General features: G+C 40.2%; 18 protein-coding genes and 3 non-coding genes across 43 annotated transcripts in view; 11 read left to right on the top strand and 10 right to left on the bottom strand.

Annotated features, from left to right (window-relative positions):
* The window catches only part of LOC134542063 (striatin-3), a 44,220-nt gene extending 32,187 nt beyond the window's left edge, over positions 1 to 12,033 (top strand). Inside the window, exon 13 of the mRNA XM_063385942.1 lies at positions 45 to 12,033. Within this exon, the coding sequence (XP_063242012.1) occupies positions 45 to 214 (170 nt within the window). The 3' untranslated portion in view covers positions 215 to 12,033. The remainder of the gene's footprint in view (positions 1 to 44) is intronic.
* Positions 12,034 to 17,904: 5,871 nt separating this feature from the next.
* LOC134542064 (E3 ubiquitin-protein ligase TRIM9) lies at positions 17,905 to 441,145 on the bottom strand. The gene is made up of 9 exons (XM_063385943.1): positions 440,295 to 441,145; positions 121,603 to 121,698; positions 119,363 to 119,596; positions 108,517 to 108,673; positions 89,491 to 89,630; positions 69,306 to 69,444; positions 33,664 to 33,888; positions 30,002 to 30,174; positions 17,905 to 24,280 (listed from the first exon to the last, which is right to left on the bottom strand). The coding sequence occupies exons 1-9, from the start codon at positions 441,102 to 441,104 to the stop codon at positions 24,161 to 24,163; spliced, it is 2,094 nt and encodes a 697-aa protein (XP_063242013.1). The 5' UTR covers positions 441,105 to 441,145; the 3' UTR covers positions 17,905 to 24,160.
* LOC134542267 (uncharacterized) lies at positions 192,053 to 215,199 on the top strand. The gene is made up of 5 exons (XM_063386387.1): positions 192,053 to 192,163; positions 192,809 to 193,058; positions 199,578 to 199,728; positions 210,036 to 210,268; positions 213,403 to 215,199. Exons 1-5 carry the CDS (start codon positions 192,053 to 192,055, stop codon positions 213,591 to 213,593), a joined length of 936 nt encoding a protein of 311 aa, XP_063242457.1. The 3' UTR covers positions 213,594 to 215,199.
* Positions 441,146 to 441,460: 315 nt separating the features above from the next.
* LOC134542066 (L-2-hydroxyglutarate dehydrogenase, mitochondrial) lies at positions 441,461 to 463,827 on the top strand. Of its 3 annotated transcripts, none has more exons than XM_063385952.1 (8): positions 441,461 to 441,608; positions 443,087 to 443,282; positions 444,247 to 444,459; positions 445,317 to 445,517; positions 451,216 to 451,377; positions 456,995 to 457,104; positions 459,062 to 459,241; positions 461,135 to 463,827. In XM_063385952.1, the coding sequence occupies exons 1-8, from the start codon at positions 441,493 to 441,495 to the stop codon at positions 461,331 to 461,333; spliced, it is 1,377 nt and encodes a 458-aa protein (XP_063242022.1). In that variant the 5' UTR covers positions 441,461 to 441,492; the 3' UTR covers positions 461,334 to 463,827. The 3 variants fall into 3 exon arrangements, with proteins under 3 accessions (XP_063242022.1, XP_063242023.1, XP_063242024.1); XM_063385953.1 differs by having other exon boundaries at positions 441,491 to 441,522; XM_063385954.1 differs by lacking the exons at positions 441,461 to 441,608; positions 443,087 to 443,282 and adding an exon at positions 443,300 to 443,403.
* Positions 463,828 to 465,367: 1,540 nt separating this feature from the next.
* Positions 465,368 to 493,877, bottom strand: LOC134542065 (N-acetylgalactosaminyltransferase 7). 7 transcript variants are annotated; one of them, XM_063385944.1, is made up of 12 exons: positions 493,818 to 493,877; positions 492,292 to 492,487; positions 491,034 to 491,239; positions 490,112 to 490,278; positions 487,986 to 488,193; positions 484,628 to 484,804; positions 483,260 to 483,377; positions 481,120 to 481,245; positions 478,289 to 478,510; positions 476,780 to 476,878; positions 471,425 to 471,550; positions 465,368 to 471,007 (listed from the first exon to the last, which is right to left on the bottom strand). In XM_063385944.1, the coding sequence occupies exons 2-12, from the start codon at positions 492,442 to 492,444 to the stop codon at positions 470,867 to 470,869; spliced, it is 1,743 nt and encodes a 580-aa protein (XP_063242014.1). In that variant the 5' UTR covers positions 492,445 to 492,487; positions 493,818 to 493,877; the 3' UTR covers positions 465,368 to 470,866. The 7 variants fall into 7 exon arrangements, with proteins under 7 accessions (XP_063242014.1, XP_063242016.1, XP_063242018.1 ...); XM_063385946.1 differs by having other exon boundaries at positions 493,794 to 493,853; XM_063385948.1 differs by having other exon boundaries at positions 493,552 to 493,838.
* Positions 493,878 to 494,235: 358 nt separating this feature from the next.
* On the top strand, positions 494,236 to 504,720 carry LOC134542053 (rRNA-processing protein FCF1 homolog). Its single transcript, XM_063385907.1, has 7 exons — positions 494,236 to 494,370; positions 496,561 to 496,643; positions 496,733 to 496,804; positions 497,637 to 497,785; positions 498,760 to 498,920; positions 499,698 to 499,792; positions 504,638 to 504,720. Exons 1-7 carry the CDS (start codon positions 494,368 to 494,370, stop codon positions 504,684 to 504,686), a joined length of 612 nt encoding a protein of 203 aa, XP_063241977.1. The 5' UTR covers positions 494,236 to 494,367; the 3' UTR covers positions 504,687 to 504,720.
* On the bottom strand, positions 504,718 to 533,736 carry LOC134542052 (T-complex protein 1 subunit delta). 4 transcript variants are annotated; one of them, XR_010076728.1, is made up of 15 exons: positions 533,446 to 533,736; positions 532,134 to 532,186; positions 530,309 to 530,398; positions 522,116 to 522,367; positions 519,605 to 519,700; positions 519,156 to 519,317; positions 513,971 to 514,110; positions 513,757 to 513,853; positions 512,244 to 512,351; positions 510,014 to 510,144; positions 509,179 to 509,277; positions 508,232 to 508,367; positions 506,213 to 506,326; positions 505,463 to 505,533; positions 504,718 to 504,854 (listed from the first exon to the last, which is right to left on the bottom strand). XR_010076728.1 is itself a non-coding variant. In XM_063385906.1 (14 exons), exons 1-14 carry the CDS (start codon positions 533,552 to 533,554, stop codon positions 505,516 to 505,518), a joined length of 1,605 nt encoding a protein of 534 aa, XP_063241976.1. In that variant the 5' UTR covers positions 533,555 to 533,692; the 3' UTR covers positions 504,718 to 505,515. The 4 variants fall into 4 exon arrangements, 2 of the variants coding, with proteins under 2 accessions (XP_063241976.1, XP_063241975.1); XR_010076729.1 differs by lacking the exon at positions 509,179 to 509,277 and having other exon boundaries at positions 533,446 to 533,690; XM_063385906.1 differs by having other exon boundaries at positions 504,718 to 505,533; positions 533,446 to 533,692.
* LOC134542522 (small nucleolar RNA SNORD58) lies at positions 514,368 to 514,437 on the bottom strand. The gene has a single exon (XR_010076808.1). It is a non-coding gene; the product is annotated as a small nucleolar RNA SNORD58 (small nucleolar RNA).
* Positions 515,433 to 515,502, bottom strand: LOC134542523 (small nucleolar RNA SNORD58). The gene has a single exon (XR_010076809.1). It is a non-coding gene; the product is annotated as a small nucleolar RNA SNORD58 (small nucleolar RNA).
* Positions 530,099 to 530,263, bottom strand: LOC134542520 (small nucleolar RNA SNORA53). The gene has a single exon (XR_010076806.1). It is a non-coding gene; the product is annotated as a small nucleolar RNA SNORA53 (small nucleolar RNA).
* A 10,119-nt stretch (positions 533,737 to 543,855) lies between the features above and the next one.
* On the bottom strand, positions 543,856 to 548,100 carry LOC134542054 (uncharacterized). 2 transcript variants are annotated; one of them, XR_010076730.1, is made up of 3 exons: positions 547,747 to 548,100; positions 544,176 to 546,256; positions 543,856 to 544,062 (listed from the first exon to the last, which is right to left on the bottom strand). XR_010076730.1 is itself a non-coding variant. In XM_063385909.1 (2 exons), the coding sequence occupies exons 1-2, from the start codon at positions 547,889 to 547,891 to the stop codon at positions 545,418 to 545,420; spliced, it is 984 nt and encodes a 327-aa protein (XP_063241979.1). In that variant the 5' UTR covers positions 547,892 to 548,100; the 3' UTR covers positions 545,264 to 545,417. The 2 variants fall into 2 exon arrangements, 1 of the variants encoding a protein (XP_063241979.1); XM_063385909.1 differs by lacking the exon at positions 543,856 to 544,062 and having other exon boundaries at positions 545,264 to 546,256.
* Positions 548,101 to 550,449: 2,349 nt separating this feature from the next.
* Positions 550,450 to 631,750, bottom strand: LOC134542046 (fatty acyl-CoA reductase wat-like). Of its 5 annotated transcripts, none has more exons than XM_063385895.1 (9): positions 631,578 to 631,750; positions 624,362 to 624,439; positions 566,798 to 567,046; positions 563,287 to 563,432; positions 561,634 to 561,743; positions 557,834 to 558,023; positions 556,144 to 556,386; positions 555,185 to 555,436; positions 550,450 to 550,725 (listed from the first exon to the last, which is right to left on the bottom strand). In XM_063385895.1, the coding sequence occupies exons 3-9, from the start codon at positions 567,032 to 567,034 to the stop codon at positions 550,623 to 550,625; spliced, it is 1,281 nt and encodes a 426-aa protein (XP_063241965.1). In that variant the 5' UTR covers positions 567,035 to 567,046; positions 624,362 to 624,439; positions 631,578 to 631,750; the 3' UTR covers positions 550,450 to 550,622. The 5 variants fall into 5 exon arrangements, with proteins under 5 accessions (XP_063241965.1, XP_063241967.1, XP_063241966.1 ...); XM_063385897.1 differs by lacking the exon at positions 631,578 to 631,750 and adding an exon at positions 625,546 to 625,621; XM_063385896.1 differs by lacking the exon at positions 624,362 to 624,439 and having other exon boundaries at positions 631,578 to 631,727.
* LOC134542047 (actin, clone 403-like) lies at positions 631,605 to 636,670 on the top strand. Its single transcript, XM_063385900.1, has 5 exons — positions 631,605 to 632,054; positions 632,639 to 632,878; positions 633,696 to 633,834; positions 634,385 to 634,620; positions 636,154 to 636,670. The coding sequence occupies exons 1-5, from the start codon at positions 631,929 to 631,931 to the stop codon at positions 636,541 to 636,543; spliced, it is 1,131 nt and encodes a 376-aa protein (XP_063241970.1). The 5' UTR covers positions 631,605 to 631,928; the 3' UTR covers positions 636,544 to 636,670.
* A 3,109-nt stretch (positions 636,671 to 639,779) lies between these two features.
* LOC134542418 (histone acetyltransferase KAT2A) lies at positions 639,780 to 682,952 on the bottom strand. Of its 3 annotated transcripts, none has more exons than XM_063386632.1 (15): positions 682,750 to 682,952; positions 681,966 to 682,175; positions 681,271 to 681,394; positions 676,272 to 676,417; positions 675,432 to 675,569; positions 673,378 to 673,511; positions 672,559 to 672,750; positions 669,738 to 669,971; positions 658,555 to 658,714; positions 652,730 to 652,935; positions 651,029 to 651,249; positions 650,780 to 650,940; positions 648,927 to 649,151; positions 645,398 to 645,488; positions 639,780 to 642,828 (listed from the first exon to the last, which is right to left on the bottom strand). In XM_063386632.1, the coding sequence occupies exons 2-15, from the start codon at positions 682,170 to 682,172 to the stop codon at positions 642,644 to 642,646; spliced, it is 2,424 nt and encodes an 807-aa protein (XP_063242702.1). In that variant the 5' UTR covers positions 682,173 to 682,175; positions 682,750 to 682,952; the 3' UTR covers positions 639,780 to 642,643. The 3 variants fall into 3 exon arrangements, with proteins under 3 accessions (XP_063242702.1, XP_063242703.1, XP_063242704.1); XM_063386633.1 differs by having other exon boundaries at positions 682,461 to 682,766; XM_063386634.1 differs by lacking the exons at positions 681,271 to 681,394; positions 681,966 to 682,175; positions 682,750 to 682,952 and adding an exon at positions 677,608 to 677,724.
* On the top strand, positions 682,799 to 703,421 carry LOC134542420 (anaphase-promoting complex subunit 7). Of its 3 annotated transcripts, XM_063386635.1 has the most exons (12): positions 682,799 to 683,183; positions 685,155 to 685,377; positions 686,029 to 686,210; positions 686,684 to 686,796; positions 687,673 to 687,856; positions 688,556 to 688,759; positions 689,747 to 689,989; positions 691,153 to 691,281; positions 692,632 to 692,777; positions 694,754 to 694,904; positions 698,728 to 698,826; positions 700,836 to 703,421. In XM_063386635.1, the coding sequence occupies exons 1-12, from the start codon at positions 683,115 to 683,117 to the stop codon at positions 700,902 to 700,904; spliced, it is 1,812 nt and encodes a 603-aa protein (XP_063242705.1). In that variant the 5' UTR covers positions 682,799 to 683,114; the 3' UTR covers positions 700,905 to 703,421. The 3 variants fall into 3 exon arrangements, with proteins under 3 accessions (XP_063242705.1, XP_063242706.1, XP_063242707.1); XM_063386636.1 differs by lacking the exons at positions 698,728 to 698,826; positions 700,836 to 703,421 and adding an exon at positions 696,815 to 697,966 and having other exon boundaries at positions 682,944 to 683,183; XM_063386637.1 differs by lacking the exon at positions 700,836 to 703,421 and having other exon boundaries at positions 682,947 to 683,183; positions 694,754 to 694,925; positions 698,728 to 698,805.
* A 9,348-nt stretch (positions 703,422 to 712,769) lies between these two features.
* On the top strand, positions 712,770 to 734,969 carry LOC134542475 (D-3-phosphoglycerate dehydrogenase). Of its 2 annotated transcripts, none has more exons than XM_063386782.1 (9): positions 712,770 to 713,008; positions 722,020 to 722,171; positions 724,022 to 724,087; positions 725,021 to 725,174; positions 726,199 to 726,331; positions 727,141 to 727,247; positions 728,370 to 728,724; positions 730,553 to 730,768; positions 732,468 to 734,969. In XM_063386782.1, the coding sequence occupies exons 1-9, from the start codon at positions 712,874 to 712,876 to the stop codon at positions 732,728 to 732,730; spliced, it is 1,581 nt and encodes a 526-aa protein (XP_063242852.1). In that variant the 5' UTR covers positions 712,770 to 712,873; the 3' UTR covers positions 732,731 to 734,969. The 2 variants fall into 2 exon arrangements, with proteins under 2 accessions (XP_063242852.1, XP_063242853.1); XM_063386783.1 differs by having other exon boundaries at positions 712,771 to 713,008; positions 732,436 to 732,574.
* A 6,481-nt stretch (positions 734,970 to 741,450) lies between these two features.
* On the top strand, positions 741,451 to 748,261 carry LOC134542465 (uncharacterized). 2 transcript variants are annotated; one of them, XM_063386768.1, is made up of 3 exons: positions 741,528 to 741,688; positions 745,014 to 745,332; positions 745,619 to 748,261. In XM_063386768.1, the coding sequence occupies exon 3, from the start codon at positions 745,980 to 745,982 to the stop codon at positions 747,063 to 747,065; it is 1,086 nt and encodes a 361-aa protein (XP_063242838.1). In that variant the 5' UTR covers positions 741,528 to 741,688; positions 745,014 to 745,332; positions 745,619 to 745,979; the 3' UTR covers positions 747,066 to 748,261. The 2 variants fall into 2 exon arrangements, with proteins under 2 accessions (XP_063242836.1, XP_063242838.1); XM_063386766.1 differs by having other exon boundaries at positions 741,451 to 741,688; positions 745,014 to 748,261.
* A 6,337-nt stretch (positions 748,262 to 754,598) lies between these two features.
* On the bottom strand, positions 754,599 to 762,288 carry LOC134542466 (uncharacterized). Its single transcript, XM_063386769.1, has 6 exons — positions 761,963 to 762,288; positions 759,298 to 759,397; positions 757,027 to 757,142; positions 756,570 to 756,654; positions 755,303 to 755,536; positions 754,599 to 754,810 (listed from the first exon to the last, which is right to left on the bottom strand). The coding sequence occupies exons 1-6, from the start codon at positions 762,127 to 762,129 to the stop codon at positions 754,751 to 754,753; spliced, it is 762 nt and encodes a 253-aa protein (XP_063242839.1). The 5' UTR covers positions 762,130 to 762,288; the 3' UTR covers positions 754,599 to 754,750.
* A 22,374-nt stretch (positions 762,289 to 784,662) lies between these two features.
* LOC134541969 (brain acid soluble protein 1) lies at positions 784,663 to 848,983 on the top strand. Its single transcript, XM_063385732.1, has 4 exons — positions 784,663 to 784,880; positions 841,136 to 841,382; positions 843,076 to 843,240; positions 846,624 to 848,983. The coding sequence occupies exons 1-4, from the start codon at positions 784,864 to 784,866 to the stop codon at positions 846,984 to 846,986; spliced, it is 792 nt and encodes a 263-aa protein (XP_063241802.1). The 5' UTR covers positions 784,663 to 784,863; the 3' UTR covers positions 846,987 to 848,983.
* A 21,696-nt stretch (positions 848,984 to 870,679) lies between these two features.
* Positions 870,680 to 877,028, top strand: LOC134542255 (uncharacterized). The gene is made up of 3 exons (XM_063386364.1): positions 870,680 to 871,654; positions 873,364 to 873,705; positions 876,613 to 877,028. Exons 1-3 carry the CDS (start codon positions 871,415 to 871,417, stop codon positions 876,793 to 876,795), a joined length of 765 nt encoding a protein of 254 aa, XP_063242434.1. The 5' UTR covers positions 870,680 to 871,414; the 3' UTR covers positions 876,796 to 877,028.
* Positions 877,029 to 923,630: 46,602 nt separating this feature from the next.
* Positions 923,631 to 979,852, top strand: LOC134541837 (mucin-2). The gene is made up of 10 exons (XM_063385533.1): positions 923,631 to 924,056; positions 964,545 to 964,711; positions 965,613 to 966,102; positions 966,969 to 967,625; positions 968,024 to 968,283; positions 969,259 to 969,677; positions 972,296 to 972,594; positions 975,145 to 975,399; positions 976,277 to 976,432; positions 979,600 to 979,852. The coding sequence occupies exons 1-10, from the start codon at positions 924,037 to 924,039 to the stop codon at positions 979,850 to 979,852; spliced, it is 2,976 nt and encodes a 991-aa protein (XP_063241603.1). The 5' UTR covers positions 923,631 to 924,036.
* The last annotated feature ends 1,643 nt before the right edge of the window (positions 979,853 to 981,495 follow it).

Raw genomic sequence — 981,495 nt, 5'->3', positions numbered from 1 at the left:
GGTTTGTTCAAACAAACTGCCATGTAATTCACTTGTCGCCCAAGGTCACGACTGCAGCATCCGACTGTGGAACCTGGACAACAAGACGTGCGTGCAGGAGATCACGGCGCACAGGAAGAAGTTCGACGAGAGCATCTTCGACGTGGCGTTCCACCCGTCGCGGCCGTACATCGCCAGCGCCGGCGCCGACGCCCTGGCGAAGGTGTTTGTGTGAGCGCGCCGCCGCGCAGCTGCAGCGAGGTCTGGCTGTCGAGGGTATCTCCCAGAGCCGTGCGACGCGGGCATCCGGCGAGTTGGTCCCGGACTGTGAGCGCTTTGTTCCCCCGGCCTGGAGGGTGGGGGGGGGACGGTCACCTGTGGCTTCCGCGCAGTTGGAGCACCGCACGTCACGAGTAGCGAGAAACAGTCCTGTCCATTTTCACTCCCCCGCTCTAACACAGGTGCTGTCCACACCTTTTCTGGCTAGTTGTCACATGGTCCATTTTATCTAATTTCCAAGTTTTTTTTTTCTCAATAAAAATCTGTATTTTAGTGTGTGAGAAAATGGACATGGCTGTTAAATAATCTAGTGTTTGTGTAAATATATCCCACAAAATCCGAACTGTTAAAAATTGCCCCCGATCGATGCATAGTACTGCAATTTAAATAGGTTCGCTCTGTTCTTTGAACCATTTGCAATAAATAATAGCTTCCATGTCTGTCAGATTAATTTATTACTGCCACATGAAGAATCGACTATGTGTTTTTCTGGTTTACGCCCCTGAATTGATGAACTTCTGCTGCAAGTTTTCGTGGATAAGTAAACCTCATTAGAAGTATTATGCTGTCCATTTCGCCTGCGGTGAGTTACAAGGGTTCGTTTCTCCTGCGACTGATGTTTGCATAGAAGTGTTTGTCATTTTGTCTGTTATGGATTGTATTCTTACGTTGTGAAAGCAAAATATTAAAAATGCTTTAAGAAAGTGTACATTTTAAAAGAGAGAGAGTGTGGGTGCTGATCGTATGTATGTATACGTGTGGGTGGAGAAGTTGTGTTCGTTAATCCATTCGTGGCTCGGGCAACGTTCAAGAGCCGTGTTACTGCCATCTGTTTCGACTGCAGTGAGAATATTTGCTTGCAAATGTCGGTCATCAGCACAGGGCAGTAAAACCATGAGGGCTGCCCTGCTGACCACACAGTATAGTTGGGTCGGTCGGAAGTGAATTGCAACCATTCGGGACATGTAACAGTTGTGAGTTAGATAACAGTATGATAATTTTATGAGTTTTAAGTTATTTGCTACAATATATCATATGTATTTTTCTATATATATATTAAATAATAACACAGTCTTAGAATGGTGAAATGTTACCACGTAAGGTCTAAAAAATTTTATAAGTGGTTCATTTTGTAAGTTACGATGAATTTTTGGTGGAAAGACATCTTAAGATTTTTTTTTTTAAATTGTGAATCAGTATTTAATAACCTTAATACCCACAATTGTGTGTTTTATTTTTTGTTTGACTGTTAAATACGTGTATTTGGGGACAGTAAAACTGGCTGAAACTGTGAGTTCACAAACATCTATTCTTTGGAAAGTGTAGTTGGTGGTTGCAAAAACATTCATTGTTATTATTCCACCATTATATATATATATATATATATATTTTTTTTTTTTTGGCTACAACTTGACAGATTGCTAATGAAAAGACTGCATGCCAGTTAAGTGCCTTGCACATAGAGGCAAAGATGCATTTACTGTGTTACTTAGTGTTTGCCCTTGCCACACACCCAGGCTTTTAGACATACATCATACCAGGTCAGGTTGTTTTGGTAATAGCTCATTAACACTACATGTAATGTAATTTTTATGGAGATAAGTGTAGAGTTTTAACAAACTATTAACTATAAATTTTGTTTTTTTACGTACAGCAAAAATCCTGTTAGAAACCCACTTAAGAATATTTCCTGCAAATAATTTTTAAAAAAATTTGGCACTTGTCCTATTAATACATTCAATTTTAATTTCACCCTTTTAATAAGTTTTCTGCTATTAAGTATAATTTTCTAATTACCTTGAGAAACTTATTAACAGGGATTTACCAAGCGAGATGAATGCTTTGGGCATCCTCATGCTTGCCTTTGGACTTGAAATCAACCTGAAGATTGGAGAGAGTCCTGAAAAATTGATTTAACTGTTGTGCAAAAACATCTGGCCATTTTTAGAAATTCATGTGAGTAAAATCTCAGAAAATATCTTCAGCTGTTGCCTTCAAAATTCACCTGATGCGTAAACTGAAATCCACAAAGCAATTGAAGCACAGAATTTGTCTTTTAGATTTTGGGACATTAAAAGTAGACTGGGCAAACCCCACTCCGTTGTCTGTGTCCAATGATCTCACCACCAGTGAGATATGAAATCTATTAAAACTGAGAGAACATTCTTGTGATAAATCACACGCATTTTCATTCATACCACCACTGTTTGCTATGGGTTTTGGGCTATGATTGTTTATAAAATGAGGCCAGAAAAACAGTAAATTCACTAAACATTATGAAAATGGTATTTGTATGATTGTAATTTGATCGTGTGCATACAGATTTACAGCAGACTCACTGCCTCAAACACTGAAATAAAATCTCTTGTAGATGGCAAGAAATATTTTCTGTCCATCTCATGTTAAATACTGACTGAAAGAAGTGGCATCATCAAGTCTCAGACTCATGGGAAGGTGATGGTAAATTCATTAAAAAAAAAAGATAGACATGTTTCAGTTACTGTGTTCCATTCAAAGTAAGTGCAATTTTTTTTTGCTCTTACTGTGAGTGAAAGATATCTGTGATTGCTTTAAATACATGGTGACGTTATCATAAATTAAAATCTTGTATGCTGTATGAGAGACTATTATAACAAAGTTAATTGCTTTTACTCATATTTTATTAGAAGAGTTCCTTAAAAATAATGGGGAATAGGTTGTGCATCTACACACTATATAATGTATGTAGTTTTTTTTACCCGCTAATGTTTTAGTAGGTTTATTGCTGTAGGTCATTAGTTATTACTATTTCATGTTTTTTCTACTACATATTTATACATAATATGCTATCTTATTTATATGTTAAAAATGGTTTTATCAATACAGGTATTCTTGGAACTAAACTAAATGAAATCTGGGTGTTTTCCGTGTGATGTATTAAACTCATAATTAGTGCAGTACTGTGATCGAACCTGTATCCCAATATGTTGCAAGTCCTCCCAAAATCAAAACAGGAGCCAAGAGAACAACTTAAGATACCGTATGCTGGAATAGGGAGCTGGGAGGAAAACCTGGTGCGCATTAGAACAAATAATCATTCAGGGATCACACTTTAATATTCTTTTTTATTCTCGTAGCAAACAAAGAGTATTCAATTTTATAGAGCTGTAAGAAAGGTGCTCAAGCCGACTAAGTGTTATGAAATGCTCTGTAAATGATATTCAGGCACAATAGAAATAACAAATAAGGCACAGGTATGTTATACTCTGTAAACAGTGCTAGTATAAAATAAAAGACAAGGAGATCAAAATTATGGTCCAGAGGGCAGAACATGCAAGGACTAGAATACAAGGTTAATACAAGATTTAAGTTAACACAGAAATCTACAACATTGGTTATACGACCGTCTCAGCTGCTTAGGGAAAAAGATACTGATCATATACTCAAATGTTACCAAGTGCTAAGACATACATAATCAGGATCCCTCAACAGTAATGTGCCTCAGTGGCAAAAGACATGCACAGTATCTTATCATCAAACCAGGGAAAAAAAATCTGTAACAATAATACATAATGTGCTTCTCTGGGCCTGAAAAACTTGACAAGAACCTAACTGACTAGCAATAAAACCAAACCAAATTTGGAGGGTGGCTGGCAAAACACATAATTTGGACAAAAGCGACTACTAAAATGGCATGGCCGCTGCATGCTGCCTTACATCACAAGCTAAAGATAAGTTTTTGGCATGCCTCACCTCAGAACACGAACGCCACAGCAAGGAAATATGTTAATGCCACTAAATGAGCCACAGGAATGAGACTGAGCCAAGTGACCCAGGTTATTTAAGCACTAAAGACATAACTAGCACACATGTGCAAACCACAGAAATAAACAAGGGGAAGGTGGGCAAAAGACAACGAAGTAGGAGACTGCAAGCGGGTTGGAGGGGATAGAGGAGGATTTACACGGAGAACGCAAATGCACCAAGGAAAAGTCTATGTAACTTCTATTCTTCTACGATGACCCTGTGAAAATTCATGACATGATGCCGTTGATTTGGTGAGTGTCTCTGCCAGCCAGCTCATTTACTTTTTTCGTGTTTGCAGGATTCTATTGAGTAATACAGAAAATTTAAGTTGAAGTTTTCTCAAGATTGACTAAAATTGAATTGGTAATTTAACTTATTTCTTACATGGATGTTCATATTTTTATTTAAGTATAGTGATTATTCGAAGCCATTTATGAACTAATAAAATAAAACGGCCTGGTTTCTCTATAAATATTGTGTAAATTAATGTTTTTCTGTTGCAATAGCGAAGGCAGTGGCTCGGGTAGGGTTTCTGCTTGTCTGGCAAACCGGGAAAATTAAGGAAATTTTGGGAGCGTCGGGTGTACATCACAATATTTCATTTTGTTACTGGGAAACTGGAAACTTTGAATTAGCCTTGAATTTTTTTTGGTGCTAGGAAATCTGTGAGAAACGCGTGAGTTCATCTAAGCCATCAGGAATTGTCTGTGGAAAGTTGAAAACTGCACACTGTGCCATTGCTGTAACTGCATATCTTATACCATTTTTGAGCACCGTTTACAGCTTAGTTGAAAAAACTACACATTGTGCCTTCAAACTGCGTCACTTAAACAATTTTTTTTGCTGATTTTTACGACATACCCTTTGGTATCAGACATGACATCACGTGTCTCTTCTTTATTCCTGCATTTTTATCATTCTCCAGTTTTCATGTGGGGTAATGACTGCAGACTCAACACAATTCTAAAAGTACGACATACTGTAATATGTGATTTGACACGTAAAAACCCCGAGGAAATCATTAATGTAAGACCCTTAAATAGTTATACACAGAAATACTACAATGTTTATTAATGCTGGGGTTATTTTTTCCTCTTTATATCTGCCATATATTTCTAGTCGGTCCTGACTTCTAGTGAGACTGACTTAAACAGATACACTGGTGATTGTCTCCGGCATTAGCAGTAGGCTTACAGTCTATAACCACACACCACTCGTTTCCAGATGCCTATTAAAAAATGCTCATCAAAGCAGAAGCAAGATTTGTGTTTATTTTTTCTAGTAGAGAACATTAATCCTCACCAAGATGGCTTACAAACTAATTTCAAAAAATACCTGTGTTGACTATGGCATTTGAATCAGTGACCACATGGTTGGAAGTCAGATGCACTGACTTGTATATCACAGGTACTGGCTTTAGTGTGAAAGTGACACCCGTGAACTTGAAACTATAAAAATTTTAATTCTCTGTAGAGTCAAAATGATGTAATTTCAAACCAGAAGTCAAGTGTCTTTATGTTGGATGTAAATTAATTATGTTTTTTTTTTGTTAGAAAGAATGACGTGTAAAATTTCACGAAATTTTTTTTCTGTTATTTAATTTTTCGCGATCAATGCAACATAAAAAATTGTCAGGGAAAATCTGGAAATTTTGGGGAAATTAAAATTTTTTAAAATAGTGGCAACATTTTATTAAGTAACCAATTGATGATGATGGTAAACTATTTGTATTTGTAGGTGGAAGTATTTTTTTTAGATGTGTACTGATGTTTTCTCAGTGGTGGGCCAGTTTCTTATACTACTTTTCCACTGAGCAACCACTTTTGAATGCTCGCTATGGAGTTGCCGAAGCTTGCCGTGTTATATCGGGCTATGTTCAAGTTGTGGTTGGAAATTACAGCTGTAAGTCTGTTCCAAATTGTTCTGGTCAGCTGGAATGAACAGTAGCTACAGATGTAAGGGAGTGCAGTTCCTGTTTGAAGATGGGAAACGAAGCTGAAACTACGTTTGTTATTTATCAGGCAGCATAGGGGCTTACCGTGCGGGTTTAAGTGGTCCCGCAGCATGCATAACGTGAGCATTAAATGATGGCTAGTGGTGAATACCAAAAAAATTATCTGTTTTCCAAGTCTACCACCGGTTTGGGAGTGTTGTGGGCGATAGCTGATAGGTAGTTGCCTTCTGTTTACAAATGAGTACGTATTGGGATAATGAATTGATTCAAATATTAAATATTTTATTCTTATCAGATGTATGGAAATTTGGCTTTTCTTTTGCAAAGTTTGTAATGACTTTACAGATCATGGGCTTAGACTTTTTTTGTATAGTATATATCTCGAAAATAAGTTGCTTTCTGTGAAATGAAGAAATTTTATTAAAAAATAAAAGTTTACTTTATATGGTAATTATTGGGGGAGGTAATTTTTAATTTGTATCGTGAATTAGTTAATTCATTCTCAAGAGCATGGACGAAAACTGCTGAGACTCGGTGTGCGTAACGGCAGTGGTACTAATGAAAAAGTCTATCCTAACTAAATATTGTAGTGTCATGGAACTGAAGGGTTCTCATTGACATTGATCACTACAAAATCTTGTGGCAAGAAGACACCCACAGTGCCCTAAAATGTTAAGTATGTGCCTAGTCAGAGCAGGGCAGCTGTACTAGAGTGGCAGTGTTAGTAATAATTTGTGAACAAATTTATGTGTTATATTCAGGCCAGTATTTTTCCTTGAACAGAAATTATAATAATTTTTATTTTATTTTATTCTCTATGCAACAAGTGAAATGAAGGAAGCAGGTGCTTGTGTTTTTAGTCTGGAATCATGTCAGAAAGAAAATGTTAGGGTGTATTTTCGCCATGACATTTAAAGTGGTGAATGTTTTGCAGTGTCACCATGTTTTGGGCTAGTTTTTATACCTTTTAAGTATTTGTAAGTGTTCTCGTTTTCACGGCGATTGTTGCAGTTTTGTTTCTACCGACCCAACGCAGCCAAGCATGGATGGAAATATATAAATTTTTTAAAATTATATTTTATTGTGTAAATATTTACTGCTTTAAAAATTTCAATTCATAGTTTTTTTTTTTTTTTCCTTGTAGTTGCAGAAATAACATGTATTGTGACTTGATCATACATGTTTAAAAATTCTATGTTTGTCTCTGGACACAGAAAGCTGAGTGCTGTTTAAGACATAGCATGAGCCAATTAAAATAATCTAGAAGAAATCATGGTATTCCAATGTGAAACTTAAAAAAAAAAAAATTTAAAAAGAATGTGTGTCTAACTGTAAAATATTGTATTTAAAGTAGAACTACTATGTAGCTCCGAGATGACAAACTGTGCTATTATATCTAGCCATTTGTTTATATTTAAAGATAAAATATTGTTAATACCAACTTTTTAAATATATTTGTTTTATATTTTTATTATTATTTATTTTTTCAAAATCTCATTGCAATGTACAACTGCAATATTGCATATAAATACGTATTGTTTGGTTTCTTCTGTACAATGTTGGCTGCAAAGCCTGTTTGAAAAGAGGATTCTAAATGGTATCTTTGGCATTTCCCAAAGACTATCATTTTCGTTCGTTGAAGAATGGAGTACAGGTGTGCATTCAGTAGTGTAAAGAACTTGTATAAATAAACTTTTTTTTTTTCAATTAACTATCATTGAAACCATGCCTAAAATACCCAAGTAGGTCTGGTCAACATGTACATCAATACTTGAACTATAAACGCATGTTGAACCATCGTGATCCCTGTCATAGGGCTTGCCAAAATGTGGAATATCCCAATTGCTGTAATTTTTTTTAATCCTGAGATTATGTTGTGTATATCTGTGTGACTTGTGTGTATGTACAGTATACAAATATATATATTATATATATATAAATATAAATATTTTTTTCTGCATGACTGACCAAAGGCATTGAACTAAGATTTTTTTTTTTATTAAGCTGGTTCCATTAAGCAGTGGGACATTCTTTTAAAAGTGAAGTGTCGGTGGTTATCAGACTGTGTTAGTGACAATGTCCGTAGCTCTCTATTTTGTGTGATTCGCAATGGTTATTTCATGAAATGTTCATCTGATCTCCACTAGATACTTACATCCACGTTGAAGGAATGTAAAGTTTCAAAACACGTATGTGCAGTCTGCAGATCTGGAGGGTAGCTTGTACAGGAACACCTCTCGTGGAAACATTACAAAATGTCACTGCAGCCACCTGGTATATGTGAAATTAGCAATAGAAATTGTGTGTATTAATATTTAATAAATCAATTTTTTTTATTACAACTTTGTTTTTTGCATAGTGTCTACTTTTGCATTTTAATATTTATTCTCATTATGACATTACCAAAACATTTCAGATAATGGAAGTGGGCTTCTGTAAATTGTGCAGCTATTTTGAACTCTAATTAAAATGTTATGGCATGAACCATTTACAATTAAGTTTTTTTTTCTTTGCGAACATTTACTATATTTTTTATTGAAAAGTCTGAAAGTCTTTGTAGTGTTTGGCGATAGCTCAACTTGAAAAGTATGTTTTCATGTTCAGCATGTTCAGCAGGGGTTGAAAGTAAAGTTTAAGAATGGTTCAATGTTCATTGATAAAACTTGGGCCTCCCCCCCCCCCCCCCTACCTTTTTCTCCTTGTCACCCAACTCATTATTTGGACCAGTTATTCACAAAGAGTTTTATGTTCAGCCTGTGAATAATGCACTAATTAGAAGTTTGTTCCCAATATTCCCATGCACTTACTGCACGTACTGTTTTAAAAATGTACGATTTAAAACGGAAACAAATTTTAAACCTTGAAAACTGAACTTGGAGCCAAACAATTAGTTGAATAAAAAACAAAGTCATGGTAAATGCAACATTATTAGGTATGCTAGACTGTGAAGAGAGGTTCAAGGAGTTTTGTTGTTTGCTATCTTGGAGTGTAATGCTGACATGAACCAGAGAACTGGTCACAGTGCTCAGTCAGAAGGTAGCGTGCCTAAAGCCTAGAATGTCCGAGGGAATAGGGAGGTTGTATGTTTTAGCCACATGTCATTATTGATGCATGGTGTCTTAGAGTTTGTAGTGTTAGCTGTACATTATTGTCCTATTTAATCATTATGTTTTTACTGTTTATACCTATCTAGCTATACATATATTATAGTTGGTATCAATATTGAAAACTTTGGAAGTATAAGTTTTGAATTTGTTGAGAAATTCTTATTATGAAGAGCTAAATGAAGTTACATTTATTATGAAGAGCAAACTGAAGATATGTGTGCCTGCCGAATGTTAATTTAGTTAATGTGAAATTATTTTATAATTTAGTGGTCAGATCAACTAATTGTATTCTTTTTTTTATGAGGAAACAGATTAACTAATATTGAAATGATTAAAATGTTAGCATGCCCATCCCATCAAATATAAGATGTCATTTATTTGTGCTCTGGAATGTATGGTGACCTTAATTATAACTATTAAGCTGACTTTCAACATAAGGGAGACATACAGTTAAAGAGTATCTCAAATATGACAGCATTAATTAAAATGATTTTTAAACAACTCATAATTCAAAATGACTAAAAAAAATTAACAGTGGCTAAGCTCTCACAAAAAACATTTACTGTTCATTTCATTCTCTAATAATTTCATATATTTTTTTAAATATTGGATCTTTAGAAAGTTACATCTTAAATAACAAGGAAATTTAATTTTAAATCTTAACTAAACATTTTTTTTTTGGGTAGTGAATATTGTGTATTTAAATTAAATTACACTTCATAATATGCACAACCTAAAGGTAGGATGTATTTTTGTTCTTTTATTACTTGGGACGATAGCAAAGTTTTGGCGTGTGTCTCGTAGAACGTTGTGTAAGTCAGCTGGAGCTAGTCGCTACCTGTCACTAGATAATGGAACCTCGCCAACAGCCAGTTTCAGAAGCTGCACAGCAGGTACTCTCCCTCCCCTCCCCCTGATCACCTCTGCTGATACAACCTTCCCTTCTCTCTCTTTCTGTGGCATGTGGTTTGTCCCTGTCATATATCATTGTGGTAGTGTTCTGACAAGCTTCAACTTTTCGTGACACATCAACCCTTGTGTATTGCATTCCTGGGGTTTGAATGTTAATGCAGCTTATGTCCGAGAGTAAAAGTATTGAACATAGAATATTAATTTTAAGGATATTTTAGGGTTTTAACCCATCTGTATAATATGTACGTGCATTCACTTATGTAGCTATTGCTAAAAACAACTGAGGTGTATGAGTTTCATATAGTAGCTAAGGCATATATTTTTTTAACAGGTGTAATTTGCCATACTCTCACTGCATGCAATATTATGAAAGGTTTTTTTTTTAGTAAGGAGGAACACAAATAGTAGGCTCTATTCTTTTGGGTTTTCACCGCCTAATTGGTTTTCAGTTGACAATTAGTGCCCTGAAGATTGTGTTTGTACTGTGCACCGAAATAGAGGTCTGCAGCCTTCTGACATTGGTCGTGAAAGTCTGTGATTGAGAAATGTAGATCCACGTGTACTTAAAAGGTTTTGTCATTTTTATCTCTATAGAGTCTATACTAAAGAGTTGGCATAAGCTGTTAGCTTGAGAGTCAGGGGTCCTGGGTTCTGGACTGGCTGTTGTGTTGCGCCTCCAACTATATACTGCAGAAGGTGGTGGTGAGCCATTGCTGCATCACCTTGCCTAGTCTGCTGTGGCCAGTCTACGCGACCATGGCTGGGATTCAAGCCAGCCTCCGGGTTACTCGCCCAATCATCCATCATCATCGAGGATTTATTGCCGTGCAGTGTTCTGCTTTCTTATTTTTATTTTAGGAGACAAGTGTCAGTTTCCACCTCCCGCCAGGGATCTGATACATGTTCCTTGGTTCACACAGCGGTCCAGTGTGTCAGGTCGCCTCGACTCGCTCGGCCTCGCAGCATGAGCTGTGGGTGATGAAGTTCCTCTGGCGTGTCAGCATAGCTGGTGTGATCCTTGAGCCCACTTTTCCAAAAACTGTTTCACAATCTGCAAGTCAAGTCAAAATTGAGCTATTGTTGTCTCTTATGAAAAAAGTAAATTAGCCAATTAATGAACTCAACAAGTAAAAATGAAGTGACATATAGTTTCTATGAGCAATTTCATGATTGTTTCATAAAGTTTTATGCTGTTCATATAGGCTTGTGACATGGAGTGGTTTGCGTTTTCTAAATTTAGGTACATTTTAAAGATAAGAATCTTTCCTTTCCAAAAGAGCTGGAAGTCCATATTTGTAGGAAAACCGAAGAGTTTCTGTCCTGTTTTATTAAGTCTTACCATCACCGGTTTTCTTTAAAGTTTCAACTTCTGACTTGTTCTGGCACATAATTAAATCATTTGACAAGGTGAAAAAAGGCATTTTCAGTTTGTATTATTATTCTGCAAGTTATTCTTTTAAGTGTTAAATATATTGAAAATAATCTGTATAAAGTATTTAATGCTGTAGTATTGCTGTAGTGCATCAAATTAACCTGTATTAACATGACTGAATGAATAATTAATGACCAATTTTCTTCTAGCAGAGATATGGCGAGTTTTTAGTGGCATGGTATGTTAAACAAAACTGCTGGCAATTAACAGATGTCCCATTTCTTATTATTCTGGTGACCTATGTTTTGTATTAGTTGATTTCCTAATACTGTAGCTTTAACATATTTGTCATAAAAAACACGGTTATCTGAGGACCATTTTTATGTAAGTACTTCCTTTTCAATAAAAGATACTGACATGTATGAATCCTACTGTTAGTAAATGAACACATCTCAAATATTTGTACAGTTTGTTGATTATGATAAAAAGTATGTAGAGAAATTGTATGAAAACCAAGTTGCTACTTCACACATTATCCTGTACAAATATATGATGAACAATGCTTGGGCGATTGCTTGTATAATGACCTTGATTTTAATAAAAACTTGTCATGTGAGTTGGTAATAAATGCAGATAAAACACGAGTTGTTTCCGTATTGTACATTTTCTAAAGTTGAGGCTGTGTTTGTATCTACTACTGTTTGTTTTATCTTCAGTACTATTTTAACAATTAGCGAACCATTTTTGGTAGGTTATTTATAGTAATAATTTGCAAGTTAGTGTTAACACACACCCTCTTCCCCCTTTTCAAGTCTTTAAAATTAACAAAACTATATTGTTTTGTATCGTATCAGCAGGTAAATCTTACCACTTGAAAAGTAGAGTTTGAAGTTGAAATTCCTTTTTTAATATGTTTCTGACAGTTAGCATGCCTTGTGTTGTTTATGCATCATTGCTGACATTCTATTTCTAAGATTTATAGGCATGCATTTAGAGCCATAGTTAATTTGGGAAAGCATGAATACGTATTGTGTGTGAAAGACATTTCAGACTACCTTGTACGAGGCCAGCCAGCTTAATATAAGATCTTCTCGTTTTTGCACATGCAACATACTGGGAACAGATTAATTATTCCATCTCCACTTGATAATTTCCTAGTGTTACATTTTTATTGCCCAATATTATTTAGCTCTTTCAGTAAGTTTCGTAATCGTTAGTGGCCAGCAGTTGATTTTAAATGTTATGTTAAACTATAAACTTCAAAAGGCAAGCTAGAGGTGTAAATATTGGCAGACAGGATGTGTTTTAATTTTGTGGGCAACATATAGTTTGCGCCAAACATATTGGGGGGTGAACATTTTTCAGTGTGTACACATTCTGGAAATTCAAAGAAGTTGAAGTTGGTCAGAGAGTTTACTTTAAAACCTGGAAAAATCATTGAAATTCTTCTGCGATAGTAATTTGAGGGGGAAATTCAATGCTCGGGTATGCCATCTTTCAGACTTTGAACATACGTAATTTTTTTTTCCAGGTAGTGTTTTAGTGCATATCCATATACTGTAAAGTGGTGTATGCATTTTTAATTTTTAACTAGTACAGCTGTAGGGATGATCGTTGGTTGAGACTGGATTGTCTATTTCTTATAGAAAATTGCAGCATAGATAAATTATTTAAAAAAAAAAAAATTTTCAGGGAAATTTTGTAATTTTGGTCATGGAAAGTCAGGGAAATTTTTCTGCAGAATTGTGTTGCCACCCGGTTCATGTTCAGGCCAAACATTGCAGGAAACTATGGAGGTGCTTTATCAATTAATGGTTTAGTCACACTCTGTATACAGTCTTGCTGTTAAAGTTGTCAAGTATGATGATCCGTGCAGTTCAGATTATCTACGACAAACAAAGTAGTGGGATGTCTTGTTTAATACCTTTTTCCACAAATTGGAATGGCATGTCACAGTTGCGCTACCAGGGTCGTGCTGACGGGAGCCAACGGGAACACCAATCAGCAGTACAGACAGAAATGTTCCCTCCAGAACCCCACGTGTAATAAGATAGGCCACTTGCACTTAGCCGTGGAAGTTTCACAACCTTGTCCATCCACATGCAATTGAAATACTTTGTGTGGCATTTTATTAGGAAATCACAAAGTGTAGAGAAGCAATCAAAACAAGTTGCTTTCATTCTGCTTATTGTCATCAGCCGCGATGGCTGGGAGATGGGTGGAGAATGCAAGTTTTTTTTTTTTCCTGGAATACTTGGAACTTGTTGACCAACAGTTTCAGAAACAAAATAGGGGTTGGGGGGGATGGATATCAATTTGAATTTGAACTACATACCTTGCTTTTGAATTCATCACACAAATAATACCATATAAAGTAAAGGATGTCAGATCCAGAAAACCATGGAGGTTGAGTTGTGTGGATGTAATGCCAATATAACGTATGAGTTGATTCTTAGTTATGCTTAGTATTCTTTAAAAAAATTTCCCAAATTTTCAACCTTCTCTTTAACCACAAGCATGCATATGTAAAAATTCAGAGCTATATGTTTAGTGATTATGGCAATATACTTTAACCAAATAAAGCTAAAGTTATCCCTTTTTCTTAATGCAGATGTGAAATAAAAAATATAACAAACTGACATTTATATTGAATTTAAATTTTACCTGGCCAATATTAAGTGGATTCTATAATGTTGTAGTTTTTTTTTTAAATAATATACACCCGTTATAATTTAGGTGATATTTGGGAATGCATTAAATAATAGAATATAGTTTAAGATGATATATTTTAATGCAAACCATATTAATAATATAATAATATTTCACCCCTTTAGAAGAAGAATTTCAGCAAGTATTAAAAAAGAGTTGGTAGATTTTGCATGTTTATAAATCATATCACCTAACTTACATCCCGCTTGATTAGCTTCAGAGATATGAAACAAAAAGATTGCTTATTCACCTATTTTACAGTAGAGTATTGAAAAATGGTTAAGGTAAATACATAGGCTTACTATGAAATCATGTACATATTGTACATTATTCTTGTCCAGTTTCTTACTTCCAGATAAATTTGCATAAGAATAATAAAAAAAACACCTTATGTAACTAATTATTTTATTTAATCATGCTCAATTTCATCCAGTTTTATTTGTTATGGAGAACATTTTTTTTTTTTTTTTTTTTAAATAAAAACAAAATCTTCACCTTTTTCACTCTATTTAAGGTCAAATTTTGGAAAATTGACCAAAAACATTTGTACTCAATATACTTGTTGCTCATTCTTGGTTTCTTACCCTTGAATCTAGTAGATTCCGAAGTATCAATTTTTTCGTAAACCCAACGTACCCCTTTTGCATCACCGGTGGAATCTTGCAAAGTGGTAAAATCATGTGTGGTTTATTTTTACTATTAATACCTAATAATTAACATTATACTTATTAGTTTCTTCACCCTTTAAAAGGACGCATTTTGATAATTGAAATAAAATTCCAGTAGGTGTGTAACCTCTGTACCATAGTTATAAGAGATTCAGAACTGATCATTTTTATTTTTAATTCCATACACCTCTTTTACACGCCTTAAGAGGTTGAATTTCACAAAATGATAAAATTGTAATTGGTAAATTTTGTGTTTTTATTATTGGTGCCCAATGTTTTCTTATGCATGATTAGATTTGGTGGTATAAATAACTATTTTCAAATATATTTACCCCTTCAACCTTTACAGGGGTTGAATTTTGCAAAATTTTAAATTGTGGTTGGTAGTTTTCCTATGTTTATTATTGTTGCCCAATATATTTCCTTATGCTTGATTAATTATTTGAAAACCTTGCTTACCCCTATTTTATTTTTTAGGGTTTGAATTTGGTAAAAGATTAAAATTGTAGTTGATAGTTTTTGTATGGTTTTTATCAGTAACTAATATATTTTCTTATCGTTAAACCATATTTACCCCTTTTTCACCCTCTTAGGGATGGAATTCTGTATTTTTTTTTTTTTAAGTTAACCAAAACCTTAACAATTAAATAAATTTCATCAAAACCATCAAGTAATTTTTGATTATTATTAATGCTGGAACTGGACAAAATTAAAAACTGTGTGTTTATTTCTAAATAATGTAAATAGAAATTTCCATTTTTTTTTATAAGTTCATACAATATATAGATACACAGTACACAACATACTATATTCAGTTTTATTATTAGTATAGATAAGACCTTATGTTTTCTCGGGTTTTTCAGTGAATAACTATGTTTCTCCTTATGTTTTTTTTGTATGTTATGTAATTGATTTTTTGACCTCGGTGGATATACTTATAAATACCTACTTGAAAATTGGAACTGCCTCTACAATAACATTTATCCTTTATATGGACCAGGCAGTGTAATTGTAAGGCTATATACCAAATTGTTTCAAAGAAAGTAAGAAAGATAATACACTTTTAAAAAATTCATATTACAATTTAAATTTTTTTATGCTGTTTCAAATGTAATGTGATAAATATGTAAATATTCATAACCTTTGTAGTTCCAGAGCAAAAAATTACCATCAATAATTAATCATTTCAATAAATATTTTATTTGATAAATTATGGGTACATAATGGAAAATCTTAAACCAATACAACTAGAAAAATGTGATTTTCTAAATTATTTATTAATCCAATATACAAATTTACACGGGATACAAACTTGTGCTTCAATAATGAATTCGCAAAACAGTCAACATAATGTACTGGTAATGGTGTTACTAGATGCAGAGACGATGGTATAGCTGGCAAAATTACACAGTGACAGTACATTTAATGATTTCATACAAACTATTTTTGTAAATCAGGTAATAAGACTATATGGTACAAATATTAGTATTAATGCCACCATTTTTAAAAACATATACTGTCTCAATGGCACAGCTTACAGAGTATACATCATTTCCTGTTCTGTATAAATGTCATAAATTTAACTAAATAACAACTGTACAAAATATGTGGTGTTCTTGAATACAACTAATGTAATTTACTACAATATAAATTTCTATGACTTGAGAATTTTATGCCTCTTTGTGAATCATTTTGAATACATAATTAATTTTATCTATTAAAATTTAAATTTCTTACTACCATAAATAAGTATATGAAAACATAATTTAGACATGTATTTTTAACTGTCAAATGAGATCAAAATGGAAAAAAAATTATAATACTGGCATACACAGGTTTATTTTTTCAAAAAATAATTATGTTGATCAGATTTAATTATCTCACTATAATTTTTAGCTTGGCAGTTAATATGAACACACATTACATTTATATAAATTCATAACTTCTTAATAAATTCACAAATATTTAACTGGATGCATACAAAAAATTATTAAATATGTATTGTTATCAATACATTTCAGTTGTTTAACATTCATTATATTTAGGAATACATTCAGTCTTGTTTTGTATTTGGTTTAAATAGCTTCCAAATGTTAGGAATTCACAACACTTAAAAAAAAAAAAAAAAAAAAAAAACATTAATCATGGTTTGCGTAGAGCACAAATTTAGATGCCACAAACAGAACTGTGAAGCATTCGATGACCACATCTAGTTTTTTCAACTGGCTGATTTGCGCAACAATCGTTGGGGGAATGTGTGTGGAGGTTGCGCAGTGTGAAACAGCAAGTTGTGCAGTGCTACCAGCGGAAGGCGAGTGAACACACCGGAGACCAAGACCAATAGTCCACCTGGCTGCATCGTCATGTCAGTCCAACACATGGCAGACTATCTTCCCAGTATCAGCAGTGTGTTTCTTTAAATTTATGGTCCATCCTTTTCTCTTAGCAAAACATTTTATAGCATATAAATTTATGGTAAGAATTAACCTAAAATGCTTCAAATTTTCAAATAAAAAAATATTTTCAAATGATGTATAAAATTTTATTTAATTTATTAAGTAGGCATTATTGTTGTGACACTTGCACCTTTGTTTGTAGCGTATTTTTTGTCTGGTATTGGTCTGTAACGTATCTGAAGCAAGCGCCCGAGCCGAGCTCTGCCGATTTGGACGACGTAGCAATTGGTGGTCTCTGGGTCACGAATATTGGGGAAGTAAGTGCACAAAATAAAAACTCTCTTGAAATCAAACAATTTTGAGACCTCCAGTTCTGTGGCTAGACCTGTATTTCAACTTGCTTCTTGCCTTCCGGATCCTCTACATGAAGCCTCTCAGCTTGAGGATTCATTAAACTGCACAGCCCATTAATTAGGTAAGTTGCTCAAATTTTTGTTTGGCAGTATAGTTCTCATTTTCTTTTTATTAAAAAATGCAGGAAGCTTACTCTTGTAGCTGAGGTTTGGATTGAACTACATATAAGTGTCTTGAACAAACACTGGAGACATTTACTGTTGAGTTGCATGAAAACACTGAGATAACATCATAGAGCATTTTAAATACAAGTGTTAAATACAAGGTAAGCTCTTACTTCGCTAATGTACAAGTGTACCTATGTAATTAGAAGCTGTAGTGTTTTACATTTATTTTAATTTTTTTTTTCTGTTCAATTATCTCTTGCACCTGATTTTTATCTCATGCCACCATTTGGATTTTTAAGTTTTATTTTATTCATCCAGAGTGTCTGCATGACAGGGCAAATACAATTCTCAAATTTTTTTTTTATCTGATATTTATAAATAGGCTCCAGATGCCTGTTTCATAAAACAGGGCCAAAATTGTAGAACACAGAGGAGTCCCACTAATCCGAATCCCACTAATTTACATATATGGCTAATCAAATGAGTCCAGGGTAAAAAAAAACATGTACTCAGTACTCGCCATGATGTGCAACATCTACCTCGATAATGAGCAAATTCATGTGTTTTCATGTTGCAAATACACTTATAGTACGAAATGCAGACTTGGGATCAAACATAGATTTCTTTAAAATAATGCTGAGCATAATAAATATACGCAAAATGTGTTTTCAACTACGTGTCTGGACGCAAATCACACGTACTTTCCGCACCCGCTGCTACAATTCGCTCCTGGAATCATTAAAGTGGCTACAGCGACTATTGAACCATTCAATTAGCAGACTGAAGTTATCAAACCATTATGTCACTGCTCTGATAAAAGCAAAAAAGGACCTGAAAAAATACTAAACCCATGCTTTGAACCTGATTTTTAACAAGAAATTTTCCAAAATGCTGCCCATCTTGTTAAAATTCATTAAACATTTAATACTGTAACCTTTGGTTTGTGCCATCCACTATAGGTTTACTTCCTGTTAACATATTTCTGTCGTATTCATAAAATTACTCCAACCAAATGCTGTATACTGAGATCTAAGATTTTTCACATCAAAAAATTAAGTTTTGAATAAAATAAAATATTTTTGATGTCTTGACATAATTATCTACATGTTTAGTGATTATGTGCTTGTAGAAATGTTATGGACTGTGTTACATGATGACTAAAGGCTTATACAGATATATTTTACCACATGATGGATATGGCAATTAAATCAATTGATCTGTAAACATGGTAATTCGAATTGGTTCCAATTAGTTTGGATTAGTGGGACACTACTGTATGTCGTGACAAGTTAATCATGTTTCTTGAACAATAAAAGTCCCCATACATGAATGGCAAAATATTATAATTGTGTGACTTTAAATATCCTTTTCATGACTGTGACAACTTTATGTCAGAATCTTTAAAGCTAGCGTGTGTAATAATCACTCTCAACAGAGATTTAAAAAAAAGTTTACAAGCTAGGCCTTATGCCATTTCGAGCCATAACATGTAATAGCGAAGCTGTACTGCAAGGTGCAAATAACAGCATTTATCTGCTTCTACAGACTGATAATCCTGGTGTATGTTACCTTTGGTTAATCACCCAACTTTCTTTCTCATAAACTATTATTACTAATGCTCAGAATTTTTTTTAATGCCACATGCTACAAGCCATTGCATTGCACAAATTTAGTTTAGCATGTGCAAGATTCAACATTCAATCAAAGAATGATTAGCTATTTTCAGTTTTATTAGTATTATTTCAGTTTTATAGCTATTCACCCTGTAATCTTGTCCCAACTGAAGGTGTCATTGTTACTCACTGGAAAACCATTTTCTGTGATGCATGTTTGACTGATACAAAAAAAACTTAATTCTATAGTCTCATTTTCAAAAATATTTGAAAACACTAAAAACACTAAAAACCTAACATAGCAGGGGAAGCAAAGCTTTACGTTTCTCAACCGTCGATACAATTCTCGTATTATACTTAGGAAAATACAGTATACATTAAAAAATTCGAAGAAAAATTTTAAAGCTACCAATTTTTCTAAATAATGGTTAATTTTATTCAGTCATCTTATTGGTGGACGGGAAAGAAAAGCTAATTAATTTTACATAGGAATTTTTTTAAGAAGCTTTGAGAAGAAAATGGGAAAATATCAGAACTTGTGTACCAATAGGAATTGGACATTCTCAACATGTGTCAATTCCTGAGTAGTAAGGAATTGCAGGTTTTGTAACCAGGGGCGTAGCCAGGGGGTTTTTTTTGGGGTTAAACCACCCCCCCCCCCCCCAGCACCAAATCTTTAATTAATTTCTTATTCATCACTCAAACAAATTTCATATTAAAATTAATACAATTATTACCATTACAATATTTAAATTTCAGTACCGAAAACTGCTAAAATAGCACTATTTTACACCTTAAAATCCAAATTTTCCCGGCGTGGACCCCTGGACCCCCCCCCCCCCCCCCGCTTTAATACGGGGGGGTGGGCATGCTTCTTAACACCCCCCATACACAAATCCTGGCTACGCCACTGGTTGTAACAGATCACCTTGCACCGTACAAAATAACATACTGCCTTCACTGAGATCTCGCACATATTTCATAACTTTGGTGGAAAAGTGGGGTGGGGTGTATATGCCCTTCTATCCATCTCTTGCATTCAACTACTGACTTTTATAGCACTGAACACGTACTGTTCACAAAAGATTTGTCATTCATACTGTTCAGAATTATATTTGCAGTTTTGTATTACTGTTTATTTTGTGCTTTTTTTTTTTTTAAATTTGATTATTTTAGTGCATGGAATAAGAGTGTTGAAAATATATAAGCTTAGCAAAGGTTTTTTTTACACTCAGACATAATATTTACTGCATTTTGACTAATTATATTTTATTTCAATGAAGAGTTAACGCAGTATAATTATTTTATTTTCAAACACACTGCCGTCTCGCAACTTTTTCTGCTGCACAAGCATAATACCGATTTGAGCAAACCTGACTAATTATTTGCAATCCTTTCACTACTGCAAATGTTAATGAACAAATAACAGAATAATCACACCTAGACAAAATGACTGTAAACAATCAGATAAACCTACAAATACAAACATGCACAGCAATTGCATGTCAAAAAATACAATAGCAATAATCTTCAGCAACATCATAAAAGGCCTAACTCACGGATGTGCTTGCTAGCATTCTAGGACATGGAGAGAATAAAAGCTTAATTTTGTTCCACCTCTTTCAACTCAGTCATAAAATCACTTCTTAATCCACAATAAAAAATTCTTTTTTTGCTTTTAATATACCAGACGAGTGCTGTGTGTGCAATTCAAATGATAACTCACAATTATCCATGATGACAACATGGAACAAAGCAACTAAGTTTCTAATTAACAACGACGAAGTGTCTCTTAAGAGGCAGGATTGAGATAAGTTCATATTTTTTTATGATGCTGCAGTCTCTCAAATCGTATTTAAAAAAAAAAAGATTTTAATTTTAGTTTCAAAAGTAATTTATTAATTAATTTTTTAGGAAAATATGCTTTTTTGCAATAACCTCCACGTGATTGCTGAACTTAACAACTGAATCGCATAGTTAATTGCGTGTGACCGACTTTTCAGTTTGCAGAGTGATGAAAATTGCTAACCTGTGTTGCTTTCATCTTGCGCTGATAACATACACCAAGGATTTGTTTCAGCTTGATGTATTATGTTGATCCAAATAAACTTTTAAAAGCTTTCATAAAAGCACAATTTGAGGGAAGATTCGTAACATTATGTATACAGAAAAAAAAAACCTTTGCACAATAGCAACAATTTAAAAACTTACCAAAGACCACTAATGAGGTAAAACAAACACTGTAGTCTTACACATAACCACATTTCTACCACTAAGATAAGGACCTACATGTTAACTTTAATGACAATCATATCGCAGTAACCATTGCATACAGTCATGAAACATTAAGAAAAACAACAAATAATTAATATGTACTTGAAAACATTTGATATACGAGCAGACTATGTATCCAATAACATTAAACATGTCTTTTAAATTGAGGTAAAAGAAATGGACAAAACACCCTCCTGAAACAATTTTCTCAGAATACAATGCAGAAAAACATGAACATGTGAAAGTTAAAACATTACCTATGATGGTGATAAACTCACAGTTAAGATTGAGTGCAAGTAAAAACAAACAAGAAAAGATATTTAAAGGTCAACATCTGAGTATTATAAGTTATTAAACATATTGCACTTATGTATTTCCAAACATGCATCCTGATTGGTGATTGTGTGTAAACAATGAACATAACACTGCAAATACATTCACCTACATACCATATGATTCAAATATAACAAAGTGGGTAAAAAATGACTGGGTGTTTTCTATTCAGTCGTCATATCAGTCTGTTAGAAAAAAAAAAAAAAAACCCTTCGTTTTCTACAACTAAGCTATATTTACAAAATTAGAATATTCTTCTGAACTATACTCCACTGCTGGAGAAATCAGTTATCATCATGTACAAAAACAAGAAACACACCCTACTTATTCAACAAATCATTAAGTACAATACTAACATATTTAACACACAGTTCTTTACAAAATATTTACAGTGGGCCATGAAAGTAAGACCAAACCCACTATGGATGGATCATGGAGTGACGACTGAGGTGATAATGATTAAGGAGAAGAGCAAGTATTTAAACAAAGATAGCTAGTGGCCTAAGGAGGTGTGTACACAGGTCGTAAGTAATGTGTTCAGTAACTCTCACTAACGTTAACGAAAATAACGATTGTCACCAACTGAAACAACTAGACTCAACAACTCAAAACATATTGCATAGCAGTGAATAAATAGCTGCTGTCCCCACGAGTCAAATTCCCGAGGATATTTCCAGTGCGTCTGCACACAGTGTGCTGTTGGAGCTTAGTAATAGCCAAAACCAATCATCACAAAGTAAAAGCCAAGGAGGGGCCCTAATTGGTTTTAATAAACTTAATCAGGGCATCTACAGGTCACGAAAATCACGAAAAAGTACCAAAATAAACAGTAATGGGGTGGAAAGCCTCACTGAATTTTGAAGTTAAGAGAATTCCTAGATTGTCTGTAATATGAAGTCATACCAGCAATGTAAATTTGATAAACCTGCAAAGTTGTATTACTTCTCACACACGTGAGTAAATACTGTTCTTGGTAGATGTTTTAAAGTTTCCTTTATGTACATTTCCTTAAAAATGACATAAATTAGATATAAATACTAACATTTAGGCATATGTTCATTTAAGCAGGCGATCTCAAGTTATTAAATAAACCCGAAAAATGGAATTCACCAGAAGCAACTATGTCTTGAAAGTGCTGCTTCCTTTTTACAGTGGTTAATAGCTACTATGTCTATTAATTTTGATCTTACTATTCATTACACTCTTAGTTTACTACCTGGAGCACAATTTATTTTTCTGTAGTCACTTTCTTCTCTGAAAATTACACAAACATGTGTCAAAGGCAGCATACATAAAATTAAATTTAGTAAAATTTATATTTGTTGTGATAACCTTGATAATGTTTCAGTTATTATATTCACACTACTTTCTACTTATTATCTACAATTTCCTGGTAACTGAGGTGTCCTTTGATATGGAATGTTTAAACTGTTTAGAATACTAAGTGATTTCTAAAAGTATAAGGTTTTCCTGCCACTAACAAAAATTGTACTTGGTATTTTATGATTACATTATGTACTTTCATGGAGTGTATTTAGTTTTATTTTTAAACCACCCTGAAACTGTAAAACTTTTTTTTTACACTAGTCAAATATCAAGTGCAATTTTCTTTTAATACCATATCCAGCATAGCTCCAATTATTTTTTATAATCTTCCATCATAATATTTTTATTAAATTTCAATAATTTCATAGAAATAAACAATCAGTATCTTAAAACTATCAGAACAATTTTATACTTCTTCTGGGCAGATTTCAGTAAACCGTAATTTCATTTTGCTTCAAGAAAACATTATTACTACTACTGCTGAATATATTTTTTTTTCACGAACACAAATTTCTTGTATATAAAAAAAAAGAAGTGTGTCAGTTTTTTTTTGTTTGCTATTTAATCAAAAGGAAGAGTAGGCTACCGGTAAGTTATATAAACACTAATGGCTCTACTCGCTCAAGTAACATTGGCCAATATGTGACATGCGACAAGTACGGTCAGTTCAGAAGGGACAGTATGTATGTACACAATTTACACTTATGGCAGATAACAACACCACTTGAACATGTTTTACTGAAAGGAGCACAATCAACTCTCCCACGGATGGCTCGGGCAGAATCATCGGCACAGTCCAAGGCCAGTCGCTGTTCCCACAGACTTGGAAGATGCATGCAGTGTTGTTGGAGGGGGTTGCAAGGACGAGGGGGGGAATGAGTGGAACCCGGGGCGTGTGATATGTACCGGTTCACTGATGGCGCGCCCGAACTCAGCTCTCGTCGCTGTCCGACGGAGGGTCTATGGCGGTGTGGAGCGTCACAGAGACTCCCCTGTTCACGCTGACCGCGGGGTAGAACACCCCGTACAGGTCCTGAAACGCTATTGGACCCTGCAACAACAGGTCATCACCACCATCAAATGTGCTGTTCATCCATTCCAGGGGCGTAGCCAGGGGGGGGGGGGGGGGGTTTAGGGGTTCAAACCCCCTCCCCCCCCCCCCCCCTAGCACCAAATCTTTAATTAATTTCTTATTCATCACTCAAACAAATTTCATATTAAAATTAATAAAATTTTTACCATTGCAATATTTAAATTTAAGTACCGAAAACTGCTAAAATAGCACTATTTTACACCTTAAAATCCAAATTTTCCCGGAGGAGGACCCCCGGACCCCCCACTTTATTACGGGGGGGGGGGGGGGGGGGTGCATGCTTCTTAACATCCTCCTTACACAACTCTACGCTACTGATCCATTCTACACCAAAAACCAACATCCACACTGTTCCCGGGATGATGTGCCCGGGTCAGCCAAGTAAACTGCCGCTGACTTCCAATGTTTATGACATAGGTTGTTCAACACTCGCATCTGCAAATGGACAGTGTGGAGGAAATAACAGCATGTGTTCTATAAATCAAAGTAATTTCTATCAAGATGGCAAGTAATTACTGCCACATTCAGTATCAAAGAACGTGTTCTGTTCTGTTCATAGAAACAAAATGTAAAAATGTAACTGACTTTTATTTCACATTCTGGAGCTTTAGCAGGAGTGCAGCTGGTATGTTGACCTCCCACAGCTGAAATCTTTATTCTAAATTTCCAAACATAATAAACCTTATCACTGCTTTCACGTGCCTGTGCAACTTCTAAGAGCACTCTTGTTTCTTTGTGAATTGCATTGATCAATTTTTTTCCATTGCCTTTCATTACTTGATCACTTAAATGATACTGTGCAATCCAGCCAACCTGAGACCGCTTTTGAATTCTTGCCAAGTGTCAAAGCATTAAAATGTGAAACTGCTTGTGCTAATATGTTTTCAGTTGAAACAGGTGTAAGACACTGCATTTTGTTATGTTGGATTATGTGCAGTTGTTGACATGATCGACTGAAACGCTATGTATTCAGGAAAAGTTAAACTATCATGTAGTTCCCCACCTGAGGCAGAGTGAAGGATGAGATGGAGCCAGCCAGGGCCGGATTTAGGGGAGGGCAACCGGGGCAAAAGCCCCGGGGCCTCCACAAACGGAGGGCCCCCACAATAGAGACTTCGGAAAAAAAAATCTTTCAAATTCCGACAAGTAAACACTAGTAAACATCTTTTCCTTTGATATTCTTTTTTCGCTGTTTTACCTTTACCTACATTACTTTGTACATACATGATTATATTATTGTTAAATATTAACAGAAATATTCATTAACACTAAAATTTAATTTCATATAATTCTTGTCTCCGATTATATTTATGTTTTTTAAATACTAAGAGAATCTACTTGATTTCAAAATAAATAATTTATTGGAAAACTCGACTGAAAAAAATTGTTCATTTTATTTGGAAAATAATTTGGGGCCAGGGGGCCTCCGCTCCTCTGTTGCCCCGAGGCCTCCAGACCTCTAAATCCGGCCCTGGAGCCAGTACTCGCAGATACAGGGCTGTCGTTCCCAGCTCCCGGACCGCCGAGGTGAGACCAAGTGTGGGTGAAGCAGTGACAGAATAGAGGGAGAATGGAAATAGCCCACCCGCACTGGACAACCGGCCACGTGGCTCGAGTCAGGCCGGGACCCGTTTCCAAGACTCTACCCAAGAACAGTCTCACGGTCTACTGTGGCTTTAGCTATGTTGTTTTTTAAGCTGTTCATTGTTTCGTAAGTCACAATGCCATGCACGAAGGTGCAAGGCGATGGGAATTCCAAGGTTTTAGTGGGCTCCTAATCCCTTGGGTAATGACTATGCTCCTAACCTCGAAAGATATTACAATTTAAGACATTTATTTAGTAATAAAAAAAATAGTTTGAAAAAACACTGAAAGTTAGCTCTGAAACACAAACCGGAAAATTGGGTGAATAGGGACAATTTTTTTTTGTGTTATATAATTTCTACTTCACTGAAGAATGTTGTATCATTATATCTTTATTCAATAGTTGTTTTTATTAGCTGGCTGTAGCATACTTTTTTTTTTTTGCATTTTCTGTTCATGTTTTCATAAATTAATTTTTTTGCCTGTCCCTATTCACCCTAAAGGTGGAGTTAATAGGGGCACCTGAGGTTTTCAATATTTGTCCCTTTTTAATCATAGTATGGTTAATATGTTTGGCCTTTGAAATTCATGTAAATTTTTTTTTTAGTTTAAATCACTTCCATTAGTAGTTTTATTCAAAATTTGTCTATATAATATTTATAAAAAAAAGCATTTTAAAAATTGCACTTAAAAAATTGAGTTTATACTTATAAGCTCCTTGATGCTGTTATGCATAGTCTTGGAAGATAGCCTAAATTCAGAATATAATGTTACATTAAGAAACACACACTATTTACTGGTAGGCCCTACCACAAATAATGTAGAAACACTAAGTTTTTTTGCTGGTTTACTTGGAGGTATGCCTACCCCTCCTAATTTCAGGTGGATTTAACACTTGCGAAATGTTTTTTTTTTGACGTGACGTCTAATAAATCGATGAACGATGGTTGCACGCACAAAAAAGTGTCCCATTACACTAATTGTTCCGTTACACTGTGTCCCGTTACGCACATTGTTCCGTTACGCTGTGTCCCGTTACGCTCATTGTACGCTTACACCGCATCTATCTCTCTTCCACTCGACTGTTTATAAAGTGAAGTGAAAAGTTAATGTGGTTTTATTGCTTATTACAACAAAAATTTCGGCAATAAAGGTTAATTATTGTTGCATTTTAAAAATCTTATTAGTAGTATAATTTCAAGTATTTATTCTTTTATTATTAAAATAAAAATGATTCCATTTTATTCATAAAGTATGCAATCATTTCATCAATGTTTTGTTATGACGTCACGTTAAACTATCGTCTGTAAACAGACTTTACAGACAACCAATTTTTTTTTTCTGAACTCATATTCATCTGCAGAAATGGGGAATGTGTAACTTGATGGCACCTTGTTGGATTGCCTTAGAAACGATCCAACAAACTTGTCTGCTCCCTCTTCATCTGGACACACTTGCAAAACCTTCCCAATAAAAACCTTTTCAACTCCATGGTCATATTGAAATTTTATCCTCACCCATTATTGTCATCATCAAATTCTATATCACTATCCTCTGATTCCAAGTCAGCAAGAGAAACACTCTGACCTGGTGGAATTCTGAGATGCTTTTTCTTGCTTCTGTTTGCTTCAGGTTCTTCATTACCATCACGCATCTCCTTTAAAAACTGTGAGAGATTGTCGTTCACCGTTATTTCATTCTCCTGTCCTTCATTTGGTTGATCCGCAGGAAATGCAGGAACTCTTTCAAGGACCCTTTCTCTTTTCAATGGGAACAAGCCTGCTTTTTCGAAACCTGAAGATATGTCCTTGCGAAGTTGGTCCTTTACTTTAATTTTTTCCAATGTCTGTTTAAAAAAAAAAAAAGAAAAATAATGTTTGTCAAATGACTTGCTGCTGTTCTTGGTTTTGAGCTTCCATTTTTCCAAAATCAACCTCCAGTGTATCTTCAGCGACCTGAAAACAGCAACGTCTAGTGGCTGGGTTAGATCGGTTGAGTTGGGTGGTAAAAAAAACAAATGAGATGTAATTTTTAAAACATATCATGACTACAGATGGTGACAAATGTGAGCTCAAGTTATCCCCAATTAGGACCTTTCTTCCTTCGAATCTTCTGCAATGTGGGACAACAATCTTTCGTATCCAATCGAGGAAGCAATGTCCATCTATCCAGCCAGACTTGCTCCTATAGTACTGGAGGACCCCCTTGTATCCAGAGGTCATATATGTAAATAGACATGGAAATTATATAGGAGGGAAGAATCTTTCCTGATGCAGTTGCAGCCAACAGTACTGATACTCCAGATTTGCTCTCATTTAAAACTCTCACTGGATATTTGAATCCCTTCCTGAAATTAAGCTTTCAGCGACCTGGATCGTCTGACAAACATGTTTCGTAGTAGTTTATTATTAGATGAGATGGAATGTCTTTCAGTGTAATTGTGACTTAGTCAAAATAATCATTAATAACCCCAGGGCTCACACTTGCTCGGCTTCTTTTGATATTTTGACACATTCTTTGTGAGAGTACCTCTTTGCTTCTTTTCAAAAATCTCAGAGCCCAATCACAACCTGGAAGGTTGTCTCTAAATTTGGAAATATTCTTCCCCTCACGATCCAGATGAAACTTTTCAAAGCAACGGGTATCAAAAGTACTTAGTGGATACCTAAAATCCGAACATTTTACAATTCCTTCGAAAATATCTTTTTCCATACCTGAAGGTAAGGCTGTCTGACCACCTTTTGTTAGAATTTATAGATTTGGCTTTGCACAGTACCGTTGAAGGGCAGACTTTTATAAACCATGAGCCTTAGCAGCTGCCCTTACTGACATGCCTTCTTTTACTGCCAAAACTGCACGTGTCACTCGGTCTTGGTCAATCGGTGGGTTCACTCCTGTATGTCCGACCCATTGTTGTAGGTTAAGTTTCTAACCTAGAATAACCCTTTCAAAAAGATATAAAAATTGTACAACTAAACAATTACCTGAATTTAAAAATTTGTTACTACTACCTACAAGCTTATTTAACCTTTTAAAACTAAAGACATTCCATTCCAACTTCAAAATGTTATAATTTAACACTGTCCCCATTCACCCCTCTGTAAGTACAAAAAAATTCAAGTTTTCCTAAACATTGCTATGAAAATTATTAATGTGATACAAATTTAAGGTTAAATATACTTACCAAACATCAATAAAAACTATAATGTCGGTAGTCAACAAAAAGATGTGTTAAACCACCTCAAATTAACATACAGTTGGCAAGTTATACAAATGACTACCTACTATAAACAACAGCTGATTCTCATGTTGCCAACCTAAACATAAATAATTACTTAATAGTTTTGTTTACATAGTTGTATAGACTTAGAAAATTCACAGTAATTAAAAAAAACTGTGTTATGATATCTTTAAATTAAAAATTACAGCTGTACATTAAATATTTTAAAAATTTTTTGTCCCTATTGTACCCTTAGACCCTGTTCACCCCATTTTACTGTAGTTCAGTATCAGTTTGTGATTAAAATGACCCTAATGACTATTTTTTGTAATCATGCTTGATAAGGACACCAGTTAGGTAAAAATAATACATAAAAATTAACTTTAAAGATAATTGGACATGGAAAACACAACAAAATGTATCAAAAACACTCTTTAAGTGTTGACCAGATGGTGGCCCCTTTCATGAGTAGCTACCTACAATTTTTGCTGTGTTTTTTTTTTTTTTCCATATTGTATCTTGCGTAATGCCTGTTGTATATTACACATATGTGTTTTAGTAGTTATAATGTTATGTTGGCATGCAGCAACCTCAGTCTGTCGTGATGGAAAAAAAAATGGAACCCGGGGGGGGGGGGGGGGGGAGGAAGGTTTAAATTTAGGTTTTGTTTGTTAAGTTTTCTGCATTTAATATTTATTATTATAAGGGAAAACTTATTAAAAGAGTTAAATTGTATGTATGTATCAATAGGTCACGTGCAGGGAATTGTCTCAAGTGTAACTGTGTAAATTCCTCAAGAGGGTTTTGCTGCAGTTGTGTGGTACGGAGGTTGAAGCTGCGTGGTGGAGGAGGGGCGGGAGGCGAGGGGGCCTCACCTGTGGCTCCTCGTTGACGTAGAAGCTGAGCTGGTGCCTGTCCAGGTCCAGCAACACCCCCACGGTCGAGCCCGGCTGAATGCCGCCCTCCGACCGCTGCTCGTGCACGCTGTTGTGCATGAACCACGACCTCTGCCGGTCGATGTACATGCTCCAGCCCTTGTCGTCCTTGCCTGCAACAGCCCCGGCCCCACCCGCTAGAAGCAAGGCGGCGATCTCCGGGGACACTAGCGCAGGGGCGTAGCCAGGGGGGGTTTTAGGGGTTCAAACACCCCCCCCCCCTTTTTGCACCAGTTATTTTTTCTTAACTGAAAGCAGGTTAGCTAAAAGCCTGGGTGTCTTACTGCTATCACCGGCCACTGCACTGGAGGGGAAGAGTAAGCGAGCCCTACCGATTCTCCTTCCCTTCCCCTACCCCTGTCGCGAGCAGAAGCTATAAGGTTGTGACGCCGTGACGGGTCCCAAGCTTTCAGATATCTTACACCTACTGTATTTAACCAGCGCGGTAATTATAAGCAGGTGTTGACTGGGCTTCCAAAAGTGTAAGGATCGCTGTGTGTGTATAGAATTGAGACAACGACATGGTGTCATGTAACTCTTCAAGCTAAAGCTAATTTTTTCCAGGAATAGATCATTTCTGCCGAAACCCAACCCTTTTTATTCCTATTTTTTTGTATTGTCGAGCTTCGAGCATGATTTATGATTTTCAGTGGACGTAAACAAGGCACTTGGATTAGTAAAAATATCTTTAATTAATTTCTTACTTCATCACTCAAACAATTTTTTATTAAAAAATTAATAATATTTTTACCATTACAATATTTAAAGTTAAGTACCGAAAACTGCTAAAATAGCACTATTTTACACCTTAAAATCCTAATTTTTTCCGGGGGTGACCCCCCACTTTATTAGGTGGGGGGGACCATGCTTCTTTAACCCCCCCCCCCCCTCCCCCATACATAAATCCCGGCTACGCCACTGCACTCGCATGCACACCAGATGCCTCTATGAATCTTCGTCTCTACTGTTGTAGAGTCTCTTCATCCGCAGCACACTTATTCCGGATATCTCGCTTCGTACAGTGCAACTACAAAGATTCAGTTACGCTGCGACCTTCTTAATCTCGTATAAAGGTGAGATGCAGAATAAACAGTTGTACGTGGAGACAACAAGGTATTTTGAAGTGCTCGTGAATATAGCACCTACCACTCTCGTACTTGTAGACCTCAAAATGGCAAGACACAAAAACAATTTTTTTATGTAACATAGCATAACTCTTAAACTTTTAAATCTTTTAAATTATTGCTTGCACATTTTTTATAACTGTAATTTGAGTCACATTTGTAAAATTATAGGAATCAAACCACATTGACAACTAAATCAATTACATAACTGAAACTTTTCAATTAATTCTATTTCCTCCCATGAATTTACTTTATTTAAAAGCCAAAATTAAACAAAAATTTTAGTAAGAAAGTAAACTGATAGTTGAGTTCCTACCTAGCAACAGAAACATCACAATTGCATGTTTTACATATAACAGTCTAAAGAACAGGTGTTGTTCTCTTAAGGCTTCATATTTTGTTTGTTCAAATGGAAAATGATTAAAATTCTTTTTTAGGTAAAATTATTTTCAAACTAAAAAAAAATTCTCAAAAATATGTATCATTTCCACAGTCATTTTTCAAGAAAATGACATCTGGTCGATCATATGCCTTTTTACAGTTCATTCCAACTAAAGAAAACAATTTGAAATTGGCTTCTGTCAGTCATTCCAGTCGACAATTGCACTAGATTCTTAAATAAACACAGTTTCCTTACACCCTTGCCAAACGACATGTTAGAGCAAGTAGTTTCATGACTACAACCCAAGGAGTATGAGAAACTTAGGTTTTAAATGTAAAAATATTTTGATTAAAAGCATTGGTTAGGGGTTGGTAAATAAATCTGCTCTTAGAAATTTCAAACAACATGCAGCAATATTAACTTTCTTATTTACACATCATTTGTTTTTTGTTTACATACTGACAAACTACATCTTTGAAATTAATGCTATTTTTTAAATTTATTTGTTACACATGCAATGTTTTTTTTTATTATCAAGACTATTATTTAAAGGGCATTCCTGTGAAATTATTTCGATAGCTCTCTTGCATTTTACATTTCATCCCAAATTTCATCACCAGATATTTACTAAGTGATATTTCGAGCTATAAAAAAAGAAATTCAAGTAATCATTAAAGAGCTGCCAAGTACTACATTTTTTCTGTATTTTTTACTGATGCAGAAGTCGAGTCACGGAATTACGAAACATTATTAATTTATTACGAAACGAGAGACACTTAATAACGATGTCATCTTGTACGGTAAGTTGTACACTTATAACGGGCTGGCTGTTTCTGCAACTATGGCACAATGATTTTCAAGAAATCATGTTTGATTAAATCCAGTTCATTTAGTTGGGTGTGCTATAAACACAAATTTACCCCAAAGATATCCAGGAATTTCAAATGAGAATGAAAAGGAAGAACTTATTGTAAAGTTCTTGGCATAAATATATACTCTAATTCAAATTTTAATTTTTTTGTAAAAATTAATTTGTTTTAGACCAATGCAACTTTTAAACTGTTCAATGGATGAATACGTTCATGCTGTATAAGTTTGTCAATTATTTTTTAGAGTATATCATTTGGCGTTAAAATTTGTGTATTTTATTTAATGTATAAGTAAGTGTGATAACTGATTTGCATGCCTAGACGTTGGTAGCACTACGCGCTATCAGATACCACTCGGTACATAAGGGAAGCCTTCATTTCACAGACGAGAGAGCCACACCCGAAGTTCATGCTCGGTTTTTTTTCCCGTTGTATCACATTGTATAAACCGGTGTGGCATTAAATTTTACGGTCGATTAGGATAGGTTAGCTTAATTATAAATACTTAAAAACATTGTGGTAGGTTGGTTATATTAGGTAAGGATAGCTACATTAAAAATACTGTAAAATCATTTCATGGTTGCTTGGCAAATAAGTTTTTAATATGTAGCTATCCAGGGCTAGGAAACCGTTTACATGATTTCACAGTATCTTTAATGTAGCTATCCTAACCAGATCAACCGTCCACAATGTTTTAATGTATTTATAATGTAGCTGACCTAACAGGGGCGTAGAAACCGGGGGGGACAGGGGGGACGTGTCCGCCTGAACTTTTTGGGTGGAGGGGACTGTCCCCCCCCCCCCCCCAACTTTCTAGACCGTGATATTTTCATTTTATAATATTATTCTGCCCAACTTTATTTGTAATTTCTTCACTCTCAAATTTTATCTTAAGGAAACAATAATAATTTTAACATCGATGTATCCAATGGTTAGATACAAAAACTGCTTAAAAAGCGCTATTTTGCACTTTTAAAATCAAAATTTTCCGGTGGAGGACCCCCGGACCCCCCTGTCTTAGTATGAGGGGAATGGGTTTACATGACATCAAAATCATTATTTGCCCCCCCCCCCCCCCCAACTTTATGAACACAGCTACGCCAATGTGACCTAACATTTTACAATGAAAAAAAAAAAAAGCCCCCGAAGATGCATGATGGGGGTTTGGCTCTCTCGCCTGTGAAAAGAAGGCTTGCCCGGTACGTAAGAGAGAAATGTCGGGGTTACCCAGCATCTGGTCCTTGGCAACGTCGAGGCGCGCCACCCCGAAGCTGGGGTCCGTGTCGGAGTCGAAGCGGTTGACGGAGAACTCCCAGTAGTGGACGCCGCGCGAGAAGCCCACACTGCCGAGCGCCACGCGGTGCTCGTAGCCCTCGCACGACACCGTGCAGTTGTCCTCGGAGAACTGCAGCTCGGCGGGCGCCAGGCACGGGTCGAAGGTGAACCACGCCACTGCCACACAAGCCCCCCTCCAGCTCGTACATCCAACAACACAGCCCGCTACATGTTCCCACAGCAGTGGTGCTCGTAGCCCTCGCACGGGTCGAAGGTGAACCACGCCACTGCCGCACACCAGGCCCCCTCCAGCTCGTACATCCAACAACACAGCTCGCTACATGCTACCACAGCAGCGGTGCTCGACACCGTGCAGTTGTCCTCGGAGAACTGCAGCTCGGCGGGCGCCAGGCACGGGTCGAAGGTGAACCACGCCACTGCCACACACAAGCCCCCTCCAGCTCGTACATCCAACAACACAGCCCGCTACATGTTCCCACAGCAGTGGTGCTCGTAGCCCTCGCACGGGTCGAAGGTGAACCACGCCACTGCCACACACAAGCCCCCTCCAGCTCGTACGTCCAACAACACAGCCCGCTACATGTTCCCACAGCAGTGGTGCTCGTAGCCCTCGCACGGGTCGAAGGTGAACCACGCCACTGCCGCACACCAGGCCCCCTCCAGCTCGTACGTCCAACAACACAGCCCGCTACATGTTCCCACAGCAGCGGTGCTCGTAGCCCTCGCACGGGTCGAAGGTGAACCACGCCACTGCCACACACAAGCCCCCTCCAGCTCGTACATCCAACAACACAGCCCGCTACATGCTATACCACAGCAGCGGTGCTCGACACCGTGCAGTTGTCCTCGGAGAACTGCAGCTCGGCGGGCGCCAGGCACGGGTCGAAGGTGAACCACGCCACTGCCACACACAAGCCCCCCTCCAGCTCGCACATCCAACAACACAGCCCGCTACATGTTCCCACAGCAGTGGTGCTCGTAGCCCTCGCAAGGGTCGAAGGTGAACCACGCCACTGCCACACACAAGCCCCCTCCAGCTCGTACATCCAACAACACAGCTCGCTACATGCTACCACAGCAGCGGTGCTCGACACCGTGCAGTTGTCCTCGGAGAACTGCAGCTCGGCGGGCGCCAGGCACGGGTCGAAGGTGAACCACGCCACTGCCACACACAAGCCCCCTCCAGCTCGTACATCCAACAACACAGCCCGCTACATGCTACCACAGCAGCGGTGCTCGACACCGTGCAGTTGTCCTCGGAGAACTGCAGCTCGGCGGGCGCCAGGCACGGGTCGAAGGTGAACCACGCCACTGCCACACACAAGCCCCCTCCAGCTCGTACATCCAACAACACAGCCCGCTACATGCTACCACAGCAGCGGTGCTCGACACCGTGCAGTTGTCCTCGGAGAACTGCAGCTCGGCGGGCGCCAGGCACGGGTCGAAGGTGAACCACGCCACTGCCACACACAAGCCCCCTCCAGCTCGTACATCCAACGACACAGCCCGCTACATGCTACCACAGCAGCGGTGCTCGACACCGTGCAGTTGTCCTCGGAGAACTGCAGCTCGGCGGGCGCCAGGCACGGGTGGAAGGTGAACCACGCCACTGCCACACACAAGCCCCCTCCAGCTCGCACATCCAACAACACAGCCCGCTACATGCTACCACAGCAGCGGTGCTCGACACCGTGCAGTTGTCCTCGGAGAACTGCAGCTCGGCGGGCGCCAGGCACGGGTCGAAGGTGAACCACGCCACTGCCACACACAAGCCCCCTCCAGCTCGCACATCCAACAACACAGCCCGCTACATGCTACCACAGCAGCGGTGCTCGACACCGTGCAGTTGTCCTCGGAGAACTGCAGCTCGGCGGGCGCCAGGCACGGGTCGAAGGTGAACCACGCCACTGCCGCACACCAGGCCCCCTCCAGCTCGCACATCCAACAACACAGCTGGCTACATGCTATAACACAGCAGCGGTGCTCGTAGCCCTCGCACGACACGGTGCAGTTGTCCTCGGAGAACTGCAGCTCGGCGGGCGCCAGGCACGGGTCGAAGGTGAACCACGCCACTGCCACACACAAGCCCCCCTCCAGTTCGCACATCCAACAACACAGCCCGCTACATGCTACCACAGCAGCGGTGCTCGACACCGTGCAGTTGTCCTCGGAGAACTGCAGCTCGGCGGGCGCCAGGCACGGGTCGAAGGTGAACCACGCCACTGCCACACACAAGCCCCCTCCAGCTCGCACATCCAACAACACAGCCCGCTACATGCTACCACAGCAGCGGTGCTCGACACCGTGCAGTTGTCCTCGGAGAACTGCAGCTCGGCGGGCGCCAGGCACGGGTCGAAGGTGAACCACGCCACTGCCACACACAAGCCCCCTCCAGCTCGCACATCCAACAACACAGCCCGCTACATGCTACCACCGCAGCGGTGCTCGACACCGTGCAGTTGTCCTCGGAGAACTGCAGCTCGGCGGGCGCCAGGCACGGGTCGAAGGTGAACCACGCCACTGCCACACACAAGCCCCCTCCAGCTCGCACATCCAACAACACAGCCCGCTACATGCTACCACAGCAGCGGTGCTCGACACCGTGCAGTTGTCCTCGGAGAACTGCAGCTCGGCGGGCGCCAGGCACGGGTCGAAGGTGAACCACGCCACTGCCACACACAAGCCCCCTCCAGCTCGCACATCCAACAACACAGCCCGCTACATGCTACCACAGCAGCGGTGCTCGACACCGTGCAGTTGTCCTCGGAGAACTGCAGCTCGGCGGGCGCCAGGCACGGGTCGAAGGTGAACCACGCCACTGCCGCACACCAGGCCCCCTCCAGCTCGCACATCCAACAACACAGCCCGCTACATGCTACCACAGCAGCGGTGCTCGACACCGTGCAGTTGTCCTCGGAGAACTGCAGCTCGGCGGGCGCCAGGCACGGGTCGAAGGTGAACCACGCCACTGCCGCACACCAGGCCCCCTCCAGCTCGCACATCCAACAACACAGCTGGCTACATGCTATACCACAGCAGCGGTGCTCGTAGCCCTCGCACGACACGGTGCAGTTGTCCTCGGAGAACTGCAGCTCGGCGGGCGCCAGGCACGGGTCGAAGGTGAACCACGCCACTGCCACACACAAGCCCCCTCCAGCTCGCACATCCAACAACACAGCCCGCTACATGCTACCACAGCAGCGGTGCTCGACACCGTGCAGTTGTCCTCGGAGAACTGCAGCTCGGCGGGCGCCAGGCACGGGTCGAAGGTGAACCACGCCACTGCCACACACAAGCCCCCTCCAGCTCGCACATCCAACAACACAGCCCGCTACATGCTACCACAGCAGCGGTGCTCGACACCGTGCAGTTGTCCTCGGAGAACTGCAGCTCGGCGGGCGCCAGGCACGGGTCGAAGGTGAACCACGCCACTGCCACACACAAGCCCCCTACAGCTCGCACATCCAACTACACAGCCCGCTACATGCTACCACAGCAGCGGTGCTCGACACCGTGCAGTTGTCCTCGGAGAACTGCAGCTCGGCGGGCGCCAGGCACGGGTCGAAGGTGAACCACGCCACTGCCGCACACCAGGCCCCCTCCAGCTCGCACATCCAACAACACAGCCCGCTACATGCTATACCACAGCAGCGGTGCTCGACACCGTGCAGTTGTCCTCGGAGAACTGCAGCTCGGCGGGCGCCAGGCACGGGTCGAAGGTGAACCACGCCACTGCCACACACAAGCCCCCTCCAGCTCGCACATCCAACAACACAGCCCGCTACATGCTACCACAGCAGCGGTGCTCGACACCGTGCAGTTGTCCTCGGAGAACTGCAGCTCGGCGGGCGCCAGGCACGGGTCGAAGGTGAACCACGCCACTGCCGCACACCAGGCCCCCTCCAGCTCGCACATCCAACAACACAGCTGGCTACATGCTATACCACAGCAGCGGTGCTCGTAGCCCTCGCACGACACGGTGCAGTTGTCCTCGGAAAACTGCAGCTCGGCGGGCGCCAGGCACGGGTCGAAGGTGAACCACGCCACTGCCACACACAAGCCCCCTCCAGCTCGCACATCCAACAACACAGCCCGCTACATGCTACCACAGCAGCGGTGCTCGACACCGTGCAGTTGTCCTCGGAGAACTGCAGCTCGGCGGGCGCCAGGCACGGGTCGAAGGTGAACCACGCCACTGCCGCACACCAGGCCCCCTCCAGCTCGCACATCCAACAACACAGCTGGCTACATGCTATACCACAGCAGCGGTGCTCGTAGCCCTCGCACGACACGGTGCAGTTGTCCTCGGAGAACTGCAGCTCGGCGGGCGCCAGGCACGGGTCGAAGGTGAACCACGCCACTGCCACACACAAGCCCCCCTCCAGCTCGCACATCCAACAACACAGCCCGCTACATGCTACCACAGCAGCGGTGCTCGACACCGTGCAGTTGTCCTCGGAGAACTGCAGCTCGGCGGGCGCCAGGCACGGGTCGAAGGTGAACCACGCCACTGCCACACACAAGCCCCCTCCAGCTCGCACATCCAACAACACAGCCCGCTACATGCTACCACAGCAGCGGTGCTCGACACCGTGCAGTTGTCCTCGGAGAACTGCAGCTCGGCGGGCGCCAGGCACAGGTCGAAGGTGAACCACGCCACTGCCACACACAAGCCCCCTCCAGCTCGCACATCCAACAACACAGCCCGCTACATGCTACCACAGCAGCGGTGCTCGACACCGTGCAGTTGTCCTCGGAGAACTGCAGCTCGGCGGGCGCCAGGCACGGGTCGAAGGTGAACCACGCCACTGCCGCACACCAGGCCCCCTCCAGCTCGCACATCCAACAACACAGCTGGCTACATGCTATACCACAGCAGCGGTGCTCGTAGCCCTCGCACGACACGGTGCAGTTGTCCTCGGAGAACTGCAGCTCGGCGGGCGCCAGGCACGGGTCGAAGGTGAACCACGCCACTGCCACACACAAGCCCCCCTCCAGCTCGCACATCCAACAACACAGCCCGCTACATGCTACCACAGCAGCGGTGCTCGACACCGTGCAGTTGTCCTCGGAGAACTGCAGCTCGGCGGGCGCCAGGCACGGGTCGAAGGTGAACCACGCCACTGCCACACACAAGCCCCATCCAGCTCGCACATCCAACAACACAGCCCGCTACATGCTACCACAACAGCGGTGCTCGACACCGTGCAGTTGTCCTCGGAGAACTGCAGCTCGGCGGGCGCCAGGCACGGGTCGAAGGTGAACCACGCCACTGCCAAACACAAGCCCCCTCCAGCTCGCACATCCAACAACACAGCCCGCTACATGCTACCACAGCAGCGGTGCTCGACACCGTGCAGTTGTCCTCGGAGAACTGCAGCTCGGCGGGCGCCAGGCACGGGTCGAAGGTGAACCACGCCACTGCCACACACAAGCCCCCTCCAGCTCGCACATCCAACAACACAGCCCGCTACATGCTACCACAGCAGCGGTGCTCGACACCGTGCAGTTGTCCTCGGAGAACTGCAGCTCGGCGGGCGCCAGGCACGGGTCGAAGGTGAACCACGCCACTGCCGCACACCAGGCCCCCTCCAGCTCGCACATCCAACAACACAGCCCGCTACATGCTACCACAGCAGCGGTGCTCGACACCGTGCAGTTGTCCTCGGAGAACTGCAGCTCGGCGGGCGCCAGGCACGGGTCGAAGGTGAACCACGCCACTGCCGCACACCAGGCCCCCTCCAGCTCGCACATCCAACCACACAGCTGGCTACATGCTATACCACAGCAGCGGTGCTCGTAGCCCTCGCACGACACGGTGCAGTTGTCCTCGGAGAACTGCAGCTCGGCGGGCGCCAGGCACGGGTCGAAGGTGAACCACGCCACTGCCACACACAAGCCCCCTCCAGCTCGCACATCCAACAACACAGCCCGCTACATGCTACCACAGCAGCGGTGCTCGACACCGTGCAGTTGTCCTCGGAGAACTGCAGCTCGGCGGGCGCCAGGCACGGGTCGAAGGTGAACCACGCCACTGCCACACACAAGCCCCCTCCAGCTCGCACATCCAACAACACAGCCCGCTACATGCTACCACAGCAGCGGTGCTCGACACCGTGCAGTTGTCCTCGGAGAACTGCAGCTCGGCGGGCGCCAGGCACGGGTCGAAGGTGAACCACGCCACTGCCGCACACCAGGCCCCCTCCAGCTCGCACATCCAACAACACAGCCCGCTACATGCTACCACAGCAGCGGTGCTCGACACCGTGCAGTTGTCCTCGGAGAACTGCAGCTCGGCGGGCGCCAGGCACGGGTCGAAGGTGAACCACGCCACTGCCACACACAAGCCCCCTCCAGCTCGCACATCCAACAACACAGCCCGCTACATGCTACCACAGCAGCGGTGCTCGACACCGTGCAGTTGTCCTCGGAGAACTGCAGCTCGGCGGGCGCCAGGCACGGGTCGAAGGTGAACCACGCCACTGCCACACACAAGCCCCCTCCAGCTCGCACATCCAACAACACAGCCCGCTACATGCTACCACAGCAGCGGTGCTCGACACCGTGCAGTTGTCCTCGGAGAACTGCAGCTCGGCGGGCGCCAGGCACGGGTCGAAGGTGAACCACGCCACTGCCACACACAAGCCCCCTCCAGCTCGCACATCCAACAACACAGCCCGCTACATGCTACCACAGCAGCGGTGCTTGACACCGTGCAGTTGTCCTCGGAGAACTGCAGCTCGGCGGGCGCCAGGCACGGGTCGAAGGTGAACCACGCCACTGCCACACACAAGCCCCCTCCAGCTCGCACATCCAACAACACAGCTGGCTACATGCTATACCACAGCAGCGGTGCTCGTAGCCCTCGCACGACACGGTGCAGTTGTCCTCGGAGAACTGCAGCTCGGCGGGCGCCAGGCACGGGTCGAAGGTGAACCACGCCACTGCCACACACAAGCCCCCTCCAGCTCGCACATCCAACAACACAGCCCGCTACATGCTACCACAGCAGCGGTGCTCGACACCGTGCAGTTGTCCTCGGAGAACTGCAGCTCGGCGGGCGCCAGGCACGGGTCGAAGGTGAACCACGCCACTGCCACACACCAGGCCCCCTCCAGCTCGCACATCCAACAACACAGCTGGCTACATGCTATACCACAGCAGCGGTGCTCGACACCGTGCAGTTGTCCTCGGAGAACTGCAGCTCGGCGGGCGCCAGGCACGGGTCGAAGGTGAACCACGCCACTGCCACACACAAGCCCCCTCCAGCTCGTACATCCAACACAGCTGGCTACATGCTACCACAGCAGCGGTGCTCGACACCGTGCAGTTGTCCTCGGAGAACTGCAGCTCGGCGGGCGCCAGGCACGGGTCGAAGGTGAACCACGCCACTGCCACACACAAGCCCCCTCCAGCTCGTACATCCAACACAGCTGGCTACATGCTACCACAGCAGCGGTGCTCGACACCGTGCAGTTGTCCTCGGAGAACTGCAGCTCGGCGGGCGCCAGGCACGGGTCGAAGGTGAACCACGCCACTGCCACACACCAGGCCCCCTCCAGCTCGTACATCCAACAACACAGCCCGCTACATGCTACCACAGCAGCGGTGCTCGACACCGTGCAGTTGTCCTCGGAGAACTGCAGCTCGGCGGGCGCCAGGCACGGGTCGAAGGTGAACCACGCCACTGCCACACACAAGCCCCCTCCAGCTCGCACATCCAACAACACAGCCCGCTACATGCTACCACAGCAGCGGTGCTCGACACCGTGCAGTTGTCCTCGGAGAACTGCAGCTCGGCGGGCGCCAGGCACGGGTCGAAGGTGAACCACGCCACTGCCACACACCAGGCCCCCTCCAGCTCGCACATCCAACAACACAGCCCGCTACATGCTACCACAGCAGCGGTGCTCGACACCGTGCAGTTGTCCTCGGAGAACTGCAGCTCGGCGGGCGCCAGGCACGGGTCGAAGGTGAACCACGCCACTGCCACACACAAGCCCCCTCCAGCTCGCACATCCAACAACAGTGTACTCGTTTCAAATACTAGAGATGATGATAGGAATGAGATGGGAGAGCTTAAATAGATAATTGATAGTTATTTATTGTCATTAGACACAGGGTGCAATAGACTTTGTCATTGAAAATACATAATAATAATATATAAATACGTACACATTTTTAAGTTTAAAGAAAAACATCTTAACAATAATATAACTTCACACAAACTTAAGGTCATTAAAATTTAAATTTTTCCAATCGTCTAGTGAGTATATAGGATTGGATATGAGCCATTGTTCTAAAATTTGTTTATACTTATCAAAAGATACTGTCCTTGCACACAAGGGTAATCTATTAAAAAAAACTTACACTTACATTTTCAAAACTCATATATGATTTACATAGTCGTTTATAACTGACATCAATTAAATATCTATTTCTGGTTTTATAGCTATGTACATTATTTTTTTAAAATTAAAGTTTGTAGATTACTTTTAACATACAATAAACAGTATAATATAAAAATACAAGGTAATGTGAGTATTTTCAGATTTATAAAATATTCTCTACATGATTGTCTTTCAGTAATTCCAACAATAGTTCTTATCGCTTTTTTTTGCCATATAAAAACTCTTTTGGCTCCGGGTGAATTACACTATAGTATAATACCAAGGATAGAAGACAGAAGGAGAGACTGGTCAAGATATACCAAGTGCTGAGTGGAGTGGGAGGATGGGGAGAGCTGGGGAGACAAGTCAAAATGGGAATACCTAGAAGTAGGAAGGGAAATACTAGGAAGGTTTTCAAAGAGAGGAGGAGGAGGACAGAAAGGGGAAAGAATGCGATGGTCGCGAGGACGGTAGGGGAATGGAATAGGCTGGAGGAGGAGTGTGTGACGGCTGGGAGAGTGGATCAGTTCAGAAGAAGAGTGGGGGGAAAGTAGGGAGAAAGCTTACCACCGGACACTTCTGTACCCAATTGCAGCTATGATAAAGACTAAAAGATGTTACCACAGCAGTTGTGAGTTACACGCAGTGTCGTAACGGTAGTAAAAAATAACAGTTCATTAATCATATGAACACGTGAACTAAACCAGTTGACAAATCGTAATTTTTGCACGTTTCATTAAATCATACAAAACGACGCCCTTTTCGTCCCACAAAACGGTAGCTGTCATTTTTTCGACTCGAGTACGTTTTCCGGAGATGCGCCTGTAATCAGGCTTCACGCATTGCGTATTCGAAGTCCCGTGTTGCCTATGGCCGAGGCGTCCGTTCCATTCGCAGGATGCGAGCTTCTTTGCAGAGGGGTTGAAGAAACTGGCAGAGCGTTGCGAAAAGTGCTCGGAACTGAATGGCGACTATGTGAAAATGTGAAGTAGGTCTGCAGTAAACTAAAAACTGTCAATAAAAACTTCTCGCGAGTTTATTATTTTTTTAATGACCAAACAGAGGCTTAATTTACGAATAGCCCTCGTATTAATGGTTACGATCTCGTTGCTCAGATTGAAGAATTACTTGCTCCCTCTTTTTTTTCTGTAACCATTCCGACTTCCCTGCACCATAGTCTCTAATTTCCAGACATACCGAAGTAGAACTGCAGGGTCACCAAGAGCAAAGCACAGAGGCGAGAGTTTTGTGTCCACACAAGTGGTCAAGTGTGTGATAGCACAGAAGCACATTCAAAGAGAAAGTACAGGGACAGTCACCGCCCCCCCAAGCCCTTTTTAAATTTCTATTGCATATTTAAAACCAGCATAAGCAAAGTGCATAGTTAGATAGCTGTATTTGGTTCAAATAAGAAACATCGTTGGATAATTTATAATAGTCTCAATATAAGCCTACCTTTTTTTTGCCAGTCTTTTATTTATATAGGAATCATACAAACATTAAATATAAGTAGTATTAAGCTAGATCAGTTTCGAAAAGTAGCAAAGTGGAGGGGGTGGTAGTGGTGAAGTTTTTGCATTCATATTTCAATTTTCCAGTTCCTCTGTGTCACATTTTAAAATTTCTGTAAACAAGTAGAAAATATTATAATATGTAACAGCTTATCTTACTAATTTCAGTGAATACTAATTGAAATAAAATAATTATTTTTCTCAATTATAGAAACATCCTAATTATCTAGTCTAGCTTTGAGGTGATGAAAAAAAAGGGGTTGGCCCATATTTAAGACATTTACTTATAGCACACACATGAATAACATTTCCATTGGGCCAGTAACTCGTGTATGCCAGCATACACCCAAGAAAGTAAAAAAATTAAAATAAACAGATACGAATTTATACTCATTCCCAGTCTACCAGCAGTGATTTTATTTTCGAAAGTCAGTTTCAAAAGTATTTAGATAAGTGCAACTTCACTTTTTTATGTGAAAATTTATTAAATATTGATTTTCTCATTGTTGTCTCCTATATTCTAAAAAAAGTAGGTAAAATTTCTATATATTCAGATGAAAGCGACCGAAATAGTAAAACACTAGGGAATACATAAATTCAAATACCGGTCCCTCCATTCTGATTCTAGTTCACCACGGTTTGATGGAATCACTTCCAGACAAATTCAGAAATAATTATTTTTCCAACATCCTATAAAAAAAACTTTGCAAAAGCAAATAAGATTGGTAGCAAATGTGATCGACGTTGTTGCATGTAATCATCGCCTCGTGGTGCCAAATAAGTAAATGTCGACCGACACGCGCGGACAAACCAGAGTGGGGAGCGGAGCGTGTTTCGCGCGGGTCGCGCTAAGCGGCTCGCCACGTCACGAGGGGCGGGACCCGGCGACAAAGGCCGCCCCCGGCTGGTGTCGCCGCCCCCGGCTGGTGCCGCCGCCTCCTCGCGGCCGGGGAAATGTTTTGGGGGTCGGAAGTGGCTATCGACCCCTCCTGCTTCAATTATTGCACCAGCTTGATTAGCGCAGGAACAGGGGCCGCCGGAGCGTGGTTCGTTGAGGGGGGGAGGAGGGGGGAGGGGACAAGTCATCATTGCGAACAACGCCCCCATCCCCTCGGCCGAAACATCAGCCCTCGGCTAACAAGCCCCATCTAAAAAAAAAAAAAAAAAAAAAAAGACAAAATACAGCTGCGTAATGAATTTAGTAAGCTATTCCGCCGAAACCCATTTCACCTCGAAATGTATTTTCGCCATGAAAACACCAGCGGTCCAACAACGTTTCTTCGGCAATGACTGAAACATCTGGGTTCATTACATTTATTTTTAGCGCCGTATCTGAACGTTTCCAGCGTAGAAATACCAAGCGAGCACACTGCCTCGCGTACGTATATCCGCCATGTTGGAAAGAGAAACTGCCAGCACGGTGCCGGAAACCGACGAATCAGAGGTAGCGCTCGGCGACTAGTCTTGCCGTGTGGTTGGCTGGCCCGAGTGACATGTCAACTTCATCGTCGTTACGGCATTTCCATACTATTAAATCACTAGAGACCTGCAAAATTCGCGGATTCATTCGGTGATAGGCTAGAATTAAAACACATATACCTCTTAGATAATTTTGCTATTGGCTTACTGTTCATCTGGACGAATCTCAACCAGTTATAAACCCTCAACCAAAGAAGCATCGAATCACAGACGAACCAGGTGAGACGACTTACAAGTCGGCAGCCAATGAACTTGCGTTATTTGCCCGAGTGTACAGGGGTATGTGCAGTTTATCCTGAAGGCCATCAAAACCACGAATTTTGCAGGTCTCTATAAATTACTTATCACATTCAATCAATACATTTTAATGCAATGAATTAAACATCACTTGATGCAATGTACAACAAATAGGATATTACCTATTTTTTTTGTTAACAAGTAATAGCAAATAAACTTTTTTTTTTGTGACATGGTGGTGGAAACTACCGAATATTTCAAGTCTGTGGGGACACACACTTGAATAAAGGAGACATTTTGATTTTAAAGTCTCGTCGATTGCTCAATCTCGGTGCATCAGAGAGCTACGCATCAAGCAAAACCCGGGACGCCAATCTTCAGCTTCGCATTTCGTGGGCGAGACCGTGAGGGAACGCACACCAAACGATTAGCGCGTTACAAGTTCAAGGCAGTCCCATCAATTGGCGAGGTTCTTTAACTACACTGTTATCAGCGTCTTTGGTTCGCTGGCAGCCCTGGCCAAACAACAAAAATGCAAGAAAGAGAGCTATCGGAGTTGTAGCGGCGGCGTTGTGGACAGTTTTCAGACGCGCTATGTGCCGACTGCCCGGGATGCACCCGGGCTTCAGGGGCCAGCCAGGGGGTAGTAGGGGGGGGGCGGCGTGCTGCAGTGCGCTGCACGCGTCACTCCCTCTCCCCTCGCCCAGAGGGTGGGGACAGGAGGGTGCCAAGGGGGCGAGGGAGAAGTCTTGTAATCTCAGTAATGGCCACTCGGGCCGCGTGAAGGCCTCTCCGCGTCGCGCGCCCTCCCTCCACTATACAACCACTCCCCCTCCTCTATCATCAGCCACAGGCCGTCGCTCCTGCCGGTCACGTGACTCGCCTCGACCCTGAACCTCGCCCCCCCCCCCCCCCCCACTTTTCAACCTACTGTCACTCGCGAGCCCTCGCGTGATGGCGTTGTTTACGGGGACGCACCACAACGCCGAACGTACGATAACGCCGAAAACCATAACGCCGAATGCCAAATTGACTACAACGCCGACAGCTAGAAAACTGCTGTGTACCACAACGCCGAATCACCACAAAGCCGAAATACATCAACCCCGAAAAAATGTCATTGCAAGACTGCCACAAAGGTTAGGTTAGGTAAGGTTAGCACACAAATTCATTCAGTTGTTTATCATTTTGCTCCTGTGCCGCCCCCCCCCCCCTTCCACGCAGCAACATTTTACGGCGTTACTGTATTTCGGCGTTGTGGTACACAGAAGTTTTATAGCTGTCGGCGTTGCGGTCAATTTGGCATTCGGCGTTATGGTATTCGGCGTTATTGTACGTTCGGTGTTGTGGTATTTCGGCGTTGTGGTAACGACCCGTTGTTTACAAGCACTGTTGGCAGAACAGAAGTATTCATAGACCTCTTTGGCGCTACTTTCCCGAGTTACACGAGACTCAGACTGCGCTTCACGGAGGACATCTATCGCGTACATAAATGGAATGTTACCGCAGGATTACCGACTTGCGCGCAGAAGGTCGTGGGTTCGATCCCAGCCCCAAAGATGTATTACCCCACCCCCCTTCCTCCCAACACCCCCCCCCCCCTTCCAAGGCTCCAGGAGAATGCTACAGAGAGCTACAGTTTTCGTTATACTAGACAACACAAAAAAGGTTTTTTTTTTAATTTTTAAATTTTAAGAAAAACTGAAAACTGTCAGTATTTTCATAGTGCTATATACAGAGCTGAGGGCATCAGAACGCTATGCAACGAAACGGTAATCTACCCATAAAACTGCAGGAAACACAGCTATTTTTTATATAAAACAGGGACGCTAAGGTCATCCGTTGTACTATGTTCTATGTTGTATCCTACGTCGTACACGTTAAACAGCGAACATTTTTCTTATTTTAAGAAAAAAAAAATCAAATTTATTTTTTCCTTTATTATTATTTGTAAGTCTATGTTATTTAAGAAATGATTACAGTAGAGTCCCGCTAATACGAACCCCGCTAATCCGAAATTCCGCCTAATCCGAACAGGGCTAGGATAAAAAAAAATTTATATTATTTAAGAACTAAGAAAAGTAAAGAAAAACAAGTTTTTTCAAGTAATGTTGTACGTTTATTAATATGTACATAAGAAACTTATAATTTATATATCTATGTGAGTAATTAAAAATATTATGACACTAAATAAGTACGCTAAATAATGAAGGTGTATTTTTCGTCTGACCTTCCTTACATATTTGATATATCAGACACTAAATACGCCTCAAATAGACAATATATGGCATTATATGACAAAATTCCGCCTAATCCGAATTTTCGCTAATCCGAACAGGGTTCGGTCCCAATTAGTTCGGATTAGCGGGATTCTACAGTATATGTTTTTCAACACACGAATACATCAAAACTTCAAATCTAAAGCCTATCTTTAGTTATAATTGTTAAAATAAATTTTAACCGAACATTTTTTATAATATTTTCGCATAATACTGAATTCAAACTAATATTGAATTCATGACTACAATCACATAATGTTTTGCGCAAATAGTCAATAAACTATTTTATGAAAATTAATTACTGAATTTGTTTTTCAGAAAGCTTGAGAAAAACACCAAGGTCGTGAGTGTGTTAAAAACAATATTAATATAAAGTGATGTCATATTCTTGTTGAATTTTTTTCTTCTGCAAAACTCACAAGGAGAAACCTCCCAGGCTGGCCTCCATATGGGAGCCCCAAGAAAGAAATGTGCTGCCATACTGGAACGCCAACTCAGGAGATTGTTCTTTTTTTTTCGTATCCGCCCAAACCGCTTCTTGGGTAGCCTGGCTTGTTGCAAGGGATTGTATTCCAAACAGACAAATGCCGCCATTCGTCCGAGACAATAAGTCTTGGAGGAGCCGAGCCGCGAACCAGAGTCCTTCAAGCCACAAGTCAGACAAGCTCTACCCCAGAGCCACGCGACCATTGCAGTTGAGGTTGATCTGGGAGCAATGAAGGACATACACTCTTCTAAAAAAAAAAATATATATATATATATATACAATTTAAAAACCAAATACGGGAACAGCTCTCTGCGTAGGCTTGATTTTTTTTCCGTCAACAGACGCTACTCGGATATCTTGAGCAGTTTTCAAATCACGTGTCCCCCCCCCCCCAGAAGCTCTTCGCACCGTGTGTGGGCCGACTCGTCAGGGGTGTATGTGTGTTAGTGAGGCGAGATATTAGCGTGACGCTCGCTGGTGCTTCTAGCGCGGTGTCTCCTCTGGACTGGCGCGCAGTCTTCTCGTCGTCACGTGATAAAATGTGAAATTTGAGCGGTGACCGTGGCATTATATTGCGGAGAAATCAAGATAAAGGTGTAGTGCAAGTAAGTCCCCTAAGTGCTATCAAGAATTTGTATCGGTTGTTTCACGCCTAAAAAATTACTCTGAAAACATGCGTTTTTAGCCATTTTAACTCTTCTAAAAAATACAGTTTTAAAAACTTGATCCGAAATCAAAAGTACCTACTTTTCGGCCCTCAGCGAACTCTTGGATGCTTTTTTCCGTAAGCAGACCCCACTCGGATATCTCGAGTGGTTTTGAAATCGCGTTGTTTTTCCTGGAGCTCAGCGCACCGCGTGTGTGCCCGGGTAGCCTCAGTGTAAAAGCCAAGAGACCACGACGCAGGCTCCTCTGCCACTGTGCTCGGGGCGGCTGCGAAGCAGGGTGTCCATAAGGAAAAAAAAAATTCGTACCAACTTAGGCGAGAAAAAAGTACTAGAATAGAAAAAAAAGTACTAAATAATAATTTGTTATGGTTTTTAACAATTTAGGAAGTTTTTATGACATTGCAATGCTCGAACTTAAATATCACAACACACACACACATACATTCCATAGTTTTTAAAAATAATTACGCTTAATGATAAAACATATTGGAGTTACTGTAATATTATTATATTAAAGAAACAAAGTACTAGATCTGAGCGTAAATGTACTAGACCACTAAAAAAAACTTACAAAAGTACTAGATCTAGTACGAAAGTACCAACTGTTAGAGACCGGAAAATTTCGCGAATTCATTTCGGGATAGGCTAAAATACAAATAGTTATACCTCAGTGCTGCCTCTGCCATTGGCTCACCACTCACCTGGATGACTCTGGGCCAATGAGAAACACTCAACCAAAGCTTTATCGAATCACAGGCTGCTACGTTAGGACGTCTCACAAGACAGCAGCCAATGAGTGGGTGGCATTTGACCGTGTGTACGTAGAACTATGGAGTTCATCCTACAGGTCAGTGAACCCGCGAATTTTTCCGGTCTCTACCAACTGTGAACACCCTGGCTCGGGGCGGCCCAAGCGACGCGAAGGCCGACAGCCGGAAACTGTGCTTGATGCGCGCGCACGCACGCACCTCCCCCCTCTCCCCTTACCCCCCACCCGTCCACTCACGACGAGCAGTTTAATCACGGCCGGCCATTCATTACGCCGTCGATAATTTATCATCGCGCGCGCGAGACGGGAGGAGGTCGCCGCCCGGGGGTGAGTGATGGCGCAGGAATGCGAGAATGACTTGCGCGATGCGTCTGTGATAAACCCTGCTCCAACCCCCCCGGCTCGGAGGGGGGAGGGCTACTGCATACAGCGGGGCTGATAATGCCCGCGGACCCTAGCACCCCCCCCCCCCTTGCGCCCGCACATTGTTGCAGATGACACACGCCGGCCTCCCCCCTCCACCCTCCCCCCTACCATCTGCAACAGACCGCGCCGCTATAATAGTTTCCCCTCTCGACACCGCTGAGGGGAGGCGACAATAATGCCAACCACTTCCCCCTTCCGAACGGAAACACAGCTTTTGGAAAATAAGCCCTATTGCAACCTAAAATTGCACCCAGGAAAGTCTTTAAGTGGTTACGTTGGTGACCAGACATATATTTCTTTTTTCTTTTTTTTCTTTTCCAGTGTGCTTTTAAAGAGACAGTAAGTAAACTAAGCTGCTCCAACTTAAAATTAAATTGAAGTAAATTACACACTAGCCAAAACAAATTACTAACCTAACCGAATTTAACTTTAAAAATCAAATCCCAGAACAAACATGCAAATTCATCACGAAAGCCATGCTTTATTGCGTAGAAATGTTTACTTTAATAATTAATAAAAAAAAATATTGGCTTCTACCGACTCGACTCTTAAAATATTAATTTTTAAATTAAGACTTTTAAGTTTTGTGTTTCAGAGATTTAAGGGTGGAGAGTAACATTTACGTGTCAACTCTGATTTTCGAGATTTATTTGCCACGACAAAAGCTTAGAACTGCAATACTAAGTGTTAAAAGTACTTCAGCACATCGGCGATTGCACTGCACGACGCACACAGGGGTGCAGGAGGACTTGAGCCCAAGCGAAGAAGGCTCGGCAGGTCGCGTGGCCCAACATGGCGGCGGCTAGCTGCGCCGACGAGTAGGTTATTTCATCAGCGCCAACTCCGCGCGCAACTGCCGGCGGGATAATGGCCGGGCCCCCCCCCCCCCTGCCCGCTGGGGGGCGATAAAAATGAGGGGGAGAGGGGGTTACGAGGGGCTGTCCCTTATTCCCATGCACATTTTAACGAATTCCACCCCCTCCCCCTCCTGCCCCTCACCCAGCAGCTACGAGGAGTCTCGTCATCGCTCACTCCGGATCGTCCAGACCTCTGCAGTAAAAGGGGGGACGGGGGAGTCACCCCTCTCTCCTCCTGTGGCTGGACGTCGCCTCAGGGAATAAGGCTGTGCATGTTTGGGTTCTTAATTCCCCCCCACTGGCGCACACAGCTTCAGCAACATCCCCCCCCTCCCCCGGCCCAGGTCAGCATCCCCCCTCCTAGCCGGCCGAACAACCCTTCTTGCTGCTGTCGACACAGCAACACATCATAATGTAACATTTCCCTAGCCCCAGCGGTAAAGTGTCGCACATTTCACTTCGTTTGATCCTAAGATCACAACTTCTTCAAACTGATGGGTTTTAAGATCCCGAGGTCGTTTCCTGGGCCGGTTCGCACGTGATTTCAGATGCAGCTGTTTTATGGCCGAATACACGAAGTACGTATTGTTTCATTTCTCAGTTGACTCCGTAGGTGTACAGTTTCCATATGCGTGGAGAAATGACGTGGAGTGGAGCGATTTCAGTTTCAAGTGATCAGCAAGCGGATATCCCTAGTGTCGCACGTGTTATGATGATTAAAGACACGGAAACAGCTTCACGTAGTCTACTGCCAAATGGGGACGCACCACAACGCCGAAATACCACAACGCCGAACGTACAATAACGCCGAATGCCAAATTGACTAAAACGCCGACAGCTAGAAAACTGCTGTGTACCACAACGCCGAATTACCGCAACGCCCAAATACATTAACACCGAAAAATATCATTGCAGGACTGCACACAAATTCATTCAGTTGTTTTTCATTTTGCTCCTGTGGCCCCCACTCCCCTCAGAAACATTTTTCGGCGTTGTGGTACACAGCAGTTTTCTAGCTGTCGGCGTTGCGGTGAATTTGGCATTCGGCGTTATGGTATTCGGGGTTATTGTACTTTCGGCGTTGTGGTAACGACCTCTGCCAACTTGACTAAGCGCGTGCATAAGAAAATGTCCACCTCAACAAACAACACGGCGATCACGTGACGGAGGGCTGCGGGTTCGATTCCAACCCGCGGCCAGACTCTCATCTATGGGCATCCTGCTCTAGTGTCACCGCGTGTCACCGCCTCTACTGACCTTGTTCTCGAAAAAAAAAAACCCTCTCCCCCTTCACAATTCAGGAGCGCAAATTGGCGACGTCCCAAGGTCAAGTGAGTCACCGGCCCAGATGGCCGCAAACAGAATTACGCGGACGGAACGATGAAATATGCACCCCCGGCCCGACCCCCGCCGCCCCGGCCCTGCCGTAACGACGTTACGCCCTCGCTCCCGCCGCAGGCAGCTGCGCGCTCTTCCCCCTCCTCCTTCCCCCTCCCCCCAAAGAGCGTCACGTGATCCGGGACTAATGGCGGGGACGTCGCGTCGCTGCCAACGTGGAAATTTTAATCTCGAGGCCGGTGGTGCCCGAGGGGGGAGGGGAGGGAGTAGTGGTGCTCGGCCACCGAGTAACAGGCGATTTGCCTAAAGGCGGTTTGCCTAAACATGAATTCGTTACCTGGATTTGCCTAAAGTCATTTCGCCTAAAGGCGTTTTGCCTAACGTCGAATTGCCTAACGGCTATTTGCCTAAAGGCGATTTGCCTAACGGCGTTTTGCCTAACAACGATTTGCCAAACGGCGATTTGCCTAACGTCGAATTGCCTAACGGCTATTTGCCTAAAGGCAATTTGCCTAACGGCGTTTTGCCTAAAATTTTACTATGATGACAAAACCTCGTTTTGCCTAACGGCGAATTGCCTAACGGCGAAATGTTTAACGGCGTTTTGCCTAATGGCGATTTACCTAACGGCGTTTTGCCTAACCTAACCTAACGGCGTTTTGCCTATCGGCGTTTTGCCTAACGCTGAATTGCCTAATGGCGATTAGCCTTAACGTCTTTAGGCAAAACGACACATGCCCCGGCCACCGAGTGGCGATCCGCGTTCCGGGAACGAGTCCACGAGTAAATACACGCACGGGAATTACACCGGTTCAATGTCTTGCAGGCGCCTTACCTGGGCGAAAACACGGTGTGCAGAGCTTCAGAAAAATAAAACTACCTTATTTGAAAACTGCTCGAGATATTCCAGTAGGATCTGTTTACGAAATGCATTTAATGCGTTTAAGAATACACTGTTTCCGTATTTTATTTTCAGAAGAGTGAAAAATGGCTAAAACGCGTATGTTCAGAATAATTTTTAGACATGAAACACCCGGTACAGATTCTTGAAACACTCAAGGGCCTTGAATTACATCTTTACCTTCATTTCTCCGCCATATATTGTTACAGTTGCCCTTCGCACGGAGGAGACTGCGTGTCAGTCCACAGTCATGCGCTTAGAGGCGACACCGCGCTATAAGCACCAGCGAGCGTCGCACTTATCATCCAGCCACACGAATACAATCTAGGTCTCTTAATTATTTGTTAATTGACTGCCGTCTTCGGGAGAGCGTTTATCTGACCTGCACGTGACTCGGCCGTCGAGTTGCCCTTGGATTGCTATTGGTTTAGACTACGCTAGGGCGTGCCGACACGAGAAGCCTAAGATGTACATCAAGTTCTGTCCCTGCCCGAACACGCCCGAATATTCACCTTCGGCCAACCTAGGATTGTTTTATTTTTGCGCAGGAAAAATGAATTCAAATATTAAAAGTGGTCGGTTAGGTTAGCTACATTAAAACACTTTAAAACACTATGGATGGTTAGTTAAGTTAGTATAGCTACATTAAAATAAACAGAGAAATATAAATATATATAAATAAACCCGAGATTGGCCGAAGGTGAATATTCTGGCGTGTTCGGGCAGGGACATAACTTGAAGTACATCTTAGGCTTCCCTGCCGACACAACTGTGGCCCAATTATACTCTACCGAGAAAAAAAAAATGTTGGAAGTTAAACTTGTCGCTTCATTTCCCGATGTCCACACACGAGGAAGATGGCGGAGATAAATCACGCGGTTCCCGCAGTTCAACACGTGTGGGGTGATCTGGCACAGCGGTATATGCGACGAGGCGAGGACGATGAAGACAAGGTGTGAGGCAAACTACCATGGGGAAAAAAAAAAAATCTCCAAAAATAGTAGACTCAAAATCTTCACTTATCGTTCGTAAGAAGCTTTCTCAGGGTGTGTTTGTGTGTGTGTGTACACACACAAATAATGATTGAGTTGTTATAATGAGTTGCTCGCAAGGTATAAATAACCACGAGCACACGGAGAAAACCATCAAAATATTGACATGAATAATCCGGAACACACGGAGAAAAATATCGCACGTTTTACAAAATCAAGTTAAGTTAAACAAAATATATTAAAAACATTAAAAATTAAAAATCAGTCTCTGCCATCCTTTTAACGTCTTCATTGTTCCGCAAGGATATATTCCTAGCATAATCAATAATTATTTTAATTTTTTTTTGCGTGATAGTAATAACTAGAGACCTTCAAAATTCGCGGTTTCGATGGCCTTCAGGATAGACTGCACATACCCCTGTACACTCGGGCAAATAACGCAAGTTCATGGGCTGTCGACTTGTAAGTCGTCTCAGCTGGTTTGTCTGTGATTCGATCCATCTTTGGTTGAGGGTTTATAACTGGTTGAGATTCGTCCAGATGAACAGTAAGACAATAGCAAAATTATCTAAGAGGTGTATATGTGTTTGAATTATAGCCTATCACCGAATGAATTCGCGAATTTTGCAGGTCTCTAGTAATAACACTAGAATTGATGAAATGTAATGTTCAAAAATGTTCTAAAAAAATTAAATAACGTAACTCTTAAAAAATCTATCTTGGAAATAGATATGGCTCAAACAGCCAACAAATATAAAATTCGACATCAAAAAAATCGAACACAAATAATATTTTGACACATATTTTCAACACAACAATATTTTGAAATACGGACGAACCAATGACGGAAGGAATCCAAGATGGCGGGGATGGCTTCCCAAGTTGACTCTGGCGGGCGCTAGGGGCGCTGGCTGTCCTCCTAGCGCGTCAATTAGCGGCGACAGCTCCGCCTCCCGGGCGCAAACTTCGTTAAGACCGCCGCGTCTGGCCGCGCGGGCGTTAAGGAAATTAAAACTGTAATCGAGTGAAAAGTTGGGCGGCGTGCGGCGGGGCTGTGTCGACGCGCTAGTGTTTCCCGCGCCCCCGAGTGAGGGCAGCACGGCGCACCAGCCCTTGCCCCGCTGACAGTCCCGTGCACAGGGCCAACAGGGTCGACAAGCCTAACATGTCCATCAAGTTCTGTCCCTGCCCGAACACGCCCGAATATTCACCTTCGGCCAACCTCGGGATTTGTTTTATTTTTGCGCAGGAAAAATGAATTCAAATATTAAAAGTGGTCGCTTAGGTCAGCTACATTAAAACACTTTAAAACACTAAGGACGGTTAGTTAAGTTAGTATCTATAGCTACATTAAAATAAACAGAGAAATATAAATATATATAAATAAACCCGAGGTTGGCCGAAGGTGAATATTCGGGCGTGTTCGGGCAGGGACAGAACTTGATGTACATCTTAGGCTTCGCAACAGGGTCAGTCTCGTCAGACCTACACGTCCTGTGCTCGTGTTCGCAGAGCTTCTGTGAACAGTTCCGTGGTTCACAAGCGTTAGGGGGCTCAAAGAACACAACCAAACAAATCGCCGTATACAGTGCATGCGCGGAATTCAACGTACGCGTGATGTGTTACGAAATAATAAGAAACGATGCAGGAAGAGACCGAATGACATGTCACTGATGAATTAAAGGAAAATGTTTTTTTTTTCCCCCCGGAAACTTTCAATGACACTAATCCCACATCACAACAACTGATCAAATCTGAGGCAGCCAACAGTGACGCAGTCTTCACTCGCGTCTTGTTGGAAGAAGTGCTCATCGCTATCTGTGAAGTATCTGTGATGCACGCGTTTTCTCACACATCCATCTCGCCGGAGATCCGCAGCACGGTAAGGCATTCCATGAAAGTATGTCCTATGCTGAAAAGAGCCAAATTTCGTAAATTAAATGAAATGTTAACAAAAAACGGTAGAAACCAAGATAGCGTCTTTCAATTACATCTCCTTATAAATAAATAAAAAAGAAATTATCAGATGATGCTCTTGATGAAATAACCAGGAATATGCATTTCTACAATTTTCATTACAAATTTTACTTTACGAAATACAATTGTTTTTCGATACACTTAACAAAATTTCATTACGTTACAATAATGTGTCTGAAACTTTTGCACTATATGGCGTGCATCTGGCGACAGACAGTAGAGGATCCAGAGGGGGGTGGGGGGCTAAGGGGCTCAAGCCCCTTCCAAAAGCATCTGGGTCCACTATTTTTTTAGTGTTTGCCTTGATAAAGCCTAGCCTCAGCTGGGTCAAGCCCCTCCCAAACCAAAATCATGGATTCGCCACTGGCGACAGAGTATTCAGAGCCAACTTGAAACACTGCGTACAGGTATCTGAAGTCCAGCCAGCGGCTAGAGCAGTGGTTCCCAAACTTTTTAAACTGGTGACCCACCTTTCCTTATAGGAATACCTCCACGGTCTATCGGTCCATGGTAGAGGAAAAAACCTTATTTGTATCGTATCCCTTCCTTATGTATATATAATTTAACATAAAATATTGCATATATATATATATGCTTTTTTTAAAGATACCGATTAATTATTGATAAACAATTTGTGTTCTGATTTGAAAATGGTTGACAAAATATAAGCACTTTGTAGCAAAATAGCTATTTATCTAACAATAGATATGTGTTTGCACACAGGTTTGTTTCGATTTTTCTTTTCTTTTCTGATGGTTTATTCGATGGTTTCTAATAGTTTTAGGATCGAGTCGCGACCCACCGTTTGGGAACCGCTGGGCTAGAGGATCTCGCTGGGTCACCTGGTTCGCCCGCAGGCCGCAGCGCGGCGCTGTTGCTAGCGCTGACAGACACGTCCACGCGTCAGTCCGTTGTTGTTAGCGGGAGGTCGGACTCCGCGCAACCAGGGGGCAGGAAGTTTTGTCTTTTCTTCCAAATTCTCCTCCCGTTGCTTGGGAGGGGGGGATGGAGGGGGGGGGGGAGGAGTCGACAAACCGCGCTCGGTGAAATTAATTCGCGCCTAATTGGACGAGTCTTCCGCGCGGCGGGCGGGAACAAAGACCCGCGCTTTCCGCTCGGACGGGTTCGTGCACTCGAGGGCGCCGCAGCGCTGCGAGGACGGGAAGTGTACACTCCGACCTGCACTGGAGGGCGCAAGGAGGCTTGGTTGGTGTAAGTCCGAAGCGCAGTGCGGTGGCTGTAAAAAAGTACCACCCGAACGCACGAGTGCACATGAAAGGAATTCTTTTCATTTTAAATGTTTACCTTCATTTATAAAATTCATTTCCGCAGATCATTTTACTATGGTAGAAAATATAATGCTACGAAACAAGTCAATTTTCAAAATAAAGCGAAACTAATGCATAATAAGAACCACCATTATATAAATAAGTTTCTAGGAGCGTAGGTCCCAAAAATCTCCTCATCACCCCAACCTTTTTTCTCTCCATGGATTTAAAAGAAGAAAAAACAAGCCACGAAATAATAAGAAAATTACAGCAACTAACCTACATGAAGTTACAGAGATATTGTTTTGGAAGGAAAATTGTAATCCTTAGTAGGCTACAATAGTTTATTCTATTTTTTCCCCTCCCCCTTCACCAATTTTAGCCCGACATGCATAATACCTACAAGGGCCAGGAACTGTTTCTAAGTAGTCTGTATTTAATGTCGGTTTGCACACGTGTTACTATAAGTATGCCTTTAATACGAACTTGACATGCGTGTTTGAGTAATTTAAATATATATATATATATGCATATCACACTTTCAACGAAATCATCAAACCACTATCAAATAAAAACCAAAATATTTTTTTTCTCCAAGCAAATTCATTAATTAATATCCGACGTGTAAACAATGCAAGTTCTAAAAGTATCATATTCCCGGAGATTTTAGTGTGACATATTCCTTTTAAAATTAAATTATATCTACATTACCTTACTCGTAAAAAGTGATAACATTATTGTACTGGACCCCTCCTTCACTAAATCCTGACTGCGGTCCTGATGCCCTTGTTTTCATTCTCCTTGCTGATGAATTGAACGAGGAAAGTTAAGTTCACTCGGGGTGTTGTCACAACTTAGAAACACACAACTTAGAAACACACAAGATAGAATCTTCTAAGTTATGCCTGTTCTAAGTTGTGTTTCTAATTTATGACGTTTCTAAGTAGTGTGGTTCTGCGTTGCGTGTTTCTAAGTTACGTGTTTCTAAGTTATGGCAGTTCTAAGTTGTGTGTTTCTAAGTTGTGAAGGTTCTAAGTAATGACTTTCTAAGTTATGGCGTTTCTAAGTTGTGTGGTTCTGCGTTGCGTGTTTTTAAGATATGAAAGTTCTAAGTTGTGTGTTTCTAAGTTGTGATAGTACTAAGTTATGACTTTTAAGTTATGGCGTTTCTAATTTGTGTTGTTCTGCGTTGCGTGTTTCTAAGTTATGACAGTTCTAAGTTGTGTGTTTCTAAGTTGTGCGTTTCTAAGTTGTGAAGGTTCTAAGTAATGACTTTCTAAGTTATGGCGTTTCTAAGTTGTGTGGTTCTGCGTTGCGTGTTTTTAAGATATGAAAGTTCTAAGTTGTGTGTTTCTAAGTTGTGATAGTACTAAGTTATGACTTTTAAGTTATGGCGTTTCTAATTTGTGTTGTTCTGCGTTGCGTGTTTCTAAGTTATGACAGTTCTAAGTTGTGTGTTTCTAAGTTATGATCGTTCTAACTTATGACAGTTCTAAGTTACGTGGATTTTTTTCGAGGTTTCTAAGTTATGACTGTTCTAAGTTGTGTGTTTCTAAGTTATGTGTGGTTCCCAGTTCACTCGACTCCAGGAGTTTCTCGTGAAGGTGAAGAGAGCGCTTCGCAACTCCAGCGGACGCGTAATAACGGCCGTGGACTGTGGACAGGGCGGCGGCGGAACGCAGGAATGCCAACACACGCTGCGGGGGGAAAGAGCAGGCGCACCAACTGTCACAGCGGGGGGAGGGGTATTCCACCGCCCAGGCGACACTGGAATGCTATTGGCCGTCGACACAACTGCGGTCGGCCTGTCACATCCACCCCCTTCACTCCCCCGTCCTAACCTTCGCCCTTATTTCTCCTCTCGCACCGGCCGCAGCCATTTCATTACTTAACCACAAAAAATTGTAGCTCGATTCAATGCTGAGTTTTGAAGCTCAGATCTGAGTTGATGTATAACCACAAATATATCCATGCCAATGTATAATTTCAAAAGCTTATTTTACATTTAATGATTTTTTTCCCCAGACGCATTTAATTTTAGACTATATATGATAAAATGGAGTGTGACTTTGACCTGTGTGATTTCCTCCCTCAGCTAAAATAGAACGTTGTATGATGTCTCTGACACAATGAGGTTGAGATGTTAGCAAATAACAATTACGTTAAGTAAGAATTATAAAAAGATATTTGAATCCAGATTCTTGTTCATGACGTATTCGCACTCCTCTTTTCTGAATTAGCTACAGTGATGAATCGCCTGGAGTTAATTTGAACTGAATTTCCTCTTTCCTCGGGGAATCTCCCTGGAATGTTGTGTTGCAACCACTTGAGACGTCACAAACCAGCGGGTATCCATGGTAACGGCGAGGGGTAGAGGCACTGTTCGAGTCACAACCCCGCCCCGTGGTTCGGAGCCCGTCCAAGCCTCGCAGGCGCCGTCGCCTTCAGCCCGACAATGGGGGGGGAGAACTACAGCCCCTCCCTAGCCCGAGTATTTAGTTTTGGTACTTAAGGGGTCCGCCTCGTCAGGGGTGTATGTGTGTTAGTGAGGCGGGATGATAAGTGCGACGCTCGCTGGTGCTTCTAGCGCGGTGTCTCCTCTGGACTGGCGCGCAGTCTTCTCGTCGTCACAGGATAACTGTGAAATTTGAGCGGTGACCGTAACATTATATGGCCGATAAATGAAGATAAAGGTGTAATGCAAGTCCCTTAAGTGCTTTTAATAATCTGTACTGGTTGTTTTACGCCTAAAAATTACTCTGAAAACATGCGTTTTAGCCATTTTAACTCTTCTAGAAATACAATTTAAAAACATGATCCAAAATTAAAAGTACTATTCGGGCCTCAGCGAACTCTTAAATGCTTTTCGTAAACATACCCCACTCGGATATCTTGAGTAGTTTTGAAATCGCGTTGTTTTTCCTGAAGCTCTGCGCACCGTCTGTGTGACCAGGTAAGCGGGGCCCTTAAGTAACTACATTGATGTGTTACACGTTTGTCATAAAACTGTTGAGTAAGTAAAAACATTAATGATTCGGTGTCTGAGACCACGCATTCGTAAATATTCCCCAAGGCCGAACTCTGACTCATGTTTTATTCGTGCCCCTCCAGGAAAATGTTCATGGACACACCCCTGCCCGACCGAGCATAGGGTCAGGGCCCGTGGTGGGGAGAGGGGTAGGGTTGTCGGGTCTTACCTCCGCGAACCAGGCGTCTCCTGGCGTCGTCGTCGGCCCCAAGCGTCGCGCCACACCAGCGGACCGACAATATTTGTACCGCAAACTCCCCTCCTCCCAATGTTGTTGAAGCGGCGTGGGGCGGCGGGGGGGAGGGTTTACACAGTGTTAGGCGCGCGCAAACAAGGGCGGCCCTAGTTTGTTTGGACGGCGACAAGAGTGGGTCGCTGGTGTAAAACTGTGCTCGTCGAACAAGAGGCAGGGGCGAGGGGTGGGCTTGCAATAACCGAGGCGCCAGGGCGCTTCGCAGCCCGGCTAGGGGCGGACACCCCTGCCGCTCTGAGCTGGAGGAACCTCCTGGCACCGGACTGGGCCGGGAACACCCCGTTCACACTTGCAACACATCTCCGAGGAACATTATATCATCATACACTCATAGGATATATTTTTTGGGGGGGACTTCAATTGATTTAGTTGTTGAGGAATATCCATCCCTTGGGGAAAAAAAAAAAAAAACCTGGGGTCCTCCCCCGGGAAAATTTAGGGTTTGAAGGTGAAAAAAGGTGGTTTTTAGGCATTTTTCTTTCCTAAATATTCTAATTATAGTTGGTTGCAATATTTAATTTATTTTTTATAAAAAAATATTTTCAGAGAACAAATTTGTAAAAACGCAGTGCTCACATTACCACGATTGCACTAAATGCACCATGCGCAACATATGGGTTATGTCACAGAAATCATATTTTTAATATAACTACGAAACTAAATATATTATTGGAGGGTACGAAATGGAAGACTTTTATTATTGGGGAGGACGTGTTCCCCCCGTCCCCCCCCCCCCGGTTACGACGCCCATGATACACTACAGTACCTGAGAATAAATTAGTTTGTGGAAAGGCCCTTTAAGTAAACAGCAAACAGTGACGTACTCAAGGGGAGAAGGGGGAATACATCCTTACCTCAAATCCTAAAAACACATACAAATAAAAATATATCATTGCCACAACAAAAGAAAAGAATTTGAAATTTGAAAGTAAAGAAGTAGGCAAATTGGTTCAACCACGGCCTCCCTCCCCGGTCAACAACAACAACAAAAAACACATTTATTTATAATGACATTGCTTACACAGAAGGGATAATTTATTTGAATGTTCAATAATTTCAGTTAATTGAATTAAAATAGCAAAAATGGAATACATATTTTAATAGTTACTTAAATAAAACCATCACATTCAAACACTGTATTTATGGGTTCCAGACTTGTGCGTTTACTCTTTCTGCCTGTTATCATACAAAGTTTTTTGATAGAAACTTATAGCAGTTGACACCATTGAAGTTCACGTATCGATTTCATGGCAACAGACATTAATAAAAACTACCACGCAATAGTTCGTATTTTCATTCCTTCGACGCATCTCGTTGGAATGTTACGTCAGGAATTATATTGATATGGCTTCATTCACTACAGACAACCAAGAAGCAGTGACGTATTGCAATGTTTGGACAGCTCTAGAGTCGTTCCTTAAAAATGCAAGTTATATCCCCTCATATGTAACGGCAGCTAATTACAATTATATTTCCATTAATGGAAAAATCGTCTAAATTACGCGATGGTCCTTCGGCACCGTATGCTAGTACGCACCAGTATTATCTAGGCTGTTATGTAGGCATATATCCTGCCGAATCGATTTTGTTTCCAAACAAACATGTTATGATATTCTCGTTTGCGTAGGACGTAATGTCCCCTGTGAAACCTTAATCGGCAAGGCATGTGGTTCCTAAACGTACGAGTATCTTCTATCTATGTGACGCAAATAGTAGGCTGTTCAAACCAGTTTTTTTTTGTGCGTTTCAAAACGGCGATGTAAAAACGAAATGTAAGACTTGAAATACGTTGTTTTTCCTTACTCAGATTATTTATTTCCGTGAGTTATGGTCATCGATAAAGAAGTAAGTAAGTTAGTTACTGCTGTGCGCGCGAATTGTAAATTGCCGCGACGCATCTCGTTCACAAATGTGCTCGCCGCAACTGCTCGCATATGGTTCTGCATTCAGGACCGGCTCTGGGGCGAAACAAGACTAACCTCCTTGATGCAGAGCCATCCATCTTGTGGGAATAAAGTGCTCCTGGCAAGCCTTTATGGGCCTCACATTCCGTCAGCTGCGAAACTGCCGCTGCGCGCCGGACGAAGTAGTTCCGTGTGATCCGCTAGATGGCAGCAGCAGTGCATATAAACCAAATATTTCCTCCTTTTTTTTCCCCTTCTATCCACGACTAATGGAATATTAAAAATGGTAAACGTTTATAGTTAACTAGCTGTAGTCACGACTTCGTTCGCGTGGCATAATTGCAATTTAAACTACACTTTAATAACTATGATGTATTTTTCTGTAAGTGTCTCAATAACCAAAATGCCCGGTAAGGTAAAATATTACTGATCTAAAATTACTGTTCAAGCAATATACCTAATCACTTAACCGAAATGAGCGCCAAATTAATTTAGTTGTATTTACCGAAATCTTCCAATTAAGTAATACAATATTAAAAGGAAAATATTTCAAGAAAAATAATTAAATGTTAAGCAATATACAACTAATTAATTAATTGTATCCTAAATTAATGGTTGATACTTAAATAATACGAAAATTAAAAAAAAAATAATTAAATTTTCCAAACAGTAACTAGCCTCAGTAAACAAAGCTAGCTTATTTAAAATAGCACTAAGACTAATTAAACAAAAATTGTCAGGAATTCTGAGGGAAAATACTAGGTTTATCAGGAATAGTTGTGAAATATACGAAGTTAATCAAAGTTAAATTTAAATTATGAATTATACAAACTTTAACAGAAATCAATGATGATATGAAGAAATTTGGAAGCAACAGCACATCATCACCATACATACAATTGTAGAAATATCCAGTCTACATAAAATCTTTAAAATAATAATTTCTGTAATCTTTCATAGCAATTAACTGAAGCTGATGAACTTGAAGAATAATGATTCAGTCCTGTAGTAGTACACGTTAGAATTATTTTAAAATCAGCGAATCTTCATCTAGCTAATCGTCTATTAATGTTTTTTTTACAAGTGTCAAATTCACATTCTTCAATCTTGCTCCGTAGATATCCATTTAAATTCAGTGTAGGACTTTAATTAATAAATATATTATCATATTAAAAATGACCTTCCTTTTCAGCATTCTAAATTCAATATTTGTTCCAAAACTCAATGTTCTTAAATATCACTTTCATTTATTTGCCCCTGCCCCTGTTTTAAAACTAACACATTTAATTACAAAGAGTATTTAACATACAAGTTTCCACAGAGATTTGATGCACAAGCATAGAGTAATGCTGTAATTTATAATAAACGAGTATAACTAGTGTTATAAAAAAATTACACTTATTAAATTGTCTATCGACAAAATACAGTACAATTTCATTACATTACTATTTATTATAACCAAATCTAAAAAAATTTGAAAATACTATCCATGTACATACACAATTACAACTGCATGGTTTTATTTTTTTAAATTCTGTATTTAAAATATCAAAAAATAAACGTATTTCGGATGTAGCCATAAACGTATTCTATAATGTGCGGTAGCAACTTTATTATGCAATGATAAAATCATTAGAAATACATTAGCTCTACAGCGCGATTCATGTTCTGCGAGCAGCCTTAAAAACAGAACTTACGCCTTATTTTATGGGAAGACAATCTTCACAAAGATTGTTAGTTTTCTGTTACTCCGTAGTAAACAGCCAAGTTTTTTTTTGTGGATAAATTTTGAATGTTGAGTATAATTGTCCAGAATCAAACAAAGAAAAGTTATCGCGAGTGACGTAAATAAGCTCCCTAAAAATACCTATCAAGACATAAACTTAAACCATTCAGACATTTACGACGATAATCTAAGCTAATAAGAACAAGTATTAAATTTCGTAAATATTTACCAGGCCAAACGAATATTTTTTTGGTAAAAATTAAACATAATTAAAATCTGGCACTAGATAGGTCGAAACAGTATTATAAATGACCCATAAATTTTTGCAAGACATATTTCCTTCCAACATTTTAATCATCTGTCGGGTTGCAAACGATGAACGTAGCGTTGCATGCATACGTACTGAATCAAAGCAAACTGCAAACACGGCTCATCAAACAAGGCACACGTCATCGCTAAATACTTGGACACGGCTCTGTTAACTGCGAGTGACAATCACACGTTCAGCATCGCGTCACAGACCGCAAGGGCGTATCCATCTGTCCCCTATTGTTTATTAAAGTGACTACATATGTGTTTATGTTCATTCGCGTGGGTCCATCATCTTCCTGTGAAAATTTCATTGCATGGAGCGCGCGCATCGTAAAAATTCACTCTCATTTTTTTTCTCCATAACGCGCCTAAAGAAGTATAACTTCAAAAAGGTTTTTTAACAATAGTTTTGCCAAGAATAATTACAAATTTTCTCTACCGTAAACTTAAGATAAATTAGCGAAACCATCGTCGAAACTTAAGTTTTAAGTTGGCTTAAAACGTTGTTTGAAAGACTTTTTTAAATATTTTTTTTCAAAATTTCCAGGGGAAGGCGTCCTAAAAGGAGGTCTAGGTGTGTCACTGCCGTGGGAGACGGGCTACAACCAGGCAGTGTGTCTGTCAGTGCTGGCTTCCGTCGCTGCCGCAGCCAGTCACCACGAGTGGTTGTAAGGGCGCGAAGAGGCCGGAAACAAGCCGTTCACACACTGTCACGCCGTCACGATCAAAGCAGGTGGCTTGGACAGCGCTCGGGTTCCCAGCTGTGAGGCGCGCTACGATATATCGATACATCGAAAATATCGATATTGCAGATTCTAAATATCGATATTTTTTATATTTTTTTCGATTATAACGAATTTGAATAAAAGAATATTTTCCACGTAAAAAAATTAAACAATTTTATGAAAATAATCTGTAAATAATTTTGGCAGAAAAAAATAATAAAATAGTGGGCCGAGGGCTTTGGAAAAGAACACATTATTATTAAAAGGAAGGGAGGAAAGGAAAATACTGGAGTTCACAATAGGGAAATTCAAACGTAGGTAAGTTGAAACATTGCAAAGCAGTGATAGGACAACTGCTGGGCAAAACCAAATACTACTAAGTATTTTTTTCTATTTTTTTTATTATTCATAATTTTCTTTTAGAGATGTTCGTTTGCTACGTTTTCGCTTAAAATCTTCAGAAGTCTATAACAATACACCCAAATTACTTTAACATTAGGAATAAATTGGAGAGAAAAAAACTTTCAAAACATATAGAAAAGGGTATCATTGAATTTAAAAAAATAATAAAATAATAATAATTAGTTGTATTAAATTTTGCTAGAAAGATCAAAAATTGTATTAAGCAAATCCTTTAAATTAGCTTAGATGTATCAAGAACTCAATATAACATTTTATAAAATTATTATTTAGGTATAAGTAAAGCATGGGCAAAAGTTAGTGTAATAGACTGATATACCGATATTTTGTCGGTATCGATTTAATTTATGCGATGTATCGACCGATCGATATATCGTTGATAGTTTTGTCACCGCTAGCAGCGCCGCCGGGGCAGCTGACACTCCCGCGCGCCCGCCGCGCGTTGCGGGTGGCGTCTGCCCCTGCGCTTTCCTGTAGCCCGGTTCAGGGGCGGTCTTCAATTGCACGAGTCATATTCCAGATGCATTCGAACAGACTATTGAAGTCCCTGCTTTATGCAGCAAGACGCAGTCCTTTTATTGATGTGTAACATCTCAGCTCTCGGTATAGGTCATTTAGTAGGCGTGATATCGCGATTGGAACGGAAATGTATAACAACGGCGCTGCCATCTGTGGCGGATAGCCCGTACCAAAAAAAAACAGAGCCAAAGTGATACTTTATTGTATTAACTGTTTAATGAATTTTAACAATGTGAGCTGTATTAAATAATATCCTTGTTTTATTTATTTTTTTGGTTCGTTCAGAAATATTTTTATACTGAGAATTTTTTTTTTTTTTTAACTTGATGTAACGTTTTAGAACCAGAACATTCAGGCGGTGCACCAAACGCCATTTCTTCAGCTGAAAACACGTGATAACCGTGAATAATACAGTGACATGTTATCGGTGGGCATACTGTGTAATATATGTCACCGATAAAACACACACATACATAATGTTCGCAAGCTTTCACAGCCATTGTCTCAAGTAGCTTGGCTTCGGGGTTGTAGCCACGTCCTTGGCGAATAATTCACCGACCTTTCGGTCGACATTGCAGACGCCATCATCAGGGAAAAGTTACCTACTGAGCCTCAGTAGGTAACTGCTACGCGGCTACAACCCAGAAGCCAAGCTACTTCACACATGTATATGTGTATGTTTTGGCTTCACGATTATTCGACGGCGCAGTCAGAAGGGCTGGCTCACCTTGGAACTGTAGCCTCTGGAACACGTCTAGTGTAACCACAGCTCCGCCTCGCTGGTTGCTCCAGCCGCACATGAAGATAAGCTATACAGCTTGAAACACGAAAAGCGCCCACGGTGTGAGTAAAGGTAACTCTGCTTAAGAGATATTTCTGTAAATTTAACACTACACGTTGTTTTCATTTGTTGTTCTTTTACACAAATTTTCCACAAATATTTCCTACGAGTTATATAAAGTGTGTAAAAAGGCGCGCAAATGTTTGTATTTGCTATCACTTGCGCGCCTTTTCACACCCATTATATAAAACTAATGAAATATCTGTGAAAAGTATTTGTTAAACAACAACAAATGCAAACTACGTATAGTGTTAAATTCACAGAAATAGCACATAACTAGTAGTAATAACGAAAAAAAAATAACATGGCGTTAAGGGGCCCGCCTAGTCAGGGGTGTATGTGTGTCAGTGAGGCGGGATGATAAGCGCGACGCTCGCTGGTGCTTCTAGCGCGGTATAGCCTCTAAGCGCAAGGCTATGAACTGACGCGCAGTCTTCTCGTCTTGCTTAGGGCAACTAATCGTAAGATTATACTGTGGAGATAAATGAAGAAAAATGTGTAATGCAAGTCCCTTAAGTGCTTTCAAGAAGATGTAACGGTTGTTTTATGCCTAAAAATTACTCTGAAAACACGCCTTTTTTTTTTAGCCATTTTAACTTTTCAAGAAATACAGATTAAAAACGTAATTCGGCAACCGAGCTACATATCAGCCCTCAGCGAATGCTTAAATGATTTTTTTAAATAGACCCCATTCTGGTAGCGGGAGCAGTTGTTAAATCGCGTTGTTTTTTCCTGAAGCTCTGCGCACCGCGTGGGTGCCTTCAGAGGCGAGTACATGGAACAGCGAATGAGGCCAGCTGAACTCTCCAGAATACTCCACTACCCCATACCACGAACTTTCATTTTCGCGGCACAGTTCTACAAATTTATTAGTTTCTGCATCTGACCACCTCATCTTCTTGAGTAACCTAAGCACCACGTGTTTGTGGACTAGCTGGCCAGCTTTCCTCCACTAGACTGCACTGGCTCACACAAGTTGAAGTACGCGGGCTGGTGAGCCGTGTGGTGGGAGAGGCAGTGGTGGGGGAAGGAGTGTGTGCTATCCCACTCCACTTTTACAACTACTAGCTACTGTCCCAACTGTCCACACGAGGATAGTGGCGCGACATTTCTTACTTGGCTGATTTTTTTTTTAATTTAGTACGTCGAAAGAGCCTGGCCAAAAAAAGAAAAATCACAAGACATACAAATTATTGCAAGTATTGTGGATGTTTTTTTTTCTTATGCATTTAACTTACGATCATAATTATTCATTGTTGTGTCAGAGGTTCTTGTTATGCCCAGGATCTTCCGACGTACTAAATTAAAAGAGCGAGCATCATGAACCACACAGGATCATTTCATCAGGATGGAGGCATCAACCTGGATACGTCACGCGGAAGTTTCACCGCCGGTAGGGCGCTGCGGGGATATCACTGCGCGGGAAGCCTTCATTTCACAGACGAGAGAGCCGCACCCGAAGTTCCCCGAAGTTTACAAGATTTCACAGTATCTTTAATGTAGCTAACCTAACCAAATCAACCGTCCACAATGTTTTAAAATACCTATTTATAATGTAGCTAACCTAACCTAATTTACCATTAGTATCCTTTTATCAACATCGCCATATTTATTTACAATGAACAAAAAAAAAAACCGAAGATGCACGATCGGTAGGGGCAGGAAATTTTCGCGAAAAAATCTGAACGCCTACCAGACTGCAATAAGGTATACCCACACCAGCGGTTTCTTCCTTGTGATTGGCGGCCGTCTGCAAAGGAAGTCGTCGCCTTGTTTGCACGAGCCACTAAGGACGAGTTTGCTTCCACACTGAATTAGCGTGATCGGTTGTTGTAACAATCGACATGCACCTCAAAGTACCTAACTCACCCGATCACGAAAACACAGACGATGCTACAAGTGTTTTAACTTCCAGCTAATTTTAACTACCCCACGCGAGTGGGGGAGAGCCCACTGACCAAATTTCTACAATTTCTACGGTACTACGAAAAACGTATAGGCCTTCCGCCTGGCACGTATTAAGAACCTCCCTTAAAATCACTCCCATTTGGTTAGCAGGGCTCGCAATCAATTCGGTTTGTGCGAGACTGACTTCAGCGTGGAGGGGCTGTTGTCAAAAAAAAAAAAAAAAACCTTCCAGCTACTCTCGGGATCTTTTCGCGAAATTTTCACGGCCCTAATCGATCGGGCGTTTGGCTCTCTGGCCTGTGGAAAGAAGGTATTCCCCCACTGCGCACTCGGCGCGGTAAGGGGTGGGGGAACTCACCCTCGGCGGTCTGCAGGCCGATGAGCTCGCTGTAGTCGCCCTCGCCCGTGCTGTTGAACGCCTTGACGCGCGCGTTGTACATGGAGTTGAAGTGCAGGCCGTCCACGGTGCAGATGGTCTCCTTGCCGCAGTACACCTCCTGCAACAACCGCCGCCGAGCAAAACTTGCTACAGCCACTCCACACACTCACACACCCACCTGCTTCGGGCATGCTCTTGGCAGTGGCGTAGCCAGGATTTGGGTATGGGGGGGGGGTGTTAAGAAGCGTCCCCCCCCCGTATTAAAGAGCGGTGGGGGGGGGGGGGTGACTTCCCCCGGGAAAATTTGGATTTTTAAGTGTAAAATAGTGATATTTTAGCAGTTTTCGGTACTTAAATTTAAATATTGTAATGGTATTTTTTTTTATTAATTTTTAATATGAAATATGTTTGAGTGATGAATAAGAAATTTAATTAAAGATTTGGTGCTAATGGGGGGGGGGGTTTGTGTGTTTGAACACCCCCCCCCCCCTTGGCTACGCCCCTGGCTCTTGGCGACATTTTTTTACTGGCCGTGCTGGCAATTCAGTCGGAAATATCTTAAGATACAAGCTTGTCTTGTCAAGCCATAAAAAAAGAAATGTATGCAACGTCCGTACTGCAGAATTTGAATACGAGACACCAGACCTATAACTATGCAAATTTTAGCTTCGTGGAAGGACACGAAGCTATTAGAATGCAGAAGCTTAGCAGATCAGCGTTTTTTTTTTTTACATGTGTGATGATGTTAATTATTAATTCACCTGGTCTTATAACGTTTGTGCCTGGACCAAGCAGCCGTGGTGCGTGGATTCGCAGACATCACAAACGGTGAAACAAAGGTATGTCTGCTATGTGTATGAAAAGTGTTCCGAATGTTTTGTTAAGGCACAAACCAACCAATATTTATAAAACTTTTTTTTTTTTAGTATTTCAAACAATCCTATATCTTTTTTGAAAATGTGAGTGGTCAGCGGAGGATCCAAAGGCCTCTGAAAGGGAAAGTAAAAAATAGTGCATTCGCCCCCCCCCCAATTTTTTTTTTTACAAAAAATGTAATTTTATTCCACTAAGTTGCGATCCGAAGGAATAGGATACATTGATAATTATATCCTTGGTTATATTTAACTGATTTCTTCTAACGACTAGTGAATTGTAAATCAGACGTGGAGACAACAACCGGAAATATTCAAAATAATAAAAAGTGTAGTTTCGAGTAACGGGCAGATAAGTTTTGAAAAGCGGTGAGGTCGGAGCAGGCCCTACACTCGCGTGACGGGAAGTAAGTCCTTCGTGTGGTGGGTGAAGAGGCAGCTGATGGCGGGCAGTGAGCACAAACACACACCACGCGGGGGGGAGGGGGGGACTGCTCACTCGCGGATACAAGGAGGGTTGATGCCATCTGCCCGCGCGGGTAGCCGCCGCCTGCGAGTGCGCGCGCACCTGCGCATTTGTTGCCGCCCGCGGTCACGTGTTGTCACGTGTTGTCACGTGTCGTCATGGCGAGCCGCGCGGGTAAAGGGGGGGGGGGGGAGGCTGGCTCCCGTCTCTCCATGCCACTGGCACGTTGACGCCTCGATCGAGTTAGACAAGTCTCTGGCGGTCTACAAGGCCGTGCACATCCGCTACCCCCCCCCCCCCGGTACATATTCCCAGAGGGCAAACCCGAGAAGGCGTGAAGGATGGTTCTTTCACGTGTCCAAAGTTGGAATAAATTCCAATCATGGGCCTGGGCTCCGGGAGCCGAGAAGCGGACACGCCGTCTCCAGACGCGGTGTGGTCATCGACAGCCGAACAGCTACGTCGAGAGGTTGAGGAGATCCATCCCAACATCGGTGCCACCGAACCAGCCGTCGACCCGCCGTATAACCCGCGAGCCCCCACCGAGGGACCAGTGGTACCGACACGGACCCATACTTATCACATCCCTGGGACTCCCTCGGTCACCCAGTTGCTCGTGATCCAGCCGAGGCCATCCGCATCTACTACACGAAATGATAACTATGTAAAAATTAGTGCCTGGAAAAACTCGTAGGTTAAAATGTCCTCTAGCACAGAGCCCCCATGGAGGTGTTAGCAAATACACTAGAGACTAATACCGGACAGCTCCAAGAAATTTGTGTGAAAACCTTGCGTTGTTGTCACGTCAGTCCGATAGATGGCAAACGGTATGCCCAGTATGAACTATGTATCTGTTAAATACATATGGTACCAACATTATTGCAATAAAAATAACTTTCTTTTCTCTTGGAAAAACCTTTTTTTAAATCATAGTACAGATTTATGATAGATATAAACCTCCAGTTCTTAAATTTTTAAAAATTAAATTAATGTTTGAAACCAGATAATATTATATATAATTTGACACTATACATATAAAATATGTTTCTAGTTACAACCTCTTGCCGCTAGGTTATTTTTCACGCTCTCGCCTGTGTTGTTAGTATAGAGCTGTCCGGTATTAGTCTCTAGTGTATTTTGTGTTAGTCTATGGAGTGGGGGTGTGTTCTGAAGTTAAAGTCAACCATAGTTAGCAAATTGGTTGGAAACGCAAACCGTACCTGTAGAAAGGCTAATTCTAGAAGTTTTTTTTAATAGCTTTAAAAGACTTAATAGGAATAATCGTCAACATGTCATCATGAAGTGTTAACTTCATCGTAACTTCATTTATATATTCTTATCTGAATGGCAAAGAGAGGTGAGGGCCGTTATCATTTTGACAAAAAAAATAAACACACACACACACACACACACACACACAACTCTAGCTTCTTACCTCCATGGGCTCCACAGAGCTCTACGTACTCGGGCTGATTGGCTAAGATCCTCCACGTGAACTGTGTACCAATACAACCGCAAAATCAGGTATGAAGTTAAATTATTTGAATTCGAGTCCATCACTAAACGAAAATGTGATTTTACCTGTCTAAGTCATAGAGAATCCAGCAGCATTGTTTTAAACTGAACATTTTCCGATATGTAATAAAATTATTTCTTCTGACAGAAAAATCCCAAAAATGTTAAAAAAAAAAATACTTGGTCAAATAATTATGTAAAAAAATTTAATAAATATTTTTATTCAATTAAAATTATGTCAGCTTGAATTCACACAACACAATGTTCCGCGTAAGTTTTGGATGTTTCTGCTTTCAAATCGTAAACTGTGACATTGTAATTGGAAGGCGTATTTCAGATGACATGCTTGAACGTATTTGCTTAAAGCGAATTAAAAAAAAATAACGGTATATTGTTACCCAGATTGTAGCAAAATACAAAGAAAACGAATGGTGGTTGAACCTGTAGGTATCCCGAAACGCGCCATAAACCCCTCTTCTCGAAAACTAAGCTGAAGAAGGTAATCGATAGACGTCAGCCTCGTTATTTCGGCCGAGAACAATAAACGGAGATGATGAGATACTTCCACGCCAACCAAACCCCTTCGTTACCACTTGGTCCGTGCTCCTGGCGGGGAACAGGAAGAAGAGAGAGGCTGGGGCGGGAAGCAGAGAGTGCTTCTTCAGAAGGAGTATACTTCCTCGTGTAAGGCCACTTCGTCGCACACTTCACGCACATGTGTCAGAGAACCCAGCGTGGCTGAGCCGACTCGAACGCCACGCTGGTAAAAAAAATTGGTTGTCTGTAAAGTCGGTTTACGGACGATAGTTTAAAGTGACAACGTCATAACAAAACATTGATGAAATGATTGCATAGTTTTATGAATAAAATTGAATCATTTTTATTGAATTATCACTATTTTGTATGGATACAAAGAAAGAGTGAAATGAAATCTACAATTTAATTGATAAATTTACTTTTATTTGCACTCATTAATTCAAATATGTTTATTACTTTAACGAAGAGATTATTTTAACTATAACTTTTATACATGTTTGCTATTTAACTTCTTCCAATGTGTTATTCTGTTAAGGATAGGACGATGATAGGAAAAGTAGGAAACGAATGGGAGTGTTTCAAGGATGATGTGAAGGAAAATGGCTTACCCAACACCAAGATGAAGTCAAAAATAATATATTTGCGCCACGGACTCTGCAGCAATGCTAGGAGGAACGGGTTAGCAAAGAGCAATGAAAATGTTGCATTGTAATGCATGAAAATAGAATTACGCCACGGACTCGGTCGCAATGCTAGGAGGTTCAGGTTAGAAAAGAGCAATATAAAATGTGCGTAACGGGAAACAGCTTAACGGGACAATGTGCGTAACGGGACACTTTTTCGTGCGTGCCGCCGGCGTTCATCGATTTATTAGACGTTTCACGTCAAAAAAATATATCCAGAGACCTTCGTAAATTTGACTGCTATTGAGCTTACTTGCTGTGAATATACTCACTAGCATAATATTATACATACGTTCTTTAAATGATTCATGGAATTGGGAATCTTGATTTAATACAATTTCTTTGACACACGCCATTGCACTTTTGCACTGTTTGTCATGGAAAAAATTAAAGAAAGCAAAAAATAAGATATCCTGGACAACACAAAGAAAACACAGTTTGACTGTTCGTTTGTGCTGTCGAGGTTGTGTTGTCCACAATAACTGTTTAGTTTCATCGTTGGGTCCGTGTTCGCTGTGCTGTTCGCGGTTTCTTTTTTTTGCATTCTTTAATTTTTTACGTGACGTCGAATAAATAGATGAACGCCAGCTGCACGCACGAAAAAGTGTCCCGTTACGCTGTGTCCCGTTACGCTCATTGTACGCTTGCGCCGCATCTATCTTTCTTCCACTCGATTGGAACAACCATCGATTTGACTTTTTTTCGAGGCACATTAAACTTGAAACACTCGCAATCTTTCCCTACTTTTCCTATCATCGTCCTATCATTAACAGAATAACACAGGTTGGAAGAAGTTAAATAGCAAACATGTATAAAAGTTATAGTTAAAATAATCTCTTCGTTAAAGTAATAAACATATTTGAATTAATGAGTGCAAATAAAAGTAAATTTATCAATTAAATTGTAGATTTCATTTCACTCCTTCTTTGTATCCGTACAAAATAGTGAAAAATGATTCAATTTTATTCATAAAAGTATGCAATCATTTCATCAATGTTTTGTTATGACGCTGTCACGTTAAACTATCGTCCGTAAACCGACTTTACAGACAACCAATTTTTTTTCAATGACAAACAGTGTAAAACTGCAATGCGTACGTCCAAAGAATTGTAACCAAACAAAATTACCCACTGCGTGTATCATTTAAAGATCGTACCGTATATTTAGGAAACATTTCTTTGAAAAGTCCGTACATTTACTGCAATATTAAACAGTGCACACTTCCAATTCGAAATGAAAAAAAAAAGCCACGAGTTCGAACCCTAAACAGGACATTTATGTGCTGTCGAGTTTAGATTAGCGTTTACATTTAGTTACGCGGGTGAATCTCCACTCAACCCCCGCCAAAAAAAAAAACCACCGCTCTATATGCCGTATTAAAATTTAAACTGCACCGAATTGGTAACGGTATTCCAATTTGTGCATTTTTTTTTTTTCGACCATCAACACGTGTTTTTCATAACAATGCGATTGATTTGCAGCTATTAACCTTCTGCTGTTTGAACGTAAATTTTTACGAGTCCGCTCTAGAGGATATTTTTTTATGTACAACAATTTTCAGGGATACAATAATCACGGAGCTCGTTATCTGCGCACTGCAGATGATTTTCATTCTGTAATTCGTGGCAATCATGCAGTCAGTGCGTTTGTTTGATGTTACGACGCATCCGCTTCCAACGTGCGATCCGGGGTTGTTAGTGGTTAGGCAGCATCGTCCAAACATGAGTGCGTTGATGTGATTCCACCGACCATTTTATATTTTCACAAGAAAAAAAAATATTACGTTTACGCTCGCGAAAATAATTTAACATTATTTCTTAAGTTTTATTTCAAAATGTAATAGTGCAGGAAATAAGTGGAAAAACTAAACAGTGTTGAATTTCTTGCAATTTGATGTAATGTGAGGGGGGGGGGAAGCTTGACAATACATTATATATCCGCTGTCACATGAGAGCAAGATAAAGTTTCCTCGGCATGAGAAAAACCATTCTATGAGACTGATTACGATTACACTGATATCTAACGTTCGGAAATGACGTGAACATACACATATAACCATTCACTTTGAACATTTTTTTAAAATTAACCGTTGAAAACCCCGTAAACCTAGTTAGGTAGCCAATATCTATAAGATAAAATAGTTACTGGAATTTAAACACCTCACAAGTTCTATGTTTGACATCGGAAACTTAAAAAAATTGTTAATTTTCGTTCGTGTTATTTTTAAAAATATTCGGAGCAGTAGCCCAATTTTAATATCTCCAACGTAACAATGTCATCTTACTCAACGGAAGCCGACTATGACCGAAAAAAAAACGCGTTTGACGAAGGATTATGAAATATGGGTGAGGACTACAGTAATGAGAGCCACGCCCGAAGTTCTCCAAAGATTGCCGATCGCTGTTGAAAAAAACACCATACTGCAAGGATTTATACCTTTCATTTTAGTTACGATAACCTAACCTAACCTACCTTCCCGGAAAAAATCAAGAACTGTTTTTTATTACACCTACCGAATCCTGTCTACACCAGACTTGAGGCGGTCTACCTCGCCACGACTCTATGGCGCCGAGGCGCGGACAACTCGAATGTGACGTCATGCCAGCTCCTCCCCTGTCTACACCAGACTTGAGGCGGTCTACCTCGCCACGACTCTATGGCGCCGAGGCGCGGGCAACTCGATAGTGACGTCATGCCAGCTCCTCCCCTGTCTACACCAGACTTGAGGCGGTCTACCTCGCCACGACTCTATGGCGCCGAGGCGCGGACAACCCGATAGTGACGTCATGCCAGCTCCTCCCATGTCTACACCAGACTTGAGGCGGTCTACCTCGCCACGACTCTATGGCGCCGAGGCGCGGACAACTCGATAGTGACGTCATGCCAGCTCCTCCCCTGTCTACACCAGACTTGAGGCGGTCTACCTCGCCACGACTCTATGGCGCCGAGGCGCGGACAACTCGATAGTGACGTCATGCCAGCTCCTCCCCTGTCTACACCAGACTTGAGGCGGTCTACCTCGCCACGACTCTATGGCGCCGAGGCGCGGACAACTCGAATGTGACGTCATGCCAGCTCCTCCCCTGTCTACACCAGACTTGAGGCGGTCTACCTCGCCACGACTCTATGGCGCCGAGGCGCGGACAACTCGATAGTGACGTCATGCCAGCTCCTCCCCCGTCTACACCAGACTTGAGGCGGTCTACCTCGCCGCGACTCTATGGCGCCGAGGCGCGGACAACTCGAATGTGACGTCATGCCAGCTCCTCCCCTGTCTACACCAGACTTGAGGCGGTCTACCTCGCCGCGACTCTATGGCGCCGAGGCGCGGACAACTATATAGTGAAGCGTCCCTCGCACAAAGACCCGCCGACGGCAGGCGTCGCTCCGAGATCAAAGGACACAGAAAAGACGCCCGTCTGTACTTGAGGCGTCTTGGACAACTCCTCTGTCCGCTGCATTCCTGCCGCTGGCTTTCAAGGGCCTCCGATAACACCAGCGACATTGAATAACCGGAGTACGGAGCCCTTGCGTCTCAACGAAACGACATGGTTTCACACGAACCTACCGGCTGTTATACGAAAGACACGCTGCAAGCATAAAATCATTCCTATAAACTAATTACCAAAATAATTTTCAAAACTCACGGCTACAACTGCAATAAGAAAGCTGTTTTGCCTATATAAAAAAAAAAAAGGTAAGATGTTCTGAATTCGATTATTTTAAAACTGATAGGTTGGCAAAAATATTTTATTTATTTAATAATTTGTATATATGTATATTGTTTAATATGCGTTTATAAATTATATATATACATATAAATAGTAATATTAATTTAATTCCTTTGAAATTTGTCTCGATTACATTATTTTAGAAATGCAACATAAATACCAACATAACGAAACTATTTTTTTTTGAAAACAGTAATAGGAACTATACTGTGTAGTCCTTGAAATTGAGCACTAGAACACGTCCTTGTGGTTCTTAGATTGCTTACTTCCGATTTACGAAGCCATTTTGCACTGGTGAATACCGCGTGATTATGACATAAAACAAAACAAAAAAAAATTGGTTGTCTGTAAAGTCGGTTTACGGACGATAGTTTAACGTGACAACTTCATAACAAAACATTGATGAAATGATTGCATACTTTTATGAATAAAATTGAATAATTTTTATTTAATTATCACTATTTTGTATGGATACAAAGAAAGAGTGAAATTAAATCTACAATTTAATTGATAAATTTACTTTTATTTGCACTCATTAATTCAAATATGTTTATTACTTTAACGAAGAGATTATTTTAACTATAACTTTTATACATGTTTGCTATTTAACTTCTTCCAATCTGTGTTATTCTGATAAGGATAGGACGATGATACGAAAAGTAGGAAACGAATGGAAGTGTTTCAAGTTTAATGTGCCTCGAAAAAGTCAAATCGATGGTTGTTCCAATCGAGTGGAAGAGAGATAGATGCGGCGCAAGCGTACAATGAGCGTAACGGGACAAAGCGTAACGGGACAACGAGTCATCCTTTTTCGTGCGTGCAGCCGGCGTTCATCTATTTATTAGACGTTGTCACGTCAAAATAATCCTTACTAAGAGCTCCTCCGGGCAATGAGTTTATATGGAAAGGGGACACTGATAGCTATAAATAATGTGATTGGTTTTTCAGTACTCGTCAGATTCGTAACCTCGGTAACGAGCAAATTCATGTATTCTCGTGTTTTTCATATTATAAATAATATTACAATACGAAACTCGGACACGAATTTCAAAGTAGAATTATTTAAAATAATGCCGAGCGTGATAAATATACTGATCAATAAAATATTCGTTTTCAAAGTACATACCAAAATTTCTAGACGTGAATCACTCACTAACTTTCTGCGGCCGCCGCTAGAATTCGCTGCATGGATCAGAAACGCTGCTTGCCACAATAACGTACAGATAGTAGCACAGCTCCAATAAAAGACTTGAAAAATTACTAAAACCGGCTTCCGACTTTATTTTCGACTAGGAATATAATTAAAATACTGCCCATCTTGTTAAAATTCACTAAACAGTCAATACCATAATGTTTCCACGTAAGTTAGAAGTTATGCTTCTATGGAATTAATAAAATATTAACATTCCTACAAACAAAATGTAAGATTATTGAGATATTAAACATTATTATTACATAATATCATTATATTTTAACAATGTCCCTTGAGATTAACAAACGCGTGCTGTATCGCAGTGCTGCAGAGTTTGTTGGCATATTGCAAGTAGAATATGTATTATAATCTGTGTAATGCCAGGTTTCTTAGTTATTTAAAAATTGAGATTTTTTTTTACCATGACTATTTTAATTCACCAAATATATTGCTGGACAGTTTCTCTATCACACAGTTTCATTTGGCACACCAATACGTTCGGCATGTACATATTAACGGATTTATGTTGCTACACGTGGGTCCGCCATCTTTAGGCCACATTTCCGTGGGAAGCCTTCTTTTCACAGACGAGAGAGCCAAAACCCGAAGTTCCCCGAAGTTCATGCTTTTTTTCCCCGTATCTTTAATGTAACTATCCTAACCAAATCAACTGTCCACAATGTTTTAAAGTATTTATAATGTAGCTAACCTAACCTAATTGACCATTAGAATCCTTTTATCAACACCGCCATATTTATTTACAGTGAACAAAAAAACAAACCCGAAGATGCTCGATCGGAAGTTTGGCTCTCTCGTCCGTGAAAAGAAGGCTTCCCAATTTCCGTTCATCGAATTCCGTTCCATTTCCACGAAATTACTCCTACTGAGAGCTAAGATATTTACACATCAAAAAAATTAGTCTAGAACGAAAGAGCTGAAATGTTGAATTTTGACTGCAAATTGTAGCACGTTAATAGTTGGCAGCAACCTGACATCATCCTATGAAAACCACAGGCTTGCGCGCCCTGGTGTGCGGGAATAGACTAACTAACTAACGAACGTATTTTTTCAAAGCAGCCCTCCGTCGCTGGATGTTCCCTCACAAACAATGACGGCACTTGCCGGTTTCAGGAAGGGAAGAAAGTGTTTTAACGGCGCCGCGTCGGTCCTCCCCGCACTAAACACGGGACCCCCCCTGTTGTAAACAACCGTTGTAAACAACCGCACGCGCTGGCCGCGGTGTTTACCCGGCGCGGCGCTAGCACATAAATCAAGGTCGGTGGGAAATCCGTCACGGGTTGAGGAGTGTGTGAGAAACGATGAGAGAGGGAAGGGGGAGGGGGGTTAGAGAGAGAGAGAGAGAGAGAGAGAGAGAAAGAGAATTGGGCTAGGCCCACGCTGGCACGTGAATAACTCCCCGCGATGAACAAATACGCCCTAAAAAACTCGTTTACACTCCGGATCACAACATGTTTGCATATTGTTGACGGATCCAGACTGGAACGGGGTTCCACAAAAAAAAAAAATACTGGAGCAGTATTCGGAGCGGTCAACACGTATTTTAATAATGTGTGATATGGCAACCAAACAAACAAATCTTTCCTCTTTGTAATGTTAGTATAGATTCTAATCTGAGGTACTTTAAAAACAAACTATTTTTTACCAGAACTAGTTATTCTCAGCAGTAGCTACAACCCTGGGTATTGTTTCTTAATTTGATTATTGGCATCTGAACACATCTGAACAATGTACATTAAATATCAAATATTATTACATTTATGGAATTTTCTTGATTTTTTTTAAAAAGAGTACGAATCTGCGAGGAAATTATTTTTAACTAAATTTAAATTAAATTATATAAACGCAATTACAATATCCGATGGTCTGAAATATAACTCGAAAGTTTTTTTAACTCACAAAGGCTTGCTTTGAAGCGTCGAATGAAATAACAATCCCAGCAATTTTGAGATTGACGTCGTTCCAGTGGGGCAGCACAAATCCTGGATCAGACTTCGAATTCAGCACATTCGGTCGTCCTTGCCTCCACGTGCTGGTTCAGAACTCGGGTCGGGAATTAACGTTGGCTGCGATTGATGAAGATTCGACGACAGCAACACGAGACGTCCTTCCTTCCGCGCATATCGGGAACTTCTTTCGTACCCGCCGTTTATTTAAATTGGACGATCTATTTAAATAACTTCAAATTATCGTGGACAAGTTGAGTCTTCTTAAATGATTTATCTTGAAGCATATTATAATTTCCAACGTCGTGTTCAATCCACAAAATAAACACAGTCTTAATTAATTAGACGCTTCTGATCTTCAGCTCGAATGACTTCGAACTAACTTTTTAATTAGAATGTTTCGCTGTTGACGTTACTAATGATGGTGCTTTTTTTCCTCCCTAAATAAAACATAATTGGATCTGCCTTGAAGAGAAACAAAACAGCCAATCGTGATCGACGTTAAAATTCGTACCCGCGTAAATTGATAGCATTTATCAAAATTAAATTTGGTACAAACTTTTTCATTGGTAGTAGAAACGGTTTTAAATATAATAAATATCCAGAGATAAAAAAATTAAAACATATGTGCCGGAAATTAGGAATTTCGACACGTTTTTTTTTTTCAAATTTTATATCATTTATATTATTTTTGGAAATTTTATTTTTCTTTATTATTTGGTTACTTTGGGTGATTTACTCTTTGTTAGGCTGGTGTACTCTCCTTAGTTAAACTTTGTGCCAGTAGTCTGAAGCACCTTTCCCAGAGACGTATCTGATATTTTGCAGATCTAAGACTTTGTTGGCAGCCCGTTTGAAATTTCCCTCGCTTACAGGCACGTATCAGGCCTGTAACGTTACTTCACTTCATGACTAAAACTGCACACAACAGCTCTGGACGAGTTGTTACCATTTCTCAGAGACGAGCTGACCGTAGCCTTTACCGTCACGCAAACGTCTTAGGTTCACTCCCCTGAAGTCACGTCATGGACGCGCATTCCCAGTGCCGTTGCGTTTTATGCCCCCCACTTACTCCACTCCCCCCCCCCCCCCTTCAGTTCTAAGAATTCGCCTAAGACCAATAACCGGTCATAAACTCCATCACACGACATCTAGCGGCAAAATCGCCAAACGCGCAGCCAACTAACCCTGTAGACCTTTCGGTCCGGACTCCCAGTCCCTCCCCCCACTTTTGATTGAACCTTTACTTTTAATTACGAGACGCGGTTCTTCGCGAGACACTTCGCGTCGCGACAGCAGACGGACCATTTGCGATTATCGGCGAGTCGACGAGACACTGCAAGACTTCCATCCGGCCGCAACCGACTATGTAGTCGCTTAAATAAGGGATGTTATCCCTATAATCTTTTTCAAGTAGTTTAGTCCGTCTGCTTAGTACAAAGAATAATAGTTAGATTTTCTTTTAAATCTTTTTTTGAAATGGTAGAAACGACCGCCCCAGCCGCGTATTCGCGGGATCCAGTTCCTGGCTGGCGACGCATCGGAAAATAGAAGCCAACTCCCCTGTCTGGTGAGTGACGATCTGCGACTTTCCTCAACCTCCCCTTAACTTTTCCGGGCATTTTCTGCCCCGTATACTGTCTGTGTTCTAGTTCTGATCAGTTTTGATTTGGACTGTTCGCAGACAGGGTCTGAGAGCCGGACGCCGAATTGGCATTTGCATCTCCCTTCCTCAACAGCACACAAGCGCCCTGGCATCATGTACCCGCGTGATCTCCGGGAAACGAAGCCCCGACCTCCGGTGCTACTGTGCCTTTCAACCTTTTTTTGAACTTTCCTAAATTACGCCGTCAGACGAAGTTCATAATATAAACATAATTTCTGGACTTTAATAATATATACTGGGATAGTTTAAACATATTTTGTATTTTTTTTATTGGTTTATGTATTTTTTTTTAATGAAACCTTTTTATAATTTCAATTAGGGCTAGCACCATATTTTTTCTTTCTGAATATACTTGAGATATGTTTAAGAACGTAATTTATATTGTATGTTTATATATTTTTAATATCTGTTATAAATTTTCCTTTAATAAATTTGAAGTAATTATATTCAGACAGAATAACACCTTGTTTCTGTTTATTTCTAATAACAATGTGGAACCATAAAGATCCCCAGCACAATAAATAATTACGAAAAAACTAAAAAATATTATTGAGGACAAACGTAGTTAAACTTAGATAAAATATTAACATTAGACAAAATGCATAGACTTTGCTATGAAGGATTCTTTCCTTTATAAACCATATGAGTTTATTTTGAACGCTGCATAATTACGAAAACATATTTGATTTTGAGAAAATTGTACAAAACTTTGAGGAAAATTGTTCCTGGAAAAACAAAACCTGTTATGTGTATAATATAAAATTGTATTTTAACGTCAAAGTTTTTAAATAAAGAATGCAGCTAAATAATGTGATTTAAAACTGTACAATTACCAAAATAATTTGACTTGGAAGATATCACTACATAGTATAAAACAAAGTCGCTTCCCGCTGTCTGTCCCTATGTATGCTTATATCTTTAAAACTACGCAACGGATTTTGATGCGGTTTCTTTAAAACATAGAGCGATTCAAGAGGAAGGTTTATATGTATAATACATGCATAATATAGTAGAGAAACACTGATAATTTTAGAGGTTTCTAATGTGATGTCGTAAATAAACACATTTTTTTTTGCGCTTAGGCCTACATTGCAAACGCTGGCTGAACCCTACGAGATAGATCAAAATAATGCACTACAGTATTGTACACCTTAAAAAGGTATACAAAAAAGTCCGCGATGGTATATGTCTATCTCTTAGGGATAACCCACAATAACCATTTTTTATCCTTTACTTTTTACGAGAAATAATAGCTTATTTTCGAAGCGATACAGCATTAATCCTTATCCAATTAAGTACCTTAAATAAATTGTGAATTTAATATACCTAGATCAATATGGCCGTTTACAGCATAATATATAAATACATTCTGTAGTATATTTAGTATCAGCATTGCACCCGTGCAAAGCCGGGGCGGGTCGCTAGTGCATTATAAAGCACTGCTATAAACTGGATACACAATAAGTAACATTGTCCCCGGGAGAAAACTGTTCCGTGTAGCGTATCCAATAGTAGGTAAGTATTTTAACGTAAAATATTAACATAAAGTAATTTATTGAATGTGTTTGTGACATAAAATAAGAACAGCAAAACTACGATATAAACGGGATACGCAATAAGTAGGGCCATGCGTATTTCGCGAAAAGATTCCGAGACTAGCTGAAAGTCAAAACACCGTAGCTTCGTCAGTGTTTCTTGATTGGGTGGGTTTCTGTCAGGTACATGTCGACAGTCACAGAACCAATCACAGTAATTCAGTGCGGAAGCCAAAGCGTGCTGAGTGGCTCGGTCAAAGAGAGAAACGTCTTCTCTCGCTAGACGGCCGCCAATCACAAGGAAGAAACAGCTTGTGCAGGTGTACCTTGTTGCAGTCTAATCGGCGTTCACATGTTTTCGCGAAAAATGCCTGCCCCTAGCAATAAGTAGGGACCGGAAAAATTCGCGGGTTCAATGACCTCCAGGATAGACTCCAATATCCTCTACACACTCGGGCAAATGCCAACTGTTCATTGGCTGTTGACTTTTGAGTCGTCTCGACTGATTGGCCTGTGATTCGACACTTCTATGAGTGAGGGTCTCTTAATTGGCCCTCAGTCCTCCAGATTAACAGTGAACCAATGGCAGAAGAAGCACTAAGGTATAATTATTCGAATTTTAGCATAACACCGGTCTCTAGCAATAAGGTATATTTACCCTCAGAATGGCCAGTGTGGGGGAGGGATCAGCCTCGGCGTACAGGCCCGGTCAGGAAGCAGACGGCAGGACGGCCGGGAGCGCCGCGTGTTACCACTGCGCCGCCGAGCAGCCGCGTCGTGCGCGCTGGGCTCCACGAGGGGGTGATGCATCGCCCGCCGTCACGCATCAGAGCAGCAGGAGGGGGCGGTAGGGGGGGGACGTCACGCGGGCGTGACACAGCGCGACAGTCACGCGCGGCGGACGATCAATATCGCGAAAACTGAGGCTCAGCCCCCCAACCCCCTCCACTTCTCCCCCCCCGCCGACAAGAACAACCCAGCCGGGGGGTCTCTCTGCTTCTGGTCGCTTCTGACCCCAAAGTCTCGACAGCGCTCTGCGTGCCCAGTGGAGGGACGTCTCAATGGGACGTCGCGTGTTTCCGGTTCCCGCCGACCGGCACGATGACGTGGCTTCAGTGCGTGAGCGACAAGCACTCTTGCCTGCTGTGCGCGACAGGATGAACTTTATAGTTCTACGTACACTCGGTCAAATGTCGCCCTCTCATTGGCTGCTGTCTTGTGAAGGTGTCCCAACGTAGCGGCCTGTGATTCGACACAGCTTCGGTTGAGTGTTTCTCACTGGCCCAGAGTCATCCAGGTTTCTTTTTATTCGAAGTGAAACTTCTTTGCTTCTTTGGGACTACAATTTTCGAGCCGTTCCGAAAATTTCCGGACGCACGAGGGGAGTAGCTAACTAGGTACGTGGTGGGGGAACCGGTAGAGGAGGAGATTGCGTCAGCGGCGACGCCAATCCAACGCATGCGCTAGCGGTCGAATGGGAAATAGGCCAAGGGGAAAAGGGGAGCGGGTAGGTACGTAGCGGAGCATGCTATTTGCTAGTTGTAACGGCCATAAAGGGGAGACAGCAGGGAAGGAGGCAGAAATGACGCAGCAGTGATGCTACGGAATTCTGGTAACGCTGCTTGTGTTCCGCTACTCCTCAGGTTTTTTTTTAAATTTGAACTCATGCCCGCATCCATACATTCTCAATTATTATCTATAGTTCAATTAAAAAAAATACTATTAATGTATCTCTATTTACACCAAATAAGCAAGTAGTTTCACTTCTGCCGCGAGTCGACTCATGGCACACATTTTTTTTTATAGAGAACCAATCTAATGTCTGATGTTCACCGCGCTCAGCACTGTCTAGCTATAGTCTGTCTCATTCTTGGATGGCAGTGCAGAGTAAATGGCGAACACTGTTGCCAGACTCATACTACGCGGCTGTTAAAAATGCAATATCTAATTTTGTATACCATTGTAGTTATAATAAGTTTAGACTCTGAATTTTATTATTTGTTAGTTTTTTTCTAAAACCATTAAAATAGTGCCTATTGGCAGTATTATTACCGTTGTGATCATTACGACAGGAAGAAAAATAATTCAATGCTGAATATCAATTATCTCACAGGACTAACTATTTCTAGCAGTCAGTCACTATTATTAACAAGGCATTCCATAGAAGTATGTGTTATGCTCAAAAGTACCAATGTTTTTTAAATTAAATTAAATTTAAAAAATTGACAAAACAGTTGAAACCAAGATGGCGTCTTTCAATTACGTTTATTAAGAAAAAAAAAATATAAATATTATTAGATGATGTTCTTTACGAAATACAACAGAAAAATGTTTATCCAAAATATTACTTTACGTTTAAACAATGTTACAGGTAGGCTACATTTTAAAAAGTCTTCGCTACATTACAAAGTTGTGTGTCTAAAACCAAACTGAAGACGGAGGAACAGATTGTTCCGACCTACGGCCGGCATTCTCGCGGTCCTTTCCACATGTGCGCCCTGTCAGGGTAGGGTGGGAAAAATTCCAGTTCGGTTTTTTTTTTGACGTGATAACGTCTTATGAATAGATGAACGTCGGCTGCACGCACGGAAAATTGTCACGTTCCTCCTGAGCCGAGCGTGCAAGAACCGGCCAACCACCGTGCGAGAAAATCTTCTATAATATCAAAAAGGTTAAGGCGGGCTTATTTAACTAATTTTTCGTGATTATATTGAAACAAATTATTTAAATTAAATGTTCAAAAACTGTAAATAATATTTGAAAAATTAAAAAGTATGAAATTTTTCATCAATGTTTTCTTATGACGTTATCACTAGAGACCTGCAAAATTCGCGGTTTCGATGGCCTTCAGGATAGACTGCACATATACCCATGTACACTCGGGCAAATAACGCAATTTCATTGGCTGCCGACTTGTAAGTCGCCTCAGCTGGTTTGTCTGTGATTCGATCCTTCTTCGGTTGAGGGTTTATAACTGGTTGAGATTCGTCCAGACGAACAGTAAGCCAATAGCAAAATTATCTAAGAGGTATATGTGTTTGAATTCTAGCCTATCACCGAATGAATCCGCGAATTTGGCAGGTATCTAGTTATCACGTAAAATCATCGCCCGTATGCATTCCAGAGCTGTATAAAATAAACAGAACTGTTGGGGATCACTCCCTGTTGTTTGATCGGGGAAGGTGTTAGAGCTTCGGCAATGACCAGCGGCTGGGGCCACCAACCCAGCACATTCACCGCCTCAGCTGACCAGACAGTTGGCTGTGTTCCTGACGGAGGAAAACAGCGGAGATCTGACCGAGGACCGAGTTTCTCCAGGCACCGACTGTACGCGGAGAGCCGCGCCAGCCAGATCCTCGCGAACTGCGGAGCTGCCCTCCCGACGCCGGTCGCGAAGAGTCGTCACTCCGCCAACCGCCGTCTGATAACGTCGTCAAGGACGAGCGACCCTCCCCCCCTCCCAGCGCGAACAGACGGTAGGGATGTGCCTATCAGCGCGCGAGCACGCAGCCTGCGGATAGTTCCGTCTGCCAGCCTGATCAGGCGCAGCCTAACTGACTTCAGCAATCTCGCGTCGAGAAATAAGCAAGTTATAAACTCTTTTTTTATTTCCCGCGGGATGTGTCGTCCGGCTCGGGCAGGCTTGCACAGACAGACAAGCAAGATCCAAGGAAGAGAAAAAAAAAATACTGTGTAGGATGATAAATAATGTTCTTTGAATTTAATCAAAACGCAGAAACACTTTTCTTTGGTTAAAGTCACGACCTCGCATGCGAGTCCAAAAAAATGATGTCCATCTCACCACACATTTCACGTCACATCTCGTCAAAATCCTAGCACTATCCGGAAGTTAAAAATTCAGTTAATTCGGAAAAACGCGAGCAAACACTGCAACGCTGATACGTCTTGAAATATTCCCTGTCTTTTTAGTTTGAAACATTAGGTATTTAACGATTTCGAGCCAAACTATTAAAACATTACGTTTTAATTTTATTTATAAAATGTTCAGTGATTGTTGTTAATTTATTTTGCTAAAAAAACTTTTGAAGTAGCACCCAAGCTATACAGCATAAAAATACAAATAATTTTAGTGAATTTTTATTTTATTTTATAATGCCACTACACAATGGAACCCAAACATATTTGCAAAAAAAAATTATCGGGATATTTTTTTTAAATTATAATAAACTCATTAATTCTCAGCTATTTGTACGGGAAGATGCAAACCTTTATTATTTTAAAAAAGACACCACAAAGCGTGGAAATTAAAATTAAGAAGCCCTACGCGTTGAAGACTTCCACAAACCACATCCTGCTTAATTTTTTTTTTTAACAATTAAAAAGAAAAAAAATTTAATCGAAACATACTGAACCGGCAAAAAAAAAAAAAAACTCCAGGCAACAACTAACAACCTTGCAACTAAATTTTTCCCACAGATCAAAGTTGCAACGGCTGTCGAAACCCTGAAAGACTGCCCAGCCTGTACGCGCACTTAAACACGTGGCTAAACCAGGAACATAAAAGTCGCCATCGCCTCCGGACGCCACGCGTGTGAAATCGACCCATAAGCCCGTCGAGAGAAGTTCCTAATTTCGTTACTCGGTGACGAAGCCGTAACCATGGCAACTTAATCTATCCCAGCCGTCCTTTGCGAACACACTTTGTGCAAACACGACCGCTGTGTGTACTGAGGCGAGGCAAGCGCTGTTGACAAAATAATATGAAAGTCGAGAGGGGTGTTGTTGTTCTTTAAGCAGAGTGAAATAGACATGAATTTCTGTTGAGAATAAAAGCAATTTTTTTAAATTATTGAGAAAAAGAGGCGTATGGTGATATGACAATCAAATCACAGAACAAGCGGAGTATAAGGATCAGCACACAGATTTAGCATACTCATCTTACTGCGAAGTTATAGGCCCAACACTATAGTGACCATATCATTTATCGTTCTATTTCTACAGTTAGGCCGGCTTCAACCGCTTGTACTTCGATTTTTTTTACGTGTAAGATTTGTGATTTATCGCGGCAATGTATAACTTGTTCCTGCTCTTATTTTTGGTAGAAATTATTTACGGCTCGGTCTTGCCCGCCATATTTGGTTATTTCCAAAAAGGGGAAAGGGAATTCAGTGTACTACACGTACCAATATGGCGGCCGTTTGTTTACAAATGTATCAGCTGTACCTGTATTTGAGGTTAAATTGGAGAAAAATGTGAACTCGCATCATGGCATTTGTATTATGATGATCTGTTTTGGACTTTTGATATATATATAAACATATATACATATATATAAACATATTAACTAGTAATATTTTGATCCAGATTCTTCCGAACAGCTTAACTACAGTCGTTAATAAAATCAGGCTAGAACAGTTGATACAAATATAAACGAACGTACGCCAAATTGGTACGTGAAAAATCTTTAAATAAAAAAAGAGGGGTGGGGGGGGAGACGGCTTCACGTCTGATGGCTAATGCTCCATCTGCATCCTTTCCTAATCTTTGGTGAAAACCTGGAGTTGTTGTCACGTCAGTCCGATAGATGGCAGATTGTATGCCCAGTATGAACAATGAAACTGTTCAATACACGTGGTACAAACAATATGAAAACGAAAATAACTTAATTTTCTGTTAGAAATTTTTTTTATTATTTTTTAAAACTATTAAACAGTTTTGTGTGCATCCAGTTTCTTAAAAGGAATTTTGCCAGTTTTGACACCAGACGATGTAATTTAAAAATATATATATTTATATAAACTATTTTGTAGTCACACTTTTTGCCGCTAGGATATTTTTCACATTAGGTATTAGGTTTTAACAATTTAGGAAGTTATTATGACATTGCAATGCTCTAACTGAAATAAATCACACCACATAGACATACATTCCATAGATAAATTACGCTTAAAAATAAAACATATTGTAGTTACTGTAGTATTATTATATTAAAGAAAAAAGTACTAGATCTGAGCGTAAATGTACTAGATCTAGTAGACTCACCCTGAAGTCGCCGCCGCTGCCATCGTCCAGCTCCAGCACGTAGCCCTCCACGAAGGAGGTGGGGGGAGGCTGCCACGCGATCGTCACGCTGTTGTTCTCGGCGCTGCACTCCTCCGGGATGACGGCGGGCGCGCACGGAGCTGCCAACACACGCGCGCCGCATTTACCCGCGCCGCTCCGCCTGTCCACCTCAGCCGTGCGTTCCTCTCACAGCTCATGCGTGTACTTAACTACGTGTTTCAATGCTGCGTTTTTTTTTCTAAAATTAATATTTTAATACCTACATTTAAAAGAAAACACTAATTAAGAATTCTAAAACGTACAGATAAGTTCAAGGGCGTCGCCAGGGGGGTAGGGGGAGGGGCAGTTGCCCCCCCTCCCCTAGAGCCCTAGAGATTAAAAAAAAAGTAGCCAAATGCAAAAAAAAAAAATTACATACTTTTCCCACAACTAGCCACCCCCTCCCCCCTCCCCCCAGGCCATCGGCTGGAGACGCCCTTGGATAAGTTGGAATGTACTATTAGCATGTTCCTTTCTACTAGTAACATAAAGACTTCCGTTAGTTAATTTTTTTTCTTCTCCAGCCGTTTAACACAGCGATAAATGTTGCTTAAACAATAGGGCGGATTCTTGCCAATCGAATAACTGGTTTTCAAACCCCAGCAAAAAAAAAAATTACAGTGAGTAATCAGTTTTAACACTAGTGACATGATCAATTATTTGTTTACCCGAGCCAATGTAAAACCTCCATAAAATGAAAGATCTGTTAAAGGGAATATAATTTTCAGTGTATTTGTTTGGTTTCAAACTCCGTAGAGGAACGGTTGTTGTTCACAGTTGTCGAGTCAGAAAGTCTCGCCGGGTCTCGCCGCCCCAGAAGCACCAGCGAGGGTCGTTCCTATCACCCCCCCCCCCCCTTTTACCCTCTCGCTAGGCGGGCCCATTAGGGCGGAGAGATTGTGACTCCCGGGAGAGGTAGAGTTTTGAGACGTAGCGTTAGAGGAATAATAATGAACAAGAAGTAGTTCAAGTGAACGTGTTGAGCAGATGGAGTGGCTAAAAAAAGCCCGCTGGATGGGACGTGTTGCCGTATAAATAAATTAGCCCTGCTACCCGGAAACTTTATCTGCGAATGTTAAAAAAACAAAATTAGTTTACAGCTAGTATTTTTTTTTAAAGATAATTGGCTACATGCATTTATTGCATTTGCGATTAGGCAAATTTTTAATGCGAATTTCGGCCTTTTATGGCTAAAAAGTTATTTTTTTTTAAATATAAAGAATTCATTTTCAAAATCTCAGAATACTGTGAAATTTATGTTTTAAAATATGAATTGCATCACCTTCCATGAGTATTTGGGACAAAAATGAAAAATATCAGTATGCATGATGCACCACTGAGGCCTGGTCGGAGGGGAGAGAGAGAGAGAGAGAGAGAGAGAGGAGAGAGAGAGAGAGAGAGAGAGAGAGAGAGAGAGAGAGAGAGAGAGAGAGAGAGAGAGAGAGGGCAGGGAGGCAGGTCAGGGACACCGAGGCAAGTATCCCCGGCATATGCCAAGAGTGCCTCCGGGAGAGCAAGTTGTGATGCTAGCCGCTGGGGAGGGGACCTGTCACTGCCGAGACTTGAAGAAGTTCTGGACTCCCCCGCTAGATAGCAGCTTCCATCATATATTAATAATGTTCCGCATGTTTTCACGGCCGTCGTCTGAAGTAGCTTGGATTCTGGGTTGTAGCCGTGTCCTCGGCCAACAATTCACCTGGTGTTCACAAAACTGAATTGAAACTAATAGTTTAGCTGCATGACGCCCAGCAACGCGGAGAAACGGTAAAAGACTAACGAAACTATTTACACATGGCACTGCTGAACACGACGGCCGCCACAGTGGCGCACTCACGATCGAGGGCGCCAAATTCAAATATCCAAATCACCACACATTCTAGCACTACGCCCAAACACCTGGTGAATTATTTGCCAAGGAAACGGCTGCAACCCAGAAGCAAAGCTACTCTTCACTATATGTATATCACCATCATATCCATACTGATTGTGATAAGTAATGCGTAACCTGTTATCAGGCAAACAAACCAGTAAAATTTATTTCACGTTTGATAGCCACATATTTCATGGAGTGGCACACCAGTATTTTTTCCATCTTCTACTAATGTATACAGCACATAATTTTTTTTTATTACAAAACACCTTTAAGTGCTTCTCGCACAGTTTAAATTTCTATTACCAAGCAATTAGTCGTAAAGTTAAATTAACATTATAAAACTAACACTTTAGATTTGAATCCCCCCACATGAGTTTTTTTTATAGCAGTTATGGGTCCTACCAACAGATAGCGTCACATGCCACGCAAAACACGTTTTTCAGTATCCACTGCAAGAGTCGCACTTCTATGTCTCCCTCCTTGTTTTATATGCCTCGCTCCTCGGCCAGGGATGGCAACTGATGGCAAGGAATACGACAGAGAACTTGGTTCAAAAAAAGAAAATTCTATAGTTTTCATAGACACGTAGTTGAATTCTTAAGAAACATGTCACTGTATTTAGGAAACTCAGCACGCCGCGCTGTACGGGTAACGGAAAACGGAAAACATTTACGACGCGACAGTCAGACAAGAAAGAAAAGTAAAAAAAGTGACGGGTGATGTAGTCAGACGTGACTTCTACGCAGGGGCTCCAAGCTGCAAGCTGCGGCTAAAAAGATGATTCCAAGAAGACTTCTTCGTCCAGCATCATGCGACATGACGTGGCATACATAAATGCTTGCCGAGTGGACTAGTTTTCACTGGTATACAAGAACAAACATTGGCTAGCAATAAACAGGAAAGAAGAAGAAAAAAAGAATTAATTTCGTCATGCGAGCGACTGCAACCCCAAAGAAAAAAAGAAGCTGCACTATCCATGAGCCGTAACTTCAAAAGGTGCAGTATCGACCCATAAAATGCGAAATGCAATAGCACTGCAGGCTGCAGCTATGCGATTAAAGCTCGACTTCATCTTTATATGTTGTGAACTTGGGTAACCACACTTTATAGGCATCCTGATTTGTTCACGATGTATGCACTTCCTAATAAGTTTGGCTGCAATTTGTTTTCGCCTGTTACGTGCTACACGCTACGCGCTGTTACGAAAAGGTCAGGCACAAAATACACATTCCGTTGACTAATCAAAGCCATGGTTGCTGGCCAGCTGTTCACCCACCGTCTATATTTGGACATATAAAGTCGCGTTTTACACATGTTTCTTCATGACATTTTTTGGAATCAGCTAAAAATTCAACATGGCGGTTGATGATGAGTCCAGGAGAAGGGGGGAAAAAAATTGTGAGCGTGTTTTCTCAGATACTCACCACCCTCCATAGCCTTCCACGCAACTGAACTCGTCGTGGCTGATGTTTTCAGAACAGTTGATAGCAAAGCCTTATCTGCGCGCGTCTATTCCCCCATTCGGGTTCCAGCCCTGTTTCCCCCCCGTTCAGGCATGCACAAAAGTGTGCCGCTACAAGCAGACGGGGCCTTAAATCAGCCCCGCTGTTAGCTGGGTGGCCGTAACGTGTCAGACGCACGGTGGACACCCCTGCCTTCGCCCCTGCAGGCGATAGCGTTGATGGTTTGGCGGGGGGGGGGGGGGGGCGAAGTGTCCCCACGCGTAATAATCGCGTGTGTGTCGCGTGAACCTCTCCCTCACAGCGGCGCCGCGAAAGACTTTACGTAGGGGGGCAAGGGGGGGGGGGTTACCAGGCGTCTACCCCTCAAATGAAATATTCACACACGATCAGCGCGCGCGGTCACGTGACGAGGGAACTTGCGCCGATAAACAACCAACCCCCCCCCTCCTCACGACAGAAATTCCATTCCGCCATCCGCCTCGCTCCCACTTATCTCTTCAGCCCATTCGGACGTCTGTTCGCAAGCAGCAGCTATATTCACTCGCCCTCTTATCGCCCCTCTTTCCCTTTAGAAACGTTCACATGCCGGCCTCAAAAAATTCACCCAGTCTCCGTTAAATAAAAACACCCTCTCGCCATGCAACTATCCAAACATCAAGTCTTCCCCTTTAAAATTTTGGGAATTTTTTTGAACGCCTGCTCTCGTGTCGGTAACATTTTCGCCCCCCTTACAAGGGGTCTGGCTCAGGGCAAAGAAATTTTCATGCTCGAATGAAAATACAATAAAGGAAGGATATGTTTAAATGCAGGTTACTTTTTTTAAAATCTTGGTAATATATACAAACCAACATCGCTGATAGCAAAACACGCGTTTTAAAAAAAAAAACCTTCAACATGCAAAGATTTTTAATAAATTAATTAATCGCGACATACGAAAAAAAAAAATTGGTTGTCTGTAAAGTCGGTTTACGGACGATAGTTTAACCTGATAACGTCATAACAACAAATTGATGAAATTATTGCATACTTTTATGAATAAAATTGAATAATTTTTATTGAACTATCACTATTTTTTATGGATACAAAGAAGGAGTGAAATTAAATCTACAATTTAATTGATAAATTTACTTTTATTTGCACTCATTAATTCAAATATGTTTATTACTTTAACGAAGAGATTATTTTAACTATAACTTTTATACATGTTTGCTATTTAACTTCTTCCAATCTGTGTTATTCTGTTAAGGATAGGACGATGATAGGAAAAGTAGGAAACGAATGGGAGTGTTTCAAGGATGATGTGAAGGAAAATGGCTTACCCAACACCAATATGCAGTCAAAAATAATATATTTGCGCCACGGACTCTGCAGCAATGCTAGGAGGAACGGGTTAGCAAAGAGCAATGAAAATGTTACATTGAAATGCATGAAAACAGAATTACGCCACGGACTCGGTCGCAATGCTAGGAGGTTCAGGTTAGCAAAGAGCAATATAAAATGAGCGTAACGGGACAGTGTGCGTAACTGGACACTTTTTCGTGCGTGCAGCCGGCGTTCATCGATTTATTAGACGTCATGTCAAAAATAAACACGCGCACGTTTCCAATAGCTGGGATATATATTCACGGATGAATCACGCGGACCCGCCATCTTGTCGAGATTTCTGAGACTTCCACGCAGACGCAGCACCGTGGTACGAATTGTTCCATTCACGGAATCACTCCTACCAAATGCCGTATACCGAGAGCTAAGATTTTTACACATCAAAAAACGTTGCCATTAAATGTTACATAATCGAAACGAAATCATTACCACCGGTTATGCACCTTCGCCCATCGATCAACGGAGGAGGTTTGGTCGATACGAACAAAGTTCACGAACTATTCCCAAGGTAGTGTTATCCACTCGAATGTAATCTTCGAAATTCAAATCGTTTTCCAATTAGCTATTGGTTCACTTACCCAATAAAAATTCTCACGAGCGAAGCTGGTTGGGTTACCCACGCGACATACAAACGAACTGTCCTCACAACACCTGTTCCGCCAAATTATTGTCACAATATTAACTTTTTACAATTTTTTTTTCTCTCGCAAAAAGCCAATGTCCTTAGCTATTCGAAATTTCTTTGTTAGCTGCTGTTCGACTGAAATTGAAATAAAAACAAATTAACGTGTCACGATTACTCGATGATTAACGTAATGTTTCACAACCATACATCTAACACTCTAACAGCAATCACATCTAGTGCAGGGCAGCGTGCAATAGATACCATACTTGCCACCACGTCATACAATAAATAAAAATTATAATGACGGGATTCTGATAAAGTTACAGTTACCAACATTACAACCGCGTTTCAAGGGTTGCCTATATCTCGAACGAAAGCTCCAAGGGAAAACGAAACGAGTGGGTTTTTAAAAAAACTCGTTCAGTACATTACTGCACACACACACACACACACACACACACACACACACACATATATATATATATATATATATAATGGTATTAAGTTTCATTGGAAACAAAGGTAACCTGCGCTGTACTGTAAACATATTTTTTTTTTTTTAACCCCTCGCGAATGTTTCAAAGGGACAATCCACGCCGCTTTACACTCTGACGAATCGCTGTGCTGACGGAACAACCAGACTGCGCATTTCAAAGGCCGCGCCCACAATGGATAACTGCTGGGGAGTGGTGAAGGGGTGTGAAGGGGAGAGGTGGGGAGGCAGGGAAGTCTGCAGTAACCCCGCGACTCCGAACAATGCGGTCAGTTCAATGGCGCCGCGCGGCTAAACGTCGAGCCCTGGTTCGTTCAAGCGCTCCCACCCCGAATCATCGCTACTTACTTTTATTCATTTTTGACGTGACAACGTCTAATAAATCGATGAACGCCGGCTGCACGCACGAAAAAGTGTCCCGTTACGCACATTGTTCCGTTACGCTGTGTCCCGTTACGCTCATTGTACGCTTGCGCCGCATCTATCTCTCTTCCACTCGACTGTTTATAAAGTGAAGTGAAAAGTTAATGTGGTTTTCATTGCTTATTACAACAACAATTTCGGCAATAAAGGTTAATTATTCTTGCATTTTAAAACCTGATTACTAGTATAAGTTCAAGTATTTATTCTTTTATTACAATAATAAAAATGATTCAATTTTATTCATAAAGTATGCAATCATTTCATCAATTTTTTTATGACGTTGTCACGTTAAACTATCGTCCGTAAACCGACTTTACAGACAACCAATTTTTTTTGATTATACAGTAAACTCCGTGGAGCCTTTTTTTTTTGTTTTGTGGACGGATACCGCAATACTACGGAACAAGTCAGTTCTACACTAAACCAATTGTGGTGTTCCAGGGTGTCTACACAAATCTATAGAATTTCCCTGACCTATCCAGGAATTTCCAATGAACTAAAATTGATGAATTCTTTTTATAATTTACCTATTTTGAAATATTCTGAAAGAAACAAAGACAATTCAGCCCTCATCATCCCTATAGCTGAACTAGTTTAAAAAAAACTAGCATACGCCATTTTACAGTGTATGTCTATGGACTAAAACACCAGCTGAAAATAAAAAGTTAAAAGTCTGAGTGATGAAACTTCGAAGCATAACAAATATCACTCAAATTAATATCACTCAGGAAATTCCATGACTTTTCCAGGTTTTAAAGTAGGTCTACTGATCATTTTCAACTTCCCTGACTTTTCCTGATTTGTCAGAATGCGTACATCCTGTATTTACAAATTACCATCGTGAGTGTCACCACGGCGCTATCGGGGGGAATGGAGACGCTGTATTATCAAAAGTTAAAACGTTTCTCAACATATTTTAAAAGTGGGGATTACTCTTTATTACGGATATTTCAGTTTACCAAATATATTCCACGGTGGTTTCACTGCCGTAAAATTTTCATTTGGCCACACCAATACGTTTATTCGTTTGGTATGTCTACGAAAGTGACTATATACGAATTTGTGTGTCCACACGTGGGTCCGCCATGTTAAGCCGAGGCCACACAGAAAGCTACTCTATGTTCGCTATGTTCGCGATGTTAGCTATGTTCGCTGAGCCAGGCGGCCAGACAGATCAGTCTAGATCGCGATGTCGAAGAGACGCATGCCGTAGGATTTGAGTGATGATAATATTCTGCTGGCTCTCACAGTATGTAAACGTAAAAAAGGAATGGGTTTGTGAAGTTAAAGTGGAAACAAAAGTATTTGAAAAATTTCATCATAAATGATGAAGCAGTTGCTTGTGAGGAAGAAACCAAATGTATGGATCATTTAAGAATCAATACAAATCAGTTAGATATCAATTCCTTTGAAATAAAATCCCGGGCATTGTCCTGCTTGTTTATTTATTGCCTTAATTTAAGTGGCGAAGTTAAGGCGTACCGCCTTGTCTTAAACCTAACCACATACATATTTACTAACAAGGTACATGAAAAATATTCTTCCATCGATTTATTTCCATAAACACGAATATGTTCGTAATCCTTCCATGAAACTTTGTCGTCTGCATGACTATATCAAGCGCAATACTGGGAAAAATTACACTTCATAAAAAGCAAACGCACAAGTACGGTAAGATTCCGCACAAAAAAAAAGGATGTTTTTGCTTATCTGCGCATGCGCGAAGTCAACGAGGTCTAGAAAAATGGGAAGCCTTTTTTTCACAGACGACAGAGCCAACCGCCCGATCGTGCATCATGTTTTTTTTTTTGTTAATTGTAACTCATGATAACTAATGGTTAGAGACCTGCAAAATTCGCGGATTCATTCAGTGATAGGCTAGAATTCAAACACATATACCTCTTAGATAATTTTGCTATTGGCTTACTGTTCATCTGGACGAATCTCAACCAGTTATAAACCCTCAACCAAAGAAGGATAGAATCACAGACAAACCAGCTGAGACGACTTACAAGTCGGCAGCCAATGAACTTGCATTATTTTGCCCGAGTGTACAGGGGTATGTGCAATCTATCCTGAAGGCCATCGAAACCGCGAATTTTGCAGGTCCCTACTAATGGTCAATTAGGTTAGGTTAGCTACATTATAATACTTTAAAACATTGTGGACGGTTGATTTGGTTAGGATAGCTACATTAAAGATATATACTGTGAAATCATGTGAACAAAAAAGCGAGCATGAACTTCGGGGAACTTCGGGTGTGGCTCTCTCGTCTGTGAAATGAAGGCTTCCCCTAGAAAAATAGCCGAGAAGCAAACACCCGACGACGTAGCCAGGATCGCCAACATAGCGAACACAACTATGTGTGGCCAGTGTCACCTGAGATGCAGCTGGCTGTATTATACTCGCGTAGCGAACATAGAAAACATAGTGAACATCGCGAGCATAGCGAGCATAGCGCCCTGTGTGGCCGCAACTTTAGTGTCTCATTTCCGTTCATCGACTTCCGTCCCATTTCGCGGATTCAATGACCTCTAGGATAGCCTCCATTATCCTCTGCATTTCTCAAGTAAACACGCGAGTTCATTGGGTACTAAATTGTGAGGCGTCTCCACTGGGTAGCTTGTGATTCGACGCTTCTTTGGTCGATAGTCTCTCATTGGCCCAGAGAGCTCCAGTTAAACCGCGAGCCAATAGCAGAACCAGCATAAATGTACACAAGTTTGAATTTCAGCCTATCACGAAATGAATCCGCGAAATTTTCCGGTCTCTAGTTATTGCGCGATACTTGAAAAAACAGACACACTTCTGTACCAGTTTTTTAATAGTGTAGACTTACACATACTCACCTGTGCACAGACATACAGTGTTAATAAATGTAGATAGTAAAAATGCACGAAAGCCCCATTAAAAAAAAAAAACTTGGATATACGATCGTTACTCGCTATCAATGGGTTCTCTGATAGCTATTTTTAATCATAAACTAACTTGTAAATCGTCTCCTAAAACACCTAAAAAATATATAGGGGAGGACGGGGCAAGTTGGCGATGTTAAGAGTTCACCATTTTTTATAATTTTAATTTTGGAAATACGATTTCCTTCTTTCCAGACACTATTAGAATAGTCTTTTGTCGTGGTGTAACTACATGAAAAAAAATCTATATTTCTATATTATCTCAAAAATTCTGCCCTTTTAAAAATATAATGCAAATGTGCCATCTTGCCCCGTTACCGGGGCAAGATGCCTTTGACTACGGGGTAAGATGACATTTTTGACACAAGTTTAAACATATTTATTCTTAGAATGCAAACTACTGTAAACTAACTAATTTAACATTGTTACATGCGTTTTTACATATAAGGCATGTTATTAAAGGCTTGGTTTGTTGAAAATTACAATTAATAGTTAACTTACATAACTAATTCAGAGTTGGTGTTTTATAAACAATAATCGCACACAAATTTTCCTCCTTCAAAGTTCGAGCAGTCCTCGTGCCACCATGTGTGGCATTTGCAACACTCGATCCAGTCTTCTGATGGAGGATTGACATAAATCTCATCACACACTGGACACTGCACTTCGGATATTTGAGCTGAAGTCATGCCTGTCGAAAGTTGGAGCTTCTTGGATTTTTCTCGAGAATCGAGCTTCAGTTTCTTAGTAACAGTTCCTTTTTTGGCTTCTCTAGACTCTTGTCTTTGTTGCTTCAAACGTTCTTGTTCTATCCTCTGAGCTCTCCTCTGAACCAGAATCGCTTTCATGGGTGAGCTTGTGATGACACTTGCATTTTGCTTATGAGATTATAAAGCTCAGAAAATCAAACAAAAGTTATAAAAGAGTTGTATGTGGATACCACAAAAACCGTATAAAGCACTTGGGGCAAGATGACGAGTCGTCATCTTGCCCCAGTCAACTTGCCCCGATCATCAATGTTATTAGTATTGGATTTTTTTCGCTAGGAAAAAAAATAAAAGGTTAACAATATATAGTGGTTAAGAAAAGTATATAGTCTAAGGTAATAATGTGTGGCATTGAATATCCAAATATCTTACCTGTTTGTCCATGAGATATTACTTCGAAGTTCTTGAAAATTACAATACGTCAGACCAAATGTACGAACATCATCTAACAAACAACTAAATGGTGGCAGCGGCTTCACTGTGCGATTCTTTAGTGCCCACCAGTGTGGAGCGCTAGTAGTGTCTGTTAGGTGGTGCTATCTAGTGCCATGACGTGGAAATAAGTCATTCGTCATCTTGCCCCGCTCGTCAACTTGCCCCGTCCTCCCCTACAAATAATCACATTTTTCTGTTTCCGTGGAACATACTTTATTTGATACATATCTCGATATTTTTTTCTCATTAAAACCATTCTAAGCAAAAAGAATGAAACAAACATTAAAGATAAAAAACGGCATTTCGGAAACGTGTTTCAGATGGGACGCACCAACAACTCTCGAGTGTGACTCAAAAACTCGAGACTGTTGTCTCTGCGGAGGTTTTGCGCGGTTCCTGCCGACGAGATTATATTTTTATTGTTTCCTGATTTTATAATACGGGAAACAGACTAGTTAGAAGAATATTAAAAAAAATAAAATAAAGTGGAACGTTTAATATGATTGTAACATAATTTTTTTTTAAAAAGTAGAATAGATACTAGAGCAACAACTTCTTAAAATAAGAATTTTTTAACATAATCTTTAGATAATCGATACTAAAATATATTAATGAATTTTGGGCAAAAAAAAGTACATCAAAACTCTACAACTTAATATTTCGACGAATTTGATGATTATCATGAAATTAAATCAACATAGTCTTCAAAGCAACATTAGGACAGTATGACAAAGGTGTATATTAAACATGTTCTTTTGCAACTGCATGCATATTATCATGTTCTTTTTATCAAGTCTTTATACTAATACACATCAAGGTCCATACATAAAACTCATAATAAATCATTTTAAATGTTTAGATTGACTAGTTAGGTATAAATATTTTTTGAAACCTACGTTATGAGCCCATGTACATAAAACTTTACGTACGTCGAGATTCTGAAGACATGCCAAACACAAGCTGAGCCCAAAATTATGCAACATTCAAATACATAACTACATAACAAGACAGTTGCAGTCGACACGCGGTGAAAACACAAACGGGAGGCAAGTCAGCAACTGAAGCTGCATCCGAATACTAGCACTAGCCTAATAGATCCCTCAGCTAAGGGATCCATTATAAGTGCGTCGTAGTGGACGCAGCCATCTTTTGTTGCTTCCGAATTCGCACAAGGGATGCATCAGCATCTTTACACGCGTCCACTAAATCGAGGTTTCTGGAGATGGCGACACTCGCATCCACTGATGCGTCTATATACATACATTAGCTTCGGAATCTTGTTTTACTGTGTTCGCATATAATATTTACTTTTAGATTCTTGTCATAAGATTTGTTTACAACGTTAAAAGAATAATTTATAACTCAAATAGAGACAAATAAAGACGTTAATAAAAACTACCGAAAAGCGAACTTAAACTTACAGGGGTATTTAATCCTCATTATAAGTATTTTTAATATTTTGAGATTCATAACAAAAATTTTATTTTGATCGTTGAAATTTATAACAGTCTCGCTAAGTTAATTTTTTTTTTTTAATTTTGGTCTTTGTTATTTACGTTTTGATGAATATTCGTAGACATCACGACTCAAAATGGCTACGTGCACATTAGTACGACCAACTGTCAACAGGTGGTGCTAGTAGCAAAGGTATTCGGATACCATTCATCCCTTTGAAATGCGTCCTCTACATTGTGACTGCATTTGCTAAGGGATGTAGGGATGCGTGTGTGTGCTATGGACGCATTACTATATGCATTCGGATACAGCTTGAGAGATAATGGTGCCAAGTGATTCCAGTTACCTGCAGGTTTCCTCTCCTCTCCGTCTCTGGCAGCTTGAGACAACAACACAAAGGCACAACACAGTTAATTAACAGAGCACTAAGGCACGGCAGAGCAACTATCGCACGCACGCACGCACGCTCACACATCAGCACCACACACAGTACAAGCACAGCCAACCTGCGAGACTGTTGTAAAGTTGGTAAACCTGCGCTTAAGCAACGCGCCGCGGACCCGCCCCATATACTAAAGTTATGATACAGATGCTTATCTTCACACCAAATACGTTTTTACAAAATATGAAGTGGTTTTCTTCCGGCGCGGTACCATAACATGCAAATAATTAGCTAGTTAGTACAAAATTGATCGCAGAAAGTAAATTTAAATTTATATTTGCATGAACTTCAATACAAACATTCCGCCTAGGATGCATGACATTGCTTCTCAAAGTTAGAGAATTCTAAATAAAATAAAATTACTCTAGAACTTGAGTAAATGACGTGAAGTGATTCATATGCCATCCTTTTACTTTTAACTGTGACGAATGCGAGTGTAATTTACATTATATTGGCTATCATCACAACTTTATTTAACACATGAGATTGATTATATAATTAGATATTTTGTAAAACATTATTAAATAACATAGTAATTATATAGTTGAAATAATTGATTAAACTCCAAACGTGAGTGAGGCATAACAATGCAGTAACCGTTGCCATACAGACGAATAAAGCGTCAACAATGCAATAGCTGTTGCCAGGAGACGAAGACAGAATCAACGCAACAACCGTTGCCATGGAGATGATCGGGAAAACGTGTTCAGAAACCGCTAATAAAATAAAAACAAATAAAAAATGTAACTACGACGGATTTCGAACCCCCCCCCCCCCCCCTTCTCCGCCATCTTCAGGAGAATTCACAGGCTAAATTTCACGGGCTATAGCCCGTCCCACTCTTAGATTGCAGTACACGGCTTATGGCGCGCGCTGTTACCAAATCTCTAACACATTACGAATTTCAGGAGATGCGTGTCTATGTAATTTGGATCGAACAAGAAGCATTTTAAGATATCATATCGTAATTTATAATATTTTATACTAATACACATATAAATTTGTAATAATGCCACTTTTACGTATATTTCAAATAAAAACTACCTATTGTAGACGAAAATTTCTTATAGTTTTCTTTTCTGTTCTAAAAATCCCATATATATATAATTATATATATATCACATTTTCATGGGCCCGATAAATGCCGTATTTTTGGACAAGTCATGTCCAAAATTATAAATAAAATACGGTAATGGAAATTCTCGGTCGAGTAAGTTATGGGAAAAATCCGAACAATTGGTTCGAAATGGGGAAGATTTTTTGAAATCAGAAAAATCGCAACAACTCCCATAATATGAATAATATCGAATCCGTTTTAACGTATGATAACTCGGATTACCTAATGCCGAAAAATGTTTTCTAAATACATTTTTGATACGACCAGCCATAACTGCATGGGTTCGAAAAAAAATTTCACCGGACAAAAAAACGTAACTGCCTTAGTAAACACCTTATCAAATCTGTTTAAATTGTTTGTAATAATATCATAATTATTTTCCAAAACTTTGTCTAAAACAATGTTTGATAAGATGCTTGGTGTTGAGGATAGAAAAATAATTCAAAATTTTGTACCATGATCGCTATTGAATTCCTTCGTATTTATTTCATACATTTTACATATTATGTTTAAGAATCGATTATAATATTTTTTGTTGACTAAGGAAGCCATGTATTTGAAATTGCTTGTAGCACAGAACCCCACTTATCTAAACACACGACCCTGTTTCCTCTTACGACGGCAGCGCGCGCTCTTGTACTGATAAGACACATCTTTAACAGCTATTTCCACGGAAACTGTAGAAGCAATTGAGATGGGGCTGCTTTTAAAAACTAATTCAATTCATTGTGAACATTTTTCTCGCTTTCGTCCCCCATCTATCTTTAACAGAAAAAAAGTTTTCCGCGGGTCAACTTTTTGATGTGTCAGGTTGTGAGAAAATGCATTTCAATATATTAAAAAAATTATTTAAGTGAAACCTGTACAGTTTTTGTCTTAACATTTGTTCGGTGGCGTCCTAAGGCATTAATTTACTAATAAAAAAATCTCAATGAAATACACAAATAGGTTTTCTTTTTTTGATGTGAAACATATCGGAATACTTCAAAACAGTTCGCAGCGAATAAGTTATGTTTTTTAATTTTTTCGGACACTTAAAATATTGTTAAGTATTCAAAATAAGCATTGCCTGATGCGTATTTTGATTCTATACAATATTAAAAAAAGCTTGGTCCAAAAATTAAAATTTTAAATTTCGTTTGATATTTGGCAACAACGCACGAAGAAACAAGGACAGTGCTAACGGCAATCGGCGTGTGTTAGAGAGAGAGAGAATGCGCCCATTTACTTCCACACTGCAATCTAAGAGTGGGATGCTCTATAGCTACAGACAGACTCTCTATTTTATTATACAGATAGAGTGGCAACAGGTGTGCAGAAATAAAACCAAAGTAGAAATTCGGAACAAGTTCACACGATATTTTTGTCGAGCCCGCTGGAATGCGCGCCTAAGGTTACAATCTTTCCCGAGTCAGCAGAATGAGTGATACACCGAGCATTTATAGCATCGAGAAGCTTAAATAATGCACAAAATGTTTTTGGTAGACCATTCCTTTTGTTTCTTATGATTACTGTAAAAACTAATGGTATTCGCAGCTATCCATTTGTTACTAGAACACAGAACTTTCGAAGCCATCATTTTCAAGGCAGGCGGTGCCAAGTGCCCTGCGCATGCGTAGTTCAAAGATTTTCTTGCTGTCATTCGTTTAGTGACCTTAATATTTTTTATTTATTTATATAATTTGGTGTTAAGCTTCGTTGACGAGTGTATTAAGGCTTATCTACAATGGCAATGTCCTAAATTGTGTTCAACGGACACCTGATCGATGATTGGCCCACGAGACACTCTGACGTCATTAGTGGTGTGGGTGATGATACGAACTTCCCTGGTATGAATACTTTGGTCAACTTCCACTTTTCCCCAACCTGTGTCCTTCGGAAGCATAGAGGAACGCTTGACAATTGCTGTTTCCGGTCCCTGTTTCAAAAAGGTAAACAGATAATAAAGGGCGATGTGATAGGAACAAGAAGCCAAGAAGACCAAGTACTGTCAGTTTGCGACCGGCGCTTTCCAAAGACCGAACATGCGAATTTATTTATTATATAATTATAAAGTTACGATCGATGTTATTTTGGCCTTACTCCTCCAGTTTTTTATAATTTTTCCTCACGCTTACGCTGCCTGTGTTCGCATGTACTCCGCTCTTTGCCCATCCCTGTATATTAAAAAAAAAATCTTATCGATTCAGGAAATTATTATTCAGAAAATTATTGGTTTATAATTAATTCTTTAATTTCTTATGCACATATTTTAAAATGAATAATTAACACGGCATTAAAAAGACAACCTCAAATTTTAAAACGGCATGACAATTAAAGAAATTATTTATTAATACTTTATATAAATAACTTCCAGGAATGAATTCGCATCTCACACAACACGTAATTATTTTAATACAACACTTATGAAATTATTGAATTTATATTATACATTATTATTATTTATAACGTATTTGAAAAGCCATATGGAAATGCGTCACGATGTTCGCGGAACGAACAGTAAACAGCTGTGTCTTATTTATTTCTCTCTCTCTCTCTTTTTTCAAACGCCGTGGAAAAGTTTGCGCTCACTGACAGCTGCAGCATAAGCGCACAGACAAACTGAATGGCGCGCACTTTCTCACTACTTCCTGTTACACATTTCCGTCGCATTCACGAAATAACTCCCACTTACTGCCGTACACCGACAACCAAGAAGCTACACATATAATTTTTTTTAAAAATGTGTAGTAGTTTTTGAAGGGCAAAAATAATTTCGAATACGCTGCAACGTAGTTCCAGTATTCAGTGGGCGGGTGCTTTAAAATTTTATTCTTAAGATCTTTTAATAAGATGCGGGTAGGAGCTCTAGAATCTTGTACTGTATGCGTCCGATAGTAACGTGTCCTCATAGAGACAATCAAAAAATAAATAATCGATAGTGGTTTAATTTAGTGAATCTGCAATTTGGAATTCAATGTCTCGCATAAATTATAACTGACAAAATTGATAAGGGTATTTGTGGAAATACTGCGTTGTACAGAACTTGCTCGCTTTCAAAAACTACATATTGTTAGTTCCAAATTCAAACCACGTATTGTCATGAATACTTAAACGGTCGTTATAAAATAAAATAGCCGCCCAACCGTCGACCAGGCAGAGCCTGGGACGGGCGATAAAAGCGCGGGTTCATCGTAGCTTTCCCCGATCCAGGTTGCCGCTGTAAAGTTTGAAGGCTGCGCGCTACTTTTGTCGTATCAGCGTCCTGCCGTAATAATAGCAAACATCGGGGGAATGCCTATATTTTATGGCCCGAGTTTAACGGCTTGGCCTTCGTTCGGCATTCGGCCGGGTCGTAACTCTTACAAGCACGCGAAATTACCCCCCTCCCCCGCCACCTTATCTTCCCCCACCCACCGAGTTATAAAAAGCCGTAAAACCAAAACGCATTTCCAAGAACGTAAGCCAGAACGTGCCGGCAAACTAAATTTGTTTACATTTTCGTAACTGAGTTTTGCGTATCGCGGAGGATGGTACCAGCATGTAACTTCCCAGCAGGCAGGTTCAGGTATTACGTAAAGTCAACTGGGAATAAACCCGAGCTGTATCTGCTGGCGTAGCCGTAGACTTTCCCCCGTGATGCATAATTTAATACTCCAGGTGATGTGTGGCAATTAAATCGTTCCTTTATCCGTCCACGTGGAACACGGAACACGGGCGTACGGGCATAACAACGGTGAAAGACTTCAACTGATAGTTTAAGCCTTCAACGTTAGCTGAGGCGAGGCCAACTCCGGTAGTGTAGCTTTCAGTGCGAAGGAGTGAACACTTTGATCCCTGGGTGAAGCCAGCCGCAACACTGAGTGGTCTTGGTCTGACGCCACGCTATCTACACACGCCTAAAACTCCGCCACTCTGACCACTGACAAAATTTGTATCACAGTACCCATGCTTAAAAGAAACTATCATTCTCGCATTATCCATCACAGTACGTATTGCTCCAGCGAGTAAGTACCATAGCCCATACAGATAAAACCAAACAAGACTACAAAGTCATGTTGTTAACAATGTTGTAACAAGCGAAAAAAGGTAGTGCGAATGACAAAAGACAGTGCAGTCATACTAAAACACATCACATTAACATAAATTGTGCAACATTGTGCATATAATATTTGGAGTTGAAAATACAGAACATATAGGTATACATAATAATTACAAACATTTTCATTTCATGAAAATTTCAAATGATGTTAGTAAAGGAACAGTTGAAATATATTTACATGTAAAAGAATCGAGAAAAGTTAAAATATACGACGAACATCGTTATACTAAGAATTTGTTCTCAGAGAGTGTAGCCGCGGATGACGGATTGGCATAGAAAATTATGTCATGTAAGCATTTTATTATTATCTTCTGCACCGAAAGCCCTCACTGGATCCAAAATTGTCAATTGAACTGTCGAAAAATTGGCTGTCAAACTCCAAAAGGCACGAATTTTTTCGCTGGAATTGCTATAAAAACGAACATAGAAATGCGCTGTTCGTTGTTCTCTGTAGATCTTTCGTGAAAAAAAGTCGGGATGAAATCATAACAAGTGTTATTAATATGTAGTTTAATTATCAATCTCTTTAATACAATCACGCGCATGCACCTACACTGGTACTATGACGTCACAGGCAAAAAAAAATACTGCTCGACAAATATGAACAGGCATGATCCATCCGTTGATGGGCTCAACCACTGTTGACGCGTTATTAGTCTCGTAGCAGCCATGCTCATTTCATTGTTGCCACAATATAATTCAACAATGTCAAAAATGTATTCCAGAGTTTAATATTTTGCAATCATAATAATTAATACACCACTCCGTTCATGCACCATTCCACAAAATTATAAACTAAAAATGTTTGTAAAATTACTTTTTTTATTTAAGTTATTATGTTTACGAAATTTCCTTCTCTTTATAATTAAAACTTAATCTCTTTGGTGTTGGCATTTCTCAACCGCACAACTAATTAGTGGCTATGCCCTGCCTGTACTGTCGCGCCTCTCATTGCCTCCCCCCCCCCCTCCCGGTCGCACACCCCTGATAATTCCTGGTCCCTCCCCCCCTGGTTCCCCACCAGGTCGCCCCGTTTTTTTCCCCTAACCTAAGTTAAAACTAAGTGTGTAAGGGAGGGGTCTAGGTAGGGAAGACTCTAAGTGCGTCTCAGGGCAAGCACTATACGCTCTAAACACGCGGGTTTTTAACCATGCAGAAAAGGTCACGTGCATCATGTGCTAGGAGGGGATTGGCCAGCCATGGCAGACGTTTTCGCCATGACTAACTCCCCTCTCTCTTAATTCTAGACTAAAACTAGATTAAGTTGGGCCCAGGTAAAACTTCCATAGACATAAGGAAAACCCTGGGCACATAGGTACATGCGGGATGCAAAGGTCGTGCATTATTACAAGCAGGTGGATTACAGGAATAGAAGGATGGTCCTGGAAGAAGAGTGGGGCCCTGGTTGCCTCCCTTGTCCCCCCTGGTCTCCCCCCCTGGTCCCTCCCCAGGGGAAACCCCCCCCCCCCCCAGTCCGAGGACCACCGCACTCACGCTTCATCTGGATGAAGTTGAGCTGCTCGATGGAGCGCAGCACAGACTTGTCCTCCAGCGTCAGGTCGAACTCGTGCGATATCCGCGGTGACGTCACCACGTCCTTGTGCCACGTGATGTCGATGTTGGCCACCCTGTTGATCAGCATCGACCCGATCTGCGGACACGCGCGCGCGGGGGGTCACAACTCAGTCACTCTGAAACCTGCACGCACAGAGGTGCGTTCATTCAGTCATACATTCATGTCGTGTGAGTTTGAACCACTAGTTACACTCATGTTTCTAGAAAAAAAAAACTAAATATTGCCAGGCTTGGGTAAAAATTCACGAATATTAACAAATGTATAGATCAAATTACACGTACAAGTTTTAAATTAATCAATGTACTGTGTTTTTTTATAGTTAAGAACACATAGAAGAGCCACTAAACTATAAAATATTAACGTTATACATATACACACACAGGCGCCTATCACTGACTCACTGACTGACTGTAACACCGAGACAGCTCCTGCCTGCTGAAGGGAAGCCTTCTTTTCGCAGACGAGAGAGCCAAACGTACGATCGTGCATCTTCGGTTTTTTTTTGTTCATTGTAAATAAATATGGCGGTGTTGGTAAAAGGATACTAATGGTCAATTAGGTTAGGTTAGCTACATTATAAATACTTTAAAACATTGTGGACGGTTGATTTGGTTAGGATAGCTACATTAAAGATACGGAAAAAAAAGCATGAACTTCGGGGAACTTCGGGTTTTGGCTCTCTCGTCTGTGAAAAGAAAGGCTTTCCGCCTGCTGAATGCCAGCGTGCAACGGGAAGTCGTTCACTAGGAGTCTGAGGCGGGCACTAGCCGCACTTGCTGTTCTACACACATCTACACTTTCATACTTTTTTTTTATATGTGTTAATAAGTGCCTTTGAATTTTTCACCAAAAGATGACGCTAATAGTTAAAGAAAAGCTTTTTTTAAAATTTGTGAATCTTTAATCATTATTTTACTTTTCGCACTTGATTAATTAACAACGCGTAATAAGTAATAAATTCAGTTTATCGCTGAGTTTCAATCTTTATTACGCGAGTGTGTCGTTATAATTCATTAAAGATGATTGAATTAGACAATTCACACGCAATGTAGTTTTAAAAAGAGGTTCTTCATTTAAAAACAAAATTTTTTTGTCGGATGGTTTTTTTTATCACTTCATACACAATATATTAAATTAAAGTGTTCGTTATATTCATCATCTTTCAACGGGCGATTAAGGCGCCTTGAAACTAACTAGTACATTGTAATAAACGGAAAACCCTCGGATCTTTAGTCTTAAGATACACTTAAAGTTAACGATAATCATCTGAATGCCTGCAATGCGAAAGTCCGGGGATTATGTCTACACGTACAAGCGGCGCACGTATTACCAACAATGGCGTAGTTAGCTGTGCAGTTTTTTCTTTAAGCCCTCTTATAGCCGGAAGGTTTCCCCCACCCCCGCCGACCGCGAGCGCGCCTTATTAGCCGCTGCGTGAGAGGTCCTTGTTAATTACGCCGCCGGCCAAAGAGATAATGAGCGTGACCCGGGGGAGGGAAGAAGAAAAAAATATATTATATAGGAAAAGGGCCCCATGAAAACTTTTCTTGTGTCCTCGCTGTTTTTGTTTTCCGCGCAAGCCAGCGGAGCGGCAACGGCTTCGTGCCAGAAACACCTCCCTCTCATCCTTGTAGCAACTGAAGCCAGGGAAGGTAGAGGAGGGGGGTACGGGAGGGGGAGGAATTAAAAGAGAGGAATAACTAGGGATATAAGTGAAGGACAGCAGAACCGGCAGCTCGAGTTAAGGGCAGGGCAACTCGGTGGGATCGGGAGAGGATTCAAGTGGAAAGGAGGGGTAAAAAATAAGGAGGAATTCCCCCCCCCCCCAGCCCACAAGAGCCAAACTCGCAGAAAAATTTTTTTATACAACTATAAAAACACGAATTCAATGTTGTACGAACTTAAAAGTAAAAAAAAATAATCTTTAAATGTAAGTAATTTGTTCAAAAGCGAAAGAATGAACTACAAATCTGTATAACCTACTGCAGTTACAAAAAAAAAGCCTTGCGCATTGAAGTGAAAACAAGCTTGTGTGAGGTACCCGGTGAAGACATCTCGCTATGCTATAAAGTCTAAGTCCATGAGGCATTGTTGAAAAAGGAGAAAATTATTCTGTGCATCTCATTGGACCCTAATGTCAGTTTTCGAACGACAATCTTACCAGGATATATGTTAATATGTTCTACAGATTTTTTTTAATCATTATTTTTAATTTTTTTCGACTGAAAATTAAATGTATCTTAAATGATTGAGACACTTGTAGGTTTTTCAGTATTACAAAAGTTTTATTTAATGTTTATATATATATATATATATATATCTATATATATATATATATATATATATATATATATATATATATATATTAGTAAGAAAAAAAATAACGCAGGCGTTAAGTCTATAAAGAGACTTCAGTACCTACATTGTCTCATGATCAGCTTGTTGTCAATGTCGTTCAATGGTTTATGACAGGAGTCCCCGACTTCCTTAATTGGTAATGTCTTTTTTTTGTAATTATCTGGGGGGGGGGGTGGTTGCCTCCCCCCCCCAACAAAAAAAACTCATCCCTGGATTCGCCACTGATTGTGTTGCATGGTCGACGTGGCATTTCTTTAATTAACCGCCCCGACAACGACCCTCGGGCGAAAGGCTTTTATCGAGCCTTCGTAGTTTGTTTCCGTAAAACACTCTTTCGTTTTTTTTATTTTTTTTTGTATCTCCGTGGGCCGGACTCGCAGCGGACATGTTCTCTTGTCTTGCAGCTCGCGCGCTAAGCCGCTTGGTCCGCGCTTGGCCTGGCCTGGCCTGCTCGCACGCCATGCTGCGTTCTCCGTGACGGGTCGCTACCACAACGCCGAAATACCATAACGCCGAATGTCAAAATTGACCACAACGCCGACAGCTAGAAAACTGCTGTGTACCACAACGCCGAAATAACAACTGAATGAATTTGTGTGTGTTTCTTAAATGTACCTTAACGCCGAAATACCACAATCAAACCTAACCTTACCTAACCTAACCTAGCGTAATATAACCTAACCTAACCTAGCCTATCCTAGCCTAGCCTAACCTAGCCTAACCTAGTCTAACCTAACCTAGTCTAACCTAACCTAACCTAGTATAACCTAACCTAGTCTAACCTAACCTAACCTTTGTGGCAGTCCTGCAATGACATTTTTCGGCGTTAGTGTATTTCGGCATTGTGGTAATTCGGCGTTGTCATACACAACAGTTTTCTAGCTGTCGGCGTTGTGGCCAATTTGGTATTTCGGCGTTGTGGTGCGTCCCCCTTCGTGCCTATCCGTGTGCTCGACGGGAAAGTATTTCATCCTCATTTCTGATGATACAATTGACTTTTATGCACAAACGGAAGCCTAAACACCAATTCCCATATTTCTAACTTCAAAATAGACAAATTTTTCATCCCCTATTTAGGGGATGAATTTTCATTAACCCTTTCTTAGTGATAACCTACGTTATATATGGAACTCTTATGCAAAATTTCATAGTTCCAGATTCACCGTTTAAGCTGGGCGTTGTGTGGCAGTCAGTTTTATTAAGTAGATTTATCGTCATTACTGTTCTTTAAGGGTTACTCCCGAAATATTTACACAATACGTCTCTTGCATTTGTTGTTCTGTCGCTTAATATTTTCAACATGAACACTACTTGCGCGGACCTTTTTACACCCAATATATGTATTACGCTTAGTGAATATCCGTTGAAACTATTTGCTACAGAACTACAAATGCCAGAGAGGTATCGTGTTGAAATTTCAGTAATAGCCCTAAAATAATAGCAATAACGAGAATATGAAAAAATATCAGTATGGAGTGTGAGACCCCACCTTAAGGGTTTCATATGGTTCGCGAGGTAGAGGTGTTTCAGCGTGAAACGTTCAGGATAAAGTCTGTGTTGGGCTGCGTCTCACGCGAAACTTACCAGCAGTTTTCTGTAAACGGAATAACATTTTTATGACAAGACAGTAGCAATTTTTTTAACATTGTTTGATTTGGAAAACTGTGGTCTAATAGGTAGGGAACGGAAAAATTCGCGGGTTCAATGACCTCCAGGATGAACTCCATAGTTCTACGTACACTAGGTCAAATGTCACCCACTCATTGGCTGCTGTCTTGTGAGACGCTCCAGCGTAGCAGCCTGTGATTCGATACAGCTTTGGTCGGGTGTTTCTCATTGGCTCAGAGTCATCCAGGTGAGTTGTGAGCCAATAGTAGAGGCAGCACTGCGGTGTAACTATTTGTATTTTAGCCTATCGCGAAATGAATTCGCGAATTTTTCCGGTCTCTAATAATAGTCTCTTGGAACTACTTCACTGGAATATGTTGAACTCGACTACTGGTCACGTGTATTCTGAATATGCTCCGATCGGGATTATATATCATTCAATTGAAACAGGTTTCGCATGAAGGCACTTTAGAACGACATATATCTTAACGTTTGATTGTGACTGTTTCTACGTCAACAAGCCACATTCCGACCTGTGCGGGCATGTTAGTAGTCGGCGTAGTCGGCGTAGTTGGATGATGCACCTCATCTTACGGTGCAAGAGGTTCTGGGTTCAAGCCCCGGATAAAGCATGCACGAAAATTTGAAAGAAGATATTGTGTTAAATAAAGATATTGTTACGATCGCGCTTGGCTGCAGTGCTTGGCGTCGCCGCGCTCGTTCGGCCTGTCTGCGCCCCCCTTCCACCCGCATCCTCCCCCTGGTATCTCGTGTCATACTGTCTCGCAACATCCTGACCGTCGCAGCGCGCACCTGCCTCAGATCGAGTTACTTAAAAGAGGCCGCCTTGCGGAATAAAAGGACTCAGACATGTTTATCGGCGCGTTTTGTGGGAACCCCATGCTTGTTGCGTTAATCGGCGTTCTTTGAGCAGCCGCCGCGTCCTTCGACAGGACTCACGACGCGTTTCTGGGCATTTCGACGGCGAAGGTCGCGCGATATCTCGGAGACATGCCCGATTGTTCTGGACGGGAACCCAAGGGCTATATAAGGAGGTTGGGCCGACCTTCGAGTGAGTCTGAGTGGGGAGTTCTCCCGCGGCGGAGTTTCCGGGCGATAGTGCCGCGGGTGCGGCAGAGTGGCGTATTCCTTGGACGAAGGTTCCAGGGCAGGGAGTAAGTGAGTTCAGTGGAGTCGGGAGTTTCCCCGCGGCGGAGTTTCCGGGCGATAGAGTCGCGGGCGCGGCGGAGTCAGTGAAGTTCCGAGTGAGGCGACGAGTGGGATCTCAGCGAAGGGTGTGACGGCGGCGGCGGCGGCGGCGGAGTGCGGCGACGGAGTCCCGCGGCGGAGACCCACGAGGGGTGCTGCGGCGAGAGTTGCGCCAGAGGTGCGGCCCAGCGAGATGTGCGGAACGAGTGACTGGGGAATAGACATTTCTTTAAGTGTAGTTAATTATTTGCCATCTTAGAAGATTAATTGTAAGTGACATAAGAAGTGTAAATAAATAAAAACTGTGTGTGAAATACAATCTTTAATTGAGCTATACTTTACGAACCCGCAGGGAAATCGTAACAATATTATAAAACGTTTCGAATATGGATTGAGCCCATGTCGTTAGCGTAAGGCTGTTGGCCATATAATTAAATACAATTATAGTAAAAAAAAAAGCCTGTATCGTTGAATGAACTAAAAATTAAAAAAAAAAATTACTTTTTTTTTGGTTCAGCATCCAAATAATGAACCACAACTCTGTATAACTAAAAACGTGGGATTCTTGATATAATTTGTCTTCAATTATCTATCAGTAATAACAGTATGATTTGTAATACATTTTCTAACACTATATTTAGGATAGTCATTATGACAATGAAAGAACAGGTTCAACTGGAGTTGTTCCAAGTACCTTGTGACCGTAGCCCGCGCGGGTAGCATTTAGATCAGATACGTTTCTGATCCAGCTTCATAACCGATAGTGTCCGGCTGCCTGTTTTTCATGAACCGTATTCAGAAGAAGAACTTTTACATTTGCCGTCATTAATAACGGCAAGATTTTCGCCTCGCGAATATTAGAGAGTAAAAAAAATTGAATTGATAGGGGGTTTCTTCTCGCCGGCTCGCTTAGGCATACCTGCAGCCGGCAAAAAAAATTCGCCCATAGCGCATTTGTCTCGCATGCGAACCGAGGGAGGGGGGGGGGAATTAATTAGCGCGGCGCGAATCCCAATTACGTCCACGAATGGAACTGGTCGCCTCGCCCGCTCGCCGAGATTACCGGTACAATGGTTGAACCCTTGGGTGGGAGGTGGCGTGAGCGGCTCAGGTAGCGTTCGCAAGATGAGCAGCGAGGGCGCAGGGCTGCCAACCACTCGACGCTAAAATTACCACTCCATCACTGTCGCGGGCACCGTGCACTCCAGCCGACACCTCTGTTCCCCCCGGCACCCCCCACCCACCCACCCGGGCACATGCACACATATCACTCCTCCCCCTGATAATGGGCTTTAGTTAATCTAACCCTCTCGCTCTGGCGCCGGTTGAGGAGGGGGGGAGGGGGGGAGGGGGCCCGCGCAGAAATTGCTACCAAACGGCATCAATCACCGAGTAAATTAACGCCATTGTCGGACTGATAATCTGATTCCCGAACGGAGGGGGAGAGACATACGATGCGTGGCTGCGGAGTGATAAGGAAATTTTATGGCGGCTAATGACCTGTTATCCAGCTTCACAGCTCCGCGGGTGTGGCTGGACCAACTGCCCGCACCCCCTCCCTCCCCGCCGCAAACAAACAACCCTTGGCGGGGGCAGCTCGATCCGTGATTCGGAGCGCGCGGATCGCCGCAACTCTTCCGTCCGTCCCCGCGGGAGCCCGGGGAACAGTGACGTCAGCGACCGCCGGGCGTGGCCGCTGATTGGTTCCCTCGCCCGCCGCTGACGAGAACATGACGTGTCTGCGTCGTCAACCGCCACTTCTGGATCAGTTCTCATCGTTAGCAGAGTTCCATTTGTAGACGTCATAAACACTAACAATTTACATCAACTGAAAATTATTTTGTATCGATATTCTTAACAGGATTGAAAATATTCTAAAAAAATTGGTTGTCTGTAAAGTCGGTTTACGGACGATAGTTTTAACGTGACAACGTCATAACAAAACATTTATGAAATGATTGCATAATTGATGAATAAAATGGAATCATTTTTATTTTAATAATGAAAGAATAAATACTTGAAATTATACTAGTAATCAGATATTTAAAATGCAAGAATAATTAACCTTTATTCCCGAAATTGTTGTTGTAATAAGCAATGAAAACCACATTAATTTTTCACTTCACTTTATAAACAGTCGAGTGGAAGAGAGATAGATGCGGCGCAAGCGTACAATGAGCGTAACGGGACACAGCGCAACGGAACAATGTGCGTAACATCGGAACAATGTGCGTAACGGGACACTTTTCGTGCGTGCAAACGGCGTTCATAGATTTATTAGACGTCACGTTAAAAAAAAAAAGTGCATTCGTTTTCGAGCATCTACACCGCAGCGCGTTCCGGTAGCTTACTCGCAGGCGTTTGTTACGCCCAGCTGGCGTAGTTTCCGACACGGACGACCCTAATCAAAGTGCACTTTCGCTCTAATGAACTCAATGATTTCGCAATAAATGTCATCGTTAACGAAGAAATTTAATTATGTAATGACAAGTTGAAGTAATATCATATACTCTCAGTTATAGCTGATCAACTAGATTAAAGAATAATGAGACTTACAACTTAGAGAAAATTATGACGCAAACTCCACACTTAAGTCTGGAAAAACCGTAACTGAGATAATTACGGCGGAGATTCTTCATTAGCGACTGGAAGGCGCCGAAAATTTTAATGAGGTTGGGCGAAAACGCAAGGGCCTTGACCTACGACAAGGAACCATTTCCAGAAAATTACAGAAGGAATTTGGGATTTAATGAACTGTGATTCGAGCACGAGTCCCGATTGCGTGCGAAATGTTTACCACTCAGCCAACTTCCTTAGTATCGGTCAATAAAAATACCACGACGATCTAACACAATAAAGAAAAAATTCCAACAAATAAATTTATTATGTTGGCTTTGAAGTTTCAGCCACGTCCAAGTGGTATATTGTGCCGACGTTTTGTTCTGTATTGCAGTAGGCATCTTCAGGTGTGAGAACAACTCTCACTGCAATTTACAATGCAGAGTAAAGCGTCGGTACACTCACCACTTGGACTCGAAAGTTGCAACTAGCTCGCTTACGCACAGCCCATAATGCTAAACCATACTAGTTTTTTATTCTTTTTAAGAATAAATTACCCCTTAAGACTTGGTATTTCATTTCACTAAAGCTCTTTCTTATTTGCCGTTTGGTCACAAATTGTCACCGGCTATTTATTAAACGTAATTTGCGGGCTGTATATAGCTTACTCTTAACTGCTATTACATTTAACACTTAGTAAATATATGGTGACAGAATTTAAGACGAAACATAAAATGCAAAATATATTCCGTGGTGAATTAAATGAACAGCCCTAAAGGTAATAGTAATAAAAAAATAGTCAGGGTTGTTTTGCGATTCCCGGCGAGTAGTATAGTTTGGTATGTCCGGGCACAGGGTTCAGGGTGTGGTTTGTGAACGTTTCTGCTGCTTTGGAACCTACATCTCCGATGACGTGACGGCGGCCATCTTTTGACGAATTTTGGGCAGATTTTGGCAGATTTTGCCAAATTATAAATGTCAAGGTTACGACCATCCAAGATGGCCGCCGTGACGTCATCGGAGATGTAGGTTCCAAAGCTTCAGAAACCGACACAAACCACACCCTGAACCCTGTGCCCGGACATACCAAACTATACTACTCCGGCGAGACTGCTATTTTCCTCCGAAACGCTTCTCGCCACGAACAGCGCGCGCGTAGTCACGGCGGGCAGACTCGCATCGATGCGTCCGAGGCCCTTAGCTACACGGGCGGGTTTCCCCTTAATTGGCAGTTGGCGTGCCGCCTTAACGTGTTCGGCCGGACACGACCCGCCAACCAACCACCATGCGCGCTCCGTCGACGAAACCTGCTTGTTTTCAAATTAAAAGTAATTAAATACGCGCGGTGCGTGTTGGACATGCGCGGGCAGGGGTGTCCACTGTCCAACCGCCCGCGCTCCTCGCTGATTGGTCCGCGACGAGTCGGTGCATCGACCACCATGAGATACGTCACAATAGCTCATGCCGCTGCCGCAGAGACGGAACTAGGCCTTCCAGCGCCCGGGGCGGAAATTGTGTTTATCCGCCCTCCCCCTTTTCCCCCTCCTTCAATAAACAACAATAAACGTTTTTAACACAATTTCTTGTAAATAAACGCAAACTATGAATTACAAATGAAAACATAAACCCACCAAGAACAAGCCCAAATCAGCTGATGTCAAACAGGTAAACCCAACGATGAACCTGAACAGGTCTTATGGACAACCCAACGACGACAGCCATATTCAAACATAAATATCAGACAGCACAAGACTAGACAGTGCCATGGCATTTTTTTATGGTTAATTTCTTGCACAGAATTCTCTGTGCTGCCTTATTATTTAACTTTTGACGTCGCCTTATTTTAGTTTGTTTTCATGTGTGTTTGTGTGTTCATCTTTGCCGTGCCTTCTTGTGGTTTATCTGTGACATAGGCCTACAGTGAAACCCAGCAATGACGTATGACCATAACGTTATTATAAAAGAATACCATTGAAAGGATATATCGAAAAATCGATGTATATATCAACTGGGTGAATCGGTGTTTGACCAACAAATGTCAACTGCAGGAGCATAATGAATAAGTTGAAAACATCTTGGCACATGACTCGTGGTCTAAAGTGTGCCCCAAGGCATTTTTATTGCAAATAATAGAGAAAGTATTTAATATGGACCACTGAGCGTCTAGATTAAGTGCAATCGAATGATGTTCTACACCCAACCGTGAATTTCTTCGCTGTCACAAAATTATTTCATTGAAATAACTGGGGGTAACACCTTTATTTTTCACATACTTTTGTGACCAACGCCATGGGAAGCACTAAAGACCATATGTTCAAGCCGAATATTGTCGGTCGAGTCACAACTCATACGGAATGTCAAATATATCGATATTACATAGGATATTACATAGTGTAAACTGAAGTAGGCCTATTTCTGGACTAATGTTCATTGACGTATCTGCTACTTCAACATGTCCTGCATAAGTACCCCAAAGTGTTGTAATGCATTTTAGACACAGTGTGAATAGGTTGTATACCATATTAGTGCCTTGGATGTGCTTGCTATTAATTAAAGAATAAGATGATTTATATTAATTATAACATTGGCAAACCTGAAGCTATGTACACACATAAAAGGCTTGTGTTTGAATATAAATTGTGAAAATAGTACGATATTGCTGGGTAGGAAAATGTATTATAGGTGACACTCCAAAATAAAATCTCCCCGGAGCAGAGGCGTAGCCAGGGGGGGTTCTTTTTAGGGGTTCAACCCCCCCCCCCTAGCAAATAATCTCTAATTAATTTCTTATTCATCACTCAAACAAATTTCATATTAAAATTAATCAAATTTTTACCATTACAATATTTAAATTTAAGTACCGAACACTGCTAAAATAGCACTATTTTACACCTTAAAATCTAAATTTTCCCGGACCCCCCGATTTAATACGGGGGGGGGGGGCATGCTTCTTAACACCCCCCATACACAAATCCTGGCTACGCCACTGCCCCGGAGACTCTGTTGTCCGACAGGCGACGCGACACGGACCTGCAGGAAGGCGGCCGAGTCGGTCTCCTTGAGCGCCTCGATGCAGAACTGCAGCAGGCCCGTGGTGTGCTGCAGCTTGCAGGTGCACGTGGACACCTGGTCCTTGAGGCTGCGCAGCTTGCACTCCTTCTGCTGCCGGATGAAGTCCAGCAGCTGCCGCTTGCGCTCGTGCAGCGCCTCGACCAGCGCGTCGCACTGCGCCGCCACCGCCGTCTCGAAGTCGCAGCAGTTGTCCTGCGGTGACACACCCTCCTCCTCGTCAGTACACACACCCACCCTCTTCATCAGGGAACATGTGCACCCTCCTCCTTGTCGGAAAAACATATTCTTCCTTGTCAGAAAAACATCCTCCTCCTTGTCAGAAAAACATCCTCCTCCTTGTCAGAAAAACATCCTCCTCCTTGTCAGAAAAACATCCCCCTCCTTGTCAGAAAAACATCCTCCTCCTTGTCAGAAAAACATCCTCCTCCTTGTCAGAAAAACATCCCCCTCCTTGTCAGAAAAACATCCTCCTCCTCGTCAGAAAAACATCCCCCTCCTTGTCAGAAAAGCATCCTCCTCCTTGTCAGAAAATCATCCCCCTTGTCAGAAAAACATCCACCTCCTAGTCAGAAAAACATCCTCCTCCTTGTCAGAAAAACATCCTCCTCCTTGTCAGAAAAACATCCTCCTCCTTGTCAGAAAAACATCCTCCTCCTTGTCAGAAAAAATACTCCTCCTTGTCAGATAAACATCCTCCTCCTTGTCAGAAAAACATCTTCCTCCTTGTCAGAAAAACATCCTCCTCCTTGTCAGAAAAACATCCTCCTCCTTGTCAGAAAATAATCCTCCTCCTTGTCAGAAAACATTCCCGCCCTCCTCCTCGTCAGCATATTTATCGATTTTCATTATTTATTATCTATCTCAATTATTTTACTAAACTATATAAATAATTTTATACGCGTGATTACATTAGTATTAAATACTGCGTATTTAATTAAAAATTAAACTTTAAAACTGTATTTATAATGTCACTTCATTCTTTTAAATATTTTATTTAATATTGATTTTTGCATGCAAAATTAAAGTTAGTTTTTTTTTTTTTATCACGCGAAGTAAGTATAACTTCTAACGCTCGAACATTAAGTACAAGCACCCATCTTTATTTTTGTCATAGAGCTCATTGAAATTTTTCAACGATGTGTTATTTTGTTTGCTTTATATTTATTTATCAGTGTGGCTGGCAGCTACCCAAGCTAAGCCCGATGGTCTTGGGTTGATCGCCATTGCACTAGATGATGTCTTAGCTACTCTCTATTATTAATATTTTATTATTTTTTCTATTTTTTATACATATTTACCCAATAACACTACTTTTTCCAGGTAAATTAACAATCACAAAAGCAATGCATGAGTGCTACTAGTTTCTTTATGAAATTTTTTTACAATAACTTAAGAAAACAACAAACCTTAAACTATTTTAATGCAATCTTTAAAAGAACAAATAATTAGAGTTGGATCAAATGTTTCACTGATTAATAAATAAACAAAATTTGAAATCATGATTTAAAAAAAAATACATGTACATATGCTACCAGAAAAACGAAAACCCTGCTTAAATATTAGAGTGATATCATCATCGTTAATGTCTGTGCTGTAAAATACCTTGGTATTTGTTTTACAAATTACTTATTTTCAATCGAGAAGAGAAATATTATTTTGTTGTTAATTTGTAACGTGTGTACCACTAGCTCTCTGTAGGAAAGGTTTTGATGGAGATTAAAAACTGACGAAAACTAGCTTCTACTGCGTTGCTTAGGTTCTCCCCTCTCTTCTTTACGACAGAGAATTTCCGTCACTCCCCTCTCTGTCGCAAAGAAGGAAGGGGGGGAACCTACGCTGCGCAGTAGAAGCTAGTTTTCGTCACCTTTTAATCTCCATCAAAACCTTTCCTACAGAGAGCCAGTAGTACCTGCGTACACATGCAAAGGTTAGTGCCCCTGACTTGTCAATGAATACCACCCGCGCAACAGTGAGCGCGCCGGCCGTTCAAACGCTGCGGCGGGAGGTCGGCCGTCGTCGGACGAGTTCGTGCGCCGTCGGCTGCGCGCGGATCTGGACGGAAACGCAAGTTGGGTTGGCTTCCCCCCGAGTAGACGAGACTGTTCTACTTCTTCCAGCTCGTCAGGGAAGTCGGCGCGTGTAAAAGGGCATGCGCCAAATGGAACAGGGGCAGGCCGGGGAGGACTCTCTCTACTCACGTTCACTCTGTCGGCCATGCCTTTGAGCCGCTGGATGAACTCCGTGGTGGACCGCGCCTTCTCCGACAACTGCTGCAGGTTCTGCGACAGCTCCGTCTGCAACGAGAGAGAGACCCTCGAGGTCACCGCACGCTCCACGCTCCACGCTCCACGTTCCACGCTCCACACGCTCCACAAGCTACAGCTGCACCGTGCTGGTGAACGGTGAAGGTGATGGATGATATGTAGAGATACGACTGAGGAAACTTGCCTGAAGAACATTTTCCGTTCAGAAAACGTTCTGGGGAAAAAAAAAAATGTAACCACGTATTTTTTCAGGATTTTTTTTTAAAGTGAAACTTCTAATGCGACTTCCAACAAGGTTGCGTTAAACGTTTAACGCTACCATGGAGAAAGCACTGTTGCGTTAAACGTTCAACGCTCCTGGGGAGGGGGAATAGAAAAGAGACAGAGTGAGAGTGAATGCGTGGCACTCGAACGCATGCGCGTAGTATACCTGTTACAGGCCAGCGCGAGCGTTAGCAACGAGTAGCGTCCAATATTCCAACGCAAGAGGGAGAGAGAAAGAAAGATACACAAAGGTAGAGATTAGGAGAGAGAAAGAGAGTGAGTCGGTAGATCCCAAGCACATGCGCGTGGTATTCTTGCTATGCAGCGAAGTAAACAGTGAAGTTTCACTTCTTCCGCGCGGAGGGACTCCACGCACTATTTTTTTCCCCCCGCAATACCAACATAGATTTACATAATTTTAGATACATGTATGTACTAAGTTAATAAATAGTACAATGCTGTAGTCTGTACGCGTTTACATCAGGGGCATACGCTGGAGAGAGGATGAGGGAGCATGCTCCCCCACCAAATCCTTAAAAAAAAAAATAGCACCAACAGAATAAGAAAAAATTGAATGTCAACAGCGGACAAAATGGTTCTATCAACCTGCCCCCTCCTTTTCCCACATTCCAGAAATACATTTCTGTGTACGCTTCTGGTGTATAGTGTGTTGTATTTATCCTCTATTATTAACTTATTATACCACTTATAAAATTTTACGTTGTCATCATACAACAGTACAAGTATGGAATTACAAAGCAGGTATAGTATAGAACTGTGGAGTATGCCCGTATGTATTGTAGATTTTGGCTTTCATCACCGCCTAATGTCTCTTCTTTCGTTATTTGGTTACATTTTTTTTTAGAATGGTTGATAAAATTTATTTCTCTGTTTCGGAGAGAGTAGAACTTGGAAAAATATTCCGGTAAATTAGAGGCCAATTTCCCAAAAATACTTTTTTGGGAACTGGAGTAGATTATTTACTTTACTTCTGCAGATTTTTATTATAGGATGCTGTGGGGGGAGGAAGGTTACCCCCACCCCATCTCTCCTCTAACAGGACCGTCTCTGAACCTGAAACACCGGCCAGAAGTCCTGAACAAGTAAGACTACCGGACTCCATCGCACTAGATTTACATAATCATGAATATTATTTATATCAAGTCCTCTTTTCCGAAAATACAAAAACTAATTATAGGTACTTTCGTTAATTGCATCATCCAATTTTTTTTAAAAAAAATTGTGTATGCTTTATTAATTGAAGTTGTGTTTTACTAATTGCTTAAGCATCACACAGAAGGCCGTTTATTCCCCACTTGCTAACCGAGAGGGTTGAGGCATCTTAGTGTCGAGGTTGTCTCCTCTAAACCGGTCGGTATGAGATTCAGAGACGAAAATAAATGATAAAATAACCTCAAATATTGCTCAGTACTCATTTAAAGCATAAATTTAGGAATAACAGTATCATGTTTCAACGACTTACGTATATATATATATTTTTTTAAATTTTAATATATGGAGATTTAAAATGCGTACTTATGCTGTATGTAAAAATTTATGTAAAAAACAGAAGGAAAAGTTTTAACCTTGGCCAATCCGGTAATTGAACTCAAAAATTTTCGTCCGGCACTAGACCAATCCATACGGGGAAAAAAAAAAGACATTTAAAGTGTGTTTTTCAGGGTAGTCACTATAATGTATCGGGGATATAATAGGGACGTTGCATTATAAGGAATTAGAGCATATAGACGAAGTAGAGTTTTATCGGAGCTATTAGCAAAATGAAAGTTTACCAATGATCGCCTGAGCAGAAGGGGGAAGAGGGGGGGGGGGGGGGCACTTCGGGAATTGGGTTGGAGAGGAATTCAGCGAGTCTTCCAAGCGCGCTTGGCAAGTGGCCAAGCAAAACTAGGCCACACAAATTAGGTGCTTACAATTCCTGCCCTAAGAGTGATACAGTTGAGACAAAATTGAATAATAACCAATTTAATAAAAAAAAAAAACTTTTTAAAACGGACTAAAAAAGTATAAAATTAACTTGTTTCCCTAGCCCTGTAAAGATTTATAACCCCAAACAGATTACTAACCTAATACATATTGTCCTAAAATAATTGTGATTGTTTATTTTTAACACCTATGAATTAACTTGTAGGATTTAAAACGAAAAACTTGAGGTGCATGCGATCGATATTAGTAAGGAGTGTACTTGAGTAACTGTCGTTGGGAAAAACCCACACAACAGTTCGCATCATTTGCAGTGCAATAAAATTGTTAGTGAACTATTCATAAATAAATTGTCTATTGCACTTGCCCAACTTTTTCCGTTTTAAATCTTACAAGTTAATTCATAGGTCTTAAAAATCAACAATCATACATTTTTAGGACAATATGTTTGGGGTTTGAATCTGTATGGGGTTAAATTCTTTACAATTATTTATACTTTTTAATCCGTTTTAAAAACGTTTTTTTAAATGGATTAGTTCTATTTAAATATTATTGCCTGCTTTTTATTTATTTATGTGTAAAATTTTGCAATTAATTTGATTAATTTCTAGTACAGATTAATTACTTGAGTTTATTCCTAACCACATACAGATTGTAATTTAAATTTATAATTGTGATTTTTAAACACTTATAAAAATACTTGCAAGGTTTAAAATTAAAAAGAAGGGCTCTTGCAATAGACAATAGTCAAAAGACAGTCCATAACAGACGCACTAAACGACAATGCGTGTCAAAGTCAAAGAAACGCTATTAACGAAGTTCCAAACTAAAATGTTATCACCGCCGTTAGTTCGCTAGTCGCCGTAAGCTTTGCTAAGTAGACGGGTCTCGCCAAGGAGATGGATAGGACTTACTATATGACCGTGTGCCGGACATTTCTCCTAGCCCTGCATGCGCGTGATTTCGACACCGCCTGCGAGTTTCATGCGTTATGCATCCCGCAACGCTGTACTGTTTTGCTTGTAGCCTAATGCCACGAATCCGGGTGCCTACCACAACAAAAAACCAAACAGATTTGTGACGAACAAACAAACTGTAAAGAAAGCTAATAATTACTGCAGTTTCATCCAGTTCCGAGTTTCAAATCTCTAGCCCAACGGGGAGTTAGTTTAAAATAGATACACGATACACACGATACATCGACACTACCCCAGCTGGCGAGGCTCGGACCCAGGGGTGGTTGGAGGGGAGAGAGGGGGGGGGGCTTTGACGCCGGGAGGGGACCAGTAAGTTAAGAAGACGAGCTTCGATATTTCATCTGCTGTTCTGACACTCCCAGAGGCGGCGGGCACAGTAAATGGCGTCTGTCTCGCCCTCCCTGAACGGGGCGGAGGGGCCAACCCCTTTTGTTTTAATCTGCATGTGTTCAATAACGAATGATGCAATCTGGGCGCGCGGAGCGGTAATTAGGTGCGAGCGATGGCTTGCGATGCAATTACCGCGCCAATCGCCGCCCACTGCGGGACGCGCGATGGAGGGGGGGGGGGGGGGAAGGAAAATACACTCGACACGAGGGGGGAAATAGCACTATACTCTCTCAAGCACAGTGAAGGGATGACACGAGAAGAAGGCAACGAGGAAGAGTTTGGGGTGTTCTTAGAGGGAGGAGAAATAACAACCCCTTTAGGAACAACCTACAGGCGTACGTAGCTTTTGAAGTACCTATTTATTCTCGAATTGTCCTGGAATAAATCAAATGAAAAGTGAGCTCTGCGCATGCACGGAATTTAGGTAACAAAACGGCAACGGATATGGCACCACAATCCGTTCTCTAGAAATAAGGTTCTGGCCGTGTCCTATCGTGCACTAGGAATACGGTTAGAATAAATAAAACCTTCTTTTTGTGTCTTTCAATACCAACCTTAATCTTAAATACGAGTTTTTAGTTTTGTGTCAAAAAATGCATACCTACTATACGGTCAGACAGACTTGATAGGGTTCCATTGTGCGTGCAACATGGGAGACCCAAGGAATACCATGGGTTAGGCACAAACATAACCCGAGCTCCCAACTCCAAACCATGGCATGACCCCGCCAACAGCACTGCAGGAATATTGGGTGGAGTGCGGATGGTAAATGCGCAGAAATAAATCTGTGGCCCTAAAGAGAGATGTCAGAAATGGGTGTCAAGAATCAAGTTTGAGGCAGCAAACGCACAAACACACACAGACGATACACACCACGACAGAAATTCGATATACGATATGTGATATTGTGATATATGTCGTAATAGCGACATTTTTAGGGAAACGAACAACGAATGATTATCTTGTAACTACTAACATCACCAGAAGGCTTCATTCTTTCGCATTCTATAAACGCCGCGTCGTAGGGTAAAGCCTTAGTAAAAGTTACGTAGAGAATATTTTTGAAAAAATTCATAAGAAAGCTTTAGTAAAACGTTACGAAGAGAATATTTTAGATAAAATTCATAAGAAAACTCAAGAAAATTAATATTAATTGTACAATTAGCAGTCAGTGCCTTGTATGTTAGCATCAGTATGATGAACTGAAACGACCATGCTAAAATTACTATAGCTTTCAGGGTACTGGTATCAGAAAAGGGAAGTTTTTAAAAGGGATTCAGGGTTTGACATTAATATGAGGTAAGGCAGTGGCAGTGGGTATATTTTTCTCCGCCGCTACCTTCCGCTAACAGAAAGCGACGAAAGCGTAAATGAAGAAGCATAAAAACCGCAAATGAACAGCCGAGAGGAAGAAAGAACTTTAATGTAAAGAATAAAAGACGACGTGAAAAATAATAGGCCACGTAACTGCCGAAAGCGCTCTTATAAACTGGTACTGAGTAGCGGAAAATTAATACAAAGATGGAAAACTCCCGGCCCACATTTTTAACGACGAAAGAGTATGCAAAAAAATCTGGATTTAAAACGCGAAATCCAAAAGAAAACTCACAAAAATCTTATTTTAGTTGGTGACTTTTACACAGTATGTATAGTACCTGCCGTACCTCTATCTACTTGTAGATATTTTCTTAAGTGTCAGGTTCCTGAATGAAAAGTTTATTGTAAAATCACGATAAATCAAAAGGCATGTTTAAGTTTAAAAAAAAAGAAATCTTTATTGGTATATGTATATATAATTAAGTTCATGAAAACATTTACTGTTTGCAGAAACCTGTAGCAAAAATTTGCCTTTAAAACATATATTGCTTGTAACAGCTGCAAAAAAAAAAATAGTTCCAAGAGAATTTTTTTTTTATCAAAACTACGAATGCATGAGATCTGAAATTTTGACATTTTCAAAATATTGTAATTAATTTACCTATGATTACATATTAACACTTTTTTTAATTGCATTCCTTCACCTTCAAATAATTTGACATCTTATAATTCTTAACTTGATGTAAGTTTTTGGACATACGCCATTGCTAAGAACTTTTTCTGTTGAAGAAAAACTAATAAATAAAATAAATAAATAAAAATACTCAAAAAAAGACAAAAAACACACAAAACTAAGCAAACAATTGCTGTTGTCAACAAGGATATGAACACCACAAAATATTCCGAAACAGGAATATGGTCAGCAAACAAAGAAAAACAAAGAAAAATGTACTAAGAGAACGAAAAAATCCCCACAAATGATGTGTTGTCATCATTTGTGGGGATTTTTTCGTTCTCTTAGTACATTTTTCTTTGTTTTTCTTTGTTTGCTGACCATATTCCTGTTTCGGAATATTTTGTGGTGTTCATATCCTTGTTGACAACAGCAATTGTTTGCTTAGTTTTGTGTGTTTTTTGTCTTTTTTTGAGTATTTTTATTTATTTATTTTATTTATTAGTTTTTCTTCAACAGAAAAAGTTCTTAGCAATGGCGTATGTCCAAAAACTTACATCAAGTCATGCACTCCCATTGCACAAATCTTTTAAAGATAACCTTATAATTCTTAGTCGGGTAATATTTTCGTATATGCCGATTTATTAGTATAAAAATGGCCATCATACTAAGCTAACTTCCAAAACATTATGCTAATAACTCTCTTCTTCATCAAGAAGCGCAGTCAGGCTGTCCTCTGTTGATACGGAAGAAGACGGAGAGGAAATGGGCTGTATCGCAAGCGCTCTAACGATAAGAAAACTTCAAAGAGCGTCGCGAGAGAGAAACGTGAAAGAAGCTGTAGGAGGAACGCAAACTCATTAAAGGCGCTGCTATAGTCACCCCACAAGAATACAGATTTAGTACTTCTGGCTGCTGAAGTGTATACATATATACATCTTGAACGTGCAAGGTAGCTACATTTTTTACTGACTAAACTCTACTATACTATACTCACTCTCATGTTATAAAAAGTTTGAAATGATTTTTAGGTAGACAATAGATTAGGCTACTTATTTTTCAAATAATTTTTTAATATGATTAAAGTGTGATTTTAACAGTAATTTTTCCTTGTGAAAGTAAATGAGTGGTTGGATGTAAAAATTTACCTGAGCTCAATTTATGAAGTTGCCTGAAAAGATCTGAAATACTTATTTCCAAGAAAACTGTTGGCTTTTTCTGGCTGTGTTTGCTGGTCAAGTTGACAGTTCAACACAAAAATATAACTTATGTCATTTCAACAGTTTTCTTAGAAAAAAAAGTTATTATTGATTAGTTCTATGTCAAAGTTGTTGAAATGTGTCGAGCAGAAATAATACTACCACCACTGAAATACAATAAATTTCTAGGATAACTAGGAAGATTCTAATTCCCCTACTAGTACCATACATAAATGGTTAAATACTTGTAGATAATACCTCGATATGGCAGTATATAGGACACTAATGAGAGAGATACAATTCAAATAAAGTATTTTATTCAGTAAATAATATCTCTAATTAAAAAGAGAGAGAATTAAACAATAACATATTTTCCAATGAGGTGTAGAACCTACATTTACACTCACCTGCATAACTATGAGCATAAAGCAGAAATTGAACTATTTTTTTTCCTACCACGAATAAAAAGCCGGAAGAGTATGCTTGGAATTCCTGTTACAAAACTCTAAAATACGAGGCAAAACTGATTTCCTGGATCTATAAACCACGACACTTCAGTCCATCCGCGTAATAAAGTCGAACTGATACTATACTCACCCGTGCGTTACGTGGTTAATGACACTTAACACTAACCATCGTTAACTTTACATTTGTTTTAAGTTATATCTATATAATTTAGTGTATTGTATTGGATAATGCATGACACATAGAATTTTTAGGTTGCATAAATTTAGCAGTGTTTAAATCAGTTTAATACTTTGATAAGTTGAACTAGCAGGCAAAAAAAATTTTACACATTACTGAGGATAATCTAATAGGAATATTGCAATAACACGCAGGCATTAACAGTTAACGTCCATCTAGCTAGGATGTAATCACCCTATATGTGCACGCTTAATCCAATATTGCTTATTTTAAAAGGTTTTTTGTTCGATTCATACCGCAAAAATAAAAATTGCTGTGGGTTTTAATATAGCAAAATCGTCGAAACAGCAAATAACGAAGTCATTCATCAGTCTGCGGTTACTTTAGAGATTTGCTGTGGGGGTGAAAGGAAGATGTTCTCAGCAAGTGCAGGGAAGTCGACAACCACGTCGTGCAAGCAGTCGGATTGTGCGCGACGGATCCTGAAGAGGCCACTCCAGTGTTTCAGGGGCACTACGCAACCTGCGTTAACATCATAAGATTCAATGCTATTTTCATTTTGCTTATAACTAATTAACTAATATAGATTTCGAAATGATGCTTGTTTGATATGTAAGACAACAATGCTCTTATCAAAGCCCCTTTCTTCAAAAACGTGCATAAATTATGGTTTTATACTAATATTTACTAATATGCATAAGTGTATTGTCTAGGATTTGAACCATAATTTATGCACGTTTTTTTGAAGAAAGGGGCTTTGATAAGAGCATCGTTGTCTTACATATCAAACAAGCATCATTTCGAAATCTATATTAGTTAATTAGTTATAAGCAAAATGAAAATAGCATTGAATCTTATGAGGTTGGCGGGGGTTGCGTAGTGCCCCTGAAACACTGGAGTGGCCTCTTCAGGATCCGACGCGCCTGAGACTGGAGGCGTCAGCAGCTCTCTGCGGCGACAGCTTGTGCTCTCCATAGCGCCGCCTGCTGCTTCCTCCCCGCCCGCGGAGTGCCTTCAAGGGCAATAACGGGCCTTCGCTGCCTCTCTCCCGGTCCCGGCTCGGGCAGACAACTTTTTTAATTTCATCCCGATGTATCACCTGCAGCGGGCGCGACCAGTTCTCTTCTCCGCGGGAACAAAAGAGCGGCTGGAGCTCTCCCGGGGGGCGAATCCCTTCCTTGACTGATGGCAGCGCGCGGTGTATCGCGGGAGGGAGACTTGCGGAAGACGGGGAGGAAGAAGACGAGGAAGGAAAGATTACTGCGGAAACGTGAGCCAACAACTTTATGATATTAAATGTAGTTCAACGCCTCCTCGCATTGCCCCCACCCCCCCTCCCTCCGCGAGTAAACAAGCGAGGGAACTGGGGAGTTACGCCCCCGCGCGCGCGAGAGTCGAGGAAGGGCGTAACTGCTCGCTGCAGGAGTTACTGTCGCTGCCTCGCGGAACGCGCGCCGACTGCCCGCTTCTGTTCGCTCCTTTCACTGGGAAAAAAAAATAATAATAATGTTTGTATGCCTGCTTGCTATGATGTAGCTGAATTTCAATTTTGAAACTGAAGATTTCTGTGCTGCATGGTTTTTTTTTGACGTGACAACGTCTAATAAATCGATGAACGCCGGCTGCACGCACGAAAAAGTGTCCCGTTACGCACATTGTCCCGTTACGCACATTGTCCCGTTACGCTGTTTCCCGTTACGCTCATTGTATGCTTGCGCCGCATCTATCTCTCTTCCACTTGCATTGGAACAACCATCGATTTGACTTTTTAGAGGCACATTAAACTTGAAACACTCCCATTCGTTTCCTACTTTTCCTATCATCGTCCTATCCTTAACAGAATAACACAGATTGGAAGAAGTTAAATAGCAAACATGTACAAAAGTTATAGTTAAAATAATCTGTTCGTTAAAGTAATAAACATATTTGAATTAATGAGTGCAAATAAAAGTAAATTTATCAATTAAATTGTAGATTTCATTTCACTCCTTCTTTGTATCCATACAAGATAGTGATAATTCAATAAAAATGATTCAATTTTATTCATAAATTATGCAATCATTTCATCAGTGTTTTGTTATGACGTCACGTTAAACTACCGTCCGTAAACAGACTTTACAGACAACCAATTTTTTTTGCGAACATCACGTATTAAAAGAGTACATTTAATCTAAGTACAAGACGATAAATGTTCCACAGTATTTGCATGTTAAAATAATTGTGTGTTTTTTTTTTAAACTGTGACAAAATTTTTATTTTCGAATTATGTCATTTTCAAAATAAATTTATGGAGCGTGTTTACTCTTAAAACAACATAATGCAGATTTGTTTGTTGATTTATTTCTAATCATCAGTGTAAATTATGTAACCATAAATTATTTAGAGGTGCATAATCAAATATGAAAAACAATGACATATCAAAAGTAACGGGTTAGAAGATAAAAATGTTTTGACTTGAGTATAGATTTTTTTATTCTGCTTGGATTTGAATTTAATAATTTATATTGACAGTTTTATCACAAACCACCATTAAACCCTTGTGTAATGTTATAGACTAATTTGTATTACCGACATAATACGAAGTGTATGACACCGAAACTATTTTTGACATATTCTGTGGTGGAGGTCAATAGGGCTTACATTCTAAACATGAGCCCACGAGTTTGATTAAGACAAGTCATAAATACATATTAATGCAATATACATCCATGTAAGACATGTCAGGTTTATATGAAATACATGTTTTACACATATGCAAACTGACATAAAAAATAGACTGTCCTTGGAAACACAATTAATTCCTGCCGTTTCTGTGTATGAGGGCTGAAATATGGAAGAAAGTCACTAATGTTGCCCACTAAGTGATTACAGTATTACTTTCAAACATATATCTTTATAACTTTATTTAGCTAAATTGCTGTTGTTTTCTAATTCTGTTCGCGGATGCTTTTTCCTTTTACATTCCTGAAGGGAGGGGTCCGCACCAGCCCCCCTCCTCATCCCCCCCCCCGATGCGGCCCTGGTGCACCCCTCCCCCAACCCACAATACTCTCGACATAATATCGTATTGATTTCCTCCACATTCACCCACTGACAACGTAATAAGGGCTGACAAGGATTTTAATAACAAGGCCTCAAACATGCTTTAAATTAAAATGTCTGGCGGGCACGAAACGTCTCAAAAGAAACGAACGAACGGAAATATCCCCCCCTCCCCAACCGGCTCTTCCCCGAAGCCGCCCCCCCCCCCCTCCCCTGTTCTTTCTGGCTCCCTCGACATGTATAGTTATTTTGTGAGAGGGATCATTAATAAAGTCTGTAGCTTGCACGAGATTGGAAAAAGCAAACTTCTCAAAAGCGGCGTTCTTTCACTTTAACTATCGGAAATTGATTTTTTTTTCTTTAACTGGGGTCTGGACGGCGCTGAGCGAGGCGGGAGGTCCCGCGAGTTTGATGTGACACATTTAGTCGGGAAGCCTGCAGTTCACAAGGACGAGAGCCGCGCCCGAACAGTTCCGAAGTTCTCCGAAGTTTGCCGATCGCTCGTGAAATTACACCATACTGCAAGTATTTATACACTTTTACGGTCACGGAGTATTTTAAATAACGTTAACCTAACTTAACCAAACTTTCATTTCAAATACGATAACCTAACCTACCCTCCCGAAAAAAGTAATAAAGAAGTATTTTTTATTACAAAGATCGAACCTAACCTAATCCTTTACTTCGGTAAACTTCGGAACTGTTCGGGTTGTGGTTGTGGCTTTCATCCCTGTGGCTATCATGTTCAGTCTATTGAAAATGTTTTGAAAGGAGAGAAAAAAAGAAATATTGGTACTTGCATAAAAAATTAACTATTAACTATTCTACCAGTTTTTATTTTGTCATTATTATTTGTTCACTTCCTTTTTAGATTTCTACAAATCTATGAATACTGTAACTCTGAATTAACACCGTATTCTGTGGTGATGAAGATGATGGTGATAATGAAGAATACATGATCCAATATTCCCTTCACTCTCAAATCCCCAAATTTATGGACGTACGGAAGTCAACAATGATCAATATTTGAAATAAGGAATCAATAATGCATATGTGGGTTGAGAGACCTCGATAGGTATATAAATCAAACTTTTTTAACAAGAGAAGTTTAATTGAGCATAACCACTCCGTATTGATTGCGACGTATTTGTATCGTGAGGAAGACATTAAGTGGTATCGAGTACAAACGGTTTCTCGGCCTTCATACCTTTGTCATTACCCCGTTTACAAATTCTTGTTTTATTATTATTATTTTTTTATTTATTGAGGAAGATGCCAAGCTACTCACCACAAGTTTAGATTTTCATCGCGACACTCTTTCAGTCTTCTCTGAGTGAAAGGACCTTTACAGAAAAAGAAGAAGAAAAAAGCGTGTGTAACTCAGTACACGTGATAGAAGAGACACTTCTTTGCCAATTCACACCTCGACTCGAAAGTGCTCTTTTTAACTCTCTTTGGCATCAGAAACGTTTCGAAAAAAAAAATGGTTGTCTGTAAAGTCGGTTTACGGACGATAGTTTAACGTGACAACGTCATAACAAAACATTGATGAAATGATTGCATACTTTTATGATAAAATTGAATAATTTTTATTGAATAATCACTATTTTGTATGGATACAAAGAAGGAGTGAAATGAAATCTACAATTTAATTTTATTTTCACTCATTAATTCAAATATGTTTATTACTTTAACGAAGAGATTATTTTTACTATAACTTTTATAAATGTTTGCTATTTAACTTCTTCCAATCTGTGTTATTCTGTTAAGGATAGGACGATGATAGGAAAAGTAGGAAACGAATGGGAGTGTTTAAAGTTTAATGTGTCTCGAAAAAGTCAAATCGATGGTTGTTCCAATCGAGTGGAAGAGAGATATATGCGGCGCAAGCGTACAATGAGCGTAACGGGACACAGCGTAATGGGACAATGTGCGTAGCGGGACACTTTTTCGTGCGTGCAGCCGGCGTTCATCGATTTATTCGACGTTGTCACGTCAAAAAAAAATATTCACGAAAACGTTGCATTAAAATTCGGTTTTGAAATTGTAATTGAAATTTTTATTCTCATCGCACCCTGGAGCCAGCTAAAGGCCAGTTCTCTGCACCGTCCGCAACCAAGTCTCCGTCCTTTTTACGTCAGATGTCCTGAAATTTTATTCCCATCGCGCCCAAAGAAGTTTCACTTCAAAAAAGGGTCGAACATGAAAGAAGGAAAGAGAGAGGTCAAGAATCCGTTGCCGTGGCAGGGAATCAGGCGGAAAAGAATATAATTAAGATAAGTCGTCTGGGGCAGGTGGAGAGAATGGATGAGCGCAGATATACAGAGGCGGTGATGAAGCGGCATGCAGGTTGGTAGTGGGGGGAGGGGGGAAGATTAATAACCTCGCTGACGGACGGAGCGAAAAGCAGAATGCCCGGGCGCGGGGGGCGGCCATTAGAGCCCCATTGTCAGGAAAAAAGCGACGGGCAGGCGAAAGAACTGGGCGGTAAACATTCCTAATCGTTATAAAGCTTTTCATGCACCGCCGTGCCCCGATGTTACGGAAGAACGTGCGTCCTGACAAAAATAAAAATACGCTCATAAAAGAACGACTAAATATATTCCCGCAAGTATTCAAGTACGCCTGCGGCAAGAGCGGGTCGGATTCACAAATGAGGGGTTCGTGGCTTAAATAAGTGTTCCGCTTTAACTTGCAAACTACTTTAAGTAAATTATTTTTAAAAGCAACGCCGAACGGCTTATTTGTCAATCATAGCTGACAAAAGCACATGTCTAGCTGGCACACTATCTCGTAGAACTTGGTACATCCGCCTCTCACTGCAAAGAAAGTGTTTTGTCACGTGTGCAGTTCGTGAAGCGCACGTTTAAATATGAACTACGTCTGTTTTGTCTAGAGACGTACGAGACTGTAAAATCCAGATAAAACGACACAATTAATGATGATGCACTTGCAAACAGCTCGATTGGCAGCAAGCGTGCATGATAGCACAACTTACCGCCATGATGATTGAACAACAATTGCTTCGTTGCCGGAAGCTGCAGGGCTACCCACCTCGGCAGGCAGCCAACTTGAAAAACTTGGCGCTGCTAGCAAGCAGCGCAGGAAGTTCAAAATTCAAATGTTTCAAACACTATACACTAAATTACACACAATATTTACAAGTCCAAACAACGTCAAAGGACAGCATCACATGTGGTTTCTTTAACAAGTTAGAATACCAAACTTCGACAAACGCATGTTTCGCTGTTTACAAAGTTATTTTTAACTTGTTCTCTACGAATGTGATCGATGGCAAACCAGGCAGCCGTGCGCTGGCCCAGTGGCGATATAAGGAGGTTTCATACACAACGTCGGCTAAATAAAAAAAAAAAAAGCGTCTCGAGTGTACCCAAGACTAAGTAAAATACGTAATTTTAGAATCTGTTTTGATGAAGTTCTGATATTAATACGTGTCTCCATACGTAAAGTTTTCTTGTTAGATTTTTTAAAAGTACCCCTGATCATAAAAACCCACCACACACGCAAGCTTGCGTTTGCATAACCTACTTTCCATCAAAATTGTATCATTTTCATGATCCTGTGAAAACAGCAAACGAAGTAATGAAACCAGAAAGAAACAGAGTCTATTTTAATGAACATTGAAGAGGAATGCGTGTAATTTAATTTTGTAGCCACTCGAAGAGCAGTTATGAAGTTAATTTCTTTTTTGTTTTTACAGGGGAAAGAAAGAAACCACTATAGGGCAGGAACAAAAATACTCCACACGCTACAGGAAACAACGAAGAATGCTGCGTGCCAATGCACAGTAATTTATTACATGTCGCAGAAAATACACCCGGCACTTGGTTTTCCACGACACTCAAGTAATGCTCTGCAACCAACATTAAAAACATGCAGGTGCAGATGCGTTATTAGTAGAGACCGGAAAAATTCGCGAATTCATTTCGCGACAGGCTAAAATACGAATAGTTATACCTCAGTGCTGCCTCTGCTGTTGGCTCACAATTAACCTGGATGACTCGTAAGCCAATGAGAAACACCCGACCAAAGCTTTATCGAATCACAGGCTGCTACGTTGGGACGTCTCACAAGACAGCAGTCAATGAGTGGGTGACGTTTGACCGAGTGTACGTAGAACTATGGAGTTCATCCTAGAGGTCATTGACCCGCGAATTTTTCCGGTCCCTAGATATTAGTAAGGGCATGTATTTTTCACGAAAAGATTTGGAGACTAGCTGAGAGTTAAAACACTGTATCTGTGTTTAGTGAATGATCGAGTTAATTTCAGGAGCATATAATATATAAGTATATTATACTGTCAGCATACAAATTACAATAATACAACGGGGAAGCAAACGAGTGCTGAATGGCCTGGTTCCCATCAATTACGAAGAAGAAACCACTGGCGTCTAACCATGTTGCGGCTTAGCGGACGTTCAGGTTAATTCGTGAAAAAATGCCTGCCGCTAGTTATAAGAAGAAACGGGACGAGGTTTAACTGATAGAACATTCTCTTTCTTATAATCTCTTCGTTTCACATTATCTATATTATCCAAATCGACAAACAAATCATGTATTAACTCTCTTACTTAAAATTTGTGATTCTCCTACCTCTTGGCGTTATTTCTGTCTTGTCTTGAAGCGATTTCATCATTTATTTTGCTATCTATTGTATTCAAAATTGTTTTTAAAAAACGTGAGCGAGTCCTTCAGTACTCTCCAGTGATGTGTGAACATCTATCCCTGGTAACGAGCGAATTCATGTGTTCTCATGCAGCAAATAAACTTATGATACTGAACTCGGACAGGATATTTAACGTAGAATTATTTTAAATAATACCAAGCGTGATAAATATACGCAAAATGTGTTTTCAAGTACGTTTATGGACGCGAATCACACGTACGTAGTTTCCGCGACCGCCGCTAGAATGCGCTGTCGGAGCAGCTACGTTGAGTATCGCATTATTCCATTTGCAGACCGGAATTTCAAACAGTAAAATGAAACAGCTCCGATAAAAGCGAATAAGACTTAAGTAATACTATGCAATTTTATTAAAATATTGACCATTTTGCTAAAATTCATTAAACAGTAAAAACAAAACCGTTGTTTCACATTTCCGTCGCATTACTTCCGTCGCATTCATGAAATTACTCCAACCAAATGCCATATATCGAGAGCTAAATAGTCACATAAAAAATTATGATACTATTATAAAGTGTACAACGCCAAATTTTCGCATGTAAAATACACCTTTATGATGTCATCAACCGGCTTCCTCTTACTACACCAGCCCGTAAAACATAAGCTTGACAGTTTCAATAAAGTTCAGCTTAAATGTCTTCACAATGTTACAAACCGAGTAACCTAATCCACTTATTTCTAATATTCCGAGAAAGTGTCTGTAACTATTTTTTAAATTAGTGATAAGTGAATGGTTTTTGTAGTTATTAATTAAGATTTCGGTTGAAAAAAAAATTATAATGGGGGTTTCCTTCGGACCGCTAACTAGCAATTTTAAAACCCGGATGAACATTGGATAACCTACGACTGCCGTCTTTACAAGCGAGTCTAGGTTAGTTACTCACTAGCGTAAAGCCGTACCAATTAGCCTTCCGGCGCAAAGCCGGATAATTAATAAAAGCCGCGTGAAATTAAACAAAACGCAATCTCACAGGCTAAGTAAGGGTGGTGGCAGGTTAACTCCGGACAAAAGAGGAAACGTTTTAAACTATCTTCTAAATTGCACCGGCCAAAAAAAAAATTAGTAGGCAAATTCGCTCGACTACGGCGAGGGAAGTACCTTCGCCCGCGGAGCAGAGGGGGTGGAAAGGGGAGGGGGGGAAAGCGCGGGAGTTGTTATTTACGAACCGAGTACAGCGGGGCTAAAACTGCTCCCAGGAGCTCGCTGAGCGAGGGCATAATGAATCAGGCGGCCAACAGCCCGTGCAGACGCGCTGGCTGTTCTGTTCTGGGTCATCTGGCGCCGGTCAGTTGGCCGCCCTGCGAGAGCGCAGCTGACCGGGAGGATGGTGTAGACCGGGCGCGTCCGGGTTTACACGATGCACTGCTCCTGGACCTACACAGTCGCTTACCAAACTGCACGTAACAGCGCATTCCCGTGGTTTTGATTTGATAATTTTTATTTGCGTTTTATACCAATTCAATACACCGTTGTGATAAACAATACGTAGGAAAGTTTTTAAAAGCGTTTGACTTCTTGAACTCGATAAGTTTTTTTTTTTTAATTAAGTTAAAGTTTACATTTTTGCCAATTTATTTCCATTTTTCTGACGTTATGAGATCTGAACTAATTATTATTTAGTCGTTATTTGCATTTAACACTGCCTTGCATAGAAACTAAATGAACAGATCAAATCTAAAACACGCGACAGAATAGTTATAGGGGGTTAAGCGATAAAATTTGTGTAAAATTTAAAAGAAGTATAAAAAAAAATTAGGACCCATAGGGTCTTTTCGCTCAATATGTCTTTTGTAAATGGGTCGGCCAACACGCACGTTCAGTTTGTCCAACCCTCCACAAATCATCCTGTACGATTCCTGTCTTTTGGAACAGTAATAATTAATTCCAATTGCCGTATTTTTTCTCCCCTTCACTGCATCCGCTTCAATGTTTCTTTTCTCACACCCACACTGAGCAGGGAATTTTTTCAATGCCCGGTTGGGGGCGCGGCCACGCTAAGGCCCTGGCATTTGTGACGTCACGCAACCTCGCCATCCATCCCGCGACGAGGCGGCTCTGTGACAGGGGTGTACCAACCTCTGCCCGCAGGCAACACAGCCCACCCCTACCGCCCCCCTCCCCCTTCTCCAGGCCGGGAGGCTGGGGGGAGGGGGACCCCAGACCGGCTCACTTCATTCCGGCGGCAGCTCGCCCGGATAATGACGGGTCATTTCATTTCGCCGCGCGGGCGAAGGGGCACGCAATCCCGCCTCGGCCAATCACAAACATCCACGAAATAATAACAATAATAATAAAGTCACACGTGGCCCAGTGACGCACACCGACGCGGGGATTAAGGGAAAGAGCACACAACGGTTTAAAACGTTAGCAGTAAAAAAAAAAAAAAGAACAGATGGGAAAGGATAAAAAAAATAAATAAATAACCGGTCCGGCTGACAAGCAAACTAATTGTGTAGCGACTGAAAAATGCATTTGCGAGAAGGCATCTGGTTATAAAAAAAAAAAAAACAACGCACACACAGTCTCATGAACAATACGGCTCCTGAGTGTATTGTTCGCCCACGCATCTAAATATGGAGCTCGTGTATTAATCAAATCCCCAGCGCCTGCCCCCCCCCCCCCACCTACCCAAACACAACTTCAACGCAGCTGCCCAGTTTGCGAAACGTACTTAACTTCAGAACTGCACACGCAAGCCAAAAATTGGGTTTTTCACTCGTCGACTGTTTCAAAAATCATTTGTGTAGCACGGAGCTTCAAAAACGGACTGGAGTGGAATAAAAAGTGCAAGTCTACCATTCCGTTCCGATAAAAGTGAATAAGACTAAAAAAAAAAAAAAAAATACTACGGAATTATATTAAAATACTGACTACGCACTGACTTGAATAAAAAAATCACCTTTATTACCTCTCACCCCTATATTCTTAACTCAAGAGAAAGAGAGAGAGAGAGAGAGAGAGAGAGAGAGAGAGAGAGAGAAGAGGGCGGAAGTCCCAGGTCCGCTTTTCCGTGTCTGCAGTGAATTACATGTTTTCCTTGAATCATCTTAATGCAAGAGCGGTCCAGTCTTCTCTGCTCTGAGACATCCTTCAAGTGGGTATCCGAGGTTAACAAAGCAAAGCGCATCAGAACCCCTCAATCCCCTCTTGGTTCGCTGGCGCCCGTACGTTTACAAAGCCACTCTCACATCCATGCAAATAATAAATTTCTCTCCTCGACGTCGTGTTTTTTTGCAATATTTTAGACGTTATGAATACAATCTTTCCTTTCACGTTATTGGATGCACGGACTGAGGTCGGCCAGCAGAGCCATCGTGCATAGTTCCTGAAATTTATTCCAACATGTACTGACTTGTTATCTCTCTTTGATCTGTTGTTTTTGACGTGACAACGTCTAATAAATCGATGAACGCCGACTGCACACACGAAAAAGGGTCCCGTTACGCACATTGTCCCGTTACGTTGTGTTCCGTTACGCTGTGTCCCGTTACGCTGTGTCCCATTACGCTCATTGTACGCTTCTCTCTTCCACTCGATTGGAACAAACACTCCCATTCGTTTCCTACTTTTCCTATCATCGCCCTATCCTTAACAGAATAACACAGATTGGAAGAAGTTAAATAGCAAACATGTATAAAAGTTAAAGTTAAAATAATCTCTTCGTTAAAGTAATAAACATATTTGAATTAATGAGTGCAAATAAAAGTAAAATTATCAATTAAATTGTAGATTTCATTTCACTCCTTCTTTGTATCCATACAAAATATATATAATTCAATAAAAATGATTCAATTTTATTCATAAAAGTATGCAATCATTTCATCAATGTTTTGTTATGACGTTGTCACGTTAAATTATCGTCCGTAAACCGACTTTACAGACAACCAATTTTTTTTAATTTTAAGTTTTACGTCCCAATTGATTCAACTCTCGCTCTCTCTCGAGTAAACAGACACTAGCTCACTGCACTCGCTGACTGGGAACCCCAGCGAATGACGTAAGGGTTCTAAGCTGGGGTTCTACTCGCCGTAACGACGTAGCGCCGTAACGTCTACTTGGGATTCGCCCAGCCGTCGAAGACTCGTCGCCTGTCCGTCCAGCCTCGGGAGCTGATGCTGGTGATGGGAGGGCTCACGCTCGCTTCCACCGACTCGCCCCGCGAGTAGCACTCGCTCAGCGAGTACTATCCATGTCTGATGGGAAGATCCCTGGAAGGAATTCGGTTGCCGAGGCTAGCTCTGACGTCTCAAGGTCAGACAGACAAGGGAATATGCGCTACTACGGAGAGCGAAAACATTTACTCGCCTCGTACACACGTTAAATTTTACAGTAACACGAAACACGAATGTTATAGAAGAAAACCTGAACAATTATTTACTACCAACGTTACAAACCGTCATTTTTTGCTAAAAGATTAAAAAGAGCGCTGACAAACCCATGGAGCGCTGCTATTTTCATGCTATTGAAACCAATTTCGTCAAAAAAGCGTCATATTGTCTAAAAACTTAGCGCGTTCCGAAGAAGCTGTTATTTTTATACGCTCGTTGAGTAGTTAATGAGGAAAAAATAGTAAACATTTTTCCTTATTTTTTATAACACACCAATATTTATACGTATATTTTATAATGACATGACATTATATGGCTTCACATTGATTTCTTTCCTAAATAATCTAAAAGCAGAAGTTATTGTAAATAAATGATGTTGGCAAGTTGCTGACACTCGCCTTTAGAAATATACAACGGACATTTCATTCACCACAATACATCCATACTTAAAAAATCATTTCATTGATTTAACTTACAATTAAAAATGACATACATATATGTTAACTCGCAATAAATTTATACTTGACTCCAGTTGCATAGACAAATAGGCAGAGGCAAGCTGAGTCGCTGTGTAGAAGGCTGCGAATTTGTCTTGGTGGAATTTGCTTATGTATTCGCGTTTCTTGATATTCACGCGAAATAAAAAACGACGTAACTTAAAATAGTAACTAAAAAATACATCTTCCCACTTATGTTAAATTTTTATAATCAACTTGAAAACAAGAAACGATGTTTGCGCGCAGAACTGTACACTGCTCAGGCGACAAGCGATAACTGGCGCCCACCCCCCCTTGTTTCCGGGTAGGGACCGGTTCCCCCCCAACTCCACAACACCCGTGTCAAGAGATCTTCCCATAAGTCACGTACAGTACCTGGCAGCGCCAACGGACGTAACCCTCGGGATCACCGGGGCAAATCGCCGATCATCTGCCTTTTTTTTTTCGCCAACCCGGATTCTCCTGCTCGGCGCTCGGACTCGAACCAGCGACGCCGCACGCCGTGAAGTCGTGTCCGCGAAAACACGCCCTGTGATTGGCCCGACGATGTTTACTGAGCTGCTGACGTCATCACTCCGGTGACGTGAGGTGCGATGAGAAGCTTCTCACGATGACGACATCTTCCAAGCCAACTGTTACACCCCCCCAGAAAATCTTCTGCAACCGAATACTTTTGACGCGTCCATCCAATGCCGAACGTTCAGTGTTGAATCTTGACTGATCTCCTAAGCAGCGCGCAACCTCTATTCATAAACATGCTCTTCTCTCTAGGAAGCATTCCCCTCCTTCCGAGTAACAGGCGATTTGCCTAAAGGCGGTTTGCCTAAACATGAATTCGCTACGGCGATTTGCCTAAAGTCATTTCGCCTAAAGGCTTTTTGCCTAACGGCGATTTGCCTAACGGCGATTTGCCTAACGGCGTTTTGCCTAACCTAACCTAGCTTAACCTAACTTAAGCTAACCTAACCTAAGCTAACCTAAGCTAACCTAACCTAACCGAAGCTAACCTAAGCTTACCTAACCTGACGGCGTTTTGCCTATCAGCGGTTTGCCTAACGGCGATTTGCCTAACGGCGTTTTGCCTAACGACGATTTGCCTAACGGCGTTTTGCCTAACGGAGTTTTGCCTAAACGGCGTTTTGCCTAAAATTAGGAAAAACGCCTTTAGGCAAAACGACACATGCCCCTCCTTCCTACCACGAGGCAAGCCGAAAGTCCCCTTCACATGGCGAGACTCAAGAGTTCCGTCCAATCAGCGCCAAGCGAGCGCTCTCGCGGTCCATTCACTGACTCGCAGCAGGCCGGTCGCTCGGCGAGTCAGCGCGAGGTCGGGACCTCGAAATTTTCCCCGGAACACTCTGCGACGGCAAAGCGTTACAATACATAATATACTTCATTTGTTATAATAATATTTTTGGCAACTAGATACTAGTGTGCCCTCCGAAATCCTGCACATTTTCGGCACATTTTACAATTCAGCACCGATTGACAATTTTTTTTTTTCGGGTGGTTTCGGGCGTTTTGTTGACATTGATCACGCCACTACGCTGCCCTCGTTTTTTATTTCGCACCGTGTTTCTGTGTATTACTTTCCTTCCGTAGAACACATTATTACAACTTGTTTTTTTATATAAATATAATTGCGCGGCATGTTATTTCCTTCAAGTATCCAGATGTTCGATGATCCGGAAAGACCGTTATACCTCGAATGTGCCGAATAAAAAAAACCGTTAAGTACTGTGTTGGCATTCGCACATGTGTGTGTGTGTGTGTGTGTGGTGTGTGTGTGTGTGTGTGTGTACTTTGGAAGTTCCGCAAAACGTGACTATTCCTAAAATAATTTTCAACTAAAAATATAATTCAGCTTACGTCTGGGAGGGACTCGTTACGCCGGCGATGTGCGCGCGAAGAGGGAAGTGGTGGGGGAGGGGGAAGGGGTATGAAGGGCGATGTTTGAACCAGAAGCAGGCGCGCGGCCCTGAAGAGGCGGTGGTTCGCACCGAGTTCGGCGCCGCTGGGCTGGGCGGCGAGACGGAAATGAAAAAATAAAAAAAAAAAAAAAAAAACCGAGAGTGGTGAACGGAGAGACGCTAGGTGGAAGAGGGTAAATTTGATGAGGGGAAAAAAAAACGGGAGAGAGAGAGATATAAAGGCTGGTCGGGGAAAGTGCGAGTGGCGCAGCCCCGCGGTGAATGTCGGAACTCAAAAGTAACCACGCGCAAACGAGCGAGGCAGAAGCGGTCCGCTTGAAGCACACAGACGCCCTCTGGCTACACGGAGCGGTAGGTAGCACCGTGTTTTTTTTTTTTTTTTTCGCGAATAGATTTCAAGGCCAGCTGGGCTTATTTCAGGCACATGTCTCTGCTGTCAGCTCACGAATCACAGCCATCCAGTGCGGAAGCATAAACGTCCTGAACGGCCAAATATGGAAACACTCGTTAGTGCAGGAATGCCTTATTGCAGTCTAATGAGCTTTCATATTTTTTTTTTAAGCGAAAAATAAATGCCGCTACTGAAGTCCCAGGCGGAGGTGTGCGAAGGAACTCACTCACCTGCGCGACTGACTGGTTCGCCATAAATAGTTGGTTCCGCAGTCGGTACAAGGAGAACTCTGCTGATCATTTCAGAACTCTGTGGTGTTATGGAAGAGAGGGTTAAGACAAAAACATCAAATTTTAAGAGAGGTGGAAGAAAGTCTAATATTATTATCACGATCAAATATTAGTCGTTATATTATTAATTATTGATATTTTATACAGGCAACGCAAAACTACAAACCATATAGAGTGTCAAAAGGCATATCCTTCAAATAATCCTTGACTTTCTTCCACCTCTCTTAAAATTTGATGTTTTTGACTTAACCCTCTCTTCCATAACACCACTGAACTATCCTTAAGGAAATAAACATTCTACATTACCACGTTGCAATCATAGCATTACAAGTTAAGTTTTAACACCATTGGAAACAAATACCGAGCAATTAGATTTTTTTTTTCCTTCTCATACATTACATTACTACTCGATAATTGCTTCTTTGACGCCACGGCATGGGCATGTTTGTACGTGCTGTTGGTTCGTGGACCATCGGGAACTTTCTGCATCGTCGCGACCTTTAACGTTCCACGAGAGATTGCGATACCCACCCACGTGCTCGCACTGTCAACACGCGGTGCTGTGCGCGAGACCGCTCGGAGCTGCGGCGGCCACGCGACGTCAAAGCGCGGGGCAGTAGCCCCCCCCCCCCCCAGGCCGCGTGTGTGCCGAGTCAACCCCGCGCCGTGGGGAGGGGCAGACGTGCCTAGACCGCGGCCCTTCCAGTTCTCTGCAAATATTTGTCTTCGCCGACCCACCGCGGATGTTGACGGCGAGTTCTGGCGGCGATTCCCCTTCTCCCCCCCCCCCCTTATTCACCACCAGGGAACCGGCCTCTCGTTTCACCCGCCATTAAAATAAAAGAACTGACGTTCTGCGCGTTTCCGGTTTGCATTGCGCGAGGGACGCCGACGAAGCAAAGCAAGTGTAGAGGAAGACCCCAGGGCGACGTGTGCGTGAGCGTGCCGAGAGAGTGGCTCGTCCTGACGCAACCAGAGATATACCACCGTGCCACCGCACAAGGTGAGTCCAAACTGCCCGTTGGAAATCACCAGTCAAACTGATTTTTTTTTCCTAACCTAACTAAAACTAAGTGTATTTTGGAGGGGTCCGGGTTAGGGAGGGACCTAGGTGCGTCTCAGGCCGAAGCCTATACGCCTAGTCATGCTGGGATTAGCCGTGCAGGGAGAGGGTCGCATGCATCATGTGCTAGGAGGGGATTGGCCAGCCATGGCAACGATTGGCGCCATGACTAACTCCCCTCACTCTTAAATCTAGACTATAACTAGAGATAGGTTGGGCCCAGGTAAAACCTGCATAGACACAGGGAAAAACCTGGGCACATTCATGCGGGATGCAAATTGGCATGCATTACATGTAGGAATTTACAGGAGACAGAGGATGGTCTGGATGAAAGTCAGAACTGCCTTGTGTGAGCAAGGACGGTTGACAGATGCAGGACGCGCACAACTGGCGGCGGAGTGAGTGGTCAGTGTAACCACTCACCACCAGGGGCGCTTGCGTCCCTGGTCAAATATTCCAGATACAAATAAAATTCAAAGCGGACCACGAGTCCAGACCATCCTCTGTCTCCTGTATTCTCCTACACTTAATGCATGCCAATTTGCATCCCGCATGAATGTGCCCAGGTGTTTTCCCTGTGTCTATGCAGGTTTTACCTGGGCCCAACCTATCTCTAGTTAGTCTAGATTTAAGAGTGAGGGGAGTTAGTCATGGCGCCAATCGCTGCCATGGCTGGCCAATCCCCTCCTAGCACATGATGCATGCGACCCTCTCCCTGCATGGCTAATCCCAGCATGACTAGGCGTATAGGCTTCGGCCTGAGACGCACCTAGGTCCCTCCCTAACCCGGACCCCTCCAAAATACACTTATTTTTAGTTAGGTTAGGAAAATAAAATCGGAACTGGCGGTGGCATTAAAATGAAATAATTTGCTAATTCAAAATGGTCCGAAGCACGCAGGTGTAGGTTTGGCTCCCGGGACTTCCACTGCCTGTGCTGTTAGGGCTGACTCCCTATGTCCGATGGGCATGGCCCGCCTGGCAGGCTTCACCTCTAGTGCCGGTTGTGTTTCTGAAAGACATGGGATTTTGAATTGCAAGCTTGCAACAAATACCAAAATGCGAATAGGTCTTGACTTAATTCACCTGTAACTTTATACACCGACAGTTCCTCTATATTTAACTAGTAGTATAGTAGTAGATATTAGAGATTTGTAAATTAGTATTAAGTCCTAGATACTAAGTAATAGTCATCAAAAATATATATTTCTAAAATAATAATAAAAAAATAAATAAAAAAATAATATTTATAGTTATTATTTTAGTTTTATCTTAAGCACTGCACGTCCATCCATGAGTTGGGTGTTTGCATATTTCGTAACGAAATGCCTAGTTTGTAAGTCATTTATCTGTTTTCTGTCTTAGTTTCTTAGTTTTTTAGGTGCTGACTGGCGGCGGAGTGAGTGGTCAGTGCAACCACTCACCACCAGGGGCGCTTGCGTCCCTGGTCACTAAATCCAGTACTGGACAATTAGCAAAGCGGACCACGAGTCCAAGTGCCCAACCCCCGCATGGTAGACTCTTTTCTACTCTGTCCAACACTTCATCCAGACCATCCTCTGTCTCCTGTAAATTCCTACACGTAATGCATGCAGGTTTGCACCCCGCATGACAGTGCCCAGGGTTTTCCCTGTGTCAATGCAGGTTTTACCTGGGCCCAACCTATCTCTAGTTATAGTCTAGATTTAAGAGTGAGGGGAGTTAGTCATGGCGCCAATCGTTGCCATCATGGCTGGCCAATCCCTTCCTAGCACATGATGCATGCGACCCTCTCCCTGCATGGCTAATCCCAGCATGACTAGGCGTATAGGCTTCGGCCTGAAACGCACCAATGTCCCTCCCTAACCCGGACCACTCCAAAATACACTTAGTTTTAGTTAGGTTAGAAGAAAAAAATCGCCGACCTCCGTAGCGTAGTCGGTTGAACGCCGGCTTACGGTACGAGTGGTTCTGGGTTCGAGTCCCGGGTAAGGCATGGATGTTAATCTACGTACGGCAATTTGATCCTTGATATAATGAAACAAGGCTTCGAATACGAAATGATACGACCCTATGGCCGTTTGTTGCACCGCTGTAGGCCACCAAAAATTAATGAAGTGAAGTGAAGTGATGGGCATCGCTCGCGGCGTTCCTTCAGTCACATGCAGCTGCCAAGCAGGTCGTCATATACGTGAAGTGGTTAGTGGTACATCTTGTTGAAATGAGAAGTTCTTATGATAGTGGTTCCGTGTAATGGGTTAGTTAAACGTTTGCCAAGACTCTGGGTTCATAATTTAAATTTAAAGAGAAAAAAAGAAGGGTGGATATATCATCTGTTTCCAGATTTTCTCCACGATTAGAAAACTGTTTCAATATTTTATAATGTCAAGAGACAAGTTTTTTTGAGCTAATTCGAAAAATACTATTGCGAAAAGAGGAATATACTTTAAAGGGCGATAGTTGATTTCCAACTTTTTGAGGCAAACCATTGTGATTGTTATTTTTCTAGAATCCAGACGGAAATGTTACACACTTTTATAATTCACAACAAAAATCTGAAAAGAAAAAAAAACCCGCAAAATTCACGCAGCTTTAGATCCATACAAACCACGCATCTCAAGTGACAGGCGTGAAATTTGGACGGGGAAGATATTTTTTTTACTAACGAAAATTTATCATCCTTCCCGTGCTCTCTAACTTTTATGAAATTCCCGACTTCCTTTTGTTTGGAATAAAATTACTCCCTACACAGGAGGGCTATCCGGTCGGAGAACATTACTGCCTTAATTAACCTTCTTAACCGCCCCCGCCTTGTTTTCGCCGACGTGGATGGGAGGAGGGGGGGGGGGGGTAATGAAATAGGACGACGAGAGCGTCCACAAACAAAAGACGACTCCAGCGCACTACCAGCGCTCGTCCTGCCGTCCTGCGGCGTAATTCCCAACTTCCTGCATTGAGAGGCGACCGAGTATTACGTCATCCACAACTGGGCAGGGTTTTCTTTCTTTCATATCGCTTGGCCTTTCGTTCAGGGTGTCCACAGTTCGTACTTTCGTACTAGATCTAGTACTTTTATAAGTTTTTTTTAGTGCGGTCTAGTACATTTACGCTCAGATCTAGTACTTTTTTCTTTAATATAATACTATTACAGTAACTGCAATATGTTTTATTATTACGCATAATTATTTTTAAAAACTATGGAATGTATGTGTGTGTGGTGTGATATTTAAGTTAGAGCATTGCAATTTCATAATAACTTCCTAAATTGTTAAAACCATAACAAATTATAAATTATTACTTTTTTTCAAATTTAGTTCTTTTTTTTTTTTTTTAAATCTAGTACTTTTTCTCGCCTAAGTTGGTACGAAATAATTTTTTCCTTGTGGACACCCTGCTTTCGTTCCGCTTGCGTGGTCCCGGCTTTCTTGTTAGGTACCTCGCCTCACGTTGGGCAAACGGGAAAAAAAACCGTTTACTCGAATTTAAATGAACGATGCACTTCAGCACTGCAATTAAATGCCGTAGAGAATCCTGAATACTTATAACACAGACACGCCCGACGCAGTTACGACCACTCCACCATCAAAGCCAGCACGCAGTAGCGTGGAGTCTACAGGTCGCTACAAAACAACTTCGGGGTAATGAGCAATGTGGTATAAACATAAATAATGCCGAATGTATGTACAAATGTGCATTGGTATAATGACTCTAATAATGGCCAGAACCACTTGCTGGTGGTAGGATTCCTTATCGTTTGTGGTTACTAACGAAATTTTTGGTCACCAAACAAACACAGGATCAAATATTTTGTGGTAAAAACTAAATAATTTTAGATATATTTTTTTTTAAAAACAGCACAGATTTTCGCCAATTAAAAAATTATTCTATTGGCAGCACAAAATATTTGGTGAGATGTAAATTGACAAAATAATTTGTGTTGCGACGAGTTTGGCTATTTCCGAATAAGCTGTATTCAAGGCATGCAATTGGCTACCTCACAGGCTAATACAATGAGGCCTTTTCTAATTGGCTGACGAAGAAGGGTCACTAATTGGCAATACTGCAGGTAGGATTTTTTATAATTCGTGAAAACATATTTCCTTCCCTGTTACAGTGTTTTGCAGTCCTTTCAAGTATCGGCTGCCAGAAGGCGATGGCAAACCACTGCAGAATCAGTGATCCTGGCGATCTCGTCGCCTTGTGGGAGACAGGCCTCTTCATCTTGCACTTCCCAATATTTCGATAACTCTTGCAATAAAGCTTCCGTGCTATTTTATTATTTTGTTTTTGTTTGACATGGCATGAGACTTAGAGTTATTAGGCTACTTGTTGAAGTCAACACTTGCGAACTGGTGTGATTACCAAGATAGTTGTTGTCGCCCAAGAAAAGTAATGAGTAGAGACCGGAAAAATTCGCGATTTCAAATCCCTAAAGGATAGACTCCATGATCCTCTATGCACTCGTGCAAATTACATCTGCTGATTGGTTACCGAATCGTAACACCTGTTAACTGGAATGATCGTGATTCGCTAATTCTTCTGTTAAAGATTTTTTATTGGCCCAGAGTCCTTCTGATAAACTGTGGCCCAATCGCTGAAGCAAAATAATGTCAAAAGTATTTGGACTCTATCCTATCGCGAAATGAATCCGCGAATTTTACAGGTCTCTAGTAATGAGGTATTTCCCTCGAGGCACTCACAGACTAGAGCTTGTTAGTAAACATGTGGAGGCAACAAGGTATAGAAGGTCGGGGAGATGTGATTTATGGCTTGACATGCCATAAAAAAAATTTCAGATAAATAGTTAAAAATTAGAATTACAGCGAAAAGATGGAAAAATCCAAGATGGCGGGGTCTGATCTCCCTTAAAGCCTCTTGTTACATTCCAGTTTGGCCCGGTAAAACAACCCAGAAAAATAACAAGACACTTTTAAAACTTAATGTTGTATGTAGTGACTTGAATATTGTTTTAAGTTACGTCTTTTAACCAAAGTGAGTTATTTGATAAAGATTTTATTTTGAAAAAATAAATATATAAAAGCGTTTTTAAACTTCCTTTGTTTATTGTTTTCAAAAAAATAATCACAACTTACACGCGTTACCAATCAAAGTTCCGTTCTCTGATTAAAAGTTTGTTAATTAGAAAAGTTTCTTGTTTCTAAAAAAACGTTTTTATACTTGTCTGATTACTTTCTGGTAAAACAATTTAGGGCCGCTTGCAGAGTCAGGTGAGTCAAGTCCGAGAAAAAACTTGGCAGGTTAATCAAAATACATACTTACAACCTTAAAATACATACCATCACAGTTCCAGCTGAACTTCATTGCTTCAAGTCGCTCGATGTAAAAAAGTCCCTTGGTTAAGTTAACTTCACCAGGTAGCTACGTCATCCCGCGGGATTTAACCCGGGTGTGTGTCGACGGTCACCCTGGGCCGATGCCGACGCCTGGGGTCGAATTTATAATTAATATTGTCCGAAAAATACACACAAAAAAAATTGGTTGTCTGTAAAGTCGGTTTACGGACGATAGTTTAACGTGACAAAGTCATAACAAAACATTGATGAAATGATTGCATACTTTTATGAATAAAATTGAATCATTTTTATTGAATTATCACTTTTTTGCATGGATACAAACAAGGAGTGAAATGAAATCTACAATTTAATCGATAATTTTAATTTTATTTGCGCTCATTAATTCAAATATGTTTATTACTTTAACGAAGAGATTATTTTAACTATAACTTTTATACGTGTTTGCTATTTAACTTCTTCCAATCTGTGTTATTCTGTTAAAGGATAGGACGATGATAGGAAAAGTAGGAAACGAATGGGAGTGTTTCAAGTTTAATGTGCCTCGAAAAAGTCAAATCGATGGTTGTTCCAATCGAGTGATACAATGAGCGTAACGGGACAATGTGCGTAACGGGACACTTTTTCGTGCGTGCAGCCGGCGTTCATCGATTTATTAGACGTTGTCACGTCAAAATTTATTACATTGTTTTATGTAAAACCTAAGCCAAACTAATAATATTAATTTAAGCACAATCAAAATACTTGAAATGCCTACGCATAATAAAAGAAACATGACTATAAATTAATTACGAACAAATAAATATTATGCAAATTAGTTAAAATATCATTATCGTAGGGCAGGAGTATGCTATGTCACACTCTGTGCACAACCGTGTGACCAAGAGCGTACGCATAATTTATTCTGAGGGAAGAAACACTTTTTTCCGCTGTTTAGTTTAGAATTCTTTCCTTTTGTTGGTGGGAATGATAGATTTGTTTTGGATTCTGGGCCGGGAAGGGGGGGATATACATCCCCCATTTCCCCTCCTCCCGAGTACGCCCATTGCGTGTGACGTACAATCAAGGGGTGGCCATGTCTGCTTGATTACACGATGAAGCCTTTCTTTAGCTTAATTCCACCTTAAACATTAGAGTGGTCTCCCAACAAACTGAATACCGACTCGGTGTTCATAAATTACAGTCATGCCGTAGACTGCATTCGAACGATAGATTTTTTACCCGTAAAAACATAACAGTCAACCATAGAGTTAGGAATTGTTAGATGAAATGGCTGTGACATATATTTTCTTTCTGCCTCAACATCGCCAACACTGAAACACCCGAAACATTTCTGAAACGGCGCTTGACCACGTCTGATATTGGTTAGTAAGAATGAATTGGAATTTCGGTCGTTAAAAAAAAGGTCCGTTAAAACTGTTTCCACGATGCAAAATATATAATTTACTCTATTTGATCACACTTCGCCCAATGTGTGGGGTGCCTCGCAGACATGGCCCTGAACCTCGACGCAGTGTCCATGTAGCAACACATGCGTGCCCACACCCTGCGGTGACGCCTGAATATATAGTGATATATCGGTAATTGTCTTGATGTAAGCTTTTGGACATACGCCATTGCTAAGCACATGTATGTCTGTTAGTCCATTTTTCTTTGTTTATCTTTGTTTGTTGACCATATTCCTGTTATGGAATATTATGCGGTGTTTATATCCTGTTGAGAACAGCAATTTTTTGCTTAATTTGTGTTTTTGTCTTTTGTGTTTTTTTTTTGTTTTCTTCTACAGACATACATGTGCTTAGCAATGTCCAAAAGCTTACATCAAGTCATGCACTCTCATTGCACAAATCTTTTAAAGATAATGGTAATTGTTCCTTATAGCGTTTGCAGTTTATGTCACAGTTCAATAATTTTTTTTTCAAAACATAGTATATTTTGATTATGCATAGTTTCGCAACCCAAACACATTCAACAGCTTACTTTATTTTAATCTTCTACGTTAAAATACAATTGGATACGTTACACGGAACAATAATTGCTCCCGGGAAAAATGTTTTAAGATGAAAAATATTTTAGTAATCTTACAGCTTTGCGTCATTTGTTTTTAAAAAATATTTTACGTTAAAATACAACTGGATACGCAATAAGTAGAGACCGGAAAAATTCGCGAATTCATTTCGCGATAGGCTAAAATACAAATAGTAATACCTAAGTGCTGCCTCTGCTAGTGGTTCACAACTCACCTGGATGACACTGGGCCAATGAGAAACATCCAACCAACGCTTTATCGAATCACAGGCTGCTACGTTGGGGCGTCTCACAAGACAGCAGCAAATGGGTGGGTGACATTTGACCGAGAGTACGTATAACTATGGCGTTCATCCTACAGGTCATTGAAACCCGCGAATTTTCCCGGTCCCTAGCTATAAGAAACAATTACTGAATTTGTTTTTTCAGCACCAAAAGTTCATAAACGCGCGCGCGTTGTTTTTACGTTGCTTAGTCTTGAAGGTCGTGCTATCGGCCTGCGCCGTGGTGCTTGGAGGCATGCGACGACGTGGGTGAATCTCGGCGTGGCAGCCAGGGGAGGGGCGGGGGGGGGGGGGGGTGTCGGGTCACGTGGCCGCGGCGGGCAAAGAGCTGTAATTTGACGAGCAGTCGTCGGCCTGTGAGGGATCGCGGTATGGGCCCTCCAAAGGGGGGTTCATTTAAATTACGGAAGGGTGGAAGTTCGGGGGTAGGGTGGGGGGGATGGCGTCTGACGATCGAATATCATTACCGAGGCTCCCCCCCCCCTCCCTCGCGATCCCGCCAGCCAAAGAACCTGCCGCCCCTGTGGAGTGGTCGTGACGGGGCGCTGACCGCCACTTCCAGAGAGAGAAGCGTCGCGGTGTTGCGTCTCTCAGCGACAGCCCAGTCGTCACAGGCGGTCACGCACGAGGCTGGTCAGGGGAATGGGGATGGCAGTATTTTTGACGTGACAACGTCTAATAAATCGATGAACGCCTGCTGCACGCACGAAAAAGGATGACTCGTTGTCCCGTTACGCTCGTTGTCCCGTTACGCTCATTGTAAGCTTGCGCCGCATCTATCTCTCTTCCACTCGATTGGAACAACCATCGATTAGACTTTTTTTCGAGGCACATTAAACTTGAAACACTCCCATTCGTTTCCTACTATTCCTATCATCGTCCTATCCTTAACAGAATAACACAGATTGGAAGAAGTTAAATAGCAAACATGTATAAAAGTTATAGTTAAAATAATCTCTTCGTTAAAGTAATAAACATATTTGAATTAATGAGTGCAAATAAAAGTAAATTTATCAATTAAATTGTAGATTTTATTTCACTCATTCTTTTTATCCATACAAAATAGTGATAATTCAATAAAAATTATTCAATTTTATTCATAAAAGTATGCAATCATTTCATCAATGTTTTGTTATGACGTCACGTTAAACTATCGTCCGTAAACCGACTTTACAGACAATCAATTTTTTTTGGTACAGTCGAGTTCAGCATTTACAATATGGGGGAAACTGGTAAGAAATACGCGGGGCAAGTGATGTGAGCGAGCCTGGCGGCGTGGAATGCGACTACGTATTTTTTTTTTTACGATGTGTTTTATGTGCCAGAGAGTAAATGGCATATATCGGAGTGGAGTGAAAATAGCTAGAAAGCAATCCAGTAAATTGCCTCGTGCTTCGAAAATGATAATTCGCCAGAATTTCCCATATTGTCGTGCTAAAATTATTTGTTTATACTTTCGAGTCAAGTTCCAGTAGTTGCAATTATTTTTTTTTTTTTATATTTAGATGTGGAGTATTAGAACTGGTTGCTATATAATACTAGGGTCATGCATAAAAAATACTAGTATAAATTATATTTTGGTAAATACCTGTTGAAAAAAAAACTGAGACAAACGTAATATGTAGAGACCGGAAAATTTCGCGAATTCAATTCGCGATAGGCTAAAATACAAATAGTTATACCTCAGTGCTGCCTCTGCCATTGGCTCACCACTCACCTGGATGATTCTGAGCCAATGAGAAACACCCAATCAAAGCGTTATTGAATCATAGGCTGCTACGTTGGGACGTCTCACAAGACAGCAGCCAATGAGTGGGTGGCATTTGACCGAGTGTACGTAGAACTATGGAGTTCATCCTACAGGTCAGTGAACCCGCGAATTTTTCCGGTCTCTAGTAATGTGCAAAGAGAGCTATTAAATCAAATTTAAAGGTAAAGCCCTAGCCAATAGTAATGATAAGAAACTTAAATAACCAACATGACACGTAGTTGCAGAATCATGGTCCTTTGAATACACGGGATGGGTCTGAAATCGGCCGACGAACTTCGGTTGCAGGTGCATCGTGATAAACAAAGTTGGAAACGTCTACACGACTTGCGGTCTAAAGTGCTTCCGAAGGCTGGTATACGTCTAACTTTTTCATTGTAAATAATAGGGAGCGTATTCAAGATGAAACACAGAGCGTCTGGATTATGTTTAACTGAACGAAGTTCTACATCCACCGCGAATTTTGTCAATGTAGCAAAACTATTTCACTCAAATAACTGGGGGTAGTAAGTAACATGCCACAAAAATTTGCGGAAAATAAATGTGTTATTTCCAATTATATCAATGAAATTATTTTATTATCTTTGAAATATTTGTGCAATGGGAGTGCATGACTTGATGTAAGCTTTTGGACATACGCCATTGCTAAGCACTTTTTCTGTAGAAGAAAACTAAAAAAATACCCAAAAGAAAGAAAAAAAACACATATTAAGCAATAAATTGCTGTTGTCAACAGGATATAAACACCACATAATATTCCATAACAGGAATAATATGGAATATGGAATATTACGTGGTGTTTATATCCTGTTGACAACAGCAATTTTTTTGCTTAATATGTGTTTTTTGTCTTTCGGGTATTTTTTTTTGTTTTCTTCTACAGAAAAAAGTGCTTAGCAATGGCGTATGTCCAAAGGCTTAGATCAATAAATAATTTTGCTGCAGCGACAAACTCCGCAGTGGTTGTAGAACTTCGTCCAATAAAACATAACCCAGACGCTCAGCGATCTATGTTGAACACTTAATTATTTGCAATATAAATGTTGTTCAGCTTCAACTTCAATGGCGTATATTATATTATACCAGCCTCGGTCGAATGCAGACCCAGCCTGTGTGTGTGTATGTTTGTCAGTGAGCTGGAACCAACAGGGACTGCATCGACGCGGCCTAATGTTCTCGAGCGAGGGGAGTGTGTGTGCGGGGTAGAGGGAGGGGGAGAAACTGCGCGAAGCAACAGCTAACAGCCTTGGGCGAGGGGCTGGCGAGGGAGTAATTATTTCAGACTTAAACCCCCCACACACCCCCGGCCACGCGCCGGAACAAAGGGGAATCGCTGCGGCCTGCGCGCACAATATAAGGGTATTACAGTCGCTGCGACACTCCGCGGCAGGATCATTAATTACCACGGCATTAGCGCCGAGCAGCAGCGCTCCTGGCGGCGGAGCTGGGCACCACGTCGCCCGACACTTTAACATCGGGAAGCCTACAACTCACGTAGTTTCGGTTCCCTGCAAGAATTTCCGAAGATTTCCGAAGTTTTGCGTTTTGGTATTAACGCCACTTCGGCCGCTAAATCAGAAGTTTCCAATGAAAACAAGCATGTTGTGACTGACCTAACCTAACCTAACCTAACCCTTCGATTTTTTTAATTTCAATTTTTGAGAGAAATCCGAAGTTGCACGAACGTGGTAGGGAACCGAAACTACGTGAGTTGTAGGCTTCTCTTTAACATCTGTCCGTACACCAAGAAGGCCCACCTCCGTAGCGTAGTCGGATGCACACCGGCTTACGGCGCGAGGGGTCCTGGGTTCGAGTCCCGGGTAAGGCATGGGTGTACCATATATATTCTGATATTTGATAAAGAGTTGAAATTGAGATTCACACTGAATATAATGACCCTTTGGGCCGTTGGCGAAAGCTGTAGGCCACATAATATAAAAGGAAAAGTACACCAAGAAGGAAAGGTCTTTAAAACTTTTCATAGCGCTAAATATGCCACCTTTTTCATTTCACTAGTCCATGGATGTATATTGAAGGCGAGGAAAGTGGTGCTTGAGGTAATAATATGGGTTGTTTGTAAAGTCGGTTTACGGACAATAATTTTACGTGATAACGTCATAAGAAAACATTGATGAAAAATTACATACTTTTTTAATTTTCAAATATTATTTACAGTTTTTGCAAATTTTAATTTAAATAATTTGTTTAAATATAATAACGAACAATTAATTTAAAAAAAAACGTTCGCCTTAACCTGTTTGATTTTATAGAAGATTTTCTCGCACGGTGGTTGGCCGGTTCTTGCACGCTCGGCTCAGGCGGAACGTGACAATTTTTTCGTGCGTGCAGCTGGCGTTCATCGATTGATAAGACGTTATCGCGTCAAAAAAAAAAATGTGAGCGAGTCTTTCGGTACTGGCCAGTGATGTGTAAACAACTAAACTTCGGTAACGAGAAAACTCACGTTTTCTCACGTTGTTCACGCTGCAAATAAACTCATAACTCGAAGCTCGGACACGTTTGCGTCGGGCTGATCAGAAAGGCGGCTTACATACAAGCAAAATTGGACCAAGTATCACAGTTAGAAACCCCACACGTACTTTCACTCGTTTCCTGGGATTCGAACCCTACGTTCTCTGTTCGAGATAAGGTGTCACTTCATCGACACGTTCTCAGGCTAACGTTCGGACTTTTGACAGATGAGTGGTGCACGCGGTAGTCAAAACAAACACGGAGTGTCACGTGGTGACAGTTTAGCTAATTGTTCTTTACAATTTATTTTATTCAAAGTCCGAATATTCACTGAAGCACATGTAAAAAAAATTACACCTAATACTATAGAGACCTGCAAAATTCACGGATTCATTCGGTGATAGGCTAGAATTCAAACACATATACCTCTTAGATAATTTTGCTATTGGCTTACTGTTCATCTGGACGAATCTCAACCAGTTATAAACCCTCAACCAAAGAAGGATTGAATCACAGACAAACCAGCTGAGACGACTTACAAGTCGGCAGCCAATGAACTTGCGTTATTTGCCCGAGTGTACAGGGGTATGTGCAGTCTATCCTGAAGGCCATCGAAACCGCGAATTTTGCAGGTCTCTACGGAATACAGAATAGAGTGTAGGAAACATGCCCGCTTCTGTACATATAACTGTTAATAGCAAGACCGTTATGCCACAGCACAGATCGGAGGGATTGCGTGAAAAAGGGGGGGGGGGGGGGGGGTGGTTTAGCGAAGGCTGAACCTGCGAAACAAAAGAACCCTGCACATCTCCGACTACACAGGGACAGCCCCAAAATGGAATCGGCGATGCCAATAAAGGAGAATAAATTGGAAGCGTCGGAACAAGACTGTAGAAGAAGCTTTTTTTCACTTGTGAGTGGACGAAGTGGAGAGAGAAAAAAAAATTGGATAGAGAAGGGACTTTTTTTTTCCTATCCTCTTTCTCGCTATATAAATGTCGGTGTGTATGTGTGTGTGTGTTATGTACATGTACATGTATATCCTCCTCCTTCCATCCACGGTCGTTCGCCACGCGGAAAGACTTGATTCGCAGCGTCGTCGCCCGCGTTGTCTCGTCTGGCGCATGAATATGCTTCGATCTCCAATTACAGCGCGGGGGTAGGGGCGGGCGTGGAAGGTTTGGTGGAGGAGAGTTGAAAAAAAGGTAGACGCGGGGAAATAACGAGGCTGATACCCGCGACAGGAAGGAGGAATGGGGAGAGAAACTTCACGTCGGTACACTCCGCTGCGAAACTGTGTGTCCACACCTACATCTCTTGATCACCACCTGCCTTCCTCCCCCTCGTGCGGAATCCTACCTGTAGGTACAGTAAACTGCCTATCATCCGCGCATGCTACGAAAAAATACAGCACATATGTAAATCTGTATTTTATTACAAGTGAGCAAATTTGAACTCTACTGACTAGTGTATTGTGTGCAGTATTCAGTAAAACGCCACATGCCTTCTCGGAACTCACGGAGTAGGCTGGCATGCGTTGATATTTTTCTCTCTGTCGCGCTTTGTTTCTAGTCGTATGGTTGAACACTTTTATGTTTACATTACTGAAATGTATTGTATGTTAATTATTCAGTAAAATACTAAACATTTTAGCATCACTTAAAATTTTTTTACTGATAATATTAACTTTTACTGTACATAAATGTTTAGATTTTTAAGTAAAAATTAATGTTTCCGTTTTTGTTTCCAATTTTCGGCTCTTTTGCGGATTATCCGCTATTTTCAATATCCACGGTGGCCCTGCCACTTAATTTCGCGGATAATCGGGAGTGTACTGTACTCTGTATTCCAAACCCTCACTCATCACATTCACAACAAGGTCGTCATATACCTAGGAGGTTTACTTCTTACATTCTCCTTGTTTGCACGCGATGCGAAATGAACTTGAAATGAACCATCCCGTACAAAACGAGTACACGCAAACACTTGTTGGTAACTCGCAATAAAATTATTCCCTAACAGAAAAGCAATTCAAGGCCATCGGGACTCTTTTAATTTCATAACCGCGAATATTTAAAAAAATAAAATAAAAAAGTAGTTTTCAAATACGGGCGCAACAAAATTTAAAATCCGTCTGTACTGAGTAAATAAAGTTATATTACATCTCAACAAAAAAAAATTGTTTCCGTTGAATCGCAGAGATAAAGGTTTCTTTTTGACTCCATGCTTGATAAAGATAAGCATCATCGCAGGACGAACAGGTTTTTGTGAATTTAGGGTCGGTGAACTTCGACGGCATTAGGCGAAGCGCTGAACGTTGAATAAATTTAAAAAAAAAAGGGCATGATTATTTCAATGTTTCTCTAGTACTTTTGGCAACGGGAGAAAAACAAGCGAATACTAAGTGACTTCATTCAGAAAATTTTTATTTGCTAATATTATTTCGCTTCGTTTTAATTAACAACCTAAAAAAAAATTAAGTAACGTTTCCAGAGATAAGATTATGTTAAACACGGCGCACTTTCGCACAGGTAAACTGTCACCGCTGTTGTTCATTATTAATAATTTTTTTCCCCTCCTCGGGCGAGATTTCGAATTAATTCGCAGGAAGGCAGGCGCGCGATGAAAAGTAAACATTTGCAGAACTGGAAACACTGCGCTTCGTCTCGACCATAAGAAAAAATATTTATTTATTTATTTCAAAACACGCAAATCTTTCTGTGACCTCGGCCAGCTCGTGCCATCTCACATCTGTGACGTCACGGCTGCCATCTTGGCCTTCCACAATCCCGTTTTAGCACTCGAATTTCCTCAATGTGGCACATAATTTTCTTCCAAGGAAAAAATGCCCATTTTTAAGGAAGCAATCCCCTGAAAAAAAAAAGAAGTAATATTTAAAATTTTCTCAAAAAACTAGCAATTTCTTCACGGCAACAGAATTTATTAAATTCAAGCTTTAAACTCCCGCCGCCATCTTTAATTCCGCCATATTGATTCAATAAAATAAAATTCAATTCCATCCATGATAAGCCGGCTGTGTTTGTTTCGTTCACTACGTCACGACATTCAGCTGTCAGTCTGAATGTAAGCTGAAGCGCCTGTCAAACAAGTGATGCCCTATGCGTGTGCGTGTCGCTTTACCGGGACGGTAAGAAAGAAAGAAGCCCAGGAAAATGTCATGGACTCGGCCGATGATTGACGTCGAACATCATTCCAGAAGATGTGGGCCGATGAGACGAGAACAGAGCTCCGACGGAGTGCATGGATACACTATTGTCAGAGCGCGATTAGAAGAAAAGAAAGCACATCGCAAAAACAAAAGTCTATCACAGAATTTTTTTCAACCAAAGTAGCCTGTATTGTTTAGCGTACATAACAGCTGTACAGTAGAATGTACCCCTACTACACCTATGTACATGCATTTGTTTACATGTTTGTCAATTGTATTTGTGTAGGCCTAAAGAATTTTTGCGTGTTTAAGATGTGTGAGTATTTTTGCGTGTTTTTTAATGCTTTAAAATGTCTGTAAATTTACATTCTATCTTTCCTCAATTATTGTTTACATTACATATTCATATGCACAACCCGACATACGTATACGACCATACGTATTTGTATAAACATACTCAAGACAAACACGGGAGAACTACGAGAAAACCCCCACCGACTCACGGCAATGTCCGCCGAGTTCTCTTACTCGTGAACAATCCGGGAACACAATCAGAATCACCTGACGACTCCGGAAATTTTGTAGTAAATTTAATTTACTGGTGTGATTAATGGTCATCTACAACACAAAGAAATACAAACGAAGTGCCTGTCTGTGGTTTCCGAATCTTCACGCATAAAATATTTTCCCTTTTGTAAAATTAGATAACTAAAACCAATATAATGTGAAAAAAAACATACCTATTTGTTTGCCTGGCCACGCGAAATAGTTTAACTCAAAAACTGCTGATGCTATTACTTAATATGCAATTTTTAGATAAAAACAAAAGGTTTTTATTTTATTTTTATTTATTTATCATAAACGGTTCCGATTATATATAAATTATATATCAATATCTAATATAATGTTTTATTACTTCTATTTATATTGTAAATTTAAAAAAAAAACTACCCAACTGTAAATTTATAAATAAATCACATTCATCAACAAAAATAAATAAACGACGATTTATTTGTGTCCAAAATAAATTTTGAGTTATTTTTAAAATTAGTTCGGTTTTGTTGACAACTTGGAGTAAACAGGTGAATGATCCGGTACACGTAACGTGTGGTCGAGTTGGATTCCACTAAATTGTTTGTGCTCGCTACTGAACTTAAAACAAAGAATGAAGTTTACAGGGACGATTAAATGTAACTTTAACTTTAACATAACAATAACGGTAGTGTACATATTTTATATCTAAATAAACTATCGCGGAGACAGCTTAGTAGGTTCATAAATTCCATTACATGTTCCGAGACATTCCCAAAATATTTATTTACAGTGTAGCCTTTCACGCGCTATCTCTCGGGGTAGGGGAAGAGTCATGTTGAAGGGGGGGGGGGGAGGAAGTCTGTTGGGCGGGGGGAAATATCCGGTCACGTGGGTGGAAAAGATCGATAAGGTCGAGGTTCGCGCGGGGTTCAAGTGCTCCTTTGCCTTTAAAAACATCGAGGAGCCCTTCAGGGTGGCTGCACAAAGCCCAGCCACCCCCCCCCCCCCCATCTCCTTTTTCTACTTTCCTCTTTAGCAGTAAAATTGATGTGCGACGAACTGTTCAGGCATGCATTAGCATTGGAAACAACTTGGGACGAACTATTATGGAGCACATTTCGGTTGCTGCTAAGAACGTCTCTAAATATATCTGCAGAATAGAGCCTGAACCATAAAAAAAAAGCTCATAGTAGCCAAAGCAAACGTTTTCTCTTTCATCCCAAACAAAAAAAAAATTAAGTACATCATTAGGGTTTCGTGAAGTTGAAGCAGGCTGGGAGAAAATAATGTGAATTCAACTTAGTGTGTAAAGTTTTGAAATAAAAAACATCCTAAAGATTTTTTTTTCAAGATAAATAATTTTTAGCATGATAAAAAAAACCAGACAGCGAAGAGATATCGTAGGTTCAAGTGTTAACGTTATGTTAAATGTGATCAGTTGAAATTTATAGCTACTAAATAATTTCTCCCCTCCCCCCTCCTTTTCATTCCCGAATACGTGCCTTCTTCAAAATTGAAAGATTAGAACTGGCACCTATCGTAAATATTGCTTTTTGAACTAAACTTTCTCATAAATTCACGTGACCGATGCCTTGATGCAAGTCGCCAGTATTACATCAAAGTGGATTTTGCCGTGTACCAGAAATATGTACAATAAGAGGAAAGCAGGTCACAAATGGGGCTTCTAAAAATTTTAATGCAAACGCCAAACAATCTTTATATATAAACTATTCAACGACAAAGTTAAACAATCCTCCGCAGTAGACAAGTGATGGCAAGTGGTGCTGGGGACAGTTGGAACTACTGTACCGAGGCCCACATAAACACAGTCCCTCCATCGCTCTTTCGAGGCAGTGCTTTATCAGAGTGGCGTGTATGGTCCTCCTCCCTTCAACCCCCCCCCCCCTCATACACACACCATAAACCCTGCCCTTCCTGTCCACTCCCCTTTTCCCGGGCAAGCACACGTCAATTTTCAAGTCGATTTGACGGAATAGCGGCGCTCTTATCATCCTGCGCTTCCGTGCGGCCTATCTACCTCCCCCCTGCCCCTCCCCCGCCGTAAAGCCCATAACCCTCGATAAATGATGTTTCAAAAATTGCCTGGCACAGGCCCGGCAAGGTGGAGCGGTGGAGGGGTTTGGGAGGGGGATGGCTGTTGCCGGAGAGAAGGAGGGAAGGAGGGAGGCCTCCAGCCCCACGGGGAGTCACACGGCGCATGCGCACCGAGCCTCTGTGTCCTGCAACAGCGATTCCTTGCTGCTGTCACCACCGTCAACCATCACTTGGACAGCCTGTACCTTCCATGACCCGTGAGCACTCTGGAACCCCGGCACATTCGGACATCCTGGGCATTCTTTGATCAGGGCCACTGTGGCATACCAGACATTCTGTAACCCGGCACATTTCTCCAATCCTTCGCTTTATTTTGATCCGGTGCCTGCATTCTGTGTTCCGGCACATTACGTAATCTGGCCCATACTGCAATCTGATAAATTTTTGTAATCAGGAAAACATTATTGTCATCCGGCGCATCTGAGTGATGCCCTCGCCAGGTTACCGAAACGGGCGTGCGATGCGAATACATAGCCTCTCCCGCTTACGGCAACCTTACCTTACGGTTTAAAAATGAAATCCGGAAACAGAACTACTCATCTAACCTCAGCTCATTCTTAAATTCGTTCCGTAAACAGACCCCACTTGGATATGTGGAGCAGTTTTCAAATCGCGTGTTTTTTTTTCTTCCTGAAACGCTGCACACCGTTATGTGTGTCCAGGTAAGTGGGGGTCTTAAAAACTGTCACTCCACCGCGATAATGCACCATAAAAATGGCCAATAGACGATGCGTGAGCTTGCTGAGGTCGTGAGGTCATACAGTGAACCCATATCTTGTTATTGGTCACTTTTTTTGTGAGTACCAACGCGCGATAACTTTAAAAATACCGTCGTCTTGCGAATCATCTTGCGTCAATTTTTGACGTGACAACGTCTAATAAATCGATGAACGCCGGCTGCACGCACGAAAAAGTGTCCCGTTACGCACATTGTTCCGTTACGCACAGTGTCCCGTTACGCTCATTGTACGCTTGCGCCGCATCTATCTCTCTCTCTTCCACTCGATTGGAACAACCATCGATTTGACTTTTTCAAGGAACATTAAACTTCAAACACTCCCATTCGTTTCCTACTTTTCCTATCATCGTCCTATCCTTAACAGAATAACACAGATTGGAAGAAGTTAAATAGCAAACATGTATAAAAGTTATAGTGAAAATAATCTCTTCGTTACAGTAATAAACATATTTGAATTAATGAGTGTAAATAAAAGTAAATTTATCAATTAAATTGTATATTTCATTTCACTCCTTCTTTGTATCCATACAAAATAGTGATAATTCAATGAAAATGATTCAATTTTATTCATAAAAGTATACAATCATTTCATCAATGTTTTGTCATGACGTCACTTTAAACTATCGTCCGTAAATCGACTTTACAGACAACCAATTTTTTGACGAACTTGAATGTCTGAATATCGGCTCCTTGCGTGCAAACATAATTTGACAAGTATTTCCGAGGCGAAATCAATAGTGTACTTGTGCGATATTTCACCAGTAATCTTCCACGGCTGCACTAGCCTCGCTTGGGTGCTGGGCGAGACGGCGTGAAGACGTCCGCAGTCAAGTCGCTCCACGGAAGTGTGTGTTTTTCACACTCGTCTTCCAAGAAATACATCTGGCAACACTCTGTGGCGACCTGATGCCGACAGCGGCACCGCCTCGTGTTTTCTTAAAACACATACGTCCAAAATAATAAATAACGCGTGGACGAACAGGCCACATCCGGACCCAAACACTCAGAACAACAGCAGAGTCAAACACGTACATTGTTAATCTATTTAGTCGTTTATTTTACTGGCCACTTGCACAGCGAAGGAATCAAGACGACCGTACCAATGCAGTTTCATCAAACCTTGAACTAATATCTCAATCAGAAGTTATGTACAGAAAAATAATCAGCAGATACGTTATAACTTAAAGTACAATGCTAACGACTATTATAACCACACATCTGTCACAACTAACAAAATAACTGACGTGTTAAGTGTTAGCCCATGAACTGAGTTCCTTAAAAAGATAATAAAGTACTCCGATGCATACTTGTTTACACTTAGTCGCATTTGATATGGGATTGTGCTCAGTTAAAAGTGTTTTGAAATACCAGCATCAATCAATTTTGATTATAAAATTATTAAAATAACACTGCATTGTGTTTCGTAGTTTAATGAAGTGATAAATAATTGCAGGCCAATCCACCAAAGATGACGAATTTGTGAGGCGATTTCTTATCAAACAGTCGAAAACGTAGCTAGGTTTTTACTTAAATTTACATAGATATACATACATTTAAGTAGTACTTTATTAGATTTTCAACCTAAACATACTTTTGCCGTGCGTATTTAATGTGTTTACCCAAATATGAACAGCTTGCATGAGAACCCTCCGGTAGTTCTTCTGTGATTACTAGGCAAGAGAGGTAAAGCGTCAGTTAAATAAACATTACACCACTCGACTACGGCAGAACTGCCCTCCATGAATACAAATAGCCGATTTTATTCCTCTCACGCTCGCTCGCTCACTCACACGCTCTCTCTTTCTCTCTCTTGCCCAAGTTTTTTTTATTCTCGCTTCTCCTCTTTGACTCCTGATTTCGTTCCCCATTAGATTTGAAACTTTCTTTACGTTCGACTTTTAGGTGTTTACCTTCTCTATTCGACGCTGTAATCGGTGGTTTCGTCAAATAGCTCGAGTTCAATTTAGTGCAGAAGGAAATGACTACGTTTAGTTACGAATTCCTGTAACGTTTAGCTATAAGAACCCGTGACTTCATTTCGGCCGGATATTTTAATTGCTCACGACAAACGCTTCGTTGCATTCCGTACAGTGACAGTGATCGTGTAACAGTGCTTTTAACACTCACTGCACTGTCCGCGGTTGAGTCTCAAACCACAGATAAAATTCACACGGCACTGGTCCGTAAAAGAAATAAAAATACGATGTCTTAGGCAAAACATGTTATGGAAACCGTGAGAAGCGGCTAAAGAAGTAAATCAACTGTAGGCATTGTAGCCAAAATTACAAACCAAACTTTTTAAGAACGTTTCTGGGAAACTTTTATATTACTGATTAAGTATATTTGTGTTCTATTCTTGTAAATTCCGAACAAAAAAAAGTAATAAACGGGCTTTTCTCAAAGAAATTAAGGTATTTTCTTAAATGTCTTAAGCCACAAGAGAAATGTAAAGAAACAAAGTTTGTCGTTACGGTGCACCCATCAGCCATTACACAATCCGGGCAACCACGGGCACTTTTGAGTGATTTAGACGAGCGCCTGACGTCACAAGCAAGCAAGAGTGTAAAGTTGCATCTTCCAATTAATTAATTAAGAAGTTTGTACTTACTTATTCCGGCTTAGCGACTCGTCGACAGCAAGGTACGGGAGACAGTAAACGCACAATAACACACTTCAGGAATGTTAGGAAAAGAATCGGCCAGCGGCCGGGAAGCCTTTATTTCACAGACGAGAGAGCCATACCCGAAGTTCCCCGAAGGTTGCTTAGCAAATAACTTTTTAATATGTAGCTATCCAGGGCTAGGAAACCGTTTACATGATTTCACAGTATCTTTAATGTAGCTATCCTAACCAAACCAACCGTCCACAATGTTTTAAAGTATTTATAATGTAGCTAACCTAACCTAATTGACCATTAGTTATCATGAGTTGTCCAAAAAAAAAACAAAAAAAAAACGAAGATGCACGATCGGGCGTTTGGCTCTCTCGTCTGTGAAAAGAATGCTTCACCCAGCGGCCATGGTATACATACAAACAAACAAACAAACAAACGCACACACATACACATAAGAACATGTTGAATCTAAATTCTACAAACAAACTTAGTTTACAGGTTCGTCACAAGAAAATAAGTTGAAAACATATACACGACATATGGTCTGAAGTGCTTACAAAATAAGGTAATACGTCTTTGAAATTGGTGCTGAACAAAAATTTTTTTGTTGTAAACAATGCATAAAGTATTTAAGACGGCAAACTCGGAGCACTATATTTCCCCCTTAAATTACTATAACTTGGGGGCTTTCCAAGATTTTTAACAGGATTTAGTGTAAATTCCCTGACTTCCCAGAATGTAGTGACATTTTGGTGGCGTAAGCTGGTCTTTTTGCTATCTTCAGAAGAGAATTTATTTGTAAAATATTTGAGGGTCTCCTTCTGCATAGAGCCAGCCTTTCAGGTTTCGTTTTCATACTCGAGCTGGCGGGAATCGGTCAGCCGGGTCATGAGGGGGGGGAGATCAGAGGGAGTGGAGGGGGTCGGTGGATGAACTGTGTTCCCCCCCCCTCCACACCGCTCTTCACGAGCCGGCAGTCAACTGTCGCCTAGGCAACCGCAGCGCTGCCAGCGACTGTTTAGCTGTTTGCGCGCGGCGTGTGAGGGCTCCCCTCCTGCTCGACCAACTAGAGCCCACCTGACAGGTGACGTCACCGCCACACAGGTCGATCGCCAGCGTCGCCAGGTGCGACACACGGCGAGCTCATCCCGCGTCGCTGCTTGGGAACAACATCCTTCCCTTCTCAGAGTCTTGCGGCGTGTATGACGGTACTAGTGTGCGCCACCCAAACCAATGCGGACAGCAATGTTCAAGCCCCCAACCCCCCCGTATGGTAGACTCTTTTATACTCTGTCCAACTCTTCTTCCGGAACCATCCTTCTGTTTTCCCGTAAGCCTCCTGCTTGATATTAATGCATGAAACGTTTGCATCCCGCATGTCAGAGCCCCAGGGTTTTCCCCTGTGTCTATGCAGGTTTTACCTGGGCTCAACTTATCTAGTTTTAGTCTAGTATAGTCAGTGAGGGGAGTTAGTCATTGCGCCAATCCTTGCCATGGCTGGCCAATCCCCCTCCTAGCACACGAAGCATGCTACCCCTCCTGCATGGCAAATACCCTGCATGATTAGAGCGTATGGACTTCGGCCTGAGGCGCACTTAGTGTCCCTCCCCAACACACTTAATTTTAATTTAGGTTAGGAAAAAAAATAAAAAAAATCGCTGTGTGTTGCATGCTGGCTACGTTTATGTGTGGAAGGTGCATGCACGCTCGCACACACACACACACACACACTGCAGGTAACACGTCAGTAACTAACCACAAGCAAAACACACACGATGCGGATAGCGAATGTTTAAAAAAGTAGAAAACTTATTAATTGAGAAAATAGAACAATAACCAGTAGAGAGGATGTAAGATAAAATAAAACAGTGTAGTTGAAAAAGTGAGTGTACCGAATTTAATAGGAAAATCTACGTGTGCTGTGACTCTTTGCCACATAAAAGACATCAACACATTAACGCAATATCGCACGTGGTATGACAGTACTGAGTTCCAATCACGAATAAAAAAATTTATATATAATTAAAATTGTTACTAATTCTGTGTTTATATAATTATAGTTTTGTATATCCCTTACACATACTACATTCAGGTTATGTAATGTACCAATACGTGGAGTTACGAGGGACACGGCGGGATATTCCCCAAAAGTTTAACAGTTAACAGTTCAAAATATTAGCCTGAGAAATAATTAAATGGGTAAAAATCCTTTTAAAACATTTCAGTATAATTTGAGGTTTAAAAAACATATTTGTAAAATCAATAAAATTAAATGATATATATTCGGACGTCTCTGTGCGATTAGCATACTGCTCACTAGTGATACCCAACCGCCGCTTGCAATAAGGGCGTACGCAGAAGGAAGGTGGGGATACCCTCATACCCCCCCAAAAAAACCTCAAAAATATCTTATATTCCCACCAAATAGGAAAGAATTTGAAAGCAAACAGCGGTTAAAGTAGTTAGAACCCTCCCTCCATTTTGTTTTTCTCCCCACTCAGAAATGCAATTCTGCGTACGCCATTGGCTTGCAAAGAAACATATCTATGCTTACCCTATTACATGCTCTTAGTTAATGATAGGTTAGACATAAAAATTGTTTCTTAAAAAAAACACCTGTAACATTTACAAAATCTTTTATAAACAATAAACGATATTTGTATTATTAATTTATTTAAAATAACGAGCAAAATCACGAAATTAAGGAAGCAACATAATATAGGATGCTACCCCCTTAGCCAGTATCCTCGCGGGGGGACGCACCATAACGCCGAAATGCCAAATTGATCACAACGCCGACAGCTAGAAAACTGCTGTGTACCACAACGCCGAATTACCACAACGCCGAAATACACAAACGCCGAAAAATGTCATTGCAGGACTACCACAAAGGTTAGGTTAGGTTAGACTAGGTTAGGTTAGACTAGGTTAGGCTAGGCTAGGTTAGGTTAGGCTAGGCTAGGTTAGGCTAGGCTAGGATAGGCTAGGTTAAGTTAGGTTAGGTTATATTACGCTAGGTTAGGTAAGGTTAGGTTTGATTGTGGTATTTTGGCGTTAAGGTACATTTAAGAAACACACACAAATTCATTCAGTTGTTATTTCGGCGTTGTGGTACACAGCAGTTTTCTAGCTGTCGGCGTTGTGGTCAATTTTGACATTCGGCGTTATGGTATTTCGGCGTTGTGGTAACGACCCCTCGCGGTATAAGAACATACTCCAGCGCAGAGGATGTCTGGCTCCGAACACGGACAGCTAGGGGCGGGCGCTGGCCAGCTCCAGAAGATAAGCCCCCTCGCCCCCCCCCTTACGGGGGTGTGGGGGGGGGAGGGGGGAGGCTGAACGGCTGACGGGTCACGAAGCGGAGGTCGGGTTGGGAACGAGGCGAGACTGTTTTTAATGTTGGAGGGGAGGGGAGAAGGATTATATACACCACCATCGACGGCTGTTCCCACGATATATCTGCAGGTTCGAAGCAGGGGGAGGAGAGCCGCGATCCTTTTTTTGATGCTTACTTCTAGGGTGGATAAAGTATCGCACGAATTCACAGCCCACGAAAACACGGAAGAGGAAGACCAATTAAAAAATTAATCCTCGTCGGAGTGGACTTTAATCAGCACACAAGCGAGTAGTGAAACATTGTAAATGCAATGTTGAACAACTTTTAATAACCACAGCTAACAAATTTTGTGACTTAAGATGAAAATTCTCAAATCCATACCGTGCACAAATTTTAAAGTCACTTTTAACTCCTAAACGTGCACGCCTAGTGAAAGGTGTATTGGGGGTTTATAAGTGCGACGTTCGCTGGTGCTTATAAGCACGGTATCGCCTCTAAGCGCAAGGCTCTGAACTGGTGCACAGTCTTCTCGTCGTGCATAGGATAACTATGTCTTTTAAATTGTAACCATAACATTAGAAATGGCGGGTAAATGAACATAACGGTGTAATGAAAGTCCCTCGAGTGCTTTCAAGAATCTGAACCCGGTGATTCTTGCTTTAAAATTTATCTAAAAACACACGCTTTAGTTATTTTCACTCTTCTTAAAATACGGTTTAATAACGAAACAGAACTACTCAACTTCTCTCAGGGTATTCTTAAATGCTTTTCGAAAACACGCACCACACTAATACCTTCAGCAGTTTTTAAATCACGTGGTTTTTGACGTGACAACGTCTAATAAATCGATGAACGCCGGCTGCACGCACGAAAAAGGATGACTCATTGTCCCGTTACGCTCATTGTACGCTTGCGCCGCATCTATCTCTCTTCCACTCGATTGGAACAACCATCGATTTGACTTTTTCCAGGCACATTAAACTTGAAACACTCCCATTCGTTTCCTACTTTTCCTATCATCGTCCTATCCTTAACAGAATAACACAGATTGGAAGATGTTAAATAGCAAACATGTATAAAAGTTATAGTTAAAATAATCCGTTAAAGTAATAAACATATTTGAATTAATGAGTGCAAATAAAAGTAAATGTATCAATTAAATTGTAGATTTCATTTCACTCATTCTTTGTATCCATAGAAAATAGTGATAATTCAATAAAAATGATTCCATTTTATTCATAAAAGTATTCAATCATTCATTGAGTGTTTTGTTATGACGTCACGTTAAACTATCGTCCGTAAACCGACTTTACAGACAACCAATTTCTTTTTTTCGGAAGCTGCTCTGCACATTGCTTGTGCGCCCAGGTAAACGGGGCCCTTAAACCACTAAATCTTATAAATGGAAGTGCTTTGAAAGTAAAAAAAAAAAAAAAAAAATAGAATTTAAAATATATTTTTGATTTACGTGTCAAGATAAATATTCATGATTATTTTTCGAAAGCGGATATTTTAAACTAGCAGACACGTGGTGACCAAACGTTAACTCGCACCGTTATAAGGTAAACGTTTTCTCTGAAACAGTTAAATGACACTAGGCTTTGCGGGGCTCTAATATCTTGCAAAGAAAGGGGCCTTACCGGTGGTTCTGAGGGAAGGGGGCGGGTACATGGAACCCCCTCAGAAGGGAGGGATACGGGGACCCTCCCCCGGAAACTTTAGAAACATTTACTGATTAAAACAAAACGTTCTCAAGCCAACCTGGTACTCAAATTTCAACGATCGTTTTTTTTTTGCTATAATTTATCTGAAGAAATTTTAAAATTCGAATAAATTACGTTCAAGTTGGGTATACAAAGAAAATAGGGGTCTGCTACTTAAAGGCAAATACTTAATATTAAAGGTGCGGCGGTAGTAAAAGGGTAATTAATACCTGTAGCCTCCCCTGGCTGGTACATATGTAGATGAAACAGAATGATGTCGGGTGGAACCGAGGCTTCAGCAGTCCATGACTGTATCCGCGAGCACAGTCCCCCCCCCCCTCCCCCCTCCCCGCCGAGGACTCGGCGGGACGGTGTAACAGCGTGTTCCCGTGTACTCGCCACAGAGAGGTCGCGTGTTGAACGACTGCCCTCTTGAGGGCCTCTTGTGGTGGCACACGATGTTTCAATTCCCGCCGAACATGTTGTTACATAAACGCACCAAACGCGTTGTGTGCGTGAGTATGGATGGAATTTTGGGGCCTGCCCCGTTGTTGTTGTTGGGGGGGGGGGGGTGAAAGGCAAATGGCGTGGTTAAATTTACCTTCTGTAACGGCCACCGAAAGTAAGGCGGCCATGTTTCCTGACCCGACACCACCAGTGTTTCAAACGGGAGGAAAAGGATAGGGTTTGTTACGGGAGGGGTTAGGTACTGGATTGGACTGTGAGTTCGTGATTCTCGCACTTGCCACTCAAGTAAATACCGTTCATTAGCTTAACACTGTTCTGCCCTGTGCATGGACGGGTCTCTGAGTGCTCATGCTCCAGCAGAGACTCGAACACAGGATCTCGGACGAGAGTACCCGCCGCCCGGCGCATGGCTCGTCACCTGCTGGACTCCAACTGGTCTCTCGGCGTGACTACTACTCACCGGACTAACATCGGCCCGAATGCAGCCATCCCTGGAGTTTGCTGGGCGCACACTGATCACTCTTCTGCACCCGCGGCACCACAACGGGTCGTTACCACAACGCCGAACGTACAATAACGCCGAATACCATAACGCCGAATGCCAAATTGACCGCAACGTCGACAGCTAGAAAACTGAGGTGTACCACAACGCCGGAATACAGTAACGTCGAAAAATGTTGATGCGGGGAGGGGGGACCACAGAAGCAAAATGAAAAACAACTGAATGAAATTGTGTGCTAACCTTACCTAACCTAACCTTTGTGGCAGTCCTGCAGTGATATTTTTCGGGGTTAATGTATTTCGGCGTTGTAGTCAATTTGGCATTCGGCGTTATGGTTTTCGGCGTTATTGTACGTTCGGCGTTGTGGTATTTCGGCGTTGTGGTGCCTCCCCCACCACAACTACTTGTCAGCTCGACCTCGCGCGAGGCGCATGGCGAGAGACAGTGCACTACAAGGCAGCGAAGAAAAAGAAGAGGGGGGGGGGGAAGCGACCTGGGTGCTGCTTCCGTCAACTGCACACACTCCGACGGCCTTCACAAGCCCATTGCCAAATAAATCACCTGATCTAAAGTTCTATTACAATCACCCTCCGTTTCGAAGAGTGGCGCAACCAAGGGACACTAAATAAAACAAAACAAATATCGACAACCCCAAAATATCAGAAGAAAATCCTGAGATAACTTCTATCAGAGAACCACAACAAAAGAAAGTTAAGTCGTGGATTTACCATTCTGAAATATACTGGGGACAAATTAGGGAACGTAAGTAATCGAAATAATTCCGAACTCGCGCAGTTGAACGATAGCCTAATGGGTGTCACTGGCTCACAACGGTTGTAGTATTGGTCAAGTTTTTAAGAAAATATTTTCAATTTCCTGAATTTTCCCGGTCTGCGGAAACCTGGGTGGTGAAGGCAGACGACCAGACTGGATCTAATGCACGAGAGAAAAAAAAGGTATTAAAACACACCAATGAGAAAGGAGGGGCGACTGAAATGCTGCCCCTTGGAAGGGCAGCCCTTCAGGATTTTTCTGACAGTAGTGTTTTTGAAAGGTTGTCTGAATTGTTGCCCCTTTGATGCTTGGATGGGCAGCCCTTCAGGATTTTTCTGACAGTGGTTAGATTGTAAAGTGACATAACCTAACCTAACCTAAACTAAACTAACCACTGTCAGAAAAATCCTGAAGGGCTGCCCATCCAAGGGGCAACAATTCAGACAACCTTTCAAAAACACTACTGTCAGAAAAATCCTGATGGACTGCCCTTCCAAGGGGCAACAATTCAGACAACCTTTCAAAAACACCACTGTGAAAGATATCCTGATGGGCTGCCCTTCCAAGGGGCAACAATTCAGGATTTTAAAATTACGAAAATAGACACATTTTAAGATACTGGAAGGGCTGCCCTTCCAGTCGCTTTACAAACTAACCACTGTCAGAAAAATCCTGAAGGGCTACTCATCCAAGGGGCAACAATTCAGACAACCTTTCAAAAACACTACTGTCAGAAACATCCTGATGGGCTGCCCTTCCAAGGGGCAAGTTTTCAGGATTATTTAAACACTTAAAGAAACATGTTTTCATAAATTGGATGGGCTGCCCTTCCAGTCGCTGTACAAACAAACCATTGCCAGAAAAATCCTGAAGGGCTGCCCTTTCAAGGGGCAACAATTCAGCTCCCCCAGAAAAGACAAGGATAATACTTTTTTTTTTTTTTTTTTTTTTTTTGGAATTCAACATCTTTCGTGGGGTAGGAGGACGCTTCATTGTACCTTATAATATCAAACAATAACAAAATAATATCGTTTGTTTAAAAAAAATACAAAAGTTTATGAGGATTAGTTAAAAACTATATTTTTATCTACAGCTCCTTGCTGAAGGTAAAATGTTTATAATGGATGACACATTTAAACCTGTTTACACAGAAAGTGCTCGTCAGCCATGTTTTAATGCACAGTAACTAGGGGCAGGCATTTTTCGCGAAAAAAAAAATCTGAACGCCTATTAGACTGCAACAATGTATATCCACATCAGCTGTTTTTTTTCCTTGCGATTGTCGGCTTTCTGCGAGAGAAGTCGTTGCCTTATTTGGCCGAGCCACTCAAGACGCGTTTGCTTCCGAACTGAATTACCGTGATTGGTGTTGTAACAATCGAAATGTACCTAAAAATTTTTTTTCACCCAACCGTGAAACAAAGACGATGCTACAGTGTTTTAACTTCCAGCTAGTCTCGGGATCTTTTTCGCGAAGTATGCATGCCCCTGACAATAACCAAAGGAACAGCACCTGTCACGTGGAAGCGGCCGGCCCCGGGTACGCGATGACCCCCCGCGCGCCACAACTGTCCGCCTCGCGAGCTGGCAGTCGCGGCCGCAGCCGCCGACGAGGCGGGAAGGAAAACAAACGCGAGGGGTCCGAACATACTGAGCGCCGACCATAAATCGCGGCCCGCCCCTCTCCGGCGCTGAGTTATGGAAGGCCGCGCGCACCAAAACTGCTGGGCGATGTGGGATTTCTTCTTCCCCCCTCGACCGACCAACCCCCCCCCCCCCCTCTAGGGGAACTAACAGACTACGAGCACGAGGGTCACGGGAGAACCGTGGGTGGACGTGCATGAGGTGAAGTGTGGGGGGAAGTAGGGGGGGGGGGGAGACGGCAGTCCGCGGTGCGCGCGATGTTTCCGATATCGACGAGCAGGAATTGGAACAGGGACGGAGAATTTATGTTCCGCGCCGGTGGGCCGTCGAGCCAGGGGGGGGGGGGGGCGGGGGCCGGTCACGGCTGAGGAGGAGGCACTACGACGGGTGAGGGGTGAAGGGGGAGAGCGGGAAGAGCGGAAGAGCAGAAGAAAGCGAGGCGGGGATTACACTCGTGTGTTCCGGGGCCTTGTTGCGTCGCGCCGTCCACTCGTCCCGCCCCGGGGAGACTGCTCCGGATTGTCCACGTCGCGTCGGCCTGAGCGATCACCGGCCGCTTGCTGCAGTGTGTCTGTCGCTCGAACCCCGCGCATGCGGGGTCGTTACCGCAACGCCGACAGCTAGAAAACTGCTGTGTACCACAACGCCGAAATAACAACTGAATGAATTTGTGTGTGTTTCTTAAATGTACCTTAACGCCGAAATACCACAATCAAACCTAACCTTACCTAACCTAACCTAACCTAGCGTAATATAACCTAACCTAACTTAACCTAGCCTATCCTAGCCCAGCCTAACCTAACCTAGCCTAACCTAACCTAGTCTAACCTAACCTAGTCTAACCTAACATAACCTTTGTGGCAGTCCTGCAAAGACATATTTCGGCGTTAATGTATTTCGGCGTTGTGGTAATTCGGCGTTGTGGTACACAGCAGTTTTCTTGTTGTCGGCGTTGTGGTATTTCGTTCGGCGTTGTGCTGCGTCCCCGCGCATGCGCACAGCCCACTTCTTCCTTGTTTTCGTCCAGATGACGGACCCGCGTCTGGAGCCTTCAACTCGTGTATATTCAATTTCGTGAATATCAGGGAACGTACCTAACGTATTGGTGTGCCAAATGAAACTTCATGGTAGCGAAACTATCCTGGAATACATTTTGTAAACTTTAATGGTTTTAACAATAAAAAAAAATCGCAACTTAAAAAGTACTTGAGAAAATTAGAAAAACACAGTTATTTAATTCGTGTGCGAGTGCTGCTATCTCTAGAATTTCTGCCGTAACAATGGTATCAATTGTTGCGAAACGTCCGTAGAATGCGTTGGAAACAGTTTCTGGCTTCGCGGAGTGCACGGTTTATCTCTTACTGGGACACGGTTTGGACACGTTTTGGAATACGGCCCGCGAGTTTGGTTACAATTGACTCTCAATAAATCAGTGCTTGTTCGTTACCTTACCCGAACGTCTTGCTCTCCCTTTCCATGTTCGAAAAAGGTCATTGGCACAGCTCTTGTTTTGATGTGCTCTGTTGCCAGATATACACCACTGAGCACAAAAATGTTAGATAAATTACACTTTATAATATAAAATATGTATATAATGTATCTGAAACATTGTATTTTTTTAAAGGAAATTTCGGAATTAGAATTTTGAAAATACGTTTTCTAGTATTTCATCAAGGGCATCATATAATAATATTCAATTTTTACTTTTAGGGATACCTAACTGAAAGTCGCCATCTTGGTTCCAACCATTTTCAACACATTTCGTTTAAGCTCTTTGAGCTACCGTCGTAAACAGGAGAGTTGACTGACTGAATTAGGGTTATTAAGTAAAGGGCGTTGCCACCCACAAAAAATTTATTAGCGACCACAAAAAAATTTAATTTAAAATATAAGAGTACAAAAGATTACGCAACTTTGGCTATACAGAAAAAAGTGCGTGACGCCAAGTCATTACAAGAAAAAACTCTATAAATTTGTTCACCTTAATTTTATGAAACTTCATTATAAATTAAAAATGTACACAATGACATACGTACTGAAAACACACTGAAGCTATTGGAAATGTCAATATAATTTTTTGACAGTTATAATTTATTTTAAAAATTTAATTTTTGTCATTTACAGCGTAACGCAAAATGCAGCACTATAAGCGTCACTTCACTGACGCTTGCCCTAAAGTGAGAAGTGGGTCACTCAAGATTTCCCTCCTCCTCCCCCCCCCCCCCCCCGACCTAGCCTTCGGAGATCCTTCCAATTCTGACTGTTGGACTTTTTTCGTTTGCTCTTACCGGACAGAAAGAAGTTACAATTGAAAAAAAAAAGATAGTGATAAAATGGAAAGAAAGCATTATTAAATAGTGTTGTAAAATTGCGCAAAAAACATTCAAAATAATGAAATAAACAATTACAGCATTAATTACATAAACAATTTCCAGATTCATTAATAATTTTGCTTCCTTATCTGCTACCTTAAATATCTTACGTAAGAAGGATTCAGTTTTTGAGTGGGGCCCCGAACAAGAGAAATCTTTTCAGGCGCTGAAGTCTTGTATGGCTTCACCCCCAGTGCTCATTCTACCCGATTTTAGTAAACGGTTTGCCGTTCAGGTTGATGACAGCATGCAAGAGAGGAGAGGAGGAGGTGACAGGAAAGCAAGTGCTAGCGGCGGACGTGACGGGGCGGGGCGCTGATTGGCCCGGCCATGCGGGTGCCGACATTGGGGCGTGGCAAACAGCGCCTCCAGCCCCGGGAGGTCACCCCGGGGTCAATGACGGAGGTCAACGAGGCCGGATGACACCGGCACTGATACGTCATTGAGGGCGGGCGCCTAGGAGGAGGCCACTGGAGCCGCTATGGAGAGCTCCTCTGGCGACCCGCTCTCTCCACTCCACTCACTGCTCGCTGGTTGCAGGGCGACAAGATCATCTTGCACAACGTGAGATGTACGATATCAAAATATGTTGTTCATTTCCATACGTATACGAACATTTTATATGCAGTTGTTTACTACTGTTCGCCAGTGGCGTAGCCAGGATTCGTGTATGGGGGGTGTTAAGAAGCATGCCCCCCCCCCCCCCGTATTAAAGCGGGTGGTCCCCGGGAAAATGTGGATTTTAAGGTGTAGAATAGTGCTATTTTAGCAGTTTTCGGTTCTTAAATTTAACTATTGTAATGGTAAAAATTTTATTAATTTTAATATGAAATTTGTTTGAGTGATGAATAAGAAATTAATTAAAGATTTGGTGCTAGGGGGGGGGGGATGTTGAACACCTAACCCCCCCCCCCCCCGGCTACCACCCTGATGCTAGCTAATTAATTTAAGTGAAAAAAAAACTTTCTTTACACGTATGCAATATTTCAAAGTAACAAAAGTTCTGCCTGATTGTTTTCCCTTTCTGAGATTCGGTTTGGATACATACTGAAATGCGACCCGTGAGTTAGGTTACGGTTGTATCCCAACAAGGCAGTGCTTATTCGCTACCTTACTCGAACGTCTTGGAATATCGCCCTAGTGTCAATATGGTCTGGGCGCTAAACCTTCAAGATAAACGCCTCGGTTAAGCGGGAGTCTTCGCGCGGAAACTAAACAATGCCTAGTTGTCGGTTAACTGTACAACATTCAATGCTGCGAACATTTTGTCTTGAAAACTATGGTTTAATCTTTTATGGTTTCACTTTTAAGTAGTTGTCTTTCCAGTTAAATGAAAATCATGCGCAAATCTGGGCTAATGCATTATTTTAAAAAAAAAATTATATTTAGCATAGCTGTACAATAAATAAAAACTAAACGACAGTTAAAACACTTCAAAAAAATACTATTTTTTTTTACTTTTGAGAAAATACAGTACAGTAATGTCCGAGAGGTCACAAGAATAAAAACACGCTGTGCTATGTCACTCCAGACGGGACTGGAGAACAAACACCCTTAACGGCGCGTGACCTACGCCCGCGCGCGGTCAGTGAGCATTGTATGGTAACTACGAGGCCCGCATTCCCCCCCATCAGCATTCCCCATCGACAGATGTTTCAACGGTCGAGAACAGAACACCGCGATGAGTTGGCGTCTCCAGAGCAACTCCTCCACGGAGCAGTGGCACGCCAGCGGGGACGCACCACAACGCCGAACGTACAATAACGCCGAAAACAATACCGTCGAATGCCAAATTGACTACAACGCCGACAGCTAGAAAACTGCTGTGTACCACAACGCCGAAATACATTAACGCCGAAAAATGTCATTGCAGGACTGCCACAAAGTTTAGGTTAGGTAAGGTTAGCACACAAATTCATTCAGTTTTGTTTTTCATTTTGCTCCTGTGCCCCCCCCCCCCCTCCCACCCTCACCCCAGCAACATTTTTCGGGGCGTTACTGTATTTGTGATGTTGTGGTAAACAGCAGTTTTCTAGCTGTCGGCGTTGCGGTCAATTTGGCATTCGGCGTTATGGTATTCGGCGTTATTGTACGTTCGGCGTTGTGGTATTTCGACGTTGTTGTAACGACCCCACGCCAGCAATGTTCCTCCTATACAGTCAGCACTGCCGCTCCACGCCGACTCTACACAGTGGAGTGCGGCTTGTTGTGAATATTAGAGATATAAATTGTCTTTATAAACTTTTTCAAGTGTATTCATATAAGTGAGGTTAAGTTTCCGTATGTAAAAATGTATTCGCATTATAAAACATTTATTATTTAACAAAAAATCAAAATTAACAAATCAGAATAAACATTCAGCCGATTTACTTATTTTAATTAATAATTAAACTTTAAATCGGTTATTTTACTAAATTAAATAATTAATTATTTTATTCCCGTGTTTACATTAACGGTAAATACTGATTATTAAAATTTGGTAGAATATACACTTTACCAACCGTATTTATAATATCACTCCAGTCCTTGTATAATTTTATTTCTATTAATCATTTCCATGCAAAATTAAAATTAATTATTTATTACGTCAAGTAAGTATAACTTCTAACGCGCGTACATAAGTACACGCGCCCATTTTTTTATAAATGTCATAATGCGTGCCGCATTTCTTTAAAAAAAAAAAAAATAGTATTGTGTTTTTTCTAGCTGCAAAAGTACAACATTAGAAATATTACTTTGCTGTGTTACTTGAACGATGATTTATCAAACGTTGACCGTACTTTGAGAACAGTCTGTGTCATGTAACGTGTCCAAATTTGACAGGTCTAAAAAAAAAAATTAGTACCGATGATCTGAGTATTCTTATGTCACTGATGTTCAACAAATGGTGATAATAAACAACTTCATGTGAGTGCCAGAGTCTATAAAACAACCATCAACAGTTGCTCTGAAAGGGCCATTACGGAAATGAGCAGGTAACACTGGTACTCCGTTTCAGAACTGTCAAATCTCAGACAAGTTACATAACTGAATTAGGGCGATGAACTTCAGCTGCAGGTTCATCACAACAAAATAAGTTGAAAACATCTATAAAAAATTGGTTGTCTGTAAAGTCGGTATACGGACGATAGTTTAACGTGACAACGTCATAACAAAACATTGATAAAATTATTGCATACTTTATGAATAAAATTGAATCATTTTTAATTTAATAACAAAAGAATAAATACTTGAAAAAATACTAGTAATCAGATTTTTTAAATGCAAGAATAATTAACCTTTATTGCTGAAATTGTTGTTGTAATGAGCAATGAAAACCACATTAACTTTTCACTTCACTTTATAAAAAGTCGAGTGGAAGAGAGATAGATGCGGCGCAAGCGTACAATTAGCGTAACGGGACACAGCGTAACGGAACAATGTGCGTAACGGGAAACGTTTTCGTGTGTGCAGCCGGCGTTCATCGATTTATTAGACGTTGTCACGTCAATATATATGGTCTAAAGTGCCTCCCAAGACTGGTACCTATACGTACTTGATCACGGAGCTGAACACCATAAAGTATTAAGATGAAACATTGAGTGTCTGGATTATGTTTAAATGAATGTAGATCTACAAACCCTTTCGAATTTTGTGGCTGCAGAAAAACATTTTTATTGGAATAATTGGGGGTTATAGCGCGTCACAAAAATTTGCAGAATATAAGGGTGTTAGTGCCAATTATTTCAAGAAAATCGTACCACTACATTTAACACTTTTTTTAATACTTATAATATTTAAATTACATCGTTTAAAGTTTATTCGCTTCATACCGAGAAGTAGTGTTTCTCGTGGATTACAGCTCGGTGCCAAACGATTAAATCCTATGTAGGAAATTTGAAGCAGTAAAGGTTAATTTCTCCCCATAAATCTAAATAATTTTAAAATAAAATTTTCTAAGAGATAAAAAAAAGTTTTATTCGTTGTCATAATGTTTGTACCATATGTATTAAACAGCTACATTGTTTACACTGGGCATACCGTCTGCCATCTATCGAACTGACGTCAAAACAAAGCCAGGTTTTCACGCAAATATCTTGGAGCTGTCCGGTATTAGTCTCTAATGTACATGATGTCTACAAAATAATGTCCCACTTTCAATGGTATATTATTAGAGACTGGAAAAATTCGCGAATTCATTTCTCGATAGGCTAAAATACAAATATTTATACCTCAGTGCTGCCTCTGCTATTGGCTCACAACTCACCTGGATGACTCTGGGCCAATGAGAAACGCCCGACCAATGCTTTATCGAATCACAGGCTACTACGCTGGGACGTCTCACAAGACAGCAGCCAATGAGTGGGTGGCATTTGACCGAGTGTACGAAGAACTATGGAGTTCATCCTACAGGTCATTGAACCCGCGAATTTTTCCAGTCTCTATATATTATAACAGTTATTTACAACAAACTGAAGGTAAATTAACCTAGTTATTCTTACAAATGTTCAACATGTGCACCTTTAGTTATACGGCTGCTGCATTCATCTACAAATTAGATGCCGTGATATACATGAAAGAGGATTTATCTCGACACTGCTCGCCAATTAAAACGCAACACGAAAAGAGGCCAATTAAAACGCAACACGAAAAGAGGGTTTCGAATTAAAAGGGGGTAAATGAAAGTATCCAGGGCGAATACTGTGACAACCTAGTGGACGTGTGTGTGTTTGTGTGTGTGTGTGTGAGGAGGGAGACGAAGAGGTTCACGTCGAGAGCTGTCCACGAGGGGCCGAAATTAAATCAGGTCGGTCGGGAGTTCACGCCATTCCCGAGAATTACATTACGGGATGCAGCGTCTGACGCGCTTCATCCTTCCCCCAACCCCCTCCCCCCAACCCCCCGCAGTAACGCTCCTTCTGGACCATTATCAGCCTGCTGAGATATATGGGGTGGGAAAGGGGGAGAGACCTTTCCTCCGCCGCAGACTAGGAATTCGTCGGACTTGAAAAGGGTTGAAGAAAGAAAAGGAAGATGGGGCCGGGGAGGGAAGTGGCTAGCACCTCGGCATCCACACGTCAAGCCCCTTTCTCTCGCCCTCTCACCCCTCTCCAACCTAACTCTTTTTTTCCATCCCGCGCCGTTTCCGCCTCCGTCCAATCAGATCGTCGACTGGAACCTCACCCGAAAGACAAAAAAAAAAAAGGCCGCACCATCACCAAACCAGACACACGCACACCAGTCACTCTTACGAAATTACAACATTTTTTTTTATTCTCTCTCACACCACTTCTCTTCCACGCCACGTGACAACCACCCCCTCCCCCTTTTCCAAATAAAAGGGGGGATAGGCCCGTTGTCTTCATAAAGAATTCCGCAAGCGTCCCCTCCGAGCGACCGCGGGGTCCCGGGGGCCATTTTGCATGCCGCGCGGCGAGTGGCCGGTACCCTCGCTCTGCCCCGTCGGCGTCGTTACGAGCAGGCGTCGCAGTTAGCACGACGAGCAGCGAACTGCGGCTACCGATCTCTCGTGAAGCCTTCATACCAGTGGCGTAGCCAGGATTTGTGTATGAGGGGGGTGTTGAGAAGCATGCGCCCCCCCCCCCCCCCCGTATTAAAGCGGGGGGTCCGGGGGTCCTCCCCCGGGAAAATTTGGATTATAAGGTGTAAAATAGTGCTATTTTAGCAGTTTTCGGTACTTAAATTTAAATATTGTAATGGTAAAATTTTTATTAATTTTAATATGAAATTTGTTTGAGTGATAAATAATAAATTAATTAAAGATTTGGTGCTAAGGGGGGGGGGGGGTTGAACCCCTAAACCCCTCCCCCCCTGGCTACGCCCCTGCTTCATACGAGGGCTATTCGGAGCGCACGCTCAGATATGTCATTAAAAAAAAAATATCGTGTAAAAAAGTTTTTATTGACAGTTTTAGTTTACTACATACAGACCTAATTGCTCCACATTTTCACATAATCGCCATTCCGTTCCAAACACCTTTTTTCGTAACACGCGGCGTCAGTTTCTTTAAAACCCTCTGCATAGAAGTTCGTCGCCTGGAAATCAAAACCAGTTAGTTGCCAAATGCATTTTTTTTTTTGTAATACTGGCAAGTTTCGGTGTTGTTGCGACTGCATAAGCAAACATGGAACATTCAAAGGAAAATTTCTCCCTGAGGGTTTGGTGATGTAAGCGGGGTGTGAGGGTGAGGGTTGGGAATGCTCCCATTAATGTTTTTTTCCCCGCGCTGGAATGGCGGCTGCCGTGCGGCGCCGAGCGGCGAAGCCAGGGACCGGGGAGAGAGGCTGGCTTGTAGTAACGCGCGGTAATGAACTTCTTGTGTCGCCGCCCCTGCCGTTAGCGGACTATTCATTACCCGCAGGGGAGCAGTGCAGGGAGGGGGGGAGGTGGCCCCACGTCAGGTGGCGCGCAATTACCGCGAGCTGGCCCGCGGAGGACGAAGGGCGTCGGGGATAAACAGCGGAGGAGAGAGCCCGGGTTTACACGAGCAAATTTGCTCGATTCCGCCGCGACGCGTAGCTCGCATCGTCTCAGAGGCGTGCGCAAGGGGGATAACGCCCCCCCCCCTTTTTTTTTCTCCTCAAGAATTCATAAAAAAAAAAATTGGTTGTCTTTAAAGTCGGTTTACGGACGATAGTTAAACGTGACAACGTCATAACAAAACGTTGATGAAATGATTGCATACTTTTATGAATAAAATTGAATCATTTTTATTGAATTATCACTAATTTTGTATGGATACAAAGAAGGAGTGAAATGAAATCTACAATTTCATTGATAAGTTTACTTTTATTTGCACTCATTAATTCAAATATGTTTATTACTTTAACGAAGAGATTATTTCAACTATAACTTTTATACATGTTTTCTATTTAACTTCTTCCAATCTGTGTTATTCTGTTAAGGATAAGACGATGATAGGAAAAGTAGGAAACGAATGGGAGTGTTTCAAGTTTAATGTGCCTCGAAAAAGTCAAATCGATGGTTATTCCAATCGAGTGGAAGAGAGATAGATGCGGCGCAAGCGTACAATGAGCGTAACGGGACAATGTGCGTAACGGAACAATGTGCGTAACGGGACAATGAATCATCCTTTTTCGTGCATGCAGCCGGCGTTCATCGATTTATTTAGACGTTGTCACGTCAAATTTTTTTTTGCTATATTTCAGTGAAAGTGTTATGTTATTTTTGATGATACAGAGTGAGCCACCACAACGCCTGAACCAACAAGCTATACAGGAAGTAACTTATGGTTGAGATTGATAACGTAACAGCCCAACCCTCTTGTTGTTGAAAAAGTTTTTTTTTTAAATAAACAGATTCTTTTTTTTTTAATTTTTTTTTAATTCCCCCTAAATAATTTTTTTTTGTATTTGCCACTGATGAACCTTTGCCAGTTCTTGCATCACGAGCAGGTGGATATCACACTACGAATAAGCAGAATAGATAAAGAGTAAATAATTAATTAATGCTGATTGTTAAGAGTCACTCAAATCTTACATTATACTTTTAAAATTTTTAGTCGTCAATTCTATTCACGTGTTCTGCGTGAAGTCATTTAAAGTTTTCCTGGGCCAACAACCAATAACCCCCACCATTTTGGTGGAAGCGGTATGAAACACTTTCTCATTTACCCCTCAGAAGTCAATAGGCAGTCATTAGAAGACGTACAAATCGTGTTCTATAACGGTACTGACTGTTAATTGAATTTCCAAAAAGCTTTTTTTTTTTTTTCAATGAAAACAAAGGTCATGAGTTTTCTGGCTTTGTAAAAGTATGTAGGTACTAAAAAAAAAAGTACAAACGGACAGAACCGCTTCCAAATTAAGTAAACACGCTTAATACACCATGTCGGATTCTTAAGTTTTACTTGTCATATATACATATATTTATTTGCAACAATGCAATGTTTCACGGGGGCGTATTTTAGGGAGAGGGGGGAGGAAGTGGGGAGGAGGATATATTCCCTCCCCCGGAATCATAAAAATTCTACCAATCCCATCAACAAATGGAAAGATTTGAAAGCAAACAGCGAGCAAAGTGTTTTATCCACTCCTTTTATGAAAAAAAAAAAATTAAATTATGCGTACGCTTCTTATGTTTCGCTATGTTTCATATTATGGTTTGTTGCAAATTCAGTCACAAAATGAATATATATGGTATATAGTTTTTTTTCTGCTATTTTGAAAGTCATGTTGTACTAGTCACTGACTATAAGTTAATTTGATATTTTTCTATATGAGTAATTAATAGAAATTTACTTTTACCCTTTATTTTTCAAAATATTTATTTATAAACACGGGGAAATAGTGCCTTTAGAAGTGAAATTTCACTCTCCAGAGATACACTTTAACATTAAAAATAAAGTACACAATAAAGGTACATACTTAAATAATATGGCAAGTATAATAATATAAGTATATAATATGCCGACGATATACAAATAGTTTTACAGTTGTCTGACTCTCTACTCAGCCCTAGTACACCACACCCCTGAGCGTCGCAATTTCCTTTTGAGTATACCTCGCGACTTCCCAGACTAACGCAATACTTAATAGATAAGTGCGAAGATACAAAATCCCGCCCAATACGACCCCCCCCCCCCCCCGGTTCAACATTCCCTTCCTTCCAGAGTTTACTCTGGTGATGACAGAAACAACAGTCACACCCACTCAGCAAAATGTCTGACACTAAACCAAGAATAAAAAAGCGTCGTAGATTTTTTTAATATAATACGTAATTATTTCAGAAGTTTTTAAATCCTCACCATCACCAAATTATTAGATACTGTAACTACAATTTTTTTTTGCGCAATCACGAGTAACGCTACATTCAGTAACAATCCTAAATAAAATTTAAAAAAAAAACTTATGCGGCCAAACACTTATAAAACTGTAACTTTGACTATTCTTAAGGTAAAAAAAAAATCAAATATGCTAACTTAGTAAGTAATTTGAAAATATGGCTATCTAACCAAATAACTTGATAAGTTAGCATAGTGAATGTTTTTTTATAGTATTTGTCAGTGAAATTTACCCAATTAATATTTTTTTTTACCATGTCAAGTCGTGCAAATAATTTTATAGTTACAGTATCTAAAAAAAATTGTTGCAGGGTGAGGATTTTATAACTTTTTCAAAAAAAATGCACCTAACTCAAAAAAAGCCCGATACTTTATAATTTTATTTATTTATATTTAGAACTGTTATCAATTACCCCTACCAACTGTTCTCGTCCTGACGGTGAGTTCCGGACCAGCCTGTGCGTTAAGCTGTAACTCAGGAGTTGGGCGGCAGCCGCGGTGCGGACTCCTTGGGCGATGTCGCCGGACAGCCGTTTAATGAATTGCCGTCTGCAACCCTCCGAGCCGCGAGCCATTTGTCCCGGGGCGGTCGCCCGGCGCCCTTAGCGCCCCCAGACCGCGGCGCAATTAACTAAGTGGCGGACCACCCTCTGTCCTCGAGGCTGCAGCTCCGAGTCCCCGACCAGCCACGAGCGTTGGAACACAGCTACGAGAAGGCCCGTCTAATCGATTAGTTGCAGTCTTATTTACTGACGCATATCTTCAGTATTGGTTAGATCATGACAATTTAACTGCCTGTCCACAAAGTGGTCACCCTTTGTACCTTGCCGGGGCTCGACTTGACTGCTCGGACCCAGCACGCTGTAGTCCGCGCCGCGACGCAGTCCCCGAAGCACCGACCTTCCCGCGCGAAGCCTGCTTGTCGCCCGCTTACCGCCGGCCATCATCAAAGAAATAAAATCTCAGGCCATAAAACATGTTTAAAAAAAGCCATTCCTTTGTTTAGGCTTACAGCCTCTTCGCTTCACTGTCCTCGCAGGTCAACCGCCCCGTTTAATACGTGAACCTCTCGAGCCCCGCTAAGGATAGGTCTCGTGCCCGACGCGAGAAATCTCTAAGACACGCGTCGGCAGCTGCCAGGTGGCGCGCGGGACTCCCCAGCTGTCAGGTGTCAGGTGTCTAGCTATCAGCGCCGCGCGGGGAGCGACGATCCTTGTAACCTACCAGGCGCGCGCGGCACGTCTTATGTTGCGGCGGCCACGTGACGTCAGAGGCCGTGTGGGGCCGCCAGCCAGCTCTGCACCTGCACGTGTCGCGGCCTTGCTCACGTTCGTAACATTGCCCCCTCCTTAAACCTGTTCGTCCCGAAAAGGTAAGACTGCGCTGTTGTGAGCCATGCGGCGAAGCCATCATACGCAGCGGGCAGGTGTACTGAATATGGCTCACTTCCTGACAGATGTAACATCGCGGCCATCCTCCGAAATTTCGGGTCCATAGGCCAGCCTTGCGGTGACTATGGGTCTCGCTCTTTCGCACCTGTGCTATGGCGCTTCCCTTTCCATCAGGCAACCCCGCGGAACACGTTCCCATTCTGGGCACCTCCCTTGAGAATGCCCTTGTCGGCAAGCAGAAACAGAACACCGTAGGCGACTTCCTGTTCCTATAACCAGTGAGTTACCACCCTCCTTAATCCCGCTGTCACATCGATTCCTTCCTCCTTCGGTTTCTTCACACGATTCGGGCAGTCATGTTGGACGTGCCCTCTTTCTCGACACGCATAACATCGTGGGCGACCTCTTCTCCGTCGAACCAGTAGACTCTTCTCCTGTTCGATCGTTGTTTCACAGCATTGTACTTACTTCTCCCTTGGGCTTCCTAACACGATTCGGACACTCTCGCCGGATGTGTCCTAGTTCTTTGCAGACGAAACACCGCTGTCTTCCCCTTGTTTTCCGAAACTGCGATCCATTCAACAGCTTCCTCAGTGTTCCAAGTATAATCTCTTCGTTAGTATCTGAGCGACTATTCGCTTGGTGGTAAGGTTCTATCACAGCCCGTCTCGCTCTGATACTCGTGTTTCTTGAGGCAATGCAGGCAACTTCGATTTCCAGGGCGTAAACAAGAGCATCGCGAATGATTTTGTGGCGGGCCAAACAAAGAGTTTGTTGAACCTCCGCATCTCTGAGTACGTCTATAAAAGCACTAGTGGCTAGCTGCTGGCGGAACTCTGTTGGTGCTTCTGGGTAGGCGAGTTGCTCGAGTCGCTCGATGTCGGCTTCGAACTCTTGGAGGGTTTCCGAAGATCTCTGTTGACGTGTCTTCAGGGCTGTTCTAACACCTCCCCCATGTGTCGGTCGCCATACCTCAGATCAAGGGCCTCTACAAAAACTCCATATTCTTTCTGGTCTGTAACTGGTATGGTCTGCAGCAGCTCTAGTGGAGATCCTCGCAGGGCCAAGACGAGTGCCGTAGCCTTTTCTTCTTTCCAGCCATTCACTTCATAGCAGTTGAAATAATTTTTTTACCAATTCTTTCTACGCAATTTTCTGTCTATGTTTTAAATGTTTTGATGTTCCCTATTATTGAGGTTTTCTTATGACATACATTAAAATCAGCAGTAGTGTATGTCCTAAATTATATATATAATCAATCTCCCCAATTGCAAGAAACATTAAAAAAATTAAAGTATTTATTTAGTATTTTAAACCTGTACGTTTGCAAAAAAAATGTATTTAAAATAAAATTAATTATTATTTCGTAATTATCTCAAAATATCAAGTGAAGTATGTTTGGAGAATTTAATTTCATATCGAAATTATTATATTGACTTAAGTTGTTGAACTGAAGGAAAGATTCTTGTAATAATAATTAAAAAAACACAATTATAAGAAAATTGAAATCTCTTGTAGAATATTTTTATCTGTACAAAATATTTTTTTTGACGAAAGTAAACATACACACCCTTAAATGAACTTTGGATACTGTATCAGTTAAAACATAATACATGTTTTATACTATTACACGTATAAATATTACACATCCAAAATAAAAACACCGAATTCCAGTTTTAGTTACAATTAAAATTACAAATAATTAAATAGCGATGTCACTGCGATATGCGCAAATATTAAATAAAAACTTTCTGTAGTTGTGTACTCAAAGAAGTTCATTTTTAATAATCCCGATGATTTAATTAAGTTCCTGAGGGTTTCATTGTATGATATAAATATTTATGCTCCTGCTTAACCCTGATGTAAGCTATTACCAAGAATTCTGTACTCAGGAGTACTGAAGTTCCAATAAAATATAGTTGTATTCAAATCATGTGAATATTTCTCAAGAAGTTAGCAAATCTCACAAAACTAGTGTCATCTAAATTCTTAGTCTTCAGAAACTGATCGATTTAAGGTCAGGACTATCATTACCTAAAATTCCGGCGATGTCAGTATGAAATTGTATCTTTTAATTTGACATCGCCAACACTATCATTGATTTAGTGCTTAATTTAAATTTTGAAAATGCCTGAAGCTGTGGCAGATGTAGCAGCCTCGTCCGCCCAGTGGTTCTCGTGGTACAGAAATTTTTCTTCATTCGTGGTTGTTTTAGTTCGTGGTTATTTTCGATAAATTAAAATAGATGGAGGTCTCCCTTGCCCAAGAAGCTGTATACGAAATCGCAGCACTTTCCGCAGATTGGTTGTCAATACGTAGCTTCTTTAATAACTGCGACTTGGTACTTCGACCCCTCTGTTTGAATAGCTTTCCAGTATTAGCTGCGCATATTAAGCACGGTAAAACAAAAAAAGCTAAAAGTGAAATAACAAAGTTACCTGAACTGTGGCTTTAAAACCAAATAAATAAAATATTATACATGCTTGTAAGCACACACATATTTTAACTAAACACACTCTTTTAATATCTAACATTTATTTCAAAATAACTTTACCATTTATATTTATACAGAAAATCGACTAAAAAATTGCCAGACTAGTTACACAAATTAAATTTCACTGTTATGAAATTACAGAATTCATGCTGAACGAAGAACATATATATATGTTTTTTACCAAGGTTAGATGTTACTACACGTACTGCACGTGTTAATTGCACACGAAACTACAGTAAACTCGTGGAATAACATCATGTCAGTGTTAAGAAGACTGCAAGTATCCGCTCTACCACTCTGGTTCTGGGGTAGAGCGCCTGCCTTGTGACTTGTAGGACCCGGGTTCGCGCCCCGGCTCCTCCAAGGCGGATTGCCCAGACAAAATGGTGGCATTTTCTCTGGTAGGAATACAATCCCTTGTAACAAGTCAGGCTACCAAAGAAACGGTGGGTGGAACAGAAAAAAACCTTCCAGGTGGCTTCCAAATGGGGAGCCCGTTTCTTTTCTTGGGCTCCCCATGCGGTGGCCATTCCGGGGGTTTCTCCGGGGGAACGGAGTTTTGCAAAAATATTTTTTGTAGTTTTGTAGCGTTTTAGTTTGTAGTAACTGTTATAAATAAAGCTCAAAACAAACATTTAAAACATATTTAAATTTGTTTTGGTACATAAAATATTTGAATTAAGTGTGTATCAGTCAGTGAGTTGCACTTTTAAAACCATTCGTAACTATAAAATTTATAAAAAAATTATAACTCATTTTGAATAATCTAGAAACATTCATTGGTAAAAAACTTAAGCAAAAAGTTATTTAAAACTTTCATAATCTATATATTTATTTTGTATACTCCATTTTAGTTTATGATTAAGATTATTTTTGAAAACCAAATCAACCAATTTGTTAATATGAACTTTTCAAATTCTTGTTATCTGTGTGATGTGTTGTTTCGTGTTTTGTCGTAAAGTTATTGATGTGTGTGTTTTTTGTTTGGCTTATATGGTACCTATTTTTTTTTAATATATATGTATGTTTATAAGTGTTGTAAGGCACGAAAAACTGAATTTCAATTTGATCTGACAGTTTTAAAGAAGAAGAAGAAGAATATGCTACGCATAGTAATATTTTTTATTACCTAATAAAAAAAACTTAAATTTCAGCAGAGTTTATTTTTGAAAGACTGGTAAGCCTGTGCAAAGCCCACTAACATTCCATGTACGAGCCTATGTCTCCCCTAGGGCGCCTGTGCCAACAAACTACACTACACAAAAACATTTCCCTCGTATTTCAGCATCTTAAAAACAAATTTTGTAGATTTTAAATAGTTTAATATGGACATTAAAAATCTTAATATCTGAGTTTTTTTGTGTTGTCACCTTAAAAATGAAAAACAAATACATAAGAAAACCCTTGAATATTTGCGTTGGATTTACACTCATTAATGATCTACAATTACTTCAAGTAGGCCTATTCCAGTGTGAAAAAATGTAAATTCTAATCTATTTTACGAGTAAGTCCGTTTTCCTCATTCCTCACTCATTTTGGCAGAATTCTCCATCGTCCATGGAAAACTACCATATGTATTTTTTTTTTAATCGTCGTAATAAGAATACAGTGCTGCTCACTTTGTTCCCATTTTTGGAAACATTTCTTTCTTCTCATCCGCGACCTGGACGTTATTTGTAATTGCAGCTATCGCCTATCTGTAAGCTTTAAAGTTAACCTGAGAAACAGCTAGAGGGTTGACAGCGCTACCTACCGAGTATTCTATACACTACTTCGAGGGCATTGCCACTGTATTCTTTCCATAGAGTGTTTATAAAAATATGGCAGAATTCCTGAACTATGGCAGATTTCCGTTATGGTAGTCTTCCGCGGCCCCGACTGGCTTACTGACGAAAATACACACCATTAGAAAGGCGAGACTGGGTTCGAAGTAACTGCGGATTGTTCTGTTATCTTCCAGCGACCGATGAACTTTTGGCTCTGAAGAATCTTTCCTTGGTACATTATTAAAAATGAACATAAAACCTTGTTCTCATTATTTTTCCTAATAAAACGTGGCTCTATAGTACGTACAATTTCACTTCCAAATTATGTATGTGTAATCTGTGGCACTAGCATGTATAATTATATTAAAAAAAAAACAGTATATTACGACTTCCAGTTGTTTTTATACATAGGCCTATTTATAAAAGCCGGGACGATGTCAAGACACCAGTACAGCGCCAAATGTGTCACTTGCACCGCTTCAGCACGGAGCACCTGATGAACGAGAGCTACGAGGAGGGGGAGGGGGGAGGCTCCTCCCGAGAAGCCTCGACGCCCGCGGCCGGCAGTCACGTGATTAGGGACAAATTCGCTGTTAACAGCGTGCCGCGAAGGGGGGAGCGGGGTGACCATCCACGCGCTTCGAGGACAGCTTCGCAAGGGAGGAGGGGAAGAGGGAGGGAGGTAGGAAGGCTACATTGGCTAGGCTTCGGTCATGTGCGGACATAAACACCAGTTCACCATTAACAAACTAACACATATTAGAGGGGTTATTGGGAAATCAAATATTTTGCTTATTGTATTTTGTAATATCAGAAAATACTTGTAAATATTTATATGTATTACAACTTTTCCCACTAAACAAACTACATATTATGTAGTGAGTAGGCTTATTGTCAACTGAAAATTAAAAAAAAAAAAACAAATACGTGGTAATCAAGAACGATATTTTGCACAAAATGTTTGCTGAAAAAATATACTTTGCATATAAACATTGATCCGCAATAATCAACGCAACTTTAAGGGTTACAGCAGCATCCGCCAGAATACACTTCTTATAATATTGTAGTACTGATCGGCGACATGCGACTACGATATCACTCGTGGCACGGAAGCTGACGCGCAGGACAACGCACGCCGCCAGTACGGGCGCCGGCGCTGGTCGCAGGACGGCGAGCGCCGCCAGTACGCGAGCGACGCGGCACGACCTTGTCGCAGCCGCCTCGCTCGCTTATCGACGACGCGCGCGGCGCAGGCGCGGAGGGGACGAGCGACGCGACAGGCAGGCGGCGCGACAGCGACACAGTGCGGCGAGCGGCGACGATGAAGGACGACGACAGCTCGTTCAACGTGGCGTTCGTGCGGCTGGTGCGGCAACACCGCATCCTGTACGACAACACGGCGCTGTGCAGCAGGGAGGACAAGGAGCTGGCCTGGCTCTCCATCGCCAAGCACTTCCAGGAGACGGGTGAGTCGCCGCGGTCGCGACTTGAGGCGACGTGGAACATTCTTCCAACTGATCAACCTGCCTGACTCTGCAATCAGCTTATCGGGGCGCGGTCACGGTGCGCAGAGCTTCAGAAGATACCTCCCGATCTGAAAACTGCTCCGCATTTCCGAGTGGCGTCTGTTTACGGAAAAAACATTTCAGAATGAGCAGTTCTGTTTCCATGTTTCGTTTTTAAAATGTATCGCATTAATCGCGTGTGTTTTTCAGAATACTTTTTGACGTGACAACGTCTAATAAATCGATGAACGCCCGCTGCACGCACGAAAAAGTGTCCCGTTACGCACATTGTCCCGTTACGCGGTGTCCCGTTACGCTCATTTTACGCTTGCGCCGCATCTATCTCTCTTCCACTCGATTGGAACAACCATCGATTTGACTTTTTCGAGGCACATTAAACTTGAAACACTCCCATTCGTTTCCTACTTTTCCTATCATCGTCCTATCCCTAACAGAATAACACAGATTGGAAGAAGTTAAATAGCAAACATGTATGAAAGTTATAGTTAAAATAATCTCTTCGTTAAAGTAATAAACATATTTGAATTAATGAGTGCAAATAAAAGTAAATTTATCAATTAAATTGTATATTTCATTTCACTCCTTCTTTGTATCCATACAAAATAGTAATAATTAAATAAAAATGATTCAATTTTATTCATAAAAGTATTCAATCATTTCATCAATGTTTTGTTATGACGTTGTCACGTTAAACTATCGTCCGTAAACCGACTTTACAGACAACCAATTTTTTAGGTAAGAAATGCTATGGTACAGATTCTTGAAAGGACTTAAGGGCATTGCATTCCTTATTTATCTTCATTTCTCCTCCACAAAAATGTCATGGTTACCGCTCGAATTTCATTGTTGTCTTACGCACCACGAGAAGACTGCCCTCCGGGTTTGAGCATTGCGCTTAGAGGCGACACCGCGATAGAAGCACCAGCGAGCGTCGCACTTATCATTGCCCCGCCTCACTAACAAAGATACCCCCTAGATTCCTTATCACCTTATAAAAAATTGTTTGCATTGAGTGGTGTTCGTATCCACCACATTGTAAATAGCAATTTTCCTGTAGTTGCTTGGCAAAGGGTACGTTTGTTTTGTTTCACTTTCGCTAGCACATGCTTCATCTGATGCACTCTCAATATATTTGACACGACAGAATAAAGTTACTCAATACAACTGCGTCATTGTGCCAGCGATTTGTTTCTAATGTCGTGGCCTCAGACTGGGTTACTGAGCTTCCCCACACGAGAGGCGAGCCACTTACTTACGTGGGTTATTTTCGTCGGTTATCTATCGAAAGCGCACGGACATTCCGTTATGACGAAACTTCGCGTTTCTGGAGTGATAAGACGACAGTGACTGATTAGGGCGTTAAAAAAAATGCACCGTAGTCTCTACGACGTCCGAAGTAATTGCAACAAATGATACTGCAACTGTGTTGACTGTCAATAACGAAGGCCGCAAAACTATTTTCCCTCTATCAATAAGTATACTGCATCTAAGGCCTCTACCTACATGGGTCCACACACAGTGAGCAGAGCTTCCCTGGCGGATGAGTACTAATGATTTCTAGATTTTGTTTTTGACGTGACAACGTCTAATAAATCGATGAACGCCGGCTGCACGCACGAAAAAGGATGACTCATTGTCCCGTTACGCTCATTGTACGCTTGCGCCGCATCTATCTCAGTTCCACTCGATTGGAACAACCATCGATTTGACTTTTTCGAGGCACATTAAACTTGAAATACTCCTATTCGTTTCCTACTTTTCCTATCATCGTCCTATCCTTAACAGAATAACACAGATTGGAAGAAGTTAAATAGCAAACATGTATAAAAGTTATAGTTAAAAAAAATCTCTTCGTTAAAGTAATAAACATATATGAATTAATGAGTGCAAATAAAAGTAAATTATTAAATTAAATTGTAGATTTAATTTCACTCCTTCTTTGTATCCATACAAAATAGTGATAATTCAGTAAAAATGATTCAATTTTATTCATAAAAGTATGCAATCATTTCATCAATGTTTTGTTATGACGTTGTCACGTTAAAATATCATCCGTAAACCGACTTTACAGACAACCAATTATTTTTTAAAGCTATAATTTATTTTAAAGCTATATTTTAAGGAAAGTGAAAATGGCCAAAAATGGGCTTTTTCAGGACAAATTTTAGGCATGAAAATAGCAGCAGGAAATTTTTGAAAGCACTGAAGGGACTTGCATACACCTTTATCTTCATTTTTCCGCCAGGTTTTTATTGTGGTCACCACTCTAATCTCACAGCTGCCCTCCGCAAGACGTCAAGACTGCGCGCCAGTTCACAGTATTGCACTTAGAGGCGATACCGCGCTAGAAGCACTAGCGAGCGTCACTCTTATCCCGCCTCACTAATACCAACACACCCTTGACTAGGCGAGTCCCTTAAAAACTATCATGCGCAGGAAGAATAAATAGTGTCTGTCATCAAGTTCCGTCCATTTGGGATTTCTGTATAGCCTACTAAACAACGCCTGGCATTATACAGCTTCCGTGTTTATTTGTATGGCTCGATTGGGCATATAAGCTGATTCGGGCTATTGTTGAAATAAACAATCGCGGACTGGTGACAGTTGCAGTTGTCCGTATGAAGCTTACGGCTATCCACCTGCTCAAGCCTGGTAATTATCACGAATGTAACAAGGTTTAAAAGTTTGGGAAGGTATATATTTCTTTTTCCATAAGTTATTGCCTACCATGCCAAAAATATAGCGGTACAACTCAAAATTGAAATTACATCAGGGGTAAAATTTAACCATACAAGATTACAGGCTTGGTATTACGTCATTAATTTTGTTTTATAGCAATCCCTACTGCATTGCGTATTTGCGCTGTTGATTTTGGCGCCAGATACACGGCTACAAGTCATCTGATATTTGTAAAGAAAGTGAGGTAAAATATTCATTATTAAATTATTGCGCCACAGTCACTGCTAACATGAAGTTCATTTCCTGTGTTTTCCTCAGCTGTGAGATGCACACAAATCTACTTCTGCTGTCCCATTTCCGAAATATTCCTTCGTAAATATCTTTAATTAGCAAATGATAAATAAATAAACACAAAAGCTACATGGCTGGTGAAATTTGAGCCATGAAAAATATTTGATATGCCATATAAAACCTGGTCCACGCCTATAACAAAATCTGATAGGCCGTCTAAAGCCAGGTCCACACACTATAAAAATATTTTATGCTATCATAAGCCGGGTCCACACCTATAAAAATATCTGATATGCCATCTAAAAAATGGTCCACGCCTGAAAATATCTGATAAGTCATCTAAAGCCTGGTGCACAAATATAAAAATTTTCGCCGAACGTGTTCGGCACAAATTAAAGATTATTTCCAGATAAATGTTTACGTCGTGCGGTGTAATTTAATTCTTGAGTGATATAACCAACCACAAACGTAGGCTGAAACAAAATCTAAAAAAAAGGGGGTTGTCTGTAAAGTCGGTTTACGGACGATAATTTTACGTGATAACGTCATAAGAAAACATTGATGAAAATTTGCATACTTTTTAATTTTCAAATTTTATTTAAATAATATGTTTAAATATAATCACGAACAATTAGTTAAAAAGCCCGCCTTAACCTGTTTGATATTATAGAAGATTTTCTCGCACGGTGGTTGGCCAGTTCTTGCACGGTCGGCTCAGGCGGAACGTGACAATGAGTCATGATTTTTCGTGCGTGCAGCCGGCGTTCATCGATTTATAAGATGTTTTCACGTCAAAAAAAAATAGTTTCGTCAGATTTTAGTGGGGATTAAGTTGAGCCAAGAAAAATAATAATGGAATCAAACAAAGAACCCGTTATTATTCTAATACAAAAATATAGAGAACCAAAATCATTGTGGGATCCGGGGAATAAAAAGAATAATTAATAACTCAGACATCGTTAACTCATTGGTAACTTGATACGGACTGAGGCTAGAATATAAAAAGCATTCACACGGCGTCGAGAGAACTCGATGCGGCGCGATGTTCGTCATCAAACCGACTAGTCTTGGGGCGCGTGTGCGTTGGATGTGGAATAAATTCTTGCGTCCGTTTTTCACGTCAGCACTTCACGAAAAATTCCCCCGCGCGCGCAATTTTTACGCCGCGAGTTGTTTTTCTGAGCAGATGTTTGCGTGAGCGGACCCGGCTTAAGACGAGGTGTGTGCTCAGAACGGCCATGATAATCCAGAAGCAACGGACCGGAACTAACAGCCCGGGAGGGGGGGGGGGTAGGGAGGGTGCAGAGGGGAGCGGATGTCGGGTGAAGGAAGGGGTGGGGGAGCAAGAGGCGGAAATGGACGCGCGAGCAGACGACGGCGAGCTCTGGCCGCGGCATTTCCAGCTCCGGCTGACCGCAAATGTCGCCCACCACCGCGCCCGGAGGAAATGTCAGGAAAGAAATCCTCTCGACGGGACCACCCTCCTTTTCCATCCCCCACCGAGCGGCGTGGGAGACCTTTCCTTAAGAGGGGGGGAAATAAATAACCCGGGCAATAAACGAAGGCAACGGTCCTCGTTACCTCCCTGCGTCCGACTGGACATTCCTATCAAGTGCAGGCTGTTTCAGTTGCCAGCCGTGGAGCGAACTCCCAGGCTGTGGAGTTGGAGTGGCAGGCTTGGAAACAGGCGGGTGAACAGGAAAGCGGTCTGGCCTAAGAGCGTAACCCCTATTAAAATAAAGAACACACACATTAAAGTTCATTAAAAAGAAAGCCCAGTCTGCAAATGTACCACATTGCCAAAAAAAAATCAATCTTCTCAAAAATGGTATTTAAAATGTAAAATATTAGAGGGGAAAAATATTTGAGACACAATTTAATTTTTTTTTTTAATCATAAACAGTAAAGGAAACGTTTCTTGTTACAGATAGAAAGCCAGTAAAATGATTTTAAGGCCTGAATTTTTTTTCTAAGTATATGTAATAGAATTAAGAGTGAAAAAAAAAAATTATTTCTAAAAACTATGTTACATCAAGAATATTTTATAGTTAAATAATAATCAGGCTACACAAAACTACATATTTAATGATGATTTATATTAGTTTACAGTTATTTCATAAATTCGTTAATCGCCTGAAACGTGCACCACGTATAGGTACGTACCTATACACAATTGAAATCACGTGTGTAGTTTCAGCGAGCAGAAACTTGTAACGTACAAACTGCACTCGAGGCGGTAACAGCTGTAGGATGTCGTAAATGTTGGTGGGAGGCGATAGTACATTGCTCGGGGTTGTTCTGCGTCCATTCCCAGTTGGCGGAAGAGATAAAACATTGCGTCAGTAACGAAGTGGCAGCCATTATACAGCTAGACACTTCACGATATGATACAGAGAGAAAAATGTTCCGCTAGTGTCTTACAAAATTTATGGTCAGGTGAACTAAAAGATATAGCAGGTCAAAAATGTGAGCGCATATAAGCATTTTTATTTGTAGTCAAATCATTCCATGCTTTAGATTATTAAAATACCTTACACGGTATCATTTTGAAGATTTCGTGGGGTTACCGGAAAAACGTTGATACTTAAAAGAAATAGGTACAAGTAAATTACTTTCAATAATAAGGGGAAACTGTATTCACCAAAACGTTTTCGTGTGTGAAACATCCATAAGAAATATGGTTTGCTTTTATGACTTTTTATGGAAACATAAACCGTTTTGCATATAGCATTGTTATTATTTATCATAGCTTTATTAGTTAGTTATTTTTTAAGCGCCATCTATTGTCTATCTCTTGCTTAGATTAATGTACAGAGTAAATGAGAGACACTGTTGCCAAATTCATACTACCCGGATTTTTAACATCAAAATCTTATTGTGTATACTATCGTTCATTAAAATAAGTTGGTTATTTTCAAATTTAACTTTTTTTTTAATTTTCCAATACCAGAACATTTTATATACTGACAGTATGGCATTATTTTGTAGTCATTCTGAAGAAGAAAAAAATTCGATGCTAAACACCAATTATTATTTAACGCAGAGCAGAATGTGATTATTTAAAACAATGCATTCGATTCAATTAAGTGCTTTGCTCAAACAGAGACAATTCGTTTAATATTTCTTTATCAAAACATTTATAGACAAAAACGGTTGAAACCAAAATGGCGTCTTTCAGTTAGTTCTTCTTAAAAGTAAAAATTGAATATTATCAAATGATGCTCTGACGATGCACAAAAAGAAAATGTATTTCCAAAATTCTCATTCCAAACATCCTTTATAAAATACAATATTTAATATTAAATTAATTTTTTTCTTTACATTATAAAAAGTTGATCTAAACCTTTTGAGCTCTGAAACGTTAATCTGGCAACAGCGCACACCGAACAAGGCAGCTCTGTAACGTTGATCTGGCAACAGAGACAATGGCAGATGCTCAGCACTGGGAAGAGAGCAGAAGACCGCAGACTCGCGGCGTGGCTGTTGCAGTGAGCAACTGCGTGGAGCGATGGCGCAACATCCGCACGTCCATGGGGCGCAGCATGAAGAACTGCCGGCAGCGCTCCGGCGGCGGCCGCAGGAAGCCCTACTACCTGGCCAAGCACCTCGACTTCCTGCTGCCCTTCATGTCGCACAGGGAGTGAGTAGACCGCGTCCATCCACGCGACCAGACAACCAGCGACCCCACCACAGCCACCCCCTGCCGCGGACTCCAGGATCATTTACACCCGAACACATCCAAAACGTACACATAGACTAGGGTGACCAAACGTCCCGTAAAAACGGGATTGTCCCGTTTTTTAACGATCGTACACGGGGTCCCGAAAAAGTCTCCCGGGACGCCTAAATGTCCAGTATTTACGTTGGGTTGATGATACACTTTTGTCGCGCCTCTCCTCGGGCCGTCTTCCCCTACTGAAAGAATATTTTCACTTATGAACATTCAATGGACGGATGAAAGGAACAAGATGGGAGTGGATACCCTTTCTGCAATCTGGCAGGTACTCTACAATTTAAAAATGGACTGTTCTAGTTTTTACAACTTTATATTGGAAAATAAAGAGGTTTTAAAATTGGCTGGAACGAAAGAAAAATATTCCCAATTGAAATCCTAAAGATTTTTAACATAACTTTTACTAACAATTTTAGTTATCTTGTTTACTTATGTTTTGAAGTATGTCATACTACTTATTTTAAATAAGTATTCACTGCAAAATTGTTTTTTTTATTTATTATACGCCTCACAATTTAAATTAAATTACATATTCATAGGTAAATTGAAAAAGATTTATAGGTCTCACATTAGCAAAAAAGAGCATGCTTCATTGATTACGTCTCGATGGAGGCCTCGGACCCCCTTTAGATGGAGGGTATCGCCCCCAAACCCTCCTTGGATGTATCCCGTTTTTTCAAGTTTATGATTTGGTCACCCTAACATAGACACACGCCAAGAGGTGATGGGCGGCACCCCGCGAGCCCCCTGGATCGACGCCGCAGGCAGGCACAGGCAGGCACAGACAGGCACAGACAGGCATGCTGACGGGGCAGTGACGACAGTGTCAGTTCCGCGACGCACTGGTCGCCGACTGTGCTGTCCGCACTGGCAACTGATCTGAGCCGAGGAGTGAGTACCGGAGGCGGAATAGGCAGTGTAACAGAACGGATAAGTAGAGACCTGTAAAATTCGCTATTTCAAACCCCTAAAGGATAGACTCCATGATCCTCTACGCACTCGTGCAAATTACATCTGCTGATTGGTTACCGACTCGTAACACCTGTTGACTGGAATGATCGTGATTCGCTAATTCTTCTGTTAAAGAATTTTTCATTGGCCCAGAGTCCTTCAGATAAACTGTGGCCCAATCACTGAAGCAAAATAATGTCAAAAGTATTTGGACTCTATCCTATCGCGAAATGAATCCGCGAATTTTACAGGTCTCTACGGATAAGTTATTTCTGGTAAAGGCCCTGGATGGTAGACTATGTTATACCACTCAAACGGAAACATGGAACTTCAAAAGGCCAATCATCACCCACGGCGTATTCCACGCTGGTGTGTCGCCTGGGAGATCATAAGATCAAAGTAGTGCACCTAGTGCACCCTGACGGATTCAGTTCTAGGAGGTGGAGGTCTTTGCCCGGAATAACTTGTCCTCTAGTTGGTTCAAGTCACTGTCTACCTCACCATCATAGCTTCACCGCGTCTGATGACGGTTGATAGGAATCAGTGCCGGACGACAGGGTGGGGTGGGTTGTCGGAACACATACACTTCCCCTCCCCCCACACCCGAAGTTATGAAAACATTTGTGATAGCGGTATGTTATTTTAGGTTATGCAGGGTGACTGCCACAACGCCTGGAACAGCAAGCCACACAGGAAATGACTCTTGTTGAGAGTGATAACGTAACAGTCCAAACCTCTAGCTATTAACGTTCAGTGTTATGGATACACAAATTCTAATTTTACTAATTTTTATACTTTTATCAAATCTCATTTTACAAAACTTACTCAAAGTTCAATTCGCGTAGAATTAAAGTGGTAGAAAAATTACGCGTGAACAATCCAAATATATAAAATTGTGCTACTGCCTTAAATAAGATATTTAACACAATTTTAATTTTTCATAGAGAACACATTCTTAGATTAAGATAGTCTTTACTAACAAGCATAATTATTTTGGAAATTTCGTCTTGCGTTCCGGTAAATATCCATCATTAGTCAATGACATTAACTGCCTGAAGTGAAAAATATGCCTTTCCTTCCACGTACAAATATCGCGATCGTTTGATTACAGCTCACACGTATGAAAAAACTAAACTAAAGTCGCACTGGTACACGGATATTTCTCTGCTCCTTCCTTCCCGCCTCTAGACTTCGCTCGTCTCGTCAACGAACAACCCTATCGCTCCACTGTATACCTACCTTATCTCTGGTACAGCCACCACCTCACGCCAAGTTGCACACTTCTACGTGTCGGCGGACATAGCTGGTTCGCAGCACGGAGGTACTAGCTCGTGGAGCAGGGGTCTGTTTTGAAGTTGAAGTTACTCCGGCTAGCAAATAACCAGCAAAACAAACCGTATCTGTATAAAGGATAGAATTTTTTGTTAAATAGCTCGACAACAACTCGCTAGGAAGAATCGTAAAATGGCCATCATGAAGTGAGTAGTAGCCTATTGTTAAACATAGATGTTTGATAACACAGCAAAAAGATATCATCGTTAAACTTCATTATATATAAAAAATACTATTCAGTTGGTACAGGGGAGAGAGGAGTTTGTTCTCATTTTGACCTCGATTAGTATCGTGGCCAATATTGCACGCACCAACTCCTTAAATTCTCACCTCCATGGTCCGCAGATACATTTTTTTGGAAGTTATTTACGCGCGAAGGGCAATATTCTGTGTTGGAAAATTTGCATTGATAAAATCGTTAATATATTGTTTAGGCTGCCTGCCATCAACGAAGATATAAACAAGTTCGCGGTCGAAGGTCACTGGTTTACAGTACTTTCTTCGGTTTCATAATGTCTATAGAGTGTAGGTCTACGACGAGAAAAGTTGACAGTTTCTACGTACGTTCATTTCTGCAACATGTTGTTGCTGATTGGTCAAGCAATAATTATGAAAAGTCACCGGGACATATGAGGGAGACGTTGGTTACAAAAAAACTAGCCACTGCGCACCTCTATCGGCACACTACCTTCATCTTCACACTACCTTCATATTCACACTACAGGATCAACCTTTACCACAAGAGCGTGATGTACCTTTCCCCGCGCGATCACTTATGGGCCCTTTGGGGATTCTGACCACAAATTTTCTCATGCAGACATCCAGGTATCTCAGTGTGTAGGCTCTCTGCACATATACACAGCACAGTGTACCTATGGTGTAGAGCGGCGGAGAAAAAAAAATCGAACAAGGGTAGGTCATGACTTGGGAAATTCACTTCGGGATGGAACTCGGTGTATTAGTATCTAGTATACCTTTAGGGTGTTCACCCCTTAAAATAATAAATCACACTGGCCAGCCAATTCCGAGAGAAAAGCCTTTGAAAATTTAAACACAATTTGTGTACTAGTGAAGTTTCACTAGGCCTTACATGGTAACGAACTTGCTTACCGTCCAGACAGAAGCTCGGGGTTCAATTCTAGCTGACGGTCACTTTTTTATGAATTAAAAATATGTTATTATATATTACTTGATATTTAAATCACAGTAACAATTCAAGCGTTCAAATATAACATAATAATGGATATAATAATAGTTTTAAAAACAATTGCTTATAGTAACTAAAAAGTTAGATTTTTTTTAAGAATAAATTATATTCATACATTTTGTTTTACAAGAACCTGGTTGATAATTATCATAAAAACATTGGAAACAAAAAAAATTGGCATCTTGCACAATTAATAAAATGTAATTGTTAGTAAGAAAACAAAGATGTTGAAGTAGATTTGTTGAAAAACATACTTCATTAACATTCAAAAAGATTTCTCTATCTTTTGAAAGTTTATAAGCGTACCAAGCATAACTTATCATTTTATTAAAACTTGGCGATGCCAACAATCATTGTATTTTGGTACAGTCTTCACGGGAATATTTTTCCTCGTTTTTGTTCGATTAAATATGTAGAATTCTGTAAACGCTTTATTACATTTTTTTACATGTCACACGTCGCTAGGTTGAAAAAGAGGAGTACATTTTGGGATGAATAACTTTAATTTTACACGTAGGCAATTTTTCTTCCTGGAAGAAATATCAAGTTATATATATAAATAATATTTCAGATGAGAAGAGTTATTTTTAAAAAAAAAGACCGTCAGCGAGAATCGAAATCCGAGCCCACCTAGGCCGCTGCGCCGTTGGTCAGAGTGCAACTTAACTAGCATATAAACTGGACTTTAACTTACAAAGGCTTTTTTTCTCGGAATTGGCTGGCCAGTGCGCTTTATTATTTAAGGCAAGAACACCCTAAAGGTATAGGCCTACTCAAATACACTGAGTCCCATCCCCAAGTGAGTGTACCGTGGTGGAACCCAAAATTTATCGCAAAAATGGGGAACGTAGCGCGAAAGTATTTCAACAGATATTCACTAAAGCGTACGGGTGTAAAAAAAAAAGTCGCGCAAGTGATGATAATGATTAAGCAAACTTTTCAAATTGCGATGGCGCAGGGAAGCTGAGATCCGAAAGAGAGAGAACTGCGAGAGGAGCATCATCTTGTGGAGATGAAATCTTTCGAGAAGAGTTGGCTCCGGGGGGCTTCTTCTCCCTCGCGGGGCCCCGATTCAAATACACGGATGGCATCTCGCGGACCGCGGCACTTGTGGACGTATGCCGCGGGGCGTCAACAAACGACACTGTCTCCTCGCTGGCTTGCCGCCTGAGGCCGCGCGCGGGTCCCCGTCGTGAGGTCTGTGCCCCCCCCCCCCCCCTCCACGGGCCAATAGTCGGTGACATGTCCCCCTCCCCCTCCCCTTCCCCTTCCATCACCCGGGGGGAAGTTCCAAGGAGGATGTTGGAAACAAGAGTTGTGTGTAAGAGTGTTGGAAAGGAGAAGGGTGGAGAGGAGTTTTCGCAGGGTCACAACTTTGGCGGAGTGGTTCCTAGACGCGCCGAGAGCAATCCCTGGGGTTCCCTCGGGGAATACCACACGTCCCCCCCCCCCCTGTAGAGACGTCACGTGGCCCTCGAGGGAGGACACACAGAGGGACTGTCGACGTGACGCTACGACCGTGCTCGTCCCAGAGCCAGAGATTAGGAAAGGATCCAGATGGAGCAAATGGTCCACTTCTGAAAGAAAAAAAAAAAAGGAGCGGTTTGAAGCCTAAAGGGAAAGAGGGGGGAAATAACTGTACCACACACACCAAAATGGCGGCCGTTTGCTTGAGGTTTAAAACGCTTGAGATTTATGTGAAATTGATCATTTCAACTCATATTATTAAAGGTTCAATTCAGACTTTATACATATATGAACATATTAGACGGCAATGTTTTGATCTAACTTTCTTCCTAACAGCTTAACTACAGTCGTTAATCAAAGAAGGGTAGAACAGCTGATACAAATATGTACAAACATCCACCATATTGATATGTGGAAATCCGAAAAAAAAAATGGGGAAAGAAACGGCTTCATGTGTGACGGCTAATGCTCCACCTGGAGCCAGCAACTCCGAAGAACGCCTGCGTGCGTCGAGGCCGAAGACGAAGAAGAACCGAAACACTTGGTAAATGAATCGAGTACACGTCGTTTTGCCTAAAGTCATTTAGCCTAAAATGTTCTTTAGGCAAAATGACTTTAGGCGAAACGAATTTTAGGCAAAACGAAGGTGGGGAAACACGATTAGGCAAAACGATGTTAGGCAAAACGACGCGCCCCCAATGAATCGGGGATGGTAAGGCAAACCAATGTGCGTACACTTCTCGCCAAGAACTCGGACGTTCTGAAGCAGGGAATATCAAACTAATGTATAACCGACATAAAAGTTAGCATGGAAAGTGAAATAAGAACTAGGTTAATCCTCTTAAGATATTTCGGTTTTTATATATGAAAGATTTTGGGACTCAAAAAACCTCAACAAACATTCGTGAGGCCTAGTGTAAGTGTCTTGCATCAACTGCAAGGCTCTCACATGAAGTTATCTGTGATTTTCTGCCGGCACTTAGAAAGATATTATTCAATTCTTGCAGTGTCCGCAATTAGGATGCACAATTGATGATATAAACTGTAAGAAAGAAATCACAGAAACAGAGATGGTGGGATATATTCTTCTCTTGACAATTTAAAAGTTTATATTTTAATAATAAGGTAAGATCATCTGTTGGCGTGACTACAGCTACAGAATTTTATTGAAAATTTAAATCTTAAACGGACCTCTATCCATTTTTAACCTAAAATACAATTCCAGTTACGCTTATGCTACTCGTAGGATCTGCTACTAATGATTTACGTAGCCCCTGTTTCTGCGGGGAACAGAACCCAATGAGCGGACCTGAGCAATGGGCGGTCAGAGCTCCACTTATAAAATTAAGTATTTTAACTTACTAGCCTCAGCAGTATTATGCAGACCCAAGCAGTTGATGTTCTGCCATTTGACCTAAAATTATTGACATTAAGTTAGCCTACATAAATTTCAGCCAAATGAGTTCGGGACAAATAGTTTTAGACCATGTGGCATAGGTGAAGTTATTTTAGACCATATAACTATATACTAGGCATTTTATACTTTCTTTGAATGTTTCTTGGATGATTGATTTAAAATATTTTATGGACACATAAGCCGCTGCTGGTTGCACTGGCGTAACTATATGACACACAGTTTTACAAGTAATGGCGTGTGTCCAAAAAAATATTTTAAATTGAGTTCTCTCTATGACATGCATTGTAACCAGCAATAACGTATACCTGAAAAAAAAAACTTTTAAATCAAACACATTAGCTGTGTGTCCGATGGGATTTCTCATCCTCATTTTCGATTAATTTCACAAATGCCGATACAACTGACCTTTATTTATCAACAGAAGCCTAAAGATCCAATTTCCATATTTATAACTTCAAAAATGACCAACTTCTTATCAAAATAATAAGTAGTAACACAAATCACAAAGCAAACTCAATAAATACGTTTATCCTGGCCAAGAAGTCAAATATAAATAAAACCTATCGAAAGAAGCAAAGCAATTTCGTTAAGTTTTTAATATCCAAAACACAAAGCGAAATCAGCAAATCTGTACCTACCTTCTAGCCAAATAAACTCATTGTTACTTTATATAAGTAAATTAGCTTAATTCTGTCACTGACGTAAACTTACGAAATACTTCAGTCACTGAGGTAAAAAAAAAATTAACAGCGCTGTCTATTGGTTCTTTGGTGTACTACATCGTGTAGATCGTGTCACTGAGATAAACATCCAAAAACTTCTGCGAGGGCCTTTTAGAAATCAATCAATTAATGAAGCTCCATATTTTGACTTTTCTACGAACTGTACTAAGCTGCGAAGATTCCTAAAACTTTAAATTAAGATATATTTTTTTTCAGTTAACAGATTTTGATTAAATAAAGCCTATACGTTGCCCCAAGATACACTCAAGTTACCTGTGAAAACACCATGAAAATTCGTATAGTAGTTTCAGAGATTGTTGTGTTTAAAACAGACGGCCTAAACAAAGTTTTAAAAAAATAAAATAGTCTAAAACTATTCTGTTAACACTCCGCAATCAGTTTTTGACAAAATAAGTTCAATGTGAATGACTTCAGCCCAACAAATTTAGGGGAAAGTGACGAGGTGAAATGACTTTATGCCAAATAATTTGAGGCCAAGTGACTTCAGGCCAAGTGCAGCACATCCCTGAAGATGGAGCCAGTGTCTCATGTTCCCGACGAGAGAATGGAAGCGGGGTTTCGTAGTGGGGGTTGGGAGGGGGGCAGTCGATCCATCGGTGCGACAGGAGCTTCCAGGACAGTTGCGATGCTGAAGGGGTTGTTCACAATGCCGGCGCCGCGGGACAAATTGGACGCTATTCATAACACCGTGGCGGGAGGATTATGACACAACTCAAGCAGCGCCGTCTGCTCAGGTTTACCTCGACGTCGGAGTTGGTTGGAGGGGAGGGGAGGGGGCACGTCTAAGCACTCCAAGCAACCGACGTTACGCCGTGCATTGCGGTACAAATCTTCAGTGATAAACAATGACAAAGCGAGGGAGCTCTGAATCTCCTGGGTACCCAACTCGGGGTTCCATGCATCCATGTGAACCACGCAGCAGTTGGCATCAACCAAACAAACGTTTTGCTTCCCCCAAATGAACGCGGACAGCCACACGATTAATTTTTAACATTTGAAACACGAATTTTATAATTAATTATTGATATTTTTTTTTAAAAAAAAACCTCAACTCTTTCATGTTAACTTCTGCAATAACTATTCTTGAAATGAGCAGCTCCTCCAGAACAAGATTCAAGACAAAAGCTACTGCAAACCAGTGACAGTTCACTGTGAAACTGTTAAAACTTCTACAAAGTGATGTGAAATGGAGCAGTTTTTACAAGATTTTTTCAATCAAACTCCACTGATTCGTAGTAATTTTCCCGCAGTTACATATTCAGAGCTGGAACGTAGCCAGGGGTAGACCAGGCCCAAAATTCTAGGAAGTAACGAAATCAACATTGCTTTGGGGAGTATAGTTTTTGATCCATAGCAAAATGATTCACGTTTACTTAAACTATTTTTTTCTTCAGTATAGAACAGCTTTATCTGGAAAATATCTTGTTGCAGTGTAAATGAAATTGTTAGTTTATATTTTATAGGAATACTCTGAGCTGTGTCTAAATCGCTGTCTTAATTTTGAGGCAGGGAAATATATGTATTTTGAATGATTTCGCGGCCAATCACTATGTACTTCTTGGCTTCTGGGTTGACGTCACGTACACAACGTATCACCATTGAAGATGGCTGCGACAGTACAAGCCAAAACGTATGGATACCCAAAAGCCAAGAAATATATTGAAATAAAATATAATTGTAATTTCATTTAAAATTATTGTCAGTAAATAATACAATTGAAATTTTTGCACGTATGTTGTGTACATAGTTATGACTACAGTACTTGTTAAAAGTTGCTGGGGCACCAGAGAAACACATTCCCAGCTGCGAACCTGAGTCAGGAAGTGTAAGACCGGGGGTTTGTAAACAACGCAACACGCAACCAATCAATCACGATCGTTTATAAAGCGCGTAAGTCGCAAGACATCGCCACCCTTACGAACTTTGAAATTGTAAACATCGCAGAATATGTACTTATCTCGGGACTTTTTTTTGTTAGTTCGTGTTTATCATGAAGATATATTAAATTGTCAGTAATTTAATTCAAAAGTGTTATTTTCTTTAACTGTGCGAAAGTTTAACAAGTGAAACCGTAATATATATATATGTATGCATATATATATATATATATATATATATAAACACCGCATTTATTTGTACACATTTTGTCCGCGCCTTTAATAATTTTCGGAAAACTTGTCTACCAATACGGAAGGCGGAAACGTAAGCCGAACCGCAAGAAGTTGAAAGGTGGGCGATGCATAGGGACCGGAAAAATTCGCAGATTCAATGACCTCTAGGATGAACTTCATAGTTCTACGTACACTGGGTCAAATGTCACCCTCTCGTTGGCTGCTGTCTTGTGAAGGTGTCCCAATGTAGCGAGCGGCCTGTGATTCGACACAGCTTCGGTTGAGTGTTTCTCACTGGCCCAGAGTCATCCGGGTGAGTTGTGAGCCAACAGCAGAGGCAGCGCTGAGGTATAACTATATGAATTTTAGGCGGTCGTGATATGAATCCGCGAATTTTTCCCGTCTCTAGCAGGGACGTCGGAACGTTTTCATGAGTAAGGGGGGGGGGCGAAAAGATGTATCACACTTACCTCAGTCCTAGAGCGGGGGGTCCGGGGGCCCTCCTCCGGAAAAATTTGGAATTTAGATGCAAAATTATGCTGTTTAATGAGTTTCCGAACCAAAATTATTAAATATACCATTCCAAGGATTTGATGACGTAGTAGGTATTAAATACTACTCTGACAGTAGATGTAGTACAATTTGAATAAAATACCATCTAGGAATTTGCAATCATTTTACAGTATATTGACAATAATAAATTTGATTTTCTAATCAATTTGATCACCAATGCAACGTTTGTAACTACTACTGGTTGAGAAAAATACTACTAGGACCAAACATTTATTCTGTGAAAAGGTGGGGAGGGGGGGGGGGCGAAATGCTACTCTCGACCCCCCCCCCCCCTGGCATAAGAGCACGGGGGCGACTCGCCCCTGCTGCCCCCCCCCCCTTCCTGCCCCGACGTCCCTGGGACTCTCTAGGATGCATCATGCGTGTTGCGACTGTCGCGTTGCCCCAGTTGAGAGCGAGGATGCGTGCAGCAGGCGCAGGCCGCAGGCGCCGCGGCGGCGGGGCGGGCCCGCGGACAAGGACGAGGACATGGAGGAGGAAGCGGAGGAGGAGGCGGAGGAGGAGGAAGTGGAGGAGGAGGCGGAGGAGGAGAAGCCGCCCGACAGCCCGCTCGAGACTAAGCCCTTCGCGCTGCTACAGGCGCTGAGCGGCAGCAGCCCGGCCGCCGCTGACCGGCGCCCGGCGTCGCCGCCTCCCGCGAGCGCAGGTCAGTCTGCCCCAACCCCTGCCCCCACCCCTGCCCCCACGGGAAAGCCTTCTTTTCACATACGAGAGAGCCAAACGCCCGATCGTGCATCTTCGGTTTTTTTTTTGGTTCATTGTAAATAATATTTAAAAAAAAAATGTCCGTGAATGTTTATTTCGGACAACTCATGACAACTAATGGTTGGAGACCTGCGAAATTCGCGGATTCATTCGTTGATAGGCTAGAATTCAAACACACATACCTCTTAAATAATTTTGCTATTGGCTTACTGTTCATCCGGACGAATCTCAACCCAGTTATAAACCCTCAACCAAAGAAGGGGTCGAATCACAGACAAACCAGGCTGAGACGACTACTGTCGGCAGCCAATGAACTTGCGTTATTTGCCCGAGTGTACAGGGGGTATGTGCAGTCTATCCTGAAGGCCATCGAAACCGCGAATTTTGCAGTTCTCTACTAATGGTCAATTAGGTTAGGTTAGCTACATTATAAATACTTTAAAACATTGTGGACGGTTGATTTGGTTAGGATAGCTACATCAAAGATACTTGTGAAATCATGTAAACGGTTTCCTAGCCCTGGATAGCTACATATTAAAAAGTTATTTGCTAAGCAACCATAAAATGATTTTACAGTATATTTTCAATGTAGCTATACTTACCTAATATAACCAACGAACCACAATGTTTTAAAGTATTTATAATTACTTCTTCCTAATTTTAAGAATGACATCTTATAAGTTAAACCCGCGCATTTGGAGAATAAATGCCCGCGAATTTTTTTTTTCACCCAAATAAATACACCTGTTGTGGTACGGAAAAAAAAAAGCGACCATGAACTTCGGGGAACTTCGGGTGTGGCTTTCTCGTCTGTGAAATGAAGGCTTCCCCCCCCCTCCCCTCGCGCGGTCGTGCACAAGGGCCTGCCCCCGGGGACACACGCTCTCCCGGCGCGCACAGCTCCAGGAAAAACCACGCGATGTTTATAACTGCTGAAGATATCCGACTGGTGGCTGTTTACGAAAATCAGCGTATGAGTAAGCTCTGTTTCCGGATTTCGTTTCTAAACGTTTTTTTTTCTTTTCTTAAGAGAGGGAATGTCAAAATGGGTGAGACTTAAATTACATCTTTATCTTCATTTCTCTGCCATAAGACACACAAATCTCATACTTGTCCTGTGCACGACGAGAAGACTGCGCGCCAGTCCACACAGCCTTGCCGTTAGACGCGATACCGCGCTAGGAGCACCGGCGAGCGTCCACCTCAAATACACCAACACACCCCTGACTAGGCGGGCGACTGGTCCTCCGAGACTACGGTGGGCTCCGAACCACTTGGCTTCCGCCTCCGCCCGTGGAACCCAGTGCAGTGAAGGCAGACACGTGCTCCGCGGTTGCCGTGACCGCCAAGGCATCGCGCCGACGTGGCGAGGGCCTAACTCACGCGTGAAAGTTACTCCCGGAGCGCGCCGTGGCCTCCTGTGCAGAACCGTGCGCGATAAAGCAGGTAAAACCTAAGTTTGTTGTGGCATTATGTTCCTGTTCCTTATGTATACACAGGGCCGGATTTAGGGGAGGGCAATCGGGGCGAGAGCCCCGGGGCCTCCACAAACGGAGGGCCCCCCACAAATATTTTGATATTCTTTTTTCGCTGTTTTACCTTTACCTACAGTACTTTGTACACACATGATTATTGTTAAATATTAACAGAAATATTCATTAACACTAAAATTTAACTTCATATAATTCTTGTCTCCGATTATATTTATGTATGTTTTTTAAATACTAGGAGAATCTACTTGATTTCACAATAAATTATTTATTGGAAAACTTAACTGAAAAAAAATATGTTCATTTTATTTGGAATATAATTTGGGGCCAGGGGGCCTCTGCTCCTCTGTTGCCCCGAGGCCTCCAGACCTCTAAATCCGGCCCTGTGTATACACATGTAAGTATGTATGTATAAGCATGAACAAAATCCCGGTGGAGCCAGGCCTCCTCCTCCTTACCGCCGAGTTAAAAATGCCCCTCACTGTTCGGGCCTACTTGCTCTTGTAAAATCGTAACTGTGAAAACGGGAATGAAAAAACTCAATTCCGTAACCAGCCCCGGGAAGCCCCTGCAACATTAAGATGAAAAGCATGCCACTAACATTGCAGTACTATTTCTTTTTAATGAACTCACATTAGTTGAAATTATTATTGTTGTTGAATAAACCGCCAAAAATGTGTTTTCAAAGTTTTTAAAGCTGTCACACACGACATGTTGCATGTTTCTTCGTAATTTCCCATATTAAAGGGCTATTTCTAAAACTTTAAAATCGATGCCTCCCTTTGCGTTTGTTTTCCGACACAAATAATTTCAACAAATGTCTACTTGGTGTAATATCATGGGTGCAAAAAAAAAAAGGCGCGCAAGTGATGATGATAACGAAGACTTGCGCGTTTTCTTCAAACCCATGATACCAAACCACGTGTTGAAAATATTTGTGACCGGAACAACTAGATGCATGGAGGTTAATAATATTAGAAAAGAGCCCTTGAACGAAGGAAGTGACGAAGGAACATGGCGTCTGAGCCCGAGAGCTAACAAGCAGGTGTTTGAGAGCGACTGCGTGAGGCGGAAACGAACAGTTTTAATTAAATTTTGGTATCAGACAAAAAATTCGGGCCACCAAGTTTATCAAGCTGCAATTGCCAATAACCCAGTTTTTATTTTATTTAGGTGGATACAAGCAGTGGCGTAGCCAGGATTTGTGTATGGGGGGTGTTAAGAAGCATGCCCCCCCCCCCCCCCCGTATTAAAGCGGGGGGTCCGGGGGTCCTCCCCCGGGAAAATTAGGATTTTAAGGTGTAAAATAGTGCTATTTTTAGCAGTTTTCGGTACTTAAATTTAAATATTGTAATGGTAAATTTTTTATTAATTTTAATATGAAATTTGTTTGAGTGATGAATAAGAAATTAATTAAAGATTTGTGCTAAAGGGGGGGGGGGGTGTTGAACCCCTAACCCCCCCCCCTTCAAAGCAAACTTGTAGAAAACTTAGTAGAAAAATCTCTTCAACCTTTGATATCTTATTCCAATGAATTTATTTATTTGTTAAGTAGGTGAACTGAGCATCCCGGGACTTGCCTCAGGGGCCAGGCGGGACCCGGAGGACGCGGACTGGGACTTCCTGAGGTCGCTGCTGCCCGACGTGCGCGCCATGGCGCCCGCCGACAAGCTCGCCTTCAAGATCTCCGTGCTGGGCGCCATCAGCAGCGTCCTGTACCCGCCCGCCGCCGCCCCAGTCACCCCCGTCCACCCGCGCGCGCAGGACCCGCTCTGATCTCGCGGTGGCGATGCCTTTCCGAGCACACCTCCCGGCTGACAGAGGCTTCCGTCGAGAATTAACGCCTTTGGAAACCCATTGCCAATAAATAGGGACCGGAAAAATTCGCGGATTCAATGACCTCTAGGATAGACTCCATTATCCTCTGCATTTCTCAAGTAAACACGCGTGTTCATTGGGTACTAAATTGTGAGGCGTCTCCACTGGGTAGCTTCTGATTCGAAGCTTCTTTGTTTGATAGTCTCTCATTGGCCTAGAGAGCTCCAGTTAAACTGCGAACCAATAGCAGAACCAGCAGAATTGTACACATGTTTGAATTTCAGCCTATCACGAAATGAATCCGCGAATTTTTCCGGTCTCTACCAATAAATAGCTAAGGGTAATTTTTTTTTTACTCATATGAAGTACGTTTTTTTAGAGATAACACTGAGCACTTCTTACGAAAATTGGAGCATCATTTTTTTAAAATATTAATTGATGTTTCATTCAAGCATATATATATATATTATTTTAAATCGCGGAAATAGATAATCGAATATTCAAAAATTTGACTTTATTTTTGTACTGGGAAGCTATTCAGCGAAAGGTTTACAAATAATTTTAACTACCGGAAGTACTGGGTAAGAATACCGAGGCCAGTACTACTGCGAACACTATTTTGTAGTTATACGGTTGTTTTCGTGTAATTGTACAAATGTACAAATATCTGTAAGTTCACGTGAATAATTCTGTTCCACTTACCAAAAAAAAAAAATACAGTGCACAAGAACTTTTCTTTTTTCTTGACCTTTATAAGACGATAGACTTGTGTATTCATCAAAATGTATTTAACAATATGTTTTGAATCCCGGAAATCATTCTCGATTATCTACTGTGTAGCTACATTTATTTCAATTTCAAAGCGTGGTTTCTCTCAAAGCATAAAAAGTTAACAAAACACTCGTACTCACTTGAAGTAAATGCAACTTGCAGGGTCACGCGAATAATGATCTCACGAATAGAAATCTCAACAACAAGAAAACCAATTTACGTGCCAAGAAAGCTTCAAGGAGACGAGATACGAGCCGTAAGACGCCATATTGGTTTCAACAATTATAAATTTACAATTTTTTTTCATTAAATATTGAATATTACATTAAATTATTTACTATGCTTCAACGAGGCTTAATTTTAAAGATTAAATGATATACAATTGTAATAGCCTAAAACCTGTTGCACCCAATATTGCGTCTTACCCTCTTCAAGGGAAGAAGGGAGGGAGAGAGAGAAGTAAAAGCTTCGTTCCGGCCTCGGTGGTTCAGTGGACAGAGGGAGTAATCCTCATCTTAGGCGCGGTAATTGTATTAGAATTACGTTTTTGTTTCGTGGTCGGTTCCTCGCCAATCCTTCCTGGCGGACGGCGGGACGTTAATGTTCTCTCTCTCTTTTTTTTTCTCTCTCTCTCTCTATCATAGCTCTATATATATATATATATATACACACACACACACACACACACACATACACATATAGTTCCGTGGGCCCTGTTAATAATAGCACATGTTACAAATTGCAGTTGTAAAAAATTATAACAAAATTGTTAACAAATGTAAAAGTAAATAAATGTAAGTCATAATAAAAGATAGAAGTGTTTTTTTTTTGCCCCTGATATACTACAATTGTTCCACTACAAACACTAAAACTCCACCATTGACACTTGTAATACTACTGTACGATTTTACAGTCCTAAGTTATATGTTTTGTTTTAATATAATTACTTGGAAATATAAACCAATGCAGAAGAATTAGGAGTGCAACAATGAAAACCCTGGACAACACGTTTTCAACGATGAAACTAAACAAGTGTTACGGGAAACGCAACGGCTACAGCACAAACGGACACATCCAAAGTTTAAATATCAGACAACACAAGAATTCCGTGGATGTAGTAGTCAAGAAAAAAAAATTGGTTGTCTGTAAAGTCGGTTTACGGACGATAGTTTAACGTGACAATATCATAACAAAACATTGATGAAATGATTACATACTTTTATGAATAAAATTGAATCATTTTTATTGAATTATCACTATTTTGTATGGATACAAAGAAAGAGTGAAATGAAATCTACAATTTAATTGATAAATTTACTTTTATTTGCACTCATTAATTCAAATATGTTTATTACTTTAACGAAGAGATTATTTTAACTATAACTTTTATACATGTTTGCTATTTAACTTCTTCCAATCTGATGTGTTATTCTGTTAAGGATAGGACGATGATAGGAAAAGTAGGAAACGAATGGGAGTGTTTCAAGTTTAATGTGCCTCGAAAAAGTCTAATCGATGGTTGTTTTAATCGAGTGGAAGAGAGATAGATGCGGCGCAAGCGTCCAATGAGCGTAACGGGACACCGCGTAACGGGACAATGTGCGTAACGGGACAATGTGCGTAACGGGACACTTTTTCGTGCGTGCAGCCGGCGTTCGTCGATTTATTAGACGTTGTCACGTCAAAATAACAGCACAGACGAACACTGTGGGCTGGTAAACGACGATGAGACAGTTTCAACAAAAAAAAACAGTAAATGCAGACACAGCAAACCTGAACAACACAGCAAACGTACGAACACAAAGATAAAAAGAAACAGGTGTTATGGAAAACACAACGTCGACAGCGCCGACGAACACATCAGAATTCCTATGACAAAACAGTTGCGACGCTTCGGGAATTGGCACCTGTTCCCATCATCAGGCACAAACAGACTGGTGTCATTCTGAGCCAAAATTTATGACTTGTGTGGTTGACATGTGCTACCTATTTGGGTTTGTACAATCGTAAACCTATTCTCCGTAAACCAGCGCGCACACAAACCTTGTACTCGTAGAGTTGCAGTTTTGTGTGCTTGTAGTTGGTGGAATATGTTCCAGAAGCTTAGAATGACAGGGAAGGAGCAGGCATGTTTCTCGGCTGAACCACGATCAGAAGAAAATAATATCCACCCCCATAATCCACCCCCCCCCCCATTATCAAGAGATGAAAGTGCCGTCCAATTTTCTTTTTTCACCTCCCTAGAAAAAAAATCCGCTGCTTGTGACAATGCCACCGAAGCCCTAGATCGCTCGGAGATATATTTTTTGAATATTTATTTTTCGTCTCAAAGGGTGGGTTCGAGGCTTCAGTAAGCTTCAGAGGAGGACACGAGAGATTTTCACCCCATGATGGCGTGACATAATGGTAACCTACGCACGGCGCATGGAACGCCCCTCTCGTCCTCTCGAGCACAACGCCCCAGGTCCCCATCTTTGCCACCACCACTTCGCCCAACCCTCTCTGCCATCCCCGCAAAGTCAATTAACGCTCCTCTTTAATCATCCCGCGAGAATCGAATTAAGTTTTCATCAAGATCGCTCCGGCTTAATCAGGTTACCTCGGAAAACTATGTCGGTGATTTCTATTTAGCGAGCGCCCGAGCGGACGACACCCGCCAGTGCTGCTATCTGACGGGGAGATTGTCAACTCTAACGCCCTCTGTATCGCCACCCGTCCCCGTCTGCTTCGCGAAATAACGTAAACACTTTTGAGTTGGTTAGCTATAGATTAAAATTAAGATGGCAAAAGCTTCATGCCTCAGGGTAAAAAAAAAAAAATTACAAGGTTTCATCAAATGATTGGTAATCATCTCCGCTACGCAAACAACTTTTTTTTTTATCCAAGAAGGAAATTCTTGCCCTTTGATCGCGATTACGGTCCACCGAACTTTACAGCCAAAGGCAGGCCTACTAAAGACGCTCCGAAAACTTCGACTCTGGCACAGAGAAAGATTTCACTGTTTATTTTAAAGCGTCACTTATTGAGAACTGCCATACAGTAAGGAGATTTTGTTGATTTTACCAAAAATAAAATTATGTTATTGTGGGGAAGCTATTTTCTAATTTCAAAGCACATTTTTATAATAATAATTTCATCACTACTAAATACAAAATATATAAAGACCCAACTCGAGTTTTATGACCATTCTTTACATTTGTGAATAATTGACTACTCAAGAACCTGACATTGGTAGACGCTTATGTTTAGACAGTTCTTTCTTAGATTTGACTACATTAGATCCTCCCACTAAATTCATCATGGATTAGAGTGGTGCATACAGACGCTTTAAGTAGCGCAATATGACAAACATTCCAGCAGACTTCAGTTTGGTGAAATATTGGTAGTACCAAAAGTTTTAAATGTGACTATTAATATTTTTCACGAAGAGACCCCACTATGTTATTTTCTACTGGATGGACGGTACATCTAAATACATATTCAGTGATGACAAACTTAGGACCGCTTGCAGAGTAAGGTAAGTAAAATCGAAACAAAAACTTTGAAGATTAATCAGATGGACAAATTCTTTATTTTGCTTCAAGTGTAAATAAATTTTTATGTCACAGTTACACAGCAAGGCTTTAGATTAATATCGGTTACGAACCACTCGGCTATTGACTAGGGAAAGAGATGGATGGTTAACATCGCTCCCCTGACCATCTCCAAATGAGCGTGATCATAGCCAAGTTGTTTCGGGCCGAAGCCCGGCCAAGCCTCCCCACCTCCACCTCCTAGGTCTGAACCCGTTAGGGTATACCAGGAGCACTAACTTTTCTTCTTTTCATCCAGATGGCAGCTGGTGACTTGCTGGACATCTGGATGTTGGCCTCAGATGTTCTATGTGCCATGTTGGAATGGTGTTCACCATTCTCTTGCCTCGACCAAAAACAACTTATCCATTCTGTTCACCGCCGTGCCAGCAGCCAGAATAAAGCTTTGTCAATGAGTAAATATTCCTTGTCCTCTTGCGAGGACAATCTTGAAAAGAGTATTTCATAAATAATATTTGTTGTTGTAGGAGAGGTCTTCAGTTGTGCGACCCGCCTATCCCCGCCACAAGAGCGGAGCTCGACCAAAGAGGTTCGTTCCAAAGAGAAAGAAGAAACGCGCTCGGCCATACGGGTTCGTTCCAAAGATAAAGAAAAAAACCCGTCCACAACGGCTCATTCCAAAGATAAAGAAATTCACCCGGACATAGAGGCTCCTTCCAAAGAGAAAGTAACGCACTCGGCCATAGAGTTTCGTTCAGAAGAAAAATAAACGCGCTTGGCCATATAGGTTCCTTACAAAGAGAAAAAAGACATGCAGCCGGCCATAGAGATTAATTCCAAAGAAAAAAAAGAAACGCACTCGGCCATAGAGGTTACTTCCAAAGAAAAAGAAGAAACGCGCTCGGCCGTAGAGGCTTCTTCCAAAGAGAAACAAACGCACTCGGCCAAAGAGATTCGTTCCAAAGAAAAAGAAGAAACGCTCTCGGCCAGAGGGCCGTAGAGGATCTTTCCAAAGAGAAAGAAGAGAGAAGTGCTTGAGCCGGGTCGCGGGTCGTTAGAGGCGAGGCGCGCGGCAGTTTACCGCGGAGCGGAGTAAGTCGCGGCCGCACGGCAGCCCCGGAGAGCCTTTAATAAATCGCGATCGGCTATCTCGCGCCGACATCTGTGCACACAATCGGGTGAGGTTATTTTCGTAGGCGAGCAGCGGGGGTTGGCGGGGCGCCTCGGCGGGGCCCCCGTATCTGCGCTCCGGGATCGCGACGGCGGGAGATTTACAGCGTGTCGGGGTCGGCGGGCCGGGCACGCGAGCGCGTCGTTTGGCCTGCGTCCCCTCGGCTGTCCGTCAAGATGGCCGGCGCGTCCCCCCCCCCCTCAGTCGTGGTGCTCGCTCCCGTCGACACCGACACTTTGCCGTGACTCCCTTTCAAACCCTTTTTTACCTTCGTGCTGCTTCTGCGACGGCTCCGAGCCAAGGAGCAGCCCTCGACCATGTTAGCTGAGACGTATCGCAGTTCAGAACACGTGGCTGTACGTACGCAAGGGTGGAAAGTGGTTGTTGTTATTTGGAGGGGAGGGGGAATGTATGCCATACCATCGAAATCCTAAAAAAAATATCTATCATTCCCACCAACAAAATGGAATAATTTGAAAACTGCGGGCAAAGATGTTCTATCTACCCCCCCCCCCTTCCCCCCCGGGCCGCTTAACACGGTCCCCGAAATAAAATTAAACGTACGCCCCTCGCTGTAGCCGAATTGCTCATGGAAAAAGGCTTTGGTGGTATCCTAATGGCAATGACCCTACGAATGTTACTAGTCCCTAGTTATATAAGTAGAATCTCTATGGACCTAACTTATATTAACCGAAGATCCATATTATCCGAGTCGACCTTAAGCGCCATTCCCCGCAAAAAGAAAAAAAAATATCTGTTGAAACATTTGCTTGAGGACCTAGAAATATCTAACTGTTGTCGAAAGCCTAAATATAATTAACTTCAAAGATGTAATTTACTGGTTGAGAAAATAATGGAGTGACGTGAAAGAAACTGCACCGAAGACAAGCTGTAAAAACATCACCCTACCACTCGGCCAACTGAAAATAAAGATAATTTTTTTATTGTATCCGAACTAACCGTTATTAAATTTACCCGAGGTAAAGCGGTTCACAGTACCTCGGTTGGTTGAAACTGCTCTGTAAAATTTTCTAGCCGTCTATTCAAGTAACATTTTTTAAATCTTTTAATAATAGTACCAGTACATTCCACGTACCCTAAGTTCACAAAAAAATTAGCGAAAAACGTAGGGTACGAAAGTTACTTAACAGTTTGTTATACTACCCTTCTGAAAGTGTTCTGCTGTGCAACATACAAAAATAGATAATCTTAAAATTTTGAAAACCTCTTCATGCTTCTTAAAACCACTTTAAGTCGACGATAACTTCGAATTACTGCGCTGTAAATATTTCTTGGTCATTATCATTCATAGCACCCCCGTGAGACGGCTGTAAAGGCGAAACTGCTATTGATCTTCCCGCAAACTTAGGCCTTATCTGGCCTCCTTGCTCACGTGCGCAGAAGACAAATTCCCTCGATACTGATCAAACCACGTTAATGGCCTCCCTGGTTAAGAAACCAAAACTTTTAAGTCACAAGGGCGTGACTTTTTATTATTTTTTCTCAGAAATTAAGATTTATCTCGCGGGATTTTCAAGAACAAATAATTCAAAAGCATGCAAACTGTTCCTTAACATTTTATAATTTTAAAATAAGTGTCTGTATCTAGTTAAATGAAAAGTGGTTATTTTTTATGATAAATCGCTAGCTTAGAAGAAAAATTTTCAAACAAACAAAATCGTCTGCTCTAAAGAGAGAAAAAAAATCTTAGCAAGGCAAGCGATTCCAGCCAAATAATAATAGTAAACCCGCATATGAACAAGAAATGTGTCACAGACAGCGTTTTCAACTTCCAGCCAGAAGATACACTCACTGCAAACAAGACAACTAACTCCCCGGCAACCAGAGAGCTGATCTGTAACACACTGGGAAAGGCATGGATACCTGCCTCAGCCGCCAAATGTTTTGCCAAATTTAAAATAACCAAACTTCGAATTAAAATTTGAAAAAAAAAAAAAAAAAAAAACGTTTGAGTTTATTAGCAGTGTACATTGCAAATGTTAGGGGAGAACGGGGTAATGACGATCACCTAAAAGCGAAAATCGCTTTGAAACAAATGAAAATGGTGTTAGGATGTATGTTTTTAACGGAAACCTCAAAAAGTAAAATTTTAAATGCCACTGTGTGAAAAGTATGGTAACCTTCAGTGCCAGAAATTAGTATTCTTTTTTTTTTGCAAATTTGTTGTAGGTGTCACAAAAACGTATAGTTGTGTTACAGTGGTATAAAGCTAACATTGCTAGACCCGGGTCGTTACCACAACGCCGAAATACCACAACGCCGAAATACCACAACGCCGAACGTACAATAACGCCGAATACCATAACAACGCCGAATGCCAAATTGACCGCAACGCCGACAGCTAGAAAACTGCTGTGTACCACAACGCCGAAATACAGTAACGCCGAAAAATTTTGATGCGGGGAGGGGGGGGGGGCCACAGGAGCAAAATGAAAAAAGAGCAGAATGAATTTGTGTGTGTTTCTTAAATGTATCTTAACGCCGAAATACCACCTCCTCACCTAACCTAGGCTAGCCTAACCTAGCCTAACCTAACCTTACCTAACCTAACCTTTGTTGCAGTCCTGCAATGACATTTTTCGGCGTTAATGTATTTCGGCGTTGTGGTATTTCGGCGTTGTGGTGCGTCCCCGCTAGACCCCAGGCCTTAGCCTTTTTTTTTTACCTTCGTCGCAACCTGGGAGTGAACAGCCGAAGTAGCATCCCGAGGCGCTGTCTCACCAGCGTGCTGTGTCCGGCCTAGCCCGGTGAAGAGGGGGTGGGGGTGGGGGGTGGATGTTCCCCGTGGAGCTAGGGGGGGAAGCGGTGGGAGGGGCGGGGCCACGCTTAAATTCGGCTGACGTGAGACGTGAGCGGCAATCTGCCCCCGCGGAGCCCCCATCAACTGCGTGTCCTGCTTCTTAAACATCCCCCCCCCCCTTTTTTTATTCCCCCACCACAACCTACCCATCCTAGTAGGACCGAAAGCTGACGCTGCGCGATACGTTAGAACCTTCAAGTCTCCAACATTCGGGCTCAATTTCCGCGAATCATGTTTCCTCTCAAAGTTCGTCAAAATCAAATAAATAACTGGAATCAACCTACTTTTCTCTATATTGAACTGAGATTTTTTAACTTACAATATTCGTACAAGCTCAAAACGATTCTGGGATTCGTAGCAATGCTACGGCGAATTTTCTTATTCTAAATTAGCTTCCCTGATCCGTTGACTTAAAACGCAATCAGCTGAGTAGAATGCCATTTTTTTTTTCAAGAAAGAGCAGCCAGAGTCCGCGACATTAAGTAAATAACATTTGGAAGAAAAAAAAGGGCGCGTGGAACTCATTACGAGTGATATAAGTGAAATTTCTTTGGTAATTCAAACCTCGACTCGTAAGTATGTATGTCGTAACGGTTAAAATGGCAGAGAGAGATGAATAAAATTTTTAAAGAATAATAAACCGCGGAGTTTTTTTGGCTTTCATTTATTTTGTTGTTTTAGGATCCTAATCCACTAAAAATAAAAATAAATTAATAGACACGAACAAAATGTTTACTTAAATCAAAATAACTGCTCATGATATCAATGATTATTAATAAATCAATAATTATTAATTTACAATAAATATTACTCACTATGAAAGGAAAAAACCGTGCGTGTTAATGTTTCTTCAAACAAATTCTACTATTTGGAAAACGCCAAAGCTCTGAACGAAATATGAAAATCATAACAGGTAGCGCTATCTGTGCAGGAAATGCAGGGACTGTCTCAACAGCGCTCTCTACGCTGCTGGTTGAACACGGAGGAACGCGAGCGCGCTGGTAGCAAATATAAAATGCAAGGCATTCTAAGCTGACTGTATAGGATAGGCCTACCTATAATTTTTTTTCTTTAAACAATTGCATGCGAACACTCTCTGTCTCATTCTTTCGTACATCTATCTCTCTCGCTTCTATTCTTTTTGGCGGGGGACGAATCATCGCACAAAGAGGAGGACGAAACAGATCCCAGCAACGTATAGGTACATCTCTTTATATCTCTTTGGCAAAATACCTATTCTCTGTCTTTTTCTCGTCGTTACACAACAATGTTTCAAGAAAACGTTGCATTAAAATTCGGCCTTGAACGTTTACTCTCATCGCACCCAAAGAAGCTTCACTTCAAAAAGCTGCATTGAGTAGGCTACAGGAAAGTATAGTAGTCAAACCGCAATCTATATCTTATCTGCCAGAGTACACAGGATGATGGCGTGTACAACACCGTATGTTTGGTTAGGCTTCAAGCTAACGATAAGAAACGTTTCGTCGAAGTTTCAGTTCTCTATAGCTCTCGAGTTATGTCAGCTTTAAAAATAATATAATTCTAGAGCCTAAACATCTGCACAGTTTAAAACTACAGACTTATACTGACTTATCAACTAATCATTTTAACCCTGAATGGTTTAGAAATAAATGGAACCTTAATAGTCCTGACCTTTTACTGCGTATATAGCTAACCGTAAGGATTTTTTAAAATTGATATTAAACGTTTTCAATTTAACAATATTTTTTGCCCGCGGGTGGAAAGCACGAGTTAAAATAAAACTGAGTTAGTAATCGCGCTATTAATTTGCACGGAATTTTTTTTTTGCCCACGAAAATCTTGTTTAGTGAAAAAAAATTTAAAGCTAAACGATGCTTCAAATAAAAATTTTTTTTTCAAACGATCTGAAATGTAAAGAACGTGCTTGAATGTATTTTTTCAGGAGCGTTTATAAAGCAAGCAGAGAGGCTTTAGATCGTTGTTCCGCTGCAAGAGACGGTGGCGGTCGTCGAAGCCGGGTCGTTACCACAACGCCGAAATACCATAACGCCGAACGTCAAAATTGACAAAAACAACGCCGACAGCTAGAAAACTGCTGTGTACCACAACGCCGAAATAACAACTGAATGAATTTGTGCGTGTTTCTTAGATGTACCTTAACGCCGAAATACCACAATCAAACCTAACCTTACCTAACCTAACCTAACCTAACCTAGCGTAATATAACCTAACCTAACTTAACCTAGCCTATCCTAGCCTAGCCTAACCTAACCTAGTCTAACCTAACCTAACCTTTGTGGCAGTCCTGCAATGACATTTTTCGGCGTTAGTGTATTTAGGCGTTGTGGTGATTCGGCATTGTGGTACACAGCCGTTTTCTAGCTGTCGGCGTTGTGGTCAATTTGGCATTTCGGCGTTGTGGTGCGTCCCCGTCGAAGCCTGGACCTCGCGCGCGCAACAGCCTCGCCCCGCGTGGCTGGTGGAGGGGGGAGGACGGGGGATGAGCCGCGGGCAAGAGCGGGTCAGGACGGGTGCCGCAGCGCGGCGGACTATCGATCCGGGCGGAAGGAAGCGGCGGTCAGGCGGGAGGTCGAAGCCACGCGCATGCGCGCCAGCGCTGTTGAACGGTTTTTCCGCGCGCCTCGCGCGCAGATACGACACAGCTCTGTAAGAGCACGCAGTTTTTTTTATAGAACTTATTACAAATTAAGTATATTTTATTAGTTTATTTCTAAAAATTTCATTATAGTATTCTCATACTACTGGCATAAAGTAGAAAATTATATTTAGTTTAGGATTTTTGAGCTTAGGTTGCATAAGTATTTTACTCTTTGTTCTAAAGCCTAATAAATGTAATCCTGCAAATTGTTCAGAATCATTGGGAGCAACGCTAAAAAAATAAATAAAAATAATATTAATAAATAAATAAACAAGCGGGTGCATAGCAGGCGAAGCACACAACAGTGCGAAATCGGTTCACAATTAAAAATATTACTGTTAATTTCAGCCAACGGAATTTCGCGATGCATCCGACATCCGTTGGCAGTGTTACTGAAAACTATATTACTTACCAAATGATTATCTCAACTTACCAAAAATTTATGATCACAGTTTTCCAACATATTAATTAATCTGGGTTGTGTAAAATTTATAGTTTACTCTTATAACACCGAAACATTTTTATTTACATTAATTGCTAGTGACTTTTTTTTATAAATATTAATAGCAATAATTAATTTACTGTAATTTTATGCTGAAATATTAAAAATGAAGAGTCCCTGCACATTCATATGGCACTTAAAATATGTTCTGTGTTAGAATTTTTCATGCCTAAAATGTCAAGTGATAAGACGCGTTTTAAATTTTTTTTTCACTGCCCAAAACATACATGTTAAAGACATAAACCATTAAACTAAACTTGTATGAGTAAGTGCAACGGCTCTTGCACGTCATTCGTAATCAGACACGTTCAAGACATGTTGAGCTGAGGATCCTAAATTATTTTGCTACTATAGTTTCGTGTGTTTGCTTATAATTTTTAGTTAATTCAATATATAACTATCGTTAATTATGTATAAAGTGTTTTATAACTTAATACTATTCATTTAATAGTTTTTATAAAATTAAATTATTATGTCAACCCTAGAATGAATAACAGCATGAAATCGTGTTGTATACATATTTTAATTAATTTTTTGGGTGTAATTTCTGACATAGGTATAATGCCTAATTTTTTGAATATCATTCATAAACTGATAAAATTTGGATTCCCAAACCCCTGACAAACTCAGGTTTGTAGGATTGTGCCAAAACAATTTTTTTTATTGATTTATTAATGATATACAAAAAAATTAAGTAAAACATGTTAAAGGCTAAATACAAACGATTAATTGAAAACTGTACACGACACGGTTACATGCTCTTTGTTCATGCTAGGGATGACATAAAAATTAGCCTTTAAGTTTTTGAAAAAATATATATATTAAATGAATACGTATTAAGTTTATAAATCACTTTATAAAAAAAACTAACAATAGTTACCATTAGTCTTCGACGGTTCCAATGTCAAATACGACATACGACGTTTCACGTCTGGGCACAAGGGCAGTTACACCCCAAAACGGAAAAAGAACCAGGGGGGGGGGGGGGTTAGGGTTAGCATTTTTCGTAATACATACTCTTTCTCACGGAAGGAGGATCTTATGACTTTTCACAGGTGACGCGGTGTATATTTATAATTAGTTTTTTTTTCTTCAGAGTGTTTAAATACCAAAACCCAAGCGTTAGTACATTTTCCCCCGAAATTTGTTGCTTGTAATATTTTTTTCTGTTTAATTTTTTTTTTTTTAACAACAATCTTGCCTCCCAGGATACGCCTAATCAGAACCACAGAAGATGTTTTACTGAGCAACTTAGTCCCCGGCACATGCCACAGGTGTTGGCGTCAGCAAAGCAACTGCAAAATACATGAGCGCGCAACTAAACACGTCTGTACTCCTTGCAGGTAATGAGCCCTTCCCCCCCTCCATCCCACCTCCCAACCGTAGGCACGACGACCTTTCTTTTCACGACCGCCCCCAAACCGCGGAGGCTTCCAGCCACGACATTTGAAGGCAGTCCCGGCCTCCCTCGCGCGGGAGGACCCAAGCGCCGGGGCTTAACGATCACGAGGGAACAACCCGGGTTCACGAGCAAGTCCTCGGCGGCGAGAACGAGACACGGCGATGGGGCAGAGGCAGGGGAGAGGCCGCGAGAGAAGCGAGAAACACCCGTCTCTTAAGAGGCCACTCCAGTGTTTCAGGGGCACTACGCAACCCGCGTTAACCGCTCAAGATTCAAAGCTATTTTCATTTTGCTTATAACTTATTAACTAATACAGATTTCGAAATGACGCTTGCTTGATATGTAAGACAACGATGCTCTTATCAAAGCCCCTTTCTTCAAAAACGTGCATAAATTATGGTTTTATTCTAATCTTTACTAATATGCATAAGTGTGTTGTCTAGGTCTGAACCATAATTTATGCGCGTTTTTGAAGAAAGGGGCTTTGATAAGAGCATCGTTGTCTTACATATCAAGCAAGCATCATTTCGAAATCTATATTAGTTAATAAGTTATAAGCAAAATGAAAATAGCATTGAATCTAATGAGGTTAACGCGGGTTGCGTAGTGCCCCTGAAACACTGGAGTGGCCTCTTTTAAGGCCCGTCTACAATAGCAATGTCCTAAACTTTTACCGTAGGACACTCGTCGCTGATTGGTCCACGTGACCCTCTGACGTCATGCGTCAAGTGGGCGAAGGTCCGAGCCTACCTGGTCCGAAGGCATTCGTCAATTTGAACTTTTTGTCCCAACCTGTGTACTTCGGACACAGAAAAAAGAACAGAACACTCACGATATTTGAATTTCCGGTTCCCGTTTGAAAACGTGGTGTTTGTTTTTTGTTATTGAAGGAAATGGAAGGTGATGTAAGTCAAGAAGAGCCACTTTGCCTTACTGAATAAATATATAATATTGAACTCCCACAACTTTCATAAGTACAATCTCAAACTACAAAGCATCAAAACAACAAACAAAAACATTTGGTTTGGCACATTTACTGCGCTCTGGTGACAACTTTAGAAATCAATACATTCGGACATCGGACATCGCAATTGTGGACAGGGCAGTTTTCGTTGAGACAATGTGACGTCACTCACATTCGGATAAGGACACGGACCACGCACAGGTTCGGACTATTGTAGACGGGCTCTTACAGGACATCAGCCGAGAAGGCTGCCTCTTGTCAGTGACCAGGCGTTTATCACGTAACACGTCTGCGGCATTTGTTACTGTAGCATGTAATGTTCGGAATGGCCTGCAGTATTAAGCTTCACTCTGTACAGCATGCTGAAGCATAAACGCTGACGTATATTTAAAAAAAAAACAGTTTTACGCAAACAAAATTATTAAGTTCAATAAATGGTCACATACATCAGCATAATGCTACTCACTGCGTTGATAGACGAATGAAACTCACTTCTGCATATTGCGCTGGATCTGGGGAATGCACTTTACAGGTCAGTGAAAATCGCCGAACAACCAGTGAAGTAAAAAAAAAAAAATAGTTGTCGTAATGATTGTCCGCGATTCTAGTGTTGAAACAAAAATATTAAAAAAAAAATTAAACATTTTTAATAGACAACATTTTTTAAAACGGACTGAAAAGTATAAATTAATTGATCTTAGCCCCATACAGATTCCTAACACCATTACAGATTGTCCTGAAAATCTGAGATTGTGAAATTTTAATATGTAGCTATGAAAATACTTCTAGGATTTAAAACAAAACAAAAACCGTGACCGCATGGAACAATGAGGAGTTTTAGGAGTAGCTGTCGATGAGTAAACTCACACAGCTGTTCTTATCATTTGCACTGCAATAAAATTGTTAGTGACCTAGGTGAATTATTCATATTCCATTGCAAGCGCCTAATTTTTTTGCGCTTTAAATTTTACAAGTATTTTCATAGCTATTAAAAATTTACAATCACAAATGTTCAAGACAATTTGTAGTGGGGTTATTAATCTGCGTGGGGTTATAAATCTGTATGGGGTTACGATAAATTATTTTTTTATAATTAGTCCGTTTTAAAAACGTGGTCCATTAAAATAATATATTTATTATTATCTTCTGCTTTTTAGTCCATAAATGGATTACTTTTTCACAAAGAAGTTATATAGTCTTCGTAAGTTTCTTTCTGACTGAAGAGAGCGCATCAAACCTTGTCTCGCTGGTCCAGTTTGTACAAAAAATATATATTTTACAGTTTGGGCAAATTAAAAAAAAAGGAATTTTTTCTTCTAAAGTAAATTATAAATTATTCAGAAAGAGCAGAATACATTTCACCTCTTGTTATTTTCATTTTTAATTAAAGGTAATATCAAGAAGTATTTAAAAATAATTAATTAAAAAATACATAGATTTGGTTTTACATTTTGAAAAAAAGTCTCAAAGGCAGAGAAAAAATATATAGTATATGTATTTTATTAGGCTGTAAAATTTAGGGGAAAAAGTGTCAATGAATTTGTAAAGAGAATCAAATAACATAGCTGAAGAATTTACAAAGGATTTAGGTTGAATGTTACATCACGTTTATGAAGTTATTCCGAGCATCCTATTGAAAAGTAAAGCCTAGAGCAGTCGGTGATGTAGGCACCGCCTGCGTATAGATACGTTATGCATCCCGCAACAATGTAGTGTTCAGCTCGTAGCCTAAGGAATTACTAAACAAAGCAAAAAAAATAAATAAATAAATAATGATATATTGTACCGAACAGACAAACAGCCAGGCAAGAAAGAGAGTTAATTTTGCATTGTTTTGCATTAGTTTAAAGTTTTAAGTCTCTAGTTAATAGGAAGTTAGTTTAAAATCGATTGCAAAATTCGTACCGAACATACATACAAACATACAGACAAGAAACCAAATTAATAAAAACGTGGAGAATACTTAATTGTGACGAAGAGCTTCATTTCCTCCTTTTAACTTTCTCTGACATAGGAATGCCACGAAAATATTTCGTCGCACGCTTATGGAGTGTTTTCACGGGTAGAGCAAATGTGATAGCAACTAGGACCAGTAACATGATCGATTACACGGGTAGAGCAAACTGGATAGCATTCCTTTCCCTAGCTTCTATCCCGTTTACTCTACCCATGTAAACGCTCCTTGATTGCTATCTCAGCTTCGAGTGTCAAATGAAAACTTGGAAGAAGTTAGTAAGTACGCACGGAACGTAGAACAGAGAGTACTGTAATAGGTTCACAACGCAGCAGCTACCAAACAGCATAATGGCATCAAAGAAAATAGAACTAAATCGGAACCTTGCTGCATTAAATAATAAAATGTCTACTCACTTAAGTTTGACTAGTAGCCGTCAAGCGAACTGCCTTACCTGTAAACAAAGGGAGAAAAAAAAACATTACAAAAGGTTCACAAAAATTTGGATGCAACATAAATTTGTACGGGTGGTTATATATATAAATTTTAATTTTTAAACATAATGTCTAAAAGTAAGTACATTTTATAACCTTAGAACTATTGCAGTAAAAGCAATAAATTGTTAGCTTAAAGCCAAAAGTAACACTTAGATACGTTATCTAATACATTGAGGTTTCACGATTTATCATACTTGTTGCTTGTAAATATGTCATAGATTTGATGACATTCTCGAATGGCTGATAATGAACTATGTGTTTTTGCGTTTGATTTTGGCAGCCACCCAAACCATTACGTTAATCAGTTACCACTTCGGACATTAAAGAACTCGACTGATACGGCAGGTCGACCGAACGCACGATGTTTCTCGCACGGGTAGTACTGCTCCAAAATGGACGCGGGCAAGCAAAGGAGGCCGGCCGCCCTGGAAAGAGGGGAATCTTCAGCCGCTATTAAACAAGCCGTATGCTTTCGGGCTTTCGGACACCGGAGAAATATACGGCCAGCTGCGCCGAGCCGACCGTGCACACAAAAGTTTTTAATTACTGCGGAGAATTGCAGGGCTGGCAACGTGACGAGGAAACGGTCTCGTTTTTCCTTTTTAACTCCCCCCTCCTTCTGGAGCTATCTCGAAAGAGTGAGTTATACTGCCGCGTGGCACGCGATCACGCCTGGGGAATACGGCGCGTTCGCGATATAAATTCAGAATTGTTGCACGGAGCTGAAATAGAGAGAGAGAGAAAAAAAATAACAGTTCTCTGTGCCGACCATAAATCTATAAATAAATAAAAATAAAAAGAAAGAAATTTCGTGTCCGCCGTGAGATCATTATAACCCTTCGGCCAGTGTAAGCCATTTTCACAGGGTTTATTAAGGGGCGGACGACTAGCCAGCGGTGTTATACGTGTTAGTGAGGCGGGGGTGGTAAGTGCGGCGCTTGCTGGCGCATGCAATGGGATCTCACCTCTAAGGGCAAGGCTATGGACTAGCTCGAGTCTTCCCTCCCGACGGGACGTTCGAGCAGTGAGATCCTACAGTTTTAAGGCGTAGTAATAAATAATAATATGGAGGACCATGGCCCAGAGGGGGGATGCGGGGGTACATATTTCCCCCGTTCCTCTGGGCACATGTAACTTTACAAAAATCTCGGTCCAGACCTAGGATTGGTGGTAGCGATGAGCAAGTGGCCAGTGGTCGCGTCACACGGATGCTGCTGCTCTGGCCCTGTGAGAAGATAACCAGAGGTAGGTCCGATGAAAAGCCCACCGCCTCGCGGTAACGCCCGCCACGTTTCCCACTCGCGGGGAGCTCCGGGTGTCGAACCCTGGCCACGCAGTCCCACGGGAGTCGAGCGACATCCCCGACGACCACCGCGGCGACGGCTGTCTTCTCAGTGAGTAATCACAGGTTTGTGGCTGCAGCGGATTATGTTTGCCGATGCAGGCCCTAACTGTATTTTTTCTGCTGACAGGAAATTATTTGTGCAGCCTAAATTAAACCATTTATTAGTGACACCTGAATTTTTCTGTCAATAAAAACACTTCTTGGACACAAAAATTTTTTTTATAACGTCCACGATTTTTTTTTTGCTGTACATGTGCATTTTTAAAATTGCACTTAAAGTATTTTCTCTCAAATTTCTAAATACCAACGTCACAATCGGAATTTCATAATAGGCTGAGGAGGGTAGTGACAGTAGCAGTTTTCCTATAACACAAAAGGGGGAGCTGAATTGTTGCCCCTTGGAAGGGCAGCCCTTCAGGATTTTTCTGACAGTAGTGTTTTTTAATGGTAGTTAGTTTAGGTTAGGTTAGGTCACTTTACAAAATAACCACTGTCAGAAAAACCCTGAAGGGCTGCCCATCCAAGGGGCAAAAATTCAGACAACCTTTCAAAAACACTACTGTCAGAAAAATCCAGATGGGCTTCCCTTCCAAGGGGCAAGTTTTCAGGATTATTTAAAAACTTAAAGAAACATGTTTTCAGAAATTGGATGGGCTGCCCTTCCAGTCGCTGTACAAACAAACCATTGCCAGAAAAATCTTGAAGGGCTGCCCTTCCAAGGGGCTGCATTTCAGTCGCCCCACACAAAATACAATCCTGGCACGGCACTGGAATACGTCGTGCTGATATGGTCCCTGTGGTGTTTTAAAGAATGGGTACCGCAACTTTTGCACCACAAATATTTTTTAAAACGATCTTTTTATAAATTATTTAATATACGCGATTATGGCAGCTGGAAGCCAGGACGTTTGTTTGTACGAAGTAGAGCATCAGAGGAGCTGTATCCTTCCGCCGTCCAGAAGTGGACCTTATGACTCTGGCCCATGTGGCGGTTACATGAAACGGTAATACTGCCTGAAACATCAATTACTTCACTTTCTTTAAGTCCAAGTTACGGGCAGTTCGTTTTTGAAGGGAAACTTCTTTACAGACTTCGAGGCGATGATCTCATAAGAGCGTAACGAAAGGGCGCCACTCAGAAAGCAACAAAAAAGTGTAACGATCCGGATTGTTGCATCCGATATCGGAGAGGAGGAGAGGGCTCAGGAGTGGGGAGCTCGATGGCATATTTATTAGATCGCACTTGCATATTTGAGTACTTGCATTCTTGCTCACTCACAACTCGCATACTTTTGCACCTGCGCTTGTGCACTTACATACTTGCGCACTCGCATACTGGCTCACTTCCATACTTTCATAATTGCGCACTCGCATCAACGCTTATACTTCTATCTGTGAAGTTTCGCATCCAACGGGCGTTGCGACCACGCACGCTCCTATGTAAGTTGATTTTGTCAAAATTGAATTAAAGAAAAAAATGCAGTTTAACTATGGCATATTGTGCATACAACACAGAGAAATCTTCGAGAGATCAAAACATGTTTTTTGACGTGATAACGTCTTATAAATCGATGAACGCCGGCTGCACGCACGAAAAAGCATGACTCATTGTCACGTTCCGCCTGAGCCGAGCGGTGCAAGAACCGGCCAACCACCGTGCGAGGAAATCTTCTATAATATCGAAACAGGTTAAGGCGGGCTTTTTAACTAATTGTTCGTGATTATATATCGAAACAAATTATTTAAATTAAATTTAAAAAAAAAACTGTAAATAATATTTGAAAATTAAAAAGTATGCAATTTTATTTTTCATCAATGTTTTCTTATGACGTTATCACGTAAAATTATCGTCCGTAAACTGACTTTGCAGACGACCCCCTCTCTCACGATAAGTTAGCAATGATGAGGCCACACAGCTCCGACCAACCACAGCTCGGGCGCAGCAAGGCTGCATCGCGGTTCGCACCGGCACTCCGAGGCAACGATACGCCCGTCGTAATTGTTCCACTTTCACTTCCAACAAGCCCCGGAATGATGAGCGGCGCGCGTGGTAAAGCAAAGGGCCGCCATCAGACCAAGGGCTTTTATTTTAAAGACGGTGATTTGCTATCCGATGCGGCCCTCTAATAGAGGTGCCGGGCTATTAGCGTCATGTTAGTGATAGTTCAGATGCACGAAGTCAGTCATGCTTGGGGTGGGGGGGGGGGGGGAAGGATAAATGCATGCGGTAAATTTTAAACTTTGCTGTTTACGTGCTTTGTGTTTCCACGGCATCGGTCCCCAGACCTGCATGACTTAACTATTCATGCCCACCTAGTCTGCGTTAATCTTTACAAGTTGTATAGTCAGCATTTGCTGGCATTAAATTGCCTCTACAGTAAACTCCCTATTATCCGCGGGCGGACGATTCGCACATGCTACGAAAAAATACAGCACATATGAAAATCTGTATTTTATTATAAATGAGCAAATTTGAACTCTACTGACGAGTGTATTGTGTGCAGTATACAGTAAAACACCACAGGCGAGCTCAGTGCGAAGGCGCAGATGACTCACGAAGCGGCTTTGCAACACATGGTCGGACTGCTTCACTATTTAGAGGAATAGTTGGCTGAAAAACTTATGTTGCGGAAATTCAATCAAGAATAAGAAAAGATGTTTCCAAAGCAAGAAACAAAAACAAGTGACTGATTTTTTTCAAAAAGTTGTAAATTTAAAGAGGTGTGCTTTTTTAATGTCGAATGAAGTCTCTTAGTACGTACAGTATGTACTCTATCCTTGTCAGGAAGTAAGTACCGAGCACTCTTATGTTTACATTACTGTAATGTATTGTATGTTAATTATTCAGTAAAATAATCAAATTTGAGCATCATTTAATAATTTTTACTGTTAATTCTAACTTTTATTGTACATAATTTTTTAGATTTTTAACTTGAAATTAATTTCCTTTTTTGTTTCCCATTTTCGGCTCTTTTGCGGATTATCCGCGATTTTCACTATCCGCGGTGGTCCTGCCATTTAATTTCGCGGATAATCGGGAGTGTACTGTGCATTTATTTCCCTCTACATCTCCACATCATTGCCATATGTAAGCAGCGGACCACGCTGGTTGAGTACTCAGAGCATCTCCAGCAAAGTTGGTCCGGGGTTCAAATCTCGAACATGTAGAAAGTGGTAAACGCGGCGGACGTTTCCGTCGTCCGGCCGGGGTTTTCTCGGGGTTCTCCCGTTCTCTACGCACGATGCGTTCCGCCGCTGCTCCATTCTCGTCTTCAATCTCATCAGTCCCCAATAATGACTTCTATGTCGACGAAACATTCAGTCCCGATGTGATCCCACACACTTGCTGCGAAAGAATCTGTCTTGCCGTTCAGTTCCTCGTGCGAGAATCTAGCGCGCGGCTTTCCGCGTGAATAGTGACATTGAGTTGCGTCAGGCTGGCACGGAACACTTCGGGAAGCCTAAGATGCACATAAAGTTCTGCCATTCCCGATTACACCTGAACAATTCACCTTCAGCCAACCTCGGGTTTATTTATATATATTTATATTTCTCTGTTTATTTTAATGTAGCAATACTAACCTAACTAACCGTCCATAGTGTTTTAAAGTGTTTTAATGTAGCTAACCTAACCGACCACTTTTAATATTTGAATTCATTTTTCCTGCGCAAAAATAAAACAAATCCCGAAGTTGGCCGAAGGTGAATTGATCGGGTGTAATCGGGAATGGCAGAACTTTATGTGCATCTTAGGTCTCAGTTCGGAAGAACAAAAAAAAAACTTTTAAATCTCTAGCGGAATTGCGATCCTGCCAGCAAAGCAGGTGGTGGAATAATTCCGACAGTTTGTGACGTCGTTCCGATACTTAATTCCGCTAGCGAGTGTTCAAGAATAGGCTTTAGCAATTCTCTATTGGATTTCAGTCATTCCTCTAGCGGAATTATTCCGACAGCGTCAAGAACACAGGCTCTCTGGAGACGCTGCGATCAGCGAGTTCAAGCAACACTGCTGAAGAGGGTGGGGGGTGTAGGTGGGGGGTAAGGGGTGGGGGGTGGGGAAGCACTACGCGAGAGTTCCTGTCCGGAGGAAGCACTGAACAACCCAATGAGAGTGAAGTTTCCTTAACGCGCGCGCCGCGGCCACGCAAACTCGAAAATACGGTATGAATAATTTAAGGGTGAAAACAAAAAAAAAAAAAAACAACTAAACAAAGTTTTCGCTTTTCGTGTAGTCGTTATTATACTTTCTTCTCGTTTCGCGAGAAACGCGAAGCGAAGAGAAAACTTCCGCGTAACGAACTCTTTTATGTTTTATACATGGATCACCGAGGCGCTTTATGAAAAACAAAAATACAAAATACAAACAAAGTAAAAGGAGATTCGGGGAACGGGGGAGTGAGTATCTTCTCGTCTGCTTGATGCATGCGGGTTATTACGAGGGGAGTAAAATTATGGACAGAAATCGAGGCAGAAACGACAGGCTAGAATATTACTTTACCTAAGGTCCCAGAGATTGGGTTATTCAAAGTGCTGAGATGAGTCCGTGCAGATATCAACAAAGTTAAGATTCAACTTCGAACGATAATATTGTTTTGATGTGCAAACATTTTAGTTCTCAGTATACAGCGTTCAGTAGGAGTGATTTAGTGAAAATGAAACGGAAGTCGATGTACAGAAATGTGACCCACGTGTAGCAAATTAAACCTGTATATCTATAGTCACTTTCGTAAACACTTGGGTACGTATTGATCTGCCAAATGAAACTTTATGGTAGTGAAACTATCCTGAAATATATTTAATAAACTAAAATAGTTATAGTAAAATGTAATCTCAAATTTAAAAAAAAATTAAAAACTGTGTTTACAATGATTATAACACATATTCTCTCTCTGAATTCTCAAGAGGCTTGCTATTACAGCGGTAGAGCGGGCATTTGATAACCTCACGCGGTGAGGTTAAAATATCATCACAGGGAATATTTCTTACTTTTTAAAATAACATAATAATCTTGAATCAGCTCAATAACGTTAGGGTTTGTTTTTAGGAAGTATTTACAGACAGAATTCAATCGTTTGAGCTGAAGCAAAAAATACAAACATATACTTAGTGTTATGATATGTGTTTAAAACTGTTTCAGGTTAATATTTTAGTAATTATGTTTATCTTAAAACGTGTGCCGTAACTTAAGTAGTATTAACGGTTTAGTGAATTTTTAACAATAGGTCCGAATTCGGGGTTTTATCGGAGCCGTTTCTAATAGTTTAAACTTTACTGCTGTTTCGTGCTGCTAATTGCTATCTGACGGCGAGTGATTCGCACCCAATATATTGGTATTGGAAATGCGACTATTTTATTCATCAGTTTTATTTATCACGCTCGGCATTATTTTAAATAATTCCACGTTAAATTCCGTGTGTCTGAGTTTCGTGTTACAAAGTTTATTTGCAACATGAACGACCTGAGGACACGCGATTTGTCTCGTTACCGAGGTTACAAATCTGACGAGTACCGAAAGACTAGTCTCACATTATTTTTTTGCCCGTAACCACACGCAACTATTTACACCACTCGGCTTGAACCTAATTAAGATGACGGCGAATTAAGAAATGCTGTACTTGACTGAGCGAGGTCAGAGACGGCAACACGTGAGGACACGGAATACAGGTATCACGAGGACGGGATCGGCTGTGGCTTGCGGCAGGAAACCATCGCAGCGCACGTTTGGCGTAACATCGGGGAAACAACGGAAACCGTTATCAAAATGGCTGCGCCGATATTCGAATCCAGGTCCAATGGAATGAGAGCACCACTCCTGTTACATTGACGTTTACAAGACCAGTAAAAGGGTACCGTAAAACTGGGTGAATGGAAACAGCGGGGTGAATAGAAACAGTCCGTTCAGAGAATAAAAAAACCCAATTCTTCAATAAAAATCACGCTTAATAATGTTGGGAAATAACTTGCTAAATATTAAAAGAAAATTAATAATGATTTTATTCATAAAGATTTTTTGAGCAGAATGTTTCTATTCACCCCGCTGTTTCTATCCACACTGCTTTACGGTAATCACTAAGGGCGGTATTCCAAGACGTTCGGGTAACGTACAGCGAATAAGCGCTGCCTTGTTGGGCTACAACCGTAACCTAACTCACGTGTCGTATCTGAGAACGTGTCCAAACCGAATCCCAGTAAAGGAAACAAAACGGCCACCGGTTTCATAAACGGTGCCCTGCGCGAGGCTAGAAACTGGGCGTTTCGCATCCATCGATACAACTGTTAAAAAAAATATAACCGACTCTCTAATTTTCTCAAATACTTTTAAAGTTGCGATTATTTCTTGTCATGACAATTATTAAAGTTTAGAAAATGTATTCCAGGATAGTTTCATTTGGCACACCAATACATTAGGTACGTCCCCCGGTGTTCACGAAATATAATATATACGAGTTGATGGAGCCAGACCCGGGTCCACCACCTTAATGAAATAAACGAAAAAGCGAGCTCTACGCGTGCGATTAATTCAGGCAACAGAACGGCAACGGAGAGGACACCAAAATCCGTTCCCTAAAAATAAGGGACTGGCCGTGTCCTATCGTGCACTAGGAATACCGGTCATGGTACAGATTTAGCATATTATATAACCTAAACCCTTATTTTTTTGTCTTGGAATACCGGCCTAAGATACTTAGAGACTTGTTACAGGCGAGGCTCTACGTAAAACGATAAAAAAAAGTTAATTCTAACCCCTACATTTGTTTTTGCTATTGAGAATTATAAAAAAAAAATTGGAAAGTGTGGAAGTAAATTGTAAGCCAAGAAGAATACTTAAGAAGACCAAAAGGCGATGAAATGAAGAATCAGAACATAAAAAAATAGTCACACTATTAATACGGCGATAAGAGTTAATACATTACTCAAGCAGATGGAAGTTACAGAAAATTATTACAAGATACAATTTCGCTACGTTTTACGGATCACATTACGATAAAAGATATTTTTTTTTCCATGTTACATTTACTTTTCTTTTTTTCTGTGACAGATTTAAGACAAGAACAAACGAACGCGCAGGCACTCAGTGTTGAATAGTCCTAAAACTTTATAGCAACAACAAACATTAACTTGTAAGTTTACAACCCTTTTATCCGAGGACAATAGAAAGTTATCTGTTCAATAAAAATTCTCTTTCACCCCCCCCCCCTTTTTTTTGCCATCCACCCGAGAGCTACGTCCCTCGCACTTTAGTGTCGGCTGCCGCAGCCGTTGAAGAGCGCGTGATGCGTGCCGGGCGTTAATTGCAGAAATGCCGTGTGTTCTACACGAGCGGCACACATGCTCAGACACGTGTAACAAGTCTGCGGCGCCGGTGCTTCCCCGAACAAATATCCCTCCGGAAAAAAAAAAACGAAATTACCTCCCCGAAACGAAATAAAGCCTGGAACACTACGCTGAAAGGAGCGCCCATTAGGCAAAAAGGACGCTGCATAAAAAATGAATGTTTTTTTTGCGACGCACACTAAACACGGAAAAAACAAAAGAGGGGGCGAATGTCCAGCCAATTTAGAGCCAATAAAAAAAAATGTAGGAGCGCTGTGCCATCTATCGCGCGGCACGGGAACCAGCTCATAAGCCTGTGCCGTCCGCGCTTCACGGCGGGGACAATGTGACGTCACTGGACTATCGCCAGGCTTGTGTCGACTAATCACGGGCGATTAACAACACCCAGCGCGCACACAATCACACAGTTGTCAGCCAAGATGGAGGGAGGGGAGGGGCAGAGCCGATTTCCAATCGCTGAGCACGAACACAATGCCACAGGAAGCGAACAACATGGGAAATGAGACGGCCCGACGTACAGAAAACATCGATAAACATTTGTTTCCGTTGCGATCGCATTGTCATCAGACGGTTAACAGGGCGGTTGAAATTAATGAGCGTTATTACCATTTACAATTAAAAAAATAGAGGTCCGGAAATGATGCTCGATTGAATTCCCCGCTGGTTGAATTATGGGCCAGGCAAAAACTTATCAAATTCACTGATAGAAGTGAATTTTGAAACGGCTTGCTCATATCATAGGCGTTTTGAAAGCAACGAGTTCTAGCCAAATAAAAAAGGTTTCCTCTAACAACATACGTTTTTGTTCCCTCGTAAAAGTATGAGAGAGATGGTGTTTAAACGCCTGCAGAGTTAAAAGGTCATTGCAATTTTAAGAGTCATTAAGCTCTGGTATTTTAGTGTGACCTCACCGTGAGGGGGGGGGGGGGGGGGGGAAATTGGTAAGGCAAAATCTGAACACAGTTACGAGAAGCTATTTTCCAACCTTCCGTGTAGTTATTCAATGATTCTTTGAAACGCCGGCAGAGATAAAGCGTCATCTCAAGCTCTGACTTATGAAGGAAAGTAAGTTAACTGACATCCACAAGAAAAATATTAGTGATGTTCCTGGAAAACTACCATAATGGCAGAATTCCGTCTGGCCTCTCGAAAAAGGCGAAAAAGTACCATAACGAGACGGAATTCTGCCATATTTTCTTATACACTCCATGGAATGAGTACAGCAGCATTGATTGCTCTCGAAGTAGTGTATAGATTACTCGGTAGGTAGCGCTGTCAACCCTCTAGTTGTTTCTCAGGTTAACTTTAAAGCCTACAGATAACGCTTCTGACTGTCATAGTTGCTATCACAAATCACCGCATAGATCGCGCACTAGTAGAAACAAATGTTACCAAAAATATGTTACAGGGAGCAGCACTGTAATCTTATTACGACGATTTGTAAAATAATAAATTATAAGGACTAAGGGGAATTCCGCCAAAATGTATTATACATACCTACTCAGCTAAAATTTAAGTATTTTTTATAATACGAAATAAAAAAAATTACTATGTGTAGCATATTATTCTGTTTGATTGAAACTGCCTTACAGCACCTATAAACGAATTATGACACATAAAATAACAACAAAAAACACAAGACATACATCAATAACTTTGCGACAAAACACGAAACAACACAACACACAGATAAATAAAGAGTGATAAAGTTCATATTAACTGATTGGTTACTTTGGTTTTCACAAAAATTCTTAAACAGAAAGTAAAATGGTGTATAGAAAGTAAATATGTAGATTACAAAAATTTAAAATAACTTTTTGCTTAAGTTTTTTACCAATGAAAGTTTCTAGATTATTAAAAAAGTTATAATTTTTTTTACACATTTTATAGTTACGGTACTAACGGTTTTAAAAGTGTCACTAATTCTTGGAATTCTTAACCCAAACCGATATATTATGTCTGAACCAACAAAATGGTAATAAAATGTATATCACTGACTGAACGTCTAATAAATGGAAAATGCAAATAGTTTATATAGGAATGTAGCATACTTAAACTAATTTAAATGCCTGAAATTTTCAAACTTGAAAATCAGATCTGGACAGCTGAAATATCTTTCTGAATAGTTTCACAAACATATTACCCAGTTATTTCTTTCATTAGCATATTTTCTTGCTCAATTCTGATTACAGTTGGAATGTCATTTATTAAATATTTAAGCGTAGTTGAGATAAAATACTACTTTGCGGAACACCTAATACCGTGAAATTGCATTTGCAAATTTGACTGAAAAGCGTCTATTTGTAAGATAATTAAAACATATATAGCCCTATACCACGCATTGCTTGACGAGGCTTAAAATTGATATTATTTTTAATAATAAGATTGTGTTGGAAAGTATCAAAGGCTTTGCTCATGTTGAAATACATAGAATATTTTATTTATGTCTGGATGTTATAATACGTGTGTGTGTTAAAGAAAGAAAATTATGTGTTTTTTTAGGAATAAAATACATAAGCCTATATATATATATGTTCATCGAAAACTTCTAAAATAATACCTAACAAAGGTATTAGTCAATAGTTTGTGCCAAAAATTTAACTTATTTAAATAATACTCAAATAAAATAAATACTGATAAATGGTTGAACACATAACATCGGTATACAACCACTCACTGACTGATACACAGTTAATTCAAATATTTTATGTACAAAAGCAAAATAAAATATATGTTAATTTGAGCTTTATTTATAACATGGTGGAATGATAATACTACATTTACTAAAAACTAAAACGCTACAAAACTACAAAAAACATTTTTGCAAAACTCCGTTCCCCCGGAGAAACCCCCGGAATGGCCACCGCATGGGGAGCCCAAGAAAAGAAACGGGCTCCCCATTTGGAAGCCACCTGGTAGGTTTTTTTCTGTTCCACCCACCGTTTCTTTGGTAGCCTGACTTGTTACAAGGGATTGTATTCCTACCAGAGAAAATGCCACCATTTTGTCTGGGCAATCCGCCTTGGAGGAGCCGGGGCGCGAACCCGGGTCCTACAAGTCACAAGGCAGGCGCTCTACCCCAGAACCAGAGTGGTAGAGCGGATACTTGCAGTCTTCTTAACACTGACATGATGTTATTCCACGAGTTTACTGTAGTTTCGTGTGTCAATAACACGTGCAGTACGTGTAGTAACATCGAACCTCGGTAACAAACAAATTTATGTGTTCTTATGTTGTTCGTTCAGCATGAATTATGTAATTTCATAACAGTGAAATATAATTTGTATAAATAGTCTGGCAATTTTTTAGTTGATTTTCTGCAAACAAACTTATAGTCCCGCTGCACAATAATTATATAGAAATATAGACTAGTAAAAAAATATGTAAGCTTGCACTGTCGATGGTAAATTTATTTTGAAATAAATTTTAGATTTTAAAAGGGTGTGTTTAGTTAAAATATGTGTGTGCTTACAAGTATGAAGATATTGTATCAACATTTTATTTATTTGGTTTTAAAGGCACAGAAAAGTTAACTTTTTTAGATCACTCTTAATATGTGCAGCTAATACTGGAAAGCTATTCAAACAAATGTTTACAAATAGGCGTTTTCAAAATTTTAAATTAAGTACTAAATCTATGATAGTGTTGGAGATGTCAAATTAAAAGATACATTTTCATACTGACATCGCCGGAATGTCAGGTAATTATAGTACTGACATTAAATCGATCAGTTTGTGAAGACTAAGAATTTAGATGATACTAATTTTGTGAGATTTGCTTACTTATTTAGAAATGTTCACATTATTTGAATACAACTATATTTAATTGGAACTTGCAGTACTCCTGAGGTACAGAATTGTTGTTAATAGCTTACATCAGGGTTAAGCAGGAGCATAAATGTTTTATTCCATACAATGAAACCCTCAGGAACTTAATTAAATCATCGGGATTATTAAACATGAACTTCTTTGAGTACACAACTACAGAAAGTTTTATTAAATATTTGTGCACGTCGCAGTGACATCGCTATTTAATTATTTGTATTTTTAATTGTAACAAAAGTTGGAATATTGTGTTTTAAATATTTTGGTAATAGTATAAAACATGTATAATGTTTTAACTGTTAAAGTAGCAAAAGTTCATTTATTGGTTGTATATGTTTATTTCCGTCAAAAAAAATATTTTGTACAAAGTAAAATATCCTTCAACAAGAGATTTCACTTTTCTTATAATTATGTTGTTTTAAATTATTATGTTCGAACCAATTTTTTTGGATACATTTGTTTTTATTAGTGCGCGATCTGTTGATTTGATTTATGACGAACTACAGAAAATCACCACCATAAGTGCTATCTGTAGCCTTTTAAGTTAACCTAAGAAACAGCTTGGGGGTAACAGCGCTACCTAGCGACGTATTCTATACGCTACTTCGAGAGCAAAGCAGTTGTACTCATTCCATGGAGCGTACAAATAAATATGGTAGAATTCCATCTCGTTATGGCAGTCTTCCGTCGCCCTGAAGCGTACAATAACCAGACAAACGTAAGCGTGAAGGTAGAGATTTACAAATGAACTCTGGCGCGTTGGTTCTTCGTTTCGTTTAAAGACGTATGATACAAGACACACTTCGCTGATGTTTACATTTGTACAAGCATCCAAGTTTCCCGACAAAGATTAGGCTACCTTGGCCTCTGCGAAGCAGCTGACGCGTTTAAAAACGTTTAGGTTAAGTTAGGTTAGGTTAGGTTAGGTTAGGTCACTTTACAAACTAACCACTGTCAGAAAAATCCTGAAGGGCTGCCCTTCCAACGGGTAGCATTTCAGTCGCCCCAGATTTAACAGACTTTTCCATTAGTCTGCCTACGTCCAAAATGTATATTACGAACCTAAACTGTTTCAATATTTGAAACATTAAGGGGCCCGCCTAGTCAGGGGTGTATTCGTGTTAGTGTGGCGGTGTGATGAGTGCGACGCTCGCTGGTATTTCTAGCGCAGTATGGTCTCTAAGCGCAAGGCTCTGAACTGGCGTGTGTGGTCTTCTCGATGTGCACAGGGCAACTATGATATTTGAGCGGTAACCATAACATTAGATGGCGAAGAGATGACGATAAAGGAGTAATGCAAGTCCCTTGAGTGGTTTTGAAGTATCTGTACTGCGCGTTTTATATAGGTATATAGAAATTACTGTGAAAACACTTATTTTACCCATTTTCACCCTCCTTAAAATACGATTTAAAACAATATTCGGAAACAGAGTAACTCATCTGCCATCAGCGTATTCTTAAACAGACACCACTCTGATATATTGAGCGTAGATAAGAAACCGTGGACAGTTATTCGACCAATCACAGCAGATTTGCTTTCTGATTTTTCACTAGGGTTCGTTTGTTTCAACAATGCCTCCATCAGGTTCAATTATGTACTATACATGTCAAAATATACTACATTTCAAACATATTTATGTTTAGTATTTTGTTATTTTTGAGATTATACTTCTTTAGGCGCGTTATGGAAAAATGATGAGTGAATTTTTACGATGCGTGCTCAACATGCAACAAAATTTTCACATGAAGATGGCGGACCCACGTGTGTGTGTATATATATAAACCCATATATAGTTACTTTCATAAAAATTAGGGGACAAACCAAATGTATTTGTGTGCCAAATGTAACTTTATGATAGTGAAACTACCCTGGAATATATTTGGTAAACTAAAACAGTCATAGTAAAGAGTAATTGAAAATTTAAAAAAAACCTAAGGATACTAGTATTACAACAATTATAACACATATTCTTCTTACAATAATCTGTCAAGCTTCCTAGCACAGGAGCGTGTTCTAAACTCGGTAGCGGAAATTTTTTTCTTCTTGTTATTAAATTACAGATTACTGGATTATAGAAACTGTGCTTTAAGCAACTATATATTAAGGCATTTTATTTATTTATCTATTTGCTATAATATTATTAAATACATAGCTCAGTCTATTGGATTGGTAATTTCATACTAGGTAGGCCTATATTCTCTTTTTTTACTTAAAGTTATATTAAATTAAACTCGATTGTTAAAAAACGAATTCCATGACTTCACATGGGTAGTAAAAATAAAATTTTATAACAGAACAACTATCCTTTAAAAGTTAATAATTTATAGTCATCTAACGTGTGCGTAAACTATATATGATCAAGTTTTTAATGAATTTTAACACGGCAAGTTGTATGAAATTCCTTGTCAAAAATCAGGTCCCAGCCAGGGTTTAGTTTTTTCAAGTGTTTTTTCGTTTTTATTGGAGACGTTTCATTATATAGATTAACCTTCCGTTCTGCAAACCAATTGATTCTATAGTCGACGTAGCTGCTCCGGTAGCGAATTCTAGCGACGGGTACGGAACTACGTGTGAGTCACGTTCAGAAATTTAGTGACATATTGAATACTGCTCCATATAAATAAAAACTTTTATTTATTGAGAATATTAGTAATCGAAACTGTGTTAACCAACTTTTTCCATTGTACGATTTATATAAGTGAGGATATAGGCTATACATGTCTGGTTAAATTATTTGTATTATAAATTATTACATTATTGTGTAATAAATAATTAAAATTAATTAAGTTGGATAAATATTTAGAATATTATTTATTTTTATTAATAATTACAATTTATCTCAATTATTTTACTAAAATAATTACTTTTATTCACCTGTTTATTTTAATTTTGAAAACAGATTATTTATTTAATTAATTTTGTTTCAATATTTTGAAAATAGTTAGGTGTCACAAAAAAGAAGTATAACTTCTAACGCGCGTACATAAGTACACACACACACACACACCTATTCCTGCAGTGAAGACCCACCCGTGTCCAACTCTCAACACACAGAGGATATTTTTCGTCTCCGTGGTTTACTCGCTATCCTAACCCGTTTGTCACGGTTGTTAAATGGCACCGACAAATCTCCAGTCATACCCCCACCCCCCTCCACTTGTTTACCACGTGACATACTACCGCAGCACGCATTGTATTACTTCCCCCAGACGAAGCGACGCTTGTCTTCGAATACGTGGAGAAAGTACTAAATGGCATTTGCTTTTTTTCTAAAATATACTATATTCTAGTGAGTATATTTCTCAGCATTCACTTGCAGAAGGAATATGAAATCTCCATGAAGCTGAAAAGAATGTTTAAAACATTTTGTCTCGATCTTCCAGTTTATGCGTTGGCACGGAGTTTAGTGCATTTTTTAGAAGTTTAACTTAGGTACATCCTAAACATAAAGATGTCATTGTCTTTAAACATGATGAGTGCATTTGACTTTTTTTCAGAAACTATTTTATGGAACGATGTATGGCGTGTATTGGCCGCCTTCCGGCATAAAAAGCTTGGGCACTATAGAGCACAATAAATTAATCATTTAGAATCGTTCACAAGTATTACCTGCGTTCGACTCAGAGCTGTGCAAACACGTTCCTATGGTTTTATTGTCCAGTGGCGCAACGCTGGAATCAAAAACAGCGCGACAGAAAGGACGCGACGCGAGTACAATAACTTTCTAGCCAATCACGTCCTCCACACGTCAACCATCGCGTCGGGAACATGACGGCATTGAAATGCTGGTCAGAAAATTGGTTGCCGAATGTTGTTTAAACTGTGGATTTATAATATTATAATATATACTATTCATATATTCTTAATGGTTATATTTACTTAATGTATCCGTGAAAATTTTTTAATGTGTTCACACACAGAGATTTTTTCCAAATGAACGTTAAAATTTTCATTAAAATATGTATCTGAAAAACGGTGTTGGAAAAAAAAATGCGTGGAGTCCCTCCGCGCGGAAGAAGTGAAACTTCGTAATGTAGAAATGAAAATAGGAAGGGGTAGAAATTGATTTTTAGTGAAATCATATTGTTTCTTTAAGACAAACTTTATTAACATTGCTTACAATTCATAATTGATCGCATCTTTTAATTATCATTTTCGAGTGGAGAAATATCCAAATTTATAACATTTACAATGGGATTATGATAATTAAAGTAAGATACGCTGGCCTGTAACAGGTAGGCTATACTACGCGCATGCGTTCGGGTGCCACGCATTCACTCTCGCTCTGTCTCTTTCTATTCCCCCTCCCCAGGAGTGTTGAACGTTTAACGCAACAGTCCTTTCATACCCCCTCCATGGTAGCGTTAAAAGTTGTTGGAAGTCGCATTAGAAGTTTCACTTCAAAAATGAATAAGATTAATGGCTGTTGTACGTGTGGTGCGCATGTAATGGGCAGAAAAGTTTTATGTACAATAGTTTACTTTGGTTTGTCGCTGGAGTAAAAATCACATGTTCACACAAAGGCGATGGTTTTCTGTTGACTTTTTGAAGAAACGTGTTTGGGTGCGATGAGAGTAAAATTTCAAGGCCGAAATTTATGCAACTTTTTTTCGTGAAACATTGTTGTGAAACGTTTCTGACGCGAAAAAGGACAGATACCAGATACTAGGCCAAAGAGATATAAAGAAATCAATATGCTATATACGTTCCTGGGTTCGTTTGCGTTCTCATCTTTGTACGATGATTCGTCTCCCAGACAAAATAAAATAGAGCCGAGAGAGATAGATGAATAAAAAAAAAGACATAACATGTACGCATGCGCTTTTTTTTTCTTTCAGAAAATAGATATAGGTATCTATCTTATACAGTCAACTGTGAGTGCCTTGAATTTTATATTTGCTACCAGCGAGCTCACGTTCCTCCTTGTTCAACCAGCAGCGTAGAGAGCGCTGTTGAGACAGTCCCTGCATTTCCCGCATAGATAGCGCTACCTGTCATGAATTTCATGTTTCGTTCAGAGATTTGGCATGTTCCAAAGGCAGAATTGTTTGAAGAAACAGTTAACACGCACAATTTAAAATTTACAAATAAGTTTGACTTCTATCACGTGTGCTGAGTTAACACGCGCTATTTTTTTTTCTAAGCCTAGACGATGTTGGCATGCAGGCAGGTGGACTGCTCCAATTGCGGCTGCCATGCGACACTAACCACGCGGAAAAAAACACATATCTCGCAGTCTGCGCCTCGATCACAGATTCCCGCACTCTCTCGCGACTAAATCTGGAGTCGCAATGCCACCGCGAACACGACACGACCCAACACGCTCAGCAGCCAATTGAAAGATGAGGTCGCCGTGACGTCAACACGACGACATAAAAACGCGACCCCGTCGCGACGGCCCGCAGGAAGTAGATTCTATTTGTAATTTCGACGTGTCATGCTACACGACGGAAATAAAAAAGGAAACTTAACAGAACTAAACTTCAAAAATATTAACCTACTGGGTAATATTAACGTTGAAAAAAGATACTTGCAATATATAATTTCTATTAAAGCACACGTGACAAATTTTCTAACATAAATAATCCCCTGTAATAATTAGATTAGTCAATATTCCGAAACATGGTTGAAAGTCAAAAGCATCTCTGTATTTCTTTAGCAGCGCGTTATACCTATTGCATGGCTAGTGATGAAAACATTTTTTTGTTCGTTTTGAAATTGACTTGCGTTGTGTTTATTACCGTAACACCAAACGTAATATTTATACTCATAATATCAGTCCCGCTACAAAACTTCCCGTATGGGAGTATATACAGGTTACGTCGTTATTCGAGATACTTCTCCGAATGCCTATTCAATTTGCCAACCTTGCAAATCAAAATAACCCGCGGCATACTTTTATTATTGTCCCAGTAAATTGGATTAACAATTACCGCGAAGTGACAAAGAGAGTATTGGAATATTTGGTAGCCACGAAAAAATGATTACCAATACGGGGCGAACACGCGTTTGTAAATACGACAAATAAATACCAGTAAATTTATTTGGGAAATTAGTGCAACGAATCGCATTCGGAACCAAGCGCACTGCGTGTATTTTATGCGGAGTTATTCCGACACGAGTTGCTGTTGCAAAAAAAAAAAATTAACAGAATTTTTTTTAACTCCACCTAAAAATTGTAAGTGGTAATAATTTACGAAAGAAAAAAAAATTGCAAGACATAAGACCTTACACGTCTTGAAAGTTTACCCGTAACTAACTTAACTTAACTTCTTCCAATGTGTGTTATTCTGTTAAGGATAGGACGATGATAGGAAAAAGTAGGAAACTAATGGGAGTGTTTCAAGTTTAATGTGCCTCGAAAAAGTCAAATCGATGGTTGTTCCAATCGAGTGGAAGAGATAGATGCGGCGCAAGCGTACAATGAGCGTAACGGGACACAGCGTAACGGGACAATGTGCGTAACGGGACACTTTTTTCGTGTGTGCAGCCGGCGTTCATCGATTTATTAGACGTTGTTACGTCAAAAATAATTTGTAGCAGGATCTTGAAAGCACCATGAACACTCGCATAACTGTTTTTTTTGACGTGACAACGTCTAATAAATCGATGAACGCCTGCTGCACGCACGAAAAAGTGTCCCGTAACGCACATTGTCCCACTACGGATGTCCCACTACGGGTGTGTCCTGTTATGCTCATTGTACGCATGCGTACTCGATTGGAACAACCATCGATTTGACTTTTCAATCATATTTTCGTCGTTTGAATTATTAATATTATGTAATTTAACGATCGTCCACCGATTTTCAGCACAATCGGTACGGTTATTTAAAAGTAATGTTGAATATTCAAATACGTTTTGAACCAACAATGGTGTTTTACAGTTACACATAATAATTCAAATTACACCCGGGATCTTTTGCACAATGTTTTAAAAAATATTGTAACACATTATAAATAAGTTTGGTGTATTTGGGATGCGTATTTGTTATAAAATCGTGTTATAAGAACGAAATAATATTATTCCCCTACCGTGAACAAAAATTTTATAAATATATATATATAACATCTGAAACTATTATTTCTATTATGGCCTCGTGGCCTCGTGGCCATGCGGTTAGCATCGCTGACTACCAATGCAAAGGTTGACGGATCGAATCCCCGCCGCCGCTAAACCTTCATTTTTGTACTTGTAAAAATAAATACGGCGCACGTGACACTACAAAAGCAATAAACATATTCGAATTAATGAGTGCAAATAAAAGTAAATTTATCAATTAAATAGCAGATTTCATTTCACTCATTCTTTGTATCCATACAAAATAGTGATAATTCAATAAAAATGATTCAATTTTATTCATAAAAGTATGCAGAGGTATATTTTATCACACAAAAGATAGAAAAATTAAAAAAAAATTACTTCCTCAAAAAATAACATCTTTTTAATGCCTAAATGGTTTGGTTGCAAAAACCTATTACGGCTCAGTCTCAGACCGAATTGGATATTTCATTTTCTTCTGGATCAATCATTTCATCAATGTTTTGTTATGACGTTGTCACGTTAAACCATCGTCCGTAAACCGACTTTACAGACAATCCCATTTTTTTTATTGTTATGCCATTTAACACCAAGATTAATACTAGAAAGTCCCTCACTGCACAAGGGAAAGACTGCGCGCAAGTTCATAACCACGCGCTTAGAATCGACACCCGTTAGAAGCATAGGTAAGCGTCGCACTCATCGCGCGCCAGCGCCGAATACACATCTCCCACTCGCCGACAGTCATCTGGTACCAAAATCAACATCCTTTCCATCGCGCGCTTCGAAACAATGAGGGCGCGTTTTTTTCAAACGTCTTTAACGTACCGCCAAATTGGGCGGCTGCTGGTTTATTTACGGGCCGGGGCCCCGGACCCTCTTCCCCTCCCTCCACCGTGTTCTTTGAGCCGCGGTAAAAATAAGTTTCTAAAGGGAGAACTTATTTCCGTCGCTCGCGTCCGTTAGTCATGTTGCTCGCCGCGTCGCCTTATCAACACGCGAGTAGCAGCGCGGAGGGTTGTCGACTGAATAGGTATCCGAGGAGCGGCGACCCCAGTTTGCTAACTAGCAGGCGGGGGGGTGTACCGCCTCCCCCCCCCCCCCCAGAGCCGACAGATTACAACCCCCTTGGCTCGGTTGCAAGGCAACTTGGCGAACTACCTGACAACACCGCGCCTTCACCTCTTCTGGGGATGAGATACAGAAGGTAGAGGGGGGGGGGGGTAAAGGTTGAAGGGCAAAGCCGGCTGTGTTCAGCATTCCGAGGGCGTCTGGCTCCCGCGCCGGTATCGCGTTGCTCTTCGAAACAACCCCTTCTCACCCCCACCAACCACCCTCTCCGAGGGGGAAACCCCTTTAGCTCGTCCTTCACCGGCTACCGAAGAGGGTGGAAGGTAAGGCGTATCGCTGCTCCCTTTAGAACACGCTGGCCGTAAAAAAATCTTTCCAAATCTCCCCTTATCCCAACCACATTATTTTCAAACACACATGCACAAAAACCTGTTAAAGTTCGATCAGTTAGACTGCGTGAGGATCAGAGTGGTTAAGACATACCATTATCATGGTACTGGTGCCATTATAGCACTTGGCAGGGATGTGGTACAGGTGTGTTAATAAATTTGTTTATAAATATTTCCTGTAAATATATCAATGTAACTAGCCATTTTAAGTTTGTGCATGAAAGTATAAAATGTTTTTTTTTTAAATAACCTAAACCAACCATTTTATCGTGCTTAATAATAGTAACATAATTTTTTTATAAAGAAAACAATGGAAATTAAATAAATATTTAGCTTTGGTTATGACGGTACCATTTTTATGCGCCAATATTAATCCCATTCCATAATTACATACACTGATAACCTGGATTAACTTGAAGGTTGCGGTCGCGTTGAAGTAACCTGACAGCGCGCAGTTTCAGCCCCACCCCCCTGGGGGGGGGGAGGGAGGGGGGTATGAGGGCAAGTGGGCGTGGCCTACACGTGATCTGGCCGCAGGACCGAGGCCACTCGTCCAACCGCAAACCCCTGCTCGTGCCTGAGGGCGGGAACAGATCTCAGTTCCCGAAACGTCGCAACTGTTGTCCAAGCAAAACCTGCCGTGTTCGCCTGTGCGGTCGTCGTCATGGTGTCCGGGATACCTGATGTTACACATAGCTGGACTCACCTGTGCGTCTCTTGTGCTGTCCACATTGTCCGCTCAGCATCATCGTCGGGACTGTCTCTTTGTCACTGCCTTGTGCAAGAACACTTTTCGTCTTTATTTACTGTTCTTGTTGCTACTGCCTCGCCGCTTTTAGCTCGCCGCGCCGTGTCCGTCTGTGATGTATTTTTTTTTTGACGTGAAGTCTAATAAATCGGATAACCCCTGCTGCACGCACGAAAAAGTGTCCCGTTACGCACATTGTCCCGTTAAGCGGTGTCCCGTTACGCTCATTGTACGCTTGCGCCGCATCTGTCTCTCTTCCACTCGATTGGAACAACCATCGATTTGACTTTTTCGAGGCACATTAAACTTGAAACACTCCCATTCGTTTCCTACTTTTCCTTTCATCGTCCTATCCTTAACAGAACAACACAGATTGGAAGAAGTTAAATAGCAAACATGTGTAAAAGTTATAGTTAAAATAATCTCTTTGTTATTTTAATAAACATATTTGAATTAATGAGTGCAAATAAGAGTAAATTTATCAATTAAATTGCCGATTTCATTTCACTCATTCTTTGTATTTATACAAAATAGTGATAATTCAATAAAAATTATTCAATTTTATTCATAAAAGTATGCAATCATTTCATCAATGTTTTGTTATGACGTTGTCACGTTAAACTATCGTCCGTAAACCGACTTTATGGACAACCAATTCTTTATGACTAATTCCTTCCACGGAATTTTCTGTTATAATTAATAAATATATAACTTTTAACTAGCGGTCAAGATTGCATTCTAGTATTCAATATAACTTTATTTACATATTTTTCACGTACCAACGTGGGTTTGGTTTTTTTTTTAATTACTTACAAGGGGACCATCAAGTATGATACCAACGGATTTTAATCGGGCTTATATTTATATGTTGTGGATGGAGGCCTCCAGAGTACTAAGCTAAAAGGGTTTTGTCCAATGCGCCTTAGTTTTCGCGAAAATGGCGGTTGAAGTTTTAAACGAACGTTTTACAGCGGTACATTTTCCGTCGCGCCAGGCGATACAGCCTAGCCTAGTTGGTAAGGCTCCTGCCTAGCAGCCGACCGGTCAGGGTTTGCTTCCTGCTCATAGAATTTTTTTTATTATTTCATATTTTTTTAATATGCCTAGCGTTCAAGTGCCTATTCTTTTCCACCCTGACAAATTCTTTATACAGACCATCCTCTGTGTATGGTATTGTAGGGTACCACACTTAATGGATGCAAATCGGATCCCCCGCAAGTCTGTACCCAGGGTTTTCCCTGTGCCTACGCAGGTGTCACTTGAGCCCAAGTTAACACAGTTTTATCCTATCCAGCTGGCCAATCCCCGCACAAAGCACAGTATGCACGCGACCCTCTCCCTGCACGGCTGATACCAGCATGACTAGACATATAGGCTTCGGCCTAAGACGCATCTAGGTCCCTCCCTGACCGGATCTCTCCTACTGATACACTTATTTTTCTTTGGATTATGGAAAGAAAAAAAACACGGCGTGAAATCAGATGCATTTTTTTCTCACACTAACGCCCATGAATTATTTTTTTCTTGCCATAGACCAGCTCATAGGATAGTTTTTTTTTGGCACTACTACCATTAAAACTATATTGAGATTCTGTGGACCGGCAAAATCGCTGTTCCGGCACCACCGCGTCCCCGAAAGACCTTTTAGTGTTTGTTTTGTCTTCCTCCCGCTCGCAGCCGCGGACATCGGTGACCGCGGAGAGATGGGTTGCCCGCGGTACTACTCCCCCCCCACCACCGGGGGTGTTTGACGAGCTGACCAGCGGCCGTAATGGAGCCTGCATGTCAACACGACGGACAGCTACCCCCCCCCCCCCCTACTTCTTCCTACAGTATAGGTAACCGTTTAGAGTCTTCCGTACCTAGACCCCTCCCTTAAACACTTAGTTTTAACTTAGGTTAGGAAAAAAAAAAAAACGAAACCATAGCGAGGACGCTCCTTGCGCGGTCAGGGAGAAGCCCGCCTTCGCTTCCCACCACCATCCCCCCCTCCTACCACACACGTCGTCCTTAGCCGCCCTGACCACACCCCTGGTACCAGCCCACATCCGAGGAGTACTAACTTCATCATCCAACTTGCTACGATCAGTAAATGGCATGGCATCACCACCAACTAACAAACAATTATATACGTATGTATTTCTTTATTTTCTTTTGGATTCCATCGATTGGTCAAAAACCTACAGTAAAAAAATCCCATTCGAAAATGCACCTAGTCGATTAGATATATTTAGGTATTATTTCACCGTGCAAGAAAAAAAAGTATATTAAAAAATCTTAAAATATGTGCAATTAAAAAAAATTCTGTACCTATAGGCCTATACTCATTATAAACTATTTATTTATACAAGCATACAAGGGAGATCAACTCTGCTTGTAAGTTACATAAACATCAGACTTCCCGTAAAATTAATCACCCACTGAGTATCGGCGTCTCCCCTTCCGAAGTGGAAAAATTTTTTCCTTTTGTTATTATTACGTATTAAACCATAAACAAGAGGAAATATTGACGAAAGCAGAATGCTTAATAAATAATGTTCTTTTTATTATTATTATTAAATGGCACCCATATTAAAGAGTTTGATTTTTTTGGGGGGGGGGGGGGGGTTTGGGGGAGAATGCCTTCTCCCTTCCTTATTAACGTTTTGAGCTTGATAAGTCATTGTTCTCACGCAGTATCGCTAATTTTTTTAAGGAACAGAAATTATTTTAAAAAATACTGAGGTAGACCTCGCTAACAAATAAGAACTTAAAATATTGAGTAAGAAATATTTGTTTAATATTACCCGAGACAGTTAAAAAACTAAAAAATAATAAATAACTAGTAGAACAAGGCTAACTACTCGGAAACGGTGAACATTTGACTAATGTTTGTGCAGCGACGACACGTTTACACAAAATTTGTTCTGATGGTTCAGGCTAATTATTAAAAATTAAAAAAAGAGAGAAGGCGAATCATGAGTACATTTAATTTAAATTTACGATTAAATTAGAAATACATGTACATTAATCATGGTAACTCCTCAGTTTGCGTAGCCCTTCACAAGCTGATGCCGTTAGAATGTATTTGGTTCTCTTGTTTCGTTATTTTTGTAGATGGAAACTATTTTAGACATGTATTTTGGATAATAGCCTAACTAATTTCGCATTAAAATTCGGTTTTTGAATGTTCTACCAACACAAGTAATGTATGTCCGTTCTCGAAACGAAGTCCCGTGTATAATCGTTAGAGTCCCGGAAATTTCGCGGATTCCTCTGGCCTCAGGATAGAATTCAAAGATACAGGTGTGCTCGACCCATGTTTACATTCCCATTGGTTGATTTCTTAGCGAGAACATTTTTATCCTTGTCATTTGGCGCTACCTGATTCGCTTACTTCTCTCCTAGCTGGACATCGTTGGCTCACGGTCGTAGACGGGCGTGTCCAGATAACTGCGGTCCAATCATGGACACAGTGCGACAGTGTGGAGGTTCGCATTCTAGCTTGCGACTAAATTAATCCGCGAAATTTCCGTGGCTCTAATAATCGTTTATCGAACGCTGAAGCAACTCGGCCCTTGTCGCCGCACCGCAAGGCGGGTGGAGGGGCGGGACTGCCCCCCCTCCCCCCCTCCGCGGGACTGCCACCCCTCCCCCCCCTCCGCGGGACTGCCCCCCCCTCCCCCCCTCCGCGGGACTGCCCCCCTCCCCCCCTCCGCGGGACTGCCCCCCCTCCACCCCTCCGCGGGACTGCCCCCCCTCCCCCCCTCCGCGGGACTGCCCCCCCTCCCCCCCTCCGCGGGACTGCCCCCCCTCTTCCCCTTCGCGGGACTGCCCCCCCCCTCCCCCCCGCGGGACTGCCCCCCCCCTCCCCCCCGCGGGACTGCCCCCCTCCCCCCCTCCGCGGGACTGCCCCCCTCCCCCCCTCCGCGGGACTGCCCCCCCTCCCCCCTCCGCGGGACTGCCCCCCCTCCCCCCCTCCGCGGGACTGCCCCCCCTCCCCCCCCGCGGGACTGCCCCCCTCCCCCCCTCCGCGGGACTGCCCCCCTCCGCCCCTCCGCGGGACTGCCCCCCCTCCCCCCCTCCGCGGGACTGCCCCCCCTCCCTCCCCCCCTGGCGGAAGTGACGTGGCCCCCCGCGGGCAGCCGCACGCGAATAGACCGCCCCGAACTTCCGGCGAGCTCTTGGCACGGCTTCGCAGCTGGCACGAGCGTCTTCGGGGTGAAAAAAACAAACGTCAAGGCTCTCTTCAGAAAAGTTTATTTGTAGTTGTAGAATAGCGTCCCACTCTGAAAGCGGGTCTGTAGGTGGTACCGACACTTGCTTCCCACGCGCCAATTCTGTATCACTCAGGGCTTAACCTCTCGTCCACATCCAGGCCATTAGAGAATATGAGCGGTGACGAGATGAGAATGGCGGATTGACGGAATGAAAGGGTTTAGGAAATGGAAATATATATATTAAAAAAAAACGCCACGGTTAACGTTTCCACTTGCGAATAATGTGGATTCCAACCCGCCGAGAACACGCAACCCGAATCAACATTGGCAACATCGTATGGTCCAAGTTACGACTCCAAAAAATACTCCTCAACTTTTCACGTTTCATTTATATTTTACCGGATGGGTTGAATTTCATCCAAATCAACTATCGCGTGCCACTACCTCGAACAGAACTCAGTGGTTTAGAAACACTAAGCGCCAAAATATGTATCCTTTACGCCACTCGCGCGTAACTGAACGTACGCCTGAAAGTTGTCTGCTCAACCAGTCACACACGGCTCTTTTCAACATGATCTCTATGAGATACTCGTTCCTACATCAACTTAAACTTAATTTCTCCATCAGGTTATTGAAATTCTCGCGTTTCTCTCGTTATCATCTGTAGTTATAAAGTTGTGTGTTTCTCGCATTTAAAATTAAATTTCTCCTTTTCTAAACGAATTTCTCTTGCCTGATGGCTTATAAGTTCAAAGATCGTCGTTTTCCTCACGGTCTAAGTGCACGCAGATGCGAATTCCTACACGACGCGTGCACGACGAACGTAAACAGCGCCCGTCAGAACGCACGCGTGTGTCTTGCGTGCGCGCGGTCGTGTCGCGCGCGAGGCTGGGTGTTGTCCCGGGGAAGCCTTCTTTTCACAGACGGGAGAGCCAAACGCCCGATCGTGCATCTTCGGTTATTTTTTTTTTTTTGTTCATTGTAAATAAATATGGCGGTGTTGATAAAAGGATGATACTAATGGTCAATTAGGTTAGGTTAGCTACATTATAAATACTTTAAAACAGTGTGGACGGTTGATTTGGTTAGGATAGCTACATTAAAGATACGGAAAAAAAAAATGAACTTCGGGGAACTTCGGGTTTTGGCTCTCTCGTCTGTGAAAAGAAGGATTCCCGTTGTCCCGCCTTCGGCGACGTCTTCACGGGCCTCGGGGGCGCCCCCTCCCCTCACCCCTCCCCACCCAACCATAGTCTCCCGCGCGGGGCGCCTGCCGCTGGCGTCGAGTGCGCGAGATGTTGACGTGTACACTCGGCGCAGGGACGAAGTGGAACAACCACGGTGGAATTCAACGGGCGCCGCTGGCGGCTGAGGACGGCAAAATTATCGCACTTGACTGCAAACTGCTTTAAAAGATGTCACTAATAACTAGAGAACTGCAAAATTCGCGGTTTCGATGGCCTTCAGGATGGACTGCACATACCACCTGTACACCCGGGGCAAATAACGCAAGTTCATTGGCTGCCGACTTGTAAGTCGTCTCAGCTGGTTTGTCTGTGATTCGATCCTTCTTTGGTTGAGGGTTTATAACTGGTTGAGATTCGTCCAGATGAACAGTAAGCCAATAGCAAAATTATCTAAGAGGTATATGTGTTTGAATTCAAGCCTATCACCGAATGAATCCGCGAATTTTGCAGGTCTCTACTAAAAACTCAACACACAGCGATATATTCATGCTTTATTTTGTATCTACAGGATGATTCTGATTTCGACCGAGAAACTTGAGCTCCACGTTAATCGCGACAAAATAAGATGTAAACATATATGCGACTTATGGTCTAAAGCTGTTCCCAACATTATTGCTGTCGATAATAGAGGAAGTATTTAAGATGGTACACTGAGCGTCTGGATATTGTTTTATTGTGCGTGATTCTACAACCACCGTAGATTTTGTTGCGGTCGTAATATTTGAAAAAATAAAGGTGTTATCCCCAATTATTTCAATGAAATCATTTTACGACATCGACAAGTTTTGTTGTCGTTGTAGAACTATGTTCAATTAAACATTATCCAGGCGTATATTGTTATATCTTAATTTTTTTATTATTCACAATAACAATGTTGTTCGCCTCCAACTCCGAAGACGTATACTAGACTTGGGGAAAAGCTTTTGACCGTAAGTCGTATAGATGTTTACATCTTATTTTGTCTAAATGAACCTGCAGCCGAAATTAGTCGGTCAAATTCAGACTCACAGGATAAGGATATAGAACGCTCGACACCGACACCTGACGGCCAAAGACGAAAAATACTCGCTAATGCGTGAGATCATAAAAAAGGAGAGGTCAAATGGTTCCGTCTCTCACTCTCACTCTCTAGTCATGACGGAAAGGCCCGAGAATTTCCGAAGACCCTTCGTTTGTGCTTAGTTCACACGTACGCTCGCCCGCACACTAGCCCCACTTTTACAATTACGCTTTACTACTTTCTCTCCAATATTTCTCGCTCATGTTTACAAATACGAAGATGGACCTGGGAACCTTTTTAATGTATTTTTTTATTCTCCACAACGTTTGTTTGAAACCTTTTTCGCTTAAACGCCTAGATTCTGAGAAAAACTGAGTCAAACCAAATAAACTTCACGTCCGATTTAAAAAAAATTAACACCATTCGATTCAGCGTCCTCTAATTACCCTTATATCAAGTTTTCAGGTCTGCTGGTAAAATGTGCTTACTGTGCCTCATTGACTGGCCTAAAACAGTCGAAATCAATTTTGTATTGACTCGATAATAAATGAGTTCCGCATTGGAAAGTGAAACTTAAGAACTTAGGCGTACAAGGCAACCTATAAAACAAACAAAAAAATACATCTGCTTGTTTACTTTATTTGTACCGACCTCAACTGTTTAGTCGAAGGCGAGGTCAACATACGCTAGAAAGTAGAAATGTAAAAAAAAAACCATATTGCATGAGTGATACAACATGTCCACCGTCCCAGAGTTGCATGGAGTGGTATCGGAAGACAAAGGAAAATCCGAATGAGGATAGCCGGACTATGATTCGAACCCGGGACCTCTGGATCGCCGGCCAGCAGCTCTGACCACTTTTTTTTTTTTTTTTAAATTTTAAAGTTGGTTGGCACACCGTCAAGTTGTTGACAGTCAACAATGTGCCAATCAGCTACCCTCCCTTAATGTTTTTTCACGTAACCCCGCGTAGTTGAGAAATTGTAGTTGTAGTTGTTGGTGTATGGGTAAGCGCCAAGTAAACGATAAGGACAACGCAAATTACAACCATGTCTTACCCGGGATTCGAACCCAGAGCCCCCGCACCGTATCCCGGTTGCGTTGCCGACTAAGCGACGGAGGCCGACTTCCACCGGAGCAGTTCAGCTCGTAGAAGGATGTTTCGTGGGACGTGTGCGGAATAGGGCTCGCGTGGAACCCCTGCAAGAAAGTGCGGTATTTCTTTCCCCTCCTCTGCTTTCTTCGTCCGTCCTCGGTTGACTTGGCGCTGGAGGGGGTGTCGGGAGGGTGCGAGAGGCGGTGTTAATTGCGTGGAAAAAAAAAAAAAAAAAAAAAGGGCGGGAGCGGAGAACCGTGAAATAGCGCTCGGGCGATACTCTGCGGTGTTCTCTGCGACCGGGACCTTTTCATTGTTATTTATTTCCCCTGGCCTCTTCCGCGAAGCGCGCAGCCGACAACCCGCCACGCCAGAGGCGCTCGTGTGTCCGAGGGGTGGTCGGCTAAGGCGAGGGGGAAAATAAACTATTTTAGTTGCTTCGCTTTTAATGGTCCCCTTTTAGAGGTCCGTCTTGAAAATACGCTTTCTTTATTTTGTGTACCCTTCCGCCGAGTTTTACCATGTCTTCGCGTACACAAACGCGTTTACTATTCTTGGTTTTTCATTAATGAAACTGTGCCGTTAAAATGTAGTAATATTCCTGATCTGGTTCTTCCGACGGTATTTGAAATTGTTAGTGCAGGAATTGTTCGCATGGTTTTGGCTCCGAGAATATTTACATCAGCAAGAATTACTTTAAATATATGACACTTAAATTATTTTAACGATGTTGTTCGTGAAAAAAGGTTTGTCACTGTCACTGCCGTAAGTTGAATCAAGGCGAAATACATTTTCCAGTGACCGCGGCCGTTTAACCAATAATATTCAACTATTGTTTGCTCCTGCCTTCTCCCCTCGTCTTCTTCCCTTTGGTAATATGGCGTCGAAGAGGCAACACGAAATAAAGCCTTAAAAACTTGGGAAGATAATTTTCAATCTACACTTTAACCAACAAAAACCCTATAAAAACAATTACAGACCAGTAAAATTCCGCTTGTATGAAAGAGTTTTCACAGTTTAATATTGAGAATGTAAAAAGCTAGGAAACCAACCAGGAATGAAGTGGAGGTGCTGTTACATACCGGTCTTACGTTTTCAGACATTAAAATACGTTCATAACAAGTGGCCGAGCATTCGGAGTTTAGGACCCACACTGTGTTGGTCGTACAATGCCTGTCCTAAATGTAATCTAAGTAACTGATATAGTAAAGAGTAGGTCACTCTCCCCCTTGCAGCGGCGGCGGCTGGGAGAGGTCTGACTGCCTCGCAACACGAAGGCCCGTCTCGCCCTGCGACTCCTGGGGGCAGCTAATTGTTTCTTAACCACTTCCCACCTCATTTCCTCGGCCTCCGGGCCTGTCTGCCCTCCCCCCTCCGCTACCACTCCCTCTTTTGACCCTCCTCCCACCACAGCTCTCGCCGTCCCACGATGTGCGGCCGTCCGTCTTGCATGCCTCCCCGTTGAGCCTTAATCGCCGGCCTCACCGCGCGCAACGCTTGGTGCCTCGGAGTGCGCTTCGAGGTCCTGCGGCACTTCGAGGTCCTCCGGCGCTTCGAGGTCCTGCGGCGCTTCGAGGTCCTGCGGCACTTCGAGGTCCTCCGGCGCTTCGAGGTCCTGCGGCACTTCGAGGTCCTCCGGCGCTTCGAGGTCCTGCGGCACTTCGAGGTCCTGCGGCACTTCGAGGTCCTCCGGCGCTTCGAGGTCCTGCGGCACTTCGATGTCCTGCGGCGCTTCGAGGTCCTGCGGCGCTTCGAGGTCCTGCGGCGCTTCGAGGTCTTCCGGCGCTTCGAGGTCCTGCGGCACTTCGAGGTCCTCCGGCGCTTCGAGGTCCTGCGGCGCTTCGAGGTCCTCCGGCGCTTCGAGGTCCTGCGGCACTTCAAAGTCCTGCGGCATTTCGAGGTCCTGCGGCACTTCGAGGTCCTGCGGCACTTCGAGGTCCTGCGGCACTTCGAGGTCCTGCGGCACTTCGAGGTCCTGCGGCACTTCGAGGTCCTGCGGCGCTTCGAGGTCCTGCGGCACTTCGAGGTACTCCGGCGCTTCGAGGTCCTGCGGCACTTCGAGGTCCTCCGGCGCTTCGAAGTCATGCGGCGCTTCGAGGTCCTGCGGCGCTTCGAGGTCCTGCGGCGCTTCGAGGTCCTGCGGCACTTCGAGGTCCTGCGGCACTTCGAGGTCCTGCGGCGCTTCGAGGTCCTGCGGCACTTCGAGGTCCTGCGGCACTTCGAGGTCCTGCGGCACTTCGAGGTTCTACGGCACTTCGGCCCCTTGGCCCCCTAGGGACCCGCGCCTCGCTGGGAGCTACTGACAGTCCCCACGCTCAAGCCAACGATCAGCCACAACCAAATAATCTGCGAGTCTCACAGGAATTGAACTTTATCTTTGTCATGATCCCATTAAGTCATCCAATGCCCGGTCGCGTCTACGTGCAAGGGCGTCTGGCGTGGAACCTCCCGAGAAAGTCAGATGCCACCAGGAGGAAGGCATCGAGCTGGGTCCGAGGGCGAGTATACGTTGAAGTAGTCGCCAACACTCCGCGGTGCGGTGCGACGCCGCTGCCGCTCAGATGCTTGGGGCAGATTAGAGACGAGCGCGTGGCCTCCTAGAAGGAGGAGGAGGAAGGGCAGTCGACGCCGCTGGCAACCCCTCCCCTTCCCACCGCCAGGCTTCCAGAGCCTCTACGAACTCGCCGCTAATTCCGCCGAGCCTTCGCCGCAGAGGCGGTCTGTAAATTACCCCGTGTAATCGAGCCCATGCGCCGGCTCCACTTTCCAGACGAGCTGCTCCGAGAACTGGCCTCCCTCCCTCAGGCCCAGATACACTGTACAGTGTACACGTCATGCAGACCGCACGCCGCTAACTAAAATCAGTGGCGGCTCCCGGATGACTTTCCGGGAGGGGTTGTCGTACAAACAATAACTTCAGTTGCAACACATGGCATTAAATATGTCACAGATTGGATTTAGAATATTTACAAATTCACGGTCTCGAACACTGAAATCAAATAGTTTCATACAAAATATTATGAAAAAAAATGTTTGACACGTGAATTTATGGTATTTCAGTAAACATAAGTAAACATAACTACACCTTTGAAAATAAAAATAAAAATAAAATTCGGACTTGAGAGGGTCTATATGAACTACCACCCCCCCCCCCCCACCCCCCACCCCCTCTGGAGCCATGCTTCAGTAAAATCCAAGCAAAAAAACTTTTCAGGGTAATAAAATGGAGAAATGCTCTTCTTTGTCTCAAGTCACGACTGTGCAAACAAACCTATGACTCTTAAAAAAAACTTAGTGATGTAAGGAAAGGACGTTATCATGTTGCTCGTAAGTTAAATTACAACCAAAACTAGTGAAATTTAATCTGAAGTGCATGATTGAGTACTTTTAGTAAAAAAATGCACGTGCAAATTTTGACACCAGCTGATTCTAAAAGTTCTGGTGGCAAATCGCTAGTGTGTATCTTATCATTGGTCCATGCTAAGTTCGCGCCCAATCGGCGAGATCTCCGAAAACTTGGAGGGGAAAATAGCAGGTCTCCGATACCTTGAAGGAGAAAGAAGAAAGTCGCCGATACCTTGGATTGGAAAGAAGGTCTACGATACCTTAACGTAGCAGCTCTTCTAACGCATTGTTCATCAGTACACGGTGCTATGGCCAATCAAAAATTCAATGCAGTTTCAGACTGCATAATACTTGCACTTTTTCATTAAAGTTTTTTGATTAAATTTCACGTTTCTTTAACCCGACTTGAGACTACTTAACTAACGAACAAGAGAACAGCCAAATGGGTAAACCAAAACTTCTTTATGTATCTCCATATAGGATAATCATCGCGGTTAAGACGAAAATATATGAAAAATATGTTATTCTGGTTTCAAACAGTGTTTCAAGCAATAACAATATTCTATATAGTTTCATATAGTGGAGTGCCTGTAGTTAATAGCGAGTGACTGCTGAAAGTTGTTTCCTTTTAGTATTGAATTCATGCTTGGGGATTACTACATCTGTAATGATGGTGTCAACAGAGCCTGTATATTATGGTCTTTAAAAATCTTTTTACTGTGTGTCATCTGCCAGAACGAAGGCCAATTTTCTCACCCGATACCTACTAAACATTATTTTCTAGCTTTAAAACATATTCGTAGCTACGAACACTCGCTTGTAACTTTATACCGCTACTGGTATCATTTAGTAAGTAATCTGTAGGGGCAGGCATTTTTCGCGAATAAATCTGAACGCCTAACAGACTTCAACAAGGTATACCCGCACCAGCGGTTTCTTCCTTGTGACTGGCGGCCGTCTAGCGAGAGAAGTCGTTGCCCTATTTGACCTGGGCCACTCAGGACGCATTTGCTTCCGCACTCAACCACTGTTACTGGTGTTGTAACAATCGACGTGGAACTGAAATAAACTCACCCAACCACACGAAACTCAGAAGATGCCACAGTGTTTTAACTTTCAGCTAGTCGCGGAATCTTTTCGCGTAATATGTAGGGGCCGGAAAAATTCGTGGGTTCAATGACCTGTAGGATGAACTCCACAGTTCTACGTACACTCGGTCAAATGCCACCCACTCATTGGCTGCTGTCTTGTGAGACGTTCCAGCGAAGCAGCCTGTGATTCGATAGAGCTTTGGTTGGGTGTTTCTCATTGGTCCAGAGTCATCCAGGTGAGTTGTGAGTAGAGACCGGAAAAATTCGCGGGTTCACTGACCTGTAGGATGAACTCCATAGTTCTACGTACACTCGGTAAAATGCCACCCACTCATTGGCTGCTGTCTTGTGAGACGTCCCAACGTAGCAGCCTGTGATTCGATACAGCTTTGGTTGAGTGTTTCTCATTGGCCCAGCGTCATCCAGGTGAGTTCTGAGCCAATAGCAGAGGCAGCACTGAGGTATAACTATTTGTATTTTAGCCTATCGCGAAATGAATTCGCGAATTTTTCCGGTCTCTATTAATCTGAGATGAAATGCAACAGAGCTGCGGTGACGAGACAATGAAAACAGCACACGCGGAGTGCGAGGGGAACTCGACCACCGAGGACAGGAGAGAGGAGAGGAGATGAGCTAAGCGGCGGGTAATTGTTTCCCGGGACGCGCCGAGGCTTCAGCCAAGTGGGCGATAAACTTCCCCGCGGCGGCGCAGCGGAGGGGCCGGGGGGGCGGAGCCCCTGGTTACCGCCCCGTGACAACCGACCCCCCCCCCCGAGCCGGGGGAGGATGCAAATGCGGCGCAGTGAACCAGAAGCGCCGCTCTCAACCCGGCGCGCCGGGAACAGCGGCAATTAGAGGCGCCCACGCGGGTCTCTCTCTCGGAAGTGTTTGAAAACCGCGTCGCGCCAGCCTCGAGTCGTGTACGTGCCGGGAGCAATAACCTCCAGGCACCGTCCACTGAAGTAGCACCCAATATTGCAACAGCGGACACACAATCTGGGTTTCATTTTAAGGGAACGAGTGCTTCTCTCGTGGGCAAAATTACACGTCGCATGCTCAAGAGTCAGTAAAACCATCACTAGTTTTATAATAAAAATTTGTTTAAATGTGAAAAGAAAAAATCCCCCCCCCCTTTTTTTTCCTTTCTATCCACAGCACTGCCACAGCAACGCAAAGTAGGATATTAAATTGAATTATGTGTTTCCTCGGTGAATCTATGTTCGCTAGAATACTTTTGATTTACTTTCCTATTCATTTCGATTTGAGACTGAGCCACAGCGAAGCGTGGCCGGGTTTAATTAATTAGTAATAGAAGGATTTAGTCTTTTTGTTCGTCAAGCTGTTTTGTTTCGGCCTGTCTTGAACTAATGTTTTATATGAAAAAAATTCAGGCTCCAAAAGTCAAAACAATAAATGCAAATAAGACACTTTTCATTACTTTTATACTACGATGTTTCTTTAATTCTTAATTTGCAGAAAGTCCAGCGATAGTAACGGCAGCCAAAGATTTCCGCAGTGAAGTCTAACAAGAGAGGCACGACATGGGAAATTCACTGCTGGATGGGACTCGATGTATTAGTAGTATACTTTTAGGGTGTTCACCCCTTAAAATAATAAAGCAAACTGGCCAGCCAGTTCCGGAAAAAAACATTCAATTTAATCACAGTTTAGATACTATTTAAGTTTCACTCTAACCAACGGCGCGGCGGCCTAGGTGGTGATGTATTGCTTACCGCCCTATACACAAATTGTGCTTAAACAGTCAAAGGCTTTTTGGGGGAGGGGAGATTTACTTTCCAGTGCACTTTATTATTTTAAGAGGTGAACATTGAAACATCGAAGTGATTTTCCTAAGTCATGGCCCCCCTCCCCTCTTTTTTATATCCTTGTAAGTTAAATTAAAAATTAAAATAAAAACCAGTCTTGTACAGAATTTTTTTTATTTATTAACTGTTTTTAAACAGAGAAATTACAGAAAGTCACCTAGGAATACTTTCTTAAATTCCATTCAGCACATGAGAAAAAGAAGATCTTACAGCAAACACAGTTAGTGCTAACTACTTATTAATAATCATCTTGAACGTGTGTCTGTAAGATGAAAAGTGTTTGGGAAGTTTTGAAGTAATTTAAAAAAAAAAAAAGGGTGCGTTAGAAGAGAAACTTCACACTTCAGTAATCCACCTGAACGATAAAACAACATATCCAATAATTCACTGAAAAGATACAAACTAAACAATAACGTACACGCCGGAGATCCACGAAGAGCCTCGCTGCTGCATTCGTTGTTCCCGCCATTCCCGCCGCTCTACACCATCGAGCGTGCCACTCGTGGGCGCTGCACTTTCAGTTACGCCGTGACGAGTCGTCGCGCGGCTTTGAAGAAGATCCAGACGGGTCACCGGCACAGCCCAGGCGTGGACCACCAGCAGGGCCGGATTTAGGGGAGGGCAACCTGGGCGAAAGCCCCGGCGCCTCCACAAACGGAGGGCCCCCCACAAATCCTTTGATATTCTTTTTTAGCTGTTTTACCTTTACCTACAGTGCTTTGTACATACATGATTATATTATTGTTAAATATTTACAGAAATATTCATTAACGCTAAAATTTAATTTCATATAATTCTTGTCTCCGATTATATTTATGTATGTTTTTTTTTAAATACTAAGATAATCTACTTGATTTCACAATAAATTATTTATTGGAAAACAAGACTGAAAAAAAAAATTGTTCATTTTATTTGGAAAATAATTTGGGGGCAGGGGGCCTCCGCTCCTCTGTTGCCCCGAGGCCTCCAGACCTCTAAATCCGGCCCTGACCACCGGGCAGTCACCGGCCCTGTGGCAACAGGCTGCCGGCTGACAGACAAGGAGACCGCGAGAGAAGTTAGCGGCGGTCGGAAGGAGTTCGGCGATAAAAGGCGGGAAGGGGACAAGAGAGAAGTGAGCGGCTCTGGAAATGTCAACAAGTAAATTAATCAGTCGCTTCATTTCCTCGGCGCCGGGGCAAAACTTCCTCCCAAGAGACAGAGCGGAAGAGAGAGAGAGAGAGAGAGAGAGAGAGAGAGAGAGAGAGAGATGCTTCCGCGTAAAGACGCTCTCGGCCGCCGTTCTGACGGCATACGTTCTTTCAGAGAGAGTGAGAAAAGCGTGAGTTGTGACGCAATAGAGAAATTTGTGTTAAATTAAAGCGCCACGTGTGAGTACGGGTTCACTGTTCACTTCCCCCCCCCCCCCCTCCAAATTCACATACAAAAACACGCACGTGGGAACAGCAGGAAACCGACATCAGCATGGCTCACCGGGAAAACATGTACTACACGGGCCGCGAGTACAGACATGGGAATGTTGAGGATCTTAAACTGATAACCAAGAAGCGTCGCACTTAATAATCCCCGCCTCGCCAAAACAGATACACCCCTGACTGGGCTCGGTCCCACACGCCGAGAAGTGTAACTAACATCATCTAACGGATGTTGTTCTAACAGCTCTCTTGCGTTTGTTAGTTGCGCAAGTTTTAAAGCCTGATATTCACTAGACGCTATTTTCGAGCTGTAAAACGTCACGCGCGATCTTAATTATTATTAACACTTGCTTGACTTTTAAATATCTGCTGAGAAAATTAGACGAAACGCGATAAATCAACGGGAAAAAGCCGTTAAATTATAGTAACAACACAAAATTAAAATTACTAACATCGCGTGTGAAACCGAGCCTAAAGTCGAAGAATTTCAAACCGACAAACGTGATCTTGAAACCAAACATTTTTTTTTCTCATTTCTTTGCAATCAATCGTTTGTTCTATACCACGCTAGAAACACCAGCGAACGCCACGTCTGTCATTCCGCTTCACTGACACAGATACACCCCGACTAGACGGACCCCGTAATCTATTACGACCTTACCATTATGAACGGAAGAAATAGTTAAATGCGGTGTTATAATTAACCTTGGGATCATGTTATCATTTAAAAATATACATTTATATAAAAAGAAGTATAATATTATACAACTACTACCTTAATATACACATTTAATAAACACTTTTAAAAAAACCAAGTATTTAATTGCATTTATCACTCGTATGAGGTCAAACGATTGTACATAAATACTTATTCATATTCAATGGTTAAGTTAACACGGCCCTGAAGTTGACAAAACGCCAACAGACTGTGTTGTCAAAAAGCGACCCAATAAAAAAAAGTGTCAATAGAAACACAGCATTAAACCAAGATGTTCCTTCAGTTAGTTGCCTGTTATAAAGTATCGAAACCCATCATCTATTCATGCCTTCAGGCACTCTTGAAGCGAAAAGCGACAAAGCTCTGCAGTCACATGCAACTAACAATTGAGAACTTAAATGATCACATTGCTCCCCTCTCTCTCTCTCTCTCTCTCCCTCTCTCTCTCTCTCTTTCTCTCTCTCTCTACAAGATATAACCACTCAAACACCTATTACAGTTCCGCCGGGGAAAATGGCGTGTGAAGCGAAAGAGCTACTGTCGGGAGAACTCGACGACACTGCTAGGGCCGACCCTGCAGCTATCAGCAGTACCTCACGGCCGCGCCCGAACAAAAGGGCCCCCGGGGGCGGATGAAGGGCGCAGCTGCCCTCGGGAGGGCATCGAGGCCATGACGTCACGAGGTGAAAGGAACAAGGATCCCGCTGGCTGGCAGGGAGGGTGGGTCACAATGGAGTGTCGCGCAGAGGAGCTTGTTATTAAAGCGAGGAGCCCTGCCCCCGGTCCCCACGGTAGACTCTCGGGAGCCCCCCCCCAAGCCCCCCCGGAAGGGAGGGGGTAACACCGCCACTTTGAAACACAGCGCCCGTGCGCGAGAACGACTCGTATCGCACTCTGCGTCCCTCTGGGGCGTCACGCTGCTGAGGCAGTGTGTCGCGTCTTCCAGCCCGATCCCCGGCGCCACGCGATGACACTGAAGGTGTCATTTTGGGGTCGTTACCACAACGCCGAATACCATAACGCCGAATGCCAAATTGACCGCAACGCCGACAGCTAGAAAACTGCTGTGTACCACAACGCCGAAATACAGTAACGCCGAAAAATGTTGCTGCTGGGAGGGAGGGGGGGGGGGGGGGCACAGGAGCAAAATGAAAAAAAACAACTGAATGAATTTGTGTGCTAACCTTACCTAACCTAACCTTTGTGGCAGTCCTGCAATGACATTTTTCGGCGTTAATGTATTTCGGCGTTGTGGTAATTCGTCGTTGTGGTACACAGCAGTTTTCTAGCTGTCGGCGTTGTAGTCAATTTGGTACATTCGGCGTTAATGTACGTTCGGCGTTGTGGTATTTCGGCGTTGTGGTGCGTCCCCGTTATTTTGGACGTACGACATTACTCTTCACACTCCATGTCCATAATAAATCTCTTATCAGTCCGTAACGGATCCCTCAGTTACCGGAACGTCACAACTGTTGTCTTAGGAAGACTGCCGTGTTCGCGTCTTCGCTGTAGTCGCTGCGGTGCGCATAACGTCTGTTTTGTCACATTTGTGTCTCTCTGTGTTGTCCACATCATCTGTTTAATAACATCGTTGGGTTCGTCTACATTTATTGTCCTTTTCACTACTGTCTCGTCGTTTAAGCTCACTATATCCACCTGTGAAGTAATTTTTTGGCTGATTCCTACCACGGAATTTTCTGTGCTGCTTATGTTTAAATTTTTTATTTTGCATCGACTGATATTTAGCTGTTTTCTGTGTATTTGCATGTTCATAATTTTGTTGTTGTCATTTTCATCTTTTTTTTTTTTTGTTCATTATTGAGGTTTTCTTATGACATACAGTGTAACCAGCAATGTCATTGTTGGATCAATCTTCCCCATTCATAGAACTACCGACGTCTTGAGGCCCTGTAACGTATAATCTTTGTTTTTTCTTTTCAAAATCACTTTATATATGCTTGTATGCAGTAGCGGATCCAGAGAGGGGGGGGGGGGCTAAGGGGCTCAAGCCCCCTCCAAAAGCATCTGGGTCCACTATTGTTTTAGTGTTTGCCTTGATAAAGCCTAGCCTCAGCTGGGTCAAGCCCCTCCCAAACCAAAATCCTGGATCCGCCACTGCTTGTATGGCTCGCATATCCAAAGTATATATGGCTGTCCTCAGCGATGTCATTAACATTAGGGATAAATAAAGGTAATTTACGCACGGGGATGTGGACATACAGTGAAATTTGCCGTTGAGATTTATACCACTACGAGCACTTGTAGTCTTCAATACATAACATTTGTTTGTCTTTTCTCCGTTTTTAGTTGTTACACATTACGGAACCATGCTTAAACCTTTAATAAATACTTAGCCGATGTCCATCTGAAAAAAATGTAGATTTATAAAAATGAAAGAATTTTTGAAGTCGGTCCAGGATTTTTGAGATTTCTTCTTAGAAACAAATTAAATAATTTCACGCTCTCCCGCCTTAAAATTAAAATTTACACCAAGTAGGTTGCAGACACATCAATTATCAAAATATACGTAACTGTGATTTCACTGGTTGAAATTTTAAAGCATATTGCCATAAATCACCAAACTGTAGTATCTAACTAAGCATGTTTATGATGATAGGCATCGTGTAGGAACAAACACATTAAATCTTCACATACAAAATATCCTATTTAAAAAAAAAATACAGAATTTATCTACGAGGTTTTCGGCTGTTAATGTGCACTTCGTCACGTATACGTTCGGTGCAGACAGATGAAAAAAAATGGCCGATAGGACGTCGCCATCAGGAAAGACGTTCGCTGCTGAATAAAATAACATCCACTCGTTGAAATGGCTGCGGGGGTGGGCACATCCTTTGCGGGGTGTGGGGGAGGGAGGGTGGCGAAATGGGGAGTTTCCCTGAGATTCACTGGACCACTCACGGAGCGGACAAATAGGATTCGGCCACTAACTGACCCACACACATTCGTCTTTATAGCCACGAGGCTAGGGGGAAAAAAAAAAAGTTAACATGTGTTTCTTTCACAGCCACTTGGAGCAAGTTTTTTCCTTCCATTTGCAGTTTATCACAGACTTCCACGACCTGCATACGTCACAGCGCATATTATGGCGCCAATTGTGAAAAACAAAAGTGTAAATTCAGTCAACACGGTACCTTAAAAAACAAGCACATGCATAATTGTTTTAGATTTAGTTTTTCCTTTCGCCTAAGTAAAAAAAATAAGATAAAATTTTTTGCGCTATACGAATTGTTTCACATTTTATATAAAAAAAAACCATTTGCCATTTGTTTTTACAAAGTTTTAAATAAAGTATTGTGTGATTTTTATTTTACTGCATATTAGTTTGTAACATCCAAAAATATTGCTAATTTTTCAATACAGACAAACAGAAAACATTGTGCTGCTTAAAAAATATCTTTATACGTATGTGATATACGTTGTAAAAATGATTCTGCGGTGTTAACAAAAAAATATGACAACTAGTCCTTCTATCCACAAGGCCCGGCAATAAAATAAAAAAGATAGGTGATCTTTTTCCCCCCTTAAAGATTAAATGCGTGAGTAAAGAGGCTTGCCTCAATCGCAGTACCTTCTTTCCGCTGAATGTATTAGGCCTATAGCATCTAGCAGCTCTTTAATCGATATTTACCCGAACAATTGCACTACTTGAATTTTTAACTAACGTTATTTTCACTAAACATTTTGGCTGCACACCCAAAATCAAATTACAGAACCAAAACTCATATAAAGTCATGTAGAATTATCGAGGTGTCAAAAACATAATATTTTAGAATGTTCCCAAACAACATAAATATATTTACTTACATTTTACCTTAGAGAAATTAAAATAATGACATGCAGTAGCCATACGTATCAACGTTTAACCTGAAAATAGTCAACACTACTACATTTTATTTTCATTATTTGGGTGAATATACAGAGTGTTAAAAATTGTAATTTAAAAGGTAATATTGCAATATATATATATATATATATACATATATATATTCAATGAGAAGGTGCCTTTTTTTTTGTGGCATGAAAATAAGATAACTTTAAAAGTCTACTAGCAGAGCAATGTTTATGTAAATACGAAATACTGCTCAATGTTCGTGTGCATCTGTAAGGAGCTGGCACGAGCCAGAGTTCATTCAACTCGCGAGCTGTCCCTCGCGGTTAGGAGGGGGGGGGGGAGTTGGACCCGGGAGGAGGGGGAGGGGGATGACGTCTTCTTCTCGTCGCGGCAGCAGGTGGTGCGCGGACGTTGCGAAACTTGGCGGTGGACCAGAGACCAGACTTCTCGGCTCACACACAAGAAAGAAAAAAAAGAAAAACCCGGCAAGACGGATTTTTCGATTGCAACAACGTCGCGGTCCCCTGCGGAGATTCCTTCAAAGAGGAACATATTATTATTATTATTCTTTCTCGTCCGAGGAGAAACTACCTCCCCCGGCTTCCGCCGCGGACCACGAAAACAACACGATGACGGCGAAGAAAGAAGACGCATTTCCAAAAGTCAAAACACGTTCGCGAGAAGAAGAGTTTTGTTTATGATTTCCCCCGTCCGTCGCCCGGATTCTCCCAGAGATGAGCGAGGCTGCTCGCTTTCAGGTTCCCGGGAGATTTGTTGTGACGGCGCGAGCTCGTTCGCCCGGACTGCGGTCAAAGCGACCGACCAGAGGGGCTGACACAGCTGCCTTCGATCCACAGCAGCTCCGCTCCGAGATCTCGGCCGTTCTGTCTGCCTTCGGCCGCCGCCACTCATCGACTGCTCCAAACATTTTTTTTTATTTTTTTATTTTTTTTACCGGTAGCCGTTGAGAATTTTGCAATCCACCTTTCTAATCACCTTTACAATAAACATACACGAATTCGCCCACGGAATCACTGTCAATATTGATCTGTATCTTACGTGCATTCTTAAGACACTAACAGCCATCTTTCGGTCATTTAACGCATGGAGAAACTAGTGCATAAATACATTATTTTTTTATTATTAACATAGGCTACCAGACATTATTGTCAGTACTGCCAAATTCGGTGGTGCAGTGTTAAACGCAATAACCCCATGTCTTCCAGCATTGGGGTTGTGGGTTCGAGTCCTGTACCTACGTGGCAGCTTAGCCAGGCTCTCCGACACTAGGCGGGTACGGAAACATCCTCTTAAGCAGAGATGGCCAACATATAGCAATATCGTTTGACACGGAACGCCTAAACAATATTACAATCTATATATATAAAAATTTAGCTTCCGTATGTATTTGGCCGCAAAACTCGGAAAGTATACGATGGTTTGGATTGAAATTTTTACAGAACATTGCATCTTAACAGAAGAGTGTTTATATGAAATAAAAGTTTGGGAAAATCCACCGGAAAAGTCGGAAAAAAAAGTTTCTATAACTAAATATCATGGTCACCCAACTTAGTTGTGACCACGCTCGACGATGCTGTACCATATTGTCGAAGTTCAAGCACATCAGGCTACTCGACCATTGTGCCTTGACGACTATAATTTACACAAATATGTATATATATATATATTTCAAGAAAGAATAAAAAACTTTATTTAATTTGAAAATATATTCTTTCGACTCTATTGATAAAAATACGTTTAAATTAAAAAATATTCAAATTTTTGGAGCACAGTAAAAAAAAATGCATTTAACCACGAATATGCCAGTTAAACTTCAGAACGATCCAACAGCAGTCATATTTTCAAGACAATTAATTGAAGTTGGTAACGGCACTGTACCTACAAATCCAGAAACAGGAAAAATCAGCTTATCATCCGATTTATGCAACATCGTAGATTCAAAAGAGGAATTAGTAGACAAGGTATTCCAAAACATCGAAACAAAATTCAAAATTCATGCATGGTTGAGCGAAAGAGCCATTCTAGCGGCTAAAAATGTTGACGTACACGATATGAACAATAGTATTATAAACAGAATCGAAGGTGAAACAATGACATACAAATCTATTGATTCAGTAGTGCACCAAAATGAAGCAGTGAACTTTCCAACGGAATTTCTCAATTCACTCGATGTTCCAGGATTACCACCACATATTTTGAATTTGAAAATTGGTGTGCCAATTATATTGCTTCGAAATATCTGTCAGCCTAAATTATGTAATGGTACACGATTAGTAGTTAAAAAATTAATGGATAATCTTATTGAAGCAACAATTTTGATTGGACTTCATAAAGGTGAAGACGTATTACTTCCACGAATGCCACTTATTCCGACAGATATGGCGTTCGAGTTCAAACGACTTCAATTTCCAATACGCCTTGCGTTCGCTATGACCATCAATAAAGCACAAGGACAATCTTTGCAAGTGTGCGGTTTGAATTTAGAAAATGAATGCTTCTCTCATGGACAGTTATATGTCGGGTGCTCCAGAGTCGGTAAACCATCTGATCTATATGTTTATGCAAAAAATGGGAAAACAAGGAATGTAGTCCTTCCATTAGCTTTACAATAAAAATATTTAAGCTAAACACATTTTTATTTCTTCTATTACATTCCACAGCCATGCACAGTAAAATATTAAATTAAACAATGAATTAATATTAAACTGTGCCACAGCAAAGCGTGGCCGGGTTTAGCTAGTAAATATATATTATCTGTAGAGACCCGTAAAATTCGCGGGTTCATTTCGTGTTATGCTAATATTCAAATAATTATACCTTAGTGCTGCTTCTGTCATTGGTTCACTGTTAATCTGGAGGACTGAGGGCCAATTAGAGACCCTCACTCATTGAAGTGTCGAATCACAGGCCGCCCAGTCAAGACGACTCACAAGTCAGCAGCCAATGAACAGTTGGCATTTACCCGAGTGTGTAGAGGATAGTGGAGTCTATTCTGGAGGTCATTGAACCCGCGAATTTGTCGGGTCTCTAATTATCTGGTAAGTTGTGTAAGCCGTCTTTGTTTACGTGTTTGTTAGCAGACCATTAAAGAGCCATGATGTACTCACAGAAATATTGACAAATATTTTAATATAATTAAAGATAATCAGATTAAAGTTTTTGATATGTATAATCTTAGCATTTGGTGAGAGTAATTTCGGGAATGCGACGGAAATCAAGGAACGGAAATGTGTAACAACCACGGTGCTGCCATCTATTGCGGACAGCGTGAACCAAAGCTCACAAAGACAAAGGGAAACTTTACTGCATTAACTGTTTAAAAAATTTATAAAGATGGGGACTATTTTAATAATATACCTTGTCAAAAATCAAGTCCTATGCAGGAATTTAGTAATTTTTTTCAAGTCTTTTACGCTTTAATCTGAGCCGTAGTATTACATAGTTTTAAATTTCGGTCTGGTAACCAAATGATTAGATAGTCTACGTAGCTGCTTCGGCAGCGAATTCTAGTGGCGGGTGCGGAAACTACGTGTGATTCTCGTCCATGAAAACGTAGTTGAAAACACAATTTGCGTATGTTCATCAGACTCGGCATTATTTTAAAGAATTCTACTTTGAATTTCGTGTCCGAGTTTCGTATCATAAATGTGATTGCCACGTTAGAACACATGAATTTGCTCGTTACCGAGGTTAGATGTTACACGTCACTGACTAGCACTAAAAATCTTTTTTTTTTTTTTTGCGAATACCATTTTTAAGAGAGTAAAGTTTTGCCTCTTCATCACATGCCGCACCAATGTACGTATTCATTGGTTAATCTACAGAAGCAAGAATAAATCTTGTTGTAATAAAAGAGTGCTATCTTTGACAGATTTGTGCAATGGGAGTGCATGACTTGATGTAAGCTTTTGGACATACGCCATTGCTAAGCACATGTATGTACTGTAGAAGAAAAACTACAACAAAAAAAAAACACAAATGACAAAAACACTTACACAAAAAAAAACATTGCTTATTTTGTGTTTTTGTCATTTGTGTTTTTTTTTTTTTAGTTTTCTTCTACAGACATACGTGTGCTTAGCAATGGCGTATGTCCAAAAGCATACATCAAGTCTCTAAAAGAGTGGTTAGTAAAACAAGGTTGTGGCAACGCCGGACTCTGCAGATTATCTTATAGCTTATATAAATAAATTTATTATGGGTTATATATATTACTTAAAACTACTCTGGATATAATCCTTTTCCAAGGTTTGCAAGAGTCTGCAGTTGGCGCGCTGTTGCGCGCGAGTGCTGGCCTCCACAACTCTCCCACACGTCTTGCGGGCTTTGTGCGCGCCGGCCTATACCCCGCCGCTCGGGCGCGTGGCCGGCGGGATACCCCCCACCCCCCATCCATAACTCCCTCCCCCCTCCACCACCACCACCACGGCCTCCCGACATCCCGGCCGCACGGCAAATCGATTTATTTCCGGGGCGCGGCGGGCGCGCGAGAAAGATCGAGGGGGGTGGGGGACGCAGCTGCCGACCGCGCGCCGCGTCGTTACGCCGGGGCGTGCCTCGCGCTTAGGCCCTTTCTGCCACGGCGCGGAGGCGTCTGCCCCCACACAGGCCCCTCCCGAACAAACACACCTGGTCTTAGTCACGTTGAGAAAGATCTGAAGCAGAGATGGATCTCCCGAAAAATTTCACTATCGCGTCTGCTCCCTTCCACCATGCACGGAAACATAAAAAAAAAGGCAACAAATGACATTTTATTTCAAGGTTACGAAATATTAAATTTAATTATAAAATATATTATTATACTTCGAGATCGTGGCACGGCAAAATTTGCATGTATAATGAAAAAGAACGACAAAGTAATGACAGGACACTAGATCTAAAGCAGAGATGGATCTCCCGAAAATTTCACTATCGCGTCTGCTCCTTCCACCATGCACGGAAACATAAAAAAAATGGCAACCAATGATATTTTATTTCAAGGTTACGAAATATTAAATTTAACTATAAAATCATAGCAGGGCAAAATTTACATGTATAATGAAAATAAATAATGATAGAACACTAGATGTTCTTGTACTTTAGCGTATTTAGAACATTAACAAACATGGCTACCACCGCAGTCAAGTACTCGGCTAATGTTTCTCGCACGGAGCAATTGTAAACGGAAGAGCTCAGAATCGCCGACATAAAACGTAAGGATCCGTCACCGTCTGCGTGCTGTTGCAGCAACTCTGTTCCGTGAGATCCGTCTCGGTTTGTGCGATACGTCTCCGCTCCCGTGCCACTGTTGAGCGGGCGTTGCTTTCCAAATATTGCATACGTCGCTGCAACGTAAGAGATTAAAGGTACACTTCGATAAAAACACACGGTGCGTGGCCTCCACACGTGTTGGAAGTGAAACAACCACTCGCAGCGTATTTTGACTGAATGGTCTTTCGACCACTTTATGACGTGACAACGTCTAATAAATCGATGAACGCCGGCTGCACGCTTGAAAAAGTGTCCCGTAACGCACATTGTTCCGTTACGTTGTGTCCCGTTACGCTCATTGTACGCTTGCGCCGCATCTATCTCTCTTCCACTCGATTGGAACAACCATCAATTTGACTTTTTTGAGGCACATTAAACTTGAAACACTCCCATTCGTTTCCTATTTTTCCTATCATCGTCCTATCCTTAACAGAATAACACAGATTGAAGAAGTTAAATAGCAAACATGTATAAAAGTTATAGTTAAAATAATCTCTTCGTTGAAGTAATAAACATTTTGAATTAATGAGTGCAAATAAAAGTAAATTTATCAATTAAATTGTAGATTTCATTTCACTCCTTCTTTGTATCCATACAAAATAGTGATAATTCAATAAAAATGATTCAATTTTATTCATAAAAGTATGCAATCATTTCATCAATGTTTTGTTATGACGTTGTCACGTTAAACTATCGTCCGTGAACCGACTTTACAGACAACCAATTTTTTTAAATTGATATGTTCTAGATGTCGCCAACTCGCATTCAAAAGTGCCTCCTGTGCACGCCGTGTGGAGTGAGGAGGGGGGGGGGTGAGTGGTTGGTCGCGCCGGGCACGTAGCATAACCCCCCTCCCTCCCATCCGCCGCACCGCCGCAACCCCCCCGTCCAGGAGTTGCCTCTCACCCGCTATGCGGTCCGCGTATCCCCCAAGCTCCTGCGGTAATGGACCTTTATACGTCTCCGCGAAGCACTCTGCGCAGATATGGCTATTGTCCGCCTGCTTTGCATTTACTTTCGCTCGGGGCATATCTCCGTACAAACAATCCCTTTCAAACATGCATGGAAATAGAAATAGAGACCTTTGGGGAAATCTGCATACTCCTGAGAACAAGCCACATCTGACAGTACAATTTGAATGCAGAACGAATTAAACGGCTTCAAACTGATCTTTGATGGAAAATGTTTGGAGGTTATCAGCCAAAGGTAAATCAATGGTTTCCTGTAATTTTTTTATAAATAATTTTACATTTCGATTGTGAACATTCAGTCATTCCGACCTCAGAATTTCCACAACCACGAAGTTTTTAACTAAGTAATCCCTGCTTAATTCTTGCGATAATTATAACCCCGCATGAATGAGTCTAGGGGTTTTTCCCGTGTCTATGCAGGGTTTACCTGAACCCAACTTAACTAGTTATAATCTAGATCTAAGCTAGGGAAGTTAGCCATGACATCAATTGCTGCCCGAACAAAGCACAAGGTTGAAACCCAGGTGGCTACCAACTATTGACATGATAAAGTTTACACTAAAAACAAGCATTAGCCGTTATAGAGACCAACATTTACTAGCTAAAAAACATTTCGTATGAAAATTTAATAAACAGAAACCAGAAATCATCAACGATAAAGATATTAAACTGCAATTTGTATGAAAAAAATTGGAATGACGCGCAGTAAACAATCTGAATCCACTGCGCTCTGGCGTCAGTTTCTAAAAGCAGTTGTTCGAGCGTCACAGACGTAAACATAAATGTGTGTCGGGATTGCTGATTACGCTTTCGTCTGCTGATGCTGACTCTCCCATGGTGTCGTTTATGGATTCATTTTTATTAATGATAGTTCGGTCACACTGAAAAAGATTTTGAAATTTTCCCCATAAACTATATTGATCATAATAGCAATTCAACGGCAAAGTGAAATAAAAGCGTGTAGCGTTGGTTCGGCAGGCTTGTCCTCTTATGTGTCACTGTTTCGCTGCCTGCTTCGCCAGCGTCAAAGTATCCGTGTTGCCAGACATAGTACACACAATTTGGGTACACTCACCTATACACCCGAGCACTTTTTGTACAAGAATTTTTCATTTGGGGTGTCATTCAATTACATACACAAAAAAAAGTACGAACTGCCGTTTTGTTTTAACACAAATATCATAAACACTGTTAAATAAAATTTCAAAATGTGAGAACTTAAAATTTTGTAGTTTAAATGCAATTTTCAGGTCCGTGAGTAGGATATTAAAATGCGTCCTTGGATGGTTGGAAAAGGCGGGGGTGGTGGATGGGGAGGAATAATGTAAACACTTAATGCCACAATTCCAACCAACTGTGAAAAATGGTATTTTCAGGTTAAAGGTTGGTATACAATTATTGTAAATATTGACTCTAAAGTACAAGTATGACAATGTACGTACATTTCTGTAGCCGAGACTGTTTTCAATGAGATCCTGATGTCAACGCCCTACTTTTTCATGATACTAGCTGCAACTTGATCCTGTTGTTCTCCAGAGAGCCTTCGGGATATAGCGTAGTCGAGTCTGTTTCCAAAAATACAGGGATTTTTTAATGTTAGTACGTTACGATCAGGGCAAAGACTGTTTTCCACCCTAATCGGTTTTCCATTCCAAGTGAATAAATAGTGTTCAATACTTTCTGACTATTCCCCCCCCCCCCCCCCAGATTCTGGTACATTTGCGCACCCGAGCGGATCTTCTAGGGTACAGGATACAGACACAGTAATTTTGGTTACGTGTACCCGAACTCGGGTACGTCTGGCAACACTGGCCGCCAACTGGTAAAAACAGGCGCGTTCCGTGTGCGGCACCGCTAATGATCGTTAGACACGTGTCCCTGATGGCGTGTGACGTGGTTAGCACAGAGACAGTCAGGCGTGTGTTTACCGTCTCCCGCGCGGCGCCGTAAACCCCCACCTCCCCCCCCCCCAGAGGCGCCAAGGGCTGAACCAATCCCTGGACGCCACGTGGAGGTACAGACGGGCTGCGTCTCAGGCTGGCTGGCGGTGACGTAGCGCGCTAGGGGCCCCAACATCACGGGAGCGGTTACCTAATTACCAAACAAGAACCAGCAGCTATGCAAAGAGACCGGAAAAATTCGCGGATTCATTTCGCGTTACGCTAAACTCCAAATACACATACATACCTCTAAGCTGCTTTTGTTATTGGTTCACTGTTCATCCGGACGACTCTGGACCATTGGGAAACACTCAACCAAAGAAGTATCGTATCACAGGCAGACCAGTTGAGACGACTCACAAGTCAGCAGCCAATGAACAGCCGTTATTCTCCCGAGTATACTGAGGACTGTGTAGTCTATCCTGAAGCTCATCGAAAACGCGAATTTTTCCAGTCCCTAGTTAATCATAGTCCGTATATATAGTACTAGCCCATCAACATTTATTACGTACAGAAATGTTGTAATTCGTAAGTTCTGTACAATGCGGGAGATTACTCGCCACCATCGAATATATTTCTGATGTGTAACATCTTAGCTCTCTGTATGTATATGGCCGGAACGGAAATGTGTAACCACGGTGCTGCCATCTGTGGCGGATGGTGTGAACCGAAGTTTACTAAGTCAAAAGAAACTTTATAGTATTAACTGTTTAATGAATTTTAATAAAATGGGCAGTATTTTAATAAAAATCCTTGTAGAAAATCAGATCCAAAGCCGGGGGTTTAGAAATTTTTAAGTCTTTTACTCTTTTACCGGAGCCGTTTCATTATATACCTAGTTTAAAATTTCGGTCTGCAAATGGAATGATTCGGTAGTCGACGTAGCAAATTTTAGCGGTGGTTACGGAAACTACGTGTGATATAGTTGAAAAATAAATTTACATATATACATATATTTTAAAGAATTCTAAGTTAAATTTAGTGTCCGAGTTGTGTATTATAAGTAGGTATATTTGAAACATGAGAACACATGAATTTGCTCGCTCCCGAGGTTAGATGTAACACATCTCCGGCGAGTACTGAATGACTCACTCACATGTTTTTGCCATTTTTTTTCAATATGGAGTAATTTATCCCAACTTTTGGCATGCAAGAGCATAAACATACCTCCCCATGCGTTTTTACATTGTTATAGTCTTTCTTTGTAAACTCCATGACAGAATAGTAACAGATTCCTTTACTGGGCCGACTAACAACTATCATGATAACTACTTCAGTCCAAGCATTTTGACTAACGAGAGTTTCCATTGCAAGACAAAAGTTGTGACTCGAAAGCTGCACTTAAAACTATGGAAAATTACATAAAATTCCAAGTTAACTAACTTACGTTTTTTTCAACCAATCATTTATAATTATTATAAAAACGTAAAAAAAAATTGAAATGTTTTAATTTTCCTTTAAAAAATTACTAAAAAGTAGTTTTTGAGAACAAAGGATAAATATATGATTTTTCACTAAATTCGTTTGTCTGTCAGCAATGTAGGCTACAGCTAGTATGTCCGGTTCCTGTACGTGTTCGCATACCATACAAATCGGATTATTTTTGAGTGTGTGCTAGTTTTAATTTTTAGTGCCAGAGTTGGTGTTTTTTTTTTTTTTTTTTTTTTTTTTTTTTAACTGCTGCTAGCCAGCAACGCCCAGTTATCAAGTTGGCTGCCTGCCGAGGTGGGCAGCCCTGCGGCTCCGGTGAATAAGCGTCATGGCGGTGAAGTGTGTCGTGGCGGTGAAGTGTGCAGTGGTGCACGCTTGCTGCCAATCGACGTGGTTATAGAGTGCCTCGTTAGTGATTGTTCAGTTGCAAATGGGGTTTAGAGTCTACAACGTCTCGAGACAAAACGGAGGATGACATTCTGGTAACCTCAAGATGGTCTCACTTACGGCTGCCTGTAGATTGAGGAAGTGATACCAATAAGTAGGGCCATGAAAATTTCGCTAAAACATCCCGAGAGTAGCTGGAAGTTAAAACACTGTAGCATCGTCTGTGTTTCGTGATTGGGCGAGTTCCTTTGAGGTGCATGTCGATTGTTACAACAACCAATCACACTAATTCAGTGTGGAAGCAAACTCGTCCTTAGTGGCTCGTGCCAACAAGGCAACGACTTCTCTCGCAGACGGTCGCCAATCACAAGGAAGAAATCGCTGGTGTGGGCATATCTTATGCAGTCTAGTAGGCTTTCAGATTTTTTCGCGAAAATTTCCTGCCCCTACCAATAAGCAATCGTGAGTACGTTATTCAAGATGATTTCTTTTTTTGGACATACGCCATTTTGCTGGTTATACTTATATCTGCATGTCATAAGAAATAATAAGAAACGGACGAAAAAAAGATGAATATGGAAATACACAGAAAACAAGTCAAAATCAGACAAAGTCAAAAAATTAAAAAACAATTGGTTATCTGTAAAGTCTGTTTACGGACGATAGTTTAACATCATAACAAAACATTGATGAAATTATTGCATATTTTTATGAATACAATTGAATCATTTTTTATTGAATTATCACTATTTTGTATGGATACAATAATGAGTGAAATGAAATCTACAATTTAATTGATAAATTTTCTTTTATTTGCACTCATTAATTCAAATATGTTTATTACTTTAACGAAGAGATTATTTTAAATATAACTTTTATACATGTTTGCTATTTAACTTCTTATAATCTGATGTGTTATTCTGTTAAGGATAGGACGATGATAGGAAAAGTAGGAAACGAATGGGAGTGTTTTGCCTCGCAAAAGTCAAATCTATGGTTGTTCCAATCGAGTGGAAGAGAGATAGATGCGGCGCAAGCGTACAATGAGCGTAACGGGACAATGTGCGTAACGGGACACTTTTTCGTGCGTGCAGCCGGCGTTCATCGATTTATTGGACGTTGTCACGTCAAAAAAACATAGACACCACAGAAAATTCCTTGGACGAAAAAAGAAGAACCACTCAAATAATGAATGGTATGTTCGATGTATTACAATCATGTGAACTGACACCCTCGCTGTGATCGCGCGAGGCTAATTAAGGCGGCGCGCGGTGGGAGTCGCGCTAATTAGCTGTCGGAGGAATCCGACACGCGCCGCGCAAGACATCGATAACATGCCCGCGCCCGGTAATGGGCTCAGGTACGACCCGGTGGGAAGGGGGAGAGGATGTGTTCTTATCACGGGCGGCTGAGTCCCGTGATGGATGGCGGGGCGAAGAACCGGGGGGGATAATGGCAGGTCTTGCCAGGAACCCACACAACATGCTCGGAGCTGCCTCGATGAACACGGCAAGGGATTGCCCCCCTCCCCACTCCCCCCCCCCCCCCGCCACCAAGCCAGCAGTGACTGCCTGGAGCGCGTCTTGGAACATTATTGAACCCCCGAACCGCCCGAAACCGACTCCATGTTCCACAATCCTCGACTCAGAAACAGTATTTGAAAGTAATTTGCGGGGCATGGTTAATGAACTGGTCAAAAATAATTAGGGGATCGGATCGGACAAAAAATAATTAGAGTATTAAAGCCAGATAATTTGCTGGCGTGTTTCGTGCTTTTCACGTTTCCTTCCAGATGAGAACACGACGATGATCAGGATGCACACTGAATCGCGACTCGCCGGAGAACAGACAGGATCTCCATTAGGCGTGCCCCCGTCCACTATGCCCAGTTTCTAAGGGCTGTACGGTGCTCTTCTCTTGTTACTGGGAGACACACCCGGGCATGAAGACGACATCCAGAGTCCTGTTGCTGTTTGCAAGGCACATTGCAGCGGCGGCTGCATTGATAAACTGCCCCCTATTTCATCGGACCGTCGATAGACGCTGCTTGTAGCTCGCAGTGCTGCTGGAAAAAAAAAACTTATCTGATTACCTAATTCTTTTGACCATTGTTTATGTCCCGGACTAACACAAAAGGTTAACTATTCATAGGGACTGGAAAAATTCGCGGTTTCAATGACCTTCAGGATTGACTACACAGTCCTCTGTATACTCGGGAAAATAGTGCCAGTTCATTGGCTGCTGACTTGTGAGTCGTCTCAACTGGCTTGCTTGTGATTCGACACGTCTTTGGTTGATGGTTTCTCATTGGCCCAGAGTTATCCAGATGGCCAGTGAGCCAATAGTTGAAGTTTAGTTTATCGCCGAATGAATCCGCGAATTTTTCCGGTCTCTAACTATTCACCATGACCGTAAACAAGGGCGTAAATCTGTACGCTTCGCAAGGGGGGCCCGCGCGGCCCGATACTTTTGCACGTGGGGTCTAACCGACACAAGTCATCTCTGTATACGGTGCTTGTACGTTGTATGCTGCCCTTATTTTTGGCCTACACGCATGCAATAAGCAGAAAAACTTCAAAATACACAGAAAGTTTTCCATAGGACATAGTTTCAGTCACACTTTTGCAACTGCAGGAATGTCCTCCTTATAGGCTGCCCCCTCCCCACGGTATCTACGCCCATGACTGTAAATATAGTTTCCCGAATATAAAAAAAAAATATAGCCTAAGTACCATATTGCCTATTTCAGAAATCGCGCCAAATTTTATACTCCGGACGACCAAAGCTCCACGTAAGGGTGATAGTAAACCGGGTGTCGGCGAGGGGCAGGGGCTGGGCGCGGGGTGAGAGCAGCTGGAGGTAATGTCCCGGCCAATCACGTGATGAGCGGGCGCCCGGCGGGGGGCGATGCCGCCGGCACAATGGGACCCCTCGCGGCCCCTGGAGTGTCCGCCGGGTGCCGCAAGACACCGCCAGTCCGCCAGGCTTGTCCAGCTCAGGGCCTAATCTACTATCCATCCGCCTAACTAGCGTAATGAACGAGAGTTTACCTGCAGTAAGCCAAGCGCGAAGACGGCGAGAATATTTGGTACGTGAATCCTCTCGGGAGAAGAAGATACACCTGCACCTCAAAATTATTATGTTTTTTTTTCCAAATCTCATTTAAGGTTTTTTTAATTAAATTATTTTTTTTTCGATTTTCAAATACAATTTCTTGATAATCTCCTGGAAACCGCCCTTACATTAATGCTTTACTCACTTTCGGATCTTAATCCAGTCTTTCCGTAATTAACCTTGCCATCACATTGCAAATGTATTTGGTTAAATTAATGTGAAGGTCCTTAAAAAAACTGTTGAATACAAGATGGAATCATTGGTTTAAAAATCCCACCGTTAATCTTAGTTCTAAAGACTTTTTATAAGTTGATTTTTAAATTTTTATTTAATTTTTTTTTCAAGTTATACTTCTTTAGGCGCGTTATTAAACAATTATGAGAGTGCATTTTTATGATGCGCGCACACCATGAAACGAAATTTTCACAGGATAAAAAGAAGGCTAAACATAAATAAAAATTATATACGTGCTTTTAAAACTTATACTTTAGTAGGCAATATAATTAAAAACATTTATTTTTTGTGAAAATTAGTGATACAAAATGTGTTTATAAACTTTATCAGATGTATTTATATAAATGAAAAGGATATTTGTGCTTCTTTAGGCGCGTTATGAAAAAATCACTGTAAAAAGGTTTTACGATAAAACATAAATTACACGACGGGAAAAGGCTACATACAAATAACAATTATATACGTGCTTTTAAAACTCATATTTTAGTGACTGATATTGATTACTTTTCCATATAATTAAAAACATATATTTATTGTGAACATAAGTGATAAAAATTGTGTTTATAAACTTTTCATGTGTACCTATATATACAAGTGAAGTTATGTTCCCATAGCTATAATTTATTTTCATTATAACTTATTACATTATTATTTAATAAATAATTAAATTAATAATTTAGAATATGAATTCATCGTATTTATTGATTTTCGTTATTAATTAAAGTTTATCTCAATTATTTTACTAAATAAAATAATTTTATACATGAATCTATATTAATATATAATAGTGAGAATTTATTTTAAAAAAATGATTTGATAGAATTTATACTTTAACAACAGTATTTTATTTCTGTTAATTATTTGCATTCAAATTTAATGCTCCAAGTAAGTATACCTTCTAAGCGCGTATATAAATACACGCACACTTTTTTTTACTATGCGAGGCGCGACAGGGACGGGCATGTATAATGAGCAGTGCGAGGGTGTTCTGCTAGTAGAGGATACAGACCGATTCTAGTCCTCTGCGCGCGAGGCCGTCACTGGCCAAGGACCTGCCGATGGAACTGACAGGACAAGCGGACACGGGCCAGTTTATCCTTAAAAAAATTGGTTGTCTGTAAAGTCGATTTACGGACGATAGTTTAACGTGACAACGTCATAACAAAACATTGATGAAATGATTGCATAATTTTATGAATAAAATTGAATCATTTTTATTTTAATAATAAAAAAATAAATACTTGAAATTATACTAGTAATCAGATTTTCAAAATGCAAGAATAATTAACCTTTATTGCCGAAATTGTTGTTGTAATAAGCAATGAAAACCACATTAACTTTTCACTTCACTTTATAAACTGTCGACGAAACAGTTCACGTGTAGATGACTTGTAATTAATTTTAAAAAACTGGCGTTTATATATAAAGTTTAAATATAATTATGAACAAGTTTTCATATAAATAAACTGTAATCAAATATCCATCATCAATTATATGAATCACCATAATTTTTTAGTCAACTGTAACATAACCTATTATCACTGCACTCGCTGACAGCGTAACGTAACAATGAGCGTAACGGAACAATGAGCGTAACGGGACACAGCGTAACGGAACAATGTGAGTAACGGGACACTTTTTCGTGCGTGCAGGTGGCGTTTCATCGATTTATTAGACGTTGTCACGTCAAAAATCACCGAACGATAAGGAGTGATTCTCCCGCACTGGCAGTGAACAACCAAGCACTCGCGGCACCTCGGTCGTGCGAAGTTGGATTACCCTCCCAGCATCGCCCGTGATAGCTTACCGACTTCTCCGCTGGCAAATAGACTGGCGTGTTCGTGCCGGGAGAACTCGCCACTCTGTAGCACCAGAGTTTGGGGAAGGGGGGGGGGGGGGGGGGGTAAAGTAGGTTGTCGGCCGCAAGTTCATTATCGTGGATACGGCATGTAAGTGGGAAGTTCAAAACTGGTCCGCCATCTTGGCTTTCTTCCCCTCCAAGCAGTCTGGTCCGTTCGGCGCCGGCGAGTGGTACCGCTGTTCTTTCTTCTAATCGTCGTTTATTGCAATTCCGATTGTATAAACTCACAGTTGTCATATCGTAAAAAAATTTATAAACCTTCTAGACGTTGTTTACACAGTTTACAGTTATCTGCACAACATGAATTTTATTTTGATTGAAATAGTTTACTCGTGTGTCCAGTGTCTGCTCTCAAAGTAGATGAGTCACCCGGAATAGAATGTTCCAGAAACTTGCGCATGGCTCGTGACGACTTGCATAAATATACAAAAAAACTGCTTATAATTACCCCCACATATGTGCGCAAAACGAATATACTAAGCCAGGTTTTTTATATTTTATAACGTTTCAAAAACCATCCTACTTAAGTTTTCAAACTGGCATCCCGATTTGTAAAACGCGCTGACGTTAAAAATAGACGGCGGAAGTACGGACGGAGCGATGCGACGCAGTGACAACACTGGACTCTGCCCTCTGCCGGTACGACCATCCTGTTTTTTTTTCTTCTTTTTCCAGTTCTCCGTTGTTTCCAGAAATACCTCCAGGCTTGTGCTGATTCCTTCCTCCGCTTCCTTGAGCTGTGTTGTCGAGTTCGTCCGTCTCCATAACGACCTCGATTTCGACGGGAAGTACAATAAAAAAAAATGCAGGGTTACTGCCGGGAAGCCAACAAACAGTTCACAGGGATGAGAGCCACACCCGAACAACTCCGAAGTTCTCCCAAGTTAACCAATCACTCGTGGGGAAAAAAAAATTATATTGTACGGATTTATACATTTTACGAACAATGAGTATTTTAAATAACGCTAATTTAACCTAACCAACCTTTAATTTCAGTTACCTTAACCTATTATAACCTACCCTCCAGGGAAAAAAAAATAAAGAGCTATTCTTTATTACACTGAACGAACATAATCTAACCAAATATTTACTTCGGGAAACTTCGGAACTGTTCGGGTTGTGGTTGTGGTTTCATCCCTGTGAACTGTGAGCTATCTTTTACTGTCTTACAGTATCTCCGTCCTTGCGCTATGATAGCACCAGATACAGTCTTTTTTATGGCAACCTACAACTAGAATTTCAACAATGGTTTTGACAGTTTAAATTTATAAATGTTATATATTCTATTCAGATAAATTATATTCGGGTTAGTTCTATGAATGCTAACAATAAAATTCATATCAAATCGTGTCGTTATATGAGGCAATAAAATCTTTGAAAGTTTTCCATTTCGAAATGGTGAAAATGTTTGGGTATGTCATGTGACAAGGTGTCCACATTGAATGACACGTATTTGAGATGACAGGTCCGCCGGTGAAGAAGGGTCTGCTCTGCTTCTCAGCTCGTCCGCAAGTGGCTTCCGGCAGTGCTTAAACGAATATTCGCATTCGCAGAATTTATGCGAATATTTCGCAAGCATGAATATCAGATAGATTATTATTTTTTTTAATGTGAAAATAATTTTATATACAAGAAAATGCGGATTCTCGTAGAATTTTTATTAGAAAACGTTTTTTCTTGCTCATTAAAAAAAATAACTAAGGTAACCATGAAATTATAAATGTTATCAGTATTTAGTTTAACATTAGGTAACAGGTAGTTATTATAAATAATAAACATTTCATTAGAAAATAAAAATATATATAATTTAAACTGGCAAAAATATATATATATTCTTCTGTTTAACTTTTATCAGTCTTTACTTACACACTACTCTGAAATTTAATGTTTTAAAATGTCAACTTCTTTAGAAAAATATCTAACCTCGAAATTCACTCGCTTCTGTTTTCGATCTATCGTTAAATAAACAAACTATCGGCTTTTTTTTTACAGATCAGCTCGGCACTTCACAGTTTAGATGAAAACGGTTATAAATGTGCGGTGGCTTCACCGGTAGTACCGGCGGGCGACACTAGGGCGGGCGTCAGTCGCGCGAAACAATTCGTACAAACCCAGGATTTGAAAAAAAAAAAAAAAAAAAACTTAATATTCTAATTCGCAAATCGCGAATATCGGCGAAAGAGATATCTGCATCCGCGTTCGTGAATGCCCAAAAAAAAAAAAAAAACTAACATTCGTCACGTCACCAGTTTCCGGTAGCCGCGGGAAACAAGGTGCGTGTATCTGGATCTGAGCCCGGTTCTTCTGGACTGCTGATTCCAGCGCTTCACCGCTGCGACACACTTCTCTCGTTAGTGAAGGAAGAAAGTAAAGTGTTCGACGGTGAAAGAGAATGGGACAAGATGATGATAATTATTATGATGATGATGATGATGATGATGACTACAGTGAAAGTCCTAAAGACAAGCAAAAATAATTACATACCACCCGCATAACAAGCATCGGTATTACAGCTGCGCTAGGGACGGGAGGGAAACAGCCTACATATTCTTAATTGGTGCGGGTGCGGTTATCTTACATAAACTTAGGAATGCAGCTATGACTGATGTGGCTGCCCGGTTTGAAATATAATGTAGTTGCAACACAAAACCGTGGTGTTTTCTAACGGTGACTCCAGCGCGTGCTGTTGCTCGGGGGCGGAAGGAACAAAGATGGCCGTGGGTCGTCTGGCGGCAGCCGCGCGAGTGAGAGAGGGCGGCGGGGGGAGGGAGAAGCTCCTGCTAGTTTCCCATGCCGCGGGAGGAAGTAGCAGATCCGCCGCGGAGTGGCGAGCCCCGTTCACGAGGACGCAGGGCGGCGCTCTTGCCGCGGTCCGCCTCCGCCGCCTCCGCCGCCTCCGCCGCCGCCTGCGCCGCCACCGCCGCCTCCCTGCTCGAGGCTCGGTCTCACCCGCCAGCTTCACTACATGTTCCTACTCCGTCATTACATCAGGTTCTCTGGATAATCCGGATAAGATTCGTAGACATTCTATTTGACGTTAACATTAGCAAGAACGCCAAATATTCACTTCCTAGTATGAATCAAGCACGTAGATTGTAATAAAATGTTTTTTTTTGTCGAGTTTAAGAAAGCGCACCAGCTGAAAAACATCATGGCGCAGGTAGGTATCGGGAGCATCAGCCCGAAACCGCTCCAGATGTACTATTAATGATGAATTATTGAGTAAATGTGCTTCATTAAAACGCACATACGTGTTTGAAAGAAAAAAAGATGGTCCCCCTGGCTACGTCCCAGCTGTCATGCCTGCCCTGGACTCGAACCAGGGCCTTTGTTCCACACGGTGTACTCCGCCTTTTCCTTGGGCAAGCTGGAGGCCCTAGAAGGCTGCGAGGCGGATATTAAATATTCCGGTGTTTCACATACAATCCTGGCCCTATACTAATAATAAAGTTAACATGTTGATTTTTCTTCATTAAAGATAGCTGTCGCAAGAGCCCGTAGAAATTTGCAATTATAGGAGAATCATTTTTGTATTTTGTACACTGCTCATATTTTGGCCTATATGCATAAAATAAGCAGAAAAATTTAAAATATATAGATAAATTATTTTCCCAGTTTTTCTCTTTACATTAAACCCGTTTCAGTCATGATTTTGAAAGTAGAGGGGCTTCTTAATTCTATCTACCCTCCCCCCCTCCCCCTCAACACCAGGATCTAAGCTCTATAGTAAACAGTCATTAGTAATAATATTACATAACTTTTGTCAGCAATGTGCCAGTACAACTGAGTTAAAGAAGTGTTGTTTTGAAAAATACAATGTCGAGATCAGTTGAAACTCTAGGCGGGTGTTGTTTATCCGACTGCGGTGAAGACCAGGACAAGCCCCTTCCACGAGCGGGCATCGCCGGGTGTGAGCGCGGCGCGCTAGGTAGACATGGGAAGCATTCTTTTCACAGACGAGAGAACCAAACGCCCGATCGTGCATCTTCGGTTTTTTTTTTTTTTTTTGGTTCATTGTAAATAAATACGGCGGTGTTGATAAAAGGATACTAATGGTAAATTAGGTTAGGTTAGCTACATTATAAACACTTTAAAACATTGTGGACGGTTGATTTGGTTAGGATAGCTACTTTGAAGATACGTGGGGAAAAAAAGCTAGCATGAACTTCGGGGAACTACGGGTGTGGCTCTCTCGTCTGTGAAATGAAGGCTTCCCGGTATAAATGCTGCGTCTGGCAACACCGCATATCAGTAGTTAGGTTATGCCGATCCGGGGACAGGGGTGCCGGGTGCAGGATTCAGGATTGGTGACCTTTGACCTCCTTCAACTCATCCTCCTCCTCCTACTCAGGTCGGGAATGACGTCAGAGGTCAAAGGTCACCAATCCTGAATCCTGCACCCGGCACCCCTGTCCCCGGATCGGCATAATCTAACTACTCATATCCCCGGGAACCTCGGGCCGGGGAACACACTGTCGCTGAACCCGCGAGGCGCCAGCGAGGCACCGCATCGCCGGGCGAACAACAGCAGCGAGCGATGGAGCGTCTCGGATAAATATTATTCTTTATCTCCCCCTCCACCACCTCCCCCCCCCCCCATAAACCCCTCAACCCATCCGGCGAACTGGAAGGATAACATCGCCGAGGGGCGGCGGAAAAAAAAATTGTAATAATAAGCAAGCGCTGCTACGACCCGGGGTTATGGACTCTGTCCCCCGACTACATTTGCATTTTTTTTTTTTTTAGAAGGCCGTCTGTTTCTCCAGGAAGCTGCCACATATTTATATACGTTAGTGATTTGAAACGCACAGACTCATCGAAATCTGGTGTTGTGAATCGGAATTTGGTATTGTAACATAAAGGCATTAAGAAAATTACAGCTTAATTTTTTTTATTACTTTCTACAAACGTGATCTTCATTTCAACCGGGGGTGCATGTATATTTTACAACTCTCCTTTAATTTATTTTCTCAGTATAATATGTACTTTAGAGTGATAACAGGTGTAACAGTGGTATGTGAATGCTTAGAACAATTCCAGTATATCACATGCAGATCTCAATGAAATAGCCAATCAATTATTTAGGGTTTTCAGGCTTTTGGCATTTTTTATCGTGGGGTATGTTCGAAAGGCTTACTTTCTATCTCTCTCTCTCTCTCTCTCTCTCTCTCTCTCTCTCCCTCCCTCTCTCCCCTCCACACGCCTTCATGAACTCAAAATCAAACTAACCAACTGGCATGGAAAAAATGTGAGCGAGTCATTAAGTATTCGGCAGAGATGTGTAACATCTAACATACCAAATTCAAGGTATAATTATTCAAAATTATGTCGAGCTTGATAAATATAATCAAATCGTGTTTTAAACTACATTTCTGGACGCGAATCACGCGTAGTTTCCGCACCCGCCGCTAGAATGCGCTGCCGGAGCAGCTACGTCGACTATCGAATCATTCCATTTGCAGACTGAAATATTAAACCACATTTCGAAACAGCTCCGATAAAAGCGAAAAATAATTGAAAAAAAAAAAACTAAACCCCGGCTTTGGACCTGATTTTCACCAAGGAATTTTATTAAATTTTGTTAAAATTAATTTAAAATGCAATACTATAAATAAGTTTCCCTGTGGCTTTTGTGAACTTTCGTTGGCGCCATACGCCACAGATGGCAGCACCGTGGTGACACATTTATGTTCCATTCGCGGAATTACTCTTACCAAATGCCGTGCACCGAGAGCTGAGATTCATTTGTTACATTTTAAACTTAGAATACAGTTCCGTGTGATCGGTGAAAGGACGAGGATGGACACATGAGGCGCTGTGTTTGACACGGATACGGAAGGAAGGAAGGAAGGAAGGAAGGAAGGAAGGAAGGAAGGAGCGGAAGAGCAACCGCCGAGCAAGCGCAACAGCGGTTATGACAAGTGGCCGGGTCGTGTTACAGCGGTCCTTGGAACAGTCCCAACTGGCTCCGCTCGACCGCCCCGTCCCTTCCGCGCGCGTTTCCCCGGCCCGGCGCCGCCCCCAGTAACGGCGCCGATAACTCGGAATCGATGGCATGAATTACGAATCAAGACGTGCGGGAAGATGCCGGCCGCTGAGTTATTATCCCGCCTCGCATTCCAGGCGCGTCGCCACCGCGAGTGGTTCCGAGCAGCGCTGCCAACTTGCGGGGCCTCTCGCATCGATACTCATGCCAACGCAACAACAATGAAGACAAAACAATAAACACTCTCATACAACCTTTGAATATGTAGCTAAAAATTACTACACTAGTGTAATTAAACCAATTTATATTATAAAATAAATAAAATAAGAAGATTCAGGATTTATGTTTATGTTAAGAACTTTAAAAAAAAGGCCTGCCTTCTAATTGTCGTAATATGCTGGGTTTCTTACAGGTAAATTTGTTTTATAATACATTTAATTAGCTGAAATGCAGCCAAAACCAACTTTTTGCGCGAGACTTATCGTTTGGAAAGCTAAAGACACACGGTGTGTCTTTTAAGTATTTATGTTTTTGTAATAAATAAATGGACGTCTAAATCAGTAGTACTTGGAATCACTGCTCCAGACAAACCAAAGTAACAGCCTGGTAACATCAGGCTTTACTGCCTTATTACTAGAGACCTGAAAAATTCGCGAGTTCATATCGTGTTATGCTAAAATTCAAATAATTATACCTTAGTGCTGCTTCTGCCATTGGTCCACTGTTAATCTGGAGGACTGAGGGCCAATTAGAGACCCTCGCTCATTGAAGTGTCGGATCACAGACACTCGGTCGAGACGACTCACAAGTCAGCAGCCAATGTACAGTTGGCATTTGCCCGAGTGTGTAGAGGATATTGGAGTCTATCCTGGAGGTCATTGAACCCGCGAATTTTTCCGGTCTCTACTTATTACTCAACATCTCCTTCCCCCTCCCCCTGAAAATGGTCAGTCCAGGCCATCCTGGTGTTCCGATACCGGCGGGTCAAGCAAGGATTCTTCGCTAGTGGGAAACGCGGCGGACGTTGCCGTCGCGGATGCACACTCCACAAGAATTAAACATGCCACGATGTCATGATATAGGAAGCAATATATATATTCCTCGATTGCAGTTAGGAGGAAGACTGACTAAGGACATCAATGAGGAAGGACCTGTCGTCATTATTTTTTACAAGTGCATCCACGAGAAACCTAACCAAGAACCTAAATCGATTAAGTAATTAAATATTGGAGATACTTGGCCACAATAGATTTTTTTAGATGGGAAAATTTGAACATCTTCCCTCGAAAAGGGAATATTTCCCTTTTGTCGTTTTGGGGATTTTTTGGTTGTTATTGAGGATTTTTGAGGATATTATGACACCAAGATTGCAGCCGTAAATCACAAGCAAGATGGCGGCCGGCACTAAAGCATGAAGCCTGTCCTCGTACTTACATTTCCATACCAGTGGGTTTTCTCGGGACACTTTCGTTTCCCTCGCCCATTCATTTCGAAGAAACTCCTTCCTCATCTCATCACCCTTCATTTTCCATATGACCTTGTGTTCGGACAAAAGTCAAGCCACAATCCATTCAATTCGCCTCCACACGATCGTGTAATGAAATGATGACTGCGAGCAAGATTGTGTTATGGTAAAACACTGGACTCGCATTCGTTATGACTCGCGTTTCGTACTATATCTGACCGTTTCGATTAAAATTTTTCCAGGAAGCAGCTACACTGGAAACTTCAGTGCAATGGGTTTCTGGCATGGAATGGATGAGTGTGACATTATTTTTTTTATTATTAGATTAAAATGAGCTTGTAAGCCACCCCCTGACTTAACGGAATAAGGGTGGATGTGTTAACAGGCATAGACAATAAATATTTTTAAAAAAATTCAAGAATCATTTCTGCACCAGAGCTGTGATCGCTGAGGCGATACGTGAGTCACAGATTCATGACAATTAAAGAAAGGGAATGGAAAAATCCTAAAAGCCTGGTTGAGTTTAGAAATTTTTTATCCTGAGAGTAGGGCAAAATTGAAAGTCAATAATTTACATTTACAGTTAGTTAGAGTTTGAAAAAAAAAATTATACTTCAAGCAGTGTCAGTTCCATTGGAGGGCCAATGGGGGCGATTACACCCCCCCCCCCCCCCCCCAAATAAACTGTCTGGAAAGAAAAAAACTGGAAAATTAAAATCTACTTCAGTCCACACGTAACCTTTGAAGTTGGATGAATTATTTTTTTTTTAACATTAATAATTTTAACATTTTTATTGCTACTGTACTGCGTGAAATTTCGAAACTCTAAAATTTAGAGAACAGTATTTTTGATATAACTTAGAGACGTGAGAAATGCGAACTCCGCGCCCAAAACATTTCGGTCATCCGTCCTTCCCAACATCCGAGGCTTGCTACGTCATCGACGCCAAGCAATCGCTTGCCACCCCCCCCCCCCCCCCCACGGGGTCCTTTAGTTTCTCCCGACGACCCTGGCTGTGCCTGCGCCTGTCTGTGCGCCGACCGCGAGCCCCGCAAGAGGTGCTTCTCCCTATCTGACACGACAACCGCCGCGCGAAAGACGCGGCGCGCAATAAATAAGAACTAATCAGGGCGGCGGCGGCCGTGCGAGATAACTCTCCCCCCTCCTCAACAAGTCGAGGAACGTCGCCCCCGCCTCCGGCCCGATCCACCCCTCTCGCAATCTCCCGTTGCAGGCGCGCGACTGTAAGCTCGCCATTTGTCTGCATTTTCATTTCCTCGAGCGCGCGCCATTCTTCTCTCCCGCCCCCCCTCCCGGAATAAAGTGCCTCCCCCTCCCTCCTGCCGCGGAGACACCTGGGGCGGCGAGGAAAACACGTATAAATTATCCGGCGGCGAAGAAGAGCGCCAGACGCTCGGCGACTGCAGGGGTGGGTTTTCTGGGAAGCTGACCGTGCGGCGCGGACAGATATCGGACGCTGATAGTCACAAAGATATTCGACGACAAGCGCGCGTTTCCAAACCCTAGGTTGACTCGCTCTCGTTGGCCGCGAAGGAAGAGAAGGGGGGGTCGGGTAGAAGCAATCCGGCACGGCTATAATTAGGGACCGGAAAAATTCGCAGTGTTCAATGACCTCCATCAGGATGAACTCCATAGTTCTACGTACACTCGGTCAAATTCCACCCACTCATTGGCTGCCGTCTTGTGAGACGTCCCGACGTAGCAGCCTGTGATTCGATAAAGCTTTTGGTCGGGTGTTTCTCCATTGGCCCAGAGTCATCCAGGTTAGTTGCGAGCCAATAGCAGAGGCAGCACTGTGGTATAACTAATTGCATTTCAACCTATCGCGAAATTAATTCGCGAATTTTTCCGGTCTCTAGCTATAATTATGTTTGTGTGTTTGTATACATGCCTGTACTTATTTCACGAACATGATGTTAGTCATCTCTGCAACTTCACGGGAACAGGAATGAGTGTCTGGTTAGGGTGCTGGGTTCAAACCTCGACAGTAAGTATCAAATGCTTAATATGGACGTGAAGCACATTTAGCTTTCAAATAAATTGAGTGTTTAAACGTACAATACTTTCCATTTTCAAATCATTTTACGCAGGATCTTCGACGGCCGTGACTGCTCGCTTCATGCACTTATTTCGTTACAAATGGGTTCTTTTGAGGCTTTTTGATGTTTTTTAACTTCATTTTATTTATTTAAGTACATTTGGGTACAAATATTTTTATTCGTGTGATTTTGTTTGATGTATTAATTTTCCGTTTCATTTCGGTATATTTGGATTTATTTCATTTCCATTGGTATCGTTTAAAATTATTTTGGTTATTTCACATTAATATGTTCAATAACATAACATTTCCACACATTTAAATATTGTTTAAGCCCAGCCCCCGTCACGTTAAGACTCAGTGCATAAGGGTGCAACATTGTGAACTCATCTCAGTGAGCATCAATTGCCACCGTTATTTTTGGAGCTTACAAGTAGACACTGTTAGTTACCGAATTAATAAACAATTTTAGACATTATTCGCAGATAACGTCAATCCTGCATAAAATATACATACGTCTCAATAGCTTGGTCGTAACAAGTTCATGCGTCTAACCTAAAATGCCACAAACTGTCTACTTCAAAATAAATAACTCCCATATTTAGAATGAAAGTACACAAAACAGCTGTTCGCAGTTCGTTAAATTTTTTGAAGTTATATTTATTTAGGCGTGTTATGAAAATTTTCACAGGCAGCTGGCGTACCCATTCGTATGAACATGGAACCATGGAATATATTTGGTAAATTAAAATAGTCATAGTAAAACGATATTTAAAGTTAAAAAACAATTTTTACTGGTATTACAAAATTATAATAAATATTCAGGCTTCTTAACTTAGTGGTTATAGTGTGAAGTTAATAAGATATAGGAACGTGGTCTAAAATTAGGTAGTGAAATTTTTTTTTACGGGATCATACAAATTTGTGATTTAAGCATGTATGTATGTATATATAATACGTTTAAATTGTTTATCGAAGTTATAATATTATTACTTAAAGTAATATTAAATTAAGCTCAGTCCATATGTAGTCTAACGAGTGCGGATGCTATTAAGTATTAATTTATATAGAATTTAAACCAGGTATTTCCATAAATTTTGTTATTAGAATTAGAAATCTTGTCGCCCATTTAATTAAAAATATTTTTATGGTAAATATTAGTTATAGAGTTGCAATTAGAAATTTAATTAAAATAAATGCAGAGCAAAATTCTAAACTATATCATGAAACGTATCCGATAAAAAAAACTTGGAAAAATAGTTTTATACATATGTTTATATAAATATTTAATACTGAGTATTAATTAAATCAATTTCAATTCCGTTGTAAAAACGGACAAATATTTCTGCAAAACTCCGTTCCCCCGGAGAAACCCCCGGAATGGCCACCGCATGGGGAGCCCAAGAAAAAGAAACGGGCTCCCCATTTGGAAGCCACCTGGAAGGTTTTTTTCTGTTCTACCCACCGTTTCTTTGGTAGCCTGACTTGTTACAAGGGATTGTATACCTACCAGAGAAAATGCCACCATTTTGTCTGGGCAATCCGCCTTGGAGGAGCCGGGGCGCGAACCCGGGTCCTACAAGTCACAAGGCAGGCGCTCTACCCCAGAACCAGAGTGGTAGAGCGGATACTTGCAGTCTTATTAACACTGATATTATGTCATTCATACGTGTTTATTTCTGGCAGTTAATTTGGGAAGCAAATATGTACCCACGTATGTTGGGTATTTTTAAAAAAAACGTGTTTTAGTATTCGCCAGTGATGTGCATTATTAAATAAAATTTATACACATATTAATATTGAATACTGAGTATTTATTCAAATATATTTTGATTGAATTAATAGTTTAATAACAGTCGTTTTATTATTCTATTAATAACATATAATAATATAAAAATCAGATTTTATTACGTCAACTTCTAAGGACGTATCTTTTACTTTTTAGGAATCTTATTATTTTAAGGAGATTGGTTTGATGATTTGTTTTGTTTCAAATGTCTTTAATTTATAATTTATTAATACTGCGCTCCATTTAGACGATTGTACTGACTATAATTGATGAGGCAAATAAATTAAGGTATATATAATATTACTAAATAAAATCCCATCAGACAAAGATAAAGATAACATCACGAATAGAACTTCTTTAATTTTAAAAAAAAGATACTCAGATAATATTCGAAGGAATCAAGTTAGGAAGTTATAAAAATTGCATCATGCCCGCACAGGGATGATATATAGAAGTGGAAAATAATAATTATAATACTGGCTATTAGTTGTAATAATCTGTCCGTCGAAGTGACCTCGTGAGCATGCCGGAAGAGATGACCTCATGAACACGAGGCACCCTTTCCGAACACCTGACGAGTCACGCTGCAGTCACGTTATAGTTAGAATAAATGGAGGCGAATACTTTTTTTTTGACGTGACAACGTCTAATAAATCGATGAACGCCGGCTGCACGCATGAAAAAGTGTCCCGTTACGCACATTGTCCCGTTACGCTCATTGTACGCTTGCGCCGCATCTATCTCTCTTCCACTCGATTGGAACAACCATCGATTTGACTTTTTCGAGGCACATTAAACTTGAAACACTCCCATTCGTTTCCTACTTTTCCTATCTTCGTCCTATCCTTAACAGAACAACACAGATTGGAAGAAGTTAAATAGCAAACATGTACAAACGTTATAGTTAAAATAATCTGTTCGTTAAAGTAATAAACATATTTGAATTAATGAGTGCAAATAAAAGTAAATTTATCAATTAAATTGTAGATTCAATTTCACTCCTTCTTTGTATCCATACAAAATAGTGATAATTCAATAAAAATTATTCAATTTTATTCATAAAAGTATGCAATCTTTCATCGATGTTTTTTTATGACGTCATGTAAACCGTCCGTAAACCGACTTTACAGACAACCAATTTTTTTACAGTTTTTCGGTTGAAACGAGTGTTATAGGGACTTTATTATTCTAGGGGATGTTTTACGAGTGAAAATAACTCGGGCGTGGGGGCCGCCGTTTCAACTCGACCTCTGCGCGCCGCGCGCACAAAGGCGTCGGTGGCATGCGAGGCCGCGTGCATAGTCGCCCTTACCGCTCAGGAGCACTTCTCCGCCGGACCCGAGCGGCGCTGCATGCAGTGTTTGGTTTCGTTCCACGAGTCCCACAAGGAAGCTTTGCCAACCCCATTCTAACCCCTCCCCCCCCCCCCCTTCCCGAGCTGGAGAGTTGGTCGTTTGTGCCCGGCTGCCGGCTGAGAGGAGCGGTTTGACTTGTAAAAGACCTTCTGCGCGCCGTCAGCAGGCCGTGAAACGGCGCGGGGTAAGGGAGGGGGGAGGGAGGCGGCACAGGGCTGGGGCGAGTGATTGCTCCAGGAGTAGGGGGCACTTCATTACCCCTGGCGACCCGCCATCTTTGATCCCTCCCGGCCTCCCGCCGGCTCCTCTGCCGCCGCCGTAATCGCCGCCGCCCTGCCCCCACGGCTCTCACCTCCAGAAGACACCGTCCCCTGCTTCCTCCCTGCGGACACGGTACGCAGAGCTTCAGAGCTGAAGACTGCTCCACATATCCCGAGTTTACGAAAAGCATTTAAGAATGAACTGAGGGAGGATGAGTAGTTCTGTTTCCATATTTAGTTAATTGACTGTATTTTTAGAAGCTTGAAAACGATTATAAAGCCACTTACAAGAATAATTTTTACACTCTTAAAAATTTGCAACGTTAAATCTACGTGGAACGCTGATAACAATTCATCCAGGGATCTTCACAAATGTGTCGTTATCTTCGCTTACTCTAAACAAATAAACATAATATTGAATGAGGAGAATTATTCGTTGAAAAGTCCGTAAATTTAACGGTAATTTCTAACAAGAGTATGCTTGAAACAACCGGTGAAGATTCTTGAAAGCACCCAGGGGACTTGCATCACGCTTTTATCTTCATTTTATCCTTCATATAATGTTACGGCTGCCGCTCAAATGTCACAGTTGCGCTAAGCACGAGGAGAGAACTGCGCGCTTAGAGGTGATAAGGCGCTATAAACGCCAGCGAGCGTCGCACTAACAAGCTCACACACACACACACTGCGCACCGCTCGTCGCCGGCAGGGGCTGCAATTAGCGGGGCGCGAGCGGCCGCTCCTGATTGGCCGCCGCCTGTGCCAATCAGCGCGCCGCACCGGCGACTGTCAACAGTCGCAGCGCAAACATCCCGTCGTGGCAGCGGTGTGTCAACGCTTGGCTGGCTGAGGGAGTGACGTCACCCCAACAAATCACGTTAAAACGAGGGGGAAAAAAATTGAAAGACGATAACTACTTTGAATAATTCTCACTCCGTAACAAAGGTACTTCCAGCGTACTCTTAACGGAAATAAGAAAGCAAAAAATTGGTTTGCAAATCATGGTGGTTCAAAACGAGGAAATTAGCAGTAACTCAGTTTTAGCGTTCGAATCCAGAACCTTGCAATGTTGATAGTTCTGTATACCAATTTTACTTACAGTGAAACAAAAAAGTCAACATTTAAATATTTTTTTTATTAGAATTTTTTTTTATTAGAATTGAAGCCCATTTACAGCAAGTAGGGGAGATGTTTCGTTCCCATACCTACTTGCAAGAAGTCTTGTCAGCTCTAAAAAATCGTACGTGATTGCGTCTTATACATACACGTTTCTCCTGCCATATAGCAATATTGCATGCATACACTGTCCTTGTGAGTCGATGAGTATGCACACAGCTCAGTGTTGCATTTAGGAAGTCAGTTGGCTCAGATTCCGTCCTGAGATACTTTGCAATTACGTATTTTCTGAAGGAAAAAAAATGGTAATTCGAACCAAAATTTCTAAGAAAACTAAATATTATACGGTATATCATGGTTTATAAACCTAATATTTCTTATAATTTATTATTATTACTTTTTTGATACGAATGCCTACCTTTAAGGACAACTCCTGTTGAACGGTAATTAATTGGCAAGTTCGGCGAACAAGCAAGTCGTTAAAAAAAAAAAAAAAAAAAAGTTCTGCTCAACGGTCCTACCAAAAATCAGACTTCCCATGGGACGTGCGAAGCCCATTTGCTACATGGTTTATTACGATAGAGTTGATTTTTTTCCCGTTTCTTTTAGCAAAAAAAAAAATAAGTTTACGTTAAATTCATTTGCGCGAGGTCGCATCCTCACACGACGCCCCTTCCACACAGCTCCGTGCGAACGCCGACGACACAAAGGGCGTCTGATTGACGTCCTCCAGTTTCTTCATGAGGCGAGCACACTCGCGAGGCAACTGGCGAGAAGACTCGCGCTCCCTGCTGTAATGAGATCTGCTCGCGTGTCGCAGTCAAATTACGGACTTTTCAACGAACAATTTAACTCAAATAGACGAGAAGTTCTTCATATCTTCAAATTAACTTAATATTCGTAGAAACTACGCCGTATTTTTAACCTCCCCGTTGCATATCTCATTGTAAAAAACAAAGGCAAACAAACACGCACGTGGACAAAAAGGAGTGTATTCTTGCTGTGGACTGGAGGACAACATCCGTCTGCCGCGCGAACGCAGTGTCAATAGCTAGGGATTGGAAAAAAAAAATCGCGTTTTCGATGACCTTCAGGATAGACTACATACACAGTCCTCAGTATACTCGGGAGAATAACGGCTGTTCATTGGCTGCTGACTTGCGAGTCGTCTCAACTGGTCTGCCTGTGATGCGATACTTCTTTGGTTGAGTGTTTCCCGTTGGCCCAGAGTCGTCCGGATGAACAGTGAACCAATAACAAAAGCAGCTTAGAGGTATGTGTATTTTTGGATTTTAGCGTAACGCGAACTGAATCCGCGAATTTTTCTTGTCTCTATATCAATAGCACGTCTTTCATGCCCGTAGCCGGGTTGGTGACGTTGGGAACTGATGCTCGCCCCTTTCTACTTGACGTGTGGTGACGGGAAGCCAACAACTCACGTAGTTTCGGTTCTCTGCAAGAATTTCCGAAGATTTCCGAAGTTTTGCGTTTTGGTATTAATGCCACTTCAGCCGCTAAATCAGAAGTTTCCAATGAAAACAAGCATGTTGTGACTGACCTAACCTAACCTAACCCTTCGATTTTTTAAATTTCAATTTTTGAGAGAAATCCGAAGTTGCACGAACGTGGTAGGGAACCGAAACTATGTGAGTTGTAGGCTACCGGTGTGGTGACACCCCTCCCTTCTCGCCAACCGGGTACCCTCCCTCCACGCCCTGCTGCTCTGGAGCACCACAGTTGCGGCACGTCTCGTGCTGCGATACTGCGAAATACGCGCTAGCGTCCAGAGATACCGTACGTCAGTTAGGTACGCTGACAACAAGGACCGCGGAATCCGTCGGAATCCTTGCCTTGGAAACACGCGCTTGCGTTCTCTGAACGAATCTCTCAAAGGGGCAGATTGACTTAAAACACTGCGCTGGATGATGCGTAACCGGCGTTTTCGTAGACCGACGGGTGAAATTTGTTTTTTTATAACAGCGTGGACCTGAGTGGTGGCGAGGCCATGCGCGCACACGACAAACTGCGCGCATAATGCACTGCAAATTGATTCCAGCTGGCGCTATTTGCGAGGCCGATAATTAATTCTGGATGGACGCGAATCCGCGGGGTCGCCGGTGCGATGTGTTTTAATTACAGCGTGCGTTACCTCCCCTCCCCACACCCCCCCTCACCCATCCCAGCCGAACCCCGACCTCGTGCTCCGCGCAACGCAAACACGCGAACCAGCGCCGACGGAATGTTTATATTAAGCACTTACACGCCGGTTCGCTGAGCTCGCCGCAACTTTTGAAAATCTGCCCGTTGATTAATTTCGCGGGCAAACAGTGAGCTTTCATTAAAATAACGAGTGGCCCCTCCCCCCCCCCCCTCCTACGCACACAACAAACCTGATACACTACCGACGCGTATTGTCCGAGACGAGGTGGTTTATATAGCTTTACAACCGCGGAGGAATATATATTAATCGTTTAAAACAAATCAGTGTTTGATAAAAACACCCGTTTCCCAGCGAATAATCGAACTAGTTCCAAAGTTAAATAAAACACGTTCACGCTAAATAAGTACAATTAATGAAACATAAAACGTGTTGAAACTTTTACACTCTCCAAGTTACAAGCATACCAATTTACATTAAATTTCGCTTAAAATTTTCATAAGTAAACTTCGTATGACTGTTTCAACACTTGATTCGTTGGTATTAGGTACACGGCTCATGGTACCCTGTCGGTGCAGAGTCTGTAGCATTCTTAAATATTAGAGTATACGTTTTGAAAATTATGTTGGAAACAAAAGTCACTCTGGTGTGCCAACTTGAAAGTTGGCCATGGTTCTCTTTCAACAATTGTACGTATGTATTCCATTGTACTGAGGCCTTACTTAAGGCGCTCGAGTTTGAAGTCGGAGATCGCAGAAGGGAGTACCAACTAAATGCAGTGAGAAGTACGGTCCCTAGGCAAAAAAAAAAATGAACTGAATAATAATTGAAAGCATCACTGCCTGTTTACTATTTAATTTTCCCGCTTGGCATTGGCTTGGTACATTGAATACAGAACCATTTACACACATCTGCAGATCTAAATCTCGCATTAAAAAAAATACATCTAATGTAATCACTCATTACAACCACCATATACGGGTAATTTTACAAACATTATGAAAGCATTAGTTTTCCCTAACAGGTCCGTTGATTACAATCTTGGATGACGTAATTGTCTATAAAAGTTGTTTCGGCACACTCCCAATATTTTGGTCAAACCGGTCTCTAGTTATGACGTTATTATGCGAGTCTAACATCCCGCACCACAGCAACGTGTTAAGTCTGGCTTGCAGTTTACGTAATTTCTCACGTAGCGTAAAAGAAAAAAGGAGTAGAGTTTAATTCGCCACATTACGATTCAAGATGCTAGCAAGATATGAATTTAAGTTTATGATCACTCCAGTCTCTCTGCTTATTGTTTCCTTGAAAAACCAACCCGGTCTCTGGTTGTTAATAACGGTTGCGTCGAGGCTTACTTGTAGTCGCGCAGCATGTTGGACGATAACCCGGGCTGGCCTCTGGTCGATGCGTAGGTAAATGGAACAGCCTTTCCATTTTAGCAGCGGCGCAACACGCCTGCACCCGTGAGCCGAAGTCGACTCCACCAGCCGCCAGCACCGTCTCTCCCTCGCCAGCCGCAGACCGTCCGCAGGTTAACGCCTCACCATGACGTCATAAGGCTCAGCGCGCCGCACGGTGTTGGCTCGCGGAAACACACACACGCGCAGCGCCCCGAATGTCCGTGATGCTTTTGTTTTAATCAAGCTTCAGGGCGAGAATGAACCAAGTGCCAAACAATCTATCATAATTAATACCAAATCAATTTAAAACGACGTTACTGTTACAAAAGGACGTTAAAACAAACAAATAATAAAAGTGAAGTTAATGGAGGCGTGGCAAACGCCTCAGTACCAGCCAGAACTTTCGAGAGAAACAACGAACCCGGGGGCAAATAACCTTGTGAGGCCCCCTACCCATTATTTAATGTAGCCTAAACCTTTCCAAAACCTTACATCCAAAAAATAAACAAAACTGCAAACTTTACCATGGTAATAAATAGGGGCAGACATTTTTCGCGAATAAATCTGAGCGCCTAGTACACTGCAACAAGTTATACTCACACCAGAGGTTTCTTCCTTGTGATTGGCGGACGTCTGCCAGGGAAGTCGTTGCCTTATTTGACCTGAGCCACTCAGGACGCGTTTGCTTCCGCACTGACTCACTGTGATTGGTGATGTAACAATCGATATTGACCTGAAAGAAACTCACCCAATCACGAGACACAGACGATGCTACAGTGTTTTAACTTTCAGCTAGCCTCGGAATCTTTTCGCGAAATATGCATGCCCCTAGTAATAAATGTAAACATGATCTGCGCATATGGCATAACTTGTAAGGTTTACAGTAGTTTCTGCCTGCAACTTTCGTCGTACCATCAAGGTAAACTGAGGTATAAAAAAAATCTCGGAACATGTGTCCAGGTCCTGGGGATTTTGCTCTCCTCTGAACTCCCCCCCCCCCCTCCAACGCATCATCTCGCTTGACAGTAAAGAAGGGGACGGCGATGAAGTATATAAAGTATTGTTTACAAAATAATGTATAGTGAATACATTATACACTTGTAAGAATTGTCGGTTCTACAGAAGGCAACGCTTCACACTCACATAAATAGCAAAACAATACCTCATGTATTGTTCACAACTTTTACTTTGTAATAATGTACAGAGTTACTAAAATAATTTTGTCTTCAACAACTCATTTGTTCTGAAATGCAGGGGAGGGATTCACTACGAATGGAACGAATAAACAAAGCATTATTAGCCTAACATAATGTTAAAGAACGTAGCATATAATAGGCTTAGAATATAGTTACGTATTCTACTTGGAAAAAAACAATGGTAGATGTTGAGAACAGCACTGATAGATTCTCGCTGGGAAATTTCTGCAAAAAAAGGAAGCAATTTGTATGGTTTTTTAAAATGCTAAAAAGCTCAGCTTCTTGTACGTAACGTTTTGGAAGATTATTACAGGATGCACATAATTAAACAATTAATTTTGATTAATCGAAAACAAAGCAATATAACAACACTTAGTGGGAAGCGCATTGTTTAAGGGAGAGGGAATGATAGAAGACTAAAGATGCACTATTGTTTTCGTCACAAAAAGTTTTCATAATTCATTATTGAATATTTACCTTCGTCGAGGAAAAATATCAAACACTAATATATTGTTTCAAACTGCAAATTATTGATTGATTATTGATAATAGTTTTCAGCTGAATTAATTATTCGAAATTAATTGAGTTCTGAATCCAGTCCCAAAGGGGACACTCCAGGTACTTTATTAAATTGTAGCACAAGGTCACAACTTAAATAATAACTACAATACATTGTTACGGCATGGCACAATATTACGTATTCCTGTTTCTATCCCTCTCTCAAGTACTGCCACTTGGCGAAGTGAAACTGCGGTGGTTCCCAAAGCCTTCCAAAATATGGAAAAGGGAAGGAAAAACTTACACAAGATTAAAAATCTCCCACCCAGATGAGAAATCGGACCCAGAACACAAGGGCCACCAAACTAACTTGCGTCTGGCGAGATCAGTATTTAATTGTGCTGAGTCTATGCTTCGTGAAATTGATCTGCAGTTAAGTGTTTACCGTGACAGCATGTCCTTTCATGTTAAATATTAGAAATTTTAAAAAATAAACCATGTTTTAGTTTCCAAAACTTCAAAGTACCGAGTTCGCGGTCTAATCCCAACTCTCATAAAAGACTAAATGTGTATTTTACTCACGGGCGATCACCCTACGAACACACTTCCAGCGGATGCGTGATGTGAGGCGGTCAAAATACCGGCAGCGTGTCGAAGATAGGCGCCACGGTCGCCTATGCGCCCTCCTCTCCGGCAGTCTCCAAGTGCGGTGCAGGCGAAGGCGTATCGCGAGAGATAGAGGGAGAGAGATAAAGAGATGAATAGAGCGAGAGAAGGAATGAAATGCGCAAAAAAAAAAAAACTGCGCAGGAGACTGTTCTCTTCAGAGCGCCGGTTCTTCGGACGTGTGAGGAATGACCAACGCCCCGTGCCTCCCGGCGCAACAGTGTCTTACAGGCAGACAACAGGATACGACAGCGTCGTACAAGAAAATAGCTTCCTACAGGCAGGAAACAGGAGACGCATGCGTATTACAGGAGGGAACTAGAGACGACAGCGCACTACAGGCAGGGAACCTGAGACTACATCATTCTAAAGACAGATAACGGGAGAAGATAGCGTCCTTCAGTCAGATAAAATTAGACAACAGAATTCTACAATCAGATAACAGGAGATGATAGCGTCGTACAGTCAGAGAGCAGGAAACGACAGCATTCTACAGGCAGGGAACAGGAGAGAGACCGTCTTCTTGGTTCTGCCTTACAGTAGAAGGCCAAACGGCTTTTAATATTGCTTACTTTTACACTGCACTCCTTCTTTATGGAAAAATAATTGCATGAATTTACACAATTGAATTAAATAATTATGGCTTTAAATCAACAGCAGTATTTAAAAGCGAATGATTTAAGCAAAAAAGTTTTATCCACTTTTTTTTTGTATTAAAATTGTTTTGTGGCTATTATAACAAACTTTGCTTTATAGCATTATTGGTTGATAGGTTTAAGTCACAGGGTTATGACCGAAGGGCAATGACTAAGGCAGCCCCGCGGGTACACTGGGCTCCGAACCACCTGCTTGTAAGAGTGAGTCATTTCGCGGACATTCACCGCATTCACGTGACTCATTAGAATGTCCTTACACTATTTTAATGACAATTCAAGTTTGTATAACACACTAATATTTGGTTTTGCAATACTGTAACTTTACAGTAATTTAATTATAAAAACAAATCACTTTGTCGAAACAGATCATTTTTGTGTCAAAGAAAGCAGCTTTAAATTTTTTTTTTTAATCGGAGAATGAAAATGGCCATAACATGAGCTATCACAATCATTTTCAGGCACAAAAATTCCGCCATTAAAGCCATTTAAAGAGCAAAAGCACAATCATCAACCGGACGCGCGCAAGTCAAGCGTCTAATGTACTTGCAGGGATTTGGCTGGTACCCCTCCCCCTCTTCATCCTAGAGAAGCAGTCATTTACGTTGCGGCATCTAAAGGCTTTTATACGTTATTCACTGGATTCACACCCCCAAAAATAAACGTTAAAAGGAGCTTGAATGGCAGTTGAAGGCGGCAAAAAAAAAATGGAAGTAAGAAAGTCAAAAAGTGAGAGATATTAGATGTTCAATTCACGGAATATCTCAACCTCACACCGAGAGTTCTCCTCCGTCTGCGGAGATTTTAAATCCGTCTCTTTTCAAAGGCAAAGCCAGGAAGCCCATTCTCCAGCAACTTTTACAAAAAAAAATCCCTCCTCATCAACACCACCAGCTACATTTTCATTACAATCAGCTCAAAAGAGAAGTTTTCCTCCTTTCCCAAATATCAGCATTCTTCATTTCGCCAGCTCCCCTCTCCGTCAATAATAATTGTTAATTTCTTTGGGGAAAAGGGGGGGGGGAAGTCAGTGGTGAACAAAGCTGTGGGACATGAGGAGGGGGGGAGAGTGTTAAGGGGGGAAGGAAACTTGGTAATTATGATGTCTGTATGCGCGGGGCGCAACGGCCAACCTTCCATTACGGCCGGCGCGCCAGACAAAGGAGCTGTTCGTACGCTCTCATCCGACGAAACTTGGTCTCTCGACCCGCAACGATGGCGTGCATCCGAAAGAAACTGTATTATTTCTTTGGGCTCAGAGCTTCCACACGCTCTTGAAGGCGTCTAGCACGCTTACATGCTGGAGGCAACGAGGTGACCTCAGACAGAGGCCCTCGGAAAACCAGCACACACTGAGACAGGGGTTTGTTTGAATTTAACTATATATATACTATAAGCATATATATATACTATAAGCATATATAGTTTATTCAACAAAATACTTTCATACTAAATGTTTTTAAAAAAATTTCATTAAAAAATATTTAACCCTGATTATTTTGTCTAAAAATACATAATTTGTTAGGAGTAAGTAATAACTATTACTACTCATCAAATTTGATAAAGTCAAAAAGCACAAAATTTGTATCCACCCTATACTAGCATGAACATATAAATGGTGTGGTTTCGATTCCCGGCGGGTTTTTAACGGATTTCCGAGAGTAGGAAAGTCGTCAGTCGCTTCTTCTTGGAGTTATTCCCCCCTCCCCCCCCCCCCCCTTTTCCATTAATTTATTACCTGAATTTGCTTCCGAACTCATTCGCTGATATATACCACCACGATGCCTCACTCCAATTTATTTTTTCCCCCTATTCAGTTTATAACCCCGCTACCCGCCATAAAATTTCGTCATTGCAACAACTAAACTGTACTATAACACCAGTGAATGAGAACGATAAGGCGTTTCCTCCGCGCCTAAAAATACCAGGGTTCAAATATCAGGTGATAGGCCATGGTTGTTTGATACTTTTTAAAATAAGTCTTGATTAAGTGGATTTCTGATAGGCAATTGTGTTAAAAATCCTTATTATATACATACAGTATATCAAACATTATCTCTCGTTCATTTTAATTATTACAATTTATTTTTTTTACTTGTTAATACACCTGGTTTTTTGCCAGAATGCTAGTTGGAGAATGGGTGGCATAAGTGCCTAATCTCAGAATAAAAAAGCGCGTGTACTTATGTACGCGTGTTGTAAGTTATAATTACTTGCCGTAATAAAAAAAAACTAATATTGTATGCAAATGATTAATAGAAAAAAATAATAGAAGGACTGGAGTGATATTATAAATACTGTTGGTAAATTATAAATTCAATCAAATTGAATATTTTTAAATAAATACTCAGTATTCTATATTAATATAGACAAATGTATAAAATTAATTATTTAATTTCGTAAAATAATCTAGATAAATTAAAATTAATGAAAATAAATAGATTTGCTGAAATTTTATTCTAATTTTAGTTATTAATAAATGACAATGAAATAATTTATAATGCAAATAAATTATAAATACGGTGACAACCTCATTTATATAAATACACTTGTAAAAGTTTATAGACACCGCGCTGGTATCATCCCGCCTCACTAACACAGATACGCCCCTGACCAGACGGGCCACGCAATAGCTGCGCTTGAATGAATCAAGCTGCAGCTCACAATAGGCACGTGGTTGGAAGCGATACTGGTTTCCAGGGAACCGTCTTCCGGCAGGGGCACGACGCAACCAAGCCGACAGCAGTGCTGCACGTGGTTGCCTGCTCTGACGGGCACAGGCGCTGGTGACGAGTGCGTTCCATCCGCCCTGGGTGTTGCCGCAGCAGACTGTCTTCCAAGTCAACAGGCCGTTATTGGACGACAACGAAATAATTTAAATTTAAAAAAAAATCATCAAGCTGCTTGATATCAGAAAAGCGTCTCTGATAAATCGTTAACTGAGAGGCGTAAACAAAAAAATATATTATTCTGTTTTGTTTTAATACTTCGTTGTTCGATAACTTTGAATAGGCATGACTGGAAAAAAAAACAGTACAACAATAGACTTGGTTTCCGTTTTGACTACCAAATGATCTTGGGTTGTTACATCATGTTTCAACGCATGTTATTAAAAGGAATAATTTTCAAATTTGAGCCGTACGAAAAAAAAAACAAAAAAACAACAGTAAAGCTACTACTGGGTAGTAGTTTTTAAATCGCAGTAAGTATGAAATAAGGGACACAAGGACCGGAGGGGTGTCTCAAGTTTTCTCAAAGATATGAAGTCCTGCCCCTGCTCAGAATCGATCGCTCGCGCGAGAGAGTGGGCTGAAACGTACTTCCCGAAGTTTCCCCTCTTCCAGCTGTCCGCTGACGTCTTGACTATCCTACGTGCGGGACAGAAGGCGAGGAGAAGAAGGAAAAAGAAAGAGAGAGAAAAAAAAGAAGGCGGTGTTTAAATAAAGAAAAAAAAGAAGACGGAAATCCGTAATTTAGAAGTTTAAGAAGTTAATAAATCCATTCCTCACTCGAGCGCCGCTCCACGGCCTGTGTACACGGGGCGAGGGCTGCGACTCGAAATAAATTAGAAAGAATAGATTCTCGCGCGGAACGAGGGTGAGATAAATGAGGAGGGGGGCAGGGCTGGCGTTTAGGGAAACACGTGGCCCCCGCGAGGGGTGAAGGGGAGGGGAAGGAATAAAAGAAACCCCTCCCCCCCTTATACCCTCCGGAGACTCTACGCCCGCGAGAGAAGTCATCATCATTTAGCACCGACCGGTTCCGGCTTCTCAGCTGCTCGTTAATAACACGTCGCGCGACGCGGCGACCCCCGCCCCTCCCTACCCTACACCCACAAGGCGACTGAGACTGCTGATAGAGCCTTGACTCCACCCACAGACTGCGCACTTCATCTTCCTCGTCGCAGCTCCACAGCAGGCATTCCAAACACGGCGACACCGCTACGTGAAGCGTGGAGTCTTTGGGAGATCTTCGAATGTCCATTAGGGAGGACAATAATTACTCCGGGCTGCCAGGGAAAAAACGAATGTAAGCTGTGAGTTTTGACTTGCACTCCTACTCCTACTCCCTGTAGGGAATTATGACTAGAGATTCGGAAATGTAGCGCATTCATTAAGTCACAAGTTAGGATGCAAACCTTCACAATCGCGCGCTGTGTTCTAAGAAATCAACCAATGGAAAAGCAAACACGGGTTGAGCAAACCCATGACTGTTTTAGAAGACAGTTTGCACTATCATATTTTGGACATTTGTTAACTTAAACCACTTTTTCCCAGCAGCCTAGAATTATCTCTGAGAAGGAAAAAAAAACATACTTTCTCATCTGCGTTAGGCATTTCCAGGAGACGGCATACTGTGACGTATGTGATGTCACTTTTTAACCTCGCCATCGCCATATTGTATACGCCTAAAACATTGCGGAAATGGTGATTGACCACGTCTGATGATGGTTATCAAGTATGAATCAGAATCTCCGTCGATAAAAAAACCTTCTTAAAAATTATCATTAAAACTGTTTCCACGATGCAATCACTACACTTTAGCCAATGTTTTGGGCGTTTAACCAATATGCGCAACAATTAGCTAAAGGAAGGGTGGAGGTAACAGCTCCTGGGTTCAGCCATGCAGAAAGGGTCGCATGTATCGTGTGCTTTGTTCTGGGACTGGCCAGCCATGGCAGCAACTGATGCCATGACTAACTCGCCTATCTCAGATCTAGACGGTATCTAGTTAGGTTAGGCCCAGGTAAAACCTGCACATACCAGAGATTAGGGAAATATACAGATGGAGCATAGGGTCCGATATTAGGCGAAGGGGTGAAGCCAAAATGGGAGGGATTTCAGTGTACTACACGTACCCACATGGCGGCCGTGTGTTTACAAAAGTATCAGCTGTACCTGCATTTGAGGTTAAATTGGAGAAAAATTTCAAACTCATATTACATTATAAAGATCCGTTTATGGACTTTTAATATATATAACCAGTAATATTTTAATCTAATTTTCTTCCAAACTGCTTAACTATAGTCGTTAATAAAAGCGGCTAGAACAGCTGATACAAATTTAAACAAACGTCCGCCATATTTTGATGGGTTGTGGCCGTGTCCTTGGCGAATAATTCACCGACGTTTCGGTCGACATTGCAGTCGCCATCATCAGGGAGCAGCTACCTACTGATGACGGCGACAGCAATGTGGACAGAAACGTCGGTTAATTATTCGCCAAGGAAGAGGCTACAACCCAGAAGCCAAGCTACTTCAGACAATCAATGGCCGTGAAAGCCTGCGAACATTATCCCGTGTGGAGAACACACAGCGGCCGAGGGGTCGACGACCCGTGTTCAACAGTCGAGCCAATGGCGCGCCCGCACACAGCAGGAGGCGGCGAGGACACTCCCCCTCACCCCCCCCCCCTCCTGGGCGTGGACAAAGGGCCGTGCAGGACCCCCGCAGGGCTAGAGGACACAATAAGGTTCTCCCGTCAACAAACTTCCTCCCTCCACTCGTGTACTCAACACCCCCCCCTCCCCACACACACTTCCCCTCACCCATTACACTAGGGGCAGCAACAAAGAAGAGACACGCGAGCAAAGGAACAGTCGACTACAACTGCTTTATTTCAGAGCGTCCCCCTCCCCCTCCCCTCCTACACACCCCCTACTCCCTGCTGCATGATAAATGGAGGGCAAGGAAAATGTATACGATTATTTAAGACGACTTCAGGATGTCCAGCTAAACCCACAGTTCCCCGACTCTTCCATGACTTCTCCAGGTGATTTATAATTTTTCACTGATCAAAAAAAAAAAAGGTAATATTTCCACAGGGAAAAAAAGTAGAAGGCTAAAAACCTTAACTTCGTCACAAAGTTTAATAAATTAATTAATTAATCACCGTCACAGATGCAATTCAGCCTCATGCGTCAAAAATACAACTTTGCTCAAAAATATTTGACACATCAGCATTACAACAACGACTGAAACCAAAATACAATATGCATGGCACAGTTAATGGTTAGCGATGTAGGATGCGCCACTTCATTTGAATTCCCTAACCTAACACATCACCCTGATTATTCCCTGTTTACCCAAAAATTCAAAATTCCCTGACTATTCCAGATGTTCCCTGTATCCCCCCACTTAAAAATAGCCCTTTTCCATTGTTGCTCGCAATTTTACAGTATTGAAAGGACGAAATAGCAGTCGTAAACAGTATTAGTGAAAATAGTGGCGACCAAATCACGGATGCTTGTTACAGGATAATATTAAAATTAAACTCAGATTTGTTACATCAGCAAGAATATCGAAATGACTATAAAATATATTTCGCTGGCAGAATTTTTTTTTTGTTGAACACACTTAGTTCAATTAGTAAATAATACTACTGCGTGTTCCCGTGTTAATAATAGCACGGTGATTTTTTTTTCTTTAATTATCACATCATGTATCAAAAACATTATCGCCAATCGTGAAATAGTTATTGAATGTGATAGAATAAATAAATTAGATTATGCACGTAGTGCATATTAGTATTGGTATAAGTGGGTGTTGGTGAAAATGTGAGCTCACCTTACATTGGCTGCACTTGGTTGTGAAAAAAAGAAATTAGATTAATTGTTATACCTTCGGCTCCCGTCCTCGTAGCGAGATAAAATGTATACAAATTTTTAAGTCTAACCATAAGCTTTTAAACATAAAAAGTTTCGTCAGAATCGGTCCCGTAGTTTTTACACAATTTACGAACAAACAGACAAATATTCAATAATATGGAAATTCAATAAAATATAATTCCATAAAAAATGTTTTAATTCAAACTATTTTTTAAAAATTATTTTTACCAAATTTGTATAAAATAACTGCGTAGTTTTTTGTTAAAAAAAATAGATAAATAAATTTGAATTCTTATTTTATTAATTAATATGATATTGGAGTATCCTCAATATATATTTGTTTGTAAGTATTTGAACAAGTGCTTGGTTGCCTCAAATTAATGCAATAAACTCGATAAAAATAGTGAGCAGTTGGTTCCCAGTTAAAGAAACACATTGAAATTACTGCTTAGTGTTTTAGCTGAGGCAAAAGTTCGAGCTGTATTTGTAGGGGCAGGCAATTTTTGCGAAAAGATCTGAACGGCTATTAGACTGCAACAAGGTATACGCGCGCCAGCGGTTTCTTCCTTGTGATCGGCGGCCGTCTGCGAGAGAAGTCGTTGCCTTATTTGACCGCGCCACTCAGGACGCGTTTTCTTCCGCACTGGATCACCGTGATTGGAGTTGTTAAAAATCGTCACTGTACCTGAAAGAACCTCGCCCAATCACGAAGCACTGACGATGTTACAGTGTGTTAACTTTCAGCTCGTCTCGGAATCTTTTCGCGAGATATGCATGGCCCTATGTATTCGGCTTGGTTGCTCAGGGTACCTGGAACACACTATATACGGTAGCTACTCTCCACCGCGCGAAGCACGAGACAGCATGACGAGGCCCGCTGGTGTCTAGGAGGGCGAGGGGAGGGTCGCGGTAATTACCGGAAGGGAGGGGGGAGGAAGGAGTCAGAGACTGTGCCTCGGGAGAGGTTAATGAAGTTCCCCAACTTCTGGAGCCATCGATTGCCACCCGCGCGAATGTTAACTACAGCGCAACTCGACCATCGGCGCTTCCAGTTGAGGTGAGTTTGCCGCGCTTCTGCACCGAGCATCTTAACTTCTCGTTGCGACTGTACCTGCGCAGAGTTAGAACAGTTGAACAATCCTGCAATAGCGGTTACTAACCACAATTCATCATCAATGAGAGAATCATCCGACAACTGAGGTAGTTTTGACGAGACATGATACGGAGAATTAGGCCCGGTCATCTTTGATTTTTCCATTGTTTTGCTATACCTAATTCTAATTTTGAACGATTCAAATTTTTGACATGTCAGGGCATAAAACATACCTCCCAGACCTTCTATACCCTCTTGCGACCACATATTTACTAACAGACTCTAGCCTGTAAGCTCCGCGAGAAAATAACTTAATATTTCACGCGGGCAATTAGGTACAACTTACCATGATAATCACACCAGTTCACAAGCTTTGACTTCAAAAAGTAGCCAAAGCTAAGCACGAAAGCTTTATTGCAAGCCGCATCAAAATATTTAAAATTTCAAGACGGCGAAATTTAATCCCCCATTTGGTCAGTTAAGTTGGGTAGTAGAGAGAAGGAAAATGTTATTTAACCCCGCTGTATTCCCACATAACTTCATTTCCGGACGTGAATCGCACGCATTCTCCGCACCTGCCGCTAGAATTCGCTGACGGAGCAGCTACGCCGACTATTGAATCATTTGATTGACAGACCGAAATTTTAAACTACATAATATAATGAAACGGCTCCGATAAAAGCGAGAAAGACTTGAAAAAAAAAACTAAGTCCCCGGCTCTGGACCTGATTATCGACAAGGAATTTTATTAAGATACTGACCATATTGTTAATTAAACAGTTAATACAATAAAAATTTCCCTTTGGCTTTTCCGCAGATGGCAACGCCGTGGTTACACTTTTTTCCGTTCCACGAGACTTTCCTTCCATTCATGAGATTGCTGCTACCAGATGCCGTATACCGCGTTTTTTTTCCTAACCTAATTTAAAATTAAGTGTGTAAGGGAGGGGTCTAGGTAGGGAAGACTCTTAGTGCGTCTCAGGGCAAGCCCTATACGCTCTAAACATGCGGGTATTTAACCATGCAGAGAAGATCACGTGCATCATGTGCTATGAGGGGATTGGCCAGCCATGGCAGACGTTTTCGCCATGACTAACTCCCCTCACTCTTAATTCTAGACTAAAACTAGATAAGTTGGGCCCAGGTAAAACCTCCATAGACAGAGGGAAAAGCCTGGGCACATACATGCGGGATGCAAAGGTCATGCATTATTACAAGCAGGTGGATTACAGGAATAGAAGGATGGTCCTGGAAGAAGAGTGGGGCGTGGTAGAAGTTCTACTATGCAAGGGGTGGGGCACTTGGACTTTTAGTCCGCATTGGTTTGGTCAGGTCTGGTCTTTTTGGGGGCGGCTTATGCCGTTCCCCGTCGTGCTGCCAGTTAGCAAGCTAAGATGTTACACACAAACAAATTGGTAACCGACGTATTAATAATGAATACGTTTAGTTCGCTATGAGTTAGGTTACTGTCACGCACTAGTGATAGTGAAGGTTTGTTCGTGGATGTGTGAAAGGGCCGGGACGGGAACACGAGCAATAACGGCCGGGGGGAAGTCTGTCTGCAGGGGACAGTGTGTAATTTCCGGCGGCGCGCGACGTGCCAGGGTTGTGGGAAGGGGGAAGGAGAAGGGGGAGTGAAAGGGAGGGGAGGGTCCCGCCCGGCTCCAGGTGCTGCTAGTTCCTCCACCCGCTCTCCCTCCCCTCGTCCTGGTCCGGACCTGGGTTCTCGAGGCCCGTGAGTCTTGCGTCTCTGGACATCCCTGCTTGCACGTTGTTGGCCAACGTGCGTGCCATAAGCAGAAAACTTAAAAAAAAATTGGTTGTCTGTAAAGTCGGTTTACGGACGATAGTTTAACGTGACAACGTCATAACAAAACATTGATGAAATGATTGCATACTTCTATGAATAAAATTGAATCGTTTTTATTTTAATAATAAAAGAATAAATACTTGAGAAATTATACTAGTAATCAGTTTTTTTTTAAAATGCAAGAATAATTAACATTTATTGCCGAAATTGTTGTAATAAGCAATGAAAATCACATTAACTTTTCACTTCACTTTATAAACAGTCGAGAGGAAGAGAGATAGATGCGGCGCAAGCGTACAATGAGCGTAACGGGACACAGCGTAACGGGACACAGCGTAACGGGACACAGCGTAACGGGACACATCGTAACGGAACAATGTGCGTAACGGGACACTTTTTCGTGCGTGCAGCCGGCGTTCATCGATTTATTAGACATTGTCACGTCAAAAATACACAGAAAGTTTTCTACACAGTCTTGACGTTTACACGTTGATCAACCCCGTTTCACTGCCACGATTTTGCAAGAGCAAGCGCCCCCCCCCCCCCCCCCAAATCGAGAGGCTTCGTAATTCCCACTGTCCCCCCCTTCCATAATTACACACAGATATGAGCCTATTGTCCGGACCCCACCCTTCTGAAATTTAAAAAGAAAAACAAAACAAGCGAAGACAGAATCAAAACAAAAAACATCAATTTAGATACATAACGTTACAAATAAATAATTTTGGAAATATTGTTTTACATAGTGAGCAACAACAGTGTATTTCCTCCATACACAAAAGCGACAGGAATTGGTTTCCAAGTACAGTCTATATATTTCATGCCAGTTTGCACACGTGTTACTGTAAATATGTCTTTCACACAAACTTAAAATGTGCTTTTTCGCGTTTTTATTAACATATACACGCGTGTGTGTATTCATTCCTTATCTTAAGGAAATCATCAAACAATTTTAGTAGCAGACAGAAATGTTAACCTACATAATGAAACGGCTCCGACAAAAGATAAACAAATACTTGGAAAAATATTAAACCCCGGCTTCGGACATGATTTTCGACAGTGAATTTGATATAAAATACTGCTCATCTAGTTAAAATTTACTAAACGCTTAATACTATAAAGGTTCGTTCTGGCTCTGTGAACTTTGGTTCGCGCCATTCGCCATAGACGGCAGCACCGTGGTTACACATTTCCATTCACGAAGTTACTCCTGCCAAATGCCCAGAGAACTGCAAAATTCGCGGATTCATTCGGCGATAGGCTAGAATTCAAACACATATACCTCTTAGATAATTTTGCTATTGGCTTACTGTTCATCTGGACGAATCTCAATCCAGTTATAAAACCTTCAACCGAAAGAAGGGATCGAATCACAGAAAAAAAAAACCCAGCTGAGACGACTACTTACAAGTCGGCAAGCCGACGAACCTGCGTTATTTGCCCGAGTGTACAGGGGTGTACGTGTGCAGTCTATCCCGAAGGCCGTCGAAAACGCGAATTTTGCAGGTCTCTACGGAAATGCCGTATCCCGAGAGCTAAGACGTTAACGCATAAAAAAAAAAATAGTTTTCTACTGAACGGTGTGCTCTCTCTCTCGCGAGAAACCGGGATGGTTTGCGTTCGAGCGGAACTTCTCGGGTGTGGGGTGGTCGCCGTGTGTGGGGAACATCCGCACACCGTGTCGAACACGGGTTGGCAACACTGCTCTCCGAGCGGAGTGGCTGACAGGCCGCCGTCACAGCAGAGAGCACCCCTACACGTGTCACCCCAGGGGGTGATGAGGGGAGGGGGGAGGGGAGGCGAGGCCTCCTGATTGGCCCGCGCGCCGACCGAGTTTGTTTCCATTAGCACGCGACGCTCGCGGAGTGTCGACACGAGAGCCCGCTGATGGAGGGGGAAGGGGGTGCACCCTCACACTCCCACAAAGAGGTCGCGACCCGAACACATGTCCCCCCCGGGGGAAGACAGACGGAGATGTCACTCGTCACAGGGAGGGGTGGCTGAGGAGGGGGTGGGGGTAGCTTCTCCCTGCCGCGGCGCCGCGGGGCAGGGAACCCGAACCACGTGGAGGAGGGACGGTGCGGCTGACAACTGCGCCTCGGGGCCGGAAACAACGAGCCACTCACATCCCTCCGCGCGCGCGCCGCGGAACAACCAACCAACTACCAGCTCTCCCTCATCCCAGCTCCAGTAGCTTCAGATAGCAACATGGTAAGTATTTTATTATGAAGTCATGCTTCCAAGTGCGTTATGGAAAAAAAAAAAAATTACGAGTGAATTTTTTACTATGCGCGCGCTCCGTGCAACAGAAATTTTCACATAATAATAAAAAAACACTTCATACAAATAAAAATTATGCAAGTGCTTTTAAATCTTATTCTTTAATGATTAATATCGAATACTGGTCCATATCATTTAAAATAATTATTTATTATGAATATTAGTTATATAAATTGTGTTTATAAATGTTTTAAGTTTATTTTCAAATGTATTTATATAAGTGAGGTTAAGTTTTCGTATGTAGCCTATAATTTATTTGCATTATAATTACAAAATTCTTACATAAGAATTTAATAAATTATTAAAATTAATAAATTAGAATTTTAACATTCAGCATAAATATTTATTGATTTTCATTAACAATTAGAATTTATTTCGATTATTTTACTAAATTAAACTATTAATTCTGTAAACGTGTTTATATTGCTATTAAATACTGAGTATTTTTTTGATTCTTTATTTTGATTGAATTTATACTTTACCAACCGTATTTATAATATCACTTCATTCAGTCTTTTTATAATTTTATTTCTATTACGCCAAGTAATTATAATTTATAACGCGCGTACACAAGTACACGCACCCGATTTGTTTCATTTTTGGTTGAGAAAACCACGGGTCGTAGCTCTGAACACTGGAAGCCACAACTATTACGCGGTCGCCTGCGTGAAACAATCAGTGACATTCTTCCGCCTGTTAATTAACAACAGACTAGGGAAGAACACAAAAAATTAGCTCAAAAATATATTTTTTTATTATAATTAAACCTGACAATAAATTGGACAAATCATTTTTAACACGACAGGCGGAATCCCGACTTGAAAATAATGGCGTGATCCGCTTGGCAGACCATCACGGGCAATAAACAAAGGGAAGCCTAGATGTACATCAAGCTCTGTCCCTGCCCGAACACGCCCGAATATTCACCTTCGGCCAACCTCGGGTTCATTTATATATATTTATATTTCTCTGTTTATTTCAATGTAGCTATACTAACCTAACTAACCGTCCATAGTGTTTTAAAGTGTTTTAATGTAGCTAACATAACCGACCACTTTTAATATTTGAATTCATTTTTCCTGCGCAAAAATAAAACAAATCCCGAGGTTGGCCGAAGGTAAATATTCGGGCGTGTTCGGGCAGGGACACAGAACTTGATGTACATCTTAGGCATCTCCCAACGGTGTGAGCGGCGCAGTTGACGAGCTGGCCGCTGGGAGCGCGCCGCGCCGCACCGGAAATGCCGCGGGGCTGCGGAACAACGGCGCGCTCTGTTCGTCCCGCGCGAACCAGCTTCACTCCCTCCCGTCGTCCCTAGATGCTGCGCGCCCTGGTTCACCGCGAGCAACGCAAGGAACACGTGGATGTGGGTTGGGAACAGACCAGCTTACACTTCCTGACGATGCCACCGATGGCGGATCCAAGAGAAAAAAAAGGGGAGGGGGGCATAATGGCATGCCCCCCAACCCCGAACCCAAATTTTTGACGTGACAACGTCTAATAAATCGATGAACGCCGGCTGCACGCACGAAAAAGTATGACTTATTGTCCCGTTACGCACATTGTCCCGTTACGCTCATTGTACGCTTGCGCCGCATCTATCTCTCTTCCACTCGATTGGAACAACCATCGATTTGACATTTTCGAGGCGCATTAAACTTGAAACACTCCCATTCGTTTCCTACTTTTCCTATCATCGTCCTATCCTTAAAAGAATAACACAGATTGGAAGAAGTTAAATAGCAAACATGATTAAACGTTATAGTTAAAATAATCTCTTCGTTAAAGTAACAAAAATATTTGAATTAATGAGTGCAAATAAAAGTAAATCTATCAATTAAATTGTACATTTCATTTCACTCCTTCTTTGTATCCATACAAAATAGTGATAATTCAATAAAAATTATTCCGTTTTATTCATAAAAGTATGCAATCATTTTATCAATGTTTTGTTATGACGTCGCGTTAAACTATCGTCCGTAAACCGACTTTACAGACTTTTTTTTTTCTTATAATTCACAATCATAGTTTAAGAAACTTACTTAAGTACTATTTTACTGCAGTGCTTTTGAACCACAAATAAAGTTTACTAAATATTTCAATTCCAAATGTACTAAAACTGTATTATAAAATTTAATCTGACCCTCCCTCCCGTGGCCCTCGTTCTGTATCCGCCCTTGAACGCCCCGCCGACGTCGAGGCGATGCAGAACGTCTCAAGTAACATGTGTCCGATGCCACTGGCGTGTGATAGGTGCAGGGTATCTGACAGTCTGGTGACAGCTGAGTGTATTCCTGAACTGTGATTAACGTGTATTAATTCAGGCGAGCGTGACATAGATACACGGAAAATGTGTTTTCAGCTGCATTTCTCGACGCGAATCACACGTAGTTACAGCACCCGCCGCTAGAATTCGCGACTATTGAATCATTCGATTTGCAGAGCGAAAAATTTTAAAATTATATAATAAAACAGCTCTGATAAAAGTGAAAAAAAAAAGTTAAAAAAAAAGTAACTCCGGCTTTGGGCCTGATTTTCGACAATGAATTTTTATCAAAATACTAACCATCTTGTTAAAATGAATTAAACAGTTAATACCATAAAGTTTCGCTTTGGCTTTGTGAACTTTGGTTCGCGCCATCCGCCACAGATGGCAGCCCCGTGGTTACATATTTCCGTTCCATTCGCGGAATCGCGCCTACTAACAAATGCCGTATACCGGGAGCTAAGATGTTACACGTAAAATATGTAAATTGCGGGTGAAGGCCAGCGTGCTAACAGCAGCTGCCACACAAGACCGCGCGGCGTCTGCGCTCAGCACGACAACCCCTGAGACAGCCGAGTGCATTAGCCGCGATGCAGGGGGAGAAGGGACTCGCGGTAAGCAGGGTTCCCATATGAGATTACTTCCCCCTCCCTCCCTCCCTCCCGTGGCGGGGATCACAACCCTCGGCGGGCACCCCTTCCTGAAATACCTTGCCGACGGAGGAGTGGGAGGGGTGGGGGAGGAAACTGCATGTCGTTATTAATGGATGTCGAGGATGGAGCGGCCAGATGATTAAAAGAAACATAAATCATTTCACTAACAGATGTTGCCCCGCTGGGACCGCGACTACGGCGAGGGTGGCGGCTAGGTGTGCGGCAACTCCCTTCATGAAACAACCCTCCTCCGCCGGGGAACAAAGGCCGGGAGAGACAGACCCATTGGTGAGCGCGACGCCGAGTGCCCTCCACTCTCCAGCAACAGTGTGGGCGCCGCCCCCCCTCGGGCCACTGCGGTGCCGCGCCTCGTGTACAGTCGGCGTGGGTTCCCGCTACGCTGAGTTCAGCCCCGGAGAGTTGTCTCGCTACACTCGTGTCCAGCAGGCGAGGGTTCCCTCTACACTTGAGTTCAGCCCCGGAGAGTTGTCTCGCTACACTCGTGTCCAGCAGGCGAGGGTTCCCTCTACACTTGAGTTCAGCCCCGGAGAGTTGTCTCGCTACACTCGTGTCCAGCAGGCGAGGGTTCCTCTACACTTGAGTTCAGCCCCGGAGAATTGTCTCGCTTACTCGTGTCTACGAGCCAAAGGGCTCGTTTTTAATGAGTGGAGGGCCGGAACGATGATATTGTGCGCATTATCTCAAGGTTTTTTTAATATTAATATTATTTTACAAAATAAGTATCAATTATAAGAAGTTTAATATTATTCAACATAATTAATATAGAAAATTATTTGAATATTTTAAATATGAACTGTATTGGCAATGTAAAGTAAACTCTAAATAATATCAGTATCAATCTAGCGGGAATACTTGAAACTGTACGTACCCAACGCCTGCTTCTTAGGCCTTAATTATTTTAGAGTTTACTATACCTAATTCATCTACATAACTAGTAACTTAAACACAGGGAGTTAGTAAATGTGAAGAGATGGCCTGCTGTGACATAGTTGAAATCACTTTTTAACCTCACCGTCGCCATTTTGCTCGCCCAAAACATCGCGGAAGTGGTCTTGACTACGTCAAGTATAAATTAGAATCTCCGTCTTTAAAAATTCACTTTCATAAAAAAAATAGTCAATTAAAACTGCTTCCACGATGCAAACACTACTTTACAGTCAATGTTGTTGTGGGTGTCCAACAAATACGGTGTAGCAACAACGGCTTTACACACTATGCAACCATGAAGACGTGGTCACCCCCTGCTTAAACACGTGATTGCCTGAACGACTTCATGTCATGTTCCACGGAGGCTACCGTGTCATGTTCTCCACAGTAGCTTCCGTGCCACGTTCCCCCACGGACTGCCTGTGACATCTGAATGGAGCCGAGACACGTGTGCACTGCGCCGCCGAGCCGAAGCAGATATTGACAAGTGTCGTGATTGGCGCTCTATGCCCTTCCCGCGCCAGCACGGACACTTCGGCGGCTGCAAATTTATGACCGCAGCTGTACGAAGCGATTGAAAACCAGCCAATACAGTGGCCGCCTCTCCCAGTTCCCACCATCCCCCAGTGAAAACCACTTGTGACTGTTGTCACCCCTCGGATTTATGACTGGTCGCCGCCAGCATTACCCACACCACGTGCTTTGTTCTGGGTTTCGAGCGGGTCGGGGTAGCAGGGGGGAACTCACCAGGGCGAAAAAAATAATAATAATAATTCACTGCGCTGCCTCAAAATTAGTGCGTGATCCCGTAGCGAGCTGATCACAACTGCATCGTACCAAACAATATCAATTTTGCGCAAACTACGACTTAATTTTTACATGCTTTTTACATGCTTTATATTAGCTTCACCTGTATGTTTGTCTGTCCGTCTGTAACTCTGTCTGTCCGTCTGTAACTCTTTCGACTAAGAGTGAGTGACTCATCACTGTTAAATGTCCCACCCATTTCATTACGTCCGTTAGCCGAGCGGTCTAAGGCGCGCGACTTCTGTGACGTCAGCTTTCGAATTCAGCGATCGTGGGTTCTACTCCCGGCCACGCCGAAAAAAAAAATGTTTTTTTTTTTTTTCCCGGTAAATTCTAATATTATATCCATACATCTAACTGCAAATGATTCGTAGAGACTTTACCATTTCTTTGTGACGTTGCAACTCCAAATAGTTATCTCAGATGGTAATAGGTAGTGTCGGTAACTCATTTCCCTATGATAATTATACATAAATATAGTTTAAAAAACTAAAAAAACATGCTTTCAAAGAATATCAAACTAGAAAGTTAAAAATAAATATAGTTTAAAAAACTAAAAAACATGCTTTTAAAGAATATCAAACTAAAAAGTTAAAAATAAATATAGTTTAAAAAACTAAAGAAACATGCTTTTAAAGATTATCAAACTAAAAAGTAAAAAATAATTTTAAAATTAAATTTATGACAATAGTATATAAGCAATACTAGTATAAATGAGAAAAAAGCATGGGGCGCTTAATATTCAAAAAATATGGCACAAAGCGCCTCAAGCTTTTTTCTCATTTATACTAGTATTGCTTATATACTATTGTCATAAATTTAATTTTAAAATTATTTTTTACTTTTTAGTTTGATAATCTTTAAAAGCATGTTTCTTTAGTTTTTTAAACTATATTTTTTGACGTGACATCGTCTAATAAATCGATGAACGCCGGCTGCACATACGAAAAAGTGTCCCGTTACGCACATTTTTCCGTTACGCTGTGTCCCGTTACGCTAAGTGTACGCTTGCACCGCATCTATCTCTCTTCCACTGGACTGTTTATAAAGTGAAGTGATAAGTTAATGTGGTTTTCATTGCATATTACAATAACAATTTTGGCAATAAAGGTTAATTATTCTTGCATTTTAAAAATCTGATTACTAGTATAATTTCAAGTATTTATTCTTTTATTATTAAAATAAAAATGATTCAATTTTATTCATAAAGTATGCAATCATTTCATCAATTTTTTGTTATGACGTCACGTTAAACTATCGTCCGTAAACCGACTTTACAGACAACCAATTTTTTCCTTATATTTATAACTAGCTTAAGTACCCAGCGCAGTGTTGCCATGGCTTTACGCTTCAGTGGAGAGCCTTCGTTTAAGGAAACGGAAATGGGAAGGGTAAGGGGGGATATTTGGTCTTTTTCGGAATCTCAAGTGGACAATGATTTTCCTTCAGTTCTAGGTCAACTGTGCAAAATTTTACCAAGCTCTAATAAAACTGTCAATGTGTGTGTAAATAAATACACACATTATTTTTAAATATATTTATAACTCTTTATTGTAAAACTTGAGGGCACATGATTACAAAAATTACGAAAACCAAAACCTATAGTATCATATTATTTGCTATGGTTGATGCCGATTACTAGTTTATTTACATCGACGTAGGTGGAAATGGCCGATCAAATGACAGTGCAATATTTAGAGACAGTACTCTGAATATTGCAATGGAAAGCAATACTCTTGGGATACTTTAACATGCCGTTATTATTGGAGATGATGCTTTCCCTATAAGAAAAAATCTTCTGAAACCTTACAGTAAAACTGGGCTCAGTGATGTGAAACAAAATATTTAATTATATTATTCCCTGTGCCCGAAGAGTTGTAGAGAATGGTTTTTTTTGGCATACTTGCATGGCGATTCAGAGTATTGTCAATCTCATTTGAGTTGAAACCCGAAACTACTGATAAAGTAATTTGGTCTGCTTGCAATCTTCATAACTGGCTACGAGAGACTGCTCCAGGCAAATACTTACCTCAACAAGCAGTAGATAGAGTGAATTTAATCACTGGGAATACAACACCTGGGCGCTTGAGGGAAAGTGCCAACATTCTGCAGATAATTAATAATCTGGGCAGCAATAATTACAAACGTGCTGCTGAGAAATTCAGACGAGCAAATGCTACATACTTTATACAGAAGAACACCCCCAGTCTTGGCAATGGGAGGAAGTTGGAATAATGGTTTGGTTATAAATAAATGTATACTGGTCTGTTAATTATTGATCTGTATTGATCAAAGTCATCACAATAAAAATATTTTACTGACCTAATTTGATTTGCTGTTTATTGTAGCAAAAACCTCTGCCCCCAAGCAATTTGCTTCATTAAACCATGCCAGCTTTGGTGAATAAACTTCTTCAGTTCCACAGCCATTTTTCTTGTCTTTTTTTTTAATTTTGTGTAGTTATTGTCTGTAGACATCTTTAATTTATTTGATTCTAGCCTTCAATCGCTTCACATCCATTCCCCCCAATTGATATATTTCATATAGTTCATTATAAAGACGTTGGAAAATTTAATTTTTTAATTGTGTGTTGCAATAGTCTTTTTCTTTTATATTCCTTAATAAAGGGTTCTGGTGGCAGGCATTAAGAAATTCCACAATATTATTTATGTTCCACTTAATTTTAACGTTACAACACACACAAATGTTCAGGAAATTAAATAAACAATAACAAAGTGTTCACAACACGTGGTTTCGCTAGCTAGTTGGCTACTGAGCGAGTGTCACCTTTGACTCCGTGTCAGTGAACGCGCGGCGGGCTGGCAAGATGGCTGACAAGATGGCGGCCAGGCGCACACCACTCAGACGGCTCGGTCCCTCTCGTGTTTACACTCCGGCTCTGCTGTCAGCGGGCTTGTTGTCCGGGACCCATCCACGGGCACTTATTTAACGACGTTATTATTTCAGCGGTGCGCCCGCAGACGTGTGTGAGGGGGGTTCCGGCGTCGCCGCCAGACGCCGACTTGTTGTTCCAGCGCCCCCCTCCTCGCCTTCCAGACGCCGCGCCGTGAGAGGCCCGTCTGGTCGGAGGGGGTGCGATAAGTGCGGCGCTCGCTGGTGCTTCTAGCGCGGCGTCGCCTCTAAGCGCAAGTCTGCGAACTGGCGCGCGGTCTCCTCGTCGTGCTTAGGACAACTGAGGATTCAACGAAGGAATGAAGATAAAAGGTCGTAATGAAAGTCCCACGAGTACTTTCAAGACTCTTCATCCGGGTGTCTAATGTTCAAAAATTAGTCCGAAAACACGAGTTTTAGCCCTTTTCAAGATAAAAAAAGTTTGGAAACGAAATACGAAAAAAAAAAAAACCCCCCCTCAACGTATTCTTAAATCCTTTTTCGTAAATAGACCCCCACCCGGATGTCTCGAGCAGTTTTTCTCTTCGTGGCACGGACGTGAAAGACAGGAGCGTACGCACTCTGGTTAGAAATTACAGTAATTGTACGGACTTTTCAATGAACTAACCTGAAATAACCTAAACGTTCTTCTAATCTCAGATATGCTGGATCGTCGTATAAACAACGCCTGGTTTCGACTTTTAAGTTGAGAGTTTCGTTGTAAACAAGGTAAACACAAGCGTGGAAGGCAAAAAGTAAGATTTTGCTTTATATTCAACAAGATTATGAATATTTGGTTAATATAATGAGATTATTATTGTATTCATGTTAAAAATACGTGAACTCAGTATAGTAAATTTTCGAAGATAAACACTAAATTTACGAAGATCCCTGGATAATTTATAACCAGAGTTCTTCGTGAATTTAAGATGAACATTTTTTAGGAGTGCAGATACCTATCCATTTGCGGAGAAGGAGAGGGGGCATAGAAACACTTTTCTCTCTGTTTACTTTCAATTTCTTTCCTTTTGTTGGTGAGAATTATAGATTTTTTTCTTTAGAATTTAGAGGGGGGAGGGTGAGGATATATCACTCATTTTTCCCTTTCATCTTTAAGGCGAAAGAACAACACTTTAGAATGTACCATTCATTTTTTAAAATCTAATGAACTTCAGAATAAACTTTGAGATATTTGATTGATTAAATATGTTATGTATATTATGCTCGCGTGGCTTACCGAAATTCCAATGAAACAATGACAGGGCAGTGCAAGGTACATGTTTTTCACATTAAATTATAAAAAAAAAACTAACGAAAGTTTGTATTCATAACGATCATGAATATGGATGGAAGGTCGTATCTTACGTAAACCTTTACTTCGGTGCTACTAGTTTATAAGGGATAGTTAGAATAGTAATGCGAGGAAGACTTGCACGTTTACGTGGTGCCTATTACTTCCATGGCCAACTATTTTTTGCCCGCAGTGGCTTCGCTCCACGGGAAGCCTTCTTTTCACAGACGAGAGAGCCAAACGTCCGATCGTGCATCTTCGGTTTTTTTTTTGTTCATTGTAACTCATGATAACTAATGGTCAATAAGGTTAGGTTAACTACATTATAAATAATTTAAAACATCGTGGACGGTTGATTTGGTTAGGATAGCTACATTAAAGATACTGCGAAATCATGTGAACAAAAAAAAAGCGAGCATGAACGTCGGGGAACTTCGGGTGTGGCTCTCTCGTCTGTGAAATGAAGGCTTCCCCCGCTCCACAACGCACGGAAGAACAAACGCGGTGATTCCGGGGCGGACGTGGCCGTTACTGCCCCTCCGCAGTTTGAAAACTGTTTCGGTGCCGGCAGCCCCGGGGAGGGCGGCAGAGCGCAGCACAGCCGCGACGAGATGGCGCGCGCCCCTGTGAACCGGGCTCCGCGCACAGATTGCCGCGCTGCTAGGAGATGCCCCCCCCCCCCTTCCCCACCTTCTCCAACCCCTTCACCCCCTTCTCGCCCTTTCCCAGAGGCGTACAGTCCGCTCCCGCAAGCACCAGAGATCAAAGAAAGTTACAGATGGATAGGGACCGGAAAAATTCGCGGGTTCGATGACCTGTAGGATGAACTCCATAGTTCTACGTACACTCGGTCAAATGTCACCCACTCATTGGTTGCTGCTGTCTTGTGAGACTTCCCAACGTAGCAGCCTGTGATTCAATAAAGCTTTGGTCGGGCGTTTCTAATTGGCCCAGCATCATCCAGGTGAATTGTGAGCCAATAGCAGAGGCAGCATTGAGGTATAACTATTTGTATTTTAGCCTATCGCGAAATGAATTCGCGAATTTTTCCGGTCTCTACAGATGGAGCACAAACACAGTTTGCAGGTATCTCTGCTGAAGCCAGAGGACGTAAGGGGGAAGCATGTCGCTGCCACATTGTTCCATGAAGAAAATCGCATTTTCTCTTAAGTGATGTATGTATGGTGGTGGAAAACGTGCATGAATATTAAACAAATAAAGACTGTTGACTCGAGAAAAAAAATGATTGTGTGCAAGAGTATGTAGTAAACTACATTCCTGTATACTATATAGACAAATGGCCGCCATCTTCTTACGTGAACAAACTGGCCACAGTGCTCAGAGCTTTATGCTCCGTCTGTAACTTTCTCTAATCTCTGGTTAGCACCTGCGCTTCGTGCATGACATCCCTGCCCGCGTGTTTACACACGTGCATACACGGACAATCAGTCTGTAACATGTAACAGAACGCTATTTTAACACGTTACATTTTTTTTTTAAGCGAAGCTTCTTTGGGCGCGATGAGAGTAAAATTTTAAATTTTGTTTTCGTGAAACACTGTTGTGAAACGTTTCTGGCGCGAAAAGGACACAGAATAAGTACTTGGCCAAAGATATATATATATATATATATATATATATATATATATAAAGAGAGCACTATGCTATAAACGTTGCTGGGCTCGTTTTCGTTCTCCTCTTAGTGCGATGATTCGTCCCCCGTTCAAAAAAAGAAAAAAAAAGGACCGAACAAGCTGGATGAAAGAAAGAATAAAACAAGAGAGTACGCATGCGTTTGTTTCATAAAATAGATACAGGTGTCTTATACAGTCAACTGTGAATGCCTTGAATTTTATATTTGCTACCAGAGCGCCCGCGTTCCTCCGTGTTCAACCAGCAGCGTAGAGAGCGCTGTTGAGACAGTTCCTGTATTTTCTGCATACATAGCGCTACCTGTTATTTTTGTCATAATTCGTTCAGAGAATTAGCGTTTTCAAAATGTCAGAACTGTTTGAAGAAACAGTAACACGCACGGTTTTCCTTTATGATGTATTTAAATAGTGAGTAATATTTATTGATTAATAATTATTGATATCCTGATAAATTATTTTGAAGTGAGTAATAATTTTGTTAAACCGTGTTTATGCATGTATTTTAATTTCAATCCAATTTCTAATAAATAAAAAAGGTTAGGATTCTTAAATACTTGAAAAAGAAATGAAAACCACAAAAAAAAAACGCTGTTTATTTTAAGAAAATTATATTTTCTCTCTTTGTACCTTTTTATCTCTCTCTAAGCCGTTTTATCCTTTACGATATATGTACTTACAAGTTGAGGTTTTAATTGCCAAAGAAATTTCACTTTTATAACGTGTACTGAGTTACAGGCACTCATTTTTATACACTTTATTTATATAATTATCTTAGTAGTATGTTTTGGTATGTCCGGCGCCAGGGTTCGGGGTGTGCTGCCTGTGGTGCCGATCGCCATCTAGGATTGTGACGTCACGGCGGCCATCTTGTATGGTTGTGACTTTGGCCATTGACCTTCAACATGTGCCAAAAATTGTCAAAATTTTCCAAAATTTACCCAAAATTCTACCAAATTCGCCAAAATTTCCATTTAAAAAAAAAAATTCCGCCAAAATTTTCAAAAAATTCCACAATTCAAAAATTAGGATTTCGAAAATCCTCAAAAGTCTTTTTGCCTTAGAAAGAACTCAAAATCCTAAAAACGGCTTAAGCATCCATGTCTACAGCCTCCGATAAGCCATTTTTAGGATTAAGGATATCATGACCGCCATCTTGGATTATGACGTCACTGTTGTAATTTCCGTTACGCCCGCCATCTTGAAAATCTTTATTTATTATCCGATTTTAATGAAAACAATTTTAAAATTTATAAAAACATTCAATTAATAAAATTTTAATAAAAACTATTTAAAAACATACATTTACGGCATGGAGCTCGGAGTCCTCGGTTCGAAAACGATGTGGGCAAAAAAAAAGGCGACCGATCCTTTCCTCACTGTGGCTGCTAGCAGACTGATCCCCACCACTTGTTTCATATATATATATCATCAGGTAGTATGACGTCATGTCCGCCATCTTGAAAATCCGTAAATTTTATGTAAGAAAATCGGGAAAATTTTTAAAAATCATTAAAAAAATTAATTAACCGAATTAAATACTAAAAATCATTAAAAATACAGTTTCACTTTTCACTACGGCCGCCATTTTGAAAATCTGTAATTTCAATGCTAGAAATTCGGGAAAAATTCCAAAATTCATCAAAAAATTCACTCATTAAGGAAATGATTGACTCGAAACTTGGTTAGATCTCTGAACGAAGCTAAAAATGAATTTAATTTTAATACCAGAAAAGTGTCAGGTTCGAGAAATAAAACACAGCAAGTTCTTTTACAAACATAATATTTATTACATAATTTATATTCTACTACAGGATCACTTGTGAAAGCCAGCAATCTTATAATCATTTAGTTCCGCATCGGTGTGAAATGACTAATTCTTAGCTCCAATCGGTTTATACTAGAGAGAGACCAACCAGAACCTTTACTGACATAGTCCTCCACTTCTTGACAGAGTTTCTGGATACTGTGTTTAACAGTTTGCTTCACATCGTCAGAACTGTAAATTACTGCAGCCGATGTCTTGAATGCACATTTCTTTACTTTGGCATCGAATGGATACGGCTTTCCATATAATACACAGTCCAACCACAAGTTATATTTCAAAGGTCCGTTTGTTGCTACGTCAGCAGTAAGCTGATTGATTATGTTCTGTCTAATATCGTCAAGAAAATTACAAATGTAGTAGGAAGAAAGTGAAAACGGTGGTCTGGTTTGAGGTTAGAAACGCACACAGTGTACAGAAACACAAATAAGACGGCAGCGAAGAAGAGCCTTGTGGCGCGGAGTTGCCTGCAGCTACGCGGGAGAGGGAAAACAAAATAACGCCGAGAACCACGTGGATGGAGGGGGAACAGATGAAAAGGAGGTAGAGGACGGAGGGAACGCCATCTTCTGCCGACCAACGATCGCGCGCGGGACGAGAACGACACTCACCCTCCGGTAACAAAGACAATCTTGCCCGGAAGAAAATTCGTTTATGTGAGGTCTCCCGAAAAAACAATAACGGTATCTCCCCCCTCCCCACTTTTACCGCACAACTGTTTCCAACCAAAATCCTCGGAAGTAAATGCCGCGCACCGCTATTTGGACTACGCTCACGGAAAGAAAGAAAGAAAAAAAAACTTAATCGACTGGGTGATGCTTATTCAACATCTCCCCTTCAAAAGGTTTGAGGGAAATTGTGGAGATATAAAAAAATCCCACATTCAAAATAAATGCAAGTCGGTTGTTTACACCAGCTCAATGGTTATGATAGGAAGTTTATGGGTGATTACGACGAATGCAATTTTATATTGAATGCAATGAAAACTATTTTTCGCCAAACAAGAACTTATTATTAAAATGATAAATTCAACATGATATTACGTTCCAATGCAGAATTTTCTGCCGAGACAAAACTACCTCATCAGCTTTAAGTGTGGTGATCTGGCTATAATTATTATTTTTTTGGGAAACTGCGGAAAACTGAAATCACGATCGCCAAACTGGGATTGGAATCAAAGTCTTCGGGTGTGGCAGTCCAGTTTAATATCCGCACGCCAACTTCACTCCTTGACTCACGCGTTACTTTGAAAAAAATTATGATCGCGTAATGCAATGCAAGTGTGAATTTAAATAATTAAGTATTTAGTTGAGTGTAACATCTTAACTCTCGGTATACAGCATTTTATAGTAGGAATTTCGTGAACAGAACGGAAACGTGTAACTACAGTGCTGCCATCTGTGGCGGATGCTGCGAATCAAAGTTCACAAAGCCAAAGGGAAACTTAATAGTACTAACTGTTTAATGGGCAGTGTTTCATGAAATTCCTTGTCGGAAATTAGGTCCAAAGCCAGGGTTTAGTAATTTTTAAATGTTTTTTTTTTTAATTTTATCGGGACAGTTTAATTGCTTATTTTAATATTTCGGTCTGCAAATTGAATCATTCGATAGGCGACGCAGCTGCTCCGGCAACGAATTCTAGCGGCGGGTGCGGAAACTACGTGTGATTCGCGTCCAGAAATGTAGTTGAAAACACAATTTTCGCAAATTTTAATACGAGAGGGATTATTTTAAATAATTTAAAGTTAAACTTCATGTCCAATGTCCGAAGTTTCATATTGTAAGTGTATTTGCAACATGGGAATACTTTAATTCGCGCGTTACCGAAGGTTAGATGTCTCTGGCGAGTACTGAAAGACTGACTCACATTTTTTTCTAATGTTGTGAAGAAATAAAAGTGTATGCGTGGAGTCCACGTGGACAGAAGTGAAACTTCTTGCTTATTCGATATGGAGAGAGATGGGGACGCACCACAACGCCGAAATGCCAAATTGACCACAACGCCGACAGCTAGAAAACTGCTGTGTACCACAACGCCGAATTACCACAACGCCGAAATACACTAACGCCGAAAAATGTAATTGCAGGACTGCCACAAAGGTTAGGTTAGGTTAGACTAGGTTAGGCTAGGATACGCTAGGTTAAGTCAGGTTAGTTTATATTACGCTAGGTTAGGTTAGGTAAGGTTAGGTTTGATTGTGGTATTTCGGCGTTAAGGTACATTTAAGAAACACACACAAATTAATTCAGTTGTTATTTCGGCGTTGTGATACACAAAAGTTTTCTAGCTGTCGGCGTTGTGGTCAATTTTGACATTCGGCGCTATGGTATTTCGGCGTTGTGGTAACGACCCGAGAGAGATAAATTAATAGTCAAGTTTTATTGAACAAGATATAATAATTGAGAATAGTAAGGATGCGGATATGATCACAAATGAAATAAAATAATTGTAGATACTTTAAATAAAATAAATATAATATGATACCGTCGATTGTTAACCGTTACGAAATCTGAGTAGACAAAACACAAGAAGCGTTACAAGAATTCCCGTAGCATCACTGCTTCATTTCTACCCCTCCCCTGCCGACAACCCTTCCGGCCGTTACAACTAGTATATAGCATGCTCCGCTAAGTACCTCTCCCCCTCCCCCCATGCAGTCTTCCCATTCGACCGCTAGCGCATGCGTTGGAGTGGCGTCGCCGCTGACGCACTCTCCTCTAACGGTTCTACCACCACGTACCTAATATAACTATTCCCCTCATGCAACCGGGATTTTCGAATTTTCGTAAAGCTCGAAATATGTAGCCCCAACAGCAAAGAAGTTTCACTTCAAAAAAGATTTCAGTGAAAACATTGAAATTTCTTAAACGCAATAACTTAGATTTTAAAAAAAGTAATTTTTACAAACATTCTTATTTCAGAATTTATGGAATGGTGTATTAACGGAGTGGCGTATAGAGTATGTCAAAATATTATACTTTGTAAATTTTTTTGACAATGTTGAATCATCTTGGTAGCAATTAAATAAACATGGCTGCCATGTGCACGTGTTCAGAGTGTACCCGTGTGTATTTTTTTTTCTTTACAATTGAAACTGAGATTATGGTTTTCAACACTCATACTTTGCAGTTTTCATTTTTGAAACAAAATATAAAGCATTTTAACATTGTGTTTTGGTTGTTCTGTATTTAAAAAAACAAGAAAAATCTTAAACATTAATGGTGAATATTCACAAGCAATTAACGACTTCAAAAAAAAAATCAAGGTTGCCAATATTTATTTAGAAAATTTAAACATTTTTAGGTTGTTAGGTTGCCTATAAATAGGGACCGGAAAAATTCGCGGGTCCAATGACCTGTAGGATGAACTCCATAGTTCTACGTTCACTCGGTCAAATGTCACCCACTCACTCATTGGCTGCTGTGTTTTGAGACGTCCCAACGTAGCAGCCTGTGATTCGATAAAGCTTTGGTCGGGTGTTTCTCATTGGCCCAGAGTCATCCAGGTGAGTTGTGAGCCAATAGCAGAGGCAGCACTGAGGTATAACTATTTGTATTTTAGCCTGTCGCGAAATGAATCCGCGAATTTTGCAGGTCTCTAGTGATAGCATTGAGCTGCCTTGTGCCAGCGTGACGTCAGCTGGACTGAGGACAGCGAGGGGAGGGATCTCATGCGCCGGTGCTGCCGCGCTGCGGCCAGGCGGAGATACAACAACACGGCTAGCAGCAGCTGTCCAATCACGGCTCAGTGCAGGCGGCTGCTGGCCTTGGGCTCGCCGGCGACATGCTAGAATTGGAAACGTGTCCGGAGAGAAAGGTAACGACATTCAAGAGCAACTTTTTGTCATTTCCAGCGGATGCGTAGGTTTGGAACAGGATCACCAACACCAGTGTCCTAAAAATAAACTTGAAGCCATTTACTTTTCATATGACGTTTTCTACATTACATCCCGGTTCCACGCAATATTTACATCCCATGCTAAAACAAAACCTTCTTCCTCAAACGTTCTGGAACATTGTCCTAAGAAGCCTCGACAGACCCATATTATAACTATGTTATAATTGTCCTTTAGTAGAGACCTGCAAAATTTAGCGGATTCAGTGACATCCAATATAGACTCTACTACACTCTACACACTCGGGCAAATGCCACCTGTTCATTGGCTGCTGACTTGTGAGTCGTCTCGACTGAGTGTCTGTGATTCGACACTTCTTTGAGCAAAGGGTCTCTAATTGGCCCTCATTACTCCAGATTAACAGTGGACCATTAGTCGAAATAGGCTGATTTTATGCAATATATAGTTTTTCATTATAGATAGGGATAGGAAAAATTCGCGGGTTCAATGACCTGCAGGATGAACTCCATAGTTCTACGTACACTCGGTCAAATGCCACCCACCCATTGGCTGCCGTCTTGTGAGACGTCCCAACGTAGCAGCCTGTGATTCGATAAAGCTTTGGTCGGGCGTTTCTAATTGGCCCAGAGTCATCCAGGTGAGTTGTGAGCCAATAGCAGAGGCAGCACTGAGGTGTAACTATTTGAATTTTAGCCTGTCGCGAATTGAACCCGCGAATTTTTCCTATCCCTAATTATAGATAATTAAAATTTTAATGCATATCATAAACAAAAATTAAAAACTTATATGTCAGAAGAAAAAACAACGAAATATACCCTGGAGTCCTTTTAAACACTCATCCTCTCGACAACATTCCACCTGAGAAGTCCATCGATTCATGATCCCAGGCCTTGTTATAGCGCGAGTCCTTAAACCCTTAATGGAAGACAGCTTGTACAAACACTTGACTACCCGACCTATAAAGTGTTTTAGGTAGATTTAGTGGGATTATCAACGACTCCAAAAGGCAGCAGCAGCCATGACTTTCTGGGATTCGAATAAATACCTAAACGTATCTTCAAAGGTGATCGCTAAAATTAAACTATATGATACAGGGTTGGTACGCTATAAAAAAATTATGTGTAAAGGTTATCCATAGGGGCAGGCATTTTTCGCGAATAAATATTAACGCCTATTAGACTGCAACAAGGTATACCCGCACCAGTGGTTTCTTCCTTGTGATTGGCGGTCGTCTGCGAGAGAAATCGTTGCCTTTCTTGACTGAGCCACTCAGGACGTGTTTGCTTTCGCACTGAATTACTCTGATTGGTGTTGTATCAATCGACATGTACCTGAAAGAAATTCACCCAATCATGAAACACAAACGGTACTACAGTGTTATAACTTATAACTAGTCTCGGAATCTATTCCCGAAATATGCATGGCCCTAGTTATCTACCTTCAAATTTTAGCGCTTACATTCTGAGATTCGAGGCACTAAAATACGAGGCTGTATCATGTCCCCTTTACCACTGCATCGCCCACGAGCGCACACATTGTCGCCGCAGTAGCATAACAAGGCTATGACTCGGCGAAGGAGAAAACAAGAATAAAGAGGAGGGGGGACACTCATTCTCATTAGCGATAGTTTATTTCGCGCGTTCGCCTTTCGCGGCAGCCGCTAATTGCCAGGGTGTAATGAAGACGAGTGGCGGGAGTCCCTCCGGGGATAATTACACCGTGTCGGGCAGCAAATTGCCGGCCGTTAAGTGCCGGATACATCACGTGACACTCCACCCCCCCTCCCCTCCCGACCGCTGGACCGGCGAGGCTGCGAGCGGCGGTAATGGCCGCTACCAGCCAGCGCGTTCTTGCCTCCTCGGCCTGAAGATGGCGACCGTGAGAAGTCGATGGACTCTTCGCCTTCGACGCGATGAACCTCGGACAACGGACCGGCATAAATAGTTCCAAATCCATCATTGCATCTAGTGTCCCGTCGTGATGATCATTCACATACATAATTGTTGGAGCCACGGAATTTTCGCGCATTCATTTAGTCGCAAGCTAGAATGCAAACCTCCACACTGTCGCACTGTGTTCATGATTGGATCGCAGTTGTCTGGACACGCCCCTCTACGACCGTGAGCCAACGATGTCCAGCTAGGAGAGAATTAAGCGAATCAGGTAGTGCCAAATAACAAGGATAAAAATGTTCTCGCTAAGAAATCAACCAATGGGTGGAGACCGGAAAAATTCGCAGATTCATTAGGCGATAGGCTAGAATTCAAATACATATACCTCTTAGATGATTTTGCTATTGGCTTACTGTTCATCTGGACGCATCTCAACCAATTATAAACCCTCAACCAAAGAAGGATCGAATCACAGACAAACCAGCTGAGACGACTTACAAGTCAGCAGCCAATGAACTTGCGTTATTTGCCCGAGTGTACAGGGGAATGTGCAGTCTATCCTGAAGGCCATAGAAACAGCGAATTTTTCCTGTCTCTACCAATGGGAAAGTAAACATGGGTCGAGCACACCTATAACTTTGAATTCTATCCTGAGGCCAGAGGAATCCGCGAAATTTCCGGGACTCTAATAATTGTTAGAGACCGGAAAAATTCGCGGGTTCAATTAACTTCAGGATGGACTCCAATATCCTCTACACACTCGGGCAAATGCCAACTGTACATTGGCTGCTGACTTGTGAGTCGTCTCGACTGGGTGGCCTGTGATTCGACACTTCAATGAGTGAGGGTCTCTAATTGACTCTCAGTCCTCCAGATTAACAGTGGACCAATGGCAGAAACAGCACTAAGGTACAATTATTTGAATTTTAGCATAACACGAATTGAACCCGCGAATTTTTCAGGTCTCTAAATAATTGTGCAATTTCATTGACACAGGCAATACCCTCGGCATGCCATTAAGCAAGCAGGTAGGTTACGGGAAACAAAGTGATGGTTCAGGAAGAAGAGCTGTTCGGGGTGGAAAGAAGATACCAAGCGAGGGGCGGGAACTCGGACATTGCTCTCCGCATTGGTTTGGGATGTACTGGCATTTGTTGCACTGGTAATGTTATTGACGTGAAACTTCTTTGGGCGCGATGAGAGTAACATTTCAGGGCCGAATTTTAATGCAACGTTTTACGTGAAACATTGTTACGAAACGTTTCTGACGCGAAAAGGACAGAGGATAGGTACTTGGCCGAAGAGACATAGACAGGACTCTGTTGTTGGGCTCGCTTTCGTTCTCCTCTTTGCGATATGATTCGTCCCCCGCCCAAAAAAAAAAAAATAGAACCGAGAGAGACAGATGAACGAAAATAGATATAGGTATCCTATACAGTCAGCTGTGAATTCCTTGAATTTTATATTTGCTACCAGCGCGCTCGCGTTCCTCCGTGTTCAACCAGCAGCGTAGAGAGCGCTGTTGAGACAGTCCCTGCAATACCTGCACAGATAGTGCTACCTGTTATGGATTTCATACTTCGTTCAGAGGTTTGGCGTGTTCCAAATGGCCGAATTGTTTGAATTAACAGTAACATGCACAGAACTAGTATTTTGGCTCTAATGTTTTAATTTTGATCCCTTAAATACTGTTAATACTATAAGTTTTTTTTCTTAGAAAAATGTCAAAAGAAACATAACTTTAACACAACAAAATGTATGGTATGTCCTCCGATGATCATAAAAATGAATGTATACGAGTTAATGGCGACAGATGTGCTTCAGCGATCGCGAAGAAATCAACGAAACAATGGAGCTCTGCGCATGCCCGTAATTTTGGCAAAAAAAAAAAAAAAAGCAACAGACACTGTAAGCGCGTGGAAACAGAATTCATACAGCGTTACAGAGTGAGTCAGTGAGTCAATGATGAGCGTATTTATAGGTATTATTATTATTATTTTATTTACTGAGTGAAGTAGCTCGTTACTGTATAAATGACTTAGCTATTTTCCAGAGTCTAGCATTTGGCGTAGACTTTATCGCTGTATTATTGTTCAGATGGATGCGATTACTGATGCGTGCGCCTGTGAGTTGGAGGTACTGGCACTCTGGTCGCATCAGGCGTGTGGTAAAGGGGGGGGGGGGGGGGGGTGAAGTCGCCTCGTGAACGGTAATCCTCTCATTACAGCGGCCCGTCCGTCATTACGGCGACCAGGGCCCGCGGCTCGCTACTGGTCGCGCCGCCATCAAGGGGGGGTAATGTCTCTCCAGGACTGCTTCACGACCGCGAATAAGAACTAGCGGTACTCACGCGCGCCAACAACACAAAAGATCAAATAAATCACGTTTCTTATTCTTTACATACTTGACAAACATATGATAGCCATCAACACTCAACAAGCTTTACAATGGACGTATTCTAAAATAACACGTGCGGTCAAAATTAATATTTAATTGGAATAATAATACTGTGTGTACCAATATAAGAGAGTTCACAAATAAATTTAGTACGAAAAAAAAAATTAAAAAAAAAACACGAATTATAACACGTATTTGACAGTAAACTCTCGTTTGAAAAACCAAATCCTGACGTTCATTTCAGTAACGCGACCGCCACTGATGACGCACTGACGCCGCTGAAGTGTCGCGCGTGTTGGTTGGGGAAATATTCGCGCCCAGCGCAGCTCGTTCTTCACGCTGCTGCACACCGCCCCTTCCCCCTATGAACATTTGTACGACTGTTTACACGCACTATATTTACACTTAGCGAATATCTGTGGTATGTATTTCTGAAAGGCAACAAATGCAAGAGAGGTAACGTGTTAAATTTTCAGTTTTAGCTCTGAGATAATAGCATTGAGGAGAAAATGAAATGACTTGATGTAAGCTTTTGGACATACGCCATTGCTAAAGCTCATGTATGTCTGTAGAAGAAAACTACAAAAAAACACAAACGACGAAAACACAAATTAAGCAAAAAATTGCTGTTGTCAACAGGATATAAACACCACATAATATTCCATAACAGGAATATGGTCACAAACAAAGATAATGAGGAAATGAAAAATGAAAAATTCACGAAATGCGTGGAATTTTTATTTTGAGATTAATGTGCTAGTCTACAGGTCTAGGCCAATCACGGGCCAGTCCCGTGAAGATGGGGACTGTCAGAGGTATATATGACGAGGAACTTCACCTGCCAGCATTACCCTGGAGTGGAGCCGGATTGTGGGGAGAGGGGAAGGAACTATCTTTGGGGCTGGGATCAAACCCACTATCTCCCACACACGAGAGGGACGTGATACTGCCACACGGTGTACCGTGTGAACGACAAACATCGTCCACACGACGCGACGGTAAGCTATGACAAGTGAAGCTACTCCGCAGCTTGATGTGAGAATGTTGTAGCTAAGCCGTGATAACGTCTTATAAATCGATGAACGCAGTCTGCACGCACGAAAATTTTTCACGTTCCGCCTGAGCCGAGCGTGCAAGAACCGGCCAACCACCGTGCGAGAAAATCTTCTAAGTATAATATCAAACAGGTTAAGGCGGGATTTTTAACTAATTGTTCATGATTATATTTAAACAAATAATTTAATTAAAATTTGTAAAAAAAACTGTAAAGAATATTTGAAAATTAAAAAGTATGCAATTATTCATCAATGTTTTCTTATGACGTTAACACGTAAAATTATCGTCCGTAAACCGACTTTACAGACAACCCCCCCCCCCCTTTTTTTTTTCTTTTTTTATGTCGGACGGCTCGAGTTCAAAGCTATCATCCGCGCATCCACACGACATGAAGTCATTCCTACCCGGCTCAGGCTGTGTGAAATGGCCGAGTTAATTTGCACTCTGCGAAGGGTAATAGAGGCGGCGAGCGCATTTACGACGACACGTACGCATGCGGAGCACTTTATGTCGCGACTACCAAAATTTCACCCTCTGTGTAACCCCGCTTGTGTTAAAATAAATATATCACCGGTCTTGTTTGTAGTTGTAAACAAAATGAGCCCCCTTTTTTTTTTTTTTTAATGATGCATGAAAATAAAATAAAAAACTAACGCAGAGAGCTCGAACGGCATATAAGCAGGTTATGCACGCGGAGTTAAAAATCCGCGTCGCCTCACATCGCTTTCAAAAATTGGCGGGAAACGAAAAAAAAAAAAACATAAAAAAACCAGAAGATGTTAATTGCAAGTGCGATGATGGAAAACGGTGGGAAATGAACTAGTTGGGTTGGGGAAGAGGAGGGAGTAGGAGGAGAGGGGGGAAATGACGAACAAAATGATGCATAAAAAGAGAGGAGTATTAAGGAGGAAAATGATTAAAAAAAAAAATCTCTCGCAGGAGCGCGTGGGTTTTTTTTTTCTTCTACGGGGATTGTTAGGTGGCGCACCTGGGGAGCAGGTATTGTGCACCGGGAGGCGGGATGACGGGTCTGTCACGTGTCGTCCCGCGGGGAGACACGCCTCCACGGCGGCAGGCTGGGGGATGGAAGGGCGGATCAAGTCCTCTATGTCCTCCAGGCACGGGAGGATGAAGGGCCAGCGTCCAGCAGTCTCCCGCCAATCACAAGGGAACACTCGCCAGCAAGGGCGTTGCTTTCCCGCAGTCTGACGACCGATCAGATTTTATTATTTATTTGTTTTTTTTTTCGGGAAAAAAAAAAATAATAAAATAAATGCATGCCCCTGACATAAGTTTCGGCAGGACTTGTTATCAGTGTGTCTGAGCAGCCGCGGACAAAGCTGTCCAGAGGGAGGCCCGACAGCTCTCGACCGCGGAGCTGATCTGCAAAGCGCCGCCGCCCGCCCAATTAAAAACTTCTCGTCCACGGGGCTGCATCCCGAACACTTGGATCTCCCCTTCACCTGCACCACAAGGGGGGGGGGGGGATGATTGGAAGGGGGGAAGAGACGCGAGATGGACTGGAAACTCGTTAGCATGCGCCGGCGACGCCGAGACACGGGATGATTTGGGGGGGGGGGGGGGGGGGGGATGAAAGGAGCCGCAAGTTCCTCGCAAAACTTGGGAACCGATCAACCCCCCCCCCCCCTATCCCACCCACCTCCCTTCCCCCACTGCTCAAGGGCCCAGCTTGCCCCTCCTTCAAACTTGCAGCGGTCGGGCACCGCTCTCGCTCATTAGAAGTATCGTTATCGGCCACTCAGACGTGAAATTATACCGTGAAGCGGGCAATCGGCGTGTTGGTTTATTTGCGCGATCATGCCAAACTTTTTTTTAAATTTTAAATAAACTAGTAGCGCGTGAGGGGTGGAGGGAGGGTGACGCCCTATTAGTAGAGACCTGTAAAATTCACGATTTCAAATCCCTAAAGGATAGACTCCACGATCCTCTATGCACTCGTGCAAATTACATCTGCTGATTGGTTACCGACTCGTAAGACCTGTTGACTGGAATGATCGCGATTCGCTAATTCTTCTGTTAAAGATTTTTCATTGGCCCAGAGTCCTTCAGATAAACTGTGGTCCAATCACTAGAGACCGGAAAAATAAGCGGGTTCAATGAACTTCAGGATAGACTCCAATAGCATCTAAACACTCAGGCAAATGCCAACTTTACATTGGCTGCTGACTTGTGAGTCATCTCGACTGGGTAAACTGTGATTCGACACTTCTATGAAAGAGGGTCTCTAATTGGCCCTCAGTCCTCCAGATTAACAGTGAACCAATGGCAGAAGCCGCACTAAGGTATAATTATTTGAATTTTAGCATAACACGAATTGATCCCGCGAATTTTTCAGGTCTCTACCAATCACTGAAGCAAAATAATGTCAAAAGTATTTGGACTCTATCCTATCGCGAAATGAATCCGCGAATTTTACAGGTCTCTACCTATTAGACAGGAATAAAGAATAAACCCAGCGATTGGCTGCCGGAAACGCTATGAATGGATGCTTGACGTCTCGTTGAATATCGTCGAATGGAACGTGGACGAAATGACTCCAGTGGCTGAAAAGAGAGTACAAAAAAAAACCTGGACGTGCATTAGACTTCAATCAGGTACGCCAACGCCAGCGGTTTCTTCCTTGTGATTGGCGACCGTCTGCAAGAGAAGCACTTGCCTTATTTGACCAGGACATTTCCGGACGCGTTTGCTTCCTCAATGGACGGCTGTGATACCTGATACGGGTTCAGTAAACATGTCAGTGAAATAATCTCAACCAATTCCGAAACACAGACGCTGCTACGGTGTTTTATCTCTAACCTTGTTTCAAATTCATTTCGCGAAAAATACATGCCCCTAGACATGGATAAAGTATCAGTAACATAAGGACATGTTAATACAGCTGTGGTACCCAAACCTAACGCAATATATCAATTAACAATCTATACAGTGCGTTTTATCGTGGTTAATAGGACCTACCACGACTACCTTCATATGTAGGGGCAGGAAATTTTCGCGAATAAATCTGAACGCCTACTAGACTGCAACAAGGTATACCCACACCAGCGGTTTCTTCCTTGTGATTGGCGGCCGTCTGCGAGAGGAGTCGTTGCCTTGTTTGCACGAGCCACTAAGGACGAGTTTTCTTCCACACTGAATTAGTGTGATTGGTTGTTGTAACAATCAACATGCACCTCAAAGTAACTCACCCAATCACGAAACACAGACGATGCTACAGTGTTTTAACTTCCAGCTACTCTCGGGATCTTTTCGCGAAATTTTCATGGCCCTATTCATATGTAACGAAAACGGTATAGTTACGGACCTGGAAAAATTCGGGGTTTCGATGACCTTCAGGATAGACTACACAGTAGTCTGTATACTCGGGCAAATAGCGCCTTTCATTGGCTACTGTATTGTGAGTCATCTCCATTTGTTTTCCTGTAATTAGATAGGTATTTCATTGAATGAGGGTTTCCCAGCTGTCCAGAATAACAGTAAGCCAAATGCAACAGCAACTTAACGGTATTTGTATTTGAATTTTAGCCTATGACGAAATGAATCCGCTGATTTTTTTTTCTGTCATTGGGTATAGTCTAAGACTATTCTGCTGAAATTAAAGTTAAGATAAATCAATAGTTAGAGACCGGAAAAATTCGCGAGTTCATTTCGCGATAGGCTAAAATACAAATAGGCCTAGTTATACCTCAGTGCTGCCTCTACTATTGGCTCACAACTCACCTGGATGACTCTGAGCCAATGAGAAACACCCGACCAAAGCTGTATTGAATCACAGGCTGCTACGTTGGAACGTCTCACAAGACAGCAACCAATGAGTGGGTGACATTTGACCGAATGTACGTAGAACTATGGAGTTCATCCTACAGGTCATTGAACCCGCGAATTTTTCCTGTCCCTATCAATAGTATTGATACCGTTTTGGGTTTCGGATTATTGACGCGTTAAAAAAAATTATTAGTGTATGTATTTCGGTAAACATGTTAAACGTACGGGTACCTTGCTTGTGGGACGTTTTTGTTTTCGAGTGTAAAAAAAAAAAAGTACACAAAAACTCCAGCAGAGTTAAACTGGTGTGTAGAACTCGCCCGTTGCTATTATTTCCACCCGCAGTGAAAACAGGCGTACACCCGAGGGAGCCGCAGATCAAGAGAAGCAGTCGCATACCGGAAGTGAGTCATGGGCCACATCAGTCATCGGTTCCGCTGGAAGATAGTGTTCGGTGACGAAGCCACGCCCCCTTACCCGACGCGCGATCAGATTAGGCGCGCGCTGCGCTAGTCAAAATTATAAATAGTTGCCGAGTCTTTCCCCCTCCCCGCCTCAAATCCAACCCAAACACATGGGTGAAAGGTAGACAAACAAGAACACGCTGGTATCTTTCACGAGCTCGAAGGTGAACATGGCTCGTAAAAAAAATGGGTTGTCTGTAAAGTTGGTTTACGGACGATAGTTTAACGTGACAACGACATAACAAAACATTGATGAAATGATTGCATACTTTTATGAATAAAATTGAATCATTTTTATTGAATTATCACTATTTTGTATGGATACAAAGAAGGAGTGAAATGAAATGTACAATTTAATTGATAGATTTACTTTTATTTGCACTCATTAATTCAAATATGTTTATTACTTTAACGATCAGATTATTTTAACTATAACCTTTATACATGTTTGCTATTTAACTTCTTCCAATCTGTGTTATTCCGTTAAGGATAGGACGATGATAGGAAAAGTAGGAAACGAATGGGAGTGTTTCAAGTTTAATGTGCCTCGAAAAAGTCAAATCGATGGTTGTTTCAATCGAGTGGAAGAGAGATAGATGCGGCTCAAGCATACGATGAGTGTAACGGGACAATGAGTCGTCCTTTTTCGTGCGTGCAGCCGGCGTTCATCGATTTATTAGACGTTGTCACGTCAAAAAAAGTGAACCCCCACCTAACAACACACGCGAGAAGCAATGTCGATGATTAAAGATTCATTTTTGTAATGGCTGATCTCATTAAAATGATCAGCTCGTTTGATACAACCACGGGAAGTTTAATCCCTGGCTGTTTCTTTAGAATTATCACGCTTTAGTCATTTAAAATTTTATCACGTCACCACAAACAATAAAATTGAATTCCTATTGGTTGACGACCACGTGACGCGGTTGTACAGGTGTCGATAGCCGTCTTCGATTGCCGTTAGCTGTAAATCATATTAACTTTAAGCACACTTATGTTAATTTCCTGTTGTGGGTACAACAGGATGTACCACAGCCATGGCCACTAGGAACAATAATATGTCGTGTATGACTCACCTTTTTACAGGCGGGAAAAAGTGCGACTAAAAGCGACCAACATCTTACCTGTAACAAAAGAGAGAAAAAAAAGTTAGAAAGGATTAAAAAGTACAAACGCCCACAGTACCTACAGAAAGAGCCTGAGTCAAAACATGGTAAACTTGAGTTTGTCCTTGAATTATAGGGCCTATCTATGTATACGTAGTGTTATAAACAGATTTATTTCTTACTAAAGATTGTTTAAACATATGCCCTTGATATTCAATTTTTCAATTTTAACTTTAAGTGACTGAAGCCCGTTCTGCACAGACGAACACAGTATGGAGTCTACTATGACAAAACATTTGCGACGTTTCGGGAACTTGCATCTGCTCCCGTCATTAGTAGGGCCATGAAAATTTCGCGAAAAGATCCCGAGAGTAGCTGGAAGTTAAAACACTGTAGCATCGTCTGTGTTTCGTGATTGGGTGAGTTGCTTTGAGGTGCATGTTGATTGTTACAACAACCAATCACACTAATTCAGTGTGGAAGAAAACTCGTCCTTAGTGGCTCGTGCAAACAAGGCAACGACTCCTCTCGCAGACGGCCGCCAATCACAAGGAAGAAACCGCTGGTGTGGGTATACCTTGTTGCAGTCTAGTAGGCGTTCAGATTTATTCGCGAAAATTTCCTGCCCCTAGTCATTAGTAGAGACTGGAAAAATTCGCGAATTCATTTCTCGATAGGCTAAAATACAAATATTTATACCTCAGTGCTGCCTCTGCTATTGGCTCACAACTCACCTGGATGACTCTGGGCCAATGAGAAACGCCCGACCAATGCTTTATCGAATCACAGGCTACTACGCTGGGACGTCTCACAAGACAGCAGCCAATGAGTGGGTGGCATTTGACCGAGTGTACGAAGAACTATGGAGTTCATCCTACAGGTCATTGAACCCGCGAATTTTTCCAGTCTCTAGTCATTAGGCACAGACTGTTCGTCGTTGTGCTGTCCATACTACCTGTTCAGGTTCATCGTTGGGTTTATCTGTTTCACACCAGCTGATTTAGGCTTGTTCTTCTTGGGTTTTATGTTTTCATCCTTTATTTCTTATTTTGCATTCGTGAAAAAAATTTTCCCCCCATGAAAAACAGCAGTGCAAAAAGTGCAATGGCTAGAGACCTGCAAAATTCGCGGGTTTCGATGGCCTTCAGGATAGACTGCACATACCCCTGTACACTCGGGTAAATAACGCAAGTTCATTGGCTGCCGACTTGTAAGTCCGTCTCAGTCTGGTTTGTCTGTGATTCGATCCTTCTTTGGTTGAGGGTTTATAACTGGTTGAGATTCGTCCAGATGAACAGCAAGCCAATAGCAAAAATTATCTAAGAGGTAGCCTATGTGTGTTTGAATTCTATCCCATATCACCGAATGAATCCGCGATTTTTGCAGGTCTCTGGCAATGGCGTACGTCCAGGAAATTGTATTAAATCTAAAATCCCCACTGCAGGAATTGTTTAGGTAAAGTATGAACCACCACTGACGTCACGACACCCAGTTGTTCGACGGCGCGCGGACCGAAGAGGGTGTGTGCTCGGGGGGTGGGGGGGGGGGGGGAAGAGAGGCGGCGCCGAAGACACCGCGGAGGTCGACAAGCGCGGCGTTCGAAGGCAGTCAGATCGAACACGTATCCGCGGGAGGACTGGGGGGTCGGGGAAGGATGAAGGGGGGTATGTGAGCGAGCGGTATCAAAACGAGGTTTACGGCGACGGATGGAAGATTCGAGGACGAAGGCGGAGAGCTTTTGCGCCTTCTCACAACCCTTCCATCTTCTTCTTCCTCCTCCTCCTCCTCCTCCTCCTCTTCCTCGAAGACGTCCACGTGCGCGGTTCACAGGCTCCGTTCCACTCAGCGGCAGTTCTCTCTCCGGATCACGATATTTTTTTTTTTTTTTAATTTTAAATCTGGAACTTCATAAGTTTTATTCCCCCACCACCGCCTGTCGTCGCGTCTCTTCCTAATACTCGCTCCGAACAGCCTGCGCGCTCCCAATCCGTCATCCCATCGGATCAGCCGGTCCATCCGCACATCATGATCTCCTCCTCTCGACGTCTGATCCTCTGAGTTTCCAGTTCTTCATCTCAGTCGTCCCAATAATTAACTCTTCCCAAAAAAAAATATATGAAAATGATACTTCTGAGTTTCTTTCATTCTATTTGATGATTCTGTTAAAAGTGTATTCGCGATGTTTAAACTTATTTTACTCATACTCAAACCAATTTGAAAGGTCGTTTCGGTTAAGTTAGCTATATACAAAATTAAACACTGTAAATAAGTGTGAATGGTTCCTATACTTACTCTTGTAAGTTACCACTATCACTTCTAGTAGTATGTTACTTGAATGCAAAATTTCACTGTTGAATGGATTAGAATATTATATTTACTATACCATGCGTCAAAAATCTTGTAATTTTGTAAGAGGATATTTTCATTATTACTTGAAATATGCATATCCGGTATTGCTTTACAAGTTACTGTTCAATAAATCGTTAGTTTTTGTTAAAAACGTCAGTTTATTTAAGAAAGATAAATGATTTTAGACTTTATTTCACTTATTCCCCTGTCGCCATCACCGATATTTTCGAAATAAATTACTGGTCCGAACGCCATTCATTTTGAGTCAGTGTGCTGTCGAAGTCCGTACAGGCGCTAATCGTTCCATATTAGTCTCTAGTGTCAATGAAACGACAGCAATTTCAACGACTTTATTTTAAAACTTTTCATATTTCTGTAATATAAATTCAGCTATTCATTTTTAATCCAATTCTGACCTGTGAATAAAATTTAAAATATACCATCCAATATACATTTTAAAAAAATCTACATAATAATACAGTGTCTATTCACGAAACCATGTTTTAATCAAATGACCGTACACACTGATAAGAAGATAGGCATCCAGCTGCACATACAAACGTCTAATTTCTCCCCCCCCCCCTTTTTTTTCCGATTCTCCTATGATTGTTTTTGGCAGGCCTACAATGTTTTACCTAAAACGTACAAAATTGTAGCTGGTTATGGATTTTTTTTTGCCACTGACAGAATTTAGACCTGAAAGTATTCAGCACTGAATTTTAAAATTTTCTCATTTCCTAGTGAAATATGTACGAGAAGGATTCCCGAGGCCAACTATCAGCAGCAAGATCGTCTCGTCTGCAGAGAATAAAATTAGCGGAATCATGAAGCGGGTTTGTGCGTGGGGTGAGGGAGGAGGAGAAAAGTGATCCTTCTTCTTTTCTCTCTCTCTCTCCCCCCCCCCCCCCAAACTCTTTTCCAAACCGAACAGGCCGCGTGAAATTTAATCTTGTGTTAATGAATTAATCTTCGGGGCGTGGCGGGCCGTGTGATATTAGCGGCCTCCTCCGGCAACCTCTCTGTTGGATCGAGCTGAAGACTTGCTTCTCTGGGGTGGCTGCTGTGCCCCACTTACAAGTTGTTGCTTACTAAGTTATACCTCAGTTTTGCCTCTGCTATTGTCTCACAACTCACCTGGATGACTCTGGGCCAATTAGAAACACCCGGCCAAAGCTGTATCGCATCACAGGCTGCTACGTTGGGACGTCTCAAAACACAGCAGCCAATGAGTGGGTGATGACATTTGACCGAGTGCACGTATAACTATGGAGTTCATCCTGCCGGTCAATGAACCCGCGAATTTTTCCGGTCCCTATTTATAAGTTATGGCGGTTTTACGTTGTGATAGTTTTAAGTTATGACGTTTCTAAGTGATGACTTTTCTAAGTTGTGGCGTTCCAAAGTGATACCGATTCCAAGTTGTGTGGTTCGGCGTTGTGTGTTTCTTCGTTATGACTGTTCGAAGTTGTGTGTTTCTAAGTTGTAATAGTTCTGAGTCATTATGTTCTACGTTGTGCGTTTTAACTTCTGCATTTCTAAGCTACGCGTTTATATGTTACGACAGTTCTAAGTTGAATGTTTCTATGTTGCGATAGTGCAAAGTTATGAAAATTCTGAGTTGTGAGGTTTGGCGTTGTGTGTTTCCTAAGTTTTGATAGTTCTAACTTATGACCGTTCTAAGTTAGGTGGAATTTCATGAATTTTAAGTGAAGACAGTTCTAAGTTGTGACTTTCTAAGGTACTAGTGATACGACCATGAGTGTACTCGCCACGGCCGGGCTGGGTGTATGGGGGGGGGGGAGGGGGAGGAGGAATATGTTCTGAATTAAAAAGCTTGTCACACGGGGGGAAGCGGAGGTCCGAAGGGGCTTGGGGAGGAATTAGGGGGGGGGGGCTGGTATTTGAGGGCCTAGGGATACGGATGGAGGTAGAAGGGGGAGCACGGGTTCGGGAAACGGCATCGACAACGGCCGCGGATTAGAAAAAAAAATTCAAACCGGACCGAGGTGTGTGTCGAGCGACGAGAAACCAAGCATTCGTAAACATGAAGTCTGATACTAGTGAAACAGTTGTTAAAATATTAAAATTCTCGCCAAAAGTTTTTTTTTTGTGAAAGTAGTTTTCGTATCTCTGGGTGATACTAAATAAATAAGATGAAAGGTTGGCTAGGTAAGGTTAAAACATTTAAAATTCCATAAAATATTGAAAATGTATACCTACTTGTTTAGGCGCACAGAGTTGATCGTTACTGTCGGTTTTAATTCCAGTACAGTGTTTCCTGATTTATAGCGCGTCACATTTCACACTTTAAAATTTCGTTTTCCCTGATGAAACTATATTGACGTTCGATAAACCGGCAAAATCACTAATCCAGCTAGGCCGTGGTCTAGAATCGTGACGGACTACAGACCTTCCACTGCGCCGCGTGCAACTAATAAATTATGAGCCATTGTTGGAAAGTGTGTAACTAATAAATTATGAGCCATTGTTGTAAAGTGTGTAACTAATAAATTATGAGCCATTGTTGGAAAGTGTGTAACAACATTTAAAGCAAACTCCTGGACTCCTGGGATCGATTTGGAGGTATTTCTATTTGGAAGTTGTAAGGTATTATAGCAAATATTGTAGAAGGACAATATGGGAAAGTCGTGGAAAATCCGCGAGACAAGTGATGGAAGCGATCCTGTCGGCCTGAGCTGTACTTGGCGTTGTAAACAATGTCGTTAGTACGAGAGTTTTGAGCCTTTATTTCATTTTTATTGACAATCAAATCGTAAATGGGTTATAAACAAATAATTTTCATTCTTTATGGCTTCTGCTACAGTATTTGGTGAAGTGTAGGCTTCCCGAACTCCAGCTGCAATCCATAGAGATGGCAATGGGTAGAAGCATACGTACACAAATTTTAATTTCGCACGTTTGTATAATAATAATGCGCCTCGTGCCTCGTCCATGTTAACGGGCCTGAGTTTCCTGTATTGTCTTCTAAAATATTTTATTATAGTGTGAAAATGTTTATATTGGTAATGTTTAACGGCTTTATATCATTGTTTACTACACTTGAAATGTCTTAACAAGTAGGACTGCAAGATATTCCGAAGCTTTAACCAATTGCAAATAGGCTCAGCAAGTTCTTTTTTTTTTTCCCTAAAAGAAGGATAATACGTCAAACTGAACTCAACAGCCCAAACGCGTGCGGACTCCGTAGTCGCTGGCGAGGTAAACAGAACCCGACCCCAGTATCCACCACGGCGAAAATACTTCCATTCATCCAGGAAAAGGGGGGGGGGGGGGGGACTGGCGAGAATGGGAAAACGGAGCAAAACAGGAGAAACGGTAACCCAGGGGTACGAAAGAGAGAGAGAGAGACAATAACAGAAAACCGCAGAATCCATACCGACCCCGACACACCGTTCCACTTAAAGAAATTGCTCCGGAACATTCACATTATACGTATACTTCTCGCAGGAACTGCATATAAAACTGGAGTGTTTCGTACTGTTCTTGCTGGTATCTGGAAGAGGCTGCGAGCTGTAATCCTCCGCAGTGGGATCTGAAATTTAACCTCACAGCTGACCCCACCCCCCTTCCCACCCCGGCCCATATTCACGGTATGTCCGAAATCCCACCGACAGCCGCACGGTCCATAAGGAATTTCAAGTCGGTTCGGGAATGAATTCCGACTCGATGAATAAAGGAGAGCCAGGGCTGCCAACAATCGAACCGCGAAAGTAAACTGCCCCGCGTCGCAACACAAGGGAATGGTTTATTTATTCGCAGGTTGTCGTCGTGTTCGGTGCGGCCTGTGGGGCAATCTGCCACCGACACTCATGAATAAGAAGGCAGTGTACCTTCATGGCTGGCTCCTACTCAATCAGGGCACGACCATTGATCACGGGCGGAGCGATATGACTGTGATCTGGAGCTGGGACAAGGAAACGCGAAGAGAAAACTTGTAACTAGGGACAGGGTTATGTGGTGAGTTGCGATAAAAACCTAAATAAAACTGAAAAAGCGCGTCAAAACAGCGCGTATAACCCAAGTGCTTGTTGATGCACCATATAGAGGTAGCGTAAGAATGCAAGATATATCGTAGAATTAAGTAGCATTTAACCAAAACTTAATTCAAATAATGAAAAAGTAATCTTTAAATGTTTAAAATTCAAGGAATGTCGTTATTTCCGGAAAAAATATTGCACAAAAGTGCATGTATCAGAATCATTATTATTATTTTATTATTATTATTATTATAATTTTCATTTTGCATCTCTTATTGAATCCCTTTTAAAACAAAAAATGTTCGCTAGTTAATTTTTATTGTTCTGAATGTAGTACCTTATCTGTTTGAGACCAATTTCTAACAAATTCTTTTATCATAAAAAATGCAGCATATAAATTTTGGTGGAGTAAGTATAACAATACAGCTTTTATAAAAATAATACAGTAACACCGAAATCCTCTGTTTTAAAATCGACATTGTAATAAAAATAAAACGATGAGATCTTGTCTCTACTTACAACTAAACACTAGCACGGCTAGGCGCGCGGGCTCTAGACGCTAAGGGCGACACTGATTCGTGAATCGCACGCCTCTTCGCCTCTACGCACCAGTCACAGAAGTGACGTCGGTAACGCGTCTAAGACAGCGGTGACTCTATAATTTTACTGCGGAAATTAATGGTGCTATCCTCAAACATTAATTTAAATGATATCATTTTACGACCTTGAAAAGGTTTGCGTTGGTTGTAGAACTTTATTTTAACATAATTCAGACGCTTAGTGTTCCATCTTTAATACTTTATTATTTTCAATAACAAAAATTATTCAGCTCCTATTTAGAGGCGTATAACAACGCTGGGAAACACTTTAAACCATCGGGTGTATTACATGTATGTTTTCAATGTGATGACCCTGGGACAAGGGCGTCGCCAGCCGATGGTCAGCCGATGGCCTAGGAGGAGGGGGGGAGGCAAGTTGTGGGAAAAGAATGTATTTTTTTTTTGCATTTGGCTACACTTTTTTGAATCTCTAGGGCTCTAGGGGGGAACTGCCCCCCCCCCCCCCCACCCCTCCCCCTGGCGACGCCCTTGCCGTGGGAGATGTTCGGTCGATTTTTAAAACATGCCGTAGAGGTAGCAGCTTAATAAACATCGAAAATAGAGATAATGTGTTATGAGCGGATATCGAAGAAATAACGTGAAAATATTAAATTTTAAAATTTATTACAGGTGTAAGCTGTCACCAGTAACTTTCTCCCTCTCCCACCTGTTTAGTCGGTAGTTAACGCTTGGTGGTAGACCGACCGCCGTACATCCTCGTTTGTGGAGTTGCCTGCGGAGTCTTTTTGCAAGGGGTAAGCCACCTCGACTTGTTCCCCGTCACCACACGTGGTCGGAACGGAGGGAGGGGGCTCGCCTGACTACGGGAGACTGTCTGGGCGGTTCTGGCCGGCGAAGTTCGTTGGAGCCGAGCGACTATACACACCTCCTTCGGGGGAACCACACATAACTTAGAAACACACAACTTAAAACAGACATAACTTAGAAAACTCGAAAAAATCCACGTAACTTAAAACTGTTATAAGTTAGAACGATCATAACTTAGAAACATACAACGTAGAAACACACATTTTAGAAACGTAATAGAAAGTAAATAGAAAGAAACGTAATAGAACGTAATTAGAAAGTCATAACTTAGAACCGTCACAACTTATAAACACACAGCTTATAACTGTCATAACTTAGAAACACGTAACTTAGAAACACGCAACGCAGCACCACACAACTTAGAAACGTCATAACTTAGAACTATCACAACTTAGAAACACACAACTTAGAACTGTCATAACTTAAAAAACACGTAACTTAGAAACACGCAACGCAGAACCGCACAACTTAGAAACACACAACTTAGAACAGGCATAACTTAGAAGATTATATATTGTGTGTTTCTAAGTTATGTGTTTCTAAGTTGTGTGTTTCTAAGTTGTGACAGCACCCCCTCCTTCGGGACTCCTTCGGGCAGAGCTCTCGCCATCAGAGGACGTCACGCCGCCCGAAGACCGCCCGAAGACCGGCGTCTACAGGCGCGGACATAGGCCTCGACGTGGGTAAGAGACGTTTCTGCATTTCTCGAGGGCGGACTCGGCGATTTACCCGAGGGAGCAGCTGACGGCGAACTTCGAAGACCGACCAGTAAAGAAGGCAACTCGCTCCACTCATCCAGCGAGTAAATAAACCGAAATCTCGCTCCTCGCGGCATCCGAGAGTACCCGGGGCATATCTTTCGCCTCTCGCCCGACGCCTTTAAGTGGTCACTCTTCGAGCGAGTGATGGGGAGGGGACAAAAGTTGGAGGACTGAGTGAGAGCAAGCCAGTTACAAGGAACACAGTTCGAAGCTGGAAGAAGGGGCTGGGTGGTCCAGGGCAGCGAGCGCGGTGTGTGTACGTAGACAGACCCAAAAAAAAAAAAGCTTATGAACTTAGTACATGTTGCGTTGGCTCCTCTGAGGCGAATCAGTGAGACAGAGATAGTAACTGTCGTCACGGTACAAACTGGAAGTGGTACGACACATAACTAGAGACCGGAAATATTCCCGGGTTCATTTCGTGATATGCTAAAATTCAAATAATTATACCGTTGCACTGCTTCTGCTATTGGTTCGCTGTTAATATGTAGGAGGACTCTTGGCCAATAAGAGACCATCATTTAAAGAAGTAGCCTATCCATTCACAAGTCACCCACTTGAGACGCCACGAAATTCAGCACCCAAATGAACAGGCGCCGTTTGCCCAAGTAGGCAGAGGATCGTGGAGTCCATCTTGAAGGTCATTGAACTCGAGAATTTTTCCAGTCTCTGCACATGACGAGTGTGCCGAAGGCAGACGCGAGCAGCGGACACTCGGAGACTACGAGTGCAGATCCTCGTCTCCGGGCTTCGGTGGGGGGGGAAGCTTCGCCATCAGCCGCAGCCAGAGTCCGCGAGGAGCACAAACGGGTGGGAAGGGGGGGTTCACGACCCGCTGCATCAGTGCTGTCATCATTTGTGGAGGTTTTTTTGTTTTTTTTTCGTTCTCTTCTGTTTTTGGAAAACTATTGTGATTGTTTCATCTTTTCGTTTTGCTGTGTTTTTGTCTCGTTTCAACTGTTGTGCTGAATTTTTTGGGTTCGGTATTTTTGTGCTGTCATCATTTGTGGGTTTTTTTTTTCGTTTTGTTAGTCCATTTTTCTTTGTTTTTCTTTGTTTGTTGACCATATTCCTATTGAGGAGTATTGTGTGGTGTTTATATCCTGACAACAGCAATTTTTTTTTTGCTTAATTTGTGTTTTCTGTAGTTTTCTTCTACATACATACATGAGCATAGCAATGGCGTATGTCCAAAAGCCTACATCAAGCCGCTGCAACTCATCATCGGGACCTGCGCGCACCTCGAGGCGAGTCACGAACCACTGAAGGCCTCGGTTGTCTGGGAAGCACGGGTTCGGGACGAACATTCCTCGACCAGAACATAAACAATGCGGCGAACTTTAAAGTCTCAACTTAAAGTTTTTTTAGGCCAGTAGTCACAACATCTATGGTGGTTAATCCCTTCACTTAGAATTTGCAATCTGCAATTTAATTTTGTTAGAATTAAAGGCTCAGGATGGATGACAGTTAAATATTTTGTATATGCAGAGAAACCCTCTTTAAATTGGTAAATTTTCTGTATTTTGTTAAAATGTTTATAGATTCAATTTTGAACACTGATGTCTAGGAAAAAAAAGGAGTGGTCAGATTCCTAGGCAATAAGTAATTGGTGGTCTTTAGTGAATATTGCCGACCATGTGACTATTAATGGTAAATTACCCGTATTAATCTCCTAATCTGTTTCTTCTTATCTTGTTAACAGACATAAGCTGACGCCGAGAGCCACTCCGTTATTGAAGAAATCTTCAAGTTACCAATGAGAACAAGAGAACACGTGGAATGATGACACTGTTGTTAGGTGAGCCACTTATTTTTGACATTGTTGTGAATAAAATTACATGTTTCCTTAAATCTCGTTCTAAGTTCAAAAATTACTTCTTTTTTTTTGGTCCTAGAAAAACAAGGGGGGAGGGGTTAAATTTACTTACAATAGAATTAAAATGGCGGATAATACATTGCAGGGACATTGGGGAAGTAATCGGCCATGGCGTGGACGATAAATAGAGACCTGAAAAATTCGCGGATTCATTTCGTGATAGTCTAGAATCCAAAAAACGTTTGCCTTTTTACGGCATCAGTGATTGGGCCACAGTTCATCTGAATGATACTCGGCCAATGATAAAACCTTAAAAAAAAAAAAAAAGAAGTATCGAATCACTAGCGTCCCAGTTAACAGGTGTCACGAGTCAGTAGCCAATGAGCAGATGTAATTTTCCCGAGTGCATAGAGGATCATGGAATATGTCCTACAGGGCACTGAAATCGCGAATTTTTCCGGTCTCTAACGATAAAGAAGCCAATCATTTCCTTGGAATGATCTCGATAGACCACGCAAGGAACAAAGATGGAGCCCGGGCGCTCGGGCATGCGTGACGTCACCCCTGCACTGCGCCACGCCGGCAGCTGTTCCCGGGCAGGGGGGAGGGGGCAGACGTATCGAGGAGATCACGGGAGCGCAGCGCACACAGCTCCGGCCAGCCTCTGTTTGCGGAAGTACTCGACACCGCCGGTTCATTCTGAGGATGTCGTGATGGGGGAGGGGGGGGGGGGTGTTGACCAGAGTGGACGGACCGGCTCTGAGTGCGCCGGGAATTGCGTGGGCGAGGAGGAAAGGGAAGTGTCGCTGATTAACCCCCAACCCTATTCCCGACCGCAGAAAAAAAAACATTGCTCTCATGCACAAGATGCGCTGAGGAGAATATCTTCCTTGAGGCACAAAAAAAATATATATTTGTTTCAAATTATTCGTTTCACGTCAAATTTTGTAAACCAAACACACTTGGTATCACTGAATGATTAAAAAAAAAAAAAAGTATGCATAGTGTCCAAGCGCTTCAGAAGTGAAACTTCTTGCTTATTTGGTATAGATAAGATACAAATTGGTTGAATTTTCAATCACACATTTCACATAAAACTGAAATATGTTTACAAAATTAATTGCAGTAATCAATAACTCTTTCCCACACGAATAAAATAAATTTTAGATACTTCAAAATAAAATAAATTAATGTGGTAGCGTCAATCGTCAGCCTTTACGAAAACTGAGGAGCAGGCAAACACAAGCAGCGTTACGAGAATTCCGTAGCATCAATGCTGCGTCATTTCTGCCTGTCCCCTGCCGTCTTCCTATTCGACCGCTAGCGCATGCGTTGGAGTGGCGTCGCCGCTGACGCACTCTCCTCCTCTACCGGTTCCTCCACCACCTACATAACTATTCTCCTCGTGCGATCGGAATTTCCGTAACGCTCGAAAATTTTAGCCCCCTCAGCAAAGAAGTTTCACTTCAAAAAACAAATTAAATTATGTTCGCGTGTTAAAATACTTAAGTGTGCTGATAAATGAATCTTGTAAGACTTCACCTATGCAGTCACTGTCAATTATTGTTTATTAACTAATAAATGTGCATTTAGTCTCGTTATAACTACTAAAAATCTGTTTTCAGTTAATTGCTTTTTTAGTTAATATTACTACAGAAAAAAAACACGTATTAGATCAAATTCGCACACTCTTTTTCCCCAATCACGTAAAACATACGTTTGTAAACTCTAATTACGTATTTAGATACCTATTATATTTGATATTATGTTTGTTCAGAAATAATTAACTTTTTTCCCTGTGGGACCTCTGCCAAATTGAAAATCATGTCACAGGTATTTTTAATTATTGTAAATGTCACACATAAAAAAATCACATTAAAACATTCGTTACGGATTTTGCATGATGACGTGGAGGTCTACACTTTAAAAAATACCAATGATATTATCGAGACCGACATGTCGACCTTTATTAATCGACTTGTGACGGGTGTGATCGGTCGACAAGTACCGGAAACCTCTCAGCCCTACACTGTAAAAAAATATTTTGGTAACGTTGCTGAATATGTAACGGGAGTTATAAACCCATGCATTGTATGTGGAATTTACCGTACAGATATGATATATTCCCTATGCATTTTACTATTTAAAAAAAATTGTAAGAGAAAGACAGGAAATATTTTTACCTAATGAATACGGCAACTAATTATTCTATTACAATTTCAAAAATATTATCAAGCAATATTATTTTACTGTGTACCGTCAATTAAAGTGGTAGTTAAGAGTGTTATTCAATTCAATATCGAGTATAATACACACTGTGGTATTTTTCTTGCAATCTATTGAAAATTATTTTTATATATGGTGTAGACACCTTTTTTCCGCACGAAAATAACTACTTGAAATTAAAATCACAGAAGACTAGGCCATTGTGTTGAAAACCAAAACCAAACCGCACCTGTGTTTCCGTACCATGTGCGTCTCTGCCTGAGGACTGGAGCAGATAGCAGTTCCCGAAACGTCGCTTGTTTCTGTTTTGGTAAAACTATTGTATTTGTTTGTCTTTTTGTTTTGTCGTGTTTTTGTCTCGTTTCAACTGTTGTGCTTAATTATTTTGGTTTCAATATTTTTGTGTTGTCATCTTTTTTTTTTAAGTTCTCTTAGTACATTTTTCTTTGTTTTTCTTTGTTTGTTGACCATATTCCTGTTTCGGAATATTTTGTGGTGTTCATATCCTTGTTAAAAACAGCAATTGTTTGCTTAATTTTGGGTGTTTTTTGTCTTTTTTGGGTATTATTATTTATTTATTTTATTTATTAATTTTTCTTCAACAGAAAAAGTTCTTAGCAATGGCATTATGTCCAAAAACTTACATCAAGTCATGCACTCCCATTGCACAAATCTTTAAAAGATAACCTTAAAAAAATTGTTTGCAGAAAACTAGCGGTAAGTTTCACACGATATTCAGCCCAAGCAAGGCTTGATTCTGTCCGGTTATCTTTAAGCCAGCATTGGCCATGAATATTATCCGTTGACCTTGAAGGTGCGGCGGTCGAGGGCTCGCTCTCCAGGCAGGGGAAGGAAGGGCTCGGCTCACCAAGTACGAGGAAGGGAAGGATAGAAGGAAGAGAGAGAGAGAGATAGAGAGAAAGGAGGAGGACCCGGTGATCCCCGATTGAAAACGACGGAAGCCGTGAAGGACCGCGGAAGTGGAGCGATGATCGGGCCGGTGTCCCCTGCCCCCCCCCCCCTCCCCCCCAGGGCCCCTAGCGGCGTCTCGCGGAGACAATGGGGCCGCGGGGTAACAATGGGCGCCTCGGGGTTTATCTACATCCGCGCCGGGCATGCGGGCCGCCGCGCCGTCGACAATACCCCCGCAGAGTCCGCAATACCCCCCCCCCCTCACCCCCCCAACCACACCCCCCCCGTCTACACCGCGGCGTCCACGCTAATTACCAACACGCCGAGAGTAAAACTTTTCCTTTACACCCCTCTGCCCAGGGGGCTTCACTCGACCTGACGTGTGACTTCACGTCGAGCGTTATTCACAGGGGCTTAAGGCAAAGGGACCTCCAAGTCATGCCTGGGGGTAGCCTAGATGTCGTCTCGCGACCCTCGCTTCATGAGCCGGATGCGCTAGCAAACACGTGCACCAAGGAAGCCAACTTCACAGTGGCGCACGCAAGAATTTACTGAGGGTAGGTAGGGCTGTACGTAGAGACCGGAAAAATACGCGGATTCCTTTCGAGACAGGCTGGAATCCAAACTCGTTTAGCTTAATGCTGCGTCAGTGATTGGACCGCAATTTACCTGAAGGACTCTTGAGCCAATGGCAAACATTCAACAAAAGAAGTATCGAATCATAAGAATCGCAGTAAAAAAAGGTGTCCCGAGTCGGTAGCCAATGACCAGGTGATAGTTGCCCGAGTACATAGAGAATCGTGGAGTCTATCCTAGTGGTCATTGAAACCGCAAATTTTTCCAGTCCCTAGCCATATGATATTAGTCGAGTTTATAAATAATCTACTTAACTTGTGCTATGCATTCGACGATTTTTTTTTACGTTCATATAATAATATGACTGAAAAGTAGGGATAATTTGAATCTCCAAAATTAATTAAGACAGAAAAGGAATGAGTGGGGAAGGTCCAACTACCCAATTTCCTCTCTCCCCGCTACTGCCACTGACCAATCACAAACACAAAAAAAAAATTATCAACTTCAGATGACAAGCTATTTCTGTAGTTTTACATTGGCTGTAAATTGCTAGAATATACACAAATTGAAAAAAAAAAAAAACAGTAATTCCTGCAAATATTATCGAACCACCGGGAAGAAGTGAACTGATTATTTGACGCGGGCGACCACGGCTGTCATGGCGGTTGCAAACATAAGACGCAATACGTGGAGCTGTATTGCAAGCTGTGGTTTGATTTCGTAAACACAATATGGCGGGTCGTAGAGGCGCTGCCCGACTTAACCACTGAGCAGACATCCACCTCGTGGAAAAGCCGAGAAGCCTAAGATGTACATCAAGTTCTGTCCCTGCCCGAACACGCCCGAATATTCACCTTCGGCCAACCTCGGGATTTGTTTTATTTTTGCGCAGGAAAAATGAATTCAAATATTAAAAGTGGTCGGATATGTTAGCTACATTGAAACACTTCAAAACACTATGGACGGTTAGTTAGGTTAGTATAGCTACATTAAAATAAACAGATATATATATATATATATATATATATATATATATAAACTCGAGGTTGGCCGAAGGTGAATATTCGGGCGTGTTCGGGCAGGGACAGAGCTTGATGTACATCTTAGGCTTCCCGTGGAAAGCCGCTCAGGTAGCCACGTGAACAATCTGAGAACCGGCCAGAGAAAACGAGGTTTGATATCTTCCACGGAATCCCCCTGGAAATTGAAGAAAGTGCTTCACGCACATGAACGTCAACACGCGTGCTTCTGATCTTAATCATGGTGATTTCCAGTTAGGTTTCTACCCGTAACTTTCGAGCTGAAGCCTTCTCTTCCCGGTGAGCTCAAACGGAACGCGCCCGACAGACTCCGGCTTTACGACGCCAGCATCTCCGAAGTAGCGCGCCACACGCCCTCTGCGTTTTAAATGCGCCAACACAACAGCAGACGTTCCGTCGTTGCCCGCAACACGTAAACTGGCTTCCAATAGACGAAGAGACGTCAAAGGAAAAAAAAAGAAGAGGGGGTGGCTGAGAAGAATAAACCTGAGGGTGATGCTAGAGGAGTCGCAGTGAAAGAGAAAAAAAGGGGGGGGGGGGGGAGAGAAACGACGCAGGGAATAAAAACAAGAGTGTGGATGTTTGGAGTGTTTAAAGCGAAGCGCAGTGCTTGCTTTATGGGAACCGCACAAACAGTATACACAATGGGACAGGAAAATACAGAACAGCAGGCTGAAGGTACAGTCTACACCTTCTCGACCAGACAACTCTTCACTTCTCAAACTGAACACAATTTCGTATATATCAACGTTTTACTATGTCATCAGCCTGCCCGTAAGATTTTTTTTTGCATATTCCAGATTTTTAAAAGAAATATTTAAAAAAAATGGGACAGTATAAATAAGGATGTATGCTTTATCTCGCCATGGAAAAAAAATTTCTGTCAAACCAAAATGAAATTAACTTTTTTATCTTATAACCAACTTCGATTATTCTTTTTGTTTCATTTTTCATTATTTGCGGATGTTGAGGTTTCATTTGCAAAAAAAAAAAACTGAATGTGGATTTATAAAATATGAGCCATTACCAGATCGCCGTACAAGACGAAACAGCACTCGACACAGATTAAGGCCAAAGGCCCTGAAATTACTTTTGTAAGCGCACTCGCAATAATCGTGGCGGTTCTGCGGTGTAAAAGTCTCGAGCCTCTTGAGACTATATTGGGACTATTAACCTCGAAACTTCAGCACGACTCATTCTCATTTCTTGAACGAGTTGCGTTAACTGAAGAGGAATTTTAAGGGCTCCAACAAAAAAGCAATCAAACTTTAATCATTGAGGGGCAAATCTTAGCCTGAATTTCGATTTAGTTTTGCTCTAGCGAAAGGCCTATAAGATTAAAGCACATCAAATTTTTGCCGAGGAGTTTTAACGATTCACTCCGCTGAAATTAGTTTGCCAAAGATTTTTCTTTAGGCTACAGTCTAACATACGTTACAAAGTTCAATTTACGCAACAAAACTCAATGTTTTAGTGATGGTATTAATAAAGGTTCATCCAATCAAATTAAATGTATCTACAAACTCTGAAGAGATACTCTCCTTGCATTTGCTATTCTGACACAGATATTTCCAAATGAAATCCACAAAGTGTAATGTAATGGGTGTAAAAAAGGTAAACAAGTCTTCGTAATTATGATAACCTGCTCGAACTTTTTACGCTAACTATATTACACAGGATTAATATATGTTGAAAATATTTTTAGCAGAACAACAAACGCAATGGAGGTTGCGAATTAAAATATAGAAATAGATCTTAAATAAAAGATATGACGACAAAGCTGATAATTCAACACGACGAGTGAGATCGAGCCTTAAGGGGCCCGCCTCGTCAGGGGTGTATGTGTGTTAGGGATGCGGAATTATAAGCGCGACGCTCGCTGGTATTTCTAGCGCGGTATAGCCTCTAAGCGCAAGGCTCTGGACTGGCGCGCAGTCTTCTCGTCGTCACAGGATAACTGTGAAATTCGAGCGGTGAAGGTAACATTTTATGACGGAGAAATGAAGATAAAGGTGTAATGCAAGTCCCTTAAGTGTTTTCAACAACATGTACTGGTTGTTTTACGCCTAAAAGTTACTCTGAAAACACACGTTTTAGCCATTTTAACTCTTCTAAAAATACAGTTTAAAAACTTAATCCGAAATCAAAAGTAGTTTTTGGCTCTCAACGAACTCTTAAATGCTTTTCGTAAGCAGACCCCACTCGGATATCTCGAGAAGTATTGAAATCGCGTTGTTTTTCCTGAAGCTCTGCACACCGTGTGTGTGTGTGTGTCCGGGTAGGCGGAGCCCTTAATGTGTGATTTCAGCCTGAACAAAGGCAAATCTTCAATATAAAATGTTAAAAAAAAATTTTTGTGTGGCATGAAAACTGTTGAAAACATTACTGCGGCTTCGGTACCTTTACACCCTCCACCCCCCCCCCCCCCCCCTTTTTTTGTTTCAGGTGAAGAGTTTCGAAAGGACGCCAAGTCCCGCGGTCTCTCGCAGCTCACGAGGCGACGGCGGCGGACTGTACCTCGGCAGGCGATTGCGTTACCACGGGCGCGCGCGTAAAACAGCCCGGCATCGCGGAAACGTATAAACAACCCCTCTTCAACCCCCGCCTCACACCCCCCGTGGGGGCTTACAGGGCATTTGCATACGTGATTGCATTGGCGGCCCGAATGACGGGCTTCGCAATTTCCAATGCACCTCTCTTTTTTTTATCGTTTCCCCCCCCCCCCTAAACACGGCCGACTCCACGCGGGATTCGTTTGTTTTTCGTCGACGCGCGGCGGTTCCCGCCACAATGACGGCGCGCCGAGGGAGAAGTCCCCCGCGGGTCGGCCTGCAGTCCACGGGGATGGAGGCCACAACAACCCGAAACGTCCAGAAGTTTACCGAAGGAAATTGTTACGTTAGATTAGGTCTTCTTTTTTTTTTCCAGAACGGTCGATTAGGTTACGATAGGTTATCGTAACTAAAATTAAAGGCTGGTTAGGTTAGCGTTATTTAAAAACAATATGGCCGTAAAATATTATATAGATCTTTGCAATATGGTGTTATTTCACGAGCGAGAGACCAAACCTCGGAGAACTTCGGATACGTTCGGTTGTGGCTGTCATCCCTGCGTACCTTGGGCTTCCCGAAAGTTCCCCGCATCAGTACGATGCGCGCCATGGAGGTATCAGCATGGAGAAGCTTATGATGTACATTCTGTATTGCACAGACCCGAACAAATCCGAATGTCTACCTTCGGCCAACTACGGCATAATTTTTTATTACTTTACAAAATTGTGGATGGTTGGTTATGTTAGGTTAGTATAGCTACATTAAAAATACTTTCAAATCATTTTAATGGTTGTTTAGAAATGGGCCGAAGGTAGATATTCGGGCGTGTTCGGGTCTGTGCAATACAGAATGTACATCATAGGCTTCCCATCAGCATGCGGCAGTGATGGTCAACTTTATTCTTTTCGAGGGCCAGAAATCATTTTTTGAACTAATCCGAGGGCCGGACACATATCAATAAATATTATTTTTACAACCTTTTTTTAATGTATTATTCTTTAGGATAACCGGTAAATACAAAATGTGGCACTTAATGGAAAAAAACAAAGTTACTCGTAAAAAAAAATACTTACAAAAATTATAGTTTAATTTTAAGAAGAATTGCCATGGAAAAATAAAGGACAATAAATTATATATATATATATACATATATACATACATACACACACACATACACAAACACACAGTAGGATGTTGGTTTGTATGTATGACGTTGATAAACTCGGACACCGTTTGACCGATCGCCATGGGTAAACAAAAAAATCATAGGTCATAGACATACAAACAGTGTGTCATTTCTCTACGTCCACCACACTGGCATGTAGCGCTGGCCATTTTGCTTTTAACTCGCGGACAATATATAGTTTTCTTTAGGCTACAAAAAAAATATATTTTTTTTTTGGTGAGGTCTATACTGTCCACAATGTTTTAGTGGGGTCTATATTGACAAAATATTTTGGTGAGGTGTATATGGCAAAAATATTTTGGTAGGGTCTATATTGTCCAAAAATGTTTTAGTGGGGTCTATATTGACAAAACATTTTGGTGGAGTTCAAATTGGCAAAAATATTTTGGTGAGGTCTATATTGACAAAACCTTTTAGGTGGGATCTATAATGGCAAAAAAAAATATTTTATTTTCCCCTATGTCGGAGGGAGGCAAATGTGTGCACATCCACCACGTTTCCTCCGTATTTCCAAGATGTTAAAATTGCGAGACAGTCACTGAAAAAATTTTCACTGCTATATGCGCAAATAGCAAAAATTACAAAAATTAAAAAAATATTCTCGTATCATGATGAAAGACAACTTCCAAGAGAAAACTCTCGCATAAATAGGCATTATAAGCGCAAATTATACCTTAATTATTTCGAGCTTCAAGTGAAACAAATCACCGCGACAGACCCCAGACACTTGCTTCAAGTTTGCTTTCCCCCCCCCCCCCTCCCTCCCCAAAAAAAAAAAATACCGTGCACGGGTGGAACGAGAATTTCTTTTTTCGAGTTCACCGACGAGGACTTTAGCTCGTCACTTTCTTATTAAAATACCCGCCGCACATCTCCAGAGCTTTGCGAAACTTCCGCTTCCTCTGCGATGTCACATATTCTCTCGTTCCAACGTCTCGTGAATTTACATTATGAAATTTTACCAAAAAAAAATAAAGTTTACAACAAAAACTCTTGTTTTCATGCAGGGAAAAAACTTTGCGTGGAACACAAGATAATTTTTTTTTTCTTTCAACTTTCTTCTCACATTAAATAAATTCTCCCCTAAAAACTTTATATTTTTAAACAGACAAAAAAAAAAGTAAAATACGACATTTAATAGGTAGCGCTACGAATCGAAATACGACATATTAGTTTCAACTGTTGTTATGCCATAAAAATTCTTTATCGTAATATTGAAAATTTGCCTTCGTTAAGGCGAAGGTCGCACGTTTGGAGAGTTTCGAATACTAAACCACGGTATATAATAAAAACAGTATTATTACAGCTGTAGTCATTTCCAAAAAATAAAATTAATTCAATAAAATTAATTTTAGGCATTTAATTTAATTGTATGCAATGCTTTAACAAAGCCAAATTTTGACAATGAATCGTTATAAAATCGCCATCGTGTAAAAAACGTTTGAAACAAGATGGCGTCATTAATTTATAGCACTCCCTTTTAAGAGAAACGTGCTTTGATTGCAGAAACATGATTGGTTTGTGGAGTAAAACTTACATATTTTGCACATACAATATTCGAAATGAGAATTCCATCCTAAAACTCTATTCGTATTTGGTGTTTTCGGTTGAAATGTATTTTTATTTTAATTTAATGCGCACAATTAAACTGAAATAGAGTAATTTCCTCTTTTGTAGTTGTGATTAACATAACCAGGCGACGCATAAACGCATAAACGTACTGCGAGTTCCACGGCACAACGCGACCTTGAACTGTCACACCTAATACAGCAGGCGGTCTGGCAAGCCAACTGGAATGGATGAGGCTTCATGCTCTAGTAACTGTGACCCAAGGTCATTGCGTCACCAAGGCGATTTATTGTCCACGAATTTACATTCCCATTCCAAGGTTTCTTTTCCTCAAGTTTCTATTCGAAGAGGGACATTTTAGGCAACATTTCTAACATTTATTTTTATGCAAAACGTATATATATATAATTTAGACTGGCTATCGGGCTCATATATGTGATTCATGATTGCTATTGGAGTCTGGACCCAGTACCTGAAATCCTGAATAACGGAATACTTTTGAAGTCACTGGCAGTTATTAAATTCGCAACTAAAAACTAGTCAGAGCTCCTTATATGCTTCCAATACGTTCTTAGTGTTTAGTTCAGTACACACACGCTCATTGCCAGTTCAGTGTCGGATTGAAACATCGCTTCCAAAAACGAAATGGTCGAAATGTTTTAAACAATAGTTCTTTGAAAAAAGAATTGATGACAGCGCATACGATATATTTTCGACACAATGGTAAGCCTAAAAGTAACTTCAGAGTGTGCTGCTTATATTATGAAATTAATATTAAGCAAAACCCAACTAGGCCTAGAAAAACAAATAACTTCTATCTCGAAGATATACACGGGTGTTTGTTGCTTGACTACGTAGTGTGATTAGGTGACAAAACAAGAAAGATAACGTCTCAGAGATATTACCTTCTTGGCCTCGCCAGTTCAGATTTGGACGAAATTTCGGATGGACAATGATAAGGTTAGTAATTCTGTCCATTTTCAGAATTTTATTTTAAAAACAGTTCACTATACAGACATTATAAAAATCAGTACTGGTAATATGTTTGAGTATGTTTGTATTATTTTTACGGTTCCTTATTTTGTTTACAACGTTCAAAAACACAGTAGGTGACAAACATTAAAAACTCACCAGTTTCACACCTCGTGAAACAAAACAAAACAAAAACTAAAATAAAAATACATGCATACATTACGACAGGCTGCGTAAGGCCTACACTGTCGAGTTTTCTCTTTTATTAAGAAGAAGATTTTCATCCGGAAGCATTCAAATATTTATCTTGAAGATCTCTTTTTTTTTATGAGTGAAGTAAGAATCGAATAAGTAGAATTATATTATTTACGTCTCTAACAATTCCAATGTTTCACGTAAATAACCAATTCACAAAAGTTAATGTGCACGCATTACTAAAATATAAACCTGAAATATATTAAAAAAACATATTAAAACACTAAGTGTATGTTTGTATATTTTTTTTGCCTAAACTACTTAAATCTGTCTAAATACTTCCTACGAACAAACCTTAGCCTTTTTTTGAATTTATTGGCTTCTAGGTTGTAGCCGGGTCGAAGGCGAAATTATCACCGCGTGTTTCGGCCGACTATACAGTCGCCATCATCAGACTGAAACGTCGACCGTTAAGTCGGTAATATCTTCGCCTTTGACGCGGTTACCAAGCAACTCCAGACAATGGCCGCGAAAGCCTGCGATATTTACTAACCTCATTGATCTGATTCAACATTTAAGATATGACCGTCAAAATTTCATCACGAAATTCTCTTATTTTTCATGACTTCAAATATACGCAGGCTAACCATTTGCTGTCTCTCTACAGTATGATGAACGCGGCGCTATCTATACTTACATTTAAATATTAACTAAAGATTGTCAAAATTGTAATGCCAGGATTCTAACGTATTTTTTTTATGTATATTCTCTACAATGTTCACGAAAGCAATATATACGGATGAGTCACGCGGATCCGCCATATATATATATATATATATATTTTTTTTTTTTTCGAGATTTCTGAGACTTCCACAGATGGCAACACCGTGGGTTACGCAATTCCGTTCCATTCGCGGAATGTCAGGGCGCTCGGAAATGCTCAGCCCTGGAAGGAAGCAACTACGCGAGATGTGCGTCTGGGAGACTGCCGACACGGGAGTGCCACATGGCAGCCCCCAGTCTCTTCCTCGGCACCCCACCTTAATTACAGTTCACAGCCTCCCCCCCACCTGCACCGCCCCCCTGTGACGTCACGCGCACACGCCATGTTTGCAGTTCGCCCCCTCGGGCTGTATGGGGTGACAGAGGGGAGGGGAAGTGAATAAGCCAATCCAATTACAGGATGTTTGCGCAAAGAAACATTCCTCCTCCTCCCTTTTTCCGGCCCTGCACGCGCCCCCCTCCCTTCCCGATGCTTTCCCTTTACCCTCTTCCACCACCTTCCCCCTGCCGGGAAGTACGAACGCACGGGGCATAGCTGTTTATCCCAACACCCGAGTTGCTGCCTCGCGTGGCGATGGAAAGGCGCGATTCCAGTGTCCGCGGAACCAGCGACCCGCCTCGCTGCCCGCTGAAGCAGTTGAGTGGAAGGGGTGCGTGGCTGGGCATTAGAGGCTTCCAGGCTTCCCCGGTGGAGGCAGACTGCGTTTCTCTACATCTTATTCGAGTCCCCCCCCCCTCCCTCACTTTCTGACGGCCTTGTGACGCTCGAAACGGCATTCGAAAAAAATAGAATCGCACAACGGAAACTTAAAAGGGCATCAAGTGAGGAGTGTTGGTGGTTTGCGCGAACCAATATTGATTTGAGGTTCTCCACGAAACTATTTGTTAGAGTCAGTTATTTGTGTCCCCAAATAATGTTTTAGAAAATTTCAAATATTTTGTTTATTGAACAGATCTGACACCAACCATGTAAAATTTCGAGTCTGAAACAAAATTATTTTTCATGTGGGATTTTTTTATTTTATTTTAACCCTATATTTAAATCAATTAGTACTTTAGTTAGGCTGGCATTATTTAATATAAGTGTTTTTTTTAATGATTTAAAAAAAGTCATTCATTCAGTGCGGAAACCTAAACTTTTTCACTGACAATTTTACTTTATCGTCACGTTTGAAAAAACGGTCGACCATAAAAAAAAAACACGTACATAAAACGAAAATGTTGGGTAACAGAATGATGCGTGTTGTTTTGTCTTCCTGCGACTCTTCCATCGCATAACACTCGGCGGTCACTTTCTAGCATGTGGAGGCGGAGACCACAGAACCACCGCGGTCACGAGATGGGGCGAGGCCCGGGGGGGTGTGACATGTGTACCAACTCACTTAGCCTCGCAAAAAAAAATAATCCCCGAGCGATGCACGCACCGCCGAACACATCTGCGTCCCGGAGTGCTTCATTTTTTTTTCCCCATCCACATAAAAACCACCCCAATTGAAAAACATACACGCGGATTCCGGAAAGAAATTTAAAAAAAATAAATAAAATAAAATAACTCGCCAGTGTGTTACCACGACAAATCCAGGGTCTCACTAGACAAACAGAAATTAATTATCTGTGTATGTTATCTCGGACCTTTGTGCATAGTCGCCCTGCGTCGTGCCATCCAAAGTCAATTCCCCCCTCTTCACCATGACCCCCCCTTAGGGAGCAGCATCAATTTGTTCTACGTTACATACCTTCTATCCTCCCCCCTTCAAAAATAAATAAATAAAATGAAAGTTTTATCGTATGTCCCACAGTGCGACATACCGCAATGTGGTACCAAATACTGTGGACTCTCCAACTTGCAGAATAACGTTATACTAGCAACACAGGCCAGAAGTCAGAAAATAAAAGTATAGCGTTTACATTAAAATAACGTTTCATCTTTAATAATTTAATATATTATGTTATGCATTTATTTTATTTTATTCCATCGCCGTGATTTTACTTATGATTAAAATCGTATTTTTGCAGAAAGACAAAGTTGAGATTTCACGTTCCGTTGAGTTGGCACCGTCAGTTTCGAACCAAAGACCTCGTCATGCTGATATGGGCTAGTGCTGCAGTCTATAGGCTGAGTTGACGGTCGTCCGATGGCCCAGCAGGTAAGCGTGATTGATTATTGGCCGAGCATCATCGACACGGCAATATTTTCTCACTGTCATTTGTGTATGCCCATATTTTTTTTATCGTGCCGCCTCACAATTCAAATGAGCATGCATGTGTTGGTCGGATGACAGGACGCCCGTGCGACTACCAATCACTAGGGACTGGAAAAATTCGCGGTTTCAATTACCACTACGATAGACTCCACTATTCTCTATGTACTCGGGCAACTATCACCTGGTCATTGGCTACCGACTCGGGACACCTTTTTACTACGATTATTATGATTCGATACTTCTTTTGTTGAGTGTTTGCCATTGGCTCATAGTCCTTCAGGTAAATTGCGGTCCAATAACTGACGCAGCATTAAGCTAAACGAGTTTGGATTCCAGCCTGTCTCGAAAGGAGTCCGCGAATTTTTCCGGTTTCTACCAATCACTATAGACCTGAAAAAATTCGTGGGTTCATTTCGTGCTATGCTAAAATTCAAATAATTATACCTTAGTGCTGCTTCTGCCATTGGTTCACTGTTAATCTGGAGGACTGAGGACCAATTAGAGACCCTCACTCGTAGAAGTGTCGAATCACAGGCCACCCAGTCGAGACGACTCACTAGTCAGCAGCCAATGAACAGTTGGCATTTGCCCGAGTGTGTAGAGGATATTGGAGTCTTTCCTGGAGGTAATTGAACCCGCGAATTTTCCCGGTCTCTACCAATCACGTATCCTCGTTAACCACCGTTACAAGCTTCTGCGAGATCTGCTATGCGAGCCTTCACGTCAGCCGACACCTGGGTTTCCACGGCAGAGCCAGTCACTACTCACAGCTACTCACAGCACCTGCACTGTAGGTGAAGGCCATGTAACACCGTCAAATATTTGTCTCCAACTATGTTTGGCAACAGCGTTGGAGGCGTTGTATGACTTTTCTCCATCAAATCAATTTGGAATGATAACCTCAAACATGTTTTAAACCACATCACAATATCAAGTTTATTCTTGGTCTGATTTATCTCAAAATTTTCAATTTTATCTCAATTTTAAATTAAATAATCTATCCACAGTGATGGGTGGAAATTTTGAACTTGTTACGGTCTCTTGCATTTTTTTTAAAAAAATATTTAAACCTTTCTACAATTAACTAACAATAATATTCTTACGTAATAAAAATAAATGTTGAGTGATTTTATTAAGTTATAGAAACATAATTTCCCTTTATTTCACATAAAATTATTTCGCATAAGACATTCATATTAACATTATTTTATTTATTTTACTTTTACAACCTCATGTGTTCTTCGCCATTTTAAAGATCCCTTGTGACGGCAACGGATGTCATTTCAGTTTTCTACAGACACGATTTTGATTTGCTGATTGCATACAACAACCAGCATAGTTTATAACCTGTTCTATATGCAAAATATTTGATGGGAAATAAGTCATCCAACTTTTCAGACAACCACGGCTGCGCCAGTGTAGTTTTCGGTGACGTCACAAACCTCCAACTTTGACACAACATATTGGAAGGTGTTGGAAGCGAAAGTTTGACCGTGCGACGGGGCCCTTTAATGCACGAACTGAGTCGTGTGGTATTGCTGTTATTTTTTGTATAAAACGGTTGATTAAATTTATTTTTGTGTTGCTATGAAAGTATAACTCAGAAAATTTTCCGCCTGAGAAAAAAAAATTTCCAATAAATTACTGGAATTTTTTTCTCCCCAGAAAATACTTTTCGGGAAACGTGACATCTATGTGTACTGGCAAACATTAAAACTCATCAGTTTCCAATACTCATCTGCATGCGCAGCTGTTAGCGACCGCCTCCATTCGTGCGAGAGGCATAAATAAAAGCTGGGTTGTTGGGGGGGGGGGGGGGGGTTGGGCCGCGGGCAATTGCTACCAATCCAATTAATATTTTTGTTGACACAAAACTTGCCCTCGGCAGAGTTCGCAGCCGCCCCTTAAGTATCTGTAAATAAAAATTGGCGTGCTCACGAAATATACGCACGGACGGTATCGCATAAATATATCCTCTTCCTCGATGCAGTGTGAAAAAAAAAAAAAAAGGGGGGGGGGGTAAATATATTTATATATAACCAATTTAATTCACTGCAGATCCGCGTTCGCGTATACACCTACCTACGTGAAGATGACGACTGCAATTTCCGCTGAAACGTCAATATAAAGTAGGTTTTTAACTCGGGGACGCACTACAACACCGAAATACCACAACGCCGAACGTAAAATAACTCCGAAAACCATAACGCCGAATGCCAAATTGACTACAACGCCGACAGCTAGAAAACTGCTGTGTACCACAACGCCGAATTACCACAATGCCGAAATACATTAACGCCGAAAAATGTCATTGCAGGACTGCCACAAAGGTTAGGTTAGGTAAGGTTAGCATACAAATTCATTCAGTTGTTTTTCATTTTGCTCCTGTGGCCCCCCCTCCCCACAGCAACATTTTTCGGCGGTACTGTATTTCGGCGTTGTGGTACACAGCAGTTTTCTAGCTGTCGGAGTTGCGGTCAATTTGGCATTCGGCGTTGTGGTAACGACCCCTTTGACTCGGATGAAGACTAATAACAACGAAGCGTACACGATGACAAAAGCTGATTTTATAACCGCGTAAATCGTTCACTTGGAGAAAGCACTAACTAGCCCAATATACTCACACATCATTAAGTTTAAGGTGATAAATAATGTGAGGTACATCACTGAAATCTGAAACACTTTAACTGTAGTAAGCGTTAGGTTTTTTTTTATCAATTTTATAATTATAATCCTGCTTGGGTTTGCTTTAGCATAAATATATGTTAACAGTACGATATTAATTAACAGGTTTCATGTTGCAAACATAAAAAGAGTCCATACCGACATGCTGGTGACTATACAAACGTCATAATAGTCAACTAGCACATGCATGTTATTTCAAGAAGTGTCGAACGAAATTCCACCTAAAAAAAAAAAATCTGACTGGAAGAGTAGTACGTTTTCCAACACTATAATGTTACTGTAATACTGTATCAAAACGTTTAGTACCGACGTATTTTTTTTTCCTGTAAAACATTTCAGAGGCAAATGGCTGAGCGTAAATCGCTTAAAGGACATCTTAAACTAAAAATTATTAAGACAGTAACGAAATTTTGAACGGAATAGTTTTGTGAAATTCAAAATGAAATCACTTAACACTGGAAAAAAAAAAAAAATTATTTGGCTTCGAAATGTCGCTTTTTTTTTTTGCTATTTTTTTTCTCAGTGTAACAGAAACACAAGTGGCAACTGCAATGGAGCAACAGCTTGAAAAAAAAAAAAAAAGTATCCGTCTTGACAGTCATTTTCGCGCGACACTCGTGGGGCGGGGGGGGGGGGGGTGGAGGAGGGGGAAACAGTATCAGCGTCGCCAGGAGAGTGTCGAGCCGGCACTAAAAATACCCAAACGGCAGTCTTCAACTGGAATTGAACGCGGCGGAATTAGCATGGAAATTAACGGAGAGGGTGCGCCCACTCTGCGGCTGGCGAGATAAGGTTTCCAATTAACGAGCGGCCCGGTGTGAACCTGCCTTGTTGCTCCGCAGACGCGCCGCGACGCGCGAAAAAAAAAAAAAAATACGTTAACGTCACTGACTCGCTGACCGACCCTGCAACACCGTGCAATATCACCACGAATCACCTTTTTATAATCCCTAATTATATAATATTATAAATGTGAATGTAAGTTTGTTTGTTACGCTTTCACGCGAAAACTACTTAACTGATCATCATGAAACTTCGTACACATTTTCTTGGAGGTATTAGAAGTAACATAGGATACTTTTTATTGAAAAAAAAATTATTTTTTACGAAAGATAAAAAAATGTTTGTCAAAAAGTCTCAAAATCTAGCTCCTTTAACGCCATCTAGCATTACAGTTATGAAGTTCCAACCCTGAGTACTGTAATACCGTTGCACTGTATTATCGACGGTCAAAATTAAAAATTAAAAATTATTTGTTTTTGTTACAGAGAAATATATGTTATTGATTAATTTCTATTGTAATGATCTCTGATACTTATTTAATGGCTTCAATGCGAGCGAAGCCGCGGGTAAAACCTAGTATATTATAGGTAGTTCAGGTAGCTCATGTGTGTCTTATATGCTAATTTTTATTTTATTTTCATACTCGCACTGATGTTAATTCAGTTTTTATTTAAATGTATTTGTGGCAATGTTTTGGTATGTGTAGGCTATAACATCTATCAGGTTTACTTTGCATGTACCTAGTTAGTAAAGATGTAGGGGCCTATGTGGTTAAGTGTAAGACAAGGCGGTGCGCCTTAACTTCACCCCTTAAATTAAGGCAATAAATAAATAAATAAATAATTATTCCACATACACGTACCATGTACCATATACTTTTTTTTAAGACGTGTTAAGAAGTGCATCTGAATTTTTCGCCAAAAGATGGAGCTAGAAGTTAAAAAGAATTCATACCCGTCAAATAAAAGAGCGATTTTCATTGCTAAAACACACAAATAATCAATAAAAATTACGTAAGGAAAATATCAATTTAAATTCTTAAAATCAATTTTCAGTTTACCATTTCATATATATATATATACACACATAGACACACACACACATATATACCTATATATACACACTAAAAAAAAATTCGTTTGCACAATATTAAAAGAAATTTAATTTGTGATAAATATGTCGTGTATATTAAATTAAGTGTTTGTTGTAGACGTCATTTTTGAACGGCCGCCTTAGGCGCCTCGCAACTAACTAGTACAGCAGAGGAATACGGATCGCAGACAAGGACTGCCCTTCACTTGCCAGCACGGTCCTCGTTGGAAGTCTTTCGTCTCTGCGCCGATAAAAGGATTCCAACGACTTAAACAGGCGTTTGTTTGTATTCGACGAAACACACAAATACAGAGTTAATTCAGACGAATGTTTTTTTAGTAAAGATTTTTTTTTTCTGGCGCATGAAATTTGTATCGCATGAAAGTTTTTGATACGCCAAAAAAAAACCTTCCTTGCAAAAAGTAAATATTCAATTTTTTTTTTTACTTTCGTTGCAAACAAACAAACGTCTGTTTGTATCGAAGAAACTCTCGTCTCTGTGTAAAGCCAGTGTTTGCATCAGTAGTGTAAACACGGAGGTCCGAGCGCATGATTACAAGAGAAGGCGACCGGGAGTCTGTCATAGACCTTGAACCTATCTTTACCTCGACTTAAATGTCACATTCCAAGCGTAAATTTTACTCCCCGTTTGCGTGTTATAACCAATAGTTTTTTTTTCTACTGAACCACACAAAAAAAAAAGGTTGCATGATTATCATTAGGGCCCAACGGCAGCCATTTAAAACTTTTGTATACTTGCCAAACTATCGGGAAAATTTTAATAAATTATGCTCTGAGTCAACGTCATAAAAAGGGGGCAAAAATATCTGGAATCTCCTAAATCAAATAATAGAAACACTAATATTCAGTACAAATATTTTAAAAAAAGCAAACCTTTACATAAACATAATATCAATAAATGAAAGTAACTCTAAAAAAAATATATATATTTCTTTATACACTTTCACTGTGTGGTTGAAGCCGATGGAAAAGCATTATCATTAAAACATTACATTACAGGTACGCAGCCCGCATTGCAAAGTCTTTTCACTAGTCCTTATTATAAATCAACTTATGTTCAACACTCGGCCATCCTAAGTTGTTCAGTTTATCTTGAAGCTAATTACCAGCCCAACATATTAAACCATCCAGCATGAAGACATGCGCTTTCTTAATCCCCCTCTCCCCCAACCCAACTTCATGCCAGCGAGACGAAAAAAAAACAGCCTGTGACCCTTGCGGGGGGGGGGGGGGAGGGGGGAGATGATAAACACACTAGCCGAGTCGTCCCGCTCCAACTCGCCGGCCGGCACTTGATACTCGCCGAGCCGTGATACAGCTCAGCTCCCCTCTGAGAACACACCCTGGCTACGCTCACGAGCGGGGATTACGAGCTCGGTTCCGCGCGCGCAGCACTCTCATTAAAAACGCACTAGAAAAACCGCAAGGAAGGAGGGGGTTGGCGAGGCAGTGCAGCGAGAGATAGGAAAGTTTCTGAACACTCAGGAAGAAGGGGGGAAAGGGGGGAAGAGATTATGGCGCTCAAAGGAGGTGGCGGGTGGAAGAGGGGAGCGCGTGTGGAAACGAAAATCAAAGAACGCTGAAAATTGGAAAGAACGAAAGGGGTGGTGGAAGCAAAAAAAAAAAAAAACGAGGACAGAAACGGAGATTCTGTCTCGCGCTTCGTCCTTACTTCTACGCTCCCCCGTGTAATTTCATGTACGTCTCTCTCTCTCTATCTCTCACACTCTCTTTATCCCTCCTCCGCAAGTATAGCAAACACATGGGCGCTAGAGTCAAAAGAGGTTTCCCCCCTGCCCCTTTTTTCCGATTGCGAGAGGAGACTTTACCGTAACCCCAGCGCTTATAAAGGAGACGTCTACCCCCTTTTCCCCTCGCCAAAAAAAAAAATACTGCACAAGGGCTGCTTGACTTTTCGATTCCTTTCGCGTTCCTCTCTTTCTCATTCGCACTCTCCCTCTCTGCCTCAGTCTCTGTCTCCGCGAGTGTCTGTCTCCACCGTCCAATCCCCGGAATGAGGTTTATTGAAGAGGTGTTGTTTCCGCGGAACAAGGGGATGGAGGAAACGAGAGTTGAGGCGAACGGAGGGTGGGTTTTCTTAATCGCCTTCCACAGCACGCGCGGACCATTCTTCTTGACTGGAGAAGAAATTGAGACCCGGCGTGCTCTGCGAGCGGTTTTACATCATTTCAGGTCTAAAAGGAAAGAACGAAGCGAGGGGGAGGAACAGGTAAGTGCAGACTTACCCTCCACTGCAATTATACTCAACCACGAGGGAAGGGAAGAAAAAAAAAAAGGAAAGATAAAATATCGCTCTTCTCTGGGAGACGGAAAACTCCTCCGCGAAAGATAAAAGAAAATACGAATAATGATTCAATTACTGAACGCAACCCCGCGCAATCTCGGGGCCGTGGTTAACGAACCACGTGAATATCGCAGGACCACGACGCGAGATCATTGTCGATGACATCAATGCGTGTTTCCGGAACGCCGGTGTTCAGTTCTGTTTTCGTTCTGCGTTTGTTCGAAACCCAATAATGTGGCAACCTGATTTCGTGCGTAAAAAAATAGTATTAAATTTTAAAATACTTGAAATCGTTAATGTAATTTGCTGTCCCTTGAGAGAACTTTAGGCACACCGATTTCAGGCATGGACGTAGCCGAGGGGAAGTCCTAAAGTCCGGACCCCTCCCTTCCGAAATTCATAATTTAAAAAAAACATGCGATAATAGAATTGGAAAATAATAGCAATTTAGTTACTTAAGACTACAAAAATATCATTTTGGAAATATTATTGTAATCCACGGTGGATAACATTAGTGTGTTACCTCCTACACAGAAACGGCAGGAATTGTTTCCAAGTACGGTCTATATATTTCATGCCAGTTTGCACATGTGTAAGCATGCCTTTCATACAAACTTGACATTTGTGTTTCATGTATTTATTAACATTTATATATATATAATGTTACGAAACGTAAGCAGGGCCGCGGCAAGCGCGGGTTCGGAGCTGGCTGGCGGCCCCGTACGACCACTGACGTCACGTGGCCGCCGCTGACGTGACATATGACTCGCGCGCCTGGTGGATTACAAGGGTCGCCGCATCCCCTCCCTCCACCCCCCTGCTCCCCGCGCGACGCCCTGCTTCGGCGGTGTTAACCTGATACCTGGCAGCTGTGGTCACGCGAGCTCCCGACGCCTTTCTCGATAAATCTGGCATCGGGTCGGGTCGGCACGGAATGACGCGACTGGCCCCAGCCGCGCTCGTCACTTCTAGAAGTGGCGCCTGGGCCTATATAAGCCCGGGATGCCGGCCTCAGAGAATTTTTCCCGCGGCGATAGTGCCGCGGGTGCGGCGGTGTTCCGAGGCGATAGTGCCGCGGGTGCGGCGGAGTTCCGGGGCGATAGTGCCGCGGGTGCGGCGGTGTTCCGAGGCGAGTGTCTGGGCGAGAGAGTCTGCGCGATAGTGTCGCGGTGCGGCGGAGTTCCGGGGCGATAGTGTCGCGGTGCGGCGGAGTCTGAGCGATAGTCCGCGCGATAGTGCTGCGGGTGCGGCGGAGTTTCTGGGCAAGGAGTTCCTCGGCGAGCGAGTTTCTCGGCGAGAGTGCCGAACGAAGTTCCGAGCGAAGCGTCGAGCGGAGGCTCGGCGAAGGGAAGTGCGACGGCGGCGACGGAGTCCCGCGACGGAGGACCACGAGGGGTGCTGCGGCGAGAGTTGCGCCAGAGGCGCGGCCCAGCGAGGTGTGCGGTGTGTAAAAACCAAGTGACTAGGGAATAAACATTTTTTAAGTGTAATTGATTATTAGGCATTTGTAGAAGATTATTTGTTAGTGATGTACATATTGGCAATCAATAAAACTGTGTAGTAAAATCTTTAATTGGGCTACCCATTTACGAACCCAGTAGTTTTTCCCATGACGATTGTTATTTCATTTTTAATAATTCGTAACAATATATATGAAATTATGATTTGTCTTAACGAAATCAAACAACGGACTTCAGAACTAAATATTCAAACAATTAAATAAAAGTAAACAATAAATAAAATGTTCAGTTTTCTTTTCTCAGGTAAAATCATTAATTACGAATTCTGTGTAAACTTTGGAGTACTGAAAGTCTACTATTAGGTACTAAAATTTTAGTGCGACAAACAATTTTTTTTTTCGTTTTAAAATTACACAAATTCCATTATAAAGAATACTTACTCGTAAAAAAAATGTGTCTGCACTTCATGTACGCGCGTTATAAGTTATACATCTTTTTGATTTAAGACACTGACTATTTTAAAATTTACCGCAACAAAAATTAATTAAATAAAACTCAGTATTCAATATTAACAAAAACATAAGTATAAAAAAACAATTATATAATTCAGAAAAATAATTGCTATACATTTTAATCATTTATTAAATTATAATGTAATAATTTATAATGCAAATAAATTATACATATACGGGAACATAAACTCACTTATATAAGTACACTTGAAAAAGTTTATAAACTCAGTTTAATCACTAATATTAAAAATATATTTTTTAATTGTATGGACTGGTATTCAATATCGATCATTAAAGTATATGACTTAAAAGCACATACAAATCTTTATTTGTATTTGTTTTCCAACCCGTCAATTTTTGAGGAGGAAGCACCACAACGCCGAAATACCTCAACGCCGAAATGCCAAATTGACCACAACGCCGACAGCTTGAAAACTGCTGTGTACCACAACTTCAAATTACCACAACGCCGAAATACACCAACGCCGAAAAATATTGCAGGACTGTCACAAAGGTTAGGATAGGTTAGACTAGGTTAGGTTAGACTAGATTAGGTTAGACTAGGTTAGGTTAGACTAGGTTAGGTTAGACTAGGTTAGGTTAGGCTAGGTTAGGTTCGGCTAGGCTAGGCTAGGTTAGGCTAGGCTAGGGTAGGTTAAGTTAGGTTAGGTTATATTACTCTAGGTTAGGTTAGGTTAGGTAAGGTTAGGTTTGATTGTGGTATTTCGGCGTTAAGGTACATTTAAGAAACATCACACAAATTCATTCAGTTGTTATTTCGGCGTTGTGGCACACAGCAGTTTTCTAGCTGTCGGCGCTGTGTGTCAATTTTGACATTCGGCGTTGATGGTATTTCGGCGTTGCGGTAACGACCCATTTTTGAGGCATAACTGCGCGCGCTTCGTAAAAAAAAAAAATTCGTCATCATTTTTTTTTTCTTTTCCATAACGTGTGCCTGGAGAAGTGTAACTTCCAGAATGATGTGAAGGTTGTGCCGGCCACGATCCTGGCTGCGCCCCCTGCGAGCGGAGAGGATGGACAGGACACCCGGGGGACAGCTGACGGCCTGGGGACAGCAGGTGTGTGCTGGGCTGAGGGTCGCTGGCCTGGCTAGCTGCTCCTGCCTGCTCGCCAGCCGGTTTAACTCAGGAGAGAGAGGTCCTTGCTCGCCAGCCAGCCCGCTCGAAACTCAGGAGAGGTCCTCACACGACATGCGCACAACCCCACGGGATACCTTGGCTTGTCATTTTTCAAAGTCTCCTGTTGCAGGATCAACAAGTCATGCAAACCACAGCTTCAAAAAGTACGCGACGGCACAGGCTGTTAACAAATCTTTTTTTTATTTTTAAGCATAATGATCGGAATCATTTTGTCCTATGTGTCCATTTTGACTGACGACAACCATAATTTTCTTTATTTCATTATTTTTTTCTATGCAAATTCACACAGAGGACATTATAATCACAGATTAAAAATCAACAGACCTACAAATGTGTTAATAAAAACAGTTTAAAAAAAACTCCATCACTATAAGTATAGGACTTATTTAAGGAAAACTCGATACAAGGGAAGCGCTCTTACTACCAACACCAAGTACCTACTACAATTTAAAAACGAAAAATCGTTAAGATATTAGCTGACTGTCGGTGAGGAAACCATTTGAAAACAAAATTTGTAGTTAGTACTGATTATCAGCAAGTGTAACTTTCCGAAGAATCATTAAGGTATTTAAAACTAACCGATAAAAGCTTCGGGTCGTTATTCTGCAGCGTTACTAGATATATTATAAAGGATAAACATAAACCCTTGTTAACCGTCAAACGAATTGATTCCAGACACGTATTCCTCCTAGAATACCTTCATTATCCCTAAAAAATATGTAACAATGTCTCTTGAATTATCCTGTAGAGCATTCGCGCTAAGGAGCAGTTTGCAATCAACTTTTGGAAAGAAAAAAAAATTCCTCGCTACTGCTTGTACTGATAACACTGCATAGGTAGCTACTATATGGGCTAACGGCGAGTTTTGGAATAACCGTTCCTTGCCTCGAAGCTATACTGAAAATTATTGGTGGCCTCGGTAAAGTATATATTTTTTGCATTGTGTACCTTTGAATAAGAGCTGGCGTGGATTCCAATCGTCGAGGAGTGACCACTGGGGCAAAGTGCGCTCCTCGGGGGTTGAAACCCTGGTCTATGAATCGTCTGAGCTTCATCAACTCGGGGACGAGGTTTCCCTGCCTCGACGAGGCGCCGGGCGAGAGCCAGTTTACCCGAACGGATCCTCATTTTCCTGATCGCCCGCCGAGCATTAATTAGTTTTGTATCTGCGGAGGGAGAACGCGCAATATTTGCAGGACAGGGATGAGCAGGAAGGGGGAGGGTGGGAAGGTTGAGGGGTGGCGGATGTCGGAAGTGAGGCCTGACCACCTCAACCCCTCTTTCCACCCTCTTGTCATTTTCCAGCAAAGCAAACAGCAATCGGTGTAAGTGAGCCCCTCTGCCCCCCCCCCCCCCAACTAAGCTTAACTACACCAGGGGATCCACAATCGAACCCCCCCAACCCCACACCATCATTCCTCGGGGGAGGTCATGTTAGCTGATTTTACGCGAACACGTGCTGCGAGCGTGGTCTCCTGCAGCACACAAGGGGTGGACAAACTCGAGCCCTTCGTAGTGCCCTTCCCGTGATCTGAAGATCCCTCGGATCAGCTACGAAGGTTCGCGTCTCCTGCTCTGCTCGCGCACAAAGACAGTAGCTACTGACTCTGCTGATCCGACTGATCGGAAGAACACATTAATTACTAATAAGTAGGAGCAGGCCTTTTTCGCGAATAAATCTGAACGCCTATTAGACTGCAACAAGGTACACCCGCACCAGCGGTTTCTTCCTTGTGATTGGCGGCCGTCTGCGGGAGAAGTCGTTGCCTTGTTTGACCGAGCCACTCAGGACGCGTTTGCTTCTCCACTCAATTACTGTGATTGGTCTTGTAACAATCGTCATGCGCCTGAAAGAAATTCACCCAATTACGAAACAGAGACGATGCTACAGTGTTTTAACTTATAACAAATCTCGGAATCTTTTCGCGAAATATGCATGGCCCTACTAATAAACGATTGCAAGTCGTGTTCGAGATCGTACAATCAGAGATGAAGGGTGGCCTATTTGTTTAGATCGTGTGGATTTATGCCTCGCGTAACATCGCAACCGTGCAGTGGTTTCGGAAACCTCAAGTATACCAATTCCGATGCTTCTTTATGGCCATGAAAAAAAATAAAATAATCACAAGGTAATTATGATAACCTAAAACGAAATATCACGTATGAAATTCATTATATACCTATTTTAAGCTAGTATTGTCTCGACAGTTATCATCCACAAACTCGGTTAGCGGCAACCTCTTTGGGTCATTGCAAAATCATTTTTCTATCACCAATGAGCAATACCCGCAATAGGATTTATTGTATGTTCCCAAATAATAATGAGCGGAGAAACGCCCTCCATATATTCATGAGAAAATGTTTGTTCCGTTCTAAATAGGAATCCATATACAAGTCATACAACGTTTAACTCTAAACTCTAGCATCGAGGCGAAGAAAAAGATGAGAATAATTAGAAAGTTAACGAATAGACTACATAGTTTCTATGGCTTCTGCAGATGCGTACTGTTGGTTGGCTACAGCTAGACCCAAGACGTGCTGATAACGGGAGCAGAAGGGGTTAGGGGAAGAGAAAAATTGTCAAGGCTAAAGACTTAATCAAAGAAAGAGGGAAAAAAAGATATGCTAAAGGGCACATTCACAAGGACAGGACCTCCTGTAATTAAGAAATTTTTCTCCGTAGGAAAATTTAATTTGTACGGTTCGGCTGACGATTTAGATTCAGCGGAAGAACGACATTTCTGTCACTGAAGATCTCCTGTGGATAATCCAGAAGGAAAAAATATAATTTCTGAAACGCAAAAGAAAAGTTTCAACACAATAGTACGTTCAAAAGACTGCAGCACATACAGGTCTTACGCACTGTTAGAACAATTTTCCGTCAAATTACAGATAAGTGCTGGTAAACTGTTTCCCCGACAAATCCTTGAAATAAGTATCCGTGAATTTACGGAATTTTTCGTAAATTGTTTTTTCGACAATTTTGTTTCAGATTTTTTTTTTAATTAAAAAAGTTTTAATTTTTGTGTTAATGCTAGAGAACCGTCAAAAAAAGTGTTGTATGGCGTTGAATTAAAATTTAAAAAAATGGGTGCGTGTACTTATATACGCGCGTTGGCATCATTAAAAATAGTTTTTAATTGCATGCAAATAATTAATTACAGTAAAATAATAAAAGGGCTGGAAAAAGATAGTCAACACAGTCAATAAAGTTCAGTTTAAATTTGAAAAATTAAATAAATAAAATTTAGAGAATAATAAATATATATGACATAGGTCATTTGGACTAAATATTATAAGATTCTTAATTATAAATATTTATTATTGATTATTTAATATTTTAAAAGAAAATAACAAAATTTTATAATAAATTCAAAAATTTGATTTAAGTTTAATCATTTTTTAAATATTTATTATTTTCTTAATTTAATATTCACTTTTCATTTTTATCAAAAAGTTTTCATTAAATTTGTTCATTTATTTTTATAAAAATTTATTATTTATTCAATTTAATATTAAATATTAAAAATTAATATTTTAATTTGATTTCGATTTTAATTATCACAATTTTTTTATTAAATTTATTTCTTTATTTTGTAAATATTAAATAACCAATAATAAATAATTACCTTTAATAATTTAATAATATTAAGTATTAATTACATGAAATAATATTTTAATTTATATCATTAAATAGTACATACGGAAAGTTAACCTCAATTATATTGGAGCACTTTAAAAAAAGTTTATAAGCACAATTTTTATACTAATATTTACGAATCGTAAATAATATTAATCAAAATACTCAATTTAAATCACTACTGAATATAATTTATTAGCACATATATAATTCGCACTAGTATGAAACTAAAACACGTGTTGTGAATGTAGAAACTAGAAACATGTGGATAAACAGTGATCAGAGGCGACGAGCGTGCCAACATGCGCGACTAATAGAGGTTCTATTTCTACTTTGTTGGTAGCTTTTTTTCCCCCGAGACTTAATGAGCAGTTTAGTGGGCAGCTTCAACCTGTTAATTTCGTGTTACAGTGATGCGCGCGCATCTTAAAATTTCACTCTCATCATTTTTTTTTCATAACGCGCCTAAAGAAGTATAACTTCAAAAATCAGCAGATTGTCAGTTTATTCATTCTTTTTTAAACATTCAACTTGTTGGTGACTTGTCTATCATTAAGAAGGCATCAACACATTTAATGACTTCTTTTTTACGTGACGTCTAATAAATCGATGAACGCTGGCTGCACGCATGAAGAAGTGTCCCGTAACGCACATTGTCCCACTACGATGTGTCCCGTTACGCTAATTGTACGCTTGAGCCGCATCTCTCTTCCACTCGATTGGAACAACCATCGATTTGACTTTTCAATCATGTTTTCGTCGTTTGAATTATTAATATAATGTAATTTAAAGATCGTCCACAGATTTTTTGAGAAAGTCAAATGCAATCTTCGTGTTTGAAGATTTCCTAGCAGTGTGACAAGAGATGTGAGTTATTTAGACCAATACAAATTTCCCCCCACAGCGTAGTCGGGCCGCGAACCCGGAACCCCTTGCACGAAGGCCGACGTGCAACTGCGCTACGGAGGCGGCCACGATTCACACGCTGCAGCTGACGGAACAGGCGGCGCTAGCACACGCAACATTACGAGCGAGAAGCTTGCCATCGTGTCGAGGATTTTCAAGAATTTATTGACCTTGATTCCTAGTGGCCTGTGCCCAGGTTTGTACTTACACTCATGGCAGGGGGTGCTAACATCTCGAGCACGAAAGTAAATACCAACCATTTTTCTGGCCTTCATGGGCGAAGCGCGCTTCGTGTAGCTTCGGTAATGTCCGTCCTTGACTTTTTATATACGGATATCATATCTGTTTTTTCAGAACGTTACGGCGTGCGTTTTCGTATATTTTCGGTAATTTATAACCGTGCAAAAAATAATCTGGTGATAATCTGCTAAGTACACTAAACACTGATGAGAACATCTCAAAATTTGTTGTATCTTTGATTGACCTTTTTTTTTTTGAACTTTGCAACTGTGGTTTATGATCAATTTATTTATTTATTTAATTATTGCTACGGCAGTTCGTTAACGATAATTTCTTCAGTCCATAAACCCGCCGAGCGATATCTTTAAGAAACACGCTGTCAGTTCTCTCAGTTATCGTTTCTTGGGCGCCCGGTAGTTGTTCGGCGAGGCACTAAACCCACTTATGAATCACGGGAGGAGGACCCGAGCCCTCCAGGGTATGTTTATAAAGAAATTTGAAAGAGAGAGATAGAGAGAAGGGAGATGCTCTCGCCCGCTGTTGCCAGTTACCGCCGATCTTCCCCCCCCCCCCCTCGCAGGAGTACCAACGAGCAAAATGAAAAGCACTTCCAGTGTAGGAACTCCCTGGAGGGTTGAATTCTCAAATTGTTATACCGAGTAGAAGAGCAGAAGGATGTAGCAGGGGAAGAAGGAAGGGAAAAGGGATGTTTCTTCCTCTCTCTCTTCAACCCCGCAACCCGCTCATCACCCTACAGTATCTCGTGTCTTCGTTTTATATCTCTCGGCACGGAGATGCGGCAGTTGATGATGGTGGCGGCGGCAGTGGCGCGGTGCTGCCCCCCTCTTCTTGTTATCTCTAGCCGGGGGCTGTTTGGGTTCTTGCGCGGCGGCCATTACTCGGCTGAGCTGCCTGCGCCGGGGCAATGAGTGGAAACACACACCGCGAGACTACAGACGACCCCCCCCCCTCCCCCTTCAGCCGGCGAGCTTTGTATCACGTGACACCCTCGACAAACCACAAACAAAACAAAAGGTTTTAAGGGAACGGGGTTATATCCATAGATATCCAAATAAATAACATGCTCCTGAATTTGAAAATGCGCGACCTGCTCCATATTACTGTTGTTTTTTTTATTGCAAATCTGCTAAGATTGCCCGATTAAAAAATTAAATTTAAATTATTTTTTTTCAGTGACTCGTGTTCCCTGATTTATAAGTAGTTTCCACTGATTCTTCAGTTAAATCCTCCAGTTTGAGCACAGATCCTCTATGATTTTCACTTATTTACCCGTAAGTTTATTACCAGAATATATAATTCAAATCGCATATTCACGTTTAGAGTGAACATTGCAAGACTTCTATTACATTAATTACCAACATTCTAGGTGAAAAAAAAACGCACCTTCAAGTTAAATAATTACCTAATTAGTATATTTAAAGTATCATAAAGTTACAAAATCGTAAAATGAAGTTTCTAGGGACGCATTAAAAACCACGACACAATTTCATCGCACCTTTTAGAGTTCACTACCCAAATTATCATGGAACTCTAATGTTGTCGCCAATGCTGTCAGAGACTCCCATGCTTGTAAACTAGATAAGACAGGGGATTGGAATTGTTCACCTACTTTATGTACTAACTTGATCAAAACCTCAAAAACAATTATATACATTTTTTTTGTTGATATTTCATACATGCAAATTAAAAGTTTAAGAAACATAATTATTTATATAGGCTTTTGTGTATCGTTCAGAGATTGATAAACATACCGTAAGATCAAATTTTTTTTACATACCATAATGGCGATTGTTAGTAATATGAAGTTCATGTTTAAAACTAACAACGAATACTACGAACCCATACTTCCTTGTACAGGACGCTCTGTGTGGAGGTTATTTTTGTTTAAAACCTCGGGAAATTATTTTTTTTTTGTTGGTCGTCAGCACAGGAAGTCTTAACTTCAGCTCAAGAAGTCTTATCTACAGGCGATGGTTGTTATTGTTTTCCGCCACATGAAAAAAAAAATCAACAGTATAAGCCGAGACTTACGACGCAGGGTTCTGAGCACTACGACTGAAATAAACTAAGGAACAGAGAGGGAAAAACCGCTTAGTGCTCATACCTATGAGTCGTTCCACGGTCTGACTAGGAACTTCGTCGGTCCGGCCTCCTCGTTTTCATTGACCCCAAATCAGACGTCTGAATAATCTAAGTTCGTACATTTTACAAATGTGAAAAAAAAAAGGGAGGGGGTTAACGCGATTAGGTTAGGTCTGTCGCGTAAATAAAAATCACGAAAATAATAATTTATTATTTTTTTAAGGATGGTGGATACTCGCACGTCTAAGTATCATAAATTAAATTAATGGTTAGTTACGTTTGCGCAGTAATAATACGTCAAAACGTTGTTAAAGAATTAGAATTGTCCGTTCTTTATTATTTTTCGAGAGAGTGGATTTTCGCAAGTATAAGTGATCGGGACTAAAATGAAAGGTCGGTTAGGTAAGGTCAACGACGTATAAAGTAACACTATAAAATCAAATAATTGTATTAAATATCTTTATTGTTTTTATCCCTCCCGACCACAAAGTTGCGCGAGCGAGCGGAGAACTTGGGGAAACGTTCGGGGCTGATCGGGGGTAAGTGAATCGCAGGCGCACGCACAGAGCTGCCGCTGCTACAGTACAAGCGGACCCCTAACGTGCGGGCTATAAACTACCCCCTTCCTTCCGCACGATAGCGGCGTATCGAACACCCGCAATACAACGTCCGATTGCCGTTTGGGAGCAATAAATGTTCGCTCGACCGATGGACGCATAAAACATATCGGCACCGCGAAAACAAACACAACTACATTCACGTTATCTTTATTGCACTGAGCAAATTCTGCCCGTCTACAGAAGTGGTTAGTTCAACATACTTGATATATTTAATATTTAACCAGTAAAAGTTTTATTTATTTTTAATTTTGAAAAAGCTGTCTAATGTAATAACTTACGTAGAACACACAGTTAAAGTAAAAACATCAATGGGTTTGTTCCTAAATGTTAAAAATTTACATCAGATTCACGATTGAAAAGTCATTACGTAAGAACACTATTAAATGTTATATTTAAAGGTCATTTCAACTTTTTTCCGTGTTTCGTATCACCAACCACCGGCAACTGGCGCGAATATAAATTTCTGACAAGCTTCAAACTTATTCTTTGTCATCTTTGTAGAACACGGTATATTACGAAAATGAAACACCTTGGCATTCCTATGAGTACGAGTCGGGGGAGAATGCTGCATTGAGGTACATATTTCCCGGTCGAAGAACGTAAAATCGATCCTGTCAACAGTATATGTTCAATTGCAACTACAGTACACTCCCGATTATCCGCGAAATTATGTGGCAGGGCCACCGCGGATAGTGAAAATCGCGGATAATCCGCAAAAGAGCCGAAAATGGGAAACAAAAAAGGAAACATTAATTTCAACTTAAAATTATAAAAATGTATGTACAGTAAAAGTTACAATTAACAGTAAAAAAATTTTAAATGATACTAAATTGTTAGTATTTTAGTAAATAATTAACATCATTTCAGTAATGTAAACATAAAAGTGCTCGGTACTTGTTTCGTAACAAGGATACAGAACTGTACGTACTCAGAGACTTCACTAGACACTGCGTGAGTTCCGAGAAGGCCTGTGGCGTTTTACTGTATACTGCACACAATACACTCGTCAGTAAGAGTTCAAATTTGCTCACTTGTAATAAAATACAGATTTACATGTGTGCTGTATTTTTTTCGTAGCATGCCCGCGGATAATAGGGAGTTTACTGTAGTTGGGTTTCACAATTCACGCGACGAAGTCGGTAGGGTGTAGCCGACCGCGCGCCCCACGCAGCGAAATGTGTCCGCTGTACCTCTCGACGACCGCAGGCTGTTTTTACTCGCGGCTCTCCGGCCGAACAGAGCTGTCGCTATGTCGGCCTCTGTGCGTATCTCGTTACTGCGTTCTCGTAGGGCGGCGAGGGATTTGAAGGGAAGGGGGGGGGGTGTGAGGGTTTTAGGGGGGAGGGCGGGGAGATAAACAGCCCCGCCTGTTCGCACCGCGCCACTGCGTGGCTCGCATCACGCGTCAGTTTTTACGCCGGCAAACAGCTTGCTGTAGGAAGGGAGGGGGGGGGGGGGGGGGCAGACCGAGCCCTCGCCCTGCCGCCGCAAGCCACAGTGGCGCCATCTATCCTCCGGGGCCAGAGTTCACAGAGCGGAGCTGTTTCCTTTAAATAACCGGGCTGCGCTCAACACAACAGTCGCTCTTCAGGCGGTGCTGGCGCCACACGGAGAAGGGGGTGGGGGTGAGGCGCCAGACACACCGTCCTCCATGTACCGCGGTTCCTTACCTTCGTTTAGTTCAGTGGCTGTTTATACTTTTAAGCCTGGTCTAAAATTGCAATGTCCTAACTTGTGTCCGAAGGACACTCTTCGCTGATTGGTCCACGTGACCCTCTGACGTCATGCGTCATGTGGGCAAATGTCCGAAGACATTTGTCAATTTGAACTTTTTGTCCCAACCTGTGTCCTTTGGTAGCATAGAACAGCAACAGAACACCAACGATATTACAGTTTCCGGTTCCCGTTTGCAAAACATGCACGAAACACTAAACAAAAAACAATCGAAAGACATTTACTGCGTTCTTGTGACAACTTTAGAAATCAACAGTTTCGGACATAGGACACTGCAATTGTAGACAAATCTGTTCTCCGTGTGTCAATGTGACGTCATTCACATTCGGATAAGGACGCGGACCACGCACAGGTTAGGACAATTGTAGACGGGCCTTTACTGGTATTTATTTCTTGTACAGGGCTTCGCAAACGTCTAGTTCCCAGACACACACACGACATGATAATCTACGGTGAGAGTCTGCCATAACAATGCACTGCATGGGTGCACAACGGTTATATGACGAAATTTTTTCCCTCCTTTAGAAAGTAAAAAAAAAAAAACCGAGGTTTTGGTGTTATTTAAAAGACCTAATTTCGCAATAAACTATTCCCGCAATCTAAGGTCGACAGTTACAAAATTCAAAGACTCATTTTATTGTGCAAGGTCACAACCTCCACCAAATCCTCCTCAATCTGCGCCAATTAATCATCAAAATAAAAGCAAGAATGTAAAAGCTTAAAAAAAAAAAAAGCACAGTTTTTTTTTTTAAATTATTGTAAATCATGCATCTTTTGGAATATTTTCTAAATACCGATCATAAACTTTTAAAATCTAGCAACATTGTCGATAGTTCGAATCTTGGATGGCAACCAGCAGAACTGACAAACGAGTTCTGAGGCAGACATCGTGAGATTTCCGCTTTACTGTCCATAAACATGCCAGGAAAACAGGAATTTTTTTTTCCGCCAGAACGATCTGACGCAATATTGCTGGAAGTCACGAACAGCGACTCTTCTAACAGCTGGTTCTCGGAACGACAGGAAAAACGAATGACTCACTCCGCAGCCCGGGGTGAAGGCGACACTTCCGCGCGAAGTCAGGTGACGGTTGGATCTGTCAGGTTGAAGCAGGATGCGAGACGGGCCAAGGTCCTCCACAAACACTCAACACACAGACTCTTCCAACACTTGTAAAAAGGGATGTAATGCAATATCTTCTCCTAGAAACAAACCCTGGTGAGGATACTTTTTACCAACGTTAGCTTTTTCATTGGCTTAGTTCTTAGCGAGAGAACTTTTTTTTTCTCTTACTTCTCTCCTAGCTGGGCATCGTTGGCTCGCGGTCCGTAAAGGGGCGTGTCCGAATAGCTGCGGTCCAATCATGAACACAGTGCAAGAGTTTGAAGGTTTGCAGTCCAGCTTTCGACCAATTGGATCCGCGAAATTTTCGTACCCCTAGTTAAGAAGCCATCCCCAAATTTTGCCTGCCGTGATCTAGGCGACACCGTGACAAACAAAAACTAGGATGACCGAGTTGGGATTCGAACCCAGGTCCTCTTGAGTGCTAGTTCACGGTCTCACCACTGCGCCACCTCGCACCGTAACACACCTCGGCAAGGGACAAGGGGCTAGGGGAATCGCTGTTCCATCAGAAAGGCTTCAAGACTGAAATCAAAGTAAGTTAACAAACACACGTAGCAGGCACGAGCACAACGGAAATCAAGAAAATCGATTCAAACTACACGGAGTAAGAAATAATGTAATTACAAGAAATTTCGAAGTGATTTTTTTTTAAAATTCCGATTAAGTTATTTATTTATTTATTTATTTATTTATTTATTCAATTTTTGTTCTGTAGATCCCATATGGAGGTAAGGACTCCGGGATATAGAACAAGTCAATTAATACAAATATATACATATATACAAACAAACTGTACAACCACAAAAACTAGATATTACAGAGTACTTTTACATTTCAAAAGTAAGAAAGAGAGATAAAAAAAAACATGGGTAGGTACATAAGAAATTGTATAAACTGAAATATAAAGCTCAGAGTGAAGTTAGAGTTAGTTTACAAAACTCAATATTTTTCTCCTCGTTTTGTAATGTATTTAAATAAAATTTACCAGAGTTTAGTTTTCTTATCTCTTATTAGGTCAAAGAATTCTATCAGAGAGTACGAAGGATGTTCTAACAGAACTTGTTTGATTGTTCTTTTGAATATAGATAAATCTGTTATATTTGTGACATTTTGTGGCAATAAGTTAAGTCGAGGTGATGACTTCATCAGAGTAAAACGAAAAATGTAACGCCTGCAGAGTAACGAAAAGTGCAACGCGATTTTTCTCAGCATGTTTTAGCTATCAAATTGCTTGCCGAAAACACTAATGGCAGCAGCAGTGTCTGCCACTATAGCTCACTTGCATACTTGCTCACTCGCACACTTCCGCACTAGGATACTTGCTGACACGCACTTATACAACACTCGCCTGTACGCTTGAATACTTGTACACTTGTAAACAAGGTCAAAATATTTTAGTATCCTACAACAAATGTGCTATCCCTCTATCTGTGAAGTTTCCCTTGAAACGCGCGTGGCGGCCATGCACTTTTTTTTTTTTAGTTATACTTCTTTAGACGCGTTATGAAATAAATTAGACATTTTTACGATACGTACGTACCATGCAACGAAATTTTCACAGGATGAAAAAAACGGCTACATACAAATAAAAATATATGTGCTTTTAAATCGTATACTTTAGTGATTGTAATCACATACTGGTCCATATAATAAAAAAAATATTTATTTTGAATATTAGTGATATAAATTATGTTTATAAACTTTTTCAAGTGTATTTTCAGTGTATTTTATATAAAGGAGGTTATGTTCTCGAATGCATAATTTATTTGCATTACAAAAAATCATGAATTATTACATGCTTATTTAATAAATAATTAAAAATAATAAATTATAAAAACATTCGTTAATAATTTTAATTTATCTCGATTATTTTATTAAATAAAATAATTAATTTTATACTCGTTTTTATATTCATATCGAACACTGAGTATTAATGTAATTTTTTTTTTCAATTCGTTCAAATTTAAACTTTACCAACAGTACTTATAATAACCCTACAGTCATTTTATTTTATTACTAGCTTTTACCCGCAGCTTCGCTCGCATTGAAGCCATTAATTAAGTATCAGAGATCATTACAATAGAAATGAATGAATCAAATATATTTCTCTGTAACAAAAATAAATAATTTTGAATTTTGAATTTTGACCGTCGATAATACAGTGCAACGGTATTGCAGTACTCAGGGTTGAAAATTCATAACTGGAATGCTAGATGGCGTTAAAAGTAGCTAGATTTTGAGATTTTTTGACAAACATTTTTTATCTTTCGTAAAAAAAATTTTTTTTCAATAAAAAGTAATAAAATGTGTACAAAGTTTCATTTTGATCGGTTAAGTTTTTGCGTGAAAGCGTAACAAACAAACTTACATTCATATTTATAAATATTATTAGGGTTTTTTATCAATTTTTTCGCATACATAATTAAAGTCGGTTTTTTTTTTAATTTTTTTTTTTTTACCAAGTCAACTACCATGTACTGCTAACGCACGCACACGCACCTGTTCTTGTCTTATCGACGAGTGGTTCTCCTGACACGCGATCACTCGCTTATCGCAGAGGTGGCCCTCCTGCCCGTGGCTGCCAAGCGACCAGGGCTGCAACCTACATAACCTACATAACCTACATAGGTTTATTTAAAGTTTGGGAATATTCGTGTCGCCACCCACCGCGAGGAACTCATTTCACTTCCTGCACCGTGAAACCTCTTTCTTTGCCACAACAATCCATTCGTTGTGGCAAACAAACATACTTTGCTTGAACATGGGCTAAGTTATGCTGCTGTAAACAATGTATTGACATATATGATATATTATATATATATATATTCTCTCACTAAACTCACGTTGCTTAATAAGTGTACAAGCTGAACGTTTCACGACAATAATTGTGGACATTGAGCTGACGTCTCCGGGGTAGCGAACCGGCGGTTCTCATTAAAACTTTTTTTTTCTTTGTGCAAGGCTAAGCCACGCTGTAATTACGGTGAGTTCCGGCAGAAAACCAGTGTTGCCAACACTGCGGCAGGGCTGCCTTTCGTCGTTCACCAGGCCCGCGGTCGTGACGCCACTGCGTTCGCGCTCCAGCGCGTCTAGATGACGATTTACGACGCGAAAACGTTCCATTCGCTCGTTACAGTAGCGGTCGGTCGACCTATCTTGTGAGACAAAAAATTGGTTGTCTGTAAAGTCTCGGTTTTTCGGACGATAGTTTAAAGTGACAACGTCATAACAAAAACATTGATGAAATGATTGCATAGTTTTATGATTAAAATTGAATCATTTTTATTGATTTATCACTATTTTGTATGGATACAAAGAAGGAGTGAAATGAAATCTACAATTCAATTGATACATTTACTTTTATTTCACTCATTAATTCAAATATGTTTATTACTTTAACGAAGGGATTATTTTAACTATAACTTTTATACATGTTTGCTATTTAACTTCTTCCAATCTGTGTTATTCTGTTAAGGATAGGACGATGATAGGATAAGTAGGAAACGAATGGGAGTGTTTCAATTTTAATGTGCCTCGAAAAAGTCAAATCGATGGTTGTTCCAATCGAGTGGAAGATAGATAGATGCGGCGCAAGCGTACAATGAGCGTAACGGGACACAGCGTAACGGGACAATGTGCGTAACAGGACAATGAGTAATCCTTTTTCGTGCGTGCAGCCGGCTTTCATCGATTTATTAGACGTTGTCACGTCAAAAAAAAACGTCAGATTTGAATCGCTAATAACTACGAGACTAATAACGCGTCGACAGTGGTTGACCCCACAACGGACACATCATGTCTGTACGTGTTTGTCGCGCAGAATTTTTGTTTTGTTTTGCCTGTGACGTAATCGTACCAGTGTGTTCGCATGCGCGTGATTGTTACGAACTATTCGCGATGCGATCATGCTATTCTGTAACGATTATACAACTACGCTGTGTAACCATTGTATTACATATCGGTGCGAAATACTTGTTCAGATTTCATCCCAACGTTTTCTCAAAAAAATCTACGGTGCGGACCCGAATTGCGCCTATCTCTGTTTTTTTTTTGTCTGACTTTACACTTGATCTTTGCAATGACGGCTTCAGGATGACTTTTCGGGAGGGGCTATCGCACAAAGAAAGGTCGTAATTGCAAAAAATGAAAATGGTCAGATATTGGCCTTGGAATATTATTTACAAATTACAGGTTTCAAATACAGAACCTTAGTAGCTCCATACAATTTTGAACGAGATAAAAGTTTAACATATGAAATTAAATATTCAAGTGAACATAACTATACAATAATCAATAAAATTGGTCTCGGGAGGGTCTGTCGCCCCCACCGCCCCACTTCTGGAGCCACGCTTGGGTCTTTGAAATAATGGGCAAGTTTACTGAAGTCTTTGAAAAAATTTTCAACACTTTTTTATTATTTTTACTAGGAAAATCAAAAGAAATCACGGAAGTTTCGCTGTAGGCGTCGAGAACAACGAGCGCTCCGCTCTTACCTGAACAGCTTCGAAGTCAACCCAGAAAACTAATCACAGTCAGTCACTGCGGAAAAAAAAAAACTTTACGTCTTCTGACAGCGAACTGTAGAATGTATTTCTTCGTATTAACGGCTTATTAAAAGTGCACGCTTTTGCTCTATTTGAATTTTTTTTGCACAAATTATGGAAAAAAAAACTGTATTTTTTTTGTTGGAAATATGTGTTTTTTATTACACAGTTGGACATGATCGACGCATGGATACGAGACACCTGACTGACCCTTGCCTACAAAACCGTCCCAGACGGTTGATGCAGAGGCTAAAATAGGCAGGAGATATGCCACATAACTGTTTCGGACCGGAGAGAACTGTTATAGAATATTCTGTAGATACAGCGCGCCAGATACCAGCAGTGTGTGGGAAACTACTAGTATGGAAAATATTAACCCCCCCCCCCCCCCACCCTCCCCCCACCAAAAGAAGAAACTGGGGTAAAACTGCAAGCATGGACTACAACAATGTGGGAAAAGTACAGCGGAACTCTACCGATGGAATGAGTACAATAGTTTCGCTCTCGTAGTTTTGATAAAGAAGTGCACATAGTACGACTCTAGGTAACGCTGTCAACCCCAACTTAAAAGACATCAGATATCACTTCTGTTTTCCGACTGTGGCTACTAGATGCAGTTGCTTACATAAATCAACTCAACAGATCATGCACAAAATGAATTATTAGCTGCTGATAATAATGTAAACATATGTAACTAAAGAGTCAAAGAAATATTGTTATACATACTTTCACACGGTCATTTTCCCTGTTCGCAGTTTACCCCACCTGAACTTTTCCCCCTTTTCCAAGCAGGCGAGGAGGGAATGCACATTTTCCATTTCCCCCTTCTCACTTCAAGGCTCCTCAAAAGAGTGGCGTGCAGATGTTGATTCTAAACCACAAGCAGGATTTAAATTTGAGGACAGGAAAGGGTAAGGGGGGGGGGGGGGGGGAATATAACCACTTTGCCCGCTGTTTGCATTCACAATTTTTTTCTCTTATGTTTGTAGAAATGATAGATTTGGGAGGGAGGGGTTATCATCCATCTCCCCTCCCTTGCGTATGCCCCTGACCACAAGGGATTGATTTGGAGACAAGGAGGGTGAAACCAAGCATGTCCGCAGTGCTGCCACACCACGCGAAGAATAAAACGTAACACTGTGGTGAGAAAGTAATTGATTGGCAACTCTAAAGAGGGACAGTATTCAGATGCCACACCTGCCAGCGGACCTGGCCCACACTCTCTGGACCGGAGGGGCGCCCTCCCAGGCAGCATCTGGCGCCTCTTAACCCCCCACCCACCCCATCCCCGGTACCGAAATTGACAAAGCATTACCCCTCGCGCCGCGCGGTAATCAAAACATACGGACCCGGACTCAGGTGTGCATTAAAGTCTCCCGCTTAGCGATCTAACTTTTCGCAGGAGGTCCAGGGGTGGGTGAGTGGGTGAATTGGGGGGAGAGGGGGGTTGGAGAAAAAAGTTTAACATCGCTCGTAACTCGCTGCGGCACCCCCTCCCCCCACCAATGGAAAAGGGGGGGGGGGGGGGGGCGAGGAGGCAGCAGCGCACCGGGGTCCTGCTGGAATATGCATCAGGTTCAAGACGGCTTCTGCGGACGGCCGCTAGCCACTCTCACGCCGTCGTCGAGGAAGATATAGTCCACTTACAAGTTTCCTCACTTGGGTGCGAACTCGAGGGCCTACCACCACCTCGACGATCCGGGTCAGATGTGGCCCTAAAGGGCTACGGCGGTCGCTAAGGGCGTGAGTGCCTGGCGTGTCCGACGACTCTTCGCCTCAAAGCACAAAGGCACCTGAATTGGTGCGCAGACATACACCTTCGGGAGTTCCGTAACCTGCATCTGTTATCAATACTGTTTTATTCCGAAATAATGTTACAGCTGAAAAAAAAATATATTCATCAGAAAAACTCCTCCTTTCTCCCCTGGTTGGTGGAATAATTTCAATGGAGATCAGCTATTTCCGAGCGGGCCGCAGGCGCTCACTAGTATAACAAATGGCCTAGTCATTACGCAGGAAAGCTCTTCGCTTGGGCTTTCCAAACTAGGTATTTATTGCCACTTGATGCGGGAAAAAAAAAAAAACTCGCTATCCTAGCCAATTCAGACCATCGCATCGCCGCAAAAAAAAAAAAAAAAAAGCCTTTGAACTTGATTAAACAGCCAAAATATTTTCGCGTCTTTTAATATTGCGCACCGAATTCGTTACGCCCAATAAATAGCAAACTTTTTTTTTTCAATGCACACTAATGAAATAATTCACTGGTGGCTTACTCCTTCCAGAGGAAGCATGGACTACGTGTTGGAAATTGCTTCAATATAATTATATCCGTGTGTAATGTGTAGTAAGTATTTAACTGTACACGAGTAAAGATCATTGAAATGTTTATTGCGTCAAAACACATATCTTACATTTAATAATTCCAACAGACGCGTGTGTCTGCAAACGTAAGCACTTCTCACGTCCGCAGGTTCTCGACAGTTCCTCCGTGCAACGTTGCAAGCCAGTGCTGCAGCCACGCGCAGAAGATAAAGGTACGCGCGCACTAGGGCGTCACGGCAAGGACAGACGGCCGTCACGGAAAAATACAAAAATGTATAACGTGTAGAGTAATAGAAGTGCGCGCACCACGGCGGGACGGCCGGGAAAGGACGATCGGTAGCTTCGGCCGTCCGACAGAAAGTTCACGAGAGGGAATCAAAAGTCAGTGCGGTGCGTGCCGAACCGTCCGTCCCGATGAGGCATCGGCAATTCTTAGCAGTCGCACGTGCAGGACAGGACGGCCGGTACCGCCATTTGAGTTGTTATACACATTGTGCGAAATGGATGTCTCAGAGTTAATAATGTTGGTTGAAAATTATGAAGAGCTAAATAACACGCGGCATGCACAATATTTTAACATTACTAGGCGAGATAACTGCTGGGAAGAAATAGGTTCCATCATGAATGTTTATGTTATGGATCCAGAATTCACGCTTTCTTCGCCGTTTACGTTTCTCTTCCACTTCCATTAATATTGTACTAACAACTACAAGTTCTTCGTCACTTTCCATTGCAGTGGCTCGGGCGACACTGTACCGTCCGAAACAATTTCCGTCCGTACCGTCCGTCGGACACGGGTTGGTGGCTAGTCCCGCCGACCTCCTTAATTACATTCTCTAAATACCTCCAGGCAACTTCTGGGATGGTCTCTCGCTGCTGGTTTTGTATCCTGCCGTAAAATTTCTCACGAGGGGAAGTGAGGGTAGCACAAGAGTACGCGCGTCAAAACTTTGTGCCGGCGGTGTGGGCCGCCATTTTTTATTCGCCCCTCCCTCCCTCCCTCCCGCCCCGAGAGGTCCGTTGTTGTTCTTCGGCCGCCAAAAATGCCCGAGCGTCGCCCTTTCAGAAATAGCCCGGACCCACCCTTTCCTCCCCCCGACCCACCGCCGGCGAGACACTGGCTTCGGACGGCGCGAGGACTTGTTCCGTCGTCGTCGTCGCGAACGAGGCCTCTTGCCCCGAGGTGACGACCTTCGCTGTCCTTATCGCGTCGAGGCAGCCGCGCGCACAGCGGCTCACGAGACCGATACGGCCCGAGCTCTTTATGTCCGGAACCGACCGAACCGGGTTGATTCCTGCTGATTGGCTGTTCACTTTGACAAGCCACGCCTCCTGACTGAGTCAAGGCCAAAAACAGCACCAAGGCACTATTTTTTTTTTTTAATTTTAGCCGGCCGCGAAGTTGATCCACGGGAATTTTTATATTCACTTTTCACAGAACGTTTCCGGTTGAGGTATTGCTCAAAATACTGTTTTTTTTTCTTCTTATTACTGTCACGATCGGTGGACTAATTACTTTACGTGACATTGTTATTTCAAGGCGATTAAAAGACTTACAGTAGCACAGTTAACTGCATTCTCGTTGGCCTGGTTACGGGAATGAAAATATCTTTCACAAATCATGTCCAGTAATAGAAGACGCTGTGTAGAAGATTTACTCATGTGTTCCAGTCTTATCAAGCAGTAAAATTTTCCAGACAAAAATAACTGTTTCTAATCATTAGTTTGTAGAGATGAATTATAATGCATATGACATTGTACATGTCGTAAAGAATACAACATTTAGAATCTTATCTTGTCCATAATTCTCTCTGGGAATTTTCTCGTTCTTTAAATTGCCATCCAGCCATTTCTTGTATAAAAAAAACCACTGCAACTACACTAAGTTTACTCGTCTGATAGGGTAAGCAGTACTTCAAACCTTTAAAGCATCCTTGTTGCTCTTACCTCAGGCAAGAAACCACAACCGCTGATGTTGACTTTTATAAGTTGTGCGGGTATTTGTTTTTAACCTGTGTTGCGGAAATAACGAATACATTACTGGGAAATTATCAGAAACGTAAATAAATCGTCACCAGCAGTGGTGGAGTATCCATATTGGAATAGAGAGAGGGGGTGGGGGGGGGGGGGGTGAACCCCTCCTTTCTTTCCACGAGCTCTGGAGCCATCAGTGTCCACAAGGTAAACCCCCGCGGGCCGTGTTCGTAACTTCTAGCAGACACACGCTGTTTACAGAACCTGCCAGCCTCTGTTTGGACACTTCCCGACTTGACTCACGTACCGTAAAAACCTGGAGTGTTTGCCGCTGGAGGTAAACTAAACACGTGGTCTTCCCGCAACCGGTGGAATCCACCACAGTTCCAACAAGACAAGCGTCCAAGGTTCACTCAGGTGGGCTGTCGTAGCCAGGGGCAGTTTTCTCGGGGGGGGTGGGGAGGGGGGGGGGAAATCCGAACGTTCATACAACACAATCGGAGGAAGCCTTCTGCAGCTCTAGGCATTACCTTATTTGGCCGGGACGGTCATTCAGGAAACCATTGTTCCCGCGCAGAACTGCTTTGATTCGTGTACAAATAGAAGACATTCACCCGAAAGAGACTTCACGAATCATGAGCGTCGCACTTTGTTGTGACGTTTTGATGAGTCATCGCTAGAGACCGGAAAAATTCGCGATTTTAATTACCTATATAGGATAGACTCCATGATCCTCTATACACTCGGGAAAATTACACCTGCTCATTGACTACTGACTTGTGACACCTGTTACCGGGCATTCTTGTGATTCGGTAGCTCTTTCGTTGAAGGGTTTTCATTGGCCCAGAGCCCTTCAGATAATCTGTCGCCCGATCACAGAAGCAGTCAAAAAGGCAAATGTATTTGGAAACCAGGCTATTATGAAATGAATCCGCGAATTTTTCAGGTCCCTGGTCATCGGTTCAATCTACCCCCACCAACTTTAAAGAATTTTCACTTCAAAAATTACAACATGAACCAGAATTCAGAAGCGGTTTATAAATTAGTTAGGGTTGAACAGGTGTTTGAGAACCGCAGAGCAAGTCGCTGCACAGCCCAGCTCTAGTCTCCCAAGGGAGAATCACACCTCGGTTGTGACTGCTTGTTGTCCGTGCGGTTCCCCGAGAGACCGGGACGGGTCGTCACCACAACGCCGAAATACATCAACGCCGAACGTACAATAACGCCGAATACCATAACGCCGAATGCCAAATTGACCGCAACGCCGACAGCTAGAAAACTGCTCTGTACCACAACGCCGAAATACAGTAACGCCGAAAAATGTTGCTGCGGGGAGGGGGGGGGGGGGGTTTACAGGAGCAAAATGAAAAACAACTTAATGAATTTGTGTGCTAACATTACCTGACCTAACCTTTGTGGCAGTCCTGCAATGACATTTTTCGGGGTTAATGTATTTAGGCGTTGTGGTCAATTTGGCATTTCGGCGTTATGGTTTTCGGCGTTATTGTACGTTCGGCGTTATGGTTTTCGGCGTTATTGTACGTTCGGCGTTGTGGTGCGTCCCCGACCGGGCCACTCCAGGACCAGGGGGAGCGGGGGTGACGCGCTACAGCACGCCTGGTGGTCGCCGTGGTCATGGGGGGCGGTCCCCCGGCACCTCCACTTCCACAGCTGCGGTGGGACGTGGCTAATTACCCGCCAGCAACTCGACGTGAAAAGGGGGGGGGGGGGGAGAGGAAAAAAATAACCACGTCTAGTGGCTCTGTACAAGCTTTGAATATATATACTGTATATAAGTCGCGAGTAGATAGGATTTACTCTACATTTTTCAGAAGCGTATGATGAGCAGCTTGGGAACTTCAACGCTGCAGTGCGCTGCCGTAACGCCCTGTATCGTCTTAGTTGTTATTTACACGTTAGAGCGCAGCACTGTCGCCTGCTGTAATTCCTCGCACCCCCCACCCATCATTCACTGCAGCTCAACGTCGTTCAACGGGAGGGGGAAGGGGTGTTTGAAGAGTTCGACACTTGTCCGCTAGGGACCACCACAAGTCGATGCCCTAGAGATGGTGGCGATTGCGGCGGTGAATTAACCAACTACCTCAAAACCGTATTAGAAATTTTAACCTGGGCTGGCGACTTCTATACAGTATATATATTCAAAGATACAAGGCAGGCACACTGAAAGCCAGTCGCTTATATATGTACATAATACCGTGGATTATAAATAGGGACCGGAAAAATTCGCGGATTCAATGACCTCTAGGATAGCCTCCATTATCCCCTGCATTTCTCAAGTAAACACGCGTGTTCATTGGGTACATAAATTGTGAGGCGTCTCCCACTGGGTAGCTTGTGATTCGACCGCTTCTTTGGTCGATAAGTCTCTCATTGGCCCAGAGAGCTCCAGTTTTAAACTGCGAGCCAATAGCAGAACCAGCATAATTGTACACATGTTTGAATTTCAGCCCATCACGAAATGAATCCGCGAATTTTTCGGTCTCTAAATATAAACTTTCGTTCAGTTCATTAGTAATCGCTGGCTAATCGGGGGCATTAACTACCGGACGGCGAAGTAAGAGAGGTGGAAATCCGCCCCGACACAACAGTTAGATAACTGCGCAGAGGAACCACGAGGCTGGCATCGAACCAGCGCCTCAAACCCCCCCCCCCCCCCCCCCCCCCCCCCCCGCGCTTTTGAGGCCCGGCGAGAAAGGCGACATCAGGGCGGGCTCGTAAATTCCTCGTGTGCTTTCAAACGACAAAGGTTTACTCTGCGCGCCTATAATATCACTAGCCTGCGTTCTAGAAAATGAGGTTTGAAATAAATTTTGAACATGTTTAAACTGTTTTATCATTCACAAAAATTAAACTTACGCCCACAAAAAAAAAAAAAAAAGAAACCCACGCGTATTTACTTACGCACGTGTGACACAGCAGATGACGAATGCATAAAAGTATTTTCAACATAAGCGGATTCCTTAAGTTCATTTCGTCCCCGACAGTTTCAATGGACAAACTTGCTAAATAACTCCCGTACAAGCGCGCATACGCTCGGTCACTAAGCACGACGAACAAGGGGCGTGGGAACACAAATCGGCACAGCATAAGTAGAGGCCTCGACGACTGGTACATCACAACAACACAAGAAAAACGTGTTTGAAAGCTCTCAGCGACTTGAGGAAAAAGGAAGGAGGTGGGGGGGGAAGGGATGATCAGGAAATGGAAAGCACTGCGAAGGGTGTGAAAACGGATAAACTGGCGTTCAGGAGCAACGTTTCCTTGAGGATACAGCCAATTACGCCTCACAACGCAGTCTGTTCAGCTACCGGACCACCCGCCGCCCAAAGAGCTTCATCCATGTTGCATGGCCCGCTCCGTCTACCGGGCAGCGTTAGGAGCAGCGTCGCCGTTGCTAGGCAACTCACGCCTGGAGTCAGCACACTGGTTGCTGTGGAACATTAGCCTTAAGAGGCCACTCCAGTGTTTCAGGGGCACTACGCAACCCGCGTTAACCTCATAAGATTCAATGCTATTTTCATTTTGCTTATAACTAATTAACTAATATAGATTTCTAAATTATGCTTGCTTGATATGTAAGTCAACGATGCTCTCATGAAAGCCCCTTTCTTCAAAAACGTGCATAAATTATGTTCAAACCTAGACGATACACTTATTCATATAGTAAAGTTTAGTATAAAACCATAATTTAAGCACCTTTTTGAAGAAAGAGGCTTTGAAAAGTGCATCGTTGTCTTACATGTTAAGCAAGCATCATTTCTAAATCTATATTAGTTAATTAGTTATAAGCAAAATGAAAATAGCATTGAATGTTAAGAGGTTAACGCGGGTTGCGTAGTGCCCCCTGAAACACTGGAGTGGCCTCTTAAGGCTCGGTCTCACACTTGAGAAGCCAATGATGTACATTCTGTATTGCACAGACCCGAACAAGCCCGAATATCTACCTTCGGCCAACTACGGCATAATTTTTTATTACTTTACAAAATTGTGGAATGGTTGTTATGTTAGGTTAGTATAGCTACATTAAAAAATACTGTCAAATCATTTTAATGGTTGTTTAGGAATTGGCCGAAGGTAGATATTCGGGCTTGTTCGGGTCTGTGCAATACAGAATGTACATCATAGGCTTACTGTCACACTTTATGTTGAATTTATTTTATTTTTCATTATCTCGTCATTACAATATTATTTAAGGGCTATTTCTGAAATTTCAACTTTGATACTTCCCTTCCATCTGTTATTATCCCACTAATATTTTCAACAAATATTTACGGAAGTGTAATTATTATCACTTGCTCGACGTTTTACAACCATTAATTAAATTGCACTTGCTGAATATCTGTTCAAAGTTATTAGTGTGATAACAAAAATGGTAGGATTGTATAGTTTAAATGACAGAAAGAGCCCTTAAATAGGAGGAATAACGATAAAACGAAAAATTCAATATGGCGTGTAAGACCGAGACTTAGATGTTATCTCACTCGCTCACACGGTTCCAAAAATTTGATTTCATCTTCGGGCTTCATGTGTTGTAATTACATAGATGTGATAGGCAAAACCTTATATTATCACATTGTGTAGGTATTGTTGACGTTTTTTTTATACTAGCTTGGACTTTTATTAAAGGCTAGAAAATGTTGTGGTGATTTATAGTACTTTTAAAAGCGATTTAACAACAAAATTTACACTGACTTGCGACGTGTGAATATGATTTGCGTTTCCAAACACATCCTAAAATTAGTTTATATAATAGGTACTAATAAAATTTAAGTTTTTTTAAAGTCGGAAACCCCTTGCAAAGTATATAAAGGTGGGCAGGCACTTTACTATTAGGAAAAACCACCTAACTTGGCTGCAAAGAATATTTTGTAAAAATTCGTCCCGAAATTGTAAATAATTCTTAATAACTTACTCAACTAATTGTCCGTAGTAGTGAAAACTAGTATTACTTTTGGACATTAGCAAACAGTTTTATGATGCGTCATTAAAAAGATTTTACTGTCGCCACAAAGGTTTCAGCTATAATTATCACATAAAGTCGCACGGAGGAACCCAATAATAAAACTGCCCGGAGTAGCTTACTCTTTATTTCAACACAGTGTTTCGCAAGCTACTTCATTTTAAAATTACAATTATGAGCAAACATAAAAAAAACATATTACGTCAAATAAATAGACTAAATAAAAGAAAAAGTCTGTATTAATAATACAGATGAAAAGAAAGTTTAAACCATTATAAATCTACCTCTAAGGAATCCGATTTACAAAATAAATTCAAATTAAAAAAAAGAGAAATTCTGTTGTTAAAAAGGCAGACGTGCGTGATGAACTTTGTTCCTAACTTCCTCGTTTCTGCTTCCTTGGGGAAAATGTCCGGATTAACTCTTAGCTGGCATCTTGTGATGCTCATACTCAGGCAAATATTTATCACCATTGGTCCATAGCGGGGTAAAAGTTTGTCAGTAACCAACTTTCTTTGCTACTTTAGTGCTTACGCACTAATCAACGTACTTTACAAAACAACTTGATGAAACCTCGCAATTCAGATTGAAAATTGCCCTTGTATATAGGCAATCGTTTAGACAAAAAATTGGGGAAAGTATTTGCATACAAAATCGCCTTTTTTAAAAATATAATAATAAGTATGACGATAGAATAATTTTGGTTTTATGAATTCAATTACGTTTATTAAAACGTCACATGAACACATGATCGACGTAACGTAAACCTCGGCTGTGAACAGTTTAAACATAACGGGTTCATTTCCTGGGTGGTTTGTACGCAAGGAGAAATTTTAAGAACACTTATAGATTCCCTTTCGCACTGTCAAAATCGAGAAAGTCAAGCAATGTTTTCTGGTTCAAGTCGTTACTGAGAAAACACTGTAACTTCACCCGAGCAATTTTGTCTGTCTGCGAGTGAAAGATTGATTGATTGATTCAGCTTCCCTTGTACATTTCGTGTTTGGTCCGTTTCCACAATTCATTCGTTGTTTGAAGGACTCAACAGTGATGGATGCCGGCAGTCGGGGTTGGCGAAGCCATGATGGATCAGGCATCGCTGCTTTCAACAAAAACCACAGCGAAATCTGAGATAGCTATAAACTCAGCTGGCAGAGAGACTTCTCACAAGCTTGACCAATAGCAGCAATGTGATATAATGCACGTTTATACATACTGTAAAAAAAATTAAAAAACAGTCATAAAGTATTTTCTTGCGATAAACCCTATAAAGTTGTATTGTGGCAACAAAATATTTTTAGTAACCTCTAAACTGTTTAAAGTTTTTTCGCTACTATTACATAACTTTATACCCAATCCCCTACCAAAAAATAGCACAGTTAATTTGGATACATTACGTCTTAATTAAAAATGTTATAATTCGTATGACAGATTCATTTTGGTTCTATGTATTCAATTGAGTCTATTAACAGTCACATGAACACGTGATCGATGTAACGTAACTAGGTACTAAAGGCCCTCGGCTGAACAGTTTAAAAATAACGGGTTCATTCTTGGGTGGGTTATACGTTCATACATACGGTTATATATTGCTGACAGCCAAAAAAAAAATTATTACTTGTGCGATAGTTTGGGAACCCTGGCAGCAAAAAAATTGAAATTGAAAAGTCTTTTGTGACCAAGAGACAGTATGTCATATTTTGTTTCCTGTGCTTAACAGTTACACTTGAAACACAACAACAAGACGCAAAAAAAAATAATATGCGTGCAAAGTACTCAACACTTGTGTACCTAATCGAAGTTCTACTTTTTTATGGGCGTTGAGGGTGAGATTTTAGTGTGCATCGAAATGCGCGCGCAACATATATAATGGTAATTTCACAAGATGAAGTCAAATGTTCATGCGCGTTTCGTTCAGTTGTTGTGTTCAGACAAACATACACAGCGGGCGGTATTCCAAGACGCTAGGGTAAGTTAGCGAATAAGCCCTGCCGTTGTTGGGACACAACCGTAACCTCACTAGTGGCCCGTATTCCAGAACGTGTCCAAACCGAATCCCGGTACGGGGAAGAAATCGGCAACGGTCCATTGCGCGAGGTTAGAAACTGGTCTCAACACATTCGCAATACACGATACAATTGTTACTGCAAAAAAATACTACATATAGCAGAACCATCGCACAGAAATAGAACAGCTTTTATAATTTTCTCAAGTACTTTTTAAGTTGCGATTATTTCTTGTTATGACCAGGGCTGGATTTAGGCGAAAGCCCCGGGGCCTCCACAAACGGAGGGTCCCCACAATAGAGACTTCGGAAAAAAAAACTTTCAAATTCCGACAAGTAAACACTAGTAAACATCTTTTCCTTTGATATACTTTTTTCGCTGTTTTACCTTTACCTACAGTACTTTGTACATACATGATTATAATATTGTTAAATATTAACAGAAATATTCATTAACACTAAAATTTAATTTCATATAATTCTTGTCTCAGATTATATTTATGTATGTTTTTTTTTTAAATACTAAGATAATCTACTTGATTTCACAATAAATTATTTATTGAAAAACTCGACTTGAAAAAATTGTTCATTTTATTTGGAAAATAATTTGGGGCCAGGGAGCCTCCGCTCCTCTGTTGCCCCGAGGCCTCCAGACCTCTAAATACGGCCCTGGTTATGACACAATTATACAAAATGTATTCCAGGGTAGAAACGCTATCATAATGTTTCATGTGGCACACCAATACGTTAGGTATGTCCCCCGATGATTACAAAAGTTACTATATACGAGTTAATGGCGCCAGACGCGGGTTCGCCATCTGGATGAAATCAACGAAAAAGTGAGCTCTGCGCATGCGCGGAATTCGGGCAACAGAACGGCAACGGTTAGGACACCAAAATCCGTTCCCTAAAAATAAGGGACTGGCCGTGTCCTATCGTGCACTAGGAATACCGGTCTACGTAGGACGTGGTTAATTTTAAAACGAATGACAAATAATACTTAATGTAACAAACAAATTGTAAAACATTTGTTCATATGTTTATTTTTAATATTAAACTACTAGTTATCTTTTTTAATGCTGAAACTAGAGAACACAGTTCATGTTATTTGTTTTTTCAGGTTTACTTACAATTTATTAGACGAGAAAATTGGTTAGAACATAAATTGCGTTTGTGATATTTATCACTGTGTTGGTTATCTTTAATATGACGAACGCTGAGGTATCTCAACAATTTTATGTTAACTATATATCCTTAATTTTTCATGCCATGGAAGTATAACTTATAACGCGCATACAAAGTTCAATTTCCTTCGTACATTCGCCGAACGAAATTTACTTGCTCCACAGCGCTTTGATTAAAAAAAAAAAAAAAAAAAAACCGAGAACAACGAATTTATTGCTACAACAGAAAAACGTAATTCTTAGTAGGAGGGTTTCCAAACTAGCCTTATACTAATCATGCAAGCCAAGTAATTTTCGGAATTTAACATCTTTCATGAGGGAGGAGGGTCCATAATGCCATATAATAACAAAAACTAACAATAAAAAAACGTAATTTATTTAAGAAAACTGTTATCTCCAATACTGCTTCTTAGCTATATTTAATATACAAAATAATAAAAGAAAAAAAACACAATTTTTTCACACCGGAAAAGGAGGGGGGGGGGGGGAAGCAGCGACTTCCCCTACCACCAGTACGTCCTTGAAAGATAAAGTTACGGCTGCGCGAGCAAGTAAACTCCGATCCGATCATTTGCAAACCGGATCGAGTTCGCGTGTGTATCTCAAGTATTCAGGTGACTCGTCCTTGCAGGTTGTTGTGGGAGCCGGTTTGCCCGACGGTCGTTTTATCGTCGCCTGCGATAGTACTCGCGTCCGGCGGGTGGTCTCCGTTGAGTCACGTAGGGACGTCGGAACCGGGGCAGACAGGGGGGACGTGTCCCCCTGAACTTTTTGGGTGGATGGGACTGTCTCCCCCCCCCCCCCCCAACTTTCTAGACCGTGATATTTTTATTTTATAATATTATTCTGCCCAACTTTATTTGTAATTTCTTCACTCATCAAATTTTATCTTAAGGAAACAATAATAATTTTAACATCGATGTATCCAATGGTTAGATACAAAAACTGCTTAAAAAGCGCTATTTTGGACTTTTAAAATCAAAATTTTCCGGTGGAGGACCCCCGGGCCCCCCGTCTTAGTAAGAGGGGAATGGGTTTACATGACATCAAAATCATTATTTGTCCCCCCGCCAACTTTATGAACACAGCTACGCCAATAGTCACGCTCACGGACGCAGACCGCCTCGCGATTCAACCGGTGTACACGACTTCAACATAGTACATACGTGTCAAACAAGGCTTAAGAAAATGGCACGCGTTAACACGATAACGGCGCGCGCACGCCATTATAGTGGCACACACGCAAGGCGTTGATGGTACACGTACCGTGGTACTGGCGCAGGCGCCATTAAGAGTGGCACGCGTACCGTAACAATGGCACGCGTACCAGGATAACGACGCACGCACGCCATTATAGTGGGACACGCAAGGGGTTTATGGTACACGTACCGTGGTACTGGCACATGCGCCATTAAGAGTGGCACGCGTACCGTAACAACGGCACAAGTACCGCGGGTAACGGTACCAAACTTTCCATCGGCGGGTTTCGCGGAGGGCGCCGCCGCCGATAAGCGATTCGTTCCGCGTCGACCCGTGAAACGTCGAATTAATTCGCGTGTCGGGTGGAGGAGGAGGAGGGTGGGATACGCGCTTATCTGTCGACGGACACGTTACAGCCCTGTGTCCCGGCGGGTCGACATGGGTGGAGGGAGGGTAGGGCGTGGCAAATGGACCCCGCGCGTCGTCCCCGGCCACGCTGTAAACACACGGGCTGGCGATCCCGCTCAGCCCGACAGCAGCGGGCTTTGATGACCCATGCGCACCGGCTACTTCGAGGTGTCGACTGCCATGCACGGATATAGTATCTAGCATACGTCTGATTAAAAAAAAAAAAATAAGTCGGTTTACGGACGATCGTTTAACGTGACAACGTCATAACAAAACATTGATGGAAATGATTGCATACCTTTATGAATAAAATTGAATCATTTTTTATTGAATTATCACTATTTTGTATGGATACAAAGAAGGAGTGAAATGAAATCTACAATTTAATTGATAAATTTACTTTTATCAAGTTTAATCTGCCTGAAAAAAGACAAATCGATGGTTGTTCCCATCGAGTGGAAGAGAGATAGATGCGGCGCAAGTGTACAATGAGCGTAACGGGACAAAGCGTAACGGGACAATGTGCGTAACGGGATACTATTTCGTGCGTGCAGCCGGCGTTCATCGTTTTATTAGACGTTTTTAAGTCAAAAACGAAATTAAGACCTTCAGAATTTTCGCAACTAACGCCAAGTTTGCTATTCACCATTCCTGTTTTCTCACGAAAAGGAGAAAATAATGCTACTAGGGTTATATAGGATTTTTATTATTAAACTGGTGTTCGAACTATTTCGAAGAACCCACCGCGACGTGTGTGGTTTCCGTATAAGGGCGACGCTCGCTGATGCTTCTAGCGCGGTATAACCTCTAAGCGTAAGGCGCTGAGGTGGCGCGCAGTCTTCTCGTCGTCACAGGAAAATTGTGATATTTGAGCGGTGACCGTAACATTATATGGCTGAGAAATGATGATAAAGGGGTAGTGCAAGACCCTTAAGTGATTTCAAGAATCTGTACTGTTTTTTTACGCCTAAAAATTACTCTGAAAACATGCGTTTTAGCCATTTTAACTCTTCTAAAACTAAAGTTTAAAAACTTAATCCGGGAAGACTGCGCGTCAGTTCATAGCCTTGCGCTTAGAGGCTATACCGCGCTAGAAGCACCAGCAAGCGTCGCGCTTATCATCCCGCCTCACTAACACACATACACCCTTGACGAGGCGGGCCCCTAAGATGTTGATGTCTGGGGGCCCTTTGAAATTTCTTGCTCGCTTATACCTAGTCTGTACAGTTGTTAGTTTCGTGCTTTCGTATTCTATTTATCTTGTAAATGGGTAAATTTCGCGAGAAGTATGGCAGTGATCTCGCAGCACGGATTTTGTGTCGAACGTTGCTTGATCGTGCGGTAACTGTGAGGCGTAAATACAAGCAAAGGGTATTAAGATAAAGTGGTTTCCGTAGCTACAACATTGTGGAAATTGTGTTAGAGGAAAGTCCTTCAGCAAGTTTGAGCAATCTTGTTTACTCGTTCTGCTTGTATAACTTGTCCATGTGTGGTCGTCCTCAGTAATTTGCAATATGGCCACGAGTTGAAAAAATTTCATGTTTTGTATTAAAAGTTAGTATTAAGGCTCATAAGGAAAGGAGTGCTGTAGAACTATGCTTGTTCAACTAGAGAAACGATTGATTTTGAATAATATAGGCCTATATAATGGAAATTAGACATGTTGAATTTAGTATGGTGAAAGATCTCAAATGTACACTTTGTGCTCGTAACAAACTATTGAAAGTGTTGTTCTTTCCATAAAATCCTGTGATTTCGTCAAGTTTATTGTGTAAAGCCAAGAGTATGAAATATAAGCATATGTTCTAAAAAATAGTTTTGTTGTTTACGCGAGTTTCAAAGGTCTTTGGTAATCATGTATTGTCTTCCGACGTGAAAGCGATACTTCGCAGCAGAAAGTAGACCTTCGAGGTTCGGGCGCGAAGTTTTTTGACGTTGCCTGTACCTCGCAGGTAGGTAGAATGGAAGCTGAGCTTCTTCTGACCTCCCTCCCCTCCTCTACAACCTTCCTATTTTTTCCCTCCTTTTTCCTCTTGCTGCACACCTAACGACAAGAATGAAAAGAAAAGAAAAAAAAAAGAAACGGTTGGAATTCTCACCAGGTAAGCGTCACACCGCGGCAGTGAAGACTTGATGGACCGGACGGGCACATTTTTTTTGCCATGTGACGTCACGCGTGTTTTAAAAAGAAGACGCAGGGGGAAGGGAAGGGTCGCACGCAGACAGAGAAGGGGAAGTATAAGAAAGATGGAGAGGTGGGGGAACACGCTACGACGACGGGTAGAATGAAACCCATTCACGCCGGCTGGGGAGATGCGGGACGATGAAAAATTACAGGGACATATTTCCCTGGCGGGAACTCTAGGAAGATAGGAAGCGGAGATGATTCTGGAGAGAGGGGGAAAGGGTTGGTGAAAAAGGGGGGGGGGGGGGGGGGGGGGGCGAAGACGAGGGGCTGACGCGGCAAGGCCGACCTCGCCGAGATAAACGACGAGCGATTACAGCTTCCAAGAGCGCGCGTCGCGAGCAGTTCGTTCACCCGCCGTCCCCGCGGCGCTGTCTGCGGCGGGCTAAGGCTGGGTTCACGATTAAAAAAATTAAGCGAGTGCATAGCAAGCCATGCACACGACCTGTGCACACGACTTGTGCGAACTGCGAAATCGGTTCACAATTGAATTCTTACCGTTAATTTCAGCCAATGAAATTTCACGAACTATGCGACATCTGTTAGCAGTGTTAGTAAATAAACATGTTAACTTTCAAAATAACGATAATACTATTATTATCTCGAAATTTTCTTACCACAATATGGTTAATAAATATAAACATATTTCTAGTCCCGCCAAAAAAGCACCCTGCTCTTCTCCTATTGGCTGTTGTGCCATGCGTACGCGACCGAAATAAAATATATTCATTTCACTCCTATGCGCACGACCTCTCTCCCATGCACACGACCAACTTTCTGCTATTGTGAATCGTTAGGTTAGGAAACATGGCGTTCATATCCTATGCACACGACCTACTGTTACTGTTACTGTTATTTTTTCAATTGTGAACCCATTCTAAGGCTGGCTTCACAACTACAAGTAGAGGTGTAAAAGTAACGAAAAAAAAAAGCGTACACGTATGTATTCGTTACTATAACAATTAGTACTCGTTACTATCGTTATCGTTACTCGTTACTCGTTACTTCTGATACCGCATAACATGCTATGTTATGTTGCAGCAACGAATCGAGTCGTATTGCGTACGCGTACAGTATGACGTCGCGTAATTATTAACAAATAGAATATAAACAATTAACAATGTTTTGATAATTAACAGTTTTTGTTAACCAAGAAATATTTAAATCTCATTAGAGCGGCTTTATTATATTATCTCTTTTAAGATAAGAACAAAAAAAACGTGAAAATACGCAATAATAAAATACAAAGACATACATATTTCTAATTTGTTAAAAAATTACTTTCTTACGTTGTTTCTGTTCCAATCTCAAACTTTGTCTACACACACAATACCTTTAATAAATAGTAAAAAAAACTTGGACGACGAATTTCCAAATTATATTTTACTTAATAAACAAACATCGTTCTTTGTAACGTAAATTCCTCGAATATGCGCGCGCATGCGTAAAACATACGAAAAATGCGAGTAACGAAATGCAGACGTGTGTAACGTTTCGTTACTCGTATATAGACGGCGCACCCGTTACTCAGTAACGAATACATACGGTTTGCTACAGGTCTAACTACAAGTAACCCGGGAACATAGCTACTGCAGGCCGTGCACACGACTGTGCCCGCCACATCTGCGACATCGGTTCGCAATTGAATCCAACACACGTCGGCAGCATTATCAAATAAATATTTTTTTTTACACGACTCTCCCGCGAAAGCTGACCAGCAGCCGGTAATATATAATACGTTCTTTAAACGATACTTGCAATGGAGAAAACGATTTAAAACAACTTCATTGACATACGCCATTGTTGGTTTGCAGTGAATGTCACAGAAAAATCTCAAGAATGGACAACGACGATGGAAACTTGAACACAAGCCGGCAAACATCAGCAGATGTCCAATTTTTAAATGCCTGGGTAACACAGAGAAATAATTTAGTCAGAAATAAATAAATAATGAGATACAACTCAGATGAACACAGTAGCCTGACCACGTCGCAAAGTTTCAACAAGAATAGTAAATACAAACAACAAACAACCTTGTAAAACGCATGTAACAAACAGACGAACCCCTACGATGATGTGGTGTTGTCCAGATCATCGTTAGGTTGACGCATGCCCATGAATGTGTTTTAAATCACTATTTTAAAACTCATAAATTATTTTTGTTAATGATAGACCATCCAAAAAAAAAATAGTGAGAAATACTAAGGAACTAAAAATACTAAAAAAAAAAACAACTCATTTCATGTTTTCTTGGCTGTGAAACTCGTAACAAATTTGAGAATTTTGAAATGCCAGGTAAAATTAATTAATATTTTTCTGAAATAAATTCAACCCATTTCTTGAAGTAGCCAGTGGCATTGCAGTCAAACCTAAAAAATTTCAATTCTGCAATAAATTAAATTCTTCCTTATTTGTACAACCCAAAAAAACGTTAAAAATGTAACTTTGAAAGCTAATTATGCACAAAGTATGCGCTGCATATATTTTTCATTTCGTGAAAGTTAAACAATTAAAAAAAGTATACAAGTTTATCTGTAATTGCTGTAAATATAAAATCTGGACCTGAAATGGGAGGCACCCCCTTATCTCCGCGGAACGCACTGTGTGTTGGGAGGGTTGCATAGGCGTGCCCAGACATTTCCATTAGGGGAGGCCCTGCTAAATTTTTAAATCAGAAGCTGAATTTAGAATGTTAAATAGCCTAAATACATTCACTCATTGCCGTGTTTATATTTTTGTGCAGTATCAACGAGATATGTTTACTAGTTAATATTTATATCCGTATAATTTTAACAATCTTGAAAATATTTTTTTTTTTTTTTTTCATAGACAATGTTTAAAGGGTACTTACACATTTCCCTCTCTCAAATTTTCCAATAGCTTGTCCCAGATCTACCTTGAAATGAACTTCTTTTTAGTGAATGCAAACACAGCAATTCAGACAACAGAACTTTAACAAACCTCTTAGTTTTTTTTTTTGCTTGGCCATTTTAAGGGACCTCGTGTTTTAAATAAACTAAGGCAGCTGTATTTCCAGAACGATAAAATGTTTAAAAATATTGTTAATTAGCACGCTGCAACACTGAAAAACAATTTGAATGTCACAGGGCCAGGAATATACGAATATTAACGAACGCGTTAGAGAAAATGCCGATCTGAGTGATTACATTAGGGGGGGCCATGGCCCACCTGCCCCCCCCCCCCCCTGTAGGCACGCCTATGGAGGGTTGTCGCGGTGCCCCACTGCCCTGACCAGAGGCGCGACAGTGCACAAGCCTGAGCGAGTACCTTCCACTCACACCGGCATTCAGGCTTCGAAACTGCGGGCGTTTTCCGTACAACGGATTACGTTTGTTTCAAATGTCATAAAAAAATCGGAACAAGTTCTAACTTTCCATCCCGCACTTCGATGCATTACTATAAATTTATAATAAAGATAAAACTGAAAAGTTAACATTTCGGTTAACTAATACACCGACGATTGTCTTTTACAATTTAAAAATGCATCCAAGTGTTTAAAATTCGCATCACTTGCGTGACGTTTGCCAGCTCAAAAATAACGTTAAGTAAATATCTGGTGAGAGAATTTGCGACCCAACTACAAATGCGAAAGAGCTCTCCTATGAACAAAAAAAGCTAAATACAAATCGAATGTTTGAAATATTTGCGAAGTCGAATCGAACTGCGAATATTGTTCTCGCTGTATTAAACTTATTTTATAAAATGCAGGAGAAAAAAGTAAAAAAAAAGAAGATCGTTTAACATTTGTAACGTATAACATAATTCAATAAAAATTATAAAATAACCATGCATAAAATTAATACTGAGTATTCATAAAAAGTAAACCGAGCGCCTTGTTTGAATTTTTTTTAAGTAAGTTAACTTTATTCACGCAAAACGTATGCAACACAAAATAAAAATTAAATATTTTCACGGGCGAATCTTGCAATATTTTAAAGCTTTGCAACAAATGCGAAAGCTTCACATCTGCACCATAACCGAAGCTTCGCCCAGGCCGAAGCAGTGATTAGGGGGCGGATGAGGGGGTGAAGAGCGGGGGAGTCGGTGGCAGGCGCTAAGTGGGGCGGGCCGCGGGCGTGGGAACGTCTGTCCAGAGACTAGACTGCCGGCGCCGACAACTACAAGCTCCCGTCGGCATGTCGACGGACAGACTACAGTCTTACTAATACCGCACAGTTTAACTTATGGAAGTACAGGTAGCCGTGTTTTAAAACATTCACTCTATTGAGAAGATAGTGCTTGTCAGGTTACACGGGATCACACGTGGAAAAAAAAAAAAAAACACTATATTGCAAGGATTTATTTACATATTTTACGGAAATTCTAGTTACGATAACCTAACGTAACTTACCGTCCCAGAAAAAAAAAACACTATTACTTACTACACCGACCTAACATAACCTAACCTTTTACTTCGGTAAACTTCGGAACTGTTCGGGTTGTGGTCGTGTCTTTCATCCCTGTGAACTGTGGGCTGTCCGTTACGGATTGCAGCAATCGCGAATTACCAAGATTACTTTCCAATACTTATGTAAACGTTTACATACGTTCTTATTACTTTTGCACACCTTTTTTTGCGTACTTTTGTGCACGATCGCACACTTTCGCAACTCCGAACTCTCAACTCAAGAGGTTGGATTGTGACAGTTTGTATAGACGTTTCCAATCGGATTATGTGATCACAAACCCATTATATTACCTCAAAGACAAGGACAGACACTAATAAATAAAGGTCTAATTTCAACGCATGATTACGAGCGTTTCTAATATAATTAGAGTTTCCAAAAAAAATGTCCTGTCTCTCTTATCTGTGAAGTTTCACTTATAGCGCGCGTGGCGGCCACGCACAAATGTATTTTTTTGACGTGACAACGTCTAATAAATCGATGAACGCCGGCTGCACGCACGGAAAAGTGTCCCGTAACGCACATTGTCCCGTTACGCTCATTGTACGCTTGCGCCGCATCTATCTCCCTTCCACTCGATTGGAACAACCATCGATTTGACTTTTTCGAGGCACATTAAACTTGAAACACTCCCATTCGTTTTCTACTTTTCCTATCATCGTCCTATCCTTAACAGAATAACACAGATTGGAAGAAGTTAAATAGCAAACATGTATAAAAGTTACCTATAGTTAAAATAATCTCTTCGTTCAAGTAATAAACATATTTGAATTAATGAGTGCAAATAGAAGTAAATTTGTCAATTAAATTGTAGATTTCAATTCACTCCTTCTTTGTATCCATACAAAATAGTGATAATTCAATAAAAATGATTCAATTCTATTCTAAAAGTATGCAATCATTTCATCAATGTTTTGTTATGACGTTGTCACTTCAAACTATCGTCCGTAAACCGACTTTACAGACAACCAATTTCTTTTTTTTTTATGACGGCGTATGAACGCGTGGGTTATTACGGCGGTTTCCACGGCCGCAAGATAAGCCCTGCCGGCGCCCGGCTCGATCAGACCGACCCTAGGGGCGGTGGGTGGGGATCACCCAGGGGGAGGGGGGGGTTACGAACGAGGACTTTCACCCACTGTTCGAGGGGGGCTTAACGGTCTTAGAGGAGACACTCCCCCCATTTCTCACGCCACGTCGCCGGCATTTACGCCCGGATAAAGCAGCACACCCGCGCGCTTTCCCGTCGCGAGACGTCGCTGCGTTTTTTTTTTTTTTTTTTCCTTTTCAATTCCAGCTCGGAGGGAAGTGGTCAGCTGTGAACTGTCTCAGGGAGAGCGCCATACTAGTAGCATGCCACGCGCGCTTTTCACTGGACAGCAACAGTGTGCACGAGACTCGGCCGACACATTTACGAACCTACTGATTCGGTTGGTCAATGACTAGAGACCCGGAAAATTCGCGGGTTAATTTCGTGTTATGCTAAAAATCAAATAATTATACCTTAGTGCTGCTTCTGTCATTGGTTCACTGTTAATCTGGAGGATTGAGGGCCAATTAGAGACCCTCACTCATAGAAGTGTCGAATCACAGGCCACCCAGTCGAGACGACTCACAAGTCAGCAGCCAATGAACAGTTGGCATTTTCCCGAGTGTGTAGAGGATATTGGAGTCTATCCTGGAGGTCATTGAACCCGCGAATTTTCCGGGTCTCTATCAATGACCCCACCTCCCACCTCAAACAAGTACCCGGGCCAGGATTCACATTCTTCTACTACTCTTATGAATTTATATGTTTAAAAACGAAGTAACCCTCAACCGTTTCTCTACGTCTGATGGCCATTGTGTGCGAGCATGATCTTCAACTCACAGGTGCGCATTAGGTTAATTTCCGTGTCGATATTCCATCATGTTTGCAGTGCATGTTTCCCACAAATGCTCTATTGCTGTGCCTCTCATTCACCTACCGCATACGCGGTGTTATGTCGTGTGCACGAGACTTTGCCGCCACATGTTCGAACCCACTGATCCCCAACGACACTCAGAACGGCCGTGTGCACGCACTGTTAGAAATTACAGTCAATTTACGGATTTCCCAACGATCAATTCACCTGAAATAAACGAAGAACACTTCGTAATTTCAAGTAACTGAATCTTCGTGTTATCTTTAAAAGATTTGTGCAATGGTCAAAAACTTACATCAAGTCTTGAATCTTCGTAACTACGCTGTATTGTTAGAGACCGGAATAATTCGCGAATTCATTTCGCGATAGGCTAGAATACAAATAGTTATACCTCAGTGCTACCTCTGCTATTGGCTTACAACTCACCTGGATGACTTTGGGCCAATGACAAACACCCGACCAAAGCTTTATCGAATCACAGACTGCTACGTTGGGACGTCTCACAAGACAGCAGCCAATGTGTGGGTGGCATTTGACCGAGTGTACGTATAACTATGGAGTTCATCCTACAGGTCATTGAACCCGCGAATTTTTCCGGTCTCTACGTATTGTACGTTTCGTTGTTAACAAAGGTGGACAAGAGAAGAGTGTTCTAACTTCACCAGTTATTGAATGTTTTGTTGATGTTCAAAGACTATTATTTCAGATAAATGTTCAAAGTAAGTTAACAAGTTAACACAGTGTCCACAAATGTACGGTGATAGCAGAAATTTTACGAAGATCCCTGGACAGTTTGTAACCAGCATTACTCGTAAACTGGAGACGAAATTTTTTAACTGTATGGGAGGGAAATTAATAAATTTTATTTCTGTAACAGCTATTTTCATCTAGAAATTTCATTGGCTAAAATTAACACGCATTAATTTAATTGCGAACCGATTACGCACAGGACGTGTGCATGGTCCGCTATGCACTCACTTATGTTTCCCAATTGTTACTTCCCACTTTTAGCGAACTGTGCTATCGTCTGTCTCACGTAACTTGCCTACGTGTCATTCCGTCACTGTCGTTATGTCGACGCTGTTTGTGAACAATTTCCCGTGGTTGACAGTGTTGGTAAACAAACATCATGTTACATCTGGGAAATGTGTGTCACTGGTTGAGAACTGTCCAATTTCAGACAAGTCACATGACACACCTTACTGGCCGTTACTTATAACGAAACGTAAACAACGACGAGAAACGCACTGATAAACTAGAAATTTCTGCAATGGCTTTCCTTTGTCATTTTCGGTACGAAGGTACATTTGCGGTACTTTCTTTTTCTTTAACTCCAAACCTTTAGGACCAGCCGAGAGTCTGACCCGGAGACATATTTATACACAAATAACAATTTAAATTCAAACAGCTAATTTTTTTTTGTCCTTTAAAACCATGTCATTGATTTATAAGCTACACATTCAATATTTGAAAAAAAAAAAAAAAAAAAGTAGATACATTCCACGAACCAGTGTACCTTTTTTCGTTGGTAACTTTATCAACGTTTATAGTTATAGGTCTTATCTTTAAAGAATATCTTAGGAAAATATTGTTAAATGGTGGCCAGTTCTTTGGAAAACAAGGAATAGACTAATAATAATAATTATATTTTATTAAAGCAAATCATTTGTGTGGAAACACAGCCTAATGCCTCACATAAATCAGCTAAAAAAACGTCCATAGGATGCACGGGGAAATTTTTTAACTAGTGTTCTAATATGTTTTCAGTTCATATGTTTAAGTTGAATTGCGTGCAGCAAGGAATCAGTACAACTGCCAGAAGTTGATTGGAAGTGTTCGCGTTAGCTGGCTTGTACTCACTGTATGCGAGTCAAGGTTGTCAACATTTTTGGTGAAAACTGTGGGACTGTTGTAACAAAATTATCGCACAATTACCGTGCACTTTCCCCCCACCACCAAAAATGTGCCACTAGTCAGTGACCAATCAAGAAACTTGTTTCCGTCCGAAAGTTAAACAACTTAGTCAAAATCTGAAATATGTTTCAAGTAACAATAATTAAATTAAATACAAATAAAAATATTAATGAAATCTACACTGCTAAAATATACCAACGTAAGTTTTATACGGTCCCATTTTACTTGAGCTTAAAATTAGTGATAATATATAAATAATATACATTTTGGTTACCTTTTCTTTCTATAAGATGTATTTCAGAATTATATCTGAAGATTTAAATTAAAAAATATCAGCGGAATTTTTTTAATCGTAACACAGAATATATGACTGCATGTGATTACTAAATTAAAGTTCAACTTTTTTATTTTAAGATTTTTTTTTTTTATACCAAATCATAAACGGACGATTCCAATTTTTCTACTTCCACCTTGCCATCCTGGAAATCCCATAAAAGATCTTCAATTGCACAACAAGGTCTAAATAGTAAGAAGACTCCAAAGTTTAGAACAATAACGAATAAAACTTAAGGTTAAACTTATCACAGTTTGAAATACTTTTAAGGTGTCATGCTAAACAATGTATAACTAATGTCAAAATGACCGCATGACCGCGCAAGACTTACCTTACACCGCACATAAACCTAAATTACCGCATGTCCCCACAATTGCAGCACGTGTTGGTAACCCTGATGCGAGAGCGCGGGCGGTAAAGAAAGCACGGAGGAGGAGCGTTGAAGAGGGGGAGGAGGAGGGAGGATGTGCTCGAGTGTGGGAGAGCCCGGCGAGCCGGGGTGTGGCACGAGAGAGAGAGAGAGAGAGAGAGAGAGAGAGAGAGAGAGGAGAGAGAGAGAGAGAGAGAGAGAGAGAGAGAGAGAGAGAGAGAGAGACCCCCTCCCCCTCCAGGACCGGTGAGGCGTGCATGATCCATCTCTACTCCTACTACCCCCCCTCACCCTGCTCCCAGGGCAGCTCGAGGTATGCAGGCCGCCGCTGGGAGAACCGGTCCTGTGGACCCTGCCCCCTCCCCCCCCCCCCGGGCCTAGTACCACACCTGAAGGGCCGAGCGAGCTGGCGAGACCGCAGCGCGCCACGGAGGTCGGGCTTACCAACCACTCGACAAACGCCACACGCAACCATCAACAGAAAATCACAAGTCTTTTCTAAAGCACGCAAGTCTCAATAAGTACCAACCCCATAACTTCAAAATTTAAATCAATATAAAACACGCGAATCTTCCACATGCCTCTTTTGATAATTCACATTTATCATGAAAAAAAAAGTAAATAATTTGATTTGAAAGGGTTATTTTCTTCCACTGTATAAAAATTTAACAAGTGCAAACATTATGTATATAATAAAAAGAACATTGTGGGCTTCTTCTATGTACATAATGTTTCGATAACGAGCAAATTTATATGTTCTCATTTGCAAAGAAATTTAAAATACGAAACTAGGTCACGAAATTTAACGTATAATTCTTTTAAATAACGCCGAGCGTGATCAATATACGCAAATTTATTGTTTGAACTAGGTACATTTCTGGACGCGAATCACTCGTAGTTTCCGCACCCGCCGCTAGAATTCGCTGCCAGAGCAGCTACGTCGGTTATTGAATCATTTTATTAACAGACAGAAATTTTAAACTATACAATGAAACAACTTCAATTAAAGCTTAAAAAATACTTCAAAAAATACAAAACACCGACTTTGGACCTGATTTTCGACAAAGAATTTCATTAAAATTATTGCCCATATTGTTAAATTCCATTAAGTAGTTAAAATGCCATGAAGTTTCCCTATGTCTTTGTGAACTTTGGTTAGCTTAATCCCCCCCACAGATGGCATCACCGTGGTTGTCACGCATTTCCGTTCGACTTCAGTCGCATTCCCGAGGTCACTCCCACAAAATGCCGTAAAGCGATCGAGCTAAGATAATTACAGATCAAAATTTTTGCTAATTTTGTTTACGTAACACACCCAACTTAATTCCCATTTTACTATTACAATATAAAAAGGAGGGGGGGGGGGAGATGCACGCGTGCGGATCATTCGGGCGTCTGACGGGTACGCGCCAGTAGGCCTAAAATAATTTGGCCTAAAATTAGGCTAAATAATTTTAGGCATTGTGACTATGCCAAACAATATTAGGTCAAATGACTTTAGGTCAAATATCTTTATGCCAAACGACTTTAGGCGAAATAATTTTAGGTCAAATGACTTTAAGCCAAACAAATTTATGTCAAATGACTTTAGGCCAAATACCTTTAGGCCAAACATCTTTAGGCCAAATAATTTTAGCTCAAATAAGCTTCGGAAAATTATTTTATGTAACTTTATGCCAAATGACTTTAGGCCAAACAAATTTATGTCAAATGGCTTCAGGCCAAATCTGTTCAGGCCAAACGTCTTTAGGCCAAATAATTTTAGGTCAAATAAGTTTCCGAAAATTATTTCAGGTCAAATGATTTTAGGCCAAACAATTTTTGGTCATTTGGTAGGACTAGGGGTCAATGGAAGTCAGGTCGCTGCGGGCGGAGGCACGGAGTCGTGAATGCGGGCGTCGCTGCCGCACCAGGAGTCACCAGGAGTCACCAGGAGTCACCAGGAGTCACCAGGAGTCACCAGGAGTCACCAGGAGTCACCAGGAGCCTCCCAAGACGCCTCCCAGCCTGATGGCCATCCTCGGAGGGCGAGATATCGACCTGGGAGAGACGCGGGCTCCTTTCACGGCCGGCCCGACCTCGCCGAGACTTGGGGTGGTGGGGGGGGGGGGGGGGGGGGGGGGGGGCCGCCCTACAACTGACGGCGCATAATGCGCCCGGCTCAGCGAGGGAAATTAACCGGCGAGAGGGGCGTAACCCCCCTCTCCTCTGCACCGATAAGGGAAACAAATTACCACGGGAAGGGGGGTGGGGGTCGCTTTTGCACAAGAAGATCCACCGCTTGCAGCGAGAATTAGGGGTCCCACTCTTCTCTCCTCCCCCCCCCCGGCCCAACCCTTTTAATCGGGCCTGGAACACCCTCTGGGAGATCCCTAATGTCTCGGGGCATCAAAGAGGTCTGAACGGCCTCTAAGACGAACATTCTCGGGCACTTCCCTGAACCTCTTTCGCAGCCGTGAGCGATCCTCGACAGTTAGTTGCGCGGGCTTCGAGTATTGCCCTCGCTTGGCCCGGTTACCTTCCACGTGGCGGCGACTGCAGGCTCGACTGGCGGTGGCCAATCAGGTTCCCAGGCTGTCAGCGAGCGGCGCGACAGCCTCCAATCAGCGTCTTCAGCATCGGTCTCACACGCCATGTGGAATTTTTCATTTTCTCATTACTAGGGCCATGCATATTTCGCGAAAAGATTCCGAGGTTAGTTATAAGTTAAAACACTGTAGCACCGTCTGTGCTCCGTGATTGGGTGAATTTCTTTCAGGTAAATGTTGATTAATACAACACCAATCAGAGTAATTCAGTGCGAAAGCAAACGCATCCTGAGTGGCTCAGTCAAGAAAGAAACCGCTGGTGCGGGTATACCTTGTTGCAGTCTAATAGGCGTTCAGATTTATTCGCGAAAAATACCTGACCCTACTCATTACTATTATTTAAGGGACAGTTCTCAAGTTTAAACACGATATCTTCGTCGCATTCGTTATTATGTAAACAAATCATTTTCAACAGATATTCACTAAAGGTAATATAGTAATGGTTGTAAAAAGTCGCGCAAGTTTTCCTAATTATTATCACTTGCGCGTCTTCTTACACCCATTATTATTTATTACAGTCAGTGAATATCTGTCGGAAATATTTGTTACAGAACAAATGCAACGGTGATAGCGTGTTAAAATTTTTAGTACTAGCCCTTAAGTAATGACGAGAAAAATAGCGTGCAAGGCCGAAACTTGGGTTCATTACAAATGAATTTTCGAATAAATGTAGAGACACTATGGTTGCCTGCCAGATGCTACAGACAGCGGGTTCGATTACAGGCACCGTCGGACAGGGGAAACTTGCAGGGGTTATCTCGAAGTTATCTCCCACTCATTTCACCCGTGATTTCGAACAACATGCAAATTAGTGCGTTTGCAATGTGTAGAGACCTGTAAAATTCGCGGATTCATTTCGCGATAGGATAGAGTACAAATACTTTTGACATTATTTTGCTTCAGTGATTGGGCCACAGTTTATCTGAAGGACTCTGGGCCAATGAAAAATCTTTAACAGAAGAATTAGCGAATCACGATCATTCCAGTCAACAGGCGTTACGAGTCGGTAACCAATCAGCAGATGTAATTTGCATGAGTGCATAGAGGATCATGGAGTCTATCCTTTAAGGATTTGAAATCGCGAATTTTACAGATCTCTAGCAATGTGTATCGAACCGTGCCACGGATGAGTTCGGATCTTATTCGAATGGCCCGGTAGGGCAACTCGGACACAACCAGAGCACACATACCCGCGACCACTGGGGCGTAACTGCTGCTCGGGTCGCGCGCGTCGAGACAGTGGCGTAGACTTTCCGGCAACATGGCGGAACATGCATGAGTAGGGGCAGGCATTTTCCGCAAATAAATCTTAACGCCTATTAGACTGCAACAAGGCATGCCCGCACCAGTGGTTTCTTCCTTGCGACTGGCGGCCGTCTGCGAGAGAAGTCGCTGCCTTTCTTGACCGAGCCACTCAGGACGCGTTTGCTTTCGCACTGAATTACTCTGATTGGTGTTGTATCAATCGACATGTACCTGAAAGAAATTCACCCAATCATGAAACACAAACGGTGCTACAGTGTTTTAACTTATAACTAGTCTCGGAATCTTTTCGCGAAATATGCACGGCCCTATGCATGAGTTATTCTTCTTCATGTTTGGTTTATTATTATTATTATTTTAAGGAATTGCAACCGTTGCGTGTGAAAATCAACATTGATTTGATTAAAGTGACTTGTATCCACGAGTATACGTAAGAAACTGTTCGTACACAGTTCCAACACTACTTTTCTCAGCTAGCCGCCATCCTAAATATTGGTTGAATACGTACGGTCTAATTTATTTAACTGTGATGTGTGTTTTTTTTTCTCGAAAGATTATTTCAAAAACGCGTTCAGAAAAAAATTTACAGAAAATAATGTCGTAATTATGAAATTACAAACTTTCCTAGTGAGACTGTGCCACGTGGGCCTTCGAATAAGACAGCAGATGTTTCACGCCCGTCGCTGTTGCAAACTCGCGAATACTCCCACAGACCGCTCGGAGATGGGTGGTGAAGGTGGGGTTTGCATGACGAGAGGGAAGCGAGGTTGCGCAACGCCCCATCAAGAAGCAAGGGAAGGTGAAAGTACTATACCCTGGCCTGGTAGGACGCGAAGGGAGGGGAAGGGGGAAGCCCCGGCCGCATCGGAGCGAGATGACGCGGAGGGTAGGAGGTGGTGAAGAAGTGAAGGTGTGGGAAGGGGGGGGGGGAGGGGATACCACATCCGGTCCGGCGCGCCCACGCGACAGTCTGCAGGGAGGTCACCCGGTGCCGGCCTCGGGTTCCTGCAGGTCAACACGCTCTGCATTGTGCAGCCGCGCCATCTGCGCGGGAGGGCGTGCCCACAAGGAAAAAATATTTCGTACCAACTTAAGAAAGAAAAAAGTACTAGATTTGAAAAAAAAGTACAAAATTATAATTTGTAATGGTTTTTAACAATTTAGGAAGTTATTATGACATTGCAATGTTCTAACTTAAATATCACACCACACACACATACATTCCATAGTTTTTAAAAATAATTATGCTTAATAATAAAACATATTGGAGTTACAATAATAATAATATATTAAAGAAAAATGTACTAGATCTGTACTAGACCACTAAAAAACTTATAAAAGTACTAGATCTAGTACGAAAGTACTAACTGTGGACACCCTGGCCGCGACCCTCGCACGTGCTCCCCCCCTCCCTCCCACCCTACCTCTCTCCATGCACATGCGAGTTCCTTCAGTGCTTCCCAGCAATCTGCGATCTGATCCGCTAGAGACCGGAAAAATTCGCGGATTCATTCGGCGACAGGCTGAACACCAACTACATAAATACCTTCAAGCTGCTCTAACTATTGGATCACTGGCCATCTGGATAACTCTGGGCCAATGAGAAACCATCAACCAAAGACGTTATCGAATCACAAGCAAGCCAGTTGAGACGACTCGCAAGTCAGCAGCCAATGAACTGGCGTTATTTTCCCCGAGTATATGACAGAGGACTGTGTAGTCAATCCTGAAGGCCATTGAAACCGTGAATTTTTCCGGTCCCTACTGATCCCTTAGTGAGGTATGCCCGCGCTAGCGATTGGTGGCCGTCTGCAAGAGAAGCCACTGTCGTATTTGGCCGGGCCAGTCATGATCCCCCCTTGATTCCGCACCGGATGGCTGTGATTGGTGTGCTGACAGTAGACTGTAGGTACTAGCTGAAACAAACCCAGCCAACCACGAAACACGGACAAAGCTACAATGTTTTTTTAGCACACAGTTCGTCTGGAATTATTTTCGCCGAAAAGTTCCTTGCCGCTGTTCATGCCTAAATATATTAGTCTGAAAAACACGCGTTTTGCCATTTTCACCATTCCAAAAAAATTCAGTTAAAAACCTAATACGGAAACAGATCATCCACCCTCAGAATATTCTTAAGGACTCCCCCCCCCCCCCCCCCCCCCGGACACACACACACACGGTGTGCAGAGCTTCAGAACAAACCACGCGATTTGAAAAGTCGGTTTTAAACTGTGGTTTTAGGAGAGTGAAAAGGGCTGAAACACGTGTTTTCGGAATATTATTTGAGTATGATACATCCGGTACAGATTCTCGAAAGCACTCAAGGGACTTGCATTAGAACTTTATCTTCATTTCTCCGCCATGTAGTGTTACCATTGAATATATATATATATGTATATAAGGATGTCTTCAACCGCGAAATCATTGTATGAAAACAGTGTCGGAGACGTGAGGATCGTATATCAAGCGTGTGTAAACGCCCGCTCTCAAGAGCGGGAGAAGCAAGACAAAGACAGCGAGGGGGGTGGTGGTTGTGTTGCCAATAGCTCTGACCGTGGAGGGAGGGGGAGATGTGGGGGTTATTTCCCAGGGGCCGGGGATGGATGGGGCATCCCCCGGGGTTGTCGGCGCCTCGGGGACTCTCGCCGGTCCATCAAGGAGCCGCGCTCTGGTGCTAGCAGGGGGGGGGGGGGGGGGGGGCTCGAAGGGGCAGACTGTGTCGGATTGCGGGACAGCTTACACGCGCGGATTGTCGTCTCTGAAGCGCACGTGAAAGGCGGGCAGTTCTGCAGACTGCTTCTTCTTTCACGTCTCGTCGGATAATCACGCAGGACCACATCCATCCAGCCACTTGCTGAGAAAGAAGGAACACCCCGATGTCTCCGTGACTTGTCTCAGGTTGGACAGTCCTCGGAAGTCTACGCATTCTATAACTGTCGCCCTGCCACCAGCGTTTGTGGTAGTCAAGAGTTCGTAAACAAACTTCACGGCGAAGATCCTGCAAGTTGTCGGTTGGTAAATGGGTACCACTGGCCAATTAAACGGCTTTTTAATTGTGCATATAATTAAAATAAGGTATTTAATATAAGGTGATTGAAACAGAAATTAATACAACATTAAATATCAACATTGGAAGATATTAAAATGTGTCATTGTTTCACTTTGTAACGGAAAGTATATTAAATCTGCCAGTAAAAGTATTTTTAAAACAAAAGAACAAATTTGAGACAAGTTATGTGACAAGTTATGGTACGATAATTCACCTAACGAACCTTTCTTGAATATTAAAGAATAGTGATAATTTTTCAGATACTCTGAATCAATGTAAAAAGTTTTTTTTCTTCGTAGCCATGGTCTTGTACATGTATACGAGGTAACATGATCAATGAAAAAAAAAAAAAAAAAAAAAGATACTTTGCCACTACCCGCGTTAGAAGGGAAACTTCACACTTCGGTGATCCACTTGAAAACAAGATAATTCACACTGGAGGTTCACAACTGTAACAAACATGGTGAACGAGCGCCTCATACGTGAATTAAAAAATAAAAATAAAAAGGTATTAAAGTCGTATGCAATTCACGGGTATACTCTGGAGCACAAAACTAATTATATATATATATTTTTTTAAGTTAATGAACTTTGTCGAGAAGCAAGCGAGGCGATACGAGGATATTTTCCTGGTGATGAATGCAGCGATAGGCAGAATAACCCGCCCCTTAACCTTGTCCGCAGATAACGCAGATATGAGCAGTAACGGGACTCCAGCAAAGACATAATGACGAAAGAGGCTCCCCCACCAACCCCCCCTCGCTCAAGGCCACCACCCCCTCTCCGACCCATCCACTCGCTGCAGCATGTATGGAGTGTCTCAGGGCGCTAAGCACTGTCACTAGCAATGCCCCTGGAGCTAGGAGCTAGATGTGGCCAGCTCGCACGGCACGGCTGGTTCTGGTCGGGTCGTTACCACAACGCCGAAATACCATAACGCCTAATGTCAAAATTGACAACGCCGAAATAACAACTGAATGAATTTGTGTGTGTTTCTTAAATGTACCTTAACGCCGAAATACCACAATCAAACCTAACCTAACATAACCTAACTTAACCTAGCCTATCCTAGCCTAGCCTAACCTAACCTAGTCTAACCTAACCTAGTCTAACCTAACCTAGTCTAAACTAGTGGCAGTCCTGCAAAAACATTTTTCGGCGTTAGTGTATTTCGGCGTTGTGGTAATTCGGCGTTGTGGTACACAGCAGTCGGCGTTGTGGTCAATTTGGCATTTCGGCGTTGTGGTGCGTCCCCGTTCAAGTCACTCAGCAAAGCCTCCTGCAAGCCGAAATGCTAGGCGGGTCTCTCCAAAATCTGAACCAGTGATACCAACATATCAGGGAATTCATAAAGACTAACAATTCTGCTGGTATATCAGCTTGTTTTTACTGCAATCGTGTGCCTGAAGAGGGAATTTCATTGGAAAATTAGAGGAAACCACTGCTGCATCAGTGGGATTTAATCTCCGAAATGAAATTTAAGACTTTGTCAATCAAATGGCGAAATTTTGACCAATCTACCGTCGCATCATACCCATGTAAAGCCATTTTAACTCTTTGGAATTTAAGATAACGCGGACATCCGGAGAGGAACTAGAGTAGATGAATCTGCAGTGGTTTCACCTCGCTTCCCGCAGAGTGACAAAGTGTGGACTACACAATTCCTACAGCCTTAAGAGAACAAGCCAGCCAGAAATATTAGCCAAACGACCAGACACTTCGAAAAAAAAAAAGGTTTATTTAATAATATATTGGACCATTTTAAAACCATGTAGGTAACTTTCTACACGCAAATGTTAGATGTATATATATATATATATATATATATATATACACATACACACACACACACACACACACACACACACAATTTCCCTCCCCCTGAGTTTTCCGATTTCGTATCATCATAATCGGAGAATCAAGAAGGAATTGTCAAACGAAAAATTTCATTGTCATTTTGCCAACCCATGTTTTATTTCTCTTCATTTATTACAAATGATTTCATAATAACGTCTTTTTTAAAATCAAATTTCATTGCAAATAAATTTCACTAAAAAAGAAAGCTTCAGTAATGAAAACAAATTATCACCAGAACTACAGGCAACTAATCTGTGATCAAAAGAACTTACCATTAATATTTTTCTCTCTCTATTTTAAATCTCAGTTAAATTCCACATTTTCAAGTAACTATAATACCTACAGAATTCACAACCCCACGTATACTGGTCGATTATACTCGCTTATTGGATGCTCTCTTAGAGGAATTCCATTATTTATTAATTTTTTTTACTCTTGGCATCGTAGCTAACGCTGGAGATTCATGTGAAATTATTTTACGCCAAGGTATCGGAACGCAAATTCTGCCTTGAACAACTGCGCACTACGTCGTCGCATCTTCACAAAGCTGGCAGCAGCGGCGCCCACGGCATTTCAGCTAATTTATGCGCTCAGCCAACAAGGATAAACCCTCGCTACAAAAAAAAATATCTCACGACAACCCGACAAATGTATTTTTTTTTAAAGAAGGCAAAGGGTTACGCGGCAAGCAGGACAGAAAAATAAATAAAACGGCGGGGGGCTGACGGCTATACGGACACGAAGGCACAGCGGATGAGGGGAAGGGAAAGGGGGGATGTTTTAACTAAAGCGTTCGACGATTTCCAGTATTTATTCTTTTGAGTATAATTGGCTTTAATCCCGTTTGTCAGCAGGCTGCGCCAAGAGGAAATAAAGTTACAAAACTCTGCAGTAACGAAGCGTTCGCAAGAAGGGACACTAGGAGGGGGAAGGAAGCAGGATGGAGGGCAACAGAGAGAGTGAGAGACAAAAGAAAGAGAAGAGTAACGAGTAAATAAAAAAAAAATATAAAAATCCCGCCACGCGCAGGCTGGCGTATCAAAACCCCGCGGAACAACGCAGATTACGGCGCGGCGGGATACAAAGCAAGCGTGATATTTTGAAAGCAAAGAGACGCTTTAAGTTTTTTTTTATTTTTATTTCTGAGCCCGTTATCTCTCTCTCCCGCCCTCCTTGGTCGTACTTCCCCAACCCCTTCCTTCCATCTCTTCCGTGGACTAAACACCACGATGTGCCCAACATTAAAGAAGCCGGATAATCTACTTTGGCCCAATCGCTCCTGCTACGGTATTCATTCGCGGCTCAAAAGAACTTAATGAAACGTATGCATCGTCTACTAGGAGTATTTGTTATAGAGTTATTTTAAAACCTCGAGAGAGAGAAAAAAAAGGACTCAGAGGAACAGCAAGGAGGATAGTGTCATACCGAGACATGCATCCAAACACTTTTAAAATCAACATTTCAAAAAAATCTCGGCCTTAAAGCCGTGACATCCATCCAAAAAATTGCTTAGTAAAATTGGCAGAAATTAAAAAAAAAAAAAAAGAATCCTACAACTTAAAGACATATTTAAGTGTTAACTCTGAAAAACTAGTCATGGCGAACTCTGTTATGGTATAATATCTCATAGCACTTTGCATGTTTGAATACCATTTCTTAGAACTATTAAATGATTTGATAAATTTCACAAACATTTTTTATAAGTACTATTTGTAAAAATACATAACTACGTGGCATTGCTGAGATCAGCTGAACTTGACGGTTCTGTAAGCAAATCTTGAGAAAATGTTTGTCCCATGCGCAAGAGTCTGTCTATAGGGGGAGGAGGTTGTTTGAGCCAACAAAGAATTTGTTTGTTTATGGCGAAATAAAGATAGCGTTGTAATGAAACAGCTTTTTTGCCTCGGAAGACGTAGCATAAGATTCACAAGTTACAAACGCAATAAATTATATTCTTAAATCGTGTTTTATTTTATATTTTGATTTTTTTTTTCGCAAATCTAGGAGATTATAATTAAAATTAAAAGTTGATCTGGTTATGTCAGCCATATCACACCACAGGAGTAAGAAGTAATGGGATTGGTATGTGCAATCTTTGCCGTGTTAATACTTTATGTCAACATGTGAACCTCCTCCCACCCCTTTTCCTATGTGCATAGCAAAAAAAAAAATGGTATCTACTTATAATGAAGTTTAACGCTTATTTCTTTCAGATGTTTTGGTATTATGTTTGTTTAGCAATATTCACTACATAATGGCATCTTTACAATTATCCCTATTAACAAATTTATAGCATTTTAGCCTTCGTATACAGGTACGATTTGTTTTGCTATCTAATTGCTAACCAGTTGACTTAAACTTCATGACACCCGCTCCACAGACTAGTACCTCCATGCGGAACAATCACTTTCCATGGACCACGAAAACGAATTCTTCGGCCCCGCGTCGCCAGAGATTAGAGAAAGTTACAGATGGAGCATAAGCTCTGAGCACTGTGGCCAGTTTGTTCACGTAAGAAGATGGCGGTCATTTGTTTATAAAGTATATAGAAATGTAGTTTAGTACATACTCTTGCACACAATCATTTTTCTCGAGTCAACAGTCTTTATTTGTTTAATATTCATGCACTTTTTCACCACCATACATACATCACTTATTAGTAGAGACCGGAAAAAATTCACATATTCATTCGGCGATAGGTTAAAATTCAAATACTTATACCTTTGAGATGATTTTGCTATGGGGTACTGTTCATCTGGACGAATCTCAACCAATCATAAACTCTCAACCAAAGAAGGATCGAATCACAGACAAACCAAGCTGAGACGACTTACAAGTCAACAGCCAATGAACTTGCGTTATTTTCCCGAGTGTACAGGGGTATGTGCAGTCTATCCTGAAGGCCATCGAAACCGCGAATTTTTCCGGTCCCTACTTATGAGAAAATGCGATTTTCTTCGTTGCACAATATGGCGGCGACCTGCTTCCCCCTTACGTCCCCTGGCGTCAGCAGAGATACCTACAAACTGTGTTTATGCTCCATCTGTAACTGTTGCTCCCAGCCCGGGTAGTGACCCTGCATTCACTACCGCCAGGTCACTGCCTGAAGTCGCTATTGTCCAGCCGATGGTCTACGTCACGTCTGCGGGGCTTCCAAGACATCGGCTGGAGGTCACACATTTTATGTAAGCGCCTGAATGTATGCTATGGATGAAATGCGTATGAATGAAAGCTACATTTCATTCGACGGAGCCCTTTTATTATTTCAACAAATCCATCTTAGAATCAAACATTTGTTTGGATATACTCTGTAAGCGATATTTTTTTTTACTCTTATCAAAAAAAAATATTGATACACAAAATTTTTCTTTCAAATTAAGTAGCCACAAAATCCGAGACAAACTTTTACTTTTTCATCGGTGACCTTTCGAAGAATTCCTTTTATAAAGACCAACATTGTCCCGAAATTTTCTTTTACGCGTGTTCTTTTAAACATTAAGGAAATGTGTATATTAAAAAAAAATTAATGCTATTGGAACAAAATAATGATAGTTTGAGCAATTAAAAGCACCAAAGGAAACAAACCCCATTAATTTCTCAGAGCAGTAACAAATTGGCTTATGCAGCTGACGCCTGTCATCACTTCCAGCAAAAAAAAAAAAAAAAAACTGGTAGTCAAACGACATGCACAAAATAAGCAAAATTGTTTTGTTACGAAAACTGCCTAATATTTCTAAAAAGCGGCTAGTTACTAATAGATTTTAAGAATATATAATCGCCCATGAAAGAGTTTGTTTCTAAGTTTTGTTTCTTATGTGTGTTTATAGAGGGCATGAATAGAAAAAAAATTGGTTGTCTGTAAAGTCGGTTTACGGACGATAGTTTAACGTGACAACGTCATAACAAAACATTGATGAAATGATTGCATACTTTTATGAATAAAATTGATAAATTTTTATTGAATTATCACTATTTTGTATGGATACAAAGAAGGAGTGAAATGAAATCTACAATTTAATTGATAAATTTACTTTTTTTGAACTCATTAATTCAAATATGTTTATTACTTTAACGAACAGAATATTTTAACTATAACTTTTATACATGTTTGCTATTTAACTTCTTCCAATCTGTGTTATTCTGTTAAGGATAGGGCGATGATAGGAAAAGTAGGAAACGAATGGGAGTGTTTCAAGTTTAATGTGCCTCGAAAAAGTCAAATCGATGGTTGTTTCAATCGAGTGGAAGAGAGATAGATGCGGCGCTAGCGTACAATGAACGTAACGGGACACAGCGTCACGGGACAATGTGCGTAACGGGACACAATTTTTAGTGCGTACAGGCGGCGTTCATCGATTTATTAGACTTTGTCACGTTAAAAACTATATTATTCGGTTAATGTTCTGTAAGTGCAAACCTACAGCCCACTTACATTTCGTGATGTACTGTAAGGATCGCAGAGGCGCGCTGCCGACGAAACGACTGCGCGGCAGATCTGGCGGTCGGGAGATGTCCGCAGGCGTAACCAACAAATTACCAGTGATCTCGGAGGCACCATCGTCTTTAGAAGTTTTAAGCACAACGTAAGGCTGTAATTTTGAACAATCATATTTATTTTTATGGTGTAACTATGATTTTTTGTCCGTGTCCGGCTGATCCCTGAGTTCACGTTCTATTTTTTTTTCCAGAAACATTTCCATGGATATCTCACATTGCACTTAACATTTTGCAGCAAATTTTTTGCGATCGTGAATCTTCGGAGATGAGTTCAATTTGTCATGCTAAATCCTTTAAAGCAATTCATTAGAAACACAGCAGGGAAATGCATGCAAAGAAGATCATGCTATCTGTTTCAACACACACCTTTAAGCATAAAATTTTGCTAAGAATCGGCCTCTCACCCACCATATATATATTTTTTTTTGTGTTTTCTATTAGTTATGTTTGTGTTACAATTCCTACGAATGTTTCACTATATAAGAATCGGTTGTTAATTTTGGCGCCTAATATGTTATGTAATGTTTATGAATGGCCAGGCAAATATTCATACTTAACTAAAATATTTGCCCGCCTCGTTACAACATAGTCTCTCACAAGAAACTCAATTTATGTATTTCGTTAATCAGGGTGTCCACATCAATCTTTAATAAAATTTACCTGGCTTTTCCCTGACCAAAAGTTCCAATTTTCCTAACTAGTTTTTTTTTTAAATAAATTTTCATATGTTTGCAATTTCCAGAACGAAATAAAGAAAATCCAGCCTCCATATTCCTCGTAGCTGGCTTACAGTTCTCTCTACATACTGTTTACTTAAAATATGAACCATGCATAGGCCTGCGCCATTTTATAGCGTGTACGACTATGCAACAAAACAACACCTGAAAAAATTAAAAACTTTCATTCTCTGGGTGACTTCACCCCCCCCCCCCCCAACCCCCACAATGACTAAAACTGGGAAATGACTTTTCAAGGATTCCGAGGGAATCATTCCCTGACTTTGCAGAATGTGGAGACAGTGTTAGGTAACATTTCTATACATTTTAGTTTCTTTTCTTGGTTGTATTTCGTTACAATTCAAAAACTTGTATCATTGAAAATTCGTTTGGATTAAAAATGGTTTCATTTCATTACAATAATTGGTTTCTTTTGATTCTGTTTCATGTAATTTCATTCCATTTAAATATGTTTCATTTCTAGGGACCGGAAAAATTCGCGGGTTCAATGACCTGCAGGATGAACTCCATAGTTCTAAGTACACTCGGGTCAAATGCCACCCACTCATTGGCTGCTGTCTTGTGAGACGTCCCAACGTAGCGGCCTGTGATTCGATAAAGCTTTGGTCGTGCGTTTCTCATTGGCCCAGAGTCATCCAGGTGAGTTGTGAGCCAACAGCAGAGGCAGCACTGAGGTGTATAACTATTTGTATTTTAGCCTGTCGCGAAATGAATTCGCGAATTTTTCCGGTCTCTATAATCATTTCATTTCCATTGTTATAATTCTTGGACCGGGCCAGGGTGCGGCAGTTGGAGCTGGCCGGGGCGGCGGGGGTCGCGACTCTGGTGTTTAACGGGGTCACAGGTCGACGGCCAGACAGGGCACTTGACACCGGGGAGGGGCTGAGGCCCCGGGGCCCGTCTTCGCCCGCCCCCTCTCCCCTCCGCCATCCACACTCGCGGTCCACAGGAGCACAGAGATCAGACAAAGTTACAGACGGAGCATAAAGCTCTGAGCACTGTGGCCAGTTTGTTCACGTAAGAATATGGCGGCCATTTTGTTTATATTAGAGACCTGAAAAATTCGCGGGTTCACATCGTGTTATGCTAAAATTCAAATAATTATACCTTAGTGCTGCTTCTGCCATTGGTCCACTGTTAATCTGGAGGACTGAGGGCCAATTAGAGACCCTCACTTATTGAAGTGTCGAATCACAGGCCACCCAGTCGAGACGACCTCACAAGTCAGCAGCCAATGAACAGTTGGCGTTTGCCCGAGTGTGTAGAGGATATTGGAGTCTATCCTGGAGGTCATTGAACCCACGAATTTTTCCAGTCTCTAAGTATATAGAAATGTAGTTTACTACTACTCTTGTACACAATCATTTTTTTTTCGAGTCAACAGTCTTTTATTTGTTTAATATTCATGGACTTTTCCACTCACCATACATACGTCACTTATGAGAAAATGCGATTTTCTTCATTGCACAATATGGCGGCGACCTGCTTCCCCCTTACGTCCCCTGGCTTCAGCAGAGATACCTACGAACTGTGTTTATGCTCCATCTGTAACTTTCTCTAATCTCTGCAGGAGCAGGGTCACGGCCAGGATTTTCTGGAGGAGGGGTTCAGTACAACCAACATATAGCAGTATTTCCAACATATATCCAGCACAACCAACTAGAATCTCAAAACGCCAACGTTTACACACAGAAACATACGTAATGATTTTCCGTAAGGAAAGAAAACAGAAAATTCTATAACTTTGTTGTTAAGACAATAATTATTAGATGATTTTGTTAAAAAATAAGTGATAAATACATTTACATTATTTTTATTAAATATGCTACATGAAACACACGTGACAAGTTTGTATGGAGAAGTACAGTAACACGTGTACAAACTGTTATTTAAATATAGACTACTTGCTGTTAACGGTGTTTGAGGCATTTTATGGTATACCTAATGAGAAAGGAATACATTATTGTAGCCCACTAAGGATTACAATAATCCTTCCAAAATAATCTATCTGCGACATTATGTAGCTAATTTGTTTTAATGTTCTTATTCTGGCTTTGCTTGGTTTTATTATTTTGGTTACTTGTAAACCTGAATCCTGGAAGGGAGTGTCTGGACCCACGGGTCTCTCCCCTTACTACATCCCTGCCCGAAGTCATTGCAGACAAATGCTGGGTGGTATTTGGCGTCATGTGTTACCATTAGGGACCGGAAAAATTCGCGGGTTCAATGACCTCTAGGATGAACTTTATAGTTCTACGTACACTCGCTCAAATGTCACCCTCTCATTGGCTGCTGTCTTTGTGAAGGTGTCCCAACGTAGCGGCCTGTGATTCGATACAGCTTCAGTTGAGTGTTTCTCACCGGCCCAGAGTCGTCCAGGTGAGTTGTGAGCCAATAGCAGAGGCAGCACTGAGGTATAACTATTTGAATTTCAGGCTGTCGTGAAATGAATCCGCGAATTTTTCCGGTCTCTAGTTACCATCTACTGTCGACGAGACGTTAGGCCCAAATAAAATAGTAGGCCTATGGAAAACACTGTAACTTCTTTTTAAGCTTATGGTTGGAGAGTTTTTTTTTAAGTTTAAAACAGCGTAGTTATTTCCAAGTTTTTATGCTGCAGCTGTGTTCTCGTTGGCTCAGTTAAGTGCAGAACAAGCTTCTCTGGACTATTAGAGCTAGTATGGAGATAAATACTGCACGCATGATCTCAGTGTGTTGAAGCATAGCACACTGAAATATTAGTTACCCGCGAACATAAGTGTCTCTTCCTATGGTTAGGGGCATGTTTTCTTCCGCGAACAAATCCAATCACTCATTAGATTGCAATAAGGTATGCCTGCGCTGTTTCCTTGTGACTGGCGCCCGTCTGCAAGAAAAGCCATTGATTGCCCTATTTGACCGGACCATTCAGGACGCGTTTGTACTGGATAGCTGTGGTTGGTGTGCTGAAATAAACCCATCCAACCATGAAACTCAGACAATGTTATAACGTTTTAACAAAAAGCTGGTCTCAAAATCTTTTCGCGAAAAATTCCATAGCCCTACCTATAGTGCATTCCAGCTAACTGATCACTTTTTTTAAAATTCTTGCTGTGTTATTTCAGTCAAGAAGGCTTTGAAGTGTGATACTACTAATGCTAAAGGCCCAGTCACACTGTCAAATATTGGTCTCCAGTATATTTGAAAATAAAGTTGGAGGGAAAGTATTGTACGGAAAATGGCTTCCAATTTGCTACATCAAATATATTTGGACAGATAATCTTAAATATATTTTAAATAATGTCACACTATCAAAGTTTATTTTTGGTCTGAGCTGTTCAAACCTTTCAATATTTTTCTCAAATTTTAAATCAAATAATTTATCAAAGTGATGGATTTCTTAAACTTTTTATTATATTTGTGTGCATTGTTAAATTGTTTTTGAACATGAATAAATTTAAATCACAATAAAATCCTATACATAATGTAATAATTTTTCCTAGAATTTTTAAAGTTATAAAAACATAATTTCATTTGTACGCATAAAATGTTTTCGCATACGACATTCATATTATTATTTTAATTATTTAAATTTTTTAACTTCTTTAATCGACCATCTGCTCTTCGCCGTTTGAAAGAATAGTTGAGACGAAAACCGATGTCATTTCCATTTTCGCTAGGCATGATTTTGATTGGCCGATCGCATCCAACATCCAACTTATTTTAGAACCAACCCGTCCAATATGCAACACAAATGAAAAAAAAATTCATGTCATTCAACTTGTCAAACAAACATGGCTGCGCTAGTGACGGTTTGGGTGACGTCATAACCCTCCAACCTTATTACACAACAAATTAGAAGGTGTTGAAAGCGAAAAGTTGACAGCGTGACAGGGCCTTAACACTTTGTCCGTTGGAACAGGAACAAGGCAAGGTACTTTTCCGTTGAATGTTGTGCAGGTGCTGATAGGAATGACTGTAAGTAGATTACAACACATTCAGATTCGCTGGAATGCACTATAGACTTGTACGTATCCTCGGTGAACGAGACGCGGCCAGTCAAGGTCACGTGGTTCGGAAACAGCCCCAGGCATCACTATAATCTTGGGGGGGTCCTACGATCTTAAAACTTTTCTTGCATCACCCTGCATGTGTGTCTATTTGCCTGTACTTCGACACGTAGGCTACATACGCTACATCAAGAACGACAAAGAGTAGGTTGAACCAAAATTTCATTAACATACACACGAACATTTTGCAATTAGAAAACAAAAAAAAAAAAAAAAAAACTTGATAGAAAAAAGTATTTTTTTTTCCGCAATAGGCGTTTCCTAAACGATTGGGTTAGTTTATCTAAAGGACGAAAAGACAATGCACTCTCTTTAACAAAATACTATCGAATCAAAGGCACCCCAGTTATTCAGCGCTGACAAGTCAGTAGCCAATGGACATCACATATGACCATTTGCTCGAGTACGAAGGGAGTCGGGAGTCTATCCTTGAGGTCACTAAACCTGCGACATTTTCCAGTTCGTAACCGAGAATTTATTACAGGCAAAACTCAATGCAGGTTAATGTTCTCATAATATTTTAGCTTTTAAACCTATACAGCACTAAAGTTCCAAAAAAATATCTTTAATGTTGCACGCTGTAATAAATATTCCAAGAAGTTGACCCTACAATTCTGGAATGAATAATGAAATATGTTGTGGGAAGTGCAACAATGCAGGATTTGAATTTTTTGCTCGAATTTTGGTAAAAAATAATTCTGTACTAAAAATATAGTAAAGAAAAAAAGTTGTTAACATTAATTTATTGCTGTCTTACATATTTTTATGTAGGCCTAATAAACAAAGAGGCTAAATTCAACAATTAATTTTTTGTTGATTTACTAAAAATCACTTAGGCCTATGTATTCTCAATAAAACACTGTTGTCGCATTGCGTGCTTCGAATGGACTGTCGAGCTATTGCCACATTACGGAGAAGATACATATTTTATGACATTTTGTCCGCCATTCGCAGCGACAATAGGGGAGCGATTGCTGAACACAGCTGCGGGGACTCCAATGCACGAATATAATCTAACCAAAGCACGGCGATCAATTGTTAGACCCTACAGCTCAGAGCAGCTGTTGCGTGACGGACACAACACGAACACTACGTCCTCCTAGCCCATTGTTTACGGATCTGTCGAGTCCGAACCGGAGGTTGCCGTGGCAACGAACTCGTCCAAGCGCTGTTCGTGGAAGGAAAACTTTTACTGCGCCAACAATGAAGGCAAACTTTTAATGCGCTAACAATGCAGGTCAACGAATTTGGTTGTCGAAAAAGTCATGGGTAGTTTTCCAACCCACTTATATCTTCAGATAAAGTTATCAAACCGCTCTGATAAGGTTTACACACTCGGACAATCTGAAGTACCAGACATGCCGTATGTGAATTGGAAGATAAGTTTTCTGCACTTTGACAACATTACGATCGGTACATGTTTACATCGCTTCCGCAGCTGTGCGATGAATTCAACAATCGCTAACGAGGGTTTCACAATCATCAGAAACTACGGGTAGGTTTGAAGTGATTGTGATGCGTGAAACCCAACAACACCAGCGTAGTCGCAACGCCGATAGTACTGCCTCTTCAGCTGGGTGTAGAACCGCCATGCATGAACGTGACGGCAGCAGCGGGCACTCACCTTCTGCGCCTTGCACATGGAGTTGATGGCCTGCACGTCGTGGCTGGCGTGGCGGGTGTCGTGCAGGCACAGCGAGCACACCGCCACCTTGCACACCATGCAGTACATGGAGAGGCTCTCTCCCTCGTGGTCGCCGCACTGCGAGTCCCTGCCGCGGCCCTTGGAGCGCAGCGCGGCGCGGCCCTGCGCCGGCTCCACCAGGCTGTGCTTGGCCAGCGGGCCGCGCGCCGGGTGGCAGTTGTCGCGGCACGCCTCGCAGTACAGCACCTCGCACTGCTCGCACATGACGGCCGCCTCCCTCGCCGGCTCCTCCTCGCACAGCTGGCAGCGCAGCACCACGTGCCGCTGCTCGCCGTACTTGTCCACGATGGTCTGCATGGCGCGGTACTTGGGCAGGTTGTGCGCGCCGCTCTCGTCGAAGTACACCACCTTGTGACACACGGGGCAGGCCAGCGACAGCGCGCTGCTCGCCAGCGGCGGGAACAGGATGCCCTGGATGTTGGGCGTGCCCACGTAGCTGTTGGGCCGGCTGTTGCACACCACGCCGCTGTCCGTCTCGCTCAGGATGGACAGCTTGTCGGGCTCCTGGTAGTCGGCGGACGACGAGCAAGACGGCCCCGCGATGTCGCCGCCGCCGCCGCCGCCGGGCTCCGAAGCCAGCTCCGCGGTCGCCTGGGCGGGCGGCGGGTGCTGCGAGGCCGGCTGCTGGAGGTGGACGGCGCAGTTGAGGCACAGCGCATGGTAGCACGGCAGCAGCACCGGGTTGTTGAACAACTGTTTACACACGGGACATCGCAGCTCCTCCTCCATGTTTGCGCGCGGACAACGGGAACTCGACTGAACGTGGAGTGAGGACGCGAACGCGAACCGCCCGAACGCTGAAGAGGCGTGTTCACAGAGGAAGCGAGGATGCGAACTAATGTTCACCAGCGTATTCTAGCGGGAAATGTAACAACTACGTCAACTGTTTTACACGGCTTGTGACAATACAATGTAGCCAACATTAATATAAGTAAAATGCAAGAATATTTTCCTATTACATTCAATTACATATTCATAGATCGAATAATGTTTTTTGCGTTATACATAATGACAATGTACATGCGAAATAGTTGTTACTAACTTTTGAAACTGTTTACAACCTTAAAAAACTGCATATTTTTTTGAGGTTGGTGTACTTGTAGTTTGAGATTTAAAAATGGCCTTGCTGGGACGAATGTTTGAGCTGGTTAGTTCGGATTACTCTTTAAAATTATTTCGTTTTAAATTAAATCAGAACAAACTATCACTCATATCGAAAAGTGCGAGTTCAAGGTGAGTTAGTAATAGTATATTTAAACGTGAAGCATACTCAGTTTGCAATTTTTCAGTTGATTGTCAGTGGCATTGAACACAAGATAACCCCGCGGTGCCGTTCAATGTCATATTGGACTAGGTTATGCTGCTTTTTCCTATTGCATGTTGACCTTGACTTAATAAAATAAGAACGGAGTTTCGGTTGTTCGGTTTATTATAAAGACTATGGAAATAAGCAATTCACTAAAATGCAGTGTACTATCACAACCGATTTGAATAATAGAAATGGTGATTTATGGGTGTGCAAAGACACCCATTAGTTAAGCTGAATTTTTTTTACTGGAAAATTAATTTTACACGAAATCATGTAGTCTTAATAACAGTAGTGGAATCTGAACTTTCTGTGTGTAACCTTTTTAAAATGAGTTAAAATGTGTCCCTTTTAGAAGAAATATTTATCTGTACTATCATATAGCACTGATCATGTGGTAGCTTGTTAAATGAAAAACACTACAATGGTGGATTTAGAACCTGGTAGTTAAAATTTGTTGGGGGGGGGGGGGGGGGGGGGTTTAGTGTGGTTTGTGCAGCAGCTTATGTTTGGAAACTTCAGTTTTTCTATTTCTTCCCTTCCATCTAAAAATCTTAATTTTATCCTGTTTAAGTAGCCTATTTAATATAAAAAAAAAAGTAATTATTATCATCAGATCTCCTGCCTCTCACCAAGATGATCCAGATACAATTTATAGCAGGGTGAAATCTGGATTTTTGCAACTAAGTAACATTGTGGGCATTACCATGAGCCGATGTGGGTTCTTTGGGATTCTTCTGTTTCCCTCACCCAGTCATTCCATCACCACTTATCATCCCAGTTACCTCGATGTCAGTGAAAGGTTAAGCCCTAATTAATTTATTCGTTCAACTGAAATTGAATTGAAATGGTGAAATATCACTTTTTCACAAATATTGTCTTCCATAATTTACACAATTAATTAAAAATAATTTTTTACCATCCAGTGTAAACTAAGTTAAATGGTTTTTAATAACATATAAGTACAATGATGTTGTGTATAAAACAATGCACCATGAGTTAAAATTTTAAAAAGTATTTGTAAGCTGGAAAAAAATTGCTCAAAATACTGTGTTTAATTGAAATGATGAAATTGTTAATTACATATGACATGTTGAAATAGACACCGTAAATTGAAAGTTATTTTGAGAAGTTTAAGTGATTATACTCTGAGACATAAATGTAGAAATTTTAAGGTTGCATGAATTTTTTTCAAAGACCTAGTTTTTGTGTTTTCAAGCTATGCCGTGCAACTGTTTGGCTCAGTTGGCTGGGAAGCCAATTCATTTGGTGACTATGAGACAATGTTTAAGATTGTGGATGGGGATATTTATGTGGTTTTATTTGAACAAGTTTTAGTTAAGATTCGCGCGAAAGCACCTCACACCTGGTTGCTGTTGCTGTTGCTCTGTACCATCGTCGGCAGCTCACCGAGTCAGTATGACGTGGTGGTGGTGGGAGGCGGTATCGTCGGCATGGCGGCGGCACGTGAGCTGCTGATTCGCCACCCTCGGCTCAAGTTGGCGGTGGTGGAGAAGGAGGCGGAGCTGGCCTATCACCAGACGGGCCACAACAGCGGAGTCATCCACGCAGGGGTCTACTACACCCCTGGCTCCCTCAAGGTGACTAGTTTCACTGTAGGGGCCGGTACTAGCCAGGACAGCTAGGAGAGGTTGGATGGACCTCGGCCATACACAGGCTCTCTGGGTTGTCTGAGGAGTCCCAGAGATGCGGTAGACTTGGGTAAGTGCAGTGTGATACTCGTAGGTTAACACAGGTTAGCTGAAAGTTTAAGGGGTTTGGGTGACTACGATGTAGACACGGGTAGCCTCGACCTCTCGTTGTAGCTCTTCCTCAAACACCTCCAAGTTGCGTTCAAATGGCGTATCCATTTCCCTGTGGCTCTAGGGAGTTCTTGTTGGTTGGATTCAGTTCAGCATTCTGCTGGGTCTTGGATGCGATGTCTCACTCAAGTGGTGAGACAAAAGGCAGGTGGTTTGCACCCAGCTTCCAGGGTGACTTGTTAATCAGCCTGAGGTGTAAAAAAAATGTTTGGAGATTTGGAAATAACTCATATTTACAGGCATGTCATCGTAAACTTTTATATGCATAGTGAGAAATTGAAAATTCTTGCTCTGCTTTAACATTGAATTTAATAAATCTAAGTTTGAAACTAGCCAAGAATTTTTGTTTTTAAAATTTAAAACAATTGTATAGAACAGTGTGCTTTATTTTTACTGTTTCTGTTATATTATCATCACATTTTGCTAGAGGACTAATATAAAAGCGAATTTTGGTATTTAACAATATGTTTAACTTATTTAAATTCAAAACTAACACAATTTCACACAATAAGAGGGAGGATTTAAAACAAAGAAGTGATTAAATCAATTTTTAAATCATAATCTAAACACACAAAAGACTTAATAATAATAAAATGTATGGATTTGGGTTTTCCCATAAATTTATGCAGCATTAAAATTTTTTTTAATGAACACTTTATTACCAGTTTAGATTTAAGCATGGTTCTAATATTTAGTTACTGAAACTTACCACTGTGCTAAGACAGTGTGTGGTTTGTTGCAGGCGAAACTGTGTGTGCAGGGAATGGCCCTGATCCAGAAGTACTGCGACGAGAAGTCAATCCCGTACAAGAAGTGTGGCAAGCTCATTGTGGCCACGGACGAATCCCAGCTGGGCAGGTTGCAGAACTTGTACGAGCGCGGCAGCGCCAACAAAGTCCCAGACATTCAACTTGTCGATCAGAAAAAGATCAGAGAAATAGAGCCTAATTGTAGAGTGAGTATTACTCTCATTTTACTACACTCTTTTGGAATATTCTTAGTAGTTGGTGTTCATTACATTTATGATGATAAGGATTCACTAGGTAAGAATTTAAAAAATTTATGCATGAAGATTTCAGGTTTTTTTTTTTTTTTGTTGTAATCTACGAAGTCTGATTACTTACACTTGTATTTAAAGCTTATATAGATTAGGATTTTGGGGGAAAGAAAAATATGTAGAGTGATAAAGGAAGAATGGATAATCAGTTGTATTTAAAGACTAAATTTTATTTATTGCTTGTTAGTTGTCATAGTTTATTTGTTGTACATTGTTTGTATCAGCGTTCCAAAACCAAGCGATGTGACCCAATAGTACGTTTGCAGGGACATGCAGCAGCTTGGCTCTTGGAGTCGTGGGTGACAAGGATATAACTGTTTGAATCTTTCGGGAAAGTATTCGAGAAGTGTAACCTATAAATAAAAGTAGTTGGAATTTGGATTGTAATGTGTAATATCCTGCGTGACCGAATGTAGAAACAAGTCTTCAATATTTCTGTTGGATTTAAGTCGGAATAGGTAAATTAAACTGCACAGTATTTTACATTTCGTATCACAGAGATGGTACCTAAATATTTTTTTTTAGGATGACAATCATAAAAGTTTGTGGAACCAATGCTTTGAAAAATTCATGCTTACCTAACGTTAGCTTGTATTGCTGCTGCTTATCTGTATCATCTCGATCACAGTTGGGTCTGCCCTGACTGGGCTGGCTGAGTGGCTTGTACCATCGAGTGTTTGTTGGATCGCGGAGCTGGGTGCGAGCCCGGCCGGGGAGGGGAAGGGGTTAGCAGCGAGGGGCGGGACTGCTCGCAGGGCATCAGGGCAGTGTGGTCGCCGCACACGGGCATCGTGGACTACGGGCTGATCACCCGGCGCCTCGGCGAGGACGTGACGGCTGCGGGGGGCACCGTCACCCTGGGCTTCCAGGTGACGGCCTTCAGGGACCTGCGGCAAGACGGGGGCTCCTCCCGGGATGCCACCAAACACCCCATCTGCATCGCGGGCAAGGACTCGGTGAGCCTCCGAGTTGTTGGATCGCTCGCCTCCTCCGAGGCCATCCTGGCAGGGTTTAGACCTGACAAGAGGAAAACATGGCGGTTGTTACCTTGAGCTGATGCGTTTTCTCGTTTTCCCCCACTTATTCATTTTGTTAATGCTCCATTCTCCTTTTCTCATCTCTCATGGTCTCTGAGGACCTCAATGGTAAGAGACATTAAGAGGCCACTCCAGTGTTTCAGGGGCACTACGCAACCCACGTTAACCTCATAAGATTCAATGCTATTTTAATTTTGCTTATAACTAATTAACTAATATAGATTTAGAAATGATGCTTGCTTGATATGTAAGACAACGATGCTCTTATCAAAGCCCCTTTCTTCAAAAACGTGCATAAATTATGGTTCAAACCTAGACAATACACTTATACATATTAGTAAAGATTAGAATAAAACCATAATTTATGCACGTTTTTGAAGAAAGGGGCTTTGATAAGAGCATCGTTGTCTTACATATCAAGCAAGCATCATTTCAAAATCTATATTAGTTAATTAGTTATAAGCAAAATTAAAATAACATTGAATCTTATGAGGTTAGCACGGGTTGCGTAGTGCCCCTGAAACAATGGAGTGGCCTTTATGCATATTCATTCATATCCATGTTTCAGTAAGCATTTAATCCATAACCTCTTGGTAGTGTGTTTTACAATTTCATGCACACCGTAATAAATTTTTCCTTCCTGGTGACATTAGTTATGAAGAGTTTTAAATATCAGGGGGGAAAAATTAGAGGCCAGTGTTCATGATTTTTAATTTCATTAGAGCCCGTAAATGATTCAAAATATAAAATATAGTATGGAGTTGATAAGAAAAATTATTATATAAGATGCTTCTCTCTTTTGATACTTTGTTCCTTTAAAAAAGAGGGTTTAGTGGCAAATGTAAGTTACTCTTCAGTTAAAAAAAAAATTATTTCAAAAATGTGAATGTTAATATCATTGTTGCAGTTATTGTGTAATCTATGCTGGTTAATCTTACATTTATTTAGCTGCTTCAACCTGAAGGAAAGAGAGGTTTTTCTATGACATGTCAAATGTTCTTTGTCTTTTTGAAATAATCAGGAAAAATGCTTACATGTTAGTTCATTTGTGATTATTTACTTTATCTAAATGTGATTGTTGACTACAACCACTTTTACTTCTGCCACATCCTGAACTACCATTTTACTTAATAATTTGCTTTAGTTATACATATTGCAAATATCGAATGTTTGCCGGGAAATTTAGGATGTCCACAGTGTTGTAAGCAGCACACAGTTGGTGGGATTGTTAGTGAATTCAGACACTCATTCATAATACAACATACTATGTATAATGCTTTTAATATATAAGTTTTTAAAATCTTGTATATTAATTTAATATGCATTGCCATTATTTGTTTTGTGTTACCAATTTTTTTAAAACATTTGTATCAATTAAATATATTGTTAGTGTTATAAAGTTACTTATTCTTAGTTTTACATAGATTTTTTAAATCAGGTGAGTAAATAAGTCCTTCCAAATATGTTCTGTGTGTGATTATTTATTTCCCCTGTCAGGCACATCATTATTTCCTCATATGAGCTCAGCTCTGAAGCCAAGAAATAGTTACATAAGTAAAGGATTATTAATTCAATATTAATTAAAAGTTGTTTTTATTTATTTATTTATTTATTTTCATATCCTTTGACCCCATTTCTGGGGTATGATACATGTCAAGTACATATAGGAAAAAATATATATATATATACATATAAAGTTTCACAAAAAAAACAAAACAAAATATACAATTTCACAAAAAATAAAAGCACAAAATATATAATTTCACAAAAAACAAAAACACAAAAATATACAATTTCACATAAAAAAATAATAATAATATACAATTACATTTTACTTATAAGTTAACATAAATTACAAGTGGGATTGAATTTACCCTATAAAATCTTTGCTATTATTTTTTATTTTTATAAAGTCTTCTACATCTTTGAAAGAATAAAAAAACTGTTTTTCAGCTATTTTTTTTTAACTCTATTGCAAACAATTTTTTATTACTAATATTTTTAACATGCCGAGGTAGACTATTATATAAGCAGATTCCCACATAATTACAGTTTTTGGCATATTGACTGGTGGAGTGAGATGGTATTCTGAGGTTGAGTGTAGTTCTTGTTTGATACGGGTGTATTTCACTATTTGTTTTGTGTAGATGTATGTTATCTTTCATTAAAATCATTAGCTGGATAAAATATTGACAGTAAAAAGGTATAATTTTGAGATCTTGAAATAGGTGTCTACAGGATGATGATGGTTTCGAAAATGAAATTAGTCTAATTGCTTTTTTCTGAAGCTTAAATATTCTGTTTCCTTCTGCTGTGTGTCCCCAAAGTTCCATGCCGTAGCTCATAATGGAATGAAAATTTGCAAAATATGCAGATCTTACATAGTCTTTAGACAATAACATTCGAATCACCCTAAGACCATAACAAGCACGGGTTAGTCTTTTAACAGTGTTGTGTATATGCGAGTGCCAGTTTAGGTGGGTGTCTATTTCAAAACCTAAAAATTTTGTTGAATTTTTTCCCTCTATTAGTTGACCGTTATAAGTGTAAGAAGTGTGTGTGGGATTGAACACTGTGTTTCTCTTGAAGTGTAGGAAGTTTGTTTTATTCAGATTTAGTTTTAGTCTGTTTTCTTTAAACCAAGATTCCATGTTATCTAGAGTGTTTACGGCTAACGCATTTAATTCGGTGTTATTCGGGGCTGTTATAACAATATTTGTATCATCAGCAAAGAGTATCATCTTTCCATTTATTTTTTGAGAAGGAAGGTCATTTATGTACAGAAGAAAGAGTAGCGGCCCAAGTATACTTCCTTGTGGAACTCCAGTTTTAATTGTATCCCAATATGATGTTACTTCCATAGTATCTTCTTTTAGGTAAACCCTTTGCTTTCGATTTTTTAAGTATGATGAGAGTAGTTTAATGGCAATACCTCTTATACCATAATTTTCCATTTTTCTTATTAAATTTCCATGATGTACAGAATCAAATGCTTTTGATAAATCACAAAAAATGCCAAATACTTCACTACCTTTATCCAGATACTCTAGGATGTGTTTAAGAAGGTGGTAAGTCGCTGTAGTAGTGGATTTATTTTTTTGGAATCCAAATTGTTCTTCACATAATAAATTATGTTTGTTTAAAAACTGTATAATTCTATTTGAAATAATTTTTTCTATTATTTTTGAAAATGAGGGTAATATGCTTATTGGCCTATAATTTTCTATTTTTGTTTTGTCACCTTTTTTATGTAGGGGGATTACTTTAGTTGTTTTCATGTTGTCTGGAAATATTCCAGATGCTATTACTGTATTTATTAAGTAAAGAAAATGTTGTGCTATAGGGTCAAAACATTTTTTCATTATAAAACTTGATATACCATATATGTCCTGTGTATGCTTGTTTTTTATGCTCTTGAGTACTTTTATGAGTTCCATTTTTGTAACCGGTGCTAAAAATAGTGAACTGGAGGTATGAGGAAGTTCGCACGTTTGCAAAGTAGAAGTTTTATTTAGCTTTGTATCTAATGGTGTCTCATTATTACAGATGTTTATGAAGTAATTATTTATGAAATTCGCAGCTTGGTAGTCATGTACATTTTTTCCTTCTATGTTTAAAGAGATTTTGTCTGTTCGTTGTTTTATTATTTTCCCATTTGCATTTCCGATAATTTTCCACATTGTTTTACATTTATTGTTACTAGTTTCTATTTTATGATTGTTGTAGTTTTGTTTGGCACGTTTCAATACTTTTTTGTATATAATTTTGTCATTTTTATAAAAAATTTCAAAATCTTTAGTAGTGTTCCCTTTTTTATAAATTCGGTGTAGTTCTTTAATTTTTGCACAAGATATTTTAATACCTTTAGTTATCCAATTTTTATCTTTTTTTAAATTACACTGGTTTTTTAGTGTTTTATGGTTCAAAGGGAAAGCTGCTTCAAAGTTTCTACAATAGATGTTTAAGAAAGAATTAAATATTTTATTTGTGTCATTTGTGAGATATATATCTTCCCAATTTTCCTTCAATAAGAGACTGTTCATTTGAGAAATATTTTCATCACTAAAGAGTCTATAGCTAATGTTTGTTTTACGAATTTCCATTTTAAAATGTAATGTGATAGTTTGTGCCATATGATCAGACAATCCTAGATTTATATTTTTGGCATCATACATCTCTAGATTTGTCAGCATGTAGTCAATTTGTGATACAGTATTTTCTGTTATTCTAGTTGGGCCATTTATACAATTTTGTATATTAAATGTTTCCATCATATCAATGAACTCATGTTTAATTTTAGAGTTAGTTAAACAGTCAACATTTAAGTCCCCACACAGCAAAACTTTGTCATTAGAGGTTTTAAGTGTCAATGTCAAAATTAGTTCGAGCTGCTGTAAGAAGAGTTTTATTTGACCATTTGGTGGCCTATATATTGATACAATTGTAATATGGTATAAATTTGTATTTATTTTTACTGCACTGCATTCAATTTCATTTTCAACACTTAAATTCTTTATGTTTGTGCACTCCTGAAAGTTACTGCTTTTTGAACTATCAACTAGAATACAACTTCCTCCATAGCCATTTTTTCTACAAAAAATTGAGACTGTTTGGTAGCCATCTATAATATTTAATGACTGCTCTTGATCATTTAACCAATGTTCTGTAAGGCAAATTACACTGTAGTGATTTAAGTCAGTATGTAGAACAGTTTCCAAGTCCAATGTTTTATTTCTTACTGACTGGATGTTTACTAGTAATATATTATACAGTTTTATATTATATTATATTATATATTTTGTTTTATATTATACAGTATTAGTTGACTCTTGTCACATAAAGAAAAAATTTTGGCATTTCACCATAAGCTATATTAATTAGCAGAACATTGCATCTGAACTTATGTAATAAAAACCCTCTTCAGGAAACCCTACTTAAGAACATTTTCTGCATAATATGTTAAAACATTTATCACTTGACCTATAAATTCATACAATTTTAACCTTTTTTTATAAGTTTTACGTGCTGCTATGTGTAAATTATTTAAGTACATATTTTCAGAAACTTCTTAACAGGGTTTTGCTGTAGGTTAAATGTTGAAACTTTAGATATCTGCAGTTTACTCACATTATTTCAATTATTTTGTTTCGTTCAAGCATTTAATGTTCATTTTATACACCATTCTACGTAAATGTTTTTTCTTTGCTCTGTTGGAACACACCTGGTAAATATTCAATAAAATACTTGTTAAAAAACTCAAAAACATTTGGACGGTCTCCAGGTAAAAGGTAACAAGTCAAGAATTCACTTTTTGCAGGTGAAACAAAAAAAACTCTTGGATAAAAATTGAATTTAAATACCTAAAATTTTTCTTGCATTATTCTTTCATTTACCAACATAGTTGCCAATGATTAAAAATGCATTACATATTCTAAGTGTACTTAAGAGTTTAAGTTACTTGTTCTCTAAAAATCACCAAAATGTGACTTGTTACCTTTTACCCAGAGACCGTCCATTCATACAAGCAGGTACGTAGGTTTTTTTTTGGAATACAGTAGTGGTATAATACTGGTGGCAGCTGTTGGTAGAGCATCGTCACACGAGCTGATGTGCGTAGGAGATCCACGCGAGCTACGTGCTGACGTGCGCGGGGCTGCACTCTGACCACCTGGCCCAGCTGTCGGGCTGCTCCCGGGAGCCCCGCATCATCCCCTTCCGGGGCGAGTACCTCAGCCTCAGCCCCAGCAAGGCCCACCTCATCCGGGGCAACATCTACCCCGTGAGTCCCCGTCCGCCGTCTTCTATCGAGGGACCCTTGGCAGTCTGGCAGAGTCGAGCAAGGGACGCTGTAGTGAGCCAGGGGTTTTACTTTAAGGGCTCCGCCTACCCGGACACACACACGGTGCGCAGAGCTTCAGGAAAAACAACGTGATTTCAAAACTACTCAAGATATCCGAGTGGGGTCTGCTTACGAAAGGCATTTAAGAGTTCGCTGAGAGCCGATAAGTACTTTTAATTTTGGATCAAGTTTTTAAATTGTATTTCTAGAAGAGTTAAAATGGCCAAAACGCATGTTTTCAGTTTAATTTTTAGGCGTAAAACAACCAGTACAGATTCTTGAAAGAACTTAAGGGACTTGCATTACTCCTTTATCTTCATTTCTCGACCATAAAATGTTACCTTCACCGCTCAAATTTCACAGTTATCCAGTGACGACGAGAAGACTGCGCGCCAGTTCAGAGACTTGCGCTTAGAGGCTATACCGTGCTAGAAATACCAGCGAGTGTCGCGCTTATCATCCTGCCTCACTAACACACATACACCCCTGACGAGGCGGGCCCCTTAATGATTCAGTTTCTTCCTCTTCTCTGCCCCCCCCCCCCCCCCCCCCTCTCTCTCTCATTCATTCCGTCATTGGTCCATTCTCAGCTCATCACTAGAGCCAAGATTATATGGTTTTATTTTGAACCTGATTTTGTCATTCAAAACCACACATTTCGTCGTTATTTCGTCTTTTAAAAAATATGGGTTTTTTAAGCTATTCATGGTCCTTACACAATATATTTCACGATTGTGACATAAAAAAATAGCAGTTGGGCCTATTGTGTCGTTTAGAATCACGTGTAATCAACATTTTAATGTTCTGGTTAAACATTTTCTCTTAAAAAGTACCATCGCTCATCAGGTCATCACAGTTCCAATTTTTTAGATGACACATTAAAATAAGAAACTGCAGAAAGTTTCACTATGCACACTTTTACACAAAAATTACGAAAATGATACCATTGTTAAAAGTTCTGCATTTTCTGGCTTCAGCGATCTTCTTCTGTCACTAACAATTAAAAGAGTATTTTGAAGCGTGCGACGAAAGCCAGGTTTGTATAGTCCATTTCTGGTAAAATGAAAAAAAAAAAATTAAGGGCCCTCGCGACAGCCATTTACCGTCAATTGTTTTGATACAATTTGTTTGTTAGTTACACAACATTATTTCTGCTGGAAAATCACTGAAACTTCAAAATTTCTTTAATGGAAAAATTTAGCAGGGCCGTAAAAGTATTCATTTTTACAGCAAATGAACTATACTCGCCCTTCCTGCCGGACAACATTCTCGGCGCGTGACGCACAGCAACTACAGTCGTGTGCCGCGCACAGACAGAAAAACGTACGCAATTTCCAAACTACACTATAGATATCCGACGGGTCTGTTTACGAAAAGCATTTAAGAATTTGGTAATGCCCAACTGGTTCTTTTGATATCGGATCAAGAGGATTTAGAAGAGATAAAATGGCTAAAAGGCATGTTTTCGTAGTTTTAGGTGTAAAAAATCCGTTACAAATTTCTTGAAAGTATCAGAGGGAAATGCATTACACCTTTATCTTTATTTTTCCGCCTTATAATGTTACGGTCACCGCTCAAATTTCACAGTTATCTGACGGGAACGAGATGACTGCGCGCCAGTTCAGAGCCTTGCACTTAGAGGTTTTACCGCGCTAGAACTACCATTGAGCGTCGCTCTTATCATCCCGCTTCACTAACACACACTCTGACTAGACGGCGCCCTAAAGCTGATTAGAGGAAGCACGTAGAAATGCAAGGCAGGAAATTCTTCCAGCTTATCAACCAGGACCCGGGCAAGTCTTGACTATCAAGCTTCTGTTGCTATTAGCATTAATATTCCACACTGTTCACAACTGGAAGATGTGACTATTCACGTAATCGTAGAAATAACAGTTTGTATAAGGCGGGCAGGTTTAAATAACGTGGTATCCTGTCGAGTAGCAAACATTAAATAATCTTTAATGTTACGCGACAGACGGTAGCCCAGCGCAGGGTTGGGAAGGGAAGGCAGGCGACGGGCAGGCGAGTGAGCAGTCGCCCGTCTGCGTGGCGCCGGCGGCTGGCTGGCGAGGCGGGTCAGCACACATTCCATGTTCACACGCTTCCGTCGGGGGTTTTCTTTTTGTTGCGTTAATAGTAATAATTTTTAAAAGTATATTATTTTTATGACCAAATACACACGAATAATACTAGAAACATTTAATACAAACGTAAACCAATCTTTTTCTTCTGGTAGGTGGGGGGTCGAAATGGGCAACCCCCGATTTTACGAAGGCAGCGATTTTACGAATGCAATCCGTGGAACCGTGAGCATACGTAAAATCGGGGTTCTAGTGTATGTAGTTTTCGCTTCATGACTTTTCACATTAAAATATGAGACTTTTATTGTGTAATTTCGGTGTTATTTAGCTGTTTTTCCTAAAAATCACGTTTATCGCATTTTCCATATAAATTCGCGAAAAATTTCGCGATTTCGTGATTCACCATATAATCGTGGCCCTACTCATCACCCATCATTGTCTTAAATGACCCCTTCGGTCAATGAGACGGTAGGGAATAATTTAATTAATTAATTAATTTATCCTTTTTTTAGAATTACGCTACCTGTTAGAATATCTGAAACCTTGAGAAATTATAAATTCGCCCTTGCTTTTTTGTAGCAACCAAGGCTACTGCCCTAACCACTTTCTAAATGTGTTAAATAAAGATTTTAATGATTTACGATCATATTTAATACTTGGGTTAGGTTTTCTGGTATGATGTAAATAACAGCTGTTTATTCTTGTGAGAGGTATTTGTGGATTTTCAACATGTTTTATGATCATTGTTTGCATTATGTAACATTGATAATATTTCTGATTGTTTTCTATATTATGAAAAGTTTTTCTTTATTATGAAAAGGTTGTTTTAAGGTATTTTTACTTAATTTTTGCATACTCATTTAATTATTTATGTGCTGTCATGTTTTTCTTTTGTATTGAAGGCTTCCATGAGCTTCATAGGAAAGTGTCAACAGGTGAAGTACATTCACGTGAACCTTCAACTGCGTGTAACACCATCCTTAAAAATAATAAAATAATTTAAGCTGAGTAAACAGTGTTCAAAAGGGTAATCTAATAAATTATAGCCAAGGATGGATGCAAAGGTTAAATTAGCAAGTAATGAAATTAACACATTTCGTTTAATCCTGGGCAAAAGCCTCACGTAAATCCTTGTACAAATACATCATTCTTTCACATACAAAAGTAATACTGAGTATTAATTAATACTGATAGCAAGAAAAAGCAGCGGTACAAATGCCACGGCAAAATACGTGAACGCATATCTATATTTTCTTTAGGATTAAATACTTGATAGAATACATGATAGAAACTTGATAGATACTTGATAGATAGAAATTTTACAATTAATGTAATGCTTACACACAGGGACAATGAATGTCGTTAACACAGACAAATGCCTCATTAGAGAATACAAAAAACGTTAAATGAACATGCAGGTGACCGCGGCCTGACCTACACTAGGCGGTATAAAGCTTACTTTAAAGCATGATAAAGCATGATATCAAAAGAAAACTCACAAATTAATACATTAAATACATTACGTAAAAGCGAAAAACAAGTCCTATCGAAGAGTGAAGACATGACGGGGAGAAACGTCAAACAAACTACACGTGGTATAGAGAGCAATTAATACAAAAACGAGCAAGGTAAAAAATAAATGCCAAATAGAATTTAGAAGGTGACGGCCGAAATAAGAATTTATAGTTTAGCTATTACCAAGTACCAATTACATGACTGTAAGGGTCACCACCTTACAAACACTTACGTGCATTCTCCCCGCTGTCACACTCTCTCTCTAAAGCAATTATCTGACTACATGCTTAATTCAGCAGCGCACGACCAGCACCGACTGAGTGCTAACGAACAAGAAGAGCCTTCAAGGCAATACACCTAGTTTTAAGTAAGAAAGAGGGCGCCACGCGCATGCGCGGACACCTCACGAGGGGAAGTCAGACACAGCACTAGACGCAGAGGGGGGGGGGGGGGGGGGGAAGTAGGAAGGGAAGGAGCGCCGAAGCCCGCCGCGCGGCGCGAAGTTCAAATGACGCGCACCGACCACTTCAGTATTATTGTCTATGGTTCTTTGTATGAAAGTGCGATCATGCAACATCCCGTGACAAAGTTAGGAGAAAAAGAGACAGACATTGCTTGAGCATGAGAAAAGGACACATGACTTGTTGCCATATGACATTTATCTTCGTAATTTTGTGACTGGTTGGAAATTCGGTCACATGAGCGCCCTTGGAGAACAAAGGACGGCCATGAAGGTAGTCAGTACGAGGTACGAGAATCGTGTGTCAGGCAGTGGCTCAGAACTAACAAAAGAATGTAGAAGCAGAAAATTTTGCAGCTGCAGTGAGGGCTCTACCATTTATATTTAATTTTTTTTTGTGTTTCGGAACTTTTACTTGGCAAATTCGACCACAGACGTCGGTAACAGCTCACAACGGTGATAGTTACTTCATAATTGTTCCGAGGATGAAGTCCTTCGGCTTGTACTATGAGTTGCAAGCAACCAAGGGATTTAATTAACAAACAGTATGTATTTTTCCATTTTCAGTACCCATTAACATTAAACTTGTGTTTTGGAGTCAGTGCAGATGTTTTATGCGACCAGTTTTTATTTTCAACGTGTACTTTTGTGGTTGGAAGTTGACAGTAATGGGGACTTGCGAATTTGTGTGAATAATTAATAAAAAGCAGCAAAAAATTAATAACGGTTGTCACTTTATTTCGATAAACAATCATCAACAGTAATACTTTTTTTTAACTTAAATAATATTTTTACTTTCAATTCACATTTCTTCAAGTGTTTAGGTTTGTGCCATCTAGACTTTTTTGAGTGTGCAGGAGGTCTGGAATGTTACAGTTTGTTAAAACGCATGGTGTTTATTTTTTAATTTACAAAAGTGTATTTAAAAATATTTGTGGTTCCATAGCCATTTGGTGAAAAACCAGTGCCTTTACTGTTAATTTGCTTCCCTTGTTCAAGAATAATTTAATTTTAGTGGTAGCCAGACTTTCTTGCATCCTCCGCATAGTATAACTTAACATTTGGAAAAAAACTGTGTGCAATTTAGTTAAATGTTTTAAACTGGGACGTGTATAGAAAATGTACTGAACACGTATTTGAATTCTAGATTGGTGAATCAGTTTTTTTTTTTTCATGCTTGGTGTTCATGCCTTTATAAACTAACCAGATAAAAATTTCATACATTCAGCTATGCATCCAAACTTAATTATATAGTAAGTGTATCCTCACTTTCTATAGTGAATTTTCATAAAATAAGGTAATAATATGTAGTGAGTATTCTTTGACTTGTTTCTTCTCTTTATTACGGTTATTTTCCACAACTACAACAAATGTGTTGCTTCTGACCATGTTCTCGTGCATCAAGGTTCCCTCGCAGTAATTGGCGTTAATCATTCTTGAGTGGACAGAACTCTTAATGTTGGTTCGCAGTGTTGCCAAGAACTTCCTGCTCTTGTTCCAGGTTCCAGATCCGAGGTTCCCTTTCCTGGGTGTGCACTTCACCCCTCGCATGGATGGCAGTGTGTGGATTGGACCGAATGCCGTCCTTGCGTTCAAGAGGGAAGGATACAGGTACAGTCACGGGCTGACACTCACAGTAGCTACGAAGCTCTTAATTGAAGTTCGTCCGTATGCTATTACCAACCTCAAAATAAAGTACCAACTAGTATGATTTAAAGTTATGTATTAGAGCGATAATAATGGTTTTTCGATAACCTATTGTTTTTTCACATTTTATATTATTTAATACTCATAATGCTAAATATTCTATTGTAACAAAAATATCACATTTATTGTGGACACACACAAAACTAATAAAAAGGGTGATCACACTGTTACACTTGAATTTGTTTTTTAACAGATGTTTATAGTCTTCCGCATTTGAAATATCTAATTTAATTCGTTTTGAAAATCAAAAATGGGACAGATAAGAAGTTGGATGCAAGTTATAAAAAAAATACCTCCCCTAAACGAAACACATTTAAGGAAAAACTAGCTTATGAAAGAAAAGAAAATCAATGATAATGCTGGCTGCCTTGCTGGGTTGAAAAAATAAATGTTTGAGTGTGTGGATATAAAATATATACTGATAAAAGGAAGACATTAAGAGAATAGGAAAGGTTCCATCATGCATAAATGAGGAGAATATAGAAACAGTAATAGAATCAGAACAATTATGGAGACGTAGTGAATAGATTGGCTTTTGGAAATAATTTTTGTAAGAAAAGTTTGAATGTGATGCTTTTTTTTTTGCACAAAAAAATTATATAGGCCTACCACTAATTTATTATTAATAAAGTTCAAAAACATTCTTTTTTTTTGTTACTCTTTTTATTTACTGAAGTAGCTTGGCTTGGCAGAACGTTGGTGAATTATTTGCCAAGGATGCGACTACAACCCAGAAGCCAAGCTACTTCAGACAATGGCCGTGAAAGCCTGCGAACATTACTTTTTATGTACTACCAGGTTTTTAACTAACCATAGGGTGTAGGTTATTTTTGGTACACCTTGTCTCGCATAGCGGGAATTTACATAATGGAAGTAGGTATGTATGTATGTATTGTCTCTGACTCTTTAACAGCATGGCAAGACTCACAAGATAGCATGAGCTGTGATGTATTGTTTACTGTGGGGTGAAACATGTGTAATAACAAACAGCTCATGCAACTGCTTGCTGTGTCATTGAGTGTGTGAGTTATAACTGTGTATTGAAGTATAATTGTCACTAGTGTTACCGTTTTACAAAAAAAAAAAAAAAGCACTTCTCTGTGAACAATAGTTATCAACTTACCAAGCGCAAATGTTAGCATAATTTGTTTTGTATTGTAATTTAATGGAAGAATACTTAGTAAGTATAACCACTGTACATATTTGTAACTTTTGCTTGTGCTAATTGTTAGGTGGACTTAAAATATGACACGTGCAAAATCATTGCACTTGGTAAAGTTGTGGCATAAAGGAAATAATTTTGTTAAAAAATAAAGTTTTAAGTTATTCAGCAATTTTTAGCTCGTGGAAGGAACAGCAGAATCGATTGCGAGAACTATCCTTAAAAAATAAAATTTAACCGGAAAAATTGTTTGCATCTAAATAAGTACGTTAACAATTTCAAGACAGAACCCAAGCATGGTAAACAGTATATGCCTTGCCAGTGGCGTAGCCAGGATTTGTGTATGGGGGGGGTGTTAAGAAGCATGCCCCCCCCCCCCCTTATTAAAGCGGGGGGGGGGGGGGGGGGTCCTCCCCCGGGAAAATTTGGATTTTAAGGTGTAAAATAGTGCTATTTTGGCAGTTTACGGTACTTCAATTTAAATATTGTAGTGGTAAAAATTTTATTAATTTTAATATGAAATTTGTTTGAGTGATGAATAAGAAATTAATTAAAGATTTGGTGCTAAGGGGGGGTGGTTTGAACCCCTAAACCCCCCCCCCCCCCCTCCTGGTTACGACCCTATGCCACGCCTGGTATTTTTCTCTGAAATCAGGTGTGTTCATGTCGTTTTCACGAAGGCTCGCTCTCTCTGCGCAGCTGGACTGATATCGACGCTGGGGAGATGCTGGACGTGCTCGGCTTCTCCGGCTTCCGCAAGCTGGCCGTGCGGCACTTGCGCTACGGGGCGTCGGAGATGCTCAAGTCGCTGCTGGTCGGCCTGCAGGTGAAGGAGCTGCAGAAGGTCATACCCGGCATCACGGCCCGGGACGTGGCGAGGTTGGTGGCACTGCACTTCCGCCCATCATTCTGACAGTTCAATCTGTAGACGTTTCGCTTTTAGTATTTTAAGCGATAAAAGTTTCATTAAATAAATATACAGTAGAACCCGTTTATAGTGAACCCGCCTATAATGAATTCCCGTTTATTGTGAATTTCCATCTCGGTCCCGGCAAAATGATGTGAGGTTATGTATTAATTTATTGGATATAGCGCACAACGTTTGTCAATGTTGATACGTTTTCCCGTGTACCACGAACAAATTTTGCCGACATAATGCACATTTATCTCAAATATTTTCATATAATTAAAAGTATTTTCACAAAACGTCTATTCTGGATCACATTAACGTTTTTCTCCGCAATATGCTACTCGAATGTCCACTGTTCATATTATAAACAAGTCGTAATCGAGTGGCCTCGGTAGGCTACGTGTAGCCAGAAATGGTGCTCAGTTTGGTGAAAATAAAAATAGTTCTCCCTGCATAGTTAAAGAATGGGCGAACGCGTGTACATTTAATAAGTTATCAAAATTGAACATAAATTACCGCCACACAAATAAGTATGTACATTATAGCAGCAAATTCAATATTTTTACGTCTCATTTTTATCGTTCACGTTTCGGACATTTTGATCGAGTAAGGTTCGTAAGACTACCACTAGATAGAACTCTGTGGACAAAATTTTTCCATAGAAAGTAAGAAATTTTCGTTCCAGCTTTAACAACTGCGATACTAAATGATACGTAGTGATCTCTGATGCGCCAGACTCGTTATTTTTCGTTTATTTACTTTTGACGGTAAAAAGAATTTCGTGTTATTAAGCTGCAAATGTGCTTCAATAAGAAATACGTACATAAAAAAGGGTGAAAAACGCGTTAAAAAACGTAAGGCATTATCTGTGCGAGATAAACTGGACATTATTAAAAAGGTAGACTCCAACCCCACTGTCCCGCACGTGTTAATATCAAAGGAACTGGGAATTGCAACATCCACATTAAATACAATATTAAACAAGCTGAACAATCTTCTTTCTCAAGCTGCGAATACGTCACAGAGTATTAAACGCCTGAAAAAGGGAAAATACGCCGATGTCGAAGAACCATTAAGAGAAAGTTTGTACATGTGTAGTGTATTAAAAATAATATCTGCATTTGCTCATAAAACTGTTGCTTTGAGTATTTCCATTCGTTCTTTTCTTGGCTTAGGCCTATGTGTAGTTAAGATTATGCTTTTGAGTATGTATTGCCAATATAAAAGTTTTCCCAGATATAAAGTTTCCCCTCTATAGTGAACATATAAACTGCTCCCTTCAGATTCATTATAACAGGGTTCTACTGTATATATATGTGTACCTTCTGATATTTATATGTAATAAGTATATGCCCGTTAGTCATAAATAAATTTTTATTTAAAAAAAAAAACATTTCTTTCGATAACTCATTTTTTTAAAGTACTAGCTATGTAAAATAATTTAGGCTATTTCTCACAAGTATTAAATTACAAGCGTAATTAGCAATTTGTCATTTAGTAATATGAATTAAGTAAATTTTATTAATTTGTTTTTGAATTTACTAATTAGTTTAGGATTTTGTATGAATTACTTTAATTTATTGCATGACACTTAGAGAACTATTGCAAAAGTAATCTTATTATTTATTTATACTAAAATTTTACTGCTTTGCTTAATGCGAGTTCAGATTTTTACAGTATACATATGTGTCTAAGGTGGCACGTTCATGTGGCGATTGTTCGTGCCCACAACGCAGGAAGAGTCGTAACTTTCGAGCCCAGGCTTGGTACACATGTAAATCAAAGCCCACTGAAACTTAAGGTTTTTTAACATTTTTTCTGTTGTGAATGATCATTTGTGTGTCTGTCTGCACCCACTGTAGACAGCCAGCAGGCGTTCGCGCTCAGGCGGTGGACGGCGATGGGAACCTGGTGGACGACTTTGTTTTCGAAACCGGCTCGTCCGACTTCACCAAGCGGATCCTGCACTGCCGCAACGCTCCGTCGCCCGCCGCCACCTCGTCGCTCGCCATCGCCAGCATGATCGCTGACAGAGTCGAGACGGAGTTCAAGATCAGGTAGTGCCGGCGAGTATTGTCGGGAGACAAGCATCCGGGATCTGGCTTCGTGCATCTCTCGATTCAGCTAGTGTTTTTCTGAAAAGGGGGGGCCGAGAGAAAGGTGATTATTGCTGTGATTTGTGAAATAAGGTGATGATTGTGGGAGCCACACACTTAACCGATATTGATGATAAATCATCTTTTATCTTTTATTTAGAGTCCCAGTGTTCATATCTGTTGCACAATCTAAGAGATTGTTGGTTTTGTGCACCCTGAAGATTTATATCTATTTAACCCCAGTCTTATTTTCATTCTAATAGTTGAGAATTTTTCCTTTTATCGAGGTAATAAATTCTAAAAATTCTCAACAAACATGCCATTATTCATTACTTTCTGTTTCCAGCTTCTGGTTGAATCAGTCAACTATTTACCCAAAATTATTTATACAGGTATTTACCCAAATAAGCCACACCCTCAGATAAGTATCGCACCATTCTTTTAAAAACAGAACTTGTGACCATAGTTAAAGTTTATGTTAAATGTTTTCTGCAAAACTAAAAACATTCTGGTATTGGTGTTATCTGCCAGTAATTTTTTTTCCGGTAGTCTAATTCTTGTTGTAAGAATACTTTGTCTCAATATTTCCAGTAAAAATCTTAATATTTTATTTTACGGGACTAACTGTGAATGCACGGAGAAAAGTGTCATGAATGTAAAATAGCTAAGGTCTGCAGCTGTTATATTTACTGCAGCAAGTGCCGTTAACTTCTCTGCCACGAATTACTGAATCAGTGCTATGTTACAAAAATATTTATATATTAAATAAGTTTGGAAATTGCCAAAGCATATGCCAAAAATCTTTCCTTTAAGATAAAATTTTTATTGCATTAACATCATCAATCAACTACCAATATTTATTTTTCTCCAGACCAGTATATGAATTACCACAACGTATTTTCTTCTAATACCACTAATTCCCACGTCCTTAATATTTTGGATCATTTTAGGTTTTTTCAAGCAATGCATAGATTATTGAAATATCTTTCTCACAGGCACACTCTCGCTAAACATTTGCAAGATGTCCATCATCCATTGAACAGTGGCTTTTTAACCAACCTAGGAGCTTGATGGAACTACCGTGTTTTCTCGCATAATCGTCGCACAATTTATTCTAAAATCAAGTTTGAAAAGTAGGGGTGCAATGATTATGCGGAAAAAAAATTTTTGTTAGGTAAAGTTATTCATAAAAACAAAACCCGTTCATGGAAAGTACGTTTATTTAAAAAAAAAAGGTGGAGTATACAAGAGCACAACAAACAGTTTATATTAATAATTCATTAAACAAAAACCTTCCTTCAACTTTAAATAGATAAACCAAACTCTGACGCGAACACAAGCCACTTGAATCTGTGACGTGAACTAACGCGTAACTTACCACGAAAGAGTGCGGGCAGTCAAATGTAGTTAACTTGGCACCTGACAGAGAGTGCACGTTGCATGCATTTGGCGAGATATCGTTCGTTATTCGACTACGTGTGCGCGCTCTATAAGGGAAACAACATAACCAAACACGAATGATGCCAACTAGCGCTGGCTACATGTTCATAAGCAGTACACCACGGCGACGCATACTATCAGATAAAGGAAATAAATTTAAAAAATGTCTTTAAAAGAAAATTTACACGTCAAACAACTTCTTATTTCCGTTAATTGAATAAGTAAGTGGTAATTTCTGAATAAATACTAGATTTCTACTTTAAAATACATTGTTTTATACAGAAAAGATACCTACACAAAGCACTCGGCATCTAATAGCGGGACCAAAAACATCATTCGACATTTACGTGAGAAGTTTTTTTATCCCAATTTTGATGGCCAAAAATATAGGTGCGACGATTATGCGATAAAAGAAGGTAGAACTATGATGAAGCTTTGCCATGCAGCATTGAAAACTTTTGAATAAGGCACGCACAACGGTTTTTCAACACACATTACGAAAATTGTGTGCTGTTTATTTGGGTGAATACGGTAAGTATTGTTTTAAGTATTTTATTACTGTTCTATTATAACAAAGAGGAATTACCGATTTTTCTGCAGTTAGCATAGAGTTAATTTGGTTCAACAACTCACGTCGATGATAACGACATGGCCTTGTTAAAATGATTTGCAGTTTATGCCCAATATTAAGAGCACTTCTAGTGTGTTACCTCCAGTGTTACTATTCATCTTCCCTCCCAGAGTCCGAGCAAAAATCAAACCCATGTCATACAATGAGTTCTGACATTTAAAAGTATGACATTCCAGAAAGTAATTGTGACTAGGGTAAGGCCCTGTGATATTGTCATTTGTACCTGTTTTTTTTTTTTATTGTTTGCATTTGAGAGTGATGTTTCACAGGCACAATTGATCAAGAATGTGTAAACTGTAGTATTGCAAAGAGTGTTTAATGAAATTTTCAAAATTTCACTGTTACCAAAATGCTTATGCTTTTTAAAATAAAAATATTTATTTTTTCAGTCATGTTTTTTAATGATGGTAAACTTAAGATACCTAGGTATTAGCAAACCATATTAAAACTACACATAAAAACTTAAGTGTTTGGGTACGAATAACTTAAAAATGTTGGTGATATCAAACATTACAACTTTAGGCATGAAATATTGTATACGTACTGTGCAGTTTTGTTAAGTTTATAGGTATATTTTAGGAGCTTTAATAATAAATAATGCCACTTTAACATTATGAATGACTGTTTCAACTAAAAGACAGCTTTGCACGAAGAAGCTAGTGCTGACCGTAGTCTGATGGTTAGACTTCATGAATGTTGACTGTGTTAATGTGTTTAGTTGGAGGCCTGTGCTGTTCCCCAATTTTTCGGTTCTGGTTTTGGGTCCTTTAAAATACTTGACTTGAGGCCATCTTTTCAAATATTTGGTTCCTGTTACCTTACACGCCAGAAAGGTAAACACATTTTTCAATGTGACAAACTTCTCACTGTGAAATCGCACATGAAAACTGTAGGTTTCAAATAATAATGAAACAAACACTTATGGCACAAAAACAGATGAAACAATATGGCGTCTTTCAGTTCCTTTCATACGTTTGTGATTTGTGGCTGTTTGTACGTTAAAGGTCAATTACATTTTAATTGCAAGAAAATTATAAGTGTGTGCCCAAAATACTGAATCATTAAATAGAATGTATTTTCGTCATCAGAATTTTAATGCCAGCAACGATAGTCAACCTTATTCACATTTAGTGTAGCAGTAAGATTTTTTTCTTTTGTTTTCTAAGAACCAAAACCACACAGCCCTATAATTACCTGTAAATAACAAATAATATCAGTACGTATATATTTTTATATATTTATTTTATCATCGTGTCATTGTGCATGCACTCATTTAAACAAAGTACATTGAAAGGTCTTATCACATTCTATGCTTCAGCACATTTGGTAATCCGGCACCAATCATGTTCAGGATTTCCTTGTATTTCTGTATAATCTGACACGGCAGTGGTTCCAAATGTACCGTACCTCAAAGCCATGACTGTGCAAGTGGGACTAAAATTAAAGCTTCTGCTGAAAGTGAAAGACATGGTTTGCACCTGACTACGAGATGATGTCAAACTAGTTTTGATGTCAAACTAGTTTATGTATTAGGTATTTAGCACCATTAGGAATGGCTTGAAGTACTCTGAAAAAAGGTGTGAATGTTAGATTTATTAACTTAATGTTCACTTCTGCCATTGATTTTAAATTGAGATTTATTAGGAATAATTTACAATCTTCAATATGACACTAATCTTAACTCAATGAATAATCAGATGAATTCTGATACAAAAAACTTTTTATAAAGAGCAATTATAATGATAATTCCATATGCATATGTTACTAACGTGCAAACAGTCAAGCAAAAGAATATATTGTCAATTTTGAATCATCAGGAGTTTGCTGTATGAGACGACTACATTAGTTACTTCCAATACGTTCTTATCAACACATTTCATCATGCTTATGATGCTACACACTGATATTCACAAAATAAATAAAGTTGCTTCCAACATAAATAGGTATTTATTACAAACATCCGAAAATTCCTTTGATGAATAAAATGTACAATTACCTAGTTGGAAAACTTACAGAGCAGTGTGTTACAAAAGTAATATATCCCACATTAGATATTATAAAACTTGCACAGATATTCACACAAACACACACATTGAAATATGAACTACTTAAGAAAATTACAGGCACAAAAAGTGATATGTTTAGATTACAAACACACATTGCAGCTTTCTGTAATAAATCCAACACACTGATGGCAAATGGATACAATGAACTTGCTAAAAAGGCACTACAGTAAACTCTTCTCATGAAATAAGTGCATATTAAAATAGTAATGTGCCTCTACAGGCGTCATTAAAAATTAATGAATCAATTTCATAAGTTAAAAAAGACATCTTACAACACAAAAAGGTTTTTTAGTTAGTTTATTTTCATAAATTTTTTAATTCAAAGAGAAAACAGTGTGAAATTGTCTTCTGCATTAAGTTCCAAAACTAATGTGTGATTTATAATTTGAATTTATAATCTGAACTGTAAACATTAAGGCATAACTTTATCCTTAAATTTACATTTAGTAAGTAGGTAATAGCTTGGCTTCTGTCCACAGCTACAACCCAGAAGCCAAGCTACTTCAGACAATGGCCGTGAAAGCCTGCAAACATTATTACATTGAGTAAATTTAGAGTATGTTTAAATACAATGTACTGTATATTGTTCTCAAAACATCGATCTGTAAAAAAAAAGTTAAATTTCTATACTCTTTTGTATTTCAGAACTATATCGAGAAATCTCAATGAAACAATTTTTTTTTTTCCATTGAGTGGCTTAGAAAATATTAAAAGAAAATTATCATTTTAATAAATAAACAATTCTTACATTTTAAGTGTAACACAGACATATTCGATGATGTACACATATTTTTGTAGCTCCCCACAGGGTGCAAAATGACTTCAAAACCATGCGCTTGCCATTATTATCTATCCAAGTCAAATAATTCAGAAGTTAGAATCCTACAACTGACATGGATGCATAAATTGTCATTTAAGAGTATCAAACAAAACAAACAAAAAAAAACCTGTAAAATAAAATTCAGCTACCTGAAGCTATTTGGGCACACAAAAACAATTAGTTGAAAATGTAAAATTGATTACTTTTCAACTATAACTCTCAAATATAATGAATACATTTTAGATCACATGAATGCCAGTAATTTGGTCACAAACGTAAAAAAAAAAACCATTATAAAATTAACAAATAAATAAAATTTCATTTACAAAATACATACACTGTTTACAGCAAACTGACAATTTTACTAATAACTAGCTTACATATAACGTTTCATAAACAACCAATGTCTACAGTGCTACAGTAACCTTATAATTTAATCACAACATGAATACTTCTTCTCTAAGAATACGTACTAGGTATTTTTGAGCATAAAAAAGAACAGAACAATTCACATTCAGTCCAGGCTGAGGTTAAGTGGAAATATTGTCGGGTAGTGTAGTTTCTGTAAACAATCCATTTGTATCGAAAACTGTACAATGCTGAATGATTGTTGTAAAGAAAAAAAATGGTTTCTTTTAAAATCTGTACATTATCCAGATACATACATAGAATACATTGTGAAAACTGAAACAATGAAGATAACAGGAAAAATTAGCTGGATGTATTTCAGTATTTCTCTGAGACTTGCAACATAACAATTTTGGCACAGTATTAATGAAATGCTAATATACCACATATTATTGTTGAAGCACCACTTCAGCTTTTTAATGTTAGAGCAGGTAATAATGAGTAAATAAAGTCATACACAAAACTTACCATAAAACTTGTATTATAACAGTGCATAATGAAATTTTTTTAATACTAATGTGTTTGTAACCATGATGAGACTTCAAGTGAGTAATAACTAGCCAATTTCCTCCCCAATTCCTCAAAAAATGGTGTCGGTCCTTCTACCGAGCACCTTGTATATATATTAAAAAAAAACCAAGATGAAATTCACACCACACTGTAGTTAACAGATCAAGCTTAAACTACAAAGTTATGAAATTCTTAGAATTTCATTAAGCACCAATAAATACAGCCCACATGCTGTTAACATTAAGCCTCATGTAACTATCACTCAGATAAAACAGCTGCAAAAGAAATATTATTTCAATCTCCTAAAATATATGAAGTAAAACAAAAGATAAAAATTATGTGTGTATAATTTAAATTATGAAATCTCAAATAATAAAACCCTTTTAAGAAGTTTATATGCTTTTTATACTTGTAGCTTTTTGCACTCTGAAACCATGTGGCTACAGAACTGGAATAATGACATGCCCTGGTTTTCCCTCATTTTTTCTTCAATGTCGTAGAAACATTTTTTTTAGTGTGCATTAGCCACAGAAACTGCAGTGTACTTGTCAGATAAGTATGTATCACAAGACTAGTGACGTGTCTGCCCTGGTTTTCGGCTACCCACCTTCTTGGCAAACTTACAGGCACACAGCACTGTAAATCTTTTGAAGTGAAACTTCTTTGCCGAAGGGCTACGATTTTCAAGCATTTCGAGAGTGCGTCAGCGGCGAGCCACTTCAATGCATGCGCTAGCTGTCGAATGGGAAGACTGCAAAAAGGAGAAGGGGAGGAGGAAGAGGAAATGTACATAGCGTAGCATGCTGTATGCTAATTGTAACGTCCGGAAGGGGAGACGGCAGGGGAAAGGGTAGAAACGACGCAGCAGTGATGCTACGGAATTCTCATAACATCGCGTGTGTTTGTCTACTCCTCTGTACCTAATAAGCAGGAAGTAGCACTTATGTCGTGCATGGACTCCACACGCACACTTTTTTTTATTTTTCTCTCTTTTCACTATGAGACAGGGATGATTATTTCACCTGAATGTAGACCTATGGAATTTAACACAGGCTCATTGTACATTTTTTAAAATTTAAAACAAAACCCACAAACACGACTTAAAGTTGATAATACTCATTAACTGTAGGTATTTCCTTATCCTTTTGCCTCCCTAAATTACTTACAATGCAACCAACATATCATGTGTCAATATACTCTTTTAACCAACCTTCGTTAACTTTGGGGGGAGGGGGGGGGGTCCATCCCTTGGCCATTATAATAAGTACATAACTTGCAATTATTTTGTTGTGTTACTATCGCAGTATTGATTTTATAATTTATTTATTTTATAATTAAAATCACTTGTGAACATATACTTACATTTTTATCACACAATTTATTTTATTGGTGTGCCTAGATTAAATACTGATTCAGAGAAGAAAAAAAATTGTTAATATGTATTACTAGATATTTCTGTGCTACAGGATGTCGGAAGTGTTGCTCCAGCATCTAGTGAAATGTGAAGTGACTTGTTTGTGGTTGGATTATAGTAAAGTGGGATGCTGGTAAGTCATATTAAACAAACACACAATATTAGGACATTCCGTATTTTTGGTGGACTTGAAATTGTGTGAAGGTTAACCTTAAACTGAGAACCCAAAACCGGAACTGAACCGAAAAAAAAAATAGAACAGACATCACTACACAGGACTTAAACCAGCTAAAAACCAAAGACTTTTTTGTAAGACAATACAATATTGAACATCATCCGTCAATAATACCCAGCAACCCTGCTTAGCAAAACATAAGTGCAAAAATTTAACAGTATTTGTAGAAAACATGCCAAAAACAAAATATGTTAACTGCAAATGTTTAGTGGTTTAGTCCATGGTTAAACACGTAGGCTGATGATGCAAGCGGTAAATATGTATTATGAAACAAAAACAAATTAATAGTTTTTCTGAAACATTCAGTCATAGTGGTCTTTACGGTTGTAGTCTTTGTCTCGGTTTGTATACAATAATCAAATAATGGATTACTAATGCAACAGACGAGCAAAATCACATCAGTAATTGATATCACAAAGTCATTGAGAAGTAACATACATCTAACGATTGGATGGTTTGTCTTGTAATACTGACTGTCAAACTGTTAGAAAATGTACATTATTTTAACAACTTGTCATCACAATTTCTGTTACAGAATTAAATTACTAGATTTCCTGACAGTTACAGGTTTTCTCTGCAACTATTTAACTCCCTGGAATATTCTTGTTTTCATGTAGGTACTTGTCTCAGCCATCATAAGCAATAACTCATAAAAGTGCTTCCATTTTCTCTGAATTTTCAAAATTTCTTGCAAGGGTTTTACACTCCTTTAAAAAATACAAATAATTTAACAAGATTAAAAATTTCTCTGACACACTAACAAATTAAATGCATTTAAATAAAGCAATCACAATTTCACGCACACAAAAACAATTCTTAGCATATAATACAGTGGAACTTCATTAAAAAGTACCTCAATTCAAAGGATTTTTCACTTTACAATCTACATGTTCATAAGTCTATCTGATGTTTTACACATCAGTATAAAGTAATTTCAATATTAAGTACCAATTCTTATGTAATACGAGTTTATTATAATGAGATTCCACTGTAATGAAAAACAAGACCATAACACATTTTACTACTCCTAGAAATCAGATTACAAAAGTCAAAACAGCTGTCGATGTTAACAGGTTGGGTTTTCACATTTCTCGCATTTGTTTAACATTATCATTTATCAATTAAATTACTATTCACAACCAACCACCCCTTTAGTTAGAATTAATGCACTCATTTTAAGGAGAGCATAGAATATCAATATAATTAATTAATGATTTAATATTAAAAAAAATATTTAAAATAATTTCAGCTATCAGTACCAGAGCAATTGAACTATTATGCAAAAGACTACAAGAATCCTAAGATAATAACAATGGTATTTTAATAATGTACATACAGTCCTGTGAAAGAAGAGTCAAATACTAGTGTTGACTTGGAGAGTGATGCATGAGTGTGTGTGCATGGTTGAGAAGAAATAGGCTCAAAATAACATGGCTTTCCGCCGTTTTCATTTAATTTGGCGGGCATCATAGCCCACCTGATTAACGTATCGCAAGATTTAATTGCTTTAATAATACATGCACTGGAATTTTGTTCAATTTTTTTTTTTTGTTGCAAACACAACTTACATTTTATCAACCACCCTGGCAAAGTCTAAGAGTTTTTCAGGAACTTACAGCCAATATTTCATTAAGTACAAGCATTTCTAAATTTACACTTGTTATTTCACTTCCAAACTTTATTTTAATATAAATGAAGCATTCACATATGTTATTCTGGTACATCTTTTTGCACTGTACTGTCATTAACTGAAACTCCATATCTACTAAAATAAAAAACTTATAAAATAAAATTGACACTTTTAAAAAGAATGCTGCAGCATTAACACATCCAAAAATACATTATTAAAGTACAACATACAAAAGTATGAAAGTACGTACTTGTTGAAACTTGATATGATGCATTCACAGAGTTTTTGAATGCACAAAAAAGTTCAGTCAGGTATCAAAATATAAATTTTGATGGAATGTGTGGTCACCACTTGGGGCGTATCTCCTGGAACACCCACTGCTGGTAGCTGTTCACGCTGTCGCACGGCATGAGCGAGAGGTGGGAGGTCTGAGGGTGCAGAGCCACGCACTTCTTGTGAACACGGTGGTAGAGGGTTTGCTTTTTCTGTCAATTGTCCCCACAAAAACGTGTCAGTAACAATTTTAAAATAATAGCTAATTGAAATGCACATGAACTGAAAAAAAAAAGTAATAATATTTCCAATCCAATTACTCTTGGAAACCGACTAAAAAAATGTGTCGAAAATTAAGATTCAACACCGCTGATCTAAAGTGCCCACTCTACAGATGATTTGTCAGATGCCATTGCTACATTCCAAATTAATTACCATGCACAAATATTTGGACATTGAAAATAATATACTGATCAGGCCAAGATTCATCAAAAGTTTCCAGTGAAACACAAATGTGTATGTAGTTCTAAGCTTTTAAGTAACTTTTCAGCACTCCAAGACAAAAACGAAACACTTGAAACTGATTGTCTCATGACGACCAACACGAGCAGAGGGTCCGGTGCACTCACCTCATCGTACTGCCAGGGGCCGTCCACGGTCCCCAGCCGACAGAACACCAGCTTCAGGCCCTGGGAGTCTGCCTCTACGCAGCGCTCACCCACGCCCAGTTGGCCCTTCGAGTTGAGGCGCATCAGCTGCAACCACAGAGCTCGTCACGACAATCACATCACTTATCACAACAATCACATCACTCATCACAACAATCACATAACTAATCACAACAATCACATCACTTATCACAACAATCACTTCACTTCACTGTGTGGGCCAAACGGGTTTACACGACTGATAAGACAAGTACATACATGTAAAACCAATTTCAGGACTTAAAATACTTTTAATAAATTTACTCACAATTTTTTTTATATCAGTGTCAGTTTATATGCACAATTGAATGTGGACCACGGCAACCTTAGAAAACATACAGAATAAAAAAAAAAAACTGACTCAGTTTTTAACTGGCCCAGTGGTATAATTTTCGGGGTAATGTTTTTTTTTTTAAAAAAAAAAAAAAGCTTTTATACAGAATAAATTCTTTCACATCACTCCATGATTCTCCAACCAGTAAATGACTTCTTATAGGGAAATTATTTTTAGGCTTTCGACAATGGTTAGATAATTTTTTTTGTTCTCAAGCAAATTGTAATATCCCAAGTGTCTTAAAGAATAATTAAATAAGAAGGTAAAAAGATTTGGAAACTCTGAATACTGGGGCCCTCAATTAATAACTATCAAAAGTCAACAACAGAGGCGACACTAGGAGTAAACAAAGCAAATTTAGAGACTCCCTACGAACACTAGGGAGAAAAAGGGATCGTTATTATAGATTAATTAAATAAAAACAACAGTTACGTCTATAGACTTCCTTATTTTATTAATCATTGTTCTTTCTTTTTTTTTATAGATTAAATATTCCTTTGTAACATCTGATTTTCACTGATAAGTGATCTTACATAAATTCCACACAATTACACTTATTATATTATATCCTTTAACTTTATTTACGATAGGGCCGGCCCTGAATGTTTAACAAAAATAACAATATTTAAAGAAATGAATGAAATTAACATCGCTAACTTTACAGGTTGTACATATAGTCCTTGCAAAACATTATATAAATTTCCTCTCCTCGAACTGCTTTAACTGTCCGCTGTCTTAACTGGGTTACACTATTTTTGAGTTCGCAAAGAAAATAATGGAATGAAGCGGGTATCACCCGGGGCTGTATGTTGACGGTGATCGAGGTAGTAGGCCTAAAGATGGTGGATTCTGCTCAGGATCCGACTCCAGAGGTTCTGGCAGAGGATTTTGGTTGCCCCAAACTTGGAACCCTGTCTGAAACAGAAGTACAAATTCAAAAGAATCAGACCTGTTTCCAGACAGTATACTTAAATGGCACAAAAGGCCAATAGAGGGAAATTAAAGGGGGGATGAGGTCAAGACTTACCAAAACAGGGTGTTGGTCCTGGCGCTCAGGAGAGGGCGTCTCGTCTCCGGAAACCCGAAACACGATGCGCGGTAGACACGGAAGTCTTCACGATTTAATAAAAAAATACTAAGTTTCTCTACTTTTAACTAAACTACTGACTGGTTAATCTTAATTTTTAGATAGGGACATCATCCCTATAGTCTGAGAAGACTACATAATTCGAGATGCGATGCCGATGATTCGCCGAAGATCGCAGTTACAAACGGTACCAGTCAGTCAGGAGGCATGCACCGAAGTCCCCTCCGAGCGGGATATCGTCAGTATATAATAAGCGCGGGGTCTCTAGGAATGGGAGGTGGCTCTGAGCCGAAAATTACCAAGCCCATCCGAAGGCATAAAAAATATTAGTTCTTACTGGAGTGACTGCGCGACTGAGGCGCTATCTTTTGGTGGCAAGAAGAAGTACTAATAAATCGACTTGTGGCCGACAAGTGTGTCAATGCTAGGAGTATATGGGGCAACCAGTGTTGCCACCTAGCGGCCCGAGACATAAGGAGAAAGGTTGTCGTTACCTCCGCGCGAGCGCTGGTGTCGGCGCTGCCGACGCCCACAAGTGGCGTTAGTGACCACAGCCGTCGCTAGATGTCAAAGTCCAGAATCATATCTGCAGCTATCAAGCCTGAGATGGCCTTGAATTCCGTAACCGTCCCCGTGAAATCACAAGCGGTCATCGCTCCTGGCTTCACTTCTGAGAAGAAAGGGTGGGAGAGCAGGGGGGAAGGCTTCAAAAAACGCATGGTCTGTGGGACGCAAGGCCCACGGGATCCTCCCGTCGTGTCTTGCTGCTAGTGAACCTTATACCGATTCGTAACAGAGTTAGCAGGGCTCAGCACTGCTCCACGAGCTTCTGTAGGCAAAGGTAGTCATGCGGAGAAATTAAGTTACCGGCCCCCGACGTGCCTCTAGGCGGGAGAAATATTAGCCAGACTGCTAACATAGCATTAGGCTGGGAAAAAAATTAGCTTGCCTCTGAGAACAAAGGCTGAGGGCCTGGCCGTAAAGAAATAAGATGAGAAAAAAAAGAATAAATTTCCAAAAATATTTATAACAAAATTTTAAATAAAACGTGCCTAAATCCCTAATACACGGCACAAAATGTTTCAACAATTTTTGTCGGTATACGGGACCTTGTTTGGTTGAGACACCATTGTATTTGCAAAATTATATCTAATATGAAATAGAACTGATATACACAGAAATATGCAGATTTTATGTCAGAAAGTTTGAACATTTTCATAGATAAATTCGACATGATTTAAGTGGGCTGTCTCAGACTATTTATATTCAACGTGTAACTCCAAACTGTAAAGAGGAGAAGAAAAAATAAAATGCCACCTAGAAAAATGCCTGCTGGAAATTAAAACGTCTAGCCTCAACACTGTTTATTTTAGAAATTTTTTGTGACTATTTCTCTAGTTTTTTACCTTTTTGTAACTTTGTGAGCTTAGAAACCCTGTAAAAGAATACACCACATAAACATGTAGGCATAAATAGCGATAGTGAACCTTCCCTGCAGACCAACAACCACATATTAGAACACTCAACAAAATGAACTACCTAATTACTTCCTCTGCCTGAAGTCACTTGTGCAAGCTGACCTTGGAGACAAAACAGAATCCGGAATCAAAGGTTTAAAACATTAAAAGTTAAAACATCAGCTTTCTGATTATGATTCTCAAATGAACAACTATAGGTTCAAGAAAATTAAAGAATCAACTTGACTCATTGTTCAACCCAACACGTACGTATGCATGACATGCAGTTGGAAACAAACACACACATGCAGCATGCTCAGGGAATATTACTTCACACCAGAGATAGGGTTCCTGAGAGGTAGACTTGGTACATACGTTTACAACTGTCTTTGTACCTTCCATGTGCAGTCGAATAAGGTACTATAAATAGATTATTAAAATATGAACTGGAATCAGAACTATAACTAAAATAAACTCCAACAGTGAAATCCACGCCTACTTAAAGAATATTGGTAGAACATTCAGTGAACCAACTGAATTATATTTGTCCATTCACAACAAACCAAGAAATTAGTTTACTTGGAAATATTTAATTTTATGCTATCAACTCTAAATGAAAAATGGTTCTGAAAAGTAGTTTTTTGACGTGCTGGCTTCACGCACGAAAAAGGATGACTCATTGTCCCGTTACGCACATTGTCCCATTACGCTCATAGTACGCTTGCGCCGCATCTATCTCTCTTCCACTCGATTGGAACCACCATTGATTTGACTTTTTCGAGGCACATTAAACTTGAAACACTCCCATTCGTTTCCTACTTTTCCTATCATCGTCCTATCCTTAACAGAATAACACAGATTGGAAGAAGTTAAATAGCAAACATTATAAACATTATAGTTAAAATAATCTCTTTGTTAAAGTAATAAACATATTTGAATTAATGAGTGCAAATAAAAGTAAATTTATCAATTAAATTGTAGATTTCATTTCACTCCTTTGTATCCATACAAAATATTGATAATTCAATAAAAATGATTCAATTTTATTCATAAAAGTATGCAATCATTTCATCAATGTTTTGTTATGACGTTGTCACGTTAAACTATCGTCCGTAAACCGACTTTACAGACAACCAATTTTTTTTAACGGTTAAAATGAAAATCGACATGTAGATGTCCCGCCTGAGGCAGGGTCTGCATGGTTGGAACGGGGCTGACTCCCACAGGAGCATCCTGCCCTGCCGGAAGGACAGGCCTGTCATTCCAGCCAGCCTAGAGAATGTGCGAGGTGTGATGACACGGGGTACGGAGCAGCTAGAGAATGAATAGATAGGTGGAGGAAACGGGTGTGTACCCGAGAAAACAGACAGGATAAGGCAACGTCCGCCACGTTTCACCATCTGCGAATACATATCTGGGTTCGACCTCGCCTGGAATCGAACACGGATCACCTTGGCGGGACCACCACAGCACTTTATTTAATGGTATGTGCAATAAAAATATATAGGTAAATGTACTATTGTGCCAATATTTTGTAGTAAAATCAATACGTATTTAAACAATCATGATTTATTTAAAATTTTATAAGAAATTCTTTAAATAAATGCCAAAGAAAGATAATTTTTGAAATATTTGAGTGCCTAAGAAATGCATAATTTTTATATGAAATTGTACTGTACTAGTGTGGAGCAAACTTTTTTTTTAGAGGGAAAAAAACATTTTAAAACTATTAATTTCATTTTTTTAGTATTAACTATGATATCAATAATAGTACTGGATGATCTTGAACACAGAATGCCCTATAAAAAAAATCAATCATAGTGTTATGGCAACAGGAAATGTATCTCTCAAATGTATAAGAAAACCTCGAATGCAAGATGATCTCAAAAATGCAAGGTGACCTTGATTGTGAGACCACCTCGAATGTAAGATTATATCTCTAATGTAGGATAAACCCTAGAATAAAATAGAGTTCTCAAATATAAGGCAATCTTGATTGTAAGACTACTTCAAATGTGAAACTCAGTCAGATATAAATCTATTTTGATTGTAAGATTAAAAAAAAAAAAAAAAAAAAAGACATTACATATAAGACTTTTCACAACTCAAAATGCCGTATTAATAGCTGGAAAGTGGCCAAAATCACAAGCATTTCATTTTTTTTTTTTAATCTCGGACCTGAAAAAGTTGCACCATAAATAGCAGTTCTGTGTAAATATTTCTGTAAGTTTTAGATTAATTATATTTTAAATTAAATGAGCGTTTAGCATTTCATTTTTTCTTTTTAGCACGTGTTAAAAGTTTTTAAACCGCACATTCCGTATTCTCGAAATGAAATAGGCGAGCATCACCCCGGTGCGTCCCACGCTAGGCCACGGTACGGCGACTCACACACACACCTGGTTGTTGCCGAAGCCGTGGCAGTGCCCCATGCCCATGAGGCTGGGCGGCCCGTGGCCCAGGGTGTCCATGCACGTCTCGCTGGCCTGGTTGCGGAGCTGCGAACACAAGGGCGACACACGCGCGCGGTCACGGTCACAGTTACCTGGCTGGGGTTGTCAGCGCTGTAACCTGACAAACACCCTGACACCCTAGGGCGGGCGGGAGCGTCCCAGCACAGGCTCGGGGAGGCTACGCTCCGCAGCTGTGGGATCAGAACACGTCGCAAAACGAGAGGAGCCGGCGGGCGACGTCACTTTACTTCGGGCGAACGGCTTATCAGCTACAGAACAACCTCAGCCTGAGCATACCCCATCATCCATCTAGTTAATTTATTCTTCCTATTGCAGCTCACACACTTTAAGTGTGAGGATAACTATTATGATAAATAACTAGAAACCTGAAAAATTCGCGGGTTTATTTCGTGTTATGCTAAAATTAAATAATTTTGCTTCTGCCGTTGGTTCACTGTTAATCTGGAGGACTGAGGGCCAATTAGAGACCCTCACTCATAGAAGTGTCGAATCACAGGCCACCCAGTCGAGACGACTCACAAGTCAACAGCCAATGAACAGTTGGCATTTGCCAGAGTGTGTAGAGGATATTGGAGTCTATCCTGGAGGTCATTGAACCCGCTAATTTTTCCGGTCTCTATAAATAACCTCTTAACTTGAACTATTACAGTTGTTTTCTTTGTTTTCCTAGTGTACTGATAAATTTTTATGTTGAACTAAATAAGAAAAAACTTCGGTCAACGATTTCAAATATAGTACTTATCAGTTATCACATTTGACAACACGGGACAGTTATGAGTTATCACTATTAGAAGGCCTCTACAAAAATGGTCTTGAATCCTGCTTTGAATAGTGAATCTAAAAAATACAGTAACATTAAATTATCAACACATATTATCACAGTTTAACTCTCAAAACAAAGTTAGATACTATCTTTCATTTATAGTTTTTACCTTTATCTTCATTTCTCTGCCAAATTAAGGTTAAGGTTACAGCTCAAATTTCATAGTAGGCCTGTGGACGCCAGTTAAGAGCCTTGCGCTTAGAGCGTCTGTTTGGACTTGTAAATATTGTGTGTAATTTAGTGTATAGTGTTAGCAAACATTTGAATTTTGAACTTCCCGCGCTGCTTGCTAGCAGCGCCAAGTTTTAAGTTGGCTGCCTGCCGAGGTGGGTAGCCCTGCAGCTTCCGGCAACGGAGCAACATTTGTTGAACCATCATGGCGGTAAGTTGTGCTATCATGCACGCTTGCTGCCAATCGAGTTGTTTGCAAGTGCATCATCATTAATTGTGTCGTTTTTATCTGGATTTTACAGTCTTGTACGTCTCTAGACAAAACAGCGTCGTAATCATCATCTCGCCTCACCAACCCTGACCAGGCAAGCATTGAGTGAGTTGAGGCTGCTGGCAGGGTGAGGTAAGGAGAAACACTCCACGACAGCGTGCGCTCTCACCTCGCCCCAGTGGAGGTTCGGCGGCAGCGCCGGGTACTTGTCGTACACGTCGTAGGCCACGTTCTCCATGAACCAGCGGAAGCTGCGGCAGTGCAGCCGCTGCTTCAGGGCCAGCTGCTCGGTTATGTCGCCCATGTCCAGGAACCTGGCCAGGGGCTCCCGCGTGTAGAAGTACTCCTTGTGGGCCTCGTCGAACCACGTCTCGATCACCCGCTTGTAGTTCTGCAAGCACACCGCCCCGCCCACAGCGATGTGACAATTACCTAGCGAGGGTCTTTGATCTGGCCACTCCGTGGTTCACCACGTTCTCTGTGGTCCGGCACCGATCGAGCCGCTCGCGTTCAGATGTACACGTGTGTAATCCAGCAGTCGACCTCGGCTGTCAGGTCGCATCACTGCGCTGCCGGCCTTTTCAGTAGTTCACTCAGAGTTATTTGTTACTGTCGGTTTTCAATTCAATACAGTGTTGTTTCCTTTACGTATATATATTTTTTTAAAGCTGGTTACATTTCATACATCACATTTTGAAATTTTGAATTCCAGTTGAAACTATGATGATGTGTAGAGACCTGAAAAAGTAGATGTTATTTATCTCAAAAATAGGTGTTATTCATCACAAAAATAGGTGTTATTTTTCTGAAAAATAGGTGTTATTTTTTCTTCAAAAATAGGTATTATTATCCTTACTTTAAAACTGGTACTGATTTTTTTTTACAAAATTAGGAATTATTGTTTACAAAAACTAACTAGGGAACGCACCACAACGCTGAAATGCCAAATTGACCACAACGCCGACAGCTAGAAAACTGCTGTGTACCACAACGCCGAAATACACTAATGCCGAAAAATGTCATTGCAGGACTGCTACAAAGGTTAGGTTAGGTTAGATAAGGTTAGGTTAGGTTAGACAAGGTTAGGTTAGGTTAGACAAGGTTAGGCTAGGCTAGGCTAGGCTAGGCTAGGCTAGGTTAGGCTAGGCTAGGCTAGGCTAGGCTAGGCTAGGCTAGGCTAGGTTAGGTTATATTACGCTAGGTTTGATTGTGGTATTTCGGCGTTAGGTACATTTAAGAAACACACACAAATTTATTCAGTTGTTATTTCAACGTTGTGGTACACAGCAGTTTTCTAGCTGTCGGCGTTGTGGTCAATTTTGACATTCGGCATTATGGTATTTCGGCATTGTGGTAACGACCCCACTAACTTCTGCTGTTCTTGTCTCTTTTTTAATATATAACTGTGCAGCTGCATTGTCTGCACATTAACGTTTTTGGGTCAGAAGCGTAGAAACCTTAACGTTTGAATTCTTCCGCCCGTATACACGCATTTTCGGTAGGCTTAGGCATTTCAAACAAAATATGGGTAACTTTATAACTTAATTTAACATTAGCTGTACAATTATTTTAAAGCAATGCTCAAAATCCAGAAAACCACAACGAAAACAAACACCTCATATAATCGCACTAGCTACGTTACTCGTTGATGATAAAATAATTGGTTTTCGCGGCAAACTTGTTTACAGCTTCGTAGGATTTCATATTTTGAGGTTACGATTGAAGTTCCATGCTTGTTGTATGTCTCTTTCGTGTTATTCAACTATAACTTTAAAATATGGGTATAGGAAAGTTTAAAAATTAATTTCAATAATTATTTAACAATAAATATTGTCGTTCGTATTATACTACAACGTAATTTACGTATTAAAGTTTTTGTCAGAAGAAACTTGTTTGTATGAAAATAACGAACAAAACACAGTGACCAACATGAAATCTCAAACATTCTTAGCCAGCCGATTTATTTTCAACCCAAACGTAAAGGCACCGTTAAAAATATAAAAGTAAATTTAATCGATGTTATAAGAATATGAGAACAATTTACGAAAGAAATTGAACATTGCATTTTTATAATTATATAATTATGTATAAATATATTTCAAACCTGTGACAAATTTTATTTTTACAGTACAACAAGTGAACAACCGTTGAGAAAAGGAAGATGGCGACCAAACTAAGAAATCAAAATAACCGTAGTATCTAGAAAAGTAATGAACTTACGGAAAATCATTGTAAATATACGTAAGTATAATTAATTACGATACATATTTATTTTGATACGTAATTTTTAGGCGGATCTAACAAAATTTCTTTAAAATGTGCCAAAAGCACGATAAATAGGCGTTTTCAATTAAAAGTGCAGAAATTCGCGTTTTACATGTGAAAATGCTTAAATTCGCGTTATTATTCACGTTATCGTGGTAGCGAATTTTTCAGGTCTCTAATGATGTGTCATAATCGGGGAAAAACAATGATTCCACATAGCCGCGGTCACAATCGTAACAGGAGATTAAAGACCTTTCATAAATTATGAAAAATACAAGACATTGAACTGGGGAAGAAAGAAAAAAAAAAGAGAAAAAAAAAAGACAGTTTCCTACACTAACAGTTTTCAAATATGTACTCTTAAAGAATAACAAAATTATATTATTTTGAAGAATTTTGTTTCAAGTTAGGTTTTCAAAATGTACATAGTTTTTTTCTGTGTTGGGTGTTCAGCATCTTACTCATGAAAACTCTGTCCCACACGCGTTACTTTCCGCATCTCCTTAAAATTCTCTCGGTTCTGCCGATGAGCTCCCGAAAACATTCATCTCGTGCGGCGGACACGCCCGAACATGTCCGGGGTGATTCCAAAGGTGGAGCCATAGATTTTAGCCTCATAATAAATACACTGCGCCAAAAGGAACTATTATGCACTACTACACTATAGTACTCTGGCGGTCCACTCCACTCGCAAATGGGAGCAGAGCACCCTACCGCCCTGGCACCGAGACTCACGATGGTGATGAGGGGTCCCTTCTTCTTGGAGGCCAGCTTCCCAAACGTGTAGGGCATGAACCCGCGGTACACGTGTCCCACCCTGGAGCAGGGCACCCACTCGATGCTGCCGCCACACTGCCAGATCTGCAACCGTCGACGTTCCACTCACGTGTCTGGGGGGGTTGGCACTTCTCTGACAGTACCACACTTTGTACTAGCTGGCATCCGCTCCTGTCCTCGGGCACCTCAAAGCCCTGGCTCAGTTTCCAGCCAGCGAAACAAACTTCAGAACTGAACACACTGGACCACATCAGACACTGTTTTCAGATGGCTACATGTAAATGAAACGACCTGATCATGACTTCTACATCAACTGAAAGAGCTCAAATTATGGTGCGCCTCTACAAAAACACCATGGCCTATATCTATTTGATGCACCCTCAAAAACTAAAGCAATTAATAACACACACAAATTTAAATAATTTTTGGTTAATATGAAATTAATAATTGCACTCTGACATCTCCAGAACAACATAAGCCATACTTAACATCTTAATATAAATATATGTACTTACTCAATAGTAAATTATATTGCAGTTTCAAACTATAATTATTTTTTTTTTTACTTTGGCACTTCATCTAGGCAAAAAAATTATATCAGTATTTACTGACAAATGAAATAAGAACTTTATGCATGTTAGATCTGAAAGCTGCTAAAAAGAATCATTAGGCAGGTCGTCTGAAGTGACTTTTTAAGTCATCTTTCCATAGAGTCTGCAAACCTGGTGGTACTTTTGTGGCTGTTTCACGAGGGAGGGCAGGGGAGAACAACGTTTAGAATGAGTCGACTAGCTTGAGCCGGTTTTTAACCTTGTAAGAACACTTAAACCATCTCTAGCTCCTGCTGAAGTTCCGTATCCGTGCTGTCGTTTAAAAGTACTGTTTTTACCCAAATGCTAAATGGGGATTTTTCCTGAAAGTACAGCATTAAATATTAAAATCCTAATGATATTAAAAATGTTGATATTTTTCCTGCGTGTCTGCTTAAGTTAATGTTAAGCTGTATCGCAGACCATTTATTTAAGTACAATCATCAACTTCAGCATAGATAAATAAAGTAGATTTTATGTATGTTAAATAATATTTAAATAAGCATACACTGAATATTATCAGCATACATAACTTTTATCAGCTGCAATCATTTTTTTTTTCTAATCAGTAATCACCTTAGATAAAAAAAAACACAATACAAAAGAAGTGAAAATAAGATGCAAAGATAGTAAAAATCCACGTAGCACTTTCAATGGGAATTTTATAGTTATTTCAAAGTATGCAGAAACCAGGCAATCTTGCTGTGACTTTTCATATCTATTATGATGCCAAAACACTAGTGAAAATAAACTACATTCTAGTTGATATGTACAAAGAATTTACTGATTTTCAACAACATTATTGTAAGTGTATAGTTTAAACATTCTCATAAAAAGCATGATTATTAAATAATCAGGTATGTTCGATGTTAAGTATTACCATGGTGTAGTATGAATGTGAGGTTAGGAGTGTCAATACTTACCAGGCAACAGTTTGAATTTTTTTAAAATTTTTTTATTTACAACTCCCTTGCGACAAAAACAAAGTTTAACAAAAATTTTTTTTTATTTAATCCCCAGATCATGACACAAAATTTTTTCTTCTTCCCAGAATTAAGAGAAAAATATAGACCTTCTTATCTTGCAATTGAGTCACCTTTCATTTGGGTAAATACAACGGATAAATTAATTCCAGGCACTAATCCTTTCCCCATATTTCTGCTAAGGCACAGTGGGCCAACACTCTCAGCCTCTTCATCATTCCTCCCTTTCATCTTGGCTGTCAACTATTTCATTCTTGAGTGAGAGTGAGAGTGAGAGTGTGAGAGAGAGAGAGAGAGAGAGAGAGAGAGAGAGAGAGAGAGAGAGAGAGAGAGAGATACATATGCATGATAAAAAAAGTTATGCTACTTTCATGCCCAAGAATAAATGGGTTCACCTCTTATACAAAGGTGCACTTTTAATTTCCATTTATTCACGACTGTAAAGGTGAACTCGTCTTACACGCTGTAAACTATGGTGATTCAGTAGCAATTTTAAAATGGAAACATGTATGTATCCGACTGTACCTTGAAGGACAGCTCAAAGTTCTCACCGCCCCACACCAGGAGGCCCGGATCATATGCCCCTAGAGACAAGAAATACTCGCGGTTGATAGCAAACAAGCCCCCTGCATGAGTGGGTGATCTGGAACAATGACAAGTGCGATCATCACATTACAACAAATACTCAAGCATTCTTAACATTGCTGATGTACACTTTACATTTCAACCATATTTACCTGAAAATAATATGATTTTTAGTTACCAAAACTGCAGGGGGTCACATTATAATGACAAACGTGTATCTTGCCCCTGGAAAAATGTGAATTAACAGCAATGGTAAGAGCATAGTTGAAAAACTACATCTCACAGGCGACCATCATGCATCGCAGCATTTTTTGCTTTATAACAGATGGCCCAATGGGCTTTTATATACAAAAAAATTTTTTTTTTAATATTTATGTATAATGATTTTTTCAAAGTAAAGTAAATAAAGCAGTCTATAGCTGATACCATACAGACACCGAAACATCACAAGGAAATGTATGCGTGTAATGATTTTGGGCTCTTAACATTGTATATTGATTTTTTTATTCATATAAATAGTATTAAAATAACTGACAAAAAGTAAAATAAAAATAATCAAATATTTTTGTCCCACTGCTTAGAAGGTTTAGCAGTTCCAAAAACACAATTTCTTATTATATTTGAATAATTTGATATATTAATGTAATAATGAAACTTGTCAAATTAACACACCATAAAATCTTTGCCCTATACATACATTAAAAAAAGTTAAACTATACTTTTTATTTTCATATTCATAACTTTCTCATGAACTAAGGAACAATACAAAAATCACTGAATGTTAAAGTTGTTTAACTTACGCTCATTAATATATGTTGTAGTAGTGTTTTATGTACAAATTTTACGTGTTTTACTGCAAATTGTTGAAGCAGTTGATCAACGTACCTAATTGTGCTTGATATGTACTTATTACATATAGATTTAATATTTAATGATAATAAAGTCAAAAAATTTTTTTTAAAAAAATGAATTTGCTTTTTTTATAACACCATAAAATAAGGACAATATTGCAGTCTCGTTGTGTGGACGACAGAAATACAAAGTGGCATGGTGGTACAAATTACCACTTACTTGTAAACTTATACCACAAAATTCAATAAAAACTATAATAATTAGATATATTAAGTTTATAAATTTGTGAATCTGGACTAAAATTAATTATAAAATATAAAACATGTAAAAATATTTTTGGAAAACACAACACACGCAAATAAAAACTAAACAGTGTCATATCGGGAAATGGGAACATCATAATAAGCACCAAACCCGGACCATATTAACAGAATGACTAGCTATCACATCACTGACTTGTAAGGTTCGCTGTGGTGTTGTCTCCTGGATATTTCCTTTGCAGGTATCTCGTTCTCCTTGTACAGCATTCCCCACTCAAAAATACCACGGTAGTGGTGGCCGTCCTGGTACACCGGCCGGTACTCGAACGTCTTGTGGTCGATGCCATCGATCACAGGAACTGTCATCACTGTCCTAAACACATAAAAGACAGTACAGCATTAAGAAATAATAATGATGTTTGGCACAATCATAGAACACAAAACAGATAATTTTCACCTTCGTAGCTTTTATTTTATATTCATAATGCAGGAAAACTTTGTTATGGTTGATAAATGATGCTGTTATGTATATTACAACTTTATTAAAAAAAAAATCGGCAACATATTTCAAAATGCATAAGAACTGTCAATTTTAAAGAGGAGAAAATAGCTCCGAAGTTGAAAATGGTTTCAGAAAAAGTCTAAATATTAAACCATCCAGTCCTTCCATCTACCCCCCCCCCCCCCCCCCCCCCCACCAAAAATCCATCAATCACATGAATGCAGCCAATCAAATGGCTCAAAAAATTGTGTGTACAGTCATCGAAAGCTTCACAAACTTTAACTTATGATGGTGGACAGATGGATAAAAATTACAAATATCCAAAATGTTTTAAGTTTATTAAATGCTTCCATTACATATTTTTAACTTGTGTTTTAATCCATTTAATGTTTTATATTTAAAATAAAATCAAGTGAGACACTGAAATGTAATTATTATCAAAGCAAAAAGTATAGTTTAATCATCAATTACATGGTTATAAAAAAAGTCTACTTTTACAAGAGAAATTTTGTCCAAAATTTGAGCCTTTTCATTAGTTGGCAGCATTGAAATAAAAATAGTATTACGATATGATTGTGTGTTGTTAATCACCCGTGAGCTCATGGATTAACAGACGGATAGAGGTGAGATGAATGATGAGATGATGATTGAGTTCAACCTTAACATTTCTGTGAGTTGTTAAAACATTTTGTGAAGAGTAAGTTACAAAATTGACTGTGCTTGTTAGCATTGAAAAAAAAATCAGTGTTTTTTTTTTTTTTTTAAACTAAACAACCTGGTTTACTTGGTTTAAACTAGCTTTTTTTATTACGTTAGATATTTGCTGGACTTCATTTCAAAGAAACAAAGTCCAGCAAATCTCCACAACTGACTGGGACTTAACCACAGAAAGGGTATTTCTTCACATGAAGATGATTCTCCATAGAATGGGTGTTTCCCACAGAATAGGAATTTACTTACAGTTGGGCATTTCCCACAGATATAGGAATTTTAATAATAAATGTATTTATTTATTTCCTCTTTTTTTTAAAATGTCTACAATTCAAAAATTAATTTAATTTTTGAAGGAGTATTTAGCTGGATATAATTTACAACTTAATTCAGATAATTTAAATGATAAGATCTTGATTAGTAGGGCTGGGCCGATGCCAATCCCCAAGCGTAATAATCGCCCATTTTTTTAATTTTGCCTATCATAATGATCGGCAAAACGTAGCCTATTGAGCCGATCATTGGTCTCCTACTGCAAACTCATAACATTGAATAATTACCTATACCTAACAACTTTCCATGTTTGTTTACAGTACTTTTCGGGAAGAAAATTCAATTATTCATCGAAAACTAATAGGATTTAATAATTTAAAACTAACCACACACGAAAAAAATATACCAATAAAGTAAACAAATAGCATAAGTTTTATAAACATTGAACAGTTACATACCTAAGTATCAATTTCCACGTATATTTACGGTAATTTCGGTAAAATAATTTTCCATTATACTATTTGCAAAGTTATTTCTTATCATTTACGAACCGAAAACTATGTATTTGTTTACCATTTACGGTTAATATTACTGCAATGGCGAATGGCGACTATTTAGGTTGGCTATGTGACGCCAGAGATTAGAGTGACGCGCGTTGCACGACGGAATTCGTACGGATTAATGGCACTAGTAGTCTCGTGGTTAGTAAACAACTACCTCTTCGGGAATTCATCTACATATTTAATTTTTTCTCGCTAAATATGGTCTATTGAAAGTTTTGTTTAGCGTAATGAATATTATTATCCTGTTTAGCGGTAAATAGAGCTTATTTTTCTTTTGTATAAAAACCTGGTTGATAAAGAGTTTTGTTCCCCATTTAGTGGTATTTCGTATTCACAAATTAACTTACAATCGGGAATTATTGAAAGTTTGTTGACGGCACTGGGGGGAAGGAAGGGCAATAAAAATATCATCGCTGACGTCTACCAGCACACACGGATCACAGAATGACGGAGTTGTTATTAGGTGAAGATTTGGTTGGACCTTATTACATTTTAACGCAGTTAAGTGTGTGTGCGTTTGTGTGGTGATTTATAAGTAATCATGTAAAAGAAAAGTAGTTTTGTCTGGGAATATTTCAGTTTATAGTGATCCGTCAAAAGCAATGTGTAATTTTTGTAACGCTATAATTTCACATGGCGGTACCAGTGTACGAGGATTCACGACAACAAATTTATCTAGACATTTACTGACGTTTAATAGCAAAACAATGGAAATACAGGTGCATGAAAATCTGACCCACAAATCACAAGTATCTGATCTTACAGCAACAGCAAGCATTGTTTCAAGCAACACAGACTCATTTATCTGGTATTCCGGTAGGCCAAGTACCTAACATAGAGTTATAGCAAAGTAGCAGTTGTGGAATGTTCATTGATTGTCAGTGTTTTCTGTTCAACATTATTATTTTAATTAGTATTAAGGACAGTGTGTTGAGTGACCAATAAAGCATTATTGGAATTGAAGCATGCACGACTTTTATTGTGAAATGTAGGTTTAGTAATATGGCTTTAGTTGTAATTGTAATTAGTATTGAAAATTTAAATTTGAAATTCTCTCCTTAAGTAATTCACACTTACATTAAAAAACTGCCAATTTTAAATCCTGAAATGTTGCTTGGATAGGCCACACATTTCCAGTCTATTTTTTTTTAGGTGGTTTAAAATTTTGTTTATTACAAAATTAATCAATTCAGAGGTACTTGAAAGGCTCTAATCGGCTCAGAAGATCGGCATCAGCATGATCGGCAAAATAGGTGATCGGCCCAGCTCTATTGATTAGTATATAAATTTTTGTTTCTGTATGTATAACACAAGAAACATTAATGAGCTAACTTTTGTTGCTATTAGAGTGGAATTAGACCTTTCATTATTAAAAAAAAAAAAAGTTTAAATTAGTCAACCCTGGTGAGCGTCATCACTGTCACGGAATCTCGCACGAGGCAGTGAAAGGTCTGCCGGCTCGCCAGCGAGGAAGCGGTCACCAGGGGTATCGGGAGGAGAGTGACCTGTTGAGGTAGATGGGCGCGAGCAGGGGCGGCAGCCAGTTGGCGTTGACCTCGCAGTGGGCGTCCAGGAACAGGATCACCTCCCCGCGAGCCTCCTGGGCCCCGAAGGAGCGCGTGCGGATCAGCCCCTCCCGCTCCTTGTTGCGCACCAGCCGCACCTTGCCGCCGAACCTCTCGATGTAGCGGTCCAGCCGGTCCTTCAAGTGCTCTGCACAGAGGCACAGCTCAGCGTTTAGCCAAGCAACCCCGATTTGCGACGGTCGTCGGGGAACATCGTGCAGTGATCTCATGCATTACACTTTTGATTTTTTTATAAGCATTTATTTTCATTCTTCCTCCTAATAATAATAAAAAAATAAATAATAGTTTAAAAACTAAAAAAACACGCTTTATATAGAAAACCAAACTAAAAAATTAAAAATAAATTTTAATAAATTTGAATTAAGAATAGTGTAAAAATTTTTAATAAGTATAAATTAATAATAGTGTATATAAGAAAAAAATGTATTTTATTTAAAAAAAAAAGCGTGGGGTGCTTTTTAAGATATTATCAAAATTTTTAAACTATTCTTAATTCAAATTTATTAAAATTTCAGCGTTTAGCAAAGCAACCCCGATTTACGATGGTCGTCAAGGAAACATCGTGCATTTATCCCATGCATTACACTTTTGATTTTTTTACAAGCATTTATTTTCATTCTTCCTCCTAAATAATTTATTTATTTATTTGTAATTGTAACATGCCAACTAACAGGACAAAGCCTTTAATAATAGGCGCACAATGAAGACACAAATACACTCACAATAATAAACATAAATGAAAAACACAAAACAATACAATATAATACAATATAAAAACAAACGCACATAACAAAGACAATAAAACCAAAATTCAAATGTTACAATTCAGACAACACAGAACTAAAACACACATGATCAATCATTAAGAACTAAGGAAAATAATTAAAGTCTTTATCAAATTTATTAAAGTTGGTTATTAGCCTAAAGATAAGATCATTATTTCTGTTAACTGTACATAAAGTGGAAGTTAAACGTCTATTAAAAGGAGGTAGTACCCCTAAACCGGTGTTGTCAAGTATATATTTACAGTTCAATTTGTTAGTATAACAGTTTTTAATTAAAATTGAGTCAAGTAATTCTCTTCGACTTGAGAGAGATATCAGATTGGGTAGAGGAAGATGTTTTTGATTAATAATATTTATTAATTTATTCTGTATGTTTTCGATTTTCATATTATCCCACATATTGATATTGTTCCAAATTACTGAGCAGTATTCTAGTTTTGACCTAAAATTATAAAAATTTGAACAACTCAGAAGCCAGTGCCAAAGAGATGAGTACGGCAGCGCTGTCAGGACTAAACTGACAACAGCCCGCGCATTCCAATTCCGGTCCAGCCATTCTGATACGTATCTGGTTTCCGTGGATTCTCAAAACCACTCCAGGCAAATGCCGGGACAGTCAGAACATGTAATTGGAAAATGTACGACAGTCTTTTGAATTTTTTTATGAGAACACTGTTTTACTGCAACGATGCACAATTTGAATTATTTATTAGTCCCACTACATATCTGCCAAACCATACTACTCTGCCATCAATTAGCTACTCATTAATTTAGATATGTAAAGACTTTGTTTGAAAATTTATACCAGTGTGATAAAAAAGCTGCCAGGAGTACGCATGAATTCCTTCATTCTAGTGCTCTTTCATTGAAAACTCAGCACTCTCCATTCCTTTAGACCAGTATGCATAGTGCACAGATAAACAGCGTCAATACAACAAAAAATGGACAAAGTAAATGGAAAAAAAATTAAGAAAAAGATTAAACAGTATACATTTCGGTACAAGAGTGATGCGAAGTAATTACATTCAATTAATTTACGATAGTAAAAGATAACATTTTTGTGGTTGAAATTAAGTTTTGTCAAAATGCTGATGGATTTCATGTTTTTAGTTACATTTCGGTGCTGAATGGTGTACTAACTTCCATTTCGTTGTTATGTGTTGTACTGACGGGTTTTGCGGTGTTATTTCGGTTCCATCGCAATCCTCCCTAATGATGAGAGGAAGCAGGGACGGGAACGAGGGGCGGCGAGGGACCCACCCTTGTCGCTGAAGTCATCGACCAGCAGCACCTCGTGCAGGAACTGGGGAGGCGACCGGTCGATCACGCTGTGCACGGTGCGCAGAAGCGTCGTCCAGCCCTCGTTGTGGAACACCACGATCACGCTCACCTTGGGCAGGTCCGGCGGGTAGTCCCAGTGCTTGCACCTACACGCGGGCCAATGCAACCATAACTAGAAACAGCATTTTATCATATCATTGTATTCTTAGCTTGGTTTCAATTTAAAAAAAAAAATGATTCAGTGTCACTGTTTTTGTCGACTGCGAATATGTAATTTCGTGTGAAATGAAAATATAGACATTCGAATTTGGTGCAACGATTTGTAAGAGTTTATATGTATGTTGATAGCACACTCACGTTCACCAAAGCAAACCATATTCACATCCCAGCGAATCTAGGACTCAACAGGACTTACTAAAGAACCAACGGGTTGTCTCTAGGTACAACTTCCACCACAACCACCTTCAGGAATGTAGCATAAGTAAGGAGGGGAAGAGATATAAATATATATCTCTCTCCCCCCCCCCCCCTGAAATTTTACACAATAGAGGTACTTGTAGCTTTTGTAGTCACACTTCAAATTGAGTGCACAGTGACTAGCATAACAATTTTCAACATTACCAAAAAATTATAGGTCTTTAGCTTAACCTTGCTAATTGGCGTAAGTCCGTACATTTCTCACTAGTTCCGGACCATTGGATGCTGGACCATCAGAAGTCTCTGTGCTAACATAATAATGACCATAAAACAGCTAACCAGCTGACCACGTTATAGCAGATTAGTTGATTTACGTTGTTTAAAATTTAATTTTTTTACAGTCATAAATTCAACTTCGCAACAGTCTGAGGTGGGGGTAGCAAATGTCAGTCCTGCTGCAGCACTGTATCACTAATGGACTCACTCGGGCAGACGGGTGTCCGGGATGCTGCGGTCCATGGCAATTTCGTCCGAGCACACCATGTTCATGCCGTACTCCGACAGCGACTGGGACGCGTCGTTCTGCTGGTCCTCGCGCAGCAGGTGGGGCTTGCCCCCCTCCCCGGGCCCCTCCCGAGACTCCGCCTTCTCCGGCTCAAAGTTGCCCAGCGCCTCCGCCAGCTGCGGGGGCTGGAACAGCGTTTCCCCGCGAGTCACTTTAGTCTCTCGGCGAGAGAGGACACGCCCTTTCTCATTCCTCCCTTTCAAACATCACGGTCGGCTAGCCCCATCGTACCTGCTCCTGGCATGTGCATTAATCAACTAATTTTGAGATTTGTGGTTTAATTAGTGATTAAGTTGTATTTTCTTTTGTTTTCATCTTTTTATCAAAATCTGTGGAATTCCCAAGTGCAGTACTCATAAAAGAGCCAGTTGTATCAAAGTCACATCAATTTGTGCAGACGCACCATAGAGTAAAGGTTAGCCTATTTAACATTTTGATCTGGCAGTTTACATCCGAGCAAAATATACTAAAAGCACATATAAAAAAACACAAACAGGAAGAATAGTTTTTTTCTCTCTATTTATTAAATTTTGAAAACCATGTAACTTGTTACCTAATCCAGCTTGAAATAAAGAAAAATTAGATCAAATCAAAATTAGTTACGTCTGAGTTTATACCTGGCTCAAAGACAAACTGATCCGCACAAGACAAAACACTCTTCAAAATAATTTTGTAACTCATCCCTAGAGAGTTCTTTTTAAGATATCCTGTGTGAATTTCAAACACTGTTTTAAGAATGGTAAAGGAATATTAGGAATATTATTACCATTTTTGTCAATTTTACATTTTTATTTTAGATGAGCACCTACACTAGGAAATGACCAAATAAAGTAAACAATAAACGGTGAAAAGTGGAAAATATGCTGCAATAGAGGTAGATATAACTTAAAATCCTTCTTTTCTGGGTCATACAATAAGTTGTTATTATGGTATTCCATCTAAGTCAATTAAAAGTGTATTAAATAATGTTATTAAATTTTGCACAAATACTTTTTTTTTAAGGAAACACGGCGAATCTAACTCAATGATGTATGTGGAGTTTAAGTTATAGTTATTACTTAAAAGTACATATAAATTTAAAAAGGGTTATTAACTCTTCATAAAATCAACTTGTATGTAACACAACCCACAATAAATCTAGGCCTAGGTTGAGTAATGGAGAAAAAGGTTACACTACCTTTCTTGGCTTCGAAGACTTGAGTCGTTGCGGGGAGGGGAACGCGTCGCCACTGCTCGAGTGAACGAAGAAAACATACAGGAACACGACCATGAGAGCAGCCACGGCCACCAGTCGCAACACCCTGCTTCTCTTCATCGCCACGATCCTCATGGTCGCACGGGGGCAGTGTCACGCTGCGACGCGCATCACAGGCCTGCAGCAAGCACACCTTTCGCTGCCTTCCGAACCTGCTGCCCGCCCGAGGCTCCGAGACCAAGTTACAACTCCAGGATGGGCACATGACTCGATTTTGTACACAACTTCACAAATAAGTTTTTGGAATATGGTTTATACAAAAACAAAATATATATAATATATCTTATTGTTGCTTAGGAATTACAAATTTAAGATGTGGCTATTCTAACCTAACCAACCGTTTACATGATTTTACAGTATTTTTAATGTAGCTATACTAATCTACCCAACCGTCCACAACATTTAAAAGTATTTTTACCATCACTAACCTAAAGTAACACGATTTCACAGTATTTTTATAAGTTGCTAACGTAACCTATGGGTCATTCGTTACTACGTGATTCCAATCACTACTTTAAATGAAATGTAAAAAAAAAAAACTTTCTTAATTCAATGAAATTTGGACAAACAATCAACAAACAGAAATATAAACATTAATATTGCCCTACAACTGCAATATGCCGTCATATTAACTGCTTTTATAATAAAACCTTTGTTGACTATAGTTCTCCAAAATAAACACAGAAACCTTAATGGGTAAAAAATAAATTGCAGTGGCACCGTCCATATACAATTATTGTAATGTAAATTGAATGTGATATCTCATGAACTATTACATATTTATTAACGCTGTTTTCAGGGTAAATACAGGAACATCTCTAGTGTTGGAAAATATACTTTTTTTAAATGTAATTTTAACTTTGCGGAAAAGCCGCGACGTAAGATATTTACCCCTTACGGAGCTTCCAATAATGAGATTTCCTTCCTCTGCACCCACCTGTGCTCCCTAGTTCCAAGCATTCCCCAGCCCATCCCTCACTTTATCCCTTTAAACAGCTTTACCAACCTTTCTACCCTTCTCCCTCTCCCCTGTAAAGTTTCCCTCTCTCTCTAAACATTTCACATGGTCTATCGCAACTCATCCTCTGAACTGCACTTCTAAACTGGAAACGTATGTTTATATAAGTATATAAATGTATTTAATTATTACTAGAACACAATTTCCATTATTTTACAACTCACTGCAACTATTTGATAAAGATGTAGTTACGCCAAAACATAATTTTATAGGGGAAGCATGTTTAACACGTTCACCTCAAACTCGGTAAGACAGCCGCACTAGGTTACAGCGAAACTTACAATGTTCTTTTACTGTGACTAAAGTAAATACACAATAATAATTAACACGAAAAAATAATTAATTCGTAACTGAATTTATCAATTGCACTGTTCATAAACAAAACATATTCAGACTTAAAAACTACCTCTCTACAGTCGTTTCAATTCACCTTTTGACGTGTCAAGTTGTCAAACACCAAAATATACCTACGTCTTTCGGTTGCAGCTTTATTTGGGGTCCTTTTATTCGCCCTGAAAAAACAAAATTAAGTCATTTAAATTCAAGCTTTTATGTCGAAACAATTTTAAAATCTAAAATAATTGTATATTTAATACATTAAATTAGTTAATAAATTTCCTAATGTTGATAATGATTGGCCTTAACAAATATTTCTCTCAGTAATACTTTGACTAAACACTGAAAATTTTTTAAAATTATTTAGTTATTTTTATTATGTCAACTATAGGTCTTTAATAGTCTTTAATAGTCTAAAAAAAATATTTAACTTGCGCTCTGCATAAGTAAAAGCAAAGTTTCAGTCATCTAGATAAATATGAAAAAATTTATTTGTTACGCTAGCTATCTACATCCATATTAATCTATGGTCTTTGAACACATGGGTTTGTTTTGAATGTGGTTTGTGGAAGTAGGGTTTAAGTTTTTGAAATTTTAATAGCTGTGAATAGTTGTGTTGGTGTAGTATATTTGCAGTCTGAAAAATGGTAACGTGTTTTCAAAAACTGTTTGTATTCTCTTTTGCCATGTATGTAAAATATACGGAATTTTCATATTTGAAAATTATTTTTTGTTTACACATTAACATGTACTTTATTTTATGAGCGACTATTTACTGTTGTAAAGTACATCGTTTCGATAATAAATATTTCGTTTCACGCAAAGGTAACATTTTTACATTGCGGCTTTGCCGTAAATAAAATAAAAAATTCCGAAAATGGTGTTTTTCACTACTACAAACATTAATCTATTTACCTTTAAAACAGCGTTTGCAAAATCCTACTGGTTTCAGAGAAATTATCTTTAATAGGTTACATCAGGTATGCAATGACGCGGCCGCAGCCATTGTGCTTTAGCATAGCTACTATTAGCCCCCACACATGAGCAGTCCACCTCCCAGTTCGGACTTCTCAACCCAAACTGACAGTTTAGATTGTATTGAGGCCCTCTGCACACACGATCAGTCTTCTTGTTGCTGTTACGTTTGGATGTATCGTTTCATCGTAGAACTTGGAAGAAACTTTGGATTTTGCAATTGCAGTTGCACTTTTAGTTGGAAACAGAAAAAAAAAATAGCAAAGTAACCAATGTTTATAAACAAAGATGTCTGCCATGACACTCGGCTGATGGAATGATTGATAGGCCTGACAGTTTGGACTGGCGAGACGCTGTCCCGTAACATGGCAGTTTGGACTGAGTGCTCTTGAACCCACAGTCCGATTTATATGGGAAGCCATCAGTTCATCAGTTTCGACTGATCATGTGTGGGGCCATAAGATTCACACCAGTCAATTCCGAGGCCTGAACAGTCATGAAGTTCACTGAAGTTTGCAGCTCGCTCGTGCAACTTTGGTACACATAATAAAGGATAAAAATGTGAAGGAAAGATGTCAATATCACTTGTCTTAAACTCTAGTGACCAAGAAATTAGAGAATTGTCAAGCTACATTAAAAATACTTGAAATAGTGGTGGATGGTTGATTAGGTTAGGTTAGCTACAATAAAAAATACTGTGAAATTGTCTGAATGGTTGGTTTGGTTAGGTTAGCTACAGAAAGAATACTATAAATATAAAATAATGTAGCTAACCAACCAGCCACTATTTTAAACTTTGAATGTAGCTAACCTTACCTAACTAACCATTTACAATATTTTAAAGTATTTTTAATGTAGCTAATTTAACCTTAGCAATATCAATTTTTTTTAAATATTTAGGTACATCAAACCTTAAATTGGTGAACTACTAACCTTTCCCCCCCCCCCCCCCCCCCCCCCCCCCAGAAATGTGGCATTCTTCAAAATTACTGTTTTAAATAATCAGCATAAAAATTCTAACCAAATACCCTAAAAAAGGAATTTAAAATTCAAATCCTCAATGTGAAGATTTGAGGTAAACAGAGAGAAATAACATAGGAGAAAAAAACCGAACATGCACGAACGCAGTCTCTGAGTAAATTGTGGTGAATCTTAGTTTTCCTTTTTGGGTCTGTGTATGTTTTGGAATACTTTAGTCAATAGAGGTATTATATTAATAATGAAAAAAGTTAATATTTGGTGATATCACATATTGCAAATCAATGCTATGCGCCTCAATACTGCTAAAACAAACATCCTTGTCAAGGGTTGATACTTGGGTTAGGATACACAGTCAGGACTTACGATTTTTCAAATTTTTATTTACTTTCCACGGTGTTACAAAATCCAAATACAAAATATACACATTCTTATACGTAAAGAATCTTAGGATCAGAAATGCAATTAAAGCAAAAAATGGCTGCTGCATTAATTACCAGGTATTGTAATGAACCTTATAACCGGTAATATCTCAGAAACCAGTGGGAATTTATCAGCTCTCTTTTCAGGGTCAAACAAGGAATGTCTCTAGTAGTTAAAAACACAATCTCCAAAAAAATTTTATATTATTTTCGGAAAAGCTGCGACTTAAGAAATTCACAGCACCATTTAATAAAGTTTATTTTTCTCATAGGTCAAATGATTCGTATGTATCCACTCCTAAGTAGCAAGAATGGGTCAGTCACAGAAAATTCATTCCGATCTATTTGAAACAAATGAAATTGGGTTATTTTCTAGAGGAAGCGCACAATAATACATATTATGTTGTGTGAATAAATATGTAGCCCAGTGCATCGTTTGCCATAACTACATTTTTTTTTCAGGGGAAATCAAAAAAGACTCGCCGAATTGCGGAGAAAAGGTTTGCTCAGATGAAAAAGATGATCAGTTTGTCTGACTCCAGAATGTAAGTGTTAGCTTACTGTTGGTGTGTGTGTAGTTGTGATTGTTTCAGAAAGGCATCCAGTTTATTGAAACTGCATTAATTTTTTTCAGAAAAGAAAAAGACAGAAAAGATCCCAAAAAGAAGAAACCAGAGGATCCACATAAGTTGAAGATCAAAGAAGTGTTAGTGCCTATATCGTATATTGGTCCATTATCACCAGAAGATAAAGTAATGTGTTCAAAATTCTAACTAAAGAATGGCTCTTTAGGTGCAGAGGCCTTTTTTCAAATTTTACCATGATATGGTTTAACCCTGCCCCACAACAGTCCTTCTCTCTTAAGGTGTGACTTCTTCCGTATTGTTGGATTTTGCATTTTTTTGCTGATCACAGATTTTTATGAAGAAATGTTTTGAAAATAGGACCTCATAAGTTAAGTTGAATGGAGTAGCTGTGGAAACAGAAAATTAATTTGTAGTGACCGCAATGCAATTAGTCCAAAAGGCTCACTTTTTAGTAACAGTACGAGAGTATATGCATGAGTAATATATTTGCAAATAAACCTTGAATTAAATGCTTATACTCTATGGTGGGTGAGGCAGACCGTAAAGCAGAAACAGGAAACCTGGTGCTGTTCCATGGTTGCAATACGTCTGGGAAAGTCAGTATTGGAAAATTGTCAGTGAAAACACGCACATGTCAGAAAAACTGTAACCTCAGTTCAAATTTAAATCTGAGATATAGTTTTAGCTAAATAATATCCTTTATCAATATAAATTTCTTTAACTGTAGACTCAATATGATGGGTGCCAATAAAAAAAAATTGTTCTGTTAGAAGAGTATTTAATCAAATAAAAGAAGATAAAACTAACATTGTAACTTTTTTTTTTTGGCTTAAAACAGCTAAACATTTTATAGTTTGCCATCCACATTTGTTTGAAATACCAACTGTCTATTTGAGGAACTATACTTGCATGTGAGTAGCAGCAGTGGAACCGGCGTCTGGAATGTTGCAGGCCGCAAGTTTCATCCGCCTTGTTCTTCCAGTACAACACCCAGTTGGGCCCGCCCTACCACATCCTGGTGGACACTAACTTCATCAACTTCTCCGTCAAGTGCAAGCTGGACATAGTGCAGAACATGATGGACTGCCTGTATGCCAAATGTACGTGTGATTAGCTCTAGTATAAAGTGCCAGGTTCGTAAGCTTTGCAGGGAACACAAAGACGCAATAATGCAACACTCAAACAACGCAAGAAAATCAAGGCCGTTCAGGCTATACAGCACGCAAGTCGCAATATGTCTCAACACCACAACTTGAACAAGCTGTAGAGCAATATAAGTACGAAATAATTTTATTAAAAAGTGTTATATTTTTTAATGTGTGAAAGTAAAAGTGAAAGTGTATGTATAGAATAAAAAAAGTATTGTGGCCTATAATGTCTGCAGCTTCAAAAATTTTTGGAACACTCTACTTAAAATAATGGAAGGCAGAAATGCAAGCCAAAACAACAAGACGTAGAAAGTTGGGCGATACTTGCGTTGATTTTTGGCGTGTTGCATTATTTCTACACAGATATTTGAAAATGTTGTTATTGAATTTTTTTGCATCTTACATTTCTCGCATAGTTTATTAACCTGGCCTTATGCTCTTGATTTTGACAACCTTAGTTGTGCCATCTCATTTTAATTGGAGGTTTTGTTTTGATTCTTGAATTGTGGTTGGTATGAACACCTTCCTATTGCATTTTAAAGGATATGTACGCAGGCCAGAGCCACCCGTGGCGATGGATTTACTTCTACTGACTCCAAGATGGAGGATATCACAGTAGTTTGTAGGACGTGGCTAGTGCAAGTGAATAAACCTGCTAATATATTATAAAACTAGAGTGTCCCGTTGTGGTAGTTGGTCAGCACGGGTGGTGCTTGATCAGTAGTTGGAAGAACTTCTACTTCCTTGCTTGGTGGGTCGATGACGACTACCTCCATCCAGCAGAGGCCTGTAGTGTGGTGTGTCAGTTTGCCTGGGTGCAGTGAGGGAACTCTGGCTTCGCAACCATTCCCACATTGGAAGTGTTTGCGATAACAGAGTCGTAGGGAGTGCACTGAAGCCCGCAGTTGCCGTCACGTCTCTTGCAGGTATCCCTTACATCACCGACTGCGTCCTCGGAGAGTTGGAGAAGCTGGGTCAGAAGTACAAAGTGGCGCTGAAGATAATCAAGGACCCGCGCTTCGAGAGGATCAACTGCATGCACAAAGGGACGTATGCTGACGACTGTCTGGTGCAGCGAGTGACTCAGGTAGGGTTCTGCTGTTCGTGCAGTCACATCTTTTTGTTATTTTTTATTTCAAAAGTTTATTTCAAAATAATTTCCAGGCATTTTTTTTTTCCATGATCTTCCCACAGATACAAACTTTGGAATGTTTGCAGCATGAATAATCTATAGACAAAAACTTTTAACACCAAATGTAAAAAAATTTTAATTTCATCTTGAAATATGAGTTAAGTTGGGAGAGGAATGGAAAATTTTTGGCTTGAAAAATTAAAAAAAAAATTCTATAATTTTACAATAGATAAATTGAGTCTTGTTTTATATTTTGTATACCCAAATATAGTTTTTATAATTTTATAAACAGGTAAACTACAAAAACCACAAAATAACTTTAAATAAGACTAAATAAATTCATTTAATTTTATGACAGTGCAATCAAAACAAAAACACTAGTAGAAATTGTATATGTATTCCCCTTCTTACCCAAAATATTGAGGCCACAATTGTATTAAAAATAGGTGAATGGGTTGACTACATGTAAATTAGTTTGATACATATTTGAAATTGAAACCAAATGTTTTGTCAGAACTTTTTTTTACGAGATGTTAAGTATTGCATGTAAGTTTCCATTTAACGCTCTGTAACATTAGCATTATTATGACAAATGATATAGTTAAAAACAATGTTTGAGCTAGCTTGGTTAAGTAGTCAACATTGATAATTTGATAGCAAGATGGGACCCTAAGTGTCAGTAAAGGACCCCTTCCTCCTCCCCATCAAATAATTTTGAATGACGTGTTGCAGCACAAGAGTTACATTGTGGCAACGAATGACAAGGACTTGAAACGTAGGATCAGGAAGATCCCAGGTGTTCCCATCATGTACGTTGCTCACCACAGGTAAGTTGAAATTAATGGCTCATTATGGTCGGTTTGTACAGTTCATATACAGTTGATTCACATGTTCTCATTTAGAACTGCAAGTGGCAGTTGAGAAAATTTAGTTTTGCCATCACAGCCCAGAATTAGAGCAAGGCAGGGAGGGTGATAAGGAAAGGGGTGGTTTTCATCAGCAGGTTCAGGGAAGAGAACGTGAAAGGAATTCTGGACAAACTTCACAGTGCGATCTACTTTCCATGGTGTATCAGTCCCATCTGTCACTTCCAGTGCCGACACCAGCAAAAATTAAAAGCTTGTTATGCAAGCATTGAAGCGAAGGGTTGAAACATCTGGGTGTCGGAGTGGTAATAGTACAGAGCAGTGATATTTGGTAGTAGAACCTCATTTTTACATATTTAAAGGGACCAGAAAATAAAATGTAAAACCTGTTAAAACATTAAGAGGAATGTGTTAAAACATTATTTTTTTTGTCTCACTTTGATGAAAAAAATAAGCAAATAAAATGTCAGATGAGCTTACGTTTTTATAGCTATCCAATCTTGTAGTTATTCAAAATTATTTAAAGTCGAACATTAAATGTTTGGTTCTTGAGTAAAAGATGAGAATGTTTAAGTACCTCAACGTGTCCACTTGTTATAGTAAGGTTTTCGTATTAATTTTTGGACTTGTATATAACCAAGTGTTAACATTTAATTAATTTTAAAGATTTTTATGAGAAATTATTATTCTATTAAACAAAAACTTTCACCATCAAACTATTGTAAAATTTCAATTGTAATATTTGGAAACTCATTGCTGTCTACCGCCTTCTCAAAAGTTTTCTAATCGGGTTGGGGTAAGATGAGCATTGCCAAAAATGGCTGACGAACATTGATATTGGTGGACACTTTCAATCTAATACATATTGATGGGCACTCTCTGAACAAGGCATTTTCGAAAATGTACCTTGGCATTCTGAATAATGCCTTGATCCATCTGAGATTTACAGTTCGGTGGGAGAAACATGTCTGATGTTTACCAGTCAAACAACACTGTGCGTGTTGCGCAGATGTCTTTAACAACATAATTTTTCTTCCTTCTGTTTTCATAGCCAATTTAAGAAGAGTTCTCTTATCCATGTACGGTTCTTACTAGCACAATCCATAGGAAAATAAACTCCCTTGAAGCATCTGGGAGTCATGTGATCACCAAAGATTCTTGATCTTTTTTCTGTTCCTGTCATTGCAACAAAACAGACATTTCCTTTCTCCTCCAGAGCATTTTTCACCTTTACATGCCATTGTCCTGTTAGGCAGAAGGTTGTTAAAAAAAAAAAAAAAAAAAAAACAATCAGCATTGAAAATATTGCCTAATGAGAATGACTTAAAAATGCTTTTCTTCCTTCCACTACCATCCTGAACTCACTTGAAATTCTTTGATGTCCATAAGCAATGCAAACTTTTGCTTTAGCCAGTTGACAGAAATTTTTTTGATTGTACTTCAACCACTTGTTCAAAGCATCTTCCGGAACAAAGCCTTTGTGCAGTCACAATCAAACAGATTCTTCATACAGTTTTTTTTTCTTTTTTCAATTTTTGCCTGGTCTTCACAACTGCAACCTGCTTTTACCTTTTGTCCAGTTCTGAGCATTTCCACCGTTTCATTAAGGGATCGTACATTAATCACGTGAGGCTAGAAGGGGGGGGGGGGTGTCGGGAAAAATCACGAAATATCACAAGGGGGAGGGGGGGGGGGTGTAGAGAGATATCACGTGTATTTATTTTTTCGTGCGATTTCTACTAAACCGAAAAGGGACGCGTGACCTTGACTCGCCGTAGCCAGGCAACAATATCCCCGCCCGCCGCAACATGAACCACCCGGCACGGCTTGCCAGTCGCCAGTAAGACTGTGATTTTGGCGCCGAATACATGCGTATATAACATATAAGCCTTTCCTTTATTATTTTTATGCCAGTGAGAATAAACCTGCAACCTTAATGTGTGTCTGGACATTTTTATCACTGTGCTTAATTTTCTAGAATTAAATTAGATTATACCTATATTTAAAGATAATATTCTGAAAATTTTAAAAATATTTTGTACCAAAAAAATACACGTAATTATTGGGGGGGGGGGGGGGTTTACTCGGAAACCTCACCACAAATCACTAGGGGGGAGGGGGGGTTAAAAATTTGCTAAAAAAACATCACGTGATTAATGGACGACCCCTAAGCATGAATTGATTTAGTTTCTTGTTATTTCCATGATCACTAATTTTTATAGCACAAATACAATGTGTCTAAAAAAAAATGTAATATGAAAATAAATTCTAAACAATAAGCATGACACTTTGAATTAATACCTTTCTAGAATTTGTGTTTCGATGTATCAAATGGTGTGTTGATCATGTCTCATATTAAGTACATTAATCTATGGTAGTGAGGTTTGAAATTACGTTGTGATTGTACGGATGATTTCTGTTTATTCTGTAATACAGTGAAACCCCTTATTTACACTCTTCAGGGGAACAGAGTCAAAAAGTGTAAATACCAGGAAAGTGTAAATTGAGGGAAACATATTTTTAAAATGTAACATACCTGGTTTAATGCACTCCTTTTACTTCACTAGCCAGAGACATCAAAAAAAGACACAGTAAACAAAATATCTTAAAAAAATCCTTCATTAGGCCTATGTAAACCAAAATAAATTTACAACATATAACTTATAAAATTGTGTGAATACAACACTGAAGCAATGTGTGCCATGATAAAATGTTACCATAAAAAAGTTTTGTAGGCTTATGTGCAAAAACTTTCATGCCTAACTTAGGTCTATTTCTTTGTAAAATAATCAGAAATCTTGGTTTGCTTGCATCTTTGAGTGTTCATGCACATGATCTGCTTCTCTAAAGTATAAAAATTATCAAAAACACCATCACAGTTTTCACCAGCAGATACTCCAATGTAGTCGTCACTTCTTCATCATCATCATCTTCGTCAGTATCCTGTTGAGAAGTACTGACATGGCTTTCTACAATATCTTCTATACATTGCACTTCCGAAGTGATCACCTGACTGTCCACATCCACGTAAGCTTGAAATATTTTCTCCTGCAACACCCTCATGTCCTTCAAAATCTTCAATGTCACTGTAATCTTCTTCACTGAGAGTGTAAGGCTTTTCTGAGAACACAAATCCAGCTTTTGCAAAGCAGTTTTGAATTGTTGATGTTTTCACTTCTTTCCAGGCTCTTGCACTAAAATGCAATGCAGTCAGCAGATTTATCTTCATCAAAGAAGGGTCTTTTCCAACATCAAGCATTGTTACTGCCCTTGAAACTAGGTATCTGCGGTACAAAAACTTGAATGATACCCAAGTCAAGGGGCTGTAGCTCACTCGTGCAGTTTGCTGGGAAGAAGACAATATCAGTGTTGCGAAGCTGGATGGTTGCTTTGTGAGCAGAGCACTGATCTATGAAAAGAAGAACTTTCCTATTTTGCAAAGCCATTTTTGAATCAAATGCATGCAACTGGCTCTGAAACAAAGCATTGGTCATCCAGGCTTTGGTGTTTGCTTCGTACTTTGTTGGGAGTGACTTGATGTTTTTAAAACATCGAGGTTTCCTCACTTTGCCAATGACATACAGGGGGAATTTTTCACTTCCATCTGCATTGGTAAGCAATAACACAGTAATCCGTTGCTTGCTGAGCTTACCTCCGTGACACGTTTCCCCTTTAAAACTAAAGGTTTTGTCTGGCAGAACATTGAAAAACAACCCTGTTTCATCAGCATTGAAAACATTTTTCGGGTCGAACCCAGCAATTTTTTCCTGTAGCATTTCCTTCCAATGTTCCACAGTCTCCACATCCACACTTTTGCTTTCGCCACAAACCACCTTGTAAACAATATTGTGACGCTGCTGAAACCGATCAATCCATCCATTGGAAGTGGAGAAATCTTGAATTCCCAGCCTAGAGGCAATAACACGTGCTTTTTCTTTCAGTATTGTACCATTTATTGGTAAATTTGCAGCACGTGCACCAGAAAACCATTCAAGAAGAATATCTTCCAGCTGTTTGAATTTCGAGTCCTTCACATATTTACGTTTTTTAGCACTTGGCCCACATTGCGCGGCATTTGCAGTGATGGTTTCTCGGCTTTTGATGATGGTGTTAAGAGTACTCACAGGGATTGAAAGTTCTTTCGCAAGGTCCACACGTGATCCTACATATTCGTCGAATTTGGCAATTATTTTGATTTTATCGGCAACAGTAATAGTTTTTCGTTGTTTCACTTTCTCCATTTTCTCACAGATATTAATAACGACAAAGAGTTAAAGATGTGTCAAATACATTTACCGCTAAAGCCAATGATACTACCAGCGCTCGTAGCGGAAAGCTGTGGAAATAGAAGTACTGTGAATAGTGCAAGGTTACTTGCACTGTTCACGACGCGAACGCATTCACATACGCAGCTTTTGATGTATCTTTCTTCTATGGCGGCCATGTTTCTGTGTTTGTAAACACTGAACGAGACGTTAATAACGGGAATGAAGCAACTTTTCCGACGTAACAAGCGTGAAAACGACATACCGCCTTATGGAAAATAAATTGGGCCAAAAACAAAGGCGGTAAATAACGGGAAAACGTAAATACAGTTAACGTAAATACGGGGTTTCACTGTATTATTAATTTAGTTGGAAATTTATACATTATAGAGAAACAATTTTGCATTGAAAATGTTGAATTTTGGCAAGAATTTTTTAAGTGAGGAACATAATTTTAGTATACTATTGTACACATATTTATGTTAAAAGAAAGTGTTGTATGAATGATTTATTATGTTTTGGTTCTGCTTTCTTTTTGCAGGTACACTATTGAAAGGATGCCAGATGCATATGGTGCTCCAAAAACATGATATTACATAGAGAAATAAACACACATTTTAATAATTTGTTACAATTTTATTTTAATCTTGTTTACATAGCAAATAGTGACGTACAAAGCAAATGTGGAAATGATTAGCACAAATAATTAATATCTTGGTAGGCAGCATTTGTTGGTAGTTCAGCTCCAACTCCTCCAGCTGTAACATATGCCAGATAAATAAGCATCACTTCAAACTTTTTAGAGTATATAATTATGTACTGAGTGAAAAAATTCATGATTGCATATGGTTGAAAAAATGGTAAAGGAATAATAAAGTTTAAATAAGTTAACTGAAGTTCCTACTTGTTAATACATTTAAAATGTTTTGGAAACAATTATTTGGATCGGAAATAATTTTATTTTTTATGGAGATAAGTACAGAACTTAAACATTTGACTATAGTTTCTAGAAAATTGATTCATGCAATAAATAAAATGAAGTTGTTGGGTTGTATACAAGATGTGAACAGTGAGAATGTCCACTATGTAAATTGAGGTCAAAGTATGGCATTTAATTGAATAATATAATGGAACCTAAGAAACTCAATTGCTAGAAAATATGGCGTTTCACTCAGTAGTGAACTAAGATTTATAATTAAAACACTTATTTTAGCACTCATTAATATTATCCACACACACACACACTTGCACAAACATTTACTGCATTGTCAAACAGTGACCATCTCTACTTCACAATTTCATTCTCGCACAGAATTGTTCCATTCCATCTTAAATAAAAAAAAAGTCATAATAAAATTTTACTTACACGATTTTATTGATAGACTTACAGCATTTTTCAGTTGACAGAAGAATTACATCTTATGTCATCGTGTTAACCTGCACAAGATTGAATAAGGATTTAGTTGCATGCTCCAAAACATAAATCTCCCTATTCAATGTCAAACTTTCAAACTTATGAAATAACTCAGACTATGTACTTGCTCTTTAAGATTAAGCACACACACAACTACTAAACTATTTTATGTAAGTATAAAATATTGATTACATACAATTTTTTTAAAAAGACAATAAATATAAATTTGATACCATATTTCAGAAAATAATTTTTACACCAGACTTTTGCAAAACTTTTATGTTCTAGTACCAATTTTTTGTACTGCTTTTGGTCAAAATTTTATCTTCTGGGGTCTTTAACCATGGCATGCTAACTAATTTTGGAGCTAAATCAGCTCAGTTAAAAACATTGAGAAAAATAATAGCATAGATCTGATGGAAAATATTTGGGCACACACATACTGCATCATGTCAGCAAACCTACGGCTGGATTCACAAAACCTATTTTATACACATATATGTAGCTAGTAATGACAAACTGCTATTCACACAACATACACGTCAATTTAAACAAACTTTTCTTCTTTTACGAGATGCAACAGCTACTTGTAATGATTATTTTGTCTAGTTCACGAAATAAATGATAACGAATGTGATTTAAAATTTAATCATAATTTCTAAGCAAAATATCTAGTTCCAAGGTGGCTGAAGAAATACTCACTATGTCATCAATCTTGAGAATGCTGCGAACAGTCTCTGATGCCAGATTGATGGCACTAGTAGACACCAACAATGGCTGAACTACATTCTCTTCCAGGATGTTGGTTATGGAGCCCTAACAACCAGACAATGGGTCACATCACAAACTACTTATTAGAATTTAGAAACATTGATAATACATTGTTATAATGTTTCCAATTTTGAACTATAAATGTTGGAACAAGTTTTTTATTAAAATGGTAATGGGATGTCAGCAGTATTAACTTTGGGCAAAATATTACAAAAAACTTTGATTCAACAAATTAACTAAAGTTTTCTACAATTTCCTTGAACGAAACTACACACTGGCTGGCCATAGTGTCTAGAGCTGTTTTAGACATGTAAATATAATACTTTTATCAGTTTACTAACTTTTCAAATATATCTACAGTTGTTATCTCAAGGAAATTAAGCATTATACATAGCTAAAAATTTTGGTTACATCAAAGTTAAAAATCAAACCATTATAATATTACATAACCGAAAAAGTAACATTAAAGCAAAATTATTCTGATCATAACAGATTTGTTAAAATTAAGCAGCAATGACATTATATAGAAGAGCAAGATTATTTTAAGTGGATGTAACTAATTTTTTTTAGACTATAAAATGGTAAAACTCTTCAAATCATTGTTGCGCCCACTTTTTCTCTCTTTCCTTTACTGCTTTACGACTCCTGCCTCTTAATTAAAAGACACCTGCATGTCACAGAGAGAAATTTGCGTGAGACGTACGTGCGGAAGTTGAAGAATCATAAAAAGATGGGCTTTGAAATGCGGCTTTCAAAACACCAATGGTAGCTGCAGTTTTTTTGTCATGGAATGTTGCATTTGAAAGCTGAGAAATATCACACAAAAGACAATGTTGGGCCACAGTTGCATTTTAAAAACCTGTGTAAATAGACATGAGGATGTGTGTAGTGCCTGTTCACGGACATACACAAGTGTGAGGGAAGGAGAGAGAACCGTTGCCACCGTTACATGGCTACACGTTGACGTCAACCGGGCCTGCGCCCCAGAAGCTTGGTCAGCCTCCGCCACATTTCCCCTCACCCCCCACCCCCCGTCCCACTTCCCGTACTGGCAGCCTAGTGTGTGTGTTTGAATAGCGCACCACGAACTACCTCAAGAGGGAGGGTGCTGTAGCGGCGGTGGGACGTTCCTCTAAATTTGTAATAAAATAATATTGTATAGCTTTTTATTTTTTTCCCCCGTCATTTGCGTCACCACTGACAGGCGGGAGGGTTTTCGTTTTGTTTATAATATAAGTTTCAGTATGTAAGTTAAAGACGTTGCTGGGCGGAGACCCGAACACGAACGAAGTTGACATGTGTAGGTATATATTTTAATTAATTAATAACTCTAGGTTAAATAGTAATAAAGCCGTGGGAGAAAGTGTATTAATTTTAGGAGTGTTTTTGTATTTCTTTACATAAACAAGGCACTCAATCGGAAAGGCGTAACGGTAAACTGGCAAGGCGGGAAGGCGCCATGTTGATTCGAGAGCACGCTGCCAGTTTCACGCTGCCAACGACCGAGGTAAAACGCTGCCTTTCACACCCAGGGACTTCACTCTTTGTTAACTGACTATTAATTCCGTTTCTGCTTAATTCTTTCAAATCGCTTTCACGTATCCCCGGGGCCTGCCTCTGTCGGGGGACTGTTTAACATAATTATTTTTCAACTCTTAACGAGTCTTTTCACGTCGAAGTAATATCTATTCCAATTTTCCAAACTATTTAAATTCGGACCACTTGGTTACAAAATTTTTGACATATTAGCAACATAATATTTCAGCTGAGAAAGATATTTTTACGTAACATTGCTTAAAGAAAAAATAAAACTAATATTTCACAGTTGTGCCTTACTATGTACTGACAACATAAGAGCCTAAATATGCAACTAGTCTATATGGAAATATTTTAATCATTTCTCTATCCAAGAAAACACTAAATGGACTACACTGGCAGTCAGCTCCGCACCTTCCTCACGTTGATGCCAGCGTGAACATCACTCTCTGCGTGCCTGTTACGCATTTCAGTCACTGTTGAAATGGGATTGAGACCTGCATTCTCTGCCAGCGTGAAGGGAATCACCTCCATTGCATTTGCAAATGCCCTACAACAATCAACATGACACTTGTGATCCAATTTATAATGAAATAGGAATGTGTTCAAAAAAACAAAGAAAATACAGCAAAACCCCTAATTACTAGGCACATTTATTTGATTTTTTATTTTAGAGCAAAAAGTGGTGTTATTTTTCAGCTGAAAACGGCATTATTCATGCAATATTGTGCACATTTACATCAGTTTTTACAGACAAATTTATACGAGCACAGCATAGAGAACTCAAAATATCGACCAAACTATTGATTGTGTAGCTTCAGCAACTGACTCATTGCATTCACAAAGTTTGATATTGAATCATCTTTGGTGACGGTGCCACATTTTTTAACATCAAATGATACGGACGACTAAAATCCAAGTAAACCAGAAAAATTATATTTGCAAACATCTTCACTGTTAAAATTTGCAGTATTCCGGGTTGTTACAAGTAAATAGTAATTTTTAAAAAGTGAAAAAATAGTGTAAGGATAATTGTGTCATAAATGTGAGAAATGCATGTTCCTAACAATAAAGTAATTAAGTGTTCATTTCAAAAATGGCATCCTTTTATCATCATGAAACATAAAATGGAGAATACACATTTTTAGGCACAGCAATTAGAGAAATTTAACCATTGGGTTGACAGTAATTCCATAAAACTGCACAAAGCGAACGAAAACATATGGTGAGAATTTATACAAGGTATCACAATCTACACAAAAATTTCAGGATTGTAACAAGCAATGAAAAATTTAAGGAAAATATAAATGACTGCTCGTCACTAAAAATACCTTCAGCTAAATATTTTCCAAGAGACTCACCTCAAGCAGTAAGCCTCAACACCCGTGACAGTCTGAGCATACTCCGATAGTCGATAGCACACTTCCATTTCCGGGGCTCCTCCACCAGCAATTAGAGCTCTAAGACACATCCCCCACATATCGATAAACCACACACACTGCGTACACCAACTACTACTTCCTTATAGATACTGCATATGACTGTTGGCTCAGGTGTTTTACTTAGTAATCACAAACATTCATATGTGTTGTATAAAAAGGAGGTATCCTGTACACATCATAGCCCCAGAGAAACATACGGCCATACGGCACATAGATAATTTAGGATTAAAAATTGATAACCCATCAGTAGACACCGAAATTTCTTGAGTAGCAAGTCTTAAAATTCCTTACTTAAAAAGACATGCTTATCGATCAAGTGCAATGGGAATTTAAACAAAGCAACAAATTAAATAAAAATAGCTTAATTCTACTAATATTCTAATGACATGAAAGTTAGGTTGGCTACAATATTAAAAAATTAATTATTTCATAATTTAAATATTTTAACACATAACATATAAATATTGTATCTGACTTAACCAACCTTCACCTTAGTATAATTTGTCTAATTTTCCCCAAATTGTTACATAAGTGAAAACGTTTTACAGGAATTATAAATCTCATTATTACTTATTTTAAGTGAATATTTGTAATCGCAAATAATTTGATATTCGCACAGGCCTACAAATATTTCAAATTTTGTGTAGTAAAATTTAAATTATAACAATTATTTAAATAATACAAATATTTAAAATTTATATATATATAAAATTCAGACCACCCATGCCACTGTTATATCCCGACACGCACTGACCTTTGTTTGACGAGGCACCGTATCACGCACAGGGCGTCGTGAAGAGATCGCTCCGCCTCCTCCAGGACCAGCTTGTTGCTGCCTCGCACCAGGATGGTCACAGTGCGCCCCGGGGTCTGTATCCCAGTCACCTGCGTGCAGATGTAACGGCGTGAACGCCACCTCACACTGCACTTACACTCGCTGCCAAAACACAGCAGCTCTCGCTCAGTCCACAACTGATTCATGTCACTGTACATCCTAGGTGTCCTAAGAAGAATCATCACAGCAAGCAAATGCAGCCCAGTCCTCAATCTATGGATTAAAGACACGAGACACTCCCCTCCCAATGCCATGTCACGAATTATTTCTTTTTAAACTTAATTTACTGAGAATTAAAACACAAACAACACATTGTTAACCTAGCTTAGTGTAAAAGGTCTAACAGCATGACAGTGCCAAGTGCAACACACAGCTGGTAAACATTTTAGTAAGAGACAGTTCTTACATCAAAAATTCAAAATGTTATGTGATGTCCACAATTTCAAAACCACTTTTGAAAGAAATTTAAATTACCTATTTATAGGGCCTGGAATTTTTCGCTATCGCGAATTTTGCGAAAATTCGCGCGAATTTCGCATGAAAACGCGAAAAGTAAGTACATTCACGAAAACCACAACATTTCTATATTACACTGCGAATATATCCCCGAAAAGTACCATTACAGTAGAATTCCGCCGATGCGACCCCCCCTCTGATGCGTCCATTCCGTTTATATGACCGTTTTTTGAGAAAACATGAAAAATTTGAGCAGAGAAAGTCGAAAATTTGAGTAAAATCGGCTGAAAAACAAGTCTGTTACACTTTGTTGGGCTCTGTGTGTTCACGTTTATCTTGGCGAGAGCTGTACTGTAAGCAGCCAGGCATACAAAAGACGTCTAAAAATAGATACCACCCCTCTAGACTGGCCACGCGGCAGTGTCTAGACGAGCTCGGCGCCTCCACTATCGCATGAAAAGCCGTCTCAGCTGTCATGTTATCTTACCCGGCGGCTACGTGACGTGACGCGACGCGACGCTTACCTCTCCCATCCCCTGCTAATTCTTCAAGGCTCATCCCTCCCAGAGCCACAAACCATGTAAAAACCATTCCCCCCCTCCCTCCTTATTCAACTAACATTTCAACACATTCCCTCCCTTATTTCAACCTTCTGCGTGAGAAACTGTCAGCGTGTTTTTTTTTCTCTTTTTTTTTTTTACGCTGCGAAGGGACGTGGAAACGATAATTGCTTGAGCTGTCAAAATAAACATCGCTGACGGCAAGGGCAGGAGCGCATCCTGTCGGTCTGTCGCTGTGATTATCTACTCCAAAAACATGTCACAGCATTTCAGGATAGCATTGTTCTTATTTCTTTCGTTTATAGCCGAATGTTTTCTACTTGATCCACACAAGGTTAAAGTGTCCTTTAACCCAAGTCTTGTGTTTCAGCATAATTACCTTATTTTTACATAAGCCGTGTTCGTGTATGGTTTTGATGCTCAAAATTGATCTGGGGTATAGTTCACACTAAGTTTCTTCTCATTTGTGCGCTGGGGTTTGTTCAAGTGGCAACCCCGTGTTCCTCCACTCCATTAAATACGAGCATATCAGTATCAGAAACATGGGTTTTATTGTACTGACAATAGCACAGTGATGTGCAAATTTTGCAACTGTAAAGTTTCATGGGATAGAAAAGATTTCATTGACAAACACCTAAAGTCGGCTAAGCATGTGGCATTGGCAGCCAAAAAAAAAAAAAAAAAAAAAAAAAAAAAATTGTAGTTGCAAACATCTATAGCAACGTGTCTGTTTTGTGTAACTGTTTTGGATTTAATTGGCTGTTATTATGCATATTAGCCTATTCCTAGTATACATGGATTGTTTATTAAATAAGTAAACTATTATATTCAATAACTGCACAATTTAGTCAACATTTAAAATACTGGTAAAATTTCCATTGCATAACGAAAATACCGACTTTAAACTACCGCTTTTCTAATTTGAAAGTACCGCTTTTTGCATACTGAAAACACCGAAATTTTCCAGGCCCTACCTATTTAACACAACACTTATTAATGCATACACAAAATATCTGCCATGGGAAAAAAAATCACAGAAAACACAATAAAAAACTGATTTTAATAGAGAAACAAGTTCTAGAAGCACTATTTAAAATGTATAATAATTACCAAACAAAGCATATTTCTCGCACCTTAACAAACTTGTTGGCCCCAGTCTGCACCTCCTCAACAAGGTCTGCACTGGCAAGGTGTTCAGGCAAGAAATGGTCCAAACTTGCGATTGGCCGACAACCAATGGTCTGAAACAACAATTTCCTAACAATCACATAAATATAAACTCACTATAAATTAAAAGTCAGGCTGGACAGGAAATTTATATTTAGAAGAAATTTGGGCAGAAAAATCCCACTTTGCATAACCAAAAGAAATATTTTGTTTCAACGCACATGCAAGAGTTTATAATGGTGCCTTAGGAATAAAAATCACACCACCAGGTGTAAAAAACAATTAAACTGACACACTTTGAGCATGTCTCGTGCAGTTTTCTAAACCTCGATTAGCCCAACACACAGGAATAGAGGGACGAGAGAGCTATACTAGGTCATCTCGACTAACGGAGGGAAGATGAGCAAGAATGCAGGCATTAGTAGTGTCAGCAGAGCCATTCTAAAACACAATGGCGGCAGTTTCTTAAATTAAATGTTTTTAACAAATCTGGTTGTATAAATTACAGATAAGACAATAAAACGTCTAAAATTAATGTGTAAGTAATAAAGGAATATTTTCTATTAACTTATATGCTATTTCTTCCATTTTGATAAAATTATATCCTCCCACAAAAATTAGTGCCAGATCACGCAATGTGCAGAATCAAAAGATGCACAGTAGCTGTAAACATGATGAATTGGCCAAACCACTTGTTTCTAACCAGCAGATCTGAACTACAGATGTTCCTCAATATAAGCCCCACAAAAACAAATATTTCGTAGTATTCAAAAAATGTACACAAAGTGTAAAACATGTTATTTTTAATACTACCGTATTTACTCGCGTAAAGGCCGCCCTTTTTTTCTCCAAATTTTCGACTCCAAAAAAGGGGAGGGGGCCTATACCAGAATTTGGAGGAAAAAATAAATGGAAGCAGAGACGCAGCAGGAGGGAGAGAGAGGCAGCTAGTCCAGAGGGAGGAGAGGCAGCGCTGCGGCGGGGGGGAGAGGCAGAGGCGTGGCTTAACCTCCCTCCTGCCAGCTAGCCAGCCAACCAAAGGAGTGTAGGTACCTGCTCCACCCACTTCCCTTCCCCTCTTCTACTCCATCAACACTGCACAACACAAGCCCAAGGGTCCAGCTTTCTTTATCTTTATGTCGTTTGAGATAGGACTAATTGCTTACATCTGGCACGCCTCATGACAGTCCTACTGAGAACGGACAAACTATAATACCATCTGTATCACTGCTGCTTACAAAATCACCTCCCACCGCTCACAATACTTACAGCAAGCCAAGCTGCCCTGCCCTCAGATAAACCCAGAAAAACACATTTTTAAATTTTTTCTCAAAAATGTTTACAAAAAAAGGAGGGGGGGGGGGGGGGGCGTATACGCGGGCGGGGCCTTTACGCGAGCAAATACGGTAATACAATTTAAAAAAAAACCTCTTCTATTGAGAGAAGCCCCCATACTTCAGACTGACTCAGCAGACTTACCTTACAAACAAACTCAATGTCCTCTCGTTCAATGTCTTTGATTACCATTACCTTGATCTTGTCCAAGAAATGAATGGCAAGATCAGACAATGCATCCCTAAAAAAATTAAGAAAAAAATTTGTATTCATACACATGAAATTGAAGACAAAAATTATTGTACAAATTCAAATCAGGCACATCAATGGCAAACAAACTAAGGAACTTCCACCTTACCTAAGTATTGACTTCTGGATGAGCAGAACATTGCAGCCGGCTTTTTTGATCTGCTTGACAATATTCAATATGTATGCCCGCTCTTCCTTCAACACTCGGTCCATAGCCGTGTAGTCTGAAACTACCACGTTATGGTCCATCTACAAACAAACAATTTGTGTAACCATTTTTTAAATTGACTGTAATACCTACCCATAAGAATTAGCAATACAAAAACCCAAAATCTCAAAGGAAAACTTTACTAAAATAAATGGAGCTCTATGATTCTCAGACAATATTTAGGGTGTGTATCAACAGAAAACCAAATACTCTTCTTCAGAAATCAGGTTTTCAGCACTTACTACAGCAATATAATCATCTCATGCTATATTTACACACTGTGAAACTAAAACAAATGCTTGCTCAGTTCAAAACTCATTTATATCATTATACATCTTAAGGTGTCCTAAGATTAATCATCATTGCAAGCAACCTCTACAAGCACCAAAGCTGATAAGACTGTAATTAACAGGCCATTACAAGCCAAAACAATTCCACACATTGCAAAGTTTGACACCACAACGGTATTCGTCACATCACTGTGGAGGCATAAGAACTTAATTTCTGTAATTCTTCCCAGTGATCTTAAATAGAATTTTAGTACTAGCATACCCCAGGGTTCTGTATAGTTATCATACACTACACAATATTCAAGTCAAGGTGGAATATTTATGACATCAGATGCTGCCACTGTGGCTTGAACAAGGAAAACAGTGTTGTTAAAGAAAACATAAATGAGAATAATTGATAGTAACCTTACAACTACCTAAAATAGTAATTTTAAAGGAAAGCAATTTTTTTCTAGAAAAAATCCAATTTTTTTTTACAATAAACTTGACTGTCAAGTCAACTTGCTCGACTCAGTTCTAGTTTTTGAGTATATCTAGTAAAATATAAGTATGGAACCTATAAACAAATACGTAGCACAAAACTTTTAATATTTATTTTTGCAGTTTAATGAATTACCACTCAAAATTCTTTATATTGAGATGTTCAAACTATTTAGAGGCTATAAAAAATTAAAGTAATAGAATTAATTTTGATGTTGAAATCATTATCTTTCATGTTCTGAAATGATCAAATTTCCCATCCCAACACACACACCTAACATTTGTGCAATACACTGTAATTGAAGCATGCCTTTAGGTATCCCTGCAGGTGCTAACAAAGTTGTGTTGGTTGTCATTGATGAGATCATTATTGGTGATGCCAGTATGTGGTAGTTAAAGAGCTGTAATCATGCAAATGAACATAACATATTAAAAGTACAAAATTGTCCATACTTCCCACTTAATTTAAAATGGTTTCTAGGTCAATATCATGGAGTTACAATTACAAAAAGGAGTGAGTGATCAACAACATGTTCTCTGCATTCTAAATAATCTCCATATTCATGTTATGGTTGGGGAAAACATAGCAGCTGCTTGCTCAGTTCACAACTAATTCTTATCATTATGCATCTTAAGGTGTCCTAAGTGTAATCATCATTGCAAGCAACCTTTAAGAACACACCAAACCAGTTAAGATTATATTTTAACTAGTTATTTTTGACCATCTCTTTAAATGACCAAAGAAAGGTAATAACAGTTTTAAGAAACAGAAATTACCCCCAAAAACCTCAAATTTATATCTACTTCGCATGCAACCAATAAGGTTTTAAGAAACAGAAATTACCCCTAAAATTCTCTTGGGAAAAAAAATATCAAATTTATAACTACTTAGCATGCAACCAATAACTGCACAGCCTTATACCTGTTATATAACATGCCAAAACTACAGAAAAAAACAATTTCATAATTCCTTTAAAAATTTTCTTGGCACAGTTCCCCTTTTTGTATATTTCTTACAGTTTGCTGAGATGTCATGAGATCTCGACCCCAGAGTTCCCATGCTATTACAGTAAATCCTATCTATATCAAAATCCTATACAATAAATTATTATTTTCCACTCCCTATAGTCTCACCATATGGCAATGTGTACATTCATCCCTCTTACGTTTATAATGCACCAACATTTCAAATGAAAAACCTTTGAAACACACCATCTTTATTCACAAAACTACAATAAAATAAAAACTTTGTTTACAAATTTCATAGAATAGCAATGTGTGTTATTTGCAAAAATTAAGCACAAAATGGCTACCATTCACTAGTGCTATCAGCACAAAATATCTTTAAAATTTTACTTTCATTTATACAGCATGTGGTCTAAAAGAAGTATGTATCAAAATTAAAGAACTTAATAAGATTACTATTAGTGATGGGTCAATTCCTGTTTTTCCCCGGTTCTCGGTTCGGTACCGGTTCTTAAAAATTGGTTCTCGGTTCTGACTTCAAAAATAAAATAAACATTATTCATACATTATTTATGAGGTGTTTCAAGTAATAAACTATTTATTGTTTCGGCTACAAAAAAGCACTAAAAAGCCTGTATCTAGACTTCCATCTTCAACAATTTATTGTTTATAACACTGAAAAATAATAATTTATTTGTATTGTTTTTTCCTCAATGTTTTTATTGTATGCTTACAAAGAAATGCATTGGCATAATGTTTCAGTCTTTAAAGAGGCTATCAAAACAAATTAAAAGTTTTAGTACAGTTTTCAAGCTGCCACAAACACACCAACCTATTGCAAATGCAATATATGTATTAGTGAAAAATAATTCTAAATAATATAGAAAACACCTAATAAAACTATAATTTACTATTTTCATCTAGCAATTATCTCAAGAAAGCTACATACACCCTCCTTTAAAACATAGGAATAAAAAGAAAATAATACAATAATGGAAATAAATTAAATTGATGGTGAACTTTCAAAGTACACTAGAGTCCCGTTATAGCGAGGTGTCACGGTTCCAGGTTTGATCCTCGCTATAACCGTGTCCTCGCTATAACCGAATTAGACAAATTTTGGCCCCCACAAAATAAAAATTAACCTAAAATAGTTTAAAATTGTGTTTAAACCAGTATAATTGGAAAATAACAGGTTATATTAACGAAATCTTAATTTCTGTGAGCAGATGTGTGAATTATCTTTAAAACGATACCCCATAAGTACGGATGCGATCACCGATTGCGTCAAAATAACCAGAATACCCTACCAAGCCACGTAAGTATAGCATCTCAGCCCGCGGCCGACGCAGCATTGTCCTGCTATCTATCGTCGACGCGGGCTGTCTGCTTGCGGCCATGTTGGTTCGGGATGTTGCTAACAGGTGGTGCTAGTGTAGCGCGACGATTTAATTCCTTACAAAAAAGCAGGAGTGCTGCTGCGGCAACGCACGTACGCCTCAAACGAAATAGTCACTGAAAAACTATACTTTTTTCATTTAAAGAAACCTGTCAACTTTTTTAGAAAATAAATTTGGGATTAAACTCAAACCATCACCACCCCTTTCCCGGACAGATACCCAAACAACTGACCGAAACAAAAGTTACAAGAAAACTGCCCTAGTGATTCGGAAATAAATACGGTAGTGCCTACTAGAGGTGTAAAAGTAACGAAAAAAATGTGTACCCGTATGTATTCGTTACTATAACAATTAGTACTCGTTACTATCGTTACGTTACTCGTTACTTCTGATACCGTATAATATGCTATGTTATGTTGCAGCAACGAATCCAGTCGTATTGCGTACGTATACGGTATGACGTCGCGTAAATAATAATAATTAGAATATAAACAATTAACAATATTTGATAATTAATAGTTTTTCTTAACCAAGAAACAATTAAATCTCATTAGAGCAGCTTTTTAATATTCTCTCTTTTAAGATAACAACCAAAAAAACGTGAAAGTGAAAATACGCGATTATAAAAACAAAAACATACATATTTCTTATTTGTAAAAAAATACTTTCTTACGTTGTTTCTGTTCCAATCTCAAACTTTGTCTACACACGGCACAGATAACGGAAGTTTGATAAAAGAAAGAAAGGATGGGATTCTATTTTTAAGCCACGCACTTAGGTGGCGACTGCACGGCTGAAGAATGTGACAGGCGTCAACAGCACGATGTCTAGTGGCGAGCGAGAGGGGTGGAGATAAAGCAGACAAATAACAAAAGCGCGCTTCAAGCAATCACGCCGTAAATTTCTCAAAAATACCTCGTTATAGCCATGTTCTCGCTATTACCGTGCTCGCTATAACGAGATTCTACTGTATTATTAAAATAATAAATTGTCTACATCGAATTCAGTTTGTTTGCAGTCAAGTCAATTACTGCCACACTTCCGATGACATTTCTCACACAATTTGTACGGTTTTTCCGGAATAATTAAACCTTACAAGTGTCAAAAAGCATTTCGTTTGTCAAGTCAATAGTAAAATACATCTACCATCCATACACCACTTTGCAAAAAATAAAAAATAAACATCTTTTATCACGTGTCCGCTGGATCTTCGTCAACGCTATTACCACTAAAAACAAACGTGCCACTTTCAAAGCAATCCCGTTTACCTAAAAGAGAAAGTTACTAGCCATTCCACTAGATGGCTGCAGATGCAGTGAACTTACACTCCACAGCACTGCACAAATAGCATAAAATGTTAGAATGCCGAAAATTATTACGGAAATATTTGAAATCAACCATCAACTCTATTAAACAAATATACTTTTGCACTTTTAATTGTTCTTTGTACACCTGCCACTCATACTTACAAGTCAACGACTCAATTAGCTGCCTATTTTAAAAACCAGTGAAACAAACATGGCGTCTTTCTGTTCTCATCTTTCTGCTGCGGCACGTTATAAAGTTGCACACATCTATGAACTACATCTATGGCACCTTCAACTGTTATGTTTTGATTGTAAAACGTACTTTTTTTACAGATGTGACGATAACATTAAATATTTTCACGTGTAATTTATTTTATAATTAAAGATGAATATTATTCCACAGTGTCTTCACAAACCACCAATATACATTATAAATACACAATCAATAGTGGTGCATTCCCCACCCATTCCAAATTTTTTAATATAAAATTTTCGACCTAATCTTCAAATCCAACGTTTAAAGTTTGTGAGACAATATCCTGAACTTTACACAACACTCATATTTCCTCATGCAACCAAAAAAAGGACGCAAATAACTCTACTAGTTGTACCTAGATATAAATGATGGAATGTGTCCACGTACATCTGTTTTTGGAGGGGAGATGCAGAACTGGATCAGTCCAATCTTTGCTTTCTCCACTCGCCGGGGCCCACTCACGTTGGCAGCTTTCTGAGTGAACACCAATCCTTCTATCAGTTCGGTGTCTTCAATTGTCCCACCTAGCTGCTTGATTACCTTAATATCCTGCAAGAGAAAAATACACTATGAAACCTGTTTAATAAAATGCAACATGCCACATCAGATTTTATGGAGGTCTACCATTTTTCAAAAGGTGTCCTAAATTTATTACAGAAAATACGTGTTAAGGAGTTTCTCAATGTACTCAGAAATTTACTCATTGACAAGAAAAACTTATTAATAGAACAAAATAAAAAATAAATTTTATGTATTTATATGGAATAGACAAATTTTAATTTACTAAGGAAATTTTTTAGGGGGATTTTTTTTTTAGAGGTTGAGGAAATAAATACCTGAAGATCAACATTTGTGTCCTTTGCAGGGTCAACAATCTTCATCACAGCTTCTACAGCCAATGGTGCCAACATACTGGACTGCTGTGATACAACCTGTATAAATAATATGTTGTTTAGGTTGTAGCAATAAATGTCTGCAGAGCCAAAAATTGACCAGTCATGGCTACAGAGATGAAACTTAACAATGAATTCAGTGATTAGAGATGCTTCAAATAGATAGCCACAGACTAAAGGCATATGAAGTTAAATATTCTTTTTTTCAAATTTATTTACTAGCACTAGGAAAATTAACATTTCTTTTGAGCTAATTTAATATTAAAAACAACTAATCATTGCAGAAAAATCTTGAAAAACCTTTCTTTGATTTGTAACATCTTGGCTTCAATATGTATATGGAAAGAGTAATTTTGCAAATGGAACAGAAGTCTCATGGAACAGGCAACAAATATCACGGTGCTGCCATTTGTGGCAAAGCCAAGGAAAATCTTTTTAGTATTAACAGTTGAATTTTAACAAGATCGACATGATTGTAAATACAAATTCTTTTGTCAAAAATCAGACCCAAAGCCGGGGTATAGTGTTTTTCCCTTTAATCATGAGGCAGATCTAAAATAGCATACCCATAACTATTGTCATAGTACTCACCAACCATGAAAGAGTGCCGGCTAGGCTATCAATGTAGTTTACTTGACACGAGACAGTGCACACATTGTATGGAATATGTGAGATATCCATGTTAAGACTATGCGCGCACTCTATACTGGCATCAACGTAACCAAACACGTGACACCAAACAGCATTTGGCTACAGTTTAATTTTCATAAATGCATCACAGTGGTGATGGAAGAGAAAAAGATTATAACTTTTGAAAAAGTGTTTGAAAGAGAATTTCCACATTGAAAACTTATTTTTGTTAATTAAATAAGTAAACAGTTATTTTTCTAATGAACAATGAATTTAAACTTGAAAAAACATGGTTACATATGGGAAACTTAAGTTTTTGGGAAAAAAAATTTAAGTACATCTTACAGAGGAAATGGTGGGACCAAAACACTCAACCATATTGTGTGGAAATGCCAAAAAAATTTTTACTGTAATCAGAGCATTTTTCTATACTTGACTGCAACTAACTGTCCTGTAATCTCATGTTTAATACCTACACAAAGTGCTCTGAATCTAACAGTGGGACCAAAAACATCATGTGACGTTTCGGCAAGATTTTTCCCCCTCCAAATTAGACGTCCTAAAGTAACGGTGGGACAGTTATTTGATAAAACACGGTATACTAACTCTTTCTTTTGGCATAAACAGGGAAGAACATAAACAATGTGTACATTTCTAGATGGAAAACGTGGGGACGGGGCTAAACGTATGTTTGAAATCTATAGAAACTGACCAGGTATACAAAACTGAGACAGTCTGACAAAATCCTTTTATTAAGTACCCTTTATAAGAGAGTTTCCAATTTTTTTGTTCCCATCAAATACTTTAAAAAAGAGAATTCACTATACAGGAAGTCAACAAATACCCAGTGAGCCAATTTTGGGAAAATTAAAGTTTACCACACACAAGGGGTTTCATTTATAAAATATACAAACTAAACCTAAAATACAATATATTAGCCGGTGCGCGGGAATAAGGGGATAAGTCAAATATTGGCAAAAATGGTTTTTTATGGTATGAAATAAAGAAGAACTAGCTCTACAAATTGGTCCTAACGGGTTAAGTCTAGCAACCTTGTGTGTTATTCCATGGTACTGAACTTTTGGAACGATTAATTATTGATCTTGCATACTTGGAAGAACTTTAAACGTTTAGTATCTTAATTTATGTAATTTTGACATATCCCCCTTTTCCCGCGCACCCGCGATATATACTATTACTAGGACCACACACAGTTGGGGGGAAGGGGGGGGGGGGGAGTCGGGAAAAATCACGAAATATCACAGGGGGGGGGGGGGGGGGGGGTGTTTGTAGAGAGATATCACGTGTATTTATTTTTTCGCGCGATTTCTACTAAACCGAAAAGCGACGCGTGACCTTGACTCGCCGTAGCCAGGCAACAATATCCCCGCCCGCCGCAACATGAACCACCCGGCTCGGCTTGCCAGTCACCAGTAAGACTGTGATTTTGGCGCCGAATACAAGCGTAAATCACATATAAGCCTTTTCTTTATTATTTTTATGCTAGTGAGAATAAACCTGCAACCTTTATGTGTGTCTTGACATTTTTATCACTGTGCTTAATTTTAACACACTAGGAAGAAGATAATATTCTGAATTTTTGGAAAATATTTTGCACCAAAAAAATACACGTGATTTATTGGGGGGGGGGGGGGGGGGGGGGGGGGGGGGGAGAGAGAGAGTCTGAAAAACCTCACCACAAATCACTAGGGGGGAGGGGGAGGGGAGGGGAGGGTTAAAAATTTGCTAAAAAAAAACATCACGTGATTAATGGACGACCCCTTAGGAAGTGAACTAGCGACGACGGCCGACTGCGACCGGCACCTTGGAGTTGAGGGAGGTGGAGGCGATCTTGACGAGGCTGTCGCGGTCGCTCAGCTCGACGGGCAGGGAGATCTCTGCGAGGATCTCGACTGCCTTCTCGGCGGCCAGGCGGAAGGCCTCGGAGATGGAGGTGGGGTGGATGCCCCGCTGGAGCAGCTTCTCTGCCGCCTCGAGCAGGCTGCCGGCGAGCACCACCACGCTGGTGGTCCCGTCGCCCGCCTCCACGTCCTGTGCCTTGGACAGCTCCACCAGCTGCACCCAAAACAAATTCCCAGTACAAGTCGTCGAGACGGCTCAAGACAAAAGAGACCTCTATGACAAAAAAATTAGCAGTCTATGTAGCTACGTTGAATTAAATTAAGTCCGTTTATAAAAGTAGAGAATTTATTTATAATAGCCGTGCGACCATTAACGACAATGAATAAAGATAATCCTTAAGCAATTAAAACTCAAAAAGTGGAAATTCGGTCAGTTAAGAATAATATAGTCTTATTTTCTTAGAACCGTGTCACCAAATATAAGAGATCACTTTTACACAGTAAAAGCTCAAGAATAATTACGGCCACATGTCAAAAGTAGAAACTTTTAACACAATTAAACAAGAGGCTATATTATTGCAATAACATGGTTAAATTTCAGACTTGCGTCCATCGCAACATCGTGTTTTGACCGTTATTTTTCAAAATTCAGGTATGGCCTCATTGCATTGGTAAGATTGGCAGATGTTGTTTCCATTGGCAATCTTAACTCAATATCACATTTTTTGAGATATGGCTCTATTACTTTGACAGTGCGATATGTATAACCTTCATTAAATTTTAACCAACATTGCTGCTGAATCAGACACCTGGTAAGTACTAAATAAGAAAACATTTAGAATTCAAATGCAGTTCAGATATGCTGCAATCCACTGCAGGATCAAAGGCTGGAATTCTTTTCAGCTGAGATATCACCAGGATACAGTCAAACCTCATTAATACAAATCCACTTAGTACGAAATTCCCGTTTATGCGAAGTACTTTCACAGTCCCAGGAAATAAGGTATGCTTTCCTATGTTATTCAGTACTTTTCATACGAAATACGGTTAATATGAATTACGAAGTTGTTTTGATCCCTCAAGTAGCTGTTAACGTGTATAAGTAAACAGTTAATACGAATTTCACAGCCGAAGTCTAAAGTAAATCACGTCTTCATAACCGTCATGTAAACAAACGTTTCTCCAAAGATACATGTATGTATCCTACAGCGCAAAATGGTCGAAAAACAAGATGAAAAGTTCAACTCTAGTGGCGATGTTAGTAACTAAACTAGAAAAGATGCCATGTTGTAAACGGAAAACGAAAAGGAAAGTACTCTATGCCTTATTAATATTAGTCGTTGGAAGTGTACATACGTAGAAGTTTAAACAATCTATGGAAAAAAGTTCTGATATTTTCCATTGTTCACGCACGTGTGTCTTAACCTCAATTTTGAGTGCGAGTTGTTTTGTAGTATGACTGCGAAACGTAAATGCAACAACTTTACATTGCAAAATTATCGAAGAAGTAGACAATGGAGAGAGAACGAAAACTGAAATTGCGAGAGAATTTAACATCCAGCAATCTTTGTCGTCTTCAATACTAAAAAATCGTGAAAAAATTGAATCGGTTTTTGCGAGTTTGTGCAAATTATCAACAAGAAATGGAAGCTACCTTGTTGCAGTGGTTTGAAGAAATGCGTGCAGCAAACTTGCCTATTTCTGGACCTATGATTCAGAAGGAGGCAGACTATCTAGCATTGAGGTTAGGAATTTCAGACTTCAAGTTCAGCAATGGTTGGCTACAACGGTTTAAGGATAGCAACAATCTTGTTGGCAAAAATGCGTAGGGAGTCTGCAGCAGTAGATACGACCAAAGTTAAATGTGTAAACAATGCCTATAAGAAAAAAATAATGCAAACCAGAATTGATCCTTATTTTAAACCAAATGTTTGAATAGAAAATGTGTCATGAATGCAAGTTAATTGAAGTTTGTATTATGATTTATTCTGTAAGTGTTGCATTGTGTTTGTTTTCTTCAGTGTTTACATATTGATATGCATGTAGTGAAGCCAGCTTATACTACCAACAGTGTAGGTATATAATTTTCTTTATAATTGTAAATAAATCAATTTTTTTGTCATGATATCCCAATAGTTTGGTTAATACAAACTCTCGTTATTACAAAGTGCTAAAATTATGGTACCTTCAGGTTTGTAATAATGAGGTTTGACTGTATTAGCATTTTATTTTAGCATTGTGGTTCCTAAACAACATTGTCATAAGAAACAGAAGCAGCATACCAAGTCCTATCATCTGGCATAAACAGGGCTAAAAGAACACAATGTGTATTTTTATAGATGTTAAATAATCAAATAAATCAAATGCAAACAAAGAGACAGGCACAAAAACCTTCATCAACATAATGTAAGATGTCTTTTCATAACACAAAACAATTTATTGACCTAAACCATAAAATCTCTAAAATTTTTAAATGCAAACACGGAAAATAAGTTAATTCAGTAATTTTTTCGAATTTTATCAAAGAGAATAATTTTTTTCTTTACTTTAAAGTAGGGGTGTGCGGGATCCCGATGCTTCGGGAAAAAAGTCGGGAAAATAGGCTTCCCGAAATGCCGAGCGGGAATTTTATTACTCCCGAATTTTTTAAAAATTTACAAATGTTTACTAATCATGTGAAAATGTTTTCTATCAATTCAAACTGTTTTTACAATAATATTTTTTATGGATTCGTACATATTTGAAGGGTTTCTGTACTATTTAAACACAAAACATCTTTTAAACGTATGCCGATCGTAGCAACAGCTGTGGTGTGCAGTGAATTATGATAATCGTTTACACATACATATCTAATTGGAATATAAAACACATACATGGAGTACCTTAAATATTGTATGCGTTCATAAATATATTTCTTCAAGGGTACAAATTTGCAAGATACGTGAATAATCAGTTATATAACGTTTTTGCCATCACCATCGAATACTTAACCTAAAACCACTGTGTCTCCTTAGACACAAAAAAAAAACATATGCGCAATCCAACCTTTTCGCCAAAGATATAAGAAATACTAGACTTGCGTTACATAACGAAGCGTAACAGTTCTCATTACTTGATAGCAGTGGCGATATAGAGAACTGTATTGGCACTTTGAAAAATATGAAATCACATAGTTTTACACCACTGCTCACGAGTATCTAAACATCTATGATTTTGCTTTGGGTGAAAAAAATAATAGTTGTTTACTGTTTAGTTTGGCGGGCTTTGTCGGCTGACGTTACATTATTAAGGCTTGTGCAAAGTATCTGTTCCTATTTTCGATGCCGTTGTATAATAAAACAAACTAGCAGCCTACAAATAATGGAGGTCGCAACCGATCAGCTTGTTACTTGTAAACCTAAAAGTGTTTGGAAGTATTTTGAACGTCTGACAGACATAAATCCCTGGCATTTTGAGATGCGAGCATTGTAGCACGTCTGGCTATAAAAAAAGAATTTGAGGATGCTAAAAAAAATTAAGTCGCCGCTGAAAAAAGGGCAATTGAAGCAGACAAAAGAAATAGCAGCAAAAAAAAAAAAAAAACTAACTTTGCAAGAAACATTTAAAAGGCCATCTCATATTATAATTAAAAATTTGCTTTTTTTTTTAATTTTCCCGATCCCGTCCCGTGGGAATAATTTATTTTCCCCGAAAATTTCCCTCAGTACAAAAACCAATTCCCGCACACCCCTACTTTAAAGTCAAAATTTTAATGTCCCACATCATGCATAAAAAAAAGCATTAAAAAAAAACAAGGTATAAATATAAAATATGTGGTAGTTAAGTCGCTCTCGCAAAAAAGCCATCCTATCAGGGTGGCCACAGAAATGTAGAAATGAAATTCCCTGACTTTTCCAGGTTTTCCCAACTGTGCAAAAAAAAATTCCCTGACAATTTTTTTTTAAATTTACACAACCGCGATTACGATTTTATAAATATATTTTAAAACGAGAAATATAGGATCTCTGTTAGCAGTTTTGTTAAGATTCTTTGGCATAATAATTTCAACAGTAATAAAAACAATTAAAATTAATACGACCATGCAGTATCTAAAGTATTAAACATTTGAAAAGTAAAAATTGTTACAACCAAGCAATGCAAATATTTAGGCCTGAAAAAGAAGCACAAAGATCACGGTAAAACTTTAGGTTAACACTGGGACCACCCATAGAGATTTGCAGAAATTTGCACAAATCCATTTCGGACAGTGTCTCAGTGAATGCTTTCAGCAGATCTTCAGCTGTGGCATGATTCAAAAATGCTGAGTTGAAGTACCTAGTTGAAACCTGGTAGCTCTTTTCTCTCCAAAATCTCACCACTATATCCATTTGTCCAAGTTCGGAAGTCTTATTTAGTGATTAATCAAACCCCAAAACTATTTCAGTACACTGGAATATGTCTTTCACTAATTCATTGTGGAAATAAGGAGCTATGCCATGTAATATAATGTACCCAATTTTTGTTCTTTACAGTTGCAGTTTTTTGGCAACTGATGAGTCTGGGAACATCATTTGCATCACAGTCACATCACTTGCTGCACAACGCAAAGACTTATGTGAGAAAACTGTTTGCATGCACCACAAAACTTCAGCCCTAGTCACCTCCTCATTTAAAATGAACGTGTTTATCCCAGACAGTGGCATTTTGCAAAGAGCTGTAGATTCCACAACTGACTGTTCACAATTTTTCTCAGGTTGCATTTTACTGACAACCCCCGACTGGTCACCAATAACAGTACCATCAGAAACAATAGTAGTAGTATACAACATGGAGGATGACTGTAAATCAGAATTACCACTGGAACTAGTAGAAGGCTTTGGCTTACAAGAAAAGTACAGACCCAAGTTACAACTGCTACGTTTGGAATATTCTTCTGCTTGCCTGTGTTTTTCACCATTCATGTGACTTGTGAGTGCACGTTTTCACATGTTGCTGAGGGAGAATGTTTTCTGACACAGCAAACGAGCATGATTACTTCTGGTTTTAGGTCGTTCCAACCACAAACAAAATCTCTTTGGTTTTAGGTCGTTCCAACCACAAACAAAATCTCTTATCTTGAAGCCAATCATCTTTGAAATTTGAAGTCTTTCTTGGAAATACCATGTTTCAGGGTCTCAAATTATTTGCAACTTACCATGAAACTGTAAACGAACTTTCCTTAAATTGTCATTTCTGAACTATGAAAATTTCGTCACACTTTAAATATTGAAACACAAAATTTTACGCAATATTTTCACGTGTAAACAAACAAATCGAACGTCTGTCACGTCTGTATAAAAATAGGTTAGCTAACTCTCTGAACAGCTAGCAAGCCATGTTAGACGTTTCTTAATCCCCATTTACGATTCCTAAGTAGCTCACTGCAGTAATAATCACTTCAAACACTACGTCTAACGATCACTACCCCTACAACTCCGTCGTAATAATGTACTTTACAAGTGTACACAAAGGCAAATAAGCCAATATGGCGAACCCAGCCGAAACCGAAAGAAATGTTTAAATTAACCCAACCACCGGCTTTTCATTTCCTTTTGATTTTCATTGCAATGTTTTAACACGTCAATTATTAAACCTTTTATTTTAGAAAAATCCCTACGAAATAATATGCATGATATAAACGAAAATAAGAACCGAAAATATGCTGCCAAACAAAGTAGCCATTTGATTTTGTAGATTTCTTAGAACATGCTCAAAAACAAGTACATTTGTTGGCAAAACCGAGAGCAGAAAAAACATACACACCAAATTATTATGGTACTAGTGTGCGACATTTAGCATGTAAAATGAGATCTACGATAGTTATTCATGTTGCACGCAAGCCATTGTTTTCGTACTGTTGAACGAGAAAAGCACGTAAGAACTGGTTTACAGGTACGCATTACATTTGTTGGCAACACCGAGAGCATAAAAACCATACACAACAAATTATTATGGTACTAGTGTGCGACATTTAGCATGTAAAAAGAGATCTACGATAGTTATTCATGTTGCACGCAAGCCATTGTTTTCCTACTGTCGAACGAGAACAGCACGTAAGAACTGGTTTACGGTACACATTCTAACATAACATGGCATATTCAATGTTAATAATGCACGGTAGAAGAGAAAATTTTCCCTGACCTCTCAGGCGATTCCCTGACTTTTCACGATTTTCCCTGACCATTTCTAAAATCCCTGACTTTTCCCGGTTTTCCCGGTCTGTGGCCACCCTGCCTATTTAATTTCACTAAATAACTAAAAATATGAAAATACAAGATATGTAGTTAACTTTTGTGTTGCCACACACTGCTGTAGTGAATCACCATTGACGTGGGTTTATTTACAGAATGATAAATTTTCCAAGATTAAAAAAAAATCTAAGCAGTCCATACATTTATAAATAATTTCTTAGGTAGTATGTCTATCATACAAATAATAAACTCTTGAACATACCATTACCTCAATGGCATGCCATCAAAATTTTGTTTATGAACAAATCTTTTTTAATACGAATCGTACGTTGAATCTTGGGAAACCGTGAATCCTTAGGATTCGTCGTTTCAAAGATACTGGTTCATATTTTTTTAATCATAGGGTTTGCAAAATTGAACACTAAGTATTTGCCCCTATGTAAGTAGATTCTCTTGATGGCCCTGCCCACAATTTATCATATCTTTTATAATAATTTATGAAAGTTGTATGAGAGGTTTCAAAAAATGTCAGTAGAGGTTTTCACTTGAACGAATGAATGAATAATTTAAAAAATAAAAAAAAATAAAAAATAAATAAAAATTAGCAATTTTATAAGAAATAATTTATGCTGTGTAAAGTAGTAAAATAAGAAAGTAGCATTTTGAAAAACAATACTGGTCACTTCGTACACAACTGTCCCCATTATCAAATTACCTGTCACAACTAATGCAAGACAGGACACTGTTTGATGATGGAGGTATGCCAATCTTGCACGGTTATGACTCATTCACCTTCGATAAACAACAGTGAAGTCGCCAGGCCTCAAGGGCCCAAAGGTGGATCTAAGGACCGTGCCTATGTGATAAAATTAATCCATGCCACACGAAGAGTATCTGACAATTTCAGAAAGGTTACAGTTTTTATTAATAATCCTAGATAAAAATACATTTTTAGGTCCTAAAATATTAACTTAATTAAACTTGAAATTTAATATTAGAATGATAACTACTAAAAACTTTACAAATATTACCAATATTTCTTTCACATAACATAATAAGACATAAATGATAAATTTTCATGCAATGTTTTATCAATAATTATTAAAAATACTTTACTATAAAAATATGATTATATATATATATATATATATATATATATATATATATATATATATATATATATATATATATATAGAATGAAAACCTCGTATCTCAATTTTTGGACGAAAATACTTTTTTTATGTTTTGGCTGGAAAACCTCGTATCTCACAAAATGTTTGGATGAAAGAAATAAAATGTGCATCTAAATGACTTCTATCGGGAAAAAAAAACCACGTATATCAGTAGCACGGTGTTTTGTCTCTGCTGTAAAATTTGCATTTTATGAGATACAAGGTTTTCATTCTAAGCCATCAATATATAAACTTGCCTCAGAAAATATATTTTTATTTAAAAATTATGTATAACTCCAAAGAACAGCCATATGGTTGCAATTATAGATTCACCAAACACAGAAAATATTATTCTTTATTCAAGATAAGGTGGTTTACAAATAGGTGCATCAGCTAACATTCAGACTGACAGCTGAATATTGTGACTTAAACCACATTTCTGGAAAATAAATAATTACCAACATAATTCCATGTAATAACTTACTACATGCAATATGACTTTGGAACCCCCCCCCCCCCCCCCCCCCCCCCAACACCAATACAGTGCATGCATTACAAGAAACTTGTGTCCCCACCATCAAATTACCTGTCACAACAAATGTATAACAGGCTACTGTTTGACGCTGGAGGTATGCCGATCTCGCACGGTTATGACTCATTCACCTTCGACAAACAACCCGTAGGTCGCTGGGCCTCAAGGGCCCCAAAGGTGGATCTAAGGGCCGTGCACGGAGATGCCTAACATTTGCAACACTTACACGGAGCACTGCTCACCATTTTGGCAGCAGGGTGGTTCACTTCCATCTCTTTCAAGATCGTGGCACCATCATTGGTGATGGTCACCTCCCCCTTTCCACTTTGGATCTGCAAAATCAAAATTGCATCTGCTGAGATACAGTATTTTTGCCACTTGATATGCAAAACCATCCCAACCACTCTTTACAGTGGAGGTACTTTTTTCTTCAAAATATAGTAGTTAGTACTAAGCGAACGAGACTCCACATGCATTTCCCACAGACAGTTGGCACACACCATTCTAAATAACATAATGGACAATGTTTTCGTAGGCAATTTACAATAAGCAGGTTGTCTGGAGAATAATTTTCAGGACTTTTTCAGAACCTTTAATCACATTATCTTAAAACGTTTAACCCCACTGTGTCATTTCCACACATATATTAAAGTTATGTGACTTCCAGCATTGTAAATTTATCACCAGACTTTCGTGATCAGCCCTTCAGTTTTGTAAGATTTATTATGACCCAAAGACACCCTAATAGGACCTAATAGGAATAATTTGTTTTTGTAAATCACTGTGCGATAACATTGCTTAATCACAGGTAACAACTGTTGGAAGATTTCAGTTTAAACCACAGCCAAATCTTTGTACTAGCAAATAGTATTTTAATATTCTGTTTACAATAAAAATATATAAGATAACACCAGTCCAATTTACATTATACCACGTTTCCTTCGTAAAATAGTTGGGGAGGGGGGGGGGGGGGGGCACTACCCTCCAACAGACTTTAAAAGTTCCTCACTGTGGGAACCGCACTTCGCACTTGAAAAATCATTAAGTGAAATGGGAATGATAAATGGTAATTATGGGCCCCCAACTTGGAAATCCAACAATTTTTTTGACACATATTTTGTGACATATTTAAAAAACTAAATTTCAAGTACTAGACATAGCAGAACTGGAAAAATTTGTAACACAAACTAGGTGAATAAACTAGCTTCAGAAACAGTGACCATTGCAAGGCTAGTAAGGAGAGGAAGAGGGAAATGAAACGGCACCTGCACTTGCAAGGATTAAAAATAACTAATAATTTAAATAACAAGAACACACTCAGCTTGGTGTGCTAACAAAACTATTATAATCTTAAAAAATTTCTCATGTGGTCAGTGATATGGCCACCTTTTTTTGTAAAATATTTTTTTTAACAATACACCTATCCCTCACTTAGAACGGCTTCAGATTGTGCGAATTCATTTAGCGCGATTTTAATTTTACTACCCGTCTCAAATAGCACGTCTGTAAACTTCAGTTAGCACGAAATCTCGGCAGGCAAAAAAAAAAAAAGTCAAGCACACCACCACAAAGTCTTGTTTCAACTTCTGAGAACATGTGCTGTGGGATACATTTAACCAAACAAACAAAAAAAAAAAAAGGGGGGGGGGGGGGAAGATTGCGCACGTCTGCCTACGCTATCGGCTGTTGTACAAACATCAGCTGTGGCAAGTTAAATTGCGGCTACAGAGTGTTAAGGACCAAATGTTTTTCACGTCCACGCGTTTGCCACCGTGCCGTACCGTTGTCGCCTGGCCGCAAATCGGACCGTGAACTCAGTCAAGCCAGTGGCAGAGAATTCACTCAAAAAAATTCTACATCTGCCCATTCAGCTGCCGGTAACTGTACGTACTTGATCACCCATAATGCATCGTGTTCAAGTATTTGAGACTCATCACTTTATATATATGTATATATATGTATATATATATATATATATATAAATTCAGCATATCAAAATGGAAGTCATTCAGCAAGGCAGGTGAAGCCAGGGCTTAAAACAATTACTCCAAAAGATGCAGAACTCACCATTTTATCCATTCCTTTTGGACCCAGGCTGGTCCGAATAGCACTTGCCACAGCTGCAAAAAAAAAAGTAATAATTAATCCAACATCTAATGGCAATGCATGATGACATGAGCTGTAGATTCCTGTCATCCAACATTGAGTCAAGTTAAGTTTTGGGTGCAGTAAAAACTGGTTAGGTAGTGAAATTTTATAAAAAAAACTTAAGAAATTGAATAACTGATTTTTTTGTGTCTATTTATAGTAAGATTTTAATAAAGGTGCAAACAAAAAACATAAGAGTTAACAACACATCAAACAGTTTGGTAATAATACGTACGATAGTAAATCATTTTCACGTATTTTAATTGAGTAAATTATAGGTGGAGGATATCATAAAAGAGAGTAAAATGCAAAAATGTCTATTTGTTTTGTGAAAAGTGGTATTACATTTGTATAAAATAATAATTTACGTGATAAAATTTTTTGTGATATTATGACACCTCGTCTAGTCTATTTCGTGATAACTCGAGAGATAATTAACATTATGAAAACTCTAGATATATTTTATCGGTATCGTAAAGTAGAATACAGTTCCAACCGGTATTTATTTTTCTGCAAGTGAGACATTTCTGAATAATTTTTTCTCAGTATCATGAAATAGAATATTCTCACACGGTCCATTATATTTTGCGCTACCGCAGTATCATAGACTAGAGCAGAGTAATATAATCTAGTTTATTACACTGGAAAAGATAATTGCGAAAAAATTAAATACATGAAAAATAGCATGTTTATTGTTCCACACCAAAAAACGTCCCAAAAACGTGTTTACCCAGAAATTTACATCTCATGCTAATATGGATTTTCATTCACAAATTTTTCCTTCTAACACTACCAACTACAGAATGAATATTTTCTTAAAAAAGAATATTAACAAACGAATAGGATAACGTTTATGTCCATTACAGCCAGGCCGCTGTACTAGTTATGTCAATTCCTTAGAACAGAACGTTTACACAAGTATTTCTTTAAACGAAGGTTCCAGTCTCATCCGCCATGTTGTGTGTACTACGGATTCGACAGATACAAAACGTATCTCGGGCTTCCGTGTGATCCCGCAACTTTATTTCACTTAATTATATGTAAGGTTATTACGAAATGGGCATTTCGTAAAGCAAAAAACCTAAAACCCTATAGTTAAAACTAAAATCACGAATCTGATCTTATATATGTTTTTGTACAAACAAAAATATACACTAAAAACTTGTAGGTTTCATTTGATAAATTAACTGCAGTAACATGAATTACTACACGTTTGGAATACATTAATTACCTTTGGCAGCATTGATATTGCTGCTCCGTATATCAGCCGGTTTACTTTTATCTTTATAGGCACTAGTTTGTCCTCTTTTGGCGTCACCCGAAGCTGATTCAATAGCCATTTTTGATAAATAATACAGAGAGCACAAGGATATTCCCCGATGTAACTGGATTAATTATTTAAAACGTTCTAATCATTTCAACAAAATACACACAAAAACTTCCCAATAACGATTCATTGCCAGAAAATTCTATTTCCGCTCTTAGATAGAATAGTAGAACTATATAGGAAAGTATTCGAAAATCTGTGAGACAAATGATGGGACCGATCCTGGTGGCATAGGCTGTACTTAACGTTCTAAACAATGTTAGTAGTACAAGATTTTAAAATTTTATTTCACTTTTATTGCTATTTAAAGCTTATTTTCAAAACGATGTGCTAACAGCTTGTGAATTAGATATCTGCACAGAAATAAAATTATCACACAACCTACAAAATATTAAAAAGCACACTCCAGCTATAAAATTTACAAATGAGCCAAATTAAACTATCAAAATAAACAACAATTAATATTTAAAAGTTAACCTTTATCAAACAAATTATAAATATTACACTACAAAATTATATAATTCTTAAAATAATTTATCCTGGTGATATTTAAGCTCTAAATATTCTTTATGAAATCACAAGATATATGCTCATTATCAGGCACCTAATTAAGACCGTACAGTATGTCTCATCAAAATATTAAAAGAAGAATTAATTTATATTGACGACAGTCGTCGTACCCTCCCAGATACAGAGGCCGTACCTGGCCACCGACGCGGGCCTGAGGGGGCCTGTTTCCCCCCCCAGTGAACCCCAGTGTGTGCATCGGCTAGGGACGCACCCGCGTGCGCCCTAGCACGCCAGTGTTATTATGTAAATGTTCCGTGTGTATATATTTCTTTCTAAGTGACAGTGACTTTGTTTAAGTGTGTAAATAGTGTAACTGTAATGTATGTATTAACTATCGGTAATAATTGTAATTCTTGTAAACGTGTCGCAGTGTCTGTATGTAAGCGCGGCCTGGCGCTCATCCGCGTCGCGAGGGGTGGCGCTCTCCCACGCCGGCCGATTTCCCCTCCCCTCCCCCGCAGCCCGCGCGCGACGGCCGCGGACGGGCGGGGGAGAGCAGTAGTTGAACTCAGGACTCGAGCAGCGGCGGACGTGCGCTCCGCTCCGCGCTGATCGCGAGACGGGTGTCGAGCTCACGGTCCGGCGACTCAGCCGTAGGACGAGCATCTTTAGCAGCAGCCGTGCTGCCTACGTCGTGCCGCCCAAGCGATTGGGTGCCCGAGCTGCGAGTACGTAAGTTACGTCACGGGCCGGTCATTACGGGACGCGTAAACTTCGTTACGCGTCGCAGAACTATCGCCGACGTTACGAGTCAGTACGTAGGAACAACCGCACACGCATCACGTGTCTTTGTGAGGGACATAGTTACCCTCTGCCGAACCATCGCCGACGTTACGAGTCAGTACGTAGGGACTGCGCACGCGTCACGTGCCATCACGAACTAGTGGACTATCAGGAACTTTGTTACGTAGGAGATCTGCCAGTACGCGTCGGGACGAGAGAGCCGTACGAGACGGTTACCGGGAGTCCGGGTCATCGTGGGAGAGGCGCGCAACCCGCGACGGATCCGCCAGGCCGCGGCAAGCTCTCTGAACTCAATAAAAGAGCTCGTGAACCGATTAACAGCGAGTGGTCCTTTCGATCTACCTGTCACTCTACCTCACCATCCCTCCAGGTCCCACATTTCCAGGTCCCGGCCACGTCGGCCTGGACCCACACCTCTCCGACGAGAGCAGTACGGGCATAACGGACATTTCCAGCAAACAGGGAAATAGGGACCAGAAGCCGAGGGACGTCAATATTTATTATGAACCAGGTTCCAATATTCGCTAAAGTCGTAAAACTGAAAAGCCGAACGGGTTAGCACCACTCGTCATCAGCGGCTACCAGTGACTTGCGATGCTTGCCTTGTGGTCTGCGACTCGGCGGGCGAGTTGCTCAAGGCTGGTTCGGGGCGGACGAGCTCCGCCCGATGCTACTCGCTCCTCCGGGAAGACGTGCAGTGAGTGGGCAGCGAGTTGACAGTTCCTCCGCAAACTCGCTGGGCACTCGTCCGGTGTCGTCCCGCGATGTGTTGCGTCGGGTGGGCATAACTGTAGATATGTTATTAGTAGGGCACCTGGTTGCATTAAGCCCCTTCAAAATTCATCGTAGCATCCATTAACCATACGCACATCGTTACACCAGCGATAACAGAGTTTGGTACATGTGTTTCCTTTGGATGTGTCACGATACGTATCTACGTATCCAATCGTAAACACAAATGGATACTTTCGAATTTCACCAAAATAATGTAATTTGCATGTTTCCCATTCATGCAAGTGCCGTATCAATACAGTGTTTTAATGTAGTTTTTTGGACATACATAATTGCAATTTTGCACTGTTTGTCATGGAAAAATTCCAAAAATAAAAATAATAAAACATGAAGATAAAAATTGTACAAAAAACAAATCACGTAGTTGCATATCATAATTTTACAAGTACAATATAAGAATCTCGTCCAGAGTTAAAGTCCGTTCGGGAATTTGAATATTTTCCAGCTATGGCTGCGGAACTATCGCCTAAAAATATTCTATCACCAGGTGGCTTTCCTTGAAGAAATTCTTTGTCGAGTACTAGACTTAGTTTCTGGCTGACATATCCAGTATCTCGTGGTGGCGATGACGGGCAGCGTGATGTTCTTCATGGTCGGAGCGTCGGAACGGCGTTGCGACGCCCTCACGGAAAGAGGGACTCAGGGCTTCTCCTCGGAGGCAGACTGCTCCTAGCCTCTCTGGCGACCCCCCTCTCATACTAGAGTTCTCCACAGGGCCGGATATAGAGGTCTGGAGGCCTCGGGGCAACAGAGGAGAGGAGCCCCCTGGACCCAAATTATTTTCCAAATAAAATGAACAATTGTTTTCAGTAGAGTTTTCCAATAAATAATTTATTGTGAAATCAAGTAGATTCTCTTAGTATTAAAAAAAACATACATACATATAATCGGACACAAGAATTATATGAAATTAAATTTTAGTGTTAATGAATATATTTTTTCTAATATTTAACAATAATATAATCATGTATGTACAAAGTACTGTAGGTAAAGGTAAAACAGCGAAAAAAGAATATCATAGGAAAAAATGTTTACTAGTGTTTACTTGTCGGAATATGAAAGATTTTTTTCCGATGTCTCTATTGTGGGGGCCCTCCGATTGTGGGGGCCCTGCATTTGTGGAGGCCCCAGGACTTTCGCCCCGGTTGCCCTCCCCCAAAAATCCGGCCCTGGTTCTCCACACCTCAAACAATATGGAATGTTTTCGCGACCAGTCAGCTAAGATGGCCGACTTACTATGACGTCACTTCCTGCTACTGGAGGGCTTTTTATACAGCAAAACACTTATTTTGGTCGCGTACGGTGGGTGGCCTATATCTCAGGAATGAATTGCAATGCCGGTGGTCTATATCACAGGCTTCGAAGATACCAGGCAGCATATCGCCGATACGGCGAGCGTCCACTAATGATAAGTTAGGGGGGATTCACTTCACCACATAACAACTTTTGTTTTCATATTTAAATGATAAAGTATGTGAGTGTAAATGATATTATTCAAAACATACCTATATCATATCATCTTTTTCACAAAATATTCAAATAAAATACAAAGGTAGATATTTTATGCATTTGGAGCATCAAAGGGAAGATAAAAAACACCCTCAAGGGGAACATACTCTTCTCAGAATACCAACAGAAGTTCTGGCGGTTGGGATATGCAAAAATTAAAAAGAACAATTGTTATTTCTAATTGTCATTGATGCCTAGTGAAAATCACAAAAAAGTTTAGAATCATTTTATTTCCCAGTCACAGCCCTCTCAAAATTTTATTCTGCAGGCATAATTTTATGCTCTTTGTTTTCACAAGGTCTCATGTGTCAATTTTATTAGCTCACGTTTTTGATTGTAACAATAATTTTTTGGCACACAGCTCTTTTCTACGTGTATGAAATTTTACTACTTTCTCTGCTTCGTGTTAACTTATAAGCTATAATAACTGTTCCGTACACAGAAGGATTAACTACCTACTATGTACTTACATATTGCTACCAGGGTTTGGTCATGTAATTTCAGTGTAATGGGGTCCTCAAGCAAAACAGTGTAAATCACTATGTAAGTAACTTGGCAGTAAGTAACTTGGCAGTAAGTAACTTGGCAGTAAGTAACTTGCACAAGCCAACAAGATGAGACAATTTTTTTTTAATTTGCCCAAAGGGATTCCTACCCACCTCCCCCCAAAAATAAATTCCAATATGTGATGGTGCGGGATGATTTAATAAATAACATTTTTAGACAGTTATTCTATATTTTGTCATAAAATAATTGCAACATATTAATTTCATCACATTTTTAATATCATACATAACATTATTTAAAGATCAGAGGGATAGATGAGACTAGATCAAAGTTATTCTGCGTGTTAAGTAATTACTCATCTCTTGATCCTTTAAGCTATGGTGAGGAACCATCATTAGATGCAGATACTTATATAAAAAGTAATTTTAACGTGAGAATTGGAGACGTCGAGATCTCCACAGTTCTGATTCTCTGCTGGTGTGAATTGCTGCAGGTGTTTGGCCGCATGAAGTGCGAGCGGCCAGACTCGGTGGACAAGATAGTGTTCGTGGCTGGAGACTGCTCTAGTCCTCGCTTGGGCCTCAGTGACTCGGACTACCACCCCCTGACCCAACATGTCCACATGGTGCTTCACCTGGCTGCCACGGTCAGGTGCGACGAGCACATTGACATCAATGTGAAGGGCACCATGGGGGTTATCGCCATCTGATTTGACTTTTTCCCATTCAAGTCAAGGAGCAGAGTCATCCTGGACAAGAACTGAGGTCACAAGTTAGCCCGAGGCATGCCGATCTTCACTGAGTAGAACGTAGTCTCTGATGTTTAGCTCTATGGTCAGCAGAGTTAGCAAAAGTGTTTATTTTACACCTGATTATAGAAAATTGTACACGTGGAGTTTCAGGGTTATGGATAGCCATTAAAATCTTACTCTAAAAGGCTAAACCATAAACCAAATAATGACTTGTTGAGGATAAATCTGACCGCTAATGATCACCCATCGAAAGAAATACTTCTGTGTTGGGTTTCCATAGGTTTAGCCTATGCATTGGGAGGCTGAATTAACGGGCTTAACATCTCTTCGGCATCGAGATCATTGACTAAGATGCAAGGTGAAGAGATGAAACTGGAGCATTTACGGAGAAAATCTACTGGCTCATTGTAACGTCTAACACGATTATTATTTGCGAAAATTCTTGGTTCAAACCCTCGGGAGTCGAACCCTGAAAGCCTTGGTTGGTTGCGAGTGATCTTATTTTTAAATGTTTGGCTCTTTGGTGATTTTTTTAATCACCAACGAGCTTACCTTCCCCTATTTATGATTTATTATTGAAAATGTGACATTTTCACCGACTTTGATATTTATTGTGACTAGTTCTCCCTTACCCGGGACTTGAACCCAGAACCCTCGTACCGAATGCCGGCGTGCGTACAAATGCAACAGCGAATTAATACATAGGTGGGGTAGAAGGATGGTTATAATCAGAGCTATTCCAATAGCCTTCCAGCAAAGTACACTCCATTTCCATCATGTGAAAATTCGGGTTTGATTCGACCTGGATTTTGGACTCTCGTAGCCTTTGTGGATGACTACTGGCCCTACCACAATGCAACACCGTGACTCCAGACTCCAACCCATCCAAACTGATCAGTGAAATAAAATTAGGATGGGATATTTATGTCGCATGTCTTGCAACACATGGGATGTGGCTGATAAGTCACAATACGATGAGCTAGAACCAATGATGTAGGTAAGGATGGTCACAACAGGTGTGTGAAACTGATATACCACTATCAGATGGCGGATCCAAGATATCGGTCAGGATCAAGGTCAAGTTCAAGGTCATCCATGATGTCCACCATGACATCACAATCCAAGATTATGGACGGCTCCACAGCCTGATGCCTGGCGCTGGTGCCCCCAATATATACTACTACTATAAGCATATTTAATCTCCGATGTTTCGCAACTTGGTCAATGAAAATCTGTACTTTTATTTTCACAGTCCTTCCAACGTTAAGAGAACCCGTCCCAGGATAGCTAGATAACGTAAATGGTTCACTATCGATCGGAAATGGTGTTGCCTGTGGTATTTTAAGTGTAAATTTGTCAGATGTAAAAACATTTTTTGACATAGCCCCAGCAGACACTGTGGCCAACTGCATAACCGCAGCTTTTTCTTCAAGTAAAAGGTAAGTGAAGATATCACACTATATTGTGTATAAAATAATTCTATTTACTTTCAGTATTTATAGATTTTATGACACAAAAATTGCCAGCATTTTTAAAAATTAAAATAATGAGTGAATAATACTTTTAACTGGATATCTAGCTCGATTATTAAGACAATAATTAAAAATGTTGTTCAAATAAGGCAATTCGCATATCTAGTACATCAGTAGCCAAGATCATTTAGTGGGTGGGGGTATAGAGAGAATCACTTTGCCCTGTGTTTGCTTTCAGATTATTTCCCTTTGTTGGTGGCAATGACATATTTTTGTTTGTTAGGATATGATTTCGGGGAGAGAGGTGGTATGTCCCTCATCTACTACTCCTTTGCATACGCCCCTGTCAATGACCCCACTCTTTAGGTACGCGCCCACAGGCGCAATTTATGTTTCATATTGCTGAATTCGTGGCCATCCGCAGCAGATGAGGCGAAGCGAAGCGTGGAGAAGAGAAGAGACGCGAGCCTCGCGAATAGTCTGGAAGACAAGCGAGCGGCGAGTCGCGCGCTTTCTCGCTTCTCTTCGCGGCAGTGGGTGGACTGCGGAAGCCAAGCGGCATGACGCGGCCTCCCCAGCACCCTTCGTCCACTTCCGAGGCTGTTCCTTAGCTGCGACACATGCTCCTACGAACCCGGCGTCCGCATCATCATAATTATGTACCCTATATGTTCTAAGATCACAGAGTTACAAAGTTCTCGTGTGTTTACTTGTAAAAGAGTTCTTTGTTAAGAACGCAATGTTGGGAAGCCTTCATTTCACAGACGAGAGAGCCACACCCGAAGTTCCCCGAAGTTCATGCTCGCTTTTTTTTTTTTCGTTCTATCTCATTGTATAAACCGGTGTGGCATTAAATTTTGCGGTCGATTAGGATAGGTAAGCTACATTATAAATACTTTAAAACATGTTGGATGGTTGGTTGTATTAGGCAAGTATAGCTACATTAGAAATATTTACAATGAACAAAAAAAAACCGAAGATGCACTATCGGACGTTTGGCTCTCTCGTCTGTGAAAAGAAGGCTTCCCACGCAATGTATGCGACAGCGAACGTTTTCAAGGTAGGCTCCGTACAGTAAGAGACTAGCATTAAGTAATCGTTTTGACTCAACAATTACATATTTAATGACTTTTGACGAAAAAATTAATATTATTAGCTGTTAATTATTTTTTCAGAAACTCAAACATGCAGATGAATATTTAATTATGCAGAGTAACTAGCTTGGGCATGCACGCGATAGTATATGCATGCGCGAAACAAGACCTCTGTTGTATTTCTCGCCGCCACATGCCTCTTCGCTTCGCGGCATTGGGCGGATAACCCGAGCGCGGCGCTTCGCCATTCTTCTCGTCGCTTCTATTCTCTTCGCTTCGTTTCGCGGCAGTGGGCGCATAACCCGGGCGTGGCGCTTCGCCATTCTTCTCGTCGCTTCTCTTCTCTTCGCTTCGTTTCGCGGCAGTGGGTGCATAACGCGGGCGCGGCGGATCACCACTCTTCTCGACTAAAAAAATAACTATATTTTTGACTTTTAAAAAAAATGTTTTTACCCATCTCCAATAGTTTTTTTACCACTTTAACCAATTTACATTCTCTTTACCAAGAACAGTTTTATTATTGGTTACCTATATTTGTTTTTACGTGATTTTTGTTTGGGTATGATTGTGGCCTGATGACTCAGTGAAGTCGGCTTCCGTAATGGAGTCGACAACGCACCGGGCTACGGTGTGAGGTCTCTGGGTTCGAATCCCGGGTAAGAGATGGATGATATTTGTGTTATCATTTTCGTCTCCTTGGCGTTTACCCATACACCAACAACAACTACTTATAATCATTACATGACTTGGGGTTACATAAAAAGTACAATAATGAAAAGGAGGGGGGGATGGTTGGCTCACTGGTGTAAAACTTACCAGTGAGCCACTCATAGTGGTTGATGGCTGATGAGCCAAAGGTCCCGGGTTTGATTCCCGGGTTTGATTCCCGGGTCTGATTCTCGGCCGGGTCGGTTTTTTTCTTCACTATTGGAATGATATCCTTCACTGGTCCAGGACTGGATGCTGTGTTTTCCCTATCTCCGTGCCACGGAAGGCGACGGAGAACCACTGCAGTATCTTCTCGCCTAGTCCTCCCCAGTTACGCCGCGGCCACCCAGAGCTTAAGGCAGGATTGTGTGGAGGAGGGGTGGGGGGTGTCCAGTACAACCATTATGTAATTGTTTACGTGTAGTGAGTGTTCTTTACAATAGAATTTTTGGAATTTTAAAAAAGAAAATTTTAGGAAATAGTAGACTTTTAGTACTCCAAAGTTTACGCATAGAATTTTTAAGTAATGATTTTTCTTGAGAAAAGAAAACTGGTAATTTTATATTTTGTTTATTTTTATTTAATTGTTTTAATACTTTGTTCTTAAGTCGATTGTTTGATTTCGTTAAATACATATTAATGTTTATAAATACACGAAACACACATGACAGATTTGTACGAAAGACATATGTAGATACGCATGGACAAACTGGCATGAATCATAGACTGTACTAGGAAACACAATTATTGCTTATTTACTTAAACATAAATTTCCGTGGCGTTGTAAATTTTGAGGCGCGAGACCGCCGACGTATACCATCTCGTTCCACGCGCGGAAATACTTACAGCCCAACTGCTGTGATGTCTGACGTCACACGCCCATACCTTAGCGGCACAAAATGTTCTGGCCATATATTCAGTCTTATGTAGTTTATACTTTATATTTAAGCCTAAATACATGAAAAATAATCACCTAACATCGTACACTGAAATCAGAAATATTAATATTAATGCAAAATTATGGGCTTCGGCCTGCGATAAACGGCCAGTACCCCTCATTTCTCCAGAACCTAAATAAAAAATAATTAATAAACGTAATAATAATTTACTAAATAATTAACAGAAAAATGAGTTTAAAAAGTAAGATTTAAATAAAAAGTTAAATATAATTCAGACTAACTCTAAAATGGTGGAGACGTAACACAAATGTTACAGTGCACAGCAGACGAAAACTATATGGCGGACATGACGCCATACTAGCCGACTATATGTATATACCTTGGTATTAGTGGTGGTAGGTCAGTCTGTCGGTGGCTTCCTCGGAGGAAGAATCAGTCTTCATTTTTACTTTTGCCCTTCCAGGGTTCGAACCGTGGATACCATGATGTATGTGGATTTTTAATTGTTATTGTATTAATATTTAATTAATTTTTTAATAAATATTAAATTTTTACCCCAAATTTTCTGATTATTACAAATTTTTAATATGGGGCCATCATATAATCTAAGATGGCGGAATGTTTTTTTAATGTTTTGTTTTTAATAAATTTTAAAATTCTTCCCGATTTAATATATTAAAATGTTTAATTTGCAATATGGCGGTCGTAACGAAATGTGTAACAGTAATGTTATAATTCAAAATGGTGGCCATTGCATCCTAATTTTCAAGGAAATGACCTGGGAGGCGTAGAGGTAATTTTCCCCTCGAAATGAGGAAATTTTTTATTTTATAATTATTCCGGTAATTTTTTGGCTAATTTTTTTTTTCTAAAACAAAACTGGAAATTTTGGCGAGATTTTGGCACTTTTTGAGTAATGTAGCAAGGTTCAAACCATGCTAACTGCTATTATTTTTGTAGCAGCAAACCACGGTTTGATTACCATCTTTGCCTTGCTAGGTGGATCTTTAGGTTTCACCAGTTTATTAGAAAAGAACAAAAACAAGGTGTGATTCCGTCTGAAATATGATTACTCCATACTGAGGAAACTTATAACAGATACAAGAAAATATTAACGTACAATATTAATTACATTCTTACACAGCTCTCAGGTATATTAAAAAAAAATTAATGGCCGGCCGTACATGGAATTATTAAAAGTTTCATTTACTATAAATACATAAACCAATAAAAAAATACAAATATGTTTAAACGATCCCAGGATAAACTTAAAGTCCAGAAATTTTGTTTATCTAATTAACTGCATCGACGACGTAATTTAAAGAAAGTACAAAAAGGGTCAAAAGATACAGAAGCACCGGAGGTCGGGGCTTCGTTTCCCGGAGATCACGAGGGTACATGATGCCAGGGAGCTTGTGTCCTGTTGAGGAAGGGAGATGAAAATGCCAATTCGGCGTCCGGCTCTCGGACCCTGTCTGGAACAGTCCAAATCAAAACTGATCAGAACTTGTACACAGACAGTATACGGGGCAGAAAATGCCCGGAAAAGTTAAGGGGAGGTTGGAGAAAGTCGCGGATCGTCACTCACCAGACAGGGGAGTTGGCTTCTATTTACAGATGCGTCGCGAGCCAAGAACTGGATCCCGCGATTGCGCGGCTGGGCGCGGTTGATTTCTTCATTTCAAAAAAAAAAATTAAAATAACAATAACTATGACACTTTGTACTACGCAGACTGACTAAACTACTTAAAAAAAAATTACAGGGATTGCATCCCTTATATAAGCGACTACATAGTCGGTTGCGGCCGGGTGTAAGGCCCTCCTCACACGGGGATACTGAAGTTGCCTACAAAACGATCGCTGGTAGCCTGGAGACTAGGCAACTGTGTGACTGGGTGACTCTAGTCGCCCGTTATCTTCACACGACGCTACTAAAATATCAGAGACTGGGAGGAAAAAATGCATCGTGAGTACAGCCCGAGTATCTTGTGGAACCGTGAAGTGCCTATATATTGTATGTAATGTCCAGTGATAACAGCAGTGACGATAGTGATATTGTTATCCAATATTATCAACATTATAGAAAACGAAGTAGGAAAAGATTGTGGGTTCATCCATATATAGAAAGGAACATTAATTGTAGATTATTTGTCGCGGCCAAAGAATTGCAAGAGACAGACTCAAAATTCATCGCTTTCTACAGAATGACGAAGGAGACTTACCAAATGTTAACGGAAATTGTTACACCTGCGATGTATTATAGGGATACCACTATGAGGGAATGCGTGAGCCCCGGTGAACGATTGCTGATAACTTTGAGGTAAGTAAGTTAAGAAATACAAATTATTACGAATTTTTGTTAAGGCACTTCTAAATGTTTCCCTTCAACACAAATCTATTTCTTTCCAAGTATTTTAACGTATATACTGATGCTTGGCGAATAAAAACAATGTATGCATTTTAACTTGAGGCCGCAATTACTTATTTTATCTGTGGAAAATGGCTGTTGTATGGATCTTAAGAATGTGCACTTTAACGTTAACAGGTTAAATAATCTAAAGTTATTTATACCCAAGTATTCCAGTCAACTGAAAGGTGAAAGTATAAACATATCTTATGCATAAATTCATTCCAATGTTTAATTCAAATATACCTAAGAAATACACATTCAAATAATGTACTGCAAAAGAAAAAATGTATATATATAAACTATTTAAAGAATACCCATTACACAAACATTCAAATCATGACTGTAAACACAAAAATAAACAACATAATAGAGATAAAAACACGTACACCAAAGTTATATGTTTACACACCCAACAAAACATCACATCACATTATGTTCCTGCTCATATTGTAAAGTCTCTTGGATGACTTCAAAATACTGTTGCGTTTCAGTATCTTGTACTTTCTGTGGAATAGTTTGATTTCCAGGCGACGAACAAATTGAAGCATTATCTGTAGCCAACGATGAATGCGTGGAAACACTGTAGGAGTAAGTTGGGGTCTGTTGGTAAGCTGGTACGTGTTGGTGCATGTCTTTTGGATTCGTGATGTCATCAATAAGCTGCAGAACCCTACGTCGGAATGATTTCATTTGTGCATCTGTCAAAGGTTCGATTTCTGGTAAAAGGCTTAGAAGAAACGACTTTTTTACTTGCCTATCATCGTTTGAATTCGATTCAAGTTTCCTTTTCTTTGCATTCATGTATTCCATAAAGGACTTGTCCACTTCCGTCACTGTTTGCTTTTTACGCTTTGATAAATTATCTTTTGGGTTGGAAAAGGGATCATGAGTCATTTGTTGGGAATGATGAGCATGTTCTTGCGAGAAGTCAGTATTTGGCAGCATAGGTGAAGGAAGGGAAAGTTGTGGTGTTGTAGTTAGTATTGCGTTATCTGAGATATATTCCTCCTCTTCAGCCGCAACGTCTTCCGTATTTTGTGTTGGGTCAGATGAACTGTGTTCCAGGTTTTGTTCATTGATGACTTCTGGCAAATTCCCCGATGGTGTACCAAGCGTTTTTATGAATGGTAGGGTAAATTTCATTGCCTCCGATAGATAATATGGTTTCTTATTTTTGGAACTTGAACCACTTGGAGGTGGCTTTATGTGACGGACAAAAACTGAACGGAGATTTTTCCATTTTTCTTTGCATTCGTTAACTGAAAACAAACAACATTGTTCACATAAATATAAATCGTTGCAATGGATGAATTCCTAACTAATTTACAGTAAACAAAAAACAAATACAAAAGTGAAGTAGTATTAAGTATAATCCAGATATATACAACATATGTTTATTATTTGAAGAAAAAATATATAAATGGTACATGGGGAATGTATTATGAAGTAAAATTTAATTTAACTTTGTTGCAGGTATTTGGCAACAGGAGGTACATTTGTATCGCTGTCGATGTACTTTGCTAGAGGAGAAAGCACAGTTATCAACATCATACGAGAAACTACCAAATTAATTTGGGAATCGTTGAAAGAGTCCTACATGCCTGTCCCAGGAGAAGAAAAGTGGAGAATGATAGCACAGCGTTTCTATTCACTGTGGAATTTACCCAATTGCTTGGGTTCATTGGACGGTAAGCATATTCGAATAGAAAAATTACCTGGAACTGGCTCAAGTAACTTTAATTACAAAATGTATCACTCAATAGTGCTGCTGGCTAGCAGTGATGCAGATGGTTTCTTCACTCTTATTGAAACTGGCTATGCAGGTAGAAACAGCGATGGAGGAGTGTTTCGCGCATCAGCTGTCAAACACTGGATTGCAAATGGAGGACTAGACATACCACCGCCTTCACGATTACCAGATGACGACAATGAGATTGACTTTCCTTTTTACTTTGTTGGAGATGAGGCCTTTCCATTGTCACAATATTTGCTGCGTCCTTACCCTCAGAGAACACTTGATGATGTTAAAAGAATATTCAATTACAGATTGAGCAGAGGACGGAAAACAGTGGAGTGCGCTTTCGGAATGATGGCAGAAAAGTTCCAAGTGTTGAACACTGCTATTCGCTGCCGAACTACGGAAAGAGTGGTTGATGTAATAAAATCTGTCTGCATTCTTCACAACTTCATTCGGAAAAGTGAAGGTATTAAATATTTTGCTGGTGAACCATTTGGCAACTCAGAAACGCCCAACATCAATCCACAGCCACTAGAAGACCTAACGTTACATGATCGGTCTACTGCTCATGAAGTGCGGAATTACTTGGCAAACTATTTTCTAACACCCCGGGCTTCTGTTCCATGGCAGTGGAAATACTGTTACAATAACTAATTAGGTATTAAAGTATTTCATGTGTTTTTGTAGGTTACTGTGAGTATGACAACAACTTTGAACATGTGGTAAGTTTTATCGAAGTTCGTAAAAACCATGCGTAATTCCCTTGGGAACCAAGAAAAGATATCAATAGAAAGTAATTTTTATACGTTACAAACGTTTTAGAATAAGGTATTTCTTCGAAGGACGAATAACCATTGTATAAAAACTATATTTCTTTTACTAATAATGTATTTGTGAGATACTAAATATAAAACATGCTGTTTACATATACATTTTGGTTTTTCACAAGTTAGTTTATTATGATAGATATTTTATATCTAATTATTGTTGTTTAAGATATTGTCAACTTACCTGTGAGTTGCACTTCTTTTGCGACATCATTCCATGCTTTGTCAGTCACATCCTTTTTTGAATACCCTTTCAACTTGTAGTTATAGAGTTCTGGGTGTTTCTCAACTTCGTTTACAAATTTGATATTAAACGCCTGCTCGCCCATTGTTCGCTACAATACAGTATCGCGCCGCGTAGGCTACTGGAGTAGCGTGGAGACCAGCATGCTGAGTCGCCGGGATTTACGTTGCTTACGACTTCCAGTCTCCGCCACTCCAGTATCGCCGTCTGAGTGACGCCATGCCTATCTACATGACGAGTCGCTCGGTCGCCGAGTCTCGCGGTATCTAAGCAACTTCAGTATCCCCGTGTGAGGAGGGCCTGAGTCTTGCAGTGTCTCATCGATTCGCCGATAATCGCGAAAAGGTCCGTCTGCAGTCGCGACGCGAAGTGTCCCGCGGAGAACCGCGTCTCGTAATTAAAAGTAACTCTTGAATCATTTTGGGGGGGAGGGGGCTGGGAGTCCGGACCGAAAGGTCCCGAAGTTCCCCGAGAGGGGATGTCTCGAAGTTGGTAGCACTGGCCGACTTTAGCGCTACCTGTTGAGAGGTGTCTGAAATAAAAAAAGAATCGACACGCCCAAGGCGTCTGCTTAAACCAAGGGTTAAAGGGACAGTCAGATGCTACACTCTGGCGGCCTACAGGGTAAGTTGGCTGGGAATTTCGCGAATTTGCCGCTAGGTGTCGTGGGGTGGTCCATCTTGGCACACACATTTTTTATGCGAGGCGTCCTTGGAGACGGTCGCTGTATGCTGGGGTGTATGACCTGTCATTGGCCTTAGGCGAATTCTTAGAACTCAAGAGGGGGGAAAACGCAACGACGCTGGGAACAAGCGTCCATAACGTGCTTCCAGGGGAGTGAACCTAATACGTATTCGTGACAGTAAAGGCTATGGTCAGCTCGTCTCTGAGAAATGGTAACAGCTCGTCCAGAGCTGCTGTAGGCGGTTTTAGTCATGAAGTGAAGTAACGTTACAGGACTGGGATGTGCCTGTAAACGAGGGAAATTTTAAGCTGGCTGCCAGCAAAGTATTAGATCTGCAAAATATCAGATACGTCTCTGGGAAAGGTGCTTCAGACTACTGGCACAAAGTTTAACTTAGGGGAGTACACCAGACTAACAAAGTGTAAATCGCCCTTTAGTAACCAAATTATAGAGCAAATAAAATTTCCAAAAATAATTTAAAATTATAATAAAATTAAAAAAAAAAAACGTGTCGAAATTCCTAATTTCCGGCACAGTAATTTCTGGCAAATTTTGAAGTTCAATGACAAGGTCAAATCCAAGCTGAAGGTCATCCAAGATGGCTACCGTAATGTCACAATCCAAGATGGAGGACATCGGCTACTGCTCCAAAGCTTGAAGCCTGTTTTTCGGACCGGCATTTACATATTACTGCTTATCTTCATTCTTCTCTGGAAGAAAATACGTTTGTATGTACTTATATTTTCACTACAATCATACTGTATCCGAATTGAAAGTTGCAGAGACTATCCCTATTTTAAATTTCAATTTTTAACGATATTTTAATTTTGAGAACTAACGCTCACAGTTGTCATCTTGTTACTGGACTTTATTTTAAATCACATGTTCTAAATGGAATATGGCCTAAAATTCGCAAAGTAGCCCATTATTCAGTGCTCACTAAATACTTATTAAACCGTGGGCTCTAAAATACTTGGATACCGACTAGAAGTTGTCATGGATGCTGGGCAAGAATAGCCATCTACCAGACCTCTTTGGCGACTTAAAGAAACAACATTTTTTTTCTTGGCGTGTATTTTACGGACTGTCTTAAATATCGAAAAATTTCGCATGTCAGTTATTAAGCATGAGAAAATACTTTTTATTTTTTCAGATAAAGTTTTTTTTTATATTCTTGTATATAGTCAAACCGTAACCTGTTCGTCAGGTTACTTTAAGAAATACTTCCCACACATTCATTGAAAAAATATGTTTTAAATTAGCTTTGTGAGATGTGAATTAATGAAATAATTATCTATTATAAGACAGGTAGCCTTAGTTAAATACATATTTCTTCTATTGGTATTTTTCCAGTATTAATATATTTATCAGCCATAAACTTGGAATATTTTCATATGTTGTTCTGCACGTAACATTTATTTTCCAAATTCTTCATACGCAGACGTGTCTTCGATTCAAAACCAAACTCTATTGCGTACAAAATTATGCACAATTACTCATGTATAATGAGCGTAACGGGACACAGCGTAACCGAACAATTTGCGTAACGGGACACTTTTCCGTGCGTGCAGCCGGCGTTCATCGATTTATTAGACGTTGTCACGTCAAAAGGTATGAATAATCTTCCTGAACGCTAAATCTCCGAAGATAATTAAAAATAATACTTCCTTAGTCTTTTGGTTACAATGGGGTGTGTGGAGAAGTTTTTTCCTTCGTTACATTTTTTTTTTGCAATGCCTTCAGTGACTGTAACGCACAAAAGCACACAGAATATTCCACTTAAAACGGCACACTGAAGGAATAACACAGATCAAACATACATTTGATGTCACTAGCAAATTGTTTGTCAAAAACCTCCAACAATCTTCTTCCAGTGAGTTCTGTAGCGCACAGGCAACTACTCCATACAAAACGAGACAAATTGGCGCTGTAAATAGGTAAATGATAATGGTTGCGTATCAGATTTCAATCTGTAACTTTTATTCACATTCTCATACAGTCATACTCATGTTTTAAAAAAATTTACGTGCCACTTCCCAATGTAAAACATATTAGAAGTAATGGATGAATTAAGTACATGCGAATATATTTGTAAGAAGACTAAGATATATAGCCTATATTTTTTTTAATTTTAAGTTAAAAATTTTTGCTTGCAGAATTTCACAAAGCACCACACAGCCCAGATAGCGAAGCCGCTCAGGAGATACTTGGTCACTGTGTGAGCGATGTAGTGCCTGAAACACACACAAAATGCATGCAGTCAGTTTGTTCATGACATTGGACAGTTTGCACGATCACCTTATCCACTGAACACTTAATGCGTGTACCCCGTCTCATGAGCAGTTCTAAAAAGCGCAAACCGGCCATCTCTCTCTCTCTCTCTCTCTCTGGCTTCAACTGTGACGTCATGTTGGGACGGCCTGCGCAGCTGTATGCAGGCAGCCCTTTCAACTGTGACATCATACTTGTGTGACAGTGCGTGTGTTGGTGATGGTGATGGTGATTTTGGCTTAGTAATTCGTCGGTTTCCTTTTTTTTTTTAACTGTGCTGTTGGCCAACATGTCGGAGCCTTCGTCGAGCAAGGTCACCGCGAGGTCGGCTCTGGAGGGTCTGTGCCCGTGCCTGTTCCCTTACAAGTAGGTGCTGCAACCACCCCCCCCCCCCCCACCACCCGGGTCAACCCGCCGTCACCCTCGGTGCAGCCGTGGTCCCTCCCCTGCCCAGGGGTTGTTCTCTTCGCGAGTGAACCTGGCTCACAAGCGCGCGCAGCGGCGGAGGGGAAAACAACACTAAAAAGGCATCTTGCAGTCTCTTAAGGAAAAAAGGCATCCTGCAGTCTCTTAAGGAAAAAAGGCATCCTGTAGTCTCTTAAGGAAAAAAGGCATCCTGCAGTCTCTTAAGGAAAAAAGGCATCCTGTAGTCTCTTAAGGAAAAAAGGCATCCTGCAGTCTCTTAAGGAAAAAAGGCATCCTGCAGTCTCTTAAGGAAAAAAGGCATCCTGTAGTCTCTTAAGGAAAAAAAGGCATCCTGCAGTCTCTTAAGGGAAAAAAGGCAGCTTTCTGTTGCTTAAGGGAAAAAAATGCATCTTGCTGTTGCTTAAGGGAAAAAAAGCCATCTTGCAGTTGCTTAAGAAAAATAAGCCATCTTGCAATCGCTTAAGGAAAAAAAGGCATTTTGCAGTTGCTTAAGGAAAAAAGGCATCTTGCAGTTGCTTAAGGAAAAAGGCATCTTACAGTATCTTAAGGAAAAAAGGCAGCTTGCTGTTGCTTAAGGAAAAAGGCATCCTGCAGTCTCTTAAGGAAAAAAGGCAGCTTGCTGTTGCTTAAGGAAAAAAAGGCATCTTGCTGTTGCTTAAGGAAAAAAAGGCATCTTGCTGTTGCTTAAGGAAAAAAAGGCATCTTGCTGTTGCTTAAGGAAAAAAAGGCATCTTGCTGTTGCTTAAGGAAAAAAAGGCATCTTGCTGTTGCTTAAGGAAAAAAAGGCATCTTGCTGTTGCTTAAGGAAAAAAGGCATCTTGCTGTTGCTTAAGGAAAAAAGGCATCTTGCTGTTGCTTAAGGAAAAAAGGCATCTTGCTGTTGCTTAAGGAAAAAAAGGCATCTTGCTGTTGCTTAAGGAAAAAAAGGCATCTTTCAGTTGCTTAAGGAAAAAAGGCATCTTGCAGTTGCTTGAGGAAGAAGTTGCGTGACAACGGTTAACGCTCGTTCTCACACGCCATTTTGATTTTTGTTCATTTTTTCTCGTCATTACTTCTAGTTAAGAACTGTTGCAACCACAAGCGACGGACGAAATGAAACGGATCCGATACTTCTTTAGATTAATTAAAAACAGATATATATGAAAGGTGAACAAAATGCTTGAAAATTGTAAATCTGTTTAGTAGAATGTGTAAATTTTAAGCAATACTTTCTATTCTCCCTGACATTAATTAATTTTACTCTCCCTGACAGTATTTGTATAGAATTTTGTTCCAACAATTTCAGACAGTATAATTTTGCAGAATGATTACTGAATATGAATTATTCACCTGATAAGTGCTACAACTCAATGATTATTCAGTTCCTCCTACCGAAAATAATAAGCACACAAACATGTGCCGTGTGCACTGTCCATGCATACCGGCTAGAATTAATTGGAGCAATTATTCAGTTAACCTTTTATTTTTAATTCTGCGCATAAGAATGGGCCAATGTAAAGAGGCTTAAGAAATACCTAAAACTTTTATTGAGGAATTAAATATTTTACTTTTTTAAATAAAAAATGGTATTTCGATTCTTCATGAAACCTATTGTAATATAACTACATCAACGAGAAACTTAGGCCATGATTGGCTGGCGCTAGTCAGTTTAGGGACTGTCAAAATAGTGTGTGATTTAAAATAAAAAAAATGTTATTGCAGTTCGAAAACATGAATAATAAAATATGTGGAAAAATAAAAATAATCTCTTTATGTCAATATGTAGTCTGTTAGCGCACAAGAACTTAATTAAATTTGATATTCCGGCATTTTTAAACAATATATCCAAATTCTGAGAAAAGATGGTTGACTAACACTAACACTTAACTTAGCCAAATTACATAATCAATTATATCTATTTATATGTGTGTATTTATAAAAGAAGTAATATTTGCATTAGCAATTCATGCAACAGGAAAGTTTATAATTTAATTTATTTATATAAATAAACGAATATTCATCTAGGATCGAACAATTCAACCTTATTTAATTAAACTTGGCATGTTAAAAATTTAACTTATCTAATTTGATACAAATTTGGCGTTAAATAATTTTTACAATTTAAAAAAAAAATTATGATATGTATTTGAAACACGATTCTAAGCATTTAATAATAATGGCTGACTCTTCAAAAATATTAAATACTTGAAAATATTTCATTAACATAATTTTAATGGCTACAGGAATTTTTTCAAAAATATTTTGTTTAAACATTTTAATGAACGAAATTAATTAAAATTTACTTATTAATTTTCAATAGCAGATTCTCGCGCAGGAAAAGACATAGGTTCAAACATTGTTTAGCCTCACCATTTTAGCAATCACTAAAACTTATCCATAAAATTATTTATCTGTAATAGCCAACTACAAAGCATAAAGTCATTTATTCGATTAGTTTAGTTATAATATAGCTGCATAGCATGTACATCACGTAAATAAAAATATGTAAAAAAAAATTGGTTGTCTGTAAAGTCGGTTTACGGACGATAGTTTAACGTGACGTCATAACAAAACATTGATGAAATGATTGCATACTTTTATAAATAAAATTGAATAATTTCTATTGAATTAGCACTATTTTGTATGGATACAAAGGAGTGAAATGAAATCTACAATTTAATTGATAAATTTACTTTTATTTGCACTCATTAAATTAAATATGTTTATTACTTTAACGAAGAGATTATTTTAACTGTAACTTTTATACATGTGTGCTATTTAACTTCTTCCAATCTGTGTTATTCTGTTAAGGATAGGACGATGATAGGAAAAGTAGGAAACCAATGGGAGTGTTTCAAGTTTAATGTGCCTCGAAAAAGTCAAATCGATGGTTGTTCTAATCGAGTGGAAGAGAGATAGATGCGGCGCAATCGTACAATGAGCGTAACGGGACAATGTGCGTAACGAGACAATGTGCGTAACGGGACACTTTTTCGTGCGTGCAGCCGGCGTTCATCGATTTATTAGATGTTGTAACGTCAAAAATATTTTTAAACCTTATCTAAATGGGAACAAACTAATTTACTAACTGCAAGAATTTTTTTCTCTCGACTAAATCAAAGTTTACCAGGTTATTCAGTTCCAGTTCACTCAGTATAATAGGAAAATGTTGACATTTAGATCGTATACGATTATTTTAAATACATTTTAAAATTAAATATCTTCAAAAGGTTTTTTTTAAAACTTATTTTAAAGCACCGTGTAAGTTAAGAGCCGTATATGAAATGACACAGCCCTTCTTCATTCTGATGCAACGAAAATACGTTCCAAAAACACAACTGTTGCGTATTAATTCCAGAAGGTATCGCCCAAGTTCGAAACGCCTGGGCGCTTCACTCACAAAGGCGAAGACGATCTCAGTGAAAGCGTTTAAGGGAACTTAGTAGTCATACTCGCCGGAACTATTTCAGGCGGGTATTTGTAGTACTGGTAGCTTATTTACCAACACTGATTTGAAATAATTCCCTGCCCAGAGGAAAGCGTAACAATTAGTCTACTCCAACCGGAAAAAGAATGTTTTTCTCCTGAAAAATAGTTTTTTTTTGTTATGTAAATAAAGTATTTTTGATATTACGTTTTATAGCATATCAGTTACTTAAGTTCAAATGGATCGTAACTATGGTCATATAATTTTGGCGAAAAAATCTGAAAACTTAATAGACTCCAAAAAGTATGCCTGCTCCAATGGTTTCTTCCTTGTGATTGGCGGCCGTCTGCAAGGGAAGCCATTGCCTTATTTGACCAGGCCACCAACAGTAAACACGTGCCTTAAAGAAACTCAACCAAACTCGAAACAAAGACGATGCTGCAGTTTTTATGGCTCTCAGTTAGTCTCTAAATACTTTCTCGAAAAAGACGCCTCCAACCATTACTGATGCAACATTATTCAAATATAACATTTAAGGAATTGCCTCGTAACGATTTCAAACTGATACTTGAACTGTGGCTAATACTTACGGTCGCAAATGTGGCTGTGCCCCTTCCTTTGGGTCTAGGATACCATTAAATACATATTTCCTGATATTATTAGTGGATCGTAAGAATTCAGGCCAGGTGATCATTTTCGGATCGAAGAAAAATATTTCCTTGTCTTTGATATCAAGTTCAGCGTACAATTTTCTTGTGTTCTCTGTAATAAACACGAAGTTAACTGCAAATGCAACTGTTAATACAGTATACATTTGAATTTTCCTGTAAATCTTCAATAACCTGGAAAAAAAAAAAAGAAGATCCAATTTATTTCAGGCTGGAAAAAAAGTATAATATGATAAAATAATTTTAAAGTCAAACGTTCAAGCAGTATAATTTATTTTTAATTTTTACTAGCGTAAAAGCATTCAAAAATGTTGCATACCTACATTAAACTTTCTGGGCTTAGATATGTAGACCCATAGAAACGTTACTTGGACAGCAACTTCCGTGGAATTTTTTTTATATAAAGTGAAGAAGTGTAAATGTTTTCTAATATATTAAATACTATGTTTCAATTCACTTTAACTCACTTAATTCATTTATGCGCATGTGATACTTGCGATGTTGCACAGCAATTGTCTTCAGGGCCGCAACTAGAGTCTCTGGCACCCGGGGCATGAATGGATTCATGCGGCCCCCCCCCCCCCTCTTTTTTTGCACATACCACACCAATAAAGCGGGGGGTCCGGGGGCCGTCCCACGGAAAAATGGTGCTATTTAAGCATTTTCCATACCTACATGTAACAGTTTCCGTGCTACTGTAACTTCCATGCAAAAACTTTTTGCCAGTTACCAGTTGTAGTAGGAATTACAATGCAAGCGATTTCGGCGCCCCCACAGCTTTGCGCCCGGGGCGTATGCCCCGCTTGCCCCCCCCCCCCCCCCTAGTTGCGGCCCTGGTTGTCTTAGCACAAGTCAACCAACACACTCTACGCCCTACTCACATGGGAGGCCTCCCAGCCAGCCGCAGGGCGCAGTCCAGAAGAAGGCCCGGCAGAAAGTGCAGGAAAAATGCGAGGAGCTTGTACAGCTTGTGACTGTTCACGTAAATGATGAACGGGTACCACAGGCATATCCTCATGGGGTCTCTCACAGCGATGTCTATCAGGAATTCCGTCATCTCCCCCAGAGTCGGCGCATCATTGTCCGATGTGGCCACGTTGTATATACTGATGCGGTCGTCGGCCCTGGTGTCAAAACAAAACGACGTCAGTGCCGCAGAAAAATGATGCAATGGGACGGTGCACGTGATTAAGGCTGCACAGTATAAAAAAAAATAAATAGAGACCCTGAAAATGAAGCGATTATTTGCCAATAAAAAGGCCCAAATGGTGGACAAAAAGAAAACGTGAGCGAGTGTTTCAGTGCTCACCAAATAATGTGTAAGCATCTAACCTCGATAACGAGCAAATCCGTGTGTTCTTATTTTGCAAATAAAATTTATAATATGTGTTACTTGCGTTACTGAGTTTCTTGCGTAGTTTATAAATTCGGATTTAAAAAAAAAACACATTGCAATGTGTCGCAGTGTTCGATGCCGAGCTTGATAAAAATTCGCTTTTCAAGTACTTACGTTCTACAAAAGGCCGCTGGAATTCGCTGCTGAATCGTAAACGTTATTGCCTCTCATCACTCGCAGATATCAGCAAGAAACAGAAGCAAAATTTTAACTATTTGAAACAGCTCCGACAAAAGCGGAAAAAAAAAAAAAAACTAAACCCCCGTTTTGGACGTGATTTTCGACAAGTAATTGTATTATAATACTGTCCATCTTGTTCAAATTCATTAAACAGTTAATACTATAAAGTTTCCGCACATGTTAGATGGCTATAAATTGGAACAAAGTATGGAAGGTTGATTGAATTATTATAATTTTTTTTAAATATCTGTGCGAATTCGCGGACATTGATTTCATAATAAATTTAATTTAATTTTAAGTTAACTTAATTTTAAGTAAAAATAAATGATGATGGTCTACCTAGTAATAAATAATTAATTCAATAGACTGAGGTATGTATTAATAAAATTATATGAATAAGATAAACAAATAAATGTATATATATATATGCTTATGGAAAAATTTGCATAATCCCTTAAAGTTACATTGCATCTAACGGTGGTGATACTTATCGAGAAGGAATTGGGAAGCGTTCAATTGTGTTCTTTCCTGACTGGCTGAAAAACGTAATAAATAAATAAATAAATAATATCACCGACCTGAGGGTGAATAAATGGATTAATATACTTTTGACAGGCATAATAATTGTAGGTTCTCCAATCAAAACATACTTTTATACATATCATTATATTTAAGCTACACTTATTGACTTTTTTTTCTTCAAATTCTTTATCTCACAAAAAACCAAACAATATAAATTAATTCTCAGAGAAACTTTGTGATAAGCGTTATTTTATATATCACTAATACACTGAAATGGGTTTAAAGGACCTACTGCATTGCAAAATGTAATGGTGCACACATTTTTACAGGAAACTGCTGAACAAATTTACTTTCCGTTTTCACACTAAAATAAACCTTACGAGCCCAAGACTGTACTGGGCTCTGGTGTTTGTGAACACGAACCACCAAACAGCCTTCATCTGTTAGTAACATAAGGGACAGTAGTATCTTACCTCTTACTTGAAGATAAGGTCGAAGCTATGACAGCGTTGGTGACGATATCCACTGGTATCGTATCAATCACGTAATCTGCTTCGGCGAAAGCTACGCGTAAAATGCCGGAGCCAACTCCCAAGGCAATTCCTATCGGACCATACACGTTATCTAGCCATCCTGGTGTAGGTTCCTTGAACGCTGACAACACTGTGAACATTTAACAATGACTGTATTAACAGTTGATTTCATCTTTTAAAAAAAATGAAGTAATTTAATGTATGTTTTGCATTTGAGATGCTTACAGATAGAGCACGTAATATTTTGCGGATTCATTTCTTGACAGGCTAAAATTCAAATAGTCATTCTTAGTGGTTCATCTGAATGATTCTACGTCGGTGAGAAACTCTCAACCAAAGACGTATCAAACCAGAGACTCCTACAATGGAGCATCTCACAAGACAGCGGCCTACGAGTGGGATTGCTCGATTATACGAAGAACTATGGCGTCTACCCTCGACACCATTTAATCCCGCGAATTTTTTCAGTCATTACTAGTGGAGAATGAGGTTACATCATAGAATGTAAGTAGTTGGAAAATTCCGATTCAACGCCAGGCGGTAAATTGTGTTTCCACCCGCCATCATGGGTTCTAAATTTCCCCCGCTTTCTCATTCCACTTATGTTACAGTAGATGGTGGTGAATGGCTATGCTAGCGCTTGCTAGTACGTGGTGTAAGAACTATCTGCATGATCGTCCAAGTGGCCCCACCAGAACGCATTACCATTCAACCATCTTCATCATCCAGATTCTTCTGATACCTCTCTTGCCACCATCCTATAATGACATAGGGGGTAGTGAGGGAACAGGAGAAAATTTCAAAATGACACCCGGTAGTAGATGCCATTGCCATCATAACGCCCTTCTCACCAAGAGTCATTTAAATAGCCACATGCCATACTTATCACCCTCGCCCCTATACGACTGTAGCATTAGTGGAATGAGAGAGCAAGAGAAATCGAGAATCCAAAATTGCGGCCGGATCCACGAGCCACCCCCTGGCGTAGAATCAGATTTTACTACTACTACTACTCTATTTATATTATAATTATATATACATAGATATAGATATATAGATATAGTGAGACAGAGATAGAGAGAGGAAGACAGAGAGAGAAGAAGGGAGAGGAGAGAGAGGAAGGGAGAGGAGAGAGAGGAAGGGAGAGGAGAGAGAGGAAGGGAGAGGAGAGAGAGGAAGGGAGAGGAGAGAGAGGAAGGGAGAGGAGAGAGAGGAAGGGAGAGGAGAGAGATAGAGATAGAGAGAAATAGAGATATATAGAGATATATAGAGATATATAGAGATAGAGAGAGATAGAGAGAGATAGAGAGAGATAGAGAGAGGAAGAGATAGAGAGAGTTAGAAAGATAGTGTACTTGTAAACTTATTCGGTGTGTTGGGCCCCACGTTGTGGTAGCCACTCTCTGTGCTGCTGCTTACTGCTACTCTTGTTGGTGTATGCTTACTGCTGGCGCCAGTACCATTCATAGTACTCGTTGATTTATAAATAGACCCTTTTGTTGTGTGTGTGTGTTATCGGGACGATATACACTGGTTGTCACTTTTTCAATATATATATATATATATACATACATACATATATACATGTGTCAATGGTATTGTTATGCTCTTGTACTGTGACCCTTAGAAACATGCATAAAATGTTATTTATCATAAAGCACATACTCTTGGACACAGGTAGCTAGGTAACATATATCAACACATAGGGATAGAATTCAGGTTTTTATTATTAAGAATAAAATGGCCATTCATCAGGGACCACTAACATATGTGTAGAGATAGAATCAATATTAATATAATTGGATAAAATCACAGAAAAAAAATCCTAACGATACTGAACATGACTCGTGGATATGCGCTTATGTAAATTAAATATCAGGATTATACGTAGCACACAAGAATCGTTCACAAAAGTTCGTTAGTGTAAGTTCAGAAAATCAATCAAATGATGTTTTTACAGACGCATTCTTACATAACATAAAGATGTTTGAAATTTTAGCACAATTAATTAGTATGATTATTATTGATATTTATACTTGGGTTCGTATTTGCCTTGGCTTAACTCAGTTTATATGGTAGAGACACGAAACTAGTACTCCCGTTTCACCTCTGGGTATCACAAAATAAAATAATAATTTAAATCTTGGAAATAACAATTCATGACGTAGTTCATGATAATTGACAACTTTTACGTGAAAACTAATCAGTTTGTAGTCAAATCGGAGTGATTTACGACGAAATTACATACAGCTGGGTATGTCTATGGGCGATACAAAATGCAAGATCTTTACTTACAGATTTTCACTCCTAATAACATATCCGTCAGAATATGCCCTTATAATTTTACACATTATTTATTTATACGTCGATTAAGCTCATCCTGAGTGTCGGATGGCATAATTTAGCTAGCTATCTTTCAAATTTAAAATAGGCCTCGCGCCTTTGCGTCGGCATCAGACGCCTTCATACAACCATTCTTTCTTATTAATTAAGACGTTCTAGACGCCTCACCTTTAAAACACGGCCTCTCATTGGCCGAAACCAAAATCTGTTAGCGTAATTTACAATATAAATACCGTAAATAACACTTATTAATACAATTGAAAACACAGAAATGCGGTAAATTTAAAACGAAAATTTCCAACAATGAAAATTTCTTAAAGTAATACCCCGAATAAAATCATCATTCATTCGTTAAGTTCATTAGTTCTTAGAGGGGTATACTCAATTGACTGTCCATATAAGTCCATTTCAGGTCATAGAGCATAGCTCTCGTAGATATACATAATTAATAAAAATATATTTAAATAACTTTTGCGGGCGAACAATATACAAATTAAATAATAAAATTTCATAATAATAATAACAATCAAAATAATAAGTTTTATAAATAATAATATCATTAAAATAAATCATTACTGTGCATTCTGAAAATAGTAACAGCACAATAGAGAGAGATAGAGAGAGGAAGAGAGAAATGAGTCAGAAATCGACCAACAAACTTCGACTGTAGGGTCAACACGACTATGGTCTAAAGTGCTTTCCAATACTGGTATATGTTTTCAAACATTTTATTTGTAAATAGAGAACGTTATTAAGATGTAACACTGAGCGTCTGGATTAATTAAGTTCTACATTCACAGCAACATTTTTAACTGTAGCAAAATAATTTAATTTAAATAATTTGGGGTGGTAACGTGCCACAAAAAAGGGAGACATAAAAGCGTTACCCCTAATTATTTTATGAAATAATTTTGCCACCCTGAACTATCTAAATGAAATAATTTTTCTAAAGTGACAAAACTCGCGGTGGTTGTAAAACCTCATTCAATTAAATATCATCCTAACTAAAAATTATATCCTAAATAATTTCTCTATTATTTACGATAAAAATGTTTCTTTGCCCCAAACTTCAAGACGTGTCAGCCTTTGGGGAAGCACTCTATACCACAAGTCGTATATATGAATTTTTTTTTCTCGAGATGAACCTGCGCCCATATTCCATAGGTAGAGTTCAGGCTCAACCGTGTATATCAGTTTTCCTAAAATTTGACAATTTATTGGGGAGAAAATGGCAACTCATGTATGTGTTTTAACAATCACTGCATGATTGGTAAATAAAAAGATTTTAAAAAATAATTCAAGTTTGTAACAATTCTGCCCAAGACATGCCCTTTAGCGCCATGCTTGCACCCATCGACAGTGCCTACACGTGCTCACGTGTTCACGTGTTCACTCACCCATGGAAGGCCTCACGACAGACACTGGAACACCTTTACACCGCGTCAGCACCACGTTCTCTGCCATCGCTTTGGAAAACACGTACGGGTTCGGCCAGGCCCCCAATATCCTTGACAAAAAGTATTCAAGATTATGGCAGGTCAAAATTTAAAATGAAACAGTTCATATTCTTAAATTGAAGAGGTTACTATAATGCAAATAAAATGGTCGGTTATAAATATATTTTTCTTTTGCTGTAATAATCATAATATTAAATTTCCTTCTGCGAAATGTTCTTTTTTATAGTGTGCTTATATGTCTCGGATTTTAATGATTACATATAAACTAACTTAACCTAACCAGTCCGGCAGCATATTATTAAATATGAACACGAAGGATTTTGAGAATTGTTTTTAATCTCCAGCCTTTGGTGACAAATTCCTTGCACGTTCTATGAATGGTTCTTGCGATGGTTCTATGAATGGTTCTTAATATGTTGTTTTGAACGTAAGCCACTGCTCTTTATACTGTATGCGATAAGAAACCTCAATAACAAAGAAAATATAAATATTTCTAAACACCCAAAATCCAAGCCAAAATCAGGCGATGTCAAATATCAAAACCATAGACAGTGCAGAAGGACACAGTGAGCTAAAAACGGCGATACAGTTGCAACAAGAACAGTAAATAGATAAAAAAAAAAACGAACTTGGAGAATACAGCCACAAACCGAAGAACCCAACTATGATGCTAAACCGACGAAATGCAAAACATGCGAACCCAGCAATGAAACAAAGCAGACTAACATCGTCGTCGTATTTGTGATGTCCATAATACCTGTTCTGACACATCGCTAGGTTGACCTACGGGTCTCTGTGTTGTCGTTGTGCTGTCAATTTTTTTTTTGTTCATTGCTATCTTCTGCTTGTCATTGTGTCGCTCAAAGTCGTTTTTAAAATCTATTTACTGTTCTTGTTGTTACCGTCTCGACGTTGTTAGCCCACTGTGTTCGCCTGTTCTGTGATAATTTTTTTGACTAATTTCTTTCACAGAATTTTCTGTGCTTGTCTACGTTTTTACTTTTTGAAATCGCCTGATTTTGGCTTGTTTTATGTGTGTTTGCATATTTATTTATTTTGTCTGTTATTGAGGTTTCTTATGCAGGGCCGCAACTAGGGGGGGAGAGGGGGGCAAGCGTGGCGTACACCCCGGGCGCAAAGCTGTGGGGGCGCCGAAATCGCTTGCATTGTAATTCCTACTACAACTGGTAACTGGTAAAAAGTTTTTGCATGGAAGTTACAGTAGCACAGAAACTGTTACATGTAGGTATGGAAAACGCTTAAATAGCACCATTTTTCCGCGGGAAAGCCCCCGGACATCCGCTTTATTGGTATGGTATGTGTGCAAAAAATAAGAGGGGGGAGGGGGGTCGCATGAATCCATTAATGCCCCGGTTGCCAGAGACTCTAGTTGTGGCCCTGTTCTTATGACATACAGTATAACCAGCAATGGCGTATGTCCAAAACAAAATATTAAATCAAATTCTTTGCAGTTTTTCATATATGCAAAAAAAAAAACAACAGCTACGATAAATGGAGTGGCAGTAAACCATAAATATTCACATAGCTAAAGAAAAAAAAAAGAGTAATTTTAGTATGAAATATTTTTCTCACTTGGGACACAGGAGGTCGAGCTCCGATGCAGTCAGTCTGTCCAGCAGCGCGAGCAGGTCGTCCACTGCCATGGGCGGATCGTAGAATTCTTCTTTGACCTCTTCGTAGATACAGTTGGAATAAGCCGTGGACACGAACACTGTGGCCTGGAACGTACACATTGTAAACTTTTCTTTCAGTATCAAGGCCATCCACTTAGTGACAATTAACCTCTTTCTTAGTAGAGTGTGTTATCTGTTAATAGGTAGACCTACCTACCTATTTATAATACGCACTTTCTACAGGCGTGAGTCAACTATCACAAATATCAACAAGGAAGAAATTTGTGATACATTTTAATCGCCATTGTTAGCAAACTTAAACTCCCAGTCTGAACTCAATAATACTATTTTTTTTTTATGTACTGTGCCGGAAGTTAGGTATTTCGGCAAGTTTTTTTTAAATTTTTATTATAATTTTAAATTATTTTTGGAAATTTTATTTTCCATATAATTTGGTTACAAAAAGGTGATTTACACTTTGTTAGGGTGGTGTACTCTACTTAGTTAAACTTTGCTGCAGTGTCCTGAGGCACCTTTTCTCAGGGGCCAATCTGATATTTGCAAGTCTAAAGACGTCGTTAGCAGCCCGGATGACATTTCTCCCGCTTGCAGTCACGTCTGTGGTCTGTAATATTAATTCCCTACATGACTAAATTTGCATAGAGCAGCTTCTGGCTTGCACGCTCTATTTCTTAGAGGCCCGCTGAGCCCAGCAAGTCTCGACACGACCAAGTATCTCGTGGACCTTCTTTCCCAGCCTCGTTGCGTTTTTCGTCCACCCTCACCCCCCAGTCCCCCCCCCCTTTTGGTTCTCAGAATTTAGCCCAGGATCATTGCCCTGACGTGAACTCGCCATGCAGTGGTTTACTTCAAGGATGATTTGCCACAGAAAAAATATGTGCAAATATGGACCACACACGACATCTAGTGGCAGAAATAGTAACTTCTGCACTTGTCGCCAGCGAGTGGAGCTAACGCCCGCGACACCTGGTGGTGACATTGCTAACCTCCCTCCAGTTTCTCCTCTTGGCCGCCAGAGCGCACTACTAATCCCTCCCATAAGAGAGAGCTTGTCATAATCGACTTTGGAAGCAGTCGCGGTGCGATTGCGACCTTAGTCCGCCTGCGACTCGGGTGAGCGCGCGGCGAGCGCCTTTTCCGTCTGCTTAGCCCTTCGGGGATCTTCGTGTAACTTCAGAACCTTTCGGTCCGGACGCCAAAGTCTCCCCCCCACCTTTTGATTGAGTTATTCCTTTTAATTAAGAGATGCGGGCCCTCCGGGGACACCGCGTCGCGATTCCAGACGGACTGCATTACATTATCGGCGGATTGGCTAGAAGCACAGCAAGACTTCTATCCGGCCGTAACCGAAGATGTAGCCAATTAGACAAGGGATGCTATCCCTATAAATTATTTAAGTAGTTTAGTCCGTCTGTACACAGCATGGTAGTTATTATTTATATATATATTTTTTTTAAATTATGGAAACGCCCACGACTCCCACGATTCCGCGATCTTCAGATCCGGATGTGCTACGCTTCGGGCTCTAGAAGCTACCTTCCCTGTCTGGTGAGTTGCTATCAGTTTTATTCCCTGAACTCCCCTTATCATTTTGCAGGCATTTTCTGCCCAGTTTGGTAACTGTCTGTGTACCAGTTCTGATCATGTTTGATTCGGACTGTTCACAGACAGGTCCAAGAGCCGGATGCGGGCCTAGCAGCATATTCGCACACTCCCACAAACTGGTGCCCTGACGCCATGTTGACTGCTGGACTTCGGCCAGCGAACTTAAGACCTACAGTCCTACAATATTTATGAACCTTTTGAATATCATTTAAATTACTATGTTTGAAGAGATAAGAACTATATAAAACTTTCGTTATTGACTTTAAGCGCTTACATTAGGATTGTTTGTGCCTATTTATATTTTTTTTATTAAATTTGTTTATTTATATTAAATGAAACCTTCAATAATCTAATTATGGCCGGCCCGTATTTTTAACATATCCGAGAGCCTTTTTAAATTATGTAATTGAAATTATATTTTAACACATTTTAATACCTCTGATATATTAGTCTCTCATTCAACTGTTATAAATTTCATCATTTAAATAAATATAGAGTATTTATATTCAGACGGAATCACACCTTGTTTCTGTTCATTCCTATTGTCCTTGAGAAACTAAAAGGTCCACTGTTACAGCAGTGTATAATGTCAATGGTAGTATTTATGTATTTCATCATATTTACCTACACTGTCACAGCGTAACAGTACCTGATTTTGTTTTTCTCAGATTAACATTATTTTAGATTTGTGAAGACCACGAAATTTTAAGATGTTAGGTTAAGGATGAACCTTTTGGTCTTCACCTTGAGACACATTCGATGCCTGCTGGAGTGCCCTTCACGTTGGCCTCCACCGCCACCTTCAAGTGCTCGTCGAACCTGACTGTGGCGGCCAGGTGCAGCACGATGTGGACATGTTGGGTCAGGTGGTGGTAGTCCGAGTCACTGAGGCCCAGGCGAGGACTAGAGCACTCACCTTTAGGGAGACGCAGTCATGACAGAGGTCGATGACCTCCATGGTGCCCTTCACATTGATGTCAATGTGCTCGTTGAACCTGACCGTGGCGGCCAGGTGCAACACGATGTGGACATGTTGGGTCAGGTGATGGTAGTCCGAGTCACTGAGGCCCAGGCGAGGACTAGAGCACTCACCTTTAGGGAGACACAGTCGCGACAGAGGGCGATGATCTCCATGGTGCCCTTCATGTTGGTGTCCACTGCCACCTTCAAGTGCTCGTCGAACCTGACCGTGGCGGCCAGGTGCAGCACGATGTTGACATGTTGGGTCAGGTGGTGGTAGTCCGAGTCACTGAGGCCCAGGCGAGGACTAGAGCACTCACCTTTAGGGAGACACAGTCGCGACAGAGGGCGATGATCTCCATGGTGCCCTTCATGTTGGTGTCCACTGCCACCTTCAAGTGCTCGTCGAACCTGACCGTGGCGGCCAGGTGCAGCACGATGTGGACATGTTGGGTCAGGTGGTGGTAGTCCGAGTCACTGAGGCCCAGGCGAGGACTAGAGCACTCACCTTTAGGGAGACGCAGTCACGACAGAGGGCGATGACCTCCATGGTGCCCTTCACGTTTGTGTCCACCGCCACCTTAGAGTGCTCGTCGAACCTGACCGTGGCGGCCAGGTGCAGCACGATGTGGACATGTTGGGTCATGTGATGGTAGTCCGAGTCACTGAGGTCCAGGCGAGGACTAGAGCACTCACCTTTAGGGAGACGCAGTCGCGACAGAGGTCGATGACCTCCATGGTGCCCTTCATGTTGGTGTCTACCGCCACCTTCAAGTGCTCGTCGAACCTGACCGTGGCGGCCAGGTGCAGCACGATGTTGACATGTTGGGTCAGGTGGTGGTAGTCCGAGTCACTGAGGCCCAGGCGAGGACTAGAGCACTCACCTTTAGGGAGACACAGTCGCGACAGAGGGCGATGATCTCCATGGTGCCCTTCATGTTGGTGTCCACTGCCACCTTCAAGTGCTCGTCGAACCTGACCGTGGCGGCCAGGTGCAGCACGATGTTGACATGTTGGGTCAGGTGGTGGTAGTCCGAGTCACTGAGGCCCAGGCGAGGGCTAGCGCAGTCTCCAGCCACGAACACTATCTTGTCCACCGAGTCTGGCCGCTCGCGCTTCATGCGGTCAAACACCTGCGACATTCCATGAGATATTTGGTATTTAGGAGACAAGAAATTGCTAGACTGTGCCATGCTATAAACACGTGTTCCCATACGCGAAGTAACTTTTCTTGGTAGATATTCTTCCAAACAATTGGCCTTGTGACCTGCCGGTCGTGAAATCGTGATTTGATATCATTTTTGTGTCTGTATATGTGTAGGTATATATAGCCTATACCCATTCACAGATATATTTGTCCTTAAGTTTATTTCTGTTATGTATAATACTCTTTGAAGAGTTAGTAACTCAATGATTTTAATATATAAAAAAGGGGGATGTCTGTATAGTCGGTTTATGGACGATATTTTTACTTGATAACTACCTTTATAAACAGTTGACAAAACAGTTCACGTGTAGGTTGTGTGCTGCCGCTGTCTCTCTTCTACTCGGACGCATCGGCCGATGGAGTGGAAGAGAGATAGATGCGTCACAAGCCGAACGCTTAGGCCAATCGTGCCTCTCTATCGCTTGCTCCGCGCTCTCGCTTGCACGCTCGGCTCAGGCGGAACGTGACAATGAGTCATGCTCTTTCGTGCGTGCAGCCGGCGTTCATAGATTTATAAGACGTTATCATGTCAAAAAATGTACATATTTTACTGTATGAATTTGTAGGAATTTGTATGTAAAATAACTCACACTTAATTCTTTCACCTTTAGTAGTTTGTATTCATAATGACAAGGTATTATTCGGTAGAAGCTGTGCAAGATGAGTAGACAAACTTGTCAGTGGAGCACAGCGCTTCGTTGGACTGTGGTTCGCGTAATCGGCGCATCGATGCGCTGCAGTCGCGGTGAAGCGGCCGGCGCTCTACTCTCTGATAGCGAGCGGTACAGGACTCGTCCGGGTAAGGCCTGGGTGTGAATTTGAAAAGAATTTATGGTGATTATAAACAGTGTTATAAAGAATATCAAATAAGGATTGAGTCTCTGGTATTTAGCGTAGAGCTGTTGACGATACAATTAATTAAAAAATATATATATTGTATCGGACGTGAGGTTGGAGTGATGTGCGCGCGGCGTACTTCGAGGGCGGCGGTAGTTCATTCGCGGAGGAGCGGCTTTCCCATTGGTCGATCTTGACCAGAGGGATCACGGACATCTGGATTCTGCCAACCAGCGAGAACTTAGGCTGCTAGAAAGAGAGACGAGCCGTTATGGAATTGCTTAAACTTTAACTACGGTAGGTACCTAGTACTTTTGGAAAATGCGGTTTAATCGTGTCAAGTAAACTCCTGTGCAAATAATTTGGCCCCTAAAATATAACTTTAGCTCTTGGTATGCTGATACTTGCTTTGATCTGTGGCAGTTGGGGGCGCAGCCGGCATGAACCCCTCACGTGGCGAGTTAAGAAGGTGCCATTCTCAGAACTTTTCTTAGCAATGGCGTATGTCCAAAAGCTTACATCAATTCATGCACTCCCATTGCACAAATCTTTCAAAAATAATATCAGAACTTTTCATTTTCTTGCCAAGATTTTGCCTAGCCTTTAATTGTTTTTACTTAATATGTAACCAGAATCTAATTTAACGGTTCGGTGGACTTAACTGTTTAAATATAACGGCCACGAATGAGTATTATTTTATCGCGTCTAATTTTGCGCCGATGCGGCGAAAATTCTTGCCGGTGTAAAATGTTCACCAAGAACTATGTTGGTATTTAAGAAATTTTTAGGTGAATACCACTGGATAATTTTAAGGACTTTTTAATGGTCATGGTGATTGGATGTAATGACAGAGAACGCCTACATTGTACAAGTGCGTGCTGTCTACCGAGTGTGTACTCGTTCACCTAGGACTATGATGCGTGAGTGCGTTACTATTTTACTGAGCCTGTAGGACGAATTAACATTACCATGATAATTTGCAGCGGACAACTTTTGACAAAGACAATGAATTCAATCTTGGCTTAAGAGTTTGAGCAGGTTAACAAAAATAATACAAATAATTACAAGCCAAATTATATACTTATCAAAGTGGAGCTCCCATCAAATCAAAATGAACACAGTTCCAACGTATGCCCTTAACAAGTAATGAGGCTGCTGAAGGGTATGTATGATTATATCCAGCAGAAACTATTTATTGCGTTTGGATTTGTGAACAAAATTATGGAAGCAATTTTTTTTTTTCAGATTGTATAGTTAGCTCAGAGACAAAAGCAAGTCATCCCCTATGCGAAATATAAGGTGACATCGATGTGGGCATGGTGCCTGGCCAATTGATCAATTAGGTTTTTTTTTCAGGTCAGAGGGTTAATGAATACTGGTGGGCGAAACGGTAATGTTGGCCGTGAAACCCCAAAGGAAACGAATGTAATTGAGTGAAATATCAAAAAATTTAATTTTTCATTCCTTTAAAATGTTAACCACTTGAAATTAGATCATACAAATTACTTGAAATTAAAGTAAGTAAATTCTATATACTGAAATTCTGGCCACGATGTGTTTAATACAGAAACGGATACTCGCCCAGTAAAACTAGCATCGTAAACAAAAAACTAAGGTCGTGCTTATCTGCAAAGTTACTAAGGTGGCTCTAGTCTTTATTTAAACAAACGTAACTATTCGCCTTAACGGTTTTTATGTATATTAGTCCTATAGTCTTTAAATGCATTTTTATTAATCGTATATCGATTATTGATATGATAGCTTCCCAAGGAAATGACAGCAGAAACAGAATATGCATAAAAATATGCTATCGTGGTCTTAATCGATTCTGTGCACTGCAACATGTATTTGCATAGTAGTAATCGTGATAGAAAATGACTTGTGTTGTTTGCTGCCGTATCACGCGACCACCAGTCCCCGAACCCCTTTTGGGTCGAGGTTAGCCAACACTCTCTCTTAAGGGGGTGCCTCCATCTCAAGTCAAAATTTTATATTTACAATAATTACAGATAAACTTGTAGACTTTTCCAATTGTTTAACTTTCACGAAATGAAAAATATATACAGTGCATACTTTCTGCATAGTTAGGTGCCGAAGTTACATTTTAAACCTTTTTGGGTTGTACAAATAAGGAGAATTTAATTTATTGCAGATCTGAAACTTTTTTAGGTTTAACTGTAATGCCACTGGCTAATTCAAGAAATGGTTTGAATTTCTTTCAGAAAATATTAATTAATTTTACCTGGAATTTCAAAATTCTCAAATTTGTTACGATTTTGACAGCCAAGAAACATGAAATGGGTTCTTGTGATAGAAATGCAAACCATATCATGAAGTAGCCAGTGGCATTGCAGTTAAACCTAAAAAGTTTCAGTTCAGCAATAAATTAAATTCTCCTTATTTGTACAACCGAAACACGTCAAAAAATGTCACTTTGGCAGCTAATTATGCAAAAAGTCTGCTCTATGTATATTTTTTTCATTTCGTGAAAGTTAAACAATTGAAAAAGTCTAAAAATTGATAAGTTATTAATATAAATTAAAAATCATGACCTGAAATGGGAGGCACCCGCTTAAAATACTGCGGAGATTTACCACGTCTTCCAACAGGACCTTCTTTCTCTCTTCCACCGACATTTGCTTCTTGGGCCGTATGAGTACATACACTTTCTTGACGCCCGGGCAGCTTCGCGAGATCTTCTGTATGACCATCTTCCCCAGCGAACCTGTCCCCCCGGTCACGAGGACTTCGCGGTCCCTGAAGAGGGCCTGGATTTCCGTCTCGGGCCCGACATCCATGCTACTCGACGCGGTGTCGCCAACCAACAACGCTCCTCCGAGACATGCCAGGTGCGGTCGCTTCATATTATAAATGATAATGCTATGCTTTCAAGAGTCACTGCAGTGACGCAGTGGCCATGAGCAGCCGTAATGAATTTGATTTCAATTGGGAAATATGCGGAAAATTTCTGAATCTATTAACCTACTTACTCAGGTTTTTTTTTCTGCTCGTCAATGTTCGCAGGTGAACATGAATTCGCAAGTTCATATCAAACGTGGGCATGTGCATGTAAATGCTTCCTCTCTTCCACAGCACACTACATGGCTGGCGTTTGGTTTGTTAAGCTAGAAATAATTAATCCAATTACCAACTTATTAACAACAGTTAATACCATTTTCACAAACGTTAAATTAAAATACACCAATAAATTAATTTCAAATAAAGTGATACAAATGCACGTATGAAAATATTTTCTCAGTAAACTCGCTCAATGTAACTTAGGCTTTAGAGTAGAGACCGTATAGTGAATATATATATATGTATGTGTGTGTATGACGTCGATAAACTCACACACCGTTTGACCAATTGCCATGAAAGTAGGCACATCGAAGTGTTTTCTTTTCATGAAGAAGGTTTCAGTGCTATCCATTTCATTTTTTTTGTAACTCGCCGCTAGATGGCGCTGCAGCTTCTAAACCGTTCAACCGATCGCCATGAAAATCGGTACGCCTAAATATTTGAACACGGAGAATATTTTCACGATATCCATTTTGTTATAAATCTTCACTAGATGGTGCTGCAGCGCAAAAAAATTATATTCCTTTCAACCGACCGCCATGGATAAACAGAAAATCATAGTCATAGACATACAAACAGCAATTGTGTGTCATTTCTGTATTTCTCTCATTTCTCTATCATATTTCTCTCATTTCTCTATTTTTGTCACCATGTGTTCAGCCCGGGCAACACTGTGTACTGCAGCTATCATTAACTATTATTACTATTAAATATCTTTGGACGGTTTATCTGTCAATAAGCATTAAATATTTTTGTACCACACTTAACTAAACTATCTTTGTAAGTCTTATGTAATTTATTTATACAATATATATTTTGCTATAACTCAAGGAACACATAGCAAAAAATAATAACAAATACTGATTATGGCTGTGATAAGTTATTGGTAAGTTTAATGATATTAAATAGAAATTGTGATATTGATTAATAAATGGTAAGCAAGTATAAAATTTAAGTGCTATCTTAATAACTATTATTATATTAATTTTAGGCCAATTACATTTGCATCACACGCAATCAAACTATCTTTGGGCATAGTAGCTATCAAAAAAACATTAAATACTAGCAATTATTTGAAATGCCACGTAACAAGTCAAACATCGGAAGATCAACCAGAAATGCGCGGCTACTCTCAGCCAGTATATCTTCTGAAACATCTGAAGAGCAAGAGGCACGCCTGGAAACTAACCAGAACAGAGCCTCTACTTTAAGAGCTGCTGAAACAATCACAGAGCATTTTAGATTCTAGGTAAAATACGTATGTGTTTTTGTGTGTATATATATATATATATATATATACACACACACACACACACATATATATATATATATATATATATATACTAGAAGAACCCAGCAGACTTTGTCCTGCCTGTTTATATTTATTTTATTTTTTAAATATAAAAGTAAATAAAATAGGCTTATAAGGTCACCTGTCTATGCGTCTGTGCTTCTGTCTCGAAATCACTCAAGGCAATTGATGGGAAGTTTCAGTTGAGATGTCTCTCTTCGTCTGTAGTGACTTGCTATCACAGACACATATACGAGGAGAAACTATAATTGCCGGTACTGAGACCTAGTTTTTTGAAGTAGTTTTGTGCCTAACCGCTGGATAATAGCTTTCATTACATATTACTAACATAGCTACACTCATTTGGAGAAATAATGCATAAGTTTTTATCAGGTAAACAAACCAGTGGAAATTTATTCACTTTATCTTGGTAGCCACATATTTTGTGATGTGGCATCTCCTATTAATTTATATATAACATGCTTTTTTTATTACAAAACAGCATTAAGTGTTTCTCGCACAGTCTTTTAAATCAATTAATTATCAAGTAGTTACATTTACACTAAACCTAACACTTCGGATTTGAACAAGGTTTTTTTTGTAGTTATGGGTCCATCCAACAGATAGCGTCACATGTCGCGCAAAACATGGTATCATTTTCCACTGTAAGAGTCGCACTTCTGTATTTCCCTCGTTCTATGGAGACCTAAAGGCATATAAATGGTATTTCACGATAGAGTTTCATCTAAGTGGTTTAATTAATTAAAGGATCCTGTGAGCATTTTTGTGTTTTTATTTTCCTGACTCTACGTTGCCCACACAATACTGAAGTGTTTCTTTTACGGCTTAGTCCTCTGTACTGCGTGGCGCTGGCTGTTTCACGTGTAATATTACAATGGCATAGGAGTTACTGCAAGTTAATTATTTCACGTGTTCCTTTTGTGTGCACGATAAAGTTTTAAATACATAACATGAGATTTATGCCGAACGAATATCCAAATAAATAATCTTTAAGAATTTTAAACATAGTAGGGGTTACTAACTTCCTGATATTACGTGCATGATAAAAAAAGTATTCTTGAAAAACTGCAACTCTTCTTGCAGGAATACCAATCAGACATGCTGAATCACACACACACATATGTAATTCCTAATGTCTGACTGGATCCTCTCTTTTCCGTCGTTTCCATGTTTTATTATCAATCAGGAAATGTGTTTGGCGAAAAAAGAAACAAATTCCTCTTTGAAATGACTTAGCATTCCGTAACAATACTAAAATTATTGAATATAAACATACATATAGAAGTCACCAAGTTATACGGATTTACATTGCACTTCATAATGCTGAAATATTCATGAGGGAAAGGAAGTGTTATTTTATATCAGGGACAGAGAGTTTATGAAATCACTGAAATTGAATGAGCCCTTGATAGCATCTGGCCAGACGTGTAAGTTAAAGTGGAAGTGTTCGATACAGATTACATTTAATGGAAACACTAGAACTGCTAAAGGAAAAGGTAATTATTGTTCCTTACTGCACATCCGGTTTTATTTTTAAATAAAAAATTTAAAAAAAAAGTAATTGGTTGTGTTTTCAAAGCAAAACTTGTAAAACATTTAGGAAAATTGTTCCGTGCAACATATCTAATTGTATTTTGACACAAAATATTAAAATAAATTAAAATTACTGTGCCATACCCAGCTATTATAAAACTTAGATAAAAACTGGATACAATTACCAAAGAAAAATAAGATTACATGATTATATTATGTTAAATATAAAATCTTAGTGAAATGATAACAGCTGTGAGCGTTAGTTCGGAGTCGTTAAAAGGTGACGCGAGTGGAGATAATTAATTGCGTGACTTGTCAACCGCCGGTAGACACGACTGATGAAGGATCTTGGCGGTAAGCGGCAGGGAAAACACGGTACGCTGTAGCGAGCCGGGCGGAGTTGGACGGGGGGGACAGTGAACGCGTGAAGGGTGCGCGGGGTAGCGTGCGCGTGGGACCCTACCCCCTTCCCCCCGTACACCCCGCACACGCAGCGCAGTACGCGGCACTGCGGGGACCGTGGCCTTATATGGCGGCGCGGCGGAGGATTGGCGCGGCTCAGTGAGTCACGGCCGGCTTTCACCCGTCTTCCCGCCAACCCAGTTCCGCGGCGGACTCCGGGCTCCCGCTCCGCTGGCTTTCATTTTTATACAGAGTGTCCGAAAAGACTTTCCCTGATTACCCAAATTAATAACATCGGCTAGAAGTAAGATAAAAATATGAAACTGATGACAAAATGTTGGGAAACTATCCAAGTCTTTTTTTTTTCAAACATGAGTACACTTCCACATGAGCACCTTTGGTAGCACGTAGCACATCTAGTCAATGTTCAATTGACGTCCACACATTAGCCAACATCGCTGGAAGGATCGATGCATTGACTCTGGTTATCCGTTGTCGCAGGGTTGCAATATCTGGTACATGTGTTCGGTAGGCCTCGTCCTTGACATAATCCCATAAAAATAAGTCTAATGGGGTTATGCCAGGAGAGCGTGGAGGCCAAACCGTTGGTCCATCACGACCGATCCATCGTCCAGGAAAGGTCATATCAAGATGGGCACAGACCTCCAAACCCCAATGAGGTGGTGCACCGTCTTGTTGAAACATGACATCGGGGTGATACTCAAGCAGCTGAGGAACAGCATCAAGTTGTAACATGTCCAAATACACTGGAGAGGTGATGGTTGCCTTAGCGAAGAATGGCCCCATAATTCTGTCTTGCAATAGTGTGCACCATAGATTCACTTTTGGACGTCCTCTGGTACACTCCATCACCTTGCCAGGGGTCTGTGAACCCCAAATGCGCACATTATGGCGATTCACTACTCCACTGACAAAAAAGGTCGCCTCTTCAGAAAAGGCAATTTATTGGAGATAACCATTATCGTCCTCCATACGTGTTAACATTTGGACCGCAAATTCATATCGACGTGTACTGTCATTGGACAACAGAGCCTGAAAGATTTGCACTTTGTATGCACGAAACATTAAATGCTTGTGTAAGATATCGTGGAGAGAGCTTTTCGGCATCTGTAATTCACGTGAGGCCCTTCGCACCGATTTCTTCGGACTTCGCAGAAATGACTGTCTTACAGCTTCCACCCTTTCAGCTGAGATTGATGGTCGACCAGACTTCGGAAGCAACCGATCCTGTGGTCTTGAAATTCTCATACTAAGTCTTAATGCTCTTGACATCAGGGGGAATGTTTCCATATGTGGTTTGGAAGTTTTATGCACTGTTATTGGTGATCGTGTCTCGTGGCACCACAGGACACACTGCGCTTTCTCCTGATTGGTAATCATGTCCGGCTTCCTGGGCACCACACCTCAGACACTGCACTCCTACTGCGAACCTATAACAAAAACTTTGAGTTATGACCTAACATTTTAACACCACTTTCATATTTTTATCGTACGTCTAGCCAAAGTTATAGATTTGTGTTATCATGGAAAGACTTTTCTGACATTCTGTATATCACTTGTTTAAGCTCTTACTCCCTGGGAAAAATTATGAGAGTGAACTTTTACGAATGCGCGCGCGCGCCATGCAACGAAATGTTCACATGAAGATGGCGGACCCACTATAAACCCATATACAGTAACTTATGTAAAAAAAAAATTAGGGGACATACCAAACGTATTGGTGTGCCAAATGATTTTATGGTAGTGAAACTACCCTGGAAAATATTTGGTAAACTAAAATAGTCATAGTAAAGAGTAATTTCTAAATTTAAAAAAAAAAATTCTAATGACACATCTATTATAATATATATTCTCCTCCTATATTCTGCCAGTGGTTAAACTACAGGTGCGTGGTTCTGAACTTGACAGTTGAAACAGTTGAAACAGTTTTCAATTTTCTTAAATTACATATTCCTGGATTATGTACAAATTGTGCTTTAGGCAAATATATATGATTACATTTGCCTTATCGCATTGCTATATTATTTCATACACATGCCTATATGAATTATTGAGTAATTATTTAATTTTTTTTGTTACAATACATTTTAAAATAGTCCCTTTTTATTTAAAATGAACATAAATTGGAAAAGGAATATTAGCATGTAAATTAAAGTGCTGGTCAACAAAAAATTTCAATTCATGATTTTCGTATTAGAAAAAAAAATTCAAATATTCGATCGTTAGCATTTATGAAATGACGCGGATATGATTTATCAGGGAAGAACATCAACATTTCTTAAGGTAAACTAGCAAAACAAAAAGTCGAAATTTAAGTTCCAGCTTGGCTTAAAAAAAATTTTGTTTGAACGTGTTGGTTATATTCGAAAGTTCCAGTTCCAGGGGAGGGCTTCCAGGCAGCCCGGGGCCGCGCTAACCGCCACTCGCCACTCGCCACTCGCCACTCGCCACTCGCCACTCGCCACTCGCCACTCGCCACTCGCCACTCGCCACTCGCCACTCGCCACTCGCCACTCGCACCAGACCCAGCACTGGACCGGGAAGCCTTCTTTTCACAGACGAGAGAGCCAAACGCCCGACCGTGCATCTTCGGTTGTTTTTTTTGGTTCATTGTAAATAAATATGGCGGTGTTGATAAAATGATACTAATGGTCAATCAGGTTAGGTTAGCTACATTATAAATACTTTAAAACATTGTGGACGGTTGATTTGGTTAGGATAGCTACATTAAAAATACGGGGAAAAAAAGCATGAACTTCGGGGAACTTCGGGTTTTGGTTCTCTCGTCTGTGAAAAGAAGGCTTCCCCCACAGGACAAATCTGGTCCGACACCCCAGGCGAGACCAGCGGCCGCAGGAGTATTACAACACATCAACTGCAAACCATGTCATTCAAGACGTCATTCTGGACACGGAGTTGCTGGTTACACTGTATCCACTTGATAAAACTCCTAACACTGGCTAGCAGACAACGCACAGCTTAAGTCGGTGGGTCTAGAAGCATTAAATTTTGCACGGGAGTTCCTGACACAGCGTAGGTGAGCGCTGATAAAAGATTTTAGATAATAATTCATCCTCTAAGCCGAGGTGTCGGCTCTCTCCATAGGACGTCACGGCTCCAACTCACTGCGCTGCCACAGCGGGGGGGGGGGGGGGGGGGGGGGGGGATGGTGTTCTGTAAAGTCGGTTTACGGACGATAGTTTAACGTGACAACGTCATAACAAAACATTGATGAAATGATTGCATACTTTTATGAATAAAATTGAATCATTTTTATTTTAATAATAAAAGAATAAATATATTTGAAATTGTATTAGTAATCAGATTTTTTAAAATGCAAGAATAATTAACCTTTATTGCCGAAATTGTTGTTGTAATAAGCAATGAAAACCACATTAACTTTTCACTTAACTTTATAAACAGTCGACGAAACAGTTCACATGTAGATGACCTGTAATTAATTTTAAAAACTGGCCTTTAGCTATAAATTTTAAATATAATTATGAACGAGTTTTCATATAAATAAACTGTAATCAAATATCTATCATCAATTATATGAATCACCATAATTTTTTAGTCAATTGTAACATAACCTATTATTACTGCACTCGCTGACAGCGTAACGGAACACAGCGTAACGGAACAATGAGTGTAACGGGACACAGCGTAACGGAACAATGTGCGTAACGGGACACTTTTTCGTGCGTGCAGCCGGCGTTCATCTATTTATTAGACGTTGTCACGTCAAAAAAAAAAAGAGCAGAACATAATGAAACGGCCCAATCACAAGGCGTGTCCCCAAGCTGTGCGCGCACCTACCATCGCACCGCCCACCACCACACTCGCACACGCGCCTTTTTTATTTTAATAATTAATTAATTTATAAATGCAAGTTTACTTTTTCATCAGTAAAGCTCTACTAATTACTACCAATTAATTTTCACATTTACGTGTTTTTTTTCTTCTAAGTAGCCGTTATTTTTAAGAATTTATGTTGAATTGGTGAATAAAATGTTTTCATTGTAAATATTTTTTTTAATCATTTTCAAATTCCATTAAGATACAGAGAAAAATGTATGTGTGGTTCTCTAAAACAAATTGGAGAATCTGTTTACTTAAGTTGGTAAGTTTGTCATTTTTGAAGTTAGAAGTATGGCAACTGGTGTTTAGGCTGCTTCTTATAAATAAATTCAGTTGTACCACCGTTTTCGGTTATTTACCAAATATGATGCACACGGCTAGTGCCATAACAAACCTCAATGACTGACAAAAAAGATGAACTAGCAAACAAACAGTTATTAAAAGCATAAACAGCTCAGGCGGACACCACGGGGCAACGACGACGACACAGTAGCAACAGCACAACGAACAACGGTTGAACCCAACAAAGACGACACCATACATATAATTTGGACATGACAACATCAACACAGAGACGCAGAGGCGAAACCTAGCGATTTAACAAAACAGGTATCCCGGACACCACAACGACGACAGCACAGGCGAACGCGGCAGGTTTTGCTTGGACAACAGTTGCGACGTTTCGGGAACTGAGATCTGTTCCCGTACTCAGGCACAAATAGACTTTTTTTTATCGGCCTATTTTAGCTCGTGTGTTTGTGTCTGTATGTTCATCTTTATTGTTTATTCATATTTTTGTCCGTTATTGAGGTTTCTTATGACATATAGTGTTGTGTATATACTTAAAAACTGTGCCAGATCACCGACAAAATTACCAAGCAGCTTACCGCGGCGCCATCTTGAAGTCCACTGCTCTACCAACGGACAGTGTTGCCAGATGACTACTTGCAGGAGTAGTATCCATCCGCCGAATCCCACGATAAGCACAACACGTGTATTATTTGACCGAACATATAGTGTAATCAGCAATGGTGTGTGTGCGCCCAGGTATACGGATACCTTAATAAAAATGTATCAACTAGTAAATACACTTAAGTATGTTTAATGTAATTTTTTATAAATTGCGTTAGAATAAAAAAAACAAGGAAATTGAAAAGCAAACATTGTGAATAAGGCTGGGCTTTAAGATGTAGTGGGAGGTTTGCGTTACCTTGAAGCAAGCGGAATGGCTACACGCTCGAACAAGTCGCCCGCACCGGCGCATGTCACAACTCCGACCGCTATGTAAGTTACTTGTAAACATCCCAGCACACATACGCAAGTTGATTTCACGCATTTCATTTAATACAAAAAATAACCTTTCTTTTTCTTTGTAAATAAACTTAAACACATCAAACTGTACCTACAAATACTGTTTTTAATGATTTAAATAATTATTTTGGACATAATGCCACTGGTTGTTTGAACCGTGTGTCAGAGTATGAAATCAAAAAAATAAAAATTAAATAAAAAAAGCTGACTACTTTTCTGTGCTGTCTATACATTTGTTATTTACATCGGCTTAATTTTTGGCTTGTTGCTGTGTGTACATATTTATTTGTCCGTTCTTTTGGTGTTCTTACGACATACAGTGCAAACTAGCAATGACGTATCTCCAAAATAATGCTTTAAATCAATCTTCCCCCTCCCATTGCAAGAATCGTTAAAAGAATGTTTCAAATACATGGTGATGAAACTTAATATTCAACTCGGATGCCAATAAAGACAGATATAAACATCAATAAATGGTTTCAAGAACCTACCTTAATTACTCATAAAATATGGCTTGAATGGTATTAATACATCAAACCTATTACAGATAGAAAATTCTCTTGTCTGAATTCCGGATGGTTTAATTAAGACATATGAGTGATCATCAAATATTTAATCAACAATCTCAACATTTTATCTCACCACTGCATCAACAAAAACACAACAAAGTTATTCGGATGTCATGATCCTGTATACGTTGATACTGTATTAAATGATGCTTGCTATTTTAATTTAGTACGTCGAAAGAACCTGGACATAAAAAAAAATTGACTATCAAAATGAAAACAAATTATGACAGGTTTTGGGGATTTTTTTTTCTTTTGTATTCAACATACGATCACATTTATGTTATGTTCAGGATCTTTAGACGTGCTATATTAAAGCATCAAGCACCATGTACTACAGAATCGATATAAACAATTTCATACCATTAGGATGAAGGGATAAACTTAGATACGTGATACCGTGATACGGAATGTTACCATTTTTTCTTCCAGTTTGTCATACTGCCGTGGTGCTATACAACCATCGCCACTTCCACGCAAGCGGGTTGCTGACACCGCAGGCGTCAATAGTGTTGTCCTGACTGAGATGTTTCCCAGAGCCATTCTTCGTGTGGTTTTGTGAAACATTTGTCCCAATAACATATCTGTTTACTCCTGTATAAATTAAAATATTGTTATTTTTGAAAGTACTATTAATTTTATTTTTCTATTTTAATTAATAGTCTGTCATTCGGTACATGCTTTTGTTTCCTACACTGAGAAGGTTGTTTCGGACACAAACAAATATTGTTTTTAAACAACAAAACAAATATCTTATTCCCGCATAAGTTTATTTTGTTGGTTTAGGCCAATTCTATGGGTGACAAAATTTATTTGTAAACCTACCAAAACACACTGACAAGTTGACGAAAACATTTTGTTGGGTTAGTAAATTTTTTTTATATTACAGAAAACTTTTATTTCAATATCCTTGGTATTTGTTTAGTGCTTACGATACCTCATTACAGCAAACATGGAGTTTGGGAACTGATAAAAACAACAAGAACAAAAAATCAAATTTTATCTTAAAATAACAAATCTTTATTTTATATCATACGAATGTTTGGTAAAAAATAAACCTCAGTCAGTGCTTGTGATTTCCTGAAAGATGTGAAGCTACATAATTTAAGCAATTACTAATAAATTAGTTATTAAATTGCAACAACTTTGCTGTTGGTTGGTTGTTTGCCGCAGTCTCGCCTGTTTAGATAGCATGAAGCTGTCCGGTATTAATCATTATAGTCTGTTTCAAGCTTAGACTACAGTACAGAGTAAATGGCGAACACTGTTGCCAGACTGATGCTACCCGGATTGTTAACATTAAGTCTTATTTTGTATACCATCGTTAATCATAATAAGTTTCAACTTTTTTTTCAATTGTTCTATTTATCGATTTTTTAAGACCATCAAATAATGTGTACTTACATACAGTATTATTACAGTTGTAGTGATTCTGACAGGAAATAATATAATAAATAATAATAAAATAATAATAAATAATAATTAAATGCTAAACACCACATATTATGTAACAGGAGAAACTATTTCCAACAGTCGGTATCTACTAATAGCAAGGCATTCCATGAAAGTACGTGCAGTGCTGAAAAGGGACAATATTCTGAAAATTAAATGATATAATCAAAATGTTGACGAAAACTGTTGAAACAAAGATGGCGTAATGCAATTATATCTTCTCATAAATAAAAAAATGTCATAATATGATTCTCTTAATGGATATATTGTATTACAAAATATATATTTTTTCCGATAATTAAAAAACAATTCCTTGCATTACGAAGTTGTATCTGAAACTGTTGAGCTCTATGGCTTGTATCTGGCAACAGAGCTAACCGAAACAAGGACGACGCCTGAGATTAGGAAAGGATACATATGGAATCAAAAGCCGTCAGACGTGAAGCAATTTATTCCCATTTTTTTTTCTCCCGATTTTCACATACCAATATGACGGACGCTGCTCTATCCTGGTTTTATTAATGCTGGGTTTACGATTGATTTCCTTAAGAATTATAACTTAACATCGAGCACACGATTAAGTCAAAACTACATTTTCCAGTTTATGATTGACATAGAAGTCGTTAATTCCAACCAATCACAGCACAAAACACATGGTCGGCCATTGTTTGAAATGGAGAAGCAGGTTTGAAATAGGTTATTGACAAATGGGATATCTATTTTTCGAAATGGATGATGATTACAAATGGCAAATATACGAATTCTAACCAAAAATACTGCCTCGCTCGGTCCAATACCAAGACATAAACTTCCGGCTGAAAGGTTCCGGTTTGTTGTGATTGGTCACTTCCCTTAAGTCTTAACGAAAAATATAAAATATTACCATTTCTGTTAAGTCTTAAGTCATCATATGGTTCGCACACGACCCGTCAAAATCCACACACGACAATCATAAACCATTCCACTAGTTTACATAGAGTCATATGGTAAGTACACGACTAAGTCTTAATTCTTAATTCTTAATTTTCAATCGTAAACACACCTTAATACATTTGTAAACAAACGGCCGCCATATTGGTGGGCAGCCTTCTTTTCACAGACAGAGCGAAACTCCCGATCGTGCATCTTCGTTTTTTTTTTTTTTTGTTCATTGTAAAAGGTTAGGTCAGCTACATTATAAATACTTTAAAACATTGTGGATGGTTGATTTTGTTAGGATAGCTACATTAAAGATACTGTGAAATCATGTAAACGGTTTCCTAGCCCTGGATAGCTACATATTAAAAAGTTATTTGCTAAGCAACAAAAAAAAATGATTTTACAGTATTTTTAATGTAGCTATACTTACATAATATAACAAACCATTCACGATTTTTTAAAGTACGTATTTATAATGTAGCTAACCTATCCTTAATCGACCGCAAAATTTAATGCCACACCGGTTTATACAGTGAGATAGAACGGAAAAAAAAAAACAAGCGAGCATGAACTTCGGGGAACTTCGGGTGTGGCTCTCTCGTCTTTGAAATGAAGGCTTCCCCATATTGGTACGTGTAGTGCACTGAAATTCCCCTCCCCTTCTGGCTTCACTAGAATCGGACCTTGTGCTCCGGACAGCACTAACAGCAGAGTCGTGCCCTGGAAACGGAAAGAGAAAGCAGATGGCCCCTGCAGTCCGAGGATGACAGGGAGACTCCGCGGGAGTCGAGGAAGTGGACAGCGGACAGCGGCCGCCGGGAAAGGACGGGCTCTCTCGCCGGGGGGAGGCTGCGCCGGGCAAGCAGCAGCGGCCCGGGATGGAAGGCCTTCGGCGCCCATTGACCGACTTACCTTCTATAGTCCGCGGCCAGCTTTTATCAGCGGCGCTCGGCGGCGCTCGGCGGAGGTCCAAATACGGCTGTGAGCTCCCCCCGACCTCCATACCAGGGTCACCCCCTCTTCCACCCTCGTGGACACCTGTACGCCTTCCTCAACCGCACGCGGTCTCCAGTGCGTGGACCCCTGGGCCCAGTCCTGGTTATTTTTTAAATGTTTAACAAATATAAATACAAACTAGAAAAAAACATATTGAATATTTTATAAATAAAGCTTAGTTTGGACATACCAAATAGAAACCATAATTATAACCTGTATATTCTGGTTAAATAACATTCTAAAAAGAGTGTAGGTAATAAATAACCATGAAAATATAATGTAGCACGTGACTGTAAAATTACCCCCCCCCCTTCCCCCCGTCACCGATCCTGGGTTCAGGGCCCATAATCGAATGTGGGGGGAGGGCAATGCTCCAGTGTGTATGTTGCATATCAGAGTTTCTTGCCAAGCACATACATTTTTGGAGAAATAATTGAAGCGTTAAAACATAAACTTTTTGCCAAAATCTTAGCCCGAGGAAATTCCATCTTGCATATTAATGAAACAAATACATCACTATGAAAATTCCTCTTAAAAATACATACGTTATCACTATAATTTATTCTCCTGCACCTATTTAAAAAAAATATAATTCTAACATATCAGAAGTAATGAAAAAAAATACATGGAATTTATTTCAGAGAAACACCACGTTCAGTTACATCGAAAAATCCGAACTACCTATCGTAAAGTAATTCACACAAATTAATTTAATGAACTTTATATTTAGTGCAAAATAATTGCTGAAATTTATTTATAAATGAGTATCATACATTTGTGAGTAATAATTTAACACTCTTTCTCTATTACAGAGACAACGAACTTTTGTAAATTAACCATCCAGTTTTTTCTTCACGGCGGGTTCAAATCCTGGATTGGTTTCTAATAGCCTTGGACCTATATTCCAAACATAGATGTATTTGGATTTATTTTTCCATCATTTGAAAGATGTGTAGTATTTTCAGCAATATCTGCATTAGCGTTAGCTTTTTAATTTTCCAATATCGGAAGATATTGGCCAATACGCACCCTGGTGCTACGTGGAAAGATGTACTAGGAGCCCAAGCAGACTTGCTGCGCTGTTCGTACTCGACATTTCCGTTTCCGGAAGCACTATGCTGAACTGGATATTATTAGTGCTTGCTCTGTTAGGTTGTTGGTGTCCAGCAGGTGTTTAATAAACACACAAGTCCTAAATAAATAGTACAATATATTTTATTGGTACGGGGAAATATTTTCCCAGACAATTATTTTCACTTCCATCTGGAACTTTCATGCCAAAGGTCCCCTCAGCCGTTCTCACACTCTCGGCTGGTGACGTCAGCGACGTCAATAATCACAATTTCTTGGTTCCCACCAAGGTGTATAGAAGTAAACAGAGATATAACTCCCAGGTGTTAACCATTAATTTTTTTTTCTTTTATGAAAGTTGTTTCAAACGATTCTGACACCACCAACCACACAGCATAAAACCAAAGTAATTTAGTTTTGTTCAGAACAGAGATTAGGGAAATATACATATAGAGCATAAGGTCCGATTCTAGACTAGTCAGGTGAAGCCAACAGGGGAGGGGAATTTCAGTGTACTACACGAACCAATATGGCGACCATTTATTTAAAAATGTATCAGCTGGGTTGAATTGGAGAAAAGTCTTAACTCACATCATTACATTTGTATTATGAAGATTCGTTTTGGACATATATACATACAATATTAACCAGTAATATTTTGATCTAACAGTTGTTAATAAAAGCAAGATAGAACAGCTGACACAAATATAAACAAACGTCCGCTATATTGGTATGTAAAATCACGTCTGACGGCGGCTATGCTCCATCTGTATATTTTCCTAATCTCTGGTCCCTAACGATATCAATATCTAGGATGTTTACATAATTCTTCGTTTACTTTTCGAAAGAAAATGATGGCTACCAGATCAATCTCATAAACCAAGTACACTAAGATACTACTACCGACAGCTCCATAATAATAACACAACACAGGCTAGAGAGTGAGAAATAACCTAGCGGCCAGAGCTGTGACGTTATATTTTATAGATAAATAGTTAAATTATACATTACATTATATGGTGTCAAAGGATTAACATCTTTTTTTTATGTAATTTGTGGCACTGGAAGGTTTATTTCCCCCCGTGTGTCCCTATAAATTTTAAATAGGTTTTTCTAAGAGGTGAAGTTATTTTCGTTGTCATAATGTTATCATATCTATTAAAAAGCTAAGTTGTTCATATTGGCCGTCTGCCATCTATCGGCCTGACGTGAAAACAACTCCAGGTTTTTAGGCTTTCTCACCTATTAAAAACTTGCTAGAATTTACAAGTCTTGTATATGTTTTCCATTTCTCAATATCACCACCGAATTTTTCTTTCAGTAGTTTATACAAGTGAGTTGCTTTTTTTCTTAGAAACATAAGCTCTTATTGGACTTATAGCGCCTTCAAATACCTTGTCCCAAGCTGACTTCATTGCATAGACACTCTGAAATTCTTCATTTGTCTGACTTAGAGCCGTCCTTCATTAGTCCCCAGTGTGTTTGCCTGAACTGCATCCGAGCTCTCAGACACAAAAGTGCTGCGTACGACACGGGCAATGCTGTGACAGCTGCTTTCGTGCCGCTGTCACTTGACTTCCCCTGAACAGTTGGTTCTGTCGGGAGAAGAAGCGCGGGCACAAACCTGTGAAAAATTTGTCCAAAGCTGAATTTTTGCACAGTTGTAGATTTGACTATGCTTAATAACATACAGAAAGTTTACCGCTGTAGACCATGTGCGTATCACCGAAAATTTGCATTTAAGTCCTAGATGACAGCGACTTACATCAGTCCATTAAAATGCTACCCATTTGTACAGTTTTTAATTTAGACTGTCCATAAAACTACCAAAATAATCTTGAGACTCTAATACAGCCATTAATGTTGTAAAAAGCATAAATTGTTAATATTAAAGATTTGATATTAAGCGATTAATTCATGACATATTATTTTTTATCTTTGCCACTCAGATAAAAATACTATTTACACCAATTTGAAGAGTCCAATGCGAAAAATGTCCAAATAAATGTTTTTGGTTATACCTTTAGCTTTAAGACAGTATATTTATAAAGAGTCTAACGTAATTAGTTGGCTCATTAAAGCTGCCCGAGCGTTGCAGTGTACTGCGGCCGTACTGATCTCTCACGGCCACCGCCGTTCCAGCGCGGCATTGCGACACACTGCGTGCTGCGACACTCATTCAACTGGGTCTTATTTAGGGATTACTTAAAACATAGCTAATTCATATGAGAGGGTGTATGTTACATGTAATGAGATATGCATTTTTTTTCTTATATGAATGTTTTTTGATACAATAAAATTAACAATAAACGATTTCTGCTTGGAACTTGTAAATAAAAAACTCTAGAAGTAGGTGAATATAGACGGTATGGTGGCAGGGGAGGGGGGAGGGGGAGCCGGGGAGCCACGGCGGCCATTTTGGATTACGTCACACTCGGCGGCCATCTTGGATTACGTCACTTCCGGCGGCCATCTTGGATTACGTCACTTCCGGTGGCCATTTTGTTTTATCCGCCATTTTGTTTTCTAGAAAATTCCGACATTTCGAGTTTCGTCCGCCATCTTGAAAATCTTTATTATCCGATTTTAATGAAAAAAATTTAAAATTTATAAAAAATTAAATAATCAAAATTTTAAAATAAAATTTAAAAAATATATTATTTAATAAAATTTTAATTAAAAAACCTACACATCGAACACCCCACTCCTCTACATTACGAATACACCATCTAGCACCCCGCTCCTCTGTTACAATGACATCATCATCGAACACCCCACTCATTCCTGTTACAATTTTTGTTACAAAACATTCTTTAAAATAAATTTATTTTCAAAATAAAAAATATATACCATCGTTGTCTGCGGAGGCAGCCATCTTATTTAGTGGAGACCGCCATCTTGATTTCATCTGATGGATGTCGTCATCAGGTGTAGGTTTATAAAGTACGTTAGTGTATATAAGGCCGAGTTTCAACTCTCTACCAACATTTTTATGAACCTTATAAGCCAAAATCCACAAAAATCCAGTCATTTTGTTGTAACCATCATTTTTTCATAAAGTCTTATCATTTATAGGTTTTAACTAAAATATATGTTATTAATACTATCGATGTGGATGCGATAGTTAAAGTAATTATAATTTTAAAAACATTTATCACTCCATCTTAGCGGACCAGAAATTTTTCAGAGTCCTAACTCACAAGTAATATTCTCTTCTCATGTTTGCGTACTCGTGTTTTAAAAGCTGCATGGAAGCAGATATTTTAATGTTTGTGTATAATTACATTTCACCATTCTGTAAGACATTTATAAGTATCAGTACCTCGTGGGATATTGGTTCTATATTAAAAATAATAAACAATATGTAGGTAAAATTGTATTTACTAAATTAAGAACATATTTTACACAACCAAAATGGAGCAAAAACAGGAACTACACATCAAAAAACTGAAACTTTACAACAAAAATGGAAACTATACATCAAAAACATAAACTGTACAACAAAAATGGAAAACTGTACAACAAAAATGGAAACTGTACAGCAAAAACATAAACTGTACAACAAAATGAAAACTATAAAACACAAAACAGAAAAACTATACAACAAATGGAAACAACTACCAAACTGCCAAACTATTTAAATCAAAAACTATTTTACAAAAAAAAATTATTCGTCGCCTCCAACATATCCGTGGGGGACTGTGTGGATACCATCTTCGCAGATCAGCCGTTTGTCGTCCTCCCACGTTATGGCCAGCTTATTACTGTACTCAGTATAGAGTATGTGCTGGCGGGAGCGAATTGCTCTAACGCCTGCCCTCATTGTGCGGTGGTCTTGCAGAGCATCCAGGTAATCATCGAATGTTATGTGGTTTTTGACCACACATCGCTGGATGCCCTTGGCCTTTTTCTCGCTCTTACCACCACACCTGTAGGCGTACAGTTTGGCCCGTAGGCTTACAAACTCCTCCATCACTTCTCCCCCACATTCATCTTTGAATTTACCGACAACTTTCTCGTTGATGGGGGAGAAGCATGAGTGGTCGGAAGGGTAGCAGCTGGTGTCGAATTTAGCCATCAGTGTAGGGTCGGCTTTGAGGTCTGAGTAAAAGTCTGTTGTCTGGATCTCATACACAAAACTGTCTGTATCCATATACATCAGGTGAATATTGTCATGGTAACGGGGTTTCATGGTATTGTAGTGGAAGTCGTACATGAGAGTCTTTGAAAGATCTAGTACGGCCAGTCCGGCATAAATCGGCTTGTCGAAAATGATGGTCTCGTGATTAAGGTGGACTAGAGACAAATTCGGTTCGTACATTCTACGGTCCTTGAAGGACGGACGACACACCAACTTCTTGAACCTCTTCTCAGAGCACACCAACTCCATTTTGAGCCTCCGCCTTTTATTTTCCATCAGTTTACCAAATGTCGAGTTCACAGCGAGCTTAAAGAACTCCTTCTCGAACTCGTTGGCTGCTGCTTTCCGCATGTTGGTATTCAGCCGAATATAGGGCTCCAACCATGCCGACTGCTCAAACTGCAGGACTCGGTGTATCTTAGTCACTCTCAGTCCATGAGATACCGCTTGCTGTAGGTTTTTGTAGTGGACAATGTAGTGCTCTTTATTTTCAAGTGTTGTCATCAGCTTTGATTGATTTGAGCCGGGCGGACACTGATTTACGGGGAGAAATGGCAGGTCTTTATGACTTTCGTGGAGCTCGGGAGGGTACTCCACATCACACTCAATAATGTAGCCTGTAGGAGAATCATCTGGGACAGACACGACATCAATTGATGTGTCTGCCCATTGGAAATGCCGAATGGGGAGCGGCAGAGACATCGCCCACCCGTACAAATTATTTGCATCAATGTACTCCAGGAATGTGGATGGCTTGGATGCATCATGTGTTTCTGGTACGTAGGAGTTATTGGCTACGCAATGACGTTTAATGCTTTGCGCTACTCCCCCCCTAATACCGGCCTCCACAAACATGTACATATCATAATCGGTAAGAAGCTCTAGCTGTACACCTGTGGTTCGAAGCATCGCATCGAAAGCGAACCCTGGAAATAAATATAGTGAGACGGATCTAGGCTGTATGTCTCCAAACATATGGAACGGAAATTCTCGAATACATCCGCCAAAATCAGAACATCCGTCTTTAGGTACAAGTCAGCGTACTCCCCCAAAGTGGCACACTGAAACTTGTCCCAGACTTTCACCGCATGTGTGTACTCCATCTCTGAAATCATGGAATCAGTCAGACTATTGTAGAAATCATCGATGGATGGAAGACTAGTATCATCTAGTCGAGCAAAAGAATCCAAAAAATCATACGGGAAGACACCCTTGCGGGTAACCAACTCCAACTCATCAGGCGCGAAAAACTCAGTAGTACTGACAAACTTGTCTGCAGGCAAGAACTCAGCGAGCGAAGCAAGACCCCGACTCATAAAACGGAAGGTATCAACAAATTGAATGCTGAACTTATCATGTAACTTCTTGGAAAAAGTTATCAGCTTCTCTTCCGAATTCGGAATGATGAAGATGTCTTTACTATCATACCCCAACTTCCTGATAATGAAGTTCTGATCGTATGCCAGGTTGTGGAAGAACACAATCAACTTTTTCGGTCTGCGCCTGAGAAGGTTGCAGTCATTACATGCAGGTCCAATAAATTCGCCGGTGAAGTGATTGTGGTCACGAACTTTCTTTACAGCCCCTCCAAACTTTCCTCCACAGTAGCAACAACACCTTGCTTGCAGAAAAGCAATGTTCTGTGCATGTGTGAGCGGAGTCATAGGAACAGAAGTAGAAAATATTTTCTGAACATCATGTCCAATCTCCACAATGCGGGATATGAATTTATCTTCTGCGTCACAACCGCGATACAATTCAGGCTGTGAAGGAAGTGAAGAAGTGAGGTGTGCAGGAATGATGGAGTTATCTGCTTTCACGTAAATGCAGTAGCTGTATGCCTTATGCTTTTGATACTGCAGCGTGTATGCTTCATCAGGATTCGGGTGACACGTATGGATTTTCTCCAGAATAGCTTCAAAGTCGCAATATACCACGATGGGCATCTTATCACTGTGATGGAAGTTTTTGAACTTCAGAACAGGTGGCTGGCCATTTTCATCAAGCGATGGCATTTCCATCCTAACAGCAGCATGCTGTTTGCAGAGCTCACTGTGTTTTTCCAAACACTGAAGGCCAGTGAGCCCGCTAACCCTATCCTGATCATCATAATGCTTGAAGCATCTTTTACAAACATGAATTCTATGCTCACGTGTAGTGATTTGGGACCGAACCAGGGCAGAAAAATTAGAGATGTAGGCGAAATGGGACGAATTGTCATTGACCAAGAGCAGCAGATCGAAATGATGTTCTTTTTCTTCAGGAGCGACTCGTGCAGGAACAACATTTAGATTCTCGTCGATACTGTAGATGTTGATGGAGACTCCGGGGTTCTGTTTTTCAAACAGTGGTATTTGCTTGATTGGAGTAGGAAACTCGATGTTTGTGAAGTTGAACTTCCCCTCCAAGTCATGGTAGCGCTGATTGACACGTTCAGGATTCCATCCGTTCACGTACTTGACAAGAATTGACCACTTGAAGCACATGTGATCATCCAGGTTTTGTGGATTTATCACTGCATATTTGTCTTTGATGGAAGTAGGCAGTTCGATGTAGGAGCTGGCACGGAGTGGATCGAGCTTGTTTATTCGTAGTTGAAGTCGCTTAACGACCGACAAAGTCCATCCGGACCCCTTCCCCATGTAGTCTTCCTCCTCCTTGCAGATCTTTGAGATGGACTCGGTAACTGCCTCCTCCACCTCATGAACTGCGTAGAGGGGGACATTCATGGTCTTGAAGGCCCTCTTGTCTTCACTGGCATCTGCTGGTTTTACATAGTCGCACTCGAGCACGATATTAAACTTCAGTGGTCCGTTCTCTTCAATATCCTCCACAAGTTGGTTTATTATTTTGTTCTTGATGGAGTCCAGGTACGTGCAGATGTCCTTGGAAGAACTTGATGTATTTACTGCGACATATGTCTTCAAGTTACCCTTGAATCCCACTTCGGCGGTGATGAAGCCGTGGGTATTGGCCAAACCCGCGCCGGTCACCACCTTTGTTCGGCTGGTCGATGGTTTAGGCAGTACTGCTGGCTTAACTGCTGACATTCTCTGCTTCTTTGTTGGAGGTGGAGCAGGCCCCTTGCATACCTTGATGTGGGCTTTCAATTTGTCAGCCCTGGCGAACTCCTTAGCACAGTTGTCACAGGTATGTGCTATGCGGTTTGGGTTGAGACCGCAAGCCGACTTCTCATGTCGTCTAGCAAAATCAGCACGGGCGAAGGCCTTATAGCAGAAGCTACACCGCATGCCTGATGTCGTAGCAACAGCTCCAGCACATGATGCAAGGTGCTGCTGCATCTTATCGCTGCGTGCGACCATCTTTCCACATAGATGGCACTGCTGGTAGTCACGATGCTGGTTCTCGGCACACTGTCGCTCGTGTCGGTAGCAATTCTTAGATGCCGTGAAGGAGGCAGAGCAGAAACGGCATTTCTGAACAGTAGACGCCATCATCACGACAATCGGTAGACTGGTCTCAACGTACGGAACACGCAACGGTAGCTCGACGCACGGAGAACTATAACAAAAGAATTAAGAATACAATGTAGCTAGATGTCAACACGAAAAAGTTGCAAACATAACCTCAAAACTCTAGCCCTTAAGCCTACTAACCTAAACTGATAGCAATGTAACTAAATAAAAAGGTTGCAAAACATAACCTCAAAACTCTAGCCCTCAAGCTTACTAACCTAAACTGTTAGCAATGTTACTAAATAAAAAAGTTGCCTACATAACCTTAAAACTCTAGCCCTCAAGCTTACTAACCTAAACTACTAGCATTGTTACTAAATAAAAAAAGTTGCAAACATAACCTCAAGGCTACTCCTTCATGTACAATCCTAAAAATGGTAGAATATTTAAAGTACTGATAAAAGTTAAAACTGAAAAATATTCAATGCTAACTAAAAATGATTGATTACATAACCTCAAAACTACTCTAATTCACACCCCAAAAATGCTAGAATATTTAAAGTAGATACTGATAAAAGTTTAAACTGAAAAAATTTCTGGTTACCTACATATAAGCATACAGAGAAAAAAACTAGCTAGCTGATAACCTACAAAAAAGCTGAGAAACATTCAATGTTAACGAAACATGTAACATACCTCAGAAAAATATGAAGTGGAGCTGTAGAACACGAAGTAGCGTTGGCGGTAGAAATCGTGGTAGCAGCGAAACTCACACACGAACTAGCTCACTCAAACTCTAAGAACACACTGAAGCTCCGACAGCTAATCCCGGCCTTTTATAGCCTCGGACCTGCCTGTTCTTGGAAAAACCATTAGGAACAGAGTATTTTTGTTGTATCCGCCAATAGGAATGTAGTACATGGAAGTGCCATTGTCTTCGGAAAAACCCAGCATGACTCATGTGCATGTCGTAGCAGGTCTGTGAGGGGTGGGGTTAGAAATGTAACCTGACAGCCAAACATGGGAAACCACTCTCGCGTAAAACCACTAATGACCTAGGTGATTAGAGATTAGGGCGCGAGGCACTGCCTGCATCGTGACTCATCACTCAGGAATGTCGTCTCGCAGTGCTGAGGGGGCCCGAACAATATACTTGACCGTGCATGTCGTAGCAGGTACATTAGTCCGCGACTTTGTGGCGCCATGAGGTGCTCAGGAATGTCTGAGCCTGCCACAAACAGCTCGTCAAAGTGTCATCACGAAGCACTCGAGCTGCAGTCATGACGCGCATGCTACAACAGGCCCGCTAGTCACCGACTTCGTGGCGCCAAGCTGACGCTCGGGTAGACAGGTAGCTAAATGATAATACTAGTAATGCAAGGAAATAAATAATCGGGTATGTTCAATACATTTATTTAAAAGTAAGAACACATTACAAAACTAAAACATTAAAAATTTATTCTACATTTATTATGACCAACATTCGTTTAAAAATTTTTAGCATTTCATTGCGAACAATCAGTTGAACATCCACAGTATGACACAATTTGCTGATGTTCCAGGAACAACCCTTTTCACAACCATTTAAGGAGACATTCCTTAAGCTCTCTTTTCATTGGTCAAATAAAACATCTCACTCTCTTCCCCTTTTACAATGATGCTGCTTCACCATCATGCTAAAATTCTGTAGGACCAAAAAAAAATTTTCTTTCCTTAAACCTTACGGTAGAAATTTCATCATAGGTTGCTGTTACTACATCTGGAAATTAAAAATTATTTTATCTCATACAGGTTTTATTTACATGTTAGACTTAACCATCCTACCACACACACACACACACACTTACACATGCACACACTTACACACACATGCGTGCGCATGCGTGCACTGAGATGAAATACATACTTGCCCACATAATGTACTTTTATTTACAAAGGCAACATATTAAAACACATAATATTTAAATTTTGTGTAGATTGGATGGTACCAGACACCATACTGCAAAACGAGCGGACAACACTCGAGTCTTTACTAGGATTGGGCTGACGTATTGCCTCTGGAACGCCCCTGTTGCCTTCAACGACTCAGAATTAATACTTTTATCCATCAAAAAACAACAACAGTTTAACTAAGCAAAAATACACCCCACACCCCTCAAAAAATTGTTATTACACAAGGCATTATTTACATGGCAGGAGACCGCGCATACGAAGTGCGCAACTTCAGGTTAGAAATATTGATTAAAATAACTGCTAAAGATGACAATTTATTTATGAAAAAATTGCACTTGAAATACAGACACTTGGTTATTTACACACACACACACACATACATACATACATACATACATACATACATACATACATACATACATACATACATACATACATACATACACTGTTGTTGTTTTTTGATGGATAAAAGTATTAATTCTGAGTCGTTGAAGGCAACAGGGGCGTTCCAGAGGCAATACGTCAGCCCAATCCTAGTAAAGACTCGAGTGTTGTCCGCTCGTTTTGCAGTATGGTGTCTGGTACCATCCAATCTACACAAAATTTAAATATTATGTGTTTTAATATGTTGCCTTTGTAAATAAAAGTACATTATGTGGGCAAGTATGTATTTCATCTCAGTGCACGCATGCGCACGCATGTGTGTGTAAGTGTGTGCATGTGTAAGTGTGTGTGTGTGTGTGTGGTAGGATGGTTAAGTCTAACATGTAAATAAAACCTGTATGAGATAAAATAATTTTTAATTTCCAGATGTAGTAACAGCAACCTATGATGAAATTTCTACCGTAAGGTTTAAGGAAAGAAAATTTTTTTTTGGTCCTACAGAATTTTAGCATGATGGTGAAGCAGCATCATTGTAAAAGGGGAAGAGAGTGAGATGTTTTATTTGACCAATGAAAAGAGAGCTTAAGGAATGTCTCCTTAAATGGTTGTGAAAAGGGTTGTTCCTGGAACATCAGCAAATTGTGTCATACTGTGGATGTTCAACTGATTGTTCGCAATGAAATGCTAAAAAATTTTAAACGAATGTTGGTCATAATAAATGTAGAATAAATTTTTAATGTTTTAGTTTTGTAATGTGTTCTTACTTTTAAATAAATGTATTGAACATACCCGATTATTTATTTCCTTGCATTACTAGTATTATCATTTAGCTACCTGTCTACCCGAGCGTCAGCTTGGCGCCACGAAGTCGGTGACTAGCGGGCCTGTTGTAGCATGCGCGTCATGACTGCAGCTCGAGTGCTTCGTGATGACACTTTGACGAGCTGTTTGTGGCAGGCTCAGACATTCCTGAGCACCTCATGGCGCCACAAAGTCGCGGACTAATGTACCTGCTACGACATGCACGGTCAAGTATATTGTTCGGGCCCCCTCAGCACTGCGAGACGACATTCCTGAGTGATGAGTCACGATGCAGGCAGTGCCTCGCGCCCTAATCTCTAATCACCTAGGTCATTAGTGGTTTTACGCGAGAGTGGTTTCCCATGTTTGGCTGTCAGGTTACATTTCTAACCCCACCCCTCACAGACCTGCTACGACATGCACATGAGTCATGCTGGGTTTTTCCGAAGACAATGGCACTTCCATGTACTACATTCCTATTGGCGGATACAACAAAAATACTCTGTTCCTAATGGTTTTTCCAAGAACAGGCAGGTCCGAGGCTATAAAAGGCCGGGATTAGCTGTCGGAGCTTCAGTGTGTTCTTAGAGTTTGAGTGAGCTAGTTCGTGTGTGAGTTTCGCTGCTACCACGATTTCTACCGCCAACGCTACTTCGTGTTCTACAGCTCCACTTCATATTTTTCTGAGGTATGTTACATGTTTCGTTAACATTGAATGTTTCTCAGCTTTTTTGTAGGTTATCAGCTAGCTAGTTTTTTTCTCTGTATGCTTATATGTAGGTAACCAGAAATTTTTTCAGTTTAAACTTTTATCAGTATCTACTTTAAATATTCTAGCATTTTTGGGGTGTGAATTAGAGTAGTTTTGAGGTTATGTAATCAATCATTTTTAGTTAGCATTGAATATTTTTCAGTTTTAACTTTTATCAGTACTTTAAATATTCTACCATTTTTAGGATTGTACATGAAGGAGTAGCCTTGAGGTTATGTTTGCAACTTTTTTTATTTAGTAACAATGCTAGTAGTTTAGGTTAGTAAGCTTGAGGGCTAGAGTTTTAAGGTTATGTAGGCAACTTTTTTATTTAGTAACATTGCTAACAGTTTAGGTTAGTAAGCTTGAGGGCTAGAGTTTTGAGGTTATGTTTTGCAACCTTTTTATTTAGTTACATTGCTATCAGTTTAGGTTAGTAGGCTTAAGGGCTAGAGTTTTGAGGTTATGTTTGCAACTTTTTCGTGTTGACATCTAGCTACATTGTATTCTTAATTCTTTTGTTATAGTTCTCCGTGCGTCGAGCTACCGTTGCGTGTTCCGTACGTTGAGACCAGTCTACCGATTGTCGTGATGATGGCGTCTACTGTTCAGAAATGCCGTTTCTGCTCTGCCTCCTTCACGGCATCTAAGAATTGCTACCGACACGAGCGACAGTGTGCCGAGAACCAGCATCGTGACTACCAGCAGTGCCATCTATGTGGAAAGATGGTCGCACGCAGCGATAAGATGCAGCAGCACCTTGCATCATGTGCTGGAGCTGTTGCTACGACATCAGGCATGCGGTGTAGCTTCTGCTATAAGGCCTTCGCCCGTGCTGATTTTGCTAGACGACATGAGAAGTCGGCTTGCGGTCTCAACCCAAACCGCATAGCACATACCTGTGACAACTGTGCTAAGGAGTTCGCCAGGGCTGACAAATTGAAAGCCCACATCAAGGTATGCAAGGGGCCTGCTCCACCTCCAACAAAGAAGCAGAGAATGTCAGCAGTTAAGCCAGCAGTACTGCCTAAACCATCGACCAGCCGAACAAAGGTGGTGACCGGCGCGGGTTTGGCCAATACCCACGGCTTCATCACCGCCGAAGTGGGATTCAAGGGTAACTTGAAGACATATGTCGCAGTAAATACATCAAGTTCTTCCAAGGACATCTGCACGTACCTGGACTCCATCAAGAACAAAATAATAAACCAACTTGTGGAGGATATTGAAGAGAACGGACCACTGAAGTTTAATATCGTGCTCGAGTGCGACTATGTAAAACCAGCAGATGCCAGTGAAGACAAGAGGGCCTTCAAGACCATGAATGTCCCCCTCTACGCAGTTCATGAGGTGGAGGAGGCAGTTACCGAGTCCATCTCAAAGATCTGCAAGGAGGAGGAAGACTACATGGGGAAGGGGTCCGGATGGACTTTGTCGGTCGTTAAGCGACTTCAACTACGAATAAACAAGCTCGATCCACTCCGTGCCAGCTCCTACATCGAACTGCCTACTTCCATCAAAGACAAATATGCAGTGATAAATCCACAAAACCTGGATGATCACATGTGCTTCAAGTGGTCAATTCTTGTCAAGTACGTGAACGGATGGAATCCTGAACGTGTCAATCAGCGCTACCATGACTTGGAGGGGAAGTTCAACTTCACAAACATCGAGTTTCCTACTCCAATCAAGCAAATACCACTGTTTGAAAAACAGAACCCCGGAGTCTCCATCAACATCTACAGTATCGACGAGAATCTAAATGTTGTTCCTGCACGAGTCGCTCCTGAAGAAAAAGAACATCATTTCGATCTGCTGCTCTTGGTCAATGACAATTCGTCCCATTTCGCCTACATCTCTAATTTTTCTGCCCTGGTTCGGTCCCAAATCACTACACGTGAGCATAGAATTCATGTTTGTAAAAGATGCTTCAAGCATTATGATGATCAGGATAGGGTTAGCGGGCTCACTGGCCTTCAGTGTTTGGAAAAACACAGTGAGCTCTGCAAACAGCATGCTGCTGTTAGGATGGAAATGCCATCGCTTGATGAAAATGGCCAGCCACCTGTTCTGAAGTTCAAAAACTTCCATCACAGTGATAAGATGCCCATCGTGGTATATTGCGACTTTGAAGCTATTCTGGAGAAAATCCATACGTGTCACCCGAATCCTGATGAAGCATACACGCTGCAGTATCAAAAGCATAAGGCATACAGCTACTGCATTTACGTGAAAGCAGATAACTCCATCATTCCTGCACACCTCACTTCTTCACTTCCTTCACAGCCTGAATTGTATCGCGGTTGTGACGCAGAAGATAAATTCATATCCCGCATTGTGGAGATTGGACATGATGTTCAGAAAATATTTTCTACTTCTGTTCCTATGACTCCGCTCACACATGCACAGAACATTGCTTTTCTGCAAGCAAGGTGTTGTTGCTACTGTGGAGGAAAGTTTGGAGGGGCTGTAAAGAAAGTTCGTGACCACAATCACTTCACCGGCGAATTTATTGGACCTGCATGTAATGACTGCAACCTTCTCAGGCGCAGACCGAAAAAGTTGATTGTGTTCTTCCACAACCTGGCATACGATCAGAACTTCATTATCAGGAAGTTGGGGTATGATAGTAAAGACATCTTCATCATTCCGAATTCGGAAGAGAAGCTGATAACTTTTTCCAAGAAGTTACATGATAAGTTCAGCATTCAATTTGTTGATACCTTCCGTTTTATGAGTCGGGGTCTTGCTTCGCTCGCTGAGTTCTTGCCTGCAGACAAGTTTGTCAGTACTACTGAGTTTTTCGCGCCTGATGAGTTGGAGTTGGTTACCCGCAAGGGTGTCTTCCCGTATGATTTTTTGGATTCTTTTGCTCGACTAGATGATACTAGTCTTCCATCCATCGATGATTTCTACAATAGTCTGACTGATTCCATGATTTCAGAGATGGAGTACACACATGCGGTGAAAGTCTGGGACAAGTTTCAGTGTGCCACTTTGGGGGAGTACGCTGACTTGTACCTAAAGACGGATGTTCTGATTTTGGCGGATGTATTCGAGAATTTCCGTTCCATATGTTTGGAGACATACAGCCTAGATCCGTCTCACTATATTTATTTCCAGGGTTCGCTTTCGATGCGATGCTTCGAACCACAGGTGTACAGCTAGAGCTTCTTACCGATTATGATATGTACATGTTTGTGGAGGCCGGTATTAGGGGGGGAGTAGCGCAAAGCATTAAACGTCATTGCGTAGCCAATAACTCCTACGTACCAGAAACACATGATGCATCCAAGCCATCCACATTCCTGGAGTACATTGATGCAAATAATTTGTACGGGTGGGCGATGTCTCTGCCGCTCCCCATTCGGCATTTCCAATGGGCAGACACATCAATTGATGTCGTGTCTGTCCCAGATGATTCTCCTACAGGCTACATTATTGAGTGTGATGTGGAGTACCCTCCCGAGCTCCACGAAAGTCATAAAGACCTGCCATTTCTCCCCGTAAATCAGTGTCCGCCCGGCTCAAATCAATCAAAGCTGATGACAACACTTGAAAATAAAGAGCACTACATTGTCCACTACAAAAACCTACAGCAAGCGGTATCTCATGGACTGAGAGTGACTAAGATACACCGAGTCCTGCAGTTTGAGCAGTCGGCATGGTTGGAGCCCTATATTCGGCTGAATACCAACATGCGGAAAGCAGCAGCCAACGAGTTCGAGAAGGAGTTCTTTAAGCTCGCTGTGAACTCGACATTTGGTAAACTGATGGAAAATAAAAGGCGGAGGCTCAAAATGGAGTTGGTGTGCTCTGAGAAGAGGTTCAAGAAGTTGGTGTGTCGTCCGTCCTTCAAGGACCGTAGAATGTACGAACCGAATTTGTCTCTAGTCCACCTTAATCACGAGACCATCATTTTCGACAAGCCGATTTATGCCGGACTGGCCGTACTAGATCTTTCAAAGACTCTCATGTACGACTTCCACTACAATACCATGAAACCCCGTTACCATGACAATATTCACCTGATGTATATGGATACAGACAGTTTTGTGTATGAGATCCAGACAACAGACTTTTACTCAGACCTCAAAGCCGACCCTACACTGATGGCTAAATTCGACACCAGCTGCTACCCTTCCGACCACTCATGCTTCTCCCCCATCAACGAGAAAGTTGTCGGTAAATTCAAAGATGAATGTGGGGGAGAAGTGATGGAGGAGTTTGTAAGCCTACGGGCCAAACTGTACGCCTACAGGTGTGGTGGTAAGAGCGAGAAAAAGGCCAAGGGCATCCAGCGATGTGTGGTCAAAAACCACATAACATTCGATGATTACCTGGATGCTCTGCAAGACCACCGCACAATGAGGGCAGGCGTTAGAGCAATTCGCTCCCGCCAGCACATACTCTATACTGAGTACAGTAATAAGCTGGCCATAACGTGGGAGGACGACAAACGGCTGATCTGCGAAGATGGTATCCACACAGTCCCCCACGGATATGTTGGAGGCGACGAATAATTTTTTTTTGTAAAATAGTTTTTGATTTAAATAGTTTGGCAGTTTGGTAGTTGTTTCCATTTGTTGTATAGTTTTTCTGTTTTGTGTTTTATAGTTTTCATTTTGTTGTACAGTTTATGTTTTTGCTGTACAGTTTCCATTTTTGTTGTACAGTTTTCCATTTTTGTTGTACAGTTTATGTTTTTGATGTATAGTTTCCATTTTTGTTGTAAAGTTTCAGTTTTTTGATGTGTAGTTCCTGTTTTTGCTCCATTTTGGTTGTGTAAAATATGTTCTTAATTTAGTAAATACAATTTTACCTACATATTGTTTATTATTTTTAATATAGAACCAATATCCCACGAGGTACTGATACTTATAAATGTCTTACAGAATGGTGAAATGTAATTATACACAAACATTAAAATATCTGCTTCCATGCAGCTTTTAAAACACGAGTACGCAAACATGAGAAGAGAATATTACTTGTGAGTTAGGACTCTGAAAAATTTCTGGTCCGCTAAGATGGAGTGATAAATGTTTTTAAAATTATAATTACTTTAACTATCGCATCCACATCGATAGTATTAATAACATATATTTTAGTTAAAACCTATAAATGATAAGACTTTATGAAAAAATGATGGTTACAACAAAATGACTGGATTTTTGTGGATTTTGGCTTATAAGGTTCATAAAAATGTTGGTAGAGAGTTGAAACTCGGCCTTATATACACTAACGTACTTTATAAACCTACACCTGATGACGACATCCATCAGATGAAATCAAGATGGCGGTCTCCACTAAATAAGATGGCTGCCTCCGCAGACAACGATGGTATATATTTTTTATTTTGAAAATAAATTTATTTTAAAGAATGTTTTGTAACAAAAATTGTAACAGGAATGAGTGGGGTGTTCGATGATGATGTCATTGTAACAGAGGAGCGGGGTGCTAGATGGTGTATTCGTAATGTAGAGGAGTGGGGTGTTCGATGTGTAGGTTTTTTAATTAAAATTTTATTAAATAATATATTTTTTAAATTTTATTTTAAAATTTTGATTATTTAATTTTTTATAAATTTTAAATTTTTTTCATTAAAATCGGATAATAAAGATTTTCAAGATGGCGGACGAAACTCGAAATGTCGGAATTTTCTAGAAAACAAAATGGCGGATAAAACAAAATGGCCACCGGAAGTGACGTAATCCAAGATGGCCGCCGGAAGTGACGTAATCCAAGATGGCCGCCGAGTGTGACGTAATCCAAAATGGCCGCCGTGGCTCCCCGGCTCCCCCTCCCCCCTCCCCTGCCACCATACCGTCTATATTCACCTACTTCTAGAGTTTTTTATTTACAAGTTCCAAGCAGAAATCGTTTATTGTTAATTTTATTGTATCAAAAAACATTCATATAAGAAAAAAAATGCATATCTCATTACATGTAACATACACCCTCTCATATGAATTAGCTATGTTTTAAGTAATCCCTAAATAAGACCCAGTTGAATGAGTGTCGCAGCACGCAGTGTGTCGCAATGCCGCGCTGGAACGGCGGTGGCCGTGAGAGATCAGTACGGCCGCAGTACACTGCAACGCTCGGGCAGCTTTAATGAGCCAACTAATTACGTTAGACTCTTTATAAATATACTGTCTTAAAGCTAAAGGTATAACCAAAAACATTTATTTGGACATTTTTCGCATTGGACTCTTCAAATTGGTGTAAATAGTATTTTTATCTGAGTGGCAAAGATAAAAAATAATATGTCATGAATTAATCGCTTAATATCAAATCTTTAATATTAACAATTTATGCTTTTTACAACATTAATGGCTGTATTAGAGTCTCAAGATTATTTTGGTAGTTTTATGGACAGTCTAAATTAAAAACTGTACAAATGGGTAGCATTTTAATGGACTGATGTAAGTCGCTGTCATCTAGGACTTAAATGCAAATTTTCGGTGATACGCACATGGTCTACAGCGGTAAACTTTCTGTATGTTATTAAGCATAGTCAAATCTACAACTGTGCAAAAATTCAGCTTTGGACAAATTTTTCACAGGTTTGTGCCCGCGCTTCTTCTCCCGACAGAACCAACTGTTCAGGGGAAGTCAAGTGACAGCGGCACGAAAGCAGCTGTCACAGCATTGCCCGTGTCGTACGCAGCACTTTTGTGTCTGAGAGCTCGGATGCAGTTCAGGCAAACACACTGGGGACTAATGAAGGACGGCTCTAAGTCAGACAAATGAAGAATTTCAGAGTGTCTATGCAATGAAGTCAGCTTGGGACAAGGTATTTGAAGGCGCTATAAGTCCAATAAGAGCTTATGTTTCTAAGAAAAAAAGCAACTCACTTGTATAAACTACTGAAAGAAAAATTCGGTGGTGATATTGAGAAATGGAAAACATATACAAGACTTGTAAATTCTAGCAAGTTTTTAATAGGTGAGAAAGCCTAAAAACCTGGAGTTGTTTTCACGTCAGGCCGATAGATGGCAGACGGCCAATATGAACAACTTAGCTTTTTAATAGATATGATAACATTATGACAACGAAAATAACTTCACCTCTTAGAAAAACCTATTTAAAATTTATAGGGACACACGGGGGGAAATAAACCTTCCAGTGCCACAAATTACATAAAAAAAAGATGTTAATCCTTTGACACCATATAATGTAATGTATAATTTAACTATTTATCTATAAAATATAACGTCACAGCTCTGGCCGCTAGGTTATTTCTCACTCTCTAGCCTGTGTTGTGTTATTATTATGGAGCTGTCGGTAGTAGTATCTTAGTGTACTTCTAGAGGACCTCTGGTTTTATATCTGCATGGATTTATTCTGTTTCAAAAATTTTATTATTAAAAATAATTTTTTTAGCAACGATTTTTTTTATTTCTGATACATCGTTTTATTTTCGATCAGAAAAATGCAAAATTTTAATGTAGCCTGTATTCGACAAAATGAAAAATTATATATTTACTTCTTTAAAATCAGTTTACTACATAAAAATTGAATAAAACGATACATCGTAAATGTACTCTGAGTTTTTTTTCACTTTTACAACATAATTTCTATAATAATAGTTTTTTTTTCCAGAAAATAAATAAAACACGAGTTGTGTTGTAAAACGTATAGGTAGCATTACATATTCAGTTTTTTTTAATAAGTTAATGTATTTGAGTGCTGCGCCTAGCTGACGTCGTTGGATTGCTAGTGGCAAAGAGCGGTGGTGGATGTTTTTGCAAGAGTTTGACCGTATTTTATGACCCTACCTGTGAGAGGGTGTTCGTACCAGAAATACTAACGGTTAAGGAAACTATCCATTCTCTGTAGTCACGTACGGGTGTGCTACTCGCGCAATATCGTCAAATATCACAACTTTCCGGGACGTTCGGTCATTTCTCGGTTAGCTCTGGTTTCACCATAGTAAACGGAACAAAATCTTGTCTGTAGTGATTTCATATTCCTATTACCGTAGTAGTATGGCGTTTGAGGACAAACCAAGTTTGCTGTATACTGGGAGCCTACTTAAAAAAAAGTATTTATAGAGTTATTAAATTATTTACGAAACACAATTTTGTGGATCGTTTGGGAAATTATCATTTAGGACTTAACTGCTCGTTATTGGTGTGATCACAAGGGATCATCGGTAAAATTTTGACATGTTACTAAGAAACGTTTATTCTACAACTGTACAAAGTTTCTGCTTTGGGATAATTTTCCATGTTTCTTAACAGCGAAATTCGTCCCGACCCCAAGCCAACTTCGGCAACCTCACAGTAGTACACACTACACGGCTCGGATAGCTTCAGGGGTCAAACAAATTGTATGAGACCCTTAAAAAATATACCCATTTAAAGAAGAATAAATATGCAACAACGTTTATTGAAAGCGATTTTCAAGTAGGGCTCTTTATATTTATGTAAGATGTATTAACTTTTCCGTAAATTTGAATGAAAATGAATTTCTCAACTTTAATGATTTAAATTGTCTATTTTATATATAGATGTTAAAACTGTGTACTTTTTATTACTATCCTAAGATAGGACAATGTTTCTAGATTATTTTGGGTTCCATACTGTCAGTCTACTCCATAAACTGCATTTGCAATATCCATTATTGTGGATCGTTGCAAAAAATTGACATTTTGGGCTTAACTGCTCGTTTTTGGCGTGACGCACAAGGTTTGCATCGGTAAACTTTTGATATGTTACTAAGAAACGTTCACTCTAAAACTGTACAAAGTTTCTTCTTTGGGATAATTTTCCATGTATTAAAAACCTTTGTTTCTTTACAGCGAAATTCGTCCCGACCCGAGCCTACTTCGACAACATCGCAGTAGTATACACTACGCGGCTCGGATCGCTTCAGCGGTCAGACTAATTGTATGAGACACTTAAAAAATATACCAATTTAAATATGAATAAATACGCAACAAAGTTTTCTCTAAGCGATTTCCATTTTGGGCTCTTTAAGTTTATGTAAAATGTATTTATATTTCCTAAAAATTGAATGAAAGTGAAATCGTTAACTTTAATGATTTAAATTGTCTATTTTATAGAAAGGTGTTCAAACTTTGTACTTTTTATCACTATCCTCAGATAGGGCAATGTTTCTAGATTATTTTGGGTTCCATACTGTCAGTCTACTCCAAAAACTGCATTTGCAATATCCATTATTGTGGATCGTTGCAAAAAATTGACATTTTGGGCTTAACTGCTGATTTTTGGCGTGACGCACAAGGTTTGCATCGGTAAAGTTTTGATATGTTACTTAAAAACGTTCACTCTACAACTGTACAAAGTTTCTTCTTTGGGATATTTTTCCATGTATTAAAAACCTTTGTTTCTTTACAGCGAAATTCGTCCCGACCCGAGCCTACTTCGACAACATCGCAGTAGTATACACTACGCGGCTCGGATCGCTTCAGAGGTCAGACTAATTGTATGAGACACTTAAAAAATATACCAATTTAAATATGAATAAATACGCAACAAAGTTTTCTCTAAGCGATTTCCATTTTGGGCTCTTTAAGTTTATGTAAAATGTATTTATATTTCCTAAAAATTGAATGAAAGTGAATTCGTTAACTTTAATGATTTAAATTGTCTATTTTATATAAAGATGTTTAAACTTGGTACTTTTTATCACTATCCTCAGATAGGGCAATGTTTATAGATTATTTTGGGTTCCATACTGTCAGTCTACTCCATAAACTGCCTTAGGAATATCCATTATTGTGGATCGTTGCAAAAAATTGACATTTTGGGCTTAACTGCTCGTTTTTGGTGTGACGCACAAGGTTTGCATCGGTAAACTTTTGATATGTTACTAAGAAACGTTCATTCTGCAATTGTACAAAGTTTTTTCTTTGGGATAATTTTCCATGTATTAAAAACTTTTGTTTCTTTACAGCGAAATTCGTCCCGACCCGAGCCTACTTCGACAACCTCGCAGTAGTATACACTACGCGGCTCGGATCGCTTTAGCGGTCAAACACATTGTAACAAGCTCTCAACAAATAAACTAATTTAAAGTTTAAGAACTTTGCAACTACGTTTATTTAATGTTTTCACATCTGGCTCTACGTGTTTTTGTAATACGTATTTTCATTTGTGCCCTTTTTTTCAGAACACCTCTCTTCTAATATTATTGAATAAATATCATATTTAGTCAAACGTAGTGAAAGATTTTTAAATTTAATCATTGAGAATAATGTTTTGAGTAAGTTTTGGTTTGCTATTCTGAAAGTATACTATAGTAATTACGTTATAGTGCCATATTGTTGAGTGGTCAATAAAGTATTATTTAGGACTTAACTTCTCGTTTTCGGTGTTCCGCGCAAGGTTTGCGGAGGTAAACATTTAAAATGTTGCTAGAAAACTTGAATGTTACCACTGTTTTAAATTTCAGTTAGGAGCAAATTTTACAAAGATTTTAAATCTTCGATTTCGTGGGAGTGAGAGTGGCCACAGCGCTTGCGGCTGTGGCTCTGTCGCAGTGCGTAGACGACATTGATAAGCTCGGGAGTCTCTAGTAATCCTATAAATTAAGCTAGACTTTTGAGAGATATGTCCCTGTAAAGCTCTCAGACACAAAAGTGCTGCGTACGACACGGGCAATGCTGACAGCTGCTTTCGTGCCGCTGTCACTTGACTTCCCCTGAACAGTTGGTTCTGTCGGGAGAAGAAGCGCGGGCAGACACAACACGGCGACCCGCTCCTTCCGCCCACGGCAGCCGTTACGTCCGTCGCTAACCGGTCGTCTGGCGTCCCCCCCTCCTCCCCAAACAACGCTCCAAGAGGTTTCACCCGCCCAACCTTCAAGGTCGGTCGACCGGGCGGTTTTTTTCGAGCGAGAACTTCTTCACAGCCGGTAGTGCAGGTCGAGGCGCAACGGAAAAAATTGCAAAGCTCAGGATTGGCTGGACAGGAAGGAGGGGGGGGGGGGGAGGTAGTGCTAGACGGCACACCTGACTGTGAAGTTGCACTTCAAACGCGCGTGACGGCCACGACCCATGTGTGTGTGTGTGTTTGTGTGTTTTTTTTGTTGAAGTTAAAACTTCTTTAGGCACATTACTGAAAAAAAGAAGAAAGACGAGTGAAGTTTTACTATGCGCGCGCATCATGCAATGGAATTTTCACAGGAAGATGACTGACCCACGTGTTGGGAAGCCTTTTTTTTCCCAGACGAGAGAGCCAAACGCCCGATCGTGCATCTTCGGGTTTTTTTTTTTGTTCATTGTAAATAAATATGGCAGTGTTGATAAAAGGATACTATGATACTAATGGACAATTAGGTTAGGTTAGCTACATTATAAATACTTTAAAACATTGTGGACGGTTGATTTGGTTAGGATAGCTACATTAAAGATACGCAAAAAAAAAAGCATGAACTTCGGGGAACTACGGGTTTTGGCTCTCTCGTCTGTGAAAAGAAGGCTTCCCTGTATCTACATAAACCTATATAGTCACTTTCACAAAAAAAATTTGGGAAATACCATACGTGTTTGTGTTCCAAATGAAAACTTTATGATAGTGAAACTACCCTGGAATATATTTAATTAACTAAAATAGTCATAGTAAAGAGAATTCACAAGTTTAAAAAAAAAGTGAGGTTGTGTTGGCGTTTGTATAATTTATTTGCGTTATAAATTATTTCATTTAATAGAGTGTTTCTCTTCGCAGAAGGGCGATGTCTACCGATCGTTGTACTTGCGCTCCTTCATCCTGGTTACGCAACAGTTTATTTTCGTCTGTTGGAAAGTCCGGCGGACAGTATTTTGTCATCCGAACCGGTTCCGCAGGCTCTAAGCCACGCTGCTCGCAACTGACCACAGTACTCGTTACATTCCAGTTGAGGGGGTGCCTCCCATTCCAGGTCAAGATTTTATATTAACAGTCATTACTGATACACTTGTAGACTTTTTCAATTGTTTAACTTTCACGAAATGAAAAATATATACAACGCATACTTTTTGCATAATTAGCTCCCAAAGTTACATTTTTAACATTTTTTGGGTTGTACAAATAAGAAGAATTTAACTTATTGCAGAACTGAAACTTTAGGTTTAACTGCAATGCCACTGGCTACTTCAAGAAATGGTTTGAATTTATTTCAGAAAATATCAATTAGTTTTACCTGACATTTCAAAATTCTCTAATTTGTTACGATTTTGACAGCCAAAAAAAAATGAAATGAGTTTTTGTGATAGAAATGCAAACCATTTGATGTAGACAGTGTTGTTATATATTTTTCATTTCGTGAAAGTTAAACAATTGAAAAAGTCTTCAAGTTGATCAGTGATTAATATAAATATAAAATCATGACCTAAAATGGGAGGCACACCCTTAAGTGTCGTTATGCTCTGTCGAACTCAAGCGTTCAATGAGTTTGTAAAATATACTTAAAGACATTGCAATTAGTTTCACTTATCTTGGTTGAAATTTTAATTTTACATCAGGTTTCATTAAACCAGGCAAGCACCACAAAACATAATTGTATGAGATTCAGAGAACTTAGTTCACGAGTGCTAATTTTTTTGCAATGCTCCTAACATGTAATGAAAGAGCTATTGACCTTTACATTGTATGGTAAATTTCTAGTAAAAGGTAGAGAAGATCATAGGAATAGTACTTTGTTTTTTTTCTAACCAAATAGCTTTTAGGAGAGATAGATACCATTGTAGTAGTATCGTAATTCTGAATTTTTTTTTAGAGTGTTTCAACCACTGAGTTATTGGTAGGGGCAGAGGTCTGGCCAGGGTGAAAAGAGGAAGGGAAGGAAGTAAACAAAACGAGACTTTTCCTAGCCAACTGGTTGGTTATTTCTAAGATAAAACTCTTTTTAAAATAATATCTGGGTGAACTACTTGTTTTGGTGGAGCTTATTAAAAAAAAAAAAAAATAAACCTTGGTATGTAGGAAGAGTCTCTTCTTCAAACAGTGATTGTTTTCTTCTTCGCGGAACCTCTATTCTCTGCCGCTGTGCGTCTGGGAGTGTGGACATGGGGGAGAAACTCTAATTACCGAGACTGAGACCTAGTTTTGTGAAGTAGTTATGGGCCCGTCCGCTAGATAGTATTTTTCATAATATATTGCTGACATAAACTACATTAATTTATTAGGAGAAGTAATGTATAAGCTATTATCAGGCAAACAAACCAGTGAAAATTCACTATTTAGGTAGCCACTAATTTTGTGGTGTGTAATACAATGGGTTTTTGCACCTCCTACTCCTTTATTTATTTATTAAATGACGGTTAATTACAAAACAGCATTAGGTATTTTCGCATCGATTAAATTAGTTTTGCGCCGCCAAGGAGAAAACTTAATATAACCACAAAAAAACCGTATCGGCCCCCAAGGACTGGAATGATGGAAGGGACAAAAATGTATGTATCTTTAATTGTAAATACCTTAATGTAAATGTATCATATGTTCTCTTCCATGTTTTCTATTTGTATTCTATTTTTTTTTAAAATAAAGAGCTAATTTTTTGGCGGGGCGGACCCCCTGAGGGGGTCCCCCATTTAAAAAAAATAAAAAAATTAAAAAAAACTTCGTATGAGAACCTCTATTCCGATTTTTTAATTGCTGGTAGTTATGGGCCCGCCCAACAGATAGCGACACATGGTTTCAGTTTCCACTGTAAGAGTGGCACTTGTTTATTTACCCTCCTTGTTCTGGGAGTGTGCAGTGCTGGCGGCGCGCGCGGCAGAAGCAGAGCCCCAGCAGCAGCGGCGGGCAAGGCTGCACTCGGGGAGAAGGAGTAGGAGGAGGAGTAGGGGGGGAAAGCACTCGCAGCAGGCAATTAGTAACGGATCCCGAGACACGGCCGCGCACACAGCACGCTCTGGTTGGCCCGCGCATGCAGTGGCGCCCTCCGTGCCAGCGGCCAGGAGCCGGCGAGGCCCGTGGTTCACTTGTGCGACCACCCCCCCACCCCACGGCCGGCATTCTCACACTCCCCTCCCACGTGTGCTCCCCATCAGGGTAGGGTGGGAGAAATTCCACTTCGTTTTTTTTTGTTTTGTTGAACGTGATAACAGTCTTACAAATCGATATGAACGCCGGCTGCACGCACGAAAAAAAAAAAAAAAAAAAGACTCATTGTCAAGTCCCGCCTGAGCCGAGCGTGCCAAGAACCGGCCAACCACCGTGCGAGAAAATCTTCTATAATATATCAAACAGGTTAAGGCGGGCTTTTCAACTAATAACTGCTCGTGATTATATTTAAACAAATTATTTAAATTAAATTAGCAAAAGCTGTAAATAATATTTGAAAATTAAAAAGGATGCAAATTTTCATCTATTTTTTCTTATGACGTTTATCACGTAAAATTATCGTCCGTAAACCAACTTTGCAGACAAACCAGCCCCCACTTTTTTTTTTTTTTTTACAATCCAGAGCTATATAAGTTAAACAGAACTGCTAGGGATCACTCCCTACAGGTTTTGAGGATCTCTCCTCCAACCATTTTTGATAACCCAGCCTTCATATCCTATAAGGATGTCTAGGCTGGGGCCCCCATGGGCATGGATGCGGATACGCCGCATACGCAACCGGGAGGGCGTTAAAGCCGTTGGCTATACACAGAGGCTGAGGCTACCCATCCCAGCTTATGCACCACCTCCAGCCCCCTACCCCACTCAGCTCACCAGCAAGTTGGATGCTCCCAAAGCCCTCTGGAGTCATCACTTCTGGCGCCTACCCCAGTCTCCCGCCTCACACTGGGACTCCTCAATCACCCAGCGAACCCGCGGTCCGGTGGAGGCCTACCCAACCTCTGCCAGCTGTCCAGGCTGGTAACCGGAGCTGTCCTCGTCGCTCACAACGTCAGCACTTCAAAGGGCTAGGGAACCCTGATACCTGCCCCTAAAGCACTCCCTACAGTAAGAAAACACGGTAGACATCAGCAGGGACGCAAATCTCTAGGATTCACGTGGAAGGTGGAAAAAAAAAAGGGGGGGGGGGGAGGAGCCTCTGAGGGCTCACGTAATCTGAGACCCAAGAGCTGGTCTCGTGGGATAAGCTGACACAAAGTCATGTCCGGATAGATTGCTGCATGTTGTATTGTTAATGTTGACAAACATATGTGGACTGTATCGAGATGGTTTTTAACCGACGATGCAACATAAATTACACGATAGCATCAGCCCGCACCATTGCGGCCTACCGCCATCATGCCGATCAAAACGAAGACTGATTTTTTTTTTTTGTTTCTCACTGCAGGGATGCCACTCTCACGGTTTATGGACGTCGACCCTTGCAGTGCCAACTGTAAAAAGCTGGGGCGCGGGTGATTTAAACTGAGTCTATCACTTGGCCCGGTACAAGTGCCGCAAAGTCAACTCACAACACACAGGGGCGTAACCAGTGGGGGTTAGGGGTTCAAACCCTCCCTAAACACCAAATCTTTAATTAAATTCTTATTCATCACTCAAACAAATTTTATATTAAATTATAAAATTATTATTATTATTACAATATTTAAATTTAAGTACCGAAAACTGCTAAAATAGCACTATTTTACACCTTAAAATTCAAATTTTCCCGGGGGAGGACCCCTTAACTTCTTCCAATCTGTGTTCTTCTGTTAAGGATAGGATGATGATAGGAAAAGTAGGAATGGGAGTGTTTAAAGAATGATGTGAAGGAAAATGGCTTACCCAACACCAGATGTAGTCAAAAATAATAAAATATATATTATTTGCGCCACGGACTCTGCAGCAATGCTAGGAGGAACGGGTTAGCAAAGAGCAATTAAAATGCTACATTGAAATGTATGAAAATAGAATTACGCCGCGGACTCGGTCGCAATGCTAGGAGGTTCAAGTTAGCAAAGAGCAATATAAAATTAGCGTAACGGGACACAGCGAAACGGGAACATGTGCGTAACGGGACACTTTTTCTTGCATGCAGCCGGCGTTAATCGATTTATTAGACGTTGTCACGTCAAAAACAGTCTGAATAAGGGAAAGATACGTAATTTAAAACAATTTGTCACGCACAAAACTAAATTACTATCCGGTGATTTTCGAATTATTTTAAAATAATTTTCATATTGAAAAAAAGAAGAAAAATGCTAAGTGATTTTTTTGCGAAAATTTGCACGCTGAAGTGGCCACTTTTACATACATGGTTCATGGCCGTGACGAGAAGATTTACATTTTCACTACATTGTTGAACTGTTTTATCTTCAAGCATGTTAAACATTATCTGATATGTTTAGCTGTAAGCTAATCTTCATTCTATCAAACACACATTTTACCTGCAGTTTAAAAAAATAATTCACTGCTACTGAATTAATTTTTAGGCTGTCTCCTAAAAAGACAATAATTAAACAACATAATTTCAAACATGAGATTATATTTTTGAACAAAATTTAATACATGTTTTAAATCAGTTAGGTATTAAAATTTTTTTAATCAATAATTATGATGCTTACCATAAAAATGTAGTTTAATAAACGCATCCCAACGAATAATCCAAGCCAACGACCATATAACCAATGACATAATGCTGATATTTAATAGAGCGTTTACTGTATAGAAATCTCATTGCAACATTTGTTGTAAAAATTGTTTCAATAACAAACGGCGTAAGACAGTCAAAGTAGAAGGTAAGCCCAAGAAAGTCCATAGACGGGTTAAACATTTGGAATACTAAACTAAATAGTTGCAATAATGAAGAAATAATGTAGGTGTAACATATCAATTGGGATCTTGAAACTAGTAACATGCTTGTGAAGAATCTTTCTTGACATAAACAATATTCGCATCAACGGTAGTTCATTAATAATTAATGGAAACCAGCACAGGTAGATACACCCGTGGACGTAAACTCTGAACTCAAATAAAATCGATCCTTGACTACGTTAGTGCATTGTATGACTGTGATGGTTTGTGATTGACAGTAAAACTATTATATTCAGTCGTAATCACAATCATATTTTAAAGACATGACTAATACTTTTAAGGACATGACTAATACTTAGGTACTGTTAGCTCGTAAGTACTTGATCGTAAACGAGACTTAGAGCTGTACAACCACGGATAGTGCAATTCTTGACAAATGTACTTCTAAATTTAATTTTAACTGTGTATTTTATTTCCTTCCCCCCATTCCACTCCCTCCATGTTTATATATATACATATATATCTTTTACCCTCTGTACTCACTTCAGAGCCAGTAGCTAACTAATAAACTACACAAGATACAAAAAAAAATGGTGTGTCAATTTATCTCTGCATCTCTGTGCAAGTTAGAATAGTCTCAACTTGCCCAATATCTTTTTGCAAACTTCTACAGAATGGAGCCAGCTACCAGATGCAATGCCTATTAATTGAAAAGTGAACACATGTTAAAATAAACAACAGCTAATAACTTTCTCCATGACTCCATTGGTAGTCGACAGCGTCCTTGCTGGCCACGCTGTAGTCTTTAGAAGGGTTTTGGAGAAGGGGGTAGAGGGGGGGGGGGCAGTTTTGTTGACTGTCCTTATCCTCCCTAGAAGTCAAGGCAAGTCGCGGTATTACCTTATATGGTCAACACACACTTTGCGCTCCAAGCTCCGCCGCGAGATGGTCAAACGAGGAGATACGTCGCGTGAATAACCCTGCTAACATTTAACGGTATCTTCGCAAAGGTTCATTGCCACGCCAAGTTTAGTCCGGGCGAATGGCGTGTGTGCGTTTGTACTGTACCTACTCTGCTGTGCTTGGCGGGTTTTTTTTCCTATCCCACGTCGTTATTTCATGTTCCCGACATGCATTGGCAAACTTTTAGGTAGGCGTGGCTTCAATTTCACAGCATACCCTACTCTACGCATAATTTTCCGAGTTACAATTTTTAACATTCTTGTGCAGTACAGATATATATATATATATATATATATATATATATATATATATATATATATATATATTTTTTTTTTTTTTAGTCAAAAGGAAATTTTGCTAGTTACATCACGATATGGTTTGAATTAATGTATATTTCAGAACATTTTTTTTTAAAATTTACCCAGTCTTTCAAAATTATCAAACCTGTGAGGAATTTTGCCGGTAAGTAAATTAAATATATATTATTTCAGAAATAAATTCAAATTACAATTGAAATTAAAACCAGTAACATTACCTTTAAGCCTAAATTTTTCAGTTCTGTAATCCATTTAATTCTCATTATCGATACTACAAAATAATTTAAATAAATAAATATATATAATTTTAGTAGCTAAAACGCAAAACGTATGCTCCGGATATTTTTTTTTAAGTTTGACAATTGAAAAAGTTTACCAGATTAGCAGTTTAGACGTAAATACAAAATAATGACACGAACTTGACGAACCCCCTATTGCGTGAAAGTTTGTGTATGTATGTTCAAAGCCCATCAATTCGAAAATAGAGAAATATATAAAATAATAATAATAAAAACGCTAATCAACCAAAATATTTTACTTTTATCGCAGCAATGACTCAAAGGAAGAAAACAAAATAAATACTTTTTTTTTAAAATATCTGAGTGAATAAAAATGTATAAATAAATTTTTTAAATTTAGTTTTACGTAAGTTATACAAGACAAAATCAACAAAAATGAAATAATTTTTTTTTGTTGCTTCAAAATAATATTTGAAATGACTCAATGTTACTTTCGAAATTCAGTGACGGTTCGACATTATTTGTATCTTGAAATAGCTGACGTGGCTGTGGAGGAAATCGCTCTGGCTGCCCGTGACTCGCACTGCGACCGCGATAACGACGCCGTTGATTGGTCGGAGGAGCTCCGAGAGCGACGGGCGGTGGGTTCTGTGAGTCAGACGTCTTGTTTGCTGCCCGCTGGCCTTCGTACTCTGCTCTGTGACGGGCCCTCGCAAGGTCCGCTCTGTTTGCGAGCCTCGAGACAACCCCCGGGTCGCTCGTGAAGTACGAAGAGTTGCCAAGACTACAACCAAACCCTACGATTTCAAATCACTCGTGCCACACATAACGCATTCCTTGTCGAACTATTGGCTTAGTGACCGCTACGTAACTAGTCATGCAAAACTTCAAATAACGACATATATTGAGAACAGCATAGAATTTACGTTCTTGGAATGATTCTTGCCGTGTGACACCGTATGGCGTAGAGAAAACTTGGAAAAATGGACGAAGAAAGATTAACGTAGGCCTACCAATAAACTGAATACTAGCCCCACTCACACACTGTTAGAAATTACAGTAAATGTGCGGACTTTACAACAACTCGAATAGTCGAAGAGTTCTTCGTGATTTCGAACAACTGAATATTCGTGGAAACTACGCCGTATTTCGACTTCCGAGTTGTATGTTTCGAACACATGTACCAACCCTACGATTTCAAATCGCTAAATTGCACATCATTTTTTACTTGATATTGCCTCTCGCCATTACAACTACGTAGCCATGTGGGGTTCCGTGGGGGTCCAGACCCTCTCTTTCAGGATTTAAGTAGCTTGGCTTCTGGGTTGTAGCCGCGTCCTTGGCGAATAATTCACCAAAGTTTCGGTCGACATTGCAGTCGCCATCATCAGGGAGCAGTTTCCTAGTAAGGACGCGGTACAACCCAGAAGCCAAGCTACTTCAGACAATGGCCGTGAAAGCCTGCGAATATTATTAAAGGATAAAAAAAAAAAAAGACAGAATAAGAAAATCGTACCAATATGAGCTACATAAGGTTACACAGAGATTATTTCAGAGGGAAATTTTTGTAATCCTTAGTGGGCTACAATAACGTATTTCCTCCCCTTTACAGCCCGATATGCCGCTACGCAAACACGGCAGGAATTGTTTTTTTCCCAGTAGACCATGTTGAAATGCCAGTTCGCACATGTGTAAGCTTATTTTTCACGCACAAAACCTGACATGTGTGTTTCATGTATTTAATAACATTAATGTTTATGTATTTACAAATTGTTTTAACAAATTCATTGACTTGAGAACAATGTATTAAACACAAATTTTTGTTCTTTTTACAAGTAAAATTTCTGAAAGTCTGTTGCCAACGATATCACTCGTATAACTGCAATGGCAGAGCTTTGTGAAATTGAAACTGGTACAGTTCTGTCTTGCATTTTTACAAGTGATATCGTTCGCAACTTAGTTTCCAAGGACTATTCTTGTAAAAGTACAAAAATATTCTTTACAGTAAAGTGGTTAACCTACATTGCATGAATTCAATTCCTAAGTCTTACGTGTATTACGTTTTTTTATAAAGTAGGCCTCAACACTGAAGACCTCATGCTAGATAACTGATCGATACGACGTGAGGAACGATAGTTGTCGACTGCTGGTGAGGTTTCATGTCACCAACGTCGTATTTCGTCCTTTTTGACACAATGCGAGCTCTTACACGATTGCTAATATCTTACAATAGAGAGTTAGTTACTTTTGTGACAGTTCGTTCACACGTGCGATAAATAAATACGTATACACATACATATATAGTGATCGTAAACTTCTAGATATGAAATGTGGGACCGACTTAGTATACCTCTCAACAGATACAAGCCTATAATCTATTTCATTTGAATTGGCTCAGATTCGCCCAATATGCGTATTATTATGCAACTGTTGTTCGGTCAGTGATTGTAAATTAACTTCACGTGTGGTTTTAGAGGTATGGTGAAAATATTCAGGTAATGCTTTGCACGTGACATTTGGAAAATTGGTACGTTGATATCTACTTTTGGGAACTGTCAAATTTGAGAAAAGTTACATGGCACAGTATATAAGCGTTGAGCCAATTAAATACTCAAATACCATAAAATCCTTAGTATTGGAAGAATTCGATATTCTAGGAAAAATATTCTAAGAAAAATATAAAGTAAATTTTAAAAATTCAACACTGATAATTCTGAAGTTTACTGGGTTATTTTTTTTCTCCATACCTACCCTCTTACCATTCCCCAATACATTGTACTTTTAACATATAATTATATAAATAATATTACAATATGTATTGGTTCTGCAAACTTAAGTTTGTGGAACAACCATTTCAAGGGTAGAATTTTAAATTGACTGTACAATAATTTGTGTTCGATCCTTGACACCTACATTCGGATTCGAGTGGTATATTCGAGGTACTTTCTGGGATTCAAATTTCAAAAAAATTGGTAATGGCCAATTTCTTATAAATAAATAAATAAATAAATAAATAAATAAATAAATAAATAAATAAATATATATATACACACACAAACACACACAAGTTTGACATTGAGAGCTGCAGTAAGAAACTGCCCCCACTCAGTCAATGTGTCATGTTATTCTCTATGTGGCAGTACTTGACACGTGTGATCACGTGTTCTATCGACTGACTCGACCACGTGCGGCGCAGAAATAGACGCCAATCTCTCGGAGCTGCATACATGCTTTCGTCAGAAAAAAAAAATTGGTTGTCTGTAAAGTCGGTTTACGGACGATAGTTTAACGTGACAACGTCATAACAAAACATTGATGAAATGATTGCATACTTTTATGAATAAAATTGAATCATTTTTATTTTAATAATAAAATAATAAATCCTTGAAATTATACTAATAATCAGATTTTTTAAAATGCAAGAATAATTAACCTTTATTGCCGAAATTGTTGTTGTAATAAGCAATGAAAACCACATTAACTTTTTACTTCACTTTATGAACAGTCTAGTGGAAGAGAGATAGATGCGGCGCAAGCGTACAATGAGCGTAACGGGACACAGCGTAACGGAACAATGTGCGTAACGAAACACTTTTTCGTGCGTGCAGCCGGCGTTCATCGATTTATTAGACGTTGTCACGTCAAAAATATCGATTCATTTCAACAATTATTTAGAGGAATTAAATTAACTAGAAGTTGGTTTGCTAGAAGGGAAATGTATGTTTCAAATAGACCCCACATTTTAAATGATGCTAACTAGCTAGGAAACTTACCGATTTGTAACTAATTTATATAGTTTATAAAAAAGCAAAGAATTTAGCCTATTTTTGTAGTAAATTATTATTTAATAAGCCGAAGCACATAAGTAATGTCGCAAAGCACTATCCAGCTCAGCTTTATACCGCGAAAGTAGGCCCACTGTACGGACAGAGAATGAAATTAGGCCTACGGCAGGGTTTTAACAATGAGAGCGTGATAGTGTCTTTATGAGGGGGGGGGGGGGGGGTGGAAACAGAGTGGAACTATCAGAGGCGACAATCAGCATTTTCAAGATTGACCACTGAATCTCACCCAACGCCATGGGGTGGAGTTCTCAGCCAGAGGCATTGGTTGTTCCCGAGTTGAGTTTTCGCCACTTAAAGACCCGATACGTCCCCTTTTTGTTTTTACCCTTTAATTGGGCAGTTTTAATTGCGTTTAATTGGGCCGGCGTCCCGCGGCGCCGGGTAGCGGAGAGCTCGGCGCTAATTGGTCCGCTCCCGACTCTCTGCCCCGTGTCGAGCAGTCGGCTCCGCGATCGTGCATCTTCGGTTTTTTTTTTGTTCATTGTAAAAGGTTAGGTTAGCTACATTATAAATACTTTAAAACATTGTGGACGGTTGATTTGGTTAGGATAGCTACATTAAAGATACTGTGAAATCATGTAAACAGTTTCCTATCCCTGGATAGATACATATTATAAAGTTATTAGCTAAGCAACAGGTGCGTAGGAAGCAAATATTTAATTGGGGGGCAAAGGAGAGTATCATTATAAGTGGTGGATTTAACAAAGCAAGTGTCCGAGGGCTCTCCCCGGGAGAAAAAAAAACTATTCTAAGGAGCAAAATGGTGCTATTTAAGCATCTTTCGTACATAAAACTAGAATGTACTACTAGCAGAAATTTTAACTTTTTTTTATAAAAAAATTTGCTTAAGGCTCGGCATCACAAAACAGTGTTCACTTTTCAGTTTTCGCCTCGTAGAATTCATTTTAAAAGCAATTTGTTGAATTTTCCCACTGCAAAGAATACATAAATTACAAGCACCTTCAAATTTAGTCCCCAGATATCATCAAGTTATCTAGAGCTGTAGAAAAGGAAAAGATGTATTTATAATTAAAAATATGTTTCACTAATTGCATCATAATTACATGACGGTGGTTGAAGATTAATATTTCTATTGTGAGATAATATATTTTGCCAACTATCTATAGCTATAGTTTCATTTTCTTAATATGTACTAACAATCAACTGCAATAATCAAAACAAGCTATAATCAAATATTTAAATGAGGCTGAGCCTTGAGTAAACAATTTAACAAAGACGTCATTATCCCACTCATTGCCCACTCTTAAGTAAATTCATGTGCATATCAGGACAGGAGAACTCTTAATGTTACACACCTTTAATTAAATAGTCTTAGATGATGCCAATATTCAGAATGTATTGACACAAGCATATTGTGTACCTAGTGTCCACTGAATATTAATTTAAAACGTGACAGAAAAACTGCTTTACCATCAATAAATCTGAAAATCTAAATATCTTATGATAAGTTATATGACAAAATAACACATTCAAATTGATAAAGTAGTTTTTTTTTTCTTTTTTCCTTTTTACTGTCAGACTTCATAAATCAAGGTCAATACAGGAAAGGTCTATACATCAACCAAATCTGAATTAAGGCTCTAAAGTTTGAAAATTTACTATTCGTTATATTTTTTATTGAAAGGAGTACTAGAAAGTATTTACATTGTATTCAGAAAGGTCAAAATATTTTTTTAGCATTTAAAATTAAAAAAGTCACAAAAATTAATTTTTCAAAAAATGCAGTTCAACTTTAAAAAAAATTAAAAATTAAAGATGGAAAAAAGCTTCTCGCAATAACACACACATCATTTTATTCAGGAAAGTCGAAATTTTATTTTGGTATTCAAAATTAAAAAAGTCAATATTTTAATATTTTTACTGCCAGACTCCCTTTAAGAATAAGTTTAAAATGCGAACCCCACAGAATAGGCGAGTGAAGATGGTTAAAAAATAACTGTAAATCTGCTTGATAAATTCTTGTTCAATGATTTGCAGATTCAAATAAATTTTTTTATTACTCGATGAAATAATCACGAGCGACGAGCGGAAAAAAATAATGTACCGACATACTAAACTATAATGTTAAATATGTATATTATATATAGTTTTCGGGATCATGTAAAAATTCGTCTTAGTCTAAACTGCTCAAAAGTAATTAATACCTGAGTTAAAGGAATCCAACTCTTCTTTAGGATCTTTGTCTTCACAGGCATTACAGCCTAATGTGCACTGCTCTTTAGACGGTGGTTGTGATGAACTGCAGGACTGTGCAGAACGGTTGTTAAAGAAAAAGTTGATGCTTTTCTGAGTCATTGTACGCCCCAAAAATTAAAATACTGTTATAAATTTTCTCCTTAAACCCTAAATGTTTTTCATCACTGCCATTCCGCACTACTCACTCACGATACTACAGATAAATAAGTTTATTTTAAACAGTTCTGTAGTACGGCTCACAAAGTTTCTTGGACTTAAAAGCAAGACGTACAGCTGTTGAATGATGACTGATGTGGAAAGCGCTCTGCACGTCAGGTCGTTACCGTTAGGTAGAAACGAGGCGGAACGAGCGGAAACATTTACTGGTCTTATATCCCACAATAATATTTCCGCTATCAGCATTGTAAAACGTGAATATTTAGAAGAAAACAAGAACAGTTGCCGTATTTATTATGTCTGTACACTTATCGAAAAGTCTTAATTTATTTTAAGAATAAAGTAACGCACAGGCAAGAAAATCCCACAAAACCACTTAGCATTGCAATGAAGACAATGCCTCTTGTTCATCTGATCAATGGCCGGGCAAAACCATCACTTTGCCCGGCCATGAAATGTTATGGCCGGGCAGTCGCCTGGGTCGCCCCCCCCCTCCCCCACCCCCGGTTCCTACGCGCCTGCTAAGCAACCATAAAATGATTTTACAGTATTTTTAATGTAGCTATCCTTACCAAATATAACCAACCATCCACAATGTTTTAAAGTATTTATAATTTAGCTAACCTATCCTAATCGACCGCAAAATTTAATGCCACACCGGTTTATAAAATGAGATATAACGGGAAAAAAAGCGAGCATGAACTTCGGGGAACTTCGGGTGTGGCGCTCTCGTCTGTGAAATGAAGGCTTCCCACAACTATCTGTCGGGCGGGCCCATGACTACCACAGAACAAGGAGGGAGATGTAGAAGTGCGACTTTTAGAGTGGGAATTGAAACAATGTGTTGCGCGACACGCAGGGGCGCACCAACAGGGGGGGGGGGGAGGGTATTTTGCCCCGCCCTTTGAAACCTAGAAGTGGGGGCAAACGGGGGCAAAGAAAGTGCTGTGTTATCAATTTTTAGATAATAAAACTGCTTAAATAGCACCATTTTCCACCTTGAAATACAAATTTTCCCGGACCCCCCGCTTCAATAGAGGGGATCGATGATTCTTTATAAAAAGACATTTTGCCCCCCCTTTGGAAATTTAGTTGTTGCGCCCCTGGCGACACGTGACGCTATCTGTTGGGTGGGCCCATAACTACCAGCAAAAACCCTCTTGACGGGAGGATTAAAATGTTAATTTAACTACTTGGCGACTTATTGCGTAGCAACTGAGATTTAAACTGTACAAAAAACAATTTTGCAATGTAATAAAAAACATGTAATATATAAATTAGTAAAAGATGCTAAATTTTTGGTATGCTACACTAAAAAATATGTGGCTACTAAAATAAAGTGAATTAATTTGCACTGGTTGGTTTGCCTGATAAATTTAGCCAGGTACGTTAGTAATATATTATGAAAGCTACTATCTAGCGAATGGGCCCGAAACTACTTCAACAACTAGGTCTCTAGTCCCTAGTTTCTCCCCCATGACCAGGACTGCGGCTGTAGGTCCATCACGGGGAGACAAGTTGCCAAGAGCTTCCCGAGGTCTTAGAAGTTGGAGCTGAACTTCTTTCTTGTCGCGAACATACAGAACACTAGCTAAAGTACCGCGCTTTGCAAGTCAGAACACATACAGTTAGTTCATTACACATGCCCCTAATCATAGGTACGCCACTGCCGCGCCTCGAAAGAAAAAAAATTAAACAATGCAATAGGCGTTGCCAGAAGACGAAGAGAGGCACTCGAAATACTTGGTTTACGTTTGCGGGGCATTAAAACACTTAAGCACAGAACCAAAACAACGCCTAAACTGAGTATAAATATTAACTAATCGACAAATCCACCTCGAACTGCAAGCAACCGATGAAATGGCAATTGCCACGGAGACGCAGAAAGTATTAACAATGCAAAACCCGTTATCATGGATAAAACGCTCCAGATCTAGCCAACAGGAACCGTGCAATTTTTTTACCGGTGTAAAAAGTAGTTTATGTCACTCTCCGGCACATAAACTATCTCTATGCCAAAATTCATGTCAATCCGTTGCTCCGTTGCTGCGTGAAAGAAGGAAGAACCAACAAACACACTTACGCATGTATAATATTAGCATGGATAGTATGTGTTGAGTTTATGGCCAATGTCTTATTGAACAAAGTTCTATTACCACCGCAATACTTGAAGCGTATTTCTTTGAAATAGTTTGGGATAACAACACGTCCGAAAATTGTATGGAAAATGATGTTACCCCAAATTACTTTAAGAAATTAATTTTACGACAGTGACAAGTTTTGCGGTGGTCGTAGAAATTGTTTAAAACGTCGTTCAACTACATCCTCAAATGCGTATAGAATCCTTTAAAAAGCACTTTTAGACCAAATGGTTTGAACTTAAATTTTTTCGGGATGTACTTGCAGCAGGGTTCTAACTCGTGGAGTGTAATCTGGTAAAGATTCTTGTCTTCTGGGCACGGGACCATCACTCGCCCACGATTTTCCAGCCGAACAACAGTCAAACCCTACTGCCGTCAACAAACCTCGAGGGAATCGTTCATTAATAGTACACCACATAGGCGTACCCAGGGGGGGGGGGGGGTGTTTTGGAGGTTAACCCCCCCCCCCCCAAATGAACACGCATGTCATTCAAAACTCATTTTCTTGAAGTTTCACACCGAGCGACGAGAGAGAACGTCACCAAGCAGCCCAATTGGTGAGTAGTTAACGTAAACATATTTGAATTGCAGTGGTTGGTTGGTTCATGAATGTCCACTACAACATCCACATCGACCCGGAGAATGTGCTTACTGAATTTGCCAAAAAAAAATAGAAGAACTCTTCTGTAAAAAGAATGCAAGCTTAAAAAAGTTTGTTATAAACAATTATTTTTTGGTGTTTATGCAGTTTTTCTTAAAAATAAGAAGGGGCCCCCCCCCCCCCACGAAAAATATCTGGAAGAACCCCCCCCCCCCCCCCGAAAAAAATCTTGGGTACGCCTATGGTACACCAATACACTCAATTCTGTTCAAATTTCAGAATTTAAATTAGAGATTAAACACAGAACAAATTTAAAAGCACTCTGATGACAAAAATCACTTACTGTATTCGAACTCTTGACATTCAAAGTGAAATTTGAAAAACAGTCAACGACTCGCCACCGCCTGGCCTCCACGACTGGTTTGTTCGACAGTTACGTTGGCGAGTAAGACGTCCAATGATGAGCTCAAAAATAAATTCCACTAAGCAGCTCGCGGGTCCGTTGCATTACGCATTTTATTCTTCACAAGCCTCCAAAGAGTATTGTACATAGTAATACCATCATGAGATGTTTTTCCCTACAAGTAAAAACCTATATTATTTGAGCCATTTTTAATTTTTTTTTAAAATAACAGCGATTTAAAAAAGATTTTTAATGACGAAAATATTTTTTAATCAGCGCATGATTTTCAGGTAACTGGAAAATGGCTACTTGTAAATAAAAGCCACAGAACAACAACACAGTTTTCTAAACACCAGTGTCAAAAAAAATTGGTTGACTGTAAAGTCGGTTTACGGACGATAGCTTAACGTGACAACGTCATAACAAAACATTGATGAAATGATTGCATACTTTTATGAATAAAATTGAATCATTTTTATTGAATTATCAATATTTTGTATGGATACAAAGAAGTGAAATGAAATATGTATACAATTTAATTGATAAATTTATTTTTATTTGCACTCATTAATTCAAATATGTTTATTACTTTAACGAAGAGATTATTTTAACTATAACTTTTATACATGTTTGTTATTTAACTTCTTCCAATCTGTGTTATTCTGTTAAGGATAGGACGATGATAGGAAAAGTAGGAAACGAATGGGAGTGTTTCAAGTTTAATGTGCCTCGAAAAAGTCAAATCGATGGTTGTTCCAATCGAGTGGAAGAGAGATATATACGGCGGAAGCGTAAGATGAGCGTAACGGGACACTTTTTCGTGCGTTCAGCCGGTGTTCATCGAATTATTAGACGTTGTCACGTCAAAACGTGAGTGGTCTCAGCAGGGAATACTGTTCAACTTACAAGAAACCAGGCATGTCCCGGAGGCGTGGCCGCGGCGCAAGACTCGAACCCACGACCCACCGTGGACAGTCCCAGGGGCTGAAACAACAGTTACGACGGTGGTTCGTCGATCGCGGTATGTGCGAAGGTATAGCTTTTTTTTTTTTTTTTTTTTTACATTATACGTGAGCTACAGCATTACGCCAAACGGCCAATGGTTCAATTCGTTGTAGTGCAATCATCAATTTCAATTCGTGAGAAATCAAATATCAGCATGTAAATGTCACACCCATGCCTTACCCGGGACTCGAACCCAGGACCCCCCGCACCGTAAGCCGGTGTGCATCCGACTACGCTACGGAGGTCGGCGAAGATATGGCCTGTCTCGCGCTTTAGACTGCAGTAGTTAAAGGGGAAACGGCGAACACTGTTGCCAGACTAATAGAAGCCGGCTTGTAACATTAGGTCTTATTTGTATACCATCGTTAATTATAATACGTTTAAGTATATATATATTTTTAAATTATACTATTTCTTGATTTCTCTAAGACCATGAAGTAGTGTCTACCAACAGTGTTATTACAGTTGCAGCAAAAATAACTAATGCTAAATACCAGTTATTTTACAGGAAAAACTATTTGTAACAGTTGGTCACTATTAACAATAACATGGCATTCCGTGAAAGTATGTGCAATGCTAAAAAGATCCAGTATTTCTTAAAATTAAATTATATAAGCAAAATGTTAACAAAAATGGTTTTATACAAAACAAAGCTGTAAAAATATTGTATTACCTACCCACTTTGACACCAACTGATATATACGCTGCAACTCTCATACCTACCCTTACTATGATTTGTGAAATAATTTCTCTAGTTATAGTTAAGAATCAAACACAATATATTGTTAAGTTAAATTACTAGGTCAATGATGCATTCGTATGACACACGAGATAACAACTTCGACTTAGCAGCATTGAAATCTAAAACATTTTGCTCTAAAATTATTTACCTACTTACAATACCTTTGCAAAATTCAGCGAAATCCCACAGTGCTTGCAATCCATAACTTATATAGATGAATTAAAACTAAATAAACACCCATCCCTGGGAAATGTTTTTAAGAAGTAAATTGTAACTATTATTGTAAACACTTAAATGTGTAATGATTTTGTATGACTACAATGCACCGAATAGCCTAACTTACCCTGTTACTTAATCTTGGGTTATATTTGACAGTTTATTACTGATGTATTATCACAATATTGTGTTGCGTATGTATCATTTTTCCACTACGTTTCATCATTTACTATTTATGTGTAATGTATCAACTTCTTAATTACGTTTATCTACTGTTCATGTATGCTTGCTTGTTTATCACATCACTGTCAAAAATCCTAAAAGACCACGTAACTGCATAACTGTAATACGTTATGTCCAATAATCTCCCCAACACCTGCCCTACCCACAATACACAATCCTACTAATATTATAAACGCGAAAGTTTGTAAGTATGGATTGATGGATGTTTGTTACTCTTTCAGGTAAAAACTACCGATTGGATCTGAATGAAATTTGGCCTACAGCTAGCTTATAACCTGGATTTACACATAGACCCCATATTAATATTAAATTCCATCCCTAAGGGAGTGAAAAAGTGATAATTTCATTTTTTAACAGAAAAAATCATAGGTCATAGACATACAAATAGTGAGAGTCATTTCTCTATGTCTGACACACGATCATTCACATAGTAAGGTCTGGCAAATTAATATTTTTCTCCATGGTGAGACCAGTCCGCTTAAGGTGGGTTTACGATTGAAAATTAAGAATTAAGACTTAAGACTTAGTCGTGTACTTACCATATGACTATGTAAACTAGTGGAATGGTTTATGATTGTCGTGTGTGAATTTTGACGGGTCGTGTGCGAACCATATGATGACTTATGACTTAACAGAAATTGTTATATTTTATAAGTTTATGTCTTATTATTGGACCGAGCGAGGCAGTATTTTGGGTTAGAATTCGTATATTTGTCATTTGTAATCATCATCCATTTCGAAAAATAGATATCCCATTTGTCATTAACCTATTTCAAACCTGCTTCTCCGTTTCGAACAATGGCCGACCACGTGTTTTGTGCTGTGATTGGTTAGAATTAACGACTTCTATGTCAATCATAAACTGGAAAATGTAGTTTTGACTTAATCGTGTGCTCGATGTTAAGTTATAATTCTTAAAGAAATCAATCGTAAACCCAGCTTTAGTGGAACTCTCAGCGGCTAGCAAAATAAAGGCGCTAATACCAGTTTTGTTCTTAACTTCGTCAATAGATAGAGTTGCCTTGAATTTTAAACGCAATATCGTTTGATGCGTTTGTCATGTCTTTAATTTTCGTTTGTTTGTGCCGTATGCGTTCCTATACCATTCATCCAATTGCGATGAAATTTTGGTGATTTGTTATGCGCATGCCCATGAAGGTTACTGAGATGGTATAACTATTTTTCAATAGTTGGAGCACGAATCGTGTCAAAAAATGTGTTTATTTCATTTTATATAGCACGCATGACACAATATATTTAAATATAAAAGGGAGACAGAGATAGAGTGATATATATATGAGTGAGATAGAGACGGAGAGATAAGTTGAGATAGAGCGAGGTATAGAGAATGAAACGGGTTAGATAAAGAGATATACCTATATATGTATATAGCTATATAGAGACTTATATATAGAAGATATAGATATAGTGGGAAGTATATATGTATATATAAAGAGATAAAGAGATAGAGAGATACATAGATGTATAGAGATAAATATATATAGAGAGATGAATAGATGATTTGTATATGTGGAACTACTTCAAACATATTACAAAACAAAACTGAATGAGGCATTGCAATGCAGGCCAAGAATTAGCTAGATAATGGAATATTTTCAATATTAGTAATCTCTTATTTTTCAGCTTTTTTCTATATTGCTTTATAAAGTCTAAATTACATACAGACCAGGTAAATAACTATAAATTGGCAGAACAACGTCTGTCGGGATCTGAAAGTGATATAAATAAATTTTCACATTTGACATTCAAATTAAGAAGACAATTACATACTAACCACACCCTGTGTTCAGCCCGGGCAACGCCGGGTATTGCAGCTAGTATCACAATACAGACAAATTGTGTCATGTCTTGTGAAAATTTTCATCCGTATTCAACATACGATCATAGTTATTGTTATATCACAAGTTATGGTTATGGCAAGGATCTTTCTACGAACTAAATTATTACAGCCAAGTATCATGTACCACTGGTACAACGTTTACAGGATCATGCCATCAGGATCTTGATACAGAACTTTTACCGTAAACTCGTCCTGATTCAAGGAATTCCCTGAATTAGGACGAGTTTACGGTAAAAGTTCATCGAATAAACTCGTGCGCGTGTGAGCAAAATGTCACTCGCTCAACGAGTGTTGATTACACACAGCGCCTACTCGTTCATAAGAGATTTGCCATGAGATTATATTATCATTTTTGAATCACGTTTCTTCCTACGTATTTTATTCGTTTTTTTAATATTTTTTCAGTTAACTTTAAACTAAAAAATACAAATTTTTTTTTTTAATTCGTAAATTTTAAATAATCAAAACACAGCACTGGTAAGCGAGTGTAAAGAGAAAAGAGGCTCAGTGTTCAACTTACTCACTGGGCGTACGGCGAGTGTGGGTTAGCGAGTCAACGTGGTTGAATGTTTTTTTTCTGCAACGAGTTTGTTAATTTGACTCTCTGTCACATGCTTCGTTCGTCACGAACTCAGCCCGAGGGAGTTGGCTCAGCGGCAGAACACTGGACTCGCATTGAGGAGTGCCCGAGTTCGAAACCAAAGTTCGACCAACTTTCGAATGCTGGAATGGTTTTCTACTGCAGGCCCTGTTATATGGAGTCCCCAGTTTTCTTGTCCGCCCCCAATGACCTAGTTTTCAACTAAAAGATAAAAATAAAATAATTAAAAATAAAATACCAACCGCTTTCAGGGCAAAAAAATTTTTTTTAACCCAACTGTAGTCCGAAAACACCACACAAAATTATTTAAATAAAAAAAAAAGTTTTTTTTTAGCTACCACGTTCACGTTTTTAAAACGAACTAAAAAGTATAAAATACTTTATCCTACCCCATACAGATCCCTAAACCCATTCAGATTCTTAGCTTCATTCAGATTGCCTTGAAAATTTATGATTGGGAATTTTTTAAAACCTATGAAAAAACTTAAAGAAATAAATAAGATTAAAAGATTTAAGATTTAAAATGAAAAACGCGAGGCGCATACAATACATAATTGATGCATGAATAGTTCACCTATTTCCTTTACAATTTTATTTTAGTGCACTGCAAATGAAATGAACTGTTGTGTGAGTTTTCTCAACGAAAGCTACTCTCTACACTTCTTACTATTATATATTGCATACGCCCACGTTTCTTATTATAAATCTTACAAGTATTTTTGTAGTTATTAAAATTTCACAATCACCAATTTTCAGGGAAATCTGTATGGATTTAGAAATCTGTATTCCAGTTATAAATCTGTATAGGGCTAGAAGATATAAATGTATACTTTTTAGTCAGTTTTAAAAACGTGGTACATAATTTTTATATAAATATTATTTTCTGCTTTTGAGTATTGTGTGCGTGAAATTTTAAAATCATTTTTAAACATCATGATGATATCAAGAAAAAGACATTTAGCGGGTTTATTTCAGTTTCTCTGCAAAATTTGCACCGAAAAGACAGACAGACAAGAAAGCGAATGAATAAAAACGCGGTAAGTTACATTTTATTGAATCACACAACAGAGACGATGAATATCTTGCATTTTCTGAACCATCCATATCCCTTTTCAAATATTATATTTACTTTAAATCATTACAATAATTACAAATTGTAATATTCTTAATTTGATACTAACTTTTATGGAATTAACTTACAGTTTTAATTGTATGAAGCCAAATTATCGTGTACAAAGAAGCATTGAATTTTTACGTTCGTGTAGCTCGGTCCAATCCAGTAGTTTCTTACCGCTGAATGAAAAAAAAATGTATATAGTAAATTTAAAAAAAAATTGTTTTAGATGTGTATAAATAAAATAATTTCACGATATTCTCTGTATAAATTGTTTCCTTATAGGCAAAATAAAAAATTATCTAGACATAAATGCCTAAAATATTTTATAGACAAAAATAAAATGGAACATATGTGGCAAAATCAGGTATGCATAAAGTAGATTAAATAATACCGTATACGAAATAAAATTTCTGATTCCAAGAAATAATTCAAAGTTTTAAACGATCGGTGTCAGCGGTGGTAAAAATACACGTCGAAAATTTTCTGTGCAATCCGCAGTTATTTATATAGCTACGGAGATATAGGTATTTGTCGCTGTACATTAATTTGAAAATGCTAGCAATTCAGATTGTCAGTGAAAGATAAAATTCGATAGCTGTCAGGAGTTCCGAAAAACTTGTATGACTGAAGACTTCATAGGAAGTCAAAATCGAACGCTTAAATGTTATTTTATTGTCATGGGATATTTTTTGAAACTTTCTCGCAGTTTTTCAGTGTTTCGATGTACTTGAAACAAACTAAACACTCGTTATGAGAAGACGTGTCCATTTCAGGAGTATACGCAGAATTTAATCTCGGTTTTTCGGATGGGGTTGGTTGGTGGGTGTGGGTATAACCTCTTTTGTCTGCTGTGTGCTTTCAAATTTATTTTGTTGGTAGGAATGATAAATATTTAAGCCACTCCTTTCTACGCGCGCCCTTGGTCCACTTTGCCCTTGTTTGATCACACTAGTCAACAGAAACCTCCCCTGCCTCCCTGAAACTACGTAGATAGTTGCCATTTCACTCCTCGCTACTATCTTAATATTCTTCATGTAAAGGATGCGATGGTTCCACGCTCTTGTAATAGTACCGTCGCGATATCAATCCGAGCAAGATAGTTCACGGCTGCCTACTTACTGTGCTGTGCGATGGCACCCGTTTCTTTATTTGGAGAATTCGATGAATTAATAAATTATAGTTTGCTACAGAATTCATTCTTTGTTGAGAAGTGTGTTGTAAAGTGGTTTGATGAAACAACGAAACATTTAATGTTTTACCAGAACAAGTTATCGTCCTTGGCAGTGTACTTGAAACAAGCCGTTTTGTTCTTGTAAACCGGTTAGGTACAAATTAATTTTTTTTAAAGATTCAAATTAAGTAATTTTCTTGCGATAGCATAAACTATAAATTCATATTACGTACGAAGTTGTTAACTATAAATTTTTCTTCTTTTACTTACAAATAAAATAAATGCTGTCGCGACTTTTGCGTTTCTCGCAGCTGCGGCTAGAATTTCCGCGTAGTTGTTTTTTTTTATTCTTTCGAATTTTTGACGTGACAACGTCTAATAAATCAATGAACGCCGGCTGTACGCACGAAAAAGTGTCCCGTTACGCTCATTGTACGCTTGCGCCGCATATATCTCTCTTCCACTCGATTGGAACAACCATCGATTTGACTTTTTCGAGGCACATTAAACTTGAAACACTCCCATTCGTTTCCTACTTTTCCTATCATCGTCCTATCCTTAACAGAATAACACAGATTGGAAGAAGTTAAATAGCAAACATGTATAAAAGTTATAGTTAAAATAATCTCTTCTTTAAAGTAATAAACATATTTGAATTAATGAGTGCAAATAAAATGAAATTTATCAATTAAATTTTAGATTTAATTTCACTCCTTTGCGTCCATACAAAATAGTGATAATTCAATAAAAAATTATTCAATTTTATTCATTAAAGTATGCAATCATTTCATCAATGTTTTGTTATGACGTTGTCACGTTAAACTATCGTCCGTAAAGCGACTTTAACGACAACCAATTTGTTTAATCTGTCGACTTTTTTTTTGAGTGCATGGTGCGGGTCACCCGAGAATGCACGGAGTAAATTTTACCAAAAATCGAAAAATCTAACACATGTAAGCAACTGATATAGAAGCAGATTCTTAGCAACCGCCCCGGTTGAACCGTACACTGTGACATCGCCCAGGATTGTGCCGTACGTACCCCCAGGTTTAAAGGTTTTAAGTTTTTATTTTTATTTTTAAAAGGTATGACAAGTCAAGTATCACCTATTGAGCAAGATACTCGTGTAAATTACACGATCCCACCACCAACAGTTGGGTACGTACTACCAGGTTCTCGGCGCCGCAGATCTCACGAAGGTCGGTGACCGCCGCGGTGCGCGCCTTATCAGAGTGCAACAGAAACTGCGCTCTGAATACCTCAGCGGGGACCGCCACCCCTCGGCGCTAATTGCCGAGGTCGCCGGCGGCGCAACGCAACGGTGCGGCGAGCATGTGTGCGCCCGGCTCGCGTGACGTCACCCCTGGAGGGTGGAGGGGGGGGGGGTTGTCCCTCCCACCCACGTATATAAGCGCGCCGCCGGGCGGGGCGGGGCAAGTACTCGGCCGCGAGCCACACGAGAGGAACAGTGCGACGAGTGTCCGTTTGTTAGTGTCGAGGAGGATCCAGCCGACGAGATGTGCGACGACGACGTGGCGGCGCTGGTGGTGGACAACGGCTCCGGCATGTGCAAGGCGGGGTTCGCCGGCGACGACGCGCCCAGGGCGGTGTTCCCGTCCATCGTGGGTAGACCCAGGTACCAGGTGAGTTCCCTGCCCCCGTGGAGCCGTCGCACTGTTCATCGTAGTTCAACACGCTCTCGTAGAGCAACGAGAGAATGTCATCTTGGAGTTTCCCTTAAAGATTATGGCAGCCTATTTTTCTTGGCCAGCTTTGAAAAAAATTGTTTTTATCATTAAGTTTACGCATACAACACACTAGTAAAAGTAGTTGGAATTAAAATGCAATGTGAAGGATGTTTGTTTTGCTGCTATAAGAGTTTTCTTCACTTGTACGTGAATTTCAAGACGCCTGCCGCAAATTTCTTAGTCGGTTTGTACAGTTTTTTAGTCAATTTTTTTTTTAAGTAGAAATCTCTTGTGCTCACTCGGTCTTTTCTGTTGGTTATAAACACATTTTGGGCCTTCACCTTTATGACGATTGTTGGGCCGGCTTGCACAGTCGTGACTTGAGATGGAAGTGGAGTATTCTTCCATTTGATTAACCTGCCAAGTTTTTTTCTCTGACTTTTCGACTCGCCTGACTCTGCAAGCGGCCCGTAGTGTTGTTCCCTCTTTGCTATACCCCGCACGTGGTAGTGTAATGACCCCGGACTGTGTTCCGCCAGGGCATCATGGTGGGCATGGGCCAGAAGGACAGCTACGTGGGCGACGAGGCGCAGTCCAAGAGGGGCATCCTCACGGTCAAGTACCCCATCGAGCACGGCATCGTGACCAACTGGGACGACATGGAGAAGATCTGGCACCACACCTTCTACAACGAGCTGCGCGTGGCGCCCGAGGAGCACCCGGTGCTGCTGACCGAGGCGCCGCTCAACCCCAAGGCGAACCGCGAGAAGATGACCCAGGTGCGAGCTCTAACACTGCCACGTCTTTAAAATAACCATTCATCCACATGAAGACGCTAGATTTTTGTGTCGCTAGTATATTTGCCTTTCGTGCGTGTTAGAAAGCCTTTTCTCTGCTTAATATGTTGCGCATAAAAGTTATAGGAACACGCTCGGCGCTCGCTTTTGGTCTCGGAATTTCTGCCAGCGGGTATTTTTCTTATTGCTGTTCCCAGTCTAGGCCGGTTTTGACAGGGCCCTCAGCATTAACTCTACACTCGCTGAAATTTTTGTGCTTCATGACTTCGCATCCGTGTTCACTAGCTTAACTAGACGGCGAAATGACTAATGAAGCTTGTAGCTCGGAACATTTTGAAAATTGTATTCTGAAAAGTTTTTCAAATGAAAGTTTTTCCTGTCCCGTAATTTTTCCCTATGTTCTCTTTATTTAATTTGGTGCCAATTTCAGGTCTAAAGCAATAGCTTTTAGGTCTCGGTTTTTCGCTTTCGTAAAATCTGCAATTTTTTTTTATCCACCCGTTTCTTGCTGCAGATATTGTATCTCTATCTTCGCTAATCGCTTTTTGTCAAATTGATCGAAATTTGGGGTGTCAAAGCAATTGTGTGTTTCACCTGTAGGGAGATTTGAATTTTAAAATGGAAAGTGGCGGTTAGACAGTTTATCGTGACTTGCTCGGCAGGGTCCTCTTGGGCACTAATTGAACAGTCGTGACTTGCAGTGACGTAGTTTTTGCCTGTATTTTGCTTTGTTGGCAGCCCTTAACCTTTCTAGCTAACTTACCAATACTTCCTCCTGACAAGGATGGGTTTTTTCCAGATAATGTTCGAAACGTTCAACACGCCCGCGATGTACGTGGCCATCCAGGCTGTCTTGTCGCTGTATGCCTCCGGACGAACGACTGGCATCGTGCTGGATTCCGGTGACGGTGTCTCGCACACTGTGCCCATATACGAAGGTGAGCATCTAGCAACTTTCACTACTTTGGGTCAAGATCCACTTAAATATTAACTACAATTTTTTTTTCTTAATTTTCAAAGGTATATCTAGGTGCCTGTGCATTAAATATTCGGGTTGCCATTTTGTTAGTAACTCGATGGCTTTTACTGTACAATTATGGTCGTTTTCGTTCCATATTGTTTATCTGATATTTGTTCACATGTTACCCTCTTATTTTTCCTAGCGAAAAGTTCCAGGGTACAAAGACCATTTTGACATATCTTCTCTGCTGAATGTTTGTAAATTGAAGGTATTTAATTAATTCATTGATAGTTGTTGGTAATAAGGATTTAAAATACGTCACTTTAACTAAATTTTCTCCCAGAAGTGTTTCAATTTTTGACGTTGTGTAGTTGTACTGATGGTGCCAATTGAAGGCCGAAAGGTCTTCGTCTATAGTTTTCAATTTTGTCACGGGGGGATACCTTGCCTAAGTTACAGGGTGGCATGGCGTTTTCGGTGTCCTTGGGTGCTTTTGTGTGGTGCTACTTGTGGCCTTGTTCCCCCAGGCTACGCCCTGCCGCACGCCATCCTGCGACTGGACCTGGCCGGCCGCGACCTCACGGACTACCTGATGAAGATCCTGACGGAGCGCGGCTACAGCTTCACCACGACGGCGGAGCGCGAGATCGTGCGCGACATCAAGGAGAAGCTGTGCTACGTGGCGCTGGACTTCGAGCAGGAGATGGCCACGGCCGCCGCCTCCAGCTCGCTCGAGAAGTCCTACGAGCTGCCCGACGGCCAGGTGCGCGCGCCTTCCCTCGCGGTGCCCCTCGTTCTAGGAACAGGGGCGTAGGAACCGGGGGGGGACAGGGGGGACAGTTCCCCCCCCCCCCCCCAACTTTCTGGACCGTGGTATATTTATTTTATATTAGCCCAACTTTATTTGTAATTTCTTCACTCATCAAATTTTATCTTAAGGAAACAATTTTAACATCGACATAACCAATGGTTAGATACAAAAACCGCTTAAAAAGCGATATTTTGCACTTTTAAAATCAAAATTTTCCGGTGGAGGACCCCCGGACCGCCCCGTCTTAGTAAGTGGGCAGTAGGTTTACATGAGATCAGAATCATTCGCCCCTCCCCCCCCGCCACTTTAAGGACACAGCTACGCCAATGTCTAGGAAGACGCTTGCATTAACTACGGGCCGCAACTAGGGGGGGGGGGGGGCAAGCGGGGCATACGCCCCTGGGGCGCGAAGCTGTGGGGGGCGCCGAAATCGCTTGCATTGTAATTCCTACTACAACTGGTAACTGGTAAAGCTTTTTTTAACTTGCATGCCAGGAATGTCTATAATCTGATTTACAATATAACGTCTCAACATACATTTAATGAACAAGTAAAATGATTATACGGACGACTTTATGGACATAGTGGGTACATGGATGGAAGGTACAGCAGCACAGAAACTGTTACATGAAGGTATGGAAAATGCTTAAGTTGCACCATTGTTCCGTGGGGGGGGGGACCCCCCCGAACCCTCCCCACTTTATTGGTGTGGTATGTGCAAAAAAATGAGGGGGGGGGGGGGGGGCGCATCAATCCATTCATGCCCCGGGTGCCAGAGACTCTAGTTGCGGCCGTGCATTAACTATTCGACCACCATTAGAATTGCTGACATGTATTTACTTCCCGCTTAACGTAAGAATTCTAAAGCTGGTTTGCTTTAAAGTCGACAACTCCATCTATAGAGTTGTAAATAATTTGAAAACTATTAGCGACGTAGTTTTTATCTCTAAGCGTTAATTGGCCCGCAGGCGGATTTGTTTGCCACTTAAACGCGTTGGCAGATGGCTGTGTGGTGGGCGGGATGATCTTGCTGTGGTTACCACTTTTTATTAAACATGGATGGGAAACCTACAATAGCGTTACCGAAGCCAGCCTGGAGTCTAGCCAATTAATTTGGTTGGTCATGGGGAAGTTTCTTAGGTTTCAGACAGGTCACTCTCTGCCTGTATATCAATATTTGCATAACTCTTGTTTCTATGCAGGAGCATAACAGGGGGGGGGGAAGGGTATTTCCCCCCCCCCCAACTGAAACCTTTAAGTGGGGGCAAACAGAGGCAAAGAAAGTGCTGTGTAAACAATTTTTAGATAATAAAACGGCTTGAATAGCTGCATTTTCAACCTCGAAATACAAAATTTCCCGCTTCAATAGGGGGATCGATGATTCTTTATACAAAGGTATATTGCCCCCCCCCCCCCCCCTTTTGGAAATTTAGTTTTTGCGCCCCTGTCACTGTGGGATTGTGAACACGGGAGTTCTGTCCGCAGGTGATCACGATCGGCAACGAGCGGTTCCGCTGCCCCGAGGCCATGTTCCAGCCGTCGTTCCTGGGCATGGAGTCGTGCGGCATCCACGAGACCACCTACAACTCTATCATGAAGTGCGACGTGGACATCCGCAAGGACCTGTACGCCAACACGGTGCTGTCCGGCGGCACCACCATGTACCCCGGCATCGCCGACCGCATGCAGAAGGAGATCACGGCGCTGGCGCCCTCCACCATGAAGATCAAGATCATCGCTCCGCCAGAGAGGAAGTACAGCGTCTGGATCGGCGGCTCCATCCTCGCCTCGCTGTCCACCTTCCAGCAGATGTGGATCTCCAAGCAGGAGTACGACGAGTCGGGCCCTTCCATCGTGCACAGGAAGTGCTTCTAGGCCTCAGCGGACACTCGCTTTAGATGTTTATAACGCTGAAGAACAAAAAAAAAAAGTGCTCCAGAGATTTATTTATATAACATTTGTTAACTTGTTGAAGTTATAATAAAAACTATTTAAGACTGTCCTTAAATGTTTTCAAATACTGGATCTTGGCATGCCTTCATCCTGATATAAACAGCTGGGATTCAACAACCAGACTTCACGGTTAAAGAGGACTAAATGTTTTCTAGCTTTTAAGATTTCATTTGGTGCATATGTTGCAGCATAAATTTTGGAAGTTTATTGAAATATTCATAATTTCAAATTTCATTTAGCGTTAGTCCACAAGAAGTCTGCACTTCAGAATGTTGCAATCACGCGTTGGATACAGTAGGCGGCTGGGAGTTTGCTTTGGTATTTACCAATAAAGTAAAAAAAAAAAATTAAAGACTTAGAATTTCTAGTCTTGAGTAAGGGATATTTTAAATGTAAGGGGCGTGCTGTTTAAGGGATTACCTATTCCTTTTTACCAAATAATAAAAATGTTTCCAGCTCACTTTTTAGATTGGAATTTCTTACTACGTCGCACCAGTGCTGAGTTGAGATTTTTACAATTCTTGGTAGTATTGGTATAAACATGAATGGTCTTTTTGACAATGTTGGAGAGACAAATCTAGCCAGCCTTGGCCTCCCACGGTAGGCAGAGGTGTAGCGGTCGACCTTGGTGCCGTGCGCCAGAGGCCCCACCCCTTCCTTCCCCTCACTCCATCGGGCCTGAGGTGTCTTGTCCTCTGGCCATATGGTCCACAACTGTCGTTGACCACCACCAGTGAGCTTATGTGTTAAGTAAGTAAAGGTAACCTTGTAGACTGTTGTGTTGAAGGAGTCATGCCCCACTAATTTTGACGAAAGACAATCGCGTATTACTTTTTCCATGACAAGTCTTCAGTACAACATTTAACACATGGGCCACGAATTTTGACAAAGGGTAGTATAGTGTGGTTTGTTCAGCTATTATATACACGCCACAAAATATAACGGGACACATTTCTGAAATGGGAATTTTTCATGTGACCCAACACGAGTATGTTAAACTTTATTACCAGCATATTGACTGAGCTCAGTAAAATCTCTGTAGCGGCTAAGTGGTGGCAGCAGTGTAGCTTGGGTCATGGCAGAGATTCTGTAATGGTGACAAGACTAAAGAACCTAGATTCTAAATGCCCCATTGGTTGAAAAACTTTTCGACCAAATTTGAAACGGGTACCTGGGACTTCGAAACTCTATAGCCACGAGTCCTTCACACTGAACCAAACGGTTGGAATGAAAATACTAATGCCACCATGTAACAGCAGGTATTGGTTGAATGGTATGCAGCATGAGAGACTTTCATGTATTGCAGACTGCCTACATGCCAGGTGTAGAGCAAAGCATAATGTAAGAGTTGTTTTATAACAAGCAACTTATTGACCTTATGAGAAATGCCCATTGAACGTATTTAATGGGGGGGGGGGGGAACCCTTATTTGTACTAATGCCTTATCTAACCAGACAGTGTTGAAACACAAAACAAACTTTTGTTCCAAAAACAAAACTTGACATTCAAATATGAGACATTTTCACCATGTGAGATAAATTGTTTTCAGATCATTTGATATTTAAGCAAAATGCTGTTCAACTTTTTAAAATTGACAAACATTTGATAGTGGAATCAAGTTTATTTCTCTCACAATTGGGTATTGGTAACAAATGAAACAAACAAAAAATTAATACTTTTCAAATCCAACTGGCTAGTCCTCGTGGAGTTAAATTTATTTCAAAGAAATATTTTGTTCAGACAAAATTTTTTACAATTTTTGAATGTTGTAACGTAATCAACATTGAGTAAAATGTATTTTTAAATACAATCTTAACTTAAAAGCATAATACAATCTTAACTTAAAAGCATATTTCCCCAGAAAAAAAATCTTGGAAGGGGTGGATTAAAAAGTCTCCTTTTGGTTTAAATAAATTTGCAGCTTAACAAATTCTTGAAATAACACAACTTAATACAATTATTAAAAGTTTTTATAATTATCTGCTCATATAATTTTGTTCATTCATGCAGGTTACAATGTGGAATGGCAGACTTTGGTTGACCTAGGTCAAGATGAAAGTGATAAGTTTTTTTTACTTATTAAATGCTAAAGGTTATCCACAAATTTCACTTGCAGGCTAGGACGATTGAGATCTTTAAAATTAATTGTTTAGCAAATAAATTACAGTTTATATATGACAGGCAAGCAGTGTAATAACACAGCATAACTAATACTTGTAAGTGAATCTCATAAGGCTTATAAGCACAAAACAATGAGTACTGTTTTATGAAAGTAACTAGATTCAGTGGCGTAGCCAGGATTTGTGTATGGGGGGTGTTAAGAAGCATGGCAAGCCCCCCCACCCCGTATTAAAGCAGGGGGGGGGGGGGGGGGGGGGGGTGGTCCAGGGGTCCTCCCTTGGGAAAATTTGGATTTTAAGGTGTAAAATAGTGCTATTTTAGCAGTTTTCGATACTTAAATTTAAATATTGTAATGGTAAAAATTTTATTAATTTTAATATGAAATTTGTTTGAGTGATGAATAAGAAATTAATTAAAGATTTGGTGCTAAGGGGAGGGGGGGGGGGGGTTTGAACCTCTAATACCCCCCCCCCCCCCGCCCTTCGCCCCTGACTAGATTGTTAGGAGCCTTTTGAACTATGAAAAAAAAAGGTGCATTTTACAATTGACATCTTACATTCCCTGAATTTATTCCATTCTAAAATGAAACCTTTTGAGTTTTTGAGATTTGAAAATGATGTGAAGTTTACAATATCACTAATTTCCTGCATTTTCAAGACAAATTTCTAATAACAATAAATTGAGCAGGTTATTTATGGAAAAGTTATTTCAGGATTCAGCACAAGCAATAAACAGGAACTACTACTAATCAACTTCTCGTCAACGACGACGTCGTCAGCGACAGATGAGAGGCAAAATTATATGGATGGAATGAAGGGGAATGAAGGAAAACAGGAGTACCACGCTAAATGTTGCTCTTTCACAGCAACGTCTGTCATGTTTCCCACTTGTAAAAATTTGGGTTTAAGTTACCCGGAGTCAAACCCTATGATCATATTACTCATATATACTCTTGGCAAAAGTAAGAAACACAAATAAGATTATATACTTAATTTTTAAAACTATGGAGTCTATGGCAATAAAAAAAACCACAGATATTATAATTTAAAGTTCATATATTGCTACTGTAATCTATTTACATTTTTTTTACATCACATCGTTCATACAAACAACATATATCCTAATGAACATAGTTACCAAGGATTATTGTACAAACTCCATGCATTATATGTATGGAAAACACAACCAACATTTCATCCTTTGAATTTAAGTAGAGTGATGTTATATAGCTAAAAACAAACACTGTGCACAGTTAATATTACCTATATGCTCTATGTTCAACATCTTAAGTGGTGAAAGGCAAATACATATCCATTATTTTATGCTTCTGTGCAAAATCATGCAATTTGAAGAAAATTTTAAAGAAATATTTCAATAAGCTTTAAATTAAAAACAAGCACATACATGCACACATAAACATATAAGTAATGTAAACTAATCATGAAAAGAAAACGTAACATTTTACTTAAAATAAAATCTAACATGGAATGGACACAACACAGTTTTTTTTAAACAAAAGAGAACCTTCATATAATAAAAATGATGTGAAAAAAAAAAAACAGCAATAAATTTAAGACAGTAAAAACAACAATCAGAATTTCACCCACATGGTGAAACCACCAGGTGACTGAAAACTGGAGTGTTTATTGTTGATATTGTGTTGTTGATCTTGTGTTGTCTCTCTTTTATTGCCCATACTAGTATTACAGCCCTCCAGCATTTTGGACATATAATTGTACCTCACTGATATTGCCTCTTCTTAAAAATATTTCAAATAATAATAATAAAAAAAAAATTCAGAAATAATTAGTGTAGTAATGACTGGAACCTACTCATATACATAGACACTTCAGATTATTTTATAACAAAGTTTGCACGTGGATTTCAATTATACCCTCAAAACAAGTACAAATAGATGCAAATTAAAAAAAATTCTAAACCTAAAAACTAAAAAATTTACGTATTAAGTATTCCCAAAAATTAAAAATTTTTTTACAGAAAAATAAAATAATGAATACAGAGAAACCCACTTTTATAGACTGACTTTTCATAATGCAGTTGAGAAAATGTTGCAAAATACAATGGCCAACATGTGTAAGCATGAATCAAGGTGGTTGTGTTTACTAAACTTATTATCATAGAAACACAATATTTATACAAATCCTTCAGTCTCCTATCTCATAATAAATCTTAACTATGAAAAGTCTATAAAATTAAATACGACATTTATAGTTGTAAAAATCTTTGTACAGTACATACTACCAGATAATTGGTAAATATCATTGCAGAACTCACACTGTTTCATAAATGAGCATAATTGTTCAGCAGAGATATTACAGAATAGGCAGTTCGCCTCTTTCCTATGATTCAGACATTTAGACATCAGCTTGCTAGAAACACATGAAAATACATAATTGAAGTTTTACAGTAGGTACCTGAAACAATCATATGCCAAATTTTAACATATACAACATTTACCCCAAAATAATATGACTCTGAATATAATTTGACCCCAAATTTTTTGATTATGAGTTCATGAAATAACTTCATTGATCGGAAATCAAAATTCACGTACATAACACTTGAAAATTATTTAAATTATTAAATTTATTACATACATATTTACTAGCCACATTTAGAAAAAAAAATTATTTTACGACTAGTTCAAAAGTGGCGGCTGTTCTGAAAGCAAAGAATGTTGTGATAATGGTCGTCTGGGACGGTGAAAGATGCAGGCCCCCCCACATCATTCTGTGGGCCCCATTGCTAGAGGTCATGTTGATCCCCCCCCCCTCCCCCCATTTTTTTATACTAAAAAGATTTAATAATTTTTTTGGCTTCTATGTATATTGTTTTAGTTATATTAATTCTTAACCTTAATCACAATTATTTTTCAAACATACATTGAAACTAGTATTAAGTCAGTGTTTAGAATGTCAACGTAAATTTATGTTGAATAATGGCAAATAAATGAGTGTAACATTGTGTCACGTCGGATGTTGGTGGTGGTTTTTGTTACTCACAGTTGTAGATTCAGACACGTTCTGTACGCACAGCATATTCCGAATCATATTACTCTGGTGTGATATTTCGTCGGTAACTAAAATTATGCCTGATTGTTTAATTGTTTTCTATGATTTATTTTAAAATTATCTACTTTTAATGCTTTAATTAGTTTCTTCTTTCCTTTGCGGGGCCCCTAGACCCACTGCCCCCCCCCCCCCCCCACCTAGACTCGCGGGCCCCGTTGCCGTAGCAACAGTAGCACCGGCCATGTGGGGGCCCTGGAAAGAGGAGGGTAAGGGAATGCCTTCGCCAGCAGCCACAGCAAAAGAGAAGCAGAGAGAACTCAGTAACAAACTCAGTTTGCACCCTCCCCTTAATCCTGCAACTTCCATCCGTCACACCTGTGCAGGAGGTTCAGGAAGCAGTGGACTAAAGTGGCGTAAGTGATGCAGTTTACAGGCAGAATGTAGTTTTTCAACTAAGCGAAAGTTCAGGAGGCTGTAATCAACAGCAGTCTAAAGTGGCGTAAGTGACCAATTTCAGAGGCAGCTCCTGTAATTTTTCCACTGAGTTGTTTCCAATGGCAAGATACAAGTTTGCGATTAAAATGCAACTCCACAGTTTTGGTAAAAATCATAGCATTATAATTAGGCAAATATGGTATGTTACTTAAATTTTTTTAATTTTAGGGTCTAAGTAAACTTTCCGAGAACAGAACTCGACGCATACGTAGTATAAAAAAAACGGTGATTTCACTGATGTACAATTTCAAATTAATTTGAACATATCTTTAGGAAACACATCAAATATCATGAGCACTGCCTGTAATGTATGTAAGACAGTTTCACTGGATCAGAAACCAACAGTGGCTCTCACTTGAGCTGCGAGTGACCAATCACAGGCCATGCTCCTTCATGAGCGTCTGGAAGAACTTCTCCAGCACGGTGGCGCAGCGGTAGTACTCCGTGTCGGGGCTGTTGTACAGGCGGCAGTTGGTGAAAATCCTTGTCATGTCCGCCACAAACAGCCGCCGCGTTGTGTAGTACTTCGCCTTTAGCCGATCATTCATCGTCTTCAGATCTGCAACATGCAATTTTTTCTACATAGCTGACACGTTCACTTGTTCAGGTAAACTTTTTTTTGTACATACAATGAACTAATACTAGCCTTTGATTTAAACAATTTCATTTTTTCATAAATGCTCTGTATTATATTTGGGCTGAGCGATTCTAATGTTTCTTGAAGTTATATTCTTTAGGCTTGTTATGATGGGTGAATTTTTACAATGCACGCGCACAATGCAAAAAAATTTTCAAGGACGAAAAAAAAGCTACATACAAAAAAAAACTATAAAGGTACAAATTAAATTATATAAGTGCCTTTAAATATGATAGTTTAGTGACAGATATTGAATATTGGTCCATATTATTAAAAAAAAATTATTTATTGTGAATATTAGTGATAGAAATTGTGTTTCAAAACTTTTACAAGGGTATTTCTGTAAGTGAGTTTATGTTACCCATATGAATAATTTATTTACATTATAAATCATAACATTATAATTTTTATAAATAATTAAAATCAACTAGAACAAACATTCAGTATATTATTTGATTTTCATTATCAATTAAATTTTATTTTAGATATTTTACTAAATTCAATAATTAATTTTATTCACAGTATATTAATAATGAATACTGAGTATTTATTTAAATTTTTTTAATTTGATTGCATTTATACTTAAAAACCGTATTTATAATATCCCTCCACTCTTTTTTTACTAGTTTATTTCTGTTAATAATTTGCATGCAAAATTAAAGTTTTTTTATTACACCAAGCAAATATAACTTATAACGTGTATACATCCGTAGTGAAAATACTGATATTCTAATTTATTGCAAATCTTACATTCAACTAAAAACCTATAAAAACATGTCATATATGGATAAACCTTCCATCTGATAAGTTTAAAATACATATTTAAATTTTTTATAGAATGGCATTGAAAAAAAAACTACTAAAATTACTAATAAAAAGTTTTTATTTCAAAAAATAGGCTTTAGCGTAATATAAATTACTTTTGGGGATCATGACTATAAACTACATTTCAGTTAATAGATGGCCCCACACATCAATGAAACATGATGTTCCTGTATAAGCTATCATCACTAACTGATTCAATACATACCGTATTTACCTGCATATAGATTGCAGATTTTATGCCAATTTTTTATTTAATAAAATGTAATGAGACCCATTTAAAAATTTCCATTTTGGGTATAAAAAAATTAAATTTGAATTGTTGTGGTTGACTACATATATGCATAAATAACTAGCCTGTGTTGATTTTTAATAAATATGTCACAAGTAAATATAAATTGTTTAGATAAAATATGTCAGCAGTGAGCATGGGTGTCGCAACCGGGGGGGACGGGGGGGGGGGGGGGGGGACACGTCCCCCCCAATAATAAAAGTCTTCAATTTCGTCCCCTCCAATAATATATTTAGTTTCGTAGTTATATTATTAATATGATTTCTGTCATATAACCCATATGTTGCGCATGGTGCAGTTAGTCCAATCGTGGTAATGTGAGCACTGTGTTTTTACAAATTTGTTCACTGAAAATATTTTTTTATAAAAAAATAAATTATATATTGCAACCAACTATAATTAGAATATTTAGGAACGAAAAATGCCTAAAAACCACCTTTTTGCACCTTCAAACCCCAAATTTTCCCGGGGGAGGACCCCTGGACCCCCCACTTTTTTTCCCAGGGGATGGATATTCCTCAACAACTAAATCAATTGCAGTCCCCCCCCAAAAATATATATCCTTGCGACGCCCATGGCAGTGAGTGTAAAGCATCGTAAACTGCGCCCGCCTGTCGTGCAGCTATGCACCGGTAAGTGACGTGACTGTATGCCGCCAGGCTGAGACACTCTGCAAGAGGGAGAATCGAGAAATAAATCAGCCAGAGAGAGAGAGAGAGACAAAGAGAAAGTGGGGAAGGGAGTGCGTGCATGCGTGTTTGAGTGCATGCATGCATGTTTGAGTGCGTGTGTGGCCACGCAGAAGTGTTTATGGACTTATGGTGCTCCCTCCCCCTCTCGCCATTGTGAACTGGCACCGTACACAATTATCACTTCTATCTCCGTGACGAAACTGTGTTCAGACATTGTTTTTACGTGAGATTTCCTACGCTTTCCACTGAAACATTTCATTCATGACAAAATTGCTGTAAAGGGCGTACTGTTTTTTTTTATTGAAGAAAGTGAGAAAAATATTGACAAGGAAGTAGCCCGCAATCTTTCCTCTCTTGGGGAAGACGGGGAAGGGAAACATGGGTATAAAAAATAGCTGGAGACAGTTATATGGCACGCCTCATATTCAAAGGCGACCCTTACCATGAATATGTTAAGGGTGCAACCGACAGGAAGGGGCGACTCTTCTACGAGTAAATACAGTACTACATACACTAATACAGGATGACAGCTACTGATATGATTGTTCATGACAGTGAATACAAAATTTTAATGTTATTTGTCCCACCCAGTATAAAACAGTGTATGTTCAGAGCAAATATATTAATATAACCCCAACAGGTTTTCCACAGCCTCCTCAATAAAATAATTAAAATTATGACTTACCCATTGGATACTTTATGTGGTCGTAGTAGTCAACAACTTCATCCTTATCCACAGGTCTCATGAAAGGCCAGGCACATTCGTGTGTTTTCATCTAAAAAAAAAAAAATGATTTAATTAATAAAAAAAAAACATGTGTGCGTGGAGTCCACGCATGACAGAAGTAAAACTTCTAGCTTATTAGCTATAGATAGAGATAAATTATTGGTATTTTTTATTGAACAAGAGATAATAATTGAGAACAGTAAGGATTAGTTTATAAACTGAAATGAAAAAAAAAAAGTATTAGGAGTAAACAAACACAAGAAGCGTTACGATAATTCCGTAGCATCACTGCTGCGTCAATTATACCTCTCCCCTGCCGTCTCCCCTTCTGGCCGTTACAACTAGCATATAGCATGCTACGCTACATGCCTATCCCCCCTCTTGACAGCTTCCCATTCGAGTGCATGCGCGTTGGAGTGGCGTCGCCACTGACGCACTCTCCTCTAGTAATTCCCCCACCATGTACCTAACTATTACCCGCATGCTATCGGAATTTTCGTAACACTAGAAAATTGTAAACCCCTCAAGAAAAAAAATTTCACTTCAGTAAACCCTGGACTGATGAGAAACAATTAAATATGGTATATGTTTTCTACTGCACTACATTCACTCATTCAAAATCAGCACTGGTAAGGGACTGAGAGGGGGAAGTGGGGGGAAGGTTAGAGATTTTTTAGGGAGAATATATTTCCCGCCCATCCCTCCCCCAGAAGTTAAGAAAAAATTTTTTTGAGATTTCTGTGAAGGTGATATTGTTATGGTCATTTTGGGTAATGCAAGGTAAGCTGCTATCTGGAACTACAAACTACAAAGGAAGTGATGCATGTTGAGAATTATAAGATGATAATGTATTAATTCAATCTCATTGTTATTGATTGAAGTTTTTTTTAATATACAAATTCTTATTGTATTTTTTTTTTTTTTTCAAAAAAAAAAACCTTGGAAAAAATTTACGTATCCACCACCATAAAACAGCTGTTTTGGAGCAAAGATCAAGCGATGGCTAAACATTTTTAAGAAATATGGTTTCGTAACCAACTGGACAATTAGTGTGGCTGATTTAGTCTACATCTACAGGTCAGCTGAGGCAAATGTATGCTACGTATTGCCACACAAGCTGGAAGTCTAGAATAAATCTGCAAGCTAAGACTCAGAAATACACAGAGATACATTAAGCATCACTAACTTGGTCATGCTCTTTAGTAACGCTTAAAACAAGCACTAATTTTATTGGACAAAACCTCAATACAAAAGTTATTACAAAAGATACAAATAAAATGTGTATTAATTTTATTTCTTTAAAGCTACAGAAAAAATACCATAATTTACAAAATAAATTCACTGTAGGCGTAGATATTTGGATATTTCTCTAGTACATTTAACAGTAGTACATTTAAAAGCCAGAAAAGTACCTATTTAAAATTTTATAAGCCAGGTACAGAAATATTTAGCTTCCCATTCTTAAAAAAATTCTTTAATGGAGTCTGGTAAGGTAAAACTAACATAACACTGCAGCCAAGCAAACAGGTAAAAATGTCCTCTCCCCTACAACAACTCTTGTCTCTTTGTCAATGTTTTAATTTTTTACTTCAAACTAATTGCCTACAAGTCTGTTTCTCTTCACTGTTCTTAGATGCATTAGTCTTTAAAATATTTAATTCAAACTAACTACAGACACAATTTCTGAGGTAGCAGAAAAACAAAATGAATGAAATTGTAGTGAAAGTGTAACGAAAATTTATTCCAGATAAGTTTCTAAAATCCCTTGTCACAATGTTGTAATGCACTATAGTAGATAAAAGATTAAATGGTGAATAGAAAAAAGCTGAAATAACAGTGATAATTAAGTCAATACACCACTAAACATCAAAATGGAAGTTAATACCATCTCATAACACAGAAATTCAACAAAATTCACCTTAATTACTTCATTTAACTTCAAAAATATTTAATTTGGTTTTTATTTAAAAACCAAAAATGTTATGTGCTAAGTAAAAATTGATAATTTAGTTTCTATCTCTGGTTTTTTAAAAATAAATAAAAGCAGTCTATAGCTGATACCATCACAGACATGGGTAAAGCTCTACAGAGAAACATCACAAGGAACTGTATACAGTAGAACCTCATTTTTACATATTTCAAGGGACCAGGAAAAAAATATGTAAAAACCAAAAAAAATGCAAAATGAGGGAAATGTTCAAATTTTTTTTATCATCTCACTATATGGGAAACAATAAAAAAATATATACCACACTAAATAATATGTCAGAGACGGTTACGGTTTTATATATTAACTAGAACTTCACTATCTCACATAATTAAAATTATAAATATATCCAATATCGCCGTTCTTCATTATTGCCGAAAGTTAAACATGAAATTTGCTGTTCTTGTGTAAGAGATGAGAATGTTGAAGCATCTTGATATAGCCACTTGGTGCTGAAATGTTGTAACACAATTGATTTTTGAACTTTGTATTTAATTACGTGTTAAAGCTTTATTAATTTCAGATTTTTTGAGAAATAATACTATAAAACGATAGCTACCACCATCAATATAATTGTTTATGTTGAGGAATAGAAGTTAAATTGCCATTGCATTGTTTGGATATTCATTGTAGCCATTTGACTTTTCAGAATGTTTCTAATGTGTTAAAATGAACATCGTCGAATATGCACGAAGACGCCATATTTATAGGAAACTCGTACGTTGCTTAAAACGTATTTTAATAATGGAACAGTAATCCGCTCTTTTGTGTATTTAAAATGCGAGTTTTCACCTTTATTTTCATGCATAATACATTTAAGATTAAAGGGGAACGCTAAGAAAAGTACTTATTAATATTTATGTTTATATCACCATACGTTTGGTTCATGGCCGTATGGTGTAAAATAGCACGTGGCACAAAAAAAGAAGTAAGTTGTTTACAATGGCGAACGAAGCTGTGGTGACCATACACTCATGCAGTAACGCTTAATAATTAAACTTAACGCTATTCATTTTAAGAATTTATTGTTTTCTCTAAATTTTCCGATGGTTTGCCACGAAATACAGCACTAATTCTACGTAAACAGTGGGAAATGCTTTTGCACAAGGCGGGAAAAGAATGCATTATTAGTATAGGGAAATTGACAGTGCATGTAAAAAACTACGTTAATTGCGGGAATTCGTATATCGCGAGAACGTAAAAATGAGGTTCTATAAATATGATGATTTTGGGCTTTTAACATTCCACACTGATTTTTTTGATTATTGTATGTTTTATGGAACCATTTTTAACGTCTTAACACAAATTGTTGAAGTAATTGGCCAATTAAATTTTGCTTGATGTGTTCATTATTAGGTGTGTTCTTATTTATAATGAAGATAAAGATGAAATTGCTTCTATTTTTAATGATGAAATTAGATTTTTTATAATACCATGAAATGTTGGCTCTAAATGTGAGCAGCACGTGTGCACAGCACTGCTAGTTGGAGACACACGCACCATGTTGAGGACCGTCCTGAATATGTTGGCCAAGGTGTCGGGGTCGCCGCAGTCCTCCGTCACCTTGGTGACGCGGGTGTTGCGGGCGACCGGACGCCAGCCTGTCTCCAGGATGCCCGGGATGCTCTCCACCGGGATCACCTTCATCCCCTCCCGGAAGCACGTCAGCCCCGGGTGCACCTTCTGCACCTCCTGCTGCCGCATCTCTATCAGCTTCTTGATGATCTGGCGAGGAGACGGACCTCGTCAGCATCGGGATCATCAGAGACGAGATGAGAATGGAGCGTTGACGGAATTAAATGGGTGGGAGAAACGAGGGTACCCCGAGAAAACTCGCCGGCTGACGGTAACATCCACTACTTTCCCCACTCGTGAAAGAATCCAGATCTGACTATATCAGAAAATAAAACCCAGATCATTTTGGTGGAGGCGAGTGATCAGACCACTCAAACATCGTGATCCTCGGTCACGAATGATTCTGACGGTTTTGGTCGCCAGAGTACGAACCTGCACCGTGTCCGAGTATGTCTGAAGTGTATACACTGGTCAGATTGATTTAGGAATCAGGCAATTTTTAGGGGATCCGACATACAGAATTGGGGGACTCGACATATATAATTGGGATATCCGACATTTAGAATTGGGGGATTTGACGTTTAGAATTGGGATATCCGTCATACATAATTGGGGGATCAGACAATACATGTTTTCAGCAGCGGTATGAGCTACAAACAGCTTCTATTGACAGCCTGGCGGAACAGAAGGTAGAATGAAACCGCTGACATGGAGGTCCTTGGTGACAATGATCTCCAATGTGATATACTCACATGGCGAGGGTCTCCGGTTCAATCTCTAGGCTTTGGTACTTAGTTGGTACCTAAATGCATCTGCATTAGTGAGGCGGGATATTAAGAGCAACGCTCACTGGTGTTTCTAGCATGGTATCGCAAGGCTGTGGACTGGCAAGCAGTCCTTCGTCGTGCATAGGACAACTACGAAATATGAGCAGTAACCAAACATTACACGGAGAAATGAAGAATAGGGTGTAATGCAAGGTCCTTAAGTGCTTTCAAGAATCTTTACCAGGTGTTTCAAATTTAAAATTTATTCTGGAAACACAGGTTTTAGCCATTCTCTCTTATAAAAATACAGTTCAAAAACAAAATCAGGAAACAGAACTACTCATACATCCTCAGAATTTTCATAAATGCATTTCGTAAACAGTCACTACTCTGATATCTTGAACAGTTTTTTGAATTGTGTGGGTTTTGTTGGAATCCTACACACTGTATGTGCGCCCAGGTAGATGGGGCTCTTAACACACCCCAGATGCTCCACCCAAGAGACAGACTCGCCTGTAGAATAATGAGGATGGGGCATTGGGAGACAAGATGAGAAAGGAAGGGGTGAATCAGTGTAATGATGGTGACAGGGAACTGGGGAATTCTTTGAGAAAAGCATAAAACTCAATGTCTTGCAGCAATGCAGGCCACATTTCCCACTTGTAAAATTTGTGAGTCAAAATTACTTGGTTTTGTTCAACCAGAGATAAGTGGTCTGGCAACAACCAAAATGATGATTGCACAGGAACAATTGTCTTAAAACAAACAAATGTGCTACGATAAAGCATATAGGCTACGAGGAACCAGAAAAAAGTATATATAAATCTAACTGGACTGTCACAAATTTTTTTAATAGTGTTACATTCATTGAAAATATTAAATATTGACCTTTTTAATTTTACCTGAGCTGAACTGAACAAAAAATTTACTTAATTTTTGTTACGCCATGAAGATAGCTAAATATTAAAATTTTGCCCTAACAAAATACAACCTGTAAATAACGGAACATACCTCTTTCTGTCTGCGCACCACAGTAGTGAACTCCGTGTACACAATCCGCGGATTCAGCTCACAATGCATCAAGGTGGCTCCCTCGTAGTCTTTGATGTATCCTTGGTACATCTGCCGGGGAAGCTTGATGTCCTTGCTGAAGCCCTGCTTTCGAAAGTAGCCTGAAATGAATACAACGTGGCTGTGTTAGCTCTGAGGAACATTTATGTAGTGATGTGCGTATTCCAGTGGATGACCCAGATAACAGACCTATTGCAAACTCATCGGCGAACGTGAGGAAGTGAAGGATGTTTTGTCTAATGTGGTAATCCTTGAGGTGGTTCATGAGATGCGAGCCATAGCCTTTCACCTGCTCGTTGCTCGTCACGGCTATGAACACGATTTCGGTGAAGCCTTGCGTGGGAAAGGTGCGGAAACAAATGCCTCCAATCGGCTGGTTGTCTTTAACCAGGGCCAGAGTTTTGTGTTTCCTGAAATACACACACATTCACGAACTTTGATAAAGTATGTCTAATCCTCTCAAGTAACTTGTCTCAAATCTGACAGCTCTCCAAAGTATGGTAAAGGTATCCCTCTGCCACTGTTATATCAACAGTGTTTGTAAACAACTTCATCTGACTATCAGTGCTTGCAAACAAACAACACGTGTAGCTTTGCAAATTATATTATGAAATGGGTACCACTGGTACGTCTTTTGAGAACTGTCAAATTTGAAAAAAGTTAAGTGACACAGACTATAAGAGTATTTTTGAATCTACCCCCTTGTTTTATATATAACTTCTATTTTGAGAAATTGATACCAATTTTATTTGGATAACAAGGCATACATAAATAATAAATTCAAATTATTAATGAATTTTTAAGATTTTTTTCTTGTTAAGAATTAATATGAATTTAATTTTAATATTTTGTAGACTCAGTGGAAAAATTACATTGGGTTTTGTAAGTGATTACAACTACAATAATATTTACAACAGTCCAAGGAAGAGAACTTAAAAAAGTGCCCATAGCAATGACAAATATCATGTTAAGCCACAAATTACTATACAAGAAATGAACTTTAAACTGAGTGCGTGTGTGTATGTAAATAACTTCTTTGGAGAAAAACAACAACAAACTGTATATATGTACTATAAAAATGTTTTAAGGATTCAATGCTCTTAAGGAAATCCTACTTAATAAAATGTTTTGCATAATAAATTTAAAAAAAAATTAGCACTTGATCTATTAATATAATACACAATTAAACACTTTTAACAAGTTTAAATTTCTGAGTACTTTGAGAAAATTAAGTGATTTACTGTTTAGCACACACTATTGGTAGACATGATTTTTAGGTTCTTTTTAGTCCAATTTAGTTTTTACAACAGAAGATTTCGGTGTTATTGTTTTATTTTTTATAATTTTTTTTAAATACATAGTCCACAAAATAGTGGTAATATTTATATGTAGCATTTTTACGATAAAAAAACATGTAATAAATTGGTCTAAAACAGATATATACAGAACAATTAAAATAAATTGGTGAGCATTTGTGGTTTAGAAGGGATTCAATAAGAGATGCACAGTAAAACAAATTAAATTAATTAATTTTTCTGATTTATCCCTCTGGTACAATATTTTGTCCGGAAATAACGACATTCCTTGAATTTCAAACATTAAAAGAATACTTTTATTATGATTTGAGTTAAGTTTTTGTTAAATGCTGCTTAATTCCGTGATATACTAACTCGCATTTCTGTGATATGCGAGTATTTGCGTTCTTTGCAGTGTTATTTTGGTTTTATCACAATTCACCATCTAGTCTCGTCCCTAATTATAGGACATTGATATTTAACATATATTTTACCAGAGCCGCAGTTTTTTTCCTTCAGAATAACTAGACCTACACATCTCATTCGCGCCTCTAAACTCGAAAATTCGGAAGCCCGCGGCCTCGGCGGATCTTACGGGTCGAAGACGAGCCGCGTGATGTAGTCCTTGGGCATCTTGGGCAGCTGGTGCGAGATGACGTTCTGCAGCCCGATGAGCCACATCATGGTCCGCTGGGACACGGGCTTGGTCAGGGAGTTGCCCACCAGGTGGAACTCGATGACGCCCTGCTCCTCCTCCTGCTTGGCCGCCTCGTCGCGCGGCGCGTTCTCGGGGAACACTGCCTTCAACCACGGCCAGCTCCTTACCACCGACCACACTTTGCGTTCCTACTTTTGGTACAATTTTCTTTTTAAAACAGAAGATTTTGGTGTTAATTTTTTAAATATTTGTTTAAAAGACCGCTACCTATATCTTTTCACGGAAGCGACTTCGCGCATGGCTGGTCGAGTGCGGAGGAGGGCAAAATAGTCACCATTTCCAGTGACAGGGGGGGGGGGGGGGAACTATGGCACCATAAGCGAGGAGAAATATCTCCACAACTGGTCGGGGATCGAGCGGTGTCGTCGCCAAGGCCGCCGCTGGAAGCAGGAGGATCCGTGGGGGCGGGCTCCTGAGCGGGACAGCTCGCCGCTGGACCTCTCACATGGTGTTAGTTAAAAAGCTGCTTTTAATACTTACTCCACCAAAATAGTGGTAAAATTTATATGTTGCTTTTTTTTTTACCATATAATAATTTATAATAAATTAGTTTAAAACAGATACATTCGAAACAATAAAAAAAAAATTAGTGGCAAATTGTGATTTAAAAGTGATTCAGTACGAGATGTACAATAAAAAATATTAGTTTAATTTTTCTGATTCATGCCCTTTGCTAAAACTTTTTGTCCAGTAACACGTTCCTTGAATTCCAAACATCAAAGATTACTTATTTTATGATTTGAATTAAGTTTTGGTTAAATGTGACTTAGGGATCATTCATTAATCACGTGAGGCTCGAAAAAGGGGGGGGGGGGGGGGGGGGTCGGGAAAAATCACGATATATCACAAGGCAAGGGGGGAGGGGGGTTGTAGAGAGATATCACGTGTATTTTTTTTTCGCCCGATTTCTACTAAACCAAAAAGTGACGCGTGACCTTGACTCGCCGTAGCTAGGCAACAATATCCCCGCCCGCCGCAACATGAACCACCCGGCTCGGCTTGCCAGTCGCCAGTAAGACTGTGATTTTGGCGCCGAATACATGCGTGAATCACATATAAGCCTTTCCTTTATTATTTTTATGCCAGTGAGAATAAACCTGTAACCTTAATGTGTGCCTGGACATTTTTATCACTGTGCTTAATTTTCCAGAATTAAATTAAATTATACCTATATTTAAAGATAATATTCTGAAATTTTTAAAAATATTTTGTACCAAAAAAATACATGTGATTTATTAGGGGGGGGGGGGGGGGTTAGTCTGAAACCTCACCACAAATCACTAGGGGGGAGGGGGGGTTAAATATTGGCTAAAAAAAACATCACGTGATTAATGGACGACCCCCTACTTCCAAGATATAACTGGCATTTTGGTGCTATATGGTATTTTAACTTGCATTTAGATGTTATGCTGTGTTTGTTGACATGCTTTTTTGGTGTTATTTCGGTTTTATCGCAATTCACCACATATCCTTGTCCCTAGCAGTAACTCATAGACCCCTGCGAAGCTTCCACTAAGCAAATCAACAGAAGCTCTTTTTAATATTCTGTATGACTTCGTCCGGAAATTAGCTATTCGTTTAACGAAGCTTTGGCTGTTATGCAAAGCTTGGTATTTTATGTGAATCTTCAATTTAAAACATTGGAATCCTAAAATTTGTTTAGGAAATTAATTATTTAAATTTTTGTGTTATATATGTTTTGCGTGAATAAAGTTGGTTATTTAAACAAATTCCAAAGTTGGCACCCTGTTTGCTATTAAGTATGCTCAATATTAATGTTATGCAGTGTTATTTTATAATTATTATTATTAAATGGTATTATAATTAGGGGCCAATTGGTACATCACTTAATCAGTTCGAACATTACAAATGTTAAACCAAAAATTTTTACTTCAATCCTGTATTTTATGCAATAGTGCTTTGCCAAGAACAATAATTGCAATTTAAATCGACCTCCCAAATGTTTTAAATATTTGACTGATATTCGGTACGCATAAAAAAAAGACTAGTATTTGCACAGAGCTAATAATTAAACGTCAAACTACAAGTCTGTTAATTGTTTTTAGATGTTATGTTTTTAGTCTGCAAATTTAATCATTACAGGCGAAAGATAGGAACTGAAAGATACTGTATTGCATATTGGTATCAACTGTTTTCATGCCATATGGGTTTTTTGATCATATAATAAAAATTTACTTTCTTTAAAACACAGAACACATTAATGGATTAAAAAAAAATAGGTACATAATTAAATGTATATTAACAGTTGTTATTATTTAAAAAATAAATAATTATATAATAAACACAAATAACTCCACACAGTGAAGTATTTGTAGAAGCCAATCAAATTATTATAATTTCAGGCAGTCCATAAATAATATACTAAACTTTGAAGAAGTCATTCATATATATATATATATATATATATATATATATATATATATATATATATATATATATATAAACATATATTTGTCATTGTCATAAAAATACTGAAACCAAAATATAATATTTCTGTGACTATCCCTCCCCCTTAAAAGAAAGAAAAACAAGGGAGGAAAATATATCAATAACCATAAAGAAAACACTGTAAATATTGTTAGAAATGCAAATACAACCCAGTATATCAGTTCTGGAATACGGGCGACTGAAAGCTGCCCCTTGGAAGGATAGCCCAACAGGATTTTTCTGAAAGTAGTGTTTTTGAAAGGTTGTCTGAATTGTTGCCCCTTGGATGGGTAGCCATTCAGGATTTTTCTGACAGTGGTGTTTTTGAAAGGTTGTCTGTATTGTTGCCCTTGGATGGGTAGCCCTTCAGGATATTTCTGACAGTGGTTAGTTTGTAAAGCAACTGGTAGGGCAGCCCTTCCAGTATCTTAAAATGTGTCGATTTTCGTAATTTTATAATCCTGAATTGTTGGCCCTTGGAAGGGCAGCCCATCAGGATTTTTCTGAAAGTAGTGTTTTTGAAAGGTTGTCTTGCCCCTTGGATGGGTAGCCATTCAGGATTTTTCTGACAGTGGTGTTTTTGAAAAGTTGTCTGTATTGTTGCCCCTTGGATGGGCAGCCCTTCAGTTTAGGTAAGGTTAGGTCACTTAACCAACTAACCACTGTAAAAAAATCCTGAAGGGCTGCCCATCCAAGGGCAACAATTCAGACAACATTTCAAAAACACCACTGTCAAAAAATCCTGAAGGGCTCCCCATCCAAGGGGCAACAATTTAGACAACCTTACAAAAACACCACTGTTAAAGATATCCTGATGGGCTGCCCTTCCAAAGGGCAATAATTCAGGATTATAAAATTACGAAAATAGACACATTTTAAGATACTAGAAGGGCTGCCCTACCAGTCGCTTTACAAACTAACCACTGTCAGAAATATCTTGAAGGGCTGCAATCCAAGGGGCAACAATTCAGACAACCTTTCAAACACCACTGTCAGAAAAAACTGAAGGACTGCCTTCCAAGGGGCAACATTCAGACAACCTTTCAAAAACACCACTGTCAGAAAAATCCTGAAGGGCTACCCATCCAAGGGGCAACAATTCAGACAACCTTTCAAAAACACTACTGTCAAAATAATCCTGATGGGCTGCCCTTCCATGGGGCAACAATACAGACAACCTTTCAAAAACACTTCTGTCAGAAAAATCCTGATGAGCTGCCCTTCCAAGGCGCATCAATTCAGACAACCTTTCAAAAACACCACTGTTAAAGATATCCTGAAGGGCTGCCCTTCCAAGGAGCAACAATTCAGGATTATAAAATTACGAAAATAGACACATTTTAAGATACTGGAAGGGCTGCCCTACCAGTCGCTTTACAAACTAACCACTGTCAGAAATATCTTGAAGGGCTGCCCATTCAAGGGGCAACAATTCAGACAACCTTTCAATAACATCACTGTTAAAGATATCCTGATGCGCTACCCTTCCAAGGGGCAACAATTCAGGATTATAAAATTACGAAAATAGACACATTTTAAGATACTAGAAGGGCTGCCCTACCAGTCGCTTTACAAACTAACCACTGTCAGAAATATCTTGAAGGGCTGCCCATCCAAGTGGCAACAATTCAGATAACCTTTCAAAAACACCACTGTCAGAAAAATCTGAAGGACTGCCCTTCCAAGGGGCAACAATTCAGACAACCTTTCAAAAACACCACTGTCAGAAAATCCTGATGGGCTGCCCTTGCAAAGGGCAACAATTTAGACAACCTTTCAAAAACTCCACTGTTAAAGATATCCTGATGGGCTGCCCTTGCAAAGGGCAATAATTCAGGATTATAAAATTACGAAAATAGACACATTTTAAAATACTAGAAGGGCTGCGCTACCAGTCGCTTTACAAACTAACCACTGTCAGAAATATCCTGAAGGGCTGCCCATCCAAGGGGCAACATTTCAGACAACCTTTCAAAAACACTACTGTCAGAAAAATCCTGAAGGGCTGCCCATCCAAGGGGCAACAATACAGACAATCTTTAAAAAACACTACTGTCAGAAAAATCCTGATGGGCTGCCCTTCCAAGGGGCAACAATTCAGACAACCTTTCAAAAACACCACTGTTAAAGATATCCTGAAGGGCTGCCCTTCCAAGGAGCAACAATTCAGGATTATAAAATTACGAAAATAGACACATTTTAAGATACTGGAAGGGCTGCCCTACCAGTCGCTTTACAAACTAACCACTGTCAGAAATATCTTGAAGGGCTGCCCATTCAAGGGGCAACAATTCAGACAACCTTTCAATAACATCACTGTTAAAGATATCCTGATGGGCTGCCCTTCCAAGGGGCAACAATTCAGGATTATAAAATTACGAAAATAGACACATTTTAAGATACTAGAAGGGCTGCCCTACCAGTCGCTTTACAAACTAACCACTGTCAGAAATATCTTGAAGGGCTGCCCATCCAAGTGGCAACAATTCAGATAACCTTTCAAAAACACCACTGTCAGAAAAATCTGAAGGACTGCCCTTCCAAGGGGCAACAATTCAGACAACCTTTCAAAAACACCACTGTCAGAAAATCCTGATGGGCTGCCCTTGCAAAGGGCAACAATTCAGACAACCTTTCAAAAACACTACTGTTAAAGATATCCTGATGAACTGCCCTTCCAAGGAGCAACAATTCAGGATTATAAAATTAAGAAAATAGACACATTTTAAGATACTAGAAGGGCTGCCCTTCCAGTCGCTTTACAAACTAACCACTGTCAGGAAAATCCTGAAGGGCGTCCCATCCAAGGGGCAACAATTGAGACAACCTTTCAAAAAAACTACTGTCAGAAAAATCTTGATGGGCTGCCCTTCCAAGGGGCAAGTTTGCAGGATTATTTAAACACTTAAAGAAACATGTTTTCAGAATTTTGATGGGCTGCCCTTCCAGTCGCTGTAAAAACAAACCATTGCCAGTAAAATCCTAAGGGCTGCCTTTCCAAGGGGCAACAATTCAGTTCCCCCCTGGAATAAACTGTGTAGGCCTTTAGATGCTATGTCAGCCTGCAGCCACTAAAAATTTTAGTTTAAAAATTCAACAGAGTTGGTATCCAGGATTTAATTTTTATTGAAAGAAAGCACTCTAGTAAAAAAAATTAAGGTTAGTTTATTAAATTTATGGAAGTGAAAACTAGTCACACCAGGCAGAAGCTTTTGACTACCAAACAAAAAATGAGTGTAAATTTGTTTTCATACCTCAGGCCCTATCATATTGGCAGGGGCATCCACAGTAGCAATAATTTCTGCTACTGTCTCTTCTGGGATATCTTCTGTTGTTTCCAGTCTTCTTTTTTTCATGTCAGGTGTTCGCAAGGCTGGTATGCTATCTGCTGCTGATGATCTTTTGTCTGTGCCACTAAAATCAGAATTTAAAAAAAGGCATTTTTTAAAAAGACCTCTAATGTTTTTCATGCTTAACAATTAAAAGGTTGTACCAAATCATAAATGAAATTTTTAACCTAATAAGTTAGTTAGATTTTTCCTTTTATAACTTTGACACTGTCCCAGGCTGCGCTCTTCTGAGCCCCATGTGCCACCACCTCTCCCCTTACACGCTGCGAGCCCCCTACTTCCACCCCCACCCTCTACGACCACCCGCCGAAGTGTGTGCGTGCGTGCGTGTGTGTGCCCGCGCCCGCCAATGTGACGTCAGTGCTCCGCTCCCGAGAGTTGCCGAGCGTAGACGAACGGGCAGTGAGTCGCGAGCGCTGCAAGAGGAAGGAGCTTCGTGCACCTGTCATCGTATTTCGGAGGTTTTGAGTGATACAGGGGGAAACGGGCCTCGCCACACACGGGCTACGTCACGGCCCTGAGAACAGAGTAGCCGGGTTCACATCCCAATTATACATGTGGTGGAGCCCTAGGATTCGACGAACACTTCAACCCCCATTGCGGTAGCAAATGGCGCCCATCAGCGTGTGGCGAGGCATTTGAAAGATCGGCAAACGTGTACTTGTGCGATTGTTGCGGAGCCGAGAGCACCGAGCGCGGTTGACAAGACTGATAACGTGGCCACTTCGAGCGCGCGGGATTGCTGAGCCGAGTCTTTGTGAACAGTGCGCAAGGGAATGGCGGACAACAATGAAATAAGTGCCGGGGCGGGCAGAGTGAAAACTGAGTTCATGTTAGACATTAATAGCATGTACTGTGTAACGTGTGCGCGACCCAAGTGTGTAGGCGGGATCGTGGGTGCCTCGTGGACTGACACGTGCGTGTGTTTGCAACAATGGCGTTGCTTGGCAATGACTAGAACATTTCAAAATGCACAGTGACCAGCTGTATGGGACTAACATGCGAGCGGGCATTGTGCCGGAACTGCCGGGCCTTTAAGAACGTGCAATGTATGTCCAGAGAAGAACAGAATTCTTTTCGGGATAATTGGTACCACTGTGCAGCATGTCAGGACGTAGAACAAGGGAAGCGGGGACCGACATCCCCGGTTTTGGCACGTGCCAATGCGACACCTGTGGGACATGTCGACCTGCCTGAATTCGCGGGACGAACGTGTGACGACCCGGGAAAGTTTTTGCGCAAGTGTCGCGAAAGACTGGAGCGATACGGCGTGCCGGACATGGAGTGGGCTGGGCGTGTCGGGGGCGTGGTAAGCGAGAACGCGAAGGCATGGTGGAGCATTATTGTTGGCGAGTTCGACATGCCCTGGGAAGAGTTTACCCGGCGATTAGATGCACGTTTCGCCGACGTAAAAGCGGAAATGGAAGTCAGATCTGAGCTGTACTGTCAGGAGCAGACGTCGGCGGAGTCAGCAGAGGCATTCATTGTTAAAAATTTCCGATTGCATAAGCGGCTGTTTCCGACAAGCGAGCCAGAGGAGATGCTGGAACACATCATAGAGCTGATGCGCCCAGAGATGCGTCCATATCTACACCACGCCACCCACCGGACGGCCCAGGAGTTCACTCAGCACGCCCGCGCCGTGGAATACGACCTGAAGGCGTCACGGACTTCGAAACAGCCGACACGAATGGAGGCGGTGATGGCAGCTGACGCAAGAACCGTAGTACAATACGGCACACCACCGAACAACCGTCGCACGGTGCGCCGAAGGCCACATTATGCGGCCAAAAGTCGAAAAGTTAAGGGAACGATCTGAAATTTTGTATTAGAGTTGTTTTTTCCCGGGTAAATATGTAGTTTAGCGGTATTTGCGAAAAAAATTTTTAAAAATCCAAAAATCCTTTTATTATATGCTCTTTAACTTCCTCTTTTCATTGAACCCGGCAGAGATAAGAAATTCCAAATACTTTAGGAGATATCGCCGTTCTTAATTTGCAATACAAGACCTGTGCAATCATTTGATCGGCGACATTTTTTTTATTTTGCCGTGTGTTCGTGAATACCTAATTAATTAAAATGGTCGATTAGGTCAGGTCAGTTACATTATTAATACTTTCAAACTAAGCGGACATTAAAAATAATGTGAATTAATTTAAATGATTGTTTAGTTTTAAAGTATTTATAATGTAACTGATTTGACCAAACAAACCGGGACAAAGGATGAACAGTAGGAACTCAAGTTTTTTTTTAACTTATTACTTGCGCAACAATATCCAAACAACAAATTAAATATTAAAATTTGAAACGTTAAAAACTCACCTAAGTTAGAGGCGGGTACAATTCCTTTGCCATTTATTACTAGAAAATGATGTAGTCGTTCACCTACGTCGCGAAAAAAAAATTCATACTCGTAAACAAGAAACAATTGTGTATGCCGCATGAATGCACAGGTATTAAGAAAATTAAAAAAAAATCGATATCTCCTAAAGTATTTGGAATTTCTTATCTCCGCCGGGTTTAATGAAAAGAGGAAGTTAAAGAGAATAGAATAAAAGTATTTTCGGAATTTTTAATTTTTTTTAACAAATATTGCCAACTATGAAAATTAAAAAATTCGATATCTCCTAAAGTATTTGAAATTTCTTATCTCCGCCGGGTTTAATGAAAAGAGGAAGTTAAACAGCATATAATAAAAGTATTTTCGGATTTTTAATATATTTTTTTCGCATATACCGCTAAACTACATAATTACAAAAAAAAATTAAAATTAAACATAGTAATATACATATTAAGAGTTTTCAACCGTAATATAATATGCATAAATAGACTACATAAGATACACTGCTATTCTACGTTTACAAAATATATTCTATGTATAAAAATATGGCTTTGAAAAAAAAAAATTAACTACAAGAAAAAGTTTTTACCGTCCTCGTAATACACACAATAAGAGTTTTCAACTGTAATATAATATGCATAAATATACTATATAAGATACACTGAAATTCTACATTTACAAAATATCTGTGTAAAAAAATTAAGCTCTGAAAAAAATTAAATTACAAGAAAAATTTTTCATTGTCATCGTAATAAACACATTAAGAGTTTTTAACTGTAATATAATATGCATAAAAAGACTACATAAGATACACTGAAATTCAACATTTACAAAGTAAAGATGATAGACCAAATTTTAAGTGATCTGTAACAATTTCCTGGTTTAACATTTTATCTATATAGTTAAAACTCTTAGATGTACAATTGCATAGATAACAACGCATTGCAGAATTTGTATCTGACAATGAATTGCATACTTTAGTATCTATCATTGTCAATGTCAAAATATATTTAACACAAACCTTTTCTCCGTTAATAGTAGTTTCGAATGGATTTAAATTTTTTATTTGCTTTTCTACATAATCAGTTTTTTTTTTTTTTTTTTTTTAAATCCACTGATTCTTTTGCACATTCAATTTTAATGGGTCGACAAAATCTTGGTGATGGTTTTGGATTTTTCCAGACGACAGTAGTTTCCTTTGTCAAAGTGTCTACGTGTACAAGTTGCAATGGGACATAAGAGGTAAAAAAACACTACTACTTTTTTCGTTGAGATTTTGCTTATATTCACTGTGCCCTGAACTACCATCGCAGCCCCACTTACCAATTAGAGTTAAAGTTTCCAGTTTTTTCTCTGATAAAGTTTGTATAACTTCCATTTGATTAAGAATAATGCATTCAATTGTGTGATTTAATAGAGGTTGCAATTTCACTTCTAATTCATTTTCAGTGTTAAAAAAATCTGAAACTGGATAACATTTTGATTTTGCTTCCTGTAGCTGTTTATATGATGGAATCATCTTTGACTTTTTCTGCAGATGAGCATTTCGTAGCTGCTGATATTTACTCTGTGATAAACCAAGTTCTATAAATAATGATAAAGCTTCATCATTTGTGAAAGGTAGATTAGTATTTGCGGAGTCCAAAGATCTTCTATACTGTGTAGCTTTAGTAGGTCTACCTTCTGAGATATCGCGCACCACTTCTGTAAAATCACTTTTTCCTTCGGACCTCAATTTACTTGTTGCTGAATAAATGAGTGCTTCAGTCGATATTGTCGTTCGTAAATCTTCTGTTTTCCTGTGTTTACTTCGTGCAGAAGACTCTGAAAAACTGAGTTGTGGCCGACCTGAATTAGGTTTCTTTCCATCAGATTTTTCTTCTTCTAAATCTTTGCTTTTTTTCTTTAGTTCAACAGATTTCTGTAACCAATCATGATTTTTTTTTTCTTGAAAATATCCTCTGTTCTGCTACTTGAATTCCATCTTGTTTTCATCTTGAACACCAAATCTGATATCATCCCTTTATTGTCTTCTGATAAAAGGTATTCTGAATCTTGTTCTTCTGACAAAAAATTTTCAGTTCTAGCATAAATATTTTTAATATAATCTTTTAAAATATTTTTTATGATATTAAAAAAGTGCAGTCTCGTAAAGCCACATTGAGTCGAAGTACTAAAACCTAAAAAACAAATAGCAGTGTTATATGATAGTCATGGAACATATGTGAATAACTTACCTCAGATGAAATTGGTAACTTAAAAATTTATACAACAAATCATAATCCAATATTTTAAGTTAATTGATATTTAGTTACATTCACTTTGTAGAGACGATTATCTTGCTGTATCAGTAATCCCCTGTTACTTGCATATATCTCCTCCCCCTCTTTCTTTCTCTCTCTCTACCTATTCTTTTTGCTTTCTATATTATATTATCTATACTAATATATAAAGCTGTAGACATGTTTACCTTTGTTAGGTTATAACTATTAACAATACAACTATACTTGAATTATAAGCTAATTTTAAGTTTGATTTGCCATCATAATATTGAGATATATGTCAAATAATAATAATTACTAGTAAATAAAATAAAATTAATAAGAGTAGAAAAATCAACAACTCTCAATTGATTGTTTGAGTTGTTTTTTACCTTAAAGATTTGTTCGTTTTTCCCCTCTAAAATTTAACCAAAAAAAAATGTTGTTTGTCAAAAGTGTAAATTGATTGGTATAAAAATTTTATTGAAAATATGCCGATAAAGTAAAATAAAAACCCATATCTAAGCTGTGGGATATAAGCTAGTACATATATATTTCTGTCTTTCTTTTTTCTCTAAATGTTTTTTATTTGTATGCTTTATTTCTTTCATTTATTATTAACACTTGAACCGAATATCCTACTTCATTTATGAAAAAAATGCATACAAATTCAATATGCAGGTAAAGGCAGCTGTATTTTGTTTTATTCAGTAGATAATACTTTTATGTATAACCTCCAAATAAATTAAAACAGCATTTTACGGCAATCTATTACTTTTTTATCCAACAATTCAAATTTTCTTAATAAAAAAAAATAAACCTGCACTTATATTTCTATTTCTAATAATTTTCTATTTAACAGTTGAATACTAGAAATTTTTTCACATATTTAACTAACCTTCAGATGTTGACTCCATTTTGTTCCGCTTGATTTTCTTTATCTCAAAAACTTTCACACACACATAACGAAAGCATCCACTGTCCCCTCTGTATCCACCACAACGTACCGCTCGGACGAAGGCCACATTCCGACTGACATTGTGGAGGGGATTTTTGGGAAAGGATCGTTGCTGGGAACAGTTTTCGTTTCTTAGGGGATCCCTTTAGCCAACACAATGATGAAAAAAACCCTAACTCGAAACTTTTTTTCTACTTTTGGCCGCACATTGGGCCTTCGGCAGCACTGTACGTCGGCAGAAACGCTCACCACCGGCGTGGCGCAGGCGTGAGACCGCCACCGCAATGCCACACGTGTTCCAACGGCACATATCACTGGCACTGGTGAGAAACAGATACCTGCCGGCGCCCGAGCGAGACAACAGGGCGGGAAACGGACAGCCGGGGGCGGCGCGCTAAATCACCGTGTCACCGCTGGGCAGTCTGGCAACACCGGAGAAGACGCAACAATAACAACAACAACAACAACAACAACCAGAGCAACAACAACCGCAGCGGCACCGAGTCTGGGGCATGTGGGCGCAGAGGGAGGTGAACTGCTGCGCAAACCAGTGGTAGTAAATGGGCCGCCAGCCATAGCTGCATCACCGCACGTTTCGCCGAGGGGACGGGCTTCGAATCCCACCCGGGCCGCCTACAGCTCGCCACCACTGGGGACGCCTGCCAGACCCTGGGCGTCGCGACGCTGTTGGTGGAGGTCCGGGACTACAGCTCGAGCACGACCGCCCTGGTAGTCGAGGACCTTCGGGATGACTTGATCCTGGGGCAGCCGTGGCTGCATGACCAGAACGCCACGATGGAGGTACGCGGAGGCCGTGTACACATCGGCAACCAGGGCCGTCGAACGGCGTACGGCCTCGGGCGCTCACCGCCCCACAATCAAACACCAGGTTAGTCTCGACGACTTCATACATGGTGTGCCCCGCGAGCACCAAGCCACCATCCAGAGTGTTATTGCACCCCGTAGTGAAGTGTTCGCAACTGCAGACCCGTTGAGACGTACGACTGTCACCGAGCACACTATGCCCACCCACCCTCAAGTCCCTATGTTCATACCCCCGGGCAGCTATGGACACATGGGCAAGCAAACCAAACTAAACCAAGTGAAAGGAATGTTGAGGGATGGATTATCGTACCCAATGAGAGTCCGTACAATTTTCAAGTGGTGCTGGCAGAAAAGAACAATGGGACATTACGTTTCGGCATTAAATTCAAGCCCATTAACAAAGTTACAATAAACGCGCCCCCGCCCCTCTTAAACATAGCGGACACAATCGCGGGACTCGGCAATGCAAGAATCTTTTCCTCATTGGATCTAAAATCAGGTTACTGGCCGGAAGACCGGCCGAAAACCGCCTTTACAACACCAGACGGCCGACGTTTCCAGTTTTGCGCCATGCCCTTTGGGTTGCAAGATGCGGCGGCCACTTTCCAAAATATGATGACGCGCGTGTTAGGAGACTATGCTGGCAGGTTTGCCGCTGCATATCTTGACGACATCATTATTTGGACACAGACGTGGGTCGAACATGCGCACCACCTCACGCTAATTTTGGAACGCTTAGCCGCTCACGGACTTATATGCAACCCAGAAAAATGCCACTTGGGAACAACAGAGCTGAATTTCCTAGGCCTGGTAGTGAATGCTGAGGGGAACCGCCCGACGACACAACAACTGTCTGTCATTGTCAATAAACCCGTGCCATCCACTCGTAAAAAACTGCAATGGTTTATTGGACAGGCCAATTGGTTGCGCGCGTTCATACCAGAGTTCGCTGTAGTCGCCGCGCCTCTAACCGCACAACTGTCGCCGAAGAAGCCGTACTGATGGACCGCGGACATACAAATGGCGTTCGAGGAACTGAAGCACAGATTCCAACAATGTCATTTGCTGGCACGCCTGGACCCGGAGAAGCAGATAATCGTGCAAACGGATGCTAGCCAGGAGGGGATAGGGGCCATCTTGTTACAGCTGGGAGACGCAGGCGAGCCTCGCGTCATCGAGTATGCCAGCGCAAAATTTGGGGACGTGTAACGACGGTACAGCGTAAATGAGCGGGAATGTCTGGGCGTAGTGTAGGCCCTCAGGAGGTATCGGCCGCACCTGGAGGGGCAGCACTTCATACTGCGAACAGACAGCCAATGCTTGAAATGGCTGGCTACGATGCAGGGACGGCGGTCGAAGCTGACGCAGTGGGCCATGACGTTACAAGCGCTGGATTTTACCATTGAACACGTCGCCGGGAAACAAAATGACTTAAACGACGAATTATCACGTCACCCGGATGACAGCGTGGAGGCGCGGGACGACATGGACTGGGACGAGCTGTTACCACCTACAAGTGGCATGCCGACACATAGGCACACCGGCGGGCAAGCAGCGGCACTGTGCGCCATCACGAACACGTGCCAACCCCCCACCCTACCACCAGGCGCGGAGTTGAACGACCTTAAAGGATTCGTGCGCGCTGCACATCGCCCAGGTGGACCGTGCCTGTTCCTGTGGTACGAGTGCTAGGACCCACTGCGGTCATAATAAAGTTACTGAGTGGGCGTACTGCGAAATATCACCGGGACGATGTGCGAGTCGCACAGAGTATGAAGCGGAACGAGACAGCGCGGCGGGAAGTGAACCAGCGACCCCAACAAACACAGCGGGTCAGCGACATGCAGGCCCAGAAGCGTCCACCTCCACAGGCAGTCAGGAACCAGATTTCCAAGGATTCCCGGAAAGGGGGACGCAGTCACCGATCACCGCTCCGCGCGCGACCGCGTCCGCTAGGCGGTTATTCGTGGGGTCAGAGGCAGAAGACACGCCCTTCCATGGGTTCCCTGAGGACACACCATTACCTTTAGTCTGGACACCGGACGATGAGGACGAACGGTCCAGAACGCCTGACCACGACGAGATGCTATGGCCTTTCCACTACTCCATACAGGACTCAGAATTCAGACTAACGGTAGAGGAATCCGCCAAAACCGAAACAAAAACCCCAGGAGAAGGGGTGCCAGAGCTGACTTCCGGGTACAACTTACGCCCCTGTCGGGCCCCACAGGACCCGAGCTGTTGTATGGTACGAGGGACACGAGCCACGAGCAGCGCCGGAAAGCAGAAGTAAACACCCACCCAGCTGCCAGCGCGAGCTGTTGTCATATCGACCTACTTTAGGGGGGGATGGCAATTGACACCGTCCCGGGCTGCACCCTTCTGAGCCCGATGTGCCACCACCTCTCCCCTTACACGCTGCGAGCCCCCTCCTTCCCCCACCACCCTCTACGACCGCCCGCCGAAGTGTGTGTGTGTGCGCGTGCGTGTGTCGGCTCGCGCCCGCCAATGTGACGTCAGTGCTCCGCTCCCGAGAGTTGCCGAGCGAGGACGAACGGGCAGTGAGTCGTGAGCGCTGCGAGAGGAAGGAGCTTCATGCACCTGTCATCGTATTTCGGAGGTTTTGAGTGATACAGGGGGAAACGGGCCTCGCCATACACGGGCTACGTCACGGCCCTGAGAACAGAGTAGCCGGGTCCACATGCCCATTATACATGTGGTGGCGCCCTAAACTTCGAGAAACACTTAAACCCCCATTGCGGTAGCAACTTCACAAACGTAGTTATTGTTTTAATTACAACTTAATGATGAACTAATTATGTTAATGGAAAACCTTTTATTCCTTCTCACTCCCTACTGATTGTGATATCATTACTTTAATTTGGTATTTGAAATTTTTCCAGTCGAAAATAATAACTGTTTATAAGGGGAAAAAAATTCTGTTTCTGTCCGCACACCATACATAGTAGCTGTGTGTACACAATCCGAGGATTCAGCTCACAATGCATCACAGTTGCTCCCTCCTTCCTGATTGGCCATTCCTCCCAACCAATCAGGCTCTTGATCGGCCAACAGCTCAAGAATTAGGAAGCACGCCCCACCCAGGCAGAGTATACATTGTTTGGTTACTGGAAAAGTTTGATAACCAACAGAAACATGAAACAAGTTTTTTGATGTCAACAATGAGACAAAATCGTATCTGCCAAAAGAATTTTAATGTTTGAAACACCCATTAGAAATATGCTTTGAACTTCCAGACTTCATATGGACACAGAAACCTGTCTCTTCGCCTTGGTAATAACCAGTGGCGTCTCGTCAGGGCAAGCAAGGCAAGCAGTGCTTGCCCAGGCAGTTTCCAGACAATGCATTTTTTTAAATAAATATTTTATTCAGAATAGTATTTTACTTTGGCTCGTGCAGTTAGGTGTATGTATTTTTTACATCATCTTCTTGGGACCCAATACTGTGCGCTGTGCGCTATAAGAAAAGAAGTCGTTGACACACAAAACATGCTGTTTTAGAAGCGTTGCTAGGTTTAGAAGCGCTGGTAGGACCGCTTTCAGCGGGAAGGCTGCCGCATTAGTTTCCTTTCGGAAGGGGGGTGGCATGGTACAAAGGTTCGAGGAGGGGATTGGCTGTAAAAACATGTGGTAGAAGCTACGAAGGTAGCGCTTTCTTGCCGAACTGAAGTGAACATGGCCGAAGCAGACGGTGGAATTTTTCCGCCGACTGCTTCGGCTATGTCCGCTACAGTTCGGCAGGGCAGGTGGCGATGTGGCGTTTCAGTCGGCGGTCGTCTCTCGGGGCGCGCGCATCTCTCTCGCGGGCTGTTGGCTGGGAGTTCCCTGCGCCCTATTGGGTAACCAATGGCTGGCAGTGCGTGAGGGATTTGTGGGCGTACGGGAGGCGGCCTTGCAGTGCTACCGACCGCGTCCCGTGGGTGGCGGATACGGGATCTCAGCTCGAGAGTTGCAATCTCGCTGGAGTGACTGTGAATAACCACGTACCAGTTAACAGAGATTCTGATCACGTATGAAGATAGTTTCTTTTGTGTTCGTGCAAAAAATACCAACATTTAATTTTTACTATTCTAGTAAATTTTTATGAGCTTCTTCTCTTTATTTTAAGTACTTATTTTGCCATGTGTTGTCTGTTTATATATTTTGTACCAGATATCGATGATACTACACTCCCACTTAGTACATATATAAATAATGTAGATTAGGTATTTTATTATCAGAATAATGTATGCAAAACATTATTATTTTTCAAAAATAGTTTATAATTTAAAAATAAAAATGTCAATTTTTCTACTTGTGGAATAGTCAATGTTCAGTTAAGAAAACTACTTAAATAGCACCCTTTTGTACCTTGAAATCCATATTTTCCCGGGGGAGGGCCCCCGGACCCCCCCCTCCCCCCCAGGTTTTTGGGTGAATTGAGTTGTTGCTTTCCCTCATGTTAACCTCACGCCTCGCCACTGGTAATAACAGAACACCCAATTTCAGAAATTAGAATTAGCATACTTTTTTCCAAAACCCCGTGATACGTAACATCAAACAAACTCTTGTACCTCAGCCAGCATGCTGAGGGTGACTGCAAAGTAGTGCCGAAACATCAGGGACTAGATGCACCAAACTAGGTGCTGAAAAAACACACAAGCCACGCCAACTGAAAAAAAAAAAAAAAAAAGAGCGCAAACCTTGAGGACAGTCCCACTTGCTTCTTGCCGAACCCTGGGCTGAGGTTGATTGTGGTGAAGGCGTCCTTGTCTCCAGAGTGCACGGTGATCTTCTCGAACTCGCCGCGCTTCGCCGCCGCAGGGGTCTTGGACTCCGCCGCGGGGTGCAGCGCGCTCGGAGGCACCTGCTTGAACTCGGGGTCCCAAATGGGCGAGTTCGTGGCGTAGATTTCATCCTCCAGCGCACACAAGAACCTTCAAGAGCATCACAACCACCACAATGTTGACATGTAGAACTGTTAGATACCTGTATTTCAATATTATAAAAAAAATATATAGAAAAATAATTGTTACCTGAATCAGTTTAGAGGGGCATATCATGATAGAGAAAACTACTAGCTACTGTCTTAAAACCATCTTTTGCTCACATTCATCATAATAAAAATATCACAAATATTTCACATCTAACCAGCCTATAAGAAAGTGATAGAAATTATATCTGTATAATTTTGTCCATTTACTAAAACTGTCAAAAAAATGTTTCCTGAATGACTATTATTTCATATTTTCCTGATTCACCAAAACAATATTTAATCATTTAGTACTTTTAAATTATATTTATTAAAAAAAAAATCAGCCACTAATGACATAAATTTTTCTCACTATTCTCCTTATTATATTCTCCTATTTATCATAAAAAATTAACAACATTGTAAACAAATAGATTAAAGTGAATGACATCTGAATCGAAAGCTTTTCAAACTAGGTTACAGAACATTTGAACACAACAACATACCCTCAATTGCTATCACTTACTTTTCAGGTCCATGAAAAGTTTTTCCAAATTTCCATACACTACAAAAAATACCAGAAAACTACACGATTTTGGTACGAAAAACTTGGGTTGTTGTCACAGGAGTCCAAATGACCACTGATGACAGAAGTTGTATCCAATTTAAAATTTTAGATACCAATGAATGGTGTGAAAAAACTTTATTTTCTATTAGAAAAACATTTATATCATTATACATACATGTATACGGTGAAAAACATACCTTCAGTGCTTTGAAGATTTTGATAGCTGTTAAAAAATTGCCATCAGGTGATAATGATTTAACTGTTTATTTATAAAATACTACTGTTGTGACATCTTGCCGCTAGGTTATCTTTCACTCTCTCAATTATGTTGATAGCTGAGAAATATTTATTTTTCCTAGTCTGGTGATAACTAGATCATCACAGATGGTTACACACCTTACAATACAGGGGCACCAGGGAAGGATTCAGCTATGACACTACTGTAAGGAACAACGCACGGAGTGATTTCCGGGAACCCCCAGGGACTCAATCAGGATGCAACTGGTGTTAGCACATCTTGAGAACACCCTGTGCAATCAGGAAAGCGAGCGGCACAGAGTGTGCGTACTTGGGATGTACCGGGATGCGAATGCTCCATGAAGAGAGACAAGATTTTATTGTTTTTCTTTTTCAGACCAAATTTTGTTTTTAAAACAGGAAATGTCAGTGTTATTGGATTTTTTAAAAATATTTTTACTAAAACAAATTATGACAATGTTCCATGAAAATAATTTCTCCAAAACAGTGTCATTTTGACTGCTACAAGCTGCATTTTTACGTTATAATGATTTGTTATAAGCATGTCTAACTTTTGGAACAAATTAAATAAATCTGTTTAGTACATATTTTTGTGTTTGAAAAACTAATAATGTTGTAATTTAACAATGAGTAACTGATAAAAATTATCAAAATTAAAAAGAAGTAAACTTTTTCCTATTATTTTGCATAAAATGTAGTACAATCTTTATGCTAAATAAATTACTTTAAATTAATTTAATACTTAAAAAGTAACGTATTTGATATTTGTCATTAGAGGGAGTTTTGATTGGAAATGCTGATTAGTTTCATGATTTTAATTACAATTCGGTGCTTTTTGGTGTATCAACTTGCATTTCTGTGTAATATGGGGTATTGAGTTGCTTTTTGGTGTTATTTCGGTTTTATCGCAATTCACCACACAATCTTGTCTCCATCCATGAGGTGCTAGTGTCTAGCACGTCTGTAGACCGCCCTGTGCGATCGGGAAAGCGAGAGGCACAGATTGTGTTTACTTGGAGATGTACCGGGATGGGAATTAGCACGTCTGTAGACCGCCCTGTGCGATTGGCAAAGCGAGGGACGCAGAGTGTGTTTACTTGGGGATGTACCGGGATGGGAATGCTTCAAGGTGCTAGTCTCTAGCACGTCTGTAGACCGCCCTGTGCGATCGGGAAAGCGAGGGACGCAGAGCGTGTTTACTTGGGGATGTACCGGGATGGGAATGCTCCATGAGGTGCTAGTCTCTAGCACGTCTGTAGACCGCCTGTGCGATCGGGAAAGCGAGAGGGACGCAGAGTGTGTTTACTTGGGGATGTACCGGGATGGGAATGCTTCAAGGTGCTAGTCTCTAGCACGTCTGTAGACCGCCTGTGCGATCGGGAAAGCGAGGGACGCAGAGTGTGTTTACTTGGGGATGTACCGGGATGGGAATGCTCCATGAGGTGCTAGTCTCTAGCACGTCTGTAGACCGCCCTGTGCGATCGGGAAAGCGAGAGGGACGCAGAGTGTGTTTACTTGGGGATGTACCAGGATGGGAATGCTCCATGAGGTGCTAGTCTCTAGCACGTCTGTAGACCGCCCTGTGCGATTGGCAAAGCGAGGGACGCAGAGTGTGTTTACTTGGGGATGTACCAGGATGGGAATGCTCCATGAGGTGCTAGTCTCTAGCACGTCTGTAGACCGCCCTGGGCGATCGGGGAAAGCGAGGGATGCAGAGTGTGCGTACTTGGGGAAGTGGGTGAGCACGAGGACCCTCTTCTCGGGCGGCATGCGGTCCCTCTCGCTGTGGCACTTGTCCATCAGCTGCGTGTACACGGAGCGGAACACCGCCCGCAGCAGCGTACGCCCGAACACGAGGGTGGTGTCGAAGTGGGGCAGCGAGTTGCAGAACGCAGGCACATGGCAGAACACCAGCCACCTGCATCAAACACACACACACACACATCCTGCTTATCATTACTAACTTTACACATTTATTTATGTCAAAATTACACATAACCATTTTTCCTACTGCAGAAATATCAAGTTACATTAATTTTATTAATATGAAACCTAACAACTAAACAACTAAAATACAGTAATTCTAAAACACTAAATAAAATGAACAAGCACAAAATATAAACAGCTAAAAATATACTAATGAACTAATACAAAACAAAATAATGAAATAAAAAACTATACCATATTTTCCAGTGAACAGGAAAATTTTTAAAATGTTTGAAAATTTTAAAACTTCTTTTCATTTTATGTCATATGTCATTTTATGTGAAAGAATTAAAAAAAAAAATCCATCCATACCATGACGGACCAACTAAACGTTGTTATTATATCTATGACTGAGTTAACCAGTTAACCCTACCAGGTCACTTATAGCTAGACCTATGCAGGAGGAATTTTTAATGATACAATGAAACAAGTAAATTTAACTACACAATATTTTTCACAGGGGATTAGAATTTCAAATTCTTCTTACACTATCAAAACAAAATATAAAACAGAAAATTTGTATGTAAAGTTCATTATGATATAATATATAACGAATTACCTAGTGTAGTTAATCTTGTAGGCTGAAACTTCTTCCGCAGATGACACTTGGCATCTAGCACTTGGTGTTTCGAAATTCCAATGGTTCAGGCAATGGAGGAACATCTTCGCCAAGTCTTGCATTGTTTGGAAATCCTTGTGTGGGGATGACAAGCTCAAAATTAATTAATTTATTTTGTTTATTTAAAATGTAATGATTAATTACATTACATTCAGTGATCAGGCCATTTTACATTCACAGAGAAAATGATACTTAGTTTTGTTTCAGCTATTCTTATTTTAATTGTTAGTTGTTACCTAAACACAATTTTGACTGTCTATAAATTAAAATGTGATGCACACAGTTAAAAACAGAATGTTTTTAAATTATAACATTCTTTTCATGGGTTGATGATTTTTTTTTTTTTAGGAATATGAAAATTCTTAAAAGAATATTGTCGCTGATACGATTATGAAAAAATCCCTCTTAAATATTTGAAATAAACATAATGTATTTTCACAAATGAAATGAAATTAAACTAATTTCCACAGTTAGTTGTAATTAGCTTGGTTAGTTGATATTTGGCTAGTACTAATTGTTTTAAATCTACTGAGACATTCAAAATCAATTTATTAATACAGCCCATGTTGCTCGAATTCACCAGGCACATAATACATAACTAATATAACTATTATCTGCATTAACAAAAAAAAACATCAACTATTAAATTAACTATAAAAACCCCAACATACTTCAAAGGAATAATTTCTTTACAAAATTTAAGAAATGATAACTAAATAATTCAAAATCCAAAACACAATTATTTCTTTAAATTTTTAGTTAACAAAGTAGAAATATTGTACAATAGGTACTCAAAACTAATTGATATTTTTTTGTAATTTTGAAGGATAAACCTTGAGTTATTACATAGTAGTATGTTTAGTCCAACCATGTGAAACATAATTGTTTTAATTCATGCAAAATTATTAAATTATAATGGTTACCCATGACTGAAACACAAAAGAAGTCATACCAAACTACACAGATTGACATCATATGAGAGGCAGTTTATAAACTCTAAAAAATTCCTATAATAATTATTTCATAAAGAATTTAAGTAAACAAAGTTACGAAACTAACACAAGTATTGGCAAACATTGTAGGAATATTCTTCATAGAAAAAAAAAATTGTCTTCCAAGTAAGTTGGCACAAATCTACTGTTAAGGCCTTCCAAGTAACGTTGGCACAAATCTACTGTTAAGTCCCTGCAACTCTGGGTCGGTGACAACTGCCGCTCTTGTGCTGCTGCTGCTGATGTCGTAATGGTCCTAACTCGTTGACGCTGCGACGCGCTTGGACAACATGGTTCTATAATTTTGAAATGAAGAAGTACTAAGTGATTATAAGAAATAACTAAATGCAGGACTAACTAAATGTGGGACAAGCCCCACAAAAACTTAGGATTGTTTATGTTCTTGCACTTTTCAGCCAGTGCTAATCATAAACAAAAAGTCAAAAACATATGTTGACATTTGTTATGTTTTTGACCTAATACAACACAAATTGTTAAAGACAAGTAGGACCAAAAATTTTCCATGACATAAACAACTACTAAATTTATTTTCAGTAAATATTTATTGTGTTTATGAAATATACTATTATTTAGGAATGTTTTAACCTCAATTACTAGGAAATACACTATCAATTGAGCATACATCCAAAAAGTACAAATCTGATTGATATGTGTCACAAAAGATGATGAATATCTGCCAGCCCCGAGATAAAAGCTGGCCATCTCAATTACAGCATAACCGCACATAGCAGCACAGCCAAGGAACGTCCCATTTTAGCAGGGCCTTTACTATTCCAACATATACTAATGAGAATCACATAACAGAAAATAGATTACTAATTTTTATTAATCCTTTATACCTATGCCAATTATTATGATTTATAATACTATCAATTCCTGCATTAAAACCGCACACTAATCTCATTAAATTATAATTTACAACAATATTATTTATATTCCTATCTACAACAGTCAAAAAATGTCAATGTACAATATACTCACCCTTTGCGCTAGATGCCCGAATTTGTACAGGACAAAGTTTAGAACTCCTTTTGCAATGTTTGGCCTTTCAAATGGAGGCTGTCCCAATGGACCTTCTATTTTTGGATAGGTCATGGTTAAAATACACTTCCTCAGAACCTAAAACATAAAATACAAGTGTATTTATGATAATAATGCAATGGTTCCTTTCTGCTAGTGCAATCGAGAATTAAGGAGTTTTTAGGACGCCTTTACTTCATTGCTTTCATTACAAACAAGAGGAATAAAACTATACATAATATCTCAAAACCCTCAAGAAAATAACAATGTTAGATGGTTAATGCAAAAAAAAATAAATAAATTTTATTGATTGGTTAAATTCTTGCAGATTGTCCATAATTAACACTGAAACATATATCCAACCCAAGAATAGAGTCTATCTGAAATTTGTAGCCCTAATATGATCACTAATTGTAATTACATTTAATTTACGAGTTCAAATTACAACAGTTATACACCTTTTTAGTTAAAGGTGAAATACAAAATACAAAAAACAAATTTAAGATTTTTCTATACATATAAAATCTGATCACGTGGCCCAAGATTTATCAATTGTACTGCATATGCACAAAGTATTATTTTCTGCAAAGTCTAAATCAAGATAACATTAAAATACCTGCATTTATCCACTGCTTACACGCTATATCTTTATTAGCATTTTGAGAATTCTCAATGAAATTTAAGGACTTTTAAGGGCCCTTATTCAATTATAGACAAATTAAGGACTTTTTAACAATATTAAGGAGCTGTACGAACCCTGAATAATTTAAAATGTTTAGAAAGGTAATGAAAAATACACACCTTGAAGAGGTAATAATACACTCTCTTTGTGTCGCAGTCTTCTTCTCGATGCATGCTCATGAAAATGTTCTCAACGTCAACGACCATGCCAAGTAGTCTGTTTATTTCATCCTCGTTTAGCGGTGCCAAGTGATTTACATGCATCTCTAGAAACAAAGCAGAACAACCAATTTATAAAATAATTCCGAACCCGTTTACAATCTAAAATACAAAACAAAGTTACAGAAACACTTCAGTATTGTGTCAATGAAATTCATGCCAGGGTCGCATTAAACACAGTTTCTGCATTACTGAAAAAATTTTTGAATGATAATTAGTAACAGAAATATTTCAACCACAAATTCTTGTTTTATTTCCTTTTATTGCTTCATACTATGTACTAAAACCTTTTTAAATACAAATTTTTCTGTAACTGGCTAGATTCAATAGTTCATAAGTCCCAAAATATATTCTCTTTCTTAAGTTTTTTAAAATAACTTACTTAAAACAACCGTACTGTTATTTCTCTAATAAACTTATCACATTTTTCAAACCTTAGGTTATTAAAAGGTAACAGACAAATCATGAGATAACGACTTGTTATTTACTAACTACATATTCTTTTCTTTTCCCCTTACTGTTTAATGATCAACAAGACCTGAAAAATAGTTGATTTTTTTAAATTTATATTTTTATACTACTTCCACCACCTCAGTGGTGTTCTTGATAAATGCAAGTTTTATTTGTTAATTATATCTAGCATACATTCCTGCAGCATCAGCATATACCAATCAATAAAGAATTTTCATAGTTATCTGTTAAACAAAATTATAATGCTTTATATTATACATAAAGACAAGATTTTATGGTTTTATTTTTAGTCCAATTTTGTTTTTTAAACAGAAGATTCGGCATTTATGTTTTTTTTATTTTTATAAAAGTTGTTCTGTAATACTTACACCACCAAAAGATTGGTAAAAAAATTAATATGCTGCATTTTTACGATAAAATAATCTGTAATAAATTGGTCGAAAATAGATACGTTCAGAACAATAAATATAAATTAGCAAGAATTTGTGGTTTAAAAGTGATTCAATAAGAGCTGCACAATAAAACAAATTAAATTAATTTTTCTGATCCATGCACTTACGTACTATTTTTTTTGACGTGACAACATCTAATAAATAGATGAACGCCGGCTGCACGCACGAAAAAGTGTCCCATTACGCACATTGTCCCATTACGCTCATTTTATATTGCTCTTTGCTAACTGAACCTCCTAGCATTGCGAACGAGTCCGTGGCGTGATTCTGTTTTCATGCATTTCAATGTAACATTTTCATTGCTCTTTGCTCACCCGTTCTTCCTAGCATTGCTGCAGAGTCCATGGTGCAAATATCTCTCTTCCACTCGATTGGAACAACCATCGATTTGACTTTTTCGAGGAACATTAAACTTGAAACACTCCCATTCGTTTCATACTTTTCCTATCATCGTCCTATCCTTAATAGAATAACACAGATTGGATTAAGTTAAATAGCAAACATGTATAAAATTATAGTTAAAATAATCTCTTCGTTAAAGTAATAAACATATTTGTATTAATGAGTGCACATTAAAGTAAATTTATCAATTAAATTGTAGATTTCATTTCACTCCTTTGTATAAAAGTTATAGTTAAAATAATCTGTTTGTAAAATTAATAAACATATTTGTATTAATGAGTGCAAATAAAAGTAAATTTATCAATTAAATTGTAGATTTCATTTCACTCCTTTGTATCCATACAAAATAGTGATAATTCAAAAAAATGATTCAATTTTATTCATAAAAGTATGCAATCATTTTATCAATGTTTTGTTACGACGTCACAAACTATTGTCCGTAAACTGACTTTACAGACAACCAATTTTTTTTCTAGAAATGACATTCCTTGAATTTCAGACATCTAAAATATATTTTTTTATGATTTGATAAAGTGTTAAATGCTACTTTATTCCATGATTTAACATGTGTTTGGGTATTATATTGTGTATTGAGGTAGATGTACCAGTAGTCGTCATGCTAAGAAGAGTTTTATAAAAAAAAATTGTGTACATAACCTTGTAGGTGTATTACTGCCCCTACATGTTTGTTTTTAACCTCAAACTTTACTCTACAATGCTATCCAACACTCTTCGATAAACACAAATTATTTTTGTAGATTTATAATTTTGAAAAAAGTGTGATTTCGAGCCAGTAGTCGTCATGCAAATTTTCGTGTTTGCCGGTGTTCGTCACATGTTTGTGCCAGTAGTCGTCATGTGCGATTTCGGCTGCATTAGTTTTAATTCATGGATCCAGAATGATAGTATTGTACTATTTGGGCTTCAAATTTTATTTGGTACTATATTTTAAACATCAAAATGGCATTTCATAAAGATCGTTCAGTAATATAATGAATAATCCTCATTAAATTTTGAATTTACTTACAGCACTCACGGAACAAAGAGGGACAGCACATAGAGCTGTAGCAAACCGAATGTATTCGTTACTGAGTAACGGGTGTGCCGTCTAGTAACGAGTAACGAAACGTTACACACGGCTGCATTTTGTTACTCGCATTTCTCGTATATTTTACGCATGCGCGCGCATATTCAATGAATTTACGATACAAAGAACGATGTTTGTTTATTAATAAAGTATAATTTGGAAATTCCTCGTCTAAGTTTTTTTACTGTTTATTAAAGGTATTATGTGTGTAGACAAAGTTTGAGATTGGAACAGAAACAACGTAACAAAGTATTTTTTTACAAATTATAAATATGTATGTTTTTGTTTTTCACTATCGCGTATTTTCACGTTTTTTTTTGTTCTTATCTTAAAAGAGATATAATAAAGCCGCTCTAATGAGATTTAATTGTTTCTTGGTTAACAAAAACTGTTTAATTATCAAATATTGTTAATTGTTTATATTCTATTTATTATTATTTACGCGACGTCATACTGTACGCGTACGCAATACGACTCAATTCGTTGCTGCAACATAACATAGCATGTTATGCGGTATCACAAGTAAAATATAAAAATGAATCAGGGCCCGCCCATCTTCCTACCCAAGGGCGATTTGCCTTTGTGTTTATCGGACAATGTGTTCCTTGGCACACTATTTTTTTCCGCTGCTCATTTTATAGTCATACCATTCGCTACATCTTTAAGAGCAGCTTCCATGGCTGACTCTTCATACAACAGTATTTTCCGTTTTGGCATTTTGCCCTGTAATTAAAGAACGAGACACATTACAATGTTTAGTTTACTTATTAATGTCAAAATATATATCGAATGACCCCTAAATTAATGTAAACAACAATGCCTACACAATTTTTGCAATCAATAAAGTAAAGTAATTTCCGACCCAGAAGTCGTCATACACATGCATCGGAAGTCGTCATAGGTGACGACTACTAGATCTGATCATAATAACGTACTTTGTCTATTAACAACAAAGAACCAATATTATTTAAGAACTTTAGGGTGTAACTTAGCACAACTTTAAATAAAATATTAAATGTACCAGTGCTCGTCAGGTATGACGAACACTAGCAATACAAGGTTTTTATTGATCCAGTTTTCGTCACCCTAACTAAATCATACAAAGAAAACGAATTTTTTTAAATAAACACTTTCACCTCTTCAAGAACATTTAACTAACACATTCAGCACAAAACATCACGAATAAACATGAAAAATTACAGAATTAGAAGTAAAAATGTGCACTAACGTCCTTAGTGTTTTAGTATAGGAATTCCCCTATTTATCTTCACTGCTCTACGAACTTTTGATGCACGGACTTTTTTTGATTGAAAATAGTGTTTGTTCCGAAAACTATTGTGGTAATTTCAGCTAGAACGTCGACCAAATTTTTGTCAATATTTAAGTTGGCGATATATTGAGCTACTTCTCTATTATTTACATTTGAAGTTGCTAGTGACGACCATTGGAGCAGTGACGAGTACCGGTGCACTTACCTTAACTTGCATTTCAGTGTTATACTGTTATTTCAACATGCTTTTCAGTGTTATTTCGACTTTATCGCAATTCACCATATAAATTTGTCCCTAGTTATTAGTCACTAGCAAGTACCTGTCACACATTGCAATGCCACTCAAAAAAAGTGCTTGTGTTTTAATTCCGTTTATTAAAGTGATTTTTGATACACAATATTTTTTTGTTATTCGTTTTGGCTGACAGATGTTTTGTCTTCTCTAACTACAATTTTGTAATCGTCAGCTGGCAATTGTCCAAGGGCAGTTCTGAACAACCAAATTAATTTGTTGTGTTACTGAAATAAAGTTTGCAATGCAGGAGACAATTTCTTGTTTAGTGCCCGTATTGAATCGACCAGGTACAAAGTGTACAGGGTAATCTCGAGGTAAAACGTAACAGGGATCAAAACACCATAACCTCTATGAAACAAATAAAACATGGCTTAAATGTTCCGTTGGAAAAGGGGTAAAAAATGACATGGTAACGGGATGAGAATGGTGCATTGACCGAATAAATATTTGGGGAAAGCAGCGGTTACATACAGCGAGTAGACCTACTAGCTTAATGCAACATCCCTCATGTTTCCCACTTGTGGAAAATGCGAGTTTGACCCCAATGGGAATCAGTGGCGTAGCCAGGATTTGGATTTGTGTATGGGGGGTGTTAAGAAGCATGCTCCCCCCCCCCGTAATAAAGTTGGGGGTCCGGGGGTCCTCCCCCGGGAAAATTTGGATTTTAAGGTGTAAAATAGTGCTATTTTAGCAGTTTTCGGTACTTAAATTTAAATATTGTAATGGTAAAAATTTTATTAATTTTAATATGAAATTTGTTTGAGTGATGAATAAGAAATTAATTAAAGATTTGGTGCTAAGGGAGGGGGGGAGGTTTGAACACCTAACACCCCCCCACCCATCCCGCCCTGATGGGAATAGAACCCAGACTGTCGTGGCGGGAGGCAAGATCCCCGTGGACGGAACCAGCTGTCGTCACTCACCTAATATGTGAGTGCAGCTGCGACACGGGTCCGAGAAGCTGGCGAGAGGCTGACACGCGTCGATTCTCGGTACTTTGGCCGGGAGAATGGGCGTTTTCCAACCATTACACTTGCATTCAGGAGCCTGAAAGTTCCAAACCAAAACTACATGGTATTCCAGTTCCTCAGTTTAATAGTCCCCTACAATCTATGTCATGTACTCTTCACAACAAAAATGAAATAATTTATAGATTAATATCTTACTTTAATAAATCAGATAAAATTTTTGTATATTAATCAAATTATAATTATTATTTAATTTTACATAATTTCTGTTATTGTACTAGTTATACTATACTCCATTGAAATGTGGATTTTGTTAGCAATTGCAAGTCGTTGCAAAAGTGAGTTAATGTTTCTTCGTATTTCATAGTAACATAATGGTGATTAATTTCATTAATATAATATGTTTCTGATGTTAGATTTTTGCCCGTGGTGCTGTTTCTTACAAAAAGGAAGGTTTGCAATACATAATATGTAATTAATGTAGCTGACCTAACAAACTATTGAAACATAATATCAGAATGACTAAAAAAAATGTAAGGAGAAATAAATAATAGCCTAATTTTCAGATTTTTGTTTGCTTTGTTCCGGACGCACCCCTCTACTAGATAACTACCGAAATGTTTTGGAAAACTAGTCTCGGGCGCACAAACCTGGCACGCAGAGTATATGGCCAGCTTGAGCAGCTTCTTGCTGTGCTGCCAGTTGTACACCTGCTGCTTGCGCTGCTGGATCCGCTGGAGGTTGCTCTGGCGGGACGTGGTCTCCGAGTAGCTCGTCTTCGAGGGCTGGGCCGCCTCTTCCCCCTGGCTGGAGCCCTGGGCGGCCGCGTCGGCGGCTCCGGGGTTGAACTGCTCCATCACCTGTCACAGCACTTGAACCGTCTCTACAACTTTGAGAAATAACTCAATACATCCAAATATGATTATTCTGTGTAACTGTATGTGTTAAGTACAAATTTTAACATTATTTCATCAAATTAAAAAGTTTCATAGTAAAATGCAGTTAGGTCTAGCATGTGTAAATACTACTTAAATGAATAAATAACTGAACAAATGTCTTCGAGGTCATTTAAAAGGACGAGGGGTGAAACTGTGAAACTCGGATATAAAGTCCCAGCTCCTCTGATCGGTGATCGAATCACGTACCCCTAGTCCTCTAGTGGTCGGAAAACGTAAAACTGTGCGTAGGTCCTGTCTCCCGTTGAGTATCGCTTAATACCATAACACTTAATAACATAACGGCACTTTCTTTTAACTCTCGTTCAACTCAAATTAGTTAAGAAATAAATAGGTTACAATGCAAAAAAACTGGACTTAAGTTTGACAACAGTCAATCGACAATCAATGGATTATTTACATAAAATGACAACATAACAAAGCCTACACAAAACAGTAATTCCAAATAGCCAATAATCAATCATACTTTTTAATTTACCTTACGATTTAAAAACTGTCATTTGCTGTTTCCAATAACAAAACCAATGGCTCAAACTAAAATAATCCCCACAATGCGCATTGTGGTGAATCTGTATTGTTCCGTTTATAATAATTAATTAAATACAACTATTTTTTTAATATGTACTTCTATTCGCTTCCACTTTGTATAAAGTGTTCAAAAGTGCTAGCGCTACAAGTTTGGTTACACCTGCAAATAATTGAGAGCAAAGTTAGTTCCCGAATCGAACACATTGTTTTGTATATTTTCTACGTTGATGTCTGACGGATATTTGATGTCTGTTGAATTCTAAAGGAGTATGGTTAGACGGTATTAACTGTGTGAAGTACTCGAAATATAATATTATGACTGCACTGTTTAAACATTTAGAGTCACTTTATGAAGAACAGTTGTATTCAAATGTCATATCAGCGGTAAGTCACTGTGGTACTCTAATTTCATACATGTGTATTAGGTTATTGAAAGTCAGTTCAGTTAATTTTTTTATGAAAATTCATAAAAGTTGGAATTGTCAGGACGACGTTGCGTTATCATTATCAACTACTTCCAGCCTGCATTCATGTCAGTTTAGTAACATGCTTCCTACTTCCTCTTTCACCCAACTATGTCTCATCCTTAAATGAGTTCCATTCTTCTCTCACCTGCAATCATTTAACTATCTGCTCTTCCTACATCCGTGGTCTTCCTTGGGGTCTTCTACCTGTGTACTTCAACGCCATCATTTTTCTAGGCAGCCTCTCTTTTCCCATTCTCACTTTTTCCATGACCTCATTCAAGTCCTGCACTCCTGCTCTTGCTTGCATCCAATCAATATCCTCATCCCATCTTGCCTCGTAACTACTAACAAACTTCTTGTAAACTTCATACCTATTGCTCTGATCTTTCAAGCATCTCTCTTATCTGCATCCAAAGTCTGTACTCCATAAGTGAGTATGGGTGCATAGTAGGTATTGTACAACACTTGTTTGCATTTTAATGGCACCTTCCTCTTCCATACCAAATCTCTCACACCACTCCTGTAGAATGCATCTCCTTTCGTCCTCTCGTTACTATTTTCTCCTTGATTTTGCCCTCTTACCTTAATACAATTCCTAGATAAAGGTTTCCACCTGTTTAAACTCAAAACCATCTAACTAAATGCATCTCCATATTCTGTTTTTGTTCCTATTCATGACCATTACTTCACACTTTTTAGTGCTGAATCTCATACCACATTTCTTCACTTCCTCACTTCATTGTACAGTAGTCACTAAATATGTTCTCATATAATGTATTTAATGATTGCTTGGGGTAAATATATTATAATAAATGTAATTAAAAGTAGTTTGTACTATGGGGAGTAGTCTACAATGCAATACAAAAAAAATATTGATGTCATGGTGGTGCAAAAGTTATTACCACTCCTACTTTCTTACGGGACAAGCAGGGCACATTCACATGCTGGTTTTGCAGAAAACACATTTCTTAGGAAACTTACTTTTGGGTATCGTATTATACCTAGGTATACTAAATCTCTTCAAATGTAGAATACTATACTATACCAAAGATATAATTATTATACTTACCATACCATAAGTTTTTAAGGCATGACATTTTTTTTCTGCTATTTCTTTCTTGCTTGACTAAAAAAATGTTCTCTTAGCATGAAAGTGTGTTGTAAGGAATTTTTGTAAACATGTTTGTAGTTTTTTTTTTTTACATTTCTTTAGAACTTGTAAAATAAAAGAAATTTCTTTAGTAAGTGACGTAGCTTACGGACTGGTAACCATTGTTATTGTGTTACTACAGCTACTCAGCAGAGGCAGCTCCATGGCAGGGCCCCACACCGGCCCTTTACATTTTTATTGTCCTTGTTTGTCTATTTTTCATTGAAAATGAGGTCATTAATGTGGGAAAAGAAGACTTAAATTGTTATTAGCAAGTATTTTAAATAGATGGTGAATAAATTTTGATTTTGTATCAAAAAAATCTTCAAATATTTTATTGCCTCATATAATGACGCAATTTCATCGGAATTTGATTGTCAGCATTCATAAAACTAACCCTAGTATAATTAATCACGAAAGGATATTAATATTTTTCAAGATAATTAAAAAAAAAACTATCATTGAGTTTAAGTTACAGGTTGGCATAAAAATGTTGTTTTAAATTTCCAGAGATTTTTGCTCACAGCAAATTCCCCTATCTGTCTTCCTTCTTTTTCCTGGGGGCTATTCCATACTCCCCATGCCCCTCCTCTGCCAGTAAGGTTATTGTTCCCAAATATTATGGTCCTACAAAAGTAAGTAATACAAGGCCTCTCAAAGTCCAGGGCTGCCACTGCTATTTAGTAAGTACTGCTTGTTGATACGCCCATAATCATTGGTTTCACAATATTTTTGCAGGCAAGCTTGCTGCTCTCGCTGAACGACAGCGCCCAGGAAATATTTTCGGTCCACTGCAAGTTCCAGGCGCTGGTGTACTATGCACACTCCTTGTACCACACGGGCCAGTACCGCAAGGCGGAGGTCACGTACCGGCAAGCCCTGCAGTACCGGAAGTCGCTCATCAAGTCGAAGAGTGCCGGCAAGCCAAGCGAATCCCCCAAGGACATTGTATCCGACTTAGGTACAGTACAAATGAACCGTTGAGTCTGGGCTTGAAAGTCTCGTCAGCATTTAGTTCGTAAGAGATCGCGAGGAACGATGAGATGAGGATGGAGCGGTGATGGATCGCACGAGTTGGCGAAATGGGAGTACTCCGAGAAAACCCACCGGCTCACTGCAACGTCCGCCACATTTCCTGCTTGCGAAAAATCAGTGTTTTATTCCATTGTGAATTAAACCCGGATCGCCTTTGGTGGGAGGCAAGTGGTGTGACAATCTCCGCGGCCCCCCACTTGGTAGTGTATCGTGTCTAGCTACCAGTGCATTAAAGCTGGGTTGCAAACACCCTGTTGATTTTTTTTTTTCATTACTTTTTTGAAAGAGCTGTTTCTACAATTTTCAACTTGATAACTCTCTTGCATTTGTTGTTCTGCCGCAAATATTTTCAACAGATATTTACTTAGTGTAATATAGTGGTTGTAGAAAGTCGTGCAAGTGATGATAATTATGAAGACTATTTAATAGTTAATCCATTTACATATAATCCAGTTTCACGATTTTAAAGCCACGTCAGCTAGTTTTAATGTATTGTATAGGTACATATCTGTGCATGCATTTGAAACTTTGTCACGTGCAGAAACCTCCTTTGCAGCCATATGAAATCTGTTTTCAGATCTGAAGTACAAGATCCACATGTGCCATGTAAATTTGAAGCAAAACAACCAAGCGATTGTGGTGTTGCAGTCTGTCCCGGCCAAGCAGCGCAATGCCAGAATAAACATGGCCCTAGGCAAGCTGTATCAGCAGAGCGGAATGGACCGTTCTGCCATCACCTGCTACAAGGAAGTCCTTAAGGTAGGTAATGTTACATGACGTTTAATATTTTTGTCAGTAATGGGCGCTTATGTAAATTCATCAAGAGTGCCTTTGAAGGCTAACCTGATAAATAATTGGGAGAGCATGGTATTTTTTTTCGGGGGGGGGGGGGGGGGGAATAGATTTTTTGATCTGCTTCCAGGCTGGTAAAATGTATTCTAAGCCTTCTGGCATAAAAGTTGTAGATGTATATAGAAGGCCTCTAAAAAAATATAATTGTGATTATACTTTCTACTTATTGGAAGGAAAAATGTAAGAGATATTAAACACTTGATTATTTCCAGTATGGAATAACTTTGCTTTGAGTGCCAATATAGGAATTAGCATCAAGTTAGTTTTTTTTTTAGTGTGTTTTTAAATTGTCAAATCTATTTGTGTATCTGGTATGTTATTTTATTATGTGATTTTTAGTTTAATTATTTTTCTATATTTTTTTCTATTTCATTTCACAGGAAAGTCCTCTAGCCCTGGATGCTGTAGAAGGGCTTCTAAGTCTGGGCGTCAAAGGTGTGGAAGTACATTCCTTTGTTCTGGAAAGTGCACCTGCACTTAGCTCCATGGAATGGTCAGTTTGTATTCTGCTTTGTTTATGGTGGGCTTGTCAGGGGGAAAAAAGTATTCTACATTTTCAAAGAAATTCTTGCATATCTCACTAGCAGAGACTTTCATACATTATGTTTGTTATAAACAGATGGGGTAGGTTAGCTTTTACAATTACTTTATAGTTTGGTGACCCTGCTAACTCTAGAGTTAATTACAAACCTATAAAATCAGATTGCAAAATGAAATAAAAAGTAGTATCTTATAAAATAAAACTAGATCTAAGGTTGGCTCATCAGTAGCTTTGTCGTCTTATGCTGCTGGGGCCCCCAGTTAAGTTGTGTGCCTCGACAGGCTAAATAATTTTTTGAGAACAGTGCCGTTGTCACAACACTTAAATAACCCTCATTTCAGCCATTCTTCAGGCTAGCCAAGATTGATAAGTCTATCCATCTTAAAGGTTGTTAGCTCAACTGAAAGCCAGCTTCGTCCCACTAACATTGCACAGATTTTTATTTTCGGTGAACAAATGGCAAGTGTGTTTATTTGTTAACACACGGTATTGTCATTTATTTTTGGGTCATGATAAATGGTTTTGATTGATAAAGTTAAACATTGCACGGTTAAGCACAGAGGATTAAGGCTATGGAACCTCCAAGGGGTTTGAACCACTTGGGTTTCACCTCGTTGCTCATGAATGATGAATGAAATCCAGCAGTTGGGTCCAGTGGTTTGAACTCCTGGCTGGTGTCAGTCGAAGGTCCCGGCGAGATCGTGGATTTTTCTCGCGTGAAAAGTTTCCTTTCCGGGTCCAGGAGGACTAGGTGTTCCACCGCGGGAGGCAGGATCGCCCTTCCGTGAGAACCTTGTGACCGAGCGGGGCGTTTGCGACTCTGCGCAGGTTCAACTCGTGGATCAAGGCCCACGCCAGCATGCACGGCCGCGAGTACGCGCAGGCCATCGCGACGTTCCAGCAGCTGGACAGCCGCACTGTGCTGCGCGACAACGTGAACCTGCTCGTGTCCCTGGGCGAGAGTTACTACCACGTCGGGGACAACACCACCGCCATCATGATACTCCAGAGGGTCTGGGTTCTTTTTTTTTATGTGACTCTACTCTTGAAAGGTGTTGGTGGCGAACTTTAACTACACAGTGAATGGTCTTTACCCGGATATGCTCAGGACCACTGCCTGGCCGTTCCTGCTTATTGAACGTGAGTTTAGTTGTAATGAAATACTAGGAGTGCAAGTGTCAAAAATAACCCGCTAGAAAACACTGCACTGAAATGATCAGATAGTAGTGATAAACTCTGAATGAACTAAAAAATCCAGGCAACCGGAATCCACCTTTAAAAATCTGTACACAAGCGGGTCCATTGGTGCCGGATTACAGTGTGTGTCGAACCATACAATTCTGTAATGAAGGCCTTTTTCACTTCAATTGCATAAAAAGTGACAACTTATGGTTAATTATAACACAGAAAATATTTATAGGCCAGTCAATTTGCAATTAATTTAGGGATTAAATCGCAATTAATCATGTACTACTAATTTTTTATATAATGTACATTATTGCTGGTTTACACTATTTAAACCAGCAAGTCCAAGATTTCATATTAATTCTGTATTTCTCATTGCACGAATCATTCAAAGAACACAAAAGAATTTATGTTTTTTAATGGGAAGACTTGTCCATGCAGATTTCACTGTAGTACTGTTTCTTTTGCAACTTGAATTTCAGTGCTTCACGTATTTGTAGAGCACTGTTGTGATGTGGTATTTCAGGCACAGTCGCTAGATCCGTTCATGGAGCGTGGCCTAGACATCCTAGCGGCTCTGCTGTTCAAAGAGGACCGCATCAAGGAGCTGGAGAAGCTGGTTCCGTCCGTCTTGACTGTCCCCGAGTACAGCAGCGAAGTCCTGGTCGCCATGGCTTACTACTTCTTCGGTATCAAGAAAAACACTCGCGCTGTGTATTTCGTGCAGAAGGTATGACAGTGAAATATTTGGCTACACCGGCACAAAACCCGATAGGCATGAATGGTTTAGGTATACCGTGCAGATCTACCGATTCACCTTTCAGGGGCCCGCCTAGTGGTGTATCTGTGTTAGGGAGGCGGGATGATTAGCGTGACGTTCTCTGGTGCTTCTAGCGCAGTATCATCTCTGAACTGGCGCGCATAGGGTAACTGAGATTTGACTGGTAACCATAAAATTAGACGGCTGAGAAACTAAGATAAAGGTGTAATGCAAGTCCCTTGAGTGCTTTCCTGGATCATGTACCAATTATTTCTTGCCTAAAAATTATTCTGAAAACACACGTTTTAGCTATTTTCACTCCCCTAAAAAACATAGTTTAAAAACTAAATATGGAAACAGAACTACCCATCTACCCTCAGCACATTCTTAAATGCTTTTCATAAACAGAATTCACTCAAATTTTGTGGTTTTTTTCTGAAGCTCTGCACACAGTATGTGTGTCCAGATAGGCGAGGCCCTTAATGATGTTAAACACACATGGTTCAGCTATACTGCAGAAGAACGTCAACAGTTGGTAACATTTGTGTGTTTGCTGTTGAACAATGTGCTACCTGGTTTAATTTTTTTTTTTGTGATGATTGGGTAGATTTTTTTTTTTTAGTCAGAGCCAAAAAGACTTTATCATCTGATGAAAATGTTTACAAAAAAATGTATTTGTTGTACATTAAATTTTCACTCTCAAGGCGTATCTCATTCCCTGAATCTGATTTTTCCCATAAAAAGAGAATGTAAGTTAAGATGTAGTGAGCATTGGACAAAATTAGCATATACACAGTTCATTAGGTAGTTACGGCATGAACAGATGTTGCAAACTATGCAGCAAACTATGCATTATAAAATTTGCTGCTGTTCTTAAAATCCATACCCAAATAACCAAATAGTCTCATTCTTATGTGTGGTGTAGATGTAAAAAAAAAATTTAATTTTTTTTTGCAGGCACTTTTTATGAACCCTCGCAATGTGGAAGCCCTTATTTTGAAAGGTCTAATACTTTTTGAGCTGAAGAAGCACCAGGAATCGGTGCTGCACTTCCGAGAAGCGATGCAGATCTCGTCGTACCGCTACGAGTCTCACAAGGGCATAGTGGACAACTACATCGCCATGCACAGGATACGAGAGGCGCTCACGATGGCCAGCAATGCTTGCAAGCAGCTGGGGCAAACGCCTCGCTCTCTCACTGTGAGTTCGTGTCCAATCCTGGCTTACCTAGGCACTGTCCCGTAACTGTGTACAATTCAAAGCAATCCTTTCCTTAATTCAAACCAATCCCGATTCAATTCACATCCTGTGAAGGTGACAGCAAGTCAACACACGACTTCTTTTAATAATGCTACATTAGAAATGATTGGCCAGTAAACATGTTTCTTTTTTAATAAAAATTGCAGGCTTTCATGGCCATTATCTGAAGTTGCTTTGCTTCTGGGATGTAGCCATGTCAAAGACGAAGATATCACCGCTGTTTCGCCATCACGGTGACTGCAACGCCGACCAAAACATCGGTGATATCTTTGCCTTCAATGTTTCTTTTTTGTTTATGAACATTACAGTAAGAATTGGTGTAGAAGTAACATGTTTATATTGGTGACAGTTCCAGGTGATTTATGCTTGCGTGTAAGTTTGCCCTGGGGTGGAGGATTATTAGAAGTAAATTATAGTATGGCTTTCAAAAATTTTCAATTAAATGCAAACTAACCATAGTTGGGATAGTCAGTCATAAGCAACACTCCTTTCTCATACATAAATAGGTAGTGTGTGGATAGTATGCCCTGCAATATTTATCACATCAATATTTTACAGTAATTTTTATTTATATTGATAGTATTTAAAAGTAGTACAATAAACAAACTTTTTTTTGTGCATATTGTGAAAGTGTACTTATTATTAAAGTATCAAGCTTTATCAGTTCGCCACCAAAACAGAAAACAAAAAAATCAGTAAGAAAAGTCCTTGGAATTTCATTCAGGCAAGGCAAAGTTGGAGAGTTGTTCGGAAATTACAATTTTAATTTTAAGGGACTAAATTAAATGATTGTTTGGCATATATGTTTTTCACAATGAAAGAATCTACTGTATTTCGAACTTAAATTTGTTTGCAAAATTGTGAAATGAGTGTGGAATATTGACATTTAAAAATGTCTGTCTTGAGCAATCAGTAACTTTTGATACAGAACCAGTATTCAGTGTTGTTTGAACCACATTATCCCTGAAGCGAATTGTTTGTGTATGTACATATATAGTAAACAATTTTTTTTTTTTTTTTAAAGGTATTCCCATTATATTTGATATGTAAATGGTTTATCTGCAATTTGTAGTACAGTCGTGAGAAAGTATTATTTTTTCCAGCTGTATGCCAGTGTCATGCTCCGCGACCCTATGTCAGTGTGCAAGGCTAAAGGACTTCTGGAGAAAGCACTTGCTCAGGATGATAATTATCTTCCTGCTGTGTATCTTCTAGCTGAAATATATGAGCAGGTTAGTATTCCAGAGATGAATATTCTTAATTTTTTAATTGGTTGCCTATAGCAAACTATGACACTCATTGCTTGCTTATCTTTCGTTCACATTTCACCAGCAGAGTGATTTGGTATCTTTGGTATCTTTGGCATGATGCCACTACTGAAGCTGTTTCTCAATACCCTTAAACTTGGTGCGAGTAAAGTTCATTTAACATACGTAACAAAAGTTTATATGTATAGAGGCCCTTATAAATAAATTTAATTAAAAAAAATTGCAATAGTAAAAATTATTATTATGACCGATAGTTAGCCTTAAATTAATTAACTGGGTAGAGGGAAAGCAGGGTACAGGAACCTCGTGTTAAAATTATCTTTTTTTTTTGTAAGTCAATATGCAATGAAATTTTAAACCATAACTTTATATACTGTACCAGTGAGTAAATAGTGCTCATTTTATTTACTAGTTTACCGGGAAGTCTCCTACTTAAAAAAAAAAACATGTTTTGATAGACTCTTGGTTGAAATCAAAATGTAGGCCTTCACAGTATTGAAATAAAAAAGTAATGATTATTTAACATTTGTAATGTTTGAACTGATTAAGTGATTAACCAATTGGGCCCTACTTATAGTATCTTCATAAAAACCAACGGAGTGCTGCCTTTTGATTTTTTTAAGTATCATATATTATTGAAGCAAAACATATACAAAAAAAAACTAAATATTTTTATGAGCGAATCTTAGGCTTCCAATGTTTTAAAGCTTTGCAACAAATTGAAGCTTCACATCAGATGCTAAGCTTTGACAGGCCCATCAAAATGTTATGTGTGTATTAACTATTTACGAGAAAGCAAGAATTTTGTGTGGATAGTAAGTAAATGGATCTACAATGGAGATAGCTAGGGCTACCAAGCTAAAATATATTAGTAAAATGTAGTGAAGCCCCGTTTATTTTTTTAGTGTGATGCTGGTGATTCCTATAAAGTGGAATAAGGAATTGAGTACTGAGTAGAGTTTCAGAGTGCTCTGTATATGCCTTTGACTACTATAATACAAAAAAGCAGATACAGTGTGTGTGTAAGAGAGAGAGAAAGAAAGATGTATTATTAGCACATATAGGTCGCTTGGCGACTAATGCATTTTATTGTCAAATCATGGCATTTTAAATATGGGTTCCCATAGTTTATTGTGCAAAAACTAACGTTATGCATATGGAGAATGCTTTTGTGTACAATTTTTTATAAATTGAGTAACTTAAGATAAGCAACATAATGAAGATAGTGATTTCTTTTTTCAACTGAACCGCATGTTATGGCTGCGCGAATCCTCGTGCGAGTCGCCCGCTAGCGTGATCTGCTGCGTGTTGAAGGAGATGGCGCTGGAAGCTGCGATAGCTCTGCTCGAGAAGCGGGTGGAAACCAAACCAACGTGCAAGCTGCATCAGATGCTGGGGGACCTGCTCTCCCGGATACACGAGGACGAGAAGGCCCTGGGCCACTACACCATAGCACTGAAGTGAGTCCAGCTGCAAGTTTTTATTTAAACTTGGAGGTTGCCGCTGCTGCTCAGTTACAGAAGTTTCCCACAGTTTGTTTGATGCGTGTAAATTCCTTCGTCCCATCCCCATCATCCTCCTCTCTCTCTCTCTGTCTCTCACATCCTCCTCCCCTCCCCTCCCCTCCACGGCTGCGACACCGCCCACCCACGTCTTGGAGCACCCGGATCCACCTTGTGGCGAGGTGGCCATTGAGAACCCAACTACCGTCTCAACCCCTCATCCCTCCCTTCCCGAAGAAGGAAGCTCCAGAGTAGAGGGTCCAACACCGGGAAAGGCAAAACGTCTCAAGTCATTAATGTAGTTTCTTTCGTTTAAAAGCTTTCGAACATGAGTAAGGAAATTCACAAATTGTGTTTGCTCAAAGGTTGAATACAGTGTCTAGACTTGTTTTGCAACCAGCCTGAATGCTACAAGAGATGGATAGTGCTGAAGTAAAGGAAACTAGAGATACCCCAAGTAAACCCTTTATTTTTGTTCTACTTGATGCATCAGAATTGTTAAGTCAGGAATCATTTTAAGAATAAACACAGTTTTTTCCCAGATATGCAGGCGTATTTAATTCCATCTGTAACATAATTACAATTTTAGCCACACTTGGTATTCAAATTGTTCAGATGCCATTGTAAAAATTTAACAGCTTTGCATGGTCAATTCAAGGTTAGTTGAACACTGTTGGTGTCAATCTTTGAAGAAAGTTATTTCTTTTTGTTCATGAAGATGAGAATAAAAATTTTGTAATATAATATACATATTTAGATTTGTCATAATTTGACATATCAGTGTAACAAATGAGCAACATATTCATGCACTCAGTTCAAGGCAAGGAGATATTATATGCTTAGCAGGGCTTACTAAAATGTACTATTGTAGGCGAGACAACTGTACTGTAGGTATCAACAGCGACCACTTAGCATTGCATTGAAGGCTACGGTCCAGTTTATAAACCATACACGAAAATGCAGGAACGCAAAATGCCAAACGTTAGATCACATGTATTTAGTATACCCATTTATAAATTATACGAGCTGCAAAAACGCAATGCAAGCATCGGCCGACTTTCAACTTGCATTTCCTCCTTCCATATTTGAAGCGATTTGTTCCGGAAACTTTTAAGTACACTGACGTTGTGTACTTAGAAGGCAATGATGCTGTTTTTACTATATACGTTAGATGGTTCTTTTTAAGCTTTTGCACAGTGAAAGAAAAAAAACCTTTAATCAAATTATTGACAGTTTCATGTTTTCATGATAAATGTGAATTATCAGAAGAAGCCATGTGCAAGAAATTTGGATTCTACGAGTTTTACAATTTCAAGATGTAGTTGTAGGGTTGGTGATGTCTTGCGACTTTTGTGCTTTGTAAATGACCATGATTTTATTGCGTTGGTAGCGTGTTGCGTCCAGGGCCGGATTTAGGGGAGGGCAACCGGGACATAAGCCCTGGGGCCTCCACAAACGGAGGGCCCCCACAAACGGAGGGCCTCCACAATAGAGACTTCGGAAAAAAATCTTTCAAATTCCAACAAGTAAACACTAGTAAACATCTTTTCCTTTGATATTCTTTTTTTGCTGTTTTACCTTTACCTACAGTACTTTGTACATACATGATTATATTATTGTTAAATATAAACCAAAATATTCATTAACAGTAAAATTTAATTTAATATAATTCTTGTCTCCGATTATATTTATGTATGTTTATTAAATCCTAAGAGAATCTACTTGATTTCACAACATATTATTTATTGGGAAACTCGACTGAAAAAAATTGTTCATTTTATTTGGAAAATAATTTGGGGCCAGGGGGCCTCCGCTCCTCTGTTGCCCCGAGGCCTCCAGACCTCTAAATCCGGCCCTGGTTGCGTCGTGGTGCTCCTCACGTAGTTCATGAACCCAGGGTAACGAGAGACACTCCTGCTGCATGTTGCATTCAGCCTGGAGCCCAACAACAGGCGTGCGCTGGAAGGAGTGCACCGGCTCGACAACCCCACCTCGAAGCTGGACCCGTCCTTCTACATGACCGTGGGCGAGGACGAGCCTCACGACCAGACGTACGACCGCATCTCTGCCGACTCTGAAAACGAGGTGGGAGTGCCGTTCCGCTAGGTTTGTTTGTTTACTTGCCATGTTTTACTCCACACGATTATACACAGGGGCTATAAAGGTAACAGTATCTCCAAGATTAGAGTGGACTTCAAACTACTTGGACACTGACTCGGTGCTCATAAGCTTGAGTCATACCGAGTCACAGAGTATATAAGTGAACCAGAGACAAAATAGAGGCGCGGTCTCTTTGATCTTGGCGAACTCGACAGCAGACAGTCTAAAAGTTGGCCGCCATGTTTGTGGCGTGTGCGCTGCTCATAAACACATGTTGAATGCTACGTTTTCCTGAAGTATGGATTATTATTCCGTAAAATTTCTACTCGACACATAATTATATTCAATTTGCCATTAAGGTTTAATGCGTGGACCATACATAACGAATGCATTCAGTTACGATTCATGCGTAGATTGGCTAGTGGTGAAGTATTATGGGACGGTGATTTTTTGTTGTGTTAGAGCGTGTTTAATTAAGTGACGAGCCTATTTGTCCGTGTGTGACGGCGTGTTTGCATAGGCAACTTACGGAATATTTTATTTGCGTGAAATCAGAGGTTATACAGCACACAATCCATGACCATATCTGCATACAAGAAAAAATAGTGGGAAGACCTATATCAAATTTGTTGCATTTGATCCTCCAGAAATATTTAAAAAAAAAAAAAAATACACAAATGACGTGCACACTAATCGTTCCTTTCTTTTGGTACGTACCTAAGTGAGTAAAGCATGGAAAGTATTAGGCCTAGTTCTAGGACAGTAGGTAGTCAACCTGTTGCAATAAATTCAAATTATATAGTAAATATCAGGAATAGCTTCTCGTGCATAAGTCTTGAAATAAATCCCTGTTTTTACTAAAGAACTAACTTAATCTCATTTGGGTTGACGCGTGCCCGCCCTCCCTATATTAAATATCACGTTACTTTACGTTATAATTAAACCCAAAACAAGTTTTAATAAGTTCAGAAGCAATTCAGGGAAAAAGGTGTTTCGGCAGTAGGCCTACTCACGTAATATGCGGCGGCGAATCTGTGCGACGTCGTAGGTTATAAACAAAGCAACAAACAGTAGAATAATTCATTAAAGCAACCAATCATCTTCGCCCTTTATTTTTTACGTCGCTATAACCACACATATTAATGTACTGCAGAATATTATTGTAAATATGGACGAGTTGTGTAAACAAATGTATATTTTTCTCTTGCCACAGCTAAACATGTACATTGGGACGCCATCTTGTGACCGGCGAACTACCAACTGTATTTATATTTTATAAAAGTATAAATTTAACTACTTAAGTTGTGAAAGCAAGTTTAAATACTTTTTAATACCTAGGGTTGAATATGTATGTATGTACATATAATTATTTATGTCAAATTTATCTTTTCTTTTTAATTATTAATATCTAGTTTATACTTCCACCACCAGGGCAGGGAAATTTCGGCAAGATTCATGCGCGCGCATCTCATCCCTTCCAAAGAGGAGTTAGTTCACCCTTCCCTTCATCTCTTCGTTCCCGCGCAATTCTCCCTATATAAAGGCGAGGTCATCCACCTGAAAGTCAGTTGATCGGCCCGACGGCCAGTGAGGCTGGATTCCGCCCACTGGCCATAGGACGATCATAGGGGGAGTAGCAGAACGACTGGCTATCCGTTTTCTGCTGCTCGCACCCCTTCTTCGCGAGTTAGGCCATCCGAGGACCTATCTCGGCCTAGGGAATTTGTCTCCCTCCCCCCCCCCCCCCCCTCCCCCCCCCCCCCCCCTTTCTGGACGATAGGGTGTACCGTGTTTCAACTCAGTGTATGTTTGGACATTCAGGACAATAAAATTTCCGTGTAAAATACCGACATTATTTTCAATGAATAGTTTAGTCCCATCCCTCACCCCACTAGCTATTCGCCTGCATACCAGCCGAGTGTGAATCCTGCCGCAAGACCAGCAGTTGGACCTTCTCCACCCGGATACCTGGCTCTCAAGAGAGACATCGGTGAGAGGAGAAGGAGAACTCATCACGACAGGGTTAAAGTTACGTATTGCGTATCCAAGTTAACCCTGTGGTCCTGATGGTACGATTCTGATGGCACACTCTTGTACAGCTGACCCTGTGGTACATGATGCTTATTTTTTTTTTAGCAGTGGGAGAGACACGTAGCGCTGAGGCGTAGCGCAAAACCTGATGTAATTTATCTTACAAATAATTTATTTTTTATATCAGATTTCGCGCTGTAAAATGTGTCTGCACTACGCTCATCCCCACTGCCTATATTCGTTTACTGCATTAGTTAACAAACCCACATTACACTCTAAAATATTACTGATAATTAAGATAACAAATAGAAGGAAAGTAACAGCCACATTTTGCAAGTTGTGGAATCAACATTGCAGAACTTTTAGGTACTAGGTTGACACGTTATTTTTACTTACAGTATTTCATCTATAGGAAATCTGAAGAAGCTTCTTTTTTCAGGTTGACCACTGTTGTTTGAACAGTTTGGTGCCGAGCACCAAGTGGCTCCAAAACGTTTACGAAACTCATTCATTTTCATAAAACTGATCTCTGCAGCATTCCAAAGTTTAAAACGCTATACCAACGCCAGAATTATACTTGCCACAAAAATGGCGGCTAGCCTACGATGTGTCAACACGGCGAGTTCGGGTGTGCACAGCTGATTTCGCCTCTGGTTCTTATCTCCTCTGTGCCTGGGTGCTGGGAACAAACCCATGACCCTCACATGAGGATGACTTATTACTGTATTAGTAGGAATAAGATTGTATGGTGAATTGCAGTAAAACCTAAATAATACCAAAAAGTATCTCATAACACTGAAATGTAAGTCAATACACACATATAGCACCAAAATGTAAGTTATATCATGGAATTAAGTAGCAGTTAACCATAACTTAATTAAAATCAAATAAAAAGTAATGTTTTTGATGTTTGAAATTCAAGGAATGTTATTACCGGACAAAAATTTTGTACCAAAGTGAATGGATCAGAAAAATTAATTTAATTTGTTTTATTGTGCACAAATGCTTGCTAATGTATTTTTATTCTGAATGTATCTGTTTCAGACCATTTTATTACAAAGTTACATATTTTATCATAAAAATGTTTCATGTACAGTAAAACTTCGATATTATGATTTTGGTTAATCCAAAATCCTAATTATTACAAACCTGTTTAAATCCCCGGCGACATGAATAGGATGTTCAGTTTTGATTCGTTGTGTATTACAAAATATCAGATGATATGTAATTCAATGTTCCATTGTAACCCAAAACTAGTTATGCATATATTTAAGATATGATAATACAAAGCATTAAAGTGAAACCCCGTATTTGCGTTATCTGTATTTACGTTTCCCGTGATTACAACATTTTCTTAAGGTCCCGTGTATGTGTCATTAAATGCAATGCAATACTTTCCCCTCAAATTATGCTGCTAAAATTACTTTCTTCCCTCTATTCACGTCTCTTTTTCTACATAAAAACCTGGTTTTAATTTTCGTAAAACTCATTTCAGACGTTCTCACACAATACAATTTTTTATCAAACGTGATAAGATGTTTCAATTCCTCCATTTTCTCCATATTATGTAGGATGTACATTATTATTGCCCAAAAAGTTTGTTTCTCTCTTTTTTTTTTTAAGTTGAAATCCATTATTGTTTAGAAAATTACTGTTTGCTTATTTAATAAGAGGAATACGAAGGTGTCCTGAAACATGTATAACGTACTGCAGCTGTAGTTTATGTTGTGGGAGAGAGGTGTGGCGTTAACAGGCGTGACTTGCCCCGCGTTGCCAGGCACTCATCGATGTCCTGATGAGTGGCAGGACCTCGGAGTCGACGAGCGGCCAGGGCAACACGGCGAGCCACGGCCTCCTGCCCTTGTGGAGACAGAACGTGAGTGCACTTCGTGCAGGCAGATCTCGACACTTACTGGCCACGAACAGGGGATACATAAACATGCTCACACTTTTATAAATGCCCAGTTATGCTGGTGGCATTTTATTACCAAAAATATTATCTTGACTTATCATCTCATAGAACATTAATTGCTTTAAATTAATGACTGTTAATTTTTTTTTCATGTAGTATATGCATTAAAAGAAGGTAGCATTAATAAAAATTTTTGTTCTAACAATTTAATAGTTTCACTTTGTGTGACACATGCTTATAGGTCATAGGATAATGACAATGATAGTTAGGCTTGTGGCGGAAGGATACTGAAGCAGGGCTCCTGTAAATGTTTGTAAGGGGCCTGCCTAGTCAGGTGTTAGTGAGGTAAGATGATAAGTATGACGGTCGCTGGTGTTTCTAGTGCGTTACCTCCTCTTAGGGCAAGGCTCTAAACTGGTACACAGTCTTCTCGTCGTGTATACGACAACTATGAAATTTGAGCGGTAACCAGAATATTGAATGGTGGAGAAATTAAGATAAATGTATAAAAATACCACTTTTTTCATTTCTAAAAATTATTCTGAAAAATATGTGTTTAGTCCTTTTAACTCTCCTGAAAACACAGTTGAAAAATGAAATATGGAAACAGAACTACCTAACTTCTCTCAGCACATTCTTAATTTTTTTTTTTTTTTAAACAGACACCACTCAGAAAGCGTGAGCAGTTTTCAAATCACGTGATTATTTACAAAAAGTATTGAATCAATTTTGTATCAGTTATCAGAGCTGTTAAAGGAACGTATCGGTAATTAAATGGTATCGGTATTTGTCCGTATTGCCTATCATTATGTTTATTATAACAATATAATCTATATATATATAAATGAAACCCGTTTTCCTTGGTCACGGCATCATGCGTGAACGGCTGGACCGATTTCACTAATTTTTTTTTTGTTGTGTTTGCTATGGTCAGGAGAAGGTTCTTATGAAAGAAAAAATTAAGAAAATTGTGCGGAAAATTAGAAAATTTAAGAATAATGAATTCCTATTTCCCTTGGTCACGCCATCACGCGTAAATGACTGAACCGATTTCACTAATTCTTTTTTTGTTGTGTTTGTTATTGTCACGAGAAGGTTCTTATGAAAGAAAAAATTTAACGGAAAATTAGAAAATTTAAGAATACTGAACCACCATATATAAAATTATTTCCAAACTAACCCAACACTTTGTACAATATAAATATTTTTAAAGTAACCTTATGACATTCAGCTTTAAGCGTTTACAGTTTCCAGTGCGACTTGCATTTGCAATGTCAATAAATAAATCGCAAGGGCAGTCGCTAAGTGTATGTGGCATCAACCTAGAAAATCCATGTTTTTCACATGGCCAATTATATGTCGCCTGTTCCCGTGTCGGAAAACCATCAACATTATTTATTTACGCGCCAGAACATAAAACTAAAAATATAGTTTTAAAAAAGCATTAGAGTAGAGAGAAGCAGTGAGGGGTACAGAGACTATTAGTTGATTTATAGAGCGCGCGTGGTATTGAGCTCATTGTTTACTTAAAAATGCCAAGTTGTTCAATAGCAATTTGTAAAAACATTAGTGGAATTATTGAATCCTATGGAATAAACACTATTTTGACAATATATATTTTGTTTTTTATTTAATTAAATTAGTAAGGTCCTTTTCAGTTATAGTGATTCAAATTGAATAGGTACTCATACCTAAGATAGGTCAGCTATACAAAATAAAGTAGTGCATCATTGCTACGCTAAGGCGGTACGAAGTTCGCCGGGTCAGCTAGTAATTAATAAAATTAATCAAGTAGTTTTGGATTTTTTTCTTGTTGAGGTAGTGGGGAAGGATTGTTGGGTAGAATTGTGTTGTTCTAGTTGTGCGTCATGGATGAAGTTATTGAAGTACATAGTGTGTGTGGCGAAAGCAGTTGAATGGTCTCTGTGTGAGTGTGTTCTGCCTGTGAACGACCGGTGGTGTCTTTGCTGTAGGCGGAGGCAGAGGAGAGCGAGACGGAGGGGGTGTGGTCTGACATGGACCTGGAACTGAACAGCCAATGATGAGCGCAGGATTCGCATCGCAGTTAACCAAGTCTAGTGCTGTGGACAATTTTCAACCAAGACTGTTCTTTTTTTGTTGAACAGAGTTTTATATTTTGTCATGTTAAACTTTTTAGTGGCTTTTTTTTTGCCACCTTAATGCATTTGGCAAGACTGTACAGCTTTTTTTTTTCCAAATGAATTATTATATGTTCGTGCTTTTGCCTGATAGTCTTAAAATAAATTTTACTTTCTATTTGAAATGAAGAGGAACATGTGTTTTGAGCTTTGCTTAGTTCATTATTAATCAGGATACAAAATTAGATTTTAATAATGCTATATATTTCTTCTGTGATAAAATGTTATCAAATGAAGCTAAAAAAATATATCTTAAATTGTATAACTTTTCATCGTATTGTAAACCTTAATTAACTTTTTTCATATTGAATTATTGATACAACTGCCTGTACAACATCTCATTACCAATGAAAACATGTTTTTTATTATTCTAATACATTTTTTTTTATAATTTCAAATTTGTGGACATTGTTTTTCAACTTCAAGCACATAAAATTGATTTCAGGAAGAAAATATTCCAAGGTCTTGTAGCTCTGTTCAGTCACTGAAGCATCTGTCCTTGTTTATACCAGTGCTATGTATCAGGATTTTTTTTTAAAAAAAAAAAACACATTTATATTCAAAGTTGAATAAAACCATCAACACATCACTAGCTACATATTGAAAGTATTGAAAGGAAATTAAAAAAATGTTATCTTGTTTGGGAACTAAAGCTTTCAAGAAAAAGATCATTTCATTGACTTTTTATTTTATCATAATTTTAAATGATCATTTATTTTATATTCCACATTCCTTGTTTATTTGTAGAATGATGCTGGTGTGAATTACTCATTACTAAGACTAGGGCAGTGTGATTCTTAAATCCTCAATTTTAATTCAAGGCCCAGTAAAATTCCTCAGCTTTGGTTTTTCAAAATTTGATGAAAGAAGAGCAGGGGCGGCTCCGAGGCAGGTAAATCAGGGCAACCGCCCAGGGCCCTGCCACTGGCCATTTTATTTTTTATAATCATTTTCGTATAATTTTTTTGTGAAGAATCATGGGAATGGGAAACTGAATAATTTAATTTTTATTCACATATTTCAATAGAGTTTTCATTTTTTCATATACAGTGTAAATTCGATACATAACGACACATAACGTACTCAGCATTTTTCGATGTTATAGAGAGTGGTCGTTAAATGGAGAGAAATAAAAGATATAATTTTACTATTCTATAATAATGTGTATTTACTAATATAGTACACATTTTACACACGAACATTAATATTCATACAAATAACAACACTTATTGCGTGTAGACTGTTATCTTCGTCTGATGTTTTTTGCTGCTCCAATATTTTAATTGTATTTTCTTATGTATTTTACTGATATCTTGAGATACTGCCGGATCACCTTGATTATATAAAAAGTATTTTTTCTAATAGTTTCGCTGCATCAAGTGCTTAATAAAACTTTTTCGTCAATACATAAAGATTTTCGTTTACTCGCTATGTTTTTAGTTCGAAAATCTGAAAGCAACTGCGAAAATGATAACGTGTAACAACTTGACAATAGTCTAGTGACCTAGGTAAACATGTGCAAATTCATCATGCAAAAACAAAAGACAAAATTTCTTAGAACCTCCGGTACGTCAGTCGAAATAACACGTGCTAGATAATAAAACAACATAACAGCAAACAAAAGAAAGTACACACCTGTAGTTCTTATCAACTTCGGAAACTTAGAAAGTACTGCTTAATGATTTATAATGCCGTATTGTTGTTAAATAGAGTGAGCGTGACGCTATATAGAGTGTATTATTGTATAGAAAACAAGGTAAACAAACCAAAGTCAAGCAATTTCGATGTTTTAAGGAGTTTGTCGTTAAATCGAGTGAAGTTATAAAGAGTTTACACTGTATTTAAAAACCTTAAAAGATTTCATTACCTGACATCCTGTTCGTGGTGTGAGTAAGTGTGTGTTTGAATTGCAAATTTGTTGACAAAATTGTCACGCAACCTGATGTACAAAAATTGGTTGTTTTTCGTATTTCGAACTTGGTATCAAAGTTATGAAAATAAATTTTGAATTCACCATAGCTATTGGTTTTAACCTTCAACACGCACAACTGATATTATTATTTTTGTTTTAATTTAAAAAATTTGTGAGGATTTCATTATAGTAAAATTTTGTAAATTTTAATTTCATGTGATAATTGATTCATATAATTTTATATTAAATAATATCATTGAAACTTAGGTGTGAGGTATGTATATATTTCTTTAAGTTTTAATACCATTTGAGGCATTTTTAGATTGGTCTAATAAACAATATTACCTACCAATTAAGCAATTTGAATTCAGAAGTTCTTTTGTGTTGCTCAGAAAATAATCCAACATTCTGTCACTATGTCTTCTGACAACTCCTAAGTAGTATGCCTAGATGGGAAATGTGGCAAATAAATGGTTCATTTAATTTCATTTGGTATGATTTTTAGTGGATTGAATATGTTTTTAATTTATTTTGTTATTTTTGTACTGCTTTCTCATCGCCTCTCCCAATTGATGTCGAGAGAGATGTTAAACTGTAACCTACCACCACCAATAACAGTTTGACATATGTAGTGTTTTTATTATGGAATGTCACAAAAAAAGGTTAAGAAAAATTCACTAAATATAATTTCAACAATCCAGTAGACTTCCTGTATAATCTTACGAATTGCTGTGAAATTAAAACCTTGACTGTTTATTATTTGGAGTAATAGCTGTTTGGCAGAAAGAGAAAAAAAAATTATAATGTAAGCAATCTTTTCAGCACACCCATTGCAGCCTTTCAACCCTTGAGTTTCTGGGAGCAGGAAGTGCAATCTGTAAGGCAGCAGGCAGCCTCAAACCACGTTTCTTGTTCCTTGTTAACAGTGAGGACAACACTGGTTGCTCTGCATGTACAGATGGTTGTCTCCACTAGCTTAAACACACCATTCTCTTTTTAGGAAAATTCTCCATATTTGGAATAAAATAAGTTCCCAGACGTACCTGCAAAATTTTTGTCCCTGGTGATCTCAACAGATGATGTGTTACATGTTGCATAGGTTTTCATCACCCAAATTGCACCTAAACCAGTTCAGTCCATTTCATATGGTTTTATTATGTCATGTATGACACTTTAGATCCATAAACAGATGTGCATTATATGTGTTGTCAAACGCAATAACCGCTACTGATTTATTCTTTGCTACAAGTAAAATCTACAGCTGATTGTAATTTAAAAAGTTTAACCATTCTTGTTACCTTACACTAAATGACAAGTCACATGAAACTGTTACTTAAAAGCTTAAATATGATTCTGTTGCACCAAGCTTTCAGTAAAACAATCAGTGCTGAACTTCTTTACTTGCTTTCATCGAGAGAATCCAAAGGCTCGGGGGATAATAATTTTGTCTGGCCCCCTCCCCATTACTTCTCAAACCCCACACTTTAAAATTATATATCTAAACTCCTGATGCCCCTGTATTATATGCAGCAATCAACATTGACTATGCCAGAGGTTAATTTGTGAAGAACATAGAGTAAATACCTTATATTCAATATTGCTTGCTTAATCAGCACAAAAATAACCATTGCCACAGCCAGGTTGCATAGCAAGTTGTGGAACTTTTAACCCTCATTATCAAATTTTTTTTCTTTCTTGAAAAAGGTTGTTCTCCTTGAACTCACTCACTGCTCACATTTTTATTTCATTGATGTAGTTTGTTTTCGCTGCTTTGATGGACTAAGGATCAGCAAACCTGACTTGTAAGCTTAGAGCTGTGGGTTCAAACCTTACCTTCTGCATGTGTGTGTTTAGAATTAGGTAGTATGTAATATGTAAGCTGTTCCCCTCTCTTGTTAGAAGTGAAACTTCATACTTGATTTAATTCATTGAACGATAAAACCAAATAGCAAATAATGCAATAATGTACTAAATACCATATGTCTACAAAATGTGGGGCTGTAAGACAACATGGGTGTGTGTGTGTGTTTGTGTTTTCATGGAGCAGCGGTCAGCAGGACAAGTATTTAACATTGTGTCAACAGTGTAACAAAAAAATCAGCACTATATTGTTGCTTCAATAACGTTTGCAGAGAGTGAGGAATGGGATGCTCAATATTTCTCTATGCCAACGAGTACCCCACTCCTGAGCGTTGCACTTTTCATTACTTTTCAGTCTGATAGTCATCACCTCGAATTACCTACTCCCAACTTTAAATTTTCAAGATTGTGCTTGATAAGTCTCCCAATAATTAATTAATTATAGTTTTACTTTATGTGTATTGATAAATTAATATATCGTACATCTAAAAAATAAAATTGTGTACCTATATATTTTTGTAATTTTACCACAAAATCATGAATATGATTTATAAAAAAATTTTCCGAATTAAAACATACTGTTCCGGCAATCAAAATTGCAACAAAAAAAAAGTACGCCTCACTTTAAGGGAATATGTAGAACAGGTTATAGCTCAATGACGTGATCAGTTGTGCAACAGAGAGGGCAGCGCGTGAGACACCGATTGGTGGTATTGTGTGGCGGAGGTCGTGGCATGTCGGAGGCAGGTGGTGCCCAGACACACAGCGTCCAAGAACACGACAACCCATGCGAACAAGTCCCGGCGTTTGGCCCGGGGGGGGGGGGGGGGGGGAGTCGTGGCGATCTGAATTGTGGATTGGCCTGACACTCGCCGGGAGAGAAGAAGAGAGCGCGACTGTGAAGCGTGGGAAGCCAACAGCCCCTTCCCCTCCAACGAGCGAGAGGTCAGTCACACCGTGCTCACGGTGACCACGGGACAGTACGGTCAGAACAAGCACCCTCGCTCAGGAGTTCAGGCGCGTGATACTTGGCAGTGGCGTAGCCAGGATTTGTGTATGGGGGATGTTAAGAAGCATGCCCCCCCCCCGTATTAAAATGGGGGGTCCGGGGGTCCTCCCCCGGGAAAATTTGGATTTTAAGGTGTAAAAAAGTGCTCTTTTAGCAGTTTTCGGTTCTTAAATTTAAATTTTGTAATGGTAAAAATTTTATTATTTTTAATATGAAATTTGTTTGAGTGATGAATAAGAAATTAATTAAATATTTGGTGCTGGGGGGGGGGGGTTTGAACCCCTACCCCCCCCCCCTTCCCTGGTTACGCCCCTGATAGTCTGTGTGTCGGTGACGAACATAGCTTATCAATAAATGTCTGCTAGGTGGTGGATATAGAAGCTCGTGTCTTGAATGGGGAAGGAGACGGTGTTGGTAGCTCGTGTTAAGAAACTACTTACTTTTACACTTTTTACAGAACGTCATGTGTTATCCAGTGTGGGTTGAAATCAGAAGGAAGAGCGAGGGAAGAGAATGTTGTTCAGATGCTCAAGCTGTCGGACCAGCCACGATGCGTGTTCGCAGACAGACCTGTACCTTCAGACCAGTCCATCAAGGTCAGTTCGCCGCCGGACCAGTGGGACCACCCCGCCGGCGACGAAGGCCACCACGGAAGACCCTGCCACAGTTGCGGCATCACTGCCCGGGTGTGCGAGCTGATACTGGCTCTGCGTGTCGCAAGCACGCCGCGGTGATGCGCGCGCGCGCGGATTGCTTTCGTCAGAACGTATGGCAATCGGCCGGCTGTTGCCATGACGATAGCAGGCGCAAGTCGCGTGACGCGCGAGGGACCAGGCTGCACAATCGCGCGAGCCGCAGAAAAAAAAAACTGTTACTGCGGGTAGGGTTACCAGACACTGATAACAAAAAAGGACATTCACCTCGCAAAAGGAGGACATTTCACTAAAAAGGAGGACAATATATTTTTTAAAAAAGCCATGAATTAATTGCAATGGAGTACGATATTTTACAATGTTTTGGCATTTAATACAGTTTCAGTATAAAGAATCAAACAAACTATGCATATACAGCATATTAAAAACACGTGCTTCTGCATGTGCTGCTACCTGTCAAGCTGTCATGTAACTACTTACTAGTGGGGTGACTGCAGACAGTGCATTAGCGCGCACCGCGCGCTTTACTCAGAGTGTAACTGCAGGAATTATCTCACTTTATAAAAAAGCCGGACATTTTGGAGCATTAAGGAAAATCCGGCCGGACGCAAAAAAATACATAAAAAGGAGGACATGTCCTCCTTTTGCCGGACGTCTGGTAACCCTAACTGCGGGAGGAAATAAAGCTGGGTTTACGATTGATTTCCTTAAGAATTATAACTTAACATCGAGCACACGATTAAGTCAAAACTACATTTTCCAGTTTATGATTGACATGGAAGTCGTTAATTCTAACCAATCACAGCACAAAACACATGGTCGGCCTTTGTTCGAAACGGAGAAGCAGGTTTGAAATAGGTTATTGACAAATGGGATATCTATTTTTCGAAATGGATGATGATTACAAATGACAAATATACGAATTCTAACCCAAAATACTGCGCAGGTTTGAAATAGGTTATTGACAAATGGGATATCTATTTTTCGAAATGGATGATGATTACAAATGGCAAATATACGAATTCTAACCCAAAATACTGCCTCGCGCGGTCCAATAATAAGACATAAACTTCCGGTTGAAATGTTCCGGTTTGTTGTGATTGGTCGCTTCCCTTAAGTCTTAACGAAAAATATAAAATATAACAATTTCTGTTAAGTCTTAAGTCATCATATGGTTCGCACACGACCCGTAAAAATTCACACACGACAATCATAAACCATTCCACTAGTTTACATAGAGTCAAATGGTAAGTACACAACTAAGTCTTAATTCTTAATTTTCAATCGTAAACCCACCGTAATAGTTACAGGCACGGACTCGAGAAGGAGGGGGTAGGGGAGGTTAGCCCACCTCCCCTCTGGAGCCGTGTCTGTAACTATGATTTATGTTGATTTTTGTGGGTACATTTTTGTTTACTTAAATACAACATAAATTCACGTGTTAAACTGTACTTTTATCAAAAGTTGTGTGAAAGTACTAAAGTTCAGCTTCTGAGAGACCATAAATTTGTAAATATTTTAAGTCCAATCCCTGAATTATTAAACTTCATGTTGTTTTGCAACTGCATCCTCTCTTTGTACGGTAGGCAACCCCCCCCCCCCCCCTCCTCCTTCTCCTCCTCGTTCTACATTTGAGAGATGTCTTCTTGGAGCCGCGGCATGAGGGTTGTAGACACACTGATGTGTGTGTGCAGCGACAAGTGACAGAACGTGTCAGCACTAATGAAATGTGTACTGTTATTTTTTACCTATTATTGCACCCAATCAATGAAAAAAAATTTGTAAATAGGCACAAATATTTTATATTATTTATTTTATTTATCACTTGAAAATAAAAACAATGAAAGAGCAGATTGATGAAAATTACACAGATGACAGTGCTGGATAGATATGAATTGACATTTAAACGGTTATGAAAGACGATAATGGTGTCAGAAAAACCAGACAGAAAAGAAGAGAGGAACAAATTGCCTACCGTGGGTGCTAGTTGACCTACATAATAATATTCATCCGCCATAACAGCAACGACCGTAAACCATGTAGGAACGCCAGGAAGTGATTGTTTGGGACTAGATATAGGAACCGCATACACGTCAGTTCGCGCGCCTCTCGCAGCGCTGTCCAGGCACTCTCCTGTGTGTGTGTGTGTGTGTGTGTGGGGGGGGGGGGGGGGGGGCATTTGGGTGCACTCTGCCTCGAGCCCCGCCCACCGACCAGTTAGGGGCCCCTCGAGCGAGATATCACTTTTAAAATTATTTAAAGTTCGAGAGTAATTTAAAAAAAAAAAAAAAAAATTGTGAGCTAGTCTTAAATTTAACGTAGAATTTTTTTAAAAATAGTCTCGAGCGTAATAAATATACGATTTTTTTTCCCCAACTAATTTCATTACGCGAATCACACGTAGTTTTCCTCTAGCGCCGCAAGACTTCGTTGCCGGAGCAGCTACATCGACCATTCAATCATTCGATTTGCAAAGCGAAATTTTAAACTATATAATCAAACGGCTCCGATATAAGCAAAAAAGACTTTTAATATATCACTAAAACCATTGGCTTTGGACCTGATATTTGAAAGGGAATTTTATAAAAATATTGTCTATATTGTTAATATTTATCATACCGTTAAAACTCTAACAGTGGTTACATTTTTCCGTTCCATGCGACTTCCGTTCTATTCACGGAATTACTCCTACCAAATGCCGTATACCGAAAGCTAAGATGTTACACATCAAATTTCTCCTGTTTGCTCACGTGTTCAGTAGGCAGGGCCAGTGCAAGATAAATTGGCGCCCTAGGCGAAAAACCTTAATGCCCCCCCTCCCCACCCGGGCCGGACACCCCAAAAAAAAAATTTTCCTTGCCGCAAAATACATCACGTAAGCCTAAGATTTTGTCAACAATCAAATGTAAGCAGGCTTGTGTTTTTTTTTTTTTTTTTACTTTTTTACTTAATACAAATCATAAACAGGTCACCGTGGACTTTAAATAATTACTTATATCAATATAAACTTTCCAAACTTTTACAAAAATCCATTTTCATCTTGTTTCAATAATCGTTAAACATATTATATCAGCTGTTGTGTGTCGTGCTGCGCCGCCACCAGCTACTTGGCGCCCTAGGCGGTTGCCTAGTTCGCCTATATGGACGCGCCGGCCCTGTCAGTAGGTACTGAGGAATAGAATGTTGCAGTCGATTCGCCCGCTACCTCAGTTGAAAATGAACGCTGGCATTGGAAATCCCGCCTAATGTGAAGCGTCCAGATTAGGCGCCGAGTGACTCGCTTCACTCATAGACGGCAGATTACTTAAAGAAGGCAGGCCCTAATTCGAAACTTATGTGCACGGTGATTATGTCAAAAAGGAAAGTATAGTTGGAGCTTACAATTGTATACTCTATATAAATATAGTTTTTTTTCATTGACTTTATATATATTTGTGTGTGTGTGTGTTTGCATTCACGGGGACGGTAATTTAATAAATCGTCTTTACAAACGTAGTTCAAAAATTTATATTAAAAACTTGAAATGAAGGGGCGGGCCCGTCCGCTGTTGTTCCTAAGTACTTCTGGAGTAAATTTTTGGGCTCTTTTTTTTTTAAATTCTAAATACTTATCAAAGATTTGATGCATAGCTATTAATAACTTAGTCTGGATTTAATACATATTTATATATAGACTAGTTATAATTATCTATATATTGAGTACCGTTTCCTCGGGCAGTAGAAAAAATAATAAATAAAAAATGCTAGGAGCTGTAGTAAGAGAAAAGTTTAAGCTATTATTCACAAAGTATTGTTAAAAAAGATTGTTAGTAAGTAAATAAAGTTCTTCCTTGTGTTATTATTTATTAATGTATGGCACCATGGACCCTCCTCCCCCATGTAAGAAGTTAAGTTCCGAAAAATCTTCCCTCTTCTGTTGAATTACGAAAAAAATGCTTCCTTCGGTTTTGAGCTAGATACATACGCCATTGTTTCTTTGCTTGAATCCATGGCAGATTCCTTCTCCAGTGAGCTTGCCAAAGACGAGACATTAGTTAATCCCAATTTAAAAAAAAAATGACGGTTTATCCGTGCTCTGCAATATGTGTAGACCTTTGCTCGCTTCGGGATGAAGACCATTGCACCAAGCGTAGCCATGACCTCCAGATAACCTTGCAATCTCATAAAACCGCCATGCGAGGTACCTTTTGGCTGCCTGGGTCTGGTTTTGTAGGGTTGTTGCACCACACGGGACCTCAAAGATTACAGTGGCCTCTGACCCACCGGTCGCTCAGGGTTCATAAACTGAGACGTGGTGGGTCGCCACATGAGTTGGCGATACTGGCTCGCGCATTACATGCATCTTCGCCCGTAAAAGCAACACACACAAAAAATGGCGTGTATTATTGAAGATATACTTCATTAGGCGCGTTATGAAAGAAATTATAGTGAATATTTACAAAGTGCTCGCACCATGCAACAAAATGTACACAGGATAAAAAAAAAGTTACACACACAAAAAAGGGTTATATATAAATAAAAACTAAATGAGGGCTTTTAAATCTTATAATTTAATGATTGATATCAAAAACTGGTCCATATAATAAAATTTATTTATTTATTGTGACAGTGATATAAATACACTTTTTCAAGTGTAGCCTATTTATATAAGTGAGGTTATGTTCCCGTGTGTATAATTTATTGGCACAATAAATTATTACATTATGTAATAAATAATTACAATTATTACTTAGAATAAACATTCAGCGTATTTATTGATTTTCATTATTTATTAAAATTTGTACAGATTATTTTCGTAAATTAAATAATTAATTGTATTCCTACACATGTTTATATTAATATTGAATACTGGGAATTATTTTAAATTTTTTATTTGATTTAATTTATATTTTCCCATTCATACTTGTATCACCCGAGTCCGTTTATTATTTTATTATATTAATTATTTGCGTGCAACAGTAAAGTTATTTTTTTACTACACCAAGTAAATATAACCTATAATGCGCGTACATAAGTACACGCACCCATTTTTGATGAGTGTCACGCTTCTGAACAACGTATCTGCAATCTTATAACGGAATAAAGGTTCTCTGCACCAGAATACTCATTATGATAATACATAACACTATACCAATAATGGAATTAACTTCACTTATAAACGCCCACATGAAAATAATCTATCTGGGTATTTTATTTAAGAGAAATAGACTGTGAATTCCCATGAAGCTAATCAAAATTAAAGTGTTATAGACCAAATCTACGATCAAGTTTAGTTTTATCATGAAAGAAATAATCGTAATTACTTTACTGACATTACAATACATAGTTAATTTTCCTTCATATTCCATCCAAGATGGCCGCCGTTACGTCAAAGGTCGGTTGGCACCTCGGCACCTCATTCCGACTCCTGCACCAGGAGCCCCGTAGTTGGATACACGCCGGCTTTCGGTTCAATGGATTCTGGATTCGAGTCCCAGATAACGCATGGGTGTAAATTTGTTTCCTATTAATTAATCACAAAAATAATTAAAGTAAGTTAAAACTGTAAAATATAACAATGTTTGGCTCGTTGGTGATAAAAAAAACTACATTTTTAAGTAACAAAAAAGTGGTCAGAGCTCCTGGTTGGCGAGGCAAAGGTCCTGGGTTCGATTCCCGACCGCGAAGATTTTTAACTTGTGGAAAATATTCGTCCCGTGTCCAGGAGTAGGTGCTCACCTCCATGCTGCGGAAGGCAACGGAGAACCATCGCATTGTAGTCTGGCGTCGCCGTGCTCTCTCGCGAGTATCGAGCAGTCATCTTCAGACTGGAAAGTCGACAGTATGTGCTATGCTTTGCTTAGTTTATCTTAAAAACAAAAGTATATTTTTGTCTCAATTGATTCGGTAAGCTTAGACTATCATCCTAATGATAATCCTGCCACTTCACGTTTACATAAGTAAGAGATTATGAGACCATTTTTTTATCAGTGAACTCAATGTATAAACCCTTAATAAAAACAACGTAGTAATATTTCATCATGACGATGCTCGACTTGGAAAACAAGTTGCTTAGTTAAACCAGTGAAATGTTAAACAAACACCTTCAAGGCCAATTATTTGAGAAGTAAACACTTCAGCCGTTGTTTACGAAGCGAATTTTTTTTATCCACACCTTGGAAAAAAGAAGAGGAAAAATGAGCTAACTGTTGATAGCTTAGAAGTTGTTTGTCAGTGGCATCGGATGTTGGGTTGGGTAATTCTCATAAGCGGAGGGGCGAAGGGGGAACTGTTTTACCCTCCCTGGTTTCGTTGACGCAGGAGGGGAGCGGAGCGACAAAAGAGAAGCGTTATAAAAACAAGCTTGGAGCGTCCTCGGGCAAGCAGTTTGGAACGTCTCCCGCCGCGAATTTAGCCGGTATTGAATTGTGGTGGAGAACATGTCGGTGCTTCTGAGAAAAGTCTTGATCAGCGACCCCGTTGATGACGCATGCGTCAGGCTGCTTCAGGAGCACGGCATAGAGGCGACCTGCAAGTACCGCCTCAGCAAAGATGACCTGGTGAAAGAGATCAAGGTAAGGACGACCATTTTTATAATTCTCTCAACAGGTGGGTACTGTATGCATGCTTTACTTTGAGTAGGGTGTAATCAATGTGTACATACAGACAAACGGGCCTTCATTCATCAAAAATTAGGCCCTAAACAGGATTCGAACATCTGATTGCCGCCTTGGAATGAGGAAAGGCACCTGGAAAACCTACTGGGCTAGGTATCACATATATTTTCTACTTTTACGGAATTCTAGGTAATTTGCTGGCATTAATGATTATTTTTATTAACAGGAATGATTTGTGACTAAAAGGGCCTACAGTGGAAGAACAGCATAAGTTAGTTGTCTCGGATATTGTGCGCCTTTGGACAGTTGAATAAACAAGAGAGGTTTATTGAATGAAAATGAATAAGAAATATTCTTTGTAGGTTATGTGTTTAAGTGAATAGTTGAAATGACCGCAGAAGTTTCTACTCCAGAAACGTGTCAAGACGAGCCCGGTGTACGGTGCGTTAACCTCTATGACCTTCAATGTAACGAGTTACTACTGATTGAACAAGAGCTACGCTTCCTTGGTTTATAACTCACAAGTGTATTTATTTCATTTACAACTTGGTAACATGATTAAACCACAATTTCTGTTAACATTCTTCGTGGCTTTGTAGGTTGAGCCTAATTTAGTGCGAGGAGTTCTGGAACACGTAAGTTAGGAAAAATCAGCAGGTATGCTAGGTCAAGGTGTTACGTCGCAGGGTAAATGCCCTTTCTAGATAATCATCTCGATGCTCATAAAATGAGCGAATCCAACCTCCGAACTCCGATTAATGAGCTATATAGGGTTGATACGTACTTTCCTAGCTACGGCTCTGTTTCTGGCTAGCTTCACGAATCCACGAGAGATATATATGTATGGCAGTGGAGTATCAGTGATAATGGGACTAGTTAAAACTCCAGAACTTAGGTCCACGGTCAGTCGGCGATGGGGTTCAATCGAAGACCTCGTAATTAGGTGGTAAGCATCCAACTACTCGTGTAACGAGTTACGGTAGTTTTTAGCCTACGTTTCCGCGAAGGCGGTGGGTGTTTTGCTGGCTGTGCCCACTCCACCACCAAATGCATTCTGGTCGTGCAACCAGCCCCAGCCGAAGTCAGTCCGCGTTGAAACGCAATAACGCATGCGCAGTTTCAACTTAAGAAAGCCGACCCCAAGAAGAGCAACTTTCCTGCGTGAAAGTTGATCTAATTTGTTTACCAAGCGACGTTGGAGAACTTGATCAATAATTGCATTCCTTTTGGATATTGTTACGGTATTCCAGGCCTTAAAATTGGAGTATATTTCCCCTCTACCCTACTTAAAATCAAAAATAGCTTCTCAGAAAAACTTTCACGACTCTACTTGGCCTGTTTTATGCTGTTACCGTTGGTGAATTACCAGTCAACTTGTGATGTAATCACGACAGCGCGATGCGTAGGCTGCGACGCAACAGTAAAATATCGCGTTATTTTGGACATGCGGTTCTGACCCGCGCAACTAGATAAAACAAACTATTGAATATACAATGTTTCCAGTCATTACATACGCAACAAACATAGAACAGTCAATTACGCCTGTGTTTTTTTTAAAGAGAAATTGTTCAGTGTTTACTTGTAATATGCTATAACATTCAATTGAAAAATATTTTTCAGGGATTTCACAGGTAAATTAAGAAAATAAAACATTAAATATATACAAACGCATCATTTTAACCATTTTTCGAAAACAAAATTCTGACATTTAATTTAAGTCTTGTTGACATCACGGATGTGGTTAGAAAAATATTCGCGTTCGTGGCATCACGGCCTTCGCGTTGTTGTGATTCCAGCATGAGCTCCTACAAATGGATCAAACTACTTTTGTGAAGCAATTTCATCCATTTTCGAAGCTTCAGAATTGTAGTTTAAATTTTACGAATGCCAGAACTGTATATTTCCACGCCTTGGCGGCTTCTCAAAACGACCGCCAAGCGCACGCAGCGACTGTTTATCCCGCGCTGTGCCGTTCAAGGCCTGGCGACGCACGTGTGGTTAGTACGGCGGGTTGACCTTGGGGTGTGACGTAGCGCCCCACCCCGACAGGGTCACGTCAAGATCACGCGGATACGACGCGACGCCGGAAGTCAACGTGCTTTGTGGCCTCGGAACAGCAGCGCCGCGCGAATTCACTTCGTTTTTCAGGGTCGCCGTTTGTTTTGTAGATGATCTTTAACCCACCGGTGCTCATTTGTTTACGTGAAATACACACGCATAGGATGACGTAGGCGAATTGATATAATAGGCTTACATATATGTATACAATTTATATAGGTAGTAATCTGATCTAAAGTAGATAAAATGAAAAAGAAGTTTTAAATTTTTTAATGAATTACATATGAGCTGAAGAAAGGTTCTGCTACCCAACTCTCCCGCACGACTGTAACCTGTGGCGCCATAGGCGTTTTAAGGCAGTGCTTATAAACTACGCAACAACGCAACCAACGCAAAAATAAATAATCACAATCGTTTATAAAGCACCCAAGTTGCAGAAAAAATGTATAAAACAAACTTTTCACCCGTGCTTCTTTTAATGATTTGATGAATATTGTATTTCACGAAAACAAAATTAATTGATTTAAAAAGTGTTATTTTTTTTTTCATTTTTGACATGTTTAACAAGTTTCAAATTTACGTTTATAGTTAAAAAAAAAAAAAAAAAAAAAAAAAACATCGCGGCTTTCTATGCACATTAATCTGCGTCTTGAAAAATGTTTTCGGAACTCATCACTTCAAGAAAGTATAGCCGTCGGAAACTCAAGCCGTGACGCAAGATGTTGGAAGTTGGCCGATGTTTGCGTTGCATTTTTGCGTCTTGCGTAGTTTATGAACGGGTATGTGAAGTCGCTATTGAACTTTTTGCATTACTTGCGTTCTTGCGCAGTTTATAAACCCGGCCTAACTAAGTAGGCGCAGACTTAGAAAATATCAGGATTATTTTTGCTGGTGTACAACTGTGCCACATAAACATAGCCAATGAATTACATTTGCGGAGACAATTTTTTTTTACTTGGGTAGGAGAGATTTTGTAATAAAAATGAAAAAAAATTAAAATGTGAACTTTTTTTTTTAAAAGAACTTACATTATCATTGACACTAACACGCTGACATATGGGCAGAGACCGGAAAAAATTCCTTTATTCATTTCGCGTTACGCTAGAATCCAAACACATGCACCTTCATATTGCTTCTGTTAGTGGCTCACAGTTTATCTGGAGGACTTTGAGCCCAACGAAATACCTTCAGCCAAAGAAGTAACGAATCGCAAGCATCCTAGCGGGCAGGCCTCACAAGTCAGTAGCCAGTGATCACGTGGTATTTTCCCGAGTGTGTAGGGGATCGTGGAGTCTTATTCGAGAGGTCACTAAAACAGCGAAATTTTCCATTCCCTACATATGGGCCTGGAGTAGTAACCATAGGTGACGTGTAGAGACAGGAAAAATTCGCGGGTTCATTTCGTGATATGCTGAAATTCAAATAATTATACCGTTATGCTGCTTCTGCTATTGGTTCACTGTTAATATGTAGGACTCTTGGCCAATTAGAGACAATAAATCAAAAAAGATATCCAACCACAAGCTACCCACTTGAGACGCCTCAAAATTCAGCACCCAATGAACCGGCGCCGTTTTTCCAAGTAGGCAGAGGATCATGAAGTCTATCCTGGAGGTCATTGAACTCGCGAATTTTTCTCGTCTCTAGTGACGTGCCTTCTCACACAGTAACAAACTGTCTTCCGCGGGCGTCCGTCAGGGCTGAAAATCTGTACTGTGTATTAAATTTGCCTTGTCCGCTTCGTATCGGTCGCTGCTATCTTAAGTAGCAGTAGTAATAACGAGAATGTAAAGAGCCGGCAGCGGACACGAAGCGCGACGCCGCAGCTGGGCAGCTCCGGAGCAAGCCCCGCCGAGTTGCGGCAGCTGACGGCATGTGGGGCGCCCAACCAGGTCGGCGGTCAGCTGACCTCGCGGCGCAGTGTCGTTGCTCTCGGCTGACACACATAGCCGGCCCGGTCTCCTCTGGGTGCACGGGGGCTGCGGCGCAGCAAGCGGGTGACAGGGATGGCCTCCCGCTAGGGGCGCCTGAGCAATGGTAGGGGGGGGGGGGGGGGGGGGCGCTGCCGCGACGGTTTCGCGGTTACTGAACGCTCCCCCCCCCACCCTCTGTTTTAATCCAAGAGGGGGCGCCAGTCACCTTAGCTACGCCACTGGCGGTGACCGTTTACAACCTCGTGGCGGAGGAACGAAGATTAAAAGGTGCTAAGCGGAGTCCCTCGAGTGCTTTTAAGAATCTGCACCAGGTGTTTCATGCCTAAAGATCATCCCGGAAACAAAGCGTTTCAGCCATCATCGCTCTTTTGAAAAGGAAATACGGAAACAGAACGTCTCATCCGTCCTTGGGACAGAGGTGCGAGCCACTGTCGAGCCGAGATCCAGTGGGGAGAGTCAACTGTAGACTGAATGAAAGAGCGATTGATTAGTGGGCAGACATTTTAAGTGTAGTAATTTAATTAATACGTTAAACTATAGTTAATAAATAAAACTGTATTAAATGAATTGGGCTATCCTTTCCAAACATGTTTTCCCACTCGTAACATCATCATTGGTTCAGTGGTTACGAACATCAAATAGTTACATGTCAGACCTGGGGGGCGTGGCTATTAGTATGCTTTCCTTGACCAGTCAACCAAGCAATATCTCTCCTTTAACCATTCTCGGTAATACAGAAGTCACTGACTCTGATATCATTAGGTTTTGGGTAATTGGTTTCAGTCCCACTTTTGGTATGGGTGTGTTCAGGAATTTATAGTTTGTAAGTTGTTATTAATTTTACATGGGGCTTTCAAACATAGTGTGATGTTTATTAACTTTTGAATAGAAATAAATAACATGCATATATTCTGAAATGAATTATGTTGGGCAATAATTACATATGTTCATAACACCAATTTGAACTGTTTCTGTTACATACACACATTGTAAAGAATAATTGCTAAATAGTGCAATGAGGAATGAAATATGTGTAAGTGCGCACGTATATTGATAAGTATACTTGTCATAAATGTGAATAATCGCATTGTGAAGCTGAAGATCAGAGGCGGCTGCAAGGATGGGCGGAGCCCCGCGCCGATGTTTTTAATTTCTATTTTATTTGTTTGTTTAGTGTTCTTTTTAAAATATGGACATTGATGGGAACTGGAAAATTAAAATGTTATTACCACCTAAACTAAAGTGCTGGTCAATACACATTTCAGTTCATGATATCGTATTATTTTATCGCCACGTATGCGATTCCACCGGAATTAGATGGTAAGATTTTATAAAACCGATTTGTCAGGAACAATTTATTAATATAAATTAGCAAAGCCATCGCGAAATTTAAGTTTCAGGTTGGCTCAAAATTTTGTTTGAAATAGTTAATTTTACTAACTTTCCGGGGGAGGCCCTCCATAAAAGTAAAAAGTCCAGGGCTCCGCAAAGTCTATAACCGCCGCTGCTGGAAAAAAGACTATAAGACTATCGTGTCAGTTGCTAACCCAGCTGGCTTGTTGGTCAGTAACTAGTTTTGACTAGTAGCAGGGTCACTTATCTCTGCCATGGAAACACTGGTGTGATAAGAACTGGCACTTGGATACCGTAAGTTGAGTAACTGGATATATGCAGTCCTATAGATAAGTGAACAGAGACAAATAAGTGATGAAAGATGTGACCTCTCACCTTGTTTCCATTTCTTAATACTAGGTCTACATAATGGCATGACTATCTCCCAGCTGACACATGATTTATATTTCCATAGCTGAACAAACTAAACTTTCGTTCTTGTGCACGTATAACATTACGAAATCGTGTTTTCTACGAAAGCACCAACTATTATTCTAAGCAGTAACCACCAGTAAACAACTGATAACATTACTTTTTATGCAATTGGTGTTGAAATCAACTATGGGATTGTGGACTGGCCTCCGGAAACAGATGGCCACCTTCCTTAAGCAATAAACCATTGCGGCAATGTTAAAAAATATTTACGTATCGGAAAATGACTTAATGTTGCAAACACAATACACGTTTAAAAGCTTGTTGATAAACACAAAGCCATTGTTAGTTAGGCGAACTGCCAAGGCTTCTCCATTCTTCAAACTTTGCTTCAATACATTTATCGATCTCCTTTCCTGGTTTTAATGTAAACTCCTTTCCTTCTAGCATTCTTTCAGACGAATGCTTTTCTTTGAATTTAATTACTTTATGCAACTCTGTATTTGCATTGCTTTTTTTTTAAAAATCTCAAACATACTTTCCCACTGTTTCGTTTTCAAGCCTTGTTTTTATTTCATCCATGCTCCTAATATTTCTGGGATGTAATCTCATGTTGGCATTTAAATTGTGTCCTCGTACTTTTTGAACATATGAGTAGAGACCTGCAAAATTCGCGGTTTCGATGGCCTTCAGGATAGACTGCACATACCCCTGTACACTCGGGCAAATAACGCAAGTTCATTGGCTGCCGACTTGTAAGTCGTCTCAGCTGGTTTGTCTGTGATTCGATCCTTCTTTATTTGAGGGTTTATAACTGGTTTAAATTCGTCCAGATGAACAGTAAGCCAATAGCCTATCACGGAATGAATCAGCGAATTTTGCAGGTCTCTACCTATGAAACATAATCATTACAAACAAACAGTCAAATTACTCATAAAACGTTACTCAGTTCATCAATTAAGATTTGTTGACAATTAGCTACTACAGTGAATTGAAACATTAATTATTTTTTATTTATTTATTTTTTAACGAAAGAAGAAAAGTTTTAACGTGCAATGCTGTTCCCATTTAATTTGCCGCCTCTGCTGCTTGGGCCTGTGCCCAAGTAGCACACGTGCTCAAACATGCACGAGGTACACGTAAGCATAAAAACAGCATCCTTAAAAAAATCTTTGCAGTGCTTCACTCGATGCTTCTCAGCGCCTGAGAGTCGCGGCCAAGTGTAGATCTGGCGGCAGGACGCAGGAGTCGGTGCGCGCGCCACCGTTGCCAGCTAGTTCCAGTTGACCGGTTTCAAGTGGCGTGACCTTGGCAGCAACTTGTTCCTCGCTGCAAGGTCAGAAGGTCGGCCCAGCTGCTGGCTGCCTTCCCAGGGCCCGTCTAGTGCATAGCTTCACCAGGCTGGCGTCATTTGTTAGACAACTCCCCATTCCCGCTGGATACTGTCGCAACACTTGCATTTGAGGATTAATTTGTTTATACACGCAGTGGCGGGTGTAGGGGAAGGGATAGCGGGAGACACATCGCTTACCTTCAGTTATGAAAAAAATTGGTTGTCTGTAAAGTCGGTTTACGGACGATAGTTTAACGTGAAAACATCATAACAAAACATTGATGAAATGATTGCATACTTTTATAAATAAAATTGAATCATTTTTATTGAATTATCACTATTTTGTATGGATACAAAGAAGGTATGAAATGAAATCTACAATTTAATTGATAAATTTACTTTTATTTGTACTCATTAATTCAAATATGTTTATTACTTTAACTAAGAGATTATTTTAACTATAACTTTTATTCATGTTTGTTATTTAACTTCTTCCAATCTGTGTTATTCTGTTAATGATAGGACGATGATAGGACGATGATAGGAAAAATAGGTTACGAATGGGAGTGTTTAAAGTTTAATGTGCCTCGAAAAAGTCAAATCGATGGTTGTTCCCCCAATGAGCGTAACGGGACAATGTGCGTTACGGGAACTTTTTCGTGCATGCAGCCGGCGTTCATCGATTTATTAGACGTCACGTCAAAATGATCCATATCTCGAATACAGTACGTTATTTTGAGCTGTTACAACACCTGGGATCACATACAACAAAGGCTGTGATGCATGTTGAGAATGATTATGTAAATGGCCAAACACCTTGTTGATGTAAGTTTTTTTTAAATCCAAAATGTCTTTTGTTATCTTTTAAAAAGAACTTTAATTGCGTGTTATCTTTTAAAAAGAACTTTAATTGATTTATGGGAAAAAAAGTTAAAAATATATATATTTTCGTCACGGACTTGTAGTTGCCGCCAATTGAAAGAAATTTTTTAAGTTCTAAAGGCTGTAATCCTAGAGACCCGTTACATAAAATGCTGTTAGAATAACTTTTTACTAGGTCAAACTTTGATGTGAACTGGATAGGTACGCAATAAGGAATAAATAATTTTCGTATTTTTTAAAACAAGTTGTAATAATCTATATATATAAAAAAAGACACACACACGAGCGTTATTGAAAGGGGCTTAAATCTGTAGGGTCTAAAGGCTGGTTGGGAAAAGGGGGGGGGGGGGGGGGGGGGGGCAACCCGAGAGTTTGGCATCTCTGTATACGGTGCTTGTATGTTGTATACTGCCCGTGTTTTGGCCTACATGCATGCAATAAGCAGAAAACTTAAAAATATACAGAACATTTTCCATAAGACATAGTTTTGACATCAAAACAGTTTCACAATCAAGCTTTTTTAAGGGCAGGCAAACCCCCCCCCCCTACTTTTTTTTAGTGAGGTGCTTATTAATTCCAGGGGGTGGCCCTAACCCCCCCCCCCCCCCCCCCCGGGATCTACGACCCTGGTTATCGATATCACGTGGTTCTGTGATTCAGATCTCTTCTTAAAAATGGTTACGGAAATTTACCCACTAGAAATTCAAAACCAACTGAAACAATAAATTTCGAGTGAACTAGACACCGGTATCGTGGTAGTGAGACCTCAAGACCAAAGTCCAACAGCCGTAATAAAAAAATAAAAAACTGAAAGCGACCGGCTTGATTGGTGCCGGATTAATGAAAGTGCCGAACCATTGAATGCCGGATTAAAGACCTTCCACTTTATCGGTTCTATTAATTAAAAGTAGAATATTAGATACAGGTAGAGGAACTGGTTGAACATTATGTGCACCTTTAGCCTGAGCTCCTGTAATTTATTTGCTGTTATTTTTCAGAACTACGAAGGGCTGATCGTAAGGTCCGAGACGAAGGTCACTGCAGACGTCATCGCGTCTGCCTCCTCGCTGAAAGTGATTGGACGCGCCGGCACAGGGGTGGACAACATAGACATCAACGCTGCTACGAAGAAGGGCGTCATAGTTCTCAAGTAAGCATTCGAAAGCTTGCGAGTGGTGGGTAACTTCAGTGCGATAGGTGTGTGCTGCATTATACAGTAGGTATGCAGAACCTAACATTAAAACTCAAATTCTGTACACTACAGGATTCAGAAAGTATAAAAAATATTTTAATATTATTATATTTAATATGCCTGATGGTTCAGTGGATAAAATTAATTTCTTTAATCATTACCTTGCACACATTACAAGAAAAAGTTTAATTTAAAAAATGAAAGGCAGTATGTACATAATTGTCAGTGTGAAAGCTTTGCACTACTTATGAGTCAAGTAGGTACTAGAAAGCAATTTATGTTGTTAGCTCCACAAAGGATGATGTTTATAATATGTATTGTTACGATTTACCGCGGGTTCGTAAAGGATAGCCCAATTAAAGATTTTTATCACACACAGTTTTATTTATTGCCACTATTTACATTACTAGCAAATAATCTAAAAATGCCAATTAATCAACTGTACTTAAAAATGTTGCTTCCTCAGTCATTTGTTATTTTACACACCGCACACCTCGCATAGCCGCACCTCTCTCCGCAGCACCCCTCGTGGGTCGTGGTATTCCGTCGCCACACACCGCCGCCGCCGCCGCCGCCGCCGTCGCACTTCCCCTTCGCCGAGATCCCACTCGACGCCTCGCTCGGAACTTCGCTCGGAACTCCGCATCGCCCGCGACACTATCGCCCGGAACTGAACTCTTCGCCCTGGAACCTTCGTCCAGGGACTTCGCCGTTCTATCGCCCGGAAAAGCTCCCGACTTCACTCTGAACTGAACTCACTCCCTGCCCTGGAACCTTCGTCCAAGGACTTCGCCACTCTGCCGCACCCGCGGCACTATCGCCCCGGAAACTCCGCCGCGTGAAAGCTCCAGCCTGAACTCTCTCTACTTGCTTCCTTGCTGAGGCCGACGTCCTCTTTTTATATATCAGTCGCCATTTCTGGAACTCAAGAGCGCGGCCGGCGCCAGTCGCGTCATTCCGCGCCGACACGACGGCAGAAATCTCTCGAAACACGTGTCGGCGGCTCGCTTAACTCCGCAGCTGTCAGGTTTCAGTTACGTGTCAAAGGCAGGGCGCCGCGCGGGAAGTTTTGTGAAGGAGGGGGGAAAGCGACAATCCTTGTTATCATCCAGGCGCGCGCGGCGCATATCATGTTGCGGCATTCGCCAGCCAACTCTGCACCTGCACGTGTCCCGGCCTTGCTCACGTTCGTAACAGTATGTTATGTATGTATTTTGAATTAATTGTAGGTACATAAAATATCTACAAGCTTGAGCAGAGCAAACTCCTACTGAAAATCATGAACGTAGGTTACTTTACATAACAGTACCTATACATATTTAAAAATTTCCATATTTGTTCCTATGCATAAACTTTTTTTTCGTATCATTGGCAGAGCAACTTACAAAGATTTCCCTGTTTTAATACATTATTATGAAGTTGAAACTTCTACAGTCCACAGATGTCACACATGAAATCCAACTCTGAAAGTGGAACCAATGGTTCAAAATCAAGATTCTGTAATTTGTATATACACCGTCAGCCCTGAGAGATGGGGCGTGTAATCAGTGATGGTGAAAAACAATCTAGTGACCCTGAGTAAGTCCCATTACCGCCAGGGACTGGCTATTGGCTATTCAACTTTCTGCTGGTCCCAGGTGTCATAATGGTTACTCGGACACCTTCCTGGACATAGGACTGAAAATGTGCACGTTGAAACTCTTGCATTTCAGGCTGCTGTCTTAAATTTGCTAGCTGCATTGATAACTGTTAGATTGAAAGTCAGTACAATTTATAGGTCAATCAGAGAATTCTTTAATTTGTTTCAGTGCTCCTGGAGGAAATTCGATAAGTGCCTGCGAGCTGACGTGTGCACTGATTGCAAACCTGGCGAGGTAAGCGTTCAGCTGAACTAAACTTAATTTGGTTAAGCTAACAGATAGATTCTTTGACTATGTTTATGCAATAAGCTAATTTGATCACGTTTCTTTGCTTCTTTAACTGTTCAGATTTGTTATAGCTATGAATCTCCCGTAAGTCATTCACAAATTTTGGGATTTCACAATGTTGTTGGGTTAATAGATTGAAGTACAGCTTTTTGATCTTGATTTGGCAACTTAAAAAAAGGGCTTCATCTCTTTGTGGTGAAATTCCCAAAAGATGAGATGCAATGAAGAAATTCTTGCATGGGGGGAGAAGGGGGAGTGTAGAAAAATCCTGAGGAAACCATTGGCCATGCATGGGCGTTGCAAGGATATATTTTTTGGGGGGGACTTCAATTGATTTAGTGTTGAGGAATTTCCATCTCCTGGAAAAAAGTGGGTGGTCCGGGGGTCCTCCCCCGGGAAAATTTGGGGTTTGAAGGTGCAAAAAGGTGGTTTTTAGGCATTTTTCTTTCCTAAATATTCTAATTATAGTTGGTTGCAATATATAATTGATTTTTTATAAAAAATATTTTCAGAGAACAAATTTGTAAAAACACAGTTAACATATTTGTATTCGGTGTCGGACCTGATTTTTATTTTATACAAAGATCGAATTAAAAAGTGCTCTCATTACCACGATTGGACTAAATGCACCGTGCGCAACATATAGGTTGTATCACAGAAATCATATTTTTAATATAACTACGAAACTAAATATATTATTGGAGGGGACGAAATTGAAGACTTTTATTATTGGGGGGGGACGTGTGTCCCCCCCCCCTCCCGGTTGCGACGCCCATTGGCCATGAGTGATGTCTGTCAGTCACTCCACATCTGCAGATACAGGAGCGAACCAGCCGGGGATGGCGGTGTGGACCCTGACCCCCCGCACTGTGTGTGCAGGAATGTGACGGAGGCCTGCATGTCGCTGAAGGACGGCCGGTGGGACCGCAAGTTGTTCGCGGGCTTCGAGCTGTCGGGCAAGACACTGGCCGTGCTGGGCCTCGGCAGGATCGGCCGGGAGGTCGCCGCGCGGATGCAGTCCTACGGCATGAGGGTGAGGATCGCAGGAGAGCCGGGTGTTGTCAGTTTCAATTTCCCCTCCCTTGGCAGGGGAAGAAGGGAGTGGAACAAATCCTGATGGATCAGGGAGAATACCACCTCCCTGGGAAGGGTTCATAGAGCAGTCGCTTAACTCTGATAACCCTCCGCATCAAACAACTTGGCGGGTGGAAAATCGTAATGCAGGTAGGTATCATATTGGAAATTTCCTGAGTGGTCTTCAGTCAATATCTTTGTTAACAGTCTGGGACAATAGTGTTCTGAAGAAATAGTAGGGTGAGGACTGAGGTTAGCAACATCACCAGACAACTGGAGTGAATTAAAAGCAGGCAATTATTATTACCACGTGGAAGGTAATCAGTGATGAGTGATGCAGCATAGCATGAGATCGGGGGGGGGGGGATGTTCCGTATTGAATAAGCATAATGTGATAGTGTGATCATTTTTTTTTCCATTATTCACTTGGCACCAAATATTAAGGATGCATAATCTTCTGTTCCAAAATTTTCATTACCTAATATCTATAAAAAGAAAAAGCAGTTTCAGCCATTTCGCTGCTCTAAAAAATAGACAAGCTCTTATTAACAGTTTCATAAATGTTATTTGTAACAATACCCCATTAATATTTCTTGTAGTCTTTCAGACTAAAGTTCTGCATCATTCATCATACATTGTCCTCTGAAGCCTTGAATTAAAAGTAATTGTAAACATGTTCTGAATTCTAAGAGGAGTAGAGGAAGACTGCTGAGGTAACAGTGATGTCACAGAACAGGATATTTGCAAAATAGAAACACTTAATGAGTGTCTGTATGAGACATGAGCTGTGCCCAATTACCAAAAACCATATAAGAATAGAGACAGTGTGTGAAAGTTTAACACATTTTTGATGCATGGGGTGAGTATTCAGTTTTGATGGGATTAAATTTAGTTCAGCCACAGTTAGCTACTCTTATTATAAGCACATTTTTTCAAGTTTAAATAATTTTACTAAAACAGTGTTGTATTATTTTTTTTTATAGGTAATTGGTTTTGACCCACTTGTGTCAGCAAGCGATGCAAAGGCCTTCAATGTGGAGAAAATGGAGTTGGAAGAAATATGGCCACTTGCAGACTTCATCACGGTCCACACACCTCTGATACCACAGACTAGAAGTAAGCCTTGTTAATCATATCCACAGTGTTTAGTGATAAGACAGCAATTTTCAAATTCAGAGTCAAGAGCAGCTGCCCAACTGGAGACAGAGGGGTCACTCACTCATTCCTAAAAAGAACAGATGTTTGATGAACTTCTGAAATTTATGCTGGCAGGCTTGTTTACTAATTTATTAAACAGAATCTGACTAGTCTGTTAGGACTGTACTCAACCGCTAAACCAATTGTTAGAAGTCTTTTTAAAATTTATTTGGTTCAGAAGTTGAGCCAGCAAAATACTATTTGCAATGTAGCAGTTTTGACTAAGTTCTTTTGTGTTGCTAAAAAGTTCATTTATTTTTGGTCTCCTCTTGAAATTGCTCACCAATCAAAAGAGGAGCCAAGATTTTTAATAAAACCAACATATGTTATACATAGTTCCATGATTCATTTGGTCCATGCTAAATTACATTTGCTTCAACACTTAGCCAAAATGAAACTCTTTCAGACACTAACAAGAGTACCTACATTAAAACATTGTTCAGTGTGTTAAGATTTAATGTGACGTAACCAACGTAAAGAATTTTTAGCACCTCTGTGTAACGGACAAAGCAAAAATACAAGTAGAGCAATCCAAAATAAAGTAATTGGTGGAGGACTTGCTCAATGTTCTGTTGAGCTTGATAATGCTTGTTACAATGATGATGCATTTCAGTTTCTGTGGCATAGCTGGGCTTTGTTTGCCAGAGCGAAATCTCGGTTCAGTATTCTGCGGCACAACGTAGCGTGTGGTGGTTCCCTCAGCTGACCCCGTGCCGTGCATGTTGCAGACCTGATAAACGAGACGGTGCTGTCGAAGTGCAAGTCAGGAGTCCGCGTGGTGAACGTGGCTCGAGGGGGCATCGTGGATGAGGCTGCTCTCCTTGCGGCGCTCAAGGTAACACTCCAGCACTCTCCTGATGGTAGTACTTCACTACTCTCTCTTTCCTTGCTAAATGTTACAATGTTAAAAATGTTGTCGATAAATAAATTATCATTCAGAACTTAAATGCACCTTTTCGGCGTAACGCACAAGGTTTGCGGTGGTAAACTTTTGATATGCTACTGAGAAATGTTGATTCTGCCATTGTACGAAAGTTCAGGTCTGGGATAATTTTCCATATATAAAAAACTTTTGTTTCTTAGGAGCCATAGTATGCACACTAAGCAGTTCGGAACACTTGTACTAGACTGTCAACAAATATACCAATTTAAAGCTTTCAAAATAGGCAACAATGTTTATTGAAGCAATTTTCACATCTGGCTCTTCATATTTATGTAGTACATATACATTTTCATTCCTGGTAAATCTAAATAATCATTTTCCCTAATATTATTGAATATTTTCCATAGTAAAACTTATTGAAATGTTTTTCAATTTTATCACGTAGAAAAATGTTCGTAGTTAATTGTGGTTTGGTTTATTATAATAACATTTATGGAATGCAATACTGTGGTGCGGTCAAGAAGCTATTATTTAGAACCCAACTGCATGTTTTCGGTGATACCCACAAGGTCTACAGCGGTAATCTTTCGGTATGTTATTAAGCATAGTATATTTTACCACTTTGCAAAAAAATCAGCTTTGGACAAATTTTTTTAGAGGCTATATAGCCTACCACGGTGTTCTTACCGGAAGTCTTGTATTTTCTCCGGGGAATGGTTTAGCTGTTATGCTCTCCGTGGTACCCGTACCAGGATTAGATAACTTATATTTAAGTTGCTCGGTGCCGATTAATTTGCCAAGAAAATGCGGGAACCGAGATGGACGGACACGTTACTAGTTTATAGTGGCAGTGTTAATGTTTGCAGTCTTTAAGTTTTTTTAATTGTGGGTTTTAAAAAATTGTACATTAGGTAATGGGGAAGGCACCCTTATGTCCTTAGTTTCTGTCAGTGGCCCTGGTTGTGGGTTTCGATCCCAGCACCCGGTCATGACTCGGAGTCGGAACCCGAGTGGTTCGGAGGCCTGTATCCGCGCAAGGCCGCGAGAGACTGAGCCGCTGGTGTCCCCGTGCAGTCGGGCCGGTGCGGAGGAGCGGGCCTGGACGTGTTCGCGGAGGAGCCGCCCCAGGGGGAGGTGACCCGGGAGCTCATCAGGCACCCCAAGGTGGTGGCCACGCCGCACCTGGGGGCCAGCACGGCCGAGGCCCAGCGCCGGGTGGCCGTCGAGGTGGCGGAGCAGTTCGTCGCCCTGGCCGCCGGCTGCAGCTCCGAGTACCGCGTCACGGGCGCCGTCAACGCCCCCGTCCTCGCCGCGGCCGCATCTCCCGCCAGCGACGCCTGGATCCGCCTCGCCAAGGAGCTGGGCAGGATCCTCTCCAAGCTTGTGAAAGGAGTCATCCCGGATACACTCATCGAGATCAGAACTTCAGGTGAGGCATGCATTCCATACAGTGTTGCAACCTGGTACCAAGTCGCACAGCATTTCAAACCGGGCATTCAACCATTTTAGGGCATAAGAAGTAGAATCAATAATATAACGTTTTTGAAATTTTATTTGTTGTGGGGTTATTTACATAATAAACATGCTTAATGAGTTTTTTTAATGTTTATTTACTCACTTCTTTTACCAGTAATGTTTTTAATACTTTTACGTTAGTGGGTCTTGCAAAAAAATGTTTTGACAGTCAGACGAGGCATGAGATTATCAAAGGTGGCAACCACTCAATTATTAAACTAGTGTTTGTTGAATTCAGGGTTGCAGTAGAAACGACACTTGCAGGTCATAGCCCTATTAAGTGGTGGACAAGTCAAGTGTTCCAACTGTAAAGACTAAAAATAAATCATAGTAAAAACTAACATTTTTCCTAACATGAGTCGCTAAACAATATCTTGGTAAGGTGCGTTATCCTAATTTTTTTTTAGTGCAGCAAAGAGATGGTTGAAAGTGATGCTCTCTAGGAATGTTTTAACTATTGGCAGACAGACTTTGGTTTGCTTTGTAAAGAAATGTATTTTATATCTGGGAATGAAGGAATGGTGTGCAATAATTAAAAAAAAAGCAATAATAAACATATTTATGATATGAACATTGGGGAGGGGTAACTTTATGTTACCCATTTGGTAAACGATTTCATGTAGGATCAATCAAAAAAGTTGGGAAATAATTAAAACTAACTTAAATGTTATTCTTTGCACATGCAGGAAACTCACAGTTTGGTCTAGTGGTCAGAATGCCAGCAGACAGGTCAACAGTCTTGGGTTTTGTTTCTGGCTAGGTATAAAATACATATTTCACTTGTGCTTTCATGTCAGTAACAGAGTAAAAGCCAACCACCACAGCATAAGCATACATAGTCTACCTTAGTCAGTCATTTCTCCGCAGTAAGAATGGTTCAAAAAAGCCTACAAATGCTTTGTTGAGACTGCTGTGCAGTGGAAAGTTGGATAAGCGAAAATGTTGGCTAATACGAAAAACCTATTAAACTTTAAACTATGTATATTATAATTTTACAATTACTAACCCAATAATCATGCTTTACAACAAAAAAACAAAAAAAAAATTAACTGAAAAAAGCAGAGGTAACTAATAAGATGCAGTAGAGTCGGGAGTAATAATAAAAAATAGACTGCCTTCATAATCGTCACAACGTGCCATTCTTTTTGGCTAAGTTTTATTTTGCAGAATTTTTTTTTCCAGACTGAATTTTTTTTTTTATGTAGAGTTGGGAAGTTGGAAGTAGGTAGTGATGAGATATCATTTATTTGTGTGAGGGTGGCCAACCTATCAGTAGTGAGGGCCTATTGCAAAAATTAATTGAAAATATTAAATTGTAACATGTATGGTTTTTTTTAAGTGTCAGCAACAAGCTCACAGCCTCAATCCTTCCCTGATTTTATTTCGGTATGTAATGGAATACAAGTACAAAAATTTGACTATTATTGTATTGTGCACGTCTATAGCAAATAATAATAATAATATATTATCTTTGAAAGATTTATGCAATGGGAGTGCATGACTTGATGTAAGTTTTTGGACATACGCCATTGCTAAGCACTTTTTCTGTAGAAGAAAACTTTAGAGAAAAGTTTATTTATTTATTTTTATTTTTTAGTTTTCTTCTACAGAAAAAGTGCTTAGCAATGGCGTGTCCAAAAACTTACATCAAGTCAATAATAATATAGAATTGAAACTTTGCAAGAATGTGTTATCGTGTTTGTAGTTATCTCGTGTCAGTGTATCGAGCCACTGCTGTGCAGGGGAAGCCCTGGGGGGCATGAAGTTCCTGGGCACCGCGGTGCTGATGGGCATGCTCACGGGCCACACCAAGAACGGCCTCAACATGATCAACGCCCCCACGCTGGCCAAGGAGGCGGGCATCGAGGTGGTCGCCAAGCATGACTCCGAGCATGACGCCGCGCCCCTCCTGCAAGTGAGCGTCTCCCTGGGGAAGGTCGGCTCGCACAGCGTCCAAGGTACGAGCGCTCGGGGCAGGTGACAACCCTGCCTCGCTCATGACTGTACACTCTCGCAGCGTGCACCAGGAACTGAGCTTTCAACGACCAACCACGAGCACGCGAGGCAACAGTTCCACACATAGCTCGTCGTCAAACGCAGGATTACATTTTGGTGTCTACTACGCAGTGGCGTAGCTAAGGTGACAGGCGCCCCTGGCCAGACTTGATAATGGCACCCCCTCTTGGATTACAACATTAAAACAGAGGGGTGGAGCGTTCAGTAACAGCGAAACCGTCGCGGCAGCGCCCCCCCCCCCCCCCCCCCATCCTGCTCCTGCGCCCCTGGCGGGGGCCATCCCTGCCACCCGCTTGCTACGCCACTGCTACTACGTCAGCCAGGAAGTAAATATACAGTAGTACTATTGCCACTGCTTGAGACAAAAGTCTTGTGCTTACTCGGGTTACAATTGCTTCATCTGCAGGTCACATCGAGGTCACACCATTGCTGATTGGTGCTCGTCATGTTTGTAATCACTTTTCTCTTTCTTGCCCACTTGTCCTCCGTGCTCAGTTCATTCACCAGTCTTAATTTTGTTCTCCAGTTACCAGAAGAAAAAGGTTTTTTGCAAACAAAATTTTGTTGAATTCTGATTGTTAAAACAAACAAAAAAAATACTTGTTTAGATTCAAGCCTTAGATGTAGGTGTTTTTCCTCCAAAAGAGGAAATAGAAGAAATAATCCAGTATGTGGCCATGAGACACTAAAATAATATGAACACTATAATAATTCTATAAAGGAAAAAACCTCATCCCCCCAACAAAAAAAAAAACCCTGAAAGTATGAATCAATATTTAAGATGATTCTATGATGGGCGAATGACAGAGCCACCAACATTTAGCTTTCCCCCCCCCCCCCCCCCCCCCCCCCCCCCCAATCAGTAGAGATAAAAAACAGTATTTCAACAACCTTCATGGACAAGGCTGATAACACACACTGTGTCACAACCACCTTCAGGGTGGATGTATGGTGCAAATTACGCCATTGTGAATAATAAGGGGAGGGGGAGAAGGAGGGGAGGTGTTTCCAAACGTTTTAAGGGGTATAAGAAATAATATAAACACAAAATTGAATTTTTTTGACGTGGCGTCTAATAAATCGATGAAGGCCGGCTGCATGCACGAAAAAGGATAACTCATTGTATCATTACGCACATTTTCCCGTTACGCTGTGTCCAGTTATGCTCATTGTACGCTTGCGTCGCATCTATCTCTCTTCCACTCGATTAGGACAACCATCGATTTGACTTTTTCGAGGCACACTAAACTTGAAACACTCCCATTCGTTTCCTACTTTTCCTATCATCGTCCTATCCTTAACAGAATAACACAGATTGGAAGAAGTTAAATAGCTAACATGTATAAAAGTTATAGTTAAAATAATATGTTTGTTAAAGTAATAAACATATTTGAATTAATGAGTGCAAATAAGAGTAAATTTATCAATTAAATTGTAGATTTCATTTCACTCTTTGTATCCCTACAAAATAGTGATAATTCAATAAAAATGATTCAATTTTATTCATAAAAGTATGCAATCATTTCATCAATGTTTTGTTATGACGTTGTCACAGTAAACTATTGTCCGCAAACCGACTTCACAGACTACCAATTTTTTTTTTCATCAGGGACTGTGTGACGAGACTCGGTGGTGTCGCAGGGGCGGTGAAGGCGGACGGATCTCCGTACCTGCTGGCCATCGACGGCGCCAGCTTCGAGCAGGGAGGCGTGCTGCTGGGGGGCAACTCCCTCCTCTTCCGCGGCAAGGACCGCGGCAGCCTGGCCGCCATCGTCGCCGCGCTGGTCGCGCAGGGCGCGGCTGTCACCAGCCTCGCCGCGGCCGGCGGCGAGGGGCAGTGGGTCGTGGTGCGCACGGCCGAGAGCTCGCCCGCCCCCTCCGTGCCCGGGGTCGTCGCCTTCTGACGGGCTTCACGTCTCCGCTTCTGCCTTCACCAGACTTCCCGTACATAAACACAACTGTGTCCCACGCGAGTTGCAGTCGGAAAAGATTTAGAGGAAAGGGAGCTTTAGTCCTTCAAATACCATACAATGGAAAAGCTAAGCTGGACAAATCTGAAAAAAATATAAAATCAGCAAACTAACAAAGCATAAATATGTACATGGTAGGTACTGAAGTGCAGATCATTCATTTACCATAAATACCAAGTAAATGTGTGTTAACTCGTCGCCTTCTGGACGGGCTTCGCGTCTCCGCGTCTCCACGCCTGAGGTGCTGCTGCTCTTACCGGTCTTCCCGGGAAACACAATTGTGTCCCATGTGAGTTGCAGTCGGAAAAGATTCAGAGGGAAGGGAGCTTTAGTCCTTCAAATACCATATAATTAGAGACCGGAAAAATTCGCGGGTTCCAATGACCTCCAGGATAGACTCCTATATCCTCTACACACTCGGGGCAAATGCCAACTGTTCATTGGCTGCTGACTCGCGAGTTGTCTCGACTGCTGGGTGGCCCGTGATTCGACGCTACTATGAGCGAGGGTCTCTAATTGGCCCTCAGTCGTCCAGATTTAACACTGAACCAATGACAGAAGCAGCACTTAAGGTATAATTATTTGAATTTTAGCACAACACGAAATTAAACCCGCGAATTTTTCAGGTCTCTACATATAATGGAAAAGCTAAGCTGGACAAATCTGAAAAAATATAAAATCAGCAAACAAACAAAGCATAAATATGTACATGGTACTGAAGTGCAGATCATTATTCATTTACTATAAATATCAAGTAAATGTGTGTTAACTGTTTTTGTTTCTCGTGAAGACTGCGTCGATAGTCGAGGAATGGGATGGCATTTTATTTTAAAGACTGTATCACTATAGTGTAGGAAAATATTTAATACAAATTCTGATTCCATATTTGTTTGTTTTTACATATAATGACAACAGTCTGCTTCAAACTTTATGTTTAAGCCATGTTCTTGTGAAATTGCATGTATGAGAATTGAATTTTACTTTGAAATTAAAGTTTATGAATTTTATTTTAAAAGCATGATTGTTAGAGTTTCGTTATGATTGTTTTAGATTATTAAAATATCTTAATTGAAGCAAGTGTGTCTAAATGTTTATAAACATCAAATCTGATTTTGCATTCAAATTGGTGCCAAAGCACAAATGTGATAGTTAAAAGTATTTTCTTTGTTTTAACATAGTCTTTACTCTTATAAACATAACATAATTTTATGTTAAACAGTTTTAATAAAAATTTGCACAGTATTATGCAAGTTTTGCATTAATTTAGATTTTGTGTAGCCTTGCATTTAAGGCAGACTCATTTATGTGAAATTACAGTCTTCAGACTGTTTTCAAGTTGGAAGTACTGATGACTTTTATAACGATTTTGTACAATAATGTTAAAGTATATCAAATGTTGTGTACCTAAATGTGTATTGGTAAATAAAAAATTTTGTCTATAGAAAGTTTGTTTGAAATACCTTCTTTACCATGGCACATGAATATCTACTAAATGTCAACCAAGATTCATAAACTTGAGCCAAGTCAAAGCAAATAGCTTCCGATCAACTCTGATTGAAAGCAGAGTATATTGTATTCAACGGGATGAGACCCAACTCTATTTTTTTTAAAAACTTGATACATTTGATATGTGAAACAAGTATAACATCATATTTCACCTTTTTGCAAACACTACAGTGAAACCTTGCATTTATGTTCAATGCAGTGGAAAACATAATATGAATAATACATATATATTTAATATTTATGTTTCAGAACACTAGAGAGAGAAAAAACATTTTTTAATAGAAGATTTTTAATGCAAGATTTACTTTAAAAAATAAACGCTTTAACGTCTTTAGTGAACGCTGTTTATAATAAAGCATCTATCTATAGTATCGATGTTCGGAACACGCGTAGCAACACACTAGTAATGGATCTCGTATCTTCACATCTTTGATTATCTAGTCAAAATGAGGGATGGCTTTGTTTTTGTATTGAACACCTAGTTTAATATCACCTCAAAGAAAACATCTGCAAATACCCAAGCTCAACTTGATTTTTGAGGACTTGACTCAAAGGTATTATTACTGAATTCGGCTGGGACTCGACTCTACCCAAAAATTTCACCCTTCAATCCCTGATACATTCCACAAAAACATTTTGAAACAACAAGGAAAAAAAAAATAGAAAAAAAAATCCTGAAATATTGCATAATTATTGTATATTGTATGTTGCCCACATTTTGGTCAACTATTTTGAGTGATGTTTAAGTGATTTTGATAAACTGAAGTACATTGGTGAGAGTATTCACTTAAAGGAAACACAATGGGAAATTTTGAAAATTTTTGGAAAGGAACCTTTAAGGTTGGTGCACTGATGTAGAATACTAACTAAACAGTAAGTGATAATGCCATTAGCTGGAACTTACAGGTTACAAGGTTGAAAGACAGTAATGGAACAATTAGAAATGTACAAGTATGACTTATAGACATAATAAACACCACTATTTGGATATACTTGTACAGTTAGTAATGTTTGTTGTATTCTTGCTGGATTATGTGGCTTTTTTTTAAAGTTATTTGTAAGATTCACCTTGTTGAGTTAGTGTTTGAATCTGCCTTAAACTGTCGGTGGCCATATTTCTTTCAAATAGTTTTCTATAGTTCTCCAAGACCTGAAACTACCATAATTTGCCAAGTACATAATGTTTGTTTTCAGGATATTTGTTTCGAATAATCCCATATCCTCAAGAAGGTTATGTAATAATGTAAATATTCTAGTATTATAAAATGAGACACAGTTTTTTTGGAACATTTTTCTTGTACCTAAATCAAAGAGATTTATATCTATTTTTTTATTTATTTATATGACTGTGGTTATGGAATGCATTTTTTTCTTTTGGAGAATTTTGTCCAGAGATCATATGATTACTCAGAATAAAAGTATCAATGAATTTAATTTACATGTCTTGTTGATGTTCTGCCACCTTCAGAGTGTTAAACATTTAGGTTATCTTTCCTTTTTGATTTTCTAATATGCAGGTTAGGCCCCATCTGGACAAGCAAGTTTACCTTGTGCATCTAAACCTTGGTAGATATGGTGGTGCTTGCAGTGTGGATTTGGGACCAGATGGGAATGGCCTCAGCGCTATGCATGGGCATGTGGGACTAGTGTTTCAGACATTCATTGATGTCTGCAGAGCGTCTATGGTCATGGCGTCATGTCCCATCAAAGGGTCGGACGCTGGTGTTCTATGTTTAGTGAAGTAAGGCGGAGTGTGGAAGATGAAGACAAATCTCGGCTCCCATCCACGTCCACGACTGCAGCAAAAGTCAAAAAAGTACAGGAAATGGCGTATGCCAACAGGTACGTAATTTATTGTGTTTGATGTTGCCTCTGCATTGGATGTCGGACGTACTCAAGGCCCACCACATTATTCACTTGTTGGGATATTGGAGGTGTCAGCAAGATGGAAGCTGAGACACCTCACCCCTGATGACAATAAGCATCAGATAAGCTTGTATTACCAGCGTGAGGGTAAAGACTTCCTGTACATGATCATCACAGCATTTTTATGCAGATACCAAATCCAACTCAATGTCATGGGTACATCACGAAAAAATTCAAAGTGTCATAATCTGTGACGCGAAGGGTATCAGTTTGCTTGATTTCCTCACTGCAGGGATCATCAATGCCTCGCGCTATTGCCACACATTGAGTAAACTGGTATCTGCGATTCGAGCCAAGAGACTGCGGTTGAGTAGACGGGTGTTTGTTCTTGGACGACAGTGAGAGGTCCTGCACGGAAAGAGAGACTGCAGAACAAGTTACTCGTCCGGGATGGAAGAGTGAATCATCCAGCCTCCAGCCCGGATCTTACCCCACCATACATCTGTCTTTTACCTGCTTTGGAGTCAGCACCATTGGAACGTCACTTCAGAAGCAACAAAGAGATTCAACAGGCTGTGCAGAACTTCCTGAAATCGCTGGGCATCAATTTTTCACCAGGAAAGTTTCCTTGAAATTGGTATTATATTACATATGTATGTATCAATGTGGGTCAAATGATTGAATTATTTAAGACATTTAATATTTGTTTGTAAAAAAAAATGTAACTCACTTTCAGAACATTTCTTGTATGTGTAAATTTTTTTTGGAAGCTTGATTTTTTATTTTATTCAAGACAAATAATTTTACCATTTCAGTAATATGCAAAAGCACTGTAACCAAAATATCTCTTTATCTTATGCACATAGAACTACATGCAATACGAATGCAACTACTTTTACTGTAACAATGCATAAGTCTCATCCAAAATGATTTATGATACACATTTAGCAAGCAATCTTGACAAAGAAAGATTAAGAAATGTGTACTGGAAGACAACTGTAATCTTGAGAATTGTTTCCATTTTTTTTAAAAAGGTATCACTGATGATAACATTCATTTTTTTCCAGGTACATAGCTGCACTAACTACACTGCCACCTAAACCTGCTTTCAGACATTGAGGTCATATTTTGCTCACTTTAACTCTTATTATATAACCTAACTAACAAATCTGAGGGTAAAATGAAGTGCTCTCACACTGACAATATTTCTGTCTCTGTGTTCACCCTATGGAAGATATTATGCCATAGGCGGTTCTCTGATGACAAAGCAATTTTAAAATCTTAAATCTTTAGTGAGTGAGTTTTTATATATACATATATAGTCATCTCGCCTCGTACACCCTAGTCATACCAGGGTCATAATCCTGTGGCTTTGGCTGGGTATTCAAAAGATTCCTTTATTTGATACCAGGCAGGTTTCCAGTATACGACAGTGACGGCTGAAGCCAAGGGTGTCCCGTACTTTCGTTACTTATTCCAGTGTCATGTACAACTACTAGTTAAAAAGAAAAACAAATTAGTTTTTTTTTTTAACTAGTACATAGTTGTACATGACACTGGAATAAGTAACGAAAGTACAGGACACCCTTGGCTTCAGCCATCACTGTCATATACTGAACACCTGCCTGGTATCAAATAAAGGAATCTTTTGAATACCCAGCCAAAGCCACAGGATTACGACCCTGGTATGACTAGGGTGTACGAGGCGAGATGACTTTGCGATGGTTGGCCACCGTCTCTCGCAGCTTGGTGATGGAGGGACAAAACAGCGTCCAGTCCTGAACCCAGACTCCGGCTCACCAGCAGGAGCTCCGAGCGCTGAGCCAACGGACAGGCCTAGCCAGGCGCTTGTGAAGGAGGCGTGCAGCCGGCGTTCATCGATTTATTAGACGTCACGTCAAAAAATATTTTACAGAGTAGCCCATGTCCCATTCCTTACCCAACTTTGTCGGTCTGTGTCGTATGACGTCGGTCTACAATGCCCTGACTGTCGGAAAAGTGACAAGATAACCATTAAAACTATTTTTTTATGAGTAAGTTTTCTTTTTAATTAAGTTTTAACTGTCACACTAAAATCTCAGGGAACAACAGACTTTCAGAAGTCCATTTACACACAGAAATTTAAATAATTATTTTGCTTGAGAAAAGAAAACTGAAACTTATATATTTTGATTTTTATTTAATTCATTAATATTTTTTTTCTTAAGTCAATAGTTTGATGTTTTCCTTAAAATGAAATACACATTTCAAGTTTGTATGAAAGATTTGCTTACAACTAACAACGTGTCATTAAATACAGACTTCTTGCTTCTGTGTATGAGGCATGTTGGGCTAGATTGGGGAGGAAATGCATTTATTGTAGCCCATCATAAGGATTATAGTAATCCTTCCAAATAAAGCTTGTCTGTAGGCTTATGTACCTAAGTTGCTATAATTTTCTTATTCTGTCTTCACTAGTTATTTTTTTTTTTTTAAATTTAAATCGTCGAAAGAAGGGGTCCGGACCCCACAGACCTACCCCCCCCCCGGCTACGTCCCTGATACCGATTCGTTGTCCATAAACCAATCACACCGGGCTTAGGACTCGAACTATCGCTGGTTACGCACCACCAAATGCGTGATGAACCTCGGCAAGTACTGCTACGCACATCCCTAGGAAACAAAATGGAAGAGTGATCAAAGAGGAAGATACTGTGTGGTTTCCAACCTGAAGTGATCTATCTCGTCAGCTTCCCTTGCGCTTATCAAGGAGCAGTCCCACGCATACAGCAGTGTTTTTATCTCAACACACGATTGCGTAAGTCAATAGTTTTAAGTCCAGAACAAACGGCAGCACTTCCTTTCATGATGAAAAACACGTACACACAAAGTTCACAGAATTTCTCCCCTTGTGTTCGTCGCTGTAATACCTGGTAAGAGATTAGCATTTCCAGAAGTCACTGCTTTGGAAAACAAGATCCACACATATCTTCTCATCGCAATTCATAAGCAATTACATAAAATAAAAATTTTCTCTTTCTTAATTACTGATCACCAGTCATCTGCAAATTCCCAACAATACTAAAACTACTCTGACAAAACTATACAATTATAACATACACCAAACACAACATTAAAATAAACATCACAATAAAATCACATACTATAATTAATGTAATACAATACTAATTCATTAAAAAAATTTAAGTGTTTAATGTAAGTAAACTTTTATTAGTTCCTGAAATGATTGAACAAAGTGATAAGGTACACAATGGATTGTCCTAAGGTGTGACTTTTTCCAACACTATGTGCTGATGACATTACATTTTTTCCCCAGTCATTTTTTTAGATGCATCATTCATAACTATACATATAAGTACAATTCAAGTGTGCCTGACTTAAATCTAACTTGGATTTTCAAATGCTTCAATGAACTGAGCAAGACATGAGTTAAACTTTCTTTTAATATTTTGTTTTGCAACTTGTTGATGATGGACTAACACTATTCAAATCAGTGGAATCGTAGGCGGAATCGACAGTAGCCTTTTGTGAGCAGGAATGTATGCAGGATTTCATTTTGATGGAGGGGAGGGGGCTTGATAGAACCACTCTGACCACTGTTTTCTTTCAAATTCTTTCCATATGTTGGTGGAAACGATAGATTTTTAAGAACTTAGAGAGGGGGAGGGGAATAATTGAACCCTGGTACCTACTTCCAAATGCAGGTTGAATGTTTTACCGGTATAATGTATGACTCGTATTCAGATAATTAGTTAAGACCAATGTATTCTATTATAATTTTATGTTTAAACACAGAATATTTTTTGCATTGGTAATAAACTTTGTATTACTAGCTATAATTTATTTTAGAGCCATTAAAAATTGATCTAAAAATGTGAACTAAGCCAATACCTCAATTCATTTAACTTCCATTATTTTAGATACATATTGTTACATTATTCTAAATGAGCTTTCCAAATTAATCACAAACTTACACAAAAATGTTTCGTAACTTCTTTTCTTTATGTTTCTAAAATATTATACAAAATCTGTAACATTTTTTTTTTTTAGAAATGGGTCAAAGAAATTTATTATCTATAGTAATTTGTCAGTAAAAAGTAACTCAAAATCTGCTGATACTATTGACTTAAAATTATCATAGGTTTTAGACAGTAACTACAGACTTACTTTATAGTGTATTATTTTATTGCGATATCTCCAATTTTTTTCGAAGTTATAATGATAATATACCAAAAACTAATTTCCATTAAGCATTACAATACAGAATTCTAACTTTATTGCATTTCATTTTTTATTCACACTATGGGTATTAATTAACAAATGCATTATTTGAAACTTATTGTATGTTAATACTATTTGTCTGGCTTTACTACAACACAAAAATGTTCTTTTTAATCATTCACCTCTACCCGTTAATTACTGCTAGTATTCCAAGGAGACATACACTGTATTTTACTGACACTTTCTTACTTCTTAGTATGCAATACAATGCAGCAACACCACTAGCTACTGAATAAGTAATGCTGGCCTAATGTATTACATCATAAAAATACATTATGGCGGAGCTGTGGGAATTTAAGTCAGTCATGGACTCATTAGTCAACTCATAATCACATTGTAAAAAATATGTAAGAATGACAAGCTCTGGTATTATTAAAATAGAAAAAAAAAATTACAAATTTGAATCAAACACCAGAAAGTGAAAAATGCTTCCTTAAAACTGCAGTGAAAGAAAAAAAAAAGTTTTTGTTTAGGCATGACCATTTAAATATTTAAAACCTTTTTAAATAAAGTAAAACAATTAATCAAAAAACAGATTTATGCAGGTGAGAATAATATATTTTTCATAAAAAACACTTAATGGTTGTATATGTGTATCTTTGATAAGAATGTAGGGAATCACAATATCTCTAAAACAAAGAGATAAAACAGGGTACAGCCTTAACCCATTACAATTTGCCCCTTAAGAAAAAAAAAGGACACATTGTTAGGGTAAACATGATCAAACAAGTATTTACCAGTAAACTAATAAATCTAAAAAATTAGATGGTAAAGTGTTTTGGTCAAGTGGTTGACAGGTGCATCAACCTTGCCGATGTCCAATCCTACTGGCAATGCTCAACAACAGCTCTGTGTTGAAGTCACCTATATTTGAAACTATATTTCAGTACACCTCCCACTTAGAATTTTCCAATGCATTCGTCACCGCTTTAAATCTTCCGCCGAAAACAGGCTTATCTTAGCTCTCTTGGTAAGCATCCGGGTCCGACGGATGTGAAGGCACTCGTTACGCGTGCGGATCGGAAAACAGGCGACAAAACCCACGTTCTTCCCAGAACACGCAAACAGGTCGCAGGGCAGAGATAACGGCGAGAGGCCGAACAATGGGGAGACCTATATAACGCAAGGACGCCGGTAAACAAGCCAGTTCACAGTCTGCAACTGTCGGGAGAGAGAGAGAAGCTGGGCAACATGAAGCTGCTCGCCGCTGTGATTCCCCTGCTCGCCATCACTCTGAAGGTAACGATCATTCTTTACACCCGTAATCAAACAAGGTCCGGCAGGGAAGGCTTGATCATCAGTAATACTTCCACTTGTTTGCTGAAGTACACATGCCAAACATCTTCTTCAGCACTTCGTACTCTGATTTTAAAATAATAACTACAAAATTGCCGACTCACACAAAAACAATTATTTCCGTTTACCACAGATGCAGCCAGATAAACAATTAGCTCTCTCTGGATAGAAGGGATCACAGTCGTATTTTTAACAGGGATCTCCAAAATATTGCAAGAGACAGAATATATATGTTTAAATACATAATATATATCTTTAAAAATCCTGTACAACTTTAAAACAAATCCTACACACACAAAAGTTGAAGTTAAATGTAGTATTTGAACAGTATATCAGTCTTTTTTTAAATAACATTGTTTTTTCTTCTAGTCATATGAATGCCTCACAATTAAAAAATATTACGTTATTATGTTTGCAAAAAGTACTCTCTAAACCCCTAAAATGAATGCATGTTAAAATAAATCTTAATAAATTAAAGTAATATATATTTCATAACACTACGATCTGGTCATAAACATTTGTTGACTGAAAAGCATCCTCTGTGGCTGTGCTTACTAACTCCTCTGGCTCCGGCGGTTAGGGTTCTGGGTTCAAAACCTCTCTCGCATGAACACCGAGTCAGAACTTCGTGAACTTGGAGGTAGCACCACCTTAAAACCGTGCATAAACGTGCGACGTAACACCTTACGTCTGCCTTCCCAGTGACGCCAGGTTACTTGACTGGTGAGCCAAAGGTCTCTTTATCAACCAGGGTAGTTACAGACAATTTTTCACTTGAAATGAAATAACCTTTCTGGTTCAGTAATTAGATATTCCACTGCTCCTTCACCTTTACTGAAGTGGCAATGGCAAACCACCACAATGCTAATTTACCAAGTATACTCAATATGGAGGCACCTAGGCAGCCTTGGGCAGATTAACATACCACCACACTGAGACAAGATTTTGCAGCTGACGACGATAATACAAAACAAACTTAAATGTACTTAATGAATAAACCACAAGTAACACTAAAATTCTCATTAAAATAAAATACAGTATAATTGAAATAAATCAGAGAATTTTTTTTAGTGTACATAAATGATAAGCAGACAAGGCAATAAATTTATATTTGTTTTGATCATAAAAAGATAGTTATTATTTTAGGAAATTAAAATATACTACTTTCTTTTGATTACGATTCTTTGTACGAAAATGTAACAATAAATGTAATATTTTATTTATAAACTTATTTCCTGACAGAATCCCATTTCCTGTTTCTGATTCATTGAACAACTGATTATGCATGAATTATGGATATGCTAAATAGTCTAGTATTCTAATGACTAAAGACAACATGGACCAAAGATTAATGACTTATCTTTTTAGTTCAGAGGTTCCTGGTACGATCTCAGGGCCTGGTCTGATGCTTACATGCACAGTGGTAGTAGTAGATGAGGTATTAAGAGCATTCCTCTTTCCTTTCCCAAAACATCATCCCTTGGGTTGCATTACTATATAAACATTAATAAAAAAAAATCCCATGCTTAAAATTTCTGCAAGTATATGACATGAGGTGAAACAAATCAAATTTGGATCTAAATTCTATTACATTCCTAATCAACTCTGCGACAGCACAATTTTTAGCATTTTAAACAGTGTGAATTGTACCCTCTCTCATTCCCGTACCAAAAATTTTTCCATTCAAATTAATTTTTCCACCTGTGAATTCACTAGATTATGATTTTAGTCCACTAAAACATCATCAAGTTGTCAAAACTGATAGTTAAAAATATCTATATACAGGCCTCTTTGCTTAGTAATTACTAACAAGCTTTTCAGGGAAGAATAATGCAACTTACCATGGTAGTTTAAAACTTTAAGGTAAAGAAGTAAATATTAAATATATTAATATTACCTAGCTTATTATGAAACTGGCTGGACAAGAAATTTTTTTTTATCAGTATTTGCACATTTATTTTAAAACTTTTTCCAAGCAAAAATGAATTTAATAATATTAAATACCTATTTAAATGGGTGATTTGAATATTCCAATACTAAAACTCACAAAAAATATGCAATTATAATTTATTTTCAGAACTAAGGTCTTTTAGTACTTGTTTGAACCTCAAAAAATGTACTTTCTAGCAGCCACTGTGATACTCATTCCAGCTTACATTTCACCCTTTGTTACAAAGAACATAACATCTTACATCCACTTGAACCTTGCATAGCCATGCGTGTGGCACACTTGAGTGGCTGACCACCAAGGACATATAACACAATAGTTTCTCTACGTGCATACACACACTTCACAATTATTGCGAATATCTTCATGAAAAGTTATTTATTCCTGTGCACACCACGATTGTAATCCACTTTCCCGGAACAGCTGCTAGTGTGGTGATAAAGAGCAGCCCGTAATATGTGGTGCACTCGTGCGTGCAAATTATAACTACTTTATAACCAGCTGAGTAGCCATTGTAAACTTTACTGAATAAGCTGTATGCAAACAACGCTTCACATTACCACATACTAGAAACAGGATTTTATGGTTTTAATTTATTTGAACTCTATTTATTCATAAATATAGCTCCATTTTCAACTAATAAAACACTTACTTGTTCAATGATACTTACTTTACCAAAACAGTGTCATTTTGACTGATACATGATGCATTTTTACAATATAATAATTTGTAATAAGCATGTCAAACTAAAATAAAATATACAAATAAATCAGCAAAAAAAATTTGTGTGTTTGAGAAAAGTACCAATGTCGTAACATAAAAATTGGTTACTAATAACAGTTGCAATACAAAAATAATTTCCAATCTAGTTAGTTCACACATTTTGGTGCAAATAATTTACGTTCATTGAATTTAATATATTAAAAGAATACACTTTTGTAATATGAGTTGAGTTTTCATTAAAAATGCTGATTAAATTCATGATTTTTTGTTGCATTTTTTTATGGTGTTATATGGTGCTTGACGTTCTTTTTGGTAATATTTCTGCTTCATCGCAAATCACTGTACATATTGTCTTGTCCCTACCACTTACACATTTGTTAAAAACTTAATCATCAAATTTATAAAACAGAAAAACCATGTTTAAGAAAATTATCTTAACAACGATTCTACTCCGTACAAGGAATTTTTCTTACAAATATGCCATTACATTTTTTGGCTTCCTGAAATGCTTTTTCTGAGAGTTTCATGTTCACTGCAATGCTCAAACAATTTCAGGTGGATTTGAAAGTTATAAAATATTATTTTGTTTTGTTTCAGGCAAGAAACTGTTTGGGCGTCATCTGCAATGAATTTGGATTCTTCTGTGCAGACGAAGAGCATTTTGGTATGTGCGTGGATTACGCCAACGGGACAGTGAAAGCAGATTTGAGTTTCCTGACGGAATGCCCTTACAGCATGGTGTGCAACGTAAACAGTGATCCCGTGTGTGCAGAGCCGACTGCGACGTCAAACACAAGCCAGAGTGCAAACACAACAAACATTGTTTCACCACAGAGTGCCAACACGACAAACCAAACCACTCCAGCCCCTGCCACTGCTGATCAGTCGCAAGTCACCGAGGCAACACAATCTGCTGGTACTCACAACAAATATAATGTATTAAATAATTATTATCACTTAATTTTTAACATCTTAAAAAATAATGTAAGTAACGATTCGCTTAAAGAACCAACACTTGAAACCACATTCAATGACACAAGAATAATTTCAAATAGTAGTAGAAGTATTAAAGATTTTATCACAGAAAAATTGTCACTTTTAAAATATATTATTTCTGATAAGAATGAAACTAATCCATTTGTGGCTAGAACAGTAGACAATGTTGCAACCTTTTTCAAACAACTTGTTTCCTACTTTTATAGGGCAGAAAATGTTGCAGACAATGGTACCTCTCTATATCATCCCAATTCTACTGCTCTTCTTAGAAAATTAGAACACATCTTGCAGCAGGAACGCACAAAGAACGCCTCAATATCAGCAAGGAACCTTTCAGATATCCAGCCGGAATCTCAAGAAATACTTAGAAAGCTTGCACTTTTTGATTTACTTGGTCAAGTGAACTTTTCTGATTTCCTCCTGAATTTAGAAGCGTTAAAAAATGAAAAAATAAAACTTGTGCAAGAGAAGATCGAACGTTCGAAACAGGCTGGCCAAACTGACTTCTCCGATTTCCCGGAGCGTTTCCGGGCCGTAAATGAAAAAAAAGTGAAGATAATAAAGGAAATGAAGGAACTTTTAACACAGCTGGCTCAATCAAATAACATTTCAGAGCTCCTTCATCTAAATCAATCCTCAATTGAAAAACCCCCATCTACCGAAAAATCAACATACAGTGAAGAACAAATATCGACTGAAGGACCAACATCCACTGAAGGACCAACATCCACTGAAGGAGCAGCTTCCACTGAAGTATTAACATCTACTGAAGGAGCAACATCTACTGAAGGAGCAACATCTACTGAAGAAAAACCCGTATCTAATGAAGGCTCAACATTAACCACAGAAAACACATCAAAGTTCAGTGTCACTACTCAGCAACCATTAACCACTTTGAACAGTACACCTAGATACTCTGAAATATATACAAACACTTGCCAACAGTTTCTGCAGACACTAAATGAAAAATTTTCAGATCCGAAAAATAACTCAAGTTATGTGCAAGTCTTGTTCAGAAATATCTTAAATAATATTCTGGAACGAAACACAAGTTCACTTTTCAACTCTGATGTTTGTGCACAATTTATTTCTGAAATACACAAAACTAACAAAGAATTTGAAATAACTACAGGAACTTTGTTTAAACTTTGGGGAATATCAATAAAAAATGCAATCATCTCATATAAGCTAAATAAGCCCTCTAAAATAACTACCATTACACCGATTAATGATCAAGTTCCTCTCAATACAAACAGCCAAGTGGGAAACAAAATAGAAAGTATTCTAAGCAGAATAATTGCACACAAAAATCAGAAGCACAACATTACAAAATTGCATTCCACTTCAAATTCAGATGAGTCAGCTGATTCCAGCAACCAATCTCAGTCCAAAGATTTAAAGAAAGAAGAGAAAAAAGCGGAAAAATTAAATAAAAAGTTATCAGAGAAACGCTTGAAAAATGAGAAAAAACTGACCCAAAAAAAGTTGTCAGAGAAACCCTCCAAAACAGAGAAAAAAGTGCACAATGTCAAACACACTGATAAGCTGAAAAATATATCACAAGAATCTGGGGACTCAAAGGAGAATTCACAAGATGATAGTGATTCATGGGAAAAATCAAATGAGTCAGATGATTCTGATTCTTCTGACTAAGCACATCATGGGTTATGGCTTTGACTGAGTACTTACAGTATTTATACATTTGTAAAACATTTTCGAAGTACGTAGTAACTCCATATTAAAAAAACATATCAGTTACTGAAAAGTGAAAAATGTTGTTTTAGTATACAGTAAAACCCTTTGTCTGAAGTACCTAATGACTGAGCTTCTCTGTGATATCTAAAATATCCTACAATTTAAGGTTATATAGTTATAAAAATATTCTTAGTATATTTGCACTAAATTTTACAAATTTTATTTTCTGTGCGTGGATTTTATTTTTGTTTACACAAACAAAACAAAAGAATGTATTTTTCTTATATTCAGAAAATATTCATAATGGCTGAAAATTATCTGCAATCTTCTTTCACCCTTTTCTTTTGCCACTTCGTCTGTTTAACTAGAAGTACATATATTAAAATGAATCTATCCATCTAAAATGTATCTATCTATCAATCAAAATTTAGTGCAATTGCTGTCTTTTTTTTTGTTAATAGTGATTACAAAACAATTTGTCAAAAGTCTATTATGCATAAAAAAACTATTACCTTTTTTCAAGTTTTAATGATCTCTATTCAACAGTGAAAATGGGTTGGTTGACTATCATCATTTTAGAATGTAGCTCTTACACCAGCTGTTTATCTGATAACTTTGAAAGCCTTGGTTGTATCTTATATAAATTTGTTAAGGTAGAATTTAAAAAATTTACCTTAAAGGTAAAAATTATTGTTACTAGTTTTGAAAAGTGTGTCTAGCGCAAAGTGCATTATTGTTCACTATTTATTAAAAAAAAATTATGTAACTGTAAATGAAATCATTGGTATTAAAATTATATGTTTAGAGATGCTATTAATGTAATTTTTATGGTAAAACACTAAATGTTTTGTCAAACATTTTTATTGTAAATTAAATTTAATCCAAAAAAAACCAATACAAACAGTGATTAATTCAACAATATTCATGCAAATTACATATGGCCAAGGAAAAATTGTGGAAAATGCTACTTAAATTATTTAAATTAAAAAAATCAATTTCAAGAAATACTTTACTATTTGATGTAACATATATGTAACATTAAATATTCAATATTGTTGAGACAAGGCAAGTTAGACACACTGTTTTGTAGTGAGTATTACAAGAGTGTAATGTATTATTGATAATTGTATTAAAAAAAAAGTAATTTTGCACTATTCAGCATTTTTACTGACTAAAATATGAAAATTAATATGGATCTTGAGTACATTATAATACTTGATGTTTACCAAAAAGCTCAAGTGAGTATAATTACTGACGTTTAAAAATAACACTGCTAAATAATTGATTTGAGACATTACATGACTGACACATGCCAGCTACTATTTAAAATCTGTTACAGTTAATTAACTTATCTAATTAAAAACGTTACAAATTACATTAAAAATTGAAAAAAAATTACATTACCTATATCAAGTAATTATTTTTTAAAGCCCCCCCCCCCCCCAACCTTCCTAGTGTACTTGTGTACATAAACTGCCAGTTACTGAAAGCATTAGAAGCTTATACAGATAGCTTGATAAGAACTATAAATGTTACTATAGAGCATCCCACTCTTAGATTGCAGTGTGGAAGTAAATGGGCGCATTCTCTCTCTCTCTCTCTAACACACGCCGATTGCCGTTAGCGCTATCCTTGTTTCTTCGTGCGTCGTTGCCAAATATCAAACGAAATTAAAATTTTAATTTTTGGACCAAGCTTTTTTTCATATTGTATAGCATCGAAATGCGCACCAGGCAATGCTTATTTTGAATACTTAATAATATTTTAAGTGTCCGAAAAAATTAAAAAACATAACTTATTCACTGCGAACTGTTTTGAAGTATTCCGAGATGTTTCACATCACAAAAAAATAACCTACATGTGTATTTCATTCAGATTTTTTTTATTAATAAATTAATGCCTTAGGACGCCACCGAACAAATGTTAAGACAAAAACTGTACAGGTTTCACTTAAATAATTTTTTTAATATATTGAAATGCATTTTCTCACAAACTGACACATCAAAAAGTTGACCAGCGGAAAACCTTTTTTCTATTGAAGATAGATGGGGGACGAAAGCGTGAAAAATGTTCACAATGAATTGAATTAGTTTTTAAAAGCAGCTCCCTCTCAATTGCTTCTACAGTTTCCGTGGAAATAGCTTTTAAAGATGTGTCTTATCAGTACAAGAGCGCGCTGCAATAGAGGTTTCTCTCACAAGCTGCCGTCGTAAGAAGAAACAGGGTCGTGTGTTTAGATAAGTGGGGTTCTGTCCTGCAAGCAATTTCAAATACATGGCTTCCTTAGTCAACCATGTATTTCCTTAGACACACATTTCTGAAAACCAGCCTGCCAGTTAGTATCGCGTCTCACGACGAAGCAACGCGTTGTGTCCAGTGACTCGTTACAGTTCTAATTTTGACAAATTATATATTAACATACGTGATATTATTTTCTACATTTATTTTTATTACGTACATATAAAATATGGAATATAGAACACCGAAAAGAAATTATATCGGTAGGCTACGCGGAAGGGAGCGCAAGATTGTGTTGAATGTATTTGAGTATTTTTCAAAAAAAAAGTGTGTGTGCAATGCAATTAAGGAAGCTTACCATTCTTCTGGTCAGCTCTGTGCTACACTTATGGAAGGGGTATCAACATTGGTCAGCGGTAGCAATAGTGATTAAAAGGTAATTGATGTTATTAATTTCTTAATCAAGTTAACGTTACATTTATCGTATAAATTCCCATGAATGAAATGTGTGTGAACAGATTCTTGTTGTAAGTTAAAGTTAAAAAAAAATTCCTTATCGGCACAGCCTAAAGGCTCAGGAAGATTTTGATGATTATATTTCTTTACATTAGAACATAAAGGGATTTTTATATCCTTACACCCATATTTTCTTCTTCCCTTTGCAGTAATGGTTGTTACAAAAATATTTTAAACGAATCTTGAACATAATATGTAAAATGTATGAAATAAATACGAAGGAATTTAACAGCAAAGATGGTACAAAATTTTGAATTATTTTTCTATCCTTCTCAACACCAAGCATCTTATCAAACATTGTTTTAGACAAAGTTTTGGAAAATAATTATGATATTTACAAACAATTTAAACAGATTTGATAAGGTGTCTACTAAGGCAGTTAGTCTATGTATTTTTTTTGTCCGGTGAAAATATTTTTCGAACCCATGCAGTTATTGCTGGTCGTATCAAAAATTTATTTAGAAAACATGTTTTGGCATTAGGTACTCCGAGTTATCTTACGTTAAAACGGACGTGATATTATTCATATTATGGGAGTTGTTGCGATTTTTCTGTTTTTCAAAAAATCTTCCCCATTTCGACCCAACTGTTTGGATTTTTCCCATAGCTTACTCAATCGAGAATTTCCATTACCGTACTTTATTTATCATTTTGGACATGACTTGTCCAAAAATACGGCATTTATCGGGCCCATGAAAATGTGATATATATATATATGGGATTTCTAAGAAATTTTCGTCTACAATATGTAGTTTTTATTTGAAATTTACATAAAAGTTGCATTATTACAAATTTATATGTGTAATAGTATAAAATATTATAAATTACGATATGATTTCTTAAAATGCTTCTTGTTTGATCGGAATTACAAAGATACACATCTCCTGAAATTCGTAATGTGCTAGAGATTTGGCAACAGCGCGCGCTATAAGCCGTGTACTGCAATCTAAGAGTGGGACGGGCTATAGAAGCTACAATAAAAATTATTCAATCAGGAATGTTCAGGACTATGGCCATGGCAGATTAGTGATTTTCCCTTATTATTGAAAATAAATACATATCATACAACGATACTCACAACAAATGAAACATTTAAGCGTTACTCTTGAAAATTGTCTCTGATATCACGCTGCTCTGTAGAGCTACCTGGCTGTCAAGGTCAGCAAGCAAATGCCCAAATCCACAGGAAAATCTCTGATTGTAAGCAGCTCGATTGATGCCGAATGACATAACGTGATGAACGGAAGAATGTCGCATTAAAGAGCGCTAAATTGTAGTGATTTTTCCTGCGTAATAGATTTGTGTCAGCTGCTAGAGTGGTCAAGTAACTGGGGCTCAGCGATGAATGGAAGTGGTAGGCAGGGGCGGATACAGGACTGACTTCTGGATGTGGAACTGGAAATCTGAATATCCCCTCCTCAATAAAATCGGGGGAATGAAACTTAATAGTATCTAGATACTAATAACCGAGTCTAGATATTAGAGCCAGACTAAGTTATTTATAATTATACATCCATCTTCGATAAGTATTTGATACATATATAAAGAGCCTAAAATTTACTTCAGAAGTATTTCTATCCATTGCATCTTTTACGCTTTTGGTGAGGGGACGCACGCATGCCCTGTGCCCCCCTTCTGAATGTGCCTCTGTCGGTAGCGTAACAGCCTGTTGGCCAGACAAGCTACTGAATACGTGTTCACCGGGCAAGCAGAAAGATACATGATATAAAAACAGTGGAAGAGGTGTGTATTCCATGACATCTGCCACTCCTGTTGCCATGTTTCAGATATGTTGTTAATGAGATTTTCCTGTGAGGCAATGTGGATAGGGTTTTTCTGTGAGGGTATAAACTTATAAAATAAAATAGCAAATAAAATAAACATACAATATATATAAAATACACAAGTATGTACATAAAATAAAATAGAAAATATGCAATAGAGCAGACAAATTTTAGTTAAAACAGAGCATGTTTTAAGTACAAAATAACTCAACCAATAACACAAAAATTTTGTTACTGATTTTGTATTCCAACAAGCCTACCTACAAATTTATCTAAGACATGGTCACTGTACAGGTAATATTCAAAATTCAAAGTGTTTAGTGACTTTGATGGCATTTCTGAGAATGTAACTAAATGAATATGAAAATACAGTGTAAACTCTATATAACGACACTTAACGGACTGAGCATTTTTCGGCGTTTTAGAGTGTGGTTGTTAAATGGAGAGAAACAAAAGATAACATTCTATTATTCTATAATAATATGTACTTACTAATATAGTACACATTTTACACACAAACATGAATATTCATACAAATAACAACATGAATTGCATATAGTCTATTATCTTCGTCTGATGTTTTTTGCTGCTCCAATATTTTAATTGTATTTTCTTGTGTTTTTTACTGATATCTTGAGATACTGCCAGATCATTTTGATTATATAAAAAGTATTTTTCTAATAGTTTCGCTGCACCAATGCTTAATAAAACTATTTCCGTGAATAACACGAAGATTTTCGTTTACTCGCCACGTTTACAGTTCAAAAGTCTGTAAGCAACTGCGATAATGATAATGTGTAACAACTTGACAAAAGTCAAGTGACCGAGGTAAACATGTGCAAGTTCATCATACAAAAACAAAAGGCAAAATTTCTTAGAATCTCCGGTACGTCAGTCGAAGTAAACATGTGCTAGATAATACAACAAAAAAACAGCAAACAAAGAGAACATACACAGCTGCAGTTCTGATCAACTTCGGCAACTTAGAAAGTACTGCTTAATGATTTATAATGCTGTATTGTTGTCGTTCAATAGAGTGAGCATGACACTATATCGAGTGTATTATTGTATAGAAAACAAGGTAAACCAACCTAAGTCAAGTAATTTCGACGTTTTAAGGAGCTTGTCGTTAAATAGAGTGACGTTATAAAGAGTTTACACTGTATTGAAAATCCCTTTGTAAGGGACTAACTGTGTCCCGTCTTACAATAAGAAAAGTTAGTTTACATTTGACGAAGTATGATGTTGATAAATAGTATATATAGTATTTGCAGTGTCGTCTATGAGTGGTCAAAAACACTTTCAAAATAAGAACTATTTTTGTCTTTTAGGGATCAAATTCGATGCACATACACAATAAATAATATTCAACTTGAAAGTACTTTCGATCTTGGACGTAGTTATTGCTCACAATAATGTGTCTGCCTTTAATTCCAAACAAAACTAATTTTCTATTATTTTTACTTTTACTATTCGTATAACAAAACTTTGATGCTATTCATTAAGTAGTTGAACAGTGTTGAATGTAAAAAAAAATGTGCAACTTACACTTAAAAAAATTGTGCTTGGTCATTAATTCTGCAATTATTTATGTAAATGTATTTTTAATTGATTGCTAAGAACAAAATTCTCATTTAAAATGCTGCAAAACCTAAATGATACATATTCACTATTATTTAATATTAGTATGAAACACATTCCATCATTCTACTAGTAGTACGCCCTAGATATCCAAACTACTTCAATTCAGATTGCATGCCCTCTTTTCTTTTTAAAATTAAGCCTAAAAAATTAATGAAATTTTAGCATTGGCAGAGTAATATGGAGGGTTACCAAAAGTTCACTTTTACCCACAGATTTTCATATACCTTTTTAACTGCCGGACTGCTTCTCTAAGTAGGAAGTATTCTTTTTTTTTCAGTGGAAGTGAAAGAAAATTTCTGCACTTTTATTTTAATTTCGTATATATTTTTAAACTCTGGTGAAAGATGCTATTGATTAGTATTTTTTTTATAATTCTCTATTTGGGGGAACCTACTAGGCACTAAACCCATGCAAGGCATCAGAATAATCTGCATTCAGACATCTTCATAATTTTTTTTCTGTTGAAGTACAAAGTTTGTTATAGCTTTTTTTACATAAATAATACAGCAAAAAATTTTTTTTATTAATTTTTTATTTTTCAGGATGTTGGTGTGCACTCTTTAACAAATTCTAGGCCTGTAAATATTTTAGCTAAACAATAAATTAAAAATAACACCTTCAAACACTTGTTTATTGTGTGTCCTTATTGTTGCTGTTATTTTAGTTGTACATACTAATCCTCTTTTTCTGTGTTAATCAACTGGTAACCCTAGTAATATGTATTTTAACTGGTGCCAATTATATCGGGTATTTTTTTTTTTTTACTTGTAAAAATTAGTGGAATATAAACAATAATCAACTCTTTAAACAATTTTTTTGCTTAATGGTTAGAAGCAATCCATTCTACTGACAACAATGCTTATTTACACAATCTGTGGAAGAATGTCCAAACAATTGAGAATATATTTAAAACAAGGATTTTAAAAGCTTAGACATGAACACAGTTTTATCTCTGCACGTCTAGCAAAAAATTAAAATGTTTAAAGTGTTGCTTGCTTGAATCTTATTCTTTTTGTGTAAGGTCAAAGAGAATATAAGTTTGAGTAACATAAATATATTTTTGTATGCTACGGAACTTCTCAATTTTATGTGACTTAGCATACAATTCGTCAAGCTAATTTCTGACAAGCTGAGGACGGAGGAATATCATATAGAGTAATGACAAATCTCAGAGCTTTAAACAATATCTAATGTTATGGAAACTACTCTTTAAGGCAAAAATCTGAATCCCTGACTTTCTGTAACAAAGATAACAGTATCTGAGAGAAATAAGAAAAAGTTTGAAGATGGGGGGAAAAAAAACCCAACATTAATGAAAAATGTATACAATTTATTTAACATTCATGAAAGTAGCATGCAAATACAAATGCTGCAAGCCACTTCACAAAGGCACATTATATTAAATTTGTTAAACTTAATGAGATACATAAACTTTACAAAAAAAAAAAAAATACGCTGTTACTATATCCTGTCATAGGCAGGCAGTGGTTTGCAGCCAGATATCATAAACAGCAGACCATCCTGCAAAGGAACACGAAAAAAAAAAAAAAAAAAAAAACATAAGTACAAGTCCTTAAGTTCAAACTAAAATTTAAAAAAAGTACTTACCGGCAATAAGGAATTTTTTTATATTAACATTCAGAGCAGGTCCAAGCTATCAAATTAGCATTCTCAGATAATCCGCAGGGAAATTTTAAAGCATGTAACATTTTGACTACCCTGCCCAGCTTCACAATAAAAAAATGTAAAGGATATCAGAAAAAAATACAACCGTCCAAAATATGGTTCTGTATGCAGTGTCAGAAAAAATTTCACAACTGCGAAATGATTTTGTTAACACATTTTGACCCCAACATTTCAAAGAATTTCTTTTACTGTAAAAATTAATAAAATGGGTGTTTGATGATCAGTATTTTAAGATATAAAATTTATAAATGTTTTTGAAAACTTGTGGTATATGCCATAGACACGAACAGGTGGCATGCATGATCATGACGAAGCAACGACACTCACCCTGCACAAGTAGGGAAGGTCCGCCCAGAAGTCGTAGTTGGGAATCATCTCCCTGCCGGAGGCTCCTCGGAGGAACCTCAGGGCGAGCGCTCCGCCCCCCGCGTACACCAGGGAGAACACGAAGAAGAGGATAACCAGCAAGGAGCCGGTCGACATGCCCTCCATCGTGGTGTCGGCGGCGTCTGCGTCCATGACCCGTCTGGCGCACGCCCACGGTGACTTCAGCACCAGAGCCTACACACGTCGCCGAACATGTGCAGGACCCACAGCTGACTCCCGGCCGACCTGCGTGGTCGCTCGAGGCCCTGTCTCACAAGCCTTGCTTGTTATTTCCTTCTCTTTTCACTACTAGGGGACACCTGTATTTCGCGAATACATTTCATGTCAAGGTATTTCACAAAACACTGTAGCTTTTTCTAAGAGTCATGGCAAATTGTGAGGGTGCAGCAGTACGGTGAACACATTCTCATTGGCCACCGTCAAGAGCGGGACGACACCTCTCACCGACCTCAGCCAATAACCACAGGAGAAAAGCTACAGTATTTTGTGAAATACCATTGACACGAAATGTATTCGCGAAATACAGGTGTCCCTAGTCATTACTATTATTTAAGGGCTATTCCTATGATCTTACTATAACAGCACTCTCTTGCATTTATTTAATGTTTCGACAGCCAGATATTTACCAAGTGTCATCAGTAGCTATTTAGCAGTTTAGTCACGCAAATGTTGGATGTAAGTGCAGTGCGATTTGCTGGTGCAACAGTCAGGTCCCAGAATGGGGAAAAAAAAAAAATTAAGTTTTACATTACAGAATGGCTGCAATATTTCATTTCAATCTTCCCCTAAGCAGCAGAATAAGACAACTGAGATTAAAATCCACACCCATTTCGAACTGAAAACTTGCAAAGTATTTTTAATGACAGTAATGCTTTCAATTAAATATGTACAGTTCGTTATTGGTACCTGCATGCAGCTATCACCAACCCCAGATAAAGAGTGCTCAAACTGGTCAATGAATTTTTCCTCAGAAAGTACATACGCAACACAACCAGTGGTGTAGCTAAGGTGACTGGCGCCCCTGGCCAGAATTGAAAATGGCGCCCCCTCTTGGATTAAAAGAGAGAGGGGGGGGAGGGTTCAGTAACACGAAACCGTCGTGGCAGCGCCCCCTCCTGCTCCGGCGCCCCTGGCGGGGGCCATCCCTGCCACCCGCTTGCTACACCACTGGACACAACACCAGAGAACACGCCCAGACTTGACTTACGGCGTACGAAGTGTTCACTGCTTCGATCACCAGGGTACTGCCAGCTCCGGGCACAGACTCACACACAAGCTGGATGGCAGCACTCCTGCGAAACAACACTCCGTAAAAAAAAACTTACTTACAGAACAGTTCAACTCTTCCGACACAATCAACTACATGTCATTCCACTGGCTTGGTTTTGAAAATCATTCACTTCCATGTATCAAAACTTGTGTTACATTAAGAAATCAAACTAGTCTCTTTTCCAACTTCATTTTCACAACAATGCAACCAACAACCAGAGGAAAAAATCAATACCTAATGAAAATATCACTTAATAACAAATATTTATACACAAAAGCTGGTGTTGTTCTTCGTAAAAGACTGTACACAACACAAATACCGTATTTCATATTTTTCGAACCCATAATTCAAAACATTACAACAGCAATTCTAATAAATACTGGTAGGTACTCACTTTCCTAAATTACTGTACTTCAAAACAGTTGTGTGTAACCCTTCAGATGAAAATACGGCATCAGCTGATTTTCCAAGATTGTAATATGTGTTACTTGTTTTGTTGTACAAACACAACTGCAAAAAAAAAAAATTCTCACAGATTAGAACACACAGTGGAGCGAGTGTTAGCAACAAATAGAGCAAGACTTATTTTTTTATAAATTATGAAAATTTGATACAAATTAAATAGAACAATATAGGTAAATATTTCATACCGTTAACACAAATACTTATGTTCTGAAAACACATTACATTTCAACTAATGTATCTTCATATATATTTTTTAAACAAGCCTTAGAACAATCACCTTACATAGGTATAACTTTATTAGTTTTCATTTGCAGCTTATAGTTTTGATACTACATTCAACACAAGTTAGTTTTCATTTGTTAATATGAAATTGGAAGCAAATTCATTAAAAGTGACATGTATATCTGATGCTTTCATATGATGATACATATCTGAACATCATCAGCATTAATAGTGGTAATGGTAACTTTTCAGGCATTAAGGTAAGACATTAATGAATACAGCAAATAAAAATGGAGTGAGAATTAAACTCTGAGGAACACGCGCTGCTATTGAAAGCCACATAGATACTTCAGTGTTAAGGCCAACATGTTGGTAACAGCCACTCAGGTAGCATTTGAACCAAGTAGGTACAAACACTAAGAGAGAAAATGTAAAGAACCAAAATTAATAGAATGTTGAAATCTACAGCATTCAAAGCTTTTCTTCGGTCAAACAATCATATGCCCCAGCCTAGCAAAGGCTCGACCTATGCTATCAAAGACATCTATTATGCCAGCAATAGTACCTACTGCCACCATGTCCAAAACATGACTGGAAGGTATCTAAAAAAAAATTGTTATGGATGGATATCCTTTGTGAAAACCCCAGTTTAACATATTTTTTCCTTAAAAAAAAAAAGTGAAACTACACTGGCAATTTGATAAGCCTCTCAAAAGTTTGTTAAGTGCTGTTTGTAAAATGATGTCACTCACAAATCTGAAGTGATTTCTGAAGTCTTTTGAACATTTGTACACCATTTGACATGGCAGATTAGAAAATTATCATTCAAGAGAAATTTATTAGTTCATTTGTCTTTTCTATATTTTATGTAGGTACCCACCAAAATAAAGTTTTATGTTGTATTTTAATTGGTTGCTCTTGTAGACAGAATGGTCACCTGACCTGATTTTTTATCCAATGAAACCCACCAAATTACAAAATACCAAAGTACAAATATGACATGTTGGGTTTAATATATATTATAAAAAAAATGTAGTGTATTATTAACTTCCTTTTCAACTTACAAATCTTAATATATATAAATCCAGTGTCCTGATGTTTGTTTCCAGTGAACTCTTCACCAAGTCAACCAATTTCGATGAAAATTGGCATTTATGTGTAATTTTTTCCAAATAGAGAGATAGGATAGTTTTTATTTCGATTAATGGTCTTAATAATTTATAATTAATAATAAACTGATTATCAATGTTGATTGGTGTTTAAGCCCGGGAAACAGTTGGTACTTCGTTTCCATGACAACGTTGCGTGCTTGAGAGTCGGGAAACCATCGGTGCTATTCGTTTTTTCTTCGGTACATTACAAAGCATTGTATTAAGTTTTTGTCAAAATTAATTAATTTTCATTTTATTTCATTTATTATAACTGTAAATAAGAGATTTGGTCTCATTTTTTCGCCCATTAATACAACCGTGCGAAGCCGGGTCGGGCAGTTAGTTAGTATATTATAAAAAAAATGTAGTGTATTATTACTGTATTATTACTTCCTTTTCAACTTACAAATTAACTAATAAATATGATAAATTTTTGCAGTAAGCTGCACAATATTTACCTTGAATAAGTTTCTTTTGAGAACATTAGTGGAGGAAACATATAGGTAAGTTGTGTTTGAGACATGTTAGAGATACATTTAATAAAACAGCATGAGGTTTTTTTAACTCTGAAATGTTGAATAATAACCTCATAGCACCATTTATGAAGTTCAAAACAAGTGGATAATGAATGCAATACAACTGAAACCTATTAAATCACAAATCACGAAATTATGAATTGACCAATTTTAAAACTAGGGCATGAGAAGTCTAGCTTCATTAACAATGCAGATATAATTTTCATTGGTAACGTTTTTTTTTTTAAATGATAATAAATAAGAGAATGTGTGATAATTTGTTTCGTAGTAAATACAAGTACTGCAACTTACCGAAGAGGCCTTCGCACACGAGCTTTTCGAACTGTTGCCCAGCGGTACGTCGGAACAAGGATGGAAGTATACTGTCACATCAGCAAGTGCCGCTACCAAACTGAATGGAAAAACAAACAACACCATAAAAATAATCGTCACTCAATTGTATGACTACTTTAAAATGAACACAGTGCAATTTTCTACAAAGTATGCACTAATTTAAAAACTATCAACTAATTTGTAAATTTAATTTAACTATGATAAGCATTCGAAAAAATAAATAAATAAAATGAAATAGCAGCTGTGGACAATGATGGAAAAAGTGTATAATAAAAAAATTGTAGATTATGAACTGCAATTACTTTGTGGGAATACAATTAATAAAAGGTAAATTACTACACTCTGGCTTTTCCTACCCATTTTGTTGGCTCTATTAACCCTGTATCTGAATTTTGGCCAAGACAGTGCTGTTTCTTGCACTTTCATGTTTTAGTCAGAACCAAGTCACAGACACCATTCTAATTGTCTCAATGTACGTAAGAGTGAGAACACAAGACAGCACAAAACTACATTCTCTCTGGGACTAATACACTCTCTAACGCCCATCATGTTTCTTTACAACTGCAGATTCAGGTTATTTCTGATGTGTGAATTAGTGAAATTTACTTATTTTATTTCAATTTAAATCATTTAAAATTAAGACCAATTTTTTTTTTGGGGGGGAGGGGGGGGGGGGGTAGTAACAAGTGTTACTAGCTAGGCTGTGTTTAAAAACTTTTTAAGAAATGCAAGAATGTACCTACAGATGCAAAACCCAACAATTGCAAGAAAACTACTACAGTTCGTAAATTATAAAACATTAAAGTCACAATACATTAACTCTATACTCGAAACTGTGTACCTGTAAAAAAATTTCCATAATGTTTCTTTTTATAAATAATTATTACAATGAAAACATAAATTCCAAATATATTGATAAAAAACCATAATTTGCATTCACTCTGTGATAAATTAATAAGTGAAAATGTATTGCACGTGATAAAAAGAAAATCTTAAGTCTTACATACACACTACTTCTGCATTTTTTAAATGTTTTTTGAATACTGCAGTTCACTTGTAGAAGCGGAAACGTAAACCAAAACACAAGAAGTTAAAAGCTGGTCAAGGTATGCAATGCATTTTTGCATCTTGTGTAATTTTAAAAAATGGTATAGGTGTTCGAAAACATCATTATTAAACTTTCTGCAGCTTAACATTTTTTTGTAGTTTATAAACCAGGCTATTTCATATATAAGTAGTAATGTTTTCTTTTAAGGCTGCATGATAATTTTTAATTACCTATTTTAGTTGGTTTTGTGTGCGTAGGCAAAGTTTGTAATCATTATGATAATTTTTAAAAGGATAATCTTAAATTTTTTTAATTGTTTAGGCCCATGCTACAATGGCACGGAAGAAGAGACAGATCATATAAATGGAGATGGATTTCACAGAACCGAGTGTCTACAATGACATGCATGCGAGCATGAACCCGAGCGGATTAGCTCAGCAATGCTCAGCTCTTTCGTTTATGTTACTCTGCATGACCAATAGAAGCCAAGTAATTGACCACTGTAGTAGTCATGTTTGTTTGCATTTTAAATAGATAATGTACAAAAATAACTAATGTTATATCATTACTTTGTGGTTTTATTTTATATATGTAATTCCTGACTGTGTTATGTTCTCAGATCTAAGACTTTTTCAAATAAAATAATTTTTCTTATCTGTGAGACTCAAGGAGATTTTCTAGAACAGCACCTGCATTAAAAAAAACTTTTAAAATATGTTTTGTTAAGGTTCTACTAAAACTGAGGTGGATCTGTTGCAACAGTAGAGGCAAGACTGTCCGAGTGGTGTACTTCACTAGCGCCATGTTAAGTCTGTGTTTATGTTTTTGTAATAGTTGTGTCAAGTGAGGTAATAGTTTATTGATGGAAACAGTTTAAAAAGTTGATTTATAATTTGGTGTGTTGATTGCTAAGTGAAAGCATAAATTTTCTGGGAGCATAAATTTATGGTCATTTGGAAAGGATTTGTTTGTTTTTTACTGTTCCATTTTGTGATGTAACATGGCTGGTGCTTCTGGGAGTGAGGCCTGACGCGAGTCAAGATGTACCTCAGTATGTTCGAGTAATTTCTCATTATGTTAGGTGTCTTGAGGAAATTATGTTTATGTCACAGGTTCTAGACAATCACAATCGTCTTATCCACTGCGAATAAGATGTAACCGTCTCCAACATAGGTGAAAGTTGTTGCACTTTTGAATTTATATTTAATAAATAATCAGATCATGTGCAGTTGATCCTGATGGCATGATCCTGTATACACTGAAATTATTGTATATTATGCTTGCTGTTTTAATTCATTACATCAAAAATCCTATGCACTTCACAATGATTCAGGGCATTTTTTTAGGCATTTTTTTTTAGTGGAAAATAGTCTTGAAATACCTAATGGAAAATTGTCCGTTTCTGCAAATCGAAAAAAAAAACCGAAACATTAATGTAAATTTATTACATTCGCTGTTATATCTTTGTTACAGAAATGTTATAATTTTCCAATAAATATCGATGCGATAGAACAAGCTCTCTCGAGAACGCTCTTTGAATAAAACACGCCATTATATGCCAGAAACAATATATACCTTGACTCTCGTGACCTGCTGAGAGGTGTCAAATTGATTGTAACTCCGTTAGAAAATAAACACTGACATAAACCTATTTTCTCACAAGCACTAAGTCCAACAGAAGTGCAAACTGGTACCAAATAACACACAAATACAACAAATATATATTTCCTAGAGACCAACATTTTAAATACTTTCTAAAGTCTCAATTTTTCAATTTACATAATCAAAACAAGTAGCAACAAGGAAAAACAAAACAACATTGCAGCCACAATCACAGATTAAAATTAAAGTGTAGGATGGGTTCCGTATCATTATCCTATCAGTATAATCGATCAAAACATAAATGTTTTTAAACGTCAACAGCAGAGATAAAGGTAAGGAATTAAAAATGCTTTGCCAATTGGATTAACTTACACACACACACACACACACACACACATATGTGTATATATATAGGTATATAAAATCAGATGGTGGTATACATTATTATGTCTTGAGCGATTCCTTCGCCAAGAAATTCTTATATGCATTCTTATTTAAATATTTGGGTGCCATAGACGTTGCTTGAGATTGTTACAAGTGATCGCAAACAAGACAGTCATGAACTCATGATGGTCACATATTTCTTATTTCTAAAAGGGAATTCTCCTGAATCATACTTGTTGCTTGAGAAAACCATCGCATAAACATGTTTCATAGTCACTGGGAACTTGTTTAAGAACAAGAATAATATCATTTTCGCCAATACCACTGCGGACATGTCTCAAGCAATGTTGAAAATGGCTAATTTTAGTGAACCACATAATTTCAAACTTATATAAATCCTGTATGAAGTGCTAAAGCAATTTGAATGTGTTTCAATGAGTTTAGCGATTGTTTGTGTTCGGTGGTTACATTTTCAAGTGCTAAACAGACACATTTATTTACATATCGATTACACGATTACAAAACCAGTACAATTGATGTGGAAGACAATGAGTTTAATGATGGTTGGTAATTTAACACATTACAATCAGAAAAATTAAACTACATTCGTGACGCCCAGAATTTAAAGTAATAAAAAACCCATTGCATTACACAATTGATAATACATAATCTCCCTCATAAATTCCTCAGAGTTTCAGTAGTTATTGATATTGGACAAAGAAGTAAAGGTAAAACTGTAGCTGTGGTTCAAACCTTGTCACTGACAAAACTTTTTTTTTTTTAAATTAAAGGTTATTGAATACAAATATCGCTAAATTATTTCCATGTCACTAAGTTCAACCCAGTTCTCAGTCACGGTACCGCGGGGCAGTGGTATTTGGCGCCCGCACATGTGGCGAGCAACAAAAGATACAGAAAGAGTTAAGACAGCGACGGAAAAGTGTGGACATTGTGGGAAATTGCAGACACGCCCAGCGGACTATTCGAGGTAACTCTCTAGGATGCTATTGTTCTTCGTCACAGGACGATGCCATGAAATTCCCCACCACTCACCCACTGCACCTGTTTCAGTATCCTGTGATGGCAACACCAGACATAAGTGCTGATAACGTGCACAATCGCTCGGCAGACCGGGCTTCTCAATTTTCAATGCTCTCAGGATCCCTCTCTCCTCGCCTCACCCATCTCCTCAATTCACTGATCCTCTCACCTTCTGTGCGCCCTTCCTTGTAGAGCGGCCCACTCACATCTTCTTCGCTTCTATAACCACCCACATATTCCTTTTTGTCAAGACTGACAGATGGTGGTTGCGGCAACCCACGTGTATGTGCGTTGATGTGTGACATCGGTGTCACAGCGACTGGTTACACTACAAGCATAGAGCAAAACAGACAGAATTTTATTGATGACTGTCATTGTTGAAGTTGTGATAGTTTTGAGTGGTTACTGAGGGCACCAACTAGACTAGGTTAATGAACAATGTGGAGTAGTCCACAGTTAGAGTGGAGACTCATCTATGGGTGTGACATCACCCTGGGCTGGCTGGAAGTAGATATTACTAGACAGTGATCACTCGGCTGTTGCAGCCAGCAGGGATGTTGAGTTAATGACTGGTTGACTAATTATGTAATTATTGCACTACAAGTTCTGGTATTATGGTTTCTATTGAACATGTAAATGTACATGGCACTACTGTGTACATGGCTTGTCTTACACCTGAAATGTGTTTCGATGCAGCATGTGTCTTTTGTCATGCATAAATAACCATTGATAATGAACAAACAGATATTGAATGGCTGAGGGCCCTCGGGACATTTGTCCAAATAATAATTGTAGGGGTGCTCGCTGCATTCTGCCTTGACTCTGGAAGGGGTTATCCATAAATATATAATCTGGTACGATTGTTCTTATTATGCATCATTTGAGTGGTGCATTAACATTGCAATTGCAATTACTATTAAGTGTTGCGGCAGCTTCTGCAGCAACACATCACGAGAACAAATAAAACCCTAAATGACATATATAAATGGAACCCTAATGAAAAACCACTGTGGACAATGATTACATAAAATAGATTATTAACCTGACAGCACTCGGCCCTAAATTAAGATTCATGTCATGTGGACTACAAAGGAAGGAAGTGAGGGCCCAAAAGTCTACGGGCTATTTTAATGAAAATGCAGGCCCTGGACACTGTTTAGGTACCTAACATGGTGGCCCTGTGCAGACAGAGCAGTAAAACATTTTAACAACTGATTCCATAATGTGAGACCTAGGATGTAACCTGAGCCTAGGTTAAAATGAGAAAATTACCTAAGACAACGAAATGTCCCTTGCAAGGGCACTCACAATTAAGTTTAGCAGTCGATGAGCTCAGGACGAATGTGAGGGTCTAGCCATGGAACCGATGGAAAACAATTTGAAAACTTTATTATTGTCGAGAATTGGTTAGTGATGCACAAAGGTTAAAGGGTTCCGTGAAGTGACACACAGGTAAATTTGTTGAAAGCTAATGTCGAACTGGCCGAGCTCCCGATCCCAGTGCACAACCAGGAGCCAGCATCGCGCAAAAATGTTCCATGTGCAAAAGGGTATGTTTCGGGTGTAATCGCGCTAATCTAAAAAGTTATTAATATTAAATACATACAATGTCTAATACTTCTTGATTGCGCGAATTGCAATGTCAGGTACAGTTATGATCCTGGTCGTTTGCCACTCGGGTAACAATCGATTCGTTGGTGGTGGTGGCTGTTTACCTCGTTGCACTGCATCGCACTTGCACTATACTGTATGCATTCGTGCCTCTTGACACTCCGCGCGTGAAAAAACGAAGTAGCATAACAGCCTTTGCGAGCAGAGGGAACATTAACGGGTGACATCAATCTATTCCAGTAAAATTCATGTTTTTTTTACAGCCACCCAGTACAGATTAACAGCATCTGAGATTAAATTAGTGATACTGTTGATGCGATTGTCACTCCTGCAGAACAGAAGTTGCATCCTTGTAACCCCTGCCAACCACCAGCAGGATAAGACAGAGCTCCTGTGTCATTGGCATGCCTTAACTGATTATTACATTCCATAGTTCTTAAATTAATGTTTAGACTTTTTTTATTCTGGACCTCTGCGAGCATCTCGCCATATGCTTTTTTTAGCAGCCACCCCCCACCCCCTACCCCCCTCGGGCGTGTTGTATCCAGTAATGCACTGTTGTGGATGCATGTCAGCCTCAGTGTTTCGGACCAGGAACAAGTGCCGTCGTAAATATACAAATTACTGTTTTATCCAGGAGAGTGGGACATACTGTGCAGTTGTACTTATAAATAAGCAAATGTGGGCGCTGCATCAAAGCACTGTCCCAGTGAGTATCTCCAGAATATCTAGCCTAGTTAGGGCGCACCAGTGGGCCTGCGAATATGTGGGTCGGTGAGGGTTCAGGCGTTTCTCCAGCGTGGGTGACGTCCGCACAAGCCGAATGGTCCACGACTAACCTCCCTGTGGGAGGGTGCTCTTATAGGAGAAGCTGGCGCCGGGCAGCAACACTACAGCTACAGAGGTTACGTCCACCACGTCTCTGCACACATCAGAATCAAATATATTGGAAGTGTCAAGATGGAGCATGTGCTCTCTCTCCGTTGTCTTACTTCCACCCCTCTGGGTAGAGCGATAGCAATACCCAGTGTGCGTGCCAGAAGCTCTGCAACTCATCAAGATCTCACACCGACCACTTTTTTGTATAAAGCTGGATTCAAAATTTAAAAAAAACCTAAGCGATGGTATAGCATGCAATGCACACGAACTGTGCGAAATCGATTTACAACTGAATTATTATGCACTAGTTTTAGCCAATGCAAATTTGCGATACATCCGACATCTACTGATAATATTCGTAAACAAATATTTTAACTTTTTGTTAGTTATTTTGTAAATGAAAACAGATATTCAATACATCAATTAATTTAGGTTATAATAATTTTTGTAAAAGTTTTAAAGAACATGTCTAACCTCTTGACATATATTAGTTAATATTTTAAGCACAATTATAGCTAATTATATCTAGCAGATAAATGGCATGGTTTATTTTTGCAGAAATGTAATATTTTGGAAATGTTTTGCTATCATTTATGATAAATAAATTTAAACTGTTCCAAACTTCCACCAGAATGGCACCTCACTTTGCTCTCATTGGCTGTTTCGCCATATGTGTCCGTAACACAATATATTTGTTTCCCTCCAATACACACGATCTCTCTCCCATGCAGATAAATGTTCTGTGCGTAGTTGTGAATCAGTAGGTTCGAAAACAATGGAAGTCAAATCCGACGTGCTGTTACTATTATTTTTTAAAGTTATACTTCTTCAGGTGCGTTATGCAAAAAATATGAGAGTGCAACCTTTTACTATGCGCGCACAATGAAACGTAATTTTCTCAGGATAAAAAAAGGCTAGGTACATAGAAATACAAATTATAATATTTTCTTTGAAACGTTATGTTCTAGTTATTTATATTGAATACTGGTCCTTGCCATTAAAACCTTTAATTTATTGTAAATATTAGGGATAAAAATTGTGCTTATTAAATTTTTTAATTGTATTTTAGTGTATCTATATCAGTGAGGTTATGTTCCCGTCTGTATCACGTATTTGCATTATGTATAAATTATATATATTTACATTTTTATTGAACAAATAATTAAAAATTATAAATTATAAAAACATTTAGCAAATTTATTGATTTTCATTATTAATTAACATTATCTCGATTATTTTACTAAAATGATTAGTTATATCAGGGGTGCCCACAAGGGGGGGGGGGGGGAGGTAACGACGCAGACTGCGTCATTAAAATTTCAGGGGGGGGGGGTGGTTAAAAGACGAGAAAAATGTATATATTATTTACATAATTATAGCTTCTAATGTGAAAATACGTTTCTGGTGCTTTGATAATTGAAAGGGATCTTGTAAATCAAATTGGTAACCCCGCACTTTCCTCAACAAAAACAGTTTGGCATATGTCGGTTCAGGATGGAAATATTACCTGATATGACCAAAATTATTATTAAAAAATCAGTTTTAATTAATGCAAAATGTGATAAAATATAATACTAAAAACTATAATATTATAAAATAATTGAGTAAATCATTGAGAAAATGGCATAAAAAATTTCGGGGGGGGGGGGGGGCCCGTCATTAGGTTAGGGGGGGGTGAGTCATAGTGTTTGGGGGGGGGGGGGCACCTCTGGTTATATTAATATTGAATACTGAGTAGGTACTGTAATTTTTTTTAATTTGTTTGAATTAAAATTTTACCAACTGTATTTATATCATCACTCCAGTCTGTTAATTATTCTAATTATATTTATTATTTGCATGCAAAGTAAAGTATATTTTTACAGTGGAAAATAAGTATAACTTCTAAGAACACGCTCCCATTCTTTTTTTTTTTAAGTTATGAATCCAACTTAGTGCTAGTTTTAGTTTACAAATTTTTTTTTCTCAATTACCAGTCATGTTCCACAATCGTACCTTAACTGTTATTATTATTATTATTATTTTAAGGATGCACATCTTATATAAGCTTTTTCGATAAATTCACTAAACTGGTAGGGAATTATGTTTCTTCTAGGATGTGTCACCAATCACTTATTGCATTAATCTGCACGCAAAGTTTTCAAAGAGCCAAAAAAGCTTTTGTCGAGTGGCTGCATTGTGTGGCTACTATTTGGGGGGGGGGGGGGGGGGGGAGGTAGAGTAAGTAAATGAATGCTACTGTCCCAACAGAAGTTTATAGCATCTAGAGAAATATATGAATAGTTACTATTCCAACAGGAGCAGAATTGGGCTTTCACTGTGAGCGCGCACCTTGTCCTGAAAGTGATGAATCCATTCCATGAACAGGCTTGAATTTTTGTAACCCGAGTCAGAGCACATTGCGGTTGTGTCAGCAGGAACGTCATTCAAAAGTTCACTTCTCATTCTCTTGCACGCATGCAGTATTGAAGGTGGAACAAAAGTACCTCTTGCACTCATTGCACACACAACTGTGATATTTTCAACCCTTTTTCCAGATGTGACTTTGCCAACAACTTTTTCCCCTCGCTTCGTGATAGCTTTTGGGACCTTGTTTGGAACAGTTGAAAAACCACTTTCGTCCGTGTTAAAAATTGCACTAGGTGAACATTTGTACTTGCTGTACAGTTCAAATTGTTGAAGAAACGTTGAACATGAGACTTGTTGAGCACCATCATCCGCCCAAGACTAGTCTTCTGAAGTATTCTGAGGGCCAATCTAAGTTATCTGAAGTATTTATGTCAGACAAAACCAGTATGGAGAAATTTGAATGGTTTATAACCAATGTGGTACAAGCCTTCAAGGTGACAAAACGCTAACCACAACTTGCGTCATCCCTTTCGTTATTGAAATCGATTCTCATGGCCACTTCGTGCGCCGGTTCGAACGCTGGCACGGTATGAGGTGAGAGAGCTGGAGGATATATCAGGGTGTTATTGTTGTCGAGCAGAATCTTTGTACACGCCTGTGTGGTGGTTTCCTTGGGCGGGGGGGAGTTCACTTCACATGTATACTTCACTTTCACTTTCGGCGGAGTAGCAAACTCGCGGCCCGCTACTCCACCCCGCTTGGGCCCGCCCCGTCATCGTGCGGTGCGCGCGCCAAGATTTGATCGCGCGGCCTGCGACAAGAGTTCCCCGGCTACAGCGCATCTCGTCCTTAGATTGAAGTGTTCATTCGCACAGGCACTTACTCTCTTTTTTCCGAAGTAGGATTTCTGCCACTAGCGCTGTCTTTGTTTCGGCGCGCTCTGTCGCCAGACGCACGCCATAGAGCACGAACGTTTAAGACGCAATTTTGCAACGAAATGAAAATTTGTTTAATGTATCGGAAAAGTTGTATTTTGTAAGATGAAAATTTCGAATGAGAATTGTGGAAATACTATTTGCCGGTATATTTCATCAAGAGCATCATCTGATAAATTCCTTTCTTTCTTTTTCTTTTTAAGGAGATGTAATTGAAAGACGCCATCGTGGTTTCAGGCTTTCTTTATATCACTTAATTTTAGTAAGTTTGTCTCTGTTCAGTTTTGCACAAATTTATATGCAATGCCTTGTAATTGATAGTGACTGACTGTTACAAATAGTTTCTTCTGTGAGATAATAATTGGTATTAAGAATTGAATTATTATTTTTTTGGTCAGAATGACTACAACTGTTTTAATACTGTCAGTAGACACACCTTTATGGCCTTAAAAAAGGGGGTTGACTGTAAAGTCGGTTTACGAACGATAATTTTACGTGATAACGTCATAAGAAAACATTGATGAAAAATTGCATACTTTTTAATTTTCAAATATTATTTACAGTTTTTGCAAATTTAATTTAAATAATTTGTTTAAATATAATCACGAACAATTAGTTAAAAAGCCCGTATTAACCTGTTTGATATTATAGAAGATTTTCTCGCACGGTGGTTGGCCGGTTCTTGCACGCTAGGCTCAGGTGGAACGTGACAATGAGTCATGCTTTTTCGTGCGTGCAGCCGGTGTTCAACGATTTATAAGACGTTATAACGTCAAAAACAGAAGAAATAGTATAATTGAAAATATGTCAAAACTTATGATTAAAGATGGCATACAATATAAGACTTTAAATTTTAACAAGCCGGGTAGTATCAAATGGCAACTGTGTTCGCCATTTACTCTGTACTGCAGTCTAAGTGTGAGACAGGCCATAGATGATGATGTATGATGGAAGGAGATGCTGGGAAGAGAAAAATGTGAAAATTGTTTTAGAGCGATATAAGGCTTTTGTGCACAGTGCCAACAGATAAGCCATTTTGTAAGAAGAAGGGGGAAAATTGTGCGTGGTTCCAACTAGGTTAAACGTCACACTTCAGTAATACACTTGAACGATATACCAAGGTATTCATTAATCCCTTTGAACGATAAACCTGTACAATAAAGTACATGATGAAGGTTCACACAGGAGGTTCACAATTGAATCGGTTACTTAGAAAAATACATACATCCATTTTTCCAAATTTTACAGGAGACAAATAATAATAACTCAAAATTGGTGTGGAGAAGTTAATATTTTGCTTCAGATTTGCTTAATACTAAATAATACGAGTCTTAATTAAATGTTTCAAAGAAAAAAAACATTATCAGAGAAAAATCAATATTTATGAGGTGGAAATAAGCCCTTTTCAAATAACCGATTCAATTGTAACATAAAAGGGCGATGAAAAACTTTCAAAGAGCCTAAAAAATGTATGAGACTCTGTTTTAATCCTTATCGCCCCTCGCCACAATCGAGTGTCCCACTTCCGAGCGTTACAATTTCTGTTATGCCCTATAAGTCATGTTTTGACTTAATTTCCAGCTTAATAATTAAAGACTTTCAAGATGGTGGTCTATGTTATCATTATCTTACTGGAGGCTGGTAGATGAAGAATCTCAACCACTTTTAGGATTTTGACAATATTTTATTAAATTAGTTTTTTTTAACCTATAATAGACGTTTTTTGCCTCTTGCAGAGATATAACCGAGAACAAGAATCGATCATATCAATCAGTAAATTAATGAGTAATTTTTTTTATGATTTTTGGATTTTTTTCCGAATTTCTAACTAAAAAATGACATATTTTCTAGTTGGTGGCTGTGAAGGTAATATATTATAACTGCACTCTAGCGATAAAAATTAAATCAATATGGCGGCATCGCACTCTGACAGATGGCGTGTGTACTAAGTGACACTAGCGTTCCTTGTACCGATTACTGAAAACAAAACTGCGGTGGTGCCCTCTAGCAGACGCTGTATATTAAATATCACTCATGGTAGCAAGTATTAAAAATTAATATGGTGGTTTGGTCTCAAAAAGGTGATGCTATTATTCCTTCAAAGTGCCCGGCAGTCGCCCCCGAAACAACCAGTGCCACCCAAACCGATGCGGACAGCAATGTTCAAGCCCCCAACCCCCCTCGCATAGTAGACTCTTTTCTACTCTGTCCAACTCTTCTTCCAGATACATCCTTCTGATTTCTCGTAAGCATCCTGCTTGATATTAATGCATGAAACTTTTGCATCCCGCATGTCAGAGCCCCAGGGTTTTCCTTGTGTCTATGCAGGTTTTACCTGGGCCCAACTTACTGAGTTTATAGTCTAGTATAGTGAGTGAGGGGAGTCAGCCATGGCGCCAATCGCTGCCATGGCTGGCCAATCCCCCTCCTAGCACATGATGCATGCTACCCCTCCTATATGGCTAACACCCTGCATGATTAGAGCGTATGGGCTTCGTCCTGAGACGCACTTAGTCTCCCTCCCTAACCCGGAACCCTCCCCAACACACTTAGTTATAGTTAGGTTAGAAAAAATTTTTTAAAAAAAATTGGTTGTCTGTAAAGTCGGTTTACGGACGATAGTTTAACGTGACAACGTCATAACAAAACATTGATGAAATGACTGCATACTTTTATGAATAAAATTGAATCATTTTTATTGAATTATCACTATTTTGTACGGATACAAACAGAAGGAGTGAAATGAAATCTACAATATAATTGATAAATTTACTAATATTTGCACTCATTAATTCAAATATGTTTATTACTTTAACGAACAGATTATTTTAACTATAACTTTTATACAAGTTTGCTATTTAACTTCTTCCAATCTGTGCTATTCTGTTAAGGATAGGACGATGATAGGAAAAGTAGGAAACGTTTGGGAGTGTTTCAAGTTTAATGTGCCTCGAAGAAGTGAAATCGATGGTTGTTCCAATCGAGTGGAAGAGAGATAGATGCGGCGCAATGGGACAATGTGCGTAACGGGACACTTTTTCGTGCGTGCAGCCGGCGTTCATTGATTTATTAGACGTTGTCACGTCAAAAATTACGAGTTGGAATAAGTGTGATAAGGAGAGAGTGTCAGTGGCGACTGCACATGAGAATGGCGACGCCGGCAAGGAGGGGCTGCTGAGGCTACGCCCCACGGCCGAGCCGCCGGTGAAAACTTGCTGGCGGGCGCGGGTCTCGGCCGTCAGAAAGGCGGTCACCTGACACCTGGGGCGCGCGTCGCCGCGACCCAGGGGGCAGTCCGCGACCACGCCAGTTTCCCGCGGACCTCGGAGTGGCTTCGAGCACCGCAGAACATGGAGGGAAATAAAGAAGTGCGACTCTTACAGTGGAGACTGAAACCATGTGTCGCTATCTGTTGGGCGGGCCCATAACTACCAGCAAATGAAAAAATCGGAATAGAGGTTCTCATACAAAGTTTCGGCGGCGCAAAACTAATTTAATCGATGCGAAAATACTTAATGCTGTTTTGTAATAAACCGTCATGTAAAAAATAAAGGAGTAGGAGGTGCAAAAACTCATTGTATTACACACCACAATATTAGTGGCTACCTAAATAGAATGAATTTCACTGGTTTGTTTGCCTGATAATAGCGTATACATTACTTCTCCTAATGAATTAATGTAGTTATGTCAGCAATATATTATTAAACCAAAATATAGCGGCAGTGGCGTAGCCAGGATTTGTGTATGGGGGGTGTTAAGAAGCATGCCACCCCCCCCCCCCCCCCCAAGTATTAAAGCGGGGGGTCGGGGGGGGGGGTCCTCCCCCGGGAAAATTTGGATTTTAAGGTGTAAAATAGTGCTATTTTAGCAGTTTTCGGTACTTAAATTTAAATATTGTAATGGTAAAAATCTTATTAATTTTAATATGGAATTTGTTTGAGTGATGAATAAGAAATTAATTAAAGATTTGGTGCTAGGGGGGGGGGGGTTTGAACCCCTAACCCCCCTGGCTACTACGCCCCTGTACTAGCGGACGGGCCCATAACTATTTCAAAAAAATAGGTCTCAGTCTCGGTAATTAGAGTTTCTCCCCCATGGAGCACCGCAGCTCATTGGTGGACGCGCGAGTTCCGTGAAAACACCGCACACGGGGCCGCTGTCCTACAGGATACTAAATGCCTTCTTCGATTTCGTACTCAAGTACCGGCAGTCGGTGCTGTCCGGTCCGGCATTCTCCGTTTCGGTGCGTTCCGTAACGCGTTTGGAATTTTTCTGGGTGGACAGTGACGCAACAATGTAACCGAGACTTTTATTATTTATCAAACAGCGACGCTCGCGTGCACTGTTCTGCCGTTTCGCAGCTCATTAAAACTTTTTTTTAAATATATAATTGCAGTGTGTACTAATTTTTATATATTGACGTTCGATAATCCAGAAAAATCGCTAACCAAGCAAGACGTGGTCCCCGAGCGTGCCGGAGTAAAGAGCCATTGCTGTACAATTTTGTCTTTCTCTCTCTATCTTCCCTCCCCCAACCCTCTTTGAAAAGCTTCAGAAGAGTAGATATTTATGTTTTTGCACGCTGATGAAATAATTTTCAAGTACAAAATTCATCAAAAAATAACTCTAATTTTATTGGTTGCTAACTTACGAACATAAAAATTACAATTTAAATTTTATATATATAAAGATTATTTTAACAGTATGTTCACGGTAGGTACTCTAAATGTAAAGGGAAGGTGTGGTGATGTTTTGTCCTCTGATTAAAAATTTTTGAAGGCTCGTATATTACAAAATATGTTAGTAAAATTTTTACTTTTATAATTTTTTTTTATTTACTGTTACTTGAGAACAGTGTTCTGCAGCAAGAACAGAAGCAACGAAACAACCCTCACCAATTTAAGGCCGTCAAAAGCCAAATCAATGGCTTGTTACATTCCTTTGCTGCTCCCAAGAGCAGAAAGAGCTGACAACGCTAACTTTGTAGATGTTAAAACACAATAATATAGTCTATGGAACGAGGTAAGACACTAGTGGAAGCAGTGGAAGCAGTGGAAGCAGTGGTAAGACACTGGACTACATTCCAGAAAACCCGGATTGAATCTCGTTGCAGGTCTCCTGGTTTCGGTTTGCCCATGGTTCCTGAAATCACGCCAGGCAAATTCTGGGTTGGTTGCTTGCCATGACCAATTCTTTCCCCCTTTCCCCTTTCCCCATGAATATAATGTTGAATTTATCCGTGTCTAATGTCCTCGCCAAGAAGTCAAGCAAAAAAAAAAAGTAAATATGGTGATGTAAAGTATAACTTACTGTAAGAAAAAAAATCCGTCCTTTGCAACGCAATCAATCAACATTTAAGTTCTACGGACACCATCATTCCCACTTACAAGGTTTTCGAATCTCGAGTCCTAAAGGTTTCTTGAAATGTTTGCTACATATTAGTGAATTCTGTGCTGCGGCAGTAGAAGCAGTAACATAAATCAAGTGCTCGGGCGCCCGTCGGCCTCTCGACTGGTGGTGCCAGCGGCGGCTGGGAGAACTAACTACACGCCGGCGCCAACCCAGCACTCGCTCACCTCTTGCCAAGGAGGCCGACTGCCGCGTGCCATACATAACCTCTTCGATAACCACCACAAGTGACAAGGACACTGAATTATTATAATCTTTTTTTTATCGAGGCAGCCAAGCAGTCGGAACCCAAATTAAAAAAAAAATGCTTGAAGGAAACTTTTAAATGAGGTCAAGTGTGTAATGAACTAAAATACTGTTTCGTTGACTGAAAAAAAAATATATTCTTTACGCATTTACATGACCTACGGTTTGCTCCAATCGAGAGTTAATTAATTTATTGTGTTCTAGTAGTTAGTATATCTTTTCATAATTACTTAGTACTTATCTTTACGTGTCATTTCCTTCCTTACATTAACACTCGAGGAGACCATTTTTGATTTAGATGTCCGTAGTAAAATTTGACTGATGTAACATTAAATTTTACGAATATTTTAAATGTTTATGCAAAATTTAAAACATGGCTTAATATAATTTGTTAGCAAGTGTTTATAAGCGACAGTTATAATTGTCAGTAGTATAATAAACTTAACAAGAAATAAACAACCGTTAGCAGAAAATAAGTATGGTGACTGCTACACTATCTAAATCACAAAGTTTTGACTTCCAACGTGTGGTTACTGATTACATAGTTCCAGCATTTTCCAGGTTTGTGGGTTGGCGACAGTATACAACAGTTCTTCGAGATTTCAGCCTAGTAGGTATATACTTAGAATACTTAGTAGTGTCACACGAAAAGGCAAGTATGGAAACGTGCACACTAAGAAACATTTCATACTCATTCTTTTTTTTGAACGGTGTTTCTTCCAAAGAGACTGGTAGAGTCATAAAATGACAAACAGAAAATAGTAAAAAAAGAACTTAGATTAAAAACTTCCTGACATTTTTGAGTGGCATTATATTTACGAACAGCATTTGAGAAACTGTCGATGTCTGTTTTGGTTATGCTATCGAAACTTAATTGGGTGCTATCATGATGATATTATCCACGGAAATTTTAACGCGGTATTTTAAAAGTAACCTTAGCCTCTGCTCTGTTCTGATCACAGCTTACACTGCGCAATAAAGTGACATTTTCTGGGAGGAAACTGGGAAAATACAATGGGAATCGCCGCAAAAAAAAAAAAAGAAGACATAAGTGATAATATTAATTAAAAATTTCTTAAATTTTTGAACAGCAGCGTAGATAATAATTTTGTTACCATGATAAAGCAAGCTCGTATATATTACTGAATGGATGAGTTTTTAAGACACTCTTCTGGATTTTGACTCAGCGATAATTAATTTCAAGCACACACTATGTACAAATTCATAACATACATAAGTTACGTATTATTTTTTTTTTAAATATCTGTACACACTAATTATAAAAAAAATTGAAACTTGCTATCTCTTAAAAACATGTAGATATTATTTTGTTGGGAATGTATATTTCAGTTTATCAATGTCTCACTTTAATTTTAGTGAACTTTTGAATATGTAAACTGTAAATATTGTGAATGATTCATGTACAAATGACATGTTCCATAAGTCTTATGGTATCGACCACAATCAAGGGCTCAACGGAAAAAAAATAAATAAATAAATAAATAAAAGGAGGATAGACGACTTGTGGGCAATGAAAAAATAACGAGCCAAACATTAAAGTTAAAAATTAAAAAAAGTAGTCAAACGACTCGCGTCTCACCAAGGAAATAAGTGTTCTATTCTCGGCGTGGCGGAGACCTGATATTTCGCAAGGGGCAAGCTTGTCTGGCCCTGGCGTAGCCGTGTACCAGCGGGTATACTCGAAATTCCTCCCGTTCCCCCACAAATGCATTCCGTCGCATTCTTTTTTTTTCATTTTGCTGTTCCACCCCCTTTTTCACCTCTAATTACCTCAATGTCGGCGAGAGTTGAACACAAATCAATTAATCCAATTCGAGTGAGATGATAAAGTAATATTACCAAGGAATCTGACGAGTGTTCTTACACTGTATTTTTTTTGACGTGATAACGTCTTATAAATCGATGAACGCCGGCTGCACGCACGAAAAAGCATGACTCATTGTCAGGTTCCGCCTGAGCCGAGTGTGCAAGAACCGGCCAACCACCGTGCGAGAAAATCTCCTATAATATCAAACAGGTTAAGGCGGGCAATTTTTCATAAATGTTTTCTTATGACGTTACCACGTAAAATTATCGTCCGTAAACCGAGGCTGTATCCGAATACTGGCCTAATGGATCCCTTAGCTAAGGGATCCACTAAAAGTGCATCGTAGTGGACGCGGCCATCTTTGTGTTGAATCCGAATTCTCACAAGGGATGCCGATGCATCCCTTCACGCATCCACTAATTCGAGATTTCTAGGGATGCGACACTCGCATCCACTAACGCGTCCCTACATCCATTAGCTTCGGAATCGGGTTTTACTTTGTTTGTGTATAATATTACTTCAGATGTTCAGCATAAGATTTGTTTAAAACATTATAAGCGAAAGTGATAACTTAAACAGTGACAAATGAAGACGTTAATAAATATAATAATAATACGAATTTAAACTTAAAGTATAATTCAAAACTCATAAGTATTTTTAAAGTTTACAATTTATAAAATGTATTTTATTTGGATCGCTAACATGTATAACATACATGTTACATAATTTTTTAATTGGTAGGTATTTATTATTTACGTTTTGCTGAATATTCGTAGATATCCCTACACAAAATGGCTGCGTGAACCTTAGTACGGCTGACAGTCAACAGGTGGTGCTAGCAGTAAAAGTATTCGGATACTATCCATCCATTAGAAATGCGTCCTCTACATTGTGGCTGCATTTGCTAAGGGATGTAGGGATGTGTGTGCTAAGGACGCATCCCTATGTATTCGGATACAGCCCGACTTTACAGACAACCCTTTTTTTTGTTGGTAATTTTACAAGGAAAATCCTTTGGAAACTCAGTTGCCAACGATATCACTTGTAAAACTGCAACGCAGGACCTTATGAAATATTATAAAAAGGTACAGAACTGTGCCTTGCCCTGTGGCCTTTGCGTATGCGTCCAGCTTTCTTCCGCAGTCCGGCCGCGGTGCGTTAGAAAGCTTCGTTTTTGACTCGACAACATCCGGGGCGACGCTTTCTTCGGCGCGGGTGAAGTATCGGGTCGGACCATCGTGGACCCGGGGCAGCGAAGACGCGGGCTACCAGTGGCAGCTACTCGACTTTACCTCAGTGTTACTCGTATTACTCGTATTACAGTAAAATTAGTTTCATGCTCAAATTTTTGCCAAAGCTTCAAAATAAATACTTAGTACTCTTGTTATTGTTTTACCTAAGTTCAACCTACTTATCATACTATAATAAATTTTACTACTGAAATATTTTATTCTTAGGTTGAACACGGTTTAGCTTGTATACTTTTTGAGTGGCCGAACTTCAACGAAACGGATATATATATATATATATATATATATATATATATATATATATATATATATATATATATATATAGTGCATACTTATTTTTTGTGTAGTTAGGTAGCAAAGTTGAATTCTTAACATTTTTTTGTCCAGAATGGATAAGTAGAACCAAATGGAATAAATAACTGACGGATTTTTTTTTGTTTGTTTAAAGGCAATGCTGGTGAATAGTGTGTGGTATGGTTGAAAATTATTTCAGAAAAAAAAAAATTATCTAATTTTATTCACCCTTTTAAAATTCATGAGAATTCTGATGATTTATAAAAGACCAGGTAAATTAAAATATTTTTTTTTTCTGAAAGGAATTGAACCATATCACACAGCAGCCAGTAAAATTGTCTTCAAACCTAAAAAAGTTCCAGTTTTTTATTCCATTTAAATCTCCTTATCCATACTGAAAACAATAAAAAAAAGTTAGAAATGCAACTTTGCCAGCTAATTATGCGAAAAATAAACGATGTTTTTTTTTTTTTTTTTTTCATTTTGTGAAAGTTTAGTCACTCGAAAAGTCGGCAAGGATACCAGTGTGGAACGTAGATGTAAAGCAATGACCTGGAACGGGACATACAGCCTACGTGTGGTAGTTGATGGCAGCCATAACCCACCAGACCTCATTACGCCGGGTGGTGGTGGCAGAGGCGCACCCAAGACTTTTTTTTGTAGGGGGGGGGGGGGGGGGGTTGAAGTTTTTTTTTTTAATGAAGGAACACCGGTTTCAAAAATAAAGAGGGGGCCCGGGGGTCCTCTACCGGGAAAATTTGGATTTCTAGGTGAAAATTGGTGCAATTTAAGAAGTTTTTGCATCTAATTATTGAATATATGTACTGCTGGTAGAAAAAAGAATAATTTTCAGTACGGTACTAATTTTGTTTTAGACAAGAATCAAACAAAGATACCTTCATCAAACCCAGGGTCTCGTCCGCTCAAAATCAGTATTATTTTAATACCATGAGAATCATAGCATGCATTAAAGTCCACATTCTGTGCAACTTAAATCACTGACAATGATGGTTTGCTTTTTACTGCATTCACACACACAAATTAAGTTCACTCTACGAGTAAAAACAAAGGGTATAAAATTCACACATATAATGTCTAGTTAAAACTGCAAAAAAATACAGTCCAAAATTATGTAATAATTGAGATAAACGTAGCGCAAAAATCATTCTTATTTTATATAACACAAACTAATTGGTAAAAAAAATTAAAGTAATTCACGGTAGCAGACTATAAATGTAATACGAACACCATAATGTATACAATGACTTGAAAACATCTCACAAAGTTTGGTAGATTGAGCGCTGCTCATAGACCATCGTACCTATTTTGCTGGGACTGGGAATGTTTTTACTTTTTCCATTCTAGATTTTTTCTTCACATTTTCGAAACCACCCCCTGGGTGCGCCACTGGGTGGTGGTGATGTACACTTCAGCCGTCTCCACAATCCGTTGCACTCTCGGTGACTGTGTGCAGCGAGGCGTCGGTGGGCAGCCAGAGAGACAGTCACGTCGGCAATGATTGCACCCGAACTTAGGTCTGGCTCTTAGTTCTTATGCTTCTCAAAACTTGCAGTTTTTCCCTAATGATTTCAAATAAATATGGGTGATTGTTTATTTAAAGGTTTTTACAATTCAACTTTTTTTTTATTTTAGTAACTTTGATCTTAAAATGAACAAAGAACATGTTAACGCGTGATATACTGTTCCAAATTAAACGTTAGTATGTGGCCGTTGTTGTAAAACTATTTTTAGGAAAGGTATCATTTGTAAATCAATAAAAATCAGGCTTTTAAAAAAACAACCTAAAAATAAGAGAATTTCAGGGTTTTGGAAAATGAAAACATAAGTTTAATTTATTTTGGAATAATATTACAAAAATAACGAGTTTTACGTCAAATGCTGCACACAAGCGGTTAATTAAATTGTGTAACACACAATTCCATGCTCTAAATTCATGCCAGGGTTAGAATATAAAATGGCTACTGAGGTTCTCAAAACCAATAGATAACACTTATTGAAGTGATAAAACCATAAACTATACACTGTAGTTGTATTGTTGATTCAATGCAAATCACCAGGAAATATAAAACTCATATATGCAAAGTAATTTAGGAAACCAGCCCTTCAACGAGCACAATTCGGGGTCGTGTGTGGTTTGGAAGCCACCACGTGTTGGAAGACCCTTCGTCCTAAGCCTTTAGGCGCACAATCTACTTTAACTTTATCTACGACTGATTAGCCAAATTTACATTCTGTCTGGATATGAATTATCATTTTTCATTACAATGCATGTAATTTGTTATATATTTTTCAATTAATTATTTATTCAGCATCCTTTCCCCCCCCTCCCCCCTTTCAGGATGCGGACACATTGAAAGAACTTCTCAGCTAAATAAGGTCGGGTAGAACAGAACAGCTTGACACAAAATTCACTTATATATATGCTGTAATTTGGTGACATGTTAACAGACATTATTCCAAACAAATAATTAAATATTCTTTCTCCTGTGAACACTTATGTTTTTGTCACTGGAATAGAACTCCGGTTGTTGCAAACACGTCGTTTCACTGCTAGCTGTAAACAGGACTGCACCTCGGTGTTACGCCTTCTGCACCCGCTAGGGAGTGGTGTGCGAGGTACAAGGTATAAGAGGGGGGGGGGATTACAAATTTAAAAATATGGTTTTATAATGTTACATTAGGACTCTATTCATGCACGACAAAGTTAGGTAGTTGGCAAATAATGTCTAAATATTATTTAAAAAAAGGACTTGTATTAAAGAGAAAAAAATAAAAGTGTTATACACATTAAAAAATTTATAATTATGTAAATAAGCTTAAATATATAAATAACATATTTTATTCCACAATTATCACTTATCACGTTACATTATTTGCCAATTTATTAATGATAATTATTTTACACATTTAAACATATTTCTTTCCTTTTATTAGTCCTTATGCGAGGAGACCAGAAAAATTCGCGGATTTATTTCGCGATAGGCAAAAAAAAAACAAAAACATATTTTTAAGCTGCTTTTGCTATTGGCTCGTTGTAGACCTGGATGACTCTGGACCAATAAAAACTCTCAACTAAAGAAGTATCGAATCACAGGAAAACATACTGAGACGACTCACAAGTGAGCAGCCAATGAACTAGCGTTATTTTCCTGAGTATATAGCCTACAGAGGACTTTGTAGTCTATCCTGAAGGTAATCAAAACCGCAATTCCCCCCCCCCCCCCAGTCTCTACTTATGCGTTTGGATGGTAATAGTAACAGCCCTTCATTGGGTTCGAGTTGGATTCGAATTAGGCTCGGGTTTTCTCGAAGTCGTTTTCAGTATCGAAAGACGTGATTGAGTAACATGCGTCAAAAATCATGACCTCACGCATTTGCATATTAGTAGGATGTCCTTTATTTGGCCGCTGTTTGCGTGTTGCCGAGGGCCGCCCAGCATAGAATACCTGCAGTGGGCGACAACCCCGCGACCACCCACGGCGAGCGACCCCCGAAGACTGGGGCGACTGAATTGTTGCCCCTTGGATGGGCAGCCCTTCAGGATTTTTCTGGCAATGGTTTGTTTGTACAGCGACTGGAAGGGCAGCCCATACAATTTCTGAAAACATGTTTCTTTAAGTGTTTAAATAATCCTGAAAACGTGCCCCTTCGAAGGGCAGCCCATCACGATTTTTCTTCCAGTAGTGTTTTTGAAAGGTTGTCTGAATTGTTGCCCATTGGATGGGCAGCCCATCAGGATTTTTCTGACAGTGGTGTTTTTGAAAGGTTGTCTGAATTGTTGCCCCTTGGAAGGGCAGCCCATCAGGATTTTTCTGACAGTGGTGTTTTTGAAAGCTTGTCTGAATTGTTGCCCCTTGGATGGGCAGCCCTTCAGGATTTTTCTGACAGTGGTTAGTTTGTAAAGTGACCTAACCTAACCTAACCTTACCTAATCTAACCTAACCTAACCTAACCTAAAATAACCACTGTCAGAAAAATCCTGATGGGCTGCCCTTCCAAGGGGCAAGATTTCAGGATTATTTAAACACTTAAAGAAACACGTTTTCAAAAATTGGATGGGCTGCCCTTCCAGTCGCTGTACAAACAAACATTTGCCAGAAAAATCCTGAAGGGCTGCCCTTACAAGGGGCAACAATTCAGCTCCCCCCGAAGACTGACCTCGCCTGCAATTCATTGTTATTCCGGGAAGCGGTCTCTGCCCGCCTGGGACCGGCAGCCCTGGCCCGACGGAAGGTCCCGGGCAAATACCACGCGTCGGGCAGCTCTTCCGACGAGGAGAGCTCCTGGCTTTCTCTGCCTGGCGGCGGGCATCGTTTCCCGATCGTGCATTCAAGTCTCTGTCCACCGCGACGCCGCTGGGCCCAGCCAGGTCACAGCAACGAGGTCCCCTTCTTTGTCACGTGTGTACTTGGAGATCTCTCAGAACCCGTTACTGCCGCTGCAGTCCATTTCATGATACGTCTTACCGTTCGGACTCGATAAACCTCGAAAATAAACGTTTTTTACTTGAATTTAAAGTTCCGTCCACAATTTTGAAATATTTATTTCATCGGTTTGTAAACTATAATTATTTCGGGAGGTGGGGAGAGGGGATAATAAACAACTTTGCCTGTTGTTTGAACTAAAATTATTTCCTTTTATTGGTGGTAAATAATAATTTTTTTTAGGATTTGGAGGGGCGGGATACATCCCCCACCCATATACTCCCCTCTCCCCTTCCCTTCTGGTACGCCTTTCGTGAGTCCACTTTGTGGACAGGCAGTTAAATTTTTAACAATTCATTTAATAGTCTAAATATTAGCTGATAAATAAAACTGCAATTAATTGAGCTATCCTTTCGGACCTGTTTTTCCCACTCGTAACAATAATTCTTTATGGCTTGTAGGCCTGAAGTTGTTATCTTCATTTTCAATGAAGTAAAGAAGCGCTAAGAATGACTCTAGCACTTACAAGTACCACGTAACCTCTACACTATTAACATTTTTCAGCTTCAAATCACGAAACCACAGTTTACAAATTATTCAGGTATCTTCGTTAAATTTACCGTTAGCTTGATAAATTTATAGGCCCTGAGTCTACGATAAATCACGAACTCACAATAATCATTTCCTTAAAATATTAACCCTTCAAGAAAATATAGATTCTTCCTTTCATGTGACCAAAGGCGAAAATCAGAAGGATTCACCGTTACATTTTGTAAGCGCAAACGGGCTCCTTCAGTAAGGGGCTTTTGGATTCTAGGGAAGGAGGGGTGGATGGTGAGGCAGCCACCCTGCCCCTTCCTTGGGATTTAAGTCCATGTGTTTACCCCGTTCGCAACAGAACACCGACCTAGGATGTCGGGATCCAGCGTAGATTTCTTCGAATATGCAGTCATCTGGAACTACGAACATTTAGTTTATTTGCGGTGCGTTCTTCGTTCAAAAGTTGTGAATGTTCTGTAATTTTCCGCCAGTGTACGCGCATGAGAGCGAGCTGGCGTGCAGTCTGTTCGGTGGGCCACTAAATGACTTTAACAATTGTGGCCCTGTGATTTTGTGATTGGGAACTGTGAATCAAATTTCACAGTTTCATAGATATGATGTTGTTTTTAATATATAGACATGTGGAAGCACCGTATTCACCTGTGTCGAAGAACCTCTATATAATGTTTGACCGGCTCAGCACTTTTGGTGATTATTCTGAAGCTTATTTTCTTCAAGCGTTAAAAAAAAAAAATAATGATATGTTATGTAATTTCCTTTAAAAAATATATATATTTCAAATACTCGGCAATGCAAATCTGAGCTGGTAGACAGTATTTTAGCGGGTTACGAATTTATGTGATTAACCCCTGGTTTCTGACCGTGGACCTTGCAGTCCGAAAGCAACAATGTTTCAATATAATAAAATAAAATTATGCTCTGCAGAAGATTACAAATTTACGTTTGGCAATTTAAAAATGCGTAATTGTTTACATAAGCAGAATTGGGCTGTTCTGTTGGTGAATCGTAGGCCAATGATGGGACCATGCGCGGCAACGAGCATACAGCGTTATAGGGATCCCGACCAAGGAGAATCCACACAGCAATGCCTTTTTCAACCTCCTTGGCGCCATCGAGGTTCGTGATCGGCGCCCGCGGATCGCCGACGGCGGTTTTCGGCACCTCGCGGCCGGCGCGCGAGGCGCGCGCTTGGGAACATAACCGCTGATTTCTCCTCTGTCGGCGCCGTCGGTGTTTAGCGGGAGGGGGCGGAGGAGGGGGGTGGAGGTCAGCTGGTACTGGATTCCTTCGATATACGCCCGCGGGAGTGACGCGGAGGGAGGGAGAGTGACGGAGGAAGGGGTGAAGGCAAGCCCGGCCTTAGCTGCAGGGAGGGTGGGAGGTGTCGCGACGAAGGAGGGGAACGCCGTGACGTCACGAGTCTATATAGGCGCGGGACGGCTTGGGGCGCCTTTCCAGTCTCGGCCCAAAACTTTTCCTTCTCAGCTGTAACCATCCCCCTTCCTCCCCCTCCAACCCCATTCGCGCCTGGAGCTACCCCCCTTCCGCGGAGGACCGTCGTCAGTAGGGGCCAGCTGTCGCGCGCGGGACTCGAAGCAAGAGCCCTTTGTTCCAGGAAGAGCGTCTGCGCGCCACCCCGACATGAGGCTCGTGATTACGTAAGTAACCAGTGGTCTGCGGGGCGGTAGTTGGCATAGAGGAAGCATGGTCTCTGCAACGTGTGCTCAACACATCGTTCCCGTTAATCAACAATTTATCTGGTTTCATGCTTAGGTGTCATTATGCAAATTAGTTTTTTCAAATGTTGTGTTTTTGGTGGAAATTTCGGAGCCATTTTAAGGTGTGGCGAAATAAGTCCACGACTTTCCACCGCTTAGATGATTGAATGTTTTCCGGAAGTGTCTTCACGCATTGTTGTACACAAGGGATTGCAACGTCTGCATGGTTAGTGTGTGAAGCCGTTTTTCTTCTTCAGCTGATTGTTCCGCCGTGTTGGCTGAAGTGTGGAGTGTTTGCATTGTGGAAACTGTTTTAATGAATATTTTTAATGAAAGTGAATGTTCTAAATAACGGAGATTCTAATTCATACTTACCATCATCCGTCGTATGAAGCACAATTTCCGCAATTTTTGGGGCGGGACAATATGGCGATGTTTCGGTTAAAAAGTAACTTGAACTACGTCACAGCACAACGTCTTCTCAGAATTCCTCACTCCGTGGTTGCACAATTGAAAACAGTTTTGGCTCCATATTTGTATTTCCTCTATGGGTATTGTTGCTTGCTCTCTTCCAACTTGTGTTGTCGAGAGCGCTAGTAGCTTCCTGGTTTACAAATGTGGGTCAAGGCGAGGAAATATGCACTGTTTCTATTATTATCGAGTTATAAGTTTATGTTTAATACGTAAGCCATCCCGCGATCAGACTGTCAACATATACCGGAGTCATTAACAAGTAATGATTTATGAATCTTCATCCAAGCCCCATTATGAAACACCGCGTACTTAATAAGGTTTGATCTCAGCTGCCGCATACCAATAAAAAACGTTAGCTAGCAATTACACACGAAACCGGTGAATAAGCTAATTGAATCAGGAATTTATATTTAATAATTAATGATTTTTGTAGTAAATTTTTTCTAATGGAAACTTATGCATTGCATATATTGTGGTGGGATTAATGTTCTACAACTACTTTTTTTTCCAAAAATTTCTTCAAAAAAAAACATACAAAATATTTTTGTATTGTTAATTGTAGTCGTGGCTGACTTATTGATAGCTGGAAAATATTTTTTTTCCCCTTTAAGCAAGTGTTCAGGTTAATTATATTTGTCAACAAATATTACTACAATTAATGTAGTTTTCAGATTAAAAACTATATTGGGATGTTTAGCGATAATTTTGGGTTTGTCATAATTAGTAGATTATAAAAACAAAAAAAAATTCTTCAAATTATTTGAAAAGACCAAATTAAAAAAATAACATGAAATGGAAATAAGTCCAGGAATGTGTTAGGTAATAGATTAATTTATTTTAATATTTATTTATTGAGAAATAAGGTAACATCGGCTCAAAAATAAGGACTAAGGTTCATAATAGGAAAACATTTTTGTTTAAAATAAGTACATTTGTTAAAAAAAAAGTCAAGAGAAAACTCTTATGTGCTTTAAAATGTTTCAGTTTTGGTTTTAATATATCTATTGGACTGCAACTGATTAGTTTCAAAAATACTTAAAAGGTAGCGCCGAGTTTTTAATGCTTTGGAGAACCAAAACAAAATGTTAAAAATCTTTGATGCCATGTTTGTTCCAAAACGTTTTTCTTGGCTAGTAAATTATAGGTATTTTTTAAGTTGCGATTATATATTGTTACAAATTTTTCAAAATGGTTATGATATACCATGGAAAGCACGGGTACGAAATTACGAACCAGCCTTGAGTTTGACTCATGAAATACGAGATTGGAGTACACAAGATTGGAGTAGGTCACCGAGATGTCTCAGAGCTTTGGTGGTAAGTGTTGTTGTTGTTGGCCAAGACCGTGTCCGAATACAAGTACACAGCACCTCGCGTACTTCACTTGCCCTTAGGGTATACTAGAGCAACTCGGACGGGTACGATGTTTGGCTTTTAACTTTATTTTAACTCTATTAGCCAATCAAACAGGATTGACGTTTTTTTTCCTCAACGAATTAATTTAATTGAAAAAAATAAACAGTCTCTAATTGGAATGAGTAATTTTGACCACTTCAATACTGACACACGAATTAATTGAAATGTACTTTATGATTCTACCTTTGCGTCGCATTATATGTGCATGTTTTGGTTGGAACATTTTTAATATCATTAAATTGTAAAGTGATAATGTTTGTTTGAGCATTTTAATTACTTGAACGCTATATCATATATAACCTTCAAAACGTTTTCCAAGTGATGACTTTTTTTTTTTATCTGGAAGTACGCAGGATGTAGGCCTACATAGATTCGATAACTTGAAGTTGGAATGGCCCTCGTGACGTCACTTTCGAGGCACAAGTACGTACTTCAGGTGAACTCGGACACGGCCCTAGTTCCACCGCAGATGCCCACAGAGGATTCAAGATGGCTGCCACGAGCGTGGCTCCCTCTCCGGAGCGCCTCGCGCGGCAGGTAGTCTCTGGCCTTCTCCGCGCGCGAGGAATGTTCCAGCGCCGGCGCGGCGCCGGGTTGTTTCCAAAACACGACGCCCGGCGCGCCCCTGGCGGCGAGAACCCGAAACCCGCCCCGCCACGAGCAAACAAACGGCGCACAGCAACAACAACAATAGCAAAACAACAATTGCTGCGTTTCACAACCGCGCTCAAACGCGCCAGTCTGTTACGAAAACAAGCGCTGTTTGGTCGAAGCGACCAACTCCGTCGTATGAGACCTTCAGTTAATCATGAACAGTTTTCGAACAATACATTTTCTTCATATCAACAATAAGAAGAAAAAAAAGAAGAAGAAAATCGAATATATTTTAAAATTCAAATAGAGCAACATTCTAATCGCAACCACTTGATACTGGTTCTCTGAATCTTCTCATTCTGCTATCACCAGTTCTTGTAGTTAACATGAGATTTTGAATATCAAATTTTTATTTTCATCATAATCAACAACTAATTAAAACTATCAACTGCTACGTCATATAAAACGGATATCACATATTTTTTTCTTTTCCAATAAGAGATTGCTAGTTTCAAAAAAAAAAAATGTTGCAACCGAGTGGCAGATGCAAGGTGAACGGGTCTTGTCCCGCTGGTCTGGCGCCACAGAACCAGGCTGTGGTCTCCGCGCAGAGCTGCACAGTCGCGCGCACAAAGGTCACAGCGGCACTTGACGCGCGTGCCGGCGTCGACCTTATCGCCCTTCTTGTTCCAGGCAGCCGAGGTAGCTTAGTACCGTTTATTGGACGTACGCCATTGCAGTTTTGTACTGTTAGTCACGGGGGAAAAAAAATTGAAGAACGCAAATTAAGAATTAAAAATGAAAGCATAAACCCACAGAAAGATGCCGGAATCAGCTGATGTCGAACAGATAAACCCAACGATGAACCTAAAGAGTTATTATGGACAACACGGCGACAGCACAGCCGAACACATTCAAACTTAAGTATCAGACAGCACAAGAATTCCGTGGAAGGATTTTAGTCACGAAAAAAAAATAAAATAATACCAGCACAGACACACACAGTGGACTAACAACCAAGGTAGTTTCACTAACATGAAGTTTCATTTGGCACACTAATAAGTCTTGTATGTCCCCAAAATATTTACGGAAGTGACTTCATACGGGGTTTACGTTGCCACACGTGGGTCCGCCATCTTTGCGAAGCATTTCCATTAAATCGACTTGCGTTCCATTTTCACGAAATCACTCATACCAAATGCCGTACAACTGAGAGCTGACATCAACATGGCGTGCGAGAAGGACATGTAACTTAGGTTCACACCTCATAGAATTCACCAATACTCCCCCAGGAATATGATCCCGTTAGGGTGTCGTCCTGGTTAGGAGAAAGACGGGTCTTTTACATGCCTAACACTGTTACCAGTGCCTAGCATGGGTTCCAAGAACCGGGAAATAGATACGCCATTTCCAATCGCGGCATGTTACTGGAGAGCGCACGGCTAGGTCGAGAGGTTGAGGAGACCCGTCCCAACTTCGGCCCCACCGACCCGCCCCCAGCTCCGCCGTGATGCCCCAGACCACCTACAGAGCCAGCCCCCTCTGTGGGATCTGAGTAGCACCGACACGGAACCATACCTCTCACATCCCTGGGACCCCTCGGTCACCCAGCTGCTCGTGATCCAGCCGAGGCCTATCCAACCTCTACTAGCTCAGCAGGCTAGTACCCGAGCTTAAGTAGCCCAACACTTCCACTCGTCAACAGGGCGGGGACCCCTCAGAGTGTTCTCCAAGCATAGGAGGACCACTACCACCACGTTTTCCTACTCCAATCCTGATCCGGAGCCATTAGAGGAAACCTCAGCAGGGAACAATCACAGTAAAGGATCAGTCCCGTGGCACCCTTCATCTTCAGGTATAGTGCTTTCCCGGGCAGCCTCACGGCGGCAGAGCACCCCCGAATCCGGACAAGTATGTCCTTGGGATCTTCAATATCAGCATATCTCCCGCCCGAAGGTTACAGCTGTGCCAGAGCCCGGGTAGGTAAGGTAACACCAAACCAAAGATTGCCTTAATTACCGTCTCTTAGACGATCCACCGCCCAAAGGTTACAGCCTACAAGGAGAAGGACAGTGCGACGTGAATATCTTACGTTTGAAAATGTTCTCTCCATAAGCCACGGTCCTCCGCGGACCGTGCTCACGGCAACGACAAGACGCCGCGGAGGGAAGCGGCGCTCTTGAGCAACGCGGCGGCACCCGGGTGCGCGCTGATTGCCCCTCCCGCCGCGCGCGGCAGCCCCGCGTCTCCCGACGACGGAGTGTCGTGACGCCGGAGCTTTCACCCGGGTAGGAGGGCCCTCCCATCTTCCGGGTTCGGCGGTCTGCGCCGTCGGGCGCCCGCCTTACGCCCCGTCGTCGGCGAGGGTCGTCAGACGAGCTCGCGCGGCAGCGACCCGGGTAAAGAATCGTCAAATGGGACGGTAGGGCTCGCACCCGCTCGCGAGCACAGCGTTAGATGGAAGACGTCGTTCAGCGCCCGGCGATGAAGAAGCTGTCTCTCTGGGTTTTCCGATGTGATAGTCTTTGATAAGCACCTCGCGATACTCTTAAGCTGGGTGCACAATTGAAAAAAAAAACAGTAACAGTAGGTCGTGCGCAAAAGATTTGACCGCCGTGATTTCGAAACCACTGATTCACAATGACGCATAGGACGATCGTGTGCATGGGAGAGAGGTCGTGCTCATAGGAGAGAAATGAATAAGTTTTATTTATGTTACTGACGCATGGCGCAACAGCCAATGAGAGTAGAGTAGGAAGCCATTTTGGCGGGACTAGAGAACTGTACATGTTCATCGATCATATTGTGGCAAGAAATTGTCGAGATATTACAATGGTCATAAAAACTCATAAAAAGGTCACTAGCAATTAATGTAAGTAAAGAATAAAAATATTTTCGTGGTTAAAATAGTTAACTAAAAATTTCGCATTACCGAAATTAATGTGATCATAAAGAACTGGTCACGGGATAATAATGTGGTAGTTAATATAATTATTTGCTAGCACTGCCAACATATGTTGGATACATCGCGAAATTTAATTGGCTAAAATAGACGGTAAGATATCAGTTGTGTTCCGATTTCGCACATGTCGTGTGCACAGACGTGTGCATGGCCTGCTATGCGCTCGCTTATGTTTTCTAGACTGGGGTTACCTATGAGTAGAGACCTGAAAAATTCGCGGGTTCATTTCGTGTTATGCTAAAATTCAAATAATTATACCTTAGTGCTGCTTATGTCATTGGTTCACTGTTAATCTGGAGGACTGAGGGCCAATTAGAGACCCTCACTCATAGAAGTGTCGAATCACAGGCCACCCAGTCGAGACGACTCACAAGTCAACAACCAATGAATAGTTGGCTTTTGCCCGAGTGTGTAGAGGATATAGGAGTGTATCCTGGAGGTCACTGAAGCCGCGAATTTTTCCGGTCTCTACCTATGAGTCGGCCGCAGGTTAGCTGAATGGCTCAAGGGGGAATGGGTGGCAACGATGTTGGGATGGGTTACCCAAGCCTCTCACTGGAACCCTGGAACCCTTCCTCAAACACCTCCAGGTCGCGATGAAACGGCGTATTCGTCTCTTTATGGCTTACGAGCCCACGCCAAACCAGTCCTGCCCGCCAGGGAGTATATGATGGTCCCATTGGAGCGTGGAAAATCAACGAGCAATGAATTTCCGTAATACATATTTGTCCCTGCCGCTGCGGGTAAAACTTCCGCAGCTGCGGGTAAAACTTCCGCAGTGGATTTAAGATTTATTTTTGAAGCTGTACTATTTAGGCGCGTTACGAAGAACTGATGAGAGTGAATTTTGAAAATGCGCGTGCACTATGCAACGAACGTTTCACAGGATGAAAAAAGACTACATACAAAGAAAAGGCTTAATACAAATAAAAATCATATATGTGCTTTAAAATCATATTTATTGTGAATATTAGTGATATAAATTGTGATTTACAAACTTTTTCGTGTGTATTTATATAAAGTGAGGTAATATTTCCGTATGAAATAAAATTATTTCGATTATAATTTAGTGCATTATTATTTAATAAATAATTAAAATTAATATAAGATAATATTAGAGTAAATAATCAGCATAGTTATTGATTTTCATTATTAAATATAAAAAATGTCTCGATTATTTTACTAATCTAAATAATTCGTTTTATACATGTGTTTAAATTAATATCGATTAATGAGTATTTATTTACATGTTTCAATTTGATTGAATTTATACTTCAACGCCGTATATAAATGTCACTCAAGTAATTTTATTATTTCAACTATATAATAATTATTTGCATGCAAAATTAAATTTAGTTTTTTATTTACCTTTTTTTTTACTTCTAACGCGCTTAAATACACGCATCCATTATTATTAATATTTTTTTGCTAAATATATTGAGCACAAGATGCAGGTCTCTCAAGGATGCACTAAGTAAACTCACGGAAACTGAACATGTGAATAACTGGTCTAGAAGAAGTTACCGTGTAGAGAGGGGAACCCTAAGATGTAGGCTACATCAAGTTCTGTCCCTGCCCGAACACGCCCGAATATTCACCTTCGGCCAACCTCGGGTTTATTTATATATATATTTATATTTCTCTGTTTATTTTAATGTAGCTATACTAACCTAACTAACCGTCCATAGTATTTTAAAGTGTTTTAATGTAGCTAACCTAACCGACCACTTTTAATATTTGAATTCATTTTTCCTGCGCAAAAATAAAACAAATCCCGAGGTTGGCCAAAGGTGAATATTCGGGCGTGTTCGGGCAGGGACAGAACTTGATGGACATCTTAGGCTTTTCAGTAGAGAGTGATAACCGCTCCGGTTCAACAGCATGTAGTTGAGTGACGCCGGCCTGTGTGAGGAGGCGGTGAGCTTTTTGACCCGTCCCGTATTTTTAGTCTGTCAGCGAGAGGGCTAGTGAGGCGGCCAGCGAGGTGGCCAAATTGGGTAATTAGGGTATGACTTATACTTTATTACTTGATAGCGCTCCCCCTTCCCCCCCCCCTCCACCAAGTTTCATGTTGCCGGGGAACTCAACATTCCAAGACATTTTGCGTATTATAAGAATTATATTCAGTCCTTTGAACAATACCAAAATCTGCGTTTTCAGACAGTTGTGTCTTAATTTTCAGTATATTTCATTTATCGAAAACATTAAAAAAAAAACCCTGTAATTGTAATGGTTCACCTGTGCCCGACATCTCTTTTGAATTTGTTTGTCATGTGACATGACAGATCGAACCAAGGTATAGCATGCGCAGGGAGAAAGGAGCTACAAACAATTAATTAATGTTGGCGCTAGGAAACGGAAGTTTGTTCTGAGTATCATGGTATCTTTAGGATGACTAGTAATGAGTTTGTATTGCTGTTGTTTTAGAGTCAGTACGAAAGTATGAAGGAGCACACTATATCAGAGCCTTGTGCAGTAAGATGCCAAGGCACGTTATTCACGTGTCAGTACCCCCGTCATAGATAATAATAGCGGAACCATGGACTTGATACTTGAAAAGTTTTTTGACTGTTAAAGCTTGATGCCGAAAATTTTTGAAATTTTTTAAAAGTGATATTATCAGTTAAATTAAATTTCTTTGTGAAAATACCGGAATAGTTAATGCTATCCCCTAATCTAAGAACGTAAATTTGATGTAGCGATGAATTTCTACTAGCGTTAGAATTGTTGAGTGAATCCGAAACATTAAAGGAACTTGCATCTTTGTCATTTCGATTATTTAATGACTTGTATCCCGTCTAAGCCTGGTTAAAGATTTTTAGGAACTGTGCGCACGACTTGATTGCACGTCGGAACCGAGAAAAAATATTGCAAAATTATGCACGGCATGCTACAGCGTGTTCTCGGAACTGCAACTCGCGAGGCAGACCGCGTGGGACGAAGGTGAACGTGTCTCTTGTTTCACCGCAAGGACACGCCTGCCGCTGCTAACAGGTTGGGCTGGCGGTCCTGCGACGAGGCTCGATGCAGGCGCAGAGGCGCCCAGGTGCCAGCCGGCCGAAACCTCGTACTCGAGAACGCATCCAGGCGCGAGGCTGCGATAGCTCCATTCAGCAGCGAGAGCTAATTTATCTCGTGCAAAAAAAAATCGATTGTCTGTAAAGTCGGTTAACGGACGATAGTTTAACGTGACAACGTCATAACAAAACATTGATGAAATGATTGCATACTATTATGAATCAAATTGAATCATTTTTATTAAATCATCACTATTTTGTATGGATACAAAGAAGGAGTGAAATGAAATCTACAATTTAATTGATAAATGTACTTTTATTTGCACTCATTAATTCAAATATGTTTATTACTTTAACGAAGAGATTATTTTATCTATAACATTTATACATGTTTGCTATTTAACTTCTTCCAATCTGTGTTATTATGTTGAGGATAGGACGATGATAGGAAAAGTAGGAAACGAATGGGATTGTTTCAAGTTTAATGTGCCTCGAAAAAGTCAATCTATGGTTGTTCCAATCGAGTGTAAGAGAGATAGATGCGGCGCAAGCGTGCAATGAGCGTAACGGGACACAGCGTAACTGGACACAGCGTAACGGGGCAGTGTGCCTAACGGGAAACTTTTTCGTGCGTGCAGCCGGCGTTCATCGATTTATTAGACGTCACGTCAAAAAAAAAAAACCCCTCTTTGCAAGTAGTTCCGGATCTTGACAACAGTTGTCGCCACGTGCTGGGTTGTATTGTACAGTCAGTCACTCTTCCGTGTGGGATGCGGGATGCTCACTCACTATCGCAGGAGAAGGTGGGCTTCGCTATACGTTAAGGGGAAGGGAAAATTAAGAAAACTCTCACTGCGGGGGCCCCCGCTTGCGCTTAAAGAATTGTAACAACTGCGAAACAGGGTTGATGAACGATAACGTCAAAACTATGGTTTACGGGAAAACTTTCTGTACATTTTAAAGTTTCCTGCTTATTTCATACATAAAAGCCAACTTATGGCCAACATTCAACACACAAGCAGTATCCAGAGATGACTTGTGTCGTTTGAAACCCACGTGTCAATATCTGGCCCCCTCCCCCCTCATTCAACGAACCCCCCCCCCCCCTTGCGAATATTAAAGTTTTACGCCTTTGTATCCAAGGATACTTTATTTTTTTTCAACGCGAAAAATTGCAAGAGGGGAGGGGTGGCCTTGATAATTAAAGTGTGACCCAGCAATGCGCTCTGAATAACTCTTTGACTGGCGAGAAACGTAACAAAATAGTTTACATCCGTACAAGAATATTGAGATAACCATTTGAATGATAGTCAGAAAGTAAAAGATAGATAGAAAAGTTAAATTAATCTCTTATTTCTTCGTGCGTTGTGCGCAAACACAGGGCTAAACGTTTCACGGTGAGGCCGGGAAGATACAGGACGACGAGTTAACACTAGCTCACCAACTCGGCGTTTGTTCATTAAAACGAGTCATATATAAACATAAGAAGATCATATTTATACCTGCTTTTATGAGAGTGAAAGAGAGGTATTGGAATGTAATCGTTGTAATCTATGTTTGTATACTTTTTTTTTTTAGTATAAACGTCATGTACGGCTTGCCGGCAATGATTTATCAGCTAAGTCAATCATACTGGTATACAATAGTTTTGTATGACGCTGCTTAGTATTAACTATTAATAACTTAATTTTTTGGAACTATCACTAGATGATATTTTTTTTCAGTTCTTTATGCAAATAGGCATACGTTTCAATTTATTCTCAGAATACTGGTCCTTCGATTCCTCACAGCATTCGTCTTCTTCCGAAAGAGTGTCTGAATTCCTTTCTCTACTCTTCCTTTTCTTTGCCTTTCACTTTCACCTTTAGTCGGTGTCTTCATTAAGCTGGCGCATCTAATACATAATTTCCCATTTCCTATTTTTTTATTTAGCACTTGGACATTAAATTTGTTTCCTCCTTCTTTGTAGCACTTCTTAGTTTCCCGGTGTATCATTCCACTTTATCTTCAACGTTTTTTCCTTCTTAATTCACATTTACGAATTGTTCAACCACTTAAACAGCTTAGCGCGTAAACCGGGAAATGGGAAATGAGTATAACTACTTGAAAAATAATTTAAGTTTTTGTCTTGTTTAAACTTTTAACTTTTTTTTCTATGGAAAATACTTATACGCGTTCTGTATGATTTACTATACTTAGTAAATACTCGATTTCCTTTGCTATCTTTCGGTTCTAAGTTCATAAAGTTTATTGTACATTTCGAACATAGTTTTCAAATATCCATCTGGGTACAAATTCCTTGTGAACAACTAGCTTATCAACCAAATTTCCATCAGAAAGTAGCCCATAATTATTTTATCATGTTGGTCGGTGAATAAAAAAATATAAATAATAAATACAGGCACCGCTGACAAGCGGTCCAGTTATCAGTAAGATGGGTGCTGTGTGAGCTCTAGCAGCATTCACGTCCTTCAAAGATCGCCTTATTAAAGTACAAGCGGAGCGGTTATTAAAAGTCTTTACTATTTCAAAGTCGAATGAAAAGCCATCGGAGGTCCACTGTGGAGCGTCTGCCGATATCCGTTAAGCGGGGACGCTATCATTTTATACTGAAATGTTAAAGATGAAGGGTCTCGGCATGTCCCTATACCACTTACAATTCTAGGATAAGTGTTCTTTATTGCGTCTCCAGTTTCTATCAAAGTTTTATAATAAATATTATATATATACATACATATACATATACAGGCAATTGTACAGTTTCAAATTACAAACACATTCAACTGCTTACTTTTTTTTAATTTCTAACGTTAAAATACAATTTGATATGTTACAGAGAACAATATTGCTCCTCGATCAACAACAATTTGCAACCAGATTCATCAAGAGAGCTATTCCTGCTCTAGTTATTGTAGTGAAGTAGTTTTTAATAACTGACTGTTCAAGGTATCTAATTGGAAGCGAATTTCTCAGTTTCAAGTTAGAAGGGTTAACGCGACCAGAGATTCCAAATAACCACTTAAAAGTTCAGTATGTAAAATTTTATGTTTTGCACAACTTACAGTTAAGGGCAATTCACAAAGTTTTGTCACACAAAAAATGTTAAAATTTCCGTATGAAAATGGAATAGAATGAACCAGCTTAAAACAGTCGTCCCATTTGTAGAGTATCATTAATTTTATTTCAGAATTTGGTTTTAGACTACTGACAAGACTTTTACTTACATCTGTTACTTTTTTAAGACTTTTCCACCAGTTTAATGAAAAAAAAAGTAATATTTTATGAGTGGAAATAAATCAACAAGTAAGATATTAACACCACGAGGTTTAAGAAAATGTATACATTAACTTAAGATTTTAACACTATGAATTATAGAAGGGCAGTTACATTATTTTAATGAATTTATATCAAACGTTGTCTGCATCTGTAAATTAATTATAATCAGAGTGATAAATGTGTAGGATATGTTTTTGTCGTGACGTCTAATAAATCGATGAACGCCGGCTGCACGCACGAAAAAGTGTCCCGTTACGCAAATTTACCCGTTACGCTCATTGTACGCTTGCGCCGCATCTATCTCTCTTCCACTCGATTGGAACAAGCATCGATTTGACTTTTTCGAGGCACATTAAACTTGAAACACTCCCATTCGTTTCCTACTTTTCCTATCATCGTCCTATCCTTAATAGAATAACACAGATTGGAAGAAGTTAAATAGCAAACATGTATAAAAGTTATAGTTAAAATAATCTGTTCGTTAAAGTAATAAACATATTTGAATTAATGAGTGCAAATAAAAGTAAACTTATCAATTAAATTGTAGATTTCATTTCACTCCTTCTTTGTATCCATACAAATTAGTGATAATTCAATAAAAATGATTCAATTTTATTCATAAAAGAATGCAATCATTTCATCAATGTTTTGTTATGACGTTGTCACGTTAAACTATCGTCCGTAAAACCGACTTTACAGACAACCAATTTTTTTTCCTTTATTATTTGTCAATATCCACTCATGAAACCTCACGCTGCGATCTTTGACATTTTGCTTGCCGAGGAACGGAATGTTCATTCCCAGCAGTCACGTGGAACGTCGTGCCGTCGGCGCAGGCGACTTCGTGCTAACGACATCCCCGGCGGTTGCGCAACGACGGACTCTCTCGCGGATGCTGGCTCGGAGACCCCGGTCGAGCACGCCGGCGACTGCAGGTTCCCACGGGTCGTCGCCGGGTCATTCAGCGCGGAGGTCACAAGGTCGGGGGATGCTTGTTGCAGGTGCGGCAAAGGCCACGGGTATCTTATCCCTCGAACATAACACGTGCGTGGCTTGCAAAGCTATAGCAAAATCACAATATATACCTATTGTTGCGATTTACCGGGTTTGTAAAAGGAAAGGCTAATTAAAGAATTTAATACACACACAGTTTTATTTATTGTCACTATTTACATTACTAGCAAATAATCTAAAAATGCCAATTAATCAATTGTACTTAAAAATGTTGCTTCCCCAGTCACTCGTTTTTACACACCGCACACCTCGCTGGGCCGCATCTTTGGCGCAACTCTCGCCGCAGCACCCCTCGTGGACCTCCGTCGCCAAACTCCGCCGCCGCCGACGCACTTGCCTTCGCCGAGGCTCCGCTCGACGCTTCGCTCGGAACTTCGCTCGGGACTCCGCCGCGCCCGTGACACTATCGCCCGGAACTGAACTATCTGCCCTGGAACCTTCGTCCAGGGACTTCGCCGCTGTATCGCCCGGAAACTCCGCCGCGGGAAAACTCCCGACTCCACTCACTCACTCCCTGCCCTGGAACCTTCGTTCAAGGACTTCGCCACTCTGCCGCACCCGCGGCACTATCGCCCCGGAAACTCCGCCGCGGGAAAGCTCCCGCCTGAACTCCCACTCTGAACTCTCCACTGCTCTCGGAGGCCGGCGTCCCGGGCTTATGTATCACAGGCGCCGCTTCTCGAATTCACCAGCGTGGCTGGGGCCAGTCGCGTCATTCCGCGCCGACCCGACGGCAGTAATCTCTCGAAACACGTGTCGGCGGCTCGCGTAACTCTACACTCTACAGCTGTGAGGTGTCAGGTGTCTTAGCTATCAGCGCCGCGCGGGGAGCGGAGGGAAGGAGGGGAGAAAGCGACAATACTTGTAATCTTCCAGACGCGCGTGGCGCGTCTATGTTGTGGCGGCCGCCAGCCAGCTCTGCACCTGCACGTGTCGCGGCCTTGCTCACGTTCGTAACACTATATTATTATCTCGATAAGTTTCCACACTTGCGGTTTTCATCTGACCCACCGCCTAGTTTACTTTCGCGCGGATACGTCATTATGTCAATCCTTCCCGTTGTCCGGACCTGGTGAGGATTTCCGCCTTGGGTATCCCAAACCACTCCTTCCGTTCGGTCATTACTTAAGTTAAAGGCAATACTGATGACTCTTCTACTGTAAAAGCAGTACAAATAATTTTTTTTTTTTGCTGCGCATTTAGATGCCAGACGTATGCTGCTCACTATCCGCTGTTCGTTAGAAGTCAGGCACTCTTTTGTTTGACCAGTCGTGTCATGCCAACTCTCTAGAAGTTAATTTTCTGCGTTTCCACAGCTGGGTAACGCATGCAGTATAATATTTCTGTAGTAAAATTTTATATATATATATATATATATATATATATATATACACACACACATCGTCAGACGTCAGCAAAATAATAAAACTCAAGCACGGTTAGGTAAAGCCACGTTCCAGCTTCGTGGGCATGGTTCCCTCCGGAGTCCAAAAGCTTTACTGCGGTGGGGAGAAGGGAGTGTGGCGGGGACCGGGGTCTCACGGCGAGACCTTCAAGAGTATTGTGGGCTCCGAGTCGTAGTGGAAGCCCACCGGCGAGTAACAGGCGTGGTCTGCTTAAACATGAATTCGTTACAGCGCTTTGCCTAAAATCATTTCGCATAAAGGCGTTTTGCCTAACGCCGAATTGCCTAAAGGCGATTTGTCTAACTCCGATTTGCCAAACTGCGTTTTGCCTAACGGCGATTTGCCTAACGGCGTTTTGCCTAAAATGTTACTATGATGACAAAACCTCGTTTTGCCTAACGGAGTTTTGCCTAACGGCGTATTGCCTAATGGTGTTTTGCTTAACTACGATTTGGCCAACGGCGTTTTGCCTAACGGCGATTTCCCTAACCGCGATATGCCTAACGGTGTTTTGCTAAACGGCGTTTTGCCTAAAATTAGGCAAAACGCCTTCAGGCAAGACGACACATGCCCTCACCGGCCCACGGCAGCGTCCATCACTCGTCACTCCCCGGGGGGTCGACCCCAGGGCCGCCGGGAGACGGCAGCGCGGAGGGGCCCTGGCAGCGGAACCTTGGCAGCCCCCCAGACACGACCCGCGCCCCGCCCGGCCGACCCTCCCTGCGCGCCCCGCCGGAATACCAATGCCAGGAGCCGGGGCGGAGTTCCGGCTGTCGCCGCTGCAGCCCGCAGCCTCGTGCGCAGGTCACGGACACGGCGAGGGAAAAGAAAGAAAGAAAGAATTTGAAAGCAAGCAGCGGGGGGAAAGTGCGTCTGTCCCTCAACAACCTCCCCCTCTCCTGCGTTCGCACTTAAGACACGATGTGCACTGGTTGTGTCCGCCCCACTTACACGATCATATTACACAGCCACAATGAGTGCTAACTGGCAGCACGACGGGAAACGGCATAAGCCGCCCCCAAAAAGACCAGACCTGACCAAACCAATGCGGACTAAAAGTCCAAGTACCCCACCCCTTGCATAGTAGAACTTCTACCACGCCCCACTCTTCTTCCAGGACCATCCTTCTATTCCTGTAATCCACCTGCTTGTAATAATGCATGACCTTTGCATCCCGCATGTATGTGCCCAGGGTTTTCCCTCTGTCTATGGAGGTTTTACCTGGGCCCAACTTATCTAGTTTTAGTCTAGAATTAAGAGTGAGGGGAGTTAGTCATGGCGAAAACGTCTGCCATGGCTGGCCAATCCCCTCCTAGCACATGATGCACGTGACCTTTTCTGCATGGTTAAAAACCCGCGTGTTTAGAGCGTATAGGGCTTGCCCTGAGACGCACTAAGAGTCTTCCCTACCTAATCCCCTCCCTTACACACTTAGTTTTAACTTAGGTTAGGAAAAAAAACGGTTGTGTCCGGCGTCGACGTGCGACACACGTCACAAGACACCAGCCTCAGCACATCAGCAACAACCCTCTGGAGTCTTGTCGCTAAAGAAACACCGCTTTCATTGGAGATTCCCCGTTGAATTGAGCACTAGTTTTATAACTCAACCCCATTTCAAGCGCGGCTCCAGAAGGGGGGCGGTGGGGGCGATAGCCCCTCCCGAGACCAATTTTATTGATTAGTGTACCTATATTTATGTTTACTTAAATATTTTATTTCATATGTTAATTTTTTATCTCGTCAAAAGTTTCATGAAGCTAATAAGGTTCTGTATTTGAAACCTGTAATTTGTAAATAATATTCCAAGGCCAATATCTGACCACCTACATTTTTTGCAACTATACGACCTTTCTTTGTGCGCTAGCCCCTCCCGAAAAGTCATCCTGAAGTTGACATTGGCCCATTTGATAAGCGACAACCTTCAAAACGTGCCGTCCAGCAATATGCCATCATTTGATAGGTATCCAAGTTCTTTGTGAATATTGTCATGAATTATCATTGCACCCGTCCTTGTACCAAATAAGCATTTTAGATGACTTACAGAATCAACTTCCAAGCATGAAGCAGGACTCGAACCCACCATCCCTGGACTGTCAAGGAAACATGGCGGCTGTCATTGGTATACAGAAGATAGTAGAACATTAATTTATCTAGTTAGTCTGGTAAAGTTGGTACGAAGTTAACATGTTATAACCAAACGCGACTACTGTTTTCAAAAAATTACAAAGTATTGTTCTGTAGGGGAATTTTAAAGATGTTCAATACAAATGCAGAATAATAAAGACTAAATTGCACTGCAAACCACTACGTAGAATTACATATTGGGTCTTAGACAAAAAATTTCACGCAACATATGGAGGAAAAAATTACAGACTTCCAAAAGGTTTTTAGACGCTATTTCTTGTCAGACTGATTCCATGCATTCTCTAACGCGATTTAATTGTTCCCATTCAATTATTTTGCTATCGTGTGTTTGGTAATCGGAAAAAATTTTTTAGAAGTAAATCTTCTTGACCACATATTTTGTATCAATAATTTTAAAATAACGCAGATTTATTAATGAATACGTGTTCTCTCATGTATTTTCTAGAAATGACTTCTCCCTCACTCCTTTCTTTTAAAATATGTCCGCGCTGTCCGGTTGCAGTACAAAGTCTTAGCGTTTTTCTTCATAATTAATAGTGCTACATGACCAACATGAATGTGGTTTCGTCACGCACTTAAATTGCATGCTGTGTGTTATTGATAAACTATATGTCTAAATACTATTCTATGTAGGAGTTCAATAAACAGTCAAAATGTGTACAAAATCTGTGATGAAACTAGACAATTTTTCGTTAGCATGTGGAGTACCAGCCCGGCCAATTTTTTTCTAGGGCTTCTTGACATTTTACTTAGCTGGCATAACGATGGGAGACTGAAAAGCATGCCAATGTTGTTAAATCTTCTGTCCTCGTAGTATCACACAGATAGTACATATCAAACTCGAGTATATTTCACAAAAATTCCAATCACTGAATCAGATTCATTGCAGCTAGCACACCGATCACTTTAAACACGCCTTGTGTTCTTCGTTTTGCCAAGACTGCAACACGTGCAGCAGATGATAAAAATTTATTAAAAATTCCGTTTCTCATATGTACATTAAAGAAGTAACTATTTGAGAGCCTTCAATATTTTCTGAAAATAAAATGAAATTAAACACTTAACATCTTAAATAAGAGAAAAAAAATTCAATAACTTGAAAAGTTATTAGAAAAGGTTCGATTTAGAGCTGAGTAATTATAAAGCCTGGCTGTATGCTTCTTGTAGAGTGTCCACCCCCCTGGTCCATTATTATTCGTCATCGCTTAAGCACTCCAGGTGACATCTCATTTGTAGTAGTTGAAAAGTTTACGGATTGAAGCTTTGGGAAGAATGTGTTATCTTGTTTTTTGACGTGACAACGTCTAATAAATCGATGAACACCGGCTGCACGCACGAAAAGTGTCCCGTTACGCACATTGTCCCGTTACGCTGTGTCCCGTTACGCTCATTGTACGCTTGCGCCGCATCTATCTCTCTTCCACTCGATTGGAACAACCATCGATTTGACTTTTTCGAGGCACATTAAACTTGAAACACTCCCATTCGTTTCCTACTTTACCTATCATCGTCCTATCCTTAACAGAATAACACAGACTGGAAGAAGTTAAATAGCAAACATGTATAAAAGTTATAGTTAAAATAATCTCTTAGTTAAAGTAATAAACATATTTGAATTAATGAGTGCAAATAAAAGTAAATTTATCAATTAAATTGTAGATTTCATTTCACTCCTTCTTTGTATCCATACAAAATAGTGATAATTCAATAAAAATAATTCAATTTTATTCATAAAAGTATGCAATCATTTCATCAATGTTTTGTTATGACGTTGTCACGACTTTACAGACAACCAATTTTTTTTTTTTAACTTTACTCTCAGTCGAACAGCGATTTTATTTTGGTGTGGCGAGCGACTGCCCGAGCTTGGCTGCCGGCCGCTGCCATGGACCATCGACGACGTATCGCCAGGGACAAGCGAGTTCCCAGCTGGCGCATCTGCAGCTGTGGCCGGGCCGCGAGCTGACAGCGGACCTTGACACGCTTGCCACCCCACGCCCGCCGAAGAAAGCACCTCCAACTCCTGTCCAGGTGGAGTCGGGAAGGGACTTCGCCTCGCACGCCAGTTGGCAACAGTGGCGGCGGGGAAAACCTTTGGGAAGCGAAGGACGAACTGCAGCAGCCGCGTCCACTTTCTCTTCCGTGAGCTACATGCATCATTCGCGCTGCAAATGTCCCGTTGCGAGCGCACCGCGGTAATGCCAAAGTGCCCCTTCGCTCTCCACTGTGAGGCGAGTCAAGTTGGTCGTGGATTTACTTCTGTACAAGATGGTTACCTGTCATTCCCGCATTTTACTTACATGTCGTACATGTATCGTTCTTACGTCGGAAATCACGAATAGCCTACATACTTCGTTCGAATCTTCATATTATTTTATAGTCTGCCAAATTTACCCTCATTCTAGATAGTAGTACCAAACTGCAATTTAAATTTAATAAAATTTCTGAATTTCTCCTTGGGTCAATAAAAAAAGTCTAAAGATTCAGAACTGAGACTCTAATAGAGAATAACTATTTCCAATATTATTATGTTTAGTGTCATTTATAAACATAAGTTCCATCACTCAACCCTATTAACTTACCAGGGAAGCTATTAATGGGTATACTATCAACTTCAGGCATTCTATTTAACCATGCGCTTTTCCATAAATAAATTCAATTTTCATTTATAACGAATAAAAAATGGTTTTAGCCTGAAAGTATTTGTGAACACCCTAGTGTCAAAGTGACTTCGATGAAGGAATAAGACACTAGCCCTGGAGCCCATTTAGATTTCTGGCTTGTGACTTTGTTCAGGATTCTGAACTCTAGTAGGCGTATTTATGAACATCCTTGTGTAACAGTGACTTCGATGAAGGAATAAGACACTAGATCGGGAGCACATGTAGACTTCTGGCTCGTGAATTTGTTAAGGACTCTGTGCTCTAGTAGGCGTATTTATGAACATCCTTGTGTAACAGTGACTTCGATGAAGGAATAAGACACTAGATCGGGAGCACATGTAGACTTCTGGCTCGTGAATTTGTTAAGGACTCTGTGCTCTAGAAGCGTATTTATGAACATCCTTGTGTAACAGTGACTTCGATGAAGGAGTAAGACACTATATCGGGAGCACATGTAGACTTCTGGCTCGTGAATTTGTTAAGGACTTTGTGCTCTAGTAGGCGTATTTATGAACATCCTTGTATAACAGTGACTTCGATGAAGGAGTAAGACACTAGCTCGGAAGCACATGTAGACTTCTGGCTCGTGAATTTGTTAAGGTCTCTGTGCTCTAGTAGGCATCCTTGTGTAACAGTGACTTCGATGAAGTAATAAGACACTAGCTCGGGAGCACATGTAGACTTCTGGCTCGTGAATTTGTTTAGGACTCTGTGCTCTAGTAGGCATCCTTGTGTAACAGTGACTTCGATGAAGGGATGAGACACTAGCAGTAGCTCTCGACCTGAAGAGCCCCAAAGAGGCGACCCGGAACGACAGGCGCTGCTCTCGACCGGGAACCAACCAGTAATCACCGCGTCCCGCCTCGGCCCCGCCTCCAGGTCTGCAACGGGTAGTGCTTGCCCTGGCCGCGAGGCGTCTGCAGCTGTCGACGGCAGGGGGCGCATCCAGACAACTTCTCCGGGTCTGAGGGAGGGACGCTGCACTGCTATGCAACGAAGCAGATCGATAATTGTTACATCTCCTTAGCAATGCGAGTGATTTCCCTGATTTTCATTCCATTTGTCCGTGCTGTGGTATTGTTCTGAATGATTAGTTTCACGGAATTATCTATTTACATTAAAATTTTGACTTCAGCTGATTTAGACTTGTTTTTCTGCGTGTGTTGTGTATTGTTTCCCTCCTACCCTTTATTTGAGTTTTCTCCATTGCAAGAATCATTCAAAGGATGTGTTTTTAAACTTTATTAAATACATTTTGGTGATAATTAAAAAAATTTAAAAATTGAATTGTAGTGAAAATGTCAACATTTTAATAGATAACATTTAAATACGAAATGAATAGGTACTTAAAGTACCTATACAAAATGACAAATTATGAGGTAAATATATCTATCTGGGCGCTATTATAATAATTCTATAGCTGTGATGGAATTTCACTCTTAAGCGTTTGTGAGACACCAAAAGTACAAGTAAACACATATTTATTACATATTCCTTTCGTAGTTATAAACTTTCGCGATTATAAGGGGTATTATAAGTATTTGTATGAAAAAATGTTTTAGAAAAAAAGTCCATATATTCCGAGTGACGCAACATTAGGCCATACAATCTCTAGCAGAGACAGAACAGTTTTTTGAATGATTATTCCAATGGGGAAGATTGATTTAAACATTTATTTGTTGACATATGCTGTTTGCTGGTTTACGCTGTACGTCATAGGGAAACCACAATAATTACAATAAATAGAAACCGGAAAAATTCGCGAGTTCATTTCGCGATAGGCTAAAATACAAATAGTTATACCTCAATACAGCCTCTGTTATTGGCTCACAACTCACCTAGATGACTCTGGGCCAATGAGAAACACCCAACCAAAGCTGTATCGAATCACAGGCTGTTACGTTGGGACGTCTCACAAGACAGCAGCCAATGAGTGGGTGACATTTGACCGAGTGTACGTAGAACTATGGTACATGTAATTGAACCCGCGAATTTTTCCTGTCCCTAACAATAAATATTAATGCTCAAACACATGGAAAGACAATACTAAATCAACTCATGACAAATCTTCAAATGCATGAATGCACAGACAGCACAGACTTCCATGGAAGGAATTAGCCAGAAAAGAAATATTACACAAAGACGAACACAGACGACTGACAACGACGAGACAGTTGTAAAAGAACAGAACATACAGACAAAACAACAAACTTGACCAACACAGCGACAAAAACAGGCTGCACAACACACACACACACACACACACACACACAGACTAACCCTGCGACGAAACTAAACAGATGCTCTGGACAACACAACAGCGATGGCACAGACCTACACAGTATCTATGCTTCCTAAAACAAAACAGTTGATACGGTTCGGGAACTGACATCTGTTCCCGTCTTCAGGCACAAACAAGACTGATAGTGGACATCAGGAGGAAAAAAAAAAGAGGTGGGGGTTTTGTGTGTCGGACCACCTCTCGGCGGAAGCGTAGGTGCTGAAAACAAAACCACCCCGAGCAAACTAACTAGTCACTTTCAGCGACTGCCGTGCTCTCCATATGCAGGACAAACACATTTTTGGAGAATTTTCCCCCCCCCGTAAATCTGAAGAAGCGTTATTAAAGTTAATCTCCAAATTCACAACTATCATGTATGCATTATATTTGTCGTGCTAAACTTATATACATGTATACTAATTTATATATATATATATATATATATATATATATATATATATAGTGAACTAGTTATAAAATAATTTCTTTGTAAACGTACAAAATGATTTTACCGTGCGTGTAATCATGTGATGCAGTGGCCAATTTTTTTTTTTGAAAAAAAAAAGGGGGTGGGGGCATACGCAGAAAAGACGTTACAGTTAATTCTACTAATCGTTTTCAGTCTTTCATTTTAACTAATTGCATATTAGGGGTATTGAGAAACAGTACTAATTCTAAAATGACTCATGAGCAATTTTACAATAAAGAGCACTCTCTGTAAACTGGGCACGTAATGAATGATGTCGCACGCTGTTTTAAAACTGCTTTCCCTCGTGTTTCGGGCGGAGTGTGCGACCCTGGAGTGGCGCGGACTCGGATCCAGGCCGCTGACGGCGGGCTCGGGCGGCGACGGGCGGCGACGGGCGGCGTCGGGCGGCGTCGGGCGGGGAAAGGGGGTCGGAGACCATGCAGCTCCGGGACTCCCTCCTCCGACTTCCATCTTTCACTTCGACCATCCTCCCCCCCTCCTCCTCCCCCCCCCCCCCTCTTACGACGATACGGTCGCGCGAAACAAACAAGTGGTAGGCACTTTCGGAATGATTGCGATGCGCGCGCGCGCGCCGAGGATGGCCGCTAAACAACGAACCAAACAACTTTTACGTCTGCTTGCGCAAGTGTTTTACTGCCGTCGCGTCGTGCTAAACGCGGCGGCTGAACGGCTTGTCACCCGCGCACTCGGGATGAAAAGGAAACGTAAATAGAGGAACCAGCGATTGTGTGTACGGCGTAAGAGGTACGACATTCATTGTAAACTTTTTTTTTACGTGACAACGTCTAATAAATCGATGAACGCCGGCTGCACGCACGAAAACGTGTCCCGTTACGCACATTGTTCCGTTACGCTGTGTCCCGTTACGCTCATTGTTCCGTTACGCAGTGTTCCGTTACGCTGTCGGCGAGTGCAGTAATAATAGGTTATGCTACAATTAACTAAAAAATAATGGTGATTCATATAATTAATGATAGATATTTGATTTAGTTTATTTATATGAAAAATTGTTCATAATTATATTTAAATTTTATAGCTAAACGCCAGTTTTTAAAATTAATTATAAGTCATCTACACGTGAACTGTTTCGTCGACTGTTTATAAAGTGAAGTGAAAAGTTAATGTGGTTTCCATTGCTTATTACAACAACTAATTTCGGCAATAAAGGTTAATTATTCTTGCATTTTAAAAATCTGATTACTAGTATAATTTCAAGTATTTATTCTTTTGTTATTAAAATAAAATGATTCAATTTTATTCATAAAAGTATGCAATCATTTCATCAATGTTTTGTTATGACGTTGTCACGTTAAACTATCGTCCGTAAACCGACTTTACAGACAACCAATTTTTTTACTAATACTTCTTGTTCTACAACTATTTGGTCTTGAAATGTTCCACTGCGTTCTTCTGTGCTGTCGTCTTAAGTTGTTAGAATAATTTTATTTTTTTTAAATTTAATCGCTGGGTTCGTATTTGCGTCGCTGTTTTGACGCTGTTTTAATATCATCGCTAAGTTCCTTCTTCTGTGAATGTGTTGTCCAAATATATTGTTTTTCTGTCATTGCTGTTTTTTTCTGTAAGTGTCTCGTCTTTGTTAGTCCACTGTGTTTGTGAGAGCTGTGATATTTGTTCTAATTCGTTCCACAGAATTTGGTGGGGTTTTTTACATTTGACACATTGACATTGGCTTATTTTGGCTTATTTTATGCTTGTTTGTGAATTCGTTCTTCGGGTTTGTTCTGTGGCACGCAGTTCGACAAGCAATGGCGCATGTCCGAAATAACGATTTAAATCAATCTTCCCAATTGCGAGAATCATTTAAAGAACGTACCTGCTTGATCTGCCGTTCTGCCCACACTGGGATAACTACAACCATTTCTCGAAGTTAGCATTAAAACTCAGCGAGGTGGAGCTTCTGTGAAACGACAAACTCTTCGCTCTGGATGACCCAACCGACCTGATATTTTCCAGGGAATCACTCCAGGCAGATTCCATGGGATGGTTTCTCACCTAGGCTGAGTACGTTTCCTTCCCTGGGTTCACTGGATTACGCTGTTTTACGTTTCCATCTCAAATGAACTCACTTTCTTTGAGATGTTACGACAAATATGTGGTTTGATCAAAAATTTCAATGTCGATAGTATGAAACTGGCAAACGGGCATGGGCAAGTGATACTGTTGTGATCACGGGTGTAGAATTCAAAATTGGAAGGCAGGCCCGGACGCCCTCTGGAATTTAAAACTCCCTCGCTGAAGGGAAATGAATGGAAATAAATTTTAATACACCACTGTTTATAAACACTGATTAAAAATGGCGAAACAAAAGCTGCTCACCTCTCTTTACCCAGTAAAACGTAACGGAAGTGATAGCTGAGATATTTTTTTCAAAACAAGGGACGTATACAACTAGCAAGCACCACTATCCAGAGATTCCGCACTTCCCTTCCTCCCGCAGCGAATCCTGCAGATATAAGCCCCTGGTTGTGACGAAACTTTTCTTAATTCAAATTATATTTAATCGCCGCTTTGGTACGCACTGCCTAAAACAATCGTACAATTGCTCTTAGAGATAACCGCTCAGTGTCATGTCTCATCGGCTGAGTCGGTGGAACTAGGCCAGCGTAATGTGTCCTCTCGTTTGGAAATTCCTTTCGGCCGGTCTTACCAGCGCGTGGAATGCGTGCTGCGTATTATAAACACGTTATATTGGTTAGTGGGAAAAGTGGCCCTACTCGCTTAACTGCTGCTCTACTGCTTGGATCGCGAAACTCGCCCCATACTGGGAACAGGTTTACCAACACTGGAATTTATCAATCCACGGAGGCAAAATCTAATGTTGGATTTTTGTGAACCCAGCATCAATAAACATCCATGAGCTTCTCTCGAAAAAAAAAAAAAAATACCACCCTGGCTAATAACTAAACAGATATGTTTATGATATATGAAGCGTTCAGAACTTTTTTTTAATACGCTGCAAAGAGTGGTGTCGTATAATTTTTGAAAAGTTGCATTGGTGAAAGGGGGGAACCGTTAAGATGGCAGAACTGAGAGTTTCAACGGACGATTTTAGTGCCCACCCTCAGTTTCGCATTTTGGATTAATGGCAGTTCGTTGCTGCTGTTTGCATGCACCCGTTAGATCATTATTTTCGGTAAACACAAGATTAACACGAAACAGCTTAATTAAGGCTTCGTCGTATTTGGGTCGAGGCAGACCAAATGTTGTAACCGCTTCTCCACGAACACGGCTGAGTACCTATTTGAAAGCGGGATCAGTTTTTGTTTTTAATGATGAGTTTGATGTTTGAACATATAATGTCATAACAAAAACAAATTTATGTGTACAAGTAAAAGATAAGTTAGAACAATGTAGGAGTAGAGTTAAGTATGTCATTTTAGGCGGCTGAAAAAGGTAATTTTATGCATGTACCCAACATGTTATCATCTGTGCACAATATTTATTTTTTGCCAGCCCATCAGTTAGTACATTGTACTAGGTACAATAACTGGGTACACACGGCCGGTGTGACGTCATACCTGGCTGCATCAATGTCACACTTGCATAGTTTTGTCACGATGCGAGAGGGAACGCACGTAGGACAAATGAGTGCTTGTGAACTATAACGGTTTTCTTTGCGTGTTGCGGGACCGCCGATGGGTTATCTTTCTCTCGAGGATCACGGCTACTTATTTTCGCGATCCGCTGGCGCGACACCGCGCCTCAACTGCGCACAACTGCGAGGTTGCTACACTCGCCGAAGTGGACCACGCCTCAAAACTATATTCGCACTCACTCGCTTTCACCGCCTCTTTGTCCGGCCCTCACAGGTAGGCTATCGCGGCTATCTCATTCATCGAGGTCACATGTAGCTGGTTGTAGGTATTCAAGATTTTAAAAGTGAAACTTATCTATGGCCAGCAAGTAAGTCGAGAAGAGCAGCGCTAAGGAGTGGGGCGCTCGATGGTGTGAAGAGGGAGGAGGATGAGGTGAATAACGAATAAAGTAGGTATGGTGGCGAAGGCGGTTGAGTCATTTCAATGCCGTTGAAAGTATTTAGTGATTTCGGCTAAATATATATTTTAAATTAATTTAATTTTGTTACATGCCCACCAACGTTTAGGGACTTTAGCAGCGGGCACGAAAAATACAGACCATGGACAAACTGCAGTCACTGAAAGTACTCGTACGTACGCACTGGCAAGCGGTTGGCACCAAGCAGGCAGGCAGCACCTGAAACCTGATAGGGAACACCCCAACAAGTAGGCACTACCGCGATTAGGCAACCTGAACCACACAGATGCAGGGACGTAAACACACACACACAACCACAAAAACAAAATAAAAGGACAAACAAAACAGGCACATAGACATTTAAAAAATAAGTATCGTAATATAATGACGTAACAGAAAATAAAGATAATCGAGCAAAATAACAAAACAAAATTTTTTTCAGTATAAAAAATTTAAATAAAATGTATTAGAGTCTGTAACTAACCTATAAATAATATCGTTATTATTTTGGACTGTGCACAAAGCTGATAACAAGTTACAATTTAATTGGGGCGCGCACTAAGGCCAGTATATTATCTACAATATATTTGCAATTGATTTTGGTATGCAGTCAGGACTTGTTGATCTTGAAGATTTTGTGGGCCTTGATACCCCAGATTACAAGGCTTTCAGAAACGATAGGTATAGATATTGTGTCAAGGTACTTGTTGGTGAGAGATACTCGGGGATTATCGTTTGATATCATATAAACACGAAAAAAAAAAACTAAGCAAATACATTATTAGACAATCATACACGATCACTAGAAACAACATAATTAATTTTTTTTTAGTTTAATTTGATCATAAATGCCGTTTTTCATCATTTTGACATAGCACCAAAATTGTTTGATTAATTTTATTGTTGACAGTTCGGGTCCAATTTATTTTTATCACGTTTGACTAGGATTTTTAACTTTTTTTCAGGTAATAAGAGAACACGTTGTTATTTCTTCGGTAAACTAGACGGACCGCTTAAAGCATCATCGCCAAAAAAAATCCGAGGGAGAACACCGGGTCCTTCCAGTTGTCTGGTGGGTAGTCCAGACCCGCAGAAACAGTCCTACCGAACATGTATTGTGGTGGGTCCCTTCGTCCCAAGCGCTGTTCTGTGACGTCTCCGGCGCCGGACAGGTCCCAAGGCCGCCCGCCTCGGCGCTCAAGGTCGCCGCTGGTCGCCGCCTGGCGACACGGGACCCCGCCAAGGATAGCGCCGCGGTCTCTCGCTTCCCTCGGCCTCGCCGCGCCGGGAGCGGCTGCCGAGACCTCCAGGTGGTTCCGGGCCCTCCCGCTAGATGGCAGCTTCCATAATACATCACTAACATGGCCTCATTGATTGCCAGAAGTAGTGCGTAGCAGACAAACAGACCAGTGAAAACTAATTCACTTTAGTTTGCTGTGTGGTGTACCATACATACATTTTGAATCTCATATATTTATATGGAACAAGTTTTTTTTAAAAAATTACAAAACAGCATTATTTTTTTTTCCCGCACAGTTTAAATCTCTACTAAGACATGACACGATGAAGGACTGGACGATTATCCCTCACCGACTTCGGTCCACCTTAGGCTCTGTCAACTCCTGAGTGCAGGCTCGATGCACCAGCCCGCGAAAAAGCACGAATTAAATTAAAACTACCAAACTAAACATATTTTACTGTTAATTTTTATGTTAATTTTAATTTAATGTTTACTTACATTTTTAAATTCAACGGTGTACACGAATTTCCCCCCTTCTTAACTTAGTTTAGGCTGGATGGCAGTCTGGTGAGAAACGACAAAGGTGCCCCCGAAACAACCAGTGCCACCAAACCAAATGCGGACAAAATGTCCAAGCTCCCGCCCATTTGCATAGTAGTCTTTCTACTCTGTCCAACTTTTCTTCCATAACCAACCTGCTTGTAATTAATGCATGAAATTTTGCATCCCGCATGTCAGTGCCCAGGATTTTCCCTGTGTCTATGCAGGTTTTACCTGGGCCCAACTTATCTAGTTTTTAATCTAGAATAGTCAGTGAGGGGAGTTAGTCATGGCTAAAACGTTGCCACTGTAAGAGTCACAATCCTTTGTTCTATGAACGGCCCCGCGGCACGCAACACTGGAGCTCCCGGCTTACGGCCATATCACCTGCCAGCAAGTCTGGTATATGCCCGGCCACAACGTTTTAGGTGCGACTTTACTGTCCCTAATATCTTTTCTTTCTCCCCTCCCCCTTGACACTCCACCAAACACACTATTCACCAGCAGGGTCTTGCAATGACGATTCCACTGCAAATTCCAGCTGAAAGGGCAGCCACTTTGTATAGCGCTATGAGTAATTTGTAGAGACCTGCAAAATTCGCGGATTCATTGATCTCTAGGATAGACTCCACAGTCCTTTAAATACTCGCGGAAATGACAACTGTTCATTGGCTACTGACGCGTGAGACGTCTCAGGCTGTCCGTAATTCGGCACTTTCATGGTTTAGTGTTTTCCATTGGCTCACAGTTTCCCGGATAAAATGTGGGCCAATCGCAGAAGTGGTACGAAGGTATAGTTGTTTTGATGCTAGCCTATCGCGAAATGAATCCGCGAATAATTTTTTTTAAAATCGAGTTTAAACTGCGTACATAACATGAAAATGCAATAAGCCAATATGACGAATGGGATTATGTATTCAACACAGGGACGAACTGAAAGTTCGTAGCCGGGTTAAGTCACTAGAATGCGCGGGGATCACCAACTCCAACTGAGATTGCTTGAAAATGCGACGAGTACGTGAGCAAAGCCTCCACAACTCGGCATCTCTCTCTGTTGAAGGTCGACCTTCGCTCGCAAATTGCATGCGTGCTCAACCGTTATCTGCGCCACGCCCCAACCAAGCGTCAGCATCCAGTGAGGAAATTATCCGTGTAATTTTCACGTGCAACCTTTGATCTCAAGGAGCCGGCGTGAACGTCATGATCCAGTAGAACACGCTTCAAGGAATAAAAGACACGTAGCGCGATGCAAGAGTTGTTTTTGAAGTCCTTGAAAATTCACTCCAACTTCCAGCAATAACATTTTACAGTTACCCCTTCACGTCTCGTCATCAGATGAGTTTCACTCGTGTCAACAAGACACCGCGCCATTTAACTGCGTCATGTTATTGATAAGACGCGATCCATTGCTTTGTCCGTAGGTCCGAAAAGCGCCAGATAGTATTGTATAAACATATAATTTTATTAGGTAGCTTTAAAGAAGCTGTCAACACAGTTAGAATCAAGGTCGCACATTTGAAACATATTTGATTAATATATTTGGCAATATGTGTATATTTCAATGTACCACGATTTTTCATCGAAGTAATTCTTGAAAATAGAATATTGTTATGATGAAATAATATCGATGGTTTGATCCTAAATACTGACATCGCTCATATTAGTTTATGAGCACTGAGTTGAACGCCAAGGGTTTCGGAGACTTATATAAATTTGGAAGTGCCGTTGTATGTAACCTTTTTTGTGCTTGTGCGGCATCAGACGCTTTTCTTTGGTCTTTTTTTTCGCAAGGAAAAATCTATTTCTTGTGAGTTCAGCACAGTTTAGTTTGAGAGTGCGTGTGGCCACATCCTCTTGTCTACCTCCAGCAGCTGTGCGGCAGTTCACTTATCGTGGTCCTGGGAGGGAATAATCGGCAGCGGCGGGTTCGTGGTTTCCGCGGCCTTAATTACCTGAGGCAGCGTGTCTGGTTGGGCAAGCAGGCGTTGCAGGGACGGTAATGAACCTTAATATGAGATATTAGAGCTTACGAGATCCCACCTTGGTCGCGACAGAGAATTCCCCGTCATTCACAAGTGATTAAAATTTTTTTTTTCATCAACCACGCAAACCTTAATGGATGCGAAACAGACGGTGTGTTCAATGTTTTTTCTTCTTCTTCTGTAATTGGTTTTAATAGGAAAGTCGCCAATGGGTTAAACGTAAAAATTTAGGTGCAGGGTCGTTTTACTTTGAAACTGCTGGGCATATCAGTAGTAGCCTTCTGAATGCAGACACATGTACATGCAGCTCATGTGTCGCTGATGCGGGAACGCATGTGGTCACATTCCGCGCAGCTGTGGAGCCAGCCGCGGGTCGAGGGGGAAGGGGGGGCGTCCTCCGGCTTGTAGGGAGCGAGGTGTCACATTCGTGAGTGTGCAGGCTGAAGTACCCGCCTTAATCGCTCCGGCCAATCCTTTCTTAAACGCGTTGTTTCGTGCAGGGTATATCTGCCTGTGGTGAACTCGTCAAAGAGACGTAAAGCCAAATTAAATAATGCAGGTATAATAATATACCATTTTTTGATTCGATGAACGTCATATGAATATTGTACAAGGGGGGTGGGGGGTGGGGGGTTCCTTACAGAATCTTGGCGACACGATAATAGGATACTTTGAAACTCCCATTGCGGAAAAACTACACACTCGAGGCTGATGACAACCACTCCGTCGTGAAGCCCGCTCTGACGGCGATGGGAAACGCTCCCCCCGCGTCCCCAGCTACGACGTCACCGCGCGGCAGATGCGCAGTGGGCGTGGCTAGCGTTCAGTCGGGGCGCCTGAAATGCTGCCCCTTGGAAGGGCAGCCCTTCAGGATTTTTCTGACAGTGGTTAGTTTGTAAAGTAACATAACCTAATCTAATCTAACCTAAACTAACCACTGTCAGAAAAATCCTGAAGGGCTGCCCATCCAAGGGGCAACAATTCAGACAACCTTTCAAAAACACTACTGTCAGAAAAATCCTGATGGGCCGACCTTCCAAGGGGCAAGTTTTCACGATTATTTAAACACTTAAAGGAACATGTTTTCAGAAATTGGATGGGCTGCCCTTCCAGTCGCTGTACATACTAACCACTGTCAGAAAAATCCTGAAGGGCTGCCCTTCCAAGGGGCAACAATTCAGCTCCCCCGTTCAGTCGCAAGCGAGCTAGCAACGAAAGTACTTGGTCTATTTGCTCCAAATTTGCGGAAAAAAATACTTTAATATGTATTTCACAATATATTTTTTTTTGCGCAAGCAGCAAGGAATAATGCCCAAACCAAAAGTGAAGGAATCGAAGAAACGACGAGTGACACCCATGTCTAACCAACCACCTGGGCTCCCCGGTGCAGAGAGATGTCTGCTCTATGAACCAAGGAAGAAAGAAGCCCAGGAGTGCAGGCGCGCACGACGATACACAGCCCTCCAGCTGCAGCCGTCTGCACCAGCCCAGCCCGGCGATACGCATCGAATACAGAATCAGTGGACACGGAGGAATCAGAACATCACAACATCGCGCTTTGGAACTTGAACTGAATTCACGAGGAAAAAAAAACTTGCTGTAATCGTCCAAACTTCTTACCAACCCAATTTTTTCTTCTTCTTCAAGCCTAGAAAGTGCCTGATGGAGTTAATTCTGGAGTATACATAAAAAAAAACTATAACCATTTTGGAAATTAACAATGTTGACATTGTATTTTGACTCGTTACTAACACTCTTATTTGACTCTTGCAAACTCGATGTCTAAAATAATGAAAGGCGGGGAAAAAAAATCTTTGTTACCAACAACACTTACTTCCCGAAACAAACGACGGCAGCTACAATAACTTCCGGGAAAGTCGGTAGCCACGCACACCCGACCGCCAAGAAGCTGGGGAGCTCGGCGCGAAGAAGCAGGGACTCGTAGGAGGTGGGTCGTTACCACGACGCCGAAATACCACAACGCTGAACGTACAATAACGCCGAATACCATAACGCCGAATGTCAAAATTGACCACAACGCCGACAGCTAGAAAACTGCTGTGTACCACAACGCCGAATTACCACAATGCCGAAATAACAACTGAATGAATTTGTGTGTGTTTCTTAAATGCACCTTAACGCCGAAATACCACAATCAAACCTAACCTTACCTAACCTAACCTATCGTAATATAACCTAACCTAACTTAACCTAGTCTATCCTAGCCTAGCCTAACTTAACCTAGTCTAACCTAACCTAGTCTAACCTAACCTAGTCTAATCTAACCTTTGTGGCAGTCCTGCAATGAAATTTTTCGGCGTTAGTGTATTTCTGCGTTGTGGTACACGGCAGTTTTCTAGCTGTCGGCGTTGTGGTCAAATTTGACATTCGGCGTTGTGGTATTTCGGCGTTGTGGTGCGTCCCCGGAGGAGGTGAGTAACGCGAGGCGAGCGCCTGCATGTCGTGTGACTACACGCACATTTCCTGACGTCCTCGAGGTGGGCCGAGCGAGCCAGCCGTCCCGCCGTCCACGGAGCGAAGGTCCTCCGCCCAGTGTAACCGATCCAGAGCAGCTCCAAGGAGAACACAGTCGTCCCGAGGTGGGCCGAGCGAGCCAGCCGTCCCGCCGTCCACGGAGCGAAGGTCCTCCGCCCAGTGTAACCGATCCAGAGCAGCTCCAAGGAGAACACAGTCGTCCCGAGGTGGGCCGGTGCTCGGTTACCGGCGGTGACGCGGACTGACCCTCGTCTCCTGAGCATGGCGCCGACATTGGCTCAAGGCCCTGGTCTCCAGTATATCTGACGATACTTCAACTGTCAAATAGGCTGCCGGTTTAGTTTTCGGGCCGAAAATACTTTCACTGCATAGCTTGAGCGCGTTATTTATTTATTTTTTTGTTTTAGCTTTATTTCTGCATAAAATATTATCGTGCACGCATTCGTTTATTTCTACCGTGAACTATAGAAATTGTGGGAGGTGTCGTTATGTTTTTTGGGCTGCGCTGTAGCGTCGGTGGTCCCACGCCGATGACCGCAAGTTTAATAACTGAGCGCGTGCGCCGCGCTGCGGTTTTGAAAGTTTCGCTCGGCGAACCCGAGTTTTCCCGCCGGGAAAGCCACGGAGTTGTGAAACACACAGAACTTAACGTTACGTCGGATCAGCGGCACACCGCGCTGAGAGCTCAGCAGCTGAAATACTTTTTTACGTTAGCCGCTTTACAGCTTACATTAAAAAAAAGAAAGAAAGAAATTGGTTGTCTGTAAAGTCGGTTTACGGACGGTAGTTTAACGTGACAACGTCATAACAAAACATTGATGAAATGATTGCATACTTTTATGAATAAAATTGAATCATTTTTATTTTAATAATAAAACAATAAATACTTGAAATTATACTAGTAATCAGATTTTTTAAATGCAAGAATAATTAACTTTATTGCCGAAATTGTTGTTGTAATAAGCAATGAAAACCACATTAACTTTTCACTTCACTTTATAAACAGTCGACGAAACAGTTCACGTGTAGATGACTTGTAATTAATTTAAAAAACTGGCGTTTAGCTATAAAGTTTAAATATAATTACGAAAAAGTTTTCATATAAATAAACTGTAATCAAATATCTATCATAAATTATATGAATCACCATAATTTTTTAGTCAATTGTAACATAACCTATTATTACTGCACTCGCCGACAGCGTAAAGGATCACATCGTAACGGAACAATGAGCGTAACGGGACACAGCGTAGTGGAACAATGTGCGTAACGGGACACTTTTTCATGCGTGCAGCCGGCGTTCATCGATTTATTAGACGTTGTCACGTCAAACGATTCTGAACATTTCATGTCAGAAATAAATTATTTAACGATGGAATATTTTACTGTTAATCATCAATTTTTTTTAATTTTTATAACTGCAAAATTGATTACCTAACTGTTGAGATAAGCTTTCATGGATCTTGTATAAGCCAATAAGATTGCAGCTTCTGCATCATAGAACGTTCCTGATTCGGCTTAATGTTAATGCGGCATGTCAAAAACATTTCTTCAAACGACAACATTCAAAAGAATCGTGATAAATCATTACCCCTGCTAATTCCATATATTCTATATTGGGAAGAAACTCCACTAATAAACAGTTTGTAATGAATGTCTAAACTAATGACACAATATTTACAAACATAAGGGTGAAATGAAGAGGAAAGCAGTCAGAGAGAGAGAGAGAGAGAGAGAGAGAGAGAGAGAGAGAGAGAGAGAGAGAGAGAGCGGGGAGATTCATGTACACCCATGAAGCGGCCCTTTTCCTTACGTTCATGCCAGGGGAAGCCTTCATTTCACAGACGAGAGAGCCACACCCGAAGTTCCCCGAAGTTCATTCTCGCTTTTTTTTTTTTCGTTCTATCTCATTGTATAAACCGGTGTGGCATTAAAGTTTGCGGTCGATTAGGATAGGTTAGCTACATTATAAATACTTTAAAACATTGTGGATGGCTGGTTATATTAGGTAAGTATAGCTACATTAAAATTACTGTAAAATCATTTTATGGTTGCTTAGCAAATAACTTTTTAATATGTAGCTATCCAGGGCTAGGAAACCGTTTACATGATTTCACAATCATGTAAAATCACCCAATCAACCGTCCACAATGTTTTTAAGTATTTATAATGTAGCTAACCTAACCTAATTGACCATTAGTTATCATGAGTTACAATGAACAAAAAAAAAACCGAACATGCACGATCGGACGTTTGGCTCTCTCGTCTGTGAAAAGATGGCTTCCCTCATGCCAGCTGCGTATCGTCTGTTTCGGCACCGGCTTGCTACTTCTGGCTGGATGCGACCTATTAGCTCGGTGGCTGGTATGCCTGGCCGGTATGCTCACGTGTGTAAACCGTTTACCGCTGTGCAGGATAATTTGTAAGCTGACACTGTCATGATATTTTCACATAAACATTAAAAAATGTTTAATTTTTTTTTTTTTGTAATTTGCATGATTATCTTTGAAATATTTGTGCAATGGGAGTGCATTACTTGATGTAAGCTTTTGGTCATACGCCATTGCTAAGCACATGTATGTCTGTAGAAGAAAACTACAAAAAAACACAAAAGACGAAAACACAAATTATGTTATGGAATATTATGTGGTGTTTATATTCTGTTGACAACAGCAATTTTTTTTTCTTAATTTGTGTTTTTGTCTTTTGTGTTTTTTTGTAATTTTCTTCTACAGACATACATGTGCTTAGCAATAGCGTATGTCCAATAGCTTATATCAAGTCCTGTAATTTGCATATTGTGTCATGGTAATTAATCTTAGAAGAAAAGGTGATTGTTTAGTATTTTTTTTGTAAATACTAATTTCAAATTATTAAATTTTTGGGTTCTTAATGACATGTCAATGTAATATTCATCCTCGTGTCTGACCCTAAGGCTAGTTTGAGTGCTGGGTGATTGCCGACACTGCTCGAGTCTAGTGGTCGACGGTCTCATCAAACTGCCGGCGCGAGCGTGACGCGTCTTTGGAAACAGGTCTCTCTCGCTCTCTATCTATATCTTCCCCCCCCCCCCCCCCCCAAGTAGCCCGTTAACATTTACCGGCTCGCCCGTCGGTAGGTTCGTTACGACATGCCCTACCCCTCGGAAGGGAGGGTGGGGGGGATCATAGTTCTCCTCGCCCCGACTTTCCCCGACTTCTTAATCCAGCCGCCTCCAGGTCTAGCTCACTCGGCGCTGATTGGCTGCCAGAGGCGAAGCGTCGGTTACATTGGCCGGGTGAAACTCGTTTGTTAGCTCGCAAAGACGTCTGAATGTCTCATGAGGTTTGTAGTTTGGAGTCACGCTGCTTTCTAACGTTTTTTAAATTTGTTTTCGTTATTTTTAATCTTATTTAAGAGAGAAAAAAAATATTTTTTTAATAGTTCTGGAGTTAAAATGTGTATTGGGACACAAACGACCAATTAAAGCACAGCATTGGCGGACTAAGAAGTTCGTTAAAAACAGGGTGGGATAGAGGTTGAGCCGCAGACGTAGAACTTAATTTTATGCCCCCGCCCCTCCATTTTCGAGTTCAGTGAACACACCTCTATGTTACTTGGAAACTTAGTTACCAGCATCCGCCAAAATCTGCATAGTTACGAATCGACTTTAGCCACGCAAAAAAAAAAGTTATTTCGTCTTTGAGGGTATAGATGTGCATAGTTCTTCTTGTGACGCTATTCTGTATCGAACTTTGTACCATGGACCAAGGATTCCCTTCCTACCTCCCTCCTGAGCTGGGCTATATCCTTCATACTTGGCAGGACTTGTTGTTGTTCAGTAACTACAGCCGTTATATATTTATACTTCTCAGGCAGCTACCATCATTACCTTTAGCATTCTTAAGGAATGTGGATGAGCAAATATTCCTGCCAAATGTGATTATTCATACAAATATGTAAAAAAATAACTTAATATATAATTTATTAAATTTACTACAGTGTATAATGTATATTTTCATCATTGACTAGTTATTCAAACTTGGCAGGCCTATGAAGTTTGAATAGATCTTAAAATTTGGTTCTATGACATATTGTTGTATCTGCATTGGTTATACGTCAGATAAATTGAAAAATATAATAAGTTTTATTGTTTCTCGCATCCTTTATTTATTATCCAAAATACTTAAATAACATTTAGCATTATAATGTCTATGCATGCATACTGAACCTAAAATATTTACATTTTTAGTCTTATGACTTTTTTTTTTAGATAGTATTTAGTCCTGATGTTTTGTCGTAACTTTATGGTTTATAAATGACACACTTGTTGCAGATATAAATAAATTAATGGAAGTATATAGTTATTTCAAATTTATTTTACATTGCTTAAATATTTTACATATGGACATAATTTGTTTATAAAAATTTTAATCATGAAAGTGCAAGATAAATCGAAAATACTTATTTTGACTTGAGCATAGAAAATGTCCGAAAAAGGCAGTAATCGAGTACACTCAAAGTAAGTCTATGCTGACTCTAGTTTTACTAAATCACTTACGTTTTACGGTCGCTGGAGCTATATAAATCGCGTTGAAACAAAAATAAAGTGAGGTATGATAATTAGAAAAATACGTTGTTATCTATGGCAAATACTATAGAACTCAGTACCGGATACTCGGCCTGTTTACTATGGAAAAATATAGTAACCACGGTCAAAAGGGGTTCCTTGCGAGAGTTGTATGAAAAATTGTTTAGAAAAGTTAGGGAAATTATTTATGACTAGAAACATGCAAAATTCGCGTATTCATTTCGCGATAGGCTAGCATCAAAACAACTATACCTTCGTACCGCTTCTGCGATTGGCCCACATTTTATCCGGGGAACTGTGAGCCAATGGGAAACACTAAACCAAGAAAGTGCCGAATTACGGACAGCCTAGTTGAGACGTCTTACGCGTCAGTAGCCAATGAACATGTGTCATTTCCGCGTGTATTTAAATGACTGTGGAGTATATCCTAGAGGTCAATGAATCCGCGAATTTTGCAGGTCTCTACTTACGACTAAGAGAAATATTATTGTTAAAATTTTTATTCTTAAAATGAAACCTCGTGCGGGGGTCCGGGGACGAAGCCCCCTACGAGCCTACTTGTTCGTCTGTGCCGTAGTCGTGTCGTTCAGGAAGCGAGTATATTGCATTGTTGAAAATAATTGCATACCTGGCACATATAACTCTGTTTTAAATATATTTTTCATGTTGTAACCCTGTTATGGTTTCAACGTGATGTAGGCTTATATCCCTCCAGCGACCGTCAAACACTTGAGTCAGCATAAACGTACTTGAGTGTTCTAGATTACTTCTTTTTTCTGACGTTTTCTACGCCAAAGCCGAAACAAGTATATTTTCAATTTATCTTAGGGTATGACTAGGGACACCTGTATTTCGCGAATACATTTCGTGTCAAGGTATTTCACAAAATACTGTAGCTTTTCTCCTGTGGTTATTGGCTGAGGTCAGTGAGAGGTGTCGTCCCGCTATTGACGGGGCCAATGAGAATGTGGTCACCGTACTGCTGCACCCTCACAATTTGCCATGACTCTTAGAAAAAGCTACAGTGTTTTGTGAAATACCTGGACATGAAATGAAATCGCGAAATACAGGTGTCCCTAGGTGTGACATAATCGTATCTGATAAAATTCAGACCCCGCGTGCTACCAGATAGGAAATACGTACAGAATTTAATAATAACTAATTTTTGCCTTTCGTATATCCAATATTTTATGTAGTAGGGTAACGCTAAATTAACACGCATATTTTTGAACAGTTACTTCTAAGTTCAAGATTTTTCCACTGGATGTAAAAACACTGCTTCGAGATTTTATGCGACCATGCCGCAGGGAAGCAACAGCGACCAGGGTTCCCATTTTCCCCGGCCCTCGACTGTACCCTCGGGAACTGGAGCGACGGCTATTTGTGTGCCGCGCGCTCCAGTCGATCAGTGCGGCCATCTTGTTGCGTTTCAGTCCAGATGACGTCAGTCTCAGGCCGGTGTTCGACACACAGAAATAAGGGTTTAGGTGTTGAATATGCTGCACCTGGACCATAACCGTGTTCATAGTGCACGATAGGACACGGCCAGTCCCTTGTTTTTAGGGAACGGATTTTGGTGTCCTGTCCGTTGCCGTTCTGTTTCCCAAATTCCGCGCGTGCGCAATGCTTACTTTTTCGTTGTTTTCGTTCAGATGGCGAACACGCGCCTGGCGCCAATAACTCGCATATAGTCATTTTTGTGACCAAGATTGTTGGTGTGCCAAATGAAACTCTTATGATAGCGAAAATATCCTGGAATACATTTTGTACACTTTAATAGTCATAACAAGAAAGAATCGCAACTTAAAAAGTACTTGAGGAAATTAGAAAGGTGGTTCTATTTTTGTGCTTTGGTGCTGCTGTCTTTAGTATTATTGCTATAACAATTGTATCGATGGTGGCGAAACGTCCGTCGGAATGCGTAGAAACCAGTTTCTAGCCTTGCGCAGAGCACAGTTTATTAAAAAACGGTTACCGATTTGTTTCCTCACTGGGATTTGGTATGGACACGTCCTGGAATACGGTCTACAAGTAAGGTCACGGTTTTATCCCAACAAGGCAGTGCTTATTCGCTAACTTTGCTGGATTTCTGGGAATACCGCCTTTAATGCTCGGCTTTGTTCCACCTTATTGAGTTGCTTCATTTAGTGTGTTCGCTGTCTAACTGGGCATACGTGATTGGGGAAACTGTTCAAGATATCAGAGTTGTTTCTGTTTACGAAAATTATTTAAGAATACGCTAAGGGTGGATGAGTAGTTCTGTTTCCGTATTTAGTTTATAAACTTTATTTTAGAAGAAAATTGCTAAAACATGTGTTTTCAGGGTAATTTTTAGGCCTGAAACACTCAGTACAGATTCTTACAAGTTCCTAAGGGTCTTGCATTACACCTTTATCTTCATTTATTCGCTATATAATATTATGGTTACCGTTCAAAGCTCACAGTTGTTCTGTGGACGACGAGAAGACTGCGCGCCAGTTCACACAGCCTTTGCACTTAGAGGCGACACCGCGCTAGAAAAGCACCAGCGAGCGTCGCCGATTTTCGTCCCGCCTCAATAGAACACTCATCTCTCTAACCACGCGAGCCCCTTGACATTTATTTATTTACCAATAACGCCGTTCGTCACTCGCTTGAAGCTAGTTTTCTGTACTGTCACAACTGCGAAATACCTGCACTTATTCTTTTATGGTTGCATTAGGCAGTATTTCTTCAATAACGTTATAAATTAACAAAAAAATATTGGTTGTCTGTAAAGTCGGTTTACGGACGATAGTTTAACGTGACAACGTCATAACAAAACATTGATGAAATGATTGCATACTTTTATGAATAAAATTGAATCATTTTTATTGAATAATCACTATTTTGTACGGATACAAAGAAGGAGTGAATTAATTAATTCAAATATGTTTATTACTTTAACGAACAGATTATTTTAACTATAACTTTTATACATGTTTGCTATTTAACTTCTTCCAATCTGTGTTATTATGTTAAGGATAGGACGATGATAGGAAAAGTAGGAAACGAATGGCGAGTGTTTGAAGTTTAATGTGCTTCGAAAAAGTCAAATCGATGGTTGTTCCAATCGAGTGGAAGAGAGATAGATGCGGCGCAAGCGTACAATGAGCGTAACGGGACACAGCGTAACAGGACAAGGTGCGTTACGGGACACTTTTTCGTGCGTGCAGCCGGCGTTCATCGATTTATCAGACGTTGTCACGTCAAAAAAAATTGGGTGCGTAGCTATTACGTAAGTTGTAAATGAGACTTCAAACTTTGATAATCCACTGGAATGATAAAAACAAAATAGTGAATTACACAGTAGCATAGTAAATACTGCTATGTCCACGTGACGAGCAGCTGGGGCACGTGGTGGGTGTGATTCCAGCGGTCTTGAGTCCACCAGCAGGGGGCGGTCAGCAGGGTGAGTGTCTCGTACTGTCCCGGCAGCCCAGCTGAGGTCAGGAGCCGGTCGCCGTCGACTAGCGCGCTCCTTCCGCAACGCCAGGGATGCCAACTTGGGGGTTTCCCACCCAAATTTAAGGGGAACCAAGAAGTAATGTTTTTTTTTTTTAGGGGGTACATTTATTTAGGGGGATTCTTTAAGGGGATTTGTTAGCGGGTACATTATTCACGACATTTTTTGAGGGCGTGAAATTTAAAGTGTATATCTTGAAAACAAAGTGAAAAAATAACAGCAACACAAGTGACGCTTGTGGCTGAATCTCGCACTACGACCAACAACAACTTGATGGTCAAGAGAATTCCTTTTTTACTTTTACCGTTCAACGTTTTCACGGTGTATGTTGTCTGGTTGAGGTTGTGTCCGTTAGTTTGTTGTGTACTCGCGAGTTTTATTGGATTGCAAAGTAAGTCGTTTGTTTTTCTGTGGTGCCAAGGAATAAAAATAAAATAATAATTAATTATTCGTGTTCAAATATTTTCCAGAATGCCAAAAAAAAAAAAAAAAAAAAAAAAATCAGTAAAAAATTACGAAATGTTGGGAGACCGATCCAGAACTTCAAGGTTAGTATACATGTATTCTTTAAACTGAAATTAAATTCGTACATATATAAAATTGTAGATACTGATGTTATTTTTTCCAAATAATTATGCTCTGTTTGGGCAGAAAAATAAGGAAATGTAAGGTTCAAAGGAAAATAATTTTAGCTCTCAAACAGGATGTGCAATGAAAACTTTAGGGGTTCATAATCGAAATCTAGGGGGATTTGAAGTTGGTCCTAGGGGGGAACACTCTGTAGGAGTTGGCATCACTGCGCAACGCTGCGATCAGCTGCTCCGCCGGCCGTGCTGGCAGACACTCGGATGACAACAATCCCGGCACGCGGTGATGCTTGTGGTCGGCGACGGACTGTCCCCAGAAGCGTGGGCCCCGCAAGCAGGAAGTGTTGCCAAACCTCCGGACCAGTTTTTGACGTAACGATACGTTACCCCGGGGTCTCGGGCGGGTCCCGGCCGGGACGTGGTGGTGGTGGGGAGGGTTGGGGGGCGGGGGGGGCACGTGTCTCCGGGGCGCGTGTCGTGTCGCAAACCGACGCCGTCGGACAGCGCGGACGTCGGGCAGTTAGTTACGCCACCGGGTCCCTGGGACCGGTCTGCGCCGCCGGGATCAAAAGTGTTGTGTTTAAGATTCTTATTCCGAGACCCAATAATAAGGGTTTTATCGTGGAATATGCTGCCGTATTCCTAGGGAAGCCTTCTTTTCACAGACGAGAGAGCCAAAACCTGAAGTTCATGCTTTTTCCCCCCGTATATTTTATGTAGCTATCTTAACCAAATCAACCGTCCACAATGTTTTAAAGTATTTTTAATGTAGCTAACCTAACCTAATTGACCATTAGTATCCTTTTATCAACACCGCCATATTTATTTACAATGAACAAAAAGAAAAAAAAAACCGAAGATGCACGATCGGACGTTTGGCTCTCTCGTCTGTGAAAAGAAGGATTCCCGTATATTCCTAGTGCACGGCCGGTCCCTTATTCTTACGGAACGGGATTTTGGTGTCCTATCCGTTGCCGTTCTGTTGCCCGAATTCCGCTCATGCGCAGAGCTCACGTTTTTCGTTGATTTCTACCAGATGACGGACACGCTTCTGGCGCCATTAACTCGTACATAGTCATTTTTGTGATATTCGAGGGACGTACTAAGCGCGTTGGTGTGCCATATGAAACTTAATGATAGCGAAACTATCCCGGTAACACATTTTGTACACTTTAATGTTCATAACAATAAAAGAATCAGAACTTAAATAGTAATTGAGAAAATTAGAATATCACGAATTAAAAAGTGCGACTGTATTGCTATCTATAGTATTTTTGCAGTAAAAATTGTATCGACGGTTGCGAAACGTCCGCTGGAATGCGTTGAAACCAGTTTCTAGCCTCGCGCAGGGCACAGTTAATTAAAATGTTTGCCGATTTATTTCCTTACCGGAATTCGGTTCGGACACGTTATGGGATACGGCCCGCGAGGTTAGGTTACGGTTGTATCCCGGCAAGGTACTGCTCATACGCTGCCTTGCCCCAACGTATTGGAATACCGCCCTAAAACAAGCTCAAGGTTTCCTACTCGCTCTTCGTCTACAACCCCTCAGGAGCGGGGAGGGTATGAGGCTGGGCTTAAGAACTGCGCGAGGATTGCAACGACGCAACACTCAACAACACAGGAAAATCACTGTCGTTTGTAATTCACAACCCTACAAATTGAAACTGTAAAACGTAAGAAAACAAATTGCTTCCCTGGGGGTATTTCTATAATTTATGTTCATCGTGAAAAAACATGTGAAACTATCAATTATTTGATCTAAAAGTGTTTGTGCCTTCTATATCCATGGCGTATGCGTCTTTAAGTATTTTCGGAACTCTTCACGTTCAATATGCGAAGTTGGCCGATGCTTGCGTTCCGTTTTTGTGTTTTGCGTAAATTTTAAACGTGTATATGAAAATGATTATTAAATCAATTTTTTTTCCCCAGTGTTTCTTGCTTCTAACATCGCGAGTTTTTGCCACGATTTCAAATAAATTCATAATTTAACCAAATATAATTGTTCACATTTTTTTTCTCCAAAAAAGGGTCTTTATTTAAGGTTTTCATTAACTAATTACAAATTATTGTCAGTCCTAGCATTCACTGAAAGTATTGAATCGTGTGTTTTACAGTTTTAAATTATCCATTCCCCACATAGTCTGGTACAGCCAAGTTAATCTATGGTTCTCCACACAGTTTGGTACAGCCAAGTTAATCTATGGTTCCCCACATAGTCTGGTACATCCAAGTTAAGCCATTGTCTCCGCCAAACGAGGACACAAGAAGGGGCAGTCAAAATCTAAGTTCCTTAAATGTTGTCTATGTGTGAGTTATTTGAGAGTAACAACTGTCTGGTTCGCCATGAGCTCAAAAATAAGATTAAACAAGCGATTTCTCAAATTAAATTTGAATATAAAAATGATTTAACTAAATTGTGTTAGTCTGGTGACAAAATTTGCGACAAAACTTTTTGTGCAATGCTGGCATTAAGTAAGATTATTTCTCGCAATTTTCAATTACAAATGTTTTAATATCGTCTGCAATAAAGCTTCCATGCTATATGTATATTTTTTGGTTTGGCATAGCATAGGACTTAGCTTTGCCTACTTGTTGAAGTCAACACTTGTGAACTGATGTGATTATCATGATAGTTGTAGCGGGCAGCGTGAAATAGTAAGTTATTTCCTCGCTGCACTTACAGACTAGAGCCTGTGGACAACGAGGTGAACAAGGTCTGGGAGATATGATTTATGCCTTGAAATGCCATAAAATTGGAATAAATAGTTCAAAATTGGAATTGTAGCAAAAATATGGAAAATAAAATTCAAGATGTCGGGGCATAGCCTCTTTTTCGAGACAAACTTAAAAAAATTTTCCTTGATGCGAGAAATGACATGCAACACCAAACATGCCAGGCGAGGCTGAGAAGGCAAGGATGCAAATGGACCTGCACCAAGGTGAACGTGTGTGTGGCTGCCGAAAACATAATGGTTGAGCAGTTACTTGGGAGGGACAGGAATTCTTTCGAGTAATTTGACATTTTTCCACACACACACACGTATAATATCATGCTAATAGTCATATGGAATGTAACTTTGTTACAGGTTAAAAGAGTCGGTAAAACATAAGAATATGAACAAGGCAGCTTAACCTATTGCGTCATCAAAATGGTTAAAGTCAGGGAGTTAGAAATATTCAGGAGACGGCATGCAATGACGTAAGTGAAGCCAATTTTTTTACCTCGTCCTCGCTCTATATTGTCACGCCCAAAACATTGCAGAAATGGTGCTCGACCACGTCTTGATGATGGTTAGTGAGTGTTTATTAGAATCTCCGTCGTTTAACACAGCCACTATCATAAAATAAAAAAAATTGCTTGGCTGTAAAGTCGGTTTACGGACGATAGTTTAACGTGACAACGTCAAAACAAAACATTGATGAAATGATTGCATACTTTTATGAATAAAATTGAATAATTTTTATTGAATTATCACTATTTTGTATGGATACAAAGAAGTAGTGAAATGAAATCTACAATTTAATTGATAAATTTACTTTTATTTGCACTCATTAATTCAAATATGTTTATTAATTTAACGAAGAGATTATTTTAACTATAACTTTTATACATGTTTGCTATTTAACTTCTTCCAATCCGTGTTATTCTGTTAAGGATAGGACGATGATAGGAAAAGTAAGAAACGAATAGGAGTGTTTCAAGTTTAATGTGCATCGAAAAAGTCAAATCGATGGTTGTTCCAATCGAGTGGATGAGAGATAGATGCGGCGCAAGCGTACAATGAGCGTAACGGGACACAGCATAACGGGATAATGAGCGTAACGGGACACTTTTTCGTGCGTGCAGCCGGCGTTCATCAATTTATTAGACGTTGTCACGTCAAAAAAAGTCGTTAAAATAGTTTCCACAAACACTAAATATCAGGCAATGTTCTGGGCTTCGAACCAACATGGCCCATCTACCACGTTATCTTGCAGACGTGGCCACCCTTCCTGGTTTTAACTCAAATTTCGTGAAGCTAAAAGGCATGGATCATTTTAAGGAAGTGCATATCCCGTTCTGACTCATGTGCTCACCGTAGAGGAATGTGATGGTTTAAAAGACACGCTGGAACTTTCTCTTCCTCGAGCGGCCTTTGGGCGTGATTTAATGCGCCATTATCTATTTACTTTATCGCGTCGCATCTTCTTCTTCTCCACCGCGCGCGCGCGCGCGGGCTTGAAAATTGCGCCCGATAATTGGTTTTCCTCGCCGGCTTGTTTGAGAACAAAGCGCAGTTTGACGCCGTTTGCGCAAGGAGTCCTCCCCGAGCTCGCCGGAGGGTTTGGCAACACCGAGCCGCGAAAGGGGCGGGCGGGCGGGGAAGACACCTGCTCGCGGGGTGGTTGTTGGTTGAGGGAGGGGGAGGGGGAGGGGGATAGCGACGAGGGCGAAGGGGAGTGTGACGACACCCCTGCAGAAATGCCACTTGCTGCGACGGCACTGCGCCTGCGGAGGACGTCGGGACCACGTCACGCCGGGTTCCACGTACAGCTCGAACGCCTTTCACATCGCCGATCTGTGTCGGGGGTCGTCCTGCAGTCTTCACGTCTTCACGTGCCGGCGATGTGCGACACCTAACCTGGGTCGCGTGTCGTCATGTTGCAAACACACTTACAACACGAAACTTCGACACGCGATTTAACTTTGAATTTCTTTAAAATAATACCGAAACGTGATAAATATACGCGAATTGCGTTTCCAACTACATACACATAGTTTCCGTACTCGCCGCTAGAATTCGCTGCCGGAGCAGCTACGTCGACTATCGAATCGTTCGATTTGTAGAGCGAAATTTTAAAATATTTAATAAAATGGCTCCGGTAAAATGGAAAATATAGACGTGAAATATCACTAAATCTGAGATCTGGACCTGTTTAACGACAAGAAATTTTTAAAAAATTACACAATAATCTTCTTCACATATTTCATAATGGATTTTACCCATGTGAGAACTGCACTAAAATAGTCTTTTAATGCGACTGCTATTTTTCAAAATTTTTAACTTTCCATTAATTTGGGGGTGATCCATACCACCCTAAACCTTCCATCGTTTGACCTCCTAATACTCACCAGTGACCTCGACTGCGCGTCTGTGAGGGACTCACAGCGGTGACACGATTCATTCACTGCAAAGTTACAAATACTGAGAATCTCTGCACCCGTTGTTCCACTTTCAGTGTTACGTATTAGATTATTCAAGTACTTATGGCGGTATTATTTATTTTTTGGTATTTTCGCTGTCCAAAAAATAATCATCACTGTGCCTGGCCAAGCTTACGTGTTCCTAAATGGAATTTGTCATGATAAATTCTTAAATAAAATGTTTTCCGTCGACGCTGTAGAAGCCCTCAGGCGGTTCAATCAGGCTGCCACCTTGAGCGGCTATCCGATGGTTCTTCATGACTTTGGAAAGTAGTTTGATTAAAAATAAATCATTGCCAATAGTTTCCACAACCATAATGAACCCTCCCTTCTCACTCTTAATTATGATTTCCTGTCACCAAATATTGTGATAGGGACAGCATGGGAAACTGGTAAGACATGCGCGAGACCAGTGATGCCAGCGAACCTGGCGGTGTGGAGTGTACCTACTCTTCAAGTGCGTGAGACTAGTGACAGTAGTGGCATCTAGCGGCGTGGAGTGTAAATTAGCTTGAAAGCAATGCAGTAAATTGTCTCGCGCTTCGCCAATGCTAAGTAGCCAGAGTTTCCCCATATTATCGTATTACGACATTTGCCGTCACTCAACTCCCGCTACTTTTACCATATAGAGTACCCGTTCTACATTCCCTTCCAACTCTCATAGGACACCCCCTTTCCCCCGTCGTACCCAAGAGTAAATACGTAAATACCAACATAGAGAGGAACTACAAGGTTACTAATGTCGGGTCCCGTTATGTAGCCAGCCTTGTCCTTGGCTGGTTGGAGAAAGTAAGTAAGTAAGCACATTATTTATTATCTTCACTGGTTACATGGTTACAATGAACATACAACAGCACAGAAAATGGCACGCCCCACCCACCCCAGTTTTTTTCGTGCTTAAACTATTTACATGATACAGTACAAAAAAGGTTTATAAAAAAGGGGGTTGTCTGTAAAGTCGGTTTACGGACGATAATTTTACGTGATAACGTCATAAGAAAACTGATGAAAATTTGCATACTTTTTAATTTTCAAATATTATTTACAGTTTTTGCAAATTTAATTTAAATAGTTTGTTTAAATATAATCACGAACAATTAGTTATAGAAATAAACTAAAATCATATCAATGTCAATAAATTGTTAATTTGAAATGACTAAATTGCATAAATAAATCAATTTTTTTTAAATTGCTGCTTTTAAAAAGCCCGCCCTAACGGTGGTTGGCCGGTTTTTGCACGCTCGGCTCAGGCGGAACGTGACAATGAGTCATGCATTTTCGTGCGTGGAGACGGCGTTCATCGATTCATAAGACGTTATCACGTCAAAAATAAAATATCTTGGAGCAAGGCGGGAGCGCATTTACATGATCGGACTCGAAGAAGTAATCAAAAAGGCGTTACGATGCGCACTTACGACCAAGATGTGAAACAGCTCAGCGACGTGACTAACGGCAGATTGCACCGTTACCTTGTTTCATAAAATAGTTAGGTCATGGTCTAAAAACGGAGTTTAAAAACCGAAATAACGGCAACAGGTATACTCTTCTGCTATCCGCTTAAATGCTTTTCGTAAATAGAGACCACTAGGATGTCTTGAGCAGTTTTTAAATCATGTACTAGTTGTTTTCTGAAGCTCTGCACATCGTATGTGTGCCGGGTTAGGCAGGGCCCTTAATTCTTCTGCGATCCACCTTCACTTATAACTACTAAGTTCTCTTTCTGCACGTGGGCATCCCAGAAGACATGGATAGAGATGAAACCTAGTTGAGATCCTCTTTTTTTTATGTTGCTTGACTTAAAATATGGCGCCAGACTTACAAGTTTCAAGACACTCGTTTGCTTGAGAAATGTGAGATATGAAGAGGAGAACCGGTATTTCTTAAGTGGTTCTAATTTGTCATGATCATCAGGCCAACTTTCCATCAGGATGGTTAATGTACTTGAGTTAATTACGACACGTTTACGGCTGAAAACACGCTTACGTTTCACCATCGCTTATAGCAAAGGATCGGTAAGATTGACACCCTAGAAGAACCATACTTTCATGTCAAGATGCGATGCGATTGCGTAACACATAGACTTAGCGGTAAGATAAAAAAACAAATAAAAAAAGGCTGAAGTAAAAAAGTGAACTGGACACCAGGACAAGATACTTTCTTTCAAGGTTAGCTGGTAACATGCATGTAATTTATAAACTTGAATCATAACGGTTTAGCAGTTTCAGAATACGAAATTAAGGTGGAGAAATATTACAACTCCCATATTAAGCTACTTATGAAACTTACGTACCTAAGTAGTTATTAATTTCCCATTTTCTTGTATTCTCAAATAGAAGTTACAAGATTAGCTTATGTACCTACTGATTATTAATAATGTTTACTTTTTAAGGCGATTTCTGTAAATTTTCAATTTTTAGCAAAGTTCGTAACAAACCCTCTGGTTCTGAAGAATGAATCATATTGCAACAAGTCAAACGTTTTCAAATGTCATGTTTATCGTATAAGATAAACACGAAGCTTAAAAGAACCGCATTTGACAACTGAGTAATAATATGCGACATACTCCAAGTACAGGACAATAACTCACGTTCGTTTTCTCAAAAGAAACAAATCAGGAATGTAATTTCTGTTTATTTTTTTTCCCCTTATTCTTACTAATTAGTCATTCGTAACTCGCAGTTAGAATGACTATACAAAAATGGCACAGGAAGGGAAGGTCAGCATATCAGTTTTTTTTGGAAGTAATTAGTTTCTAAATGTGATATTTGAGGAATTGGTAGGTACGTACAATCTCAACAGACCATGGAGAAGACCAACATAATAAACTACACACGGAAACAGAGCGATGTGTCTGTGGCGCAAACTTATATACGTATTCACCACGTATTAATATTCTACAATAGATCTAATCATTTAAATTCTTTGGGGAAGACTACATTTCCACAGGGATGAGAGAGCCACATCCAAACAATTTCTAAGCCGACCGCTGGTGAAAAACCACCATATTGCAATTTTAATATAATGGAAACACTGTGTCAGTGACCAGAAGCGGGCTACGGGACGGGGCGAGCGCCGTGGAAGTGGCGGCGCCGGCTGAAGGCGACCGCCAGGCCGCCGCAGTAGCACACGAAGCTCAGCAGCAGGACGTATAGCAGGTACTGCATGTGCCGGAGGAAGGCCGCGGCGACGCGCCGGGAAGGCAACTCCACGGTCACCAGCACCTCACTCATGCGGAAGCCGTCCACGAGGCAGGTGTAGTTGCCCGCCTGGCCATAGCCCACGCCCGCCAGCCGCAGGTTGTGGTAGACGTCGACGGAGGCGCGGCTTGCGTCGTCCGGGACCCCCTCGCCCTCGAACAGCCACGTGACCACGGACTGCGCGCTGGAGTCGCGGCAGGCGAGGGTCAGGTCGCTCCCCGGCTCCGGGTACAGCCGCGCGCGGTACCTGCCGAGGGCCGTCAGACCACTGGGAGCACCCGGAGGAAACCCTACAAGCCCACGGCGACGTGGGGGGGGGGGGTTATTAGTTACACATCCTATACTACTCACCCCTCCGCAGATTCATAATAAATCCTAAAAAAAAAAAAAAAAAAAAAATTGGGTTGTCCGTAAAGTCGGTTTACGGACGAAAGTTTAACGTGACAACGTCATAGCAAAACATTGATGAAATGATTGCATACTTTTATGAATAAAATTGAACCATTTTTATTGAATTATCACTATTTCGTATGGATACAAAGGAGTGAAATGAAATCTACAATTTAATTGATAAATTTACTTTAATTTGCACTCATTAATTCAAATATGATTATTACTTTAACGAAGAGATTATTTTAACTATAACTTTTATACATGTTTGCTATTTAACTTCTTCCAATCTGTGTTATTCTGTTAAGGATAGCACGATGTTAGGAAAAGTAGGAAACGAATGGGAGTGTTTCAAGTTTAATGTGCCTCGAAAAAGTCAAATCGATGGAGTGGATGAGAGATAGATGTGGCGCAAGCGTACAATGAGCGTAACGGGACACATCGTAACGGGACAATGTGCGTAACGGGACACTTTTTCGTGCGTGCAGCCGGCGTACATCGATTTATTAGACGTTGTCACGTCAAAAAAACACGTAAGCGAGTGTTTTAGTACTCGCCAGAGATGTGTAACAGCTAACCTTCATTCGGAAACGAGAAAAATTCTCATGTGTTTTTTTCGTGTTGCAAATACACTTTTAATGCGAAACTCGAGGCACAAAATTTAAAGTAGAACTCTTTAATATTATGCCCGACCGTGAAAATATACGCAAATTGTGTTTCGAACTACATTTGTAAATGGGAATCACGTTATAGTTTCTGCACCGACCGCTAGCTACGTCGATTATTGAATCATTTGATTGACAGACCAAAATTTTAAAATTTATAATGAAACGGCTCCGATAAAAGCGCAAAAGACTCGAAAATATAAATAAACCCTGGCTTTGGACCTTGACAACTAATTTTATTTAAAAAAAATTACTGCCCATCTTGTTAAAATTCATTAAACATTTAATGCTATAAAGTTTCTCTTTGTCTCTATGAACCGTAGTTGTTACATATTTCCGTTCCTTGACTTCCGACGCATTCACGAAATGACTCCCACAAAATGCCGTATACCAAGAGCTGAGATGCTACACTTTAAAAAAAAAAAAAAAACATATTCCCACAAACAAAAGGAAATAATTTTAAAACAAATGGCTGGCAACGAGTTTCTATTCCTTCTCTTTCTCTCCCTCCTCCCCCCCCCCCCCTCCGTAGAAATGAGATTATGCTTACGCGATTCTCGGGATTGAGCCCGCCGGTACCCGAACCCGGACCTCCTTGGTGGGCGATCGTACCACGTGACGCCGCCATGCGCCGAGGCACGACAGACCATATCAGGGCGAGCTTCCACCCCTTTCATCGTACAGCGTGCAACTAACACTATGTCGGTGTTAGCGCGGGCGCATACGTAACTCTCTTGGACGTGCAAGTGTGATCGAGCGTGTTTTCTATCATTGTGAAAGTCCACGCAAGTGTCTAGTTTTCCGGAGCGTGAAAATTCGTACGTCTTGCAACAGCATTGCCCCAAACATCTTAGGCTCTCAACATGCCACATTGATTTTTTTTTTAATTTCGAAAATTACAACATGATTCCTCCGTTTTATTTGTTCTTGTGTGTCAAATATTTCCAACAGATAAACACGAACACTTGAGTGACACCCATCGTAACACACTTAGCGAGTATCTTGTTGCAAACGTTTGTTACAGAACGACAATATCGTGTTAGGATCTCAGACTGTAAAGCGTGGGTCGCGAGCAGTGGCGTAGCCAGGATTTGTGTACGGGGAGGTGTTAAGAAGCATAGTCCCCCCCCCCACCCCGTATTAAAGCCGGGGGGTGTCCGGGGGCCCTCCCCCCGGGAAAGATTTGTGATTTTAGGGTGTAAAATAGTGCTATTTTAGCAGTTTTCGGTATACTTAAATTTAAATATTGTAATGGTGAAATTTTTTTATTAATTTTAATATGAAACTTGTTTGAGTGATGAATAAGAAATTAATTAAAGATTTGGTGCTAAGGGGGGCCCCTGGCTACGCCCCTGGTCGCGAGCGCGCGCTACCTGGGGCTGGGGCCGCCGAGGGCGCGCCGCTGGAAGTCGCCGGTCCCCGGGGCGCACTCCTCCACCTGCACGAAGTCCGGCACGCGGCGGGCCAGCCCGGAGACTCCGGGCAGCGCGCGCGCCAGCAGCCCGGAGCGGCACGACAGCTCCGGCAGCCTCCCCGGAGTGCGCGGCCGGAGCCGGCACCTCCCCGCGCGCCGCCTCTCGCCGCGGGGGCGAGGCCCCTGGACGCAGGGCCCCCAGGGCGCCCAGGCCGTCAGCGCGCGCAGCCCCTCCCCGGAGAGGTTCCCTCCGAGCGGCAGCAGGTGTCGCTCCCGGTACTCCCCCCACCGCGCCAGGTCGCCCACCTCGGGGTCCCCCTCCGGCTCTTCGGCCGCGTCCACCAGGTACACCCCTCCGGCGCCGCGGCCGGACGGCTCCTCGCAGCGGTACCAGCCGGCGTCCTCCGCGGTCAGGTTCCTGATGACGAGGTCGCGGCGCAGGGTCACGAACACCCGCTGGTCGAGCGCGTCCGAGGGGACCCGCGCCGGCGGGGTCGCCCCCAGCACGTCCCGCCGCAGCCACGTCTTGGGCCGGCCGTCGTCGCGGCTCTCGCAGGGGAGGCAGCGCAGCTCCACGTCCTGTCCCAGCACCGCGTCCACCGCGAGGTGCGAGTCGCGCCCCGAGATGAGCCGGTAGCGGCTCAGGCAGAACACCTCGGCGCCCGTCGCCTCGTCGAGTTCCTGTGGCGAGGCCGCGACCGCCCCCGCTAGCAGCAGAGCCGCCAAGAGCAGATCAGCCATCCGGCTCGGCCAGTTCAACAACAGACCGTGGAGACGAGCAACGTAGAAGGCCATTCAGTTCAACAACAGACCGTGGAGACGAGGAACGTACAAGGCCGTTCAGTATAACAACAGAGCATGGAGAAGACCAACATAATAACTACACATAGAAACAGAGCGATTGCAGCGCTGATGTGTATGCAGCGCAAACTTATATACGTATCCACCACGTTATAATATTTTTCAATAGATCTAATCATTTAATTTCTTTGGGGAAGACTACATACCACAGGGATGAGAGAGCCACATCCAAACAATTTCTAAGCCGACCGCTGGTGAAAAACCACCATATTGCAATTTTAAATGACGTTAACCTAACTTAACCAACCTTTCATTTTAGTTACTATAACCTAACATACTCTTCGGGAAATAATAAATAAAGAACTATTGTTTATTATAGGCCTACTGACCAAACCTAACCTTTTGGAACGGTTCGGGTTGTGGTTGTGGCTTTCATCCTTGTGAACTGTGAGCTATCCAATTCTTTGAGTCGATATCGATATTTGAAACTGAATGCATCGACTCTTTAGTTCGATGTGTAATTGAGATAAAAAGGTTAAGGTTATTTAAAAAATATATTATATGACAAACAACTTAGATTCACTTATTTATTTATTTTGTAACAAAAATCATAACTAAGCATGGAGCTAGGAATTATTTGGAGATGACATGCTGTGAAGTATTTGAAGTTAATTTTTTACTCGCCATCTTCATATTGTTGCGTTCAAAACATTTGTGCTTGTCCACGTCTGATGATGGTTAGAAAGTATGAATTAGAATTTCCGTCACGTGCATACAATACAGTCATTTAAAACTGTATTCATTCGTTTTAAAACTTATAGCGGTCACTAGTAGCAGTGTTCGCTTTAAATTATGTCATATCCTTCAATGTTTCTGCAACTTTTTTCCTTGAGTGAGGAGTATGACACCATACGTTGTAACTGGTAGCTTATTAGTAGTTAAAAATTTACAGTCTCACTATTAATAATTGTATTTATTTTTCTCTGTCCTTTTCAAAAACGAAATGTACCGCAATTTTCGGGGCCTATTCCACAAAAACAACATTATCACTTTGATTTAACTTCCTTCAAACAAGTCATGTGAGTTAGATGAAATTGTTAAAATTGCTAGGTACTGTGATACGAATAATATTTTTAAGGGTTGGTTTCAAACGTTTTTATCCCATAACAATGTTTTTATAGATAAGTATTGAAAATTTCTTCCATAAAGCGAAAATCATACAAAGGTAAGTTAAGAGAATTTCAAAGACCATAACCTACGTAGTTTATATAAACAAAATTATTATATAGTCATTCCTAAAAAAATTAATTAAATACAAAACACTAAATACTTTATTACTAAGTAAACTATTTAAAGCAGCCAGTCAATTTTAACTTCAAGCATTCAAAAAATAAATATATTCTCAAACAAAACCAAATTTTAAAAATTAGACGAAAATTGTTATGGCCTAAAAATTATCAAAACCAATAATGCGTCTTTTGCTTTTTTTAATCCTTCCCCCTTAAATATCTGTTATTACGGTATTATTTTTGGCAAAAATGACAGTTGCAATGTAAGTATTCCAGAGCACGTTAGCCCAGCCAGAGCGGCAGAGTTGCGTAACTCACAACAATGGATAGACGGAAACAAGTGAATTATGTAAATATGGCCAACATGCACCGTCACTTCGAAACAGAGCGGGCGCCAACACAATCGCAGGAGTGGCTTACTAAACGCGTATCAAAACAATAACACGGCGTGGAACGAAATAGTTACATTTATGCGTTTGTCATCGTGCGACGAACATCAATGGTTGTTACTCCAAGCACCTTGTGCTCTCGTCTGTGCAGCGAATTACTTAGCTGCTTCCAGCAACGAGCCTCCGACTTAGTTCAAATCACAAGAAAATACTGAAGTTTGCTTACGCCACTGAGTTCAGCACTTTTTTTTATGCTTTCTTTAAAATGATTCATGCAATGGGAAATTTTTATTTAATACAAATTTATTGGAACACACTCCATTGCAGTTTTACTGTTTGTCATGGGAAAAATATTTAAGTTTGAATGTGTTCGTCTGTGATGTCGTCGTTGTGTTGTCGATAATATCTGTTTAGTTTAATTGTTGTGTTTATATGTTTGACATAAGCTGTCGGCTTGATTTAGGTGGGGTTTTTTTTCATTCTTTATTTCATGTTTTGCATTTTTATTAATTTTTCCGTGACAAACAGTGCAAAACTGTAATGGCGTATGTCCAAGTAATTGCATTAAAACATTTTATTTTATTTTTGATTCACGTTGGATCAGTCATAGTCTAATGCGTACTGCCTTGAAACAACTACCTCGTGGCTTCCTGGGTCAGAAGCGACGTGGAAAAATTGGCTGCCCGACGTTTCGGCATATGACTTGATGCAGCCTTCTTCAAGGGCGATAAATGACACGAAGGCCTGGTGTTTTGAAAATGCTTAATACTGTGCCAGTTGATAATCGCCCTTGAAGCTGGAGGAAACCACGTGCGCAAAAATGTTGAGAACACCGTCATTTCCACGCATAGCCAAGAAGTAGCTGGAGGCTCTGTTCACGAAAGCCTACGTAATAACTTAGAATACATAAATATGCAAAACTTACAAAAAGGTGCGTTCGTGTTAGACGAGGATAAAATGTATGGACGTTCAAGTACAGTTTTATCAGCAAGGCAAAAGATTCAGGCAATTACAGTTTATATTAGATCTGCTGCCACGGTTAAAAAATTAATTAGCAAATAACTCCGTATTGGAGGCGTAAAGTAACTATGTTAGGGTATTAAAATACACGATAAACAATTAGGTTTGTATCAGTTACAACTAATGTTTGCTGTGTAAAATTTATTTCAGATTAAATATTTATTTTTATTAATATCTAAAATTATTGGTAAAAATTAAGAGATTTTGATAACCTGATAAAGGGAAATAAAAGAAAATTTGAAGGCAGTAATAATAATTGAAATATTAAGTAGCACGTACGATCGACAAACCTAGACAATTTAAATTCTGTTGTCCACTAAATGTACATAATAGGAAGTTTACCACCAATTAAAAAAAACAACAATTCTCAAGTAAAACATTGGTTGTATGTAAAGTCGGTTTACGGACGATAGTTTAACGTGACGTCATAACAAAACATTGATGAAATGATTGCATACTTTTATGAATAAAATTGAATCATTTTCATTTTAATAATAAAAAAATAAATACTTGAAATTATACTAGTAATCAGATTTTTTTAATTCAGGAATAATTCTGTACCTGTTGTGAATAAGTAAGTCTTATAATTAGAGACCGGAAAAATTCGCGTATTCATTTCGTGATAGGCTGAAAATCAAACATGTGTACAATTCTGCTGATTCTGCTATTGGCTCGCAGTTTAACTGGAGCTGTTTGGGCCAATGAGAGACTATCGACCAAAGAAGCGTCGAATCACAAGCTACCCAGTGGAGACGCCTCACAATTTAGTATCCAATGAACACGCGTGTTTACTTGAGATGTGCAGAGGATAATGGAGGCTATCCTAGAAGTCATTGAATCCGCGAATTTTTCCGGTCCCTACTTATAATATAAGATATCGACTTACTTAGTTATTCACGCTTGATACAGAATTGACCTTTATTGCCGAAATTGTTGTTGTAATAAGCAATGAAAACCCCATTAACTTTTCACTTCGCTTTATAAACAGTCGAGTGGAAGAGAGATGGATGCGGCGCAAGCGTACGATGAGCGTAACGGGACATGGCGTAACGGGACACGGCGTAACGGAACAATGTGCGTAACGGGACACTTTTTCGTGCGTGCAGCCGGCGTTCAACGATTTATTAGACGTTGTCACGTCAAAAATAAAAGAAGGAGACAGTGTGTGTACATGCCGGGACTTGTGGTGCAGATGGATGGCGGTGCCGGTGGTACTGGCGGTGCTGGCGGCGGCGGCGGCCCGACCGGCCACCAACGAGGAGTACGACTACGAGGAGGAGGCGGCGCAGGAGCCGTCCCCGGCGCCGCCCCCCAGGAGTAGCGGCCGCCTGTCCCTGCTGGGCAGCCGCACGGCGCGCGGGCCCTCGCCGCTGGTCGCCGGCCGGGGCGCCAAGGCCCAGCAGGTCACCCCCAGGACGCCCGAGCCGCCGCAGGAGCCCGTGAGTGCCCCTCACCCCTCACCCCTCACCCCTCACCCCTCATCCCTCACCCCTCACACCTCACCCCTCATCCCTCACCCCTCTTCACTCACCCCTCATCCCTCACCCCTCTCCACTCACCCCTCACCCCTCACCCCTCATCCCTCACCATTCACCCCTCACCATTCACCCCTCTTCACTCACCCCTCATCCCTCACCCCTCTCCACTCACCCCTCACCCCTCACCCCTCATCCCTCACCATTCACCCCTCACCATTCACCCCTCACCACTCACCACTCACCCCTCACCCCACACCCCTCACCCTTTACCCCTCACCCCTCACCGCTCACCCTTCACCAATCACCCTTCACCCCTCACCACTCACCCCTCACCCCTCACCCCTCACCCCTCACCCCTCACCCCTCACCCCTCACCTCTCACCTCTCACCCTTCACCACTCACCCCTCACCCCTCAACCCCTCACTGCAGAAAGTGACCTCTGGCCATATTGGTATCGTAGGACATACATGTTTCTTTAAGTTACATTTTTTTAACTCGTGTCTTCTGTAAAATTACATGAAAAAGAAACAGTAGTATTACAAAACCAAAATTTTGTACTAAGGAAGAACTTCTGCAGATTGTATTATAATTTTTTTTGAGCTTGTGGCCAGTCAAACCTACTAACCGTGAGTCAAACCCACCGTGTAAATCCCTGCTCCTCACTACAGCAAGTGTAGTGCTGCAGTGACCTCTGCCCTTCTTGGCATAGTTTAGTTTTTCATGGGAATGTATGCCGACAACACTTTACATTTGTCCAACACTTACATTTTTGGATAATTTATATTACAAAATCCGTAGAGTATTGCATCACTTGGTAATCACGCGTACTAGGTCCAGTGATTTACACGGTGGATGTGACTGGCCACAAGCTGAAAAAAAAAAAAAACACAATCTTTAGAAGTTCTTCCTTAGATCAAAAATTTTGGTTTTTGTAATGCTACTGTTACTTTTTCATGTAATTTTACAGAACACACATGTTTAAAAAAATGTAACTTAAAGAAACATGTATTTATACAGAAAAAAAATTGGTTGTCTGTAAAGTCGGTTTACGGACGATAGTTTAACGTGACAACATCATAACAAAACATTGATGAAATGATTGCATACTTTTATGAATAAAATTAAATCATTTTTATTTTAATAATAAAAGAATAAATACTTGAAATTATACTAGTAATCAGATGTTTATAATGCAAGAATAATTAACCTTTATTGCCGAAATAACTTCACTTTAAAAACAGTCGACGAAACAGTTCACGTGTAGATGACTTGTAATTAATTTTAAAAAAAACCGGCGTTTAGCTATAAAGTTTAAATATACTTAATTATGAACAAGTTTCCATATAAATAAATTGTAATCAAATATCTGTCAGCAATTATATGAATCGCCATAATTTTTTTTTAGTCAATTGTAACATAACCTATTATTACTGCACTCGCCGACAGCGTATAACGGAACACAGCGTAACGGAACAACGAGCGTAAAGGGAACACATTGTAACGGAACAATGTGCGTGACGGGACACTTTTTCGTGCGGGCAGCCGGCGTTCATCGATTTATTAGACTTTGTCACGTCAGTAAATACTTCAGTTCCAATTTTTCAATTTAGTTGTTTGCGGCCGTGTGTTGAGGGAAGGCGTGTTTGTCCGCAGGCCGAGGAGGAATACGTGGACGAGGAGGGCGCGGAGTTGGAGCAGGAGGCCCCCGCGACCACCACGACGGAGGCGCCCAAGAAGAACCTCATCCGCGGCGGCGTGAGGCCCTTCAGGAGCAACGACGACCTCCTGGCCGCCCTCAAGAGGAGGCGCCAGCAGCAGGTACGCTCCCTTCACCCTTCCCGGACCGCAGACGAACCAGCGTCTTGTCAGGGGCGCAACAACTAAATTTCCAAAAGGGGGGGGGGGGGGGGCAATATACCTTTTTATAAAGAATCATCGATCCCCCCTATTGAAGCGGGGGTTCCGGGGGTCCTCCCCCGGGAAAATTTGTATTTCAAGGTGGAAAATGGTGCTATTTAAGCAGTTTTATTATGTAAAATTTTATTACACAGCATTTTATTTGCCCCCGTTTGCCCTCACTTGAAAGTTTCAGAAAGGGAGGGGGGGCAAAATACCCTTGCCCCCCCCCCCCTGTTGTTGCGCCCCTGCGTCTTGTGATCCGGCGCGTTCTGCAAACCGGCAATCATCGAGCCACCCGGGTGCATCAGAGAGTTGAGAAAGTTATTACAGATGGAGCACAAACACAGTTTGCAGGTATCTCTGCTGAAGCCAGAGGACGTAAGGGGGAAGCAGGTCGCTGCCATATTGTTCCATGAAGAAAATCGCATTTTCTCATAAGTGATGTATGTATGGTGGTGGAAAAGTGCATGAATTACAGGGACGTCGGAACAGGGGGGGGGGGGGCAGCAGGGGCGAGTCGCCCCCGTGCTGTTATTCATGGGGGGGGGGGAGGGGGGCGAGAGTATCACATCGTCCCCCTCCTTTTCCCAGAATAAATGTTTGGTCCTAGTAATATTTTTCCCAACCAGTAGTTACAAACGTTGCATTGGTGATCACATTGATTATAAAATCATAATTTATGATTGTCAATATACTGTGAAATGATTGCAAATTCCTAGATGGTATTTTATTTAAATTGTACTACATATACTGTCAGAGTATCAAGCCATTCCATCTATTGACATTAAATTCCAAGACCGAAGCTAAGGGGTAGATCACTTGGGTTAGGTTATTTGTCACCCACTACCCACGATATTTTAATCCATATTTAATACATACTACGTCATCAAATTCTTGGAATGGTATATTTAATATTTTGGTTCGGAAACTCATTAAATAACACAATTTTGCATCTAAATTTCCAAATTTTTCCGGGGGAGGCCCCCCGCTCTAGGACTGAGGTAAGTGTGATACATCTTTTCGCCCCCCCCCCCCCCCTAAATCATGAAAACGTTCCGACGTCCCTGCATGAATATTAAACAAATAAAGACTGTTGACTCGAGAAAAATGATTGTGTGCAAGAGTACGTAGTATACTACTTTTCTGTATACTATACAAACAAATGGCCGCCATATTCTTACGTTAACAAACTGGCCACAGTGCTCAGAGCTTATGCTCCATCTGTAACTTTTTCTAATCTCTGGGGTGCATTGGCCGCCATGTCGCTTCACTCTCTTGTACATGGAGGTACTCGTCTATGGTGTGGACGTCTGTGGGTGACTTCCCTGAAGTTGTAGTCATCTGGTTAGCAAAACAAATCCAAGGTGTATAAAGGCTAATATGTAAAAATAAAATTTTTTTTTAATGAAAATAACTTGCTAGGGAGAAACATAAGGATGCCATCATGTAACGAATATTGCTGAACAAACATAATACCTACACATTTGACAAAAAAAAAAGTATTAAACTTTATTATGACAAAAAATATTTACTAGGAACAATGGCAAAGATTGTGCACATCAACTCCGTTTCTTCTGACGTCGACGTTTCTGCCGGCATTTTTAGTTCACCCAGAGTTTATCGGTTACAATAGGTTTTTAATTACAGTACATTTTTACTGTTTTATGAAGGAATACATGTTAAATTTCGGGGGTACATTTCCGTAGTGATTATATTTAATTTTTATTTCTTTAGAGTAGCTTATTGCAGAAAGTTTTAAAACACCATTGTACTGTCTATTAATAAAATTATATTGACGTTCGATAATCCGGTGAAATAATTAAATTTTGGGGTTTCGAACATGCAGGATTTAAAACCAGACACTGCACTTTTAATTTTCATTGAACAATCGTACAAAAAATTGAAAAAATACTTTAAAATTATTTTAAAATTATTATATAATCATACACTGACAGCATTGTGTGTAATTATATTTCCGCTGTTAGGCTTCAATCTCGGACATACTTGTAGCTGAATACCTAATATAGAAAGAGAAATTCAATCCATCAAAGTCAAAATATTACATATGTAGTCATCCGCATGACGTTAATTATTGTTATATGTTAATTAAAATACAAACTTTTAATAACTTTAAGTTAAACCATATCTGATGCATGTCACATGAAGCAAAACTATAGAGGGAAAACGATGGCATAGATTAGTATCGGAGAAGCAGATATACATTTGCGGGAGGCCGTGGAAATCTAAAACATGCTATTGGCAACAGCTCGATAGTAAGATCCACTTTAGCGTTGTGAAGAATTTATTGATGAAATAATTAATTTTTTAAGTTAAATTATATCTTTCGATAAACTTATCGGTCACGCAGTTTGAACATAGTTATTTAATTCGTAACAAAAACATATATATATATATATTTAAGTATATGGTTTGCACCTTTGGATTAAGAGACGTGTACGTTTTGGTTTTAAAATGTGTGTAAAATAATTCCCTTTATAATGAATGCCTAAAGAGTTCTGGTCATTGTTTGAAACTAAATGGCTTCCTATTTCATAAAGTGACGTGACGCACACACGCAAACGCGACAGAGTTGTTTGGTATTAGTAGAGACCTGCAAAATTCGCGGTTTAGGATGGCCTTCAGGATAGACTGCACATACAACTGTACACTCGGGCAAATAACGCAAGTTCGTTCATTGGCTGCCGACTTGAAAGTCGTCTCAGTTTGTTTGTCTGTGATTCGATCCTTTTTCGGTTGAGGGTTTAATAACTGGTTGAGATTCTTCCAGATGAACAGTAAGCCGATATAAAAATTATCTAAGAGGTATGTGTGTTTGAATTCTAGCCTATCGCCGAATGAATCCGTGAATTTTGGCAGGTCTCTAGGTGTTTGTGAGTGAGTTGTGTCCGCCACGTGAGGTATTCCCTATTACTTAGTAGGGCCATGAAAATTTCGCGAAAAGATCCCGAGAGTAGCTGGAAGTTAAAACACTGTAGCATCGTCTGTGTTTCGTGATTGGGTGAGTTGCTTTGAGGGGCATGTCGATTGTTGCAACAACCAATCACACTAATTCAGTGTGGAAGCAAACGCGTCCTTAGTGGCTCGTGCAAACAAGGCAACGACTTCTCTCGCAGACGGCCGCCAATCACAAGGAAGAAACCTTTGGTGTGGGTATATACACCTTGTTGCAGTCTAGTAGGCGTTCAGATTTTTTTTTTTCGCGGAAAATTTCCTGCCCCTATATATTAGACAAAGTGACGTAACAAATGCAGGGTTGTTGAATATGTACATGCATGTCGCAGCTCGGAGGCGGAGGCGGCGCCGGCGGCCAGGTGGTGTCCGTGTACCCGACGCCCGCCTCCAACAGCGCCGCGCCGCCGCCCCCGGAGGCGGCGACTAGCAAGCCGCGCGCCGCCGCCGCCAGCTCTCGCCGGAGGTTCTCCGGCTCCAAGGCGTCCGCGGCGGCGGGCTCGGCCTCCGACCCTGTGGTCGCGCCCAGCGACAGCCAGCCCGCGTCCTCCACGTCGTCCCGCAAGTTCCCCGGCCGCTCCCGGGCGGCGGCGGCGGCCCGCGGCGGCGGCGGCGGCGGCGAAGACGCCCCGGAGGCGGCGCCGCAGGAGGAGCCCGCCAAGACCAGGGGCTTCCGCGGCGGCAGGCGGCTGTGAGGCGCTGCGAGGACTGTCGCGAGACTGTGACCCGCGTGGTTCGCGCCCCCTGCTTCCCTTCTCCCCTCCGTGGCACACCCTCTCCAACCACCAGCGAGGGGAGTCATCGTGCGTCCAGCGTCGAACAACAGCCAGTCTTAATAACAAACAAACTTTAAAAACCTTTGGAATTACAGTGAAATACGCATCACCGGGATTTGAATGTAACTTAAATGAGCCAGTTCAGTTACTTAAATTTTTGAGGCTCTTTCCCAAACGGATCATTCAGACCGTATTTTGTAAAATCACTGTGTTTTACTTTGATGGAATTTCAATCATTTTAAAACACTGTAGCAAAATAAAAAAGATAACTCATTCTTTCTGGATGCTTAGATAAGGTAAAATTACGTATTTAAAAAAAAAAGGAAACATTTGATTGCTTTATTGTGTTGACGTCACGTCTTGGTCAAGCGAGATGTAACTTCAACTGCAGACCGAGCAAGCGCTCTTACATCTTCGTAGATTAATAAATTGTACCCCGCGATGGCATTCTTAATGGACGATCATCTTCATAACTTCGCAATTTTGCCTCTGATGACGATGATTTATTTCCGGCAACGGTTCTAAATTGTTCTTGGAGAGAGTGCTGACACTACCTTGTGTTCGAATACCAACATCGGAATCGAGATCTCCTGAGCCATTCCACAGTGAATGAGTGACATCAGTTTGATTCTGTGCAGATGAACGAAATGATGTCATTTGATGGACTATTGTCAAACTATAAAAAATACGCTATAAAATGTGTACATAATGAATATATATACATATACATATTTTGCTTAGAGTTTATTTCTTTATACACGCAGTTTTGCAGTTAATAGTCACAACTTTATTTTCTACCTGTATTATTACTGTATTTTCATACAGCCAAAAATGAAATAACTTCTGCTGAGAAATTGCTGTAACAACCTGTTGGCAAAAAATTATATTGACTCAGATGTTAGTACTTTTGAAACAGAAACTTTCTTGTAATAAATGAAAACATTAAAGTTATGTTAAAAAGTGTTTTATTTACTACTATAATATACCGTACCTGCTCTAAATCAATAAAAAAGAGTATTATTGTAAAATGACCTTTTTTTAAATAAAATGTCCGGGACTGAGATATATTCTAATGATATATGACAGTTTATTTAAGGAAAGCTTATATTAGGTTAGATAAAAATGTTAAGAAAGAAAAAGGCTATTGCAAGTAGTAACAATTTGAGAAAATGTTATTAATTAATTTTAAACCTAAACAAGGTTAAAATTTTTCATCTTCATTTTTTTATTACTAAGAATTATTATTAGAAACATCGTTGGTTATACGTTGGCAATAATAAGACGAGAAAAGGAAATGAGACAGTCAACTTTTGATGTCTTGCCCTTTTAAAATACCGAAAAACTTCTAAAATAATATTAATCCCTTACATCTTTATTAATGTATATATGTGTATATATGCATACGTATGTTCATACACGTATAAGGTGCAAGAAAATATGCATATTTCTAAGGAAATTAATGAGATTTGTCAACATTAAAATGGCGTGTAAAATCAAATAATGTATTTTACTCGATCGACGTTTATTTTAGTTTTTTTTATAATGTTGATCAAATTTATAAAATTACTGCCTTTAATTTTATGTAATATTTTTAATGTGATTACCACACCAATGAATTATACAATTTCCAAACTCCAAGTACTATCAAATGTTTTTATTTTTCAAATATAAAACATTTTGCATGATTAAAATCAGTGATTTTTCAGGTTGCTAAACCGTAGATTAAAAAAAAAGTGTTATTTACTTCTTTACGCTTTAATTTTTACTGTCTTTATAGCACATAAAATGAAAGGCCATTTGGGTTATTTACGAAAACCCAGCATCTATGAAAAAATGTAAATTAAAAATAATATTTTCAAAATAAAAAAACTGTACACTGTACCATGATATTGTAAATATATGTATAAAAGCCAGTTATATACTCGTATAATTTATATAATGTTACGTGAATGACATGATGCCTTGAACAACCTGGTAAGGAATCTATAACTTAATCAAAAACTAATGAAAGTTATTTAAATGAAGTAATATGTTCCTATACTCAAGTACAACTAAGCGAGCTGGTTTCATATTTTAATGAAAAAAAGTAAGATAAAAAAACACAAATACATGTCACTTAGATAAACATAAAAATAAATACTACTTCTTTAAAGCACTCGTGGTTCTACATACGTGCGACAGCTTAGTCAGGAAATGATTAGACAAGAAAAAATTATTTTGGCTGTGGTTTGGGTTTTTAATTTATTCAGAGCTGACGCCATTCTGATAAAAATATTTAGGTCATTTAACAGTGTTTGTGCGGTGAAAAGCTCGAAAGTTGGTTAAAGTTGGCAAGCGAGCCAACAATTTTTAATTTTTTTTTGGAATCACCTACGTTTATGTTAATATGGTTTTTCCTAACGGCCATAAGCCCGAATGCAATGTTGATTCAATCACCAATGGAATCTGTGTTAAATCAAGCATCGGATGTTGTCATGTAATACAATGATAGCCATAGAGATCAAACATCATTAGAAACTAACACAAGTCCTTACAAGGGGTACAAACCCAGTGGACTGTCCCATAAATATACATATAATATTTTACCACAAAATGTTAGTAAATACAAAACAAACTGCACGCTATTACGAACACATCAAAATCATTACGCAAATCGTAGTGTTACGTAACGTGTTAACGCCAAAATAAAACACTTCTTCTGACTTCCGTCACATGCTTTTCGTGCTCTGCGGTGGGTCGTTACCACAACGCCGAACGTACAATAACGCCGAATACCATAACGCCGAATGCCAAATTGACCGCAACGCCGACAGCTAGAAAACTGCAAGTATACCACAACGCCGAAATACAGTAACGCCGAAAAATGTTGCTGCGGGGAGGGTGGGGCACAGGAGCAAAATGAAAAACAACTGAATGAATTTGTGTGCTAACCTTACCTAACCTGACCTTTGTGGCAGTCCTGCAATGACATTTTTCGGCGATAATGCATTTCGGCGTTGTGGTAATTCGGCGTTGTGGTATACTTGCAGTTTTCTAGCTGTCGGCGTTGTAGTCAATTTGGCATTCGGCGTTATGGTTTTCGGCATTATTGTACGTTCGGCGTTGTGGTGCGTCCCACTCTGCGGTTACCGCAGCGAGATCCACGTCTCTCGGCCGCGCCTGGGCGAGGGAGTGCCGCAACCACATCTGCAGCTGTGCACGTCCAGCACCAAACAGTCCAGGCGCGGTAGACACGCTTGCAGATAATCTTGCTTCCTTGGCGACGCAGATAATTCAACGTCACGAGTGGCAGGTAAGAAAACAGTTTTGAAATATGCGTGGTTGCGTCTCAAAGTCATATTAAAAAAAAAAAATATGGGGTGTGACTGCGTCTTGTACACGGCCGTGTGTTGTACGTGAATACGTGTACTTAACAGGTAATATTTTCTATACAAAATATTTAATACGATATTTTATGTATTTTATAATCATGTTTGAACACTAAGAAGTTTAATTAATGCCTATCTATGAAATACAAACTCTATGGTATAATATGAACATTAAAATCCAACAATATGAGAGACCTCTATAGAGACAATTGAGTTTTACAACGGTAAAGTAATATTTTGATGGATGTTTTAATTATGTAACATTTTATGGTCAGTAATTGTTATTTTTAATTTAATGTGAATATTATGTTTTGGTGTTATTGTTGAGCACCTGATTCAAAAGTTAAATGTAAATTAAGTGTAACTGTCACTAGATTCCGGCCAATGAGGAGCCGCCTTGCCAACAAAGGCATAAGTTTTAAATAATTAAAAAAAAAAGAGAGTTTTTTATGATGGCTTCGATGGGACTTGCATGCAGTATATCAAAGAGATAAATATCAACAAGAATGTAAGCTGGAAATAGGCATCCGCACAAATGGACGATAAGGATTGATTGAATTAAAGTGTTTAATTATTGGTAGGGCTTTATCAAAACGGTAAAGTAATTAGGAGTGCATATTTTTATGTGAGTAACATATGCCCTATTTTCCACCATTCATATTTGGTATGGAATAATTGTAAAATACACTACCTAACATTAAATTGGATCTATTGTTGTGATTTGAGACTTTGAAAAGACTGTAAAGTATTTTTGAACACACAAAATCTATAAAAATTATTATTTTTGTTAAATACCCATTAACATACGACTTGGTGATCTAGTGTTCCAGGGAGACGTTTCTCTGTGTATCTACCGACCAATCAATAAGAAAACTGAGAACTAGCCGAGGTAAAAATACAAAACTGTGTAAAAATAATAAATCCTAGACTTTGAGAGTCAATTGTTAATTTGGAGTAAATGTGCGCAACCTAAATCTAGAAGTTTTTTTAAACTACATGTGTTCTGGAGTGCCAACAGCTTTGTAGGTTTTATTATAATAACATTAACAGTAATTCTTGTGCTGACAGAGATAGAGCTATGTATTTTAATTAATTCAATTTATGATTTTGGATTCCTTTTGTTCCCTAGAATAAAAAAAATATGTGTGAGCTAAATCTTAATGTTTGAGAGTAATTTGTTTTATAATAATAGAAATACCCATGTCATATGGTATTATCACACACTCAAGCTTAATAAGGGGAGAATCCTGGCGCCCACAAATAGTAATAATATTCAGCACAATAAATAATGACACTACACCAGTAAAAGCAAAAGTAGTGGAGAAACATATTTACCAGTTTCATATTAACAGGTAATAACGGACTATAATAATAAAAAGGAGTCAGAGAGAAAGGAGGGACAGTGGCTAGGCCCACGACAGTACACATATTGAATTACTATCATCATTTCAGAAATATTTTTATTTTAGTATTAAATGACTTAAGAATAAATAAGTAACACAAACAGACGATGGGCGTAGATAAAAATTTATCACGAAAGTAGTAACGTGTATATAGTACTTGGAAAATTTTAGTACGTATACAATTTACATGTGTTTTAAACTCAATCTACGATCAGAATGGAGTCAAATAAAAGAAAATAAATAACAGAGTGCAATTATCTTGGTAGCCCTTCTTAATTTAATGTCTCTTTTTTATACGCACTAGTTAATATGTATTGATATAGTGGTCTAAAAAAGCACAACATTTTAAAATCACGAATATTAAATAATAGAGAAGTGTTGTGGTGTTAAAACGACACGTCGCACGTGTATGATGGCATCTATCAAAATTGTAAATTATTAAAATAATTAAATAAGGCTAATATACGATATAACTATTTAAAACATAAGAATGTTTAAATATAGAACAATAATTATAGCATAAATTTAAATATTTATCATAAAATAAATTTAAACGAGCACAAAATTTGAGAAAGTATAATTTAGCCCCGTTTACAATTTTAACTCTCGTGTATTCGTGTTGTTACATGTACGTCATCGCATTTGACCAATGACAGTTTGTTAGCGGGGTGGAACGACCGGGAAACCTAAGATTCACACCAGTACGTTCGGGGGCTGCGTTCGTGCATGTTCAATTATTTTTCTCGTATGTCCCCCCCCCCCCCCCCCCCCCTGTTTATCTTAAACCAAAACGTCGAGGATTTGAATTTTTAAATTCCATTTATATAATTTTTGGATAGAATCTGTATACAGATTGGTTAAAACATTGTTTATTCTGAAGGAAAGCAACATTTCTGAAAATTAAAAATAAAAATTCCAAAATTTTTGTAGTTTAACATTTTAAGGTTTGGTGTAAATATTTCAAATTTTTAATATTGTAAGAATGGTCGGTTAGTTTAGGTTAGCTACATAAAAAATACTTTTAATATTTTGGACAGTTGGTTTGCTTGGATTAGCTAGGTTAAAAAATAGTTTAAAAGAGTGATGGTTGGTTAGGTTAGGATAGCTACATTAGAAATACTTTAAAATAATATTAATTGTTGGTTAGGAATTACCAGATTAAGATGTGGGTAACTTAATGTAACCAATTGCCCTTATTATTTTATAGAAGGCCTATTTGTAACATTCATAGCTAACATAACCTAATTAGCTGTTCACACGAATTAACAGTATTTTTATTGTAGTTAACCTAACACAATCAACCGACAACAGTATTTTAAAGTATTTTAACTGTAGTTAGACAATTCTCTAGTTTCTCCGTCACTAAAGTCTATGAAAGACGATCTCAACATCTTTCCCGCGCGTTCTTATCCTATTATATTATGCAACCCTGTATGTTCTATGATATTATGTGCTAGTAAGTTACACTAGAGAGGGGAGAACTTCGGTTAAGGTTCGGAACTGTTCGGAACTGTTCGGAACTCGGAATGGACTGATGTGAATCTAAATGCTTCCCTGGAATGACCTGATGTTATTTACTCTACGATATTATACAAAACTCAGGCCATAGAAGACATACACAACGAAGGAAACTAAATATGTAGCCTACATGGGTGTGGAGTCGACCAAGGCTACATAATGGAGAAAAAAAGGTGTAAACATCAAGGTAATAATATTTTCATTACTTTATTAAAGGTATAAGAAATATATGACTTTTTATGTTGGTGAATGAGCACCTAGAAAATCTGTGACACTAATCTAATGGGCCGTGTTTGCATCCAGGTTGTTTAATAATCTTCCAAAATCCTTGTACTGCGTTCAAAAACTTCCCATAATTGACTTAATGAACTTCAAAAACAATTTATAGGATATTCAATAGAAAATTTAAAAGTATTATATTTTTGACTCGTTCTACGCACTTTTAAATGAAGACCCTACGACATCAGAATAATTCTTGCAATTTTCGAATATTTTAACCGTAGAATGTTAAAACGTCAGTTTCCATTGCTCAGAAATATATTTTGTAATAGCTATACAAATTTAAAAAGAATGGAGAATCTAGATCTTAATTGTTCTTGACATAAGTCGCTAATTGCTTTCCTGGTTTCTGGGTTCGGGCCGCGTTCGTGAAAATCTATCATGTAGGTACCCGATGTTTCGGCAAGACTCGTCGCAGCCATCTTCAAGACCGATTGGCAGTTGTTGAAGCACATGTTCATTGTTGCACAATACTGCACATTCAGGCGCTTGCCTGTTAGCAGTGGATATACTAGCTTATTGATGAAGAAGAAATCACCGAGTATAAACTGACAGTGATCTAGCAAGGGCAGGTGGTACCCTCTGCGGAAAATTTATTTTATTACCCTCCCCCCCCAACCCCAAAAAAAAACCAACTCCAAATTAAGTTATTAAAAGAAGCTGTAGTGCAAGTCATAGTTACAAGTGTTATTTTATAGTTTATTTTAAAATGTTTGAACAGGTTTTAAGTGATTAATCATTTGAGCCTTATGCATAACAAAATTCAATAAAAAAAATAAGCATGCATAATATTAATAATGAACATTCATAAAAGCAAACTGGGTGCAATCTTTTGATTTTTTTTAAACTAGCCCACTTTATTCAAGCAAAACATACACAACAAAAAAAATAACTAAATATTTTTATGAGCGAATCTTCGGCTTCCATTGTTTTAAAGCTTTGCAACAAAAGCGAAACTACATTATGAGACACGAACCCTTGCAACAAACCGAAGCTTCAAATAAAAACGAATAGCAAATTTCCTGCAAAGTAAAATGAACATTAAGATATATTATAGTTTAAAAAAACTTTAAAAACGCGCTTATATCAGATACATACTAAAAAGTTCATAAATAATTATAGTTTTGAAATAAGCGCTTTTGTCGGTAACGGACTTCGATAAAACAGACCGGATGAGCCAAACTCGATGGGTTTGCTGGTAGCCATTGAAGAATTCCACTATCAGAATCCTGGTTCCATCATCAGATCAGTTCAACGGTACCAAATTATTGTACTTACTTGTAGAGTTAAGGCCGGTCCACACGCAACGTTTTGTACACAGTTTTGATTGCGCAGGCAAAACTGTGCAAACTAAATACTTATTGCAGTTTAGCCGTGTCCACACAACACAGTTTGCAGCCAAGTTTTATTCTATCAGTTGCGAGAATTTCTTACTTTGGCCGATTCTTTCCGATATACCGACCTCAAAGAATTAATGTGTGTGTGTGTGTTTTTTTTTTTTGTTATTTTATCTCTGTTAGCCGCGATGTCAACCTCTTTGTATTTTTGCACAAGTGCTTCATACGCTTGACTTTTGATTTGACCCGCCACAAACACGGAAAGGACTTGTACAGACCAATGAAATCTGTTAGAAATTCACGTGAACACTGTCGCAAATCGGCTCATCGTTGAACGGATTACACTGTTCCGGCACAAATACCGAGGGAGAACTGAGCCCCGTACTGTACGGAGAAGACGGGAGGAAGTGTCCACACACGCCGCGACAAGTCTGTGCAGGTCGACTAAACTGCGCGGACGTAGATGCTCTTATGACCACGGTTTTTCCTTCTCCGTGTTCCGTCTCCGCGCAGTTTTCCTGTCTGCACGCTACGTCTCGTCTGCAACGACGTGACCTGCGCAGGTAAAAAGTTGCGTGTGGACCGGCCTCCAGAAGGTTGAAAGTGGACTGCCGAGGGTTCCGCCGGCGAAGCTGACGGGGAGCTTGGATCGGTCCGCGCAGAGGCAGCTGCGGCGGGGCGCGGGCGGGTCCCGCCTCGTGTCCCGGGAGCGCCGGCGGAGGACCGCCGCCTGGCCAACTGGCGGCGCTGGAGGGACACCTGGGGCCACGCCGCCGGCCCCATGGCCCTAGGGGCCGCCGAGGAGGCCATGGCCGCGCGCCGGGAGAGACAGGCGCGTGCTGCCCTCCGCCACTCGCTGTCCACTTCCGAGGCGCCCGCGCCGCGAACTTTCTCGCACTCGCTGGACATCGGCTGAAAGGGAAAAAAAAATTGGTCGTCTGTAAAGTCGGTTTACGGACGATAGTTTAACGTGACGACGTCATAACAAAACATCGATGAAATGATCGCATACTTTTATGAATAAAATTGAATCATTTTTTTTTTATTGAATTATCACTATTTTGTATGGACACAAACAGAATGAGTGAAATGAAATCTACAATTTAATTGATAAATTTACTTTTATTTGCACTCGTCAATTCAAATATGTTTGTTACTTTAACGAAGAGATTATTTTAACTATAACGTTTTATACATGTTTGCTATTTAACTTTTTCCAATCTGTGTTTTTCTGTTAAGGATAGGACGATGATGGGAAAAGTAGGAAACGTATGGGAGTGTTTCAAGTTTAGTGTGCCTCGAAAATGTCAAATCGATGGTTGTTCCAATCGAGTGGAAGAGAGATAGATGGGGCGCAAGCGTACAATGAGCGTAACGGGACAATGGGCATAACGGGACAGTGAGTCATCCTTTTTCGTGTGCGCAGCCGGCGTTCATCGATTTATTAGACTTTGTCACGTCAAAAATTGTGATTGAGTCGCTCAGTACACGCCAGAGATGCGTGATCTCGTGCTGCAAATACCCTTAACAATGCGAAACTCGGACACGCAATTTAACGTTAGAATTCTTTTAAATAATGCCAAGCGTGAAATATATCTTACGGAAGTTGTGTTTTCGATCAAACGTAGTTACCGCACCCGCCGCGAGAATTCGCTGCCGGAGCAGCTACGTCGACTATCGAATCATTTGCAGAGCGAAATTTTAAACTATATAATGAAACGGCTCCGATAAAAGGGAAAAAAGACTTTAAAAAAACTAACTATAAAACGGCTTTGGATCTGTTTTTCAACAATGAATTTTTATTAAACTATTGCCCATCTTGTTAAAATACAGTTTCCCTCTGGCATTGGGAACTTTGGTTCGCGCCATCCGCCACAGATGGCAACATTGTGGTCATACATTTCCGCTCCATGCGACTTCCAACAAATTACTCCCACCTAGGGTTACCAGACACTGATAACAAAAAAGGAGGACATTCACCTCGCAAAAGGAGGACATTTCACTAAAAAGGAGGACAATATATATATTTTTTAAAGCCATGAATTAATTAACATGGAGTACGATATTTTACAATGTAAACAAAAATGTAAATGTTACAAAAACTCATTTCATGTTTCTTGGCTGTCAAAATCTTAACAAATTTGAGAATTTTGAAATGCCAGGTAAAATAAATTAATATTTTCTGAAAGAAATTCAAACCATTTCTTGAAGTAGCCAGTGGCATTGCAGTTGAACCTAAAAAAAATTCAGTTCTGCAGTCAATTAAATTCTCCTTATTTGTACAACCCAAAAACCTTAAAAATTTAACTTTGGCAGCTAATAATGCAAAAAGTATGAGCTTTATATATTTTTCATTTCGTGAAAGTTAAACAATTGAAAAAATCTACAAGTTGATCTGTAATTGGTGTAAATATAAAATCTTGACCTGAAATGGGAGTCACCCCCTTAACATCTGTCAAACAGATCAGTGATGTAGGAGAGGGCTCCGGCCGCGCCCACAGCGAGCAAATCCAGCAGTCGCCTGGAGTGATCTAGAGAAATGAAATCAGGGAGGCCGGACTGGGGTACAAATGAAACCACGAAGCAAAGCAATCAACAACTCACTTGAAAGCACGCACACAACATGCAGACGCCATCTTGTTAAACGGAATGTGAAGCTGGGAGTGTCACCGTGTTTCCAGCAGCGCGACGCTTGCCCGAGAGTGTAGAGTGGACCAGGCTGTCCATAACATAATGTCCCAGTTCCAGCGGTATATTACTTTTTAATTTGGACTATTCACAACTAATCGTACATCAAATCGAAGGTAAACTAACCTAGCTTATTTTTGTTTACAAATGTTCAATATGTGCACCTTTAATTATACGGCACACATACAACATAGAGTACAATAATTATTGCCACACTTTAGTCAACATTTCCAGAGTAATGGAAGCAATAGCCTTTTCGGTTCCGTGTCTCAACTCTGGAAAATCATTAGGTAGCGGCGGAACGTAGACACGATCTTTTATAAAGCGCCGAAGGAAATTAAAAAAAAAAAAATCACATTTTGTTAATGTCAGGTGAACGTGGAGTCCAAACTTTAAACGAAACGCACGTTGAACTGAAATTAAAGATTCGCCCTTAGCAAATTGCAGAACACAAAACGCTCTACGCTCAGAAGTCGCCATTTTGCGTAGGTGGTGCTGCAAGCGAGAAAACAACAAAGCAGCACTCGCGCATGCGTTCATCTACATAAAACTGGTAGTGACCTTGACACCAAAATTGTACAACGCTTACGGTTGATATCATTAAAATATATAACTGGGACATTATTTTACGGACATAACGTATTACCTCCGCCATCTTGCACTTTTTGTCACGCTGTGATGAGTCGACGTACCCCAGGCAGGGCCGGTGCAAGGTGAATTGGTGCCCTAGGCGACAAACCTTAATTGCCACCCCCCCCCCCCCCTTCGCCGGGCACCCCAAAAAAAAATTTCCTTGCCTCAAAATACATCACGTAAGCCTAAGATTTTGTCAACAATCAAATGTAAGCAGGCTTGTGTTTTTTTTTTTTTTTACTGTTTTACTTATTACAAATCATAAACAGGTCACCGTGGACTTTAAATAATTACTTATATCAATATAAACATTCCAAACTGTTACAAAAATCCATTTTCATCTAGTTTCAATAATCGTTAAACATATTACATGAGCTGTTGTGTGTCGTGCTGCGCCGCCCCCAGCTACTTGCCTAGTTCGCCTGCATGGACGCGCCGGCCCTGGCCCCAGGGGAAGTAACGGCGCGCGCTCGTGGTTGCCGCAGCTGCTGGAGGCGGCGGGGCAGTACGCCGCCCCCGACCCTGAGCGCGGCCACCCGCTCTTCTGGACGCCGCCGCGGGGGCTGCCGGCCGGCGCCAACCCCTCGCTGCCGCCCGTCGACAAGCACCCGTCCAGGACCCAGCACCGTAACTACCTTCCACCCCCGCCGCCGCCGCAGCACCACGTCACACGAACCAGAACCTCCGTCATTTCACAGTGCGAACACCACACTCCAGCCAATGCTCTGCCAATACGGCCCTACAATTAACTAAAGGGGAAAAAAAAAAAAAAAATCCCTTTCAGCATATCCTGCAGGCGTGGGTAGATTTCTCCTGGAAATATTTTGGAAACTTCTATAAACGTTTTGGAAAATTCTAAGAACTTAATGTACATACATATATATGTTCGCCAATATTACAAAATAATCGATTAAATATTTTAAAACTATTTTTAAACTCAATGAATCCACTACTGGATAACTAAGAACGAATTTCATATGACATGCCAACTGAGGTAGGTAATTATTTAATTGTTTTAACCTTCAAACACTATTTTTTCATCCCTTGCACTAATAACGTGGATCCATAAAAATTTCGCTTTGCGCCAAGGTTAAAGATAATATAAATTTTGAATTTTTTGAAACAAGGCGCAGATAGGCAACGTTTCTGGACGATATCCGTCTCCGCGGCGATCAGCACGTCACGTTTACGCCAGTATCTTGTCTGTCCTGCCGCGTATTTGATAGTCTCGAACTATCGATGATAATCTTCGGTAACGGGCCTTGTCCGCCCGCTTGGTCTAGTGGCCAGCGAGTCTGACTGGTGACCCGAGGGGTTCGATTCCCGGCCAGGGAGGGGTACTTTACAAACCTTCTCCCTGGGCCCAGGACAGGGTGTTTGTGATGACCCTTTTCCCTACATTCCTCGGCAAGCATAGGGAAATCATGGTTGTCATCACTGCGGTGTGCCCTGTGCGCGCGACACCTAACAATGGGATATAAACAACTCATTATTAGAGACCTGTGAAATTCGCGGATTCATTTCGCGATAGGATAGAGTCCAAATACTTTTGACATTATTTTGCTTCAGTGATTGGGCCACAGTTTATCTGAAGGACTCTGGGCCAATGAAAAATCTTTAACAGAAGAATTAGCGAATCACGATCATTCCAGTCAAGAGGTGTTACGAGTCGGTAACCAATCAGCAGATGTAATTTGCACGAGTGCGTAGAGGATCATGGAGTCTATCCTTTAGGGATTTGAAATCGCGAATTTTACAGGTCTCTACAGTCATTATCAACACCATTACAATCTATATGGTTGTGTCAAAGAGAGATCCCAGAAGTCTCAGAGAGTACTGCGCACAGATCAGCAACTGTCAGCCTTCCATGCTGGTCTACCTCTCAAACAAAGCACAACCACTACACGTACCACACCTGCTACTGCGTGCCACTGTAGGAGTGTCCCCGTCGCTTGTTCTTGTCTCCTCCACCCATTTATTCCACGAATGCTCCATTGTCTCGAATGACTCTGAAGCCCTACTACCTAAACATTCTTAGTGGCAATCTGAAGTATTCTACACCCCATTCAGCATAAAAATATGGCACATCTCTGTTAAATACAGTAGCAGAAACATCAAAAGATCACAGTAATGTAATGTTAGGTTCTGAAATATTCTAAAATATAGTGAACTATATGGGATGTCATTATTTTTATAGACCAGTAAGGCAGGTCCCAGTTTGAGATTTATTCAAGATTGTTGAACTAATTTTAAAATTACTAAGATATATTGGTTATGATAAAAAAAATTCTTCACTTCTTTTGTAAGGTTTTAATTCACAAATAAAACGCAGTTCAATACTTTTTACCACGTAGAGGAAGTCGTTTTAGTATGTAAAAGTTTCAATAACAATTTAGTAAGTTTTTTTTCCTTCAGTTACACCTATTTACTATCAGTTATTTTTCTTAGTGGTGTAAGTACTATGAAACGAAGCACTAAACGACAAAATACGCGAGAACGCTTTGAAATGCAAAACCGAATTCCAAACCGTTAACGAAACCAGACAGTGCTGAATCCAACGGTATTTATGTTCGGGGCGTGTCTGGTGGTCTAGCTGGCCTCTGTGCGAAGGCTGTACGTGCCGCTCGAAGCATATCATTACTGCAAGCACGTAAACACTTCGTCGGCTCGGGAGCTTGTAACTTACACGGCCCTGTTACAGGTTGTCGCGCCGTCCTCCGGAGAAGAGAGAGAGAGAGAGAGAGAGAGAGAGAGAGACACTAGACGGCCGTCAAATGAATGCACCGGGGACTCACCTCGTCCTTCGTCTTGCTTCCGGGTGTTTGGCGACCGTTTGGGGGCCTTCGTGCACGCACAGGCGGGAGACGTGTTCGGACTAGTGGCCAGTCATACCATTAAGCTCGCTCCACGATTAAAAAAAACCAGTAACAGTACCAGTAGGTCGCGCGCAAAAGATTTGACCGCCATGTTTCCGAACAATAATAGCGCGTAGGAAGGTCGTGTGCATGGGAGAGAGGTCATGTGCACAGGAGGAAATGGAATATATTTTATTATTTCTGTGACGTACGCGTGGTGCCACAGCCAATGAGAGTAGAGCAGGAAGCCATTTTGGCGAGACTAGATAACGGTTTATATTTATCAATCCTACTGTGGCCAGAAATTGTCGAGGAATTACAGTGTTCAGGTGCATGAAATCCCTGCTTTAATAATTAATTATTGCTATTTATACATATAAAACGTAACTAGCATTTAATGTAAATAAAAAAAATATTAAAAAAATGTTTCGTGTGCAGAATGGCCAACTAAAAAATTTAAATTACCCAAATTAATATATAATATGTTGAAAAACTGTGTTTCATGACCACTCTGCTTGAACTTCGGTAAGATTACAATAGAACGTGAATGATATTATATCGGTTGTGGCACGGCCTGCAGACAAGGTGCCAGAGCTGGAGTACACGGATCTGCCGACGGAGATCCAGCAGGAGATGGGTATCAAGGCACGGCCTGGCCGCAGCACGCCGGCCGAGCGATGGCAGCGCTCCGAATACGTGCAACGGCGCACGGCGGAGCTGCGCGGCAACATCGCACTCATCAGGCCGCACAAGTACGTAGTCCGCCAGCCCGCCGCGCCGCGGCGCTGCGGTCTCCTTTCCGCGGGGCGAGCCGGTTCGCCGAGTCCCCGCTAGGCAGAGCCAGTGATTCACCGGTTCTAATGTCTTGTCACTGGCTAGTAAAACAAACCGTAGCTGTGTAAAGGCTAATGATAGAAGTTTATAAAATAGTGTTAAAGAAAAGGCACTTGCTAGGAAGAATCGATAAATTTCCATCATGAATTAAAAGGTGTTAACATCAGCAAGGAACTAGCGTTAAATTTTGTTTTTAACATAAAAAATGCTTAGTATTTAGATAGCAAAGGTCCCCACTTCGATGATGCAATATATTTTGATACCAGCCAATGAGATACCTGCCAGCTAATGAGAGAATAGCAAGGAAACCAAGATCAGCCCAAATTTCACTCTAGCCGATAACTAACAATTCAAGTGCCTAACTGCTTTCAGTGTTTTGAATTTAACCATAGTTATTGTTAAGTGATTCAAAATCATTTAACTGGAAATAACGAATCAAACATGTTCACGCTGTACATTCTCAGTGTTGTTTCCAGCGTCTTATGACGAAATAATTTTTAAATGTCATGCAAACTTAATTCTATCTACTTTTTTTAATACTATTTCTCGCCTTGAGTTAGTTACTGAACAGGACCTTCTTCCACAAGGATTATTGCTAAAGCCAAGAGTTATGATAATTTGTCGTTGAATATTTTTAAGAATCAGCATGTGATTGTGTAAAAGACGAGAAAAGTTGGCAACGTTGCCAGAGCATACTGTTGCGCGCGTTCATACCTGTTCATTGGTGAGGGGAAGAGTGGTTTCTGGGATTACCCCTCCGAGAATGAGTACACCAAATAATGACGTCACTGCGGCTCTCTGTTCCCAGAAACATTGTTACGAAAGATTTCATCCAGGCAGGTATATTGATCGTTTTTAGATCTTAAATTCCGAGGTAGCATTGTCTTTTATTATTTATTTTATATATTTACAGAAATCAGAAATCTTAAAGTAAAAGTATTGCAGTGTTTCTTAAAAATAAACTATTATTTCTGCAGCAACAGAAAAATATAATTTTTGTCTATGAAAATATTTTATAAACGACTGAAAAAACATTTGTAACAATGCATGCAACCCTAGTTTAATCTCCAGGAATGAAAGCAGTAAAGTTGGAAGTATGGAAGATAAAACATATACAGACATGTATTCTTGACTTTAATAAATTGTGTAAACAAGTCTACCAACGTTTAAGTTTTCACAAATATTGCTTATATATTGTTGGGGGTCATTGATAATGGGCTGAAGGTCACAAATACAAAACAAAGGAAGGAACTGGAGAGATGAGCACTAGAAAACCAGCGCTCATTCTTCCACCGAATTTCGCCTGATAATACATATGAAGAAAGAATTTGGTTAATGAACTGTTAATATTATTGATAAAGAAACTGGATTTCTTATCTTAGCTAGCGAAACTAGTCTCAGGAAATCTCAATTGTTTAAAATGCTTTTTAGGGAAGAATATTATCTCATCAGAAATTATGTCGAAGTTAAATTCTTTTTCTTAGAACATCCCTACGGTTTCCCGTAACGAAATTAATACGATCATTTTAATTTTAGGAAATATTTTTAAGTGGGAGTTAATATATATTTCAAACGCATTTGGTACTAGCTTTTCAATGTACCAACTGTTATTGTCTGTGTCAGGAACTTGTCTCAGAATTGTTAGCTTTCAGATTTGTCAAATGATCTACGTATTCTTTTGTCACTGTTGTTGTATTAACTGTGTTTGTAAACAACTTCCCGTGGTTGTAAGTAGCAAGTGAAAATTGGGAGAGGTACCACTGTTACTACTTTGGGGAAGTGTCAAATTTTATACTGATTTTAACCTGATACGACTAACGCTGTAGAGATTAAGAGCCACGACCTCGCTCAATGACGACCTTTTGGAATTTCGAAACAAAAACTTTTTTTTACGAGGGAAAAAACTCGTCGCAATGGCTGTACGGGTTTACTTGTTACAAATAGGTATTTCGAATTACCAAAAAAAAAAAAAAAAAAAATCGACTTTTGGTTTTATAAACTCTTCTCAAAGTTTTGTGTAGAAAATAAAACAGATGGTTGCGCGTGGCCTTTACGTGAGTGAGAAGTGAAACTTCACAGTCAGGTGTATAATAATATGTGAAAGCATGCGTGAAATTAAATACATAAGTGCGCAAGTACGCAAGTTCTCTATAATGCAAGCATGCCATCTGGCATCGATCGCCCCACTCCTGATTATTGAATTTTTCCCTTCCCTTCTGAACGTTGCATTTTCCGTTACGCCCTGATGGCGTCATCGATTCTACCCATCCTACCGGATGCAAAGAAGTTTCACTTCCATAAAAAAATATGCGTTGACGTTGGAACTCGACACGTCGCAAACCTCACTCAGGGCGTTGCGGAAGAAACGCGCTCCCAAAGCCACGTCGTCCAAGAAGGTTTTCGAAAGTCACCGCTACGGGGCGAAGGGACCGCGCTCGCCAATCACGAAGCCGGAGATGCTCCTGGTGAAAGCGTGAAGGTCGACCCTGAGTCCTCCGCGGCGCGAGGTCTTATACTGACTTGTTATTGGGAAAATACAGGAACCGAAAGACACAATCTGTTCACAACAGTTTTTTTTCTAACAATTTTCTGTCGGTTGATTTTTCATAATATATTATTCTTCGTTAACCCTCTCAGTCCATTCGTTCACGAAAGTGGACAATTTATATCTTGAGGATGTATGGAGATTCTCAGACTTTTCACGTGTGAGTCATTGTGTACATTCTATCTGACATCTACTTTATGGCTGTTAAGAAAAAATATGCTGAATGTTTATTCTAATAAATTAATTTATATTATTTGTTAAATAGTTATGTAATAATTTATAATGAAAATAAATTATACTTACGGGAACATAACCTCACTTATATAAATACAATTGAAAAAGTTTATAAACACATTTGTATCACTAATATTTACAATAAATAATTTTTTAAAATTAAATGAACCAGTATTCAATATCACATACTAAAGTATATTATTTAAAAGCACATTTATGTATGATTTATTAGTAAGTAGCTTTTTTCATCCTGGCAATTTTTGTTGCATGCTGGCGCGCATTGAAAAATTAACTCTCATCATTTTTTCATAACGTGCCTAACGAAGTATAACTTCAAAAGTTGCTTGGCTTCTGGGTTGTAGCCATGTCGAAGGCAAAGATATCACTGACTTTTCGGTTGACGTTGCAGTCCACCAGGGAACAGTTACCTAATGATGTTATTGTAAGTTCTCCTGCATTTTAATACACTCTCCTCTCAGGCAAGAATATTAAAAAGACAGAAGAACTTGCAATAACCTCAGTAAATATAAATAAATAAGTAAATATAAAAAACTTTAAAAAATACAAATTCAAATAAATCAGTATTACATACACATAGAACTAGGTTATAAGATGTTACTGGCTACCCTGTACACAGACCATCCTAACGTAGGCTAAGTAAGTTTAAGAGGACACACGAGTAGGCGTTAGTAAAACAATCCTCTAAGGCAGGAGGTAATGGACTAGCGGAACTGCAAAACTGCAAGGGGTCTCTGGGCGATATTCAATAGAATATTTTTTTGTTCAGAGGCTCAAGGCAAACAAACAAAAAAAAGATACCCTCAGTAGGTAGGTAAATGCTCCCTGATGATGGCGACCGCAACGCCGACCGAACCGTCGGTGATTATGTTCGCCTCGGAAGCGGCTACTGCAATTATTCCAGACAAGGGTCGCGAAAGCCTGCGATCTTTTATCATGACCTCAAAACTAGAAATGGCCTTACGACGTGCTGATGGAGAGAGAGGAGGGAAGCAAGACGAGAGAGAGGCAAGCGCGGCTCCAAGAGGAAGGGTATCGATAGCCCCTTCCGAGCCAAAAAATTTTACTTCTTATTTCTTTGCAGGGAATATTAATGTTAACTTAAATACTTTTGTTAGTGTGCTAAACTCTTTTTTCAATCAAAATTTGCACGAAAATACTAAATTTCAGTATTTGAGACCAGGGGCGCAACAACTAAATTTCCAAAGAGGGAAGGGGGGTGGGGGGGGTGCAATATACCTTTTTATAAAAGAATCATCGATCCCCCCTATTGTCCGGGGGTTCTCCCCCGGGAAAATTTGTATTTAAAGGTGGAAAATGGTGCTATTTAAGCAGTTTTAATATCTAAAAATTGATTACACAGCACTTTCTTTGCCCCCGTTTGCCCCCACTTCAAGGTTTCAGAGGGGGGGGGGGGGGACAAAATACCCTTGCCCTCCCTGTTGTTGCACCCCTGTTTGAGACCATATATATTTGGTGAATATCCCAAGGGCAATGTCATCCTCCTGTGCGTGAGAGCCCTGCCCGAGAGGTCTTCCTGGAGCCGCCATTGCCGCAGGCCGGTGGCGGAGGAGCTGGCGGTGCTGGGGCGGCCGGCGAGGGGCAGCGCCTCCGGAGGGGTCCCCCGAGGGGCGGTGCCCGTGGTGACGGTGTCCCGCGCCGAGGAGCACGAGCGCACGGACCTGGACGGGCCGGAGTCGGGGGTAGACCCGGGGGTAGACCCGGGGGTAGACCCGCTGCCCGCCGACCCGGTGTTCGCTCTCAGCGTGGACGGCGAAGTGCTGCGGCCTGGGGCGTGCGCCGGGGACACGTGCGTTGCTCCGCCCTTCCTTCCGACCGACCACCCGGTAGTACCTATTAGCGCATCAACTAACCACGTCCCGGGTGAAAGAGAAAGAAAACCAAAAAACAACGCGGCTGTTGCAGACGACGTAATATTCACACTAGGCCTTGCAACATGTTTTCAAAACTAGGCCATGAGGTTTTGTCAAAGAGAATGTAAACAATAAATCTGAACCACAGGCTGTGGTTGATATTAAAAAAACAAAATCCAAATAGGCGGGGTGTGATACAACTGAATGTTCAGCCTCATTCTCTTGCTATCTTCCACCCCCAAAACCATATATTTTTATAAATAGCTCTTTCAACGGATGCTCTGCTATTTTTGTTTTTAATTTTATGTTATTTTTTTTGTCATCAGTTTCGTCACCAGATGTAGTCAACGCATTATTTGCTATTTTAAAAATATCGCGCAAGTATTCATGAATAAAACGTAATGATTGAACGATTATGCCACTGTCTCTCACTGAAAATTTACTTTTGTCTAATATAATTTCATGGTAGTATGATAGTCTGTACAACAAAACGAATATATTTGTACGACCAAAAAAAAAAAAAAAAAAAAATACGATTTGAAGTGCAGATCTTTATTTAACATACTTTTGATGTGTAACATCTTAACTCTCGGTATACGGCATTTCGTGAATGCGACGGAAGTAAAGTAACGGAAATGTGTAACAGACGCTGATATCTATGGCACGAACCAAAGTTCACAAAGCCAAAGTTAAAATTCATAGCATTAACTGTTAAAATGATTTCTTTAAACAGCTTAGCAGTATCTTAATTAAATTCCTTGTTGAAAATCGTTGTCAAAGCCGGGGTTTAGTTATTTTTTCAAGACTTTTTTTTCCCTTTCATCGGAGCAGTTTTCATTATGTAGTTTAACATTTCTGTCTGCAAATGGAATGATTCGATAGTAGACGTGGCTGCTCCGGCAGCGTATTTTAGTGGCGGGTGCGGAAAAGAATGCAGTTTGGAAACACAGAATCACGCTCGGCGTTATTCTAAAGAAAACTGTGTTGAGTTTGCGCTGCGAGAACGCGTGGATCAGCTGGAGGTTCAGGTGTTGCACATCTCTGCACCGGCGCGGTGTCTCGCGTGCCTCCAGGGCCCAGCAGCCCGACAGGGAGTGGAGCCTCGTGTTCTCCGGCGGCGCGGGCGACAAGTGCCGCGACTCGCTGCGGCTGGAGAACCTGGGCGCCGCGACGGTGGGCTTCGCGTGGCGCCGGCTGGAGTCCGGAGCGCGCTGCCGGGCGCCCCTCGCCGGCGCCGGACCGCGCTTCTTCTTCGACAAGCGCGGCGGGCGGCTGGCGCCCGGCCAGGCGCTGCTGCTGGCCTTCTGGTTCCGGTCCCGGCTGGCCGGCGTGTTCCAGGAGGTGCGCGCCCGCCGGTTCCTTCACCAGGGGGGCCCGCGTGTGTCTCCTGCATGTTCAACACTACACCGTGCTTTGGCCTGGGAACACCACATAACTTAGAAAGTCACAACTTAGAACTGTCATCTGTCACAACTTAGAAAACATGGAAAAAACCACGTAAATTAGAAATACACAACTTAGAAAGATCATAACTTAGAAATATCCTAACTTAGAAACACGTAACTTAGAAACACGCAACGATGAACCACACAACTTAGAAACGTTATAACGTAGACAGTTACAACTTAGAACTAGTGCAACTTAGAAACACACAAATTATAACTGTCATAACTTAGAAACACGTAACTTAGAAACACGCAACGCAGAACCACACAACTTAGAAACGTCATAACGTAGAAAGTCATAACTTAGAGAATTCTAAGTTAAATGTTTCTAAATTGTGTTTCTAAGTTGTGTGTTTCTAAGTTATGACATCACCCCCTTTGACCTATATGCATACAATAAGCAGCAAACTCTAAAATATAGATAAAGTGTTCCAAAAGACATAGTTTTTGAAATCAAAACCGTCTCAAGCAGGCCCCCCCCCCTCCCTTAGTGAGGGACTTCTTAATTCCAAGGAGGGCACGGGCTCTCCCCCCTCCCCCGGGATCTACTCCCTTGGTGTTAATACTTCCCACATATCACGTGAGCTTGCAGCAAGCTTGACACATCGCACTTTATTCAAGCCTTCTTTGAATCACGAACCGTTTCCGCAAGCCTGGAAGCTTTTTACGTGTGAAATAGTTAGCTCGGCTCAAACATGATTCAAGCTAGCACAGTTACCATGGTAAGCTTGATTGAAGCTCGATTCGAACCTATTTTGCTGTTTGGGCTATGATAAAATACTAATTAAAATGTTTTTAATATGGAACTAAGTGAATGAATAAAATGTTAGTAAAGATATTAAAATCATCATTTTAAATGTGGTTCTTTAACGGTCATGTGTTACTACCTGATTGCTTCTATGATAACTGAAGAAAATAAAAAAATCAGGAGGTATAATTTAGTCAAAATTATAATGAAGAAAATCTTTTTAACAGGTAAGAGACTCTTTCAGTATACTGAAATTTTATCGGGCATCCTTGCAATAAACAAATTATCTAGTGCCTGTGGTTATCGATAGTAGTATATCATAGTTCCTCCGAGCGCAGAGATTCTTGTGAGGGTCCGGTGTCCTCCCATCTCGGATCGCGACGTCCCGGCGTGTGGGCTCGCAGACGTGGCAGCTGGAGACGACGCCGCCGCTCGCCGCCCCCGGCCGCCGCCTGCTGGTGCTGCTGTGGGGGGCGGCGACGGAGCCCGACGCGACGCACGCCCTGCGCGCCCTCCGGGAGCAGCTGGCGAGGCGCGCGAGGGAGGCGGCCGCCGCCAAGGTGGTCGAGGAGCTGGTGGCCCGCGCCAGGCAAGGCCAGGCCCCTGTCACTCCCCCGCACACCCGTACACTCGGCCAGGGGCGTAACCAGGGGGGTGGTTTTAGGGGTTCGACCCCCCCCCCCCCGCCCTTTTAGCATCAAATCTTTAATTAATTTCTTATTCATCACTCAAACAAATTTCATATTAAAATTAATACAATTTTTACCATTACAATATTTAAATTTAAGAACCGAAAACTGCTGAAATAGCACTATTTTACACCTTAAAATCCAAATATTCCCGGGGGAGGACCCCCCGACCCCCCGATTTAATAGTGGGGGGGCATGCTTCTTAACACCCCCCATACACAAATCCTGGCTACGCCACTGCACTCAGCCTCCAGTCCTACAGCTCGGCCACACTCTCAGCAACCTCCACCACCTTCAATCAACAATCACCACCTCTGGTCAGCAATTATCCAGGTGTCTTCGTGGATTTACGGCCACTGAGTTCACTTGCTTTGGACATGAACCCGAAAGAATATTCTTGGTATATAAAAAAAAACATTCAAAAACTGGTCAAGTCTACAACAAGAACAAAACACTTCTTTTGCCCGCGCATATGTTCAACTTTGTCAAGAACGAAACACCACAACTCTGAAGTCAAATAAGTACGGCGTAGTTTCTACGAAGATTCAGTTGTTTGAAATTACGAAAGACTCTTAGGTAGTTAAATTATTCGTTGGAAAGTCCGTAAATGTACTGTGTAATTTATAAACATTGTAGAACGGTGACCATTCTCGGAACACTTGGTACGCTCGAACGAAAATATTTCGTACACGGTTGGTTTTCGTGTTGTGTTGGCTAGTGTGTTTTACAGCGAGGCGAGCATCTTTTATGGCATGTTGCCACATGTTCGTTGGTTGCATACACGGTCGTCGAGAGAGAGAGAGAGAAAGAAAGAGGGGCGGGGGGCAAAAATCCCTGGGGCCCAGGCGCCAAAGATGAGGAGAAGGGGGAGATTACACTAATAGAAAAGAAAATTATATGTCTACTGCTAATAGAATCAGTTGAGGATCGCCTCCCGGATCGTTCGCCGCGAGGAGGGACAGCCCTCTTACATTCCGTCAACGCTCTTTGCTCGTCTCATCCCCTTCTAATATTCTCCAATAACCTCCATTCGTAGATTTGTTTCAGATGTCGTGTCGCGGGTTCAGGACTACGTCCACGTCTATACTACGGAAGACGACAGCAGTGGCGTAGCTAAGGTGGCCGGCGCCCCTGGCCAGAATTGAGAATGGCGCCCCTTCTTGGATTAAAAGAGAGGGGGGGGGGAGGGTTTAATAACACGAAACCATAGCGGCGGCGCCCCCTCCTGCTCCGGCGCCCCTGGCGGGGGCCATCCCTGCCACCCGCTTGCTACGCCGCTGGACGACAGCAATCCTTCGCACCTTCCAGCTTCCACCAAGACCACTCTTGGGATCGAAGCAACATGCACTCATTATGTTGGTTTCTGTCTTCGACAACTACACCTAGGTCACTAAAGCCGTTAACAATTATTTATCGGGAAGGGGTGGAGGAGGGGGAGGAGGCGAATCATAACTCAGGTATCTTCAGCAAAGGTATCTCCCTTCCCCCCCCCCCCCAAAAAAAAAATTATTTGATATTTTTGGGGGTTTCACGTCGCACTGTTGTGCACAGTGGCTTAAGTCCAGGTCGTACATACCATGTTGATTATTTTTTCATTATCTTATAATTACTTTTATTAAAGGTCTATTTCTAAAAATTTAACTAATATTTTAAAAGGAAGACAAAACAACATTGATATACTTTTCTTCAATCTCCCATCGTTATATAATGGAAGTAAAAAATGGTCCTATGAATTAAATTACAGGGTTGCAACTCCGCATGCTAACGGGAAAAATAATTGATTTCATCATACAGATTTAATACATATAGCACAACTACAGATAAGGATTTAATTTACCCACATTTGTTGCATTGCGACCCATTCACGCACGTTTGTCAGATGCGCACAGTTCCGAAAGGGGCGAAAGACGCGAGGACTGGACTCTGCAGGCCGCCGCCGCCGCCGGAGCCGCCGCTGGCCGCGCGCTACCTGGAGGAGGAGCTGTTCTCGCACGCCAACCCGGGGCTGTTCTACCGCGCGGACGCCGTGGCTGACCTGCGGCAGCTGCACCGAGGCGTGGCCGGCGAAGAGGCCGCCTGGGACCTGCGCGTGGACTCCCTGAGGCGCCTGGTGCTGCAGGTGTGCGCCTGCTCCGGCGGCGGTCGGCAGGGGCTTCGAATATATATATACTGCATAGAAGTCGCGAGTGGATAGGATTTACTAGCTACGTTTTCCAGGAGCGTATGATGAGCAGCTTGGGAACTTCACCGCGTGCAGTGCGCTGCCGTGACGCCCCTGTATCGTCTTAGGTTGTTATTTACGCGTTGGAGCGCAGCACTGTCGCCCGCTGTCATTCCCCCGCACCCCCCTGACTATCATTCACTGCTGCTCAAGGTCGTTCAACGGGAGGGGGAAGGGGTGTTTGAAGAGTTCGACACTTGTCCGCTAGGGACCACCACAAGTCGATGCCCTAGAGATGGTGGCGATTGCGGCGGTGAATTAACCAACTACCGCAAAACCGTATGAGAAATTTTAACCTGGGCTGGCGACTTCTATACAGTATATATATTCAAAGGTAGGGGGAGCAAGCCACTTCTGGGGTGCTCAAAGGGTGCCGACAGATAGTCCATCGATCCGTCATTCCTTGATCCAGCCAGTGCGCCCCACGAGTGACGTGCTCCCCCATACTCCAGTCCTATTGGACACCTTTCCTTTATCCACACAGAAAACCACTAAAACATAATATTCCACAGGATTGTCTGTGCTGCATATGTTTTTAATGCTTTGACATAGGATGATTTCTGTTTGTTTACATGTTCTTTCCATTTGTTTGTTATTGATTTTTCTCTTACCATACAGCGTAAAAAAACAATAGCGTATGTCCAAAATAACATCTTGAATCAATCCTTCTCACTGCAAGAACCAATCAAAGAACATAACAAATGTGGCATGTACGATTGGATGTAACACTTTGGGAAGTAAATAAATATTGAAAATGGGAGGAAGATACATCTGCCACTATTAATTATTTGCTTGTCATTAACATCGAAGTGATGAAGATGACTAGAAGAAAAAGAGATTTTCTGGAGCTTAGCTCTACTAGAAAACCCACAGGCTCACGGCAAGTGTGGCTGATCGGCATGAGTCAGTAGAATTTTCTCAGAGTTCTTCTTCACAATTGCGTCTTTGTTACTTCTCGATACTCACCCTTCATCTGTCTCTAATAAGATGCTAAGGCTCGGTCTCACAAACCATGTTGATTTATTCATTTTTTCAACATTACTTTTATTAAAGGACTATTTTTTTTACATTTTTGGCTAATTACATACATTGAACTTGCTGTTTTGTCACAAAAGTAATTTCAACAGATATTAACTTATGGTAACATCATGGGTGTAAAAAGTCATGGAAGCCTTCATCACAACTGTCCACAATTTTTTGACTTTTTGCACTCATGATATCACACTAAGTGAATATCTGTTAAAAATATAATTGTGACATAAAAAATATTCAATGGCAATGTCGAGTTAAAGTTAGAGATATAGCCCATTAATAAAAGTATTGATGCATGAATGAAAAATCATCATGGCATATGAAGCTGAGCCTTAAACCCTGATGCATTATTTTATAAGTACTACAGAAGAACCACATGCTCTTATGTGTCCCCAAGGCTATTCTCCGTTCAGGAAAAAAACAACCAGTTGTATGTCTCTATAAGCATATTGGTTTACTCCTTCCCATAAATACTCATTCTCGTCTCAGTGCCCTCATCCGTATCTCGAAGACATGAATGTCGATGATACCCTGATTTGTTCAGAGGCATCACGGATCAGTCCTCCGGTTCGCAGGACGCTCCACCGTCACAGCGGCGCGAGCTGCTGGACGCACTGGGCCGGACCGTCACGATCCTGTCGATGCCACCTCCCGAGTCCTCGACGGGCGACCGGAGGTTCAGAGCCGCCCGCCTACTGCTGTGCGGTCTGGCAGATGGCATGGAGGTGGCGGCAGCATCTCTGCGCGCTCACCTGCTGCCCAATGGCGGGGCGGCGGCCAAGGATCCACCCACAGGCCGACGCAGAGAGTCCTCCAGGACTCCCCGGACCAGTCTAGGGGGCAGGAGCAAGGCCAGGAAGGACATGTCCACCTCGAGGAGCACCAGGCACCCGCGCCCCAGCAAGGTCGAATCACAGGTGCGCACCCTCGCCTGTCTGTGTGGTCCTGGACTCGCACACAGACAACCTGGCCTTCCTTATCGCTTCAGGCAAATGCTGGAATTTTCTTAGTTATAACCTGTGGCCGATCTCTGTACGAAAAATTGTTGTCCTGCATTGTTGAGTAGTTCCATCTCTAGTGTCTCAATACAATTTCGCTGCTTGGTTAAATATGACTAAATAAAATTTGTTGTAACAGCTCCAGAAGAAATATATTGGTATCAGATTTAACATTTTCCCCAGTGAAATTTCACTCGTGTACAGGGTGTAAACAGTTTTATATTCAAAGTACAGTGCGACTCGCGATAATGCTGACACTACTAACATCAGTATATCAGAGTTGCTGCAATGTTTGACTGGAATTTACACTCGATAACGCACAGTATTACATTTATGGGAAAAGGGATCGGCCACTGGATATGGCAAGGAATATCCGAAACCCAAAATTCTTTGTACTTCTCCTGGGTCATAAGAAATGTAAAGAATCACATGCATGAACATCGGCCATAGCTCTAGGTAGAGATCCTAGAATTAGACTAGAAAATTTTGGGGGGAAGCCGCAGAAGGCATATATCTGAACTCGAACCCGGTACTCAGGAAATAACGGTGTTCTATCTAGGAATGGTTGAACGTCAGTTCCATGTCATTATTTGCTCATTATATAGCCATATTGTCGCACATTTTGTCGCCACTGTACTGCAACTATGTATATTTCCAGCCCATATTAAGTTAACAATTTATTTTAATTTATATTCCTTCGTCCCATGTATATATTTTTATTATTTGAAAACTCTTTGGATTTAATATGTATATCTATCTAATTGAAACTCTATGACTAAAACGAACGTTTGAGACTAGCAATTGCAAGGACCCCTCTAGGAGAAATTGAAATTTAAACGGTAAATTGCTAATTTGACACCGTGTTTATTAATGTAAAATTTTATAACTATGTGTATTTATTTTAAATGTAATGTGAGATTTTGTGTTCCGCGCTATTGTTGCGCACGGAATTTATGTACTTTATTTCAAATATGTGTAACTACCATTAGTTCTTGGTCAATCAAGAGCCGTATTTTAAATGTGGCACGCATTGTTAAATTACTTAAATTAAGAAGGTTTTAAAAAAGAATGTAATGATCTATCTATGAATGGACACGTATATGGCATCGTCGAAAATTTATCCTGAAGAATAGCTATTCAGAAATAGGCATCCGTACAAAAGGATGAAAGGAACGAATTTTTTAAGTGTCAGTGAATATTAATAGGGCTTTATCCAAAAGGATAAAAATCATAGGAGTGTATAAATACGTGAGTAAGAAATGGCAGTGTCTGTTACTCCATTTCATTAGACGGAACACGTATCACAACCATATTTAGTTATTTTGCGGCCTAACTTCGAGAAAGACATCGAGAAATTTAAATATTGTTATATTAACTACGCGAATCTAATTTGACACTCGATTTAACACACAACATTAATTACACAGTGGTCTGGGAGAGAGAGCATCAGAGCTCTACCAACTTAAATTATTTTGATCTAGCAGAGGTAAAAAATACGTAAATCTTAATAATATACCGTATCTGTGTATCAGATTTGGGACCTGAACAAAAGAGACATTAGATTATTTAGTAAATGTGCGCATCGTCACTCCAGACATTTTCAATATATATGGGTTCTGCAGTGCCAACAATTGTTAGAATTTTGAAAGCAATAATATTTTTACTTTTGATATAACCCTGAGATATTTTGAATTTCATTAATAAATAATTAAAGTTACCATTGTGTTTTTGGAATATTAGAATATACCTATTATCAACTGTATCCCTACCTATGAATATATGCGCATACCTATCTATGTGTCAATACAGGTAAAAAGTAACAACAGTAAGCTAGTAATTGTACATAATTAAACTGACTCACAGCTGAGAGACCCATTAGGAGTAAGGGTACATAGTAAACTGGCGCACAACTGTGGTGCAATAGCAGTTAGCTTATAAGTACCAGCACATAGTAAATTGACTACCTAAGTGGGGCCTAGAAGGAACTCTACACCACGGCCTCAGTCAATCTATTAAGATTGACATTAGCCTGGAAAAAAAATTAATTAACCCTGCCAGTTTATTCCCCCCCCCCCTTTATCCCCCCACAAATGAGGCACCCGGCGCACATGACCCATCTGCCCTCCTCTGATGACTAGAGACCGGAAAAATTCGCGAATTCATTTCGCGACAGGCTAAAATACAAATAGTTATGCCTCAGCGGTGCCTCTGCTGTTGGCTCTCAACTCAGCTGGATGACTCTGGGCCAATGAGGAAAACCCGACCAAAGCTGTATCGAATCACAGGCTGCTACGTTGGGACGTCTCACAAGCAGTGGCGTAGCCAGGATTTGTGTATGGGGGGTGTTAAGAAGTATGCCCTCCCCCCCCCCCCGTATTAAAGCGGGGGGTCCGGGGGTCCTCCCTCGGGAAAATTTGGTTTTTAAGGTGTAAAATAGTGCTATTTTAGCAGTTTTCGGTACTTAAATTTAAATATTGTAATGGTAAATTTTTTTATTAATTTTTAATATGAAATTTGTTTGAGTGATGAATAAGAAATTTAAATAAAGATTTGGTGCTAGAAGGGGGGGGGGGGGGGGGGGGGTTTAACCCCTAAACCCCCCCCCCCCCCCTGGCTTCGCCCCTGCTCCCAAGACAGCAGCCAATGAGTGGGTGACATTTGACCGAGTGTACGTAGAACTATGGAAGTTCATCCTGCAGGTCATTGAACCCGCGAATTTTTCCGGTCCCTACTGATGACCTCCATGGTTAATCATCCAGATGTAAAGTCACGTGTGGAAAGCTGACGGACAAACGGAGCGTGCAGGAGGGGAATGGTATTATTTAGACGTCTCTTACGGCGGCGACATCGGAAACGAGCCTGGCGTCGGCGGCGGCGGCGGCGGCGGCGGCGGCGTCGGCGGCGGCGAGGACGCGCTACCTGGAGGCGCTATTCGTTGAGACGTACCACCTGGTGGGGCGGGCCGTGGAGGGGATAGGCGCCTTGCTGGACTCCTTCGACCAGCTGTGACCTCCCCTCGCCCAGTGACAGGGACTGCAGCGGCCAGTAATCGTCGCGCTTTAAGTCCAACGGGTTTAAAGGCCGTGGTTATTAAACGCCACAAGACTGTTCACTTAGTATACATAATTTAGTTCAGATATGTGCTTTTGTAATATACCTAAATGACATGTCTTTTTTTTTTTTTAAATTATACTAATGCTGACAGCTGCTATCATGTCAGAAATAAAGTACTCAGTTGTGTACTTGAGATCTTCAGTACTTCACTAGCCGTTGTGGTGTAGTTACTTGAATCCTTATCGGTTCAATGTTTGGTCTCTAAAAAAACTGTATTTCCGACAGGTGTTTTACCTTATTTATTCCAACAAATAAGTTTTATAAGAGTGACAATTTTTAAAAATTCTTTAGTGTCAAACGAATTTACTGCAATTCTACCTTCGTTTTGCAGTTACGACCAGAATGTATGCTAATATGTTGGTTGAAACTTCTTAAAGAACACGTTTAAATATAAATTTTTATTCAATTTATTAATATCAGCAAAATATTAAGTAAATAGTTTTTCGTTCAAAATAGCGATATATGTGTATTTTTTTTTTACTCGAAGTAGCTACGCGAAAAGTATACGTGATGTAACTTCCAAAGATACGTACGAAAAAGTATTTACTAAGACCTAAGTTTACTAACCATTAAAAAGTATAAGTTACATGGAAATTTTAATATTTCTAATTAATTGCATATACACTAGGTAATAACATTTCAGACAAAAACAACAGCATTAGTCATAAAAACTATCTTGGATGATGTCTGCACCACTGTCCTGGCCGCCATCTTGATTTTTTTTAATTTTGACCAAAAAATGAAAAAAAAGAAAGAAATATTCAATACCATATTTGATAAATGTTTAATAAAAAAAGTATTTACCTCGTCGAGTCAGGAGTCCTCGGTCCGAACTCGGTGAGAGGCGAAATTAAATAATTCTTCTACCATGGTGTCCACAAGTATACTGACCCACTCACTACGACCATATATATATATATATATATATATATATATATATATATATATATATATAGCCTATATAACTCCAAAAAGTGTGATGTCACAGCTGCCATTGGATACTGTCAAGTTGGATTCTTTTGTCTTCTGGAGTACACTAGGGAATAGATTGCCAGATGGTCAGCTACCATAGCAATCGCTATCTTGAAGGTTTTGCAAGGAAGTACTTCAGGAATCAGGAACGAAATATATTTCTATGCCTGCTTGTGAATGCTTGGTTCAACGTTTAACAAAAGATAGCCGAAAATATGACGGAACGTGTGTCGTGCAGTGGCATATAAATTAACCAGTAAATCATTATTTAAACATATAAATTTTTTAATTCCCAAGTTTCTATAGGTATTTAAATTATAACTTTTAATTCTCTACATTTAACTCACCTCTTTAACTCATAGGCTCATGGTGAAGTCCTATAACTTGTATTAACTTATGTGAAGCTACTAAACTAGCAAGTATCCTTTTATATAAAATGAATTATTTTAGTTACAAAAGTAGTGGTGGTGTGTGGCATATACATTTTTTTTTGTAAATGAAACAGAAATATTCATCGGGTTGCTCAAACGTCAAGGAACCAGGTAACTTGTTAGAACCCAAGATTTTTATATTCATCATTTGGCAACATTTACCCTGCCCTATGAGTATGTATGTGTCATGACCGGGTCTAGAGGAGACACGGATTGCGGGGGAAAATCGACGATAGAATTGTGTCACGGTAATTTTATTTTAGTCTATCGGTGGTTGTGGTGGGGGGGGGGGGGATGACTCGGTAGTCATTTTCTCGTTCCTGCAGCGGGTCTCGGAGCTTTGCGGTCGCTTCCCCCTCACCCCCACACCACACCCCCCGCGGCGGGTCCCTCCAGCCGGGTGATTGCGTCACGTCTCTGTTGCGCAACAGCGCCGCGGCCTTCCACGACCGACAGATGCGCGCGTCGCCCCGCGGTCACGTGGTGACGCGCTGCAGCCCTTCCCCTCCCCCTGCCCCTCCCCCACCTTCCCCCTTCACCGGCCACGGCAAGAACCCCCCTCGAAGAGCAACTTATTTTCTTTGGATATCAACGAACATTTCGAAAGTAAATGTTGGGATCCTTGAATATTTTTGAAGTGACAACGTCTAATAAATCGATGAACGCCGGCTGCACGCACGAAAAAGGATGACTCATTGTCCCGTTACGCTTTGTCCAGTTACGCTCATTGTACGCTTGTGCCGCATCTATCTCTCTTCCGCTCGATTGGAACAACCATCGATTTGACTTTTTTCGAGACACGTTAAACTTGAAACACTCCCATTCGTTTCCTACTTTTCCTATCATCGTCCTATCCTTAACAGAATAACGCAGATTGGAAGAAGTTAAATAGCAAACATGTATAAAAGTTATAGTTAAAATAATCTCTTCGTTAGAGTAATAAACATATTTGAATTAATGGGTGCAAATAAAAGTAAATTTATAAATTAAATTGTTGATTTCATTTCACTCCTTCTTTGTATTAATACAAAATAGTGATCATTCAATAAAATAATTCAATTTTATTCATAAAAGTATGCAATAATTTTATCAATGTTTTGTTATGACGTTGTCACGTTAAACTATCGCCCGTAAACCGACTCTACAGACAACCATTTTATTTTTCGTGATCGTTCGTTGCTGGGAATATTTACCATAAATACGGAACAATAATAATTATATAACTATTAAAATGCAAAAAAAAAAATATATATATATACACCCTGGCATGCGTCCGCACATGGAAGCCACGCTTATTTCAGTGCTACCAACATAATTCAACAATGTCAAAAATTATTCCAAAAAATATAAAATAGAACGGATATAATATATATTGGAAAAGATCTGGTCGACGTACCAGCCGAATTTTTTTTCGCGGATGCGCCCTCCAGCGCGTTGCGTTTAGGACCAACATACAGCGTGCAGAAGCTTCAGAAGAAACCACGTGATCTTAAAATAGTATGGTTACCACTTAACATTCATAGTTTTCTTGTGCACGACGTACGCCGGATACAATGGTAGAGTACATATTAAAATTTAATATGTATTTATTTACTGATCAGTAGAGACCTGCAAAATTCGCGGATTCATTCGGTGATAGGCTAGAATTCAAACACATATAACTCTGAGATAATTTTGCTATTGGCTTACTGTTCATCTGGACGAATCTCAACCAGTAATAAACCCTCAACCAAAGAAGAATAAAATCACAGACAAACCAGCTGAGACGACTTACAAGTCGGCAGCCAATGAACTTGCGTTAATTGCCCGAGTGCACAGGGGTATGTGCAGTCTATCCTGAAGGCCATCGAAACCGCGAATTTTGCAGGTCTCTACTGATCAGTAAGGAATGGAAAAATTCGCGGTTTCAATGACCACTAGGATAGACTGCACGATTCTCTATGTACTCGGGCAACTATCACCTGGTCATTGGCTCACCGACTCGGGACACCTGTTTACTGAGATTCTTATGATTCGATACTTATTTTGTTGAGTGTTTGCCATTGGCTCAAGAGTCCTTCAGGTAAATTGCGGTCCAATCACTGACGCAGCATTAAGCTAAACGAGTTTGGATCCCAGCCTGTCTCGAAAGGAATCCGCGAAATTTTCCGGTCTGTACTGATCAGTGAACCAGTGGAAATTTTCTGTCGTCCTATATCAAGGTAGCAGGCACCGCGTGGCTGTTGTACTCTGTGTCAACGATGTGACGGTCGAAAGCCTTACTTGCGCGCTCGCAGAATTGCCTGCATTCGGGCGCTGCTAAACCCGGAGTCGAATGGCATGCCTTAACCTACTGACGGCTGGAATCCATTCTTGAAACCAATCTACGAGCCAGACAAGTATGAATAAACATACAATTTCGTACAGCAATTTTCTATAAATTTTCTGTAAAAAAATATACATATATGTATCTTGGAATGCAACTATCTTGGAATGCAACTTTTAGTTTGTAAAATACCAAAACGATAGCGCCATGTTCGGAATGCTTTAGAGAACCAACATAATGTTAAATATATTTAATGCCATGTTCGTGCCAACACATTTTTCCTGGCTAATATAAAGTCGCTGTTATATTTGGAGTTACAGTTGTTGAATTAGCTCCCCTTGCATCAAGTAATACAACATACTTACTGCTTTCACCGAAATACTCATCGAAAGTATGCTGCATCTTTTCTAGCAGTCCCCTGCCCTCTCCTCCTCTCCCTGTTCCCTTATTTTTGGAAATTTTTTCCCGAATTTCTAGATTAATTATTACTAATTTTCAAGATGGCGTCGAAATTTCAAGATGGCGAGTGCCACAGTAATAAATAATACTGCACTCTAGCAGGTAAAAATCAAACCTATATGACAGCTGCGCACTCTAGCAAACATCGTGTGTACTGAATGACACTAGCGCTCCTAGTAGCAAGTAATGAAAACAAGATGGCCTGGCCAGATTACAAGGGTCGTAGCTACCCCCACACTCTCCCCCGCTCCACACGCATAGTCCTCCCTCAGCGCTATTACCTATCGCTGAGCGGGCCTTGAGAATTCCGCGGGCTGCCGCGCGGAGTGGCGAGAATGGACGCCGCCCTTCTGGACTGTTCGGGCGTCGAGTCGGCCCCGGGATGACGCGACACTTCACACACCCGCTCTCTTCGGTTCTGGACGGACGACCCACTAGTACTTGAGCAGGAGTTCCGAGCGAGTTGCGAGACGGGGGGTGACAAGATCGAGAGTGTGCGACCGAGTGGCGCGATAGTGTGTTTGTGGACATCAGGCGCGGGGGTAAGAAAGGCTTGCGAACTGCTGTGGAACTTGACAGACATTGAGTTACCTGCGAATAAACATATTTAAGTGCCTGTGATTGGTGATCGGTAAGGGGCATGTATTTTTTCGCGAAATAATAGGATCGCTCGTTAGACTGGAAAAACGTTTGCCCCGTGCTAGCAATTATTCCCCTCGTAATTGGCGGCCGTCTGCCCTCTGTTTGGTCGGGCCAATTAGGACGCGGTTTTTCCCCGCACTGGACGGTTATGATTCGCGTGCTGACAGCACACATGTACCTACCACCAAACACAAACACTACTACAGAGATTTAACACACAACCTGTCTCGAAATCTTTTCGCGAAAAGTACATGGCCCTAGTTTAACGGACATTTTCAATTATCATATCATTTATTAGTAATGTAATTATTAGTAATTAATAAAACTTAATTGTAAAACTTAATCAGTCTGTCCCTTACGAACCCAGTTCTCCCCACGATAGGTCGTAACAATAACGGCTAGTAAATTGTTCGTTGGGAGTCGAAGTTGAACAACTTGAAACGTGCTTGTAACAACCACGAACAAACAGCACACAATGTGATCACAGGTATGTTATCAGAAGTGACGCGACCCGGTGAGCAGGGATGGACGCGACTGAAGCTGCAAGCGCTCCGCGGCCAGTCGGACGGCAGCGGAGACCTGTTCTGCATGCTCGCGCGCGAGGTCCCCGCGGTCACGACGGATGGTCGCCGCGAGGATTTCCTCAAGAATTTGTCCTCCAAGGCACCGCGCGTCCGTTACGAGGCGAGCAGCCTTGAACTTATGGAAGACCGCGCGCGCATCCCGCGAGGGGGCGTGGCTCATGCCGCGTCCACTCCTGGCACAACGCCATCTTGGGATGGCATCTTCCATTGTGAGCTGCTCATCTCAATTATTATTTTTTAAAACAAAGCATAAACCATGCTTAGAGACCTGTAAAATTCGCGGATTAATTTCGCGATAGGATAGAGTCCAATTACTATTGACATTATTTTGCTTCAGTGATTGGGCCACAGTTTATCCGAAGAACTCTGGGCCAATGAAAAAATCTTTAACAGAAGATTTAGCGAATCACGATCATTCCAGTCAACAGGTGTTGCGAGTCGGTAACCAATCAGCAGGTGTAATTTGCACGAGTGCATAGAGGAGTCATGGAGTCTATCCTTTAGGGATTTGAAATCGAGAATTTTACAGGTTTCTAACCATGCTTTTAAAGATTATGTCTGAATCTGGACATAATTTGTTGCGTTATGTTTTTTCTTAATTTTTAATTAGGTTTTTTAATTTGCACCAGAAAGTTTAAAGTGCCCACGTTGAGTGCAGTACCCACACTTGTTGACGGAGATGGCTGCCGTCAGTGGAGTTCAAAACGCCCAGGCTAGCGGGAACGCGCTGTGGCTCACACAGTGCCGCTAGCTGCGGCAGAGGGAAAGGTGTCGGTTAGGGCGCGGGTAACTCGGAAGGTTGAAGAGTTGGAAAGGGGTGGAGGGGGGGGGGGGGAGACATTTGCAGCGAAAGTCCGAGTCGACCTTCACCACGAGTGACGCGGCGCTAAGATCCTGCCAGTTGCAACTCCCTCCCCTGGACCATCACCTCTGGATTCACGCAGTCCATCCCGAGGCCCGAACAGTCCCGAACTTCGCCGAAGTTCGCCGCTCTCTCGTGCAACGCGCCCTTGTCCTGCATGGTTAAAAACCCGCATGGTAGAGTGTATAGGCTTCGGCCTGAGACACACTTAGGTCCTCCCCTAACCTGGACCCTCCCCTACACACTTAGAATTAACTTAGGCTAGGAAAAAAAAATTCGGTAGAACATACTATAGGAATCCCGAGACGCACCTAGGTCCCACCCTAACCCGGAACCCTCCTACATAATACACTTTGTTTTAGTTAGGTTAGGAAAAAAAAATTAATCTCTCTCTATTTTTAAGCATTTTAATGGACTGCTGTAAGTCGCTGTCATCTAGGACTTAACTGCACGTTTTCGGTGATACGCACAAGGTCTAAAGTTGTGAACGTTCGGTATATTGTTAAGCATAGTAGTAAGCATAGCTTTGGACAATTTTTTTTTTCGAGCACCACCGTCTGGTGTCGCCCGGCTTCCGGGATGCAGCCACGTCGAAGGCGAAGACATCGCCGGACGTTTCGGTCGACGTCGCAGCCGCCCATCATCAGGGAGAAGTTGGCCAAGCAACTACAATTGTTGGTTTCCCCGGACTGCGCCGCGGGGCGGGCGGGAGACAAAGGCGCAGCGCGACGGGCGGTCGTGGGAGTGGAGGCACGTAGGGTTCCCGAGGCAACACAAGCGCGCCCCGCTCGCTGACCTCTTGTGCCGCGGACCGCCGGGGAGACAATGGGGCGTCTGGGGACCGCGCGGGACCGTCTACCCTCGCGTCCTTGCCCCCGTCGGGCTTTGTTGCACCTAGTAACCCCCCCCCCCCCCCCAACCACCCGCCGGCAGGGCGCATTCGTAACCCGCCTTCCCACGGAAAGAAAACGAGCGTCGCACTTGTCCCGACGAGAGTTTCAGCGCATTTCTCCCCGCGTACTCGTTTACACACCCACTGCAATTAGTATTTTTGACGTGACAACGTCTAATAAATCGATGAACGCCGGCTGCACGCACGAAAAAGTGTGTCCCGTCACGCACGTTGTCCCGTCACGCCGCGTCCCGTTACGCTCATTGTACGCTTGCGCCGCATCTATCTCTCTTCCACTCGATTGGAACAACCTTCGATTTGACTTTTTCGAGGCACGTTAAACTTGAAACACTCCCATTAGTTTCCTACTTTTCCTATCATCGTCCTGTCCTTAACAGAATAACACGGATTGGAAGAAGTTAAATAGCAAACTTGTATAAAAGTTATAGTTAAAATAATCTCTTCGTTAAAGTACTAAATATACCTATTTGAATTAATGAGTGCAAATAAAAGTAAATTTATCAATTAAATTGTAGATTTCATTTCACTCCTTCTTTGTATCCATACAAAATAGTGATAAAACAATAAAAATGATTCAATTTTATTCATAAAAGTATGTAATCATTTAATCAATGATTTGTTATGACGTTGTCACGTTAAACTATCGTCCGTAAACCGACTTTACAGACAACCAATTTTTTTTTTGTAGATAGGACAACAATATACGTGTAAAATTACATATTTTCGTCAAGTTTTAACTGTAGCGCTTGGTTCGGATTCTTACCCGGGAATTTATACTTCGTATTGCCACAGTTACCTCCAAAAGTTAATAGTTATTCGTAAACCGTTCCCCGAATAGCTTTTCAGTGTTAACTGCGCACATAATATCCGTGGATTTAAAAAAAAAAATGCTTGAACGAAATATAAATTAAAATATAAAATTATGTGCTAATGTTCGTAATAAAAACATAGTATTATATCGAAAAAAACGTTCTTGTAGTATTACAACTACTTCTTGGCAACATGTTTCCAAAGGATTCTTTTGTACAAGTAAAGACTATTTATTTTTTCTGTGTACAGGTACTAGACATGTTTTAAATGCTGTACATTAAAACCTGCCAATTAAATTAATTAAAACTGACTAACAGCGTCTTAATGAGCATAGTTACACTCTTTCCTTTAACCGAATCTAAAGGTCACTTCTTAAAAACCAATAGTTGCAAACAGAAAGTCATTCCACTGCTTTGCGCAGAGAGGCAACATAGACCTTAGCGCTTCATTGCATCTGTACGAAAAACAATAACAACAGTAAATAACTCGAGGTAAAATATTTAAATTATTAAATTTAGTTACTCCATCATTATACTTATTTTTTGTAGGGCGATTATATCAACTACTCATCATACGTTTCTTGTTTTGTTTTTTGGAAAAATTTTGTCACGAGATATTAACAGTACACCGATTTCGGGTTTGAAAAATAAATACGTAACAATAAACTCACTGAAATACAACGCAGATTTCTACGTACTTAATATGACTTAAGGTTTAGTGTGCGACCCAAGGCTGTAATACGCCTTTAAAGTATTTAAAGTGTAACACTAAGTGTCCGAACAATGTTTAATCGAAACGAATTCTACAATCATCACAAAACTTGTACTGCTGTCGCATAATGATTTCACTGAAATAACCTTATTTGGGGTAACACATTTAATTTCCACATATTTTTTCTGATGTAATGTTATCACACAATTATTATTATTTTAAATCTTTTACATTGACAAGTTTGACGGTGTGCAGAATGTCTTTTTTTGAAAATTATCAAGATTATTATTATTATTGTATCTTAAACTCTTCATATTTTATTTGCAATATATGCAATATATAGTTGTTCAGCTCCCACTCCAAATGTCTTCCAGCATTGCGAATAATAATTTCAGACAAAAGTCCTATGTTAGTTTTGATTTCTGACTCATCCTGTATGGTCGACACTGACCAGACCAGAGCCCTAGGTGGCCGAGGCAATGTGTTATTGTGGCGAGTCACGATGTACTCATGTGGCGAGTCACATGCCTTCATGTGGCGAGTCACGATGTGTGCATGTGGCGAGTCACAATGTGTTCATGTGGTGAGTCACAATGTGCTCATGTGGCGAGTGACGATGTACTCATGTGGCGAGTCACAATGTGCTCATGTGGCGAGTCACAATGTGCTCATGTGGTGAGTCACAATGTGTTCATGTGGCGAGTCACAATGTCTTCATGTGGCGAGTCACGATGTGTGCATGTGGCGAGTAACGATGTGCTCATGTGGCGAGTCACAATGTGCTCATGTGGCGAGTCACAATGTGCTCATGTGGTGAGTCACAATGTGTTCATGTGGCGAGTCACAATGTCTTCATGTGGCGAGTCACGATGTGTGCATGTGGCGAGTAACGATGTGCTCATGTGGCGAGTCACGATGTGCTCATGTGGCGAGTCACAATGTGCTCATGTGGCGAGTTTCAATGTGCTCATGTGGCGAGTCACGGTGTGCTCATGGGGCGAGTCACGATGTGCTCATGTGGCGAGTCACACTGTGCTCATGGGGCAAGTCCAATGTGCTCATGTGGCGAGTCACGATGTGCTCATGTGGCGAGTCACGATGTGCTCATATGGCGAGTCACAATGTGTTCATGTGGCGAGTCACGATGTGCTCATGTGGCGAGTCACAATGTGCACATGTGGCGAGTCACGATGTGCTCATGTGGCGAGTCACAATGTGTTCATGTGGCGAGTCACGATGTGCTCATGTGGCGAGTCACTGCGATGCGGGTCCTGTCTAACCACAGCACCGCTCGCGTCACAGTTCATCCAGGAACCCCAAAGTCGGCCAATCACGTTACAAGCCGCTCCGAACCACGCCCTCAACATTCGTTCGGACGGACTCGGTGCTCAGAAGGAACGGCACGAAGGAGACTGCCGCGCTCCGGAACAATGGCCCGGCGCTGGGAGGGCCACGTGACTGCACAGCTGTCGCGGGTCGTGAGACGGCCGGCCTTTCTGACGGCGTCGCAGAACAAACCGCGCGGCTCATGCGTCGCGAACCAGACAAAATCGTTTCGTCCCGCGCGGACGCTTGAGTACTTTGTCTTCCTGTGGCGGAACAATCGTTTAAGGCTCGGTACTACTTTTTTTAAACGGCTATTTCTAAAATCTTAACTCGATACATCCCTTGCACTTTTTTTCGTTCTGCTACAAAAACTTTCAAAAGCTATTCACTTCGTGTAATATCAAGGGTTGATTTTTGTGGCAGACCAACAAATGCAAGGGAGGCATTGAGATAAAAAAAAAAAATTCAACACCGCGTTTGAGAACGACCTCAAGCTTCTTTTGTTTCGAATGTCGTCGAACTCCCTGCGTGACTAGCATGTATTGGAGGAGGGCAGTAAGGAAGACAAACAGACTTGAAAGCAGTGGGCATCGATAAAGAGTCGCAGTGTCCACTTTAGTTCCAGGAATGTGTTTTCTTTGTCCCTTTTTTTCCTTCTGGAATAAAGATCAAAGGCGGCGGTGTAGCGCCGACAAAGGACCTAGCTGTTCCGCTGCAGTGACACCTTTGCAACGCTCGGAGTGCGGGCGGCGTGTAGTTTGTTTGGACAACGGTCTGCGCATGCGCAACTTGTTTCTTGCGCGGGGTGCATTGTGGGGGGGGGGGGGGGGGGGGGAGGAGGGAAAGAGGTGCAGCGACCCTTGCCGCTGCACGCCTTGCGGACCTTGAAAGAGGTACGGCCACTTCGGCTCGACCGTGAATGCAAGACGGAGCTATGCCAAGTATGGTGACTGTCACGAATATAATGAAGGCTGGGCACACACCTCATCGGACAAGACTAGAGGTGTAAAAGTAACGGAAAAAAAAGCGTACCCGTATGTATTCGTTACTATAACAATAAGTACCTACTCGTCACTTCTGATACCTCATAACATGCTATGTTATGTTAGAGTAACGAATCAAGTCGTATTGCGTACGCGTACACAGTATGACGTCGCGGCGTCGCAACATTCATAATTTGTAGAAAACAAACTTATACATTACATACCAAACTACGTCAGGTGCATTTTTTTTTTTTTCACTTTTCCGTATTTGTAACCAGACTTGTGTTTAAATAATTCTAAATTTAATTGGATTTAATAGGTAAAGTGTAGAACTACAAGTGAACTGTTCCATACTACGAAAAATGCGAGTAATGAAATGCATTCGTGTGTAACGTTTCGTTACTCGTTACTAGATGGCGCACCTGCTACTCAGTACCGAATACATACGGTTTGCTACAGCTCTAGACAAGACGCGACGTTTTACTCGTGACAGCCTAACACCGTATTTCCGTTACGTTATCTATTCCCACATTCTTGAAATCAAATCATGATGCTCTTTCAAAGATGGATTATATAAAAAAAGATATTTCCTGTACTAAATATTCTAAGCGATATGCATCCAGCTTCATAATGAGGGGAAAAAAATTAAAATATCTTACAAGTGTTGCTGAGACTGGGAAAATGCATGATTTCATTGATTGTATAGTCTAGGCTCGACAATCTACTACATATTTCGGCCTGAAACAAAAGTTTGATTATTTCAAATGTAGAGTTCTTTCCTAGACGGCATGTAATTTGAGGCCTCCATTTGTCCCACAGTCATTCAGGGCGGTTTACATAAATTGTGTTACTACAGACGTGGTACAGCGAAAGGTCTTTAATGAGGGTTTACATGGTTCAGCGCATTCTGTAATCCAAAGCCAACCAAGCCACTTGCGTTTAGGTTTTTTTGACGTGACAACGTCTAATAAATCGATGAACGCCGGCTGCACGCACGAAAAAGTGTCCCGTTACGCACATTGTCCCGTTAAAATCATTGTACGCTTGCGCCGCATCTATCTCTCTTCCACTCGATTGGAACAACCATCGATTTGACTTTTTCGAGGCACATTAAACTTGAAACACTCCCATCAGTTGCCTACTTTTCCTATCATCGTCCTATCCTTAACAGAATAACACAGTTTGGAAGAAGTTAAATAGCAAACATGTATACAAGTTATAGTTAAAAGAATCTCTTTGTTAAAGTAATAAACATATTTGAATTAATGAGTGCAAATAAAAGTAAATTTATCAATTAAATTGTAGATTTCATTTCAGTCCTTCTTTGTATCCACACAAAATAGTGATAATTCAATAAAAATGATTAAATTTTATTCATTAAAGTATGCAATCATTTCATCAATGTTTTGTCATGACGTTGTCACGTTAAACTATCACCTGTAAACCGACTTTACAGACAACCAATTTTTAGGGTGAATTCCGGCTGGTGACCTTGACCGCCAGAGTTCGTAGTTCGCCCAGCACCCAGAGTTTGACGTCACTGCCGGCAGTGTTTACCGTTTACCAGCGGGTAAACTCTTACGTTTCTCATCTTCACACTTTGTATTCCCATTGAAATTATGGTGTCATTCGATAATCCTGCGAAATTGCTAATTCGGCATGGCCGTGGTCACGCAGAAAAAAAAAAAAGTACTTTTACAAAAGATTTATTTGGAAACTAGTTGCCAATAAATAGAGTGTAATACTACGAGAAAGATAATCATAACTTTGTGCAACTCATCACTGTGGTTATTTTTGCATTCAAGAACTACGTTTTCCGAGATAATACTAAGGATTTATTATGAAATTTGGCGCATAATTTTTTTTTTCATTGAAATTTCATTTAAGCATATATATTTTTAAACTGTGGAAAGATAATCGAATATTCAATAATTGGACTTTATTTTGTTTTTACTGGGGCAACACAAAACTTAAGAAACGCGGGTAAGAATCCGAACTCACTATTACTGCGAACACTATTTTGTAGTGATGCAGTTGTTTTCATGTAAAAATCTAAAAATTATCTGTAGTTTCACATTAACGTTTCCGTTCCATTTACAAAGAATAAAAAGAGGTTAAAATTCATGAATGTGCCGGACTATAGATGTCTTACTGAACAAAGAAGCCATCAAATTACTACAGGAAATGATACAGATCACTATCAGTGATCGTACTTATACACTGTAGTTTTTGATTGGTCGTGCCAACACCGGGAGGCCGTGTTGGGCGAGTCCTGTCACTAACCTCGTCAGCACCGTTGGGCGAGTCATGTCACTAACCTCGTCAGCACCTCGCACACACGCAGCGCCGTCCAAGCAGAACCAGGCCCCAGGAGGAAGAGAAAGACAGAAGGTGGGAGGAGACAAGGAAGTTAAACAAGCGACGGCAGGAGCGGAGTGAGAAGGGGTTGGGAGGGGGACACAACTTTCTTCTCGTTGACACTAGAAACTCAGGCTCTCTTTCCAATCCCGCATTCAGGTCTCCGCCCGCGACTGTCTTGTATCCTCGCCAAAACAGCGCTTTTAATCCTCGTTTACTGCTATCGATCCCTCCAGTTTGGGATCTCACCAATTTTATGCTGTATTATAATAAGCATTTATGTTATATTTGAAAGATTTGTGCAGTGGGAGTGCTTGACTTGATGTAAGCTTTTGGACATACGCCATTGCTAAGCACACGTATGTCTGTAGAAGAAAACTACAAAAAAAACACAAATGACAAAAACACAAATTAAGCAAAAAATTGCTGTTGTCAGGATTTTACACCACACAATACTCCACAACAGGAATATGGTCAACAAACAAAGAAAAATAAAGAAAAACGGACTAACAGAACGAAAAAATCCCCCACAAATTAATACAGCACAAAAATACCGAACCCAAAAAATTCAGCACAACAGTTGAAACGAGACAAAAACACAGCAAAACGAAAAGACGAAACAAACACAATAGTTTTCCAAAAAAAAAAAAAAGAGAAAACGGTAGAGCATTAAAACTAACCCCTCCCCTAACTATATATTGAGTTGTTGCACGTTATTTGTTTTTAAAAGTTTCCAATTGTTGGAAAGGTGTAAAGAAAACACATTGAAAACCCGCGTACCTGTGCTAAGTTTAGGTTACATTTCGTGACTCAGCAGACAGAAATGGCTTCCGTAGATTGAGTTCAAGTGTTAAAACTAAGCGGTATACGATCTAGAAAATTTTGTTGTAATTTGAATATGTTACTTAATTTGTTAAGACTCTGTGGGCTCACTCCATAAAACAGCAATTTTATGCGTGTAAAGCCAAATCATGAACGGGTACAAAAATAAAATTACTTTTACTAAATGTTTTATGAATAATTTTGTGTAGAGTCCTTAATACAAAAGTGCGTCTGCTAGACCTAAATAACTTTTATATGGTTCTTAGCAGCAGGTCTACAATTCGTGGTAATTCAATTATTTTTTTTTCCTATACAAGATTCTGGCATTAAAATATAATATTTTGTCTCGCCTTTATTTGCTTTTACGTTGATAGTTTTTGATCTTATTCCCCTAAGATTTTCTTTAGAGGAAAATGTTTGGCAGGCAAATGCTGTTTTTGTGTTGCCTGTACCTCGCACCACCCGTGCGGCATGCGTGGAGACCATCTGTGACCTTCGACTTGTTTACACGGTCTCTGCCTGAAAACAAGTTCCAGCCATGCGCGTAGCCAGAAAAAAAAAAGGACTGCAAGGGGGGAAGTTACTCCTTCCCTTCCGCAGTATGAGCTGTATTTTGAGAAAACAAATCATAACTTATCTTCACATACTATTGTTTAAAAATAAATTGGTTGTCTGTAAAGTCGGTTTACCGTCGATAGTTTAACGTGACAACGTCATAACAAAACGTTGATGAAATGATTGCATACTTGTATGAATAAAATGGAATCATTTTTATTGAATTACCTATCACTATTTTGTATGGATACAAAGATGGAGTGAAATGAAATCTACAATTTAATTGATAAATTTACTTTTATTTGCACTCATTAATTCAAATATGTTTATTACTTTAACGAAGAGATTATTTTAACTATAACTTTTATACATGTTTGCTATTTAACTTCTTCCAATCTGTGTTATTCTGTTAAGGATAGGACGATGATAGGAAAAATAGGAAACGAATGGGAGTGTTTCAAGTTTAATGTGCCTCGAAAAAGTCAAATCGATGGTTGTTTCAATCGAGTGGAAGAGAGATAGATGCGGCGCAAGCGTACAATGAGCGTAACGGACACAGCGTAACGGGATAATGTGCGTAACTGGACATTTTTTCGTGCGTGCAGCCGGCGTTCATCGATTTATTAGACGTCACGTCAAAACATTTTAATAGTTAAATGATGTTCACTTTTTTGGTGTTGCTTATTATCGTACATCTTGGATCCTCCTCCTACATGAAAGAGGTTTCGTTCCGAAAAGGTCACCACCCTCCTTTAAGTCCAATTACGAAAAATGCCCCTCACCCCTCCTTTTCTGTTTTGACTTTGATTCTCCCTTGGTTCCAGCACTTGACCATAGTTACGAGCTGTTGTATCAAAAAAATAGTGCATGTACCTAACATTTGTTTAGGGGGGGCCATCAATGAGCAATTAATATGTGCTAATGCAGCACGCTTGCTGAGCACGTGAATAAAGATAAAAAGGTCGTTGCTAACGGTTCTAGGCTGACAGGATTGCCCACGTGACAGGTTCCCGTGGCAGGACCGCTGCGCCAACGCCAACCTCCTGGTTTGACTGGAATAAAAGAGCGGCTGGACAGTAACCACTGTAATATTGGTGTGCATGAATCATATGACGTAAATTACTACATATTTTTTTTTTTTAAAGCTGTTACTACGCAGCCGATGATGAATTATTCAAATAGAAGACAAGACAACTTTATCTTATTAAACTATTCTTATACTAAACCGGTGACAAATTAGGCACTCAGGTAATGTTAAATTGTTTGTGAATTTCCAATTTTCTGGGAAAAGTTTTTTTTTTTTTTTTTTTTTTGGGAATTGTTAACTCTGTTCTCTGTTTACTTAAAATACAATTTTTCTAATCTTTCGAATCAAATTCTTTGGCTGCGAGTGAAAAACCCAAACACCAGCAACTTTCAAGAACGTGGCCTCGGTATCCGGTTCTGCAACAGCGGAGATTCACTTTCATCTTCCTCGCAGCGAAGGAGATCGAGAGATTACGCCGGTCGTGGGGTCGCGCGGAGACGTGTATCGGAATGCGATGTTGCCGCTGTCCGTGATTCAGCCGAGGTGCGCCAGCGGGATTTATGGGGAAACCGACTCCTACATCGGCAACCAACGCAACGTCGCATGGCAACCACGCGTATTACCACGAACAGTTCTTTGAATCGTTCTTGCGACGGGGAAGATTGATTCACGATGTAGGTTAGGTCTTACGCCAGTGCTGCTTACAATGTGTGTCATAAGAAACCGCAAGAACAGACCAGAAATATGAATATGCAAACATACAGAAAACCAAACTAATAATATTACACCACAGACGGACAAAGTGGGCTAAAAAAGTAACAAGAACAGTAAATGAAGACAAAAAAAGACCTTGGACAACACAACGACAAAAAGAATAACCCAAAGAATATACTAAACAGGTAAGGTTGACAACAAAACGAAAACACAGAGACGCACAGGTGAACCCAGCCGGGTAAGATAGACTGTTTAATTCCCCAGCTTCCTTGACTGTACTCTCGACAACTTGTCAGGACGTTAAGAAAAAGGTTCATTTCGGTTCGGCCCACATGCAGGTAGATTTAACTGTTTTTTTTTATACGGGCTTGTTATTTGTTTATTTAGATTTATTGTAATGTTCATTGTTTTCATTTTCTTGGCAACAGTTTTTATAAGGTTCCGGAAGACGCACCATGGTAACGACGGCAGAAGGTGGTCTTTCTTCCAAATGTATACTTGAAAAAAAAATGAGTGAGTGTTTCAGTACTCGCCAGATCTCGGTAACGAACAAGTTCGTGTGTTCTCATGTTGCAAATACACTTATAACACGGAGCTCTGAAACAAAATTTAAACGTGAATATTTGCGTGATAAATATTCGCAAATCGTGTTTCCAACTTGATGTCTTGACGGGAAACACACGTGGTACCCGTCCCCGTCGCTAGAATTAACTGTCGGAGCAGCTGCGCTGGATATAGAATCATTCGGTTCGTAGACCATAATTGCTCCGATAAAAGGGAAAAAGACTTAGCAAAAAAAAAATTGGTTGTCTGTAAAGTCGGTTTACGGACGATAGTTTAACGTGACAAGGTCATAACAAAACATTGATGAAATGATTTCATACTTTTATGAATAAAATCGAATCATCACTATTTTGTATGGATACAAAGAAGGAGTGAAATGAAATCTACAATTTAATTGATAAATTTACTTTTATTTGCACTCATTAATTCAAATATGTTTATTACTTTAACGAACAGAATATTTTAACTATAACTTTTATACATGTTTGCTATTTAACTACTTCCTATCTGTGTTAATCTGTTAAGGATAGGACGATGATAGGAAAAGTAGGAAACGAATGGGAGTGTTTCAAGTTTAATGTGCCTCGAAAAAGTCAAATCGATGGTTGTTCCAATCGAGTGGAAGAGAAATATTTGCGCCACGGACTCTGCAGCAATGCAGGAACAGGTTAGCAAGGAGCAATGAAAATGTTACATTGAAATGCATGAAAACAGAATTACGCCACGGACTCGGTCGCAATGCTAGGAGGTTCAGGATAGCAAAGAGCAATATAAAATGTGCGTAACGGGACACAGCGAAATGGGACAATGTGCGTAACGGGACACTTTTTCGTGCGTGCAGCCGGCGTTCATCGATTTATTAGACGTCACGTCAAAAAAAAAACGTCTTTGGACCTGATCTCCCGAAATGAATTCGATCAGAAGTAAAGCCCATCTTGATAAAAATTCACTAAACAGTTGATACTAGAATTTATTTCCCTTTTGGCTTCGTGAAATTTTGGTTCGGAACATTCGCCGCAGATTTCCGTTCCATGCGGACTTTTTGTTCCGTGGCGCGGGAAGACTCGTGAAGAATGCCGAGAAGCCGAGATGCCGCGCGTGGAACAGGGAGGGGGGCCGGTCCGGACGCCCAGGAACTGTGGTCGCTGGCGGGAGCTGGCAGCCGCGGCGCAGACGTGCGCAGTCTCCAGCTGGGCGGACACTTTCCCCCGCCTGGCGCGCGCCCAGGTGCGTCCTTCCCCAGGCCGGCGGGGCGCCAAGGTCGTTCCCCCGGGCCGCGCGCATGCGCACCACGAGGACAACGAGAATAATCAAGGAAATGTCGGCGTGGAAAACATGCGTGAACAGACCCCACTCGGATGGCTTGATTAGTTTTGAAATCGCGTTGTTTTTCCTGAAGCTCTGCGCACCGTGTTTGTGCCCGGGTAGGCCAACTGCAGGGCCTATATCCCCTTTTGCTTTCACAACTGAACCCCAGTGTCTTCCGTAATTTTTTTTTGTCTAGGTGTTGAAAAAAAATCGCGAAATGCGCCAATTTGGTAATGAAGGTGAATTACTGCAATTAATATATATATATATATATATATATATATATGTATGACGGTAGCGCCTTGGATGTAACAGGCGCTGGGTTAAGAGAACAGTTTGAACTCGGGACTAGGTTAAATCTGATTTATGGGAAACCCTATGCACGCGAAAAGTATATATATATATATATATATATATATATATATATATCAATAATATATAATTAATTGTAATGAATGGTACAACGAATTAATCGTGCTGTACGAGGAAGCGATGCGAAGCCATCGTCATTTGAAAGCCACTTTAATTGTTGGACATAAGTTAAGGCCAATTCTCTCTCGTTTCAAAAACACGGCTGAGGGAATCAGGTGAAATAAGAGCTCCGATGGAAAAGAAAACAGTTCCACGGACATTAAGAACTATCGCGTTTCCCTGTTTGCTCACTTAGCCTTGCACTAAGAGTCACACGGAGACGTGTGTGTGTATTTTCTGTTTCCAAAGTACAGAGAAAACAGCGGTATAATTATTACAGACCACGCTAAAGTGCTAGGTGCACAGCTTAGTGATGACAAACTGATTTCTCTGATAGTAGGGGGCGCGGAAAACTACCACAATGAAAGAATCCCGCCTGGCCTCTTCGAAAAAGGCCGATAAAGTACCATAATGGAAAACTGCCTTAACGAAACACTCCATGGAATGAGTACAGCAGCATTGCTGCTGTCAACCCTCTAGCTGTTTCTCAGGTTAACTTTAAAACCAACAGATAACGCTTCTGACTGTCACAGTTGCAATCACAAATCACCGCATAGATCGCGCACTAGTCGAAACAAATGTTTCCAAAAATTTGTTACAGGGAGCAGCAGTGTATTCTTATTACGACGATTTGTAAAATAAAAATAAAAGTAGTTTTTCATTATGGAACTTATCCTCCTGGAAAACTGTCATAACTTAAAAAGGAAAAAGGGGAATTCTGCCCAAAATTTATTATATATTCTACAGAAAGAGGAAAGCGGCCTTACTCGTAAAATCGTAACTAGCTTCATAGAATTTACATTTTTCCACACTGGAATAATCAAAATAATTGTAGATCATTATTTAATGAGTGCAAATCCAACGCAAATATTAAAAGGTTTTCTTATGTAATGTTATCATTATTAGGACGATAGAACACAAAAAATTCAGATATTAAGGTTTTTAATATCTATATTAAATTATTTAAACAAAGTCTATAAAATGTATAAAAAGTGTAGAAGGCACAGGTCAAGCAGCAAAGGCGCTCTAGGGCAGACATAGGCTTGTACATCGAATGTTGGTGGGCTTTACACAGGCTTGCAGTCTTTCAAAAATAAACTCAGCTAAAATTTAAGTTTTTTTATATTAGGAAACGTAAAATATTACTATGCGTAGCATATTATTCTGCTTCATTAAAACTGTCAGATCAAATTGAAATTCAGTTTTTTGTGTCAATTTGCGACAGAACACGAAACAACACAACACACAGATAGATAAAGATTGATAAAGTTCATGTTAATAATTGGTTACTTTGGTTTTCACAAATAGTGTATACAAAATAAATATGTAGATTACAAAAGTTAAAAAAAAAATAATTTTTTGTTTTAAGTTTTTTTACCAATGAATGTCTCTAAATTATTAAAAAAGAGTTATACTTTTTTACACATTTTATAGTTACTAATAGTTTTAAAAGTGTCAGTAATTCTGTAATTGCAAGTTGGAATTCTTAATCAAAACTGAGATATTGTCTGAACCAAAAAAAATTGTAATAAAATGTATATAACAAAAAGTGCATCACTGATTGAACGTATAATAAATAGAAAATAGTTTTTGTTTATATAGGAATTTAGCATATTCAAAATAATTTAAATGCCTGAAATATTAAAATATTAATTCAAGAACTTTTTTCTGCATACTTTAAATTATTTTTAATTAAAATTAGTTGATGCAGAGAAAGTTATAAATATAATAAGACCTAAAGATCTTCATGTGTTGCTAATAGTCTTATCTACATGTTGGTGAAAAAAAAGCTTGACATCCAATATAACTCGGTCTTAAAAGAGGACACCACATTTAAAGTCATCACTTACTATGTGATAATTCTGATCAATTGAATTAGTTATTTACGAAAGGTTATACAAAAAATGCTATCGTAGTTCAGAAACGTTTGTTAACTTGAAAACCAGATCCGGACAACTGAAATATCTTGCTGAATAGTTTCACAAACATATTTCCCAATTATATTTTTTTTTTCATCAGCATCTTTTCTTGGTCAATTCTGATTACAGTTGGAATATAATTTATTAAATATTAAAGAGTAGTTGAGACAAACTACCACTTTGCGGAACACCTAATACCCTGAAATTTCATTTGCAAATTAGACTGAAAAGCATATATTTGTAAGATAATTAAGAAAACACACATATAGGTATACCACGAATTGCTTGACTAGGCCTAAAATTGATAATTTTTTAACCATAATATTGTGTTGGAGAGTATCAAAGGCTTTTCTCATGTTAAAATAAATATAACGTCTAAAATACTACATAACAAAGGTATTGGTCAAAGGTTTGACTAAAAGTTAACTGCTAATAATACTTCAAGAAAATATATACCGACAAAAGGTTGAAAACACAACATCGGTAAAGAACAACTCACTGATACCCACGTAATTAAAATATTTTATGTACAAAAGCAAAATCTTTTTTAATGTTTGTTTGAGCTTTATTTATAACGTGTTGGAATGAAAATGCTACAGTTACTAAAAACCAAAACGCTACAAAACTACAAAAAAATGTTTTTGCAAAACTCCGTTCCCCCGGAGAAACCCCCGGAATGGCCACCGCATGGGGAGCCCAAGAAAAGAAACGGGCTCCCCATTTGGAAGCCACCTGGAAGGTTTTTTTCTGTTCCACCCACCGTTTCTTTGGTAGCCTGACTTGTTACAAGGGATTGTATTCCTACCAGAGAAAATGCCACCATTTTGTCTGGGCAATCCGCCTTGGAGGAGCCGGGGCGCGAACCCGGGTCCTACAAGTCACAAGGCAGGCGCTCTACCCCAGAACCAGAGTGGTAGAGCGGATACTTGCAGTCTTCTTAACACTGGCATGATGTTATTCCACGAGTTTACTGTAGTTTCGTGTGTCATTAACACGTGCAGTACGTGCAGTAACATCTAACCTCGGTAACGAACAAATTTATGTGTTCTTATGTTGTTCGTTCAGCATGAATTATGTAATTTCATAACGGTGAAATATAATTTGTATAACTATTCTAGCAGATTTCCTGCAAACAACCTTACAGTCCCGAAGTACAATAATTATATAGAAATATAGACTAGTAAAAAAATATGTAAGAGCTTGCACTGTCGATGGTAAAGTTATTTTAAAATAAATGTTAGTTATTAAAAGTGTGTGTTTAGTTAAAATATATGTGTGCTTACAAGCATGAAGTTATTATATAAATATTTAATTATTTGGTTTTAAAGCCACAAAAAAGTTAACTTTGTTTATATCACTTTTGGCTTTCTTTTGTTTTACCGTGCTTAATATACGCAGCTAATACTGGAAAGCTATTCAAACAACTGTTTGCAAAAAGTTTTGTGAGATTTGCTTACTTATTTCGAAATATTCACATTATTTGAATACAACTATATTTTATTGGAACTTGCACTACTCCTGAGTACAGAATTCTTAGTAAAAGCTTACCTCAGGGCAGGAGCATAAATATTTATTTCATACAATGAAACCCTCAGAAACTTAATTAAATATGAACTTCTTTGAGTACATAGCCACATAATTTTTTAAAAATATTTGTGCACATCGCAGTGACATCACTCACTATTAAATTATTTGTAATTATAATTGTAACAAAAGTTTGGATACGGTGTTTGAAATATTTTGGTTGTGTAATATTTCTACGTGTATAAAACATGTATTATGTTGACACTGTTACAGTATCAAAAATTAATTTAATGGTTGTGTATGTTTATATCCGTCCAAAAATTTTTTTGTACACAGTAAAATATCCTTCAACAAGAGATTTCACTTTCCTTATAATTTTGTTGTTTTAAATTATTATGTTCGAACCCATTTTTGGAAATATTTGTTTCTACTAGTGCGCGATCTGTTGAGTTGATTTATGACGAACTACAGAAAATCACCGCCAGAAGTTCTATCTGTAGCCTTTCAAGTTAACCTAAGAAACAGCTAGGGGGTTAACGGCGCTACCTAGCGACACATTCTATACGCTACTTCGAGAGCAAAGCAGTTGTACTCATTCCATGGAGTGTGTAAATAAATATGGCAGAATTCCGTCTCGTTATAGCAGTTTTCCGTCATGGTACTTTTCCGCCGTTTTCGAAGAGGCTAACATATTGATAGCATATCCTGTCAATCCTGCATATGTTAACCCCACGCGCAAAACTCTCGGGTTGCAGGGACAATTCCCACAGATTTACGCCCTTGCCAGGGTCATTTTATTTTGCGGGGGCCCTAGTATTTGGGAGATTGGCCTTACCAAATGCCTCCATCCACCTTTTGGTGGTTACAAACGCCCCCCAGGGGAAAAAATAAAATCCCGGAAATATTTTAAAAATAATCCGTTGGCTTTAAAAAGACAACCATGAACCTAAATTTGAACGATGGTTTTTGGCATTTGATTTAGGTGTTGAAAGTACAAGAATTAATAAAAATAAATAATAAGTTAGCGTTATTAAAATCAGAAGGAATGGTGTTTACGTAATGTTAATAATGGGATTCTACACTTTACTGACGGATATTTGACTTCACAGGTGCGTCGGCGTGGCGAGGGACCTGGACAGCAAGCAGCCCGACTTGTCCGCCCGGGAGCCGCACTTAGGCCCGTTCTGCAGTGGCACGGACACGGACACGGATCGCACGGACACGGTAACGGATCTCACGGAACACAGGCGGTGACGGATCCGTACGGATTAACTCGGCAGTGCTGAGCTCTTTCATTTACGTTGCTCCGTGCGACCAATAGGAGCCGAGTACGTACTTGGCTGCGGTGATGGCCATGTTTGTTTATGTTCTAAATACGGTAATAGTGTTGTAATAATACTTTGTCATTAATTTTTTTATTATACATGTATGCAAATTTTGCCCGTGCAATAATCTCGAAGCATATGTAAATATTTTTTTAAATTGTTTAATTTCCGTGCATTGTGGGAGCAGCAGACGCCACAGTGAAATTTTCCAGGAGATCCTTCTCCGTTTCCGCGCCGTCGTAGCACTGGAAGTCGTAAGCTGGACTCTAAAAATGATACGTCACCTGTACATATGTCCGTCAATTCAATCACGGGACCTGCAGCCAATCATATGGCGGTAAAAAGCTATAACTTTTGACGGACGGATGAAACAACCTCCAAAATGTTCACAAGATACATATTTCCTGCAACGTTTACTGCATTCAAATGTTTTAGAGTTTGTTTATTTGTTTAGCTTGTTTCCATTAAATATTTTCAACTTATATGTTGAACACATATTTTAAGTTTGATGTTTGATACAAAACAAATTCCCAAGGCATAAAGTGTGAGAAATTACGTATGTTGAATCTGAAAATATATTAATAAAGATCAGAGCGAAAAAAAATGAGTTTAATGATTTATGAGTGCTTAACTTTCATAATCGACAACCTATACAAGAGAAATTAGCACCACTATTTAAGCCTTATAGTCAGTTGTTAGCATCAAAATGGAAAAGTATTTGACGTACATGTGGATAATTATGGATCGCTCGGCTGCTGACGGACGGACGGGTGGCGAACGGGTGGTTGACGGACGGGTGGTTAACGGACGGGTGGCGAACGGATGGGTGGCGAACGGGTGGTTGACGGACGGGTGGTTAACGGACGGGTGGCGAACGGATGGGTGGCGAACGGGTGGTTGACGGACGGGTGGTTAACGGACGGGTGGTTAACGGACGGGTGGCGAACGGATGGGTGGCGAACGGACGGGTGGCGGACGGGTGGCGGACGGACTCGACGGGTTATTGCTAGTCGAGCTTTACCCGCAGGAAATTCACTCTATTTATTTACGCATGGCTCAATTCTGTTTTGCAGTTAGTACGCGACAAATTTTTTTTTCTCGTTGTGTATAATACTATTAATATTACATTATTGAACACGTTCTTTGAATGACTATTGCCATGGGGAAGATTGATTTATTAATTATTATTTTGGACATACACCACTACTAGTTTGAACTGTATGTCATGGAGAAAACCCGAATAACAGACTAAGAAAGATGAATACACAAACAGAAAACAAGACAAAATCAACCGATGTCAAATGACTTGTTTTCTGTATGTCTGTATAAATCTCTGAGGGGAGAGAGAGAGAGAGAGAGAACATGGAGTCGTGGCAGCACTTAATTGGAAACATATTCTGACGGACGGATGGAGTCGAGTTACGAAGCGGTTGTCTAGAAGCGTGGCGTCAAACGGACGGAGCTGCGCGTGTTCTGGTGTCGCTGATCGCCTGGCCACGAGGAGAGTCACCAACACTGGTGCCCCGCCGAGCCCGGCAGTGGTCTGCTCGCGCCCCAGAGCGTGTCCTGCTCGCCGGACCTGGTGACATTGACCCAGTGGCTGTCGGCGCAGTTCGCGCGAGTCACTGGGTTGGGGTTTCACCGGCCGCCTTGCTTTCTATCACTGCTCCCTGCCGCCACTGGGTTCTCCCCCTTCCTCACTCCCCTGATCCGCCAGCCGCACCCTTTCACTGCCTCGCCGTCCGCGAATCTGTCCCTCTCTGCGAACAGTCTGAACTGTTAGTTTGGACCGAACTGAAGCCTTCCCAAACACACGATCAGTTTTCTTGTTCTTGCTGCTGCTGCTGTTGGATGTATCGTTTCATCTTGGAATACGGGAGAAACTATGGATGTTGCAATTGCAGTTGCACTTTTACTAAGAAAAAAAAGGATGGGGGGAATAGCAAAGCAACCCAAAGAGTATATATAACAAATATGTCTGCCACGACACTCAGCTGATAGACTTAAGGACTGGTTGTTTGGACAGACAGTTTGGACACACACGGCAGTTCCAAGTGATGAGTCTGAACTGAGAGCTCGGACTGACCGTGTGCTGGGGCCTCAAGACGGGAGGCGCGGCGCCAGCACCGCACAGCGCTCGGAGGACGGACGGACAGGCTCCCACTCATCGCCGTCAAGACGAGAGGCGAGCGAGAAGCTACTCGGGCTCTAGATGGAGGGGTTTAGGCCGGATAGCCTGCCTGGCCGCGAAGTTGTAGATGGCGTTTGATGGCCAGACACACTGCTGTAGTCTACAAAAAGAGGGCGAGATGTAAGGCGAATAGAAAAAAAATATATAACTATTCAATATCTAACAAGTCACTGGAAACGGTAATATGTCCTCATTACCTAATTTTATATTTTGTTTTTTGTAATTCGTTAAAATATTTTACAATATTGTAATTCGAAAATGTAACTTAATCGATTTTTTAAAAAATATTTGTGCGGCCATTGAATTTTTAACACTGTCTAATTCCTTTAAATACAGTACGTGGAATGAAAGTTAGACTCCGCACTGGTAAATGCTAGGGTATGAACAATTTTAGTTTTGTAAATTTTCCGTATAAATGTTCACGGATGTGAAACAAATTGCGTTTTGTACGTTTGTTATTGTTGTGTCAAAAGGAGGGGGGGATGGGGTAGGGGCGTAAATCTGTAGGGTTTCCAAAAGGGAGGGTGTTGACCCGAGAGTTTTGCGCGTGGGTTTTAACCGACACAAGTCATCTCTGGACAGGGTGCACGTATGTTGCATACTGCTCATATGTTGTCATATATGGACACAATAAGTGGAAATATTTATAATACACAGAAAGTTTTTCATGTAACACAGTTCTGACCTTTACGTTTACCAACCCCGTTCCGCAGCAGTTAGACCCGGCCCTGCAGAAGAGGACTCCGTGTGTTGGTGGGAGGAGCTGGTGGCTGCTGCAGCAAATGGCCGCAGGGTTTTATTTCCAGCGGAACCAGTTCTGGGACTTGCGGAGTTAGCGGTGACACATGCAGGAGTGTTAGTAGCCGGGTGAAAAGGGGGGGGGGGAGAGTTGATCGCGACCTTCATCCTCCTTGGAACACGCGGCCCAGCAGTCAGCCCGTGCGGCCGCGATGCGGGCTGTTTCGCAGGCCCAAACCACTCCAGAGCAGCTTCCTGAGGAGTTAGCGGTCACATGAAGGAGTGTTTCGGGGGAAGGGGAGAGGATCTCGACCTTCGTCATCCTTGGAACACCCGGCCTTGCAGGCGACCCAACACGTACGGCCGCGCAGGCCTCAGCCACTCCAAGGCTGCCTCCACCACACCTGCAATCCGAGCGTGGAAACAACAAGCTGTCACAAGCCTAGATCACTGATGGGGTTTGCACGTCGCACCATTATGCACAGGTGCTTAAGGGAGGTAGTAAACTAAATTTTTTACTTGACAACGTCTAATAAATCGATGAACGCCGGCTGCACGCACGATAAAGTGTCCCGTAACACACATTTTCCCACTACGGATGTGTCCCGTTACGCTCATTGTACGCATGCGTCGTATCTCTCTTCCACTCGATTGGAACGACCATCGATTTGACTTTTCAATCATATTTTCGTCGTTTGAACTATTAATATTATATAATTTAATGATCGCCCACTGATTTTCAGCACAATCGGTACGGTTATTTAAAAGTAATGTTGAATTTTCAAATACGTTTTTAACGAACAATGGTGTTTTACAGTTACACATAATGATTCAAATTACACCCGGGATCTTTTGCACAATGTTTTAAAAAATATTGTAACACATTATAAATAAGTTTGGTGTATTTGGGATGCGTATTTGTTATAAAATCGTATTATAAAAACGAAATAATATTATTCCCCTACGGTGCTGTCATCTACGGTGACGGCCGCGAACCGAACGAATCGTGCTCTCTACCAGCTGACGCGGGAACCAGGCACTCGTTAATACATATTTTCCTTTGTTTATCGCGAGGGGCGTTGTTATTAATGAATTATAAATAAAATTTCGTGCCCGGGGCCACAATTGCATATCATTTTGAGCACTGGAAGACATACAAACGTAAAATATACTCGACGAATTTTAATCTGTGGTTTTGATTGGTTATTACAACAACAATTTCGGCAATAAAGGTTCATTATTCTTGCATTTTAAAAATCTGATTACTAGTATAATTTCAAGTATTAATTCTTTTATTATTAAAAAAAAAATAGCATCTGTCGGCGAGTGCAGTAATAATAGGTTATGTTAGATATTTGATTACAATTTTTTATATGAAAACTTGTTCATAATTTTATTTAAACGAAAAGTTAATGTGGTTTTCATTGCTTATTACAACAAAAATTTAGGCAATAAAGGTTAATTATTCTTGCATTTTAAAAATCTGATTACTAGTATAATTTCAAGTATTTATTCTTTTGTTATTAAAAAAAAGTAGCATCTGTCGGCGAGTGCAGTAATAATAGGTTATGTTACAATTGACTAAAAAATTAATGGTGATTCATATAATTGATGATAGATATTTGATTATATTTTTTTATATGAAAACTTTTTCATAATTATATTTAAAATTTATAGCTAAACGCCAGTTTTTAAAATTAGTTCCAAGTCATCTACACGTGAACTGTTTCGTCGACTGTTTATAAAGTGAAGTGAAAAGTTAATGTGGTTTTCATTGCTTATTACAACAACAATTTCGGCAATAAAGGTTAATTATTCTTGCATTTTAAAAATCTGATTACTATATTATATCAAGTTTTTATTTTTTATTTTTAAAATAAAAATGATTCAATTTTATTCATAAAAGCATGCAATCATTTCATCAATGTTTTGTTATGACGTTGTCACGTTGAACTATCGTCCGTAAACCGAATTTACAGACAACCAATTTTTTTTTAAACGATTATGATTTTTTTTGTTGCTTCTAATATTTTGGGTTATTTTGCGTATTATTTTAAATAAATACGCATAATTTAACCATATATAATTGATCTAATAACAAAGTCCTTACTTAATGTTTTTTTATGGACTTGAAGGCCAATTTTTACGTCAGTCCTAGCATGTACTGAAAGCATGGAATCGTGTAGTATACAGTTTCTGTTTAGCCGTTCGCATGTTGTCTTCGCCTTCAAACACTTCATGTTTAGTAAATAATCCATAAATTATGTTTTCCCAAAATCATGAAAAACTAAAGTTTCTATGGCTGTGGGAAAACCTAGTTTTCGTTGATTTTTGAATGATATACTAAAAATAAATTTTTTTTTCAAGACGAAGGCTACATACGAACGGTAATTCAAAAACTGTACACATACCACATGATATCATGCTTTCAGTAAATGCTACGGTTTGACATTAAACTATTTTAAGAAAAAACCTTTAGTAAAACAATAAAATATGGTCATGTTATGAATTTAATTAAAATCACGCGAAGAAACACTAAATATCAGAATAAAAATAAAATTGGATACTAACATTTTAAAACCCCTTGGATACCAACACTGTACTCAAAATGTTGAGTAATGCCGTGATGTGAGGATGAACCCGCGACCATTGCCCACACATGAGTGTGACGGGTTAGCGGTGACAGCCACGCAGTAGCCACGGGACTTGGCCTTCCGCAGAACGAGGAGTGAGGTATAAACACAACACATAGTCCCACCAGGGAAATAAATGTTTTTTTTATCCACTCAAAGAATACCTGACCCAGCCGAGAATCGAACTCGGGACCTGTGGCTCTTTAGCCAGAAACCTTAACCGCGGTGGTAGCAGCTCTGCAATATAATTATTCATTTGTGTTCTTAATTAAGTGAAAAAAATTCTCTGCTATTTTCACATAATGAGTTTACGTTTAAAACACACTGATAATTTCAACATCTTCAACATCTCCAAAAGCATACAAACACCATCTGATTGGCCAAAATTTTCACAATGTATAAAATATTCCACAGAAAATTGCATGCGAATATATATTTTGTTTCCAAAACAAATATGAAAACTGTATTGTATCTTTTAAACATTCTACAGGGCAATCCGTACCAGCCAGTTGTAAATATTTCAAGAAAACTCCCAATATGGCATACAGATTTGATTTGCATGTAGTTAGGTAAGTACTTCTGTGCTCGATCTTTGGAAGCAAATTGCGTCATCGTAAATTAAAATTAATGTAGGAACTAAAAAAATACCCTGAAATACCCCATCTTAATTCAACAGAAAATTAAGGAAGATAATTTCATGCCCGAACGTCTTATTAAAGAGTAAAATTTTAATTTGTTCTTTAGTGATTATTATTGTTTTTCTATCATGATTTAAAAAAAAGTTTCATACAACATTGCAGTTTTTCATAATCGAAGCAAGGCTGAACGTTATTAAGCTCAAAATATAATTATTTCATCACGTAATTAGAGATTTACTTGAGAAAAAATAAGATACTATTCTGAAGTCTTAACTGCGTAGTTATTAACCGTGAAACTGTTTTGTCCACAGGCAACAAAAACTTAGGCCTGCTGGGAATCTCTAATTTAATTCATACCTGCCACGTGTAAGATGAAATATGATTTTATTAAACCATAGATTAACGAACGTAAATTAAAATTTTTTTTATACACGATGATGACGTTCACTTACTAAAATTGCTGTTGTTGAGTCATCGGTCACCCGACCGGTTTGACGCGGGAAGCCTTCTTTTCACAGACGAGAGAGCCAAAACCCGAAGTACCCCGAAGTTCATGCTTTTTTTCTGTATCTTTAATGTAGCTATCCTAACCAAATCAACCGTCCACAATGTTTTAAGTATTTATAATGTAGCTAACCTAACCTAATTGACCATTAGTATCCTTTTATCAACACCGCCATATTTATTTACAGTGAACAAAAAAAAAACGAAGATGCACGATCGGACGTTTGGCTCTCTCGTCTGTGAAAAGAAGGCTACCCATTTGACGCAACTCTCCAAACACAGAGAGTGAGAGTGAGAGAGATAACTGCGTATCTCTGGGAAGTATTCGGCAGTAGTTTCTCGTTGCTTTCAACAGCGCAGTACGCAGTACACACCCTGAGTCACGAACTGAGGTTCTGCCAAGGTTGAGGTTATGTCGTTCAGACTAGCGATTGTCAACGGGTGTGTCAGAGTGTCTCACTAACGGCCTTGCTCCTGTTCCTCAGAAGTCGCAAGTCCGCGAGTACCATGTTCCATGCTACAAGAGTATCATGGCAGTTGTACGAACATGCCCTAAAAAATATGAGACAAAAAAATAACCAGCTCAGAAATACTTATATGTACCTACACCTAATGTTATACGTGAACTTGTACAGTATTTTTACGCGTGTCAATGGCAAAGTTTTTTTAATAATAAAAAGGTAATTTTTTTAAATAACTCTCTTATTATAACGTTTATAAGGATCATAAGTATATATTTACTTGTGCAATTCTTCTACGTAATTTCATACACTACTTAATAATTGTAGGGTTATTTTTCTGTAACTTGTAACTTGTTTCTTTTTTTTTTTTTTTTTGTAATGAGGGGTGTTAAAAGCCTAAATTACAATAGCCAGCGAATACACTGTTAAAAAACCAGTCTAACAGTGTAACCACGATGACTAGTTTATCTGCTGCTATAGCTTGTTTCATCCTTATATTGCAGTTTGCAATTTAATGGACATTCATTCTCTCTTTCCAAAGCACGATATCTGCTTTTAGCGCTGTCCTTGTTTCAATATGCTCTGTTGCTAGATGTATACAAAGAGCATAACAGTTTTAGAAACAACTTAAAAATATTATGAAATTTGGTTTAAATTTTAGTTAAAAAAAACTTTAATTTAAAAGGAAAATTTGGAATGAGAATTTCGGAAAAACATTTTGGTGTGTAAAATCTTAGCTCTCGGTATACGGCATTTAGTGGGAGTCGTTCCGAGAAGTCAAGGAACGGAAATGTGTAACAACCACGGTGCTGCCATCTGTGACCGATGACGCTAACCAAAGACAAAAGGAATTTCTATAGTATTAACTGTTTAATGAGTTTTAACAACATGCGCAGAATTTTAATAAAATTCCTTGTCGGAAACCAGGTCCAAAGCAGATTTTAGTATTTTTTTCAAGTCTTTTTCGCTTTTATCGGAACTGTTTCTTTATACAGTTTAAAATTTCGCTCAGTAAATCGAATGATTTTATAGTCAACGTAGCTGCTCCGGCAGCGAATTCTAACGTCGGGTGATTCGCGTCAATAAATTTATCTGAAAACACTATTGGCGTACACCTATTTATCCCACTCAGCATTATTAAAAAAAAAATATTTAACGTTAAATTTTGTGCCCGAGTTTCGTATTATAAGTTATAAGTGTATTTGCAACACGAGAACGCGCGTATTTGCTCGTTACCGAAGCTTAGAAGTTACACATAACCGGTGACTACTTCAAAAGACTAGTTCACATTTTTTTAAAAAATTTCATCAAGAGCATTATTTGATAATATTCAGTTCTTAGTTGTAGGGAAATGTAACTCAAAGGCACAATTTTGTTTTCAACAATTTTTGTCATCAATTTTTATGTCTATTCACATGATAAATTTTGTCTCTGCTTGGCCATATGACATACATAGTTACCGATGGCGATCGGTTGAACGGTTTAAAAGTTGATGCGCTGCAGCGCCATCTAGCGTCGAGTTACGAAAAAAATTGTTAGCTTCAAAAACCTTCTCCATGAAAAAAAAGAATGAAAAAAAAAACACTTCGCCGTGCCAACTTTCATGGCGATCGGTCAAACATCATACATACAACATCATATATATAGGCTATTTATATATATATATATATATATATATATATATATATGTGGGTGTGTGTGTGTATGTGTGTGTATGTGTGTGTTGGTGTGTGTGTGTGTAATGAACGAATGATCCTGAATAAAACTCATTTGTAAAAGAAATGGAAAATAATCTTCTCTAACTTCTTGCAGTTCTATGACCATGCAAGATGTACCGCTACAAAGCCCGAGGCTCAGACAGTGCGTCGTGGAGATGGAGGCATCACGCGAACAGCTCAGAACAGCTGCGTGAAGAAGCGCCGCCGCGGGAAGCCTTCTTTTCACAGACGAGAGAGCCAAAACCCGAAGTTCCCCGAAGTTCATGCTTTTTTTCCGTATCTTTTATGTAGCTATCCTAACCAAATCAACCGTCCACAATGTTTTAAAGTATTTATAATGTAGCTAACCTAACCTAATTGACCATTAGTATCCTTTTATCAACACCGCCATATTTATTTACAATGAACAAAAAAAAAAACCGAAGATGCACGATCGGGTGTTTGGCTCTCTCGTCTGTGGAAAGAAGGCTTCCCCGCCGCCGCAGTGAAGCTCTCCCCGAGCTCGGGTCGATTATTGTGATCGATCCCTCGCCTGCGACCTTCGTGGTTCCCGACGGACGGGCGGCCGTGACGACTCGGCGGGCACGCGTCCTTGCGGGAGAACAGTTACTCGGGCACGTGGACCGCCGGTCACATGACTTCCCCCCTGCGAGGGGCCTTGCGGCGCCCCGCTCCGCGACGCACGGTGACAACCCACAGCAGGGGTCGACACACTTTCCATCGAGATTCTACCACCTTTAGAGAGCCGCAACACGTATCCTCATACAATTTTAACACTATAAAAAAGATAAAATTGGTTGTCTGTAAAGTCGGTTTACGGACGATAGTTTAACGTGACAACGTCATAACAAAACATTGATGAAATGATTACATACTTTTATGAATAAAATTGCATCATTTTTTATTGAATTATCACTATTTTGTATGGATACAAAGAAGGAGTGAAATGAAATCTACAATTTAATTGATAAATTTACTTTCATTTGCACTCATTAATTCAAATATGTTTATTACTTTAACGAACAGATTATTTTAACTATAACTTTTATACATGTTTGGTATTTAACTTCTTCCAATCTGTGTTATTCTGTTAAGGATAGGACATATGACGATGATAGGAAAAGTAGGAAACGAATGGGAGTGTTTCAAGTTTAATGTGCCTCGAAAAAATCAAATCGATGGTTGTTCCAATCGTGTGGAAGAGAGATAGATGCGGCGCATTGAGCGTGACAGGACACAGCGTAACGGGACAATGTGCGTAACGGGACACTTTTTCGTGCGTGTAGCCGGCGTTCATCGATTTATTAGACGTTGTCACGTCAAAAGAGATGAAATCAAAATATTTTATTCACAAATTCAAAATGCGTGCTTATGCACAGTTTTGACAACCTGTATACGTATTCTAAATTTTCAGTATTTGTAAAGAAATTCATAAAGTCACGTAACTTAAAGGTAATCTGGGCTGCAGACCAGTCGAATAGAGAATTATTGCTGGTAAAATTATACCCATAAAGAAATTAAGTTTATGTTGCCATGAAATATTTTATGGAAGTTGGACCGTGTAAAGGAAATTATTTTACTGGTCCACAAAACGATTCGCTGACGGTTACAACTTACAAAAGTTTGCCGTCGTGAATCACTGGTACAAACCTTCGGGCGTTAAACTCAAAGACCGCCGCTTGACGTTCTGCAATTACGCCTGGAATGTCGGGAGGACCAGGCGCCAGTTCATTCACCTACGTGTGTGCGACATGCCGGTTTAGTCATTGTCACGCTCTTACATAAGAACAATGCAGCTCTACATAGGGCGGGTCCTTGAGTGTGACTCTTTCACGGTAACAAATTATAAGTTTGGCTTTACTGACTTCATTATATACATACAAACTTCGCTGGTATGTACCAGTTAAAGGTAGTTAGTTACGCCCCACCATCATGGATTAAATTTTTTTTTATGATTTGAATTTTTGAATTATTTTTGCATTACAAGACGACAGCAAAAAATAACTTATCAAATTCTTTTTACTCTGCTTTTTTCTGGTATATTATTAATGAACTCCAGCTCGTTACTAAATATTTTATTTTATTACTGTGACTGCAACTGTCATAATAATAACACCAGCCTGGGGATTTTGGGCTTGAACAGGTGCCTAGAATTAGTCCTACGCAATATCAAGCCAAATCCACAAATGTAATACGGAAGTTGTTCCAAGGTTAGTAGAGGGAGGTAAGCGCTGTGTAGCCAGCCGGCCGAGGGTGGGTGACGTCACTAGCTGTCCCGTAGCTGCCTGCCCGTTATCTGTCTGCCGCGTCCGGCCACAGCAGCAAGTGTCGCGTCTTAGATCGAACACCTTGTTAACACTATTACAACGACCCTACCATAATTGTTCCATTTTATTTATACTCGGTCTAATACTGATATGGCTGCCATTATTCAGAGGTGCCCATCCCCCCCAAACACTATGACTCACCCCCCCCCCTAACCTAATGATGCGCCTCCCCCCCCCCAAAATTTTTATGCCATTTTCTCAATGATTTACTCAATTATTTTATAATATTATATTTTTTTATTATTATATTTTATCACATTTTGCATTAATTAAAATTGATTTTCTAATAATAATAATAATTTTGGTCATATCAGGTAATATTTCCATCCTGAACCGACAGATGCCAAACTGCTTTTGTTGAGGAAAGTATGGGGTTGCCAATTTGATTTACAAGATCCCTTTCAATTATCAAAGCACCAGAAACGTATTTTCACATTAGAAGCTATAATTATGTAAATAATTTATACATTTTTCTCGTCTTTTAACCCCCCCCCCCCCCCTGAAATTTTAATGACGCAGTCTGCGTCGTTACCCCCCCCTTGTGGGCACCCCTGCATTATTATAAATATTATCCCCCCCCCCCCAAAAATCGTAATAAAGTAAGTTATCACGCGAAAAACAAAGGTTCCGTTCATATGATAAGCACGAAAATTATTATGTACATAAAAAACCATTTCACATCACTGATGATTGTGAGTACCTTGCAAGAAATACACAAAAAAAACAAGCATATGTGGAAACAATAAAATATCTCGGTACTCACCAAACATTGCAACCGTTGCATATTTGGTTTTCTCATTGATCGTCCGTAGTTTACGATGTCGGAAAATCTCTTTACTCTTGGAAAATAAAAAAAATTAAAAAAAAAATCATTCAGCATTTAGTTTTTGAGAGATTGCTTTAACACACGTGTAACTTAAAAAAATTGTTTAGTTGATATGCACCATATAAATAAAAATTCGGTCTTCTTGATCAAAACTAGACCTAATAAAATATCCCGAATGTCACTTAAGAAGTCAGCTATTTAATGCAACATACAAATTCAGGTCTTAAATGCCTAAGTACTTCATGTAATATATTTTTTTTTTGTATTTTCTATTTTTTTTTCTCCTCCCGTCGTCTGACATGGCACCAGAAGTTCTCTTGGTAGATTTTCGGGATTCTTCTGAAAGACACTTCATCCTTATGAATGTTCTTTGAAGAACAAAGGCTCTGATAATTTTCTTTGGAATATTATTTAAGGAAGGAGCAATCTTATCCACCAATTTCGTCACGACGCCTGGGCCTTTTATAAGTTCTTTACCATGATAATTTTGGAATTCACACTCAAGCTGTTTTGCTTGACGCAACCATAGTTCAGACGGTATACACAATCCCCCATAAGACAGATGTTTGACCCACGATGATGCAGTTGGTCTTAGAGTATTCGCCTCATTGCTACTTTCTAAGTAGGAGAACTCTGATTTGAGTTTATTTGCCACCCAACCACAAAGGTATTCAAAAGCATTTTCTTCTAAATCAGTAGAAAATTTAAATTCTGGTTGTGTTGTAATGATATCATCCGCAGTAACGTTTAATTTAGACTTGCCTTCTTCTTTAAGATTTTTTTTTATTTTTCAATTTCACTTACTGAATCAAAAAGACCGCCAAGTTTAAGCACTTTGCTTGCCACAAATTCCGTGTCATCTGAAGCAGCAGTCGTATTTGTGTTCGTCCGTAGCACACCTTGGTTTTTTCCTAAAATTATCATCCTCAGGCGGTATAGTGCGTCTAAAGGCGTGGGATGATCGTTTAATCCTCCACGGGTCCGAATCTGCGAAAACAAATTGTCAATAATGTCTTGATTAAGACGATGGGTCAATATGTAACTAATACCATGTGCCAGTTTTAGATCTCTGTAAAGAAGCTGTAATGATTTCGTAAACACAATGACACCTTTCTGGAAAAGTTGTATAGTTTTTTTAGCCGTAGCAACGCAATTTACTTATTGTTTCAATCATTTTGTGTAAAATTTCGTCTTGAGCAGTTAATTCTTGGCCGCATGCTTTTCGGGATGGTTCGCCAATATTACTGGGTATACAACATTTCATGGTGTCAAACCATTGGTCACACAGGAGAATAAAGTCTGTAGTTGCTTGTGCAACATTCTTGTCAATTCCGGGCAGTTTAGTTATCAAAGCGATAGCAGTGGTTCGTGACAATAATTCAATTGCTTTCCTTACAATCTGCCGCTGCGTTTTTTCCACCGATATATGTGTCTTTGTTAGTTTGTGGCATATTTTGAGATCTTAGGATTCTTCTGCATTTATAAGGGCTTCGACTGGTCCTTTATTAATGTGTATGTTACCAGGTAAATTAAACCCTGTATCCAAAAACCAATTCCTGATGAGTTTTAAAAAAAAGATGTGGCGGATCAGCAAACATAAATTTTCTCGGTTTCTGCACTAGGGTGGTTAAAAAATGTCTTGTCTGTACTAATTCCCATTTACTTACCCAAGATCACTTACTATGGCTTTCACCACGTATCCTGCACCACGAAGCTGATAAATAATTGACAGAAGAATATCTTTAGTCATTTTTGTGTCAAAATTGATTTAAAGTGGCTGCTTCCATTTAGAAAACAAGCCTCGAGCCATTACAACTTGCATGTATGAAAAAGGTCCGACAGCTTCATCTTTTTTTCACATCGTATTCCAGAGTTCTCTTTACTTTAACTTCGTCAAATTGCAGGACTGCTATGCGTTCTTTATCAATCAGTTTTTATCCGGCAACTTCAAGATACTGAAACATGTGCTGAAGTAGGCCTTCACGCATTTCCATAAATGATGTCCACCTCTGAAGCGTGGATAAACCTGGCAAAGGGATATTAATTTTTTTCTTCAGAAAAAGATAGCAACGTTTGCTGAGGTACATTAATGTGAACGCCAAAGATATTTCTTTATTAGTACACCTCACATGTTTCCTTATTCCAAGAAGCAACCCTATTTTATTTTTCGTAAACAACGCCGACAGCACTTGGAAACATTTTTTTGATTCTTTAGAATCATTTACATTTTTTCTCTTCAGGTTATTATTTTCTTTCATTAATTTTTTAATATTTTTGGCGTCTGAGAGAAGTTTATTTTCTTAAAGTAATATTTTATGTTTTAGAATATAATTTTCTTTTTTCAGATTTTCTTCTTTATTTTTTACTTTATTTGTAGCACTGATGTTGCTAGATTCAATCACACTTATTTCTTGCGGTTCTTTTATCAGCTCTGTTGAAATTTTTTTGTTTTGTCTTGAATTGTACCGAGTTTTACATTCTACAGAATTTGTATCCTCCCGTTGAATATGATCCTTAGACAACAAATTTAGAGATGGTACAGCAGATTTCTTGAAAACTTTCTTCGGTTCAGTTTTTAACAGTTCAGCCTGTAGATCTCTTTCATAGTTATCGACCATAAAATGATCTGAACAAACATAAGAAGTATCAGGATTGAATTTATCTTGTCGTTTGCAGCGTTGCACCCATTGGCTTCTGAACACAATTTCTTTTGGAAATCTTTGGTATATGACATTTTTGGTTTTTTTCACGAAAAATTTTTACTAACAGCTACAACACACCCAGTCCCGGGCATTTTACCACACAGCAAACTAGTATTGAACCTGCATTAATGTTATAAAATATTCGTTCAAACGCCGAACACTGCACAAGTTGACGTTTATCAGGCTAGGAAATAAAACTCTAAACACACGCGCGAGGTACACATAAAGTAGCTGAATTCGTCGTGCACATAAAGATGAAACTAGAAGTACGCGTGTCATGAGATCGCCTCTATGACAGTGTGTCCAGTTTTGTCGGGACGGAAAGATAAATTTGTGAGAGCGCGCGCGTCTTGACTGGGGGACGGGACGGGAGGGGAAGCCTACAACTCACGTAGTTTCGGTTCCCTGCAAGAATTTCAGAAGATTTCCGAAGTTTTGCGTTTTGGTATTAACGACACTTCAGCCGCTAAATCAGAAGTTTCCAATGAAAACAAGCATGTTGTGACTGACCTAACCTAACCTAACCCTTCGATTTTTTTAAATTCCAATTTTTGAGAGAAATCCGAAGTTGCACGAACGTGGTATGGAACCGAAACTATGTGAGTTGTAGGCTACCGGGACGGGAGCAAGGTCGAGGCGATGGACTGCACATGACGTCACTTCGCTGCCTGCGCAGAAAGATGCGCGCCCGTCTGAGGCAACCTCCCCTTCTACTAACCTTGAAGTTGTTCTGCACGCCCTGAGGGTGCGAGATGGCGGGGTGCGTGGGTACGACCCCCCCCCTCCTCCCCCCTCGCGGGAGATCCCTGGTCCACGTCACCGAACCTGAGTCATGCCGCGGCCTGGCTGGCTGTCGCAAAACTCCTGTGGGGTCCCAGCGTGATGTGGGCGCCAGCGGCGCTGATAGTGTCTTAGGGCTCAGGACACAGCCGACTGTCTGGTCAGCTGAGTGAGGTAAAGGGGCTGAGGCGGCGACTATGCTGGGTTGGTGCCCCAGCCGCTGATCGGTGTCGATGCTCTTATACCCTCCCGATCAACAACAGGGAGCGATCACCAACAGTTCTGTTTATAAATAACAAGCTCTGGAGGTCATCTAAAACGAACTGTAATGTCATTCCCACCCAGTGGCGGATCCAGAGGTTCACCTCGGAGTGGGGGCACTCTAGAAATGTCTTTAAAATTACTAAATTTGTATTTAATCTACTCGCACTGCACATAACATCCAACCACCAGATTTTATGATTATACAAGAAATTCATTAATTATACTAAAATATTTTATTGGTTTCAGAAACAATTATTTTTGTCGGCAATATTAATGTAGCAGACAACTGTTTTTTCGGGGGGGGGGGGGGGGGCACTTGCCCCTGGTGGCACCCCACCCCCTCCTGGATCCGCCACTGCTCCCACCCTGCCCTCGAGAATGCCGGCATGATTGGTTCGTTATTCCTTTGTCTGCAAAATGCAGCAGGAAATTGTATTGCGAGGTCTTTTACTATGGACTTGCTATGACCTAATTGCTCTTGCTCAACCGTATTCACACTGACAGACTCACTAATTGACTTCTCAAAGAAAATTCTGCATGAAAGGTACTAGAACATCTAACCAATCTCGACCAAGTAAATCCTTATTATGTTTCCTTAGCATTACCAATAGTTCTAAAGTACCAAAATCTTGATTATTGAACCTGACTCTGACAACACATTTTCCAATGTCGCAGAACTCCTCGAGGAGGGACCTCCCAGGAGCGACACACGCGCGGGAGTGACCCCGGCGGCGCGCGCACTCGTGGCACGTATGTCCCCCGTCTCCTTCAGGTCCCGGCATGCTTGCAACACCACTGTTCCATCTGAAAGAATTGGTTGTCTGTAAAGTCGGTTTACGGACGATAGTTTAACGCGACAACGTCATGACAAAACATTGATGAAATGATTGCATACTTTTATGAATACAATTTAATCATTTTTATTGAATTATCACTATTTTGTATATGGATACAAAGAAGGAGTGAAATGAAATCTACCATTTAATTGATAAATTTACTTTCATTTGCACTCATTAATTCGAATATGTTTATCACTTTAACGAAGAGATTATTTTAACTATAACTTTTATACATGTTTGCTATTTATCTTCTTCCAATCTGTGTTAGGACCATGATAGGAAAAGTAGGAAACGAATGGGAGTGTTTCAAGTTTAATGTGCCTCGAAAAAGTCAAATCGATGGTTGTTCCAATCGAGTGGAAGACAGATAGATGCGGCGCAAGAGTACAATGAGCGTAACGGGACACAGCGTAACGGGACAATGTGCGTAACGGGACACTTTTTCTTGCGTGCAGCCGGCGTTCGTCGATTTATTAGACGTTGTCACGTAAAAAAGACAAACATTAAAATACGTAATCATTAGTCCTATTTCGTCTTACGAATTCGAAGCACACAATATTTTTTCGAAGGAATTAAATAATTGCTAAAATGACCACTGAATGATGAAAGCGGACACAAATGTTACAATAAAATGTCACATAGATGGAGGAGTAAAATATCGTATGTACATACATACAGTGGACGGAATAAATTCATAAAATACCAATAATTATCATCTCAATGAGTATTACGTTCGTGGGGAGATAAAAAAAAAATGGGGAGATTCAGCAGGATGCTCAAGGGAAAAAATAGCTGCGGATGGCATCATTTGGTTGTAGTTAGCGAGTGAAATAAACATAAACATTTGTCATGTCACTGTGCATTTGGCTATGATCAGTTAGATGAGCCAAGTTAACTCAAGGCAAAGTTCTATAGCCCTCTTTTAGTGAATATTTCAATTATTCGGTGATTTTAATACATTGAAGTATCTAAAATGTTATGCGAGTGTTGTGCTACAAGTTGTTATCATAAAAGTGAAACTACAAAAGTCAGTCTAAACTTAAAACTGAAGAAGTGCAAATTATTGAAAGTTATGTTAGTAAAGTGGAATGAATGTATTCCGTAGGTACTCGTAAACATACAAATATATGTAAATATTTTGGGTGAATAATTGTCGTAACTACTGGGACAGCATGATACTTATTTAACTTGGCAGCCTTCTTGCAGGTTGAGATCCAGACATATTATTTACGTATGTGTGTGTAATGTTATAATAATTCATAGCATTGCAATTCAATAGAAATCACGACACGTCAAGTGACTTCAATATCATAGGTTAATGTCATATTCACCGTCTCCACCAAACAGTGAACCAAATTTAAGCATTAATCACACGTGATAAGAAAGCCTATATCTAGGAGAAAATTTTTCTTGAAAAGATAGTTTAGTTTTACGTTTAAGCTAAGTACACAAATCTTATTATAGTCTAACGTTTTTTGCTCTGATATTTATTTTAATGCTTCCGTATTCCGGTACGTGATTAATTAGTAGATTTCAGAACAGTTTTTAGTCTCAATACATTTTTTGTTTAAGACACAAAACTTTTAAATCTTTCCAAACACAAAAAAAAAATGCCACGCAAACAGTTAAGGTTATTTTATAAATCTGTTTGTACGAGTGTAATGTTTTACGACTGTCGTTTGGCTAATAATTATTTCAGTTAATTATCATTTACTCAATTGTAAAGCTGCTTTAGAACAAATAAACAAACTTCAGAACCTTTTAAAGACTGATACCTCGCCAAAATTTCGGATCATATTCCGGCTCTATGGAGACGGTCTGCATGGTGGCAATGCGTGGCATGATAGAATAAGCATATTGCAATAAGTAATGTACCTAGCATATATACCATGCTGCGCGGAGCTCCGGGTTAACAGACATATCATACTCCGGCTCTAGGGAGGCGGGCTGCAGGGTGGCAATGCGTGGCATGTTAGAATAAGAAAAGATAAAATGAAAAAAATGCATAAAAACAAAATAAAAATACTAGAATTTAGTATTATTCATATAATGTCATTTGCTTTCTTCCTGCACGGCGGCATGTTTATTTTATTGTAAAATATTTATTGTGTTATTCACGTTTTCTTCTTTAGTTTTAGGTGCTGACTGGCAGCGGAGTGAGTGGTCAGTGTAGCCACTCACCACCAGGGGCGCTTGCGTCCCTGGTCACTAAATCCAGTCCTGGACAAATAGCAAAGCGGACCACGAGTCCAAGTGCCCAACCCCCCGCATGGTAGACTCTTTTCTACTCTGTCCAACTCTTCATCCAGACCATCTTCTGTCTCCTGTATTCTCCTACACTTAATGCATGCAAGTTTGCAGCCCGCATGACAGCGCCCAGGGTTTACCCTGTGTCTATGCAGGTTTTACCTGGGCCCAACCTATCTCTAGTTATAGTCTAGATTTAAGAGTGAGGGGAGATAGTCATGGCATCAATTGCTGCCATGGCTGGCCAATCCCCTCCTAGCACATGATGCATGCGACCCTCTCCCTCCATGGCTAATCCCAGCATGACTAGGCGTATAGGCTTCGGCCTGAGGCGCACCTAGGTCCCTCCCTAACCCGGACCCCTCCAAAATACACTTAGTTTTACTCTTAGGTTAGAAAAAAAATTGGTAGTCTGTAAAGTCGGTTTAATGAACGATAGTTTAACGCTACAACGTCATGACAAAACATTGATGAAATGATTGCATACTTTTATTAATAAAATTTAATAATTTTTATTGAATTATTACTATTTTGTATATGGATACAAAGAATGAGTGAAATGAAATCTACCATTTAATTGATAAATTTACTTTCATTTGCACTCATTAATTCGAATATGTTTATCACTTTAACGAAGAGATTATTTTAACTATAACTTTTATACATGTTTGGTATTTAACTTCTTCCAATCTGTGTTATTTTGTTAAGGGTAGGACGATGATAGGTAAAGTAGGAAATGAATGGGAGTGTTTCAAGTTTAATGTTCCTCGAAAAGGTCAAATCGATGGTTGTTCCAATCGAGTGGAAGAGAGATAGATGCGGCGCAAGCGTACAATTAGCGTAACGGGACAATGAGCGTAATGGGACAATGTGCGTAACGGGACAATGTGCGTAACGGGACAATGAGTCATCCTTTTTAGGTGCGTGCAGCCGGTTGTTCATCGATTCATTAGACGTTGTCACGTCAAAATAAAAATATTTCGGAGGTTACAATTTCATCTGTTCGAAAGCGGAAAGGTGAAGCCTGGCAACCTTTGACGGGCGTCCTGATTGGCTGCAGGACACGTGACTGGCTGCTGCTCGCGAGAGCGCGTGCGCGCGCACCGGAGGGTGAAGACAGTTGCGCAACGCCCCCGTGTTGTCGCCGCGGTGTCGATGACTTTATCACTCGCCGAGCGTGAAAATTATACAGCCGTCGGGAGCGCGAAGAGAACAGACTCCCCCCCCCCCCTTCTGCACGGAGGGAGCCCAAACACTTCCAGGTTTGCGCAAGTGTGGAAGCGTCAGTCGTCGAGCACCGGTGACGTAAAACCCATTACCGCCTCCTCGCCGTGAAAGTTTCCGCGTCGCTGGAATGCGTGCCACCAGTCTGGAGAAAAAATATCCCGGGTTGTTATTTTGTATGGCGTTCAGTTGTTACCGTCGATCTCATTCGTGGGTTCAGCGTGAGGAAGCCGCGCAGCGCCGTTGGTTGAAGCGAGCAGTGGCGGATGCAAGAATTTATTTCGGGAGAGGGGATAAATCACCAACAATGGGTTTGGACAGTTACGGCATCATTCTCAACACTGCATCACTGCCTTCGTGGGTTTGTGATTCCAGGTGTTGTAACAGCTCATCTTCCATCACTGCCTTCACCGCTATCTAGTTTTTTTCTTTTCTTCTTTTAACTTCAGGAGGGCGACATCCCCATATCCCGCCCCCTCCTTGTACGAGGGGTTGGTGGTTACAAGACCGGGAAAAGCATCAATGTGTAAGGCGTTTCTTGTAATATTAGGTTAAGCACTTGTAGTTTGTCAGCCACCATATAGAACAGCGGAATTCTAATAAAATATTTTTTTTTTTTAAGTAAATGCACCCGCCCCCTCAAAGTTACGCCCTAATACGTTCCTGGAATCAAACACGTTTTTTTTACAAGAGTGTTTGTTAATCAAAATAATTCTTTTTCCAACCACAAAGTTGTGTTTGTTGGCTACCATTAAAATCAATTTTCAGGATTTATCATGTGCCTAAATACATTCAAATTGCATCTAAATAATGTCTGAATTACATTTTGAGAATAAACCTGCTAAAATTAAATTAAAATGTAAACAGAATTCATGGGCCATATTTTTATATAACTTGTCTTGGGCATAATATTTCCTTACTAAGTAGCGCTAACAACTTTTCTAAGTTACAAAGTAATATAGTTGTTGCTATAGAAGATATGTTTCAATTACAATAACATCAAATAATAATTTACTTAATGTTTTATATTAACAAGGAGATATATAGGCTATATATTTTTACTTGCTAATGTAATTCCTGACTGTTGTTTACTAAATGCATTTCCGCCATGAATCACTAAACACGTGAATCGCCACAACACATCCTGGTTTGCGCAAGGTAAACTAGGACTTGAAGCTTGTGGTTTCTCTCACCAGAGGTGCCGCTTAATGGCGTTTCTTCGAGGAGTGGCGTTCCGCACCTGAATCTTATGTTTTTTCTTATAGGGAATCCCGAAATCCTTCCCAAAATATGCTGGGTCGGATATGTACCTGGACCATGGACAACTTCCCCCCCCCCCCCCCAATCATCATGCCTGTGCTCCGTCTTTAAGGCCCGTTCTAAAATAGCGAGAGACCGGAAAAATTCGCGGGTTCAGTGGCCTCCAGGATAGACTCCAATATCCTCTACACACTCGGGCAAATGCCAACTGTTCATTGGCTCCTGACCTGTGAGTCGTCTCGACTGGGTGGCCTGTGATTCGACACTTCAATGAGTGAGGGTCTCTAATTGGCCCTCAGTCCTCCAGATTAACAGTGGACCAATGGCAGAAGCAGCACTGAGGTATAATTATTTGAATTTTAGCATAACACGAATTGAACCCGCGAATTTTTCAGGTCTCTATCAATAGCACGGAAACGGAGACGGATCACGTAAACTGACACGGATGCGTTTTGTTACAAAGAAATTTTTTTTCTGTACTACTTTTACAAAAGATGCCTTTGGAAACCACTTGCTAAGAAATAGTGTGTAATGCTACAAGAAATATATTGTAACTTTGTAAAACACATGGCTATGGTTATTTTTCAATATGTATATGAAATACTTTTTTCTCTCGAGATATTACTGAGTATTTCTCACGAAAATTGGCGCATAATTTTATATTTTAATTGATATTTCATTCAACGATTCATTTGAACGATGGAAAAGATAACCGAGTGTTAATAGTTTGACTTTTTGGTTTTATTATGCTTATTAATGTGGGAAGTTAGTATGTATTGAAAAAAAAAAAAACTATCGAGGGAACGGTTTACAACTATTAAAGGTACTGGGACAACACAAAGCATTAATGCCCGTGTAAGAATCCGAATTCTGTATAACTCGAAGTCTATTTTGCAGTGGTTTACGTGTAAATGAGCAAATTAAAAAAAAAAAAAAGAAATGACAGAGTGGAGCTGCTCCGTTTGTAAACAGACTCGCGTGGCATTGTTTACTCGCACTGGACATGATAGTCGTGTAGGCAGTGCGCAGGAGACGAGAGACGGGGACGCACCACAACGCCGAAATACCACAACGCCGAACGTACAATAACGCCGAAAACCATAACGCCGAATGCGAAATTGACTAAAACGCCGACAGCTAGAAAACTACTGTGTACCACAACGCCGAAATACATTAACGCCGAAATATGTCATTGCAGGACTGCCACAAAAGTTAGGTTAGGTAAGGTTAGCACACAAATTCATTCAGTTGTTTTTCATTTTGCTCCTGTGGACCACCCCCCCCCCCCCCACACACACACACCCCGCAGCAACATTTTTCGGCGTTACTGTATTTCGGCGTTGTGGTACACAGCAGTTTTCTAGCTGTCGGCGTTGCGGTCAACTTGGCATTCGGCGTTGTGGTATTTCGGCGTTATTGTACGTTCGGCGTTGTGGTAACTCGGCGTTGTGGTACACAGCAGTTTTATAGCTGTCGGCGTTGTAGTCAATTTGGCATTCGGCGTTATGGTATTTCAGCGTTATTGTACGTTCGGCGTTGCGGTATTTCGGCGTTGTGGTAACGACCCACGCGAGACTCGTGACGGGTCTCCCGGGCGCAGGGGGAGTCTCCGAGAAGCCGTCGGCGTCATTGAATTGCAAATACCTTCTCCGTCCGGACGCTGCTGAGGACGTCTTCGGGCACGGGGCGTACGGGCGGGGCGCGCACTTTCACCGCCGGGGAGAGGAAGGGGGGGGGGGGGGTCGTAAAAGGAAAGAGTACGCCGCGCCGGTCCTTCACTTCCAGACGGGGCCGCGGACGACGCCGAAGAGAGCCTCCCGCAAGCCTCAGCCACCGCCGCGGGACCGACCTTTTCTGGGTCATCGGGGGACTCGCCGCGTTATAAAACCAGTTGCCGCGGACCGCCAGCTCCCCAGACTCCACGCGGCAGCCGGCGCGGAAAGTGCTCCGAGAACGGGTCTCGCCATTTTTTTTTTTTTTTTTTTAACTTTTTTTCCTCCCCCAACCACTCCTTCCCCCGCGGCTCTAAAGCCCTTCCTCCTCTCCCACTCCTCGGCCGTCGAGGCCGGACCGCGGATTCTCCCTCCGGGACGTCTTCGGCGTCCCTCGTGAGACCGGCAGTCCAGTGCCGTCGCCGCCGTGCGCCCATGCTGAGCGGCGCGAGGAACGACCCTTCTGCCTGAACTGCTGCGCGCTGCCATGGCGGGAGCCCTGCTCAGGTGAGTCCCCTCGCCCCCAGGCCCCCAGGCCCCCAGGCCCCCAGGCCCCCAGGCCCCCCGCTGCCTCCCTCGCGCGAGTGCCGCCGCGACACTCGCGGCTGGTCCGGGTGGTTGTTGCAGCTCCACACACCTGAATATTACTGTGAACTTTGGCATATCGCCGCCTGAGTATTGGAGGGTTCTATGTCCACTTTTTAGGTTTTTTATGCTATGGACACGAAATTAATATTAGTATTCATTTGTACTATATCCACACACGTCTACGCACATAAAAATGTTTGTTCTTAATTTAAGACCAATATTATTTTGTTCTATGTCATGATATTCATAGTTGTTTGAACTTTCAAATGCTTATATCTCAGTTCCGACTTCAATGGACATACAACACTCCAATTCTCAGGCGACGATATGAGGAGCCTTAGATTACACCGTGTCTGGAGTGAATTTTTAAAAACCAATCAATTCTTATTGTATCACTTCATCCAAGTTCATTTAGGAGCAAAGACGGCTGAATCAGATAAACATACGTCGTGCTTTGATGTCTGGACAGTTCTCTGGACACGCCCTTCAGCCAGTAGCGAACAAAGACAAGAAGGGTTCAACACCCAATCACGTGCGATCAAATACAGAAGGCGAGAAGCCACTGAGTAACGGGCACACTTAAAGTGATTTTTGTTTATTAATAGGACAGTTGAGTCTGGACTGGAGCAAAAATAATCTTGTGCGATGATGTATCCCTACGCGCTGGGGTTCATTTGAGTTGAGTGGACCACGTGCTGTCATATTGTGCACATAAAACGTAATTTTTTACTCGCAGTGACATGAAGTGGTTTTATTTAAAGGTTGGTTTATTACGTGATTGTAGCCTATAGATTGTGCGAATGTAGTTTTAACGTTATTCCACAAGAGTGTCACTGGGATTTAAATTAGTTTTTTTAGAGATGGGAATTCACTTTCTTAACAATTGTTCTTACTTATATTGTATTTAGGCAAAGTATTACCTAGCCCCATGGAACGTATACCATTTATTGAAATGAGATACTGACTGATGTGCTTCAAGAGCATAAAAGGAATTAATGAAGAATGAATAAGGGGTTGGGATATGCGGAGTGCCACAGTAACGTCCGTAATAATTATTATAATAATATGTATACTTATACTAAAACGTTATGAGAGCTTAGTCTTATCTGCCAATTAACAAAATTAAAAATTTGTTATTTCAGAAAACACAAAATATACACAGTAAAAAAACAAAATAATCTAATATAATTGCGTCATTAAATGTACACTTCTTTAAACAAAACAGTAATAGACAATTATATTTATTAATCTAAGTTTAACGTTTTAAATCCCCAAAAAGGTTCTTTTTTAATCTATAAAAATGCTATATATACACTTCAAGTGTATCAATTATTAGAGAAAAATAAATGAACATAACATGACAAAAAGCTACAGATGTATGTACTATTAGGCATAATATATATCATAATTACATAACCACTTACATTTACATCTGCCCCGGCTTCGCATAGATGCGATCTACTAATGTGGCATATGTAGATTTAATAAGTAAGAACTTTTAAGTATCAAGCGTCTTTAGGCTATATGACTTGATAAGAAATATCGAGATGTATTTAAATTTGAATTTAATAAGAATTTATTGTACAAATAAACATTCCGGAAGAAATTCTCTGAATGATGGGGGAATCCACATCAAAACCCATTGTGTGGTTTAGAATAAGTAATAAAAACAGACAGACGAGGATTTCGACTTTGTTTTATACTATTCAAATATGTGCATAGACATAATATTAGTGAAATAAGAGAAGTAGCCAAATTAGGAAGACTTAATTAAAGTAATGTGGTTATCGGACCTTCGTAGCGCTGTCGGAGCAAGGAGAACTGGGTTTGAGTCCCGGGAGAGGCATTGGTGTACATTTATAAATGTCTAAAATTGATCACATACACGACAAAATCAACAAAACTGTCAAAATGCCAACAATACGTTATAAAGAAGGCGAATTGTTGGCTCGATGGTGATTAAATAAATTTAAATAATAAAGACGAAGGCGTAGCGGTAAGACATTGGATTTGTATTTCAGAAAACCTGGTTTTGAAATCACCGTTAGACAATCCTGATTTCCCCATGGTTTGCCCATGGTTTTCCGATATGACTCTTCCATTATACAGGATAAGACCCAACTCTCTTGGTCTGTGTTTGTGTAGGTATGCCATGTCTAATGACCTCGATGTCAAAGAGACGTTAACACCAAATAAAAAAAAAATATTTGAGCGAGTCTTTTAGTACTGCCAGTGATGTGTAACATCTAACCTCGGTAACTAAAAAATTCATGTGTTCTCAAGTTGGAAATACACGAAATTTGGACACGAAATTTAACGTGGAATTCTTTAAAATAATGCCGAGCGTGATACATTTACGCAAAATGTGTTTTCAACTACATTTCTACGCGAGTCACACGTAGTTTCCGCAACCTCCGCCTAGCATTCGCTGCCGGAGCAGCTACGTCAGCCATTGAATCATTCGATTTCCAGAGCGAAAGGTTAAATTATAATTATAATGGAACGGCTCCGATAAAAGCGAAATAGACTTGAAAAAAATACTGTACCCTGGCTTTGGACCTGATTTTCGACAAGGAATTTTATTAAAATAATTCTCATCTTGTTAAAATTTATTAAAAAGTTAATGGTATAACGTCTCCCTTTGGCTTTGTGAAATTTAGTTCGCGCCATCCGTGGCAGATAGCAGCACCATGGTTACACTTCAATGTTCATTCGACTTCAATTCCATTCTCGAAATTTCCTTTCAAATGCCGTATACCGGGTGCTAAAACGTTCCAATTAAAAAAAAAAAGTGTTATGATTAAATCAGTGGGGGTCCAAAATTTGGCTCAGCTGCTTTTGGAAGGAGCGGTGTATGGGACATGTGGTAAAATACTAAACGTACTACGTTGCCACACCCGAGCACACATAATTACAGTGTGCAGAGCTTCAGAATAAGCCACGCGATTTAAAAACTGCTCTAGATGTCCGATTGGGGTCTGTTTACGAAAAGCATTTAAGAATGCGCTGAGGGTGGGTGGGTAGTTCTGTTAACGGATTTATTTTTTGAAGTATATTTTTTTAAGGAGAGTGAAGATGGCTGAAAGTCGTGTTTACAGAATAATTGTTAGATATGAAACGCCTGGTACAGATTCTTGAAAGCACCCAAGGGCCTTGTATTACACCTTTAATCTTCATTTATCCGCCATGTAACGTTATGGTTACCACTCAAATTTCTAAGTTGTCCAATGCAAGACTAGGAGACTGCGCGTCAGTCCACAGCCTTGCACTTAGAGGCGACACTACGCTAGAAGCCCCAGCGAGCGTCGCTCTTATCATCCCGCCTCACTAACACACATACACCCATGCCTAGGCGGACCCCTTAAAATAAGGAACGAACATTTACACTTTGCTAGTATACCATAAAATTTTTAGTGATAGGGCAAGTTAGGACCTTTACTATGTTTAAATTTCTCGTCAAGTTTCAGGTTGATTCAAATTATATTTGCTTCAAATGGTTTGAACCAATATTGTAGTAAGCTCTTGGACGATTTCTTCAAAGGGTGTCTCACCCTATCGAAGCTCTAACATCAAGTTTGTCCGATAGAGCACAGCAAAATCGTAAAATAAATTTAAATTATTGTTTAAATGTTATTATTTTAGCGACGGAAGTAATTATAAAGTACCACTTATGTTATATGACAAAGTCTCGGCAATAAATAAGTTACCCAGTCTTAACTAAAAATTGTCAATACAGTGCAATATCACAAAAACCCAGTAAGTTAATACATTTTTTAAAAACACTTTCACCACTGAAAACTAATACGATATTTATTTGCACGTTTAGAAAATATCGTGGAATAAAATTATATGAATGCACATCAGTTTATATAAAGTTATCTTCATATGTAATGAAAAAATAATGCAATATTATGCAGCATTCTGCGGAGAGAACAATCTGATTGGTTTAAAACATTCGGAATAGGTATTAAAGACTACTTAGGGCAGGTTCTAAACAAAGATAGATGAATACTGTTACGAAGTTATTGCATTTTGGTAACCTCATTTGCCATTAAATTTTCTTGGACAGGTCGAAATGGAAAAAAAAAAATGACGATAAACATGATGCTGTTAGAGTTATTTTAAACGAATTTCTCGGCTGAGCGTCAGACAGTTTGTCGGGAAGGGGAAAAAAAAATGAATGGCTAGTATACGTTACTCCTTTAGCAGAAGATGAAAAAAACCCTTCCGCGTCTCTGAAAGGGTTATGTGCTTTTTAACATCTACCGAAATAAGAACTGCCTTATAGGCTACGTATTTATGTTTCGATTTCGAATATTTTAATAGTTTCAAGTCATCGACGCCACGCTACAAGCAACGCGACTAAAGCCAATTTCGATGTCGACATAGAGGCGACGGAATATCGGTCCGAGCACGGGACTAGCGTGTGACGTCATACCCAGGTGAAGGTCCGCGTGACCGAGGTCGTGACGAAACCAAGGAGATAAGATCCGGTCTGCACTCGGCGCTGCCGCAGTTTTGCAACTGTTAAATTGTTATTGGGGGAGGGGGGGGGGGGGGGTCCGCAACTACGTCGACAGTGTGCTTGCATGTTCGCGGGCATTGTGTGTGGCGTGATTTGGATATTTCCCACCTGTGGATGACGTGTCTTTAGCCCAGCCTTGCTTCGTCGATTGAGCGAAGCCTTGTAAAATAACTTTCACCAACGGTAAAACGGAAATGTTTTAACGCGGATAAGTAACAGCAAAACATACTATATAAGCAAAAAAAAAATTAAATCGAATTCCTTATTATAAGCAAACTTTCTATTATTGTGTATTATGTCTGGCAATACATTAGTATTTGTACATGTACGATGTTATACTGGCAGTTCTCTTAAATTAATTTTTTTATGTGTTTATCTTTCTTTTACAATGCAACCGTAGCTAGAGCTCCCTATCAATTTCTTACATTAGAAACTTACAGCAAACTTACCAACGTTTCTGTATCAACGTAATTGTATCAACGTTTCGCTCTCCATTGCAGGAAAGCATCTTCAGAATTAGAAAAATCCACTCATAGCTAGAATATGGCAGCCCTGCTGCCTCCTAGCTCTCAATTGATTTCTGGGAGGAGGGGGAGATGTTAGACCAGCCATCTTCTCGCTCTCAGTTGATTACTCAACCCTGAAGATGCCTGCTGCAAAGCAGAGCGAAACGTCGGCACAATCTACCTCTTGGATGCGGCTTGACCTCGAAAGTCAACAGAGTTCCTTAGACAATGCCGCTAGAGCCTGAAACCACCTCGACAGAACAGTTAAGGGGATGTCTCCCATTTCAGATCGCGATTTTAAATTTACAGTAATCACAGATAAAGTTGTCGACTTTTTAAATGGTTTAACTTTCACGAAATGAAAACTATATACATCGCATACCAATTTTCATAATTAGCTGCCGAAGTTACATTTTTCAACGTTCTTGGGCAGTACGAATAAGGAGAGATTTTAATGGATTGCAGAATCAAAACACTTTAGGTTTAACTGCAATTTTCCTGGCTACTTCATGATATGGGTTGCATTTCTATCACAAAAAAACTTATTTTATGTTGCATGGCTGTCATAATCCTCACAAATTTGAGAAGTTTGAAATTCCAGGTGAAATTAAATAATATTTTCTGAAATAAATTCTAACGATTTCTCGAAGTAGCCGGTATAATTGCAGTTAAACCTAAAAAAAAAAAAAAAAAAAAAAGTTTTAGTCCTGTTTTCCATTTTGTTCTCCTTAGTTGTACTGCACAAAGACTTCTGAAAAAAATGTAATTATGGCAGCTAATTATGCAAAAAAAATTGTGTGCTATGTGTATGTTTTTAAATTTGTGAAAGTTAAACCATTCGGAAGTCCACATGTTGGTCCGTGAATGCTGGAAATGCACAATGATGACCGGGAACGGGAGACACCGATATGTCCGAGACCCGCGCGAGCGAGACAGCAGGGGCGGATCCGAGATGATGGGCCGGGGATGGGACAAACCAAAAATTTTTTTAAACACATACGTAAATTTTAGAACATTTAGGATCGAAATATTCAATACATTATATTCGTGGTTAATAAAATTCCTTTTGTCTATAGTAGCACCGCGGTGAAATAATTCTTCGGTCAGTTTGGTGAACTATGATGAGGAATTAGGAGATAATCTAAAAAATTATTCAGGGTTCGGGGAGGGGGAAGGTGGCATGCCACTTCCCCCCCCCCCCCTCTGGATCAGCCAATGAGCGGGAGAGCTGATGGGAGGTTTCTCCTTTGAGGCGGGCGAGGTCGCCGCTGATTGACCAACAGGCGGGGGACTCCACGCCCGTGTGACTCGCGCCTGCCCTGCCCTGCCCTGCCCTGCCCTGCCCTGCCCTGCCCTGCCCTGCCCTGCCCTGCCCTGCCCTGCCCTGCCCGCCAGGAATGCCAACGCACCAGTCAAGTCCGACCTCCCCCCCCCCTTCCCCCCACACGGGGGCAGCACGCAGCTTCCGCTTACACAATTAAAAAAAAAATCTTAAATTTAAGAAGACCGTTGGGTTACAGATTATCAAGTGATCTTCATAAATGTATCATTATCAGCCATTAGTGCAGCCTTAGTTTGCTTATTAATAATAATAAAAAATATTGTAAGTCACTTTTAGTAATATAAATTAATAATTTTCATCTTATTCTATCTTATTAGTTTACGTATTTTTAATGTGAATTCAATAGTGAATTCCTTTATGTATCATTTTTTTTTAAATTTATTATTTCTACTTTATTCACTTTTCAATGTGTTGTGTATGATTGCTTGGATATCTGCGTCTACTCTTCAAATTGTATTTTTTTAAATTTTTTTTTCTATATTTGTGTTATTTGCATTTGTTTTATAAGTGTATACTGCCGACCTATTTTGGAATATTTCTGTTGGCCGGCGCTTGGTAAATGTGTAAATAAACAGATTGTCTTCGTCAATTTACGAATAAAAAGTTCACCTAACTACTTTAAATATGAGCACGCAAGATTAATCTTGGCACACAAGCAAAACATATAAAAATTTGTTAAGACTACTGCAAAAAACGTAACAATTTCTTTCGCAAGTGTGTTTACGCTGTTTGCCAAACAGAACAAACAGAACTCGGAAGTCGAAATACGACGTATTTTATACAAAGTTCCAGTTATTTGAAGTTACGAACATTTCTTAGGTTATTTGAGGTGAATTCTTCGTTTAAATTTCCTTAAAATTTCTGTAATTTCGGACAGTATAGGGGATATTTCGTTTCTGCAAGCCATCGCCGCATGTACATCTCGCAGTGCCAGTCGCTGGCAGAGTTTCATGTTCGTTTACCAAACATTACAATGTAACAAAAATAATTTACTACCCATCACTGTATAGGCTACTAACTAAACAATAAAATACATAATGCAGGTTCACAATTATTACAACAATCTACTTTATTCGCTATTACTCCCTCCCCCTCCTCTCGTCAACATCGAGTACCCCACTCATGAGTGTTGCACGTTTCGTTACGCTCCGATTAGTCATCGCATCCACTTACCCTGCCAGCTGTAAAAAGGCGTTGCTTCAAAACTTTTTAAAAAGTTACATACCACATTCAATTTTTTTTAAAAAAAGCGTGGTAGCAACTAACTATAGTTAAATATTAGGTTAAGTTTTTCAAACAAAAAAAATGTTGTTGGGAATAGTTTTCTATATCCTCGATACCTACTTAAGGGTTAAAATAGAGAATGTCTTTTAATATTATTACTATTCAGTATTACAGTAAGTTCTATGTTAGCTGTGAACAATAAGAAAACTGCCTTGGTACTCGTACCTACGTAACGAGCAATAGTAGTATAGTATAGTAATATAGTAGTTTTATTGTCCAATTTGACTACAAAAATATACAATTATATTATTGTACATGTAGTATAGGACTCGTCAAGAATATTAAACATTATGAATACACATTTAAGTACAACCATATACACATAAACAAAAATAATATTAAAAAACAAATAATGTACATCATAACATATTAATAATAAATTTTTAACATAGTTTTGCTTCCATAAAATCATTAATAGAATAAAAACTGAATTACAATAGCAAATCTTTCAGTTTTAATATATGAAAATTATTTTTTGTTCTAATCAAATAATTATGTAAATTGAAATTCTGCAGTTCATTCAACTATGAATGAGAAAATATAAATAATTAATAAATGTATAACGATGGTAGTGTTGACACCTAAGCTTTTGAAAAGTTGTCTGCATGAGGTACGATAATTTACATGCATTATTATACGTATAAATATTTTCTGTATTTGAAAAATTTTAGATGCGTCCGTGGAATTACCTCAAAGTATTATTCCATATCGTAAGTGAGGTTCAACATAACCAAAGTAAATAATTAAAAATAAATAAAGACACTAAAGGGCGGTTTAAACGCAACGGTTTACTGCACGCCTGTTAGTTCGTGCAAAACGTACGGTAAAAACGTTCATTTCGTGGGGTGTTTGTACTTCCCAACTTTGCCTAAACTATCCACGTTAAGGGGCCCGCCTCGTCAGGGGTGTATGTGTGTTAGTGAGGCGGGATGATAAGCGCGACGCTCGCTGGTGCTTCCAGCGCGGTATAGCCTCTAAGCGCAAGTCTCTGAACTGGCGCGCATTCGTCTCGTCGTCACAGGATAACTGTGAAATTTGAGCGGTGACCGTAACATTATATGGTGGAGAAATGAAGATAAAGGTGTTATGCAAGCCCCTTAAGTGCTTTCAAGAATCTGTACTGATTGTTTTATGCCTAAAAATTACTCTGAAAACACGCGTTTTAGGCATTTTAACGCTTCTAAAAATACAGTTTAAAAACTTAATCCGAAATTAAAAGTACTTTTCGGTCCTCAGCGAACTCTTAAATGCTATTCGTAAATAGGCCCCACTCGGATATCTTGAGTAGTTTTGAAATCGCGTTGTTTTTCCTGAAGCTCTGCACACCGTATGTGTGCCCAGGTAGGCGGGCCCCTTAAGTTCCAACCTTCACGGACCAGTTAAAGGATATCAGTAATGGAGGAAGCTCCTTTCAGGTGGACTGTCTATTTTTGTGCAACAGCATCAGGCCAGGAGAAGTAGAAAAGCAGGAACGCAGCGCTCAAGAGAATGCTGTTTTCACTCGACGACTGGCGCAGTTATCTACGGCTGGGTTGCAGTGCGCACAGTCAGTTATTTAGCTAGGTGATGTACAATTAAAAAAACAACAGTAACCGTAACAGTAACAGTAGTAACAGTAGGTCGAGCGCACAAGATCTGACCGCCATGGTTTCGAACCTACTTATTCACAGCAACCCACAACACACGTGCTCATAGGTTGAAATGAATATATTTTGTTTTTGTTACGAACGAATGGTGTTACAGTCAATGAGAGTAAGTAGGAAGCCATTTTGGTGGGATCAGAGAACATTTTATATTTATCAATCATACTGTGGCAAGAAATTGCGAGACATTGCAATGCTCAGGTGTAATTCATACTTATAAAAAGGTCACTAGCAATTAATGTAAATAAAATAAAATTATATATTTCATAGTAAGAGGTTAACTAAAAATGTTACCTAACCCAAATTAATTTATACCTATCTTATAAAACTGCGTAACATAAATTTCTGGTCAGATGTCACGTGATAAATATAGTTATTTACTAGCATTACGAATATATGGTGGATACATCGCGAAATTTCGTTGGCTAAAATCAACAGTAAAATATTAATTTTGAACCCATTTCACCCAGGTCGTGTGCACAGTCGTGTGAATGGCCTGTTAAGTACTCGTGAACCCAGCCTTAGAGTTGGTAACGTCATACATTAAAAAAAAAACACGTTTTTGAGACAGTCTATTTCGCCTTCCCAATGTTACGATTTCTCGCCACACGAAGAAGTTTTGTCCTATCAGTCATCGGAAAAAAAAGGTCTCATCGTTAGAGAACGAAAAAAAAAAGTAAATAAATAAATCGCGATTTCATTTCGCGATGGGCAAAACTTGAAAAAAAACCTACGCCTTTGAAGTTGCTTTTTTTCTATTGGCTCACTGTTCACGTGGACGGCGACGACCCTAGGCCAATGAGAAACCCTCAAACAAGAAAGCATCGAATCTCAGGCCAAAAAACCGAGACGACATACAAGTCAGCAGCCAAAGGAACTGGCGTTATTTTTTTTCCGAGTGTATCGGAGGAATGTGTAGTTCCATCCTGAAGGTCATCGGAAACCCCTGGTACTCATCGCTAGGGTCAGGCATTTGTCGCGAATAAATCTGAACGCCTATTAGACTGCAACAAGGTATACTCGCACCAGCGGTTTCTTCCTTGTGATTGGCGGCCGTCGGCGAGAGAAGTCGTCGCCCTGTTTGACCGAGCCTCTCAGGACGCGTTTGCTTCCGCACTCGATGGTTGTGATTGGTGGTTTAGCAATCGACTTGTGCCTGAAAAACCACTCGCTCAATCACGAAACACGGACGATGCTACAGTGTTTTTTTTAATCTTTCAGCTAGTCTCGGAATCTTTTCGCGAAATATGCGTGCCTCTACGTCATCGCTCGTTCGGTTTTGACAAGACGCGGGTCCTGCCGTCCACACGCTATCGTGTGTTTACTGCACCGGTCGCGTGTGAACCGGGCCTGAGTGTTAAATGAAATGCCACACACACTGTCCCCGAGCACGGTTTACAGTTAGAGTGGCGTTTGGCGGGAGGGGAGGGAGGGGGGTAGGCGGGTGGTTGCATTGCCCAACGGACCGGGTTGCGGCGGTAGCCTTGGCATTTCGAACCCGTTTGTGGCGAGTCGCGCAACGGGGGCGCCTTTCCTTGCAGCCGCCTCGCCGGCGCTGTCGCCCCGCCAGCCACGCCGAGGTGCTGCCTCGATGGCAGGCCTTCTTTCCACAGACGAGAGAGCCAAACTCCCGATCGTGCATCTTCGGTTCTTTTTTTTTTTTTTGTTCATTGTAAATAAATATGGCGGTGTCGATAAAAGGAAAGACCATAAACAAGGCAACGGTATTTATTTGTACGCCGCCATATTTTTCGTTTGCCGTGTGGTCCGTGAATGTTTATTTTGGACAACTAATGATAACTAATTGTCAATTAGGTTAGGTTAGCTACATTATAAATACTTTAAAACATTGTGGACGGTTGATTTGGTTAGGATAGCTACATTAAAGCTACTGTGAAATCATGTAAAAGATTTCCTAGCCCTGGATAGCTACATATTAAAAAGTTATTTGCTAAGCAACCATAAAATGATTTTACAGTATATTTAATGTAGCCATACTTACCTAATATAACCAACCATCCACAACGTTTTAAAGTATTTATAAATATTAAAAATCTACATTTTTGCCTAAATTTATTTCTTTATCTATCTTCTCACCTGTCACAGGTGTGAGATAGTTATATAAAAAAACACGCACGTATTCGAATGAAACGTTGTGTCAAACGCAATCGGTGGAGAATTTTCGGAGATTTAAGATTTTTAAAGCGAACGAAAATTTAAATTATTGTTTGTATGTATTTATTTTAAGAAATTTCTATCTTTTCTTTAACTTGAAACTAAATTTTTGATGTCACCATCAATAAACGGCACATCTTGTTTGGTGGGCATGTTCCGCTCGCACAGTTACGCCCCCTGCAGCAGCCGCTGTGGTCGGGTCGGCGCCGGACAAAGACGCCGGCGAGGGTTCGCAGGTAGCGACGCCGGGGCGTCTATTAGCACCGCCGCCATGGCTTTCTCCCCTCCCCTCCCCCACCTGACGGCGTCGTGACGACCGAGGCGACAAACTCGGATTACTTCCCGGGCACGACGCGGGTTACGCCTTGCGCCTCGACCGCCGTTTCGTAACCCGTCCCTCGGGAGAGACATCTTCAGCCGACCTTCTCCCCCTCCCCCCACCACCAGGGCGGGAGGCTGTTCCTGGTCGCAGTTATTAGCGCGGTCCCCCCCGAGACTCGGGGGTTTCGTCACGTCACGTTTAATTCGCGCGCCGAGAGCACGCTTCCCTCGATGTGTGTCAGCGCTTCCCGCCGTTTCTCGTTTCCTGCTCGTTGCGTCACTCAGCCCGAAGGACGCAGACACAATCCCAAATGCTCGTGGAAACCTCACGTGTTCACCACGAAACTAGAAATAAATAGCCCGTCTGTGGGCTGTGGGTTTTTAGTCCTGGCCCCACCTGCTCTGAGGATTGTCTTCAAGCGAAGTCGTTCCCGAGAAGCCTAAGATGTAGTCTACATCAAGTTCTGTCCCTGCCCACGAACACGCCCGAATATTCGCCTTCGGCCAACCTCGGGATTTGTTTTATTTTTTGCGCAGGAAAAATGTAATTCAAATATTAAAATGTGGTCGGTTAGGTTAGCTACATTGAAACACTTTAAAACACTATGGACGGTTAGTTAGGTTAGTATGGCTACGTTAAAATTAACAGAGAAATATAAATAAACCCGAGGTTGGCGGAAGGTGAATATTCGGGCGTGTTCGGGCAGGGACAGAACTTGATGTACATCTTAGGCTTCCCAAGTCGTTTACCTCTTCCCTGCCTGAAACCAATGCTGACACAACTCATTAAAACATAAAAAATTCCCTATTTATTTATTTTCAATCAGGGACGTAGTCATGGGGGAGATTCCTTCTCTTCCAGGATTTAAAATGGGCTACAATAGTGTATTTTCTCTCCAATATAGTCGGATATGCCTCATACACAGAATCGGCAGGAATTGTTAGTCTCTATTTAATTCTGGTTTGCACACGTGTTAATGCAAGCATGCATTTCATACATACGTGATATGAGTGTTTCATGTATTTAATTATATATATACAATATATATATATATATATATATACAATATAACTTGTTTCAACGAAATCACCAAACAATTAACTTAAGAAATAGAAGTATTAAAACATTTTTAAAAATATTTAAAATTTCCAGTTTTATTTTCTGAAGCAAAATCGTTACTTAAATGTCTATATGTTAACGTTGGCGATCTAGATGTCTACTGTTCCGTGAGATTTTAGCGTGTCAATAAATTTTCTTTTTGAAAATTCCATTATAAGGAACAGCTGATCGTAAGAAGAGATTGGATTGTCACGCCGGAGCCCCCACCGGCTACGACGCCGTCTCGAGTTGGAAAGTGACAAGCATCGGGCTCTGCGGTGCGGGCCTCAAGTGGAACAATAAACAATTATACAAATGTTTGTTCCGCCCCTGCGACGAGAGATTCATCACTGCGATGGGGTCGACGGTGGTTATTACGTCGAGACCTGGCGGTCTCGACTCCGGGTGCAGTGACCTCGGGTAGAGAGAGGCGCCCTTGAGGTCCTGCGGTGGTTTCACGTTGCCTTCCGTTGTCCTGAACCCGCCCGAACTTCGCCCCGCCCCGCCGGACTGAGCGACCGGACACTCGCCACTGTAAGCCGTCGAGAAACCTAAGATGTACATCAAGTTCTGTCCCTGCCCAAACACGCCCGAATATTCACCTTCGGCCAACCTCGGGATTTGTTTTATTTTTGCGCAGGAAAAATGAATTCATATATTAAAAGTGTTCGGTTAGGTTAGCTACATTAAAACACTATGGACGGTTAGTTAGGTTAGTATAGCTACATTAAAATAAACAGAGAAAACTAAATATATATAAATTAACCCGAGGTTGGCCGAAGGTGAATATTCGGGCGTGTTCGGGCAGGGACAGAACTTGATGTGCATCTTAGGCTTCCCGTAAGCCGTCGCTATTCCCCCCCCCCCCCCTGGGCGTGTTCTGCATGTATTCTTCCACCCACTTCGATGTCGACAACAAGCCAAACCTTGAAAAACATCTATATATTTCATACTTAAATTACATCTGAAACTCCCACCCGAAACAAGTCATAATATTCGGGATGGATGAAATTGCTTTGACAGTGCTTTCTAATAAATGCATTTCTCTCAGTTAACTAGGCAGTTTGGGTTGACTAGTATTGTGTTGGTTTAATTTTTTTTTTCAACCATTAAACTACATCAAGTAATTTACGAGGAGGAACATAAATTATACAATTATTTTTCAAGAATGTAACCTTGACGGAGTATCAAGCGAAATTTTTGACATGCCACAGAGCTTATTTATAAAGCAGTATTTCCTTATTCCACGTTAATAAAACATGCTATGATGGTGGAGGGAAAGTGGCTGTGGTATTTGACACGGATTGGTCTAGCTGATCGCTTCAATTCCTGATACAAACGCACTGCGTTTTCAAACCTAAATTGAAAACACAGATTTGAAGGAATTGTAACGTGTTATAACGGGAAATACATTAACGAGGTCATGAAGTTGATCCAACGCTGTCACAAGCGTACATAGAGCAAGACTAGACAATATTAAATTACTTGTTAGACTTGCCAGCAGTGACGATTTATTGAAAACGAGTGATGATGAAACCAATAACATTCATTGTTGATACCGTTCCCGTTGATACTGTGGCCCAGTGCTAAATTATTACTGTTTATTGTTTTTTTCAACTTCAACTGTTGAAAGAATTTAACGTTTCAGCAGTTTCATTCTAATGCAACCCCCATTACTTTCATGTGGAGTCGTGTCCGAGTTGAGTTAATGGATGTAGATTCGGTGACACGCGGCATGTCAGGAAACTTCAAGGTGCGTTAAGCGAGGTTCTCCGAGGTTTACGAGCGCGACATGAATGGGAAGTGAGGGACAGTTGTACGGCCGTGACATTTCAAGGGGGTCCAAGGTTCACATTCCTCTTTGAAAAGGTGGCCAGCTGCCGCGCCAAGGCATTCAGTACCCGTTCCTGTTCCTGTTCCTGTATCTACAGGAATTCCTGCCGACCACGTCTGTATGCTTGTTCCCACCCACAGCTCTACCCTCGACCTACAACATGGCAAAAACATATCTGTTCAGTCCGATATCCTTATACTGAAGTGTGCGTTTAAATTGCCATGTACTCTCTCTTCCCGATGCACGATGTCTTCTATCAGCGCTGTCCTTGCTTGGGTGCCAGAATCACGTAAAGAGCACAACATGTTTACTCGTAGACACAACTTCGTAACTTATTGGATTGCTTTAAATGTAGGTACTGTTAAATATGTCAACAACTAAATTTCCAAAATAATTATACTGGTAATAATTCGTATCTATTCACGTGTTCTCTATTGAATAATTAAGTATATGGTTTTTCTAAATCTATGATTGAACAGGAAATGGTGCAAACAAATTATATATATTATTGTAAAGAGAACAGTTTGAAATAAATTTGTGATAGCGTATGTTTCATGTGAGATCAACAAAAATGTTCCATAACAAAATCAGTCCATGAGAAACCATCATGTACCTCAGAAGTATATTTAGAAGATTGTATTTAAGTGTGATAAACGTATTTAAGGATGATTGAACTATTTAATACACGTTCTACAAGTCTCTACTGAAGAATTCCATGATAATTCTTGAAGAAATATTATATTTCACGGATTGTAATAAGATTATTGAACTTTTTAATCGCCGCACGAATTTTGACAAGACCAGGATATAAATGCGATCGTATAGTTGAAGCATACGATAGAATAAAATGCCGTCGAAGAAATAATTTTAATTTTATTTTTGCTAATCCTTCCCCCCCCTCAAAAAAACATTACGATGAACAATTAAGGATAACGTTTTTCTTAGTGAGGCCTCAAGTATTCCATAAAATACCACTGATTGTACATAACTTTAATATGACGTATTGCTGTATAGCTAATTTAAACAATTGATAGCCATATTCACTTTTCAAAGGAGAATGTATATTTCTTGTAAAAGGAAATGAACTAGCAAATGCGTTACAAAGATACAAAATTAAAATAACAGGACGCTTTTCAAAAGCTCGAATAAACATAATCGTATAAGAGAAGACGATATATAATTAAATTCCAATTAAGTTTTGAAGTTATTAGATTGTATAAGTGGTCCCAGGATATTACCTCACCACATTTTCTTGAATGTAATAAGTTAAGAATTCTTGTTACGCAGGCAGAAATTTCTACACGTGTAAGAAATTAAGATAGTCAACAAACTGAAACGTGTGAAGTTATTCAATAGAATGTATTATGTTTTACGTTTTTATTTAAATGTATATACAGTTACTTAAACTGCTAATTTTAAAGTTGATGGATAAGTAAATTGAATAGAAAATTAAATATCAAAAGTATATGGAAATTGCAACTTAAAATACTTTTGGCTACTTACAAGCCCAACAGAAACAACCTAACCAACGTTCATATTTTTATTATTATTGGAAGTGACGGTGGCTAAGAAATTTAGTAGTAAAACCTATTTACAAAAAAGAGAGAGTTACTATAAATATAGTCGAGTGTTTTGTACGTAACCTTATAGAGGCTGAAGTAACTATTGACACAAAGGAAAACCAGTTTTTGGGCGTCCGATGGCGTGTGTATAGCGGCTGGTATCTGTAGCCGCACACGAGTGAAAGTTTCGGTGGCACTGATCAAGTTTCTCTCGAGATTTGTCAGAAGTGGCAGAGCACAGCTGCCGGGAACGTATGCAGAGAAAATTTATACGACGGATTAAATAAATAACTTTCACAATGGCAACCGACGTGGTCACGTTACAAACTGTCGCCTGTTTCTATGAGCTAACACATGGGTAGTAATTTATTATTATTATTATTATTTAGCTACACAGAAGTGATGTAATCGAATAATTTTTTTATTATTAAAAATAGAGACAGTTTGAAATATTTAGATTAATGTTTTACCAGCTTTTCTTTGTCCATTGTCCTGATATGTCCACTCAGACAGGCAGAGACAAACAAATTAAATGATCTTGTCTGTTAGTTTTAGTTTTTTTATTAGTTTGTACTGTTTTTTTAAGCCCATTAATTGACTTTGCCCATTTACTCACGGTTTATCACGGTTACCCACAAATTTGAATCTCTTTCAAAAAGGACATTAAACCCAATATTTCTCTTCGGGACACTTTCTGGCATGTTATAATCAACAGGACAAAATTTCATACATATACGTTTGATTGCCCAACAAATACCGTAGAAAATTTTAAAATAATATAATTTCAAATTTAATACAAAATGGCAGCTTTACTTTGTTCCGAGTCCACACATTTGGCCAAGATTTCTACCATCGAAAGCAGTGCACTAGTCATTTTTTAAGAGTTAACTTGTTGATGCGTAAATTATATTCAAAATGGTTTTGCAAGAAAATAACACCGATTTTAGTCTAGATTGTTACAAGCTCTACGAACGCTCTCTGCACGTTACTGCAAGTAACAGCGGCAACGAAATAACTTTAATTTATCCGTAGTAGTGAGAGTTTTGACTAATAAAGTGAAACTTCCTCATTCAGAATGACGCCACGTTGAGGCATGCGTGTTTTGGGCAACAACTCAGCTTAGGAAATATTAAACGAAACCAAGCCATCAATCTAACAAGCTGTTTGACAGGAATGCCATTTCGAATGTCTCTTGCTTGCACGGTTTGCTCAACAAATCTCTAACGAGTTTTTTTTTGTGATCCAGTATTAAATGTAAAAATCATTCCTTTTTCAGGATTGATTCGGTTCAGCAACAATCGTTGATAAGTGCCACCCTATAAAGTTGCATTGCTGGGGTGTCACAGCTTTCGCCCGCAATCCTAAATACGTTCCTTCCTACCACTATAGCGAGCTGGCACATATGTCCCAACAGGTCGTAGCAAGGATTTCGTGAAGGAGAGAGTCCTGTGCAACCATTATATCAATGTTTTATAAGTTTTCTTTGTAATAGCATTTTTAAAGAATTTTAAAGGATTTTATAACTCCAACGTTTACGCATTGAAATTTAAGCAAGGTTTTGATTGAAGAAATATAACTGAACATTTTATATTAATTTTTTATTTAATTGCTTTTAAATCCTTGCTCCTCAGTCAATTGTTTGATTATTTTGTTAAAATAAATTATAAGCACACGTGAATTAATGTTAATAAATACATGAAACACACTTGAAGTTTTTATGAAATACATAGCTACTTATTGTATCACGTTTGCAAAATGGGCATTAAAAATAAACTACTTGGTAATACAATTCCTGCAGCATCTGTTTATGATGAATGTTGGACTATAATTGGGATGCAATACATTATTACAGCCCAATATAAGGATTAAAATAATCCTAAAATAATATCTCTGTAGAAAAATTTATCTAACTTACTATAATTTTCTTACTGAGCCTTCATTTTCAGTTAGATTTCAAATAAATACTACCTATTATAGCAGTTACCATGGTGCGACTTCCGGGAAGTTTTTATATAGTTTTTCGTTTCATGGTCCTTAATTTTGTATGAACATTTGTAGAATAAGTTGTTAGCTGATACTATTCATAATCCACAGTAGTCTCACGTAGGTATGAACAAATATTTTTTAAACTTTTGTGATCTACATATATATACTTTGCTTGATAATTTTTCTTATATTTTAAGGATCTTATTTTTTATTTATTTCTGGTTTAATAGAATTGGTACTTTCATTCTTCATAACATTCAACAGAATAATATATATATATATATTTATATATATTATAAATTGTAAGAGATTTAAGGTTAGTTAATTTGTGTCCGGATTAGTTAAAAAAAAAAAAAAAAACGGTATCTCTGGCCCTGTAAAATAGCGAAGAGGCTACCAATGCTACGGAGTCCACTCCTAGCCTCGGGAGAGGATATGGGAAAAGGGGGGGGGGGAAGCCAAAGATGTACATCAAGATCTGTCCCTGCCCGATTACACCCGAACATTTCACCTTCGGCCAACCTCGGGTTTATTTATATATTTATATTTCTCTGTTTATTTTAATGTAGCTACACTAACCTAACTAACCGTCCATAGTGATTTAAAGTTTTTTAATGTAGCAAACCTAACCGACCACTTTTAATATTTGAATTCATTTTTCCTGCGCAAAAATAAAACAAATCCCGAAGTTGGCCGAAGGTGAATCGTTCGGGTGTAATCGGGAATGGCAGAACTTTATGTGCATCTTAAGTCTCCCGAGATGGGGCGGTGGGAGTAAACAGACGCAGAGAGATAGCCCGCCCCTCCGCCGCGGCGGATGAGCACTGCGGGTTGCGGGGCGCAAGGGGCTACCAGGCAGCAGCACTCCCACACGCACCAATTCCACACCGCAACACTCACGTGACGTAGCTTTCGACATTTGTTCAAGTATAAATCAAATTAAAAAAAATTAAAAATACGTTAATCTTTGGCCGGATAATTTAACTGGCGAAGAGATTTCTTTAGTACTTAAAGTAAGGTTTCGTATACTGTCGCAACTTATGTACTTATACTTTTCCTTGTGGTGCCCTGGCTTGCAAATGCATGACACGCGGTATAGTCATTGTCAAAAAAAAATGCATTCACCAAATCCGCGTTTACACCAGCGCAACATTGTTGGCAAAATTTTGTGCCAATTTGTTGCTAAAAAAAATTGTACGAATGTTGGCAACAAGTGTTGACAACACAGGGCGTTAAAAACGTGTAAACATTATTGTAAGAATATAGTTGAGATCAGGAACTTGTCTGAGGAAGATATGCTCCTTGCAGTCGTGGCAATAGTTGTCTTTAGAAGGCGTTCACGAAGTCTCAAAGTCAAATTTTGAGTTCGTCCTCTCCCGAGTTGCCGAAAGAATTGCGAGATCTAAAATGACATGACTATGACGAAAGCAGATTATCAGTTAGTTTTCAGAATTTCTCAAGAATATCAAGTTGAGATTTTGAGTTTAATCTTAAGAAAATTTGGAAGAAAAAATAAGCAAGCAAGGTACAAACTGGCCGATTCGTAATGCATTTAATGTTAAAGTAAATACACCTTCTCGACTCCTATCCGTATTGACGAATAAGTGGAAGGTTAGTAGGGCTATACTGCACACACGACCTTTACCGAGTGGAGCCTAAATCACAACTAAATGCTGATCACTATGTCGACAATTAGATTTTACGTGTGTAACAATGTTTGCCAACATTGGTTTTCACCTTTCAACATTTATTTGATACCAATGACTTGACAAATAAAACTAAAAACAGACGTCCGCTTACACGGTCGTCAAACCACGCGCAGAGCTTTACACGCGAGTAGTTCATAGCCTTGCGCTTCTCCTTTCGACGCAAAACTTACGAACATTTGTCGCAAATTTGAAGGGTTTGCAAACGAGGAAAGTGAAAGGATGTGTCTACGAAGGCCGAAACTGAAGTTGCTCAGCATATTCGTGTTTGATTACTCATAGTTAACATTCTGGTTCTTCAAGGTTGGGTGGGACACGAACTCAAGACTAAAGACAGGTTTTCTTAAGCATTTTTTCAGTCAAGTGTCGTAACCCAGTGGAGTGTTCATAGCTTTCCACCCGTAAGCATAGATCGATACAGGCGATGGAGTCTTATGTAGTTTGTGACACTTATTTAAATGTTGGGTGTTTGTAGATGGAAAAAGTATATGTATATATATATATTTTACACATTTATTTAGAAGAAATTACACAAATGCATGTTAGGTTAATGCATTAAGCTTTTTTGTAAGCAAAGTATTTAACGCTGCACGAACTGTCTCGTCGACTCCGGGTAGATACTGTTAAAGTCGACTCCGGTTCCAACTGGTTCGCAGTCACGGGCTCAAGAAAAAGGTATCTGACTGGATATATATACATATATACAGATAAATACATATATACAGATATATACATATATCTATAGTTCACAGGGATGAAAGTCACACCTGAACACTTCCGAACTTCTCCGAAGTGTGCCGATCACTTGTGAAAAAAATACAATGATTTATATATTTTACGGTCATAGAGTATTTTAAATAACTTTAACCTAATATTTTACTTCGGTAAACCTCGGAACTGTTCGGGTTGTGGTTGTGGCTTTGCTACCTGTGAACTTTTGGGTATCCGTTTGTAGAAAGATACCTTTTAATTTTTTTAGTTGTAAACATCTTAGCTCTCGGCACACGACATTTGGAAGGAGCAAATTCGTGAAAATCGAACGGAAGTCGATAAACGGAAATGTGTCACAAAGATGGTGGACCCACGTGTAGCAACATAAACCCGTATAAAGTCACTTCTTTAACATTACATACTTACATACCAAACGTATAGGTGTGCCACATTAAACTTTATGATAGTGAATCTACACTAGAATATATTTGGTAAGCTAAAATAGTCATAGTAAAAAGGTAATCCCAAGTTTTAAAATATCAAAGAAAAATGGCAACACAATAATTTTAATACATATTCTCCTTCTGAATTCATAAAAGTCTTAATTTCACAGCTGTTGAGTGCGCGCTTGGGAACCTCAAGGGCATAGTTCAAATCTCCTACTGGAAGATTCCTTTCCCAATTTTTTTAATAATATAATAATAATTTTGAATCAGATCAATACGGTTAAGGTTTGTTTGTAGGAAGTTTGTAGGAAGTCTTTCAAGCAAAAATAAGTATACATACATACATACATACATACATACATACATACCTACAAACAAAGTGTTATGATATGTTCTTTAAAATGTTTGATGTTTTAGAAACGACAATGAAGTATAACTTCTAACGTGGGAGGAAACTTTATAGTTATAAACTGTTTAGAGAATTTTAATCAGTTGGGCAGTATTTTAATACAATTCCTTTTCGAAAATCAGGTTCGAATCCGGGATTTTATCGGAGCCGTTTCTAATAGTAGCTACAAAATTTGCTCTTGTTTGGTGCTGCTAATTTCTATCTGGTTTTGGTGCTGGCAAGCAAAGTTTGCGATCCAGGCAGCGAATTCTAGCGGTCGGGCGCGGCAAAGTTTGTTATTCGCATTCGGACGTTGTGATGTTTGTAAAGCGAATGTTTTATTTGTCAGTTTATTTATCACGATTGGCATCATTTCAAAAGGATTCCGCGTTGAACCTCGTTACGAGTTTCATATTATAGGTTTATTTGCAACATGAACAACATGAACAACATGAGAACACGTGTTTTTGCTTGTTACCGAGGCTAGATGTTAACAAAACACTGTCGCTTTCTGAAAGACTCGCTCACGTATATTCATGTGGGAGAAACTGTAATTACCGAGACTGAGACCTAGTTTTTTTGAAGTAGTTATGGGCCCGTCTGCTAGATGGTAGTTATCATAATATATTGCTGTCATAACTACATTAATTTATTAGGAGAAGTAATGTGTAAGCTATTACCAGGCAAAAAAACCAGTGAAAATTCACTCTATTTAGGTAGCCACTAATTTTGTGGTGTGCAATACAATGAGTTTTTGCACCTCCTACTCATTTTATTTGCTGGTAGTTATGGGCCCGCCCAACAGATAGCGACACATGTCGCGTGAAACATGGTTTGTAAGAGTTGCACCTCTTTATACCTATCCCTCCTTGTTCTGTGCGTATATTTTTTTGTTCGTTTGGTGGTTATTAGAGACGGTACCCAGAATTCATCTGGAGTAATTTATGGAAAACAGTAATGGAGTTGGCAGTACCGATATTCGAAGTTGTTCCCTCTGGAATGCGAGTCCAGTGATCGTCGAGGAAATGCGAACGTTAATACGAAATAAAGAATTTTTAACGTAGGTGTGGTTGTGTTTGCGTGAATAAAACAAAATAATGGTGTTTGACGGCCACGCGCGTCATAAGTGAAACTTCACACTTCAATAACCCACTTGAGCCATATAAAATTATAAAGTACACGGTAGCATAATAAATACCATCGTGTCTACGAGGGAAGTGAGTGTTTCGCCAAGAACCGGCGATTATCAGGACGAGTGTGTCCCTGTGTGTCGGCGGCGTAACGGAAACTGCAGCACAGTAGCTTCGCTTCACTAACGCCTGCCCGAGAGTGAGGAGTGGGGCGTTCAACATCACCCCTCTCCGCCATTAAGTTCTGCACTTTTAGTGACGCTCTGATAAGTAGGGATGGCGACGATATATCGATGTATCGGAAATATCGATATTACAGGTTCAAAATATCGATAGTTTGGTATCGATATTTTTGTGCTGATATTTTTAACATCGATATTTTGTTTTTATAGTATGGAGTTTTAATATAATATTATTTCAAGTATGAAAATCTTAAAATTATCTCTAAGAATATCTGGGAGAAAAAAAGTAAATGAATAAAAGGTTTTTTTAACTGTAAAAGACTATTTTGGACAAAATTAGGAATATATTTATGCTTGTTTCTGTTAATTGTAATTAAATTACCTATATCAGGTTTTACTCTTACCAGCAAAATAAAAATATAACCACGTAATTGTTCAATATTTTATCATTCATTATTATCTTTTCCACTTTTTTTGGTTTCATTTTCGCTTAAGATCTTCAAAAGCCTATAAAAATCCTTAAAAACTAAAAAAAAAAAGTTCGAAAAAAACTATTGAAACAAATAAAAGAAGTATAAATTTTATAAAAAAATTGAAGAAAAAAACACTATAGTCACTTTTGCTAGAAGAATTTAAACTTTTATTAGGTGATTCCTTTATATTGGATTAGATGTATCAAGAACTCAATATGACATACACTTAAATAATAATTTAATGGATAAATTGTTATACGTAGGTAATAATAGAAGATATATATCAATTTTTTTTTTCGGGTCGATATTTTGTCGGTATCGATATAATTGAAGCGAACATCGATAGACCGATGTATGGACGCGCTGAGAAGTTCTGGCGTCTCTGCTGACGGGTCTCCGGGCTGTGAAGACAGGGTGTCCACAAGGGAAAAAAAATATTTCGTACCAATTTAGGCGAGAAAATTTTACTAGATTTGAAAGAAAGAAAAAAAGGACAAAATTATAATTTATTATGGTTTGAACAATTTAGGAAGTTATTAAGACATTGCAACGCTCTAACTTAAATATCACACCACACACACATACATTCCATAGTTTTTTTTAAAAAATAATCACGCTTAATAATAAAACATATTGGAGTTACTGTAATATTGTTATATTAAAGGGGAAAAAAAATGTACTAGATCTGAGCGTAAATGTACTAGACCACTAAAAAAAACTTTATAAAAGTACTGGATCTAGTAGGAAAGTACTAACTGTGGACACCCTTGTGTGAAGATGTTTCCGCGTGCGCGCCTCGGCACGTGGGTTGGTCAACCGGCTCGTTGAGGAAGGGGGGGAGGAGGGGGAAGGGCGAGTCCCTCCCCTCCACCCCTCCTCGAGAGGATCTCCTCACTTTCCTCCGGGTGGGTTCGGCTTCTTGTCGCCGCCAGACCGACGGCCGTCGCCGCCGACTTTCACGCCCGGCTGCCATCTCATCGCTTTCTTCGGCTCCGCTCTTGGCCGGCCTCGCTCTCTAGGCCTCTTGCGGGTCCGCGCGGACGGATAGCTTTCCTCGGCGGGCCGTCCGGAGGAATGCAGACGCACACACCCTCCCCTCCTCCGCCTACACACACACCCTCCCCCCACGAACCGTCCTGCAGTGGTCACGTGAACACTCTCGCACTCACCGGGGGAAGCCTATATGATGCACATTCTGTATTGCACAGACCCGAACCAGCCCGAATAATATCTACCTTCGGCCAATTCCTAAACAACCATTAAAATGATTTGACAGTATTTTTAATGTAGCTATACTAACCAGGGGTGCAACAACTAAATTTCCAAAGGGGGGCAATATACCTTTTTATAAAGAATCATCGATCCCCCCTATTGAAGCGGGGGGTCCGGGGTTCCTCCCCCGGGATAATTTGTATTTCAAGGTGGAAAATGGTGCTATTTAAGCAGTTTTGTTATCTAAAAATTGATTACACAGCACTTTCTTTGCCCCCGTTTGCCCCCACTTCAAGGTTTCAGAGGGGGGGAAAAATACCCTTGACCCCCCTGTTGTTGCGCCCCTGATACTAACCTAACATAACTAACCATCCACAATTTTGTAAAGTAATAAAAAATTATCCCGTAGTTGGCCGAAGGTAGATATTCGGGCTTGTTCGGGTCTGTGCAATACAGAATGTGCATCATATAGGCTTCTCCACTTACCGCGTCTCTGCTGCTTCCGCCCTGCACGGAAACGCAACAAAATGGCAACCAGTGACTTTGAGGTTATGAAACATTAATTTAATTACATACATACCCTATCATGTTTCGAGAGCATGGAACGGGCAGAATTTGCTTATACAATAAAAAAATAAACTAAAAGGTAAAACACTAGCTATTCTTTGTACTTGAAACAAATATATATACATATATTTTAAATCGTATTTACGACACGAACAATTTATTATGTATACAATCGCAGCCAAGTACTCGGCTTCTGTTGGTCGTTCGAAGCAATTTAAAAAAAAATGGAAGAGCTCGGCATTGCCGAGCCAATCCGACTGCGTTTACGTGATACGTCTCCGTTTCCGTGTCATTGTAGAACATGCCTGAGTGCACGCGCAGCGTTCCGTTATCCCGCAGGGTCTTCGGGAGCCTAGGTCAAGGGGGGGGGGGAGGGAGAATCCTCGAGCCTAGACAACAGAGGAGGGGGGTCAATACATAAGTTTACCCTGGGAGTATGACTACATTACAGGTTTATTTCTAATATACAACATGTACATCTAGCGATCCGTCCCTGCTTCGCACGGATGCGACCAGCCAATGCGGCGTCATTCAGACAAATATAGTCGGCCTCCCCCTGGCACTGGAGGATGCAGTCAGCTGTCGCACGGCTCCAAGTCCTCCTGGAGACACATGGTAGGGGAGTGAGTGGTGTGATGGTTGAGGTATCTCAGAGTGATGTGGGAGGGCATCCAGAGCACCAGATTAGAGGAACAGACAGGCTGCACGATGATCTGGTGCGATACGAGTCACGTGGCTCCATCTGCATTCGGCTCCACCTGGCTAAAATAGCTCCATTTGCATTTGGCCCCATCTGACTACAATTGCTCCTTCCGCATTTGGCCCCCTCTGACTACAATGGCTTCATCTGTATTTGGCTCCATCTGGCTACAATAGCTCCATCTGCATTTGGCTCTATCCGACTACAATGGCTCCATCGGTATTTGGCTCCACCTGACTACGATAGCTCCGTCCGCATTTGGCTTCATCTGACTACAATGGCTCCATCTGACTACAATAGCTCAATCTGCATTTGGCCATATCTGACTACAATGGCTCCATCTATTTACAATGGCTCAAGAGGCAACGGTTGTTGGTGCGATCCCAGAGCCGCCAGTGTGACTAATATTTATGAGCAAAGAGTGCGCAAGGGGTTCATAGTAGCCAAATTAAGCCTAGGTGAGGTATAGCTTCCTATGCAGCCACGAGAGAGCAGCTAAGTGAAGAGTTTGTTTGCCAGTCTTCCGAGTAAGAGAATCCCTAGTTGAATTTAGAAATGTCCCATTTAGCTGTGAAATTCCATTTTGGTGTAGTCAATAGATGGGTTTTGTGTCTTTGTGCTCATTTATAATTGAGACTGCTTCTTAGAGAATATTCGAAACCGTTAGAGTTTTATATCCGAAAGGTGACAGTAATAAGCCGTACAACCCTATATAGTATTGTCTTACTAACAGAAACAGCGGAGAAGTTTTTGAAATGAAATAATTGAAGTGTGAAAATATAGTTTTCAAAGAGGAATTCCCACATTCGCAACAAAACTCGCTTTGTCTCGGTGAAAGAAGTGATCTGGCAACGCCGCACCGAGGGCGGAGTCCCTCGGAGATGTCAGAGTCGCGGCGTCGCGGCGGTCCACAATGTGGTTCGACCCACGCGACGACCTCGGACGCCCCGTACAGCACCGGAGGATCCGGTTACTGGGAGAGAGAGAGAGAGAGAGAGAGAGAGAGAGAGAGAGAGAGAGAGAGAGAGAGCGGGTCGCAAGGTCTTTAACCGGCGCCTAAAGGCCGGTCCACACGCAACGTTTTCAGCAACGATTTACCTGCGCAGGTCACATCGTTGTAGACAAGACGTAGCGTGTAGACAAAGGAAAACTGCGCAGTTTTGTGAACTGCGCGCGGAGACGGAACACGGAGAAGGAAAACTGTGGCCATAAGAGCATTTATGTCCGCGCAGTTTAGTCGACCTGCACAGACTTGTCGTAGCGTGTGGACACTTCCTCCGTCTTCTCCGTGCACGGGGCTCAGTTCTCCCTCGGTATTTGTGCCGTAACAGTGTTATCTGTTCAACGATGAGCCGATTTGCGACAGTGTTCACGTGAATTTCTAACAGAGTTCATTGGTCTGTACGAGTCCTTTCCGTGTTTGTGGCGGGTCAAATCAAAAGAATATAGCGATAGAGACCAAAAAAGTCAAGCGTATGAAGCACTTGTGCAAAAATACAAAGAGGTTGACATCGCGGCTAACAGAGATAAAATCACAAAAAAAAAAATTCTTTGAGGTCGGTATACCGGAAAGAATTGGCCAAAGTAAGGAATTCTCGCAACTGATAGGCTAAAACTTGGCTGCAAACTGTGTTGTGTGGACACGGCTAAACTGCAAACTCTTGTTTGCACAGATTTGCTGCGCAATCAAAACTGTGTACAAAACGTTGCGTGTGGACCGGCCTTAAGTCCCGCCTCGCCAGGGGCGTATCTGGGTTGGCGAGGAGGGTTGTTAGGGGCGACGCCCGCCGGTGCTTCCGGCGCGGGGTCGCCTCTAAGGTCCCTCCTCCAAGTGGCGGATCTCACGGAACACTGCCGCGCTGTCGCTCCTGCTGCTCCCACAATGCACGGAAACATAAAGCAAAATGGCCACCAATGAGAATTTCATCATGAAGTTACTAAATATTATTTTAATTGATATACATTTTGCATTCGTATCAAACAAACTCAGAATTTCAAACTTGCCATATTGTTTCTTTAATGGTATTTACTTGAAGCCTTTAAGAATTACAAACATTATTTGTGGTCAGAGAGTTTTAAGAAAATTCGAGTGATTGCTTAAAATGGTAAAATATAATATAGAATGGAAATGTTAAAGTAAATCACGCGCTAAAGAGAAATCTCACATAACTTAAAATTCACAGTGTTGAACATAAAAGATAATTTTTTTCTATAATTATGTGATTTCAGTTTGTATTTCAGTTTTTAAAAAAAACGTTTCTTTCTTTTCTGTGTAGTTTCTTGCCCGGTTGGGGGGGGGGGGGGGGATAACAACAAACTAGTTTCCTCACTGTGACTTGTTGAAGGACGTATAGAAAGACAGCAAGTTGCTTGCTTTTCTTCCAGAAGAGTTCCGCGAGGCACCGTTTCACCATATGCTTCGGGTACCAAACACCTCTAAGCCATAATATTTTTCTACCGACGCTGCCCCGTTGATCGGGTTTCTTGCGCTGACCTCGCGACTAACACAGCCCGCAAGAAAACAATCCGCTGCCTGAAAAACCTTCCGGCCTTCCAGAAGGCTTTCACCGCGGCTGCGCGGCTGCAGCTTCTGGACGGCCGTTGAACGCTGGCGTGGTTGGATTATAAATCGATTAGACCGTTTAAGGATACATTAGATTGCCACGAGAACACACAAAGCCATTAAACTAATACAGAAAAATCACATGCGAACCATTTTGGAACATGCATCTGAAAGGTAAATTTTTAAGGAAGTGGGGGGGCATTCACTTCTTTTCACGCCAAGATAGCAGCGGTTATGACGTATAAGTGACGTCAAGTACCATAAGATATTGAATTCAATAAAAACTGGACGTTATTTGACTCTAGTGATTTTACAGATTTATAAACACTGTAGCTTTGATCGCGTGAATTAAAATAAATTAAAATGTGCTTTTTTGGTCTCGGTATCATTTCTAATTACCAAAAGTTTCCTCTATTTTGAACATATTTTTCATGAAAACTTTCTTTTCTGAGTGTTTAAAGAAACTAATTTTTTTCATGCATGCTTTCGTTTTTCCTTGTAACGAACAGCATTCAACATTATTAGTTTTTTTCCAGTTTTGGGAAACACGTTTGTTTTTCCAGGTTTGGTCCCATATACAGTCAGGGGTTTCTTACACGCGCGAACTTGTTCAGGATTCTGACATTTTTGGTGTCGGTTCACCTTCTCGCAGAACTGTAGAGCGTAAAGCCAAACCCTTCCAGCATCACTGTGTTCTGTACGCCCGTTGTCACCGCCACAATATTTACACTAGATACCCTCGATGCCGATACCACCATGGTTATCATAGTCTCGACGGTCATTATTCGCCGAGTAAGGCGGTGCAAAGGCAAAACATTGGAACAGCGTCCATTGGGGACCCTCTGGTTCGAATCACGGTCCGAAAACAGGAAAATTATTCTGGGGTGGTTTCCTCACAGTAGATCATGACCGAAATCTTCTCCTGACCCGCTGGATTGTTGTATGTTCCTATGTCTAATGACTTCACTGTTAACGAGACTTTCAAAAGAAATAAACACCATAATTATCGCATAAGAGTGAGCCTTAAAAACATCTCCCTATAGGGTTACATGAAAAAAATAAATATTGAGCCTGCATATTTTCTAAGATATCACGGCTTGGCCTCACCCACTGTTGTTTTTTTCATTTTTATTTTTCTTCTTCTTCTTCTTCTTCTTATTTATTTTAAGCCAGAAATTTGGCTTTAGGGTGATTCCTGCGGATGTTCATGATTGCTCATTGATTTTCTTGCAAATTTCGTCAACTGTACGTGAAATGTAATCTGTCACGTGCAAATGTCAGACATGTATACACAACGAAAACATTTGGTTTAACTAATTATTGTTTTGTTGATTCCTTTGCTATAAGATAATTTCCTGTTGTACAACTGGGCAATACGTTCAACATTTCTTGTACTCTCCGATTGCGGAAATATTCCTTCACTAACATATTATAAACTATCAATAAAATAATCCAATATGTTGGTTATTTCATTTTCTTGTATTACCACTATTTTATGGTCATGACTCCGATATGTTGGTCATTTCAATTTCTTGTATTACCACTATTTTATCGTCATGCCTGCTGTAGATTTATTACGGTAGCATCCCTGTAGTTCTGGTTTCGCCACAAATTTAGTCTCCAGGTAGCGTTAGAAAGTCATGCATTATGATAACTGGCGTGACCTTTTACAGCTCGTAAGTTACGTTTAGTCAACATCTGATAACTCAGGTTGCGGACCAATCAACATGTGCAAACAAAAAAAAACTGTCGTGAAAACTGGTAGGAATAGTTGTTTAATAATAGCAATGATAACAAAACGGAACAGCCAACATTGCGTGCGAGAGCGAGTCTTGAGAGGGAGTAGGTGTTGACGGGCGAGGGGGGCGGGGGGGGGGGGGGGGGGGTTAACTGGAGGCGGACTGACTACACGTGTCCAGATACAACGGAAAGAGAAAACAGTTTGTCCGGACGCCATTAGGCCAGGCAGCGGCGATGGAAAGTGACCTTGACACGAGGTGAAATGCGGCGCTGACGTCACTACTTTTTGTTTGATTTGTGGAGGGGGGAGATACGGCACGCAAGGCGGCGCCATACACTGTGTAGTAGGCGGGGGGGGGGGGGGAGGGGAGGGGGACAAAACACAATCAAAAGGAAAAGGGAAGCATGCATGAAAAAAAATCGCGTTTTTTTTAAATACTCAGAAACTGGGAATTTTCATAAAAAAAAATATTTTCAAAATAAGTATAGGTCAATTTGGTAATTAGAAATTATACAGAGAACAAAAGCACATTAAAAAAAATTTATTTGTCTTGTCTGTTAAGGCCATTTACAAATCTTTAATGTAGTGATAATCAAATAACGTCCAGTTTTATTGGATTCAATCTCTTGAATAGTACTTGACGTCACTAATACGTCACAGCCGCATCTATCTTGCCGTGAAAGGAATTGATGCCCCACTTTCGATTCAGATACAAGTACAGTAAATTTTTGGATGTGATTTTTCGACATTATTTCAATGGCTTTAGAGTTTTAGTGGCAGTCTAATGTAGCCCTAAACGGTCTAATTGATTTTGAGAAATAATTTTAAGCTAGAATATAGCTTATATGGTAAATAAACGGAAATTGCATCCTAAAATATTGTATTACTATGACGTTTATATTATTTTAATGGTCCAAAATAAGTTTTACTGCAGTTTCATTCCCGGAATATAATAACGAATTAGAAATTAACAAAATTCACCAAGAAAAATAATTTATATGATTCATTAAAAATATATTAATTTAATTTTTTCAAGTACTATAATGGTTTGAAAAGACCCTTTCAACAAGTACTTTCAGTTTTTACCGAATTAGTTCTTGAAAGATCATTCACACGTTTCGATGAATTGAATTAGTTCTATGGATTTAATTAAAATAAATATTTGATAGCGTGAAAAACCCTTCGATAGGTATATTTTTTCAGCATTCATGCAAAAATAAATAATGACTTTATAGGTAACTGTATATGATGATTATGTGTCATGAAATAAGATTTAGGGAATTTTCTGTCGTTGTAGATTACGTTGTTCCCGTAGGATGATTTTTTTACACTCATCGCTTCAAAACTGTAGGTGCCTACTTATGATGCTGGTTTGGATCCTCAACCATTGCCACGGTGATGTGAAAATGGCGTGGCTGGGGCGAACTAGGCGACAAGATGCTGCAGTGGTTCACTGTTTTCTTCCGCAGCGCGAAGGTGAAGGTAAACCACAAACACACAGTCCTGAACCCGGCAAGGAAATGTTCTTTTTTGCAACAGAAGAATCGCCGACACAGCCGGGAATCGAACACAGAATGATGGGGGAGGGAGGGGGGGGGGGGGGGGGGTTATCTCACCAGCCAAAATTCCCGTAAGGCATGTGGAATAATGATACACACTGTTCATTGGCTACTGAGTGTGTCAGGCCGTGGTTGATCTCGTTTTCTCAGTTCAGTATCTTCTATAGACTCTAGCGATCGAGCAAGTCGTTTTGCTTGTGATGGGAAATGACAACCCTCGATAAGACTTCCATCTACGTTTTGCGAAGCATCAAAACTCTCAACAAATACAGTAACAAAACCAAAAATCAGTCAAGATTGAGTATAAATATTAATGAATCGACAAATCCAACCCCGAACTGAAAGCCACCGATGCAATGATGGACGTTGCCGTGAAGACGCAGACATTATCGAGAATGCTAGAGCCCGTTATAACGAGTACAAATAAAGCTTACGCTCCAGATATATCCCACAGGAATCGTACATTTTTCCGGTATAAAAAATAGCCCATGTCACTTTCCGGCCCATAAACTATCTCATGTCGAGCCGTTGCTCCGTTTCTGCGTGAAAGAAGGACAAACCAAAAAAAACCAACAAACACACTTTCGCATTTATAATTTTCGTAGGGATTGTGTGTGTGTTTGACCCGGGGAGGGGGGAGACATATATCCCTGCCACCCCTCCTTTGAAGCCGCGTTTGCTAGTAATTTGGTTATTGAAGGCCAAAATAGCTATACCTACATCATAAGTAGAGACACGGAAATTTCGCGGATTCATTTAGTCGCAAGCTAGAATGCAAACTTCCACACTGTCGCACTGTGTTCATGATTGGCACGCAGTTATCTGGACACGCCCCTCTACGGCCGTGAGCCAACGATGTCCAGCTAGGAGAGAAGTAAGCGAATCAGGTAGTGCCAAATAACAAGGATAAAAATGTTCTCGCTAAGAAATCAACCAATGGGAAAGTAAACATATGGGTTGAGCACACCTATAACTTTGAATTCTATCCTGAGGCTAGAGGAATCCGCGAAATTTCCGGGACTCTAATCATAGGTCGCGTCCGCCATTTATATCACGCTGGCGTCGCGGATGTGACGAACGTGATTGGTTTGGGAAAATATTCGCGACCGTCGCACCGCGACCTTCAAGCCACTGCGAGCCCGGCATCAGACGAAAGCGACTGACTTGTGCGTGAGTCACCCGCTCTGCGACGCGGAGCGGCGAAAGTAGAGCGGCAGAGTCCTTGCCCGGGGCTGGGATATATCCACCTCCCCACCACCCGCCCCTCCCTCCTTAAGGCCCTGTCGCACTGTCGAATATCCCGTCTCCACGTATATCTGACAATAGAGTTGGAAGGGTAATACTGGGAAGGAAAATGGCTCTCAATTTTCTCCATCAAAAAAAAAAAAATTTGGCCTCGTAACCTCAAATGTGTTTTCAACCATATCACACTATCGAAATTTATTTTTGGTTTGAGCTATCACAAATTTTTAAATTTTAATCTCATGTTGGAATTAAATATTATGCTTTACATTGCTGGAAGAAATTTCTGAAGTTGTCATATGATTTTTGTGCATTTATTAACTTGGAAAATATGTCAGTTTGACTCAAATTAATACTAGTTACATAATGAAATAAATTTTCAGTGATATATAGAGTTGTATACACATAACGTTTTACACATAAAATCATTTCTCGCACGACATTAATACTAACAACTTTATAACATCTTTATAACCTCCCATGTGTTCTTCGACATTTTAAAGTATTCTCTGTGACGTCATTCCAGTTTCCGTTGGGCACGATTGTGATTGGCTGATCGCATCCGACATCCGACGTATTTCAGAACCCGTCCTCCGTGAAAACTCAAGTCGTATACAACTCGTCAAACAGACAGGGGCTGCCCAAGTAAATGACGTCGTAACCACCCAGCCTTTATTTGAGACAACATACTGGACGATGTTGGAAGCCGAAAGTTTGAAAGTTTTGCGAGGTCCTTCACCAATCACCAAACAGCAACACAAATCGGCTCGTGCATTGTCGCGCGTGGTCGAGTAGTTCCGCCCAACAGCTGACTGTCGCGGGCCGATGTTCGCAACCCCAGGGATCGGGAGGGGGGAGGGGGGGGGGCGCACTGACTCGCGCTCGAACTGTGCAAGTCTTGCGCAACGGAAGGTTTCCAACTCTGTGCATGCCTCGTGACGCATTGCGGCACCCTTGTTCTGCGGCCGCCACCGTTACCACAGCGGGCCCTTTCCCCCCCGATCGTTCGATCTCTTACAAAATTCTTTTCGAGGTTTAGAGTTTATTAAAAAAAAAAATTGGTTGTCTGTAAAGTCGGTTTACGGAAGATAGTTTAACGTGGCAACGTCATAACAAAACATTGATGAAATTATTGCATACTTTTATGAATAAAATTTAATCATTTTTATTTTAATAATAAAAGAATAAATACTTGAAATTATACTAGTAATCAGATTTTTAAAATGCAAAAATAATTAACCTGTACTGCCGAAATTGTTGTTGTAATAAGCAATGAAAACCACATTAACTTTTCACTTCACTTTATAAACAGTTGACGAAACAGTTCACGTGTAGATGACTTATAATTAATTTTAAAACCTGGCGTTTAGCTATAAATTTAATTATAATTATGAACAAGTTTTCATATAAAAAACTATAATCAAATATCTATCATAAATTAATTATATGAATCACCATAATTTTTTAGTCAATTGTAACATAACCTATAACATAACCACTCGCCGACAGATGCTACTTTTTTAATAATAAAAGAATAAATACTTGAAATTATACTAGTAATCAGATTCATTTTCTTACGTACATTTGACGTAGAAACACATTTATAAACAAAGTTTTAAGTTTTCACTTCTGTCGGTGCGGCGCAAGCGCACAATGAGCGTAACGGGACACAGCGTAACGGAACAATGTGCGTAACGGGACACTTTTTCGTGCGTGCAGCCGGCGTTCATCGATTTATTAGACGTCACGTCAAAAAAAGTTCAAATCACAACCACCATCTATCCAAGTTTGAATGCCTAACCGATTGTCGGTGGATTGTTTGCAGGTTCAACTGAAACTCTGCAGCGAAGAAAATAACAATGTTCGTAGAAAGCAACTGAACACCTATGATGCTGAACTAACTAGCGTAAAGGAACTATGTTATTTTAATGGGCGTTTTGAGATACGTACACTTGCTCAATCCAAACATTTTAAATTGATTTTTAGAGGATGTGAAGGCTCCCGAATGTTTCCGGATTATTTATAACCACGGCCTTATTCCAAGGAACTGATCGGAAGGCGACTTCTGACGTAAGCCAATCGAAGATAACAAGATAACTTATTCAATCAGCAAAGCAATGCTGGAGTTACGTGGAAATCGAATACAGAATATTGCATCTGAAATTACCATGAACTCGAAGTTCAATGGAATAGATAACAGCGGAGTTTATCATACTGAAATATCAATAGTAAGCACATTAGATTGTAGAATATTTATGCCCTACACCTACCTACATAAGTCGAGGCATATAGCACACTTGCTTATTCGCGCACTCGCATATTTGCGCTCTCATGTGACCGCAGACTTTTTTTATGCATCTGTCTGTGAAGTTTCACTGCTGAAGCGAGAGGCAGCCACGCAATCGTGTGGTTTTCTTTCCCACAGAACTTACGGGCTTATGTCACGTTCCAGGTCATTATTTTATATCCACGTTCCACACGGTTGAACTCGCCGACTTTTTGAGTGGCCGAACATTCACAAATTTGAAAAAAAAAAAAACATCGTATACTTCTCGCATAATTGCTGGCAAAGTTGCATTTGTAACTTTTTTTGTATAGTGTGGATAAGGAGAATGAAATGGAGTATAAAACTGGAACTTTTTAGGTCTGAAGTAAATATAGCTTGATTTGTTGAGAAAAAAAATGTTTGCCAGCCTTTTAAAATCCTCAGAATTGTTATGATTTTAAAAGGTAAAATAAAATACTTTTTTCTGAAAGAAATTTGAAACATAGGCTACTACACAGTGCCCACCCACATTACCTTTAAACTCAGAAAATTTAGATTTTTTTAAAATTTAATTTAGTTCTTCTTATCCATAGTGCAAAAAAATGTTACAAATTCAACTTTGCCAACTGATTATGCAAAAAAAAGTATGCATTACATTTTTTTGTTCATTTAGTTGACGTTCAGCCACTAAAATAGTATATTCGTGAAGTCGTGTTAAAACATATTAATGAAACAATGACCTGGGAACGGGACCGACTGGTTTATGCCACAGGGCCATTCGCGACTGGCGGGAACATGAACCATGACTCGAAGTTCACAAGTGAATTGCGCCTTACGCCGACGACCCCGTGTATCACGCGGAGTTGCCGTCGAGGGAAAGTCGTGTCGGAATCTGGACAGGTTGGCAACAACGGCTGAAACGTTCCAACGTTCCAAGGTCTCGCCGACAGCGCGGCTTGTTCCGAGAAGTGTACGAGGTGTCGACCTTGTCGCTCCAGGTTTGTCGACCATTGCTTGCGGCCTCGCCCCTGCTTTGCGTCGCGTGGCCAATTTGACGTGTAATGACACCGATTAGAACCCGCTCACTAGGGTGGTTGCTCTTGGGCCCCGGGAACACGGAGCAGGGCCCCCACATGGCCGGTGCTACCGTTGCTATGGCAACGGGGCCCATGGGTCTAGGGGGCCTGCGAAGGAAAGAAAAAAAATTAAAACAAAAAAAAACAATTTTAAATAAATCATAGAAAACAATTAAACAGTAGGTAAGGCCTACATTTAGTTACCGATGAAATATTACACCAGAGTAATATTATTCGGAATATGCTGTGCGTACAGAACGTGTCTGAATCTACAACTGTGAGTAACAAAACCAAAACTAGTTTTAATGTGTTTTAAAAATAATTGTGAAAAGGTTAAAAAAACTAAAACAATGTACATAAGGAAAAAAAAAACATTTTTTTATCTCTGTTAGAAACAAAGAAGGGGGGGGGGGGGCATTTTGACTTCTAGCAACGGGGCCCACAGAATGATGTGGGGGGTCTGACACGGAGAATGGAACGATGCGGTTGTTAAAAGTTGAACCGGTATGATTTGCAAGCATGGAAGGAAAGCGTTCGGTAGTCGCGAGGAACAATGCCACGCGCATGCGGCATCAATTTGATTATTTCATGATTTTCTTTAGCTGTAATTCAAGTGCAAATATTTTCCCACGCGCTGTCATATCTATTGAAATGTTCAGTCCAAACCACGAATGGTTTATGTGGCAAAATGTTGAAGCACGTGGAACACGCTGTGAAAATCTACTGTAGTTTAACAACTTTGGTATTTTATCACCGAAAATTGTTCGTGACTAACACATATTTTTTTTAAAAATATATAACTGCACAAATATTTTGTACTTATTAAAAAATAATTATCTATCCTAAATTTAACTATTTATTTGTTTGTTTATTGATGTGACTAATAAAGTTCTTAGTGGACATCTGAACATTTTATTTTGTTGTCAACACAAAATATATTTGGTTATGTCTACATTGGCAAAAAGCTTTACTTTAGTCGGCCACAAAACTTTTTTTTTTCACTGAAGAAGTTAAGTGGATATTCATTCACATGCCAAGTTGGTTATTTCATTTTCTTGTCAATAGTAGTTTTTGAGGGCTTTTCCTGTAAAGTATTGTGGCTTACGTTCAGTCTCAAATTTTCTCAACAGATAAGTATTAAATGTTACTTATCTAATAGCGGTAAAAAAAATCACGCAAGTGTTCATAATTATTCTCACTATTGAGTTTAGTCAAAAACAAAAGAGCTATTGGAATAAATGAGTTAACAGGAAAATACCTTGGTGATTACAAGAGAATGGAATAACGACTCGGCATGTACGACCTAGTCGGAGGTGTATCTGTGTTGATAAGGCGGGATGATAAGTGCGGCGCTCGCTGGTGCTTCTAGCGCGGTATCGCCTCTAAGCGCAAGGCTCTGAACTGACGCAAAGTCTTCTAGTCGTGCATGGGACAACCAGGAGATTACACGGCGGAGAAATGAAGATAAAGGTGTAGTGCAAGTCCATTGTGTGCTTTCGGGAGTCTCCACGCCTTTTGACCATTTCAACTCTTTTAAAAATACAGTTTGAAAACTTAATCCGGAAACGAAGCAACTCTATTGGCTCTCAGCGAATTATTTAATGATTTTCGTAAGGAGACCCCCACTTGTATGTCTCGAGCAGTTGAGGCCCTGCGCGCCGCGCGTGCGTGTCCCGGGTGGGCAGGGGCCTTAAGAGGCCGCTCCAGTGTTTCAGGGGCACTACGCAACCCGCGTTAACCTCATAAGATTCAATTCTATTTTCATTTTGCTTATAACTTATTAACTAATATATATTTCGAAATGATGCTTGCTTGATATGTAAGACAACGATGCTCTTATCAAAGCCCCTTTCTTCAAAAACGTGCATAAATTATGGTTCAAACCTAGACAATAAACTTATTCACATTAGTAAAGATTAGTATAAAACCATAATTTATGCACGTTTTTGAAGAAAGGGGCTTTGATAAGAGCATCGTTGTCTTACATATCAAGCAAGCATCATTTCTAAATCTATATTAGTTAATTAATCATAAGCAAAATGAAAATAGCATTGAATCTTATGAGGTCAACGCGGGTTGCGTAGTGCCCCTGAAACACTGGAGTGGCCTCTTAAGTTCAACCGGGAGGAAGACGGTCGTTGCGCGAGAGAACAAACACCAGGCACGTTGAACAAGCCCACGCCCCGAGCCAGAGAGGACAGAGAGGACCGAGAAGACGGGAGTCGCGGCACACTTGCGCTCCCCTCGGACGCTGCATTATGTAAAAGTTTACCCCCGCCCTCCCCGTGGGCACTTTCACCCGGCACTTAGCGACCGGCCGTGTCTTCAGCGCGACCTTTCCTCCGCGCCCCGCCCTCTGGGGGGACTTGCGCAATGACCGCTCTTCGCCGAGGAAGAAGCCCCTCCCTTCCCTCCACCCTACCTTCCCCGGGCCGAGCCGGGGGTCGGCAGACATGCGGCCCTGCAACTCACGTAGTTTCGGTTCCCTGCAAGAATTTCCGAAGATTTCCGAAGTTTTGCGTTTTGGTACTAACGCCACTTCAGCCGCTAAATCAGAAGTTTCCAATGAAAACAAGCATGTTGTAGGGAACCGAAACTATGTGAGTTGTAGGCTTCCCGGTCGGCAGACATGCGGCCCTGCAACTCACTGCGCCGCCACAACACCCCTCATTTTTTATTCCAATGTCCCGTCAAACCTAAACTATTCCAGAATCAAAACTGGAGGAGGTTATGGGCCGCATTCCGCGGTCTGGTACTCCTTTGCGGGCCTCGAGGTTCGATAAGTCCAGGCACTCGGCCCTTAGGCCCGCCATGGCGATGATGAAGATCCCCGTCAGCCAGTCAGAAACGACTGCTGGGGATTGCTTCATTAAGCAAGTAATCTGAGCAGCAAAAAAAAAAACACAAAAAAAAAACTGCCAAACCAAATGAAACGGCCCAATCACAAAACATGTCCTCAACCTGCGCGCGCCTACCATCACACTGCACGCCAATTAAAATAATATAGGTTTTATTTTTTATCAGTAGAGCTCTTCTAATGACTACCAATTTTTTTTACATGCACGTGTATCTTTCCTAAGTAGCCTTTATTTTTTAAGACGTTGTGAGTAAAAATATTTTGATTTTATTTCGTATTTTGATTTCCTAGGTCTCGCAGCATTCTTCTTTGGAACCTGGGCTGCATTCTTCTCACAGTTCTGCTAACTAGGCAATCATTCGAACTGCTGTCGTTCGGAAGGAAGGTTTTGAAGGAGAAGGGGAAAGGAGGTTAGCTGTGCCAGTTCCGCAGGTCTTGATTGTTCGGAGGTATAGTCTAGGCGGGAAGTAGTTTTCTACTCCGCCTGAACACGTGATACGTGGGTAACGCGTGTGAAACTTAAGACAGGAAGCACAAACTCTCGCAGGATGGAACAAAAGAAAGTGGACCAGCACGCCGTTCTCTCTATTCAGCCTCGCACAGTAGCGGTCTAGAGCTTCATCGGTATATGATACGATCTACCTGGGAGGAACTAGTGGCCCCGTAACGAAATAATCTTTTTAAGGGAAAAATACTTTCACATCTCTCATTATTTCAGATTGCTCAGTTAGAAAGTTTGGATCAAGCAACACATGCTTTCTGCATTTGTGTTGGGATTATTGCCTACATCTCAATAAAGCTAACACCGTAAAAAAAAGAAAATACGTTACTTATGAAAACCACTCCTTTGTACTCCACCTACACCTCAAATCGGAGGAATAATTCATCACAATGCTAAACTTGTTAAATCGTTTGATGTGTTTGGGCAAGCTTTTGCAGATTATTATGTTATGTGGGGTAAAACAGTTGTTCTAGGATCTTGGAGCGTATCGAAAGTCAAATAAATTCAATCTTGCCCAGAAAAATATCTAGATGTCAATTTTGAGTGTTCAGTGACCTCCACAGTCCCTGTATGATCAGGAAAATGTAACCTCATTCATAATTTGTTAGGGATCTCCGCTGAGTTGCCTGTAATTTGCTACTTTTTATGTCGCGGGTTTCTCATTGACCCTTAGTTCTCCAAAGTAACTTGTCATGCAATAACTGGAGCAGCACAGAAGTAAATACGGTCGCTAAGTTCAACAGTGCATAGACGCGAGGTGGCAGTTGTTAGGAGATGACGTGACTAACGCAATAGTTGTTTTGTTCCAGAATGTGGGCGGTGCTTGTGCTGGCGGCAATGTGCGCCGCCAGGCCCCAGAGCGAGGTGAAGCTGATCACGGAGCCCCGCCCAGGGGAGGAGTTCGTGCTGTTCCAGACAGGCCTGGCCAATCAGACGGCCAGGGCGTTCGACAAGCTGGAGCCGTATGCGAGGCCAGGTGAGGGTACTTCCCGTTGCAGTTCCACAGGCAGGAGATCAACTGCACGTAAAAGAGGTCTTCTGAGATCACTCCCACAAATGCTCGGATGATGCACAGACCATTTCTTTTTCCAGTATCCAAGTTTTTTTCTTATACCACATTTCTGTAATAGCATACATATTTTATAACAATAAAAAATTTAAGAATAACACCCCGCTCAAGATAAGTAAGAAACTAATAACAGAGAGGAATACATTGAGAAACAAGATGTATAAATTATTCTCATGGAAACAACGGAGCAATATGGCGCAGTGGTAAACCACTGGACTTGAAATTTGAGATTTCTCGGGTTCGGAAAAAAAAAAGGGTCCAGCCATTCCGATTTTCCAGTTTTTCCCGCGAATTCCCGAAATCGCTCCATGAAATTGCGGAGACGGTATCTTCAACACACCGTGATCCATTTCTTAACCGGATTATCTGCATTGTGTTCGTTGCATGTTGCCGTCTCTAATGACTAGAGACCGGGAAAAATTCGCGATTTCAGTGACCTGTAGGATGTACTCCATTGATCCTCTACGCACTCGGGAAAATTACATCTGCTCAGCCGGCTACTGACTCGTGACACCTGTTAACTGGGACGCTAGTGATTCGATACTTCTTTTGTTTAAGGTTTTTCACTCATTCAGATAAACTGTGGCCCAATCACTGATGCAGTAAAAAGGCAAACGTTTTTTTTTTTTTTGGATTCTAGACTATCTCGAAATGAATCCGCGAATTTTTCAGGTCTCTACTAATGACCTCGTTGCCGATGAGATGTGAAATCCCTGATTAAGTAAAATAAATACATTTGTAGAGGTATATTTCTGCTGATTAAACTAAGATGTAACTTCACGGATGTTGTCGGCGCGCGTGCTTCCAGCGGATGGCTTCTCGACCTCGCACAAGATCCCCCTCCAGAAGGCGCTCCTCGACAAGAGGTTCGAGGCGATGGACTTCGAGACGGCGCACCGGGTGCCGGTGCACGAGGACTTCTCGAAGCGCTCCGCCGAGCAGAGCGTGGGGCGGGCCGAGGTGGAGGTGGTGCCCCTGGTGCCGGACGAGGTGAGGACGGAGTACTCGGTGATGACCAGCCGGCCCAGGAGGGTGGACGTGGAGCCGCGCGGCGACACGGGCGTGCTGGAGGCGAGGGCCGAGGGCGCCGACGAGAAGAAGGCGGTCCTCAAGAAGCTGGCGGCCGGCGGCGGCGCGGATAAGCCCGACACGTCGCCGCCCAAGCGAGGCAAGGAGGAGCTGCTGACCAGCGTGGAGGTCAAGCCGGTCGCCCAGGTGGGGGTCACCAGACCCGACTTCGACGCGAGGACCGGCGACATCTCCGTCCCGGAGATGAAACAAGAAACTGTTATCACAAGGTAGCTACTCCGATAGTTCACATGTCATCACATGGTTTAAGACCCATTCAGCTTAGATAAGCTGGCGATGAGGAGGTGACTTTTGCCCCAAATTAAACACCTTTAATATGCTGGTTCAATAATTTAATGTGTAACTTCTGAAGTGCTCCCATCGCTTTTGATGCAATAACACATTCCGCATCCTCTCCTTAACCACGTCAAATCCTCGTGCTGTTAGCTTTTAATTGATCCCACTTATTTCTCATCTCCTAAATGCTGATGTCTGCCTGAAGTTGGGAAAAGTTTGTGGCTGGTTATTAATAAAAATAAATGCATAGAGTTATAAAAGTGTTGTGTACTACATTAATGTTTATATTCAGACAGTCAATTATCTACCTGTTTTACAAAATAGTTATGATTAAATAATTTTTATGTGTATCATAATATGTGTGTAGTTGATTTATTACATAATGATAATATGATCTGGTCATAGGTAGGTACAAGGGCGCAACAACAGGGGGGGAAGGGTATTTTGCCCCCCTCTGAAACCTTGAAGTGGGGGCAAACGGGGGCAAAGCAAGTGCTGTGTAATCAATTTTTAGATAATAAAACTGCTTAAATAGCACCATTTTCCACCTTGAAATACAACTTTTCCCGGGGGAAGTACCCCCCCCCCCCGACCTCCCGCTTCAATAGGGGGGATCGATGATTCTTTATAAAAAGGTATACGCCCCCCCTTTGGAGATTTAGTTATTGCGCCCCTGGGTAGGTAGTAGGTGATTAAATGCAAAAAAAAAAAGTTTATGTATATATACTTACAAGTTTTCAATCAAAATTTTTTTTTCACAGTTATAGGAACCTTATGCAACTTCTTGTATGTTCTCCAGCACGGTCTCCCCCGCAAGGTCGGAGGTCACGACCTCCTACTCCCCTCTCACCAGCGCGAGGCCCCAGGAGGCCAGCTACGAGGTGATCCCCGTCAACGTGATCAAGACGAGCTCCAAGGAGTACCTGGTCGGGAAGTCACTGGACTTCGTGGACTCGCCCTTGGACGACAAGCTTCTGGTGCCCGCCGGGTCGTCGGCCAACACGCAGTCGCGGATCGAGGTGAAGAAGGGCCCCAACGGCGAGGACTACGAGTACGAGTACGTGTACTACTACTACGACGACGACAACGACACGCTGAGCGACTCGGCGGAGAAGGGCGGAGAGGCGAGGAACACCATCCCCAAGGCGGCCGCCCCGACCACGACGACAACGACAACCACCACGACCACGACCACGACCACGACGGAGAAGCCCGCCGGCAGCAAGCGCTACCCGCCGACCGGCAACCTGGTGCGCAAGGAGGCCGAGTCCCGCGAAGAGCACGGGTCCTCGGAGAAGGTCAGGGGTCGCGGCAGGAACAAGAACTCGGCGGCGGATACCCCTCGCGGCGAAGGCAGGGGCCGCTACACCACCATCGAGAGGCACCGCGGGGACGCGACCACCACCGTCATCCCTGAAGCCGTGAACGAGGTCATCCCGGCGCGAGCTGGCTCCAGGTACCTGCTCCCCACCTTTCCCCTCCATGGAGGACGTTGCTTTAAGTTACTCTTATTCTGACTACGACCATATAGATAGGATATAACTGAATTTTTTTTTCGTAGGTACATCCGTCTCTCTCTCTTTTTTTTGGTGCTACGTATGTGTTTTAAGGCATAACAATACCTTGTAGGCTTACGCATAAGTCGGTTAAAGCTGAGGTGGGTGGACATCAAACACAACCTTATGATTTCAAAAGCGTACACAAAGAACGAAAGGTAATAATGTAATATTCAATATTTGTATTGGAAACAGCCACACAACACTCGCAGTCCGCTGTGAGCTATGCACGGCAAGGATCCAGGTTGTGTTCTGGCCGCACGATCTGACGCCGAGGCCACGCGCGCGATGCCCGCAGGTTCCGCGGCCGGCAGCCGAGCCCGCCGGCCGAGGAGGAGGCGGCGGAGGAGCGCCTGCCCGCCAACACGCGCTTCCCGCCGCGCTCCCGCGGCGTGGCCGCCGCCCCCGGGGGCAGCACCGCGCCGCCGCCCGCCCAGGAGCGCGGCCGCCCGGCCGCCAGCAGCGTGCGGCGCCCCAGCCTGGAGCTGGTGGACAGCAGCTCGTTCCGGACCCACTCGAGCGGCGCCTCGCCCGACCAGGACATCACCGCGCAGACAGGTGCTGCTCCCTTCCCCCTACAGGGCTTCAGGTGCAAACAAATACCACAACCAATTTCAGGAAGTTTTTTTTAACGTACTGTATTGATTAAATTAAAAAAAAAAATTGTTTGCCGGTTTACGGACGATAGTTTAACGTGACAACATATTAGCAAAACATTGATGAAATGATTGCATACTTTTATGAATAAAATTGAATCATTTTTATTGAATTATCACTATTTTTTTATGGATACAAAAAAGGAGTGAAATGAAATCTGCAATTTAATTGATAAATTTAATTTTTATTTGCACTCATTAATTCAAATATGTTTATTACTTCAACGAAGAGATTATTTTAACTATAACTTTTGTACATGTTTGCTATTTAACTTCTCCCGATCTGTGTTAATTCTGTTGAGGATAGGACGATGATAGGAAAAAGTAGGAAACGAATGGGAGTGTTTCAAGGTTTAAATGTGCCTCGAAAAAAAAGTCAAATCGATTGGTTGTTCCAATCGAGTGGAAGACAGAGATATAGATGCGGCGCAAGCGTACTATGAGCGTAACGGGATGACGTGCGTACCGGGACACTTTTTCCTGCGTGCAGACGGCGTTCATCGATTTATTTAGACGTTGTCACGTCAAAATTATACGTGGATGGTACATAAACTAAGAGTAGGTGCTATCTCGGGCAGCAGAGACACGGTATCCACGCGATTTTTTTTTCCTAGCCTAAGTTAATTCTAAGTGTGTAGGGGAGGGTCCAGGTTAGGGGAGGACCTAAGTGTGTCTCAGGCCGAAGCCAAACACTCTACCATGCGGGTTTTTAACCATGCGGGACAAGGGCGCGTGCATCGTGTGCTTATTGGGGTTTACTGGCCAGCCATGGCTGCGATTGGCGCCATGACTGACGCCCCATTGGTCGCCTAGCTTAAAAGCTAGCTAATGTGACCCAGGTAAAACCTGCATAGACACAGGGACGGTATCCACGCAGGCTACTCGAGGGGCCACACGCCGAGCCTGGACGACGGCGAGACGCGCGCCACGCGGCCCGGCCGCACGCGCGGGCAGCCCACGCCGGCGCCCGACCTAGAGGACCCGGAGGAGGCGCTGAGCGCGGAGACGGAGGCCGCGCCCAGGTCCCGGGGACCGCACATCCGCCGCCCCACCACCGCCGCGCCCACTAGCACGCCGCTGCTGCCCCAGGAGGAGCTGGTGGTGGACGTGCAGACCACGAGGGCCGCCGACGAGCCGGCCGGCGCCAGCACCACGGAGGACCCGGGGCTCGCCGCCGCCATGGACCAGGCGGCGCTCGAGCTGTACGCGGCGCTGCAGCAGGCGCAGGCCGACAACGGCAGCAACCTGGTGGACGGCGAGGCCGCCACGGAGCGCGACGAGGCTGCCACGGAGGAGGTATACAGCTGTACTAGCGACCACCACTGGGGAGGGATGTCTTAATGCAGGGGCGCAGCCAGGGGGGGGGGGGTTAGGGGTTCAACCACCCCCATCCCTTAGCACCAAATCTTTAATTAATATCTTATTCATCACTCAAACAAATTTCATGTTAAAAATTAATAAAAATTTTTAATCATTTCAATATTTAAATTTTAAGAACCGAAAACTGCTAAAATATCACTATTTTACACCTTAAAATCCAAATTTTCCCTGGGAAGGACCCCCCCTCCCCACCCTCCACTTTATACGGGTGGGGGAGGGGGGTTGCCGCATGCTTCTTAACATCCCCCCATACACAAATCCTGGCTACGCCACTGCTTAAATGGCCCACCTCGTCAGATGAGTATGTGTGTTAGTGAGGCGGGATGCTCGCTGGTGCTTATAGCGCGGTATAGCCTCTGAGAACAAGGCTCTGAATTGCCGCGCAGTCTTCTCGTCGTCACAGGATAACTGTGAAATTTTAGCGGTGACCGTAACATTACATTGCGGAGAAATGAAGATAAAAGGTGTAATGCAAGTCCCTTTAAGTGCTTTCAAAGATCTGTACCGGTTGTTTTACGCCAAAAAATTTACTCTGAAAACATGCATTTTTTTTAGCCATTTTAACTCTTCTAAAAAAATACCGTTTAAAAACCTTAATCCAAAATCAAAAGTACTTTTCGGCCCTCAGCGAACTCTTAAATGCCTTTCGTAAGCAGACCCCCGCTGGGATATCTTGAGTAGTTTAGAAATCGCGTTTGTTTTTCCTGAAGCTCTGCGCACCGTGTGTGTGCCCGGGTAGGCGGAGCCCTTAATGTTGTTCTGCAACAACATAGTGGGTAAACGTGTCGGGGTTGTTAGCCCGGGCACGCATGCATACCTGCCGGTAGTGCCTCCCCCTTCCTCCTGACCTGATGATCGGGTCAGGAACGGGTGGCAACCACACCTGTAGAACTGGGTGTGTAAGAGGATAGGCTGGACTGGGTTACCAGCGACTACTTGACGACATACCTCTTGGTAACAGAAAAACAATTAATGCTGCTTTTTAATAATAATAATAAAAAAGTATGTTCTATATAAATTAGTAGGAAATGCAAATTTTCTGGTATGTCACACCACAAAACACGTGGCTACCTAAATAAAACGTATTAATTTTAATTTTTTTTTGCCTGATATTACCTTTTGCACTACTTCTCACAACCAATGTAGCTATGTCGGTAATGTATTACGGATGCCAATAACTAACTAGCGGGTGGGCCGTAAACTACTTCAGACCACTATGCGTGAGTCCCAGCAGTGAGAGGTTCTCTTCAATGCCTCGTTGTTCAATTCGTTCCACCGACTGACACACGCGTGGTGTATATAAAGTAGCACCGGTGCAATAAATACTATCCAAAATGTGTGTTCCTCCTCAGCAGTTGCGGTACCTATATACCACCAGTACGTCATCAATTGGCCATGTTTAACGAAAGAATAAATGCAATGCTCGTAATCATACACAGCTTGATCCTGCGGTAATCTACACAAGCTTCGCTGCCTGCCGGGGCTTGTACCGCAGAATGTGTGTTCGTGATCAGCCCCACTCAGTTCGAATTCCGCCCGCACTCCCTGGCGAAAGTTCTCCACGCCTCGCCTGAAATCACACCACGCGAAGACCCTTTCCTGGTAGCCTTGGTACACGTCTTCAGGAATCACCGTCTCTAATGACCTCGCCTTCGACTAGGTACTTAGTGCTGCAAACAGCATTGTTATCGCTGCAGTGGCGATCCCTCAGGACATGGTTCATGACCCTCGTTAACTTAACGAGAAACTCAGGACGTCCAACTATCCCTGGTTCGAAAATAACTATGCCTAATCTCATTCACACACTGATGGTGATCCAGGCAAATCGTATATTCTGCACATGATTCCAAGTGATTGAACCACAATGAAACTCGAAATCGGAAAGTAGTAAGAGATTTTATTGTACGTTCACCTGCATGGCTCAAATATACGAACATAATTCCAGTAAACAAATGCTTTGGAGCCCATTGTAACACTGGAATTACCTTCGCATTATCGTTGTGTCTCACAAACAGTGTTATTTAATTTTTTAATGGCTTCATGGGTGTTCCTTAATATAAATAACTACCACAATTTTTTTTTCATTTGCTTTTTTTTTTTAGGTAATATTGACACAGAATATAGACTAAACCATGATTTTCGAGATGTGAAATTCTCCGAAAGGGTTCATAGAACCATCGTGATAATTTAGCAGTAATGACCTTCAGATTATCCGCTTCACCTGTCATATTATCTTTGAAAGATTTGTGCAATGGGAGTGCATGACTGATGTAGGCTTTTGGACATACGCCATTGACATACTACATGAGCATAGCAATGGCGTACCTATGTCCAAAAGCCTACATAAAGTTTCACCTGTCATGTTAGGTATTGAATTTATTTATTTATTTTTCTTGTCCCGGGAAACATCTGATACAAACGTTAATAGACATAAATAACATTTTTTCCACTGGCGAATTGCGTCTTCATTCCTCGCCATAAGTTCGTGCAGTGAACACGTGGAGTGGGCCTGAGTGACGTGGTGGCTCGCGCAGGTCCCGGTGACTGCCGCGCCGACGACCACGGCTGCTCCGACGACCACGGTTGCTACCACGACCACCACGACCACGACCACGACCACGCCGGCGCCAACCACAACCACCACCACCACGACCACCACGGAGGCGCCGGCGCCGGGCGGCAGGGGCCGCTACAGGCCGCGACCAGGCGGCAGCGGCGGGTCGTCGAGGAACAGGTTCCGGTCGTCCCCGACCGCCTCCACCGCCCCCAGCACGGAGCCCGCCCCCGCGGAGAGCAGCACCCGCGCCAGGAGCCGCTTCGGCGGAGGATCCAGGTGATGCCCGTCTCCGCTCCGCCAAGCCAGCCTGTAGCCAACCCTCTTCTTTGCTTTGCGGAGTTTATCGGCAACCAGGGGCGCAACAACTAAATTTCCAAACGGGGGGCAAAATACCTTTTTATAAAGAATCATCGATCCCTCTAATTGGAGCGGGGGAAACGGGGGTCCTCCCCCGGGAAAATTTGTATTTCAAGGTGGAAAATGGTGCTATTTAAGCAGTTTTATTATATAAAAATTGATTACACAGCACTTTCTTTGCCCCCGTTTGCCCCCACAAAATGGTTTCATAGGGGGGGCAATATACCCTTGCCCCCCCCCCCCTGTGGTTGCGCCCCTGTCGGCAACCTAACAACCTAAACATCGTTAGCTTTCCGAAAGAAAATGTTGGGAACCCTGTTTATTTTTATTTTGTGTCGTTCGTTGCTGGGAATATTAAACACAAAAGTTTCAGATTATAGATTTTTTCCAATACAGAACAACCGAAATACTACGTTAAAGTGCTTTATCTTTTGTTTAAAAACTTAAAAAACTGAAAAGTCGCCAAGGATGACTGTTGAAAATCATAACTACAGCTTCGATTGCAAAAAAAATATATACTTATATAATAAACACCTGCACACGTCTGCACATGTGCACATGACAGCCATGCTTATTTCATTGCTACCAAAATAATTCAAAATTGTAAAGAAAAATATTTCAAAAGTGTAATAGTTTGCAATTACACTCAATACGCCACTTCGTTAATACACCATTCCATTAATTATAAACTAAGAATCCTTTAAAAAATATTTTTTTATTAAAGTCATAATGTTTAAGAAATGTCTATGTTTACTTCATATTTAAAACTTAATATTTGATGTTGGTATTTGTCAACGACATAGTTGTTTTAGTGGTTATGTCCCGCCTATTCAATCGTGACCCCCTGACGAACACCATTGAGGACCACAAGGCCCAAGCTCCTGACCCCAACATGGTTGAAACTTTCTGCCCCAAATCTTCTTCCGGTCCCTCCTTCTTGTCTTGTGCTGAACTTGCCTGCTTATTGCTTGCAATAAGTAACCCCACGTGGATGAGCCCTGTGTCTATGCATGTTGTACCTGGGACCGACTTAACTAGTTATAGCCTAGAGTTTAATGTATGGGAGTTAGTCATGGCATCAATTGCTGCCGTGGCTGGCTAAACCGCGAACAAACCACATGATTCATGCTGAAACCCAGCATGATTAGGCGTAAATGCTTTCGCCTGAGACGCACCTAGATTATTCACTAACCCAGACCTCTCCCAAACCAATAGACTTAGTTTTTTTTGGATTAATTAGGGGAAAAAAGGTAAGAAATTGCTCTTCCACAGTAAGGCTGCCACGTTTTTGAAGCCACATACTTCCTCACCTTCGACATACTGCAGCACCCAAACGTAGTTTGACCACGCCTGACTTTGGTTAGTAAGTAGCATTTAGAATCTCCGTCGTCAAAAACCGTTACTTGCATAAAATCCGATCATTTTAAAAACAGTTTCCACAATGCATGCAAAGTTTAAGGTGTCCTGTAAAAAATTGCAGTCCTTCACATGGACGAATATAGTTTTAAGGTGGGCGCACGAACGCTGAAAACTGGAGGCGCTAAGGGCGGCAATCTCATCTTCGCTTCTACGCAAAAGGCGGTTTTTTGCGTCGATAACGCGCTTCTATCGGACTATAAGTGGCGAATCTATAACATTTAATGCTGGGAAAATAAAGATAAAGGCTCTCTGCTCTTTCCTAAGCCACTTAAAATGCTAGGTTTTGGAATTTTTTACACCTAAAAGGTCAATAAAAACACCCGTTTTCAGGTTACCTCCCCACCCCCCCCCAAAGTTCAAAATGAAACCATGAAACTAAAATTGACCAGCCAAGCGAAATGGTTCTTACATGCTATTCGTAATCAGGACCCTTTCAAGAAAAGCGTGGCTATAAAACGGAGTAAATGCAAAACAAAACAAATATATATTTTTAGACACTTTCTTTATATTTTAAAGTTTTCTGCTGATTGCATGCATATAGGCCATAATATGGGACGTACACAATACACGAACACCCTACTCAGAGATGACTTCTGACGGTCAACTCTCGCCCTCCCTTTCCGGGCGAATGTTTGCCCCTCGTACAGATGGGGGAGCTGAATTGTTGCCCCTTTGATGGGCAGCCCTTCAGGATTTTTCTGGCAATGGTTTGTTTGTACAGCGACTGGAAGGGCAGCCGATCCAATTTCTGAAAACATGTTTCATTTAGTGTTTAAATAATCCTGAAAACTTGCCCCTTGGAAGGGCAGCCCATCAGGATTTTTCTGACAGTGGTGTTTTTGAAAGGTTGTCTGAATTGTTGCCCCTTGGATGGGCACCCCTTCAGGATTTTTGTGACAATGGTTAGTTTAGGTTAGGTTAGGTCACTTTCCAAACTAACCACTGCCAGAAAAATCCTGAAGGGCTGCCCTTCCAATGAGCAACAATTCAGTCCCACCGTACAGACGCGTGCCCCACTGGAGCTGACGGGGACCGCGCTCTCTGCCCCAGGACCACCTCGGGGGGGTTCGGCGGCAGGCGCAAGCCGGTCCGGCAAGAGGAGGCCTCCTCCGAGGCTGACTCCTCCGAGGCGCCATCTTCGTCGTCGTCGACGGCGAGGCCCAGCTACTCCCGCGGCCGCTTCGGAGGCGGCCGGCCGTCCCGCAACAACGGCGCCGCCCCCACCACCGAGCACCCCGCCGGCGACGCGTCCTCCTCGGCCTCCAGCGCCGCCTCCGCCGCCACCAAGCCCGTCTTCCCGGAGAGGTGAGCCCCCGTGCCGGTGCTCCTAGCGCGGTGCCTCCTCTGGCGCGATGTTTCCTCGTCGTTCCAGCAGTTACCACACAACATTACACGGCAGAGAACTTCCATATAAAGGTGTAACGCGATGCTCTTGGGTACGTTCGAAATTTCTGCACTGGGAGTTTCATTCCCAAAATTTATTCTGAAAAACACGCATTCTTGAACGATTTTCGTAAGCAGACGCAGATTAGATATGTTGAGCAGTTTTAAAATAGCGTGGCTTCTTCTGAAGCTTTGCCTTTAAGGCCCCCCGCTCACCCGGGCACACACACGGAGTGCGTAGCTTCAGAAGAAACCACGCGATTTGAAAACCGCTCAACATATCATTATGGTATGTGTTGTACAGGGTCGTTACCACAACACCGAAATACCACAACGCCGAACGTACAATAACGCCGAATACCATAATGCCGTAGCTAAATTGACCGCAACGCGGACAGCTAGAAAACTGCTGTGTACCACAACGCCGAAATACCGTAACGCCGAAAAATGTTGCTGCGTGGAAGGGGGGGGGGGGGGGGGGGGCACAGGAGCAAAATGAAAAACAACTGAATGAATTTGTGTGCTAACCTTACCTAACCTAACCTTTGTGGCAGTCCTGCAATGACATTTTTCGGGGTTAATGTATTTCGGCGTTGTGGTGATTCTGCGTTGTGGTACACAGCAGTTTTCTAGCTGTCGGCGTTGTAGTCAATTTGGCATTCGGCGTTATGGTTTTCGGCGTTATTGTACGTTCGGCGTTGTGGTGCTTCTCCTGTTGTACAAAGTTTGTAATATCTTTCATGTAGTCTTGAGGAACAATCTGTTGGCAAGTGGGAGTGATTCGCCTCTCGTGATGCAGGCACTCCCCGCGGAGGAGACCGGGCCTGAGGCCCGCCTCCACCACGGCGGCGCCGCCCTCCGAGGGGACGAGGTCCGAGGGCGATGAGAGCGAGCCCGCGACGGCGTCCGAGGGCCCCGCGCAGACCGCGGCCACCCTGAGACCGGCGCCCGGCAGGTTGGTGCACCTGCGCTCTCCCGCGCTCTCCGGCACACTCCGGCTCTCTCTCACTCACAGTGCCCTTACATCCAGGGGCGCAACAACTATATTTCTAAAGGGGGGGAAATATACCTTTTTATAAAGAATCATCGATCCCCGCCTATTGAAGCGGGGGGTCCGGGGGTCCTCCCCCGGGAAAATTTGTATTTGAAGGTGGAAAATGGTGCTATTTAAGCAGTTTTATTATCTAAAAATTGATTACACAGCACTTTCTTTGCCCCCGTTTGCCCCTACTTCAAGGTTTCAGAAGGGGGGGGGGAAATACCCTTGCCCCCCCCCCCCTGTTGTTGCGCCCCTGCTTACATCCAACCGTTCACCTCAAACAAACGAAGAAAGTTCCCGAATCTCAGCCAGCTTTTACAACCCTACAAACTACTCCGTATTTAAACTTCTCAGTTCGGTTTCCGTTATAAAACACACACGTGGAAGAAGTATTTTTTTTACAAGAGTCCTGACCTGTTTTTGAATGTTTTCTCTCCCACCCCCCTTTATTATGTTTTAAAAAAAATTTTTTTAGTAGATTCACATTCACAGTAAGTGAACTTCGTAACCGTAAATTTAGGAAGATCCTTGGATAATTTGTAAACAGCGTTCTTCGTCACCCGTCGCTTAATCTCGACATTCTGTCGTGCTTGCGCAGTGAGACCTGGAGATGCTAACAAAAATCTGACGTCAAATTTCCTGCCATTTTCCTGGGTATAGCTTAGGTGCATAAAACCTTGCTATTTAAATAAGAGAAACTTCTTTACTGCTGGCAGGGTAAGTAGAGAATGTAAAATATAACGAGCATAGATAGTATTTGAAAAAAGATCTCTACTGAATTGCAATTTGTTGCTATTTTTTCTTCTTCATTTAAACTCAATGGTGACTACGTGAAATTGGGCGTGACTGCGAATACGTCAATTGTACATTAAATTAATTCATCTGAAGCATCTCAACACTACTAGAAACTAAGTTTCAGGTTCATATTAACTTTAAAAAATCAACATACTCATAACCTGTAATTGTAGTGTACTACAGAATGTTCGTAAAATAATGTCCTAGTTATAAATTTTGATAATACCAACTGTAAGCCTTGTAGAGTTTTGGCTCAAGATCAGAAAGAGTAACTTTAACAGTTTTAGATAAGCGCATGCGCGAGTATTGCTTTCTTGTTTTCTCGCTTGCATCGCCTCCTATGCAAAATGGTGACTCCTGGGAGTAAAGCATTTTGTGTTCTGCAATTTTCCAAGAGTGAATCTGTGATTTCAGCCCTCCCCATTGGAATCTTTTTGCACGAGAGTGGTTGAACGTTGAAGTTCCTGACCGTCGGATTCATAATGGTCGAGACGACAGTGCATTTTTTCGCTGGCCTCTACGTTTACCTGTCATAACTCCAAGCGTTTTTTCTTCGTTTGGGGCTTTTTTAAAGATTCGTGTCTACGTTCCGCCACTAGGTACATAATGATTTGCCAGATGTGAGACAGAGAATTGAAGAGGCTATTGCTTCCATTACTCTGGACGCGTTGACCAAAGTGTGGGAAGAATTGAACTTTAGGTTGGATGTGTGAAGTGTAACTTAACGTGGACATATTGGACATTTGTAAGAAAAAAACTAGGTAAGTTTACCTTCGATTTAATGTATGATTTGTCATTGAAACTGGGACATTTTTATGGACATTTTGTAAAGCCCCTGGAATCGCGAGTGGATGTGTAGCTAATATTTTGGTCAGCGAGTTACCTGCCGACGACACAGATGGCAGCAGTGGTTGTAAGTGCGAGTTGCTTGCCGACGACACAGATGGCAGCAGCAGTTGTATGTGTGAGTTGCTTGCCGACGACACAGATGGCAGCAGCAGTTGTATGTGTGAGTTGCTTGCCGACGACACAGATGGCAGCAGCAGTTGCAAGTGCGGGTTGCTTGCCAAGGACACAGATGGCAGCAGCAGTTGTAAGTGCGAGTTGCTTGCCAAGGACACAGATGGCAGCAGCAGTTGTATGTGTGAGTTGCTTGCCGACGACACAGATGGCAGCAGTGGTTGTAAGTGCGGGTTGCTTGCCAAGGACACAGATGGCAGCAGCGGTTGTAAGTGCGGGTTGCTTGCCGACGACACAGATGGCAGCAGTGGTTGTAAGTGCGGGTTGCTTGCCAAGGACACAGATGGCAGCAGCGGTTGTAAGTGCGGGTTGCTTGCCGACGACACAGATGGCAGCAGCAGTTGTATGTGTGAGTTGCTTGCCGACGACACAGATGGCAGCATCAGTTGTATGTGTGAGTTGCTTGCCGACGACACAGATGGCAGCAGCAGTTGTATGTGTGAGTTGCTTGCCGACGACACAGATGGCAGCAGCAGTTGCAAGTGCGGGTTGCTTGCCAAGGACACAGATGGCAGCAGCAGTTGTAAGTGTGAGTTGCTTGCCGACGACACAGATGGCAGCAGTGGTTGTAAGTGCGGGTTGCTTGCCAAGGACACAGATGGCAGCAGCGGTTGTAAGTGCGGGTTGCTTGCCGACGACACAGATGGCAGCAGTGGTTGTAAGTGCGGGTTGCTTGCCAAGGACACAGATGGCAGCAGCGGTTGTAAGTGCGGGTTGCTTGCCGACGACACAGATGGCAGCAGCAGTTGTATGTGTGAGTTGCTTGCCGACGACACAGATGGCAGCAGCGGTTGTAAGTGCGGGTTGCTTGCCGACGACACAGATGGCAGCAGCGGTTGTAAGTGCGGGTTGCTTGCCGACGACACAGATGGCAGCAGCGGTTGTAAGTGCGGGTTGCTTGCCGACGACACAGATGGCAGCAGCGGTTGTAAGTGCGGGTTGCTTGCCGACGACACAGATGACAGCAGCAGTTGTAAGTGCGGGTTGCTTGCCAAGGACACAGATGGCAGCAGCAGTTGTAAGTGCGAGTTGCTTGCCAAGGACACAGATGGCAGCAGCGGTTGTATGTGCGAGTTGCTTGCCGACGACACAGATGGCAGCAGCGGTTGTAAGTGCGGGTTGCTTGCCGACGACACAGATGGCAGCAGCGGTTGTAAGTGCGGGTTGCTTGCCGACGACACAGATGGCAGCAGTAGTTGTAAGTGCGGGTTGCTTGCCGACGACACAGATGGCAGCAGCGGTTGAAAGTGCGGGTTGCTTGCCCGCAGCCGGCCGAGGATCAGCCTGAGTCCAGGGAGCGCGCGGCCACTGAGACCGGGCCCCAGGATCAACCTGGCCGGCAGGGCGCGCCCGGGGGCCGGCACCACCACCCCGCTGCCGCCCCCGCCGCCCCCGGCGCCCGAGGCGGCCGACGCCGCCAGCGCCGAGCAGCCCGCCGCCCCCGAGGACGCCGCCCCCGAGACGTCTGAGGTGACGAGCAAATATTGCAACAGGGACAACAATCGAGACAAGCGACATTAGCGAACCTGGAGGCGTGGAGCGCACCCACGTGTTTGTTCAGTGTTTGTTTCAAGGGGATGCCTCCCATTTCAGGTCATGATTTTATATTTACAGTAATTACACATCGAATTGTGAACTTTCTAAATTTTTTTTTAACTTTCACCATATGATAAAAATATTAACATCGCAGACTTTTCGCATAATTAACTGCCAAAGTTACAGTTTTAACGTTTTTGGGTTGTACAAATAAGGAGATTCTAATGGATTTCAGAACTAAAACATTTAAGTTACAACTGCAATGCTACTGGCTACTTCCTTGGTATGGTTTGCATTTGTATCACAGAAACTCATTTTATGTTGCACACTGTTGTCACACTGCGTTTCTGCCGCTGCGGATTAAACTTCCATGGCGCTTTTTTTTAATGTGTGACGTCTTAGATCACGGTATACGACATTTGGTGGGAGCAATTTCATTAATGCGACGGAAGACAATGAGCGGAAATGTGTAACAACCACGGTGATGCCGTGGCGCGAATAAATTTCACAAAGACAAGCTTTATAGTGTTTACTTTATAAAGAAGTTAACAGGATGGATGGTATTTTTAAAAAACATTCGTTGTCAAAATTCAGGTCTGAAGCGGGAGTTCAGTTTTTTTTTTTTTTTCAAGTCTTCTTCGCTCTTATCGGAATCGTTTCATATAGCCTATAGTTTAAAAATTCGGTCTGTAAATCAAATGATTCAATAGTCGACGTAGCTGCTCCGGCAGCGAGTTCTAGCGACTGGTGCGGAAACTACTCGTTCAGAAATGCAGTTGGAACCAATTTAATATGTGTATCACGCTCGGCATTATTTAAAAAATATTATACTTTAATTTTTGTGTCAGAGTTCTCTATCACAAGTGTATTTGCAAAATGAGAACCATGTATTTGCTCGTTACTGAGGTTAATCATTTTTAGCGAGAACGGAAAGGCTCGCTCAAATTTTTTTTTCTTGTTGAATATTCTTTCGTCCACTTTTCATAGAGACATAGGTGTGCCCAGACATTTCCACTAGGGGGAGGAGGGGCTGCTAAATCAGAAGCTGAATTTAGAATGATAAATAGCCTAAATACATTCACTCATTGCCGTGTTTATATTTTTGTGCAGTATCAACGAGATATGTTTACTAGTTAATATTTATATCCGTATAATTTTAACAATCTTGAAAATATGTTTTTTTTTTCATAGACAATGTTTAAAGGATACTTACACATTTCCCCCCCTCAAATTTTCCAATAGTTTGGTCCAGATCTACCTTGAAATGAACTTCTTTTTAGTGAATGCAAACACATCAATTCAGACAACAGAACTTTAACAAACCTCTTAAAATATTTTTTTTTTGCTTGGCCATTTTAAGGGACCTCGTGTTTTAAATAAACTAATGCGGCTGTATTTCCAGAACGATAAAATGTTTAAAAATATTGTTAATTAGCTCGCTGTAACACTGAAAAACACTTTGAGTGTCACAGTGCCAGGAATATACGAATATTAACGAACGCATTAGTGAAAATGCCGATCTGAGTGATTACATTAGGGGGGGCCATGGCCCACCTGGCCCCCCCTGTAGGCACGCCTATGCGTAGAGAGTACAATGGAGGTGTCTCAAGAAAGAATGCACAAAGTGG

The sequence above is a fragment of the Bacillus rossius genome (assembly GCF_032445375.1).
Source record: "Bacillus rossius redtenbacheri isolate Brsri chromosome 4 unlocalized genomic scaffold, Brsri_v3 Brsri_v3_scf4_2, whole genome shotgun sequence".
In the NCBI taxonomy this organism is placed as follows: Eukaryota; Metazoa; Arthropoda; class Insecta; order Phasmatodea; family Bacillidae; genus Bacillus; species Bacillus rossius.
This window is presented reverse-complemented; position numbering and strand designations above follow the sequence as displayed.

Coding starts and splice junctions, on each gene's coding strand:
- LOC134542267 (XM_063386387.1), top strand. CDS start 192,053: ATGTGTCACTTGCACCGCTTCAGCACGGAGCACCTGATGAACGAGAGC. Junction 192,164..192,808: donor CGCCCGCGGCCGGCAGTCAC/GTGATTAGGGAC, acceptor ACCTTGTCGCAG/CCGCCTCGCTCGCTTATCGA. Junction 193,059..199,577: donor CAAGCACTTCCAGGAGACGG/GTGAGTCGCCGC, acceptor TGGCTGTTGCAG/TGAGCAACTGCGTGGAGCGA.
- LOC134542064 (XM_063385943.1), bottom strand. CDS start 441,104: ATGGAGGAGGAGCTGCGATGTCCCGTGTGTAAACAGTTGTTCAACAAC. Junction 69,445..89,490: donor GCAGCGGCGGCGACTTCAGG/GTGAGTCTACTA, acceptor CGGTTGTTGCAG/GAGGTGTACTGCGGCAAGGA. Junction 30,175..33,663: donor TGCCAAGGACCAGATGCTGG/GTAACCCCGACA, acceptor GGGCTGTTGCAG/GCAAGGACGACAAGGGCTGG.
- LOC134542066 (XM_063385952.1), top strand. CDS start 441,493: ATGGCCTTGCTGGGACGAATGTTTGAGCTGGTTAGTTCGGATTACTCT. Junction 443,283..444,246: donor ACACCCCTGGCTCCCTCAAG/GTGACTAGTTTC, acceptor GGTTTGTTGCAG/GCGAAACTGTGTGTGCAGGG. Junction 459,242..461,134: donor ACGGCCCGGGACGTGGCGAG/GTTGGTGGCACT, acceptor CACCCACTGTAG/ACAGCCAGCAGGCGTTCGCG.
- LOC134542065 (XM_063385944.1), bottom strand. CDS start 492,444: ATGAGGATCGTGGCGATGAAGAGAAGCAGGGTGTTGCGACTGGTGGCC. Junction 488,194..490,111: donor CGATGACTTCAGCGACAAGG/GTGGGTCCCTCG, acceptor GCCTCTGTGCAG/AGCACTTGAAGGACCGGCTG. Junction 476,879..478,288: donor CGAACCTCCACTGGGGCGAG/GTGAGAGCGCAC, acceptor TTGTGTTCGCAG/CTCCGCAACCAGGCCAGCGA.
- LOC134542053 (XM_063385907.1), top strand. Junction 496,805..497,636: donor AAGTTGAAGATCAAAGAAGT/GTTAGTGCCTAT, acceptor GGAATGTTGCAG/GCCGCAAGTTTCATCCGCCT. Junction 499,793..504,637: donor ATGTACGTTGCTCACCACAG/GTAAGTTGAAAT, acceptor TTCTTTTTGCAG/GTACACTATTGAAAGGATGC.
- LOC134542052 (XM_063385905.1), bottom strand. CDS start 533,554: ATGGCTATTGAATCAGCTTCGGGTGACGCCAAAAGAGGACAAACTAGT. Junction 522,368..530,308: donor ACCACCCTGCTGCCAAAATG/GTGAGCAGTGCT, acceptor TTTTGGGTGCAG/CTGGTGGAGCTGTCCAAGGC. Junction 519,701..522,115: donor CCACCTCCCTCAACTCCAAG/GTGCCGGTCGCA, acceptor TTATTTATACAG/GTTGTATCACAGCAGTCCAG.
- LOC134542054 (XM_063385909.1), bottom strand. CDS start 547,891: ATGGGCGAGCAGGCGTTTAATATCAAATTTGTAAACGAAGTTGAGAAA. Junction 546,257..547,746: donor AAAAGAAGTGCAACTCACAG/GTAAGTTGACAA, acceptor GTTTGTTTTCAG/TTAACGAATGCAAAGAAAAA.
- LOC134542046 (XM_063385895.1), bottom strand. CDS start 567,034: ATGAAGCGCGAGCGGCCAGACTCGGTGGACAAGATAGTGTTCGTGGCT. Junction 563,433..566,797: donor GCGACTGTGTCTCCCTAAAG/GTGAGTGCTCTA, acceptor TGTACGTTCCAG/GCCACAGTGTTCGTGTCCAC. Junction 550,726..555,184: donor GCACAGCCACATTTGCGACC/GTAAGTATTAGC, acceptor TGTGTGTTTCAG/GCACTACATCGCTCACACAG.
- LOC134542047 (XM_063385900.1), top strand. CDS start 631,929: ATGTGCGACGACGACGTGGCGGCGCTGGTGGTGGACAACGGCTCCGGC. Junction 632,879..633,695: donor ACCGCGAGAAGATGACCCAG/GTGCGAGCTCTA, acceptor GGTTTTTTCCAG/ATAATGTTCGAAACGTTCAA. Junction 634,621..636,153: donor ACGAGCTGCCCGACGGCCAG/GTGCGCGCGCCT, acceptor TTCTGTCCGCAG/GTGATCACGATCGGCAACGA.
- LOC134542418 (XM_063386632.1), bottom strand. CDS start 682,172: ATGGAGCAGTTCAACCCCGGAGCCGCCGACGCGGCCGCCCAGGGCTCC. Junction 669,972..672,558: donor GTGCTCACCCACTTCCCCAA/GTACGCACACTC, acceptor ATGCTCTTGAAG/GTTCTTGTGTGCGCTGGAGG. Junction 649,152..650,779: donor TGGTGCGCAGACAGAAAGAG/GTATGTTCCGTT, acceptor TCTCCTCGCCAG/ATCATCAAGAAGCTGATAGA.
- LOC134542420 (XM_063386635.1), top strand. CDS start 683,115: ATGACTGCACTGTTTAAACATTTAGAGTCACTTTATGAAGAACAGTTG. Junction 683,184..685,154: donor ATTCAAATGTCATATCAGCG/GTAAGTCACTGT, acceptor ATATTTTTGCAG/GCAAGCTTGCTGCTCTCGCT. Junction 685,378..686,028: donor GGACATTGTATCCGACTTAG/GTACAGTACAAA, acceptor ATCTGTTTTCAG/ATCTGAAGTACAAGATCCAC.
- LOC134542475 (XM_063386782.1), top strand. CDS start 712,874: ATGTCGGTGCTTCTGAGAAAAGTCTTGATCAGCGACCCCGTTGATGAC. Junction 725,175..726,198: donor TGCAGTCCTACGGCATGAGG/GTGAGGATCGCA, acceptor TTTTTTTTATAG/GTAATTGGTTTTGACCCACT. Junction 727,248..728,369: donor CTCTCCTTGCGGCGCTCAAG/GTAACACTCCAG, acceptor GTCCCCGTGCAG/TCGGGCCGGTGCGGAGGAGC.
- LOC134542465 (XM_063386766.1), top strand. CDS start 741,641: ATGAAGCTGCTCGCCGCTGTGATTCCCCTGCTCGCCATCACTCTGAAG. Junction 741,689..745,013: donor TGCTCGCCATCACTCTGAAG/GTAACGATCATT, acceptor GTTTTGTTTCAG/GCAAGAAACTGTTTGGGCGT.
- LOC134542466 (XM_063386769.1), bottom strand. CDS start 762,129: ATGTTGGTCTCTAGGAAATATATATTTGTTGTATTTGTGTGTTATTTG. Junction 759,398..761,962: donor AGCAGGTCACGAGAGTCAAG/GTATATATTGTT, acceptor TTTTCCATTCAG/TTTGGTAGCGGCACTTGCTG. Junction 755,537..756,569: donor CAGTGAACACTTCGTACGCC/GTAAGTCAAGTC, acceptor CGACGTGTGTAG/GCTCTGGTGCTGAAGTCACC.
- LOC134541969 (XM_063385732.1), top strand. Junction 841,383..843,075: donor CCGAGCCGCCGCAGGAGCCC/GTGAGTGCCCCT, acceptor GTTTGTCCGCAG/GCCGAGGAGGAATACGTGGA. Junction 843,241..846,623: donor AGAGGAGGCGCCAGCAGCAG/GTACGCTCCCTT, acceptor TGCATGTCGCAG/CTCGGAGGCGGAGGCGGCGC.
- LOC134542255 (XM_063386364.1), top strand. CDS start 871,415: ATGCGCACAGTTCCGAAAGGGGCGAAAGACGCGAGGACTGGACTCTGC. Junction 871,655..873,363: donor TGAGGCGCCTGGTGCTGCAG/GTGTGCGCCTGC, acceptor TCCGGTTCGCAG/GACGCTCCACCGTCACAGCG. Junction 873,706..876,612: donor CCAGCAAGGTCGAATCACAG/GTGCGCACCCTC, acceptor GGTATTATTTAG/ACGTCTCTTACGGCGGCGAC.
- LOC134541837 (XM_063385533.1), top strand. CDS start 924,037: ATGGCGGGAGCCCTGCTCAG. Junction 966,103..966,968: donor CAAGAAACTGTTATCACAAG/GTAGCTACTCCG, acceptor TATGTTCTCCAG/CACGGTCTCCCCCGCAAGGT. Junction 972,595..975,144: donor CGCTTCGGCGGAGGATCCAG/GTGATGCCCGTC, acceptor TCTCTGCCCCAG/GACCACCTCGGGGGGGTTCG.